This window comes from Phasianus colchicus, chromosome 23 (assembly GCF_987193195.1).
Source record: "Phasianus colchicus chromosome 23, bPhaCol1.hap1.1, whole genome shotgun sequence".
NCBI lineage: Eukaryota > Metazoa > Chordata > Aves > Galliformes > Phasianidae > Phasianus > Phasianus colchicus.
The window spans coordinates 4,713,505-5,815,527 of NC_143458.1; the positions used below are offsets into that span (position 1 = coordinate 4,713,505).

A 1,102,023-nucleotide genomic window follows, 5' to 3' on the forward strand; every position below is an offset into this window, starting at 1 on the left:
CGCTGTGGTGTCAAGTTTGTGACACAGGTGAGAGGGGCATGGCACAGGGGGCAGGTGGCTCCACTGATGGGGATGCTGATCCCGTGCAGGGGGGGCACAGATGGCAGCAGGGCCATAATTGAACCCCCACGCAGGGGGTCAGGGACAGATGGTACCGCTGGTGGTGGTCAGGGTGGCACTGGTGGAAGGTGGCACATCTGGGGACAGGGTGACACTGTGTGAGGACAGGTGGCACAGCTGGGGACAGAGATGTGATGCTGCTTGAGGGCAGGTGCTGCATCAGGGGACAAGAAAGTGGCACTGCTCACAGGCAGGTGGTACATTTGGGGACAGAGAAGTGACATTGCTAGAGGGCAGGTGGTGAGCTCGGGGTCAGAGAGGCGACACCACACGCGGACCGGTGGCACAGGGGGACGGGGGAGGTGACACATCTGGGAACAGAGTGGCGATACTGCTCGAGAGCAGCTGGCACATCTGGGGACGGAGAGGTGACATTGCTCAGGGACAGGTGGCACCGGCTGAGGACGGGGAGATGGTGCACCTGGAGACGGAAAGGTGGCACCGCACGGGGGGCAGGCGGCACCTCGGGAACGGGGAGGCGGCACAGCCCAGGACGGGCGGCTCCCGGGCCCCGCGGGGGTGACCGTGCGCGGAGGTGACCCCGGGCCGGGCCGTGCCGGCGCACCCGGCAGTGCGCATGATACTGCGGCGCGGGGCCCCGTGCGCGCCAACCCACCTTGAAACGGGCCCGGGCCGCACCGTCAGCCAATCACCGCCCACTCCGCCGGGGCGCGGCCAATGAGAGAAGGGCGGGGGCGGCACCGAGCCGCTAAAGGGCGCAGGCTAGGCTGCGCGCCGCGCCGAGCGGCGGAGGCAGGTGCAGCGCGACGGCGGCGGCGGCGGCGAGATGGGCGCAACGGCGGCGGCCGGCGGTCGGCCCTGAGCCGCTCCTCCGGCCCGGCCAGCCCCGCGGCGGCCCGGGGAACCCTGCCCCGGCCCGGCCAGCCCCGCCCCGCCCCGGCCGGGCCGCCCGGCGGGCGGAAGATGCTGCGCACCGGGGGCCGGTAGTACTATGATTTGGTATGTGGCCGCTTTGGTAGCAAGTGTGCTCGGCGCCCGCGGGCTGAGCGTGCAAGGTGAGCGGGGCCGGGGGGGGGGGGGTGCGTGCGCGTGTAGCGGGGTTTGCACCGGGAGGTTGCCCCGGGGGTGGGTCGGTTGGTTGCACCGAGGGTCGATGCGGGGTTCCGCACCTCGGGGCGCGGGGAGGACGGTGCGCGCCCCCGGGGCGCGGTGCGCGCGGCTTTGCTGCGGCTCCGGTTGGGTTTTGCATCTCCTCCGGTGTCTGTGCATGGGCGAGGGCAGCGTGCCGGGCTTCGCTGCTTTGTTATTTTATTTTTTTCTTTTAAATAAAAATCATCGGTAGGGAGGAGGGCGCGTTTGCGGTGACCTCCCGGAGAGCAGCGGCTGCACGTCGGGACGCTGCGATCCCCCCGCGCTGCGGTGCCGCAAATTGGTGCGGGTGTGCGGCTGCGGCTCCGCTCCGAGCTTTGAAATTCTCTTCGGGAGAAGTTAATAGGAACGAGCCCTTGCTGGGGATGTGTCCCGTAGGGTTTTTTTTTTTTTTTTTTTTTTGTACCCCGTTTTTTTTTATCTTGCAACTCAGGGAATGCGGAGTGCCCTTCCCTGCAGGGTTGTAGCCTCGGGGGAAGGTGGGGAGAGGGAGGGGGGTGGATGAGGAGAAATGCGGAGGGGTTTGGTGATTTCCCTGCGCTGTGAAGTCAGTGCTCCCATCTGCAGGCTTTGGGGGGCGGTTTGCTCCCCGCAACCCCTGTGGTTCCTTCTCCCTCCTTTGGTGGCTGCTGCGCGCGGGTAAACTGAGGCACAGGGTTGTCCAAGGTCAGGCAGGAGACAGCAGCAGGGACTCACCCTGCTTTTCCTGCTCTGCCTTCAACTGCCAGCCCTGCAGGGAGCAGGTGAGCCGCGAGCTGTCTGCTGATGCAGCAGCAGCTCCTGGCTGGTTGGGGGATGGGGGGGTGGTCCTGGGTGTCCCAGAGCCCAACTATGGGGACGTTGGGTCTCCCCGAGCTTACGGTGGCACCGCTATGGGGCTGTCTCTTGGTGCTGGCATCCCTGCAGCTAGAGTGAGGGGGGGTCAAGAGGGATCTGTCCCTAATGGGATGAGGCTACCCTAATGGGGGGGGGGTGGCGGGGCTGGCACGGGCGAGTGGGCTGCAGGGGTTGGCTGCTGTGCGTACGGCGAGGCGCCGACGTGATGAATGAGCGCGCTGTGAGTAATGTGTGGGTGGGCGCAGCGGGCGGGGGGTGCGCGGCCCCCGCGGGGATGCAGCAGCGTGGGGATGGGGACGAGACGATGAGGAGAGAGGGGCTTTATTGGGGGATGATTGCAGTGTTCCCTGCCCGAAGCGATGCTGGGGGTGCAGCAGCCGATGGGCAAGGAGCAGGGAGTCCCGTGGGTGGGTGGCTGTCACCCTGCATCACTCGGCGGTGGATGGGGACGGCGTTTGTTGGCGATGTGGCTGCGGGGAGGGAGCCGCCAGCGTGTGGTTGGTGGCAGTGCTACATGGGTTCGCCGGTGTCCTGCTGGCCCTGGGCTCTTCTGCAGGGTCTGTCCATCTTGAGCTGCTGCACACAGTGCTGTGCTACCAGACTGGTGATGCTTATGGGCTGAGATCTCATCCTGCACCAGATTTCAGCCCTGCCTGCCTTGCCGGCCTCCCTCCTGCTGCCACCGCCTCTTCCTCCTCCTCTTCCTCTCGCAGGACTGACCCACAGCCCCTCACAGCCCTGCTGGCCGCGGGCAGCCCCCTGGCCTGGCGAGGCTCTCCCAGGGCTTTCCAGGCAGTAATCCGCTCAGTGAGGCTGCGTTATCCCCTCTTATGGAGAGGGGGAGGAGAGCAGGGACGTGACAGTGCCGGGGTGCGGCGGCAGTGGGTGTCGGGGGGCCCGGCCTCCCGGCGTTCCCTCGGGGCTGTGACGATGCTGGGGCTTTCCTCCCTCTCCCGTTGGCGTGGCGTTGCAGAGATGGCACAGCACGGCGTGTGGAGGGATTTTAGGCTCGGTTTTGGGCGAACCACCGGGATGTTGGCGCTGGGGATGCTTTTCGTGGTGGTGCTGGAGCTCGGGTGTTGCATCTCTAGCACAGGGATGGTTTGGCACCTGCGTTTGGCAGCGGGTTGGTCCCAGTTCAATCCTTTCCTGGAGGATTGTGCTCCGTTGGATGAGATGCTCAGGGATGGATGTGTGCGCCGCGCTCCCCAGCTTGGTGTTGGATTTGTGCGGTGATGATTTTCTGGCTCCATTGCTGTTCCACTGGACGATGCAGCTTCTCCTATGATGGGAGGACCCTGCAAGCCTCCATCCCTCTGCAGAGCTGCTGCAGGACAGGTCAGCGTGAGCCTCCTGTGTTCCACGCCGTGCCGTTGGCACTTGGCACGCTCCCATCCTACAGGGATGATGGAAGCATCCCCTCTTCCTTTCTTCACGGCAGACATCTCCCCAGCCTGGGGCTCTGGGTGCCCGGCTGGCCTTGCACACATCGCTCCATTCCTCCTGCTTCCTGGCATTGGTGGGAGGACTGCCTGCGCCAGGAACAGCATGATTCAGGATCTGCTGGCGGGTGGCTCGGCTGTCGGCACACAGAGTGCTTGTGCTGTAGCTGATATTAAGCTGGAGGACTGGGATGGAGAGGACCGCGTGCTGTGCAGGAGCCAGCTGCAGAGCAGGTCTCCCTGGGGCTGTTTTTACTCCAGCATCTGCTGCAGCTCAGTGCTATGAGATGGTTCCGGGTGTTGGGATGCTCTGATGTGGGGAGGTGGGCAGAGGTGGCACTGGGGGTACCATAGTGCCCCCCCCCCCAACACCCCAATGTCCTTCATGTGTTGGGGACACCAGTGGGGGGACAGCATAGTCCCACACACTTAATGTGTACCCCCATGGGGATGGCTCTGATGCCACATGGGATGTCCTTTGTCCCTGTGGATGGGATTTGAGCTTGCCACCTTGCTGCAAACCTGCTCATCCCAAGCTGCCACCACTGCATCTCTGTGTGTGACCTTGAGGTGCGTCGCTTGACCTCCACGCGGCACAGTCCGTCCATCTGGAAAATTGGGTTTAAAACACGGGAATCGTGCTGAAAGAAAACCAGATGCTGCTTTTCAGCTGGGGGAAGGGCTTCTGCCTGGGGACAGGGACAGCAGGATGGTTCTTTCGCCTATCATGCAGCAGGATGTCTCCATCCTTTGGGCAAGCATCCTTCCTATAGAAAGGGTCCTGTGAGCACATCCCATGGGACGTCCCAGTCTTCAGAGCCAAGCCTCATCGCTGTATCCTTGCTTCTCTCCTGGAAGCCTGGATCCCAGCAAGGAACAAGGGTAGTCCCAGCCTCAGTGGGAGCCCCACGATGGCATCACCCTACGAGATGGCAGCCTTCCCACTCCCTCTGGGATGTGTTCCACTCCACCTCCACATTTTGTATTCTCGCCTCCTGGCACGCAGCGTGCCTTTATTTTTCCTGGATCTGCTCTGATGATGAAGCCTGTTGATTGTGTGTTTTTCTTTACAGAGCATCCCCAGCTCGCTGTGAGCTGCTGCACCGTGGGGGCATTTGGGGTTTGCATCCCTGCTGTGGCTCTCTCCTTTGACCCAGGTCTCAAAGCCCCAGGTGATGTCTTGAATCCCCCCTGAACTTGGCCGGGAAAATCAAGTGTGTTTAAAAATACCCTTTCTATTTGCGCTCTGTTTCTTCTGGCGTCTGCGGGTTGTTTTCAAGCATTTCTTCACAAATGTGAGGGTGGGAAACGCTTCTTTTAATGGAAAGCTGCAGTCTCCATTATTGATATGCTTTCAGGAGCTGGGACTGGAAGGGAAACGTGCATGTAGTAGGATCAGGAGCGGCATCAGAGCTGGGTTTGCAGGCTGAGGTGGGGCAGCCCTGGTGCTTTCTGATGAGTGGAGATCCCTCTGCACCTGGGAGCACAAGATTGTGGGGGTGTTCCTGGGTGTCCATCCTCAAGCTTCCACCCTGAGGTGGGGAAGCTGCTTGGTTGGGGGCTCTCTGCCCACGTGGCCCATTGGCAGCCTTGCTGCACGTGGTCATATGCCAGAAGAGGAGACCCCGGCGCAGCACTGCCAGCACTGACCTATTTTCCTCTGTGTGCATTCTGGCACAGAGGCTGCGGGTGGAGGGTCAGTGCTGGGTCTGTCCAGGAATTAGGAGTCGCTGGGGTCACCCCTGGGGACAGATGAGTGCCCAGGAGCAAGTGACTTCTATTGTGGCATCAGGAGGTCCCCCAGAACCCATGGCATGGGGGTGCGTGGCAGTGCTCTGCCTTACAGCACCATCCATGTTCTGTCAGGCTTCTGGGAGCTGAAAACCAGCATGCCAACCCCTGGGGCAGGAGGAGTGCAGGGGGGATGGAGCTGGGAGCAGAGAGGTTTGGTGAGGGAGTCTCTGTCCTATGTTCATTCTGGGAAGAAGGAGGGGTGTCCCTTGGAAGGTCGCGGGCGATGCAGTGCCTGGCGGGGTGCTGGGGACCCGCTGGGGCGAGACAGCAGCCTGTGCTGGGGAGGCTGGGCCAGCGTTGTCCTTGGATGCTCTTGAGCTGCACGTGACAGCTGCTGTCCCTGCTCTGTGCAGGGGGGCTGCGGGCAGCCGGGGGGAAATCCCACAGCTCCCAGTGCTGTGTCCCTTCCTGCTGGGAGCTTGGCCACGTCCCAGTGCTGCCCTGAAACCCATCCCTCTGCCACAGCTGTGTGCATGGGAGCAAACCCAGGGCTTGGCATGGGGAGCAGGGGGTGCTGGTGAGGTCGTGGGCATGCTTTTGGGGCTGAGATGGCTCCTTGCAGCTCCTCACCATGGGGGCAGAGCTGCCACCATCGCTGCTGACAGGGTGCAAACGCCTGGGCTCATCAGCAATGCAGTGCTAACAGGGCCCGGGAGGTGTGAGTGTGCCACCGGGGTGGTGCAAAGCAATCGCAGTGGCCCCACTCTTCCCTACCCCGATGGGGCCATGCAGAAACCTCGATAGCAGTGCAATGCAGTAAAGCTTTCCTGCATGCGCTCTCCTTGCATTGTGATGCTTTCACCCTCCTCTCTGCACACAGCCCTTCCCATTCCCAGCCGTAATCCGGTGCTGAAGGAAGCAGTGATGTCTGGCTTGGTGGGGGCTGCCTTGCTCCGTGGCACAGAGCAGGTTTGGGCTGGCAGGGCCCCGGGATGCCGGGTGGAGGGAGGGATGGATGGATGGATGCACGGCGCGGGCCTCTCACCGGTGCACACTTGTGCCAGATCCAAAAATAGCCGGTGATGCTCGGCTCCCGCGGCGGGGAAGCGGTGATGTCATTCGCCGCCAATCACCGGCGGCCCCGAAGAGCAGCGCGGAGGAGTGGGAACGTGCCTCCCTGAGCATCCCTCCCTGAGCATCCCTCCCCGAGCATCCTTCCCCAGGCTTACCCGGGAGCAGGCAGCAGCCATGGATGGGTGGCTGCCTGTAGGATCCAGGGGTCCCTGCCGTGATGTGCCGGAGATGTGCTCATAGGTAGGGTTAAACCCCACATCTGCGGTTTTGGGAATCCCCAGCCTGCAGTGCTGCAGGAAGGGTGGTGTGTGGAGCTGCTGCATAGCCCCACGCTGCATCAGGCCTCCCCCCATCCCTTCCGTACTGATTTTTTAGGGATTGTGGAGAGCTCTGGAAGCCCATCTGGAGCTGTTCCATTCCCACATGCTGGTTGTGCTGGTGCTTTCTCACCACAAAGGCATTGAGCTGCTGTTCTGCAGGGCTTACAGTGTGAGAAAGGTGAGCAGTAACTTGGGAGCGGGCGCCTCCCTGCCCTGGGTGCCCATCTCCCTTTGTGAAAGCCGTGCTGAGGATGCTGAGCTTTGTGCTGATGAAAAGCACAAGATGATAACAGGCTGTCGCCAGGGTGGAGCAGCGCCTTCATTGGGAGCAAAGAGGCTTTAATTGCTGCGGACAGGGAGAGGAGCAGGGTGCCAGGCCTGACCCACAGGTTGCAGCTGGGTTTCAAGCCTGGAGCTCTTGATGACACCTGAGGATGGAGACTTGGCCGCTCAGATCCCTGGGCTGTGGGTGCTCAGTGGTCACTTGGCTTCTGATTTTGGTGTGGTGGGACCCTTGGGGTTGGTATCTCCATCCAGCCTTCCTGCCAGCATAGCGGTGTGCAGCAGGGTGAGCTTCCTGTTTCCCCATCCCAAAGCCTCCAATTCTGCCTTCATCCTCTTGCAGGTGCCCTCGGCTCGAGGGAGGAACCCGAGTTTGTGACCGCTCGCGCTGGCGAGAGCGTGATCCTGGGATGCGACGTCATCCACCCGCTGACGGGACAGCCGCCTCCCTATGTGGTGGAGTGGTTCAAGTTCGGTGTCCCCATCCCCATCTTCATCAAGTTTGGGTTTTACCCTCCCCATGTCGACCCGGGGTATGCAGGTGAGGACAGGAGGTCGCCGTTTCCTCCGGGGTGCGTGCGGCTCCGCTCAATCTGCTCCTCCATCGGCAGCCGCGTGCGCTCTCTCTCTCATTGCTTTCTTTCCACCCAGTTGGTTTTAATTAAGCAGCAGCACTAGGAAGCCAGCTGGGCTGCGTGGGACGGGAGCAACCGAGGCAGAGAAACTCAGGGTGATGCGTGGTGGCAGCGGCTGCTGCTGCGCCCCAGAGCAGCTGTGATCCTGGGGAAGCTCAGGGGAGCGAGGCAGCGGTTCGGTTCCCTCTGGGGACATCTCCCTCCACTGGTGGCCAGGCATATGTGGCATTTCCAGCAGAGCCACGTGGCTGCACACCGTTGTATCACCTTCCCCATGTGGCTGGAGGTGCTTCTGAAAGCTGAGATGCTCCCTGGGCTGGTGGCACAGTGGGGGTGGACCCATGGCGATGCACCGTCACCTTGGGGACTTTGGGTATGCAGGAGGCTGAGGCATCTCCTGTGAGGATGCACTGGTGGGGTTCAGCATGCTGGGGGCAATTAGAGCGAGGAGGGAGGGTCTAGGGTCATAAAGCTGACGGGCTGTGCTCTCCCCACAGGCAGGGCCAGCCTGCACGACAAGGCATCCCTGCGCATTGAGCAGGTGCGCTCCGAGGACCAGGGCTGGTATGAGTGCAAAGTGCTGATGCTGGACCAGCAGTACGACACCTTCCACAACGGCAGCTGGGTGCATCTGACAGTCAATGGTGAGTCCCAGTCAGCAGTGCAATGTTGGGGTGTGGTGCCACATCCAGCCCAGTGCTGCTCCTCTGTCTCAGCATGGAACCGTGGCATAGGATGTGCCAGGAGATTGCATGATTGAGGAGCACAGCTGTGCTGGGAGCATGGTGTGCATGAGTGGACAGAGATGGTGATGGGACAGAGGTGTGTGTGCTTTGGGTGTTGCGTGCACCAGGAGGACAGGGTCACTGTTGTACTGAGATCAAAAGTGGGGTCAAAACCAGTTCCTGTCTGTCTGTCACCTCCCTCCGTGTGCATCCCTGCAGCACTGAGGTCAGTGTTTCAGGCTGGGCTGCAGGGTGTGATTCTGTGCATGGCTTTGTAGTTCTGATAGGTGATAGTGATGGACAGCCACCCTCCATGTTTGGCAAAGCCTGAGTGTGCAGGCTGGCACTTGGCAGAGGGCAATGGGGCAGGTGCCCAGCCCCGGGGAGCTGCAGATGGCCTGGGCAGCAATGCCAGGAGCAGGGGCCAAATCCCCATCAAAGCCACGCATTGAGGCTGTTCTGCAGGATGATGCTTTGACCAGGGAGGGCAGAGGGCTCGGGTGTGGCCATGCCAGATGCAGAGTTGCTGTGGGGCTGGGCCAGGTTCCCTTTGATGCTGGACTTAGATCCTATCTGCATCTTTAAACCAACTAAAAAAAAACCATCCAGACTGACTTCAAGCAGGAACATCACTCGCAACAGGGACAAACTTTTATTAGCAATCACACCATTTAATTACACAAAGCTTGTTGAAAGGCGAGACATCAAGAAGACAGGGCAGGGCCCGCATCTCCTCTTCACAAACAAATCAGAAAACCAAATCTTTGTTTTCTTAAAATTCAGACTGACTCCAATAACTTCCCCCCCCCCCTCCCCCCTTTTCCATTTTATTAGTGCTGAGCGTTCAACTAATTAGCAATTTGTCGTTTTTCCACGTCAGGAGCCGTCTTTATTTTTAGCCCTGGAAGGCAGGACGCTGTGCTGCGGAAGGGCTGAGGCTCCTGCCTGACCTTGAGCCACTTATGCCACCTCCAGGAGGGCCGTGGCACGGTGCAGAGCTGCCTAATTGAGCCCAATTAGCGAGCAGGAGCAGGGCATGGAGCGCGGTGGCTGTGTCCCTGCGTGCTGCCTCCTTCCATCCATGCGATGTGGGATGAGCTGCTGTCCTCTAATGAGCTCGGAGAGGCTGGGAAGGAAGGAGGGAGGGAGGAGGAGGAGGAGGAGCGCAGGGTGAGATGGGAGGAAGGCGTGTGCAATGGCTGGTGGAGCTCTGGCTGTGCGGGGATGCAGGAGGAGGATGGTGTGTGCTCTGTCTGCACCATACAGTGTGCAGACAGAACCTTTGGGAAATGCCATTGGGCTGTGACTCCAACTCCCAGCTGAACTGGCTGGTCACCACCTGCTGCTGTGAGCCCATTTCCCAGCACAAAGGGCACTGGGGTGAATGGGAGCTGCTGGGCGCTGCCACCAAGCCGTGGGGCTGAGCATGGAGAGGTGACCCCATGTGCTTTCCCCATCCTTGTGCTGCTCTTTGTGTTTTCTGCAGCACAGGGCCTTAATAACAAAATAATAACTGTAATTCTGCAGGGTCGAGGAGCTGCTTTCAGGGGGAGGGCCGTGGCTTTCCCCCTACGTGTTAGAATGCTTAATTTTCATTGGGGAAGATAAAAATCATTTTGGGAGAAACAAAATATAATTCCTTTTTTTTTTTTTTTCTTTTCTTTTTTTTTTTCCCCCCAAGCAGATTAAATTGCCAACCTGTCTTCCTCGAAAGTGGGCTTTAACAACTGCTGGTAATTAGGGGCGGGCTGTAATCCTGCCAACCTCTTTAATCAGAAAGGAGTCTTTCGATCTGCACTGCAGTGTTTTCTTATGTTTTGACAATAGCGAGTTAATGTGTGATGGGAAGCGAGGGGGAAAGCTGTGCTATGCTGGGGAGGGAGAGAGTGCCATGGGTTGTACCCAGAGGGATTCTGGTCTTCCATATAGTGCTGTGACATTGCTGTCCTTGCAGCTCCAGCCCTGTTAGCCTTTGGGTGCTGCCTGCCCCTTCCTGGGGAGAAAGGCTTCACAGGGTGTCCCCACCTCTGTCCCTGTGCCTCTGCATGACAATGCTCATGCGTGGGATGGGGAGGGTGACAGCACTCTGCTCCCTCCCCAGCACCCCCCACCTTCACGGAGACACCACCGCAGTACGTGGAGGCAAAGGAGGGCAGCAGCATCACCCTGACCTGCATGGCATTCGGCAACCCCAAGCCCATCGTCACCTGGCTGCGAGAGGGCGAGCTGCTGGCCGCTGGCCCCAAGTACCAGGTGGGTGCCACGAGGATCCCCACCACGTGTTGCCTGCAGCAGAGATGGGATGGATGATAGTGCAGGCGGTGGCTGGAGCCAGTCTTGCTGTCTCAGCACATTTCCCTGCTTCCCAGCAGTGGGAATGGGGGGAGGGGGTTGTGCTGCCTGGGCTGCTGAGGGCTGTGCTGCTCCCTTTCCCCAGGAGAGGGTGAGGGCTGGGACCTGGGGATGTGGTGGCTGCAATGGGGTGAAATCAAATGATTTGTGTAGGGGGGGGCTCCCCCAGCCCTGTTTCCCATCCCATAGGCTCCCACTCCTCTCCCGGGCAGAGATTCCATCCGAGCTGTAATTGGTAAATCAGGCATTGGAATCAGCGCAGGCACTAATGAGAGTAATTAGGAATCATTTGTTACTAATTGAAATAGAAGGATGAGGCAGAATGAGCGGTGGGGAGGGAGGCTGCCTGGGAGCGCGGCGCTCGCTGGCGGGGGGATGCTGCAGCCTATGGGGGTGAAAGTCCCCATCCATCCTCTATCCATCCTCTGCACATCCTCAGCCAGGTCAGGGCTGCCAGGCGGTGCCAGGGGCAGGAGGTTGGGGGTCATGGTTGCACTGTGACCACTGATAAGGGTGTGGGGGGGAGTGGGAAGCTTTTTGTGGTCCCATAGCCTGCAGGGGCACTGAGCAGTGCCCATGGGATTGGGATGCCCACTGAGCTCCGTGCAGAGTGCAGCACTGTTGTTGGGAAACGCTTGGCAGGAGCGGAGCAGTTTAGAGTCTGCTGTGTGTCAATCACTCCTGCAAGAGATGAATACATTGTGAGAGATGAATACATTGCAAGGCTTATTTTTTTTCTTTTATTATTATTTTTTCCCCCTTGGCGTCGAGCAGAGATGTGTGTGTTGGTTTATTAATATCTTGCAGAGCGGGGAAACCCATTTCTCAGCCGGCTCTACTGGCTGCCTCAAATCCCATCCGTTGCCCTCTTGTTGGCTTTGGGGGTGCAGGGAGGGAGCGAGCATCCTGCTGGTGGGCTCTGTGTGGTCTCCACACCCTCTGTGATCCCCTCTGGTTGCCCACAGGTCAGTGATGGCAGCCTGACGGTGCTTTCTGTCAGTCGGGAGGACAGAGGTGCCTACACCTGCAGGGCATACAGCATCCAGGGGGAGGCTGTGCACACCACACGTCTGCTGGTCCAAGGTGAGTGTCCTCGGGGTCCCCAGGAGGCTTTGGGAGCTGGGACATCCCTGTGTGTCCCCATTTGTTACATGGGCTCAGTTGTCCCTGGGAAGATCCCAGCCTTGTCCCCATGGCAAGGTATGATATGGCAAGGACCAGGGTTGGTCGGTGGCACAGCTTGGCCACAGCACACTGCCACCCCCTACCCACAGCCTTCCATTAAAAACACCATCAATAAATAAACAAAGGAGGAAATGAAGCCCAAACCCCGGGCATATAAATGACATCGGGGCTGCCAGCTCATTGGTGGCACGGAGAGCAGGGTTAGGGTTGGGCTGGGATCCTGAGCAGCACCAGGATGTACCTCATCCCCTGTGCATTGCAGGTGGAGATTTTTGGGTTTGACTTGGGATCCTTAACACAGGGGCTGATGTGAATTGTCAGCATGGCTCTGCATCCCGTTTGTAGGACAGAAATCCATTTAATTGGGGCACTCCAGTGGCCACCCTGTCATCTCAATGAAGCAGCTGTGCCGATTAGCAGCCGGGCCCTGATTGCAGCTCGGTTTTGTTTGGAAAGCAGGGAAAGATAGAGAATGTCACAAAGCGCCTTGTCAGATAGCGGTGATACATGGCCTGCCTCCTGCTCCTCTTTATTAGTTAAGTCTTTAATTAGGTCAACAGCTATTGGCAGAGAGAGGAGCTTGGGGGGTCCTGGCGTGGACAGGAGGGTGTGTTTGCAGGGAGACCGGCCCCAGCTTGGTCCCTATGGGGGTGATGGAGACCAGCTCCAGCCTGGTCCCATAGGGGTGATGCTCTCCTCCCCCAGGACCTCCCTTCATCGTTTCCCCTCCGGAGAACATCACAGTGAACATCTCTCAGGATGCACTGTTCACCTGCCAGGCCGAGGCGTACCCCGGGAACCTCACCTACCTGTGGTACTGGGAAGAGGAGAATGTCTACTTCAAGAAGTGAGTTGGCAATGCATCCCACACTGGTGCTCTCCTTGCTCCCTCACTCCTGGCGTCGCTGGTTCCATCTGTGTTCCTCCTGCAGCTTTTCTCCCCTCTCTTCTCTTGCAGTGACCTGAAGCTGAGAGTGCGGATCCTGATTGATGGCACGCTGATTATTTTCCGGGTGAAGCCAGAAGATGCTGGAAAATACACCTGTATCCCCAGCAACAGCCTGGGCCGCTCGCCGTCCGCCTCCGCCTACCTGACGGTGCAGTGTGAGTGCAGTGAACCCTGATGTGATGGATGCTGTGAGATGCCTGCTTCCTGCTGTGCATGGGGGGGTTGTCCCCAGGGTGCTGATGCTCCAAATCTTGCATCATTAGGGCTGGTCTTATGCTGCTGCACAAGGCTGAGAGCGTCTCTGTGTGCTGGCGGGGTGTCTTGGGTACCACCCCTAAGTGGGATCAGTGATTGCCTTCCTGGAAAGTGGTGTATCTCCTCTTGCTGCTGCTCCTGTCGGTGCTCCCGATTGCTGTTCTCATTGCTTGGGCATGGAAACACCAAATCAGGGCTTTTAACACCAAATACCCGCTTGTATTTTCTAGGTATTTATCATAGGTTGCGTGGATTTCTGTGAATTTGTAGCTGTGCATGGAGTAGTTTCAGGCAGTAACTGATCTAAACAAACACAGAACAGCTCTGAAAGGAGCATTGCTGCCCACGCCTGTTCTTTCAGGCTCCCCCTGCTTTAATGGATAGTGTGCCACGAGCGTCCTATGGCATTCGACAGTAATGGTCCAAATTGCTATGCTTTGCAATTGCAGTATTGCTCTGCTGTAAAAGACTGTAGCGATTTTATTTTATAATGAAAGATAGGCTCGAGCAAGCTGGGCTTGAAGCACAGTTCCCTATGGCCTTACAGCTTGTGTCTGCAGCCCCACTGCTGGTAAATGCCGTGCAATGGGAGAGCCCGATGTGTGCTGCCGTATGGCGTGCCCAAAGGAGCAGGGTGCACACAGAGCTGGCACGGGGTTTGTGCTGACCCAGACTGGAGCACAGCCAGTGCCTGGCAGAGCCTCTCGATCCCATTACTGTCTCCAACCCCTTGATTGCATTTCCGAAGAGGTCAAGTTAAACGCGGGGGGGATAAAGCTGGTCCCATATGCACTGCTTTGTAAGCTGGGTTATTGTGGCAGTGCAGGGCTGCCTGGTTTTGGGGAGCTCTGATGTGCACAGCTCTGTGCTGCTGGGGGGGCTTGCACCTGAGCTTGGTTGCTTTTGCCCTAGGAGAGCAGCCATAAGAAGGATCTGAATTCTCATGCAGGCTTTGGCTCTGCACGTCCTGCACCCCAAAAACGATTTCATCCCTTCATGCAGCGTAAGCCCTGTTAGGATTTTCCCATAACCTCGTGCTGCTGGTGTCTAGACAAGATTGTAGAAATACTCGCTCTTCCTATTAAAGTAACTTTTTTTTTAAAAAAGCTTCTTATTAAAGAAAGTCTAGGTTCTCTCCAACCCACTCGCACTTAATTAAAAAGCTCTTAGAAGTGCTGTTAATGACACGTTCTAGACTCGAGGATTGCGAGACGCCTTCCCATGTGGGCGGTGAAACGTGGGGAGGTTGGAGGCATATTTTAAGCGTTTGCATCCCATTTGGAAGGGTGGAGGTGGCTGATTTTTCCACGCAAGCCAGCAGCAATTAGGCACAGGCTGTGAGTGCAAACAAACAGGAGGTAAACAGCTCTGGACAGCAGGTCTCTGATGTGCTCCAGGGTGCTGCACTTGGTGTGGTTAAAGGTTCTGGAGTTGCTGTACTGGAGTTGTTTCCTATATAAACAGCAAGAATGGTGTTGTCCCCTTGGCAGATGCCTGCAGACTTGCCCGCAGCCTTTTCCTCTTGGCATGCAAAGTGAGATGTAGGGAGGGTGGGTGCCTTGCTTGATGCATGTGTCACCTTGCATGTGTCCTGCAGGCTGAGGCTGTGCTGATGGAGCAAGTCGGTCTGGATGTGCCAAGCAGATGCATTCAGCAGTTTGTTTTAGATGCAGCTTTTAATGAGTTCCAGGTAGGAGTGCTCTGGGTGCAAGCAAAGCCTCGCAGAAATGCTGGGTTTTAGAATGTATTTGAGTGTGTAGCAAGCCTGGAGATAACAGCTTGTGGGAGCTGGGGTGAGCATTTGGGTTTTGTACTCATCACAAAAGCAATGTGATCCTCAAGCTGGGTGCTGGCTGGGCTGATGGGCTCCTTCCCAGCACTAACACACTGCTGCTGCTATCCCAGATCCTGCCCGTGTGGTGAACATGCCCCCCATCATCTACATTCCCATCGGGATCCACGGTTACATCCGCTGCCCCGTGGAGGCAGAGCCCCCGGTCACGCTGGTCAAGTGGAACAAGGATGGCCGACCTCTGCGCATCGAGAAGGTGAGCAGCCTGGGAAGGGTGGCAGGGAACAGAGTGGCTGCTGTCCCTGCACGGCGTGTCCTTGCCTTGGCCAGGATGGATAGTGCTGCTTTACCTTATCAGCAGCTTTGCTCTGAGTTAATTCAGGTGCCTGCAGACATGCTGTCTGTCTCCCAGCCCTCTCAAATGACCTTTTGATGGCTCTGTGTTCTTCCAAGGGCAGCTAATGGTTAAAAGATCCTTTTAACAAGTCTCCATCATCCTTTAATCATTGTTTGATGTTCTGAGCCATTAAATATTTAAGGAAAACACTCCGTATTTTAATTTTTTTTCTGTTTAAATATTAACGATTGCACGTTTTTATTTGGTTTAAACCTGCTGTTGATGTGGGCTCCTTGGTGCCACCAGTCTTTGGTGTCCCTATTGCTTAGCTGCATTTCCCTCTAGTGGGGACACAGAGGAGCCTGAGTGGAGACTCCTGGTCTCCCCAGTTAACAAAAGGTGGGAGCTGGGTCCTGGAGTTACTCCAGCCTGTGACACAGGAGGCTTTCTGTTTAATAAATGCCCAACAGGAGAGCGCTCAAAGGAAAAAACAACCTCAGTGCCTTTAGGCACGTGTTTGACAATAGTTGGAAGGGACCTACAAAGATCACTGAGCCTATCTATGTTTCATCTGGGGTACAACAGACTGTCCGTGAGCCCTTTGGGTTACTTGAAGAAGCCTGATTGCCTACGAGGGGGAGAACATCAACGAGATAAATATGTGTCATCTGTGTGCTCAGAACTGGGAAATCCTTCCCAGGGAAGGACAGGGAGCAGCAAGATGCTGGCAGGAATTCAGACTCTGTGGGTAGGATTTGTCTCACCTAATTTTAGGTGTCTCCAGGGCTGATGGCTGTGTTGAGGACTGCTCACCCAGGCTGCCCTCGCAGTCCTCAGAGAGAGAAGCGCTTCCAGGAGACAGCTTTTCTCTGATTGAGCTGAGGCATCCACGGCTGCAAGGGGTGAATCACACCCTGGGATGTGTGTGTACAGAGAAGGGCAGTGAAGCTGTGAAGGGTCTGGTTTGGATATTAGGAAGCATTTCTCATCAAAAGGAGTGATGCTGCACTGCACAGCTGCCTAGGGAGGGTGGCCTCAGTGTCCTTGGAGATGTTCCAGAGCTGTGGGGCACTGAGGGATGTGGTCAGTGGGCACGGTGGGATGAGAAGGCTTGGGGAGCTGAGAGGTCTTTTCCAACCTGAGTGATTCTAAGACCCAGTGATTTCTAGAAAAGAGGGCCAGAGCAGGGCTGAGATGGGGATTTTCTCACAGTGAGAGGACTGTGTGCAGACAGGCTGATCTTGCCTGCTTTTCCTCTCTCCGCAGTTGAGGAGGTGGCTTGGAGATGGGTTGGACTCTGGGAATGGAACTGGACTCTTGAAAGTGATTTGGGAATCTCCGGGAGACCTGGAGCTTAGGTGTTGGGGTTGGCTGAAGGGAAAAATAAGCAGTGGTGCGTGTAGGATGCATCAAATCCCTCTTTCTCACCACCACAGTACTCTGGCTGGAACCTGCTGGAAGATGGGTCGATCCGAATTGAGGAGGCAACCGAAGATGCTCTCGGCACTTACACCTGTGTGCCTTATAACGCCCTGGGTACGATGGGCCAGTCTCCCCCTGCCCGACTGGTACTGAAGGTAATGTGCATAGTGCAGCCCTGGCTCTGCAGCCAGCAGCTTGGCTGGATGTGGGATGCTGGGCACTGCTGGCTGCCCCCTGATGTGTCTGCTTTTCCACCTGTGTGACTCAGCTTGCTCAAACCTATTGACTTTTGCTGTGAGCTTTGTTCCTTACTGAAGAAAGGTGAGGGCAAACCTTGTGAGCATCCATGCAATGAGGGTGACAGCAAAACCCATTCTGAGCACTCCCTGCCTACTGCAGCTGGAAATACCACTGTGCAGCTGCAGCACAATTTTGGCACAGGATTGGACAAAGCCTGCTGCTGTCAGTGTTGTTGGCATGCACAAAGCCTGTGCTGCTGCATTGCCACTGCTATTTTAGGCTGTGCTGGAGCTGGCAAGGTGAGCTGGGGATGCCTACCTACCTGTGCTGCATAACACGTGCATAGCACCTTCAAATGCCAAATAGGAATTACCAAAACTCATCCATCAAGCATTCTTTAAGTTTGCAGCCATGCAGCAAACTTGGGCAATGCTCAGCTGCTCTGCAGGTCTTGCTGCAGAAATTGCAAGAGTTTGGTGCAAAGAAATGCTGAAATCTGACCGCAGTGATTTGTTAATGGGTGTAGATTAGTGGGGAAGCCCAGGCCCAAATATGTATTGGTGCCTAGCACTGAGTTTTAACAGTGCTGGACCGGGATAATTTGAGCACTTCATTCATGGCCCTGAGAGGGGCCATTTTTGCCAACGAAAGGTTCAGAGTTGCTGACCCAGCTTTAGATTTGCAGAGAATTTTAATGAAAAGCTGATTTAAGCTGCAGAGAAGCTCCACGTGCTTCTGCTGTGTGCTCAGCCCAATGCAAGCTGGGCTCTGCTGTAGTCACCAGTGCTGCTGGGATAGGAGCTGCTGCTCTTTGTTCTCTGAACAAAAAGACACATGCCTGCAAACGGTGGTGGTGAGTTGAGTTATTGCTGAGGCTCATGCAGAACAGCTTAGCAAACCTCATGTGTACGCACATCCACCGAGATGGGTGTGGAGCTGATGAAATCAGGCTGATACCTGATGTGACGTGGGTGTTTTTTTCCTGTTTGCCTCCTTAAAATTTAAACAAGGCATCATAGCACTGTGTCTTTTCAGAGAAAACTTGTGTGTGTGTGTATGTGTGTAATTTAGTGTACCATAAAAGCCTCCTCAGCACACGCTTTCTGCTGCCTTCACCTCGCCCAAACTGCTGATGGTTCTCATTTTGGGAGGGTTTGGTGGCACAGGGCTGCTGACGTGTGGCAGTTCTTTACGTGGGCTCAAGCTCCTTGCCTTTTCCCTTGGCTGCAGGACCCCCCCTATTTCACGGTGCTACCAGGCTGGGAGTACAGACAGGAGGCAGGGAGGGAGCTGTTGATTCCTTGTGCTGCTGCGGGAGACCCCTTTCCTATCATCGCCTGGAGAAAGGTACCCGGCCTGCCAGACAAATCTGCAGTGCCTTTGGCTTTTGGTGAATATTGCAGACAGAGAAGCCACACTCTGTCCCGGTAAGAACAAACTGCAGGTACAGCTGCTTCGCTTTGGGCTGAGCCACTGCCGTCCTGTCCCGCAGGTGGGTGGGGGAAGCCCAGCTTGTGGCCATCGAGTACTTAATACTGGGAAACCTTCTCAGCAGCATCTGCAAAGCTGAGCACTGCTCCCACCCTGGCTCCCTCTTCCTTGCTGATGCTGCTCCCAGGACCCTCCCAGCCCTACGTGAGGCTGGCACCGGTGACACTGATCTGCAGCACAGACCTCCTGTAGCAGGAGGGGATGTGCCACCACAGCGGGTCTGGGGGCTCTGCCCTGGGCTTGGCTGAGTTTTAGCAAGGGCCTGGACCCACCAGTGGCTGCTTTGCTGCCCTGGGAGTTGGAAGACTGTGGAAAGTAGCTGTTTTCATCCTGCTGGACTGGACGTGGCAATCTGAGGATGTTCCCTTTTGCAGGGCCAGGTCTGGTGTGATGTCACCAGGGCTTTCCCTGTCTCCCTTCCCCTTTGCTTCCCAACTTTGCTGCTCTTATAGGAAAGCCACTGTCGAGCTGTCAGTATCATCTCCTGGAGCCTCCTGTCCCCTGCCAGCCCTTCTTAGAGGGATCCCTTCATTGCCCTATGAGTACTGTCTGCCCTCGTCGCAGAGTGAGATGCTGGGATCTGTTCACCAAGTTATACCAGCACTAGGAGGACTGTAACTTGTACTGTTTTTGAGTGGCCTACCTAAAACTTGTTGGCTCTTTAGTCATCTTATCCATCTTATTTTATCTTCCTTCCCCATCCCCTTCTTATTTAGGTTTATTTCAAAATACTTTTGTGCTTTCTGACCCTTTTCCTCACAAAGCAACTTCGGGCTTTTCCTCCCCTGACATCATCTAGGACTGAATTGGGCTGAGCGGAGGTTCTCAGTGAAAGAAGTAAGCTCTCTTGCTCCCCATCAGCCCTTGAGGGCTGACCTCCTCCTCCTGGAGGACTACAAAAGACCTGGGCTGGGCACTGGTAACCCGCCGTGCTCCTGCTGCAGGTCCCTGGAGCCCATCAGTGGGATCCATGCATGAAGAATAGCAGAAGAGAGCTCAGAGCAACACGGGATTTGTGCAGCTTTGGATAATGGGCATAAACACAAGTTGTTAGAAGAGGCATCCTTCCGCTTGGCTTGAGAGCTGCCAGGCACCTCCACGCACGCCATCCTCCCGTGTCCCCAGGCTGCCTCCTGCTGAAATCTCCGCCACTGGCTGGGACTGAGTGGAGCAGGAGGGGCTGTTGGGAATCTCCTGGGGCAGACACCCACCTCAGAGAGTGTTTGTGGGGACACTCAGTGCCTCGTCCTCCACAGCAGTGACATTTTCAGCTTTGGATGCTGGAGGAGCCACGTTGAGTTCTTGTAAAGGGTTCGATGTCTGTAAGACTCGTTTTTAGGGTTTTAGACTTATGTATGAGTTGGGAATATCAGCCTCTGTTTTGTGTGTCTCCTGAGTTACTGCGCCAGGTCGTATTGAAAGCAGGGAGACTGCAGCAAGCAGAGAGATGGGAGCCCTTGCTAGTGCCTGGTGGTGCCCCATAGGCCTTGCAGATAGCTCAGTCATCGCGTTGCTGCCTTGCCTGGCTTGACGTGCTTCTGAATCGTGGTTTTCTCTCTTTGCCATGCTCCCCTTGCTCCTTGCCCAAGGTAGGGAAGCCCAGCAGGAGCAAGCACAACACGCTGCCCGGCGGCACCCTGCAGATCCGCTCCCTTGGCAAGGACGACCATGGCGAGTGGGAGTGCATCGCCACCAACGTCGTCGCAAGCATTACTGCCAGCACTCACCTTACAGTTGTAGGTATGGGCAGGGGATGGGGCCTCGGGGATGGCTGGTGGCACAGGGACACGTTCCTGGGGTGCACCCAGCAGCGTGCTGGGTGTGGGACGGGATGCTTCCCATGGAAAGTGATGTCTCCCTTTAATTCCAGCTGCCAGTGGTGCTGTGTTTTCTGCATTTTTATTTTGGCCATGTGCTGCTGGTATTTCTAGCAGACATTCTGGATAGGAAAGCCTTTGCTTTGTGCAGGTGGAGTCCCTTTGTGTCATGGCTGGAAGCAAATCCACACCAGGAGCTGTGGGCTCTGTTAATGCTGGGAATCGCAGCCGTGCCTTTGCTCCTGCTGCAGCCCATCTCTCTCCCTGCAGGCACAAGCCCTCATGCCCCTACCAGCGTGCATGTTGTGGTTGCCATGACCTCTGCCAATGTCTCCTGGGAGCCCGGCTACGACGGTGGATACGAGCAGACTTTCTCAGTTTGGTACGGCCCTCTGTGAGTCATCCTGGCATGCTTTGCTCTCTGCTTCTTTTTCTTCCTAGCCGAGCCCAGCTTTGAGCAGCGGGGCTGTGCCGTGGTGGGGGGATGGGCTGGGGGGAGGGTGGGGACATTGCTTGGGTCGTGCTGTGATGCAGGGTTGAACCCCAGTGCAAATCTATGCCCTGGGGTGGGAGGGATGGGGAGGATGGAGGTCTCCCTGGGCTCTTCTCTGCAGCTTTTTTCTGCTCATGCTGGGTGCAGAGGAGCTGCTTGTGGGGCACTGCAGTGCCACCCAGCACATTGGAGAGACCAGCAACAGCGGTGCTGTGGAGGGCTGTAGGTCTGCAGTGTTTCCTTTCTCTCTTGTGCTAGCCAGTACATCTGTCTGCCCCAGCACATTTTAGTCTGCTTACACGGGGAGACACTTTGCATTCATGTAACTTTGCCTCTGGCATCTAATTTCAAGATAAACTGTTTATGAAGCTTAGCAGCCATGGAGAGGATGGAAAATGCAATCTTTAGAGAGTGCATCCTGAAGAAATGTGACTAAGCAGAAACGATCTCTCCCTCCTCTGTGTGAGTCCCTGGGGCTGTTAAATCCCAGTTTAGCTTGAGACCAGTGACGGTGAGATGCTGTCTGGGAGACTTTACTCCCTGAGCTGCTGGTACCCAAAGCAAAGGGTACATTCAACATTCTCACAATGAGACTGGCTCTGCTGGCCCCCCCACCCCGAGGCAAGAGAGGGCAAAATGTGTCTGCAGTGAGGTCAGGCTTTTCTCTGGGCTCTGCACTTACCGTTGTCCTTCTCTTCTAAGAGCCACGCTTTGAAGTGTGAAGAGGGCCCTTTCACAGGCTGGTGCTGATGTCCTCCCCCACTTCTTCAGCCTTTCTTTCCTTCCTTTCCTTAATTTGCCCGGATGGGGTCTGCTGATAGAGTGGAGATTGGAGAGATGCTGCTCGTAATGAGTTCTGCTCTGCTCTAAACTGAGGACGGTCTCTACGCTCGCGCAGTGGGGTTGGATAATTGTGTCAGGAGACAAAGGACAGGAGAGAGGAAGAAGGAATTGAATGAGTGGAAGAGAAAAATGAGGAGGCGAACGGGAGTGGATGTAGCAGCTCAGACCTTGCGTAGCTGCCTCTGAAAACGTCCTTGGGAAGGACTGATCTGACCTCCTCGCTCTTGAAACGTGTCTCACCTTGCAGGGAGGTGGCAGCTGCTGGCTGCCTGCCCAGCCCTGCTTTTCTCCAGACCCCACACGAAATGAGAGCAGCCAGAGGCAGGGAAGGACGTTAAGAAATTTAATGCAGGGGGCAGCCAGTGGGGAGTTGGAGAAGGTGGGAGAGCCCCGTGCAACTGCCCTCCATCCAACTCCTATGGCATGGGGGCTGGAGTCTCCACTGGAGTCGCTGTGATTTTGGGGCTCTCCTGCCCACACCTGCTGGGTTTGGTCTAGGCACTCTGCACATGCATAGGGCTCTGCTGAGCGGCTTGTTTCCATGGCTTGCTGCTGCTCCTCCTGCCTTACCTTTTTCTCCCTTTACAGCAGCATTACTCGACTTTGCTCCAGGTGGGTTTACCTGGCAGTGCACCGACAGCTCAAACATCTGCAGAACAGAGCTTCTGCAGTGATCCTTTCTAAATCCACTGTGAGCACAACAGAAACCTGCAGCTGAGGGCTGGGACTCCCTAGAGCATCTCTAGTGCATGCGTGGAGTTCAGCAATATTTGCAATATCATTGCAGCACAAAGATGCTGCTTTGAGACATCGGGCTCTTTCACCATGATACTCCTGTTGGTAGCAGTGAATTGGAGATGGATGCTGTGGTGACTGTGCTTTATTCACCCTGGACTTTGGGGGTTAAACCCACAAAATGAGCAAAAATGAGGATTTAGCTAACCGCCTCCCTTATGGGATTGTATGTACAAGGATACAGCTGATGGGAAGCTCTGGCTTGGGAGCTGTCAGGGTATGAATGAGAACAGGACCTTGTCGCTTTTGCAGCACTCAAAGTTTAAAAACAAAACAAACAAACAAAAAAACTCAGCCAACTTGCTCCTTTGCTTTGGGGATGTGATGGAAGTAGCCCTTAGAGCAGGGCTGCTGGCTTTGCTTTTGTTTGTGGCCGCCCTGTTGTCAGGGTGTGGGGCTGCGAGGTGGTGATGGCAGTGACTGTGATGCGATGGGACAGCACTCCAGGTCCTCGTGCACACTGACCCTGAGCCAGCTTTTGGGTGGCAAGTGTCAGCACCACATCCATGCACATTGCTGCTGCCAAACCAAACCATCTCTCGGGAAAGCTCCATTATCACTCAAGAAGTTAATGCAGCATCTTTGGTACTCCCGGTCAAAGGCACATTCCCTGAAGATGCTCCCTTCTCTCTTGGCAGGATGAAGAGAGCCCAGTTTGGCCCCCATGACTGGCTGTCTCTCCCTGTGCCAGCTGGTTCCAGTTGGCTACTGGTGGATACATTGGAACCGGAGACTGCATACCAGTTCAGTGTCTTGGCTCAGAACAAGCTGGGCACCAGCTCCTTCAGTGAGGTGGTCACTGTGAACACTCTAGGTAGGTCCTCCCCAAGCACAGTGGGAAGAGGGCAAAGAGAGTTTCAGGAGGTCTATAGAAGAGGGAAAGCAGCCCTTTGTCGAGTCTGTGTCCTCTGCCTGGAGGTGGTGATGTTCAGCATTAGTTTCCAGCTGCAAAGCAGGTGTCTGTGGAGTGTGCTGGATGGAACCTGTGGACTTTGCCAGATCCTCAAGGCTCCCAAAAGCTTGTCCTAAGGCAGCTCAGGGGAATGGTACTGTGGTCTTGGTCACCTTTCATATCTTCCTGAAGTTCAGCTTGGGGCAGGAGTTATTAATAGAGCATAGAATCAGTTGCGTGCGGCTCAGAGCTGCAGCTCTCACAAAGGGCTTTGAGCTGGGTACCAGCCTTGGGGCTGTCTCAGAAATAGGTCGAGAGATGAGGAGGCTTTCTGATGCTGTGCCCCTTTTCCTAGTCCTTGTATCTTTAGTTCACCCCCTTTTTGGAAAGCTGCTTTTCTGTCTCTGAGATGAGAGAGCACATGCCTGAGATATGTCCTGACCTGCTGTGAGGTGGGGAGCTGCTGCTGCAGTGATGCTCTGTCTGCTGCTGATGCCGGCATGTGGGAGGGATCCCGGCACGCTGCTCTTGTGCAGACCCATATGTCATGGCTGTGTGCAGAGGCACGAGGAGCCGCTGCCCCAAAATGCAAGGGGAGAGATCATGGCTATAACCTCAGAGAGGAGAGCATCTGCTGTGCTTCCCTTGACCCCATCTCAAAGGGGTCATCCATTTCTTCTGTCCGCAGCATTCCCTGTAACAACTCCAGAGCCTCTGGTGTTGGTTACCCCACCGAGGTGCCTAACAGCCAACCGGACACAGCAAGGCGTCCTCCTGTCGTGGCTTCCTCCTGCTAACCACAGCTTTCCGATTGACCGCTACATCATGGAGTTTCGCATTGGGGAGAGGTGGGAGATCCTGGACGATGCCATCCTTGGGACCGAGAGCGAGTTCTTTGCCAAGGACTTGTCCCAGGTGAGCAGGGAGGGACTGCCCTGGAAGCTTTTCAGGGTGTCTTGTTTCCTTCGCAGAGCTGATGATGTGTTTGGTGTTTCAGGACACTTGGTATGAGTTCCGGGTCCTGGCAGTCATGCAAGATCTCATCAGCGAACCCAGTAACGTTGCTGGTGTGTCCAGTACAGGTAAGGACTGCTGCTTCCTCCTCCCTCCCTTTGTCTGGCTGCTGTGGGAGCATCTGCACTCTGCAGTGCTGTTCTGGTGGGGTCGTGCATCACTATAGCAGTGCTGGATGGAGCAACTGCTTTTGTGCATTTGCTTGCAACCTTGGCTGTGAGCTGGGTTAGTTTTAGTGTCCCAGCACAGCTGCTGTCTCTCTGATCACAGAAAGCATTACTGTGTAAAGCAGCATAGTAGTGTTTTGGCTGATGCTGTGTTGGTGCTTTCCATAGCCGAAGGTGAATTTGAGAGCTGGGCCACTCTGCTCCCTTGTGCTGTCTTCAGAGCAGCAGTGCTGGGAGCAGGCAAGGTCAAAGTGCCCTTCTTGGTCCTTGCTGCTCTGTGGGGTGCCCTGAGAACAAAGCTCTGAGCCCAGCACTGCGCAGCCTGGAAATGGAAATGAAAGGTGCAGAGAGGGAAATGCAGCACTGCAGTGCGGTGTCTGGGGCGAGGGAGGGGGGGGATGAAGCAGCACAGCTTTGCAATAGGAGACTGCTACAAGCTGCATTGTGTCCCCTGCACCCCAGTGCAGTTTGGAGGAGCATTCCTCCAGCCAGGGCTAGGCTGGTGATGGTGATGGGAAGTGGGGGGGTCTGCAAGAGGGGGAGAGGATGTAGTGAACCCTGCTGGTGTGATTTTCCTGGAAAAAGCTGAGGAGCCGCCCAGTTGGGCTGCGTGCAGGAATGAAGCAGTCTCTCTCTGCCCCCAAGTGGTGCTGGCGCGATGCAGGGAGCCTGCTGCCTGCAGCCTGCTTCTCTGTCCTCCCAGTGCTGCTGCTCTCCTCTTGCCCAGTGTTTCTGATAGGGTTTGACAGCACATGGGGCACGAAGGCAGCTGCAGCCACAGGGCGTGCGTGCGTCCCGACCCTCCTGGGTGCCGTCTGCAGCTCAGAGCTGCTGCTCCCAGCAGGCAAATGTGCGCTGACCCTGTGTGTGGATGTATGGCAGGAGCACTGGCGTGTGCAGGATTTGATAACTGCTCTTGCATCTGCAAATAGCTGCAGCTAAGCTCTGGTGGTGGTTCAAATTTGCTCCTGGTTAGTGAAGTGGTGTAATGAGGGTTCAGAGATGTGGGTGCTGGTTCCAGCCCAGTTTTCTTTGAAGAGCTGAAATATGCTGTATTCACACACTGGGGAAAATACTTGGTGTTGCTACAGCCTGAGCTGCAGTGGGTTATTACGGCAGTAGATAACTGCAGGTTTGGTGCAGCTGTGTTCATTTGTGCATAGACTGTAGAATCACAGAATGGCCTGGGTTGAAAAGGATCACAATGATCATCTCATTTCAACCCCTCCTATAAGCAGGGTTGCCAACCACTGGACCAGGCTGCCCAGAGCCACATCTAGCCTGGCCATGAATGCTTCCAGAGATGGGGCATCCACAACCTCGTTTGGCAAATAAATATGGATTTGTGTGGTGGGAGCACGTCTTCCCTAGGTATCCATCAACAGAGATGGAAGGGTCCCTTTTGCGTGACACTTCTGCATCACTTGGCCTGCAGCAACACTGCCTGGTCTTCCCACATGGGCTGGATTTAAGGCAGGGTCTTTCCTTCAAGCTTATCATTCCAGGAAGAAGTGAACTGTCTTGCATCAAGGCAGCATTGCCCTTCAGACTGTTGATCCCCCAGGCAGGATGTGCGTGTGTGTCTCAGTCTAACACCTGATGGTTCCTCTTTTTCCCCAGACGTATTCCCTCAGCCTGACCTGACGGACGAAGGTTTAGCCCGCCCGGTGCTGGCTGGCATCGTTGCCACCATCTGCTTCCTGGCTGCTGCCATCCTCTTCAGCACACTCGCCGCCTGCTTTGTCAACAAGCAACGCAAACGCAAACTGAAGCGCAAGAAAGGTGAGCTTGGCCCTGGCGTGCTTCTCTCCTCGTCCTTTCTGTCCTCTTGTTGTTTCTGTCCTCTATCCTGACTGTGTCGTGGTGGTAATGTTCTTCCCTGTCTTGTCTCTTCTTCCACCCCTGCGCGTCTTCAGGTGAAGCCCTGACTTCATCCCCCGGCTGTGCCTGAAAGCGCCTGTGTTCGGGAGTGGGACAGGAAGGGTGGGTGAAGAGGCGGCACAGAGGCCTGGGATTTCTGAGGGCACAATCTCACGTGGTGACAGCTCTTAGAGCTTGGGGGCTAGGGCTGGGATATCCCCTTGGCTGAGGGAGACCAATGCCCTCCCCAAGGCCCCCCCAGCAATGGGCTCTGCAGCCGCCTGGCTCTGCCTGGTGGTGTCCAATGGCTGTGCTAGGCTAGAGAAGACCCCAAGAAGGAGACTCCATCGTTTTCCTTCCCTAAAGCTGGGCCTGCAGCCACCTTACAGAAGCACCTGGTAGGGAAACCACCACCTGTTCAGGCAGCTGGGGAGCTAGAGAGGGCAGGGGAATCAGCTCCTTTGCCTCTAGCATGTGAAATTGCGGCAGCAGGACTGATAGGAATCTGTGACGGGAGCTGTTTGTTGTCAGCAACCATTAAAGTACGGCAGCAATGAAAACTTGGCCTCTTGTTGAGTGTCTTCTTTGTGGTTGTGATGTTGTCTGTGTGTCTCTCTGTCTTGTTGCGCCTCCTCAGCGTTCTCTCTTCTTTCCCCTTTTATTCTTTTCCAGACCCTCCTCTCTCGATAACCCACTGCAGGAAGAGTTTGGAGTCCCCGTAAGTATCTGTCTTAGATGTGGCACCAGGCTGTGGGTCTTCAGGGTGCCTCTTCCTACAGTTGTTGCAAAGGTCAAATGGAAATATCTGGCCTTGTTTTGTGACGATTTGGTTTCGATGTTCTGTAAACTTGTGGGAACAAAATGGTTCACAAGAGACAAACAGGCTTTGGAGCAGAAAGCAGCAGGGACAAGCACAGCTACCTTTAAGAGACGACCTTGTGCATCTGGACGTGTTGAGCAGGTGGAAATGAATTACGCACCCTTGTAATGGCTTGAAAATGGCTCCTCAAGGGAAGGGCTGCTGCTGTGTTCAGAGCCCTTCATGCAAGCTCAGTGTAGTTTTGAGTTGTTCTGTTGGCTCTGTTTTTCTTGGAAAATTCAGAATCTCAAATGCCTATCTTTTCATTTCCCGTGAAGTCTCTGCTGAAGTCTCTTTGCACATATGCCTAAAGGCTGTGGGTCAGGATGCTGCGCTGGCCACAACTCCTTCCAGAGCCCTTCAAAAGTGCTTATAGCCACTAAGTAGCAGGAGCATCTTTCTGATGTGAGTGCAGGATTCTGAGGTGGACACCTCGTGCTTAGGCTCCTGGACTGTTGCACAGCGTCCCTGTGTTGGTGGATCTTAATCTTCCTTTTTTCAGTTCATCCACCGCACTGAAATGGCCATGCTCACATCATCTCTGTTGGATCTGCTACCTTTTGCCCTTCAATCTTGTTTGTCTGAGGCTTTCTGAATAGGGATGCTGTTCTGATGCTTATCTCTTCCTGCCATCTCTTTATCTTTTGAGGCTCTCAGCCTTAAATTTGAGTATTTGAAATGGGGAAAAAATTGATTTGAAACCATCTGTCAGCATCTCTGAGTGAGATGCTGAGATCTGCAGGAGGGAATGTTTGCTTGAGGTTCTTCTGGAGCCCTAAAATGGGGGAGCACCTCTTGGGGGCTTTCCCAGATGTGGGTAGCTTTGGTGAACGTAGGAAATTTTGGAAGGAGTTGGAAAAAGGCTCTGGATCTGTCTTTCATTCTGATGGGACTGTGGAGCTTGTTGTGAGACGTTGGAGCAAACTGCCTGCCCTAAGGGGGATGCGGAGGTGTCCTGAGGAGTGGGGACTGTGTGTGGTGCTTCCAGCTCGTCTTTCCCACTTGCTTCTTGCAGCCTGTGTCGGAGCTGGCCAAGCCATCATGGTAGTCCCCACAAATTTCTTCCAGCAGTTTCTCTTTTGAAATCTTTGCTTTCTGGATCCAGCAGTTCTTCTGGATGAGAAGAGCTTGTTTCCCCTCCGGTGACCTCCCCCTCTCTCGGTTTTTCTCCCCTGTGGTCCAGGTTGTCTTCTGGCAAGGTGAGTCCGGAGAGCATCCGCACACTCCGTCCCCCATCCGAGTCCTCTGACGACCAAGGCCCTCAGGCCAAGCGGATGCTGAGCCCCACCAAGGAGAAGGAGCTCTCCCTCTACAAGAAAACCAAGCGAGCCATCAGCAGCAAGAAGTACAGCGTCTCCAAGGCGGAGGCTGAAGCTGAGGCCACCACCCCCATCGAGCTCATCAGCCGCGGACCGGATGGCCGCTTTGTCATGGACCCGGCGGAGATGGAGCCCTCGTTGAAGACGCGGAGGATCGAGGGCTTCCCCTTCGTGGAGGAGACGGACATGTACCCCGAGTTCCGGCAGTCGGATGAGGAGAACGACGACCCCGTCGTCCCCGCCTCCGTCACAGCCCTCAAGGCCCAGCTCACCCCTCTCTCTTCCAGCCAGGAGTCCTACCTTCAGCCACCAGCATACAGCCCCCGGTTCCACCGGGCACTGGAGGGTCCCGGCGCCCTGCAGGCCACAGGCCAGGCCCGCCCGCCGGCCCCCCGGGCTTTCCACCACCAGTTTTACGGTTACCTCAGCAGCAGCAGCCCCGGGGAGGTGGACCCGCCGCCCTTCTACATGCCAGAAGTCAGCCCTCTGAGCTCGGTCATGTCCTCCCCGCCGCTGCACCCCGAGGGGCCCTTCGGACACCCCACCATCCCCGAGGAGAACGGGGAGAACGCCTCCAACAGCACGCTGCCCCTGGCCCAGACCCCCACGGGGGGCCGGTCCCCTGAGCCCTGGGGGCTCCCCTTCGGCAGCCTGGAAGCGTCCCCCGCGACAACGTTCCCCCCTCAGCTCCAGCAGTGCGAGGCGGCGGCCGAGGGCTCCCAGCCCACCGGTTGTCTTCCTCGGGGGCCGCCTCCTTCCTCTCTTCAGGTCGTCCCCGCGTCCTACCCGGGCATCCTGCCCCTGGAGGCACCAAAGAGTTGGACTGGCAAGTCACCCAGCAGGGGCCAACCCTCTGTGCCCACCACCACCAAGTGGCAGGACAAACCTATGCAACCCATGGGATGTCAAGGGCAGCTAAGACATACCAGTCAAGGTATGGGCATACCTGTGTTGCCTTACCACGAACCGTCCGAGCCCGTCGGCCACAGCGGCACAAGCACATTCAGCCTGGACACCAGGTGGTACGAGCCCCAGCCCCGACCTCGGCCCAGCCCTCGGCAGGTCAGGAGGGCTGAGCCCAGTTTACATCAGGTGGTGCTACAACCTTCAAGGCTTTCTCCTCTGACCCAAAGCCCCCTCAGCTCCCGCAACAGCTCCCCGGAGCTGACTGCCCGCGCCAGGCCCCGTCCGGGCCTCATCCAGCAGGCTGAGGTGTCAGAGATCACCCTGCAGCCCCCCGCAGCGGTCAGCTTCTCCCGCAAGTCCACGCCGTCCACCGGATCCCCCGCACCGAGCAGCCGGGGGGAGAGCCCCAGCTACCGACCTGCCACGGCCTTCACCTCGTTGACCACCGGCTTTTCTGGCTCCCAGGGCTCCTCCCTGCCCGCGGACACCATGGATGTTTTTGGAGACATCCCCTCTCCAAGGAGGGCTAGCGAGGAGATTCTCAGACCGGAGCCAACATCGACAACGGTAGCCACCTCTGGGTAAGTGCGTGAGACCTGTGGTCCCCCCCCCCACACCCCCAGGCCCTCTCCTGACTTTCCCCATCCCACCTCGCCCCTCCCTTCCCTCCAACTCCCTCCCCGCCATCATCATCCAAACTGTAGGGTCTCTCTGGGTACGCTGCAGCATCCCTTTTGGAGATGGCGTCCCGCGGGCTTTGCTAGGCTGCGGCTCTGCAGAGGCTCACGCTGCGGGCGCAGGGTGCATGGCCGCTGCCCGAGTCGGCTCGGGGTTAGGCAGGCGGCCTTCCCGATGCTGCTTTCCTCCTCCCCGACTGCTGATGCGGGAACTGGAGCTCTGTGGTTGGGGTACCAGGCTGATAAATGCCTGGGCCGCAGGCCTGGCTCACGTAGGTAAGTGTCCTGGTGTCACCGGCGGTTGTTTCCTCTTCTAGCTTCTGGCTCTTGGCTTTCTTCGAACGTTAGGGCTGCTGCGCCTGTGTCTTCCTTCTGTTCCATCCCGCGGAATCTAGAGAGCTTTAATGCATGACAGAAACAGCTATAAAAACCACCGCCCCATCTGCAAAAGGGATGCTGCAGCCCCAGGACGCGGGCAGGGAGAGATCAAGGACTTAGCCCCACCAGCAGCATGTCAGGAGAGGAAAAAATAACCCAGTGGAATTCAGGAGGCCGCCGGCACGCTCAGATCCTGCCCTAAAGAGGGATGTGGCTGCACTAGACTGTAGCGGCTGGTTTTCCAGGTACCAGGGTTGCTCCAGGCAAAAAGCGTCTTTCTCTCTCTGTATTTCTCCTCTCTTCCTCCGTCTCTTTCACAGCACCCTAGATCCCGTAGCCGTGCTTTTGTTCCATCCTTTCGTCTCGCTTCATTTCGGCTTGTTGTTGTAGGGGGGGCCGAGCCCCTCGGCTTGTGATGGAGCCCCGCGGCGCGGTTGGAGGCGTTCGGAGCAGAGCCGTGGTTTTTGGGGTGGGGGGAGGCAGCCTTTCACCCCGCAGCGCCCTCCGCATTTCACTCCCACTCTCTGGTACCTGGAAGCGTTATGGCCTTAGGAAATCCCTCCAGCGCGGCTGGGGAAAGGGGTGCGTAGGGTGCAGGGAGGGCTCACGGGAGAGGCTGGGGAGGGAGAGGGGGACCTGGAGGAGCTGAGATGATTTCTGCGCGGCTCTTGGGAGCGCAGGTCCGTAGCGATGCAGACACGGACGCATAGATCCACGTCTCCATGCAGTCTCAGAGCCAGGGCACCCCGAGGAGCTCCAGGTACAGGACAGTCGCAGGACAAGTCTGTGTTAGAGCACTGTTGTCCGTGCTTTTAAGCAGTGTATCCATTCGCTTCGTTGATTATTATTTTTGTTCTTTTCCTTTCTCTTCTGTTTCTTTCCCCCTTTCTTCTCCAGCCTTGTTTCGTTTGTGTTTCAGTTTGGTTTCTTTCCCTCCTTTTTCCTTTGGAGTTGTTGACGTGCTGATGTGTTGCGGAGCTCGGCTCCTTGCGGGTGTTGATAACTGCTTTGTTTTTGATTAATCTCAGCTATCTGGGCAGTGTTGTCGAGACAAGCTTCTCCTCAGCTCAATAGGTAAGGGTGATCCATGTCCGAAAGGATGGTGTGGGCGCTGCGGAGGGTGGCCGGGAGCGGGGCATGAGAGGGGACATGGAAGGGGCTTCTCCAATACCATCTCTTCCTTTAAAGGGGAATAAGGAATTACAAAACACTAGGAAACACCTCTGGACGCACAGTCTCTGTGGCTTTTGGGTTTCCCCTATCCCTTTGGAGGAGCTCAGAGCCCTGCACCTCGAGCTGGTTGAAATAGCTGCCCCTGGGACAAGCTGGCTGCAAACGGTGCTTGTGGGCAATGGCTCCAAAAGAAGTCTCTGGTTCCGTTCCACAAAACGGAGATTTTTGTTTCCATCTGTTTTCTTCTTCCCAAGGTTTCTCAGATGTAGAAAGTGGGAGAAGTCTATGTTTCAAGGTGGGCTCTGTGCTTGGCAGCACCTTCGCTGCGGTTCCAGGCAGGTGGAGTTTCATCATCCCCGTGGCGAATGTAGTTACAGTAAAAGCTCTCCCACTCTGTAAAGCTCCTCGGAGCAATCTGTAAGACTTCTCCTGACCCAGCTGTAATTAAACAGCCCTAAGCAAATCGGGAAAGATTCTCTCAAGAAAATACCTCTCAGGAGCTCCCATGTCGGAGCTGTTTCCCGGATGGCCACAGGCATCCCTGGAATGGCAGTGGGAGCAATCTGGGAGATGGTTTCCAGATCATATAAGCAGAGAATTTCCTCCTTTTTTCTCTTTCACTAAAATGGATAAAACCAGGTGGGATGATGCTTGTTCTTAGCTGTGAGGAGTCAGCCAGGAGAGGTGGAATTGAAGATAGGAGTTTTTAGGGCCTAACCATGCCCAAGCTTTGTTAGGTTCAAAACCTGACACTTCTCATTTGTGGTTGCAAGGGCCTGGCTCATACTCACCCAACAACCTGAGAAGCCCATTGGAGTGGGAGAGATGCCTAGGGAAATTAGGTAGATATTTCCAGGAGAAAGAAACCCCTGTTCATTGCAGGGGAGTTGGACTAGATGACCTTGAAAGGTTCATTCCAACTCAAACGGTTCTTTGAGTTCCTCCAGCTCATATGGAGCTTTGTGCTGACGTGGAGAGAGGAAAGGAAGGAGTGTTGGATCTTAGTCCTGAAGCTGGGATGGATGCTTCATGGCGAAGCCATCCTCTTGGCATGGCAAAGCCCCTCTGGTTTGAGCTTTGCAGCTTCCAGAGCTCCTGAGCACTGTTTTACCTCCTTTATCCATGGTGCTTCCCTAACCCAAGAGATCTAGAGACCCACATGAGTACGGATTCAGCGCAGCCAGATCAGTCCAGTCTCATGTCCTGGCTTGATGTGGCTCTTGCACAGGTTGCCCTTGGTTCCTGTCTCAGCAGCGAGCCCCATGGCTGGGTGGGTACCAGGAGCAGGGTCACACTGTCCTACAGGACACTTGCTGAGAAGCAGCAGTGAGTCCTGCTCTGAGGTGCTGCCAGGGGTTGGAATTGCAGGATTGAGTCCAGAGTCATTATCCCAAAAAAGGGGAAGCCATAAGGAGAATAAATCTCGCTCTAATAAGTGAGGAGTCCTGTAAAGAGCCCAGCCAAGTAATTTCGTGGTGATTCGGGGTCGTAAAATTGTCAGTGGATGCACAGAGCACAGGGATTTTCTACTAGAGCAGCTGGATTTCTGTACTGCAGTAATAAAAACCAAGAGGAGGAGAGGGAGAGGCAGTTTGTGAGTTGGTGGCAGCTGCACTGGGAGCAGGAGTTGCTATGTGGTGGCTTTTGCTGGGTAAAGGTGAGCAGGGAGAAACGCTGCCATTACTGCACTAGCAGCTTCCCATCTTCTGCTTCAACCCAGTGGGCGGTGATGCATCTCCTACCAGGGAAGAGGGCACTGTCGTCTCCCTGCAGAGGGAAACCCAAAAACCACAGACGTGACACCGAGCTCCTGTGTCCCTTGGCATCGCAGGCAGCCCCGCTGGCCCCCATTGCCAGGCAGTGCTGCCAATGCCAGGAGCTCATGGGCTGGGTGCATCGTAGCATTGAGTGACAAAGGGACATGGTGCCAGGCGTGCAGGAGCACCCCTCGCTCCCCGCTTGAAAGCAAACAGGTTCCCCTTTAAAGACTGTCCATGTGCTGATCCTCTGCATGTGTTTCATGCCTCCTCCCGCTTGGAGAAGTTGTGAGTCCTCCTGTCTGAGTGCGTTCTTCTTTCCTTTCTTCTTCTTATTTTTTTTATTTTTATTTTTTTATTATTATTATTTTTTTTTTACTTTCCTTATATATTTTCTCACTCCTGTTTTTCATTTATCTTCCTTTCTCCCCTCTTTTCCTGTGACTGTATTCCCCCCCCCCCCCCTTTCTCTCCGCTCCTGTCCCTTTTCCCCCCGTCCTCTCTCCTCTCCTGTCAGCATGGTGCAGTCCATGGTGTAGATGAGTTGTGTCGTCTGCAGACCTGCAGAAGGGCCCTCCTGCTCCGGTGTGCTCCCCGCTGTCACCAGCCCCCTCCTCCCTCATTTTGGCAGCGGTGGTCTGGCAACAGCTCTGGGGGAAGGGGCCGCAACTGCTGTGTGTCTCCAGCACCTCTTGCACTAAAGGATCTCAATCAGTGCATGGTGGCATCATGGGATGGAGGTGGCACTGGGCTCAGAGCAAAGAGCATAAGACATCTTGAGGGGATCACGCAAGACTTGAACTTGAGGTTGAGCCTCACGTAGGCAAATGGAGCTCTTCATCCAAGGATGAGGGGTTGGAGGAGCCTGGCTGGGATGTGGTGGGCACTGGAGGTGGCCAAGCAGATGCTCTGATACGTCCAAGCTATTCCTGGATATCACTGTCTTGACTCAAGGAGAAAAGAAGACGGAGAAGAGTGTGAGAGACCTCCACGAGGTGACACACACACACCTGATGTCCTTGAAGGTCACAGCTTGTGCTTTCACATGGCTTCCCCCTGGTGGGTGAAAAAATACTAGTGATGCTTAGGAGGGCTTCTCCCTTAACATCTTCACTTTGTAGGTGGAAAAGTGTTTGAAGAAAACGTAGCTGTGTGGTATTTGGTTGGTTTGGATAACTTCACCCATAGCTACCCTTCCCTGTCCTTCCTGGGGTTGAGTACCTCGTCAGTCTTTCCTGGACCTCTCTGCACATGCTTCAGACCTTTGCTTGTTCAGAAGGACTGTCCTTCGAAGACTTGAGGAAAAATTCTGTGCTGAATGTTTTATGGCATCGCACAGGAGGTAACAGCTGGAAATCCCGTGTGTTTCTTGAAGCTTCTTTGCTTGGCTCCATCCTGAAGTCTCCAGAAGTTCATCCCCTTCTCTGAACCTCTTGTCTGTTGGTGCTCAGGATCCCTTGTGCATGGATGGCTGCCCAAAGTACAGACTCTGGGGGCAGGAGGAGGCTTTTGGCTGGACTTAAAATGCAAATTAATTCGATTGAGTCGGAGACCTTTGAAGAAATAAAGGGTGGGTAGAGCAGATAAAATTTGGCTGGTGAGTAGCATCGTTTTGTCCTCCACTGTATCTCTTCCTTGCCAGAGGTCAGACTGTATTTATAGTGACACATGGGTTCAGTGTGCTCGCTGTTTATATTTGTGTGTATAAATACAAGCCCAATTAGGGAGAACTAGCGGAAACGAACTTCAGGCAATTTCCTCATAATCCCTTGGTAAATCTGTCTCATTTTGTCAACATGCCACAGTCACTAGCATCTTCTTAGAAGAAAAAAGAATGGAAATAGCAAGAGGCTTTAACATACGGAGCTCTAATAGTATTAGCAAAGTTGTCTGGGCTACGAGACAGAAAGACATGCTTGTGGGCAATGCAGTGACATCCAGGGCTTGGCACATGTGAGCCCCATGGCAGAGGACTGGTATTGGAGTAGCTGAGGTTGCAATTGGCCAAGTACCTTTCTTGCTTAAGCTGCCTGTACGTTGGGGCTGTGGGAAGAAGGCATTTAAGCGCAGCGACTCTACAAGCTTGTAAATGTCTTCCCTGCAAGGGGAAGACTTGTTTGGATCCCGCCAGCAGGGCTACCAGCTTGTGTAATGAGATGCTTCATCTTCAGCTGATGCACTGCTCTGCTGGGAGCTGGAAGAGAGGATCTCCAGGAGCATCCACGCCTTGATGTCTCTGTTGCAATGGGAAACATGAAAGGGGCTTTTCTATCCCAGCCTTTGGGTTTCCGTCGCGTCTGCTGCGCCCCAGCTGCTTCACCACATTATGCTGCATTTTCTTTGGTCCTCTCCAGTGCTAATAGCAAAAGCGAGAAGCTTTGTAATCATGTGCATCTTCAAAAACAACCCCTTCTGCTCCCCAAGGGGGGGAACAGCCCTGGGGAGCTCTTAGTGCCTCTCCAGCTGAAGTGTGCACAGCTCCAGCAGCCGCTTGGGATCTCAGATGTGATGCGTTGCTTATGAGCTGCACTCCCACACTGGTATTTCATGGCACACATGGAGACTGGCAGAGGGGGAAAGCCTTGTGGGTGTGTGCATTGCTGGAGAGATGAGAAGCTCCAAACGGACCTCAGGTAGCATTGTGCCTGTCCTCCTCTTCCATGCTGTTCCTGCTAGGCACCTGCAGTGTTTCTGTCATGGTGAATGGGTAAGCACCTCATCGACAGCCCTAGAATGGGGTGAGAGAGTTTGGCTTCAAAATTTTGGTGACGCAGAGTTGGACTCAATGATCCTTGTGGGTTCCTTCCAATGCAGGCTATTCTGTAATTTCATCAAAGTGATGCTCTGACCCATCCGTCCTCCTGCCTTGTGAGGTGCTTGTGGGGTCCTGTCCTTCACAAAGCTCTCAGCACTCCTCACTCTGGGTTAGACACTCGGCTGATATACACAGCTCACAGATCTCAAACCTGCTGATATTTTCAGTTTTGGTGAATGGTGCAGTAGGTGGCATCCTTGCCACAGTGCTCATTTGCCGTTCGTCGCCTTCTTCATCTGCAGCAGTGTGTTAATGGAAAGGCAGGAGTGCTTCTCCTCACTTGAGATCCTCACCATTTCCTATGCATGTTTTTTTTCTGCATACCTCATATTTTGAGCCTGTCACGGTTATTTGCTGTTAGTTGGCCTCTTGGACTGCATAAGTGCAGTGAAATGGGAACAGAAGAAAAGCATCGTGTGTTTGGGTAGAAGCAAACATGCTGAGAAGATGGATTCACCATCTAGAAGTTCTCATTCCCCTAACTGTGTGTGGCACGTGCCATGTTTTCACTGCTGGAAACTGCACTGAGGAAGAGCTTTGCTCCCATTTTCTGCTGGCAATAGCTCTGGAAGCATGGCCAGCCCTGCCTGACCTCAGGAATGCTGGTGGGGGCTGTGAGAGGGGACAGATACGATGGGCTGGCACTTCAGCCTTGCAAGCATCACAGAAAACTGAAGATCCTGGAGCTGCTGTCTGTGCTGCCTGCTGTGTTGCTGATTTGGTGACATGCTTTGGTCACTGAGTGAGGAGACCAGAAGAGTTCCATCCCATTCTTTGAAGGATGGGACAGGGTAAGCGCAGGCTCGTGTCATTTCTGGGCACCTCGTGTGCAGGCTGCTGTCACGTGTGAGGCTGATCCCAGGTCACCACCCGTGGCCTTAGCTGCCTGAATTTACACTTCTGCTTCCGTGGTGTGAGGTTCATACAATTTGGAGAGACGTGAAAATGAAACAAAGGGGAAAGAAAGGGGAATGCAGCAAAAGGGGGGATGTTGTGATGTGTTATAGATGAGTGCTGGACCAGCTGTTCTCCGAAGGAAAAGGTTTTCTTCTACTGCCCTGCATTATAGCAGTCATTTTTCAGTCTTTGGATTGAAAAATCCTTGGCAAAAAAGGTACAGTGAAGGGAAGTGGAGCACAAAGCCTTTGCAAAGGGGAGACCGCTTAACCTTGAGCAGATTCCTGTACAAGAGTTACTTGGGGACTAAGTCTGGGAAACTATCTCTTACAACTACTGACTCTCCCACTGGAAAAATCCCAGTACAAATCCCCTCCTTGCCCCCTGCAATGAAATCTCGTTGGCATTTTCATTTCCAAGCCGTGGTGCGTCCTGTCCTGCGAGGCCAGAACATCAGCTCCCAACATCCCAGTGTGAAGGAGCAGAAGCTTCTGTGCCGTTATATTTGTTGTCGCTTCTAGCTGGGAGCAAGGTGTGACCCCAGCTGTGCCCTTCGTGTCCCTGTCTGTTGTGCAGTCCCTGTTTTTTTTTTTTTTTTTTTGCCACGGGAGCCAGGCAGGATCCCTGCCTCCGTCCTGCTCATTGCGCCGGTGTCACCCGCCCCGTGTCGCGCAGGTCTCGGTGCTGTCGTGCCGCTTCTGCGTGTCTCTTCCTCCCTCTCCATCCCCAAGGGGTTTCCCACCACTTCCCAAAAATACCTTATCGGACATAGGATCTGCCCCGTCCTTTGTGTCTAGCAGTGCCGGTGTGGCAGGCAGGTGAGCCGGGTGCCGGCTGCGCTCTCTTTGTGCTGGGATTTTGCAATGCAGCTGAGCGGGAGGGGACGGGAACATGGACACGTGTGGGTCTCCTGTCTCCTGCGGCAGCGTGCCCGGCCTGGGCTTTCTCACCTTTTCCTTCTCCATGGCAGAGCTGGCTGGGGTCAACCGTTCCCCGCCTGGGACGCCCCACAGCCCAAGCGTGACCCGGAGCCGCTGATGGCACGTGTCTGCTTTTCCTTTCTAGAAAACGTCCATCTCCGTCCTGGGACGCTGCTGCACCTGAGAGGCTCGAAGCTCTGAAATACCAGCGGATAAAGAAGCCCAAAAAGTCATCCAAGGGCTCCTCGAAATCCAGAAAACAATCCAGTGAGTGTGAGGACCCCACGATCCCCCAGCAGCGTCCCCCTTGTACCCCCATGGATTGCTTGGGTTGGTCTCTGAGCGCCCGCCTGGCTCCCGCCTCCCAGATGGATGGCTGCTTGCCCACGTGCTGTCTGCAGTCCTTCCCCTGCTTCCCAACCCCATTCCCCTTCCATCCTTTAACATCTGCCCATTACTCATCTTTAGTGACTTTACTTACTTTTTTTTTTTTTTTTAGGATTCTTCTATGTTAGTTTCTTTTTCCCTGATGTCCAACCTGCGGCTTGCATGCTGGAGCCCCCCATCCTTCCTCTTCCCTCCCCTCCACTCGAGGTGACTTTCCACATCCTCTCCTACAAAAGCCTACTTTCCTGCCAGGAAGTCTTTCCTCCTTCCTTACCCCACATGTGTTGGGGTTTGGAGTGTCGCGGGGAGAAAGAACAGACTTGATATAAGCTCCGTTTTACAGCAGCGCTACAGGTGGGTTCCATATCTCATCCCTCTGCCTTCTCTCCTCTGCAGACGGCTCTGCCTCCCAGGTTCAGCACCTTCCCAGCTCTCAGGTACTGTGGCCTGACGAGGCTGTCTGCCTCCGAAAGAAGAAGAGACACCCTCGTCAGGACCCCTTTGCCCGCCTCTCGGCGCTGAAGGACGACCTCTGCCACCGGCAGCTCCCCGAGGACCAGACAGCCATCCTCAACAGTGTGGACCACGACGACCCCAGCGGGCACGCCACTTTGCTTTAGCCTCATGCTGACCCAAGAGAAGGTTAAAAGGGAGAGGGTAGAGGGAGCTGAAACCTCGACTGCGTGCACGCCGGGGTTGGGCAGCTCGTGGCAAGGATGAGCTGGGGCCACCGGGGTGGGTTGGGGTCCAGAGGGGGGGATGCCAGGGGCTTCTCAGATCTGCATCTCTCCCTTAATGCTTTGGTGAGATGGGGAGGGGGTGTCACACCTCTGTTTCAGAGAGTTTTCAGATGTAAAAGGCATAGATGGAGATTCTGACATCTGCTTCTGCAGGTTGTGTGTAGGTGGAAGTTGTGAGATTAAGCAGCCGGCCCTGAATTGAAAGAAGGAATTATGTGACACGAGGTGTAATCGATTGACAAGGAACTAACAACCCAACTAGCTAACAGCTGGTAATCCCATGAATCTGATTATGATAAAGTACGTCCAAATGGTCCCAGGAAAGCTGCAACCGTGAAATCTCCTTGCCTCTCCCTGCCCAGCCTCCCATTACGTGAAGATAACAGCAACAACGTCACTGACATCTTTCCTTGCCTGTCTCTGAAAGGGAAAACTGGAAAGACCCCATGGCTTCACGCCAGCCTGAGAAGTGATAAATCACAATTTCTCTGTGCATATGCATTTGAACCTTGTTAACATGTACCAAACCCTTTGCAAGCACGCAGGTATGGGGCCGTTTGCATCCACGGGTGGTTTCCCCTCAAAGTCTGGTTTGTGCCAGCTTTGATGAGGGTGGTTTTGACCAATTCTTCGTGACGCTCCGTGTATCACTACCATACGTTCCTCAGTGCTGTGCAGAAATGTGATTGCTTACTATGGTCACGTTTGTAATCTCTGTTCATAACTGCAGAACGGGGAGATGCTGCTGTAGGTGTGTGAGCGAGCAGGGTTTCACCATGTGTTCCCAAAAGTCCCAACGTGACCCTGAGCCAGGGCAGCTGGACAAGTCCAGCTCTGCGGGTCACGATGGACAGCTGCTCCAAGCACAAAGCTCAGCCCAGCATTTGGCATCATTTTGAAATGTGTTGCTGCTGGTTTCACTGTCCACCCCTTCTCCCTCCTGTTCCAGCCCGGCTGTGTAGGTGACCCGTGACACCTGCTTTGGGATTTATCCCTCCCTTTGCCCATCTGAGGAGACTCGCTGTTCCCCTCTTGGTAATGCTGTTCTAACTCTTCACCAGAATGTATTTCCTCTTCCTAGGGTAGGTTCGTTTGGCAACTGATGTTTCTCTGGGTTATGTAGGCCTTTTCTCAGCAGGAAAGCTGCAGCCTGCTCCAAGAACACCAGGCTTCTCTTTCCTGCTCTGCCTCCACTATCGAACTGCGTGGCCTTGGGCAAGTCACTGAACCTCTCTGTGCCTCAGTTCTCCCATCTGTAAAATGGGGATAAGTCATATTTAAGCACTTTTGTAAAGCACTTGGCTGCCCACGGGCAGCAAGTGCTACGTATGTGCTGAGTGCTATTACTACCAAGTGATCCCTACCTTTAAGACACTTAGAGATTTTTTTTTTTTTATTTTAAGTGGTAAGATCAAACACTGCATCCAGGTTTGCACACTTCTTCCTCTCTAGCAAAGTGCTAAACCCGCCAGCCTGCCTGGGAATAAACACCAACGTCACGTGGATATTCTTGCTTTAAGCTGATTCAGGCTGTTAGAAAAAGGGAACACAAAAGCCTGTAGGCATTGCCATTTGCATACAAAAACTCTTGTTTATTCCCAGGTAGAATTGCCAAGAGATGCTCTGCAGTCTTGCCTTTAATTGTGATTTGCCTTGGTTATTGCTCTTGCTGCTGGTTGAACCTCAAAGGGCTTCGATATTTGGAGAAACGTGCGACCTCTCAGCTGCCCGGCCAGAGTGAAGGGTTGGGGCATGGCAGTGAGAACAAGCCAAGCTTCCAGGGAGGTTTTAGGTAGAAATCTGTTGATCAGCCTGCCTAGAAATTTCTATTTTTAAATGAAACTGTGCTTTGTCTTCCACCGAGATGTTCAGAAACCTGATGAAAGCAGAGCACGACGTCTTTTTTCAAATCTCAAAGCCCTGTTTTAGGCTCGAACCGCTTGACAGAATCCTCTAATCGATGATGAGATATTTTCAAGCTTTAACAACTTCCTTTAGGTGGTCTTCAAACCGTGAGCAAGTTTGTCTCGGGAAGGAGGGAGGGTCTCTTAGAGGTGCCTCTCTCTTTCATGCCATCAACCACCAGAGTGAGACTTCAACTTCGCTAACAGTATAACAGAGTATTTCTTTTATTTGAGTGTGTTTTAGGGTTTGACCTAGAATCCACTTGGATCTGAATTGATTTAATGCCATTTGCCTGCTTGGCAGTGGGACAAACTTGTGGGTGACTTCAGCTCGCTGGTGTGAGAGGAGCTGATGTTGGCCCCAGACCTTAGCCGATGTGGAAGCGGGCTTAGCCCCAGGGCTCACCTCCCTGCTGTCCCCAAGGCTGGCCGCCCTCGCTGCACAGACCCTACAGGTGATGGTGACTGGGGATGCTCAGTGGTGTGGTGCCCTGTGGGTGGGGGGTGTGGAGGCTCTGTGCCGGCTGCACCGCAGCTTGCTCGCTCTTCTTTTGGCTCTCGTTGCCTGGACCTCTCTAGCAGAAGGTTTCCTTGTTCATTTGAACGCTTTCCAAGCTCAAATTTACTCTGCCTGTTTGCACGGGCAAGGCAGTGTCTTTGGGCTCTCAAGGTTGGGGGACCGTGCCCCCATCCTGCTGCAAAGAGGAGGATCTGGAGCGCAGGAAGGTTGACGGAGTGCGCCAGCTTGCTTGGTCAATCTTTTGAGAGTTTGTTTTCCTTTTTCAGGTGTTTTGAGCCGATGGGCCCTCTGCTTTTCATTGTCTTCGACCTTTAAAGGCTGGAGCTGCAGCCCTCTCTCTTTCAGCCGTGTACCTGCCACGCTGCTGCAGTGGGAAATCCCGCCGGGGCTCCTCATGGACGCGGCTCTTCCCTAAACCATCCCTACCTCCTTTCCCCGCTAGACCAAGTTACCTTCCAATAGACTCTTGCCACGTGCTGGGCCGTGCTTTGGCAGATGGGCTCGCCTCTTGCTTTGGCAACCTCCTCGCTTCTCCCAGCTCTGGTTTCCATGCCCTTCAGGGGTTTCTCTCCTCTGCTCCCGCGGACCTGGGACATCGAAGCTGTGTCAGATGATGCCAACCATTTTCCCCCATTCCATCCCTGTTTGAACTCCGTTTTTGTTTTGATGGTTTGCAAACACGGCTGCTGCTGCTGCTGCTTTTCTTTTTTCTTTTATGCTGCAAAATATATCTTGATTTTTTTTATCTTTCTGGGCCAAACTCTCTTATTTTGTAAGTTTGTCCTAGGGTAGACGGTTCTTGCTTATTGGCAAACATAAGATCCGTTCCTCCTTGCACGGTGCAAATGCGATGTGTTTCATTAGGTCTCATGCAAAGAGCTGGGCTGTGGTGGAAGAAACACCTCTGAATCACAAGCTGTGCTGAGGACACAAGCTGAATGTGTCCATGCAATTAACCCCAGTTTTTGGGGTCCTGGTGCTGCAGGTGGGTGAGAGTGCTGCAGCTCCGTGCTTCAGTTTCCCATGGGCTCTGCAGCCAGGCTGTGGGGCTGGAGGATCACTGATGCTGCTGGAGGTTTCTTTTGAGAGCATCAGCAAGTGAGAAATGGGCAGGATTCAGCTGCCCCGAGCTGGGGAGGGGATAATGCAGGGAGGTATATGTACGAGGGCGTTGTGATCTGGTTTTGGTGGGCACCAGGCTGTTGTTCCTGCGTGCATTTCCTTGTCAGCTCATCCATGCATGGAGGCTGGAGATAGCTGTGTTTGTGGTGGAGTTGTGCTGGGCAGCTCTGCGGGCTGCAGGGAACGGCTCGCTGATTTGTGCATGGCAGTGGTGCTCAGTAAGGTGAGTTGTGCATGTCAGATGGTCTGCTTGGAGCATGGTTTGGCAGCTGGGAGTCACTGCTGTTCCCAGCTCTGCCTATGGCTTCCTCTGAGCCTGCAGGCAAGTTGCTTCAGCACTCTGCCTTGGTTTCCCCATCGCTATAAAGGGAACAACAGCAATGCTGTACCTACCTCCAGGGATGCTGAGGGCCAAGGGCTTGTGGTCAGCACTCCAGCAAACCTCCCGGCAGGGCTGGGTCGTGGCTAATGGCATCAACATGCCTTAATGCTGCACATCTCTCACAGTTAGGACAGAATCTGCTTGGCGGTTTGATTTCTCCTCCTCCTTAAGGCAGTGATGCAGAATTCGGTTTCCTTTGAGTTTTGGGTTGGTTTCCCCATGTAGTAGTTCTTGGCTGGGGTTGTTCTTCAGAGAGCTGAGGCTGGAAGGCTCACATCTGATGGCAGTGTTTCCTCCACGGCCCGCTTGGGCTCGCTGCAGAGCTGGCAGAGCTGCTGCTTTTTATGGAAGGGAACATTTTCAGGGAGCCAGCATAAAAAGTGATGTATATATGAGATATAAATACATAGAGAAGTGTAGGACGAGGGTAGATATGTATGCAGAAGTCCGGTATATTTGCATGTAAAGGGTATGTTTGTCTATAGTGGGAATGTTGGTGGAGGGGGAGGGGATTGGGATGGACAAAGCCAGGCAGAGCCTGGGGAGGATTTGGGAATGGATGGGCACAGGGCACCTCTCTGCCTGACCTTCATGCGTCCCATCCCTGCTACACAGGACCTGGTTGTCCTTTTTTTCCCTTTTTTTTCTCAATCATGCTCCTCCCCCCAGTTTTTTTGTTTGTTGTGTTCTTTGTATGTGACTCATTGCTGGACCATGGGAGTGGAAAAGTAGGAGTGAAGGGCCTCTAACCTGCACACAGTGCATGGGAGCAGAAAGGAGCATCACATTGCTTCATCTTCCACGCCACTGCAGTCGTTCAAAGAGGAAGCAACACCATGCAGAACCCCTTATGTAAAATCCTGAAGGTGCTGTTCTCTGGTTACTCCTGTTAAAGCATTTTGCTTTGCATCTGTTCTTTCCAGAAGAGCATGAGTCAGAAGGGATGAGAGAAATGTGGTTAAATTGGTTGAGAACTGCTGTGCTGGCCGTGTTCAGGTTGTCCCAGAGGCAATGGCTCCATAGGCCAGGATGTTCTGCCTCCCCCCTGTGTGCCACATTGTATTTTTTTTTTTAAACTCATTAGCAGGACTTTTGGGATAAGGAGATTCATCCACCAAAGGCATTGCTGGAGGTACCTTAGCAATGGCTTGCCTGATGCACTGCAGCATTGCTGCTTCATGCATCAAACCAGGAGCCCCTTGCAGAGCACAAAGCAAGGCTGGTCCTGCTGTGGGGGTGCAGGCAGCACCTATGGCCTGAAATTGCAGATGTGCAGTGACTGAGTTTGGGCTGGATACCCACTGCTCTCCAGGGAGTCCATCACAGCACTGCTTGGGCACGGGGTCTCTTATAAAGGGACACTGAGTCCTGTTCTCATCCTTCAGCTTAATTTCTGCTTTCTTTTGCTGGACTTCCCTTTGCCTGTCTTTGCAGAGGAGGAAAGGCTGCTCTGGATCTGTAGGGGAAACACATGAGCCAAGTCAAAGTGATGGTGTGTGTGATTTGGCAAGTTGTGCGTGCAAGGGAAGAAACCTGAACGTTATTCCCATTAGTCTGTGTGTCCCCTGTGTCACTGCCACCTGGCAAGGACTGGTACACAGCTCCTGGTCCCTTGGAGAGGCCAGAGAAGGGACCCTGCTTCCTTCTGCAAGGAACTGGGATGAGTCAGGGCCACCCGGTGCAGTATTTCCCTGATTTCCCTATTTAAGTGTTTCCATCTGGCAAGCCTGTGCTGTCTGAACTGTCTGTCCCTTGTCATTGCTTGGCACTGGGTCTCACCCAGCAGTGCAGGGTAACCTCAGGACATGTGCTGACAAGCATCCCGAATCCCCAGGGCTCTGGGCGTTTTTTGATACGTGCATGGATGGAAGAAGAACCATATATGGGGTGGGGGTGGGCAAGAGAGAAGGGGGGGCAGATGGGTTGGGCCAGGCTTAGGGGTTTGGGATATTGCAAGCATGCACTGTAGTGGTAGGTAAGGATTTTTATACTGGTTTCAATGGGGCACGGAGGGGCTGGCATCCTTTTTTTTTGCACTGGATGGAGCAGGAGGGCTCATGATGTCCCCCTGTAGGGCTGGGGGCTCTGGGGACAGCAAGGCATGGGGAAGGGGCTGCTGGCACACGCATGGACAGCAGCCAGCCTCTCATTGCCATGGGGAGGAGAAGAGTTTGCCCAGGATGTTTTGCTTTACCATCAAAATACCACTTTCTCTCCTGGGGAGAGTTTTGTTCCAGTTCTCTCGGGGTTACAGGTGACCAAGAGGGCTGCCCAGGAGCTGCCCATCACCCTGGGACAGTTCCATCCTGTGCCCCCAAAGCCCCTCTGATTTCATCTCCCCCCCACCCAGCACTTAAAAAAACAAAAAAGGACCTGACCAGACATGAGCCCCAGTATCTCTATCTAAAGAAACGATATTGGTGTACTGAAACTGCGTTGTACATAAAATTATACAAATATATATTTACTTTCTATTTTAGAAGGGGAGGGGGGGAGGGGGAAGAATAAATATTTAAGATAATTCCTTAGTACTAGGTGTCTGAAACTTCTGTGCAGCATGAGAGAGGCTGTCAGAGGTGGGGAGAGTCTAAACAGCGGGAGCAGAGCGAGTATTTTTACATTATATTGCGCTTAGGCTTCTCTGCTTCTCCATCCACCTATAAATAGACGAAAAAAAAATATCTATATATACAAATATATATATAAAAAATATATATATCTAAGCCGCATAGCTGTTTTATTTTTGTAACCATGCCTAGTGCTGTCTGAGCAATACGGTGGTGAGGGGGACAGGGCTGGCTGGGGCTCGTGCTCCGCTTCGGCTCCATCCCGCATCCTTTGCCATCGCTGCTGCTCGCTGCCGCCTTGCTGCTTCAGTAGGAAAAGTGGGAAAAATAGGAGCGGGGTGTGGGGCTGCACGGGGAGCCCCGGCTGCTGCCAGCTAGATTTGTACCGTGGCAAGGTGATGGTGCTTCCTCCAAGGGGCACGGCTTGTTTTTTTGTTTTGTTTTGTTTTTCTTTTTGTGGAGACGAGTGGAAATTCAGCTCGATGGGTGCTACTTGGGGGGGGGATGTTGGTTGGTGGTTGTGGCAAGGATACAGTGGGGACACGTCCTGCTTGCGGGTGTGCTGCTGCCTCACCTGTACCTGAGGACCCCTCCTTGGCGATCTGCATGCCTTGGGGAGAGGTGCGCAAAGGGGATTTGGTCCTTTGGTGCTCCTGCAGGCTGGGTGGCCTTGGTGGCATCTCCCAGCTCCTCTGTAGGACCTGGCCCTGGCACTTAAATACCTCTCTAGGGAAAGAAGAGATCCGGGACTGGTGCTGTGGGGACTGCTGTTAGGTGGGTAGGATGGATGGTGCAGCATGGGGAGACCCGCGCCCGCTGCAGGTCTGAGGGGAACATGGCAGGGGTGCTCTGGGATTTTCCTTCAAAGCAATACGGACCCGCCGCCTCCCCTGATGCTCACCGTGTCCCCCCATTTCCCTGGGGCTGCATAACCCCCGTTCACCCACCTGTGAGGTCCTGCATTTGGGTGCTGAGCTGTGCCTGGGATTGATGCCAGCAACTTTCCTTCTGTTTCCCTCCTCAGGGGCCGGGATTTGGGATTGCCCACGGGCAGAACGATGGGGTCAGGGGATGCTGCAGCCCTCGGCCGAGCTCACTCCCATGTCCTCCGTGGCTCCATGGGATGCTGTTTGGGCTCAATTCCCCTTGCAGAGGGGAACTCCCCCTTCTTGCTTTTGTCCTGCCGTGTCCCTGACCGACTGAGGCATGAATGTAATGTGTTTGGGAGGGTGAGGGTGCCCAGAAATGGCCCCTCCGCAGCGGCACCGTCTCCTCTGTAGGTGTCACCTGTATTTTCCATGATATTTCTGTCTTCTTTGTTGGGGTGGGTTTGGGGTGGGTGGGTTGGAGGGGGGGGGGGCTGTTTCTAATATCGAGCCAAGATTTGTTCAGCACCAATTCTTGATATCGAAGCAAAGCATGTTTGACGGAACTAACTTGCATTTATTAGCAGTAAATACATAAGTGAGTATTTTATATGTTTAAAAAGGGGGGGGGGGAGGAAAAAAAAGAGAAGAAAGCAAAGGGACGAGCAGTCTCTGCAGCCGCTTCCTGCCAGCATCAGGGCTGGCTTGGCTTTGGGGTATCTCGTGGGGGTGGGGGTGGGGGTGGGCTATGGGGTGGGCAGCTCTCTCCTTTCCCCATCTCTCCTTGAATCACTTACAGAAAAAAAACAGGAGGAAAAACAACAACAAAAAAAAGAGAGATATTAAAAAAAAAAAAAAAAAAAAAAAAAAGAAGAAGAGATGTTTACAAAGCACACTTTCCACAGTACTGTTAACCCTCTGGATGCCAAACAGACACACGGAGCCGCTCCTCCCCTGGGCACCATGGGACCAAGGGGTGGCCGTGGGGACAGCATCATCCTGCGTCCCTCATGGATGTTTTTAATATCTCTATTGTTTTGTACACACAACCCTGCCACATCCATCTGCTGTACAGCACGTGTTCCTGATGGGAGCTTGCTTCTTGGGGGATATATTTGCTTCCTGGGCTCTTCTCAGTGGGAGAACAATGGGCAGAGATGCAGGGAAAGTGCCCAGCTCTGCCTGGAGGGGGTTTGGGCTCTGGTGCCAGAGGCAGTGTGCCCATTCCCTGCCCTCCTGGCTGCACTTAAGGCCAGACTTCTTTTATTCCCTACCTGCTGCATGGAGCAGCCCTGCCTCAGCTCTCCGTGGGGCCAGCAGAAGGCAGGCAGGGTGCTCCATCCCCAGAGGTGCCACGGGACCTTCTGTACTCTGCTCCCCTTGCGTTTCCCTTGTGTGAAGCCCTGTTGAAATCGATCCAGAAAAGCCTACATTTCTGTAGCTTCTTTGTGCCATCCTTGGGGCATTCAGAGATCACATTCGCCTGCCAGCTCCCTCAGAGCATCTCCTGCTCCCTCAGGCAGCGCAGACTTAACTCTGATAGGTTTATAGAGTCTCTGAAACCCTCTTAGACTTCCGTAGGTAGGTCTTAATTTCCACCTAACTCTACAGTATTCTCTCTTAAGGCAGGATTTTCTTTAGAATCCGACAGATCTCTGGTTGTGTGGGACAACTTTTCCTTTTTTTAAGAGTTCTTGCCTATTGATATCCAGACTGGACCATTCAACCTCGTCTCCATTTCTTGAATGTCAAGTATTACAGTGTATAACACACGTTAGGGTGCTCTTTGGTGCTGTTTCAATGGCAACCAGTGGAACTGACTTTTTAAAATCACAATAACAATAAAGAAAACTTTAGTACCGCTGGTTCCATAACCGTTTATCGTCGTGACTTTTTGGGTTTTTCTTCCTCTTTTTGTTGTATTTTATTTTTTTTTTTAACTAAGAGTAGCGACCCGCTGCTGAATCTCTGCAGTGTTGGTGACCGACTGGTGCAGTCCAACAGCAGCTGGGTTTGATTTGCTTCGTTTTATAATGGCACAGATGCACACAGCATAACTTAGCATTTGGTGTGAGCCCGAGCGGCAACTAGAGGGTTAATTTTTGAACTTCAGGTATGTTCTTCAAAAGCAGAAAATAATAATAATAATAAATAAAAAAAAATTAAAAAAAAAAAAAAAAAGAAACGAAACACTATTTTTTCAGTCAGCTTTTTTTTTTCTGTAAACGATTTAGAAATAAATCTGAGACATGATGGTGCTGTACCAAAGCCTTATACGAAACTTATTCCGCGCTCTGTATAATCTCTGTATCTGTATTGTTGCTCTCAGCCTCCGTTCTCGTGAAGGCCTCTGAAATGCCAGCAGCAGGGACCGGCCGTGGCCTCGCAGGTGCCATCTCACAACATAGGGTCCCCTATATGGACCTCAGTGGGGAGGGGAAGCCGCGATCCGTCCTCGCTCCCCCTTATGGAGCAGCAGTGGGGTCCCTCACCCCGCTCTCTCCTTTTGATTGGGTGCTAACCTGCCCTGGGCAGGGAAATGAGACCTCGGGAGCACCACGTGCTCCTCCTTGCTGTCCCCACCACTGCGCTGTGGGGTTTTACATCTTCCAGCTCAGCTCAGCCTACGAAGCACGGAGCTCTCAGAGCCATCCCACTGCTGGGCTCGGCCCTGAGCTGCGTCTGCTCCCATAGCTGTAAGCAATAAACCCGCTCTGCCAAGAAAACTTGCCCCCTCCGGCTCTTGGACTGTTGTTGGTTCTTAAGTAAATACTGCTAAGCCAACAAAGATTGGAAGAAAATAGAGTTTGAAGCCCTGCCTTACTGGAAGTAGCTGGTCGCTCGGTCTCTGCCTGCTGGGATTTTAAGGCCTGCTGGGTACTTAACGATTTATCAGTAACATTGCATGTTGATAGATTGACTTTGTTTTATTTTATTATTTCTTTCTTTTTGTTGTTGTTGTTGTTTGTTTCTTTTTCCAATGTACCCACTTAAGAAATTACGGCAGTGTTGCAATGTTACGTCCAACTAGCCATGCTGTAGGAGAATGATGGGTTTTGGAATCGATTAACTTGCTCCTCATGTAACATTACCCTGCTTCAGAAATGTTTTGTATTTTGATATAAATAAACATTTGCTAAAAAAAAAAAATAAATATTGCGGAGTCTTATTGATGACATTGATTTGGGTTGGGGCTCTGGGAAGGAATTTGGTGTTTGCAGGGAGAAGGGGGGGATGCTTTTCCTCTGGGGTTGGGGAGAATGCCCTCTCCCTGTTGCTCCTGGAACCTCTGGGTGCCGGAGCTCTGACCCAATAATGCTGGGAGTGCTGGTGGTGCTGCCCCCCAGCAGGGTGCCCAGGATGATTGTGTCCTTATGGATGGCATACATTGTGGCTCGGAAAGGCACTGGTGTGCATACAGCCACTGATGAAAACCCAGTGAGCAGGGGTTGGGGACAGGGCAGGCAATGGGGCAGTATTTGGGATGGGAACAGGAGCTCACAGGGTGCCTCTCTTCCAGGATGGCCCTGCTGTGGAGTTTGATGCATTTTCCATGGTCAGTTGTGTCTGTGCAAGGTGAAGACGAGGCAGGCAAATGGCCACGATGGTCCATGGGATCGTGTTCTTTAAATCCAGTTCTACTCCCTTTGCAGGGTGAAGAGCAGGTCTCCTGGTTGTTCAGGAGGATGCTGGAAACGTGGACGGGGCTGTGGGGAGGGCAGAGGGCAGAACCCCAGGCAGAGCCTCAGGCAGATCAGCAAGCAGAGCTTCAGGCACAGCGCACAGCAGCTCCTCCAGCCTCCCCACATCTCAGCAGTCCAAGCTCCCAGGTTGGCATCCACAGCTGCATCCCATCTGAGCCCCTCTCTGAGATATAGGGCATCCTGGGGGCTGCTGCAATCCCAACATGCCCCCAGGTTGAGAACCTTCAGCCACCTGGTGCCCATAGGGTGAACAGGTCACTTCAATCCCCCACCAGGGTCACCCCATCCCCAGCCCAGACCCGTGGCCGTGGATCATTTGTTCCCTCCTGGCTTTCTGCAGGATGATGCCAACGTGGAGGCACCAACATCCGAGCAGGTGGTCCTGAAGGACAGAGTCCACATCTTCACATGGAGGTAAATCCCTGCTGGGGCACAGGGCTGGGTGCTGGGGCAGCAGTGCCCGTGGCAGCACCTGAGGGATCCCACCTGATTCTTGCAGCAAGGCCTGTTGTGTGCATCACATCTCGAGCATGCTGGAGAACGAGGAGACAGAGAACAGGCTGGAGCAAACAGAAAACGAGTGAGCTCCACTTGGCACAGCTTCTGGGGGGTTCCCCTTGCCCAGAGACCCCCACGTATGTAGCTTAGCAGGGGAGAGACCCACTCCCATTTTCCCTGCTCCCGAAGTCCCTTTATCAGTCAAGAATTAAGGAGATGAGGGCACCAAACCCAAACTCCCTGCAAGGAGAAAGGGCTGCTTGATCCCAGCAGGTGCAGCAGGTGGGGTCCTGCTCCTCTGCCCCATAACCTCTGCTTGCTGCAGCATGCCCCAGCAGCTGCTCCAGGACATGCCGGACCAAACGATGGATGCAGCGGATGCTGCAGCAAGAGCCATGACGCACATCATGACAGACACTAACATCCAGTTCAACTTCCCCAGCAAGAAGTAGGAGGTAGGAGAGCCCCTTCCCCATCACTCACATCTCCCTCCTCTCCCCAGGCAGTCCCCATCAGGACCACCCTGCCCCATCTGCCTTTCCCTCACCTCTGCCCCACAGGTCTCTGTTCTCCTCCCCTTTCCCAGCTGTGTCTGAAGCTGTTTCCACCTCTCCAGAACCGATCTGCCCCAGGAAATAAAAGGTTTCATGCACCAGCGGGGTGATGTGTGCTGTGTCCAGATGCCACATCCGTGCCCCTAATCTATGATATCCCCTCCGTGTGTCCCCCAGCCCACGTTGGGATCACAGAAATGTCCTGGAACGATCACACAGGTGTCCTGGCAGGGTGTTGCCCCAGGCAGCAGGCAGGGCGATGGGCAGCCTGTTGTCAAGGCAGTCCCCATAGCATTTTTATCAGCATTACCATCCAATATTCCCCAGCTGGTTTGTCTTTGCTTTCCATTTATCAATATTACCAGCTGATCCTCCGGTCCCCCTCTGCGGGTTTATTAATATTGCCCTCTGATCTGCGGGTAGCAGCCGCACTTTATATTCCAGCCCCATCCCCGGCTCCTCCAAGCCCCGACACCATGTTTAATTAGATTTTCATCTTGGCTCAGGCAAACACAAATTGAGCTCCTGGTATCTCTCTCCCGCGCACAGCCGGTGCCTGGCCGAGGCAGATGCTGTCCTCCTCTGCATTAATATTCTGGCGTCATCCAAGGCTGGCGTACAGCTCAGGGTGATGCTGTCCTGGGGGAATCATCAGTAAGAAGGTGTTGGTTTTTGTCCCCTCCCCGTTCCGTGCAGCATTCCCCAAATGTTGAGGGATGGTCTCTTCCCCACAGCAGAAATCAGAAACTGAGATTGCAGCAGGTGAAGCTCTGAACCCACCCTCACGTTGCACTGCCCCTTCCTGATGCTCTCTGCTCATTGATGCTCTCTGCTCACTTCTTCAGGGCTTGGTTTTGGGGCTGCTCTCTGTGTGGGATGGAAGGGGTTCTTGGGGCTCCCCCTGGCCTGCATTTCCAGATCAGAGGGACAGAAAACGGCTTTGGCGGAGTCTGTTGTTTCCTGCAGGCACGGGGAGAAGCGAGGATTGTTCTCCAGCAATCTCAAATCTTTTGCCAATTTGGAAGATTAAACATTTCCTCTGCATCTTGCAGATGTGCTGATGCTGTGACTCCCAGCCCCGCTGTCCAGGAGGCTCTTGATTAGTTTGGTTTTGAATTTTTTCCACTTGGATTTGCCCTTCTGGCACAGCCTTACCTTCCCCTTGCTTTCCCCAGGGATGCGAACAGAGGGATGCTCCCATGAAGGGATGAATGTGCCCACAAGAAGAGGGGCTGGACCTCCCCACCCTCCCCCCCAGCTCCCAGCCCTTCCCATAGCAGTGCTGCTGGTGTTCAGGCTCTGCTCCCCCAGGCTCTGTTCCTTCTCCTCTCTGAGCACTGCCCAGGGAGTGCATTTGCCTGAGTCAATAGAAACTTAATGTAGGTGATCTGTGTGCCTGCAGCTCAGAGCAACGCCTCACAGGGGACCAAAACTCCCTTTTTCCCCCAAACTCTGCTCTCTGTGCAGGCCAGGTTTGCTTTTCACCACGCTCGGCTCTTTAGCTAAGCAGCCTGCACTCAAACTTTAAATTGACTTTTCTTAGCTAAGCCTTGTGAGGCTTTCTGGAGTCGCGCTGTCTATTCTTTGGGGCTTTTAGATGCCTTTAGTGGCTTAAGATGCAACTAAGTTCCCCCTAATCTCTCATCAAAGCATGTCAGTTTTTCTGCCCTTCTGCTGCATAGGGCTCTTAGCCCCACGCTCTCCTTCTCTGTTGTGTTTATCTCAAAGATTGGAAGGAAATGCCTCCAAAATCCTCCTCTTAAAAGCCCAGATTCACAGATGGGAGCTGCGTTTTGCTGTGCTGATGTGATGGGGGCTCAGCACTGCTCCCCATCCCCGTGTGCTCCCAATGAGGCACTAGAGGGGCAGCCCAGTCCCAACCTGATGGGAGCTGCTCCATTTGCATGTTATCAGAGAGCCCATGAATTATGCAGCTGCCATGGCAAGGCCGGAGAAATCAGCTGCAACATGCACGAGCTAAAATGTGTATTTATCTTTGTGTCTCATTGATTTATTTTCCACTCCTGTTTTTCAAGCTCAGGCAGCTGCAGCGGGGATGGGAAAACAAGGCAGGCATATGGGAGGTGTCTGGAGGCAGACAGGCTGCCCTGCTAACAGCCTTCCCGTTGGGGTTCTCCACCTCCAAGCTGAAGCCACAAAGCTCAGCGCTGCCATGGGGAGAGCAGCAGCTTCTGAGCAGCTCTGGGATGCTGCAGAGAAGAGAGGGATGGTGGCTGCTGGGAAGCAGGGCCTTCCCTAGGCTGGGATGTTTGGGGAGCTGAGCTCACTCTGTGGTTCTGTGTGTAACAGCTCTGTTTGAGAGCGCTATGCGCACGATGTGCGGTTTGGTTTTGGGGTGCCGGGGTGAACCTTGCTTTGTCTTCACCCCAGTTTTGAACTGACAGCAGAAGCAGAGCAGGGCTGTGCTGTTTGGAGTAAGCAGAGCTCCTCCATGGGCAGTGCTGCGTGCTGCTGAGCTCAAGGCTGTAGGACACATCAGTCCCATCCCAGCCGAAGCGCAGCCATCCATTACCACATTTTCTCTGTTGTCTCTTTGTCCGTCCATCCATCCTTTCCATTCATTAACTCCACCATCTGCTCCTCCGTTTCTCCGTTCTCCCCACCAGTACATCCCCCCTGTGCCTTCCCCCTCCTTTTCCACTGGGAAGGACCTCAGCCCAGATTCCCACCTATGACCCCATTTTGAGCTTGACATTCGGGTCTCCACCTTGAAGGAAAGCTCACAAACCTTTGGGGGCTTTGTTTCTTATTGTGATGGCTACAAAACCCTCAGGAGCCCAAGGAAGGGATGGAATCTGTGATGATGCTCCTCCTGCATCCCACCCCATCCTCCCAGCTCAGCCCCTCTCCCTTGGCAGCAGAGGTTAGCCCGGATCACACAGCCAGCCGGATACCCAGATTCCTGCCTCCCTGGGGCTAATTATGGAACAACATTAGATAAAAGTCAACATATGTTGTAAAAGGCACTATGTATCACTGCCTGACAGTTCTTAACAATGTGCTCATGTAACAGCTGTCAGGCTGAAACGCTTGAAAATGAGTAACATGTTGATTTATGTATATCAGATCTGCCCTTACGTTCACCGGCAGCGCCACGTGGAGCCTCGGTGCTGCTGGCTGTGTGCTGGGGATGGGGATGCAATGTTTCCCCGTGCTGTGTCCCTTCATGAAACCCCATCCCCATCCAGTTGAATGGGACCGGAGTTCGTCTCCATGCCAACTGCAGTAACGCATCTCAAACGCAACCCAGAAGTGCATGAGGTCTCTCTCTCCTTTCCCCTGCCCCATTTCAGAGCTCTTGGTGCTCTCTGCCTCCATCTGACCAAGCACTGGGCTGTTTCGAAGCCTTGGGGTGAGTGGGAGCACCAGACTGCTGCCAGCAGAAGTATTCAGACGTGGGGGGCACAAATGGCTGGGGGCACAAATGGCTGGGGGTAAAAAAAGCTGCACACCCCAATGCTTTTCTCCAGCTCTGCTGTCCTCTCCAATTTGGACTCAGTGTCATTCCCATTGCAGCAAAGAGTAGAGAAACCCCACTCCGGCTCCTGGCGGAGACTCATTAACAGTTCACACTAATTAGCTTTGATGGGCAATAGGGTGAGAGGTTTCCCAGTGCCACCCTCAGGGGTGCTGTCAGGTGTGGCTGTGGGCACAGGGGGCACCGACCTGACCCCTTCCTGCTGCTGTTGCGGCGCTTCATTTCGTGCCGAGCCAAAACAAGTGGGATTTTTGGCCAACACTCCTTCACAGAGGGCTGAGTTTGTGGTGAGAGCTGAGTTGTGGGGCCGTGGGCAGTGCAGTGTGAGCTGTGTGCCTCAAGCAGCCCCAGCTGCGTGCTGGTGAAGAAGGCAGCAGGTCCCAAGTTAATCCGAGGTGGTGGTGAATTTTCAGCTCTCCTTAATGTCAGGAGGCATCACTGCTTTGCTTTGCTTTCCTAGCAGGATTTGCATCACCCTCATCGCCTCTAATTTATTCCAGCTCGCATGTTTTTCCTCTGTGTGCTTGCTGGTTTTCCAGCCTTTTTGTGGGGCTGTTTTGCTGTCTTTTATTTTTTTGGCCAACATGAATAAAGATACGAGCTACATTTGCTCTGGCTTTTCTTTCCTTTTTTTTTTTTTTTTTTTTTTGGGTGCCGGGGCCTCATAACCTGTAACAAGGCTGCTAAGTTTTGCATGCTGCAGGGTAACGTGTAAATCTCCGGGAAATTGCTCATTTCATTGAGATTTGAGGATATAATGAAACCAGTTATGTCATTTCATAAAAAGTAATATGGAAAGGTCAATGTTGTTCCTCAACTATCAGCCCGCGCTTTTAATCTGCAAAACAATAATGGAAATCTCCATTTATGGAGCTGTGAGTGGGTTGGTCTGAGCCTTCACAAAACCTCACATAAGACAAAATAAACGAAGGCTCTACTGCAATTTGTTCTTTATAGACTGATATTTACCAGCCTAGCAACTACTGTACTTTCTAAGTGAATATATTTCATTTTTCTAATACATATTCATTATTTACAAACTTGTTTCTACTCCCAGACTTTTGCTGCTTTGTTTGATTTCTCTTGGGGATCCTTTTAGGATACAGATTTCATCTAAAATATAATTTTATATATATGTATTTTGGCTGTACAATTATCTCGTTCGATTGTGTTTAGTTCTAAATATAACTTTTAAACTCCCTACACGACAAAAGCCTGTTTAGTGAGGGTTTTTTTTTTTTGTGTGTGTGTGTGTGTATCTATAATGGAGCTTCCATTAACCACAGCATTTGGTACGTGGGTTGGGGCCTCCATTGACCACAACAGTTGGCACATGGGTTGGGAATTCCATTGACCACAGTGGTTGGCACATGGGTTGGGAACTCCATTGACTACAATAGTTGGCACATGGGTTGGGAACTCCAAGTTGAATGAGTTGAGACTTCCATTGACCACAATGGTTGGCACATTGGTTGGGACCTCCATTGGCCACAACAGTTGGCACATGGCTTGGAAACTCCAAGTTGGAATGTGTTGGGAATTCCATTGACCACAATGGTTGGCACATGGGTTGGGACCTCCATTGGCCACAACAGTTGGCACATGAGTTGGGAATTCCATTGGCTACAGTGGTTGGCACATGGGTTGGGACCTCCATTGACTACAACAGTTGGCACATGGATTGGGAACTTCACTGACTGCTGTAGTTGGCACATGGGTTGGGAACTCCAAGTTGAATGAGTTGAGACTTCCATTGACCACAATGGTTGGCACATGGGTTGGGACCTCCATTGGCTACAACAGTTGGCACGTGGGGTGGGAACTCCAAGTTGGAATGAGTTGAGACTTCCATTGACCACAATGGTTGGCACATGGGTTGGGACCTCCATTGACTGCAGTGGTTGGCACATGGGTTGGGACTTGCATTGACCACAGTGGTTGGCACATTCTTTGGGACCTCCATTGACTACAACAGTTGGCACATGGGTTGGGAACTCCAAGTTGGAATGCGTTGGGACCTCCATTGACCACAACAGTTGGCACATGGGTTGGGAGCTCCATTGACCACAGTGGTTGACACTTGGGTTGGGATCTCCATTGACTACAATAGTTGGCACATGGGTTGGGACCTCCATTGACCACAGCGGTTGGCACATGGGTTGGGAATTCCATTGACTACAATAGTTGGCACATGGGTTGGGAACTCCAAGTTGGAATGTGTTGGGACCTCCACTGACCACAGTGGTTGGCACATTGGCTGGGACTTCCATGGAGGTGCTGCCGAGCTCATAGCCCCCTGGTCAGCCAGAGGGACCCAGTGGGGAAAAACAACAATTTGAGCTGGTGAACACTGGAGGAGCACAGTGCTTTGTTTTCCACTGTTCATAAACCATGGGAAAAGCAAACACATGCTAATGGGCATTAGACACCGAGCAATTCATCGGGGCCAGGCAGAAAGCCCTATAGCATTTGTAATGCAAATCGCCCCGTCATGCCTTAATCATTACCGCTGGGAGACAATTAGGGTTAAAATATAGATTTCTCAACAACAAGGGCAAACAATAAAGAAATAATAAGAAGAAAGGCTTGATATGATTCATTTATATCAGCCTGTTGCTTTGAGGATTAGGTTAACTGTTAGGGGCTCGAGCTGCGAGCTCCTGCTTGAAAAACATATTCAGTCCAGTATTAATGGCCCTCTCTGGGGACTGTTTGTAGGAGAAGAGTGGGGTTCAGGGGGGGTCCAGCACCCCACGGGTTTGGGTTTGGTGTTTCTGCAGAAATCTGCTCTCTCCTGAGCCCTGGAGTGAAATGGCTTAGAACCATGGAAATGAATCAGCTCTTCTGGAGTCCGATCGAAAGTGCAAACTGAAGGATGGAGGAGGTGAGGAGCAAATGGCCATTTTTGCATTTTTATCATCTTGTGAGTTTTATTGCCAAGGTAAGCTTAATAACATGGACAAGAGCCCTGCTCAGCACTGCCCTGCGGTTATTTGGGCAGTTTTTCCACCTGGGTCCCACTGACTCCCTGAAATGCCATGAAATACAACATCTATGTGTTATCCACAATTTTATTTTCTTGAAGAGAGAGAAATAAAGATGACTAATGGAACCAAGGAGCTGATTTCACATCTGGCCATAATTCCTAATCATGTCCCCCACCTGGCAGCCCAGCATCAGCACCAGCACCCAGGGCTGAGCCCCATCAGCTTCAGCCTCTCACCACTTTTCCCTCTCTCTTTTCTTAGCTGAAGTGCAAAGTGGGGAAAGCCAGGAGCACCGTGCTGTGCTCTGCAATCCCTGGACTTTGCAGTGTCCCTATGCATGAACACCTGGGTGTGTTCAAGGCCAGGTTGGATGGGGCCCTGGGCAGCCTGGTCTAGTATTAAAGGAGGAGGCTGGTGGCCCTGCATGTGGCAGGGGGTTGGAGATTCACGATCCTTCAGGTCCCTTCCAACTCAGGCCATTCTGTGATTCTGCATGGCCACCACCTGGGTGACACTTACTGAGATTTCATTTAAGGCTCTCCCCGTGGAGATAAACACCATCAGTGCTTTGATCTTTAATTAGGCACTTAATTAGCCTCGGTGGCTACATACTGCATCGTGAGCAAGGCGACAGGACGTGGGATGCTGCTGCTTTTGTGGGTGCAATAAGGGACAAAGTCCATGCAGGTAGCTGAGCCTCGACCTCCAACCATCAGCCCCAACCTTGCACGGCCGGTGCTGGGAAGGGCTGCGGCACCCAGTGCAGGGAAACGTCCCCAAATTTCCCCGTTCTAAGAGGAGCCTGCGGGCATCACAAAGCCCCGTTAGTGGGACACCCCGTTCTCTCGTTGCCCACGAGGCGCAGGGCTGCGCTTTGCCCAGCTGAGGGTGCTCTAAGCCCACAATCCCCACCTGCCTTTTGCCTTGGTGCCCCCCCAGCCCCCCTCCCAACCAGGACAGTTCCCTCCTCCCGCCCCCCCAGCACCCCCACTTATCGCTGCGGGCTGCCCCACACCTTTTGCTAGCAGGCATTAGGGACAAAAAGCACTTTGAGGAGTGTTCGAGTTTTCCTGCTGCTGCCACCCCCTCAGCTGGGGGATTTGGGGGGATATTTTGTGCTTTTAGGTTGTACCCATCCGAGCACTGTGGGGGATGCAGCACTGCTGCTGGAGGAGGAACGTGAGTGCTTTTGTTAAGGAAAAAAAAAAAAAAAAAGAAGAGAGAAACTGGAGGATCAACACAACAAAGTTGACTAAACCAAATATTTCCATCCCTGTAGGAGGGAGCAGGGCTGACTGGAATGCTAAACTCACCTCTATTTGCATCTTTTTAAATAGGAGCCGATAAAAGCAAATACTCCACCACCAATAATTATAATATTTTAATTGCATTTCTTCAGGGCTTTTGTTTTTCTTTTTTTCTTTTTTTTTTTTTTTCCTCTGCGTGTGTGTGAGAGAGACAAAGGCAGTGCTGCAAACTGGAGAAAATACCATTCCTGGTGTTGCAAGCTGAGATCGGAGCTGCACTGAGCATCCTTATGGGCAGGGCCAGTGCTGGTTGGGTGCAGTGCTTGGAGAAAAAGGTGCACAATGCTCTGCTTCTTCCCTATGCCTTTTTTTTCCTTAATGCATCCTCCACTCACCAGCAAATGGTGCTGGGAGTGCCCTGCAGGTGGGCAGCATGGGTGCAGCTGGGCAGGGTGATTGGCAGTGCTGGGTCCCAGCAGCTCCTTGGCTGCACAGGGGAGCTTGGAGGCATGGAGGAGGACTGGGGTAGGTTGTGATTTTTGTTGCTGTTGTTGTTTTCTTGCATTTTGTCCTTTTAACCGTGATAGAAAGTGGTATTTTGCCAAGCAACTTGCTGTTCAACAGCTTGGTGCACAGGAGGGCTGGGAGAAGTAGTTTGGGGGTTAGGATGGGGCAGAGGTTTGGGGCACTCCAGCAGCACACGCAGTGATGGGACCAGCCCTGCTCCCCCAGCCTTCACTCCTGCAGCTTCTTCCCTTTCTTCGAGCTCATCCCAGCTCCTCTCCATGCCCTTCCCTACACTTTGAGCCTGCTGCTGGCCCTTGAGCTTTGGAGGTGTCGATGGGATCCCTCGTGCCAACAAACCCACAGCCCCATCCTGCTGCCACCCCTCCCATTTTGCTGGCATGCACGCACGGAGCTGCACGTGCCATAAGATATTTGCAGGGTCAGGGACTAATAATTTAAACTGCTGAGCAAAATAAATAAGTGTAAAGCAAAACCAAACGCAGAGCGCCACGGGAGCAGGCAATATTGTTTGCTTTTCAAATAGACACACAAAAAATACAAACAGTAGCGGAAGGATACAGAGATTAAAAGTTTTATAAAAACAAAATAGCAGAAATCCCACCAGGAAGCGGTGTTTCCATTCTGTGTGTGCATAAGATTAGCAACACTTTGCTGCCTGCTGCAAAGTCCCTCTCTTCTTCCCCGTGGAAAACTTTGACAAAATGATTCTTTATTGGTGGAGGGGAAAAAGAGAAAAAAAAAAAAACACAAAAAAAACAAAAGATTGAGATTTCCTATGGAAAATATTGACTTTTTAAATTGGAATATGCCCCAGCTTTGGCCTGGAAGGCAGCCAGGAAATGATCCTTTTTGGCTGTTCTGAATCAAAAATTGGAAATTCGAAAGGAAACGAGACGCTTTCCCTGCAAATCTTGATGTTGTCATAAAGCCAATATCCATCGGGCAGCTGAGCAGGAGAGAGATCTCCTGGCTCTGACAGCGGCCAAGGAGCAGAGCACTGCTAGAGCTGTGTGCTGTGGCTTTGCTGCTCCATCTCCCCTCTGTGCATTTGGGGAGGGGGCTGCAGGGGCAGACGTGCAGGAAGGGAGCGGAGAGCTTTGCTTTAGCAGCACGGAGGAACCAGCAGTGCCTCTCACATGTACCTGAACCTGCAGATCCTCCTTCCTTTAGGCTGTGCATCATCAGGCAGCACCCAGCATCCTCCACAGCGGTGCTCCGTGTGCCAGCAGGTGCCAAAATGCTGAGATGGGTGGTTCGGCTGGGAGAAAGCTTCAGATGAGTTATTTCTCAGCTGACATTAAGCCTCTTTCTGCTGCAACAGGTTGTAATTTGACCAACCCGAAGCCTGGTCTAGTATTAAATGTGCAGGTTGGTGGCCCTGCCTATGCAGGGGGGTTGGAGATTTGTGATCCTTGAGGTCCCTCCCAACCCTGGCTGTTCTGTGCTTTGAGGTAAGAAGAACCAGAGGCTGAACCCCCATCATCCCCAGCACTGGGAGGTGGCTCTCCATGGCACGTGGTCCCACCACAAATGCAGGGGCTGTGAGGAATAGGGCAGCTTTGACAGCAGATCCCATCGCCCCCCACAGCCACGTGCTGCTCGTGGTGGCTGTGAGGAGCCCACCCTGCTGCAGAAGGCTGGAGCAGGCATTTGAATAATGAATTCTGTTTAAGACTGAAAGCTCGGAGATCCATCTGTAACAAGACTCGAAATAATTACAGCTGATGATTGCCTGGTACCTCAGCCAGAAAAAACAGAACAGATTTTGGCCGCCAGCAATTACAAGCAGCACCCGCCTGAGCACAGAGAGAACTTTCTGAGCGAATTCATGAATACATTTGAGCAGATCAGGAGCGATGGGGATGGAACTTTGGGATGGAGGTGGGACTGTAGGGACATGGTGGCCCTGCTCGTATGGCTCTGGGACCTTTGGGGCACACGTCCCATCCCTGTGTGCTGCCTACAGTGTGATTTGGGGTAGGGAATAGCAGGGTATCAGTCTCTGCCCTTAGCCAAGCTCGCACAGACCTGTGCCTTTCTGCCTTTTGTGCTACAAATGGGGAGGAGAAATGCTGGCAAACATGGGGAAAAGGTGTATTATTTGCTCATCTCCATATTAAATAAATGGCACCATCTCCTTGCAGCAATTCCCATCTTCTTCACTGTCCCTGGAGGTGTAGCAGAGCCATGGGGATATGGCACTGAGGGATGTGGGCAGTGGGCACAGTGGGGTTGGCCTTGGGGACCTCAGAGGTCTTTGCCAACCTGGATGATTCTGCAATTTCTGCTGCCCAAGGGGTGCTGGTGGCTGCGTGCCACTCATTTAACTCCATCCGTCCTAAGTGTGGTCAGTAGAGGGTTACTGTTTACAGACCCCATCTGCCAACCATTTGCCTCCTGCTCCTTTATTTTGCTTTGCAGCTCCAGGAGCATGGGCTGAGCACAGGGGAGGGTTTCTGTGCCCCATGGCAGTGCCTTTTGGTGGCTGGGGAGAGTCTGTGCGCTGCCTCCAGCAGCACCGCGCATCTCCTGCACTCAGATTCGCCTCCTGTATAATAGCAATAATTTGTCAAATAGTGAATAATATGCTTTCCTTCTTCCGTGTCTCTTCCACGTATCATTTCAACAAGCTGAAAATTGTCAAATTAGACTATTTTCCTTGACTGTTCCATTTAGGAGAGGGGGGAGCTGAAGGCTTTGATAATTGCGCTGCGCGCTCCGCGTCTGTCTTGTCAAATAAGCAGCAAGAGAAAATGTTATTGCCCAGGCTTTGAGGAATGCCCTTGATGCTGAAGCCCAGCCTTTCCCTCCTGAGGTTAGATGCTGATGGTTGTAGCATTGTTTTCTTTGCCTCCTCAAGCGTGACTGCCTGCGCCTGGCTGAGATTGACATGGGCAAACCTTGGCCGCCAGCTTCGAGAGCCGCTCAGGGGCTGTAAGTACATGGCACTATCACTTCTTCCCATGCACCAAAAATTGCCTGTGCTTTGAATTGTCCCAGCGTAATGCATCTATATTCATCATCGCTCCCTTATCTTGTTTGGCTCCAATCTACAAGGATCTGCTTGGTTCTCCTCTGCACCTTAAATTCTCTTTTATCTCTCTTCGTGACACCGCCGAGCTGCAAACAGCTGGAGCGCCGTTCTGCCTGCAGCTGGATGAAAAGCAAACCTTTGGCCCCTGGTTTTTGCACCAAGCATGGGACCGTTGCCATTGCACAGGTGAGGTGGTCCGTGGTGACTGAGCACCTCGGCTTTGCTCACAGCCGTATGCAAAAGCACTTCATCTCATGCCAAAGCAGCCTGCCAGCCATGAACCAGATGCACGGGGAGGTCTTGCTGTTCCATCCTTAAGTTCTGTGCTCATCTTACACTGCAGGTGGGTTTTTGCAGGTAGGTATTAAGTTGAGAGGCTATCTTCTTCAGTAATCTAAGTTACTTCCCCTACTTTTCTCTTTATTGTTGGAGTTTGTTAAGTAAAACAGGACTCACAGAATGACTCTGGATGCCCTGGCCACAGTGCCAGCAGCCTGCCTCTCCATCGCCCTGCTCCGGGACACACTGGGACGTGCTGGCTCTATATGAAAGTGCCATCCCAAGCTGATCATCTCCATGAGCTCACCACGAACCCCCACTGACAGCACAGCCTGCAAGGGATCACCAAACAGGGACCCACATACAGGGAACAGCTGGTTAATCAGTTCAAGTGGCTGGGAACCAGTTTACCGTGCATTAAGTATCCTTTGATTCAGTTTAATTGGGACATCGCAGAGACCCCGACGTCCAGTAATAAGGACAGTGGGAAGCTGATCAGACAGCTCGTTAACACTCAATTAATGTCGCTCAGTGCAGCACAGCAGTAACTTTTAAAAAATGTATGTGTGCAGCCGAGGTGGAATTAAATGGTGATGGCAATTTCCAGAGTGCACGATGTGAGATCTGCGCGCGGCGCGGTGTTAACTTTGTGTGTGTGTGCAATTGAAGTGGAATTAAAAGTTGAAGTGCAATTTTTTAGGTGAATGCAGTCACTTTACACAGCACAGAATTAGTTCATTTCTAATTTATAGGTGCAATTAAAGTGCACTAAGAATAAAATTCATAAATCTTTAGCTAACTGACCGTGATTTTTCTGAAAACTCTTTTTGTTCCTTCTGATGCAGGCGATGTGGGCACCCAGTGTGCCTGGAATAATAATGGTTTGCTCTTCCCCTTCATGCTCTTCCCTGTCAGTCTTCGTGGACTTTATTAATCTCATGGAGATGTGATGGCTGTGTGCTGGCATGCAGCTTTTCTCTCTCTTGGTCGCTTTCCCATCATCTCCTCCTTGGCACAGAGGGGCTGGAGGGGGGATTCCTACCTCTTCGTCTCCTTAATGAGCTTTGAGTCTGCTGATGAGCCTGCTGGCAAGGCTGGCCCTGCAGAGAACCTCCCTCCAAAGGGACATGGCCAAGGGATGCCACTTGTCCCTGTCATAGCCACTGTGTGCAGCTCCATCCAAATGTGCATCTTTGCCAACTGCCATTCATTTAAGGGCCTGATTTCCCTTCCCTTCCCTTCCCTTCCCTTCCCTTCCCTTCCCTTCCCTTCCCTTCCCTTCCCTTCCCTTCCCTTCCCTTCCCTTCCCTTCCCTTCCCTTCCCTTCCCTTCCCTTCCCTTCCCTTCCCTTCCCTTCCCTTCCCTTCCCTTCCCTTCCCTTCCCTTCCCTTCCCTTCCCTTCCCTTCCCTTCCCTTCCCTTCCCTTCCCTTCCCCTTCATCCCCCCTTCCCTTTTTCCTTTCCTTTCTTTCTTTCTTCTTCTTTTCCTCTTTTTATCCTTTTTTATTATCATTATTGTTACATTTGCACACCCAGTCATGCAAAAAATTACACGTTTTTGGAGATTCTGCTCACTCCCTTCTCAGATCTGCTTAGCACTGCCATCACCATTCAATTAACCCCAGCACAGGGCCAAGATGCACCGGGGTAAAACAGCACGGCTTAAACACTGAGCACTGGTAAGCAGCATCTCCCATCCTCCTTCCATGCCTCAGTTTCCCCCCCACATCAGGACATGCAGTTTCAGGGGATTTGGCTGCAAGAGCATTGATGATCCTCCTAGAGGAAGGAGGATGGATGGATGCAGTGGGACTACGCCAGCAGCAAAGCCCACGGATGAAGGCAGCTCTGCCCACCTCTTTGCTCTCTCCTCCCTGTGCTGTAAATGCTTTGCAGTCCGGGTGTGAGCTCAGAGTGGAAAAGCCCATATTTTCAGAACGGCGATGATTGAAGTAAATCTGTTGCTTTGAAAGGAGGGGCAGAGGGCAAAATAAAAGTTATTTCTTTCCTTCCACCTCTCGCCCTTGAGTAGGAGCTGATAAAAATCCAAAGGCAGGTCTCTGCTCCGCCAGGAAATCAGACTCCACTCCGCCTTTGCCTCAGAGCCGTGCGGATAAAATATTAAGCAGCGGGGCTGGAGCGGGTACAGCAGGCATAATCAGATGAGTAGTTAAAGGTCTGGCATCCTTTGGGGACACGTGTGATTGATCAGCCCTTGCAAAAATAAATAACCCGGCTCTTCAGATCTATGTAGCAATTTTAAATTTTTAATAAATCTGTATGTATGGTGAAGGATAAGTCGTCACCCTGCACTCCGTGCCTGTGATTGTGGGTGAATTCATCATACTCTTTCTTTCAAAGGACTCCAGATCCTGCTGATAGACAGCGGTGGCAGCATTTAGAATTCTTGTCCCATTTTTATCTCTCTGAGGTGTGATAGGAGCCAGGCTGGGGACCGGCCATGCTTGGGATGCTCTGACAGCAAGCAGGGAGTGGAGGGGGGGAACCCAAAACACAGCCCTGCTGCATTTGCTGACCCCAGGCTTGCAGAAGGAGGACCTGAAAGGTGTTTGGTACGAAGCCAGGCAGCAGTAGGATAATACCACAGCCTCGTGGGCACAAGGGAATTGTGGCAGCAGGCAGATGGCGCCTGCAAACTAATGAGGGCAGGGTGCTTCTCCGTGCTTGGCACGGGGCTCCTGCCTCGGTCTGGAGGCAGAGGGGATCCAGGTGTGGGGAAGTGTCCAAAGCGTGGGCTGCAGCAGAAGCGTGCTGCACGCTGAGCCACAAGCAGCTGGAGCAGCGCAGCTCCCGGCCACAAGGACTCGCTCATCCGCTTCCAACTTTTGCTAGCTGAAGCTGACCTCAAGCGGAGCTCCATCCCGGCAGAGGGAACCGCAGGGCGCGGAGCGCAGCGCGAGCAGAGCGGACGCACGCGGTGTGCGGGATGCTGCTGCGGGAGGAGCCGACCGGCAAAGATGGGTTTTAGGCACCCTGTTTCTCGTAGATAACGTTCCTCCTTTAGCAGCTCTGCTTTCCTCTCGAGCTGCCTCAGGCTGCAGCCCGCTTCTGCAAACAGATTTTGCTGCTGCTGCTGCTGCCTGCCTCCAAAGCGCAGCCCACGTTGCGGACACGCGTTTGCAACATGCAAGACATCTTAACGGGAGAACCCAATGCTCACCCCTTCCCGCTTTAGCCGGGCTGTTGCAAAGCACCGTTGGGTTAATTTTGTTAATTACCCCCCAGCTGATTGCACGCGCGGGGCGTGCAGCACAGCTCCATACACACCGAGGACCGCCTGCAGCCCTCGAGCTCTGCAGAACTGCACTGGATTGTCTCCGCTCGGCTACTGGTCGGCCCACAGGTGTTAATTAATGCCCGGCTCTTAAATGGGCGAGGCTGCACCAGGTGGGGGTTTTCTGAGCTGCGTGTTGATGTGAGCTGGAAGTTTTGCTGCTGAGAGATGCAAAGGAGTGTGAGCTGAAGGGAGAAGCTGTTGCTGGAGCAATGGGAAACCTGGTCTTGTGTAAAGGTGTGTGATTTTTATGTAATTTTTTTTTTTTCTCCCTATTTTTGGGTGTTTTTGTGCATTTGGAACCTGCTGCTGCTCCCCCATGAGGGTGAGCAAAATGGCAGCCCCTCTTTGCATCCCTCCTGATGGGAGAGTTGGTTACAGCTGCCTTCATCTCCCAGTTCCTTTAGCATTCTTCGCTATTTTCCCCCTTTTCTTCTTCTTTTTTATGTATTCAACAACAACAACAACAAGACAAGCTTTTGGAAATGAGGCAAGAGAGAAAACCAGCCCAGATCCAAATTACTCAGGGAGGCTGTGGATGCCCCATCCCTGCAGGCATTCAAGGCCAGGCTGGATGTGGCTCTGGGCAGCCTGGGCTGCTGGTTGGCGACCTGCACACAGCAGGGGGTTGGAACGAAATGATCATTGTGGTCCTTTTCAACCCAGGCCATTCGATGATTTCAAGTTTTCCCTCGTGGAAGGGAAGGAGTGGAATACAACAAATTAACCAGCCAACTCAGTGAGAGGGGAAAAAAAAACACCCAAGGAATTGGAGTGAAAAACAGTTTTGGGGGAACAAAAACCCAATGAGAAAGGCAGGCTGGAGCTGGAGCACAGCAGACAGCTCTGGGAATAGAGGCATAGTGTGGTGGTGAAATAACTGTGCCCCTTCAGCTGAAGTCCAGCTCTGCTTTCTGCCTTGCTAACCCAAGCCTGCCATCCTCTGTTAGCTCCTGCAATATTTTATCTGCCAGCTCTGACTCTGTTTCAGTGGCGACGGTGAGGACTTGATTAATTAGAAGAGATCTCTTTTAGCCAACCAGCCCGGCTCTGTGGGGGGAAGGCTGGGAACTATTTAAAGGGATGAAGATGTAGTGCAGCAGCTGCCACCTCTCTCTCTGGTTATGTGCTCACTCACCTATCTGCAAATCCATCTCCTTTTGCCCTCTGCCAGTAAATCCCAGCAGTTGCTGGTGCAGAGAAATAGAAGTGGGGTGGGCTCCCATGGCAGGGCATGGGTTGGGTGGTTGGTGAAAAGCGAGTGGCCGTGGCCCCATGTGGGGTTTGGGGCAATGTAAAACTCACCTGCGCCCTCCTCTTGTTGATGATAGCACTGCCTATGGAGGTATGGATTGGGGGCTGTGGGTCTCCAGGACAAACCCAGCAGTATGGGCAGGTGGCAGGAGCATCCTCCCCGTGTTTCTCGGCTCATTATGGCCCAGCTTTGCCTTCCAGTGACACAGGTAATGAATCCTCTGCAGGGTGCCTGCTGGCTTTAATAAGCTGGAATGAACCGAGGGGGAGAATTAACCTGGCAGGATTAGCTTGCTCTGCGGCGGGATGCTGGGAATGGCTCCTCCTGTGCCGTGCAGGGAATTTTGACACTTCTGCTTTAGAAAGCACCGAGCACCTGCTGGGCTGGGCAGCAGCATGCAGGGCAGCAGGACCCTGCTCTGGTGGTTTAGGATGATGTGTGTACCTGCTTGGGAGGTGCACGGGCAGCATGTAGGGCTGGTTTTGGCTTGGGCTCCTGAAGCCCGGTTTAACGTCACACTCAAATGCAGAGCAAGAGAACCTGGTGCCTCAAAACCCCGCAATTATGGTGCATTTGGTTGGGTATTTTGGCTTTTTGTTGTCAGCAAATGGCTTGGTAATGCAGACCCCTGAGTGTTTAATGCCCTAACAGTGGGATGCTCTGCTTCTGTGAGCTCCAGTGGGGCTGCAGCTGTGCCAGAGCTCCCAGTGCTGCGTAGCACTGACCCCCACCCCAGGTTCCTTGGAGTCACCCCATTGTGCCATGCACGGTGTGTGCAGCCCAGCAGCACAGAGAATTGATGCATTGCACTGCCTGGTGCTGCTGGGAGGGGGTGGGTGCACAGGAACCCTTGCTTTTTGCTTTGCTTCCCACCCGTGCACAGGAGACCTCGTTCCACTTGTGCATGGTGCATGCATACTAATGCGCCCTGCATGCAGCTCCTTGGCAGAGCCTTTAAAAACAGGCATGGGTTTTTGAGAAATCCTTGATGGCACTGCTTGTAATTATAATGTAATCGGTGTAATTGAGTGCCCGGGGCCCATCGTTGGAGCTGATTTGCATGTTCATAACACTACATGGGGTTAGCCCCCCACCTTCTCCTGCCTGCGTTTGTGTGGCTTTTAGGGTCTGGGGTTTTGGGGTCCTTCCTTCTGGTGGGAGCCGATGGGGTGAAATGAGGTTTTGAATTCCTCATGGCCCCGCCAGCCCCTGTTGGAGAGCCACTGCAGCTTTCCATTATTGATAACACCCAGGCTCTAATGAGCTCCCAGTCTGGATTAGCAAATCATTTGCAAGCTGATCTGGATTTCCATGGAACATGGCTGCTCCTCTGAGGGACTTGCAGGCTTTGGGCTGCTGCTGCTGCTCATCCAGGATGTGATATCCATCCCTCTGACACAGGGCACGGTCTGTGCTGCAGGGCTCCAGCATCAGCCCTGGGGGTGCACCTGCTCCTTTCCCCTAGCTTGGCTTCCTGGCAGCAGGACACATCTATTAAAACATCCATTGTTTTAATTGCTACACAGCATCTCTGGGAGATGCTTTGTGTGCAGTGCTGCTGATAGGCACGGTCCTGCTCTGCTCCTTTGCAGAAGGAGAAAAAACAATCCCAGGAAATAGGGATGGGCGATGCTACTAAATCCTCTGGGGATTTGGGAGGATATTGTTTGTGCTTCTTGAATAATGACTTTTGATATGTAATAATATATCGTGCAGTTCTTGATGGCCAATATCACATTTATTTTAAATGATGTAATCAGCCCTCAGCGTCTCAGTTGATTTAGTCAATTAAGTTTTTAACCTCGTGTCTTCAATCTCATCTGTGAGTAATTTAAATGTGGAGATTTTAATGAAAGTACATCTACCTGTTCATTTATCCAGACGTATTGTTGCCCTTTAGATCTTCTTGTGTTATAGGGACCGGTGCTGCTTTTTCTCTTCTGCCTGGGAATGTTTACCAGCACTTAGGGGACAATGCATTGATTGCTGTTGGGCAGTTGGAGTTTTTCTCAGTGCAATCCAAATGGAAGTGACTTTCAGAGGGGCAGGAGGCTTGTGGGGCTGTGTTTAACCCTGAGAGGAGGTGATAGAAGCATAGAATGGCTTGGGTTGGGAGGGACCCCAACGATCACTGAGTTCCAACCCCTGTGCTGCAGTAGAGATGGCAGTAGTTACCTCCCCAAAGCCAATGCAGGCACAGCACCCGTTGGCCACTCATGTAGTGCTGCAGGTTTTTTGCACTGTGGCTGCAAAAAGGCTGTGTGGGGAGCACTGGGATTGGATTCAGCCCACACCCAGCTGTGCTGTTGTTACCTGAGCTTGAGGGTTGCAAAGCAGCCATGTCCCTATGGGAGCGGTGCTGGGTGTCCCAGCCCCATCTCTTCTCCAGCAGGGTGGGTTGGAAGTTGTCCCTGGAGGAACCCCAGAGCCCTGCCATGCTCACTGCTTACGGCTCTCACTAAATTCAAACTGAGAAAATGCAGCTGATGTTTTCTAGCCTTCGTTGGCGTTGCTAAGAGAAATCAAGATAAATGACCTGGGGCTCTTTGCTGGCTGGCTTTGCTTGCTCCCAGCCACGCTCCCCTCTCTGGATGGGATTTCTCAGCCCCCAGCACAGGGATGCTGTGTGTGGGCTCAGGGTTGTGCTTGCTCTGCAGAGCTGTGACGGATCCCATGGGAACATCTGTGGTGGAGTTATTGGAAACCAAACCTGGGAATGCTGTCATTGGCTTTTTGTTCCTGTCTCGTAGCTGACATTCTTAAAATACATTTTCTTTTGCTTTTTGAAATGAAAATGCTTAGAAGGGGCATTATACAGTGTTTTCTTGCAGAAGGCAACCTCCCCCTCCCCCCCCCCCACCAACCCGCCACCCAAAAATACTTATTTTTAAAATCTAGAGTGGAAAATGCGAACAGTTTTTGATAAAAGCATTTCTATTCATGAGCAGTAGCTCGCAGAGATTTGCAAGAAATAAATAGGTTTTGGCAGCATCAAACAAGGGGATGGGGAAGGTTTGGAACTTGATTTGGTGTCGTTTCACATGGAGTTTTAGAACAAATTCACCACGAGAAGTGTAAGGGATGTGTTGCTGTCAATCCCAAGACCAAACCTTGTGATGCTGGTGAGAGCTGCAACGCTTGTCTGTTAATTACCTTCTGATTGTCTTTTGCAATGCTTTGCTCCTTGGAGATCTATCTCCATTTTGCCCTAGGACATGCTTGCCACTTGCTGGGTGCATTGGAGAGCTGGCCTTGAACTCCTTCCAGATTATTAGCAGGTGAAGGTCACTGTGCAGTGTCTCATTGGAAAGTCGATTTCTCCTGGCTTTTCAATAAATGCATCACCTCATTATTCTTAACGAACTCCGTGCATGCCATAAAGCAGAGGGATGTGGTGACATTGTGCAAAGCTGGTTTTGCAGCAGTGTTTGTCTCATCATTAATGCTCCATCTCCTCCTGGTGTGGGATGGGGACCCTGGGCAGGCGAGCTGATGCTCCCTGCTGTAGGACCTCAGCTGGTCTGAGTGCTCCATCGTGTACAGGTGATGGTTTGAATGAATTCCCACTGTCCTTTCAGAGGTGCTCTCATCTCAGTGTGTCTTCAGACTGGTGCTGGCTCTGTCCTGCCCTCTTTCTTGCAGGTGTGGGTCTCTTATTGCTTGTTTAGGTCGTCTTCTGCTCCTGTAGCCAAAGGAGCCACGGAGCTGCAGGTGTTGGGGAGCAGTGGGAACCCAACGTGGATGCTCAACCTGCTCATGTCTGCAAAATGAAGGGTGTTTTTGTTTCCAGCTGGGAATTGCTTGGAGCCCGCTCATCCCTCATGTACCTAAACACATAAGGGGAAGCAGAGAATTGCCTGTGCCATTTTCTTTTAAGCAAGGATTCAGCTGTGGCTCTGAAAACAGAATTAGAGGTAGGGTTTAATCATACAAGCTCTGGAAATAGGGTAGATTAAATCTTTTTAAAGAGGGTGGCTAAGCACTTTATTTGCTGTGCAGGAATCTTCAGGGGGTCAGAGACCAGAGAACTAGATTTAAAGCTTTTAAATTCCTTTTTTTTTTTTTTTAAATGTCCTTTCACAATGCGCGGTTGGAAAGACTTTAAAGTTACGATTAAAAAGACAGAAGGATGGATGGAATGGAGACACTTGTTGAAAATAGACATTAATAATGCGTTGAGTTGTTATAACCCTTAAAGCGTGGTTTTGCTCTGGGGATGGAGTTTTTTGGGTGGGGAAGACCTTTTGGTGGCTCTGAGCTTTGTGTTTTTGGCAGTGCTGGGTGCTGTGCTCCCCTCATTTCAGGGAACCTAGGGCAGGGTTGGCCTTAGTGTAGAACAGGGCTTTGTTCTTACAGTGCTCCCCATGCCTTACCAGTGGGGTTGTTCCCATTTGGTTGCCTCAAATGCAGCCTGTTTGGGGACATTGCTTTGATCCTGCACTGTCTGCACTGGGAGTTCTTACTGCTCTTAAAAACTTCTGTGCAGCCTCGTGTATCCCTGGGTGACCCCTCTGCACCCCCTCCAGCTGCACAGCATCTTCTGCTGCCCACCCCATTTCCAGAGCCCAATTCCACCGAGCAAATGAGGCAGAGCATCCCATCCCTCCTCTCGGTCTGCCAGTGAATTAGCACTCCATTAACTTAACGAGAGCTCTCCCATCCACCCCGGATGCTGCCAGCCAGGGAGTGTGGGAATGTGGTTTTTCCAAGGGGTTTTGGGGCTGAGGCTTTGCACTGCTGCATGGCTCTGTGTTGGGCACAAAAAGGAGGGATGCTGGGGGTGATAAGAGCGTGGTGTGTACGCTGTGATTCCGGGGGTGCTGTGACATTCACAGATGTGACACACAGCTGTGTGTCATTGCACTGTACGAGAGGACTGAGCAGGGCGCAGTGTCCATCTGAGGGCTGTGCCATCTGCATGGCAGCCCCCAGCAGAGCCGGCTCCCTGCCAAGCCTTTGTTTGTTGACAGAGGTAAACGTGCAATTTCATGGTTTGATTACAACGAATTTAGCTGACAAAGTTCCGTGAGCTGTTAGGAGGAGGTGAGAGGAGGGGCATGACATGAGGAGGACACGTACCTGAACCGCTGCTTGATGGTGTGAGATGTGTCTGCAGGGGGTGGTTGGGGCTCGGGGAGGGGTGCAGAGGGAGACTTGCATCCTGTGGTGGCACTGCACGTACTGTGAGCTGCTTGCTAGGCTGGAAGTCTTCTCACATGGCTTCTAGAGCCATTGGTTGTCACATGGAAATACTTCCAGGGATGGAGCCCAGGTGCTGCAGTGGCAGACACATGGAAATAGTGCCATCTGGGTGCTTTGTTTGAGCCCCTTGCCTTGCTGTATGAGCTGGTTTTTCTTCTGTTGGTGATGTTTCCATGGGATCTCTCTGCTGATTGCCCTGTGGGTGTGGGGACTGACTTGAGAGCAGTTCCTCTGCAGCCCCCTGATCCCAGGTTGGACACAGCTCCCCCAGCAAAGCCTTTGCTCCTCCAGCAGCCCAACTGCTGATGCGCTGCAGTGGAAACCAAAAGGCAAAGTGTCAGGAATGATCTAAACAAATATTAGCCAATTAATATTACATGCAGGGGAGCTTAGGGGGGAGGAGGAAGGGGAGATCTTGCTGGAGGATGCGCAGCCGTGCGCTACCTGTCTTGCATGGCAATGGCTGAGAGCCCCAGGTGGCACGAGCAGGAGCCAGCAGCGTGCTTGGAAACAGCAATGTGGGTGTGAGCACCCTGCATGGCTTGGGTTAACATTACTAGACCAGACTGATGTATTTCCAGCTAGGAAAATGCTGTTGGACTTCACTCATTTTTTTTTTTTGGTGTTGCTCAAAGGAAAAAAAACAAAACCCAACCTCTCAGCATCAGTCACTGAGCAGTCTGTTGCTATGCATGGTTGTGGATTCAGGCCATAAATACCAAATGGCTCCTCTTCCCTGAGGAAGGCAGTGCTGATAGGAAAACGGACACTGCAGGGTGTGGGACCTCAAGGTCTGGTACTGTTATGGCTTTTCTTAATGGATGTGGTAAATGAAGCCTGGGGGGGGTGATGGAAGCTCTGCCATAGAGCAAGGCAGCGAGGTCTCACCAGGGTGTCAGATGCCAAAACTCATAAGGGGAGGAGCTCCAGGAAGGCGTGCAGGGCATCAATTTCATTCTGATGATCCCTCCGTGGAGAAATCCTGTAGCTGTTGTCTGTGTTTGTTTAGCATTGCCTTTGGGTGGTAATTAGCACCCTCTGATGGGGAAATAGGGACTTTGAACTTTTTTGTTACTCTCCCCCTGGGCCAGCGTGGCAGGAGGAGCTGCTCCAGCTGTCAGATCTGTGCTCTGGAGGAAGCTGCAGGCATGGGGTGGAGATGACAGCTCGTTACAAGTCCAACTGTTAAATAAATAAACAATGCAGCTCTCACCCTGGATTCTGTGGGTGAAAAAGTGGTTGCAGTGGAGGCTTAATTAAGTGTGAGAAACACGGCTCCCCAGCAGCCTGCTTCCTCTCCCTGCTGATGCTGAGTGGCTGATCTTCCACTTAGCTGATGTGTGGCCGTGGTGCTTTTGAGGCAACAGGTCTTTGCATCCATCTGATTGCATCAGAGCGTGGGGAGTGCGAAAGGGAAAGCAGAGATCAGCTGTCTTGGTAATGAATCCCAGGCTTGGAGTGTCTTCTGGACACGTGGGAGGAAGGAAACCCCAGGGAGGGAAGGAAACTTGAAGGTGTGTTGGGAAAGTGGGGGCAAGGCCAGGACCGAGCTAAGAGATGAGACCAGCAGCAGCCAGCACTGCGCTGTACTCCATCCAGTATCCAAATTTCAGTCTTCTAAGAGGATTATCAGGTGCCTGTTTGAATTACCCTGACATGAACAGTCAGTCAGAAAATGTACATTCATTTGAAAGGTCAAGTACATCTGATTCCTGCATTTGGTATGCTGGGGCTTATCCTTTCAACTCGGCCTTCCTTAATGAGATTCTTGTTTCAAAGCGTCGCTCTGGGTTTGACGAAGTCAAGTGTGGCACGGATGGTTTTTGTTAACATGTTTACCCTTTCATCTGGCCGTCCTTTGGAAGCAGGCTTTGCTCTCTGCTGGTCAATAGGGACGGGCAGGAATGAACCTTTTGCAGGAGGGGAGATGAAGATGCGATAGCAGAGCTGCTCTGCTGAGAATGTAGATTTGCGTGTGTAAGTGGATGTGACAAATGCATGCAGATGGAGACTCGATGCTCTGGGACACAACGGGGTGCACGGCTCCCTCGGAACCCACAGCACAGAGAACGTTGAGTTCGGCCTGCAATAGCATTTCTTGATTAAATTAATGTGTATTGATATTTCTCCTGTTGTTTTGACTTCTCAGGCTGTTTGAATTCAGTCTTGTCACAACAAAATACAAAGGAGGTTGCTCGGAGATTGATTTTTTTTTTTTTATTTTCTTTCCCCCTTTAATCCTGTCTTTGAAGAAGAGTGTTTTAAAATTTTATTTCTTTACTTCCAGGTTGACAGCCGGGGAAGGCTGCAAATGTTAAAACTGTTGCGCAAATAATTATGCTAAAATGTCGAGCATACATTATGGAGGAAGATGCTTGTTGATTGTAAAGTACGAATCAATTTTCTGCGTCACAAAATTACCGTCATCGGAGCCGGCTTTGCTGATTTATTCCCTCAGCTGATGGGTTTGTGGCTGCAGCCTGCTTCCCCCAGAGAGGCTTTTGATGGGTGAAGCTTTGCTTTCCCCTTTTGTTGTCACTCCCCTCGTTGCCCCTCCCTGAACCGTTCTTAAAACGGAGCCTTTCATGCACGCCGCATCCCCAAACGCTCTGCCAAGTTAAATAATGTAGTCACAAAGCCAAATATTGAATAATGACTGAGGGAAGGATTAAGGGAGACAGCTGAGCAACAGAAGAGAGATCCTCGAGTGTTTTGAGCACAGGATGGGGATGCGCTGTGCTGAGAGAGCCCCCAGCACCGCATCCCTATGGATGAGGGTGTGAGATGTCAACCTGCTCCCATCCAATCTTTATCAGCCCCAATCCTTGGCTTGCCTGGAGGTCTTCCCTCCAAACCAAAATGGCAGCAGAAGGAATGCTGGGCACGTTTTCCAGTTTGGCTTTAACCTGTTGAGTTGAAGTGGCCACATGGTGGGTGGTTATCCAATACTCATACAGGGAGAAGTAGTTCTGCAGGATGAGGGCTCTCGATGTAGCACAAAAACTGATGTAAATGACTTTTGTATAGCTAGAAGAAAATCTACGATTCCACTAAATCTAAGAGCTGGAAAGTCAACAGGCAAGCCATGAATTCAGGAGATGTCTTTGCTGTGATAAATTCAGAATACTGGTTGGGAAAGAAGCATCGCTCATCAGGGAGGGTGATGGGACCTCCTTTTATTCTGGTTGGTCTGGAGCAGTTTGAAACGTTATTTAGGATGAATTCCAAGGTGATGATTTACATGGCAGGTGACACTGGAAAGCAAATTATTCTAGGAAGAAGCATGAGATGGGATGTATTTACTGCCTGTCTGGGCAAATTATCCACTCTCAGATGTCAGCCATACGTTTGTGTAGCAAATGCCTATGTCTGAAATAGCATATAAAGTGGGTGCCCGAAATAACACTTAATAAAAGTGAAACCCCTTTGGCTGTTGCTGCGTCCTTTGCACCGACCTCTTTGTAGCTCAGCCTTTGGAGGAGCTGATGTCAGGGATGATGTGAAGGGGGTTTTGAGCGAGCAAGCACACAGCCCAGTTTAATTTGCACTGCAGGCCTGGCTTTGCTGGGAACGGAGTGGTGATGTGTATTTGCATGGACACTGCTGCTCACAGCCCTGAGTGCTGCAGATATTGGAGCTGCTAAGGGCAGCTTCTCCTCCCTACTTACCTCTGTTATCACGTCCCATCCCACAGGGAGACTGCTTAAAGGGAGACTGCTCCTTTGGGCTCACACAAATGACCCAGCGCTGCCTACCGTTCCTCCAGCTTGCCAAGCTGGCTGTGACTCACTCTAAATATTTATCCCTCTTCACCTTGTAGCTCTGACAGATGAGGTTTAAAAAGCAATAATAAAATAGTGAAGTGCAGGTGGTGCAGCTCTCCAAGCTGACGATGCTGAATGGGTTGCAGCTCTCGGACTGCAGTGGCTGAGGAATGGAGATGCAGTTTTCCAGCCCCGATCGCTCTCGTCCCTTTGCATGGGGATTGCAGGAGGGCACATCTATTACAGATGGATCGTGTGTGCCTTTCAGATGACTTCTTTCATTTTTTTTTTTTTTATAAATCCTGAGATGGATTCCAGGAGGATTGCTTTTTATTTGTGTGCATGCCCGCAGAGAGCTCAGGATCTCATCTGGCGTTTAATTATACACTTCTGTTATCTAGCAGGTATTGTAGGTGGATGTGTAAATTAGAGTACTTCTGTTTACATAGAAATGAATGTATGGTATAAAAACAATTTACTTGTAAAAGACTCATCCTGTCTCCAGAATATGTTTGAATCGTAACACAATACAAAGTAATTTAATCCCTCCAAACCCATACGTTGTTTGCCTCTCATTTTTCCAGCAAATTTTACCTTCATCAAAAGATAAATCAATTTGTAGCAGCTATTGGCAGCTATTTAAGCTGGCGAATTGAACAGCTTAATTAGAGAAAGTATATTAAAGGCTCAGGGAGAGGCTAACACCTTCTGTGCCTCCTCTGGGCTGTGCTGGTAGAAGATGCTGGGGGCCCCATCCTGGCTGTTGGTGGAGGAAACCAGGTGGAAAGCAGCTTTTGGAAGGGGTTTGGGGCTGTGTCTGCCCTGTGGTTGTTAGGGGAGCTTTTCCCACAGCTGTGCTCTGCAGTGTGACTTGCCAAGGCTGCCCTTTCTGCAGGAGCACGTGTGGTTTTCATAGAGCCATTCAGGTTGGAAAAGACCTCCAAGGTCCCCCAGCCCACCTCACTGCACCCACTGCCCCCATCCCCATGGTTGTGAAACCCCTCCCTGGGATGGTGACCCCACTGAGCCCTGGGCAGCTGTGCCAACAGCTCACTATACTCTTTCTAAGAAATTTTTCCTAATATCCATTTTGCTGATATCCATTTTGCTGAGCTGATCTCCCCGAGACTCACAGCATGTGGGTTGGGTTACAGTTTAAAATATATATATATTTAGCTAATTTAAGCTTGAACTTGAGGTGCTTAGAAGTGGAGTTGATATTAGGATAGCCTCGCTTAAAAAGGAAAGCATTGTCAGTGCAGAACTAAGGCGTCATCCATCTGTTCCTGAATCTGTTCCCAGTCAATGTTCCATGTCTCTGTTGCAGTTTGGGGATCCTGAGGGGAGGCAGCAGCTTCTCGTGAGCTGTTCCTTCCCTCCTTTGCCTGGGGGCTTGCTTGCACCCAACCCACCCTGGATCTGCAGGTTTGGTGATGTTGGGAGCCACGCAGTGCCCTCTGCTCCTCCCTGTGGGGACAGGGCTGCAGGTGGAAGTAGAAAGTAGAAGGCTAGAAATGTTATGGTGGGCTAACACCTCACATTCACGGAATCATAGGGTGGCCTGGGTTGGAAAGGACCACGATGCTCACGCAGTTCCAACCCCCTGCTATGTGCAGGGTCACCAACCAGCAGCCCAGGCTGCCCAGAGCCACATCCAGCCTGGCCTTGAATGCCTGCAGGGATGGGGGCATCCACAACCTCCTTGTGCAACCTGTTCCAGTGCATCCCCACATTCCTCAAACTTCATATTCCTACCTGTATATATATAATTTGATCACTGTAGGTGGCTTGTTGTGCAGTAACACGAGTGCATCTGTGCACTGTGTGTGCATTGCAGGTGTGTGCTGCACATGCACTGTTTTTCTTGCCTCAGCACAACGATTTCCTAACGATCTCTTACCCATCTAAGACGGATTGCTTTTCATGGTTCAGTGGTCGCAGCTCAGACATCCATTTCAATCAATAAAACAGTCAAAGGAGAGAATAGATTTACTTGTTTCTGGTTTTTTACATTTAATTGAAAATTTTCGAGTGATTACAAACATAGATATTGTACGGATTGCAGAATTTAGAAGACAATAAGTGCCAAAAGAAAAATCTCCGGAGCCCCGAACACCCCTCTTCTCCCTGGTGTGTAGATTCTTCTTCTTTCTCCTGGCTTGTAAAATCTGGATGGATTTAATAGAGTTTCACCTAGACATTGCATGGAGCATAGCAGTGGTCTGTGATGAGCACTGTTAAATCCTCTTACTTGTGACAGGGAGAATCCATTCCCATCTCCCAGCTGGGGCGGTGCTGAGCTCTGAGAGGAGCCCAGCAATAGCATGGGGCCATGGGCTGGTGGTGGAAAAGGGCTGTGGAAGCTCTTCTGTTCCAACCACAAGGGCTGAATCCCGTATAATTGCCTAAATTGCAGCTTGGAGCGATGCGTGAGAAGCTTCCCTTTCTCCTAGGGAGTCTCTGGGGAAAACTGAAAAGCCATCCTTTCTCCCTTGTTGTAAACTTAATAAACCTGGAGGCAGTGCAGCAGCTGAATATATAGAAACCATCCTCTGATAAGCTAAATATGGGAAAACTTCAAGAAGTCATTGAGACCCCTTGCGCCGTCTGCAAAATGAGGTCTGCTTTCTCTCAGAGTTGTTTTTAATAGCTGGAATTACCGAAGATCAGCGTGTGCTGGTTGACAGGACCGTGAGCAAAGCATCCTGTTTGGTGCCCATGGTGATATCATTTACACTGGCATTTATGCGATAACCTCCCGAGCGCGCGGGTCTGCTCACAAATTAAAGCTGAACCTGGTATGCCTGGTGTGCTGCCTCCCAGACACTGAATTTCCTGGATACTTTTATTGTCATGTCTGATTTACTCAGCTATGCTGACTGCTGGAAGAGTGTTTGTTCCTGCCTGGACCACTGTGAGGCTCTGGAGGAGTCGCTGTCATCCTCCATCTCATCACAGGCAGTGCTGACCAATGTCATCGGGTTGTGGTGAGCGTGGCTCAGTGCTGTGCCCAAATCCAGGGTGCAGATTTGGTCTTAAGTTGTGCCAGGGTGGATTCAGGTTGGGTATTAGGGAGAGTTGGGTCAGGGTCATAGAGATCTATTCGACCCTTAGTGATTCTATGATCCCAGGGAGGAGGGGTCAACTTGATTGCCACGAATAAAAGCTGGTGGTAGGAAGGTTGGGTCTCTGTGCTCAACAGGTTAAAGTAAAATAAATTATATATATATATTTATGTATTGCTGCTACTGTAGAAATTGCTAGATGATGGCAATTCCCCTTCGGGCAGCATTCAGCCTCCTCATCCCCATGGTTGTGATGGGTTTGGGGTGGATTCCCCTCATTTGTACACCTCCCCAGAAGGAAACGTTCCTCTTCAAGATGCTCGTTTCCATTTGTGTGATTTTTTTATTTTTTTTATTTTTTTTGAGCACAAAATGAAATCCTCCTTGAAGAAGGAGCTTCAAATGGAAAACTCGGGCCAGCCCAAATTAAGGGGACTTAATTTACTATGGTAAAAACACTTTGAGAGCTGCAGATGAAAACTGCAATTTAAGTGCCTAATATTATAATTATATACTGATGTGTTTTATTAATGGGATTGAATGCTCATAGCTTTGTAGTAATGAGCTTTTTTGAAGATCTGCATAATAGAGTTTTCTGATGGTAAGGACCCTGGCATGCCGTTCCCTCTCTAAAACTCCTTGAAACTCATGGATTAGCCAGGGACAGGGTTAATTGTTGACTCGAGTAGTAATTAGTCACACATCTCATGGAGTAGCCCTCCTTGGGGGGGGTGGCAGAACCCAAAATTCCTCTTCTAGGCATTGTGTGGATGATGGGAAGACTTAATGTGGTGGGACGAGTGACCCTCGAGCAAATGAAGTGTTTTGGGAAGCCTGGAGATGAAAGATGCCGTGTTGACAAATTAGCACTTGGCAGATTGATAGTATTACAGAGCTGTAGGTTTGAGCAGTGTGCACGTTCAGCCCTTTGTAACACGGGGAAAGAAATAATTTTCCTATCTTGTAACAGCATTTTGCATGCACTTCTGGTAATGAATGGCGTAACATCAAAGCCACGGATGTTTTGCTGGGCCAAGTCATCCCCAACCTGCAGGATGAGCCAGGGTCACTGAAAATAGTGCTTGTTCATGGCTTACACGTTCCACGTCTTATCTGGAAAAAAGAAATCCTGAGTGATGCTAACGTAGATGTTTAAGAAGAAGAAAGGCTTTGGAAGAGATTTCAGTTTTAAAGAACCCGTTGGAATGTGATATTTTGATGATTTGATTTCTTTCTTTCATGCAGCCAATTTATCACAGCTGACTTTCCTGTGAATAAATTTGGACTGGGATAAATCCACTCGCAGCATTAATTGTATTAACGGACGCATTAATTACATAACAGTGCATAAAAATTCACGACTTTTTACAACTGAATAAGGAGAACAAGGAAAATAAAGTAGCAAATTGCAGGAGTGTTGGATGTTTTCTGTTAGGTGTTCTTTCAAAAGACGCCCCAATGCTCTTTACAAATCCTCCTTCCGAATGCTTCTCTCTTCTATTCAGGAGTGTAATTAGCTTTTGTTAACTTTGTATGGGCAGTTTTCGTTTCGTGCTTTCTTTGGAAAACGTGGCTGTTTTTCTCAAAGAGCTCTAAGTTCTGTTTCTTCCCTTGCTGTCTTGAGTCCCGAATTTCCACCAAGAGAGAAATTCATGTTTGGCCCAGCATCCTCAACGCATTTAGGAAAGGCCAAGGCTCGTTTTCACTCTTCTCCCTTCGTAATGAGCCCAAGATGCATTTTATTGGGCAACTCCATTCAAGAGCCCAGCTGCTGGGAAATGACCCCAAGAGGAGAAGCTGTGTCCTGCTCACTTCTTCCACCTCAATCTGCTGGGAGGAAGGCAGGAGGTGGGAGGGCTCCTGTCCCGTGTGCTCACCTCTGTGCCCGTGTCCTTTCTGCTCATCTCTTTCGTGGTTGCTGTCAGTAATGAGATGGGAGAACTGGGCAAGGAGGCAGTTCCAGCACCACCCTGTCCACCCCCACATTATCCTGACTTATTACATTGTAATAAATTGAACCATTCCACTTCATTATTTCATATTTGAGGAGATTTATAGATTGTCCTGGTGGCTGAAGAGGCAGTGATTAAAGGAGCAGTGTGCTAATGAATGAGCCTCTGCACAAAGCCTTTTTAATTAATGCACAGCCCAGGGGCTGTAAAAGGCTTGCTGATAACAAGCCTGGCCCATTCAGGACATGAACTGACAACTTTGCACAAAATGAAGGCTTATGTGGAGACATGAGTACGGTATTGAAACGGCAATTAAGGCTAATAAAATGATTTGCCTGCCCATCCATCGCTGCATTGCTGGCCCTCCTTCGGCATTCCTGGCCCTCTCTCTGCTCTGAAGTAATGGCAGGTGGAAATCTCATTTGGCTCCTCCAGCCTCGCCTCCATGATTTAATTATGGGCTGGCTGCTGTGTCTGTTCCTTCACGTGGCTCTCAGTTGTGCTGGGCTGGGATTTTCCTTCGAGGCCTTTCTGAACTTGCTGGAAATTTCCCTGAGTCAGGTTGGAGCATCTTCTGTCTGCAGCCATGGTCTGTCCATCCATCCTTGGCTGCGTGAATGGAGGACTGGGGTGGTCTGTGATGGGAGGGAGCTTTGTGTGGTGACCATGCCAGCTCTCTGCAGGGTGCCTTCCAACCTGTCTGTGCCTTTTCTTGTGTCTTGTGTCCTCATTCTGCATGTACTCTGGTTTGCAGTGCTGGCGTGTGCTGTTGGATGGGCTCCACGCTTCATGCTAGTTAATCTGTGATAAGAGACTTCTATAAAGTGCATTGAGATATGAGTCACAGACTCAATAAACAGCTGTGATAAAGTGCAAGTAGCTGTAACACCAGGCACCGTAACCAGCTGGCCCTTCTCAGGCACCTCAAACAACTCCTGCCACTTTCCTGAGCTCTCACCAGCAGCATCCTTGCTCAGGTCTGCTGGTGAGAGCTCTGTGTGCGAGTTGCTCATGCTATAAAGGAATTTGTCCTGTCTGTGCTTGCAGAGGGACCTCAGGAGTGTCATACAGTAGAGCTTTGTCCTTGGGAAATTGTCAGATGAACAGCATAGAGTGATCGTGGCTGCTTTGCTGAGTTGCACCTACTGATGTCGAATTTGTGTTGCTCAACTGTGGTGGTATTTGAATGTTTCATAGTGGTAACCCATGTCAGTCTTGGAACAAAACTCTTTTAGTCACAGAGTCATAAAACCATAGATTTGCTCAGGTTGGAAAAGACTTAAAGATCATCGAGTCCAACCACAACTCAACCATGCTACCCCAGTCCATTCAGCAGCATGCAACATCATGAGCTGCAGCACACCAGATGGCTCCAATGCTGCATAAAGCCTGGTGTTAGGATGCACTGGGAATGTTCTGTCCCTCTGAGCTCCTCCTGGGGCTTGGGAGAGATAAGGAGCCAAAAGCCTTCTGATGTCTGATCTTATCAGGGCTCAGCTTCTCCATTTCGCCCCACTGAAGCCCTGGCAGGTGGAAGCACTGCCTTACAGAAAGAGGGAGAGGAGCTGGAAAACTTTGGAAACATAAAATAAAAGCCAAAAAAAAAAAAAAAAAAAATGATGCTGCCTGTGGCCTGCAGATTTAATGATATTTACCCATTTGATTGATGAAGATGATGAATGAGGCTTCGTGGCCTGTTGAGGGTGGAAAGTCTAAGTACCAGGATGGAGAGTGAATCAATCACTTTTGCGGCTCCCCTGCCAGATGGGTTCATCAGTTAACGGCAGCTCCCAACAGGGTCATATATTACCCCTGGCTGAGGGACGGTGTGTCAGCTATGGCTGCTGACTCTTCCCTGCAGAGATCGATAACCCATGGTGAGAGGAAGCAACACGGCCTAAATGAAACCACTAAAGCTCCACTCTGACTCGATCCTTGTGTTAAACGTAGTTTGCTAGCATGCACGTTCCATGAAATGAATAGCAAAGGTTGGACTGTAGGGTACCGGGCCATGCAGCATTGAATTCAGAGAGATGGCCAGGTAAGCGACAGGTGGAAATTGCAATATCCAACCTGGATCCTCCACTGGCACAACTTCAGTTCCTCTTGTCCCACCTTTGAGCCCTGTTCTGTCTGGGCTGGCTCCTGTCGTGCTGATTCAGTATTTGCTAACCACTCCATGGTGAAGCCCATGATATGGTTGTGTGGAATGGTTCTGTTGTTGCTGAGGGATTTGGGCAACAGAGGCTGAGGGTGGAGTGTTGTTCTCTAACAGCATCCAGTGATTTAACTCCTTCGGTATCATAAGAAACATCCTCACTGTGCCATCCAAAGGCTTTGGCTTTCTTAGGCTGGGACTGTACCCCTATTTTGAGTAGCATTTATCTTGCACTTGTTACTCAATAGAAGCATTTGAGGGCATGTTGGTAAATACGGTCTGGAAAACAGTGGCACAGGACCACGTCACCAGCTGGGGGCTTGGGATGTTCATCAAAAGTTTTGGGGTTTTATATTTCCCGTGTTCTGCCAACCTTGTAAGCAAAACCACAAAGTGATTTATGGCTTTGCGTTACGTTCCTGTGAAACTTGCAGGATTTTGATATAAAATTCTCCTGGCTTTAACTGTCAAGTTTCACCTGAGTCCTGCTTGGAGACCATTATTCTTTATGTTGTCATTTCTGAAGAGCCTTTTACAGCGGGAGCTCGGCATTATATAGCACTTAATAACAAGCAGGTTACACTCCTGAGTAAGGAACATTCTGCTATGTTCAAACCTTTTATAGTGATCATTGCAGCTGTTGATGTCCAGGACGGATGTGCAGAGTGTTTTGCAATGTGTTTGGGTAGAGAAGTGCCGTTCTGCTCCAGCACTTCTTTTGCTTCGTGATGTAGAACTTCAGGAGGGTTTTCCATATGTCAGTTGGGTAAAAGTCCCATGTGGTGTCAGTAGGCAATGGGAGGCTTCTGCTTTTGGAGCTATCCTTGGAAGGAATCTGACCCTCTCTTGGTCTATTGAATAACCTGCTGGGGGATCTTGCCTTAATTAACTGGTCTCAGTAGTGATGGCCTTAATGTTGTCTTTGGCAGAAGGGCTGTCACGTGCAAAGCTCCTTGCCAGGTGGGAAAGATGTGGTGGGAAATAAAGGGAAGATGATGTTGTGGTAATGTTAGAAAAGCTTCTGTCTTTGCAACATGTATGCCCAGACCTCAGATTTTAAGCAGGAAGGTGTTGTTGGCCCAGCTTGGTCATCAACACAGGATATGCAGAACAGGCATAGTTGCTTTTTTCAGCCAAGGGTGTCATGAAGGAAAGGAGGAGGGGTGGCTTTGGGTGAGGCTGATGGACAGGGATGTCTCAGCGTTGCTTTTTTCCTGGCTCTGCTGCAGACTCTCTGGGTGACCTTGTGGCTATTGCAGATCTCTTTTCCTGTAGTGTCTGTGCAGTGTGTTCGAGCCCTTTCCTGGGACGAGGAGTGTCTCACAGCATTGGGGTTTGGCTCTCATTTCAGGTTTCTGGACACCGCTTTTGATATCAATAATAATAATAGCGAGAGACTACAGCTAAAGCAACAATTCCCAGGAAAAATAGAGCAGCCGTGTTCTGCTGTGTGGGTAATTCAGGGGTAAGGAATATAGATGAGTTGTAACCAGAAATCAGAAGCACTGAGAGCTCCATCCAGGCTGATTACTGTGTGCTGGTTGTTGTTATGTGACCAAATGGTGCAGATGTTTCCCAGGGAGGTGCAGGAATGAGGGCAGTGATCAGAGCAGGACTGGACTCTGGGTGCCAGGCAGGGGCACTGGAGGTGGGAGAGCCCCAGGTAACCCGTGCTGAGTGTGACTTGCAACTTCTGTGCAAATTAAAGCTGCTTTTCTCGGGCTGAAATTGCTGGCTAAACTCCACAACTTAGATTCAGCCCAATGCAGTCATTAGAGATTGGCTTAAACTCATTATCTCCTTTTCATTAGTGTTAACCATTAACTCCGGGTAGTCCTGTTATTGATATAAATGTCTCTGAAACCTTCTGAGCTTTTGGCTTCAACAGATTTCATAAGCCGGTTGGGGAAAGTGTTTCTTTTCATCAGTTTCAAATTTGTCACTATTTTGGTGGAATCAAAGGGGATTCTTGTGTTGCAAGGCAGGGAGGACAGACATACCAGATGTACTTTGTCTCTCTCATTCATTAATTCACATACATTTATCATAAGACTTCCTATTTGTCTCCTTTTTAAGATAAATAATCTCAGCCCTTCCAATCCCTTGTCATATGGTGACAAGAATGATTTAAGGACCTGGAAAAATCCCAAATGACAAGGGATACAGTGACTGGTATATTTAGTCTGGCCATCTCATTTCCTGAGGGCTGGAGCAGAAGATGGAGATGTCCAGATTGAATATTCTCGTTTCTCTGCAGATGTCCCACTGAGCAGTGTAGGGACAGAGGCACAAATATGCATCTGTCCACCCAATATTTTGCATTTTTAGTGTATTTCTGGGCTAAGCGTGGCTTGAGAATGAAATAAGATGGATTCAGCAGGGGCTGGCAGTGTGGCATATTGGGTCCTGAGCAGAGATGTGGTTGCTGACCATGAGTTGCTCGCTGTGCTGATGTGATTTTCTAACCTGACCGAGGTTATAGCTGCAGCATTTGTTTAAGATGCGATCTAAATTGCAGGGCATCTCTCATAGGGCTTGGGAGAGCTGGGCTGCCTCACTGCTGTTCTACTGGTGGAAGGTTATGCAGCCCCATTTCCCTACAGAATACCCCCAAGTCTTTCTCAGGTTATTTGGGAGTCTCAGCAGGGCTGTCAATGCCCTCACCATGGGTAGAAGCAGCTCTGTTTTACAGTGCTGATCCTATCAGAAATCACAGTGGTTGTGTGTCTCTAATACCAATTCCTGTCTTGAGTTCTACCACTTGGATGTTGGCTTGCACACATCCCTAAAGCAGTTGGTAAATGTGGAGCTACTCCTCCCCATGTCCTGGGAGTGGTGTGAACAATTAGTTAATGCTTGTGCAACACCTGGGGGGCTGTGATTGCTTTTCATAGCAGGGAAATGGCTCTGAGGTAACGTGGGGTCCCAGGGTGGGAAGCCTGGGTGCCATGGGAGGTATCAGTTCCTGGAGGTTTTCAAGAACTGTGGAGATGTGGCACTGATGGCCGCAGTGGGGATGAGTTGGGGTTGGATTTGATGATCGTTAGTGGTCTTTTTCAACCTTAATGATTTTATATTTGTGTGCTAGGAGGGGCATCCATAAGAAGCGTGGCTCACCCAAGGGATATCTCCCTTGATGAATCCCAGGTTGGTTTGTTTACGAGCTCGCAGGGAGCTCATATGGAACAAACTATTTGAGAAATCTTTCCCTGCAGCCGAGCCTAATTTGTCCTGTCAATTCGGTGCTCGCCTTCCCTCGCTCGTGTTTAGCACCATTGATTTATTGGATTGCAGGAATATTAAGAACCTCAAACTATTAGTCCTGATTACAACTTCTTGGCGGCTTCATCACTCCACGTGTCCCACCGCGCTCCTCACGAGGTTCTCAGCAGCACCTGAGCACAATTCCCTGCTCTCCTCTCTTCCTCATCCTCTTTTGCTCTCCCAAATGCTTGCAGTAAGAGGTGAGCCCATGAGGTTTTTTTGGGGGGAGAGGAAGCACCATCTCAAGCTGAGATGGACTCATCTGGAGCAGAACTAAAGGGATGAGGTTGCTGGAGTCCTTGCACTGATGTCTTTGCTGTTGGAGCTCCCCTTGTTCCTCTGCTGCTTCCTGTCCCTTCGCTCCTTTTGGTCATTACCTGACATCCTGTAGACAGTACTGATTCGTTCCTGTAATCAACATCCTAATTAAAGGTCTTGAGTGTTTTTTTTAATCTTTGAGTGGCCCGCACAGTCTCTTCCATTTTCCCTTTTCTGGTTCCTGAATGCTTCCAGGAGGAAATGTGGTCTTTACGGCTGTTCACTCACCAGGAACACATTTAGCTCCTCTGGAGAAAGGGAGCAAGCAGCAAAGACGTGCTGCAGAAGCTTTGCTTTTGAAGCTGTCGCTGGCCTGGATCAGGAGAAAAACAGCCTCAGGCAGCAAGGGAGGGGGAGAGCAGGGAATTTGGGGCGAGAAATGTGCTGAAAGGAACAATCTGCACACAGGCGTGCTGCATGCAGAGGATAGATGGGTGCTCTGCAGAGGGCTGTGCATACGTTTTCCTTGGGATTGAGGGGCTTTTTCTATAGGGGTGCTCAGCTGGGCACTGCTGGGCACTGCAGTGGAGCTCATCACAATGAATGGCTGCAGGAGATTCTCCTTGCCTGTGCTGATGGATGCGGAGGTGAACCTGTATGAGGGACTGCTTGTACCCAGGCTGGTAATAGATGAGCTTGTTTAGGGGGCAGTGAGGCAGGAGCTGATAGTGGCAGCAGGTACTCTTGTCACCAGACTGTCCCATCTGTCTTCATTGGCTTTTCCAGCCCTCCTGTCCTTTGCTTGGCATCCCCTCTGGTCAGCACATCGTGGGCAGGAGGAAAAGCTGCTTAAGAGCTTTTGGTGGGGGCAAAAAGAGTGAGGAAATGCTTGTAGCGAGTCTGAAAGCTTCGTGCTATTTATACCATTGGTCAGGGGGGCTCTGATCTCTGCAGTGCCTTCCGAACAATGCTGAACAGTGCAGAAGCTCCCCTAAAAGCTGCAGTCCAGCTCCCTGCTTGGGGTTCCGACTTACAAACGCTTCAGGAGCGATAGATGTCACAATGTGGGGAGAGGCAGCAGCCCCCCCCTGCATCCACCCTCAGATTCAGCCAGTGGAAATGGTCACGGCATTGCTTTAGGGGAAGCAGGAGCTGGCTGGACTGCCGGTGCCGTATCCCCTCCTCCTTTCCTGCCCTCCTTTATGGGGACATAAGAGCTTCATTTCCAGTCCCGTCCGTCCTCAATCACTCACGGGCTGAGAAATATTTTGCAGAAAGTTTCCAGTCTGCTGGTTTGAGACTCGCGCACTCGTCTGGGCGAACTGCAGTGAGTAATGGCTGCTGTGTGCTCCACAAGGACCCGGCCGCTTCCCGACGAGAGGCTCTCAATCATGCTTTCCCAGCCCTGTGGCCACACAGTACTTCAGCCTAATTACGGCAGCGCTGCTTAATATACTGCAGCCACGAGGTGTGAGGGGAGTTGCTGTGTCTTGTGCTGCCCATCAGGCAGCTCTGCGTGCTGGGAAGCACCGGGTCCCCTCTGATGGTTGGGGAGAAGTCGCCTTTCTCCAGTGCTGCTCAGACATAAGTGGTCTTTGCTCCTTTTTGGCAGTTTGCAGGAGAACCGGTGCCAGCTGCAGTGTCGATTACCAACGTGGTGTTTTGGATTTAGGCTCCGTGACCCCATTGGGTCCCTTCCAACTTGGCATTTTCTACGGTGCTGCAATAAACCTTCACAGGAGACAGCAGAAAGCGTTCGGAGCACCAAATCTGTTGGGAACAGTGCCTCAGTCCCCGTCCATCCCTTGTAATGCCATTCCCAAGGGGTTTGGGTCCTCCCTGGTCCCACGGAGCAGTGCCTGGCTGAGCAGCACGTACGTTACTGAGCAGCCAGCGTGCTTAAGGAGCTAAATTTATTTCATTTTCTAAACTGCAGCTGGGAAAAAATAAGGAGCCATTAGGCTGTCAGTTGTCAGAGCTTTACAGGAGCATCAACGCATCATGTTTTTCTTTACTGAGACATTAGATGTGTCAAGACCTGTGATGGACTGTCTGGATCAAATTCAGAGGGCAGGTGGAATGGTGAGCGAGGGCAGGGAGGTTGCTTTGGCCTCCCCAGCTGTGCTGTGGTACAGAGCACTCTGCTTTGTGAAGCACGGGGGCAAACCCTGCCCTTTTTGTCACTGTGCAAGTTGGATTCTAGGAGAAATTTCTTCTTGGAAAGGGTGGTGCTGCACTGCACAGCTGCACAAGGAGGGAACTGGGGGGTCACCATCCCTAGGGGTGTTCCATAACCCTGGGGATGTGGCACTGAGGGATGTGGGCAGGGTGGGTTGGGGATCTCAGAGCTCTTTTCCAACCTGAATGATTCTTTGATTCTATGCTGGATGCTTTGGGTTCAGATGTGGGGATGCTGCAGCTGGGTGGGCTCTGGGTTTTGGTTTTTTTTTTACTTTTTATTGAGTTTGGGGGACATACAAAACCCACCCAAGGCCATCGCTGAGCGGATTTGCAAAGTTCTCCTGAATGCAGTGTTTGGTCTGCATGCGCACAAAATGTACGGCAAATATTTCATTTCAGATGCTGGCATATTTGCACTGGCACTGACTGCATTACATGTGAGTGATGAAAGGCTCTGTATAAATATGGTGTTTCCATTGGTATTGATTGCATTAGGATTGCAATTACATTTGCAATGGAGCCGACTGTATTACGTGGGTTGTTATATCGGCAGCCATCATCAGTGCTTGCCTGCGGGCACTTTTTCCTGGAGTGGGAATGGAGCTGGAGGTCGGTGTGTTCTGGCTGCACAGCATCTGTCTCTGTGCACATCCCTGTGCTGGGTACAGAAACAGTCGCATGCATGCAAGAAAAGACCTCTAAACTTTTGAGATGACACTGAAAAGTTCCTTCTTGCTCTCAGCACTGACCTCCCTATTATAGAAGCTAATTTCTTCACATCATCTGGGTAGCAAAATGCCTTTGCTCCTTCGATTCAATCTCTGACTCGCACTACTTTTTTTTTTTCTTTTTGTTTTGTGAGAAGCGGTGCTGAAGGCTCAGAGGTGTTTTTGATATTTTCCAAGTCAATATCCCTTCCTGGTAAGAACAAGATGTAATCTGTGTGTGTGCTGGCACAGAGGAAGCCCCTTGCTGGAATGGGAAGAAAGGGACCTGCACATCCCAGGTGTAAGGGATGACTCTGCTTTTTGCTGCCCTGTGAAGCTCGTGTGATGGATGCCCTTTGCTGCCCTGCTTGTAGATCTGGTCTTGCTTTCTCTCTCTGGACTGGAGGGAGCTCTGTGCCTGCTCCTTGCCCGAGGCCAAGGAGGGCTCTGATGCAAACGGATTGCAAGCAGATGCCTTGAGTTCAGACAGCATTCCCCCAGCTGTTAATGGGAAAGGTCACAGGGTGATGGAGTGACAGCGAGAAGGGGCAGAGGGTAGGGACAGTGGGAGATGAGGAGGTGAGAGGAGCAGCGATGGCTGCAGAGAATTCCTTCATCTATTGCTTAATTATGGAGGTGACAATGAGGTGGCCTGGTGGCCCGGTCTTGGCCACTGTGGCCCCTTTGAAAGGTGGTGGAGATTTGGGGTTTGGTTTGGGTTGTGCCTCTGGCTGTCAGCCACTGCCCTGAGGGTTTGTCATCACGTGGAGAAAGCGAAATAAATAAATAAGCACAATCCACAAAGGGGTGAAAGTGATGAGGGGGAGGAAAGGAATAGGAAGGGACGCAGAACGCGCTCCCTCTCTGACAGTCCGCATGAGTTTGAAGTCAAAACATTCTGTGCATGTCTGCTTTTTCCCTTGCTCGCCACCTGGTAGCTATTATCAGATGACAATTTATTCCAGGCGTCCTCTTGGGAAGAGATTTCATGAGCAGAAAGATTTAAATCCCAGGAAGGGCCGCGATGATGCTGGGTGGCTCAGGTTGCCCATCCCAAGCTGTGTTCCTCTGGTCCCCCCCCCGCCTATCCTTAGGCCATGGCAATTCAGCATCCAGAATCCTCTGCTGGCTCCTGCACCCCTCAGGCTGCTCCCCCCGCAGCGCCGGGTGCTTCTCTCCTGCTTAGGAGCTGTCAGGACAAATTGCTGGTTCACACCGTCCTTTTTTGTCTTAGCTTTTTGCCTTTGTTACAGAGGCTTATTAGTCAAATTATGAACTACTCAAATGTTACTTAATTGCTAATGACACAGTAATAAGCTGCAGTGGGATAACGCAATCCAAAAACCCCTTTATCTTATCCAAACGGCCACCTTTTCAGCGAGCATTATGACTTTCCCCTCATTAGTGGGATTGTGCTATCACAGCCTCGCTGTGCTGCCTTCCCCGTGCACAAAGTTGGACACAACCCTTCGTGCCCTCCCCCCCCCCCGGGCTCCTCATAAGCACTGAGCTGCAGCACGTTGGCAACTTCGCTTCCCCGACAGTGAAAATAGACTTGTCATGTTTGGTTTGGTTTCCAGCAGATGGACTCACAAATAACTTCATTTGATGGTGATGATGGGAAAGGGGGAAGGAAAAGAAAATCATCTCGATCGCTTCCCGAGAGTAATCCAATGATCTATGGAGCTACTCAGAAATTAAAAAAAAAAAAAAAAAAAAGAAAAAAGCATTGTGAATTATCTGACAAGAATGTCAGCGTGTCTTGAATGAAGTACTTGCGGCACGTAACTCAATTGGCTGGAGTTCCTCGTGTGCTTCAGTGCCTTCCTATGTGGTGCATTGGAATATGCTGCAGATGCCCGAGCCCTGCTTGTGGGTTTTGGATGGAGATGCACTGGGAGAGAGGAAATGAGACAGCTTTGGCCTCAGCTGCCCTCCTCCTGCTGGTGCAAGCGAGACCCCGACCAAACTGTCCTGTAACAGTGATGGAGTGATGCTTTGTGCCTGTTCAGGGTCCCTGGTTGAGGTGACTCCTGTGATGTGGGGCTGCTCTGTGATGGCTGCAGGCAGATTGCTCAGCTCTGGAGAGCTCTGGTTTCCCGGAGTTCAAAATGAGATGGCAAATTGAATTTGTTCATGAGCATGGAGGCTCTCTAGGGATTCCCTTTTAACTCGCTAGGCTTGCTTTAAGGGACTTCTTATTCTCTCACAGAAAGGATAGGCTTGGTGCTTCCTTTTTTCTTCCTTTATGATTTTTCCCCTTTTCTCATGGCTCCTGCAGAATATGTCTGACAGCAGAAATGTCCCTTCCCACGACCCTTATCCTGGTGCCTTCTGTTCCCTGTTGCTCTGCATGCTGCAGTCAGCCAGGAAAGTTTGCTTTGCAGAGAGGTGTGGGGCACCTTTCATAAGGGCAGCGGGGAGGTGAGGTCAGCCAAGCATAGCCCTGCTTCTGAGGATGGCAGAGGATGCAGGGTTTTGGTTTTTTGCCCTTCTCAGAATCATAGCATAGCCTGGGTTAGATGGGACCTCAAAGATGATGTAGTTTCAACCTCCTGCTATGAGCAGGGTTGCCTACCACCAAATCAGGCACTACATGAGGTGGCCCAGGGCTCCATCCAATCTGCCCTTCCTCCTCATCTGCTTGGATGAGAAGCTTTTGGGTTGAAGCATTGCCCCCAGCTCTGCATGGGGTGATGGCATGCGTTGTGCAGCAGAGCTTGGACCAGTAGCATGTATTACTGCCTGCCCCATCTCTACCCAAATTCTCCCCCTGGATAATTGGAGAAAAAAGAAAACACAGAGTTTTTGTATAGCTGAGGGGAGGTGGGGGTGTATCTCTGCTTCCCTCCCCTTCTTTTTCATTTGTTTCACTGCTGAAAATGGAGCCCATGTGTGGCTGATCCAGCAGAGGCAGTGACCTCTCCACGAGTGGACACGGCTCAGTTTTGCTGATATTCCAGTCCTGTGCTTACCCCAGTGAAGCACTGCTGCCTGCTAAACTCACAGGGCTCGTTGTTAAAGCTAAAGTAGTGTAACAAAACAGGAAACGAGGTGAATTTTGCTGCGCTTTAGGTTTTGCTGTGATTTCAGTGTCTGGATTTGTCGTCGTTCTGGGAGCATCAGGACGGTGTGTCTGTAAAATTCATTGCTGCTGAGCTTGACACTGGTGCTGCTATGAGCTGTGTGCTTACAGCACGTCCCTGAGGCTGTAAACCCCAAGGATGAGAGCCAGCAAAACCCTGGGGCTCCCCAGCAGCCTGCACCAAGGGGCTCTGACATGCATTGAGATCTGTGCTCAGAAGGTGCTACTGAAGGGCAGAGTCTGGGGATGTTTGGATCTTAATGTTTTACAGCTCCTCTGCCTTCAAACAATGCCTAAAAATACAAGTGTATGCAAATTATAAACTAATTTAGATGATGGAGCATGGGAATATTGCTCCTACTCCCCAAGCATGGCATTTCCAATCATATCTTCGTTTCATTTTTAAGCAAAGAAATCATAATCTTGACATGTTTATCATTCAGTGCCTGCTCCAATTATCTCTTTGGGTTCATTCTATAGTTCATAGAACTGATAGATTATGATCATGTTGTTAGGAGAATTGTGCAGTCATTATTCCTCCAGCTGGAGGAGAAGTTGAAAAACAATTATAAGGAACGATTCTCCTTTGGATTGTTTTGAGTTGGAGAAATAGGCAAGTTCCCATTACCGAGGCCAAGAGCTGCAAGGCTACTGCCACTCTCCGTTTTGATCTCCTGTGATCCAAACCAGATGACTTGTAAAGCTGATTTTCTCTAGCAAGCTCCAGTTGTAGTTATTATTATTTTATGGGTTGATCATAGAGAGATGAATGCCTCACAAGACTCGAAACTGTGAGGAATGCTGATTTCCAGTTTAATTAGCTCCGGAGCGGAGGGGATGCACTGGTGTGTGTCTTCTGGGAGGTGGTAGGGGTTAGATCTTCAGACCCAAGGCTTGCAATCAAATAACACAACACCGGCATCTGCGTGTACATCTGACACGAAGCTGGATGAAACGTGGTTCCCTTTGCTGGGAGATTTGTTTGCTTTCAAAATCCTTAATGAGCCCCAGGGGACGGTGACCCCCAAAGGAGGGCGGTGCAGAAGGAGAGCATTGGGGCTGTGGATGCTGCAGGCAGTGCTGTGCTCCCAGGGGAGAGCTTTCCTTTGATCCCCAGAAGGAGCTCTCTAATCCCATCCATTAACAGGAGTGGGCAGCCAGAGGCCTTCCTCCTGTGATTGATTGTCCCCAGAGGAATACTTTCCTTTTCCATTCCTCCCATGCCCCAGCCCTGCGTGCATGTACTGAATATTTTAGTTGCTTGACCAGAAGGGAACAGAATCAGACAAACTCCTTGTCGAGGCATCATTCCCATGCTTACATCTTCCCTCCTTGTCTCCCTGGGGCCTCCCTTCCCCTCCCATCTCCCAGCTGGTGCTCAGGATGTGGGAAGATGGCCATATTCAGTGCCTCAGCTGCGAATGTGCTTATCCAATTCGGGACTAGATGAACCCCCCTGTCCACCAGACTTTGTTTTGTCTTCTGGAAGCAGTCAATACTGGATGCCTGAGCAGATCTATTTATTTAATAACGCACCCTGTCAATATTTACATAGCTTGTAACTGGGCTGGATATTCCAGAGCAGCATGGCTGATAACTGATGGGCAGGAGGAGCTCTCCAGTTGTGTTCCTGGGAGGGGAGGGGGGAGGGAAGCAGCACCTGGAGGCTCAGGTGTGTGGTGGTGTGGGGCAGCATCCTGCCTCCATGCTGCTCACTGCTTCCCTTGGGCTTCAGGCTTCTTTCTCTTCCCCATCCCCTCACAGATTCTCTTCACAGGATCATTCAAGTTAGAACAGGTCCTTAAAGGCCGTCTGCAATGAACAGGGACACCCACAGCTCCATCAGGTGCTCAGAGCCCCATCCAGCCTGACGCTGTCTGAAGGGATGATGGAGCACCACCACCTCTCCGGGCTTTGCTATCCTTATTGGGAAAGCCATTTCCCTTATATTCAATCTAAATCTTGCCCTCCTTTTAGTCTGAAACCAGCTCCCCTTGCCCCATCCCAGCAGACCCTACTAAAGGGTTTGTCTCTTTCCTTCTTACAGCCCCTTTTAGTTACTGGAAGACAGCTCTCAGCTCTCCCAGGAGCCTTCAGGTTGAACATCTCTCAGCCTGTTCTCATGGAGAGGTGTTCCATCCCCTGTTGGAAAGTCTACAGCCATGAAACATCATCACCCCGTTGCTATGGGACCCCTGATTCCTTCAGTAACCACAGCTTGCTTCTGCTGTAGGTGCTCCTCCATCCTCACGTGCCCTCAAAGGAGTCTCTGGATGCGGTGATGGTTGGGCTGGATGTTCTGAATGGTCTTTTCCAGCCTTAATGATTCTGTGATTCTATGATGCAAAGCATCAGAGCTCAGCACTGTGGCACAGAGAGGTTGGCTGAGGGTTTGGCTATTGGAGATTGGCTCTGGAGTCAAGAGTCCTTGAAACTTTAGAGGAAAAATGGAGAAGGAAGCATTATTTCCTATTTCTGGACACCTACCACCTCCAGCTCCTGGAGCTAACAGGCTCCCTGTAGCTCTCTGCTTGTTAGTGTATGGTAGCTGGATAAACATGCTTTATTTCTTTATAAAGGGGAAAGGTTGTTTACAAGTTGTAAAGCAGGATGGAAATGCTGTTTTCCATCAGAAGAGTTCCACGAACAATAGCAAAATAATGTTTAAAAAGCCCTTGAAGTGTCCCTTTCAAATGAAAAATCAAAGCGCTGGGATGAATATTAAGCACGCACAAAAACCAAGGTATTAATACTTATTAATGAACTAAGGAAAAAAAAAATAATGAAATGCAGGCAAAAGCAGCAGTGTATGTCTGGCATCAAAACCTCTGTGAAAATGCTCGAGCTGGAATCCAGATCTCCCCAGGAGGAGGTCGTGGTTTTGCTTTTAAATCAAGAATTGACTAAATCTCCCCTCACTCCTGACTCCTTTGCTTGCTGCATGGAAAGGAGGGGAAGGGCCCAGCTGGGTCTGAGGGATAGGATGGGAGGACTTGTGTTTCTGATGAATTCCCCTTCTCCTTTCCCCTGCTGTAGCAGGGATGGAGGAAGATGCTTTCACAGACAGGTTCTGTGATGGCGCGCGCTGACTCAGAGCAAGGCTGCCTTGCTTTGAAGAGCAGGGCCAAGGAGGATGCTGGCCTCACTGCATGGCCAAACTAATGACAAAATAAAAATATTTCCGAGTGCCAGAGGAGGGAGCCAGCAAAGCACAGGAAATCTGAAAGATTTCACTTTTTAATGACATCTTTTTCTAATGAAATGGGGATAAATTGATCAGCGTGGCACTGCGCTTTGCTTGGGCAGCGTCTGGAGCTTGGGAAGGAGTTGATGGAATGCATTGGTGCTGAGTTGGGTGAGCTCATTTCAAAGGCACAACTTTGACTTCTAAAGGGATAAGGATCTCTGCCGTGTTAATGGGCTCTTTTGGTGGTGTTTTTTTTCTTTTTTCCAATGGCATCATCCCTTGCTGGATGTGTTTGTATGGCAAGAGGAGCTCTTACACGGAATGTTGGCACAGTGGGGAGCAGAGGGACCGTGGTGGTGCTGGGAAGAGCTGGGGGAGGCAGGGAAAAGGCCATCTGGGAGATGCTGCAGGCAGCTTCTCCCTGCAATGCTGCTGTCACAGGCAGGATGCTTGGCCCTGGCTAATGCAGGCGTTCTGCATGGTGGCCCTCCCAAAATGGCCGAGTCCAGCCCCAGATCTCCTCTCTGGCATCAGGGATGGGCAGCAGCTGGCATTACCAGGCTCCTTGGCCCTCATCTTTCTACTTACTTGCACTCCATTCCCTTACAAACTCCCATTCCCCATCAACTCGCCTCGCGATGTGCCGCATACGAAATGGAGGAGATAAAATTACAGTATCTCAAAATTGGCCGGGCTCGGTGCAATATATAACATACCAGATGGCAATCCATGATGCCTCCGAAATATCTGTGCAATAGCATTTTAAGAAACGTATAAGTGATCAGGCAGCATATGGAAAATACGTTCTGTGCTGCACGAGGGAGCTGTGCCCCCTCTCCTGGCACCTGCTCACTGTGCAGCTCAGGGTGCGCTGAGCATCGCCCCATGGGACCCAGATACCCTGGGCAGGGTTGTGCCATGCAGCTGTGCCAAGGATAGGATTGCAGCATTGAATATCCTTGTTTTCCCCTCCTCTGTGCTGCTTGCTGTGTGCCTCCATGCAGCGGTAAGGGATGGGGTGGCAGTTTGGGGTTTGGCTTTGCAGCTGTAGGGTTGTGCTTGGGGTGGGTGCTCTGTGATGCCCATGCTTGCACAGTTATTGGGAGCTGTCAGTCTGGCATGCTGTCTGTCTGTCTACCCACTGACATAAAATCCCCTGTGAATTAAATCTGTGAGAGCACCATGGACAGGCACTTGCTTGGAGTTCCTGATTTGCTTTATTGCCCTCTATTCCACGCTTCCAATCTGAGAGTTTGGATCAGAGCTTGCTCTTCGTTTTTGGATTAACCTGTAGAAAAAAACAGAAGTGGAAATCTTGCAGAAAGCAGACTTCCTTTCTTTGTCTTTCCTGACTTTGTCCTCTCTGTTATCTCGACAGCTTTCTATTTGCTGCTGTGTTTCCCTTTAATCTGCAGCCCTCTGTTCTTACCTGAGCTACAGAGGACTGACGAGTAAAACCACTGAACTTGGCGATAAATGAAAGGGAACAAAGCTTAAAATGTTTTCTTTCTCTCTCATTAAAAAGAAAAAAAAAAAAAAAAGTAGGAAAAGGAAAAAATCCATCTTCCAAAGCACACAGCCAATACGTGATGCCGGGATTATCCTTGAACCACCTCCTGCTTGTGGATCAAGATGCATCATTGCTGCCCTGGTTTGGTTTTTTTTATCCCCCCGATGTTCAGTCATTTTGATCACAGCCAGAGGAACAAAAATATGTGGCTCTGAGAGGAGGAAACCCTGCCCCAGTGCTGGCAAGGGAATGTTGGCTTCTGATGGAATGGAGAGGGAGATCATGTTTTGTACATGGTAAGGGACAACTCCTATGGTCAAAGATCCAAGTCCTGAGCGAGCAGAGCATCATAAAGGCTGTGGTGGAGACATTTCCATCACAGCTCTTCCCACCCTGCTGCTGCCCATTGGAGAGCACTTGGTGGGAGCTGGGGGCTTTGGAGGTGGCCAGGAGCACACAGGCATGCACAGAGCTTGGCATCTTCTTGGGGTGCCTAATGACAGGCCAAGGGGCAATAGGCACAAACTGACTGTGGAGTTGGGGTTGGAACCAGATGATCTAGAAGGCTGCTTCAAACCTGGGCTGTTCTTTGGTTCTGTGGTGTTCTCTTGAAAAGCTTCATTTTATGGTGAGGATGGTCAAGAAAAGGCTGCCCAGGGGAATTGTGGAGAATCTGTTCTTGGAAGTACTCAGAAATCAATGACTTGGTCCTGGGCAGCCTGCTTTAGCATGAGCATGGCTTCATCCTATCAAACCTTCCCCTGCCCATGGGGAGGTGTGATAGAGGCTCAGGGTCGTGCAATGCTCTGAGGACAGCACTGCGATCTGCAGTGGGTCCCTGGATTTGCTGTGTGCCCAGAGCACGTCTTTGGAGAGGTGCCTCATCCAGCTCTGGGCTGGTAATGGCTCGTGATGGGAATTAGTGCCCCGTCCATCTGGCCCCATTCTGCCATCTAACGAGAGGAGATAAGTGCACTTAACAACACACCGGCTCTTGTTCAGGCCCCTTCTTCCCAAGCCAGAATCAATAGCAGGTCTCCTCAGCTTTTAGAGACTTAGATCCAGTCTTTTCATCTCCCTCTCTCTTTCTCTTTTCCCAAGCAGCACACGTTTGATTTTTCTCTTTTTTTCCTCCTGCACGCCGCAGAAATTTTCCCATTCTCCCTTTCATCTGAACCCGCACAGCACTCGCCCAGCCAGGGCTGCAGCTTGAGCTCCAGATAAGGAACCCCGCAGCGCCTGGGTTCCCTGCTCCCCATCTCCACCTGGGTCTGAGCGCTCCTACAAGTCGCCTTTATCTTCAAAGTGCTTTACAAGCACTAATTAATCCTCCCAGCACCCCGCTGCTGTAGGTGAGGGAGCTTTCACCCACGGTGCTGCTTCCTCTCTCCTGTTCCGTGGCGTGGGGTTTCTCTCCCTGTGGATCCCTGCTTTGCTCACCTATTACTGGGGAGCAGGACCCTTTCCACTTTGCAGCATGGCTGATTTCTGCGTTGCCTGCAGGTTAACACACACCTGAGGGATGCTTCTGATCATCACCTCTGATGGCGAGGTGAGCGGGGTTTTTTCTGAGCCCCAGCCTGCTTGCCCTTCTGTTTTGCTGCTGCCCAACTGAATTTGCCTTGGTTTGCCTTTACTGTGAGTTAGCTTGCCTGATGTCGGTCATCACCAGGATGAAGCAGCACGAGGTGATGCACACACATCTGTGGTGCTGCTGTGGTCTCCTCGTGCATGGAGCTGATGCTGGAACGCCAAGAGCAGGGCTGCAGGGAGCTGAGTTCTCCCAGGGCGGCCTTTGCTGGCATCTTCTGTTTACTTCTTTAGTAGCTCTGAGTTCAGAGAGGCTTTTTTTTTTTTTTTTTTCTCCCTTTCCTTCCATGAAATGCAAATCAATAGATGTTGTATTCACATTCTAACAAGATGTCAAGGAGAAAAGGGTAGCCTTTCATTCAGGGAGAGACGCAAACACAGGCAGGGAGAGGCGAGGGGACAGGAAGAAGGGGGGGGGCTGGAAGGTGGTGGGGGGGCCCTATGGGGTGGGATGTGGCTGTGCCTTGTGCAGGGCACTGCCAGCAGGGAGAGCAGCAGCTGGGCACCAGGCAGTGGGACTGAGCCCATAGGCACGATGCCCATAGGCACGATGCTCTGTCCCATCATGCTGGAAAGTGGAGGCTGCAAGGAGAGAGTCGTGGGATCCTCCAGCTTCTTAAGGCAGTGCATTATTCCCCCATGAGTCTGGGGGGGTTCCAGATGTAAATATGCATTAAGACAGCTTGGGAAAAAACACTGCAGACGCGCATCGAAATGGTGTTTAAATGTGCCCAGCAGACCATAATGTCTCCTTTCAGATCCAGTGCTGCTGTCAAATTTGAATATACAGTTTAGATTCTCTGCCTTATATCAAGAAACAAACAACCCTATACATCCCCAAATATCCCAGAAAAGCTCCGCTGGTGAAGTACATATTTATACATCTTTTATTTTGTCTTGGAAATCAAACAGAACAGGCCAATTCCCTGTTCAGCCCTGCACTAGTGAGCAGCAACAGATGCTTTTGCCCAAGCACGTTTGTTCCCATTTTACAGATGGGAAAGCAAAGGCGGTGATGTCCTGAAAGTCTGGTCCTAGGCTGTGCTTGTCTAACCAGCCAATGTGCATGGAGGGAGAGCAGCTAAACGTGTGCTGGGTTTGTTTAATAGTTATTGGAAGTTTTTGGGGTGGAAATGCAAGCCCTAGCATACGGGAGGAACGCTGTGGGAGGAGAAGTAAGAATGTGTTGTTTCAAAATGTGCCCAAATATAGCTGTTCAGCTCTGGTTTTGAGAGCGGAGCAGCATGCTTGTTCCGAGCCCATCAAACACCATCGTTAATTAGAAATTATTTCTTTGTTCCTTCCTTTTGGTTCTGGGAGGATAACGGTATGGCGTTTTTCCTTGGGTGGGTTTCCCAAATTCTTTGTGAAGAGTGATGCCCTTGGGGTCTGGGGAGGTGTGTAGGGGGGGCTGTCTCACTCAATGGCCATGCAGGGTCTTGTCCTCTTGGTTGGCAGAAAGGGTCTGAGCTGCACAGGTTTGCATGGGAAGATGAATTTGCTCAGTGTCGGCTATTTGGGTGTCAACGAGGGGAAATCCAGCAGAGAAACATTGCCATGCTCATCTCAGGCTGAACGAGGCTGCTTGGTTGTTTGTTTTTTTTTTTTTTGCTCAGCGCGATGATTTAGCTCTTCCAGAGGTCAAGGCTGTTGTGAACAATGTAGCTTTACTCCCATTAAAAGATAAAAATCCCCGGGCGCGTTTGCTGCATCGTGCACAAACTCACCTAAAGGGGTGGGAGGTGGGGTGCCTTCAGCGGATGACGTGGGAATAGGGTTGAGTTAAAAGCTTTTTAAGAACTTGTGGTTTATTCATGGGGAATAGGAAATGAATAGAGATGGATGGGTGAAATTGCAGCCCAAGTTTGTCCTGGCGGTGTGTGTTTGGCTTCCATCCCTCGTTGGGTGAGCGCTGTGGTTGTGGTGTTGCACGTGGGAAGTGTCCTTCCTGCTCTTGTTTCTATGGGGGGGGGAACGCAGCATAGGGGGAAATCAATGGTTTTTGTGTTTTATTTTATGTTTTATTGGCAGATGATGCCTTTAAGGCCAAAAGGGGTGTGGAGGGAGAAGGGAGGTTACAGTGCTGTGCCCCCTGGACAAGGGGGGTGGAAAAGGAGATACCAAGGGGGGAGCAAAGCAAAATAGTGGGATGGGAGAGGGCAACATGTGGGAGCTCACGGTGCCAAGAAGAGTGAGTAGAGAGCTAAAAGCACCTTAGGCTGGCCTGCAATTAAAAAAAAGAGACTTAAAGCCTAAAAGTAATGGGGAAAGTGTTGTGCCAAAGGAGCCGTTTTAGTTTGCCTTTATGCATTTTAAAAGGCTCACGATATATTTTTAACAAAGCCGCGATGAATATGAAACAAGAAGCTCTTTCTGTTGTTTGGTGAATGTCAAAAGCAGCGTTATTCCATTTGGAAACTTCTTAACAGCGCGGCAGAACCGATCCCTGTGGTGCAGAAATGCACTGAGCTGGGGGGGCTGTGTGAAGGGGGGGCATTTTGGCTGGCAGATATCGCTGTGCCCCCATGAGGAAGCTGGGGATGGAGTTGGGGAGCTGGGGCACGTGGCAGAGGGATGGATGGCTGTGAGTTGGGGATGCTCAGGGCTGGGCAGCAGTGTGGGAATGTGATCTGGGGGGCAGCAGGGGGGGCAGGGAGAGGATTTAAAGACTCTGCTTTGGGGGAAGCTGGGTGGTATCGATTTGGGGGACAGCAAGAGCAGAGAACCCCATTCTGGGTGTCCTTTGGGAGCTGCTTAATGCACAGAAGGGGGGGAGGGGGGGAATAGAGCTCTGGTTGGGATGCAAGGAGACAGTTCTCTGTGTCAGATTTTTGTGCAAAAACCACCCACTCACGCTCCCAAGCTGGGAGCCTCTGCTCGCCTCCCTTGGCAGCAGGCAGAGCTGCCGGCTGCTCCAGGGGGGGCCCTGCGAGGGGCGAGCTGGGGGGCTGCCAGCCCCGCCTGGGGGCACGGTGTGGGCACAGCGCCGTGCGTACATCACTGCTGCTGGGCTGAAGGCGGCCGTGGGACGTGCGGGTCCTTGTGCCCGGGGGGGGGGGGGTTAAGCCCGTGTTTAACTCCCCAGTGGCACAGAGAGAGTGTGCGGGTGTCAGTCAGCAACCCGAACCAATGGGTGCCCGGTAGGAGGTCTGCTTCCCCGTGCACGGCCGGAGCCCGGTGCTTTTCGGGCTAGTTGTGCGTGTGTGTGTGCAAGGAAAAATCGGAGCCGCTGACTGCCTGCTCCTGTCTCTCTTTCTCTTCTCTCTCTCTCTCTCTCTCTCTCTCTCTCTCTCCAGCTCGCTAACTCAGTCTCCCTCCCACTGCAAACATTGGATTTAAACCTGCTCAGCATTCAACGCAGACGAAAGCAGCGGCGGCAGCAGCAAGCAAGCAAGCAAATCAGCCGCGAGCCGACCGCAGCTCCAAGATGTACCATCCTGCCTGCTGGATCGTCTTCACCGCCACCACTGCCCTGCTCTTCATCCCAGGTAGGCAGTGCGGGAAGCTTCCCCCCCCCCGGGGGCCGGGAGGGAGCGGTGCAGAGGATGGAGAGGTGGTGGTGTGTGCTGGGGGGACCCGGACTTGATGCCCGTAGTGCTTGGCTGCACGCAGCAGCGAGTTGCTCTGCTGCAGGGCTCGCCGAGCGCTTGCAGCAGGGTTCAAGGCAGCGAGCTGGCCTCTGGGGAGAGCTCTGGGTGCTGGCAGTGCAGGAGGGAGGCACTGCACATCGTGTGTGTGTGCTGCCTGCATGGGAAGAGCCGGTTCCTCTGTCCAAGCCCTGTCTAGACGTGGTGGGAGCTGGGATCACGCAGCTCTTTCCCCTTCCAAGTTGGGCATCTCCTGCATCCCTCTCTCCTCTGTGAGCTGTCGTGCTGTTCACCCTGCTCCCCCACATCCCTGCTGATTGCCACCGGGCAAAACGGGCTGCCAGCCCCGTGTGTCCTTTTACAAAGTGAATATGAAGCCCCCGATGTGGGCACCCACAAGAATGAGCCCACCTGCAGCAAAGGTGCTCAGCTGCTGTGTGCTGGGCAGGAGGCTCCCAAAATGCAGACTGGCCTCATCCCCTTTGCTCACCAGGATGAGGGGGAGACGTGAGGTTTGCATTGAGCACCGGCTCTGAGCTGATGCTCGGCGGTGGGGCAGTGAGCACAGCTCTGCAGCATATCCATGGGGAGGGGGAAGCAGCAGAGTGGGCAGCAGAGCTGCTCCTGGGGGACAAGTCACTGGTATTTTCAGACAAGGATGTGTGCTTCTAGCAGCTGAAAAGATTGCGGCCCCTGTTGAAACAGATGGGGACTGGATGTTGAAGCTCGGATCCTATCTCAGCCCAACATGTGTTTTTCATGACTGTCAGTGAGAATTATGTTGGACTCAGGAGGGCAGGGAAGATGCACAGCTGCAATTTGAGCTGTTCTCTGTGGTTTAGTTCCAGTGCTTCTCTGCGCTGGGCTGGCGTGTGAGAAGCTGGAAGGGGAGAGATGAGCTGTGTCATAGCTGGAAGGCAGCTCTCACCTCTGTGAGACAGCTGTGATGAGCACAGGAGTGCTCAGGCTCCAAGTTGCTGCTGGAGGCTCACATCATGGGACTGTCTGTGTCCAGGGGTACAGTGCCTAAGGGGTGCCACAGACATAGGAAACAGCCACTGACATGGGCTGGGTGCTGCTGATTGATGCTTGGGTCCCATTGATGCTTGCTGTGATGGCAGGGTGACATGGTGTGTGCTAGGCAAGCATGGGCTGGGCAAGATGTGCCAATGGAGGACCTCCTACAGCAGTGCTTTGATGTGTTGTCTTTGGCTCCTCAGCAACACCACAAGCCGAAATGGTGCACCTATGGCAGAGCAGAGAGCACGTGAGAGCAGGGATGATGCATTCATCCATTGGGGAGCACAATGATTTCAAGGGGAAGTATTGCAGTGTCTTATCTCGAGCAAAACATGGCAGTGGGTTTTCCTGGCTTGGGGGCAGCTTCTCTGCCCAGTGCTGTTGGGTTGAAATTGCAATGGAATGGATGCAATGTAGCATCCAGAAGAAAATGGACCATGCAGTTAAGCCTCCAATAACTTGAGAGAGGTTTCTTGATCTGCACTTTGCCGTTGTAGCTTTCCCTTCTTATTTATACTGAGCAGCAATATCTGCTTTAGCTCTGAATGTCCCCTGAGTCAAACCAGCCTAGGAATTTGCCCAGCTGGGCTCAGCTGTTAATCCATCACACTGAAACCTGCTGCCTGCAGTAGAGGAAGGAAAACGTTCTGGTGTGCCAAGCTGCTGCCTTGGTCCTTTTCCGACCCCTGGGGCCTGAGTCTTCCGTTGGGTTTTTAATGCTGTTGATTTTTTTTTTTTTTTTTTTTGCAAGCAGAATCCCACGTGCTCTGTGCAGGTGATGCTCCCCTGGGATGTGCAGAGGCTGTTTGTGAAGTGTGAACTCTTTTCCTCACCATTTGTGTGTGCATCCTGCAGGAGTTTCTCATGGGGTGGTTAAAGTGAGAAGGGAACCTGCTTTTAGAGGTGTAATTAGAGTGAAGGGAAACATCACAACTTGAAGGCTCCTGCAGAAAATAGCACTGCGAAGTTATTATTAGCTGTAATAGCTTATTTGCCAGTTTTTTTTCCCTCTTTCTCTCCCACCTCTGTTCTTTGCTTTTCCTTTTTATTTTCCTCCTTTTTACCTTTGTTAGGAAAGATGTCTATTTTTTTTTCCCACTGGGCCTCGCATTGTCTCGTTACCAATTCACTCCTGTGGAATGTAAAGGCACGGAAGGTTAATGCAGTAATGAAACCCTGACCCCTCTGCTCATAGATAGCGTCTTACTCTGTAGCTCTTTATTTCTTTCTCTACAAGTTCCCATGCAAAACAATTTCTAAAGGCTAATGTTGTTGTCACCCGGTGGCTTTGGGCAGGGTTCCTGGGTGACGTTGCTTTCTGAGATGGGCTCTTCCTGATGGGAAGGATGCAGTTGTGGCGTGACATCATGGCTCTACTGGTGGCAAAAATCAATGAGCGTCAGCTTGTTCAGACATTTATATTGCGGCCTTTGCTGGCTTGGCAAAATGACTTGTCATGGCAATGGCTCCTTCCCAGCTGGGGCTCGAGCCCTGCAGGCTCAGAGCTGTGGCAGTGCAGGCTGCAAGACAGCTGCTCCTGCTGCTGCAGGTCCTGGCATCTGGGAGCCTGCTGGGCAGAGTCCCCAGTGCCCTGCTGTCACCTCTTGCATGTAGGACTTGCTTTCTGCACCCGCTTGTGACTGAGCCTGACGTGGGCTGTGTGGCGTTGGTGGTGGGTGAAAATGCAGTCTAAAATGAAGAAATAGGCATGGCAGGAGTTACGAAGGCTGTTTGCTCGCTGTTCAGGTGTGATGGCTGGGCTTGGGGGTTGCTGGATGCCGCTGCCACATGGGGCACAGCTGTGACCCCTCTGCCAAAGGGGATGCAGGGCTGGCAGAGAGCTGCTGATCCTGCAACTAAGCCGAAGAATAAGTACCTGGAGCACATTAGTTCTGCTTCAGTGTCATTCCAACTTAGACTAAAAGGGATTTTCTGAGCTCTCTCGAAGGCTGGGGATGGTGGTGGCTGCACTGCTGTGGCCATCAGCCCTCCATCAGTCAGAGATGTTGGGGAAGAACCATTAGCATCCCTATGCCCTGGGCTCCCATTTGCCTTTGCAAGTGGTATCAGGAAGGAATGTGATAGGAGAAGGAGCAAATGCAGCTTTTCCTCTGTGCAAACCCTCTGCATTGTAAGTTTCTGGAACGATTTGTTCTAGGGGCTCTTGGGCTGCTCTCTCTGGTTGCTGCCTTCCAGGGTGCACCAAACTGGATGGAGGACCTTGCTTTGCTTATTCCAGCAGATTCCCTTTGACAGCATCCCCTCTGTGTGTCATTCTGTGGTTGCAAGCAGCTGGATGGAGGAGTCTGTTGGTGTGAGTCTCTGTGAAGTCCTGACACTGAAATGAGAGAAATGGTTCAAAGGCACCAATGGGAGCTGGGTACATTAAACTGATGCCTTTGAAAATCTTCCCCAAAGGCCTGAATGTTTGGTTATGGTGGATCTTAAGTTGCATAAACAGCTATGTTCCTATTTTACACTTGAATATTCAATTTGAAGTTTGTGCTCAGCTTGGTTAGAGCATGATGAACCCCTGTGTGTTTGCACCCAGAGCTGGTGGTCACCCACTATCCTGTCCCCAAAAGAGATCCCCACCAAAACTGGATGTCTTCTTTACACACACGTATATATACATATATATATACATACATATATATATTTTTCTCCCTTATCAAAATCTATGGGGTCACCTGTGCTCAAAGCTGACCTGCAATCAGCCTGGGCTTTACAGCTTTCTCCTTTTCCCATTCCCAGACAGGCAAATCCCAGCGCTGCTCCCAGCTGCTGCTGTGTGCAGGGTGGGCTGTGATCTCAGCTGTCAAACTTGTCCTCTTTTTTCTTTTTTTGTTTAAACTTAAAAATAATAACAGCTCTGCCACAAATCTCCTTCCCTCCCTTTCTCTAATGAAGGCATGGTGCTTATAATTACCAATGCAGCAACTACGCATACAGAGGTGGCTTTGACACTTGCTTCTCAGTGGGTGGGTTTTTAAGGAAACTCCTCTTTTTTTTTTTTCCCCTTCCATTTTTTTCCTTACTTAGAGGAAAGAAACACTTACCTGCCTGCTTCCCATGAGCTCTGGCAGTGTGTTACCGTGCTCTTAAGGGTGACTGAATCTCTGTGGGCTGGATTCTGTGGATGGACACGTCAGCCCTGGGCAGCAGGGCTCAGCCTGATGCGATGCCATCGGTGTGTCAGTGGGGCCATGCAGGGATGCTGGACTTGTTGCCTGTGCAGCACAGTCATGTGCCTGCGGGACACGTGTGCGATGAGGCAAGGAAAAGGGGGGGGGGGGGGAAGAAAAAAAGAAAAAAAAAAAAGAGTTATTTTTAGGTTTACTTTTCTGTGAATTCAGCGCTAGTGAGAAGTGCTGGATTGACAGCTCTGGAGATGGAAGCATTCTGCAATCTGCAGGGAAGGGGAGCCCAGCACATTGCCCTGCTGGGTCCGTGCTTTGGGATGGATGCTGAGGCTGGAGTGAGTTGGTCTGGGGTGAAAAACAACAGGAGGTCTGTCCTGTTGGCCAGGGCTGGCCACTGGTGGGTTTAACATGGGGTAAAGCCTCCTAATGGGGCACGTAGGGTTATTTGAGCTGGGGAATGTGGGTTCCTTCATGGTGGCTAAGTCAGCGGCTGCTTGTGGACCAAGTGAACCTACAGCAAAAGGGCTGAACTCCCTTCTGTGACAGCAGGAATGTTGCTGTGTCCACTAATAAAATGGCCCAGGCGCGTTTATCATAGGCACAGAACCATTTGAGGTGGAAGGGACCTTCAGAGGTCATTTAGTCCAATTGTGCTGCAATGAACAGGGACGTTTCATCCCCACGTTCCTTGCAGACCATGGAAGGGGTCTTCATAGTGGGCTTCAGGCTCCCAGAGCAGCACCAATGGAGGGCACTGGGGAGTCCATGCTGTGCATCCCACACGGTGCCTCCAAGGAGCCTTCATCCACACCCACCTGCCATCCCATCGCCTCTTCCTGCACCACTGTTTACTTCTGGCTTTTGTTTCCTGTACTTGTTGCTATGCATGTAGCGTGTGGAAGAAGCTCCAGCAAATATAGGCCACACTTTGATTGTTCAGCAGGCTGGAAAATGATGATTATAATTTTTGACAGAAGGGAAGGAGGGGGAAGAAGATCTCTGGGCTTTCAAATCTGCTCTGTCATAAGCAGGATCTTGCAAGGGCCCTCTGACTTCTCCCTCCCCAAAGGAAATAGCATTTGCATAGCAAGAGGGGCTACAGGAAAAATTCTTCTCTTTACAAGGGCAAAACAATACTTACTCCACTAATCCTTCCACCTTGTGCAGCAGCCTTGTCACAGCACATAAGCAAAACATGGTTGGCATTGGCCAGTAATTGAACGGGAAGCATCCGAGAGAAACCTGGAGTAGGATGCTGCTAAAAAAAAAACAAAAAACAACAAACCCAGTCCCTGTTAGACACAGCCATGCGCAGCCATATCCCAGGCACGTGTCTGACTACATATGGCAGTGCTGGCTGGATGTGACAGCAGAGCCCGTGCAGACCTCCACCCAACCCCTTCCCATCCCATGCGGTTGGCGTTGGCTGTCTGCTCCCCGCTGGATCTCCCCGTTGTTTTATTGAGCAGCTTTGGCTAATTTTCACGTTAATTTTTTTTTTTTTTGTCTTTATTTTAATGCGATCGCTTCTAATGAGGCTAATGACATTTAGTCTCCATGGCGGCGCATGTTAATTTGGTCACCAAAATGTCAGCGTGAGGCGGATGTGTCCTATCTGCCCGCGACAAACGCTCTGCAGACAAAGGGGCTCTGCTCCCAGCCGTCCCCTCCTTATCTCAGGGCATACAGGGACAGAGCAGGGCATTTGGCAGAGCTGCCCTCCCAACGTCCCTCCTCTTCTGGCACCGGGCTCTGCTGCAGAGCCCCATGAGCATGGGAGGTGAGGAGTGCTGAAACGGAACCTTGGGAGCAAGCTGGTGCGATGTAATTAATCAGATGTCAAAAGCCCTGAGCAAAGTTAGCTTTGATCAGTAGGGAAATCTGTCAAGCAGGTCGTTCTGCTGCCCGTGGCGTTCTTCTGTCTGTCTCGGCCCATCCATCTGCCTTGTCCCTTCTTAATGTGGCCAAGGTGGCAATCTTCTGCAGCCAGGTGGCACCTTCCAGCCTGCGAAGCTTGGGATAGCATCTCCTTGTCCTCACCAACTCTGGTGGTGTAGGATATAGCGATGTGACCCTCCTCGCTGAAATGGGATGCCCTGACATGGGCTCCTACAGTTTGGAAACAGGACTGTGGCTGTAGGCTGGAGGTGGATGTAGGTGTTGCAGAGGTGGGAGAGTGCTGCTGTGTAAACTTGGCTGCCTGCAAAGTCAGGGGATCAGGAGCAGCCCCAAAGCTGAGGGAGGCAGTGCTGAGACTGCAGGTGGCTGCACGAGGAACAGTGACTTCTGATATATTGTACTCGAGTCTTACCAACGCGTTGAGCCTCAGGAGCCTGAGCCGTTTTGCTTAAGAATGAATCCCTTTTTTTCTGCAATCTGTGTCCAAATGCAGCTGAATTTGATCTGTTTCTCCTTTGATCTGTTCCTCCCTCTCCATTCTGCGTAGCAGGAATGGATGAAGATTAAAGTTTGCAGCTTCTGAGCAAACTAGGTTGCTCATCACTGCGTGATACCCAATTACCTGCTGATACCTCAGGAGTGAGAAGGTATTGATCCTGCTTGGATTTGAACTTGTTGAACCAGAGAGTCTGGATATTTCAGATACGTTGCTTAGGACACACCATTTCCTATAGGACCTGAAGCGCAGCCTCTGCGCCCGCAGAGCTCGGAGCTGATGGAGGTGGCTCTGTGTCTCTGCCACATGGGAAATAACCAATAAGTGATAAATAATAGCAGGTGCACTCTGCAGAGTGCACACGGGATGTGGATGTAATGAGTCCTGTGACGTGCGTGAGGACTATCTCCATTTTTACAGAAAAAAGGAATTCCCAGAAGCTGATATTTTCCCCCTTAAGCCCGTGGCTTTCTGTACCTCATCTCTGTGAGCTCCCCAGGCTGCAGAACTCTGTGGTGGCATCCCCTGTGTTTGCCTGCCTCCAGTCTTCTGCTGGCTGTCACGTTCACAACTAGAAACAGCATTTTAATTAAGAAACAAGAGCAAAAATTCTCTCCAAATCAGGTGGTGAGGGGAGGCTTGAGGGACTGGATCGAAATATTCATTACTGAAACGTGGTATCGGGTCTTGCTTGCGTGTCATGGTTGTTCCTGTAGATCTTAAAACACTTCACGAAGAAGAGAAATTTCATGGTCCCTGTTTGTGCAGACAGGAAAGCCAAGGAATAAAGAGGGAGAATGACTTGCCTAAGGCATGCATGGAGAGATGTGTTAAAAGACACGTCCTTGCTGTAGTTCCAAATCTGAACTGGAGGCTTCTACGTGTTTTTCCTTGTGAAACAGCAGGTTTCAGATTCATCCTTTGAGAATCACAGTCAAAAGACTGAAATCAGTGCATCGAACCCCAACATTTCTCTGCTGTGCTGAAGTGGAGCTGGGGCAGCAAGGCTTGCACTTGGGGGCTGTCAGAGCTGTGATGCCCAGGGGTGATGTCTGGAGGCTGCTGAGCACCACTTGATGACTAGCAGGCAACGAAACACGGCTTTGTGAGTCAGTGGGCACTCTTTGCTGCTGTTGGTGTGGGCAGGAGGACAGCACGTTCTGGATGCCCTTGTCCTTCCTTGCCTCGTCTCCATCCGACTTCTCCGTAGGTCTGAGAGTGCTGATCTCAGAGCTGAAACCAGGAGGCGAACAGAGAGGAAATTCTCAAGCACGCTCTTCTCTCAACCCTTGGGCTCAAAATGGAAACACTCTGCAGTTGAACTGAGAGCACACATTTATCCCAGTAATGCTCACCGTGCTTCTGCTCTGTTTGCTGGAGTGTCCGCCGGCTGCTCCGGGGCTGCTGCTGGATGCCTTTGCCAGCCTTTTCCTATAGTCGGGGTGCTTTATCTTTATAAAGTAGCAATAAGTGGACAGTATAATATATTTCACTTTTAATAAGGTGTTGCCAGTTGCACACACTCCGCAGAGCAATTAGTGTCAAAAGCAGCTAAGCAATGGCGGGGAGCCGTAATTCGGCTGTTTACCGACCTGGAGGATTTATGGGCAGTCGTTGGGGGGAGCTGCGGTCGTGGCTTGGCCGGGGATCCAGGAGGTGCTACGTGCTGGCTGCAAAACCACGAGCCTGCGAGCTCATGGAAGCTCTTAAGAGAGGCCGAAGTGAGCTGCTCGTCCCTTGTGTTGGCCCATAGGGCTGGGGCTTGGGAGGAAGTATCCAAAAGAGGATGCTGAGCCAGCCCCGATGTGCTAGCCAGCTGAAATGTGGCTGGGAGGACCTCTTTGTTCTTCGTGTTGATGTGGCAGGTAGCTTTGTGGCGTGATGCTGTCTTCTGTGCTGCTGCGGGGCTGGGTTGCATCTGGGTCAACTGAGGTTTGGTGCGTGGCTGGTGGAGATGGCAGAGATGGGGATGGAGAGGGGAGCTTTTATGTCTTGGGGCAGCCCTGCTTTATGGCAAGACCTTCACCTTCCCCTCTAAAGGAAATGGTCACAATGTTTGGTTTCTGACGTGAATATAAGGGATATTTCTGAGCTTATGCCCCTATCCTCTCCCCCATTTCCACCCCCTGTTTCTCAGTTCAATAAAGTTCCAGTTCCTTGGGTTTGTTCTCCAAATTGAAAGCCTTCCATTTTCGCACCTCTGTAATTGGTGCTATCTGTTGAGAGAAACTCTGCAACACCAGCCAGCCAAGGTCAGGAGGAGCTGAATTGAATTAAAAGGAAGAGAAATTGGTTCGAGGTGGGCAGAGGGCCGCAAAGGGAACGATGCAATTTCTCTCCTCGGGGCTCCTGATGAGCAGAGAGAACGGCAGCTTCCCTGAGCACCTGCGGGGTGCTGACACCGACCCACCCACACCTTCATCTGCACACGGAGGTGGGCACCTCACGACTGCAAACAAGGAGATGAGGCCCAGCGCCTGGTCCTTTATCTGGTCAGCGGGATGGGGCTGTGCTCCTCCAGCTCCCGGGCTGGGATGCTGACAACTGTCACCGCAATGACCTTGCGGTGATTAAATACAGCAAGAAATTGTCTTTTTAATAAGAAACTAAAGCCGTGATGCAAGCTGGCGGCTGGGAGATTTAAAACGCGGTGCTGTGACCCTGCCACTAACTCAGACCCTGCTGTAGGGCGAAGGGTGAGGGTTGAGATCCTTAGCTGGGTTAAAACCAGAGACCTCAGCAGAAGTCTGTGTGCAGCCCTGGGGTGGCACGGCTGTGGCTCACGAGCGCTGCGTGGGGCTGTTTCAGGGGTATGGATGCGATGCTCACAGCTCTTATTGAGCTGCTTGGGGATTTTTCCACTGCGTTTTTTTTTCCTTGAAAAATGTATATTTCTTCACTTAGCAAATGTGTCAGCGGTAAGTACTCCTTGCTTGCAAAAATCGCTCTGGGAAGTTGGTTTGCTTTGAGAATGCAGTTTGCAGGAGCAGGGGCTGTGTCCTGGGCAGTGCTGTGGCTCCAAGTCCCTCCTGTGCCCTGGTTCCCAACCTATAGCCTCCATTCCCTCCGCGCTGGAGCTCTCCTGGGTTCATAATAGTGCTTACGATGCAGTTGGCCCAAAGTCTCCCCAGCCCAGCTAAATGTCTGGTTCTTCAGCAGCATGGCCATGCTGGCCCTGCAAGCACTCAGATTAGAGTGGCTCCACCAGGAGACTGCAGCAAGGGGGAGGAGATGTTTCAAATGGTGGAATTTCAGGGAACAAGGCGACAATTTTCCACCCGCTTCTGAGCTGGAGCAAAGCCCTCCCAAGCTCTTTTTGTTGCTTCCCAGCTGGGCTGGCATGAGGACATGGCATTTATTAGCAGCAGTATGAAGGCAAGAGGCCAAAGGAGCTTTGGTGGATGCCAGGCTCAGCACCCAGTGCCCAGCCACTGTTGGTTGCTGGTGGCTGTGCTCAGGGGATGTTCCCAGTCCTGGTATTGATGCTCGTGGCCTTGCTGTGCCGTGCTCTCACCTGGGGCAGGATGGTGATGGTGTTGTGGCTGGAGGCTGCAGAGTGCCCTGCAGCCCCTGCTCTGCCTCTCCCGTAATTTATACAAGAGCAAGCCGATGTTCCCTTTTAAATTGACAAAGGCAGAGAATGGAGCTCGGGAAGCCCTCTGACCCCAGAGTCCTGGTCCATGAAAATTACAGGCGCTGTACAGCGCATTTCCTCTTGATGTACTTGCAGTGGGGAGATGCTGGTTAATTTGCCAGGACTCAGAGGTGACCTGGGTTTAATAAAGAGGATTAATGGATTTGAGCTAAAGGTCTCGGCTGTTTGGAGCTGATAGGCTTCTCCTTCGAAGACACCGCAGCAGGCGCAGCTCAGCCTCTTGCAGGGGAGGCGGAGGCGGTTGGCTGAAAAGAAGCGTGCTGCTGTGTAACAAGGGATTTCCTCGGGGTTAATGGCCGTGCAGGGCAGCCCCGGATCCCAGTGACCTGCTGCATGTGCTGCTCTCATAAGGGTTAACAAGAGCTGGGTGGAAAGGATCCCGTGTGAGGATGTGTTCTAGCACCAGTGTTGGGGATGAGGTTGAGCATGTGCTGCTGCTGTGCTCTCCCTGCACATCTTCGTACTGCTCAGGGAGCAGTGAATTCCCTGCAGTCCTGGCCCCACGCTGGCTGTATGTATTCCCATAATAAGGCAGTGGAGCCCTTTGGATGGGAGCAGCAATAGGCGGGTCTGCTTTCCCTGCCAGGCAAACGTGTGTGTGATCAATGCAATCAGCTCACCCTTCAGCTCCTTTTTGGGTTGGATGGAAGAGATGCTCTGGCTGAAACCCGTTTATTGAGTGGAGAAGGTGCAGTGAAATTACAAGCTGTAGCTTTTACCAGCTCTGGCCTTCTGTCTTGTCTTTTCCTTATCCAACAGCTTGTCTGGTATTATGAAGCATTATTCTCTTAAAACCCCATTTTTCCCCTTTTCAGAGGGGTAAGCAAGCACTCAGCAATGCATCCTTGGCCAGCCCTGTGTAGAAATGCTCAGCAAGAGATCCGGAGGGCGCAGAGCTGGTTCATCTCACAACTATTATTTATATCTGTAAGGCTGAATACTGACCTGCTTTACCTTAGTGCTCATCAGGGAAATCCAAATGAATGATTTCCTTGTAAAGCTGAGCACGGGGTTGGAGTCAAAGCTGTTTGCACTCTCCATCCAGTGAATCCCAGAGCTCTTTAGGACAGGAAGCGAAGGTATTAAATGCATTGCAGAGGAATTAAGTGCAGGACCCTGAAAGCGTGATTCAGCAAATAGTCTTGGAGTTGATGTTCAGCCTGGTTGCAATGGGTTGTGCCGTGCTGCTTCAGGTGGAAACTGTGGAGGGAGTTTGCAGGTGGCCTGGGCATCTGCTTTCATGGCATTTTTTTTGGAAATCCCTGGGGAAAAGGGGCTTTGGCTGCCCTTTGTTCCACCTTTGGGTTTTGCTTCTTTATTGATGTTGGAATTGCTGGTTGCTTTTTGTTTAAGAGGAATCCACTTTGCTCCTGCAGGGTGCTCAGAGCCCCATCCAGTCTGATAGGGCATCTGCCACCTGTCTGGGCAACCTGTTCCAGTGCATCACTACCCTTATTTAAAAAAAAAACAACCAAAAAACTTACGCCCAGTCTGAATTTCCCCTCTTTTAGTTTGAAATGGACGCGCAGTACCTGGGTGCAGTGCCTATTTTGGACTGTGGCAATCAGCCCCGGGGATTCATCCAGCCTGCAAATAGCAATGCCTTGGCCAGGAGTCTGCTCCCCAGGAACACCCCGGTTTGATGCCAGCAGCATTCTTTGCAGTCAGGTCAGGTGCTTTTCCTCGAGCCAAGCCCTGCTCAGAGCTGGCCCTGCAGCTCTCCGTGCTGCTACCTGTGGGCTCAGCAGCGGGAGCGCAGCACTTTGCAGCAGCATCTTGCAAATGAGCCACGCTGCACCCGGGCTGCTGCCTTAATGCATTCAGCCCTCATTGTCTTCCCTCCTGTAATTTATACCTGATGTTGCCGTGTATTATTTAGTTAGGCATGAGAAATGCCACTCGTGTGAAGGAGCACGGCGTGGGCACAGCAAGCTCTGGGTTCTGCCCCTTTGCAGTGGGGAATGGAGCACGGCTTGGTCTGCACTCTGACCCCAGCACCCCATTGAGCTTCCCAGGTCGCTGCCATCCCATGCATGGCCAGGAATCACTGCTCACCCCTACAGCAGGAGATTCAGTTATCATTAGCTTGCATGGCTCCGCATGGTGTCGTGCAGCTGCAAGTTTTTCTGGCCTTTTAAAATATCCAGCTGCAATGTATTATTATTACTTTTTTTTCCCCTCCATTTCTTTGTAATTTGATTCTTTGCCTTTTCATGCTGTCATGTAATGTTTGGGGCCACTTTGGCAGCCTGTGGCCACAGCAAGCGTTCGGACAGGGAGAAAGATGCATTTCGAGAAGATGCACAGCCACAGAGTAATATTTAATATTTATTTCATATTCTATAAATTACACCGTGAGGGAAAAAGTCAGCATCCAAAAATTGTCTTTACTTATTTATTTTCTTTTTTCCTTCCTGGCAGCTTGGAGTTGGGGCAGTGTGGGATGGAGGGGAACGCCGCAGCTCAAAGCTGCAGCCTCCAATTCTCACCTCCCTCAGTAATCCCTAAAGTCTGAGTTCTGACATTTCCAAAAAGTGCTTGGTGATGATTCAGGACAGAAATGGGAGATGTTGACATTTTGCTGGGAAAGGGCGATTCCCCCCCATTGGGGGGGGGTTGGAGGGGCTCCTGCTGTCACCTCCCCAAGGCTCAGCACTGCCCCATCCCTGCAGCACCAATGGGGGGGTTGCTCTTTGTGGGGCAGAAAAGGCCAAACCCTTACAATTACCCAATTCTCAAACTTTTTCCCAGACCCCAGCAGTCTGCATATGGGCTGGCAAAAAAAAAAAGAAAAAGAAAAAACCTCATTTGTGGTTTTTTTCTGCTGAAAATGCACTTTTCTTGTGAAGCCATAGGCAGGCCCACATTGGGGCCATCTTTTCCCTTGGTGTTTCCCACCCTCTTCCTTGCAGCTCTCCAAACCATTTTACCCCCATTGCCAATAAAGGCAAACAAAAATTAAATCTATAATTATCATTACTAATTCCACTTAATTAGTCACAAGCCAGCAGCCAAATTGGCTTTCTCATAATTATCAGATAAGCAGTAAGCACATCTCATAGATTATAATTAACACTGCTTAATTAAAATCTAATATACATACACCCTTTCCTCGACATGTGCCTAATTGGGTTCATGAACAGAGGGGTGCAAAGCCCCTGCCCCCCCCCCTCCCAAGAAGGTTTGCTCAAAGCCATGAAGTTGGTTGAGCTTGCAGTGAAGTTTGTGCCCAGGCTGTGCTCTCTGAGGGTAAAATTAGTGGAAAGCTTGGAAATGAGCCCAAAAAGGGGAACTCTGTGCCTGCAGGGTGCTGTGCAGCCCTCAGCTGGGTGGGTTCAGGCAGAGCATGGAGCTGAGCTGTAGCATCAGTGTGCTGAGTTGGCTCATCAGGAGGAGCACACCTGAGTTTGAGTGCTTGTTGAGCAGGAATTGGGGCTGGATGGCTTTTGGGACAAGCTGCTTTTTTCTTGCCCTTGCTCATAAACACCTTCCTTGCCCTTCTGTCTTCGTTTTCTTTAAAGCACCTCGGTAGAAAAAAGGCATCTCCCCAACGCACGATGAATTCATGCAAGATACTCTTCTGAGTTAAGTATTTTTTATTATTATTGTTATTGCTCCAGCTGTGACCTCTCCATCTCTGCTGGGATCTGCAATAATAAAGCAGCTTGAATAAATTACACTTAAAGAAGGTGAATGTTGGATTTTTGGCTCTGAGCTCTGGAAATTGATGTCTCTCTTATTTCCTTACCCTGAGCAGGGTCGGGAGGAGCTGCCGGCGTTGCTCCTCCTGGCAGATGTGTTCTGGCCCTGTGTGCAGCCCCAGCTGGTATCACTTTCCCCTTTTCTGCTGCAGGGAGGAGATAGTGCTGTCTCTGATGGGTGATCGGTGACGTTCGTGGCCTCCTGACAGTTCACGTTGCAGATGGGATATGAGCATCATTTAAGCAGAGGGATGTGGGTGGAGGTGGGAGAAGAGAGGAGAGCAAGAGGGAGATAAGGGGAAGATAAAGCATTGCCTCTGACAGGCACCACGTTGGGGCTGAGCAACAGGGATATGCTCCGCTGGTGACAGCTATTGCTCCTGGGGGCATTGCTTTTGCTGTAGCATCCTGTTTTGTTCTCCCCATTGATTGCAGAAAAGGAGAGGGGCTGTGGCGGGTGCAGGTCCTCGTGGCTCTGAGTTTGCTTGCTTCCTTTCTTGGTCTCACCGGTGCTGCAGCAGAGCTGGGTTGCAGGAGGGCCTGGGTTCTCTCCTAGGCTCGGTGCTTGTAGCCAAGACCCTGCACTAGGGGTTGGCCCTCAGCCCTCCTTCTGCTGCCTTTGGTAAATGGGGAACCAGCATCTGAGCCAGCTCTGCTGGGCCCTTGGAGCCCCCAACCCCTTGCATGCCCCAAGATGTGCAGTAGCTGCCATCCAACCTTGTGGCAGCGCAGTGAGGCATCCCATTTGCACAGTAGCTTTTGCCTATTTGGCTGCCTGAGAAAAGTGGAAACTACTGATAATGCTGATTATTAATTAGATCATTTGCCTGCCAGATTTTGCTGAGCTAATATCTGACAGGCGAGTTTCCGCGCTGGGGGAGATTTGCAAGATGTGATTTCTGATGGAGAGATGCTGAGCCAAGCACCTCACAGCCAGGATGGGAGTGGGATCTTCTCTGGGATCTTTACAGTGAGAGCCCCGTCCTGTGCGTGGGAACTGGTTTTGGGTTTGAGCTTCCTAGCTTGGGAAGGGCATCCTGCTCTATGGTGTGAGTGAGTCTCAAAAGACCTTTAATGCGGCGGCAGCAAAAAGTGAAGGCTTGGCACGTGTTCCGGTGTCGGGGGAGGATTTGCGGATTAGAGATGTGTAATTGTATGTAGTGCATGACAAAACAAAATAAGTGGCAAAAAGAACTCGGTCGTATTAAGAATTCAAAGCAAGCATTAAGCTTTCTTACTAATGTAGGGGAGGGGGGGGAAAAAAGTGAAATATGCAAAGCAAAATCCCCTCTCGCCTCTGCAGCCTCTGCTCTGCGCACATCCCGTGCAGCAGTGCTGATATTGAGGTCCCTGGGGCTGCTCCTGCTGCAACAGGGCTGCAAGGCTCTGTGTGAGCCCCTCCAGCAGCTGCTCACGGATGAGCCTTGTCTGCATCCAGCTGCTCCTCCTGGTGACTTCAGCATGAATAGGACGGGTGGAAGAGCTGAGAGCAGATCCCAGGTGCCTCAGACCATAGCAGGATGGATCCCCATCCAAAGGCTTTAGCAACCGGTTGCTCGTGAGCTTCTGCTTGACTGCAAGGCAGCTGTGTGCTTTTTCCACTGGGATTTCTTGCCATCATAAGATCTTCCCAGATTAAGTAAATAATTTCACATTAGCTTAATTAAGTCTAATAGACTCATTAGTTCGCTCTTCGTGCTCATTCCCAAGGGAGCGGTGGCCGGGAACCGTGAAGAGATGCTGCAGAGGGATCCTATGGCATCCTAAGGCAGCAGCAAGGAGCTGTGGCACAGGCAGGTCCCCAGGGCTGGGAGGTTGATGAGTCGGGAGCTCACATCCATATGGTGACCTGGATGACAGGAGGCTTTCCTGCTCAAAGTTAATTCGGGGTGGGTGTAGTTTCCCCAACAGAAGCGTGGTGCAGACCATCTACTGGTGACCCAACAGCATCTATGTGCTTGGGGATGCCTTGACCTGCTTTGAGCCTTGTGGAACCAGAAGAGCAGTTTGGCAGCCCTGCAGGAACAGACCCTGAGATGAATTTTTTGGTGCATTGAAATGATTTCCACCTGATGGAGAGCTGCATCAGGTCTGGAGGAGGGCCTCAAAGATGCTCAGAACTTGGAGCACATCTCCTGTGATGAAAGGTTGAGGGAGTTGGGCTTGTTTAGCCTGGAGAAGGCTTCAGGGAGACCTCATTGTAGCCTTTCAGTACTTGAAAGGAGTTTATAAGCAGGAAGGTGACTGGCTTTTTATGTGGTCTAGTATTGATAGCACAAGAAGGAAGGGTTTTAAACTAAAAGAAGGGAAATTTTGGTTAGATATTAGGAAGAAATTCTTTATTCAGAGAGTGGTGAGACACTGGAACAGATTGACCCAAGGAGCTGTAGATGCCCTATCCTTGGAGATGTGCAAGACCATGTTGGATGGAGCCCTGGGCAGCCTGATTTGGTGGGGGGGAACCAACCCAGGGCAGGGGGATTGGGACTGGATGGGCTTTAAGATCCCCTCCAATGTAAGCTGTTCTCTGATTCTATGATATAGACTCTAAAGCCAAGAGCTTTCAGAGCTATTCATGGCTCAGTGCTCAGGTGCATGGAGAGGGGCAGGAGTCCCTGAGACCATGGCAGGGATGGCTGATGGCCATGGGGATGGGCTGTGGCAGGAGCAGCTCCTGGATGGTGCATCCCCAAAGCCACGGGTGGAAGGCATGGAAGGGGCTGGAAGGAGACAGAGCTGAAAGAGCAGCAGAAATGAGAGGGAATAGGCTGAGATTTCCCTGAACAGAAGGTGATGGGAAAAGAAAGAGCTGATGGAAGCTAAAATGTGTGTGTATATATATATATATATATGTGCAGGGATATGCCTGGGGAAGGTTTAGGCTTTTTCAGTTATGTGCCTTCCTGGTGGTGTGTGATATTAAATTATACTGCTGTGCCCAGGACATTTTTATGATGCGTTTTGAAGTTATGTCAAGGGCATGGAGAGCATACGGGTAGGTGACCTCTTTAGGAGTTTGCATAAATCTAAATAAATAAAATAAAAAGGAGAGAGGAAGGCAGGGACCTGCGGATCTCCTCATTCTAGTGGCACGCTTCTATTTGGGGCACACAATGCTGAGGAGCAGAAACCACAGAAAAGGGGAGGAAGACATCTGGTTTCCTTTTCAAAAGTGTTGCCCGTTCTTTATTTATAAAGAAATGATTGTATTTAAAGCAACTATTCTTCACTTGTACCAGCAGCAGAGCAGAGATAGGTGTGTAGATTAGAGGGAAGCAGCTCGTGCATATAAATGGGAGTTAATTTTCTGACTCTTTGGGAAAGTGAGCGCTGGCTGAAGGCTGTGGGTTGGGGAGTTCCTCACCATGTTTTGCATTCAAAAGCAGTAGGAGAGGGGCTGTCCTGGTGTTTGGGATGCTCAGGGATGTGGTCAGTGGTGATGGGTTGGGGTTGGGCTATGGGTTTGCCAACTGGAATGGCTCTAAGGCATGGTGTGACAACGGGATGGGTGGACAGTAGGGTTTGGTTCTGCCATGCTTCCAGGGATGGGAACGAGGGGAAAAATAAATCAGAATGGAAAACACAGCCTGCAGGAACCAGCTGGAACCAGTGGGAACCCTGAGCGTGTACCTATAGATGAAGAACACGGTGTTTCATTTGTTTTGTTTTATTTCACAAGACAAATCTCCGCAGCCCAAACTGTCACTTTGGAAATAATTCGTGGCTGAGGATTTCAACACCCACTCCAATGATATTTTATTCTGACCCTAAACAAAATCAATAGCTTTTTTTTTTTTTCCCTCCTCCTTTTTCTCCTTCCTTGAGAAAACAGTATTTTTCAGCTCAGTGGAAGAAGAAAATAGATTCTGCCCAGCGTTGTTAAAAAGATATTATAACCAGTGTCTCTGGAAGTGTAAAAAGTACATGATCTAATACGTCTGAAGCAATTTTGAAAGGCTGCTTTATTTAGGATAATGGAGAAGCAGCAGTAAACCTCATAATCTGCCTGGATGGAGAGTGAACTGGGGAGGATCCGGGGCTGCAGTGCTGTGCCCTGGCTGCTTTCTATGTGGCAGAGGTGGGCACATGAAGCAGGGGCTGCTCTGGGGGGCAGTGGGGATGAGGAGCCTTGTAGAGGATGGTTGGGTTGTTTGCTCTCCTTGGAAATGGCAGGAAAAAATAAAAGGGAGAGAAAGGAGAGAAAAGGGAGAAAAAAAAAAAAAAAAAAAAAGGAGCCTGGTGAATTTTTTAAAATAAATTATAAATTATTTTTTTAATAAATTATGAATACATTTTCTCTGTCAGGATTTGAGTCTCTGCGCTCTGATCAAAAAGTTTCGGAGTGTGTTCTTTCCCTGCTTACTCCAATGTAGATGCGTGCCTTCCCGCTTCTGATTTGATTTGATTTTAGTTTGATGAATTTTTTACTCCCCCCAACAACAAATACTTTGTTTGTTCTTGACGGGCGCCGGGGGAGGAAACTTTCTGAAATGGTGCTCAAACATTTCGCTCGCAATCAGGGTGAGCATGGAGAGCTTTGCTTTGTGCAGGGATGGGGATGGCTGGGCTGGATGATCACACAGAGGGTGGTGAGGCACTGGAACAGGTTGCCCAAGGAGGCTGTGGATGCCCCATCCCTGCAGGCATTCAAGGCCAGGCTGGATGTGGCTCTGGGCAGCCTGGGCTGCTGGTTGGTGACCCTGCACACAGCAGGGGGTTGAATCTAGATGCTCATTGTGGTCCTTTTCAACCCAGTATATTTTATGATGTTAGTGGTCTTTCCACCCTTAATAATTCTATGGTTCTTGGAGGTACTGCTGAGTCTTTTTCCAGTAATCCCAACCCTTAAGTTCTGAGGAAAGCCATGTGCATGGCTCCTCCATGAATGTCTGTGCATCTATCCGTACCAGTGCAGGGTGGTGATCTATCTCATTGCTGGTTGCTGAGACTCCAGCTTTCCTTTGCTGGCTCCTGCTTTATCTCTGCTGCATCAGATGCAAATGCTGCAGGCATGACTTTGAGCTGCTTTCTCCAGGTTTGCATCCTCTCACCTCCACTCCCAAACCTTCTCCTATGTGCAGATTTTGCACCCAAGCTGAGCTCTCCTTGCAGCATTCCCACCCTGGTCCCATCCCATGCAGTGTTAGGTTGCTCTGCCTGCTGCCCAGCATCACGTCCTTGGGCTGCGTGTCGGTGTGGATAAAAGGGACTTGATTAGCCTTTCCTCCGCAGGATGACAGGAGCAATCACTCTTGTAGGTTTTAATTAAAATGTTTAATTAAGCACTGTTCTAGCAGGCAGAAAAGTTAGCACTGATCCCGGTCAGGTCCCCAGACTTGGAGTTAGTGGAAGGGAGCAGTTTGCCCAGCCCTGGTGCTGCTGTTTGGGAGGGAAGAAATCTTCCTGCAGTGATTTCTTCTTGGTGACAGGGAGGAGTGACAGCTTCCTCCTGGCTTTGCTTTCCATCCTCCTTTCCATCCCTCCCAGCCTGTACACGGGGTGATTCTGCCCCAAGCACTGAGCCCAGCTCTTCCCCCTGCTCAACATCATGGATGCTCTCCAGTGTTCTGGAGAACGCATCTGCTGCCATAAAGATAAAACCTTGACCTGTGCTGAGGTTTCTTAAACTCATTTCCTACATGGAAATCCAAGAGACAACGGTGCTTGCAGTGACAGAAGGGAATAGCTCAAAGAATTATATGCTGGATGAATTGCACTGCTGTAGCTAATGCTTATTGTACTAGGAATAAAAAACCCAACAAAACCCAAACCGACCAACTAAACATAAAACAAGAAGAGACCTGGCTGTGCTGGGCTTGGCCTCTTCTGCTCATTGCCTTGCAGATCTTCTATGCAGGTACATCCAAGGCTTTAAAAAGAGCCAGAAACCAGATCCTGAAATAGACTGTGGGGAAGGAAGGAGGGAAGGAATCTGTGCAATGTACAGCCTTTCTCCAGGGAGCAATTACCAGCCTGAGAAGCAGCTATTAGTGCTCTGCTCCTTCAGATGCCTTCCCATGTGTGTGCATCCTGCTCCCATCCTGCTCTCTCCAAGCAGCAGGTACAGGAGAAGGCAACGAGGGAAGGAAGGGGCTGCTCAGCTCCCCAGAACCCCCACACATCTTACCCCATTCTGTCACCTTTCCTTAAGTTCAAAGGGAACGCCTGAAGAATGCATGAATTGTGGAGACCTCCATCCTCATCTTGCCAGCATTCCCTTCATAGCAGGTTTGCCAGTGTCTCCACTTGAGATCAAATAAACTGTAGTGATTTTTTTTTTTTTTTTTCAAGTTGCCAAGAGTGAGTTGCAGGAGGCAGATTTTTGCATTGCAAATACTGCTACCATCAGAAATGATGGTGCAGGATGCTCGTTGTTTTTTGATGCGTGTTTTTTCCACCTTGTGCAGAACTGTATTTTGTCTCAACTACAGGAAGATGACATTGATACCCCCTCAGCTCAGCCCCTCCCTGTCCTGCTGTCGGTCCTGACACACCTCTCACCCTCCTGGGATGCTGCTGGTGGTGTTTCCAACACTGCCCTTTCTGCCCATGCGTGGGAAGAAAGAAAAAAGAAGTGGAAAAGATCACTAAGATCATCAAATCCAAGCGTCAGCCCTTCACCACCACGTCCTACTCCCCATGCACAAGGAGAGGGACGTGGTATAGTGGGCATGGTGATGATGGGCTGATGGTTGGATTTGAGCTTAGTGATCTTTTGCAGCCTTAGTCATTCTATGGCCAACAAGCCCCATGGCCACTGTGTTGATTGAATTGAAAGAGATTTCAAGCTGTTTTCTTCATTTCTAAATATTCTCCTTCCTGAGACACTATGAGATCTGTAATATCCTTAGGAGTGGGCTTGAGGACTCCAGTGACAGGGGGAGATCTGCAGTTGAGGTGATGGTGGCAACCTCATGGTCGGAGGCTGTGGCTGCCAGGCAATAGGAGGATGGTGTTAGCAGCCCAGGAACAGTGTGCTGCTGATATCCAGCTAACGCCTCGTGTTGCTGGAGGATATTTAGCATGCTGAGCGCTAGGGTTAGTGGCTGAGGGGGTTTAGAGCCAGTGGTTCAGAGCTAGAAAGCCATGGTTTGCTCAGAGCAATGAGCTGCAGACAGCTGCCACCAGCGCCCTGCTTGGCACCCCAAGCCAGGGTCAGCCTTCTCCATCTCCAAGTCAGGCTCCCGTGTTTCCCTTCTCCGTGGTGATCGCTGACGTGTTTATTTCTCTGATTAATGAACTCTGCAAATTAACCTCCACGCTGCTCTATAATTGCTATTAAGGCTTCAAAAATCACTTAAGCGTTTCCGGCGCTCGCGAGCCCATTCCGTTCGGATGGCCAGTGCAGCATGCTGATTGCAGGGAGATAGAGCCAGTCTCCTGACCTCCACGTTTACAATTAATTATTGCATTCAGCACCCAAATTACCCCCAGACTCCACGTGCTCAGCTTTATCTCTCCGCGCACACAGGCTTGGCTTTTAATTAAAGGCCCTTCAAATTAAATGAAAACAAATTCAATTATTGCCTCTCATTGGAACAGCTCACAGCAGACTCCTGCATATACTTCTTCTGTGGAGAACCTGGGGAGCGTTGGTCTCCCATAATCCAGTGTAACTAAATTTGCCTGGTGTTCTATTTTCCTTATCATCTGTTGAGCTGTTCTCTCGCACCAGCTCAGACGTGGGCTTGGCTGTTGCAGAAGCAGCAGAGTTTTAAGTGGTTTTGTCCTCCTGCCTGCATCTTCGTACCCTTGCCCTTCAAGGAGGAGATGCTCTTGTATGCTGCAGACAAGTGTGAGCATCTTTAACAATGTTAATTTGGGCTGCAGGAGGAGGTAGAAGGCTCCAAAAAATTAGGGTTTGGGTTTCTTTGTGCCAGATGGTGGGATGGTTCCTATCCCATGGGCTGGGCTGATGAGAGCTGTGTGTTTGAGCATAGAATCATTCAGGTTGGAAATGACCTTTCAGATCCCCAAGCCCAACCCATCCCACCATGCCCACAGACGATGTCCCTGTGCCACATCCCCACTCTGGGACACCTCTTGGGATGAGGACTCTTGGCCCCTTCTCAAAGAGGGAAGTGTCTTCTAGAACAAGGGCAGAATCTTTCTACTGGCATTGTTACTTGTGTTGTTGTCGTTGGGAAGGCACAGAGTTAGCATTATTTCTGTTGGCTGTCAGTATGGCAGAAAAAACAAGTGGATGAGAAGGTTTAATAGGAGGTGGTCACCTTGGGAAGATTTGGCTTCAGCAGGGGGTGTTGGCTGGAGGTGAGCTTCATTTCACCAGTAGTGCCTACCTTGCATGTGCCATTTCATGTGATGCTCTTACCTCCCTGGCCCGTCTAACCCAGAGTTTCACAGCTAGCAAAGTGTTTATCTGTTCCCCATTAGCAATCCCCTAACAAGTCCTTGTTCATCTCCTGTGCAAAAGAGGCACCAGCTCTGTTCTGCCAGCTCTGGTTCTTATTTTTTCTCCCTTTGTGAAGTTTGGGCCGTCATCTGTGCTGGCAGCAGCTGGCAGGAGGGACCAGCTCCAGCCTCACTGATGTGGATGGGGAAAGCATCCAGCTTGGGGAGGAGAGGAACCCAAAGTCATCAAGCGTGCCTGAAAATGAATGATAATTAATGTCTGGGGTAGGACTCTCTGGTGGTGTAAATTAGCAGAAGCTCGCAGCGTTTTGCCAAGCAACATCAGCTGATGATCTGCCTCATTAGTTTCACCTATGGCAAAATGTTCCCTGGCTTGCAGGGGCGGCTGGCCGTGGTGCACGGGGCTGCACGCGTGCTGGGCAGCAATAACATGCATGGGTGCATCGAGGGCGGTGCGGTGAGCCGGGCTCCAGCAGCCCCAGCCTGCACTTTGCAGAGCAGCCAAACTCCTCATAACTCTCCTGCTGTGCCAAACATCTCCGCGCGCCGCTCTGTATGATAATAACAGGAGATGATATTGCTCTTTAAAAAGGCTGCAGTGATCTCCTTGATGTTGCTCACAGCCGAGCGGTGATTGAAGGGAAGCAGCCGTGACCACACGTTCCTGCAGTCTGCCTGCTCCCCTTGCCCTGCTTCACCCCTTTGTTGGGCTCTGCTCCTTTCCTTCGGTGCAGTCCTTGGTGCAGCACCAGCACACCTCAGAGTGGCTGCTGGTGAATTTGGCTTTGTGCACTCACGGTGCTCTCTGCAAAATGGTGGTTGTAGGTGAGGTTTAGTGGGAGCTCTGCACCCACCTCTGGTCCTGGCAGCTTCTCCAGGAGCATCCTTGCTGCATTGCACGCTGCTTGCCCTGGGTGCTGAATGAGGAGGGGTTTGTGTTAGGGCTGGGAGTTTTCCCTGTGTCCTGTAGTCCTGCACTGTAGCCTTATTTGCTTGCTGGCCCTTGGTGCAGCACCACCAGGGCCACTATGCCTATGGAGGTGGCAGCTCCTTGCTCCCATCCAAGCTGGGCTGCAGCACTCCTGGCACAGCACGCTGCTTCCCTTGGCTCGGGGGGAGCATCCTTAGCACCTCTTTTGGCTGCAAGTTCTGCTTTTCTTGCCTTGCTCTGATCAGTGCAAAGGCATTTTGGTTAGATGAGTAGGCAGCATAGCTTTCTACTCAAGGCTGTTCAGACAACTACTCTCACTCCAGAGCATCCACAAGCAGCAGAGAGCAGAAGTGCCTGCACATAGCTGTGCTGCAGAGCAAAGGCTGAGTGCAGAAGAGCCAGCTGGGTGTGTATGTGTGTGTGTGCTCTGAAAGCTGTCCTGCATCATGTTTGTTGAGGCATTCCTTTTCAGTGTGGGACATGCACAGTGCTGGTTGGGTGAGGAGTGGGGTGGTTGGGTTTTCAGAGCCAGGCATCAGTTTTTTCTTTCTTGCTACCACCCGTTGTTTGGGCAATTATTAGTCTGGAGCAGTCGTGGAGGATTTTCTGCTTCAGTTCCTGAGTTCCCCCTTGCTGCACAAACACGCTGGTGGGGAGCTGATTTTCTCTGTGATGTTCCTGCGGCTGCTGAGATGTCAGCTTGGTGTCTGGGGTATCGAAATGAATGCCTCTTCCCCATCAAAACCATCTGGAGTGCTTTAATAACACGGGGTGAGATCCCAAGGTAACACTCCTGTTGAGGCTGAGGATTAAGATAGGATGTCAGAGTTTGTGTCCGAGCGCTGCGTTTTCCCTTCCCATAACATCTCCCCATCACTGGACTGCAAGTCTCCTTAATCCTCACCATCCACATGGGAAAATTGGGCATAAGGGGAGAAATCACTTGTTGGAAGCAGGTGATCAGTAAGAGGGATGGGACTGGAATCCTATTCCTGCCCATTCTGTGCTGGCTGCTGTAAGCCCTCTCTTTGCATCTCCTTAAATTCTGGCATCACAGGATTGAAAACTCTCCCCCAGGTGCCCTCAGCCTTTTCTCTCGCCGTACCAAAGCGTGCAGCCCACACTTTGACACGTGCTTTGGACATCACCAGCGGGTTGTTACAGAGCATTGCAGCAGGTGGAAGGGGTGCAGAGGTGTGGGCTCAGGTTTGCAGCAGCCGGGCGTTTCTCACACGCGGTTGGAACAAAGTGATGAGGCATTTAGCAAAGCGTTTGGGGCACGCATTTGCCTTTGGAGGCCCATTACGGAGCACGAGCCTGTGCTTTGCAGTGCAGCGGTGGCAAAGTATGGTTTATAGGCCTAATGGAGCAAATTTGTCACTGGAGCAAGGAGGTGTGACTCTACTCAAGCTGGCAAATTGTCCCCCTGTTTCTGCAGACTGCTGTTTTTGCTCTCCTTTTCCCCCCTTTCCTCCACCATCCATCATCATTCAGCGCTTGCCGCAGTGATTTCCCCAAAGTCATCTATCCCGAGGCTGTGCCATTAAGGCTCAGGCTTCAGTGTGATAGGTTTGTTTGTTCTTGGAAAGCTATAAATATTGCTGAGGTAATGGCTTGGAGGACGAAGCCGGGCCTTTTTTTTTTTTATTTGTATGTCTGGATACCAGAGGGCTGCAATTTAATAAATAAAGAAGTGGCTGAGCTGGTTGAATGCAATGTATGGGGGTGAAGGTGTGTTGCGTTGCAAGGCAGGGCAGAAGAAATCCCCTTTGGGTTTGGACTGGAGATGATCTCGCATCCTCCTTGGGGTCTGGGAGGGCAGACCTGGTGGGGTGGCACGGAGGGGATGTTGGTGCCCTGCAGCCCCCCAGCTGCACTGGTTTGCTTCACTTTCAGTTGTAGGTCAGTGTATCAAACAGGATTTTCTCTGACACAGGAAGTGTTATTGTTCTGGGGATACTGGAATCCCCAAAGAGGAGCAGTGGGGGTGTGATGCTGGGGGACAGCCTGGCCAGAATCTGGGTGTCCTGGTTCCCAGAGACATCCAGTCTGAGACTGGAAACAGATCACTGGAGTTATCCCATCGTTCCTTCCCTCCATGCAGAGCAGATACCTGTGGGAGCTGGCTGCGTGGGATGGCTTACTCAGGCTCTGCTTTGAGTGTTGATGATGGATGCATACAGAGATTTGGTTATGGCCATTTTTCAACAGGGGAAGAGCCTGAATTCCTTGATAAAATTTCCTTGTAGTGAAGGATTTGATCAGTTCTGAGTTTGTAGTGGGTTCTGCAACCCAACTTGGGATCTCCAAGCTTCCTGAGGATCTGCAGACACCCTGCTGTTGGGTCAGACATGAGGTGGTTTGCCCTTCTCTTGCTACCCGAGGGCTTTTAATGCTGAGAGCAGAGCAGCAAGGAATAAGAGCCCAGGGGATGGCATTGCCACTGCTTCTGGAGGAGGAGAAACCAATGCGGGGTGGAAGAAGCTGGTTTTTTTTTGGCTCCTTTCTGCTGAATGACTTCTCCCCCCTCCAGAGAGCAGAGGCTAATTGTTATTTGTAACCACCTACATCCCCTGCTTTATTAGCACAAAAGAGCAAGTGGACACAAGATTGATAGATCTGCGGTGCACCTTTGCCTCGTTCGGAGAGACACAGCTCTGAAGGCAGTAGTGCAGTGAGAGGTGGTTATTACACACGTAGGTTTGCTTCTTTCTTCCTCCCAGGAAGCTGCTGCCATAGTCTGCAGCTGTGTAGCGAAGCAGGGAAGAAAGAGAGATAATATGGAGAGAGAGAGCAGCATCCAGGAATGAGTTAGACCTATAATAGACCATCTTCCTTGAAAGAGGCTGTTACTGAAAATCCTCCTCTATTATCATGCACCAAGAGGAGAAATGAGGCAGTGAGCATGGCATGGGTTTGCATTTGGAAAACTCCGTGTAGCAAATCATTTAATAGGGTCTCCTCTTCACTGCTAATTGGTCTGGGAAGTGCCCAAATGCTGTGTGAATGGGGCTGGGCTCTGCCAGTACAGGGCATGGCTGCATCTCTGGAGAGCCAGACCTTTGGTTTCACCCTTGTCTTTGGGTTTATGAGCAGGTTTTGTCTGATCTGTGGCAGTTTTCCATGTTTCACACATCGTTTGGGTATTCCTGGTGATCCCTTCAGGTGTGGGCCTTAGCATGAGAAATGCACATCCATAGGTTTACATCCTGCTGTGCAAATGCAAAGCCAAGAAGATCTTTGCAGTGAGCCCAAACTTCATTTTTCTACCAGACCCAAACGCTGCCCAAGGCATGGCTAAGGTTAAATCCTTCCTTTTCATCCCCGTCTTCTGTGAAGACTGGATGGCTTCGCTAAGTGTGATTGGAGCAGTTTGTTTTTAAGCTCCACATAAGCACTATGCTGGATTTATAGCGTTTTCATTCTTTCTGAATCGACCCGCTGGGAGCCATTAAACTTTTATTGCTCTCTGCAGTTGCCTGGCCAGAGCAGGATGGAGCAACCTGCTGCTGGAAGCGCTCAGTCTGCCTGCGTCAGGCTGGAAATTGGGGTGGGAGAGGGATGCTGTGGAGATGCCTTTCCATATGCAGGGCCATGCAGGCTTTGCTTGTTAGCTATAAGGTGCTTTAGGCACAGAGGTCTTCCAGTCCAGAATTCTCCCCCTTTGTCTTGCTGCTTCTTACCTCTCCACTTTGGTTTCTCCATCCTCAGTATTGCAGCAGTGCTTTCTTCAGCTCAGCAGCAGGCCACCAGCATCACCCTGGAGGTGTTCATCCAGAAGTATCAAAGCAAGGTAGCAGCAAAGAGGTCGCAGGAACGTGGCAGGAGGAGTGGGGTTACCAGGAATCTGATCCTACAGAGCCACGCTGTGATTTGCAGGGTGGCATAGAGAGAAGCAAAAGCTTCTGCAGCCTCGACTAAAGAGTACTGGTGCTCCCACTGAGACTGAAGGGCTTCTTGGTCTCTCTGACACCTTACTGTAGAATGGTTTGAACTGGGAGGGACCTTAGAGGCCATCTGGTCCCACTCCCTGCATTGAAAAGGGGCACCTACAGCTCTACCTGGTGCTCAGGGCCCCATCCAGCCTGACCTGGGTGCATGCATGGATGGGGCATCCATCACCTCTCTGGGCAACCTATTCCAGTGCTCACTACCTTTATTGTAAAAACCTCCTTCCTTTTATCCAATCTACATCTCTCCTCTTCTAGTCTGAAACCATTTCCCCTTGTCCCATCCCAACAGTCCCTGCTGAAGAATCTGTCCCCTTCTTTTTTTGTGTGAACACATGAATCTCATTAGGCTGGAAAAACAGTGGTGTGACTTGTGCTATAGTGCATCTTTTGTCCTGTTGGTGACTGGGAGGTTGTAGGAATTTTGCAAAATGTGGAAGATCACATCCCTGGTGCTGTTCCTTTGCAGCAGCACTGAGGCCAGCAGCCCAATTTGTGGGGAGCTGAAGCTGGGAGAGATGCATCCTAGCCAGGACAGAGGGATAAAGCCAGGAGCAGGGGTAGGTTTCAGCTAAGAAAATGGTTAGTGGGCATGGTGGTGTTGGGTTGGGATTGGACTTGATGGTTTTATTGGTCTTTCCCACCTTAGTGATACTGTGATTCTAATGTGGTTCCTGACTCTGGAGTCCTGGCTGCTGTTCCTTGAGTGCAGCAGCTGGAAAACTTTCTGCTAGCAATCTGTCTTGGCTTTGCAACCTGTGGCTCCTGCCCCACTCTTTCCAATGCGTTCAGGCCTTCATCATCCAAACCTTCCTCACCATCGGGGTCCTTCTGCAATAGAAAACACTGTTTCTGGATTATCTGCAGCCCTTGTTTCCCATGAGAGCTCTGCATCAAGCCTAAGTACATCAGGTCTGGGATCAGAGCCCGCAGGGTCCAATGCTGGAAAGGCAACAGGGGGCAACCCAAGTTCTGCAGTGCTAATTAAGCAGAGCCCAAGTGGACACTTTCCCCCAGTGAAGGAAGGTTTGCATGAGCCTCTTGTAGCTCAGAGAAGGCCAGGCTGGGGTACTTCTGCCGGCATGTTTTCTAATTTAATTACTTATCCTTGTCTCAAATTGTTTATGGTACACTAGGCTATTAAATGTGCCATAAGCAAATGGCTCTTGAAAGAGGAAGAGGATTTATTTGTTTTAGCAACCACTCCAACAAAAGTCTATTTCCTCAGCTAATTAAGATTCCATTCGCTAATTTAAATGTTATGCTAATTAAAGCATAATTCTGAAACTGTAAAAAGGAACTTAAAAAAAAAAAAAAAGAAAGAAAGAGAAACAGCAAGTAAGAAAGGAAACTGGTTGGCCTTTAGGAATTACATTAAATTTATTGCGTTGTTGTAACAATGGTGAGCAGAGTAATTATTTCATTTGCCTCTCATGTGCTATTCACGCTGTTGCTTTTATTCATTTTACCCCCATTCTCACACTTCATCTCATTATCACCTGTTCTCTCCCCTCTAAGGGACATCAGTGTGCAGTGGTTAGGGATGAATTGTGAGCACGATCCCACAGCACTCCATGTGCTGCATGGTGTGGGGCTGTGCTTGGGTTCCCAAACCAAGCAGAGGCAGTGCTGGGGGAGCAAACTGGCTCAGAGTTGCATTGCGTTCACATTAATTAAAATATAAATAATCTAGGTTGACTTTTTTTTGGGGGGGGGGTGTTAATAAGTGGAAGGAGCAAGGTGTGCTTTGTTCTGTACCCTCTCCTGGCTGCTCCTCCTCCAGTGAGAGGATCTGCACCAAGTTGTTCTGCTGTGTTTCCTTGCTTCGATAATGTTATTAATAACAAAAAAAAAACAGCCAGGAGTTTATTGTCTTGCTTTAATTTATGCATTTGAGGTTTTTTTTAAAGAGGAAACCAATTAAGATCCCTTGATGAACCCTCCAGCTCCCAGTGGCTTTCAGAAACACTTGCCATGAACTGCGATCAACCTGCGGCCAACACCTTTGTGTGTGGGCTCGATAAGTAAATCTGGGTGATGCTTTAATAATAGGAATGCCTCTCTATTCCTTCTTTTGCTCTTCCCCACCTTGTTGCCAGGCTGTTTGCCCAGCAGACCAAGTCCCTGGATGGTAGGGTTGGACTGGAGCAAACTGGGTCTGGAGAAAAGCCAGTGTGAAACTCCAGGCAGGGCTGGGGGACCTTGTGTGCCCTGCTGGTCTGTGTGGTTGGTGAGGAGGGTGCAGAGCTGGGGGATGATGCTTGCAGCAGCTTGGTGTGCTGCTGGGCTTGGATGTCAGAAGCTTTGGGGTCTTGCATAGTACCTGCAGAGAGGGGCAGTGGGTGGGAGTGATTCCAGTGTGGTCTTATTCTGGTTCTGACCCTACCTTACTCATGTCATTGTGCCTTGGTGTCCCCTTTTGTGAAGTGGGATGTCAGCACCTGCAGCTCCACAAGTGGGTGTTACTCCTCTGTGCTGTAGTACCTCTGCCATCCTGGGAGAGAAGCCCACAGATGGATGATGACACCGCCTTGTTTCCCATCTCTGCTTTTTCTGTAATTTCACGCAGACATTCAGTGATGTACAGATTTCTGACAGGAGGAGAGAGAAGGGGTGAGAGAAGGCTCATGGGAGGCAGTGGGATGGCAGCCCAGCTGGGTTTCCTAGTGGCACCTTGCAGGCGTCTGTGCAGGATGAGCTGTCCCTTTCTGATGCTTCATCATCTTTGTTGTTCCTCTTTTTGGCACCACTGCAAGCTTCTGCTTCTCCTCCCTGCCAGGAACCACTGCTCACATCAGCACCTCAGGAATGCTCCCAGGGCCCTTCCCCACAAACCACAGCACCGTGGGGTGAGCAGTTGTCTTACACCATCTCCCAGCTCCTCCTTGCATCTCCATCTCCTCCAGATGTGGAGCATCTCCTCCCCTTCCCAGCTGCACCCTGCTGGGTCCCTTGGCCCGGCCTCCCGTGCAGCACCTCCTGTTCTGTCCTGGGCTTCAGATATATTTAAACTTTGATCTTGATGGGAAGTGACTGGTGAGACGTTAAAGCCATATGTTTTAGATGGAATGGCGAGGACATGTAAGCTCAGTGATATTCACATCTAGAGAGAGCTGGGAACTTGTAGTGCCACCCACGCCTGGTATTTCTGCTAGCTCTGCGAGGCTTACACAGCTGGGGAAGGCAGAGTGGGAGCGAGATCTTCTGCTTAAGGGATTTTATATAGAAATGGATTAGATAGATTTGATGGAAAGTGATAGTTTATGAAAATGAAATCACCTGCATCTCAATTCAGTTCTTGATGTCAGGAGAGAAAAAAAAAAAAAAAAAAAGGGTAGAAAAAAAAGGCAAGGGGAGGGAGAAAAAAAAAACGACAAAACAGCTCAAAGTTATTTAGAGTGCAATTTTGATGTGTTGGGCACCGGACCATTTTGGTTTTAGCTGTTCAGCAAGCGTTCTCCTTGTGTCAGAGCAGTAAGCAAGGCACTGCCACTCCCTGTGATCTCTCTTCATCTCTGCTGACTGCCTAATCAGCAGCTTAGGAGAATGAAGTGGGACTGTGGCGAGGGAAGTGAGGAGAACTGCATTGGCCATGGGTACTTGGCAGCATGCAGAAAATCACTTAGGATGGATGTGCTCATCTCCAAGGCTGTCGGAAGTCTCCCGCTGAGAGCTGGCCGTGATGCTGCTGGCTCAGCACCCAGCTGGAGGAGCTGCCGTCACCGCTGGCCCACTGGGAGCCCTGGGAGGGAGCCAGGTGTTGGGTGGGAGAAGGAAAAGCTTTTCAGTGCTCCCCGAGTCAGCGGGGAGATGGCAGAGCAAGGCACGATGGTCAGGGAGGGTAGTGGGAGAACTTGAAGAAACGCCTTTACAGCACTTCATAAATAGTCATGCACCGAGCTCTGCAAGCACGGCGAGGGAAATAGGATTATCTCCATTTTGAAGAGCAAGGGGAGAATCAGCAGCTGATTTTCAAATGCTTTTGGTATGCAAAGGTAGCCCTGTCTTCAGTGTGCAGCCAAGCATGGGGCGCAGCAAGGAGCGCGTGTGGATTTGCAGCAAAGCCATTAGGAGCGAGCGCTCAGATCGTCATCGCTGAGCATGGCCAGGCAGTGGGGAGGTTGGGGCTGCAGGGCTGGGCTGGAGGAGCCGTCCCTCCCCTTGCTCTGGGGGCTCAGGCAGTGGTTTTGGCACCATTGGGCAGCACAGCTCCTTATTTTTTTTGCTCCTTTTCCTGCAATAGGAAGCACCATCAGCAGCCTTCAGTCCCAGCGCAGTGAGGTCCTGTTGTCAGGGAAATGAGGGCTGGATTGCTGCTTGGAGTATCATCAGACAGCAAGATCCAGGAGCTGAACCGTGTTCTTCATTGCCATCTATTGATACTCCTGTTACTAAATGACTATTGGCATGGATAGGCACAAACAGCTTCTCAAACTCTGCATGACCTTAGGCAAATCACTTCATCTTCGTGCTTCAGTTCCTTCATCTATACAACAAGAATCTCTTCTTTCTTTCTTTTTTTTTTTTTTTTCCTCTCTCTCAGCCTGCGTCTCTCTTTCAATACAAATATTAACTCCTTTGGTCAAGAAGCATCCCTGGGTGTATGTGAAGAGCAGTGAGCGTTTGTGTATCATCAGGATGTGTGTAGAGGGGCTGCGTGCAGCTCCAGAGGGCCGTGTGTTTATCTGTGGGGAAGAGGTGGTTGGAAATGGGCAGGTCTTTAATCTGGCACTGAGATCCTGCTTTGAAAGCTGGACTCATTTACGGTAGAAGAGGGAACCCAATTTTTGAAAGGAGGGTAATTAATCATTGCAACAACTTACTCTGAGCCACAGAATAAGCAGGGGCTTATGGGCTGACATAATCTGCATGCTTTAAGGGGAGGCTGTGCAGGGAGGGGGGGCTGAGGGATGGGCAGAGATGTTCAGGGATGGCTGCAGGGCCCAGCCTTTGTGGGGAATGGACAGCCAGGGGTGCTGGCTGCTTGCCTTCAGAAAGCTGGGCTGTGCTGGAAAGATGCCCACAGTGCCCTCTGTGTCACGAGGATGGGTCAGAAGGGGGCAGAGCACAGAGCATCACCGGCTGATGTCTCCCCAGAGGGAGCTAGTTTGGGGAAAGAAGCCAGGAGTTTCTTGAAAGGAACCCAAGGCGAGGCAGATCTAAAGAACAGTCCCTCACCTTTGATCCCCCCCCACTTCACTGGGTTGGATTTGCTTTTGCAGCACCTGAGCTTGTAGCTTTGGGGATGTGTGCTGCTCCCAGCCTGATTGATTTGTGCTGAAGAGCATCGCCTTCCTTTGGCACAGGCAGGCGGATCAACGGGCACGTTCTTGTGTTCTCTCACTTCTCACCATTTCTCAGCATGTTTTTGTGGGAGAGCGTTGGGAAATATCCCAGCTGTCTCCAGGAGCTCAGGGTTAACAGTGAGGCACGTTGCCCTGCACTGAAGGTTAACTAGGAAGCCGTAGATTAGTCGTGAAGCGCAGTGCAGCGGGTCGCTTCCAGTGCTCCTTCATCCATGGTTGATGGTGCAAACTAGTTAAAGCTCTTCCTTAGGGGCAATAAATTCTTATAAAACAGAAGATGCTGTGTGTGCCCGCTCCTACCGTGACCAAACAAATGCTGTCTTGGGCAAATAAAACAGATGAGCTGGCTGAAGCATCCTGCAACACCCGTTACCCAAATGGCATGTCCCTATCCAGCATGCAGCAGAGGAGTGATATTTGTGCTAAGCATCTCCAAGCAGCTGCAGAGAGGTGGGAGTTGGGGGTCAGAAGGACTCTTCCATCCCTCTGAGTGCTGAGCACGGCTCCCTTCTTCCCTCTCTGCTTTCCCTCTTGCTTCGACCTGGGGCTGCAGGGTTTTGCAGCAAGCTTGCTGCACTGCTTGGAAACAGCGAGTGCAGGGGAGCCCAGCTCTAATGCCAGCACTGCAAGGAGAGATAATGGTAAATAACCAACAGCTGTTGGGGAAGGTTGAAGGGAAATAAATGGATGCAATCTTCGGCGCTTTTATTTATTTATTTGTTCCTTGCTGCTCTGTGGGCTGTCGCAGTCTGAGAGCAGGGCTGCAGAGCTGGGCACCCAAACAGGGGTTGCTCCTTTACCTGGGGAGGCAGCAGGTTTCCTCCCCCCCCCACCAGCTTGCATTTTAAAGCTTTGAGGGGGAGGCAAAGAAAGCAAGCTGACTTTCTGAGCAGTGCAGCTCGTTTTGTCAAAGGATAAACTGGGAAGGAAAATGCCTGATTGCTGCTAAATGGATGGAGGATGGGGAAGGGGGCTCGAAACGCCTGGAATAAATCTTTTTCTTTTTCCTCAGTCTTGCTTCCCACACACAAACAAAATGCATTTTCGACCTGTTCTTTCCGCACCTTTGGTGTCACAGTGGTTTTTGCAGGAAGCCATCGTGGGCTGCAGCAGGGCTGAGGGAGAGAAGCAGAGTCCCAGCACCACGGGGGCTGTGGGAATTGCTGCTTCGTGCCCTCCCACCCCAGACTGAGTGCTCCGGAGCCAGGGTGTGATAGAAGCATAACAGCTTCCCACCTTGCACATCCTCCTCATCAAAATAGAAACGCTTCTTGCAGGATTTCATCCAAGACTGGCTTACCTCAGAATTCCTCTGCAGCAACTCGCTTTTCTGTTTTCCATCCAGAAGTGCTGCTGTCACACCGCTTTTCTTCCTTTACAACATCTTTCTCTTTTCATACCTGGCTTTGAGGAAAATGGGATGAGGCAATCCCCGCTGCCCTGATGGTGTTTTCTGCCAAGCCTTGGGCTCGTGCATACCCAACACATTGCGGTGTAGCTGCAGGAACTGTCAGCATGAGATGGGACAGGGGATGCTCTAGATCCCCTTTCCCATTTGCAAAGCATTTTTGGGTTGCACGTGGGTCAGGCGACACCTCTGTATCCACAGGTGTCACATCAGCACCTTCCGGCTCTGCTCGGTTTCCCAAGCCTCAAGAATGACAAATATGAAAAGCACAGTTTAATTAAATGTGCAGCGTGCTGGCTCATTAAGTGACTGCTCAGAGTAAAGAGGAAGCCTTGCTGACAGCCCCATCAGCCTGGCTCTGAAGCAGCACTGGCAGGAGCAGCGCTGGTGAGATGATTTGCAGCAGGTCACAGCGTGGCAAGTTTGGGTTTGGTGTCACAACAGCTTCCTCTGCTTGGCTGGAGGGTGGAGGCAGAGGTGGCTGCTGAGCTGTCCGGTGGTGCAGAGAGGAAATAAGAATTCATTCTGCATGCATGCAGGCTTTTTGAGTCCTGATTGTGAGCAACATGTTGTCTGCCGTTCTCCTCCTGCAAGAGCATGTCAGGTTGCTTAGGAAGTGTTTGCAAGCCTGCTTCCCTTCACTGGGGAGGATCCTTGGTGGGGCTGAGGACAGCATCACACCGTGGCATTGCTCTGTGGTTCTCTGAGTGTAGCTCAGAGAGGTTCAGGCTGTTTTGCAGGGATGCTGTGTGTAGTACCAAGGAGCCCTCTGGGAAGCAGGGATTGCTGCCCATGGGAGCATCCTTGTTGCAGGAGGGCTCTGCTGGGCAGGAGGCTGCAGGAAGGTCCCTGCTTCTCAGCCCTTCAGAATGCAGCAGGCAGCCAGCACATCAAATAGCTCAGGGCATTGTGGCTCAGGCAGCAAGGTCACCTCCAAAAGGAGTGGAGATTAAGAGGCTCTTGGGTGCTTCTTTTATAGCTGAAGAGTTACTCGGCCAACCTACTGCACCCCTGTCTCAAAGGGATGAAGCTCAGGCAGCTCATGGCTGCGATGCCCGAGCCCTTTTCTTCTCCCTCTATTGAAATCTGCCTTCCATATCCAGCTCACCCCGGACCTCTGGCGAAGGGAGCCAGGAATGAAGGTTTCTGTTGAACAGTCGTAGGGAGATGAGAGGAATAAGGTCTTCTCTCTATTCTTTAAAGCCTCTCTCACCTTTTCTTCTATTTTTTTTTTTTTTTTTTCAGTGAAATTCCATAAGGGCTCTGTGCAGGAGAACTCACACAAGACTCTAATTTCAGGTGTGAATATGGAGACATTTTTCATTAGGAGGCATATGGTGTTAAGGTTAAAAAAAAAAAAAAAAAAGAGATGGAGTTTGACAGCCAGGAACAAAGCAATGAAATAATAACTACAGGTGGGCAAAGCCTCCAGCAGGGTTTGCAAACAACAAAAAACTGAGCCAGGGGTGGTTCACATCCAAGTGTTATTGTTACTTATTAGAGCCGGTGGAAAATTTTACAGGGGAAAGGGTTTTTTTTTTTTTGATGGAAAGTTGGGTTTTCATCAAAAAGTGAAATTTCCATGAGGAGCGTTCACCGTCTGCAGGAAATTGTGTGTTTGTTAGGGGAAAAACAAAGGAATAGAGAAGCCAAAGGGAAATCAGAGAGCAGCTGAGGTGTGTCTGTGCTGTGTGGTGGGTGAAGGTCCTTCTCCATGCTGGTACCCATGGGGAGGGCAGCTCAGGGTGAGCACATCCCTGGTGCCATCTGCCAGCCTGAGCTTAAAGCAGCTTCTGTCGTCTTGGGTGAATTAAATGGCAAGATTCCCATCTATAACTGAGGGGATGTTCCCTCGTGTCGCTTTGTGGAGGTCTTCTGCCTTCTCATGCAGTGCCTTATCCTGACCTGCTGCCCAGTGTTGGCGTTGGATGCCTGCAGGGCATCAACTCTTCAAGAAGTCTTTCTGTCTGCCTAGTAAAACGAGGTTAAAGATATTCATCTCCTCATTAAAATACTGGGGGAGATGCTGATTGAAAGCAAGGATGGGAGGCAGACCGTTGTGACCAGCCTCCATCCCTCCTTGGGGCCATGGGAGGGAGTGCAGCTCAGGAGCTGAATGTCATTGCAGAGGCTCCGCTTTCTTCTCCATGCTTTGAATCCCAGGTCCCGAGCGGCACTGCAATTTATGGTGAATATTTTATACCTCCAAATGATGTTTTGTGGGATTCCGCTCATCTCGCCTGCTGTGCCTCTGTCAGTCTCAGAGGAAAGCTGCCTTTGTTGTACGTGTCAGCTTGACGAGGCGCCGTTTTTCCAAATGGATAATTCTGTTCCTTTGCCGTCGAGGAAATTGTTTCCTTCCTGGAAAGGCAGCTCTGTTGTTCAAAAGAGGCTTTGGCTGCCATGGAACTGACTGGAGAAAACGTGTCAAATGGCTGCAAGTGACCTTGAGAAAAGGCACATATGGATGGCAGGGGTAGGGGCGGCTTCCTTATATTTTTTCATGGTTCTCCTTCGAAGCTCGTTGTGAACGGGAAGAGGAAGGGCTTTGGTGCATGGGAAGTTGAGCAGCTGGGTGGGTTATCGACCCCCAGTTATGTCCTTCATGCTTCCCATCTGTGGGCGGTGCAGCATGGAGATTGGGATGGGGATGGTACAGATTGGGATAGGGAAGATGCAGATTGGGATGGGGATGGTGCAGATTGGGATGGGGATGGTACAGATTGGGATGGGGATGGTACAGATTGGGATAGGGATGGTGCAGATTGGGATAGGCATGATGCAGATTGGGATGGGGATGGTACAGATTGGGATGGGGATGGTGCAGATTGGGATGGGGATGGTGCAGATTGGGATAGGCATGATGCAGATTGGGATGGGGATGGTACAGATTGGGATGGGGATGGTGCAGATTGGGATGGGGATGGTGCAGATTGGGATGGGGATGGTACAGATTGGGATAGGGATGGTGCAGATTGGGATAGGCATGATGCAGATTGGGATGGGGATGGTACAGATTGGGATGGGGATGGTACAGATTGGGATAGGGGTGGTACAGATTGGGATGGGGATGGTGCAGATTGGGATAGGCATGATGCAGATTGGGATGGGGATGATGCAGATTGGGATGGGGATGATGCAGATTGGGGTGGGGATGGTGCAGATTGGGGTGGGGATGGTGCAGATTGGCAGTTTTCACCCCAAAAGGGAGAGATATCAGAAAAACCGATGAGCAGTGCATATTTGAATAGGGGTGTAAATAAGTGGAGAAAGGAATTGGTAGGAAGACGCAAGGATGGTGCTCAACATCCATCTCCAACATTCAAGAAATGTTCAGATGTTGTACTGAGGGATGTGGTTTAGTGGGAAATACTGATGATAGGTGGACGGTTGGACTGGATGATCTTGGAGGTCTTTTCCAACCATGGTGATTCTGTGACCTTTTAATGGTGACCACTACCCTTCAGCTGGGCACGGCAGCTTCTGATGGCAGCATTTAGCAGAGCCATTCCCCTTTTCACCCTGGTGGTTCAGCAGAAGGATCAGGCCCAGCTGTGTGCAGCTGAAGGCTGGAGCCGTGCTTGCCAATAGTGGCTGCAGCCCAGTGCCCTCAGCATGCCTGCACCAACAGAGTCTGCAAAAGGTTTTGACTTGGGGAACCTGCGGGATGAAAGGTGCCGTGGAAACATGAGTTTTATTAATACCGTGGAAGGTTGCCAGTCGTAATTAAAGCCGTGAGAAGCTTGGCGGTTTCACTTCGTGGAGCTCTGTGCAAATATTTCTGTTGGGTTTGATCCATGGCGCCTCGGAGCCCCTTGGTTTCACCTTGCACTGCTGAGCTGCATGAGGTCTCCTCCAAGAGCCCGGGGAGCGCCGGGGAGCTGAGTGTGCGTGGTGATGCAGCAGGTTGAGTCCTACATGATCTGAACGCTGATGAGCCCGCCCAGCCAGCTCTCAGCGGGACACGGCTTGCTCGCAAAGTTAGGATAAATTGGATAGGAGGAAAGTAACCTGGAGGAGTCAGTCAAGTAGCGCCTTGTGTGGGATTTCACCAGCATCTTTCCCGCATGCTTCTCTCTCCATTGGAGAGGAGGAGTGTGGGGAAGGAGGTGGGGAAGAAGCAGACTAAGAAGAGGAGGCAACCTTTCGTAACTGTGCAGAGATCTCTCTCCTCCTTCCCCGCTCTTGCAGCATGCCATCTGCTGTAACTCAGCAGGCTGGAGCCGAGGCAAACTCTTTTTTTCCCCCTTTTTTTTTTGCTTGTGGATTCAGGCAGGTGTCACGGTACCAGTTATGCACATAGCATTTTCAGGGACCTCACTGCAGACGTGGGTTCTCTGGGAGTTTGGGTTAGCTTTGTGTGGGCCTGGAAGTCCACTCATGGTGAGTGTCTGGGTTCCTTCCCAGGCACCAGAGAGGGACGGATGACCCAGGAGTCACTTGTTCTTTGCATCTTGTTCTTTGCTGGCAGTAGAGGAGACCTGGAGAATTTGCTGGTCTGGGCACTTAACATTTGGGAAGTAACAGGTGGATGAGGTGTCTCCTGGTGGGATCTTGAGAGGGAATCCTGCTCCTGTTTGAACAAAATCTCTCTCTGGGCTCCTACCTCCAGAATGTGAAGCCAGCTTTAATCAGGTCCTGAGGAATTGTCTCATCATTGGTGCATTCCAGTGAGTGGAGATGATGGCTTAACCTCAGTACAGCAGAAATTTTTGGTGTGGGACATAGTAATGATGATACAAGACTTCTGAAAACAGGATGATGAGAGAATTGCTTAAAGTCTTCTTTCTCCATAGAATTGAGCCCCAATCCATTGCATCCAACCTGCAGGCACAGTCCCACTGATCCTCCTATCCGGTCAGGGATTTCTCCAAGAGGTGCCAGGACTCCTTGGAGATGCATTGCTTGAAAACACCGCCTTCCTCCTCAACACCAGCTCCCAATTGCTTGCAGCGAGGTTAAAAATGGAGACAGAGACGAAGAGCTCCTTCCATCTGTTGCCCACCTCTCCTTGCAAATCAGAGGGGAATGCAGCCGAGCTGCTGACTGCATTGCGGCAGCCCTCCCCGCAGCAGGCAGAGCAATGGGGGCACAGCTGAACGTGCGCCCGTGGGAGGCATCGTGGTGAGGGTGCAGGCGTGAGAGATATTTTTAATGTTTTTTTTTTTCCCAAACGTGCAGTCGGCGCCGGCAGAAAGTGCCAGATTGCCAACCCAGCCAAGGAACCAGGCTTGCAAATTGCCGGGGAAGAAGCCGAGGCGTGAATTTGAGGCAGCGTGGTTTTTTTTTTTTTTTGTTAGGATTGAACTGATGTCTTGGCTGCCTTGCAACTGTGTCCGTGCATGGAGAGGGTCTGAAGGGGCCTCTGTCAGTATCGAGTCCTACTCTGCTTGGAGGCATCCCTATTTGCTGCAAGCACGTGCTTTGGGGTGCTCTGCAGTGTTCCCATTTCTACTCCTGGAGATGCCCAGCCCCCAGCAGCAGGATGGGCTGCATCTCAGCACACGGTTTATGTGATGCTGTGACAAAGTGGCCCTCAGGAGGGGACAGCTGTGTGACAGACGTGGGGTTTTGCCAACTCCCAACCTAGAAACTGAGCCAGTCACCCAGAGGTGGAAAGCATTACATCCTGTTCCCCGTCCCCAGAGCCTTTCAGTCTTCTGAACTGAGGATCTTTTGATGTGAGCAGCTCTGTATGTAGCACAGCCTGCTCTGGCCGGGTGGTGTCGAATATTTAAAAACCCCCGGCTGCTCTCACTGCAGGGAGCAGAGCCAGCTTGAAATGGGTCTGCAGTTCCTCCTGTGGCTGCTGTGTGTGTTGGGTTGGAGAAAAGCACTTGACAAATCCCCTAGTGCCAGTTTGCAGCCTGTGTCTGTTGTCCCTGGTGCCCCCAGCTCCAGCAGCATCCCTGGGTCTGGTGCTGCTCTGCCATGCTGGGCAGGGTCAGAAGTGCACCCACTGCTGCTGTGCACAGCTGCTGACACTTTGCTTTCCTTTGGAAAGCTTAAGTGGTTCTCAAGCCCACCAGCAGCACCTGAATATCTCCCACTGTGAGGATAAGGGCTTAGAAAAAAGTATGGAGGTTGGGAAGTGTGGTCCTCAAGGCACTGAGAGTGCTGCTTTGCTGGGGAGATGCAGCCTCCTTCTCTGGTCTTCCGACTTGTGTTGCTTGCTCCTTGGCTTTTCCCTATCCTCAAAAAGCTCTTGCTGGGGAAGTTCAGCAGTTGAGCCACCTCAAAAAACGTGATTTCATCACCCAGAGCTGTCTGTTGGAGCTGCCTCTCCAGTAGTGTTGTCCTTTCAGAGCCACTGTCTGCCTTGTCCCGTATGCACAAATGCTGTTTGAGCTGTCAGGATGTTTGCTTAACACCTTTCCTGTGTAACCACTTCTCTTGCTGGCAATGCACACCGGTTGTTTGCAGCTCGGGGGGGTTTGAGGCATCTCAGGGAGGATATTGGGGCATGGCAGGGCACGACCTTGGGCTCTGACCTGGCCGTGCCTTTGCACAGCGTTTACTGCCTAATGAGCCTTAGGCAGCTTTTGTGAGATGGTTGAAGGAAGAGTGGCTATTATTGGAACCGGTGCAGATGATTCGAGAGATGATTTGCTTTGCTCTCAAAATACCATTAGTCACTTCCACCAGCATGAGGAGAGAGCAAGGGCTTGAACTATTTGTGGCTGTAGGCTGAGGAAGCTGGAGAGCCAACCTCCTGTATCACTGCCCCTGGGATGGACTACTCCAGACAAGCTTTGTCTTCCTTGCTGCTTCCCTGTATGCAGCCTTAGTCCTTCCCCCTGGCTGTGGGGCTGCAAGGATGTCAGATCTGTCCTGCCCTGTGTGCCAATGCCAGCTCCCTGCCAGCACTGCTTCTCTCCTCTGTAGGAGTTAAGCAGCAGCTCTGGGGGCTGGCAGGCTGCCTGGCCGCTCTGCAGGGCCTTGCTGCTGCAGCTCTGCTCATTTGTAGGTGAGCTCTGGCTCAGCTGGAGCCAGTGCAGTGCTGCACAGTGCCAAGACATCTGAGATTCTCCTCCCTTGGGACCCAGAATGGGCAGGTGCCTTCCAGGAGCCTTCATTGCTTTGCTCTGCACTTCTCCTTTAAATCAGTCTTTTTGTTGGTTGCTCAGCTTATGAAAGTATCTCGAGTCAATAGGTGTTTCTGAAAACCTTAATTAAGTGCTTTTTGCATCTGTTGAGCTCCTGCCCTTAAAAACCAGCCTTGAAATTGCAAGGCATTGCAGGCACATTAAGGTTTATCATCTTAACTCCAGTACCTGCTGGAGCTATCATATCTCCCCACTCTGTCTTCTCCCTGCATGCCAGCAGTGATTCGTGCACCTGGGATCACTTTGGGACATGCCAGGTATACTGAGACCCACTGTGCTGAGGCACTGCCCTGCTGGGTTGGCTGCACAGAGAGATGTATTTCTGCACGTGGGTTGTGCATAGCTCTGCAGGCTGTTGAGGCTTTGGCTTGCCCAGCACTTTAGTGTCATGCATGTATCTGAGCCTGGTTTGCATGGCACATCCTCTCTGTGCCCTGTGCACAGCCCTGCACCCATCCTGCCGTGCCATACAGCCCTCCTGCCCCAGCTGTGCTGGTCGTCTGCTCCCCTCCTCCTCTCTTCTTATTATAGCAGCTGTATTGTTTTAAGCTGTAACCACGGTGCATTGTGAGTTTGCATAAAGGACGTTGTGGAAGGGAATTGTATTGTACATGCTGGCTGTGTGCTTCCTTTTAAACTATACCCCTGTCACCAGGAGGCTTTCTGCAGGTTGGTTGCTGAGTGAACAGCTGAGAACCTGTGGGAAGACCCAAATGGCACTTAAATTATATTTGCTCTTTGATTTTGAAGACATTTAGTACCATTTAATAGAATCAGAACGCAATTTAACTCCGTGAAGTGGGGGAGGTTGCCTCGGGAGAAGTGACACTGCCATAGCTGGGGAAACAAAAAAATTTAAGTGAGCAAAACAGCAGGGTCGGGTTTACTATCCGGATAATTATTATTAAATAAAGAGCAGAGTGGGACTGTGTCTGTCAGCTTCCCCATGCGCTTGAAATGGCATTAACCACTTCAGGGCTGTGTGATGGGCTGGCTGAGCCGTGCTATGGGGGATGCCCAGAGCTGTGGCTTCTGAAGAGTCTGTCACAGTGGCATATTTGTTGGTAGCTGGAATGAAGTGGAGCTTTTGGCTGGGAGGTGATTTCAGTGCACACAGCATTGCTGTGCCAGGAGTGCTCCTGATGCTCCCATTACCCTACTGGTCCTGCTGCCCTCCACACACAGCAGTAGTGCTTTCTCTGACAATATTCTTTTCTCCACCAGCAGCTGGTTAGGAGTCAATAACGCAGAAAAAAGGACACTTCTGTAAGGCATTTGGCTCTGCTTGCCATGCCCTCCAGTCCAACCTGCAGGCAGCACAGTGGGCAGGTCTGCCTTTCCAGTCTGCCTGGATTCTGGCTTAAAGAATCACAGAACCAGCAAGGTTAGAAAGACCACTAAGATCACCATCATCCCATCCCTGCCATGCCCACTAAGCTCAATGCCACATCCACCCTTTTCTTGAATGCCTGCAGAGATGGTGACTCCTCCACCTCCCTGGGCAGCCTGTGTTAACTAACGAAGACTAAATTTTGGCAATTTGACATGTGGATAAGCATACATACATCTTTCATTACATTCTAGTTTGTTTATGCATATCCTCAACTCGCTATTTCAGCCCCCAGTGTTGGCAGCACCCACTTCCCCCTCATCCCTCCCTTTGCTGCCCAGCATTACCCCACGAGGCTCAGATCTGCAGTGCAGTGAGGCACCGCTGTGGGCACGCTGTTTCCAACTGTTGTTCCCTGCCTGGATGGAAGGAGATGATAACACTTCCCTCCCTCACCAAGGGGTTTGCAGAGGACAAGTCTATTAAAGATTGTGAGGCACTAAAGATGCTGTGCTGATTGGGGCTGCACAAGGAGCGGAGGTATCTTAGCTTAGGGAAAGGTTTGCAGCGTGGAAAAAAGGAGAAGATCGTCTTTTTTATTGCCTACCAGCTCTGTCTGGCACCTGGAAATGAAATTGAGTTTTCAAAATTTAATTTTTGACTGCAAAAAACAGAGTAAACTGGGAGATAACGTATGCAGAGCAATAATAGATTGCATTCCTTGCACACGCTTTGGTCAATAGGCCCAAAGCATCTCCTGCTGGAGGGAAACCAAGACATGGAAAATGGAGGTGGGAACATTTGCTGACCTCCCAAGGACGTGGGGTCCTTCGTAGCCCTTGGCAGCCCCAAAGCCAGCAGCACAGGGGAGCAGCCAAGCATTGCTGGTGGACATGCGTTGGTTGGGTGGGTGGGAATCCCCCCAGCACGATCAGCAGTCACCTTCTGGTCCATCCAGGCATTCCAGGGCAAATCTGTGATCATCACAGTGTTGGCATTGCAGGCTGCTTTGCAGCACTGATGTCTTTGGTTGCTTTTAGATGGGTTTCCTGAGCAAAACATTGAGTTCTGTAGAAGAGTGGTGACAGATGCAGGCACCAGGTCTGCATCCCTCTGCTTGTAATAGGTGTGAATGTATGTCTGCATCTCTGAAATAGCTTGATATGTCCAATCCTTCTGGATAAAGGCAAGGGATTGAATTATTACAAAAGGACAATTTTTCATTTCCTATAAGTGCCTTAATCTCGTGAGTAAATATTACAGCTTTGTGCTATAATCCCTAAGCTGGTATATCTCTTCCCTTCCCAGTTACCTTTTGTGTTGATTTACATTTAATATGTTGCCATTAAATCTCTTTCTCTCTCTGAGGCCTATTATAAGTGCAGTATTTATTCTGTTGAGTCTTTTTTAGTCACATTTGTATTGTATTCTAATGTGCTTGCACAAAAGACTGCTGGGCACAATCCTAAGATATTTGCATCTTTTCTTCCCTACTTTTGTCTGCGCTGCTGAAAACACATGCTGTTTTGGCCCTGCACCCAGAGTAGCATTCCTCATACCAATGAGCTGCCTGGAGGAAATCCTCTCTGCTCACCTCTGCTCGTTCCCAGGCTCTTGGGCTTTCCCTGGAGGAGCATCTTGAGTGGCACCTCTGGATGTCCCAGTGCGTGGAGCAAACTGAAGCACCCACGGAGGTCTCCATCACTTCGTTCTCACCGAGCTCAGCTCTTTGCACAGCCCCAGCTGATTGGAGGGAGAGCAGAGCCTTGCTGAGCTCTGCTGTCAAAACCTGGTGGTGAGGATGGTGCCGGGACAAGAAAGATGGTGCCAGGTTCTCAGAAAGAGAAGTGTTGCACTGCACAGCTGCTCAGGGAGTGGTGGAGTCAGCTGGGGGTGTTCCAGAGCCGTGGGGTTGTGGCAGTGCAGGATGTGATCATTGGACATGGTGGGCTGGGGTTGGGCTTGAGGATCTGAGAGATCTTTTCCAACCTGAACGATTCTGTAATTCTTTGATCTCCCCATGTGTAGGCACTGCTCTGGCTCTCTGGAGCACAGCACTTTTTTGGGTGTAAGCATGGCTGCAGCTTGGCTTTGGAAGGAGATTTGAGAGACTGGGGATGTATGCGACTCAGGTTGCTGATTTCTTTGTGCAAATCCCTGAGTCCGGGTTCTTTTCTCCTCTGTCCCCTTAATATAATTGCTTTGCTCCTTTCTAAAGTACCTGGATCTCCACAGATTAAGGGTGCTCAGCCGGAGCTATTATTATTGTGATGTTTTTATTGCATAGAGAGACTGAGATATTAAAGAACTCATTCAGCATAGGCTTCTAGAGGTAGGGAAGAGGAGCAGGAGCAGATCTGGGTGGAAGCTTCTGCCCCCAGAGACAACTTGAAGCAGAGAAGAGCTGAGATTGTCTGCCTGGGGTGGAAGAGGCCATTGGTCCTCATTGCACTGATGAGCAGGTTGGGCAGCCCCAGTCTCCCAGCATCACCACTTTGACTGAGGACGGGTCTGACACAGAGCCAGCACTGGTTCCTTTGCTGGGGCCACTCCAGCAATTAGTATGGAGCAAGCATCACTGCCTGCCAGGCTCACCTCTGGGGGTAAGGTTCTGCAAGGCTTAAAAGAAAATGAGTCCATAAAGGTCTCCAGGGGTAGTTATAAAATGGCTGCATTTCGGAGCTGTTCCAATGAGGCATACAGCAAAGGAAGAAAAAAAACCACAAACAGTGGTGGTTGGGGGGGGGACGATGCAGAAACTGTGCTTTTATCTCCTTTAAAATAACCCCGTTCTGCTTGATTTTAAATCTTCCATTCTTCACCGGAGTCGTTCTGCTGCTCAGTGCAAAGCTACGGGGGGAGTTAAGGGGAGAAGGGGAAAAAAAAAAAAATTAATTGAATCCTTACGTTTGAGTGATGGCTACTCTGAGAGCTTGTCAACCTGATGGTAAATCTTGGGGGTGTTAATTGCTTTGAAATCCCTTTCCTCTCTGACTTTGCTCGTCAGCAGTTCCCCACCTTTGGAGCCGTCCCCCTCCAGCACGCACGATGTGCTGCTGCTGTGCAGCTCTCCGTGGGCTGCGTGCTGCTCGAGCATCCAGGGTGTACAGGAGAGAAGCCTTTTCCTTATTCCGTTTCAAATGGCTCCTGTTTGCTGATAAGGTTAATTGATTTCTTTTGCTTTAATTAACGAAATTCAATTTCCACTTAATGAGAAAGATTTGGGTGTGACACGTGTAAGTGGCAAAGTGACGAGTGCCGGGCGAGGCGAAAGGGAAAGGAGGGAGCAATTGGATCCGGGGTGGCATCTGGAAGATGCTCCCAGCAAGCTGGGGGCTGTGCTGTGCCCAGCATCTCAGCACTGCAGCCCTGCGCTCCCACTGGCGACAAGTGGGTTCCTTTCCTGCCTCTCAGCTGCCTTGTTTGCACCGAAACCAGTATCAACAGGAGAGAAGGGGGGAGCAAGGGGATGGCAGAGAGCGGGAGAGAGTCACTTCTCATCAAGTTGATCAATCTTTCTGCTGTTGAAGCCTCTCAATGAGTTGAATGTGATTTTCTCTGCCTTACGCGCAAGGTGGAAGTCGATCACTTTCAATTTTCAGCATGCAGAACAGGCACTCTATCAAGCTGTTGCCTTGCATAACCATGATTGCTGCTGGGGAGAGCTTCCAGCACGCGCAGAGCCGTGGTGGCTGCAGCCCCCAGCCCGGCTGTGGGGGTCTTTTGAGATGGTGGTGCTGTGCTGTGCTGGTATAGAGCTTGCCCTTGGCTGTGGGATGGGGTTACCTTGTGGTGCGTGGTTTATTGGGATGGTAGTGCTGGTGTTGGGTGTAAGGTAATGTGGCTCAGGCTGGGTAAGATGCAGGTTGGGTAAGGGCAGTCATCTCTCTGCAGCATCGCAAAGCAGAGCTCTTAGACCCCTAAACCCACTGCACAGAACCCACGAGCATTTGGCTGTGCAGCTCAGGGGAATGCACCAAGCAGCGTTTTTGTTGGTGGAGCAGCTCTTGGCTTGCACATTGCTGTTCCCGAGCACGGAGCCCAGAGCTGGACACGCTGGGTGCCCACGGGGTTATCAGCATGGCACGTGCTGGGGCCATTGTCTGCAGCCTTGGGGCCGAGCGTGGTGGGGAGCATCCTGCCTTCCACACGTGGGCCAGAGGCTGCAGATAAGGGAAAATGATTTCTGGTTTTAATTAACTGAGCTTTCATTTACGGATAAACAAAGGCCATGTTTGTGCGCTGACAGCTGGCTGTCCTTCTGGGTCAGATAAGAAGGCAAGTTATTGCCTCCAAGCTGCGAGAGGGACCAGGAGAGAGTCCAAGAAGCAGGGAACGTGAACAAACGCCGAGTGAGCGTGCATGGCGGCAGCCTGCGTGCTTTATTGTGCGCAGTAAATAGCCAGCCTTGTGCCTATTCATCTGCCTGCCCCTGGGCAGGCGCAGTGTGGGAGCTGCTGTCCTGGCATTGTCCAAGCAAATCCCCAAAGCACAGCAGCAAGCACGTTGGGAAGGCTTCCAAGGTTTGTTGTGCAGAGGTGGGGTTATCCCAGGGGCAAAGGACATCCATCCATCCCTGCGTGAACAGCATTGTATCCAAAGCGTGCGGGCACTGGGAGCTTGTTGGGCAGTGCAGGGTGCAAATCTCCCTCTTGTATGAGGGTACCTGGGCAGGGTGTGTGCTCACCATTGGGTTTAGGAACCCTCAGTGTCGGTTGGAGCCTTCAGGAGGAGCGGGTGATGCCAGGGTGAGTGCCAGCCCTGCGTTTCAGTATCACCTCCGAGATGAATTAAGTGTTTGAAGACCTGAGAAATTGCAGCACTTACAGGCTTGTCATCTAAACAATTGTGTTCAGTGGGGGAAAATGAGAGCTCCCAGGTCATCAGCAGTCACCTTCTGATGCTGGTAGGTAGCAGTTAAACTGATGGAGGAGTGAAAATGCCTCTCGACAGCTGATGATTCAGAAATTCACTCAACCTACATTGCACCTCTTCCCAAGGCTGTGAGGAGGGGTGTTTGCAGCACATTCCACCCGTGGTTGCACTGCGGTCTGCTTTAAATGGGTGGCACATTTTGAGGTGGATGTGGGCACCCACCCAACTGTGCCCCATCTCAGGGCAGTGCCACTGCTGCTTATAGGTCCTAAACTCACCCTATAGGTGTCTGGGTACCAACCCAGCCATTCCCAAGCCTATGGGGCTCCCAGCTCCCCAGAGCAGCTGGGCAGGCAGGTCAGAGCTGTGCTGCTTTGCTCTGTGCCTTCCTGACTTCTTGAGATCTCCACAGATGGGTTCAGCACTTATCTCAGATATATGCTGAAAGGAAGAGCACATTGCTTTCTAGGCTAGAATGAGGCTTCGTGTTGTTTTGTTTCTTTTTTTCCCCCGCTGTCAGAAAGTCTTTTTGAGCATAGTGAATGTGTTTGCTGGGAGTTTTTCTCGGGGTAAAGGTTTTCAGTTGTCTTTGAGAAAAATCAGAAAGCAAAACCCAATGTTTTCCAGGCTGTGGCTTCAAGGAGCTTTCTGTCCCTTTGGAACTCAAATAAGGAGGAAGTATGTTTATTTCTTAACTAATTTTTTGCTGTACGCTGTGCTCGTTCTTTTTCATTGGAGAGAGAGAGAAGCAAATAAGCCTTAAAAGGCTTTGAGTTGTGGAAGGAAAAAGTTTGTTTTTTTCCTCTAATCTTCAGCAAAACAAGTTGGCAATGTGGTCCAATTCTAGCCTTGGCACATTTTCTCCTTGTGCCTAATTTAAGGTGACCGCTGTAAGATCTGCTCTAGTTTCACATTCCTCAGCCTTGTGTTTTTGCACTTCCAAGACTGTGTGATGGATCTTAAGGAGTCTGCATTATGCAGCCCTGTATCCATCTGTTGCCCTCACAAGTTAAACAGCCTGAAAAAAATGGATTAGAGCCTCAGCTCCTATAATGAAGCAGCAATTTGTCTCCAGATCCTGATCCAGGTGTAGCAGAGCTAACGAGCCGGCTGGCCTTGAGCATCAAAGAATATTAAATACATTTTTTTGGTGGAGAAAAGCTTGAGAATGTGATGGGTGAGAACGTCATGTTGGGAAGAGGGAGGGGGGGGAGGGGAGATGGGGAAAGCAAGTGGGATGGGGATGGAGAGCGCTGGGGAACTCAGGGGAATGTGTCCCCATGGCATCATTGGGGCCATTGCGTTGGCCATTGAGGGGTCATGCCTGGTGCAGAGCCACAGAGTGAAGGGCAGCTGTGATGCATGGGCAATCTTTTACCTACTGTCTCTTTGCTGGGAGGTTGAAACCTCACTCTCACCCCATAGGCTGCAAGGAGAGGTGTTCTTGGAGGCAAGCAGGTGTGAAATGTGCTGTGCTGCCGTGCACTGTCTGGTTGCCTTTGCTTCTCATGGGACACGAGGGATCCCCATGGTCTTGGGTGTTTCTTAGCAGCTCTCACGGAGCACAGGTTAATGAAAGCAGTCCCATAGGTTGGCTCCAGCTGGCTTCCAGGAGAGACAGCGGGAGTATGAAACAGAATGTAAGTGGTAGTGGGAAAATAGGGAGGGGAAAAAGTCTTATTCAATTATGCAGGAGAGAATACCTCCCAATTAAAGAGAATGAGCTGAAAGTGGTCGGTGTGAGGGGAGAAGGAAAGAAGACTTTCCTGGAAAGAAAAAAGGAAAAAAAAAAATCAAGTTGTCTTTGGTGGGGCTGATTTGCCCATAGTGGAGCAGTGAGAGGGGAGGGAGGATGGCTGGTGTGAGAATTCTGTTTCTGCAAGGAAGGTTTGGTTATGAAAGTGAGAGGAGAAGGGAGGGGAGGGACGGGGAGGCCAGGTTGATGGAGATCACGTTCGATTCAATTTGGAGAAAAGGAGAGAGAGAAAAGAAGATGAGCCTGAAATGAGGCTTAATTTTAATGAAGGAAAATTCTCTGCTAAGTAAGGAGAGTTGAAAGGGAGGGGAGAGGAGGGTTTGAAAATGATAGGAGCCTGACACACTATTGTGGTGGAGAGATTTCCTTTCCTTTCTTTCCCTTTTGGTTGCAAAAAATAATAATAATAATAATAAAAAAGATGTAATAAAGGCAGTGGCAGGTGGGAGAGAAGAGAAGAGAGATGTGAGAGATGAGCTGCAAACCTGAGAGCTGTCCCAGCTGGGGGCAGTGGCCCCGTGGTGACAGCGATGTCCTGCAGCTCGCTGTGCTCACATCCCCCATCCATGCCACGTCTGTAGGGAGCCAGGCTCTTGGCCCAAGCCTTGACCTTGCTTTTTCACTTGGCACCGACCTCCAAAGAGCTGGGAGGGGGGTAACTGGGTGCCAGAAGTTGTGGGAAAGGGAAGGAGCCGTGCGGTGATGGGCAGCCGTGCGCTGTAGCCAGCGTGGTGCATGGAGCAGTTCCCATAGCATGGCATGGTGGGTTTTCTGCTGCACTCCTACCCATCCCCAGCTGCCCACTTCCATGAGAAAATATTAAAAATACATGAATGGTTTTCCTTGTGCTATTTTCTCCATCTTCTGAGCACGGTAATTGCAGCTCCTTGCGCACAGTGGGGATCGAGGGGAGGTGCAAGTGGGGACTGTTTGCAAAATGATCCCTCTGGGGGATGGTGGCACTGCCAAACCTGTGAAATCTCTTTTGCAATAACACTTTATTGCTCTGGGTGCCGGTGTAAAGGCAGTGGGAACCTTTGTGATCCTCTGCTGGCACAAACCCTTTCAGATACGCTTGAAATGTTTGGCTGAATACCTTTGCCTCGTCGTTCTGCATTGTAGTCCTGGCTGCCCTTGATTTGGTGGGAATTACTTCGTAGGTTTCGTTTCAATTTATTTCACAGATTTCTGCTCCTTCTAAAATCTCCTGCCAGGCTGCTCAGCTGTGGGTGCACAGGCTGAGATCGAGCAGGACAGCAGCTCTGCGTCCCTTCCCCATTCTGTACAGATCACATCACAGAATTTTGGTGGCTTGTGGCTTTTTGAAATGAGAGCGCATCCTCTCAGGACAGAGTTTTGCTTCCCCCTGTGCTGGTTGGATGCTGGTCATTGTGAGAAGGGTTGGAGCTCCGGGAATGGAGTCTCAGAGCAGTTTGCTTTGGTTGTGTCTTTGTGATCAGATGCTATCTCCCCGCTTGGGTGCAGCCAAGCCTGTGTTTGAGGCAGTGAATCACTGCATCCCCTGTCCAACCTCTCACTCTTCCTCTTCACTGAGGTATTTAAGGATGCTCCAGAAGGCAGTGAAATCATTATGATTTCATCCTTCCCCTCCCCTAGAGACAGCTGTGCAGTTAGTGCCAGCCCCGTTCTGGAGCTCTTTCTTAAAGGACGTGGGGAGGGTGGGAGGCTCTGAAAATCTGTTTTCTGTCAGGTCCAAATAGATGAAACGTTCCCTCTGATGAGTCCTAAAAATGCATTAGGAGAGCATCTGATCTGCAACTCCTGCGAGGTGGCTCCGAAATGGGGCACAGCCCTTCCTCTCCCTTCCCTCATCTCAGCCCTGGGACCTTTTTTCTCCATAATCCAAGGCTTAGATCCTTGATTTGGTGTGGATGATTCCCTCCTGCCCCCTGCTTCCCCCAAATCCTTTCCCTTTGAAGTAACACCTGCTCATATCCTCGTGTCTGTTGTGGGGAGGCAGAAGGATCTTCTCATCACAAGGAAATGCAGTCCTCTCCATCCCCCCCGCCGCTGCACATCCTTTTCCAAAATACTGCATAATGTCAGACTAAATCCTTATCAGAAATTTTAATGAGCAAAATAAAACCTGAAATCTGTGTGATTAAAATCAAATCTTCCCTCTTCTGCTCTGCTGGAGCTGCCTGCCAAAACAGAGTCACAACGCTGACAATGGGAGGCCCCTTGTATTTAATTACCTCTGGCTTTAGTCCGTGCTTCAGATCGACGTCCTCTGCAGTCCCTGCTGGGGCCGTGGATAACCTCAGAGAACAAACAAAGGAGAAATAATGTGTTCTTGGCCAAGACGTTTGGTGAGGGCTGCTGTATGGTAGTGGGGCTGAGCCATTCACGGCCACTTCTGGCCCCACATCCAGGGGCTCTCTGGGAATGTGAGTTGGCCAACGTTGGCCACCAGTGTTCTCTGCTCCTTGCTTACCCCTAATGGAAGACTGAGGTGAGTGATGGTTGCTCACAGCGTCTGCCCTGGAGATGCTCCACCTCTCTGCTAGATTTCTTTTAGTTTCTCTCCTCTCTTCCAAATTTCTCCTCGTTTCTCCCTTCAGCCTTGCAGCACCCATGCTGCTAATTGCCCAGCTGTCTTCTCCTACCCCACAGAGATCCCCTTTCTCCCAAATCATCATCTATGAGGCCTTGAAGTGAGTGAATTGACCTATTGCTTCCTTTCCTGAATTAGTTCCCTGGGTACCTTTCATAATCACCACCTGACTTTCCCAAAGTCTCTTGAATTATGACTTCACCCGTATCCTCTGCTCATCTCCTTCCAAGAGACTGTTTCTTTTCATTTGTCCTTCGTGTGAAGTGGAAACATATTTCATGAGCCGTAGAATTGAATCAAATAGAAGGGAGCACGGAGCACTCACCTGAGCTCAGACCTTCCCCCATTAGAAAGGGATGGAGATAATTAAGAGATGCTCAGGAGGTGCTTCTGGCAGGCATCCTGACTGGGTATCGGTCTGCTTTGCCCAGAATGAGGAGGTTTAAATGATCATTTAATGGCAGAAGTATGGGAATCTAGATAGAAATAAGCTAGAGCCGATGCTGAGATGCTATTAGGAGAAGCTTGGAAGCAGTGACCTGATGGACCCTGCGACTGGGTGAGGCGGTAATGAGGTGGGGGTGTGCAGGTGGAGGTGTCCTCTGCTCTGCTCATTGCTCCCCAGCAGTGGGACAGGGCTGTGGCATGGCTGGTCTCATAGCTGGGTGGCACGATGGTGGGATATCGACTCCTCAGTGCTCTTCTGTGTTTTTTTTTTGGGGCGTGAATTGAGAGGCAGGAGTAATTATGCCAAGATTAGAGCGCTAATCATCGCTTGCAGATGGGGGAGTCATTTCTGAAAGAGCAATAATATATGGAGAGAGGGTATGGATTGACTGACAGCACGAGGCTGAGAGGAGCCATACAACTGTCATCCTTCCAGCATGCGTCTCCTTGACCTCACAGATCTCACAGGGCTGACGTGTGGGCAGCACTGGGGCAGAACTGAGTCAGAAGTCTGTAGAAATCTGAAGAGAAATCCTATCTCAATTAACGTCAGTGCAGCCAGCTATTCTCCCCTTCTCTGTAATGAAACGTTCAGCTTGTTGAATGTGCTGAAAGAAAAATACTCTACGTCTGGACTTGTGAGACAGCTCTGTGTGTGCTTTGCTTCATCTTCTCCGAGCCGCATCCTAGGGATGCTGAGCTGGAATAAAGCATCTCCTCTCCAGAAAGGGCAATGCAACCAGATAGGAGAGGAAGGCTTTGCACAGACTGCTGTCGTACAGTGCAATGCCTGCAGTCCTCTCAGCTTTGTGGGTTTTGCAGTGAAGCTTTTCATCCAAGAGAGCAAAGAGAGAGGTCTTGTTGAAGCTGTTGCTGTTTGCCTTCCCCATAAGTGAAAGCCATCGGGGGTTGGAAGTGTGGATGGTCCCCAGAGAACCAGGAGCTGCGTCCTCCTAATTTCATTTCATTTGACAATAATAAAACATAGATCTACAACTAGATCCTCACTAATAGCTACAGATGGAGACAGTCGTGGGGGCTGTTGGATTGCAGTCCAATCCTGCTCGGTGCTGAGTGCCTTTCCTTCCTGCTGCTTGCAAGGGGGGGGCTGGAGACCTTGCAGGCTGTCATAGGATGCTCAGCATCTTGCAGGGTTGGGGCTTTTAATTTTGCAAATCCTCAAAGGCAAACCAATCCATCAATTATCAACGCTTCAACTTGCCTCTGAGTAAATGAGAGCATTACTGTGTATCAATTAGTGGCATCAGATGCCCTGAAATGATAAGAGGACAGCCAGTTTTGGAGACGTGTCTGACATCTGTGTGCACTGTATGCACTGTGCACATGGAGTGTGGGTGTTGAGAGGGGTCAGGACCTGCCTCCCCCCCCCCTAGGTGGCACTGAGGGATGTGGTCAGCAGGTGTGATGACATGAGTTGGAGTTGGGTTTGGGGATGGAGTGGTCTTTTCCAACCTGAATGATTCTGAGAAAGCAGAGATGCTCCTGCGTTGGTCCAGATCCCTGGTTTAGCTCCTAAGTGCCATCCTGCTATTTTATGTCTTATCTGGGGCGTGGAGGGTTTCCCTTGGTGCCAAAATCTATCCAGCTTTGCCTCCCTGAGGGTGGTTTGCAGGCACCAACGTCAGCAGTGTCCATCATTCACAGGGTGTGCTCAGACTGCTGTGGGGACAATGCAGATCCGCTGTGCATAATGCTGCCACATGGCTGCTGGGAACCTAATTATACTTGAGACACTTCAGAGATTCTTTTTTACAAGATACCTACTTCAATAATAGAAAATCAGTATTAAATTCAGCTAAACGAGGAGCATCCGTGCCCTCGTGCTCTGCAGTTCTGTGCCCTTTTCCCCTCACTCCAAGCCTCTGTGTTTGGGGTGTGACATGAATAACCTCGTTGCAAATGCAAATCTGGGCTGCTTGTTCCCAGCGGTCGATGTGATCTTTCTCTCCTCTTTATTTATCTATTTATTTATTTATTATTTTTACTTCTTTTCTGAGCCGGAGCTTGGTGTATATCACTTGTTTTTTTTCCCCCCTGCTTATTTGCTGGATGGCAGAGTTCCTTTATAAAGGGAAGGATGGGGAAAGGAAAGAGTGGGAAAAAGGGAAGGGAAGGGAAAAGAAAGGGAAAGAAAAGGAAAGGGAAAGGAAAGGAAGGAGAAGGGAAGGAAAGAGAAAGGGGAGGAAAAGGGAAGGGAAAGGGAAAAAGAAAGGGAAGGGAAAGGAAGAAGGAAGGAGAGGGAAGGGAAAGGAAGAAGGAAGGAAAGGGAAGGGAAAGGGAAGGGAAAGGGAAAAGAAAGGGAACGGGAAAAGAAAGGGAAGGGAAAGGGGAAGGGAAGGGAAGGGAAGGGAAGGGAAGGGAAGGGAAAGGAAGGGAAGGGAAGGGAAGGGAAGGGAAGGGAAGGGAAGGGAAGGGAAGGGAAGGGAAGGGAAGGGAAGGGAAGGGAAGGGAAGGGAAGGGAAGGGAAGGGAAGGGAAGGGAAGGGAAAGGAAGGGAAGGAAAAGAAAGGGAAGGGAAGGGAAGGGAAGGGAAGGGAAGGGAAGGGAAGGGAAGGGAAGGGAAGGGAAGGGAAGGGAAGGGAAGGGAAGGGAAGGGAAGGGAAGGGAAGGAAAAGAAAGGGAAGGGAAGGAAAAGAAAGGGAAGGGAAGGGAAGGGAAGGCAAGGAAAAGAAAGGGAAGGGAAGGAAAAGAAAGGGAAGGAAAAGAAAGGGAAGGAAAAGAAAGGGAAGGGAAGAAAAGTGAAACTCCTCCCACTGAAAACCCCCCGCTGTTTTGTTTTGATTTCATCCATTTAAATGTATTCCCAAAGGGTTTAAATAAAACAGAAGGGAGCTGTGAGATGAGCCCGTGATTGAACGCTCTGCAGGTTTTCGTGCTTCAGCATTTTTTAAAGTTGTTCATTTCTTCCCCTTCCCTGAAACAACTGAGTGGGTTCAATGCAGAAAATGCTTTGGGTCGGCAGACCCTCGTTGTTTTTTTTAGGGAAAGAAGTTTGATAGTTCAGTTTTTTCCCCGTGGTTATAGAAATGGGTAATGATGTTAGGAGCAATCCTGCTGCAGCTGCTGATGTCTTACAGCTTCAGATTCGTTCTAGATTCATTCTGCAGAAGCATCCATCCTCCTTTCCCAGCCTGGGGAAGCTGAGATGTGGGGCTGGGCAGGGGGTGGCTGTGCTTTGGGGCATCCATGAATGATGTGGGGACCTTTCTGATGACCTGTGCTGGGTTGGAAGGAGCTGAAAACCCCCCTGGTCCGTGTCTGAGGGCACACAGCTGCTTCCCAGCTCTCCTGGGCTTTCAGCATTGTCCCCACTGTACAATGGCCCTTAAACATTCCTGGCATGTTATGTGTTTGAAGAGTGTTCGTACAGCACTTCTCTTAACAGCTACAGCAGAGCACCTGAGGGATCAGAGCTGATCTTTGTCACAAGTGTTTAGTGCTTGATACACGTGTTTATTACACATCTCAAGCAAATTGGAGTCAATAAACTATTTGCATAAATATAATGTATATGAAGAAAACACGCACACCCCTCCCCAAATAGGCTATTTCCTAAGCTGGAGCTCTAAAGTGTTGCAGGGATGTCTGATTCTTACTTCTGTTGTAATTGGCATTAAAATATAATACCCTCTCTTCAAAGAGAGGCTCCCATACTGTGAAAATGCCTTTTCTGTCCAAGCAGGGGCCAAATAATAGCAAATTATAAGCATGGAAAATATTTAGAACAAAAAAAAAAAAAAAAAAAAAAGAGGGGGAAAAAAGAAAAAAAGAGGAAAGAGGACTCTGAATTATCAGAGCTGATCCATAGCTTGCAGTCTCGTACAATTTGTCTTTTGAATACACCGTATGAACCAGCTATGAATAAAATCAGTCAATTTAACCCAAAATCAATGCTCTTTTGTAGAAGTGCTTAAAATCTAAGTGGAAGGGAAAGCTTTGAAGCTGCCTTCCCTTGGTAAACGCAGCACTTAGCATTTGATTTCAGCAGAAAGTCCCTTGTTCTCCCAGGGCCCAGCACAGCACCTTCATTAGAAAAGCTGATGAGTAATTAGCAAATGTGCAGAAAATGACTAAATTAGGTGTTTTGTTGTGTTTTTTTTTTTAAAGGAAGGCAGTGTTTTCCTTTCCACGCTTGGCCCACGTGGCTTTCACAGTGCTGTGTCACAAGAGGTTGGGTACTGCTTCCCTATGATCCCCATGCTGGGATGGGGATCTGTCAGATACGTGTCCCCTGGCCAGGGCTTGTAAGCAGCACGGGGTTCATTTGTCTGCTTGGTGCCTCTGGGGAAAGCACATCACTTCCCCACTGTGAGACTGCAGCCAAGGCAGCTCTCCTCAGCAGGTTGGCTGCGTCTTCATGTGGGATCCAGGCACGCCAGGCTGCAGGATTAGAGCCTGCTGCATGATAGAGATGTGCAGAGTGGTTCCCTTATCTTCCATCTCACGGGCACTGGGATAAGCACAGCCGTGGAGGTGATGCTCGTGCTGATGGGGCTCTGTTGGCTTGAAGCTGGCTGTTGGCTTTGCTAGTTGGCTGAAGTGGATTTTCTCCAATCCAAATGTGCAGCCCAGGCAAGATATTGGTCCCTGCACAGTACAGATGGTTGAAACCCCATTGAATGAGATGTTTAGTGATGGGCAGGTTGTTGCAGCCAAGCAATTGAGCTTGACAGGTCACCACAGAGGTGCTCACCAGCCCCAGACTCTTTTTTGAGGCCAAGCGGAGAGTGCTGTGATTCAGCAGCTGTGAGCTGGCAGGGTTGAGAGGATTAAAGGGCTGCCTGGGTCTTCCTGGAATGACTTTTCCCCTTCTGCTGTCGTATCTTGGCACCCCATATTTGCAAATGTGCTGCCTCCAAAGCGCTCCCAAGGTGATGCTAACCTGGCTGAGATCAGAGAGGCTGCGTGATGTGCCTGGGGCAGAGCAGGAGTGACTATTCCTACCCACAGCCCCACATCCCAGTCTCATCAGTGATACCTCTGATCTCTCTTCACCCATTTACCCGTTATATTACGGTGATCAGTGCTTTTGTGTGAGCCTGGCAGGATTTCAGCTGGGTTGAGGATGAAAGGATGACTGCTGCCTGGAACAGGTTCATATGGTGGTTTTACTCCCTCAGGGGTGTCAGGTCCCTTGAAAAGCCCATCAAGATCCATTTCGTGGAAGGGGCCTTGAGATCACAGAGCAACCTGCAGATGGAGGAGGGGAGAATGGTGATGGTGGGCCTGGTCTTATGAGTCCCTGGGTATCACAGGAGCGAGAGGTTTTGTTCTCCCTCTTTGTTTTGAGCAGTTGCTGATAAATAGCTCAGTGCTATAATGGATGTCGTGATCAGAAGTTTGAACTCACCCTAAGCCTGTCAAATTTGATGTATATCCAACTTATACAAATGCTTCACAGTGCTGGGAGAAATCAAAACATTGGGAGCACAAGAGTTTCACCAAAAAGGACCAACTTTTCTCTCGTGTCCCCAAAGACCTTGTGGCATATCAATGGTACTGCTGGGCACTGCAGTGATCACGGTGTCGAGTGGCTGTGATGGAACTGAACCTCTCATACTTACAGACATCACTGCCTGGAGACCCCCAGAGCCAGCATCACACAGCGTGGCCATTGTATGGACACATAAGAAGGCACAATCTTTATTTTGGAAAGCTTGGTTGAAAAATAAACCTCCACTGAAGGGCGAATAGGGAAAATACCAATGTGCTGTGGCTTGTGGAAGGCATGCAGGTGGTCGGAAGCGTGGCCATGGGCACGACCTGGTCTGTCTGTGGCTTTGTCTTTGCTGGATCTGCTCCTTCCAGCTCCCAAGCATTCCGTTCAAACAGGGTAAAAGCAGAAATAAAAAAGCAGTGCTCACTAAATTCCCCAAATAAAAACATTTTGTGGCTTGGCCTATTTATAGCTAGATGAGTGAAAGCAGCACTCAGTCAGGGGGATATTGGGAAGTTAATACGTGTACAGCTGGTTTGGCCAATTGATTTCTTTGACCATTAAATTCCACTCCTAAAAGCCTTGCATATACATTTTAGTAGATACGTCTTGGCTGGTGGTGTGCTTGAAGCACTCAGTGCTCAAAGCTTTTGTATTTTTTCTGTTTCAGAGGCAGTAAGATGCTGCTGGTGAAAGGTGCTGGAGATAAGCACGGCAGGGTTTTCTTTCCATTGGTGTTGTTTTTGCTTTTTAATTGGCTGGCAACTCTTGCTGTTTCTCCCCCATCCAGTCCTTATTTAGTTCAGTATGTAATTCCATACACAATACGCACACGCTGAGGTGTGGTTTCAAGGTCTTAGTGTGTTTAGCAAATATTTCAGCCGAAACGATCTGTTCAGCTGTTACATTGATTGCCAAGATTACAGCACGACAACAAACATTATTTGGGGGATCGGAGACGAAATTACAGCCCACTCTCTCCGGCGTCTGCAGCGAGGAGCAGATGCACCGTTAATTTCGTGCTGCAATGTCCATTACTCCGCACGGCGGAATCGCAGTGCATTAGCATCGCAGCCAGCCGTGCCTGATGGTGCCGCGGCGAAGGCTGCAAAGCCCATTGCTTGCTGGAAGGATCCACGAGATGCCAGGGTGGGTTTTGTGCTACTGAGGGCTGCAGCAGCCGGGGCCAAAGTGTGGAAAGCAGAGCAGGTGGTGGAGGTTGGCAGAGCCATGCGAGTGGCTTGGATGCAAGGAATGGTGACAGAGCTGCAGCCTTTCTGTTGAGTGCAGGACGGCGGTGCTGGCTGCGGTGCGGGTTGTTTGTTCCATGGGAGCAGCTCCTCTCGGTCAGATTTAACAACTGTGCTGATAAAAACCTATTTATTTTGGGAATGGTAGAGTTGGATGAAAGGAGTGGTGCAGCGTGAGCATTTGAAGCTGGAGGGGGTGGAGGAGCTGAGCTTTCGCTTGGGATCTGGCCCCATCCACGCAGGATGTGTGAGTGCTGCTGATGCAAACTGCTCCCAGGGCTGCGCTGGCAATGGAGCACAGCCACAAAAGCAGCAGAAACGTGGCCCTGTGAGCCCGCCTGCCTCAGTTTGCACCATGGACTGGGGTGTGTTGGCAGCGGGGGGTGTAAGTGAACAGGCTGTGGGCAAAGAGGACAGCCTCCTTCAGGGAAGGGAAAGCTGACTCCCTGCCATCCTCCCTGACGGCTCACGCCGCGGTGCCTTCCCTAAATACACGCTTTTCACCTTTAATATAGGAAGAGTGAAATATCTGCTGCAACACACGAAGCTGCTGCATGCGGAATGAGGTCACTGCACTCGAGCTTGTTAAGAACTTTTTCTTTTAATGGTTTGGAACTTGAATATCAACAGCGTGGAGTGAGTGTGGAGGAGAGAAGGGGAATGCACAGCCTGATGCAGAGCTCTGCCTTGAGGTTTAGGGCAGGGGCTCTGCAGTCCCAAGGACAAGCTGGCAGGGATGCTCTGACCTTGAGCTGTTTGCTGCGTTTTAGCTCAGTTTCCACCACTAGAGGAAATTATGCCTACTTGCAACATCTCTGAGGAGGGTGGAGGTGTCCCCAGACGCTGTGCTCAGCCTCAGATCCTTTCTGGATTTCGCTGCTCGTGCTGAGGGTCACAGAAAAGATTGTTCCTCCCCGCTCAGGACAGGCGCTGCTCCGATCCTGCCTGATGCTCTCATGAGATTTCTGTCAGAGAAAAGATGCCCAGCTAGGAAAGTTGATTTAATGAGATTTCTGCTTCTGTTCTGATGCTAGCAACAGGGTCAGCCTTCCTATTAAAGTTACATTTATTGATAGCTCTTCAAGAGTCTGTATAGAGTTAATAAGGGGTTAGCAGATGTTAGAAACATATTGCAGATATTAGTAGTAGATTGGTATAAATCCATCAGTAGATGTTGCTGCTGATGGCTACGTGCCATACTTATAAGCTGAGCACTGATTCATTGGCCAAGTGTTCGGCAATCCATTAACTGTTAACTATTTGCCATGCTTAACTCCCTGCTAACCAGCTGAGAGCCCCTCTCTAGAACATTTGGCATGCAGCACACAAATCTCTCAACATCTCTGCCAAAATCTTGGTGGTGCTTGTATCAAGTGCTTTGTAAATCTGATTGCCTTGCCTTGGATCCCTCCCGGAGCTCGCTCCTCAGCCCATTGCTCCTGTTTGTTAAGCATCTTTGTCCTACCAGGGATAGAGGTGCAGAAAGGAGATGATCAAAGGGCGGGAGGAGAAGGAGGGAGAGAGATCAAATATTGGATTTCTGAGTGTTTTCTGCTAGGTGACAGCGAGAGCAGGAATGAACGAGGGCTATGAATCGAGTGTCCAACGCCGCAGCTTTCAAGGGCTCTCTCTTGCAAATGTCACCAAGCAAAAACACAACTGGAAGGGAAGAGGTAAAAAAAAAGCCAACAGCAAGAGGGGCACATCACAGCCCTGCGCCTCGCTACATGGCACGCACCGAGTGCTGGATTTGTTTCAGTACCTTTTATAGGAGGAGCTGCTCCCGTCTCAGTGAAGTTAATGAGTATCCAGTTCTTGCTGCCTGCTGGGTGACGTCGGGGCTGAAATACAGCACAGCCTGTCTGCAGCAGCGACTCTGGGGAGCAGCAAACACCGATGCGTGGCCAGGGCAGCTGTGGGATGGGTTGAAATTGCTCTTGGTGGCCCTTTTGCTGAGAGCAGGGAGCTGGATGTCACTGCTGGTGGGGAAAGATGACAAATGTGGTGCTGAAGCATTGCCCGGCCCTCAATACGTGCTGGGCTTGTGTCTTCTGCTGAGCATCACAGCTCTTTGTGCCTCTCTTGTTCTTCTCTACCTCCTGCACAGCAGGCTGTATGGCCAGCCAGGAGGTAACATTTCTGCTCTGCGATACCTCTGATGAAGCCACTCATCCAGAGAGCAGCTGATGTGCCCCACATGGCACGTAGAAAGGAGTCAGGAGAGGGGCTGAGCTCTGCAAGGTGCGTTGCCCATCCTTCATCCAGCATGGCAGGAAGCTGCTTCTGGCCTGGCTGCGTTTTGCTGAATAATGGAGTCAGCATGGGGGAGTGTGGGCGGCTGTTACCATAGCATCTGAGTGCTTCTGGAACGCTAATGTCTCTATGAAATGGGTCGGTGTTATTATTCCCATTAGGCAGATGGGAAACTGAGGTGTGGAGAAATCGAGAACCGCTTTGGGCTGGGTGATGCTGCCACTATTTTGGGAAGATGGGCCCCACTGTGCTTGGGAGAGTGGGGAGCTTCGTGGTGGGCGTTCATCACGAGGTCCTTAAGATGCAGAGATGGGTTTTTTCCCTCTGAAATAGAAACCGTAACGCAAACGGGGGCTTTTTCAGAAGTGTTTTTATCATTGCAATGTCCTGCTCTTCCTTTCTTTCCCTCTTGTTTTATAATCCCAACGTCAGTTTGAGAATTAGTGGCAATTGCTCGCCCTCCTCACCCAGGACCTGTGGCTGCTTTACAGGAGGGATACCTCTGAAAAGAATGCTTTGGACCCCGTAACTCATTTATTACTTATTTCAAAACAGCCATGTATTATTTTTCAATTTTGAGTCTGAAGCAGTCGGCACTTACAGTGTCATTATTTTGTCCCTAATTACCTTTATATTTTATGAAAGAGATTTAAGAGGTAATCAACATCCAAAAAGCATCTGAAGCCAGACTATTGCAGAACGTGTTCATTTCCAGCGGTGCAATATATCATGACTGCAGCTGTTTCTTTTCTTTCATCTCTTTATTTTCTTTATTTTTAGTCTACGTAAAGCTCATTGTGGTTCTCACTTCAAGCATTTGGTAGAGTTCGGGTGTTTTTCTCTGCCACCCGTATCTGGAACACGTGGGGATGTTTATATTCATAGAATCATAGAATTGCTCAGGTTGGAGAAGGCCTTAAAGATCATCAAGTCCAACTGCAACCCACCCATACTACCCTAGAGTTCCATGCTGGCTTATGCCCATGCAGTTTTTGCTTTACTGGCTGACATTTAACAGCCCTGGATGGTCTCATATCGCGTTTCCAATTTCCATTGTTTCATGTTGCTTTTTTTTTTTTTTCCTAATTTTTTTTTTTGATTTTGAGCCATTTTCTGTCACGGCAGCGTGCAGCCAGGCGCTATTTAAAATACCCATCCCTTGTTAAAAAATAATAACCATTGAAAGTGTGGTTCTGTTGGAGTACGTTTAGCTGTAATGACCCTTCTGCTGCTGCAGAGCACTCAGGTGAAGGAAGGATGCAACTGTTCTCTACTACCAAAGGAGCCTAACTAAGCTGCATTTGCCAATGTCAAATTACTCGCGAGCTGTTTGACCTCCTATTTACTTCTAATTTCTGCAAGCTGTTAGTAAGAGCTACACTAAATCAACCTGTCATTTGATCTTGGCTCTCTCTACTGCACCTGAAAGATTTGATACTTATGAGCATCAGAGAGGAACTGCGTAAAACTCCTTAAGAGCACATTAGAGTTTACAAAGTGTGTAGGAAGTTGTTCGTGGATGTAAGTGGTACAATTTATAGAGCAGGGGCTGTGGGAGTGGAGGGAAAGCAAGACAAGCTGGTGTCTAGCCTGCATTCCTCTCACAGGAGGAAGGCAGCAAGGGAAAACACGGGCTTGAAAGCACGGCTTCACCTGGGAAGCGGCAGTGGGATTCCATATTTATTCTCCCTCAATGATTTCAACAGTGAGTTTGCACCGATTACAGGTTTATGAGATGTATTCTTTTCCCTAACTGCTGGAGCTGCAAAATCAAGCTGTATTCACTGCGCTTCTTAGCTCATCACTAATAATGAAGAGCCTTCAGTTGGAGGAGGGCTGGCGGTTGTGCTGAGGACAGTCACTGCAGAAGCCAGAATGCATGATTGTTTGGGGTGAAGCATTGTACCCACATAAAGCCACTTGTTCAAAGGCTTTGAGTGCGTTGCTCGATTGTTAAGCATCTCAATATCTCTGTTAGTGAGCTGGCTTTGAGATGTCCTGCAGCGGGGGAAACAGAGGCAAAAGGAGGGAAGGGAAGGAAAGTGCTGAGACTGGGATGCAGAATAGAGCAGCACATCTGCAATGTGTGCATCTGCTGGGCTTGCTCCACTGCTCTGGGCTGGAAGTTAACCTCCATCTCCTTTTGCCAGCAGTGCTGGTCTGCTTGTGCTTGTGTGTTATGGTAGATGATAGGAGCTGGATGCAAATAGCTTCATAAATGCACGCATGATGGCGAAGCAGCACGCATTCCAGTCTCTCTCTGCTGCTCTCTAACTGCAGGAATGCCACCTTTTAGCAACTTTGTAGAGTGTTTTTTGAAAGCGTGGAATTACAGTGATGTACCTCTGCTTGCAAAGTAGCGCCCAGAAGGCGACGTTGAGAAGACTTGCTCTATTGAAGTGTTTATTGATATATGTATATATAAAAATGCTGCAAAAGGCAAAGCCACAGTGGGTCCCTTAGTGGGTATTTATGCTGCACGGTCTTTCCCATTCCTCTTTCTGTCTCTGAGGATCATTTGCAGGCACGGTGCTCCAAGCAAGCTGTCCACCTGGGGAGCAGCACATTCCATTGGGGGTGGGCACTGCATGGATGTTGGGCAGCTTCTGGCACATAAAAATGAGACAGCACTGTGCAGGATTGCTCACATGGGAGAAACAGAAATCCTTCTGGAGGGCTAACAGTGACCCCGGGTGCTTGTTCTGCAGTGCTGAGAGAAGGGGACCGACAAAAGGCAGAGCTGGGAAGAAAAACTCCTGACCTGCTCCATTGTGGAGATAAGTGGGGTTTGAGATTGGGTCCGTATTTAAGTGCCTAGAAATGTAAGAGAGAATTGCTTTCCAGGCATCAGGGCGTGCTCTGGCCAGCACCCACTGCAGTGCTGCCTGTCTCCTAATTGGGCTGTTAAAGTGTTAGAGAGCAAAACAAAAGTGGTAATGACCTTCCTTGAAACAAAGCTTGAGAGAAGAGGAGAGATGTGGAAGTGCCTCAGCAGTCTGCGACCGAGTGCTTAGCACCAGGAGCTGGGCTGTGGGGAGATGAGGGCGATATCTGTCTCCAAAGAGATAGCAGCATTGTGAAAACACAGCAAAGTAAATCACCGCTCCCTAAGCAGAGCCAGCCCGTATAAATCAACAATAATATCTCAGCCCGAGCTGAGTGCACGTCTGAGACGCTGTGCACGGCTCCAGTCACCATGTCATAAAGGAGGAAATTACAAAATAAGAGAAGGTGAGAATTAGGGCAACAGGAGCAGAGCTCTGTGAATATCAGGGGTGGGTGTTTTTTTTTGTTTTTTTTTTTCATAGCACTTCTGAACAATTGGAGTCAGATTGTTTTTGATTTTTTTTTTTTTTTCCCCCCTATAAAATCAAAGCAATGCCTGAAATGAAATATCAGTGGGGGGAAGAAAAATGTTTGGGAAAAAAAATTGTGCCCTTCTCCAAGCATGGCTTTTATCTCCTGGAAACCAAAAATTTTCAGTGGAATTGGTACGAATTCATTCAGAGTCTTAGCTGAGCCCAGTGTGAGGTTCTGGTGGTGACAGTTCTGCCTGGCTTGGACTCCCAATTAAAGTGGGAAAAGGGTGATGGAAAATCTAGTGAACCTAAATCTTCTTGTCTATGTTGCAAGAAGAGGAGAGTGGCCGCATCCTATGGCTGCTCCTTTGTGATGCTGAGAAAAAGCCAGGTTGGGCTGGAAGGAGGTTGGAGAAGGTAAAGGGAAGGAGAATTTCAGAAGTTCTCTGTGCCTGATGATATGCAAATAGGCGGTCACGACTTTTTAAGCGATGAAAGAAGATCGATATTTCTTACAAATAAAAGAAGAGGAAGATTGGCTGTATTTGGCCTGGATGGCTGCAAGTACAAAAGCCCAAGTCAGCAGGTCAGGGATGTGAGAAACTGCCGCGCTCATCGTCTCTGAACAGAGAAGGTGGGAAATGCAATATTGCTGAGTGATACGTTCATAATAAGGCTCCTTTATTAATGCTCTGTAATGACCTTGCTGGGGCACAGTTGAGTGCCTTGTCATCTGTCCTGATCTTATTAGAGACGTCGGCAGGATTCACTGTGCTGGAGTGCGAGTTACTCTTTATCTCAGTTGCCATCAATATCGCGCGCTGTAATCGTGTAGTCATGATGGGGCTGTTCCCAAGGGCCTTGGATGTGTCTGAAACCCTCTCCGTGACTTGCTGTTTTAAGAGTCGCATTTATATGGAAAAATATAGACAGTTGCAGTAGACCAGCAGTGTCTTTCCTATCAACAAGAGATATATCAGAGATAAAGTACCCTTTCTCCCTTCTTTTCCTCTGCCGCGCGGGGAAGAAATCCTATTGATTCATGGGCTGGGAGAGCTGGGGTGGCTGTGGTCTCCAAAGCCCGCTCATCACGGATATTAACGGGGCCAACAGGAGGAGAGGGTCAGGGCTGGGACCGGGTTGGAAGCAGCGGGTGTCATTGGGAAGAAAAACGAGGCTGGGAGGAGGTGGGAGATTTCTGCTGGGGGAGAGCCGAGAGAATCCGGTATCTGCACGGCAGATATGAGCAAACATCTTGTGCTGTTGTAAATGGGTGAAATTGAATTGCTTGCTTGCTTGCTTGTAAATTTAAAAAGATAGTGTGTTTCTATCAATAACTGGAGGCTTAAATAATAGACTTTGGTCTGGCTACCAATCTCATTTCCCCATTTAGAGAGAAAGTCTCTTAGAGCGGCGGCGAAGGGCTCCACGCGGCAGCTTGTAGCTCTATCTATCACACACCTTATCAGTGGGTGTACTACATGTTTTTGTACAAAGTCATCATCTTTTCCTTTGTCTGTTCATCCTCTTATGTACTTTAATTTGTGGTTACTGTAATGCTACTTACCGGCAAACATGGTTGAGTTGAGCTGGAAGCAAAGCGTGGGTTCTTGAAATAGGGCGAATGTTTGGGTTTGCATGCTTGGATTTTCCCTGTTGGGCTGTTTCTGATTGGCTGGGTGTATTTCCTAAACGGGACATGGAAAGAAGTGCCATTTATTTGTGCGTTTAGAGAACGAATGGGAAAAGATATCTGCATATATCTATAGGGAGTCTATAGGAGCTGGCAGAGTCTAGGAGTAACCAAACCCTTCTCCATACCTACACCTAAAAGCGCTCGGTTGCGTCGCAGGCATTTTTCAGCCTAACGCAGTGTTTCCCACTGCTGCTTTTCTAAAGAAGGCAGATTGAAGTTGGGACTGCTGCAGTGCGAGAAACCCATATGGTGGGAACTTGTCGTGCATGGTCTAAATGGGCTCAGAGCTGTGAGCTCTCCCGTTGTGTCCTCAGCTGCGCCATTTTGTGCCCTACTGACACCCTATTAAAATCAGCACGGATTGGGAATTAGTGCAGCGCAGTTGAAGGGACAGGCAAAACAAGTCCGAAGCTCCAAACAACAAATTATTCTTGAATCAAACATCTCATTAATGGCTGCAGTGTCGCCGCTCTGCTTTGCATAATTAAGTTTCATGGGGCGTTACAATTAACAGTTGTGCCGCAACGTAGGTAGGAACAATCTCCCGTTTATTTACCCTGGCTGTATCTGAAAGTGCTGTGTGGTGAATAAGACGCATTTACAAGTAGATTAGGGTGCATTCTGGGTCATAAATTGAGTAAGGCTGTAATTGCTTTCCAACAAAGGAGAGCTGCAAATAAGACAGGCCGCCTCTTTTTTTTTTTTTCCCCCTCCCCAAACCCCTTCTTTCCTGTTGATGTGCGTCTGAAAATTCTCATCCCGAGCTAAATAACACAGTTATGGCATTGAAAACCTTGTAGAAGCTTTTTCAACTTGACAGCTCCTACTCTGTAATATTTCAAGGCATTTTTTCGCCCTTCTTCTTCTTCCTTCTTGAGACTCCACTGCGGAGACTTGTTTTAAAGCCGCATATTATGGCTTTGTATATTATCAGTCGAATATCCGCGTGTGCATCCATGGTGTTAGGAAGGGGAGGGGGGAGGAGGGGAGATGCTTGGGTTTCAGGCACTTGGAATTAACTGGGAAAGAAGCCAAAATGTCATTAGAAGCACTTGGATACGGCAGAATGCAAACCACCTCCAGTCTATATTCAGATACTAAGGCAGGACCAGGAATTAAACATTTATCAAGGCAGGGGGATTAAAGCCTGACCAGCAAATACTCTTCTTCGTGAAGGGCTTTCCCTGCAAGGAAGGAAGGATCCAGAGAGTTAGCAGCAGCTCCAACCAATGACGTTTGTATGCTGTTGAGGAGCAATAGAAGCTCTCGCCGTCTAGAAACTCTCTAGGCCAAATGAGCTTTTCTTGCTTCAAATATTTCTTAATCGTAGTTTCTTATAGGATTATAAAGAGGCTGGTGGAGAATTAAAAAAAAAAAATAAATAATGTTTTTTCAGCCTTGCAAAGTATTTCTTGGGTGGTTGGTAAGACTTGGAGCCGGAGTAGCTAAAAAGAGAGGCTCAGCTTCCAACAAATTCCGCTCCTCGTTATGCACTTAAGGAAAAGCTGCCATTTCCTGCTAAAAACCCATTTGTCTTGCAAATTTCTATAATGAGCAGATTTTGGAATAAATACCATGTAATCTGCAGTGACAGTTCTCTCATTTCTTTTTTATTAGTTCAATCTTTTCAGCATCTGAAACACGTAGCAGTGGAGTCTCAGAAGAGGACGAGGCAGCTCTGTGGGAGCTTTTTTAACACCTTGGCACGCAACTCTGCCAATCGCTCTCCCTTTGCATTCCTCCCCTTCTCTCTTTGTTACCTTCCATTTATTTATTCAATTGTGTGTTTGAGCAGCATCTGTCCGTAGCCCCAGGCATCCTTTAAGTAATTTAGGGTACACATTAACAAGACATGCCCCAATCGCATCATCCTGAATGCCTACAACAGCCCGCGGAGCAACAGCTGGATGGGCAGCACCGCCTTGTTTGCCTTCCCGTGTTTCCAGATGCCTGGGGGAAAAAACAAAACGGAAGGACATCCTGCACGTCATCGACATCTTAATGTCTCTGGAGCAGGTTCTGTGATGGGGAAAGGCAGTGGAATTTCTTGGTGTTGTAGAGGTCGATGCTTGTGCAACTTAGCGAGAGCCACGTCCTCCTGTCTGCCAGCCTGCAGCGTGGGGTGGAGGAAGCAGCAAAGTGAAACTGCGAGGAATAAATAAGGAAACAAAGCTCATGCAGAATGGCCTTTGGAGCAAGGTGCCATTCACGCTGACCTTTAATAAAGTGTATTTAAAAGTGGAGTTTTTCCCTCTGTGTTCGCTCCAGTTTAAAAGCAAATTATAGGCTACTTTTAAAATGTCTTGTCCCGGTGCTATAAAACTCGGTGAACCTTAACTTTTAATATTTTTCTTCTTCTTCCTCGTAGGTAAGTGGCATCCATTTATTGTTGAACTACTTGAAGGCCCGCGGTGGGGGATGTAAAACATCCTTGTCTGGTTGGCAGTTCCTTGGCAGGTAAACCCAAACCTTTTTCTTCCCTTTGTCCAACCCAAACTGTTTTTCCCCCTCTTGTGATGTTACTGAAGCAGGCTGATCCTGCAGGAGAAGGGGTGAAGGTGTGAGAGCTTCATTTCCAGCTCGCTGGTTTGAGGAGCTGGGTTAGGATTTGGATTGGCAGTGCTGTCGTGCACGGTGCTGAACATTGCAGTTGTGGAGGTCCAGAACTCCCCAGAAAGGTGATGCTGGGCCCTGCTGTAATTGGGGCCAGCTGTGTTTTGCAGCAACACTGCAAACTCGTCACCAGGAGCATCGCTGCTGCACGAACACGGGGCTTTTTGTACCCAAACCCTCTTGGGAGTGAGCTGGGCTGGGGGGGAGTGGGGGGGGTTCCCCAGGGGGAGCACGGAGTGAAGTTTGCCAAGCATCAGAGCTGCATTCCTGGCAAAACAATGCTTAAACTTGCTCCGACCTTTTAAAGCGTGATGCCTGCCTCTGCATAACCAACCACGGTGTTCAGAGCTTTCCGCTGTTTCCCTCATGCAGTCAGTTTCACAATAGTGGTTTTCTCCCTCCAGCACTTGGAGCCCCCCAAACCCCGTGTGAGTTGTTATTCCCTTTGTTTGGAGCCCAGGGGCTGGGTGCTGCCTGCAGGGTGGGCAGTGATGTGCTGAGCAAGGTTTGCTTTGTCGTGTGACTGTCAGCAGCTCATTCCCAGCGTGTCACTTTTCCTCAGGTTGGCGTATTATCTTGCCCTAGCAGATGCAGCAAGCTAGAAATACAAGGCTATTTGCAATGCAGTTTATTAAGATGTGTTTTAGAGGCAGTTTGAGGGAGTGCTGGCTGGAAATGTTAATCAACATCTCCGACAAGGCATTGACCTGCCTTTATCAGTGTGCCTCAGCCCTGCCTTCCCCCAGCACCGTCCGCCTGTGCATTGCTGCTGGAGGGAGAAGAAACTTTCACCTGCAGCAAAACAGTGGCTTCTTCACCACGCAGAGATGTACGGGGGAGGCAGAGGAAAAGAGGCAATGTAAAGAATGTGGTTTTGGACCTGTAGTTGTTTTGTGTGGAGAAAGAGTGATCTGAGCTCTGTGGGATCAGATGATGCTCCTTTCCTACCTCACCCCACTGCTCCTGCTCCGGGATGGAAGCTGCCATTATTTTTCCCCTTTTGTTTTAGATTTCTGTGAACCAAACGGGCTCGAGGATTTTAATGGCCTATCTCAAAGATTGAGAGGCCCTTTATGTGTCAAGCCACAATCCCATCCCAGGCTGTACTGGCCCCTGATTTTATGAAGCTTATTTTGGATAGATGGTATTTTGATAGCTCCTGCTTTGCTTCACCGATGGCTGTATTGATGTAGCGCTACAGGACAGGGCTAATAAATAGTTTATAAAACTGTAGGTTCATTCTCCCAAGTGATCTACAGCTGTGTCTGAGCAGACTGCAAATCACAGCCCGGCGAGTCCCGGCCCGGGGCGAGCAGCTCCATGCTGCAGGGAGGCAGCAAGAGGGAAAGCAAAGCCCTCTCTCCCAATGCTTGAGCTGAGCTTTCCCTTAGGGCGCAGTTCTGCCCCACCAGCTGATCATGGAGACTGCATTGCAGCCGGCCTGTCCTCGGGCTCGGGGGGATGCCGTAGCTTTGAGAAGATTTTGCATGTGCTTATGAGGTTTATAGCAGGGCTGTCACACCTCCGTGCCTTTCTTTGCAATCCGCTTTCGTTGTCTGCTTGGATCCTGAAATTCCTTTCCGTTTCTGCCTGTCGCCCATCCCTGTGACAATGTGACAATTGTGCCTTTCTCCTGAAGCGTGCAAAGGCTGAGCCTGGCCACTTCTCCCGCTTCCTCCTGCCATCCCCACCACAGCTTCATTTTCATCCTTCCAACCCTCCAGATTTGTTTCCAGAGGGCACACTGTCTTGCTTTTGGATGGGATGAAATTGCACTGAGCGGCGGACGTTTGAAGTGCGGTGCTGGGGGCAGAATGTTCCCTGCCCTCCTCTCTGCTGTCTTCATGCTTAATTCTGTGCTGGATGAAATACTGCAAGGAGTTTCATACAGACAGTGGCTTGCTCTGCCTTAACTCAGGTGCAAAAGCTGCTAGGATACGGGCTGTAAGATGTCTGCTGGCTGCTGGCTGGGAGTCCCTGTCCCTTTGATGTATCAGCTTTCATTACAAGGGTATGAGAGCTGGAGGATGGAGACAGCCTGGCTGGTCCCGCGTGCTTGGTGGCTGGCCCTGAAGTGCCTGACTGTGCTCCCTTGGCCAACCAAGCAGCCAGCCTCTGCTTCTCCCTTGGTTCATGAGTTGGCCCTGGGCAGCCTGATCTAGTGCCTGACATTGTGGTTGAATACACTGCTCATGGCCAGGGGGGTTGGAACTGGGAGGTCGTTGAGGTCCCTTCAAACCCAAGCCGTTCTGTGATGAACAGACAGCTGTCCCTCCTGCACCAGACACCAACCTGGTGCAAAGGGAGGTAATTATAATAGACATTCATATTATTACTGCCCTTATTTTGTAACTTTACATTTTAGGCAACTGAATTAGAGGCATAGCAAGGTCTCCATGCAGTCCTAGGGTGGAGAAAAGGCAGCTGGCCTTGTCCAGGATGCGAGTCAGCCTTTTCCTGTTCAGCTATCACACATGCATCCATCACTGCTGAATACAGGTGTCTGCACCACGTGCATGATAGCATAGAAATGTTGAAACTCCCCAGGGCAGCCTCTCGCGATGGCTGGCAGGTGACTTGGCTGCTGTTTTCCCAGGCTGCTATTAGGGCCCTGCTGGGAATCCCTGCTGAGCTATGGCACGGCTGCTCACGTCACAGGAGATATTCCCAACCTTTCACAGGGATGAGCATTTCTTCCATGCTCTGCACAGAAAGCTCTTGCAGGGAGATTATCTCCACCCCATACAGGATTCTTCTGTAGGAGAGAAGTGGCTGCTCGGGGATGGAATGACCTTGCTTGGCTTGCTCTGCATTCTCCATAGCTTTTTACTCTTTCCTGTTAGCTGTGTGTGTGTGAAAACCCACAGCTGCCTGCTTGGATCAAAGACTGTATCATGTTGCTTCCTTTCGGGTATTAGAACTACAAGCCTCTCTCATTTCTCTCACTTTTCGGTCTTACAGCACTCAGGATTGTAGAGTCGATGAGGCTTTCTCTTTGTGGATATTGGTGTATTCTGTAATGGGATCTTAAAAGGGACATGAGGCATCTTCATTAGTATTCGATGAAGCTGAGTTTGGTTTCTGAAAGCACTGGGGTTGATTAAAGTGAGCGTGTGAGGAGGCAAGGGCAGTTGCATGGGTACGGGATGCATGCAGATAGGAATACGTGTTGATCTCCGTGATGCTATTGCACAGAGAGATGCCAGACATCCCCTCTGTGGTCTGTGCCCACTTTGGATGGGTCTCAGGGCATTAGCTAGCAAAAAGACTCATCCTATCACCAATAAGGATTTTATTCTTTTGCACGTAGCCCAGGAAGAGAAAAAAGCCAAACCAACCCCCACAGCCTTCCCTACACCCACCATCCACACCCCGCCAGCATTTGGCAAACGATAAAATATTAAAGCCATATTTTTAATGCTGTGCTCAGTTCTCACGTTGTCCTTTTCTTTGGAAAGGAAGTGCAGTTGGGGAGACATATGGAAGTGCTTGTTCTTCTTGTTGCCATGGGTATGTCTTCAGTGTCTTCAAGCGTGCTGCGGTGGCTGCCTGGTTTTGGCTTGGTCTGCTTGCTGCCCACTGACCAGGGTGCAGGTATTGCTTTTACCTCTTCATTTCTCAAGGTCTATGTCAGGCTTCTTGTACTGCTTTAGGATTTTTTCCTTGTTGTCTGTATAATTTGAAGGTCAGCTTGGCTGTTATTACGTACCAGATATTTCCCACTGCCATGGTGTTATTACAGGTGCTTATTACAATCAGTGCAGTGATGGGTATTTGCTTAGCTACAGCATCACCACAACAGGAAGGGTTCAGCTTAGTTTAGGGGTTTTGTTTTCTCTGGGGCAAACCTAAACCACCCTGAAGAAAGGGATTTGTTGTGCATTGGAACGGCTAGGAAAAACCTTCTGCAGAATCCCTGGGGTTCTGGAGGGATAACTGGGAGGGAGCAGTGGCCAATTGTGCTACAGCCATATTGCAGGCATACATCGTGTTTGACAAGTCATTACACAAGGAAAGGTGGGAGAAGACCCACAGGGGCTGTGGTGTGTCTTTATTTGCTCCTCGAACCATCTAGGACAAATTGGTGTAGGAAAACTTCCTCTGTTCCTCTTCGTTTTGTTCATTGTTAGAACCACTTTATGGTTAAGTTTAAAAGACTTCAGTCTCCAGACAGCTCAGCTGAATTTCTCTAGTGCTGTGGATGAAAGCAAAGTGCAGCCCTCCTTCCAGCTCTGCAGTGGAGTGCAATGAGAGAGAGGTTGTAGTCGATGCATTTATTAGTAGCATTAGGGCAGAGCAGTGTGCACACATACACCACCAGCTCCGTGCTTTAAGCTGCCATTTTTCCCCTCAATTTAGGTTGCTCTTGCTCTTTCTGTTCTGATACAGGAAAGTCCCAGCATGGGATGATGAGATCAAGCTCACATTGGTAGCAAACACGATTTGTAAAGCTTTGGTTGTACAAATGACATTGTGTATAAGAGAAACGTTGCAACACAACCGTACTAATGCGGCCATGTGACACCAATTTAATGCATTTTCCCCATTAAGCTGCTTGCTCTAGTCATCCCTCAAGCATTTTGAGTACGGTGCTGGTGTGTAAGACCTCTATTTTCTGAGTATTACTCATTTTGTGGCTAACAGATGTCAGTGTCTATTTGTCCCTTATGGAAAAGTCCCTGTAAAGTTCAATAGGGATTAAACTTGTCAGGCGCTATAGAAACATAACAGGATTCTATGGAAATGACTGTGCAATCCTATAAAATTTAATAGATAATCTCCTCGTCTCTGGAGGTATCTTAACTCTTACATAATTGTGGACCAGAATAGAAAATCTCCATTAAATTCAACGAGATGGCTCAAAAATCCTATAGGAAAACGATCATTTTCTATTAAAATCAGTAGGACTTTTTCATCAGAACGCCGGTATTCATTGGGAGGTTTTATTCCTTTGCCAATCCTACTAAAAAGTGTTTTGTCAGGAGGCTGATACTCGCTTTGTTCTGGGGAGCAGCGATTTTGCATAAACGATGCTTATGTCCAATGGTGGCATAATTGATGGCGAGGCTCTAAATTCCCTTTCAGAATAACTGGAGCAGGGTGAGGCTTTAAGCCTGGCGGGGAGGAAAGGCGTTGCTGGGGATTTGGGAAGGGTCCGCCTGCCCTTCGGTTGCTGTGTTGTGTTACAGCAGAGCACCAGCCCACGGATGGGGTGTTGTGTGCATGCACAGACGTGAGCTTTTCTCTGTCATCTCTCTGGCTCCGTCACCGCTTATCTGAAGTGCTCAGCCCAGGATGCTGCAAATTAATGTTGGATCGAGGCTCTGTTTCTGTTAAACTGCCCGTGTCTGGTTTGAATGGCTCTGCTGCCTCCTGCCTCTGCATTCTGCTGTCTGTGGCGTGGCCTGGGTGATGGGGAGTGAAATCCGGGGCTTTGCTTTTGGAGGTCGTTGCTGCAGCTCCTTTGCAATTAATTACAGCGAGAAGCCCGCTTGGCTCGGGGGTGAAGAACCACCCTGGGAAGGATCGTCTCCCTTTGCTCCAGCCTCACAAGGTGCTGCTGTGCATGTTGATGAAGGCAGAGCACCCAAGTGGTAGAAGCGGGAGCGGGAGCTGCAGAGAGCATCCTGCAGGATGCAGGTGGCACCTCGGGGTGCTTTGTGTGGGGCTTGGCTCGGAAATGGGGACACCTGGGCGCCGCAGGTGGGCGATGCGGGGCGAGCAGGTGGAGCTGAACCCCAGTCTGCACTCAGGGGTGATTCAGAGGGGCTGTGCCATCCCTGCAGCAGACTGACATGACAGCGTGATTGCTCCTTTCACGGTCCGTCGTGTAGGAGGATGAGTCATAGTGGAGAAAGGAACTGCTAACTCCTTGGGGGGTATTTACAAAGGATAATTTCAGCAAGGAAGGTTACTTTATTTTGGCAAGACGCGATGAAAAGGACTTTCTTAAAGGGATGGCAAATCAACTTGTCAGTCGTGCCATTGCAAAGGGTGACGGCATCCTGCGCTGCGGTGCAGTGCAGTGCAGAGCACAGTGGGGACATGCGAAGGGACAGAGCTCGTCTGTTTTATCCTGATACGGCCAAAAGCATGCCAGTGCTTGGACACAGTGAAATCTGGGGGCAGATTCTGGCTGTTGGTCTCTACTTGAGATGCAGGATGCGAATGCAGCCCCCTGCAGCAGGAGGTAGGTCAGAGAGAAAGGTTTGCACAGCTGAGTCTGCTCTGTGGGATCTGCTGATAAGGTTGAGGAGGTCCGTGACCCGGAGGAGCTTAATGCCAGAAGGTAAAGGTCAGGATGTGGCTCTGATAGGATGGAGTACAGGGAGCAGAGCTGCATCTGATTGAAGTGCCTGCATCCCTTCTCACAGCCCTCGTGCAAACACGCGCAAAAGCCAGACTATAAAATCAATTGACACAACACATGTAACGGCCTCATTTACTGGAGAAGAGAAACGTGTGTAGATCTGGCATTAAATGTGAGTTTACACTGCTCCCCTTCTTGGGAGAGCAGTGATTGACGGTGCTGTGTAAATGACATGGGAGAGCAGGTAGGAGCTGGGAAACATTTACCCTTCTGAGGTACGTGTGTACATTGGAGAATTGCCTTGTCTTGCCATGAGCCTTAACGCATCCGGAGGGATCGCTCCTCGCACAGCTCCTTGCTGTTGCTTACAATTAATACCTCTGTGTGCAACGCAGAAAGCAGGTTTGTCTTGAGCAAACGGGAGCCTCAGCTCCTCGGAGGTGCTGGAGCGAAAGCCTCCTGCAAAACCGCTGCACAGCAGCAGGCTGTTAAACTCCAGAAGTGGGGAGCTGCCCAGGGGCCGCTGCCTTCTATTACCGCACCCGTCAGACAGCTAGTCCAAGCAAAATCCAATAACAGCCATTTGAGATTAAATTCTGAGCACTTGAGTAATCTAAAGCCAGCAAGGAGTCAGTGTCTCAGCAGTCAGTCGAACAGTCTTTGCTGTCATCTTATTAGAGGGAGAGAGAAACTTTGATTTAAGCAAAGACCCTTAATTTTCAAACAAGGAGGCAAACCAATAACGTTTCCTGGCTCCCACCGGCTCTTACCACTTCCCGAGATCTTCAGCTTCTGAAATTTGTTACTGCCTTCAGGATTTGGAGTTCTCGGGCAATTTTCTTTGAGAAAAGGATCCGTACAAATCAATTAATGGAGGTCGGGATGGAGAGCGGTGGGCGGAGTGGGCATTTGGAGGGGAAGTGCTGCAGGAACTCCCTGGGCTTTAAGAGGAGAAGTTGCCATTAGTGATGTCTGTGGATAGGATAGAGGAGAAGTTGCCATTAGTGATGTCTGTGGATAGGATAGAGGAGAAGTTGCCATTAGTGATGTCTGTGGATAGCGGTACAAGAAGGGGAAAGGAGAGCAGCGCTGGGCAGGAGAACCTGCAGAAATCCCTCCCAGCACGGTGGCTGCTTCCCTGCAATCCTTCATCTCCATGCTCGGGCTGTACTGCTGTCCCCACCTGGTTTGGAGGGTCTGTGCTGTCTTACATAGTTGCTGTTGGACTGTTAGAGCCGTCCAAAATGACTGGAATCCATCTTCATTTTAATTTCTTAGCTCACAGCCCCAGCCCCATGCCAAAAGGGCCTTAAAAATGATGTTCTTATTTACCCTATTGCAAATTCCCATTTCCAGGCTGAGGCCGAGGCTGAACTCTCAAAGCAAACCCCGATGTCCTCTGTGCTTCCATCCACCCCTGTGAGCTGAGGGCTGTGAGCACAGAGGTGCGAATGAGATTTTGCCACTTTCCCTCATCCTTCCATCCTTCCCGGGCAGCCGACGTCAGCTCTGTGCCTGTTCCTCTCCCATCTATTCCCTCATTTCCATAGCAGTGCCCAGGCTGTGTTCTGCACAGCTCTCCCCAGTCACCAGTGACCCACATAGCGCTCTGCTTTTGGACAAAGCAAGAAACAATAGCTGTGCAAACGATGCGCTTGGCTGCTAATTCACGCCGAGTAGGACTCGGATTTTGCATCAGAGGAATATTCACTTGGAGCCAGATGATCTGAGGATCTCGGATGCCCTCTGTTAGCACACTGTCTGCGTCTGTGGAGATGCTCATTGCCATGTTAATCCTGTGAGGCAGGGCTGAGTTACCCTGACTGAGACATAAGGTCCTGTTAATCTGCATGCACGGGGTTTTGGGGGCTGGAATGGTAAGAAGCGTTGTGTTGTTTTCTGATGGTTGTGCTGGGATGCCCTGCAGCACAGAGGTGCCTGGGGATGTTGATGTTAGGGCTGTAGGGTGCTGCACCTCCGCCGTTCTCACCCCGTTCCTTGCAGGGAAAACCTCATCTCCTTGACTGCCATAAACCAGCCCAACCCCACTGACATCAATGCTGCCATCACCCCACATCTCTCGAGCTGCCCTGGGTGCTTTAGGGATCCCATAAACCACGTCTTCTTCCTCAGCATGAAGTCACCAGCTTGGTGCGTGCCGTTCCCATCACCTGGAGACTTGCCTCCCCCCTTGGCCGTGCTGCACGGACGATAATTTACTGGCCCACACTGCTTTCTTTATCTCCGTTTATACTCGCTTAATGTGGTTGGGAATCCACAAATTCCCTTTTACGCTGTTCTGAACGTAACCTACTAAACCTTAATCATGGTTTGGGGAGTAGTAATTCTTTCTGTTATGTGACTCTCTTTTTATTTTTTCTTATATAATTTTTCCTTTAAGAAAAGATCATTAATCCACGTTCCTGAGTCTTCCCATCAATCTATAATTGAATCATATAAAAAAGACTTGATTTTACATCCGTATAAGAAAGAATTCAATTCTCCCTAATGCCTGCCGATTTATAAGTCTTAATCTCCAGATTTCCCTTATATATTTTTTTTTTCTAATAACCCAGCTTGTCTGGAGTTATCTAAATTAATTGTGAACTTTAATATACTGTGATCTGAGAAGATCAGTTATCTCTTTTCCGCAGAGGAGACGCCAGCAGCTTAACAGCCCCATCTCGCCGGCAAAACAAAACCACTTCTAATAGCTACCTAACCTCGGTGTGCCGGGAAGCACCCCTCGCAGGCATCTTCAAAAGATGCTCACTTAATTATTGCATTCTAAATGCCACACAGCACCGCGGGGCCATCGGCAGTTCCGTCTGCTCGCCGTCCCGCTGCCGCGGCGTGGGCTCCATCCTCTGCTTTTCCTCCTTGCCCGGGAGGACGAGGAAGGTAATTGTGCTGTCTCTGCAGACAGTAAATTTCAGCCTGGGTGTCCATTTTAAGCCCGTTGTTTGGAGACGTGACAGTGACATGTGTGCAGGAAATTGCTCTGAATGCCTCCAGCCTCTGCTGTAGCTGCTGGGAGCGGTGTTTAGAAAAGCAACGCGTCTGATCTTTGTTCCAAGTTTCTTGCACTGGGAAGAAGAACAGAAACGGGTGTTTGCCGTGCGTGCATTTGCCAGCTTCTGTGCCTGTCTTCTCTGGTCAACTCAGACCCATCTGCTCGAGGCTCCGTGCACTGCTGTGCTTTTTCTCTCTTTTCATGCCATGCCTGTGCTTCAGATTCCTCCTCTGTAAATGAGGCACATGGGTCTGATGCCCATCATCTCCCGCTGCCCATCATCCCCTCTGCCCGTCATCCCTTCTGCCCATCCCGTGGTGCCCATCTCCCACTGTCCATCCCTTCTTCTGGAGCCCATTCTTTAGCTGTCCCATCCAACCACCATCTCCTTTCCTCCTTTTCTCCCTTTGTTGCTTTCTGAGTTTCAGATGGAGGAGGCAGATTGCAAAGTCCAACCCCTCTCCTGCCTGCCAGGTCCTTCTGTTCCCTTGTCGCGGCCACTGCTTCCCCCACCACAGTCCTCTGGATCTTCCCCCAGGGGATAAAAGCCAAAAAAAGGGCATTTTTCACTCCTTTCCCTTTATTCTGCAGATGGGCTCAGGAATTTGTAGATGATGTTCTTCCTGTGAGGAGTTCAGCTCACTCCTTAGTTAGAAAAGGGATGTTTTCTTGACTTGGAAGGGAACTGACATGAACATTTTCTTTCTGTATTGATTAAAAACAATAACATCCTGAAGTGATACTGCGCTTCATTAGGTGGAAGGAGAGAACAAAAAGCAGGTCTGTGTTTGTTCATCAGCATCGTGGGCTCCTCTCTGTGCTGCCTGCAGAGCTGGGAGGGGAGGGCGCTTCATCACTGCTGTCGGGGGGGCACCAAAAAGTGCATCTGCCCAGCGTGTGCCTGCAGAATGAAATGACTTTCCTGGCTGGGGTCAGAGGGGAAAACAAAGCAGTGTGAGCTGACAGCTCGGTGAGCAGACTGTAGCTGTAAGAAATGGGTTTTAGTCTCGGGGCAGTGGGCAGGTCACTTTGCTGTTAGTTTGCCTCAGTTTCCCCGTGGGCAAAGTGTGAAGTGTTCCTTCCAGCCCTCACCTTTTTCTGTGTGCAGTGGGAAGGGGGATGTGTGTATAAATGCACCTCCAGTGCATGAGGTGCACATACATATTTGATAGTGCTATTTCACCCTAGGGATGTTAAACTCGGGGTGATGTCCCTGGTGACAGATCTGGGGCCAAGTCCAAGAGATGCAGTTTAAAACCCTGTATAGGTGAGCACAGATGTTAAAAACTTTCTTGTGATTATACAGCCCCGTCTTGCTGGTGTTTGCAGGCAGTGATGGATGTCTGCTGAACAGCTGAGATTCTCTGAAATGTTCTGCTTGCTGTCAAGCCCTGTCTTTTTGCCTGTCTATCCATCTTCTCAAAATAACTGTGTTCTGCAGTCCTTCTACACACGTGTTTGACTCTCTCCATGGGGAGATCCTTGAGTGGGATGGCTGCAAGACTGCATGCATTAAATCATTAACAGTGGCATTTGTGACATTGTCACCTTCTGGGATCTCAGGGCAGTTTACTGAGGTGGGTGACCATTGTCCACCTCCTTGATGCATGGAGGAGGCAAGGCAGAGCCCAGCACTGTGCAGCAAGGCAAGAGCAATTTGGAAATGGAGCTCAGCAGTTCTCCCATTCATGGGCTGTGTCCTTTTCTAATGAGGAGGAGAGGGCAGTGTGCTTCAGAACAGGAGTGAGAGGTGTGGGGTGGGCACTTGGAGGAGGCTGGAAGATGCAGGATGACAAAACAAGGCGTCACGTCCAAGTGATGCTGACTCCATCCTCCTCCTGCTGTGTTTCTCTTTGTTCTCCCCCTCTGCCTAAGGAAGGAAGGAATTGCCTGGAAAAGCCATGAGCCCACGTTTAATTCCTTCTGGATTGCCGTTCCAGGCTCTGAATTTTTGTATTTAAGCCTTCAACTTTGGGCTAACAATTGTTTTCCATCATGAGTTGATTCTTCCACCTCACAAGGCTCCCCTGGATCTGGCTATGTCCCAGGTTAGGACTTGGTTTCTTGCTCACAGTGTCTGAAGAAGCTTTTTGAAGGGTTGAGATGTGGAATCGTCCACGGAGCAGCAGCTGGCAGGGTAGGCAGGCAGCAGCAAAGGCAGCGTGAATGATGGAAAGGAGCAGGGCTCCTCTGCATGCAAACCCTTCAGGACATTCAGCTGCCCTGCAATTAAGTAATAAAAAAATACCAAATTGAAATGTAATGTTAAATGTCATGAGGGAAGTGTCAGCCATGGCTTCCCAAACCTCCAGCTACTTTTGTTTTAATTATAGGGTTTGGAGGTTTTTGTTTTGATTTTTATGGAGGAACTCTGCATGAGCCAAATTATGCAAGAAAGCATCTCTGTACTTGGGTTTGTTTACCAGAAAATGCAAATATGTGGAACTCGTAGACATCCTCACTCTCCTGTAGGCAGCCTGGCAATGTGAAGGGTAGGAGAGCTGGGTTTACAGCCAGGGACAGAGCTGGTATCGGGGTCCTGTGTTGTCATAGCAAGTGCCTCTGCTGTGCTCTCCATCACACAGCCCTTCCTCAGTCCTCCGAATGGAGACACAGAGCCTCACCTTCCTCGCTCAGGGTGATGTTTGCAGTTTAATTAGCAACTGCCACTTCCTCTGACATCCTCGCTCTCTTTGTAGGAAAGTCCTGTAGAGCTTCATGGCAATGATACTAATGAACGTCTGTGGAAAGCGTTCCTAGAACATATGGCAGTGAATATTTCTGTTGGGTTCGTTGTAGCTGTCCCATCAAATGCTGTGACAGGGATGTGAGTCCTCGTTTTGCTTTGAATCTGAAACACACACACAGTCTGCAATATTTCCGTGGGATTTTTCCATGAAGATGAAAGGTGTGTGAGAAAAGAAGAATATATTCTGATCCTTAATTATGGCTTTGCTTTAATAACCTGAACCTTTGGGCACCAGAGAACAAAGCCTTTGCCTTCTGGTCCCCTTCTCACCCCCTAATACATAAGCTGAGGGTTGTCTTTATGGTTCCTAGTGCTGCTCAGAGCCCCATGCACCCCTGTGCTTCCCTGTGGACAAGTCCCATGCAAAGCTCACGTGCACCCATGCAGCTGCTTTCCCTCCTGCAGGGAGCAGGATCTGTCCCACTATGCCAGCACAGGGACAGCTGTCACCATGCAAACTGCCTCCTCCCGTCCCTGCAGTCGTATCCTTTTGTCCAGGAGATAAAACTGCAGAGTTAGACTGCACTGTAATCAGGATCTGATCTGAACCTTCCAGAAAGGGATGGGATCCTTCAGTGCTTTCTCATTTGGAAAAAGCAGTGACAGCAGACAGGCTGCGGGGCTCCTTCTTTCTCTCTGTCATCCTGCTTGTAACCACGTCTGTCTGCCTGTCGAGAGCTGCACAGGAGCCAGTGCAGGTTCTGCTATTTGCTCAACCCTAGTCCTTTGCTGTCAGTACAACCACAGGGAGATGCTAAAGCTTGGCAGCTTCTGTTGCAGCTGCAGAGAATTTCGTGTACCTCCTTGGGCTGGTGAGCAGTAGAAAGTCTCAATTGGAAAGCTTGTTTCAGACGCTTGAGTTTCTCCTTAGCTGGTGTTGGAAGCTCGGGTCCCAGTTCCACGAGCAAAGCACTGACCTCAGGAATTGGAATATTTGCCTGGTGAGCACAGTGACCAAGGCCCTGGTGGGGCTGGAGGGTCCATATCTGTTGGCTGGTGACCCTTATGTGGGTCACAGGGTAACATGGGCATGCTCATCCCAATGGTTGCAGCCCAGCATCCGCTCACTGCTCACATTAGGATTTTCTGTGCCCAGCTTGTAAATACTGGATAAAAGTGCTTTGCAGAGCAAAGGCTCTTCCCTGTGCACCAAGCCCACTTCTGAAAGACGTTGTGTAAGCAATTTGGCAAGCAAGTAACTTTTGTATTTAGATTGTAATTGGCTTTAAATTCCAAAGGTCCATTGCTAATGATATTCAGAGCAGTTTAATTAAAGGGGCACTGTCAAGTACTTCCTTTATAGTTTCTCTTTCGTGTGTGCTCTCCGTTGTAATACCCTTTTTTTGCAAGCTTGAAGGTAGTAATTAAAGTAATTCTCTGCTGATTTTGTCTTTTTCTATTTGGCAAACTTTGATCCATTATTATTTTTTAATGGAGCCAAGATTAACAACACGGCCACTTTTGTTCCAGCACCGTTTCGGTTCAGCGCGGCATCGTCTGGAAATCTCCCCGCTGTTTGCTGGTGGCATCACTTGGAGGTGACATTGCTGCAGCCCCATCGCTCCACCAAACGGCTCCTGAGCTGTGTTGGGAGGGATCTTCCCCCGGGTTCCAGGCCCTGACAGAGATGGGTCAGGAGGGAAATAGCGACCAACCAACATTCTCTGTTTTTAGCAACCTCCGCTCCAAGCTGCGCTGCTTCCAAGAGCAGCCGAGTGTGAAGAGCGCTATTTAGATCAGCCAGGATAAGGCAATAACCATTTTAAGAAAGATATTCGCAGTGGGTCAAACTTTAAACAATGAGAATGTTTCCACATGGCAGCCTCTGCCAATAATTGCTTGTAATTGCTTTCCCTTCGGTGCTGCCTTTGCCCTCTCCCTTTTATGGGAGCTGCAGAGTTGCTGTCCTCTGCCACCCCGCTTGGCTTCCTCCCCACCTCTTGCTGAGCAGCAGCACGTTTGCAATAGGGGTTTTTGTTGTTGTTGTTGGTTTTTTTCCTTTTTTTGCAGACTCTGTAAATCGCTCGATTGCATCTAGAGGGATAAAGAGTTCCTGCTTCCTGTCTCCCGGATCAAATTATTTGGCAGCTGGTTATTGCAGCAACAGTGAATGCACACAGGGTTCATGTTTGAGGTGTAACCGGGGTCTGGGCTGATGGAACTTGAAGGATTTTTTTCTGCAGGAAGGTGCTAAATGGTGCATTTGAAGGGGAGGTGAGCACGGGGAGGGTTCTATATGTTCATGCATTGAGAGTAGGAGCAGAAAACCTCACCCTGCTCGTGCCACAGAGGGTATTTGTGTGCAGACGGGGGGCTGTGTATATCCTTTCTGGCTTCAGCACGAGGGTGGTTGGGATGTGTGGGTCTCAGCATGGGGAAGTTGCTGCCCAGCAATGCAGCAGGGCTGTGCCCATCCCCGCTGAGCCGCGCTTATCCCATTAAGCCCGACTTTCTCCAGCGAATCAATTTCTCAGCCGGTAAGTGGTACCTTCCTCGTGCTAATCATACAATGGGACTGCTAATGAATGTCTCAATTATTTAATGTTTGAATCAAGTAATTATTTTCTTGAGGTAGCAAATTGAAGTTTTGAGGAGGAAAAATACCATCTCCCCCCCTCCCCCCCCTTCTTTCGCTGCTACATAATTAAGTAATTGTATAGCCAGTGATTTAATAGCTACAAGATCAGGAGTGACATATTTTATTCATTTTAAACAGGAGGGTTTCTCACGTCTCCTCTTTCTCACCGGGAAGCCCTGGCCACCCCCTGGGAAGGCAGGAATGCAGCTGCAAAGCCTCCCTGCTGCCTGTCGGCATTTCTGGTGGCATTTAAGGATTTGCTGTGCTGTGCTGAGCATTGCGTTGGCTCCCAGCAGATCCTTTTCCAGGTGTGGAGGGATGCTGGATGGGTCTGTTGTGTGCTCGTCATCATAGTGATGCTACGCATCATCACCGTGGCCAAAGGCCATCTTGATGCTTGCATCCTATCTGAGCTGTCTGATGCATTTTTTCTGATGCTTTTGCATTTTTTATTTTTTTTTAATTTATTTTTTGGTGTCTAATTGAGCAGAAGGCCCAGGCACTGAGTGTCATCTGAACCATCCTTTGCTGCTGCACTCAGGGGGTGTGAGCCCCCCAGCAGTGCCAGGGCATGCTTCCTGCAGAGGGGACCCTAGAGGCAGCACAGGGCATTTGTCACATCATTGCCGTGTTGTCCCACTGCCTGTGAGCGATGACAAGTGACAGCCACGCTTGTGAAAACCGCGCGACTTGTTTTAAATAAATAACGAAGTTAATCACCAGGGAATTACCGTGCTCAGATGTTGAGACATCTTGGGGATGAAAAGAAATGTCTGGGGAACAGGCGTGCCTCGAGCTGACTGAGCATCAATCCCAGTTACATCGGTTTGCTGGAACGTCAGCTGTGTGCAATGAGAAAAGCAGGGGAATCCCATCCCACCAACCCACCCCACCTCACCTGCCTTTGGTGCTTTGCTTCCTCTGGTCCCAGTTCCTCCAGTACAGGGTGATGCTTGCTGGTGGGACTCTGTAGCTTTGTTAATCAGCAGTTCTTTGGGAGGAGAGACCCCTCCAGACATCAAACACCTGATAAACGCTCAGCGATGTCATGTTTTTGTTCCCCTCTGCTGCAGAGGGAGTCAGAGGCAGGGTGGGATTGTTCCCTCCTTGGATGAACACAATGTTAAGCTCTGTTCCTGGCGTGAGCATTTGTGGCCACGCAGCCGAAATGGGCTTTCTTGGCACCAGAGCCCTGATTTCAGTCGAGTTCCCACCAGCCAACTGATGGGCGAGAGCTGGCAGAGGGGGAGCACAAATGTGCTGTGAATAGGCACCAGAGGGAATTCATTATCGTTTCTTAATTAGCAAATTCCCATTGGCAGCACTCCGGGAAGGAGTGATGGGTTTGTGAAATACAGGACCCAGTATGGCCAGGTGAGCATCCCAGCAGCCTGTCCTGATGCTGTGAGGTGGCTTTGTGCACACTGTGCAGGGAGAGCTGTGTCCCCATGTAACCACACCAGTGTTGCTGTGGGACACAGCATGGGAGTGACAAAGCCATGCTTTCTCCAGGCACAGGGTTTGACTCCCATGGCATGAGTGGGAGAGATGGGTGACAAGGGAGCTGAGGGCTGCAGTGGCACTGCAGTGGGTTTTTCAAGGGCTGATGGTGGTGCTAAAAAGATAACAGCTTGCTGGTAATTATTTATTTAAAACTTGGTGTCAAGGGACGTGTCCTCTGCAGCTCCACGACTGCAGCTTTCTGCATCTCCAATCACAGTTCACGTTTCCCCATGCCTGAAGCCCCCTGGTGGGACTCTTGTTGGCCATGCTGTGGCATCAATGCCTTTCAGTCCCTGGGGGCCACCCCCAAAGAAAGGAAAGAAGAAAGAGGAAACGAGGAGCAGTGGCCTTGTCTTTGCAGCCTTTTCCAGGTATTTTAAATGCTGTTTTCTCGTGTCCTTATTTAACACATGCATTGTAATTAAGAAGAATTTCCTGTACTCCTCTGGGGCTCCTGAGAAATCGGTGTGCTTGAGGGCTTTGTATGTTATGTTAACATGCTTGTTAGGAAGGAGAGGGCTCTGCAGAGTGGAGCAGAGGGCCTAAATGCAGAGGACTTGAGATGCTGGAGCTCAGGCAGGTGCTGGCATTGCACAGCCCCATCAGCCGGCTGCAGGCATCCTGCTGCATGCTGCTCTGCTCTCCTGGGCTCTGCTGTGATGCTTTCCCAGCAGGACTTCCCCTGGGCTGTGCTGTGCTGGTGAGAACGCTGGGATGCAGCCTCCATCACTCCCCGTGGCCACTCATGCAGCTGGCAGACAGCTTTGCCTTTCAGCTCTGTGCTCCCCATCCTCTGTGCCGGGTGCATTGCTGGGTGTCCCCAGCGATCACCATTACCAGATGCTTACACGTCTTGAGCTGCCATAGCCAAGGCTCCATTTCTTACGCCTCATTTCGTAAGTAGAGTTTTTATATTACAAATCTGCAGCTCAGCCCCAGGGCCGTGCTGTGCAACGTGCTGCTGTGTTCCAGCAGCTGCTCCCTACCATGGGAGCACACAGCCACGCTCAGTCCCTCTGCTTTGGGCACCCATACAGTGGTTGGATGAAAGACGTTGTGTTTTGAAGCATTCCCATCCCCTAACACAAGGGTTTTGTTTGCCTGTGCTGTAGCCATTCTGCTTTAAACCCTCTCTAAGTAGGTGTGAGTTTGAGAACTTTATGCAGTTGGCGCTGAATGCTCTCTGCTGGGTTTTGCTTCTGTTTCTTCCTTAAGTGGAGAGCAGTGGGAGTCCCCACTTGTCTTCATTTCACCTTGTGCCATCCTGGGGCGCTCAGCATTGCTCAGGTGGTGAAGGTTTCACTCGGCTGAAAATCCCCATTGAGAACCATCTGAATAAGGATCCGACCCTCATTGAGATCAGTGGTTCATAAAAAAAATCAAATAGAGAGATGAACTCCGAGCCCACGAAGAAAACCTGGTTGGGGGATAAGAAGGGAGGAGAGAGCTGAGTTAATGGAGGAGAGATATCTGCAGCCTGGATGTGGATGAAGGGAAGGGGAACGTATCTTGCCTCGTCCTCCTGGGATTAATTTTGAATATCAAACGCTTGATCTCGCGCCGTTCCTTAGGCAGGCGGTCATGTTTCTGTGAAAGCTCTATTTTGAAAAGAATTTTTCGGATGCTTTAAAACAGAGGAAAGCAAAGGAAATGACCTTATCCTGCTTTGCATTATGTCACACTCGATGATATTCTTTTGCAGTACTCGCGGGTAGCTTGACACATCGAGGCAGACAGCCCCTTATTATTAAATCTGTTTGCAAATGCGCTCCGATTGCCCTTCACATCCAGCCCTGGTTATGAGCAGTGGCAGCGCGTGGCTGCGCATCGCAGGTCCCCACCAACACGTGCCTCCCTTCCCCTGCCTCTGTGCTCGTCAACACTTTGGGAATTAATTAAGTGGCCAATGGGAAATCGAAAGTGCATCGCAGGTTGCACCCGCGGGTCCTCCTCATCTTCTGGGCTCTGCAGACAGCGACCTCATTAACCTGCAGGCAGCCCCATCAGCTGCACGGGGGACCCTTTGGAGCTGTGTCGTGCTCCCTTTGCTCCCAGTGTGGGGTCAGACGAGGCCGGTGGTGCTCCGTGCTGTCTGTCAAACCTGGATCAATAGTGCCTCGTGCTGCTGAGTGCTGCTACTGCCGTGCTGCTGCCTCCACTGCGGGGCTGTGCAGAAGGTCTGCTGTGTGTTGATGTCAGCATCCCTCCATTTGCTCTGCTGCGGCCGCTTCGGGCTTGCAGGCAGCTGCCTCTGTTATGTGGCTTCCATGAGGGGAGAAGTCCTCTCCGGAGACAACTAAGGGGAAATATCCTTTCGTAGCTCCAGGCCGTCAGCAATTGGCCTTGGGCCTCTCTAAGGAGCTGGTGTCGAGTAAATACCAGGCTACCCAAAATGGCAAGTGGAAAAACCTTCCAGGGGTTGCAGCTTGTCTTTTGCTTGGATCCTAATAGATTTTGATCCTATAAGCAGTTCTTTGGACGTGAATGTTGATGTTGCTGTCTAAAGATACTGCAAAACTTAACAACCTCTGTGCATCTCCATTGGCTGATGGCAAAGGCTCCCCAAGTGGCTCCTGTGCTCAAGATTGCTTCCAAATGTGTTCAGTTGCATTGAGTACTCATCTGTCTCTTCACTATTAGAGAATGTATAAGAGGCACCACTTAACCTTATTATTATTACTTTTGTTCTGCAATCTGTTCATGTCGTTCCTATCCTCCTTTTGAATTGCACCTTTCCCCCCTCGTTTTTTGTTTGGTATGGGAACGTGTTTAGGATCAGATTCAGATTTGTTTGTTTCTTCCTATCCCTCCAACATACACACATCTCTCTGTCTCACACCAAAGAAGGCACTAGAAGTTGAGAATGTTGTTTTCTTCTGTAACAGCATCACAATATTTCCCGTTGTTGCTGCCTCTCCTTTTCCCCATCCATCTTGTTTTTCAGGGCACCGTGGCCTGTTGATCAGATGTTTTTGTTAAGTTGTCCACAGGGACACCTAGTTTTTTTTTTCTTTTCTTGAGTGGTTGCAATTAAGTTAGAATCCATCAGTGTGTATGAATTGTTGGAAATGTTTCTTTTGATAGGCATTACCTTGTACTTGTCTGTATTAAATTTCAGCTGTCATTGTTTTCTTAATTGCCCGTGTTAGATAATGTTGAATTTCCCAGAGTCCTCTCCTCCTGGCTGCAATGAATAGCATTCGAATCACAAATGCTTCAAACTTGACACCTTTTTCCCCCCATGCCATTTAGAGCTTCACCCCAGCTTGGCGGATTTAATCTGCTATCAACTTCTGTTCGTCTCTCCCGTCATTATTTCTCTTCTTCCCATCTCTGTGGGTTTGTGCTGTGCTGTCACTGCCATCCTAAAGCAACCCGGTGGCCTCGGGGGATGCTCACACCGTGCAGGGAGATGGATGTACATGGGATGGGTGAGGAGAGCTCCAGTTCCCAAAAGCCAAAGGCGTCACCCTATGGGGCTGTTGGCCCGTACTGAAGTCCATTATTCTCTCAGCCCTGCTGGCTTGAACCTGGCAAATGCTCCTTGTCACATTTCCCCCCTTGAAGTGTGGATGTAGCATCAGGAATCTGCCCAGCACAAGGGAGGGATTGCTGTGACTCAGGAGGGCTGGCTTTTATTTTTCGCTCTGCCACATCCCCGCTCTGCCTGGCTTTTGACAAGCTGCTGCTCTCCTCCAGCTGTTGTCTGGTCTGTGTATTTTACGCTCCAGATTCCTTGTTGAAATGACAGCCCATCGCAGCGCAGCTGCAATCGGGGGGTGGGGGGGGGTTCATCTTTGTAGCCTGCTGCTTCTTCAGGGGTGTTGGTAATTATTAATTAAGACATTTTTGAAGGTCCCATAAATTATACCTGCTTTTTCCCAGGCATTGTTGACTTCCACAAAGAACTCCGATAGATCAGAGAGGTGCGCCGTGATTTTCTACCAGCCCTGCTGTTTGCCACGTCACCTTCCTCTGCTTACTTCATTACAACTTTCTAACCCCTAATTTAACAAGTTTACCTAATGCTGCAAAAAGCCTTTGAAGCCTGGAATTATCTTCCAAAAGCAAGGAGGGATCATCCCCGTGCCAGCAAAAATTACCAAGTGAAATCGTGCGGTAATTTTAGTCTTAATTTAGTTCTCAATCTACGAAACTGACTTGGTATTTTTAAATGACATAAAACCATCTCCTCTGTTCTGTGATTGCCCAAAATTCTCTACTGCGGCAAACGGAACCATTTGGCGGTGTGACATTTATGGGATGTGCTACAGCTTTTCCCCCTTTACAGCACCTCGTTGAGGAGGACCTGGCCGACGTGTCGGCTGCTTGGCGGCCCTGCAGCACAGCCGTGTCATTGGGAAGGGGCTGGAGGGCTGTGGAGAGGTGGGCACAGCCCTGGCATTGCTCTTGAGGCAGCTGAAGGGTACGGAGAGAGTTTATGGACCCAGAAGGAAGGCGGCAAGCTTGCTGGTTCAACAAAGCTGAGTTGAATCCTTCCCAGTCAGGGTAGATCCAAAGTTAATCACTGGGAGGTATGTTGGTATTTTTATCGCTGCATTTATATTTTATGGAACCATCTGGTCCCATTAAAGCTCTGAAAGTCAGCTCAGGCTGTATTGAGTTTCCCAGGAACTGCGGAGAAGAAGAGTGAGAGATGGGAGGTGTGGGAACAGAGAGCATCTCATTGCAAACTGCACCGTTACCTCAACAAACCGAGAGAGAGGATCAGCACGTCCTGAGTGCAGCTCTGAATGCTCAGGGCTGTGACTGTGCAGCTCAGGGCTGTGTCCCCTGTAGGGAACTCAATTTCTGGCTGGTACGTTCCTGCCCAGTGACGTGCTGCCAGCATCACCTCCTCTGGAGTTATTCAGAGAGAATGAAACCTCGGTGACTCCTTGTGGAGGCAGTGGTGACAGGCTGAGAAATGGCCAAGCCCAGAGCACAAGAGCCCTTCCCAGGCAGCTGCTGTAATGAGTTGCTGCAGGACGTGACCGTCACCAGCCGGTCCATCGACGGCCGCATCCCAGCGGGGCACAAACATTGCACAAAATGCTCCCACAGCCTCATTTCCCACACCCGTTAGTTTTCCTGCAGTCAGGAGCAGAGCTGAGCCCTTTGCAGCAGGCAGACCGGCTGCTCAGCCCACCTCCCCCTCTGCCAGCCCTGACAGCAGAGCAGCTGCAGGGCTATGGAAACTTGGAGCTTTCCCCTCTTCTTGCTTGGTTGCTTGCTTGGAAGGCTCTTGGTGTGTTGCTTTTCCAGGGTTATGGCCCAGAAAATGGGAACGGAGTGGTGTGCCTGGGCTGAATCCTCTGGCTTTCCTAGAGCTGATTGTGCTGGTCCTGATGCACTGCCTGGGGATGTGAGCAATCCCAGGGCAGGTAAATGGCCCACTGGTTGCACAGGTCCTGATGCACTGCTTGGGGATGTGAGCAGGGCAGATAAATGGCCCACCAGTGTGTTTGCCCAACGTGTGGTGGTAGGGAAGGAACTGGTTGGGTTTGGTTTGAAGTGAGCACCTCAGGTGTAATTGATGGTAATTGGACAACTGAACCATTTTTCTTTCCACTGCAAACAAAACTTGCTCTTCCTAGCTGGGTCTGACAGTCCCCTGCAGATTTGAAAGGTACAAAACAAAACTTTTATTGATTTCTTCCAGAGAATAGCTGTGCATTTCCACTATAAATGCTCCTGTCACCCCCTGTGGTGTTTCAATCACCCCTGACCCGCCTCCTGTGCTGGGATCCTGCTGCAATAAACCCTACCATCACTTCTGGCTCCCCAAGGCTCTGGGATGGGCAGTCGATGTCTGAAAGGCCCTCGAGATGCAGGTGAAGGTGCCTGCGAGGGAACTTGCAGGTTCCTCATGGAGGAAAGCTTTTGGCAGCCAAGGACACCTCTTTGGGGGTGGTGTTTTGTGGTGATAACTTTGACCTAGCTTATCTTGGGCATGCTTTTCCCTCTTGCCCTTGAGTGCCTCAGGGCCGCTGATCGCTGTGGTTTGGAACAGTTGCTTTAGAGCAGCTCTGCCCGCGTTAGAAGTGAGCGAATAATTCATGTAAGCAATTTATTCATTGAATTCAGCAGTCTCAAGCTCAGGGTATGTCTGCTGGGCACGTTGCTATTTCCTTCAATTTATTAGTCGTGGAGTAATATGCTAATATATAATGAAACTTCTATATTGGAAAGTATTTGTGGCCTCAGAAAGCTGGCTGGACTGGTGCAGTCCAAATGCCTGGCGTGGGCTGAGTTTTTTTGGAAAAGCATCCTTTCACCTCCTCGCTCTGCCTGCAGGCTTCATCTGCACTGCCTGTGAATTGGGAGCACCGAAGGTGTTGGAAACACAGGGCGGACATTGTGTTTGTTCAGTGCTCTGCTCACAGCTCCTGCATGCAGCCCAGCTTGGTCCCACGATTTGAGGACAAGAAGGAGCAAAGCTGGCCCTGAGCACAGCACACGGACAGGGCGTTTTCATTCACTCCCCGCTCCTCTAAGCCTGGGGGAATTGCAGCTCCTGTTATTATTTAAGTGGCTTCCCAGCTGCTCCTTCTCGTCCTGTCATCTCTCTGCCCATCTTTGATTAATGACCGGACCATCCGTTCCAGCGCTTCCCTCTTTCCTCCACTTAATTCTGTTCCCCCCTCTATTTTTTTTTCTCGCGCAAACTGCTGATCTAAATGTTCAAAATAAATTATGCTGAATAATGGATGAGGACAGCTGCATAATTTATGGTGCCACGGGGTGAGGCGAAGCCGTGTGCGCTTTGCCTTGCTGCCTGCCCCTGTGCCACGTTCTGCCCAGGGACCCAATGGCACCAGGATGGCTGCAGGCTGTACCTGGGGATGGATGTCCCACTGTATATCCCCTATGAGCTCAAAGGGCTGATTTAACGTTGCAGAATGGGTGGGCTCCTTGCTTTTGGGGTCTGGCTTTGCCCCAAGCCTCACCATGAGAAAACCTCAAGCAGTGCTGCCCATGGGCTTGCTTCATTTTGCCAAATGGAGGCCTTCTTTTCTGGCTTTTCATATTATATTCTGGATTTCTCTCCATAAGGATATCAGATATAATTATAATACGCCGAAATGAAGTACTTCAACCTTATCAAAAATAACATTTTGATAATTTTTTCTCTGAAAATGTCAACACAATCAATAGGTTCTTGCAAATGTTTTGGTTTCATTAAATGCAGCAGATTGTTCGGAGGGAGCGCTTTAACCCGCGTTAAATATCCTTCTTTCCATATTGGGATGAACCCAGATAATAAGGTCACCTTTCACAAAGGCACGTCGTGGTGAAGTCGGGCTTTTTAGCAGCAGCCCAACGCCTTCTGTAGAGAAAGGGGAGAAAATGGCAGAGGTGACTGAGGCTGGGTGGAAGCACAGACGGAGAGATGTCGCTTTTCTTGATACGAGTTTATTATTCCATCCGTTTCCCTTTGCCTTTTCTGAAGTCTTGTCTAAAACCGAATTCTGCGAGAAATAAACACAACTTGAGTAAATTAAGTGGAAAGGTTTCACAGAACCCAATTACTCTCTGTCCCCCCGACGCCGGGGAGCGGAGTTCATTTCCATGTAATGAACCAAAGGGGTGAATGACAGCTTGGCTCCACGAGCCGCGTCCCGGAGCTGCTTTCATCCACAGGGCAGGCATGGGGTGGGGAGCGAGGTCTGTCCGTGTGCATGGAGGTGGGCACGTGCCTTCCCCTGGGAAATGCTCCCTTTGCTCCAGGTTTGCTTGTTTTGCTGCATGATGGCATGCAAAAAGAGAAGAGCTGGGAAGTGGCGTGGCTGAGGGATGGAGCTGGGATGTGGGGCTGATCCCTGCTCTGTCACTGCTGTGCCTGCGTGACCTTCAGCACATCATCGGCAGTCTGCCTCTCTCCTCCCCAGCGGTGTGTCGTTTTGCTTGCTCTTCTTGTCTGATTGCAGGCAGGCTTGGTAAAAGATTTTGTTCCTCTGTGTGTGGATTGAACTCGGCACAAAAGCCTCTCGTTCCAGCTGTTTCTGCCATTCAGGCAGTGTGCTTTTTTAGGAGGAGGAGTGCTAGAGTAAGGCAGATGGGAACCCACGCTGAAACCCTCCACTTTTTCCCACTCTGTGTACACACACAGTGCTCCAGTTTGCAGTAGGTGGGACCAAACCCAAGAGCTTTCCTGAGTCGGATGGAAATGTGTACTTGGGCATCAAAGTTTCATAAGTTTCAGCTGATTGCATATATTGTTACCATAAGATGAGGATGAGTGAACTACCTTATTCCCTTCTAGGATATACAGACAGATGCTCTTTCATCCAGCTTCCTCACTGCTCCTCCAAAGTCTATAGGGGCGGGATGCTGAAGCCGATGGGCCGTTGCTCTCACAATCCTTGCAGCACATACCTGTTCCCTGCTGTGTGCTTGTTTTAAGTAGGGATGCCTGCAGCAAGGCTGAGCCAACGGAGCTTGTTTGCAAGAGTCATCGTGGTGCATCGAGTAATAACTGCACGAGAGAAGAAACTTGCAATGCTTTATTATGCGTGAGATCCAGCCGGTGAAAGACAGCTGCTGCTGCTCTGCAGAGTATTATATCCCCATAATCAATATCAGGGAGGAGGAACTGTTGGACAACCTGTTCCCTATTATGGGCACTTAGGCAATGCTTGGGTTGACAAAGAACCTTGTACCAACTGCAGGCAGCACATGTTCAACATGCTCCTCGTATATCAGGGAGCGATCCAGCCAAATGCCCAGATGCTCTTGACGACTGACTTCGGAGAGGAGAAACAACAGAGCAGCCTGTGAGCCTCCCTTTGCTTCGGAGCCTCATCCGTGGGCTTTGAGCCTTGTGACCCAGGGCAGGGAGACGGCGGTCATACACAATTAAGTCAATAAATATCAGCCACGCAGGCGGCTGGAGTGGTGTGATCTGATGTTGGGTGTGAAGGACCCGGAGCCAGCACTGCTGGGCTATTTTTCAGGCACTGCCATTGCTTCGTTTTGACTTTGAGCAAGTCATTTAATCTCTCAGTAATTAATCCTATTCATACGGTTAAATTGGGTACTGCTAGAGACATGAGTTCTCACTGCATGCGCACTGTGCCCATTCAAAAAAATCACAGCAACGTCTGTAATAGCATAGAAGGTGTTTGATTTCAAAGCATCCCGTGTCCTGCCCCTTGAATTCTTCCTATCACATCCTTACAAAGAGCCTGGGGCCGTTTCTGAGCAGCTCTGCTTCCTTGCTCAAGAAGGAATGGAATGATGCCCGCTGGCCAGAACAGGGAAACCTTCCTTCTACCTCGGCTAACGAAGTTCACAGGGAGCCTAGGAGGGATGGCACTGGGATGGAGGATAACTCACGTCCTTTTAGCACTGATCTGCCCCGTGGCCATTGGGTTTGAGGCTGCTGTGACAGCCCCAGGGCTGTCTGTGTGCACAGCCAGCCCTCCATCTGCTCAGCCTGGCGCTGCTTAACCAGGTGCAGAGTCAGGCAGAGAGCAGTGCTTGTGAACAGGGCCAGCGCCTCGTGCTCGATGTTTTTATTAGCTCAATACAAACTGCAGCAGAGCACTTATCGATTCCGGTGATCCATTGCCATAAGTAACATCATTTGTAAACTTTTGGGGAAGCAAGGGTGGTAGAAAAGGCTGCAGTACAAGCTGAGTCGCTTGGGCATTCAGATTACCTTTATGGAGAGGAGAATTTACTCCCTGAGACTTGACTCTGGGCTTTGTTGTCAGCTTAGGAAGGGCCTGACAAGCAACACACAGTCCTTCTCCATCTTTTGCTAAGCTGTAAGCCATCTGTGAGTGGATGAGAGGAGCTGCAGCCCAACCCTGTGGGTTCACCACCAGGCTGAGGCCACATACATACCGTGTGCTGCAGGGCACAACAGGAGACCTCTCACACTGCTCCCTGCCCAGCCTTCAACCTTTCCTCCTGGCAATGCTTTCCTGTGCTCGCAGCACAGAACTGAAGATGGGAGGAGCTCCTTTGGCTACCTGGTGGCAGTGGCTCTGCTGGGTGCCAGTGGGTTTAGTGCAAAGTCTGCACAGTTTAGCTGGGATTTACGAACTCTCCTAGGAGCTGTGGGTTTGTGCTTCTCTGCAATCAGAATTGAATGCCTGACTTCCCCCGAATGGCTCAGAAAGTTTTGCTGGCTTTTTGCAAGAAGGTTTCACCAAAAGCTTTGGGAAATAGCAGTTTGTGCAAACCGGTTTTTAACTTATTAGCAGCTGTGGGAGGCTGTGGCCGAGCAGAGGATGCCATCACTGAATAGAGGACTGGGTAACCCCCCCTGCACCTTTGAGGTGACACAGAGATGGCAGTTTGTTCCATGCAATTTAGGAAAGCATAAATCCACGCAGATTTTTTCTCGCTACATCTGACTAGTCAAGCTGTTTAGAGGGTGGGGCTGAAGTGACAGAATGTGTACTTGTAGAGACACTAAATTGCCTTTAGAAGAAGGAGTTGAGAACAGAATATGAATAAATGAAAAGCCAAGGTGGTGCCAGCGGTACAGCCTGTGAATCACCATCAGTGCAAGATGCAATCTGGGCTACTGACTCATCCTTATTATGCTCACATCACCCTTCCTTCCCCACCAGGGTCACGCTTCCAGGCCATTTCCATAGTCCAGACTTCAAGCAGACTTTCCTTTGCCTCTTTGCTCTGCTCTGATCAGATGAAGGTGGTGGTGTCTGGAGGAATGATTGCCCTGGGGATAAGGATGGGCTCTGAGATGGACTGGGAGCCCTCTGACGCTGCCTCGCCTTCAGTTCTGCCCTCCATAGGGAGATTTTAAGTGTGTTGGAGTGATGGCTTTGCACAAATTCCCAGCTGACGGGATGTGTGTTTGGGCTGCCTGTCTGGTCTGGAATTCATTAGGAACTTTTGTGTTTGCAGCTGTCTCTCGGATTATATCTTTATTGATCCTGCCTGCCCATGGCCAATGGGAAATATGTGGAAATGATGAAGCTCTTCTGAAGGGGAGTTCATAATCTTGCTCAAACAAAGCCAGGCCCCCGGAGGGAAGGATGAATGGCCTGCGTGTAGGCTATTTTGAGATGATACGGCTATCACATCTTGTTCCCCTTGTTTTTGACTGGGATAACATTCAATTACCCCTGCCAACAACAGCTTCCCATACGTGCTGGTGAGACAGCTAATCATCTGCCCCAGTTACTCCAAGTGGGAAATAGAAGCCAGCTGCAAGAGGATCGCATCAGTTCAGTGGGTGCAGCACCTGCTATGGACTCCGCAGCAGTCCCCATAGAACCCAAACTTCTTCCTTAGGAGTGATAGAGCTTGAGGACAGCCCCAGCCCAGCTCTACCCTATGGCTTTGCTTTTTGACTGTGGTTCTCTGTGTGTCTGGGCAGAAGTGAAAGGTGCTGATGCTGTCTATGCGTTGAGAAGAAAGCAGGTTAGGATGTAATTTCTGCTCCCTGGCCATTAGGAGCAGCTGGCTTTTAGCTTAGGGACATGTGGGAGGATGAGGAGGTGGCCCTGTGGAGCGCAGTGGGTCATTTTGGCTCTGCTCCCCTTCCTGTGGGGCTGCCAGGCGGGGGGGTGTGGGCTGCAGAAGGGTCGGCTGCCTCTGCAGGAATGCTTTTCTGCAGCCCACATCATTTGTGTGCAGGCGGATAGAGCCCTGCAGAGCTGTCAGACAGTAACAGCTTTCACTTGCTATTAGCCGGGGCCGGATTTGTGTGGGCACCCTAGAGAGGGAAAGGCCCAACAGCCCCATATCAATGCCTGACAGCACCTTCCTATTTGTATACCCAGGCAAGGAGACAACCTGTGAGACAACTGCACTTAGCCCCTGCCAGAGCCAAGCGCCGGAGAAGTCCCTGATGTATTTAGAGGAACACGCTGTCTTGCCGTGTCTACTTTGGAGAAACCTTGCTAATCCTTCCTGAAAAGCCCAAAGGGGAATCCAAAGCAGCTTTTCATTAGCCAGACAAGCCCTACAAGTTCCCCAGCAAAACACAACAAGGAGGGGGATGCCGGCGCCTGCCTGCGCACCAGGCTGAGTGATGGGGAAGCAGAAGCAGCCTTTGCTTTGTGCTGGCAGCATAGGAAAGGTGTGAGTGATTGCTGGGGGCTTTGCAGTGTGGGAGGAGAAAAAGTGGGATTCCAGGGCTCGACTCCATAGAACCATGCAAGATTTCAGGCTTCTGTGTGAGAACAGAGTGGGAAGGGCCCAGCCTCTGTCCCCAGGATAGCCCAGGTCTGAGTCCTGTGGTGCAAACCAAAGCCTTTCCACTGCTCACAGGTGAATCTGCCACCCCTGCTCCTTTGTCCAGGTGTCCTTCATGCTGTTGCTTGCAGCAATGGCAAGGACAGCAGGAGCTTTGAAGTAATGTGCTGGCAAACCGAAGCGACCGTGTAGACTTGGAGCCAAATCTATATTTGGATTTAAAGACTGGTCTAAACTCAAAAATAGCACTAATGGCTTTTTACTGCCTATGCAACGTCTTCTTTTCCCTCTTACAGCCATTCTGATGCACCAGGCATCCCGTGGGGCTGCAAACTGCTGTGGCATCTGCTCCTTTCCCACTGAGGTCTGTCCGTCTCCCCGTCTGTCTGTCCATCCCTCTGTGTGCTGCACAGCCTCGTGCTGCCCTCAGGCAGGGCTTCCATCACGTCTGTGCGTGCCCACTATCCCTGATACAGCACCTTTATGGCAGAATAACGATACCCACCAGGCTGGGCTGGGCTGCTTCCTGCAGAGCCAGGGCAGCTGGCAGGGGAACTGCATCTGAAGGAGGCAAAGTGCATGGAAAGCACTTTGTTAGGCTTCCAACTGCATCGTAGAAAGGATTGGAATTCATTCCTCAGTGAGGCTAGCTGAGTCAGTGTTGATTGTGGCGTGTATCCTCAGGACCTGGAGCAGATAAGTGCAAGCAGCAAGGCCATTAGCAAGGCGAGGCACATGTAAATACCGTGATTCTTGCTTTCATTTGTACCTGCTGTGTATCAATCCCCAGGCTGCTGCCTCTGCTTTCCCCTCATCTCTCCTAGCTGACAGGCTCTTGAGCTGCAGCAGGTCAGATTGCAGCACACTCGGGATCAGGCTAATAGGTGATGCTAACAGGTTGTCAGCTCCCTGGCTGTATGAGGATGCATTTCCCAGGCTATGGGAGCTGCAGCCAGCTGGACGTGACTTGCATATCCACAATTCCCCTTATAAGTTGCAAGACTCTCACTAGCAGGGATGGTGCTTTGGTGATATCTGTGGGCATGGCATAAATTCATAGTCAGTGGTGGAAAATGACTTTGCTGCATGGATAAAATGCTGTGAAATGATTCTGGGGTGATAACAGATTCCATCTCTCACGATACCAAAGGTCTGGATTTATCAGATCTGCTCTCTGTGTACACATTGAAAATTCTGCCTATTGTCTTATGCATGGGTGTACCTATGGCCTCGGGGACCAGAGTTCCCCTAAAGCAGATAAAGAGCTTTTAAAAACTCAGGCTTGCTTCTTTGCAGGCATTCTGGTGAGATTAAAAATATAAATCCTGACAGCAGGAGAACACCTGCATGAAAATAACCCCCTGCTGAAGAATGTAAGCATATATGCTGGGATGTGTGGATATGGGCATGGATGTGCAGGTGTCTTCTTGGTGACGTGGTACAGGTGTGCTGGATTTGCCCCTCGGGTGGGAGGGCTGTGGTTGTGGTGGTGGCAGTGTATAATAAAAGCATTTTCAGTGCTAAGGGGAATACAGTGATCTAAAAGCAAACGTGAATGTGCCTGGATCGCCGTTATCCTAATGAAATTGGTTAATTGGCTCTGAGTATGTGCATCTCACCAGTCTGTTGATTGATAGATTGACACCTGGCTGCCTTTGTTGTCAGGAGCTTGTCATGAATGGGCTGTGCATTGCTCAGAATTGAGGCTGACCTGTGCTTTTCTGGCCGAGGGATGTGTGGGGAAAGATTTATGAATTTTATGAGATGGACCTAAGCAATGATAATGAAGGCTTCAGGACGGTAGAAAGTATTTCTTGTGAAGAACAGGGAAACGTTATGAACCTTGACATCTTTCCCTGCTCCGGAGGCAGCCTGTGATGTCCTGATGATGGAAGATGCCTTGCAGAGCATGGCACAGGGCAGTGTTCCTATGCTGTGCCTCCTCTGTCACACCCTCTCCTGGCTTGGCCTGGCTCAGGAGGCTGTCGGTGAGGATCAACATGATGGTGCTGGGCTCAGGGAGCTGCAGCCCATCTGCATTCCCTGTGCCTGAGGTCCGGGCAGCACGAGCAGTGCTGATGCTCTGATGTACCCCAGCCCCTGAGATGCTCTGTTGCCCTCCAGGCAGAGATGTACCACTCCCAGCACCACAGACCTCGCAGAAAGGTGCAGGGAGCTTAATATAATCGTTTGCCTGGGAAGGATTTTCTTTGCAAATCTCAGTCAGTTAGTGATTGACTTTTGTGCCAAAGCATAAGGGCTTATATCCCTCCTGCGTTTTTATCTCTTCCATATACTGATGAGCTTTTTTATGGATCTCCTCCATCTCTAACTCTTGTTAAGTGCTATTTCTGCTCTGCTCATCCTTGCAGAGCTCTAGTCAGGCTTGTCTGGGGCAAGCGGGACAAAACAGGCAGACCTCTCTTGTTAGGGACACGCTTCTGTGGGTGCCCCGAGGGCACTGCTGACACTGTCAGCCAAGCAAACGGGCTTTGTGTAAAGGACATAACCTCTCAGTGCCTCTGTTTACCCTTTTAACAAAGGTGTAATACCCACAGAGATGCGGAGAGGATCAATTACTGTTTCTGTGTTCTGAGATCCCTGGATAAAAGGGGAGAGAATTATCCTGCCAGTCTGCCTCAAATATTGTTTTCATTAAGATTAACACTGTTCAGTAAACAGAGCTGCTAAAGCCATATTAGGTGTTTAATAAGTAATATGTAGTTGATACCCATCAAGTTGTCTTTTTGGGTGATGCGTGGAAGCTGCAGTGTTGAAGCTGAGCACCCTGCTCTAATTGCTCGTCACCAGATATTTGATTAGCAGCACTTAGGTTTAGTGAGGATGATTGGGTGGACCTCATCAACATCCCTTGTTTCAAGGGCATGAAAGGAATAGGAGACGCAGGAATAATGCCAGCAACAACAGCAGGGATTGCTCTGGCCAAAGTCTTGTGCTCAGCAATGAGTTCAGCCCACCTCCCCCATCCCGAAGGATGCAGCTCAGCACAGAGATGTGTTAGGGATGGGCTGGGGGGCTCGAGGGGTCCCAATAGCAGATGAAGGCTCCGTGCTGCCTGCAGGCAGTGTCTGCACATACTTGACACGCAGTTGTGAAATCAAGGCTGCTTTGTGACACAGAACAGAGTGCTTTTGTGCCCAGGCGCTGCGGGAGCCGCACTCCCACTCCCCACCACTGAACTCTGTGGGATGGCAGAGTTCACAAGGGGAAGAGTTCGACTGCTCTTTGTATTTGCCTGGTGTTTTTTGTCAGTTCGCCTGCTCCCAGGCCAGGACTCCTCCAGTCCTCCTCCTCCTCACTTACGGAGCCTGGCCTGCAGTCTTGCCCATGTGAATAGGTCTCTGTCTCTCTCCATATCTGAGTTGTTCTTTCCCAGCTGGAGCTGTGTCTTCAGCTAGGTGATCACAACATGCTTTCCATTGTCCAGGGTTCTGCCCCGTGATCTTTGGTGATCTGTCACCAATATTAGGCTGATTGAAAATGAAGAGGTCTGTCTCAGACTTGGCCGAGCTGTTGGTATAAATAGTGCAACCTTTGGAAACCCGCCTCCGTTCCGTCCTTGCTGCCCGTGCAGGTGTAGCTCTCACTTAATGCTAATGGTTTGGTAACAGAAGGGATTTTTCTTGCCTGCAAACGTTGAGCAGAGCCGCTGTCACTGCAAATCACAGCTTGCCTCCTTCCTGACCCCCCCAGTCCTCTACCTTTAAAAGGGAAATGAGAGATGGAGGCTCTTTGAAAGGAACTTTGCTCAGGCTTGAGGTCTGACTTTGCGGAGGACCAGCAGCTGCCCTGGGCTCACAGAGCTCACTCCATCATCTTTCAGCACCTTCCCTCACCTCTGGAAAACGCAGTGCTGCTGCTGGGTGACTGGTTGTGCCCGTCACAGCCACTGATGGCAGCTGCTGGGTGCTGGAGCGTTGTTGTGTGAGAGCCCAGGGAGTGATGGGGACGTTCCGGCTGTGACTTTCAGCATGTATGGCATTACCACCTTGGTAACTCAAGCAGCATTTAGCTGGGACTGACATTTGAATAATGGATAGAAAAGCCAGTTGAGCTTCTGATGAATTCCTTCGGTCTCACAACAGACCCTGCGTCAGTGCAGGGATTCATCTCTATCTTGAATATTGGCAGCAGCCGTCAGATTTGGCATGGGAGGGGGTGGTGGATGCACTGCTTTGACATCTGTGGGGCAGGCAGGGGTGGGTGATGCTCCTCATCTGTGTACCAGTGAGGTGTGGCAGAGGGCATCGCTGCTGTGTGAAATGTTGGCTCCTTTGGCTGTGGGTTCCCTCTCCCAGGAGGGATGTACCAAGCTATTGCTGACGCTACTGCTCTCAGCTCAGTCCCAAGGAAATTCCGTTCTGCCCACCTGCCAAAAAGGGAGTCTGCAGGATTTCTACCAGCCTGGAAATAATGGGAGAGTAACACCAATTAAGAGGACAGGCTCAGCCCGTCTCCCGCTGCTCTGCGGAGAAGATCAAGGCAGGTTTGTCACTGTTTGAAGATCAGCCTTTGAGAAAATTGCCAGTGAGGATGTTCTGAAATAGATCCAAACCTTCTAAGTTGCTGCTGCTACGCATACAAATAGGTGGAGTGGAGTTTCATCTGAAGAAGTGCCAGCAGGGTGTGTCCGTGCAGCATCACACATGGAACTGGCACCCATTGCAGTGCTGTGCCCAGGGGATGCGGGGAGGGATCCCAGCTGGCCAAAGCAGAGCCTGCCCTGCGATGCTGGGAGTGGTGGGATGAGAAGGTGTGGGGCCAGGACAAAAGCAGGGCTGTTGTTTGCTTGGAGCATGGTTGTCTGACCTTTTGGCTTGCTTGGGCTACCCTGAGTGAAGAGGAATTGTTGTAAGCCACATATGGGCTGCTCCGAAAGTTATGCCTCCTATTTATTTCTAAGGAAACTACAACAGATACAATGAGCACAGCAATCTTGCTTGATAGAGCACATTCTTAGCAACGTTCAGCAAGCACTGAAGAATGTTGATTGGCAACATGTTTTCTGCATGGCGGAATTCAGTTCCACACCTTTGTTTTGTACGCACTTCCATGTCAGACTCCACTGTGTCAGGCTGCCCCTGTGCAGCATGTAATGGGATGTTGGTGGGAAGGATCCAAAGGCATGCCATTATTTGCCATGACTTGAGTTAGCACTGCCCTCACCCTCCCCTTGCTCTGCTTTCAGCTGTAACTGCACACCAATGTCCCCAGGCCACCACTCTGTGTCTCTCTGCTGCTTGAGCTGCTTCTGCTCCACACCTGCAGGGCTCTTTGCAGGGCTGCTCCTTGCATGGAGATGCTCAAAGCATCACTGCCTCAGCCTGCTGGACCTCTGACCCGGTGATTTATTTAAAACCTCGTTGCAAAGTTCACCTTGCCATAAACCAAGCCCCAAAGACAGCTCCAGCAATCTGCAGGGCTGAATTAAACATATGCTGCTGTTTCTTGCAGGCTCTTGTTAATTTTGTGCAGGGAAGAGCTCAAGCAGAGACATGTCCTGGTGAAGGGCAGATGGCCCAAGTACCCATCTCGCTGTCTCTTACCTCCTTACTAAATAAATGAGCGGTCCGGTGAGGGATTTGGGATTTATAATGCATTCTCAGATGTGTGCTGGGCTGGCAGAGGTCAGTGTGGATGTTACTCTTACACCCTCTTGCCTTGAGATGCCAGTTGATATATGCAGCTCTTGATCAGACTCTCATTATTGGGGGATTCAGCAGGGATAGCTGGCATTGGGTTTTATTTTTCTCCCCTCTCCATGTTCATTTAGGTCAGTAATTTCTTTCCCTGAATGAAACCTGGGCTCAGCGCTGAGCTTTTCAATGAGCTCCATCTTTATTTTACAGTTGCAGCAGGCCTTCGGCTTCCCAGCTGTGCAAAACAAAAAGGAACCATCAGGTTTTTGAGGGCAGTGTGAGCGTGGTGGTGCTGGCTGCTGGTGGTCATGGTGGTGAGGATGGCGGTTAGGAAATGGCAGCTGCTGACCATCCGTGGCAGGATGCGCTGTGCTGTGCAGAGGTGTCAGAGCACAGCCCTTATGGAAGCAGCTCACCTGCCAAGGATGCTGGTGGGCCATGCATGCACTGAAGCCATGGGCTGAAGATGGGAGGCAGAGGCGATGCGGGGAGGGCCGGCAGGCGCGGATGGAACGGAAAATGCTGACATAAATTAATCAAACGAGGCATCTCGCAAGATTGAATTAGGTCCTGATTTATGACTGCAGTGCTGCTGCTTCTGCAGTTCCGATGCTCTGTGCCTATCGCTCACCCCCTGATTTATGGGGAGGCTGATGCTGAGCAGGGCCCAATGGAAGGAGCGGATGGATGGTGCCACTGGGCAGGATGATGCTGACCACTGTTCCTCAGGGCTTTAGCTGTTCTGCTGCCTTGTAAGCTTCATTTCTGGGCACTGTAGATGCATTGCATGGCTCTTGAAAGGGTGAGGCCTGGAAAAGGAGAAGAGCTTTTAGTCCTTCATCTTGTTCATCCTATGGTTCCTGCCCCAAAGGCCCTTCAGGTTGGGCTGGCTTTTTAGGCTGGTCTCTCTTCCAAGGGAGTTTCTACTGCCCAGGATCCAAATCCCTTTCTGAATATTCCACCCACTTGAGCTGGAGCCTGAGCAGCTCCTACAGAGGATGGCTTCCTTGTCGTGTCTGTAGAGCAGAACATGATGTGTCTGGATGTGTCCAATACGTTCCCACACTGCACAAGGCAACCAGTCATCAGAGCATGAAGAGGGCTGAGCTTGAGCAGCTCCTCATCCTTTGCTTTCAGAGAAGAGCAGAGCAGCCTGAAGGAGTGCAACACCAGGGTGGTTTTGGAGATATATTTATGGGGACTTTGCTCCCCGTGCAAAGGGAGTGAGGGCAGGTAAAGGGATGAGGTGGACGTGGAGCACCTTGGCAATGGATGGGCTCAGAGCAGAATGTTGGTGTGTGGCTGCTGATGAGAAGGAAAAGGATGCGGAAAATAAAAGTGTGTGATTTGTGCTGGATGAGTTGTTGGAGGAGGAGCAGCACAGGGGATCTGTAGAGAAGGTTGGGATGGGAATTTGGAGAGCAGTGAGCAAGTGCTGTCTATCTAAAGGTCAGCTTAGGATCATAGAATCATTCAGATTGGAAAAGACCTATAAGATCGTCAAGCCCAACCCCAACCTCACCATCTTACTGCTCACATCCCTCAGTGTCACATCCCCACACTTCTGGAACACCCCCAGGGACGGTGACCCCCCACTCCCTGGGCAGCTGTGCAGTGCAGCACTGCTCTTTTGGAGAATAAATTATTCCCAATATCCACCCTGAACGTTTCCCTTATGCAAGGATTCATTTAGCATTTCCCCAGAAGCCAACCCAGCCCGTGGTGCCCGGGGTGGGGAACCAGGTGACTCAGCTTTAGCAGCAGGGCAGTGGCCCACAGCATAGTTTGCAGTGGTGTTCACTGGGTACCCAGTGTCGGAGATGAGGAATAGAAACAGATCTTCTGTCTTCCTGCAGCATATTGATTTTTTGCTCCCTGCTTTGGCCTTTTGCTCGTCCTTTTCAGCAGCCGGCGGTGGAATGAAATATAAGGTTTGAAAAACTAAAAATACAAAAAGTGACAGCTTCATTGCTCCGAGTGATGGTATTTCAAGGGGAAGCGTGACCTGAAAAAACAGAGACAGTGCCGTCCTGGCCTGCATCTGCTTGCTGGGCAAAGGCAGTGTGAGGTGGGGGCTCAGGGCTGGGATGCTGAGTCAGGTTGAGGGATGCTGAGTCACCCCACAGCAGTGACCCTGCTCCTTCTGCATGGGCAGATCTGGGATGCTGCTTTGGAGATTTGGGAAGAGAGATTGGAGGTTCCAGGACATGGGGTTGCTTTCCTTGTCCCTGCAGCATGCTCCTGCACGAGCCAGCTGGCCGTGCCCTGTATCCTGATGGAGAAATGGAAATGGCTCATGTCTGACCTGGGACCCTCGCGTGGTGGGAGCTGGGATAAACATGATGCACTGCTCCACCTGGAGCATGATTTGAATGCTCTTTGCAGTGTTCTGAGTGGATACTAATTAGTGACTGCTGCAGATCACTGCGATGTGGCAGGCTGCGTTTGGTAGGAGAGTGCCCAGCAGGGTTTAAATTACTTGTCATTTGCCTTGTTTTGCTTGGCCATTTGAGTGGTTGACTCTCTGCTAATTGCTGTTGTAACCACTGGGGTGATACGCTTAGAGGTTCTTGATTGGATTCCTTCCTTTTTGGAGAGGGAGAACCTGGCAGATGCAGCAGAAATTAAGCGATGGGGATTAATTCCTCTGTGTCATTACAGAGACAGAGTGTGCAGAAACAAGAAATCCCTCGAGTTTTCCATGTTAGAGCGAATTCAACATGGGATTTGGATGGTGCAGGCGGAGGTTAGGATGTGGAAACATCACTCCTGTTCTTCCATGGTACTGCAAGCTCGTGACTTTGCTCAGAGTGCTGCAGGAGCCCTGCAGTTTGCATGCTTGGTTGTACCAGCAGCGATGCCAAGGGCTGTAGGTATGGTGAGACTGGCTCCAGCCCTGCCATCCTGAGCCTGGTGTGATGGTGGACTTGCAAGATGAAGGTGGAAACACAGAGCACGAAGGGTCCAGGATCTGTGTGTGCCCTCGGGCACCTCCACACCCTAAACGCAGCTGAGCTCAGTGCTGCACTGTTCTCTTATTAAATCCAATGGCGATGAATGGGACGTGACACCTGGGTATATGATTCAAATCGAGTCATCCCATTACACGGTGTAAATCAATAAACAAAATGTAGCCGCTGACAGCATTTACAGTTCCCCCTATTACTTCCAACCAGCCCATTTTCTGTGCATGAAAGAGGCATTTACACCCCATTTAACTGTGCTTTGATGCGGGATCCTTTTCCCGGGCAGAGTGGAGGCTTTGACAGGTGACATTAGGAGAAGGGGAGATCTACAGCACTCATTTGCAGAGACCCAAGCAAAGAGTTGTGCAACACAGCCTGGAGGGTTGATGCTGTCCATCACCCAAAATACTGATGGGTTGGGTTGGGAAATAAGAGCTTGGCTGAGGGAAGGAGGCGACTGCGTTGGTGTATCCCAATGGTTTGCATCCTCGAGGAAGAGGGAAATGTTGAGTTTCCCCTTTTGGCTGGGCTGGAGGGATGTCTTTCACCTGAGCTAAGCATCAGGTAGGGAACAGAAGAGGGAAAAGCAGGCTGGGAGACATCACTCTTAGAGCACCTCAACTGTCCGACTTGATTTTATTTAATGGGCTCTGCAGTCTGGTGATTAATCTGGTAATCAGAGCAAATGTTACAGCAGCGGCTGGCAATAAAAATATAACCTCCACGAGATACAAACCCTCTTTTTCGCCTCTTTTTTTTTTTTTCTTGCTGAGAAATTGACAGCTCATCTCTCTCCCCTTCACGAGAGGCGGCAGGAGGCAGAGGGATGCAGCTGATGGGAAATGCAGGGTGCAGAAAGCATCCCGGCTCCCTGCTGGGGCAACGGGTTGAGTTCTCTTATGCAGGCACAGTGTTTGAAATGGGAGGAGAAGTGGTGGCTGCCTTCTGGCACCCAGTCATACACTGGGGTAGGTATGGGCAGGGATCGGATCGTTTGTCCTCAGAACTGAAAGTTGATGTTTTTTGTCATTTCCTGGAGCTCCACCAAATCTCTGCATTACTCCAAAAGGGACAGGAAGGGCCACTCTTTCTCTCTGCCTTTGTTGTTTGCTGGTTTTCTTTGTGTTTTGCTGCTGTGTGGATGAAAAAGGGCACTTGGTGACCAGGAGGAATGGACAGAAAACACACAAACAGGAGCAGAGGTTTTGTAAATGTTCTCAATGTCACCATTTAAGCATCATTTTGTCAGGCTGCAGACTACATCTAGGCATTTTTTTTTTTCCCACTTCCGATCCCATTTTCCTGCAGATTTCCTCCAAAAAGTCCCCTAAGCTCCAAAACACAGCTCGGAGAGAGAGACAGCATTGGACGAACAGAATTCCCATATGCTTTGTGTTCCAGATCTGCTTCCAGTAAATCCCCTCGGCAGCTCGTATTGAAGTCTGACTGTCTGCCAGTCATCCACATCTAAGACTCACATTTATTTACCCTCTGAGGCAACATCAGTCCTTCCTTTCCCCATTTCCCCGAGCTTTTATTGTGCTCCCTGTGGGGACAGCGTGGCGAGCAGCCCCTGTGCTCCACGCTGTGGGTTGGCAGTGCCACTGCAGTGCCCTCCATCCCACAGACTCGTTGCACAAAGTGGTGACAGCTCCAGGAAGGTGACCTGGCCCCTCTGCAGCTTGCAATGGAAGGAGTGCTTGCACCCTCTGGCACTGAGAACCGTCGTTAGTATTGCTTGATTTCACTTTGCCACCTTGGGAAGATGTTTCTTAATGCCTCTTGTGTCCTGTGTCCCTTCCTCTGCCCTTCTTCATGCTGCTGAGCACCATGTTTCAGCTCAGGAGGAAGCACACCGTGCTTACACCTCTTCCCCATCTTTCTTTGGCTGCCTATCACCTTTTGCTGCCAAATTTCCTGGACTGTGAAATGAAGCTTTTATTATCTTCCAAGAATTGGGAGGGGGATGGAGGTGGGAAATGACAGAAATTAAATTAGTGAAATTAAAAAGATGATGATGATGACGATGGCAACCTGACTGCAGCCCGTTTCATTCCTCACACAGCGAGGCAGCAGGCTGTGTTCTGGGGCTCCTGCTTGGATTGCTGTAAAGAACCGAACTTTTACTTTCAAATTAACCTGTCAAATCATATATTTATAAAGGAAACGAAGGCAGGAGAATGAGGGTCCCGGGTATTCCCACGCATCAATTAGGGGGGAAATTAATTACAATTTGCTGGCATTACCACGTTAGCACTCTGTTGATTAGCAAGGAGATCGCTCTGTGCTGTGATGAAGTTAGAAGTCGTGGTGTGAAGGGACAGCTGGGCTGGTGCTGTGCTGGGGTGTCACCGTGCTGGGATGGATGCAGCCAGAGGAAAACGTGGCTGCTTGCTGAGGCCATCGCTCAGCCCTTCCCTATGGCTCCAGAAGTCTCTGCCTATCTCCAGGGAGTCCCTGAGGGCTGGGATATCTTCTTTGTGTTTATTCTGGGGGTTATTGAATATTTAATGGGACGAAATTAGTGCTAGAAGGAGCTCCTGGGCAGCAGTTCTCCTGACGTCAGCTTACATGGTAGCTAAACGACAGCAGGAATTGCTGCTTGCAGGGAAGGCCAACACCATGCCAACACCATGCCAACCCCACACCAACCCCATGCCAACTCCATGCCAACCCCACACCAACCCCTTGCCAACCCCATGCCAACCCCACACCAACCCCATGCCGACTCCATGCTGCCATTTGGGCAAGGCAGGACCCAGATGGTGCCCTGCATCCCATGGGCCCATTGCATCCCACTGCATCCTTCCCCCCTGGGCTGTGCTGTGCCCAAGCTGCTTCCAGGGGAGAGCAGAGAGGTCTTATAGTGGGGCTGGGAGCTTGCTTGCTGGGGGAGGAGGGATGGGTTTCACAATGCTTTCGCTGAGTTTGGGAATGGAGGAACCTTGCAAGGTGCCTTCGTGCTGTTTTTTTTTTATTTCCTGGCATTGACTGTAAGTGAAGATGAACTTCATAGGCTCGGAGAGCCCAGACTCAGAGGTCAGATTGCAAGGCAGCAGTGCAAAATGCAGACTGAATGCAATTACAGAGTGCTTGAGCTCACTCTGTGTTGCAGAGGTAGCATCCCTGGGCACGTGGGGCCATGTGCCTGCAGGGCTGTGTGCCCTTCATGTCCTGATAAAGGAGTGAATATATTGGATATAGTGGATATTTAGGGATAGGGTTTAGACTTTCTCCCCCTTGCAGACAAAACTGCTTTCTGCAGGAGCTGCCTGGGCTGAGTGCAATAGCAGAGGGCTGCTTTCCAAATGTTGGTGTTTTTTTTCTTAATTTAATCATTACCTAAGATTCTAACAGATCATTCAGGTATTGGCGATGAAAGAAAAACAATTAAACACTGCAGTAAACACCTTTCCTCCTTCTATAGCTGCAATCCCCCCGGGTGCACCTGGTGGGCATGAGCATCTCCTCCCAGCAGCACACCTCACTGCATGCAGCAGCCTGGCCAGGCATGAAGGGTGCTGCGACCTCCTCATGCTCACATCCCATTTCCTGCATGGATGTGACAGGAGGAAGGTAGTGCTGGAAGAGGAAAAGCCAGGAGGAGGACATGTACATCCATTGCTTTCAGCTCGGGAAGGTATGGCAATGCCAAACTTCAGTCTCAATTTTGGGAAGCACGCCGGAATGCCCAGCTCTCTCCTCCTGCTCCATCACTGCAACAGGGAGCCGTGCAGGTTGGTTTGCACCAGGGAGGATCTGTTCCATCAAGGGCTGTGAGAGACACAGGGGCAGCATCGCCTGCCGTTGCTGGAAGCTGATCAGAGGACGTGCCAGCCCTGCTGCGTGTGGGAACAGTTCCTCCTCGCTGACAGGAGGAGTTTGATTCCTTTAATATTTGATAGCTTCTGCTTTTTGCATTGTTTGGTTTTTGCATTGTGGGTTTTGCATGTTTGATCTCCAGAGGTCCCTTCCAACCCCTGAGGTTCTTTGACCTCCTGGGAAACTCATGGACCATCTTTGCATCCTTTTTCTTCCAGGGATGCCGAGGTGCTGGCAGCTCTGCAGGAACCCTCCCAGCATTTGGATGCCTGTGAGCTCCGTGCAGCAGCTGTGACAGGCACAGAAATCACACCTGCAGGATGCCGTGCTCCTCCCCGGCCCTGCGGTGCCCTCTGCTGCTGCTGCAGATGGGCTCAACTCCCACCTGGAGAGTGAATGTGCCCACAGATGGGACCACTTCTGCTCCCCCACCAGCTGCCGTGCCTCTCCTGGCACATTCCTGCAGAGGGAAATTTGCGTTCGTCTGGAGATGCTGAGCTGCAGCTGGCTGGGGGGGGAGGGCAGGGGAGCGTGAGCTGAAGTCGTTTGGAAGATTTAGGGAGTGCAGAGCAAGAGCAAGCACGGTGTGCTGTTGTTTTTACAACGTGAAACGTGCACAAAAAGCTGCTGCAGGATGAGGTGCCCAACATGTGCTGCTGTGCAGGTGAGGCTTTGGAGTAGGAGAGAGCTGGGAATGTGGGCCCTTCAAAGGGAAACTTTGCTGGAGCTGAGAGAGCCGTGTGGCAGGCGTTTTGCTTGCCTCTGTACAAAGGCTTCTTCTCTTTGACATAAATTTTAAGTGGGTGCCGCAATTACTGCGGGCTCTGACATCTGAAATGAGCGGAGCCACCCTTGCTGTAATTCATTGCCAATCTGATTACGAGGCAGAGCAGGGAGAAGGCAAATTATCAAACAAAGCAAAAGGAGAGAGGTGAAAGTCGTGCTTTGCCACGTGGGTCGGGAGCTCCTGCCACGCTCCAGTGATGCTGGGGCTCAAGGCTGTCCCCTCAGGCACAGCAGGATGGTGATGCTCGTGCTGGTCCATCTCTGCAGGATTTGGGGCTGTAGGTGCCAGCGTCAGGCAGACCAAAGCAGGGCAAGTCAGGGATGTGCACTCCTAGGCAGCTGCATGAACAAATGACTTAAAAACTGTTTCTGGAGAAGCTGCTGTGTCCCCTCCTTGGCCCTGCACGCATGGGCTCTGCTCACCAAAGAGCAGCACAGTGCCCAGGCATCCATCCATCCATCCCTCCTCTTCATTCCTCCCTCTCCTCCTTTTTCTCCTCCCAAGGTGCATTTCTACATCTGTTAGACATGGCAGCGTTCCAGCTCGGTTAATTACATTCTGCTTACCTGAATTCCCTGTGTAATTCCAGCTGGAGAATGTTGCTCTTCCCTGGCTGGCCTTAAAGAAACACAGGCAGCAGAAGGGAAGGGAGGGTTTTGAGATCTCTTTGCTCCTGGGTGGAAAGTGCACTGCTGGATGCTTTCCTAGAGCTTCCTCCATGGGAGGTGCTGGGCAGCTGTCCTGAAAGCCTTCAGATCCACGTGGGTGCACTTCTCTCACTGCTGGGCACTGGGTCAGATCCAGGTCTGGCTGACCTGGAGGGAAGCACTGTAGCAAATGCAATGCTTGTGAGCAGAGCTGGGAGCTCATAGGAGGTGAATGATTGCACTTCTGAGTTTCTCTAATGGTTAAGTGGACAAGATAATGCGATACGTTTTTTCTTATTGGCCCTACAGATGAGTTATTAATGCACACGCTTTCAAGCAGCACCTGTGATTTGCATGGATACAATAGAGCAAGATTCTCATTATTTGGTGGGACGCTGGTTGATCGAGGGCTGCTGAAAGGAGCTGTGCTCTGACTTTGTGCACTATTTGTCGCTCCTCCATCACCAGTGCTTTGTCCTGTGCCAGCTCTGCACCTCTCCCCTGTGTCGTTAGCAAAGGAGAACGATTTCATCTGTGCCTCGTTGGATGATGAAGTTATCAGCATTCATGCTTACTTTGCTGCAGTTCGGGGCCAGCCCCAGCTCAGGCTTTGTTGGAGGCAGTGAGTGGGATTTGTGTTAGCAGAAACACCCATGCGTTGTGTGTTGGGTGGGATGTGGTCCTGCTGTCCCTAGAGGAAGAGCTGAGGAGGCATTGCCATGGCACTCAGCACCTCTGCTCGTATCTGCCTGGTAGCAATGCCCCTTTGGGATCCAGAACCCTCAAACAAGGGGTTCTGAGCCCAGGCTGAAGCTCGGAGCCTTGTCACCACTCAGCTGCATCTTCCTCATGTCCCAAGGCACTCTTTTTTCACACTCTCTCTCTGGATGTCATCTCACTTCTGCAGAACTTTATTGGGAATGCTGCAGTGCTGACAGCTTGGGAGCCCCACTGTTTGATACTGCAATTGCATCCCTCGATAGCAGTGCCCTGTGCTGGGACCACAGCTGTGAGAACTCAGCAGGGATCCTCAGTGATGCAGATTGCTGAATTGAGGGATTAGGTGCTTCTGAGCCTTTCCTTGCTCTGGATCCAGCCCTGTAAGGAGCAGAGGCTCAGGGAAGCTCTGTTATCCCTCCAGCCCTCTCTCCATAGCCTGGGGTTCAGGGCTGCTGGCAATGGGGAGGATTTGATATTCAAGGTGCAGGGTCAGGAAAACATCATCTGGAAGGTGTCAGTCCAATCTCACTGGCCTTTGTGGCTTTATTTATCTGAAATCCCACAGAGCCATCCTTCACTGCAGCTTCTATCAAAATCTATCTGATTGTGGTGTGGGTTTTGCAAGGTGTTTTTTTCCTTAAAGCTCCAGTCCCTGAGAGTCTGTGATTGCATGGGAATCCCAGGCTGTGTGTTACTTAATAATAAGACAGGAGCACACTGGGGTGGCAGGAGGGCAAAGAGCTGAGATACCTGCCAGGGTTGTGGGTGCACTGAGCCACGTGTGGCAGGTGGTGGAGGGGGCAAAATGTGATGGGCAGCGATGCACACATTGCATGGTCAGGCTGTAATGAGGCAGCTGGTGCTGATGAGCAGGTGCTGCAGTGGGGCTGGGTCAGAGGAGTCAAAAGATGACACAATTGAGCTGCCCTCAGTGCAGTGTGATTTGCAGAAGGTATGGAGGGTTTGGAGACCCTTTGGAGGTGATGCTGTGCCTTTGTAGTGAGAAGAATCCACTTTCCCAGGTAGGTTTTACTGGTGGTTTTCTCTTTTCCCTGAAGCAGCTGGCTTTCTTCTTTGCCACTTGTTCATGAGGTGATCTGGGACAAGTCCAGCCCTGGCTGTTTTGCAGGGTAATTGTATGAGTGTCTGTGCTGCAACTGAGTGTGAATGGGGTTGCAACCTCACTCTGTAGAGTGAGCAGCCTGCTTTTCTTTAGCCCATATTCTCCCTTGGGAAGTTCAGGGGCACACACCGTGTGTTCCCAGCACATGGGAGGACACGGTGTGCTCGCTGGTTGCCACCCAGGAGCCTGCATCTCCTTCTGGTGCTGTGTCACAGACGGGGACAGAGCCTGGAAGTGTTTGCAGGCTCCCAGCAGGTGAGGAGCACTGGGGTCCCGTGGCTGTGCCAAGGAAGGAGGGCTGTGGGCAGTGCTCCGTGCTGGCCAGCCCTTTGGCATATGGTGATGTTGTGCTTGGGTGCCTCGTTTTAAAGAACTATCAAAGAAGCCATCCATCTGGGCCCCTTCAGCGCTGCAGGGCGCAGAGCAGATGGTTTGCAACAAAACAGCTTCAGATGAGAAAGGAAGGAGACCTGTCCAAAGGAACACGTGGCTGTGGCTGGAGTGCTGCTCCCTCCCACTGCTGTCTCAGTCCCAGGTGACACCAGCGCTGAGCTCCTGCAGGGACATCTTCCCTGGCATCTGCAGCAAGCAGGCTGTGCACTGTGCTTTCTGCCTTATGGTTGCACCTCTGTGAACTGCCTCACATCTGCACTGTGCAGAGGTGTTCCTGCTCTGTTTTTGCATTTCTGACTGTCCTCTAGGAAAGGAGCTTTGGGAATATGAGACCCTGAGTTTGCAAAGCACGGATCTGGGTGGGATGCGAGTGTTGCATTTGGATGTGCTTTTCCTGTTTGCTCCCTGGGATGCGTTTGCAGCACTGTGGTTTGGCCGTTTACCCAGCACAGCCATAGACGTGAGATCACTTTGCACAGGTCAGCGCTGAGCAGTTTAAGGAACAGCTTCTTGCACTGCCAGAGCTTTCCCTGAAAATCCCCCATCCATCCAGCTCTGACCCCGAGCTGTGACAAGCACGCAGCACTTGCCAATAAAGCAGTGGCTCGATTTGAATAATATCTGACAATTACGTGCTGAGCCCCGGCGTTATGCAATATTTATGCATGTCTGGACTGTGAAACAGTGATTATCTAAGAGCAGTAATTGTTTGCAGCCTTACACTGAATTTCTTTCCTTCTTTGGCCTCGGAGACCCAGAGTGGTAATCAGCAGCACACGCCGGTTCCTTCGCCACGTGTGCTGAAGCAGCCCAGCCATTAGCATAGCAGGGCTGTGCAGCACTGGGGCTCTCCCAGCAGCAAGAAGGCTTCTTTCATTGCCTTGCGCTGTCTGAGAGCTGGCGATTAGGGAGCATGGAAGGCAAAGAGGGTCTCTGCCTCGTCCCTGCTACAGCTCTTGCAAGTGAAGATGGCTTTTGAAGTGGTGAAGAGCAAGGTCGCGTTGGTGGTGAGAGGTACTGCAAAGGCACCAGGTATCTCTGCCTCTCGCCTCCGTTCCCTGTTGCACATGTTGGGCAGCAGTGCTTGGAGAGGAGCAGAGCTGTGCTGCTGGCTGGCAGGGTGGGCATTGAAATCAGTGTTCTTCACCCCCCCACCTCCGCCACAGCAGCTGGGTTTTGCTTCGCTTTGCTCTGCTTTTGTTTCTCCCCCTCCCACCACCTCCTCTTCTTTTTCCAAGTGCTGTTTGCTGTCACCCTGGGCTGAGGAGAAGTCAGACCTGAGAAGACAAATGTGTGCTGTCAGATTGCAGGGCTGGGGTGGGAGGAGAGGGCAGAGTTCTCCTGCCCTGCACACAAATGCTGTGATTTCTGCTGCATAGCAGCACCAGGGCTTACTGGAGACAATCTTTATTTTGGGGACAAAACAAGCTTTGCTGTTCATTTGGCTCTCTGCACCAGAAGAAAAAAACAAAAAAACAGGTTTTTTCAACCTGGGTTGATAACAGTGTGGGTGCAGCGTGCTGGGACTGGCCTTGGAGCAGCAGCAAGGTTGAACCCGAATTTGGCACAGAATGTATCCCCCCTCGTGGACAAGTAGAGATTAGGTGCTGAGCTGCTGGAAGGGTGCTGTATGGAGAGCAACCGGGGTGTCCCGGTGGCCAGCAGGTTGCCTATGAACCAGCAGTGTGTTCAGGTGGCCAAGAAACCCAGTGGTGACCAATAGGTTGCTTATGAGGCAGCAGTGTTCCTTGGTGGCCAGGAAGGCCAGTGGTGGCCAGTAGGTTGCTCATGAGCCAGCAGTATGCCCTGGTGGCCAAGAAGGCCAATGGTGCATGACACAGAGCGTAGCCAGCAGGGCAAGGAAATTCTCTTTCCTTTTGCACTGCCCTGGGGAGGTCACATCTTGGGGGTAGCTTGCAGGCAGCAGAGACAAGCGATGTGCCTGGTCAGCAGAACAGGTGCCGGAGCCACAGAGGCCAAGATTACTGCTGCCACAGCTTGTTAACAAACTAATACAGGCTGCTGTGTTGGAAGCAGAGATAGGAGGGAGAAAAATGGGAAGCGTGCGCAGGAATAAGGACCCTGATAATGAACCTGGCAATGAGAATGCAAAGCAAAACAAAACAGGAAAAAGAATGCTTTTGTTGCAGAGCCCTAGGGTCTGTCTGCTGTAGCTTCTGGCTCAAAGACTTTCTCTCTGGCTATCCTGCTTGGGATTTGGGTTTCCAGCAATTTGGAGTCTGATGAGAGTTGTGGGAAGAGGGAAATGGGATCGAGTGCTTACCCCAGCGGCACAGGGCCAGGCTTCACAGAAAGGCAGTGCTGGTTTTATGAAGTGTGCATTCCTGCCTAAAGGGTCCTGTCCTATCAAAGGGCCCTCAGCCGTGGCCAATTCATCTGTTTTTATGGTGATGACGGAAGAATCCAATCTGCAGCCTGTAGCTGGAAAGTTCAGAGCCACGCAAGGCTGGCTGGGGGGAGAGCAGGGTTTATTGATGGCGTGGGGCTTGTGGAGGTTGTGTGGGAGGAATCTTGTTAATGGGTCCCTTGGGCCATTGCCTCCTGACTCTGCCATATCTCCTTATCCACCAGCTGCAGCTCAGAGGGTGTCTTTTTATCTTCTAGACTATAAGCTGGTGCTTGCAAGAGCTTTGGGAAACACTGCAGAAGCGGAGAGTGTGGGGCTGACCCACCTCCAGTTCCCTTCCCCTTTGCAAAGCCCTTATGGGAGCATCCCCATCTCTAGCATTGCATCTTGCAGTGTTGGACACTGCTGGAACAAAGGGAAAAGGTGAAGTCGCCATCCCTGAAGGTGTTCAAGAACTGTGGATACGTGGGACTTGGGGTCGTAGTTCAGCAGACGGCTGAGCTTGATGACCTTAGTGGTCTTTTCCTACTTAATTTGGAGTTTCATGATGTGGTTCTTCAGTGCCTGACAGCACACACACAGCTGGCCTTGGATCCAAGGTGACCAGAGTGAGCTTAATGGCTAGCAGCCCGTGGTGACTGGTTCCCCTGGAAGGATGAAACTTTGCAGACCCCACGCTGCGTCCTGGTGCTCAGGTACCATGATGGGCAGCAGTGGGTGGGCAGTGCTGTCCAAATTGCTCAGCATTGCAGATCTGGCACAGGCGATGCGCATCACGGGCTGTGTGGAGCACACTCTGCCTTTCTGGCCCAGTTTTGATAATTAATTGATAGTCGAAAGTGTTTGACAAACAGGCAACAAACAAAAATCAAACCCACTCACGTGTGCATTAACATTTCATGCGCCTTTCTTGTTTGTTTGCTTTTAAATCACAAAACGCTGTGATACATTTTTAATCGGAAGCGCTATTGGCTGTTTCCATCACTATTTCAATAACTTTCTTGATAAAAAAAAAAAAAGAGTTCAATACCGCAGCGTAATGGGATCTTTTAGGAGGTGGGCGATGGGTTTCTGACAGCCGTTTTCATCTCTACAAAGGACGTTTTTGTCAGGGTGAAGTATATAGAAAAACACCCATTGGGGAAGTAGTTGGAGATGCGCCGTGCTGGCTGTGTGCACCCAGCAGCATTGCAACGTGCAGTGATGGCTGAGCAGGGAGGAGTGGGGCTCTGGGGCTGCTCCCACACAGCCAGGTCCTTCCTGCATCCCTCGTGGTCACCAATCAGCCTTAAGGAAGTCTTCCCTTTCAGCTCCAGCACGGCACTTGTGCGTGACTTTCTTATCTTGAAAGCTTAACGAAGGGTTCTTTTTCTCCTCTCTATTCAAGGCAGGAGATGAAAGGCACGTCTGTGTGTATCTGCGTGTGTGTGCGAGCGCAGTAAATAGTGGGTGGGGAATATTAACACAGGACTAAACCCATCCCTGGCACGAATCACAGGGAAGACATATGTTACAACAACTTTCCTAAGGGGGTTCTGGCCAAGGTAGATACCAAGTGTTCCCTGGAGGGGTGAAGGAGGGGGGTGACAGCTCTTTTCTTTCTGAGGCTGCTGTAATTAAAGAGTTATAATGTCCTTTAACTTCCCTGCCCTTGGCACTGTTGTGCAGTGGCGTATTTATTTATTATTTTTTTTAGCACCGATGGGTGGCTAATAGGCTTTACACAGGGAGGCAGGAGGTTCAGGAATGCAGTTCAGCATTGCAAACAGAGGAGATGATTGTATTTCCCTTGGAGTGAGCATCCATCCATCTCCCCTCGATGCTGGCGCTGTGGCTGAGCGTGAGGTTAAAACCGGCGTCCTTCCAGCTGCTGCTTAACACGCTGAACTTTGAAAGGGAATCTTATTTTAATTTAATAGAAAAATGCATTATACATAATCCTTGCCATAAATTTCCCTCTGATCTGAAGGAGAATCTACTGGTGTAATCCATCCACCCAGCCCAGGCACCTGCAGATTTGTGGCTGCATGGCGTAAATAATAACAATAACAATAACAGCAGCAGTAATATCCTTTGCTGCCGTCCTTGAGTGACAAAGATGATGCAAAATGAAGTTGTAGATAGCTGGAGACGACAATGTAAGTATCCTCTGCCCATCTCGCAGGTTATTAGCAGGTGTCAGTCACTGGAAGGAATCTAATCATTTCCAGACGTGGTCTTCCTGCTGCTGTCTCCGTGGAGCTGGGGCTGCAGAAAGCAAATGGTTTCTGGCTCTGTCCCTTCTCCGACCTGCTGGGGAGATGTACGTGGCCACGTTGTGTCACTGTGCTCCTGGCTGCCACCCTGCATGCGTTCGGTGCCGCTGCCTGTTGCTTTGCTGTGTGCTGCTGTGGAGGCGCACCGCTCCTCGCTTCCTTTCTTCACCCGTTGCTGTTGCTCTGTAGTGCGTCCTTCATCCCTGCAAAGCTGAGTGAGATGGTGAAGGCGAGGTTTGTGGCACCCTCGAGGGAGGGGTGGACGCTGCTTGTGTCCCTGTGCCCCCCTGCAGAGCACGGCTGCTCCGTGGGACCCACGCGGGTTCATTGTTTTTCAAGCAGGTGGTGCTCAGTGAGCTTCAAGTGAGCACCAGATGGGCAGCGATGATGAAAGAGGCATCGGCATGAAAGGCTTTCCTCCAGGGTGTTAAATATTACATTCACCGAGTCCGCCGAACTGTTGAAACCAATAGAACTAATTAGAGAAGCGATGCCCGGGAAGGACGCGCCTTTGCTAACAGCTGAGAAAGATGCCAGGTCATACTGAGCTCTGGCTCTGCGTGCCCCGGTGTCTTGGGTGAAGCTGGAGGGCAGGCAGTGTGATCGATCCTTCTGGGGACAGCACTGAATGTGCCCCAGAGCCTGTACCTCTGTGGGCATGTGTCTGAGCCGCGGGGCCGGCGGGCAGAAGGGCAGCAGGACTTCTCCATTTGCTGCTAAGCAGATAGAGAAGACCTCATTGGTATCAGTGTGCACTCAGAGAGCTGTGCTGGGTGCTGTGGTGCAGCAGGAGAGGGGGAGCGTAGGGACATCCTAATGTCACCATCACGTGGCTGCTGTGTGATGATGCTGCAGTTTTGGGTTTTGTTGGATTTGAGGCCTGAAAGCCAACTGCTGAGCTCTGTTCCCCTGGTATGCAGGCACACAGCCCTTCTTCTGGTGTCTCTGTGCAGGTTCTCCTACTGTGGAATGCGGGATGACTGCGTCCTGGTCATGAGCAAGCATAAATCCATTCCTGTGCCCTTGTCAGGCTGAGGTCCTGTTCTCTTAATGGGCTTGGTGAGAGCATGCATGCCAACAGCCGCCCTGAATGAGGGCAGGATTAGCCAAGCCAGCCCATACCATCTGTGGCCTCAGTCAGAGCTGCTTCGTGTCTTTGTGCTTTAAGTGCCCCTCTGCCTGTCCCTCCCTGGCAGCTTTTGCAATGGAAATAATAATAATAATAAAAGAAAAGGAATTAAGACAAGTAGGCAAACATAAAAATGAGTTGTTGCGTGGCGTCTGTGCAGATTCTGATCTCAATGTCAAGAGAGCATCATAGCAGCCTAATGGCATCTCTTTGTGAAAGCACTCTGTGGCAGTCATAAATAAACATGCTGGCTGAAAGGCACGATAACGAAAAATGGAAACTGAGGCAGCCAGGATCTTTATTGTCGTGCAAACAAAGCATCTGTGATTAGTAAGAACAGGGGAGAGGAGGGGGCGAGAAGGAAAGGCGGTTGATTGTATTGCTGCCTTGTCCATGTCAGCAGCAGATCTGGCTGTGGTAGGTTGACAGGTTGTCTGGATAAATACTTTGGGGGCAGAACATGCATTTCTGATGGAACTTTCTTTTTACAGCCGAGATCAGGAGCTCCAGAGGTACTGTCAAGGACGGACGAAGCTCTATAAATCAGGACAGGCTTTTTTGTCTGTCTGAAAAGTCTTATCTCGGAGTTCGTCCAGGCAATTTTTTGAGGTCTCTCTAGCTTCCTCCCTTCTCCTTATCAGAGCGCCACAGCTTTAAATGCAGATAGATACCCTCTAATGGAAGCACAAGGCAGAGCCCTCACTCCTTGTAAGTGCCAGCTCGTAATTTAGTTGTGTGCCCTTTGGCACTGATGCATCCATCAATAAAAGAGATGCGGTGTCCCCTCCGGGCACATCATGGAGCGAGGTGGCAGCAGGGGCTCAGCCGTGGCTTTAGGATGCCCAGTTCATGTTCCCCATGCACGGTGCAGGAGCTGGCTGTGAAATGGGCTGGGATAGGGTTTTTTTTTTTTTTTTTTGCCATGCAGTTGTGTTGGGAGGATAAGGGAGTGATAAAGAAACCCTATCAGAGGCAGCAGGGTGCAGATGGGCAGCGTTCCCTTCTGCAAGGCGCAGCCATTGCTCTCAGTCCTCCAGGTTTGCTTTTGCTCAGTCTCTTTCTGTATTTAAACCAAATGTGATCGTGAGCTTGTGAGGAGCAGCCAGATTTTGGCTTTCACCCCAAGAAAGGATAAATGCTGGGCTGCTCCCGTGCTCCGAACTTCCATCAGGCAGCTCTGTCCAACCTCAGCACCTCCCAACCTCCATCACCTCCCCAAACTCCTCTCCTCCATCTTGCTGTCCCCTCTAACGAGCAGCACTCCACTAATGGCACCACTTCACCATTCCGGACAGCTCCCGCCGCCTCCATGCCTCAGCTCCAGATTGTTAATTTCCCCTGCTTTCCCCCCAAATAGCATTTTGCCTTCTGGCTAAAGCAGCGTGTTGCATCAGCCCACCAGCTCCTCACCTGCGGACACGTGAAGCGGGTTTAATAGGTTTCTTCTCTTTGCCCCACTGGGCTGTGACCGGGAGGGAAGACAGAGCTGCGTGAGCCGCTAATTGCTTTGGCCCTGCAACTCCCAAGCGATCAAAAAGATTAAAAGGGAAGGAAAACAGCTATTATATCTCTTTCTTGAAAAAACTTGAGGCATGAAAGGCTCATTAACATCATTAGTGTTTCATTAACCTCTAGCCAGACAAATAAGCTGGAGGTAATTTAACAGTATAGGGAAAAGGAAGAAAATTAAAAATTACCCAGGTGGAGGTGACATTCTGCAGCGTTTGGAGATGCTGCGCATTTGGAGAGGTGCGCGCAGCAGCGCCGTGCCAACGTGGGCTTGGAGGGCAGCCAGCAGCACTGCCTGCACCGAGGGCTGCAGGCGGTAATGAGCGGGGAGAGGCATTGATTGTGACAAAATGGGATTCGTTTGAGCGCAGCACCAGCTGAAATCTCGGAAAGGAGCGCGGCTCCGCACAATGCCGACTTGGGGAGAGGAAGAAGAAAGTGAGAGCGCAACTAGGAGAAATCGGTGGCTGCGAAATGACTTCTGTTTGTTTGAGGGAAAGGCTCTCTCCCCTCGTTAAATTTGGTGGGGTTTTATTGTGACTTTATTTCTCCCCAAGTTTACGTGCTCCACCCCCTCCTCGCTCAGCAGGACTCCATATCTGTGCGCACACACCGAGATGTATTTATATACGTGCAAACACACGCTGCTGCTTTGTGCCAGCTTTGTGAGTCCAGTTGTAACTCAGTGCCTCTCTCAATTGCCTTTCCTTTAGCAAGGCCTTCTACTCTTAAAGGAGCATCATCAGTTTTTTTCCTAAAGTTGGACTGGAGACGTAAGGAGATCGCAGTGCTCTCTGCTCTTTGTTGTATTCTCGTCACCTAACTTCCACGGTCCCATTTTCCCTATCCATACGAGGTGGCCAACTCTCAGTGTTGTGTAGATTGGTGTTTACGAGGAGCTTTAAGCACGCCATCTCCATTGGTGCCCATTTTTGCCCAGTGATTACTGAGATGAGAAATCTCAGAGCAGAGGTTGGAATTGAGACATTGTGTGGCACCAGGAAGGGATGGGGAGATGCTGAGCAATACTGCACTGCAGCCTCTAGCTCTGTGTGTTTGTTTTGGTCACACCTTGAGCCCTGAGCAGCTTGGGGCTCAAAGCAAAGCATCAGCTTTACAGTTACAGGCAGGTAGTGTGAGCAGCCTGGGACCTCTATTTCACAGCATCCTGCAGCAGCCTGCAGGCACAGACAACCTTTAAGTTGTGTTCTTTGCTGCTGATGTAAACTTAGCACCTGCTTGCTCCTATCTTTCCACTGCAACCTGACTGGGGGCCTGCATTTGAGTTGTTGTAAAGAGCATTCTGAAATCTGGGGTCCTTTCCCGGCACTGCTGGATGAATGGTGGTCAAAGTCACTGGGAGAAATCTGGCTCTAGTTTTGCCATTGTGAAACGGCACGGTTTGAAACACTACAAGGTTCATTTCATTGCCACCCATCTGTGTTTCTGTCTGTGTTTGCATCCCATCTTTTTGACAAGAGTATGGAAGCAGCCAGGATTTATCCTTCCCCAGCCCTTGCAAGGAGCCCAGGGAATAATTGGACAAAAATATGGAGTTCACTGAAATTACTGAGCCCTCAAGCACTCGGGTTTAGGTCAGTGTAAATTTGGAATAAATATTTGTTCTGGTTCTTATCTTAGCCAAGCTGATTTACCCAGCAGCAGCCGATAACTCCTTTTAAATTCACTGTGGAGTCATCCTCTTCCAAATGCTCCTTCTCTCCCTGTGGCTTTGGTGGGCTGGGATGGATGGCACCAGATTGCTGCAGGATCCCTCTGCTCCGGTTTGCAAAGTGATGCAGAGCAGTGGGTCGCTGCAGGGCTGGGTCCAAGTTCTCTTTAGATGCAGGGCTTGAAGCAAGCAATGCTCAGCAAGTTGGCACATCTTTCCACCCTCTCAGCTTTCCCTTCTCCAAACCTTGGCGTTCCTCAGCTATGAGCCCCTCACTTGAGGGGGGGGGGGATGCACTTTGAGCAGAGCAGTTCAGCTCCCTCCCTCTGCATGTATGAACGGTTTGCAATGAGCTGCAATCCATCTGTGCATCCCTTCCCTGCGCTCCATGCCCAGCCCTGCAGCACCATCTCGTGGCCCTCCACATCCCTGCTCCCCCCGACCCCCCCTTTTGCCCCCCAGCACCCCGTGGCCATGCTTCCCTCCTTCAGTTTTATCCCAGCTTTCATGGGTAGGTGTGTCCGAAGCCCTCTGTTGCTCTGGGTGCTGCTGCATGGCTTGGAAGGCCCAAAGTAACAGCTTCCAATTGCACCAGGGGAGGTTTAGGTTGGGTATTAGTGGGAAAATCCCTCACTGAATGGGTTGTGGAGCATTGGAACTGCATGGGGAAGCAGTTGAGTCCCTGTTACTGGGGGTATTTAAGAGACATGGAACTGGGGTGCTTAGGTAGATGATTTACAGGTAGACTTGGTGGTGCTGGGTGGGTGGTTGGACTTGCTGATCTTTTCTGGCCTTAATGATGCTATGATTCTAAATGAGTCTTTGGAAGTGCTGCTGCTTTCCTGGGGAGGCAGCAGTGGGTCTGGGGTGGGATGCGTGCAGGTGCTGATGTTCCTTTGCTGTCAGTGTCCTTTTATATCAGTGCAGTGTATGCCTATCTGAAATAACAACTGCAAGTCATGTTCCAAGAGGAAAAATGGGTTTTAGGGGTGTGTGGGGAGTCAGACTTCATCGCCCTTAAAGAACAGAGGGTTTCTGCACATCACTCCAATAGCTGGGAGCCAGTGGGAAGTTCTATCCTCTATAAGGTTTCTGCCAGAGCACCAGGAGATAAAAGGTTAAAAGGGTTTCTGATGAAAGCAGGGCGGAATAAAATCCAAAAAAAAAAGCTGATTTTGATCAGGAGAAACCAGCATGTGGGTCTCGCTGGGCTCACACTGCATGCACCCTGGTGGAGAGAGGCTGCAAGGAGCAGGACTTGCACCTGAAGGCCTGGAGGTGGCAGGTCTGAGACTGGCTCACCCAGTCGTGTTTTGCTTGCAGAGATGCACGCAGTTGTTGCTGTGTTAGCTGAGTTCAGGCTGGCAGTGCGATGCTGCTGTCTGGAAAAGATGAGCTCAGCCCCTGCCTGGGGATAAACCCCTCTCAGGGTAGACTGAGGCACATCAGCACTTGGAGAAACAAACCAAAGCAAATGGCCTGTCCTCACCCAACCAGTGCGTTTTGTTTGTTGTGTTCACAATGTGCTGTTTGTAGTCGAAATGAACCTGCAAATACATCACTTGTACACATAGAGCCCTTGAAGACCAAGTGTGGAGTTGCAGCGAAAAGACTGAAATAACCTCATGTTTTTCTCTAAAGTTTGGCATTCTGGATAGTGAAGAGTCTGTTATTGGCACAACTCTACCTGGAAAATGCCAGGATGCAAAGCAGCAGAGTGAGCCAGCTCCAGATTTCTGAGGGCCAGCTTGGGTAGATGGAGAACAATTTCCATTCCCTCTGTTACCACACTTCTTTCTTCATCGTGGCATTGTTAGGCAGAAAATATCTTTTTCTTGTGTTTTCTTTCAATCATATGATGTGAATCTAAAAGCCAAATTGTCAGTGGGGGCTAGGGGTAAGCATTAGGGATTAAGGTTTGCAGCTGGAGGCAGATTCAGCATGATGGGATGGGATGGAAAGAATGGCATGGGACTTGTTGAAACTGAGAGTGCTGGGACTCTTTGGAGCCATTCTGATGCACCAGGGCAAGAAACTCCAATGCAAAACTGTCCGTGCAATGCAAAACTGTGCGATGCTTAACTTTGCAATGCAAAACTATCTGTTCAATTCAGAACTGTCCATGCTGAGAAGTTTGCTCTACCAACAGCCCTTCCCACGAGCTCTCCTGTGCCTCCCAGCCCAAAAGCTCAGGGACAGGGCAGGATGCCTGCAGCCCCCATGCAGGTGATGGCATCACGGTGTGTGCTGGCAGCTGCTGAACGCCCGCAGCGTTTCGCTGCCGGAGGGCCTCAGGCAGGAGCCAAATTGGGGCTGGATATTGACATTGAAAGTTGGCTTTTTGAAAGGCACAACAGCCTTTGCTTGCTGCAGAGCTAATTATTATGCAAATTCATGCTAATAAACTCTGCCTTGCATGTTGTTCAGAAGCTGCCTTTCCCGGTTAACATACCAGTAATGAGAGGTAGATTTGTAATTCAGATGCTGGTGGTAATATCCTAAATTACTCTGCGCTATAATGGACTTTATTTCTTTCTCCCCTTAGCTCCCCCCCAAGCCCAAATGTCAATGCAAATCAGCTACAACTTTGCATATTTATTGCAGACGTATTTATTGTTGATACGGAGTGAGACCCTCAGCTGAACACCCCCAAGTCCTCCAGGGATGGGCACAGAGCTCTTGAACCCAGAGCCAACCCCAGAAGGCATTCAGCTGCTCAGCTGCCCTTCCCTGCCCTGCCTCATGCCCTGCTTTTGGAAAGTGGACTTTTGTGCCTTGTTTCAGCTTTTTGGTACGGGGACAGCATGGGACAGTGTCAGCATCCCTCAAGGCTCACATCTCCTGACTGCTGCTTTTTTTGCTCCCAGGAGCAATGCGGAAGCAGGCAGAGCATATGCTGTTTGTTTTTTTATTTTTAATTCATTAATTTGTTTCCTTAACGTCTTTCGGCGGGTGGTTTTACATGACTGCTTATTCCCTGAGTTGGTGGAGATAACCAAAGAAACACGGATCGTTTCCAGACTCAGCTAGGATTTAGGCCTAAAGCTGGTGAGCTGGGGCTGAGATTAGATGGCATCAGCCCTCTGTAATCTGTTTCTGTAAGATTTTGGCCCAAGTTTGTCATCTTAATCAATGGAAAATCATGCAAGTCAGCTGTGCTTGACGTTTCAGCTACCGTTGGGCTGCTCCTGAGCCAGAAATACCCTTCTGTTACTCAGCGTCCCGAAATGTAAGCGCAGGTTTCTGCCTGGAACTATGAGCCCGTGCTCAGAAAATCCTAATGTGGGGCCATATGATGGGGAATGGAAAGCAGCTCCATCCCTGCATCTCACAGAGAGCATTCAGACCAAACAGCTGCCACCCTGACACGGGCTGGGTTTCAAGTAGAAGGAGGGATGCCACTCACTGGTGCCCCAGGGGTGTTTTGCTTTCATTCGGAGTAGCTGGGGAAGGTTGCCAAACGTGGTGGTTGGGGGGGAAAAAAAAACCAACACAAAAAAACCCAACCAAAATCAATTTGTATTTTGTGTTCTTTGGCTTTTTGGCTTCATAGCTCAGCTGGTGTGATTGCAAAAGAGAAATCTGGAAGTGTTTTGTTGCACCCACAGGAGGTGTCCACCCATGGGCAGCAGGAGCTGGGCTCACAGTGCAGTGCTTCCTCCTATTGCAGCAGCTTGTTGGCAGCACGAGGAGGGCAGATTTCAGTGGTCCCAGACAAATGCCTTTTGGAAATGCTTGTTTCATGCTCGTTTCCATTCTGTTTATGCAACAGCAATTTAGTGAAGGGATGAAATTATGTGTTAATTGGCTGAGAGCCCTTCACCCTTCTTTAGGAGTAAGCCCTGCATCCTGCAAGAAATCAATCGCAGCGTTCGGCTGATGCTGACAGGATGCTGTCAGGACATAAAGATGCTGTCTGTGAAGATTTTCAGGTGCTGGCAGTTAAATCTCAGCTGTCTCTCTTATTGGCCCCATCACTTTCCCCTGGGACAGAGGATCAGGGGCTGCTTTGGGGTGTTAGAGAAGTGACGGGGTTGCGTCCTGCTGGCTTTAAGTTTGGTGAGGGCTTGAACTTGGCTGCTTCCACCTGGGCTGTGTTTTCTCTGTCTTGTTATTTTGCCTCAGTATGGACAAATGGGCTTTTGAGGGATCAGAGAGAAATCTGGGAACGGGAGTACCGTATGCCTGCACAAGTGAAGTGCAGAGATTTTGGAAACCTTTGGGCATTTTACTTTGCATCCCTTTGCATTCTGGTGTTGGTGCACCTCAGAACCAGCAGCAGCACCTCAGCCAGGCTGAGGGGGCTCTCATGGCAGAGCCTGGGGGCTGCTTGGCTTCCCCAGCCCCAATCCCTGCCCCCCACCCCCCAAAGCTCCAGCAGCACAGAGATGTGGGGCTGGCTGCCTGATGCACGATGTTTGTTCTGAGCCAAATCAAGGATGGTTTTTAAATTGTTTTCCGAGAAGTCCAGACTCAAACCATCCAAATTGTGCCTTTCTGCCTCAGAATAGCATTGAGTCACCGCAGAGCGCTGGGGTGCAGGGGCAGAACCGTATGTGTACAGCCTGCAGCGGTTGATTTCAGCCCCAGGAGGGGCAGCCTGGAGAGCTGTGCATCATTCCCAGCCCCCGTGCTCCCTGCACGGCCCCGCAGCCCTCCCGCACTTTGCAGGCAGCCGCGCATCCCGAGCCGTGCGGAGCAGCGATGCCAGCGCTGTGCCCGCTTGTATTTGCGGCTGCAGTGCCGCAGCTCTTCCACACGGTGCTGCCAAAACTCCACGGCACCGCCGCTTCATTTCTACCGCAGGTTCTCGTTATCCCTACCAGCAGTTTCCCGGCCCATAGGCTTTTGCTGGCAGGATGTCTGCATCCCCAGGGCGGTGACACAGGATGGAGGCATTGGTTTTGCTCGCTTGGATGCTCGGCTTTTGCTCCCTGCAGGGTTCGGGTGATGCGCTGCTGCCTTTGCACCAAATGCTCTCCAGCACCCGCTTGGCGGCAGCAAAGCGTGCAGGGCAGCACAGAGCAGCGTCTCCACGTTTTGAAGCTGTGATGGGCAGCAGCCTGAACACGGCTCCCGAGCTGCCACCTGAAGGCAGGGTGGGGAAATCTTCTCACATTACTGTGCCCCGTGGCTTTGCCAAAGCGCCAGCCTCCCACCGGGCAGCTGCAGCGGTTTTTTAATTGCTTTCTTAACTTTGTTACTCTTCTTCTGCTGGCAGTGCCCTGAAGCAAGGAGTCCCCCAGGTGCATTAGCTCTTGCATGCCAAAATTAGCTTCTTTTATTTAATTTTAAATAAGTGGAGCTTCCTTTGAGTGCCTCCCAGCATCTGCCGCAGGAGTGGGCAGAGGGAACACGCCGTTAATTTTGCATGGGCTGTTCCTTAAAGAGCCGTGTATTATTCGGGCTGGTGGAAGTTTTTCATGTTTCTTGCAGGTGTCCTCTGTGACCCTGTGCCAGTCGGTCCCTGTGGCTACAAAACGTGGCCATGAATACTTCACATCTCCCAGCATCTGTGTGTCTGAGCCGGTTAGAGCCTGCGCTTGGCAGGGTGGGAGCATCAGCTCTGGAGCTGGGAGGGGGTGAGGAGGTGCTGGAGTCAAGCTGAGCCCCAAGGCTGGGAATGCTAGAGCAGAGCCCAGGTGGGACAGCAAGCAGCCTGAAGGTGTTTTCTCTGCCTCTCATTCCCCACGTGGCATTGGGCAGGCTGGGGAGATCCATGCCTTGTTCTTGCCCCATTTGGGATCAGGATGCTGAACTACGTTGTGGGCAGTGGGATGGCAGCTTGGCATGGAAGTGTCTCAGCAAAGCATGAGCCAGGAGGAACAAGGGGTGGGTCTCTCTCTCCTTGCAAAGTTTACGGATCTGGGGGCGGCGAGCATGTGCATGTTTTACATAGGGCATTAAAATAATTTATGGAGAGCTTCTCCCTTTGAGCAGAGGAGGTGGTCAAGAAGAGCGAATAAATCTTTAAAAGAATAATGTTTTCAAAATCAGGCTCCTTGTCCTCGAACCCTTTGATGTATGAGAGCAATAGTAGGTAGGACACATAGTGAAATATACATGAGATCTCCCTGGAAGAGAATAGCGGAGTGGAGAAAATATTAGTGTTTACATCAAAACTCAATTGGAACACTCGTTTCAAGATGATAGTTTATTATAGTGAATGCAATTTAGTCCCACAAGTATGTTTCTTGTGTGCGAGATGCTCGGGCTCACCCCCCCACCTCCTCCCTTCTGCTGTAGCTGGGTGCTGCTGCCCCATGGAGTGCTGCCTCCCTCCCTCCTGCTGTAATCTCATGCTCTTGGGGAGGAGTGGGAGGAAATAACTGCTTTAGGCAGCTTCTTTGTCTCGTGGATGCTGTTATCTAGGGGTGTCTTGACCCCAGGATGGGACGGATGTGTTAAGTGATGAGAGGGATTGCAGAGGGAAGAAATTCGTGGGTAGGTAAAGAGATGGATTCCAGCTTTCTCCTCTCCCTGCTGCCTTCAGGACCAAATCTGCCATGAGGAATGAATGGGAAAGGTTCACTCTCACTCTGCTGTCTGCTGGGAGCTTCCCACTTCTGTTTGAAGCTTGGGCATCAGCTGGCCAGCAATCTTAAGTGCTGAGTAGCTTAGTATTGCACTGTGCTCAGGGGGATCTGGAGAGCAGAAGGGTGAACAAACCTCTACCAACCTTAATGCAATGATTACAAGGGAGGGCAGTACTTTCAGACAGACGTATGAAGGGAGGACCAGTGTCTCCTTCTGGAGATGCAACAGATGCAGTGCCAGGTGCATTTCATGCACTCCCATTTGCAGTGGGTGCACAGTATGACTTTCAGTGGCCAAATGCTCTGCTCTGGGCAGCAGGAACCTTTGGAAGGGCAGAGGATCCTATGGCAGCTGCCTGCAGGAGTACTTCCAGCAGACCATGCGTGGGGCAGCTCAGCTGTGCGTGGTGCTCAGAGCTGAATGCAAAGCCCTGAGCATCCGCTGCAGCCCAGCTGGGCCAGGAAGCTCTTGGTGTGCTGCTCAGCCAGAGAGAAGGATGTTTAAGAACCTCCCAGGCACGCAGCACAGCAGAAGTGTATCATTTTGTTCACTCTTCTTTTTCTCAATGCTCTTTCCTCCCGGTTATAAAGAGCTGTGTCAGAAATCACTCCTACCTAGTGCATTTTTTCGGGTATATTAGCCAGTCTGGATAGTGGGGACCTAAGCTGGTCTTGAATAATATTGGCTGTAATCCGTGCTCATTTCCTGGGCTTGCAGTCGATGCAATTCCCAGGGGCTGAGGCTGTCAGGGCCAGGCAGTGTGATTTGCTTTGCAGACAGAGGATGAATGCCCTGAGCAGTTATTAGTCCTGCTGATGGATGCTGTGTGGGGTGCCATAGGGCTGGGCAGGGATGTGTCCCTTGGGATGGGCACCTGGGAGCGTGACTTGGGCTCTCCTCCTCTATTTCCTAATGTGGTGTTTGTTCTGTGTATGTAAATGACAGGCAGGGAGGTGAGTTTGGTACTATTGTTGTTATTTAAAGAGCAATTTATTCTGCTGCAAAATGCTGTTCTTTGTAACCCTGTTTCCCCCACCGGCCCCTGGCAAGGAGGAGGGAGGCGGTGTTGTGGGCACTGGGCAGAAAATGGGAAGAGTGGCTGAGGTTTTCAAAGTCACCTGGGAGACGGGGATGCTCAGTTCCCATTAATTTTAATCAAAACAGGACATCTGTCTCATAGATGACTTTGAAAATAGCAGCCCAAACTTTGCCTAACCCTTAGTTCTTTCTCCACCTGTTGCTGTCTTGTAGCAGTGCTTTGATGGCATTTAGCAATAAAAGCAGCTTTAAAACTTGCAGGTGCTTCCTAACCAGCTGCTGGGATGGATTTAGAGACCTTTTTAAAGGGAAAATGCAGCTCATTGCATCCTTTCCCCTCCCTGCTCCACACGTTTTCCCTTTCCTGCACAACCCCAGCCTACATCCTGCAGCCCTGGATCCTACTGGCACCAGGAGGATATTGCTTCTTCCTTGGGATTTGGCATCCAGATTGGGCTCCACTGTGCATGAGTGTTCTCCTGCCCCTCCAGCTGCCTTGCAGCCCCGTGGCAGTCGGCTTGTATTTACCCTGTGATTGAGTGTCTGTTTGCACACCCAGCTTCGCAGTGCTGCTGTCTATCCGCCGTTTGATTTCTTCATCCTAAGTGTATTACTTTGCAGTCGTCTTTATTGGATTTCATCTTGATGATTTCCAGCTGTTTGTCTAATTTATCACGAGCATTTTGTTTCCTAATCCTCATTCCTGGGAGCACACGCAGCTCCTCCCAGTCCAGCCTCATCCATGCAAGACCTAATGCGTTTTCTGCTTTGTAACCCCATTACCATTGCAGTACCACCACAGGGACCTCTGCAGACCCCCCCAGTCACACTGAATAGACCCCAGCATGGGGCAAACACATACAAAGTGCCCTCCCAAGGGAAGAGCAACTGCTCACCATAGGATTTCCACCCGAGCCATCTTCCCAAAGCTCCTGGTAAGGATGTCAGGACGAACAGTGCGCGATGCTTTAATGAAACCAAAGCATAACACATCTGCTGCCCTCCCCCCCCCCCCCACAGCATCCGTGAGGCCAATTACACCGTCAAAAAAGGAAATTAAGTTGGTTTGACATGATTTGCTATTGACAAATCCATGGTGGCTGTTTCTTATCACTCCATTATCTCCTCAGTGCTCCCAAAATTGATTGCTGTGTAATTGGGCCGTGCGTCTTGCAGAGGATAGGGTGAGATGTGCACAGCCCCGTCGGGCAGGGAGGGGAGTTGAGGCAGAGAGCCCTTTCTCCATTTGCTTTCACGTTTTTCCAGCTCTGTGTGTGCTCAGCTTTGCTTCTGTTGGGTGCTTGGAGGAGAAACTCTGCTCTCGTGCAGCACCTTTGGTCGGCGTTGTGGTTGTTTCCATTCTGATGGTGACAAAAAGGCCCGTGTGCTTTGTTATTTGGGGATTTATGGGATCTCGGGGGAAGCTCAGCATTGATCCAATTTATCCCATTGACTCTTAAATCTTTGAGGACCATAAGTACGTATTGAGTGAGTTGCTTATGCAGCTAATCACCCCCATGCACGTCCCCGCACTCCTGCAGTGCTCTCCCTCCCTGACTTCCTTGTTTACTCTTATTATGAGCGCCACGATTTAGTTTTATGACCCGGCAATCAATTCTCCATCAGGAGCTCTGGAATGGCTACTGCTGTGCTTCCAATAAACGGAGAGAATACATAAGATCCCGTTGCCGTTTCGTTTCCTTCTGCACTGCACCCATCTTGTGCATACATTGCCATCTATGGGGTGTAGGAATGGGCACGGAGGGAGAAGGGCTGGGGCTGCACAGTGCCCTGAGCTCATATGGGGCTGCATAGGTTGATTACACTGATGTCAGGGATGGAATTAATGTCAAGCTGATGTTAATAATTAAGCTTTTCTAATGAGAGCATTCTTTTTTCACCGGTAGTTGAGTGGGTTCTGCCCCTCCTGTCCTGGTTTTGTTGCATAAACTGAGCAGAGTTTTCCACCTGCCTCTGTGGAGGAGGACAGAACAGCACAGGAAGCCATTGCTTCCTCTTGGCCATGGGTGATGGACAGCCCAGAATAGATGTCCTGTGCTCTTTCAGTGGGCATTTGCTCCCACTTCTGTGCAGCAGACACCAAGGGGAGCATTGTGGAACAAAGCGTTTTCTGCAAGCGCCGTGGGTCTTCACTCAGATTTACATTTGTGACGGTGGGAGGGGACTCCAAACAAACGTCTCCAATGCTCTGGTTTGTTTTTTTGGTTTTTTTTTTTTTTTTTTCTTGGGGAAAATCCAAACTGAGACATTTTGTTTGAAATTGGCACTTCAAAACATTGCAGATGCAGTTTGGTACAACACGCGGGTTTGATGAAACAAAAAGAAAAGTCCCCGGTTCTGAATCTCAGCGTCGTGGAACTGATGATTCCAGAAGAAAACCTTTCAACTTCTCACCCGATCGCAAGATGAAAACAAATGTTGAACTACTGAGGTTTCCCAAGAGGAAGGAAATGCTGCTTTCCTAACACCTCTAACGCTTTACTTTTTGTTGTAAATCATTCTGAGCTCCACAGATGAAAAGCTCTCAGTAGATGCAAAATATCGCTGCTTTTTATTTTATTTATTATTCATCACGACGGTTTGGGCCCAAGGAGGAGTTGGGATTCTTTCTTTCTTAGCTGCTGGGGTCTATGGAAATCACCCAGCCACGGAGCTGGGTGTGATAAAGAGGGGAAATTGGTTTCGAGTCCTTTTTGCTTCGCTTTGGCACCGCAGCATCTGCTCCCCATTGCTCTCAGGTTATGCATTACAGGGTGGCTGGCACAGCAATGGAGCCTTCTCTCCCCAAATACGCAATTAATTTTGGCTTAATAAGACGTTTATTGTATAATAAACAACAACCGATTCGTGGAAAAAATATTTATTGAGGATTTACGGCGAGGTAATGAATTTGTAGCTCAGTTTGCTTCGACTAGATTTATTTACATAGCAGTTAAACCTCAATCAATAATATGCTTTTAATAATCACTATATTTAAGTGGTATTTCAACAATGCTCCGTAATTAGGCCATGAATTCTGCTGTAATTGTTCAGATTTAGTATACTTTGGGGTTCAGAGTCTCTCCTTGATCGTGATGCGAGTGCTCCATTAACGTTAATTAAGTGCGTGCCAATCAAGCAGAGAATAAGGCTCACTGTGTGCGATCCGGCGGTGGATTGCAGTAGGTTGGTGGGAGAGGAGCAACTGTTCCACTTCAGCAGCCTTCCCTGGCTCACCGAGCCCCTGCTCAGCCATCACTGAAGTCTCTGCAGCCCCAGGGCTCCCAGGCATGGAGCAGCTGCTGCATGGATTCCTGGACACCACTGCCACCGATGGGCACTGCCATCTGCCTGTTTGTGGTTTGCACCAAAATTATACCCATATCAAGCTATGTGTGCCTTTGAGATTCAGTTGCCGTTGTATGCCTGTAGAGCTCTGACCGCAGCGTAGGTCAGAAGTCTCCAGAGTTTGTTGTTTGGCCTCAGGAATGCTTGTCCTCGTCCCTAAGGAATGCTTAGGGATGCACTTCCTGCATCAGGTTGGGCACGGGATGCTCATCCTGCATCCTGCTCCCACTGCAGCATCTGCTGGGTGCAGGGACTGCCTCCTGCTCTGTGTGGCTGTTGTAGCTCCAGGTACGATGCAGTGGCTGTAAGGAGGCCTGGTGCTTTGCTTCTCTCTACCAATGATAATTTTAGCTTGTGGTTTTGGTCTGGTTGAGCATTCTGCTGGTGGATGTGAGTGTGGAGCGCGCACTCTTCAGAGCACAATTCTGCAAAGTTTTCCTCCATTCACAAGGCACTTGCAAAGTCTTTCTAGATGAATAATGCTTGAAATCCACGTTTTTCTCCTGCTCTTCATCTGTCTGTCTGTCTAATCTCTCTTTGTCTGCGCGCTTGTGCCTCCTGTCTCTGTCTGCAGCTGCTGATACTGCTCCCGAGATAGATACGGCTGTGTACATTTAGAAAACGTCTCCTGCATTCCTCTCCCACAAGGGACACTTGAAATGACTTTGAAAAAAAAAATATATATATATATATGTATATATGGCTCTTCACTCCCCTGCTTCTGCCTTGTGTCCTGGGTTGCGTGCTGCCATGCTTGGTGGTGGGGGATGGCAGCATGGAGGTGATGCGAGCATTGACACCTGGAGAAGAGGCGCAGAGCCAAGGAGAGCTTAGCGCTGCGACTCCTTGCAGCTGTGGTTTGAGTTCTGCTGCTGGAGGGGTGCTGGAGGTGGTGCCCACCAACCCCTCCTGCTGTGATGGGGCGAAGTATTGAGTGGGGTTAAGGGATGGGTGGAGGAGTTTCCTTGGAAAGATGCAGAGTTGGGACACGAAGTGAGAGAGCAGACAGGAAAGAAGAATTGTGTTATGGTAATCGTTCTTCTTAATTGCTTTGACTCCACTGCCCAGCCATTTCTTATCCTAACAAAGACGTGATATCCATCCGGTTGTGGCCACAAAGCAAATCCCAAAAGGCAGTGGCTCTTCTTGCTGTGTCACTGAGCCAGACTGCATTGTCCTGCTGTATGTCAGCATCCCACCCGGCTCACGGTCCCACCATGAGGCCCTGAGGGATCCTGGGCTCGATAGGATCCTGCTGCTCAGCTATGCAATTCGTGCTGATTGCTGAGTAAACTCATAGCCTAAAGCAGGCTGGAGATGGTGGGGAGGTGCTGCTGAGTTTTGGCCAGGCTTGATCCAAAGCAGAATAATTGCAGTGGCTGTTTCACTCTATGTCTGACAGTTCATGGCTCAGAAATCTGCCGCAAAAGACCGGCACATAGAAACTTGACTCTGAATCCAAAGCAAGCTGCAACTGGCAGAAGTGCAGATCGTTGGGCTCAATCAGATGCACAAAGACAGGCAGGCTGAGCTGAGATGGGAATATATTGCTTCAGCTGTGCACAGAAAGCGGCTGAAATTTTCCATATCAGAGAGATGCTTTACAAAAAGAGAGAGTCTGGCCTGGGGTTTGCAGAGAAGAAAACAACAGTGATGACGATAGCAACAACAAAAAAGCTCCTCTTGCTTTCCACACTGCTGGGAATTACTTGTTTATTCTCTTCCAATGACTTTCTGAGCCAGCGTTCTCCATTTACAAGTCAAAAGCTTCTGCCCATTTGGCCTTGGTTTGTTAGCAGCTGTAGCAGCCCCTTGGAGATGGTGTATGTCACCAGTGGCAGTGATGGTTCGGGTGCATCCCAGCTGGGGGTGTGTTTGGGCTGGGCTGCTTCCAGGGCTTGCAAGCATAGGGCTTGGAGATGCTCTGCATTATGGAAGGGGTTTTTTTGTTGGTTGTTTCATCGTGTGTTTCTCCTCACTTACTGCATCACGTTGGTAACTGGTGGATGTTCCATCCTTGGAGGCTTTCAAGGTCAGCCTGGACCAGGCTCTGAGCAGCCTGAACTATCTGTAGGTGTCCCTGCTCATCGCTGCTGCTGCATCTCCTTCCTCCCCAGGCTTTCAGCTCACCCAACACCATCCATGGTGTCGGGCCCCTGTGCTGCATTATCATTCACCCAGCATTGCAGCAGCAGTGGACACTCGGACATCAGTTGCATTATACATAGGGTCAGTCATCTCCCTGCCTTCATTCTTTGTCTGTAATTCTGCATCTAATGGCAGCAATTAGTCACTGTCCAAGAAGGGATGAGCAAGCTCCTGGCTTGTCCCAGCTCTCTGACGGATCTGCTCTTCCAGAGGGATGGAAAGGTCATTAGCAGAGGGTTAGTTATTGATCAGCCTGGGGGAGAGAGGGGGTCTAGAGGTGAATCTCAGCACCTAGCTTAAGCAATGGGCCAGAGGAAGGAGAAGAAAAATAGGCTGGCAGCAGCCCCAGTGAGCCCACAGCCACTGTGCCACAGATGGAAAGGACAAATGCTTATTGATTGGAGAAGTGGTTTTGGCTGTAGGTTATTTCTTTTTTCTTCTTAAAGCGAGGACCAATTATGGCTGGTGGCTGGCAGAGACAAATGCCAGCCTGCTCCTTACGGTGTGGCTGCAGCCCCTGTGCTGAAGGGAGCACCCTTCTCCCAAGGGCAGGCAGGGTGGGCTGCCCTGTGCCATGGGCTGAGCAGTTCTATGGGTGGGAAGCTTCCAGCATGAATTTTTGGGGCAGGAGGAGCTCAGGGGTGGGAGCTGGACACCTCTGATCACTTGGGAAGCATCGGTTGCTGCACGTGAGCTGCTTTGTTGTCTCATTTTTAGTTACTACACCCTGTATTGCAACCTGTAACCTTCCTTTCGTTTTTCCTGCCCCTCTTCTTTCACTTGTTGCGGGCTGAAAGAATGAAATGATGTCCTTTGGAAGGGGACAGGGCAGCGTGGGCAGTTTTTGGCATGCGCTCCTCTGCACGCTGGGCAGGCAGAGCTCTGCATTGGAGCTGTGGCTTGTAAAACACTACAGAGGAAAGCAAATAAAGAAGCAGCTTTTGTCAAGAAAAACCACAAATCAAACAAAGCAAAGCCCTGGGCTTGGAAGGAGCCCTGGGTGCTGTGGGCAGCGACAGCACAGGAGCAAGCAGAGCGGGATCCAGGGCAGCATTGATGATTCGATCAGCTCTGTTCTGGCACTGACTTTAATTAAGTTGTGCAGCAGATAGATTACGGCCATTACCAAGTCCTGAGGAAGGAGTGGATAAGGGCACAGGGCAAGAGGGGGCTAGGCTGGTTTGGGGTGGGAGCTGAGGGGGGGTTCCTTGATGGCTTGGTTGGTCACGCCATCACTTGCACATCATGGCCTGTTAAATGCCCTCCAGCCACCTCCTCCATCACAGCCATGTCAAAAAGAGGGATGAGCTTATTGACTGCATCAACGGGGCTGATAAATCGCAGCCTAGAGATTGCCTGGACCAGTGGGCTGTCCTCTGTTTGGGCTGGCCCCGAGTATTGCTGAGACATCTTGCAGATTTATCTTTTGTCCTTTGGAGGCAAGGAACCATTGCTGCTCCTGCAGACCAAGGGCTGTCCGTTGAGATGGGGCACTGTGGAGAGCCAACGAGCCAACCCAAACCTAGCCAGAACTACCCAAGACCATCTAAACATACCCAAGACTACCCAAACCTATCCAAACCGACCAGCATTGCCCATACCTTGTGATGCCCCATCCCATTGACCTAGCTGCTGGCTCAGCCCAGGGGAAATAGAGATAGGTGGAAATCAGGGAGAAGCAAGTTGGGATAGCAGCCCCATGTCCCTGCCTTGTGTTGTCTCCACCCTGCAAGTGATGGAGTGCAGCCCTTTTCTGGGCAGTGATTATCCTGTCCTTGGAGACTTCTGTGACCTTCAGTACCAGATGGATCATGCTGGGGGAAGGCTTGGGGAGCGCTGCCTTCAATACAGCTTCACCCTTCTGATTTATATGAGGGAGAGAGCGGTGCTGATGCACGCTACTGCTCATAGATTATCTTCATTCCAGCAGCAGGCAGGCAGACAGGAGAGGGAAACAGAGAGCTATCTGCTACCCTATCTGTCACCTTCCCTCCGGCAGCAGCAGTGGCTGCTGCAGAGCCTTCTCTTCTGAGGGGAACTTTCCCTCTCCATCAAACACCACAAAAAAGTCATATTCTGCAAACAGGTTCGTGCATCTCTCAAGAGCTCGTCGTGGCTGTGTCTCTCCCAGTCCTCTCTGGAGGGCGGAGGAGGATGGGAAAATGCTGGAGAAGAGATGATAATTGTTGCCTTGGGGTGCTGGAGTCAGGGTCGGGTCTGTGTTCAGCCAGGGATCAGAGCAGAGCTGGGGCTCAGGACATGGTAGCTTGAGCAGAGGAAGGGAAATCGATGGCACTGGGGACTGAGAGTGATTTCTTGCCTTGTTTTCTCTCCCTCTTCTTACCTCTCAGGCCCTAGTTTCCTGAACTGGGATTAATCCTACTTACTGTCCGTCCTCCTAGGGGAGCAGGGAGGCTTATTCTGTTCATGTCTGGAAAATGCTCCGAAATCCTCTGATGAAAGGTGGTTACAGATCACCAAGGATTTTCAGGATTCCCACTTCTAAATAAATAGATGGGCAGACAAGAGGTGGGAAGCAGTGGGGCTGGGGGGGTGGATTTGATGGCTGGGCTGCACTGATGGAGGTTGGGATGCTGCTGGGACGTAGAGGAGTCAATTTTTGGAGCAGAAAGCAGAAAGTCTTGCACCAACACCAGGCAGGGGTGTCTCAGGAGGATGCGGGGTGGGAAGCCTGAAGGCAAGTTATACCTTTCTTCTCCTCCTGTTGCCTCAGAGTGCATGAATTATCCAGCGCTCACTGTCTGGAGAGTAGGATCAAACCAGCACGTGGAGAGCTCTGGCTTTGCTGCTGAGGCTGGGCAGAGCAGGGATGCAGAGCAGGCATGGCGTGGAGGTGGGAGGCACCCCTCAGTGAAAGCATCGTGTCCTTTGGGGCTGAGTTTAGTTTTAATTCCCACCCTTCCTTTGGTGTTTTTTTTTTTTTTGTAAATTAGTCACACTTCAGATCTGTGTACATTTACGTATGTATATATATACGTATGTACACTTACATATATAAATATATATGTGCATATATTTTAATCAGCTGCCTTTAAAATGTACCCGTTAGCCCCAGCATAATGAGTTTGCTCAGTGTGGAGCCAAAGTGATGTGTGTGTGGTGGGTGAAGAAAGGTGTGTACAAACTCTGGAAACAAGGCTGTGCCACCTGGGAAGAATACAGGGATGTTGTCCGGACTTGCAGATGTGGGATCAGGAAAGCCAAGGTGCAGGTGGAACTGAACTTGGCGGGGGACGTGAAAAACAACAGGAAGACTTTCTATAGGTACATTAGCCAGAAGAGACAGGCCAAAGCGAGTGTACCTCCTTTGGTAAACGTAAAAGGAGAACTGGTTTCAATGGATGGAGAGAAGGCCGAGGTACTGAATGAGTTCTTTGCCTCGGTCTTCACTTGCAGCCAGGACTCCAGTACTCCTTCCGTCCCTGAGCCCTGCATCCCTACACCTCTGGGTGGGGACTGGGGTGGTAAATCCCCCCCTGCTGTGAGGACAGAGCAGGTCCGAGACCGCCTCATGAGACTGAATGTGTACAAGTCTATGGGGCCGGATGGCGTGCATCCCAGGTTCTGAAGGAGCTGGCTGAGGTGGTTGCTGAGCCGCTCTCCATCATATTTGAGAAGTCGTGGCTGTCTGGTGTGGTCCCGGATGACTGGAGGAAGGGTCACGTCACTCCCATTTACAAGAAAGGGAGCAAGGAGGACCCCGGGAACTACAGGCCGGTGAGTCTCACCTCTGTGCCTGGGAAGATCATGGAACAGATCATCCTGGATGACATGCTTGATCACATGAGGAAAGGGCGTGTGATCCGTGACAGCCAGCACGGCTTCACCAGGGGAAGGTCGTGCTTGACCAATCTGGTGGCCTTCTATGATGGAGTGACGGCATCGGTGGACAAGGGAAAGGCGACCGATGTCATTTCCCTGGAGCAAGGCCTTTGACATGGTCCCCCACCACATCCTTCTCTCCGAACTGGAGGGATGTGGATTTGATGGGTGGACCACTCGATGGATAAGAAACTGGTTGAAAGGCCGCAGACAGAGGGTGGTCATCAATGGCTCCATGTCCAGGTGGAGGCTGGTAACGAGCGGCGTCCCCCAGGGGTCTGTCTTGGGACCGGTGCTCTGTAACATCTTTATCAATGACATCGATGGCGGAATCGAGTGCACCCTCAGCAATTTGCTGACGACACCAAGCTGAGTGGTGTGGTCGACACGGTTGAAGGACGGGATGCCATTCAGAGGGACCTCGAGAGGCTGGAAAGGTGGGCTGGGTGAACCTGATGAGGTTCAACACGGCAAAGTGCAGAGTTTTGCACTTGGGCCGGAGGAATCCCAAGCATCCATACAGACTGGAAGGAGCGGTCCTTGAGAGCAGCCCTGTGGAGAAGGACCTGGGGGTCCTGATAGATGAAAAACTTAACATGAGCCAGCAGTGTGCCCTTGTGGCTCGGAAGGCAAATGGGATCCTGGGCTCCATCAGAAGAGGGGTGGCCAGCAGGGACAGGGAGGTGATCGTTCCCCTCTACTCTGCTCTTGTGAGGCCCCATCTGGAATACTGCGTCCAGGTCTGGAGCCCCCAGTACAAGAAAGACAGGGAGCTGTTGGAGAGGGTCCAGAGGAGGGCCACGAAGATGATCAGGGGACTGGAGCACCTCCCCTATGAGGACAGGCTGAGGGAGCTGGGCTTGTTCAGCCTGGAGAAAAGAAGGCTGTGGAGTGACCTCATTGCAGCCTTTCAGTACCTAAAGGGAGCCTACAAACAGGAGGGGAATCAACTCTTTGAAAGGGTGAGTGACAGCAGGACAAGGGGAAATGGTTTTAAGCTGAGGGAAGGGAGATTTAGGTTGGATGTCAGGGGGAAATTCTTTACGGAGAGAGTGGTGAGGTACTGGAACAGCTGCCCAGAGAGGCTGTGGATGCCCCGTCCCTGGAGCTGTTCAAGGCCAGATTGGATGGGGCCCTGGGCAGCCTGCTCTAGCATTAGGTGGGATGGTTGGTGGCCCTGCGTGTGGCAGGGGGGTTGGAGATTCATGATCCTTGAGGTCCCTTCCAACCCTGGCCATTCTGTGATTCTGTTCCCAGGGCTGTGGCTTCATCATGGGCAGCCCTGAAGTCCTTGGACCCAAACCCTAGGGAAGATCTGAGGCTGTGATCCCCCTATGCTTGGAAGGTTCCTGTTTTTGACACAAATCTGATCAGCATCAGCAGCCTGGGTTTTGGTGCATTCAAAATTGCCTTGCGGCGTAAGATGAGCAGAATTGGAATGCCTGGTGAGCAGCAGTCCACTGAGTAGGAGCAGTGGGATATACTGCTCCAAATGGAAATGATTTCCAGTGGTAGGAAGGAGAGTGGGCCTGTTCTGAGCTATTGCATTGGACTGCTCATTAATTTGCATGGTGAGGATAGGAGGAAAGAGCTTTATTTCAGGAGCGAGTTTGAGTCCAATCGTTAAGAAAGAAACCTAGTCAGAAGCAGCCAGGAAGTATAAAGATCAAAGTTGAAAATCATTTACATTTCATCAAGAACTTGTGGGAAAAGGACAAGAAAAGAAAAAAAAAAAAACAACCTTCTGTTATGCTGGTTATTCAGTATGAGGATATAATTTCGAATAGGAGCAAAACATGCAGAAATTGACGTTTCCCTGTATTTTCAAAGTGAGAATTGACTGCTTAGCTAGAAGCGTTACTTGAAGTGACATTTGTGGACATGCTGTGAAAATCCTCCAGCAGCACAAAGTCTCCTTCGGAAGGCAGCCAAATGTCAGCACTGAGCTCTGCAGTTTGCGTCAGCGCTCTGACGGCAGAGCAGCTTCGCGGGGCGGCCGCCCCAATTAACCAGGGTGCCCCAATTAACCCCACAGCAGCAAAAGGATGCAGGGCTGGAGGAGATGGTGTTGAAGCTGTCCGCAGAGATGGCTTGGTTCCTTTCTGGCCTGGTATTTGGAGAGGGGAGGGTTGGTAGCACCGATGCCATCACGGTGCCAAGGAAGAAGCGGGCGCACGGTTCCTTGTTGGGAGGCAATTTGTCCCCTTGCCCAAATCCTTTGAATGTTCATCTATCATTTCTCTATCTGTAGCATTTTAATCCCTTTATAGAATGTTTCCTAATGACGGAAAGATAATTCGGCTAATGCAGCTCTGTGCAATTAGGTTTCCTAGTTAACGTCGTGTTCCTGCGTCAGATGCCCTTTCATCTCCTAGCCTATTTTTCATCCCCTCGGTAAATATGTTTAATAATCAATTGGCATATTATTAACGCACAATAACGATCTTGCTAAATCGAAGCTCAATCTTTATTTGAGACACTTACAGTAAATATTGACTGTTCTGCAGAATTATGGCACAGCCCTGAGCAGTCTGTTCCAATGGGAACTGGATCCATTTTTTAATACTAGTTATTGATTTTCAGCAAGCAAACTGCCTTGAGGCATCTGTGGTTTTCTCCTCCCCTGTGAGCTATTGGGAGGTGACAGACAAACACCAGGAGCACAGTTCCCTTTTGCTCCATTAGCAGTGCTGTTGCCTGAGTGAAGTTGGGCACTTCAGCATCTCCCTCTGGCGCTGGCTGTGCTCCTCCAATCTAAGAGCTTCCTATCCTTCTTTGGGGCAACCAAACAGATCGGTCAGATGCGTGCTCAGGACCCTCAGACATCCTTCATAGGTGTCCTTATTATTAGGAAGTCCTTTTTAGATAAAGAGGCTTCAAACCCTGTGTTTCTTATCAGGCAAAGTGTTGCATGCTCCTTGCTGTTACCACCGTTGTGCAGCTGAGCCACTTCCATCCCATGGCTAGGTGATGTTCTGCAGCTGTTTGCTCACTCCTGTCCATCCTGCAGCCTCACTTCTGTTCAGAATCCTCTTCCAGGGGTTCTGGTGCTGCATCCTGCTTTGGCTGCTCTCAGGGTAAATCGAACCAATCCTCACATCTGGTTTGGGAGCTGTGTTTGGGGAGGGTGGTGGTTTGCATTTCCAATTGCAGCTTGCCTTTGCTGATCTCTGCACCCACAGCAGCACGGTGGACCCTGTTGGGCTCTGGAGAAAGGGAGGTGGCCTCCGTGGTGCTGCCTCAATGTAAGAAACTGAGCACCATTTCCCATCCCCATGGTCCTACCAGCTCAGTTTGTTGGGTTGATTTCCCTAGAGGAGTGGGTTTTAGCTATCCTTAGTGCTTTAAAAAGCAGAGGGGAAACACGCAATTTCCATTTTCCCCTTGAATGGAAAGGAAGGAGATGGAAGTCAACCCTGTCCCATGCAAGACCTGTTGGTAAATGCATTGAAGGGAGCAGACAGGGTGCTTTTTACCCTTGTTATTTTTGCAGCACTGTGGAGAGAGGTTTGAAGGGAAGGCTGGCTGTGAGCTGTCACGTGGCACATACCACAGGCATGGAGTTATTTGGGCATGGCTTCCCACATCACTCTCATTCCATCCAACGTCTCCATAGTAGTGATTCAAGTGAGCAGCTTCCAGGATGAGTGCAGGACAAGATGTCCATTCTCAATCTGAATCCCGAAGAGCTCCCAGGTGCAGACCAGCCCTTACAAATGGGAGTGACACCCCATAATGATGGCAGCTAATTAAGAGGCCGTGGGTTTGTCCCCACGCCCACAGCCGGGCTGGCTGCACTTTGGCCATAGCTCACTGAGATGTGAGGTCTGTTGGTGTGGCAGGCTGTCTATGTATATTTATGTAGAATATCTCGCGTCCCTGGAAGGTGCTGTTGCTTGTTATTTTGACTGATTACAGCAGAGTGACTGTACTACAATAGCAGCAGCCACTCATTAGCTTTGGCGTAGCGAAAGAGAAATCTGCAGCTCATTCCAGCCACATCCACCCCTGGAGGTGAATATTAAACAGGAATTGATCCTGGGTAATGAGAACACAGCCCGGACTGCTGCGATTAGCACTGGTGGAATTTTAAATAGTTAATTATTACAAAAGGCAGGAGGAGTGTGTTGGGAGGTGTGCCTTTAGGGTGGGTGTGTGTGAGTGTTAAGGGATGAGTTTGTGATGCTGCAATGAGGTTTTGGAGGTGTGTCTGTTGGGAACGTTGGATGGGTTGTGAACTGAGGTCTGTGGGCAGCCCCGTGCATTTTGGGAGGGAACAGAGGTGTGTCATGGAGCAGACAGGGCAGGAACTGAAGCGATGCGATGGGCAGATGCTCAAAGAGCTGCATGGGAGCACACCTGCACGTCGTGCTCCTCCAGGTCCTGATGATTCAGAGCAGGCTGTAAGGCTGCGGTGGGAATATTTTGAAGGCAGCTTTTCTCGTGTTCCCCATCTCTGCTGGTTTCCTTCTTCTGGAGCGCTGTGCAGAGACAAAGGGAAGGAGAGAGGAGGTGGCAGGTGCCAAGGGAAGGCACGCTGCCTGGAGACTGGGGAATCGTCCAGCTTGAATAAAAGTCTTTTCAAGAAAGAGGAAGAAAGAGAATTTCGCTCTTGTCTTCACCCCATGCCTCCCAAAATACCAAATCACCATGATTAAAAAATGACTCAAACGGACAAGGAGACGTGGTAATTGATTGTGGCCTTTCATTCTCGCAGCCACACTTAATTAACCTTTAGACTCAAATACCAAGCACTGGTTAGACAGAAAGGTGTAGCCAGGGAAGACGAAGATGGTGCCTGTTGGGAGGATCTTTGGGTTGGGGATGCCTGGGTGGCATTGGGATGCTCTGGGAAGAGCAGGCTCTCCAGTAGCACAAGTGGTGGCAATGGAAGGTTTCCCTTCTTGGCTGCAGAAGGACTTCTCTCCAGCTTTCACCCCCATTTTACACGCCATTAGTTCTGTTTGTTGCTGTCGTCGTGCTCTGGGCCCGAATGAGGAGCTGACACCAAGCTGTGCTCAGAGCTGTGAGAAGCATGGAGTGATCCCTGTGCCATCCAGCTGACAAACGGTGCTTTTGGCTCTGTGTGCCAAGCACTGCCTTGTAATGGTGAGAAAAGATAATGACATAATATCTGTGCTGGAAGCGCTGGTGGTACGAAGCTGTCGTGTAAGGATGCCTGTGTTTCCAGTATCATCTCAGGGGGGTTGGTGCTGAATCTGATGGTTTAAATGCTTGCAGGATTGTCTTGCTTGGGGTGATTGCTGTTGACCATTGGAAGCATTGGAGTGTGTATGCTGCTAGATCAGGCCCCAGAACTGAGCCTTGAGCACTTGGCCATCAGGGACAGCTATTGCCTTTCCCTTAGTGAAGGGTTCTGAATTGCTGAGTGTGAAAATCTGAGTCAAGAGTCTGAAGTCCTACCTTTGAGATACGTGGAGCTTGGTCTTCCCAAAGTATTATCTCCTAGGCAGGCTTTCGTGGGCTCTTCCACTGAGGATCTGTGCTTTTATGCTCATGATCTTTAATGCAGAACTCCTCTGGACTCCTTACGGCGTGGATTGTCTCTGCTCTGTGCAACGAAAGCCTGCTTTGACCTGAAAGCCATTGCCAGCAGCAGATGGAGTCGACCTGCAGGCTGGCTGTTCTGCGCCCTGCCAGATGCTGCCGCTGTTTTGGTTTAAAATGCTTTGATTTAAAGAACCTTTGAGTCCACTCTGGGATTGGGGATGCATCAGAGGAGGCGCGGGGTGAGGCATCAAAACGTGAACTGTAAATGAGGTTAGTCTTTCTCAGGGGTGGATGAACGATGAAGGAGGCTCTGAGTGGTGCATCCATTGAAGGCGACGTGGCTTTGAAATTCTTATGTGGTATCAGTTCTGGTCTTCAGATCAAAGCCTGCTTCAGTGTGAAAACAGGATGAATGACATGCAGAGCGTGGCTGAAACCCAGGAGCGTGGAAACAAATATCTTGCCTCGCTTGGCACAGAGCACAGGAAGGGTTCCTATAGGAACACTGGCAGCTCTTCAATGTCCGTGGGAAATGGTTGGCTTCCAGACATCTGAGTGCCATCAGGGAAGCCAGAGGGCTTGGCCAAGGCTGGGCCAGGGGCTCTGCTTCCAATCCAGGCTCTGGTCGGTTAGCTGGGTCCTACCTGCAGCTGCCTCCTGCCCATGGGGCCTCGGGAGGGCTGGGACCAATTGCATTTGTATAAGGTATATTGTATAATGTATAAGGTAGAGATCTTGGAGTGTGAGTGGGAATTCTCTGCCTTTTGTCTTTTATCATTAGGATTCAGGGATGGAGGTGACAGCGGAGTCATGTATGAATGCAAAGTAAACAAAGCTGCGTGTGGGTGTGATGACTTGTTTCTTTTGTCCGTAATGTATTCATCCTCCCTGCTCCAGGGTTCTGCATTTAATTCCTCGTGCAATTGGCAGCTTTAGAAGTACTTAAGCACCCAGCTCTCCTCTCCTAAAAATAACCGAAAAGAAAGCCTGTGTTTTTCAGGATGAGGGGAAGAGGGGAGGGTCAAGGAGACAGGTGAATTCTGCACAAACCTGCCTGCGTTTTCCTGGTTATTTCAGTCTTTTCTTCTCTAGCAATGGCTGTGAGGGAATATAAGGGAAGGAGTGTGATGAGCTTTGCCTTCCTCCCCTGGCTGGGCTCCTTCTTTTCATCTTTGCCACATCTGTGCTTTGCAATTGAGTTCCCAATCCGCAGCATTTTTGGGAATCTCAGCTTTTGCAGAGTGAGATGCCTGTCCTGCTTACGGGGAGGAGAAGCAGGCGGGTGCTTAGAGAGGCAGCCCGGGATTGAGGAGATTTGGGCGTAATCGCTCATTCTGCTCCTGTCTTTCTGCATGATCCCAGGCTTTCTGGGCCTCTCTGCAGTTGTAATAATATCACTCCTGCACAGGGGTGTTGTAAGAGTAAATATATTAAAGATTTGGAGGCATTAAGGTGCAGCGTAAGGCTGCTGCACAGCGAGAGAACACGAGCTCAGAAATCTCAGAGGCTCCGAAGGCAGATGAACACAGCCTCGAATTTATTATTTTTAATATCTCATTTCTGAGTCAATCAGAAGATTTCTGGCTGACCTTGGCAGGGAGAGCCCTGAATTGCCAGGTTTGCTGCTTTGGTTGCAGTCGCTTGGCACTGTAGGGTCCCAGCTCTGGATTTATGGTGCAGATTTGTGCAGTGCCTGTGTGGGTTTTCAGTTGTGCTCGGAAGAAGTGGCAGCTGTGTGAGCTTTATGGCAGTCCTTGGTGTTGTTTGTGAGTATCTTAAGGTGAGTGGAGATTTAGGGTCTGGAAAAGAGGGCTGTAATCCGGATTGCATCAGAAGCAGCACCTGCAGCTGCATCTCCAGCCCGAGTTTCTGCTCCGGTACCCACAGCGCAGGCTCGCTCTTGGCTCTTTAATTTGGGACAAACTTTTGCTTCAGATCCTACAGAAGTTGGGAACTGAAAGCCTGGTGAACCCAGGGCACGAACCCCTAGGAAGATGAAAATTTCCTCTCCCTACTTTACAAAGGCGCTGAGAGTCTGTCTGGCAAGACAGGTTCATTAACAAATTAATAGAATAATCAGCGGGGCTTTGTGTGCACTTTGCAGATAAAAAACTGGTAACGGCATTCTTTGACTCCTTAATGGGCTGATAAGAGGCAACTATCTGCTCTGTGGCTGGGCTAATCGCAGAGATAGCAGAGGTTAAATCAATTGCGTGGCTCCGGTGCGGGTCTGCACAGAGGGAGGTGGGTTTGGGGCAGTGGAGGAGGGAACCCGGCGTTGTTAAACACGAGGAAAGGGCAAAGGCAGCAAAGCGAGGGAAGGGAGAGGAAGAGATGCAGGAATGCTGCGCGCAAACCACGGGGGGTCCTGGGATGCGGTAATACGGGAATGGTGCGGTCGTGGGTCTGAAAAGAGGAATGTTTCGTTGGCTGTAGGGGGCCCTGGGGACAGGAGGAGGCTGGCCCTGCCACCGAGAGTCCCTGCAGAGCATCGCACTGAGGATCCCAAGCTCCTTTTTAACCTCGGTGGGGCTGGAAGGGCTCTTCTGCAGAGCTGAGCGCGCAGCCAGCCCTGCCTCTTGTGCAGGTCCCGGCCCAATGGATGCAGCCAGGTCGTGGCTCATCCTTTTCCAACCGAGGTGTCCTGTAATCTCTTTGAGAGAAGGGCAGTGCCTATCTCCTCTCCACAGCCGGGAGCAGCCCTCGCTTTGCACCGAGCTGAGCTGCATACGGGATGGCTGTTGGAGAGACGTCGCTTTACCTTCATAAATTCCAAGCGTGTGCACGTGAAATATTGATAGCTCTATAAAAGAGATCCTTGGGCTTGCCTCGGGGAAGCAGCGGTGCAGGGCAGTCAGGGATGCGAGGCTTCTTCTGCTCACTTCACCCTCCTTTTTGGAAGTGCCAGGGTGCACATGGGGACCTCGGCACGTGTTGAGCTGGAGCAGGAGGGTCTGTCCTCATTTCATCTCCCCATCCTGGTGGCACTTTGCTGGAAGTGGCCGTCGGGGCTGTGGTGGGAAGAGCTTGCCTCTGTCTTTCCCTGAAGGGCTATTAATTTATACAATATTTGCTTTGTTAAAGAAAGGACGTTGTCAGGCAGCTTTCAAGTGATGTGTGAAAGTGACTCTAATAAGATGTTCTGGGGAAGCCTGCCGGCAGTCCCGCCTCTCCTCCAAACCTCTCCACATCTCCTTTGAAGGAGCACCAGCAACCTTGATCCTCCTCCTCCACTAGCGAGCCACTCACTGGCTCTCACTCGCCTCAAACCCCGTGCCAGGTGCTGGGCAGAGCAGGAGGTTCAGGCTGCAGTGCTTGGTGGATAATTGCCAGCAAGCAGAGCAAGGAAGAGAGGGCAAAAGGATGGGGGAGGTTTCTTTAGAAGCTCTGCAGGAGCGTGGTGAGGAGGGCAGTGCAGAAATCTGGTTCGTAGAATCAGAGAATCGTGGAACAGCCTGGGTTGGAAGGACCAAATCTAGGAATCCCACCAGGGATCATTGCTTTCAGGACATGTGCTCACAGATTGTGTGCTCCCCTCTTCCGTGCTTAACTGGGAAAGGATGTGAGCCCCACTGTGGCATCGCCCTCTCCCTGCTGCTGGGCTCTGTGCAGGGCTTGCTGCTCCCTGGGCTCTTCCTTGCTGCAGCCCTCTGAAGTTTTAAGTAATAGAGTTGTGCTGCTATTGCTCACGTACTGCCTTTCTCCTCTCCGGGGGAAAGCAGCATTGCTGGCTTTCCTTAAGTTATAGGGTACAGATCCCCCCGCAAGTGCAGGGCAATGCAACAAAATGCAGGGATCAGCAGGTGGCTCCTTGGAAGCGCAGATCTGTGCAAACCTTCCAACATAAATCCTGAACGATACTGTTTGAATTTGGTCTTGTTTTTGCAAGTGTTGAAAGAATTAATTGAATTAGCTAATTAATTATTGATTCACAAGTTAACGCCGTACCGAACGAATGAGTTTGCCCCTCTTTGTGCATACCTAAGGATTTGGGTATGGGGTTATGGTTCCTGCATGGGCTGGGTGGTACAAAGCTGCTGCCTGCAGTCCCCCTGAGCACCTCCACATCCTGGGCTCAGAACAACCTGCGAGGGTTGGTTATTTTCTTTTCCCCATAAGGACTGTGGGGCTGTTGGATGGCTTAATTAATTAGTTAAGATGTTTGCCACTGTTATTGTGCCTCCCCTTGAAGGCTTCTGACTGTAAATTCTCATCAAGTGGAAGATGTAATAAGCGCCAATTATTGAAGTTTGCTAATTGCCAGATAATAATAATTCCGATTGATAATGCTTTCAACACCACTGTTGATTTAGAACGTGGGTGCACGTGTCACAGCATGGATGATCCGCGTTGCAATTCTGCTTTGGAGCTCAGCAGGGTACAAATCATGTCGGTGGTATTTTGTGGTCCTGGGAACCACTTTGTGTTCCAACCCCAACTCTGCAAAGCCCCGCGAAGTTGGCGAGCTTCAAACAGAAACAAATAAGTGCGTGAGGATAATGCATCTCGAGGAAGCGGTTCGTTCATTTCCTTGACAAGTGTAATTTAATTTTAATTATTTATGATTCTTCATAGCCCGCTAGTAAATGTTCTGTAGTATATTTTGTAAAACTAATGAAGTCTTAGTAATGCGAGCCCGACTTGAGCCCTGCGCGGAGCGGAGGGAAGAGGCAGCTCGTCTCTCATGTCTGCTTAGTGCCATATTGGACTGCTGATGCTTTGCTTAATTATTCTGTGTAGATCCCACCCAGGCTGGGATGCGCACAGCTTTGGAATCACAGAATCACAAAATGCTTAAGCTTGCTCTCAGAGCTCTTTGCTTTTTGAGGTGTGGAGGTGGGATGGAGCTCCAGCAAGAGGACACGTGGGTAAAGCCACAGCACAGCAACCCTATGGATACTGGGAAAGCTTTTTTTTTTTTTCTTTCCCTCCCAGTGATTCCTTTCTGATTTCTCCTCTCTAAATGCCTGGAGCTAAGGCACACAAGGAAGGATGCTGCAGGCACGGCCAACCTCAGCCATTGGCTTTGGAGGACTGAAGGCGGATGCGCTGCATGGGTTTATCCAGCATGGACACACCCAGCACAGCATGGGGTGCCGAGCAGAATCCTAAATTTAAATGTTAAAAAGCTTTTGTCCATTACTAGTGGCATTTCCTCCCCCTCCCCATTTGTCACTTGGAGCGGAGCTGTGACTCTTTTAATATCAAACAAATAATAAGCTCCCTCTAAAGTGATTTTTCTGACAAGGAGCTCAATATATTAAACTTTATCTATATTTTAATAGCCAATTTCACACCAAACTGCCTTCTTAATAATGTATTTACCACCTGGGGATATTATTCCAACCCATCTGGAAAGAATTGGAAATTAACTGTCCCTAAACTGAGTCTGTGTGTGCTTTAGATGCAGCGGAGATAACAGCGGTGTCATTCCTAGGGGAAGTGGGGGAGGAAACTCATCACGTGCTGAGCAAAATGTCAGCAGCAAAGGCAATTGCTGGTGGGGAAACCAGAGCTCTTTGTGCAGCTGAGAGCCCGGTTGTGTTGTGCTAAAGGAGATCCAGATGCGTGGGGAGCAGGGGTTGCACCACAGGGTGCCATGAAGGCGTTGCTGCATGCAGGGCCGCGGACCTCCCTTGCACCAGGCAGAAAAAGGGCCCAGAATTTCCCCATTTCAAACTTTTGTTTGAATTTGGCTGTTCAGAGCTGTGTGGTGATTGGTCCATTTGTGTGCCGTGCCACCAGGGAAGCAGGTTAATCCTCGCGGTGTTTCCTTTTGCTATTAAAATAATTAAGGGCAGCTGCTACTTCAAGTCTGCTGCAGCATCCCAGCTTTTGTTCTCGCTGTAACGAAGCGGTTTGACACCGAGATGAAAGTCTGAACTGTTTGTGTTGAGAAGAATTGCTTTGACTCCGTTTTATAGAGCAACGTCAAACTGTTTCCTTACATTTGGAGCACGGCACGCTTTGATCCAGAGGGGGGGGGAAAAATAAATAAATCAAAACGAGATGCTTCAATCAAAACTAAGAAGCGGCAGCCCTCGACGCTTCCAAAATAACACCAAATTGTACAACATTTCCATCATTGTGTTGTGTCACGTAATGACATCCTCGGAGCTGTTGTGCGTGATGTTCAGCGTTGCGTTGAGCGTCGTGAAATGTTGTAGAAATAATTCAAAATAATGCAAAACGCTGAAATGAAACACGGGAATTGCGGTGTGGCTGCACGGAGCGTCGGGGGAGGCTCTGGTGTTGCTGGAGCTCTTTGGGAGGAAACGTTTGCATGCGCTCAGGTTTATTCGTTCTCGTACAGAATGAGACCGAAGTCATGGAGAAGTTGCAAGTGCCTTTGTGGAATGGAAATCCATGAAATGGACCCATGGCACTGCAGGGGGAGCTGCTCCCCAGTGCAGCTTGCAGGAGGAGGATTTGGCCCCTGGGCTCGGGGCTTGGATGGGGTGGAGAAGCGATGCGATATTGCACATCCCAGTGCCAACCCAGGCACTTGGGGTGCCTGCCCTCTTGGGCTGCTTTATGGGTCGCATCATGCAGAGTACAGGGTGCTGCGGTGCCATGGAGCCCAGGGACCAACTGCTTTCTTTTCATCCCCAAATCAGCTGAGTGCAGTGACAGCCTGTGACAGGCGGGTCGGGGAGGAGAGGTGCACAAAAGCAGCTTTAGTCCTGCAGGGGAGGTGTGAGCGCTGACAGTTACCTGGGGACCAGCAGCTACCAGCATCCCTAACTTAATCAGACAGATAACGGGAGCAGCTCGAGATGAGGCAGGAGCAGGAAATGCCAAACAATAGGAGCCAGCCCCCCGGGCCCCCGTGCTGTGACTGAGATAATAAACTATATAAAAATCTGTCACCGCGCGATAAGTGATGAATTAGAATCAATTATATGTTTAAAATAATAGACCTCCCCACAGCGCTACCCTCCAGAACCGTGATGGCTTTTGCCTGGGCTTGGTGGCATCGACGGGAGCTTCGCTGGCAGCGGCGCTGGCGGAGATGGGAATGCAGAAATGGAAAGCTGGCAGCACAGCCTGTGCCACTTGGTTTTGCATTTCCCCCACGTGCAGTGCAGGTTTGTGCAATGACCTTCAGCTTCCAGGGTTTGAGAAACCACCTGAAAAATGCATCAGGCCTGGCTCTGTTGCCTGCTGCAGTCACGTATTGGTTCAACGCAGCCATGCTGGCCAGCCTTCAGCCTGCTGCCGTTGGTTTGTTTGTAGATTGTAGGGGTTTATCGTGTTTTTGCAACATCGGCCTTGCTGCTGCCCCCTGCATGCTTTTCTTATCAGAGCAGAGTGCTGCTCTGCTAACTAGCAGTGCAAGAGTGCATCCCCCTGCCCCCAAAGCCAGCAGGGGACAGCTGAAGGTGTGAACATGTGAGATTAGCCCCATGGATGATGTATAGATGGTTTGCAAGTGCTGAATATCCTAACTCAACCACAGCTGGCCAATGCCTGTGGGTACATATGGGTAGGGAGGAGGACACCCACCCTGTCCTGTACTTCTGTTGGGTTGGAAGTGGAGGTGTTCAGTTGTTGACCGTTCTGCTTGCAGAGGGGCTCAGGAAGAGGACTGGGATCCAGCTGAGCATCTCACCTGGAAGTTGTGCTGGTCTTTGATTTGGTCTTTGTGGTGAGGATGGGACTGAAGTGCTGACTTTTCCCGCAGAAGCATGGGATATGTGGAGTTGGAGGGGACCCGTAAAGATCATGGAGTCCAACTCCTGGCCCCACACAGGACCTGGCAGAACTCAGATCACGTCTGAGACCATTGTCCAGATGCTCCTTGAGCTCAGTGCCATGACCACTGCCTTGGGGAGCCTGCTCCATGCCCAGCCACCCTCTGGTGCAGGACCTTTTCCTGATACCCAGCCTGCAGTTGGTTGCTGGAGCTCATCACGTTCTCACTGCAAAGGGCTTTAAGTTTGCTGGGCTTGCTTTCTAGGCACGTTTCCAAAATGATCCTGTTTAAACACACACGTAAGCCTGCTCAGGTGTTCTCAGGTGGTTTTGCAAAGAGGTGTATTGCCCTAATTAAAGCTGATATATTTCCCACCAAGCTCCGTTCCAGCTGAATTAAGGAGGTGCATGGGGAGGGAAGGGGCACTTGGACTGGAGCAGACCACCAGAGCCAGGCTGAATTTGTGTTTATAGAGGTGCTGGTTTCGCTCTGCCCTTCTCCAACCAGACCTTTTCCTTTCAGCATGACAACGCTTTTCCCATCTCCCTACACTGGGAGCAGGAAAAATATTTCTCGTGCACAGAAAGTTGCATTGGAAGCCTGTGCCGAGCCTGGCTGGCTGTATTATTTTGTGAAACAGCACAAGTTGCAGCCATAGAGCCTCTGGAAGGCTGCACTAAGCAGGGGCACTGGGACCAGTGCTAATGGATTGAAGTGAGCGGCTCACCAGCCACAGGGGTGCCCTGGGATTTCCCTTTTGAATCTTATTTACATTCGGACTAACAATAGCTCCCAAGCTCGGCTATAAATAATTTCTGGGAAAGAGTTGTCTAATTAAACGTACAGCAGCAAAGAAAGTTCTTTTAACCACAAGGCTGCTGTCCTAATGAACGTAATCACTGGATGGGGACAGCTTAGGAAACAGAACTTGACATCTCCCTGCGGAGGCAGAGAGATGGAGGGGAAGCATACTTGGGGAGAATTCCCAATCAATATTTAATTGCATAGCATGTAATCTGCCTTCGTGTTTCTTTAAAATAAAATTAAACCCCCGCAGAAACCGGGAGAGAACCTTTAAAGCAGACTTGAGGAGGGGGAGCCTCTATTTTTTGCGGCTGTCAAGGGAGGGAAGAGCATCCGGCTGCCCCTGCAGGCATGCAAATTGATCATGAAAGGCGATAGCTGACGACATGGTTTGAATAAGAGAAAACCCAGAGCGGTGTGAGCAGGTGATGGGCATGAGCTGCGTGTGCAGGCAGGTTGGTTTGAGCTTGGTGTGGCAGCAAGGGGCTGGAATGCCAGTGGGCCTGTTGCATCTTCCAGCATGGAGAACTTGGCAATAAGGCAGACCCAGAATGCAGTCCCTCGGCTCGTGGTGTTGGTTGTCCCAGGTGATGCCAGGGCTGTGGTGCTGGCTGGTTTCTTGCAGGAGGGCTGACCATGGGAAGCTCACTGCTGGCTCTTGGTGAAGGCGTGCTCCATTCCCAGGAGAAAACCCCATCTCCTGTGCGATTAACCTGATCGGCCACTGGATGTCAATGTTGCCTCATCCAACTACAAGTGGGAAAGAGCTGGGTCGTCAGGAAGGAGAAAATGCTGCTGTCAGAATAGCGGAGGTTGGATGCTGTGTTCTTCTGCAAAGTTGGCTGCTAAGCACCGCGGAGCCATGTATGAATGCACCGTGGAGGGAACCATCATTGCTCTTGTTTTGCTCAGCCAGGGCGGGACTCCATCCAGGCTGCCTATGGGCTAAACCCCCATTAGGGACAAAAAGCCTGAGCAGAATGAAAAACCGAGCACAAAAACGCATCCTGCTTCTTGGAGGCGCAGCTCGGTGCCTGCTGAGCCATTGGGAGCTGGCACAGAGCTGGTGTGATGCTCAGGAGGGCGGCGAGGTGTCCCCGTGGAGATGGGTACAAGGAAGTTTTGAGGATGTGTCATCAGAAAACAGCTCTAGCAGGGAGGATTTGCAGCAGAGAGCGAAGGCAGGCCTAGATTTAAGTTTTGCAGCTTGGCCTCCTCTCTGTGATCCATCTTCTAGCCAGGCGCAGGGAAGCACAGACAGCAGCTGCATCCTGCCAAGATTCATGATCAAGAACGCCTCTCCCCCACCTCCTCCCTCCCTTTGACAAATATTTTAAATCCAGGCCACACTTTTGGCAGCAGGTGCAGCAGCCAGGCTCTCCAGCCTATTTGCACATGCAGATGGGGCATCTCTGCAGGGGCAAGTCGTTGGGAAACTGGGGCATGGATTTGGGTGCTGGCGTGGATTTGGGTGTTGGCATATAGCTGTAACCCCGATGGGATGAACAAGGGTGAGGTGAGATGCATCTCAGTGCAGTGTGGCGTGGAACAATGTTGTGATAGAGACCTCCTTGCAGAGACTTGGTGTTGCTGAAGCTGTGCTGCCTCCCTTTGCTGGGATCTGGGTTCTGGCTCCTTGCTTTTGCTTGCACCTCTGCAGCAGTTCAAGGAAGAGCATTGCTTCCCTGAGCTCTCGGTGTGCTGCCTTATTTCCCTAGCAGTAAAAAAGGAAAATGGACTCCTGGTTTTCATCCCTTTGGAGTTATCTGCCCTCCTTTCACTTTGGGTTCATTTGTGTGCGTTAATATCTCAAATTTAATGATAAGTCTAAGCGAATTCATTTATAAGATAAATAAGATGTTATTAGTACGTTAGTGGCAAAAAATGTGCAAGGACACCGCTAATCTAAGGTGAAAATGCTTTCCTGAGTGAAATTTAATTAGCAGATTGTGTTCTATTAGTGACTTTTATGGGGAGTTCATGAAAATGAATACAAATTCGGGAGGAATGCGCTTTCCTGCTTCAGGGGCAGTGGTTGAAGGGTGCCGTGCAGGCTGTGTGCGCTCACAGCAAGTGGTGAGAGGTGGGGGAGTTGGAAATGTCCCATTTCCCCCCCATGTTTGAGCAAAGGCTGGTCACAGCTGCTTTTCCATGTTGAGAACAAGGATGGCTATGGAGATGTCCTTTGTGCTTCATGCTTTCTGGTGAGAGAAGAGGACAGGATCCCATCTCTGTGCAGGAAAAGAGCTCCCCAGATGCCACAGCAGAGGCTCTGCACCAGATTGCCACATGCTGGCAGACCCCTCTGCTCATACAAGCCCTGTGTCACACAGTAGCTGCAGGGGAATGGATGCCATCCAAGAGCACCATCCATCTTTTAAAGACCTGTGGCTCTCCAGCAAGCCAGAGGGTGTTGCAGAGCTGTCATCTGCCAAGCTGGTGTCCCTTTCCCTCCTGGCTTGCATTGCAAAACTGGTGCGGTAGGGACTTTGTGTGAGGGAGCTTTGGAGGTGACATAGATGGGATTTGTGCTGAACACTGGGCACTGGGGTATTTCGTGAGGTGGCAAGCATTGCCATGCTGTGTGTGGGATCAGAACCATGTGGACCATCTGGTCTATTGAGGACCCTGTGGCCTCAGTTTGTGACAAAAGATGTTCCTGGTGCTGCTGCTGGCTCCTTGGGACCAAGGTGCAGGGTGAGCTTCTGGACTTGGCCAATGCCTGCAGGAAAACTGCTGATGACTGGTTTGGTGGTTGGTGTGGGCAGAATGAACACGGTGATCCCTGCCAGGCTTTTAAGGCTGGGGAAGGATCCATGAGCTGCTATTCCCAACACACACGGTGCTTCCAAAGACCCTTCTTGCCCACCTGCAGTGCTGGAGCATCCATGCAGGATGCAGCTCTTCATGGTGACTTTGCTGAACAGAGGCAGAACAGTGCTGCAAGTGCATGGGGAGTCATTATTCATGCAGATGATCCTCACAATTCAATAGAGGTAATTAGGGGAATGATGGAGGAAATTAGCACTTTCCTGCTAGTTTATTAATATTAATAAAATGATTCAACGGTTAAAAAAAATAATAATAATATTAGTAAAATAAATACCAAACTATAAAAGATCCCTTCCAGCTACCAAGCACCACTCTGCTCCAGGCAGTCATCAATGGATGGCTTGAATTATCCTCCAAAATCAGCTTTTTTGCCCTTTCTAAAGGTGGTATCGCAGAAGTGAGAAGGGACTGGGGCACACAGAGCTCACATCTTGTTTTCTCCATTAGCAGCTGCTTCGTGAAGGCAGCAGGAAGCTCGGGAGCTTGTCTTTACTGTGCCAATGGTCTTGGGAGGTAGCTGTGGATGTTTTCAGAGAGCTGCCTCTGAAGCTTGTTGCTGTTCTGCTCCTTCGCTTGCTCTGCTTGTGGTTATCCTAGCAATAATAGCAAGAAAAACATCCCCATTATCCCCAGTTGTTAGCAGTTTGCTGTGATGCCTTCCTGGGTCTGCTGGAAGGCCCATCCCACGAAGCTCTCTTGTTTGCTTTTCCCATTGCCTCTCACGCTGCTCACAGCAGAGCACCACGGACTGCTGCCCCCCATCTGCAGTGGTGTCATCTGCTGTGCCAGATAGGCTGGAATACGTGGGGGAAAGTTATTTGTAGAGGGCGAGGAGATTATCAAATTAAAGGAGGCACAGGATGTTATTAATGGAAACATACGACAAATGTATTTAAATGTTAAAAAATTTAATTAGAATTTTTATTACTAAAGTATTGCTGAAAGTGCTTACTGAAGCCCTCCACTTTCTTTTGAGATCAAGGTTTTTCCAATTTCCTGCATGCTGAGAAGAGAATTTGTGGTGAGGACGGGAATAATTGGCCCTGGTTCACTTCTGGCAGTCAGACTGGATGATCTTCGTGGTCTCTTCCAACCTTAACGATTCCATGAGTCTGCCTCATCTCCGGGGATGCTCACACCCAGCACCCATCCCTTGTGTTTTGCTTCACCCCCAGCACTGCCGATGCAGCTCTGGGCTCAGGATCCCAATGGGTTTCCCTCTCCCATCTGCTCGTGTCTCGGGAGCTGTGCCTGGTGCCATATATCTGTGCGGAGGTGGCAGAGCAGGGAGGACAGATGAATATTTCCATTCCAGAGGAATTTGCAGGGCTGGCAGTTTTAAGGGGTGGTGGGGGTGGGGTGGGAGGGGGAAGGAACCCTATCTCCCAACTTATAAATTAAGCAGATCTGGTCAGGAAATGTCATCACAGGAGAAGAAATATGGAACCTCTGGGGTTGTGTATGCAGAGTAATTTTTCTGACTTTAACTCTACTTAAAAGGGAGGAAATGATGAAAATGCTGAGAGCATTTTAAATGGACTCAACAGAGATGTGCTGCAGCTCCACTGATGTCTGTGTAGAGTCTTTCGGGTGTTGGCTTCCTCTAAACTCTCTCATAGCAGAGCTCAGCGCAAGGCTGAGAAATAAATTGACTCCTTCTCCTTATTAGCAGCAAATGTTTTTAGATGAAGGAGAAGCAAGAGCCCTTTTATTTTCGGTATTTCTGTTGCTGTGTTTCAGTGAACCAAAGCAGGGAGGTGAGAACTGAGGGGCAGCAGCAAGGTGCTTGCTCCCTGTGTTGGCTCAGGATGGAGGTGGTCTTCATGTGCTGGATGCCCCAGAGCTTCACCCTTGCCATGCACGCAGGGCTGTCTGTGTTTGTCAGGCTCCCTGCTAAAAGCAAACTGACGGTGTGAAGGGTTAGAGAAGGGGCATTTTTAAAGAATATATAAGAATGGGAACTTTGCAGAAGCTCAAAATGTAACCCAGAGTGAACTTCCTTTGGGAGTAAACCCAGACAGCTCCACTCCCAGCTCTGCTGCCCAGTCTTTGCCCCCCAAGCTGGGTGCATCTCGCTTCGCTCCGGCGCCTGCAGAGCGCACCGGGTGAAATCTTGCAGAAAAGCCCTTTGCAATCAGCTGTGAACCTGCAGCTGTCAATCTGGGGCACGCTGTATTTCAGGACACGCTGAGCACAGAGGGTTCGCTAGGGGAGGAAAAGCAGAAAGACGCATCACGACCTCAGAGCTGGACCTGGAGGTGTGCAAGGAGAAAAGGTGGCTGAGTTCAGTGCTTCTTCTGCACAGACCCCCATTGCTCCCCAGCTCCCAGCCCTGCTGCCTCAGCTTAGACACAAGCTGAGAGCTCCCCTGAGTCCATCAGGGAGATGTTTTGAAGGCTTGTGCATGCTGGCTGGCTGCCTCTGGAGAGCAGGCACGTGTGTGGGTGTGCAAATAAGCGTGCAGCAGGGGTGGGCCAGGGCGGGGGGAGGTGGGGAGGGATGCGCTGCATGGCTTGTGGAGTTTGTGGGGTCCTTTGGGACTGTGTTCAGATGTAGGTTGTCTGCACCAGGTGTGTCGTGCTGGGCAGCAAATGGCATTCCCTTGGGTTTGCTCGGAGGGGCAGGGCAGAATGGACTCTGTTGTGATGTGGTTCAGTGGAGATGATTGTGCCATGGAGGCTGGAAAAGTTTCTTCTCCAAAGAATGATGCTGCACTGCCCAGCTGCCCAGGGAGTGGGGGATCACCATCCCTGGGGGTGTTTCAGAGCCACGGGGATGTGGCACTGAGGGATGTGGGCAGTGGGCACAGTGGGGTGGGGATCTGGGAGGTCTTTTCCAACCTGAATGATGCTGTGATTCTATGAGACCGTCCTCCTGCTGCCCCCAGCATCAGCCACCCCGTTTCAGGCAGGTTTTTAAGTGCCAGCATTGGCAGCTTTCCCCCTCACCCTTCCAGTGGAGTGAGGTTTTCACCCCACACATTGGGAATGATATCTCCGAGGTGCCTTGAAGCTGTTTGTTATCTGTTTAATTGGCTTGTGGGGAGAAAACTACAGAGGGAAGTCACGCAGGGGAAGTTCTCATCGGTGCTGCTTTTGGCAACAGAGTCACAGCATCCTAAATTTATTTATGTAATTGCATTATTAAAAGTATAAATAAAAATAAATCCAGGAGGGCGGCCGGATCTCTGCTTTGCATCTCTAAAAAAGCACCGTAAATGCCAGGGAGCACGGGGGGAATGATTTATGAGCCTGTTATCGTGAGTGACTGGGACGCTTTCGATGGAGTCCTGGCTAATTTCTTACAGCTGCATTAAATCACAGATGCTATCAGCTATTATAAAATAATCACCCGGCGGTCTGCAAAGCAGCACGAGTGCAGGGTCAGTGCTGGAGCCCTTCATTTGTTTCACATCTCAGCCCCTCCGATTCCTGTGAGGGGGAAATAAATAGGACCGGTAGAGGCCTCGTTTTATCATCCGGGAGTTGACAATAAATAAAACCTCTATAAACCTTTTTCTAAAAGGAGTTTGGACTGGAATTTGCAACCAGAGGAAACCTTGTTTTGTGCTTAAATACAGCTGTGTGATGTCAGGACTCCTGGGCCCTATTTCTAGCTCTGAATAGCAGACAACCTGAGCTTGCAGGTTGATGGGGAAGGCAGAGCCATTTGGGGATGCTGCAGGGAGGGAGGGTGGGTTGGTTGGCATTTGGGGCCGCCTGTCTCCACTCCATACTCCATCCTCATTGCTCTGTGCTGTTTCAGACAAGTCACTTCTGTTTTCCTGAAGCTTGACTGCTTTCCTCTCTCGTTTGACAAATAACGTGTGTGTTTATGAGGCTGGGCTCCAGAGGGGGTTAATGCTTGGCCTGGAAATCTCTTTAGAAGTGCCAATTTGTAGTGACAGAGGAACAACAATGAACAGGAGAAGCGTTTCAGGTCCAGGAGAAGTTGGTGAGCGGCTGCTCATCAGGAGAGCGTGTGGGGCGAGCTGCTGTAACAGGGACAGCTGTAAAGGGCGAAGGAGATGGGAGGGGAAAAACGCAAATAAATAAAAAAACGAAGCAGTTAGGAAGAAAATGCCACCCATCTGCAGCGCTCATATTTGTCTTGACAGTTTTGCTTTGTGTTACAAGAGCTGCTTAAGGTGACAAATGCCGGCTTTAATAACGGCGTCCGGGAGGAGACGCAGGCAGAGGCAGCGATGGGGCTGTGAGCTCATTGTGCTGGCTGACACTCTTACCTGGTGCTGACACAGGGGTGTCTGCTCTGCCAGCATGGGCCATTTGGGGGTGAGCCAGCTGATGGCCCGTGTTCTCTACAGTGCCCTGAAAGAAGGTTGTAGCAGGTGGGGATCGGGCTCTTCTCTCAGATGACAGCAGTAGGGTGAGAAGGGGTGGCCTCGAGTTGTGCCAGGGGAGGGTCAGGTTGGGTGTTAGGAAGAACCTCTCCAAAGGTGCAGTGCTGTTTTGGCACAGCTGCACAGAGAGAGTGGTGGGGTCACCGTCCCTGGGGGTGTTGCAGAGCTGTGGGGATGTGGAACTGAGGGTCGTGGGCACAATGGGATGGATTGGGGTTGGGTTTGGGGATCTCAGAGATCTTTTCAAACCTGAACAGATCTGTTTCTGTGGGTTCTCCAATGCTGCGCATCCACCAGGCGCATGGAGCAGAGCTTTGGATAGACCTGGACGCTTCCAGTGTCTTGCATCCCCAAACCTATCTGGTTGCCTTTGTCTTTTTGTGCTTTGTTATTCCCACTGGAAAACGGGCTAACACACTTTGCAGCATGCAGGTTGTTACCTTGCTGCAGTATCGGAGATTGTCGGGTTGTCAGCAACCCGGAGATAGCACGGATTGCTGACAGTGAGCAGAACGGAGGCAGCGCTGTGTACAAAAACCTTGCTCAGCCTTTGAAACTGCAGTCAAACCCTCCCCTAAGGTTCCTCTCGCTCATAAAGCGTGCTTCGTTTTCTTTGCTGCAAACCTAGATTTAAATCCCAGATTCCAGACAGACCTGGGCTTTGAAGAGAATTGGGTTGGAGTTAGGAGCGAGTGGCTCAGACCTGGCTGACTCTGTAAGATGAATTAAAACTGACCCAGGAAGATGGAGCTGCTCACATTCACACCCTGGCTGTGCAGCTTGCATATTTATCTCCATGTGCTGATACCACTGGGAATAAATCAGCAGCGACATGCACACAGAGCAGGTGCTCTGGCTCAGGTAGCCACTCCAATCAAACTCCCAGGGAACTTCTCCAGGCCTTGCAGGAGCTGACATCCTTCCCTCACCAAATATTTCTTTGTTGTTTCTTCTTCCCCCTCCAAGCTTCAACCCTTAGAAGAATTTCAAAGGTGAAAAAAAAAAAATATATATATATATATATATTGGAAAAATAATAAAAAAAAAATCACTGGCTGAAAATCCGGAGAGCTTTTATTCCTGCTGAGACTTGCAGCCTGCAAAGCTGGGGTGGTTCAGAGCTGAGGGTAAGTGCCCAGACCTTCAACAGCAGAGCACAGACCCAGCAGAGCATGCAAGGAGGGGGAATGGGAATATGTATGTGGATATATATATACCTCTAGGTGTATATAAACGTGTATGTGCAGGGCACCAGGGTTTGCAGGCACTCGGATAGGCTTTCTGCTCAGCCCTGGGCTTTGGGCTGCCTGCTCCTTCCTGCCTCTGAGCAGGGCAGTGGGTTGTAGCCACTAAGATGGGTGGCCCTCGTGTCACCCGGGTGTGGAAAAATAGCAGTGTGTGCTGAGGAGATTGGACTGATTTGATTTTCTTCTTTTGGCTTTCCATATGTGCTGGGGGGCATCATTTCTGAGCTCCCAGGGCAGCCAAAGCCTCGTGTTCCCCATTACAGCGTGGAGCGTAGGTGGCACGGCTGTGCTCTGATCATTTATACGTCTCTGTGTTTTGTAAATAAGCCTGGAGGCTAGGCAGTGGCATCGTATTTAGAAATAGGATAAACAGGGCTCTGTGCTATCTATTTATTCTTTTATTCGTTCTGTTAAGAGCTCACAAAATGCTTTGTGAGCATCTATAAAACGAGCCTTGTAGTTCTGCTGGGAGGTGGAAGGAAAGACCCTCTGCTTTGTGCTGGTGGGGATAGCTGGGAGGCCAAGGCATGGCAGGGGCAGTGCTCACACAGGTACCTGCCATGCATTCAGGTTCCCTTGAGCATCTCCAGTCTGGAAAAGCAACTATCTTTGGGATGGTAACAAGCAGGCCTTGAATTGCTGCTCCATGTCCTTTCCCTAAGCAGGGTTGGACTCATCCAACTGCCACCTGCCTGCACCCCTGGCCCTCTGCTTTCTTTCCCCAACACTTTCCCCTTCTTGCTCCCAACCTCTCCTTTTGGCAGCAGTCTGATTTAGCCCCAAACTGCTTTTCTGTGGGTCTCCAGAGGCTTTAGATGGTGTGAGATTTGGGATTTAGACCCAGAGCTGTTATCAGCACGGGTTGTACAAAGCAATGGGTGTGCAGTGCTGTGATGATGGGGTAGGTTGGCAGTGCCATAACATGGTGAAGCAGAGATGATGATATTTGCAGAAGCTGCCTAGCAGTCGTAATGTTTTTGTTGCTCTGTGTTGTGATTTCTCCAAAGCAGCTTCCTCCATGCAATGGGGTGAACTGTCACGTGTTGTGGTACGGAAATGTTTTGTTAATGAAGCAAAATGTCACATCTGTAATCGCCCACATCTCCCATCCCCTGAGAGACGGTTCTTAGGGGGAAAAAAAACACATGGGAGCTGAAAACTTGCCCAAACACACTGCATACCAACAGTAATGGCAACACAGAATCTTGGCATCGCAAAGCACATCTTAACATTTTGCCCTCCCCAGGAAAAATCAAATCCTAGGCTGTTGTCAGAGGCGCTGCTGGAAAATGCAATCCTTGAGTTTCAGGTCCTGCTCTGCTGTACCTGAGTTTCTCGGCCTCTTTGAGGGCTGCTTGAGCAGCACTGAGTGTTTGCAGAGTGCTTTTTTCTTCACTGTTTGGTGTAAAGGAGGGGCGGCTGCTTTTAGCTCTGCGAGGTGGGTGCCATCAGCACGGCCTCCTTTCTGAAAGCCGTCAGGTTTTCCTCTGCTTTGAGCATGCCATCTGTCTGCCTCATCCAGGGATTTGAGCTGCACGCTGAGTATTAAGTGTAAAGCAATCCCATTAAAACCATCGGTGTGAAGTGGAGCTTGGTTTGCACATCCTACTGCCGTGGCTGCACGATGCCCCAGGCTGGGCTTGCATGTCTTCAGAGCTTTGTGGCAGCTGGGGGGGGTCTGTTCCTGCATGTAGGGCATGTCAGAGGGATGGTGTGCTCTGGTCCATTTGCACCGTGTCAAGCTAAAACAACAGCCAAGCTGCCCTGCTGGTGATCTCCCTGCTTCGCCCTTGCTTTTTCCCAGTGATCAGCACCTTGGGGCATGGTGTGAGTGCACTGAAGCAGAGCCCTTCGTTCCCAATGAAGCTCCATAGGGATCTGGCAGCATGCAGACCATGGGGTGACGGAGCAGCAGGACTCGAGTTTGCATTTTCTGCCACGCCGAGCTCGAGCAGCGCGATCAATTTGAAGAATAGGCTGCGTTTTTTTCACAATTACCTCAGCTTTTCCCTTTGCTAAATTCATGCGATAAAATGCATTAAATGAAACAGCACGGAAAATAAAAGTTGGGTTTGGCGGAGAAATCCTGATTTAGTGCAAAGATAAAAGAAGATAAAACAACTGGAAAAATTAAGTGGGATAAATAAATCCTGCCCGATAGAGCCGAGGGAGGGGGGAAAGGAGGAGAGGTTTGCACTTTGCATGGAGAGCTGCTGCTGGGTGAGCAGCTGGGCAGCACTGGACCAGCTGTGGATGGCTTCAGGAAGGCTTTCATCCTGGAAGAGCGTTTTCCATGGGGAAGAGAGTTGCTTGGCTGGTGTTGTTTGCAGTGCAGAAGGATGCTGTGCGTTCAGAGGTTGGATTTACCTAATTCTGGTGGTTCTGTTGCTGTAAGCACATCTGCCCTTGGGATCTCCCAGGCGATAGGTAGGGAGTGCTCTCGCTTTGGGGTGAAGAAATAAGAATAAAGGAAAAGCACGAAGCAGGGCGAGGTGTGGGGGAAGAGGTGTTGGGCTGAGTTGCCAAATATGCTGGGTAAAAATTAGCAGCTGCAAGCGTGCAAGGAGAAAAGATGGGGAAGAAAGGGGGATAGGGACAGATGGAGAGAAGGAGGGAGAGAAGGAGGAGGTGGAAGAAAGGGAGGAGGGGATAATAGTGCAGAAAGGTTGTGGTTAGGAATCCCGTAGCCCCGCACCCAGATGCCTCCTGTATGTGGCATGCCAACATTGAGCAGCTCTGCCTATCTGCTGTGGGGCTGAGCTGTGTGCTGTGGCCATCTGGTGTGCCTGAGCAGCTCAAGGTGAGAAATTTCCCATGCCCCAGCAGAGCGAGATGTGAAAGGAGCCTGGCTTCAGCTGTCTGCGGGCAGGGACTGCAGCAGTGCTGCTTTGAACAAGCTCTGGGGCTTCCAGAGGGAGTGCTGGAGAACTTCTGCTTCCCCCAGCACTGGGGTGAACCCCTGCGAGCAGAGCTTGGTGCTTTGATTAAATACCTGGTGTTCTACCCTCCTCCTGGGGCTCCCTGCTGCTTTGTGAGGCTTCTGCTTTCCTGGGTGAAGCTTTAACCCCATTTCCTTGTGCATGAGGCAGAATGGCTCGGAGACTTGGAGCAACACAAAGGAAGCTGTTTCGCAGGAAGATCTGTGGTTTTCTCTGCATGGTGAGGGCTTTTCCTCTTTGGCTGTGCACAGCATAGGCAGGAGTTGCTGCCCAAGGTGGGGAGAACCTTGCTGCTGCCATTGTGTCAAGGGTAGGATGTTGTGTCCAGGTTGGGGCAGGGGAAGCCCATGGGTTGTGCTCCTGGGTAGGATGTGGGTTGTGAACATCTGCAAGGAGCTAGCAGTAATCCTTGGGGCTCTTCTGGCTCCTCTGGGTGAGGCAGTGCCTGCGCGCACAGAGGTGATGCTTGGTGGCCAAATGCCATTGGGTTGTGGTGCCGTTGGGTGGCTCATCCCTTACTGCATTGTGAAGCTCTGCTCACTCCCAGCTGCGCACACAGCTCCTCTGCGCTTCTCTCTGTTGGAGCAGAGGAGAATAATGTGAGGTTGGAGAAGAAAGTCAGTGAGTGGGTCCTGGAGCCCTTGGGCTGCTCCCCGGTGCGGAGCAGCGCTGCTGCTGAGCGGCTCATGGCCCCCGGGCTCCGGTCCTTCACTAATTACTTCCAGGCCCGTACTCTTGACATTTGCAAGCTCCTGATTAGAGCAACGAGGGAGAAATCTCCAAGGGAGATAGAGGCCAAACTGCGCCACTAATAAAAGCAGAGATTGACAACCGGCTGGGAAGGCAGCGAGGGAGGTGGAGGGACTTGTCCTTGCAGTCTCGGTTTCTTTCTGAGCCTCTGGGATGATGAGAGAAGGTCAGGGCTTGTTAACGTCACCGTGAGGAGCAGCATCCGCCGCTGCCATATGCCTGCTGCCCCCAGGGCTCGTGCCAGCCTCCGAGTCCCTCTCAGCTGCACGGTATTATTGGACATGGACCTGAGCTGAAGCCACCTGCAGAGCACCCCATACGACCCACGGTCTGCAGACGTCTGGGCACAGCCCAGCCCTGCTTTTCTGCCTTCTCACTTGGTGTCAGGATTGCATTTTTGCAGCCTCCTGCATTTTGAACTTTCTCTCCCTCGCCCTTTTCTCCCCCATGTGCCAGCTTGCTCCCTCTGTTCAGTGGTGGTGACAGTGATGGGGCAGCCTAGAAGATGAAGCAGGAGAGGCTCCAGCTGTTTGCATTGCTTTGGGGTGATGCTCATGGCATGGAGCAACACTATGCAGCCCCACAGTGGGAGCTGCTGTGGGGGGAGACATATGGCAAAGCAGCAAAGGGACCATGATGGTGTGCAGCTGGCAGTGGGATGTTACTCCGTTGATACCCAGAGGAGCATGCAGGTGTTTCTGTCTCAACCATCCCCCCTTGCTGCTGTCTTTTCCCTTCCCAGGCACAAGCATCTCATTGGGGCCACTGAGGAGTAGGGGAGCTTGGCTGCATTGAAACATTTGAAACATTGCTTTCCTCCTTGTATCTCCGAGCTCAGAGTGGCCTCGGGGGTGAGCATGGTTGAGGCGTGTTGCCTGCAGCCTCCTGCAGAGCTGTTCCAGGCTGTTGGGTCCGTACCCATTTAGGTAGGTTTCTGTTACATAAATATGCAGAGCACTCTCTTTCCAGCCCCCTTTCCCCTCCCTAATGCCCCATATATGCTCACCTGTGCCCAGCTGTCTGCAGCAGCCACTTCAGCTATCCATCTATCCATTTACGCCCTACCTATGCATCTGTTCTTGTAACCACGTCTCTCCAGCCTCCTCAGAGTCTCATTCGGAGGCAGCCAGCCTTCTTCCCCTTTCAGTCTCTCCTTTCCTGAATCGCACTGTCTCTGGCAGGCTCACTGCTATGCGCACTCCTCGCCTACAGCTTCCTGTCCCAAGGGATAAACAACATTTCCCCAGTGGAGCATCTGGTCCTTGCAGTATCCTGCCCCTGGAGCTGCTCCCAGAGCTGGAGGAGGCTCAGCAGTGCTTGGGCTTGGGTTCTCCGATGGGTGGGGAGCTGCAGTGGGTTTGTGCTGACTCCTTTCCCTCTGCTGCTCCTTCCCTGCTTCAGCTTTGCTTCCTCTGTGCTGTGTGAGCAGATAGGGCAGGAGATGGGGTGTCCTTCATCCCCGTCTTTCCCCCCAGAGGATGCCTGCCTGCTGCTGGCTGCCTGTTCAGGGTTAAGCTAACTTTCCAATGGCAAACTCAGCCCTGCTTTTCTCCGAGCTTCCCTCACTGCCCTATTTATCCAAGCTGCAGTGAGCATCCCTCCGGTGCCTGCAGCCATAGCTAGTGCCGGGAGCCAGCGCGCAGCTCTGCAGCGCTAGCCTGTGGCTAGGGATGTATTTAGGGTCACTGCGTCTCACTGCCACTGTGCTCTGCTCATAATCGGTCTCGGGAGCAATGCAAAACCTTTGCAGATCTCCATCAGTTTTAGTAGCCATGTGTGGGTCTCTGGACTAGGCTGGGGCCACGAATTTGTGAAAACCCTTTCATAGGCCTTTCCATTCTTCCTCTAGCCCCTTTCCCAAGAGGCATTCAGCAGAAGATGCCCTTTTGGGGGACGGCATCCAAACATGCTGTCCTGTTGGTGAGGGCACAGGCAGTTGTACAGCATGGTGCGGGGAGCAGCAGCGTGGCACTGAGTTTTGTCTGTAGGCACAGGTATGTGTCTGGGTGATCTGTGAGGTCTTGGTGCGCCCCTTTGTTCTTGGAGCAGCTGAATGGAGGTTTGGGGTGGTCTCTGAAGAGCAAGGCATTTATTTATTGCTGGTGTCGGGGGCTGCTCTGGTGGGAGCGGTGAACCCAAGAGCTTCCCACTGCAGTGTCAGGGCAGAGCAGGCGTGAGGATGGCAGGGACAGAGCATGGGATGCCCTGGAGCTCCTTTGCATCTTACACAGTCCTCTGGGGCACACCCGCAGTGAGAGGACACCACATCCCCCTGCCCTAACCACGAGCATCCTTCCAGCCTCTCTGCTGCACAGACAGAGGAGAGAATGCGATCCCCGCTCTGCGTGCATCGGGGAAGCATCAACAGGTGGATGCAGGGAAAGAAGCAGCGAGGTGTGGCCGGGTGGGCAGGGCAGCCAGCATCCCGCCTCTCCTCGGGGGCTGCATTGCGAGCGCGCGGCGGTGCGCACCGTGTGTTGCATGATTAAAGCCTTCTCTGCAGCAAGGGGCTGCGAGGGTTAACGCAGGGCGCGGGGCTGCAAGCGGCCGTCCTTTGCTGGTGTGCGGTGCTGTGAGCGTGCGGGAGCCAAAGTGCCGGTCAGTGATGGAGCCGCTGCCATGACAACCCCGGGCAGACAGCCTGCGTGCCGCGCAGGGATGCTCCCGAGCAGCCGTGCCGCCAGGGCTGGGATGCTGCCGCCCTTCTGCACCCCGTCTGCCCCACTGCTGTGCTGAGAGCAGCTCCTGCTGCAGCCCCAACCCGCAGCCACCTCCTGCACCCGGCACCGAGGAGCGCCGCGTCCGGACATCGCCTGCAGCTCCACGGGGAAGTTTCGATCTTGCGACAGAATCGGCATTTGGGGAGCTTTGTTTTTTTTTGGGGCTTTTTTTTTTTTTTTTTTTTTCTGTCTTCTCTGTTTTCCTTTTCCCTCTCTTCTTTAAAAAGCAAAAAGAACAGCAGCCAGCCAGCGACCCAACTCCGAGCCCGCTCTGCTCCCCCAGCCTGCTTTTATGGCCGCCCTCCCTTTCCTGCCAGAGACACTTACGTTTCCTCCTTGGGTTATAAACTTTTGATGCCAGCTCTCCGCAGCGCGTGCCCAACTGAATCTTAAAGTAGCGTCTCGAGCAGACACAGCTCTGTGACCTTCATCTCTTGCTCCGAACCTCCTCTCCTTCTCTTCCTCCTCCCCCCGGCCCTCCCGTCCTCCTCCCTCACCCGAGGATACTGGGGACTCCCTCCGGATGCCGCTCGGCAGGCTCAGTGCTCGCAGGCTGCCTTTCCAGGGGCTCTCCTGATCTCCGTGGAGCTCCGCATCGCTCGCCTCCGCGCCCGCCCCGGTGGTTTTGCTCCCCCCCGTCCCCACACACACGCACCCCCTCCCTCCTCTCCCCCCTTTTCGCTCCCGGTGGCCTCGTCGGGTGTGTTTTTTGCCTGGTGGAAAAGTCCCTGCTGCCCAGGATGGGGGTCGGTGGGTGCATAGCCCTGCCCTGGAGGTGCCTAGTCGTCCTCTGTCTCAGGCTGCTCTTCCTTGTGCCCGCAGGAGTGCCCGTGCGCAGCGGAGATGCCACCTTCCCCAAAGCTATGGACAACGTGACTGTGCGGCAAGGGGAGAGTGCCACGCTCAGGTAGGAGCTGCTGCCTCGGCTTGGGTTGGGGGGGGGGTCTCGTGCTGTTGTGTGCGTGATGGGATCGGTGTGGTGCGGCGAGATCCCAGCGTGCGTAATGGAATCTGTGCACCGTGCGGTCCTGGGACCGGCTTGTAAGTTTGCAGCCACCTTGGGGAGGATGTGTGGCTGGGGGCTGCACACGGAGTGATCCCCTCCTGCCGCTGCCGGGTGCCAGACGTGGGGCTGACAAAGGGGTGAGGTGGCAGACGGCAACTGAGCGCTGCCTGCAAGTTGTCTGCATGCGGAGGAGGGTCCGCGCCGTGCCGGCGGTTTGCAGGGCTGCGATGCCTCGGAGGTGTCGGTGCCTCGGCTCGATCACTTGATAGTCTCTGCACGAATCTGTTAATATCAAATCAATCTTTTACTCCAGGGGTGCATCTTATGAATTCTGATGGATGTTTTACCTTAACGCGGGTTGCTGGAGGAGAAACGCGAGTGGCTTAGATGCAAATGGGCCACTTCTAGGTTGCACAGTACAGCATCCCTTTTCATTCCCTGGGCAAGTTACAGGTGTACGTGGTGCATCACCTGTGTAGGACATGGGCTCTCAGAGACATGGCAGCGGTGCAGGTGGATGAGCAGAGAGCACACGGATTGTGTCAGGGCTTTGGGCTGTGCTGTGCAGGTCATGCTGTGCGTGTTCCCTTGCTCAAAACCTGAAAACCAAGGCTGCAGCAGACAGCAGCTGCTCCCAAAGCCTCAAGCAGACTGAGAGCATCATGCCCTCTGTTAGCTGCGAAGCCAGGGCTGCTTGAGGCTGCTCTGCTTGGAGGCACAGGGTCAGGCACGCTCCTCATGGTGTGGTCTGGGAAAGGGGAAACATTTGATACGTAGCATGGATAAAGGGGCAGGGTGCTGCCTGGATGGCAGGGATGCTCAGTACAGTGCTGTCCCCTCTGGAGCAAAGCCCCAGGAGATGCTGTAGGGGCACGAAAGAAGGCAGTGGATGGATTTCTGGCCAGGGCTAGAGCTGTGCCCCTGTTGTCCCTACACTTGCCCAGCATTTGCACTGGGAGCTGTGGCTGTGCAGTGCTTTGGGACACTGCTTTGTGCCTGGGGACCCACTGGGACACCCTTGTTGTCATGCCATACAACAGCACCATCCCAGAGGTGATGCTGGTGGCAGGCAGCAGAAGTGATGTCCATGGACTTGCTGGGGGTGAGAGCTGCAGGGGCTGAGCCCCCTCCCCAGGGCCAAAGGCTGTTGGGCTCCATGCTGGCCGAGGCTGCTGCCAGCAGAGGGCTGACTTGGATTTCTTTCTTTTTTTCTTTTCTTTTTTTTTTTTTTTAAAGCTTCTGGCCTCCTTTCAGTGAGAGGGGATGTTTGTGAAGCATGCAGCCCTGGAGTGAGGGAATTTAGCCTTCCTGTAAACTCTGCAGCCCCCAGGGGGTCTTAGAGGGATCCCTGTCCTAACAGTGTTTTCTGTGTCCGTTTCCCTTCCCAGCATCTACTCCTGCCCATGCTCTGTGGTGCACCTTCCTATGCTCTCACCTCCATCCTCCCTTTCTATCTTCAAGTTCAGCTTTCCCTGCTGCAGTTGTTCCATTTTGCTCTCAGTCCCCCAGTCTTATCTTGCATTGCTGTTTCCTAGTGTTACTCCCCCTTCCCTGCAGCCTCTGGGCAGCAAGCAGCCTTCTCTGGGGCGAAGGGTTGGGAAGACATTATTGACAGCAAGGATTTATTTGTCCCATTGACAAGTAGGAAGAAGGAATTGCCCTGGGTGCAGCAGGCAGCCATGCACCTGCAGCCAGCACTGTGATTTGGGGGCAGAAGGCACACAGCGTGCGGTGGCAGTGCTGAAGGACCATGGAACTCATCTGAGGGTCCTATGGGAAGAGTCGTGTTGGAGCTTTGCTGGGCAGGGAGAAGTTGCTGCGTGGTCATCATTGTGGCTTTGGGTCCTTATGAGAGGGTGGTGGCTGCTGGTGGTCAAGCAGCGTGGGGACCCTCATTTGGCCAGCTGCTGGCATGTGGTGTGGGCTTCGTTGTCCTCCTCTCAACTCATTGCTTGGCTCTCAGACCAGAGGCAGCTGAGAGCCACAGCTCCAAGTCACAGCACCTGGTCATAGCCACCATCCTGCCACGTCTGGAAGGGCCACATCCATCCAGCACAGACACCAGAAGGGACATCAAAGGGCTGAGCGTCCGAGTGCCATTGGCTTCAGTAGGGCTGATGGAAGGAAGCTCTTTGCTTTCTGAGGTCTTGAAACCCACATTTCATTGCAGAAGGGAGTGGAGAGAGAGAGCAGAGCTGCGTGGTAGCAATGAATGGGGGAACGTGGAGGCCTTTCAGTCTGAGTGTAGTTTTTCTGTGTTGGATTTTGGGTGCCTTCCTCTCCATTTCTCCACCCAGAAGGCTCAGCAGAATCCTTGCAGAAACGAAGGCTCCATCTGCAGGCAACTTCTGGGTCATCTTAGCTCAGCAGCAAACGCTTCCCCCACAGGCAGAGACTGTTGATAATTCACTACTTTTTTATTGTAAGAACAAACAATTCCCATAATAGTCATGCACCTTTCCTCTCCGGGGAACTGGCAGCAGTTTGCAAATTCTCTGTGTGCTATTAAAAATAAAATCAAGCTTCCTGCTCTCTGACTCCAAAATACAGAGCCTGCTGTGAAGCAGGGCAGGTGTTTGGATGGCAACAGCAACCCAAGCTGTGCACCAGTTTGGGGCATGGAATGGAACAGCGAGACACTGGTAACAGTAAGGGAGGTAGGGATTAATTTCCCAGCTGGGATTTGGTGCGGATTCAGTTCTGCTTTTGGGAAGCAGAGCCTCAGCGTGGATGTGTGCTCCTTTGGGATGGCATTTTGGGGTGCTGTCCCAAAGGATGAGCCCAGCCTGAAGCCTTGCTGTGTGTTTTAACACACCTGCGTCACACTTTGTAGCATCTTTTCCATTGCCAGAGTTCAGCATCAATCCAGGGTTGAACTGCAGGCAGAGCTGCTGCGGTGGCAAATATTCAAGTGGTGTAAAAGCAGGGATATATAGTAAATTGGGTCGTATTGCTGGTGCTGCCAGCAAATCGACCTTTTATAACAGGCATCAGTACAGTTCATAAAGACGTAAAACAACAGCTGCTCAAAATTTCAAGGCTTTATAGTTTTATCTGTATTTAAGAAATATTGGCTCTTTTTTTTTTTTTTTTTTTTTTTTTAAGGACAGAGGCAGTGTGTGTGAGTGCCTGGAGGGAGCACTGGGATGGATGGGTGCACTGGGCATCGTGCTCAGCTGTTATTGCAGGGCCATCAGCACCTGGGGGGGTTCCTTGGCTGCTCCCTGCCTCAGTTTCCCCATCTGTAAGGTGGAGGCAGTAGTGGCTGTTTCTCAGAGGTAATGAGAAGAGAAAGCTGGTTGACTGTACCAAAAATAGCAGGTATCTGTATCTGGGTTTCCCACTAAGGCACATAACAGAGATGCTTTTTCCCTATATTTGAAGGCTTTTTCCCACAAAGCCCCCCTCCACCTTTCCATTCACTGCAACCTCCCCCATTTCTCATCAAGAAAAAGGACCAAAAGAACGGTGTGGCTTTACCAGCTCCCCAGTGACTGGCTGTCTTTTGTCCATTAGCCAGTATGAGAACAATTCCAATTACAAACAACAACAGCAAAAAAAAAAAAAAAAAAAAAAAGGAAGCTGGAATAAAACATCACGAGACGCCTTCCCTCCATTTATTTTTGCAATTATAGTTTTAATTATTTCTGACAACGCTGCTGCTTCTGCTGTGCTTTATTTATTTATTTATTGGTCACCATCTACCGCATGTCTGTTTCCCAGCAGAATACAGGCAGCAGGACCACAGGCTGTGGGTCTGGGCAGTCAAGAGGTCAGCTTGCCTGCTTGCTTTTCTCCATTGCCCTCACACGTAGGTTTGGTTTGCTGGCTGCCAGCCCTCAGTTTCCCTCACCCGTTGATGGGGGTGGTGACACTTCCCGTGCAACCTGGAGAAGAGGAGCGTTAACACAGCCACGTCTCCGCTGTTAAATCCGTGCTGAGAAGTGGGAAGAGGCTCCTGCTTTTTGTGTGCAGATGCTCAAAGCGTGGGGATTAGCGCGGAGAAGATTAGTGAGGACTTGCTCCATCGCTGCCCCTTTCCTCCCCCTCCTCCCCCAAAAGTTTTCTGGAGCAGCTAAATATATACCTGCCGTTTCCAAGGTAGAGCTCGCTGCATGTAGGAGCTGTAATTGGCGACTCAGTGAAATTACAGCCACAGATTCTGGCATTTGGATCCTCCTGGCTGGCATAATAATTTCTCCCCAGGTAGCTGGTATTTAACTTGTCTTATCTGCTCCTGATAGTTATAATTACAGTGCCCGCTAATTTCACTGTAATGCTGCAACTGCTGGAGGGTGGTGTTGGGAGGGCCCCATCCTGGCCAGCCTTTTGCCAAGGGGACACATGTTGGAGCGCCAGTGCAGATGATGGAGCCCCAATGCGCAGATATTGGTGCTCTGGTGCAGATGCCGGTTCCCCAGTGGAGATGTTGGTGCCCCAGATGCCATGTGCTGCACATTTAGTGGTCCGTGTGCAGAGCTGGAGCCTTGCTGGCTGCACAGCAGAACACCACGTTTTGCAGAATGCAGCAGGCCCAGCCCAGCTCTGTGCCAGGAGGCAGAGATGTCACTTGCTGTCACCTCGAAGGCCAGGACACAAGTCCCCCTACTAGTGAGAAACCAACCTCCACGCTCAGTTGTTGAGCTCTGCTAGCCAGAAATAGCAACAAGCAGCGATATTCAGCTCCGGGGGATGAGACTGAACTGTTAGTAATCCGTTCACTATAGCGTACATGCAATCTTTTTGCAAGCATAATAAACTCCCCTGGCTGGTGAGCAGTAAGAGCTGTCCTTCCCTGGATCAGCGTGCTGCTCTAGGAGCGCCAGCCTTTGTTTCTAGGAAGGGATTAGGTGTAAATGCTGCATAAGGAATCGGGAGCACAGAGGCTGGCTGCCACGTCCCCGCTTCCAAAGAGTTCCTCTGTTCCCTCAGCTGCTCTCACAGTTTGCCTCTTCCACGCAGAGCCTTCCATTTCTCAGCCCTGCAACGCAGATGCTCTTTACAACAGCTGGACATATTGTGTTAAGTGATAATCTTTAGATACCGCAGCCGAGCAGGCAGTTCATAAGGAATATCTGATGCGGTGACTATCACTGCTCCTTCCGTCCTTGCGAGCAGCCTTTGAGGGTTCTGATGTTCTGTTTTTTTTCTTCTTCTTCTTCTTCTTTTTTATTAATGAGAAAAATAATTCCCCCACAGCCCCTGCCAGTGATTCGTAGCCTGTAATGGGTTGTTTACTGCAGGTTTGCCTCCATGTGTCTTGTCTTCCTTGACAGACAGAACCCTTCAAGGTCAGACATTCGGTGCAAAGCCTCACGTATTGTACTTCTGTTTTCTTATGAATATTTCCTGAGATTTGCTTAAAATGAGTTATTTCCATGACTGTACTCACGGATGGTCTCGTTTCTCAGGATACAAGCAAGTCTCAAAGCTTGCTTCTCCGTGAGGAGGAGGAAAACAGCAGCTGTGTGGAGCAGGATGGGGTCGGTGATGGGGATTTTGCTGGCACCCCGTGCTGTATCTGGTGCAGGAGGAGTTCGGAGCAGAGAAACAAGGAGCTGGGTGCAAAGTGAGGGGCTGCCAGGCTGTGTGAGGTTGTGTTGGCATTTCTTCTCTTGCTGTGTGTGTTGGCACCTGCTGGCTCTTGCTGGAAAAGGATGGAGGTAAAAGTGCAAGAGGGGGCAAAGTTAGGAGTGGAGAAAGAGAATGGTCAAGGAAAGAAAGGAAAGAGGAAGAAGGGGGTTGGACTAGATGACCTTTAAAGGGTCCTTTCCAATTCAAAAGATTCTATGATTCTGAGAGGGGAAAAAAGGGAAAAACAGAGGGAATGGAAGTAAAAATCAGGACCAGTGACTCCCATCGGGGAGCTGGAGAGCAGCACTGAAGGATGAGTTCCTAAATCAGAGCCAGCTGGCAGCACAGGGAGCTGTGATCCCAGAGATGAACGGGCTTTGGCTGAATGCTGCTGGTAGTGGGGCTGGGATACAGCAGAGCTCCCCACCTCCTATTTATTTATGTTTGTTACACGTGCATGTGTGTGTACGTGTATATTTATATATATATATATATATATATATATAAAATCTAACAAATTTCTAACCCATATAAATCCAATTACCCATGTTTTGCCTGCAGGGAGCGAGGGAGATTAATGTTTGGTATTTTGGCAGGGATGTAAAAAGAAATAGGTGGTAATAACAATGAAGGCTTGTAAAAAGGAGCCGATAGCCGTGTCTGTGCCCTGGGTGAAGGCCGTGATTCTGGTGGGCAGAGGGGCAGGGAGCAGCAGGACATCCCTGGGTACCACAGGAGAGGGTGAGCAGTCGGATGTGGAGCTGTGGGGTGGCTCAGCAGGGAGATGTGCAGGCTGGGGACTGGTGGCTGTGCTGAGCCACTGCTGATGCTTCACCCCTGCACCACCCATCAGCATCACTCCTCCCTCGGCTGTGACACTGAGGATCCCCACCATCACCCTCTGGTCCTCCACCCCTCTCAGCAGGGCGCTGCTCCCTCCCCAGTCACCCACGGTCACATATTAATCACAGTTCAGATATTGTGTCCCTACAGCGCTTTCTGCCTCCCCGGCCGGCTCTGCATCAGGCTCCTTGCTCTCCCTTTATTACTACCACCAGTTTTATAACCCACTTTATCAGATGACTTTTTTCTTTTTCTTTTTTTTTTTTCTAAAAAGAGCATAACCCGCGAGCAACTCATCATTTCAGAAAGAGGGAGAGAGCCGTGAGCAGAGGAGAAAGCCTCCATGCTTGCACCTTAAATGAAGAGGCTGCTTTATGGCGTGGTTGCATTTAATTCAATCAAGGCAGTTAAAGCAGAGATTTAAGGTCCTTTGTGTGCTCGCAGGAGTTGCTCTGATGCAGCAGCAGGTAGAGGGAAAGATTAAACCCATTTCCAAGGAGACTCGAAGTAACTGTTGGAAGCAGCCAGGCCTGGGGCTTGCTGCAGCAGTGCTACGTTGGGAAGCTGTTAGCATTCGTGTCACATCTGATCTCTCCCTCTGTCACCCTCCCCACTCTTGCTCCTTATTGCAATATACCCCTCTAAGTGGAATTGATTAGTTTGTTTTTTTTTTTTTATTATTATTATATATAACTGGGGGGAGGGTTGGTTTTAATTAGTATTCTTAACTGTTTGGTAATTAGGCCAGCTGGTCCCAGCCCTGCCTGAGTCCCCCTCTCCTCCCATGTTCCTGCAATGAGGCTGTTTGGACTTAATTAAAGTTGGGGACCTGGAGCTGGTGGAGCAGCGGGAGGCTTGCAGGGTTTCAGATGCAGTGATTGCTATGGGGGAAGCAGTGAGTTTCTCCCTGTGGCCATAGTAGGTGATGCTGACACTGCACACAGCAGGCACTGCTTGTCACCCTGCTTGTCCCAGAGGGACCAGCACCCGTGCTTTGGGGAGATGCTGGGCTGAATTCCCAAGGCTGATGCATCACTCAGGCTTCGCGCCTTGCTTTGAGGCAGGAGGCACCCATGGGCCTTTTCTCATCTCTAATTTCAACATTTGTGCCAGCAGACAGCGCTGCCAACAGAGCTCAAATGCAGCCCAAGCGGGAGCTTAACGAGCTCTGAGAGCTGTCCGGAAAGTTATCCTGACACCAAGTGACAGACTCTCAATTGATATCCTCCAGAGACTTTAAACTCACTTCCACGAGATTTCCAAAGCTGGTTTTGTTTCCTACCTGAAGGATCCTTTATGTGCCACGACACCTCCCTGCCTTGCCTCATTGCTCCTGACGTCCCTGCTGCAGTGGGTAAACCCCTCTGAGCACAGCAGAACTCTTTGGGTTGTTCCTCTGACTCCGCTTTCTGTTCTCACTTATGTCTCACACTCCATCCCACAACGTGGGGATGTCCAGAGAGGAGCACGTTGCATTCACTGTAAGATCTGCTTGCTTTTCCTTCCCATCACCCACTGCAGGATGGATTTACAGCTGTTCCCACTGGAGATGATGCTGTGGCCCCGTCCCTTTTAGTGACAGCTTGAGGTCAGTGCTGGCTCTCCCCTCAAACCTTTATTTTCTTGGGCCATTTGCAGCCCCCCCCAGCCAATAGCCATGCTGGTGGCCCAGCCCTGGCTGCAGGGTCCTGCTGGGGCTGAGCTCTGACCCCTGCCCCACACTCACTCTTGCTTTTTGAAACCCAGGCTGCAGTGGTTTTTCAAGCCTGACGCTGCACTTAGCGGGGTGCTGCCAAACCCATTGAGTCCAGCAGGTTATTTCCCTTCAGAAGCCATTTATCTTTTCCATTTCATACGCAGGCTTCAGCCTCTCATCTTTCTTCTCCTCCCACGCTGTAGGTGCGCAGTCCTCCAAAACCCTCCCAGCAAACTGCTCTGGGTCAGCACCCACCTGTAGAGCTCAGGGCTGCAGTGAGCACAGGGCTTGGTGTGCTTCTGCAGTGCCTCCGACACTTAACGATCCCTGCTGCTCATTATCTTACATGGGGATCTCTGCAACCTTCAGCCCACGAATGTCTATTCTGATCCATTTTCCTGCAGGCAGGTGGGATGCTGGTGGGTCCCTTGGGCATCCCACCTCCCTACCCCAGGGCTGATGTCTGTGGCAGTGCAGTGAGGACTCCCAGTGCCCTGATTTCTGTTCCTCTCCTCCATAGCAGAGGACTCAGGTCCTCAGCACGGGGCTGCTCAGAGCCATGTGCCTCTGCAGCTCACACCCAAAAGTTATCTTCAGGAACAAGACTCTTTGTCATTAAGTTAATGGTACAAGGGAACGTGTGACGGTTATTAAAGTTTAACAACTCTGTCTATCTATCACCTAGCTGTTAAATCTTTATATGCCTTAAATAATCAATTGATGTTTAATTAGCATACTGTACCGTTGCTGGCTTCCTAAATCTATAATGATAAACCAAGTTACAAGTTATTGGACATTAATTACTAGCTGATGATTAGAAACAGCAAGACATTTACCAGCCTCATCCCAGATATAACACGGCGTGTCCGCCGCACGCTGCACAGCTCAACCATGCTCACTGTTTCTTAATAATCAATGGGTGTTTAACATGCAATATTTGTCTAATTAGCGCTAAATTAAATCCTCATTGACAACACTTCAGGGTAAGAGATCTGCATCAAATATGATGGATTAGACACAGAAGGCCCGTTCTGGTGAGCGGGGATGCGATGGCATTTGCTCCGCTTGTCACGGGTGTCACATGGCTCCATGTCAGTGTCACCCTGGTCCTGGGGGCTGGGGGAACGATGCCTTGATGCTGGGCTGACAGCCCTGGGACACCCAGTTCTTCTGCTCTGCACTGATGGGTACCAGCAGCTTTTCCAGCACTTCCCATCCCAATTTACCCATAGATGGACCTATGTTATCGCACAGCAGGATGAGCTCTGGGCTGGAGCCACGGTGCTTCCCCACTGCATATTGTGCTCAGAAAGTGCTCAGGTCACCCCTCAGGCTGAAGGCTTATGTCCATGTCCTGCCTCTGTCCCAAATGTGTCTGTAGATGTAGATGTGGTACAGGGCGACGTGGTCAGTGGGCATGGCAGGGATGGGATTGGGTCGGACTTGGTGATCTTGAGGTCTTTTCCTACTTTAATGACTGAATGATTCCATCTGGGACATGATCAGTGGGCAGGGTGAGGATGGGGTTGGGTTGGACTTGGTGATCTTGAGGTCTTCTCCGACCTTAGTGATTCTGTAGGACCCTCAGGTAGCTGTTAAATTGCCTTGTGCTGGGAGATTCAAAAATGCAGCATGATAATCCTACTTGTCCCCCTCTTCTTTTCCATCCTGCATGCTTGGATGACCGCTTTTGAGGTATCCCTGCTGCCTGTTTGGGTGATGTGGATGGGTACTTCAGCCTTGGCCTGATTTCCCATCAGTGATGCTGGGCGTGGGGTGGGAGCAGCCCCAGCTCACACCTGGGGGTGAGTGGAAGAGGAACATAAGGATGGTTGGTGTGGGGAGTGCCGTGCTGTGGTTTGTCAGCAAACGTGGAGGTTGTTTTGTGAGAGCAGCGGGATGGATCGCGTGGCCTGCGGCTCTTTCTGGGAATCAGCCTGCCCTTCACACTCAGCGTGGATGTAATTAACTGTGCTGATAGGATGTTATGCCAACAGCAAAGCAGAAAACACCAGAAAATGAATCAGAAGCGATGCCGGGGCCGCTCGGCGTGTTGTCTCCTGCTGCACGGCATATGCATGGGCAACCTCTGACAGAGGGCAGGGTCGGTGCCTGGAGAGGAGCAATACAGCACAGGTTGGGTTTGGGGATGCTCCCCGCAGTGTCTGCATTGCTTTGCCTTAGCTGAGCTGCTCTGCCTGCATACAAGTGAGACGAGCGCTCCCTGGGAGGTGTTCCTCTCCTTGATATTGGATGTGCAACTTCCAGACCTCAGGAGCAGATCCTCGGTTGTAGCTCACAGTTCTTTCTCTGCTCCCACCCTGAAGCCCACGGAGTGGGACGGGTGCCTCACCCTGCAGGAGCTGGGAGATGAGAAAGGCGAACAAATAAAAATGACTTCCAATTAGCAATTGAAATTGTTCTTAAAAGAATTTGCCTATTCTGCAAGGAATGTTTGGTAATTGATAGCAATTTCTAGCAATTAAATACAAATTAATTCGTGCTACTGAGGAGCAGTTTATTTATGGCTCCGTATTTATGGGCACTCCCTCTCCTTAAAAAATATCGTCATGGCTTTTGATAAGTAATTAGAGTTCACTGAATAATTTCCCAATGTAGGTATGAATTTTAAATAATTTTTATTACTGAGCAAGCATTTCATTGTACTGCTGAGTGAGGGGCTGTCAGCATTACAGCAGCTGGGACAGGCGCTGTGCAGGCAGAGCTGCTCAGTGCCCAGGGTGACTTGCAGAGATGGGTACATCTGTGGTATTCCTGCAGTTCTGCACATCCCTTTTTGCTTTGTAGCAGATGAGGTCATTGTGTAATGTGTAATGCTGTTTCCAGGGCTTGCAGTGATTGTGTTTAGGGGTGCTGGGGGTGGGGTATGCTGCTTTTATCGGGTGGGAGGATGAGCCTGAGGACCACAGGACAATAAATAACCCTTGTGTGTAGGGAGCAGCTCTGGCAGTCCCACCTTCAAGTTATGGGTTGAGGGTTATTTGAGAGCTTGGGCCTTTGCAGGATCTCAGAGCTCTCTGGACCCATTCTTGCTCCTTTTCCCTCTGTTGGCTGCTGGTCCCTCTCTTTTTCCTTCCAGGGCTGCGCTGTCCCCTCGTGTCACTGCACTGCCTGCTCTGTCTTGTTTCTGCTTCATTACTGAGCTTGATTAAATGGTGCTTGTATGGCCAAGGGTTGGGAAAATACACAGAGTCTTTTCTACTCATCTGAGGCACTTAGATACCGCAGAGACAGATGCTGAAGGGATGGAGAGAGACAGAGTTTGACATTGCGGCTGCGGTAATGAGATGGAACCCATTAGGGCAGCGTCCTCCTGGGGTCCAGATGCCTCCGAGGAAAAGAGAAGGTAGAGACAGAGCCTTGGGAGCAAGGAAGGGCTCCCTCTGAAGAGAAAGAGAGCGAATTGGACAGCTGTCCTGTCCTTGAGCTGGGGATGGCTTGTTCTGAAATGTGGTTTAGCAGGAGATAAGGTGGGGAGAAAATGCGGGTGAGGAGGTTTTGACCTCAGCATCTCCCTCTGTATCTCATTTCATAGAGTCTGTGAGTCATGCTGTCGGTGTGCACAGAGCTGGATTTAGCTTTATCTGGGCGATCCAGCAGCTGTAACATCAGTCTGTACATGGGGTGATGCTAAGAAAGGGCACTGCTCTCATCACCTCTCCAAGAAAGAGGGCAATGTCTCTTAGGCTATCAGCTCTAACTTATCTCTGATTGCTCTTGCAAGTCTCTCATAGCTGGGGAAGGCTGCAAAAAGTTGGTGACTCGTATTGCAAGGGAGCTGGGGTGGGCTGCAAGGTCTATGTGATGGTGCAAGGATGCTCTCTTAGCAGGGACAGGCATGGGAGTGATTTTGAAGGGCGAGCAACAACTTTAAACCAGCAGCTTTGTGGTCTTGAGCTCTCCTGTCTGGCAATCTTTGCTGAGATTCTACAGCCCAATTATTTCATGCCATGCTGGAGGAGCACGCAGCTTTCCTCCCTGCCAATCTGCACACCTCGGAGCGTGCTTCACTTCAGTGCTTTCCTTCTACACGCTCCCTGCTGCTGCTGGGGTCTGGGGCACAGCAATAGCTTTCATCTCCTCTCCTTTCTTGTGAGGAATCAGAGCTGGTGGCGTTTGGCCTCTGCACTACAGGTCTGTGGTTTGTTAGGAGCTGTTTGCTCCATGCTGCTCCGTGCAGCGGGGATGCTGAGGACCCTTTGGATTAATCATCTGCCTGACTGCAAGGGATGAGACCCGGTGACCCAGCAGGTGCTCCCCAGGAGCTGCGTGACAGTCACAATTCACCCTGTGATCTGAGCTCACTGGTGTCTGGATACGGAGATCTTAGGAGATTGTTGAGACTTTTAACTGTGGTCTCTGATGGCCCCGCTCTCCCTTCCGGCAACTCCGAGACTCGCGCTCGTGTGATTAACTACACATCCAAAAAGTCACTGCCTCTGTGAAGCTTCAGGACTCTGCTGACTGCTTGAGTGCCCTGCAAGCCTCCAGCCAAGGGTCAGCCAGGCTGCTGCTGCCAGAGCTGCTCAAAGGCTCCAGGTTTGAAAGCAAGAGTACTTCTCTGCTCTTTGATGGAGGAGCGAAGTGCCTGCAGACTGCATGGGGCGGAACAGGGAGCTGGGCAGCCTGAACAGATTTGCTCAAGATCCTTCTGCACAAAATGTGATCAGAATCGTGGCGTGCTCAGCACGAGGGTCCCAGAGTGGCTCTGCCTGGCCCGAAGGCTGTGATCTGTGTGCCGTGGTGAGGAGGCTGGCCTCAAGGAGATGGAGGGGAGGGAGGTGAGCCGCCCAAATCCCTGCTGGAGCAGCCACGGTTAAGCTCCTGCAGCAGGATTGCTCAGCAGTGATTCATCAGCCGCGTGCCGCTAACAGGTTTGTTTTGCTGTCTGCAGTGGTAGACAGGGGTGGAGGATCAGCACTGCCTCTGTGTCATCCCCTGGGAGTGACATTCTCTGAGTTCCGGGTGGCTCTGAAATACCACTGCGTGGACAACTACTGCTGAGGTCAGAGATGTTGTAAGTAGATGCTGAAACAGGGCTGAGAGCAGTGGTGGCCCTGCAGTGACGACTCTCCAGCATCTCACTGTGACCACGTGTGGGGCTCTTTGGACCCATGCATACTCAGGATGCAAAGGTCCCTTTGGCACTTCAGTGCAGATGGCTCAGACCTTCTCAGAAGCAGCCCTGGCCACCAGACAGACTGGATTTGTTAGGCTGAAGCCTTCCTGTCTTCTTTGCCATCTTCCTGACGGCAGCCCGTCCCTCCACCAAATCAAAATTCCACGCACGGAGCTGGTTAAAAACATCAATTAGCTCTAAAACAATTATTATTTTTTTGAAATGCCATTTTATATATGCACTAACACAACACAATAATCCTGGGTTATTTAACAGAGCATTTACCATGAAAACAGTCATTACTCTTTAAACGCTGCTGACTGTACAAGCCTCTTAACATTAAACGGCAAGTGAGGCAGAAGTCTCGCCGTCAAAATGCCACATTTCCCAGAATACATTAGAGGCACTGTCACCAGGATGCCCCTGTTGGCTGAGTGCTTTTTTTTTCTTTCCCCCAGGCATTTCTGTGTTTGTGATGGCGATGGGGTGATGGAGGGCATGGCTCTTTGCTCTCTCTGGCTTCTCTTTGGGCTGCCTGGGGTTTCATCCTTCCTGACTTTGAGCTCCTCCAAGGATGGGGCATCACCAGCATCTCTGGGCAGCAGTGCCAGTGCCTCACCATCACCCGGTCCTCTGCCTTCATCTCAAGCTGCAGTAGCTGTTCTTTATCCAGCCTAAACCCGGTAGATTGAGCTCATTTAATATTGTCTGTAGGGCCTATCACGCTGCACAGATAAAGCCAGTTTTGCTGTTAAGTCAATAATGGATTTTGTGGAAAGTTCTGCTTTCCCTCCCCGTTTGTGGTTCTGGGGAATTCTGCTGGATGTGTGTTATTTACTTACTTATTAGACCTCTTCTCAATACCTGGCACGAGCCCGGGGGAGCAGACAGAAATACCATTCTCAGGCAAACCAAAGCCTTTGGTTTAAGCAAAATAGTTGTGTTTAAAGATTAATTTGAGATGCTTTAAAAATTGAGCGAGACCATACATTTTTAATATTGATTGATATTATTATAAAAGATTCAGCTGCGACTCTTCTCACCAGGACCTCTCTTGGCGCGCAGACGGAGCGTTTGTCTGCGAGGGATCGGGTCTGGTTATTTTTAATCTCTGAGACTCTGCTCCTGTGAAATTTATGGGAAACGTCGCCTCGTGTCTGGCACTGCAGGGCTCCCTGGGCACCGGGCTGGGATGTGCTTCATAGAACCATAGAATGGGATGGGTTGAAAAGGACCATAATGATCACCTAGTTTCAACCCCCCTGCCATGGGCAGGCTTGCCAACCACTGGACCAGGCTTGGTCTGGTGGCTGGGAGGAGTCCTGTGCTTGGGAAGCCCAAGGGAGGAAGGCTGACTGGGTGAAGGCTGCTGGTTCTGACACCCCGTGTCTCTGCCAGGCGAGGGGAATGGATGATGGATCTAATTCCTGTAGCATCCCGGGGCTGGGAGCAAGACTCCTTCCACTAGACTGGAAGCGCCATAGAATCATTCAGGTTGGAAAAGATGTCTAAGATCCCCAAGTCCAACCATCAGCCCATCCCCACCGTGCTGACCACATCCCTCAGTGCCACGTCCACCTGTTTCTTGAAAACCCCCAGGAATGGTGACTGTGAGGCAGAGAGAGAAAGCAGCTGCCCCAGTCCTGAAGGAACTGAATCTGCTGCCAAGGAGTAATTCTCCAAATCGCATTTATTTCACGGGCGTGAAAGGTCACAAAGTGAAGGGAAACAAGAACTGTATTCAATTAGACAATTCGATCAAAATAAATCTGTCAAGATGGCATTCCTGCTGAGGAATCAATTGGCTTGGAAAATGAAGGCAGCAGCAGCTGCTGTTGTTATTATTGTTGTTATTATTATTATTTTAAATTAGCTCCAGTACCTGACATGAGTACCTGAGTTGGAGTGCCTGAGCGGTTCACATCATCTATCACTCTTATTAGATATTAATATATCCTCCTCTGCCTCGCTGTTAGTGCCCTGTTAATAGCCAAGTGGCCCCAGAGTGTTTGCTGGGAGGTTGATGCGAGTGATCAGTAATGAGAAGGGATGGCGGGGCTTTATTCAGCCAGAAGGTTAAGGAAAATAGAGAGGATGCAGGCGAGTGCTTGGCTGAAGCCGGCGTGGGAGCATCGTGGGTGAGTAAAGGTGGGTGAAGGTGAAGCTCTTTTTTGAGTCGTCCTTCGGGTCTTTTTCCTAAAGAATAGGGCATCCCAAAGAGTTGGCGGGCTGCAAAGCATTGCTGGAGCCCCTCACAATGGGATGTTTGCTGAGCGATGCTGCAGGATGAGCTGAGAGGGATGGGGCCACCGATCCATTGGGTTTGAAGATGAGGAGGGGTGGATTGATAAGCGCCATTAGGGAATAAATAATTATGCAGGGGAAGAAATCCTCCTGTCTGAGAGATTGCAAAGCCTATGGAGGCCACTCCATCATCTGAGCTATTTAAAACGTGACTTAATAGCACTCTGGAGAATACAGCAGAGAGTAGGGCTGCGTGCTGACTCCTGCCCCACTGCTTTTATGGGATGCTCCTGCATCCTTCTCCCCTGCCCATCCTGGTGCTGCCTGGGTAGTGGGTTAATTAACCATTGGTGGTGCCTATTTTTGGCAGCTCTAAAGCTGCTGCTGAGCATTATCTACACTCATCTTTAGATTTTGGGGAGGGGGACATAAATTCAGGGCAAGACCGACTGTGTTGTTGCCCTTACACAGCTGTGCACCATGGGTCTGGCTGGGATCGTGTGGCTGTGCTGCAGAGGACCAGGGATGGCAGCTATCGCATCCTCCTCCTCCTGTTGCTTGCATTTTTATTGACTGGTGATGACAAACTGGTTTATGGACAGATCTTTTATACCCGCCAGGACTCGGCAGTTATTTTGAGATGATGCTTTGCCTCAGAATCTTCCTTCCTTCATCCTTCATAAATCTTAAGCAAGGCTGCTGCATTCAGACCGAGCTTAATATTCCTCTTGCAGATCTCTGCACCAAAATGGCTGCATTGGAGCAGGAGGTGCGCAAATTCCTCTCCACCCCACTGCTTTCAAAGGGCAGTTGTGAGCTGTAGTGTCTGCAGAGGGGTGAGGGGTCCTCGGATGGGGTCAGTGGTACCTTAGGGCTGTCCCACACGGGAATCCAGTGCGTGGACATCAGTCTCCTTCCAGCAGGTGGTGTGCAGTGGTTTCAGCATGGAGATGATACGATTAGCTAGAGAAGGCTGAAGGAAAGCAATGACAAAAAGAAGGGGTAAAGAAAGAAGAGTGAGGAGGAGATAGAAAAAAAGAGATTTATTGTGCGGCTCTGTGTTGCTGTTGTTGGCTTTTTTCGAGTAGAAAGCAGAGGAGAAAGAGTCCAGCCCCCTCATTTCACCTCTCCTACACTAATGCACTCGGTTGCAAAGGACAAATCCCATTCTCTTGGCCTTTCTCGTCTCCTCATTAACTCCAATGACCTTGGGGCCGTGGTGAGAGGCAAAGCGTTTATTCCAACAAAAGGATTATCAAAATAAATAACCAGAGTTTTCAGAAAAGGTCACGTCCCTTGCAAGCCCAGGCAGAGGCAAAAACCTCTGTGCTCAGCTGAGTTTGGGCTGGATTCTCTTCCCAAAGCCTGGGGTGATAAATCCTGCTGGCTGGATTTATCACCTCACCCATCAGCATCACCTCCCCACTGTCACCACAGCACCGCTGCAGAATGGATCCCGGTGAGTGTGGGGAGCTGGCTGATGCTGGAAACACTTTGGGAGGGTTTTGGGGTTGAGTATTGGTTTGGGGCAGTTCTTCAATGCTGAGAAATGGAGAGCCCATCACACCCTGTGGAAACAGGAGTTCATCTGTGCGTGTCCTGGGATGGGCGGTGGGGGGTGGGCAGAGCATCTCCCCAAAGGCAAAGCTGTGGAGGAATTTGAACAAATAGGAAGCCATGTGTGTGTATGCATTTGTGTGTGTGGTTATGTACGTGTGTGTCTGTGCACGTCTAGTTTGAATATAAGCCACAGAGCTCATTGCTAATATCTGACATTGCAGAAATTGCTGATTTATGATATCTCAGAAACTCTCTCTTTAATTTTGCCATTGCTAAGGATCTCTCCCAGCCCTGTTGTATCACTCAGGTTTTGTTCAAGTCCAACGGGACGGGTTCTGCCCTCAGCTGCTCACCCAGCACCTTCTGCACCAGATGGTCCTTATCTCAGCCCTTCTGACAGCAAACAAACCCATCTCTCAGGTGCTCCCGCTTTCAGTTTCTCTGAAAGAAAAAACACCATTTAAAAAAAAAAAAAGAGCATCTTTGGCTGGCATGGGCCCGTTTGGTTGCTTACAATCCTCCCTGTCGCAGCCCTGTCAGCAGCAGGCAGCCCTGGCTTACAGAAGTTTTGAAAAGCAAGCACTGAGCTGCTGCCAGCAGAATACCTGTCTGCTGCAGGAACAGAGCTGACTCACCGCTGGAGTCCTCCTCACATTGCAGGGTGCAGAGGCTGAAGGCAGCATGCTTGGGATCTGAGCCGGCTCGGCTGCTTGCTGCTTCCCTCCTGTTCCTCGCAGCTCTGTGCAGCTGGGAAAAAAAGCACCTGCCTTCACTGCCGCTGCCCGAGTGAAGTGTTAGCAGGTTTTATTCTCCCTCCTGTCTCCCTTTTTCACACCTGTGCACCGCAGAAGTGTCTGCGATCATCACATGCCCCGCGAAAATCACCCAGAGCGTTGAGCTATTCGAGAGGAAGAGCGGAGGATGTGATTGGAGACTGGCAGCCTCCCCCTGTCTTTCATCCCTTCTCTTTGACATGATTTAGCATCTCAGAAGTTGTAAAGAGCAGCTCTCTTTGTGTAGGTGCACCTGCTCCGTGTGCGCGCAGGTGGGCGGTGTTGTTGTTGTCACTGTGAAATTTGTGAATAATTTACCAAGCAACCGAAGAGAGCCATAAAGCTTTAAATTATTAAAATGCCTCTCTGTTTGGAGGAGAGATGCTGGAGGTGTTTGCTTTGGCTGTGGGCTCTGCCTTGGAGTCGGGCCGGCCGAAGCAGGGGCGCCTCGGGATGGAGTGATGCTGCAGACAGGCTGGTGGTGATGCATGGGCAGACAGTGTAGCAGCCAAATAAATAAATAAGGAGATCCAGATAGGCAGCAGAACAATGCCAACAGCCTTCATGATTTAAGCTGGAGACATCTTTCCTCGGGAAAGAAAAATAAATGACCTTTTGTTGCATTGCCAACAAATGGTGTTTTCTTGCCTTGCCTCCCTCCGTTCACCTGAAGGCAGAAGAACTGCAGTTCTGTCCCTTCTCCTGTTGGTGAGTGTAGCAGTGCCCTGCTTGGCCCTGTGTGAGCACCAAGGGGACAGAGTGTGCTCACCAGGTACCTGGACTGCAAGCTGGAGAGATTGGCTGGATATAAGGAAAAAGTTTGTAGCAAGTAGGGCAGTGAGCGCTGGCACTGAGTGGTGGTGATGCCCCATCCCTGCAGATACCCAGGGTCAGGGATGGGCCTCTGAGCACTGATGGAGCTGTGGGTGTCCCCTGCACACTGCAGGAAGTGGGACCAGATGGCTTTTGAGGGTCCCTTCCAGCTCAGACCATTCTATGATTCTATGTGAGGTGTGATACGGAGGAAGCTAGGGACTCTGTCAGTTTGCATCAAGCATTGGGATGCTGTTGCATTTTGGATAATGGCAGTGCACCAGCCGAGCCAGTGCTGAAGCAGAGCTGAGCTCTGCCATTTGAGAGGTGCAGTATTCTTTTCTGCCTTTTTTTTCCCTTTCAAACATGCCGAGAGCAGGGAGTTAATTTTGGAAGCATCACTTGTGCAAGGATGTTTCTGGCAGGCTTGGGGTTGCTAAGTGTAGCTAAGTGCCTCGAGCATCCGTAACTGTTCTGCTCCTTGTTTTTCTCCCCAAAGAGAAACTTTCTGGAGGGGAAGAAGGAAGTGAGTGCAATCAGCCGTGCTAAGTAATACCACAGGGTGCTGCAGAAGGGTGCCACACACACTGACACATGGGGGCTCATGCAAGTGCCTGTGCTGGTGGCTTCCCCCTCTTCTTCCTCTTCCCTTGGCCTAGGATTTGGGCAGGGCTCTGAGCGTTAAGCTGCTTTGAACCTTTGCCTGAAGTCTTTCCTCCAGCTCTGCATCTGATCTCCTCCGTATCTGCTTGCTGGCATCTTTTGAGCTGCAAAAGGTTTGGAGCTGGGGTCAGGCAGAGCCAAGCTGCTGAAGCCTTGGTGGGATCGCTGCGGTGCATGGCCTGAGCCAGCTGCACCCAGATGGGATGTGCAAGGATGAGATATCCAAGCCTCAGCCTCAGCAGGAAGCACCACCACGTGCAGGTACTGCTGCCTGATCTGCATTATTCCCAGCTGCTCTGGGGTGTTTGGTGTGTTTGGAATCACTGGGTGGGGTGGGTCCCCCTCCGGTGCTGTGAGGTGATGGGTGCCATTGAAAGCTATGGGTGAATCAGCTCGTTTGTGGGGTGACACGATTTGTCTCCGATGCTTTCAGGAAGGATTTTCTTAACTGTTTAAATCTGGTAAATTGCAAATTACTTAACAGCGTGTTTCTGAACGAGGTATATAAAGAACGCTCCAAACCCTCTAAGTGGTTTTTAACAAATACAGATTTCATTTTCTATTAGGATCTCAGAATTGGTTTCCGATGTGGTTAATGCCGCTTGTTGTAACTGTTTAGAGTCGTGTTGCTCAAAGTGCAGGAGCCAGCCCTGAGCTGTGCTTGCTAAATCCCAGAGCTGCTTCAGTTTCGTGGCTGGGCCCCTCCCGTGGTGCCTGGGTTGGTGGGTTTTGTATGTGTTGGGCTGAAAAGCATTGCCAGGAAAGCTTCAGTCACATCCTGAAGCAGCATGCATATCCCAGCCAACAGAGCAAAGCAGATCCCCTCGTATTTCTACCTTCCAGCCTCATGTCCAAAGGCGAGCAAAAGGCTTGCAGCTCCCCAATACTAATAGCAAACTCCATCTCCTGAGACCACCCTCCTAGAAGCTTATTTATATCTCTGCTCAGTGTTGATTCAGCTGCCTTGCAGCCATTGCTCAAAATACAGGAGCCCTCACAGAGATGAGAACCTCCCCACACCGCTCCTGCCCCTCTTGCTTCTTTATGTTGAGTGGCTGTTCCCATCCTGCTCGAATCAAAGAGGAGAGGAGAAAAGCACGACAGGTGCCTCCTCGGCCTTTCCAAATATCCCACCGTCGGCACATTTGTATTAGATATTGATTTCTGTTTAATAGAATAAGCCAGGAGAAATCACACTCTTTGTTGGCGTTCAAAGGATAAACCATAAAAGCCATTAAGAAGTACTGTAAGCGGCGGGATGATTAATGAGACTTTAGGTGCATTCTACTGACTGCTTCCAGATAATGTCTTTGAAAGATCCTGTTGCTTCTGGCTGCAATTCAGAGCTATTTATTTGCAAGGTGAAGCTCAGAGGAGCGACGCTCCGACGTGAGCCTGATGTCGTTATGAGACGAACTGGATGCCCCCATTTCCCATCTCTGGAGGGCTCTCCCTGCTCGGCTGCCTTGCCAAGGCATTTGGGAGATGGAGTGCTGAAAGACAACCAGTCTGCCCCCAAAGCACTGCTCCACGCCTGCGCCTTGGTGCTGCTGCAGGGAAGGCTTTGGGGCTTGTGGGATGGAAATCTATATTGGGATTGGCTTTTATTCTGAAGTTCCCAGCCCTCGGTGGGACATCATCCCTGTTGGGGCCATAATTGTGTTGTACAGGAGCAGACCTCCCACCTGCTGCTGTGTTTCTTTTCCTTGGGAGGTGGAAGTGAGTGCCGGCACAACAAATCCTGCCTGTTCCGAAACCCAGCCCATCTGCACTGAAATAACAAACAGAACGCGAGGAAAGAGATAAGCAGAGTGAAAAAAATAAACAAGCCTCGCTTGAAGTGTTCTTTTTGTCTCCCTCTGTGCATCTGGGCCTCGTGGGCTGCACATCTGCTGGGAGCAGAGACATTACTGATGATGAAGAATCCATCCCAACTGGGCCCAATTGGAAAACGTGGGTTCAGAAGGAGACAGCCCCCCTGGTCCCTATCCTCTATGTTAAGGGAGACATTTCCTCACCTCTGCTGTGGAGGGTTGGGATGTGCGTTCGCCTTCATCGCTTACTCATCCCCATCCCTTCCTCCCAGTCACGCTGCAGCAATCAGCAGAATGGCCATGACAGGGCAAGGGATGGAGGCAGGGATTTGCTGCCGAGGGAGCGCCAGCTGCAATAGTTTGTCATCAGGAGTAATAATAACCGAATGATGATTGGCAAAATGGCATTGAGGGGGTAATGAGGATATGATCCAGAGCAGCAGAAGGGATAAGGAGGGGGTAATATCCCATCTTCGTGCTTTTTCCTCTCCCGTCTCCTTTCTTTGCTTTACACTCCGCTCTCCCAAGCCCTCGTTTTCCTCTCTCAGATCTCTCCCTCCCCATGCCTGAGCTTTGCAGCCTCTCCCTGGGGCCCTCTGCTCCTCCAGCCCTTCCTGCAGCTGATTTATTGCCCTTGCCAGCTCACTTGGAGGAAATCAGCGCCGTTTTCGGCTCCTCCAAGATGCAGCCGCAGCCTCTGGGTGCCGTGGGCACAGCAGTGGGGTACCCAGAGGTGTTAAAAGGGGCACAGTGCTCATGGGTTCATTCTCAGCATCCCGGTCAAGTGCAGCAGTTTGTGTCTGTAATCTCTCCCGTGCTTAGAGGTGAGTTTTATGGTCTCTGGGCTTGCTGCATCCTCGCTGCCACTGACTGCTGCTGAAGATTTAGCAAATCCTTTAATCTCTCTCTCCTTCCTCAGTTTCTCCAGTTGCTTAAGTGAGGATAATGAGCCATAACTAACTTGCAGGCTGTCAAGGGAGTGGTTTAATTAGAGGCTGATCTTGCAAGGTGCTGTGGGACTTCAGTACCAGGGTGGTAGGGGGAGGCAGGATCAGGCACCAGGGGCTTAGGAGCCGCAAGACATTTGGCTGCGTAAGTGCTTGGGAGGATGACCTGCTGGGGGATGCAGGGTCCTCAGTCCTTGAGGGAGCCGATGGCAGTGATTGGGAACTGCAGAACCATGGGTCCCACTCTCCTTGGCTGTCCTTTTGCTTCCTGTATGCATGGGGTTAATGGCCTGGTGCATCTGCCAGCCGCAGGGCTTCCCAGCCAGCACTGCGCTTCCAGGAATAGAGTTCTGGGTTTGCGGCGCTGTCGTAAATCCAGAGGAGAAACAGAGAGAGAGGGGAAGGGGAAAATGCACTCCTTTCAGTCGTCTCTGGTGTAAGCTGATCAGATATGGAGGTGTCTCTTGGAGAAGGCAGGAGGTGAGGTTGAGCAGATGGATGCTCCTCAGTCACCTGGGTACCCAGAGGTCTGCAGGAGGGCACTGGGGCACCTGAGCCACCTTTTGTCCTCCCATCAACCCCTTTCCCTCTGGTGTAACCCCATGAGGAGCCTTCCTCCTGCCCCATCTCAGCTTTCTTTGGATGCTCCCCAACCTTTGTGTCCCAAGGGGACACCACTGCTGTACTCAGTGCCTGTTGTCAGACACAATCTGCCTCTGCTGGGCGGGCTGTGTCTCATCCTCTGCCTTGATGGTTAGTTGTGATGCTGGAGGCACTGTGGGTGTGTGTGTTGCTGCCCCCAGATCTTGTGGCTGGGGCTGAACACATCCTCCAGGGCTGTGTTTTGGAAGATTAGCTGATGCTGGAGCAAACAGCATCCACTGCCTTCCCTGTCTGTTTGCCTCCACCGCTCCCTTAACAAATGCAATTATATTTGTCTCGCACCATCTTTTTTCTCAAGATGAGCCCATGCTGACAAGTGCTTAGAGCCCCATTCTCTCTTCCCTTGCCAAAAATCCGGCAGCGTCAACAAAACAAACAGGCAAAAGCTAACTGCTTCCATCTCATCCCTAACAACCGTCTCCGGCACTGCTTTATTTCTGGCTGCTTTCTTTGGCAGAGAGGTCACATGAGCTGGACTCTGCCTCCTTTCCCTCGTCCTAGTTTTCTTTGTTTCTGTCCTTTCCCATGCATGTACATATGTGTGTATAGAGCAGAGCATGCAGCACGTCCTGTGACACTGCTGCCCCAGATCCCTGCCCAGCCCTGTGCTCAGAGCACACAGCGCTGTTGCCTGCAAGCTCCATGAGAGCTCAGTCTCTCGAGTCCTGGCTGCCTGCACTCCAATGGTATTTCATACAAAAGCCTTTGAGAAGCAAAGAAACACTTGAAAATCTCACCCCAGAGTGACCTTTTTTCCCCCCTTCCCTTGGGCAGGCAAAGGGCATCGTGTGACCCGTCCACTCAATCCTGTAAATCGTTTTTATGGACGTGTGTAATATCAGAGAGACATACTTCATCCCTTTAAAGAGAAAAATAAACAGCTTCTCTCATCATTATACAGTTTCCAGGAAGGAAAGCGCAGTTGGTGTTGACAAAGCTTAAAAAGGAAGGGGGGAGGAAAAAAGAAAACCCCAACCCAAGGTGTTGAACTCTCCCCAAACAACTTTGCCTTCGATATTTGCAGATGTGTAACTTGTTCCTTGTTGGATTTAGTGTGAACTCACAGTGAGTGTGGCCAGGTTCAGTGGTGGGATCCCTGTCCCCAGGCAGGCAAGGTCACACTGCATGAGCCTGCATGTGTCAGTGCTGAGACCTGGATGTTAAATCCCATGTTTTGGAGATGTTGGCTGCATCCAGACGTAGGGCAGTGACTTGGCAAGGTGTGTAGAAGCAGGAGGTCAGACCCATGCACCTCACTGTTACTGGATGTCTCCTTGCTCCACCTGGGGAGTTCTGCTCTGGGTGTTAGCAGTGATGGCCAGTGAGTGTGCCCCTCTCAGGAGGGTGATCCATCGTGCCCTAAAAAGCTGTCTAAAGCAAGGCTGCTCATTAAGATTCACCACTACTCTTTGTCAGCTATGGTGGGAGCTTTGAACATCAACCTGCACTCGGTTCCTGACTTCTAAATGGTTGTAGTTGGCTGAGCCTCAGCTATTCTGGGAGGGATGGAAACAGGTTCCTGCTTGGGGTGGCCAACAAATCCCCTCCCAGCTGACCTCACCTCCCCAGCTGCTTTTGCACAATGGGTGTGAAGCTGTGGCACTGAGGGATGTGGTTGGTGGGCACGGTGGGGGTGGGTTGATGGTTGGGTTTGGGCATCTTACAGGTCTTTTCCAACCTTAAGAATTCTATGATCGTGCCATAAGTGTCCAATTTAAGGCATCCCTGTGGGATTTTGCTTAAGAGCCCCTTCAAGTAAGTGGTTTATCACTCACAAATTCCCTTCCCATCAGCTAGGATTGATTTCAAGGCGTGAACTCGGCTTCTTCTGTGGACTGTGGTTGGCTGTGCACTGTTAGGTTTCAAAGTGCTGTGAGAGCTGCACACGTGAAGCCTTGTCTTTTCCCATTGAGATATTTTCAATTTTTCCCCTTCCTGGGTTTATTGCGTTCGACTTGTGCTTACTCCTTTGAAGTAGAGATGCATTTTAGCCACAGAATTTCATCTCGAGGTGTAGATCCACACTCAAAAGAGGGAAGCATTCACTGTGTTTTATGTTCTGCCTGTTAGAGAGTTGGACCCTAGCTGTGAAATTCAGATGTAAATTCCTCCTAAGCCTAGCGACCGCCAAGCATGGTTTGATCACCCAGCTTTTAAGCTAAAGAGCACCAGTGCCTGGGAAGGGAAGCTTGGGAAGCATCCCTTAGTGACAGGAGTGGCTGTTGGCTGCGATCCCTTCTGCATCCGGAAAACCAGCTGGGGTAAGCTTGGCATGCCCTGGAAGATGCCACAATCCTCCCATTGCAATGAGTGGAAACTCAGTGTGAAGTTAGGCTTGCAAAGGCTGTTTCTGCCTCTCTCTGCGAAAGAAGACATTGATGTAAAATAAATGAAAGGTTAGGCTGTAGATCCCGGGGTCCAGTTGAAAACCTGGTGGGAGAACAGACCCATAGGGTGCACTGTCCTCACCCAGAAGGCATCAGAAATGAGAGGCTCTGTCCCCTTTTTGTTCTCTACTTTGGCTTTTGGCAGGATCTCGAGCACTTTCCATGTCAAAGCAGTAATGTGGGCATAGTGAGGGGGAGCAGGATGGTTGTAGCACCCCTTCCTTGTGTTTACTGAGGGGTTGAGATGAGTTTGTTCTCTTTGTGCGGATCGAAGGCTGTGGAGATCGCAGAGCCTCCTGAGGTGTATGGCAGGGCTTAATAATAACGGATGAGTCAGGTCTTCAATATTGCACGAAGGTACCAGGCTTAAATAATACATGATGTAAAATTAGTCAAGGTGTATCTGAAGGGAGGGATGGACGCCGCAATCCAGTGAGCACAGGAGCAGCTCAGTTACTGTCAACAGCAATAGAAATGAATTCGTTTCTAGTAAGAGGCAGAGAGAATTCTCTACTTGTTGTTCCTCGTCCTTTAAACAGTGTCATTTGGTCTGATATTTCACTTCCAGTGATGAAGAGCTTCCTGTGAAGACTTGTTTTGAAGTCCTGGTGCTTGTTGGGGAGAAGAGGGGAGGAAAGGTGGGTGAAGGCAGCATCCTATACGCAATAGGTGCAAAATGAAGCTGGGCTCTGGGATGGCAGCTATCTGAGGATGGCACAGCATTTCTCTGCCCTGTTATTCATCCCTTTCCTACCCTGGGCTGCCATTGCCATTCATATATGAGGAAGGGGAGAGAAGCAGGTGGGCGTCCGCTCGATGCTCTGCGGTTTGGTGCTCTTTTGAGGCACGGAAATCCAAGCACGAAAGCTTACAGGTACTCAGAAGCCTTGTGGGCTGAGATGCTGGTTGTCCTTTGGCTTTCAGCAGGCCCTGGCTCTCTGATTCCTATGCAGATCTTGGCTTTAAGCCTCCCAGCTTCCCTCTCGACGAGAGCTCTGTTTAACCTTTCCTCTTGTCTGCAGAAAGCACATCGCATTAGCCCACGCACGCAGATGGAAAATTGAATGGGATCTTTGCCCTTTTCCTTCTTCTAACGTAACAACTCAGGGATCCCCCACAAAGGCTGGATTTCCCTTACGAAGCGCTCGGTGGCAAAAGACATACAAGGTAATTGGAAAAGTAGCCAGGTTTGAGATTAAAGTTGTTCCATCAGCTGAGACGTGCGTCGGAAGCTTCCCCTCTGGCTGATTTACATAATGCTGCTAACCATTTCAGGAGGAGTGTTGGGAATCCCATAATGCAAATAACCCCCGAGCCTATATAATCAAATGCCTTTACCTGATCCGGGATGAGTGCAAAAAGAAATTTGCCACATGTTTTACCCAGCTCAGCAATGTCTCCTCTGCAGACGGAATTGCTAACAATATTCCGACCTGTTGGAGCACAACATTGAAACGTATAGAAACAAGACCCGCAGCCACGTTCTGCAATTCAATCTTGTCTTTATTGCAGCAGTGGAGGTGTGCTGCATATTAGCGAGTGTTTTTTTCCCCTGACTAACCTTGGCTAGCTCTCATTACCAGGTCCCCAGCTCTGCTGAGAGTTGGTTGGTGTGGGTTCTTCTCCCATCACTGTGAAGGTGACAGCCTCCCTGTCCTGCCCAAGGATGGGGCAGCGATTCGAGATCAACCTCGTCCTGCAAAACCTCTGGCCTTAATTCCCACTGATGACCAAACAGCGTCAGGATGGATGTGAGGTGATGCACTTTACTGCCTCTGGGTGAGCACAGCTCCTCCACAAACTGATGTTCCTGCACTGACTTCAGCGTCCCTATGCAGATTTACCTCTGCTGAGGATCTGTGCTCTAATCCGTCCTTTTTTCACTTTTATCTTCCAGAGGAGAACAATATATCTCTTACCCTCTTGGTAGTTTCCTTTCCATTCCTCGTTTGAATTATACAGAGGGTGCACTCGAGTGATTTTTAAATCTAAATGAAAATGTAAAGAACCCTTTACCACAGCACCAAGTCCTACAATAAGGCAAATTGTTTAACTTCTACGCAGCCCCATCTGGCCCTAATTGATTCTTGTAACCCAACTGTGATTTCTAACATGTTCTAGTCAGAGAAATCTACCGGCACTAATTCAACACGGTGAGCGCTGATACGGCGTTTAATGCGACAATGAGATCAATTTGCCTTCTGAGTAGCGCCCTGCCCGGCTGGGATGTGAGGGCTGGTGGGGCTTTGGCTGGAAGATTTGTTTCTGAGGATGGGAAAATACAGAATTTTCTTCCCACCCTCCTTTTCTTTTCTCCTCGTGTACCTGCAGCTCTTTCTGTTCCTTGGAAATCCCATAGGATTTCCTTAAGGGGCAAAGATTAAAACCACGTTAGATGAGTCTGTGCTCACCATGGCCCTGTTTGTGGACCCCGGAGTGCTTTGGCATTTGGATTCCACGTGTGGTTGGGCAGAGGTTGAATCCCATCTCTCTGTAGTGACTTCCCTGCGCCTCGGCCCTGCTGTGCACAGCGGGAATCCAGAGGCTCTCATCCAAGGATGCTCTCGCTCAGCATTACAACTTGTATCCTCTTGAGCTGTGCTAGGAATAGAAGGGTGGCTTTTCTTCTTTTTTCTTTTTTTCTTCCCCTTCCCAGTCGGCTAAAAATGTTGAGTTGATATCCTTGGCTGCTTAGCAAGTGGGGTGAGAGTGTGGGCCTCTCAGTCTGGTGCAGGTCTTGCATTGTGCCCCGATAGGAGTAGCACTGGCCATAATTTCTTTATTGCTGCAGCTTTCTGGACGTGCTAATGCTTATCTCCTTGCTCTGCACCATGTGTGTTGGTGGGTTGGAAGCCGCTTACCTTGATCACTGTGTTTTAAACAAGAGGAGATGGCACTGGAGTAAGGTCTGTGCGGGTGGGAGTGTATCTGCGAGGCTGTTCCATTGGAGAGGTGATAAGCCATAGGGAGAAGCCTTTGTGGAAAGCAGTCTTCTTTCTGGAGGGGAGCTGTGCTTCCCCGCTGCCTCCATACCAATGCAAAAGCAGTGCCTTGAGGCATGGTGGTGGTGTGGCCAACGCTCCCCACGTCAGGCTTGGGTGTCATTGCTCTGCCCACCCCATCCCCTCCCCTCCAGGAGGCACCGCTTGCTGCCAGTGCTGGGTTAAGGCGATGTGGAATTTTACGGCCACCTCTCAGTGCTGCATTGCAATGTGACTGGCAGGTGACAGGCTGCTCGATGGCAGTGACAGGCAGGAAGCCAGGCTCCGAATTAGAGCTGACAGGTCCAGCCGGCACCACAGCATGTGTCGCTGCTCCTTAGCCCTGCTGGGAGGAACGAGTGGCATTGCCAGCCTTGCTCAGGGCATGTCACTTGTCCATCAGTTGCACCCTTTGTTTCCCCTTCCGCACTGGGTTTCCAAACCTCCTATGGATGCCATAGGAGCAGGCTTCCTGCTGAGCTGACATCAGGAAGCCAGCGCTGACGGTGGCACTGCAGACGTGTTGCAAACAGCACTGCCTTGTCCGAGGAACATCCAGGCTCACCCTTCCAAGGACTGATATCAGTTCATAGAGTCACAGTTGGAAGGGACCCTTGAAGGCATTCAATGCACTGAGCAGGGACACCCACATTGCATTAGATGCTCAGAGCCCCATCCCCTGACCCTGCTGTTGGCTGTGTGTGGTGTTGGCATGGCTTGGCTGGGAGCTCCTGAACCCCAGCAAACCTCCTAATGCCATATCCAGAGCTGTTTGCTGTAGATTCTTGTTTGCTAGCTTGAAAAATAGAAAAGAACAGCAACTGGAATCTACAGGAGATGAGATTTACATACACAGAAGGAGTAAAAAGCCCCGTTTTTGTTTGTTTTTTTGTTCCTGTTTGTTTGCTTTCTTACTTTTCTGACTGCTTTTCCCATTAAAAATTCAAGATCTGTCTGTCTTCCGTTTTCTGGAAGGCTCAGAGGACATCTGGAGAACTTGTTAGGATTATGTTGTTTGAGAGATGATGCCTTTGGAGGACAGGGGATAGCTGCCCGTTGGAAACTCCATATTTGGGGGCGGATTTTGTTGTCACCTCTTTCTTTAATGACTTTTTTCTTTGGAGAAACCCTCTTGAGAGAGAAGCCCTCGTTAAACCTTGCGCCTGGGAATAACAGCTCAGAAAACCTCCAATTTTTGGGGACCTCTAATGAGTCTCCCTCAGAGAAAGAGCTTTAGATTTCTGTTCTGTCTGTGGTAGTGTGAAAAAAAAAAAAAAAAAAAAAAAGAAGAAGAGGGAAGCAAACAATCGAAAGCATTTTTTTCAGTTAAAAAAAAAGAAGGGAACCTCAAACCCCACCTTTCTGTATGCACTGCTTGTAAGTGGCAAAAAGAAGGCAGCACCCTGCTTCCTTCCATCGAGCTTCTTCTATAATGTATTAATAGAGAATTATATCCACGCTATAGGATTATTAAAAAAGAAGAGAGATAAAAATGATAGAAATGAATCCGTATGCTATTATGCGGATGACAATAGATACACTTAAGCCTTCCAGCCCTGACCTTGGCACATGTTTCATCTCAACTCTGGGAGAGTCTGAAATTGATACGCTGACACTCAGCATTAATATGAGGAACCGTCGTCTTCCCCAGGGAGCACAAGGGGATGGGAAGGGTTTTGCCAGCGCCCTGAGGGGTGGAGCAGGACCTCCCCTCCTCCCAACAGCTTGGGCTCCCTTCTGGGATTTTATCTATTTATGTATTTGTCTTCAATGGAACTTGGTGTCAGTGGGGTTTCACCCCAAATCTGGTGGTGGCTGTCAGCCCGTCCCCAGATGCTGTGCGTGGCATATGGATGTGCATTGGAAGTGGTACCCATTGCCCCCATCCCTTTGTCAGCCTCTCTCCCCCCGGACCCAGGGGTCTCCATTGAGCTCAGAGAGGGGAAAATTGGAATAAGAAGGGGACAGATTGCTGCTTGTGTCCATGAGGGCACCTCCACGTCCTCCTGCCCAGGTCTGGGACCTTACACCCCACTCTACCTCCTACCCCACACCCCACGGAGCTTCCCCAGCCCCGAGCTGCCGGCCACCACTGCCTCTGTTAATCGCATGGCAGAGGCAGAAGGTTTCCATTCCCCCCTTCCTCAGCCCAAGTTTGTTTAGCCCTTAAGCTACCGTGAATACTGAGAAGGAGGAAGAGCCGCGTAACGCAGTGACAGCTCTGCAGTGTTCCTGCTAATGCAGATATCATTTGATCAGCGTGATCCTCCACGAGGATTAATAATGAAGAGCACTCGGGGTGTGAAGCCTGAGGAGCAGCGTGCTGCTGGCTGGGTGCAGGCAGCACTGCTGGGCATGGTGCTCATAGCAGGGAGCTTTTCCCCATGGGAAGATGCAGGGACACGGGAAGGGAAAAGTGCCTTTCCAGCACCTCTGTGCAGACATCCCTCCAAAAAAGAGGGGTTTCCCATTGCACCTCAACATCCCATGCTCTCAGGTGTCCCCACTGGTGGGGCTGGGCTCTGGAGACTTCAGTGTGGCAGCTCAGTGCCTCCGAACCCACGTGTGCATCTTCCTTCCTTTCTTTGTCTCCCTGCTTATTTATAACTCTGGTTAGCATTTGTTTTTTATTATTATTATTATTCCTGCTAAGCCATAAAGTCGTTGAAGGGAAAAAAAAAAAAAAAAAGAAGATACCAGGGCAAATGTGTCAGGCAAATTAAACGAGCTTGTTATAATCAGCTGCTTCTCCCATATCCTTTCTTTCCGTGGCTCGCTCCGTCCCTGCTCCCCATGTACACAGAGATGCTCTCCCTCCTCTCAATTTCAGTGTCAAGAACTTTATTGGCATGACAAGATATACTGTGTTGCTGGAGTTAATACAGTCTCAAGTGTGTACGTCTGAGAGAGGTTTTCACAGTCATAATTGGGTTTTATACAGTGTGTCCAGTTCTATATTCGGAGGCTGAGGCGCAGCTATATCGGGAAGCCATTTCTGCCACCTCTGCTGGATTTATGCAGATGGGTTTTTTCTGGCTTTTAAGGGCAAAACCTCATTGGTTTGTGCTGCCTGCTCATTGCCCACCTGCTGCGTGGCCAGAGGAGCCCTGGCTGTGTCCTTCAGGCTGAAAACCCTCCATGTCCCAGCTGGAATGTGGCATCGAATTAAATTCTCATCACAGAACCAAGCCTCCTTGGGTTCTCATTCACCCTATGCCAACGCCTGTCCAACGTCATTCTGCTCCTTGGGGTGCCTCCATGGTTCTGGGAGTCATCACTGCATGGCCCAACACAATGGCCGTTCACCCTATATCTGCATGCAGCCAACATCTGCCCAGCATCCTTTCTGCTGCATGGGAGCCTCCGTGATGCTCCAGGGTTGGGACAAACACCCAACACCACCATGCAGAGGCTGTTTAAAGAGCTAAGGAGCCAACAGGACCGAGGACAGCCAGCCCACAAGGGAAGGAACCTTTGCTCTAAGAGGCGATGAAAGGCAGCGGAATTGGAAATGGTTTGATTTCAATTAGTTTTTAATTAGCCGCTGTCTCCAAGCCATCGGATCAGTCGCCAAATAATTGAAAAGCAACAATATTTGCATGTGGTGCCTCGAAGAATGGCTGTGTCTGATCTGAGGCAGGGAGGGCTGGGGGAGATAATTCCCAAGGTCAGCGGCTCCTCGCTGGTAGTTCAGCGTGGGCAAGCTTCTTGCAAATAACCCACTATAGCCTCACACTAATTTTACAGTAAATTAATGCCGAGCCGGCATTTGTATGGATTTAATTAGCAGGCAACACAAACTTTTATAAACCTTTTGCAGTGGCAATTTAAACCTGATTGCAAAGTTATTAAAGGAAGGCATGGCAGGCTGCTTGAGGAGTCTGTAGGGACTGAGTCCTCACAGTGGGGTGGGTCTGTGCTGGGACAAACCCTGCTCACCTGGCGTTGGCCAAAGCTCTGATGGGCTCCATCTCTGGAAGCGATGCTCGCTGTGCTCCATGCCTTGCTTTTATCCTCCCACTTCCCCATCGCTTGCAGTTCTGCCTCCCCACCGCTCTTCTGCCCATCTGCAAATGGCTGCTGCATGGTTTTTATGGCAGCTGCAAATAACTGGCAGGCAGTGTGGTGCAGAAGCCCCATAAAAGCGCTGCTCTTCTCTCCGCACAGGCAGGCAGAGCGCTTTATGAGCAGCTCTGTGCTGTGTGGCACTGCTGCGTTTGCCTGGTCCCTGAAGAGAGCTGCTAGAAATCGCAGGATCATGAGTTTCACAGCAGATATCTATAGCTGGTGTCACAGGGAATTAAAAGAAGCAGGTTAGTAGCCTCACTTGGGCACGTGGGTTACAGTCCCATAATTCAGGGTGGGCTTGGGCACCGTGGATGGAAGCAAGGAGGATGTAGCCCTGGAAGGGGCCAGAGGCTGTGCTAAGGGCATTAAAAGTAAATGTGCACTTTGGAATGGTAGGGCCCAGCATGGAGTCCTTTTTAAGTGCCTGCAGAGCGAGGCTGTTTCTTATTTGGCAAATAATTGCATTGAAATATATGTATATAAGGGAAAACGCAATTCTTGGCAGAATGGATTTCATTGCCAAGCAGCCTTCATAAGAAATGGGAAAGAGCAGCCTTTAATTACGGCCGAGGGTTTTATATGGCGATTCCAGGACACTTTTATAATCAGCCAGAGATATTCTGTCCTCCATGCTTCCCCCTAACACGTTAGGAGGACAATGGCAAGTCATTAACGAGCTATAATGGGAAAAGCCATATCTAACTATTCCATTCTCTTAGCGAGGCTGGGCGGGTGACTAACTGCTGGCGGACTTTTTCTTCCCTTTTCTCTTTGTTAATAACATCCTTGCTGCTGCCAGTCCAACCCAGGCAGATGCTGGGGCAGCGCTGTGCACTTGGCTTCTGGCACGGCGTGATGGAGTGCAGGAGCTGCTCCATCAGTGTGCATTTGTCTGACGTGAGTGGGAGCAGAACCCGCCTAAACCCCTTCCCTGCGAGCTGGAGGAAAGCTCTGATTAATGATTGATTGCTGGTATTAATTTGCTGCGTAAGAGGTGTCCAGGGACAAGCTTGAAATGGCTGCTGTGCATCCAGGGGGAGTGCAAGGAGCTGGTGGGTTTGAAGGGAGCATTGTGCTTTCCCAGAGGGGTGCAGAACCTTTTGAAGAGGTTTCAAGGTGGTTGTGGGGACTCCCAGCTCCTGCCTTGGAGATGTTCTCACCTCGTGCCTTATGTCTGCATAGCCTGGTTCTCAGGGTTGGCACTTGTTTTTGTCAATAGAATCTGTTGGGTATCCAGCATGGGGTGAAGGTGTTTTTGGGGAACAAGGGCTCTGAGCCTGCAGGGAAGCCAGCAGCTGTGGGACATGGGCACCACTTCGAGATGCTTTCAGGAACACCAGGCTTTGAGCAAGCACAAAGTGCCAGGCTGCTGCAACCCAGATCTTCCTATTTCTAACTCAGTGCTCCCTTCTGCAAACCTGAGCCTGAATGTCGAACAGGGCAAGGTGGGAAAGAGAAGGGGGGGGGGGTGCTAAAAACATAAGGAATGCAAACGTAGAAGATCTGAGAGAGATTTCCAGATGGATGTGGGTAGGAAAATGAGAGAGAATGCTATTCGCAGCTTGCAATTAAAATAAATCTGAGCAGGAGAAGAGATGGCAGTGCTGAGTCTGTTGATGCGTCTGATGAAGCAAAGCTGATTCACCTAGAAGTTGACACAGCTGTGTTAATGTGCCTGCAAATAGCAGCTCCTGTCTGCCTGTGATTAAGCCGCGATGGAAGGGCAGCCTGTCACCTGGGGGTTCTAACAGCCACTGTCTCCCCTTGGAGCTGCTTCCTAGCCGGGTTCCCACGCACACCCCCAGCTCCTGCTGCCAGCTGACAGAGCAGAGGTGCTGCTTTGGCTCCAGCTCTGCCAGCCGAGGAGCACAGCGTGCACTGACTGTATGAACATTTCAGTCCTCACCTGTTATTTTGGTTTGAGCACAGAGGGGTGGGAGGAGGGACAGGATGTGGCTTTCGGAGCGTGATTGCAGTGATTTACCTTGTTGGCTGCAGTGAGCAGCAGTGAGGTGTCAGCTGTAAGCACGAGGCACTGTGCCAGCAGCCAAGTCTGTGCATAGGGATTTAGAAGGGAATGGGGGGGGTGAAAACCCCCTGTTGTGGGTGAGGGGTCTTGGGTATGCTCTAAAAATACCCCTCAGCAATCAGGCTGCTGCTGTTCCCCATTGTGCTCCACTGTGCTGCTGGTGCTCATCAGTCCCCGGGGTATAAATAGCAGCTCCTGGAGGAGAGCTCAGTCTCATTTTGATATCCTGAGCTGTGTTGAGCTGTGATGGGAAGGGAACCAAGTTGGGATGCAGCCTGGGAAAGCAGCCCCTGCATGGGGAGCCCAGGACTGGGTACTGCTGCCCTCCAGCAAAGGGTGAGGGGTGGGGAAGAAGATGCAATTGTGGGACTCACAGGATCCGACAGTGGAAGAGGGAGATGTGATCTCGATTCTTCCAATATGTCAGAAGTTGTTGCAGAAAAGAGGCCGATCGATTGCTCTGTCCACTGTGAGATAGAACAGGAAGGAATCGGATTAATTTGCAGTAGGGAAGATCAAGGTTAGATATTTGGGAACAGAAATCTCCTTGGCAGCAAGTGCTGGAGCGTCTTGGGAGTGGCAGCATGAAAGAATCATTAAGGTTGGAAAAGACCACCAGGATCACCAAGTCCAACCCCAAACCAACCCATCCCCACCGTGCCCACTGACCACATCCCTCAACAGGTTTGAATCTGGTTGCTGGGGCCTTCGAAGGGCAATGGAAGCTTCTGTGGATGGGATGGGATGCTGTCTCCATGGGGTGGCTTCATGACATTCACAAGCCTCCAACCATCAGCTTCCCAGCACTGTGTTATCCCTCACCGTGAGACACACGTGCAGCAAATGAGGCTGCTGTGATCCAATGCTTATTAAGCAATTATAGGGGAAGTGGAGGGGGTGTCATCAAACTGGCTGCTCTGCAGATTTCCTGTGAAAACTGTCTCGCTGAAACCCAAATGTCATCAGTCATCAGCCGCCGAGCAGCCTCTCCAAAACCTCCAAGTGGGACGTAAGCACTGGTTCATTACAGCTGTCATCCTGCTGGTGCTTGGGTTTATTTGTGGCTGTGGTGTTGCTCACAGAGAGCCTCTGCTGTGCTTTTTGGACACGAATGCCGACTCCAGAGGCTGAGCCATGGAAAAGTTTTATCTGCTCTGAAGGCAGACGCTGCGTCAGCACCCACCATGCTTTCCTGATGCTGTGCAGGAATAGCAGAGCCCCACTCTTCCTGGGGTCTTTGCGAGCACCCAGCAAAAACCAGGCAGATCCACTGCAATTGCCTTGCTTGCCATGGTTTCATCTGCAAGGTCTTAGGGGGAGTGTGGGTTTGCAGAGGGATTTGAAGGGGTTGGGATATGAGGGAGAGGACAGCACGCGTTTGCAAAGCTGCATCCTTATTGCAGTAGGTCTGGTGTGGTTTTCCCCTGTTGCTGGTGGTGGCTTGTGGTAGACAGGCAGCCAATAATGTCTCCTTGGGCAGCTCCTTCACTTAATCAAAAGGTTTTTGCCCATAAGAAGGAATTTCTGGAGCTCCCTGAGGAGTGCAGAGTCTCTCCTGCTCTTGGAATCCTGCCTGAGCCTTCCCCTGTGCTCTGTCTCTGGGTTAAAGCATATTCCCCGCAGTAACCAGAGAAGGGAGAAAAAGTGCAGCCGGGAAAGAGGAAACCTAATGGGTAGGTAATTAAAGGACATGCCGGAGGATAGATGAATGAATAGAGAGGAGGGAGGATGCGGAGAGGCTATAGAAACACATCAATACATGTATGAGGAAAGGAGAGATGGAAGAGAAGATTAATTTATGATCGTTCCTGTCTATTATTATTCTGAGTCAGAGGCTCTTGAGCACATCTGGAAAGTTTCCAAACCTGCCCTGGTGCCTTCAGGTTAACACAAGATGAGCAGCTCTGCTGTGATGCCCCGGGCTCAGGGCTGGGCTGGGTGAGCATCAGTATGGGGGGATGTAGGAAGAGGGAATGGTTCCCCTCTGCTCCATGGAACGGGGAGGAGGGCACAGTGCTCAACCCCCGCGTGCTGGGGAGGATGAGCACACACCTCAGTTTGTTTATTCCCCGTTTTAATAATTGCCTGATTGAGTTGCATTTTTATTTGGTTTCAGTGGCAATCAGATTGAGAGCTGTAATATCCACTCGCACCTTGTAATTACCATTAATGCCTTCTCTCTCCTCCGTGCGAGGCAGGCTGGGGTGGGCAGAGTGATCGTGTGGGAGCACTGCAGATCCACGAGCTGAGGCAGAATGAGCCCAATGGAGAGGGAGGAATTGGTGGGGAAGGGAGATGGGGTGAAGAACCGGGGGGGAAAATCCACCTTAAATCCCAGACAAAGGCAAACCCGGCGAAGTGTCAGAGTCAGCACAACAGCGTGCGAGCCTAATTACCATAACGATGTGAAAGAGCCCAATCAGCAATCTGGGGCTAATCTTTCATGTATTACAGGTCTCTCTTTCGTAGCGCTCCGCAGCTAAATGCATTTTTAATGAAGATATTCCTAGACTCGTAGATAATTTCCTACTCTTTACAAGGAGTGTATCAGAGCTCATTAAGCGGGTCGTTCTTCTTTATATATATATATATAGCTATATGTATATATATGTATTTCCCAGTTCTTCAGGAGGCCAACATCAGTGCCGGCGGCAGCAAAGAAAAGCTGTCCCTTGCTGCAGAAAGGCAGAGAAGGAGGGATGCAATGGCTGGGAAGGTTTGCTATGCACACAGAATCATAGAATGGCTTAGGTTGGAAAGGACCTTAAGGGTCATCCATTTCCAACCCCTTCTATGGGCATGGTTGCCTCCCACTAGATGAGGCTGAGCATGGCCCCATCCAGCCTGGTGTCAGTGCCTCCAAAGATCTCCCATGGGGCTCCTCCTCCCCTCTCCTGTTTGCATTCCCCATGGCTAACATGGGCAGGATGAGAATGAAGCCAAATACAATGGCAGCAAGAATGGGAATTGGAGGCACTGGGCAGCGTGGGGGTGGGGTTGGACCCGTGCTGGAGGTGAGCAGTGGGTGCACTTATTGCACTTATTGCATCCTCGTGTGTGGTTGTGGAGGATTTGTAATTGGATCGTTGCTCTGATGGTGACTTCTCACAATTTGTAAAGTGCTGTCAGATGAGATCTAGTTGGGAATTAAAGAGAATGCTGAGGCTGGCCTGGAGGTGAGATGTGGGAAGGCAGAGGGGTCTCTCCTTCTCCCCATGCTCTCGTCTTGGCAGGGTCTCCGTGGAGCCTCAGAAGAAGGGAGATTGCCTTTAGAGCATCAGCCAGCTGGCTTCTGACAGGCAGAGGACACGGAGGGTGTGTTTCCAATTATCTCTGTAGATGGGGCCAAATCCCAAGAGGGGATGAGGAGCCACAAGGCAAAATGAGGCCAAGGAACTGCCAGACAGACGTGGAGTGATGATCAGCCTCGTCCGGCGCTGTGCCTCCCGGAGCGGCTGGTCCTGCCGTGGTGTTCAATTATAACCTGCCCAAAGGAGAAGAGCTCTGAACTCAAGGGAAGAAGCCTGGCTGTGTGTCTGTGGACAGGAGCTGCATGGAGTGTTTGTGGCTCAGCGGTGTGTTTCCTCCTGGGCGATGCATTGCTGGGGGTTTGCTTGAGCTCGGCAGCAATTCTGGGGGCCGTTTCACTCTCAGGGTTGCTCCCATCTCTTCCCTCCTAAGCCCATCCCCAGGAACACCCAATGGGAAAGCTCTGCGGGCAGCAAGGGGTTAAAGAGGTGGAGGACCAAGAGAAGGATGGCAGAAGTTTGCAGGGATGATAAACACCACTGAGGCTGATTTTGTCTCCCTGGAGTGGGCCACTGAGCTGTGATTAGAGTCGCTGAAGCTTTTGCAATCAATCAGGTGGGAAGTAGCAGGATGGAGGTCAGAGGAACTGGGGAGGGGGGAGCTGCCAGCTGCCTGCTGCTGGTGGGGTCTCCCCTTTGAGACTCCTGAAGCCAAGGGTCTTCAGCACAGTTTGGCTGGCCGGTTGGTGAAGGGTGTCCCAACTTGTGCTTTGAACATCAGTTTGTGTTGTCTTCTGTATAGTGGGTGACTTCGTATTCCAGCCAGACCTGCATTCATAGCAAAGGTGGTTTTTGTTTGTTTTTTTTTCTGTTTTCTTTTCCATTGGAGTGGATGATAAAACTCACGTTGGGCTGGGAATGGACATATGAAAAATGCACATGCTGTGCCTGTGCTGACCCACAGACCTTCCTGGGATGGAGCAGCCCTTTGCTGGCAGTGCTGCCCAGCCCCAGCAAGCCATGCTTAGGTGTTATGGATTCATGCAGTAATTAGGTTATCCGGGGTGTCCACTTATGATACCAATTTATCTGGGTAGCCATAATATCTTGAAAGGAGCTTTAGGAAGATGCATGCAAATAGGCAGCAAGGGAAAACTGGAGAGAGCTCGTTTAGCATGCAGATGGGAGGGAGGTCAGGAGAGGAGGTGTCAGCGGGTGCTAAAGGGTTACTCTTTAGCAGATGGATCACGTGCCATCTGGCCTTGCACCTGGGGAAAAGAGAAATAACCGAGGTACAGCAGATTAAACAGAAGACAAAGGCAAAGTGTGACGACAGCCTCTGTCCTGCTTTCCCTCACCCTACTGAGCATCTCTCATTCTGTGCCTCTTACTTTGTCCTCAGCCCCCTGGCTCCTCAGTGGGATGCTCTGAAAATATGATATGATTCTGTTGCCTTCTGTGTTTGGAGACCCATTGCAGGCACTGACCTTTCAAGTCTCTTTGTGATTAAAGCTCTTATTAATTTCCTGTGGGGCTGCAGACACTCTGAGGCAGTAAAGTGTTGGGAGTTCATTAACATGTGGGGCTTTAATTAGTCGGCAAGAAATCCGTCTCTGTCCTGATTTGACCAAGGAAAAAAGAAGAGGGGAGGGGAGGGAAGGGGAGAAAAAAAAAAAAAGAAGAAGAAAAACAGAGAGAGAATGATGTTGAAGTAAAAATAGCGTCAGCAAATGTCTGCACAGTAGGAAAAGATTTCAGGGCTCGCGATGTGTTTATCAGGCACTTCAGATCTGCATGCATGTTTGCCACACAAACACCTTCATGCAGAGCTGTGCTCACGGGGATGGTTGTCCCATGGGCACTCAGGGCAGTAAATGATAGCACCAGGGAGGGGATGGGGAGAAGGGGCTGCAAAGCAACCGGAGGGAGCTGATGCAACAGCATCTTTGCATCCAGGATGAGTCCAGGGGCTGCCTGGCAGCAACAGCCAACAGGCAGCCCTCCCATTTATTTAAACCTCCGGTGGAATAATATATGTTTGATGGCCCGCTTGATCTATTTGTGACAAGTGTTAAAACACGTGTGCATTGATTTTCTTTGAGGAGCGTATTTCTAAGGGTAATTTAATAGTGGCATTGAGCACAGCTTTTACTGGCCGAGGAGAAGGCGGAGGGAGGAGGGGGATTAGATGAAGAAGAGAGAGACACTAATGGCGTTTTCGTAATGCAATTGCTTAGGTCAGTGAAAAGCTGTCACAGTTTAATGCACTCGCTTGTTGGGGATGTTATCATATACGGGATTAAGCCATTCCAAAAACGTGAAAACAAGAGCAGCTTGTTAGCGAGGGGAGCGTTAAAGATCCGCTGTGGCAAAGTTATGATCGCAGTGAGAAGGGATGGAGAAGTTGTGCTCTGCAGGCAGTGGGCTGTGCTGTCTGCTGGGGTCACTGCTGGCCTCGTCCTGCTCTTCCCAATCCGGCTCCTGGTGCTCATGGGAAGCTGCTTTATCAACAGGGAGGGAAGGCCGTGTGTTTTCCCATTGCTGCTTCTCATACATGGCTGTATTTTAGCCTATCGCTAACACACAAGCTCTTCTCTGCCATGTATAATACTTAGTCCTCAGTCTGGTCTGCTGTGAGATGTGGAAAGCAGTGCAGCACCTCCTCCTTCCTCTGGGAGATGGTTGCATCTCGGCATCGAGAACTTTTTCTGTATTTATACTTGACCTAAATTCTCCCCCTCTCTCTCAAATAGCCTTCGTTTCAGCCCTCTGGCATCTCTACCTCTTCTTTAGAGTTTTCACACTTCAGATACTTACGGGTTGGAATAATATCCTACCTTTATATGTGTCTTAACCAAGCTATAAATCTCACTAGTTGACAAGGTTATTGTTATCTGGCTTCTGCCATGACCCACTGTTAAAATCCATGACATAAATTACACGGAACACATCATACAAGCCATTTTTCCTCATACGAAGCCTGATAAATATTAATGGCCCATTGCTGTAGCTCTGTACCGTGGTAGTATTGGAGTCAATGAGGTTGATCCGAGGCGTGATAATTGCTGGTGGACATGGACCCTGCTTGGTCGTGGAATTAACACGCTCCCCGAGAGCAGTGCTCCTCTGGAGCTCTGAACTGTATCTGGAATGGGGATTTTTAGCCTCTGATTTGAACTCTGTGCCGTGGAGCAGTCAACCCAAGGCTCTTGCCATGTTGTGAAGCATGCTCAGTATCAGTATCATGATCTGTATCAGTAATACTGATACAGATCATGCATCCTTGCCATCAGCAGAGCCCTGCCACCCATCCCTGCTGCACAGGTGGCTGCATGGATGTCACCTTTGTCCCCAGACCCACGGTGACACTCTTCACCTGCGCCCTTGGGACCCGTCAGCCCACACCTGCCCTCATCTCCCATCTAAATTCGCAACGCCTGCCTCCCGTAAATGGCACTTTTACAGTGGAAATGTGAATCTGGTTGGCGGTGTCGGCTCCGTCATGCTTATCAGAAATACATTATCAGGTGGGGATTAGACAGAGCCTGGCGCTCGTGTTGCTGTCCACGCTGGGCGAGTAATGAATAATGAAAATTCCCAGGGCCGGAGACAAACGCACTTGACAGGCAGGGAAGCACCCGTGCCTGCCTTTCACTCACTTTAATGTGACAAACATGGCTCCTTCAGAAGGCTTTCCACTCCATTCACCGTGGCATAGCTCATTCTCTTCTTCTTCTTTTTTTTTTTTTTCTTCCCTTTTTTCTTCTCTTTCATCCTCCACCTGCCTGCTGTCCCAGCTGCTGAGCCCTCAGAGGCTGAGGACTGCATCCTTCAGTGCTGACCTCCCTCAGCCCCCATGGTTTCTCTCCCTCCATCCCCCATCACCCCAATCCAATCTGTGCCATGCTGTCACCTCGAGCCGTGCCTTTTTCTCAGCATTGATGGATGTTTGGCTTCATTCTGTCTCGTACCACCAGCAGCATCTCTCCCACCTCCCCTTCTTCAGGCATGGAAGCAGCATGCACTTCCCCAGGGCTGACTGTCCACTCTTTCAGCTTTGCTAAGCGTGTAATATGTGAGGACTGAATTTCTGTTTATGGTCCATAAATGCCAGATAGCAGCAGGTCCTACAGCAGCTTCTTTGTGCTCCGAGAGAGGTTTCCTGCCCTGTGCTGTGTCCATTGTATGGTCGGAAGGTCGGATGTGAATGTGCAGTGATGTACAGCCCCATGCAGGTCGTTAGGTGCAGTTTTCTGCAGTATGTGGCTGTGCTGTAGCTTTCACCAGGAAGATGGAGCAGACCTGCGTGCTGGGATGCTTGTCAGAAACAAGCATGCTGGCAAAATGAGGCCATGGAACAAAGGTGCTGCTTTGCACCCAGATATGGATGGTTCATGGCACTCAGGTTTGTCCTGTCTCTGCTCTCGTGTAAATCAGCCGTAGCAGTGCCATCTGTAAAGGCTGTGTACACGAGACGAGGCTCCAGCAGTGGGATTTTTTCCTGCAGTTGTCATCTAGAAGCATGCAATAAATTTTATGGACCGGGGTTTATCGAGCACAGAAGAAGAGGAATTGAAGTGCCTTGCTTGAATCTGAGGCTGATGTTCTGGAAAGAACAAGCGCTTTCAGATGAGTGCTTCGATCACTCACTCCCCACTTTCTGGTGGAAGTCAAATGCCTGTGTCCCAAACCTGCGCCTCCAGGGGGGGCACGGAGCCCTGGTGCCAGCCACCCCTTGTCTATCGCAGATGACATCTGTCTCTTCCCCAGCCTGTGTTCTTTTAAAGGAAGCCAGCCTGCTGTTGGGACGCCGTCTCAGCTTGGCACCGCCGGTGACAGTCGCACTTGACGCAGCCTTCCTTGGCCGCCTTGCACAAACTCCAGCTCTTCCCCCAACCCACCCAGCGGGGAGGGAGAGAGCTGTGAGCCCGCAGCACATCTGCTGCACAGTGTGAGCCTTTGCCAGTGCGATTCCTGCTAATTAATGTCAAACTTATTTTAGCAAATAATGCACATTATCTCGTCCTGCGGAAGGGGTTGGTGCCAGCGCGGGTGCTGGCTGCTCCCGAGGAGATGTCTCCAAGTTCTGTGTATGGGCATGGAGCAGCGTGGGGATGTGCAGAGGGATGGGAGCACGCTGGGGTGTGTGTCTCAGGGCCTTGGGCAGCCCCAGCTGTCTTCACCCATCGTACGGGTCAGCTTATGCCATTGGCAAGCACCAATTCTGCAGTTTTGAAGCCCTTTGAACACGCACAACGTGGTCCTTCCGTTGTTTTTCACGCATCTCATCCCTGCGGGTCCCCATCCCCAACACCTTGGTGGCATCGCAGGGTGGCATCCGTCCCATTTTTGGGAATTAAGAGACAAAGGGAATCCCAGCCTTCCTCCCCTCCTGGTGCTCCAACGCTCAGCAATCATTGCTTGTAGGCCGGTTTCTGGAGCACGATGAGCTGTGACCCTTCCTCGATTCCCTGGCTGTCACAGCATGGAGAAGAGCTGGTGATTTATTGTGAAGGGCAAAAAAAAATCCATCTCCGGCAATGCTGACAGCATTGCTTCTGCAAGCTGAGGCAGCTCACCTGTTTAAAGCAGAGCTATTATTTCAAACAATGCCACCATTAGCTGGCTATTATCATCCCCATTTTTCATAAGAGTAGATTGAAGCATGGGGAGAAAACAAGCAAGTTATATATGTCGAGCCAAAGAATAGCCAGAAGTCCTGGCACCGAGTCCTGTGCTTTTGTACTGTTTTGACTGCGATTCCTCTTTGAGGTGACAGCTGCAGGGCCCTCCTTTCTCCTTGCCCTTTATCAAACTGATAATGGCCAGCTAGTTACTGCAATCAGCATCCCTGCTCACTTGGGGCTTTGTGCCTTCAGCGCTCTCTAAATGCGGTTTTGTCCGGAGAGTTTGAGTTTAATTATATTCTCTTCCTTTAAGTCTAACACAGCATTATGCCTTTAATTGCAGAATCCTTTTGCCTTTTAGGAGAGTTACTGTTGAAGTTAATGAAAGTTATTTACTACCATTTCCATTACGGTGCCATTTTGGTAGGAACCACTCTGGTGGTGGTGTTCAGGGTGGGGGGCTGATGGAGAAAGACCATCGTGCAGGGATAGCCCAGAGGACACGCATGCTTTAGCATGTCTGATGCACATGTGCTTTAGCTGGGGGTGCAGGAGGAGGTGTGGGGGAGCTGAAGAATTTGGGGATAGTGCTGCAGGAACAAATTTTCCTTCTGAGTGCTTTTTCTCCCAACAGAAAAAGGCCGCCTTTGTCAAGAGACACTGACGTGTGAAACATCTGTTGTGTGCTAAAAAAAGGGAAAAGGCTTATAGAAGCAAAACCGCTAGGATGCAATTTCCCACTCCCCCCTCTGCTTTTTAAGCAGCAAGATGGAAACAAAAATGTGAGAGTATGGGCAAAAAAAAAAAAAAAAAACACCAACCCTACAAACATATGAATAAAGTAAGATGATTTTCTGGCTGGGCGGCTGATTTTTGTGTTTGGTTGGTTGGTTCCTGGATATGAGATTGGGTATGAGGAGATGCTAAGGGAGATTAAGATAGATGGGAGCGTGGCTACCTCCTCCAGCCCAGCTCCTGCAGCTGCTGGGGCACAGCCCTTTGATACCCTTTCCAACCTATCCTCCCTTTTTGTTCCTCCTGCACACCCCCATGGATTTGCAGAGCTCTACAGTTCCCACACCTCCCAATCTGGACCTCTTGGTTCACATCTTATCAGCTGCAAGGTTCACCCCTCCTGGAAGAGGCACCCGTAGCTCGTTAGGCCACCAATTAGTGTGACCAGGAGAGTCTGTTACCTGCGATTGTTTCCCACCTTAGAAGTCCTCCATCAGATAACCTTATTGGAATAGCAGCATTCATACATTCTCACATCCTCTCTCAAATTAGTGTGCCCAACCAGAGCTGGTGCCCATCGCTGCCTCCAGTCCTTATTATCTCTTGTTGCCTCGGAGGACGTCCTTGGCCAGGTAGCCATACAGGAGCAGTGTTCTCTTCCTTACAGCAGATCAGACTGGTTTCCTGTCAGTACACCAGGCAAAGACAAAGCAATTAGGAGAATCAAATTGCAATAGCAAGCGGGACGCAGAAATAACAAGAAGTCCTGGTCTACCCCAAGTGATGCCACAGTTGGAGCAGGGTTGGCAAAGGGACAGACACCTCCGGGATGGGGGATGGGGAGGTGCCACCACAACACAGTGCAGCAGAGCCACTGCAGGAGAGGGCTGAGAAATGAGCACTACACATGGAGTGCTCTCAGCAGCTGCTGCAGCTGAACTTTCTGCCTCGCTTGAAGCAAGTGGTGATATTTCTCTGCGGTCCTGGAGAGGGGAAGAGTGAGATGGAGAGCTGGAGCTTTGCTCTCCTGTAAGTGAGTGCAGCCAGGTGGAAATGAAATGCCTCTCTTCTCTCAGCCTGCAGCTGCTGGAACGTTGTGCCTTGGGGTTTGCGCGTTGCTGAGCCCCAGCACAGCCCCATTGCCAGCGTGGGGTGATGCCGTGCTGGTACCCAAGCTTGGATGGGAGCAGCAGCGAGGGCAAAGCGTTGCATTTGTCTGACCCAGGATTTGGAGAGTGCTTCGTGCTCACCCGATTGCTAATGCACCTGTTTGTCACTGTCCCTTCTCCTCCAGACAGAGCAGCCTTATGTTTCAATCCGAGGATGAATCTGTCTTCATAGCTTGAGAGGGAGGGAAAGAGAAACAGCTCGGGCCCTGCAGGAGACAGGTGTGATGTGAGGGGCCTCCCTGAATTTAAACATGACAGTGACAGCCACGAGAGAGATGGCCTTTGCCAACAGGTAGCAGAATTTCCATCATTTCTGACCAGTCCTGGACACGATGCTTGTCACACCACGAGCCAGCTCCATTTCTCAGCCTCCTTCCCTGGAGGAGCAGAATGCACAGGGGGATGAGCACAGCTGAGGCAGCAGGACCAGATGTTCTCAGAGCACTGGCATGAAGAAGTGGGCAAACGCTGCCCATGGAGTCTTATAGAGCAATATCTCAGCTCCTCCTGGTGGCTCTGCTGTCCCTGCAGGTTCCCATCCCCAACACCTTGGTGGCATCACAGGGTGGCATCCGCTCCTCCTGGTGGCTGGAAACTTGTCCCTAGCATCCCAGTGCACTTACCCTTGGAGCTGCAGCTTCTCCTGCTCATTAGCTCATAAATAATAGGGACCAGCAGCGTTCAGTGCTAATTAATTTTGTGAACTGAACCAGGGTGAATGGGGTAATTGCCCGTGGCGTGCATGGGCCGACAGGTGAGCCCTCCTGCTTTCGCCCTCCGTGTTTACCAGCTCCTCCACGTTTATTTTAAGAAGCATTTGGTCCCACTCCGTGTGAGGAAGGAAAGCCATGTGATCCAACCCAGAGAGAGCGCAGCAGGCGCTGAATATTAAATTAAAACACATCCTTCTCTTACGTACAAAAAAAAAACCACCAAAAAACAACCCAAGCTGGAAAGGTTAAGAGCTAACAGAGATCCTCAGAACATTCTCTGTCTGTTTGGAATGAATTAATCAGACCATTAAACAAATCTTTTAATCTAAAGTATCCCTTTCATTTCAGCACTCTGTAAAACAAAGTGACTGGAGTGTTGATGGGAGCGTTTGCTGTCAGTTTGCTTCCTTTGTGCTGCAGAGGCTGATGGGGGGCTAGGAGGTCTCCTTCCTTTCCTTGTCTTCTAGCATCCAAAGCAGGGCTAGGTGAAGCTCCTGTGCTTACAGACTAGAAATGGAGAAGAAAGGAACCCCCATACGAAGGAGCCTCTCCTATGATGGGTTGATGATTGGGCTTGGTGACTGCAGTGCTTTTCCAACCTTAATGATTCTGTGATTCAATTAGCCCACAGAGTGGCTTATGGGTCACCCCTGGATCACCTTCTATGTGTTACACAAGAAGTTGGGTAGCTCAGAGCCTCTGGCCAAAGTTGGTGGCACAGCCAAGGCCAGAGCTTGCAGAAGGGTGATGGAAGCTTAATAAGGGATTTCATGCAGCTTGTTTTATTACAGGGAGTGGAAAATCTCAGGAAGTAGCAACTTCTCAACAGTGATGAATAATAAGTGGAAGGTGTAACATGGAACAGAGGACCTGGCATGGGCTACTGAGGTCTTATAGCCCAGAATGCACGAGGTGGCTCCTCCAGGGAACTCTCTGGGTGCAGGGCTCACTGTCAGACCCTGGCTGGGAATGGAGGCATTGATCAATGCTGTTCTGCCATCTCATAAACCTTGCTTGTAGAGTCACAGAATTGTTTGAGTTGGAAGGGCCCTTTAAAGGTCATCTAGTCAACCACCCTACAGTGATCAGGGACATCTGCAGCTCCATCAGGTTGCTCGGAGCCTATGAGCTTGACCACAGGCTTCCCTCAGGCAGGAGACCTAACATCCCTGCTTCTGAGGGCTGTGCATGGCAAAGTGCTCAGAAACCTGCTAGTTTGGCCAACTGGCGTGCTTTAAAGGCTTGCACTTTCTGAAGTGCTGAACCACGGCCTCCAGAGTTGTGTTTTCAAGGGATGTGTGAATTTGTTGCTCCTATTCCCCACACTGCTAACCACAGCCTTGACAAAGCTTTGGTCTTCAGGGCAGCACCAGAAGTAGATGCACAGCTCTACCTCACCCCTTCTGGTTCTGCCCCTCTAGCATCGCTTTAAGTGATTTTTAAAAGCCCTTTTTGGCATCTTTCCCACCACAGCAGCATTGCAGTTCTGTCCGGGTTGCGATCAGCAAGGGAGATCCTGCCCATGAGCAGCATCTCAGCATCCAGCACTGCTCACTGCACCAGTCAGCGCTGCGGCACGTGCTGCTCTCATTGCATCGGCGGGGAGCGCGAAGGGAGAGGCACAGATAAAGGGAGGACAAACCCAGGTGAAAGCAGGCGATCCTGTTTCAGAATCAAATGTATCTTCTCTCTCTCTTATTTTTTTTTTTCTTTTTTTTTTTTTTCCTCTTCCCCTTTTTTAATACACTCTTCAAAGCTCGCTGAGATTAAGTGCGCGATTTATCTTTGCAGAGTTTGAATTTTAAAAGGAACAGCCGAGTGTGTGATCGTATTATTAATATTTATACCTCGTCACAGAATGTTGACAGATTAATTATGCAATACGGTATAAAAATCAGCAGGCAGCGTGGGAGGGTGGTGGCAAAGTTCATGTATTAATAACACAGTGGGGTGGCTCGCCGGCTCCCTGTGTGGCTCGGAGTTATCAGTGCTGCATCCGAAGGCAGCTTCAGCCTGAGCTCAGCTCACGGGGATGCAGGCACTGACAGTGGGAAGGGAGACAGAAGCAGCAAAGGTTGTGATGTCCCTTTGTGCTGCTCCAGGAGCTTTCTTGGGGATGAGGCTTTGTAACCATTCCTGACCTGCTTGGGGCACGGAGAGCATCAGCCCTTCACCAGATTGGTTCAGTGCATGGGGATGAGCTGATGGTTGGAGTTGATGGTCTTAGTGGTCTTTTCCAGCCTTAACGATTCTGTGACTCTAAGAGGTGACTTTGTGTTGTGGAGGATCTGGGTGAGGAGTGCTGCAGAGCTGTGGCTTTTGTCCCTACGTCCTTCAAATTTGCCCTTCCCTTAGCAAGCAGTGTCAACCCTCCTGGCCAAAATTTCTCCTCCCTGGTGCAGCCGTGGCAGAAGATGCAGTGTCCTCTTTTAGAGTCTTGACCAGCGCTCTGTACTTCGCAGGGAGGTTTAAATCTTCTTTAGTGGACATGTACGAAATGGCCTGCTGTATGGGAAGTGGCTTTTCCTTCCCCAGGAAGCCAGCTGCTGTCATCAGGGATGGCATGTGACAGATTTATACACCCTGCAGTCCGGGCCGAGCATGAAATTATGACCACGAGCCCCAGGGGTGGGAGCAAAGTCATGCTGACAGCACCCACCTCTTGTCTGCTATCCCACCCTGGGCTGGGCAGAGCTGTGCTCTCTGCTCATCATCGGTGGATGGGCAGCACTCCTCCTGAAGCCTCTGGTTTCTCCTTCCATCACAGATCCTCCCTCTGCTGCTCTCTTTTTTTTTTTCCTTTCTTGCAAGGAATCTTTATTTCTCGGCGTGTCTCAGGGGGATGTTTGATAGGAAACAATTTGCCTGAGCCATCTTGGATGATTTCAGGCAGTGCCTCAGGTTGGGACGTGGGGATGTGTGGAGGCTGGTGGCAGATTTCTTTGCAAGCAAAGTTTTCTGATGGGCAGGAGATGCTGGCAGAGAGCACAGCTCGTAGACTCTCCTCTATCCTGGTCCTTTTCTGTGCAGGAACAAACACACGGGGCTGCTGCTTTGGGGTGTGCCATCAGTGGGGCTGATGGCTCAAAGTGGAGGAGAAAAAGGAGTTGGGTGTGTGTGTGTCCGGTGGGACCCTGCAAAGTGGGGTGGGCTGATGCCGTGCTTGGACTTGCTGACCTTAGTGGTCTTTTCTAACGTTAATGATTCTACGGTTCCCTGCAGCTCCTGCCTGCAAAGCCGCCCATGCACAGCAGCATCACCAGGAGCGGCCTTTGTGGGGATGCGCAGAGTTATTTCAGGAGAGATATCCCGGCTCCAAGGAGGTGTTTTACCCCTCGGAGAACAAAGAAAACCGTTTAAGGTGGGCTTTTGAAAGCCTTTCCGAGGATTTGGATTCTCAATTTCCATTCAAATGAACTTTGCCTCATCCCATGAATACAAGCTAGATTGCTGCTTCCAAATGCCTCTTTTTACAGCCGGGGCCTTTCTTTTTTAATTAAAAAACCGGAAAGAACAAAAACCACAGTTGAGCAAAGCGCTTGAGCACATGGTTAAAGGAGCAGATTTTCCTAATCTTCGAGCGGGTGCGCAGAGATGCTCTGGGGCTTTGCTCCGTGAAACTGGGGTCCTGTAGCTCAAGGGCCAAATCCCTGCTGCATGGCACCCCTGCAAACAGTCGGGTTTGGGATATCCCTGCTGTCCCTCTGCCACCTCCCCACCATTGCAGGGTCAGCATCTGTTTGGGATGGCAGCAGGGAGCCTCACTGATCTCCTTGCGGTGCAAAGGGGAGAAAGCAGGAAAAGCTCAGCAGCGCAGCACAGCACCTGCACTGAAGTCAGGAGACGTTTTCATTGCCTCTGTGTGTGCCACGGTTTCCTTTTCAGAGGAAATCAGTGCACAGCTGAAAGCATCGGAGCGCTGATGGGAGCTGCTCTGCTTGGAACACCGTTTTAGATCCTTAAAGACAAACGGTTCTGTGCGGTGTCAGTGCTGGGAGCACCTTGATGTGAGGTGTTTTGATCCACCCAGAGCACAGGTTTCTTGTCTCAGAAACTTGCTGTGTGAAGAATTTCCATTTTTATGGCTTTCGTTCCTAATTGGGATGAAAACAAACACAGAAGCCTCCGAAACGGCTGGAAAATGAGTTTTCCACTAACAGCAAAGTTTATCTCCCTCAGAGAGGCCCGGCAAGATTTGTCAGCAGTATCTGTCAGATGTGCAGAGTCCTTAAATAAACGGTAATATGGAAATGCAAAGGGTTGCTATTAGCAAATGGAAATTGGGAGCAAGAGGTGAGGGGAAAGGAAATGAAGGTCCAAAACGCCGGCGGCCACATTCCTTCCCTGCTGCTCCCTGATCCGAGCTGGATGCTGCCCCAACTCCCCTCCTGCCTTTCCTGACGAGAAGCTCTGCCTAATTAATTTCTTCCGGCCGTGACCCGCCTGGCTGCCTGCTGCCCACCTCCCCCGGGTTCTTTCCTGGCCCCGCTCCGCAGCCTTCGCACCAGGCGAGGACATGGAGCTTGGCAGGCAGCAGATGGAAGCCCGTCTTGTAGGCATCGAGCACAGAGGGCTTGGTGCTGGGCTCTGTGGAGGTCGATGGCTCCCACGACCCCAGTGTGTTACAAGGAGCATCCGTGAGCAGGCTGCCTGTCCGCGGGAAGGAGGCTTTCACTGGTGAAGGTCCTTTTCCAAGTAGCCCTGAAGGTTAAAGTTGGATGCTCCTTCCAGATGGTCTCCATCTGATGCATCTCATTACGAGGCTGAGCTGCCTCGCAATCCCAGCCTCCCAGTGCCAAGAATAACAAGGAATGGAAGCCAGCAACAGCGAGTGCTGCTGTTGGAAAGGCGTAAGATGATTTAAGGGTCAAGACAAGACCATATGGCCCATCACAGCCCCAGCGTAACAACCCTGAGGAGCGTAAAGCAACTTGCATTAGCGATCATCCCTCCTGCATCCCACCAAGGCTGCTTGCTGTAACCTTTACAAGTTCAGCTCGCAGCTCCCTCTTGCTCCGAGTTAAACCTGGTTGATGCTCATGTCCCATTGTGGGGTGCAGAGGTGTCCGGAGGTTGCAGGGTAAGAGACAGCATTGTGAGCTCAGCCTGCATGCTGCGAGGTGCTGCAGAGGTGATGATGCAGGGAGTTGGGGGCCCTGGGTACCTCCTCACTCAGCGCTGGGTCCTGGTTGCACGAGAGCCTCTCAACAGGCAAACCACCACTCTGCACTCAGCACGCGTCCCGCAGTCCATTTGCCCATGGGAACACTTACAGCCCTGACCTTAAAGAGCAATTTTGGACAAGCATAGTGCAGCTCAATTGTTCATAAACCTGACATTTATGTCTCGGAGATTCTTCTTCTGCAGTATGCACTGCTCTTTATGATTTTATCAAATAAAATGCCCCTTCACCCCCATCCAACCCCTTCGTCCTTCCCTGGTGTTTTTGCAGGGCAGTCGTCGTGATCTGAGAGCTTGGAGGCATCTGCCCGTCCTTAATGTTGTGGCACGGGGAGGGTTAGGGAAGTGGTTGTGTATGCATTAGCTAGTGCCAATGGTTAAGACCGTGCTTTAGTCTTCTAATGTTGGTAATTACTGAGCAGGGATTAGGGGCTTGCACTTTGCATGCATAGAGAAATGGAGTATTAAATACAAACAGATCAAACTACCTGATGGACCCTGAAAGTTTATTCCGCTGATTTTCCCTGCTCTACAGAAATGCTTTCTGTGCTTTCGGATCATTTCCCTGTTCTTTACAGGGATGAAATCGTGGCCACATGGTGGGTTTGTGCAGAGAGCGCTGCGTGGATGAGCCAACATTACATCGCTGCCTTCCCAAAATAGCCCATGGCCGGGGGGGGAGGATAACAAGCTGGGGGGTGTGGGAACACTTCTTCCAGCCTCCTGCTTCAGCTTGTGTTTACACCGAGCAAAGGCTGAGCGAAGGCAGCAGCTGCAGGGACCTGTGTGTGAGCAGCCCACAGCACGATGGGGACAGAGGTGACCTGAAGCCCGAGCACCTCGCTGCTGTCTGCCATCCCTCCGTGCCATCTCCCAGCACCTCCCTGCTTGGCATGGGCTGAGCACAGCCCTCTTTGCAGCACAGACACCCTCTGGGAGAGCGAACACCTCCTGCTCTGCTGGCCGGGGCACCTTCTATCACATCTATTAATACCAGCTCCTCACGGAGAGCTTGCAACCCTGCAAGTGTTAATTAGCTTTCCCCCTCCTCCCTCCCATTATTTTTTCACCTCAGTCTTTAGAAGATCTCTGAACCAGGAGATCAATGTCTCCTGCTAATCGGCTCTTCAGCAGCTTAGAGAGGCACAGCAGAACACTCATTTTAATTCTCCTCTAACGCCGTGGCTCATCATCCCTCCCAGCCCCACAGCCCCAGCCGGGCACGATGGTAGCACACCTTGGTGGGGACAGTCAGGGTGAAAGCAACTTTAAGGATGGAGCAGAAGGTTGCTTGGGATGAGTAGTGCAGCGTGAGTGTGCAAACCGTGCAAAAGATGCATCTCTTCTGCTGCTTTCTGTGCGCGCCGCCTTCTGTCTTGTCCTGTCCCCCAGTGGCTGCAGACACCGACTGCATTGTGAAAACCTATCTGTAATAACAGAGAGCATAAATGCTCCTTTCTCTGTGGGTGAGCAGGCTGTAAGGGCTGGTTGGTGTGTGATATTGGGCTTTGGGGCTGAAGGGGCTGCAGTGTTCGGGAGCTTTCCCATCGCCCAGATCCCAGTGTTGCATTCATCCATCCTGCCCTCGGTGGGAGCAGGGCTTTGTGGGGTCAGCAGCCCCATGGCCCCAGGGCTGGGGAGCAGCACTTGGTCCCACTGAGAATACCCAGACACGGGAAAGCTCTGTGCCTTGGCTCTTTGGTTAGTGCTGGACCACTTCAGCATCAGCAGCATCCCCTCTGCTGAGAAGCCGGTGTCCTGGACTCAGCTCTCAGACCCTTAATAATCCTTTCCATCCCTGACTGCTGTGATCCAGCTAAATGGCTGCGAGCAAAGGCCTGCGTGGAAATCAGAATGCATGCTAATGAGTTGCGTTGCCAAAACCAGAAGGAACAAACTCTACAGGGAGTTTGTACTTGTATTTTTTTTTTTCCCTGCTACCCAAGTTCAATAGCAGTGAATTGCATATTTCTCTGAGGCTTCTCAACAAACAATTTACAGTGTAAATATATTTGTTGGCATGCAAATCACTCTGCATTATGAGTCTTGATTAATATTATAATGTGTTGATGAAAGCCTGTAAGTGGTTCTTGGAACTGAGGTTCCCGACAAAGATAGGCTGTTTGGGTGCCCAGTGTTTGTGGAACATTAGATTAGGGTGTTTTTTTCCCCTTTGTTTATGTTTTTGTTGGTGTTTTTTGTTCTGTTTTGTTTTGCTGATGCATGTTGTTTAATGGGTTGTTTATTCCCCCCCCCCTCCGCCCTCTGGTTAAGGAGCTGAATGTGAAGTGGCAGTGGCACACTTCAAACCCTGCAATTAATTAACAGCACCCATCACACCCTGCCCTTGCTCCCCATGGGTTCTGCCCCCACCCCTCACAGCCCAGCCCTGCTTTGGGTGCATTTACCCTCTTTTTGGAGACCTTGGTGCCCATTTGCTCCCAGTGAGTGTGGTGTGGTGCCATGGTTTGGTGTCTTGGAGCCAAGAGTTGAACTCAGCCATCCTTATGGGTCTCTCCCAGCTTGGGATATTCTGTAATTCCATTCTGTAACCATCTCACGAGGGCAGTGGGATGATTAATTAGTCCATGGTCATCAGAGAGCTGAAAATAAAACCTACGTGAAGGAGGTGAATGGATGCCTGTGAGTGGGGTAATGTTGGAAAAGACCACTAAGATCACCAAGTCCAACCACCAACCCATCACCACCATGCCCACTGAACCACGTCCCTCAGTGCCACACCTACCCTCTTGCTGACAATCCCCAAGCTTTCCATGACCAGACAGCTTTGAAGCAGCGCCTTCTCCCCACCCCATCCCTGCTGCTTTCCCTCCAGCTCCATCCTTCCCAATGGCTCCTGCGGTGGAAGCCCTTAGAACCCACCTCTCCTCTCCCTCCCATCCCCTTATCCATCAGGAGTTGCTCCGGGCATTGGGAAAAAGATCCATTTCCAGCCCCTTGGTGGCATTTGGTGGCAGGGATGGCAGAGCTGAGCAGTGGCAGGAATCAGGGCCACCTCCTTGGCACTGTGCTGGGTGGCCAATGCTCTCCTTGCCATTTCCCTGCCACCCTTTGCAGCTGCTCTCCCAGAGGACAAATGCCACCCTCATCAGCGTGGATAACACCCAGACAGGGAGAGAGCGGGAAGGAAAGGCAAAAGGGGGAAAACAACCCTCTTTAGCAGGTGGCTTAGTGACAGCCTCAAGTTTTGACCTTTGTTAACTGCTGTTTTGCTCAGAGTGTGACAGGGAGCTCTGCGAGTTACGGAGTTTGCAGCTTGTCGCGGCTCCGCAGAGCTGTGTGGGTTTGTATGTGATGTGTGGGGTGGGGGCATGGGGGGTATTTAGGCACTGCATCCTCCTCCCAATGGCATCCCCTCCATCTCTGCAGTCCCGAGCTGTCAGCAGGGGAAACAGAGGCACCTATAGAAGAGACAGAGAGAGAGAGAGCAGAAAAAAGAGCCAACAAGCAACCGCATGCTGTAAAAAAACACGGTGCCTTTTTTCTTTCCTTCCTTTTTTTTTTTTTCCCCTCCTTTTTTTTTCTTCCTTTTTTTTTTCTTTTTTCCTTTTTTTTTTTTTCCTTCCCTTTTTTTTTTTTTTTTCTTTTTTTTTTTTTTTTTCTGAAAGCAGCTGTGCCTTTTTCCAGCACTTTTAAATGGTTGCCAGGGAAACAGAGCAAGGGAGAGTGTAAAGGTTAGATGGATATTGGACGAGGCTAATGCACTTGTTTCAACCAAGAATTGACAGGTGCTTAGGACACCGAAGGTCCTGATAACTCCTCATTTGCACGGCTCCTTTGCAGAGCCTCGAGTACCTCCCTACCGCCGTTAATTGTGTTTTAATCATTCGCAAATTATAATCCATCTCCATCAGGGGATCTCTAATGGTGGGTTTATGGAGCGCGTCCGCGTGTTCCTCAGCCCTTACGGGATGCTGGGGATGAGATATTTGGTACGTTGGGCCTTGCTGGTGTGGCTGCAGGGGAGTTTGGTACTGATGGGTGTCCCGGAGGAGAGCATGGAATTGCAGCTGGGCGTCCCCAAAGTGCTGTGATGCTGTGCAGGACGTGGGGATGAGTGGCAGAAGGAGGCTGGCTGGCCACCCAGCCCCATGCAGATCCTTGCTTGGCTTCCCTCTGCATTAAAAACTGAGGATGAATTAAAAGCCTGGTGATGGATCTCTGCTGCCACGGCAGAGCTTTGAGGGCTTCCCCCCCCACCCCACCCCCCGCCGTCCACTTTAGGTTTTGTTTTTGCTTCATGTCTGGCTTGTCTAAAATAGCAGCTCCATCTACAGAATAACCAAGGGGCCTTCAGCAAGGCTGCTCAGGATGAGCGTCACATTTGGTATTTGCAAAACACAGCAAGCAATAAATAGCTACAGTGTCGTAAAGCTCAGGCTCTGGAGAGGTAAGGGTGTCTGGTTGTCTGGTGAGGCTTTTATTGTGTTTTTTTAAATGTATTTTAGTGCTTTCTTGGGGAGGAGGAAGACGATTGATCGAAAAAAGAAGAAAAAAAAAGCAACCCACAGAACACACAGAACTCCATTTGTGTTTATGCATGTGATGGTGGGACGTGGTGAGCTGAGGGCCACCTCCAGGCTCTGTCCCCACCCCACTGCTCCAGGAATCTGAGCCCAGTTGTGCATTGAAATGCAGCAGTTTGCCCTCTCTGGATGGCTGTGAGCCAGGGAGGAACGGGTTTCCTCTTTGCCCAGAGCCACAAATGGAGCTGCTTGCTGATCCTTCTTGTCAGCGCTTCCCAAGTCTGCAATCTATCCATCATGCCTGAGTGATGGGTACCAGGCCACAACAGAGATGTGCAGCTCTCATGGCCCTATTATGACATTGTCGGTGTCACAGCAGAGCATGAGGGACTCGGTAAATGTCACTTAAGGTATTAGAAAATGACTTTGCCTCTGTCGAGCTCTGGGTCCTGAGCCAAAATGCTGCAGCTCTGACCGCTGGGTGCTGTCTATGAATACGGGCCCTCAATTTGGTGTTTTTAATGGGATTTTAGCAGCAGAGAAGGGGCTGCAGAGCCCTCTGGCTGTGCCAGGAGAGCCAGATGTGCGCACCTTCTGTCCTGGGCACAGCTCTCCACATCACCCCCCTCTGCTCTGGAGGATAACAAGAGAGGAGCTGGGTGACCTGCTCCGTTGGAGCATCATTTGAGCATCCCAACAGCTGGTTGCAACAGCACTCATAGCCTTTGTGTGTGGCACAGAGTTGCTTTCTGCAGCCTAAACCCATTGATCCCGTGGTTCTGCTGCACTTACACCCTCTTATCCTAGATGCTCAGACCCTGTACGTGCCCCAGCAGGAGCTGCATTCTCTGGCTTGAAAGAGAGCTCAGGAATGGGAAGGGGGTGGGGGAAGCAGAATGATTTATGAGGCTTTGCTTGGCCTGGCAGGGCATTCTCAGCATATTCCAAAATAATTTAACGTCATCTACTCTGCCTGCAGTGGGAGTTTGTTCGGTGAAATAAAAAGGAAAAAGGAAAAAAAAAAAAAACCATTCGAAAAAGAGCTGAAAAAGCCCCTTGATGGGACGGCTGGAGCTTGAAGTTTCTCTTGTCCTCAGGCGGCTGCCTGCTCTCCCCAGTTCTTTCCATAAACCAAAGCACCTCCATCCTCCCCGTGCGATGAGGGGGTGGAACCACCGCCTCGAACAGCTTGAAGGACACCAGCACGGGAGCTGAGAGGACGATTTGTAGTGAATAATTTAGGAGATGAATTTAAAGCTTTTGTTCTCGTTGCAAATTACCTGTGAACTGTATGGGAAGGCTTTGATGGTACAAATTCGTTTTACATCATCTCTATCTGCCAACATACCCACCTACCTGCTTAGCAGGTTGTGAACCAAGCGCTCTGTTTTCCACGTGCGTCGCTGCGTTTTGGGAAAGGATTTTGCCATGAAGATGGGTTCACAGCTCAGAGGGACCCGTACTGGTCTGACACCTTCCTTGTCTTGTAATGCTGTTCCAAGGGGGTGGGCTCTGCTGCATCCCACCCAGCTGTTATCCTAATGCTCTATGGAAGCCCAGCTCTGCCCCGTCCCCCCCTATGAAACAGGCAGTGGAGAAGTGGTGAATTCCCGTAGCGATGTGACAGGTGGGGAAATCAGCCCCTGAAATGTGGATGTTAGATGGAAAGGGGTTGGGGCTGGAAGGCAGGAGGGGTTGCCTCAAAATTACCTGTGCTCAAAGGCCTCATTCCTTAAAGACCCGGAGGTCCCCATTGGGCACCGGGGAAGGTGTGGGTGCGGAGCACAGTGTTCCATGGTCTGGCTGGGAGAACATTCTCCATGGCTCTCATTCTCCTGCTCCCCATCCTCCCACCCCTCCTCCTCCTCCTTGTGCAGCAGGGTGACTCAGCCCCACGATGCTCCTGGCAAGCAGCGCAGCCAAGATCACCATCCTCCTTCCTTCCTCCCTGCTCCCTCTTGGTGTTGTTTGGCAGTGGGTGCCTCCACCCGGTGGGTCCCCGCGGTGCTGGCAGCGGAGCCTCATCCCCAGGGATGATGCCAACATTCTCAGCTTCATTTCTCTTTGTCTAATTGACGCAGCCTCGCACTGCCATCCCTGCCATCAGCTCCACGAGCAATCCTGCTCCCAGCAGCTCTCCTCCCTGCATCCCTCCTCTGCATGCGGACGAGCAGATCCGGCGAGCCAGGGACTCAGGGATTTAGCAAAGTGCCCGTGAAGGAGGCTGCAGCCACGTGAGATGAAGTTGTATCTCACTCCGAGATCAAATTATCCTTCTTGGCTTTTGGGGAGAGGACTCGCTGCAGCCCCATGTGGGAGCTCTCTGCCTCCTCCTCCCGGTTTACATCCCTGCTCCCCTGGCAGACGCTGCAAATGCTCACTCATCAGGGCTTGCTCTCCGTGCTAATGGCCCTCTATAAATAAGCCCCAGGAACAGTGATAGAGAACAATCATAAAAGGCAGGCGCATAAATTAAAGCCGATGTTATAATAAACCAGGCAAGCCCTTCATCGAGGGTTTTATGTTTCTCCTTGAGTCGGCAGCTTTGCCAGGAGAAAATGATTTCTGTGTGTGTTTGCCCATTCCTCCGTCTTCCTTCCCTCTACCTGCTTCTGTGCGTTGGAGTGGCAAAAATAGTGTCGCCAGCCCCATTTTTTTTTGTCATTATGGTTAGAAAAGGCTACAGGAATTTCCCAGAACAACCTTGGAGAGGTGACAGGATGGCAGATTAACTGTCCAGAGTGGCTTTGGCCACTCTTTTCAGTTTTCGGGTAGCTATAAATGAAATTTAATGCCCCTAGATGGCTGCGATCACAGAGAGCTGAGCCCAGTGCCTCCAGAGAAAGTCATTGCTTTCTCCTTGGTGAGCTGTGGGTCTGGGAGAAACAGCGTGAGAAATAGTGTCTTGATGTAGGTGGAGGTGCAGGTGCAGTACCTCTGAAATTATCCTTCCCCAGGACCACCCCAGCACCTCTCATCAGCTGGGGAAGCACATGCTGGTGGCTGGCAAGGCAGCATCACTCCCAGGGCTGGTTGCAGGAGATGGAAACTGTCACCAGGAGGCAGCTGGCTTCTCCTCAGCCCCTGTCACTTGTCATCTGCTGCAGTGCAAGAGGAGAAGCGGGTCCCCATCCTGGTTGAGGGCAGTGAAGGGGATGCTGTGGGTAGGATGAGGGCTGCCAGGGCTTTGCCAGTCCTGCCATGGGGCACAGTGCTACGTGGGGGCTTTGTGTATGGCCCTGTGTTGTGTGCTCCCAAAGGCAGCTCTGAGGATGCAGATGCAGCTCCAGGGTCTGAGTGTGCCCACCCATCTGTGAGTCCTTATGGTGAAATCCATATGAAGTGCCTATGGGATAGGGAAGCCTCAGCAAGTTTCTTGGGGGTCCAGCAGGGTGTCACACCGTGATCCTACCACAGTTCAGCTTTGCAGGGCCCGTGCTTGTCTCCACATCTTCATTATTTAGGCAGAAAGGAGGAGCAGGACTGTGCACCACAGAGATGTCACGCCGTGCCCTTTGCAGGAGGCTGTGGGGACATCAAGGGGGAGAATTACCAGTGTCCAGCTCCTTCAAGGCTCAAAGCAATTTGCAAGCAGGTGCTCAGCTCTGGGATGAGCTCTGTGCTGTGTACTGTGCTGTGCCATTCCATGCCATCCCTTCCTGCCTGCTCCGAGCACCGCTTCCCTTTGCCTGGCTGCTCCCTGCTGCTGTTGCCCGTCAGCCCCACACTGGCACGGGGCCGTTTTCTGCTCCATTTCCTCCCCCAGCCTCTGAGTCGTCCCCCCCTTTCCCACCCCAAAGCTCTGTGCTGTCGTCTCCTTAGTCATCCCGCCCAGGATAAAATATGACTGCAACCGAGAAGCGCTGAGATCGCAGCTCCCCTCGGGGACTGCTTGCCCACATCACCTGTCGGATCGAGAGCCTGCGTGTCCTTGGAAAATTATGTATTTCAGTCCGCCGGGGTGCTAATTTGCAAGGCCCATTACTCAAACGAAACATTAAAATGGCCGTCCATAAACCAGAGCCTTTATTCGTGCCTCCCCCTCCGTCTGAACTCCCCTCGCCAGGTATAGGCTTCCTGTCAAGCCTAAGAGCCAAAAGCAAAGATTTATTGATAGGTACCTTGACTCCAGCTTGCATTTTAATTATGTCGCCGTCAGCCTGTGCTGAGAATAAACTCGGTGGCTATTGTGTTATCCCTGCTTCATCTCTCCGAATAAATGCACCTGGAGAACAGTGGTTTTATGGAGTCCCTCTGGGGGGGACCGCTTGCTTTCTGGCACCGTGTGAACCCAAGCATGGCCTCAGGGGTTGGGTTGGGCTGGTGGGGAGGCAGTCGGAAGGCACGGGCCTGAGCTGGAATTGTTATTTGGCGGGCTCGATTTCACGCTGGGAGCAGCACTGAATTGAGAAGGCACGCTTGTCAGGGAGGAGATGTGATGAACTTCGGAGCTGGGTTGTTTATTTTCCGTATCTGTTTGTGCGGGTGTGTGGGTATGTATAAATATTATTCGCATGCGACAGACAACACTGGTGTCTTTCTTAATACGGGTGCAGAGTTTGACCTGGCACTCTCTGGTGGAGGCGATGCATATTTATCAGCGAGGCAATGGGTGGGAATTAATGCCTCTCCCGGCGTGTCAGACGCTATCTCAGCAAAACCGGGCTATTATTGGAGTGAACAAAGGCACAAGCCGCCTGGCCACGGCCGTGTCCCCAGCTCTAACTTTGTTAAGAAGCACAGGAACGATGCCCTCGGTGTGAAGCCAACCCTACGGGGCTGACAGCCACGTCCCGTAGGCTGGTGATGCCCCCTGCCTCAGTTTCCCTGCTGGTAGAGAAGTCCTCATCGCAGCCCAGCAGGAGAAGGAGAGTGGATCTGTTCATTAACATGCACAAAGTGCTTTGGTATTCTTAGATGGAAGCGCCACGTATTGATATAATATTACTGTACCTCGTTTGACTTCTTTTTCTATTGCAAGCCCCCTCTTGATCCCGTTACCTGCAGTAACAGTTATCTGGCTATATTTTATCATCTGAATATTTCAATTAAATTACTTTAAGGGGGAAAAAAAAGCCTACACCGAAGTTGGAAATGATCACTGTATCACTCCAACTTTCCTCCATTCCCAGAAGGTTAATTGAAAGGCAGCCATCTTGGTGACGTTTAGACAAATGAGGATAATTATGTGTTCTCCAGCTCTTTGAGAGGTTAATTGCTTAGATGTACGAAGACTTGAAGAACAAAGAAGGAATAAATCAGAAGCAGGACTATGATCTGATAATGTAATTTGGTATATTCATGTACAACTCAAACAAATAAACCCCCCCTAATTGCATGAAGTCGTTGGGCTGCGCAGACGCCCTGCTGTAGGGTGCTGATGGAGAGGTCTCCTGCCAGCTGTCAAGCTGATGGCTCCTGAGCAGGGCCTTCCTTTTGTACCTGGGATGACTTCATTCATTGGGTCCATGGGGTCTTCTCCATCTGCAGGATGTGCGCTTTGGGCTCCTGGTAAAAGGAAGGAGTGAATGAGCTGGGGGATGGGGCAGGAGAGCTTGAAGTTCTTCCGGTCATCCTCAGATGTGAGCTTTGTGTTCCTCGTGTTTGGCTGTGCTTGTTTTGGCCAGCCAGAGGTATGGCAGTGTGGTCCTGAAAGAGATCAGCTCCTGGCGTGGTTTGGAGGAACTGCTGAGTAACCTGATGGAGCTGTGGGTGTCCCTGCTCATTGCAGGGGAGCTGGACCAGACATCCTTTAGAGATCCCTTCCAACTCAAACCATTCTATGATTCTGTGATCTGGGCTTGTGCTGCACATCTGCATTGCCTTGCTCCTCGAACACCTCAGCCACACAGGTATTGTGGTGCTCTCCAAGGCACTGTGCTCATAAGGGATGCAAAGAAAAACACCCTTTAGGTCAGTGCATCACCCACGTGTTTCAGCACAGTGGAAATACCGAGCACGTTGCATTGACATTGCTGGTTTATTTGAGCCCCATGTGTTGGCATCGTGGTCATCAGGTGCGTTTATTTAAAGCGCATCCCGATTATTGTTCTCTTTGTGTTCTCATCTGCTGACAAACTCAGGAGAAAAGAAATTTTCTGTTCCAGAGAGTTGAGACGTTCGTAGGGCTTCCACATACGCACACACAGACAAATGAATATCTCTATACAGGTGTGATGTGTTCTGGCTGCTCGTTGCCTGGTGCTTGGAGCAGCCAGCCCTGCTTTCGAGCCCGTGATGAAGTAGTGAGCACAGAGCAGACAGGTCAGGGGAGGCGCGGGAGCGGCGGGCAGAGAATTTCCTCTGGTGGGTTATTTTATTTTGCCTAATTGTTGGTGAAATTTCTGCAAATTGGCAATTATATTCCTGGGCTGATTGCTTACCCTGGTAATTTGCAGATCTCTCATTTGGCAGCAGTGCTGTGCGGCGTTTGCTATGAAATATGGCCTCAACTTCTACCGACACAACTTCCCTCCTTTTAGGCACTATTAGTTCTGCCCACGGGGCTTCTGCACCCGAAGCCTTGTGCTTGCATCTGATTTTTTTCTTCATTATCCCAAGGCCCAGCGGTGTTTGGAGCACTGGGGCCGGTGGTTGGCTGTTGTTCCATCCATCTGTCCATCAGGGTGAGGTGATGTGCGTGAAGCCGCATCCAGGCTGCGCTGTGCTGGGGGTGGGTGGGTGCAGCTCCGTGCTCAAGGAGTTGGAGCTCTTATCGAAACCTCCAGGCTGTGCACAACGCTGAGCTTCCCAGCCAGGCAATGATCAAATACTGTCTGATTTTTCAACCATGAGGGTCAGGAAAAATGGTGCTTTGCTTTTTCCGCCCAGCAGGAGCTTTGGGGTGAAACGTCTTCATCTAGAATCTCTTCTTCCTCCCTGCTCCCCACCTCCGCTCTGAATTGATTTCAAACCAAAAAATGCCTCCCCACGCCCAACCTTTGAGGAGTCCTGAGCCTCAGCCTCCAAAGCACCGCCAAGTGGTTTTTCCACCTATTTGTCAGGCCCGTCTGAAATTGCAGTTTAATTCCACGTATTTGCTCTTGTATTGTGTATTAAGATACAGCGAGTTTATCCAGCAGTCCAGCTGTTTTGAAGATAATTACTACAGAACTCAACCTGATGTAAAATAATCCTCCCGGGCAGGCAGCCAAGAGCCTGAGACTTATCCTCCAAAGACTGAAACCTCTCCATTACCCTTAAGAGCCGCAGAGATAGGAGCGGGTGTCTCATGACAAATATATTTTTCCTGGTAATTAATGGTGGGTCAAGAGAAAGGCTGGGGAGGGGTCTGTGGGGGGGGGGTGGGGGGATGGGGGGAGGTGATGTGGATGGACAGACTGACAGACGCACAGAGCACACCTGGCCAGATGTCCATCCAAAGTGACTGGCATGCCGTGCCACCACTTCCCCTGGGGACATCTGTGTGCCCCTTTGCAAAACCTCCACGCTGTTACCTCCCTGTCCCACATTGATGGGTCCCATGGACTCATCAGGTCCAGCGTGGATCCCTCAGAGCTGATGTCAGCTCAGTTGTGCATTGGTGGTTGTGCATCCCACCAGTATGGGCTTTTGCTTTGCGTTGGTGGTTGCACAGTTTTTCATTGGTTGCCAGCCTCAGCCTCTTCTGTTGGCGGTGCACAGAGGCAAACCACACGTCAGTTGCATCTGCTACAAGGCAGCCTCATGCTGTCCTGGTCCAATTTTCCCTTTTTGTCATCCAGGGACAGCTGTAAGATCAGTTTGCTCAAGCTATACAGAAGATCATTCTATCCCAGGTGTGCCCTGGCCCGTGCTTTAATCAGGTTTAATCAACATTCTTTCTTCTTCTGTATCCACGGGACACTGCCGGAGTCACCAGAGCTGTGCCTGCATTGTCCCAGGTTGAAAGTGGCTGTGGTGGAGACTGTCACCATCCCCATCAGGATGGCTGAGTCATAGCGGTCGGAGCCCAGCATTGCCACACGTTAATTACCACTACTTAGCTGCATGACCAACTGTGACAGTGAGACAGTTATTTCTGCCTGTGAAGGTGGTAGAAAAAAATAGAAAGGGGGAGAAAAAAAAGGAATAACGAAAAATATCAACCCATCCCAAAACCCACACAAGTAGAGGAGGGCGCCGGGTTCTCGGCTGTTCAGGTCTGCTAACACCGTGAGCAATAAACTGTGCTTTTCTTCTCCTCCTTTTGATTGAAGAACACTAGAAATCAGCCGGGGAGCAGGTGCTGCATTGTGTTAGATTAGCAGTGATTGAATTCTTACACAGGTGCTGATTGAGGTGCCCATCTCAGCAAACACCGGTGTGCTGTGAGCGCAGGGGCAGTGGGACTGCATCCTTTGGGGCTGTCAGTGGTCTCTCCTGGTGTTTTTTCTCTCCTGCTGGGCCACAGAGCATCGGTGAGGGGTGAGAGAATTAGGTGAGAAGCCACCCCCACCCCTGCAGGCTGCTGGGATGCTGCAGGTGATGTTACCCAGGGGAGGCAGTGATGCTCTGGTGGGCAATGCTGGATGTTGGAAGGCTGTTTGGAGAGGAGCTGGGAGGATGCTCAGCCCAGCCCAGCCAGGCTCTCTCCAGAGGCGTTTCCCCTGGACTGAATGCCCAGCTCAGCGCCTTCATTTTCATCTCCATTCAGGAGATCAGGTGTGGATGCACACATTGACTTATTCCGATGTTAGCATTTAAGTGCCATCTGCTCTATAAACATCCCCATTGATTTGCTCTATCAAAAGGCCTCCCGCTCTATTTCTTTTGCTGCAGCCTCATATTTTCTTATGAAGATTTCTATTAAGCTAATAATGGCTGTTGGCCACCGGAGGCTAAGGCTGATGCTTTCTGATCTTCTCTGCTGCAATGGGCGCGAGGATAACATCTTCTGTGTAGCCCTGGGAAGGTGTCAGGGGGCATATTTGCTCAGTAATGATGCTTGTGTTGTCTTGCAATGGGAGCATGGTGCCTGAGGCAATGGGTGGTTTCCCATAGCTGTGTACAGACATATGGAGAAAAGTAATCTATAGGCATAGGTTGGCAGAGATAACAGCAGGAACAGGCGGATGCGCAGAAGAGAGAGTTGGGTGCTTGTTATTTTCATATCTCTCACAAAGAAGAATTGAGTCAAGACAGAGGGCATCTCAGCCAATAGCTCAGGGCCAGATGTGGCTGCAGGAGGCAAAAATCTCATTTCAACTCCCCGTCTACTTTTTTGGCGGGGGTGAAGATGTCCACACAGAGATGTGTGTGTGGAAGGACCGGGTAGAACCTCCTGATCTGCTGGTGGCTGACAAACTGGTCTCCTGGGAGCAGAGGTTAGGGGTCAGGATGAGAACACAGTGAGCCCCTGTAGGAAGAGGCTCTGATCTGGGTTGGCACTGAGCTGGGGCCAAAGGATCTGGGGGTGGTGGTGGTCACAGGGGCTGCACGGAGACTGAGGGCTGTGCGTGTGCTGCTGTGCATCAGTGCTGCTCTGTGCAGCTTCACCCCTCGGGGCTGCACGGCGAGGGTTAAGTCTGGAGTTGTGATGCCTCGCAAAGCCAGCGCCCGCCTTCTTCATCATCTTGTTATTATTCTAATGTCTGGGAGCTGCAGTCATGGACCAAAACACCATTAAACTCTCTGAAATGGAGTAACAAGACAGCCCCGGCCCTCACAGGCTTATTATCTTCGCAGATGGATATTTTATATTTAGCAACCTCTAATGTATCAATTTGGGCTTTGATTTTTCATGGGGACCGGCTTCTATTCTGGTGCTGGGGCAGAGGGAGCAGTGCTGTGGGGGAAGTGGAGGGGAGAAACCCTCCTGGCACCGGGCTGGGGGGTTTGGGGGGGTTGGGGGGGAAGATTCCTGGTGGTCTGTGGTGTGTTGGAACCGTGCTGAGATCTCCTGGGGAACCCCGGCGGTGCAGTAGCAATGGGCCTGGCAATTAATTAAATGTGCAGGAATGGAGAGCTGGTGGCGGAAAGGGAGGTGGTGGGAAAAGGAGCAGAACAAATGTAAGTCGAGTCGGGCCGTGGGGATGCGGCTGAGGCTGCGCTGGTATTGCTATGGAAATTGCTGTTGCTGTGTCCTTGGCAGAAGAAGAGACGTGAGATGGAGATTCCTGCATCGGGAAGGGTTTGGGGTGGCCCTAAAACAGGAGCTTGGGTCTGGTCAGGAGAGGTAGAATCACACAGCCCCAGTAGGACAGGAGGGAGAGGGAAAAGCACTGATGGCCCATCTGAAAAGAAAAATGCCAGCAGAACGGGATGAAGACAAAGTGCCTCCCGTCCTCCTCCTGGAGAATAAATCTCAGAGCTGGCGGTGCTGATGCTCAGCCCTGCCCTGGGGAGCTGCTGTCCGATCCCCACCAGCACGCACTGCAGATGCCGTGGTACCCACAGCTAATGTGATGCTTTACGTTGTTGGGAGAGGATTAGAGGAGCCGCGTGTTTTGCTGGCCTGTTTCTAATTTGCATATTTAACGAAGCGGGAGCTCCGCCAGGTTCTGTTCTTTTGTGTTTACTTCTGAAGAGCTGTGTTTATTTCCGATGATTACAAATAAATCTCCTCTGCCTTTGCTCCAGCCGCCCCGAATAAAAGGCATTCAGAGCCACGTTCAGAGCCTGGTAGCTCCGTCACTGGAGCAGGTACTGGAAGAGAGGGAAAAATCCCAGCAGGAATCCCCTGCAAACATAATTAACGATAGCTTCTCGTACTGGGTGCTCACTCTGCCCCTTGGACAGGTGCTTTTGGCTGGAAACCTTCCATGCTGAAACATCATGCTGTCACTATTGAGGGGATGCAGCAGCCCAGCAGAGGCTGTGCCCCTTCAGCATCGTCACTGGCCCATCTGCATTTGGGGTATCCTGACAGCATGGGCATCCCGTGTCCTTGCATCAGGTGCCAAAACCACCCATACCCTGCTGGGAAGATGGGGCACTCAGCCCGTGGCTGTGGCCATGTCCTCATGTCAGGGTCCTCTGCTCCATCGCGGCTCCAAGCTGCTTCTCCCTCGCTCCTGATCTGGGTCAAATATTTTAGCTTCAGAAAACTGGGTCGGCTGACACGTTTGCGACCGATTTTGGCATCTCCATTTGTCATTTGGAAGAGATGTGTAGCCTACAGGAGTGAAAAATGGTTTGGGGTTGAAGGGCTGTAAAAGTATTTAAAAGAATGGATTTGTTTGTTTGCATAAGGAAGTGAGAGGGTTGCGGGTCGATGCGCAGACGAGCATCTCCCCTGAGGCTCCTGCTCTCCCTTAGCCCTGCTTTGCAGCTGCAAAAAGACTGTGCTGCCACAGCAATCTGGAGATATCTATGCTTTGGGTTATTTTGCACCCAAAGGTGCAAAATCTCTGTTTGGAAGCCTTGCTTTACTCTTCTAACTCATATGTCATTTATCCCTTGGAAACACTCGTACTGCCTCTGGTGTGTTATTTCCCTCACCATGGGGCAGCCCCAGCTTGCAGATGTGCAGCTCCAGCCTTGGCCCCTCTGCCACTGCAGGGAAGGGCTGAGATGTGCACAGGGGAAGGCTGGGAAGGAAGGCAGCAGGTGTTATTTCGCATCCCATGCACAGGGAAAGTGCTGTCAGTGTCATTAATGAGGCTGGGCAGGCGCCTGCCATGGGAGCAACGCGGGGGTCCCCGCTAATAGGGGCGGGAGGAGGAAGATGGTCACACAGCACTGCCAAACACAAAGGCCATGTCGGAGGAGTTATTTGTATTGTTGACACTAAGTGAAATAATTCCTCGGAAAAACTTCAAAATTAGCATTTATGGATGAGGAATGGGTGCAATTAGAAGGGAAGAAGCAGAGCATCGGTGCCCCAGGTCCCTCCCTCATGCATCTTCCCACTCTGCCACGCTTGGGTTCATTGCCCTGGACTCTCATGGGGTGCTGGCATTGGTACAGCTGCTCCCATCCCTGTGCAGAGCAAAGGGATGAATGTGGGGCTGGGCAGATGTTACCTTCTTGGGGCTGTGTTTGTTGGTGGTGTGCAGGGTGGGATGGAGCTCAGGCAATGCACAACATCCAGGTCTTGTCCTCACACCCCAGCAAGATGGGTTGGTGGAGAGCAGGCATGGTGAGGTGCTACAGGTGATGAGAGATCTCTGCTTGAGGGAGTTGATGGTCTGAGCGGGGTGGACATGGAGAGGATGGAATAGATTGTGTTGCGTGAAGAAGTCCTGCAGAAGGGAGCCAGGATGAGGCTGCTGGTTTGGGCTGATGCCTGCATCTCCATTCAAAGCTGTTCCCCTGCCTCGCTGTCTCCAGGTGAGCCATGGAGACAGAAAGGGGTTATTTCCCTCCTGCCTGACACATGCTTTATTTTCTTTTGTCCCTTCTGGACTCGTAACAGAGCGATTCTTCTGGAGATGGATATGGTGCCTCCAGGAGACTGTTAATGTGGGTTTGTCTTTGTTCTTAATTAGATCCCTTCAAGGGAAAACCTCCTGGCCCGTTTTATTATCCAGCTTTGTCAGAGCTTGTCTGCTTTATCTAAACACTTTGAAGAAGTCTCTTTACCTGTTTGCTTACTGGAGACATTATCATAATCCTGGTCAATTGGAAATAGGTAGCAAAGGCGGCTCAGAGATGAGGGAGTGCTGGCAGCTCAGCTGCTAATGGATATCGCTTTCTGAGCCTGATGAAGAAGCTGGCAGGGCACTCTGTGTGTTGGTGTTTGCTGTCACCCAAAGCAGGGAGGCTCCGTGGGTCAGCACTCTGCATTACCGAAGCACAGCAGCTTCCCAATCCTGTTCACTTTGAGTCTTTTTGATGGAGATCCTTTCCGTCAAATGCGGTGGGTAAGGAAGGGTGATGCTGTCCTCGTTCCGGCCCACAGGAGCACATCTGTCTGTGTTATGGGACGGGTGGAGGTTCGGCTTCCAGCCCCAAATGCGGGCAGGGGATGCAAAACGAGCAGCCTGGGCTGCTAGGGGTCGTGTGCCCACCCCAAACAGCCCCAGTTCGTGTGAGCTGGAGCCAGTGAGTGGTGTTTGAACATTCCCAGAGACGGCACAGGCGCATCTTCCTGTCACTTCAAACCCTGCTCCTTGTACTTCACCCCTAATGAGGGGACCCGGGAGTACCTCGGAGGGCTTTAGTCTGGATATTTATATGAGCGCAGACATGCAAGTTGTCTGTTTTACATATTACTGCCCTGATTTTTCAGTGCACGCAATGAATAATTTACAGAAACCGTGTGTAAGTATCTCTTTATTATTCATTATAATGAAGTGAGACAGCAGTAATAGTCCACTAGACTGGAATCCCCCAGGGCTGAACTTAACTAGGCTGTGCTTAGCTCTCCCCCAGTTAATTTGAATGGAGGACTTGCTTTCCCATAAAGGGCGATGCCTACGCTTGGCACGAGGCCACCTCACCTCCCTGGTGATGGGACAACCCCGACACCTGCCCTGCAGTGTGCATTTCTATGGCAGTGGTGGCATGAGGATGCTCGGGCTCCAGGAGTGCCCCCAGAGCCATCTGGCTTTCCAGGCATCCACGTGCAGCGTGGCTTGTGCAGATGTACAGCTCCTACATGGGGAAAGGGACTTGTTTGCAGGAGGATGTATTGCTCACTCCTCCAAACCAAAGACCTGTGGGGACCCCAAAACACACCACGTGTTGCCCCATCTCTCTGCTCAATTAATAATCTGCATCGAGACGATGCTCAGCAAGCCTGGCATGGGAGGCATATAGCACCCAACCCTCTGCATGGTGGGGATAGGGCAGCCCTCCTGCCCACCTCTGAATTTACTGTCGTGTGGGAAGGGACGTGTGAGAGCTGCCTGATTGACTTCAGTGCCTTGCCCTAAGTTGCTGCCAGCGTGAGCTTGTGCCTGGGGTTGTTTTTTTGGTTTGCTTTCACGCTGAGAGAGCTCTCCGACCGCAGTCCTCAGGTGGGAAAGGCAAAGCTCCCGAGGAACGCTCAGCTCTTAATTTACCCAAATGCACCGTGGTTTGGCTGCGGGCACCGCGGAGGCAGCGAAGGCCAGGAGTAAATAGATCAAGAAAATCTATCAAATGGAATGAAAAAGCCACGTTCTCAGGGAACGTTCTAATTCCTCTTTTTATTCCCTTTCCCCGGCTCTTCCTTGCCAAGCGTAAGTCAGCGCCGCGGACCGGAGCTCCCCAGCCTTGGTGCTTCTCGTGGAGGGAGGGAGCCAGGCAGGAAATAAATAATTGCAACGACTGTGTTGTGTTTTCAAGGCACTTGTAGGATTTACAGCTGCTTATCCAAATGTTCCCTTCTCTTCCCGCGTGCTGGCTCGCCGTCTCTGGCTCTTTCTCTTCTTCCTCTCTCGGTGTGTGCCGGCCGCTCTCCCTCGCCGTGGCGGTGTATATCACACTGGGATGGCTCGAGGGCTGTGCTGACAAGCCAAACTGTCAGCAAATTTTACAGCTTCATCTCCAATCCTGGGCGAGCGGGGGATGCGGGAAGCCTTTGCGGCGCGTGGAGGTCAAACCTAATGGGATTTTCATCTGCGCCTCCCCAGAGCCATGGGGGAAAAAAAGAAAGGAAAATAGGCAGTGCCATCTTCTGAGGAATCTTACCGTGATGGGGAATGCAGGTGGTGGTGGGAGGGTTGCACTGCCTCGGTGTGCAGCGTGCGTGGGGCGTGCAGTCCCCATAGCGGCTGTAGGGTGTGGGGGGATGGTGATGATGCTCCCATCCACTTTTGGGAGCTGGGGTGTGCTCTATGTGTGTTGGTGACCTTTGTGCTCTTGTTTTGCAGGTGTACCGTGGATGACAGGGTGACGCGGGTAGCGTGGTTGAACCGCAGCACCATCCTGTATGCTGGCAATGACAAGTGGTCTATAGACAACCGCGTGGTCATCCTCTCCAACACCAAAACCCAGTACAGCATCAAGATCCACAACGTGGATGTGTACGATGAGGGGCCCTACACCTGCTCTGTGCAGACAGACAATCACCCCAAAACATCGCGCGTGCACCTCATCGTGCAAGGTGAGTCCTAACATTTATGGTGCTGGTTTTGAACTGAATATTGAAGAAGAGTGCCATAGGGTTTGGAGGCCCTCATGGTGATGGAGATTTTGGGTGGTCAGTGGCATGGGACAAGGATCTGTACAGGTGTTTCCTATCTCTGGGAGCAGATGAACTCAGGTTGTCCATGCCTTGCTGTGTTGTGTGGTTGTGGCACGGGGAGGAGAACACCTGGAAACTGAAACTGGGGCTGGCATCCCCCTTTTCCTACCATGTGGCTCGGTTTGCTGCACTGGGGAGTCGTTTGTAAGGTGCTTCAGGAAGGGTAAAGGCAAAGAACTGTCAGATGTGGTGGAGAAATGGTCTCAGGGAGTACAGGGAATCAAAGAGCACAGAGAAATGGACTCAGAGAGCACAGGACTGTAGGAAAGATGGCAGATGGTGTGCGTGGGGGGCTTCAATGATCTTTTGGCATGGGGATTCCTAGGAGAGCCTGTTGGCATAGCAGCTGATGTTGGTTTCAAAATTGGCATCCTCAGGTCTCTTCATCTGGGGGATTCTTGGTGCTGGAAGATCAGGTGCCTGTAGCAGCATGGGCTGCAGTGAGGTGTTTGGGGGGCTTTCTTGCACCAACCATGTCTTTCCCTTGGTCAGATGTTGGCCTCTCAGCTTGCCTAGCTTCCCCTAGCATGCACGCTGCTTCCCCAACCTTCCCACCTGCAAACACTCCCAATGGAAGCAGACCAAGGACCACTTGGAGGCATGATGTGTGGGAACCAAGCTCAAGCCCACCAGTGAGATGACCCTATAGAGTGCTGGGGTTGAGCCAGTTATGAAGCACACTGGCATATTTCCAGGGGGATCTTGGTTTGCTGGAGGTCACCACTGGGCTCCCCAGCTCCGGTGGATGGTGCCTCCAATCCTGGCTCTTTTGCAGCAGCTATCAGCTTTTGTCCAGCCTGTAGATTAATTTTTCAGAGTTAGTGTTAGTTCAGGTTAGATAAAGATAATGAAAGTTTCCTAATCCTCTTAAAGAAGATTTATCTGGCTGAGTAGAAAGCTCTCAGAATACAATAAAGCGTGTATAAAACCAGGACCTAATCTTTCCTTTAATTTCAAACAGCTGATGGGTATTGATTTTACAATGAGCAAATCTGTAAAATTTCTCAGCCTCAACATGTCTCTGAGAAGCCCCCAACACGGATATGTATATATTTATGTATCCTTCTCATTTGGAAGAGGCAGGGTTCGATACGGCCACCGATCAAAGCAGGGAAAACCTCACCCAGCCTGTCAGCTCCCCTGCGAGGTGTGAGAGATGGGCGACTTGCTGCTTCCATGGGCTGCTATGTGCCTGTTTGCTGCCAGATCTCCATAGGAGTTTGTAGTGGGGCTCTGCTTTGAGCATGCTGGGGTGGTGGTGGTGCAGAGAGGGGGAGGGCGTAGCTTGGAAAGGAGGGAGCAGAAAGATACCAGAGCATTCCCTGCTCCCCCCTGAGTGATTTGCGTACCAGCCGTCCATCTGCAAAGTTTAATCTGTTTACCCTGCCTGCTCACTAATAGTGCTAATCCATCCAGTCAACACCTGTGAAGCATCCGAGCTCTTTCTGCCTGATGGAATGACACCCACCTCACCCCTCGCCCTGCAGAAGCTTGGGATGGATGGCTGTGGTCACACACAGCAGAGCCTGCTCTTGGCTCCTACCACCCCAAAGGTTCTTTCCCTGAGGTTCTGGTGGCACCAGGACTGGTCAGGTTGTGCAGCACGCAGGGCTGCAGCTGGTTCTGCCCATGGAGCACAGGCTTTTCCGTGTGCTGTATGAGCAAACAGCCTGAAATGAGCACGTTAGCATGAGAGCAAGAGAGATTACATCTCCTCCTCTTCTTTTCCCCTCTTCATGCTCCGGCTCGTAATAAATCTCCAGCACCTAACACCCAATATCTTGCCTCGTAAAATCCCCGTGCGATTATCTTATCTCATTAAAGCAAGGCCAAAAATCCTTTTATTCCACAAAGATGTTGGTGCCAAGTGCTGGTGCTTGAGTGTGCTGCAGCGGAGGAGAGCGTGGGGAGAGTAGCCTGCAATGCACCTCCAAGGAGGGGCAAAGCAAGGGATGGTCGCATCCAGAGCACTTGTCTGGTCACCAGGGATGGGACCACCACCTTATATCTGTCAGAGCTGTCCCGGTGTCAAATATGGGTTCAGGACTCCCTCTGCAGAGCAGGCACTGTCCTGGTGGCACTCCCCACACAAGCAGGCAGTGAGGACCAGTTAGCATCCGTGTTCAGGTCAATTAATTTATATTTGTATTTTGCACAACTAAAAGTTGCCCAGATAGATTATTGATTCTTTGTCCCTGTATTCAATTTGGTTTTAATTGCCCTACTGCAGGGCCAGACCTTCCCTCCTAGCAACCCGGCGATAAATCTGCCAGCGAGTCACAATCAACAGTAAATGTGTCTCTTCGTGTCGTTATTAATATGTCTCTGGGATTGGTTCATTACAGCAGTTAACAGCACTTTGTAAGAGCGGGGATGGCGGGAGGCCAGGCAGCTTTTTTTCTCTCCCTGTGACGACAGGATGGATGCTGATAGGCACGTGTGTGGTGTTTTGGTGCTTGGGGGGGGGGCTGCAAACACATGGAGAGCTGGGATTTCATGTGGTGTAAGAGAGAATGAGCTGCCTAATCCCTCTCTTATCATAGAGAGCTTGAAATGAGGATGCTGTTGGGCCATTGCTGGAGCAAGGAGACCCAAATATGTAGGGGTGAATGGGAGGGGAGTCTGCATAGCAGAGCAGTTCTGATGGCACTAATGACACCAAAGGAGCTGTAATTTCTCTGTCAGAGCAATTAGTAGGAAGCGGAGAATTTTGCCTGCATTGAACTGTTGACGAATGTAGCCAGTAGATGTGAAGGCAGGCTGCTCCAGAGTGATGTGTGCTGGGGAGCCCTCCTGTCCCCAGGTGCAGCCCTGTCCCCAGAGGTGCAGTGTGCCAGGATGGGCCAGGAGACCCTGCAGAATGGTTTTGGTGGCAGGAGCAACAGGCAGGGCATAGCTGTGCTTCCTTGACATGGGCTGCTGCAGCAGCCAGGGGGTGTTTCTGCTTCGAGTGCAGAGCTTGGAATCTGTGGTTGAGACTGTAGATCTTAAAGAGTAAGGCAGGTTTCCTTCTGGGGATGGGAGTGAGGGGAAGGCAGCAGCAGAAAGGCTGATGGAGCACAGGGACTGGAAGAGGTGGGAGGAGGTGATGAGAAATCAGGTGGCAGGAGTGAGATGGAGCCCTTCCCAAGCACAGTGAACAGTTAAACAAGAGGTTGCAGTGATGCTGCAGAAGTGAGGCATGGTTGGGTGGCGTCACTGATGCAGCAGAGCATCCTGCAGGCACGAAGGGGGACTTTCTTCCACGGTTTTGCATCAGGTCTGGAGAAATGCAGAGTGGGGTTTGGGCTGAGACCTCAGGAATATTTTCTAACAGGGAGGAAGTCCCCATTTGTGGGTATTTCTGAACACTTCCTGGCTGATGCTGCTCTGTGTTTGTGCCAAAGCAGCTTTGCATAGCGTGGCATTGCTTCAGATCGGAGAGCTGCAGCTGGTGGAGATCTCAGCAGCGATCCCCAGTGCTGCCCATCCCTACCCAACAGTGGTCTTTTGTACTCTTCAGATGTCCTCTGTTTCTGATTTATTTGGAGAACCCTCCTCTGTTCTGCCTTAATCCCGCTCACCATAGATTTTTCATTAAAGCCTCTCCCAGCTGTCTGCATCGTTACTGTTAGTTTCTGGTCGGTGCAATCCATTTTCCTGTCTGGGCGTTTTGCTGCTTTCCTCTCCCCACGGGCAGGATGGCTTCTGAAGGACCACAGCCTTTGTTCTTGGCAGCAGAGTGCCGGGTGTGCATCTCTTTTCAGCAGTACCCCCCGAATCCACATAAAGGCAGTGCCCCGAACCAGGTCCCGTGTCAATAGTTGCATCCTCTGCCTTTCAACGTGGCACCGACAGCAGCTGTAGCTCTTCAGCAAGTGTCTCTCAAGCAAATGGAGTCTTTATTTTTTCCTTCTTCCCAATAACAACCGACTTCTTCTCGACTCTCTGAAGGGGCAGCCCCCCCACACCAGCCTCATTGAGCTGTTCTCCCCTAAGACAGGCTGTGCTGCGGGCCCCCCCTCCACCTCCGATTGCACAAGTGATGCTTTTAGACTTGCTTTTATCGTGCTACCTTTGATATCCAGGCAGGAGCTGAGACTGTGATACTTATTAAAACCTTACCGGGAGGCTGTGTGGCAAATAGCAAAGCAAGAGGAGCAGCTCAGTCATAGTAGAGCTGATAAAATGCTGTACGTGCAGAAAGTGCTTCACATGAGTGTCAGTGGTTTTGCTTATTATTAGGGCACAGGAGAGTTTGACATGAGGGTTGTGCACGTGGTGTACAGCAGCTGCAGCTCAGCCTGGAGAATGAGCAAGGCAGGATGTGGCCTCTGCAGCAGGCTCACTGCTGTCCGTGGGTGCTTTATCTGCATTTGGGATGCTTAGAATCAGAATCAAGAAGGTTGGAACCCGTGCTGTGCCCAATGACCGCATCCCTCAGTGTCACATCCCTATGGTTCTTGAACACCTCCAGGGGTTGGTGACTGCACCACTTCCCTGGGCAGCTGTGCCAGTGCCTGACCACTTGCTTGCCCCTTAACGGGTTATTATTTTTGTCTGCTTAAGAGAAAAGGCAATAATGAGGAAGAGAGAGACTGAACGGCGGAGCCTGGTGAAGTGCTTGCAGCTGGGGCATGCCTGAGAAGGAGCCTGGGGGTCCCTCTGCCCATGGAAGTGGTCCACGGGGACCTTATCCATCCCTCTAGTGGAGGATAAATGGAGGCTCATCCAGGTCAGCAATGTCCAGGTGCTGTTTGTCCAGTGCAGAAGTGGTTCCTGGTGCACTGTGTGGTGTGCTGGGATCAAGAGCTTGCAAGGAATGGATCACACACTGTGCTTGGGGCACATCTCTGTCTTGCTGGATGATGCCTGGTGTGCAAAGCAAACTGTTCCTTCCCTAGCCATCCCGAATGCACCTCTCATTATGGTATGGTGCCCATGGGCTCTGCTCTGGCAGTGAGAGGGAGTGCCAGGAGGTGCTCCTCTCCTCACCCTGAGCTTTTCAGAGGCTCAGCCCATGTCCTCGGTACCTACCCAAGCTTCTCTTGGCATTTTTGGAAAAAGTGCACCAAAAGTGATGTGTGTTGGCTGAGTTTTCAGGCTAAGGTGGCCCAGCAATGGGCAGAGGAGGCTCCTTGTTTGCTTTTCTCTCCTCTCAGTGCTGCAGCCACTCGTCAGGTGGGCCAGCAAGTGGGCCAGCAAAGTTTGGACGCACTCCGTATCCGAGTGCATCTTCCCCTTCATCGCTCCTTGGGGTCTCATTTGGTGCTTTGTTGGTGACTGTTTGGAGGTTTGGCTCCGGCTGCACTGGGTTAATTGTCCTGGTGGGGAAAAGCGAAACGGTGATTTTAAGCAGAAAACTCTTCCGTAGTTTGGCTTCTTAGCAGTGGGGATGGAGCGCAGGAAAATAGAGAAAAATCAAAAGGCTTTTAAGAGGAAAAGGAAAAAAAAATCACTTAGGCTGGAAAGAAGTCTTCCCAGCAGGAGCACAAGGCAAGAACACATAATGTCCATGGCAGTTAAACTAATGTTTCACATTTCCTTCTCCGGGGGTATTTGCACAGGTGGGGGTGAGGATGGAAGGGGCCTCAGCCATTTGCTGAGCAGTTTATTGAACTGGAACACACTGGATGGCACAAGAGGGGAAAAAACGAACCATGAGCAACTGCAGGGGGAAAATCAATTGGCACGTGCACCGTTAGAGAGAACAAGTGGGAGATGCTGCTTTTTCATTCCAAGGCAGGGGGGGCTCTGGAAACTGCTACTTAAGGGAGTAGAAATCTTTGTAAGTGGCCAAAATGCGGAGTGAGTCTCATGATAGCATCGTGCTGCAGGAGATGGGGGCTGGAGAGGGGTGATGGCAGCAGGAGAGGAGCTGCTGGACCATGCAGTGAGGTGTCATTGTAGAGGGGAAGTGCTTTCTCTAAGGATGAGCTCTTAATGCAGCCTTCACCTGTTGCTGGTTCTCCCCAGTTCAGAAGAGCTCATGTCTCTCCTTGAGCCCAAAGATGGCAAAAAAGGGTCGGTGTGGCAACAACCAGACTTCAAAGATGAGGATGGCTCAGAGGAAAACAAGGAGGGTAGAAATGAATGAAGAATAAGGTAACTGGAGGGGAAAGAGGGGAGAAGAAAAGCCCAGAGACTTGTACAACAAAGGGAAGAGAGAATGAAGTGTGTGCATGCAGGAAAGCACCCAGAAAAAAAAAAGAGCAGAAGACAACAAAGGAGAAAAATGAAAGAATAATGAAGGCATAAAGAGGGAGGAAGTCTTGAAAGAGTCTGGCTCGCAGGAGGACCCACCACCCTGGTGTGAATGGCTGCATTGGGAAGGGAAATGGGCAATGGGTTTGCCAAGGGTGGTGCTGTGAGATGCCCTCGAGGAGGTGGGATTTCAGCTGTACAGAGCGGTTGGGTCTTGTTCAGTGGAATTAAGGACATGGGGACTTGTGAATTTGCATCTGCAAATGCATCAGCAGTCTGGGTGTTGGAGCAGGAAAACTCACTCATGCGTGGTTGTAGGTTGAAGGGGGATGAAGGGCAGAGCAGCGTGGGGAGCAACCAAAGGGTTACGGGAAGATGCTGAATGCTGGGGAATCAGTGCTGCAGTGGCACGTGTTGGGAACCTGAGGCTTTTGAGCTGAAAAGAGAGCAAAGCATCCTTAGAGGACGTCAGGCTGGGAGAGAAGACCAGCCTGAAATCTAGCTGAGAACAGGGAGAAGGCTGTGACTTTCAGCCATAGGGGGTGATGCGAAAGCATCCTCAGGCTCCTAAAATAAGGAAGGGAAAGCCCCAAAAAGCAGCTGGCAATGAGCAGGTCAGAGCAGCAGGATGTGCTGCGGGCATCGAGAGCTGACAGAACAAAAGAGTGTCAGCAGCTGGATTAATTACTGCAAAAAGCAAAAAATGGCAGAGCGGGGGGGGAGGACGGGAGAAGTTGTTTCCCCATTATATTCCCAAACAGAAAGAACGTTTTTATCGCGCGCACAAATAGCTCCCTGGGAAGCACTTTCGCTTCCTAATTGTTCATAAATTTACTGACAGGTGGTTACACAGTAGGTATAACACTCGGAGTTTTGTTTTTATTGCTTGCACCGTCTCAATGCGAAAACGTGGAGAAAAAGGGTGTGTGGTGTGCAGGTGGGAGATGCTGCATAGTGAAGGCAGCTCTACGCCCATGGCTTTAATTTCATCATTGTTTTGTTTGTGGCCCCTGCTACGTTCAGATTGTGGTTTTGCATCGGTGATGGGGTCTTTAATGGTGTGTTTATCCCATTGCTTTGTCCCATTGGGTGTGACTGCAGCCCGAAGGTGTCGTGGTCCAACCATGCATGGTTCCCCCCCTTCCCTCCAGAAAAGGGGCAGGAAGGGGTATGAGATGCAGCTGGAGATATGAGACATGCCATGTGATGCTTCCAGCCTCCTAAGACACCTGGATGGGGCTCTGAGAGACATGGCTTAGTGGTGTGGTGGGGATGATTCGACAGTTGGATGTGATGATCTTAGTGGTCTTTTCCAACCTTAATGATTCTGTGATTCCCTATAGGTGCATGTGGTCAGTTTTCTTCACTCCCCTTGGCTGCACTTGGATTGTTTTCAGGAAGAGAGGCAGGAGAAGAGATGTGGTTACTGAGGGAGTATCAGCCAGGCAGGAAAACCTCATCTCTGCTTTGGAGATGATTTGTTTGAAGCATGTTGGTTGTGATCATTGCCCAGCCTGCACCTTGTGAGGTGTGCTTTACTGGGGAAAGCACTGGAAGGGCAGCATTAATGGGTAGGAGAAGGGAAAGGGAAAATGTCCCCCCAAATAGAGCGTTTTTAGGATGTGCAAGGTGACAGGATGATGTGCTGCTCTCTGGGCTGAGAGATTTGACAAAAACCATCCTGGTGCCCAACCCGTAGCTGTCAGATGTGCTTAATTTAGTGTTGATAAAATCAATGCCGATGAGCATCGTGGTTCATCAAAATGGGGCTGATGAGAGGTGGTAATCCTGGCTGTCAACAAGCAGCACTTTGGTTAAAGCCTTAATGTGCCCCTTCCCAGGGAACAAGGCAGGACATTGAGTGCATGTATGTGGGGTCCCTGTTGGTGGGCAGCCCTGGGTGGGCTGCATGGGTGGGTCTGCATCCCTGTGTGCTGGATGGGCTGTCCCAGAAGGACTCTGTCCCTGCAGGATGTCTGGGAAGCCATCCAGGTGTGCATCCTGATGCTTCAAATCAACTGTCCATCCTCGTCTGGCAGTAACGAGAGGGAGATATGTGAATAGCAATGGGAAGAGATGAGAGGTCCATAAATACTGGCGAATAAATAAAAGCATTAACATTTAATGAAAGAGGGCGGCAGCTCTCCTGCCAGATCTGTCCCTGGAAAGAGGAAAAGGAGGGGCTGGGAGGGAGCAGGAGGTGCTTTTGTCACCAGGGCAGCACATAGGGATCTCAGGAAGCACGTGCAGTTTGTGCGTGGTATTCAAGGATGCCCACATCTGGCATCACTGCATGTTGCACCACTGTTGCCAGCTGTAGGCAGACACCATCCCTGTCCGGAGCTGTGTGTGAGAGGGGGCCTGAAATGTGAAGATCCAAACAGGTGTTGGACACCCGGATGGAGTTTTTTTGCATCTGGGTTATGTTGAAAGGTGCTGCCCTAAAGGCCTGTCTGTGCCCAGGGTGGCAGCAGCAGGAGCCAAAAGGCACTCTGGAGAAAATCCAGCAGAAGGAGGGATGCCCAAAGTGAGCAGCGGTGTCCTGTGCCACTTCACACGGGTAAAACAGCTCAGCTCACCTCATGGAGTTCTGCTTTGGGGCAGAAAAGCCACCAAGCATACCCAAGTGACCCCACGCTGAGCCAGCAAATAGGGCAGGGCACTCATGGATGCCCAGCGGTGTGCAGAGCCCATAGGCACCCATCTTATCCCATCTTTTCCCAGATATAAGAAGGGGTCTCTTTGAATGGTTTAGGAGCTAATGATCCGGAGGGACATCAGTGGCTCAGCCTCCCAGCTCTGTGCGTGCAGCATTAATGATCTCACAGCTAAAAATAGTCAGCTTGGGGCAGCAAGTCTTGCTGGTGGGGATATGGGATCCAGAGTGGCCAAAAGCCAAGCCAGCTCCTGTCTGTTTGCATGCTTCTGTGTCGCTTTGAGTCAATAAGCAGGCAGTAATTACCGAAGAGCCGCCTCTCACTGCACTGATTAGCAGGGGAAGGCCATGCCCCTTGCAACAGCCACCCCCCATCATAGCTGGGTGCCTTGCAGCATCTCCAGCCATTTTGCAAGGAGTTTGCTGCCGGGCAGGAGCAAAGCTGGGCCCAGAGGATCGGGGCAGCCTTGGGGTTTGGCAGGGTTTGGGGGTGAGGGGAGGCTCAGGGTTTTACAGCCCCCAAGGGCATCAGCAGGAACCGCTGTGCGGCCGTCTCCTGTACCCAATGTAAAACATTAATCGGTGCGTCGGGCAGTGCGGGTCTTGAGCGGTAAAGGAAGGAGATAAATCACGGGCTTATTGTTATTGAATTTAGTGGCATCACTTTCACATTCAATTTCTCTCGCCCGCTTTCCGAACAAACAAGAAATTACAGCCCAAATGTATTTTTTTGGCCTGGCGAACGTTATGCATTAACTTCCCCCTGATTAATATTACACGGGATGGAGGCAATCCTCCGCGGGCCACGCACTGCTCTGGTGAGACCACGGGATTTGCTGCACATCCAATGTGCTCTTAGTAGTGGTCTTTTAAACAGAAAACAAGACTATTAATAGGGGGGTAGAGTTCCTGTGATGCTGGTTTGCTTTACCTCTGTAGCTCCCAAGGCTCGCACTGTCACACGAGCACGCCATGTGCTGGCATCATCCACATTGCTGTGACCTTGGTGTGGTTGGAGCCAGGACTGTATTTTGGTGGCCCTCTCTGGGAAGCTGTGTCTTGTGCCAATGGCAGCTAGTGGGCAGTGTATTTTGGGCAGCATCTATGCCCCGGTTTTGGGCAGCACCTGTGCCTCTCAAAGGATTAAGGGAGCTGGTTTAGTGGGCATGGTGGTGATGGGTTGACTTGATGATCTTAATGGTCTTTTCCATTCTATGATCTCACCTCTTTTCCCTTGAGTATCTTACTGTTGGTGTGTTGTGAGGTATGTTTGGGCTAACGAGGCAAGGCAAGGTGAGATGCAGTGAAGTGCACTACGTGTGTCAGGAGATGGCACTCCATGTCCCTGCCTGAATGCCAGCCCCGGTTTTGCTTCTCTTACTGCTAACAGGTTTGCCCTGGGATCGTTTATTATGTTCTATATTTAGTGACAGGAGTGTCATAAAGCTGGATATTAGCTGCATACGGGATGTAGGACAAGGAGAAGGCCCTCAGTGGCTATTGCAAAAAATCAAAGATAGCCAAAAAATAGCTTGCTGTCAGCAGGTAAATGAATAGCAATGATAGTACCCACAGCAGTGCTGTTAGTCCCACTGATCTGCGTGGATGCTGGGAAGATAGGAGAGCTTTTTGCCTCCGTGGTGATCTCATGCTGTGTGGTTGTGCTGTGGCCTCACCTGCATCATGCACATAATGATGGAATGGCCCTGCAGGTCACTGTTAGACCACTGTCGTGTTTGCTCCCTGTTACCCTTTTCTTAGGTCCTGTTTGCTGACTGCCGTGTCCCAGCTCCCTCCCACCCTTCTTGTGGCTAAAAGCAAAGGCAATGGCAGCCTGCCCTTGAGGCTGCAGCCAGCAGCTGGTGGGATCTATAGAAATGCAATCAGGTCCCTTGGATGTCCTCCTGCCAGTCCATGTAACCTCATAGGCAACGATTGCCGTCGCGGTTGGGTATCGATGCCGGCGATGTCCCCGTGCTCTCAGGGACACCCAGCCCTGTGCATCCCATGGGATCAGCATGCTGCAAGGGGCCATGCGGTCACACTTCCCGGCCCCACGTAGTCTGGGTGTCTGTCTGTGGTCTGCCTTACAGTGTGCGTGGATGAGTTGGGACAACATTGCGATGCATAAACGTAAGACTGTGTGCACACAGAGATGAATGGCACAGCGCAGCTCTGCTCCATGCCCTGGTTGCTCTGCAGTTCCCGTGTCGTGCAAGCAGTTTTACAAAGAACGTTGTCCCTGGGTGCTGCAAGGAGCGAGAGGAGCTCCGAGCACACAGGGCTGCTCAGAGCAGCAGCTGGGGACAAACCATGGCAGCGTGCCGCCCGCACTCCCAGCACTAACTACATTTTTCACCGGTTGCTGCCGCACACTTTTCATTTTTGGATTGCCAGTCTCCCCTGAAGGACTCAGACAATCTCCCTCTGCTATAACAGACTGTACTTCTATATTAAAGTGTCAAGTTGCTGGGAAATTTACAGCCTCGCAGGGCCCATCAGGCGGCGGAGGCTCGGCAGCGCCCTCGCCATCGGGCTGTGCTGGGGAGCGAGCTGCAAGTGCATGCATGGGGAAACCCAGCCTTTGTGAGCCCCCCCCCCAGGAGCAAAAAGTGCTCTCAGGATGAATTTTAACCCCTGCCAAGGCATGGGAACTGCCAGTAGCTGAGCATCAGCAGGACTGGACCAGGCGGTGTTGCTGGTGGATGGTGGAAGGGTGAAGAGCTCCAAATGCAGTTGATGCCTTATGTAGAGGGGCTGTGTCTCGTGACGTTGTTGGTGACGTGGGACTGGCACTGCCATTGTCCCTATGGAGAGTGAAATCTGCCTGAGAGCATCACTTGGCTGGATGGGTTTATGTGTGCTTTTTGGAGGCTTCTTGGCGCTCACAGCTTAGGCAGAATTCCCCAGTAGAGACTGCCAAAGTCTCTGTGCCCCTCTCAACTACCCCTCCCCTGGAATGCCCCATCCTTTAGGTAGCATGGTTAGGCTGAGATTAGACTTGATGATCTGGAAGGTCTTTTCCAACCTGAACAATTCTATGGTTCTTTGATTCTTGATCTTTATTTTCTATCCGGAACACGATAGGGAGGATGGAGTAGAGGGATCTACCAAGATCCATTTGCACTTGTGCCCATTGCTGGGCACTGTGGGACTGAGGTCTCACATCTGCTATGGCCACGGAGGGCTCATGGGCATTGAGCATGGCATAGCCAGCCTGGAATTTGGTTGAGGGAGAGCCCCTTTGCATTGTTGGATCAGCTCCTAGGGAGTAGCATTCACCAGCCCCAAGGCCTGGAGCACCGGTGAATGGCGTCAGCGAACGGGCTTTAATTGCTTTTTGCTGGGATGGGGATTTATGGGCTTGGAGATTGCCAAGTTATTTATTAGATGGAGTATCAGGGGATAGACTAATATAAATCACAATGGCCGGCACTGAATGGAGCAGACAATCAGTAATTTAGAAAGCTTTAATAAAAATGCTAAGATATGAGAGCTGTTGGCAGTCATAATGAGTTGGTTATCATGGATTGCCCGAAGCGGCAGGGTGGGTGTTTTGGGGCGTGCAGACCCTTCCACGCCAGTTCCAGGTGGCATTTTCCAGGTGCAGGGTTGGTGGCTGGAGGGGAAGTATGGCAGACTCCGGTGTCTTAAGGAGCCCGTATGGGGGTTGCCAGGAGCAACTTCTGTTCTGGAAGGTTGTAGGGGTTGGTTCAGGTTTTCTAGGTTGCCACGTGGTCAATGGGGCCATGTTTTGTGCAGGTCTAAGTGATGTCAGAACAGGGCTGATGGTGGGGAGAGGGCTGGGAATGTTGGTAGGTCCCCATGAGCCTGTGTGCTGACGGTCCCTATGTTGTTGTGTCCTGCAGTCCCCCCTCAGATTGTCAACATCTCATCAGACATCACCGTGAATGAAGGCAGCAGTGTGACCCTCATGTGTTTGGCCTTTGGGAGGCCGGAGCCCACTGTCACATGGCGGCATCTCTCTGGGAAAGGTGAGAGAAGGCTTGGGGACCTGCCTGTGCTGAGTGCCGGGTGCAGGAAATGCCAGCTTGGCAAAGGGATGGAGGATGGCAGGGGCGTGGGGGGATTTATGCGTAGGTTGGTTTGGAGGCTGCTGGAGCTGTTGGTGATGGTGCCCCATTTTATCACAGGGCAAGGCTTCGTGAGCGAGGATGAGTACCTGGAGATCACGGGCATCACACGGGAGCAGTCAGGCGAGTACGAGTGCAGTGCTGTCAATGATGTGGCCGTCCCAGATGTCCGGAAAGTCAAAGTCACTGTCAACTGTAAGTGCATGGAATGGGATCCCTGGCGGGGATGTGGTGGTGGGACAGGCACGTGGTCCATCCTAGGGACATGACATGGCATGGCATCCCCACAGACCCGCCGTACATCTCCAATGCCAAGAACACAGGCGCCTCAGTGGGCCAGAAGGGCATCCTGCAGTGCGAGGCCTCGGCTGTCCCCGTGGCAGAGTTTCAGTGGTTCAAGGAGGACACCAGGTGCGGGTGCATGGAGGATGCAGGGTGGGATGGAAGCAGCCAAGGGATCAGCTTGGAAGGGAGGCCAGGTTCTTCCTGCTATGGAGGATCCAAGACCTCACGGGGATTTTAAGGTCTTTCTCTCCATGATAGTGTGGGTATCCCAGGGACAACCCACGGAGGGAGATGGGACTGGAGATGGAGTGAGGTGCTGCTGGGTGGCACAGTGGGGTGAAGGGTGGACCTCATAAGGCTGTGGGGGGAAGGGAAGGGGTGCCTGGGGCTGTGTTATATTCTTAACCCATGTAAGGCTTTGAGCAGCATCATCTACAACCCCTTGTGCAGGTTAGCAAACGGGCTGGAGGGCGTGCGGATCGAGAGCAAGGGCCGCCTCTCGACGCTGACCTTCTTCAATGTCTCGGAGAAGGACTATGGCAACTACACGTGTGTGGCCACAAACAAGTTGGGCAACACCAATGCCAGCATCATCCTGTACGGTAGGTGCCCCAAATGTCACCAGCATCCCCAAACTGGGAACTTGACTCACTGCTGCCAACCCGCCAAGGGGGGAGAGGGGAATACAAAGGGACAACAGGGAGAAGGCTTCTGTTTGCATGACAACGTGACCTCATCCACTCATCACTGACTTTAATGCTGTCCCTCTTCTCCCTCTTCTCCCCCTGGTGCAGGGCCCGGAGCGGTGCATGACAGTGGCAACGCAGCCTCCCGGGCGGCCGCTGGCCTCTGCCTCTGGGCCACCCTCCTCGCTCGCCTCCTCCTCGACTTTTGATAAGGGAGTGGAGGGTCCCGGGACGGCCGCCCGGGGACTCCTCTCCGTCAGACGGGCACAACGCCGGAGGACGGGGAGCGGCGCCAAAGGGCCGAGGACGGCCACGTCTCCCACCTGCCGGGATCATTCTCGTCGCCAGTTACGCTGTACAGACCCCACCACGTGCCACCAGACTGTCACCCGCCACCGTCGCCTGCCCATCGAAGGGCAATGCTGCACCGAGCCTTGTCTGCCGCCTTGTCCCTCCTTGCATCGAGCCGGCTGCGGGCGATGTGCCCCACGGATGGGGTCCAGCGTGGATGGGGCTCCCCGCTGACACCTGGCAGGCGTCTTGGTGACACCGTGTTGCACACGGGTGTGGTGGGTGGGGGCCACCCGGAGCAGTCGCTGGGGACGTCCATCTCGTCGTCACATTGAGACACCTATGCCCAAACAGACCCTGAAGTTGAAGCCCTGCGTCTGCCTTGCACCGTCTCAGTCCTGAATGTGATCTCTCACCACCAAAGCTCCTCCCAGACCATCTCCTCGCTTCTCCATCCCCCGCTGCTTCCCTTCTGCACTGCAGCCCCTCTGCCCTGTGCCCAAGGATGCGTCTCTGCCCAGAGGAAGCACTTGAGATGCTCACTGAATTTCCAGCTCCTTGCTCAATCTGACAGCGAAAGCACTGCAGCACTGGCACTGGGAGGAGGCACTAACCAACACAGACAAGCACCAGGCAGCAAACAGAGCCCCAGCTGCAGCTCCAACATGCCTGCTGCCACCCCTGTGTGCCAGGAGGGGTGGGACCACAGAGTTCCATCTTATGGGTGCTTCAGGTCTCCCAAGGGCTCTTTCTACACTGTCCAGGCAAATACCTCTGCCTGTCCCAGCAGTGGTGTTTGACCATTTGGAGAAGCTCAGGCTCCACTGGAAAAATAATGGCCGTCAATTTACTACACCTACACAACAAGGACAAGGATGCCCTGGTGTCTCCAGCTTGCTGCTTGCTGAGAGGCTCCTCGGACACCAGAATATGTGCAGTCAGAACCTTCTCTTTGCTTCCTCTAGCTGCCCTGCAATGGTCACCTCAATGGGGCTGTGTTGGTTCTCAGCCCATGGCCCACAGTGCTGCAATGCTCCTTGCATGGGGGGTAACCTCAATCCTTCCTTATGCCCTGGGGCAAGGATGGGAAGCTTTGGGTTTGTACTTCAGGGACAGAACCTCCTATTCAGCTCCAGAGAAGTCCCGCACAGCACTGGACAAAGTGCCAGCAACAAGGGGACAAAACATGATGGTAGCACACCAAGGAAGCACACGATGTCCCCTCCCCTTTACCATAACCTTGTTATCCTGGGGAACTGATGTCTCCCTGCCCTTCCCCCTTCTTTCTCCCTCCAAAAGCAAGATGACTTGAGAGCTGAGGCTGTGTATCTTTTCCCATACAAACTCTGCTGCTGCCCTGTTTTCCATCCTACAGGAAAGAAAGAAAACCCTGGCACAGACCCTGCAATGTGCCACTGCCCTGTCCTCATCCCTTGTCTCTTCTGGGCCTCCTGGGCATTGCACAAACAAGCACACATACAATGCTGCCACGAAAGAAGCAGCAGCTGCAAAATCTGCAGGGATGCTCCTGACCCCACACATGGGACACTAACAGTGACAAAACCCACACAGCCCAAAGGCACCACTCCAGCAATGACCAGGCACACCAGCTTACCTGATGGGCAGGGATGTGGCACGGTGAGCAGTGAGCTGGTCCTGCATTCCCACCAGCATCCCAGGAAGGAGTCATGAGCAGCAGCCTGATCCCATCTGTGTGCATCTCTGTGGAGGCGAGTGGCACCATCGTGGGGGGGCACGGTGGCCCACACATCCTTCCCCATGCTCTTGCTCTGAGCCCCCCCATCCCAACTGGTTGATCCACAGAACAAACGGCCCCTCTCCACCCAGAAGCAAGGCAGAAGCATGCGAATGTGATCCCACCACCGCAGTGACGCATCAACTGCAAGGAAATAGACGTAACCCCCCTGAGTCCTACCTGGCAGCTCCATCTCCCAGCTCTCCAAAACTGCGTGGGACATCCTGATGGGCTGAGTGCCCTGCAATGCTCACGACCACGCTTGGCAAAGGATGGTGTCAGCGGGTGGCCCCTTGCTCATCTTTGCTTCTGGGGCTTTCAGATGCATTCCTGGGGCATGGGAGACGCTTGGCAGTGTCACCCCAGTGCCACCTCCCTGCCCCAATCCAAAGCCCCCCAGCTGGCATACAGCCCTTGCTTGGCACACCGCTCCGGTGCCCTATTTCTCCCTGCAGAAGAAACACTGAACCAGCCCGTGAAACGAGGCCAAAGGCCGTGGCATTGCAGAGACAAGACATGACGACTACCAGATGCCCCGAGGTCACACACAACAGCCTCGGGGCCGCCCCGCGCTCCCCATTCTTCTCTCTCCCCGGGTCGGTTTGGGCTGGCTTCCTTGTCCTCCTCCGTCGGGACGGCGTTCGACTTTCTCGTGCCATGTAACGTGCAGTTGTGAGGAACGTGTTGGCTGTCCGAGGCCGCGGCACTGCCGTGTGGGTGGGTGGCAGAGCCTCGTGCCATCGCCGCTCCCCGCGTGCTCGCCTTGCCGGCGCGCGGTCTCCGAGTTTCCGTCGATCATTGTATTCCAAGGGTGGCTATACTACCTGAGATTTGTGCATGTTACATTGTAGTTGTAACCTTTTCTAATTCGGCAAGAATAAGAGATGGTTGTGATTGTGCAGTGTATCAATAAAGTTTGACGAACTTTGTACCCTCGGGGCATTGCTTCACGGAGCGCACGTGCCATGGGGAGCACGTGGGGCCCCCGTGCACCGTGTTCCATGGTAGCTTCATTCAGCTCCTGGTTGCCCTTGCACTGCTTCCAGCCCCATGGTTTGTCTGGTTCTCAACCAGGCTCCTTGCTCTGTGCCCCGCTGCTATTTGACTCTTCCCTCATCCCTGTCCCCACGTCTGTCCTCTGCTGATGGGACGTGCAGCACAGACAAGCACATACCTATTTAAGGAGCCCTGCAGGGGAACGACCGGCTCTGCTCTGTTCACTCACCTACCTTCAACAGAAGCACCACTGGATTCTTCTTTTTGTTGGCTGTGCCGTCTCATGTGTCATCGTCTCTTAACAACGTTTGCTCCAAAAAACCCATTTCTGTGCAAGGAATGCCACGACAGAGGAAATGCTAACAGTGCTTTGCACCTATCAAGAGGTGACTCCACAAAACACAGGACAGTATGTCTTCATCAACAGACGAAGACTATGGGAAGGGACCTGTGCCTCTTGGGACCGTTTTTCCATCCCTCTGATGGATGCTCTTCAGTGAGAGGCCCTGTTTTCCAGCAGAAACCCCAAAGCTGATCTCTCAGAGCTCTATGTTAAAGGGTAGGAAGGCTGCTGGGAGCACAAGAGCAGCAAGATGGTCTGGGGCAACGCCTGACCCATAAGGGGATTGATTGCTGGCTCTGCACCTCCCTTTGCCTTTCCTGACATGAAGCTGGAAAGCAGTGTCCTCAGAGCATATTGCTGAGCCCTGCAGCCAGCTGTTCCTCACGGTGACAGCCTCCCACAGCCTGCAACCACCTGAGCATATGGCTCTGTCAGGGACACCTTGGCTGTGCTCCTTGGAAAGAAAGGTAAGTGCTTCCCTCAACACACTGGGAGAGGGGTCTGGGATGGGAGGACCACACCTGCTCCAGCACATTCAAATGGATTGGGGCTAGGGCACCACCAAGACTCCAAATAGCTCACCTCAACCATGACCATGGAGGTGGAAATCACCCAGCTGGGCCATCCCTCATCTGTGCACATCTCTATGGGTGATACAATGGTGACACTGTCCCCTTGCTCTCTGTTGCTCTATTAGCAGCCTCTTACATGCCTCTTAGGGAAAAACACCAGCTGCATGTACAACCTGCAATACCAAATCAGGTTGTAGCCATCCCCCATGCAAAACTCTTGGACTTCTTGGTGTGGTTGGTAAAAGGGCGACAAGCACCAGTCATTGGGATGCAGTGTTAAGAAGGAAGAGCCATCCAGAAGGGAACGAGCCCTTGCTCCTCCCTTTTTTGGACACTTTAGGCCTCTCCTGAGTGCAGTTTTGCTGTGTCACAACCAAGAAGAGCAATGGAGGGACAGTGAGAGACAGCCTGACACACTCCTTTCTCTTTGCTGTGGCCCCAGAACAGAGGGCTTCCCTTTGTGCTCCGCATCATCACTTCCTGCAAGGCAAGAATCACAGCTAACACACTGGGAAACCTGTGGCACAAGCAATAAACCCTGTCCTGAACAACAAGCACAAGTGGGCTCCTTTCACAACACACAGGAAAGCATCACTAACACCTGGACCACAACTACATCCAGAGGGAGCGAGGGCATCTTTCAGGCCATGACACTCATCTACTTTCACTGAGAGACACAAATAAATATGTATCTAAATAAATACAGAAACACACCCATAAAACAGCATCTGTCTCTCTCTCCAACTTATTCTGCAATGCTCAAACCCTGGCACCGTGTGCCCTCTGACCTACAGCACTGAAAATTTCAGGATTTCAAAAATAAAGGGAGGAGCCCCATTAATCCAGATCCATCCTTTGGAGGTGGACAGGGTCCCTCCCTCACCTGCCAGGCTTGCCTTGCCACAGCCAACTTTCTTTTCCTGAAAGCCAACAGCCATGCTCTGCTCCATCTCCTCCCCCAGGAGAAGCACAGACACATCTGTGGCTGTGGCACAACAAATGTGGCCATAGCAGTTCCTACAAAGCCATCGCCGTGGCTCTAGCACTGTGGTTGGCACTGATCCCCTTTTTCTCTGCCATTCTGATTCCAGGATGCAGAAAGCTGCATGCAACTGGCCATCTTGCCCTGGAATAGCAATTAAATGCCACGAGCCCGTGGGGAAATGCACGGTAATGGGATGCCTTTGCAACCCCTGCCAACAGCCCATCCTTTGGGATAAAGCCCACGTACTATGGGCCCTTCTGTTCCCATGGGGACAGTATTTGCCACCGAGAGAGAAGACACAAGCAACCCTGGGGCTCACAGCAAGTCCCTTTGGAGATTTTCCCCTGGGCCTTGCGCCCACTGCACTGTCAGTGATGGGGCACTGGTGCCCACAGTGACAGCAAGGGACAAAGACCCTCGCTTAGGGCAGGGTCCCCTGAAGGATGGGAACAACAGAACACTTTGCAAATGCCGCTGGCCACAATCAGCCCAAAGGTGCATTGGGCACTGTGCACACAGGGGTGGGGGTCTCTGTTCCCTACCTTTTCTCCCCGTCCTCGAGGGATGCTCCAACCTCAGGTCCCCACATGCTGCCCGGGGCCGGGAGATGCAGCGCCGTCATTTCACAACACCTCGCTATCCTCTCTGCTCTCTCTTTCTCCCTTCTCCCTGCCTACTTCTTGGGCTGCACAAACTCAGAGGAGGAAAAAATAAAATATTAAAAGCCCTGCAATCGTTACAGACCAGCTCTGATTCTCACACAACACACAATGTGCCAGGTGGAGCCCACACGCCTTGAGAGGCCGGTGGCTACAGTGAAAGCTGAAGACTCGATGTACCAAAGACTCTTCTGAAAATCAACAACACCCCTCCACATACCAACAGAGACCGACACCAGCTCACCAACAGCAAGGTTTCACCAACACCCAGAAACTCACTTGTGACCTTCACGGCCGCACCGCATCACCTCCAACACCGCTGGGGACCCAATCAGCTCACCCAAGCCCTCCATGTACTCACCGAAGCCTTACCTTATGTCGCATCCCATCTGGGCTCAGCGCTGACACCCTCCTGCTGCTCCATCCTTTTCCTGCAGCTGATCACTGCTCCCTCCCTCCCTCCATCCCAGCACCCCTCCCCGTGCCCAGCGGCCGCGGCGGGGGCAATGAGCACCACAAGCAGACGGAGCGGCCACATGGAACAATCGTTTTAATGGATAGAGGCAGAGAGAGCCCCCTCGCCGCCCGCCCGCCGTGCCCCCGCCTCGCTGTCGGCCGCGGAGAAGGAAGGGAAACCAAAGGAGGAAAAGAAACTGCAGGAGAGACCCCCCACCAGTGAAAAATAAAGCGAGTTGTTGAGGTGTCCCACCCTCCCCCCCTCAAATTTCAGCCGGTGGCTCAGCGGCGGGTGCCGATTGCTTCGCCTTCTTTTATATATATATATATATATATATATATACACACACACACACACGCACACACCCACACACATATACATATATATATATATATAAATGAAACTGAGCTATATAGATCTGCATCTATGTCCATCCCTCGGTTCGCTTTATTCCACCACCAAGAGCCGGGGCTGGGCTGCGCAGCACAGGGTGACGGAGAGGGACCCCAGTCCCCATGCAGCACCTGTGTCCCATTGTCCCCAGACAGCCGAGGGCAGAAAGGTGATGGGACCTGGGCACGTGCGGAGCGAGAACCTCTCCTCATCTCACGGAGGACCAATACACACCTAACTCCATATACAGCATGCAGTAATGGCAGCGGAAGGACCCTGCTGGGAACTGTGGCTAGAACGCTAACCAAAAAAAAAAAAATTATATATATATATATATATGTATATTTATATATACTGTATATATATATCCCATAAAAAGATTCGGCGTCTCCCTTCGCCTTGATGTGTGGAGGAACTGTTTGTATGGCCGTGGTCCTGGCCGGGTGAGGGGTCTCAGCACGGGGCTCCTGCTCCTCGCCCAGGGACAAGCCAGCACCATCCTCCTTGGAAACACACTTCTCCTCTCCGCTTGCTCTCTCGTTCCTGGTTTTGATTCTTTTTTTTTTTTTTTTTTTTTTTTTTTTGCATCTTTGTTTTTTAGGAACTAAGAGTTCTAGGCTCGTATCAGAAAATATAATTAATAAAATTAACCCTTATCATTCACGATGTCCGCATGGCGTACGATGAACGTGGCTCGGCACTGCTCTCCTTCCTCCCTTTCCGTTCGTGGCGGTGTGGTGTAACTGTTGAAGATCTATATATCTATACATATATATATATATGTATATGTGGATATATATATATATATTTCGGAACACAAATGGCGGCACAGTCCATGAGAAGACGGGGAAATCTCGGCGAAGAAAAAAACCTGCGCATACGGACGGAGGGGCTCCAGGTGAGCGGGGATGGTGAGGGGACCAGGGCTGTCCCATCCCCACACTGACCCATAGCAGAGAACGACGAAACGGGGCAGAAGAAGGGGCAGGCGAAAAAAATAACCAGAGGAAAGAAAAAGACTCAGTCGCGTTGCGTCTTCAGCAGGAAGCCTTGGATAATTTTTTTTTTTTTTTCCCCTCCTTTCCAAATTCCCTTTGAATTATTATTATTATTATTATTAATTTTTTTTTTTTTTTTGCATGTTTTTCCTCTCTCCCCCTCCCCCAGAAGGCCTGGCCGGACAACTCTCTCAATTCTTATGATTATTTTCAGAAACAGTGAATACATCTTCTTCCTCTCCTTTCTGCTGTGGTGGTCGTGGCCGCCTCGGGGCTCAGAACTGGCGGGCGAGCTGGGCGAGCGGCAGGGCCAGCAGCCAGGCACAGCTGCCTCGCCGCCACGCACCGCTGTTGCCATCGTGCACTGCACCAGGGCCTGCGGGGGGAGAAACACCCGCATTGTTAGCTGTAGGGAATGGAGGGGGGAGAAAATAATGCTGCTTTGGGCCCCGGTGCTATTACAAACACTGGGGGTCACCACTGAGAGCTGCATGGTGCAGCCATTCCCATCCTTGGGTTTGGGACATGAACCCCACCACGGTCCTGTGCTGGTTCCCATTTCCCATCTCCAACCTATCTTGGATGCAAAACCACTAAGCAACCTCCTCCAGCTCCTCCAGATGTTCTTTGAACTTGGAGGCAATAGCTTTCACCCAGCAACACCAAAAGTACCACTAAGGAATTGGACTCAATCCTCCGACCTGGGATATCATATAACACTGTAATTCCATAACTCTATGACTCCATGATGACTCTATGATTCTATAAAAACCACCCAGGAGATGGATGATGAGGTGCTGGCAGAGGATGCCTAGAGAAGCAGTGGGTGCCTCGTGTCTTGAGGTGCCCAAGGCCATGGATGGGGCCCTGGGCAGTCTGAGCTGGTAGGAGGCAACCAGCCCATGGTGGAGGTTGGTCCCTTCCAACCCAAACCATTCAATGATTCCATGTGCAGCACTGCACCCAGCTCCTGGTGGCACTCAGCCTCCCCAGAGCCACCTTATGTCTCTCTGCAGGAAGGATGAAGTGGGTTGTAAGGAACAGAGACCCCCATGTTTAGGCAGACAGGTGAGGATCTCAAAATATGCCATGCAGAAGGGCTCCCAAGTTGGTGTTTTTTGGCAGAAACACCCCAAACTGTCCTGCCCAAGTGGGACCATGTGGGAGGATCAGATCAGTTCTCACTTTTGTAATCCTGAGACATGTCCCCTCACTCAGGGCACTGAGGACCACTCTCCATTTGGTCTCCCTTTTGCAGCATACTCTAGCACCCCTACAGACACCACTAACCACAAAGCCCCAAATCATGGTGGGACTAACAGGCTGGGCACTGGGCAGCTCTGGAGGCAAAAGCAGCTCCGTGCTGCCTCCAACTCTTCCCAGTATCTTGAGGTCATCCCCATGCCAGCTACTAAGTGCACTATGAATGGAGCCACGTGGCTGCAGAACCCCAGATCAGGATGGCAGTGGTCCCCAGGGCAAGCGATCGATCGATCGGTAAGAGCAGCAATGCAAGGAAGAGCACCCCTACCACATCCCGAGGGAAAAAAAAAAGGCACTAAAGCAACACTAAAAGCATCCTAGAGGAAGAAGGACTGGCTGCAGCACCATTGGGCAACAGGACCACGAAGCCATCCCTGCCTGCATCCTGGAGACAGGGGGAAGAGAGCAGTGGAGGGGACAGTGGGGACGTGGCATGCAGAGGTGGGAGGTGGGCATGTTAAAGACCCAAACAGAAATGCAGCTATGTGGCTACAGTTAAGCAGCAATGGGGAAGCCACGAGCAGCCCCAAAGTTATCACTGCAAGAGCTGGAGCAATGGGGTTTAGGGGAGCTGCTCCCTGGACATTGCTGGAGGGACCCATGGGGACACGGAGCGGGGGGACTGCTGGCATTGCAGGCTCATAGTTACTGACCTTTCCAGGGTGTCAGAGCGGTTGTTGTCTCTTCTAAAAATCAAAGAACAAGTCAAGGTTAAGGCACAGAGGCAATGGCAGGCTCAAGGTGCTTTGCTCAGCCTGCTCTTGGCATGGGAAAATGCATGGTCATGATGGTTATAGGGCCTCTGTCCTCCATCCATGTGGAACTTCCTGGGTGGTTTTATTGCAAACCCTCTGGGAATCCACATGGACTGCACAAAAGGGGAGCAGTAGAGAGCTCTTTTTTTTTTTTTTTTTTTTTTCTGACTCAAGAGAATTATTTGATTCCAGAGCACTTCATCACATTAAAGACAGCATCAAATGAGCCGCTGAATTAGGTGGAAGGCCTGTAATAAGAATTGCTACGTGTTAGATAAAGCACCAGTTGACCTTCCTGAAAAAACAGATTAAGGAAAGGATTACAAGATGTATTCTACACTATCCTCAGTCGCAAGGCACTGGAAACGTCAATGTGCTGGTGTGGATTAAAGCTCCATTTTTGGGAGGAGAACCCTGAATAGTTCACTCAGCCTCAAGGAAGAGGGGACACACACAAAACTGTCCCCCAAAACCACACAGATTGGACATTTCTCCTGCAACAGGTAGCACAGCACATCACTGGGAATCCTAAGGGGATTTGGCTCCCAGCAGGGCTGCACACAAGGTGAGGGGCCACGTTCCCATCATGGCATGAGTCGTTCCAAGTGTCTTTAATGGAAGAAAATCCAGTAACTGGCAGCTCTCATTAAACCAGCAGCAGAGAAAGTCCTTCTTAACTCGGAGGCTTCTTGCCCAGCCTGCACTGTGCAACCCTCGAATGGGGTCCCAGGATATGTGAGATGTTCATCCCATAAGCCAATACAGAGGTTAAAATCACACAGGTGCCCAGGCCATGTGGGACACTCAGTCCCCAGGGCAGGACAGCATGGACAGAGCCGTGTGTCCCCGAGGTGTCCTCTCCCTCTCCCTGAAAAATGGTTTCATTGGTGACCAAAATTACCAGAAAGCCCAATGGGGAAGAAGCTGAAATTGTTTCTAAGCAACCCTAATGAAGGCTTAACAGCCAGGTAACAACTAATGTCTGTCACTTACAGCACTGAGTTTTTCCTGCAGGAGTGACTGTGATGCTCATTAACACCCAAGGTTGGAGCTACCTGGGGGCTGTGGGCACAGCCCTGAGCAGTGAGGGAAAGAGATCTGTGGGGAAACTCAATGCTGGTACCCACAGAAGATGAGGATGCAAGCAGCACACAGGTGCTCACTGAGCCCAACATGTGTAAAGGAGCAGACATGTGATGGGCAGTGCCTTCTGCACAGATACATGGGGGGACAGCAGGAAAGAGAGACTACATTTCCAGAGATGTCTTCCCAGCTGCCCTGCTGGCACAAGGTGCTAATTGCAGTCTTGTTTTCCTTTTCCTAATCACTGCACACCTACAATCATTGCATACCTACAAGAGCAGTGTCCTGCTCTACCACAACCCTGCCTTTCCTGCGGAAGAGGGGTCTCTTGTAACCTCTCCAGGCTTAATTAAATAATTCACACATGCTAGGAAAGGGTTTGCAATGCCAGGAGCAAGTTGGTGCTTTCCATTAAACCCTCTTAGAAGTGATTAATTCCATCCTGTGGTTTGTTTAATGTGGGCTGCTATTAATGTCATCCGTGGACACTGCTACCCATGGGCAGGAATGCCACACTGTGCCTCCCCTGGGTTTCCCCCTCGGTGTCCCCAGCACAAGGTGATGTAGAAGAGGTGGACAATGATGCACTTTGCACACAACTGCTGCAAATCCAAAGTGGGCCCAGAACTGAGTGAGGACAGGTCATAATGAAGAATGATGCTGGGATAGTGGTCCCCAAGCCCTGCTTCTCCTTGTCATCTGCCAGAGCAAAGCAATGGAAACCTGCAGCTAGACCCTTGCTTTGCACTGATGCCCAAACACAGCAACAGTGCCCAACACCTCTAAGCAGTGCCCAGTCAGGAGGGTGGTTTGGAGGTTTCAATGCTTCCCCTGTGCTCACCACAGCCTCTGACCCACGCTCTGGGTTAGAAAGGATGAGTAGGAACATGCATCACTCCAGAAGCCCCAGCTTTCCACTGCAGGTCTTGCACACTGGTGGTCACTCCGTTAAGCTGTGCCCGGTCCCCATCCCAGCCCCTCAGTGCTGCTCACCATAAAGGATCATGCTGGCGTTGGTGTTTCCTAGCTGGTTGGAGGCCACGCAGGTGTAGTTGCCGTAGTCCTGCTCAGAGACGTTGAAGAAAGTCAGTCGGGAGAAGAAGGCTTTGTTTTCCACCTTCAGCCCTTTCTGTCCTTCAGCCAGCCTGGGAGGAGAGCAGAAGGGGTGAAGATGGCACCCAGAAAGAAGCACCCCCTTATGATTTAGGATGAGAGGTACTGCCCTTAAGTTGCATCATGAGAGGTTCAGGGTGGATATTAAGAACTATTTCTTCTCTGACAGTGATGCTGCTCTGCCCAGCTGCCCGGGGGTAGGGGGGGGGTCATCGTCCCTGGGGTTGACTTCCAGAGCAGTGGGGATGTGGCACTGAGGGACGTGGGCAGTGGGCACGGTGGGATGGGGTTGTTGGACTGGTGATCTCAAGAGGTCTTTTTCAACCTGAATGATTTTATGATTCTATGGTTCTATGAGTCCCAACCTATAGGTGTTGGAAGGTCCTGAATCTACGTTGGCTTTGCTCTGTGGGTTTTTGGGGATGACAGCAAAGCATGAGAGGGGGAGAGGGGGGGGAAGGGTCAGTGTGTGGCTCCCACCCCCATGGGGCACCCCAGGCTCTTACCGCTTGTCATCTTTGTACCACTGGAAGTCAGCGGAGGGGACGGCAGAGGCTTCACACATCAGGATGCCCTTCTGCCCCACTGGCACACCGGTGCTCTTCGCATCCGAGATGTACGGCGGGTCTGTGGGGAGGACGGAGCCGGGGGTTGGTGCCTCCCACCTCTCTCTCCTTTTCTTTCCCCATCTCGTGGAAGGAGAAAAATCATCTCCAAGCTTATGCCCAGCTCCTGCAACTCTTGTTCTGCTATCCAAAAGGGTTGGGCAGATGGGGGACCCAAACCACATCCCTGCATCCTCCAAGGACCAGCGCTCCCTGGCTCTCCCTGATGTCCAAAAGCTCCAGGGGTGGCCAGAGTGGAGTTCTGGGGAGGTTGGAAGGTTTCACTTCTGTCTACGAGCACAAACAGTGCTGCTTTCTTCCTCTTTCTCCTCTTTTTTCAAAACGAAGAAATGCCTATTTACTGCTCACTTCCCTCCTCTCCCCTGAGGTTATCAGCACAGCATCTCACCACAGGCAGAAAACTCAGGTTGATGGAGACAGCTGAGGAGGAGGTGGAAAAAAATGGAGCTTGAAAAAAAAAAAAAGGGGAATAAAAGGGCAAAGCACCACCTGCTTGGAAACCTGCTGCTGCCAGGCTGGGCGGTGGGACCAAAGGCAGGTGAATGCTGCATCTCCTCGGGGTGGGACAAAGTGGCCCTGGGCTGTCCCTGCATCCCACAGCTACTCACAGTTGACGGTGACTTTGACTCGCTGGACGACAGGCGCAGCCACGTCGTTGGAGGCACTGCACTCGTACTCGCCCGACTGCTCCCGTGTGATGCCTGTGATCTCCAGGTACTCGTCCTCACTGATGAAGCCCACAGCTGTTGGATGGAGGGAGTGGGCTGTGAGTGAGGGGGGGCACGGTGAGCCCATGCCCAACCTGTGGTCACCAGCTGGACCACGCTGTCACCATTGGTCACCATGCTGTCGCATCCATTCACTACAAGAAACCCCTGCTACACAGGTGCCAGATGCACTGGTCCCAGCCCCACTGACAGCATCACTTGCTGTGTATTAATGTCCCCAATCTGTGCAGGATGGGCATGGGGTTTTCATCCCCCCCCATCTTCCCGCCCCGAGGTGCTGCTGGACTCTCCCCGAAGCCTCCCTCTGATCTTTCAGCTTCACTGAATCGCAGCCAGCTTACTCCTACACCATCAGTACCAACACTGCCCTTCAGCTGAAGGGCTCTATCCCTCTCCCCATGCCACTCTATGCTCAAAACCATCCAGCTCCTCCAGCGTGGAGACCTTACAACAGACACCGAGTTACACAAAGAACCACAGCAATCAGGATGCTCCAAAGAAGGAGCACCCCAGGAACCACCAGCCCCAGATGGGGAGGTGGCATCTTCCTCCCTTCCCTGACACTTCCCCATTGCCTTTCTCAGCTCTCCTGCAGCTCAGACGCGATAATTACAGCACGAAGCATCTCCACGACCAGTGTCACACTTAATATTCCTATAAATTTTAAACGGTAGTCCTTGGTACATATGTGTGGCAATTGGTATCATATTTTAATTAAGCTTGCCCTACACCATCTGAAATTAATAATAGCTCGAATTACCAGTGTAATTTATAAATTAACATTGCTGCAGCATTAGGAAATAAATTAGCTCTGGACAGCTGTTTCCAGGAGTGAGTGCCAATGGCAGCGAGGCCGAGCACAGGTCCCTGCTCCCGGGGGATGTGGTGATGTGACCAGCACAGCCCTCGCTTCCCACCCGGTGTGCACTGCTGTGACCCAAAATGCTGTGGCTTGACATGCTTGGGTGGCCAACCGGGCACATCTTGCTCTTAACACGTGCATGCAAACTGCACAGCTAATGTTGCCCGCGTCCCACTGCATCATACCTTTAGAGCAGCTCTTCCCACTGGTCCAAAATAGTGAGCGCAGTCACACACGGCCCATATGGACTACTTTGAATGCAGCTGCTTTGAGCGCATCATAAGTGCAGATATGTGTATAGAGCCTGAGCCTGATGTGTTTTCTTGAGTGCCACCACACAGTGCCACATCCTGCAGTGAGGGATGTGGATACCCCTGGTACCCACTGAGATGCTGATGCCCCAGCTGCAGTTGCAGCGTCGTCGGCACAAACCCACAGCCCCGCACTGTGCCCACCCCCATCCCACGGACCCCATCGAGGGGTGAGGTGAGTCCTCCCATGCACACAGCCGTGATGGATCGCTGCCATCCACCTGCAGCATCCCCAGCCCCGCGCCCGAGCTCCCAGCGGAGCGGCTGGCAGTGAAAACCGCTGAGCTCATCAGCACTTAGCGCAGCAGAAGGGCGAGATATGAAGGCGTTACCCCAAAATCGATATCCTTTGGAGACACAGAAATTACAGTTTTATATCCAGCAGCAGTTTGAGCAGCAAAAAGGAGAGAGAGGGAAGGAAACAAGCTGCCTGTTCCGGCTGACCTAGAATCAGCTCTCAGTAGCACAGCGCTGCCTGCCGATGGAATTACGACACAGCTGCAGCCCTTGGATGCTCCGCCTGCAGATCTGACTCCCGTTTGTGCAAAGACCCCAATAAAGCTCTGCTTCCAAACTCAGCAAAGGCCCTTCCCCAAATCATCACTCGCCAGCACTGCACTGCTGAGGTTTGATCCTGGAGCAAGGCAGCGAGGGTGCGTTTCATTATCCAGCAAAGGACTTTGTGAAGTGACAGCCAGGGTCAGCCTGCCACCTGCAAAAGCTGGAGAAGGGAGAGATGAAGGCTCCCAGCCTTTGTGCTGGAGTAGTGCAGGAGTCTGACATCAGTCAGTGCCTGGTAATCGGCTTCCAGAGGGGCAAAATGCAAAGGTTTGGGGTCTGGCTTTGTGCCATCAGCCCCTGACACGCAGAGCCTGCAAACGTACCACCATGCAATGCTCTGCGTGCTATTGCTGAGATAACGATGATGACACTAAAATGAAGACCACTGCTGCTAAGAGTCCTTGTATGGATCCAGCCTCGTTAGTGCAGCCATCCCACACCAAGGTCAATGGGAGAGGAGGGTCCTCTGCACACAGTACTTCCCCCTTTCTCCCTTACCTGCCCTACTTTCAACATACATGCAGAGGCCAGCTTAGGTGGCTACGTACACACAGGCACTGAAGTGGTCTGGACACGAGACGCCCTATTGCACTTTTGCAGCAATGACAGAGCTGATTTCTGGCACTCTGTACCCGGATGGAGGCACCTGCTGAGCCGTGCCCCATCTCCTTTCACTGCCTTTCTGCCAGAGCGCTTAACAAACAGGGTGCTCTCCACTTCTTGGGTTTTATATTGAGAGCTGCTTCTGATGGGGAAGTGGCAGTAAATAAAGAGCGAAGCCATGCAGCTTGTTATGTGCTGCTCCAGCTGAGAGCACTGGAAATGAATGGGCTCAAAAATCAGCGTGGTATGCGAGGAAACAACAGCACTGGCTCACGTCCCCTCCTGCACAAAGGACTTGGCTGGAAAATCAGCTCCATGCGTGCACTGCTGCCCCATGGTTGTTGGGGTGCTCAGTGGCTGGTGATGCTGCTCTGGGGAAGCTGAGCTCCTGAGGCTTAGGATCAGGGCACCACCAGCCCAGCCCAGATTCTGGATGGGAGTCATCCCTCTGACTGGTCTGACGTATATCAGACTTCTTAGGGTTGCACTGCGGGTCTCCAATGATGCAGACTCCTCCTGCCTCTGAAACTGCTTGGAGCTCAGCAGCCCTAAGCCAGCAGCAGCCCTGCAATGCCCAGAGTGACTTCGGGAACTTCTCAAGGCTGCCTCTGCTTGAGCACAATTAGCTGCTGAAATATTGCAGGAATTAATGGCACAGCGCTCTCATCTCCTCAGGAGCTACAAAACCAGCACAGCCAGCACCCATTATTATTATTAATAATAATAATACAATCCAGGCCAGAAATGGAACAGCCACTGACTGTTCAAAGGCACAGCACCTCACTTCTCTGCAGAGGGTGATGACCTAACCTGGTGCAAATGGGGGCACAGGGAGCAGCAGCAGCAGGGCCGAGGGGCACCGCAAAGCAGAGCAGAGCTTGGCCCAGCAGTGCAGGGACAGGGGTGCTGGCTGGACCACGGAGCTGAAATCCTGCTCCACGAGACATCCAAGCAGTGCCTGGGGTCTGGCACAAAGTGGATGAGATGACGTGTGGGGAGATCAGGGGCCGCATGTATTCCTTCCTTGCCTTTCTCCTTCTCTTGCTTCCCCTTTGCTAGGCTTGACTGGGCTCCCCTCTGCCTCCTCCAACCTGTTAGTTTCCACTGAGCCTCTGACAAGATAATAACTCACCAGAAAGCAAACACATGTTCCCAAATTAATTACGTGCCGCCGTCCCCCAGCTCACAGCGTTGGGGTCTCTGGGCCACGTCGTTTCCAGTTACCCTGGCTGAGCACTGCCTCAATGCCAGCATCAGAGCGAGGCAATGCCAGCCCTGCAGCAAGCAGAGCTGCTCTCCTATTTCTGTGCACCTCTTTGCTCCCATGCATCACGCCAGCTCCTTGCCTTTCGCCCTGCACTAATCAGGGCACAGCACATGACACCAGCAAGCTCCCAATGCTGCAACGTGCCCACACCACCTCCATGCACCTTGCTCTGCAAAGCTGCCATATTCCCACCTCCGTGGATCTCAGCAATGGCCCCACTATGGATTTGGTCTCCCCATGGTTGCCCAGATTCCCAGTGCTGCTCCTGAGTCATGGCCATGCACTGATCGGGCTGGCCTGAGAATGGGAATATTTTATGGAGATAATTTTATTAAAATGTTTACAACAATGCAGATATTGACATCTAGCTTCAATCAATAGCACAATTTATTGTCCTTCAAGGTGAACATTAAGCCAAGCTGCCCATTAGTCAATATTTACCTCCAAGGTCTATAAATCTTTATACTGGCTTCAGCAGATGTTGACAGTGGCCGATTCCAGATAAGTAAAAGTAAGAGTGTGAAACATTGCTCCTTTTGGAGGTGAAATAGTAACTAGTTAATTACAGCCCCTACAGCAATTCTGAGCTATCAATTTATGGCTACTTCTGGCAATAAAAATTAACATTGCGCAGACTCCCGGCTCACAGTGACGCTCTTAAAACCAAGAGCCATCTATTTCACATGTCACGCCGACACGGCGGTGATGGCCTTCTTATAACAGTTTATAGTAAATAAATAAAATATACAAAGGTAATAAGAAGGAATTGCCAGCTGATTCCCCCCTTCTCCTCCAGTGTACGGAAACGCGGTGCGGGTGAGTTAGCAGCAAAGCAATGCTCCTCTGTGCAGGGAAGGAGGAGGAGGAAGAGGAAGGAACCCCCTAAATACCACCATGCCCCAAACCTGATTGCAGAGTGACACAGCCCTGTGCACGTGGGTGAGGAAGAACGAAAGTTGACCCCATCCCGTGCCCTTGGCCAAAGGTCAGGGAGGCTCCTGCTGCCCCTCTTGTTGTTCAGCATCTCCCTACTACCACTGACTGCTCATTTAGCACATCATGAACCAAGTTCAGGCACTGCAAGATGTTCCCTTGTTCTTTTGCTTGGCCGATGGCACCGCGACAGCAGCATCACATCCACTCACCCCAAGCTCTGACTCCCCATGCTCCAGTGGAGGAAGACGTGGGGTAATTAACCTGCTGGAAACCATCCAAAGCAATCATTAAAAGATGATTTCTTCAAGATTACCCTATCGACCCAGGAGAGCACGGCTCTGTCCTTCCTTCTGAGCACATTGCATCCCAATGCCACGGGCTCCATCTGCAGCCCCTTGGAGGGGTGACCCTGTTGGGGTGGGAACAACCACAACCATCACCCCGCTCTTCTTCACCTCTCAAGCTTTTTCAAGCTCCCTGACAACAAGGAAAGAACAATCTCACCCCACACAGTGCTTATTTGTGTTAATTAGCAGGACTCCAAGGGCTGCTGGTGCACAAAGCCACCGGGCATGCATTCCCACATCATCTCTGCGGGCTGCAAAGGATGGGGATGTCCTGCAACAACTCAGCCTGCCATTAAACGGATGCACACCCCACATCTCCCTGCTCCCTGCAGAGCCCCTCGGGTGCCACTGCATCCCCCTGCCATGCAGCAGCCCATCCCGCTCACCTCGCCGCTGTCGTGAGATGCAGCTGAGCTGCCCATTATAGCACCATTGTGCCGAGTTTTTAGCTTAAAAGTCCTTGAAAGTTTCCCACTGTGACTAGTCAAACAAGATCTTTTTCACTTTCCCTCTCTTCAGCGCTAACAATATTTATACTCATTTCTTTTATTGAAATCTATCTGCCGCCTGTTCTATTAAAGCCGCCTGAGTGGCAGCTCCTATTCTCCAGGAGCCCGCAGCCCATCTATTCTCCAGACAATGAGGTACAAGCAGTCTATCTTCTATTGTGCTTCCCGGCCTTCAGCTCTCAAATCTCCCATCTCCAAAAGGCATGTCAGAAGCGCTGAGATGGAGGAGATGGGGATCCTGGGCTGCCCTCCCGAGCACCTCACCTCCATCAGGGGAGGTTCAGGTTGGATATTAGGAAAAAATCTCTTATCCAAAGAGAAAACACAGGCTGCCCAAAGGAGTGGTGGGGTCACCTCGTGGAGGTGCTCCAGAGCCATGGCGATGTGGCACCTGGGGACGTGGGATGGGTTGGGGTTGGGGATCTCAGAGGTCTTTCCCAACCCTAATGATTCTATGTTCTCATGTGGCTGTGCCCCCTGCGATGACCTGGGGACACTTCTCTTGTCCCCCAGCTCTGCATGTTGTGACTCTGAGCACTGCTGCTCACACACACGGATGTTTGTGAGCTTCATGCAACTTCTTTGTGAGCAGGAATAAAAAAGGAGAGTTAAGCCCTTTGTCTGCAAGAAGTAGTTCATTGGGAAATAAAAGGATTATGGAAATTAATATTTAAAGAAACAAAACACAACAACTCAGGGACCAACCACCCTTGAAGGAGGCTCTAACTCACGAGTAAACGAGCCACAAAAGCACCATGAGCCGAGCTATTAGTGGGTGACCCTACAGCACCAGGCTCCTCTCCCTCCCTGTCCCCGCTGCTACCCCAGCCCCAGCCCTCCTCGCCCTTCCTCCCTTCCCTTCCTCCCCACTATTTTTTCCCCGTTGCCGCTCGCAAGGTGAGAGAGGACAGCGTCGCCAGAATGAAGGATTCTCCTGCATGCCCTCTCCCAGCAGCGGCCCTAATTCATTTTTCATGGCCCCTCGCAGTGACAAAAGCCGCTGCTTCTCTCTTGTAAGCGTGCGCCGTGCAATAAGTCAAAGCTGATGTGCATTTTCCCCCTGGGTGCCGAAGCTGTGCTTTTGATTTAATTTGTCCTGTTGTTTGGCTCTCAGCCTTTGCCGGCGAGTTCCTTTGGAGAGGCAGCAAGGTAGGGCCCCATACATGAGGAAGGGCTGCCTGACAGATGGGGTACAGTGGGTAGTGTTTAAATAATTTGCTGCGATGATACCGAGATGTTGGAGAGTGACAGATGCTCCGGGAGAAAATCACTCAGACAAAGACACGCATCCTGTTTGCAGGAGCTCTGCTCCTCCATTAAATCCTGTTGCAACTTGCCTTTCCTGGAGCCCGTCCCATTGCTGGCAGCTCTTGTGCTGTCTGGAGGAGAAGCAGCGCAGCGCAAGGCTTGGCCCTGCTAACACCAAGAAGCGAGCTGCTCCTGTTTGCAAAACACCCAAAAAAATGCCACGCGGGTCCACATTCACTATTGCAGGTATCGCAGTGGGGATAACGATGGTGAGATCCCCCAGTGCCCTCCAGTCGTAGAATCATTAAAGTTGGAGGAGACCACTAAGATCCCCAAGCCCAGCCCATCTCACTGTGCTCACTGACACCTCAGGATGGAGCATCCCCAGCACCAACCCGTCCCTCTTCTCCCCGTTTTCCTCCATGCTGTTCCAAAAAAAAACAGCTGTTGGCACCCAGGACCGTAAAGTCCCCCTGGCTGCAAACCTAAACCCAAAGGCTTTCCCTGCAGGAGAAGCTCTTAGGACGTAATTTCAATCCAAAGCATTTAAATGGCTGTAACCTCTGCTAAGCTGCATTTCAGCCGCATTAAGAAAATATCCCGAGGATGGGAAGCAAGTGGCATAATGGCATTAGAGTGAAGAAAAATAAGCATCAAGTGCTGACTAAATCCATTCAGAGCGCTGGCAAGAAGTCCCACGGATGTGGGAAACTTTCCCTGCACGCTGAGCCTGGCCACCAGCTGCTGGGGAATGGGGATATTTTCCAATTCACCCCAACTCACCCGGGATGAGGAGCACCCAGCCTGGCTCTTAACCTCAGAACTGGGGCCAGGTGAGGCCGGCTGTCGCCCCTCCATCATCTTTAGCCTGTCTTTATTTTTTCAGACACGCTATTTTCCAGCCCAGTGGCCTCGCTCTGTCCCTCATGTTTTATGGCACTGATGTCTCCATTTCTGCAGGATCAGCCGCAGTATTGTGGCTTATGGAGAGCAGCCAGACAGGTGGGCATGGCACCTCTGGGGGTTTGCGGGTGCTGTGATCCCAGGGAAAGCGGATGGGGAGTGGGGTCTGGGGGCTGCATGGTGCCAGGAACACCAGGGATTTGTGACGCTGGGGAGAGAATGGGAATGGGATGAGCATCCGACAGGTGGGGTGGGGAGGGAGCTTGAGGCACTGCTATGCAAGGGAAAAGCCATTCTGAATAACAGCAGTGTAGCACAGGAAGGGGAAAACCCCCGGGCTACAGCATTGCTGCAGCTTTAAATTATATAAAAAGAAAGGAGAGGGAGATGGAGAGAGAGACCGTGAGGAAAAAGAATTGCCATTGTTTTACCAAGCAGATGGGAAAGTTCAGGGGATCAGAAAAAGACTATTATTATCTTGACTTGACCGTGAGAAGATGGGAAAGGAAGAGGCATTTTTTCTCCCTGCAGCAAGGAGTGCCATGGCAGGAGTCACTTTAGCAAGGAGCTGGACAGACACATTGCTCCACGATCTGGGCACAACACTGGGATCTGCTTTTTGTCCCCTTCTCACCAGCACTGATCCAGCCAGATGCTCCATCCTGCATTGCTGTTGCACAGCCGGGCAGCGGGCATCCATCACTACCTCCAGCTGTGCCACCCTGCCTGCACGGGGCCAGCTGTGCTCCAGATGTGCTCACACAACCCTCTCTTCCATCACAGCGTGCCTGGGTGAAGCTGAACTAGGAGCATTTCAGCTTCCTGCCCATGATAGCACACTAGAAACGAGGAAACCCACAGTGGAAAGGCACAGCTCCCAACCCCACGGTGCTGGCCCAGCACCAGGCTGACTTACAACATGGAGCACACACCAGTGTGGTTTTTTCCTTGCCAAGTGTCAGGGCAGTGGGACAGGGATGTGTGATGGAGAGGTGATGGCCTCAAGCTATGCCAGAGAGGATCAGATTGGGTATTAGGAATAATTTCTTCTCCAAAAGAGTGGTGCTGCAGGGGGATGGTGGGGTAACCATCCCTGAGGGTGTTCTATTACTGTGGGGATGTGGCACTGAAGGATGTGGGCAGTGGATACAGTGGGGTGGATTGGGCTTGAGTATCTCAGTGGTCTTCTTGTACACTAATGATTTTATGACTGCATGGAGGAGCAAAGCTTGGCTCCACCAGGTCACAGTCATCCTTCAGCCAACACATCCCTCCTTGCAGTCTCTTCAGCACTCCCCAACTTTCCTCTCTGTCTCTCCACCACACTGTGGAGTGTTTTGTCCCTCCTCACTCCACCACATGCTCATTCCTTCTGTCCATCACTCTTTCCTTGCCACCCTTCCCTTTGCCCTGACACCACCGGTCCTCCTGCAGCCGCCTCCTCTGCATCTCCCACACTGTGAGCATCTCAACCCCGGGAGGTGAAACAGGGGCTGGCAACCTGCCCTGCCTAATCCCGCAGCTACTGACTCCTCGTGCACTTAATATTCACGACAGAGAGAAACATTTCACGGCGAATTGGACGCACATTCAACTGGAAATGGAAATTTTATGACTCTTCTCACTCCAAGCCGCAGATTACACCAGCTGAGAAAACATGGAAGCAAATGAACAACCTGTGAACTGTAAAGTATATTAATAATGAAATCACAGCCTGGGAAATGAAGGCTTTATTCTGTTTATATTCTGCTCCATTAATAGAGAGCACTCTCACTGGCTCCGCCCCATTAGCCAGCAATCTGCACAGAGGAAGAGCACGAGGCAGGCAGGGGAACAGTGGCATGGGGACAGGGGACAAACCTGTCAGGAGATGCCATCAAAGCATCTCCCTGTGCTGCTTCCACCTGTGGACACTGGGATGCAATGGGACTTGGTGCCTCGTCCAGCGCGAGCAGGGAAGGAAGGGAGCAGAGCGTGATGCTGGGTAGAAGGGGGTGAATTTCAGGTTGGATATTAGGAAAAACTTGTCTGGAAGAGTGGTGATGCACTGCAGAGCTGCTCAGGGAGGTGGTGGGGTCACCGTCCACAGGGGTGTTAAAGAAACCTGTGGTACTGAGGAACATGGCTTAGTGGCTAGTATTGGTGGTAGGTGGGTGGTTGGTTAATGATTGTACAAATCTGGGGGAAATCAGCTCTAAGACCACCAGAACGTACCCAGCAAGGAGAGCATTTTCACACTGCCCACGTGGCTGCAGACCCTTTCCACCAGTGGAGCACACGGTGGGCAAGATGCTGGTGGTGCTGAGCCTATGATCAGAAGAGGACAGACGCACCAAACTCACTCCAACCTCCCATCCATCTAGGGACGCACGCATCCCTGTATCTCCAAAAGTCACCACGATGGGGTGGGAGGACCTGGCCCACATGTGACACAGCCCGGCCAGGCTCTCTCCTCCCCCAAAACAACTGCCATGGCTTATGCAAAGCGCATCACGGGAGCTAAAACGAGACGAGTTTTCTATAGCTGAAGCGACCTGGTGTTGACAGAATGGGGACGCGTTTCCACAGCTCAGATTTTTATAATAATACCTCGAGGGAGTCTCTGGCAAAGTTTGGCCCAAATATAATTAGTTTGCACAGCTATTAGGGGCTGATAAAAGGTTTTAATTTGTGTGGAGATCTCTCGCATCTCAGACACTCCCGTTCCTTGCTCTTCCTCTGCTTCCAAATGCCAGCTGAGTGAAAGGCACATCCCGAGCCAGCGACACAAAGCCCTGCATGAACCAGGGAAGGTGGGAGAGCTCTGATTGCTAAAGAAGAGACAGAAAATCTGGTGAGCCGACGCTGTCAGCACGTTGGGGTTTTTGTCCGCACTGGGAGCACGTGGAAACTTCCCCGGTCCTGCTGCTGCTGTGTGTATGCAGGGCTTACGAGATTGTCATGCAAATGGGTCGGCTCAGGAACCAGACAAATAAATCTCCTGTACTCTTCTTGCTATCGCTTTGCACGGGGCTGCGGCTCCCTTGTGCTGGGCACGGTGCAAAGGCAGATCGAGGCCTCCTGCAATGCCACGGGAAGGCGGTGAGCAATGGGATGAGCTCAGGATAGAACCTGGGGTGCAGACTGAGCCGTCTGCTTTTTGCTTGGGAAGAGCATCCCAGGTCTGCGTGCATCCCCCAAGCCTGGGGAGCTGAGCTTGCTTTGCCTCTGGTGAGGAGAGAAAGAGTGACACTGCAAAGCTGTGCTTAGGGAATATGCTGAAGCACTGAAGCACAGAGGGTTTTTTTTTTTCCCCTCCTTTCTGTAACGGAAAGGCATTGCCTCATTTGTAGCTGGTAGGGGTCTTGTTATTTTTGTACGAAAACGCATCTCGTAAAGGCGGCTGTGCCAAATATGCAAACAAATCAGCTGAGCGGGTTCATTTCCACCATGTGGAGAAACAAAAATATTACTTTTATATATATACACACATAGGTACACAATCTCCTGTTGCTCTGAAATAGCAAGAAGAACGAGGGCATAGCATTGGAGGGGAAACGCTAAAAAGGGCCGTCCACATTTTAGCATCCAACATGCATGAAGTGTTACCCAGCATTAAGTCACTCCTATCCCATCTTGCTCCCACAGCAGGCTTTTGGGGGCTAAATCTTCCCCCTGCTCCTGGCAGGATCCCATTGCTGCCTACAACGTGTGCACAAGAACTTTGCAAGCCAGCACTGCCTTCATCTTGGCCACAAACTGCTGCCTGTGCCACACTGGTACCAATGGAAATAAGCCACCAGTGACCCTTCTCCCAATGGATCTGTCCGGAGTGCACTGATTAAATGCACATCAAAATGGGTGGCAGATTTACAGGTTAACAATGATTTAGTGGAGTGCACTGCAGCCAAATTAATGCCGGCTATAATGTAGTTTACCTCATTAAACAATGCACACCAAGATCCTGTCTGTTGTAAAACAATTGGTCTCTGAAGCCTAGTGTTCATCTTCCAGGGTTGCTGGGAGATAATAAATGGGTAATATTCCGGCGATAATGGTAATGGAGTCACGGCTCAGAGCTAATATTATGGCAAAGCAGTAATTATTTCAACAGTAAACAAGGGGACGGTTGAGCTGCCGACAGGACTGGAGCCTGTTGAAATGCTTCAGTTAATTTAGCTGGAGCCCAGGCCTGCAGTGCCTCCTGGAAGGAGGATGAGGGTTGTTGGCTGAGCCTCTGCAAGATCCTGGGCATTGGCCTCTGCAGGCAGTCAGGGCCTCAGTGCTGGAGAAAGGCCATTGAGATCAGGGGAACACACACAACAAGGCAAGATGGGATGTCATGTTTGGCAGAGCAGCCAACCCAGTCCAGATCAACCCAATCTAACCCAACCAAGCCCAACTAAACTTAAGCCAACCCAGTCAGATTCAACCCAGCCTCACCCAACTCAACCCAACCTAATCAACCCAACCCAACCCAACCCAGTCCAACCCAACTCAACCCAGTGATGCAGCTCTGGGTTGGTTTTCTGCTCCAGCCACCAGAGGTTCAATTCCCTTCCTTCAGATCCCGCTGTTGATGGCCCACACAATATTTTCAAAAGTCCTTCCTCACAAAGAGGGGCTCACACTCCTACCTTCCCCAAGGCTGTAGTTGGCTCTGGTGTTTGCTCAGCTCAAGAAGACTCACACAACTAAATGTCATCTAAATACAGACAAGAAAGGCAAGACAGGTGCACTGGCCTTCTCCAATGCCTTCTGAACCTTCAATCAGAGCCAAGAGACAATGTAAAAACAGACATAAGATCCAGGAGGAACACAGCAGTAGGCTTGCACAGATCAGCTGCTCTCTGTGAGAGCCATTTCCCTGTCAAAATGACCAGCAGAGAGAACAGTTCTCTGTCATTAAGTGAAAGTGATAACTTGAGGCGTGGTTACAGGGAGCCTACCCTGGGGACAAGGATTCCCCTTGCTTCTCTCAGTGTCTCCTTTCCAGGCTCCAAGGCATCTCCTGCCTGCAGTCCAGAGAGGATCTGGAAAGATTAGGTGCAGCAAGCAATGCACTCAATAGACAAACATCTGAACGGAGGGGACGTGTCCCTTCCTGGGGACATGCAACTCCTCAAGCTGGATGTTTTTTCAGCAGCTTTTCCTCTTGTTTTAAGCCCTGCCAAGAGCCAGAGAGAATCAATATATCCAAATATACCACACTTCTCCCAGAGTCCCTCTGCTGCTTTGCTGCTGATGTATAGACAGACGATCTCAAGAGACCTCTGCCACATCAGGCCACCATGTCTCATCTATCTTAAGTGCATATACAAGCTGTGATTACTCCCACACCCGAGCACCTCACGTCCTGAATGCATTTAGCCTCCTCTCAGCCCTGCCAGGCGACGGACTGCTGTCTCACCTCTCCCAGGGAGGAAGCAGAGGTTAACAGAGCTGCTCACTGAGGACAGCTGGGTCGTGGCAGGATGGGGACCTCCGAGCATCACATCCCCCTCCAGGCGCTGCCTGGCCCAGCAGCAATGCAGCACTGTGCTTGTGGGGCAGGGCTGGGCTCCTGCTTTCATTGCTGAGCCTAATCCTAAGATTAATGAGGGATTCCCGCTATAAAGACCTTTTGATCAGCCCTCTTATGAGTAAATACACCATCAAGCCAAACCGTAATGTTTTCCTACCCTGGCAGCCTCCTGTCTTAAGCCTTACACCAGAATCCATCATACTACAGCAATAATCAAACAGCAATTAGACAAAACCGTGGCAGAAATGTCTATCAAGGGTTGTTAAGGATGACGAGTTGGATGCAGCCCTTGGCTCTGGATAGCAGTGAGCCCTTGGTGCCACTCACTGCAGTTCATCAGCACTTTTCCCGAGCTTAACAGGAGGCAAGACAAGTCTCGTGCCTGCCACAGGGATGCATTTGTTCACCAAGAGATGAAAACCAAACTGACAACGTGGCGATCACCATGACAACATCAGAGTTACCCAAAAAATAAATAAAGAGCCTAGTAACTATGGGAACACCTGCGTGACCAAAACCACACCATTAACCAGAAGGTCTCACCATTTTTTGCAGATGCCATCAGCACCGTGGTGCCAGGACCAATACATCTGAAGCCTTCGGAACTTTGAGACATTTCAGCCTGCTGGGAACACCTCTCCTAACTGACATCCCAATGGGTTTGGCACAGGGGATGGAGCTGGCCTGCTGGGTGCTGGAGGTTGGCTTCCCAAATGGGTTTTCTGCCAGGTGCAGCCCCCAAACCCCTTGTCACAGCTGTGGCTTCTCAGCAGAGCCCTGAGATGGAGGGACGTGTGTCTGCACCCACATCCTCCTTATTCCATTTCAACCTGTGCACTGACAGCAGACAGGTGGCTGAGAAGGGACTGCAGTGGGATGGATCGCTGGAGAGTTGAGCAGCTTTGGTGTCAATCCTCTGGGAAACCAGACTGCATGCTCCTTCCAGTGAGCAAAGACTCTTATTTGCTCCATTTCCCACCAAGAACCACAGAGCAGACTGCCAAGAAAATAATAAAGCCTGTGAAGTGCTGCTGTGCAGAGGAGCACTCGTTGGTGCAAGTATGGGAAGCAGCTCCTCCTGCACTGGCATAGCAGCAGCCAGCTTTGGGTCTTGGATCTCCAAACCACGGCATCTCCTCCCAGGGAGCTCGTCATCACCTTGGCATCTTCTACAGCATCTCTGCACACCTGCTCTGGCTCTTATTTCAGTCCCTGTACTTCAAATCCTCGTCTCCTGTATACATGCTGAATTGGAAACGGGCAAATAGAGCATCCCCAGAGGCAGAGAGAGGAACAGGAGCTACATGCAGCCACCAGAGCTGTCCTGGGCCATCCATGTGCTCAGCACCCTCCTCTGTCAGGCAGGCAGAGCCAGGTAAATCTTTGCAATCATTTGCTCTCTTTGAGCTTTGAAGGCAGAATGCCTAATCATGACCAAAATCGGGTAAGAGCTGCTGCTGCAAATTACACAGCACCACAGGTAATTTCTGATTAGCTCACTCTTCCTCTCGTGATGCATCCTCAGTTTCCATAGCAGCTAAGTCCTAAGTAAAATGGAAACATCTGGTTCAAGCGCAGGTAAAGATTCCCTGGGGAAAGAAACCTGCAGGATGGCAGCAAACAGCGAAAATAGCCCCTGTGAAAGTGAGAGGCACTGGGAGCTGGGAGTCTGGTTAGAAGAGGATGGATGGGTGCAGGGGAGGAAGGCAGCGAGGGGCAGGGAGTGGGAGAGGAGGGTTCTGGGGGCAGGAGGGATGTGGGATGGAGAAATGTATCTTCCAGAGGCTGCTGTCAAGACAGCAGGCTGAGATGGCACCGACTCTGCTTGCTCTCTGCTGGGGCCAAGGAGAGGGATGGGTCTGGCCCAGCAGTTTGTACAGTGCAGACAAAGAGCAAAATCCAACTGCCCCAAAACAGCGAGGAAAGGATTTTGAAGTAATACAGCCCCGAACGGGTGTGTATGGGAATTCACTTCCCAGCAGTCCCACCCACACAGTTCTGCTCAGGGTTTGCTTTCCAATTAACAAGGCTACCAATTAATGCTCCGCGTGTTTTCTTGTTGCTTTGCACCGTTTCCAGCCCCTCTGTGATGCAACGTGTGAGGTTCCCTGGGGGGCTCTCAGCACGCAGCCCTGTGCCACACGCAGCCACCTGCTGTGGCAGCCCCAGCACTCCTAATGCACAGCACAACCCCAACCTGGTAACCACCACCAATCCAAAAGAAAAAAACACACCACCATTATTCCTCTCCCAAGCCACCAGGCTGGATATTTCCCTAACAAAACCCCCCACTCCTGCATCCAGTCACATCTTTTCAGTGCACACCATCTTCTTTATGCAACTTCAGCAACAGGCGAAGCAGCCAGCAGCACCTCCCAGCCCTTTTTGGGGTATTTTGGGTGACGTCTGACTCTTACCTTTGGGTGAGATGTGTCTCCAGGTGATTGTGGGGTCTGGCCTGCCTGTAGCTATGCAGGTGAGGCTGACGTTGCCACCTTCATTGATGGAGATGTCAGAAGAGATCTCGATAATTTTCGGCGACACTGCAGCGACACAAAGAGGGAAACACCACTGTAAGCAGACAGCTCTCTCAGTGACACGGTCTGATTTTTGGGTGGTGCTGTGTGAAGCCAGGAGTTGGATTCAACGATCCTTACGGTCCCTTCCAACTCAATACTCTACAATTCTGTGCTTTAAGTCTGTCACCCCAGTGCAACACCCTGAGCCCATGAGCGTGGCATGGGTCCAGACCCAAAGAGGGGACATAAAAAAGAAAGGGGCTGATGATGGGAAACAGACAAGGAGCAAATGGGGCATTCCCCACCCAGCTGCTGCTCCCAAGGACCCCCGTCCCTTTTTGTCCCCATCCCAGCTGCTGCACACACACTGCAATGTCTGCAATGGCCTTGCACGCATCGCCTCTGCTGTGCAGGTAAGTAATTTATTGATCCGTAAAGCACTCCAAGACGCTCTGGAAGGGATTATGTCATGCCAGTGCCGTGCAATAAAATAAGAAATGATGGATTTTTTGTGAACATGAGGGTGATTTAGGGTTTGTAGTTGGAAGTGTAGTTAAAGTACATTTTAAGTGGAAATCAAGGTGGGTAATGAATTATTCCCTGTTTTGAAGGGCTTCTGGGAGTTCATTTTTTTGCTGCTCTGGGCATGACGGCTAATCTGCTAATCATGCATCGAATCAGGAGGTCCCAGAATGGGGCTCTGGGCAGGACAGCGGCTGTGAAGGCAACACCAAAGGAAATATTAAAATTCATCAATGTCATTAAGCCCAGCATGAGGGCACACATCTCCTGAGATGGCCGGCTGGGAGATGCTCTGCCAACAGCTGTGTAGTCCAGGGAGATTCAATTAATGACAAAGTGCTACAAGTAGGGAGAAACCAAGAAACCAATGCGTGCTTCCCACAACGGAGCTTTTGGAATCACAGGGGCCAGGGGGGGTTGATGCTGCTGAAAGGATGAGCAGTGCTGGAGCAAAAGGCCCAGACAGGGATGGGGTCACCTTCCCTTGGGGGTGTTCTACAACCATGAAGATGCAGACTGAGGGATGTGAGCAATATTGGTGGGAGGTGTACAGTTGGACTGGATGATCTCTTTTCCAACCCTAATGACTGTAGGATTCTAAGGAGCCCAGCTGACTCCAGCTGTCGGTCCCACACAGTGATGTTATCTGCCATCTCCCATGCAATGCACACCGCAGCAAGGAGGAGCCTTGGCGACGTTTTTAATTAACGGATTCGCATCGCTCATATTTGGCTTGTTTTGCCGAGCTCACTGAGCTCACTGAGACTGGCAAACAGTAAATTCAGCCTTTGCATTGTGATGCCGGTGCTGCGCACAGGGATTTGCATCCACACGAGTGACGGATAAAAATCTGCAATCAAATTAAATGACCAGATTCTAAAACATAATCAAAGCAAATCAAACTTTGGTTTCCACTTCTCCTGAAAACACATCCTGAAGGGCATCGCTTCCTCCTCCTCCTCCTCCCCAGCAGAGCAGCACCAGTGCTCCTGCAGTGTTTCATGCTGCTGGGGATGGGGAAGGGAGGTGAAATGCTTTGGCCATGCAATGGGAGAAGCTGCAGCGCTGCACAAGTGCAAATGCAGCTTTTGGGAATGGCCCACGGTTGGTCGGTCTCCAGCAATGCAGTGCAGCCTGCCCGGGATGAGGTGAGAGCTGGGGAGCAGGAGAGCGACAGCATCAGCAAAGTCTTTAGGAACCACTTAAATTAAAAGCGGTAGGATTTAACGCGACAGTTATTGTATGCTAATTAAACGTTTGAATAATTAACCACGCGCACTATGTAAAATGCCTTTCTTGAGACTTAGCAGGTACGTCGTAAGGCTTTTACTACACTAGAGAGGGAAACTTCAATAAATAAGTGATCGCAAGTATATATTTAACATTATTTAACGGCCGCCAGTGCTGCCATTCCCTCTGCATTCAAGGCTTTACCCATCAGTCGGCACTGCTGCAGCGCTGGGGCAGAGGAGAAATTCCTTCTGCTGAGCGCGGGACGCAGATGGAGCTGCGCCCCAATGGGAATGAATAAATAAATAAAGCTAAATAAATGCCGGCTTCCCAGGTGGGAACCTCTCCTTGCGGGCAGTCCTTTTGTGTTCAGCATCTCTCCTGCTCAGAAGTGATTAAACATGGCAGTGTTGGCCAAGCTGCTCCAGTGACACAGTGCAGATTTCCCCAGAGACCGGCTGGTGTTTCATCGATCTGAATTCTGCTTTTTTCCCCCCATTTTTTCTTGCCACGGTGATGGGAAAGGTCTCAGCGCAGTGCCGAACTGCAAACCCAGAGCTCGGCTGGACTTGCATGCACGGAATCCCAGGGACAGAAAGCAGCGTGCTTAAATATTTAACCAAGCCATATGGCACGTTACACGCTCAGGGTGTTCAGTCAGGTGATAGATGCCTGTGCAGCTCCAAGCATATGCACTTGCCTACACAGATGTATTCCCCAACTTGTGCTGTGTGCGCACGCACCCTCCTGGCCCTGGCACAGGCTGAACCTCCCAACATCCATCCCAGAGCCAACACAGGTGCAAACGCCCCCTGCATGCACCCTGCAGCAGCCAAACGCAGCGCTGTGCACAGATGCTGAGTCCCTGCACCGCATCCAGCTTGTGCCTATCGACACACACAGCCCAGGGTCTGGAGCAAGCTCACCACCACATACAGGGGAAGGAGACCAGCATGAGCCTGCAATGAGGAACTGCGTTTTTTTGGCTCAGCCACCTAAATCCTGACCAAGATAGGAGATGGGGCTGCAGCATCTCTGCCTGCTATCTGTGCACAGGGTATTACTGGAGAGTGCAGAGCCCCAGCAGTGCCCACGCCAGCAGCCTGCCAGCAAGACGGGCTCTGCTGGTAAGGCTTGCTTCCCCCTCATAAAACATGCAAACCTCCATCCTCCAGCATGAGCAACATCTGCTCCAGATCAAAGGCAACAGCAAAGAACATCTATAAAAGCATCTTGAAGCAAGAAAAAGAGGGAGACTCAGACTTGCGTTCTGCAGGCGATCTGTGATGTGCACTGGCAGCTTCCTGAGCATCAGGCTGCCAGAGCTCGTGCCTTTAATAACAGACTCTTTCCACTGTTACCCACAGACTTCTCCATGTTTTACAGCACACTGCTAGCAGGGCCCTGCTGCTGGGAGCCCCAGCCCTGCTCGCTGCACTGCCAAGCATCACATCGAGCCCACACTGCTGCACCAACAACTGAGAGACAGCAGAGATGGCTGGGAGGGTGTGCAGGGACCCCAGCACCAAGCTAGAATCATAAGGGTTGGAAAAGACCTCTCAGATCCCCATGTCCAACCCCAACACACCCCTCTGTGCCCACTGCCCACATCCCTCAGTGCCACGTCCCTATGGTTATGGAACACCCAAGGACAGTGACCTCACCACTCCCTGGGCAGCCGAGCAGTGCAGCATCACTCTTTCAGTTAATAGCTGTTTCCTAAAATGTGCTTCTAAATCAGGTGCTGCTCCTCTCACACAACTGTAAGAGGGAAGCAGAGAGGGCATCATCCTTCCATAACACCAGCACAGCTCAGAAGCCGCACTGAGGAAGTAATCCATGAAGTAGGAGGAACAGAAAGCATCCCCAGAGGCAGAGAGAAGAACAGGAGCTACATGCAGCCACCAGAGATGTCCTGGGTCATGCAGGCTTGTATAGAAAAAACTTCCAAATTTGGGTGCAGGCCCTACCCTGGGTTTGCACAATCCCTTGGCTCAGCTTCACCGAAGGGCTCAGCCCCCCCCCACAAACCTGGCACTGGGAGAGGAGCCGGGAAACGAAGAGGACATACATAATGACCTTAATAAGCAATTAATAAATAACTAATGGCAATTGCTCGTTTTAAAGCAAGGCGTAATGAGATGTGTCATACAGCACTGAGATGTAACTAAATGATTTCCCGAGCAGATAATGCCTCCTATTGCAGCAGAGCTCTCCGAGCTTGGAGGACACCAAATTTTTTACACCTGTCTCTGCAGCAGGTTATATGGCAAGGCATTGAAATAACTCAGAGGGGGAGGGGGGAGAAAGACGTTCCCAATCATTCATTAGTAAAGTATTTGTGAACGCAGATATAATTCACCGCATAAGCCGCAGGGCTTCTGCAGACAAACTTTATAGCTAAGTGCCAAAAGGGAGCCCAATCTGATTCCACTTACGACAGCATAAATCTGCACCACTCCTGCCGTCGTCAACAAGGGATGTGGCAGAATAAACACAGCACAAAAGCAGAGTCAGAGCTCAAGCGTGAGGACTTCTTTGTGACTCTAATGTGGGTGCAGGTCGTCTGCCATTAGCCCAAGCAGCTTTAGTGCTGGGTTGGCTGCTTTTGAGGCTCTGGAAGGAGGCAGGTCTTTATGCTCCCATCTGCTTCCCAAGCCTCACATCTTGGGAAATAAAGCAAGAGTCTGCTTAGCGTGGCTGTTAATAAATGGCTTCAGTGTACAGCCAGAATCCGGGTTTGAGAGACCCAATATCTGCTTTCACATTATGGTGCCCAAAGGAGGTTAGAATCATAGAATGGTTTGAGCTGAAAGGGACCATAAAGGCCATCTGGTCCCATTCTGTGCATTGAACAGGGACACGCACGGCTCCATCAGGAGCTCTGAGCCCCATCCCTGACCCTGGCTGCATGCAGGGATGGGGCAGCCACCAAACCGCTGAACTGCACTGGACACTTCCATCCCTAAAATGAACCTAACGATGCAGACCTCCTTTATAAAACACTTCATGCTTCTCATGCAAACGAAAATGAAAAAAGAAAAATGAAAGCTGTAAGAAAGAAGTTTTTATATTGTCAGCCATGAAGAGATGCAGCTGAAGAAAGACTGCTCGACAGATCAGCTCCCTGTCTAGACAGATCTCATTTTCAGCTCCACGCACACTGCACAGAGCTAGGATCTAGTTTTCAGCTTCTGCTTTTTGCCCCCAAGTCACCTGGGATTCCCCCTGCCAGACAAGCAACGCCTCATGAAAAGCAGAAAATTGAAGGATCTCAGAGCCTTGAGACACCCGGCGTCATCTTCCCAGCATCGCTGACACCTCTCATCACAGCACTGCACACAGCCAGCTCCACGGCCATCAAACTGACAGGGACGTGGGGACATGTGGGGTCTGCAGGGTCCCCCGGGTGCTGCTGGAGGCTCCATCGGACCCCTGGGAGATGTCACTGCATGGGGACGAGCGCGCCCGGCAAAGTTGGAACACGACGCCTCGCTAATACAAAGCTTGTCAAACCCATCACCTCCAAATGCTGAACGTCTTTATTAGATTCCTTTATCTCCCCCCGAGATCGGAGGGACACGACGAGACGATTCTCAGAGGAGATGTCATCATCCAGAAACTAATTAAAGGCTGCGCGGGAAGTCGGGCCACGCGCACTCTGGAGAACAAAACGCATTAGCAACTGGAGTCGAGAAAAATATTACAAGTGAACTTCAGATCAGAGAGGGAGAGCGAGGGACTTGACAATAACTCTCCTCTCCGTTTCTCCCCCGCTCGTCCTCGATATCCGTCCCACAGCAGGGCTGAGTGCCTGGCAGCAGATCCTGCCTTGTGATGGATGCTGAAGGATGCTGGATCCGGGTTGTGCCCTGGGAGAAAATCATCACTGGGATTCATGGAATTTCCCTTTTTTTTTTGGTTGGTAAAGCTGCTTGCTGCCTGTCGGTGAGCTGCAGGGGATGCTCGACGCCTGCGCCCTGCTCTGCATGGAGTAGCAATGGGCAAAAATCAGGGAGGAAGACAGTGAAGAGAAAGGTGCACCAGAAATCTTACCATGATGCTCAGAAATGATACGATATTAAGATGCGATAGGATAGACAGAGCCTGAGGACACAGGAACCATAGGTGGAGAAACTTCTGCATGGGGACAGTCCTACTAACTACACCCCACGTGCAACTATGGCTCACATCAACTGAGATGCATGTACCATCACAGAACTGCTTAGGTTGGAAGGGATCTTATTGATCATCTCTTGAAACTCAGCTCCTCTTCCCATAACCAGCCCTGCATGCAGGTCCTGCAGCAGCCCCCCAAACAGCCCCCAGCACTCCTCACTCCAGGATGGGCACAATGTGTGTTGAGCCTGCTGAGCCAGCCCACACCACTTCCCTTGCAGAGAGGAACGCACAGGAACAAAGAGCTCCAACATCCTTCCCAAAGATAAATCAGATGCTCTAATGCAGCCCGCATCTCCAATGAATATAGGGCAGGTGTCTCTGAAGTGAAGTATTAGTTAAAGTGATGCTCTTTAAATTACATTTCGGCTATTTCAAGCAGACAGGTTGTGTGTGGGTTGCTTTTTTTTTCTTTTTTTTTTTTTTTATGATCTATCTAGAGGCTTAAAAAGACACAGAGAGAAATAAATCTCCCTTCCATTAAAAACACACTATGCTCTTGCATATTTGTTCTTATCTTCGCGCTCTCCTCCGCGCTCCCTCTCCCCCCGCTCAAGCACAAAGTAAGTGTTTCTGATTACTCTTTCCACACCGACACTGATCTCATCCCAGGGATAGCTGCAATGGTCGCCTGATGCTCCCACCTCCAAATTCACTGCGATTCACAGCTTGCACGTGGAACGGAGAGAAAGCCCCAGCTTTGGGCTGAGCTGCTGCTGCGCTCTATCCGTATCTTCTCCTCTGTTTGTGTTCCTTTGGCCTCTTTCATCTACTTTCGTCCCTCCTGCCCTCTCTGAGACATCTTTCACTGTTCCAGGGGCTGTGCCAATGAGACGCAAAAATACAGTGTGTACCGTGGGGTCAGATGGAAGCAATCCCGAACCACACATCAGCCATAAACCTTGCTGGAGGTACGCACGACTGCCGTGTCCTCAAATCCCCCATTTGCCTGCAAAGCCTCAAGCTGTCCCTCCCCACTGCCGGCAGCGGCTCTGCTTGCTGTTATTTTTCCTCCCCGTGCCTTGGCATCCCCAAGTAATTGTTCTTCCTGTGCTTCCACCCCAAGCTCCATCAATTTCAGGAGCCTCCTCAATCCTCCTCAATCCCTTTCTTTTTGCTCGCGTTCAACTCTGGTGAAAAATAAATGGACTGGGCAGGGAGCACGGCCCCATTATCTTCTGATTAGGAGGTCTCGAGGCCAGCACTGCTACTGCTGACCAACCCCTTTGCTCGCCTGCTCATGAAGCAGGAGGTCAGCAGTGCCCGGCAGCCTCATGAGAGCCGTGGGCGAGGTGATTTATGCCTCCAGATGCCGCCGCTCCTCTTGTCTCCTGGGATCACATTGCTCAGCATGCGACCCGCCAGCGCATCCATCATCCATGCTGGGGCAGAGCTGCCATCCCACAGCTGCCCCGTTCCATCTTTCAGCACTTCTTTGCACAGCCTGGAGCTGGTGTTCCCTCCTTGGAGGCTGTGGGAGTCCCCATGCTTCCCTTGCGCATCCCATGGAGCATCTCTGGCCTTGCACAACTTGAGGCCATTCCTTTTCATTCTAGTTGTTGTGTGATGACCCACATCATCCAACCCACACCTCCTCACCCCTTACCATCTCCTTGAAAGAGAGGTCCTAATGGTTAGACCTCCAGGTTCAACCATGCTGGAGGACAGGATGATCCCTGCTGCCTCAATTCGCCTTGATGTGCATGGAGTCAACACTGTGCTGCAGGTGCTCATTACCTGTGCACATCACCATGATCATTTCTTGGGCTCTGCCAACGGTGTTGGCATTAACCCTATTGTCACAACACCGCCATGCGTTATGGGAATACTATTATTACAGATGGGGAAACGAGACCCAAAGAGCAAATGACCCAAAAGTCCCCATTATGATTGATGCTCAACCAGCACCTGCTATCCTGCCAGGCTGTGCTGAGCACAGCAAGACATCCACACGCAGGGCTGAGATTAAAATTTCATCAAGAAATTTCTACCCACATATGCAAAGTTGGACGGAGTTAAAAGCAGAGGCACCGGCAGGCAGGGATAGCAGCGTGCTCTGTGTGCGCGGGGACTGTTCTCGTTTTCCATGAGGAATGTGCCTTCATTTCCCATTTCTCCTCAATGAAACCCTCGAGCCTTCATCCTGGCCACCCTCGTGCCTCCGAGAAAGCCCTAAAAGCCACAGGGAGTTATCTTCCCCCAGAGCATCCTTTAATTTTCCTATTTGTCTTGCTAATGCCCAGCCTCACCGATGGCGCTGCTTATTCCCCCTGCGCTCGTACTTTCCAAGGAAGGAAGGAATATTTTTACCCCTTCCTTCCTACTCCTTCTTCCCCTCCATTTAAGCATTTTGGAGGCTCTTTCTCCGGAGTTTCCTTTCTTTCCTCTTCCTCTTTTCATTTCTAAAACCTGCGGTTCTCAGATTCAGAATCATCACTGTTTTTAACTTGGCTCGAGCCTCTTTAATTAAGTTACTTTCCATTATTTTTTATCTAGTCCATTTGTCTACATCCCCCTCGCCCTCCCCTGTTCTTCCCTTCCTCCCCAAGGCAGGCTGGGTATGAAATCTTACATTTCCATTTGGCTAACAATCACTTTGAATTTTTAAATGCTATTAAATTGGATCACACCGGTCACTGGACGGGAGTTGTCGAGCTGTGATATTTACTTGTGCCAGTCAAAGGGAAATGAAATTGCAGCGGAGCAGGGGGAGCTGAGGGGGGAGCACAGATTTATTCTGCCCGCGGTACTCACAAACAGCCACAATCCCTTTGGATTTTAGAGCGAGTTCAAAGGAAACTCTTACGCTCAACCATGAATGTATTGTAATGTCTTTAATAAATCAATTACTTGTTGGCAGGGAAGTGTCACTGCATCTCCAATCCTTGTAATCACCTCCGCCTTGCTGTGTTTTAAGGGCTGAGAAAGCACCGAGGTGGAAGGGGAGCCTGGAGGAGGAGTGGGGTAGGGCAAAAAGAAGGAAAAAAAAAAAAAAGAGAGAAAAAAACTTCGGCATCGTCTGGCCAAAAAAAAACCCAACAAAAAAACAAAAAGAGGGAGAGAGAGAGAGCATGAGAAAGGCACATCTCATGTAGCTCCCTTCTGCTGCACGTTACTTAGGGGCAGGATTTGTGCTCCTGCCTCCAGGAGGGTGCCAGTATTCCAATTTCACTAAAAGAGGCCCTTTGAGGCTGGAAAATTTGCTAAAAAGCAGGCGAGCAGGATTTGATTACAAAGCAGTCCTGGCCAAATCCAGCCCCTCCTCCTCTCTCTCTGCTGACAATATCCTCCCCTCCACAACAACAATAATCTGAGCACAAACAGACACGAAGCTTTTCAGAAAGTAATGAACTCCGGCTGGAGCCAAGGCAGGAAGGGTTTAATGTTTAGCTCAGAAAGCTTGGCGAGGCCATCAATTATATAGCCCTGCTGCTGAAGGAGCAAAAAATATTATTTCAGACAGACATGGCCAAGAAGAAAAGACAGAGAAGGAAAACACTGCAAGAAAGAATTAATTCCGTGAGAGAACTGCTTGCAAAAGAGGAGTGGGATGAAAGCTGGAGCTCTGAGGATGAAGCAAGTAAGGGATTGCAGAGGGCACGGCATGGACAGACATCTCTACTGACCCCAGGAAGAGTAAGGGGAGCCCATGGACATCCATATGGGGCTGCCATCATCACTGCTTTGCCCCATGTTTTGATCCAGCTCCATCATTATGGCCAAGAAACCCCCACCAGCAATATTTCAGGACCTGTATTTCATAGATTCATAGAAACACCAAGGTTGGAAGGGACCTCCAGGATCATCAAGTCTAACAGTCCACTTATTTCCACACGCATTTCCCGAAGGTCACACTTCCCCATCTTTTTTCAAGGCTCTTTGCCTTCTTCTTCCCCACTTGCCATTTTTCCTCCCATCTCCTTCTGTAAATCTTTCTTCCTCACTACACCACCGGAACAGAAAAGCAAAAAAAAACAAACCCAAAAGCCAGCAGGACGAGAGCACAAAGCTCCCAGCACGTGTCCCTCCAGTCCCCAATCTCATTTTCCAAGTTTCAACCTCTCCAAAGCAAAAAAGCCCCATCTCCCCCCCTTCACTCTCCCATAGGCTCAGTGACCCCTCCAGCCCGTCCTTAAGCTCGCAGATATTTGTCGAGCTTTTCCAGCAGCTGTTCCCTTGGCCTCTCCTTTATCTCCAGCATTGTGTTCACATCTGCTTCCCACTCTGCCTCCTTTTCCCTGCCGCTGGGAGCCGGGTTTTAAATCACTGCTCAGCGCTCCGGCTGCCAGATGCGGATTTCATACTGCCCAGCATGCTCCGTTTGGATAGGTATCCAAAGGCCGTGTGCAAGCTCCTCTGCATCTTTTTTTCTTTTCCCCTCCTCCCTTTTGGCCACAGAGCCAGCTTGGCTCAGGATCCATGTTCCGACACCTGGTTGTTGGCAGCTCACAGCCCTGGCACCAATGCGCTGCGTGCGGCTCCGCGATAGGGATGGGGAGGGCAGTGTGACCCAGCCGGGCTATCAGGGATGTGCTGGTGGCCATCCCTGCATGGGCTGGCAGCTGGCCCACCACCGCGTCCCCACAGCTTCGCTTGGAGCTTTGGCTGAGCCCAGTTCTGGGATTTGTGAGCTAGCAAAGCGCAGCTCTGGACAGCATCGTGCAGGAGATGCGTTCAGGACAAGACATCGCCATCTGTAGCCACGCTGCCTGCCTCTGAGCGTGGCAATTTTGGCAAAGCAATAAGCAAAAGCCCTGGGGAGCAAACAGACGGGGGCACACAGGAGGATGCCACACTGCTGCCCGTGACAAAACTCCTCTTTTGGATTGCAGTCTGTCTGTGCTACCCAAACAAGTGAAGTCTTGTCTGTAACATCCTGACTTCCCCAGAACTCACCTGCCATTTTCTCATTGCAAGATCACACCCTTGGCCCCCTGCACCCTGCATCATGGGCCCCATACATAGGTGCTTCCCTATGTATGGCAGTGGTGAAGGCAGCACCAAGCTGACCAAACCTGCTGCAACAGAGTGCTGCTGCTGGACCCGGCTCCAGGGGGACTGGCCATAAAATCAGCTCTAAAGGCCAAAAAGAAGAGCCAGATTAAAGTATCAACTCAGAATTTATGCTCGGGACTTAAGGTTTAATAATGCAACAGAAAATCAATATTTAATAAAGCAAATGATGGAGAAAAACAGTGAATGGGAGATGAGCTGCTGCTCCTGTTTTCAAACATGTGAGTCCCGGAGGAGCCGGGTTGGCAGGATGGATGTGACACCAGATTGCCACGCGAGCTGGCATGCAGGGCGCGAGGTCCCACCGCTTCCAACTGCGGTGTCAAGGGGCTCGCAGGTCTTTTATTAAAGGACAAACAAGGAATTAGAGCGGTGGTCAGAGTCCAAATACCCATGGACAGCAACCAAATGCTGATGCACGAGGGGAGCCAAGCAGCTGCCTTGCTGAGCGGGCCCAGATTTGCACTTGAGATGGAGAAATGTGGGCAGACGGGCAGCACCGTGCCCAGGCTCCAAACGTACTGAGCAGGGTTGGCCAGGATCTGCTGACAAAGTCGGGGAGAGCAGAAGGTCTTGGAGCACTGAAACCTGCCTGCCATGCCAGGATGCTCTCCTGACGTGCAGGAGAGGGAATGGGGGTGGTAATTGTGGGGTAGCAGCAAGCACACTGGGCATCACACTGCCTGCCAGGCATAGTGACAAAGCGAGCGCACAGCGAGCATCGAGGGATGCGACAGGGATGCAGGGACAGAGCAGCAGCTCTGACTCCCTCCCCTGGAGCTGGGAGCAAATTGCACTCGGTGTGCATGGCATCGGGATGCTGTCCTGCTGCATGCTGCAGATTAAAGATGCATCCAGCTCATATAAGTGCATCCAAACCCTACAGATTCAACCATGCCCACAAAATGCATCCATGCCCTACAAATGCATCCATGCCCTACAAATGCATTCAAACCCTACAATTGCACTCAAGCCCTACAAATGTACCCAAGTCCAACAATTGCACCCAAATTGTACAAATGCACCATCCTGTGCTAGGACCTCAAAGCACTTACTCAGATTTTGGGTTCTCCTTCAAGAAACCGGATGCTTCTTGCTTGAGTCATACTGAATCCCACTGCTGCCATGCTTGGTGCTGCACAAAACGCTGATGCCCAGTGCTGAGCTGCAAAGCACCCCCTGAAATGACCACCACTACAATACCAAATACCTCGCAGCAGTTCTCCCTCCCTCCCAGTCCCCCTGTCCCACCTCCTGCTCTATGCCCACCCATCTCCATCCCGGAAATGGGTGAGCTTTTCTCATGCTGAAAACTCAGTTTTTTGTTGGTCCTTTCCCCATGCCCACGCAGGGAATGGTGGGTGCTGCCTGGGGTGCACAGGGCTCACCCATAGGTGCAGGAGGAGGTGAGCTGCAGCCCGCTGGATGCAACCAGCGTGGCTCAGGATGCACAAGGCTGCACCCATTGCATCCCATCCCCTAGGGCAAATGCAGTGTCACAAAGTTTGGGGACTCAGGGTAAGCTCACCCAGAATGGCTCACTTAGTTACAGGTGCTCAGCTCTCCCCAGTGCCCTTGGATGGAGCCCCTCCATCACCGCAGAGTGCCGGGTTGCCTGCCTGGCCCTGCGGCACGGCCATAATTTGTAGCTTGTGCTGGGATCCTTCACGATGAAAGATGACATATAAATATAAAACGTTATCGCTCCATAACAGCCACATGCTATAAAACGCCGGGCAGAAGGATCTGGAACTAGATGGAGGCAGTGCTTTAAATCCTTCCCCGCAGAGTTACTACCGCTAAAACAACAGCCCTGCTCCAAAGAGCTCCAGCACGGAGGGAGGAGAAGAAAGGCTGCGATAACAACACCCGATCGCAGAGTTGGGCGAACAGAGCGACTTCACAGCACCGTGACCTTCCCGTGCCAACAGTCCGGGAGCTGCAACACGGCCACACCGGCCCCATCTCCTCCATCCATCCCCGCTGTGCTGTGGGGATGCCTCTGTGTTACTATAGGAACGATACGCACTGGTCCCCGTGTTCCCCTACGCTGCGTTGACTCCGCCGCCGCGATCGCGATAACAGCGCTGTCACTGCAGTAACATTACATTGTTGAGGTCTCACTGTTCTCCCCTTAATTTTATTGTCGTAAGATTAAATTGCAATAATGTTATTGAGCTGCCATTAGCGTTGCCATGGTAACAATAACATTAAGGCAGTGCTATCACGTTACAGTGGTCCTGCCGCTCCGCCGCAAATATTTTAACGTAGTAAAACAAAAGAGATGACTGCAGTAACATTAAATGGCAGCCACCTCATTAACCCACCGCTGGCTTCGCCAGGCTGAACAGTACTTTGGGACCCGTGCGTGGTGGTGGGGAGATGCTCATCTCTTTTGGGATGGTGGAGGATGCCTTGTGCAAGACCTGCAAGACCTGCAGAAACCCAACGTCCTCCTCCAGCTCTGCCTGGAGAGCTGAGAGATTTTGCAGAGCACTTGCAGAGCTGCTGCTGAATGGCTCCAGGTGATGCAGGTGACCTCCCCCTGAAAGCCTTTGCAGAGCATGGGTGAATGGAGCTGCTGGGAGCTTGCGTGCACAGAAAGGCTCAAAGAAGAGCAGGCTCTTGCTGTGCAGAGAGGAGTGACCCGAGGGTGACCTGTGTGTCTCTGTGGGAGCAGCAAAGAATTGCACTGAGCTCTCCTTGCCACAACCAAAGCATGCATGGCTGATGCTGGGAGGGATGGAAATAAGGGGATCTACAGGGTGCTGGGAGGTGGGAATGGCCCCGATGAGATGAGATCACTGCATGCCCCCACGTACCTGGGATGTTAGAGCACCGTGGTGCAGGGTTTGCATTTGCACTGCTTAGAGGAACCTGCTGGATCCCAGTGTTAGCAGTTCACCAGGGGAGAAAAGCAGAGAAGCTGCCCGCAGCTGTGATGTACATGAGGCATAAAAGCATGCAGGAAATGAAAACGGTCCACGTCCTATGAATCACTACCCCTCCCTTCCCCTCACTTCAGTCTCCTGCCAATTCTCTAGGTAAGGGAGCAATGACATTCTTTACTGGGCAATTGTGTGCTTCTGGCCCTACCCAAAATACCATTCATCCCCATCCCTCCCACTGTTCCCTGTGCCAGTGCCCCCGGGGAGGAGGATGCACTGCAGGACATGCACCCAGTGAAGACCAGCACACTTGGCCCCTCTAGCACCAGGAGAGCCTGAAACTGCATTGAGAGCAGGGACAAGTGCTTGGTGCAAGTTCCAGAGTCTGTTTTCCCCCCTCCTGCCCCACGCTATAATTGCTAATTAATAATAATGCTCAGCTCTCAGATAGCGCATTCCATCTTCAAAGACCTCTGTCGACATCACCAAATTAATCCTCATCAACCCCCCTGTGAAGTAGGTGACAATTATTATCTCTGCCTTGCAGATGTTAAATTGATTTGCAAAGGGGTCAAGTGACTCTTGGGGGCCAGGACAGCCTGCCCAGCCCCAAACTGGGTACCCAGCCACTTGGGTTCAACCTGAGGGTTAAACCCCCCAGAATCCCACTTCTTGCCCCAAGAGAAGTGACCAGACCCAGTGCCCAGCCCTCGTCATGGGGAAGCATCCCTATCCACCCTTGTTTTCCCTGCAAGCTGCCTTTGGACAACAGCAACTACAGCTGCAGGGTCTGATCCTCTTGAATTACTTTGTGAGCCCTTCCTCGCTCGCATGCCAGGCAGCCAGCAGCAGTGCCCTCAAAAAGTTATTCCCAACCTCCCTTGAGCCAAAGGGGCTTATTGCATCAAAGGAAAATTAATTGGGCAGAGTTCAGGGCTTAAAACAAAGCCGGGGTGGGGCTGTGGGCCCCATCAGATGTTTTATCACTTCAGAACACACCTTGGCAGTGATGCTATAGGGCAGCAGTGATGCTAGGGATGGCAGTGATGCTTGGGCAGAGGTGCCAGCCCAGTGCCAGCTCCTACCCCAGAGCAGCCCCGTGTCACTTATGCCCACTGCCCTCAACTCCAGCAAGCAGGTAATTAGTTCCCATATGAAAGCAGGGATTTGCAGTTTAAGCCCAGCACAGGAAGGAGTGGGAAAACTCATTTACACCAAACAAAAGGGGAGGGGTGATTACTTGCAACGGTGACAAAAGAAAGAGCCAGATAGGGCCAAAGAAAGTGATAAAGCAACGGAAAGTGCTAATATCCCCCAGTTGCATTCCCTTTTTTATTTTTATTTTTTTGCCTGCTTTCTTTCTAAGCACTAAAATTCCACCATTTTCTATCATGCAAATTCGCGTGTCTAAGTGAGATTAAGCTCCGGCAGCACCGTGCCTCCTTCACCAAGTCCATTTCCAGCACTGAGATAAGGCCAACTTTCCATAATGCATCTTACAAGGCAGTGGGAGTGTTGTGCAGGCGCGCGTCGGAGACGGCTTATTATCAATACAAATAAGAGCTTTCCAGACACCATCCTCCTCCTTCCTCTCCTCTCGCTTTTCAGCCCAGCGACCTGAAGAACAGAGGCTTAAATAGCTGGAGTGCCCCTGGGGAGAAGGAGAAGGAGCTGTGTGTTAAATAAACCCACGTGGGGAAGGAGGAGAGAAGAGCATTACTCTTCAAAGGTCAATGGGGCCAAACTGAAGCCTTCTTCTCTGCCCTGGGTTTGCACATCTCTCTACGTGAGCATGGAGCTCACTCATAGAATCACCACAGAATCATTCAGGTTGGAAAAGACCACTAGGATCACCACGTCCAACCCCAGCCCATCCCATCACCCCCACTGACCACATCCCTCAGTGCCACATCTCTGCTGCTCTTTAACACCCCTGGGGATGCTGACCCCACCACTCCCTGTGCAGCTGTGCCAATAACACCTGCTTTGCTGGGTGTTTCTTCCCATCTTCACCCCAAACCCCACGTGTGCCTTCAGAGTCTGAGCAAACTGCTGAAAACACAGACAGCCACGCTTCCCTGCTCTGTGCTCCTGCAGCAGCAGCCCCTCCTGAGAAGAAATCCATGATGAAGCAATGAGATGTGCAGGGGCCACCTCCCAGACACTGCAGACAACACAGGCACTGCCCCAAAGGTTCATTTTCGGCTCTACACCAAACAGGCAGGAGGTGCTGGGAGCTCCTTTCTTGCACTTTGCACCTTTTGCAGCGATGTTGCTGCCTCACATCCATTTCACATCACCAACACCCAGCCTGACCTCACTTAAAACAGTCCCCAAAATAGCAGGTCCAAACTTTGATGCATTCAGAGCCATGGGGCTGTTGTCTCCTTCCTGGGCTCATTTGTCCCATATTAGTGCTGAGGCTCGCTGGCAGCAGGAGGGGGAGATGCACTGATCTGCTATTCCTGGATCAGCAGCCATCACCTTTTGCCTTTCAGAGGAAGGATTTCAAGAGTGATGAGTTTCTGAAAGCCTGACCAACAAGGAAGGGTGGGAGAAAGAGGGCTGGAGTCAGTTCAGAAAGCAGGTGGCTAAGGGGCAACAAGATAACAACCTTCCCAAAAGCAAAAGGTTGTAACAAAGAGGACATTGATCAATTGTTCTCCACATCCGCTGGGAATAGGATGAGAAAAACTCCACTTCATTTGCAACAAAGAAGGTTTAAGTTAGATATTAGCCATAGCCATACATTTCCTAATTATAAATGTAGCAGAGCAGTAGAATAGATTGTCTGGGGAGATGGCAGAACCTGCTTCGTTAGAGATTTTCAAGAATAGCTCTCACAAATGTTTGCCAGCGCTGTCCCTGCCTCGTTGCAGGGGGACAGGCTAAATTAGCTCTGGAGGTGCCTTCTGCCCACCTATTTTGGGATCTCAGCCATCAATAGAGTCAACCTAGAAATAAATGCACGGCGTTTCCCTTGCTGCAGCACAGCCATCCTCGGGTTCCCAATGGCTTTCAGTTTCCTCTCCCTCTGCGGCCACAAAGGACCATTTCCAACACTCATATCCTACAGAAAGCTCCTTTTCCCACTCCATCCCTCTTCTGTTTTTTATTCTTTCCCCCACAGACCCACTCCATCCATGAGGGATGCCCGAGCTCCAAGCTCTCTCCATACAGACATCCCTCACCCCTGGAGGCAGGAGGGATGCACTCGTCTTTAATTGGGATCATTCCTCCTCCCCTTGAGGAGGCTCACCTCCATGCCCTGTCCTAGCACACTGCTGCAGAACACACTGCTGCCACATTCCACCCAAGAGATGGCTGAGCAAGCCAAGCAGTAACTCTTGAAATGAGGGGCCATGCTTCCAAGAGCCAGCATTTCCACCAGCAGCAGCAAAGGTGTGCAACACGTTACAGGGCTGAGACCATCACTGAGCCTTCCAGGACTCAACCACTGCTGGGAATTAAAATGTGACCTTTTCCTCCTGTATCCAAACACCTCTTCCCAATGCTACAGTGAGACACAGGAGAGATGAGCCTGGGTGTCTGGTGATACGGGAAACCGGTCAGCAAACTGGAATGAGAAGGGAGCCAATATAAATTGCATCACCTCGGTGCCTGATAGCAACTTGGGAACTTGCGGGTGATCGACTTTGGCTTAAGAAATGCAGGCAGGTAATAACAGATTGCAAGATAAACAGCAAAGACCCAGGATGGCAACACATCCGCTTTCTCTCCGTGGTTAATGGAGATGGAGAAAGTCCGGCTGTGTTTAGTTTGCTTGATTGCTCGAAGAGGAAAGACAAAACGGAAGGGGAAGGAGGGGGGGGAAGGTTGGGTTTGGGTTTTTCCCCCCCATTCTATTCATTAGGCTGTCAATTATGCTCAGGCCTGGCATATTGACGGCGGATTAGCTCAACCCAGCTCTGTGTACAAGACCAATGCCTTTTTAACCCAGCTTGTTTCCAGATCAATACACCCATCAGCATTCGAAAATTAGCCCGAGATGAGATTCCAATACTCGAGTTGGTGTGTCATGCTAAGAGGGCTTCTGGCCAAATCACAGAAGAAGCAGGAAGAAAAAAAGGGTTGCTAGCAAGGGATCAGCAATTCTCCATCGATCCCCCATAGGCTGTCGCCATGCCAGCAGTCCCTTGCCCAGTGTGTGTCCCTACACCTGCAGAGCTGTACCCATCCATTCCTTGCTGTGGGCCCATGGGCTCACACACACCTCTGGGGTTGGCAGCCTCAAGGAGCTGTGCTGGGTCACCACATGCTCCACCACCCCACGCCATCCCTCCTCCTCGCAGTGAGTTTTAACACACAAACACATATTGTTGCTAGGCATACACACACCCCCGCACAGTACACAAATCTGCTTGCTCTTTCTTTTCCCCCAACACAAATTTTACTTTAAGCGTTGCCTCCAGCATTGGGGGAAAAAAAAAAAAAAGCATTAAAATACAACAAAAAAACAGCGACGTGAGTTTAGCAGTGATTATTTTGGGAGGCAGAGATGCCTGTACCAGAGTCCCACGACTGCTACAAGCAAATTGGGTTACATCATAGAATCATTAAGGTTAGAAAAGACCACTAAGGTCGTCAAGTCCAACTGTCAGCCCACTGCCACCGTGTCCACACTCAACGCTGCCCAACCTCATGTGGACTCTCAAGCTTGGATCACCTTCGATGGTTGCACCAAGCTGTCTTCACAGCAGGAGCAATAGGAGGAGAAGACCCCATGGCAAAAGAGAGGAGGCAGTCAAAGCGCTGAGCCCACCCCCTCCTCAAAGCCCCTTCCCCTTACCTTGCACGATGAGGTGCACGCGCGATGTCTTGGGGTGATTGTCTGTCTGCACAGAGCAGGTGTAGGGCCCCTCATCGTACACATCCACGTCGTGGATCTGGATGCTGTACTGGGTTTTGGTGTTGGCCAGGAGCACCACCCTCGGGTCCAAGCACCACTTGTCATTGCCGGCATAGAGGATGCTGCTGCGGTTCAGCCAGGCCACGCGGGTGACGCGGTTGTCCACGGAGCACCTGTGGGCAGAGCGGACCTGTTAGCATGCTGCCATCACCCTTTCCCAGCCCTGCTCCTCACCCATTTTTGGAAGTTTTGGGCACTGAACACTCTGCTGTGCTCGGGGCACTGATATCCATCTGAACTGGCTCAAAAGCTTTCCCCGACAGCTTCACAGTTATTGCAGATCGCAGCCATCTGGTATCACTCACTGTACAACCTCCAGCCCCCACGTTTGCATTTGCTCCTTGCCTCAAACCTCCATGCTGACTCAAAACCTTTTGGGAGGACACAGGCAGCTCCTTGTTGCACCAAATCAAGCTGGAGATGACAGAACCCAGTCGGGCTTTGCTGGATGCCAGCGATGGATGGATGGATAATGTCCTTCTATAAAACTGCTCAGCCTAAGCTCCACTGTTTATATTCTCCCCATTCTACTCCATTATTTGTGCACCAGCTGGGATGCAAATTAACTTTGGAGGCACCAGAGGCCCCCAGCAGCCTGCGGGAGCTGTGCAGGGCAGCAAAGGAAGGCAGCACCCCATGGAAACAGCCCAACACTTATCACGGGAAGCTGGGTAAAGGGGAACTTTAGGCAGGTAACAAGCTGCAAGATGTGCCCCCTCCTGTGTGCAGTGAATCCTGTTCCAGCTGGAGTTGGCCTTGGTGGAGCACGATCCACCCCCGTGAGCCTCCTCCTCCTCACGGTGCGGCTGCTCTCCTCCTCCTCCTCCTCGAGGGTTTGTGTATCTCACGTGGACTTGCACGGAGTGTTTACAAGAAGAGCCACACCACCTCCAGTTCGTCTCCATGTCCCGACTCTCCCCAGGAGGTGGGCGATGCCATTATTCCCATTCTATAGGCGTGGGAGGGAGATGCAGAGAAGCGCGCGGTCGTGAGAGCTGGCTGCGCTCAGCTCTGCCAGCAGACACCCGGGGGACAAACCGCCTCCTCTCCTCCATCCTCCTCTCCTCCATCCCTCCAGCTGCAGAAGGAGCTGGAAAACCACCCCGCCCCAAACACCCAACGTCTGGAGGAAGGAGATGTGAGCACCCATGGAGGGGAACTGCCCAAGGTGATGGGGGACATCTGGACCCTGAGGACCCTGAGGACCCTGAGGACCCTGAGGACTTGCTACCCAAGCAGTCAGACTGTCCTCCCTCTTTGCTGTGAAAAACATCTGATAAATTAAACTATTTCACTGCTGTTCCATAATGATATGACGATAATAATAAATTAAATGCAAGCAGATTTTTATTATCTTCATAAAAAAAAAGTGATAGATTCAGCCTGGGCTGAACACCAAGAACTCTGCTCTTGCTTGCTCTCAGCTGCTTTACAACTTGAGTGAAACCTTAGAACTGAGTTTCTCAAGTTGAATAAGATGAGGGATTTCACCCCAAAGGATGGCTTTATTATACTGGGCTCTGGATCTCAATGCTGGCAGCTTAGACCTTCGGGGTCTGAATAAAACACAGGTATGGATTTGGTCTCTGGCTCTGGCCTGTCCATCCCAGTGCAATGCAACGGGCTCCTGCAGTGCTTCTACATGAGAAAAGGAGTGTCCACCCCCCTGCTAAAGCTGCATTGCTGGGTGATGGGAACCCTGGTGCAGCCTGAATCCCTCAGACTGACCTCTTCTGCAGAGATCATCACTGAAGACTTATAAGCAGGCTGAACTAACCACATATATATTCCCTCTCTCCTCCTCCACGCCATATTTTTTTTTTGTGAAATGCATCAGTTTAGAGATCCCTGGATAATAATGGAGCCAGACAGTGTGTAATCCAAGCATTCCCTCTATCATATGGGCATTTAAGTGCTTTTGAGAAGCAACGGGGCTCAGGTAACGCATGAGGCAACAGTGAAATAAGTGCTTTCGCCCTTCACAGCACCCGGCTGCAATCTCTTCTTATCACCCAGACACGCTCCTCTGTCCCTGGGATCGGCAAGCTTCAACTTGTTATTTTATTTTCTTTCCTTCCTCTCCAAGCTCCGGAGCCAATCTGTGCCATATGCAGCAGCACAGCCCTGGGGACAAAGTGCTGTAACCTGCAGGTACCAGGCTCTATTTCTGAGCTGGCTGCCATGGGGAAAGCTCCATGCCCCTCCCCGGTGCAGGTAAGGCCAGGACAAGCAAATGACTTCAATATGACAGGAACCAGGGCTGCAGGGCAGGATACAGCTCCCCGTTGCTCTCCTTCCATCCCATTCCTCCATGCACAAGCACTGGGGTCCCCATGGCTCGCCCCCTCCTTGCAGCTTCCCACCCCTCCATCTGCTCCCTTCCATCCCGGGGCAGTGGAGCGTTAAGCCTTTGGCAGAGGCTGGGATCAGAGCTCCAGGCACAGGTGGGCAGCAGAGGCACCGCCGCGCTCCCCCCGCCCCGCGCCTGGCATGGAGTGATGCCCAGAGATGCTGCAGACCGATGGATGCTCCACCTGCCCTGCGATGGGGAGAGAAGGCAGAGACACTGGAACAGGATTATCTGTGATGCTCCTTCCAACCTGAGCCATTCTGAGTCCCCAGGCAGGCCAGAACACAGAGGTGGCCTCCAAAAGAAGATGTCAAAATAATTAAGCACCTATGAGCTCATTTTCTTTCTCAAGTTCCCTAATCCCGGCTAAGAAAGCAAGGCCTTCTTCTCCAAGAAGATGCAGAGCAATGAAGCGTCTCCCTCTTTGTTTCCCCTATGGGAAATGGAAATGTTACTGACACAATTTGGCATCTCCCAAAGCATCTGGGCTTGGCCAACCACCCCATGGTCCATCAGAACCCCAACCAACCTCCATCTCAGCATCCCACCATCACGTACCAAGCCACCAACCACCATGGCACGCAGGCTGTGAGCCCTGCCCTCGTGCCATGCTCCATACAGCCCCCAGCACCTCCCCGTGCTTTCGGCACAGATTGCACAGGCAATGATGCCTGCCCAAATTCCTCTTTGCTTTCTTGAGTTTGCACACAGGGATGTCGGAGAGGAGGTGGCCTGGCAGCGGGAGGAAGGAGGTTTTTAATTACTGAAGTGTAGTAATTGGCACACACCACTTTTTGTTGCCTCCTGTGCAGCTCGCTGGTGTTTCAGAGGGCTGGGCTGGAGAGCACAGATTGTCTCAACCCAGCAGGACACATAAGAAATGAATAATGCTAATTAGAACTGAAAAGAGCTCGGTAAAATTAGCAACCTGATTGCTGTTTTCATGGCAATGATCAGGACACCAGCTCCATCCCGGGGTGCAGAGACAAGGATGGGGTCTCAGCACCCACCCTGCAGAAACCCCCTGCCCACCTGATGGAGCCTCACATGTGTTGCACCGTGGCACCATCACTGAGCAGCCCCGATGGCTTTTGTTTTTCTGTTTTCCAGTCTGATTTAGTCATTCCCAGCCTAATCCAGCAACTTCCAGTCCGATTCTGCAGTTTTCAGGCAGCTCTGGATTCTGAAGCCATCCCTGGACCGACCCCCAGCACCTCCCATTCCAGCATCACCACTGTGCTATACATGATCAACGAAACCAGCTCGCTGCCCGAGGCAGAGCTTCACATCTTAGATTTATTTCTGTGATTATCACATTTTATTGTTATTTATTATGATTAATTAAAGGCTGGGCTGTGAACAGCTCAATCCCATTCCAGCACGGTCCCACTGCTCTCGTAGACTTCCCCGTGCTGTTTCTGCTGTGGGGGCAGCCAAAATTTGGCCATCACCTCCTGAGCAAAGGGACCCGACCCAGCAATGAACTCAGCAGTAATGGGGGGGTCCCCACCTCCAGCCCCCCAGCAACCACAGCATCCCCAAAGGCTGTGGGTGCCTTAAGATCAGCTTCCACCACAAAGCCTTTTGCAGAGGTGCTCAAAAGCAGCGCTCAGAAGTGGAAAATAAAACCCTTTGTGTTTCCCCTCCCAAGTTTCACCTCGGTTGGTGCAGACGGAGCCCTGAGGTTCTGCCCTTCCTCTGCTCACACCAACCTGCAGCACATCCCTGCCCTTCAGTTCTGCCCTCTGCAAGGTTTGAACAAAGCTGGCACCTCCTTCCCAGGGAGGGAGAGTTAATGCATGTTTGTAAAGTACCTGATCTCCTCAATTGAAAGTTTATACATGCAAATGATTCACGCTAATTACATTAATAATAATATACCAGGCTCGGAAAGATCTGCCTTGGTTCATTGCCCGGGATTCAATGCTGCAAACAACTCCCAGTACGCTGCCTTCATGGCAAATGCCAAAGAAACAGGAGGAAAGCAGACTGGGGAGGGAAGGATGGAGCCGGACCCCCCCTGCAATGTGCTGGGGGGCACAGAGCTGGGCATGGAGCAGCCCCAGCCCTAGGAGATGCTGGTGCAGAGCAGCAGGTGACAATGCAGCAAGCAGGGACGGCGTGTCTGCAAAAGTCTTTCTCTCTCTGCAATGCAGCAGTGTACCAGCACCTTTCCAAGTCCCCTGCTCCCCTGCTCGGCTCATCCAGCCTTTCTATTTATCCTCCTATTGTCTCTGCTAACAACGGGGCTCTGCACATCTACGGCATCTTCCATCTCAGAGGAGTGTGTGACAAAGCAGCCGTGCAGGCAGCACGCAGAGGACACGTGTCCCCAACCCAGTCCCTGTCCCCGAGGCTGGGGCTCCTGGCCCATCTGCTTTGGGTGCCCTCCAAAAGTGCTGATGCTGCCAGGGGGTGACGCCAGCACCGAAATGCGTGGAGGCAGCTGTGCGGGGACATGGTTGGGTTACTAATGAGGTGCTGCCCCAACAGGGAGATCCAGCACTGAGCTCAGGGCCTCCTGCAAGCTGCGGACCTTTTGTTCCCGCTGATTTTCTCCTTTTTTTTTTTTTTTGGCAGAGCAGGTGAACTATTGCTTGGGGCTCCTGGATGCCAGCAGGCAAACAACCATGGACAAAAGCCACTCCTTCCCCAGAGGTTTTCCAGAGGTACCTACAAAAGGGACAGCATCACCCCACGCCGGGTCTGCAAGCTGGAGAGGACTCAAAAGGACTCATGGGAAATGATGCACGAAGAAAAGAACTCCCTAATGATCTCATCACCTCCCTGCCAGCATCGCACGGCAGTTAAACTCCATGAAATTACGTCTCCTCCCACTCTCCATCCCTTCGTTCCGTGCCTCCTGCTCACCCCACAGCCAGGATATGGGATGCCTGCAGCGCGTGGAACCACAGCCTGGGTTGAGGGGGACCCCGTGCAGAGCACCCTAAGCCTTATATCCCCCACTGTTGGCCCCACAGAGCTTCAGAGCTGCCGGCAGCCTGCTGGGGAAGTTCTTCCGCGCTGCACTCCCAGCAGTTAGCGCTGATCCCCAGCGCTGAACTCGCTCAATTATGAGCTGTGCCCCCGGAATAAATCCTGCTTCTGCTTTGTGCAATTGACACTAATGGCCCAGGAATAAAGTGAAGCCATCTACCCCAACGGTCTGCAAAGGAGCGCATTTAACTAAGCACACAGGCAAGAGGACTGCTGGGCTTAACTGCACTGAAAATGTATTCGAAAGGAAGCGATGCACTTAACTTATTACAAGTGGAAAATTATCACTAAAGTGGCTTTTCCACACAAGCTGAGGCACAAAACAGCGGCGAGGGGTGAGCCGGGGCTGTGAGCAGAAGGATGCTGCTGGGGGCAAACGGGAGAAAAGAGAGTTGCAAACAAAGACTGGAGGTGGGCACAGCACATGGAAACCTGCATGGAGAAGAGCATGAGCACTGGTTTTGGGCTTTCAGCAGACAACAAGTCCACCCAAAGGCCCAAAACAAAAGAGGGGCAGAAGGAAAGGACCCTCCCCAGCACAGACCCCCTCCCCCTCCCTCCCCTTAAGGACATCATCCTTAAAATATATTTCATTTCACAGCTGCATTATGGTACCACAAAATCCTGCGAATCCAATTTAAGAACAGATTACCTCCTCACTTACTTCATTTGAAGCAATTACATGTTAATTTTCATTGAGACCAGCCTAATGCATACCAATCTGATGCTGCAATCTCATTTGAATACTTGAGGGAACGCTAGTTGGGCTCGGGGCTCTGGAGGCTCATATTTAAAGGGCCTCTTCACATTTCCTTTCCTTTTTCCTCCCGGTTATTTACGCTTTTGTTGCACTTGTGGCACTCCCTCCTCCCCCCTCCCAGCGTTCCCAAGGGCTGCTGCCACTTGTGAAACCAATGAGAGGAGCCACCAAAGCCTTCGTTGAATCACAGGCTCATTAAGGCTGGAGAAAACCTCCAAGATCCCCAAGTCCAACTCCAACCCACCCAACCCCAACCCATCCAACCGTGAGCAGCGACCACATCCCTCAGTGCCACATCCCCAATAGGGCAGCACCGTACTCAAGCCAAGATCCCAAACAGCCATCTCATTTCTGCATAAAGCAAACAGCCTCCTGATCAATGTGCCCTAATGCATGTGTCCTGCACTGCAGCTCCTCCTCCTCCTCCTCCCAGCCCAACTGCAGAAGAGCGGCTCAGCCTTTTCTCACTGATGGTTATCACCTATCCCCTCACGCTCACTGAAAGCTTCCCAGCCAGCCAGGCCCATGGTATCGATTGGTGTCTCAGATACCAGGAGCTGAGTAATTAATAATGCCACGAGAATGTGGATTCAGCTCCTGGTTGAGACGTGAAGGCCGGCTGCGTCTGCCTTGCTGTACACATTCCAGTGATAAGCATTCATGTTGGAGGCTGCACCTTAATTAGATTTTTAAGATTGCAAAGGGCCCAGAGACACTTGTGCAGACACCATACAAATGTATATTGCACTGTACTGTAATTAATCCAAGGTGATGCAGAGGCAGATGGAACAGAGCAAGGCGACGATCCACAGCCAGCCCAGGACCCTAACCTTAACCATAACCCTAACCATAACCATAACCATAACCATAACCATAACCATAACCATAACCATAACCATAACCATAACTATAACCATAACCATAACCCTAACCTTAACCCTAACCCTAACCATAAACCTAACCATAAACCATAACCATAACCCTAACCATAACCCTAACCCTAACCATAAACCTACCCTAACCCTAACCCTAACCCTAACCATAACCATAACCATAACCATAACCCCATCCCACAGCTTCAGCATGGGAACAGAGGCACTGAAAGACCCATTTGGGACAGCAGATATTTGCATGAGTGCATTGGAAGCAAGAGAGATTCTCCCACCAGAAATCCTGCACAGCACCCTGCATGCCAACCTATGTGCACAATTAGCTCAAGAAGATGATAAAGATGCAATCAAGACAAGCAGAGTTTGATTGCAGCTCTCCCTCCCCAAAACAAATCGTAGATGGAGAAAATCCTACAGGGATCCTAGGGAAGAGCTTCCCATGAACATTTCCCTGCTCCACAGCAGCCCTGCAGCCCACAGGATGCTCTGCAGCATGTTTGTTGGCACGCTCACTTGAGCTAAAACAACAGGATTTGGGGAGCTTGGGGACACGCTTTCAAAGGGCCACGAGAGACTCCAGTTGCCCATTTCCCACTGAACCAACTCAGTCCCTGTGTGAGCCTTTGAAAGCACGTCCTTTATAGTTTCTCATTTTGATGCCACATCTGTAAGAATATATGGTGGTTTTGTTTCTTCTTCTCGACCTCTTCTTCTTTCTAAGGGGAGATGTCACACTTTGAACTCTAATTTTTATTTATTTTATTTTTCTAGAAAAGGGCTTTTTGACTCCCCACGGAGCACAGAGAAAAAAAAGGGGGAGGAGGGAAAGCCTTCAGAAAGTGCCCGGATTTAATTTTTTATCAGAGGAACAGAGAGAGGAATTTGTTGATGATCAAACAGATTCAAGTACCATAAAAGAAAGAGACCGTCAGTAAATGGAAACTAGTTAAGGAATTAGATGAAAGGCGTGGGAGATGCTGGAGAAACAGAGAAGATGCTGTAACTGAGCTGAAAGCCATCAGTACCGAAATGCTGGAGCAGTGAGACTCAGTAGATTCGTATTTGTAAAACTGAATCATAGAATTCTGTGATTCTCAGGGCACTGGGATGGTGTGCAGTGAGATCAGGAGCGCAATGGACCCAAGAGATGGAGCCCAACTCATCCTCAACCCAAACACCTCCCCAAGCCCCCTCTTGCCAAAGCCTTTAAGAAGCCAAATCCTATTGCTTCTTGAGCTATGACCTGCCTGGCTTACTCCTGAAATCTTTTAAACGGGAAAACAGAGCTGCTGCTTGTTTCCATGCAGCCAACGGTGAGCAAAGCCCAAGGGCTGCATCAGATTAGCAGCCGGCTCCTCCAAAGGCCTCCAACTTTGATCATTTAATATGTATGCACCGTGTTGGAGTGAGCATACCTCCAAACCCCAGTAAATGTTTTATTAGGGCAGTCCCGGCTTCCGTGCTCAAGCTTTGCTCTTTCAGACTCGGGGGATCTTCCTGCAATGGTAGACATTGCTCATCCCAAAAAGAGAAGAGCCAGCCTGAAAACACACTGCTTCCATCCCACTGCTGTGAATCTGACCCCTCTCATTGCTGGGCTTGCACCTCCCAGAGAGCTGCACTTCAGATTAGGAAACAGTGCATGAAGAAAGAATGGGGCCAGACAGCATCTCAGCGTCCAAGGGCTCTTATCCAAAGGCGCCGTGTTGGTATCAGAAATATGAGCTACCTCTCCACCTCCATCTGTGCCTCAAAGAGCTTACAAGAGCTATTCTGGGGGAGAAATTACACCACACGTGTTCTATTAAAGCTGCTCCCGATTTTTTTTTTTTAAGTATTCCAATAAATATTTACATCCAAAATAGACGAGAAAAACCTAGCGCCGAGAAAAGAGAGGATTTTTTATAGAACTTGTTTCTGCAAGAAATTACCAAGACAACAAGACTGTAAGTTCCCAGAAAGGATTTGACATTTTCCTGAATAGAAACAGCACCTGAAGTAGCATTGCTTTGGATAACACCTTATGGACAAATGCTACTGAAGCAACAGGAGAACACAAACCTTCCCTGGGCACAGCAAAGCTCACCCGTGGGATTGCTCCGGAGACGTCTCATTGTTTATCCTTTCCTATAGGTTTCACACTAATTTCCACAGATCTCTATTGGTCTTGTCCCTATTAAGTCTGATTGGATTTTTTTCCATAAAGGAAATTACAAAGGCTAGCAATTGTCTTGCTTCAAGGCATACACAGATCACCAGCTTAGAGCAGAATGACAATTACCGGCGTGGGGCCGCGCGGCTCGGCGCATTACGGCACTTTCCATGTTAGCCATGCTTGGAGGCATCAGAACAGACCTTTTTCCACTGGTTGCGGATCAGAGCTTAGGTGTCACATCATGCTCCATGCTGACTTAAAGATACCCCATTAACGATCCCAACCACGCAGCCTCCTGGGCTCCTGCAGCTGGATATGGCATGGAGAGGTGGATGGTGGGTATCCGCCAAGGGACAGCCTGCTCCCTTCCTAAAGGTCCCTGTTTGGAAAGGAGCAGCCTGCTCCCTTCCTAATGCTCACTGTCCTAAATGACAAATCCACAGGAGTGGCCCCAACTCCATTCTGCTCTTCCTCCAAACTTCCCTGCGTTGCCAACGAAGAGCTTGACCCTATTTAGCCAGATGGCCTTAACCTCCCCAGCACCAAAGCTCCTGCAGTTTTCCAGGAAAATGCCCAAATCCTCCTCCTCCCTCAAATCTGCTCCTTCCTTCCCACCCCAACAGACCGAGGAACAGAGGAAATGCAGAAACCAGCAGGGAGAAGTGTTGATTTCACCTACTAAGAGGTTTGCTCGCTTTCCTTGCACCCCTACTCCTTTTTGGTTGTTTTTATTTATTTATTTATTTATTTATTTTTAAACTGGAATATAAATGCGTTTATTTATAATTCGAAACTCAAACTAATTATTAGCTGGAGGCTTTCAAAGTAAAAATGTAGGTCATGCAATGTTATGTGGGATAATAGCAATTGTTTCAGCTTCAGGAAGCGCATAAGTAATGGAGACTCAATCGTTGTCCAGCCTGGCCAGGCAGCAGACATGAGGCCAGCAGACCACTTGCTTGGGGAACAAAACTGGGTACTCCTGCAGTCTTGATCCCCTATTGCAGAAGGCTGAAACGCAGCCCACAGTGCACCTGAAATAACCCTGAGGGATGAGCTTGGGCTGAGCTTCAACCTTCAGGGTTGGAACTGGACGCTGTCTGAGATCCCTTCCAACCCAAACCATTCTATGAATGCTTAGAAAAATAACGAGAAGCAGTTATGATGACGATGATGCTAATGGTGATGATAATAATGATAATAATAACACAATAAAACCAAACAGACGAGAATCATCTCCAGTCTTGGGATGTGAGGAGCTGTGAATGCTCAACAGCTTCTCCCTGGCTCCGCTGCTGGTGGGCAGCACATATTGAGGCCAAAGTTGGGGAAAGTGAAATGTGGAGTTTACACCTCGGAAAAAATGTTTTGCAGCACAAAATGTTCATGCCTGCACCCAGGGAAGAGCAGCAGGTTGCTCCTCCAGCCCAGCCCCAGAGCCTGAGACAGCACGCGTAGCAAATGTAACCTACTTGCGGCCAACTGTGATCAAGGCAGAAATGGAAAAGGTTGCCAATTAAAAACAGAGAGTGATTTCAAAGAACAAAGAAATCTGTGGACATTGTTTGATTGTGCGTATTCTGCAGGAGAAAGGAAAAAAAAAAAAAAAGAAGAGAGTGAGAGGGACTAAAAATAGGCAGGATGCTGCGAGCTGCAGATCCTCAGCCAGCAAAGGCATCGGAGTTACACGGCTTTACCCATGCAGCCGTCATTGTTGCTGAGTTCTGATCTGTATTTAAACTTGCATAAGGTTTTATTTTCCTGTGGAAGTACAAGAATCTCTCCCCATCTCGGAGCTCATCTCTCCTAAAGCAGCTCACATGATGATCATCAAAAATAAGCCCTCCAAGCCTAAGCTCACTAACATTCATTTCTCTGCTGCTAATGCCGGACTTCTTACTGTTAATCCTTAAATATATCCCTAAATAAGAATGACAGCACCTGAAGCACCTAACAGCCCCATATCATAAACAGAGACAGCTTCTGCATTTCTAATTTAGCTTGCCAAGAGAGCTGACACTAATCCCAGATCCTGAGTCCCAAATATCTCCAGCGTAAATGCCATCACCTTGCTCACCTTGACGTCGCACAGCATCCTTCAGCTCTCCTTGTCCTGCACAACTTTCCCAGCTGCTTTTTCCATTGCTCTGTGCAGAAGCTGACCCCCAGGAGCTGCTGAACGTGGTGTGGCTCCTGCAGCCTCAGGATGGCTAAAGGCACAGGAGAGGCCACTCACACAAACCCCTCCTTGGCTCATTTTTGCCAGTCTTTGCAACCTGTAGTTTGCAGATAATCATTTTCAGGCCTCAACATCCGGATCTCAAAGGGCTCCAGCCCAGCACAGAGCAAACTGGGCGTCCACCCACCCCCACCAGAGCATCTCTGTGCATCTGCGATGCGATCCAAAGCACTGTGAGCAGGGAGGGCAAGCACCTGCATTCAGGACACAGGACAAGAGCGATGGACATTTTGCAGGCACTCCAGAAAGAAAAGCAAGCGAGGCTTCAGAAAAAGAGCTCGTCCATCATTCCCTGGTGGATGTTAGTGTTTATCTCTGAAAAGGCAATCTGAAAACAAAACAAGACTACGAGGATGTGCAGCAAGCTGCTGCCAAGCAGGCACCAAAACCAGTGACTAAACGGTCTTTAACACAAGAAGCAGAGGGTAGGGAAGGGTTTCAGCCTTGTTCTGCAGGCACAGCTTTAGCTCCAGGCCAATTTTTGGGGCCAGCAGCTGCAAGACAGCCACAAGCCAGAGGCAATACCAATGTAGCAGTGAAAGGCAGCAGCATGTGCCAACAGTAAGTCATGGACAGGCCCTAAACTTTATTGCAAGCCCCCTAACTCTGCCAGAGAGCCTGAGCTGGGGATGGGAAAGTGCCAAGGCATGTCACCCTGCAGAACCTTCAGCTGGCAAGGCTGCTGGCCGTGGCAGGAGGACCATGAGCAGGAAGCAAGCACGAGCACCAGTGCTTCGCTCCAGTCTTCTGCAGATTTGCACTGTACGTGCTCCAGGCTCCCTGGGTGCGAGGTCTTTGCAGTCCAAATTGCTGCGGGCTGTGCCGGCACAAGCTGTGCAGATGGCTTCGTGAGAGAACTGCAGTGACCAGAAACAGGCAACACAAGCACCTACAGCTGCACGTCCACAGGCATGGGGATGGACTTCTGGGGGCTGGAGTGCCCCGGACTGCCGCCTGCCCATTGCCACGAAGGGCAATTGAAGCACTCCCTTTACAGTGGTCTCCATTGGGTTCCACGATAGCTTAACACAGTCCTCTGACAGCACGGTTTGAATGGCAAAACATGCCCTGGTGTTGCTTTCACTGCAAGCCAGGGACTGTTCGCTCCTTGCTTGCAAAACAGGAGCTGTAAGGCCTGCCTAGCACAGGGGTCATGGCAGGATTTAGCTGTGCACGGCGTTAAGCACGAGCCTTGCAATGCGCTGCGCTCGCAGATTGTGCAGACAGACGAATGCACCCGAGGCTTAAAGCACTGCAGGGCAATTGCACGGCAGAGATCTGGTGCTGCTACAGAGCAGCGATTCAGCTTTTCAGATTTGATTCTTATCGCGGCCGAGATAAGCAGCACCTGCAGTCCGGGAGCGGGTTCAGACTTGAGGCTTTTGTTCGGAGCTGGGATTTTGCCTTGGGGCCATCTTTAGCCAACAGTGAAGTGGAACAAAATGTGGAAGAAAGCACCTGGCTGCTCTGGACAAGGTCTGATTCCCAATGCTCACACTCCACTGCCTTCCAAAAACGGAGCCGAGCTCCTCCCGTGGATCAGATGGCACACAGTGGGCAAACACTGTGCCTGGTGCTAATTCCACTTACGGAGGATTCTTCTTTTTCTCTTAAGCCCCAGCTCTGAGCCACAGGCTGTTAAATAAAGACTTCAGCTCTCACTGAGGAAAAAGCACCCTCCCCTAAAACAACCCCAAACCAAACAGAAAGGAGCCAACAAAGCACCGGTGAAGAGCATCAGGAACCATGTCCGCTTTGCAGACACGTGGCCTTTAAGGCCAGAATTCAGGTTTGGAGCCCAAGAGCTGCAGAGCCCCTCCGAGCAGTGCTCTGGACCCTCCCTGCCTTTCATCTGTCTCAGCGGGAGCAATAAACAACTACAAATGGTAGAACACCATCAAACAGGGGCCGTGAGGAGGGGGGGGCAGGGACACCATAATGCAGAGAAGGACTGAGATACCAACAAAGGCTTTTAAGAGCCACACATGCTAATTACGGTGTTAAAAACCCGTCAGTCAGAAGGGCTGGATATTAAATGCAATTGGCTTGAGATGACAGGGCTGAGCCGGGCTTTAAAAAAATTATTTATTAAAACGCTCCGGATACAAATTAATGTTCTCAGTTCAGAGCGTATTGTTGTCTCTCTGGCTTTGATCTGTGGAGCAATCGGGTCAGGAGGAGCCCTGGAACCACACAGACCCCCCCAGCAGAACCCTGCGTTGTGCCTCTGCTCCACATCCTGCATCATCCTTCCCATCACAGCCACCCAGCTGCACGCTCGGCGTTCTGCAGAGTTCCCTCCACTTGGCTCCCAGGTCACCTCCTTCCTTTCACTTTATCTTTTTTTTTCTTCTTTTTTCGTTTTTGTTTTTTTTTTTCCTCCCCCCAACAATGTCTGTACAATTTCACTTTCGATAACACGCGAGTTAATTAAGCCGTGATCTCCTGGAGACAGGTTGCTACAAGGAGATAAGCAGCGGCTTCTGTTCGCCATAAACAGCTGTGCTCCTGACCAGCTTCTGGGGATTTGCTGCTTTTGTACAGAAGACAAAACAATCGCTGCCAATTAAACCTGGACATAATATTTCCCCCACATCGGTGAACCTCCCGACGTCACCTTTTCTCCATCCCTGCAGGGCGGGTGAAGGTGCACCGTGCAGCTTAAGGGAAACAAACGGAGCTGCAGTGTGCTGTGCCACAGCACTGCACTCATATCCCAGCAGTTCAAAGACAAAAGTGGTGGTGGTCCCTTGCTTGCAGCCACCAAATGCCACCCGGATCCCATTCCATGATGGCAACGGAGACTCAACGTTGAGCCCAACTGCGCCCCACTGCTCCTATCACGTGTACAAACACCGTGCCCAACAAAACGTCTCGTTTGACCCAAACAAAACTTCCTCCTTCTGCATTTAGATCCTGACAGCGTTGCAGCCTGGGGCTGCGGAGCTCTCGCAGCGTGCTGTCAGAGCAGAGCTCATCAAACTGGGCTCTGCCTGGTGCCAGCACCGTCCCCATCCCTGGGAACTATCGGAGCAAATGCACATCGTACAGCGAGCGGGTGACACCGAGCTGGGGGTCTGCAAGGGATTCAGAGGACAGAAGCGGAGTTCAATGCGTCTCAAAACACCGGAGAAAATCGCTCAATGTGAAAAAAAGAGGCAAATGACCCATCAGAAGTGTGAAGCAGGATGCTGAAGAAGGGAAAAATCAAAGCGAATTCAAGCGAGAGTGAGCAATTTGGCTCCGCGCAGTGTGGGAGACCTTTTCTCAGCTTCACACCTGCCACTGCCAGTAGTGAACCCGCTGCAGAACTGTTCCCATCAGCTCTCACGTAGGACAACACCAGAACAGCAGCACAGCTCTGGAACCACACTATGCTGAGGGTAACACACCAAGGACAGCCAAACCACGGCTGCAAGACGCACAGCTCATCGGGGACACAGAAGAACACAGAGTCAGACTCACTGCAGCTCCACCAACACCAGGCTGGGTGCTGGACCCTGAAATTACCAACATGGCAGAACTTGTGACTTTTGCACTTCAGGATGCTCAATAACCTCCTCTCGGGCTGCTCCGCTGCCGACACAATTACCGGGATATCGCAAGTGATGTGCCAGGAGCTGCTCATTAAACACAGTTACTCTGTCTTGGGGGGGAGAAGAGAAGAGGGAAGGTAGGGGTTCCTTTTTTTATTCCCCTGAATGTGGCTTTAATGATTTCAAATCCCTTCAACCCAATTACAGCTCTGTGTCCTGATTAGGGACTCTGAGCTATTGTGTGCTGGAGCCATTATCTGGCGGCCCATAGAAAAATTAGTACCTGGAGAGGCTGCACTGGGAAATAAATCTTTCCCTGACATTTTGGGACCAATTCTTGGCCAATTAGAGCACACTTTGCTGTGTAGGTAATGTGTAACCAAACTGCTCTCCCTGCTGAAAAGGCCATGCAGAGAACAAGTGTAATCCATGCAAAAGGGAAGGAAAAATTACCCACTGCAGACTTGTAACTCACCGGTGCTCCCTGACAAGTAATGCACCCCACTGCAAAGGGCTGGCTTGCCCAGCACCGCCTGACCCCAACGCTGTGTGACACAGAGCAAGAAGAGCTGCTGTTCCATGCGGGGTGGGATCCAAAACAAGACCCCATGGCACATAGGGAGCACACAACCAAAGTGGGTGAATGTGGAGGGCATGAGAAATCGATCAACCCACAGCCACTCTGCATACGTTGTCCAGCCCTCGCTACTCCCATCACTGTCCCCTGCAGTGTTCCCAAGCAGTGGGGAAAACGGGGTTAAACCAAACCCAAACCCAAGAGAGAAGATCTCACATCTCCCAGTTGAGCAGAGACATCTGCTTCATCCAAAGACTCACAGTGAGAGCTCAGATCAATGCCAGATATCCTCCCGTGGTGCAACTCAAGGCCATCACCTCTCATCCTATTGCTGTCAGCAGGGAGAAGAGGCCAACCCCCACTTCACTACAACCTCCTTTGGGGATGAAAGATGGGGTCTCCTCTTATCTTCGGAAATAGCCAGTATTGTGCCCACCCCTCCAGTGCAGAAGGACCAAACAAAGAGAGGAAAGCAATGCAAAGCAGCCATCAGCACTATCCAAAGCACACCACCCTCCCCCCAAAAGCAAAACCTGAGCTTGGCAAAGCCCAAACCATCCAACACTTCCACCCACTGCCAACGCTGAAACAGAAAGCCGAGCTCAAATTGGCACCGTGTGCTTTCCTCATGCATTTGCACTTGGTTCAACAGCAAGACAAAGGAGAGCAGCCCTGCCTGCCATGAGCACAGCAGTCCAGCTGTGCAGGCACTAATGGCACAGCTGGCGGTGCGCGCGGCGGTGACAGCAGAGCCACTGGCTTGGCAAATTAAATTGGTGCCCTGCGCTGCCTTTTAGCACCTTGCTCGCTCAGGCACCCGGGTGGCAGCACACAGAGGAAGGGAGGCTGGCTGGGTTCAGCATGCAGTCATTGCAATACAGGGGAATGGATGGGGGGAGCGACACATCTGCACGGCGGGGTCGGGTTAATGTTGCGTGGGCATCTTGATGCAACTTTTTGTTGATAATAATACTAATGGCGAGCGGTTAACTTCATCCCCGGTGAGAAGATGATCGTAGTTAATGGAATTAATGCAAGGTTTTAATTTGCCTCTCGCTGCTCGGTCCTCGCAACTCCTCAGCCTCAGGCAGAAGTGCCAAAAATATGGTGCTTGATCTCCCCCCACCTCATACCCGTGTAGTTTGGATTTGGATTCACCATCTGGAGGTGAGAAAACCCATTGCACCGAGAACTGGGCAACATGGGAGCAGGCTATGTGCACACAGACTGCTCTGTGATGCAGTAGGAGACCTCGGTGTGTCCTCCTGCAGCATTTTTTGGGTGGTGGAGGAGCCCAGCACAGAGGAAATGTGAAAGAAGTGCCAAACCAAGTAGAGGATTGGCTGGGAGGAGTCTGATCCAAATGGAGTGGGACAGCAGAGGGGAAGGGGGGGGAAAAAAACAGTATTAAAAAACAGTGGTGTGTTGCTGAAATGAGATTAGAACAGTAACAGGTTCACTCCAGTGCCAGCTAAATCCCCATTAAATCAGATTAATGCAGATGGTCTTTATGTAACTGACCAGGAAGATCAATATTGCTGTTTCAGTTGGGGAAGGAAAAAAAAAAAACCAACAACAAAAAATTTGTCTTGTTTGACCAAAACATCTCATTGATTACAAACACAGCCCCCACCAGGGCCACCTGGCTCACCATTACCTCCACTGGAGCTGTGAGAGGAGAACCTTTGGGGTGGTCTATTCCCATCTTGGGTTCACCCTCCTTAGAACCAAGGGAGGCTTTCCAGTGGGCCAGGAGCTCGGAGCTTCTCAGCTCTATCCTCACTGATGTCTCCTAGTATTTCAGTTCATGGTAAACCCACTCCCCACTTGTTGCAGCAGAATCGCCCTCCCTGCAGGAGACTTAGCCCTCCTGAGCCCTCCCAGCACCAAGGAGTTAGAGAACAAAAGGAAAGGGAAAAAATGCAAGAGAGGGAGGGGAGAGAGAGCAGGAAGACACGGGGATTATTTTCTCCAGGAGCCATTATCCAGTGGCCTATAGCAAAATTAGTACCTGGAGAGGCTGTGCTGCGATATAAATCTTCCCGTGACATTTCAGGACCGGTTCTCCACCAATTAGAGCACACTCAGTTACACTGCTAATGCACAGCCCAGGAGGGCTCAGCATGACAAAGGGCAGTCCCAGGGGGTGCAGAAATCTATCAGAAGGTGGAAGAGCAGCAGCACTGCTCTGGGTGCAGCAAAGTTGGGGGCATAATGCTTTTCTGTTTGCAACCCCATAGCATCGCCAGGGCGCATCCCTCCTGCACCCAGCAATGTGTCATGCAGCAGAGAACTGCTCAGCATCCATCCCAGAGCTCTGGTCTAAGCACTCAGCAGCCCTTGCCCTGCTCTCATCATTAGGGATGTGCAAGGGGTTCAGCACAGAGCACCACTATCACTGCTCAATTCCAGTTTTGCAAGAGGAGAAGCACCGGCATCTTTCCACAGGCGCACGGATTCACACGGCTTTTTTTCCCCCGTTTTTTATCCTAAATCCTTGCATGCAAAACAATCCTTCGCAGCAACCTTTCCGTTTGCATTTGCTTTCCATCAGCTGCAGATCTGAGCGCTGAAAAGCAAACAGAGGACTGTTTTGCTTTTGCTGAGGCAAAGGGGCGAAATCCACTCCAAGCATTTTTCCGGATTTTAAACCCGGTGACATTTGGAGATGTTCTGTTTGCGAGCTGAACCCGAATGATTTTTGGAAGCACCGCTTCCAACCTCACCATCTCATTTTTCTGCACCATTTGCTCTGCCCTCTGGAAGAACCACTCTGCTCCATCACCATCCCACCCGTGGGAGCACTCTGTCTGCATCACCGCGCTCACTCTCTGAAGCTGTTCCATTTTCCCCCTTTTGTCACCTTGCAGAACCACCTGCAGGACAGTGCTGCCATCCCCACAGAGTCCCACGGATTGGGAATCCCACTGTGCAGGGCCGGGCTGTGAGGGGTTAAATGCAAACAGGATGCAGTCCTTTAGTGGAATCCCCATCGGCGCTGGCAAGGCTAAAAATAATCAGAAATTGCTTCCCCAGGTAGCACCCGCCTGTCCTCAGGGAATCAATCACAGCATCAAAGGAAGGCATCTCCGAAGGGCTCCATCACGTGCAGCAGTGTGCACGCTCGGATGGAAGCACCGGGTGCATTATTCCACAAACAATTCAGTGAGCAGCAACACCCCCTCCCCCCCCCAACCCGTTTTTCTTCTTAGAAAGTAAGTTTTTCCAGCTTTGATTAGGAACGAGAGGCAGAAATCTCAAATTTAATTTAATTAGCACCTCCTCGCTGCCTGGAAATGGCTTTCCTTCAGCCCTGACAGTTTCATCCTTTGCCGGCTTCCTTTGGCTAACATTGACTGCTTCCCCCTGTGTTTCTAATGGACCTGAAAGACTCTTGTTACATACTTTATTTGTGCTCCAGCACCAGAGAAGATAAGACTGAAAGCTGCTGGGGGAACAGGCTCAGATGGCGAACGGCTGCAGCACACCCAGCAAGGGGGGAGAAGCAGCGCAGGCGTTGCTTTGCCTTTCTCTCCATCCTAGGGCGATGCTGATTCGTTTCATTTCTTAATTGTATTTTATTTCCAAGCAGCGCGTGTGGAAGTGACAGTGATGCTGGATGGAAGGCAGCTCATAAGTACAGGCACTGCAATACGTGTGTGAGTGTGCAGAGCTCTGCACATCAGCATCTGAGCAGGACGCCGTCCCATTGCAAAGCTCTGTGCATGGAGCAGGTCAGGCTGGACCATGAGCACCCAATGGAGCTGTGGGTGTCTCTGTTCACTGCAGGGGAGTGGAATCAGAGGGTCTTTGAGGGTCCCTTCCAACCAAAACCATTCTATGATTGCAGCTGCCCACACCGAATTGAGCAGGCAGTGAGCACACAACCAATGACTGCCTGCTCAGGTACCCCAAAAAAGCACCCATGGAACCCTCCTCTTTGTGCAAGCCTTAACCACATCTCTCCTGCACAACAGGAATTTGTTACTCTCAATACACACTAATGGCAGTGAGGTTATGGGCATGGTCAGCTTGGACAAAGCAACACAGAGTGGATGCAGACAGAACATACCACTGCGGCTGCTCTTTGGTTCAGCTGTGCAAAGAATTGTTTTCAGAGAAATGAAATGGACCTCTCGAGTATCTCTGCCTCTGTTTAGCAGAGGTCTGCGGAGCTGCGCGCTGCCTGGAGGAACTGCTGATGTCTGATGGGAGCACTGCAATTCTATGGGAAACAAACCGAGTATTTACAATTGTCTGCTGTCAGAGAAAAGAGAAAGGGAGAAGAGAAACAAATCCCACTTGGCTGCACCCTTGTCTCCCACAGGCTGCCATGTGCCCCCAGTTGACACTGGGTTGGCAGGTGGAAGCATGTGCTCAGTGTGGCAGTGACAGCACTGCTGCTGACACTGGTGCTGAGAACAGATGGCACTGAGGAGCAGCACGGCGTGCAGGCTGGGGGCTGCACCTCACCACGATGCAAAGGCAACCCCAACCCCTCCTCATGGCTCCCTCTGCTAACAGCCACAACAGCCCTCGCACCCCACCCAGCCCTGGTGCTGCTTTGCCCATCTGCACGCATCCCATCCTTCCCACCTCCATCCGGTTCTCAGCTTCAGGGATTCTCATTCTCGATGCTGTCCCTACACAGAAGACGTAGTGATGGGAACTTCCAATATATGGAAGCACAGACGCAGCCCACAGGACACAACCCTATCCCTCACCCTCCTCCAGCCACCTGCAGGCATTGCTTGCTGCCTCCCCTCCTTGCTGCCCAGCACCTCTCCCAGCCCTTGCCGTGCTCTCCTGGTGACAACACTCCCATCACCCATTGTTCAAGCACATCGACACATACTCAGCCTTGCACTTCCTAAATATAATTTGCTACCTAGCAATTAGCAAGTATAGCGAGCAGGAGTGGAGCAGTATTGACTAACAAAGCCCACACAGTCGGAACGCAGCCCAAACAAATCAATGGCATATTTAGCCAAATAAAACGCTTTGCAAGATGATGGCTCCAAGGTCTGCTCGCATCCACTGGCCTGGATGTGTGTGCACTGCTGCAATACCCCACGGTTTGCAGCCTGAATTGTTTCTAACAGCATGCAGCAAAGCACACCTATGGATCTAACTTCCAACTCAGCAGGGGGTTAAACCATGACGTTCAAAAACTCTATTCCAACTGACATTATTTCATGTCTCTGCCCACTTACGCTCAACAAGAACGTGGCCTCAGGTGTTGGCAGCAGCCCTCAGTTATTGCCTCTTCCCCATTAAAATCTGATAGCAAGAAGGGATTAGTGATGCTGCACTGAGGCTCAGGACTCTCGCAGAGAAGCATCTGGGAAACCAAGACCGTCAGGGAAGAGGAGATACCACGGAAGAGCGGTGTTGGAGAGCAGACAGCAAACACCAGCAGGTGCAGCTAAGCTCTTCCAGAAACTCCAGCTCTTTTTGCAATGGCCACCAGCCCCTGTTTGCAAGCTGTGGCTCCCACTTTCCATTTTCAGCTTAGGAGCTGGAGCAGCTGCTGCACCGTTGGCACCAGGGGACTGGAAGCAGTGCACTGTCCCTGTAGGATGGAGCCAGGTCGTGATGGTCACCAGACGGGCACCGAGCAGAGCTTTTCCCATAGATCCCCATCCAGGAACAAAAATATTTCCCACACACAGACAGCGGGTCAAATAACCTGAGTACTTCAGGCCTTTAAATGTTATTAACCAGGAGAAATGTCAACAGAAAGTGTAATTCGGAAAGAAAGACCCGAAATATTTGTTTTGAAAAAGCAGCTCTGAGGATGGACTTCTTCCAGGCCGTTTCATTTTTCCTTTTCTTTCTCCGTTTCTTGGCTGAAACTCTTTGCCACATTTGGCAGGGCTTCACAGATGGTGCTGGCTGACCCACCAGTGAATTTTCAGAGAATAAGTTATTTGTCCAAACGAAGAAAACATGCCCAGATTTGCTGGGCTCCAACCCTCTCCCACGCTGCTCTCCCCTATGCTGCAGCACTCCCACTCCACGGCACAAACTCCAGTGAGAGTCTGCACAGAGTGGAGCTCGCCTGGGGGAGGCGAGGAGCTGTTCCTGCAGCAGATGGATGCAGGCGGGCAAAGAGCATCCCTTGCAAAGAGCATCTCTGCACGCCAGGAGGATGCAACAGCACCTAACGCCTCGCCGCCCTTCGCCTCTGCTTTTTGTAATGAGGATGGATAACTGCACCCAAGCAGGGCTGGAGCACGCTCAGGGCATGGGAGGGGGTCCACGTCATGGAAATACCTGCTTGGATTCCTGTGGTTTGCAAGCAGGACAGAGGAAGGGGGATGAGCACAGGAGCTGATGCACACGGTGACCAGAAAGGGTTTGGTGCAGCTGGGGGGATGTCAGCACATGACTGCGCCGTGCGCAGCAGCTGAGCAGCTAGCTGCTCGTGTTTGCTCACCAGCAATATGCTCGTCAGGACTTGGCCCCGTCTCTCAGCTACAAGATTTCCGTATGGAAGTTTCTCTGCAGGGAGTGGTGCCACGGAAGCAGCACAGCAGGGCCAGCCTGGCATTGAAACCTCCTCAAAAAAAGGGCTTGGCCAACGCTCTTGTCACCTCCTCTCCATCAGACCCACCTCTCTGTATCCTAAATACTGCAATTCTTCCAATATTTTCCCTTCCTTCCCATAAAGCCCTGGTGTCCCAGCTCCATTCAGTGACTGCCAGCTCCTGCTCCCAGCCCCTGCTTGTGCTCCTCAGGAGAAGCAGCTCTGCCCATGAAAGCAGCAGAGTGATGACTGTAATGTCCAGTTGTACATTGTACACATGCTCCTATTTCCTTTTTCCTTTCCCCCCTCTGCTTATGTTGTGTGCCATCCCATAATGCCACGTCCATTTGCAGACTGCACTTTATTGGTTTTTATTTGGCAGCCTCGCTTGACGCTGCCCTTTAATTTATCCATTATACATTCTGATTAATTGGCCGATAAAGCTCTGTCCAGTTTTTAAAACAAATCCCCAGCCCATTTGCTTTTAGTGGAACTGTGAACAAGCAGTTTAACTCATTACATTATGGCACTCGTGCTTAAGGTTCACTCTGGAAGAAGATATTTCAGGGTCACGCATATGGAAAACAGCTCTGATCCCCATTAATAACCCCTAGCTGGGCTGGGGCATGGTGAAATCCAATGGGATTGTACCAGCACCATGGGAGCAGACCCACAGATCCTGCTGACAGAAAGCCTCATTTCTATCCATGCATTTACACCCAGCTGATGATTACCATCAATAAAGCCACTTTTGCACCTCTTTTTTTATGGGCTTCGTTGCTCATCTGCCTTATCCTGCACTGGGAGTGATGCATGCAGAGCACTGATGGGACGGGAGGGAGGAAGGAATCCACAGAATCACAGAATCATTCCAGTTGGGAAAAACCTCTCAGACCCCCAATTCCACCCCCATCCCCCCAAGCCCACTGACTCAACACCACAGTTCTGCAGGACTGGCTCTTAACAGCATGAAAGAAGGACATAAAACCAGCCGGAGAGCAAACACCACTTCCCATGGCTATGAAACTGGGAGTGAACAAGCACTGGACTTCTGCAGGGCACCTTAACGCCCGTCCATCAGCCTGGAAATGTCATTATCCATCACAGCAGTGCGGGCAGGACGGGGTGCATCTCCCGTCTCGCAGCCCGGCTGATAAGCTTGACAGACCCGGGCATTGGTGACAGCATTCACATTTCCAGTGGATAAAGTGCCATTTAGATGAGGCAAGCGCTGGTGATTTTCCATCAGCCAGGACAGAATGAGGATGGGAACAGCTTGTATGCTTCCCCTCTGGAGCACGGCTTTTTTATTTTTTTCCGGTTTGCTTTTTTGTGTCTGTGTGTTTTTCTTTCTTTTTTTCTTTTTTTTTTTTTTTCCCCCCCCTTTTTAAGGGCACAATCTGGACCTTCTCTTCCATTCGGGTTTATAAACAGCACCAACAACAAGGCCCTGGTCCTGATTAAAATTCCCGGCATGCCAGAGTTTGCAAAAATCTCCGGCCCAAAGCAGAACAGGCTCAGGGAAGGGCTGGCGAGCCGCTCCTCCGGCTGCTGCTGGGGGATCAGAGGGGAGTTTGGCACATTCCCTCCTCCCTTCCTTCAAACTGATGCTTATATTTTTCAAGGATCCTTCTTTGGAACGCATCGTTTTCTCCTGCAGGAGCTGGCTGGTTTTTAATGTTCCCTCTTGTTCTCCCGACACTGCTGCTTTCTTTGCCTGTTGCTTTGCACAGCGTTGCCTTCTTTCGGAAGGAACAACCAGTGAGCAATTCTCACCAGGGACACCGAGGGAAGGAGGGGACAAATGCCTTCCCCATCTGCTTCCATGCTTCAACTTCTTCATCCTCCTGCAGCAAACCCACTGCCTGCTCCTGGAGCCAGGTCAGATCTCCAGCAGACACAGAAAGCCTCATCCCAAGCATGACGATGTCCAACACCTCAATAAGCCAAGGTCACCAGCTTAAGGGCGTGCTCCTTTCTAACAGTGCAGGTTGCCCAGAGAGGTGATGGTGCTCCATCCCTGCGGACACCCAGGGTCAGGGGATGGGACTCTGAGCTCCTGATGGAGCTGTGGGTGTCCCTGCTCAATGCACAGAGTGGGAACAGATGGCCTTTAAGGGTCCTTTCTAATACAAACCATTCTGTGAACTCTATGGATCCCCATCCAACAGCAGCACCATGCTCCAGGCTCACAGCCCCGCATGGGGCATGGCTCTGCATTGGGTACCCATCTTGGCTTCAGGCAGGGCAGAGCTCAGGGCAATGTGGGGCCAACAAAACTTATTGTGGAGCAGAGCACAGCTCTCAGATGGGCAGCACAACTGCTCAGAAGCTGTAATTAGCCATTTATTCTGAAGTTATGCTTGCAAGAAGACCCTACTCTTGTCTTTTTAGGGGGGAAAAATACTAAGCCTGGCTATTACCTATCTTTTAAATTGGGAATGCACCTGGATGAGTGAAAAACTCCAACACTTATGCCATCAATGTGGTTCCTCTTCACTGTCCACAAACAGAAACCAAGCACAACTGTTGGACAAACTCATGCTATAGGAACTACAGAAATGCAGTGCTATCTCAGGAACAGGAAGGAGAGGAGAAATCATGGAATAGTGCCCTGTTCCACTGCGGCACCGGCCCATCACTGCTGCCATCTGCTCGGACACCTGCTCAGCACTGGGGATGCTCAAAGCCCTTTCCCAGGGCGCACACCGCATGCTCCTTCACCCTGGGGGCACCCACAGCCGCTGCTCTGATTTCACACCAATATCCTCCTTGCTGCACAGGGCAGCACCAGCTCCATCAGACCACGGAGTGCAGCTGCAGTGCTGAGGCTGTTACCTGGGGTCGTGGTGGGAGGCTGCTGCCCACCGGAGCTCAGTGGCAGCTGCAGTCATTAATCATAAGGATGGGGAGAGCTTTACAGTTCCTCCAAGCAGGCAGCAAGTTGTAAAGGAGGAGGGGAGATGGCTCCTTTGGCTTTTCTCCTCCTTCTGGAGGCTCCTTCTGGGCAGGGCATCCGTGGCAGTGCTTGAAGGCAAGAGAAGCAGTTGGCTCCAGCCCTGCCTCCACCAAAGCCCAGGGTTGCAGCAACCCAATGAAGCAGGAGAAATCTTTCTCCTTCCACCTCCTCTCCAAACCTCCCAGCACAGCATCGCTCTGCTCACCTGCTTGCCTTTGCCTCCTCCTCTCCCCAAACCTGCTCTGGGCCAACCCCTCAGCATCTGCCGCGCTGCTCCGCCTGCCCCTCGCCTGCTGTTCGGACAGAGCAGACCTTTCCTGCATCACTGGGCTGCCAGCTGCACTGTATTTTTTCCAGCAACCTCCTCCAGCCCTGCAGAGCATCCCCATTCCCACATCTTCCCTCTGCCTGCTGGACACAGAGAGAGCTGCAAAACGAGGACTTGGGAGGCACAAGCACCTGGCTTCCATTTAATTCACCCAGAAATCTGAACTGCTTGGGAGAGGGAGGGCTCCCTAATAGCACAGAGCCTGGGGAGAAAAAACAATTTGCCACTCTCTGTATTACTTTATAGACGTCGCGTCTCGAATCGGAACCAATGGAAAGGAACTCACAAACCTTCAGGGATGCAAATACTGCACGAAGCACGACAGCCAGGAAAAGTGCATGAGATAGGTAAGAAAATAGCCTCAGCCTCCCCAGAGCCCAGCCCCAAAGCTCCAGCCTTGGTCTGCACTATGGAAAACAGCCTTGGAGCTGTGACCCACTGCCATGCCCACAGCCATCCCCTCCCAACTCCTCTCCTCCCATCCCGGTGCCAGGAGGGTTTTTGCCTCCTCCTCACAACACGCGACAGAAATGTTTGCGCAGAGAAAAAAAAATCCCCCAAGTCAGTCCATTAATGTCCTGCAATGAAAAATAGATCTGTCTAAATATGCTCAAGGTAATTCAGAATACATTTGAGGTGATTTCAGGCTCTAAAGTCTGCCTGTAACAGCATTTCAGGCTGTGTTTATCAGTGCTTTCGCCCTGCACTTGCATTTTTTTTTTCTCCTCCCTGGTTATTTTTAAAACATTTGCACAACAACAGAACAAAATGATCGTGGCTGAGGGTAGAAATCAGCCTCACAGCAGCTTCTCCCAGCATCTCTGGAACTTTCACCTCCCCATTTTCTGGACTCCACGTCCTGCCTGCTGCAGGCTGAGGTTTGGCTCAGGTCAAGGCGAGGAGGCTGAGCTCCCTCCTCCTGCAGCTCTGCAGTGAATTCACTCAATTCGGGGAAAACAACACCAAATTACAATGCCAGCGACGCAAAGCAATGCAGAGCAACACCAAAGACCAGATATTGGTTTTGCTTTGTGACCACAGCCAGTCCATCAGCTCTGAGCTTGCTTTTAGGAGCCAATGGGTGCATCCTTAGCTTTTCCTCTGCTTTCTAACCAAGCAACCACACCAGATTCATGCAACCCCATGCCTACTCAAGACGAAAGGTGCAGTGTTATGTTGACAGCTCCCATGTGCTGCTGGCCAGTGCCCAGTATTCCTGCTTAAAGGACTCAGAACATCCTTTGGGTGTCCCAGGGCAGCCCTGTATGCTGATGAACACGACGGGACGGGGGATGATCCAGAGCAGAGCTGGACATGAAACATCATCCACACTGTTCCCAGCAATAGACCACCCTGCAGAAGCTCTGCAGCAGCACACAATGAATGCATGGCAGAGCTCTGTTTCACAGCACCCTGGGTTGTTGCTTGCCCAAGCAACACTGCATTACTGCACGCCATTTTCAGAGCAGAGCAGAGCATCAGGACAAGGAAACGCAAGCAGAATTCTGCAGGAGGTTTTTCCATAGGGCTGCAAGAACTTCTATGACTCCTAGCCCATTTGGGTACAGTATCAGTAACAAAGCTTGTGCCCTTTGCCATGATGCAAAATTGCATGCTATTTTCAGAGCAGAGCAAGGATCTGCAGCAGGACAAGGAATCCCAAGCAGAACCATGCTTTTGCAGGAGGTTTTTCCATAGGGCTGAGGGAAGCTATGCAACTCACAGCCCATTTGGATGCAGTATCACTGGCAAAGCTTGTCCCCTTCATCACCCTGCAGAATTGCATGCTATTTTCAGAGCAGAGCAGAGCAATGCTCTACAGCAGTACAAGGAAACCCAAGCAGGCTTCTGCAGGGGGATTGTCCACAGGGCTGGGAAGGGCTCTGAGACCCACAGCCCATTTGGATGCAGCAGTGGTGGTGAAGCAACATGGTGCAGATGAAGGCACGCTGTGCACACTGCGGCAGGGAAGCGTGTGCTGCACAACTCCTGCTCTGTTCTGAAGTATGAGCTTGGAAAAGAAACAAAGAGATGTGGCTCTGGGCTCAAGGGGACCCATCTGTTTTCGAGGAGTATTTATTTATTTATCAATTAATGTATCTATTTTACCTTGTGCTTTTGCACCATCTTGAAAACAAGGAGTCATAATATCCCCCAAGCTATTCTGCCCCTTATCCATCTGGTAAACAGCTATTCTGCTTTATGTTCTCAGGAGCTTTTTTTAAGCTCTGTGGTTTCTAACACAGCTGAAATCCACCGATTTCATGACAAGGACATCACCATTAATGATGATAGCAGGAATAATGACATTGCACTCACACAGCATGCTTCCGCTGGCAGATTTCAACCCATTTCAGAATCACCTGCAAGCACCCATTGGAGTGAGGCAAACATGATGCTAATGTGAGAAGAAGGGAAAACTTGCAGAGAGCTCTTCCCTCAGTCCCAATGCAAGCCGTTAACAAGGTTATAAATAGGAGCTAGGATTGCCAGCACCTATTCTCCTGGTAAATACAGGATGTCACGTGTGCGTACGCTCAGTGACATTTTCCCAAGCACTCATGCAATTAAACCCCTCTCTAGCTTTACTCCAGCTCCGTGTAATTGCCAAGAGCTTTGCAGGGGCCTGAGCATGGCATCTGCCAGCAGAGGGAACCTTGCCATTGCAGTGCTGAGCAGCGAGCATCGCTCCCTGCTTTGGGGGCTGTGGCACGTGCACCGATGGCGTGGGACCCACTGGGACCCCCTGATGCAATTGGGGTTGGTGCAAAGTGCCCTCCTGCTGCACAGCTCTGCTTGCTGGGATGTGCACAAGCAAACAGTCCCCCAGCCCAGTGCACCAACTGCAAAAATCCATCTGCATCCCTCCTCCACGCAGAGACCACACCATCAGCTATGGCCTGAGACGTGGCGGCCCCAAAATGAGGAGCTGGCACCTCCCCGAGCCCCAGGGCTGGGTGAGCAGTGCTGGATTTATGTGTCGCAGCAGCATGTGTCTGCAGCCATTAGTCACGTCGCTCACCCCAGGCGATAAAATGTTCCTTCTTAAAAGTTTTTAAGTAAAACAGAGTCTCTAAACGAATGACACGGGGTTAAACTGCATCTATTTCCCAGCAAAAACATTAAGTTCTCACATATATATTCCCCCCTGAATGACAGAGCTGGTGCTGCAGCTGGAGGCAGGGCTGGGAAGGACGCAGGCAGGATTTATAGCCCCAAAGCCTCCAACAGTTGTTCACAGCATCAGCTCTCAGCACATTATAAACACTTACCATCCCCATCTCCTGCGCTGATTGTACTTTGCAGTTATGAAGTTGTTTCTACTTTCTCCTCCCCACCCCCTCCTTCCCTACTATAATATTTAGTCTACAGCTCTGCTTATTTACATACTTAATTTCAGTTCTGTTTGCAAACACAAATTAGTTTTGTGCAATTACTTTGTGCACGGACATGGAGTTTATCCGCTTCAGCGGTTTAACAACGTTGAAAGTGACTGCACAGGACCATATGGCTCTCTATATATAATCACAATATTACCTGCACATATTAGTTACATAAGATCTACGTTATAATTAGAGCGGTTCAAAGAGGTTCAAAGAGAAAATGGAAGGAAAAAAGGAGAGGAAAAAAAGGAGGGGGAAAAAAAAAAGAAGGGAAAAAAAAAGGAAAAAAGGATAGAAAGAAAAAAGAGGAAAAGTAGAAAAGAAAATAATGAAAAATGGGAAGAAAAAGGAAATAGAAAAAGGAAGAAAGAAAACAATAAAAACCAAAGGAGAAAAGGATTCCCCAACCCATCACATGGGCAGCGTGGGAGAACAGAGCTATGCAGAAAATTGATTTTATGACAGAACTGAAAAATCAGGTGAAAAATGGTGTGGGTCAAATTAAACATTTTGTTCAACCAGAAAATAAAGGTTTTGTTTCATTGTCAGGCTCTCTCCTTTTAGTTAGTTTGTTTGTTCAACCTTAATAACAAGCGCTTCGCTGTATTTTTTTTTTTTTAACCAAAGAGAAGGTAATTGAAACAAAAGAATCCCAATGTTTTTTCTGGAAAATGAAACAACTTTCTCCAGATTGCTTTTCTCTTTCCCTCAACCCTGAGCTGCTGGTCTGACATTCGCTTCCCAATGGTCGCAGACCCCCTGTTTATTTCCAGGGAAATGAACGTTATCTTGAAAACCCAGGGTTGGACTCAGGCATGGAGGATTTCAGGACCCAAGCCCTGAACAGCGCCCAACCGCCCGGCCCTGGGCGGGATGATGGGATGGGATTCGACACCATTCCCCCTTTTCACCAGGGGTTTGGGTGGGTTTCCTTTAAAACCAAACACCAACTGGGGGCATCTTTGGCTGGTAAATATTTTCACCACCTCTAGGCATAGCGATACTCGTGAACTCCCAAAGTTGGCCAGTGCTGCTGACCACGAAGGACCGCAGCTCGGTGATGCCGTCCCATCTCAGTCCCCATTGGGTTGTGCCCCCCAACACGGTGCCACGACTGGGACGTGGTGACAGCATGCTCACAGTCTGTGGAATCCCGGCTCCATGTACACGCAACCAAAGCCCCTGCAAGCATGTCATATTTTCTGCTCTGCTGGGAAGCCGTGTTGGAACACAAACTCATTTCACATGCCATGAGCTGCCTACGAACTGCAAACTCTGGTGGCCCAGGGAGCACTGGTCCCTGAGGTGTCACAGCCCCGTTAGGTGACAGGGATCGAGGTGACAGCCATTGCCACCAGCACTGCAGAAGCCTTTTTTTCTTTCCTCCTTCCCCTGCTGCTCACAAGACGGTCTTTATTTATATAATACATCTCACATCCAAGACATCGCTGAGAGCTCTACACAAATATTAATTACCAAGCCCTAGGTGGTAAATTATAAATATCCGTTCTCTCAAGATTAAAAATCTTATGTTTAATACTAATAATAATAATAAAAGACTGCAGTGTGGCATCTAAAGTGCTACATGAGGGAGTACTCCTTTGCTCCAGGGCTGCAATAAAACACGTTTGGACCCCAGAAAACGCAACACCCAGATGCTCCAGGGGTCAGTGCTTAATGGCCAGGGCACAAAGACAGAGAGTGGAGCTCTGTCATCTCCTGCTGGACAAATATTTGTGGGGCCGAGCAGGGAAGGGCCTTTCTAGGAGATGTAATTAGCTGAGCAAGGCAGAGGATCAATTACAGAACGATTGCTGACCAGCACTGAATTCTGGGCACTTTATGCACTCTTCTCACTGGCTTGGGTGCACCTCCACTGCTTGAAGTGCAGAAACTCCTGCACCGAGCACTGCTGGTGCCCTGTGGCCTCCTCCAAAATTGAGATGAAGAGCAGCGACGAGGGAAGGATGGAGCAGTGTGACCACAGATCAATGGCTCTGGCTCTGAAAATCAGCATCTCTGCTCCTCATGGCCTTCATCAAACAGCTGCAAATCATCACCCTGTGATACGTCCTGGTCCCTGCTGATGCTATCTCCCAGGTAGAGCAGGGCAGCATCCCTCTGCCTTCTCACACCTCTACACCTGGTGGGATTTCCGTGTTAGAGCCCCGACAGCATGCTGGGCTCACCCAGCACACGGCAGCTGTAACAATGCCTTCCCATTCTGCTCTGGGATCTCTCTTCCTTGCAGTGATGGGATGACACGCTTTCCCCGAGCAAAAAACCGCCATGGCTGACAATGAGCAATGAGCTGAGCACAGATAAAGCTCTGCAGAGATAAGAGCCCGTTCTGCTCCTGCCTGCCCAGCCTCCAGAACTTCCTCCTCTCACTCTTTCTATTTGCTGCCCAGGAGCTGCCAAACCCCAAAGATCTCAGCTCTGTTTTCTCCTAGTCCTAAGCCCAGCTCACCTCAAACCCTTCTCTCTTTGCACTCCCATACAGGAGAATGCAACTCCTATCCTCTATAGCTCAGGTGTTCAAGCGCATCGCTTCCATCCAAGCCCCGGACAGTAAAACTGCTTGGATCTTTAGGGTTGGGGATTTTTTTATTATTATTTATTATTTTTAATTTTCATTCACCTCTTTGCTGCCCGCTGGGCTCCCCTTCCTGTGCAGATCAGAGCAATCAATGGAGAGGACAAAACCGAGCTCCCCAAAGCGAGAGGCAGCAATCAGAGCGAGTGGAAAGAACGCTCCGGGAAGTCAATGAAGATTGGAAATAACATTTACAAAACTGGGGCTCAGCAGGCCCAGGGTACTTTGCCTGGCTGTTTGAACAGTGTGTGCTCCTCTTTCCCTTTGAGTGCAGCAAACAGCTGCTCTGTAAAGAAGGGTACCTGAGGATAATAACGTGATGATCACTGCAGTGCCTCCCTGCGTCTCGACTGTAATTTCTGTTTGCATGGCTTTGTGCATGGGGGCATTTACAGATTTGCTGTGCTGACTTGCTGGCTGCCTCCACACCACACATGAAAGCTGCATTGCTTTTAGGACCTTGAGCAGCACTCTGTCCCTACGTGTGGCTCACAGCAAGCCCAACGGCTCTGCATGGGCACAGCACCTTCCTTCCACCCTCATTTTGCACACAGTCTTTGCTGTGCAGCAGCGGGCAGCGGCTCAGCCTGCCACCTCATTTCAAGGCTGCTGCCTCCAGCTGCCCCATCAAAGCATCCCTGAGAAAGAAGGAGACTTCATTTCGCATTTGTTCAGCATGAAAAGCATGGGTCCTACAAAAAAGAAAAAACAAGCCAGCAACATGAATAAAGTCTGGTAACTACTCATCCACAGAACAACGCACACTGGGCTGCTACTGCAGTGTTATTAAGTGTCCTCTCCAACAAGCACATCCCATCCCTAAAGAATAACCACAGCAGAAACGCAACAGGGGAGATGCAGAGAGAAGGATGAGGGAAAATGTCTCCATCTAAAAAACTACTTGATTGAAAGAGAAATCTCTCACCTACTAACACAAAGAACAAGAGTAACCATCACTTCTCAGACAGAATGGAGGTTTGACATGGAAAAAAAAAACATCCTGCCCTTCTTTTTCTGACACAGCACAACACCTTGGAGCACACTTCAGAGGAGATGGAGCACGCAGCACTTCTCCAGTGCCACCTCTCCAGTTGGGTCCAGTTGGCTGCACGTCTCCCAGTAGGCAGAGATGAGAAGAACCTCCCATAGACCGTGGCAAGCCAAGACATGGAGAGCGATAACATCATCTCTGGCCACAAGTTTCTTCTCAGCTCCAATTCCCTCTCCCCAGCCATGCTCCCCTCTGTTCCTCCTCCAGTCCCAGCTGTGGTCGAAGGGTCCAATTTCACAGCTGCTCAGTTCCAAATTGGACCTGTGCTTCCCTGCTGGACTCAGCCTCCTGTGTTCGTTTGCTATCAGCTTTCATTAGGAGAGTTTTCATCTCCTGCTCCTCCAACCCAACCCAAGCTCAGTGTGTTGGACTCATCCCCTCCGTTGCCTGGCCCTACAAGATGCTGCAGCAGGAAGGTGAGCAGCCAGTGCCTCACAGCCCCTTGGCCAGGCTCTCCCTGCCCAGGGGAGCAGGGTTCTGATGCCAAAGTGAGCTGGAGAAATCAAAGCTGATTCCAATCTTATTATCCAACACGGCCCTATCAGCTTAGACAGCGACATTTATCACATTAATAGGAATGATAGAAGAAAACTGGGATCCTGTCCAACAAGAGCACTTTATCACATGTTGCACTGTCTTACAAATCCAATTATCACCAGCCGAAGGTCTTAACGGCCCTCCAAGAGTGGCTTTGGAAATCTTAAAAGACTATCAAAGCACTTGTCCAGAGCTGGCTGCATCGCATTGCCAGGACAGCATTGAGTGCCTCACTGAGGACAGGAGCACAGAAAAGCCCAGGCAGAGGGGACAGCAGTCCCTGGGATGTCACCCACAAGAAAAGGAGCTGGGATGCAAGCAGGGCTCAACACCTGCCATGCCACATGCCTGCTCAGTGCCCCAGGGTGCTGCCCCTCAAGTTGGTCATTTGTCCTCACCCCATTGCATGACCCACAGCACTTTGCTGCTCCCTCACCTTCTGGTCCGTCTTGCTATGAAAACACTCCAGCAAAACTTTTCTCAGCTCTCACTGAACGAAGATCATTCAACCCAGCATGAATTCCTTCATTTTTCTACAGCTGTCAGTTATTAAGGTTGCATTCCAACTTGATCCAAAATGATTTTTCCCATTTCCAATACTGCAAATGAAGCAAAAAGCAGAAAAAAAAAAGAAAAAAAAAACACTTTTTTTTTTCTTCCCACTGCTCTAATGATTTCACCTTAAATAATTTATTCACTCCTATTCCACACTTCTGCTCTTCACTCACCATTCCCTAAGTATGTTTGAGCATTTCTCCTTCTGCCCCAATTCCGCTCGTGGTCCAAGCGATGGCCAGGGGAATTCCTCACAGCAGGATGGGCTTTCCATCTCATTCTGCTCTGCTGAGCATCTGGAAGCACACCTCCCCCTTATTCCTGCTCCTGCCCCTTGCAGCCATTCTGCAGCTCCTCTGCAGGGAGGCACTTTGTCCCACCTTATGGGAATGGCAGCACCACCACCTGGGAATGGGACATGTCCCCCCACTGCTACAACCTAAAGGCCAATGGCTCTGCTGATGGCCCCCCTGCCTCCATCCCATTCCCATGAATGGGGCAGATTTATGGGGAAAGCTAAGGTGCGTGGCACAGCCATGCTGTGATGGAGGCAGAGGGGATGGCAGAGGGCTAAAGCATCACTGGGACACTCCTGCTACGCAGAGGTGGTCCCACATCAAAGCAGGGGATGGGGACTACAGCAGGATGTGTTCTAGCCCTGATACAGCACAGCCCCTAATCACATAACAGGTCCTGTCTGCGGAGGCTTTCCTGCTCCACGCAAGCACGGCAGGTCCCTATAATCTGGATTATTTCTGCCTGCAAAAACCTGCTCTCCAGGCATCAAGCTGCCACAAAGCGAGCTTTGCTCAGCTGCGGCCTGCCAAGGCAGAGCAGCTGCTGCCCCACCTAATCCCTGCAGCACCGCAATGAACACGGAGAGCCATGCAGGAATAACCTGCCCTGCTGGTGCCCAGGTTTCCGGGCAATGCAGCTAAATAAAGCAGACAAATTGCACTGCTCTTCTGCAGGGCTCCCATGGCCTTGGCACGATGCGCCCAGCCGCACCTGGATGGCATTAGCATTGCCGGGAAGCAACGGGTCTCCATCGTGCTGCTCTTAGATATTTAAAGTGATTTAATGGTTGTCATTCATTATTAATCATGGTTATTAGAAGGATGCCTGCGAACGCATGGAGAGAAGGATCCTGCGTGGCTAGACGCTGCACAAACACTGAGCAGACACAAAGGTCCCTTCTAGGAATAGCCCTGATGAGGGATGTGGGCTCAATGCACAGCTGGAGACAGCAGGGATGCTCCATGCCTCCATCCTCACCCTCCCAAAGACTCTTCTCAGGTACAAACCCACTGAGTTCATAAGGTAGTTGGGAGGGAAAACAGATCTGCAGAGTGCAGGGATGGTCAGGGCAATAAAGGGAGTTTTTAGTAAGTGGCGTAATGGAGATTTATGTCAGGAGATGCAAAATAATACAGTTGGTAGCTTATGCAGCCCTTGCATTAAAAACAAAGTAAATTATATTATCCTAAAACAATAAATGAAATTGGAAAGCATAAAAAGAAATGGAATGTGCCTATTTCCATCCATGGCCACGTGGGCAGCCCGGCCAGCAGCACCTTCCTGTGGGGAGAAGATGGGTAAGAACAGCAAGCATTGGGTCTGTGGGGCATTGATCCCCTGCACCAAACGTCTGTCAGCCTCTCCAGGTTTCGCTCAGTTCTGGGGTGGTGCTGTGCCTGATGCAGTTTGTTTCCAGCCCATAAAAGCACTTATGCTGTGGATTTCCTCCCATCCCTGCACAGCTGAACACAACGTGCAGGAAGAGGAGCTGTCAGGGCACATTATCCAAAGGGGCTGATGCCTCTGGAGGGAGGGAAGTTGAAACTACAGGACAGATAGAGATAGAGAAGAGGTGTGCATTAAGGAGAGGTGTAACCATGGATATTCTCACCCCCCTGTCAACGCTGCATTGCCCCAGACAAGCAGCCAGCAAGGAACACAGCAGCTTGCCATGCAGAAAAAGCCACTGGCAGCACATTGCTGGGGGAGGAGGAGGACAGCAGAGGTGCTGCCAGGACTCAGCTCAGCACTGCAAGTCACCATGCCTTCCCCTGAGGCCCCTGTCATCCCTTGGCTCTTTATAGACCGGCGTGAGGATCACCAGCAATCCAAACGTGTTTTTTTATTAATGCCTGCAGCCTTAGTGAGCTCCTGGCAGAATCCAGAGCAGCTCTGCAAACTCCTCGGAAGACACTGGAGGTCTCTAATTGGTGCAGCACAGTGCAAGCAGAGAGGACCAGGGCAGGGCTAAGAACACTGCTCTGGGTACCAGAGGATGGCAATGCTAAACCCTAAGCCCTGTCCTGGCTAATTAGCCCCCTGCAATCAACAGGGGGTGTTAGCTTGTTGAGGATTCCCAGCAAGTAAATGCTGCCCCAACGGAGCCATGCACTCATTGCTCCTCCATGGATGGAGCAGAAGGAGGCAGAAGGAACAGGAATATGTTTTAGATGAGAAGGTTGCTGGCATTGCCAGGTGGAAAGCTGGCTGGCTGGAAGGGCTGGCCTTGGTATAACCCATTCAGTTTTTTATTTCTAGAGTTGCTGGTGGCTCAGACCCATTGGGTACATAGGGACCGCTGCCCAAAAACTCCATCAGGATGAATTTCTGCACCACAACAAGGGGAAAGACAAACAGCTCAGCCCTGAAGAGCCTGATTTGGGGAGATAATAAATTAGAGCTTGCAGGCAGCCAGTATTGAAACATCAGGGTCTAACGACTGTCAATGGTGATGGCCTAACAAAGGGGTATTCATCTCCTCAATGCAGGCTAACAGTGCTTGGCTGAGCATCCTTCATAGTAAAATACTGCAGACCTGAGGAGCTGGGACGGCGTGTGCTGGCAATGTAAACACATTAAGAAAGCAAAGAGTTACAAGCTCAGATGCTGAGTGTCGCAATCACGTCCGAGCTATTTAGCAAATAACGTGGAAAGAAGACATGATGGATAAAGACGAAATTAATGACTGAACTGGCGCTCGGTGATTATCAAGAAACTAGTGATGAGGACCTGATTACATTCACTATGGATAATAAAGGCTTGCCCCAATCAGTAATATATATACTCAGTGCTTCAAAAGGACTCATTTCCAGCGCCGGGGAAAATTATGGGAGAAATTGGCTGGAAGGAAAAATGTCAACAGAGAAATGTGGGCTCGTAACAAAAAACTTATTAGACAGACAGAGTCAAGACTCTACCATCCAAAAAAGACAATTTTGGCTAAAAGCCCTATTCTCACTGCTAAAGCAGCAATCAGGCGCAACGCAAAAATAAGAGGAGAAACAGGCAGCAATCGATACGCATTAGAAGTTATGAAGTGCGTTGATAAGGGCTGCAAACACAGTGGGGCACAAAGACAACGATGCTAACACTGGGAAAGAAGGGCTTCCCTGTACAGTTTCTATTGGGAAACCCACACCCCAGCTGAACGTTAGCTCAGGGGACTGCAGCTGATCTCCCCAGTGCTCACGCAGAAGCAGGCACCCATCCTTGAGCTGGAAATGCTGCACGTTGACAAACAGATGTGCCAGGCATCAATATCATTGGAACGTCTTTCAAACAATTTGTATCCCCAGAACAGTGGTAAAGAGATATTGTATGGCAAATAAATTAAAGCGTTTGGCCATAAAGCCAATAAAGGAGAGAAAGAAGCCCAGACATCGGAGGAGAGAGAGAGAGAGAGGTTTTTAAATGAGATTAGAGAAGGATTGAAAGTCAATGGGAGGAAGGAAAAAAAAAAAAAAAAGAATTAAAATTAAAGCAGCAGCAGCATGCTGTTTCTGGGATTTGTGGATATGGCTCCAATAAAAGGGCAAAACATCTGGAGAAACGACACAGGGCACAGGTAGGTGGACACCGTGTCACTGCTGCTGGTGGCTCCCAGGTCTCTGGGATGGCTTAAAAACATCGTGATGGAACCAGATGGAGAGAGGGGGGAGGGAGGGAGAGATCCGTCTACGTGCCAGGTGCCAACAAGGGAGAAGGAAGAGAAAAGAGAAATCAAGCATGGAAAATAAAAGAAAATGTAGTCGGAGATGTAAAGCCTGTCAAATTGGCTGCAAACAGTAACAAAAGCAAAGGAGAGAGAGTTTTCTCTTTAACAAATGCTTTGATCAGCTGTAGTTGATATAATTACTATATAAAGCTACGGCAAGACAGCAATAAGATACATTTATCTCTGCAGAGCAATGAGAGCCTCTCTGATCGCTCCCCCTCTCTCCCCTCCCCTGGGCCATGACAGACGTGGGCTGAAGGGGCACTGAGTGATGCTCTGCTTGCTCCCATCCCAAAAACCACTCAGCAATCCCCAGGTCACCAAACAGAGGCAGATCCTCCCCACGCACTGACACTGTAAGCCATGCCCCAGCCACAGGTCTGCTGCCGTGGCTTCCAAACACGGCATCTGAATTTCAACCACCCAATTTATTTTCAAGCCTGCTTAGGTAACGTGCAAAAGAAAAGCCAAAGGGTGAAATAATTCCCCTCCTGACAAACTGACGTTGCTCAATGGCAATGTAACGGAGCCAGAAAACGCAGCCAAAGCCCAGCAGCTCCGTTACAACCTCTGCCACACGTGGCTGCATCCCTGCACAGTGACACAGCCAGCCCTGCAATGCCAGCGGGCACGGACGACTCAAGTGATCCCACGGGTGCATTTGGTGGGAGCGTGGCAAAAGGTGAGCGTGCTGGTGCATAATGCAAGGTGATGATGCAGCAGGGAGCAGGCGTGAGCAATGCTGTGCAAGCCGGTCCCTGCGGGCACGAAGGAGAAGTGCACACTGGGAGCACACGCGTGTGCCTGCATGCACACACGGCTCCCGGCTCATGCTACATGCAAAGCACTGATTTATTTAGACTGGAACAATTTGTCGGTGGCTGTAATTTTAACTACCTCCGTGCTGAGGAGCCAATCAGGGGCTGTGCTCATCGAGGCTTTTATGAGTTCCCATAAAAGCAGCAAAATGAAAACTCAGGGGCCCTTAAAATATACTCCACGGGTTTGTGCAGTGCAATTGGAGGCTTTTATGACTCCTGTCAGGGCTTTTATGACCCTGTAAAACTGTGCAGCAGCCTGGGCTGCGATGAAAAGTGGCCTCAGATGTCTTAAAAGCCTAAATGGTGCTGTCCGATTACAGAGCTGCCGGGATGAGGCAGGGAAGCCCTGGGGAGCGGGGCACAGCGTGGGGCTGGGTGCCACAGCTGAGCATCGCCGTGCCCATACAGGATCCAAAGAGGTGGGGGGGATGATGCCCTAACGTTCCCATGGAGCAAACAGGGAGATGACCTTTCTGCCTGGGGAATTCTGCTGTATCAGCTGCTAAATAAAAGCCAAGTGAGCTGCTTTACTACCAAAACGTCGAGGGAGCAGCAGGGCGCAGGGAGGGCAGATGCTGGGCTTTGCTGCCATGGCGTGCCGTGCTCAGGCAGCTGCAAACCCGGACTACCTCCAGAATAAGTGAGTTTGATGGCATCACTCTCTCATTTCCCAGCACAAACAGCACTTGATTGAGTAGACGCAGCAGGGTTATTCCCCCCCCCCCATCCCCCTTTAAATGAAGCCAAGGCTGTACGAGCAGGGATGCTGCAGGAAAGCAGAAAGAAAACCTATCAGGCAGGCATTAATAAACTGTACTAGGTACAAAGCAGCACAGAAATGTAGGAAGGGAATGAAGAGCAAAAAGGATACGGCAAGATGCAGAAGCTGGAGGCTCTCTGACGTTTCAGGTCCCTCCAGCCCAACCCATCCCATAATTTCACAGCAGCAGCACAGTGGGTCACTATGCCACCAAACTACAGCACATGGAGCAAACACAACCAGCAGCACATTGCAGGGGGCATTAACAAAACACATGTTTGATCCCAGCAAAAATAAGCCATCTCCCTACGCTCCCCTGAGCAGGAAAATACGCCACGGCTCCCTAAAGTAAGACAGGTTGCTTCATGCAAGAGAAAAATGCAAGGGTATGAGCAGAGGGAAACTCGCTGTCTCCTCTGTGCTGTGTGTAATAGTGCTCAGATGGTGAGTGAGGAACTTCTCACTGCTGGGTCACACATGCCGTGCGCCGCAGCGACGCGCTCTGCATTTTGGTGCTGCTGGGACCAGTGATGTCAGCTCACCGACTCCCTCCCCAAACTTCCATTTGCAAGTGAATCGTTTTTCATCAAAGCTGTGACATCAGCTCCTGACTAAGAAAGCCAATGCATACCAAAGAACAACTTGTGATGAGTATTTCAGAAGAGCAACTGGTGATGGATATCTCAGGCTCCTCCCATCTCCCACCCCCCCCCCCTGCAGCCCCAGCATGGCACAAAAGATGCAGAGCAACATTCATGCCACTAAAACAAGGTTCTGAGTGAAAACACAGCATGTCAGACTCACCACAGCACCGCATCCCTCCTGTGGGCACTCCCGAGCAACTCTGCTCACCCAGCAAAAACCAACCTTGTGGCAAAGCCTGCACTTAGCATGCAAGTTACTGGCTATTAACATTCATCGCAAACACATTCATAATCGGGTTAGAGTGAAAAAAGAGAAATTGTCTTTATTTTCCCTTCCTTCTCCCCTCTCCCCTCCTTTTCTTTTTTTTGGAACAGAGCGTGGATGTGGAAAATAGCCTATTGAGCCCACTTCCCCGCCTCACAGGAGCTGCAAATGTGATCCTTTGCTAGCTCAGACAAAATCTGCCATGCTACATTAGGCTTGATAGCAAATTTGCTACTTGCAAGCTTTTATCAAAACTGTATATCTAAAATCTTAATAATACAGAGATTTTGTTTGGCCTTCCCTTCGCTCCCCTCCTCCCGGCTCTCTGCTCGGAACCAATTCCCAATTTGGAGCTCAGCACTTTTAGCTGAGCACGAAAGCAGAGTGTGCCAGGGGCAGAAATCAGCTTCATCTCCGCGGCTGCAATTTATTCTGGTGCAGAGATGCACCAACGAGGCCCCTACACTTCTTCCATCCCACTCCTGACCTATTTCGAGGACTTACAAGTTCATTTCTGAATGAACAAGCCATCCACAGGCAGTGGAACAAATGGAACACTGCCTTCAAGGGCTCTCCAGCCAGGTTCCCTGGTGCCTGTTAAGGTGCAAGGGCCGGTCAAAGATTTTCCCTGAAATTGCTCTTACAGAAAGTCTTTCTCCTCAGACACCGTTTGAAGTTTAACAAAGGCTCTGCATATGCCAGAGCCCCGGTCTCGTGGGGTTGCTGTAATAGCTGGTCCCTTCTACCCAGCCACCAATTTTAATGAAATTTATAGAAATTTAATATCTCTCGAGACCTCTTTCCTTCTGTCAAATTGGGCAGAAATTGGCCAAAGGGCTCAGAAACTACGAGGGAAAGGAGCGGGTAGGGCAGGCAGGCAGAGTCTGCATGGTTGCACAGTCTCCTTTCTATAAGGATCCAAACTAAAAATCAATATATTTTCCTTTTGTCTCATTGGTTTTGTATTTATTTCCCCTTTTTTTTTTTTTTTTTTTTTCCTTTTTCTTATTTCCAAAGCAAAACTTGCCCTTAAAAGAACTATCAGGACGTTCTCGTGGCAAGGCACCTATGATGCACCATGAGCTGTGATGGGATGCTCTGAGCTCCCCTGTGGCCATGGGACCACAGCGCAGGCTTTGGGATGCTGACACCTGTGTCCCCTCCCCACCCAACGCTCCATTTTCTCCTGTCCTATTCCTACAGCACCCAAAGCTATCAGACACCAGTGGGTGATGGAAAAGCAGCCTGACCTCGTGGCTGGCAACCCCCAGGCAGGAGGCTGAACTAGATGGTCTCTCAAGTCCCCCCAGCCTCACCCATTCTATGATTCTCTGATTCTAAGGTTTTGTGCTTGAAGCACAGAGCCCGATGCGTTGGTCCAGCTGGAGGACCATCCCCACGAACTGGAAAAAGACATTTCATCTCCTCCAAATTCTCATTCTTCTCCTCCACGGGTGCCTGCAAAACACCAGCATCCTCAATGAAAAAGCTCATTCAGCCTCAGTCAGCCTTGAAATCGAGCGAAAATGAGAAAAGCTTTGGTGGAGCAGTTTGAGCCGTCGTTCCAGATTCATCTCCAACAGTGGGTGCTACGGATTGGGCCAGATTGACCAGCTTCTTGTTTCTGGAGCGAATTCTATCACCCAGCAACTGTCAGAGCCATCTGGGAGCTGAGGGGTTGCCTTGGATTCTATTAGCAGGATAATCTCCGTGCCCTGGCTCAGGAAGCAGGGGGGTCTTAACTCCATTATGGAAGTCGATAGAGCAGATGGAAGCAAATCTTTCTAGGAAAATGGATGCTCTGCAGCTGCCCATGAGCGAGGCATGGCAAACACGAGGGAAGCCATCAGAGAGTGCTGAAATGCAGAGGACTCTGGTTAATTCTTAATGGAAGTTTGCTCAAGCTTTAGCAAAGGACAAAGCCTTTCCCCTTCTGCAAAGAGCACGGTGCCCCTGCCAAGCACAACAATGCTGGGATTTTGTAGCCTGCCCGCTTCCAGCAGGCCAAATCCCCCAGTAATACTTAAAGATGCTCCACAAGCCTGTTAGGCTCTGAGCACAGGAACCGAGGGCAACTGGTGCTTGGCATGCTCGGGGGAAAAGGAGCTTTCAAAGAGATCCTAATGGGATTCCTTCCTCTCCTTTCAGCCCTTTGGAAATGCCGGATTTTGGGTGAGTCCTCGTGGACTGCAGCATTCTCTGGGCATTCCTTACAACCATGAAAAGGGTGAGGTCCCAAGCAGTTCTTTATCCTGCTACAGGGATGCAAACCTCCAAATCCACCCTCCTCAGTGCACCAATGGCAGAGCTGCCAGTGCCTCCCAACCAGCCCTATCTATAACTGAGCCTGTAACTGCCTCGTCTCTGCCAGACAAGTCACCGAGATGAGCATTTTTGCCACATTAACAACCACTGACTGATTAGGATCCTCTGTGTTTCCATTAGGAAGAGAAAGCGATGACAGAAGCATGAATTTCTGCAGGTTAATCTTGTTTTTTGTCATCTCTCCTTTAAAGCAGACAAAGGAACAGTGTGCAGACACCGTGTCTGGCTCAGGCAGGGGAAGGCACACATCGACAGGGGGCAGCTTCCAAACTCTATAGGGAAAGCAGCTCACCCTACACCCCTCTCCTTGACACTTCAGCAGTGCCCCAGCCCTGCTCAGTGTGCTGCATCCCCAATGAGGCTTTGGCCACAGCCTCGTCCCTCTGGCAGCACCCATTCCCCTCAAGCACAGCAAGCTGACAGGACTGCTATCAGTCACTCCTGCTCCACACTGGGGATAACATGGGCTGAAACCTGAAGCTGCTCAGATAGGATTGATGAGAAGGGCTGATTGCATGCCCAAGATTTACTGCAGCCTTTCCCTTCTTCCCATGTTGGCTCGGAGAAAGGATGCTCACATTGGGATACTGCACCCCTGGTAAAAGGGGAAACCCTCAGGGCTTTGGGGTCACCATGGACTGCAGGGTGAGCATCTCCCCAGAGAGCCACTTCTTCACCCCACTGCATTGGGATCTGTCACAGAGAGCAAGGGACGTGGTGTGGCACAGCCCTGCATACCACATCCAAGCTTTGCTCAAGAAATGAATGGTTTCTCCTATTTCCCCTGAGGAGAAAGAAGTGCACAGCCACACTAGAGGCAGAAGGCAGGGAATGGATCCGTCACCTCATCTCAGCCCACTTCAAAGCAGCCAAACGGTGACACCAAGCCCTAACCCTGCTGTGTGCTTCCAACCAGACAGGAACGTGCCTGCTGGTTATCATAAAGGGATTTAATCCAAAGAACCTTTTGCTGCTGGCTCTGCCCATTGCCTTTATCTGCTGGTCTCTCCCACCTCATCTTGCATTCTGTGCACCCTCCCCTGAGCTGCAGCTGGTCTGGGAGCAGCGGGCATAAATCCTGATCTCATACCTGTGGGCAAGCAGGGCAGCACCCTGGGATGCAGTCAGGGCGATGCTGATCCTACTCAACTCCAACAGGCAGACAGAGCCCCTGGCTCCCCCAAAATGGCAGAAAAGCAAGATTTTCACCCCAAATCACGATTAAAGCAGCTCCTCCACCCCCCCTGCAAACACTCACTCTTCCTTTAAGTCATGCTTCCAAATGCTGAGTTACTATCAAGGAAGGTTTAATGGGGTCCTGGATTTTAAAGCCACTGGCAACACAGTCTGGGCCTTTTATGGTTAGTGATGAATAAAAGAACCCAAAGTACTTCTTTTTTCTTTTTTTTCCCCCTCTCTTAACAGTCTCTGCCTACAAATTAAAGTCATTGTACTTTTCACCCTGTCTCTCTCCTTTTGTCTTCTTTTAATGCCATCTCAGCCCATCGGGCACAAGTTCAAGGAATGCTGTGCCCGTCCCTCTTGCTGTCATTCCACCCCTTTTTCCTCCCTTCCCATTCTTCCCTCACCCCAAATCCTTTCACCCCAAATCCACCCCAAAGCCAGCGGATCACCACAGAGCGAAGCCCTTGACCCCTTTCCATAGGGCTGGCAAGGAGCCCTTCAGCATACAGAACAACCCGAAGTGCTACTATCCTGTCACCCAGCCTTGTTATTTTTAGTGCTCTTCCACTGAAAGTGCCAGCTCCCCGAATCATGTGATTACACAAGGATCTTATTTTCTCTCTAAAAAAGTTCCGTGCCCTCACAGCTGCTGAGAAATGCTGGGAACGATGAGTCACCCTCCCAAAAACACGCAGGAAGGCAGGAGGATGGAGCACGTTTTTCAGGGACGTCTCACCCCTCTTATTAAATATCCCCCATTTTTAATTCAGCGCTGGAGAGAATGAAGCATCCAAACAGCCAGGTGGCTTCAGGAGTCTCCCCGTTATTTCACTTAATTAAGTCAGCATGGAAGAGCTTCATATCCGCTGGGGGAAGTAGGGAATGAAGGAATCGTAGAAGCATTCAGGTTGGAAATGACCTCTCGGATCCCCAAATCCATCCCACCATGCCTGCATCCCTCAGTGCCACATCCCCACAGCCCTGCATCACCCCCAGGGATGGTGACCCCCCCTCTATGGATAAGAAACACAGACCCACCTGCAGCCCAAGCAGCCTGGATCTGGGTTAAAATGGGAAATAAAAAAATGCCAGGAGGAATAAGGACAAAAGGGGACAATAAGCACTGCCTGATCTCCATCTCACCTCCCCATCTCATATTTACCCCCTTTGCACGTGCTTACGATTTCTCCTCTGCAAAGCATGGGGAGGTGCACCGAATGCCACAGAATGCAGAAGTACACATTTTACTGTACTCCTGTTATTTATTATTAATAGTAGTAATGCGAACGCTGCCCTTGTAGGCACCTCTACGAGGGAAATAATGTTTGCAAATGTCAGTAAACACTTTCCCCAAATGCCTGGGTGTCTACTGCAGCCACGCTCCCCCCCCTGCACCATTGAATGAGGGCACAATTTTGCTCCTTGGTCTTCATGCCCCTCCTCTGCCTCATTCTGTATGAGGAACGAAGCTGGGGAGATGCTCTCCTCACCCCCAGAAATGAAAAAAAACCAGCTCCAAAATATTATTTTCCCTCCTTGGTGACTTGGAGCCCAAACCTCCTTCAGTGAGGCTCCTTCTGAAATAACTCGAGTTAAGCAGTTCAATTTAAATCGACAAGAGCTGTGTTTGCCCCCTTCCCTCATTTCAAATGAAACATTCAAAAATAAAATTAAAAAAAAGCCCTTCTTATCTTAATCTTTCTCCATGCTTTCCCTTTCCTCAGAAATAATTTGAGAGTCCTAGGATGAATGGGAAAATGATTTCAGATGACCTAAAAAGGCATTATTACTTCTTCAGAAAAAAGGGTTTGCATATGGAATTGGATCTGGCTGTCACCACAAGAGATCCCACATCAGGCTGAGCACAAAGGCTGCTGCATGTAGGACAGGAGCATCCAAAGGGGCTGCTCTGAGCCCCAGCTCACATCCGTATCTCTGCGCATCCATATCCCTCTCTTTTGGGCCCAACATGCTCTGACAGCCATCCCAAGGGTTTATCCTGAGGGTTTTAGGTCTGAGCTGCTCTCCACACTCACCTTCCAGCACAAGGATTTGTTGGAACCTTGCTGCCTGCCAGGATATGGCTGTACTAAAGGACAGCTGATGCCTGACATTTATCTTCATGACTGAAGACTGCAGACCAGAGAACATGAGAGGCAGAGTTAGTTATCTTCTCTTTTCCCATGACTGACAGTAAGTGTCAGGAAAGATTAGTTATTCTGTATCATATACATGCCATGCATGTTTTTAATTCTCCCACTGCTCCAGTATTATTTTCAGACCTCGTTGTAATAAATCAAATGTGCTTGCTCTGTGTAGAGAAGAGATGCTGCCATTGTGGAAGACATGGTGGTCTCCCATTGGCTCTTCCTCCATCCTCAGCCCAGGCAGGGAGCTCCTGGGATGTGCTACCTGACCACCATCTCCACTCAAACTGCAATTAAACTCATCTTCTATTTATGCATTACGACAGGTCCAAAGGCACAAAGTGATCTGCTTTGCCCACGGGTGAAGCGTGGTCACCTCTGGGTTGAAAGCCCAATGTTTAACTGGGATTCCACCTGCCTGGCAACCTGGGATGGCCAACAGGAAGGGAGCACGTAGCTAAGAGCAATAGTGAAGTGTGGAAGACACTAGAAGCCATGCCTTGGCTCGACAAAAGCAAAATGCTATTTGGAATGTATAAGCCATCAAAAACGTTGGCTTGGCTCTTGTCTGAATGGGGGTCCTGCATCACAAGCAGCCACAACCCGACGTGCTGCTGGGGACAAGGCAGCAGAGCACAGCTCTCAATCAGTGCTGCCAGCTTTGGGATTGTGCTAATTGCAGCCTCAGCACTCAGTACTGCAGCAGCCAGGTGGGCAGGCAGCCTGCTCCAAACTGGGTGTGAGACAGCATCACCTGGGGCTTGGATCACCCTCAAGCTCTGCTGCAGGGCTGAATGGGGGAGGGCTTTTTCATGACCCTGGGAGCTGCTTTCCTCTGCTGTCCATCCCTACGCTGCTGCACACAGCTCTCAGAAAGCTGCTTGCTGCTCTGCAATCACTGCAGAGGCTGATTACATGACTAAGTTTTATAGGGCTGAAGTCGCTGAGATTAACCTCTCCATAAACCACCGAGATCTCTCTCTGATCAGAAATTCCTCTCTGCATAAAACAGCTTCCTAAGCACCCTCCCTGTAAGCCAGCTCTCCTTGCAAAGAAAAAAGCCATCTCCACAGCTATGCACAACCACGGCACGATGCAAAATGGTGACAACTGTCCCGGGTGGAGTTGTGCCACAGGCAACCAAAACCTTTCTGTGAGCAGCACCAGGTGCCCATGTGAAATTGCCCTTCCCCAGCACGAGTGGCCAGGCAAGCAGAGGGGACAGCATGCCAGGCTGTGGGATTCCCCATCGTGACCAGATATAAGGACTAGAAACAAGCTCCACAAGACCTGGAGAAGCAACAGGAAAGGCCAACGCTCACAGAATCGTAATAGCTGGAAAATACCTCTAAGACCATGTAGTCCAATTCCAACCCACCCCATCGTGCCCACTGCACACATCCCTCAGTGCCACATCCCCATGGTTATTATGGAGCATCCCCAGGGATGGGGACCCTCCCACCTCTCTCCTTCAGCAGCTGTGCTGTGCAGCACCATTGTTTCAGAGAATAAATGTTTCCCAATATCCAACCTGGCACTGTTAGAGTGGATTTCAGTGCGTAAGACAGAGCGTGAGTCATTCCTGAGCACATTACAGCTCTGCACTTGCATATTCAAAACTGACGATACCCAATCCCTGGCTTTGGTCTGAGATACCTCCGCAGCTCAACAGGTGTCACATAAATTCAGACTCCTGGCAGGATGATGAGCTGAGGAAACACAAGAAATGCGTGCAGCTGAGGTTCTCCTTATGCTGCAGGTCTGTATATTGCACAGGGCCAGCCCTCCTTCAAGGAGATGCTACAGGGCTGGATAAAACCCTTCTGCATTATTTCCTCTTCAGGGATCAGCCTGCTTTGTTCGTGTTTTGATGTTCTCCTTTCCCTTAAGGACCACACCAAGCTACAAAGAGTCCCTCATTGCTTCCAGATTGCAAACCAGAGCTTTGGGGCTGCTTGCAAGCCAGCTCTGACCCGAGGTCATCACTTTGCTTGTGTCAACCCAAGCTCCTCTGCCACTGCTGCTTTTTGTAGCCGGCTCTGTACGCTCTATGGGGGAAGAATGGAGAAGACTGCAGTGTCTCTGGGGGTGCCAAGTCCCTTCCTAATGGCTTTCATGTCTTCCTGTATCTTTAAATAATTGACATCTCTTTGTTGCTAAGTACATCCAAGCAAGAAGGCACTAAAAGTTTTAAACCTCCCTGGGGAGACCAGGGCCAGGAAATCTCCGTGGCTCACACGATGTCCTGCCACCAAGCACCTTGTCTCCTGGACTGAGCTCTCCCACGACGCTTGTTGCTACCACGTGGAAGGTGTCCTCTGTTATCCCCAACAGTGTCCTCCAATCTACTTCGAAAATAATTTCAGAGCAGAGCACAATGCCTACAAAGAGCTCCTCTGGAGAGGAGGGTAATGCAGGAGCTGAGGTTCAAGGAGTCGATTATCAACCCCAGGAAAGCACAGCACACAGCTGTGGCATGGCTGTGTCTATGATTCTATGGTTGGCCTTATCCAGATGCCAAGCAGGACCAGGATGGAAGAGCTGCATGCAGTTTCCATTCCTGCCACCATCTGTCTGCCAGTGTTGGTCGGCTCATGGCACCAGGTTTATCCCCCCAAAACAGTGACTTTATTCTCCTTAAAATATATCTCACTGCACTCCACCTGCAGTAATTCCAGATATATCAACTCGCTCTTGGCCAGGCTCTAAATTTCCCAGCGCAGTCAGTTTTATCACACTTTTAATTTAATAAAGCAAGAAAGCCTCACTGGCCACCCAGCATGAGCCAACCCCAGTGACCACAACGCACTGCTCTGCAATGAGATGTGGTTGCAAGCTTCAGCACAGCACCAAACAGCTCCAAACACCACCAAACACCATTGGTATTTTCTGTCCCCTCAGTTCCCCCCATCCACATCTGCTATTTCTCCCTGGAGCTGCACTCATTGCCCAGAGGGAAGGTCAACCCAAGCAAAGGCTCCCGTGAACCATAAAACCACTGCTCAGCTTCCCACCATAGGGACATCAATCTCTCAGAGTTGTCAGGATGATAAGGCAGCCCGGCCTCCACAATAAGGAGGACATTCAAGCTAATAACTTTCCATTAAGCTCCTCGGAGCTGGATGTTTTCCATGGTTTTCTTCGGGGCTGCTGCCAGGGCTTGTTTGCTCCCCTCACCAGCTCAGTCTTGAAGGGAAGCAGCTCGAGGCAGTGCTGTAAGTGCCCAGTGTGCCATCAGCACTGCCTGGAAACCCCTGGTAGAACCACAGCCTCTGGGTTTGGGCTCTGCAGCCGCCAGGTTAGCCTTCCTCCTTTAAAGGAGGATGACAGCACTGAACGCAGAAGATTTAAAAAGCAAGGAAGGAAGAAGAAGAAAGAGAGAAATCTCCTATCCATCACTTCTGATCAAGCTCTTGCCTGCAAGCACATTTCCAACGTGCTGAAGGGAAAGCCTGACAAGGATGCTCGGGATGCTCCCCCAACATGAGCTCACCTTTACCTGGCTTTCCTCCACAAACCATCCTCATGCTCAGGGCTCACTTCCATCCCCAGCGCATCCCTGTTGATGGAAGCGTTCCCCTTCCCACAAGGAATGGCTGAAGGGCTGTCCTGGAGCACTCCATGTGCTAAGCCAGGCTGGATGGGCAGGGGGTGGTCCTCGCTGCTCACCTCATAAAATCAGCTTGAGGAAAATCTCCCATCCATTAATGCTTCATAAAAATTTTACAAAGTTTCTGCTAAAGGAAGGGAAACAATCAGAGATGGTGTTGGCATCCAGGCACTCTTTAAACCAAGAGCTCTTTCTCTGATGCATTTTTCATATACACAGAGCACCAAACAGGAAAGCAACCAAGCACAAAGCCCATTTCCAGCCCCTGGGTTTCTCCCTCCACACACTGTCAGCAGGTCACTGGAGTGGCCATGAGGTCAAGGCAAAAACACAGAGCCACACCCAGAGCATCCTTACCAGGACCCCATCTACAAGAGAGAGGTTTTAATTGATTTCATCAACTTCCCCAAACCAGTGACAAGGAAAGGAGCAGGACTGATGCATGGCATGAATGGGGACCTTCAGCATCTCTCAAGCACACAAGGAATGAAGAGACAGTGAGGAAGCTCCTGCCCTTCCCAAAAAAGAAGCACATAACAGCACCAACCACTCCTTCATCAAAACCCAAAGGTATTTCTGCAGCACTCATTGGCCAAAAAGGTCCAGCAATCCTTTCCTCCCCTCACAGTGTTTGTTCATTCCTGTGCTATTTCCTGAGCTCTTCCCCTTACAGAAACGCTCTGCTGCTCCGCTCCCAAAATCAGGCTTCCTCATAAGCAGTATATTAAAAACCAACCCCCAAAGAAAACTGCCATGGAATACGAAGCGCAGTGATTGCAGAGCAGTGACAGCTCCTGATGGGAAACACCAACACCGAAAGTGAGGGGGAGAAGTACCTAGAGCCAATGCTGAGCAAAATATTATGCTGAGAGTTCAGCAGGCAAAATCTTGACATCAAATGTGGATTTATACATGATCTACATGAGCTCCATCTACACTGTAACTTAAATACATATTAATTCTTCTGCTTCCATGCAGCCTCAAGCCTTCTCCTTACACAAACCTAAGATGAAGCTCAAGCAATTCAATTAGTGGGTCAGCACCCATCACCCACTGACACAACTGGGAGCTCCCTCAGCATCCTGCTGCTCACCATCCCAACCTGCTTGCATCACTAAGGCTTTGCAGGCAGCAAAAGCATCAGAGCTACACCACACAGCCACACGGGATGGATTCTCCCATCTATCTTTCCCATGGCTGTTGGCAGAGCTACCTGAGGATGTCTGAGGTTGTTAAATAAATAGAGGGCCTCCCAAAGCACAGACAAAGGCTGGAGATAGGTCAGATTAGGAGAGCTTCACTCCCACCTCCTATTTGTCCTGCTCCTCTCTCAAAGCCTCCTGCACCTCCCAGGTCGCAGCCTGAGCTGCTGAGCATTACCAGAGAGCAGCAGGAGAGCAGTGCACAAACCAACGAGGAAAAATCAGCAATACAGCCTCTGCCACCTCCATCCCTTGCTGCGAGGCTGGTTAATGGATGTCAGTTTTGTTTCCATTGAAGAAAATAAAAATCAATGAAAGCCTCTTAGCCAGGCAGGGCACAGCGACGGCCCTGCTGCTGACTTTCCCTTCTCACCCCGTGCACCCGAGTTCCCTCCATCATGCCAGCACGCAGGAACCCAAAGCATGCAGGAGGGCCAGGCAGCCCGATAGGTTCCTACAGGAGCAGGAGAAGGCAGAACATCCTTAGCACAGCCCTCCATGCTCTGCTGGTACCTGCAGGTGCAGGCAGCCCTCTGCACAAACCTCAAGTCCAGCAGCCCTGTTAGCAGAGCCCTCACTACAGATGCATTTATAAAGGTTGCAGATGCGCTCACACAGACAAAATTCCCTTTGCACCAGCTTTTTGCTTTTGCTCCTGGGGGTCACTTTGCCACGCTGACACAAGCAGTGCTTTGCTGCTCCGGGTGGTCTGCATAGCACTGGCTCTGGTTTTCCCTTACTGTTAAAGCATTTTCAGCCTCTCATGCAGAAAAGATGCAGCTCGGACATTTCGTTAGCACTAAAAGAATACTAATGAACTCGCAGGTTGCTGTGTGAGGTAGCTAATGACAAGCCTAATGACAAGCCTCCTCCAGAACTGCTTAGCTGAGGCTTCTGGAAGTTAGAGGGATGAGATGCAGATGGACTCAGCATCCAAAAAAAAAAAACCCAAAATGTAATGAAACAAAAACACCAAAAAACCTCTGTTCTTGCCCCGCTTCTGCTTGATGAAGTATCTGGTACTTCTCTGCAGCTTTACTCGCTGCAAGTGTACGCTTGGCTCTCATACCACACTCTGATCAATGTTAGGTATTTCCTTTTTTGATCCTATTGCTTCTCCTAAATGCTTGGGTGGGGATTTATCACATCGACATGCAAGCTAGCCATTTGGACCCCATTTTACAGCAAATGGAGAGAAAAAGGCACTGCTAGGACACAATCTGTCTGACCTATTTTAGACATCTGCCTTAGACTGGGATGGATTGCACCCTAAAAAGGCCCATTGCTCTCCAGCGATTGCAAAGGGGGACTAGACAACACGCTCAGATGCAGACATCCATCATCCCAGACACCTGCAGTTACATGAGCAAGTATCCCAGATTGCTCGTGCTTTTCTGTGCTCCGACCAAAATGCTAATTGATTGAGAGCCGCCCAGCCTTCCAGGGGGCTTTTTGCTGGTGCCTTTGCTTTTTCTCCCCTGCAACAGATGCATTCCATCTCACCTTAACCCACGTTGGTCATCTACATCAAATAGAAGAGAAAGGCATCTCTACAGTGAGGGTCACCTTATGAGAGGACAGGCGTACTTGGAGGGATGGCTTTTCCCTCTCTCTCCCCAGACCTTGCTTAAATCAGGCATCCAACTCCTGGGTGCCCCAGAGGCTCTGGGTATCCCAGTGCCTTGGGAACGAGGGTCGCATCCTACCCAAAGCAAAATCCATCTCTGCACAAGAGCTTCCTGCAGTACCCAAAACAGACCCAAGCCTTAAGCACAGAGCCAAGCATCCCCCGCACCGGGGCAAGGTTGGATGCAGACCCCATCTCTCCAGCTGTCTCGTCTCTGCATAATATCCCCTGGTGTGCTTTCAGCCCAGACTCCTACTGGAATGAGCTTCTGCATTTGTGCTCTTTGTCTGCGTGCCTCTGTCTAGCAATATTCCCCAATAATTTGTGAAGTCTTTGGCCAATTTTAACTAAATTTGACAGAAGAACAGATGGCTCAAAGACATTAAGTACCTGCAAGTCTCGTACAGACAGGCAGCCAGGTATAGGAGAGGGACTCTGCATTGCCCCGTGGAGGGAAAGGCCACACAAAATGAGATTCAGCCTCATTGGAAGCTCAGAGCCCACCAGCACAGAGCCCTTCCCGGAGTCCCAGCCACAGGCTGCAGTAATTTACTCCTGCTTGGACCAAAATGAAGCGAACTTGTAAGAAAGCTGGCTGCCGTGCCAAGCAGATGACGGATTTTGCATATGAAAGCAGAGCCCGTGTGACAGCTTAGAGGAAGGAGCAAAACCAACAAGGAACAAAAGTCACATTTCCATGCGAGCAAAGCGGTCACGTCTATCCTCAGGACCTCGCCTTGCAACGAGCTCAGCAGCAAGAAACTGCTGGAAACCCTGCAGCCAGCAAAGCAGCTCCCATCTACTGCAGCTGGAAAAGCAGCCTGCTGGCTGCAGGCACCGGTGTGCCGTGCTAGGAGGGGCTGCCCATCTATTCTCCATCAATCCGCCTTTTTAAATTAAGATAGTTTACTAATAAGTCAAACTTTGCACCAAAAATGCCTGCAGAGCCATCTGTAACGCTGGGGTTGGTACTTCACTTGGTCCAAAGTTGAGGTGCGTGGCACAGAGTGATGGGGAATGGTGGAGGTCGGTGCAGAAATATGGCAACCACCCCCAAAATCTTTTGCAAAATACACAACCGGTCGCTTCTGTGCACATCTGCAACTGCCTCACCCTCCCGTGACCACATTCATGTCACAAGTGTTTTGCTAGCTAATTAATACTCACAAATTCCCCATGCTAAGTCATGTGCTGCCGCTCCTATTTCATGAGCACAGAGGGGAATGAGCAGCCAAATGCCTTCACCTCAACGTGGCAAAACCAAGGCAGGGCTCCCCAAAGCACAGCAAAGCCGTCCTCAGCCCTGTGCAGCCTCTCCCAGCAGTGCAGATGGGCTCGCTGAGCCACATGAAGCTTTTGGCACACGGAAACGACCTGGATGCAACCACAGAACGGGCTCTTGCTCAGCAGCTATAGGGGGGAAGGAAACTGCAGACCTGCACATCTGGCCCCATACATCTGCCCCCCCCCCACACACACATCTGGCCTGGCTCTCACCATTGGGGTCTGGTTTGTTTGCCTCGCCAACCCCCCCCCCTGCTCTCAGACAAGGTTAATAGGGTAGAGAGAGAGCATCTGTTTATGAGAAGGTTATCAAGTGAAAGGCAGTAACACAGGCTCCAAACCAGCTTTTCATAGCCTCTTACTTATTATTTAATTTGGCTCCAGTATGTGAAATTAGGCTAATGGCTGTTAAGTGGTTAAGGCATGCACATTGTCCATCTGCCGGGAAGGCTCCGGGCCGTTGTGCTGTTTCAAAGGCTAAGAAGGAAAAATAATATGAGAGTTGCATGCTGTTAGCTTGAGAGCTCATAAACGCATTTTCTCCCTCTTTCCCTCGCTTTTTTATTTCTTTTATCTCCGACGCTTTGCCTGTTGCAGCATTAGGAACTTCTGGAAAGCGAGCTATGGGCTTTTTTTTTTTTTTTTTTTTCCCCTTGTCATTGCTGTTGTGCTGTTTTTTCCCCCCTTGAATGAAGGGTGAGCCAGCCAGCTCCAACAATGCCACAGACACCAGCTGGTGCCATCTTCTAGCAAAGTGCAGCATCTCCCACTGGAGATCAGCAGCGGTCAGAACAAAACCCTGAGCTTTTGCTGCTGCTTCCTGACACCAGGATTTGCAGATTGTCCCCATCAACACCTCACCATCTTCGCTGTTTGCATCACGCATGGTCTGGATGCACCCATAATGAGCACCTCCATGCACACCACAATGGTTTCCTACACGTTTGGGTATCTTAGGTGGCACCAACTCAGACTGAAGCTCTGTCTTCCCTCAAATCCCACATTGTGCCAATTCTCATGGGGATTGAGGCTGGACCTGATGATGTTGGTGGTCTTTTCCAACCCGGAAAATCCTATTCTATGAGTCCTGAGTGTCTCATACAAGAGTTGAGCTCGTTCCTACATTATTTCAGACAGCTAATGGGGTCTGTCAACACAGAATCATAGAATATCCCAAGTTGGAAGGAGCCCATAAGGACATGGAGGACATCTACCTGCCTCACATGGAAGTTACAGGCATACGACTCCCAGCCCTCTCTAAAACTTGCAAGAAATCAGTCAGTTGATCAACAGAAATCAGCAGAAACAGTGAAATGGAAAAAGGACATGCAGAGGACACTGATCACCTACTCCCTGCTTCCATGGGTTCACAAGGAAGGGCTGACTGACTGTAGCTGAACTACACTGCATCTGCCCAAAACGCCTTGGATGAAGATCCATCCCATCTCACCTGTTTGTCCCTTGGTCCCCAGATGCAATTTGCAAGCTCTGCTACATTGCTGGGTAAAGCCATTGCAGAGTTTTATGAAGACTGGATGCTGCTGAAGGACCTACAAAGGGCACAGCTGGAAAGCAGGGAACCAACAGCAGCACACTGTGCAAACACAGGGGCTCCCCAAAAACCAGCTGTGGACATTTGGCTTTCTGAGGAGCAGCCCCAGGGCTGCTGGGCCCCAACAAGGTGCTCTGCTCTCATGAAAGCAGTCCTTGAGCTGCAGCAAAACAAATAAAGGCAGCCAAAATGGGCTCTCTAAGTAAGAGCCGAGCCGTCTCTGTGTGAGGAGGGTTATTTATGGGGCCGCGAGGAGGGAGAAGGCAGCTGAAGAGCATTTCTCATTTCCCCCCATTACTGCAACAACCCCACTTGAAATCCAACTTTATTTCTTCCTTCTCATGCCAGGAAAAAAAAAAAAAAAAAACCAACAACAAAATAAATGCCACTAACAAAGCCACAGCCTTCCCTCCCTTGTTATCCCCCTGATTTCTCCAGGGCTGCTTCAGAATCACAGCAGGAGCGATGCGCAGCGCTTGGCAGCACAGAGGAAAGATGAGAGCAGTTCCCCATGCCCGACCCCCCGCCTCCCCCAGGTGCCCCCAGCTCTGCTCCACCTCAGCACTGCTTCCCTGCAGGTGCTCTCCATCTGCACCGCTCCCATTGCCTGCAGCTCTGCACCCTGCATCTCTCAGTAGGTATCTGCAGGAATTACTGCTCCCCTGCACTGTATCTATCTCAGTTCATTAGCTGTGCACCAAGTATATATCTCTCTATCTTTATCCCTACATATCTCTATACCTCTATACCCATATACCTCTTTAACTACGCAGATAGATATTCCGTTTCCCTGTGCTTTACCTCTGCACTGATATAGATACTCAGAATCCATGCGTTATACCTCCATACCGATATGGATAGATATCCAGCTCCCACGTGTTACACCTCCACACCAACACAGACACTCAGTTTCTGTTGTTACACCTCTACACCGATACAAATAGATTTCCATGGGTGCCAATGGTTGGCATGTGCACAATGCAAGAGATGCTCAGCAATCCCAAACTGCTCAGCCCTCTACTCAGCTCAACGCTCACCTCCCTGAAGTGCAGCCTCACCCAAAAGGCAGCAGCCAGCATCTGGATGGCTTTGGGGAAGGGATGGGGAAATAAAGAAGGGGGGAAAAACACATGTTTATTGCACCGTGTGCAGACAGGATAAAACACATTGGAACAACCTCCAAAGCGAGCTGCTTGGCGTATGTCCTGCAGCTCTGCACCTGCTCACACTGACACCATCGTCGCGACAAATCAGTGCACGGCGTGCAGAGCTGGGGGATGATGGAGAGGAGAGTGGGATCTGGGGGAACTTGCCTGGCTTTGGCCAATTGGTGCGGAAAAGCTTCGCTGGTGTGGCAGGCTGCATCTGTGGAGCGAGCTGCTGCAATGGCTCTGAGCTGGCAAAACCCCTGCTTTGACACTTTTATGCCTGCGCATCTGTGCTTTTGCCAGCAGTGCGTATTCCCCTCGCAGGCTGTGGGAGACATTAAGCTATGCTAGCAGAAGTGTGACACCAGGAGAGCTTTGTCTGAATAGCATACCCTGGCAAATGTGCAGGAGAGAAAACATCTACAATCAGGTTAAGGGATAAACACTGACAAGTCCTAAGAGCCTTTACAGACCCTACATCTCCAGTGCACATGCAAGCTGGAGGCAGGGACAGCATGACGTGGCACAGCACAGCGTGGTACAGCATGGCATGGCATGGCACAGTTTGGCATGGCACAGCACGGCATGGCACAGCATGGCATGGCACAGCATGGCATGGCATAGCACACCACGGTACAGCACAGCATGGTACAGCATGGCACGGCATGGCACAGCACAGCATGGCACAGCACGGCCCGGCATGGCATGGCATGGCACAGCACAGCACAGGCACAGCACAGCATGGCATGGCACAGCATGGCACAGCATGGCACAGCACGGCACAGCATGGCACAGCACAGCATGGCATGGCAAAGCATGGCATGGCACAGCGTGGCTGCAGGAGCTCCTTCGAGGAGTGCTCAGCTCTCACAAGCTGTCAGTGAGCATATGCAGGGAACGAAAGCATTGCTGTGCTCTGCTTCTGATCAGCAGTGTTTTGAAGGGTTTTCTTGGCCTAGTCACCAGCAAATTTGGCAAGGCGTTTCCCAAGCACTGAGCTGGCACTTGCAGGAAAGAGGGTGCTTTATTCCAAGGCGGCAACATAAAAACCCAAGGAGATAGCTTTGAACTAAAGCTGATGGGCACAGCGGCTGCTTCTGAGACATGAGCAGAGGGGAGATTTGTGGGGGTGAGGGTGAGTTGGGAGTAGGCTGCAGAATCGCAGGAGGAGAACTGAGGAACAGAGGTTGCTTTGATTTCCTCCTGTACTTTATGGAAACAAAGCTTCTACCTCCTCCTCTCCTCCCAGGGAACACAAAGGAACACTCGCTGCTCGTGGCCCAGCACTGGGACCAGCACTGCAGGTGATGGATGGGGATGAAGGAGAGGAGGAGGAAGCGCTTCCCTGGGCTCTGCAGCAGCAAATGGCCTCGGCGATTAAAACTGAGTGGGCAGTTGTGTATCACTCCGGATTTTCTGCCTGTTTCATCACTAGCAGTGACTCAGGAATATTCTTCATCGCCCTCGAGCGAGGATATGATCATTTTCTGCCACTTGAGATGAAGCTAATTTTACAGCAGCGTAGAGAGGGAGATGTCATGTGCCGATTTCTATACTGCCTGCATCACATCAGCGCAGCACAGCCTGGCTATAGGTGCTGACTGCAGGAAAACCCAATAGTGGGGATAAACCAGCCCAGCACCAGCGGAGGGCGGTTTGGAGATGCTGAAAAATGAGAGATTGAAATCAAGACTTCACATCAGAAGGAGACATCAGTATCCTATCCCCAGTCACGCTTGTTAGGAGGAGTATGAAGCATGAAGCTTTGAAACACGCTCCTAAAAGGACAGGTATGATAAGCAAGAGGTTCCTAGGACAGATCTCTGCTTGCACCCAGCCCAGCCAGGGGTTAGTTAAGTTACTGACAGCTGGCAAGGTGAAGAGAAGTAGTGATAAGAGTGGGCACATCCCCATCCCATCCTTTGGGCTGCACCAGGCCATTGCTCTGCACCCTTCCATCCAGCACCTCTATGGGATCGTGGTGTAGCTCCCTAATACTGAGGCTGGGTCCTAGCATGGAGGACAGAATTTCTCCCATGTGACTCTTGGCCATCAAGCCTTTGGTCTTTTCTAGAAGGCCTAAGAGGTATTCAAACCCCTATGATCTTGGCCACTTGAATGGATGGAGGCCACCAAGATGGTGCAGGTGGATCTATAGATGGCCACAGTGTCTCATGTGCTGCTCCCAGGCACTCGTCTGGGGTCACAGCCCCATATTTGGCTAAAAAAAGATCAGCAGCCTGCATGTTGCTGGCTGTAAACCAGCAAGGAGATTGCAGCTGCTGTCCTCCACCAGCCAAGGACAAGCAGGGAAATTTAGGAGATGTAGCTGACGTGCACCAGTGAAGGTATCTCCCTCAAACATCCATCTCCACGACAGAGCAATAACAACCCAAGGTGGGATTTTGGCCTTCTGGCCACGTCCTGCTGTGCCACAGAGCATAAGCACCAAGAGGGGAGAGGAAAGTCAAGGGTAATGCTGCCTTGTGCTCCTCACGATGTGTCTGCAGAGGACTAAATCACATCTCACAAGCACATTGGATTGCCTTGGACTCATGCACCCACACTGCTGCCTCCCCACACTGCCACGTCCTGCCCTGACTTAAACTAAATTGCTGAGCAAATGGGGTCACAGTGTGCAGTGGCCAGCCTACAGCTTGACCTCTGCAAGCTGATATTCAACATAAACTTTGCTCGAGTCAAAGCAGAACAGCTCCTACAGCTCAAGAAGCAATAAGGAAGGATGTAGTAAGAGGGAAACATTGATTTCAGAGTGCAAAGCAGCTCAGAGGTGGGCAGGAAAACACGTTTTTTGCAGCCAAAGGGAAACTCTGATTCCAGGAATTCTTCCCTTCTGAGACCAGACGAAGTCAAGATTGCACTGTTTCCCATAAGATGCTCTAAAACCTTACGGAACTTAAGTGTGAATTTTCCACCTCAAAGCTGGAGCAGGAGGTGCCTGATCAGCTCCCAGGAAACGTCCCTGTAAGGTGAGCACTGGACCCACAGACGTGGAAAATACATGCTTTGCTTTCACCCAGGCCCTCCAATCCTATCACAGAGCTCAATATCTTTGTACTGGACTGCAGGAGAGCACCAAAGTTGTAACACAGCAAGGATTACTCAGGAGCAAAGCCTCACGCCTAAAATTTACTGAATTTGAATGACTTCAGGCTAAGAACCCAAATATAACTTCAGATGTCAGTGCTGTGCCCACCTGCAGGTCCACATCACCTACAGACCTGGGAGTGAGTCTAAACCTGGAGCTGTCCTGCTCCCTTCCTCCATACCCTGGGGAGTTTCTTTTGCCTGACACTTTCTCATTAGGGATGTGCAAGAAACTGAAAAAAACCCTAGTTTTGTTCAACAGAGAATGCAGTGCTGGGAAAATAATGAACCCATCATGATTATTATTATTTTTTTTTAATATCAGGCTTAAAAATCCAAAGTAATGGATGTTCGGATCATATCTGGGGCTCTGCACGTGTCTGATAAAACAGACACAGGTGTCAGAGCCATTTATGGCTGCAGAGTCGGTCAAAATCGCCCATGTCTGGAAAAAAAAACCCACCAAACAAACCTGTGATATTTCACCAGCTGCTCGTGCTGAAAGGTGGTTTTATTCCTTATTTACTCTGTCCTCATTGGCATGCAGAGCTAGACTCATGCGTCTCCTCTTTGACCCCTGGTGTCCTTTCCCTCCCCAGAGGTATCTCTCCCTCCCCATCCCCATCTCAGCATCACCACCAGCTCCTCTTCCAGGGGACAGCACAGCTGCCAAGTTTGCCTCCAGCCACCCATCCCCATCCATCTGCTCTCCCATCTCCTCATTTTGCACGTATACCACCGACCTCCTTCCAGCAGGACTTGGGAAGAGCCAAGAACCCTTACTCAAGGCAAAATTCCTAACATCCTGGCAATGAAGGCACGCTTAGCATTCCAGCAGAAGGAGTTCCAAGCAGCCAGCCAGCCCAGCCTAACTCTCACCTTTCAGTGCCTTTTGCACCTCTGAACGTTACACCCAAGGGCATTGCGCATTCGCCTTGCAGAGGTGCTGCATGCACCAAAGAGCCAACCCTTCCTGCTGGGAGAGAGAGGGCTTTCTGCATTGCTATTCCTTGCACAGCGCGTCAACAGTTTGCATACTGTAGCTAAGATGCTGTCTTCCAACCTGATCCACAGTCCATTACAGTTAGGATAAAGACTTGTGGTGACATTAATGAGCGCCGGATCAGCCCCTTTGTCGGCATAAATCTCTTTATTGCATTGGGAGGGATTGCATTTTCCCATTTGCTTGTTTGTTTGGCTCTGTATTCTCATTACAGTTTCTATTAGCCAGTTCTCCCACTGATGTGGTCGTAGATTAAGTCCTTCTTATTTTCCCCCTTTGCTCCTGAAGGAAAATAAGGGTGTCCGAGCTCCAGCACAACAAAGAGAAAGGGGAAGGCTGGGGGGTCTGGAAGCAGCAAGGAGCAGCTCTGAAACCAACAGAAGGGGCACAGATTTAGGTCCCATGCTTGATTCTGAGCTCAGTCATGGTGAGGGCTGTCCCAGTGCTGGGACTCCAAGCTCCAGGTGAGAGCAGGGTGTTGCTGGCCATCTGCAGAGCCCCCCTGTATGACACACTTTGCATTTTCCCAACAGAGGGGCACATCCCATCACTGAAGACTGCAATGCAAGCAGATGACTCACGGAGCCAGAGAAAGGAAATGTTCCAAGAGCTGCACAGAGATAAACACACTGATAGGACCTCGGGGGGCACCTGACATCAGATCAACTTCCATCTTATAACACTGGCTTAGCAATTAGAAATGCCACCCCAGCACCTTCCAACGGACAGCTGTGTACCTACAGGCTCTGATCCTCACCCTACCAGCCCCTCCCATCTCAGAGTGCCATCTGCTGGATTTACACCTCCCTCAAGCTGGCACTCAGCCTTAGGATGGACACAGAGATGCACAAGATGCCCCCAGCCCCAAAAGCAGTGCTGAACTCGAGGCAGCAGAGCTATAAAGGGAAGCCCTCTCTGGCACAGCAATCAGGAGTGCATCTCATCTCAGATGGAAATTGTACTCAGAAAAAATAAAAATAATCCATGCATATGACGTGTGTGTGTGCTTTTCTTTCTTTTTTTTTTTTTTCTCCCCACTTTAGGCTGATTCCATCTCAGAGATGGGGGAGAGGTGGCTGAGATTTGCTGACATGTCACTTTAGCAATCAACTCCTCTCTCAGAAACGCCGTCGCAAGCAAAGCCAGAGGCAGAGCTGGGATGCACTGGGGCTGTGCAGCCCCTCTGCTGCAGGTCTGTGGGTGCAGGGAGGGATCCAAACCCAACAGAGCCCCACAAAACAGAGCCGTGTGTGAGGAAGATTCCCTCCTGTGCAGAAAGCAGGCAGGTTCTGTTTGTATCCATCAAAGGCAAACAAACATGCTTGATTTTGTTTTGTTTCATGGCCAAGTTATCATTTCTCCAAAATTACTTCCAGAGCACAACACAGGCAAAATGCATTTGCAAAAACAGGTTCAGGTAAAGCACAGCGGAGAGCAATGGCAAAGGGCACGGAAACCACACGAAACATAGGTAGGTTAGAAGAGATCCAGCTCCTGTTAAACTCAGATACGACTCTTCACAGTGGAATCACAGTGAATAAAGGCATCAGGAAAACCAGGGAGCAGTCAGGGAAAGAAGTGCTGCTCTGGTTGGATCTGCACCTGCTCCTGCTCAGGGCACTGTGAACTCATGGGGATGCCTGCAAGCACCCGTGTGTGCTGCTGGCATTGTCAGAGCCGTGCGTGGGAAGTGCTGACTGATGCCTATCAGAGTGAAACCGCAATCAAACCTCTTGTTTTGGTGCTGAGAAAGCTGCAGAGGTCTGAGAAATGGGCTGGGTTCGGTACTGCTGTAAGCACGGGGTGCGAGCTCCTTGTTACTGGGCTGGGTGGGATGAAACCAAGGTGTGGGATGGGATGGACCAGCCTCACCCTCACCCTGTGATGAAGAAAGGCAGCAAGGCAGACAGCTCCGAGCCACCCTGTGTTATCCCCAGGTCCTAAACATAACCTCAGTAGCTCAACATGGGCACTGATAAAGGCACTGAGATGTCAAACTGGACATTCACAAGTCCTCTTCCTATCCCTGCAGTTTCTACCACACCTCAGAGTAACTCACCCACAACCACCCCAGGCACAAGCTCTATACCAGCATCTAACCACATATTTACATTTAACCACGAGCAAATCAACACAAAGGTCTGTGTGCTTCAGCAGACATCCCAAGACAGAAGGAAACGAACATCTCTGGTGCCCCCACCCCACCCTGACTCATCCTTGCAGGCACGTGAGCGCAGCCCCATAGCACTGACCCCAAATGCACCATCCCCAACCAAAGCACCTGCAGCCATGCACCCAAATATAACTATGGAACAACACAGAGCAAAGCCTGCACACCTTTAAACGAGCTTTGGGGCTGTGCTTTGCTGGGCCCGGGCACAAGCTGCTCCCTGCAGCTATGCATTGTGCTGTGACCAGCATGCTGGACACAGAGCGGGCACCACGGGGCTGCTGGCACCCAGTGTGGAGTAACCTAATTGCAGCCCTCGTGAGGTTTTCACAGAAGCAGCAAAGTTTTTCAGCTTGCTTTCCCTTTTGTCAGCTGGGGAAAAAAAAAAAAAAAAAAACAACAAACCAACGAAAAAAAAAAGCAACCATAAAAAGGGACCTCCAGAGACATATGCTTCCTTCCAAGTCCTTGGCTGCGCCTCGCCGTCCTCCCACCGCGCATGGAAATGAGTGGGAAGGGAGGAAAAAAGAGAGGAAGATCGTTTTCCCCCTCCCTGTGCTCCCAGCATCAGTGTGCTGGGCGGGAGGAAACACGCGGCAGCATTGCTATTCTGAACAAGTGAACTCCCAAACAACAGATCGATGGCTGCACCGCCAGAGCGACTCATTGCTCCCAACCGTCCCCACCTTACACCAGCAGGAAAAAACCACCAAACTGCCACTGCAACACGCACTGCTACACCTCTCCAGCGACCAAACTAATGCCATGAGATGGATAATCCCCAGGAGCAATGGGCCCAAAGGGGAGCACAATGGGAATACTGTCTGCAGGGCTGCTTCCCAAAGCCAGGTGCAAGATTTGTCACCCGTGTGTCACCACCCAACAGCCTCGCTGAGAAGGAAAGCAGCCCTGACTCCGTGCTGACTCACGCCGCTGTCCCTCTGCTTTCTGTGCAGTGCTTGGTTTGTCTGCACGCTGCACGCCGAGCGGGGCTGGGCACCGTGGGCAGGGCAGGAACCCCGAGCAGAGCAGCTCTCCTCCTCCCAGTGAGTTTGCAGAGCGCCCATACCCATGCCTCCCTCCTGCAGCTTTTGCTCCCTTAACACAAAACCTTCCCTCTTTGACATCCCATTGTAAATCTAGAGGATTTTCGGTGCTTGGGAAAACCCAGATGTTTGGAAGAGCTATTTTAATCAGAAACAGGGAGGTGAGCTCTGATCCAACACACCCCTATGCACCCACACCCAACCCTTCTGGCCCAGCCATGCCATGCCACAGGACAAAATCATCGGGATGGCGCACGGCTGCCCCGTTCTTTCCTCCTGGGAAGGTGCAGGGGATGTGAGGCTGAAAGGCACAGCTACAGGATGCCAAGTCCCAGCAAACACACAGGGAGAGTATTCATATTTGTGAGTCTGACCGAAGATCACCCCCTTGTTCTGTCGTCCTGCCTTGGCCCTGCTCCACTCGCTCCCCTGCGCACACCCAGCCCCGCAGATACCAAACTCTCTCCTGAGTTGCAAGTGCTGCTCCCGAGCACAGCAATTAAAATGCAGCTTTGTACTGCTCGTGTCCCTGCCCAGCAGCCCCACCAGGACACTGCGTCCATCTGCTGTGAGAACGGGAACCAGGAGTGGGGCACAGAGCTGGGCACAACCTCTGCTCCCATGGCACCACTGCAGGCAGGACTTTAGCAGGGTGTGCAGCCCACAGCCCCCATCCCCTCCCCGCAGCCCTAAAGAGGGGAGCGGCGCTCACAGCTTTTTATTCCCCTGACTGGGGAAACTGAGGCACATCCCAAAAGCACAGGCAGCCCCCGCGCAGCACAACTCCCCCCAACCCAAGCCGAGGCAGCAGCTCCTACCTGAGCGTGGCACTCTCCCCTTGCCGCACAGTCACGTTGTCCATAGCTTTGGGGAAGGTGGCATCTCCGCTGCGCACGGGCACTCCTGCGGGCACAAGGAAGAGCAGCCTGAGACAGAGGACGACTAGGCACCTCCAGGGCAGGGCTATGCACCCACCGACCCCCATCCTGGGCAGCAGGGACTTTTCCACCAGGCAAAAAACACACCCGACGAGGCCACCGGGAGCGAAAAGGGGGGAGAGGAGGGAGGGGGTGCGTGTGTGTGGGGACGGGGGGGAGCAAAACCACCGGGGCGGGCGCGGAGGCGAGCGATGCGGAGCTCCACGGAGATCAGGAGAGCCCCTGGAAAGGCAGCCTGCGAGCACTGAGCCTGCCGAGCGGCATCCGGAGGGAGTCCCCAGTATCCTCGGGTGAGGGAGGAGGACGGGAGGGCCGGGGGGAGGAGGAAGAGGAGGAGGAGAAGTGGCAAAGGTGCTGGACGCTGGGCGAGCCGGCTCTTCCCGGGAGCAGTCCGAGGCTCACTTGGGCACGGAGGTGCCGGGGGCTGCGCCGCGCTCCCGCCCCGCACACACACACTTGTCCCGAGTTCGCAGCTCCCCGAGCGGGGGCAGTCCATACAAACAAGGGAGAAAAAAAGAAAAAAAAAAAAAAAAAGAAAAAAAAAAAAGAAAGAAAAGCCAACAACAGGCGTCAGAAAAAGACCACCACTCCCTGCAGCGAGCTAGCAAACGGGTCCAGAAGCAATAAAGGCACAGCGGACAAAGGCCTCCGAGTGCCCAGCAGTCCCTCTCCTCCTCCAGCCCCAGCGCGGGGTCCCAAAGGCAGGCTGGTCCCGGCGGGACGCAGAGCGCTGGGCTGCGGGATGTCGGATGATGTTGGGATGTCGGATGATGTTGGGATGTCGGACACCCTCAGCAGCAGGAGGACGGGGTGCAGAAGGGCGGCAGCATCCCAGCCCCGGCGGCACGGCTGCCCGGGAGCATCCCTGCGCGGCACGCAGGCTGTCTGCCCGGGGTTGTCATGGCAGCGGCTCCATCACTGACCGGCACTTTGGCTCCTGCACGCTCACAGCACCGCACAGCCGCGCGCAGGCAGTGGGCGCGCGCTCTCAGGCGAAGGACGGCCGCCTTAACCCCCACCGCACCGTGCTCCACGGGGATGGGATGGGGTACCTCCCCCCCCCCTCTCCCCTCCTCACTTCCCGGCGTGCTTACCTGCACCCGGCAGCCAAACGACCTCTGATATTTACCCCCACACCATTCCCTCCCCAGGCACAAAGGCACGGCGCAGGAGGGGAAACTGAGGCGCGGGATGGTTCCCCGTTCCCACGCTTCCCCTCACCCACCAAAAAAACCCATGCAGATAGCGTCAAGGAGAGGCAGGAGGGTGCCCTCCCGGTCCTCTGCACCTCACACACATGAGCGTCAGTGCTAAATTCCTCCCCAGCTGCAAGCGCAGTCCCCGAGTACTTTTTATCAGCTCATAATTTAACAGATATCGCATTTGCTTATGCCGAGCAGTTCCTCCTTCCCTCCGCTAGCGGCCGGACGCGTTAATAATATTTCCAGGCACAGCTTCGTGCTGGCAAAAGGTGCTGGGAGCCATCCTCAGAGCACAACATCCCGGAGCCACAGAGAGGTGCTTTGCCTTCAGCTCCTGCAGCCCCGCACCCCCAGGCTCGCACGGTGCCCCATCCCCAAATCCTCCCTCCTCCATCCCTCCCCGCACGCTCTGCAGCCCTCACCCCGCACCGGGGAATTTTTGTGGGCTTTAAATCACTGCCAACCTGAGCTGGATTCCGAGGGGTGACCTAGATGTGAAAGGATCCATAGCCCGTTACTAATCCCCGGAGTCTCCGAATCCCCTGTAAACTACTGCTTAATTCACTAACTGTGCTATTTAATCTCTCAAACATTATGAGCTGTGCCAGGCAGAGGAAACACTCAATCAAATAAAGCTTTATTATTATTGTGTGCGCTGATAGGTCATATGAGAAGGGGATTGCTTTGCATCTCTCTCCTGACTCCTTTCCCTTCCGAAGGCTCCGCTTTATGAATCCAGCACTGCTGGGACGTGCTGCCCTGCATTCCCTCCCTCCACTTCCCGGCTCCCTGGAGAAGGGAGCAGCTCTCTGCAGCCCTCAGCGGGAGGAGGGAGCTCTGCAGCTCACCCTGCTCAGTGCAGGAGGGCTTCACAACTTTTGCAGCCACAAAACCTTGCTGCAAACAGCAAGATGAGTTGGTGACAGAATGAAAACTCCACGTGCAGGGCTGCATTTCCCCTAGAGCAGGGAATTGTCAGGGAGGTGTAAGTCAGCGAGGAACAAGAGGCACTGATTTTGCTGGAGCATCCTTTTGGGACCACTCTGTGCTACTTATTAGCTGCCTTCATGCACAAAACCCTCACGCACACCCTGCTCCCTTTGCCTGGGCAGTGACAGGCTCCTTCAGCAGCAAAACCAATGGGATCACAAGCACTGCAGCCATGCAAACTCCTAAAAGCAACATTCAGGCTGGGCACCCTCCATCAGAACAGAAAGCACCTATCAAGTGCTGAGAGCAGGAGGACCTCAAAGGGCTTGCAGTGACTTCCAGACATCCCAACCCAAAGTGACCAACCAGCCCCATTAGGAGATGCTTGGTGTTGTCTGGAGATGCTCGGTGTTGTCTGCAAGTCCCAAGGAATTTAAATGGCTGGTTCCTGCATACCAATGCCCAGCAGAATCCCTGCCCATCCCGCTCTCCCTCTCTTGCATACATGCAATGTACATATAAATCAGCCTGTCACAGCTCGTCTCTTTTCTGACAGCTGTAATTGCTTCAGACTTTAAAAATATCTATAGACAATAAACGCAACGCATGAAAACAGCAAAGAGAAAACAAAATCAAGATTCCTTTCAATAATTCAGTCGCTCCAGCAGCAGAGGAGCCAGCAACCGAGTCCAGCTGTGAAGGTTCAGCAGGAAGAGAAAGAGAGCTTTGTAGCCTCCTCTGGGGATGAGAGAGCCTTTTTTCCTTCGCTGCTTTTTGACCACAGCAGCAGAGCCTGCCATGCACGGACGAAGATGCTTGCAAAGCAGCACCTCGCCTTGCTTTCAGCTCCTTTGCTTTCTTCCTGCTCAGATAAAAATCTCCTTCCTTCGCAAGCAACAGGCAGGAAACAAGCGGAACGAGCCGGGCGCACGCACACCTGCTCTGCACACATATTTATCTCCTCTCGCAGCCTCCAAGGCTGAAGGCCCCCCCTCCTGGCAGCAACTGTGAGCAGGAGGGGCGGGGAGCATCGCATGGAGGGATGCAGGGGAGCAGTGAGCAGCAGGGAGGATGCTGAGAGCTCTCAGGGACACCGCCAGAAGGAGCCATGGGTGTTGCTGAGCAAAGGAGGCAATATTTGGGGAGGGGAGAGATTGGATGGGGTGAGACTCAGCAGTGCCACTTTTCAGCAGCTCCGGAGGCACGCTCCCCTCCTTCGCCCCTGTGCTCCTCCAAAGCCCAGCCAAGGCTTTTGCACAGTTTGCCCAAGATCAGATGCAACTGTAAGCCCAAACCAAGCCCCAACCAGCATCCTCCACTGCTGCAGGGACCTCCTCAGCACTGAGCCTTCCAGCAAAACCTCTTGCTTTGGGGTGAAGCAGAACAAACAAGGCCAACGTGCATCGCTGAGTGGTCCCATACTCTGATGCAAGCCTGCCACTGCCACTCCTCCATCAACTGAAACAAAACAATTTCCACCTCTTCCAGCTTGCCCAGAACTACACGGCATCCCGCTCTCATGCAGCTGCTCAGGGGCTGCTCGTTGGATGCCCTCACATCCAGCAGCCAGCAAACCTACAACACACAGCCCACACTTCCCCATACTGAGAGAGTTCAATCCTAGAGGAAAAAAAAAAAGAACCAACAAAAAACCCGACTTTCCATAAGTAGGTCACAGCCAGGCAATTTGTATGGCCAGATTTGGCTTTTAATTCCCTTTTTTTTTTTTCCTTTTCATGAAGCTGATAGATGGCAATCTATAACCCCGAAGTCCACATTTATTTTTAGTCTGAAATTGCCAAATATGATCAGAACCATAATTTATGCTCAGACCATTCACAACCCCCTCCATGCTACGGCGCTGCATTATTCTCCATCAGGTCCATTGCTGCAAACACGGCCTCAGTGCTTGGCATCAGTCAGGTGCACACACACAGCACTGAGCCCTGCACAGCAGTGCCCATTCACGGCACACAAAGGATGTGGGCTCCTGCTCTGCTCACCACACTGCCTCATTTATCCCCTTGTTAACGCCGACCCCAATTAAGAAGCAATGATTGAGAGCCTTCCTTGGCTGGAGCCATTCTGAGCCCTTCTTGCCCCAAAGGCTTTCCCTGCATTGAGCGGAGAAATTGCATTTGGGGCCATTTGGGGCCATTTTTCTGAATGTGTGGAGTGTCCCCGCGGGCACTCAGCCCTCATTCCCTGACACCGGTGCCAAGCAGTGGCACAGACAGCATGCAAAATGCATAAAGCCATCCAAGCAGCCCCTCCCTGCTCTGCTTTCTGCTTTTCCCAACCTGTTGCAACTCAAGTCCAACCCCATCCCACCCCGCTGTGCCCACTGCCCACATCCCCACAGCTCTGCATCACCCCCAGGGATGGTGACCCCCCCATCCCCATGGGCGAGTCCCCTTAAGGAGACGCTCTGATTTCCTGATTGCTCCTTTCTGAGAGTTCTCACTCTCAGCCTCTGAGCACAGCCCACCCAACACAACATATGCATTGATGGAGTGACACCTCCATACGTGCTGCTGTCATACTAAACATGTATACTAGAGAATTCTCAAAGACGCTGAGCCGCACTGGCACAGGGGAAGATATTAAGGGGGATTGATCCCAGCTGTGCGTGGTACGGATCGATATTGGTTTCATATCAATCTGCTGCTCGTTGCATGGCTGCAAGGTCGTGCTGTGTTAGCGCTCGGGAGCGCAGCCCCTCTGCTCACAGCATCCGACGGGACGAATCAGGTGATGACATCGGGTAAAACCACGCCGTGGGCCATCCAATAGCACTGTGTAAGGATATGACATTAACCCAGTGCTCTGCAACCCTACCCGCTCTGCATTTTAACAGCAGTAAGTGTGCAAGGGGAGGAAAAGTCTGCTCAGGCGGCAGAGCAAAGCGAGCCGTGCCTCGGTGCTCAGCTCGGCTCCTCAGCAGCTCCAGCACGGACACGAGGAATGCAAAGAACCAAGCTTTCCTCCTCTGCTTTTGCCTCCTGTTGTGCACTGATAAGGCACGTCGCATGGGCTAACACTTGTTTTCTCATTAAACACCAGAGCTGTGGAGACGCAAATGCTCCCATCCCGACTCCCGACAGCCAAAACGGCGCTGCTCTGCTGGACCTCCAACCCACACCTTTGCAGCTCCCGCCAACCCGAAGCGAAATGCTCATTTCACAAAGCACTGAGGTTGCCAAATGGCTCAGGAACAAAAGCCAGGCGTGCTGCTGCCCACATGCATCAGTGTTCTGTTTGCCACCCGTCCTCTGCCCCGCGCGGCGGGTCCAAGAATAATATTAATAATGACCGTGCCATTAAGCAGGATGCTTGGGTTGAATCTGAAGATTTTGAGAAATGATCTCATAAATTTAATTCCCGGGGTACCATCTTTGAGCGTTAACAGGCACAGTCACCTCTGAATTCTGGGAAATGAGCATAATTACACGGAGATCGACAAGGCACAAATGCCAAGAATTCTGTTAACCTTTAATACTGCAAAAAAATTCTCCCCTTGTAATTATCTCTTTCCTTTGTCTTAAATGTTACTGATGAATATTTAGTGGGATAAGCAAATAAAAGGAGGCTGAGGGGCGCGAGGAAGCGCAGCACTGTGCAGAGGAACTCTGCAGACCTTACAGCTGTGTGCCATGGGCTGGACCACGGGCCTCAAAACAGCCACATGTGGCAGCGACATCCCCAGGCTCACTTTGGGCTGCACCCAAATCCCAATGCCTCTCCAGCTTGGATCCACGGCATGGAGCAGCCACGATGCCCCACTGTGACGGATCCAGGTGCCCTTGCTCCAATCTGAACTTCATCTCAGAATAAAACTTCCCGGGGAAAAAACACATCACCTTTCAAACACATCCTCCCGAGGGCTGCAAATGGCACTGCCCTCTTGCTGAACATTGAGTCTGATGGAAAGAAGATTTTCTCCCGGCGTGAACTGCATTAATATCTGTCACCACTCTGGCATTTCTGCCTATAATGATGAAAAATATGTGCAGAGAATGCGGGGTGCTCTCAGCATCACCTCCCTCCCTCCCCACGAAGCAAAATTAGAAGCAGCTGCTCCTGCTCCCGTCCTCTTCGTGGCCATGCAGCACTCTGTCTGGAAGCTTTATTATTTGGGAGGTGGCATAGGGAGAAGAGAGCATCACAGCCTCTCCATATTTAACCTGTGCCGTGGGGCTGCTGGAAAGGTCACTCTGCTGTTCATGTCGTGTCCCTCCGACCGCTGTGCCAACACAGGGCACAAAGGCAAATCCCCATCGATGGGGGGAGAGGAGGGATCCCATTGCAGTGTGCACCCCAGCAGCACGTGCCACCCCCAGGAGGGCCAGCAGCAGTCCCCTTCTCCTCCCTGCAACCGCATCCCAAACCTGTCAGCATCGCCACGCCGTCTTAAATTGGAGCGAGCTTTCGAGTCTCCGAGCTGCTTTTATGTCCCTTTAAAAGGTTATAAAAGCTGTCTTTATATTCCAATAAAGGGGTATAAAAACAACCTTTTTTTGCAGTTCAGTAAGTGTGGTTAACTTTTCCCCCGCATTAATACTTTTGGCCACGGTGATGTGCGGGCTGCTGCCAAGCAGAGCTTTGGGCATCACACCTCAAAGCTTCATGTCCTGGCACTGGGCACCTTACTCCAAAGAAAGAGCAACCTGAAAGCTGCCTTTGGGCACAGAAGGGCTGTCCTGTGACCGCATGCACCAGCTGCCCAGAAGGGGTTTTGCATCTGCTGGTTGGATATCAGGGAAAATTTCTTCTCTGAAAGGGTGGTAATGCATTGGAACGGGCTGCCCAGGGAGGCGTGGGGTCACTGTAAATAAATAAAGGGCTCCCAGATATGGGGAACAGAGATTGGAGCCCAGCACCAGGGCATTGAGAACCTCCCCACCCGACGCCCTCATTTATCACATGCCTTCCAGAGCATGCACAGCTTGGGATGGGGGCTAAACGCTGCTAGCTCTTGCTAATTAATGCAGCTAATTGCCATTACTGGGCTCCTTTAAGGCTGCTGGAGAACGATGAGGGCAAAAGGAGAGGGTGAGCATCCGGGGCTCCCTGGGGAGCTCAGCAGTGTTTACAATCCCTGGCAAGAGAAAATCCATACTCATCTCGGCTCCGGGCGGCAAGGCTGCCCTCCCACACTCCTATTAGCAATTTCCAATCATCTTTTATTAGGCACACATTGATTTGCTGCTCATTTCGGTGGGGATGGAGGCCTGAGATGAAGGCAGGAGGGAGCGGGGGGATGCTGACACGGAGATGCTCCCCTCTTCCATGCCAGCCTTCCGAAACAGCTCGCCAAGCACCAACTGGTGGGAACCATCTGAATATTTTGTTCTGACACCACCACGGAGCTATCACACACATTAGCACATACTCCACAAGAAAAAGGAGTAGCTGAATATCAAAACAAAGCGAATTTGCAGGGTGTTGGATTTTTTTTTTTAATTTTTTTTTTTCCTCCCTGCTGGCAAAGCCATCACTGCGAGTTATCAGCTTCCATGTGGTTGTACTACGGCGCTGTTCCCTTCTGACTGCTGCTCTATGGACCCCACGTCCTCAGATAACCCACGAGGCACAGATGGAGCAGTGACAGAAGGGGCTCTGGGTGACAGCTCTGGGCTGCTTTGGGGAACCCCACATCCCACTGTGCCCATACCAATCGCTGCCACCTCCTCCCATCGCTGCTCTTCTTTGCAGAGTGAGGAACGTGTGTGAAAAGCCACAATTTGGCCATTTTTTCTTAACTATACATAGATAGATAGATAGATAAAATAGCCATGAGTGAGCTCGAAAGCACCAAATATCAAAATAGCAGAGCAGATTCAGAGCAGAAGGGTTCATGGTGAGGAGGATGAAAGCCAAGGGCTCCCTACACACAACCCAAGTCCACCACCAGCACAGTGCCCTGCTGTCCCCCCACCAAGCTTTGTGATGGCTGAAGCAGTTGTGGCCCTCCTTCAGGACACCCAGGCTGGTAATTAAATCACTTCACCATTAGTGTCAGGGAGCCATAAGGACAAGGTTCAGTGGGCATGGTGGGAGGAAGGGCTGGTGGTTGGACCAGATGATCTTCAAAGTCTTTTCCAACCTTAATGACTCTGTGATAAGCAAGGAGAAATGGTGTTTTGGGGAGGGCAGTGACGTCGCTGCAGAACTTGGCCACGGGGTAGCAAGGCTTTGCTTGTAAGCACGCATCTCGGATGCCAATTACAACCGCATAATGAGCAAACCGGGTTGGAGCGCAGCAGCTTTGAATCAGTCCTCATTGTGTTTCAGGATTCTCTGCCCATTTTTCCCCTTCGCGAGGCTCTTTCCCCTCTCTGCCTTCAGGCTGTAGGGGAAGAGGACATGGAGATCTGCCATCTGGCACCAACCCACCGCGAGCAGATCCGCAATCCAAACCTCTCCCTGGCGGAGCCCAATTAAAGTCAATGATGGTGCACCAGGGAGGACCCTGGCCCCAGGTCCTGGAGCCTGCACCAGCTGGCACCAGTGGTGGCAGAAGGATACGGGCAACCAACAGCACTCTGCTCCATCCAAATGGAAGAAGTGGACCGAATTGTCCTCCCAGCTCTGGGAGCTGTAGGTACATCTCATTAGCCTGATTGTACTGACAGGGAAAGAGGCACTGGGAGCTTAATAATGATAAAAATGCATTACGTTACGGTGCTCGTCATCTGTAGGTCTCAACCAGCTTCAAGAGGCAGGAAAACAGCTTTCCTTGTTCCAATGAAAAGGGGGAGATTGAGATGTGTGACAGGCACTGAGCTCAGCTTCATCAGCCCAAGTCTGCTGAGTGGGACCCTTCTCAACAGCAGGATTGTCACATGGCAAATCACCAAGGGAAAAGAGGTTGCTTAACATCATAAATTCAACAGTTGGGGCAAAAGTGGAAAAAAATCCCACTGCTGGACCCCCAAAAATGTGTGCTTGGCTTCTACCAGCAGCCTCTGCAGCATCATCACTCTGGGTGTGGGTGTGATTTCTGGGTGATGCTGCATGGAGCCAACAGCTGCCCTCCATCAGCTCTGTGGGTCCCTGTCAGCTCTGTGATTCCACCACTCCCCCATCCATGCCAACACAGCCACCAAAACTCCACCCTGGCCGCACGCTGACGGCACAACAGGCGCAATCACAGTGCAGTGGTGGGATGATTGCACAGCAGCCATGCTTCCCACACTTGTAATTTCCACACGTATAACTGGAAGGGCAGCTCCATGGCTGTAAATTAATTAAAGTGTAAGTGCAGTATCAATGGTGCCACTGAATGCTAAAACCACAAAGACGGGGTGACCAAGAAGCCAAAGGCACAACTGGGCAGAAGTAGGCATCCTTAGTGCTGAAACACATGGAAATGCCAGCTATCAGGAGTAGTGAGTGATGGGGAGGTGATTCAGAAGCATTACCATGGTGTAATTGCACTCTATTTGTAAGGTAATTGCAGCCCCACTATTATACACCACAACCCTCCATTTTTGTGCCTAATCCTATAAGCCAGACTCAGAGGGGGAAAAGGCAGCAGTGAAAGGCTCAGCAGAAGGACAGATGGACATGGACTGATGGGTTGGGGGAGCAGAGGGGCTGGGATGGGCGCTGTGTGTGTGCTGTGTGGGCAATGCAGAGCAATGCACTCCTGCTTGCTCAGGAGGGAGATCTGGCTGCAGGAGGGGATGCGTGGTGCTGTACCTGTGGTGTAATGCAGTGAGGTCTCAAAGCAAACCGAGCCCTTCCTGCTGCACGGCACATTAATGCAACGACAGCCTATTCCCCCCGCAGCGCTCCACCAACATTTATGCAGAGCAGATATGTAGGCACGGAAATGCAATCAGACAGGACACAAATGGGGCTGTCTGGGTTTTTCTTCTTTCTCGTTCATTCCGAGGCAAGAAAACAAAAGCTCAGCTGACCCACTGCCTGCAGATATCATGCAGCAAAGCAAAGCAAATCTGCGTGCCCAGCAGCCCCAAAGCACTGTGTGCAGCAACGTCCAAAAGCTTCAGCTTGGGGCTGGAATGCAGCAAACCTTGCAGGCTGCAAAGGCCACAAACTGAGGAATCAACTCCTGCATTGCACCCACATGGATGCTGCACCCATATGTGCACAGCCCTGCACAGGTTGCATTTTCTGGGTGCAATCTCACCCAGTGCAACTCATTGCAAGCTGTGAGCACACCCTGCAATGAGGGAAAGGCTGACTAAGCCACTGCTGGAATGGTTTCCCCATCCCCATTAGGGGCTCAGCTAAGCCACGAAGACTGAAAGTTGATTATATCTTTCATTAGGAATGACTGAATGATGTTTTTAAGCTGGAAAATGAACTTGCTGCTAAGAGGGAACACTTCCTTGGCGGGAGCGTTCCCTGCGGAATAGATGCAGTTGTGAGAGTCAAAATTAAATTGATATTAGAAAATTTCCTGAGGGGAAAAAAAAGTCATACGCTGCTGCAGGAACAGCATCGCAGAGAGAGTTGGCTGGAAAATAGAAATCCAGCAAAACTCAAATATATAGATATATATATGTGCTTTTAATGAAAAAAAAATCCCCTAACTACCTCATCTGCAAAAGAAATTCCCAAAAAGCAAGATTTCCACAGAATGGATTTTTCTCCTCTTCGGCAGCGGAGTTTCATCAGAACTGAAGGCAGTTCTGCTTGCTGGAAGAGCCCATCCCATCATGGGATGTGTGCTGCACTCCCACTGGGACACGCAGCAGCTCCTGGAACATCAACTGCTCTGCACAAATGGAAACTGTTCCAGGAAACCAAACAGCTTTTGCAATAAAGGTGTTTTCTGAAGTGAAAAGTGCCATCCAGGATTCCATGCACAGCCTCCTCCATCCTGACTGATGTCAGGTGCAAAGCCGCAGGATGCAGCAGTACATGGGGGGCACAGCTCTAGGGTGGAAATGTGGAGGTTGGGTGGGGAACCTGGCATGTCTCAGTGCCCCTTATCCCACACGTGGCAATCTGCATCTGCAGAGCGAGGCAGGGACCTCTCCAGATGCACTCACAAGAGGACCCTTCAGATCAGATTAACAAAACGCAGCCGATAGCGACAGCTCCTGCGCTGCCCCTCGCCTGCTAACAATTTGCTGTAACAGCCTCTGAAAAGCGACACGGATTCCTGTGGCATTTAAGCTCTGTTCAGTGGAGAGAAGGGGGAGCGCCCAGCTGCCAGCACCCACAGTGACAGTGCAACCCCAAACTTTGCTCCTGGACATCACTCATCTCCCCTTGCCCAGCACTGGTTGCTTTCCAAAAAAGGCTCAGTCCCTGCGGGGATGGGGCTCAGAGCTCCCCAGGATCCCAGCATCGCAGCCCTTGCAAACCCCACAGCTCCACCAGTCCAAGCCTGATCCCCCCAAAAGCCTTCATTTTCAGATTCTATCTATATAAAAATTAATAATAAAGACATGCTCGTTTAACAGCCTACAGCCATATTTCCACACATTTTTTCTGCAACTGTGACATGTCAAACCTCCTCCTAAACGAAAGCCAAGACTCCTGTGCAACTTTCCAACTCCAGGAGCATTAAGAAAAAAACACGAGCTCCAATGAGACCTTGGAGACCTGCAGGAAAAACCAGGAGGGCTGGTGGCACATCTGCTGTGAGCATCCTTGGCACCTCAGCAGCAAAGCCCTGCTCCCTGCCATGGCAAACATGGAGCTGCAGGGCTGCAATCAGTGCTGCTCACTGCTCCATGGGCAGCACGGTGCCTCCCAGCACTGCATGCAGTCAGGGGAAGAGATTTTCCAGCCATTACGCCGACTTATCGAATGCCCACGGTGGAATTGACGATGGCACCGATGGGGTCAGCAGGATGACCTGTGCATTTCCTAAAGATCCTCCCCTCTGTCTGCCCCATAGATGCCTGGCGCCAGGGCTGCCCCTCCGGGAGCTTTCTAATGGCTGGGCAAAACCCCTCCCTCCCTCAGCCCCCAGCCATTGCTTCTTGTCCTACCACCTTCCGAGACCATGAGTAATTCCCTTTCTTCATTTCCAGCCTTGCCTGAGAGGTATTAATAGGCTGCCATCTCTTCCCACCTCCTCAGGTGGCCGCTCCTTTGCAAGACTTTAATTTAGAGTTAGACCCAGGTAGCACCACACCGCAGCTCTTTGGGGTTATTCACACCTCTGCCAGCCCCACCTCCCAGCAGAGCAGAGGCAGACGCTGAATCACTGAGGGGGAGACAATTCCCAGGATGAAAACTCTACAAATGTTTTGCAAGAGAGCAGGAGACCTGGAGGAAGCAGCTGATTTCCCAGAGCAAAGATTTCAGACAGTCCCACAATGAAAAATTAGTCCAAACGCTGCAAACAAGACTTAGATTTTCTGGCTATGTCAAAAAGAAACCAATGGGTTCCAATGGGAGGGCATAGCCATGGCTGGCCCACCAGTCCCCATCAGGGTGATGTGACACAGGTTGGATACTAGGAAACATTTCTTCTCCAAAGAGCAGTGCTGCACTGCACAGCTGCAGAGGCAGTGGGGGCTCACCATCCCTGGGGGTGTTCCATAACCATGGGGATGTGGCACTGAGGGATGTGGGCAGCAGGCATGGTGGGCTGGGTTGGATTTGGGGATCTTAGTGGTCTTCTCCAACTTGAATGATTCTATGACCCCATATATGACCCCCACTTGAATGATATACGACCCCAAGCCATGGTCCACTCCATACATCCATCCCTATCTGCTCCCCATCCTCTTCCAGTCCCCACAGCCCTCTCCCCTCCCTTCCTCAGCTGTGCAGGGAGGAAGCAGAGAGCTTCCATAGAGCCAGAATGTGGCTCATTGAGCTCCCTCTGCATGCAAGCACTGAGCACAGGTTGGTTACCTCGGGTGCAGCAGGCTGATAGGATGCATCAGCTAATTTGCTCTAACGATCCCAGAAAGGGTGGGGAGCGCTCTCCAGAGGAGAATGCACTTGAACTGGGAAAGCAATAACCTAAATAGATGCTGGTTTCCAAGCAGAAAGTCCTTGAGGAGGGATGAGAGGCCCTACGGCTGAATTTCTCCTCCACCTGCACTGCAGCTCGGCTGGGGATGCTGGAAGGGAGCTGAGAACAGCGTCAGATCTGCAGTCGTCCAGGTCTGAGTGTGGAGCCCACTTGGATGGACCCAGGCAGCCCTGGGCAGAACCCAGCCTGGCTCCGTCCACAGCCCAAGGCAACAAGTCAGCCCATCTGTGCTGCGACAGGTTGATATAGAGGGCGAGATGCCTAAGTAAAATTCCACAACAGGGCATTAAAAAGATGTAATAAAATATACACGAGTTATTAAATATTGTCATCAAGATGAACCATAAATCAGGGATTTTATGGTTTCTGATTATAAATTCCATTTATTCTGTAAGCGTTTAAAGAAAGAAAAATGGAGACTCAGTAAAGATTTAAGCCTAGCCATGATGCTGATGATATTTCACTGTTGCTTGTGAGTGTCACATTGGTGGGAGCCCTGGAAGGAACCTCTCGCCATGCAGCCCATAGCTCTGCAGAGCTCCTGGCATCCTTATGGACACTGCTGTGCAAACAGCACAGGCTCCACGCGCTGCGTGCACCGACCTCCCTCTATGCACAGTTTATGGCTTGCATCTCGCAGAGCAAGAAATCTAAATCACTTTGGGGAAGGGATGGGAGCGATGAGCGTACGTGGGAAATACTACCTTTTCCCCCTTTCAAATGCCAAAAGAAAATGTCAAAGAAATTGCTTTCTTGAAAAGACTCACGGGTTCCAAATAAATTGCCATGTGTCAGCCTGCGGCTCGGCTCCCAGCACCCCACAGCATGGCAGTGCTTCTCCCAGCACCAGGATCTTTCCCTTTAGCCCCAGCCCTGCCAGGTAAAGGCGCTCTCCTGCCCTTCCTGCAGCATCAGAAGAAGCAAACCTGCAAGCATCTCTCTGGAGAAGCGTGCAAGCAGACAGCCCATGCCTGAAACACTGCTGTGGCCAAGGAGCTCCAGGCAGCCCCAAGGCTGGCCACTAATGGTGGCCCTTTACTTATGGGCAGGAGGACTCGGGAGCAGCCCGGCCACATCCTGGAGGTGATGCATTTCTCACCTTAGATCAGAAATTCCTGGAATTGCTGCCCTTTCCCATTATTCCAAGTTGCAGAATGGCATTAGGCAATTTTCTCTTCCAAGCCCAACAGTGCTCGCTCTCCCCAAAAAACCATTTCCCAACTACAGCTCATGCACACAGACCCACAGAGGGCACAAGCTTCCAACAACCAACCCTCCCCCAGAACCAGCCTTGGTCCAAACACCACCAATCCTACAAAACCCCCAATCCGTTCCCAACCCTATTAGTGCAGAGCACAGAACCACAGCGCAGTGAAATCCCAGCCCTGCATGGGCTGGATGGGAGGCAGAGCCCAGGGCAGATCCTGGTTAATTAGCACTCATAAAAGCAGCTCCACGCTGCACCGGAGCACGGGGCTGATTTGCAGCTGCCTTTAAAACCAAGCAGGGTTACTGCTTCAGCAGTTTTCCCAGCCGGTTTTATGGAGGCAACCATAAAGCCAAAAGAAAAAAAAAAAAAGAAAAAAAAGGAAAAAAAAAAACCCAACTAGTTGGTGCACAGTGAGTTTTAGTGCTGAAGAATCTGATAAGGGCGGCTTATCGCAGCATCGGGGAGCGCAGCACAGCCGTGCTCAGCACAGAACCTTCCCTGTAGGGAGATAAGAGGTGCTTCCAATGAGCTCAGCCCTATTTCCAAACAGCCTGAGCCATGGTTGCTGTCCTTCCAGACGAAGGCAGGGATGGGCTGCCAGGCAGTCCTTATCTGCCTATGGGACAGCAGCTCTGCATGTTGATGGGGATGGGGTGAGCCGTGGCTTTTCTGGGCTCCATGCACCCTGCCCTGATCTTTGAGTTTTTGGTGCCTCCTTCCACCCAAAAACTGTCAGTAAGATGGAAGTTGGCCTCTTCTCTCAGCTAACAGCGATAGGACGAGAGGGAAAGGCCTGAAGTTGTGCCAGGGGAGGTCAGGTTGGGTATTAGGAACAAAGTCTCTGAAAGAGTCGTGTTGCACTGCACAGCTGCCCATGGGGTCACCGTCCCTAGAGGCATCCAGAACCACAGGGATGTGGCACTGAGGGATGTGGGCAGTAGTAGGGGTTGGATTTGGGGATCTTGGAAGTCTTTCCCAATCTTAATGACCACGTCCCTCAGTGTCACACCTCCATGTTTTTGGAACACCCGCAGGGACGGTGACTACCACTGCCCCAGGCATCCCTGCAGGATGGAGCTGGTTGTTCCTGAGTCCCTGTGCCATCCCCAAGCATGGGCAACGTGATGCAGGTGGGTACCAGGGCAAGCTGTGTGGGTGAATCAAGTGGATGAGGGTGAAAAAGCTTAGAAAAAGGCAGCACAGGAGGATTGGGTGGGAGCAAAATAATCTGACGATGAAAAGCCCCTCTCAGTGCCCACATTCAGCAGCCAGCACAAACCAGCGCTTCCCTCCCTGCTCTGCAATCAGGAGTGCCCAACGTGGCTTTGGGTAAAAATCTGATGAAGCAAGCTTTATGCATGAGCAAAGCCAATCTGTGGCAGAGCAGCCCTTCAGAAAAAAAGCAGGGCAAATGTAAGAAAAAAGAAGAACAGAGCGAGACTGATGGGGTCAGGGCGCTGCTAAGGATGTCAATACCCATCACTCACCAATAACCTTTCTGTAACTCCTGACCCAGCAGTGGCTGTCGTGAAACCGCAGCAAAATTAAAACAGAAACGAAGCAGCATTAGGTCTTGGGGGGAGGAGGCAGTGCTGACAGGGGGTGGCATGTGGGGACAGGAGGGGGCACAGCGCTGGGCCAGGTGTGCCCCCTTGCCCTGTGATGAGCTCAGGGATGCAGGACATGGTGAGGACACAGGTTTGGGAGCAAGGAGGAGTGGGTCAGGCAGCGAGGAGGAGGAGATGCTTCATCCTGCTGATGGCAGTGGGGTGATGAGGTGAGCATCCCCCAAGGAAGGATGAGGGTGATGGAGTGCCAGCAGCTGGGGTCAGCTATTGATGGCAACGAGCAGGGTTGCAGAGTGCTAATTCTGTGCTTTGGGGGATTTCTGCTGGGAAAAAGCTATTTCCTGGGCTGGTGGGTGGTCCTGTGCCCCTGCGTGTGTGTAGGCATTGGAAAGTGGCAAATGGTGCCCTCCAAGGAGCTGCCGCAGCAGTGCCTCCCCTCTCCTCCTGTCCTCTGCTCTCAGTGCAAATTTAAAGCATGTTCCAGATATGGGCTGACCTTTAAAGTGCACATGAAAAGGCAAAAGGAGAGTTGGAAGCGAGCAGAAAGGAAAACACACCTTGAGGTGGGAAAGGAGCCGTGCCCAGCCCAGCCCCAAAACCAGCTCAGTGGTGGGCACAGCACCAAGCCCAGCACCACATGGCGGGTGGGGAGCATCCATCCTCCTGCAGAGCAGCACAACAGCTCAGCTGCAGGCTCTGAGTGCAAGAGAGGACACGCCGCTGGAAATTTTAAGGACCAATTTACTAGGTAATTTACTAAGCACGCTAATAATTGACATTGTGAGCAGCACACTGCTGTCCCCAGCTCCTGCCCAACTCCCATAGCAAGAGGCAGGGACAGCTGTCCCCATCCTGCCCTGTGTGCCAGCTGGGTATCCGTGCCCAGCGCTGGCACTGATGCTCCCCTGAGCAGCATGCATATTTCCTAGCTCTGATTTCACCTGAGGATGGGGCACGGGGAGGTGTGTTGTAATTACCACCTCTTCCCTCACTGTAATTAAAGACAAACTGGAGGGAGGTGTGCCCAGTCTCGCAGTTTTCCTGAAGCTTCTCCCCGTGCCAAGAAAAAAAAAATTAGAAAAGATCTTTCTGCAAGACAACTCCCAGCAGCTTCTTGGAAGAAGGCAGAGCTCAGGCTGGAGCTGCAGCCTGTTTCGGATGACGGGAGCTGCACCAGCCTCCCATCCAGCCAAGAACAGAGAGATGTGCCCAGCATCCCATCCAGCTCAGCCACCTGCTCCAGGACGGACAAGCTGTCCTCCAGGAGGAGCACGGATGCCAGCTCTGCCATGACACCCACCAAGACGTGAGCCCCAGCCACCCCAACAGCAGCAGAGTGGGCATTCAGCCCCAAGGATGCTCAGCAAACAGCCCTGACTCATTTAACTCCTGCACCAACAGGAGGGATGTGAGTGCTTGGCTATTTTGTTGAGACTGAGCCTTTCTGTGGGCACGTGCTGATTTCCCCAAAAACGACGTTTGGGGTTTTATTGGCACTGATTCACTCTGTTCCCATACACCATTTCTGGTCTCAGTGTGTTTTACATCCCCATCCTGCACACCCGCATCGTGAGCCGCCCTCCTCCCCACCCTCACCCCACGGCACCGCAGGGCAGGGAATCAAATTGACCATTCAAAAACCAATTCAAAATTAACACCTTATTGAGAGCGGCTCAGAATTAACGCCAGCCTGGGTCCTCCTGATAGCTCTCCCTAATGCCACCATCTCCAGCTGCTCAAAGGACAACGCAGAGCACGTTTGCATTCATGCAGCCCTGCCTGCATCCACACGTTAGCAAAGTGGATGAAAGCCCGATAAGCAGCGGGGTGCTCAAAGGCACGGAGCTTTATACAGCCCTCTCTAAAGAAAAACCCAAACCAAAGCAAAAAGCTCTTGCTCTCCTTAAAGGTACTGCATGTTGAGCACCTTCAGGCTGAAAAATCCCACAGAACTGGCGGAAAGCTGGGTCGCAGATCGCAATTAATCATTCACTTGATTAATTTTGCCTCCTTTTCTGCCGGAGGGTCCCTGCGGGCACGGTGTGCTGCAGGTGTAATTACAATGGGGTGGGTTGTGAGCATGCAGAGCTGGAGCAGGGCTGGCCTGCAGAGCGGGATGGTGGCACTGTGGAGGTGACACCGAGCCACCCATGGCAGGGATGGGCACGTGGGCAGGACTCTGTGCAAACGCTTGGGCAAAGAGTTGGCTTCATGAGGTCCTCTGCTAGGGGTGCACCCTCACCACAACGCTGCTCCATCACAGAACCGCAGAACCATTCAGGTTGGAAAAGACCTCAGAGATCATCAAGTCCAACCCCAGCCCATCCCCATCGTGCCCACTCACCCAAGAGCTCAGCTCCACGCTCCCCACCAGGCCCTGCAAACCCTTCTGTTCAAAGGGCTTTTTTGGCAGCGCTTTTCTTTCCTTTTCTTCCATTAGAAGACATGTTCATTAGCAAAATATCAGAAACCTCTGGGGCAGCTTGTGCTTCTAATTCATTTTCCAAATGTATAATGAGCCAGGAGTAAATTTTTTAGGGTGAATTTAATTGACCTTTGCAATGGCATTAGGCAGATTGGCTTGAAGTCTATTAGAGCATAATGTAACCTGGTGAGATTTTAGGGAAGGTTATTGGAAAAACCTATCGACTCAGATTGCTTTTCTTCTTCCCTCCCCCTCAGCTTCTTTCGTGCAGAGAAAAGAAGGATGGCTCAAGACTGGGAAGGCACCAATGGATCACAGAACCATTCAGGTTGGAAACGACCTCTCAGATCCCCAAGTCCAACCCTAAACCACCCCTCACTATGCCCACTGCCCGCATCCCCACAGCTCTGGAACACCTCCAGGATGGTGACCCCACCACTCCCTGGGCAGCTGTGCACTGCAGCATAACTCCTTTGGAGAAGAAATTGTTCCTACTAATATCCAACCTGATGAACAGATGGGGAAGAACTGAAAGGGAGAAGGGAGGAAAAGAGCAGGATGGGCACATCTCCAACTACCTCCTGGCTGGAAGTTCCCCATAGGGGCACGGTGCCATAAGAAAGCAGCCGGGGGGCCTGGGGCAGCCAAGCAGAGTGTGAGAAGCACCAAATCTCCTGCTGGGCTCAGCACATTGCCCAAGCAGAATGAGTCCCCCATTGGGTGTCCCCAGGGAGGGGACGTGCACACAGTGTGCACCAACACGTCTGCAGCTCTCTGACGTGTTAGCACAGCTGCAGCAACCAGAAGCCCTGGGGGAGGCTAGATCCATGCACAGACCAGCCCACCCCTCCCCATTTCACAACCCAAGGCACGTTGATATGTATTCATGGAGCAACTCCAGCCCTGTGGGCATCAACAGCACTGGCACCCGCAGCCCCCCAGGGCTCTCTGCACCTCTCTTTGCTGCAATGTCACAGCCTGGATCTCAGCTCTGCCCCTGGCAGATGGCCCAGTAGCACCCAGCTCGAAGGTGTCATCACTGAAGTATTTTTCCTGCCTTGTTTTTGCACCAGCCCCAAAACAATCAGCCTGGGAAAATCTCCCTGGCGGTGTGTGGAAACATCACTTGTTTGCCCACTGTGCTCTGATAACCACAGGCACTCCCTGGCCATGCAGGGTGGGGTACATACAAACACCCACACCATTCCCACCCAGCTGCTGGAAATCCCTCCCCAAACTTCCCCAGTTGCTGTTCTTCCCCTGGAGAGGCTATAGTGAGGGAGAGGAGGCTTTCAAAGGAGACAGAGCAAGAGAGAAAGCGGAGTGCTTCAGCTGGATGTGGGAAACGGGAGGCTTTGTGCTTTAGAAAATTCAGAGTGTATCGGCCCCTTTGTGCTAAATGCTCCGGATGGGATGAAAGTAAATAGAGCTCAGCTGGGCAGGGGAGTGAGGGCGACGCTGGGAACAATTTTTAGCCCCGTTAGATATTAATTTCCCATCCATCATCCGCCTGTCCTCCGCTTGTTTGAAGTGCTCAAGGTTCCAGGCTTCAAAGCTCACCACGAGTGCCACTCACACAAAGCTCCAGGGCTGCGGGGAGCCGCAGGTTCCAGCAAGGACAGGCTGGGGATGGGGACAGGAGGCTCGTGCCACTGCATGGCACACAGCCCAGGTCTGTGCCTCAGGTCCGGGCAGAACTGAGGGATGCTGACCCACTTTGTGCTCCAGAACGCTCATTAAGAGCCAGCCAGATGGATGCTGGGGTCACCGTCCCCATCCCTCGCATCCTTGTCACCTTCCCAAATGAATGGCGCTTTGTTGGGATGCTTGGCTAATGAAGATGAGGCCGTTTATTGTTTCAGTGTCACAAAGAAAGCCCTTTGCTTGCCTCAGGGCAAATAGCTGGGGTTTTCCAGGATGAGTTGGCTTTGACAAGAGCCTTCTGTCCTCTAACGAGATGCCCAGCCCTGGTGGCACTGGGCACCCCGTGCCCCTGCTCTACTCCCACTGGGAAAACGGCTTCAAACCTGCCCTTAAAGCTCTGCAGCCATTCACTGGCAGCACCAGGGAGCCCTCCTTGGGTCCAGCTGGGATGCTCAGAGCCGGGCATGCAGAGATATTCCCAATTTGTGGGCACGAGAGATCCAATTTACCACCAAAACGGGCAAAACGAGGCACAAGCAAAAGGCACGGGGCAGAACTGAGCCTGAGCAGAGCACAGAGAGCCCCATACTGAGCCAAGTGAGGGTGCTCAATTGAAATAACAAGTGCACAAATATACAACAAAACAAACAACAGTCATAATTAATTATTAAAAAAACGCCTTTTCCTTCTGCTTTTTCTGGCCACAGTGCTCAAGGCACACCACACACCACGGTAACAACTAATTATAAGTACCAATTACAACGATAATGAAATAATCCACCTTGGGAAGCTGCCTGCCATTAATTTTCCCTTGCTGGATGCAAAGTTGCACACTCACAGGGATGCGCTCACATGGGGACACACCACAGCTCAGACCAGTGCAGAAATGGCATTTATCACCTCTCTGATGACCAAACCCAATATGAAGCTTGTCTTTAGCAAGCTGGAGGCAAGGAAGCAGGAGGTGCCAAAAGATGCTCTGCCCATTGGATGAGGATGCTGAGCAGCAGCATTTTTTCCCTTCCAGAGGGCGACTCAGAAAAGCACATGGGCAGCAGCTAAGCTGGAGTGCTTGGGTTCACATTTTGCTGCTCTCTCAAGCCAGGGGCTGTGCTGTGCTCCTGTAGTGGCACGTTTTGCACTGGGCTCCATTCATCCATGGGAAACTGCCATTAATACACTGCTCTGGTTTGATGCCACGGAAATGCAATAAATACAGCACTTCTGATTGCAAGGTGCTGCATCTACTCACACGACCACAGCATGCTGCAACTTTGCACAGAGCCCTCAAAAAAAGGAAAAAAAAGTGCAGGTTGCAAAGAGAAAAAAAGCAAACAGGCTGCATGCAGAGGGGCTGCAACCCCCCGGATTGCATTTTCTTTTGCTTTTAGAAGCACGTGCCAAAAGGGGGGTGGGCAAAGCCCATTGCATTTGTCTTTTTGTTTTTGACTGACGGCGTATTTTGCTGGAAAATGTCATTTTCAGGAAAGCGAAACTATCTGCAGATTCAAGTCAGGTTTAGTGAATGGTTTTTTTGCAGAAAATAAATAGAATGAGGAGAGGAGGGAGCTGAAGGGAAGTCAAAACAGCGCGCGGTGATGTTTCTTGCGCGTTACATTTCAATCTCTCACTTGAAATGTCATTGTCATTCCAAAAAATTGACATTTAAATAAAGGTTAAAAAAAAAAAAAAGGGGGGGGGGGGGAAAGAAGGCGACATAAGTGAAGCATATGGGCTTATTTTCAGGTTTGCATAAACTGTTTCATTATAATTTGACAGAAAACACTGGTTTTGTGCCATAAAATAAATAAAAGTCCCGACTTCTCTCTGAGGTGACCCCCAGCCAATGTTGTTTCTTTGCTCTGGATGCCAACCAAGCTGTGAAAAGCAATGGTCAGGGAATATGGACAGTCCCATCTCTCCCAATGTTGACCACCACAGCCCCATGGCCGCCCATGGAGGTGCCCAAAGTTCTGCTTTTTTACCTCAATTCTGCCACCCCCAGCACTGATGTAATGCAAATCAACGTTACACGGATGGAGAGGGATGACTGACTGGAAAACAGAGGGAAACTCCTGTGTGAAATGGGCTGTCAGTGGGTCCCTTGGTGATGTACCACATTGATATTCCCATTGGGAGGACCACAGGAGAGGGAATATTCAGCAGAACTTCAGGAAAACGTTTGGCCCTGCAGTGTTCCCAGTGGTGAGCTCATGGCTCCCCAGCTGTACTCCTTCCCACCTCCCAGTGCCAATTTCTTCTCTTTCTTTTTTAATTCTTCAGCTGTTTGGCTTGTTGTTGTTTTTTTTTTTTTTTCCCCAGTATTTATTTACTCTTCAAGTTCTGAAGGAAAGGGATGCGTTTTCTATTCCATGCTTGGATGGTTCTCAGCCCCCTGACACAGAATCCAGAGGTGCTCACAGAATAAGAGTGGATAATTAACCGCCATCATTGTGGATTGGGTGGTTTTTATTCACTTCCATCTCCTCTGTGGTGTTTCTTCAAAAGAAAAGGAGGGGGAAAAAAAAAACCAGACAACTTGTGGAGAAGGGAAGGGAAGGGAAGGGAAGGGAAGGGAAGGGAAGGGAAGGGAAGGGAAGGGAAGGGAAGGGAAGGGAAGGGAAGGGAAGGGAAGGGAAGGGAAGGGAAGGGAAGGGAAGGGAAGGGAAGGGAAGGGAAGGGAAGGGAAGGGAAGGGAAGGGAAGGGAAGGGAAGGGAAGGGAAGGGAAGGGAAGGGAAGGGAAGGGAAGGGAAGGGAAGGGAAGGGAAGGGAAGGGAAGGGAAGGGAAGGGAAGGAAAAAGAGAAGCAGTGCACAGAGATTTATGGAGAATCAGTTCAGTCCTAGGGACCTTGTGCCATCAGAGTCCAACCAAACTCCATTCTTGGCTTTATGATGGTTTTGAGCCTCCTCAATGCAATTATTTCCTTGTCTCCCTACAGCCCATCCATTATTCTCTCTAATAATCTGTTTTCCAAAGCTCCTCTCCATAAACAACTACAGCAGGTAGTGAGAAACCTCATTGTTATTGATGTCATGTCACATCACCAGTAAAACAGCTTATGGAAAATGGACTGTGAGTGGAAATGGTTTCAATTTAAAACCCTCCGACCTTTTAAATTTCTTTAAGAAATAAATCGTGGTAATAGACAGTGATGTCACACACAGAAATGCAGTGCCCATCACGGCAGCAATGAGGGCATCGATGAGGGGTAACCCCACAACGCATCCCAAACTGCTCAAAGTCTTCAGAAATGGGTTCCTATTGGAGCAGCACACCTCTCAGACACCGCTGTTAAGGACACAGCACAGCCCTCACGATGGGCAGCAATAATACAACACAGTGCTTCGCTTATGGAAGTCCACGAACTCCCAATTCCCATTAAAACAACAGCAATGAATCTCATCCCATGTAAAAACCAAGCTCCTCCACTTCTATAGAAGGTTTAAGAATTATCCTAAACCTTACAAATAGATCCTGATGCTCAGGGCTATGGAATCAGCCTCCTCACACATTCATCAGCACAGACTTCGTATTAAAAGATCAAGAGGAAAAATGAGTTATCTACCATTAAAGAGAACCAAAAAGGATGTAAAACCATCCGGACACACCTCAAGGCAGCCCCATAGGCTGAGGGACCCCACATCCTTCCTCATCTTCCCCTTTATTTCTCCATTTCTGCAGCACGGGCAGTTGCACAGTGCACATTCCGAGGGACCAGATTTTATCTTTCTAATCATGGTCCCAGAGCAAGGCATGGAAGCATTGACTGGTCCAGAAAGCATTTGTGCTGTTCCAGTAACTAAGTGCCTTCAAAATACTCTTTTCCACTTGATTGTAGGAGCTGATAGCTCATGAGCCGCTAGCTAGAGATTGATGTTTCGTGTGTTTGAAAGCCGAAACTCCAAGAAGAGCACGCAGCTCTGGCTTCCAGCTCTGGTGGTTTTCATAACACCCGGCAGCAATATCATGTCAGAACAGCAGCTGCAAAATCTGGTCTTCAATTACTGCCAGCTTCAAGGAGAGTGAAATCCGGGGGCTTGGTGCAACCTGTTGTAAAATGCTGCTCCTCGCTGAGAGCCTTTTTTTCCCCCCCATCCATATTTCAGGAGCAGCCAGGTGTCTGCACCGAATGGGAGAGAGCTGAGGTCAAGGTGGGGCATTGCTGGAGGCATCCCCTGCCTTGTAAGGCTGAAACGGATGGCATAACCATCACAAACCATCACAAACAAACAAATCCTCATTGCCTCCAACCTTGTTCGAAGAGCACCTTCACCCTCAACCCACACCTCTGACAGCCTGCAAAGAGAGGAGTCAAGCAGCAGAAAGCAGTGTTCTGAGAGCTGCTCTCAGCCCATGAAAAATGCAATGGAGACTGATGAGTGCCTGCCTCAGAGAGAGCCTGCACCGTGCTGGCTTGCATGTACAACAGTGTTAGAGGCCATGTGCAGTACAATGGGATTGCACCTGGCTCTCACAGCCTGCTGTTCTGGCCTCTCCCACTGCTCCCCAAAAGAAGATTTTGGCAGTTACAATTCACCAGATTATTCACGTTTGCACAGTGGTTATTGAGCAAAGAGATTATTCAGGCAGCAGGACTGCCCTGCATCCCCACTGCAGTGACACCTGCATGGCACCCACAGCAGTGACAGCACCATGCACGGCTGTGCAGACTGCCATGGCAAAGAGTTTCCTTTGACCTCTCCACGGTATTAAAGCAGAGATTGGGATATGCTAATGTTAGCACTTCTGCAAACCAAATCAATGCTTTTCAAGCCCTGGAACCATCAGGTTCCTCTATTCTTCTGCTCCTGTGTTGGGTGAACACCAAGCTCACTCAAGGCACGTGGGAGCTTCACACTCCAGAAATGCAACAGATGAAGATTTAGCACGAGAGGAAGGTAAGGAAGGACTTAAGAGAAAGGCCATGATGAGTTTCCATCAATCCCCAGTGTCGATGGTCAGAGGAGACGATCAAATCTGACAGCCTGAAGATGTCACGCCGTACAATTTCACCCTGCGAGCCCTGTAGCAAACAGAAGGATTATTCCCTTGTGCTCAGGCAAGTGCTATCAGACCAGATAACTTCTTGCTGATGCAACACATAGGCTACAGAGGGACAATCAGTCTTGCTTAAAAGCCTTCAAGTGATGATGAATTTACCATTTTCCCATGTAATCAAGGGATAGCTTGGTTTGCATCTGGCTTCCATCGTACCGGAGTTCAAAAGATGTATTACACAAAACAGCCTGGATTTAGGTCATGTATCACTGACATCTCCATCTATAAGTCCAGCTTTGCCAGCATCTATAGACAAAGCTCCTCTTCCCCAAACCCACCATTTCTAGTGCCTGAATGGAAGCTGTCCTAACCCGGGGCTGGTGAAGGGGACATGGAGCTCATCCTCACACCAGTCCCCAACTGGGAAGCAATGGGGAACCTCCAGGTGCCTCTTGACTCTTCCATGCCATCAGGAGCAGGGGGAGAAGCCCCCACCCCGAGGTGCCATGGCCAGCTTGCACCCAACACGTCGTGCAGGTCCCGCCTAGGGAAGGAAGGTTGGGCAAATAAATAAAGAAAAAACCAATCTCCATTTGGAGGCACTAAATCCCCACTCCTTTCCAGATGGCTGGGAGATTTCTCCCAGGTGGTAAATATATTATTAAGAACTCATTTCACCGTGAAATTGACTATTCAAAACACAGACAGAAGTTAATATATTAGGACAACCTGTCTGAAAAACTCACGTTAGAGGGAATTTATTTTTGTTTAACACAGAATGTGGCACCATACACATGGCCTTCCTCAGGCTTCCTCGGTACACGAACACGTGCTGAGACATTGGGTGTCCTGCTACAGCAAGAAGGTCGCTGGAGGAAATCCCAGCCAGAGCCCATCACTGGGAAGCACTGCCTCAACCTCCCCAAATTTGGGCTTAAACCTACACCTCAAAGCTCCTTTCATTCAATACTGCATCCACTAGAAGTCTCGGGAAGGCTGGAACCTACAGCTATTAACGGCGCAATTAATGCGTTATTTCTTATTAACCACTTCCTAATAAGATGTCTAACTAATATGTTTGCTAAAGCACTTTCTAGTGGAGTCAATTGTTTTGATTTGGGTAATTATTTAAAAGTATCATTGGCTTTTTTTTTTTTTTAATTTTTTTTTTTTTTATCACAGCCAATTTTGCAAATAGGTAATGAATTAGCCTCAAAGGAACGACGAATACTTGGCGTTGCTTAATCTGTTTCAGAGCCTTTCCTCCAAGAAGCTCCAGCTTTCCTTCGGTGTAAGATCTGCCCGGGAAGGTCGGCCACAGTGACCTTTTTTCTTCCTACATAATAGCAGAGGATGAGAATCTGACTGCTGGAGGCGTGCAGACTTCTGAGGGTGTCTTCATCAGAAGCCAAGCAACATCTCCCAAGCCCTTGTAGAAAAGCATGGCTGGAAGAAGCCCCTGCAAGTCATGGGTGTACTGGACTAAAACTTCTTCCTTCTGATTAATTTAGCTGCTAATCAGCTCACTTTAAGCTAAATGCCTGTTTATGTTCACCTAGCATAAAGCAAACTATCTGCAGACCTTTGTGCCAGGATGCACGAGGCTTGGAAGCTCAACTCGACTGAATGCTGCAACTGGGAGGAGAGCTCAGGGCCTCAGCATCCTTGAAAAGAGCACGATGCAATGGGTGGTGCAGTGAGGGAAAATGGGGGGAGACACCTGAGGAGCAAGAGCAAAGAGATCCAAGAGATGGGATGCAAAGGGGGTTAGCCCAATTTGGAGGAAAAAAACCCTACACTATATAGACCTGAAAGCGGGCTGCCCAGGGAGGTGGTGGAGTCCCCATCCCTGGAGGTGGCCAAGAATTGCACAGATAGGAACCACAGAGCACTGCAGGAGGTGGAAGGTTGGGCTGGGTGATCTTAGAGGTCTTTCCCAACCTTCCCAGTTCTACGATTCTTTGAAAACCCACTTGAACTCTAAAAAAGACAGCTTATCTTCAGCAATAAAAAATCAAGGGCTCTCTTGGCAACTGGATGCCTCAGCTCTCAGGCTACAGACTTGGCCTCTGGCCCTTTCTCTCGGTCTCCTCTCGGAGCCATTCTGCTGCAGATAAATAATTAAGCAGGCACTGGAACACACGCGTCTCCTGCAGCCCGGCTGAGTGCCCCACTGATGGGCTATAAAATCTCTGCTGGCCCAACAAATATTTATTCATGCAAAGTGGAGAGGATTCAGCAAAAGAGAGACGGAGACGATCTCAGTCCTTGTGCTCTTCAGAGCGCTCACCCAGGAGCACAGGCTGACAACACGGACGTGTGGTTTTGTTGGCCAAACCCAAGGCATCTCATCCCTTGGCTGAACACGTCATCCTTTCAAACTCAGCCGTACAAATAAAAATAACCACAACAATGCAAGAGCAATAATGTCATTAATTAAAAAATCATGCTTTGGATGAGGAAAATAGCCCTTCCTTTCTCAAGTGCCCTGTTCTCAGCTTTATTGAGAGCCACGGTAGCTCCAATGACAGATAGGGCCACCCAAACGACTGCGAGCTCTACCAGCACTAAGCACAGTCCCTGGGGATGCTATATGCTACCCAGGCCCCCAGAAGCTCTTTTATTAAAGCAGTCCCTCCTTCATTTGCAGGTGCGTGCCAGCAAATCAATCCCTTGACAGAATTTCTCTTTCTCGGCCCTCTTGGTTTTGATTCTCTTCCATCTTTCTTCTCGGGTGGAATAAGCGATCATTAATCCCGTCAAAGGAAATGAGACTTTTGCTCACATACAGGAACACATCTGAAGTTCCTGCAACAAGTAACACATTACCTTGATACCCTGACATCATGAAAAATGGTTCTGGTGAACGTGTCTTGCTTTTCTTCTTTTTATCAGCTACTCATTCAAAGAGCCAAAACCAGCTCTTACAAGAGGCTGGCATTTGCTTTACAAAGGGAGGAGGAAAAAAAAACAAACAACAAAATAAAATAAGAAAAGCTTCCACTGTATACACATTTCTTCTACAAATCCGAGTGCTAATAGTATTTGACATGTCGGTAATTTTTTTTTTTTTTAAACCCTAATTCATTTAGTGTGGTTCTGCTTTATTGCTGTATTTTTACACAGGGATGCACAGAATACGCTGTTGTTGTTGTTGCTTTTTTTTCCCCTCCTTAAACAATTTTATTCCTCCTCGAAATCACTCATTCATGCTAGCCACACTCTAGCCTGCAGAGGGAGGGAGGGAAGGAAGAAGAAAGCAGAAATCAAACAGAAAATAGGCTGTGGGAGAGGAGAAAGTAAATGAAAAGAAGGGGAATGGAAAAAGAGAATAGAAGGAGAAAATAAACTAAACAATTACGCAAACAGAAGAAACCAAAGCCAAGAGGCAAAGGAGCAGGCAGAGGGGGAGTCAGTTCCCTGTGTTTTGGGGAGCACATCCTACTTCTACAAGGCCCTGAGCAGGGGAACCTGGCTGGGTGAGGCTCATCTGGGGGAGGGGAAGGGAAGGGAAGGGAAGGGAAGGGAAGGGAAGGGAAGGGAAGGGAAGGGAAGGGAAGGGAAGGGAAGGGAAGGGAAGGGAAGGGAAGGGAAGGGAAGGGAAGGGAAGGGAAGGGAAGGGAAGGGAAGGGAAGGGAAGGGAAGGGAAGGGAAGGGAAGGGAAGGGAAGGGAAGGGAAGGGAAGGGAAGGGAAGGGAAGGGAAGGGAAGGGAAGGGAAGGGAAGGGGGCCCTAAAGACTGGCAAACCAAAGTCCTCAAATGAGAATCATAGAATCATGAAGGTTGGAAAAGACCAGTGAGATCATCATGTCTGACTGTTGATCCATCACCACCATGCCCACTGAGCCGAATTTAAAACATTGGTTAAATTCCTTGTGTTTCTGGCTGGGTTGCCTCCAGGTGCCACAGTAGCACAAACAACAGCTCAAACTGGAGTAGAAACGGGGATAAAAGCATGGAAAAGAGACATTGGAGTCAGCTTGAGCGGAGGACCGGCAGCAGGAGGCAGGGATAATCCACCCAGCCACTCTGCTCCCAGGGCATCACTTACGTTATTACTTTTCTCCAAAGGCTTCAAGCTGCTGCAATCCCCTGTTAGTTAATAAGGAAAGCGAGAGACTCAACAATTGTTTGTGCTCGGGCTGCCTTGTAAAGGCTTCATCACTCGGCAGTGAAACAAAAGACGACTAATAACACCCCGCGCCGCAAAAGCAAGTGCCAGGGAAGAGACAGAAATCAATTATCTGGGTGAAATTCAAAGGGAGAGGAAGTGGCAAACGCGTACACATCAGCAAACAGCACGCATAATCCCATTAACACAGATGCCGTCTCCCTTGTGGGAGCACCGAGCCAGGAGAAAGATGATAATTAAAATAAACAAACAAAAACTAGCCTCAACTTTCTGGGAAGGGATGGTGAGGGATGAGCAGAGCGTGGTCCGGATGGAGAGAGGAGCTGAGAGAGCTGGTGAGGTCCCTGCAGACCCCAGTTGTGCAGAAATCTCCATTTTGGGGGATTTTCTGCATTCTCAGAGATTTCGGCGCTCCCAAGGATTTTGGTGATGCTTTCGCCCACACTACACATACTGGGGACTCTATTTCATCTCACGAGCCCATCTGGCACTGAGGGGCACAATTAGTGGGCATGGTGGTGGTGGTGGGTCAACGGTTGGACTTGATGACCTCAGAGGTCTTTTCCAACCTTAATGACTCTATGATTTGGACAAGGATCCATTTGGCACCACTGTTTGTGCAGCCCCCACTGCAGCTCCCCACGTACATTTGATGACTCCAGCGTAACCCTATTACTTTTCCCAGAGCATCTGCTACTGGCAACTTTCGGAGATAGACACTGCACTGATCTGCTATTGCAATCCCTATTCCTTTTCTACAAACAGCTTTCTCCTCTGGAGCCCAGGAGAGTTAATGGAAAAAGGGATTCACACTATCTGCCAAGGATTTGGGATCAGACACAAAATGAGCTCTGGGAGTCCAAAAAAATGTCTAAATCCTCCCTGCCTCCCCCCGGCACAACTGCTCTCTCTAACACAGCACCCTCCAACTCCAGTTCTTTGCAAGGAGGGTTTTAATACCAGGATTTTCATTTAAGGAAAAAGCGATGCAAGGTAATTCCTGGAAGTGCTGTCCTTTTTCTGCCCGCTCCACCCCGTCCATCTGTCCTGGGAGCAGCAGCCAGGGAGAGCAATCCCAGACCCAGGCGGCGTGCTGGGACCACGACACATCCCCAGGAAGGAGGCAAGATTAAAATACAGTCACTTAATCCCCTGCAAAGCCTCTTAAGCGTTTATATCAGGGTCAGCTCAGTTGGTGCTTAGTCAACCTGCCTCAAAAAATATCCCCGTTTAGGCCTTTCCACTGACTGTCAAGCAGGCTGAAATGAGGGACGGGATCAAAAGCAACGGGGACCAAGAGGATGAAGGTAAATGCAATGTAAGTAACCCTCATTAGGGACCAAGGGCATCTCTCTCCCCTTGCCCCTCAGCTCCCTCCCTGAGCTGCGCTGAGCAGCCAGCAGAGCTGTGCTCTCCCCGTGCTGCTCAGCCCTGAGTTGTGCAGGAGATAACCATGAGAACTTATCGCCATCGGCTCTGCCGCGCTCATTTGCAGCTGGGGCACAGCAGATAGGCTCGAGAGGTTGGAAGGAGAGTTAAATCCTGATAAAATCACCCTAAATACGGGCGTTCAGCCTCCTGGCTTCATGCACCCCTTCCACGTGCATGCACCTCAAGCACCGCTCGCCCGCAGTGACCTTCCTGTGCTCCCCATGAGCAGCTCACCAGACCTCGGTGCCATCATCCTCATGAAACAAACTGAGGGCAACCGGGAACGTTAAGGACTTGAAAACAAAACATCCTGTGACAGTTTATTTAGGCGAGGTTCTCTGCTCTGCCACATTCAGTTTGCATCACACGTGCAGCCAAAATTTTACTTTTTTTTTTTTTTTTCTCCTTTCTTTTCTTTTTTTCACACCTTCCTCTTAAGTCAATGGAAATTAGAAGGGAGATGTTGAGCTGCACAGGCACTGCATACCATGTGCCATGGGATGCAGGCTGTGCTTCGGTGGGTTGAGCTCCCTGAGCCTCTGTGTCTGCCCATCCCCATGGGTACCACCACAGGGCTCCTCAAAATGAGCAATATCTGCATTCACCAGGAGTTCCTCTCCTGTGGATGTGGGAGCAGCACACGTTATTTCTGCCTGAGCCAAGAGCTGATAATGCTGCGTGGAGCTGTCGACTTTGCAAAGGCATACTGCGCATGTAATTATAAGCATAAGCACAAGTGTATATGTATGCTCAAATACACCCAGACATGCACTCAGTTTGCAAAGTCCAGATGATCCTACAGCTGTATTTTAATATTTCAATACCAGGGTCAGAGTGAATCTCACTGTCTCCCTCTTATCTTCCCTCTGCATACCAGTGCTGTCAATGCCATCGGCAATTTTACATGTAAATGAGCCCATCCATCACTCCCTGCTCTGCAGCGCCTCACTTCCAAGACTACCATGGAGTTACACCATTAAATCTCCTGGCTTTACAATATACATCATGACATATTTGACATCAATCAGCTGTGTCAGTCCACTCACTGTAAACCATAAACTTGCTCTGCATTCCAGCTCCGTGCACCGTGATTAAAACCTTCTCAGCCTGGCTTCCTGATTATGGTGATAAATGAGGATGTCCTCCCTTCTGACTCAACGCTTGCCCATCCTCCTGCTTACCCCCACCCAAGCCAACACCAGTCCTGAGCTGCCCATGGGCATTGCTTGTTGCCCTGTCTGGCTCTCAGCTCTCGTCTACCAACAGTGTCTAAAGAGGCTGCAAGAAAGGAGGGGATGGACTCTTCAGTAGGATCTGTTGGGATGGGAAATGGTTTCAGACTGAAAGATGAGAGATGTAGATTGGATATAAGGAAGAAGGCTTTTACATTAAGAAAGGTGAGGCATTGGGATGGGTTGCCCAGAGAGATGATGGATGCCCCATCCCTGCTGACACCCAAGGTCAGGCTGGAAGGGGCTCTGAGCACCTGGTGGAGCTGTGGGTGTCCCAGTTCAATGCAGGGAGTGGGACCAGATGGTCTGCATAGGTCCCTTCCAAATGATTCTGGGGGTTCCATTTGGGCCACTCCATCTATCCACTTGCCTTCCCACCAGTGAGTGCATTCCTCCTGCAGATTCACTCGTCCCTACACATTGGTAGGGATGTGCTTTGACCATCTCCAGACTGCAGGTGAAGCATCAGAAGAGACGTTCCTGGGACCTGGATGGCTCTAGGTGAGGTGACACAGTTGCCTTTATATGCACTACCACCATCTGACAGCCTTACACATGTAGTCATCTTTATGCACATTCAATGTGTCAAGTGACTTCGGTGAGACATACCATAATCCTGCTTCATGCAGCATTGTGCTGTGAGGCACCTAAAAAGCCCTGTCTCGATTGTCAGAGCAACTGATCCTTCCCTAATCCCATTTGCTTCCCCAGGAGCGAGCAGCACTGCGTTATTCCTCAGGGCATTCAGCACCAGGACTACTGAGCCATGGACCAGAAATGAAGTAATTCTGGAAATCAGAATTGAGTTGGGCAAGTCTAGATTCCAGCACCTCCAGTTCCATAGAGTCTTTTCAACCACATCACGAAAACTTGAACAAAATCCCACTGCCACCCAAGACACTGTTGTAGATGGGTTCCTCCCAGGTCAGGCAGCGGAGCCATTTGTGAAAAAGCCACAAGCGAACACAAGGAGTCATGAACCAGCAGATCATTACACTTTCCAGCCAACTTGTCTCACTCCAATTTCTTTCAGCAGCTAATTATTGCTGCTTCTTGCAACTTACTGCCACGATGCCCTTTCCCTGCACATCCCTGTGAGAACCGGGCATGGAAACCTCATTAGGACTCACAGTATCTGAAATAGACTCCAACTCCGGAGCAACACTTGGGACCTTTGCAGTGACATCTGAACAGCTACGGATGCATGAGGGTCAAGCTCTGAGATGATGTTGAGCCCATCTACTGCAGTGTAATCCACCTTAGGGATGAGGCAATTGTGGGAAGGGGAGATGGGGGTGGGGGGAGAGTGAGGAGGGGGAGAGAAAGGGGAAGGGGAGGAGAGGGGAGGGGAGAGAAGGGAAGGGAAGGGAAGGGAAGGGAAGGGAAGGGAAGGGAAGGGAAGGGAAGGGAAGGGAAGGGAAGGGAAGGGAAGGGAAGGGAAGGGAAGGGAAGGGAAGGGAAGGGAAGGGAAGGGAAGGGAAGGGAAGGGAAGGGAAGGGAAGGGAAGGGAAGGGAAGGGAAGGGAAAAGGAAATTCTGGGGGAAACCACAATGCTGCAAAGGCAATGGAGGGAAAAAGTTAGCAGCTCGCTTTCATTCTTGGGACATCCGTGGAGAAATGATCCCTCCTTCACTGAAAGATGAATGGACAGCTGCACAGGTTATGAGGGAGGTTTTATTGCAGATCAATAAATCTGTGTCACAGACCCCATCTGGAGGGAGTTTTAATTTAAAGAAAAGAGTGATGAATGCCGAAAGACAATAAATCAAAAAGTTGTGAAGCCCCATCGGCGTTAACCTTCCATCAACACAAACACGGGCTATGGGGGATGCATGGAACCCACGGAGCTGTGCTGGGACCACTGGGATGGGGCTGAGGGGGGTCACAGGGGGAGATACAGCCCAGGAATGATCAGCCAGCAGCAAGGGGCAGTGCCACACTGCACAGCTCACATCCCACCACCCACAGCTCTGCTCCTCCTGGCCTCTCCCAACACCAACTGCTCTGAAATTTCGGAAACCCCGCACTTCTTCTTCTGAATTCTCGAGCCGTGTTATTAATCTTATCTTCCATTAAGGAAATGAAAGCTTTTTTAAAAATCCAATTTGCTTTTTCACCATATACACTTCAAGTTAACTTTATTTTTCACGTTGCTCGGCTTGAACTAAGCAATAATCATTTCTAGATTAATGACGATAATTTCAAACACTTTCAGAGCAGCGATCTTAATATCCTTTCGGACCAGTGGAGAATTTCCTGTTCTACAAGATTACATTGAGAGCGATTAAACGCCTTTCTGTTACGCGATGGAGAGACTCAGCAGCTCCCCATCCCACTCCCTTATTGAACGTTGAGTGAATGGCTAAAATCTTATGTTGCTTTTTATTCCCAAAGCGTTGTCCCACTGCTGTTGGTGACAAATGCTGTTTGCTCACTGCACGCTTCTCCAGGCTGGTAAGTGCCGCCAGCTCCAGCAGTGGGGAAACTGAGGCTATTACTTAATTGACACTTGAATGGAAAATAGGAATTACGTCTCAGAGGACTTAGTCAAGCCTCAGAGAAGTGAAAGGGTGTCGTCCCAGGGGGCTGATGCTGGGGAGATTGGAAAAATCTAAGCACTGTATTCAGCCTCACTTCTAATGAATGCGGTTTCCTATAAAAAGACAAATACTATAATATGAGAGGATATTTCACACCAGCTCTCAAGGGCCTTTTATGGGCTTTGAGCCACCGAAACAAGAGAGGAAGCACAGCAGGCACTTCAGTAGCAAAAGGCAAGCTGACGAGCTGCTGGAAAACACGGAGGGTTGGGAGGCACTCAGCGCTGCTGCCACTCAGTGCTGATGGGAGGAGGAAGCGGAAGGCAGAAAGGGGAAAGCAGCAGAAGTGGGATCAGAAGAAGACATGAAAAAGCTCCCTGCATTAAAATTACACTGAGCTGTTGCTGCTCTTCCCCTGTGCTCCGTTCCTGACCTGCTTGGAAAGCAGAGAAGTTAACCACAGGCACGACTGGTGCGGTGCTGCTCTCGGAACAGCTGCACCCAGACCAGGAGTGCTTACACAAAAATACACCAAATATTTCCTTCAGACATGAATGCTTTATACAGGGGATGGAGCAACGCAAGGGAGCCATATCTGCAGCAAATATCCAGCCTTGACAAGGAACTGTCTGCCTGGGCCAGAAGGCTGTGTGGGGAGATGGGCAAGGATGCTGCAGGCTGCAGGCACATCCCCTGCACTTCTCAAAGCCATTTGCACCCTTCTCCCACCCACTCGATCCACCACCATCTTTCTGCATCTTCTCTCCCTCCCCCTCCCAGCAGCAGCCCCACCAGCACCACTTTTGTGGATGAGCAATTCTCCTTCAGGACCCCCCATCCCTCCACCACTCCACAGCTCTTCCCAAGAGAAGCAAGAAAGAACTTCTTCTCCCCATTCCAACCCAAAACCGCAGTCAGAGAGGCAGAACAGAGCAGCCAGAGCGAATATTAGCACATCAGCTTTTTGGGTCACCATTAAAAGGATCATGTGAAAGGAGGTCAGATAAATATTTAACATGGTTATTAATATCCACTCCTAATTTCATTCCTCCTCCTCCCCCTCCCCTGGCTCCTCCCGTTAGCCTTCATCTCTTCATTTTCCGCGGTTGATCCCTTTTAAGAAGGTCAGTTGGGATCATGGATGGTGCTGGCTGTCAGCATCCACGGGGCTGGAACGGGGGGAGCAGGGGAGGGCTGCAGCCTTGCTGTAAGGGAAGGGGTCCATCAGGGATGCCACAAGGCACCCATGGTGCCCGTGGATTCCTTCTCCCCACAGCGCTCAGCCCCACTGCATCGAGCACTGCGTAGACGTGGCTGCAACCAGCACTGCAGTGCAGCCCTCCTGATGCATCATGCAGAACTGCTGACATCTCCTGAACGTGTCATTACAGCACAGCGGGGTGCTGTCCTCTCCCAAAGGGCTCCCCAGCACTTGTATGTATACCAGAATTAAACCTAACCAAGCCCCCAAAGCATCCCCTCTCCCACAAAGTCAGCCCACCAGTGCTCATACACTCAGTAGAACCTCTTTTTGCTCTGGGTTGGGTTTTAAGGATCGGCTGGCAGCACAGAGGTGCAGAGAAAGAAGCAAGCAGGGGATGCAGGACCCTTCCATCCTCCACTATCAGTGGTACCCGAAGGCATCTCCTGCTTGCGGAGCTCTCTGCTCATCTCACTGCATTAGAGAAGCTAAAGGACGTGCTGGGTGACCAACACCAGGGTCAAGGAGTCAAGTGCTTCAGAATTAGGGAAGGCATTAATTACCACTGCCCGAGTCCTCTATATACCCATCACAGAGCAGCCTCCAGAACAAGCCTTCTCTGCACAGGTGGCTCCAGGATGTATTTATTTTGCTCTGCTCAAAACTGCTCTAAAGACAAAATTATTCATCTCCTCCTCAGCCTTTCTCTGGCACTTCCCATGACAGTGTTAAATGCTTTGCAAACATCCCCGCATTCATCTTCTCAGCCCTCCCTCCAACGAGAGCTTCCAGACCTCCCAGTTTCGCAGTCGGTACGTTGGGTATCCCCATGTAACCTTTACCTGCTATAAAGGAGAAGGGGGAAGGAAAGGCAGCAAGCACAGCGCACCTATAGGGATGGATAGGGATGGCCTTCTGCAGTGGGACGGGGGATGCTAGGTGGGATTGGCACTCCTGAACCCCAATGCTCCACAGCTGGCAGCCCCATAAGCATCCCTTGTGCTCACACAACCTGAATTTGCTACAGGAGTGTGCTGGCTGCAGGCAGCGGCCAATAGCCAGCCCTGAGCTCTCATTTGCATCCTTTTCGTCCTCCAAACCATCCTTTCTCTTCCTCCAGATCTCCCTTTCTCTCTCCCTCCTTCGGCACACAAAAGGTCTGCTGCTAAGCAGGGGTTGCCATGCTAACAAGACAAGCCCTCGGCTGCTCCGGGTGGGAACGCGCCCACATCCATTGCCATCATCCCCTGCAAATAAATAAGCAGAGGGAGAGAAAGAGAGGGCGATGCTCAGTGTCACTCGAGAGGAGCGTGGAGCAGAAATTATGGCAATTTCCTGTAACTGGAATCAAATGCCCAACTTCTCAATGCGCAGCAGGCACTGCCATTAATTCAAACACTTGTGCGTGAGCCGGGATTCCATTAAAGGGGCCAATTTGGAGCCCAGCTCCCTGATAAGCAGACAGCGGTGCGCTCCTCAGTCAGGGCTGGCTACATTTGATTAAGGCAGAGTTCTCTGCAGGTTGTGATTCTGTGAGGAGAGCTGCTCTGCACCAGCACAGACTGCACTGAGACCCTCTTGTGCTGCGTCCCAAAGCATCTCAGCACCTCGCCTGCCCAAAAATCGGGACTGCAGCCTGCTGTGTGCACACTGGGGGGCAGGCAGCCCCTCCCCAAAGCAAGCAGTCACCTCGCCACCCCTCTGGGAAGCAGCAGTAATCCCCCCCAAGATGAGGAGCAAGATCAGACTTCCCACAGCAAGGGATGAATATTCATGTTGGCGTTAAGCCCCGTATCAAGGCTCCCAGGCAGGTGGTATTAAGAGCGGATCTCCAGAGAGAGTTTTGTTTTATTCTGCAGAAGCAGAGCCCCGACTCCGAGACACAATAACTCACTTAAGGAAAGCTAATTCGCTCTCGCCGTGAATTCAGAGCCCAGCAGAAGGATGACACTCCGTGACAGCCCAGCACCACCCCGTGCGTGGCTATGGCTGCAAATCCCCTGCAAGCAGAGCACAACCCCAAATCTGCTCCCGGAGCTGAGGTGGCATTTGCAGACAGACACCGTCACTGCCATCACAGCATGCGGCACAGTGCTTCCCCATACGGATGTCTGAGGGGCTTCCTAGCCACTGACCCCAAGGAAACATGCTCAGCTTTGTGCATCCATAGCAAAAGGACCAGATCCAACCCCATGTTGGAAGGCAAAACCAAGTGTTGAACGTGCCAAAACTAAGAGCCCACCCAAGTGCAACAGGGAGGAGCACAGCTTTGCAGATGGGACCAAGTGGGACCTGAGCCCCCAGCCCAGGGGCTCCCCGACCCTCCCAAGCACCTAAAGAAAACCTTTGCAATGACGGTGATAATATGATGATCCCAAAAGGAATTCAGTTCTGCTGACCTAAATATTGGCTGCACGACAACCCGCGGCCACGAGGAGCTCCCAAAAAGAACTGCACAGCTCCTTCCTGAGGATCTGCAGATGCACGGGGAGATGCAGTGCTGCTGCAGCCATCCGTGTGCAGCCACGCTCTGCCTCAGTTTCCCCATCTTCACCAAAGGGAGCAAAGCACTGAGAGCGTGGCAGCAGCACATTTTTCCTCTTTAAAGATTTAAAAAAAAAAAAAAAAGTCATCACAGAAAGATACTTCTCTCCTCTGAAAATTGAACGGTATTAAACTCCTGAGCAGTTGTGACAGGTGCTATAACAGCAGCATTCATTATCAGTTTTGCTCTGTTTAATGCTCTTCACTCACACGCTGCTCCCCAGGGCCCACCTTCCTCCTGCTTGGGAGCTCAGTGCCACCCACTGCCACTGCTGGGATCACACTGTGCCCCGGGTTGGCTCCTCATATCCCTCCTGCAAACCCAATCAGTCTGAATACGGAGGGTGGTGTGAGCACAGGCAGTGAGGATGCTGTCCCAGTGCTGCGGTGCAGGATGCTGTGACGTGGGGAGTCCCTTAGGACAGACCTAATAACCAAAACACAGCCACAAAAATAAAAAATAAAGCGGGTTCTGGAGCACCTTTTAAAAGGTGCCTTGCTTCTTTCAGGTTTTTAAATGGTATCGTAACAAAACAGGCCACAAAAAATGAATCTGAGTGTGTTTTGTAAATTGCAGATGAACCCGAAGCTAAAAGATTGGTGCCAGGCTGCAATTCCAGCAGCGTTCCAGCAGAAAACACTGGGCAGCAGGTCATAGCAGTCCCAGCAGTGCACTGTCTCTGTATTATTACTATTCTGATAATAATACCAGGGCCACTTTCAAGGAGGAGACCAGAGAATCACAGAATGGAGAAAGAGAAAGTGAGTGGGTAGCAATGAGGGGCTAAAATTCCCTTATTCCCATTATCCTAAATTAAAAGTGCATACCCTACAAAGCAGGGCAGGAATTGCTGCTCTTCCCTTTCACGGAGTCCACAATCATTCAAAATATCCTTGCAAAATCAAAGCCTATTGCTCTCAGCTCGCATCTCGGACACGAAGCTGTGCAACAGCTGCACCTCTGGCTCAGCAGCAATCCTGCAGAAGGAGCAACAGTGTGGGGTCCCGGGGCAACATTTGTCAAAATGATGACAGCAGATCAGAAAGCAAAGCACGACAGGTCCCACGCGTGGCCATCTGAAATACAACACTGCCAAAGAGCAGCAGTTGCGAGGCAAAATGCAAAACCCTCCGGCTGCAAACTGCTGCAAAGCTTTTCAATGCCAACCAATGTTCCTTCTCACCCCGTCGGGAAGGTCTGGAGGAAATTCAAGCAAATTGGTGAGCTGCTCCTGCACTGCAGGGTGATGGTGGTGGGATGGAGGAGGCTCAGTGGGGTCCAGCACTTCTCCCACCATCCATGCACAGCATCGCCGTGGGACTGGCTGCATTTTGGGGTTCGTGTTGCTGTTCCCTGCAGGTATCAGAGCAGGGCACATTGAAGGAGTCAGTAACAAAGGCATCCCATACCCAAAAAGGGCCCTGTGAAAGCCACCTGTGGGTTTTCTGCACATTTCCAGGGAGCTTTCATTTTCTCCTGCTTTGTTTGGCAATTCTTTTCAAACGCCAGTCGCAAGATTGGCCAATTATCATAATTGGGTCACCCCTAAAGATTGTGATGGACACCCGGGGCAACCTACCAGAGAGAAACTGACTTATGGCTCATTATTAGCTTGAGCTTGACAGGTTATTTCAGAAACAGGCAGAAAAGCCATCAGGGCAAATGCACTGGGGAGAAGGCAGGGGCCATGCAGCCTGCCAGGCTCAGAGCTGGCTCAAACCCACAATGTCACCTACAGGCAGCTGCTCCTCCGGCCACAGGTGCTGGGTGTGGGACACTGAGTGACCCACGGAGGGGGCAGGGGATGGCTGACATTGCCATCACCCTGCTATTGATAAGCAGGACGCTTTGGTTCTGTTTGGAAGAGCGCTGGTCCAAAGCACAGATGGCGATCCTGAATTCACCCAAAGCTGGGTTTTATTTCAGTGTTTGGAGCTGGATTCCAGCGCCCCACTGGCCTGGGGAGATTGCCCACGGGATGCTGGACTGCCCATCTCTGCTTTTAACAGTCTTCAAAGCTCAAGAACCAAGCATTGGTTGGTGTTTGCAAAGAGGTGAAAGGAGAAAAATGCACGTTTCCTACTGGAATGTGAGCACCCGATGTCTCCTTCAAACCCCAACCCAAATCCCCACAGCACTGCAGTATCTCTCCCTCCCTCAGCATATCTGGCCTGCAGGGATGGACCATCCCTCACTGCATCCCTCCCTGCTCCCTTCCCTTTCCTCCAGCCCCACTCCACCATTAACACAGACTGCACCTCTCCCAACCCTCCGTGGCCCCACTGATGTGCCTCTCTCCCAGCCACTGGGGATCAGGATGCGACAGATGTTTCAAGGAGCTCATAAATCCCAAAAGCCCAAACCCGCCCACCCAGCACATTACAGCAGAACTCCATGCAGACGGACTGGCGCATCAGAAATAAATACAACCACCCACAGGAACCTTCCAGTAGATCCCCTCCGCATTGTATCACATAGACACAGCTATGTGTGTGTGTGTGTAGGAAATATTCATGCTTGCTTTTTATTTTTAGACCAGAATCACTACAATTTCCCATCTATCTGACCGCTCCCCCATCGCTCGTGTTTCCTCCCTCCCATGGCTGTACCACGGCCATCTCCCCCAGTCGCTCCCCATCCAATTCCAACGAGTTTTTCTAATTAGACTAATTAATTTTCTGCCCAAGTTAATAAGGCTGTCTGCAGTTCAGAAATAATTGGACCTCCCCAACACCTATACCTGCTCCGCCGGCAGCGAGCAGCAATAGGACTCCTCCATAACTCACAACCGGTGTCTGTTTTTCCAACCGATGCCTTTTGCACTTCAGCAGTGATGGAGTTTTCTCATTAATTCTGACACCAGCTCCCTCAGCCTGGGGCCAGGCCGGGGGGAGTGTCAGGATCCCAACCCCCGGGCAGTAAATCCCTTCGGGCACTGCTGCACACCTTTCCTCCCATGTCACCGCTGCACTGCAAGATTCATTTCCCCCACGCCAAGCTTTGCATTTTTTTCCCTTTTGCAGAGCATTCTGGAATATTCTGCTTTCTGGGGCTTCAGGAGTAACATGCAAAGAGCAGATCATACGATGGTTTGAGTCAGAAGGGACTTTAAAGACCACCTGGTCCAACCCCATTGCACTGAACAGGGACCTCTGCATCACTGCTAAACCTGGGCAGATGTATTTCTCCTGTTCTCAAAAGGAGCCCACGCAGCTGCCTGCCCCTCAGTTTTTATCCCAAACAGGTCCTGGACTACCTGGATACAGCAGCAGCATCCCACAGCCTTGAGCCCAAGGTTTGGAGGTCAGACGGGGCGAGCACTTCAGATTCAGCAGTACTAACAGCACACTAAGGCAGGTCATCAAGAAAAGCAGCACTGTGACACCAAACCTCCCGGCTTGAAAAGCATTAATGGAGAGGGTATGCAACAACCTTCACCTGAGAGCATCCGAACACTTCGACTCTGCGGAGGCAAAGTGTGGAGCCACAATGAAATTCAGCGTTTCAATGGAAAGGGTCTGTCAACGTGGAGGAGAGAGAATGGGGCCGTCAGAGGAGGGATGATCACATCAGCTCTGATTCACTGCGAGAGCAGGGAAGAGCAGAACCCGACATGACACACAACCCCACAGCAACCCACGACCCCATACATCCGTATGGGAGGGAGAATTCGGCCATCTGCAGGGTGAAGTTTGGGCTGGTGCTACCCAGAAGGTCAGAGCAGATTAGAGCAGCCTGTTCTCCTGGCCTTAATACCCTGACGTGGGCTCCCTGCCTCCCTCCTCCTCCTGCTAATCAAATAAAAGACGGAAGATAAAATGCCAACCACAAACGAGAGATTTGCACTGGGGGGATCTAATTCCAGGAGGCTGCAGGCCATAAAGAAGAGGGATCCATTAGCATCCACTTACCTGCCATGATGAAGTGACCACGATAAAGTGCACAGGATTAAATAAATTTAAGTGAATCCCCTGACGGCATTTTTATGGGATTGAAAGAGGTTTTATCCACTCGCAACCTCTATCCTCAGAGGAAACTGATTCAATAAAAACTAAACCCACTTCATCAAGCAGGAAGGGAAAAAAAAGTACCCAAAAACTCCATGGCGCTCACAGAGTCACTAAAGAAGTCAGGGAAAAATTAAATACAGGATGAGCTCGTGAGTGGGAGAAATGTGCACACATCTGCTGCTGTGCCACTAGCAGCCAGGAGAGCATCTCCCACCTGGAGCTGCTGCCTCTGCTCCATCCCTGCACTCAAATGGTGCACAGAACCCGAATCACAGAGTGGTTGAGATGGGGAGGGATCTCTGGGCCCAGTTTAAATGGGGACATTTGGGGGTCCTCTCCTCCACAGAGCTCTCCCAGCCACGTGCATGCTTAAAAACCCCATGGGCATCCCCATATCCATTTGCGACCCAACGTTTTTATTTTTATTATTATTATTTTTTCAACAGTAAACCCAACTTCTGCCCTATTTCTTGTGTCTTTATCTGCCTCTGCGCTGCAGGGATGGATGAAGCTCCCAATGTGCTGCTGGAGGGGCTCAGCTCCCCCAGATCACAGCCACCCCCAAACCCCGAGCAACACCACCACCATCACGCTGCATCACTTGGAGACCTCTACCCAACCCACAGTGCCCAAAGAGCTCTGAGATATGGGGTCAGGAATGGAAAACCCCCATCCTTAGGAGACCCAACTGCAAACTGCAGCGCTCAGCCATCCAGCCCCCAAACAGCAAATGTCATCCATTTATATCAGAGGAAGAAGACTACAAATAGAAGCTCCATGGAACAAAGCCATTCTCCTCTGATGTACATTCATGGGGGAAAAAGCCATTTTAATTACTGATCAGAAATAAATGACTTGCCATTTGCTAGGACTTCTTTCTTTTTCTTTCTTCTTTTTTTATATTTTTGAAATTACTTTGTAGAATTACTTAAACTTATTAATATATTTATAAGGAAAAAAAATACCCATAAAAGCTTGGAATGCTGAGCCAACGAATTAATTAACATCAAATTACTAGTGGTTACTAAGGCCTGATACTAAACATTACTACCCTATTATGTGGAGAATGGACAAAAATCTCTCGCAGCTGTTAATTATTTCAATTATTAATTTTACTTAATAATTCATATCCCTTTCCTGACCCCCTGGAGTATACTCTGGTATCTACATTTCTTCCTCTCCTCCTCCATTTCTCCATACCCTGCTTGCATTGAGACAATCCATCACTCTACAAGGTTACTGGCTTCGGGAGAGGGGGTTTCTTTTCTTTCTTTTTATTTTATTTTATTTTATTTTTTATAATCCGCAGTGATTTCCTGCAAGAAATACCCCTGGTAAATGGCTGCTCTGGAGAAACAATAATAAATCCTTAAAGGTGAACCCGAGTGCCTTTCACCCTTTAGAAAAAGTAATATGTCTGAGAGCCCAAATCCTTAATAGTACATACATGGAGAGTGAATTACAAATAAATCCACTTTAAAGTGGAGTGGAAAGGATTTTTTAAGCACCTTTCAGGACCTGCATTCTGTGCACCTCCCATCTCCAAGCCTGCTGGCATTGCCCTCCATATGGGCTGCACTCCTTCCTTATGGGGAAGGCAGGAAGGGAAACTGAGGCACAGCCACGACAGCTCTGTATGTATGTATATATTCCTATATACACACACATGCATTGGCACATATTTACAGATACATGCACGTATATTTACACCCCACAACGCCCGTTGCTGTGGTCCATGGCCATAGCAGCCCCATGAGGGACCCCTGTCTGCCTGGGATTTCATTTCCTGATCAAAAAGAAACCGCTTAATGATGGAAAATAAACGGGGTTGGCGGAGGATGGAGAAAAGGATGAAAAACCCCGCAGCCCCCAGGCGCTCCATGGCAATGAGGGGATTAATATTTCTGATGGGTTTGTAGAGGGAGAGAGGAGGAAGTTTGTGAGTCCAAACGTGATTGAGAACAGAAAGCGCTGCAGGAGAGAGTGATGCGCGCGGACCCAACGCACGCTCCCATCTATTAATCTCCTCCCTTGATCTGCAGGGTAGAACGAAGCTGACGTTTCACGCTCTGTGCTGATCTCTGGAGGGAAAATCAAACCGTAAATAAGGGGGAAGGCAAGTCAGAACGATGCTACGCTGTCTGTACGGCGCACAAAACAGACACGCAGCACAGCAAGTATTGGGATCGCTCTTGAGGAGGAAGGGAGTGATGGAGCACGGGGACAAAAACCTGGTATCAGCAGCAGGGAGCGTGTGTGCACGGCCACTAATGGCATTTCCATAGAATCATAGAACCATGGAGTCATTACCATTGGAGAAGACCCCCAAAATCATCTAGTCCAGCCATCTGGACATTGCAACATCACCCATCCCATTTTGCAGGGCCCCACCACTAAGTATAGGACAAAAACCCACCCAACCCCCTTCCTTTCCTCCTGTTGCCCCATTTTTAGCCACTGATGGCACATCCCAAGGCAGAGGCCCCATATCCCAACACCTTTTCAAACATCACATGGCGCATCCCCACCTCCAGAGGCACTTTTTTCTGCAAGGAAATAACTGGGTTTTGTTGGGTTTTGTTTCTTTTTTTTTCCTCCTTTTTCCTCTTAGGTCTGAACGCTTTAACGAGCGTCCTTTTGACCTAGGAAACTTAGTTTTAATTTCCATCGCTTTATCCAGAGAACAATGTGTCCTGGGGGCATCTTTGAGCACAATGTACACTTTCATCATCAAAACAAATGCTAGAAATACCCATCTGCTGTGGTATCAGAGCGCGTTGGCTCACTGAGCCGGACACCGCTTAGGGGACAAGGGAGGCTTTTACTCTTCTCAAAGTCAAGAGCACTCCCTCTAAGCTCTTTAGCATTAGAGTCTCCTGCAGAGTTGGGTATTAGAAGCTCTGCTCTTCTTTTCCCTAGCCGGGAATGACAAGAGATGGAGCTTTCTTAAAAGATTTCTGCTCCTATAGGGGAAAATAGGAGCAGATCCTCCTCAGCGTCCTCCTGGGCAGCACCACGACACCACCGGCTGCCCCAATAGCATTCAAGATCAAGAACGATTCCATCTCCATAGGATTTGCATCTTGTAGGATTTGCTTCCTACAGGATTTGCCTCTTAAAGGATTTGCTTCCTATAAGATTCACCTCTTACAGGATTTGGCTCCTATAGGATTTGCCTCCTCCAGTCCCTTCCCTAACCCCACTTTTCTGAGCCGCAGCCTCCTCTCCGTTTCAGACCGGAATAATTTGGAATAAGTTATAATAATAGTAAACATAGTAAAAACAACAACAAATCAAACATGCTTTGTTACTCCCTAGGCACATGCATTTGTCTTCCCAGCGACAAAGTAATCACATTTTTGGTTTTAATTTATTACGTGCATTACAGTCGGTGCCTGGGGGCATTATCACAAGTCACAGCCCCAGTGAGCGACGGGAAGAGCTGAGGCTCTTAAATCCTCATCTCCTTTACCTTCTCCTCCTGCCAGCAGTTCCACAGGCACCGTTTTCCCCCATTTGGTTGGAAAGGGGCTCAGGGGCTGCACCCCAGCCCTATGGCACAAGGTTCACACCGGGCGCTGCTCATTGACTGGTGCCAGCAGCAGGGCTGTGCTGAATCTCCTTGCCCAAAGATGGGGATTTCCACCCATTAGGTTTTATATTCTCCCTCCACACTGTCTCAAAACATAATGCCCATCCTGACTGACACCAACATGCATATATAAAGCTTACAAGATGCAAAGAAAAAAAGTCTGTCCACAACCAAGCGAGCAGTAGGGATACATGGCCTGGGACAAGGTATGGAAAGGGATGAGTAGGGGCTAGAAAAAGCACTATGTCCTTGCAGGAACGGGATGGGGGCTGCCACTGCCTCCCCCAAGGCAGCAAAGGGTAAAGGCACGTCCCCCAGCCCAGCCCACTGGTTTCCATCCCCAAAGCAGGACCCAAAAGGTCCCCAGCGCATCAGGTGGATGCAGGAATGCCTTCTGAGGTCCCAGAGCCAAGCACACACAGCCGTGGGGTTCTGTGTTTTGTGAAACCCATTAATAGGATCAGCAGAACAAGGTCAGCATGTAAAATACAGCTGCTTCAGAGATCACAAAAAACCACTTTAATCTGCAGTGGCTTTTCACCTCCAGGGGCCGGCGGACTGGTGCAACAGATCTGCTCATTTAGCTGATCCTGTTACAAAGGGATCAGGATAAAGCAGGGGGGGAAAAAAATCCTTCATCGTACAAACACAGCCAGGGAAAACTTTCCCTCTAGCAAAACTGTGGCAAAAATCCCAGTGGGGCTGGAAATACCAACAGGAGGCTCAGGGCTGAGGGAGCACCCAGCCCAAGGGCGATGCTGCTGCCCCCATACAGCTGTGAGCACTGTGCTGCTGAGCACTGCTGGCCAGCTGGGTGCAATGGAGCCAATCCTGCCCGGGTCGCTTGCACCGGATCAGAAAGAAAATTGAAAAGCTCAGAGCACACACACACACACACTGTGCAGGAAGGCACCGCTCGGTGCCTCCAGCCGTGACCTTTATTTTCCATTAATGGACCTGGGCTAGTGTTGGCTGTGTTGAAGCTGCATAAAATGAACCGAAAATAAGAGGGATAAACAGCAGCAGTTATGGTGTTGGGTTTTTGTTGTTGTTGTTTTTCTTGCTTGTTTTTTTCCTGGAGGAATGCTGAACCATCACTGACACGCAGGGAGAACTGCTAAGCTCTAGCCAAGGGCTGCAGAGGAGCAGGGCTCCACGGGGACATTGCCAGCCCATGAAAACATCGGGTTCCAGTGCCAGCAGGGCACAGCCACCTCATCCCTCCTCAGAAAAGACAACTGAGCACCCTCAAGGCGATGAACCTGTGATGGAGATGTCATACAGCAAGCGTAGCTCAAAGCGCGTTAGCTTTACACCAACACACGCACCATCAGTGTGCTACAGATCCACAGAACACCCCAAAAGGGACCCATAAGGATCATCAAATCCACCCCACGGACACCTTCCGCTGTCCCAGTTGGGGAGGTGTCCCTGCTCCTCCTGCAAACCCAAACATCACACATGTGGTGATGCTCACAGCACAGCCAGGGCTTTGACGCACACGCTGTCGGCATCAGGTAGGATAAGAGAACTGAAGATTTCAGAGCACGCTGTGTGAGACTGCCGACCCCTTAATACTTTAAATCCAGGCTCATCTCCCAGCCAGGCCCTTAATTTAAATGTAACTGGAGAGCTGCTCCGTGTTTAATAAATAACAATTGATTATTTAAAGCGCACCTGGGTTGAGGTTTACCACCTATGGCTGGGTACACATGTAAAAATGCACAGTACCTATTATTGCCTTATTAAGCCTTAGTCCTAGGCATGTGCTTAATAGCCACTAGCTATTTAATTACCCGGTGAATTCAGGGCTTATTGGCATTTATTTATAATTTCCCCCAGCAGGGACGTGGCTGTGACAGCATCAGGGACCAGCAACCTCAATCCACGGTGCAACCAGCACCAAACCCACGTCCCCAAAACCACCCCCCAGCCGCCACCCCTCCTCCTTCACTCCTAAAATCCCCAGAGGAGCAAATTAAGCCCCGTGGTTTGCAGCAGGCAGTGGTCTCACCCTTCCCCTGGACTCGGCATTACCATATTTCACTTGGAACGCGAGATATTTAAAGGTAAGTTTCCATCAGGATCCATGAGGATTTATCTACGCGGGCTCCCATTAGCGGTAATAAGATGAAGGCGATCAGCCTCATACATTTCACTTTGGCCAGTATAAATGCCTTCACATTCATTAGACAGATGTCTGCTCGAGTCACAGGCAGGAAGGAGGAAGGGAAAAAAAAAAGAAAGTGAAAGAAGAGGAAGAAAAGGAAGAAAAACACTGCCAGGCTCCTTCCAGCTTTGTGCTGGGGGAGCGGCTGGGCTCTGCACAAACTCAAGGAGGATGCTGGGCAGACCTGGGCTCAGCCCCACTTGCCAGCACTGCTTCCAGCAGGCAGAGCCACAGCCCTCACTGCTGTGTGCATGGCTGCGGGATGCAGGATCTCTGCTTTCTCACTTGCTCTGTCCCAGCAGACGTTGCCATCTGCCAGCGTGTCACCCTGACGGGCGACTGTGCCAGTGCCACGCTCTGCATCACTGTGAAGGTGACACTTTGCAGGGGTCTGGCTGTTGGGTTGGCTTTGTTTTTTGGTTTGTTTTTTTTTTTTTTTTTTTTTTTGTAATTTCATGGCCTGAGTTTATTTTATTACTCACAGAGCAACTTCAAAAAAAAAATATAATCTGGAAGAGGCTTTGTAAAAACAGTCACTCCAAAACCCCAAGCTTTCAGATGTCATTACTGCTCCAGTGAGCCCCAAAGATAATGGCTGAAATCAGGGCCCTGCTGTGCGCTTCACAAACATGCAAAACCAGCCCGGCCCTCCAAAGCAGCCAGCACTGGCTCTGTGTTGCAGCACAGTCTGCACAGGTCAGGGCTGAGCACTGCAGACAGCTTATTGCTCATTCACACCTGAGGATGTTAACTCTGAAGCATACTGATGGCAAGCAACAAGTCATCATTGCATTCTGCTACCTCACCTTGGGTTATATCAGCCTCCTCTCCAATAAGGGCACCTCAGCACCCTTTAAACAACCCAAAAAAGGCAGTCAGAGAGCATGAGCTCCAAGGCAGCAGCCATGCAGAGCCGGCTAACACACCAAAACCCTTTGTGCCATCTGTCCCAGGGCCACCAAACAGCCCCATCTCCTCCATGGCTGCACACAGGGAACACCTCTGCAGAGCTCCTCCACCGCTGAGCCAAACCACCGCTTTCATGACGTGACATTTGTTATCCCTAATTACCAGCTTGGCTTCATTTTGAAGTCATTTGCACTGATTACTCCGACTGCTGCCTTGGGTAGTCAATGACAGAGATTAACTAATCAGCACGTAGGAAAATATTTAAAATATATGTATATTCACCCAAATTCCTTCAGTGTCCTGCTTTGCAGCATCCTGGCTTAAATTGATGCCCACTCGTTCTTCTAATCTGACACCAGCTCAAAGAGCCTCGTGGCATCAATCCGCTCAACTCCCTCCAGCAATGTGTAAGCCCTCGACGAAGCCCCTTTTTAATCTCCTTTTTGTCAGTGATTACAGAGCTGGTTTCTCTGACTCTGCCCGGATAGGAGCCCCCATGTCCCCATTGTGTTCCCTCAACCATCCTGCATTGCTCCAGCAGCCATCACTGCCCTGCTGTGCTCTGGGATGGGCTTAGGAGGAGGAAGAGGTTGTGAAGGCGGATGGAGGACAGACAGACCGACATCCCCACCGGGCTGCATTGCAATGCGTTAGCATGCAATAAACTCCTTCCAGACTTGGCACTGGGAGGAAAAGCAGCTGCAAGAGCCTCAGCCAACTCTCTGCAGGAGGGAATCTGCCTCAGGCACGGGTCATAAACACCCATGTGGCGAAGCTGCTGGAATAAGGAGTGATTTCAGTTCCGACAGCAAAGCAAACAAATGGCCAGGCAGCAGGAGTCTGCTCTGCCCACACCGTGCAGGAGCCCAAAGAGAGCCAGGAGGAGAGGGGAGAGGAGCAGACAGCACCCAGGCACTGCTACAGGGATGCTCATGTGCTGGGGCTGGCATTGCAGAGCACTGGGATGCTCTGGAGGGAGGATGCTGTAGGTCAGGGATGCAGCTCTGCATGGCACCACGCTCACACAAGTCCTGTTACCCTAACTTCTTTCCTTTTTTGGGGGGGGGGTGGAAGGGAGGGAGGTGAGCTCCTGTCTCCTTTCTTTTTTTCCCCTTTTTTTTTCTTTTTCTTTTTCCCCCAAGTCTTCAGCACGGACGATGGGCCGAGAGCAGCAGGGGTGAGGGCTGCTCCACGGCTCGTTTTCGCCATCTAGTGCTCAGCTCTCCACCAGAAAGCCATCTATGCTCACCCCGCACCCTGTTCCACCGAGAGACGGCCCGAAATAGGGGCGACTTCCCATGGATAGAACAGGGATGGGATTCTGGCTTGCCCACACAGACCCCAAAATGACTCAGACCCACATGCTGTCCTCTTTATGAGCACTTAACATCAGCCATAAACCCTCATATTTGAGCCATTTCTAAGGAAAACTTTTTGCTTGTGGACAGAGAATGGGAACGAATGGTCCCAGATGGGGCTGAGCAGACACAGGATCGGTGCAGGGTATGGGGTGGGCAAGCTGTGCCCCCAAAGCCCCCCCACACTGCTCCTGCTCTCCATGCCCACATGACCATGAGAAAACCCTGCAGACGCCTCAGTTTCCCCAGCCAAAAAAGGGCAGAAAATGTCCCTGTTTAAAAATGCAGAGAAAATTATCTATTTCATCCATCATCAGTATGCTGGGAAACCAGTGCCTTCTTAAATGCCTGCATGCACGATGCTCAGGATGCATACTCCTCCCCAGTAGACCATGCAAAAGAAAAGCAACCCCTCAGAGAACAGTTTGATACCCCCAGCATGCCCGGACACTCGCCAACATTAAAATCACAAAGCATTGCAATCAATATGAGAAAAGAGAGCTAATCAGAATAAAAAGCAAGCAGGAAAACCAGTCCCAGCTCCACACCGAGCTGCAGCAGGAACCACGAAAAGCAGAAAGTGATGGAGCAGAGCTGAGCCCTGCAGGATGCCCGCAGGCTGCAGGGCTGCATGGGGAGGGTGGGCTCTGCTAGAGTGCAAAAGTCCCCCAAGTGCCACTGAGCTGCTGTGCAGTGCTGCAGGAAGGGATTGCCATCTGCTGACAAGCTGCAGCCCTGCAGCGAGCCCTGCCTGCTTCCACCCTGCAAAACCACAGCACGGTGGGGACAGGAGAGCATTCCCAAATCCCTGCAGTGGGATAGGAGAGGGGCATCCCAAAGCCAGTTGCATGGATGGATCTACGCGGAGCATCAGGGCTGAGGGGATGCGCTGCCACCAAGTTGCCCCTAGGGAAGAGGTTCCTGGGCAGGGAGGTGGGGATGCAGTGGTGGTACCCCCACAGGACTGGATGCCACCCCCCAGCCAGGACCACATCCAGGCAGTGATGCTGATGCTCCTCCACCAGCATCAAACATGGAAAAGGCAGAGGCATCTACCGGCTTCAAGTGAATAATCAGCTTATTACAGATTCAGATAGAAAATCATAATATTTGCTAATCACAATATTAATTTCTTGCTAATTGGCTGCCTGATGGCACAGGAAGAGCAAGGGGGCACCAGCTGGAGCAGTGCCTCGTGTGGCTGTGACACGGCAAAGCAGGGTGCTCCCATCAGGGTCCCCACGCCTGGGGGACAGTGACACCTGGCAGCACTTCCCTGCAGAACTGAGTCCTGGCAGAGGGACCCCTCTTGGCAGAGAGACCCTCACCACCTCCATCAGGGGAGGAAGGGGTTCAGCACAGAGCAGGGGACTGGTGGGACTCAATGGGAGGAGGGCAGAGAAAGGGGCCAGAGGTGGCATCAGGGGGCAGGGAGCCCTGGGGGTGACTCCAGCAGCAGGAGCAGCTCCTTGCAGGGAGGTCCAGGTGACCCCACAGAGCCCAGCCCCTGTGACAATGCAGGCTGGATGCCAGGCAAGGCTGATCACAGAGCCGCCACCGCCGCTGCCGCTAATGAGGCCCTTAGGCTAATTAAAAAGCCGAGTAAAACACAAAAACATAACGAGGAGCCCGTTTATCAGTCAATCGGAGGACATGAAGGCGCCAATAAAAGTTGGAGCTGCCTTCTTGATGCCAGCAGCCCTGATCCGGAGCGGAGCAGATGGGCACCAAGATGGCTTCATGCTTTCCATCCCCTGGGGAAGGACCAGGGGGAGGAGAGGGGCTGGCAGAGGCTCGCATCCTGCAGGGCTCCCTGCCCGCATTGTGCTTGAGTTGCTCAGCTGCTCTGGGGCTTCTGAGCTGCTCTGTCCGTGGAGATGCTGATGGGCTGACCCTGTGGCCCTAGGCTAAAGGGACAAGGGGCTGTGGTGGCGTGTCCCACCTCCATTGGGCACCCGGGCATCAGCCTGCCTGCTGAGGGCTCCTCCTGGCTTTTTGCAAGGACCTCCAGTTGGTATTGCTCTTACCCTCCCCATGCCAGGACATCTGTGAGGTGAACACATCACACTGATGGTGGGTCTGGGGGCAGCCAGCCCTGCTCTGGGACCCAAGTACCACACAGAGGACAAACCTGGGTACGTTTTGCTGACAAATGCCTTTTGAGGGTTTCCTCACCCATCTGTGGATGAGCAGGGGAACCTCAGGGGTGTCTCTGCCACAAACAAATGCAAACCTCAACAGCAGCAGCTGGAGCTGCCATGTCAGGGCACACAGCCTGAGGGGCTTGGGAATGCAAAGGGGCAAAGCAGCGTAGGGCAAAGTGTAAGGGAATGTGGGATTTGGGGGCGTGAATCTCAAACCCACGGGCATTCAGTTCCCAGGCCTGCCCAATTACTGCTGTGCCACACGTTTCCTTGCAGGGGAGAAATTCCAGATCCATCAGCAGAGGCATCGCAGGCAATGCTGCTGCTGGGCTGTGATTCATTGCAGAGAGGCCAGCAGCCTGCAAGAGGAGGGGCTGCAGCCTCCACTGCCATCCCTGCTCCCAAAGCACTCTGCACACCCAAGTAACCAATTCAGAGGAACAGCCAAGGGTCTCAGTGCTGCCAGCCTGCAGGAGATGCTCTGCTGTCCTGTAGAGCCAAGCTCACCCTACATGCAAAACTTCCCCATATTCAACACAGTGCCCTTCTTCTGCACAATGCACAGCTCATCCTCATCAAAGCAATGCACTGCTAAGCCTCAGAAGTGCACGGTGATTACCCAAATGCACCCCAGGGCTGCTAGACCCACCTGGGACACCCCCACAGCCCCATTCCCCTCCCCTGCCCCTGGGCTGGCTGTCAGGAAAGCCTCTGAAATGGGGCTGCTAATTAAATTACACTTACAGCCCCAACTGCTTCGTCAAGTAAATAAATAAATAAAAATTAGAAGGTCATCAAAGTTGCGTTTGGAGACCATCGCATTAGCATACATCTGCATAGCAATGAAGGGAAAAAAAGGGCCATTTAAAGAGAGCTGGTAATTTACCCAGCCAAGTAAACTTCATTACCTTTAAGTAGCACTGCACGACAAGCACTAATTCACACTTTTAACGACCCTGGCACAGATGGCAGAGAGGGACCTGGGACAGGAGGCTGCAGCCAAGGTGCCCTGAGCCACTGGGGGGCTGCAGGAGTGGGGGTCCCCAGCTATGGGGCAGCACTGAGAGCATCGCCCCTCTCAGGATGCTTCAGCCTGGAGATGCAACATGGGATAAGAACGGGGAGAAAGAAGCGTGCAGCCCTGCTGCCTCAGCACAGCCCTGCAGCTCGCAGCCCTGCTCTGCTCACAGCAGTGCAGTACCCTGCAGAGCCGTGCGAGGACAGCACAGCCCCGCCGAGCTGCCATGTCGTGGTTCCACAGCCTGAGCTGTGCGTCGTTACTGCCAACGAGGTCAGGAGCATCAAGGCTGTAAAATCAGCCCCTTTGGGGGCTTTTCTGGGGGGTTTTCTTCCCAAATCTCCTACGCCTAGCGCTTCCCAAGTCAGTTATCTGCAGTGGTGCATCAGCCATGCTGGAGGCGACAGAAATCTGGGGATGGACAGCAGGGGATGCTGCTGGGGGTGGCAGACCTTGCAAGGACAGCCATCTCCAAAAGACGTTTTGCAAAAGGCAATATTCAACACCCTCTCCAAAATCAGGCACAACTGAAATCTTCACGCCCCTCGAAACCTCAATATCTTTTGGTCCAGTGCTCTGTGAACCCCAATGGATGGGCACAGGGGTCCCCGTGCCATGCTGGTGGCAGGGTTTCTGCTGCCCTTCCTCCCCCTTCCCTCCTCCCTTGCCGAGCTTTGCAACCATCTCTTTCTACTCCCCATCAGCTGCTTTCACCCAACCTGGTTTGCATGTCCCAGCAGAAAGGAGCACATCCTGTCTGATCCATTCCCATACACTTTGAACACGCAGAATTGCATCTGAGGCACAAAAAACACAACAACCTGGCACACGGAGAGCTGCTGGGGCACTTTCCTTCTCCCAGCCCCAGCTCCCACAGCCCTGTGATGCATGTGAGCACAGCTGAGCTTATTTCTCCCTTCCCTTACCTTAGGGACCAGCTAACAACTGGCAGAAAACAATAATAAAATGTTTAAGATGATGAGATGTGGGTTCGTTCTTTTCTCTCTCCCCTTCTTGAGACAATAGCTGTGATGATGGCGATGATTACACAGATCGTAACACCATTTTACACTGTGACTGAGCTCAGCAAAACCAGTCTGGAAGAGCCAGGATCACTCCTCAATCCCTTCTTGCCTTTGCCTGAAGCCTCTCCAGGGCAAGGAGGTGCACAGGGAGGGCAGGGACAGCCCCCCACCTGCAGTGCAGGCTGTGAGACCCAGATGGCTCTAAGCAGGCAGACAGCAAAGCAATGCACCTGCAGCATGGTGAAGTATTTGCAATGCCCCAGCATGGCACTTTCTGAGCACCTTCTCATTGCAGATGCTGGACCCTCACAGCCCCCTGGAAAATGTAACACATTGCTCTGCCCTCCTATTAGCAGTGATCCCCCATCCAGGGAGGCCAAGAGAAAGGTTTGCAAGGAACCTGACACAGCCCTAGCAACACTCACTGAGATGTGGGTGAGGATCTGCTGCTGGAATAAACCCACCCTGAGCCCCGAAACTAAAGCACAGCACTGCACAGTGTGTCTGCAGCCCACTATTTGGGTACCAAGGTGCCACTGCTGCGACTGCAGAATGAAAAGCTTAAGCACACACTCTTGGTACAGAAGTTTCCCTCTGATTCCCCCACAGCCAGAGCCCATCAGGTGCTTCCCAGGCTGCCTGCTAGGAAAGATGCTGCGCAAAATAAAGTTGTGTTGCAAAGTAATTGCACCTGGAAGGCAGAGCTGGCACTGAGAGCCACCTCCCTGCACTGCCTCTTTGAAATTTGCAAGCAGCTGCCTGAATACATCAGTAATAAAAACAACAAAGAGGAAAATTGGGACAAGCTGCGCTGATACGGTGGAGGTGGGAGCAGCCAGAAGATGGGAAGTGGAGTGGGGGCGGATTGATTTTCCCTGTCCTCTAATCAGATAGAGATTAAGGTGGTCCTCCTTCCTTCCTCCCCAGAGAAACCCATCCCAGGTTCAGCTACTGCTGTGGGAAACTGAGGCACAGCTGTGGCTCGCTGGCATGAACCTGCCCCATTCCTAAGCCACCGCCTGCAGAAAGCAGCAGTGCCCAAGCTATGGGCACAGAGCATTCACTCAGCATCCTCTGTGTCAAAAGGCGAATCATCCACCCAGTGCTCCCAGCTGTTTTTTTAACCCCTGGAGGGTGCATTTCTTTGCATCCATGGGGTGTCCTTATGGGCAGCCTTGCAAGCAGGGAGGAGTGCCCATCCATCCGGGTGTCCCCAGGAAATCACCGCTGCTCAGATCTGCGTCACATCGCAGTGATCAAACGTGTCTGCAGTGCAGCTATGCATCATCACAGCTTCTTTTTATAATCCTCCTTCTTTTTCTCTATCTCACCCCGCTCCAGCAATAACTTGGAGAGATGTCTCGGGATGCCAAATAACAGAATGCATTTCCGCAGCAGCTCCATAATTAATGTTTGCATCGTTTATCTTTCATGGAAAGATTATTCTGACTAACGAGGTTCTGGGCCACTAATTCATTACAGTGCCTTGTCACTTCCTGCTCCTTCTTATTACCCAGAAATAGACTCATTAGTCAGAGTTCAATGACAGGGAGAAATTGTGTTCATTAATTTAATTCCTTTTCTCTCCCTTCTGGGTCGGTGTTTGTCCAGAACCAGGGGGTGAAAGGGAAGGGAGGAGCACGACCTGTTGCAGAGGAGATGCTGACATGGCTGGGGCTGGGCAAGGGGAGATGAACACCCAGAGTGCTGGTGTTCAGCACAGGGAATGCAGCAAAGTGGGAGCAGACTCAGCAGAAGCACTGCTGCCTGGGCTGCTCGGCACCAAAGGGGTTAAATGCCCTTTGATTTACACAGGCTTTGGCCATGTTTTCTACAGGTAATTACAATAATTGTGGGTTGTAAACATCGCAGTTCTGCAAGGCAGATCAGAAAGGGGTGCGAAGGGAAGAGGCAGGAGGACAAGCGAGATCAGATCCCAGACTCCTAACTCCTGTGATGCCACTAAGAGGCTCCAGCTTGGGTCTGCACCGCCAGGATCCCCAGCCCACCTACACTCCCCATCTCATTCATTAAAACCAGAACACCTGCATCCAGCACAACCCAAACCCACCCCGTGCAGCCCCTACCCAAAGACGTGGCACCTTCCTGACACCACAGCACAGCGAAGGGTCAGGCCAGCCGGCGATGCAGGGAGCCAACAGCTCACCTGGCTGCTTTTCCAAGCAGTGCTTTGAGCACAGAGCCCAGAGCTGAGTGCTCCCTGTGCCCGTGGCAGCGCAGCCCCCGCGCATCGCCCTCCGATCCGAGCACTGCAGGAGGACCTGCTGCTCCCTGCAGGATCAACCATTAACAGCTGACGCTTCATTTCAACACAGCCTTGAGACTGTCCAAATATTTGCCTCGGATGCACGCTGTTTTGCCTCTCAGCTCAGCTCCCCTCGGGGTGCTGCACTTCGTTCCCATCCACCCCAGGTCCCTCAGGGCACTGCTGTCACCACCATGCATGGCACTCGCTGGGACAGCAAAGCAGAGCCTCAGCCGTCCCCAAAGCAAAGGGAACACTGCTTGCAGCAAAGTGTTTCTGCCATTTACCATTTTCCATTCTATTCTGCAAATACAAGCGTGTGCAGGGGGAGGAAGCCAGCAGGGAAAGGACACGTTGCTCCTCATTTTGGTGCTTTTCCCGTTGTTTACAGTTACTTTTTCTCTCTTGCCAGACTCCCTGCAGCCCAGCAATCCCCTGCTCTGCTCACATTATGAAGATATCTCACTGCAGAGCAAAACAGGGCAGGAGACAATAATTCTTTCCTGCCTGTTCCTGGATGCTGCCCAGAGCGTTCGCTGCTGTAATTCAGGTTTGCCACTCCAGGCCAAATCTTTGGACTAAGTCAGCACACTCACTGAAAGCACAACTGGAAGGGCCCTGAGGAATGAGCTCACTCCTACCAGCAGCTGCCAGCAAGGCCATTCCTGCACAGATATCCATAGAACCCAACGCACGGTGACACCCACAGCTCCATCTCCCACCCACCAGCATCTCCCTCTGCTGCCACAGCACTGATGCTCTCCCAAAGGCTGTCCCCAAACTGGGCACAATGGAGGGCTGTGTGTTGGCCCTGGGGCTGCTGGCCCTACCTGTGCTGCTGCTGGTCCACCGCTGTGCAGCTCAGAACCCATGAGAGAGAAACAGTCCCACTTTGCCTTAAGGATGAGTAGAACGAAATGCCACTTACCTATTGAACAGAGAGAAAAAAAAAACAGGAGAAAAAGGGAAGTATTACACAGGCATTCTTTGAAATCAGGTCAGCTCAAAGCTTTGAAATGGCAAAAACTGAACGATATTTTCCTCCCACTCCTCTCTTTGTCTTCCCCCTTCTTTTTAAGGACTCCCTGCTTTCAAACATCTCCATGAGTCCGCTTTTCCCTTCACTGTGGCTTTTTGCTCCATTGTGTGCCAATGCACACCTCCACCTGGCATGGCAGGCACACACATGTGCACACGCACACACACACACGTGCACATGGCTGCTGCCCCTTTACAAAGGAAGGAGTTGGGGAATATACGGGGGGGACCTCAAGGGGGACATCAGGACCTGCCATGAAGCCCAGCAACAGCTGAAGGGGGACCGATGTGGATGGGGAGGCAGCAGGGAGGAGCTCATCTCATTGCACCCCGCCACCCAGGTGATGATGCTGGGAAAATCCTCAGCACGAGGGGGATGGTTATTATTGCAATGAAGTTTCATCACATCCATCCACCTCCCTGCCCACCTTTCCAAAGCACACGAGCTATGTGTCATAAACCAGAAAGGAGTAGAAGCACCCTATACAACCTCAGCTGTTGCAAGGAGGGGTGAGAAATTTGTTCTCATCCCTCTGCAGAGCACCAGTCTGCAGTTTGCAGACGTCTACCGAGGGCATATGCAAGGAAAAAAGAAATCCTTCTGATTGAGATGGGCTCAATTTGCTGCACTCATCAGCTCGTGGCCATCGGTGGGTTTCTATTGCAAAGCACCAGACTGGAACAGGTCAGTGCTGCCCATTTGTAACGGGTAATGCTTTCTTGGAGGGGGCCCTCCTTGCTGTGCAGCCCAGCCTTAACGAATTGCTGTCTGCTCCTCAAAGCAGTGCCGTAAAACCATAAAACCAGGAGCTGCTGCTCACCAGTTTCAACTCACGAGGTCTCTCTTTTGCTTTGCAAGAAGTAAATGAGACTGGTTTAACTCTTCTCCCTCCTTGCAGCAGGGCTGGGTGCTGCGTTCCCATTGCATGGGAGCCCCAAAAAGCAGGATCACATTGGGTGAGAATGCAGCACTGCACCAGCAGCACATCCTGCACACACAGCAGCTCCGTGCTGCAGCATCGCTAGGTGGGGACAGAGCCCTGCAGCCAGGGGAGATGCTCTCATTCTCCATGCTTTGTAGCAGGGTTTCCTATGCATTGTATTCATTTCTTTTTTTGCAGGAAGCTTATTTATCGATTTTTCATGCTGGGCAAAGCAACACATCCTGCACCTGTGGGGAGCTTCATCTGCAGAGCCACGGGGCTGCCTGCCATCCCTCCTGACGCAGGGGGGAGGATTAGGGGACAGAAAAATGCATGGCAGCTTTGAACTGTTGCTCCTGTCACCCAGCAGGACTCAGCCCATGCAACCACACAGGCAAAAGAAGGCCGAAAACATTCATCTGACTTCTTTCTTGTTGGAAAAATGTTGCATTAAAGAAACTACTGACAATCACCCTGGGATGCTGCGCTGGGTTCACTCTCAGCACTTTGCATTAGCAGAGGTGATGCTTTGGTCTGTGGCTTGCACATCTTCCCAGAGGAGAGGAACAAAACTAAACTATGTAATATATGTTAAGTTCATGAACAGGAAGCAAGAAAGCTGAGCAGGGTAAACCAGTGCAGGACTGCAAGCTGAGCAATGGGAGCTCAGGCACCCAAGGAATTGAGCACCCACGAACAGCAGGACAGGGACAGAAGAGTGTGTACAAAGGAGGCAGAACGAGCCACAGCCCCAGGAAAGCTCATCTCCCCCTCCTCACCCGTACCTCTAATAACCAATTAATATTTAGTCAACAAGCAGCTCTGCTAAATCCATGGAGATGGATTTCACAGGAGGGCTATTTCATGTTAAATGAGCACTGACTCATCAGCGGCATTTACCAAGGATTACGGATTAGCTGCAGGCACAATATCCATCACACAAATCCGACGGGGAGGCAGAACCCCCCTCTGGATCAGGGAAACCTTGCAGGGACATTGCTCAAACACGGGCTGAGTTTTTGGCCCTCTAAGCAATGATGCTTGCAGCCCCCCATGGGCACAACGCAGCTGGGACACGGGCTGGGGCAAAGCTGATCCAACCCAAGAGCGATGGATGAATGCAAAGCAAATGAGTTGCCAACCTCCCAAAAAAATGTATGCGCCCCACGGATCTGCTTGAACCAAAAACCCCTTCCCATGGGCTGGGATGCAGTGCCCAACAGCAGTGCTGCAGCGAGCTGTGCTGATCGGTATTGCATCCACTGGAGGAGGTGATTAACTCCCTGACCCGCCGAGCTTTAACGCGACCTCTGAGAATAGATAGAATCTTGTTATCTTGTAATGAGTTTTATGGCTTATTTCAGTACATTTTGGCCATGTTTCTCCAGTGATTAGGGCAATTATCAGCCTGTGCGTTTCAGGATTATGAATTATGGAGCTGCTGAATGACTGCAGAGATTTAATATCTCCCAGCGTTCCTCTGCCTCTCTTCCAACACTCAACTCTGGGCTGGCATCGCCTCTCTGCTCTTTATGCCTGGAGCATGGGCAAACTGAGCAAGGAGTTAAGCACCAATGCTTACATGTGTAATTACAATTAATAACACGCAATATTAACACCCCTGCCCTGGGTGTCATCATCCCTGGGTCCCACCAGCAGTGATGTCAATGCTTCTCCCAGATTTTGCACCACAATCCTGCTGCCATCCTCGCCAGCCCCCCCAAGATAGGTTTTACTTTTGGAGAAAAATCAGGTTCTTGCATTAAAAGAACGCTTCAAGATGGAGTTGCTGGGCTGTGGGCATCCAGCCCACCCATCTATGGGCTGTTCTGGAGCCCTCTGGGTCACCTGTGAGGGCACCCAGCTCTATTTGTGGCCTCGTCCCATCCGGAGCTTATTTAGAAACTTAATGCCACTGAGCAGCTTAGGGTTGAGCCACATGCACAGGATTAGCAGGAGGGGAAGGCAGAGATTCCCCTCAGGTGTAATTTCATTGAGATTTGCTCCAGGTTGGAGACAGCAGGTTAATGGTCTACAGCCCCATACATGGACAACAGAGTGGTTCCTTGCTCTTCTAATGGCCCCAGTGTGCATCAAAGCAGTTCCCAAAAGGAGACAGCATGGCTTCATGGGAAGGGAAACTGAGGCACACTGCTGCAGTGGGACCAAGGCTCTGCTCCAGCCTGGGGTCTCCAGCTGCAAAACCAGAAATGATGGGCACATTTGCTACTGAAGCAGCCCAGCAGCCCAGCCTCGAATCACAGCACTGTATGAACACGAAATTCCAGCCCCAAAACCTAAATACAAAGATGGAGATCGCAACAGCCAGGCTCCGTGCCCCCGCTGCGATGGGCACAGCACTGTCCAGGAAAGGCCAGCTTCTGCTGACATAACCCATCCTTAATTCGGTCCAGATGGAGCCTTTTAATGATCCTGATTCATGCCTGGTTTTATTTCCATTTTTTCCTCCCTGCAAATGATCACTGGCAATTGACTGCTGCTGCTTGGGAAAATACAGACGGCATCGCACGCGGCCCCGCTTCCTCTGCTCCTGTGGATGCTGCCTTCCTTCAGAGCAGAAAACGTAAAATATTAATTTTGTGTAGAAATAAAATTAAGCCCTTGGAAATGGGCTCCGAGAAATAAAGCCGTCGCTTGAGTTAATTAAGAAGTGATTACAGTGAAAGCCTGCAATGAAGGCTGCATGGCGCAGGATGGACCGAGCTGCTGCCATAGCCCAGGGTGGGATGGACTTGGGTGATGGGGTGGGAGCTGGGTGATGGGGTGGGAGCTGGGTGATGGGGTGGGAGCTGGGTGATGGAATGGGAGCGGGGTGATGGGATAGGAGCTGGGTGATGGGATAGGAGCTGGGTGATGGAATGGGAGCGGGGTGATGGGATAGGAGCCATCTGTCCCCATCCCTGCCCCATTTCTGTGCTCCTTTGGCACCTTGCTGGTTGAGGCTGAGCCATTCCACCGAGCACTGGATGCAAAAACTGTGCAAAAGCAGGCTTCCCCCAAGGGGTGCAAGTGCCTCTGCCCTCCACGAGATGACAGATAAAATCCCCTGTTGCTGAAGGAAGGTAATTTGACATAACAGCTGTTCTGACATTCTCTCCCTATGGATATTGCTGGCAATAAGAATGCAAATCAGCGCTCTCTGCACTTCTCCCGGAGAGCAACTTTCACCTGAAGAGTTGAGAGCACTTCCAAAACGTGAACTCATTAAAGCTCCCTTCCCTCTGGTGAGGCCAAGCCCACAGACAGACAGATGGAAGCAGACAGACTGACTGCTCCCCTCCTGCACAGCTGCGCTCCGACCCCAGCTCCAGAGCACAAGGCTGGAAGGGATACAGTGGAAACTGAAGAATCACAGAATCATTCAGGTTAGAAAGACCTCCGAGATCCCCAAACCCATCCCCATCTCATCCTACTGTGCCCAATACCCACGTCCTCAGGGCAACATTCCCACAGCTCCAGAACACCCCCAGGAATGGTGACCCCCCTCTTTCTGGGCAGCTCTGCAGTGCAGCACTGCTTTTCCAGAGAGGAAATTGCTCCTAATCCCCAACTGGAAGCAAACTGCTGAACAGAGCAGCAAGACGTGGAGTGATGTGGCTGTATCTCAGCCAGAAACCGCCCATCTTGCTCCCTGCCTTACTGATGGCATTGTGAAAATGGGGATGGAGATGCCTTGGTGGAAAACCTGGAGATCCCTTCCTCCGGGGAGGGGATGTTCTAAAATTTGAGCTTAGTGCCCCTCCGCTTCCTTTGTGGCAGCTACTAATTATCCCTCTAAACGTGTAGGCTCCTGGGATGCACACAGATGAGTATGGAAGTCAGCAGCAGCCTCAGCTCTGCAGTGGTACCTGGCTCAGTTGGAGAAAACCCCACTGTGCAAAGGGTGCTGAGAGACATCCAGGAGTGGCAGCAGCTCTGAGAGGCTGTGGAGATGTGGAAAAGCCCCAAAGCAAAGCCTCAGCCCTCGGCACCACCTCAGCCCCTCATCCCAGGGCTGGATGCTGTGGCCACCTCCCAGCCAATGCCCCTCATCCAGCATTCAGGGGGCTCGCTCCCTCCTGTTGATGGTATTTTACTTTGTATAATTAAAGCTTAATGAGAATAGGGACCAGAGCTTCCCCGGCGAGCAGCCTAACCTCGGAACGAAGGAGCCACTCAGATTCCTAATTAATAAATACCTATTTGTATACAAAGCAGAGCGTGCCAGCAGGAGGGCAGCTGAGCATCTCCCATCCGTGAACGTCCTTCAGCAGTTCCCAGGAGCTGCAGGTTCACATTCCCCAGGCAAAAAGCAGGATTGATTACCAGGCAACTGCTCTAAGCCTTAAGCTACTGGATTAAAACACAGTTATCACCACTCCATTTCTTCCGTCAATCTAGACCCTATTTTTTCCCCTCCTGTAGTTGAGCAGCATTTGATTAATTCAAATCACACCAGCTCCAGACAAGCAACACGGCCAATTTACTGCCCACTGCAAAACATTGGTTGGGTTGGACTGAGGCTCCTCAATTCCCAGCCCCAGATCTGTGCTGCTCCAGCACTGGGGAAACCACGTTCACCTCCAAAATCCTGAGCTCAACTCTTTGGAAATCAAATGGGGGAAATGAGGAGCTGGCAGGGGGGAGGTGGGTGCTGCAGTGCATGGCTGGGTTCAGATCCCACGTTCCTACAGAGGCAAATTCCCCCATTCACACATAGGAAACTGAGGCCCAGAGATGGGGATCTGCCAACAGCTGTGGCAGAGCAAGGAAGAAAACTCAGTTCTCCAAACTGCCACAGATGTGCTCACAACAACCAGGCCATCACTGCTCTGCAAACCAATGGAAGCCCCCCAGAAGGACACACTCAAACAGGCTTAACCCTCCATTAAATCACTTCCGTCTCACTCTGTAATTTACTGTTGCAAGCAAAATCAATTTAAGCAAAGGTTAAACTAGTTCTGCCTGTATTACGAGTTTGCACTATTTTGAATAAATTGATTTAAAATCAATTTATTTGATTTTGTGCAACTTTTCTAATACAAGCTCAGACACCACTGAGCTCAGCTTGGGTTGCAGTCCAGCTCACACTTTATTTCATTGCTGGAGCTCTCCCAAAAGATGTCAAATTTGGATGATAACTTTAAGTAACGATGATACAGAACTCATGAAGAGCTCCACAGTTAACCCAGCCTTAAATAGCTATTATTCCCCATACAACTCGTGGAGCAATTCCAAAAGGAGGCAGCGTTGCCCAAAGTTTTCTTGGTGGCACAGAAGAGCCCAACCTGCTTTTCCCAAGCAGCAAAGGAGAGTCAGTGCACAAAAACCTTTTGTTCCCCATCCCTGGGCACTGTTCTGCCCCTCTCTTCTCTGGTGGTCTGGCTCAGATCTCAAACGAGCCCAGGTGTGGCTTCAAAGCATCTTTAGCATTGCAAGTACTTAATAATAACCCATCCCTCCAACTTCTGCAAAGCCCTCTCTGAAATGAGGCCATGAAAGCACCTTATGGACTGCCTCATCCCATCACGAGGGTGGAGAAAGGGACAAAAATAGCTCGAGCACAGCAAGAAAATGTATGAAAGCCCCTTCTCTTTGTCAAACAAAACTGACCTCTCGTCCCACGAAGAATAACCCCTCTGCAGAGAGCCATAAGCTTGCTAAAAGCAGGCTACCATTTGATTTTACCTCTGTGGTCTGCATAAAACGGCGAGGCAGAACCTGGGGTTTGCAGCCTCTGCTCTGAGAGCAGAAAATTGCTGGAGCACAGGGAGCACAACCAGAAGGGATGCATGGAGCAAAGAACCCGAAGGGCAAGGAGTGTGAAACTGGGGAGGGAATCACTGCAGGCATCTAGGTGTGGGGAACAGAGCTTTGCTCCATGTAGAGACATCCCAAAAGTTGATATAATGCATTTAGACCTGATTTACCCATTGCTGTGCCTTGAGTACTGCAGGAAGCATGGATCTTCCCTCTAAGTGCCCAGAGGGGCACATAGCCCACTGTATGGCTTATGCACTGAGGCATGGCTTAGCTCTTTTGCATCACAACGTTGTACACGGAGCTCAAACTCAAGGATGAGCGTTGAGTCTGTACAGCACAGCTCCCATCCATCCTCAAACGAACTCCTAAAGGCTCATCCCATGCCCTACAACAGCACAGCACGGAGTCACGGAACGACTTGAGCTGGAAAGGCCCTCAGAGATCATCTGCTTTGACATTACTGATGTTATTCTCTGGAGCAGTCATTTCCTGCTCCACTTTCAGCCTCCAGAACAACTTGTGGCAGGAGGTCTCGCAGGGCAAACTAAAATTTCATTAGGGATATAAAATTCTCTTCTATCAGGCTTAATTTTGACAATTTCTAATTCCACAGGACATCCCTTGGATCTTGAGTTACAGCAGACTTGCAGCTGACCTCTCTGCCGTTCACCATCCCACAAACACTACAAAATGCTGAGATACCTGGCAAACAAAATCCTGAGCAGCAGCAAATCTCACGCTGCAGTCATGCACAACCACCAGCTCTGTCCTTTTCAGCATCCCCATCCCCATGCACCACAACAACACCCATCTGCAAGCTGATGGCTGCAAGGAGAGACGGCTGAGATCAGGTTTGGTCTCCCAGCTCTGCGAAGAGGCAACGAGGGGAAGAGGAGGGGATTTTGGTTTGGAGGAGGAGGGGGCTGAGGAGAAGGCAAGGTTGGAAATTTCCTCCTGGCAGCCCTTTTCGAGAAGAGTTATTAGAATTTATTTTCAATTATACACAAGAATAAGCCGTCTGCAGTATAGTTAACTTTCAATTTCAACCAATTTTCGACGCATTCAATCATAGATGCCTCAGTGATTAAGAATCTATGTTGCAAAACAATTCCCACTTTGCAACAATGCAATCAAACAGATCTACAACTCATAACCCATTATCCAATAGTTTCTCAGCTCATTGGTGAAGTGAAATAGGATTCACCAAGCGTCCCGTTTTTACCCAGCGAGGCCCTGAGCTCATCTGCAAACAACACTGCGACTGCAAACAGCCCACAGAGGGAATGTGGGCTGTTGCTTTTTTGCCTCCTGCTCGCCAAGGAGCATCGTGTAAACCTCTGGAGTGCACAGCCATCCCATGGCAAGGGCAGCGCCTCCAAAAGCAAGCTGCTTCACATCCCTAGCATAATACTAAGCAGATAAAGGTGACCTGGAGTGGAGGACCTGGGTGCCCCCCAATGGGGACAGGCAGATATCCCCACCCTGCAATGTGCTCCCTTCCATGTGCATCCCCTACCCGGGCTCCTCTCTGCCTTTGATGCCAACAAATAACAATTTCAGAGTGGGGAAGACACCTGGGAGAGCCGAGGCACTTGTGCTACAAGATAATTAGAGATTATTATAATCGAAATTTCATTGCCACATCAAACTGTGTCTTTTAGCATTAATTAATCTCCTCTCCCAGCCTCTGAGCACTCTCGGCTCGCTCGCTGTAGGACAGCAGCTTGTCAAACACACCAAAGCCTTGCATCTCATTACCTTATCAGAGGGGTGAGCGGGGAGCTGAGCAGCAGCAGCACATCTCCCAGCACAGCCGCAGCCACCAGGACACCTGCATGCCTGCACTCAGCTTGCAAACTTGTCCAGCACAGGGCCTGCTTGAAAAGGATGCTGCTTGCAACTCACTGCATTGCATGGCCTTAGGTGAACTGCATCAACTGCGACCTTTGCAGGGACCTTGGATGAACTGCATCAGCTGCAAGGCTGACATCCTTGCAGGGAGCAGGGTGCTGGTGCTTTGCTTTCCCATGCTATTCAGCCTCCAAAATTTCAATGCATCTCAGTGTAACAATACACCCTTAGCAGCCCCACAGCAGACCAATGCATGATACTTTCACAGAGCGTCCCAGCCTGAGTTGGCAGGGATCCATAGGGAGTCCAGACACAGAATCCAACTCTGGGCTTCACCCAAAGTTCAGACTGGAGGAAGACAGAAGGACGAATCCAATTTTCCCCATGATGGTCCCAGCTTCTGCTGGATGACGCCAAGCCAAATGGGGCTTGGAGCACCAACCAACAGCACGGACTCGGCTTCAGGCACTTGAGACCTGCTGCAAGATCCCTGAGCACCTCTGGAAGTAACCAAAGCAGCGTGGTGCTGTGAGCCAGGAGCAGGCTGCATCACTTCTAACTGTGGCTGGAGAAACTGGGTGCCCTCAGCTCCCCCAGCTCCCAGCCAGCAGCACAGGCTGTGTACACACCAGTGACACGCATGAGATGCCCTGCGTTCCACTCATTGATTCTCCACTGCTTTCATACCTCATCTGGAAATAAATATCCTCTCCTTCTTGTCTCCACCTCTCCACTCCCCCTCTCCCCGTTATTGGCTTTGTGACAGAAGGCTTTAATTTATCCCTCCTGCCACAGCTTTATGCTGCTCTTTTCTTGCAATTTACCCCATATATTATCCCCCGTCTTGTGTCATTTAACTCCAGAACGTGGCTGGAGATACAGTTTGCTTGAAGGATGCTGGATCCATCAATCCTGCTCCCAGGGATGTTGACAGCAGGGAAGTCCCAGCACCTCAATGCACAACGCTGGTGCTTGGCTGGGCTTGCACACCTTGCAGGTGCCTGCAGCACTTTGCACATCCCAGCAGGAATGGGAGGAAACAGCAGGGAGAGGATGATGAAGATAAGGGCTCAGTTGCTAACTCCACCTCTGCTCGCTCTCACCAATGCACAGCCTTGCAAACAGCACTGCTCATAGGGGCAGGGAGAAGCTGAGCCTCACCAAGCTGCTCAGCCCCACTGCTGTTCCATAGGGGCACTCCTGCCCTTCTGGGGCATTCATACCAGCACAAGGGGCTCGCAGCAGCCCCAGAACAGAGCAGGGAGAGATGTGTCAGCCACACAGAGCCTCTCCTCCGAGCTGCTCAGTGCCACGCGGATGGAAATTGCTCACCAGAGGGACAGAGCTGATGGAAAGCAGAGGGGAAAAAAAAGGAAAATTAAAGAGAGAGAGGAGGAAAAACTTAATGAAATGAAAAATGTATCTTCTTTTATTTATTTATCGCAATATTTCCACGTGGGGAGAGCAGGACAGGCATGATTATTCATCGTGCTCTACAAGCCAGGCTCTGCAGGGAAATGCTGCCACACTGCTGCCTGGCACATCGTTAGGATGTGCTTAATTGCGCTCGCTCTCGAGGGAGGAGAGTCCCTCTTTGGGTGCAAACCCTGAGAGCAATGCATGAGCCCACCCTGCTCCCCGTGTCCTGCACTGCACAGTGAGCAAGCAGTGCCTCAACAGCCTGATTTCAGCATTGGTGACACCACAGCAGCTCCGGCCCTCCTGTGGCATTTCCCATAAGCAGACCTTGCTGGGAAGAATGTTTCCTTGTTGTTATTGGTACTGACGGGGAAATGGAAAACTCCCTGCACCTCCTGCAAGCAGCACACCAGCACAGCTGTGGCAAAATTAGCAAAACTCCCGGGGATTTGCAAATATCTGCACAAAATCCCAGCAGGAAGCTCATGAGAAAGGAACTCGGTGAATAAAGGCGACCTTCAATTACCACCTGCATCAAAGACAACGTCTACAAAGAACCTTTCTGGAGGGGGCAGGATCAGTTTGCAGATCCCTCCACTAGGACAGAAGCTGGATGGGCTTTAAGGTCCCTTCCAACACAACCACGCTGTGATTCTGTGCTAAAACAAAGCACAGCCTGGGTACCCAGAGCACCAGAAGCCACCAGCGGAGCACAGCCCCCATCTGCAAGGACAGCACATGCACCGTGCTCACAGCTCTGCTATGCCATCTCCCTGCAGAGAGATGCTGCAGGATGGGATGCACTCAGCCGTGCTCATCCCGCAGGCACCAGCTGCTGTCCCCGCCTGCAGACATCTGTCCCAAAGGAAAAGGCAGCCCTAGGGGAGCTGGGGGGACCGTGCACGCTCAGATATGCAGGGGAACCCAGGGCTACCCCAGCTGAGCCAAGATTGCAGCTGGCTGCCTTCCCCAAGCCCTTTGCTCACATAAAGCCCCTGCTCAGCAACATCAGCATGTTTGTTGTGTGTTTGTTTGGTTTTTTTTTTTGCCGAGGAAGCAAAAGCAAAGGTGGAAGGTTAAGTCCACTTAACTGCTCTCTGGCCAGCCTGGCAGATGAGCTCACACAGCAGGCAGATCTGAGGAATGAATGCAGATGGGCCAGCAGCCACAGCCACTGAGCCTCCATCCCTCCTCCTCAGCAAAGCACAGCCCTGGCTGCATGTGGGAACGCTGCAATGGGTGATGGCATGTGCCACGTGCGTGCAGACATGGCAAGGCACTGAGACCCACAGGGCACTGCCTCTCTCTCTGCAGTTTGCAGTGCAGTCCCACACTTCTCTGCATCCCCATCCCTGCGCATCCCATCCCTCTGCACATCTCCACCTCCCCAGCAGGGAAGGCAGTTTCATGGTGAAGATGCACCGGGGCTAAGCATCAGGAGAGATGTGCAAGCTCAGTGCAGAGCTTCGAGGTCAGCAGCAAGAGGCACGCTGGGGCTGGCACTCAGCAAAGCCCCAGTGACAAATGGCACGGCAGCCGCCGCGTCAGCACCGTGATGACAATTAGCTGCTCAGAGAGGTTAAAATAATGCAAGCCCCGGCCCTGCCAGCCAGAAGGTGCCAAGGGAACGTGCACTGAAAGGTTTGGCCCTCTTAGCATCTCTCCGAAGTAATTCCACTTGTAACTCATAAAGCTTCCCCTGCCGCCCGCGCCGCGCTTGCCAGCTCGGGGATGAGGCAGACATTTGTATGAGATATACAAAGCCATTTAGCTGTTCAAAAGCTATCAGCACTTACATGCAAGGTTGAAGCAGGACAGATTCTGCTGCATTCAGGGCATCAAAGGGGATTATCCGGGAAATGATAACAGATTTTAATTTAGATCATCCAAGATGGGTACAGGGGATGGGGAGGGGGAGCTGGAAGCTGGGGCTGGCTCAGCTCTGGGTTGTGGGAGAGAACACAGCTCCATTTCAGACACACAGGAGCAGTGCCCACCTCCAGGTACTCCCAGGTATCTAACTGCAGGGACAGGGTCCAGGCTCTGTGCACAAGGATGGATGGATGGAGGCCATTGACATCAACGCTTTGTGTGCTGCTTTACTGAATTATGGGGCGACCTGCTAAGCTTGGGATGTGTGAACTTGTCCAATACAAACACTCCCTCAAAATGAAAGTATTCCATTTCTAAACAGACCAAAAAAAAAAAAAAAAAGGGGGCACTGGCTTTTGAATTTTTTTAATTGAAAATACGTGGCTACTCCTCCCAGACTGATAAATAGTTTTAATCAATTCCTTGTTTTCTTTTTGGAATCAGTGATTTGCCTCATGTCCTCTCTTGCCACATGGCTCCTCTGCAGGTTTTGCCTTTCTATTTCTGACAATCCCAGATGGGATCTATGAATAAAACCAAAGAGGAGCTGCAGATAGGCTCCGAGTCATTAACGCAGCAAATATAGACCCTGCTCGAGATCTGAGACACGAGCAGGGGGGGATGAAAAGCTGTCACCTCTTCCCGGGGACAGATCCAGGCTAATGTGAATGACGCATCCTCGACAACATTAACAGAGCACGGGGTCTGGCTCTTTTTTAATCCTCAGGTAAATTCAGTGCGTGTGGGCTATATATAAAATGTATAAAGTGGGGGTCAGCATGGTACAACCTTCCTGTACAGTGTGGCTATCTCAAGGCTCCATCCTTGGAGAATCACACCATCCATGATGGAAAAATGGTTTTCCCATGGATTTCCATAGATCCCATGGGTGACTGCACCTTTACACGCTGCTCTGACCCACGTGTTTGTCCACAGACCACTGCATGCAATGCCAGGCTGCCCAGATGCTGTAGTGGAGACATGCGTTCAGCATCCCCAGAACCCCAAATCCTCCAAGTTTCCACGCCAAAGCTAAGGGCACAATGCAAGGCCCAGCTGCTCATGGAGTCATTCTAAAGCACCCAAGCATCCTGAATTCCATCAGTCCCAGCTGGTCAACCTGCACAACTCGCACACAGCCAAGTCCCATCCACTTACACACCTCCGAGGTTGACCAGATTCCCAAGTTCCATCTGAGGTTGGTTTGATGATCAGCTCCCAAATGAGGTTGATGCCCACATCCCATCTGATGTCGAACTGATGCCCAAGTCCCGTATGAGGTCGACTTGATGCCCAGTGAGATTTACAAGAAACTCCAGAAAGCATCCAAAAACACCCACTGTGTCCACCTCAGCACTTCCCCAATAGCAAACTTTGCAGAAATTCTCCCATCCATGCAGAAAGCCTCTGTGTCCCATCTCGGCAATTAAAGCAGTAAATAAGCCAAAGGAATCTCACTCCAACTTTAATGCTAAAGGCATGAAAATGAAGTAAAACGACACTGCTGAGAGGCAGGGCATCCTAAATAGCTCCCCCCCCCCAAGGATATTATATATATGTATTTTTCAATTTTAATGTTTTTCTGGAGCCCTGATGATGCAGCTCACGGCCCCCCCCCCCCCACACCTCCTACCACTAAATGCAACGAAATGGATTTTTCAAATGTCACGCTAGTATCCACTTCATAAAACATTTTCCTACAGACGGGACAATAACATATATTTTAATCACTTTTCTACAGGCAAATAAACGGCACGGAAGCCTCGCCTCCACCGGTGCTTGGAAATTATGAATTTTTCAATAACCTTTTCTATTATTCATCCTGCGTTATTCCGTAACGTTTCCATGTGAGGAATGTGCTTGCCAGACACTTTATGAATCTCTTCTTTTATTTATTAAACAGCGAGGTGTCTCCCCAAAACCCCTCCTCCGTCCTCTGGAAAAGATGTCAGTGCAGGCTTAAGACACACATAATTAGGTGTCGGGTTATTAATAATTTCCCTGCTGTCAGAGCAGCTCTGTGATGCAGCTGGCTCAGCCTCAGGTGGTTTTCAGGGCAGATGCTGTGAACAAAGCGCAAAGTTTGGGGATAGAAGAGGGTAATGGGGTGGCCCAGAGGGGATGGGCCATAAAAGCATTGAGATGTGCAGTAAATACAAAAGATGAGTTGTGGAGGGGATGCCCCAGCAGCACAGCTCCTGGGCTGCAGCAGAGATGAACCATCTCACAGCTGCAAGGCTCCATGCCTGCACTCTTCTGCTTTGGAGATGGAAGAAAAGGGAGATATCGGATGGAGGAGAGCAGGGATGAATCTGAGTGCATTGCTGTGTATCCACACAAGGTAACTGGTTGGAAAGGGTTTGTAATTGAGAGGGAACGACCTCCGAGGGCTGAGCGGGGGGTGCTCCTTTCACAGGAGCTCACATTTTTGCAGATGACATCTCCATCCCAAGGCAGAGCCTTTCGTGCTGGAACACGAATGAACAAACGATACAGAGGAGCTGCTTTACGCAGATCTGCGGGGGGACGGAGGGAAAATAAGAGAGAAAATGAAGGCCCTGATCTCCTGCGATGCTCCTGATCCCTTCCCCAGGGCTCGGACAGCAGCCCAGCATCCCCACAGCCCCAACCCTGCTCCTCCTTCTGCTACCAGCACTGTGACAACGCGTCCCCAGCACAGAGCCCACATCAGCTTTCATGCCCAAGTGCTGCTTTTAAACTTGCAAATGTGACATGAGTGAAAAAGCAGAGATGAGCGAGGTCTGAATCAGCCCTGAGCACCTCCAGGGATGGGGTACCCACAGCTTCTCTGAGCTATGAGAGCTGTTTCCCCTTAGACTGCTGCAAGGTGAGATGCCACCTGAGACACAAGGCTGGGGAAAACACAGAGCTGGTCCAACGAAAGGCACCTTTAACACTCTGACTGAAAGAAAGGCACAGCAGTGATTTCAGCTTCCATCAGACATCACAGAATCCTGCAGCACTTTGCTCTCGAGACGTAAGACACACAGGGATCCAGGAGAAATTATTTCTGCCGCTCACAGAAGTCGCTGTGTATTTTTTTATATATATGAAATCAACACCAGAATATTTGCCTGGATAAACTAATCGAAATTGCTTGTTGGATGAGTTCACCGGCTATAAAACCCTGCAGTTACAAGGTATAATTACAGCAGCTTTTATTTTCCTCAACAACAACAACAAAAAATCTTCATTAAAACAGAGTTAAGGTTGTAAACAGATCATTAATTTATAACAACATTATCAGATGGGTTACAGTTATTAAAAGAGCACACACCGAAGAGCCAGGAAGGAGAGGACGGAGGGGTAGAATGGGCTGGATGCTGGAGAGCTGGGTTTCATAAATATCACAGGCACTAATAGCAGCAGGTGATGCAGCAAGGATGCAGGAGCTGGGTATTATGGGCTGGCGGGGGGATTGCTGGGTTAGAACACATGGGGTCTGACCACCCCATGAGCTCCCCTGTCCCCTGATACAGCCTCAGGTCTGATTTCAGTGGATGGAGTGGGAGAGTGAGAGGCAGAAATACAACCCTGGAAAACCTTTTAAAGCCGTCCTGGTCCTCCCACAACGGCGCATTGTTAAAAGGGATGTGATTCCGAGGGGACGCAGTGGATCTATGCAGTCAATGCTCCAGCACTTTAGTGGCAAAACAACTCAATAGCCTCAATTGACTGCATGAAATTCTATCATTTTACCACTACAAAGAAGGAAGGTAGAGAAAAAAATACAAATAAGAGGGTACATCGCATTTGTCTTTCGTCAGCTCCCTCTGCAAGAGCATCTCAATCCCAATCCACAGCACGGTGTGAGCCGACCCCTCACTGCCCACAAAAAGCCAAATGCTCCCAGTCCACAGCCCTCTGTGCTCCAGTACAGCCTCAATGGCACAGAGCAGCCCCATCCCCTGATTGCCACCTTCCTGCTGATGGAGGTGACGTGGGATGTGATTAAAGATGCTCTGAACGAACACCATCGCTGCTGATGCCAACTTTTCCTGCCTCTTTCCCAGCCAGGTCACTCGGAGCTCTGCTTGGATGCTGATTTCTCATTCCCAATTTGCCCGGACTCTGCTCTTCTTCATCAGCAGAAGAGCTCTGAGACCGTGAGCACAGCAATTGCTCCTCTCCTGCTGATTGGGCTTTGTAGCTTCTGCTTGATGGCAGGAGCTCCGCACCCTTGATCATCCGGCATCTAAGAGGGCTCAAGGGTTCAGAGCATTGCAAAGAACCAGAAAGTATTATTTTCTTCAAGCAAAACCCCTGCCTCGCTTCCCTTCATCTCTTTTTTTCCTGCTAGCTATGGCACGCTGTAATTCGGGCGCTCAGCAGCCACAAAGCACAGCTGCCCTCCACACACATCTCTGGGCAAAACCCGGGTGTGGGATCTGCAGGGTGTGGGGAACTGAACAGCAAGAGGCGCAGGGGTTGGAACTGGTTCCAACCAAAGCCATTCCACGACTCTGCACCAGAGCCCACTGCCCTGTGGCCACCCAACAGCCTCAGTCCATCCCCACCCTGTGTTGCACGTGGGACCCAACAGTGGTGCTGTGACTCCAGGAGGGACCACAGTGCCTCTCCCACTCCAGGCAGTACCTGCCAGCATCTCTCATGGCAGGCAATTGATATTCTACCGAGCATCTTTGGAAAATCATCTGCAAACAAGACGCTGCAGGCTATAAAATCACTCCCTCTCCTTCGCTTTAGATCGCAGCTTAATAAAAGCACAACACAAGCCAGCCAAGGAAACGGCCGCTCTTTGCCCAGCCACCTCATCCCTTGTGTATTATTAATCGGTTTCAAGTTGTATCACGGCTTCCTGGGGCGGGAAGGAGAAAGGGTCTCTGGTGGTGGAGGAGGAGACGGTCTTTTCCGTCCAGGATCTGGCAAGAAAAGTCTTGCTGAACGGAGAGAAGAGTGGCACTGAACCTTTCCAGTCCTCACATCCCCGTCCTGCAGCTGAGCAGAGGGGCTCTGCCCCATGGGACCCTGCAGGGGGCTGAGGATCCCCCCAAGCTGCTGCAGCACAGCCTCCACGTATTTCTTTGCTTCCACTGAAAAGCTACGAGATATTGTCTATTTGGGAGCAGTTTAGGTCGGTTCATTTCACACACGAAATTAACCCGATTTCTTTAATAGGGGATTTTTATTTGGTGTCAAGCCCCAACTATTACACCAAATACCGTACCCTGGGACTGCAGCTATTAAACGTCCCCTCTGTGCTCTGTGCTGAGTGCTGCCAGACGCACTGCTGGGGCGCAGCCTTGGTGGCACTTGGAAATAATGGCTCAATCATCCCTAAACGCCCAGCTATTTACTGCTGCCACCGGACTCGGGAGATGTCTCGAAGCAAAAACTGCTTTAAGATCTCCCAAATGGAAAACAAGGCGCTGGGAACTGAAGCCAGGCCATTTCCAGGTGGGCAAATAACAGCACGGATGCGGCCACCCGCTATTCCCTCTGCACACCCTGGGGCAGTGATGGGAGCAGTGTGCCCCCAGCCCCCTCTCCGTGGGCAGAAAGGTGCAATCTGCAGAAAGCGAGCTGAGATTTGCAGCAAATCCCCAGCTGGGAGGAAGGGGGGGAGGGGGGGGGGAAGCATCTCCCACAGAAGTGGGGTGCTGGGATTTAATTCCTCCCCTTAGTGCCAAAGCTCAGAGCTGCACTTTGTGGCACAGCTCGCAGGAGGCGTGGGCACCCGGCTGCATCCCGCTCTGCTCCACGCCTGGTTTAGCACCTGACAAATGCCACCCGTTAATTTCCTTCCCCTACCCCTATGCGGGTGCTGCTGACATTTTGCTATTTCCCTGGGAGATTAGCTTGAGCGTAATGAATTTTCTCCAGCCCCTCCTTTTTTTTGGAGGGGGGGGGGCTTTTGGCTTTGCTCGCTCTCAACTCCACCAGCTCCGGGAGCGTGCCCGACACAAGATGAATCGTCCAGAGACTCCTGGAGCATCCTTCTTTACACTTCATGTCTTCCCACAGCGGATGAGAAATAGGCTTTTTCCTCATCCATCATAAGTCAGCATGACAGGGCTGTCGTTCTCCGGTGCTGCAGCGCTGTATCACGCGCCTCTTGGTCCTGCTTGGCTGAGCATCTGCCTCCCTGCGAGCAGCTGGGACCTTTCTGAAGTGCTTTCGATTGTATCAGGGATTTGGGCACTGAGCAGAAGTCATTTCCGAAGTGCTCCTCCCTCCCTCCCTGCTGGGCTGTGCCCTGTCACATTCTGAGCAATTCACATTCAAATGGGGAAACTGAGGCACGGAGCACACGCGTCGTTCCACCAGACCAAAAGCAGGCAAAGCATCCACAGACCCTCTTTATTCATCACCCTGCATCCACACACTGCTGCTTCAACATCCCCAGCCCTGCTCATGGGAACTCATCTGCTGATGGGTGCTTTAGGAACACCGTCATCGCCTCCAAATGCTGATGCACCTCGCCAAGCAAAGCCCACACAAGCACAGCAAGCACTGATGCTGTTGCACACACGTGGTTCCCAAAACCTGAGTGATGGCATCACAAAAACGTACAATCATCAATTCTTATCTCCTCAATAAACTCCAAGCACTTCGTTTCATTTTCCCTCCTGCAACATGAGCCAAAACACAGAATTTCTGTCTCAGATGCGCTCCGATACGGATGCTGCCATGGCAAGATTATTCACTTATTTTTAAAGAAAAATTCTGCTATTTCAGATATTTCTCTTGTGTTTGGGATAGAGGGAATCTGGGCTTAGGGCATCACCTGAGCTTCAACATCAAAACGAGAATCCTAGTCCCCAAAATGAGAATCCAGATCCCCCAAAAAGGTATCTTGGACCCCAAAATGAGAACCTTGGTCCTCAAAATGAGAATCCTGGTCCCCAAAATGAGAATCATAGTCCTCAAAGTGAGAATCCTGGTCCTCAAAATGAGAATCTTGATCCCCAAAATGAGAACCCTGGTTTGCCAAAATGAGAATCTTTGTCCTCAAAATGAGAATCCTGGTCCCCAAAAGGAGAATCTTGGTCCTCAAAAAGAGAATCTTGGTCTTCAAAATGAGAATCCTGGTATCCAAAGAGAATCTTGGACCTCAAAATGATTATTCTGGCTCCCAACTGAAGTGTCTTGGTCCCCAAAATGAGAATCTTAAGTCTTCAAACTGAGAATCCTGGTACACAAAACGAAGATTCTCCTTTTGGAGTCTCATTCTGGGGAAACGTTTCTCATTTTAGGGACCAGATTCTCATTCTGAGGACCAGAATCTTGGTTCCCAAGACGAGCATCACCAAAAAAAAACTTCCTTGGTCCTCAAAATGAGTATCACAGCCTTCACAATGAGAATCCTGGCACGCGAAATGAAGGTTCTCTTTTCAGATTCTCACTTTGGGGACAACTGGCAGCCACCAAACGTCACGCCAAACAGCGTGCATGCAACCATCCAAACCTGAAGGCATCCAACTGCCAGTGCTTCACAGCTACAAAGGCGATATTACATAGATAAACCTATTTTTAAACTCTTAGGCTCATTAGTCAAATTCAAGCTGTGTTGCTCTATTAGAAGGGCTCTGATGATGCCGGTTTTATTCCCCATTGGTACCTCATCTCTTCTTTAACGCTTTTCATTTAAAGTTTTCAAACACATACGCTTAAAACTTTGCTTTCTATAAGTCTGTATTAATGGCTCCGATGGCATTAATACACCGATGCACTCGTGGCACTGCTGGTCCCCAAACTTCAGCAGCAAATCCTGTCTTCAAAACTGGGAGATTTAGAGCACCGGGGCACCTTTTCTTTCCACTAACCCCTTTCTGAACCCAAAAAACCCTTCTGAACCTTAAAACAAGCAGTGGGGCTGCGCCTTTGAGCAGGTTCTCACCTCGGTGGAGGAAGACATCTCTCCACAGCTCTACCAAAACCTCACAGATGATTCCAAACGAAGTGCCCACAAAGACAGTGGGAGAGGAAGCAGAATGTCTGAGTTTTGCTGTGATAAAAAAAAACACCACACGTTTGGTATCTGCTGAATGTAAACTGCACAGTAATTGGGGACTTCAGATGCTCACAGCTATCTGAGATGGGAGGACAAAAGAAGAGCACTCTGCTGTGAACAATCGGCAAAATAAATCATTCCTCAGCATATGCTCTGGGAAATCAGAAGGAAAACCAAGGACAAACGCTTGGGGATAAATACCCAAAAGGTTTCTATCATCGGAGAGAGGCCAAGGATGGGCAGTGCTCAAAGAACCCAGATTGCTACTCGTCCCCATCAGCGTGAGGTGAAGGAGCTCAGCTCTGCAGCACTGACTGCAGCACGGGGAGGGCTGTGGGTCATCCACTGCTTTGGATGAGAGTACGACCATATCCTGCACCACCCCATCCAACACAGCTGGGGCAGAGCAGAGCAGTGCACAGCAGGCAGCTGCCATCGCTGCTGGGCTGGGGGGCTGAGGGCATCCTGCAGCTCCAGGCTGATGGGTCAGACCTGACACCATTTGGGCAGCAGCATCTCCTAGCAGGGCCAACAAACACAGACAGCAGCCAAAAAAAACCCACACAATTTCCAGCTCCTTGGCTTTATCCTGACTCACTTGGGCTCCTTTGCAGGAATGCTGTCTGGGTGGGAGGGCAGCAGAGCTCCACTGGAGAACCAACTACTGCATCTGCATACCTGGGATCTCCTTGAGAGTTGCAATGCACCCAGGAAACCAGGTTCCTTCACCCTGCAGCACCTCAGCTGAGCATCCGAGCAGGCTGAGGGCGCACCCAGCCCCAAACCCAAGTTATTATGCAAGTCAGGCAGTGCTCATGTCAATTAGACATCACAGTGCAGGTGCCTGGCTGCCTGCACCTGGGCTGCACGCAGCGCTCTGGGCAGATTTGCAAGGCTGCATGTGCCACAATGGAGCTGCTCTGCACCCCAATGGGCAGCTTTAGGGTTAATTACTGTTCCCTCTGCCTCCATTCCCCACCTGCTTGAGAGGCGGTGGGAGGGCTGCAATTTGCTCTGAGACCATGAAAAAGCAATGTGAGCTATTGCAACTCTTCACACAAACCTCAGCGTGGTGCAAGAAGGCCCACCAAGGAAACCACCTGAGTGACTCAGTTCAGCTCCCAGGCTCCAAAGGCACCCCAAGCCCTGGCTAACGACCTCTCCTGTCTCACTAATCAGTGCCAAGAGCTGATTTCAGATGACTTTGGAGGCAGGCAGGCTCCTGGCAGCAGCGTGGACGTGGGCTCTTCCAGCCCTCTCTCCTCATCAGAGTTACTGTTTTGGGTAATGATGAAGCAAGGGAATTGATTTGAAGCCTAATGAATAATCAGCCACCATCAATAATTGTAATCACTAATCTGGTGCAATTAGAGGCAATTATAATAAATGCAATTTCCTCCCGAGCTGCTAACGAACTGCAAAAATATGAATTGACTCGAGCTGGCTGCCTGTGATTTATGCAGTTGCAAGATCAAGGATCCTATTACGCCAATGAAAGCTCTTAAAGGGACAGGGAACGGGGTCTGCAGCCCTTTTCCATCCCTCACTGCCAACAGAGCCACAAAACTTTAGGAGAAGTCCTAAAACAGCTCCATAAGGGCACGAAGCCCTTTGGCTGCTGCTCTTTCCCTACACACGAGGCCAAGTACATCCAGGCACACCATATACCCACCCCATCAGCTCATGCTCCCATTGCAAGATGCCTGGCAAACCAGGGATCACATGCACAGGTGAGGTGAGACGTGCCACAGCCATGTGCGAGCAGAGATTGCCACCTATTGGCACAGCAGCACGTGCTATGGAGGAGATCACTGCATCCCCAGACCAGCAGTTCAAGCAGTGGGTTTGTGTAACCGAAGCAGCCGACTTCGAGTTGCCTGTTATCCTTGGGATGCAGTTAAAGGTGGCATTTCAAAGTGCCTTTTAATTTCAAGAGCCCGCGATGACACGCGCAGCCTCCGTTTGAAAAGGTGATAAGCACAAGAGTGGGATCTGACAAGAGTTTTTGAGATGAAAAGTAAGCAGACAAGCACTTTTTCCTCCCAGACGTGATGGAAAGTGAAAGATCTCGGGGAAAAAAAAAGCACAAATTGCTTCCTGAAACAAGAAGAGTTGAAATCAATGGAAGAGTGGGAAACACCAAAACGACAAATTCGGAGGATTTCACAAGGCCACAACTTCTCCACCAATTTGGGTACTTGTCAAAGCTGGATTTTGCCAACAGAAGGCTTAATTTCTGCAGAACAGCACGGGTATCAGATCTCCAGTATCAAAACACATTTGATGGCATTGAGGAAACAGCAGCTGCCATGGGGCAGGATCACACCATTGGGTTCCAATGGGTCAGTCCCAGCTGAAGAGACATCACAACAGCACAACCAGGCATGCAAATAAATGGACCTCCAGGAGCATCCCCACCCCACCGTGAGCCATTTTTCTCCTTGGAGTCAATAGCTCCCGCCCTCGTGTCGGTAAATCTCAGTGCTCACCTCCAGAGCAATCAATACCTGCCTATTATCGGTCGGTAATTGTTACAAAAATTTAATCAAGACTCAATAAAAGAGAGGAACAAGTTTATTGCCGGAGCAAGAGAATTTCAAACACAACGTATGTCACTGACCAATTACCCAGTATTCTTGACTTCTGCTGCTACTATTTATTATTTGGGCAACTGCAATACCCAGAAGATTCAACCTCGGCTTTGCAAGCCAAACTCTGCACAAAGAACAAATCCATCACCGTTGTCCAAACTGTGGCAAGACAAACCACCAAATACATTGTATAGAAGTGGTACTGACTGGTCTGGAAATGATCACTGCAATGAGTCCAGGACCAAACCCATAGCTGCTGAGAAATGGAATGACAGATGGGATGCTGGCTCCCAGATGGAATGAACATTGGAGGAGGTTGGTAGGAGGTTAGGAGCTCTTGGAGGGGGGAAAGTAAAACAAGATGTCAGATTTCAGGTTTTTTAGTAAGTCTTTTGAGAATCTTTCCAAGGATGGATATTGGGAAAATGGTTTCAGGTAGAGCAGTGCTGCACTGCACAGCTGCCCAGGGAGTGGGGGGTCACCATCCCTGGGTGTTGCAGAGCTGTGGGGATGTGGCACTGAGGGATGTGGGCAGTGGGCTGGGGTTGGGGCTCTCAGAGGTCTTTTCCAGCCTGAACAATTCTATGATTCCTGCCTTTTCTTCCTCATGCCTTCTGCTCTTTAAGGCTGCCATTTCTGAGCTTTCCAAGAATCCACTGCCTTCCTGCCATGCAACGCAGCCGTCCACACAGGGATGGAAGCAGCCATGGCAGCAAGTGTGCCATGGAGCTGCTGCACAGAGCCTAACAGGCCTGGAAATCCTGGGTTATATTTATGAGAACCTCTGGGAATGCTGCTACAGAAGTCTGGCTGCTCTGCTGCCTCTCTTGGTGCCCGCTTACCTTTCACACGCACAGAACTTCAAAGTTACCAAATCACTCTATTCCCATGTGCTCAACCCCCCCCCCCCCCCATAAAAAAGAGAAAACAAATGCAGATTTGTGCCTGAGGATTCCTTCCACACCGTAACAGATCCTATTTAATTACCCAGCAACAAACAGCACTGCCACCACCTTAACGATGCGGGAGAAACACACAAAAAGAAACAAGAAAAAAAAAAAAAAAAAAAAAAAAGAAAAGTAGTCCTCTGCTTAAATTTCCAATCGTGAAGAGCTCTGTCCCCCCTGCGGCACAAAACAAGTAATAAATATGGAAATCTGTAAAGCCTCGCACACAGCGGCTCCGCGCGGCACGGCGCGCGTTTGTTCATCGCTCCCCCACGTCCTGCACACACTGCTCCCCATCCCCGACCCATTTGTTTCTTTGCAATGCCCCCATGAATGCCAGCACTGTGCCAAAAAAGCCTTTCCGGGCTGTTCCTCAGTGCAGCAGCAGAATGGCAGCTGTCATTTGCCCCGGGTCCAATCAGCACATCGGCAGTGTGAAGTTTGCTCCGAACACCGATGCGTTTCTGTTTGCATCCGTTCCCACTTCCTCCCAATTCCGTACTATGAGATGCAATCTGATGAGTGCAAATAAAGCAATTAAGGAAATCTCACGGGAATCACGAACGGCCATTGATACCAATCAGCTTCAAGAGGGTCTTGGCACCCAACCTGCGCAATATTTCATTTTGAGAGCGGTTGTTTGGCTTTTTTTCCCCATCCAAGCGCGGAGCTGCAGCTCAGATCTGACCAGATTTGCACACAAGGACAGCGATGCTCTACGTTCACCCAAAGCAGCAGCGCTCACATTGCAGAGCAGTGACACCACACACATGTACAAAAATGCTTTTCCACGTTCCTGCCGCCCGTGTTTACTCCCAGCAAGCAGCAAGGACTAACTTTGCTCCCCCCCACACCCTGCCTTGTCCCTGCACCCCTCCACCTCCTCCTCCTCCCAGCGCTCCCATCCACACCACGTGGACCACAACCACCTCCAACTATTTACACAGCCACCCTGCTTGAATCCAGGCTGAAAACACCTCCCAGATCCCCAGCCAACCCCCACCCCACTGCCCACGTCCCTCAGTGCCACATCCCCACAGCCCTGCAACAGCCTCAGGGATGGTGATCCCCCGCTCCCCAGTAATGGCATCGCAGCTTATTTTTAATTGTGCTGGAACCAAATTGTTATTTAAACTTCAGATCTCGCTTCTCTCCCCCAAGACCCCTTTAATTCCTCCCAGATGTTAATTATAGCGAAATGCAAAGCTGCAAAATTTCAGACTGGCTGCAGAAAACCCCTCCGGCCGGATCCGGAGCTGATGGGAAATCAATGCAGCCTCTGAGCTGCAGCAGCCAGCATCAGTGCACAGACCATGCAGACCCCTCCCCACCCCCAATTCCAGGTACAGGAACCACCTGCTACCCACAGCTCTGCATGGACCCCATTTCCCACAGGATCAAAGTGATTTTGAAGACCTAATTCCCATTTTCCCAACGCATTCAGCAGCTGGGAGACTGCAGCCCTGCTCGCTTCTAATTAAACACTGCGGTCCTCCGAATCTCTTCTGAAGCCTCTGCCCCATTACTGCTGTGCCCTCAGTGTCTGCACCTTTGGCCTTACATCTGTCCCCCATTCACTGCTCCTCACAGACTCCTCATTGCCTGCAAAGATTTATCCGAGCAGATTTGTCAGCGTTTTCATATTTATTCGGACCCACACGACATAAATTGAATTGTGGGCTCCTTCCATCAGGACTCACACGCAGATAATGCTTTTCTATTACATCTGTACACGGGAGGCAGGACTCACTGCATCCTTTCAGATGGGTTTTGGAGGTTGGGCTACTGGATTACTTTGTGTTTTCTCTTTCTTTTCTAAATGCCCATCACGGCAGGCTGTGGCATTCTGGTGGCTGACTTGATAACCCTTAGGATATGAAAGGGAATGGGAAAAGCAGAGCAAAAACACCACTCCTTCCTCTCCTCCCTACTGCAGAGCAGCAGCGGATGCAACCCTTAACAAATCGATTTGTCAGGAGGAGGGGGACCACACACAGCATCAAGAAAATAAGAATTATTAGGCAGCTTTAAACGTGGAGAAATGGATACCTGTAAAACTACACAGAAAATACACTGCTGGCAGAACCCCCTGGGATTTGCACTGCTCTTGCACAGTGTGTGTGCAACACGGCATCCCAGCCTGCACTGAACAGTCCAGCTAGAACGGGGCTGGCCTTAGAAGCACAGAAGCATAGAATCAAAGCAAAGACCACTAAGAGCATCCAGCCCAACCACCAGCCCATCACCACCATGCCCACTAAACCACGTCCCTCAATTCCCATGTCTGCGTTTTTAAGTCCTATTTTATGCTCCATCTCACAGTTCCCTTCTGCTAGATGCAGCGTGCAGATGTGGCCAACCATCCTCAAGCCAAAAACCCCACTTTTGGAATTGGCCATATCCCATCCTGGGTGGTGCAGAGCATCCCTGGGCAGGACAGCTGGCAGGTTGTCCTCCCATCCCACACGTCCTTCATCTCAGCAGCTCTTTACCCCTGGGAGCCACGCTGGGGGGGTGCAGCGATGCACCCCACAAAGGCACGCAGCCCTCCTGGGCCCCAGCCCTGCCCAAAGCAATGGGATGTTAACTCGCTTCCTCCACGCCACATTAACCCCACCTCCGCAGTCCCAGGGAGAAGCAGGGCTTCCGCCTAATATGTATTTAAAGATCGAATGTATGTATGTATTTCCAACCATCAGCCACCCAGACACGCTGCTAATCCACTTCCAGACATTTCCCCAATTATCCCAGGGTCTTCTGCACAGCCCATTACCCCGTAGATGTTACTAAGTGCTGCATAAACAACCCTCTCTGCTGTGATGCTGACACTTTGGCGTGTAAGTGTGAGCGTGCTGCAGCAGGACAGCAAACGGAGCCGTAACACACGCAGCAGCCGGCTCCCCCCACTGAGAAAGCCATTAACGCCAGCACGGCGGTGCATTCTGCCCGAGCCCAAGCAGCAGAAAATCCCCTGCTCCCAGCTGATGCCTCCACCCTGCTCACAAAACTTGTCAAGGAAGGGCTTTGCCCTGCAGCCCCATCAATTTTGGGGGGGTTGCATTGATTCCGCTGAGCTCGCCCGCGTGATGCTCTAAGCCCAACGCTGGTTAGGCAAAACTCCATTTCCCCAGCTGCCCGTGCAGGAAGAGTATACCCTATATCCATATATGACAATGAATTGTGTGCCATTCCACATCATTTTTCTCCATGCTGCCAATGGCTTGAAAGCACCTTTAGTGCTGTGCCCCCTGCTCTGCCCCATCTGGCACGGAGCATCACTCCCAGCTCATGGGACAGCAGGGACATGGAGGTATCCTTGAGATACCCTCTGTTCCTCCTCTGGATGTTACTGGGCTGCCATGCTCCTGGATTGGCTGGAGTTCCCCTGAGCTCCTGCCTTTGTGCAGGACATCAGCTCAGCTCCACGGACATCATGGTTCAGTGGGAATGGTGGTGCTGGGCTGATGGTTGGACTACGTGATCTCACTGGTCTTTTCCAACCTTAATGATTCTGTGATTCTAAGTGCCTGCGCTTGGCTGGGGGTAAGCACAGCAAGGTTGGGAGCAAGAGAAGAAGAAGGGCATCCAAGGGGCCAACTGGCTCCAGCCCCAGCAAAAAAAAAAGGGTCTTGCAGGACCAGCAGCATCACTGCACTCTGCCAGCAGCTCCAAGATGAGGCTTAGGGGCATCATCACATGAGCCACCTCCCAGCTCTAAATGCCACCATGTGCTTTTCCCCTCCCCCCTCTCCATTGTTTTTAAGGCAGACAGAGTGTTAATTAAAAAGGCAGAAATCAATTGCCCTCATCTCCCCATCAGAAGCTCCTCTGCATGCAAGGATTAAAGCCTGCTTCTACTTTAAGTCAATTAGAGATAAGGGGAAGCTGACATTTCTACAACCCGCCTTATCAAACTGCTTGAAAACTGCTCAAGATTAAAATGTAAAAAGATTATTTCTTCAGTTCTCTGCCTCAGTCTCTTTTTATTTTATTTTTTTCCCCTTCTAATTATTCACAAGAAACCCAACAATCGGTCACCAACAGCCCAAGATGTTGCAGGGGGTTACTGGAAATTCCCCCTGGGACAGGGGCTGGTGCGAGCATCCCACCAGGATGCTGTTGTCCCCAACATGGGGCAAAATTCACAGTGGGACTGCAGCAGCCCCCTGTGAATGGTTGATGTGGAGGCTATGGCTCCAGCCCTCTGGATTGGGGATGTCCCTCCAAAAGGGACCCCAATGCAGTGCTGTAACACTGCTGGGAATGGGAGAGAGCAGTGCTGACAGTGCTAAAATAACCCGAATCCGAGTTAGCTTTTCTGATGGGAAGGAGCTATCTGATGAGATGGGAATGGCTGCATTCCCCCCCCCCACCCCCTTTTTGTCAATCTGTATTCTCCTCCAAACGTGTGATCTCGCAGGCGGAGAAAAGAAGAGAAAATATTAAAGTTTCATATCAAAACTGGTTGGGGATTTTTCCGGAAATACTCAAAATGTTCGAAACAAACTGCAACAGGAACAGAGGGATTTCATCGGCGTTTCTAACAGAGGATTAAAAAAAAGCAACAAAACCCATTTCAGCAGTGCCTGCAGGAAGCAGAATGATCTCTTTTCCCCAAAGCAGCGGCGCCACACGGAGCCACCAAGCCTCCAATTGCTATCACATCCCCAATTCCATGGGAGCATCCCCACCAGGATCCTCCAAAGGGAGTGGGAGATGGGAGCAGACAGATCAGTGCTCCTCTCAGACACACGCTAATAAGATGAAAAGGGGAAAAAAACAGGGAAAAAAAGGGACCAACAGATGTTCTCTGCTTGCCCTGGATGGCAGGATGGGGAATTCCTTTGGGGCAAAGCCACGCCAAATGGCACTCAGTGGGGAAGCAAGAAGCACAACGCTTCTCATCCTTGGTAAACCCAAAGCAAGGCTGGCGTTCCCACTTCTGCCCACCCCAATGAGTGCTCCAGACCCACAGCACACCCACACCCAGCCCCTACGTCAGGACTTCATTGGTTCAAACCCTTAAAGATTTATAAAGCGCTCGCGAAAGCTCCTGCATAGGAAATATCCCAGTGTCACTGGAAACGTCAACTATAACATATTAAATCTCTCGCTCTTAAAAAAATAATAATATGAGATTATGTCCCAGGAGGAAGTTTTCCCACTAGACTTCTCTATTCTTACAAAAACGATCTTGCATCACTTAACGGCTCATAAATTCCATCTCGCATTAAGCGGATATTAAACATGTATTTATAAAGGTTTAAACAGATCTGTTCACTTAATTTTCAGTTCTGCTTTAGGCAAAAAAAAAAAAAAAAAGGCATCGCAATCACGAGGGAATCCTGCTGTGGCTGACAGAGAAGGATCTGCTTCAAAGGGACCAGGGGATGCATGGGGACATAAGAGCTGGCACTGCTTGTGGCCCTGCAGGATGGTGCTGATGCATGGGTCCATCCTGCAGAAATTCATGGTCCTGCACACCAGTAGGAGGCTCACCAGTTAAGCGTAGGACATGACTGCCTTGCCTTTAAAAGGGGTAAAAACCGTTTAATTCCCCATTCTACTGTACAGAGCAGATCTCTGATGGCAGCAAACGGCAGCTGGTCGACTGAAAGCAATTACGATCCGTGGATTTGGCTCTCCATGTCCTCCAACAACTCATTGAGAGAACAGAGCTTCCTTCTGCCCGTACTGAGCCTTGCAGAAAGCTTTCCCCCAATGGACCCTCAGTGCGTTATTCTTAATTACCACAGCACAAAACTCATGAGATTTGGTTCTTCAGCTGCTGCTTTGTTCAGAAGTCTTTGGCCAATCCACTCTAACAACCCTTCCCAGCATCAGGTGGCAAAACTCGGCTAGACTGAATCACGGCTAAATTTCTCCTGGTTTGTCACAAAACTGGGAGGTGTTGCCTCTAAACCAACTTAAGAACACCTGAGTTTGAAGCAGAGCTCCATGCTGGGTCACACACTGCTGTCTGGGCCCACCTCAGGGGGTCATTTAGGAGACCAACTGACGTAGGGCTGCTGGAGAAGTCTCCCGTGTTCGTCTTACGCAGCACAAAGACTGAATTTGCTGAGAAACCAAATAACCTTACAGTTCAGTAAGCAGCAGAGCAGCACACCGTGACCCGGGAAAAGCAGCATCATTGGAAGGGAAAGGATGGGAGCTCTACCTTGAGGAGGTCCTGTTGGGTAAGGTCGGACAAGAGCAAACCGAGAGCTGCAGCCAGAGCCGATCCCTGTGCAATAACAGAGGGAAACACGCCAAAGGTCTGCTGGGGAGCAATTAGAGCGTGAGGACGTGGAGGAGAAAGGAAATGAATGCCTTGACTCCCATCTCGCCACTGCAGGCACTGGGGAGAGGGCGGCCCCAGCCTTCATCAGGGGCAGGATGGGAGCAGGAAGGCATGAAAGGAATGACAAGCGCTGGGACAGGCGGTGACATTGGGAAGGTGACTGATGCAGCAGCAGCAACAAAACATCAGCGTATCTTCCTTGAAACCAACAGGCAGACCAAACGCTAAGAGCAACAGCGGAGCGAGCAGCGTCCTTGCAAAGCCTTGCAATTTGGCTGAGGCATCACCCTCACATGTGGTGATTTTCTATCCCTAATCCTCTGACTGCTTCCAAGACATCCACAAAAGGCTTTTGACAAAAAACAACACTGTTATTATAGAATAAGGCAATCTGCACACATCGTATTTCTCAAATGCTCTCTGTCTCCACTCAGAAATGTCTAGGATTGACAATCAAAAAAGATTGAATATTGCTATCTACATGAGCATGATACAACGGGAGAAAAAAGCAGACACCTTTATTCTCTGGGGAAAAAAAAAAAAAAAAGTCAAAACATGGAAATTCTCTTCTATTGGAAATGCTGAGACTTTGAAATCTGCGTTGAATTTCACCCAGGGCAAAATTCTGAAGCAGTGAATTTTCCTCACATCACAGAGTATTCCCAGGAATAGTTTTTTAACCTGACGGAAAGCTTTCATTTTGACTGTTTTTTTTTTAATTATTTTTTTATGATTATTTTATAAAATAAGACAAAAAAACAAGGCTGGAACTTAATTTTGCAGCTCCAGGAATAACACCCATAGGCAATGCTCTCCAAAACCTGCAGTGAAAGTGACCTTAGCGGACGCCAAGAAGTGGCAGCCCCTCCATGGCATTCAACCAGCAACACTAAGCTATGAGATACCCCCTTGCACATGGAAGCATCTAAAGAGAAGCGTAGAAATGAAGGATGAAGAGGAGCAAGGAGAACCTGCAGGGCTCTGCTGCAGAACAAAGCCAGCCCTCCTGCTCTAGGGCACTCCCAGCCTTGGGTTGGGAGACTTCTTGCTCCTTTTCCCAATTCCTGCATTGCAGAAAGGGCTGAGCTGGATGAGCTGAAAGCTGAAGTGACAAAATCCCAGCGTCTTCATGACAGGGTCAGCAGGAGTGTGGTACTGCCTTGTCCCTTTTAATGAGTGTTAATGCTCTCCTTTCATTTCGACGGGCCACGGGATGCCAACGCATTTATCTGTTTTATGAGTCTCAGTTCAATTTCAAGAGACGTTTCTTTGGACATCCGACATTGTGGTTTGCAATAGCTCCCCATTGCGAATGGCTCAAGTTTGAAAAATCACTGAGTGAGTGATCAAACACATCACAAAAATAGGCAGGCAAATGCACCACCACCCGCTCCTCGCGAGCCATTTATAGAGGCCAATCCAAAAGCCATTGAAGTCAATGGAAAGGCTCCCGCAGAATTCAATGGGGTTTTGATCGAGTCCTTATTGTGCTATCCATAAGAAATAGGTCAGATATTTATATATAGCCTTGAAATGTTTTGTGCCACCATGCTGGCAGTTCGCCTTTTTGAGTCGCAGCGTAACTCTGTGCTCCAACACCCAGCATCCTGTAGGCACGTCCTGCTAAGGACTGGCTGCCGTGCCAGCTCTCGCTCCACTCTTCCTTCCTGCCACACAAAACCAAGGCCAGCATTGCTCCTTCCTGACCAGCACTGGTTTAACGCCCCGTTTGCAAAACACAACTCCAATCTGCAATAAAGTGCTCGGGCACCACAGAGGGCGTGTGGCTGAGCAGCAGCCAGATGACACGAGTCCATCACCAAACCACCTCAATGGGGCACACACACTTCCATGAACAGAATGCATTTCAGTTTCGGAAGGGTTCAGCTCACGCTTCAATACTTTCCTCCTCAACCCGAGCCGAAGCGCACAGGATTCACCCTTGCACGCTCTGCAGCTTAAATACATCAGGTTAAATTCATATTAGAGCGTGCAGGAAGACAAGGCTTGTTGTGGCAGCAAGACCTTCGCGATGGCACCTCGAGAGCACGGCTGCAAATTAACAGCCCTGCTCTGCATTCCGCGCGTGCTGCACGGCGATAGCTTCAAGTGGGGGACTCGGAGTAGGTTCAGTGAGCATTATTTCAATTTAGCTTCCACCGCAGTAATTGTTACTTGCTAACGAGTTACTTCCTTCAGTTCCAGCCTTAGCGCAGATGAGACTTTGGAGCGAATGTTTTCTGGGGCAGCACACCTCACCTTTATTCATGCCTTATGACGCACCTTCCATTTTTCGAGCGCTGCGGAATAAATAAAAGCAAGCCTCGGTCCTTTAAGCCATTATTCATAAGCTTGAATTTATACAAGTGAATCATCATCCCACTGAAAGTGGTAATACTGCTCATACGCTCCAAGTCTGTTTACCAATTAGTGGGATTGCAGTAGGTTTATTCAGTGCAGTTCCGTTAATTATTTATAACGCTTTGCAGTACACCAGTAAATGTACAGTAGCATCTCCTGTAAAAGTAATGAGACCTTAGTCCTACAGAAACTCCCTGCAGCATCTGTTATTAGAACTTCCTTGAAGTGAGAGAAGAAATGGATGGTTTGCATGTGCGGCGCGAGGAATGCAGAGCAGCAAAGCTCCGCCGAGCCGAGTTTTGCCTTTGTACTTCTGGTCCTTCCAGTAAAAATCAATGGAGAGAAACAGCAACACATACATTTTCACTAGACCCTTCATAAGAAAGTCGCTTTGGGAACTCGTGTCACTTTAATGACTGCTCATTTGAGGCAAGAGAGGACGCGGGGAGATGGGCGAGCAGCTCCCAGGTGCACTGATGGAGCTGCAGGTAGGTGTTCTTGTAGGATCAATCCGGCTGCAGACACGTCTTGCTTCTTGGCATGGATTTGATGAACGCTGGGCATGGCTCAAAGATGAGATAATCTGCTCAATTTATTCTTATTATTTATTTGCTATCCGTGTGACAAAATGAATTATGATTCTGCAATGAGCCAGAAGCGGGGATAAAGTTACCATTGGGGAAGAATATGTCATTGTAATAGTGTCGTGTTGGTTTGGTTTTTTTTTCCCTGAATGAAATCAGTACACTGAAAAATGCTTCGCACATAACCTGGAGGAATCATTTCCAGACAGCAGAGGGGTAAAGCGAGCCTTCTTGCTTCACTGTACAAACAAAATTGCTACAACAGAGGCTTAACACAATTGTTTATACAGATGCTGAGCGTTCCCACCAGCAAAAAAAAAAATCCCCATCTTTCGAGGAAGTGCTGCAGGGCTCCAGGAAGCACCACGAAGCACCAGATGTGGGCTGAGCCCACGGCTGGGATGGGTGGGTGATGGGGCTGTGAGGCTGGCACGGGTCCCCAAGGCAGAGCTTCCAACACACGAGGTGATGGTGACACCCAGTGCACACCAGCCCTGGCCTCGCTGCTTCTACATCTTGCTGAGGTCTGCAGCCTGCTCAGCAGCACGGCCTCACCACCAAGAGACAACAGATGGGCACAGAGCAGCAGAACTGCAGCATCACCCAGGCTGGAAAAGACCTGCAAGATCTTCAGCCACCAGCCTGATCTACTGAGTTCCACCACTAAACTGTATCCCCATGGCTTTACTCATCAAAGGGTGAGCATTTCCCTGTGATACAGCTTGATAGTGTATAAAACCAGCACTAGTGATGGTGTGATGTTCTACATAGCACAGCCCATTAATTTACTATCAAAGGGGTGTTTCAAGGATAACTGCATTAATGATGGAGACTCTGAATATCTGATTGCTGGGTAGCAGGGAACACGTCGGGGGTGAGATGGGTTCTTGCATTTGCTACACACACACAGCACCGTACACTCACAGCTGGCATTTATTCTCCCTAATACACAGAAAGGGCACGAGGTTTGTGCAGCACTGCAAGATGAAGGTGCAAGGTTAAAAACATGACAAGTCCCAGTCAAGGAGCAGACTGGATTTCAGGCAAAGCTGCCGAGAATTTCTCCTTTTCTCCTAGACAGGACTCGAAACACAAAGTAATAGGTTTTGGGGGGAATTCCGCATAATTCCACCAAATCCTTTTTGTCATTTCCTCACCATCCTTTAAACATCTGACAAGGCAAATCGACCATGCAAGGCACAGAGGGGATCTCAGAGCCAGGGCTATAACTCTAAGTTCATTAAGTGTGAATTATTATTTGAGCCAGCCTCAATTTTCGCGAGCAGAATTATACATTCCTAAAATAATGTCCCTGACACATGCAGAAAATCGGCTTTACGGCTCTCACCTTGAACTCCAGCAGAACTCCTACCTCATCTGTTACCCTTCCACGGGCAGGAGGTGCGGCGCAGTGCTGCAGTTTCACCTCTAATTATGCCAGGTATTTAAGGCCTAATGTTCATAGAAGAGGAGTATACGAGGCAATAAATGGCTTCTGCGGGTGATTAAATGCCCAAGCAGAGCAGAGGCACTTGATAAGCGCAAAGGCCATTTGCTCGGTTATGTTCCCAATGCCATGAACTCCGTTCCCACTTCCCAACAAGGAGGGAGACTATTCAACAAGCTGCAGACACAGAAAGAAAAACACCAACATTCTGGGGTTTGGGGGTGTTTTGTTTTTTTTTTTCTTCTCTGCATCACCGATGGAAGTTTGCTCTGCCCAAGTGGAACAATTTTGGTCATTGAAGTGAGAGGTGGAACGTCACAGGTTGCTCAGGCCAGGAGGATGCACACTGCAGGGATGCAAATCACTGCAAAACCCTGCAGCTTTTGCCACGGAGCCAATCACAAAGCACAGCGTGGGCTGAAAGCAGCAACGCGTGCCCATGTCAGCAGTGCAACAGGGCAGGGCCAGGTGAAAACATCCCAGAGGGTCTGCTGGCTTCACGAAGTGCTTGTGGGGAGGAAAAAGTCACCATTCGGCCCATGCTTCTGTGCATAAGCTCAGTTTGAGCTGCTTTGCACAATGCTGCGTGTCTATTTTTTATGATTTTTTATTATTAGTTCCTTGGAAACGATGGGAAGTACCAGTGCCATTGCTCTGCTCCTGCAGGGACACGCAGACACAGCAGCCCCCATCCCACTGCTTCTCACCCCAGCACAAACTCTCCTGCATACAGAGCAGGTCTGCCCTGCTTTTCTCCTTTCCTCTTATTTAATAATGATATTTACCTCTCTGAAGGACACGGCCTCTGCCACGAGGACTACAGTCTGATTTATCCACTTCCTTTTCATAACTCCCCAAACTCCCTTATTAGGGCAACTTGATATTTCTCTGGTAGCCAAAGGCCACAGCCCTGCTCACCCCTTGCTTCAGACCATTAAGAAATAAGTTAAACAACACGAGACCCCCGAGGAAATTTGAGACTGTCTGCTGCTAAGCTTTTGCAGCAATGAAAATTGATCTTTTCCTCCTATTCTCCATCTCCAAACCAAGAAGCCAGGCTTGGAGCTCCTAACAACACCTCACATCCAATTTGGGGTGCATGGGGCACACAACCCCCAGTGCCCCCAGGCTGAGATGCTGCAAACGCCAGCACTGCTCCTCTGCATTGCCAGTGCTGCAGGTGCTGCGTTGTTTGCACTGAGCTGCTCAGGTGCTGATTTCTTTTCTTGCTTTAATGCTGCAGCTTGGGAAAAGGTGTTATTTAGCTGTTGAGAATCAGGAAAACTGAAAACTAAACCAAAAAGCAATGAGATGGGCTACATTTGTACCATGCAGCTCCAGTGGGTTGACAGGAGAGCAGCTGAGCAGGGGGCTTTGAGGAGCCCAGTGGAACCAAACTGGATTTCTCAAGCTCTCAGCTTCAGCTCTTGACCCCTTTCCATCTCAACACCTCACCCATACGGGAACCACAGCCAGACCTCGAGGGGAGCAGCTGGGGCTGGGTCTTAATTACACTGCAGCACACGGCTGGTGGCATCGGGGCCAAACCCAGCTCCAGCACTCCGGGCACTGCAGAGGTGCAGCCACCGAGCTGAGCGCAGAGGGCAAGTTTGGGATTTGCATCGCTTGGCAGAATTTGGAGCAGCAGCATTAAAACAACGCCTCGTCAGTGCGTGGGTCGATGTCCCCAGCAGCCCGACAGATGTGCGCCAGGCAGGGCTGAACAGCATGGGAAGCAAACCCGAATGAGCAGCAGATGGTGCCAATTTGGCATTAACTCCCTGCTGGAAATGGTGGCTGTTCCCACAGCGTTGGTGTGTCCTTGGTGTCACGTCCCCAGGACACCCCTCCCCACCTCCTCCCATTGCTCTGACCCCGTGCCGAAGCCAGCCTGGCACCAGCTCATCTTCCCTTCCACGTATCCATTAGCTCTACGAGGAGATGTTCTCTCATCACAAATCTCACCTCAATAAAATGTGACATTTTCCTGCCTTCACCCATTTATTGCACAACACGATCTCATTCTCCGGTGCCGATTTACATGCGGAAATTTTCTCCTCAATTTTTTGTTTAATTGGGGAAGAAACTCTGCTACTTTTGTTGCATTCCTAAAATGGCAATTTACAAACCCTAGAGCGAGCTGTTTACGGATAGGCAAATTTCTGTTTAGCGCTCTTGAGATCTGTTTCCAAACCTCAGCTTTCCTTTATCACCTTGGATAAATCAAGAGGGATTTTTTTTGCTGTGTGCTTTTATTAACTTGGACGCCGTGTTTCCCCTCGGCTCAGCTGTCTGCAGGGTGGGAATGGGGAGGGCTGGAGCTCTGTCTATAGGGCAGGGCTGTCGTGGCAATCTGCTCGTGCAGCACCTCGCACCAGGATGCCTGCTGTCAGTCTGGGGCTGGAGGGCAGTGGTACAAATGCAATGAACAGGAGTTGCAAGCATGGTAGGTGGGAGCTTGTTAGCTACCAGGCATAGGTGATAATAGATGAGATAAAGCATACATGCCTGTACTGCTGTAAGAGAAGAGGGAGCAGCCCACGCTGCTGTGCCAATTTGCAGCTAAGTATAACAAAACCCCAGCAGACGTCCCAGGGAATTAGGTGCTGCTCAGAGAGCAGTGTGGGGAGCTGCTTATTTGCTGATGTTCAAGTGTGGAAGCAGCTGCAAGGACCCATCAACCTGTGATTGCCCTGGAAAAAATCCCATCGTCCTGGCTTACCAAGATCAGGGCTGGAAAAAAATCAATTGGGAGCTGAGATTGGATGGAGTAATGCAATATATATGGCTCTGCTACTTGAGTGGAAGGAGGGGATGGAGAGCAGTGCTATACATGTCCTGTGGTCCCCAAGATGAGCACCAATTGAGTTGGATTCGCTTGCCCTCACTCCCTCCACCCAAGGCTGTATGCACATTCTCAACCCATGCAATGAGCCCTGTAACTCCACGTGCACAGGAGTGAGCCTGGCAGCCCAGACCCATTGGTCTCACTGCTGCTAGCAGCAATGCAGAGCACAGCAACAGGAGATCCATCCAGGGACCATGGAGGGGAGGAATGAACAGGTCCTGCCACCCTAGGAAGGCTCTTAGGGATTACTGATCCCTCCAAGGGACCCAAGCTGCTAAGAGCAACCACAGGGGTGCTCAGTGCTGCCACACGAGTGCATGGCGAGAGCAAGGAGGGAAGTCCCAAGGGCCATATATTGACCCTACAAGTGACAGCCAAACCGAAGCACTCCGCCAGCCCCTCCTCCCAACCAGATGGCATCCGACTGAGCTGCAGCAATGCCCTGACAGCATGGAAAGCATCCACGGGGGCTGCAGCAGAACCACCGTCCCCCTCCATCTCCGAGAGGATTTACGGGGCTGTCCTGGTGACACACCGTCTCAGTAACTGCAGAATGGCAGTTGTAAAAAATCCCATTTGCCGGCGTATTAGAATCCTATTAGCGCTCTCGGTGGAGAAATAACGCAGGCCCTCCTGGCGGGATTAAAGGGATGAGGACTCAGCCTCTGTAGTTTTATGGCCCTCTCCCCCATTTGCTGATCAAACTGACAGATATAAAGCTGCAGGCGAGAAGTGTCCTTGGCCCATAAGCCCTACAACCAAAAAAATACCTTTGAAGGCAACACTAGTCTTGGCAGGCAGACATCAGCAAAAGAGACCACTTCTCATCCAGCCTGGTGGTTCAGCCCAAATTCTGGGGGAGAAGACCCATGGGCAGTGCAGGACCACGGTGACATGTCAGGAGGGACAACAGGACAAGACCTGGAGCTGCCTCCCATGCCTGCCATCACTTCTCCAACATAATTTTCCTCTTTTTTGTGGCCTCGGATGCACAGATCACCCACCCAAAGCAAAGCACAAAGGTTTCATCTCCCCATGACATGAACAGGAGCCAACACAGCACGCAGGGCATGCATTTTGGGGCCTGGAGGGACACGTCCAGCCCTGTGCCCCCGCAGTGCAGAAGAGGCAGCACGGGGTGGGCATGAGCAGCTCTGCCTCTCCAGGGCTCCGAGCATGGTCTGGCTGGGGAGAATAAATAAATAATCGTGGACTGCTTGCTCAGCACGGCTGTAAATAGTTCATGAGTTCCAGGAGATTTATTCCTCTCTTCTCGCCTTAACGAGCCCACAGCAGCCATGAGGAGATGGGCAGGTTCCCAGCTCACAGCTGCCAGCCCCGTGTTTTTGGGGAGGAATGGGAACGTCACGCAGAAAGCAGCACAGACCCACAGCACCAGCAATCCTGGCTCCTCCAGCAGCTCCTGCCCACCAGCAGCTGGGATCAACCCCCTCTGTGAAGCAGAAAATCCATCAGCCAACGAGCAAATGCTTCTCCTGACCCTTAAGGATTTGCTACAGGTCCTTAATGCTGCTCCCATCTGCTGCCTGCCTTCATCTTGCAATGGTTGTGTCGACCAGCCATTAGGACAACCCTTCTCAGGAGGTTTACAGCAGGGTCCTACACAGGGTCAGGGGCTCCCAGCACCTCCCCAGCACACACTCAGCTCTATGGCATGAAAACGGTCCATCCATGTGAGATTTGCAGCACGGTGAAGGAACGGGAGGCATTAAGAGCTTTGCTCCTCATCCTGAAAGTGCCGCCCAAGAGACAAACATTTGTGGCTGATGACTGCAGAACAAGTCAAGCTTCCATCCAAGCTTTCATTCTGAGATCCGTTCTTTATTTCCAAAGCAAACTCAGTCAGACAGGGTTGTTGCAGGAGAATTTCTCCCATGCCGCCTCTCCCTGAAAGCCATCTAACAAAAGGGCCAGCAAAGCGTGTGAGCTCCACCAGGCATCCACCCCTGCTCGCAGCACAGCCAGCACTGTAAAGGCTTTATCAATCCCCGGAGCCATCCAGCCTCCCCTGCCAGGTCTCTTTATTATGTGCCTTGACATTTCAAAGGGTTATATTTCCGCCTGTGAGAACCATCAGTCCAGCAGCACACAGTAATATATGGAGTAATAGAGTCTCAGCACAGCAGGTTTAATCTCATATAGCTGAAGCCCCTGGTGTCCTAGCTGAAGTAAGTTTGTCATTAGGAATTCCTTTCTCCCGACTGCAAGCTTGTTTTGTTTGGGGTTATTATTTTTCCCCTAAAGAGAAGAGAAACACTCAAGATTGATTTATGACTTTCCCATTTCCTCCGATGCGATGCAAACTGGTGAGCTCCAGGCAGGAGGAGAGGAGCAGAGATCCCAGTGCTGCTTCCAGCCCTGCAGTGCTGTGCCCTGCATTGGGGACAGCCTGGGGACGCCGAATGGAGCCAGCACATCTCCATCCGAGCCAGGACAGAGCCCTTGGCGGAGCGGGGTCGGTGAGGACTTTACCAGAGCAGATTTACCAGCAGTGCTCGAGAGCTGCGGAAGATTAATGATCAGCCTTGGTGCATCCACTAATTCAATGAGAGGGCTGGCTCTGAAGGGGCAAGGCAGGGGAAAGGAATATCATCACAATATTTTTCACTATGCCAGCTTGGATTTGGGTGGATGAGGCAGCAACCAGGGCAGCAGAGACTAGAAAATCAAAGGTTCCTCTGTGCTTTTAGGGCTACCCTTGGGTAAGGGGCTCTGTGCCCACAGTCCGTTATTCCACACTCCAGTGCCTCCAGTTCACCTCCCAGCCTCACTGCAGCACTCATTTCATTTCCCCAGGTACATCCCAATCAGCTGGGAAAGGTGAGTTTTGGAGGTCAGGCTGATGAAGCACCACTTGGAAGCAAGGCCACATGCACTGCTGGAGATGGGCTCCTGCCACACACCTCCATCCATCCCAGTACTTCAGAAGAACCACCATGAATTGAAGCTTAACATATGACCACAGCCTGATGCTCATGGCTTCCAGCCTTTCCACGCTGCTGGGACAAACAAGCAGCCATTGAGGCCGTATCTCAGAGCCCCAGAGCACAGGAAAATCCGATTAAAGCCCAACACACCACCCCCAAACAGAAGCACTGCTGAATGAGAGGGCTGAGGATGCCTGTCCACACCTGGGGCGTTGGCACTGGGCTCTGCTCTGCTGCAGCAGCTCTCCTTGCTGCGTTTGATTGCTTCTCTCCCCTCGAGCATGGTCATTCTTGGGATCAGAGCTTCATGGAAGGAAGAGATAAAAAGGTGCCAGGAACGATGCCAAATCTCCATCCACTGAGGGCCAGCTGACGTTCTCCAGCTGCAATCTGGCTCTGCCCAGCAGTGATGCTCTGGCAGGTGCCAGGTGCAGGACCAGAGGAGACGGACGCAGTGAGAAGCTTCGCGCAGATATCTTGGCTGTGACAACCAAGAGCTCAGCTGGCTCCTCGAGATCTTCAGATTTCCAATTGGGAAACTAATTGCAGAAGCTGAGAGAGGTGAGCTGAGGAGCCCCACCAGGCCAGGAAGAACCTGCATGAGGACACACTGACAAACACACCAGGTCCCTGCCATAACCCTGGCCAGGTCCTCACGTGCACAGCACAGGGAGGCTGAAGTTCCTCCCTCACTTTTGTCAGGTTGGATTTACTGCAACAGGAGAACGTTTCAGGAGAGATTTGTCATTGTTTGTGGCGGTTTGGAAAGCTCCTAAATATGCTCCGTGCAATCGCGAATGTAAATTGAATAGAAGGAAAAGCAATTTGTGAGGCATTAAAATCCCTCTGCAGGTTCCTTTGAGATGATCGATGTCTTAAACCGCGATGTTATCGAGACGTAACTGAGTTGGGCAATGCAATCCAATCCCCCAAGCCGTTGCTTTTGCAGGTAATGTAGGCCACGTTTGCTCCTGACCTCAGCACTGGCACTGCTGTGCCTGCAAAGTGCTCCGTGCTGCTTCACTGCACCCAGCAGACCTGCGTGCAACACCTGCACCGAGCTCCACTGCACCGAGCAGCCCTGCATGCAACACCTGGCCGAGCTGCCAGCGCCTGCAGGACTGCTCTGCTCACACAGGCTGCCTTCCCACCGTGCACATAACCCAGGGAAAGCCTTTTGCTGTGATGCTGGTAACCCTTCAGAAGCACGTGGCGTGGCCTTGCAGCCACTCAGCTCTCCAGAGCAAAGCACAAGGTGCAGCAAAATAGAAGCAATCACTGCTGTCCCATCACCAGGGAGGGTTTGTATGTTTGAGCATACAGCTGGCCTTTGTGCATCGTGATGCAAGCCCCATGTTGAGATGCAAGAACTACTGACCAACAGCTGTATCCAGCAAAGCCCACATGAAAACGCCTGCATCTATTGCAGGAAAGATAACAGCAGCATAAGGGACATAGCAAAAAAAAAAAAACAACCATCATCTGGATCCTGCAGCCCTGGAACCCGCATCTCCCAGCACAGCAGACTGCACACACACCAACACAGTGCATGCACATTAGGAGCAGAGCAGCTTGCTGCAGCACCATACACATACAGCCACCTGCAAGGCATGGGGAAGAGCAAGGAGCCACATGTCATTCCATGCACCACAGAAGGAGCTGTGATACAAGGAGCAGGACAGGGCACACAAAGATGCTCCAAGCAAAGGCACAGTTTCCATCACTGCTCCTGCAGCACAGCTCTGCTGCAGACAGATAGGTGATGGTTTCTCTGCAAGAAAAGTTTCTTCCTAATCCCATTAGCTAGAGCTGGGCCTGTGCCCTGCAGCAGGCAGGTTGGTAGCTAACTGAAAGCCTTTGCTTATTGAAACAAACTCACTGCTGGAGAAGCAGAGATTGTGGTGCATGTAAAGCAGGAGCCCTTCTGGAGTCACAGAGCAAGGGAAAGGGAGAAAGGAGTGAAGCAGCAAGATGGGACAAGGGAGGAGAGAGAAAGGGTTAAGCTTGCTGCTTCCCTCCCGGCCCCACGCGAGTATCTCTCAATCAGAGTGTGATTGCAATCAGCAGGAAGGTGCCGTTTGCATTAAACAGAGCAGACGGAGAAGAAAAAAAATAACAGACTGTGCAATCTGCAAGATTTATGTAAAAAAAAATGGCAAACAACAATAAAAGAACTGTCAGTTTCTGCTCTTCTTCCCCTTGTTACCTTCCCCAGTAGGGCGTAAGGATGGAGCACAGAGCCTGACCTGCAGCTTGCCCCAGCCCCACTGCCCTGCCCGAGCCTTCCCTATGCCAAGCCCTGCAATCAGCCTCCTTTACTACTCATTTTCCCTCATGTTTTTTAATTAAATTCTCCACTTCCTTCAAACACCACTCAATGAACCATTCACGTTTCCTTCAAACACCCTTGAAAACATTGAACTGAGGAGCACTGAGCAACAATACCACTGAACAGGTGCCCAAGGGGCAGCACCCGTGGCATGCAGGCACTGGGGAGGAGCTGTGGGGTAAAATGGGGTATAACCCAGACCATTGGGATTTATAGCACGTTGGAGGCAACCAAGCTGCAACTTCAAGGTAAGAACAGACCTGAAGATGGCACTCATGGGCCACCCTTCCCAGAGCAGAGCTCCTTGCTGACCCTCCTCACCAGGGGTGATTCACAGCCTCCCCCAGACTCCCCCAGGTTACCATGGGGGGTGTAGGATGCCCCCCTCCTCCCAGCCCCCAGGAGCTGTGTTCTGCTCATGCACGAGGCCCAACACTGTGAAGGAAGGATGAGAAACACCAGGAGTGAGGACAAGCTTTGCAGGGGGAATAAAAGGGACCAGAAAGCTTTGCTTCCCTCACGTCGACATTCGATGCTTTTCAGCTGCACTCAGCAGCATCCTCTGTCCATACGCTGGCACACAGGGCTCCAGCAGCCCCAGTTACCCACCTGGAGCCCCCGTGCCAAACTGGGGCTGATGTATGGCTCTGCATCAAGACTCGATGGGAACTGGATAAAATCCGATGGGGTTTTGCTCAGTGCTCTGCTTTGAGGGCCGCAGCACGTTTGAAGAAGCAGCTCAAAGGGAAGCACTTTGAAGCCCCCCGCGGCTTGGGACTGCATGAAAAAGCCCCCATGAGCTCAAGAACACCTTCACTGCCTTTGCAGAGCATCGCAGTGAGCTCAGCCTACAGAACTCCAGCACTAACCCCTAGCACTGCACGGGGCAGCCACAGCCCTTCCCAACCCCACAGTGCCCACATCCCTCAGTGCCACATCCCCACACTTCTGGAACACCCCCAGGGACAGTGACCTCCCCTCCCTGAGCAGCTGTACAGTGCAGCATCGCTCTAAGAAGAAATGCTTCCTAATACCCAATGTGAGCTCACCCTGCTAGATGGGTGCCCCCCACCAGACCTGGCTGCCAGTGACCCCATCCAGCCCGTATAGGGGACAGTAAGCAGGGTGGTGTCTTACTGAGAGATCTACTTGCTGGCAGAGCTCCCATGCCCCATGCATTATTGATGCCTTGCATTGCAGCCCCCCTTTATCTGCCTTCCACGGGGCTCCACAGGAAAAAGAATCTTTGACTCAGCAATTTTGATCCCGGCTGAACGGAAGAGAAAGACACTCATATCTATCTACAAACTGACCGAGGGGAGGTGGCAGGAGCTAACCCAGCCCCACGAGGCCGTGCACATGGAAGAGATGTGTGAACACAGGAGCTCACACATCAACCAACTTCAGCTCTTCCCCTTCTGCTGACCTCCGCCTGTCTTCAGGCTGCAACCAACCCCACACCGGCCTCAGGGAGTGCTTAGGAAGTGCCTGATGCACTCGAGGTGCTGCCATCAGTTAAATAAATCTGTGCCATGCATCAAACAAACAAATAAATACACGGAGGCGGCTGAAAAGCTCTGCATTTTTTCCTATACGCACCTAGACTCGCGTGCACTTAAAGCCAATTTTTCAAGCAATAAAACACCGTTGAATTTTTCTCCATGAAAAATTCATTCTGTCTCGCAACCGTATAGGAAGCAAAGAAACAAATAAATAAAGCCTTTCTTGGTGGAAAACATTGCCCAAACAACCTCTGATGGAGCCTCTGCACTGCACGGAGGGACACAGTTTCCAACCACCCCACCACTGGGAACCAGCAGCACAGCCCGAATAATAAAATAATAATATTAATTTGGAGTGATGCACAGAGCTGCCCCTTCTCCCCACCCTGCTCACAGCTCATTATCGCTCCTCCCTCTCCTGCAACCAGGTTCTTTATAAATAGTTCTTTTAATCAGGGCTGCTCCCCCCTCCGGGAGGCGATGCGCAGTGCCGGCACCGGCTGCAAATGGGTGCCCCAGATCTATGTGGGGCTGCCTCGTATCCTCAGCAGAGGGACACCAAGCCACATGGATTGACACGGCAGTAAGACGTAGCAGAGCCTGGAGATGGGGAAAACACCCCTCTTTCCTTGCCTTCCCATCTCCCTTTGGCAAAACCCCATCTGGCAGATCATCTCCATGATAAGCAGATGGGAGGATGCGACCCCTGCGTCCCAGCATCCCATCTCAACCTGCTCCCAACAAAAGCCAAAACGCCAATCATGGGTTTCCCAGTCCCCATTGTGAACACTGTCACTGCATAACCCAGGACATCCATCCATCCCAGCCATGGGATGAGTTTGCTGAGCAACGCACAGTGCCACCAGGATTCCCCTTCTCAGGCATTTGCAACCACGATGGAGGTGTCGGCATGTGGACACAGCGTGGAAATTGGCTCCCACTTCAGACAACAAATGGGCACTGTCATTATGGAGCAACGTGAAAAATGAAGCCCTGTTTGCTTCATGAGTGCAGAAAGGGCACAGGAGAAGGATGCAGAAAGCCCTTTGCATTGCCACTGCTCGCCAAAGATGCAAGAGACCCTTGTTGCATTGCCATTGCCCACCAAATCCCACCTCCTGAGCAAAGCACAGTCATTTGCCCTAGCTGCCCGCTGTCTGTGCTTTGTGAAAAAGGATGCAAGAACAAAGTGCAACTTCTATTGCTAATGTGAGGTCCTCAATTAAATGGGAATCGCGCCCTTTTGCAGGTGCATACCTCTATAAACAGTGACATCAGAACCAAGCACACACTGCACAGGGATGCTGTAGAAATAACAGCCTCTAAGTGCTGGCATTAGGGTGCATCAGCAGGACACGTGTCCCTCAGGTGATGTCCTTCAGCACACTGTGCTCACCCTGTGCATGCACCCCTTGCATCTGCTATCGCTCCGTGCCATCCCTCCCCCCTGGAACAAGAACCCAACCAACCCCAAAACCTGTTCCTCAGCTATTTTTTTTTCTCCCATGGCCTCAGCACAGCCCTCCCTCCGGCTGTGAGACAGCCCAGCTCTACCAGCTGGTGGGGAGAGAGGTCGAGCAAGTGACAGCCGAACCCCTTCCAGCGCAGGCTGAGATCCATCACCAGACACATGGAGCAGGACGGGCAGTGTGGGAGACATTCCCTGCCCCAGAGCCCTTCCCAGCACAGACAGCAAATCCTTCACTACCACGGCACAGAGGTGGGCTCACAGCCCCAGCCCAGGAGACGAGTTCGTTATTGAAAAGCATCCAAATAATTGAAAAGGTAAATAAAAGCAAGGCGGCAAAGGCGAATGCGGTTGGCAGTGCCTGCTGCTCATTAGGAAAGGGGGCACTTAACACTACACAGACAGCAAATTAGCCTTTAATCATCGCCTTCGTTTGCTGGGTTTTATCTGTGAGCTCTGTAAGCTCCAGCACCTCCCTGGCGCTGGCAGCCCTGGGGACTCCAGCTCGCCTCCTGTTTATTCCCCAGCTGCTTTGTTGTCTCAGATCAGCAGAATTAGGGAGCCGTGTCGGCAGAGATACTTCTGTGCAGCCAGCGAGAAGTTCACACAGAAAATTGATATTCGCCGCAAATTATTTTGGATGATTTACTGGAATGAATTAACTCGCAGCGACGCGGAGAAAATTCCAACGCGGCGGCCGCCTGCATCCCTCCCTGCAGCAGCACAGCATCACCCCCAGCAATGCCACGCTGCAACCCCCACCTCAGCCCTTCCTGCAGGTTGGCACGGCCCGAGGCGGATGCTGGAGCATCGGGGGAACGTGGGCAGTGCCAAAACACAGCTTCAAGTTTCAGCTTTAAGTTGGCTTTGTGAGGATGCTGGCTGCTGTCCACCCCAAACCGATGAGTGCAGAAGCACTGTAAGGCCCCCCTGCTGCTGTCTGTGATACGGGTTGATCGCCGTGCTTGCTGCAGCTCGAGGGGCTTCCCTGTAGTGTGGATGGATGTGGCTGCTTGGGAAACCTTCAGATTTTGCTCTGTCAGCCCAACACGCTCATCCCAGCACCCAACACCCCGCAGGGAGAAGTGCCACCAGCAGGGGAGGAAGAGGAGGTGGTGCATTGCCAGCACACAGATTTGCTCGTGAATTCAATCATCGCATCTCAGTTTTGTACCAGGGATAGTGTGGATACTGACAGACCTGCGGGGAGAGGCACCCTACGTGCACAGCACTGGGGAAGTTCTGACAGAGGTGGGAACCAGAGTGCTGCTCACACTTCTGCTATCTCCATTTCCAGAGATAATGGCACCGACTGATCTTTTCCAGCCCTTTTGAAATCTCCAGATGAAAGGCTCGAGGCTCAGCACAGGAAAAAGGACCGTATCCCACTGGGACAGCTCTCCCTTGACATGCACATCCTCACAGCAGCGAATCCCACAGCCCTGCATGGCCTCAGGTCGGGGTCCCATGACGCCAGGCAGCTCAGCACAGGGTTATGTCAAGTCAAGAGCACTTAGGGATCTCTAATTAGCACCTCTTAGTCCACGAGTGCCCCAAGCCAGCGCTGCTCATGCTGCAACTCTGCTGACTTTGAGGGCTTACAGGAGGGATGAACTCAATCCGCCAATCCTGCATTTCCCTCCCACCACCACCTCAATCCTATACAGCATCAGCAGGGTCCGTGGGTTCGCTCCTCCTGCAGATGGGGCTTCCTCAAAAGCCAACCCCAAAAGCTGTGATGCTGTGACCACGTGGTCCCACCACCCCCTCTTCCTGGCTGCAAGCTGCCCCGATGCCACGCTGGGATTGCTCATAACCCCTGCCTGCTCCCTGAGTGGCTTTCAGCATCCTCAGGGACTCGCAGCATTACACACCAAGCCCTGCAAAGCCCAGAACAATGAAGGACAAAGTGCTACGCATGGGGACAGGCGGTGCCACCAGCTACAATCCCCTCCCCACAGTACCCAACCCCATTCCCTGTGGTCTTCTCTGCTCCCATACAGCCCGGACACAAAACACTGCAAACTCTTTGAAATAAGCATGGAAATTGGTTTCCAGGCTCCAGCAGTTCCTAAATAATGGATGGTTAAGATAATAAAAAGAAAAAAGAAAGCGGTGCACAGAGTGGACCAAAAAATAAAAAGGCAGAGCGTGTTTTCAATGCAAACCTCCAAGAAAACCTGAAACAGGAACAGGGTGAGATGTTCGGGAAGAGCAGGAGCAGCACCAGCTGCAGCCATTTAACCCCGGAGCTCCTCTTCCCTTTCCATTCCGCCTCAATGCAGATGTAATATATTCTGTCAGTGCAAAATTTGGGCTGAAGAACGCGCCGGCCTTCGGGAGACTTCTGGATGGAAGCGGGGGATGAGTGAGCAACACAAGGCTGGAGGGAAAAGGAAACAGCAAAGGGGGAAGGCAGCGGGCTGGGCTCTCTCCATCAGCACTCCCATGTGTACCTGGATGCATCGCTCCAACCACATCCCCACGCGGCGTAATTCACTCAACGGCGCTGTTTCACCGCGTCAGCAAAATGAAGAGATTCAATTACAGCCTTTGACTGGGCCTGCTTATTGTTATTTATCATACAACGCATCCCGGCTGCTGGGGGGAGAGAGAGAGAGAGATGTACAGGTGCTGCAGTGCTGCCTGTCTCACTGCTTAATTGAAATGCCGACACCTGGCACGCATGGCCTGGAGCCGGGCAGTGCTCACTGCACAGCATCCAGCTCATGTGCTCCCAGCCCAGCAGCACGATGCTCCATCAGAGCCTAAAAGCAGGCTACCTGCATCCTCTCCATCCCACCCCTCACTGCTCCTCGCCCTCCTCTGCTCCCAACTCGCAGCAACACGCGGAGCCGACACGATGCGCTCCCTCGCTCTGCATCCACGTGGATCGATCTGGCTTTGGATAAAACGCAGACTCACCCTCAGGGAGTGAACCCCCCGTTCACAGAGTGGAAATGAATGACTGAGGAGCACAGAGCAGGCTGAGCACCCGGCCAGCACACCGGCTGCCATCCACGCACGGCGAGACGCGGGCTCCATGCAAATCTCCCTTCCTTGGCAGCTCCGTCTCCTGATCATTTGTGACAGCCCAAGTTTTGTCAGCCAGACACATTTACAAAGAAAAAAAAAAAAAAAGAAACAGAGCAAGCCAAAACAAGTTGGGGATGTGCCGGGGGAGGGGACAGGGAATGGAAGTGGGAGGAAAAGAAGGGTCCCAGGAGACGGCAGCAAATATGCAAACTTTCCCCATTTCCTCTGCCTACTCAGTGTTAACAACCAGACATCTTGTATATATTTGATAAATAAGCCTCTCCGTTTATTCAGAGGAGTGAATTTGTAGCTATTATGATTCAAATGGCGTGACAGGTTCCGGATTGTTGTATTTTTTTGCTATTGAGTTTGAAAAAAAAAAAAAAAAAAAAAAAAGGAAGAAAGAAAGGAAAAAAAAAAAAAACGATGTGAAAATTGCAAAATTCAAAGCCATTTTCTTTGGCTACAGCCCCTCACCATGCACAGATGGGCAGACCCCGCTGTATCTATATCTAAAAGAAATACAAAAGCCAGTCCGAGCGACTCTTCCCTCGAGACGGGAGGATGAGGGGTGCAATAAATAATTTAGAAATTGCTACCATCGCTTGATTCAGAGTGATGGATCTGGCATGTGTTACAACAAGGCACATGCTGTATTCATTACCCATCGAGCTACATTTTAATTTCTCCCTCATTAACCTTATCTGCGACTGGGGTTGTGCATCAAGTCAAATCCTTCGGATGTCAATCAATTCATTAGATGGTTGTTTGCTTTGTCATATGTGCTGTTATCGCTTATTAGCCTGCCACGCCGATCAATCAATCAAAGCCAGGGGCCGGGGATGCACTGCAGCAGTGAGGTGCTGCTCTGCCACGCCAGGAGCGCAGCCCCACGCAGCCCCACGTGGGGAAAAAGAACCGACAGCCAGCAAATATTCCCCACTTGGCCTCCTCCAGCTTTGTTTCAGGCTGCTGAAGCACGCGGTAAGTGTGTAAAAGTACCAACACGGCTCGCTAAGTGCTGGCAGGGCTTCAGATCTAGCACAAAGGATTGCCAAGCAGCAAAAGAAGTCACCCCCTGCCATGCACACCTGATGCCTTTTCCACGTGGTTAGAGCTCTTTGAGCATCTCCTGGTGTTTCCAGCCCATGGGTGCACCCGAGGAAGGCTCTATGTCCACGTTCCCACCCAACCCCACCTTTCAGCATCACCTGTCTGAGCACCATTACTGTGTATGATGGGACAGGGGCCAGATTGGGGCGAGCACCGTTGTGCCAAGGAGGGTCCTAAAAGGGACAGGGAGCCCTTGTGCAGGTTGGAAATGCTGTGGGTGGCACTGCACAGGAATCCCTTTGGTTCTGCAGGTGCTGGAGAGCTGACCCCTCCATCCTGCAGCCACAAAGCACAATGCAGTGCTCCTGCATGCAGCCACGCTGCTCCAAACTGCACGCACACGGGCAAGCAGTGCTGCTGGCAAGGGTGTGAGTATAGAGGAATAAAGGGAATCCCAGTGTGAGCACTTCAGCTCTGCTCAGCGTTCCCCCAACCTCATAAAGCAAAGCGAGGGTGTGCAGGCTCGGTGTTTGCTCAGGGTGTTCAGCGGAGACGTGGGATATGACTCACTCACAGCAGAGGTGCTTTGCTGGCTCACCACCCCCATGGGAAAGCCTGAAGGTAACCAAGGACAAAAGGGGGGACAAGGACATCCCAGCCTGAAAACAGTGGCAACACAGAGCTGGCATCCAACAGTGACAACCACAGCCAGAAAAAGGTCAATTACAGCCATTTTCTTCTGAGCATCAGTGCTCACATCTTGCAGCACTTGCCAGGACTCCCATGAGTGCTGAGCATCACCAGCTGATGCCACAAGCTCCAGGTGACACCAAGGGACCTCATCACCCTCTCCCTCATCAGCAAGGCAAGACAGATCTGAAATTTATTTGCCACCAAATCCTTATTTTCCATCCCAAATCCCTTAAAAACAATGACTGGCTCCATTTCTCCTAAGATTTCCCGAGGAACACTCCCCTTCCTCCCCACCAGAACTGTTTGCAGGCAAGTGAAAGCTTCCTGAAGGCTCATCCCAACACCCCCATTTTCTCAGGGCTAATCTGACCCCATCAGCACACCTTAATTGCACAGCAACAGACTTTCATACGTCTGCCAGGTCTGTCTGTCTGCTGGGGGGAATGGAAACGCACAGCCATGCAGCCCCCAGCCACGCAGGCAGCAGGTTGGGGCTCTGCAAGCAATCTGCCCCCCCAGGACCCTCAGTTTGCAGGGAGGGAGGTGGGGAGGGCAAGCAGTCAGCACTCATCTCCCAGCCTTCCTCTTGGCCAAGGCTGGCACTGCAATGGCATTTGCCACAAGGCGAGGTGCTGGCGGTGCCGTGTGCCAACGCTGAGCTTTGGGGGATGCTCTGAGCTGAGGGTGCATTGGGACAGAAATGGTCCTCAAGGTGGGGACAGCAGGCGGCCGCCCAGGGACGGATCCGACCGCGGTGGAAGTTGGCAGTGGTTAATTTGTCATCATGGAAACGGGCAGCCCGGGTCAGTGCTGGCGGAGGAGGAGAGCTGCTGCCTGTGCTCTGTTCATTTTTTTTCATTTCTTTTAAGGGGATTTCATTTAAAAAAGCTGCCTTGATAAGGAATTTACCGGGGCAAAACGAGATTACACCCAAGCTCAGAGTAGCTAAAAGCAGCGGCGCTGCTGGGCACTCAGAGGCTGCTGTGTGCACTATCTCTCTATCATCGCATATATCCTTCTATCTAATCTATCTAGCACCGTATATACCCTTTAGCTCCCCAGCTCTCACAATCCCTGCCCTCTATCCATCATCCCCCTATTCATCAACACACATCCAGCTCTATCTACCCAGCCATCACTATAAATATCCCATCCATCCATCTCTCCCAATCTATCTCTCATCAGAGAGACCCTCTCCCTACCTACACATATACGTGTACATGTAGATACGCACACACCTGTCTACCTGTCATCAGCAGCACCCTCCTCTTTGCCTCTTCCACCCCTCATCCCTCACTCACGTACCTTCCCATCCTCCAGCCCATCCATCACAATCTGCTCTGCCCCATTTACTACATGAGGGCACCCAACATTTTGCCATCTATCACCAATCCAGGCCCTACTGAGCAGCAGGACCCCATTCCCCCCGCCCTGGTGCATCAGGAGAGGGGACTGCATGGGTTACACTGCTGCGAGCAGCACTCTCACCTGGCTGAAGCAAAGGTTTAACACAAAATCCAATCCACAACCCAGCAATATGAGCACCCCGTGCCACCCTGGATCCTGCCAAGCTCTCTGCAGTGCTCTGCAGCAGCAGCACGCAATGGCAGGAGGGCATTTTGGCGGTGCACAGAGCAGATGGGTGGCAGAGCAGTGAGCACAAGCCTCTCAAACCCGATATTCCCTCTCCAAACCCACTCCCAAGCCCCCCTTGTGCTGCAGCCTCCCCACATGGCCCCAGGGCAGCTCCGTGCCGGGGCTGTTGGACCTGGGGGGGGCACAGAGCAGCACCGCACGATCTGCCAGAGAGGAGAAATGCACAGGCAGTGCTTAAAAACTGAAAGGTGTTACTTTAATTACGGCCTTTCTGCTTTATCACCAATAGCATTTCTCACACATTCATCAGCAAACCTGGTAATAAATCAATCGCGGGTAGCCAGGAGCTGCAGTCTGGCTCCTTCCCCTTCTCTTCCCCGCTCCCTCCGAGCTCTCGCCCCATTAGTATGCAGTCCAGCACTGCTGCTCTGTGCATTTCTCATCGGCTTTGGGCTGGAAGCCGGCAGCAAGCCGCTGCCCCCAGCATGGATTGCACACAGGCAGCTCGGGCTGCAGGGTGGTGGATGTGCCAGCACCTGGTGGGGCATGGTGAGGGACTGGGGGGTTTGGGGACGTGGGGATAGGGCAGGTGGGTGGGCACAGAGCTGTGCCCTAAAATCCTGGTAGCAAGCTGCATGGGCAGCTCCCACATTGGCACAAAATATTTTCCATGCACTACACTGGTGATCCACACACCGCTGCTGAGCCCAGACATGGATCTCAAGGCCGAGGGAGAAGCAGATAAAGGAGTTTTCGTGACTCTTTGCTGCATGCTTCAATTTTTTTTCTTACTGAAGTGCTTCCGAGCTTCATTCTCCAGCAGCAGAGCCCGGCCCCTCACTGCATGCCTTCACCCAGCATCACCCAGATGTGCACAGCAGCTGTCCAGGTGTGCACGGCACATCGCTGGGCTGCACTGATGTCTGGGCAGCACTGCAGGGGGAGCAGCCACTTCACCTCCTGGTCCTCTGCTCCACATCAGCCCTGCTCAGTGGTGACCCCCCATCGTTAGAAAGGCCCCTTCCAATTCCTGGCACAGTGAGTGTGCAAATCAAATTGACCTTGAGCACTAATTGGCCCTCTAATTAGCACTCTCAACCGAGAAGCAAAGGACTGGGAGGAGAGCATCTCTTCAGAGGAGGTGGCAAAGCCTTGGCCTGAGGAAGAGGAGCAGCCACTCTCTGCTGTGTGCTCCCGCATGCAGTGGAAGGACAATTACTGAAACCCCCTCCCTGAGGCTCTCAGCTCTGGCCTGGAAGGAATGGCACACAGACCTGGGCAGAGCAGCCCAAGCCAAAGGGCACCACTGCATCCCAGGGGTCCTTTGGGACCACCCCACCCAGCTGTCTGTGAAACTCAGCTCCAGCATCTGCCTTGCCAGGGCTCCGTCCCATCACACACCACCTCCCTCCATCACACCCCTCCATCTCTCACCCTCCCACACCCAGGCACGCGTTTCCCTCAGCTCATCCCCTCCTTTAGCCTCTCCTTAGGAGCTCTGGGCTTGACATTTCCATCCACCATTATTTACAGGAGGTCAGATCCGCTCGCAGGTGCTCTCCTCTCTCCGCTGGCTCTGTGGGCCAACAGCTCACTGCAGATGTCATTAATTCTGCAAACCTCCAAATCCCACCCTCCTGCCACCCCTGTCCCAGGGATGGTGCAGACACCACGCGCTAAAGCTGACAGCAATCAGAACCATTTGCTGCCAGCAAGCCCAGGGAACCCCATGCGGGTCCAGCAACGCAGAGACCCCAGTGTGGGGCTGGTCTGGCTCCAATCGCTGCAGGGTGAAGCAGAAGAGCAGCACTGAGGTGGGCACTTCAAAACATAAACCCGAACCTTTATACATTTTCCTTCCCTGAAAATAACAACCCCATGCTGAGCACTTGCAGCTCGCAGCTCTGCGCCCCACGCGCTCACCAGCTGCCGCCTCCCTCACCTCGTTGCTTCCCTGGCCATAACTGCTCCTTAATTATTTAATGCCTGCAAAATACCTTGAGACTTGCATTGGAAGGGAGATGAACTGAGCGACCTAAAATCGGTCTTTTCCATCTCAAACTCCTCGCATTTTATCCTGGGATGAAAGGAGCTCTATTAGGCAAAGCATCAGTATTATTAGATTTCCTTGGAGTCCTAACAAACGGATATTAGATTATTACTGCAGATGCATTTCTAAGGCACTCATCACCAGAGTATCTGGGCATCAATTACACAGATTTAGAGATAAAAACGCTTCCCCCGAGAGAAAAAGAGTACAAAACCCCTTCTTCTCTTTGCCTCCTTTCCCCATTTCTTCCAAAATACGTTCGCTTCCCTCCCACTGCCTTCTGCAGAGCTTGAGCTGCTTACAAGGAGAGCTCTCCGGTTGATGGGCAACCCTAAATCTTTGAAACATCTGAAGCTGTAAAAGCTTTTTGTAAAGACTGGCAGGAGTCAGCTGAAGAGATTTCAATGTGCAAATGGATATAAAAAAGATGCAAGAAGAGGAACGAAGCGTCAGATTCATTGTTTAAGGACAAAGGGTTTGCCTTTAAATGAGATGACCCGGCGGCCTGGCTGCAGCACCTACAGGTCAGGCTGCAGGAGGAGGGATGAAGCTGGAGGGGAGAATTGGAAAAGCTGCGAAGTTCGGCTGATAACGTCTCTGATAATTCTCCGCATTACTGCTTCCATTATGCCAACCTGCAGGAATTGTGCTGGATGCTGAATGCACAGATCCATGGCAAAGAGTGCTTCAAGGCTGAAAAGATCAAAGTTGGAGAGAGAAAACAAGGAGCAGGAGCTGGCTGGGATCCTGCAGCACTGAGACTCTCCTCACCTCCAGTTCCCAATGGGAATGGAGCCGGCCTGGGATGGTGCATCACCCCATTGCTCACAGTGACCTTCCCTGCCCTTCTGGAGTGCCAAACCACACTGAACAGTCACTCCACTTCAGCAGCTGATCCTGGAGATGCAGTCCGGCCCCGTTTCAGAGCAAAGCACCACTGGATGCCTGCAGCTGGCAGTGCTGTGCTGTGCCCCTTCCAGCCCACCGCACTCACACCCCACCACCATTTCACTGCCACGCACATGAGATGCTTCAGCCCCTCTCACTCACGCAGCAACCTGCCCTGAGGGGTGAAACCCAAAACACATCTCCACATTCTGCCCTATAGGGAAAACCCATATGGCTGCTGGCCACACAGTAGGGATGCAGGTGAGCTGGGCTCAGCCTGCGACAGCATAGGCAGGACCCTACAAGCAAAGAGATTTGGCATCATCAGAAGAGCACGGCCAGAATTAAGATCCAGGGATCCAAGGACAAGAGCATCATGCATGCACTCATGCTGCAGTGGTGAGGGGGGTCGGGAATGAGCAAAAAATTCTCTGAAAGAGCAGTGCTGCACTGCACAGCTGCCCAGGGGATGGGGGTCACCATCCCTGGGGGTGTTCCAGAGCTGCGGGGATGTGGCACTGAAGGATGTGGGCAGTGGGCATGGTGGGGTGGGATTGGTGATCTCAAGAGGTCTTTTCCAACCTGAATGATTCTACACTGGCTCCAGCTGAGCAGAGATGACAACTTACTTCTGTAGGACAACCCAAGAGGGAGTGTGGACTCCAAGAGCACCCCAAGCTCAAGTGTTGGAGAGCAGAACACAAGACACCTCTGCTGGAAGCCTTTAGGAGCTCCAGGTTCTCTCTTAGTTCTTCCCCCCTGCCAGCCCCAAGCTCAAGCCATCACAGCGACTCCACCACCACCTCTGGTCTCTGTGATAACAAGCAAAAGATATTCCGACATCTCGCTTGCCCGGCATCGATTTACAATTAAGAAAGTTCTCCAAAGATCCAAAGACCCACCCATTCCCCCTCTCCTCTAACCCCGCTCCGTGCACAAACATCTCTCCATGGTTCACGAGCAGCCTCAGAAATCAATGCTCGCTGAAACACAGTTAGTTCCTCTGGTTTATTTATTATTTTCCCAGCTTGAACTCAACCCTCAACGCACAGAGAGAGCAGGGGAGGAATCACCCAGTGCTTTGCAGGCAGGCACGCCGTGCTCGGAGCGTCCCGCAGCAGCAAGGCTCGCTTTTCCACGGCCGCAGCCAGGGATCGCTTTGCAAAGTTAATTGCAAAGCCGGCAGCAGCGCCTGAGCAGAAGGCGAGCCCTGCAAAGCCAATTCCCTCCAGGAGGAGCTGATGGGATTTCTGTGCAGAAGGGGCAGAGCGGGGCAGGGGTGATGGAGCAGAGCACAGCCGAGACGATCGCTCCCTAACGTGTGGATAAAGAGCTCGTGCCGACATCTGCTGAGAAATACCTTCCCGTTCCACACCAAGAATTACAATCTAATAATATCCCATCTGCACCCCCCCCCTTCCTTCCCCCTCCCCCACCCAATTACCGAGCCTGACATTATCCGTCATCTTCCCTTTGTGTCGGCGAGAATCCAAATGCAGGCGCCGGGAAATTAATAATAATTGTTGTGTCAAAAAGCGGGATGTAATCAGGATGCGGCGTGGAAGCTAATACAAACACAAACAAATGGTATTTATCCTCCCGAAAGATCCCTCCCCTCCTTTCCCCCTAAGGGCCACTGATGATAATGCTCATGGAAGAGATGAATCAGTGCTAATATAGGGATTAGGAATGGATCCCAAACCCCAGCCCGGGCTGCAATCAAAAGGAGCGCTCTTAATTGAAATTAGAGCTGGGATTTCTGTGCCTCCGCAGAGATGGGTTAAGCCCATCGGGGCTAAACAGAAGGGAAAATAAAAATAGCATCTTTATTCGGGATCGGGGAAGAAGGTGGGCAGCCATAACGCTTCTCAGCAGCACCAGCACACCTGGCTCCCAGCACCAGCCCAGCCAACCTCAGCCCTTCTTCATTTTCAGATCCAACTGCTCCTCCATGCCTCAGACCAACAGTGGGCACAAAACCCATCGGCCCACACCAACACTCCCAGTCCCAGCACAGACTTTCTGCGCTGTCCTCTCCAGCAGCGCTCGGAACAACAGCAAAGTCCTTCAGAACAGCAAATACCAACACGGTTTTTCGGCTCTCTGCACGGCCCTGTGATAATGCTGTGGGTTTTACAAGGCTCCGTGCATCCTGGTCAGGCTCTGATTTATCCCCTTAAGATGCACAAGGCTTTGCAGCTGCCCCGACGGCTGCGACAACTGAGGTTTTTGGGTGAGCTGATCACACAGAGGGCAGGGATTTGAAGACTGCCCATAAAACTCCATTTGTGCACTCCATCACTGGCACAGCAGCTGTCCCTTGGAGGGGGATGTGGCTCTTAGGGACATGGACAGCAGGCACAATGGGATGGATTGGGGTTGGGGATCTCATTGGTCTTTTCCAACCTGAATGGTTGCATGATTCCAGTATGGGGTGAGGACAATTTTGGATTTCAAGACCGAACGTCCAGAGAAGCTCTTGGCAGTGCTGCACTGAGTACCTCCACATACTGCACGTGCTCAGCTCAGTCCAGAGCTGATCTGATGTTGAACGTGTGCAATATCCAGAAATCTGTTGTTTTCACAGCCAGATCACAGAATCACGTGAGGGACCTTAAAGGCCATCTGGTCCCACTCCCTGCAGTGCACAGGGACACCCACAGCTCCATCAGGTGCTCAGAGCCCCATCCAGCCTGACCCTGCCTGTCTGCACCCAGCATCTCTCTGGGCACCCAGTGCCTCACCACCCTTCATTGCTAAAAACTTTTTTCTTATCTACATCTCTCTTTCAGACTGAAACCATTTTCCTTCATCCTACCCCAGCAGACCCTACAGAAGAGCCCATCTCCTCTTCCTTACACCCCCTTTAGGCACCAACAGGTACATATGGATGTGCTGGGAGTCGGTCTGCAGCAGGACAGAGATGGGACACACACAGCTCTCAACTGACTGCCAAGTTACTCAGCAGCTCAGGGATTCACCAAACTCAATTCCTGCCCCCCAAAATGTGGCTGTGAGCCCCAGCACCAGGATCTGCCCCCTCCTCCAGGAGCAGAGGGCGATGCCTGCAGATGCCACGTGGCAGCACGCAGAGCTGGAGGAGGCTGTGGCTGCCGGATCATGGATTGTTGCGAGCATGAAAATTCATTCATATGAATTTGGAATATAATACCTGACACAAGATGTATCGCTGCTGCCACGCTGCAATCCCAGATAAGGACACAGCAGTAACAGATGGAGGAACAAGGCACTTATCTTGTTAGCTGATGGATTTATCTCTCCTTCCCCCACCCTTCCCTACATATTCCATAGTGTGCAGAGAGCCACGTTCCCCAACAGAGCAGCATATGGAGCACGAATTGATTTCTTCCTAACACCCCCTCCACACTTTAATTCAATAAGAGCTGGAGTGGCGGATAAACAGCTTGTTGTGCTAGGAAAATTTCAAAACAGTCAAGAAAATGTCAAACTGTCTTTTTTTTATGACTGCCTTTTCCCCCTCCCCCCCCAAACCCCCTTTCTTTTTCCTCCTCCCATCCGCGGGCACCCGGTGCGTGTTGGCACCATGGTGCAGGGGCTGCAGTGAGCATCTCCTCCACGTTAGGGATGCAGGCACAGGGCATCATCCTCCAGGCCAGTCCATGGCAGAAGGCGGCCCCTGTGCCATCCTTGGATGGGAGCTGGGAACAGAGCTGCTCTGGGTAAAAGATTAGGCAGATGGTTTCATCTGGCAGCTCCCTTAATCTCATTATTGGAGCGAGTGGAAGTTTTTAAAGTGATCTCTCTTTCCTCTTCTACCCATACCCCATACAAAATGGCTTTTTATCCTCCCCAGAAAAAGACACATTTCCACGGGGGGCTCTTTGTTAGGCGCTAAAAGGAACTTTACAATTTTTCTCCTCAGTTTTGGTGCGTTCTCTCTCTCAGTGCCTTATTTTTAGCACTGAAAAGGAGGAATTATTAGAAAGGAAGAGAAAAAGAAAGGCAATTAGACATTTTCTGGGTCTTGCTTAAAAATATGGAGCACTTGGACGTGCCATGCATGAGCTTCTGACCACCACAAACTGCAGTGCTGTCAGTAACCTGAACAGAGAGAGGCACTGGATGAGGCGCAGGAGTTAACCGGGATGTGCACACCCCAAAGCAGTGCCCACGTGCCACCCCAAGGCCCCTCTCACCCCCACTGCCCACTCCCTTCTACCCTGCAAAGGTTTGCAGAAGGCTGCTAAGGACGAACAAAACTCGGTGCTCTGCAGCACAGAGCTGCCTCCCCGTTGCCACCTGCAGAAAAGCACCAGCAGAGCCCTTCCTGCAACAACACAACCCCTGGGGTTGCAAATCCCTGCAGGGAAAGCAGATGTTATTAATGCACTGCAGTGGCACACGGGCACACAGCAGCCTGGGGCTGGCACTGACTGCACCCCAAGTGGCATGGGTCTGGATGAGACCGGACCCATAGGAATACATGCAAGGAAGGAAGGCTTCATCCTGCTGCTTCCCACCTCCCCACTGCTGTGCTGAAGACAAAATCCACCTCCCCACCCCCTTTGCAGCAGAGCAGTGCAGAAGGCTGCAGGATCCTGCAGGGAGACGGCGTGCTTAGCATGCAGGAGATGGAGCTGAGCTGAAGCCCTGTCTGTGCCACAGTGCACAGGGCCAGTGAGCAGCCAAACGCTGCCTGCAAGGAGCGGGGCCACACCGAATTTGTAACCCCATCATTGCTCCCTCCATCCCAATGCGGGGATGGGGACAGCAGGGACTGGCATAACCCAGAGACCTCCTCCACCGCTGGGGCTGGGACAGAAGGATGCTCAGTGCATCACAATGCCTCCCCCAAAAAGGCATCGCAGCCCCTCGGCCCCCACCCCACAACTCTTTCAAACCTGCCCCTTTCCAGCCAGGCTCTCGCCAAGCACCCAATTACAGCTCCGTGGCCAAGGATGAAAAGCCTCTCTCAAGAGCATCTTGTTTGCTTTTTCTTTTTCCCCCTTTCAAGGTTCCTCTTCCCTCCCTTCTTATGAGGTTAAAGAGCTAAAGACCAACTCAGAGACAGATAATAGAGTGACAGAGGCTCATAAAAAAGAAACCGGAGCTTTGGAGAAAGCTGGCATACGGTGCATTAGGGATTTCTGTCGCAGCAGCTGGGAGTAACACTGACCCTCTGAACTCAATTTGCTCCACGGCTTCGAACGAAGGGAAGGCTGTGGACCAGCAGCATCCTCTCCTGGGGCTGTGGGGCTGCCCACAGGCCCTGGTGTGAGCTTTGGTGTCCGCCTCACCCTCCAGCCCCTGGGTCACAACTGGGGATGGATGCAGGTACAAACCCATCAATCATCCCGAGTTGGAAGGGACCCATAATGATCGAGTCTTTGTCCCTCCATCAGTGGGACACCACAACAAAAGGCAGCACAGCCAACAAGCCTGAGCAGTGCCAGGTGTGAATCCACGTGCTTAGTGTGACAGCAACCCTCCTGAGCACTGCTTGCACACAACAACCCCCTATCATCCATCGCCCTTACCCCAGTGCTGCAAGACCAGAGCTGTGAGCTCTGCCTCCATCCCACTGTCAGCCCCAGAGCACGCAGATAGCTGCACAAACCCAGCACATTCCCTCCACTGTCACTTTTTGCTCCTTTTAAACGAGCCGAAATTCTTCCCACTACGCATTAGCGCCCGACGTAATGGTGCAAAGCATTTTTCATTTATCATCATAATGCCAGTCAAATGAACCCCCTAATAACGTAAATGCAAGAGGAAAGCTATTAGAGTTTATTTGTGCAGTGGCTTTGAACTCGTCCCCACTGCTCTATCCACGTAACTGGAGGGGATGGATGGAGCTTGCATCTTCAGGTCCTTTCATCAAAAGCTATTCTCAGCTAGCCAGCCTTTCCTTACAACCCTGCACAAGCGCCTGTATTTGCTGAATTATCAAAATAAACACCTAAATACCTGAAATAATGCAGATCTCTTTACAGACACGAGCTGCAGCTGAGATCTGCTGTGCTGTGCCATCCCTTCCTGTCCATCCTCACCAGCCAGCCCCACTCCTCAGCATCCCCCATCATCTCTGGGTCATGGCTTAGCGGACACAGTGGTGAATAGTTGACAGTTGAGCTAGTTGATCTTAGTGGTCTTTTCCAACCTTAATGACTGCATGATCTTCCAAGCTCAACTTGTCACAGCAGCTCCCATCCCCATCCTGGAGAGCCATCGCAAGGCATTTCATTTTATATACAAGAATTCCCTCATTAAGCCTAAATTAAATGCATATTTCAGAACCTACAAGCGAGAGCAAACAATTCGGGCTTCTGCTTTATTAAACAACAACAAAAAAAATCTTTGTATGGAAAGAGTTTCTGTGCCAAATCACCGCCCCGCTGCCGGGCCGAGCTGCTCCCAGCCGCGCAGCATCCAGCGTGTCAGGATGTGCAGTGCTGGCAGAGAGGAGCTGCACTGCAGAGGGAAACAGAACAGCGCCCGCCTGACAAATTAGTTTACTCGTTAAGTTAAGAAGCCTATTTTGCTCAGCTTCCACAGAGCAACACGCTTAGCAGCCAGCAAACTTCGAGGCAAGGGATGTGCCCAGCTCCGGCTCTTTGTGCAAAGGCAAGCTGGATGCCATGCTGTCACCACACTGCCCACACAGCATGGCAATGGGGCACTAACAAACCCCATTCAGAGTCCGGACAGAAGGGAGGAGGGGAGATGCTTCTGCAGGACCGCGTGCATGCTGAGGAGCCATCGCTATTGGGGCAAAAAGCATCTCCAAGTCAAAGCCAGTGAGCAACCCAACATGCTACCAGCCAGCTCTTGCAGCCTTATAAAGCAATTAAAGCAGCCATAAATCAAATACAGAACTATTTTCAACGCCCTGTTCCTGGCTTCCAGCTGGTGGGATCTGGGACACAGAAGTGCAGCAGGAGGGGAGAAGGGCAGGAGGCAAAACTCGGGCAGCAGGAGCAAGGCGTGAGCTGAGAGCAGGAGGAAGGCTCAGGGAGGAGACAGAGATTAACGATTGTTTCCCAAATATGATAATTTCTGGACATCAACACATGAAATTTAATATCCTCATGGGCAAATGGGAAGGAGCACATCTCTCTGAGCCCATGCTGGTTTCCAGTACCCATGCACACAGGGGACGTAATGCACATCCAGCTGTCACCTCGCACGCCGGTGACAGTCCCTGAGTGCCTGCTGGGGACAGAACAGCCTGTTTTGGGGACGTGTCTATCACACCACGGCTGGGACACCGCTGAGGACAGATGCCAGACTGCATCCCTCACATGCTGCTAATGGGGCGTGAGCATCGCAGGCTGAGCTGGGCAGAAGGCAGCTGGCAGGGGGTGTCCTGAAATCTCATATTTTACACCCAGCCAGCCAGGAGATCCTGCAGCGTGCAGCCATGGGTGGGAGCATTCTGCTACAGTAAAGCTGAGCTGGTTGGGGGTTGTTTGAGGGCGCTGCTGGGTGGGCAAATCCTATATAAAGCCCTATATTTTCTCACACACCCTGCTGTGCCCCCCCCGGTTTGCAGTTCCAGCTACAGAATGGGTTTCATCATAGCCTGGGGCTGCTCTGAGATGGATACCCAGTGCTGTGCAGTGGGACAATTCTCCTGCCCAGCTCTGCAGTCCCTCCCTGTCAGCTCCCCATGAAGATTTGTAGGCCATGCAGAATTGCTTTATTGACATTTAAAGGTCTCTGTCAATCTGGCCCCCACACATCTTCGTTACAGAGGACAGGATTAATGTCACCCAACCCTGCTGCCTGAAAGCTAAGTCAAGCCTAAGCTACCTTTTTCTTCTTGCAGGCACTTCTGGTCACACAAATCCATGGGGAGGATGAGAGCCATCCTGGGTGACCTGTGCCACACCAAGAACTGCTGCACAGCACTTGCAGCACGAGGCAAGGCTTGGTCCATCCAGCCCCTGCTGAAGGCTCCATGGAGCTCCATGCTGGGGAGAGCTGGGATGCTCTATAGCCAAGCCTGCTGGCCAGGAGGGGAAAGGCAATTCAGGTGAGAACACTGATGAAACAACATGATTCACAGGTTGGTGGGAAGCAAGCTGTGGAGTAAGGGCAATGGGCTCCAAAAGGCAGGCTTCAACAAGCTGGTGGATTATTGTCTCCTGGGACAACAGCTTAAGGGACAAAGGAGAGAAGAGCTGGCAGTACTGAAGTAGACTGCATTACATGCACAAACAGCATGCTATCCCCGTGCAAAGGGAAGATGGAGAGCTGGAGGAAGAGCTGCGTGGCTCATAAGGAGCCATTCCATGACCTGGAAACAAAGAAGGATCCCTACCAAAAAAAATACAGAAACAAAGGCTCATAACTAGGGATGGGGGTAACAGAAGGGCAACAGCATCCAGGGAGAAATCCAGCAGTGCCCAAACAAGTTCTGATTAGTGAGGGACACAAGGCAGGAACAACTCAGCTCTTGCTCAAAGGAAGAGGAAAGGGAAGGTTGGGTCCATGGCCAAGCACGTGGCTGGGATCTCCACTGTGTGTCTGATTATCCCTCTGGCAGGGAAGGTACATCATGAGCACACTGCTCCCAGTTCCATGTTAGAAGGGAGGCAGGCATTCATGCCGGCGCAGGAAGGGTTAAAACAAAAAAGTCATCAAAAGTCATCGGGGGCTGATGAAGCCGTCCTGAGCGTGCTCACAAATCGGGGAAATCAGCCAGCACTGCTCCTGGAGAGCTCGAGGAGGGCGGCAGAAAGGGCACGGAGCCTTCCTTATCTTCAAGGAAAAAAAAGCCAGGAGCTGTAGGCAATCAGCTCAGCTTCAATCACGGCGAAGATACTAAAACAAACGATGAAACCATCACAGCTTGTAAGGGCCGGGAATTTAATAAAGCGAGAAAAAAGCCCCACACCACCACCACCACCACGAGTTTGTCAAGAACAGATCATGTCAAACCAACCTAATTTCTGCCTTGACAGGATAACTAGGCTTGGTGGATAAGAGGAAAGCTGTAGACATGATATACCTTGACTTTAATAAGGCGTCTGAAGCCGTCCCACGCGGCACCCCGCGAGCAACGCCGAGGACGCACGGTCTGGATGTAATGGGGGCGGAGGGGAGGCTAACAGGCTGTTGACAAAGCGCTCTCAAAGAGCCCTTATCTATTATTTACGCACAAGCCAGGAGGGCAACCCAACGTGGGATCGTGCCGAGCCCTGTCCTGAGCCCCACTCTGCTCAGCATTTGCATTAACAACTTCCACGATGGAGCCAGAAGCACGCTTATTAAAATTTGCAGACGATGCCAAGCGAGGAGGAGAGGGACTGGAAGAGCTCGGAGGGTTGGACCAGAATTTCAAATCACCTCCGGAGCGAGCAATAGGAGATTCAATATGGACAAGAGCCAGGTGATGCACTTCGGGAGGAGAAATCGAACGCACGGATGGAAACGGGGAGAAGCGGTCAGGGAGCGGCGTGCAGGGACTGGAGCACCACAGACTGCAAAGGAATCGAGCAGGCTAGGCAAGATGGCACATCATATTACAGGCTGTGTTAAACACAAGCAGCGTAAGGACAAAGGAGAATTATTTTGCTCCACTTGCTTTAATTCAGACCTCAGCTGCAATATCCATCCCGATCTGGCCGTCATGCTTGCACAGAGCCAAAGGTTAAGGCGTTGTGGCTTAGCACGGCCACCGAGCAGCTGCCCCTGCTAAGCACACATCTGTCTGCGCAGAGCTGCTGCTGGAGGGTCCCCTTCCCATCAGATCAATCCAAACTGAGCTCACCGCAGTGCTCACGCAGGGCAGGCGCACACCTCGGGCTGCTGGGATGCGATTGATCGCACGTCGGAGCCACGGACAAGTGGGGCTGAGTCCATGGAATAGCAATGAAACGGGTGAGAGGCACAGACAGCTCCAAAGGAAGATGAAAGGCGCTGGGGTTTGCTTTGTCTCGAGAAGAAAAGATTGAGTAAGACATGACAGCACTCTTCCCATACATAAATATCATATGAAGGTAGTGGTGAATAATTATTTGCCACATCCCTTGGAGGAGGCAGAAGAAAAAAGCCTAATTTGATGCAGAGATTCTGACTTGCTACTTGGTGCAACTTCCATTCCGGCTCATGAAAGCCTTGCAGGATGCCTGCAGGACTCTGCATCACCTCCGGCACCAAGCAGCAGCTCTGGCAGCTGCCCACAAGAGGTGCCCCAGGGCTACACCTGCCAGGACCCCGCCGAGCCCCCAAGCTTTGCGGGGTTTATTCAGCAGCAGCGACAACACATCAGAGCAGCAAAGGAGGAGATCACAAAGCAAACCATCACAGCACCAGTCATCTCCACGTCACCATGCTCTGGCTGAGCACCCACTCACCAGAGAGAGCAGAGCTCCTCCGTCCAGCCAGCACGACCCCACAAATCACAGCAAGCCACACTCAGCACTTTTATTCTTTATTGTTCCAGTTCAGACAGCTCCATTATTTATCCGGATTACTTATTCATGTTCTATTTCCAGGGACAACCTGCTTTGCTGGAGAGTTACCATCACCTCTCCTCCCTGCCCGCCCCCAGCCCGATGCCCTCAGCAGGGGATCTGGGGATGGTGCTACCAATTGCTCCAAGCAGAGCAGAGGTAAGCAGCCTGTAACCATCTGTCCCTCCCTCACACTGCTCAAGGGTCCTGGCAAGGAGAGGACTGAAAGTCTCAGCCAAAATGGCACAGACACCAAATGACAGAAGCACTGCAGATCTCCCATGGCCCCCCACCACAGCAGGCCTTCTGACCATCTTTGTGAGCTGAAACCACTGAACCACTTCAGAGACAGCAAGGGCTCAGCACCAGAGCTCTGCTGTAACCCCAGAGATGTCCAGCACACCCCACAGCCCCTACACCCCAGGGTATTCATCACCCTCGTTTCAAGGCTTTGCTTCAGAAGGCAGACAGACTTTTATCCATTTTGCAAAAGGTTTGAAGGCTGAAGGGTTTGAAGGCTCTGTGAGACACATCCTCCTGCCCCACGGGACTCAGTCTCCCCATCTCAAGCACTGACATCCCGAAATCTCACCCGTTGTGAGAAAGCATTTAGGTGAGGAAGGGCATTTCAAAGAGCACGTGTTGCTGCCGAGCCTGCTCAGGTCCTGCATCACATCAGCAGCACAAGCCCACATCTGCAGCATCATCCCACTCCCTCCAGCACATACAATATCCCAAAACCACACCGAGGTTTGAGAAAAAAAAAACTACCACCCTCAAAACAAGGCAATGAATTCCCATAACAAAACACACAACTCTGGTTCACTATGGGCACGTTGCCCCAGGAGCCATCCCCAGCAGCCCATCACCCAGGGCAGCACACAGCAATGTGTGCCCCCCACTGCAATGGGTGCTGAGCGCCTTCGAGGCCACGCAGCAGAGTGCAGGTTGTTGCTGGCTTCATCAAGGACTGAAAGCACTAAATATCTGGCTAGAGGCACTCTCAAACTAGAATATCAGGTGCAACGATTTTTACCAACGTCCTGTTGTGCTGTTCTAGCTAGAAGGAAAAAGATAAAGAAAAAAGGAGCAAGGCAAAAGCAAGCACTCACACTGACCTTGTGTGTTCACCTCTCTGCTCTGGCTCATCCTGCACGTCCCACAGGCACAACCCATTACAGACCTCCCACCAAAGCCATCAATCCCACAACCCAGGTGTTTCATGACCCTACAAGTAGCCCTGTATCTCCGGGTCATCTGCAGAGAGCTCCAAGGGGCATGACATCCCATCAAACCCCATGCTGAGCACACAGCCACTCCCAGCTCCAGCTCCAGACTCTCCTGAACGTCCTTTGAGGTGCACAGTGGCGGTGGCTGAGAGATGCTCTAATCAGTGCCTCTAATTTCAAACGCTGCAAGGACCATGTTATGCCTTGGGATAAATGTGAGAGGCTCCCATTGAAGTGAAAGAGAGGTACTGCACTTCAGAAGCTGAAATTTAGCCTTTTTAAAAAAAAAAAAAAAAAAAAGTCGCTAAAACTAAAATATTAAAGTGCATTTAAAAACATAATAAGGCAGATCAGCAATCAAACGGAGCAGCTTGCCGAGGGGCTGATAAGTGAGGAGGATTCCAGGGGCAGATACCACTACAGAAGGAAGGCCAGAAAGGCTTCGTTTAGAGTCAAAACGGCTTTTGATCCGAAATGTGGCACGGATAAGCCGTGAGTAGAAATTAATTTCTATGCTGCAGAGCTGGTGAGGAGCAGCCCAGGGCCACCACTGAGCCCTGCCTTCCATCTTATGACCCTGCTCCCGTCCCAGGGATTTCGGTGCCCTGAGATCAGCAGGCTGAGCATCCTCCCAACCACGCTGACTGACAGTGACATCCCCAGCACCAGCTCCCCTCCACATGGGACATTCCAGCCCCGTTACCTCACTGGGGTCAGCCAGACTGGAAGCAGAAGTGTATAATCCTTTCACGAGTTAATTAAAGTACCCATCCATCCTTCATTCAAACCATTAGCCACGGGTTTTTACCATTAATTATTTGGAACCAAATCAAACAAACAAACAAACAGAAGACACAGAAAGAGAAGAGAAAGCCAAGCATGGGAAGGGCGCTCCTGCAGTGGGGCATCCGCAACCCAGGACCCAGCCCATCTCTCCTCTGCTCTTTTCTCCCAATTTCCTTCCCTTTCCTTTGCTCTGTGGCTGTTCCCCATCTCCTTCTTCCCCTCTCCTCCTCACTCCCCATCACAACAAGGTTTAATGCCTCTCCATCTCTTTCTTCTTCCTGGGTAAATTGCAGCAAGCCTGCCGGCTGCTCGGGTGGAACACGCTGTTTTATATGCACCATAAAAGGAGAGAACTCTGTAAACAATATTATTTTTAATAAAATCCGAGGCTTTGGCAGGCCAGCTGCTTTTGTGTCTGTCTTAATTTAATCAGACGATCAGTTCTTTCAAGCAGCAAGAGGGAATGAAAAGCATTAGCAAGGAACCAAGGAACTGGTGAGGAAAAGACACGATTTCCATCAAGTGCTTTCTGCCCGGTGTGTTGCTATGAGAAGCAGCACCAACTTTTCAGCAAACTGCTTCCCAGCCTGGCTCTGCTGAACACAGCTCTGTCAAGGCACGGGAAGGACGTGAGCGCATCGAGCCGAGCGATGCTCACAGCAGTGCCTGGAAGCAGTGGTACAGAGGGTGCGAGGGATGCACAGCCCCATGCTGGGTGATGTTTGGAGCCAGCGCAGCTCTCTAGGACACTGCAGGTCTCTCCCTGGAATGGAAGTCCCCATGGATCCGTGGGTCTCACTTTTGTGCCCACGCCAAACCCCCAATCCCAAGCTATGGGGTCAAAATTCAAAGCTAACTAAATACGATGGCAGTAAGTTAAGGAAAAAATATTGAAGACCTTACAAGTATATCCCTAAAGGTCTGGAAATGCATTTGGCCAAGCAGCGATCAAGGAGCACCCACCAGTACTTCCCTGGAGCAGAGATCAGGACTTGGCACTGAGGGATATGGGCCATGGAGGCAGTGGGTTGGGGTTGGATGGGGGATCTGAGGGGTCTTTTCCAGGCAGGCTGGATGGGATCCTGGGCAGCCTGATCAATAAATTGGATGGCAGCCTGTCCATGGCAGGGCATTGGAACTGGATGATTTTTAAGGACCCCTCCAACCTAATCCATTCTGTGATGCTATGATTCCAGTCTTAATGAGGCTATGATGTCCCCAACTTCGTACCAGAGCGTTCTTTGTTACACACACTGAAAGCCACAAATCCTCAAGAACAGAGATCTTCCAAACTATGAAACAGTAACTGCTATATTCAGACACAAAGTAAACAAATTAATTGATATTTACTTGTTTACCCATTTACAAAAAACGTTAATCACTTTTAATATCTTAAAAATACATGTAAGGCTCAGGCATAAATATCACCAGTAAAGCAAACATGGTGCTCGGCACTGCAAAGGAATTAAAATTAGTATTTAATTACCAGAAATCGCTTGAAGTTCTTTTGCTACCATTAATCATTTCCAATTATGACTGTAATTACAAGCCAGCTTTTCTCTTTGGGTGGTCACTGCTGGGATCCAACGTGGTGACCCCGTGCTCATTGCTAGGGGCACCAACCACACCGACGTGCCATGGGCATGCAAACAACAGGAGGAAGACATGGCGACTTCATCCCCTTTGCTTGCACTGATTCTGCAGCAGCAAAACAAACCCAGAGGCCAGGCTGGAGCATCACTCCTGGGACGTGGTGCCCTGATGTTCCCCCCAGGTCCAGCTGGCACCACGATGCACCAAAGGCAACCAAACCACAGCAGGCAACGCAGAAAATCAAATGGAAACATTCCCTCTTGGTTCCCTCGGTACTTCTGCATGGGAAATGTGATTAAACTGTCCTTATCTTTGTGGGAACAGTTGTTAGCAATAATGAAATCATCCAGCCCTTTTCTTTTTGAAACCCAGCCACATCCTTTGGCTCCAGGAAACAGGGGCAGTGACATGTGCTGTTTTCATAAAAAGCCACAAGACAACATATTTCATTGCAATAAATTCCCTTCCCTCAAGTGAAGAATGGAGGAGAAAAGACTTCAAGGACAGGGAAAAGTTTCAGCCAAAGGGAAAGACTGAGCTGAACCTCAGCCCATGCAACACCGAAGCTGGCTCGGCAGGATGGAGGTGGAGTGGTGGGGGCCGGATGCTCCACCTTGGGAGCACTCAAACAAAAGGCTCCATATGTGGCTCCCAACATGAGGTAGCACTCAGGTTGGATATAAGGGAACATTTCTTCTCCAAAGGAGCTGCGATGCATCGGCACAGGGAGGGCAGGGTCATCCCTGGGGGGGTTGCAGAGCCGTGGGGATGTGGCACTGAGGTCGGGGATCTCAGAGGTTTTTTCCAACCTGAATGATTCTATGTCTCCACAACTGCAAGGCTACAAACCTCCCCCTGCTGTGCGCTCCATCCTCATCCCCACCGAGTGCTTTGGCCACCTGCTTTCCAACCCACCCCAAGACTCCACGTTCCTGCTACATTCTCCTCTCCGTCCAATGACAACCCAGCATCCCCAAGCCTTGGCTGCCCGGGCGGATAACACGTGGTGACTTAGCAGCTTAGCACTGAATTAAGCAGCCAGCTTTCCCCCGTGCTGCCCCCTAATTAGCGGGCTGCATTTTGTCGTCCTCCCAGCACTTGGCTGAGGCTCCCCTTCCCTCCACTCCACGCTTATTCTGTTCACTGAGCTAATTGCTGAGCGCCTGCACCCTGGGTGTCTGCTGCTGTTGGAGAAGATTAGTATTTTTACAGAGGGGGAAAAAAAGATTAAAAAAAAGAGATTGTGTTTTTTAAAGCAGATGAAAGGAGAGCCCAAGGAGATATGCATTTGACTCTCAAACACGCTCCTTCAAGTCTCCCTCAGCAGTACTTAAAGGCGTTTCCAAAGCAAGACTTTATGAATGCTAAATGAACCCAGCGCCTTGTTCCTCTGCCACAAGAAAGGGAAAAACTTATCTTTTATATACAATATTTCCTTTACGGCTGACACCGTGCATCACGCATCCCTACTACCAGCCCCACTTCAGACACAAAGCTGACCTTCACAAAGTCACGGGCAGAGCGCTGCCTCACCCGGCGGGATGCTCTGAGCAAAGGGCGAGGTGAGGAGAGCGCAGGTGGGGATGAGCTGAAAGCTTTCCTCAGTTGCTGTGATCTCAGCTGCCCCAGCCCAAGATGTGACGTCCATGGGGATGCACTGCCCAACACGAGGCTTTCTAAGGATGCTGTGCTGGCAAGAGGGATGCAGGTTGGATAGGGGAAGGACAACTAAGGCAGAATGAGAGCAGCCCAGCAAGCCAGAAGCACGAAGGACAACGTGCAACACTCCCCATCCAGCCCTGCAAACTGTACCACAGAGGGATGCTGGTTGGATTTGCATCCAAACTTCCCAGTTTCAGAAAGGACAAGAGGCACCTGGCCAGCACGCCAGGCGTTCAGCATCCAAGCACCTTGGGCTATCTGGGTCACTTAGCAGAATGCATTGCTCACCCTAACTGAGCACCTCCAGCAGGACCAGTTCCTTCCTCTGCCCTCCCTACCCAGGAGGTGGGTGAGAAGTGCACCCAGCTTCACACAAAACACCCTGCAAGGAGGTAGGGACACGCTGTTAGGAAAACACCCACCCAAAGGAAGTCCTGGGAGATTTAATTAGCCACCGTCTGTGCTGCTTAAGCTTGTTGGGTGCTACATAATTGCTAAATATTATCTCGGCAGGTACAGCAGTTTGTTCGGATAATGCCAGTGATTGACATTTCCCTGGCATCTTTCATCCCAACCAGATCTGATATTAGTCTATTATAAAACATTCTTCTGTCCCAATCCTCCATATGTCTCTGAACTGTCAACAGGATGGTAACTGGCTCTGCATTTTCAAAAGGCACAAAGCAACTTCATGGGATGCAGCAGAAGCTGAGCTCAACTTTGCTCAAGTTGCACGCACACACACATGGAGATACGGGCTCTTCTTCAGTACTGGCATAGGGTGAATCTGTGCACAGCACCCAAAAAGCTCACAGCCAAAGGGAAGAGCCCATCTCCATCCCCTGGCAGGCAGCAGTGGGTGCCACAACCCAACACCAACGTGAAAAATACATTCCAGGGACAGCCCAGCAGAGGGGCCACCGAGTGATTAATTGGAGACTATCAGTTTGGGATAGGTCTCTAAATTCTCATTAAGTCAGGTGCTGAGGCATCACACATTAATCCAGAACATTTCCCCTTCGGCCCAAACAAATAAATAATTGTTGTATAATTCAGGGAGGATGGGGTGGAGCCATCTCATCCCCCCTCTCCCTGCCTCTTCCAAACTAACCAGTGAATAAAACATCGCCCGCAAATCTATTAGGCTAATTTTAAATCCTGACAATTTAGCAGCACTTCAGCAAGATAAGAGCCATTTATTAAAAGCCACAGTTCATTAAGCCAAATGCTGCTGGCGTATTTACTCAGAGAAGCTGGGCTGGGCTCCCATCGGGGCCAAGGGAGGAGTCCCCATGCCCCACCAGACCTTCCAACATGGACCTTCCTCCTCCCAAACCTGTGTGGGGCTGCGGGAGAGGATCCTATGGCTCCATGCATTACTGCATCTGGAGCAATGCCCTACCACAGCACTGACACTCCTGAGAGCACCAAAGCCAGAATCGGGATGAGCTGAGCATCACTTCAGCCCCATTCCTGTTAATGGCAAGCACAGATTGACTCCAGGCAGGGGATGACAGCAAGCCAAGGGAGGGCTACATAGGAAGGATTGTTTTTTGCCAAAAGCAACCAGATTGCACTCAGAGCTTTCATTCCTCCAGACTGCAACGTGACATCTCTGTAAGCTCGCTCTGCTGCACTGCTGTACTGCCTCCCAGAGCATCCCAGTGCTCTGGGACACAGGATAGGCTCGGGGTTGCCTGACTGCAGGGAGGCAGCAGAGAAGGAGATGGACTCCCTCCTTTAACAGCCCTGCATCTCCTGCTGTGGTTTTTCAACCCCCAGGATGGCAAAGTGTCACACTACAAAATGCCAAGGGGCACAGCAACCACAACCAACCCACAGATGGGCGAAATCCAAAGGTGTCCCAACCGGGTGCTGCACAAACACAGCCCACAGAGTCTGAGCAAACTCTGTGCCAGCCCACTGACTCCAGCACGGCGCAGGAGCATCACCGAGCCGGCAGTCCCCTCTGGCTCCTCCTTGCTGCTCAGATCCCAGCAGCGTGGGTCTTTGTGGGTAGGGAGCAATCAGCAGTGGCTCGGTGGTACCCGAGGGATGGAGGCACGAGGGATGCAGAGCAGCACTGCGAGCAGCAGGCAGCAGAGGGCAGTGAAGAAATCCCATCTCACAGAGTTCGTGAGTGCGATTCATTCCAGCGGGAGCCATCCAAAGAGACTTTATCAAGTGCAATTGTCCCACTGTGCCTTTCACCTGCACACACTCACAAGACAGTCTGGAGTCACCACAGAGTCTCCCTTTACAGTCATAGCTGAAAGGAGCATTATAAAGGTGAATTAACATTTAAAAAGAATGTAAAAAACCCAGAACTGTTCTAATGATGATTAATGGGAAGCTATAAGGGAGGCCGTGACCTCCTAGTGTCATTAAATGGATTGGCAGGTTTCTGAGCATTAATTATAAATAGCCACAGGAGTTCTAGCGCTTAGCAGAATGATGATAAATCCATGACACGGGCGGAGGGACAAGGAGTCAGGAGCAGTAGGAACGTGTGCTGGGTGTGCACGTGCACACAGTGCTGGTTTGCACACCGTTACATGCACAAGAGAGGTGGAAAGGGAGAGGCACAGCCGTGCCCATCTGAGCGTGCTGCTGTGTTGGGGTGGAGAGAGAGAGAGAGAGAAACGGGCACATGATAAATTAGGCTCTGCCAGTCAATCACATTTCCTAAATGTTTTATATCCCAAAAGCTATAAAAGCAATATCCCTTTCTGGCCTTATTGGAGCCATTTCTGTAAGGCAATCACATCTGTCTCCCTGGGGATTTCAGCTGAACCATGCCTGGGCTCCCCCCTCTTTTGTACTTACAGTGCAGCCTGCTCCCAGCCAAGGGTCAGAGCGTGCATACAAATGGGGAGGAAGAGGAAAAACAAACAGCCCCCAATCAGCTCTGCAGCAGACGTAAACTTCTCCAGATTGCCCAGTGCAGAGGCTGCAGGAACCAGAGGCCGTCAGCATTTCGCAGCCATCAGCTTTGTGTTTCCTCCTCTCCAACGTGTGCTCCTCCAGGTATGATGACATCCTGGGCTGCTCTCCCAAGGAAGCACAGCGACTGCAGAGGGCAAAGGGCCCTCGTGCTGACAATGCAGGGGCTGAGGGGGATGCCAGGGGTTTCCCCGTGCCACAAAACCCCCTCCATAGGGATCCCAGAGCTCCCATCCCCACTCCCTGCATCCCCTCCCACCCAGCATCACCTGTGCCAGAATTGAAAACACTGCTGCTCCTATTGAGATTTAAGTATCATTGCCCTGTGGGCTCCTCCAGAGGAAGGCATTATTTCAGCTGATTGGAAAACGGTGGCAAAAGAACAGGTTCTCCATACAATTTTCTTCATATCCTATTAGCCGCAACACAATTACAGCGAATGCATCAATTCTTCGTCCCAGCAGCTCCTGGAAAGAGCCACCTATTAAAAGCTGGCTTATTAATGGAATTGTACAGTCAGGATTAATCGGGCCGCGCTGGCCCTTTCCATTTCTCACTCCACAAGTGCTTTTGTTTGCTTAATAGGCTGAAGTAACTCGAGAACGACGCAACTCAGAGCTTCCCCCATTTGCTGCGCACATCGGCAGCAAATTTAATCTGTCTTTATTTTAGGGCATCGCTCGGGGCTGAAACGTGGCACGTGGCAGCAAGGACATCCACACACACAGCAGTCAGGGCTGAAGCAGAAGAGGCATTTTATTTCCCTTCTGGAGGAGCACAGCAGAGCCAGCCAGGGGAATCCCATAAACCATCTTCAAAAATCCCACATGGATTTGAAACACCGAGAACAAGTGCCAAAGCAAACCAGCAGGAACCAACGAGGGGACCAGCACAGTATCATCCCATGAGTGCTCCGAGAGCCCTCAACTGCCCCAAAAGAGCCCCAAAAGAGTCCCAAAGGGCCCCAGCTGCAATGCCAGCCCTATTGCCAGCCCCATTCCCACAGCTGCTGTCTCCCAGCACAGATATTACGGCGCTGGCGAAGCCAATGCATGTTGAAGCACGGTAATATAGTATGACTTTCCCCTTTAATGGAATTTTTCTAGCCCACTAGGAAAAAAAAGACTCCATTAGCCCTACTACAAAGGCTCCTACTTATTAGTATTTTAGAACAGCGGCAAAAACATTTCTTGAATCTAATTATTGCTGACAAATATGAAAATTGAAATCAAAGTTAAATTTTCAGCTACAGTGCCTCATACGGCAGCAGCTCGCCCGCTCCCGACTTCAGCATCAACACATTTGTTCTGCAGGGACGGAGCCCCCCCAGCCCACCCCTCCATCTCTGCAGCACCCACTGCTTGTTTACCAGCTGGCAGAGCACAGCAAGGCTGGCAGAGGGCTTTTCTGACATTAATTTCTATATTTTTATCCCCCACTTTGCCCTCTCCCCCAGCAAGGAGTTGCTGGGTGATTTTAAATTCCTCGAGATCGAGGATCAGGAGGAAGGGGGGAGAGAAGAAATGAGGGGGAGGGGGGAGAAAAGAGCCGTGTCAACATATTTCCTTTCTCCTGCCTCCCCCCCCCAACATACTGTAAAAATCAATCCCCTTTGTCATTTTGCTCTGCTTGTGTGAATGTTTAATGGCTGTCGAGGGAGATAATGATTGCTGCTAGGAAATTCATTTCAGATTTGCTATTTATAAAGTACTTGGTGCTCAGGTGGGAAATTAACATAAGGAAGGGGGAAAGGGACCGAAGCAGGGAAAGAAAAGCAGCAGGAGAGGAGGGATGAGGCAGCAGGGCGGCCGGAGAGGTCTGAGGAGGATGTGCCCAATATTTGCATCCTCACTGGGGCAGAGGGATGAGGGTCGTGCGTGGAGGGGAGACCCACATGGAGCACACAGGTGTTCCCCAGCACCACCCTGCATCTCTCATGGGATGCACACACAGGGTATGTACACACCCTGCATCTCTCATGGGCATCCCTTGTATGCATCCTGCACCCCTCCTGGGCATAGAATCATCAGGGCTGGAAGAGGTGTCTCAGATCCCCACCCTACCATGCCCAGCGACCACATCCCTCAGTGCCACAATCCTGGATCACCCCCCTGATGGTGACCCCACCACTCCCTGGGCCAGCGCATCACCAGTCCTTCCAAGAATTATTATTTCCTAATAACCAACCTACACACACACTGCTCCAGAGAAAGGGCTGGGGACCCTTCAGCAGGACAACAACAACAACAACAACCGTGCCACTTCTCTTCCTCCCCCTCTTATCGCTGTTCCAATACCATTTACTAGCTGTACATCCACAGTACAGTTTTCTGAACTCAGGTGGCTGAATGCTGCCCTGTGCTGCTGTTTCAGCTAGCCTTCAGCTGCAGTTCTGCCTCTGCCTGGACCTTAGCTGAGACCTCAGCCCTCTTCTCCTCCTCGAGTTTGTGATTCTGAGCACGGTGCAGAATGGCACTGCATTGCATTCTTTTGGTGTATGGGTTCACTCCCGTCACCACTCTCAGATTCTTCAACGGGTTTTTCTTCTGGACTCTATGCTGAATCTTTCTCTCTGGAGCCCACAGCATCCTCTGGAGCTCCTGGCTTCTTCCAATCTCCATTTGGTCGCCATATGCGCTGGCAGGTTGCAGCCACTCTGCAGAGCAGCAGGTTTGCACCAGGTGCTGTCCCAGTCACCCAGCTCAAAGAAGGCACTTCCAACCCAAATACAGGAAACACCCAACGTGGTCACAGAGAGCGAGGTGCAGCAGATTCAGCATCCCACAGGGACACCCCATCCAGCATCCCACCTCCCTTGCACACACCCAGCATCCTCTGTGGGCATCCTGCATCCCTCGCGGGCATCCCTTGAACACAAACCCCATCCTTGCAGGCATCCCTTGCATACATCCCGGCCTGCAGAACCCGCAGAGCATCCCAGCTCCCTGCACAACCTGTTGCTGTGTGGGTGGCTGTGAATCCCAGGGGGAATTCCCAGCTGTGCCACCGCCGGAGCCGCACAGGCAGCGCGACGCACGCAGCCATTGAGCTGCTAATTCCTCGTCTCAGAAGTTGCTTTTCACTTTCTGATTTTTCAATAATAGGCTTGCTATGAATCCCTTAAGCTTCTGAAATAAGCCAAAAACCGCTTTTCCAGCCATTTACATAAACACAAGTGGATCAGAAGGAATAATCATAGTTTATGCATTATTTGGGGGCTTTGGAGCCGGCTGCTAATGTGATGTCAGGTTTTGAAGCTGAGAACCTACAACGGGAAGTGTTGACGGGTAGCAAAGCAGCAGAAAGCATAAACAATAAATAATACCATTTTTTCAATGTTGCATTCAATGACAGCTTGGCTGTCCAGCGGCTCCCGCTGCCCGCAGCACTGTTCCAAAAAGAGCCTCATTAAGAGAGATGTCACTCATGCCAAAGCCAAAACCAGCCCTGTCGCTCCTTGGACTGCCATCAAAACCCCGGTGCCGGCTTCGGGGATTGACCGAGCAAAAAAGTCTCATGTAGGCACCCTCTCATCTCTTCATACCATCTGTCCTGCAGAACGGGAATAAAGCCTGAAAGCAACCAAACAAACCCTGCAACTCAGCGTTATCCACCAGACAGCCTCCCAAAGAGGGGAAAACAATACATGCAGCCACGCTCAAAGGGGCAGATAATGCTGCAGTATTAATGAACCTTGCTTCACACTTCAAGTGCTTGTCGCGCTTCCAATGAGGCAGGTTGGATTTGGCTTTCAAACAAGGTCTTTAAATCAAGAATGCTGCTTCTGACAAAATCAAAACATTAGCAGAGGGTCTGTTTTGAAGAAGTAATAATAAATTTAAAATTAAAAAAAAAAAAAAATGGAACGAGGCGCGAGACTGCGGGCTCTGCTGTACTGCTGGAACGCCGCCCTCGGATTGCTATTTTGTTTGAAATAACTTCACAACTTTGTACATAAGCAAGCTCGGATCTGGAGGAAAAAAAAAAAATACTTGAAATCAATCCCTATTTCCCCCACGTTTTTCTAACGCTGGGAATCCATGCCTTTGAATGGAAAAACTCCCTCTGTTTCCAACATTACACAATTTCCTGCGGGGTTTCCCACTCCTTGGCTGCTGCTGCTCCACTGTGAGTCACAGCAGGGCATACCTGAGGGCCTGGGGTACTGCAAGCTTGGCTTAGCTTGGCAAGGAGCTTTCTTCACGCTCTGTGGTGCAAAATTGCACTGTGGGGCAAAGACCCCATTTGCAAAGGGAATACAAGCTAGATAGAGCTGAGAGAAGAGAGGGAAGAGGTGGTGTCCTTATGGCAAGGTGAGGATGGAGCACACAACAAGCCCACCTCGCTGCAGGATTCAGGCAGAAGCAAGCTCCCACTGAATGGTTTGAGTTGGAAGGAACCTTAAAGGCCATCCAGTCCCATCCCCTGCAATGAACAGAGACACCCAAAGCTCCACCAGCTGCTCAGAGCCCCGTCCAGCCTGACCCTGGGTATCTGCAGGGATGAGGCACCACCAGCTCCATCAGCACCTCCCCAGTGTTTTAAGGGAAATACTCAGAGCCACACTCCCCACCACCCAGCCCTGCTCAGCAAGCAAAGCATGCAGGAGGTGGAGGAAGGAAAAAGCAGAGGGGGGAGGATGCCAAGAAAGGAGCGCTGCCTTTAGTGGGAACAGCCAGCGGGACAAGGCAGGTCAAAGGGTCAATTAATTTACAACAGCTTTCAGCATCGGACATATTAACTGTAAGCGCATCAAAAATCCATGCTATCCTTCTTGGCAGGAGATAAGAGCACACTGAAGGCAGCACCTCTGATTTATTATTAACCAGGAGTGAGGCGTGCGCGTCGGGAAGGCAGGAGGCGGCGGATGCAGCCCTGAATGTGCCAGCAGCACAGCATGCACCATGCAAAAGGGCTCCAGCACCTGGGATCAGGGTGCCCCAGGGATGCAGTGATGGAGAGCTCATCCTCTGTGCTCTTGGCTACTTGAAGGAATGAGAGGATGCACACGCAGGGGTGCAGGATGCTGGCTGAAGATGGAGACATCAGCACGGCTTGGGTTTCTGAATCCCAAAAGTTGGCATCTTGCTCCTCTTGGCCTCTGGTTGAAACCAAGAACTCCAGCCCAAGTCACAGCTCCAAGGCAGCTGTGAGCCTTTGCCATCAACATCTGAGAGGGATCATGGCTCGGTCCCACTGAACAAGAGCAGATTTGCCATCGTGCATCAAAGGAGCACAACCAACAACCCAAACACATAATCACATTTACCCTCCTTAGGGCTTTGCTCTAGTAAAGGCATCCATTGGGCTGAGGAACAGGCAAAGAAAATTTACCCTCTCCTGCCTTTTCAGAAGCTCGGGAAGAGATGCCAAAAGGTTTTTTTCTGACCCCGTGGCCATAAGGACATCCCCTTCATGATGCTTTGGCTGTAGCCATCCTCTCCACCTCCACCCTGGCTTATCACAGCCAGCCCCGCTTGCTGCCTTGACCCAGATCTGTCAACTGATCAATTCTTTTTCTCATAGAGAAAAAATAAATTGGGGGGAAGGAAACCACAAATATGGATATTTTTAAGCAAAAACAGCAAGAGAAATAAACGAAGCAGACACTTGGAATATCAAATGCACTCATCTCATGCACAACAGGGCGAGCACAACAGGCAGATGGAATAACCATCAGCCAAGGTTACTATGATGATCCAAATGAGATGAGGAAAAAAAAAAATGGTTTTCACTGAGCACTGGGACACCCCAAAATGGGTGGCAGTCCCCAGAGCACCCAACCATTGGCAGGAAGGCTGCTGGGAGCAGCCCAGCACGCTCCCTCTGACACATCACAAATTCACCTGTACCTAAGAGGAGGAGCCTTGTGCACAGCACCCAGCACCCCCAGAGCTGCACCCATGCATGGAAGCAGCAAGGAACACACGCACAACCCCACCTGCAGCACTGCACGCAGCCCAGCTCAGCCTGCACCACGTGCCAACCCAACATCTTCGGTGCCATCCCATCCATGCGCAGTGCATCCTTCCCATCACAAAGGTCTGCTGGGGTTCCTGTTGACTCTGCTGAGTCTTAAAAATGTGCCAATTAATCCTAGGCAGCAGCCTGGTTTCCAGAGGTGCCGGATCCCTGCTTGCAGCTCCAGTTAGAATCAACAAGAGTGACAGATGTTCAGCAGTGCTCCAAATCAGGCTATCAAGTACCCACACTGCACCCTCCTCTTTTATGTACTACACCTAACTAGGTTATCTAATCATGTCGGTATTGATTATTACTGTTATTACCTATTAAATAGCTATTTTCTGCCGTTGGGGTGAATATCACATTTTATTGACCTGCGTGGTAACCATTAACCACCAAGGAAGCCACATCCAGCATTTCCCCAGGGGAGCAATAAATCCGGGTGTTCACCAGAAGACGTCGATACACATAATTTTTCTGATACACATTCATTAGTGCAATTACCTCCGTGCAGGAGCTGCTGGGTTTCCCTCCAGCCCTCCTGAGGCTGCAGCCCCATTCCACACCACGTTCCCCAACCCTGTCTTTCCCAATGGCAGCACCCCAATGTCTCTGTGCTGCTTCAGCCCCGTTCCCCTTCAGTGCCATCTGCAACCCAACCACATCGAGGGGGCAAATAATTCTTCCGAGTGAGGATTGCTTGGCGTATGATGTTGACACATGCTATTATTTTACATACCTATTGCAGCGTGCGCACTGATTAGAATAAGGTCTTTATGCTAATTTGTAAATCAAATTCCCATAATTCTTGGCTTACTGACGCTAAAAACCCAGCTAAATCTTTGCTGACCTTTTAGCCTGGTTAATCCTTTCGTCTGTGGCTGAGTGAGGAGTTCCTTCCCCTCCTCTCCTGGACTGTCATTTTCACACCCACCTTTGGGAAGCACTGGTGCACTTTGGGAAGCTGGGTGGCAATAAGGACACAGCCACGAGCATCCCTCTGCTTTGGGAAGAGAGAACACAGCCTCCAAAGCGTGCTCCACATCCCCACTGCCACTATTTCACATCGTGCAGAAGAGCTGTGGGGATGCTGCATTGCAAGCAGCGCTCATCCCCCAGCACTGGGGCTGGAGCCCCTGCTTCCCTACATGCCCAGCACCAGTGGAAATGGAAAGAAAACCAACAAGAGCTGCAAACCAATGGATGCTTGCATAAATACAGGCGTCCAAGCACTCCTGAATTACCCCACTTCACGCTCCTCTCCACTCTCAAGCGCACTCACAAGCCACTTTCCTTATTGTTTGTTTGGCTGCAAATAGGTAAATGACCCGGAGTATTGACAAACTGCCGCAGAGGGCAGCACAGATCTCTTGAGCTGTTTGGAGTAGCGATGTGCAAAACAGTTTTTTTTTTTTTTTCCTGCATGACAACAATTTTCACGCTCTCAGCCACAAACCAGTTCCACCATCAGGTAGGAAAGTTAAAATTCAAAGAAACGCTGTGAATAGCGGAAAAGATCACTACAGCAGCAGGGGGCTGCTGCATATCTGCCAATGCACACACGTATGTAAATGCACACGCTCCCTCTGGGGCTGAATGGATGCCCAATTGCTCAAAATCCACTCCGAAAGTTTTTGCTAAAAACCAAAATGACTTCTGCTGGCAAGTTTATTTCCTTGAAATGACTCTTTGAAACACAATTATGCAACGCAGCCTCCCAGGGGGAGCCTCTCCCATGCAGCACTGATGACCCAGCACCTCCCAGCTTCCAAAAAAGGTCCAAACTTTTGGCTGCTCTATGCCACCCTCTCCCCCCATCCCACGGCTCTGCCCCCCTCCTCTCCCCCCCCCCAGCCCACGCCGTGCTGCAGCTCCAGCTGTTCCCACCCAGCAGTGACTCAGGGCCTTGTGGGACCCACACTGCATGCAGGGCTGAGTGCGGGGGGTGGGGGGGGGGGGCAGGAGGGGTGTGTGCAAAGGATTTCAGTTAGGGGGAGGCAGCCCACCCCTCCTCACTGCTCTGCTGCAGAGGGGAATAAAAACCAAGGGAAAAAAAAAAAAAAAAAGCTCAACTTTTTGATCTGCAAGCTTTGATGGGAGAATGAAGAGAAACATGAGAGATGAGCAGGGAATAGGGCTGCAAGGAGACAGAAGAAAGCACTAAAAGAGGCACGGATTCTGCATCAGGGAAGCAAGGAGAAGGATGGCTGCCCACCGCCCAGCCTGGGCTCCCCATGGAGGTGGCATCTCCAGGAGCCCCAGGGGGAGCAGGATGCAGGGTGCCAGCATTCCCAGCAGCATCACAGGCAGCGGGAGCTTGAGGAGGGCGAAGGGAGGAAGGCGAAGAGGAGCGATGCCTCGCTGTGTGCTGCGCATGCTAAGCAGCCCGCACCGCTCCATCCCAGCAGCTCTCCCTGCAACAGCGGGCCAAGCAGAGAGAAGTTTGAGCTCTGCCCATCTCCCCTCGCTTTGCTGGGTGCAGCCCCCGCTCACGAGCCCCCAGCCCCACACAAGGTCCTGCTGCACAGAGGGTGAACCAGGCAGGGATGCTCAGTGCACACAGCTGCCCCCCACCCACAGCAGGCACCAGGACAGCTGCAGCATTCCCACTGCAATGCCATCCGCTGTGCAAACGCATCCTCATCTCCGGGGCTGTCTGCACCCCAAAAACCCCCCGAGGGCAACCGCTGCCCTCGGGATCACACATCCACAATGAGGCTTGGGGGGCAGCCCCGGCTGCATCCCCCTTTTCTGCAGCATGAACTGGGCGGGCAGCCGGTGCAGGATGTGACCCCCCGGAGGAAACCCCGCTCCCACAGCCCCTCCAGATGGCTGGAAGGAGCCTAACGCAGACTGACAGCCCGGTGCTGCCGGCCAGCTGGGGCCGGCTGCCGCTTCCTCCCCCCCCTCCCTCCCTCCCCCTCCGTTTCGCTGTTTTATATATAAAGTGTATACATTTATTTATTTATTTATTTAGCAGATCCCCTCCCGAGGGGCTGCAGGGTGTGAGCAAACAGCTCGCCATCAGAACACATCAGACCACGAATTCCCCAACTCCTCAGCCCTCGGGTTGCACCGAGTTTTTGGGACGACCTTGCAGGAGGATCCAGCAAAGGAAAACCAAACCAAGCCGGGAGGCGGGGGGGGAAGCAGAAAAGCGGCACAGAAGGGCCACGAACCTCACCGCCTGTTGGATGTACAGGTCCTCCAGTAGCCAAGTTGTGCTGCTGGAGATGGCAGAGCCGCTGGGCACCACCCAGCATCCCCTCTCCCCAAAAATCAAGAAGTTGCTTCATAGCCCGAAGCAGGGGGGGCACAGGGACGGAGATGTCACCGTGCTGCATCCCCCACAACTTGGGGGACAGCAGGGACCACTTCCCAGGTGCCTTTCCCCCCTGCCCCCCCCCCCCAGCCCCTGTTGGGGGCTCCTCGCCCCCACGATGTCGGTGTAGGATCACGCACGCCCGTGTCCCCCTACCTTGAAAGAGGAGGAGTGCGGCCATCCCGGCGAAGATCACCCATGAGACGGGGTGCTGCATTTTCGCCTGGGCCATATTCGGAGCTGCGTGCCTCTCCCTCCTTCCCCCACTCACTGCCTGCTGCCTGGGAGAGGTTTAAAATCCAGCGTTTCCCGAAGCGAAGCGCGAAAAAAAACCAGGAGAGGTAAAAGAAAAAAAAAAAAAAAAAAGAAAAAAAAAATCCCTACAGAGAAAAATAAATAAGGGAGTAAAAAAAAAAAAGACAGAAAGAAAAAAAAAAAAAAGAAAAAAAAAAACCGGCGCAGGATGGGGGAGGGAAAAAAATAAATGAAAAATAAAAAAAAAAAGGGGGGGAGGGGGGAAGGGGGGGTCGGAAGGGGCGGCAAGGTGCGACGGACAGGCGCTGCGTGCCCGCCGCTCCGGCCCGCACACGCCGCCCGGGCTGCACACGCCGCCGGCAGCGCACCGCTCCCGCCCCGCGCCGCTCATTGGCTCCGCGCCGCCTCCGGAGCCGCCCCGCTCCGCTCCGCTCGCACCGCACCGCTACGGCAGCGCCGCCGCGGGGCCGCTCCGCGCTGCCCCTACGGCTCCCGACCCCGCCGCGCCGGCCGGCCACCCTCCTGAGCCCCCCCCGCTTCACCTCTCCTCTGTTAAATTTAATTTAACTCGTGGCATCGATCTGCTTTTATTCCAGATAAAGCCGTGCGCCTGCAAGAATGGACTTCATGCTGTAACTGCGCTCGCACCGTTCCTAACACCTGATCCAACGCTGCTCGTGTAGGTTCTGTGCCCAAACAAACGCCTTGCAATATAGCATCGTTGGAGGTGGAAATGACCTGAACTTGGGCTCCTACAGCTGACCAGCAAGTGCTACCGGCACAGCTGCCCAGCCACCATGGTGTTCAGAGCCATGGAAATGTGGCACTGTGGGGTGGGGATCTGAGACGTCTTTTCCAGCCCTTAATGGTTCTGCCATTCTCTATCTGGAGCCCATTCCCCGAGGCAGCCTTTCCTCTGACTCTAAAAAGTCCAAAACAACCACATCTGCCCACACACAGCCCAATGCGGAGAGCACAGCACCAGCGTGGGCCCAGAGACCAACACCATACGTTGATCCCATCCAGCATTTGTCCAACACAGAGAAAACTGGAAGCGCCGAACCTGGAGATCCCTCCTTCACGCTGGCCAAATAAATAACGCTGTGTTAAATACTCAGCATTTCATTAGTGGCGCATTCTGTTGCTTGAGATGACTCACAGCAACATAAAACAACATTATAGGCAGAAAAATGACAAAGAAAAAAGAATATCTTGGCTTTTTACACTGACTCCTCCTCAGAGATTCTCAAGTCTGAGCTGTTCGCTTTGCAATTTGGCTGGGAACCTCTGCACATCCAGCTGTGCTCCTCCTGCACTGCTGCAGCCCAGGGAGCTCCTATGGGGCAGATCTGCAGTATTTGTCCCAACAGAGTGATGACAGACAGCCAACAGACACACCAAAGTCCAGCACTCAACACAACACAACCCCAGCTATTACAGCACCCAGAGAACCACCCCCATTTGCCTGATTATTGACATGTTCTCCTCTAAAACCCAAACTTGCCACCTGTTTGCCCGAGCAGAGAGCAGCTCCGGAGCAGCCCCTGCGCTGTAGTGGCTCTTCCCAGATTTGCTCCATGCATTATTAATTCACACAGCACTTGTTCAGGGCACGTCTATTTACCCGATGCACCGGAACACTTCCTAAGGAGCCTTGGGCTCGTGGCTCTGCACAACATCAGCTCCTCGTGTCGAACAGCAGGTGATGTTCAACACAATGCCGTGCAATAAACGCCTAATATCCATCACCTCGTACACATCTGCGTGCAGCGATAGGAAAGCACAGATAGCAGGGCTGTGCTCCCGAGATAGGGGACGGGGAAGGAGTTATTCATTGGAAATCACACATGGATGTGGCGTTAAGGAGGGATGCTGCACCTCCGTGCACAGAGGGAGGGGTGGGAGGAATGGTTTGGGCAAAGTTTCTGCACAAATTTATTTTTTATCCCCGATCTGAAGGTGAAATTACAGCACATCACCTAAAAGTCTGCGTGCCTTCTTTTTTTTTTCCCCCCTGCAGTCTTGGAAGGAAACCTCCAAGTGGCTCCAACAGGAGCGCAGTGACCTTGCTGAGCAGCACTGCATAATTTTTAATAGACATTTCTTGCTGGAACTGACACAGTCCCAGGCGTGGCTTTATTTCACTCACATTTTTTCCAGAGGGAAATGCCCCGTTTTGTTCTATTTTTCTTTTTTCCATCATCCCTCCATATACATACCTATAATTACGATATGCATTACAATAGCATTCACAAGCTGCTGATAAGATCCCAGCTCCGTTGCGCGCAGCTCTGCATGCACACCCGCTCAAACACAATCCCCTCCCTTGAGCTGCTGGAGTCAAAATAGAGAAAGCGGAGAGAAGTGTTGAGACAAGAGCAAATTACTCATATTACAGAGGGAAAGAAAGCAAAGCTGGGAAAGGCGAAGTCATCACCTGAGGTCAGGAAGGGAATCCCCATTGGTGTCAGAGCTGAAGCTCTCCCCATTGCCACACATGGGGTTTCCACCCAGGTGAACATCAGTGCTAAGGGTGCCGTAGGGGGATGCTGCCACATCAGAGCACGGCGCAGCTCGGAGCCCACGAGTAATGCAACACCACCATTTTCCCTGCTGAAGGGTGGTGGAAAGTCACACAGCCCTCCCAGCCCCACTAAGGCTCCGTGGCACCTTGCACACACACGGAGCCAGACAGACGAGCGCTGTGCCCAGCTTCACTCCTTTAATTACACCTCCTACGGGCAGGAAAGATAAGCCCAAATGGAGTGACTGCACGGAGGGAGGAAGCCTATAAGTTATTCATAAGTTCAGGCTCAAGCTCCTCTCTTGCTTTCACTCCATGACACCTTCAAAACATATTATTCATCTATTTTTTCCTCCTCTGGGAAGAGAGATGGTAATTGTAGTAAATACATCACTGCCAAGCCATCCCTGCAGCCCGCACGGCGCTGGGTCAGGATGGAAGGCAGCGGGGTGCACGGGGATGGCCAGGCTCTGTGAAGGACATCCTGCTGCTGACAGCACAGCAATGGGGTGAGCCCCCAGCAGCCCCACAGCACGGGGTGCACACCTCCACACTGCTGCAAAGCAAACCCAACGGGCTCAACATCCTCCGTTCCATTGTGGACTGAAGCCCTGCAGCCCCCATCTGGAATTAGGAACACAGCAGCAGAACCCAAGGCTTTCCCTCCAGCTCCATCCAGCCCAGCAGAGCTCAGTGGGGGACTGTGCTGGACTGCTACCAGAAATATGATTTGACTTGGGTTTTTTTTTTTTTTTGTCATCATATGTGGAGATGTGGACTTGAGCTCAATGACCCCTGTGTTTCCCTTCCAATTCTGCACTGCCACGATTTGCTTGGGTTGCTGCATCACAGCCCGATGGAATTTAGACACAGCAATGAGCAAAGCAAATCGCAGAGTGAGCACAGCAGGACAGCCCTGCTTACAGAATAACGCCATCACCAGCTGCACAGAGCCTCTGCAACGAGAGCCACAGCACAGGGGTTTGTTTGCCCTCTCGAGGCTGTTCCAGGCAGAGTAAAGCTCCTCGTGCTACCACCAACCGAAGCAGCAATCCTCCAGCTCGAGAGGTTGGTTTTGCTGAACGCAGCGACGCAGATCCCTCATTGCAGCCCTGTTGCATTGCTCACCACACAGCGTTTGCTGCGCTCTGGTGCGGAAATAACCCTGACAGCATCACCCGTGGTCACAGCAGAGAGGGGAGGGCAAAGGCACTGCCATACGGTGCCTCGGAGAAGAGACAGAGCATGGTTTTATTTGTCCTAATTCCCTGGGAGGTCATTTACTGCAGTGCCCCTGGCGCTTCCCCAGCCCTTTCCAGCACATTTGATTCTTGTGAGTTTTCTTAATCTCATCTCCTTCATTGGTTATTGCTCCTTCAGTGCTGAACTCAGCAAGATCGTTTCTGTTTGGAGAAAGATTAGCACCGAGTACATTAAACACAGTAATGCCATGTGCTAACAGGGCAGTGGGCCACCAGCCCGCCCCAGTGCCCAGAACAGCCTCCAGCTGGGGCTGCTCGTTCAGGGCACGTTGTTTTCCCTTTAAATGTGAAATACGTGCTGAGGGACAACGTGATCTTCATGGTAGAAGAAGCAGAAAGAAAGGGCAAATGGATGGAGGAAGGGCTGGGCAGAGGTACACACGCAGACATGGGATTGCTGCCTGCAGACCCAACAACCTGCCCTGGTGTCAGGCCCTGAGCATCACAGGGATGCACACCCCACACACCTGATGCATAAGGACCATTCATCTCCATGATGCAGAGAACAAAGCTCTCCCAATCCCAAGCAAGATACGACAGAAGTGAAACAACCGGGTTGGATCCGGCAAATCAGCAAGAATCTGCTCACCTCTCAATTTGCTCCTTCCCCCAGGCAAACCAGATTCCTTATCCCCAGCATTTACAGGGATGGTTTCCCCACACGTCCCTTATCGCAGCTCAGAGGGCTGTTTACCCATGGATTACAAGCAGGCAATAAGCCCACCCAGGGAAGAGGCACGGCTGCATGGGCCAAAGCTCTGCAAACAGATGGCTCGAGGAGATAGAGGGGGTTTGCTACTCTGTGAATGCACCCGTTCTTGAGGGTGACCCAAACATAAATACATCTCTACGTAACTTGGTATTTTTTCCTCATTTTGCTCTCTCCAGGGCTTGGAGAGAGAGCACAGACTCAGGGATCTGCTGGGCATGCAGAGAAACAGAGGAGCCCACAGTCACCTCCGTGTCCCAACACCTAAAGAGCTGGAATGGGCCGAGCCCATCCCCTCCCCAAAAGGGAAAATGCAGGTCAGGCAGCCCCCATTTTGCCAACAAACCCACTGCCTTCAGAAATCCATATTTGCAATTTCAGCATGTCCAGACGCCCCAAAAAACAGCACTTCCTGCGTACCCCCCCTCCCCACCACCCAGCAGCGCTGGAAAAAAAATCGAACGTAGTAGAAAAAAAAGAGAAGGGAAAAAAAAAAAAAAGGAAGAAATAGAAGCAGCTCTTGTCAGGAGCACAGGAGTACAAGGAAGTAATTTTTCTCGCCCCGTTGCAGTTGGACGGCGTTGTTTACGTCTGCGTGAGACGCTGCATCCTTTCTTCTCCACCGTGCAGCTGGAGCATCAGCAAATTGGAGAGGGGAGACACAGGGGGAAGGCAATAGCGACTGAAATTGGATCCTATTGAATTTTCAATAGGACACCAAAATATATACATATTTCAGCGTGCGAGTGTATGGATATCCAAGTCAATGGAGGGATCTGTGAATAGCTGGTTCTGAATAATTACAGTGGGGGGAAATCATTGGAATAATTAGCAGTTGCTACCAGAACATTCAGGGAAATGAAATGCCGAGTGGTGTTTATTAAACAGCACTTTATTTTCAGTTTAGGGCTGTTGGGAAGAAATTAGGTGGCAAATACACAGCGGCACTGAATGATTGGGAAAGCCTGGGATCATTAAGATCATTCAAGCCGCATTGCCCATCCCTCCATTTCTGCCCATCTTTACGCCTTTCCTTGGGGTTTCTTCCCTTCCTTTTTTGCACTGATATCCTTGCAAAGATGACACGCAGCCCACCCAGCGCTCCACAGCCTCAAATGCTGCCTGGCGTGGGCTAAGCTTTCTTCTGCCTTTGACAAGAGCAGAAGCCACATAAAATTACTGCTCGGCAAAAGGAAAGAACAGCAGAGAGACTGAGCGCTACCAAAGGCACGAGCCGTGCAGCAGCAAAGGGCTGGCTGGGAAAGCAGCAGGAAGAGCACACAACCCATATATGAGAAGCAGGTGGACTCTACATTTAGGAAGGAATACCACTTTTTCAGCCTCATGGCCATTTTCTGGCACAGTACTGAGTAAAATAGGGCAGGGAAAGAAGAAAAAAAAAAAAGGATCAAAGAATGCATGAGGTTTAGAAACGCACAGTCCCAACTTGAGAGAGGTCAGCCCTCCATCCCCACTGCCGCCAAGCTGAGGTGTAATGAGGACATGGCACGTGGAGCACGGAGCAATGCAGAGAGAAGGCAGAAAGAAGGGCAAGGCAGCACATCCCCACCTGCCCCCATCCACCCTCCCAGCATGGCACGAAGCAATCAGACACGGATCAGCAGAGGAAAGAGAGATGAAGTTTTAAGGGAGGTGGGAGCGCTGTGTGTATGCGCATGGTTTAGATAACTCAAAAGATTTCACACTGTATTTCACATGATTCACATTGCTAAGCTTCTCCCTTCACAATACAGGAGACGAGAAGAAATGAGGCAGGTCAAAATCCTCATAAGCCTGAAACATCTCCATGTTTGCAAAACAACTTTCGGAAGCTTCTCGTTCTGGATTGAGCATGGTTACCCAATGCCAGCCAGATAAAACTGCACTCCCAACAACCCATCATGAGCAGCACTACCACACGAACACTATGAAAACTGCCTTGAAAGCCGGGAAAACAGATTGATGCCCTCCAGACACATATAATCTTGTAATCAGAAACAAGTCTGCCCTACCTTGGGGATGTCTTCTCATCGCAGCGATCCTGCGCAGCCAGGAGCATCTGTCAGCCAGCCTGGTCCAGCCTGCAACAGGGAGAGGGTGCTCACTCATATAGACTTGGACTGTTGCTTTCTGAGGTAGTTACTGGGGAAGCAAGTCAAGCCAATTTCAAACAATTTTTGTATATTAAGTCATTTGATGCACAGAAACCTCCCCCCTTGACCGCTGCACCCTCCAGCCCTGAGATGGAAAACACAACAAATGGGAGTCAGACTCCGTGAGCCTGTTAGGTCCCTTCTGACTCCAGATATCCACAGAATTATTATAGTTGGAAAAGACCTCTCAGATCCCCTCATTCAACCCCAAACCACCCCACTGCCCGCATCCCTCAGTGCCACATCCCCACAGAACACCCCAGGGATGGTGACCCCTCCACTCCCAGGGCAGCTGTGGCAATGCATCACCAGTTACATTATTCCAGGAAACTACAGGAAAAAACACAGACTTGTTATTCTGCCGGAATCTGAAGTAATTCTGCAGCTTATTGACATCTATGCCACATCCCTCCATCCTACCTTATCAAACCCTTACAATTCTAAAGCAGTGCAATGCTTTCCCTTTGCACCACCTCTGCAGTAAGGCTAACTTCTAGTATTAGGAAAACAACACAACAAAGCAAGCATCCAAAACAATAAAAATAAATTAAAACCCCTAGAGCACACCGAGAAGAGTTGTGGCTTCTTTTACTGCATTTTCCAAGGTGCTTTTTAAACACAGAGCAGGGAAGGTACATAAATACATCAGCTCAACCCCCTTGGGCTCAGGGCAGAGCTCTGCAGGACCACCCCTCGAAGCAGCACAGCCATGCAAATGCCCCAAACGTAGCAGAAGGAAGAGAACAAAAAGCATTTTCCCTACATCAGACCTCACCCACCAATCCAACCCTTCCTTCCTGGCTTTACCCTGTGCCCCTGCTAAGTGCTGCAGTGCTCACTGCAAACACCACAGCCTTAGCCAAGCTGTGCAAGCAGGCTGCCATGGGGTGGGGGATTACTACCCCAAATCCCTCTCCTGTTTTGTAAGAACCAGGTCTCCATCTTGCAACAAGAGAAACCAACTCACCCCACTTGAAGCAGCTCCTCACATGACTTCAATACCAAGAAAAAACTCAATTTTCCTCCCAGACAACCCCCAACTCCTGGTATAGAGCTCCATGTCTGAGCAGATCCCCTCCTGCTCTCCTTTTATCTGGGCAGAGCTAATCCCCTCCCAGCCCCTATCAGCTGGGAGGACGAAGCACAGCCCCACAGCCATTGCCACCCAACAAGCCCAATAAGGCACACCTGGTTTGTGATCATCCAGAACAGCTGAAACAAACTAAGGGGCTGGAGCAGCAGCTAACAGCAGAGCACACAAGTTCCTTTTTCCTCCCAGTTTCTATTCCATCACATTGCAGATATGGGTTCCTTCAGCTCCCCCCCGCAGTGACTGCAGCCTCATGGGCACTAGACCACATGTGGCTGCATGCTGTTTCTCCTCCAGCTTGAAAACACCAAAAACAGAGCTGGGTCTCTGCAGGAGGGCAGCTGAAGGGCCCCCACCCCACTGGGATGGCTGCAGACCACCTGGGGAAGCAGCTCAGCCATCAAACACCTGAGCTGGGGCAAAGTATCCCAAATGGACCAAGGCAGGGCAGTGCTCCCAGCCCGGCTGGCTTCCATAGAACAAGAACACAATGCAATGGGACACAAGGAGAATACAGGCTTGGAAATTCCTGCTCCTGTGCACTCACACACACACAGCAGCACTGGAGCATCTGGGGAGGATCCTCCGCTCCCACGGAATGCAGGAGCACCACAAACACTGTGTGAAAAAGCAAAAGCCTCCCTGGAGATGTCAGACCTTGGGCCCAGGTGTTCAGGCTGCGGTAATTGGGTGACTCATTCATTAAAGGAAACGCGATTTAAAATCTATTACACTCCTCAAAGCCCAAAAGCTTCTCCCTTCTTTGGCCCCAGCCCAGCAGCAGCCCTGAGCTCAGTGGGATGGGGGCAGTGGGACACACACGTGGCCTCATCCCACCCCCTCGACACTCAGCCCTGCAGAGCTCTTTTTGGTTTTCATTTCTCTTCTGTTCGTATTTGAAATAACAACCAAACGAGGGAAGCAAAAGAGGAACTGGAAGTGGAAAAAAGCTCCAAGAACAAATGGCTTGATTAAAAACTAACTGAGATAAAGGATGCTGAGAAACTCTTTGGTTTGGGGGAGAGAAGGGAGAGAGGTGTGGGTGGCTCAGAGACAAAGCCAGGTGTTAGATACAGCAACAGGCAACACCTGAAAGGTGAAGGCAGACAAATTAAATGAAGCACAAATGTTTAGCAGCGAGGGTGATTAACCTTTAAAACAAACCACCAATGGCAGTCCTGCAAGCAGCATCTCCTGAGATACATAAATCAACCCCCAGCACCTTTTTGGAAGATGTATGTTCTACAAACACGAAATCTGAGGCTGAGGAAAGAGCCATCTAATGACTTTCTGGGGCCTGGTTATGTGATCTAAAAGTCCCCTCTGGCCCTAAATTCATTGCGCTGCCGCAGCTGATCCTGAATTGATCACGGGAAGCAGAAATCCTGCACGGCCCAAAACTTCTTCTCCAAAAGAGCAGTGCTGCACTGCACAGCTGCTGGGGGGTCACCATCCCTGGGGTTGTCCCAGCAGCATGGGGATACAGCAACAAGGGATGTGAGAATCAAAAAGACAATACAGAGAGCAGCTGGGGAGGTGATTCTTGAGAAGCTCTGCCCAGTCAAAGCTTGCAAAGCCAAACAAGGAACGAACAGAGCCCAACCACTGCCCCATGTCCCTGCTTGCTGTTTGCCCACAGGTGCTGTGCCACACAGACAGGTCACCCCGCTCCTCAGCTACAACCAGCAATAACAGAAAACACTTCAGAGCAGTGTAAATGCCACCGTGGGGGTGGCAGCTTTGTGCAAAGGGAGAGATGGTGCTGCAGCAGCAAGGACTGCGGGCACCAGGCTGGGGCATGCTGCAAACAGGGAGCACAGCCACGCAGGGCTGCTTCTCACCTTTGCTGGCCATAAACATCAGCAGACATTTTGCAGCTCCCTTTCCACCTCGAGACGTCGCCCTTCATTTGCTCTGGGTTCATTTGCTCTCCCGCACGCATTTCCCTGCACTGTTTTGCAGCAAAACTCAACAGTTCAACCCACATCTTTCCCCTCCAAGGAATTTTCCACCCCCTGTCACCGCTGCCCCAGATGCAGATTTGCAGCCCCAAAAACTCCCTTGCAAAACCCAGCGGTGAGGATGCACTGAACGTACCAATGGGGTAAATTAAATGCATCCATCTCTCTGCAGCTCACAATGGCACCGTTCTTACACAACTTTCCAACAATCAACTTAATTTATTTCCATAATAAATGGAAAGCCAACTTTTCTTTTAGAGCAGCAATCAGGGCCGAGCGCTGCAGCGCTTTTTGTGCGTGTTGGTTTTTTTTTTTCTTTTTCTTTCTTTTTTTTTTTTTTTTTTTAAGGCAAACTCTATTCAACTCATTCTCTTTAAATAAAATGATTCCTTTATCTATTATTCATTTGAAATACAGAAGGAGGACACAGGAGACCATGGAAGTGCACAGTTTGTTTCTGAGCCCTCTCGAATGGGTTTTAAAGCACAGAGCTCAGGGTTTGGTAGTTAGGAACTCGCTGTTTCCATTCCCTTTGCTTTATGATGTTATAATGTGGCCCATTGCTCCAATGTCCACATGCAAATGCCAGCCGAGCTGTGCTGTTTGCTTGCTGCCATTCACAGAGGTTGGCTATCTCCTACATGCAGCAGTGCAGCACAGGCTTGCAGGGCATCCCTCTGCTTTTCCATATCGAATGAGAAGGGTGCATGGATACAAAACCCCATCAGTTGGGAGTACAATTGCATGGCAGGAGGAGGGGGTACCCCCAGCAGTGGGGTGAGATGCTGCATCCCTACACCCAAAGACCCCATCCCATGGAAAGCTCTCCTTTCAGTCCTGATGGGATTTAAGGGTTTGCCTTCACCTCCCCACGTGTATTTATAAAATAAATGTAAAAAAAAATAAATAAATAAAAATACCCAGAGCTCCCATTGCCAATGGAGAGAGGCCAACACCTCCGGAGGGCAATTCATCTCACACGTCTTTCTGGTAGGAAATAAACGGCCTCTGGAGATGCCTATTTCTGTCCATGGACCAGGAGGGAGCCCGAGGCAACCAACCCCAGCACTGACATCAAACTTTTAGACGCAGAAGTCAGAGCAGATTAATCCAACCCATTATCAAAGCCTTTAATTTTGGCTGTCTTGATTTACAGGTGCTTGCTCAGCACATCCAGCCCTATGCAGACCCACACACTGCTTTTTCCCCTTGACTTCCCCTACTTTGGATGGGGCTTTTTACTCTGCCACACCTCCCGCAGCATTAGATATAAGAATTATCCTCACTTAGAACTTCCTCTTGGAGCCCAAAAAAATGAAAATGTTCACTTCGATTGCATTGTTGCCAGCGTTCTGAACACACCTGGGACACAAAAACGCATCATTATCCTCATTTGGTAGATGAGGAAATGGCTGAGTCATGAATAAAGCACAGGGAACAGTAAGCTGCTGCTCTGCCTGTGAAATCTACCTATATATATATATATATATATATATATATTTATATATATCTCAACCTCCGTGCTGGGTGCAGCCCCAGGGCTCTGCCTGCTGTCAGCATTGCTTCCCAGGAGGATGAGGACTGCATGCAGCTGTGCCACATCTGGATTCACAGAGCTGGCTGGTGGCAAGCAAGTGCCCAAGGTCTGGAGGTATGTGCTGTATTTGGAGGAGGGACCTCAGTCATCCCCTGTCCATCCCAGAGGCACCGTGGGGTTGGACATGGCTTTCTCACTCATGTGCCCTTTGTGCTCTCTCTGCAGGATCACAGCAGTGCAAAGCTCACATCCAGCCCTTCTGCGCAGGACAGAGCAGCCTGAAGCCCATGCAACATCCAGCTCACACACCAACCAGGTGCCTCTCAGGGGCTAATTAGACTCAGACCACATTCAGTGCTCATGGGCACATTTCAAGCCATCTCCCACAGCCTCCATAAGAAGGAACTGGCCCTTGGGCTGCTCATCTTTTGTTAACTGCAGCTGTTCCAGAGGTATGATGAAATCTGCTGCTCAACAACACGCCAGCAGGTGGATGCCATCCCTGCCTGCACGTGGTGCTGCTCACATTGCAGCATCCCTGCCCTCCGTGCTGCAGCCCTGCAGGTGGGAGCCACTACCTACAAAAGGGGAAGAAGAGAGCCAAAGGAGCTGCTTCCTGCAGCTCCTGTCTCACGGACCCTGCCTGACCCGCTCACTCAGTTGAAAATGACAGGCTAACCTCTCCCCAGCAGGAATACAGCTTTCCTGTTCTCAGCGTAATGAAGTGCAGGTCCATAAAGCCAGCTCCCAGCATCACCTTGCAGCCATGCATGCAGAGCTCTTCTCAGTGCAGATCTAGGTCAGTGTCCAGCAGGCATTAACATTGCATCAGAGAGCTGAACAAAGCAGGCATTTGCTGTGGGGGCAACACCAACTTCCATCTCTCTCCTCTCTTCCATCCCTATCCCATCTCACAGCCAAGGCATCGCTGCTCCTCCATCCTGCTTCATCAGCACCCACTGACCCAAAGCTGAGCCCCAGCCCGGCCATCAATGCCTGTTGGTGGTCTTTTTGTAAACTTTGCCTGCATAGGTTTCATTAGGCTGCCTCCCAGTCATTACATCAAGTAATGGAAAACATCCATCTCCTTCAGCTCCTCCACAGCAGCCAAAGGAAATTGGTCTGAAGAGCGTTAATCAAGCTATGAAAATCATTGGCAGCTCGCATCTTGATGAGGAGAACCCAGCTTGTGTTCAGAGGCACCTGGGGAGGAGCTGTTCTCCCCCCACCAGAGCTCACTGCATGCACGTGGGGATAAATGAAGGCTTTGCTGCTCTCCCAGCCTGTAAATGAGCCCGGCATAGAATCACACAGTCATTCTGGTTGGCAAAGACCTCTAAAGCCCCTAAATCCAACCCCAGCCCACCCCACTGACCACGTGCCTCAGTGCCACATCCCCATAGCTCTGAACGGCCCCAGGGCTGTTCCCTGAATGCCCTCAAGCATCACTGCTCCCCAGTTCCTCCACTTTCCATACCAACACGAGTCCCACACTGGAGTGAGTCAGGGTCCCAAACCTCCACAAATCTCTACACAGCACAGAGATGTCGGTATCCTTAACCCTATTGGAGGTTTCAACTCCTAAGGAGGAACAGACTTGAAAGCCAACAGCAGTTTCTGTTCTCACCCCAGACCCACCCTACCGGGACGCGATGCGTGCTGACCCTACAGAATCATCGCAGCGATCCAGGAAGCAAAGCGCCTTTCTGTAGCAGTCCTTCCATGTTATTTTAGCAGCTGCTGTCTTACAGACTGCTGGAGTAAGAGATTAATGCTTTAATTATACCATCTGAAAGCCGGGAGGCTGAGCGTTCCAATGGTATACAGCACTGACTCCTGGCACCGGCGGATCTGGAGGGAGTACGCACTAAAATCGAGCTGGAGTCCAAGTGAGGAATAAAAGTGGAAAACGTAGTAAGACAGTAATCAGAATAATGTGATTTTAATGCTCAATATCTCACAACCAGCTGGGGCTGGAAATTAAAGCTTCGTGTTCGTTGCAAGTAGGGGATCCTGTCTTGCAAAGACTTTCCTACTCTCATCGTGGCTTTCCCCAAGGTTGGGGTTGACAAAGCCGGCCCCGCTCCTGTCAGCCTGCTCACGAGGAGGCAAACGTCTCTCTCATCTGCTCTGCACTTGGCTTTTCTCCTCCGTTTTCATATCAGAGGGGTTGGAGGCGATAGCAGGACTGCCTCTCCTGCTTCTATTTTCTCTCCAGGCTGTGATCTCGACTGGAACGCGGTGTGCGAGCGACTAATTCCTTCCCCTCAGCTGTGGGGTCCGTCTGTAGCACGTGGGGCTTCTGTGCTCTGCCACTTCCCTTCCCAGCGCACAGCTGAGCAGGAGAATGGTGCAAATCAACCTTTTCAGAGCCGCATTCATCTTTCCTCGGCGCTTTTCAATCGCGGAGCTTTGCAGCCGGCGCAGAGCTGAGCCTGCCCTCGCTTTGCAAGGGATGCTCAGGGGCTGCATCCCCACGGCCACGGGCAGGGAAAAGCCGAGCATGGAAACACCCGCACCGTGCTCAGCTGAAACCAGAGCAAATCCTGCCCTCGTGGCCAAACCAGCTCAGATTTCTCAGATTTCTGCACTGAAATCTGCTCTTACGCCCCAGAGCAGGCCTGCTGGGTCTGCCTGCCTGTTTGTTCTGAAAGAGTTGCATCGGGAAACGCTAAAGAATCAAAACATCAGCTCTGCACAGGTCAGGATTCAGTTTCTGCAATGCAACATCAGGCGTGCACCAGGAGCACAGCCCACAGATCCTCCAGAACACAGCCTTGGGCACAGCAAACTGACACTAATAACGATCAAAAGGAAAACTTTGGGCTCGCTCTGACAAAGCCACGTCCTCCTGAAAAATAATTAAAAACAAAAGTCAATTTTGCCCAATCTACGTGCTCTTTTAAACAGGCAGTCCCACGAGCAGCGGAACTAATGAAGCTCACCTGCCCATGGATTGGTGTCTCACAGCTCAATTCTCAGATGCCTAATGATGTGCACGCACTGATCTCAGTTTTCCCCCCTCACCAGGGGGGACCAACCCACACTGCCACCTCTCCTCCAACCAGGTCATTGGTGGCTTCTGCCCCTTTGGGCACAACAAAGCATCGTGAGACACACTCCCAAAAATCACACTGCAAAGCCCAATCTGAGCTGCTGCACGCTGTCCTCACCACACTCAAACTCTTTGCAAAGGGTGGTGATGCACTGGCACAGGTTGCCCGGGGAGGTGCTCCAGAGCTGCAAGGATGTGGCCCTGAGGGACACAGCCAGCGGGTGCAGTGGGAAGGGTTGGACCTGAGGATCTGAGAAGTCTTTTCCAACCTGAACGATTCCGTGATTCTATTCTTTGCATCTCCCCTCAGCGCCGCAGGCAGCAGGGAAGCTGCAGAGGACACCAGAACAATCTGAGACGCGCTGCACTGAAGAAGAGATGTTGTTTGGACCTAAGGGATGCAGACGAGGAGCAGGAGCCCACCAGCTGCTCGTCCTTTATTGTAATGGAGCGGCACAACGGATGCAGAAGTAATTTCCTTGCATGGCTGCCTGCACAGGACGCGGGTGAAGTGAACCGCGCTGCGAGCCAACATGTGCACGGCTGTGCCTATGTGCCTGAACACGCATGCAAACAAGCCTTGCTCCTCCAGAGCCTCCCATCAGCTCGTTGCTGCATCCAAATGAAGAAGATCAGTGTTTATTTCTAGAGCACGCTGCAGCCAAAATACAAGATTTCTGCTTCGGAGGCCTGCTAGGATTACAGTGCCTCTAGCACTGGCTTTTTGGCAGACTCTGCAAAGGGGAGACCAGAGCAGAGCAGAAACAAGCAAGGGCAGGATGCGCATAACCCAACTGCATCCTGTTATGCCACACAAGGGTTCCCGCAGCCCAGCTGAGTCCTAATGCAATGGGAGGAAGCTCAACAGCCCAAGGGGAATGGAGAAAGTGGAGCAGAGCCTTCCCCCAGACAAAACCCCAGTTGGGTGCACAGTGAAAAGCAGCAACTGTGCAGCCATGCAGTGCCATGCATTAAGCAGGAGCCCCTCAATAGCCACACTGCAGCAGTGCTGTGTGCTACACTGTGCTGCCCACAGGGAGGTAACAGCTCAGGGACACAGCTGCCTGAGTTGGCTGCACAAACCCCTCAGTGGGGCAAACCCAAATCCTCTTCTCCCAGTGCTGGTGAGCTGCAGATGCTGCCAGCAGTGTGGCCAGGAGAGCAGCCTGCCTGGCTGTGACAGCAGCAGGATGCACTTTGCTCTTGGAGCTGGCAGCACCTGCTCATTTCCATCGCCACACTGATGATGTGACGCCATCACCCCATGGTGACACACGGGCTCTGGCACCCACGTACCCTCACAGACCGTGCCTCAGAGCTGTGCCAAGGAACAGGGAGGAAGCATTAGTGCATCACCTCGCCTGCTGGGCTCAGGAGACATCAGCAGCGGGCACTGCACTCAACCCTCATCCTCTTCTTAATTAAGAGCGCAGGTATTAAATTGCAGCCTTTTATTCATAGACAGGTGTGTGTCTTTGTCAGAGGTCCCTGCTTAAATCATCTGCCTCGTCTCCAATAACAATGTTAACGATGCTCAGCGCTGGCTCTGGACTGTAAAACATATTTCCCTGATGTTTGTTCAATAATTCCATGAGAATTAAAAACATCTATTACCGGCTGCAGGATGCTAAGAGGCCCCTGGAGCAGAGAGCGGGCTGTAACTCAGTCGAGGGGCTCAGCTGATGCCACAGATGCTGTTGTCCCAGCAGCAGCTTGGATGCTGCTTGTAGGCACAGAGCTGGGTGCTCTCAGCTATAGACATGTCCCTGATGTGGCCCCAGGAGCAGTCTTGGGACAGCAGCCAGCTGCTCCCTGCTCTCCCATCACTGCCACAAGCACTTGGACCCGGGACATCTCCCTTAGCACAAAGCACTGCAATACACATCACATCCCCCACGCTCGGTGGGAGGAGAACTGCTTAGGAAAGGGATCCACAGAGAGAGGGAGGATAACTCCAGGTGTCCCAAACGTGCCCCAAGCATCGGCACCAACCTCCCCAAAGCACACATTGAGCACCCAGACCCCAAGCCACAGGATGTATGAGCATGCTGCCTCCACGCAGAGCAGTCCCCATCCCTGTCACGACTTCTGGCAGCTCAGAAATGTTGTTTCTGGAAAAATATTTATCCTGCTAATGAAGCCGAGGCAGCAGCGGAGCCCCAGAAGGTCAGAGCAGCGCCTGCTGCAATCAGCTCCCTTCACAGCTCCCACTGAATGGGGCTCTGATTGCAGATGCCAATCAGAGCACTCAATTTTGCCTGCTTATTTGGAAATTAAAACATAAAGGCACTTTCCCAGACGCTGCGTTTAGGGGTGGTTTATATAACATAATCTCGTGGGCAGAAAGCCAGATGGATCCGGAGGGTGGGACCTTGGAGCCAAATGACTCAATTTGGGCAGGAAATAAACTCAGCCTTCAAACTCACGTTCCAAGGAGTGGTAGGGAAAGGGGTCGGGGGCTGCTGCCCACCTAAGCACCAGGCACACAGGGCTTTCGTGCAGGTCCTAAGGACTGAACTGATTCCAAGGGCTGCTAGCCAAGCGACAGGCTGCAGTTTGGGTTCCATCGCCTGTTATCTTTAATTATTATTGGTATTTCTGGTATTTTGCAGCTCACCCAAACACTGAGACAGTTGGATGATCAGCAGGCAAGAGGAGAAATGAAAACAAACGAATCCAGTCCTGCAAAAGCACGGATCCTAGAACACACGATGCTCAACTGCTGCGGAGCAGCTGGGCTTGTCCCTATGTAGGCTCTCATGATTTCCATTTAAATCATCAGAATTAAAGAGTAGTTTGAGTTAGAGCATCTGCCTGAAGATTTCCATGCCTTCCCATGTCCCTACCAGCACAGCTCTTTGGACTAGAGGAAGGAATAAAGGGATGGAAACCAGACCTGAGCTGCCCAAACAGCCTCCCTGCCCCGTGCAGGAGCTGCTGACAGCGTGCAGCAGTGCAAGAACCTCATGGAGAGCTTGGAGAGCTCCTGCTTAAAGCCCTGCTTTAAGGTGCAGACACTGCAGTTCCCCAAACAAAGCATCCCTTGCCACTGGGGTGCACACCTGCTGCATCCCTGCCCCAAAAGCCTCCAGAGAAAGGCTTTAACTACAAGGAAGCCCACCCGATCTCTTCATTTATCACGGCTTTTTATTCGTCAACACAAGTTGTTTCAAGCAGAAAGGTGCTGGTGGGCAGCTGAGATCCCAGCCCCAGGCAGTGCTGTGTGAAGGTGAGGATGTACAAACCAGCCACGCTTCCAAGGCTGGGAAGAGGCAGCTCCCAGCTGTGCCTTCATCTGCAACACGGACCCAGGGCATGCAGGCACAGGGACAGACAGCAGCAGGAACTCCAACACAGCCCAAAACCTCTCTACATCCCACAGCAGGAAAGCCCAAGCCATGCAGCCACCTCACAAAGCTCCCACTTGGGTGGGACTGTTGGTGCAAAGCAAGTATCACAGCTCTGGCTTTGCACGGTTCCAGATGTGTGCACCAGCACAAAGCCCAGCCAGCCACACAGCACAGACAGACTGCAGCAGGGCTCGTGTATCTCTCAGGCAGTGTTTGTGCAGGGGTATGTGAGCGTTTCTATCTGTCCTAGGTACTCGTTCAGTGAGCAAATATCCTCTGCCTGAAGCAGTCTCTGTATGTGCAGATACCGGCCAGACCTAGCAGAAGGAAAAAAAAAAACTCTGAACCCAAACCCAAAGCCTTCCTCCGGCATTCATCATTTTAATTAGTGGAGCTGTGCCCTGAATCTCAATGGGAGATTATACCATAAAGAGAGCCGGGCGGAATAGCACAAGTGTCTCCTCTCACTTCAGAAACGAACAGAGCTGTCTGTGAAATTATTACTAATATTATGTGTACCATTTACAGCTCAACGTGCACGTCCTGGGGGCTCATCAGCAGCTGCAAGAAACCTCATGGTTGGGATGGTTTTGAGTGCACAGCCACGACTGCTGAGCCAGCTGACGTTTCCAATGCCATTGCCCTGCCACATCAGCACGGTGCAGAACCCGGTCCTGCACCCACCCCAGTGCCCCTTGGGCACAGCAATGCACATGCTGGGAGATGACAGCTTCCAGCCCAGCCAGCCAACAGCAAACACACCGCCCTTACGTGCCAGCCATACAGATAGCCAAGGAAATAAAGGAATGCATACACACTAAATCGTCCGCGCCCCAAACGTCTCCAGGTAACCATAAAGACCACAGGAGTGCATCAACGCGCGGTCCTCACTCGTTGGCCCTTGATACCAATCGCTTTATTCCCTCTTATAAAGGTTAAAAACTCACTCCTGGAGGAGCAAAGCTATGATTTTGCAGACAGCAGTGCTGGTGCTGCAAGGGAGGGATGATGATGGGTGGCAGCAGGGCCGTGCATCCCTCCATCCACCACCCCCCGCTGCTGGGGTATGGAACCAACAAGCAGCAAGGCAGAGAAACGCCCCAATATGTCTATGCAGAAAGCCTCCAAAACCTCATTTCTTCATGAAAGGACCTCAGGTTACAGCACAGGGGCAGCAGCCCCACCACTGCAGACAGGTTTGCAGCTCCTTCTCTACTGTTGAGTAGAAGCTCCCCGAGTAAAGAGTATTGCAGCAGCGCAGTGTTATCACTGTGCTCTGAATTGTAGGCTACAAACACATCTCTAAGTGATCAGATAATGTGAAAAAAATAAACAGAAGTCAAAGCATTACACGTGGAACTCAGCCTGGCACCCAACCAAAGCCCATTCCTGGGGTTAGGGATGGAAAAGGCGATGTTTAAAGGAGTCAGCAGGAGCTGGGCTGGCACCTGCCCTCCAAAATGCTTCAGTGCAATTTGTAGATCGTTATCGCTGGGATAAAATCAGATAACTCAAAAACAATTGTGAGTGGTGAGAGATCGTCTCCCCTTGGAATACAGGATGTGCTTTAATGATGCTGTGTGTCAGTAAGGATGAAGCTGCCAGCCGTGGCGCAGAGCACACAGCCAGGATAACCCACCCAAGTGGCAGCAGCCAAAAACCACCTCCATCCCCTGATGGAGGGACATGAGTGAACTGCAGGAGCTAACAGGCTCAGAGACCTCCCAGCAGTGGGGTGGGGGCTGAGGTGAAGGCAGGAGCTTGACTCTAAATTAAGAACATGCAGATTTGGGTCCCGTTTTTCTCCCTCTGGGGGGTTCAGAAGAGCTAAGAGCTCCAAAAAGAAACCAAAAAGCATCCTGTAATAGGACCTAACATGGCTCAAATTCATCCCATTTTGCAGCCAGGAGCTCCCACACATCCAGAAAACCCCAATCCATGGAGCCCAGCCAGTCTGGAGCAGTCAAAAGACTCGGGAACACAGCCCTCTGGATCCACACCACCCCAAATCTGTGATGGCCGATATTCATCCATTGAATACACAGTTAAGAGAGGGCAGGTTAAGGCTCAGAGTGATACACAAGCAATAAACAGCCCGGCTGCCCACCTGCCTCCCACAGCCCACGACAGAGGAGGGATGCTCATGTGCTCACGGACATGGCAGCAGTTGTTCATGCATCGTCTCATAAATATTTAACAGTAAGCACTTTGTAAAGAAGAATGTTATTAAGGCTGGTGTAGTCTGTGGCTCCAAATGTGGCCATACATCAGATGTTGCCAGTCTAGTATGCATAACCCTCTTAGAGCAGCCGGTGGCAAATCAGTTTCACTGCGTTAAAAATATATAGAGAGAGAGAGAGAAAAAAAAAAATAGAAGAAAGGTAAAATCCTGAATCTGAGAGCCCTGGGGAGATGCGTGCGAGATGTGTGAGGGATGTCCCACCGATAGATCAGACCTTCACAATCACCCACAGCAATAGAGCCGGCTCGGGGAGATGGGGGAATAAAGGGAGGGCGAGCAGGGAAAAGCCAATAAAGCAGAATGCAGTAGATGGAAAGCAATTCTTGGCAGCAATTTTTAGCATAAGCGCATTGTTGTGTTGGTTTTTTTTTTCTTTCGTGCAATCGCAAATTAATCTTTTTATTGCTGCTGAAGATGCTCTAATAATATTTATTCCAACGCTTTACACTTTATTGTGATGCTTTTGACTTCTTTTGGGGTCTATTTTTTTTTTTTCTCCCCTGCTACATTGACTTAATTTGCTCCATCGCAGCCCCACCAACCCCAGAGGAAGGGATGGAAGAAACCTCCACACACCCAACAGAATCCTGCCCCAAAATCAGAGCCGTGCTGGGCTCTGCAGCCCTTGCCAGGAGTTTGTTTCCATTCCAAAAAGCAAATAATTTCCTTTATGGGGCTTCCACAAACCGGTCACTCACTCCCACTTCCTATGCAGCCATGCTGACAGAGGCTGTTGCACATTGACCATCTGAGCAATGACATATGAAGTATATTTAAATAGGAAATAGGCCTATTAAGATACTTAACAATATGGCAGGAGCAAAAGCAGCCCGTGAGTTCATCATTTGGTTTAAAAATATTGAAAATGATTTTAATTCCCTCATTATCATAATGAAAACCTGGGGAGAGGATGAGTGAAGGAGGAGACTGGCAGGGAAGGTGACCTAGAAGACATGACTCCTATGGTAAATGGGGAGAACAGCCTATGGGCCAAAGGGATCCTGCATCTTTCCATCCCAAATACTAGCTTGAAAGGCACAGAAAGGCACCTGCACCAGGGCAGGTGTGGCACTAAGAGACACAGTCAGTGGGCACGGTGGGGACAGGTTGATGGTTGGACTTGATGATATTAGAGGTCTTCTCCAACCTTAATGATTCTCTGGTCAGAGTGCTCCAGAAAGCAGCAGCAAAAGGTGCAGATGGGACATCACCAGTGCTCCCCTTGCACTTCACCTCTGCTCTGAGCTCCTTTGCCCACGTGCAGCCCCAAAACACCCCCTGGCCCCACAAACCCAAGCAACGCTGGAGCATCCCCACTTTGTCGGCACGGAGTTCATTTCATCTGTGCATGTGTTTAATTCCCCACGCTGGCGTTTCAATGCTCTATCACTTTTCACAGCCTGTCAGTCCCGAAACCCTTCGCAGAGCAGCCACATGCCATACCTACTTAGGAATCACGCCAGCTCCAGCAGTCATTAGGTGCTTCCCATGTCCTACACGCAGCTGTGAACATCCGCACAATCAGGCGGCGCATCAGAGCGGGGAGGTGGGCAGGGATGTCACCCATCACCCCCTGCCTCCACTGCTTTCGGGTTACTACTTTACATAGATATATCTATATATATATAAAATAATTTAAGAAGCTCCATTTGCTTCTTTTCTGCTCTTGCCCATTTCCTCACCAACAGCCTCGCCCATGGGGATCCATCGCTTTGAGTTGGGCTGCCCACAGCATTCACAGCCAGGGATGCAGCCTCCATGCACCCCAGCCCCGTGGAGGATCAGATCCACAGCACCCCAACAAACCCAACCCCTCTCCTTCCATCTCTGCTCCCCCCTGGAGTCATTAGGAAAGCCACAAGGGTTGGCGTCAGAAACCAAGCATTCGCCCTTTGCAAGGTCAAGAAAAATCCCTCAAAATGTCATAGAGTTTTGAGAGTCTTAAATGAAGAAATTGCTTAATCTACCTGGGGGATTGCAGCTATTATACCCACTGCCGTAAACAAGCTTCAGATCCAGCTACTAAGGATTGCACCGACATCGTGGAGCACAGGCTAAATTGACAAGTTGTCTCTGCTGCCCTTGAAACTCAATTTGCCATCACTCACCTCATTTCAAATTAGCACAGAACAAAACCTCATCGTCCTGCTGCTCTGCTGGGGCTGGCTTATGCAAGGTCCCTGCTCCTATTGCATCAGGTAGGGGAAGAAAGGAGCGTCAGTGCGGCTCCTTACGGACAGTTAAAGCTTCTCAAATTTGGAATAACTTCATCCCTTTGCCAGCAAATCCACAAAACATGAGGACGTGGCTTAAATCAGACATATGGTATGATTTTTGGACGGTCCTGAATGGAGCCAGGAGTTGGGCTCAATGGTCCCTATGGGTCACTTTCAACTTGGGATATACTATAATTCTGATTTGAACGGATGTAAGCAGTGAGGGAACACAACAACATCACTCTGTGTGCAGTCAGGGGAGCTTGGGATGGAGCTGAACATTCACAGTGGATGGGGAAGGTTGGAGCATCTTCAAAACGTGCCCAAAGCCCATTTGCCACAAACCTACTCACTGTCCAGCCTTCGTTTCTACTAAAAGGGAGTTTTCAGTTGATAAAACGTCGATGCTGAATGGACTGGTCTGAAACTTCAAAATCAGCCTAATTCTAGCAAACCGCTCCCAACTATTTTTCAAGAAAAGACCAAAGCGACCACGATAAATTTAAGACTTTTTTGAGGTGCAGATCACAACACCACATCTCCAAATCCACTCTTGTTAGCTCAGAAATAGCAGCTCCTGTTCACCAAGCCCACGAGCAGCATCCCAACACCTCCCTGTCTGCTACTGGGAAGACAATGCATGGTGTGATGCCTCCCAAATCCAACCAGCCAATTATTCTCCCTAATTACCTACAGTAGTTTTAATTGGGCTGGGACAACACGCAGCACCTCAATACATTCCCCAAAAAAGGAGTGAAGTGGCACAGACGCCAGATGTAGCTATCTTAGAGCTCTCACCAGTTCCATATTCAGCACAGAGCTGCTAAAAACTGCTGCCACCGCTTGGGGACACTTGTCAGCACAGGACAGGTGGGTTCCCAACACAAAACCTCCCTGTTTTCAAGGGATGGGGTTATGCAGCGGAGCAAAGCATCAGTCACCAGCGCTCACGGCGCAATAGGGAAATAGGATGGAGTAAAAGGACGGGGTAAAGCTGAGGATGCTGCCTCTTGAACAGCACTGAGCTCAACCAGCTGCAAGCACATCCCTCCAGATCGTACAACTGCAATGAGATGAGCCTGCATCCTATTTGGCCAAGAGGAGCCTCCTGCCTCCCCACAAAGGGCTCATTGAGGGCTCGCTCCCCGATAGCCTTTGCCCCCAGCAGCCCCCGAGCCGACTCCCTGGGCGCTGCTGTGAGCACACGGCTCAGCAACAACGGGCCTTATGTTCAGCAGGGCAGCAGGCGGATAAAGAGGCAGTGTTTGCTGCTGCCTGCGTCACCGGCTGATCCAGAACGAACGCCTGCCTTCCCCCACGCCTGCATCCCACCCCCTCCGACCGCTCCAGCATCGCCGCGCTGCCGCCCCGGGAGGGAGCAGGAGGTGCTGTGCACCAAACTGATGTGTGCACGGAGAGCAGCGGCTGCACCAATGTCCCTTCATCTGTTCCCTCGTGCGACACCAAAACCCCGTGCAAAGGCTGGGAGCTGTCAGCCGAAGGCAAACTTCGGTACGTGGCACGCACAGACACAGCAGTGCTTGTCCTGCCCTGACACAAGGTGTGTTTGAGCTGTGAAATACTCCTGCTTGGCTCAGCACGTCACACACAGGTGGTGCCGAGCTCCTGGAGCGACACAAACAGGCCGAGCCCTGCTGCAGCAAGCACCAAACAAACGATGGAGCAATCCATTACTGAGCTGCACCACTGCCCGAGCCAATAACCCTCACAGCCATCACTGCAGGCTCCACTGCCCACGGAGCACAGCACCCCGAAACCCCACTGATGCACATCCCCACCCAAGCATCCTCCAACCCAAGCGAAAGCATTGCTCAGCAAAGCCCCACACATCCCTGAGTCCCCTCCAGCAAAAGCAGCTTTAGGCAGCGGTGTGCGATGTAGAATTTGACTTTGAGTGACTATAATAAAGTGTTTTTATTTTTAAGCTGTTTTATCCCCGTTTTCCTCACTCCGGAGGAGTGCACCTTGGTGTCAACAGGACTCTTTTGTCTTTGTAAGCTATTTTAAGGCAAAATATCTGTAAATTACTTCCCCAAACCTCCACACAAGCAGATCATGCAGAGAAAATAGGCTTTGCAGGAATGCAGTAAATTGTTTCTGTCACACGAGGAAATATAACCAATAGAAATCGTTATGGATGAATCATTATGAGAGGGATCGAAAAAATTAACCTTCATCCATTTCCCTCATCCCTGCACAGATGTGAGGGGGAAGCAGGACGGGCAGAAATCCCACAGTGGGCTGCAGAACAGGGATGTTCAGGGGATGCAAAGGGGTGGGAAAGAGCAGGAGTGGGATGCTCCTTTCTCACCAGCCTGAGGATTTTGTTGGTGGCTGTTTTGGTGTTGTCTTTTAATACATGGCAAAGAAGAGAGAAATGCATAAGTGTGGGCCAACGTGGGGGTGGTGTGGCTCTGAGAGGCATCAGACAGAGGAGGATGGAGAGAAGGATGGGTGAATGTGGTGGAGGAAGACACCGATTCCCACTGCTTTGGGGTGAGCTCCCCCCGTTGCTCCACCCCCTGCACGAACCAAACACCATCACACAGATATTTCACCCCATACCTGCGTGCATCTGTTACAGATGCACAAAAAAAGTAATCCATTTCCAGAGCAGCAGATAACGATTCCTTCTGCCACACCGTGCAAACAACGCGGCGGAAAAGGCCCAAGTGTTAAATGTTCCCTAATGTGCAGTAATTGATTTCCATGTGTGCAGTAATGGATTTGGTCACATCATGCAACAATGGATTTGACACGGGTTCTCACTGATATTATAAACACAGTCATGAGCCCCGTGCCCACAAATGAGGCACTGCACAGTGCTGACCCTGCACAGCCACCGAGCCTTCAGAGCTGCATCACAGCCAAGGATGCCATCAGCAATTTGAGAGGGAAAAGCCACTGGGAGCAAAGCAAGGTGCAGCTGGAGATGCACTCCAGTCATTCAGTGGCACATACACAGTTTGCACCCGACCTTCCTCCTCTTCATAGGGTCATTAGGCTTGCCAAAGACCTCTCAGATCCACAGTCCAACCCCAGCCCACCGTGCCCACACCCCCACAGTAACAGAACACCCCCAAGGATGGTGACCCCACACTCCCTAAGCAGCTGTGCAGAGCAGCACCCCTCTTTTGGAGAATAAATATTTCCTAATTCCAACCTGAACATCCCCTGGCACAACTCAAGGCCATCACTTCTCATCCCATCACTGGGAGAAGAGGCCGACCCCCACCCTGTGACCACCACCTTCCAGCTCAGGATCTCCTAGCAGTGCCCCACGGTGGGGTGCTGAGGAGGGGGGTGGTCACAGGGTGTTCACAACCCTTATGGGAGTGTTAAAAATCTATTATTTGCACTTCAGCAGTGCTGCAGCACTCGCCTTCTGTCGAGAAGCGATTGGGCTCCCGTCCGTCAGGGACACTGAGTGATTGTACCAAGAAAATTGCATTTGGCAATGGGGGATTTAAGAGGGTGCTTGTCCTCAAACAAGGCTCCAATTAATTAACTTGGAGGAAGGGGCTGCTTGAGGTTTGCTCGGTCTTTTCTGTGTTTTCCTCAGTGCATTTAATTTATCGGTGCATGGCTTGTTTTGTTTCCTTCTTGCTTTTCTGTTTGTCTTTAGGACTCTTTGCAGGATGATGAAGCGCGGGGAATGTATTTACTCAGCGGGGGATTAATTGGCAAGCAGGAAGGAGGAATGGCCAGGCCAAGCCCTAAATCCTGACCATGGTGCTGTACCTGCCAGCACAGGGAAATTGAAAAACCTCCTGGCCAGGCAGAGGCAGCTGAAGCAGCACTGGGAAGGGATCTCAGCAGTGGGGTTCTCATCCCAACACTGCCAGCCCTCATCACACAGATGCAGGGAACCTAAATCAATGCCAACATGCCTGTGGGCACGAGGGATGACTGAAAATGGGTTGGTAGAAATTGGGATCTTGGCACGAAGGCTGAGCTCTCAAAAGATGGGGCAAATGTTTGGGTATTTTGGGCATCGTGGGGGCTTCTCTCTGAACCACAGCGTGCTGCTGTGTGATGTAGGGTTGCAATGCCTTCCCCCATATCTTGGTCACCCACTAGGCAAGAAGCTTCCCCAGAAATTGATCATTTCTTGGATTTTACTTCATCTCTCCAGCGCTAGCACAGGAAGGTTCAAGCTCTGATGGAATCCTATCACACAGGCCACATCTACAAGACATTCTACATTCCCACATTAAGAGAATTAGAGATCAGTACCACATACAGGCTGGCACAGCTGCTGGCCCCACACGTTGAGAAGAGCCAGTCTCTATGGCTCAGTGTGAGGCAGGGTGTAGGGAAGCACAGCCCCCAGATTTCCAAACTGAGTACGTTCCCAAGGAGAAAAGGCGGCTGTGATGCAGGAGATGCACAGCTGGTGGTGACCCAGCACACAATCCCAGCCTCCACGTCCTCCCCAAACACCACCACGTCCACAGCACCCAGTGCTGCCAATCCCCACAGACCCTGAGACATTTCACATCACTGCTGCCATTTCAAGGGGTGAGAAAGGTCCTCATCTTGCCCTCTGCCCTAAATCTTTCAAAGGAATTAATCTTCAAAGCAATCTCACCCCAGCCATACTACAAAGTTGTGATTTATGAGTTGCTGTGACAGCTAGCTTCTCTGGCACGGGAGATGGAAAGAGTTGGAGGGATGAGACCAAGGCTGGGAAAAACCCCAGCAGAAATGGGCACCCAGACCTCAGCTGGAGCCAACATCACCTCTTGTCACTGGAAAAATCCAACTCGCATCATTTTCTCCATTATCCCCCCCCCAGAAAAAAAATTCCCATCATCTCAAAACAATCGACAAAAAAAAAAAAAAACACGTTCATTTTGGCACTACTGAAATGAGTTCAAAAGGCTTTGTTTCCCTTTTACAACACCGTTCCCTACTCCAAATTGCAATGTAGCCTTACATGCAAAGCGACCGACAGAAGCGAAGGGATTTGGCGTCACTGAAATAAAGCAATGATGAAATTGTAAATGAGGAAACGGTGATGGTCCCACAGAACGATTTGATTTCGGTGAACCCGTGTTTTCATTTCGAAAACTTTCATTAGAAAGTTTTGCAGGCAGCTCTAATCAAAGCGCTTAAGGCAGTTCTGAAAATTTCAGTCTCGAGCTTCAAAACAACTTAATTTGTGTTGTAAAGGAGAGGAGCTCATGACACGCAGATACAGGGAATGGAAACACTTTTTGACTTTGCAAACACTTCAACTATAAGAAATTAAATTAATCATAACGTGGGTGAATAATTTCAAAAGTTTCTTTCCCAAGGTACAAAAAGTATATTCAAACTCATCTAAAGGCAGATTCTATAAATATAATATAAGGTTGTCATCTCCACGCACGCAGCTTTGCTAACACCATCTCCATTTGAAATTTCTTGGGGTCGTGAGCAAATGAAATAAAAGAGCTCGTTTCTCTTTGGGAAAACTCAGGCGACTGGATCATTATAGAGAGCATTTCCAAAGGAAAAGAGGCGATGCACTGAAAGAAAGGATAGAGAAAAATAGAGGGTGTGTAGCAGAAATGGAAAGAGAATGAGAACATCGCTGGAAATGCTCATTGCAACAAGAGCCCCATTCACCCTCGCTTGTCTTTCCCTTCAGGGTTACTTCTTGTTTCATTACAGATTAACACAGCATCTCTTCTCTCGCACCGCGCTCGCTGGAGATCGCTACATCCATTTAAATGGATTTCAAAAGCCGGGATTGATCGACGCCGAGCTGTAATTTCGGACACTAGCATGACGGGTAATGCACTCCAGCCTTTGCTGAGAGTGAAGGAGGTGTGTGAATTGCTGCCTTGATATGATAAATTCATTAGATAAAGGAACGCGAGATAACAGCGCGGCGCTCAGACAGCATCTGGTGGCACGGAACGCAGATGCACAGGAAAGGGGGTTGTGGCACAGCTCGCTGGGTCTGCTTCAGAGCAAAGAGCTGAACAGAAAGGAGCTGTGTGGAGGGGCTGGCGGGGACCTCCTGGGTCAAGCATCCCTACTTTTCGCTATCAGAAATAGCCACGTCACGTCTCCCTGATGGATACTTGAACCCGTGAACTCCTCAGCACGGGAAGCGCCGCAAAACACCAACGATGGGAAAAATGAAACACTGTTCCCCCGAGTCCTCATCTGAAATGCTACCAGCTATGCACGAGGCAGCTTGTAGAGCCTGATAATGGTGATGCTAGAGATGCACCTCGCTGCAGAGGGCTGGGCAGGAGGCAGGCACAGCCACGGGCTGGAAAATCTGCACAATCACTCCGGCTCCTGCCGTTTCCATCTGCACGCACTGGGGACCAGGGAGCGTGCTGTGCTAATAGTGGGCCTGCTTCTGCTTTTGCTCAAATCCAGCTTCAATGCCTCAGGGAAAATAGCACGCCCAGTACCTGCCCAGGAGAAAAAGGGCAGAGAAGGGAGGATGCTTGGGTAGAAGGGAGAGCGATGGGTGCTGAGGGCTGGAGGGGAGCGAAGAGATGGAGAGTGTGAGGGCATGGGCAGGGCGGGTGGATGGGGGATGCTTGTGTAGAGGGCAAGAGCTAGGAGGGCTGGCAGAAGATGAGGAAAGCTACAAGCCTCTGGAATTAGAAGGTCTGACAGCATAGATGGACACCAAAGGCACTGCAGGGAGCCCAGACCTGCACACCCTGCAGCCCCACCAGGAGCAGCCTGGGCTCAAACTCTTTCACATCAATGGAACACTTCCTTTGGCACACAGAGCAAGGGGCAGCGCTGCCTGGTGGGTAATGTCCTGTTCTGTCCTGTCATCCCCTGCCCAGTTATCCCAATTCCCCATACATGCTCTCTGCTTGTCCCTAAGCCAAACAGAGATAACAAATGGCTTTGAGACCCCCCCCCCCAATGAAAAGCACTCTAATTGCTATTTTGGGGACTGGAGAACACACAGAGGCTCTCCAGAATTGCCTCCATGAGACAGGAAACCCATCACACACAGATGTCTTGCCCTCTGCTTTACCCACTTGCAACTGGCACGAGCACAGAGAGAAGCTGGGACCACCCCACAGCCCTTGTGTGGAGGCAACAGATTTCAGCTACTATTGGCAAATAATAATAATAATTAATAAAAAGGTTTTAAAGAGGACCCGTTGCTTCTGATGGCTGCAGCTCTGCCTGCTTCCACCACCCAACACCAGGTCAGGGTGCAGCTCCACAGCCCCAACCCTGTTACATGAGCTGCTCCCAGCTCTGCTCCCCCCGAGTTCACTGCAATTTGGTCTGCGTCAATTAGGGACAAATTTAAGCTAATGAGAAGTAAGTGTCCAGACTGTGCTTTGCATTGATTTGGTTAAACCGATGTAAGAGAGAGAGTGCGTGTGTGGATGGGGACGTGCATGCCTGTGGATAACTCTATTGCATCTTGGCTGTACACTCCTAAATCTTTGGTTAATTCTGAATATTTTTCATACAAAGATACCAATTTTTCAGTCTCTCTCATTACAATTTTAAGTAACGATGCTCACCCCAGACTCACTAAATCCTCCATGAAACAGTCACCGTTCCCTTTTGCACAGCAAAGTTGGGAGATAAATTGCAGATGATTCAAGTAAATAACTCAGCCTATGACCTTGATGCTTATTGATTCCTCAAGCTGTTTATCTTTCTTGTGTGCTCCCCAGCAAAAACAATTATCACTTAATTATAAAGCAGCTTGGCTGGAGGGAGCCGCCAATTGGCTGGCAAGCATCGGGAAGGGGCGAGTTCATCCCTATCCGCTGTGCAGCACCAACCAAAGCTGCTGCTTAAGATTCAGAGCCACAAACTTCATTATTTTCTTCCCAGCTCGCGTTTCTCCCCTCGCTTTAAACTCACTTAAGGCTGCTTGGCCAAGCTGGGTGCCTGACTGCCCAAACGCTCACGACGGATGGGATCGAAACAGCAAGTGCCAGCGCTGGGAAGGGGGAAAATGGGAACTGTGATAACAAAAAGGAGCAGAAGGAAAAGCTGTTGGTCCTGGAATGAAATACCTGGGCTGTTCTCTCCTTCGGTGACCTTGGGAAAGGTGTTTTCTCCACTTCTATTGCCTCCCCCCTTCTTCTCTATGTATGAAATCCAGCACAAAGCGTCGACCGGAGCTTCGCAATGGGATGCAAATAATGACAGCACTTCTGCAGCCACGCATGCTTTTGCAAAGCACTTAGTGACATCCATTAGCAATTATCATCACCGCCCCATGCCACCAGGGTAGAGGCATCCACCCTCCACCAGACACAAAGGATCTGCCCTTTCCACGCATCCCTGGGCTGTGCCAGCCCCTGAGCTGGCTCCTTCGCAGCCACCACAGCAGCTCTTTTGCTGCTGGCTCCCCCAAACCCACCATTCCTCCTCAGGATGGAACCAACACACCACCAAATACCATTAGCACGCAGCAGGACGCTGATGCCATCAGCACTGCAGACTGAGGGATGCGATGCAAAGAACAGCAGCAGCTGCCAAAACCCTGAATGGAGCAAACGTGATTACGCCTTGTCAAGGAACAAGAAAGGGGGGGGATGCATCCCAGTGCTGGCTCCGCAGACCTGCATGGCTGCCAGGGCTGTCCCTGCCGTGCAGCAGAGCCACACGATGGCACTGCGTTTCCCTCTCATTTTGTTGGGTTCTGCAGCAGCGCCGTGCAAGACACAATGCAGAGTTTCCCTTTGAAATAGGGGAAAAAAAGGACAGCTGGTTCACTTCTCAGAGCTGCTGTAAGGAGAGGGCTGTGAACAGCACGGTGCCAGGCTCCAGAATATTAATATTAAACCAAAGGATGGCCGTTCTCAGGGTGAGCTTGAAGGAGAAGCTGAGTTTCCTCATCCTTGTACACCCCCAGAGAGGGAAGCAGATCCAGCCTGGGAAATAACAAGGTTCTGTGGCCCTGCATTTCACAGTATATACGGTATCCTTGCAGGAGGGGATTGTCACATTAAAAAACTCTAAATGCTTAAAAGGGTTTTCGTTTAGACTCTCCTGCCGAGAAGCGTCTTCAAGGGCCCCGGATTTATTATTTCATCAGAAGATCAGAGAGGGGAAGTTTGTAGGAGATCAAACAAATAGGAATACATTAGAAAAGACAGTAGGAGAGGCTGGGGGAATTGTTGGATTAAATAAAGAAGCGCCGACCCGGCGGGGTGTTTCCCCTCCTGCCCCCACATCGGGTCTGGCAGCAAAAAGGTTTGGGAAAGCCATTATTACCATTGTTATCATTAGTTTGCAATTGCAGTAAGAGAAGCACAAAGTATTTCCAACCCAGACCCAGGTGTGGCACAGCACTGCCTGCAGCAAGACTTGCATTAGGATCTTTCAGTGCAAAGCAGTGCAAAAAGCAGCAGGAGACCAGAGAGCATCTGCCTTGTGTGCAGGGAACTCACCAAGGGTGAGGGTGGGGAGCAAAATTTCAGGACATATTCAACCATTTAATAGACTGATTTTGCAGTGACAGAGCTGAGAACAGTTGATGTAGATAAAAGATTGGGCAAATACTCCAAAAGAGGTAATGCAAAGAATGGATCCTATGAAAAATGCTGCAGGATAAGCTTGGATTTGCTTCCTGGCTCTGCTGGACACCCCCTGGGTTACTCATTGTCACACACCTCAGTTTCCCCATGGACAGCAGCATGCCTTGCTTGTCATGGGATGGGGAAAGAGCTCTTCACCCTATTGGAGCCAAGCCCCAATGCATGCCAGAAGGTACAGCTGAGGTGGAACTGGCAACACCATAGACAAAAAGGGACCAAAACAGACACGATGTTCCATTTTCCAGCATGGTGGCTCGCAGAAAACAGCAGCCATCTTTTCTGCTCCACCAGAGACTGTAGCATCCCTCACCAGAACACCAAACACAGCACCTCCCAGTGACCTCAGCCCCACAGCCCATTGGTTATCACAGAGCAAAAGGTGGGGGGGTGGGAAGAGGAAAAAAAAAAAAAAAACACCACCATGTTTTCACTGCTGGCAGCTCAGTGGAGACAGCACCTGCCTCTGCCCACTCCGGACTCAGCAAAACTCAGCTTTCATCACCTGATAGCACACACGGCGAGCCCACGCAGACACACAGAAATCAATGTGCATCGATCCCTAAGCCAGGAATTCATAAACTCCTTTAAAGGTCAAGGATTGATTTTTCACTTGCTGTAAGAAGAGGCTCCTGCTGCTCCCCACCGCCACCCCCAGCGCTCTGCTCTCCTGCAGCACAGCGGTGCGTCCCAGCACAGGTTGGGGGTTTGCATGAGTGCCATGCAAAAATCATGCTAAGGCAATCAGGAGCTTTAGCAGAGCTCCATTCCATCCCAGGAGGAACAATAACACCTGTTGAAGGTGTTCCTCTGGTGTGCAGTGCTGGGGGAAGCACCTGTTTGGGATGCACGGCTGCAAGGCGCACGCTTCACTGCTACAAAACCGTAATTGAAGTGATCCTTTGCAGTAAATAAAGGGTTTGGCATTACAGCACTGGGGTTTCTAAAATCTCCCTACTGAAGAGTTTGCTTTCCAGAGAGAAGAAACAGAAGCTCGGAGTGGGAAAATTGCAAAAAAAATTCACAAATTAGTCCCTGGGCTTTTTAGAATGAAAATGGCCATCATCAAACACAAAACCCAAACACTGCTTTCTGGCTGGTGGCCCCAAGCTCTGCAGTCCTTGGCTGGTGCTCCCTGCACAGCTCCCACAGCCCCTCCGAACCCAGTGCTGTGGATGCTCTAAATAGAATGGAGCATAACCATCCCTAATGAGCATAATTAGAGTCCCGCACCCACTGCTAATAAAGGAAATGAAGGCTGAGGGTGCTGGCAGCTGGTTTGTGCCTATTGCAGACAGACCCAGAGCAATGATGGCAGGACACCATCTGGGAATGGTGATGGATGTGAGCCTGGCACCAGCTTGATGCTTGTCCCAACCACTGGAAATGGGGGAAAAAAGGGGAAGGCAACAACATCAGCCCCTAACATCAGGTTACAAGGGAAGATTATGTTTGGAAAGATGCTCCAAGCCAAGCAATGCTGCGTTCCATAGGGAGGGACACTGAGTCCTTCCCTGCCCTCATCCCCTTGGTGCCCACCTCAGAGGGGCCTTGGGTCTACAAGGGGGCTGGCTACACACTTGGATGCTTACTTTAAATTCAGTCACTGCCAATTAAATCAACATGCTTAGCAAACTTTCATGGACTGTGCATATTTTGCCAGCTAAACGTGTTCACCTTAATTAAGGTGCAAGTCATCCCAAAGCCATCAGGTCCTGTCAGTTCTATCTTATTGCTTCAGCATCTGCATGGCTACAACACTGATCCTGGATAGCTGGCACCAAGGGATGGGACCTGCTGCTCATTAGGGGCTTCAGAGCACCGCTGGGCGTGAAAATTAAACCTGATTCCAATGGAAGGAGAGGAGGTTTCGGAGACTTAAGGCAAAAGGAAAACTTTGCTAGAAAGCAAAGAGTGTTGTGGGGATCTTTTTTTTTTTTTTTTTAAATATAGGATTTGTTTCAGAAAAGCCGTCAGAAATGTTTAATTGATGAAAAGCTGGATTTTCAAGGAAAGACATGTTTCAGAAGTGACACTGATAGCCATGTGAGTAGGAAGTCTGGGGCTGAGCGTGAGGAGTGGGTGGGAGTGCAGGGGAAGAATACATTAGAGTTGCAAATGCAGAACAAAACAAGGCCTCCTGACTTCGAAATCTTACTGAAAGGCAGTTCTCCTTCCTGACCTCATCAGCTGCTCACGCGGTGCCATTTGGTCTCCAAACTGGGATGCAGGAGCAGTCGAGAGCAGCGATTGCCACCTCTTCCATTAAGCATGCATTTATGAGCGCGGGGAGGGGAAGGGAACCTGACATTGCCCTACACCATAAAGCAACCCTCTGTCCCCATATGATGGATGAGACCAGATTGCAGCCATCCTGCCCTACTCATTGACTCAGCTCAGCCCCTGCCCGGCACCTCAGAGATGCTAAGATGCCAATAACAGATATAGTGCATTGTCACATGGCACAGAATTCCATCCATTCGGACTCATTTAAAGGAACCCGAAGGGATGCAGGATGGGTGTGAGCTCACAGCCCAGTCCTGTGAACCCACACAGCAGAGCTGAGCTCCAGTGCTCCGACAACAGAAAACCAAAGTTAAAACGAACAGGGGAACACAACACGGGAACGAAAGGATCAAAACATCCCCTCGTACTTGCAGAGGAAAGCTGCTTTATACCCCCATGGCTTATAAATCATGCAGCAAAGCTACAAAGCTGGAGATCTCCGTGTTTGACTAACAGGGCTGTGCTCTCCTTGGAGATGAGCGCGTTGACCTCCGGATGTCAGCAGTAAATAAGACAAAACCATCACCAGCGTTCTCCTTTCTCACTCACCCACTGTTGTTGCAGCATCTTACCCATCTCAGGCTTCAGGTCCACGCAGCTCCAAACCAAAACCAGCCTGCAGGACACTCTGATTGCCCGTGCAAAGAGAGCCATTCCTGTTTCTCTTGTGCTTTTCCCCCAGTTTTCCCCGCAGCAACGACACGCAGTGTTTGGCCACGTGCTAAAACTCAAAAGAGCAATCAACCAACTTCACAGGCCAATTAAAAACACGTATGAGCATTTCTAGCACTGAAAACACAACCACAGCAATTGAACTAGATGAAATGCACTGCTTCCAGATGAGCCTTTCCTCCCCTTTCATCATCCCTTAAAAAAAATAAACAAAATTTCCATGTAGCTGACTTGATAGAAAGCATGCACCATTTGAAAACTATTTGCTTTTTTTTTTTTTTAATTTCTTTTTTTTTTTTCCTGGCTGACAACACACGCTGAGCAGATCGCTGTGGTCAGCACAAAGCCGTGTTAGGGGCGAACAAACTCCTCACTGCCAGCAATTTGCCCAGCACTGCTGCAAGCCAAATTGGAGAGCAAAGCCCCACGCGCTGCAAGCTGCCTGAAACCAGCACTCGGGTGCTGAGTGCAGAGCCAGGACTTGGTGATATTTACTCCAAAAAACACAACGGGACAGCTGCATAATCTGGGCAACGTGGGCAGGGCTCAGGAACAGATCTGCAGGGTGAGGGCTGAAGCAAACTCAGAACCATTTAATTATTCCAGTTGGAGAAGACCTCCAAGATCCCCCAGTTCAACCCCACCATGCCCACATCCTTTCCCATGGCTCTGGAACACCTCCAGGGATGGTGACCACACCACTCCCCTTTCATTTCTCCCAGGCTCAGCTCCAAAGATGCTCAGGGCACATTTTGCTCCCTGATTTCGGATGGTCGGGGAGGGACGCTGACATGGAGCAGACGCACGCAACGCTCTCACAATGGCTGTGTGTTTGGAGAGGAGCCAAGCAACGGGGCAAGGGAGAGGAAAACCAAAGCCAGCACTGAGCCTGCTGCGGGTTTTGTGCCTTGCAATCTAGCAGAGCAGCTCGATGCTTTAACGGGAATCGAGGCAGCCAGATTGGAAAGGAGGGAGCGAAACCCCGACAAAATAAATTCTCCGCGAGACGCAGCTTGCCAGTATATCTGCTCAGCGACACCTCTTGTAAGCTCCACAAATGCAAATTGCGGCGAGAGCGGCACCACCTCAGCGAGGAGCATCCTGCAGAATGCCAATGAGGCTCTGCGGGGCCATCGCTGCTGCGACTGCCCACGGGTAGGACAGACGGACACGAAGCCGCGTGCCCTGCTGGCATCCATCGCGTAGGGATGCTGCGGTTCTGCCTGGCTGAGCCATCAGCAATGCAGGGGGAGGCCATCTGCAAGGGACTGCTGGGCTCCCACAGGTTGGCCAGAGGGGAAAGTGTTGCCAAACTGGAGGAGAACGGCGAGTTAGGAGTTACAGTGCGCTGCAGTCGAAGTGTTAAATACTGCAGCAGCACAGACCTAGGTGGGAACCCAACCATGGACCCTCCATCACTCCCGCACCGGCCCCACAGAGACCAAGAACTGAGTGACTGACTCCGGCAATTAACTCACTTAGTCTCTAACCCAGCCTTTTTAAGGTAAATTTGCTCGCGTTAATGGAATGGGGTATTTTGGTTTTCCATCACCTGCCAAGTCATTTAAAAAATTGTTTTCCCCCTTCTCCCCTCTGCATTCAGGACTTAATTGCAACCGCTCTCTGACAGCAGATAGGTTCCAGCGGGCTGCCACTCCAGATGTCAGGAGCATGTTAGCAGGAAGGGGCCCTGTAGGATATTTATGGCTTTAATTCCTCGGTAGAGGGTTTTGTTCTGTCATGCGGTGACACACGAATTGCTACTCATTTGATCCCGTATTTCCACATCAGTGACACTCGATGACGGGATTCTGGCTCTCCACAACTGTCTCCAAAGTTGGCGGTCCCTGTGCTGCCCCAGGGAAACACAGCAGGAAGCATAGCAGCAGCAACGCAGGGTGCTGGCAGAAGGTGAGGGAGCCGAGAATTGGCAGAAACAGCCCAAAAAGGTGCTCACAGAGAGGGAGCACATAAAACCCAACTCCTCCCCAACCCTCCATCCATAAAGCAGAGACATGGAGACTCCACTGCTCAGAAATACTGCAAGGCTTTTCCAGAGCACGTTGCTTCTCTTCCCCAAGAGCACCTCCAAACCCCACACCTGGCCTCCGCACTGCTGAATTAGCATTGCAAGTGATGCACAGCCCCAAACAAGACGCAGAAAGGAGCAGAAGCCATCCTCCTGCCAACGCCTGTGCAAAGCACAAGAGGAAGGAGATGCAGCCTCCTGCTGGTGCACTGAATTCCCATCATTTCCCAGCTACAAATTGCCTGAGAATAGCAAGACAAGAAAAAAAAAATCCTGTAGATTTCCATTTGCTATAGTTTATACACAACAAGAACAAGCGCATACAAATACTTTCATTATATTGTCAATACAGTTAGCTTGGGAAACACCATTCTCCAAACCATCGCTTCCCATTCCCAACACAGGAGGAAATTGGCTTTGCTAAACACAGAGCTTTGCTTTCCCCCCTCCATGCCTGCAGGCAGACTGTGCTCCCCCACACCCCCAGCAAAGCAGTCTTATTGCAATTTCTGTGCTTGATGGAGGCACCCCCCCAAGCACTGTGCTGGGGGTCCCTCCCTCTACCAGCACAGCACCCACATCCATTCACTTCTGCTATGGACACCCAGAGGGAGATGGGATGGGGGGGGGTGAGGAAAAAAGACAGGCAGGACCAAGCTTTGACAGCACGAGTCAGCCTGGCTCTAGGGCTGCTTGTACCACATCAGAAACACGGCAGCTATGCGATGCAAAGTGCTGGCTAGGTATAAAGTCACCCTGCCATTTCAGATTTGTTCAGTTTTTCCTTTTTTTTCCCCCCCCCCTCCCTCTCCCTTTTTGACAGGCTGACTTTGTAGCAGCTCGTTTTACACTGGATCAAACAGTGTGTGTGTGTCTGTGTGCTGCTGCACGGTGAGGCTGAGCTCAGGTGCAGCAGGCAGGGAGCTCACACCCAGCACAGCACTGCCCAATATTCAGCAAATCCCAGAAAAGTGACAAGAGGAGCAAATAACCCATAGAAACAAAGGGGAGGTAGATGCCATTTCCATGGAGAAACTCAAGGTCAGGCTGGAGCAGGCTCTGAGCACCCTGATCTAGCTGTAGGTGCTAGAACTGGATAAGGATTAGAGCTGGATTATCTTCAAGGTCTATTCCAAAGCCATTCCACGACTCCACATCCATTGCAGGACGGTTGGACTAGATGACCTTCAGAGGTCCCTTCCAACTCAAAGAATTCCATACTTCCATGACCCAGCATCCCCACCAGTGCTGGATCCCAACCCCAGCACCCATCTGGCTCCCAGGCACGGAGCCCTTTCAGGACATGCTGACTTTTTCCTCATCTCAGCCCGTCTGCATGCACGAGCATGCAGCCATTCCTCCTACGTCGGGCATAGAAGAGCCATTCAGGCTCGGGCTATTAATTAAACCCCGGTAATGCTAATTTTACTGCCAACTTGGAAGATCCTTCCTGCATTTTATTAGGTAATTGCCACTTGTAAGGGGTTTAAACTGATGTCTTTATTAGACGATGCGATACAGGACAGTTATAATAATGGCTGAAATCATCTCCGCTGAACGCACGGACAGACGGAGCTGCCCCTGAGCTGAATGGGGAATCGTGCCTGTGCTGCAGACACAGAGCCCAGCATGGACATCCCATAGACATCCCATGAAGGACAACTGCTGGCCTGGGTATAGAAAGGTGGTAAGGATAAACCAAGGGGCAGCAGGGAGCTGCCTCTGATCACCCCCAGACATCGCACTCCCAGCACCTTTGGGTTCTCTTGTTTTGTGCATCAGGCAGCACTGAGCACTGCGGGGTCACTTCGAGTCTGGAAAGATGTCAGAGCATCTCATCTTTGCAGGAACTCATTTCTCACACCACAGAGGAGCTGATTTGGGCCCATCTGAATCACCTGAATGATGCAGTGTAAGGATAACTTACTTGCTCCCAGCACATCTTGCCCCTTTTTGCCTCAGAGGTGTCCCTCCAGCACCTGCCAGCCCCAACCCAGAGCACAGCAGCACTGGTTTTCTCAGCTTCCTGCATAAATCCTGCATTTATGCAAGATCTGCTTTTGCTTTTTGATGCAAGGAGGGCACGGGGCAGATGCTCTGCTGGGACGATCCTAAGCGCAGACAGCAAAGCGAGGTGCTCACAGCGCTGCTCCCAGCAGAAGCACAAAACCCCACCAGCAAAAGCCACTAAACTCCAACTCCAGGATCCCCATTTCCCACTCCTCTCCCCTTCAACCAGCAGAGCACAGCCAGCAAACAGCCCCAGCGTGAGCCCAGCAAACCACAGCCTACAGACACCTCCAGCAGAGGAACCCCAATCCAGGTCCCTCACAGCTCTCAGCCCCGACCAATAAGTTTAAGTGATGGAGAAAACAAACATGGGAAATCAGAGGATTCTCCTTCTCAAACATTTAAAGCCTATTACCCAAATAGGTGTGCGATGTCACACTACAATGCCATCCCCTAACACCTTCTGATTTCCCCCTTCCCTCCTCCCCGACTTCCACACCGAAGTTTCCAACCTATTAGGGAACAAAGGGAAGCTGCTTTTTAAATCTCATTCACTCCAGCTCCTCGCCTGATAGATGGCTTCCCCTCTGAAGCTCTGTCTCGCATAAAAGCATCTCAGCATGGTGCTGTAAATCTGGTTTACATCAGCCTTTATGGGCGGCTGGGTTGGGTCCACGACTAAATTACCATTTATTTATTTGCTTGCTTCAAATATGAAAAAAAGAACCCACATACCCACAACAACTGCTCAGAGTGGAGGGCTGGCACGTGGCGTTGATGGAATGGGTTCTGTAAGGGCAGCAGGGACAAAGCAGAGCCACCAAACGTCCATGTGGTAACACAGGGACCTCCAGCCCCAGGTAATTAGGCACTAAAAAACTTCCTCCAAGGTGGGGAAACTGATGCAGGGCAGGCATGATGCACCACAGTAAGGCAGCAGTAGGTTTGCAAATAAAATAATATAGAAATAAGGACTCACAAGGCTCTATCCTACCCACAACCATAAGAACACCAACAGGGCAAAGCAGCAGAGAAGGGGGAAAGCAGTGTGCATTGCTGGCCCTGCATAGCAGGTCATCTTCCAGGAAAATCCACAGCCCTCCTGTGCAAACCTCCCCCAGATTTGGCACCTATCTAGAGGGCTGCTAAATAGAGCCATGGAGCTAATAATCATCATTGCCCTCCTGGGAAACAGCAGTTAGAGCCCTGCAAATAGAGGAATGGGGCTGGAAGCAGTCTAGGGGAAAGGAAGGGAGCAGGGTTTGGGTTTAACCAAGTGTTCTGCTTCCAATCCAAGCTTCTGTTGCTTTTTAGGTTTCCTAATAAAGGATGCTCCAAACAAAAGGCCAGCGAAGCCACAGAAGGAGCACTTCTGTCACTGACACTGTGGTTTTTCATAGGGTTTTTAGTGTGTGTGTGTCAGCCACCAACAGCATAGGGAGACCCACGCCTTAAACTGTAGGTTCACAGAGTTTTACTGCCCCCTCTTCTAATAACCAGCACTGATTTTACTGCCCCTGTTACTGTCCAAGCATGGAGATTTATCCTCGTTTTGCAGTGCATGGACACATTGCTTTACAGCACCAGGCTCCCTGGGATAATCACCTGCCTTGATAGGGAACACAGATGTTTGCACCAAACTGGAAAGCAGCCATCACCCCCCAGCTCCACATTTAGGCATTTCTATTGCAACCACAGCACTTGCACAAATCCTCAAGCAAGCTCTCCCCATCTTTTTTTTTATTTTTTTTCCTTTGTCCCCTCCAATTTTGCACTGCACTTTTTGGATTTGCCCTCACGCTCCACAAGCACAGCAGCACTGGGTCCAACACAGCCCTGACACACGAGGTCTGCTGACCCCTGCACCCAATTAGCGGAACAGGCGACGTGAAACCAGCGCTTGACATCGATACGATTCAACGTTAATAACCAGGTTTCAAATATTTATTACAATGGCTGTTTTTAATACATATTTCATGAACACCGACTTCTTTTTTTTTTTTCCCTTCTCCCCTCTGTTGCCAGCTTTGTGGGCTTAATTTGCCTTAACGAGGATAAAAATTGCTCTGATAAATTGCTCCTTTGCAAACGCACACAAGATGAGAGCAATGCTTGCCCGAACTGCTTGTGATGCAGAGCTGAGCAGCTGGCCAGGTGTTTGTAAATGGACAATGTGAGCTGCAGTCAGTGGACACCCCAGTGCTGCTCCCATTGTCCCACACTGTGCCACCCCCTCTGCGCCCATAGAAGAGCCAACAGGCAGCTCCAGACCTCTGGCATTACACAGCAGAGGAGAAAATCTCTCTCTGAGGCAAGCATCAAATGGTTTTTCTGCAGTAAGAACTCATGTATGTTTATGCCCCAATCGGGGAAGTCTTGAGTTAATACACTGAGGCTTAGCACTAAGAGGTATTGAACTAAAAGCTTTAGCTGCACGTGCTCAATAAGCTGAAGCTCTCCCCCAAACCAACCCCAACACGTGTCTGCTGCCCGCAGGCACCACATCTCCCACACCCACAGACACCCTGAGCTCAGCTCCATCCGCAGGCATTAGGGATGCTCAGCCCATGCTATGTGCCTCTCCCTTCCCAAACACTGGGAACACGCCTGGCTCGGCCAGCTCAGCCACACAGCATCCAGGTTTCTCTCTTCTCCAGTATTTACGTTGCAAGCAGGCATGGGAGACAATTAGAGGCTGTATAATCAGCAGAGCCAGGGGCAGGGCTTTCATGTGCAGCTTGGGGACTCCGGGGAGGGGTTATTTCCATACTGAGCATCCTTGGCTCAGCTCAGCTTGCTCACACATCTCTCTGCCCCCCTGAAACAGAGGGAATCCAAATGGGATGTGCAGAAAGCCACAAAAGACGCTTGAGAAGCAGAACTTCACTTTGTCTTTCGCTGCCTTTTCAGTTCTTTTGATGTTTAATTTTTCTTCTCTCCTTAGTTTTATTTATTCTCCCCTATTTTTTTTTTAACAGCACTTTTTTGGTGCATTTTGTCACCCTCCAGCCTTCTCTCTGCACGCCCATCTCTCTGCATTGCTGCAGACAGCACCCACCCACAGCCCCCTGCGGGAGGTGGTGGCACCATTCCTGTCCCATGGTGCCACCAGGACCCAAGGGGACAACCAACAGCAAGCTCCAAGGAGAGACCAAGCCCAGATCACAGAGTCACACAATCATTAAGGTTGGAAAAGACCTTTAGGATCATCCAGCCCAACCCCAACCCATCCCCAACGCACCCACTCATGGGATCATTACAGTTGATGACCTTGGAGGTCTTCTCCAAGTCCAGCCATCAACTCAACACCACCATTCTCACTCATTGAATCCTGAAAGTCAGAAAACACCTCCAAGAACACCAAAGCACTGCTCCTCCTCTGACAAAGCAGGCGTTGAAGGCAACACAATGCACCAGCTGGAGGCGGTGATCCCTTCCCAGAGACATTTCCTTCCCCAAACACATTGCAGTTCCCTTCCTAGAGGAATGCGCAGGGAATGGAGAAACCCAAAATAAACCAAAGCAATTCAACTGCACCCTACCTCTGCTGACTATTTCTGGTGAGAGCAGCAGCTACTCTGCTATCCTGCTCAACCCCAAACTGAATTGTGTGGAACTAAGAATGTTTATCAACTTTTCGCCAAGAAATCCCTTTCACAGCAAACCCAGGAGGACACAACATTCCTATTACGGCTGAAAAACAGAATAGGAAACTATGGCAGAGGAGATTTCCTTTTTCTCCCCTCGCAAGTGGATTGCAATAAACAGCAATTTTCAAAGAGGAAACAAGAAGAAAACCTTCACATTCCCAAAGCCTTGCAACGGCTTGGAGTTACAGAACTCAGTGGGACTTTTGGCACGTTGAGTACAAGTAGTAAATAATTTAAGAAGAGAAAAAAAAAACAAGCTATGGGATGTTTTAGGTCACAATTAGAACAGCAGTGGGGAGGTGAAGCAGAAACCAAATGGTTGAGTTTCATGAGAATTGTCTAGAGAACAGCTTTATTTGTTGTTTTATCTCATTCAGCAATTTGGGCATTTTAATGCCATGCATTTCCCCCCTCCCCCCATCTCACTTTTAACCAGGTACGTGGAAAGTTACCAAATACATCAATTGGGAAATGTCAGAATGAAAAATCTCAGCGTTTCACTTCAAAGCAAAGCGCCGTGCCTGGAAATGTCGGCGTTTTTATAATTCAATAAGCCGATTTGAAACATCTTATCTGGCATCCTCTGTCAAAAAGGGGAAAATTGACTTTTTCTCCCAACAGTTTGGGCAAAGCGTTTCTATTTCCTTAGACACATTTATTCAATTAACTTCTGTTTTAGCACTCTCCCTACCACGGGTCCTCGGGCAATGGAAGCTTGAGTCAAACCCTACAGCACGCTTTGGCCATGCACACTGAAGGCATAACACAGCAAGAGCATTTATTGCTGATGCAGGTAACACCAGAATATACGAGGCACACATTTAGGAGGGGGAAGTGCCTTGGACTTGTTGCTTAGCAGAACAGCTCGCTTGCAGGCTGGCCCCAAGGCACTGCAGCATTAAAGGCGACCAGCAGACCCAGTTTCACGGCTTCTAACAGCACATCATTGTCCACTAAGAGATAAAAATAAGGAAAAACATGCTTTGAAATGCAAACTTCCAATGGGCTTCAGTGTCAGAGAGGATAATTCTGCAGCCAGGATTTGCACCCTGCCCTGCTCCCTATCTACAGGCAGCAGCACCCGGGGGTCTATCTTAAATCACAAGTAAGGCACCCAGAGCTCAGCCCTGTTTTTGGAGCTGCAGAGCACAGCTCCATTTTTTTCTTTCCCCCCCCCCACCAACAGAGCGAGATAATTATCTTAACAAGATATTTCTGCATATGCGCGCACGCAGACATGAGAAAAATTTGATTTATTTTACAAGCTTATCGAAATTCTAATCTTCCAACAAATAAGGCATGGCATCCAGACAGACAGTATTACGGGAAAATCAATATTGATTATTAGGAGCAAATATGCTGCATACACCTGACAGTTAAAAATCCTTTTAAGATCTGGGGGAAAAAAAAAAAAATAAATGACAGTTCAACACTACAGATAAGGCAGTGGTGATTCAACAGCTTAATCACCACCTCAATCAATAGGGAGTTTGGGCAAAGTTTGTGAAGTTGCAGACACAGCAGCCGGGTGATGGGGCTGAATTCAGAGGGCTGCACAGTGGGATGGGTTGGGGAGGTTTTTGGCCATAATGATGCTCTGATCTCTGATTGCTGAGCCCAGGAATCATGCAGCTGCATCCCCTCCCCTCCTGCAGGCAGTGGTATTTCTGCACACCCCCCAGAGCAGCCTTCAGCACGAGGAGAGAATGGGTTTTGTCAGGACCCCACGTGTTGTGGGAGAGAGCGTAATGCGTTGTGGCAGTCCATCGAATATGACATGATAATGAATGTTAACATCATGTGCTCCCCTTCGCCAACAGAGGGGAAAGTCATGTTAGATTACAGCTAAACACCGTGTTGGTGTGAATGCTGTTTCCCTCCCCTGCTCTGGGCTCGGCGTTCCTTCACTGCACAGCATCTTTGCTGCCTGGGAAGTGCAAAGCAAGCACTGTGCTCCCAAACCCACGAGGCTCCTGAAGCAATGCTTTTGGAGCTGAACCACTCCGCAGCAAGGAGCTGATTTAGAGGAGACAAATATTACAAATGCTCCTCACTTCAGCTCCACTGGATTCACCCCACACACAGCGTGGCAAAACGGGGACCTGGCACACATGCCTCATGCTGGGCTCCTGCTGTTGTATTTAGGGTATGGCAAAGCAGCAGCTGAGATCGTAAAAACAAACAATTGCAATCAAGTGGTTTTAATGCAGGTGCTGAGCTGATGAAACTTGCCACTTCATCGCTAATTAGGGTGGCTACTTAAGTAATAATGCTCCCTAATCACTATGAGATGCTGCAGGGCACAGGGTGGGGACCCAACCCTAATGACATACATGGGGAGGCTGATGCTGCCAGAGACCTGGGTCACGAGTCCATTCAGGACAGCAGCACAGGACAACCCCTGTTTCTTTACTCTTTGGGCTTTTTGTACAGAGATTCAGCTACAAAAAAAGCAAAACTGCTGCTGCCAGCCTGATGCAACAGGAAGGATTGGTTGACCTGCTCCCCAGTGGCACCATAACCTCTGCTGGGGGCTGGCACACCTTGGCACAGGACCTCAGACAACCCGGCTGCAGACACTGAGCAGCACTGCTCACATTGCAGACGCATCGATCACACCGATCCCCTTGCAGGGACACACTGATATCATAGCCCATCTCAGGAGATGCACTAGATAGATCAGAGCTCGCTCGCTGAGGACACTGTGCCCTCTTTGCTTTGAACGAGGAGCAAAGCTGCTTCCTGCCTTGTTTGAGATAAGGACCGAACTGCAGCTGTAGCAAGAAGCAAAGGATGCTGAAGGGAAACCTGTGCCAGGCTGAGCATCATCTGGGGACACCTCTCCATGCAGCAGGCCTTGTTCCCCTGGCATCCCCCAAACCTCCAGCATCCCTCTATCCCCTCCCACTGCCTCGCACACCCAGTTTGGCAAACAGGAGCACCAAGTTGGAGCCAACTTCACCAGAGTTCCCCTGCCCAGCCACAGCCCAGGGGTGCAAAGGGGCTGCACAGAATACAAATGGACCCTTTCACTTAGCAGGAGGCAAGTAATTTCTTTTGTCCCCGCTGATGCATTATTGATTGTGATGAATGTCAGAGCAGGAGCCTGTTCCAAAAGCCATTAAACAATAATTTCATCTCCGGAGGGTAATTGATTGTCAGAGAGAGCAGCTTTGCTGGTTGCAAGGTGGCAGTGACGGGGAATGTTTGTATTGGGGTGGGGACAGAGGGAAGTCTTGGGCAAACTTCATGATTTATTAATCAGACATGGAGAGGAGTTGGGAGAGCACAGCACTGCAGGTAAGGGAAAGACCCCTTCTGAAGCACCAGGCAAAGGCAGAGGAGCAGTGAGTGGGCACAGATGCTGACCCCACCATCCCAGAGGAGGAAAACACAACCCTGACATCCCCCAAATTAATCACCTCCGCCCAGCAGCACCAAAGGACAGCAGCATCCTTGCCGTGGGCTCACGAGAGAAAAATCCCGCTGTCAGGAGGGGAGAGGGAGTTTATCTGTCTCCTCCACAGCACATGAGAGGTGGATTTATCATGGATTTCCCTTTCTCGCGTGCTGTGTTTGGCAGTTCATTATCTTGTCAGCTGGAACTGGCTGCTCCCCACCACACTCCATCAATCGCTGCCCTGTGAACCCCACAGGACCCAGCCAAAATACCCTCCTGGACCACGATCAGTTTGGGACAGAACAGCCCCCTAACAGCCATGGGGAGAGGGGCATTTGCTCCTCACTGGCTTTGTCACCCCAGCCCTGCAACCCTGCATCCAGTTCCAAAAAGGTGACCCTAAATCCAGCAGGGGCTCTCAAGCAGAGATTTCACTTCTGTTGCTCTTTAATCTAAAAGCATTTAGTTTGATGGAAACAAGAAAGGAAGTTCTCCTCTTTGGGAAAACCAATCAATTACAGCCTTTCAAAGCACTTCAGACAATAGTCTTCATATCAACCACAAGACCTGGAAATATTTCCAGTGCAGTCTGAGTCCCATCCCACTGCTAAAGCCTGTGATGGGCAGGAGAGGGGCAAGCTGCAGTTGTGCAGCACTGTGTGGGGGTTGTGATGCTTCCCATGCATTGCTGGCACCCAACACGAGCAGAACATTCACCAGACTGCAAGTGATGGAGGACAGACCATGACCCAAAACACAAACCTGAATCTTTCAGTGCTGTCTCTGTAACCTGACAGACAGCTGTGGGATTTGCAAGCAAGATCCTGCCCCAGCCATCAGCTTATGGATCCCTTTGGTTGCCACATGTGCTTGCAAATGCTAACACAGCAGGGAGCAGCTCCATCACCCTGCACAGGGCAAACAGTTCCGTGACTTTCAGAACCAAACCTTGAGAGAAGTTTACTACAAATCTTCTGTGTTTATTTGTTTTCATTTACTTTCTCCATTACATTTTCGACGATCAATACCATTATTTGAATAAAAATGCAGTATGTACAAGAGCAAGCAGCACACCAAGCATACCAATGGGACACGCTGCCTTGAAGTGAAGCCAGTGAGGGAGAACACAATTCTCCTGGGGAGCACGAGGTCAGCAGCCCTTGATACTGCCACAGCACCGAGCCATGCTCCTTGCAGAGCACAGAAGGGAAAAAAAAAAAAAGGAGAAAAGCAAAGCAAAAAACCCAATCACAACTTCAAAAGCATTTTCAAAGTGTTGCACGCAATCACAGAACCATTCAGGTTGGAAAAGACCTCTGAGATCCCCAGGTGCAACCCCAGCCCAGCCCACCATGCCCAATGACCACATCCCTGCAGTGCCACATCCCCACAGTTCTGAACACCCCCAGGGATGCTGATCTCTCCGGACAGCTGTGCAGCATCACTTCTTGGAGAAATGTTTCCTACTACCCAACCCGAAGGGGCATTTCACATGGGATTCACCAACATGAACCCTGAGATTTATTCTGTTACAGCAGAAGGCATCCCTGCCTGGAACCGCATCCATCCTCACAGCAAACAAGCCCTTGGTGACCTCAGGAGTGCAGCACATTAAGTGCAGGGGTCCTTCCTGCAGCCACAGGCAGCCCCCCAACCCCTGCTGAGGACACAGGCAGGGCAGCCTACACTCAGACCCTCTCTGCAGCGCTCCCAGCCCGCAGCTCAGCTTAAGAAATCAAAGCACGGTGCCTGGAAGCACTGCTTGGAGCTCAGCTCTCGCTGCTGCTCTTAACCCCCGTGACCTTTCCGGCTCTGCCCTGCCAACACAGAGGAAAACAAGGCACTTGATGGGCTCCCTTCTGCTGCTCCCGGCCGCCTCCTGCATCTCCCAAGGGAGGGAAGAGGAAAGCAAGCACCAGCTCCCTGTCTAAAAGATGAGGAGATATATTCAAGCTGACGTTCAGCACTATCAACGTTTTATGAGCTTTGGAATCCAGTTAGTTAGCCAATATTTTACTTAGCTCCAGCTTAGATTTAAAAACTTGACCTTCTCCGGGCATTGCATTCCGTGCAGTCCCATCTGGCCAAGCATGCCAAGCACGAGGTTATTTATCCCTGCTTTTATGGCTGCACTGTTATTTGTTTATTTGTACTATTCAAAAACTAAAAGCATAAGAAGGATGGGGCTCCCCAGGCAGACCCCTCAGGCATCCATGCAGCTCTAAGGCAGTTATCACACGCAAATCCCCATCTCCCACTCTGAGCAGCTGCAATGCAAGCACTTGGTGGCAATGGCTGCAACACAGCATCGATGTGGGCATGGGACCTGGCTGCTTTATCTCCTGCCTGCAGACAGCAATACCACAGTAACGATGCTAATTAATACACCTCAGCACCAGGCTGCATGGCACACAGCCCACCTGTGTGTGTCCACTGCAGCCCGTGGGGTTACAGAGCAGCTGCCATCCTCTTCCTCACCAACTAAAGTAATAATAGATGGAACAATTGCATTTTAATAAAGAAAATTGATTTTGTTTGCTTTATTCATTAACGAACGCAAGCACACGCCGATCAGGAATGATTTATGCCCACAATTTGTGAAATTATTTCTCTATTGATCAGCACAGGTTTGTTTTCTTGTAGGTTCAGTCAATTAGAGGGAACAGCAGGCAGGTGGGTAAATTAATCAGCCTTAAATACAGCCCCCCTGCAGAGAGGGTCCCTGGAGAGAGCACAGGGGTTTGGCAGCATCCCCTCAGCCCCACGCACTGCTGAACATCAGCCCTGCAGTCCCCCCAGGGTCAGCCCCTCTGGGTGGCCAACAGGCAGCAAAGCAAAGGGCAGAGCAGTGCATACAGAGCAGCAGCACCACGTGCTGCTCACAGCACAGCTCCGACCCGGGCCAGCACGCAGCAAACAAGGACAGCAGATTGCAATCTACAGGGCTGTTATCTCTGCAAGGCAGTGCAATGCACATCCTCTGCTCACAGTCCAGGAACAGGCACGCACCTGCCCACAGCTCACCATGCTGCATCCTCCCAGCAGGGCTGACGGATGGGGCCATAGTCTGCTTATCTGCTGCAACAAAGTCAGGCAGCGGTGTCAGCGCAGAGGGGCTGGAGCAAGCCCACACAGCAGCAGGAAGAGAATATCATACAGGCTCATCTCTTCAACCAAAGGCAGCTTTTAAGGACCATTTAAGGCACTTGCCTTAATCTCAGTGTTTGCAGCAGAACCTAATAAATCACAGAGCTCTCCCACACCGCTGTTCCCTGCAAGCTCAGCTCTCTGCAGACCTTCCACCCGTATGCAAAATGCACGTTCAGGGTGTAGGCAGTGCCCGTGTGCAGGAAGCAATGCATGGCATAAGCACAGAGCCAACCCCACGGCCACAGCAAGCAAGGGGACTTGTTTCCATCTTGGCAAATGTCAGGGCCTATTCTTTCCTGAATGAGATATGGATACAGCAGGGCGATATTACATTACAAGTCAAATAACACAAAGGCTTTTAATTACACGCCAAACAGTAGCTGCTGTCAGAGAGGAGACACCGGGCTCAATGGCCCATCAGGCTGTTCCGCTCTGGCAATTCCCATCTACCCGGTAAAAGTCCAGGAAATTGGATCAGTAATGGGAACTGGGGCCTTTCACCTCCAGCCCAGCCATTCACATCCAGCCCTGGAGGGAGAAGAAAAGTCATTACCAACCCAGAGCAGCTGGTGCCAAAGCAGCCAGCAGGGCAGCAAGCCCTGAGGAGCACAGTGGGATGGGATGGAGCATCCTGCAGTCAGCTCTGGTGCTCTGTGCAGAGGGATGCTGCAGAGCACAGCATGGGCTGGTACCTGGCTGCCACATCTGCAAGTTCTGCCTCCAATCTGCATGGCTGATTTGTTCTACAGCTTTGTACTCCCTTGAGAGCAGGGTCGTTTGTCACAGAAGATTGATTAAGCTTTTGGTGCATCAACATTAATGAGAAAAAAAAGACCAACATTGGTTAATAAGTGTCATCTGTTTATAGCAGCCCCATAAAAAGCATTAGGACAGGTAAAGGTGGGCAGACCAACAAAGCCCTGTCCTCCCAAGCCCTGTGATGGCTCCATATGGGAAGTGCCCATCAGATGGGGACATCCCTGGGATGGGATGTCTGCACAAGCCCCACTGCCTTTGCCAGGCTCCAGCCTTTTGCAGCCTCATGGCACAAGCTGCATCCCCTGCCGTCCCCTTGCACACTCAAGGGTTTACTTTTTGAAGGCTCACTCCTCACAAAACAAACAAGAGTAACAAAGCAAGGGTGACCCTGACCTGAGCATTTGGCTTCCAAGGCTGAGCAGCCTGAGGCTGTTGGACCTAACGCCTTCCCAGCTCTCTTCTGCACTCCAGAATGATGCTCTACCAGGAAAAATCAAACCAACAGAGGTACAGTATCAGCACTGCAGCCCCCCAGCTGCAGGACTGGTGCTGCCATCATATGCAAACATCCAGCAGAGCCCTTTGTTTCTGCCCAAGGTGCTCCTGCAGTGCAATCCCCATTTTCTAAAGCCATCATTTGAGGCTCTGCATCTAAGCAGGGTGATGGCAGGAGGCTTCTTGTTACAGGACATCATTAAAGCTAATGGATGTGCTTGAACTGCAGACAGCAGGGCCTTGCCAGGGGTGAGTGGGGAAAGGCAAGCTCTCTGATCTTGCAGAGAGAGAATAACCTATTTAAAAAGGAACTTAGCCTCTTGAATAGAGCCATCAAACAGTTGGAAAGGCCTGGCTTTTGCAGGAACAGAAGAAAAAAGTCCAGGCTTCAGCCCACCAGCTGCATTTGAATATCTGATGCAGAAAAGTTAACACAAGCACAAAAAACCAACAGCTCTTGCACCTCTCCAGCCCCGCTCCCTTGGCCAGCACAGCCTCAGCACTGCCAGCTCTTCCCCTCGGAGCACAGCTCAAAGCTCATGAGTGGGACAAGGAAATAAATTAGAAATTCTCTCTTTTGTTAAGCATACACAGAGAGCTGCTCCTGAGCCAGGCAAGGAGCCCTGCACGCTCCATGACAGATAACCAACAAAGCCCTCAGCTCTCCTGCAGCCCCTCTCCAGCAGCACCGTCCTCATACAGCACAGCATCCGTATCGACATTCCCATGCACACAGCCCCTTGTATCTTTCTGGTCTCAGCCATGTATTATTCATGTGCTCTCTTGTTCTTGTACAAGCCCAGGAAAAAAAAAAAAAATGGAGGAAGATTAATTCCTCGAGAAATAAAATAAATAAGCAGGATTTAAAAAAAAAATAATAAAAAAAAGGACTGCGATCCATTCAAAGCGCTGCCTCCTCTGTGCTGCCTGTGTCACTGCTGATTGAGTTTCCTCTCTCCTCAGCTCCAGTTCTGTTGGAGTATCTTGTCTCCTTAGTATTACTGTCGCACTTCCTTTTCATACGCCTGAAATATATACTATTGTGTTCCGACTTTTAGTCTTTGTGCAGGGATCCCTTTCATGTCTCATCTTCTGTACGGTCCTTTTTTTCTTGGCAGTCAAGTGCATGAATGTTTGCTGCCAGGAGATTTTGCTTCTATTGTATTCCAGACGTATTATAATACATGTTTTTTGTTCTATATTGTCTGTGAGGTGTTCCAGGGGTAGTTTTTCATGCTAGCATGACTTCTTCCCACGTGGATGCTGCCTGCCTCTTGCCCCCTAAAGCAAGAGAGCACCACCTCATAGTGATGGGTACGAGGGCAGAGCTCAGCCAGCACTGCCCTGGGCCCGAATGGATCTAATTAGCTTCCCCCAAACTACACAGGGTTTTATTGCCAGCATCCCTTTTGCAGAACTGGGGCACTGAGAAGCAGAGCAGCTCGTGCCAGGCCACGCTGCAATAAGGAGCTGAGACAAAAACACAGCCAGGACTTCTGCCCCATCGCCACAGCAAGGGCTGCACTGCTGCCCCGACTCACATCACCATGGCTGGTTTCCCAGTGCCTGGAGCAGAGCAGTCACCGCTGCTTTTTGGCTCAGGGGAAACCTGAGGAAGCTCATTTTTGTCCCACCCACAGCTCTCTGAACCAGCAAACACCTCCAGATCCCCCACCAGCATCACCTCATCGCACCTCGAGGCAGCAGCTCCAGCGCATGGGGTGTTCCTGATTCCTGCATCCTCCACAAGGGAAAACATCAGAAAATCTGGAGTTTGTGTGGCTTCAAACAACTCCACTGGGAGCATAACGACTGAGCTGAGCCAAGAGAGATTAGTTCTCCTGCAACACGCTTGTGACCAGGCTCTCTGATCTCTATCAGCACCCCTCCAAGAGCAGCTCCTTGTTCCATTTGTTCTTCGGACCCCTCTTCTCAACTCTGACTAATTACAGTTTGTTGGTCGTTATGGCAACTATGGATTTCTCTCAGCACCCAGCTCTCATGATTTTTGGCTGCAAATCGCAACGCTGGAGGAATACAAGATACAAGCAGGGCTTTACATCCTGCTTGCATGCTAACCTTGCTGCTAGGCACCCCCGTCCAAAACAGCAGTCCCATTGGCCTGTTCTTACTGATGCTACTCAAGGAGCCTGCAAAGCCAGAGCAGAGAGTTCTGCACATCATGGCCAGTAGGAAATGATGCACCTTGAGCACTACCAGCAACACCCTCCTGCCAAAAAGGAACAAGAACCTCATCCCCAAGCAGACACCAACACCAGCCCTTCATTTCACACTCCCTAAGCCAGTCAATTAGCAGTAACTGAAGCCAGACACATAGCAGGAGTCAAGCTGAGGTCAACCAAAGCCCTTCCACATGAGGCTGCCATGCTCGAGCAGGGGGACCACTTAATATAGCAGCTGCAGAGCATCTCTGCAAGGCACAAGGAAGGCCCTCCTGTCCCAGTCCCCATTTGTCCTCATCACCTTGTGCACAGACACTCAGATAATGGAAATTAACAGCCCAGGGACACGAGGCGGAATTGAATTGCAGAAGATTGCTCCAACCAGCAGGCACAGGGCAGCACAGCCCTGCTCTGCATTCCTCACACATCCCGCCCCGAGGACAGCAGGATACTTCCAGGCCCTCCCGCAATATTGCTAATTGGAGGCAGTGAAAACAAGGCTCTGTACTCCATTTTTCAATGGATGTGGCTTTTGTCAGCTATGATCCATAGTCAATGCAATGGGCTTTGCTGGACCTCGGATGCTACTTATGAAGCCTCTGTTCATTCTGCAGTGTTCCTTGAAGGGGACAGAGCAGGGAGGCAGCATTCCTGCAGGACTACTTCTGCAAGTAAACTCTCCATGCAAGAAAACAACAAAAACAACTTATTTCATCACTAGCATTAAGCAGATTGGTTAAGGGAGAAAACCAATCACACCTTCCCTCAAAGGGGATTTCTACACCGTAAAGATACTTACATCATACACAGAAGCCAGCAAAAAACAACCACCATCAAAAGCAGGTCTTATTCACCCTTATGCCACACATGCTGCACATGAGGTCCTCTAGGAAGGATGTTCAGCTCCACACTCTCAAGGACGTGACCCATAAGCAGGGCTCTGCAAGCTATGGAGTATTGCAGCCTAACGAGGAGAGCAATGAAGGCTGGCATACACCAAACTGAATTGTTTCTAGCAACACAAAATGCACATTGAAGTAACCCACAGAAAACGGGGAGCCCCGCAAAGCACCACTGACCAACCTATAGCATCACTGGGACATCACTGCTCATCTGCTGCTTGCAGGTTTGCATCCCCTTCATAACTCTCCCAAACAAACCCAATTTCAGAACCACATAAAACACAGAGGTAGGGGAAGAGGAGACCCCCTTTATTCACAAATGGTTCACCTCCCCCTTACTGAGAGCTGCCCACGATGGCCATGGGGAGACGATGAGGAAGTTGCTGTGTGACATTCATGAAGTGCCAACTGATGGGAGTTCTGTTTGCCAGGCCAGCTGGGGAGGGACCTACCATCAGCTCCCAGCATGCAGAAGATCAATACTGTAATTGGGGCTGTTTGTAGCAAATGAACTATAGCAGCAATAGGGGCAATGCACAGGAGGGGAGGCAGAGGGCTGAGCTGGAGCTTGCTGCCCTCTGCTGTGCTGCAGCTCCTTTGCTGGTTATGGTGGGATAAGGGAGCCCAACACTGAGCTTTGTGCTCAGCACAGGGGTGCAGATGGACAGCTGATAATGCGAACCCTCCAGTGCTGCTGCAATGCCTCCCCAGGGAGCATCCATCACCAACATAAGGGCTCCTTGCCAGGTGCTACCATCCACCTGCCCACACACAGGAAGCAGCCTGAGCTCCATCCTGCAGCCAAGAAGCTGACAGTGGAGGGTCACGATGTGATCCGAGACACCTTTTCCAACCTAATGATTCTGTGACCACAGTACCAAGGTGCAGTGCTGGGTGCTGCACAGGCACTGGCTGCCATCTCGTGGGCAGTGATGAGAGAGCTCATGGCTCTCCCCCACAGACTGCCCCAGGGCTTTTGTCCTATTCACCCCGTAAAGCTTTCATCCCAAATCCACACTCTCTCTGCTCCTCTCAGTGCACTCAGCATCACTTCAGAGGTCACCAAGCTGCTGCATGTTGAGGTCAATTATTCACAGCTCAGAATCAAGTATTAAAAACTGAGCCATACTGACAAATTCTTTGTATATTCAAGAACATTCCCACCAGTAAGTTATTCTCTCTTCGAGGCAGCTTTCTGAGCAGCCCAGGCCTTCCTGATATGCCTTGCTGTTTAATTGCACTCACCCACACTACTCTCCCTTTGGTTGGACCTCAACTGGGAGCACAAAACCACCCAGGGCAGCACACATTCCTACCCTGTTCCTCTCCAGCAAAGAAAATCCACCCTGCAGCCTCTTCCAGTTCTCGCACTCAGCAGAAAACAAAGCTCTCTGCCAGCAATGAGAAGCTTCTGTATCTCATCCTAGGGATGACCAGGTCTGCTCCTCCCTTGGATGCTTTACAGGAGAAGTCCAGAGGAAAGCATCTAATACCACCAGCTGTTCCAGGCTGCCTACAAATCCTTTGCCTCCAACCCCACTGAAACTCTTGCTGCTGCAGCCTCCTCTCTGACCCCCAAATCCCACCATCCCAAGTCAGCATCCACATCCCCGGAGTCACTTCCACTCCCACCACACAGGGCCTGCACTTCCCAGCCCTTCCCTCCTCCCCTGACACCTGCAAAAGCCTATAGAAAAGGAAGAAAGGAAGAATAAATGAATAAAGCAGGCATCACTTCCATGGATATCTACAATACAGATGGCCTGAGGGCTCGAGCATCACCCACTCCCAGCTGTGAAGGATGGATGCAGACAGAAGGATGCACTCCCAGCAGGCACAGCCCAGGAAAGGGCAGCAGCAGCACACGGGGTTGGCAGCTCGTGCTCAGCTGGCATTGCCATTCCCCAGCCTGGGATGGGGATGCTCCACAGCAGTTGTCAAGCAGAGCAGCAACACCAACCACTTATCAAAACATTAAAGTTCTCCTAAGCTGCCGAGTTAATTTCTCAGACGCCCTTTCAAAGGGCTAGATAAATACAATCTGGGAGCATCTCCGCTCCCTCGGCTCACATATCTTTAGTCAGGCGGAGAGATAACATTTCACACAGATTGAGACAGTTTAAGCAAAGGTTGCTGGCTAACCTTTCCAGCAGCGACTGTTCCCAGAGCTGTGCTGTGCTCCAGTGCCCATCCCTGCAGGGATGCAGGAGCCCCACACACCGATCCCTCCCGCATTACAAGGTGTTACCTGCAGGCTTTCAGTGCTGATGACAGATACTTCCAGCAAGGAGTGTCAAAACGTTATCGTGACATTATTACCCTGTGTCCAGGAGTAGGTGTGCAATTCAATTCAGCCCAACCCACCAACTCATCTTTGCCCAGCTCCTAGCATCCTGGCTAAGGCCAGAAGTAGCATCCCCATTTCTTCTCTTCTGTTTCCTCCCCACAAAGATTAGTCTCACAAAGCCCCAGGCACAATCAATGCTGGAAGATCCATATGCAATGCTGCTTGCCCTCCATCTCCCCATCGGCAGTAGGAAGCAGCCATGGGCCTTTTCTGGAACTTGGTTCCAAGCTCATTCCATGCAGAGCAGGACAAGCAGAGGAGCTCTGTTCCCACAGCCCCTGCTGAGCATCCCACACCAGCACAGCCTGGGGATGGGATCTGCATCTCAGTAGCACCTAAGCACAGCACCCTGCCATAGGAGCCCTCCAGCAAGCAGCAGCTCTGGCAAGATGGGGAACATCTCACAACCCATGGCTGGCAAGGGAGGGAAGGAGGAAGAAATGCTGGCAAATGACAGAGCCCTTATCTTAATTACAAGCTTATTTGCATTTAAATGAAGGTTATTCTATAATTACCACCAAATGTTTTGTGTTGCAGCTGAAATACCTCTGAAATACCTCTCCATGGGCTGTCAAGCTCCTTCCCATTTCCATTTTCTCTTTCCATTCTTCTGCTTTCTAATCAGCTGCACATGCAGGGAGGCATCAGCACAGCCCCCCCCAGGGTAACACCAGACCCAGCAGCCCTCTGGGGCACAGGGGGGGGTGCAGCCCCCACCTCCTCCACCAGCACTGAGGGTGGGGATGCTGGCAGGTCTCAAGTTCAGGCTCTGGGCTTTTTAGGTGTTGGGTTTTTTTGCAGACTTGAGTGCAAAACCCGAAGAAGTGCTTTTTTCTGCACACGCACACATCTAATTACCTTGTCAAACTTGTTGCAGCAAGGTGTTGTGAAAGGCAAAAGCGTGGGCAAGGTCAGAAAGATCAAAATGGTGGAGAGCAGGGGCTGAGCTCACACTTAGCTCAGCAAGACCCCAGGCCGTGGGCTGCAGAATGCAGGGGCTTAAGGACCTCAGCAGCCCCTGCCGTCTGTTTGTTGTTGATGGTTATTGTTGAAGACAGGACAGAGACAAAGCAGAACCCACAGAGAGATGTTTGCACTGTAGCTAGCACTTCTTTGGAATAGATAAAGCACTCCCATCGAGAAAATAACACCCAATTATATCATTCAAAACAATCACAGTGAACAAATCCATGCAAATGGCCAAATTAAGGCTGAATGAGAAGCCTTCTGCTATTTCCTAAATTGCTATACCTTTAATCAAGCTCCTTTAACAACCTGTCGTGAGCGTTTTTGCTATCTAGCCAGGAGAACCACATTAACCAAGCAGCCCATGTGGGGATGAACAAGGCAGCAGCTATTAGAGCCGCAGCAGAGCCTCCCGTTTATGAGTCGGTGGTAATGAAAATGGACAGTTCTCTCTCTCACACACAGCTCTGCTCTCTCTGCCCCTGCCCACCGCTGCATCTCAGCCCTGCACAGCACCCGCATCCCCCTGCCCAACTCCAAGCCTCTGCCTCCATCTCATGGAGAGACACGATCTCTTCAGCTCCGTTGCCACCTCACTTTATTTTTTCTTATGTAAAAAAAAAAAAAAAGACTCCCTTTCCCCAGTTTCAAATAGCCCAAGGCAGACTTACAGCATGGAAATTTTTAGCCTGAACAATTATCTCCTGGCAGAGAGTTAACTCACTGGAAACAGGATCTTCTAATGGGCAGCCATGGCTACAAGCAACTTCGCTGGCTCTGTTTAAAACAAGTTCCACACCTCGGGACAGAGAACTCCCCCGCAGCCCATTTCACAGCCATTTACATTTAATAAGAGGCAGCACCAGCAGCATGGGAAATCAGCAGCACAGCCGCCATGCAGGGCAGGCACTGACGCTCACACCAAAACCATTCCTCTTGTTCTTCCACCACAGACAGGAGACAGACAAGCACCAGCCCTGAGGATGTCAGCATCTCCTCTATTTCCTAGGCTGAGTTCTACCTCCAGGAATTCCTCCGGGTTGTTTCACACAAGGATTTGTCTGCCCACCCAGCTGCAATGCCAGGAGTCTCCATCCCAAATCCACACCATGCACTCAGCATCAATCACTTCCCAGCTGCCTGGGGACGATGCTGCTCCTGCAGCCCAGCTCACAGCAGCACCCTGATGGCTACAGCTCCCACATTTGGTGATGCATTAGGGCCAGCAGCCTGCATCAATGACAACTCCAGAAACCTCAGCATGCAAGCTTACTTGCAATCCTTAACTTATAAAATCTGAAAAACCCACGCTCCTGCCCCCATTTTCATCCAAGCAGTAGTTTTGTCAGCCCACACCAAAGCCCACCACCAAAATGCATTAAAAGAAGCCCACAGCCACGGCCTCTGCTTGTGAAGGGATTTCACAGGGCTGGCACTCAGGCTGCAGCCCATCCCTGCCTGGGATGCAGTCACACCGCATCAATTTAACAGCAGCATTTGCCTGGGGCAGAGGTGGAACTGCAACAGGCAATGGGAGGAGGTGGGATGGCTTTGGGATATGCTGCAGTCACAGGGCAAAGCACACTGCATCCCTTTGCACGATGGTTTTGATTGGGAAGAGAACAGGGAGATTGTCATCCCTGCACCTTCAAGGGATTACAGTACAAACAGAACTCTTCTGAGCTTTAATCTAGCTCAAATTCTCTCCCCTGCACTGGAAGGAAAGAGGGGGAAAAAAAAGGCAAGAAACAGAGCATTTCTCTCCCTTCTCAATCTCCCTCCCCTCTGCCTTCAAGTGCTCCTTGGAGTGTCTCTGCGGAATCATGTTTATATGCAGTGAGTGCTGTTGTTAGTTAATAACATCGCGATCGCTGAACCTCCCTAATGAAAGAGAGAGACAACATAAACTGTCATTTCAAACAAACATGCAATCAGGGTACCAGCAGCTCTGAAAATATTATCTTCCCAATTTCACGGGCTTCATGCAGGAAATAGGCTGCTTTCATGGAGATTGTGGAGCATCGCGCCCAGCACACGGGATGCAGGGACGGGCTGGCAGCAGCAGGGACGCATCAGAGCCATGAAATTGGCTGGGCTATGAAGGAGGAATTGTTTTAACAGCTGGAGCCGGGAAGGACAAATAACAGCAGTGATTATATCTTCATTGCTCATCGTAACCAATGCACCAGGCAAGTTGTAATTAGGCTGTGAAGAGCTGAAGGTTTGATAGTGAAGGCTTTGAGCTCACGATTAGACACGGCGCATTTGTGCCTGCCCCACGGCCACCCTGCCCCGCTCTGGAGCACACAACTTTGCTTTTGCACTTCAGTGCTGCAAACACCACTCAACCCGTGGAAGAGCAGTGCCTGGATGCTGCATCTTCCTCTTTAGCATCCGCAAAGCTTCTCCAAGCTTCGCCTTCAGAGCAGGGGCTGAGCCTGCAGCAAGGAATGGGAGGCACAGAGATGAGAGCTGCACCTGAGCCCCTCCACAGACACCTGTTGTCTATGAGAAACCACTGAGGACACCTTGCAAACCATCTTCCTTTAGATGAGCCCCACTTCTGCCCACAGTGCTGATGCTGCAGTGACCCTGAGCAAGTCAGTGCTCTCCAAATAGCAGCCATCACATTGGAAAACAGCAAATTAGCAGAAAAAAAACCATTTCACTGTGCTGAGTTCTGCCTCATTTTGGAACCTCCCAGAGCCAAAAGGGAGATGGATGGGAGCGATCTGCCATGGTGCCACAGAGATATAGGGGGCACACATTGCTTCCCCCCAAGGGCAAGCCACAGTGCTGAGATGCATTCTGACAACAGTTTTAAGAACAAGCACCACCAGAAGAGCCAAATTGCACAGCACTACCAGGCCCCCTCAGCCCCACCAAGAGATGGGAGAAAAACAGGGTGAACACAGCCCATCTGCAGGCATTGAGCGATGCCTACAGAAAGGGATGGCATTCTTAAAGGGAGCAAAATCACAGCAAAAGTCTCTCATTAATAAAGGAGCAGGCCAAAATCCCCCCTTGTTAATAAAGGAGAGGGCTGACGACCCCAGCACGCATCAACCAGACAGCCCCAGAGCAGGACAGACAGACAGACCCCACAGGAGAGCTGTGCTGCTGCATCCAAATCGAGCTTAAAAACTCTTCTGACATTTAAGAAAAATCAACAAGCATCTAAAGCGATGGGGGGACCGGGCACATCACTGCCTGAATGTCACATTTAAAGCTAGAGAGATAGCAGCTGCTTTATCTCCTGAAGCAGGTGGTTTGAGCAGTAAATAAGGCACCCAGGGCCAGATTCTGCTCATGCACCCGCATTCCTCTATCAGCTGCAATGGAGCAAATCTGGATTTGCACCAAGGTGACAGGCAGCCAGAACAGAGTATATTAAACTTTAATACTCCTGAGCATCAACACAATGTGCTACCAGCCCCTGCCTCGTCTCCAAGTATCCATACAGGCCACAGCCCAACCTGTAAAAATTTATTGATTCCAATTGGCAGTGCCCTTTTGGAACCAGTTGTAGTTCTGACTGATGTACAGATAGGAGCAAAGGACATTTGAAGCATTTTAATGCACTTTTTACTGCATTATCTCTCACCACAATCTTTGCTGCTTCATGGAGACGAGTCGCACAGCGAGAAGAACCCAATGTAATTAACGACCTGGCAACTCTATAATGATCCCTTCTACATAAAAAGGTCTTCCCTATCCTATGAATAGGCTGGAAGTAATTTATTGCAATCCATATAAAGATGAGACTGCCTTGACCTTGGGGATTTTCTTTAAGTTTTCTTCTTAAACAACCATAATTGCTAAGGAGATTTTTTTTTTTTTAAGTGATAACAGTTGAAAGAAAACTTTTAAATGTGCTGTAAGTGAAGAATCAGCCCGAGCAGCCTTCAGACAGAACACAAACAAGCATCCTCTGCATCACTTAGGAATGAGCTTTTGAGACTAAACAATGGATTCTTCCATTCCTTATGGGCATCGCCTTAACCCTCAGTACCCTGAAACTGAAAGAGTGCTTTATTCCCCAAAAAACAATGAATATGCAGGAAAGCCCACAGGAAAGCCTAGAACAACCATCTCCTTGTGTTCCTGTATAATCAGTGAACGTGCAGATGTTATAATTACAGAATATACTACAGAGTTTGGCTAAGTAGGTTATTATACAAAGTAGAATAAATAGAGTGCTTACTCGTGTGCTGGGCTCACTGTAAAACTCCAAAGGAGGGATCTCCAGAAAGAAATCCTTCCCCACTGGCAGTCAGCCCTTAAATGGGATCTAAGAGAGGTGCAGCCAGGCTCCTCCCCTCCCAGCAGCACAGGTGAATTGCCTTCACCTGTGCTCCCATGGCTGACTCATTGCTCAGCCCAGGTGATCAATCAGAGGTTCAGGCCATGATTCAGCAGTTCCAGTGCAGCTCCCTATAAAACACAGCTCTGCCTCCTGCAGAACCCACAGGGACCAGCCTCACATAGGCTCACACTCGTGCTGCATGCCCTCTGCTAAGCGCCCACAGACCTTTGCACATGGAGGACCACCGCTTTGGTTCCCTTTTGCTCTGGCAAACCCCCTCCTCCTCACCCAGCAGGGATGTGCAGCAGCTGAGCCACTGACAAATCAGCAGCTTTACGCTCAATGCGACAGCTCCATCTTGGCTTTTGCAGCTTGCTTTGGGAAAGCCTTTCCTCTTTCCACCTTGCCCGTTCATCAGCTTCCCCCTCGTTTCTCATTTCATCTCACTCGTACTCCTTTCACATTCCCCAATCCCCTGCATTTTCACAGGGAAAGTCTCGCAGGCAGGCGATTGCTGCAGAAGTGGAGTTCAGTCTATCAGGGCTCCTTTCAAGGTCTTTGGAAGAGGGGGACACCTGGAAGGGGTCACATCCCACGCTGGCTCAGTGGCTACAGGACATCTAACAGGACTGCCACGCTTTGAAGTACCCACAGCTGTTTTGATGCCTTTCCCAGAGCTTTGGGGCGGTCTCGATGACAGGGAAACACACAGAGGGAAGGAATAAATCTGGCCCAGAAAGGGTAAGCAGCAGATCTGGCCAGAAAGAGCTCGGGTGGAATGCTTTTCCATCAGAACAAAATGAGATTTGTTGGAAGTGAAGCACTCTGCAGAGTCAGGTCTTTTCCCTGCAGAAATTTCATTTCATGGAAGAGGGAAAAAATAACATCCAACGCCTTTGAATCATCCTGCTTTGATACTTCTTGAAATCTCATATTTGCATTCCTTGTTTTGCAACAATTTGAACCTCAGACTTGCTTTCCCCAATTATTTCCTGTTGTGCTTTGTCAAGTACAACATAAACAAGCTAATGCAAAAACAAGACATGTTCCTGCCTGTAACGTCTGATGGAGTTGAAAATCAGTGCTTCAATCCCATTCAAAACAAAGCCACGATGCCCAAAACCCGTGGTTGAAGGCAAAACCTCTGGTTGGGCAGCTCCTTGCCCTTCCACACTTCAGAACCCACTGGTGCAATGGGTGAGGACTGCAGATCACCCTTCACACAAAGCCAAATTGCTCAAACCAGTGGAGGGTGTCCAAAATGTTACAGCAAAATGTCACTTTTCCCATCCCCACTAGTCTAAGATTTATCCTCCTAAATATACTGGATCTTAAATATACTTTTATGATTTAAGCATTAATTAAATGTGAGAATTACATTCAATAGAAACAAAAAAGCAGCAACAAGTCAACTCCCACTATTTTGATTTCAAGTCACTAAAAATGCAGCAAGAAGCAATCAGACTCAGCAGCAGCTAACAAAGCATCCTCAAAAAGGAACCCATTCCCCCAAGCCATCCCCACCCCTGCACCATCCTATTGACTATCAGATCACATCACTCGCAACCGCTACCATATCTCACATTAAAAAATTAAGTCCATAACTGCAGAGAAACGTCTCCCCATTTCTTTTATAGCTTCTTGCCACAGCCAGCTATATATCTCCATTATCACCAACACACAATAGATCCGAGCTTGCACCATAAATAATGCTGCCGTATAACAAAGTTACGCTTAGGAGTACAGGCATAAATTAACACTCAGCCATGCGACTCTAAATAGTATTTTAGGCCTTGTCAGAAACCAATTATGCAAAATATTCCTCTTGCAGAGATCTGGTGATACTTCAAAGCATTACCTCATTTCAACAGCAGCAGACAGCATGTTGGGCTGTGAACAGGGGGTGAGGGCTTTGCCAAGGGATGCTCAAACCATCGACTGAATCCCTCCAAAGCCATTCAATTACTGACATCAGCGCTTGAAAGCATGGCTATGCCTTCCAAAAAAGGTATTCTAGTTTGTCATTGCTGCATCTAAAGAGGCTCCCACTCACATCAGACTACATTATCCCAAGCTGGCGAGAGCACCAAAGCCAAAGTGAACAGGGGTCCATTGGGAGGTCAGCAAGGTTGCATAAAAGACATTGCCACCTCAGCACCATATCAGCTGTGACCCAAAGCACTGCCCTATTTCAATGAGAAATAGATTATGTGCCTTCCTCAAGGTCACACAGCCCACTGGAGGCAATCAGAAGCATCCTTTATCCCTCCATTCCAGGCTGGCTCTCCAAGCTGGAACCAATCAGAAATACCCAGAAGGCTGTGAAAGCCTCAACTGCACCCATTCCAGTGAGGGATGGGCACAGACACCCCCAGAGATGTTTTCCTGACAGCTGCTCAGCACCATGATTTTCATTGTCCCCAAACCCCTGTCACCCCATGAAACCATATGCCTCTTCCCTACACTGTAATAAAACACTCCTCTCTCCCTTCAAACACTCTGAGATTGACAAAAATTGAAGGCACTCAGATGGACAAATTACACATTTTATCATACAGCCATGCAGATCCAACCTCTCCACTCCCATTCACCCATAACCACACCAACTCTCCCATAACAGCATAGGGTGGCAGAACCCAACATTGGCCACAAACCTCCCTGTATAATCAATGAATACAGATGTGATAATCATGAAATAAACAAGAACTTGGCTAAGCAGGTTATCATACCAAAAGAGAACAGATAGAGTGCTTACCCTTGTCCTGGGCTCACTGCAAAACTCCAAGGAGGGATCTCCAGAAAGAAAACCTTCCCCACTGGCAGTCAGCCCTTAAATGGGATCTAAGAGAGGTGCAGCCAGGCTCCACCCCTTCCAGCAGCACAGGTGAATTGCCTTCACCTGTGCTCCCATGGCTGACTCATTGCTCAGCCCAGGTGATCAATCAGAGGTTCAGGCTGTGATTCTGCAGTTCCCATGCAGTCCCCAAACCCGTCCTGCTCCAGCAGTGCTCCTTCCACCTGCAGGAATTCACTGCAAATCCGATAGCAGATGTGATTTCCAGCTGGGTCCATAGACTGACCACAGCAGGTTCATTAATAACAATTATTAAGTGCTTTATGTTACAATTTAGGCCTGTAGGAATACAAAAACATATCCAGCCGGTTGGTTTACAGCCTCTTGTCAGAGAGGACTGTAAATTCCCATTATCAAAACGCTATCATCATGGCGAAATGGGTATAGGAACGCATCGTAAATAACGCTTTCAAACAGCTAAATCATCATCAGATGCAAGAGCATAAATTAGCACTCGTACACCAACGCGAGGGAAGGCCCCAGCCAACAGCTTCAATACATCAGCCAGCAAACATGCTGATTTTTGTGAAGTCGCAGTTCATTTTTCTGGCTCCCATCTGAAAGGACAGCGCATCCCAAGAGGGGGCAGGCAGGGAGGAAGGGTTTATTGACAAACACGCTTTGCTCCATGCAGGCTTCCCAGCACTGCAGGGCCACCTGCTACCACCACACGTGCCACCAGGGATGGCTCAGCCCTTTGCTCCCAGCTGCTCCTGCCTGCGGCTGGATGCGAGGCAGCTCGCTCATCCCATTACCAAACCCCTGAGGCATCCAGTTCCCCCCACCATGAAAATTTTAATAAAACTGGTGCATCGACTTTCAATTAGGAGGCTGTAAAACGGTTCATTTTCATCTGTTTGTTGCACAGTAACACAGATCCTCGGGAGAAAACAGCGCCTTTTCCAGACTGTCTGCGACGCAGAGAGCATTAATTGAATATTCTGTTGAAACCACCTTCAATTAGTGCCTTGGAGTTTTGCATGACATTCATCACCACAACTCGCCCGATTCCGCATGCAGCACGTTTGGGGTTTGGTGATGTGCACATCACATTAACTGGCTGCGTTGTCCTGAAAATAACAAATTTATTTGCTAATGGGATGCCAGGCAGCATAGGGTGAGCTGCAGCAGCAATGGCTTCCTAGGTTGGACAGCACTGGGTGGGAGATGGCATCCTGCCTCCACCTCCTCCCCTCCCAGATAAAACCCTCCTGCCAACCCAACCCATACCCTAGATGGGAAAGTGGAAGCCAACCCTAGAGCTGATGCTACCATGAAGTCAGATGCAGCACCTTCACAGAACAGAATCGTTCAGGTTGGACAAGACCTCTCAGATCCCCAACCCCACCTCGTCCCACCATGCCCACTGCCCACATCTCCAGTAATGGAACACCCCCAGGGATGGTGACCCCCCAGTCCCTGTGAAGTACAGCACTGCTATTCCAACACAGCACCTCCAGCAGCCTGGAGACCATCACTAAGACTATACACGCATCCCCAGTTGGGATTTAAGCCATAATTAAGACCTGTTCATCCTATGTTTCCTGTGGCTGCCGCAATTATCTCTTGGGTTGCTTTTCTTGGAGCTGGGTGCTGACTGGGAGCACAGGACAAAACGCAGAGCCCAGCCTCTCCGCAGCTCCCAGTCCCACCTTCACCACCAGTCAGAGGAGCCTGGCTGCAAATCTATTGCAAAAAGATCTGAGATGGGCATGGAGACTCCAGCTCTTCCCTGCTGCTCCACTCAGCATCGAGCAGAACTGCTGGAAGATATCCTGGTGGAAAGGTGCTTTTATTTTTTGCTCGAAAATCAAACTAAAAATAAATAGCACATTTCAGAATTCTGCATGCACCTCTGCTGACTGGGGGAATCTTTTTCTGACAGGCCCTGATGCATAACGACCTCCTTTCTACTCCTTCCAGGAGCTGCCAGAACCTCTCCAAGCATCAATGCAAGAGGCAGAGGGGAGCCAAAGCATCCGTCAGGCACCACAAACTCACAGCCAGAGCCCACAGCAGCACAGGGAAAGGCACAACCAGGGAGGATGGGGAATTCCAATGCACCAACCTTTCTGTGCATCCCACAGATGCTTCCCAGGCAATCACACAGCATCAGGGGAGTGGCACAGCTTTGGAGTGTGAACAAGAAGGGGAAACTGAGGCACAGAGCAACACCAGATCCAACTACAAGACATCTGAAGCATCGTTAAGCAAGAGCAGAGTTTGAAGAGCTGACTGTAACCTCCCGCAGTGACAGCTGATATTAGCAAGGTGATGTTAATAAGCAGATCTTACATGCAAATTCCTACATGCAAAACTGTACAACTTTGAAGACTGTCAAGTGCACAGCGAGCAGATTTTTTAATTACAGGGGGTCTTTTCATTGCACCACCATTATTATCTCCAGCCAACAGATCTCTGGGAGGCTGAGGAGTGGAGAAGGGAAGGGCTATGGCATGGAGACACCCAGGTCCAATGGACCACATCACACTGCTTGCACATCAATGAGCAAAGCACAAAGCGTGTGTTTCCAGCAGGTCTCAGAGCTGGGTCCATTGGCCTCCAGCCAAGCCACGGGGAAAGAGAAAAATCTTAGAGAGAGAGAGAGAAAAACAGCAACAACAGGAGAGCTTTGGAGAAAAGCCGCACACGGGCCAGCATTTCTTTTAATTGTTTCTCAACTTTCTATCTGCAGATCCGCAGAGCGCTCTCATATAATCAGGTCCTCTATGCAGGGGATTAGCAGGCTTACGTCCTGCGGATCCAATCAGGAAAGTCTATCAGCAAAACATACTTATGTTGATACAGCTATTATAATCTGCATAATTCTTCTGAGCTCACATACTTAACGGATAGCAAACAGAGTCATTACTGCTGCAACTTGCAGCCATAGGATCTCCACGAGCCATTCGCCGCAGTGTTTTTTTATTATTCATAGCTTTAGTTATTGATTTTCGGGAGAAGATACATGCTTTTAAGCACCATAAAAGCAAAGGAGGAAAACAAATAGCGCTATTCCAAGATTAATACGCTGCTTGTAATAGAAGTATGGCTGTCACATTGTGCTGTATATGGCTGATGGAGCCTTGACAAATTCCATGCTAAACAGCCACGGCGCTTAAGGAGCTCATTAAATAATTTAAAAGCAAAGCATGGGGGGGGGGAGGAATGGGGAGTCCCAACAGTGCCTGCTGAGTGATGTGCCAGGAGTGCTTGCATCACCCATATTTGAGCAGGGCATCCAAATCTCACCATCCTATAGCAACAGTGCTCATCCACAGCCTCAGTGCTCCAACACAAAGTCAGACCCAAATCACTGCAGCAGCCTCACGCTGCCTTCTGCCCACCCCAGCCAAGGGCTCAGCACCTCCCAGCCCCACACCTCAGCACACCACTGTGCCACAGCTCACACTGTGCTCTAAATGTGCTCATCCTCCAAAAATAAAGCACCGCAACAAAAGCCACAATTTCACCATAGGGAATGACTGAGGATAGGATTGATGGGAGCTGCCTTCTCCATCCATCCAAGCAGCTCCTGCCACTACTTGGGGAAGGGAGAAGGAAACGAGCCCCGAGGCGAAGGCACCGCACCACTTCTTCTGTGCTGGACTCACACGAAGAGCTGCACTGTGACTGATGTCCCACACGGGGCTCAGAGCTGTGCAGCCACCTCCTCGCAGCAGCACCGCGGCTTCACAGCCTGCAGGAGCCCGCAGCTCTGAGCTGCTGCGTTTGCACAGCATCACAGAATGGCCTGGATTGGAAGGGACCTCAAGGAGCACGGATCTCCAACCCCCTGCTGCATGCAGGGCCACCAACCTCCACATTTCACAGCAGCCCAGGCTGCCCAGGGCCCCATCCAACCCGGCCCTGAACACCTCCAGGGATGGACGGGGGCATCCACAGCCTCTGGGCAGCTGTTCCAGCACCTCACCGCTCTCACAGCAAACAACTTCCCCCTCACATCCAACCTCAATCTGCCCTCTCAAAGTTGATTCCCCTTCTGTTTGTAGGCTCCCTTTAGGTACTGAAGGCTGCAATGAGCTCACCCTTCTCTTCTCCATGCTGAACAAGCCCAGCTCTCAGCCTGTCCTCACAGGGGAGGTGCTGCAGCCCTCTGATCATCTTTGTGGCTCCTCTGGACCCTCTCCAACAGCTCCCTGTCTTTCTTGCACTGGGGGCTCCAGCCCTGAACGCAGTGCTGCAGATGGGGCCTCACAAGAGCAGAGCAGAGGGGGACAATCACCTCCCTGTCCCTGCTGCCACCCCTCTGCTGATGGAGCCCAGGATCCCATTTGCTTTCCGAGCTGCAGGAACACACTGCTGGCTCACGTTAAGCTTTTCATCCATCAGGACCCCCAGGTCCTTCTCTGCAGGGCTGCTCTCACGGATTGCTCCTCGCAGTCTGTATGGACGCCTGGGATTCCTCCAGCCCAAGTGCAAAACTGCACCATTTACACGCGTCCCCGTCACAACAAAGCGCATGCGGGAACGTCAGTGTGAGAGCACAGACTTTTTCGTTGTTGTTGTTCTTCATGCACGACGAGAATCCCGAAGGCGAACGCTGCCATTTTCGCGGCGCGTGCAAAAGAAGCGCGGCGCACGTGCGGGAACCTCCGGCTCGCGCCCAACGGCCGCAGTGCCGCGAGCCCGCCGCCAGAGGGCGCTGCAGTGCGCGCGGAGCCGCGGGGGGTGGGGCCGGAAAAGGAGGGAAAAGAGGCGGAACCCGCGCCGCCCGGATCCCGGTGCTGTGGTTCCGTTGCGGGGTGCAGCCGGCAGTGCGGAGCCCGGGGCCTGGAGTGATGTCGGCTGGCTGAGATTGGAGCCGCGGTGAGGAGTTGCTGTGTCGGTGCTCTGGTGTTTGCTGGTTGGGGTTCTGGTGCGGGGTCAGGGAGGGACCCGGAGGGGGTCGGTAAAGCCGTGCTGCGTGCAGCCCCGGTGCTTGGAGCCGCGCGGGGTCATTGAGCGGTGCTGTGCGAGGGGCTGCGGCCGTGATGTTCGGTTGGGAGCCCGGCAGATAGGAGCTCTATTAACTGAGCCTTCGGCCGGCCCTAATGCCCAGCTGGGTGCGTGCTTTCCTAGCCCTAGTGCCGGGTTAGGAGCCCGGAGCCCTAGCTGCTCTTAGTTCCGAGCAGCCTGCAGCCCGTGCTGCCCGCTCCTTTGCAGCCCCAGCACCGAATCCAGGTCCCATCGCAGAGCCCTGACTGCTAAACCCCCCAGCGCTGCGCCATGCCGTGCCGCCGAGAGCTGCTGGCGCTGCTGGCCGTGCTGGGCTGGCTGCTGGTGCTGCTGCTGGACCTGCAGGTGCTGGCGCTGCTGTGCGGGACCGCGGCGGTGCTGGGTGGGTGGTTGGGACCCCGAGCGCTGAGCAGGCCAGGCTGGCGGCTGCGCTTGGAGCGCTTTGCTGGATCCCTGCGGCCGGCAGCAGCCAGCCCCGAGGCGGAGGAGCAGCTGGAGCAGGAGATCAGCAGCACCGTCAGGAAAGTGGTGAGGGACTTTGTCTCCTCCTGGTACCGCACCGTCAGCAGCGAGTGCGCCTTTGAGGCTGAGGTGGAGAAGGCCATGATGGGGCTGGCAGCTGAGCTGAGGCGGCGGATGGCGCGGGTTGACCGCCAGGCCCTGGCCCGCCGGCTGCTTCTGCTGTGCGGCCATCACCTGCAGAGCTACCTGCAGGCCGTACGGGGCCGTGGGCTGCTGTGGCAGGAGTACCGTCGGGTCGCAGGCCTGCACCCGGCCCTCTGCAGCCCGGCGGCTGAGGTGAGCTATGCCCGTGCCTCTGTGGAGCTGCTGCTGCGGGCTTTGGTGCCTCGGCCCCACCTGGAGACACGGACGGGTCACTTCGTGGTGGTGGAGCTGGTGGCCTGCAACGTGCTGCTGCCTGCCATCAGGAAGATGGCCGACCCTGATTGGATCAACCTGCTGCTGGTTGGGGCCTTCCCCAGGAAGGCACAGACTGAGGAGCCCAGCCCTGCAGTTCCAGTGCCGGACTCTCTGCCCCTCACAGCTCAGCTGGATGCTGCCCCAGCAGTACCACTTCTATCCCCGTCACCTGGGCGAGAAGCAGGGGCTGGTGGTGAGGATGGTGTGGATGTGCCAAGCGAGCTGCCCCACAGTGAGGGGGTTGTCCTGAGGCCACGAGGCCTGGGCTTGCTGTTCCCTTATGAGGGTTTGGAGCTGGATTCTCCAGGCCAGGATGTGGAGCTGCTGGCACCATCACCTGCTGGGGAGTTTCTTGATGAGCCTCTTCCTGATGTTCCTGCTCTGCTGGAGGGAGCAGACACTTCAGAGGATGGGATGGGGGATCTGGAGGATGGCCATACCACCAGCAGTGATGCTGGACTGCTACTCCCCTCTGCTTATGTTCTGGGCTCCTGCCCTGATATCCAGATTGATCCAGTGATGGAGACAGAGGAGGACAGTCCCAAGAAGTGCTCTGTGCAACGGCCCTGCAGCTTGGGGAAAGAACTGGGAACACCAGAGGCCCTACCACAAAGCCCATCAGACCCTGTTCAGCCCCTTCCCCTGCTCTCATCCTCCCCGACTGCTCCCATCAGCACCTTCAGTTTTGAGCCCCTCAGCAGCCCCGACGGACCAGTGGTCATTCAGAACCTGCGCATAACTGGCACCATCACTGCCCGTGAGCACAGTGGGACTGGCTTCCACCCCTACACCTTGTACACCATCAAGGTGAGTTGTAGCCTGATGTCAGCCATCCCTTCGTTGTGAGGAATGTGCGTGCTGTGTGGGGAGAGAGCTGGGGAGTGTTAGGTGGGATGTGTGGGCAACACGGTATTGCTTGGAGGTCTGCAAGGATTAACGAGCATTGCTTTCCTCCTCAGTATGAGACAGCCCTGGAGGGTGAGGTTGCAGGCAGCCTTCAGCAGATGGCCTACCACACTGTGAACCGCCGCTACCGGGAGTTCCTCAACCTGCAGACCAGGCTGGAGGAGAAACCGGAGCTCCGCAAGTTCCTGAAAAGTCAGTGCTGCGTCAGCTTCCTGTGAACACCCCTCTGTTGTGGGGTTGGAGATTCATGATCCTTGAGGTCCCTTCCAACCCTGGCAATTCTGTGATTCTGTGATCACAGTGTGCCCTTCCCTGCTTGGAGCATATGCAGCCTAGTCGGGATGCTGGGCTGTTTGAGGTGCCTGTGTCCTCTATGCAGAGCTGATGGGAAGTGGATTTTTTTTAGCTTGCAAATTATAGTGTTGTAGAAATCATCCTTGTTCCCTGTAGTGGAAATGCTAAGTCATGGCCTGAAGCAGTGATGGGGCACCTGTGGGAAGGCAGGGCCAATGCAGGGGAGCTCAGGTGCATGCAATGTACCTGAGTGATTTGAAGGGGTGGAGTCAGGTTCCACCCCTTCCCAGACCTCATTTAAGGCTTGGCAGTGGAAGTGAGGGCATCTCTTGCTGGAGATCCCTGCCTCTCTGAGGCTTTCTAAAGGTAAGCAGCTCTCTTCCTTCATTTCTGCATCTGCAGCTGCTGCACTTGGGCTCTTTCTCATTTGCTGCAGCCAAAGACTGTCACCCTGCTATTATCACTGTACTTTCCATCCCATTATAGCACATTACATTCCCAACTGCTTTTTTTTGCAGTTTTGCACCTTGGCAATGAACAGCAACACCAAAACATTAGTGATCTGTGAGCATTTTGCTTGTGTGAGCAAGTGTTGGATATAAGCTATATTATAAATAAAAAATTGAATTTACCTTCTTTCTGCACAGATGGATTTAAGGTCTGACTCAGTCAGTCTGATCTGGTGGGTATATTATTTCGGGCTGAGGCACAGTGGTGGCTGTCTTAAGTGAAAGAGCATTAAGATTTTAATGCAGCTCTTACAGTTCTCTCGAGCTTACAAATGTGCATTTTATTTCCAGATATCAAAGGACCAAAGAAACTGTTCCCTGATCTCCCATTTGGAAATATGGACAGCGATAAAGTGGAAGCCAGAAAAAGTCTGCTGGAATCTTTCTTGAAGGTGAGGTGCTTGGTGCCTATATCCACTGCTTCCTGTGACTGCTGAGATGGTTTTCACTATTCCCCTTCCTTTGGTGCAGCGATCAGATCACTGCTAATGTGATACCTGGGAGCTGGGCTTTTATGCTGGCTCTGAAGTATTTTATTTTACTGGCATAAAGCAGTGGCTCAGGACAGTTGTCTGTTGACACAGTGGAGCACCTCAGGGGTTTTCTGCTTGCACTTCACATGAGAAAGCTGGGATGCTCACTCTGAGAAGAGCTAAAACCCTCTCCCCTTACAGCAATTGTGTGCAGTCCCTGAGATTGCAAACAGTGAGGAGGTGCAGGAGTTCCTTGCTCTGAACACTGACGCCAGGATTGCATTTGTCAAGAAGCCCTTCGTTGTCTCCAGGATAGACAAGGTAGGTGGGTGGGAAATGGGCAGTGTGAATTTCTGAGTGTACCAACTTCCCTTTGCACAAGTCTGCATTGCTGCTGCAGCAGCTAGAAAAGCCAAACTCTGTGTGGATGCATTGAGCTTGCCCAGGAAGCCACAAAGGGTGAAAAGGAAGGGTCAGAGCCCCTCTCAGAGAGCCTGTTTTGTGGGTTCTTTTTTTCAAATGGGAAACAGGGACACTGCAAGTCTTAAAACTCTTTGTTTCTTATTCAAGAAAACTGTCAGTGGTTGATGGTATTCCTGGCTCTTGCTGCAGATTGTTGTAAATGCCATTGTGGATACCCTGAAGACAGCATTCCCCAGGTCAGAGCCCCAGAGCCCCACAGAGGATCTGAGTGAGTCTGAAGTGGATGGGAAATATCAGCCAGATGGAAAGAAGTCAAACAAGTAAGGGCTCCTTCAGCTGTCCAATTGCAGTTGAGTTTCTTTCTCCCTTGCATGCTGAGAAGGGCATTTGAACCCTTGTTTGGATTAAAGATTTTTCCAGAAATGGTCAGACTTCCACAGCATGAATATAGTTCTTGTTTTTGTTGTTCCAGGAAAAAAAAGATGTTTTGCTAGGAAAAGCTTTTTTTAACAAAAATTGTGTGAGAACAAAAAGAAGGAAAAAAGTTCAACTTCTAAAGCATCTTGGCTGGAAAGAGCATTCCTTCATGATAAACAGACTATTTTACAATGTGTCCCAAGTCTGAAATGTCCTTTCATATCCTCCTTTATGTATATGTGTTTATAATTAAATTTCACAATCCTGCTGGGTATGTCTCAACTCAGATCTTGTCTGAACACTTTCCTGGATGTGCTGATGTGCTCATACCTTGCTGAACAGCATTGTGTACATTTGCATGCAGACTCTTATCTAAAACACCTGTCAAGGAAGGTGCTGTGGTGGATATTGGGAAGCTGTGGCTATGCCAATATTTAAGAATGTTGAAGGCAAGTAATTCTAAAGCTTTCATTGCATGGTTCTGCAGCTAGCTTTTGTTATCCTTGCTGGGGCAGGTGCTGTTTGGAACCACTTTAGCTCTAATCAGACTTAGTTTGTACAGACAGCTGGTACAAGTTCTTGGCTGAAACTGGGAAACATTGCTTGCAGCTTGTGGAGAAAAATCCTGACTGTGTCCTGTGTCCTTCTCCAGGTCCAGGCTGAGGTTCCCATCCAGCAAAATCACTCCAGTGCTGAGTGTGAGTGAAGCACACGACAGGATTGTGTACTCCGTGAGGGAGGGCAGCACTGTAAGTTCATATTCCTCTTACAATGCTTTCATGATCCTGATCACTGCCCTGTTGGGGTGCTGGCTTGGCATTATCCATGTGCACAAGGGCTGTGGCTGCTGCAGCCTTGTACCTGCATGCCAGGCCTTTGCAAAAAGATGTTGAGCACCTCTAGGTGCTCTATTGGATGGTGGGGGCTGTCTGGGCAGTATGGACTGGTATTAATACACCGGTGCTTTTGTAGGTCTCTGGCACCCTGTCACTGGCTGCTATGGAGTCCTTCATCCAGAAGCAGGAGAAGCTGCTGGAAGCAGTCCCCAGCAAAGCTCCTGATGGCGAGGGAAGCGAAGAAGCCAAGGAAAAATCTGTGCAGGAGGATACAGATGGGCTGAACACGTTGGAGCAGGGAGCACATCTGGACACGGACACGGGTGAGCTCAGCCCCGTTGCTCCAGCCTTTTTCCCCAGGTCCTGCCCCAGCTGCCTGCTGAGCATCTGGTCCCCTGCCTGTTGCTCCTTAATTGAGGCAGCAAGCTGAGTCCTTTGTGGTGCTGTTGGGAAGTTGCTCTCATCCTTATTGCTGTTGGAGGCAACTTGAGTCTTGGCTCAGTTGTGTTGCTGTAGATTTGTAGATTTTCATGTTAGTGTGCTTACTGCAGTTACTGCAGAAATACATTTCTTTAGGATGTGCTACCTAAACTGCTAATGCTGTAAAATCAAGCACTTTTACATGGGTAAAATGCCAGATTATGGTTTCTTGATAGTCTCAAGTTAGCCTTGATTTGTCCATGCACTGTAAAAGGATATTTATTTAGTCTTTTAAATTGGGATGAATTTATTGCAAATAGCAAATACATAACCTCAGTTAAAAGAACAATGTTCCGTTTCTGATTATAGATCCCTCCTCTGAATCACAGAGGTCTTTGTCCTCTCAGAGCAACTACAAGTTTACCCTGAGTGTGAGCAAAAATGTTCTCTAATCTTCTTCTTGGAATAGCTAAACTGTATCAGCTGGAACTTTCCAGAAACTTCATTCCAGTGGTTTGAAAGCTTGGCAAGCTCTGACTGAAAGCACGTGCTTGTGACAGAATGGGTCTGGGGTTCTGAAACATCCTGTGCTACCAGCTCTGCCTATAAGCTTTGAACGCATGCCCGCAGTTGTTTTGGAGCTGCTGTGGAGCAGGACTGGAATGGGAAGTCAGCTCTGTACAGAGGACAGGAGATAGAGACAGGCCAAGTTAGCTTTACCCCTGGGGAAGCCTGTACATAAATGATGTCAAATGCTTGTGGGCTGAGACAGGGCAGACTGGTCTGGCTGGACAAAAGGAATGTATGTCTGGGGCTAAAGGCAAGCAGCATCCCTATCTGCTTGCTGGGTGGAGGAGCGTGGCCAGCAGCTCTGTAAGGAAGGAGGCTTGGATGCAAACAGGAACAAACAGAGCTTGCTGACAGCACTTCTTTTTTGACCTATGGAGTTGCAGTGAAGCAAGCAGCCTGCTCCAGTTCTTGCGTAGGGGAGTCAACTCAGAGGACACAGCTATGGGATTAACTTGTGTGTGGCCCAGAGCGAGAGGCTGAGTGCACTCAAATGCCTGAATTCCTCCAAATAAATGGCCTCAAGTTATTAGTTTGTGAGTAGCAAGGAGGGAAGGAGGCATGATGGGGTTCGGAAACTCTCCCCTTCATCTCCATCAGTTCTCCATAGGGAGAGAGAAGTTGAAAGATAAGTTATTGGAAAATGGCTTAGTAGTTCAGCAGGTGCAGCAGCCTTGGGTTGGGGTGCTGGCCTAGGAGTGGTTATCTCAGGCAGATTTGTTGTGCATTGATAGCTTTGTTCTGCACTTCTATGATACTTCGCATCCAAGCAGCATAGAGTTGTTTCTCTAGCACACTGAATGTGTTTTTACTCTAGGCTTTCTCATCTGTCTGAGGATGAATGAGGATGAGAGAAGTTTTGCTGTACCTGATCTGTGCCACCAGGTGTTTATATCTGGATGTAGGGGTGTTACTGTCAGAACTGATGCATCTGGATAAACCAGATGTTCCATCCATCGTCCTGCTGAGACTCAGACCTGCCACACGATGGCAGCCCACAGACACCAAGCAGAGCTCTGTGCCTGAAGAACTGCATGTGTTAGGGGAAGCATTCAGGAAAACTGAGAAGGATGGTCCTCAGCAGCATTCCTTACTTCTGGCTACAGTCACAGTCGTCTTCTCACCTGTTTTGGTCACACTGCTGTCTTCATGAATAAATTAGCAGGAACTGAGCAAAACTGCCCTTGCTGTGTTCTGGTGGCTGCAGGGCAGTGCTGCTCGAGTGGAAGTGGAAATGAGGATGATGAGGGCAGGATCGACAGGCTGGCTACCTGCATGTGGCATGAGGTGTTAAGCTGGGGAGCAAAGCGTTGCTCAGACTGTTGGGGAAAAGAGTGTAGTTCATCTGCTTTTCACCATTGTTTGCTTAGACTCTGAGCTGGCTTATCTGATCCTCCTCTTCCTCCTGGCAGACTCTGAGACTGCTTTGGCTGACCTGGCCCTGGACATGCTGCGTTTGCTGCTGATGGATCACTGGAGCTGGCTGGGCATGGAGAATATCCAGAAGGCCTTCCACCTGCTCTTTGGAACCCTCATTCAAAGGTTAGGCCTCAGTGACCAACCTCCCAGCTGCAGAGTGGCACTGGCTTTGGAGTTGCTCTAAAATGGAGCTCTGTGAAGTAAATATTGGAGGTTTGCTTTCCCTGTGAGCAGAAGTATAATGCCAGGAGCCAGCCTTCTGGCTTTTGATACAGTGGAAAGCCATGTGAATTTCTTCCTTAGAGAAGGAGTAAATATGCCCAACTCCTCAGACTCCAGGGAGAGTCTGGCTTCTGCTGCACTCCTGCTGCCCAGAGCCTCAGCTTGTGTTCTCAGCAGAAGGAGAATAAACAGGCATGGGGAACAGGGGCTTGTCAAGTAACAGCTCCCAGGGCCTTTGCTCTCACTGATGCATCCCTTTCCAATCTGTGGTGGGCCAGTAGTGCCTGTGCCTTGGGCACTGACCCACAGATGTATGAGGGAAAGACTTCCTTTCCAGCTGGTATGTGCTTGCCAAGCCTTTCTGAGGCCAGTGCCTCTGTGTGGTAAGGCACCAGGCCAAGACGTACAAACAGCATTTCTGTTTTTTTTGTGTAGGTCAGAGACTATCACCAGCTGAGGACGTGGTCTGTAGTGTAAAAGATAAGCGTTTCCAGAAGTACTTGGACTAGGGGGAGCCTCAGAGCACTGCTTTTCCCACTCCTGCACCCTCTCTTCTGTAGCAGGCATTCAAAGCCAGTGCCAGAATGTGCAGTGCAGCACATTGTAACCTGGGTGGTAACTTGAGCTGCCCTCAGCAGAGGTTGCTGAAGCATTTTGAGGTCAGAGGCTGCTGGCTGTCACACTTGAGTTGGTTTCCTCGGGTGGGAGGAGGTGGGTGTTACTCCTGTTTCTCCAAAATGGGTTCTGGTGTCTTGGGGAATGAGCTGGAACCCAATCCTTGCATGTAAGCACGGAGTTATGAGAGCTTAAGCATGCATGTCATAGCCTCCTAATAAGCTGTGTCCCAGTCACCCAGCAAGCCTGCAGCACTGACACGTGGCATTGGTATTTTCCACTAGAGAAGCTGTCATATACAAAGCACATGCCTGGCTCTGGGAACTGGAGGAGCTCTGTCTGTTGTGCTGGCAGAGCAGTGTGAGGATGGATGTGGTTGTAGCAGCTCAGCTTCAATGGGTCTGGGTGAACCTGAATGTGTTGCATGCAAACCTTGGGCTGGAGGTGATGGTGCAAAGTCCTGTGACTTCTTAGTGCTATGGTCAGCACCTCCTACAGAGTGCAGATACCAAGTGTCCCTGGGATTGGATGTGTCTGTGCTGAATTCTTGTCCTGGTAGCACTTAGGGTGTTAGAAGGGGCTTGTTGCTGCAGGCTTCTCTCTCATCTTGGGCTCCATGAGAAACATGCTGTTCTTTCAGCCACCTCTATGGACATTGCTATTGCTGTGCGCTCCATGTGCCCCATAGGAAGAGCAGAAAAATCAAAACAGCAGCACCACCTATGAAGCAGTCAGACTTCTCCAGGGAGCTCACCTCTCCTCCTTTGGGAACTTCCATCCAGAAGGCTTCAGTGTCTACAGCATTGCTGTGGAGCACCAGCATTACCTTTGTGTTGCTGATGAATGAGCCCTCCCTATCCTGCTCTGCTCCTTTTTCTCCCTCCTCCAGAGCTGCAGTCACTGGAGCCAGGCACCATCTGTCTCTGCTAACTGTCAGCTCGATGGCAGTGCAGAGTATGCCCGAAAAAGGTATTGTTAAGTAAAAAGGAGCTGTGTGTGCAAGCAGCATCTGAGCAGTGCTCATCCCATTATGTAACAGGGAGTGATCCTTTTTTGGAGCTGAAAGGAGAGGTGGGTGGAGGGGAGCTTCCAGCAGCCCCTGCATGTTCCAGGTCCCTGTAACTGAGCCCTGCTCCCTGCCCATCTGTCTGACCTCCCTCCCATGGGCTGAGGATGATGAACTCTCACCAGGAACCTGTTTGCTGAGAGTAGATGGGGGCTATTCTGGGCTTTTCAGGGAAAGAGATAAAAAGCATTTAGAGAATCTGCATCCTTTTTGGAGCCTGTGAGTCAAAGCAGCATTAAAAATAAATGGTGAGCATGTAAAGAATGCTGTGCTGTGACCCTGCACCCTGCCCTCGATCTGTCCTCATTGGCATGCTGGTCACTGGGTCGGGGTCTGCCAGCTCCTTTTGGCTTCTGCTGGGGTTCTCCCAGGCCCATATTACCTTCTGAAGGCAGGGCAACCAATAGTTGGAAACTACAGTACCACCAGGTGAACATTTCAGATCAGCATCCTGGGATTGACAAGTTGTCAGTGGAGCAGCAAGCAGTCCTTGCAGCCAACCCTGGGGTCCCTGCAGCAATCTGGGTGACAGCACAGGTCCAAAGGATGCTGCAGCTTCTTATCATAGAGATTTCTGCCCCTTGCTCCTTGTGTAAGGGCATGTCGTGGTGCTGCAGCCATCATGCAGGATGGTTTGGGTGGGCTTTATTACCCTGGGCTTCCTTTTTGCTGTCCTCTTGGCTTCAGGGCTCTGTTGGAGCCTGTCGATGTCAGGCCAGGTATTGGGGCACTGTGGTATGAGTCAAAGAGATCACGGCTCCACCGTGTTCCTTGCTGTTTTTTTTCTGCTTTATCTTCCTTGATCTCTGTGCCAACGGAACTGGCAAAAACAAAGCCCCATGGCAGCCCCCTGGATCCTCTCAACCTCAAGTGCCACCAGGATGTAGTGTTGCCTGATCCTCTTCAATGCCCGTGAGTCAGTCTGCCTGCACCTGCAGTGTGGGCATGCTGGAGATGTGCTACCCATGGCCAGCACCTCATCCTGGGTGCCCAGAGCTGTCAGGTCTGCACAAGCTACGTTTGCATCCAAAGCAGCAGTAAGACCTGGTGCTAAGCATGGTGCAAAGCCATTCTGCACCCAGAGCAGGATGTGGCTGTGCTTGGGCAGATGGTCACTGCAGAGATCTGTTCTCTCTCTGCATTATCTCTGAAAAAGCCATTACAGGGGAGAACCAGCCTGTGCTTTCTGGTGCCAGGAGAAGCTAGGAAGGCTGGTGCTAAAGCTGTTCCCAGCACTCAGTTACCTTCAGCTCTGTTGCTGGCAGGTAGCTCACCACATCTCCCATGTTTTGCTGCAGGTGGAGTGCTTCAGTCCATTTGTTCCTCTGCCTGGCTCCCTGCTGTGGGCACAGTTAGCCAGCATCCCTTTGTCTCTGCAGTGAGGGCTGCAGAGATCTCGCTGCTCTTTTGCTGCAAGCCTGTGCCCCTGCCTGCACGGCAGCAATAGTTTGGATGCAGGGCAAGTGGCCTTATGGCATCCACCTCCTCACCTCTGGCTTTGGCTGTTGTAGCTGCAAGCAGCAACAGGACTTGCAGGCCTGGGGTGCGTCAGCAAAAGCAATCTTCAGGACTGCGTGTGTCTTCGTGTGTGTGTAAAGTAAATAAAAGGCCCTTGGAAACGAGCCTTGATTCAGTTGTCTCCAAGCACCTGGAAATTTTGGATCTGGCTTTTGAATCTTTATCCCAAACAATTCTTTTCCCTTCATTTAGAGGCAGCATTCTTCCAAAAACAGCCGCTAGAATGAGGCAAGTGCTCTCTACTTTGATAACAATTGCAACATTATTTTAACTGCATCTCGTTTTCTTTTGACTCTGTTTCAGCAATTAGAGACTTGCCAACTTTCTTTTTTTCAAATTAAGAAGAAAGAAAACTTCCAACTGTGGAAAATAAGCAGGAAAAGATTGAAGGGACGTAATTTCTCCTTGTGGGCTGTAGTTTTCCCCAGCTCATGAAGGGTTAATTCTGTTATTAAGTATTTTTTTCTGAAGTGGGCTAATGAAGAAATCTGCTTTGAGCAGGACCTGGCTGAGACAGCCTGGCCTCTCCCTGGGGCACTGCTGAGAGCTTAATTGGCTCAATAAATACTTGATGAAGATGTTATCAAAAGCTGGGATGCTTTGTTCAAAATCAGGGGATTTTGGGGATGATTTTTTTCATTGCAGAGCTTTCTCCCCCTTTCCTGAGCCCCATGGTGTTGCAGGGAGCTCTAACTCAAAAGTAAGAACCCAGCAGAGCAGCTATGTTGGTTTACTGCAGAAAGATGTTAGAGCTGGAGCCACATGTTCCTGAGCCTTCTTTTTGCAGCAGATGTGTAGGAGAGAGCAGCGAGTAACGTGGCAGCAGCAAAGCTGAACATGCAGGTAAAGCTCTGTGCCTCCCAACAGCAAGGCTGATGCCTTCTGCCCTCAGGGAACTGCTGTGCATGCTGTGCCCTTCATCTCCCAGTGCTTTTCCAGCTCCAATCTCAGTGCACCACATCAGCAGAGCGCTGGTGCAGGCAGGACTACCAAGCATGCTGCTACCTGTGTGAGCTCCCTGCAGCTTTGTGTGTTCCTTCCTTCCCCCAGAGCAGCTGCCCTTGGCACAGCTGTGTTTGGGAGGCTGGCAAGACACTCTGTTCGAGGGGAAGGCACTTGGCCATGGGGCTGCTGCCTCGCTGGTCAAACACTTCATCATGTGTGCTTGGGCAGGGGTACAGAACGCATTGTTCACAGCATATACAATAGTAAACTTTTTATAGAGCAGCAGGAGAGGAGCATTTCCAGTAAGGTGAGAAGGATAGTTTACTTTCTGCATGCGTGTCTTTGGCCAGAAGTTTAAAAGGACTTGGGATGCTTTGTGTTCTTTGATTTATGGAGGACTTTCTTTTTGTTTTTCTTTCCCGTTTCCTTCCTCTGCTAGGAGCTGACTGATGGCTGGATGAGTGTGGGTCTGCTCTGAAGGTGGTGGGGCCAAGTGTGTTAGCTCTGAGCTGCACATGCTGCTGCTGGCACATGGCCCTGGGAGGTGAGCATTGGGCTCTAGCAGCAGGTGCTGAGCACTGAGCCTGGGGCACAGCTCTCCTGTGTGCTTTTCCATCCTTCTCCCTGTGCCCCCTTCCAGCTGTTTCTTTTGGTTTTATAAGCTCTGTTCAGAAATGGTTTGTAGCATTCAGGTGTCCCTCTTTCTGAGCTGTCATGTTAAGGATATTCTTGTGGTTTCGGGCACAATTTGAGGAAGAATTTGGGGTTGAGGACTTGGAAGGAAAGGTGGTCTGGTGATTTAAGCATCAGCCTTCTCTGATTTCATAGGAGTCAGGTGCTTGACTGCCTTGTGCATTTCCAGATGTTGCCTTTTCCTTAAATCTGTTTCCCTACCTGGGTCTCACAGGCCCTGTTTGAGCTTCTGGTTAGCTGTGCTGTGTTAAGTGACCTCAGGGAAGCAGAGGCTTTGTACTGGGCTGAGAGCTAGTAGAGCCTGACCTGTACTTGCTACTGTTCTGCACAGATCATATATATTCACAGAGCTATTTGTATTGATATAGCTAAAACAGACGAGGAAAAACTTTTCCATCTTTCCCTCCCTAACATAGTCTCTGGGCTGTTGGTCTGTATCCTTACAGTCCCTGGTCTGGGGGGGTTTCACACTGCTGTATGTTCAGTTGTAATCACAACTGGTGCTAAACAAAGGTTTTCTGCCTACTCAACCCAACCATTCCTTTGCTCAAATGAACTTGACAGTTCTCAGCCTTACCTTGATGGAGGAGAGCAGAGGTTTCTCAGCTTCTAGCAGCTGTTTGTAAGTATGGATGGTACTGTATCTTCTGGCTTGTTGGACCAGTCATGGTCCATCCTTCTTTGCCAGAAGAAACAATTCCTCTACTCAGGGAGTTGAGCTCTCTCCTGCAGGTGAACCCTATGGATAGAGCACTTAAGTGATGCTTCCTCCTTTCAGGAGCCAGGTAAGCTCATGTAAGTTCATACTGTGTATGAACTGTGTATGTGAACTTACACTGTGTAAGTTCATACACAGTGCTTTGTTCCTGACCAGACTGCTCTCTACTAGCAGCCCTGTTTCTTTTAGGGGACAGAGGAGGGCCAAGGTCTGTGCTACCCAGGCCTTGTTCATCATTCCCAGAGCACTTTTGCAGTTCTTGTCTTAATGGATCCCTTCAGCTGACCTTGGAGTTCCGATTTAAGCCATGGCATTAAAACAGCTCTTTTTTAGCAGCCATTTAATTCCTCCATCAGAAGCTATTTCAGACAGAGGACCCTTACAACATGGGCAAGTTATGCACCCCCAGACGAATGTCCAGGACCTCGTAGCCTTGGCAGTCTGTCGTCTTACATTGGGCATTATTGAAGCATTTGAATGTCTGAGCCCTGCAGGTCACTTTCTCTCTATTTCTGGTCTCTGCCAAAGCGTAAGGAGATGGTTTGGTGATGGGTTTATTTTTCTTATTAAGGTTATTTCTTCATTAATACCAGAATGGAAATAGAGCTATCCTTTTCAAGTTACTATTTCTGCTCCTTACCACATTTATTTCTACCTGGAAGCAAGGATGTGTGTTTTTTTGATGTGGCACACAGATCTGGTGCTTAATACTTTAATAGTACAAAAAATCATTTGGGATCAGCTGTTGAGGGTCAGCTTTGGGCCCACACATGTTTGGAGTTCCTGGGTGAGAAGTTTGAGCTGTTAAACCTGATCTGATGCTGATGCAGCAAGTCTGCCTGGTGAAAAGGTCAATGTCCTTAGAAATCTAGGTCTTGCTCAGGTGGGTTTTCTCAGTAGAGTTTGGTACGACTCTCCATGAGTTGCAGAACTGAAGGATGCTGAGGCACCAGTCTGAAGACTCCTCCCTTCCAGGGCTTTTGGAATAGGTCAACACATGCTGATAGACTGACAGAAGGGAATGAACCCACAATGTGTGTTGTGATAGGAAAAGGGGAAATGGTTTCAAAGTATAGGAGGGGAAGTTTAGAACATTTTATCAGAAATGGTAGCAGAGCACTGTCACAGATTGCACAGAGGTGGTGGTGCCCTGTCCTTGCAGACACACAGGGTCAGGGGATGGGGCTCTGAGCACTGATGGAGCTCTGGGTGTCCCTGTTCAATGCAGGGAGTGGGATCAGGTGGCCTTTTAAGGGTCCCTTCCAGCTCAAGCCATTCTGATTCCCTGTGCATAGTCTTCCATTTGCATCCAGCTTTGGTTTCTCTTTTTTCTCAGCGCTGTTCTTGTCTGATCTCTTCTTTTTTCATGCACATTTTGTCATTTTGGGTCCTTCTTTCTCCCTTTCTGCCCTGGGATCCAGCCCTTCGCTTCCCAGATGGAAAGGCAGGCAGCTGCCAGACCAGGGAAAAAATCCACCCGCTATGTTTTGTAACTGTGGGAACCAAGACCTGCAAGCACTTGCACGATCAAAATGCGTGCACATGCGATAAGATTTATAGGTGTTACTTGGAGGTCCTGTTGCCTAGTTGTGGTGGTTTTATAGAAAGAAAAGAGCTAGGAATGAGAGGCTGTCTGTACCAGGCCTTCCAGCATCCGTCACTTCTCAGCCCGTTCTCAAGCTGTCTGGAAATGTGTGCTGCCTTCTCAGAGTTCAGTTTGACTCTGTGCACTATTTGCTTGAGTTTTTTTGCTATTTTAAGAGCATTCTTAAGGAAAAGAATGTTTCTTCTTTGCTTTTTGAGACCTTTTAAAGGATGGTGAATGACTGTTGCTGAGGTGAATTTCAAGTCAACATTGGATCTGGTGTCCCCAGATGCAGAGTTGCACTGTTTGCAGCTCTGTCCCCAAGTCTCTGAGCTTCTGTTGCCTGTCAAGTTCTTTCTCAATTAGAGAACCAGATTGTATTTGAAAACATGTTAATGAAAGCTTTTCTCCCTCAAGGAGTCACAGCTTAGTACTTTAATTTGCTTGGGGATGGCTGGAAGGTTTACCATGATCCAAGGTGTTAAGCTACTGATTGCTGGAGATAAAAACTCTTTCAAACGATTGTTTGGGAAAAGGCATGTTTGAAATACAAGACAGTGCTGTGACATCTTGTCCTGTTAGCCTGGTGGAAGTTGCACTGTTGTGTAGCAACATAGGAACTAGTGGTCCCCAGCTGAGCATACAGGTTCCTCCTCCAGTGCTGTTACTGGGCTTGCACAGCACACACGAGTATCACAGAATGATTCAGGCTGGTGAAGACCCCTCAGATCCCCAACTTCAATCCCACCCCACCGTGCCCACATCCCAATGGCTCTGGAACACCCTTGGTGCCTACCTGCTGTTCAGCCCTGTTACCTTTGGTGTTGCTATTCCTGATGCTTGCTCGCATTGTCCCTGTTGCACAGGGAAAGATGCCCTTGGCCTACATGCCTCGCCGGAGAAGAATGCAGACAGTCTGGCAGAGTGCAGGTTAAATAAAGTTTGCCTTGGCAGGGCCTATGCTCTTGGATGTACTGTGAGCTGCCGGGGCGTAGTGGTGACGGAATTGCAAGCACGAACACCAGCTGCCAAGAGGAACGGGTCTCCTGGCCCTGCCTGGCTCCTCTGTGGTTCTTGAAGTCCTGGTGAAATCATGAGCCTTCTCCCTGACCAGACCCCGGCTCTGAGTCAGTGGGACTCTCCTGTCGGCCTCGGTGGCATCAAGGATTTGGCTTATGGCTGCTCCTTCTGGGGAAGAAGGACTTCAGCTGGTGTTGAGCTCTGATCAATGGCTGTGGCTTTTACTGTTGTGCAGGGAAGTGACATAAAACCTTGGGCCATTCGTTCAGAAACTTGTCCTGGCTAGCTTGGATGGTGGTGATATGTCTCCCCTCCATGCTGGCTGCAGGCACCTCTGAGCCCTTATGGGAGTGACTTGGGAAAATGTTTGACATCTGTACTTGAAAACTGTGTTAACTTACTGGAAGGAAAGTCAGCTTGCTGGGTGCTTCAGCAGAAAGCTCTGGAATTGCTCCAAGCCTGATGTCTCCTGACCTTTCTCTCTCCACAGGTGGCTGGAAGTCCAGGTGGTCAACCTGACCTGCACCCAGCGCTGGGTGCAGTACCTCCAGTTGCTGCAGGAGTCCATCTGGCCTGGAGGAGCTCTACCAGAAGTGCCCAAACCAGCCAGGACAGAGGAACAGAAGAAAGCAGCTGCAGAGCAGGCCCTGCAGAGCCTGATGGGGATCTTGCCTAGTAAGTGTGCCCCAGAGGTGTCAGCTGCCATTAAGGGTGAGACTGGGGAACTCTCCAGTGTGCTGTCATCTCTAGATATACAGTTAATGTGATGGAGTCTGCTTGTGCCAACATACTGGGAAACATTCATAACCTATGGGACTTTAAAAGCAGTAGTTCCCCAGTTCGAGGCAGCTTGTATCTGCATTTAAAGAGCAGCACAACTTGAGAGAGAGGGCATAGTGACTCTCAGGTGCAGGCTGCCATGTGTCCCTTCTTGGTGCTTGCAGGACAGCTGTTATGAGCCACTCCAACAAAATGTGGCTGAACGAAGCCTGTGCAATGTTGTGCTTGTCTCTGATAGAGGTACCACTGCTGAAGTCATGAAGTGACGCATTTGGCTTCTTGCTCTAAAAGTGATCAAGTGACTTTTCTGCTGGATGGAATTGTGAGTGTAAGGAGCCCTTACTGCCCTTTGGGAATGAAAAAGTGCTACCACTACATTCTGTTGCAGACAGAAACACTTTCCTTGGTAATCAGCCTGTCCCTAGATATTTTCTCTCATGGTAATGTTGGGCACAAGATGCCTCACACTCAGAAGCACCATCACAAACTTTGATTTGGCACCCACCAGGAGGAGGCTGAGCCTGTTTTCCTATGGTGAAAATGTGCTGTTCCTAAAGCTTTGCCTCTGATGTTGACAGATGTGGTTCAAGAAATCCTTGGAACTGATAAATGTCGCATGAGCTGGAGCCTGGTGCTGGAGTCCTTGGGCCATCCTGTTATAAACAGGTACTTTGGTTACAGTCTCCTGATCTTGCATTGGGGCCTGTAAGCTGTGCTTTGTGCTCTGACATGAGCTGCTTGATGTAGAATCTATCTGGCTAATCTTCCTATAGACTTCATATGCTATCAAAGAACCTGGTGTGATGATTGTGAAAGTTTTTTAGGACCTCTGTGTGGCTGGAGGCCGTTGAGTCAATCATATTAACTATGGTGTTGTGCATTCTTAGTTTGTAGATGTCATGGAAGGAAATAAAATCAAACCCTGGTTTAGTTTGTTGGTTTTAGAAGAGCTCTGGGAGCTCCATATATTTGTACATGGTGTCTTTCTGCATACCTGTTGCTGTGCATTTGGGAAGCAATACTAAAGTGATTAATTGCAAGGTACCATGTGCATTTCACTGCTCCAGGAGATGCTCTTTTGCTTTCTGCACTGCTCGTCAGCTTCAAACACTCCCTGGTTTGGGTGTGGGGGGTACTGAAGCATCCCTTGAAACATTTCTTCTAGGGCATGAGATCTTTCATCTCCTGAAGACAATCATTGTTTCTGCCTTGCCTTCCTTTGGCTCCTGTGTGTCTGGAGCTGATCTTCCAGCTCCACTGGCTAAGCTTTGTCTTCTTTCCATTTCAGGCACCTGGTTTTCTGCCTCTTGGACATTCTGCTGGAGTTCTTGGTTCTGAAAGGCTCCAGTGATGAGCGGGAGACTGCAACTCTCATGCCATCTGACTCTAGTGGTCTGGAGGAAGCAGGTGGTGCAGCACATTAACAAGGGCTGGTGTAGCCAGCAGTGAAGGAGAGAAGCTGCAGGCATAGGATGATTTAATTTTTGATGCTTACTGGACATATCTGGCAGCTTCTTGTTAAGAATTCTTCCAGCTGTAACTAAATGAGGCTGCTTCCAGGCTTCTCTGTTTCATCTGGGTGATGATTAGACCCAGTGTCATTGGCTGATGAGCTCTTTCTGCCATGTAGAATCTGTTCCATTGCTGATCTGGTGGAGAGCCTGGGCTGAAGCTTCCTGACTTCTGTGTGGCTGGATGGTCTGAGAAGGATGTGCAGGCTGCCTGCAGATGCTGCTGGGATGTCATGTCCTGCCCTATGTGCCTGACCAGTCCTAATGTATAAAGGCAGATGGCACACAAGCTTTGCTTCTGTGACTTCAAGCTCCACCTGGCACTGGCATGCGGAGATGTGATGGTATCTAGCTGACAGGTGATGGGAAGGCCAAATGCTGTCCTTGCTCTCTCTAAGCAGCCTGCCCCGTGCCATCTGTTTCCCCAGAAGGAAGATGGGGAGTGGATGGAGTGAGGAGATGACATCAGCCATGAAGTCAGCCAGAAACTCATCCCTGCATCCCATGTGATTGGGAAGTTGGAAGACAAGCTGTCTCCTTGCTGCCACACTGATACAGTCTTGTTCTGGCATCTTTTGCTGCCTGAATATCAAGAGGCAATTTGGGTAGACTAATCCTAGGAAAGAGAACTGTTCCCTTGCTTGAAGAGGGCTGGTAGCTTAATTGGGCTTCAGGATGACCGTGTATTTTGCCTGATGGGTCATAGTTCAGTCCCAGAGACATTCACTTGGAAGGCACAGAAGGGAAGGAGCTGACCTTTGTGTGGCACACAGCACATAAATCATCTCCTGCACGGTGCTCCTTACACTGAGCTCTGGGAGAGGAGTGAACACCTCTGAGGCCAGAAGGAATGCTGAATGTGTGCCGGGGGATGTCAGCTGTTAGATGGCCTTGAGAGCAGCACCTTACCTCTGTCAGACCAATGACAAGGCAGATGGACCTGGAAAATGCATGCAAGCAGACCTGTCTGGTATTTCTCCCAAGATATGGACCACTGAACTGACCAGTGCAGGACTTTGCAAATCAAGGAGATGCTGCTCCTGGTATTCTCAACAGATTAAAGCACTGAAAAGAAGAGGCATTGCAAGAGGAAAGCATGCAAAATCTCAGCTAATTTCCGTGTTACTGTACCAAGTGGTGCTTTTTATGCAGTTTCTTGGAGTTCTGAGATCATGTAATTTGAACATGTACACTACTGACAGCAGAGCCTCTGCCCTTCCCAGAGACAGCTGTTTAATGATGGACAGATGGCTGTGTTTCTTCATACTTCTGGTGTGTATCTGCCTGCCTGTGTTGTGCAATAAATACTGGGAAGGACTAGCATGCTGCCTGGAAGTATATCGTTAGGAAGCCCCAGAACATCCCAAGGCAAGGCACAGTGTAATGAATCAATGCAGTTTTGCACAGTTTATCAGAGCAGATTCTCAGCAATGACACTTCTGAGGTGATAAAGCAGCCCACTTGTCTGGAATGGGAGGGAGCACGTGTGTTAGAGAGCATAAAGAGCAGTGTGCTAGAGAATGTTCTGTATGGGATGATCACAAATGGCCAAGCAGCAGGTTGGGAAGCAGCACTCATACCTTTAGACACTATCTACTTGGAGTACCCTTTTCACCTTTTCCTTCGTTGCCAAGCTTCTGATTCCCCTTTTTTCCCCTACAGCTTCCAATTATTACATTACCTGCCTTGAGGAGTGGGAGAAGGCAGTAGGACAAGGAGCTGTCAGCCAGGTCTGGTGTGATGTACATAACCAGTTGTGCTTGGTGGTTTCCCAGGTGCTTATGGTGTGCTTGCTTGCTATTGCTTTCTCTTAAACTTAGTGGGTTTGGAGCACCAAGGCTGCATTCTGCCACTGATTAGGGATATCATTAAGTGTCTGCTGAGAAGGATAATTTGGATGGACTACAGGCTGTGTGCTACCAGCTCCACCCGGGGGCGAAGGCTAGCACAGTCCTTGCAAACACTGGATGTGTCCTTGGAAGGATGAGATTTGTCTTTGCTCTAATATGTCCTGACCTGTGGCATTAGGCAAGCAGCTCAATATTTATTCCTTCTGATGGAAATAACTTGTGATTCTTGCTGGTGGGCTTGGAGGGATGTAGCATGAAAGCTGGCACTTGGCTGGAGTGCTGTGACAATGATTTGTGGTTATACCAGGCAACTGCTTGGGGAAGTGTGTGTGTGCTCTGCATCCTTCATGCAAAGCCTGCGTCTGGAGGGCTTGCTCACATGGTGCAGTAGTAGCATCTTCTCTGTGTTCTCTGCTCATTGCAGGGGTGTTGGACCAAGTGATTTCTAAAGGGGCCTTCCAACTTGACCCATTCTGTGATTCTGCATGGGAATGGTTGGGGCAGAGAGATGAAGTTTACTTGCATGCACTGCAAATCAGCGGCAGTCAGGAGCAGACCCCAGGAGTTTGGATTGTGAGACCTTAGATTTAATCTCCAGAACTTTTTTTTTCTTAGAGCAAGGAAAGCAGAAACCAGGATTGCCAGAGCCCTTTCTCCAGCTCTTATGGAGTGGAGCTTGAATGGGGCTTCAAGCTCCCATTCTCTTCGTAGATATTAGTCTATTCTCACAATCAAGATGAGGCTGCCCAGGAATAATGTAGGCTACAACAAGTAGCCCCTCTCTGTCATGTTGTTAAGCAATACAAGATCCAATAAGAAACTCAGCTCTTTTTCTAATGCCACTTCTTTGTCTCACTATCACTTTCAAATTAAATTGAGCACAACAATGGCAAACTTCTGTACTCAGGTGGGCTGGAAGTTTATTTCCATTGGGTTGGAAATATTGCTTTGGTAAAGCAAACAAGGCCAGCAAAAACAAATGAAAAAACATCCTGAAGCAGAGGCTGCTTGCGTACAACAGTGTGCACAATTTTTCCTCTCTCTGTTATCATCAGCTCTGCTCCTTTCTCCCTGAGTAGGGGTCATGCAGGTCCATCTCTGTGTCCTTTGGGCACTGCTGCTTGGGAAGCTCTTCCTACCAGTCCTAGAGGAGAAAGCTGGTAAGCTATAAAGAAAGAGGGAGGAATGACCAAAAGAGAAAATTGAAATGTTAATCTAAGAGAAAAAAAAAAAACACTGGAAAGGAAGGAAAACTTGATACAATGAATGCTTGGGTCATGTATTATTTTAGATTAGCTCTGCCATAGAAAAATCCCATACACCCTATGAAATCCATTACCTATAAGCCAGTGAACATTTGTACAGCACATGATGCAGGGATCAGAGCTGCAGCCAAGTTCCCCTGTCTGATATCCACCCCAGGCCCAACTGGTCCATTTCCAGTGTCAACAACCAGAGGATTAAGCATTTATCTCTGCAGAACAGCGGATAATTATTAGCAGATCAAATAGTGGCTGTGCTCTAGAGAACATTCCTGTGACTGTTTGTGACCTAGTGTGGCTTTATTGCCTGCAGGTGAGCTGTATGGAATGGGACATGGCTTCTCCTGTGCTATGTGGTGCAGTGTTGAGGTGCATGCTTCAAAGCAGAGCAGGGCTTTGTGCTGGCATGGCACCTGGCTTCCCAGATGAAGGTGGGGTGCATTGTGGCCACAGGCAGTGGGAGTCAGAACCCATTTGGAGACCTTCCCTTCCAGCCAAACACTGGAAGAAGGGAATCAGGATGCTGTGATTTGCCACCTTCTGGATTTAAATGTAAAGTTCAGGTTTGGGCACTTCTGGCTTTCTTGAAATAAATTAATACCATTTTCCTGGCTGCCATCCACTTCAGGTAATTATATTCTTCCTACCTTAATGCCACTCCAGCCCCTGTCTCCACCGGATATGCTGTACTCTAATTCCTGTCTGGAGCTTACTCATTATGTTTCAGTTTTTTTCTTTGTGCACAGAGGGCAGGCAGCCTGAGCTGCTCAAATAGTGGAATAGTTGAGAGAAGCAGCCTTGGACATTTGGTATTGCCTGGTGTTGTCCCAGAGCATCTCCTCTAATGCCTGAGCCTGCTGAGCTGGGAAGCTGGATGGCAGAAATGATTCCTCTCCTGTTTAATAGCAGAAAGCTGCTACAAACCCACCTCTCTTTTTCTTGGCATCCTGAGGGTGATGCAGGTGGCAATGGGGGGAAGCCAGAACTCCTTCGTGGTTCTTCTACCACCCTGTGCTGCCAGATCTTTGGAGTTGTTGCAGACTGGAGTGTGTCCTTACGTGGGGAAGAGACCTCCTGCCACCAAGGGCAGTGCTGGCAGTGTGCTAATGGGGATGTGCCCTGAGTTTCCTGCAGTCTTGCCTTGATCTGTGCTCTGTATCCAGCCCAGAGCAGCCCTGTGCCTGAGCAGTACTGCAAGCTGGTTTCAAGTGCCTTGTTTCCCTCTTGGAGTGCAGCTTGCTTTTCTCCATGTTAGTGGCTCCTTTGCCTTTATATCTCCCTGAAATGATGCATTGAGGTTGGATTTTTTTTTTTTCCCCTTCACAAAGTATTTAAAGTTGCCCTTCTTCCTCCCCCTTCCAAGGAGGCTCTCTCCATCTCCTGGCCTTCCTGAGTGACTGAAAAGGATGCTGCAGCATTGCTGAAAGCTTGCTTGAGGAGAGCATCCCCCAATGCTCCTACTTCCTTCCTGTTCCCAGGGCTCCTCCACGGTCCTGGAGACAAGGGGGACTCGAGGACCATCCTGGCAGAGGGACAGCAGGGGTGAGGATCAAAGAGCACAAACCACTGTTTAAAATATATAATACCCACTGCTCCTCTGGAGTGCTGCATCTGGCAGAGCCTCATTAACCTTCTGTTTTCCCCCTCCTACTCCTTTGCCTCTGAAAATCAACAAAGCCAAACATAACAAGTTGCCTTGATTGAAGGAGGGTGAAGTGTGTGTGCTTAGTGTGAAAAAGCACAAGGGAAGCCATGGGCTGAAGCCCTTTTTCCATGCAGGCCACTTTGCTTTTATTGCGCTGGAAGATGGGGCTCTTTGAGTCGCGATGCTCTTTATAGCTGAGCTCTTTAACTTTCTCCTTTCCTCCCCTTGCAGCCTTCATTCTCCTCTTGTTTGGCTCCTTCCGCTCTGCTCCTTTCTTTTTTGTCCTGTGAGAACGAGTCTTTTAATCCCCTTGTACTGCAGATTAAAGCTATTACAACCTCCCCAGCCTGACATTTTCTCAGCGCAGCTCACAGCCAGGTCTTTATGAGCATTCTGTCTGTCTGCTGCTGCCTTTCTTCTCAGTGCACTAAACCTCCATCCCTGACCTTTCCCTGCGGATGGAAGGGCTGTGGTGTGCAATCCCATGTCTGCAGAGTGGTCTCAGCAGGACTCGGGCTGTGGGAAATGAAAACCTGTGGAAATTAATGAGTAAATAAGGAGAGAAAGAGAAAATGATGCAGAATTCAGCATGAAACCGGTTGCAGAGCTTGGGTCTGAGGCTTGGGTCTGAGTTGTGCATGTGGCCATGCCTTTACAAGGAGGCAAACCATGAGCTTGGGGCTGCTTTTAGCAACGCAATGGGGTTACAATGGGGTTACCTGACACCTAAGGTGCAGTCCTACTGCACACCTTGTGTTGGAATAATGGCTGCTGGCACCTGCAAGGGCACTGCACGGTGTTCAGTGTGTGAGCTTTCAGGGGCAGGGATTCTGTAGTACTTGTCAGCAGTTGTTTCAGGTGGGATGTCAGGGAGAATTTCTTTGAAAGGGCAGTGCTGCACTGCACAGCTGCCCAGGGAGGGGGGGGTCACCAGCTTTGGGGGTGTTACAGAACCGTGGGGATGTGGCAGTGAGGGATGTGGGCACAGTGGGGTGGGGATCTGGGAGGTCTTTTCCAACCTGAGTGATTCTGTGGTAGGAGAGGGGTCTGTTCTTGTACACAGAATGGAGAAGGTGGTCTGATGGCTCCTTCTCTCAGCTCTCCTGCATTGTGCTATCTATATAAGAGAGTACAGAAGACCAACTTTTAGTCCTGCAGTGCTTTACTTGCATCCGTGTCTGTGGGTTATTTCACATCCCTTTCAAAAGGGAGGGAGAACAGAGAGTTTGTTTCTCTTAGTAAGCAACTTGAGGGCTCAGCCTTTGTGCACAAGGCTGGAAGGTGTTGAAGGGGCTGATTCAGCACCTCCTTGTTTTTGCTAATGCACACAGAGCACGCAGCATCTGCGCTTCCCATTGCGTACCGGAGCAACTGTGGGGACTCCTGGGGCAGGCAGCAAAATTGCTTTCTGAGTGAGAATAAAAGAAGTGCAACTGTCCCCTTTTTGGGAACTGGTTTCAGGGCAGAAGTTCCCCCAGCAGCACAGCGTGCCCTAATGAAATGGAAGCAGGAGCTGCCCCCGGAGGGGCCCTACGTGTGAACCGCTGCCATGTCGAATCCACACCAATCCCTCCTCCGGGAGCCCCTGCCCTGTAATTACTGCTTTTCTCTTTGTGTGGGCCACCCCCCTCCTCCATCCCCTTTCCCCCCCTCCCGTGTGCGCCCCATAAGAGGATATTTGTAATGAAAATCGCTCGGCAGAAGCAGAGAACAAAAGCAGAGGCGAGAGGCGCTGGGCTCCCACCTCCGGCCGTGGGGTGGGCAATGGGGGCCAGGAGCTGCTTATTAACCTTAATCTGCAGAAAGGGGCTGGAGCTGTGCTGTGCATGGTTTCATAGCTACAGCAGCTCTCTCCCAGGCGTGCAGCCTTATGAAGGGGAGATCTCCCAGCAACGCTCCCGGCCGGGGCTCTAATGCGTTTTGCATCGTGCTGTCTAATCTGGGTTGGAAACGTCACCAGGATCCGGCCCCAGGATGGCAGATCCCAGCCACAGCCCTGCTCGTAAGCACATATCCAGCTCCAGCCTTCTGGTTGCTGGGGTGAAAGGGCCTCTTCATCTCCACAGGGAGAGGCAGATGAATCCCAGGCTCTAACAAGGGACCTGCTTCCCCCCCACCTCTGGCTCAAGGGTCCTTTATTATGTCTTTTAATTCTCAGCTGTGAGTAGGAGGTAGCAATAAGACCAGAGAAATGGGGGGCAAAAAGCCCCTCGCAGTGGGGAAAGGCCTCAGCTGCCGGTGTGTGAAATGGGATGGCAGTAGGGGGATTAGAGATGTCAGCTCGTGGGAAGCAGTGGATATTTAATATCTTTGCTCACTGACTGCAAGGCAGTGATGGGCCCAAGGGAACATGACATGGGATGGAGAGAATGACACAAGAGCTGAGCTTGTATTTCTTAACATCAAATTGTGGGCCTGGTGGCTCATCTTTTCCATATCTGGTTGGCATGGGATGTTCCTGGCACAGGGAACCAAGCAGGGCTTCTTCCCAAATGGGAACCGTTGCCTGGGCCATGTCCTCCTCCTGATGGATGCAACTTGTTCGTGGTACAGGCACTGAGCATGCTGCTGGATGGTCTGCGTGCAGCATGTTGGGTGTTTGGAGAAGTTTTTGCTCTAAGACAGCAGTGCTGCACTGCACAGGGAGTGGTGGGGTCACCATCCCTGGTGGAGTTCCAGAACCATGGGGATGTGGCACTGAGGAACATGGGCATGGTGGGGTGGGGTGGCAACAGGGATCTGAGAGGTCTTTTCCAGCCTTAACGATTCTATGATTCTGTACTCTGTGTTCTGTTCACGTTTTACATCCACTACGGGAACTAAGTCCTTTGAAGCATTAGCACCTCTGATGCTAACTTTTGCATGCAGAATTCTTTGTGCAAAGAGCACGTGCTCCTGCATCCATCAATATTTTTGTGCCATGACACCAACAAAAATTGCTGGATTCCTCCATCTCCTCCAGAATGCATGCTGCATTTCTCACCCAGCTCACCTCTCTGCCCCCCAGGGGAAGCTGCCCCTCATGGAAAAGGGCTGTTCAGAGTGGTTCTGGCAGGATGGAGATCGCTTCTTGTTGCTTCCTTTGTAACAAGTGATGAAGACCAAGCGACCCGAGCCTTCCCATCGTGATTGATTGGTAAAGAGCCTTCCCAGCACTGCACTTCATCACTGCATCAAAAGGCAACGTGCCCTTAATGAACCTGCTCTGCTCTGGGCTCTGTCAAGCTGTGCTAAGCTTTTGTTTTGCTTTTGTCCATGCAAGTGAATTCTAATAAACTAGCACATGGCTGTTGTTTCCAGCACAAAGCACAAACACACCCTTGCACGTTTAGAGAGTTTTCTCCCAGATTCACGTGCGTGTTGAAAGCAGCCCCAGTGGGCTGTGTGAACCCCCCCAGTCCCTTTAGGCAAGCACTAGGAGCTGGGCAGTGGTGCTGCATGGGCAACAGGATGGATGGGCAAGCAGGATGCAGGGCTGCCCATCACTTGGCTCTCCTGTCCCCAGGAAAGCAGCGTCCTGGGTATAAATAGGCACCATGCGTTGGGATCTTTTTAAGGGCAGTTCTTGACCCAAAATGTTCCTCTGTCAAAAATAAGCTGTCCCACCCCTTTCAGCAAGTTCACCTGAAGCCCAAAAGCTGCATTAGAACACTGTGTATTCAAGTGCATCTCACATCAAGGGCTTGAAAACAAACACCAGCGATGCCTCTTTTCGATCGCATTCCTTTCCGCGACAGGCTGATGATTTCCAAGCCAAGAATGTCACTAACCTCTCATATTTCTCCTGGTCATTTTTGTCCTGAAATTGGAACGCAGCCACAGGCAAAACAGGGCTGGACGCCCTCGTGTCACAGATCCAGATTTAAGAGACGTTATCTCATCGGCAGCCAACAACAAGGCTGGCACGCCGTCAGGCGCGATGTTCCCTGGGAAGCTCAGCGTGCACTGCGAGGGATGCTGGGGGCAAACAGCTCAGTGTGAGCTGGTCCAAGTACTCTGAGATCCTCCTGGTGGCCTCAGCCAAATACCCCTAAACACGCTGTGCTTGTGGGAGATGGAGAGTGCTTGGCTGGGAGCGAAGAACTGGGATTGTAGGGAGATCGGGGACACAGCATCCAGGCATAAGATGAGCGTGGCTGAGCAGGGCTGCCTATGTTGCCTTCCTTGGGCAACAAGTTTGCTGCACTTGTTCTGTGGATGGTGTTGTCCTTAAGCAACTGTTCAGCTTTTCTGCTTGGCAGCAGCTGTGTTTAGCCTGGAGCGTGGCTCGAGCCCTGGCAGATAAGAAAGCACTGAGAGGTTTTGCAATCTCTCAGCCCTCCGGATTGTTGTCGGGAAAAACCTCAGAAGGACCCCATGTCATCAGTGTGAATTTAGAAAGCGGTTGCAGGAGAAAGATTGTTTGGGGGGGAAAAAAAACCAACAGACAAACAGGAACAAATCGCCCTCAGCTCTGCAGGATTAGTGCTTAGGGGCTCCAGCACTGCAGCAGCAGAATGCAGAAGGACCACAACCTTTGCGATGGTTTTTGGTAATATACTTAGTGAAACCAGGTGTGAACGCCATGCCCAGGAACGGCTCCCCCAGAACGCAGCCGGGATTCAGGCAGGCTGCAGGTCCGGGTTGCGCTTACCCTGCATCCCCATCCTCATCTCCGGGCTGCTGCAAGAGCCGCAAGAGGGAGCTGCGGGCTGTGCCTGCATCTCCCCCGGCGCTGCAGAGGCGCACGGTGGTGCTGTTGTCTCAGCCATGGCAGAACCTCTAAGGGCTGAGGGGACGCAGCCTGTGGGATAGGGGATGAGGGGACCCCACCGAGCTGGAGCCGGGTGTGGGGCAGGACTCAGCTCTCACGATGTGGTTCTTCTCCCAAATCCGAACCCATTTCCAGCCCTGCTTCAGGTCTCTTCCAACCCAAGTCGTGCTAACTCATGGTGGATGTTCTCAGGGAGAGGAAAATGGTGGTGGTGTCCCCATCCCAGGGGGACACTGCTGTGCCAGGTGGCAGGGACAGGCTGGCTCGCACAGAAAGCTCCAGCCTGGGTTTGGAGAAAACTTTCCCATGGAAGATCCCCTGACACTGCTGCGTTCCCACCAAGAGCTTTGATTTCAGTCTATCGGCATTTTCCGATGAGAAACCAGCTCATAGGAAAATTCCCAACGAGAAAAGAGAAACTCCCCAGCGTATCAGGAGGGATGCTGTCGGGGGAAGAAACATAACACCAGCAGGGTCGTGTGTTTAGAGGCTCTGGGTAAAGCCTGATAAAGCACGGAAACCACAAAGTCCTGCAGTGGAGCTGCACTGGCTTTGCTCTGTGCCTGCTTTCCCAGGACTTCTCTCCTGGTATTTCTGTCACCAGGATGCTGGTGCTCTGTGTGCAGGCAGAGGGTGCAGTGTGCATGCAGAGCAGAAGCACGGCAGATGGACCTGTTAGGGGTGTGGATGCAATGGGAGTGCAAACTGAAGCCCCAGTGGCTTGCCTTGCCTTGGGTGGGGGCTTGAGCTAGGAGAGGAACAAGGTGATGTGAGAACACAGAGTTTAGCTCATGTTGCTTCTTGTCTTCCTTATGACCACTGATTAACCTCAGGTCCTCACAGAGGGACATATCCACTCCACTGCATTTAATGAGGCTGCAAGGAGTGGGATGAGAGGGACAAGCACTTCCCCTCTCTGCACTGGACCTCACACACTTGTTATCCTCAGTGGGATAGAAGCAGTCAAACAGGAGGCTTGAAACCATGATTAAGGTTATTTAATCCACCTCTCTCTGCCCAGGGGCTCCTCTTCCTGCACCAAGCTAAATGCTATGGTCACACATCAACTTCAGGGGGGTTGCACAGGAGCTTCTGCAGGACTTTGCCCAGCTGGCTTTAAGATGACCCTTTGGAGGGAGCTGTCAGTGACCTCGTAGGACAACACAACTCATCCCTCAGGTCCTCTGATGCAGAGCAATCCTTCCTGGCACAGCAGGCCCCCAGGACCCTCACCCTTTGCTGTCTCCGTGCAGCAGTTAGCGAGTCCCTCTGCGAGGCCTGCACTTCTCAGATGTTATGTCTGGAAGTTGGCTCTGTTTTTTTGGCTTGGGGGCCCAGGGTCTGGAAGCAGAGAGGCTTTTATGGGAACCCAAGTCCCCTTTTGACACAACTTCCTTGTGCTTAAATTTCAGGTTGAGTTACAGGCTTGAACATTTTCTGGTTGGATATCTTTCATTGTCAAAGGGGATTAGGCCAGTGATTATTTACGTGCACCTCTATTACACAGAGTCTGTTTCTTTTCTTTTCTTTCTTTTTTTCCCACATCGTTCTGCGTAATGAGTAAAGGGTCCCATAGATGGGGGGAAGAGAGTGAATGAGGCTGCTGCAATGCAAGGCCCGACATCCCTGAACCTCAGGGCTGCTTTGGTGTCTGCAGGGAGAGCATCGCCATCCCGCAGTGCGTTGGGTTGGTGCGTGGCACAAAGGGCCGTGGGTTCACTTTGGGGTGGCTCCTTTGGAGCTTTGGCTCCTCTACAAGAAGTGGGGATATTTTTCAGGACCCAACACGCGTGCGTTTTAAAAGAGATTTTTGATAGAAGTCCCATTTACTCCTTTATTTGGCTTGGGAGGCTGCAGTGGAACAGATTTCTTTACATATCCTTGAGTGTTATTTGATTAAGGTTATGACTGCTAATAAACACTCAGAGTCTATCCCCCTTCCCCACCACTTGCAGCTCAGGACAGCTCTGTTCCCGGCGCACTGCCTGTAGCAATGCAAGGGCTGAGGTGCTGATTCTGCTCCCCTTCCATCAGCACATCGGTGTGCTGCTCACTTTGGGGAAAATCACTCTGATTTATTCCAGCTTTATAAAGTAAGAGAAACTAGAAATGGGAGGAGCGCCAGGAGTGGTTCTGGCACGATAACCAGTTTACTTCCCTTTCCTTCCCTGTGCCATTTACAATCACAAGTTCTTCTATCAAACAGCTACGAGCAGAGCAGACGTTGCCCAGGAGTCAGAAGAACTGAGGCTGCAGGATGGAACTGACACAAACAAAACCCTGTTTAGGAGGTGAGTGAGAGAAGCAGGTTCTGCTTGGGAAGGGAGAAGGCAGGAAGAAAGCAGGAGCCCAGAGGACTCTACCTGCCACCTGGAAAATGAGTGTGCTCCCTATTCACGCTGCCCTCCTCTCCCTGAAGGCCGAGGCCTTCGTGCCTGGACGTCAAGCACAGTCTCTCCTCAACAGTCATAATAAGTCTTACACGGTGCAGCACACTAATGAAAAGCTGTGTGGGCTAGTTCCTAATTACAACCATCAGTTAAACTGTCAGAGGGAGCTCCCAACCTCAGTTGTTGCATTGTTAGACTTTGGACCTTGATGAGCTGCAATCAGGCATGAAAGCATGACCAGGGCAGAGCCAGGGAGGTCTCTGCTCTCCACCAAATGGTGGCAGCTGAGAGAGAAAGGAGGACACGAGCCCCATGGGCACATCCTGCCACCTTCCGTGCACCCATGCTTGCTGACTTTGTCAGGCTTCAGCCTTTTGAAGAGACCATCCTGTAGCTGGTGATGCCCCATTCCTGCAGACACCCAGAATCAGGGGACGAGGCTCCAAGCTCCTGATGGAGCTGTGGGTATCCCTGTGCATTGCAGGGAGTTGGGCCAGGTGGTCTTTAAGGTCTCTTCCAACTCAAATCATTCTATGAACTCAGCCCTTTCAACATAGGCTTCCTGCCTTGGGACATTCAACTATAGACATCCCATTTCAATACTCATGTTACCCAGGGAGGAGTTCATATCACAGTGCCTTTCAGACACATCTGGATTTGAAGTGCCCCACAGGATGATGTTTGGGAACTCTTCCTCCACTCAGTGGTCCCTTTAAATTTCACATGGACCCAGTGGAGAAGAGGCATGCAGATGGCAAGGCTTAACAACAACAGCACCGGTTTATTTGAACTGGGGTCTTTATAGAAAGACGTGTTTGTTTTCTCAGACCACACATTATTAACTAATCTCTTGACTTTGTTTTTATAGTCGCATTGTGAGCAACTTCCTACTTCTCACCCCCTTCATCCATCAAAAAGTCTTAGGCTTATAAGTAAGGCGTCCCACACCAGGGATGGATTTCCATCCCTTTCTGCTCCCTTCTCTAGCAGAAAGAAGCCCTCCTTCCAGCCAGAGCATCGTACTGGAATGTCCTCAGATCTTTGGAAATGATCATCTCTGAATTCCATCTTAGGGAATTCAGACTGAGCAGTCTCGTTTTTGCAGTTGGCACTGCAGTGCTGTGCAAGAGCCATTGGCAAAGCTCAAACGTTGCTGTGGCGAGGAAGGGACAGGATTTGGGGCTGCAGCTGCTCACCGGGTTTCACCTGCGACTTTCACAGAGAATCTCCTCTGATCACCCCCAGCCTTCCCCTGACAAACAGAAATCTGAAAAGAAACAGCCTGTTCAGGAGGGATCTCAGGGGTCGGGGGGCTCTGCTGCATAGACCCACACAGCTGTTAATCACCAGAATATCTCTGACTCCCAGCAGCTGTCTGCTGTTTATCTGAGCCGGGATATCCACTGGCTGAGCCCGCAGAGAGCAGGCTGTGCAGCCAAACCAAACACAAATGGAAGACAGATAATTTGCACACGATGGTGTGCACGTGTGTTTGGTGCATGCACACGCAGGCTTTGCTCACGTCCTGCTGCTGTGACTGGGAAGCATAGACATACAGAGCTTGCTGAGTCTTGCAGAACCAGTGGCTGAAATTGCATCTAGAAGAGCTCCCCAGGACACCTGTGGGGTTAGAGGGCTCATAGAATAACCTGTCCCACCTGGAGAAGAGTAATCATCTGTCCTCGCAGGGCTGTGAGGGCTGGGGAGCTGATATAAGTCAGGCTGAGGTGAGGCTGGCTGCTTTTTGGTGGAGTGGTTGGGCAAGGCAGTGCTCTGGGTACGTTTGGCATTGGTGGGAGGGTTGGGGGGGGTAACAAAGGAAGGCAAAAGCCTTGAGGAGCAGCAGGGAGGTGGTGAGCATGTTATGCCTGGATCTTTTGGAAGGCTTACAGCCTTTTTTTCTTCTGTTCCCAGGTTCCTTCTGTAGTGGCCAGATCATCTTGAGGCAGCAAGGACCTGGGATGCTGTTTGCTTGGGTAAGGTAAGGCTTGGTTGAACTTGTTGACTGGTGGGAATAGACCTGGGTTTCTGTTAATGTAGCTGTTGTCCAGGTGCACACTAGGCTGGCTTACTGAATGTTGTGGTGCTTCCAACTAGCTTTTATTTACCTCTCAGTTGGCTGTTCTTAAGTCTTCCTTCTGGAAGTCATGCTCAGGTTCTCATTGCTGCTTACCATCACCTGAGGCTCCAAGGGGCTCTGGGCACTGTGAAAGCTACAGGAGCTGCTGCTCTGAGGCTGGAACCTTGCTGCTCCTTACTCTGCTTCCTCCAGTGGCAGCTGCCAGGATGAGCTGCAGTGCTGGCTGCTGCAGGCTGTGCTCTTTGCTAGGTGGGAAGCTGGAGGATGGTGCTGAGCTGTGCTTTGGGCTGTGCAGTGAGTGAGGGCTGTGCATTATCTATTATCCCCTGTTCACCTCTCGCTCTCTGAGTACAGTGAGTGCTTTGCATGGAAATTGTGCAACAAAGGCCAGAATGTCTTCCAAAGCAGTTAGGCTTTCTTGGCTGTGAATGCCCAGCTTTTCTCTAGTTCTAACTCTGGTATTTATCAATTAGCTTGCTCCAGACCCTGGGAACAGCTACAGCTGTCCTTCAGCCTACAGCACCCACTTCCTTCTGCCTTACCTCATCCTGCAATTGCTGTCCCACAGGGCACAGCCTGTCCATCTGTCCTCCCTTCTGTGCACACATCAAAGCCTCAGAGGATAAAGGAATGGAAGAAAAAGAAACCAGTTGCCCAAGAGCAGTGTTTGGGCAGAGATAGGCTTGTACTGTCCCACCTGGTGGCAGCGAGCTTGTTCTGTGGAAAGAGGTGGTACAGGGAAGTGAGGGCAGCAAGCTGTCAGGATGCTTCTGCTGGAGGCTTGGCAAGAAACAGCAATCTCAGAAGAGGTTGGAGAAGCTCCTGCTCTCACTATTGAGGGCAGAGCCTTTGCTGTAGGTGAGAGATCAACTTGTCCAAAGGGAGAGAGCGGCTTTCTGGAAGGCAGAGGACAGGAAGGGAGGAGTTCATCTGGACCAGACTCCTGACTAGCTAACAGTCAGCTGTTCCTTCATGTGCTGAGAGGATGTGGGAGCCCACGGGCTTGCTGAAACGTGTGCAATCAGTGCTGCTTCTGAAGAGTCAAGAGTCCCCTGCACAGCAGAGGTGAAGCCCTGTTCCTTTCCCTTGTGCTTAGCCCACATTCAGGAGAGGCAGAGCTCTGGGGATGGCCACACAACAGGGCTGAGGCACTGCCCTGCAGGGAGTAAAGCTGGGGATGCTGGAGGAACACTGTACAGAAACACCACTGTGTGTTAGGGAGATGAAGGTGCATGCAGCTCCAGAAGCATCGTGGTGACAGGCACATCCTAGAACTGTTATTTTTGTTGGTTCATTTTTTTTCTTGCAACCTTATTTCCAGCTTTGTAACAGGAAGCATAACCTCTGGCTCTGCTTCATCAGATGTGCCTGCAGCAAAGCTAAATAGAGCTGACAGATCAGGGCTCTGCTGTTTCTCTGCAGTTAGTGCAGCACAAAGGAGGTGTGGAAGCATGTCGTAGGAGTGCTGATTTCTAGGGTGCATCTGAGCACCCTGGAGGCAGAGATTCACCTAAAACCTTGAGGGAAATTCCTAGAGCTCTGTGCTGTGGCTGGTATCCCATTGAGCAGGAGGTGTAGAGGGGGAGCAGCCATGCTGTGCCTCCCAGATGCCAGCAAACAGGGAAAGTGGGACAATAGCACGATCCCCTGGGAGTGGCTTCAAATTGAAATGGGCTGCAGGGCCGCATACTGCCCTGCCACAGAGGGGCTGCAAGGCTGCCTCGAGGGCTGTGGAGCAGCAGTAAGGTGATACACTGAGAAAAAATTGTTCTTAACTGCCTGAGTGTTGCTGCTCTTTCTCAGCTTCCCACGCCGTCCTGTCACCAGCAGCAGCTCCCATGGCATTCTGAGCCCCATCCCAGTTCCGTGTGCAGACACAGACCTCTGCTCCTGCTTTGCTGGGGCCAGCTGTGTCCCCAGCACTGCTGTCCTCTTGGGGACAAGAAGCCACAGTTGGTTTGACTGCCAAAACCCTCTATCAGTGGGGTTCCTTGGCATATTTGCTTTTCCAAATCCCATCTGCCTTGCCAAGCTATTGAGATTGTGCTGTTCCTGATGTCTGTGTTTGGTGAGCAGTTCCATCCCCTCAGCATCCCTGTGCTGATGTTTGGTGTCACTTGAGGACGGCTGGGAGCCCACTCTGCAAGTCACCATGGGGAAACAATATGTTTCCACAAACATAAGCATGGACATCATTGCTTTCTTTGTGCTCTCATTTAAACAAAAATGGTTCCTGTGGAGTTTCAGGGGTCAGTAAGTGGCTGTAGCCAAACAGGGTTTTTTTGGTTTTTATCCATAGAGAAGGCTCTGGGCTTGAGTTGAGCTTGCAGGTTGAGAGCTTGGCAACTCCTGGAAGCAGAGACTGTATAAAAAGTAAATGCTTACAAGGCCCTGCAGGCTCCCAGCTCACACCATGCAGCACCGGGGTGTCAGCAGGGCTCTGCAGCAGCTGAGGGCTGCACACTGCAGTCTGCTGGCCCCGCTCCCAGCCAGGATCCAGGTCACTTCCATCGACCTGAGCTGCGTTCTAAACAATCACATAGGTGTGAAAAAATCCACTGCCTGCTCCCTGGGCTCCGCACTCCCCACCCACTGTAGTTTTTTAAATATTCCTAATGAGCTGTCATTTTGGCCAGGGCTGGCTTGGTGACTTAAGGATCGCTGTAACAATGAGACCACAATGGGCAGGCAGAGGGGAAGGAGTGAGGGGCTTGCTGCAGTTTTATGTTTTTTTTCCCTGCTTGCTCTCTGCTGCAGTTGTTTTGAGTGGTGCAGTGATTTCTCACAGCTGGCCCTGCTATCATCCTGCTCATGTTGCTCTGCGCTGAGGCGAGGAGTGAGCTGGGGGGACTTGGCAGCCAGGCAGCTGTCCCGGAGCCTGAGCCATGAATGAGCTCAGAGGGGGAAGGAGAGAGGTTTGGATGGGAGAAAACTCTATTTGTTTTTTGTTTTTTTTGTTTTAAGTGAGAGGCTGACAGTGCTGACTGGATCCAGGCACAGCACGAGCAGGTGCTGTGTGTGCTTTGCCCATCCACAGTTCTCCCTCGGCTGTGTGGATGCACAGACCTTCCTGCAGCCATAGGCAGCTCTGATTGAGCCTCTGCCTTATGTCACCCCATTGCTCAGCTCTGGGCACAGCTTGTGCCCACCCCTGGAACTCGCATGCAGTTCTGTCAATGCACTGCAGTGCTGAGCTGTGGCAGCTCTTGGTTCTTTCCTCTCTGATGCCCCACACTGAGGTTTTTAAGCGTTATTTCCAGATCCCCATTTCTGGGCAGCAACCTGCTGACAGCCTGCCTTACATCTCATGCTGCAGATCCTAAATGAGAGCTGCATCTCGAGGTGTTTCTCTTGACTGACATCCATAGCACCTCTTGGAGCATCCTCCTCTCCTCTGTCCCTTGGTATCGGCTATTACAGCATCTCAAGCTGAGTGCTTTGTAGTATTATGAGGATTTTTCAGCCATGAACAGGATGGGGGTGAGGTGTTCAGCCCCCATGCCACACTGCTGCCCTTGGGCATATACCTCAAGCTGAAGCAGTTTGCAGGCTGTGTGTCCACAGTTGACATCAAGTAATACAGATTGAGGCAAGTTATGACACTGTAATAAGGACACAATTCCTGCCTTGCAGAGCCTAAAAAGTATGATAATGCATATCTGGTGCTCTGCAAGCGTGGTAACACCCACCAATACAGGGTTTGCAAAATGAAACCCACCAGGCTGCTGCTTTGGAGCTGGTGTGGTATGAACTGAGGGCAACCCACAAAAAGGTGGTGCAGAGTCTGGCACAGCACCACAGGCTGCTGCTTTGCAATGGCTCATCCTGAAATAGGTTGCTGTCTCCGTTATCCTGGGCACGTCAGCTCCAAGGCTTTCCTGGAGGGTACTGCAAGTTTCATTTTAAACACAGTCACCTTGGGATTCTTTGGAGATGTTGATGATGTGTTGCAGGATGATCTCCAGCACACGGTGTGTGAATGGTAGAATGGGCTGAAACCAGAACTCCTGTGAGACTGAGCATGCTGTGAGCTTTAATGCTCATGAAAATGAGGGGCTGTTATTCTTTCCTCTAGATGTGGGCTGTGTCAGTGTGTCCATACATCTCTGCTGGTCCCTTTTCCTAGCAAGCCTTGGTTTGTCTGCTCCCTCATACAAGCTATTTGTAACACCGTAGTCCTCTGTAGACATGAGTTTGCCTGGTCTGCTGGCTTCTTTTCCATTGGCATCTGGAAAGCTCCCAGCTTTGCCCTGTGCATTGCACTTGATTGGCTGTTCCCATGGTGCTGAGCAGGCAGCCTTGCTTTGAGGGGGCACTGGCTGTCAGTACTTTGGTACTGGGTGTGGAAGTGGTTGGGTTTGGGCTGCTCTGGGCATGTTTTCAGGGCTGCTCCATCCTTTGGGAACACAAGCAAACAGCAAAGTGGGTCAGTGGCAGACACAGAGCCATGGCAGCAATCAGCTGCGTGCTGCCCTGCTAACAAACAACCTTTTATATATACCTTAATAGTTATTGCAGATGCCAGGTCCCTGCTCGTGTCCTTCCAGGCATCTGCTTGGGCAAATGCTGTGCTGTGGTGGGGAGCAAGCCAGGAAGCAGCTCCAGTGCTGGAGAGCTTGCCAATAGTTGTGTGCAAATACTTCTCCTGGGGTTATCTAGATGCCAGTGCCCTGGTGCTCTTCTGAGTGTGCTACCAAAAGCAGCTGCAGCCACGAAGCTTTGTGCTGCACCTGTTTGCTGCTCCCTGCTCTGGGGGTGGGATGCTGTTATGGGTGTGCACTGATGGGAGCATGCTACTCTAAATTCTTCACAATGCAATGGAGTGGTGGTGAGGGCTGTGCTTAAGTTGATGCAGATGGGTGCAAATGGGGTTGCTGGATGAGCCTGCAGTGTTTACTAAAGCAGGGCCAGATGTACGTTCTCTTCTTGGTTGCAGCTGTAAACACTGTAAATGTCTTCAGTTGTCTGGCATGCACAGAAGTGCACATCATTCCTGCTAAGGTAAAATAGGAATAGGAGTTGTAACTGTGACATTGAACTTTGAACAGGGCTTTGGCTCCGTCACAGCTTTCATCTGCAGCTGAGAGGAGGTAGCTTGGGCTCCTTCCCTAACAACCAGCTCTGCTTTGAGGTGCGCGGCGAAGGAGTGCTAAAAGCCGAGCTCCCTGCGAGTTATTTCCTTTGAGCTCTTGATTACACTATAGCACATGTTGTATGATCCAGGATGGATGATGTCCCATCCATTTCTTCTGAATACCTCATGGATCTCAGTAACAGCTGCGAGCAATTTATTTTTGGGTATAATCAGTTAATGTTTTGGTGAAGTGCTTTGAAGATGTACAGCATCCTCAAATGTGAGTATCGTTTCATTGTTCCTATTTAACATCTCTCTGTAGCTGAACTACTGTCAGACATCCTCACTTAATAACCTATTTGGTGTCTGGATCTTTTCTGCAAAGGCAGATTTTTGGCCAAGGGGTTGGTGGAATGACATAACAGAGCTCTCAGCGATGTAATACCTGTCATGGAAGCCTCTGAGCGTGCTTTGAGGCACCGGATAACTCTCACCAGTTGGTCGGGCAGTCTGGGCAGATGGGGAGGAAAAGTGACCCCTGAGAGCCCCTGGCAGAAGGGAGTCTCCTGCTCCTTGTAATGGATCTGGCAAACACAGCCCTCACTGTGCTTGCTCTGTGCCAAGAGGTGTGCAGCTGGGTTTTGATGCCATGCAGCAGAGACCTAGAAGGCACGCAGGGTAGATGGGAAAGCAAGTGGCTTCTGAAGCCATGCAAGTTTGGAGGAAGCCTCCTGCTGCCAAGGGATGGCTTGTTGCCTTGGATTTTCTTGTGGTATCACTCGGAGAATAGGCATTGATTATGCCAGAGTGTTGGCAGACCTTTGTAGAGAGCTGCTGCTGGATAAAACAAGTGATCCCAAGGGCTGCCCATGGGTGTACATCATCACCCTCCTGGGCTGTATCACCTGGCAGTGCTGACCAACCTGGTCCCCAGGTGGTGGCACAGGAGCTTTCCTCTTCCCTGGCTGTTCCAACTGACTGCTGTCAGTTCCCCACTTTTCATCAGGAAAAAAAAGAGAAGCTTAAATTGAGGAGCTGCTATTGGTGGATGGAGCTGTGGGACTCCAGCGGGCGGTCAATCACTCTCAGACATCAGCATCTTGTCTGGAGGATTGGGAAAGCAGCTCTTCCCCCATGTGCATCCCCCAGCCCCACTCCAGAGACAGCATACAGCATGAAACCAAGAAATGAACTGGCGCTGCTATTCTGACAGATAAAGAGCAACCCTTCATAAAGGACCTCTGTGTCTTTCTTCCTGCCAAGAATCATTTAAGCAGTGGTCATTAGTGACTTATCTTTCCTAAAACACAAGTGAAAGCTGACGTCTCTGTGAGAGGCTGCATCAGTCAGTGTGCTGTGGTGGAGAGCAGCTGTCCATGGCTCCAGCTGTTTGCACCGTGCCTGCGTGCATCCCTTCTCTGGGCCACATGCTGGGACATGGTATTTGCAGCTCACTCTCAGGCTCATGTACTACTTGGGGTGACTGACAGTCCAAACAATGCAAGCAGGGAAAATTCCTCCTGCTTACTCATAGCTTTTGTCCCTGGGGCTGCAAGAGCTTTGTCAAAGCCCTGCTCCTAGCAGTGAGAGCTCAGCCTGATAACCAAACAGCCATCAGCTGCGGTGAGAGCTGCCCTCAGCAGCTGCCTGCAGGCTTGGGAATTGGGATATCCTGAGAGAGATGGAATTTGTTATCTCTGGCACCACGTTTATCTTCCTAAGATGCTCATTGAGACAAGGTTATCTCCATCTTAAAGGTAGAGAATAAAGAGGCTGTTGGCTCTTAGTCTCCATGTGCGCTGTGTCTCCTGCTGTGCTCCACCAGGATCTCAGAATTGTGCTTAAATGCCCCTCTCCCTTCACTTGGCTACGTGCAGGGGATCTGAGCTGGCTCAATGTGGCCGTAATGGTGATCCTGAAGTGTCCCAAAAGTGCCTGATGTTGGGCAGGGAATGCAAACCAGGGATTTCAGACCCTGGCTCTTTGTAAGAGGAGATGCAGAAGCCGGGCAGGGTTAAATCTACAGGTTGGCCAGAGGAGGATTTTCAGGTTCCTTATCTGTGCCAGGCATTAAGTCTGCTCCTGTTGGTCTATGGCCTGTAGTTTGGGACTTCAGCAAACCATCCCACAGCCTGCCTGCAGCTTTAAAGGCCAGTTTTATGGCCACTGAGGCCAAACTTGAAACCTATCTCCTTTATGAACTTTTCTTTCCTTGCTTGTTCAAATACTGGGAGGGAAGCCAGCTCTGGAAATGAAGTCACTTCTGAAGATGGCTGCTCTCCCCAGAAGGAGGCTCTGAAAATTCCCATTGTAATTAAGTGTTGGTTTTTTTTTTTCTTCTCAAAAAAACATCTTTTTGGACTTGGCCCTTGAATTGGTCCCTCCCAGCTGTCCTCAAATTAAAAGGGAAAAAGAAAAGACACTGGCACTGCAAGGCTTTTTTTTTTTTTATGACAGATTTTATTGCGTAGGATTCAGCGCATTGACAGGCTATAAAAGTTTATTGAAAACAGATACAGCTGTCAATGGGCTGACCAGTGCCCAGGCTGGGCTGCTCTGCAGGCTGCTGGTGGAGGGATGCTGGTTTCTGTGGTTTCCTGCACTGTGTCACTGCTGCTGAGAAGGGGCTGGAGGGGGAATGCCCACCGTGAGCCACGAATGCAGCTGTGTCACTGCATGCAGTGGGGTGCTGAGGTTTGGGGTGGCTCTTGTGGGGCTGAGTTGTACTGACAGCTACGTCTTCCCCTTATTAATATCCCTATTGGTGCAAGGCTGGCCTCCAGCACTCCTCCAGCATCCTGGATGACGTGAGGAAGTTTAAGCCCTCGTGCTTCCTTAGGACACTGAAGCAGTCAGTGGTGTGCTGAGACCTCACATGTGCTCCTCAGCATGTAGCCACAGCAAAATGCCATCTGAATCCCCTACCCAGCCAGTCCTGTTCCAATGTAAGGGACCCCAGAGGAGAACCGTGCTGTGTTAGTTCATGAATTGTCCCATTGTAGAAAAGTGAGGGAAGAGAATACTGAGTCTGCTCCAGTAGCAGCACACTCTGCCAGGTTCTTGTGGCAACTGGGAAGATGCCACTGGTTTGTGAGATGAGTGGCCCTGATTTGAGCCATGCTTCTTGGAGACAGCTGAGGTTCTTTTGTGACTGGTGGAGGTTCTCAGCAGCAGCAAGCTGAGCAGGGAGCTTCATAAGCCTGCAGCAGGGCTGTGACTTGTGTCCAGCATCTCCTGGGGCTCTCCTGAACTTGGAAGGGAGCTTTTACTATGAAAATCATGCCCTTTCTGGGGAATGGTGGTTCTTTGTCAGAGTTGCAATTGACTGGTTTTGGTGTGCAGTGCCTTTCCCAAGGCAGGACAAAGAGCATCACAGCTTCATCAGCAAAACCCAAGGCCATACAGATGGCCAGATGCCCATGCACCTTGCTGGGATGCGTGAGGCTGTTGCTGTGCAACGTGGCTAAAGAGATTCAGCAAACTGAAGGTTGCCCTCTTAGTTCTTACCTTCTTGCTTCCACAAACAGCGTGGTACAGCTTTGGTCTCAGTGTGACTCAGAGGGAAGGGAGGTCAGAATGTGCCCCCCAGAGGCGGTGCTGGCTGTGCAGTTTGTTCTGGCAGCAGTCCTTGCTGGTGGTTCGGGCTGCTGAACCTTGCTGTTAACAAGGACAAAGAGCTGGCTTGCTTTCACACCTCTGTCCCTGCTACGAATGCAACTCCATGTCGAACTGCTGCAGCCGGGTTTGGCAGCGCTGGAGGCAGAGCCCTGACAGCAGAGAGCTGAGTGCCAGAACTGCTGCATTCACAGATCAGTGAACTTCAACAACTGAGTCATTTCAGAGACCCCTAGCAAAAAGGCACCGCATCCAGACTCCGGACCCCTCACCTCGTTGGCCCATGCCAATTTGGATGTGCTGTCAGAAACCATTTGCTTGCATTAGGTAAGAACCCTGTTTTTGTATCCACAACAGTGTTGGATCAAGGTTGCCGCGTGTCATTTCATCACTCTGGCAAATGACAAGCTCGGGGCTTGGAGTGTGGAACCATATTTTTAATAAAGGAAAAATCTTTGCACTTCTATTCTGCATCTGTCAGCGATCTCACTTGGCTGAGCCCTGGAGGAGTTCATCTGGCCCTCGTGTTAAGGAAAACCAACAAATTAGTACAGATGTTTTTCTGAGAGCTACGGGGATCAGGGATCAGTGATTTAATACTGCCTGATATTTGATAGGGGACGCCCAGGGAATATGTGCTGGAAACCAGGAAGTAATATTACATGAAATCAAAATATAAATATGTTCCTAAAGGTTTAGGTAATTTTTTGCAATTTCCCCTTGTATGGTTCTTAAATGAGGTCTCTCCTCCTCCTGTTCTTCGTGCACTTGTTCGTGTAGGAGGTTTCTTTCTCTTGAGCTGGAGTTGGAAGCCATGGGGTAAAATGAAGGTTTGCTGTGTGTGTTTGTGGGCTTTAGGTCAGCTGAGGAGCACTGCAAAGGGAAAGTAAAAATACAAAGGTTCTTCAGGAGTAAAGAATGAAGGGAAAATCGGAGATGGAGGAGGATGCAGGCATGGTGGCATAAGGCTGCCTTTAGGGAGCACTGTGACTTCGGGGTGCCTCATCATTGCCCCCTCCCTGCTGTTCTTTCCAGCCTTGAGAACTTAAAAGGAGTGGAGCAAACATGGGGACACACTGAGTGAATCCTGAGACCAAAACCAGCCCTGATTTGCTTCTCCAGAGTGTTTTGTAGTCCTCTGATTGACATGGCCTAATGCATCCTGTTTGCTGCTCTCAACTGGATAACATGAGTAACATCAGCAGAGGGAGGCGACCTCTAAGTCGTTCTGAGATGGACTCAGCTTTGGTTTTTGTATTCATTCAGGTGTGTAAAGTGTGAATGTAGCAGAGGAAGGACAAGCCATGTTCCACCAGTTTCAAATTCAAGCTACTGTGGCTGAGCAGACCTGTCATAAATGTGGGAGACATCTGCACATCTTGGTGGTTTTGACTTGACATTTAGGAGCTCAGGATGTGTCATGCTGGTGAATCTTTGCCTGCCACATCTCCACCGTGGGCTCTGCATATTGCTCAATGGTTGGGTTTACTGATACCTACATAACTCACAGCAAGAGAATTTATTCACACCCTCCAAAAACCACAAGATATGGAAAGTCGGTGTTATTCTTGACTCTCAAAAACATAACAGTAACAAAGATGAAGTCATAGAGGCTTGACAATGACTGTTGAGGGGATTTTTTGAAATGGTTCACAGCCCCTCTGTCCGTCCATCCCTGCGATGCCCAGGGCAGCCCAGCTGTTTGGCAGAGCAGCGATGACCCCCAATGTGTGCTGATGGGTTCAGGGTGAAGAATGTCTTCCCTCCCCACTGGTGCACCTGGAGCTGGCAGGGACTTGGATGCAGGCATAAATCAAGAGGAAGATGACAGGGGCTGAAGGTTTTTTGGCTGCGGTGCTGAAGACCTGGCATTTTCATGGAGATCACACCAGGGCTGACCTCAGGCAGGGCGGCAGTGCTGCTGGTGATGAAGTGCATCCTCTGTGTAATACTGGACCCAAAAGCATGATGCAGTTTGGCTCTTCATCCCCCATTTCTTCATCCCGGAAGATGACACGGACAGCAACTTCCAGCTGCTTTGGTATGTTTCCCCACATTTCCCTCCTTGCCCTTGGGCAAGGGCCCAAAGACTTCACAATGCATGGTGCATTTAGTGGTCCCTTACCAGCAGGATGTTGCTTAGCTCTGGCTCTCTCTGCCATTTCTGAGTCAGAGGTACATCCCTTGGCACATACCTGGAAGCATTGCTGGTATCTGTGCTTAAGATTACAAAGTGAAGGTTTTGTAAATGCCACGTAGATCTTGCACTGAATGCAACTAATTAGAAGCCAGTGCACTCCTCAGCTGTGGAAACATTGAACCAAGGAAATCCATAGCAGGGAGTGACAATGTTCTGCACTTAACACCTGGGAAATTCCAATGATTGCTGCTCCTTTCCCTTTGCTCATTGATTGTGGCTTTCCAAAGAACACAGTGACTCAAGGATGGCTTCCCCACCTTGCCCCACTGTTTCCTGGCTTTGCATGATGGTTCCTGCAACTCTTCTGGTTGTCCTTCTGTGGTGAGAGGAAGGCAGAGATTTTTGTAAGGCCTCCGATGGCTTTAAACTGTATAAACTTTGTACTCCTTTTACGTTCAGCCTGTGAGCTTAAGGAGCATATTCAACTCCAAAAAAATTTCTCAATGTAGTGACAAATCTGCTTCCTATAAACCCAAGCTGTTGGCATTTGCTGTTACCCTCCTTTAATGCTTTATTAATGAAGTTCTTTTACAGCTGTTCCATTATTTCACCTGGGATAAGAATTGGGGTCACAGGTGGATAATTATGCGGGTCATCCTGTTTCTATCCTCTTAAAACTCTGGCACAACATAAGCTTTCTTTCAATCCTCAGTGTTCCAAAGACTTATTAAAAGTCAACATTAACGATCCAGAGCACTCCTTGGCCAGGCCTCTTTTAAATCTCAGCTACAAGTTCTCTGGGCTTGCTGATTTCCAAATACCTCATTTACTAGCTGTGGCCTAACATCCCCCTGTAGTTACTGTTGAATCAGAAGCTGTTCCATCATCACGTGGAGCAAATCAATCGCACGGCTTTCCCTCAGACACAGGATGGCTGTGAGTGTTGTTACGGTACCTTGGAGCTATGGGTAGACCCCACTTCTGCTCACGTGGTCCCAGTTGTACTCATTTCATTGAGCCAGAGCTGCTGTTGGGAGCTTTGATCTAATCCACGTGTCGGTCCCAAAGGCAGTGATATTTCTGTGGGTCAACCCATAGGAGGGAGACGGTCCTTGGAGGGATGCTTGCTAACACATGAGGGTGAGAAGGAGAATGAAGAAGCAGTGATTCAGCAGTAAGCCATCAGCAGCAGAATAGAGGTGGGTAGGGAGTCATCCTTTAGCCACAGCCACGTGGATGGGAATGGCTTTGGCTACGTGGTGGAAGATCTGGCATCTCACCTCTGATTAAAAGCTTGAAATGTGCTGGGAGGACTTGTCAAAGTGAAGTGCAGAGCATCCACAGCCATAGAAGGGAGTGGGAATGAGTGAGCACAGTGGTGCAGTGTGGGTGGTTGGCTCTCTTGTGATGGTAAAACCTGCGAATCCTGAATGGAATGCAAAGTGGGATGTGCAGCAGTGTCTGACAGTGCCTGCCTGGCTGAACTGGTGAGCAGGTTGGGTGCTCCGTATGTATGCTTATAGGCAAACATCATCCTGGGAAAGTATCATAGAAACATCTGGATCACTTCTGTGGCTGCTGCTTTTGCTCTGATTTATCACATTTGGGTTCTGAGTCACATTAGAGTGTTGGATCCTATGTGGCAAACCTTTTTCTGCCAGTCTTAGCAAGCAGAAAGCAGCTGCATAGAAGGAGCTCAAGAAAAGCTTGGCATTGCTTCCAGGTCCCCCTGATGATGGTTCTTTATTTAAAATAGCCCCAGTGCCAACTGCTTGTGTGCTATTGCTAGTGGACCTAGGGACACTATCACAGTGCAACAGGTGACTGTGTGAGTCTGGGGATAAGATAAAGCCCAGAGCCTCCACGCACGTCCCTGTGAGTTTCACAGGTGCAAAGCTGGAGATCCGGGGCAAGTTGCACGTAGTCCAATGGAGATAAACCCTCCTTGTGACCATCTTGCAAATAAGCATGTGGCAGCACAGGCGTGCAGGCTGCCCCATGGGCTGTGCTGCTTACGATGACTCCAGAAACCCTGTGACGTTTCTTGCTTGAATTATGTGGTTGTTTCCCCAATATTTACTTACATAACTATTTGCCGTGACATAGAAGAAAACAAGCAAATGTCAAGGAATAAAGGTTATTGCTCATGATTTATTCCCAACCAGTTAATTTAATTGCCTTTCTGATTGAGTAATAGGATATGAGGATAAGGAAGAGTAAATTTGTGTGTCTTCGACTTGGAGGTTGTTGACACTGCATCGTGGGCCTTTCTTTAAGTGGGTAAGTGTGGTCTGTAGGCTGCTGCTCGATGTAAGCAGGAGAAAAACAGACGTGGAATGGTTGTTAACAGTTCACTGCCAGAACAGAAAGCTTTATTGAGTGAGATTTTGCCAGGCCTGAAAAAAAAAAAAAAAAAAAACAACAAAAAAAGCCACTCAAACCCAAAGTGTTTCATAATCCCAGAGGTTCTGGATGATGGAGGAGGGAACAAGCACGTGTGTCAGCACTGCCAGGCAGGGAGGTGCTGGGAGCTTGCTGGAGGATGAGCTGGGTTGGAAGCCAGTGGAACTCCCTCCCTGCTGGCTGGGGAGCACACTCTGGGCAGGATTTGTTGTGGGTGAGGCTTGGACGTAGATCACCAGGTGCATAAGTAGAGAAGGAAGGATGGGCAGCTCGCAGCTCCGCCTGGGAGGGTTTGGGGTTGGCTTAGGCTGGCTGCATGCAATCTGTCACTGCATATAAAAGACAAGAGGGACAGGATTTACCAACAGGACTCTTGCAATTCCTCAGCGTGCTGCCAGCTGTCACCTGTGGGAGCTGGCAGCACCAGGTGGGGAGGGGAGGAGATTCTGTATGTTCTGTGTGCACACACTTTGACAGGTGTCAAAATCAGGAGCACGAACATCTTAGGCTCTCTGCAGACTTCCAAACGCAGTCAGGGGGTGGCAGAGGGCAGCAGAGGTCTCTGCTGCACAGTGGCACTTTGCCTCTGTCCTTTGGGAGCTTTGGGCTGGTGAAGCTCCTGCACAGGGCACCTTGTCAGCAGTCTTTGGAGTGAAAGCACCCCCAATTCTGATGTCACTGCTTCAAACCCTGGAGCAGCTCTCTGACAGTTTAATAGGGAGCAATCTCTGCTAGCAACCACCCTCTGTGTAAGGCCACCAGGAGGAAATGGTTCTGCTTAACAGTAACAGCAGCTTCAAGGGGAGGATAGAGATGGGAGGGATTGGGGCTGGGATCAGACCCATGCAATGAATGTACCCAGCAGCAGGGCTGAGGTGTGCCTCGCTTGGCTCTGCACCTTGCTGGAGGGCAGCTGACTTCCAACAGCTCTGCCAGTTCAGAGCCTCTGTCAGATGTTGAGCCTGATGAGAGATGAGGTGTGAATTCCCTCTGTGCCACCTTTCAGCTTTACTCCCATGTGGAAAATCTGGCAGCGGATCCATAGTGGGAATATAATACTCAAACATCACAGATTGGGTCACTGTATTGCAAAAGATCGACTGAGCGTGCCTAAGGAAAACACCTTTCAGATTTCCTGGAAGGCATTAGATCTCTCCTATTTTGGTGCAATCATTTTAGTGTTCCCCTAAGATCTTAATGATGTGTTGTAGGACGATTTGCAGAAATTAATGGATGTCTGAGCTGGGAGTCAGAACCCAGTTCTTTGTCTCAGGTATTCATGAAACCATTTGGAGGATTTAATTACTTAAATAACAACAGGTCTCTTCCTCGTTAAAGTTTGCTTTGTTCACAGAACTGGCTGGTTCCTCTACTGGGAAGGTGTAGGGCAAAGGGATGCAGCAGGGCAGCACACAGGAGGGCTGTGGGAAGCGGGCTGATGACCATTCCCAGCAGTGCTGGGACCTCTGGGGAGGCTGACGTGAGTCACAGAAAGTGGTGATAAGGATAATCCTTTGCTCTGGTCCTGTCTGGCTGTTTGCTCAAACTCAGCTTTCCAGGAGGGAACATCCTCTTTTTATTATCGTTATTAGCATAATTGCGGTGCTGCAAAGGGGCCCCAGTCCCAGACTTTGCACATATTTGTGTGTTCTGCTGAACTGCAAGGGAAGCAGCCCAGTGTTCAGTAATGTGTGACTCTACCCAGCATCAATGAAAATGAGACCCGGGCACTTACTGTGCTCAGAGACAGCTGGTCCCTGCATCTTCCCAAGTGCTTCTGTGAGCATCCGAGCACAGAAATTAAGGGGATGTGTCTGTTTGTCCTCAGCCTGGAGGGCAGAATGTGGGGTGCCTGGGGAATCAGCAGCAATCCAGGTATTGTGTTATGTGAGCTCCGTGCAAATTCCCTGAATCTTAATTGCTTGGGGCTGTCTTGCCCTGCATGCAGCTTATCCATAGGTGTTCCCAAGTGTTTTGGAAGGACGTGAGTGCCCAGCAGTGCTGCAGAGCAGGAAATGAGTCGGCGAGCTCTCCAAAGCACACAGCAGAAATGCTTCCCTGAAGTGAGAGGAACAGTTAATATCACTGCATGGCAATGAGGAGGAGGAATTAAAGCTCACCCAGGAGAGATTGTGCTCCGCAGGGTGCCAAGATCTCCGTGTTCATTATCAAAAATGTAAGCAAACAACAAATTAAAACAAATTGAGTTTGTTCCCCAAGCCTTTGTCTGTTTGGGGGATTAAGTCTGGCTTCAGCTGTTGATTGGCAAGCAGCTCTGCTATCACAAAGCACAGTTCTCCCTGGGACTGGAGACCTGCTGCCTGAAGGAGGATAAGGGAAATGGGTTTGGATGCAGAAGGAGCTGTGGAAGAATAGGTGTGCAGGGGCACTGGGGTGTCTGTGGGCTGAGGGCCAACTGGGGTGCTTGGATTGTCGTTGTGCTGTGTGGGCAGTCGGGGCTGGAGCACCCTATCCAGCAGAGCATCTCCTTGGGGTGTGGGTAGGGTTTGAGGTCTGTGATGGGGCGATGCTTTGGAATGTTGAGAAGGTCAAATGTGAGGCTAGAATGGTGAAGGTGAGCTTTGAAATTTAAACATAGAGCATGAAACTTAAACGCCGCTTTTAATTCCGGAAACGTGAGTTCAAGCACAGAACTAGAACTGGCTGTGTACTCTTATCACATGGATAGGAAAACCACGTTACGCCTTCTTGGTGGAGTGAATTTTTCCTGATTTTTCCTATAGCAGCAGCACAATGGGGGCTGTGCACAGACTGGGGGAGCTCAGCAAAACCACTGGTGGTGGAGCAGCTGTCCCAGGGAGCACAGAGAAGGAGCAGCACCTGTGCTGCTTCCGCAGGAGCTAATTCTCTTTGCCTTAAATGCACTTGTTAGAAATCTAAACAAAAGTCTCGAGCCCGTACTGCCTTTAAAAACAAGCTGTTCAAACTGGGAAATGCTTTTTGGAGGCTGATGTTGAAGCGGATGCCAAGTTTTGCTCAGTGCTGTCCATCCAGGTGCCTCGTTTAAATTCACAGCCCTTTTCGAGCACCGAGGAGAAGAGCAGTAAGGAGATGTGAGATTTTTATTCTGAGTGTTTGAATGTCATTCTCCTAGAAGGTGGCTGATGCTGGGCTGTGCAGGATCACCCCAGGTAACCCAGAGCTCTCTATGGTGTGGTGCTGAAGTGTGTAAGAAGAGCAGCTTGCTGGGGGTGGCTGCAGAATGGCTGTGCTAGCTGGATCTTTTGTAGCTAAAGCCAAACTGCTAATGTACTGCAAAAAGAGGAAAATGGAGCTGAGGGATGTACTGGTAGGACCCTGCTAGCAACGCCTTGGTGCAGCAGCTCTGTTACCTGCAGGCAGGTCTCGAGGTGCATTATAAACTTGGTCCATCGTCTCTGTGGTCTACAGCCAACCTAAAGAGAGAAGCTGGTGAGCATCCAGAAAAGGTAATGTCAAGCTGGAGCACTGCTGTGGCGTTACCCAAGTTTGCATTGTAGGAGGCCTTGCTGGTGCTTGGCTCATAGCTGGCAGCTTTGTGCGCTTGGTTCTGCTCCCACTCTCACATCAGTGCATTGGCCTTTGCTCCTCTCCTGCGTGCCTGCCTGTTTGCCAGCAAAACGCATCTGCTGGTGCAGCAAAAAGGCTGAGGTGGCCTCCTGGGGAGCTGGGGTTAAGCTGCTGTCCTCAAAGCACCTGTACTGCAGCACTGGGGTTTGCAGAAGGAATTGCCTGCAGCTCTGCTGCTCCTCGCCCCCCCCCTCCTCCTTCCAGCCATTGGCTGCAGCTTGTATTTCCCCTTTATTGCCTTTGGCTCCATCGCAATGGGCGGTGCAGTATTTTTGTTCTTCACTTAATAATCTTTTGGCGGCCGTTGGACATCATTTCTCATTGTATTGGTGGAGGATTAGCTGAGATGATGGGAGATATTTCCTGTCCCAGCAGCGGGATGGGCTTTGCAGGGCTTGCGCCTTCTTTTCACATAGTGTAATGCTTTGTTTGGGAATGTGCAAAGGCAGCTAATCTGTGGGAAGAGAGAGCAGCCCCGAAGCACGATCGCTTTTATTTGTGGCAAGGAGCCACAGAGCAGGCAGAATGCCTGGTGTTCCCAAGCTGGGCAGAACGTGGGGCTGGGGGGCCCTGTGAGTTTTCCTCCCTCTGCCACCAACCTGCCATGCAATGGGGGAGGCAAACAGCTTCTCTGCTTACCCCAACCCTGTGTCTGGTTATGGTTCTTCTTTTGGTGCTGGCAAACATCAGTGTCACCCAAAGCTTGAAGGTAGAGTGCCTAGGGAAGCGAAGGGATGCTGCAGAGATGTGGCCATCAGCCTCCGAGATGCGTTGCCACAAATACCTGCCAGGCAACGGCGAGAGAACTCTGCTGCAGAAAAATAAAGCAATGCCTGGAAAAGGTAAAAGGTTAAACTTCTGGGAAAATGATTGGGGAAGGGTGGGTCTGGGCCTTGGTGGACAATAAGAGGGTGTTAGCTAGCCTAGCTCCTTACCACAGCCCCTCTCAGGTTACTGCTTGCTGGCCCAGCTGGTATCTCTAAGGGGAAGCGATGGGTTCTCCTGTGATCTCTCTCCAGCTCCAAGCATGGAGCTTGCTGCCGTCCAGCTGCAAGCCTTCACTGCCTCATGCAAATCCCCAAGGCTTGCTTCCTTCTGCTAGGTCTTATCACAGAGCAAGGTAGTCTTGAAGTCCCACGGAGCCCAAGTCTGGATCCTGTTTGTCTGCAGGCACGGCTGCACCTCGGGGACGGCTCCTCACGGTCAGCTCAGACATTGCTGGTTTAGCATTACGCCGTTGATTGTAAATGGAGACAATCTCGAGATGAGGAAAAAAAAAATGGTTTTCCTGCTTCCAAGGCGATTTAGTTTTCTTGTAATAATAACTGATAGGTGGTGGGGGAGGGATTAGCCATGACACGATCCCTTTGCTATGTTTCATGAAGAGGAGAGCTGCAGGCTGCTTTCATCCTCCTGCCAGCTCAGAGCGAGGAATATGGTACCAAGTGCTGAAAACCAGACAGCTGAGGGGTGGAGGGAGGAAGCTGATGGTCGCTGGAGGAAGATGGGATAAAGGTGCACCACATTTCTTGTTGCACGGAGCTGATCTAGGCATGAGATATGGACTGTCTGAGATCAGCTGCCAGAGGAAACGTGCCTGGAGTGCAGTGCTATGGAACTGTCATTTGAGCTACTGAAAAAAGGAAAGCTTTGACTTCAGCAAAGCCCTGACTGTAGATGTCTCTGTTCATTGCAGGGGACTTGGACTAGGTGAGCTTATGAAAGGTCCCTTCCAACTCGAAGAGTTCTGTGACTCAATAATTGCTTCTTGCAACCAGCTTTGCTTTCTCCTGCTTGTGTCTGATAGCATTTTCTGGTGAGGAGAGTAGAGGAGGAACCTCAAAAAAGCATTTGCTTTCATTCCTGGCAAAGTGATGTGACTCTTGTTAAACTTCAGGAAATGCAAGTTGCCCCACTCTGCTAGCATCCTGCTTGTCTTAGTGGCACAGCATCCCTTAGGTGCCTTAAACACTTAAAATGAGACTTTCAGCCTCATTAAGGCATAAGGTCGAGGAACAACATCCAGAAACTGCAATTGCTGAGGCATAATAACCAGCAGACACTTGCCTCTCTGCAAACCTACTTCAAAGGGGACGGCTGCAGACCTTCCCCAGCAAAACTGGAAGGGGAAAAGGAGCAGGGGATGATTTAGGGCTTGCTGCTGGCAGCCAGCATGTGGAGAGTGCTTCCCTGGAGAGGGGACGCGTGTGTCGGGGTTGGGGTTTGGATGCAGTGTGATGGGGTGGGTTGGGGTGCTCCTAGCTGAGCGGTGGTCAGCTGCTCCACCAAAGCCAGGCAGGTCGGGCTCTCAGTGAATGGCAGACACCTGTGAAAGCTTTCTCATGCCTACAAGAATGCTTCATAACTCGTCGTCTTACACCAGCGAGAAATACGGCGGAGGAAATAACTTGGAGAAGGAAACGGGAGCTAAAATGTTCTCTAAAGCTCCTCCTGACATTTTTCATCTGTGCTGCTGTATCTCCCATTGACAGATTTCTAACACTGCTAATAGCTGTGCGTGCTGCTCCTCGGATCGGCTCTTTTCGGAGCTAGGAATACCAGTGCTCTTCCAGAAGAAGCTTATTTTTTTATATTCCCAGCCTAATACTGGAAACCTAAGAGCTTCAGAGTAGAGCTGGCTGTAACTCCAGCATTTCCCCTGGAAGAAAGTTAGCTATGGGAAAAATCCCTTTTTTGACAGCCTTCCACCAAAAAAAAAGAAAAAGCGAATTTTCCCACAGGAAATGTGTGAGCTCTGCGGGTAGGTGGGTTTTTCCTCACTTTCTCATTCCTCTCACTTTTTCCAGCTCAAGTTTGGTGTTCCTAAGCATTGCCGTTGCTCTGAGCTGGTGGGAGTTGGGCAGTGGCAGCGAGGAGTGGATGTTTGCATCACACCTGGCTGCAGGCAGCACTGCCTGAGAGTCCCAGGAAGGAACCTGCAGGAGTGTTTCCCATTGCTTACACCTGCTCTGAGCTGCCATTGCTGCATCAAATGCATGAGGTTACTGGGGGTGGGCTGATGTGTGGCCCTCATGAGTGATAGAAAGCAAAAATAATGGCGCTGCTGTTCTGCTTGGTTTTTGCTGGTTGGGTGAGTTGTCCTAAGCTTGAGCTACCCTTCAGTCCATCTGTGTGCAAAGATAAGATCCTGCTGGGAAGACTTTACCATCCTACTCTGCAGGCTGTCGTACCTGGGTGAGAATTTTTGAGCAAATAAAGCTGTTTTCTCATAGATGAGGCTGTGTTAGTAGACGTGCAGCAAGAAGGGTCATAGAGAACAAAGGCTCCAGCAGCAAGACTGTTTCATTGCTCAGTCTGGCAAACAAGCAGGTTGAGGATGCTTCACATATATGCTAACAATTTTTAATTTTTTTCCTATTATTCTATCACTGCCAAGCTTTCCTCGCCAGCTTTCTCTATTTTGGTTATTTTTAATCCTTGTTTATTTGTGCTTTTTGTCCCCGCCTTTTCCAGCTTTTCTGACTGCAGTGCTAACCCCTCGTGCCCTGCAAACACATGCTCAATAACTTTGCTCACGTGAGGCATCTTTGATGTAGGAACCGAGTTAAGTATGTGCTGCAGTGTTTATAAGCTCAGGTCCTTGGTTTCTTAACCCTTGCCCAATGCGTTTGGTTTACCGCAATAAATCACTGTCTGTTTCATTTTGGAGATCAGCTCCATGCTCTCCCCAACCTCTGTTGACTGAGACAACAGATGTGGTGCTTGGCCCCGCAGTTGCCTTTTTGCCCTTTGTTTTTGCTTATGGCTTTGTCTCCAGGTCTCCCATTCCATGTTTTCCCTCCTATATGGCTCTGAATAATCGATAGAGAAAGCCAGGAAATAAATCAGAGCCTCAGATGGTAATGCAGAAGGAACGAAGGGAAAAGCAGACATATGGATTTCATCACCGATGGAGAATAACATGTATGATAATAACAACAGTGTAAATGAGTGTATGTACTCACTGGCTGCTCTTCCATGCAGATTGTTTTTGTACATGACGGGGGAAGTTATGTTGTGGTTTCTGAGCTCTTTGGAACGATTGCATCCTGGCACCACCCAGACTCCTTCCCAGCCCCGTCCCTGCAGCACAGCTTTGCTTTGGGGTGATGCTGCAGCCTTGGTGCAATGGGTTTTGCTGCGGGAGGGGTTCAGTGCTTGCGTGCTCTGTGACGCCGGTTTCCATCCCCACGTCCCATCAGAGCTGGGCTGGAATTCACTGCTGCTTCCCTAATCAAAATTAACCAAAAGCACAAGTTCTTCACCGGCCAAGATAAATTACAGAGAGAACATTGGTAGAGAGGGAAGCAGCCTGGCTTTGTGTTTTTGCTTTGAAGCCATAGATCCCAGCACTTGGTCTGTGCTCGTGTACTAACAGACACGCCGGATGCTGGAGAGCCCTGCGATGGGATGCTGCCTGCCTTGCCTTGCAGCAGTTGTCTGAAACCCGCCAGAGCTTTTTTCTTATAGAACAGGATTCCTTTTTGCTTATGTGCTCTGGAAGAACGAGCTAAATACAAGTGAGTACCCTCGTTTGTTGGAGCTGTCAGCTGAAGCTGCTGTTGCAGACTCAGTGATGCTCCAGCTGAAGGGGAGCGGGGTCCAGAGATGTTTTCACTCACCTCCCATCAGTCATCACCTTCTCTACTGCTCTCACTGCAGAAGTTTGTTTCCTTTTCCCTACTTCCCCAAGCTAATTAGCTGATGCCCTTTCACTGGTTGGCTGGTGGCTGTTCAAACCTGCTATCTGAAGTCCATAGGCAGATAACACAGCCACCCCATCATCTCAGGTGTGCCAGGAGGAGTGCAGTGCCCGGTTGCAGATGGAATGCTGGGTTTGTGCCCTGGCCAATCCGGCCTCCTCCAGAGGGATTTTGGCCAACTCTTTCTCTGAGGAATCCTTGATAATTCCTCTTGGAAGAATGATCTTTTTAGTGAAAAACTCAGGGGAAATACGAACACTTTATTTACCAAATCTCATGATGTTCTGGTTTGAAGCTGATGAATTTGATAACAAAACTGGTATAAAATCCTTGTTTAAAGTAATAGTAACTCTGGGTTCTTGTTCCTGTGATGTGGATATGAAGAAATTCTGGATAGTTAAAAACCTTTATGGGATAGGAAAATCAGCTCTCCCCAGCTCGTTTCACAATCCCGTGCTTCCTGAGTGAGTGCAAATCCAGCACCTTTCACCAACAATAAAAATCACAGCTTTTTCTGGTTTAGTTCAGTTTGGAGCAACAACAACAACAAAAATCTCTTCCTGGCAGAGTCCACTGCTCATCCTATAACTGCGCTGTGTTGTGAAACAGCTTTTCCTAATCAGAACTTGTGCCCTGTGTGCCCGTTCTGGCCCAATGGAGCCACGTGCTGACACACAGTGCATGCTGCTGGTGGCTCTGGGTGCCCTTACAGCTCTGTGGCAAGAGGAGAGGGGTCTGAAATAGGAAGGGTCAGTGTGAGGAGGTGTAGGTTGGAATAATCTCAATGAGTTGTCACTGTGATCTTTTTTCAGCCTGCAAACTGCCTTGTCGTGGCTTGGATGTGGCCTTTGGGGCTCTTTGCTTGCAGTGGGAAGGTGAGAAGCCTGTGGGGCATTTGTGCAGGGTTTGGAGGACCAGGGGTGCTTCCATCTTCCAGCAGATAAGGAACAGCTGACCTGAGCTGTGACAAAGCACTGCAGTGCTGGTGCTTGTTGTGGTTCAGGAGCTGCTTCCAGCAGTGCAGGGGGATGTGGGGATGTAATCGTGGCTGGCCAGGGCTGGTTTGGTCGAGTCCTGCAAGTCCCGAGGTTTTATTGAAACAATTTCCTTTTCTTTAAGCTTTCCAAAGTTTTCTGGGATGTTGTAGTTCCTGGCACTGTGAGACAAAACTATCCAAAGAGCGGGAGGCAGATGCTTCAGATGCATGTTAGCAACGGATAACCTCGTGTGTCTGGAGCTGAGGATCTCTCATTTACTCAGTTGTAACCCTACAGCGGGATGCTGTCAGCCAGCACGCTGCTGATGCACCTTTGCAAAGTGTCCCCAGCCTTAAGCTGGCACTGCCATAGGTCCAGCCCTCAGCCCTGTGCTGTGCATTGGGTTAGGAGCAGCGTGCTCCATCTCATGGCAATTTGAGGTGTTTTGTTATAGAATCTCAGCTGTGATGCTGTGTTGTATCCGGAGTCCTGAAGTCGCGTGGTGCTGTTGGTAGGGAAGCAGCTTTGGCTTGTGATGCCCTTTTCAGTGTCATTTTTAGCATCCAAGCACCACGGCCCCCAGATGCACACACTGGCTGCTATAGACACAGCCACCTCTCAGCCTCTCCCACCTACCTCGTCGAGGAGCTGCGGTCGATAATGTTCACAAAGCGCTTTTTAATCCCCTGCTGAAAGGTTCTGTGCGAGTGTGAGTTATAATTATGACATGAATGTCTCATATTTTCCTGCACGAGCCTTCAGCTTGCTGCAGAGATGTTTTCCCAGCCTTTATGTGGATGCCATCGGGTTTGCAGCTTCCTGTCCTGTTCTGGGCAGCCAGAGTAAGGCACGGTTTTCAAAAAGAGAGAATTTGAATCTTTTCATCAGTTCGGAGAGCCAAACCAAAACCCAAAACCACTTTTAATGAATCTTTCCAAGAGGAAAATCGATTCTACGTCGGCAGGGCAGAGAAGCAGCTCGGATGGGGCTGGGTGACAGCTCCAGCCCTGCAGACAGGTGTCCATCCCACACGGCTCTGCTGGAGGGGCGGTGGGCAGCTGAGCAAACACGTGCTCTTCATCACGTCACCGTGCAGCTTAAGTAAACCATGAGGTCATGCTGGCATCGCCGTGTCACCCTGCCGTAATGAAGAGCTCAGCTCGGCTCCCTGCAGTCCCTCAGCCCGCATCCAGGTGTGTTGTTGTTGAGCAGCTGGTGTAACGCAGCTCTGCCAGTGCCAAGTATGAAGCAGCCCCGTGCTGCTCCAAAACTAACACAGCCGGGCGTGCGATGCGGCCGGGGGGTGCAGCTCTCCCTCCTGGAGATGAAAACAAATCGTAAAGGTTGAAAGGCAGGAATCGGGTCTGGTGCTCGCTGCTAACCCAGGGATCTCCACGCCTCGTCCCAGGAGGAAAGGAGTTAATAGGTAGCCAAGGCAAAGGTTTAAAAATAGAGCTCTTTGCATAGCTATTAGGTGATGTCTCTGTCACGTTGGCTGGGTTTTGCTGCTACAAACCCCACTGTGCTCCCAGCAGGTTTTTAATGTTGGGTGTTTGCTTTTTTTTTTTTTTTTTAGTAGTGGGGTGATGAATGGGGAAAATGGGCCTTGGAAAAAGTGACTTAGGAAGCTTTAGGATTAGGGTAATGAGTGAGCTGTGTCCTCAGTGCTGCTGGCATGGCCTCACTGGGGTTGACAATGTGGAAGGCTCTGTGTCCCTAGAAATTCTCCATCTTTCTTTGCATGAGGTTATTCCTCCTCTCCCTCATTGAGAAGCATGGATCACACAGTAGGAGGCACGTCTGAAAGCACCAACTCCATCACTTTCAAGATATTGGCTGAAAGATTGCTGTGAATTTTTTTCACATCTTTTCTTTAGAGCACGTCTCTATGGGAGCCTGTTAGAAGACGCTCTGGAGAGATGCAGCATTGGATAGGAAGCTGGATTAGCCCCTTAGGATTTCAACAATGTAGCTTTGGTTTAATATAGAAGGTTTTGCTTAATGTGTTGGTAGAAAAATGCAGTGTTGCATAGCTGAGATTGGATTTTCCCACCCCGTTTTCTCCACAGCCCCACTGCCTTGTCTTTTTCCTACTATTGCTGTATAAATACAGAGCAGGTGCAGTGAGCTCTTTGGGGCTGCGGTCTGATCCACGGCTGATGATTCCTCCTTCCCAAAAGGAGATGGCTTTGCTGTCAGCATGCATCATTGGATGTCAGGCTGGATCCTAGGGGCAGCAGAGGCCCCACACAGAGCCATGGCTCCTCCAGCTCTGCCAAGCAGACAGGAAGAACAACAGGCAAAACCCAGTCTCTCCAGAGACGGGAGCAGGGGTTCTGTGGAAAAGAGTAGGGAATGTGAAATGTCCTGCAAGAGGGCTTTTTGTTACACCCTTGAGTTTGGTGCCGTTCTGTATTGGCAGGTTTGTGACTGTATCTAGCATGAGGGCACCTTGATGTTTTTAAGGCAGACAGGAGCTTGAATCATTCCAAAAGCTAAACTAAGAAAAGTAGAAAGAAGTAGAGAATAAAGGAAAACACAGCTTTTTGGGAGGGATGCATGAGGGTCTCGAAGCAGTGGTGCACAAAAGGAGCTGGTTGAGCCTCCATCGCTTTGTGCATGAGGTCGACAAGCAGGCAGAGCAGACACCCTGCAAGAGCAGGGCGAACCAGCAAGCTCCCTCCTCTTCTGGCAGCAGGGAAGCACCGGGCTCCTTGGCAGCCTCTCCAGCCCTCAACCACTTGGAGCCCATTCCCCAAACAGGAGTGCCACCCGAAGCCTTCTGGGAGGGCGAGCACCATCTCCCATCCACAGAGCCCGTTGCCTCACCTTTGAGGAATGCATTTACTTCATAACAGTGATAAACAGCCTGCTGCTCAAATGGAGCTTGCGTTGCAAACCCCAAACTCTTGCTCTGGGACAGGCTTGGCATGCATCCTGCTTCCCTGCTGGGCGAGCCGGTGCCTCGCTGCGGGGTCTGCTGTGCCGAGTGGGGATTTATTATGGGCACTGGCCTGTGCTGCTGGCTCGATGAGCTCTGCTCTGATCTCAGAGGATAACTCTCTCCTCGACTGGTCTCGGAGGGAACTTGCATTCCTTTCTTATCTCCCACCAGCATGAGTTATGCACGCAAAAATTAGTCTTTATTTATTAGTGCAACCCAGCCAACAGCCATCTCCAGGATTTTCGGTTACACGTGCAAAAAAATCCACCTCCCTTTTCTTGCTCCCCTGGAGAGGCTCATTAGGAATAACCTCACCTTTCAGGGAATCAGATGTTCCTTCAAGGTTGCATGAAGTATGGAGAGGTGTCCCAGGGAAGTATGAGATATGGAGATGGTGTCCCAGAGAAACACTGAGCTTAGTGTGCTCCGCTCATCTGTCTCTACTTAGCGTAAGGACCTCTGGAGAGCTTTGGAATAAACACAAGGACCCTTTTTTCTCCTTTAAACCATAAACTGAGGCACCACAGTGAGGATCCTGGTTAGCCTGCATTTTTTTTTCCCCTCCAGATTCAAAGAAAGGTATGAGCCAGGCCTGGCTGCAATGTTGAGGAGAGGAACGCAGCAGCGAGGTGGATGAGATGCTGTAATGAGATGAATGGGAGACCCAGCTGGGTGAGGGCAGCTCTGGATTGGGTTGAAAGCTGGAAGAAACCTCTGTGCTGCTGATGCACGGAGGTGAAGAATTACAAAGGCAGAGGGAGGACTGCAATCAGCAGGGTAAGGCCAGTGAGGCACAGAGGAGGATCAGATATACTGTGCTATCAAATAGCCCTGGAGATGCAATATCAGCAGCCCCTGAAGCCACCAGGGACCAAGAAATCTCTAGAACGAAACATCAATGCGGAGGTGGTTATTCAGTGCAATTAATAAAACCTGACAAAGCCCCATTTTTGCTGCATGCCAGCAAGCCCTGCTATTGCAGAGCTGACACCTGGGAGCAGCAGCAGTGCGTGAAGCCAGAGTGAAACGGGGGGAATGAATCCCTGAGCAGGGCATCTGTTCCCCACTCGTTTTGTCCCATGCTGGTGTAACTCCATCAGCCAGCAGCAAAGCACTGCTGCATTGTGCTGCCCGGATGAAGGGGTCACCCCTTAAAGCAAAATGTGGTGGTCACTTGGCTGCAGAGGATGGATAAGCAAGGACAGCAATGGGGATTGCTGTAAGAAAGCAGGCAATTGTGAAGGAGAAGGAAAAACAACCCCGGAGCTGCCAACGGCTGTAGAGCCCAGATTATCTGACCTGTGCTTTGCAGACAAGACATTTTTGACTCCAGTGCAAAGAAATATGGGCAAGACATCAAGTTACAAGCCAGAAATATCATGTAACCGGTAATGGCCCTTTATTGACATAGGAAGTGGGATGGTTTTGATAAAATGAGAGCCCACACAAATGATTTTCTGTGCATATAACTCATAAGTCATCTCTTTGAGGAGTCTTTTGAAGGAATGCAGTTATTATTTTCCCTGCATTTGTTTCGCTTGTCCTATTGCTAAACAGAGCAGGAGTTGATGGCAGGAGGAGATTCACCTTTCCCCTTTGCTTAAGGGCTCTGTGCATCTGGTGTCCCCCACAGCTTTCCCCTAAGCTGACTGCCGGAAGCCTGGGCAGGGTGTGAAGGCAGGACCCACTTTTCTCTGTGCTGAGAAGCACATGGAATAACTCCACACCTGTGCTGCACGCTGCTCCGTGCCATCCTCACCGTGCGTGGCAATGGCAACCCAGCATCCTGGAGTCACAGAACCCAGCAGGTCCTTTTCTGTGGTGTATCACTGCTGCCAGATTTTTTCACCCGTTTTGAAACCAAATGGCTCGTAAAGACCTAAATTAATTTGGGTGGAGGTGATGTGTCATTAAACATGATTAATCTCTTGCTGTCACCAACCCCACGGTAATTCCTGGAGCGTTGTGGCTGCAATTGCAGCTGGAATCCCTGAACTCTTTGCAGCCCAGCACTGAGCTTGCAGTGCTGTTTGTGTTCAGCTTCCTTAGCATGCTCTCTTGTTGTTGTTTTTGGGAAGGAGGATATTGAAGTAAGAGGAATATGGGGAAAAGGTAAACAGGTCTGTGCTGGGTTTGTGCTCCCTGCTTATTTACATGTGTGATGTTAGAAAGAAGTAAACACTCTGAGTACCTTTATCTCTAAGTTTACAAACACAAATAGAAGTCCTACACAGATATTTAGGACATGATGAAAGATTCAAATATACACAAGGAGAGTGTTTATTTGAACGGTCTCTGGGTTCTTCTGTTCGTATTCTGCAGTGGCTGCTTCATTGTAGGAGGTCCAGAAAGTTAATTCACCGAAAGAAGTGCAGTTTTGGAAACAGCAGGGAAGAGACTGAGCCTATTTGTGGATCTGGTTTTCAGTTTCTTTATTTGTTTTTTGGAAAAAGTTTGGTTTGGCTCGAGCCGAACTGAGCTCTTCCTGCGATCTTCATTTACCCGCTGTGATGCACGGCTGTGTACCAGGCCAAGCTCCGTAAATTTCGGAGACTTTTTTTTTCCAGAGCTGTTTCCCTCTGCAGACCTCCCCACGTGCTGCTCTGTGCAGCGGGAGCTGAGCACGGATGGGTTTCCCCGTGGCTCTGCTGGGTTGGGGCTGGGACCTTCAGCTCTCCTTGGAGCTCTTTTCCCTTTGCTTAAAGGAAAGCCCTGGAATTGCAGGATGGTTTGGTTTGGAAGGGACCTGATGGATCCTCTAGTTCCAGCCCTGGGCATTCGCAGCCCGTCAGCCTCAGACGTAGCACGGCACACAGTGAGCTGCCCTTCCTGCCCACACAGGTAACCTACCAATGATGTGTGCGAGATTTCCCACTGCGTTTGCTCTCAGCTGCCTCCAGCACCCCATATTTGCTCCTATTTTAATGGTACAAAGCTGGCATTCCGCTCCCTGCTGCCCTCCCAGCAGGCTGCCAACACTTACTGCGTTCCTACGCTCTGCTCTCTCCCTCCCCACTGAGCTTTTCATGCCCCAGGAGGTGTCAGGATTTAAGACCAACTCCTGCAGCTTCAAGGGCCACCTCTGTTTTCCTTCGGCTCCATGGAGGTTCTGTCCCGGTGCGGTGGGGAGAGCAGGAACCTCCAAAGGGCAGCGGTGGGGGCTACAGATCTATAGATTAAAGAGAGCAAGGGCCAAGTGCCAAATGCTTGTGTCACTTGCAGGAGCCAGGGCCAGGAGCTGGGCTCGGCACAAGTCTTTCCATTGTGGTGACTCACTTGCTGACACTCTTTGGCTGCCCTGCTGGGCTGGATGAGGCTGGGGGAGAAGCAAAGGAGCTCCTCTTTGCCCAAGGAATGGGCAAACCTAGGGCATCTGAGCCCTTCTGCCCATCATGGGGCTGTCCCAACCTTCTGCCCCACAAAGGGGGTCTTGGTTCAGCGTTGTGCCTGCTGGGTGCTGCCCTACCAACAGCCATAGCTCTGGGTTGCATCCAGGAGGAAGACGAAATGTTCATCTGTCCCAGAAACTGGGAATTGTTAGCAGCAGAATCCACCAGGAAAAAAAAAAAAAAAGAAAAGCTAAAATACTCATGAAATCTGAAAATCATCCAACGGTTTCCCTTTTAAGTATTACAGATGTCTTTCGTATCTTTCTCAAGTTGTCATACACGACAGTTCTCTGCTTGTTCTCCTCTCTTGGTTTCTCTGTTGCTGTTCTGTGTTTCAGTGGGATGCTATTGAATATGGCATATAGGAATTGGCTCTCAACTCTCAGCACTGATTGCGTTTGCGTATGCAGAAAGAGAAATTGTTTAGGCTAGCTGTGTTCCAGAATTTTATTGCATAGCATCTGACAAGGTTACATGCAGCTTGTCTGGGCAGAGCTATTTTTAATGCTGTGCTCATCAGTGTGACTTCTTGGGTTGTGCCTTCCATCAGCAGATGCCCAGTTGGGCATGTTCTGCCTTTTGTACCTGCAGAGCTTCTTAAGGGCTGAGGAAATGGGAAATAGTTTCTGTCACACTTTGAAAATAAGTTGTTAGGAAAACATGCCCTTTGGTTTGGGCTTTTTGGATTTGTGAAGAAGGAGTTGAAAGAATTGAACTAAATCGCTGTTTGTTTTGGTACGAAATACCAGAGTTCTTATTTTTTAACAGCAGACATGCTTTCAGGTTTGGTTTTGCTGAAAGGAAGGAATTTTCCCTTCTAAAAGCCTCTTTTGGACTTGTTTTCTGCACAGAGGGAATAGCAGGAGGGAAAAATAATAACACAAATAGGTGAAAATTGCAGAAGTGCTGCTCCTAAAGGGGGAGGAAAGCCACAGAATCGTGGTAAGAGCCCACAGGACGGTGCCCATGCTCCCAGGTCAGCTCCAATGGCTGCTCCTCATGTCACCCTCTGCCCACATCTGGTCCACAGCCTCCAGAGCCAACAGAAGCTTTGCCATTGATTTCTGAGGCTTTCGGATAATGTTCTGTGTGCATGCAGGCTAATGTGACCGCTCAACATTTTGCTAAGCCCGCTTGGCTTTTTCCATCAAATGTGTCATTTGAATAACCTAATTAAATGAAGTCCCTTCATTTCAGATGATGTTTAGATGATGCATGTAATTGCATTGGAAGCGTGGCCGTCCAGCTGGCAGAGAGGTTAGAAAAGATGTAAAACATATTAATAAAAAGAAGGCCCTCCTCGAGTTTGGCCTCAGTGGTGGGGATGGAAGACCAACACGTGGGTGAGAACAGCCAGACATCGGGCAGTCCTCAGGGATGGCAGAAATCAGTTTGGTTTGGGCTTGTTGTGCTGCGTGAAGCTCGGGCTGGTGGAGTGCTGGGGTTTTATCTCACAGCTGATGCAGGGCAACCTGAGCAGGATGAGTCCTGCTGCTTCTTGCTTGAAGTGATGGCTGAACCCATCCTTCCTCCTTGCCCTGCTGTGTTGGGAAGCCTCTGTGGGGTGCAGGGGATGTCCTGGTATCGTCCTGCCTGCCCAATGACAGGTGTTTGCTGCTCCCTCCATGCACCAGGAGCGTCTCTGGGATGGGGCCAGCTCTGTGTAGAGAATATTTTCTTTGACTCAAGGAGTGAAACTCTTGGGCTCAGGGCCCGGGCTGTGCTGGGGAGGCGGTGTGGCTGCAGTAATGGTGCTCGTAGATCATCGGCCGTCAGAGGGCAGCTGGAAGGATGGTGAGACCCCAGCATAGAGGCCTGCACCTGCTTCATAAGGGCTCCTGGGACAGCATCACCCAGCCTGGGCTTGTCCTGAGCTCATCACAGGGACAAAGGGCTGTGCTAAAGTGGCTCTGAGTGATGCTCATTGCAGGCAGCCTCCCCCGTGCATCCTCCTGCCCAGAGCAGGCATAGCAAGGAGGCAACCATGGCTTCCAGGACATTTCAGTTAGCTGAGCTGTATATGGAGAGTGCACATCTGGCCAGCAGGGACACACATTCCCCAGATCCTCTTTTGTGCACCAGGAGCCAGTCCCAGGAATCCTTCGCCCTGCAGATTCGTAGTGCTGACACATCCACTCTGGCCACAACAGAGCAAATTGTTCCTTTTTATCCTGCTCCAAGTCAGAAAGTGCTCAGCATTTTAAACGAGATTTTCCAAAGGGTTCAGGCCACATCAGGTCCTGCAGGGATGGTCTCTTTCCTCCTCCCCACGTGCACCAAGTGCCTTCTTGCAGAGTGAGCAGAACGCGTTTCACCTACAGCCAAACCCATCCTGCTCAGTTACCACCCAGGGAGCATCCCTGCTCCATCTCAGCTCAGTAGTGCTCAACCAAGGATCGCTCCATTTGCAAAGCTGACCTTGAGCATTCAGACACACAGGCTGCAGGAAAGCGATCCGAGCAGAACCCCCTGTGCTGTCACTTCCACTTACAGGTCTTGGTGGTGACGTCGCCGCAGCGGTGAGCACACAGGTTTTTGGCTGGGGCTGCTGTCTGGGGAACCTGTATCTGGCAGAGGGGCTGCCTCCTTCCAGCAAGGTGCTTGAGAGCCTTCAGGAAGGACAATCAAGGCAACTCTGTCATTTCCTTGCTGCCCTTTTGCAGTTGGGGCTGTTTTATTTAATCCTCGTGCCCCCTCTCTCCTGCAGCACTGAAGGATGTCCTTGTCCCAAAGTATTTCTGCATTCTTGCAGCGTGAGCAAAGCAGGAGGGGAGGGGGCGAGGAGAGGAGATTGAAAGGGTTGGGAAAATTCTCACACAGGGCTTAGTTTACAAGGGACAGCTGAGCGTGTAAACCTGGTCTCCAAAGAGGGCTGTTTGAGCTGTTCTGGCAATGTTTCCCCTCCTCTCCCCCCCAGCCTCTGGCTGAGCTGCTTCGAAGGAAAACAGAAAGGAAGGAGGCAGGGAGTGTTCCAAAAATCAGCTCTCCCACCCTTTTAACTCCCCCTAACAGAGAGGTGAAACAAACCTCAGTGTTGGCAAAGCGTGGCAGATGGGGTCGGTGTGTGCATCCCGTGTCATTTAGTTGGGTGAGTGGTCCCCAGGAGGGATGAACGTCCCCACAGTGCAAGCAGCTGCTGTGAGATGACATTCCTCACCTCCCTCTTCTTCCTCGTGTCCTTTTCTTATCTGCAATATAGCTTGCTACAAAAATAATTGGTATCAGAGTGCCAAAATGAGCAGCCAGTGGTTTTTATAGGCCCTTGCAAGCTGGGGCTGTCTGGTGGGAGGGCAGAGAACAGAACAATTCAGATTTGGGGTTGCAAAAGGCTTTTTGCGTTCTGCAGATCTATTTATAAAATTGAGCAAAGCCAGCTTTCCTATGAGTAAAATCAGCATTTTTTTTCTTGTCGTTTGTCCTTGCAAAGCAGAAGTGATGGTGTTTGCACAGACACCCTTCCTTTCTTATTGGTGCTCTGGGTCTCAGTGGGTCTGTTGACCTCTTTCTTGTTGAAGACAGCCCAACAATGCGAGTCTGTAACTGAGGGTGCAAGGGGGTGTGGATCCTTAGCGTGGTGCCCCAACCATCACCCACACTGAGCATCTTTGGACCAGTTGCTAAAGCAGAGCAAAAGCTGACTTCTGCTAGTGGTAACACTCGTGTGTTCTCATCCTGTCCCTAAGCAGCCGGTAGTGCTGTCAAAAGAAGGTCTGCACGTCTGCATTTCATTTACATCCCACGGCGTGTCTGTGCACATACAGGTATGCCTGCATGCTACCTCAGCTGAGAAACAAGTGCTTATTGGAAACATGCTTGCTGAGAATTAACAGCCCCATACACATGTATCTCTCATTAAACGCTATGGGGTGGAGGTAGGGATTGCTGCCCCGGGCGCTCTCTGTGAGATCTCTCAGCACCATATGCAATAAATATGTTTTTAATAAGCAGTCATTAATGACTGGACAATAACAGCTTTATTAAGCTTAAATTAAAGGCATATTTGAGGGCCTTAATCTGAGACTGTGTGGTGTAATGGAATGTACTGGAATTCAGCTTTTTATTATTTTATTTTAAAGTTTCTTTCAAGCCAGTAGTTGCAAGCCAGCGTGGGGAAAGGATGCATTCCCTGATGGCCTGATCCTGCTTGGAGATCAGCTTGTGGTTGTCTCCACGGAGCCTAAACCAGGCTGGGCACCCCTACTTAGGGTCTGTATTGTACATAGGTGTTGCTGCAGGGCTCTGAGCTCTCACCCCGAGCTTTGTCTCTCTGGGTGGGCACTGCTCGCAGCCAGCTGCTCTCATTCATTGTGGGGGCTGAGCTCCTAGTGTAGGCAGATGAAGGCTCTCAGAGATGGCTGTTGCTTAACCCCTGTCTGCAGGAGTGTGCCTGGAGCTGGGACTTTGTGGGGTTGGGCTGCAGTTTGGTTCTGATACCCTTCGGTTTTCCTTGCATTTAGCAAGCACTGTGGGTGGAAAGCAAGCCAGCAGCCGTGCCTTGCTCTGGGACCAAAGTGAGCAGGCAGGAGCAAAGGGAGCCAAGGAGAAATCCCACTCTATATTAGATGATGATAAAACCATAGCCAAATAACAATAACACCTGGGCACAAATATCCGAAATACATTAAGCATGAGGGTTTGACTGGAAGAATCTCAGGACAGCCTACAACAGAACCCCAAGCCTTGCTAAGCCATTCCCATATCCTATCTGCCCGTTTCCCCACCCCTGCATCCTCCTGGCCACACAGGGACTGCTGAGCTCCGTGTTTCGCTTCCTTAAGCAGGTTTGTTCCCCATTGGTGCTGTCTTCCTGAAGCAGCTGTCTCTTGTAGGCTGGTTTTCAAGCCCACATCCATCAGCTCCCATCCTTCCTGGGCATACCCTGAAATGCAGAGGGTTGCACCCCTGGCTGGGCAGCACTGCAGCAGTGTTTGCCTTGGAGCTGGCTTCGGAGCTGCTCCATGCAGGTTCTCTCTTGCTCCTCCCCAGCCCCAGAGCTGACCTGCAGCATGACTCGATGTGAATCAGCCCTTCCTCCGAACCCAAAGCATGGGACTTGCATCAGCCTATTCCCTTAAATCCACTTAGTGTGTCCCTGTGACCCAGACCCTTGAACTCCCTGTGCTCCACTCCCTCAGCCCTGCAATCCTCCGAGCCCAGCTGTGCCCCGATCTGCTGCCCTTTTCCAGCTTCCCTCACCATCTGGGCTGACCAGGATCTTGTTGCTTCACTGACTCTCCAACTGTTTCATTTTTTTTTCAATTGACTTTTGAGAATTAGCATCATTTTCAGCTTTCCCTTCTGCCCTTCGTGAAGGGAATGATTCTTTCCCTAGCATTTTAAAGACAGCTTGTACCTAGGGACATAATTCCTAAGAAATGCTTTGAGCTGAGTCAGTCCAACATGTGTTGCACAAGTGTGTGTTGGAACAGATCTGAATCTGATTTCTTTTCCCTGGTGCTGGTTCAGAGGGCACTGCAATCAGTGCAGCAATGCTGTGAGAGAGCAGCTGTGAGATAGCAGCTGCCCATGCCCTGTGGCATCCCTGCTTTGCACTGGACAAAATGAACCAGATTCTTCCCCAAATGCATCAGCTCCTCACCAGGGATCCAGCAATTCGGGTTTAGCTGCAGAGCTGGCTGAATATTCTGCTTAGGATGAAATGGGTTGTGTATGTTTTAGCACCATGCTTTGCTCTGTTTTAACTGGAAAACATGAGGTGTTTCTGCAGAATATTTCAGCATTAAATGGTGGGGGAAAAAAAAAAAAAAAAGCTGATTTTTTGGGGGGCCTGAAAACAAAAATAGATTAATTTTTGGCTGAAGCTCTTTGAATTGCTCTTTTAGACTGAGCTTTGAGGATGTTGTGAGGCAGGGTTTGATTGCATGAGTTCCATCACTTTTTCTTGCATTCATCTGAGGTGCATTGGGTCTTTGTGTTTGCCACATCAGTGCCAGCTAATGCACAGATGGCTTCAGGTCCTGCTGCAGCCACCAGCACAGCTTACCTCCTGTAGACCTTTAGACTTCTACAGATGATGCAAGCAAAACAAGCAAACCAAACTTCCCACCTCTGCATTTTGCAAGCTGGTTACTTCAGGCATGATAAATGCTTGGCTCCAGCAGAAAAGTCTGAGTGTGGAATGGCATCCCTAATAGCAAGCATAAGTCTTGCTAAGCAGATACAGCCTTAGCTTCTGAGCTGCCTTGAAATGCGAGGAGATACTCTGTGAAGGAGAGCATCCTGGCGGGTGTTGGCTTTTCCCTCTGATTGCATTCCTGATCAGTGGGAGCCCCCAGCCACGAATTAATGGTTAGCACAGGAGGAGCAGGCTGTGCTCAAGGACTTGCTGGTAGAGTGCAGTTGACTTGAGAATGGTCAAGCTAACAACTTCAAAACTTCTCAGCTTTCTGCCTCACACGATCATTTTCTCACAACAGCTTGCCAAAGTGTTTGGCTTAGCATTAATCGCTGCGTTTCCTCCAGATATAGAACAGTGTTGTGCAAGCCATTGGGTCAGCACTCAGGGCATGGGATATCAGGCCTGGGGTCGATTTAAATATGAAATTAGCAGCCTGTTCCCTGCTGAGGGCCCTTTTTGAAAGCACATGTGGACGTGCCTAAGTGCTCTGCAGGACCTGGAACATAAGGACATCAGTTGGGCAGCGGATGAAGTTTGTAGACCTCGTAGCCTCAAAACAGCACAGAAAGAGTGTAGGGCTGCAGTTCCTTTACCTGTATGATCCCTTTAAAAACATCTCCCCAGCGTGGAGCAGAGCTGGTGTTTACAGCTCTCAGCAGAAGGGAACCTCCTGAAGCCAAACATCATTGTGCTGAACCCTGGTAGAACTCAAATGTTTGGCTCCAGCATGTCTAGGGACTGAAAAGCTGATGATTAGATAACTGTAAACCATCCTGATTTTACAGCTCGTGCTCGCTTTGTTGGGAAAGGGAATGAAGCACACCAGGCTCCTAGGGCAGAGGGAGAAATGGTTTTGTGATTAAATTGGATTATTTCAGCTGAAGTGCCCACCCCTGCTGCAGGATTTGCTTCTGGTCTTGGGCAGGTCTGACTCCCCTGTGCTTCAGTTTCCCCAGTGCTCACCCTTTGCTGTTGATATGTTGGTGGAAATGCAGTTTGAAAGAGATGCTCTGCTGGAAGTGGGGTGCCCATTTAGGAGCACCAGCAGGTAATGCCTGGGGTCAGGAAACCCAAGACAAAACATGCTCCATTGGGTGAGGAAACCAAGACAAGGTGCTCCATTGGGTGAGGAAACCCAAGACAAGGTGCTCCATTGGGTGAGGAAACCCAAGACAAGGTGCTCCATTGGTCTGAGTCCAGATGAGGGCACAGGAACTCCTGGGCTCATTACACAGCCTCAGGTCCAAACCTCCATGTGTTTCAGTTTTCCCACCTGCAGAATGAGATCCCAAGTACAACAATGCATGCAGCCCCACTCCAATCCCAGCCCTCTTCATCTCTCCCAGTGCTGATGGCCTTATCATCAAAAGGTTTATTTCCTGCCAGGCTGGGAATTCAGCCTTCTTGCTTCTTGAGAAAGACCCTCTCAGTGTGAAGCATTCCCCAGGTTGGGCCGTGTGTTTGGATGGTTGCTAAGTTTGTCTCATGTCTGGTTAATGCCTGATGAGATCATGGTGCCATTTAGCATTTCGTGGCTAATTCAGGATTATTCATTAACAATCAAGAACAAGCAGGTGTATACATAGGCTGCCTTTGTGGGAAGAAGAAAAACAACTTCCCTGGGAAAGGACATGAATTATTCAGGGGAACTGAAGTGCTGGTTGAGCTGAGGAGCTTCAGGGGGTGGTGGAGATGGAGATTTGTTTTCTGAACAGCTGAATCTAAAGCTTTCTATGCCATTAACCCTGCAAATGTGGGGGTTTTAATTAATCACGGTGAAGATAGCCTTCTGTCCTATAATAGGAGAGTGCAAGGAAGGAGTCAGGGGAAAAACACGTGTTTATATTGGTGTGTGGTAGTGCAAGGGTGTGGGAGAGCAGCACAGGGTCTGCTCGTGTCTGCAGCATCCCTGTTCACACAAAGGGCTCATCTCTTCTTCACATCACGGTGGTGCAAAGCTCTGCCCTTGTGATGCTCTCTGGTGGTCCCACAAATGTGGCTGTGTTCAGGTGTTGCTGCTTTAGATCCTCATCCAGGCACCTGAGACCCGTGTCTGCAGGCTGATTTAGAGGTCTGAATGCAAACTCAAGGTCCATGTGCTGCCTGCCCAGGGAAAATTTAATTTGTGATGTGTCAGGGAAACAAAAAAAAAGAAAATGTTGACTTTTGCTGGAAGAGAAATACGGTATTAGTGACCAAAACTTGATCATTCTCTGCTCAAAGTGGAATTTCTCAGCATTCAAGTTCTGGTCTTTTTATTTTCCAATAAAACAGGTTAAACACTTTCGAGGAAATCAGATGCTTTCTGTGAGCTTTTTTTTTTTTTTTTTGCTTAATTGAAAGCACAATCTTCCATTGGAAAAATGATTTAATGGACATTTCTCAGGCTGTGGGAATAGTTCCTCCTGGAGGGAGGAAGCCTTGTGGAAGAAACATGGAGCAAAGCAGAGCTTGGGGAATGCAGAACAGCCAGGCTCTAGTAGAGATGGTAATTACAGCTCTGTAAATGAAACTTGGAGAGTGCCAAGAGCTGGCACCAAGGGGGATGGATGGATCCAAGGGGGATGGATGGATCCAAGGGAATGGATGGATCCAAGGGGGATGGATGGATCCAAGGGGGATGGATGGATCCAAGGGGGATGGATGGATCCAAGGGGAATGATGGAATGATGCTTTTCCTGTTCTTTCCCCAAGACACGTACCCTAACAGGGAGGCATCCCTCCAGCTCAACAGGCAGTAGTGTCTCCCTTGGGACAAACTGATGTCTTCATGGGGCTGAATTGTCCCAACATTGTTTCTTCTGGGCTTACTGGGAGTTGTAAGTCATAGAATGGTTGAGTTGGAAGGGACATGCAAAGGTCACCTTGTGCCTGGGTTAGTTCCTGGCCTGCAGAGCTGGAGCCCCACCATGAGCAGCTTTATATCCATTTTCCCCAGGACCACAGTGTGCAGACTTATATTTGGTGGCGTTTGGAGGTGGGAGGTGCTTGGCTTTCCATGCTGTTGGGTGAATTCTTGCTGTTTTTCACCATTACTTCTTCCTTTGTCAGTAAGGACTTCAAAACCCATTTTCACTCCAGCCCAGGGACCAATGCCCAGCACTGCCAGCTCCCACGTGAAGACTCACTGCTTCTCCTAATGCAGGCAGTCGGTTCACTTAACTCTGTGTCTTGAAAATGTGAAGGAGGAGTAAAGTAGAAGGGCTTTTGGGGGCAATGTGCAGGAGGGGAAGAAAAATGTGTGCTCAGATCCCGCTAACGGCGGAGTGTCTGGCTTTGAAAGGGATTCCAGCACCACCCGTGTTTTCCTTCCTCCACAATCACATCCACCATGCCCTGCTTTGAAGTTTAAATAAACTTAAAAGCATATCTGCTGAAATATGTTACCCGCGTTGCTCCGCTGGCCTGCCTTGTGGTTCCTGATGGGGAAACACACGTGGAAGGGAAGGGGAACGCTGCTGCTCTGCATCCAATCTGCACAGAGACAGATGCTGAAACAAACGCAAAGGAAATACCAATATTCCAATGCCTTTTCTTCACCCAGTATGTTTATGTGAACCCAATGTATGCGTGTTTTCCTAACAGTAAGGTTAACCTTTCCCCCCCCCTCTTTTTGACAAATAGTAAATTCACTAAGAAATGTGGCAGAGAAATGAGTCACAAATACCAGGCTAATTTGGCAAGTACGTTTGGGCCAGAAAAGGGCCTTTTTTTTTAATGTAGAAGTGTTTTTCTTAGACATTTTTCAAAATAAACCTTTCTGACCCTTCATTCTGGATTGGGAATGTTCAAAAATTGACAGCGACTCGAGGAATACAATGTTCTGCTTAAGCAGAAGAGTAAACCAATTAACAGAACGAAATGAAGTGGAATGCAGTATTAAACTGGAAAAAATATTGCCACGACCCGAAGCGTTCTGTTTAGATTTATTGGTTTTTTCCTGAAAACTCTGAGCTATTTGTGACCCACACTGATTGCTCCTCTTGCTTTGCTTCCCTTCCTCCTGCTATTCTCACCACCGTGGCCACAAACCCATTATGTTCTGCCCTCAAATTATCCACACGTGCTCTGCCTTTGCTCTCTTGTTTCCCCACGGGAAGCCAGCTTGCTCTCACCTCCACGCTTCAGCTCCTTTTCTGCTTGGGCAAACCCATTCTGAGGACAAGTAATGGTTTAAAGAACAAAAATACAGCATTTGCAACGATCCATCCCTACTGGTGCTACCTCTTATTGGAGCACTGGATGCTCGCTGAGTGTTTTAGAGCAGCCCTCGCCTCGTACCTCCCTGCTGGCTCCAGGAGAATCGTTTTGGAGCTGTGCTTTGGCACCAGGCTCCCTCCAGGCCCCACCGAATTCGCACCCAGACCCACCCAGCCCCACGCCTGCTTTAAATCATCCGCAGCCCACGTAAGTGGTGGTGATGTCAGCCTGCCCATCCCATGCACCTTTTAAGCATAATCCCACCCGAATTTCCCTCCCAGCCAGTTCCCACACCCCAGGGTTGGGTGAGACTGTGAGCCTTGGGAGCAGAGGGGTCGGAGCTGGCACCCACATCCCACATGGCAAAGGCAACCGACCCTCAGTCCCAAAGCCATCTGGTCTTCCTGTTGCTCCAACTGCCTGAAAACAGCTTAACATTGCCTTATAAATGAGCTAATAGACTGTGATCCCATAAAACACAGAGCTCTGCTCCAAGGGAATCCCAAACCAAACCCCTTTGGGGCTTTGGCAGCTCTGTAGGCTGTACAAGTAGCTGTGAGGACCACCTGAGCACCTCGGATGGGCACAGATCTCAGGGAGCCTCGAGCTCTGTGTCCTCCCAGCATCCCAGGGCCAGCTATGTGCAGCCCAGCCCTCAGGAGGGACTTTTGCTGTGGTTTATTGGCAGCTCCTCAAAGCCTTATAATGAAGAAAGTGCTTGTGGTTCAATCCAAATGAATTTTGTTGGTTTTTCTCAGCTAGTGAAAAGTCTGAAGGGTTTCTTATCTTGCTTCAGACGGTGGGGAATTTTATTTTATTTTTTTTTTCCCATTCTGATTCAAACTGGATTTAAAAGATGGAAGTGGCAATCTATTTGAATCAACAAATCATAGGCATTGGAGGAACCAGCGCTGGGATGGCTCACTCTAACGTGTCCAAAAGGACTATTTTTACTCCCTCAGGATCGTCCCATTTCCTTTTGGAGCAGTTTGCAGGGCAGTGTGAGCTCGTGCATTTTGCTATTTGCAGATCTCTGACAATGTCTTGGGTAAAAAAAAAACCTCAGGATGTACCTGAGGCGGCCAGGTGGCATTTTCCCCCTTATTTCCCCTCCATAGGGCCATGCTGAGAGCCCATTGCGTGCCAACGGAGGGCAGTACTCAGAGGTGCCCTGCACAGAGCCTTTTTTAGGTGATTTTTCAACTTTTTCTGGCTTTTTCTGGCCCTTCCTGTTTTTCTGGCAAGGCTGGCAGGAGAAGAGCACTCTGCTGCTGTGGCTGGGAGCAACCAGGAAGATGAAAACAAGGGAAACTTTTACCGGTGGCTCAAGGCATCCAAAAAAAATCATTTTTGCAGTGATTTGGAGCCACAGATATGTTTGGGAGCGGGCATCTCAATAGTGCCATTCATTGGGAGCCTTCATGGGGATGGGATCCTCGTTGCGTGGGGAGGTGACATGGGCGAGGAGCAGCCACCCTTGGCAATCCCTTATTAAAGCAGGGAGGAACTGCTGTAAGGTCCTGCTAAAGCAGGCATGGTGGCTCTCCTGATGTTTCTCTGCATTTTCAGCCCCTGAAGGTGGAAAAGCTGGGATGTGGATGTGTGCTCCATTGGGACCAAAAGAATATTTGTTTGCACGAAGAGGAGTTGAACAGTCAGAGGGGTCCCACCCAGAGCATCCTCCAGGTCCTCGATGGCACATCCCAACGCTCAGATCCCAGCTCTATCCTAGGATGTCAGTCATTTGCAATGGAGTGGGTTTGATCAGGGATGTGTCCCAGTGGGATGACCTGTGGGGTCTTCTCTGGACCCTTCAGCTTCTGCAGGAGCATGGAATCAGCACTTGGCAGGAATGGAGCTGAGGACTTGCTGAACTGGGAATGGAAACAATCTGCAGCTCAAGCAAAGGGAGGGGGAAGACAAGATGAGAGGGGTCCTAGGAAAAACAAATATTTTCAAATAAGTTTTCTGTTAGAAATGCCTAAGCTGGATGTTTCTCCTCTCGCGAGGCTCAGGCATATTCTTTTCAAAGGAAGCCTGAAACCTTTTAAAGAGAAATATCAAAGGAAACATTTATTTTCACTGACATTTTTCATAAAAACAAAATATATTTCTTGACAGGCCACGAAGTGACCCAGATCATCAATCCAAATGCAAACGGGCGTTCAGGAGAGCTTGCAAACATATCAAAGAATTCTGGGCCAGGCCTTTCCTTTCCATTTTCACTGCAGCTGCTGCCATTGCTGTCAAGAAACATGAAAACAGGGCAGGGAAAATGCCTCCTTGTGCATGGTTTTGGCGTGAAGGCTTAGAAGAGCTGATTTTGTGCCTACAGCCTGTCCCTGGGCTGTTTGAAACAACGAGGTTTATATGTATGTATATTTTATATGTATGTATGCACTGAGCACAAGGCAGGACATCAGGCTGCGTCGCTTGTCTCCCTTCCCAACCATTTATCTCTGGGGTCCCAATTGCTTGTGTTATTCCAAAAATGTTGGTGATGTCTGTGCTCTGGATGGATGGAAAGCTTCTCCTGGCAGTTGCCTTCCCAGCGCTTTGTTAGCCGTGCTCGTAATGTTGCAGTAGCAATTAGCAGCTCGTATCAGACCAGGGGCCCCACAGCACTGGGACCATCTAAGCAACAACCTAATCCCTATTACCTGTAAGCATCCATGTGAAATAATTCTTGCAAGGAAGGAGGAGATCTTTGTTGGTGTTCACTAAACTCGTGCCAGTTCATCCCCTAACCCTTGCAGTGACATGAGAGAATCATTCCCGGAATACGTTTCCAAATTGCTTAAGAAACTAAGCCCTAAATCCCACCAGCATTAAAGGCTCTTTGGCATTTGGGAAAATGTTACCCTTCAGGGGCCAAAAAGAGTCACAGTTTTCAGCTGTGTCCTCCAGTCCTAACAAAGGATTCCCTCTGTGAGCATCATGGCCAAAGCCCATCTGCTCTGCACCAGGAGGGACGGTGCAAAGCTGTGTCTTCCCAGGGCTGAGATCCATGGCGTAGGAATTAACCTCCCTAAAAAATGCTTTTGTCCTTATTACACTCACTTTTTCAACAATATATATATATATATATATGAAAAACAAAGAGGTGGGAAAAGTGATAGCTTTTGCTATGGGAAAAAGTTGTACTTTCCAGAGCAGGCTGGAGGCATTATTGGCACAGCTGCCCATGGAGGGGGGGGGTCACCGTCCCTGGGGGTATTGCAGAGCTGTAGGGATGTGGCACTGAGGGACGTGGGCACGATGGGCTGAGTTGGGGTTGGATTGGGGATCTTTGTGGTGTTGGCTTTTGCTGTTCTTCCAAGGTGTTCAAGTCTGGGATGTGGCACTGGGGATGCGACCACCCTAAAACCCTTCCTGGGGTGCATGGGGATGTGAGCAGCAGCTGCAGGACGCTCAGTTCCCAGCCACGCTGAGCACTGGGGCTGAGAGGAGCTGCCCTTATCTCGGGGTATTAGCACTGCTATAAACCTGATAATGCTGGAGTTTCCCATAAAAATCCAAGAGGTGGGACTCCCATGGAACGGAGGCTTCTCAGCATCGGTGCCACATATGGAAATAGTGCAGAGGCTGCGTTTTCAGCCGCCACGACTGCAATTTGAAGAGAAAAAGAGAGGTATTCCAACTATTTTGTCTTTAAAAGGAAATAGTGAATAACTTATGGATAAGACATTAACAGGCCTAGACCACTCGTGGTCGTTAAAGAGCCCTCGGCTCTATTTGCGGGAGGGGAACCGGGGGTGTTAGTCTTGGACTGCAGCCCAAATTCCAGTTTGAGGAAACACATCCCGACTACCTAAAATTCCACCTGCAATTGGACTCAGGTACCAGGCCTCTATTCCCTGCAGTCGGTGGGTCTGAAGTGTTGGGTACCCCTGTACATCATCAGTGCTACCAGGGAGAAGAGCTGCCTCAATGCACCCAATTCAGCTCACCATCTGGAGTTCACCCTCCTGCAGGGAAGTAAACCCCTCACTTTGGGGCAGGAATTATGGTTCAGACCTCAAGCCTTTATCTTTAAAGGGAAAAGAGTTGTTCAGAGGTGGGATGGATCCTGTGGTGGAAAGCTGTGATGCTTCATAATCAGAAATACAGGAAGCAAAGGGATATGGGGTCCAGCACACGTCTGGTCCAGCATCCCTGCTCCAGCTTCTGCTTTCTAATGATGTGCTGCTCCTGCATCAGCCCTCACCTGCAGCTCTGCACAGCATTTGCTGTCTCTTCTAGGGAGAGTGCCATCAACAACCCTCATCCTCGTTTTGCAGTAAATATCCCCTCCCATCCTGCAGCCCTGTCTGCTCTGTGCAGCCACTGCTGCATTCCAGCCCAAAGGTGGCCCCACTGCGGCTGTAGGAAAAGTGATGTGCACAGAGCAAGAATCCTTGCAGATGAAAGGTGGTGATAGTTGCAGACAGTTATTTTATCTTCCTCTGACTTTAAAGATAACACGCTACCAGCATGTGAAAGGGCATCATTTTTCTTCTCTGGGAGTTATGATCTTGGTCCTGCTCCACCCCACGGATTACAGCTTTGCAGTGGAGCTGTTATTGCTTAAAAAGCAGATCAAATCACACATTCCCACCCTTTTTTTCACTTCATCTTCTCTGCGCCCCAGAACTGGCACACTGATGGCAGAGAGCAGCTTACCTTAGCAACCGCTCCCGCAAATAGGGCTCAGGTTCCCAAGTGCACAGGGAATTGCAAATTGGAGAGAAACTGTGTGTTCAGAAATAAATATTTTTCACACCTTGGCAAAGCACATTTCGCCTTGACTTTCTGAGTAATGATGCACTGTCCTCCGCTATCACAGCTTTGCATTTCATGCCGTCCCTGGAGGACTTTTCCTGCCCATCTCAGCACTAACACTGCAAACAGCAATTGTGGTGTGAGAAGGGGTTGTTCAGTACTGGATGCATCCAAGGAACAAATCTGGCTATGGCCCTGGCACGTTGGGATGGGCTTTAATCCCAGCAAATCCTTTGTTTGACGGGGCAAATCCTAGATGAGGAACTTCATTGATGAAAACAATCGTGGGGCTGGAAGCAAGGAGTGATTTGTTGGCTCAGATGAGACTTGTGGCAAAATCCACACCAATTCTGAGGATGCCAGAACTTCACGTGAAGCTTTTTATGGCATCCCAAGCAGAGCACATGATGGCTGAGTGAAAGAACTGCTCCACGGGAGCCTCCAACCCAGCCCAACACCAGCCCAACCCAACCCAATATTATCAGTTGTAACGGGGTACTAAAGGCAGCTTTTCCTTACTGCTCCATCACAGCCACAAGACATGTGAGTGGCCCGCTTCACCCAGCTATTTCCCCTGGTTTTCAGCCTTCTGCTTATTTGTAGGAGGATGTTTGTGCTTTCACCATCAGCCACATGCAACATTCCTGCTGTTTTAGAGGACCAGTGTATCCCAAGCATCCTCCCATGGGCTGAGGGAGCGGTGCTTGTCAGGAACCAGTGTGGGTGAAGGATGCTATGAACGTTCCCTTGGGAGCTGGTGCATTTGGGGGCAGGTTGGGGTGTCGGGGATGGGCTGGCCTTGCTATGAGAGGTTTCCATTTTCCACCTTCCAGGCAATCGCTGAGGAAAGAGATTGCCTCATTCTTTCGTGTACGTATATCTCGTCTCGTGGTTGCCGAGGCAACACTGTATATGTTTGCAGGCTGGAAGGATCTGGGGATGGAAAATGAAGCCAGGGAGTGGACCGAGGAGAGAAGTCCAGCAGGAATTTTCCTCTGGTCTTCAGCGGCCGATTGGTTCCCGCTAATTTAAGCCCCTCTCCTGGGATTAGTCATCAAATCTGAGATTTCCATTTTTATTATTTTAAATCAACCACGGCCGCTCCTGGGAGGCCGTTTTTCATGTTAGAAATTAACCTCGCTGAGATGCAGCTGGTGGGGGCTGCGGGAGGGGAGCCAGCAGTGGGGGTAATACCATAGAAACACAAACAAGGTACAACAGCTCTGCTTCCAGCCCTGCACCGGGACACCTGCATTGTCCCACTCATTGCCTGTGCTTGGTTTTAGGGTTCCCCTGGCTCAAGGCATTGCTGGGGTGAACCTCGTTTCTTTTCCTCCCAGCTTTAGGGTCACAGGGCTGCAGAGGTGATGGAGGGAAGATGGCATTCCCTGCCAGTGCTTCGTACAGGGACACGGAGTGGTGATGTTCTTTGCCTGCATGGGGACACATGTTACACAGCGTTACAGCAGAGCGTTTTCAGCTGTTGGGAAAAAGGCTGTAAAACACAATTCTCACCATAAGCAGCCCTGTGGGCCTGGGGTACATCAAATCGGGTATTTTGCCTCTGGCAGCAACCAAAACCTGATGCGCCAGCGGATGGTAAGCCCTCAACTAATCCCTTTAATTGTTTAATACCACGGCCAGCAAGGACATTTTTTCTGATCCCATTAATCTTTGCTATGAAGGAAAGGCTGTTGTAACCATATCCATAGCTTGCGACCCCCTGGTTATTCCCATCATCTAAATAACCAGCTTTCTGTAGCCACCCCCCAGTAGGTTAGCAGGAGAGAGGGAAAGATGAGTCTCTGTATCCCAAATGGAGATGGGCAGCATCCCAATGGGAGATGGGCAGCATCCCAATGGGAGATGGGCAGCATCCCTGTGCTGCTTGCCTGCACCCCACCTGCTCTCCAGCTCCATCACGTTCATACAAAGGGAAGGAAAGGAAGCACGGGAGGGAGGGGGAGAGGGTGTTTCTGGTATTGAGCAGCAGTGCAGGGCCATTTCTCTCGGCAGCTGACAGTGTAAATGCATTTCCTGGCAAGCAGCTCGCTGTGTATTAAAATTCTTGATGAAGATTATTAAAGTGTGTTTATGAAAAGCCTGCGAGTGCTTCTTGGACTCCGAGCTGGCTTTTCAAAATGAGATGTTTGGGTGCGGGCTGAGTGCTTGTGGGTTATTAAATCCAGCCTGCCCCAGCCCCAATGCGCGGGGTGCAGCTATCCATGCAGCCTGTGCAGCCCCTCACCATGCCCAAAGCATTGCTGCAGAGATATTTGGGCATGCTGCAAGATTGAAGGAAATGCTCATGGCCCCTTGAACCCCAGCTTGGGCTGCAGAGGTGTGATGGGAGATGTGGGGCCATGCTCCAGCCTCAGTGGGGTCTGTAGGGCTGGAGCAGTGAGCCCTGCTGTTTGTGCTGGCATAGCTTTGGGAGATGTCTCTGCACTGGAGACAGAGCCCTCCAGTGCCACACACAGAACATCCCACCCACTGTGCCAGCAACTCTGCTGACACCTCGAGGTCCCCCAGCACCACGTACCCACCTGCACGCTCTCCTGACCCAGCTACAAAAAGCCCCTTGCACACGCACACACACGCACAGATGCATACACACCCACCTCCGTGTAATCCCTTGCACACACGTGCAGATGCACAGACAGCTTCATGCACACCCCTTGCACGCATGCTTGTGCAAAATGCATGCACACCCCTTGCACACACATACACATGCTGCCTGCACACCCCTTGCACACACATACACATGCTGCCTGCACACCCCTTGCACACACACACACATGCTGCCTGCACACCCCTTGCACACACATACACATGCTGCCTGCACACCCCATGCACACCACGAGCGCCCGGGGCAGCAGCTTTGGCCCGGGGCTTGGCTCACTTTCCTGCATGCTTTCCCCTTCCAGCCTCAAGCAAGGATTTTTAACATGGGAGACCAGGTTGTATATCTAAATATATGTCCTTTAAAAAAAGACGTTTCCAAGAACAATGGTGGAAGCAACCCAAAAATGTGCTAAGGAGGACGAATGCATCAGGACTGGAGTCCAAGCAAAATATCGGAAGGGTGAATCAGAAAGGAGGAAAAAAAATAGGAACGTATGGAGTTTTTAAAAGTCTTTTTTTTTTTTTTTTCCTTTTTAATGTTAATGGCAGTTTTTCAATTTGAGCTTCAAGTGCTGGAGAAATGTGTCAACTGCTGCTGCCCTGAGCCATATTTCGGAGGGGTGCAAAAGCATTGTTGTGGTGACACGTTCAAGATGGTTTCAATCCAACCCCTTTTAGCCATTGCAAAAATGTCTTTGCTATTATTATTATTAATTGGGCTCATTAATTTGTGTCCTGCACTTTCCCTCAGCTCCTTTGTCTCTGTGCAGAGCGATTCCCCTGGTGGTGTTTGATTAGTGGGGCTAATTAGAGCCCACTTCCACAGGTTGGGCTCAGCCATAGCTCCCCAGTCCCTCCCAGCTGCAATTAGAAACAATAGAATCACTCAGCTTGGAGAAGACCTCTCAGATCCCCAAATCCAACCCCAGCCCACCCCATGCCCACTGCCCACATCCCCCTGGTGCTGGAACACCCCCATGGACAGTGACCCCACCACCCCCTGTGCAGCTGTACCTGTTAACAGTGGACAGTGATTTATGGCAGCTTCTCAAAGGGTGAAAACTGAGCTTTTCTTAAATCTCTCTACAGGGAAGTCAGGTATGCACTAACCTACAGGAAAGCTATGGGGTGAGCAGATGGCACGAAACCAACACGAGTGATGGTGAAGTTATGAGGACAAGGGCAGCTTGTGTCCTATGGGATGGCACTGCTTTCAGGCTGCAGGGCTGGAGCACATCGTGGTGTATGGTCATGAGCACACCTCACCTCTTGGGTTTGCTCCTTCCTTTAGGATTGGCTCTGCCCCTTTGCTTGCCTGAGCTCTCTGAGCCCCGCTCCCATCTTAGTGGAGGTCGCAGCCTAAAGAGCCTAAAGAGGTCTGATTGCAGAGCGTGGATGGAGAGACCATAAAATAATAAAAAAAAAAAGCAATAAAATCTTGGATTTGATTGCACGAAACAGGAAGAAAATCAGTTCTCCAGGCCAATCAGGATGGCCCAGGCAGAGGTGGGATCACTCCCAAGTTCATACTTGGTGACTGCAGCATCCGTCAGGGCTACAGACAATCTGCGTCTCATTAATCATCCCATATAAACAGAGGGGGACTCTCTGGAGCAGAGCGGTGTCGCTGGATGAATGGCCTGCTCTTGGAAAATAAACATTTCCAACTCTGCCCCGGCGTTTATTTTTACAGGATGCCTTTGCTGTGCTGCAGCGCTTTGCTGACAGCAGGACATGCACTGCCCTGGGACACCCCAGACCCATCCCGGGAGGCCTGGAGTGATGCAGGGTGAGAAACATCCCCTTAGAATGGCATTTTTTGTACAGAAATTGGGAGCTTTCTTTTTTCCCATCTGCGAAAGCCTGCCAGGTGCAGGCTGGGATCCGCGCTCACCCAAACATGCCTTTAATTCTGATTTATTAAGATGGTTATTGTATAGATGATTAGAAACATACTCTGGGAGATTTAAGGGCCTCGGAGCAGACATGCAGCCATTACAGAGCTGTTAATCCTCTATAAATATGCTTTTAATCATGCCAATATTTAACATTCGATAACTGTCCTATTAAATGTAACATATAGCTGGTGGCTTTGATATCAAGAATGACAAGCTATTGCTCTCTCCCACAGGCTCACTGACTTCTGCTGCTCAGGAAATACCCCCAAACCCACCTGTGGACGCTCACCCCACCCCTCACCCTCCCACCCCAAGGCTCTGGGTTGATGCTTGCACATTCCTGCACAAGGACCACCAGCAGGAGAGGGATTTGCTGCAGGCTGTGGCAGGTGAGAGCCTTTTCACAACTGGAAGGGATCGCTGAGCCCAGCTCCTTTTGTTGCTGCCTGCTTGTTCCCTGGCATCACCCAGTGCATCTTCTGCCTTTGCTCTGCAGAGCTGCATGCAGTTCTGACATCAGGAAGAGTAAATTTCATGAGCAACCCATATTTTGGGGCTTTTCTGGTGGACAGAAGGAAGCAAGCACACCCCGTACACTCAGTTGGTTATGAATGACATAACCTGGGCAGGTTCCCATGCGGCTGTTCCCCACAGTGGGCAGGCTATGGGAGAAAGCAGGCTGTGTATGTGAAAAAAAACAATAAATGTCACTCTGTGACATTATTTTAGCTGGAAAATGCTCCCCAGCTCACCCCAGCACACCACTCATCCCATACATCCCACAGTGCTTGGGGAAAAGGGCGGCTGCCCTTTGCCATGCAGGAATCCCAGCATGAAATGATGTCTGTGGCACTGCTGGGTCCATGCCAAGGGCTGAGGTATCCCCGTCTGCCTCGGCTCTTGTGCTTCCTTTGTTGATGGTTCTGCAAATCGATGCTTTTGTCCCCAACACCGCCCGGCTGTCCCTTGGCCGGGGCAGGACAAGGGGCCATTCTTCATGGAGAACAGTTGGGGATCTCATGGCAGGGTGGTTGGCCTCCAGCCATCGCCTCCCACCGCCCTCCACACCTCGGTCACAGCTGGGCCATGCCATCCATTGGGACCCATGCCATCTGTGGCAGGGGACAGGAGCAGCCAGCAGCAGCCAGGGGTGGCCCTGTGTTCACAGAGCATCGCTGGAGCACATCCGACAGAAGGGCTCGGATGAGAGGGGCATGGAGATCTGAAGGTGTTCTCTTAAAATGGGTTCGTTTGCACATTTCTAGGAGGGGTGAGGGGCTGCAGAGTGCTGTGTGATGCTCGGTGCTCTGAGCTGCTGGCTCACTGCCGACAGCACAAATGCAACAAATAAATGGCTCCCCCATCTCCTGCAAACCCAGGAGCAGACCAAAGAGTGAGGATTAAGGCCCCCAGTGCTCCCAGCTCCGTTTCCAGCACCTCACCTCGTGCCTCGGTGCCTCTCCGCAAGCTCTGAGCCAGGCAGGCACTTGGAGCAGGAGCTGTTTGCTTTGGCTCACAGCAGGCTTTGTGCAGTCGCCGGCCAGCTTTCCACAGCCCACCCTATGGACATCCCTCCCTGAGCACCTACCTGGGCCGCCGGCACCACCGCATATTTTGGCTGTGCTGTGCTTTTTCTGTGCCCGACCTCCCCCTGAAGATGTCAGCTGGGGGGGCTGTGAGGATCTGCCACCCCCTGCCCATCTCTTTGTGAGCCATCATTTCCAGCCCTGGAATATTCCCTGCATCTTTTTGCATCATTCCCTGTGGGAGTGTGGTGTAGCTCAGGATGCGGGCGGCTGTGTGAGCAAGGATGCTCAATGTGGAAAGAAAGGGGAAAATAAATCACAGCTGTGACTTTTAGCCCTTTGCAGTCCTCAATGCTCAAAATAATGCAGGATCTGAGAGAGGGCAGGGGCACGACTCGGTGCTGCTCACCTTCCCCAAGCACAATGCTTTCAGAATCCTGAATAGATGTTTTCATCACATCGAAACCTGCCTGCAAAATGCTGTCTGGCAGAACTCTATTCAGCTGGAAAAACACCGGCTCGCTCTTGCTTTGAGTTATCTCTACGGACCTCATACAAAGTCTCATTTATTTGCTCCCTTTTCGGATGGCCTCCACTTCTCCATCTCCAGGCGTTCACAAATCACGATTTGCATCTCCAGCATCAGCGCTCAGCAAGAACTCTCTATTTCATTTTGCTTCTGTTGCTGCTGTTTCTTCTGCCTTTTGATTCCCTCTTGGACGTCTTTGAGCTTTTTGCTGACTCTAAGAGCTAGAAAAATGTTTTTTTCTTTAGTGCTTCAGATGCTAATGAAATTTTTCAGCCCCAGCACATGAAATCAAGCAAGCATTTGGTGTCTGTCAGCTCCCAGTGAACTTATCTGCACTGCAGTAGGGCTGGCTATGTTTAGGGCTATAACACAACAGCACAAAGTCATTGTTATCCTAGGACCATGCTGTGCTATTTCTATCCTGCTACCTGGAGGGAGCAGGGACACTTTTGGCCACTCCAACTCAGTATTTTCCTGGGGGAAATCTGAGTGCAAACAAAGTAAGTCGGTACATCTATGTAGGGACATCTGGGGAGGTTCATTTTTTGCCGAGTGCAGAATGCTTTGACAGCTTCGTTCAGTTCTCACTTAGGTGAAATCTCTGCTAAAAGAGCAGTGCTGCACTGCACAGCTGCCCAGGGAGTGGGGGGTCAGTGTCCCTGGGGATGCTCTGTAACCATGGGGATGTGGCACTGAGGAACGTGGGCATGGTGGGATGGTTGGGGTTGGCTTCAGTGATCTTGGAGGCCTTTTCCAACCTTTTGGATTCTATGATTCTGTACTCCATGTGCTGCAAACCAGGCCTTGGGCTGCTTTGGGATGGGGCTGTCTCCATCAGTGCTGGGCACAGATTGGCTGCGTGGGGGCTGTTTGAATGGAAAACCTTCCCTAGAAAACCCCTCGTGGCTGCAACTCCTCCTTACACCTCTTTCAGAGCCTCATATAGCTCCAATCTGCTCCTAATGAAATCAAGCCAAACCCTGCTTGCTTCCTACCACCCACAGGCAGTCAGTCCACCAGGCCCAATTCTGGCAAACTGGGCAAGGTTAAACCTACCCTTAGTGCTACCGGCCCCTATAAAGAGTCTGACAACAAACCACCCCAAAAGCATGAAGGACATCTGTCCTTCCCCACCATCTCCACCGTTCTGGTGCTCCCTGGCACCAAAAGATGGAGGTGGCCAAGGAAGGCCACAAAGTTACTTCATTCCTAAATCATTTTCCCTCCTTTGCCTTCGTTAAACTGCAGTGCACCCTTCAGTGCGAGGAAATGGATCCACGTTCCTCTTTTACTGCTCACAACTATTTGGTGATTAAGAAAACGGGGGAGCTGGGGGCACTCATTCTTGACCTCGGGGAAGGCAGGAGGCTTATAAAAGCTCTAAGTGCTGCAGAAATTACGAGGCAATTAAAAATCAGGGCCAGAGCTGGGCCCGGGACAATAAAAATGAGAGGAACTGATGTCAGCCCCGTGCAGGGCGTGGGGACCCACAACCTGTTCAGCCCCAACTGGAAATGCAGGAGCATTTGTCTCGGAGTTTACCAAAGCTGAGCTTGGGTTTTTTGAGCTTCTAAGAGCCAATGAACCCAAAAGTCAAATGGAGATGTCAGTGCAGATTAGTAGGGTGCATTTTCTAATTGCAGCTCTCGTTTCTTTTGGAGCTGGGTGTTTCCAAGAGCAGGAACTGATGTCCTCAGGTGAGGCTGTGTCAGACCCAGGGGGGTGGTGGAGCCCCCATCCCTGCAGGGGTTCAATAAGAGGATGGATGTGGTACTGAGAGGCGTGGGCAGTGGGCATGGCAGGGATGGGTTGATGGTTGGAGATGAACCCAGTGGTCTTTTCCAACCTTAATGATCCTGTTCTCTTCTATAACCAGTGGTTGGGTTTTTCCTTCAAGTGTCAATGACCTCTTGTGCAAACCTCTCGTGTTCAAGTGTGTGGTGGCAGGGAGCGAATGCTGCTCTCTGCATCCTCTTAGGAAAGTCCCAGAAAGTGTCACCTGGCTCTTAGGCCACGCTGAGAACATTTGCCCACATCCTCTGATCAGCTGTAAAACAGGAAAAGACCAAAAAAGGAGAGTTTTTCAGTCTGCATTCACTAAGCTCTCACCCAGCAGGTTTGCTCAAGTTTGGTCATGTGTTTGCCTGTCTGCACTGGAGTGCTGGCAGGATGAGAGCAATGTGGGTCTGTTTCCTTGGCACTGAAAGGGCCCAGAACAGAACCCAGCTCTGGCCCAAATGTCCCAAAAGGGTCCTGGCCACTGTGAGCAGCTCCAGTTGGAAGCAAACTCCCCAAACCAGGTGGGTGAAGCCGAGAACAGGCACAGCTCATTGCACATAAATGATGGCATTCTCACATCCTCCCCCAGCATCCACTGCACTGATCAGTTCTGCACATTTCTGCAGTGAGTGCTGGCATTTCCCCAACCACATCCACAGCAGCACAGACCAGGAATCCCATTTCTCCATGCAGATCTCAGCGGGATAAACGCCGACCACAGAGACATTTTGCAATGCCTTGCAGCATTTCAAAACGTGCTGTGTGTGTCACAGTGGGGTGGAAATATTTCCGTGGCAGAACTGCATTGCAGCATCTGCATTCAAGGGAAGAGGGCTGGGGCTGCCTGGGGGCATGCTGTGTGTCAGTGCAGCACAGCTGGCTGGAAGTTTGGTGAAGCACTGCATTTTGGGGGGTGTTGGTGCTCAGTGGGACAGCTGTGCCATGGCAGGGCTGGGAGCTGAGCCTCAGTTCCTGACTGCCATTCGTTGTTGTTTCTCTTTATCATGCACTCATGTGCAGGGGATGCTGGCACAGACAGCCTTGGCTGCAGCATGGAGACATGGCAGTGCTTGCACCAGCAAAACCCAAACATGCAAGTGGGAACCACAGGCAGCCCACACCCACGTGGGACCTCAGGGGCCCTTTTTGGTATCGAAGCACTCTGCAATATGGTGGCCCCAATGCACGGCCCCTCCACTGCCAGCCCCTCGCCCCAGGCTCTTGCAGCTCTGTTTTTATGGGCAGCTCGTTAGCTTCCCTGCTCACTCAGTTTATGTTTGCTGGCTCTCGCTGGCGTTTCCCTCCCTGTAAAACAAGAATGCACAAACACGGGGAGAGGGGTCCCAGCAAGGAGGGTGCATGTGGGAAGCAGTGGGTCTGGGTTACCCTTAGGGTTGGGAGAGAGGAGGACAGAGGGATTTACCCGATGCCCTCACTGCCTTTAGCCCTTCCCACTCACCAGATACTCTGCTTCTCTCCTGTTTCAAAGGCTGCATTAAAATCCCAGGCCCTGCTGAGAGTGGTGTGGCTGAAGGTATGAAATCCAGCCTCGCTGCTTTGTTTCCTGAATGATATTCATCCCAGCTCATGCTATCAGATTGGCTTTTTTTTTTTTTTCTTTTGGATTTTATGAATGAGTGTAATCCTTCAGCAGGAAGGGAGGTGTCAGCTCAGATGCTTTGGTCCTCATGTTTTGGTGGTCATTAATAACGCCTGCAGTGCTTTCTGGAAGTGTGAGCCAAAGGCTTGGGATGTAACAGCTTCCTAGTGGAAAAAGTGAGTTTCTTCCAAATCAAAAGGTCTCACAAAAACAACACCTGGTTTCTGATATCTTCTTTTCACTTCATTTCAAATGCTTTGCTCTGCTCTCGTAAAAAAAAAAAAAAGAAATGTGAGTGTAAAGTATTATTGTACATCATTTGCCTTTGCCTTGTTTGAGGTGCGATTTTATATTCAGATCCGTATTTGTAGTAGAGATGCCTGCTTTTAACAAGTCATTAGACACCAAAGGGAAATATTTGTGCCTGGTTAGCAGGGAGCAACGGCTCGCTGCCCAGATGGAGCATCCAATGGCACGCTGCCCAAATGGAGCACCACGGCTATTTGTAGCTGAAAGGGAGGATGCATTAAGTCTTGCTGGAGCCAGGCTGTGCCCAAAGCAGGGGAACACCCCCAGAGGTGTGCCTCACCCCCTGGATGCCCTGTCCTGGGAAATGCAGGGGATGGGGTACCCGAGCAGGGCTGTGTCCTCAGATCCACGTTCTGCACTGTGCACACGGGAGCGATGCTCCCACCCGTGGATTCATTGCAGCTGCGTGCCTCCACCTTGTGATGGATCCCAGATGATTTCTCAGCCAGAGCAGTGCAGCCACTCGTGTTAGATTATAAACTGGAACTTTTACAGGCTGTATGTGGGGTTTGTGGCTTCCTTTCCCTCTCTCTGTCTCCGAAGTCCGTGTTTCTTAATAAATCATCCTCTAGCCCAAGCTGAGTCTTGCTGTTTTAAGTTTAACTAGCTTATTTTTTTGCTGATAAGCTGGACTTTGAATTCTTCTCAAGATCACAGGTCGGGGCTGGTAATGTCATGAAGGAGAGACTGTTAGCTGTGATATATCACATGCCAATGAGGACGGCACGGACAGCTTGCTGCGAGCAGCTCGTTTCCCCTGTATCAGCATTTACAGGCAGAGCACTTGTATCTTGCAGAGGTGGTGGGAGGGAAGTCAGGTCTCCCACCAAATATAAATTATGTCTATTGTTGGAGCCAACTCAACAGAGTCACAGAACAGAGCTCTAAGGTATGTGCAAAGGGTAAGGGAAAAATGGGCACCAGTGGCAGGGAGATGTTCTGGTATGTGCCCATTTCTTACACTGTACTGGTGCAAAGGATTTTGTTAAGGCTTTGATCCTGACTTCACTCCTGATTTCTTCTTTTGAACCATCTTCAGTCCAAAGAAACCCAAATCCACCCAAGTTTGGGGCTGAAGGGTGGGGTGTAGCAAAGCTGCAGTGAAGTATATCTGCTACACCCTCTTGCTCTCTTTTATTCTTCTTTGCCACCACCCTGACAGCAAATAAATTTCTGTTCTTGACAGCTCCAAGCAAACACATTACATTCTCAGATCCATCATGCTCTGATCCTTGTTCTCATCGCCAGTGACCAAGCTCCTTTCCCAGTATTGCCATTGACTTTGGCCAATTGCTCCCATGGCCATGCTGCTATATGGACGTGTCTGCTCAGCACTCCTTCTTGGAGTCCACAGCAACTCCCATCACGTCCCATAGAGACTGTAGTCCCAAAATCACATTCCTGTTGGGTTAGTCCTCCAGAGGCCAGCGGAGGGCATAGCACAGTTCATCCTTATCAGAGGAGCTTTTATCTGGCTCCTGCTCCTTTGCAATAACGGGGGGAGCTGATCTGGGGCTCCCTGCAGTGAGAGCATCTTACTCAGTGCCCCACTGCTCCAGAGACAGTTCCCTGTGCTGCAGGGATCAGACAGATTGTCGCGTCGGAAAATTTTTGCTGCTTGCCCAGCTGGGGTCTGGAGATCAGCCAGGGTCCCTCCGTGGGAAGACAAGATGTGGAGACACGGTGCGGATGCACTCGGAGCTTTGCTCTCTTCATGGGAATCTGTTTCACTTCTCCTTTTCTGTTGTATTTTTTTTTTTTTTTTTTTTTCCTTTTGGAGGCTATTTTGATTCGAAAAGATTCTGGTTTTTCTGGTCTACGGTTCAGTTTTGTTTGTCTATAGGCTGCGTGCCAATGGCGTCTGCCCTGTCCCAGCTGCCTTAGTCATACAGTCACACAATCATTCAGGTTGGAAAAGACCTCTCAGATCATTGAGTCCAACCCCACCGTGCCCACTGCCCACATCCCTCAGTGCCACATCCCCACAGCTCTGGAACACCCCAGGGATGGTGACCTCCCACTCCCTGGGCAGCTGTGCAGTGCAGCATCGCTCTTTCTGAGAAGAGAACCAACCTGAACCTCCCCTCGTGCAACATGAGGCCATTACCTCTCATCTTTGCCTTCTTGCGAAAGCCACCAACACACACAGCATGAAAACACTTCTTCATTTTTCAAGGGAAGGATCATTTTTGCTGGCAAGCCCCTCGGATGTGGGCTGTGCACCCCACGATCAATCCTGTTGGCAGGGGTGCTGGCAGCATCCTCGGTGGCTCTGAGCATCCCACTGCCTTCCTCCTGCATCACTTTGTGGTTGAACCTCTGGGGTGAACTCCTTGAAGAAAGGAGAGCTTCATCACATATCTGCTGATGGATGGGTGTGTATTTACCTTGGCCTTCCCATCTCGTGGCTGCGGGTAGTTATCTGAGTGATGAATTCGTCCATGCGAGGACCTTTGGATCATGGGGGCAGAGGGAAAGCATCTATTACTTCGGTTTGGCATGGGGGGGAAGGAATAACAGAGAGGAGCCGGGTGGTGGTTGCACATCAAAGCCCATTTCTTGGCCTATCTCCTACATTTCATCTGGCCGTGGTGAAACTGCGGGCACAAGGAGCTGTCTTGCACATCCCAGCCTCGTGTCTGTGTCTGCAGGGGGAGAAAGGAATGTCTTGATTTCTGCATGCTGGGTGTGCTGCTCTCCTCCCTGCCTGCCCTGCCAGGGATGCATTCCTGCAGGGCAGAGAGCCCCAGGATCCCTCAGCCACAGGTCACTGCCGTGCCACCAGGAACAGCATCGGGGTGCATGGGCACTGCCAGCAGTGTGGGATCACTCGCTCTCCTCCTTCCCCCATCCCCAAAGCTCTCAGTGTGTTCTCCATGAGGGAACCTTTTGCCAGCATTGTGCAACACCGGCTGTGTTTTCCTTGAACTTTGCTCAGCCTTTATTCTGTACCACCAGGGGAAAGAGCATTGCTGGTTCCCCGTGCACACCGCTGTCACAGCCCCGTTCAGGCTTTGTTCTGTGTGCTGTCACCTTGTTGTCCCTGGGGCAGCCAGGCAGCATCAGCACAGCCCTCCAAGCATCCGGCTGCCTCAGCCCCTGGCTGCCAGCAGAGCTGTCTCTCAGTGCTCCAAATGAGCATTGTGGCACAGACATGGGGGTGCACGAATATCAGGTGACAGCATCTCCCCCTCACCCCCCAAGAAATCCATTGTGTCCCTCCAGCTCTTCTTACTCCACGGCTCTTCCAAGGCCTCAGTGCCATCTGTCCCACTGAAAGCCATCACTCAGAGCACTGATGCCATACCAGGCACTGAGGCTTGCTATTTTGTATTTTTCCCCCTTGGTTTTTGTTGCTCAGATCCAGGTATACTAATCCCACAGCATCAAACCATCTGCTCACAGATGGCAGCTGCTCCATGGGATGGTAAATTGATGTCTACACTGAGTTGTGTTGCTTGGGAGGGGGCATGGAGGAGAAGACCCACATCTGGAACCTTCACTGAGCTGGGTACAGAGAACTGCCTCAAGGGAATGAGAGCTTGGTCTGGTGACAGCTGGTACTCAGACTTTTTATATCTAAAGATTCTGCAGGTGGGGCAAAGCCACGTGCATTGGGCAAAGCCATCTAATTTAGCCAAAGCTGCCTAAAGCATGAAAAAAGCCCTTCCCAAAGCTGCTGATTGGAGAAGCCTTTGTTCAAATTTGTTTCAATCTCTTGCAACCCATATGAACTCCAGAAAAAACTGCAAATTTAATCCCATAATGGCTCATATCTGGTGGGTTTGACTCTCCATACTCTGCCTGTAGGTATCACACATCAACCCAGGGTGTCTGTGTTGTGCTGACTCAAGTAGAAACTGGGAATTCCCCCTCCAGCAACGTATCAACCCAAACGGGAGTGGGAAACACGAGACCCCTACAGACCCCTTTCTGTGCCCAATTAACTCGTGCATCCCCTTCCTGCCTGCCCAGCAGCCGCCACAGTGCATCTTTGTGTGCAGACAGCCATCCTCACCGCGGCACGGCGCGGTGCTCCTCATAGGGCGGACAATGGCGTGGGCATGAATGGAGAATGCTCTCCTCTGTGGGGCTGACAACAGTGCTCTGTTCCCAGGCAAGTTGTCCTCGGGCTCCTGGGCACGTACTGCTCCCACCCCACACAGCCCCCGCTTTGATCCCACTGCTGGCTGCTTGGGTTTCCTTACCGCTCCTCCAAAATGCGGTGTGCCGAAAAGATTGGAGGAGGTGAAACCATCTCAGCCAACTTGACAGAGCAGAGAGGCTGAATTGGCCACAAACCCTCAGGGCACAGTGGGTTTCAGCATTTTCTCATGGCAGTTCTGGGTGTTGTGGAGAAGTAGGGTACGAATTGGATGTGGGAGTCCAAGATGGAAGTGAGGGGAAACTCAGATTTTGAATGACAAAATATGTGAATTGATAGAGCCCTTTTTTCCCTTTTCTACATTTCTTTAAATGAAGTTTTGAGGAATGTCCAAACATAGACAACTTCAGCCCAAATGGAATGTTATCCCCCCAAAAGAAAATTTATGAGCAACTTAAGAAGAAAAGGCAGCAAGAAGAAACTGAAAGCCAGATGTAACCATAACATTAGATGGCTTTTAGCTCAGTGTCAGATTGTGTAGGGGCTTTCACAGAGAACTTGGGGGTTTCTCCAATATCTGTAACGGGACATTGAGGCAACTGTGAACTTTAGGTCACTTGGTGCCTGGACTGCTGCCCATCTCCAATAGGAGTGTCTGACCATCTCCTTCAACTCTTGCTATCAGCTGCTGGAATGAGGAAGAGGGAACAGGCAGAAATTCCATGGAACCCTGCAAGCAGCACAGAGGCCCATCCTAAAGGCACAAAGAGTGAACTGAGTGCAGTGCCCATGCACACAGCCATACACTGGCATCAGCTGGTCTGCAAGCACAAGCCCACCTTAATGCCTTCTGCCATCCCATCTCCTTTGCTCCCGAACGGACCAGGACATCCTGGCCACTAACACAGGGGTGTCCATGCGTGGGCCGGGCAGAGCAGCCCCTCCTGGCCCCCTGCCCTGCACCCCATGCAGCATTGGGTCCTGGTGCTCTCCAGCATGTTGAACTTCACTCTGTGTTTTGCCAGAGCCTGTTATTAAGAAATAAGGCTCTGCCTTTTTATCATTCCTCTGAGCGTCTGTCTGATGTCATTCTGTCTGGCAACCAAGCGATCAAAAAGGAGCTCCCCTGGGAGAAATTTCTCAAACAAACAGCCAGCAAGAAAAAAAAATAATACCCCATTAAATATAATACAACACAAGAAACCACAGTGTCTCCCTGATAAATGGAAAGGCGGTGTAGCCTAGAACACAAACACACAAGCCTTCTTCTAGCACCCTGAGCAGGGCAGCAGCGTGCCCTGTGCTCACCTGGGCCATTTTCCTTACCCAGAGCTGAGTCACAGCCTGGGCTCACGTCAGCAGCAGTTCTGGCTCTTCATGTTTTTAAGCAGATTGGGTTTTCACTCTTGTATAAAGCATATGCGAAGCAAATTCTGGCTCTGCTCCTACATACTCCCTACATCTGCAGGGATGACGAACACCCTGCTGCCAACCCTTTGGAGTCCATGGGTTCTAGTTTGGGCAGCTCTGATTCCTCTTCCTCCTTTCTCCCTCCCTCCTTCAGTTCTTGTGGTGTTGGCAGAGCCCCTGGAGCCCTGCTTGCAGCAATGGGCAAGGCTGAAGGAAGTCACAGAATCATAGCATCGTTTGAGTTGGAAAGGACCCTCAAAGGCCATCTAGTCCAACTGCCTTGTCAATGCAATCAAAGCAAAGCTCCCAGGTGGGAGAAGGAGCCCCGTAATGCCAAAATATTTCACAGCCACTAAAAGGACAAAGCGCTGACTCGAATCTGGATTTGGAGAATGAAGACAAGAGGAATTTCTTTTTCAGCCTGTCAGAACAGAGTGTCTGAAAAGGAATTGTCGTGGAACGGAGCGCGTGCCGATAACAGCCACCCATCCGAGCTGGATGGCAGCTGACTGCTCTTGGATCCGTCGTGCACACATCTGTGGCTGAGATCCTCCTTTCCAAGCTGCTGCTCCTCAGAGCACTTCACAGAGGTGATTCTTCTTTGCAAGCCTCGTTCCCTCCTGCCTTGTAGATCTCCCTGCCATTTTCTTCCCTCCTGCAGGTCAGGGCAGCACGAGGAGTTGCAGCAGTCCCAGGGTACGAGTGCACATGTGCACCACTGCCTTTTTTTTTCAGAGGGTGGGAAAACTTTTGGAAAGTCCTGGGAGATTTCTCTTTTTTCCTGCTGCCTGAGGCCAGTTTCCTTCCTCGCAGATTGCAGGGTCCCAGGCGGTGCAAACAGCCAGAGCAGCCCAACCCTGCAATCCTTCCAAGGCAGCTCCGTGCATCCCCTGCCACAGCTCTTCTCTTTGCAGTGAGAGGGGAAACTGAGGCACGGCTCTGACCTTCTCCTCTTGCAAAGGAGATCTGCAGAGAGATGGGGGCAAATGACCCCTGTGCCAGGCAGTGACTTTGCTTCCCTTCTGCAGCCAGGAGCAGGGCAGGAGTGAGGCTGGTGGAACTCAGAGCAATGTAAAGATAAATTCAAGCTAAAGCAGTCCACACATTCATATGGTCACTATGGGACAGAGGTGTGTGGGTAAATGGCAATTTTGCCACACTCCTGCTGCACTTCTGCTCGCTTGCTGCAGGTGTAGCATTCACCCCAAGCCCCACATTGAACCCTTTTGGCTCTGCAGAGGTGAGTCCCTGCCTCTTCCCACCATCTGCTGCTGTGGGCTTCTCTGCTCCTGTCTTGCAGGACTGCTATCTCCCACGCTTGGCTCAGGGAGCTGAAAGGTTTTTCAATCATCTGCTAATGATAGGAGAGCAGCTTTTATTCCCTCTCTCCCCCACTCTTGGCAGGAAAGGTGGAATGCAGAGCGCGAGAGGAGCAGCCACCTTTCAGGCCAACAGCTGCTTTGGGGGATGGGTTAGATAAATGTGCAGGGTTTCCAATCAGCCCCACATACCTCGGTCAGAAAGCTTCACTGGAGCATAACGTGGGGGAATGGCTGCTGATAACACCGTGTCCATCCCCACAAACTTTCCTGGAGGAACCCACACCACCGGAGGGGACTGCAGTGGCTCACAGCCTGACCCGACCCCAAAGGGCAGCGATGCAGATGGCAGTGGGAAAATCAGGTCAGCGTGCTGAAGGTCAGAGGGATCTCCTCCAAACCATCTCTTGCTGCTTTTGGATGCTAAGAGGAACCAACTCTGCATTGAAGCACAAGGCAGGACCAAGGTGTGTTCTCCCCATGCCTCGTGAAGGGGGAGCGGGGTTGCAGCCCGACTGGGAATTTAGCTCTGGGCATTAAGGCTTCACCAACTGCCCATCAGCCATCACTGCCTGCTGGCCAGCAGGGTGGCAACGGGATGCATGGGCCACCAAGGGGCAACACCATGGTCTGTGGGTTTTAAGGCATGAGATAAGTGGGGAAAAAGTTCCTGGAAAGGAGATGCAACCCAGGGATGAGGATCTGCAGCCACCTATCCGGATGGGCTCTGCTTCATGCAGGGATGGGGACAGGGATGGGGAGAGAAGAGCTGGGACTGAATCTTATCTGGGCCCTGCACAGCACAGCCTGCCATGGCCCGGTGAGCTGTAATCCTCCATGCTCCAAAATCAAAAGCTGTCTCTCCTTTTTTCTCAGTTGCCAACGGATAGAAATCCCACCAGAATCGAAAGCGTATCATTCCGGGGGGAGATTTATACTGGAGGAAGGAGCAGAATTGGTTATTTGATGATTGTTTTTTGTTTTATTTTTTTGTAGGTCCTTAATATCTCCCTTCCCTCCTTTGCTGCACAGCACAGATCCCCCTTCCAACACATGCACGAGAGCAGAGCCGAACCGTTCGCACAGAAAACAGGTGATAAATCACGGGGCAATTGATTCAAACCATTCCAGGGAATGGGAAACACATGGACGGCCTTTCTAATTAACTGTTTGATATGGCTGCGGTGAGTTTGGGTGTAGTTTCCAATGTTTTGCATTTGGCTTGTCTCAGAGCTCTCCATGGTAACTGCAGTTTACCGGAAAGTGAGAAAATCCTGCGTTCAACAGAGCTGAAGTGACTTGTTACAGTTCAGCTCAACCACAATAAAAAAGCAAAAAAAAAAAAAAGAGTAAATACAGTGTTTCCTCTGTGGGAACGTTCTCTTTTCTCTTTCTCTTTCCAGCTGGAAAAACACAACAAAATCAAAGGTCCTTCTGCTCCATCTGTCCATCTCGGATCTGTAGGTTCTGGTGGGTTGCAGGGCGTTGTCCTCCAGGGTTTGCAGCACAAAGGTTGAGAGCAGAGGGACACCAAAATGTGCCTCTCCCATGGGAGACCATGGGGTCAGCAAGGTGCCCTGGGGACACTCACCCCAACCCATCTCACGTCCAGCCAGCATCTCCCGTATCCATCAGCTGCGTGCAGCCAGCGCATTAAAATCTCATTTAAAAAGGAATCGAGGTTTAATCCATCTGTGTTTGAAAATGGTCTTTTCCCATATCCTGCTTTTGGCATGGCCTCCCAGCTGGGGCATTGCATCTCACCCCATAATGGGCACAGCTGCTGCAGCCGGGGGTCCCACGCCGGCACTGAGCAGCCAATGGAGCTGCCATGTTCATATTTTATCTTTTATTTGCTTTTTTTTTTTTTTTTTTTCTTCTCTTTCCCCCTATTTTACCCTTTCTGCACCACGACTCCCTGGGGCCCCAGCAGAACATCTGGCCAAGCCACTTCTGGTTCCATTTATTGGCAGATAATTTATTTGTGGACCAGAAGGGGAAAAACGACCCAACCGTTCAGTGGAGGTGTGTTGGTAGGGCCTTTGGTGATGCTGCTCAAACACGAGCTCCTTAGGTGTGATCCAGACCCAAGGAAGTCAAACACAGATCTCCCCTTTGGATGCAGAGCTGTCAGATCTCAGGCCAAACACACGGAGGGAGATCAGTCGAATCCACGCTCTGTGAATATTATTGGTATTCACAGAATAGCCTTATTCATTTGCTGGGAATATTTGGAGGTATTCACTCCTTGCACACAGTACCAGAGCAGCTCCCACTCGCAGAAGGAAATTAAAGAGTGCAAACCACCACTCCTCACTTTTCTGTCCGTTTCTCTTTCGTGCCCTTTTTGCCCCCATCCCTTTCTTGCAGTGTGTGAGCACAGAATAAAGGCAGCAGCATCACAGCCCACAGCACACGAGTGCTTTGAGGCAGGACAGCCCTCTATCCTTGCCTTCCCAGCACCCAGGCTCCCCCCCCCATCACTTATTCGTGTTGCAGCAGCGAGCTCCACTCATTGCATGTGAAAAGGTGTCAGCAGGCTGCTCTCCTACCAGCAGGCTCATGGAGCTCTCTTAAGCACATCCAATGGCCGTGGATGCTATTCAGTTTCCCCCATGTTTGGCTAAAATTATTCAGCTTTCAAAAATATCAATGATTTTTTTTTTTTCCTCCTTCTTTCCTTGCACAACCAAAAGCGTTGGGTTTATTTTTTCTTCAAATCAAAACCCAGAGGCGTTTTCCAAGGAGGCATTTTGGGGGAAAAAAAAGAAAAAAATAGTGAAAAACTTCACAAATTCAGCAGCCAAAAGCAATGGAGCCCTCTCCCCAGGGAGGAGTTTCATTTACTTCTGGCATTGCCACGCATACCAGTGGTCAGCCCATTGTACACGTGGCTAATCGCAGTGTATAGAGTGAAACAGGATTCTTTGCATTGACTTTTGGGAACAACAGCCTGAGCCTGAATGCTTCCCTGCACTGTAACACCTTCATGTGTGCACAGTGCAGCACCTGGCAGCTGAGGGGATTCTGAGCTCTCTGACAACTGCAGTTCCCCCATTTCTGGCTGGCAGCTGGGACTGATCTTTACAAGCTGCCCAATGTGGGGTCCCCATCCCTGGGGGTGTTCCAGAGCTGTGGGGATGTGGCCCTGAGGGATGTGGGCAGTGGGCACAGTGGGGGTGGGCAGCAGTTGGATGTGATGTTCTTAGAGGTCTTTTCCAAGCTGAATGGCTCTGTCACCCTATTTCCATAGATTCAACCTGCGTGCCAACCTCTTGGGCAGGTTTTGGATGGGATGCTGGTGGGACCCCCAGCCCCTCTCTGTGGCTGACCATTCAGGCACAAGCCTCGGGCATCCACGTGCCACCAAGAGCTGCCTGGGGGCGAGGCGAGCTGAACTGCCCACTTTTCTGGGCTCACACAGAGGTTTCCTTCCCTCCCAGACTGCCCGTGCGTGACATCAGATCTCACAGCTCGGGCTCTCACGGGGCTTTTTCAGCTGTCATGAGATCAGCTTTTCCTGCTTGTGACCAAATCCAAACAATTAAAAAAAAAAAGAAAAAGAAAAAGAAATCCAAGCCAAGAACAAAGTCACCAAATGCTTTCACAGCTTGGTAGGGCTTTGAGATGGGTTTCAGCCCTGCTCTCGTTTGCCTTTCTGTTTTGACAGCAGAGGAATCAGTGGGGCAGTGCAATAAACAGAGTGTTTACGGAAAGCAACTTTTTATCAGCATCTGATGGGTGTTTGTTTGGAGAAGCGTTAGCTGTAACCCATGGGGGATGCTGACTTCTGCAGTTCTCTGCCCCCATTAAGGACTTACTGATGTGGAATGATTGAGAGGTCTGGGTTGTGTCCTTTTGTCTCCACTCAGCACACAGGAGATGGCAATCCATGCTTGTTGGGATGCTGGGACCCAGGGCCAGGGCTGTCACAGCCTCTAACTGCAGTGCTGCTTCCTTCACAGGCTCTTCCTGCATTTTAAAGTCCTTTACCCATTTTATTTCTTGGGAAAGCATCTGGCTTTCAGCTCCGGGTCTCTCCAGTCTGTCATTTCACACAAATACACAAACATCCCTCCTCGGATGATGGATTGGGGCTGCACTTTGGCTTGGATCACACAGCCCAGACTGGCAGAGGGGCTTTGAAGTACTGCAAATTTCCCATTCCCTTAGTGCCAGCAGAACAGCCCACAGGAGAGAAATCCATGCTGGTAAACACAGCCCTTGGCTCATTTACAGTGGTCCAGCATCATCCCATATAACACGACACACCCCACTAATGCACCCTCATCTCCCTGCGCTGCAAAAGGCTTCCAAAGCTGTGCAATGCCAGCTTCATGCATGCACAAATGGCTTCCACAGCACAAAGCCCTCTTGCACTGCTTTCCCAGCATCTCCATCCTGCACGCTGTGGGGATCTGACAGCAGTTTGCAGGGTCCAGGACACAGCAGCCTGCGGTTGGTGTCCCATAGTGAGCACTGGGTCCCAGGACCTTTTGCCTTGCATGTGAGAAAGCCCCACTTGGAAAAATATGAGCAAGCACTCCGATGATTTTATGCTGATTTACTGGCTGAAGCTCTAAATCAGCACTTGTCAGAGGCTTGAGTTACATGTCTGTGCCGGAGACTGATGGGGCCAGCTGCCAGCACGCATTACCAAGGAGCAAACCTGAGCTGAAAGCATTGTTTTAGGCCTCGGGGTGAGCTAAAAGCATTCAGGTGATTTATACAGGAGGAAACGGCTTTATGTCCTGTTCAACTGGAGCCCCGAGTGCTGCCAGCAGAGACCTGCAAAGTCTCCTGGTTTTAATCTCGCGCTCGGGAAGGACACCATCAGTTTAATGAATTTAGGCTCTGAACTCCCCATTAGGATGAGGTTTATGGGTGAAGTCCTGCCCTCAATGGAGCGAGTGGGATTTTGCCTTTGTGCATTTACCCAGCACGTTCTGCCCACTGGTTTTTCATCTCACTTCTCACCATGCTTTGGGTTCACCCTTCTATAATGCCCCCAACTGCTTCATGCTGCCCCAGTGCTGCATCGCAAGGGAAGAGGCAGTCAATAAATAAGATGCCAGCAGATGGTGCTCCGTAATTTGCAGTGTCCTCACTGGGTTTTAGAAGCACAATAAGAAGAGATTTCCCCACCTAGTGCTTTCCCCAGGCCCCACTCCTGCTGCTTGTTTGCATCCCTGGGAATTTAGTTGTTCTGAAAACATAGGGAAGGGAAAACAGCGTGAAGAAATACATTGCAGCTCCACTTCAAAAGATTGTATTGCACACCAGCAGCCATTGCTGGTGTCTGGGACACCTACACATCTCTCCTTCTCCCTGCCTCCCCTAACTCCTTGTCTGCTTTCTCCCAGGTTGCCCTGAGATGCTCTGAAGGATCAGAAACTCTTTCACTGCTCAGGCTTTGGGTGAGTGTTTCACAGCCCTCAGATATTGCCAAGCAGAGCAGAGGGGATGCAGCACAGGGCATCCCATCCAGTAGAGCAGCATCCCTGGGCATCCTGTCCCTCCTGAGGGTACCATCATCCCAAGGTACCACCATCCCTACAGTACCACCATCCCCAGGGTACCATCATCCTCAGGATGCCACCATCCCTGGGATACCAGCATCCCTGGCCAGCAGCACGGCATGGGCAGCAGGTGCAGGGATGGAGGCAGGAAACTGTTTATAGAGCTTAGGAAAAGCTGAGGTTTCTGGCAGGTTCCTGAGACGCTGGGTTTGGCCCAGGGCTCCGCTGTATAAATTGTGGGATTAGAGTCAAACATGAAACCGGAGCAAGAGGCCAAAGGCAGAGCTGGCAGCTGGCTGGAAGGATTTTTTTCTCTGCACAAGCATGTCCAAGGGATGCTTTTAGAGGAGGGAAGGGTAAGAAGGAAAGGGGAGCCAGCAAAACCGGGGTGAAAACAACCCCAAAAGTAAGAGGGATGCAACAAGAAGGCAGTGGTGAAGTGAATGCAGAGGCTTCTTGGTGGGAAGCATCTACATGGAAAGGTTGCAGAGGGGATGGGAAAAGTCACCATCTCCCAGTGTCACACTGGGTTCTCCCTGACCTGGCACCAGTCCTCGCTGACACCCAGCACTGCCCTGCTCATGGTGGTGTGATTTTATCCCCAGTTCTGCTCGAGGTGCTGTTTCTGAGCTCACAGCCATGCACTGGGCTGACCTCCCGCTCCCCGTGCTGTTTGGTTTGGATTAGCTGACTCACGGCTGTTTGGTGGGGCCAAGGCAAAAACAAATCCATCCGTGCAGGGCACAGAGGGAGATCTTGTCCACAAAGCACTGATGCGATGTGAGGTTGGCAGGAGAGCAGTGTTTTCCTGAGAGCCTTAGCTAAACCTGTGCTTTTTCATAGAAAGCTCCCTACTTGCTGTAGGTATCTCCCAGCACCAAGGGGATACACAGATTTCCAACATCAGCAATGTTATCTCCATCCTCCCAGCTTTGTTTTCCCTAAGCAGCCACACAGACGTGCCTGGGATGGAAGTCAGACACGGTCTGAATAGACACGAGGAATTCAAGCTGGGAAAGTCAAAGCCTGTGCACAAAGCAGGAATTGGAAAGCAGAGCCACTCAGTCCCATGTTGCCTTCTTGCTGCCATGGGCATCTACTAAAGACCCCATCCTTTCACCAGATGGTCCCTCAGCCCATCAGGAGACACACGACCCTCCAAGATGGGCGTCAGCTCCAGATTTCTTCTCCTCCTGGCTGTTGGAAAGGCATCCCTGTGTGCTCATCCCTTTCTCCATTTACAGGTTCTTTCTCTAACCTTCCCAGCCAGGATCTGGCTCTGTCTCCTCCATCACCAGCACTGCCCATCCATCTGCAAGGGGCTGGAAGCATTGGGGTAAGCTGGGAGGCTCAGATGTGAATGCAGCCCCAGGTTGCTCAACTTTCTTCTCTTTCCCAAGTTTCTTCTCAGTCCCAAGTTTGGTCTCAGCTCAAGGCAGAAAAAAGGGTGAAGCAGCAAGATTTGGATCAGACCCAAATGTAGGCACGGAGTTGTTCCCAGTAACATTCCTTCCTGCAAACCAGAGCGCCGGTTCAAAGCAGATGGGTTGGTAGCACTCCCAAATTCCTCGTTGTGCTGGAATTTATGCAAAATGTATAGAATTAATGAGCACAGGAGAAAGGCACTTGGACCATCCTCACGTTCCTGACCTCTGTGCCACCGCTCCACTCTGCTGTATGTCACCCAGTGCTCTCCCCAGACAATGTCCCATTGATTGGCCAAGGGGCACATGGCACTGGGAGGGCCGTGCTGACGCTCTGCAGTGTGGCTGGGCACTGCTGGGCTGTTGGGAACACATTGCACAATGCCCAGCCTGTGTCTGTTGGTGCATCACCAGTGCGGTGTCACAGGGGGCAACACAAGGGTCTTATGGTGCAGGGGCACAGACATGCCTTTCTCAGGACGATGAGAGTCATTGATTTATTCCCTTTTCACACTGGAAACAGAATGCCCTTTAAAAATAAAACTTGAGCAGTGCTGCCCCCCTCTCACCCTGCTGCAAACCCTGAGCTCACTGTGGGTGATGTGACCCATACGGAGGAGACCCCAGCCCCTTGCTCCCAGAGCATCCATCAGAACCTCTTCCCATGGGCAGTGTCCCTAGATTCCTATTTTCCAGCTAAGTTTGGGGGGAAGAAGAGCTGAATCAGGAAATTCCTGGCCCAGCTGCAGTTTGCAGTGCATGGCAGGAACCCAGGCGTTGCTGAGCAGGGTACCAGCGTGGTCATGGGATGTGTGGCAGCTCTGAGGGATGGGATCCCCGTTCCTATTCTGTCCCCAGGCCATACAGAGGCTTTGCTCATCCCAGCTGCCCTGTGCCACGCAGGGATGCTGCTTGGTTGTGTTTTACTTAACCTTTAATACCATGTTATTTCTATTTAAGCCTCATTCCAAAACAGAGCCTATAAGTGATAACAGAGCAAACAGACCTTCTGTCCCCTCTTCCTCCCCGAGGAAATATTTTTAGCTCTCGTAAACACAAACCATTTAAGCACTTGAGAGCATCCCAAGGGATGCAGCCTTCCTCTCCATCCTTTGCAGCCTACAGCACAACCCCACATCACACCCTGAGTTTCTGGGCTCAGACACCATTGCAGGCACAGCTCTGCAAAGCAGGTGCTAAACTGGGAGTTACTTTCAAAGGAAACCCAAAGGAAGAAGCTGTTCAGAGCTCAGCTGGCTTTCCCACAATGTCACATAGCTCTGAAAAAATCTTGTCCCTGTTGCAGTGCAGTAGATGCTGAGTAGGTGACTGGTGAGCACCAAAACGCATCTCTCCAACATCTGCTCCCAGCTTTGGTCACGGAATCACTGCACTTCTCACCAAGTGTTCCTAAAAATTCATGGAATATTCATCCATAGAGTGTGCTGAGCACAAGATGTCCCCAGGAATAGGGACAGCCAAGAAAAGACTGGAGGAAGCCACCAGTGCTGGGAAAGGAAACTGGGAAATGCTTTGATGAGAATACATATGGTGCGTGCTTGGATGCAGCAGTCCTCCAAAGAAGCTGGGGACTGGGACATGGTTTGGGACAGAAAGAGACTGTGGGACCTGGGGTGGCTTTGCAAAGCTGGCTGGCTGGGGAGCTGCAGCCTGGGGAAGGGGCTCAGTGGCACTCGGATGGAGCGAGATCAGAGCTGGGCTCACATCCAAGGTTCAGGGCAGGGCACAACTGCAAATTTCCCAAGCTACCCAAGCTCCTGGGCCTGCAGCTCTGCAGCCTCCTGGGATCGGATTCCCATGATGGATTCCCAGCTGTGAAGATAGAAAGCATCCCAAAAGGGGCAAAGTACCATCTGCTGAGCAGCCTTGTTCTCAGGCTATTTGGGGTATTTTTATTTCTGAACAAAGCAGAGAGCCAGGAGGAATTTCATCCTGATTCCAAAATCCTGTTTTCCTTCTCCCTTCCCCTGCAGTGATGCAAGCCCCATCCAACAGTAGCAGCTCTTCCCACCATCCTGTCCCCAAATCCTTCTTGCTGTGAAAGCATCCCATTGCCATCACGTGCAAAAGGGCACAAACCTGTGCTCTGCTTTCTCCCTCCATTAGGCATGTCTAGAAGTGATTTTCCCAGTTCAACCCAGTATGTGACGTAAGGCATCCGTAGGACATGACAGGATGGTGGTCCCTTTGGTCTGTGGATGCAGTGGGGTTTTTGGTCAGGGCCACGGGAACCATCTGAGTGCTTCCTCTGAGCGTGCCATGAGCAGCCCCAGTGCTGAACTAATGTTATCTTAGCAAATGGCTTTGTTATGGCTGTGGGATTCCTTGAGGGGCAGTTTTTAATCTCACAAAGCAGCAGTCCTGATGCAGGGGGAAGTCCTTCATTATCGGCTCTGAGGAGCTCTCAGATGGGAGATTAGGGGAAAGGCACACGAATCCCATTCGCAAAGAAGGAAAACGTGGAGTCTCTTTGCTGAGATGTAGGAATGCCTGGGAGATGCTCAGTGCGGCCCCAACCACATGAATGCCATCACATCCACAACAGCACCACCTCTCCTTTACTCTTCTTGTTTCATCCCCAACCCAGCCCAACCCAAGGTGCCCACTGCCCATATCCCTCAGTGCCACATCCCCACAGCTCTGCAACACCCCCAGGGATGGTGACCCCACCCCCTGGGCAGCTGTGCAGTGCAGCATTGCTCTCATCCACAGAAACTGAAGCTTGGAAAGAAGCAGAGGAGCAGACGAAGGACTGAATCCTGAGGATGCAAAGTGCTTTGCGTATCCCATGCAGCCAGACAGCCTCTGGTCCAGCAAAGCAATGGAATTTCTTGCAAACATGCATTTTTCAGATCTATCCCCTACAAGCCAGTCCTGATGTCTAGAACAAGGAGGACACAGCTGTGCCTGCATCTCCCACCCTACTGGCATCCGTTGGCTGCATCCATCCATCTCCCTGCGCTTTATCAACATCTCCAGCCTCCGTGCCACGAGGGAAATGTCATCGGGTTTTTATCTCCTCTCTGCTCTGGGCTTATCAGTGATTTGTTTAATTCGAGTTTATGGCTTTCCTTGTTCATTTTGTCACTCGGTTTCCTCAATCCCGACGGCTGCCGAAAGGAGACAATGAAATTTCAGATAAATATATAAATAAAGGCAAATAATTATCGTTTGTTCTCTGAAACAAGCCAAGTAAGAGTCTCCGGGGAGAGGGTGGGATTCGCCTGTTTGTTTATTCAAGGGCGATATTAAGAAGGAACAATGCGAACAGGCGGAATGGTTTTAACCCTTCCAGAGCCCCCGTCGACATCTCCTCCTGAACTCCCAGCTGTGGGGAGTTGTAAAATCATCCTCCACAACTGAAGGCCTCCCCCAGGGCAGCTTTAGGAGGCAGTGCTCTGTTTTCCAGCCGTGTTGGATGCTCCGTTTCTCTTGGAGGGTTCAGAGAAACCATTTGGATCCCGATCTCTCTGACACAGCACTCTGGCTTTGCAACACAGCTCGTTCCGTGCTTTTTTTGTTGTTGTTGTTATTAATTCTTTTCTTTCTTCCTAAAAGGAAACAAAGACATCTCCTCCCCCGCACATGCACGCGCACGCGACGCGCTAATTGGAGCAGACGTCGCTTTTCCAGAGACAAATAGGAACCATTCCATTGCAGGCAGCCCCCAGATTTTGGGTTGTCCCCCAGAAGGGCTGCGTCCACCCCATCTTTTCCCACAGATGGAGGGGTTTGAGTGTTTCCCTTCATTTTTGTCGGCTCTGTTCTCCTTCACGCGCAGCCCCTGCGATTCAAACCTTGCTTCGTGCTTCTTCCCCTCCTACGAAGCAAATTCCCCCTATTTTGTTTCCACCCTGCAACGCTGACGTGGATTGATGGTGTTTCTGGTGTCCCAAAGCTAGGATTTCCCCACATGCTGTGGGATTAGGGATTACCCCGAGCCAGCTCCCACCCCCAGAGCACCACTCATTTCCCAAATCCCTTTGCCCTTTAGCTTGGCCTTAAACCACAAAGAAAAACCCAACGCCACCACTGGGGCCAAGTGACCAGCTCTGCTTTCCCATGTAACACATGAAATACGGAGCCAGCGAGGGCAGTGGGAACTCCGGGTGATGGGTTGGTGATTTCTGCTGGGCAAGGGGGTGATGGCACGTGCAGTTTGGCCCTGAAAAAACCCAAAACTGGTGATGTAGCTCACAGAGAAAAAGGGAACAACCCAAAGGAGCACATTCCCCACAGTTTCATACAACCAAAAATTAAAAGAAAGAAAGAGTTCACTCTGAACAACATAACAGGGTTTTCCTTTCTCCCCATCACCTCTCAGGGCTGTGCATTACCTGTGCCCTGAGCACTCGTGGAGCATCTCCACTGCTCCATGATGCTCCAGGGATGCAGAGAAGCCAGCATCCAGGTCCAGGTGGGATAACAGCTGCTCTGTGTTTGCAGAGCCAGGCAGTAGGGGCTGCCAAGCACGTCTCCCTCTCGAGGTTTCCCTTGTTTTCATTCCTTTGCCTTGTTTCCTTTTCTCTGCCTTTGGGATAAAGCAGCACCGTCCAGGTTCTCCTTGTCTTTCAGTGCCTGTTTCCCTCTGTGGTTGTTTTTCCTCACCTCAAAAGTAAGTGCTGAAGGCAGGGGTTAATGGGCACCTTGGGACTGCCCTGATCAAGGCAGTGCCTCACCATGGTGATACCCCAAATCCCATCACCTCCTCCTAAATCCGGAGGGGGCCCACAGGTGGATGAAGCCTTTGGGCACCCTACTTTCATAGAACCATGGAGTCATAGAATGGTTTGTGTTGGAAGGGACCTTTCCAGGCCATCCGCTCCATCTCTTCTGCACTGAACAGGGACACCCACAGCTCCATGAGGTGCTCAGAGCCCTGACCCTGGGTGTCTGCAGGAAGTTTCACTCAGAGCCTGGGAATGCTGGCTTTTCCCAAACTCCCTGGGTGTGCAAGATGCCCACATAGATCACCATACCTCACTGCACTTTCCCCTCCATCCCCACTCCAGATGTCCTGAGCGCATCCACACAGCACATGGGGCTGCTTCTGGACAGCATGTGTCATTGGGAGCATGGAGAGCCACGAGGATGCGGTCCCTGCAGTGACCAGGATCTTGCCAACACGTGTTTCTGCTATTTGGAGCCTGCACACTGCACTTGGAATGCAGTGCAAACAATATGGCATTGCATAAAAGGCCAAAGCAGTGCAGGGACACTGAGAAGTGTCCCCAAGTGCTTGGTGGCCATGGGCAGTGTGCTTTGCTTTCTCACAGCAATATCTATGAGTGCAGAGCACACAGCAGCTGGCACTTTCAGCTGCCCTCACGCCTGGATCGCATGCAGTGCTGTCACTTGCAGGACTCCTAAACATCTGCCTTTCAGAGCTTGTATTTCCAGAGCTGCCAATCCAACATCTTTCCCCAGCGCTAAATTCATTTACAAGGGGGAAAATAAAACACTTCAAAAAATAAATAATCAAGCCACATTAAATAACCCTTTGGGAGCTCTTCTGCCCCCCCAGGCTGAACTCAATATTAATTACACCAAAGCCAACAGCACGGTCCCCAGGAGAGGCTGGGGGCTCATACCACTGCCCCATGCTGCCATTTCCAGGTGCTTTTCCTAGCTAAGGGCTGCAGTCATTAGCAGCCATCTGATGGGCTCAGCACACGCCCTCACCTCCACGCACAATGCTGACATGGGCAGCCAATGCCAACCTTCCTCTGGAGGTTTATGCATGCATAGAAATCTCCATTTGGAGCCTTGCAAAGAGCTCTGTCTCAGTACGTTCCCAACCTGCTGCCCTTCAGCAAGGAGGTGATTCTCTTGGCCCTGTGTGCATGAGCTCTGCTGCCAGATTCGAGTTGGCCGGATGGATTTTGGCACTGGTTGAGCTGTATAATTAGAAAAAATACAGGGGGGGGAAAAAAAAAAACTCACATGGATTCTTGTGGGAACGTGTCAGTTTACTGGCTGGGGAAGATGATGGGGGGAAGTTTAGTCTGCTGCAAGTGACCGGCAGCCTATGGTGGCAAAGGGGGAATCAATTATCCTGGCATAGAAATGCATTTTTGTGCCCCATCGCTGCTCCACATCAGTATTTTCACGTGAGCATTGCTGCTGGCTGGGCCACGTGTTCCCCATTAGCACTGTTTGTTCCCAGTGTGTCTGGCGGTGCTTTTGTCTCCAGGCAGAAAGAAAGAGCAACAGTAAGGGCAATGGTAACAGAAAGGGAGCATCCCCTCCTCTAAAGGGATCCTCAGTTGCAGCTTTGGGGTGCAACACTCAATCTGGCACCATGGGACCCTCCTGCCCAGCAAGACCCCAGTGTGTGACATCGTGTAAAGAGCATGACTTGCAATAGGTGCTGCCATTAGAGACCAAAGCTCTGAATGACTCATTGTGAATACCAGCTGTGCCATAAGGGTGAATTCCATTTTCATGCTTTTTGCTTGTCCTGTTTATAAGGAAAGGTACGGTGGGTGAGAGCAGAATCCTGCCCAACCCAGCACCTTTCTCCAAAAGCTGATGTCTGGAGAAGCACGCAGGAACAAAAAGTGGGTGAGAGGCTAAAATAATGGAGGAAACCAAATGCAACTGTCCCAGCAGTTTGGAGCAAGCAACGTGCCCTGTATCTGCCACTCCCATACTTCCACATTGCTGCAGCTTTGCTCCTCCCTCCCCAGGAGCTCACCTGTGTCCCCACCCCGCTCCAGGTGCCTGCCCTTATCCCTGAGCCGTTAAGTAATTGCAGCCTTCCCAGCAATGCAGAGCCCTGAGCAAACAGACCACAACTTGGCTAAACACAGACCTTTCCTTTGAACCGAGGTTCTGGCATCGGCACTTGGCTTCTTCCTTCCTTTCCAGGTAAATGTTTCCTTTGTGCACGTTTTTATCTCTCGGGGTGATTTGTTCAGGTTGCATATGGCTATCACTGAGCCCCGGAAGTGCAAACCCTCTGTTAATAAAGCTGTGTGCAGTTGGAGCTGCTGCAGTGTGGGATTTCTTGGGGCTGAAACTGAGCTTCTCATGGGGCGAGGTGGAGGCAGAGCTGTCTGTCACCGGGCTGCAGAGGGGAAGGTGTTCAGTCAGGGCTGTTGCTGTGCTTTTCTTTGGTATTGGAAATGTGCTCTGCCTTACGCGGGAAAAAAAAAAAAAAAAAAAAAAAAAAAAAAGGAGGAAAAAACTCTAAAAAACTCATTAAAATTGCCAAAGTGTTACAGCATAGCTGCACAGAAAGTTGCAATTGTTCAGGGGGAAATAAAAGCTGAGGCAGTGACATCAGGCATCCCCCAGCAGACGTGGCCCATTAGCAGGCAGTGCCTTATCTCACTGCTGGCCCTGAGCAGAGCAAGAGAAGGGCTGGGAGCTGCTGAGTGTTTTGTAAGCACCTAGCAACCCCCCAGCCTTCCCTGGACCCTCTGGAGGTGGTGGGAAAGAGGCTCCTGCTTTGCTCCATGGATGGAATGAATGACGCCAGAGGAGCAGGTTGGGAATGGGTACTCCCAGCTCACGGTATGCATGGACACAGTTGTTCCAGGATGTGAGAGCACTGTTCCAGTTTGCATTCATCCATTTAACTCTATATTCTATATTGCTGTGATTCTTACTGAAGAATATCCTGATTCCAGGCTAAAGCAAACCAGCCTCGTGGCACAGCCTCGCTGCGATGGCTCCCAGGTGCAGGGGAGCCCTGCCGTTGCATGGACTCATCCAACATGATGTTTTTTTGCCAACTACAAATTCTGCAGCAGAAGCAAGACAAATTGCCATAATATTCAGAATAATATGTTTGGACCTTCCAATTTTTTTCCCTTCAGTTAATGAGCTGGGACTGCAATAAGCCAGGATATAATCTGCCAACACCACCCAAGCAACACGGGCACAAACACAGCCCCCCTGGAGCGAGGTGGATCTTTAAATACGGTTTTATTTCAGGTTTGCTATTGATGCACAAACAGCAGAGATCGATGTTTAGTATACATGGTATACACAAAGCAGCCAGTACAATAGGCATCTCCATCCTTTTGCTGCACACTTGGCAAAAGAACTGCACTCAAGAAGTCCCTCCCACCCCATCCTTCCCCCCATCGGACAAGGATGACAGTTTCTCGGTGGCTTGGAAACCATCTATTTGATGGCAAGACGCAAAGGGCAGCTCCTTGGAGCTCTGTCCCCAAACGAAAGCACTGCAGGCTCGGCTACGCAGGAAAACTGTCCAGAAAATGGATGATGCGTTCATGGGAATGTAGACCTGGAAGGGATTTCCTAGAACATTAAATCCCGTCCCCGCTGTGCAAAGCAACCACAACATCTGCTCCTGGCTCTATCAAGCATCGTGGAGACCAGAAATATTATTGTGCTCAAAAAGGCATTACACAAATCTAGGAGGGCGGGTCTGCAAACAGTATCACGAGAAATGTGCTAAGCTGGTGGGAAAGGTCTCCACAAGAACGTTTGTGCTCTTCCTTGGGACCCTTCTGACTACGTGCACAGCTGACCACTGCTGGAGGCTTGGTGGAGCATGAAGAGCTTCCACGTGTGCTGAGCAGACTCCAAGCATCTCACTGCTGAGACAGCAGCCTACCCAAAAGCTGGGGTCGACCGTTCTGCTCTTCCCAATATCTTGCTCAAGAGGTTCACAGCAATCTCCCTCCAAGAGACCTTCATCAGTGGAAAAGCAAAACGTGAAATGATCCTTGATGGTTTGATCTGAGCAGGAGGCTTATGGGGGAAGGCGTGCGGCAGGGTTGTGGTGAGGTAAGACAGCCTCCAGACACTGCAGAGGTATGGAATGAGCCCTAGCACAAAACCCAGGAGGATGCAGCTGGTTGTGGATGCTCTGCAGGAGCAGGAGGATCAGAACAGCCCCAAAGCCACGTTCCAGCTCAGAACATAGCTGTGGGTTAATGCAGAGCAAAATAACCCTGAAGCTTGGAGTGGGGCAGGCAGCAGAGTGCCTGGGCATGGTATACTGGCCCTGTGAGCACCATTTCCAGAGCAGAGTCAAGCACCAGCAACAGGCAGGGATGCTCCCAGGCACCACGATGCTACAGTACAGTTAGTTATTTCTGCAATTGCTGCTCACATTGCACCTCCATTTTGATCCCTTTCAGCCCCAAAGAGCTTTATACCCTTCCCTGCACCAGGGTGTAAATGAGTGTCTGGCTGTGCTCTGGGCACCCATTTAGCCAAGAGCCAGTCTCAGCCTCCCCAAAGCACCATAGAAAAACCTCAACCCAGGAGGGGCTCTGCTGGAAGCAATGCTATTCCCTCCATGCCAGGTTTGCATCCAGCACAGGGAGCATGTTAAACAACACAGAGTTAAGCACCATAAAGTATACACTGGTCAGATCATAAACATGAGGAGAAAATGAGAATCAAGCCACCACCTCCCAGCCTGGCACTTGGGATCCCCGTTGGCATGCGCAGCTGTGAAGTCACTGCTTGCAAGCCCTGAAGGTAACAGTCCCTACAAAACCCAGCACCCTGCTGGGCAGTACAACTTGCCATCATCGTGTAGGTAAATCCACTTGGTCCCACGCAGAAAATCAGGGAAGGGGAGGTAGGCTTGGCCCTGGGAAGATAGGGCAGGTGTTGGCTGTGCCATGCAGGGGTGTCCCCTCTGTGTGTCCTCGGGGCCATCCTGGCAATGATTTCCGTCTGTCTGTCCTCCAGCTCCCAGCTGTGGGTCCCTGTGTGTGAGGCAGCTTCGAGGTAGGTTGGTTCTGCTCACCTCCGAGCAACCTGCTCGGTGAAACCCTCTCATCACCTGGTTGCGCGCCCCTCCCCGCGCCCAGGTCCCTTTATTTTTTGTTTGTTTTCCCTTTTTTACCCTCATTTGATATGTGCTATGGACATCTCCCCTCCTCCCAACCCATGGCCACTGCCCAAGAAACACCATGTTCATCCTCACTGGCACAGCTCAGCATGGCCTCAAGGTGCAGAAATCCAGCTCCTGCGGCTTCCTCCGAAAACTGCAACTCTCCCGGGGCAGCAGTCTCCCACCGGAGGCCACGCACTTCAGCATCCTCCTCTTAAAGCCTCTCCCACAGCTCTTGGAGCAAGGAGCCCATGGTCCTGCTTCCCACGCCGGGCAGGGCTCCCCGCACGACCGCACCTCAACCGGCCTTTGGGCAGCCTCACATTCGGAGGCTGGGTGGCCATAGGAGTCATGGCAAGCCACCGCTCGCTTCTGCAGCCCACTGCCACAGGTGACAGAGCACGCCTCCCAGCCCCCCGCCGCCCACTTGTAGGAGGGACGCTTGTAGGTCGGCCTGCCCCCATCCAAGCGGTTGGACAAGCTGAGCACGCTGTTGTTGAGATCCGGAGGAGCTTTGCCCTCCTTCTTGTAGGAGGTTTTGTCATCCTTGCTCTCCTTGGGGAGGTAGAAGGAGTAGCGCACCCGGGGAGGGGTCATCTTCCCCACGGAGAGCACCTCCAAAGTCAAGGGCTCCTGGATGGGTTTGAAGGCTTGCAGGCTCTCAACAGCGGTGCCGGTGCCGCTGTAGCGCAGCACGCTGCCCTTCACCATCAGGTCCCGCTCCACGGCCGAGACGATGAAGTGCCCGTTCAGCAGGTACTTGCCCTGCCCGTTCTTCAGTGCCAGGTAGTTGTCGTCGCTGATCAGCCCCTTGTAGCCCCGCTGGCGGATGTCGATGTTGGAAGCTCCGGCGGGGATCACCACCACAAAGTTGTAGCCATGCCTGGAAGGAGGAAGCAAGCAGGACGAGCCATTAGGCACGGAGCTGCAGGTGTCCCCATCTCCCACCCGCTGTGATGGCAGCAGTTCCAACCGTAAGCTTATCTCTTCCATCCCACAGAGATTTATTTCTGCACACTGAGTTTCATCTAGGCTGTTCTCACCCAGACATGAGAAGCTCAGCAGTGCGGCTGTGCCAGAGCTGGCTCCACCACCAGAAGCCATTTGCTTGTTAACATGCACTACTACTTCAGAGCAGGCACTTTGGAGGATCTGATCATCACCATCCCCACCACCTCCCTGTGTCCACCCCATGGGAGAGAAGAACTCGCATGTGGTCCCCCAGCACTTACATGGGTTTGGTGAATAAGCCCGAGACCTTCTTGCAGCTCTTATTGTCTCCTCCACAAACACTGCACTTATCAAATTTCTTCTTGGAGCCCAGCTTCCCATCACAGCCCGCTTTGATGCATTTGCCCTGGACGCAGACCGAGGTGGAGTCTGGGGAGCACGGGGTGCCATCCACAACCTGCAGGAGAGCGAGCAAGAAGCAGCTGTACCTGCATCACCCCGCAGTCGTCTCGCTGCAGCCACTCAGCATCAGCCCAGCAGGACCTCAGGAGGTGCTGGCATGCACTGTGTTACATTTTGCTCACTCTCTGCTTTGTAATTGGGCATTCTGGGTTTTCTGAGAAGAGCCATGCAGTACTGCTTCCTGCTTCTGCTACATCACTGCCTTATAATAATGCAAAGGGGCTCCAGTCCAGGTGAACCACTTCCTCAGTGCAATAATTATCGTCCTCTGCTCCAGCCTCTCAGCAGGAACATAGGCATACCCTACAGGCAGCTCTGTGAACCCAGAGGAAGACCCTCTATGAACCCAATCCACCCCTGGAGAAAAGAAGTGGATGCATGCGTGCTGATTCAACCCAGCATGATGGATTCCCATCTCTTCTAACCCACAAAAATCCATCTGTCCACCCAGCACAGACAATTGCTTCATGCACTGCAGTCCTCCTGCAGCCCCCCCAGCCCTCACCAACCTTGGGTGCCAGCACATAGAAGTACCCCGTGCCATTCGCCCGGCAGATGAGCTTGCATTTGTCCCGGGGTGAGACACCAGAGTATTTGGGAACCCAGGAGACGGAGGCAGTGAGGCGGTTGGTGCTGTGGCCGTAGCCATTGAATGCCTCACACTGCTCTTCTCGGAAGCTCTTTCCTGGCACTGAAAGGAACACGGTGTGCATCAGATGGGGCACAGACCACTGCCCTAGGGTAGGTGTTACTGCTTGTTAAGGGCGGCCGTGCAAAGCCTGCAGCCCCAGCGCAGCAACTTTGAAGTGTTTTGCTCGTTGCACAGTGCAGTGACACAGGGATGCCAGGGAACTGCAAATGGCAAGGTCACCTCTGACATTTGCAGGGGGCACATTTAGGGGCATGTTTCCACCGTGTTTCCAAGCGCTTTGAAACAATCAAAGAACTTGACATTTGGAGATTGGCTCTCCTCCACCCCACCCAAATTGCTGGGGCAAGTCTGGGGTTTTGGTGTGCTGGAGGCTCAGCTCTGCCGGAATTCAGCTGGTCTGGACACGCAAGCAGTGCCTCTGCAGTGGGTTGAGCAGAGGATTCACAGCTGCAATCAGCTCATCCCACTCAGCTCGCAGGCACCGACGCATGCAAGAAGCTGGGCTTCCCTTTGGCTCAGCGCCTTTTGATGACAGGTCATGAATTTTAGCAAGTTTTGCCCTTACCTGCAGCCGAGCAGGGCTCCAGGTTGCAGGAGCGGTACTTGACGCGGACGCCCTCGCAGTAGGAGCCCCCATTGGCAGGTACAGGGTTGGTGCACTCACGCTTGGCCAGCTGCACGCCACCACCGCAGGTCCGTGAGCACGTCCCATAGGGCGCCCACTTGGCCCAGCCGCCATCCACCTGCAGGGACATGGCACAGCATCATCTGCTGTCCCCTTCCCTCGTGGCTTCCATCTCTGTCCCTCTCTGGACTCAAAGCTATCCCTTTGCTAGCTGCATTTGCAAGCAAAACCTGTGGCTTTGCCTATCCCAGATCTTCTATGGGATGGGCAGAGCAGCACAACAGCATCCAGCCTGCTTGCATTGTCTATCCCTGCTCTCTCTCCTCACCTTTCTCCATTATTATCCCTTTTGTAGGATCCCTGCTGGGGACTCTCAGCCAACACCCGTGCAGAAGTACCAAGAGATCGTCCACGGGACATTTTCAGACTCGCAGGTACTCACCTTGTACTTGCTGACGTTGTGCCTCTCCACGCAGGCACCTTTCAGGCAGAAGCGTCCCTCCCCGCAGCCAGTGCCATCAGCCCAGGGGAAGTGCCGTGTCTGGCACACGATCTGCCCGCGTGCTTTGCCGGTGCACCAGAGCTTGGCACAGTACTGCATGTAGGGGCAGGGCTTGGAGCCCACACCAAAGGCCAGCTCACACTGCTGGTTCAGGCTGTAGCTCGTCCCCGGCAGGTCCTCGGGCAGCGGGATGGGGTTGGAGGGCTGGTCCAGCAAGCAGTCTCCTGAGGGAGCAGGGAGGGGAACATTGGTCATCATGGGACTGGGAGCTACCTCGCACTCAGCCCACTGAAACACCACTCAGCTCTCTGTTTCCTTCTCGATTTGTTGGGAAAAATTTGCTGTCTACCCCACCAGCCTGGGTGCTGTCCCCATCACCGTCGCAGGGATAAGGACAGCATGGGGACAAGGACAGGAGGACAAGAAGAGCTCACCGTGGCCGCTGTCAAGGAAGTCAGTGATGATGGCAGCGCTGCAGGCTGACCAGGGGTTGGCACGATCGATCTGGATGAGGGTGGGAGACATCATGTGGTTGGTCTTCAGCCGGCCAAAGACCTCCTCACAGGCTTTCACGTTGTCATGGGGCATGTTGAAGACGTGGCCTGGGAGATGGAAAGGGGGACAACGTGAATAACCCCCCTTGGCATTGCTCTGTGTAGAGGGGGAAACTGAGGAACAGAGCACGGTATTCCTTGTAACAACTGCAAAGGCTGTGGGCAGCTCCAGAGGAGGAGGAGCTGCCTGGGGAAACACAGAGCTTGCAGAAGGCTGGTTTGGGCTGAACATGGATGCTGGGAGCTGCAAGACAGGCACATGTGAGCCACCCTGACAGCAGCACCCCAAACATTTCCAACATGCTTTCCCATCTGTGTCATGGACGGCCATCATTTGCAAGGAAGGTCAAAGGAAATCTCAAAGAAAAGGAGATCAGAGCTCATCCTTCACCCTGCAGAACCACGCAAGTGTCTCCAGACGTAGGTGTGCCCTCAGCATCCCTCTCTGCTATTTCAGGATTCTCAAATTCTGGAAACCCAGCAATCACAACAGTGATGCCTTTCACTTTCTCAGCCCTTTCACCTCCCCCAGCTGAGGTGGAGTTTCCCCAGTCCGGATGCCTGTCATTGTCTGGCCTTCCGGAGGCTGAACTGGGGCTATTTTGAACTTTGCTTCTGCTTCTGATTACTGAGCAGGGCTGGAGGATGAGGCTTGGTGACACTGAGGACATGAGGCAGGGCAGAACATCCATTGCAAGCACAGCACTCAGACCAAAAATGTGATTTCTCTAAAAATGCAGGGCTTGTGATACACTGCATCCCCCCAGTGTTCCGGGACCCAGAGGACCCCATCCCATGCAGAGCCCCCAGGCATGCCTTACCCAGCTCGTGGGCGGTGGTGAAAGCTGAGGGCAGCCCATCGTCCTCAATGACGGAGCAGCTGCGCTTGGGGTCACACATGGTGCCCACGTCGGCCATGCCCAGCGTGTCACAGGTGGTGGCACCGCACAGGTCCTGTGGACACAGAGGTAAGGGGTTAACCCTGTGGTTGGTACTTGGCCCTATTCCCACCGCAGCCCCTTTACCCCCACAGGACCCGGCCCCAGATCTGCTGGGCAGGTGTCAATTGCAGAGAATGGGGACCACGCAGCCCCAGGGTGCGGAGGAAACACAGAATCACAGAATCATTCACCGTGCCCACTGACCATGTCCCTCAGTGCCACGTCTCCGTGGTTCTGGAACACCTCCAGGGACGGTGACTCAGTGGCATTTTTGCATGTGACCCTTTTGTTACACACAGCATCCTCCTGTGCCTTCGGTGTCAGCGTTTCCTCCAGGCAGGGTGGAGCCCATTTCAGAGCAGAGGAGCCAGCTTGGCTCCGTCCTTCTGTGAGCTCAAGGTCTGGACCCAGGCAGGTCAGTGGAAAGACCTGGCCTTGGCTGACAGCTGACCCATCTCTCCATTTCCTAGTGATAAGAAGCTCCCAGAGCAGACCCAGCATGCTAAGGGAAATGCTCCTATGTCCTCAGTGACAACTGATGTCTCTCCAGGAGCAAGCAAGCCCAGCTGATGCAAGGAGCCAGCCCAGACCCCAGCACCACAGGAAGATGCCATCTCCAACACCCACAGGTGCTACTGCAAACCAAAAGCAGCTGGCTGAGGACATGCCACAGCCCAGCAGTTAACCTCAGATGCTCCCATCACTCCACTCCTCTCCAAGAGACATTGTGCCAACCACAAAGGCAGCACTGCCCATCCTGGGCTCAGCCAAACCCTGCTCTCATCCACTGCTGTGTTCTCCTAGATGGGCAGTGCTGTGATTTCTTCTCAATCTGCAATCACTGCCTTTGGCCAGCACATCCCAAAGGAGCACAGCAGGGTGGATGGATCCCTGCAGCTTCACTCCTGGGGTATTTCATCCCACGGAGCTGCAATGGCAGCTGTGCACAGGGCAGGGAGAACTGCTGCAGCTTTCCACATGAAAAGAAAACGTAAGGGACTCTCCGGGTGCTCCCATGCTATAAATAAGAGTGATTCATGCTCAGCTCCCAGCCAGCCAACGTTCCTGTGTTGCTAGAAACCTCACAGGAGCGGCTCTGCCAACATTTCCAGCAAGGTTTCCAGGCTGAAGGCATTCCCATGCAGGCAGGTTCAGCTATCGGTAATGGCCCCAAGAACGCCGGAGAGCCCCGGCCAGAGCTGAGATGGGTTTAGCAGCAGCTGTAGGGCTGCAAAAAGCAGACAGGACCGCTCTCGTGGGAGAGGAACAGCCGAGGCATGGGGTGTGGGGCTGGCAAGGTGCTGTGCTGTGAGGTGGTGAGGAGGCTCCAACAGCTGAGCCCAGAATCCATCCTGGCTGCTGTGGCTGGTGGAAAACCCTGTCTTATAAACAGCTTCAACTCTGCTTCACAACAGCTTTCCACATCCACTGAGACCCCATTGAATCCCAGGTCCTATCTCATGCACAGTATCCCCATCCCACAGTGGGAACCAGCGCATCCCAGCCAGCATGAGGTCCAGAGCTACACCTGGCCATGAGAAGGATGCAACAGTGCCAGCGCTGTGGGTTTGGAGGTGATGTGGGGTGCATGGGGTGCCCCAGGGAGGTGAGGAGGATCAGCCACTCCCTATTCATTGCTCTTTTAGGAGTTCCTGTTTCCTGGCCGGCACAGAGAGCTGTTGGCTCCCAGCCCAGCACCTGTGCTGACACACTGACCCACTTCTCATTCTCAGCCTCGCCTGCTGGCTGTGGGGCTGCAAGAAGGAGCAGCTCTTCATGGGGCTTTCCATCACCCCCCTGCCTGGGCTCACAACCCAACCACAGCCCCAGGGGAAGCAGCTCTGGGCTCTAATGAAGGGGTCCTAAAACCCCTCAAATGTATCTCCAAAGCTGAGGGAGGGGAATGGGAGCAGCAGCAGGGGAATGGGAGGAGGGCTGGGAAGGAATTCCTGGGCAAACACCAGGATGGGAAGGGGGCTACCCAAGCACCAACACCTGACACGTCCTCTGTGTGCAGATGGCCAGAAATAAAACCAGGAGCCCTAGCTTCATCCCTGGACACCTTTCAAAGGCTGTTCTTCTTGCAAGCTTCTTGAGATGGTCTGCAGGTCAGCTGAGGGGGATCCCTGTGGCTTTTACCTTCATTCCCATGCTCAGAGGCCAAGACCATCACACAAGCGCTCTCCCAACTGTCGATGCTCCCCAGTGCATGTGTCCAAAGCAATCCCAAAAATGTGAGCTCCCCAAAGTGCTGAAACTGTTGGGTTTCTAAACTCCCCCATGATGCCAAGCTACTGCGAGACATCCTTTGGTGCAATATCCCTTCAGATGATGGCAGGCTCAGCAAGCTTTTGCTGTTACAGCTGGTGGACATCAAGGTTGAGGATGATGAAAATCGCGGTCGAGCGTTTCTCTGTGATTTGCAACACCATTTCCAAGAGGGAGGAGGGCATCAGTAGGATGAGTGCTCTGCAGTCCTTCCAGCATGCACCAGCTCAAGTAGGAAGGCAAAAATCCCACAGCACATCCACACCACCCAGCCGAGCAGCACTGAGCTCCCCAAAGGCGAATCCGAGGTCTGGCGCAGCAGCGCAGGCAGTACAGTCCCATCCATCAGCAACGTGTTGACACAACTGGAAACTGCCGATCAACCGAGCTCGAAGTGAAACTTAAGTCGGGGTCTTATGTAACAGCTTTTTGGCAGGGAGATAAGCTCTGGGGGTGTCAGGGGACCACAGATGGATGCATTCAAGGAAGGCAGATGTCTCCTTGATCGTGTGCCTTTGCATGGAGCTTGCCTTGGGATTTCAGAAATGGATGGCTTAGCAATGTGTAAAAAATGCAGCCCGGCCATGCTGCATGCTGCAGGATGGAGAGGCTGTCAGATCCCTGGGACCAGCTCTGTCCCACGTGCAGCTCCGCTGACCTCACCAGGCTTCCACCAGCAATGGGGCTGCCTCCTCCCCTTCACAGCTGCCTGGTGCAGGCAGGAGCAGCTCCAGTAGATTTACACCCAGCCAGGGGATGCAGCCCCTGCTGGGGACGGGGTCTCACGTCCCACACAGCATCACTGCTGCTAACACGTGCTGAGTGAGCTGGAAGATACGCCCTTCCCACCCACGTGTGCTTGACTTGGAAAGAAGTTTTGGGAATGGCCTCAGAATTGCTGAGCGGAGTTCCTGACCTGTCCCTAATCCAAAGACATCTGGGCAGGGACAGGGGAAAGAAAAAACGCAAATTGCTGCTGCTGGCCAAACCCACTGTGCTTGGGGTAAAATGTGACTGTGTCCCCTTGAAAGGCTTGCATCCTCTTTCCCTCCCTACAGCAACTGGAGGCCGGTGCTGCTGGTTATCTATCATGGTGACATTTCTAGCAAGAAACAAGGGCAGCACAGCAAAGCCTCCTTGCAGCCCAGCAGGGGTGCAGCAGGCTCTGTTCCCTGGGCTGAGTGCTGGCTGTCCTTCCAGCCCTGAATTCAGTCCACATGGAGCAGCCAGGGCAAAGAGGAGAGCTCCAGGTTCTCAGGAAGACCTCGTGCATGACTCAGAGGAAGGGGGGAGAGGCTTTTTCTTGGCAGGTGGCACTGCTGTGCTCAGGCCCTGCATTTTGGGTGGCAGAGCTGGCTGCCAACGGGGGGGCTGAGTAGCAGTTTCTTGGTTGCATGGACAACCTGCCTCTGTGCACCTCCTGGCCTTGCTCCCCCATCAGATTTCTGCAGTGCTGGCTCCCTCCCAACCATCCAACCCAGACAACAAACTCCTTGGGAGAGGGGTCCGGGGTGGAGGGGACACAGGAGGGGTGGCAGGGTGCAGGACACCTGGAGGGGAGGAGGGCAGCCCTGCCGGGTCATCCACCCCTCCCCAAGGACCCGCACCCACCTGCTTGGTGAAGAGGATGGCGGTGTCCCAGTACTCGGGGTGCTTGTCGCTGACTTTGTTCCACTTCTTCTGCCAGGCACAGAAGTTGCGGAGGGTGAGGGCGGCGTTGCTGGTGACTTTGGGCCCTTTGTCATCCTGCCCGATGAGGAGGAACTTGACGACGGAGATCTGGATGGGGTTGCGGATGCTGGGGTGCTTGTAGAGGCGGGCGGCCGTGGCCATGAGGGTGAGCAGGTAGTGCTGCAAGTCATCCCCGTGGAACTTCACCATGGACTCATCGGCCACCACCAAGGTCTCCACGTACCGGGGCACGGAGGCAAAGCGTTTGGTTCTCCCTCCTGCCTTCCCCCCGGCCGCTCTCCCCCGGTATTTCTCCAGAGCCTGCAGCACCCCTGGGGTGAGCCCGGAGCCCACCGCGCAGCGCGACGCGGAGGTACCCAGCGGGTGGGCGACGTTGCGGCGCTGCAGGCGGTGAGCCCCGCCGTGCTCCGCTCCCGGCAGCGGGCTGATGGTGTACTCGGCTCCCCGGTAGCCGAAAGCCCCCCGGAGCCCCCCGCAGAGGCTGAGAGCGGCGAAGGACTCTCGGTCGGCGTTGACATCCCCCGAGTAGAAACAGTGGCGGAGGTGATGGGGACGGGAGGCACCGGGCGCGGAGCCCAGGTAGTGCGCGGCGAAGGCGGGGGCGATGAATCCGGCGTCTGGGGAGAGGTGCAGGTAGAAATCCTCCCCGAAAGCCGACAGCTGGAACACCACGGCCTCGGCGGGGCCGCGCCTGAAGTAGGGCCGCCCGTTGATGTCGGGGTCGAGGCGGAGCGGGGTGACCACCGCTGTGTCCCCCGGGGGTGCGCTCAGCGCGCGGGCGCCCAGCAGCAGCGGCAGCAGCAGCGGCAGCATCGTCCCGGCTCACATGGGGGGAGAAAGCAGGAGCCAGTCCCTGCTGCTGCTGCTGCTGCTGCTGCTGCTGCTGCTTCCTCCGTCCCTCCTTCTTTTTGCTAAAACTCGGCTGGAGGGAGCGGAGCGGCCGCTCGAGCCGCCTGCCCCGCCGCTACCTGCCTTCTGGGGCGCATCGCCTTTATATACAGCGGGGCCGGGGGGAGCGGGGCGCGGCTTGGCCCCGCAGCAGCCACTCCGGTGCGGGGGGCCGGGAGCGGAGCGGGGCCGGGAGAGGAGCGGGGCCGGGAGCGGAGCGCTCCGCCCGGGAATCGCTGCCGCCTTCCCCCGGCGCCTGCGGGAGGGGACGGAAGAAGCCGGACTTTGCGCCCCGGCTCCGTGCTGCGGAACTGGGGGGGGAGTTCCTTACCTACCCGCGGGGATGCTGCCGGCTCGGCGCGGGGCTGAAGGAGGCTGCTGCACCGCGGGGAGCTGAGAGGGGGCCGGGCTGGGAGCTGGAAAGGATTTGGGGTGGGTCTGTTCAGCAGGATGCGCTGGTCGGGGTCTGTGGGATCGGCTCTTGTTCTCCTTCAGGAGTTCAGTCCGGAGATCGGTGGGCTACCGCTGTGAAACACCACATCTTGTGTTACGCACCAGGGTACCCCCGTGCTCCTCTCCCTCCAGGACCAGCACATCCCGCACTGCCCTGCCCCAGCTCCATCACAGGGCTTTAACCAGGTGGTGCTTCCAACTGCTCGGCAGGAGCGCAGCCTCCCTGCATCCCCAAGGCCACCACAGGGTGCACTCAGGGACTGTTAGCATCCAAAGCATCTGCTGAGAGCCCAGGGCACATTGTAAGGAGTGTAAAGGAAGAGAGGGGTTTCCTCATAGCCACCAAAAACACTGTGATCATCAGAGCAGGGCTTGGGGCTGTGAGGAGGCTGAGGCTGCTGATGCTATCAGGAGAAAGAAGCATCCCATCGTGGGTGGAATCTGGTGGAGGAAGACAGCTAAAGGGAGAATGATGAAGGGACCTCAGTACTTGTCTGTGGCCAAGGACCAAATTTACTGCCGGTGCTGAGCACACAGACACTGGGACAGGCTGCATGGGAAGGTGCCCAGGTGGGTCTCTATCTGCTGCTCTGTTTCCATGCAGGCTGATTCTGTGCCCAGAGGGAAGCATGGACTTTTCCACTCCCAGGCACCCGAGGCGTGCACATCCTCACAGCCTTTCCAGCAGTCTGGGTTTGTTTAATGGCAAATTAAGGCCCTGTTGCAGACACACCGGTTTTGATGTGATTTCAAGCCTCAGCAAAGGCTGCAAGCACAGCTTGAAAATGCGTGTGTATATGAAATACAACCCAAGGCATAGACACAGAGCTGGCAGCCTGGCTCATTTTGGTGCCAGCACTTTCCTGTGCAATGCTTTCTCACCAGGCTGTGCTCAGTTGTCCCTTATCCCTGCAGCTGAAGTGGGGACCCGGATTGCACAGGGCTCAGTGAATCAGGGATTTTGTCTGCTGGTCAAAATGCAACATGCCCCAGGATGTTGGTAGATAACACTGGCAGAACAGTGAGTAGGGGTGAAGGAGAAAAGTGCTGACATGGGCATGGGCATCCTGCAACACCGCACTGTTCAAAGGGGTGAGTTTATCCCTGGAGACCAGGGAGAAGGGCAGAAGGCACAGCATAGAGTTGTCACGGGGCAGGAGCTCAGGGGGTCTCAGTCCACAGGGCTGGCAGTGAGGAGCAGATGGAAAAAAGAGCAAAAGGATCCCCATGAGAACACCCTGGTTCCAGGTGCCACAGCCCAGGGTTACTCATCATTGCGTCTGATAGTTCTTCTCCAGCAACAGAGGATGAGTCAAAGCGAACTGGCAGGACTTTATCTCCAGCCTGCAGAACATCTGACTGCATCCTGATGGGGAAAGCAGGCAGAAAATGTGAGTGGTTTGGATCTGGCTGAGCTGGGAGCCACTCCATCCCCTGAGAATGGCTTTGGGCTGTTGCTGTGTACAGCGTCTTTGGGGTCAGAGGGAAGTGATGCAGCTCAGCCCTCTGCCCTGCCCTCACTCTTTCCTGGGGCATCACTACCCACAGAGCTTTGTTTGCCAGGTTCTGCTGCCTTCATTTTCCTGCCTGTGGTTCATGGGAAAGCTGTGGACTCCATGAAGCACAAACTGACAGACAGCTCTTGGGGCACCTCCTCTGCAGGCAGCCAGGGGCTGCTGGCATCCCACAGAGCACTCCAGACAAGAAGCAAGGCACTATTTTTCATTTTTCCCCTATCTCAAGGACAAGACAAGGACAAACCCCCTGGGTTGCATTGTCTGCTCTGAGGCACGTTGAGGAACTTACAGGGGAAACATCTCTGTTGTGTCTCCTGCCAGTGCAAAGGGGCAAATGAGAGAAAGCAGAGAGGGCCGGGGCTGGTGGGGAGCAGCAAGATGCTCGCTGCTGTATGGAGGAGCAGGGCAGTGTGGGACACCTCAGCAGTGGGGTGGCTGCCATGGACCAGTGAGGTTCTGCACCTGGCTGCTGCCTGAGCTGAATGGAAATGGAAGGGATACAGATGACCTAAAGAAGAGTGGTAATGAATGAAGAGAGGTGAGAGAGGCCTTTTGACCTCACAGATATCAAGATATAAATGCCTCAAATTCAGATCCTACTTTGATTTTTGCCCAGAGCCCGCATTAAGGTGAATCTCTTCTCACCCAGGCCTCACCCATAGACCACCCTGACCAGGAAATGCTGATGCTGGCATCTGAGGATTCCTCCTCCCACCTCCCCCTTTCCTCTCAAGTGGCTGTGGGAAGCAACAACCCCTTTTCTCTTATTTTTTCCTCATCCATCAATGCAATTCCAGGAGTGAGAAGTCCGAAATAAAAGGTGAGCAAAAAAACCTCACACTTCCCCTGGACATTCCTGCTCACAAAATAAATCAAGATAGATGGGCCAAGAGCTGCACAGCAAAGATAGAAAAGAAGGGTTGCAGCCAGGGGAGAGCTGGCGTTGCGGCCCTGCAGCCCGGGCTCCATCCCAAAAGTTCAGGCTGTGCTCTCCCTGCTCCCCACCACATGGGCAGGAAGGAGGATCCTCTCCAGGGGCTGAAGATGACTCAAAGTGTGTTGTTAAGAGGCTTTCCAGGAAAGAAAGGCCTGGAGAAAAGCTGAGTGTGTCTGGACAGGGTCATCGAGGGAGAGAGCAGCAAGGAACCCGAGCACGTGGAGGTGACCACGTGGCCCACATGGCACCGCTGGCACCTGGTAGGAGAATGCTGAGAGACATAGAAAAAGAATCCTAACAAGTTTTTGCCTGATTTCTAGCTGGTGCTGAAGGTCCTGAGGTGCTGCTGGCTCATATATCTAGAAAGCATCCAAAATCCCCCTCTCTTCATCCCCTGATATTCAAGGCTTGCTCCCATTTAAAGGAAGATGGCCATGGGAAAAGCAGCTTTCATAGGATTGTGGAATAGAACATCCGCAGTTGGAAGGGACACGTGGGGATCATTGAGTCCAATAGTTTTTTTCAAGGATGATCTGAAGCAATAAGTGTAAATTTAGGGGAGATAGAAGATGGCCCCACATATTCCCCCAAGCCAATATCACATTTATTATCATTCATACACACTGACAGCCCAGCACAAAGGTTTATGAGCCAGGAGTACACAGCCCTAATATGATACACATCTTCCCAAGAAGGCTCCATCCTTGATGGCTTAATTAATTAAATTTACGTGATGCTCACAGTACAAATCCATCACCAAACATGCCTGCACACACCAGGTCTGCAGAAGAGCTGAGATATGTAAACCCAAATCACTGCCCCAATTCTGCATTCCCATCCGTGCAGCAGGGGGAATAGGAAGGAGAGGGGATTCGTGCCTGGTTTGGTGCTTGGTTGTTTTTTTTTTTTTTTTCCTAGAGGAGTGATTTTCGGTACGGCTCTCCGGATGTCTTCAGTGCTGAGGCTGGGGCAAAGCGCAGCTCCGTGCCAGCCCGTGGCAAGGCAGCCCTCTGCTGGTGTTACGAGTGATGCGATGCGATGCTTTGCGTTAAAAATCGACATTCAGTTAAAAGTAGACAATAAAGATGTGGGTGCCGGCAGGTTGAGGAAGCCGAGTTTCTCTCCTATGGGGTGAAATCCCCGCGTGCTTTTGCTCTCGGCACCCGGCGATGCTGTGAGAGCAGCACCCGCCTTTCGTGGGGCCGATGCAGCCCTGCAGCCCTCTGTCCCAGCACTGCAATCGGCTTTTAGAGCCATAGAATCACCAAATTATCCCACTTCTAAGGGGCCCTATGGGAACTACAGCGCTGCACCGAGGGATGGGTAAACAGCTTTGTATGGAATGAGGGGTTTGAGGCATTGGATGCTGAAGAAGCAGCACTTGCGAGCCACGGGAGCCCTCTCGTGGCTGTGCTGAATGCATTTATGTTGAGATCATCTATTCCTCTCCTTCATTCAGTCGCTTCTCACTCCAGCTCTCCAGCAAACCCAGCTCGGCGCTGCAGCCAGATCCCCAAGCGCAGCTCCCAACCTCCGCAGCGAAGGCATTTCCCTGGGGATGGACTGGCAGGAGACGAGCCCAGGACTCCGATTTAAATCTCAGACGAATGTTCCGAGTGACATTTCTTCCAATCTGCTTGTTTTAAGAGCAAAACGAATGGAAGTGATTGCGGGTGTGAGTCCTTCTGCCCTGCGAGCTCTCCGGGCTGCGGGGCGGCACTGACACCCAGCGGCAATGCTCTGCAGCGGAGAGCTGAGCTCCTCGCTCTGCTTTCTCCCCATCGTCTGCCCCATGCTGTGATGAGGGCTGAAGGCAAAGCAAACGGGATGAACAGATCCAGCAGCCTGGCACAGCAGAGCACCGCAGAGATTCCCCAAAGGGTACAACCTGGTTGTACGATGGGCCTCATCCCCACGGCCAAAAACCCCCAGGAGATGGGTGCTGGGCAGCACGAGCACAGGGAGACACAGAAGGGCACAGTCACTGCATGGCTGTGCAGGGCTGGGGTCGTGCAGAAGGGAAGACGTTTGCAAGATGCGTGATCAAAAGAGTCTTTAAATCACAGTGACTACACTAATGGCTTTCACATGCTCAGACAGCCCTATAGAAATGAAAGCCACAGCCAGCGTTTGTCTATGGGGTGAAGGACACCAGCATGCCATGCTGACAGGGTGTGAGGTGTGAAACCCCAGAAAGTGTTGAGGTGCCCGGTTCTGCCTGCAGGAGTCACAGCCAGGTGTGGTTTGCTGCCTTCCAGCTCATAACGAGCCCAACGAGGCTCATATCGGCCACGAGGAATTCCAGCTACCGTGTGCTGAGGGCTGCTAATGAAAACCAGCGGTGCCTCAGAGCAAAGAAGCAGCCACGTCCTCCGAGATCAAAGATGCGGCAATGAGAGCGGAAAGCAGGGAATAAATTGCATCCTGTTGGAGAGACGTGCCCTGCATCGCCTGCAGCCTTACCTGGCCTAGTTCAGCGCAGGGGCACCCCTCTGCCTTCCTGCAGCAAAGCCTGGCTGTCAGCAGGCTCCTAAAGCAGCTTTGGGGCTGGAGGAGACAGAGGCATGGCTCGCTTTTGGCTGCTGGTCCTGATTTGTGCTTTTCTGCTGATTTTCAAATGCGAATCTGAACTATGACAAAGCCCCTCCAGCTGCAGCTGGGAGGCTGGAGGAGAGCAGCCAAGGCCGGGTGCTGGGGAAGCATGTTTGATACAAGGCCTCTCAGAGATGTCCCAGACTGAAGCACACTGTAGTTGTATTTCTTTCCTCCCTACTCCTCCTACAGCCGCAGAAAACCACACTTTAAAAAGACAAGAAGCAATCAGAGCCTTGGCCCCAGGGAGTGCTGCTATTCGGAGCCTCTGTTTACTATATAGGTAGGGCTGTGGCTTTTAAGTGGAGATAATAATAGCAAAACAGATGTAAATACATCCTCATGTAGAGGGAGCTGCCTGCAGTGGCCAGGAGCAATTTCCCAGCCACAGGAAAGCAGAATTCCCAGGAAGCTGTGATGCTGCTTCACCCATTTGGATCTTTTTAGGATTAAGCTGAGGACAAAAAAACAAAAACCAAAAAAGAAAAGAGAAGAACCACAAATTGAGGACGTGGAGCACAATAGGACGTGCCACCCCCAGACTGCAGCAGGGACATCCCGGGATGTCTCCGTGCTGCACGGGGAGGCCAGGAATCTCATGAACTAATGGGGAAGAAGAGTTTAGAAGGAAAGAAGGAGTCATCTGTATAAGCAGTAATTTCCCTTGCTCCATTACAGTGGGTTGTTCCTGGTGCTAAGCAGGTTCCCAGCGAGGGACAGTGTGAGTCTGTCCATCTCCCAACATTTGCCACCTCTGTACAAGGGACAGTTCTGCCTGGTGTGCAGTCTGAGACCTTCATACTCACTGGCTGCAAGGGAATGTGGATGTGGAGATTAAAAAAAACAGTTCTAAAGGGGGAGATATGGGTTTTTAATGAAGTCACGCTGCCCCCATACAGACAGCAGGAGCTGGCTGCATTGCTCCCAAGTATTTTCCACCAGTCTGATTTAGCCACTCGAGCCCATTGCATTGTCCCAGCCCGAGCAAAGCCCATGTGGACCCAGCTGTTGGGGCACAGAAACCGCCGTGTTTGTCACTTCTGGAGCTCCCTGGGGCCCGCAGCTCCATCCCTGGCAGAGCAAAGGACGTGGGAACCGCAGGGCCAGCGCTCCCCAGGCACCTCCTGCCCCGCAGACTGCACAGAGATGCTCTGCAGATGGCAAAGGCCCCGTGCTTTGGAGCCGTGTCCCGAGGAGCACAGGAGGGACGCCCGGGGAAGTGGAGGAGGGCTCACCCCGGGGCAATGACTCTCGTGGTGGGGGGAAAAGCGGCAGCGGGACCCCAGGCCGGGCAGGACCCCGAGCGGGCAGGCGGAGGTTGTCCTGAAGGGGTTAATGCTGGGAGAGTAACAGGCTGAAGTTGACACTTGGAGGCAGGCGGGGCTCCCGGCGCCTGATTGGCCTCAAACCCCATCCAAAAGTGCTTTTTTTTTTTTTTTTTTTCTTTCCCTTGCTTTTTTTTTTTTTTTTTTCTTTCACTTCTCCTCCTCCCCCGGCCTCTGGCTGGCAGGGGAGGGGAGTGGGGAGAACAGCGAGAGATCAAAAATAAACCTCTTATGTCAAAGCCGGGGGAGAAAGTATAAATACAGCGGGCTCCGCAGCCGGCGCGGAGGCTGCGGGGGAGGCAGCGCGGGGCCGAGGGCCGGGAGCCCGGCGGGGCCGGGATGGGGCGGCGGGCGCTGCTGGGCGGGCGGGCTCCGCTCCACCTGCTGCTGCTGTGCCACGCCTGGGCGCTGCCTCCGCCGCCGCGGGAGGCGCAGCCGCTGCTGCCCGCCCGCCTGCCCGCTCCGCCGGGACAGCTGGCGCTGCGCCTGGCCGCTTTCGGCCGCGCCGTCGTGCTTCGCCTCCGACCCGACGCCTCGTTCCTCGCCCCGCGCCTCCGCCTGCAGCGCTTGGGAGGCCGGCGGCCGCCGGGCCGGGCCGCTCCTCGCCGGGGCTGCTTTTACGCCGGGACCGTCGAAGGGCGTCCCGACGCTCCCGCCGTGCTCAGCCGTTGCGGTGCCGGGCTCCGTGCCGCCTTCCTGCTCGACGGGGCGGCGTACGCGCTGCAGCCTCTCGGGCCGCCCGCTCCCGGCCCGCCCTGGCGCCGCCCGCACCGCCTCCAGCGCCGCGCCGCCCCGCCGGCCCCGACCCGATCGCAGCCCCGGCCCGAAGCCGCTCCTGGGCGGCCGCTCCGCCGCGCCCGGCGCTTCGTCTCCGAGGCGCGCTACGTGGAGACGCTGCTGGTGGCCGATGCGTCCATGGTGCGCTTCTACGGGGAGGACGTGGAGGTAAGGGCTGCCGGTGGCCCCTGTGCCGCTCCCGTCCCCATCTCCGCTGCCGCTCCGTTCCCTACTTTCCCCGTCCCCTCCATTCCTCCGAGGACGATTTTCTCCCGAATTCATTCCTGTCGTCCCTGTTCTTTCTTGTCCGCGTTCTCACCGCGCCTGTCCCCTCTTGTCCTCTCTTGTCTCCGTCCCCGCTGCCTCCCTGTCACCTCCTGTCTGTGTCCCTCCATCCCCATCGCATGTTCCCTCCCCCTCCCTCTTTTTTACTCCTGTCTCCTCTCTCAAGCTCGCCGTGCCCCCACTCAGCTCCCGGAGGGGGTCTACCACCCTTAAAGCGCAGAGGAGCGGCCACGAGGAGGGGTTCTGTGTTTAGGGCACCCACTGCAAACCCAGCACCCACCCCGGGGAGCACGGCGATTCCCCTTCTACCCCGTGTCCCCGCGGCGGAGGGACAGGGTCTTAACGCCATTCCTTCCGTCGGGTCGGAGCCGCGCTGCCGAGTGATGCGCTGAGCTCCGTGCGCATCGCAGCCCTGCGCCCAGCCACCTGCTGCAGCCGAGCGGAGCCTGCGGGACTGCGGTGCTGCGAGTGGTGGTAGGGCTGATCCCGCAGTGCTCAAAGCAGCTCTCAGTGGTGAGCAGCTCCGGTCCCTGAATTCAGGGAAGTCACCTCCTCCACGTGTCTCTGTTTCCTCATCTGTTGCCTGCAGGCTCTCTGCAGCCCCGTGCTGCGTTGTGCCCTGAGCATTGCTGTGCGGTTGCATGAAGGCTTGTTTAGGTCCTCAGGTCCAAATGTTGCTCATACAGTCTGAAATCTGTGGGTTTTTGCCACTGGTGACCATGCACTGAAGTTGCTCATCCTCTGGGCTGGTTGGGTACGGGGCTGGTCCCCGTAGCTGGAGCTTGTAGCTGGAGCACTTGAAACCATCATCTGCACTTAGGCACTGTGGCTTTGCCACTTTGTCCTTTTTTTTTTTTCTTTTTTTTTCAGGTCTCCCTCCATTTCTCCATTCCTACTAAAGCAGAGCTTTCATTAAAGCCCTGCTCAGGCAGTGCCTGACCCTGAGAAATGTGGAGCTCTGGTGCTCCAGCTGATCTCAGCTGTTCTGCTGGTGCTCAGCAGCACTCAGGTTTTGTGCTTTGCAACTTTTGCTTGCATAATCCCAGGCTGGGCTCTGGAGCTCCAGAGAGCTCAGAGTCCTCATTGCAGAGGATGGAGGAGCAGAGGATGCAGCACAGCACACGGGTCTGCATCCTGCTACAGCTAAGGCATTTTGGGGGGGAATCACAAGAATGCCCAGCTAGGGAAAAAGCAAAATCCCTCTGTGCAGAGCTGTGCTGAGCTGAGCTGCATGGGGCGGGAGCACTGGTGCTGTGCCCCAGAGTGTGGGCGATACCACAGGGCAGATGCACAGCAGCTTCCTCCTTAATTACCTTAATTACTTTCCAGTCTGCTCAGCTCCCTTTTTCCCATCTCCTCTTTGTCCCAGAAAGCAATATCTTTGCAGCATCTGAGTGCTTTTCAATTGGAAGGAAAGTTCCAGAGATAACACTTGGGATGAACAGAGTGGTAACATTTAAGAATTTGGGAGAAAACCTTTCCAGTCATACAGCAGTTCCTATGGCATGGATTCCCCTAAGATTTTGATCTCAGCAACGCAAATATAGGGAGAAACTCCCAACTCCAGAGACCCAGCAGCTACTTGCTGCTGCCTAAAGCACCTGGGGCTGGGGAGCTGACAAGTGCTGGTGACGTTACGAGGAGATGCCCAGGCAGCAGGAATGTTGAGTCCAAAGCACCCCTTCATATTTCTGCTGTGAAAATTCTCTTCCCATAACCACATTTCAATCGCTGAATATTTATTAAAGGTCACAAGCATTGTTTGCATTCCCTGTTAGTTTCTTGCATAAGCTGTAAGAGATCAGGCAGAAGATAGTCACCATGAGATGCATTCAAGCATTGCAAATTACAATCAATGCCGTTCTGTTATTAGGGAAATGCTATTAGTGATTTATTTTTAATCAATCTGTGTCATGGATTGAGCCATTATAACTCAGCTGTTAACCTAATTTAGATAACAAGAGCTTGATGGAGGCAGAATTGATACTCACATAAACCAGGAAGAAATTACAAAGTGACAGCAAAACCAGGGCTGAGATTTGGGATCTGGGCATTGCTCTGAGCTGAGGACCGCAGGAAATGGGGTTGGGGAGAAATGGGAGCAGAGGCAGGAGGTGCTGCAGGGGCTGTTTCTGTGCTGTGCACCTGCAGAGCGATGCTGCAGTGCTTGGGATGCTCTGGGACACCCACAGCAGCGCACGGTTATGGAAGTGGCTGCAGCATCCCCAGCCAGTTGGCAGCAGGGCCGGATTCCTGTGGTGGGATTTCTCTCATCTCTTGGGTGCAGATGAGACGTTCCCTGAGCCTCCCCCTGCAGACGGGTGGCTGCCGGCCGCTCTCCTTGCAAGCAAAGAATCTGCAACCCCTGCTGTAAAGGGCCGGCACGTGGGGGAGCGCAGCAAAACTGGGTCGGGCTGATTAAGCCGGGATTCCTCTCCTGACTTCTGCGGTTTTTGCAGGCAGATTTATGAGGTTTTAGGAGTGCTGTTGCAATCCCTTCTCTCTAAGACTGGCACGTGGGATCGCTGACCACAGCCAGGGTCCTGCTGCTACCTCTGCAATGCTCAGGCCTGCTGCCAGTGTGGCCTGGAGGCAAAGGCCCTGATTTTGCAGGGTGTCTGAGCTGGGGGGCTGCAAGCAAATGCTTTGGGACAGGAAAGCAGTCTGGGATGTCTGTGTGCATTGTTTCCAATAGCTGGGCAGCCCTCGCATCTGGCCCTGTGTTTTCTTCCTTCCATCTGTCTGTGCTCCAGAAATCTCAGTGTTTCTTTTCCCCTCGCAAAACTGCTGGCTTCCAGGGAGGGGAAAACAAGAAAGTGACCTTATGAACAAACAAACAAACCTACAGCCCCACTCCAAGCTGGATGCAGCAGCTCTCCTGTTGTTGGTCCTGCTGGGAGCTGGGAGGGAGCTGCACCCTGCTGCCCTCCTGCATGGGTGTTGGACCATCATGTGCATACCACAGTAATGGTGTCTAAGCATGGTCTCTCCCCTGCAGAAACGCTATTTTTAAAGAAAAAGAGAACAACAAAAAACAGTTTGGGGCTCTCTGCAGACTTCCAAGTGCTTCCTTTGAAGAAGAACATAAGTAGGGATTTTGCAAGAGGTTGTATTGGAAAGTGAAATCCTTCAATGCTGGCAAGTTGTGAGCAATCGCTTCAGTTCTCTATGCTCTGTCTTATTTATTTTTTCATTGCTGAGCCTAATCATGGGGCCAAAGGGCTCATGTTCAGCCCCAGCTCGCAGCCCTTGGCTGCAGCAAGGAGATGCAGGTGTGCTGCTGCTCTCCCCGGAGCGCTGCAGCAGCCACCCAAAACCCAGCAGGCTCCCACTCGTTCTGAAGATGGGTATAAATAGACACCAGATGGTGGAACAAGTGAATCTGACCTTTTAATCTGTGCTAAATAGCCGTTTGTTCGGTTCACTTTCCATCCTTCCAGCTCTTTCTGGAGCTTTGTAGATGAAGGGCAGGCAGGTGGGTGTTTTCTGAGCTCCCCATTCCCACTGCTGGAATAATTCCTTGGCTTGGCATAACCCTACAGAGTCACATCTGGGGCTATGGAAGCTCCAGGGGGTAATTTTGGGAATGTTTTATGCTGCTTGTAGGTTGGTCCCCCATGGGATAAACAAATCCCTCATCCCCTGCAGCAAATGGCTTCAGATTGGATTTAAGGAAAAATTTATCTTTTGAAAGAGCAGTGCTGCACTGCACGGCTGCCCAGGGAGGGGGTCACCATCCCTTGGGGTGTTCCATAACCATAGGGACGTGGCACTGAGGGATGTGAGCAGTGGACATGGTGAGGTGGGTTGAGAATCTCAGAGGTCTTTTCCAACCCTAATGGGATTCTAATTGGTTGCACTCATCTGCATGGTGACTTCTCCATGACACTCGTTGCATGTTTTGGCTGGGATGTGAGCCGTGTCGTGGAGCACTGGCCAGTCTAAATAAAGTCTGCTGTGTTCCCACTAGCCTCGCTGGGGCCGCTGTTTTATCACAGCCCAAGGAAGGCTTCAGCTGCATTTGCTGAAGCAAGACATCTGCTGATGGGAAGGTTCCATGGATGTGCTCCTGATCCCATTTGGGAGCTCCCAGGGCTCCCAGCAGCATGGAGCGATGCTGATACTGCAGCGAGACGGGCGGGCAAACCGTCTGGGGACGAGAGAAGCCACTTTCTCTTTCACAACACTCGCCGTTGTGTAATCGTGCATTTTTTTCTCATGACTCCGGGTCTGTGAATGCGTGCCAAGCAGAAGAGGAATTTCGATGCTCTGATAAGATGTTTACATCAGCCGGAACGGTGCTGGCGCATTTGATGTATGAAGTCATCGCCGGCTGTTCAGCTGCTGAGCGCAGGACGCTGCTGGGCAAAGCCTTGGTGTGGGAGCCCCACAGCCCCATTCAGGAGCTGGGAAGGGGCAACGCATGGCTTGGCCTTGTGGCTGCTCTGCATGGCCCAGAACTGTCCTTAAAGAGCAGCGGTGCTGGGTGTGAAGGCAGAAAATGGAGTGACACTGCTATGCCCGTGGCTTCTGCAGGCACAGGGTGCACAGCATCGTGTATGGGAATGGCAACACCTAGTCCATCAGCCTGAGTGGATGCATGACTGTTTGGATGTGGTAGACTCCATAAATGGGTTTGAGTTCTCCTTTCCTAGTAAAGATAGGTAGGCTAACAGTCAGACTTGATGACCTTAAAGGTCTTTTCCAAAATGATTCTATGATCGTACAAAAATAAGAAAAAGTGGCAGGTACACCACAGCCCTGCGTAGAGATTTCACCCCAGCTATCTCCCCTCTTGCAGAACCATGTCCTGACCCTGATGTCCATGGCAGCTCGCATCTACAAGCATCCCAGCCTGAAGAATGCCATCAACCTGGTGGTGGTGAAGGTGCTGGTGGTGGATGAGGAGGCAGCAGGGCCAGAGGTGTCGGACAACGGTGGCCTCACCCTACGCAACTTCTGCAGCTGGCAGCAGCAGTTCAACCCACCAAGCGACCGGCACCCTGAGCACTATGACACAGCCATCCTGCTCACCCGACAGGTCTGGGGGTCCCTTGGTGTGGACGCTGGGAGGAGATGAGGTTTTGAGATAGCCCAGAGGGAGGGGAGAGCTCCTATCGCAAGGGACGGAGCTTCCAGGTGGCGCAAATCGAGCCAATTCGGGAGTTTAGTGCATTTGGGATATGGAATTTTGGTTTGCTCAACCTCCTCGGGTGCTGCCTCCCAACAGGATTTCTGCGGGCATCAAGGCTGTGACACGCTGGGGGTGGCGGATATCGGCACCATGTGTGACCGCAACAAAAGCTGCTCGGTGATCGAGGATGAGGGACTGCAGGCTGCCTACACGCTGGCTCACGAGCTGGGTAATGTGTGTCTTTGTGGAGCTTTTGTGCTTTTTTTCAGCCCAGTGCCAGCATCTCTGCTCTGGGTATCACCCTCTGCAGTACTGACTTGCTAACTAATTTGCTTGATTTGGTTTAGTGGGCATGGTGGCGATGGGTTGATGGTTGGACTCGATGATCTTAGTGGTCTATTCCAATTTAAGATTCTATGATTGCTTCTGTTCTGGAAGCAAATAGCATTTGCAGCAACGGAAGAAGGCTGATAACTAATAGGAGATGCTCTCTGCTCTGCAGGCCACGTGCTCAGCATGCCCCACGACGACTCCAAGACCTGTGAGCGGCTCTTTGGGCCCCTGGGCAAGCACCATATGATGGCCCCGCTCTTCGTCCACCTGAACAAGAGCCAGCCCTGGTCCCCATGCAGTGCCATGTACCTCACTGAGTTCCTGGATGGAGGGCACGGTAAGGGACAGCTCAGCAGAATTTAAAGCATTTTTTTTGATTGCTTGGGCTCTTTACAAACTCTAGAGGGTGAAGAGGATTCAGTCAGAACACAGGCTGAGCTCTGTCCCCATATCATCGTAGAATTGTTTGAGTTTGAAGGAACCTGGTCCAACTTCCCAGGCACCTTCAACTCAATCAGATGCACAGTACCTGGTCCAGCCTGACCTTGTAAATCTCCAAGAATGGAGCATCCATCCCATCTTGGTGTCCTCTTCTTGGTGTTACCCATGGGACCAAACCCCCGTGCACCTCCATCCTGATCCATGCCCTTCCTTGCTGCTTGCAGGTGACTGCTTGCTTGATGCCCCAGCCCAAGCCCTCTCCCTGCCCTCGGAGCTGCCTGGCCGAGGAGCCCTGTACAGCCTGGACCAGCAGTGCCAGCAGATCTTTGGCAAAGACTTCCAGCACTGCCCCAACACCACGGAGGAGGACATCTGTGCCCAGCTGTGGTGTAGGACCAGCAGTGGGGAGCCGCTGTGCCACACCAAGAATGGCAGCCTGCCCTGGGCTGATGGCACCCCCTGCACAGGCGGTGGGCTGTGCTGGGAAGGAGCCTGCCTGCCACAGGATGCGCTGCAGCCCCAGGTACTGCAGGACAGGGGCTGGAGGGATGGGGTTGCACCTCTCTGTATTTGTATATTTTTATATATGTATATGTTTACCACCTACTGACCCATGTCCAAGCACCGGTGACCCCCCAGTTTTATTGCTCAGTATATGGGACACCCCTTTGGCTGGTTTGGGTCAGCTGTCTCAGTTCTGTCCCTCCCAGCTCCTCGTCCCCCCACGGTCCCTTCGCTGGCAGGGCAGCAGGAGTGAAAGGTCCTTGGCTCTGTGCAGCACATCCACATTGTTTTTCTCCTAAATCCAAAACACAGCATCATACCAATCGCTGCGAAGAAAATTAACTCTCTCCCAGCCAAAACCAGGAGAGAGCTCATAAAGGATCGTAGGACCAAGCTAGTCCTAACCACAGCAAGCAGTTCTGCAATTAACTCTGATTAAACTGATTTATTTGCATTGTTCTACTGGAGGAATTAGCAGCAATTCCTGAGGCAGTCAGCAAAGTGCAGGCTTCCAGCACACGAACCCGTGCACGCCGGCAACAGCTTCACGCAAAGCACGCGCTTAAGTGCTTTGCTGGATCAGGGCCCCGGTTCGCAGCACGGGGGGAGGATCTGGGGGGGATGGTTGCACTTTTTCCACCCTGGCAGCCTCTCGTGGCCTCTTGCAGCCGGCGGTTGATGGCGGCTGGGGTGCATGGAGCCCATGGGGTTCGTGCTCACGGACGTGCGGCGGTGGCGTGCAGTTCTCCCACCGCCACTGCGATCATCCCCGGCCACAGCACGGCGGCCGCTACTGCGAGGGGCAGCGCACGCGTTACCAGTCGTGCCACACCGACGAGTGCCCTCAGGATGGTAAGCTCCCTGCTGTTCCCATTCACCCCATGCTTTTTTCCTGCACCCCGTGATTACCCTGCAGTCCGTTGGATACAAGCAGCATCATCCTCTCTGCATGCTTCCACTGTCCTTGCGTCTCTCCCACGTCTCTGCTGAGGAGGATGAGAGTTCCTTACTTGCAGCACGGGGCTTTTGGGTCATTGTTTTGCCTTTCCTTTTAGGCAAGAGCTTTCGGGAGCAGCAGTGTGAGAAATACAACAGCTACAACTTCACGGATCTGGAGGGGAACCAGCTGGAGTGGGTCCCCAAGTACGCCGGGGTGTCCCCCCGGGACCGCTGCAAGCTCTTCTGCCGAGCCAGGGGAAGGAGCGAGTTTAAAGTCTTTGAGCCCAAAGTAAGATATCTCACAATGTCAGTTCCCAACGTCCATCTTTATACCCATTTCAGAGCAAATTCCTGCAAATTCCACGCTCCTTGTCTGCTCTCCCCAGGTGATAGATGGGACGCTGTGTGGTCCGGAGACCCTATCCATCTGTGTGCATGGGCAGTGCATCAAGGCTGGCTGTGATCACGTTGTTGGGTCCTCCAAGAAACTGGACAAGTGCGGGGTGTGCGGTGGCAACGGCTCAACCTGCAGGAAAATATCCGGCTCACTCAACCGATCCAAGTAAGGCACAGGGGAGAGCAGTCCCTGGAGATGGGCAGGGGGGAAAAGCAGCATCAGGCTGTAGGAAGGGAGCACAGAGACATTTGTTCCTCTTGAGGCTGTGATTGGAAAAGATGCTTTGGCTCTGCAGAGCACCTGACCCGGCAACATCTGGCCGGGGAGCTTTGCTTGCTCCGTGCCTGCGGGCAGCCCAGGGGTGCTGGGCAGATGTTCACAAAGCCCAATGTCTGCGTAAGCGCTTCCTACGCTCGCCGCAAAGGAAACAAGATCGAGTCAGGGCTTAGCAAAGAGCAGAGGCAGCGTTTCTACAGCTGGGCTCCCCTGCACCGACCCCACGCGTCCCCTCTGCGTTGCTCTGCTGTGTCTGCACGGTGCTGCTCAGGACGCAGCTCTGAAAGGTGCTGTGTTGCAGAAGGGTGAGCTGCGTGTTTGACGTGGTGCATTTTGCTCTCGTGCAGCAAAACCCATTCCTGCTTCTCTCTGCTGCAAACCAGCACGATGCCTGGGAAACCATCCCCCTCTCATTCTCCTTTACTAGGAATATCAAAGGTCCTTAGCTCCATAAGGTCCCAGGATGTGGGCAGGCCTTTCTGTTGCCCAAAATCTTTGCTGCTTTGTCACAGAGCTGGAGTTAATGCATCCCGCAGAGGCTTTTGCTGAACAGATAGTAACAAAGCCCAGCACATCCAATTCCATGCGGCGAGGTGACTCACTCAGTCAAATTAGATTTCCTAACTGGTTTCCTTCCAGGGAGCCAGATGAATGGAGCTTCCATTCTCCTATGAATTGTTTGTGGTTGACTAAAGAGAGATTAGCGTGGTAGCTACAGCCAAGAAGAGATCCCATTAAGATCGGGGTTATGGAGGCCAGGGCGACTGAGAGCAGGCTTTGACCCTGAGGCTTTGTTCCAAAATACTCTGACCATAATTCCCGACCGCAGCGTCAACCTGGGGAATGTGTGTGAGCCCCCTGCCAGCTCCACGGCGTGATTCATGTGGGGGGATGGGGTGCCAGGGTGGCATTTTGTCACTGTCACCAGGCAGCATTGCAGCACTGGGGGCACACGGGGACGCAGCCCTGAGCCAAGGGAAAAACAAAGTGTTCCCAAGGGTCGTGCTCTGCAGAAAAAACCTCCTCCAGCACAGTATCCTCAAATGGAGCTCTTGGCATCGGGATGGGGCTGCCAACCCTTCCGAGAGGAGCCTGGGGTGCCTGGTGCAGCGATGCCCGCCTGCGGTGAGCAGTATTTTTGCTGCCCTAGTTCTTGCTGTTTTCTAGGAAAGGCTTTCCAGTTGGCACCAATGAGATCGGAGGTGGCTGTGCTGTTAACTGTTTGGCTCCTGACTGGGTGTGAGCAGTGACATCTGGCCAACGCACGCGGTGCCAGCAGTGCCTGGCTCGCCTTTCCCCCTGTGCCATCAGCACTGACAAAGCCATGGGGGCACCTTGGCTTTTTGTGCCAAATGCTGCAGTCGTGTCAAACGAAGGGGACCAGGGGAAACATAGTTTCCTACCAAGGCTGATAACTGTGCTAATTTGTTTGATTGCATTGCTCATTTTTGTGTTTAATTTAGTAAATCCTTCCAGCCTAGCGCACATCTGGCACAACTGCAGTGTTTCCAGTTCTGCAGTGCTCTTGGGTACTGACAGATGGCTTCAGAGCCACGATCCCCCTTGGAAAGGCCAGGAAAATAACCATGTCCCCTCACCCCATTCAGGTACGGCTACAATGACATCGTCACCATCCCAGCTGGGGCAACCAACATTGACATCAAGCAGCGCAGCCACCGCGGGGTGCGCCATGACGGGAACTACCTGGCCCTGAGGACCCTGGAGGGCAGGTACCTGCTGAACGGCGACTTCGCCATCTCGGCCATGGAGCAGGACATCCTCATTAAGGGCACCATCCTCAAGTACAGCGGCTCCATGACGACTCTGGAGAGGCTGCAGAGCTTCCGGCAGCTCCCAGAGCCCCTGACCGTCCAACTGCTGACCATCGCCAGCGAGGTGTTCCCACCCAAAGTCAAGTACACCTTCTTCATCCCTAAAGACGTCCCTTTCAGCAAGCAGAAGGACAAAGAGAAGAAGTCAGCCAACGTCATCCGCCCGATGCTCACCTCGCAGTGGGTGCTGGGCGACTGGTCCGAGTGCTCCAAGACCTGTGGCTCTGGCTGGCAAAGACGGACGGTGGAGTGCCGGGATGTCGAAGGCCAACCTTCAGCCACCTGCGACCGAGCCCTCAAGCCTGAGGACATCAAACCCTGCGGTGACATCCCATGTCCTCTCTGGCGCATGGGCCCTTGGTCGCCGTGCTCCCAGACGTGTGGCGAGGGCGTGCGGACACGCAATGCTTCCTGCATCCACTACACCGGCACCGTCATCGCACCGGAGAAATGCAGCTCCCCGGGGCCACCGCCAGCCACTGCCACCTGCCTGCTGCGGCAGTGCTGAGTGGGGACAGTGGGGCACAGGGCTGGGGATGCAGGCCACTGAGTGCCACTGTGCCGCAGGCTTGCTTGAGGACGAGAGCTGCTGGTAGCCCGGCGGTTCGTCTACCTCAGAAAGGGGAATAAGGGCAGCAAGATAAGGAGGAATCACTTATTTGTGTCCTTTCCTTTTTGGCTGGCTGGGGCTGCGGGTTCAGGAAAGATGGGGTGGGTGGTGGTGGTGTGGGATGTGGTAAAATTGGGGCTTCTTTGCAAAAGCGCTGTTGTGCAGCTGAGGTCGCTGTCCGTGCCATGCAGCAGTGTGGGTGTGTTGAGCATTTTATCGGCTGTGGTTTTTCAGCTGGAGATAAGTGGCTCGTGTGGCTGGAAGGGAATCAGCCGAGGGCTGGGCTATAGGCGGTCGTGGCGGCTTCTGCTGGATTTATAACCCAGGAGGTGCCAGAGCTCTGCCTCCAAACATCCCCCGCAGCCGCTGTTCCTCCCTGAGCTGCAGCCCCACCAGGAACACGCATCTCCTCACCTCCATTTCCCCACTATAAAACCAATCCCACCCCTGTTCCCACTTGCAGGGTTGCCCCAAGGATTAATTAAAGCTCTGCAGCGCTCTGGCTCTGAAATGCCTGTTGCTGTCCCTGTTCCCCTGCAAAGCAGACATTTGGCTGCACCCACATCCCCTCTCCCATCCTCTTGGCTCTGCCTGCCACGCGCTCACTTTACCAGCTGTGCTTTTCATTCTGGAGATGAGACCCAACCGGTGCCACTGCTCAGCCCCAATCCCTCGAGCCCAGGGCACACGAGGATGCTCAGCCCCAGCATTTGGCTCCATCTGGGGCTGGAAACTCCAACAGGGAGTCCCACAGGGCTGCAACTCCTCTCCCAGCCCAGACGCTCTGGCCATGCTGCAGATGCTGCTCACTCACTGACCTCTCCCCTTTTGAAGCAATCGCCTCTCGCTGGATGTGTGCTGGCAGCAGCCAGAGCCTTGGGAGCAGGGCTGGAATTTGCAAATGTTTTGTCATTGACATCGCACGGTGGGTGGATATTTGGGGATTTTTGCTACATTTTACTTTCCCCATTTGCAAAATGAAGCTGCCTCATGGAGCTGCTCTTGGTGCAGGAGCTGCTCGATCCTACCCTGCACATGGGAGGGAGCTTTTGCAAGAAGGGCTGTGCATGATGCAATTGTTTTGCCAGCGTGGAGGTGACCAAACATCAGGTCCATATTGCAAACCGTGCCTTGGGGGGAATCGCTTTTGTCCCCATTGTTATACAGCAGGATGAAAGCTTTTCAAGCAGAGAGCTTGCCTTGTCTGCAAGGAGGCTCTGCTGTCATTCACTGCACGGAGATGTGAATCTGGGCAGCTGCAGGGATGAGAGGGATGCAGATTTTGGAAAGGATGCACATTTTGGAGAGGGATGGAGATTCTGGAGAAGGATGCAGATTTTTGGACGAGATGCAGAATTTTGGAATGGGATACAGATTTAGGAGAGGGGATGCAGACTGTGTGCTCGGAGCAAGGGAGATCACTTCAAAATTCATGTGGACTCTTCCCCACCACAGTGCCCATCGTGCAGGTCCGAAATGGGGTTGGAAGAAGAGCCCTTGCCAAAGCTGTGATGTGAAATCTGTCCCCTAGGAGGGACATGGACCCCTCTGTGAGTGACACCAAGGGCTGCAGAACCAAGGAGAGCAGGGGCTGAACGTTTTGGCTGGGCTCTTTTTGAGAAAAGCCAAAAACAAAAGCCAGCTGCGCAGTCTGGATCCAGAGCTGCTTGGGCTGCAGTTCAGACCTACCTTCGGGCAATGTTCTCTGTCTGCTAATTAATCTCCAGGAATTTAAGGCCTCTTGCACTAACAAATAGCTGGATGCTAAAGTCATGTAGCCTCGCTGGGTTGTTTTCTTTTCCGCTTTGCAGCTGAGAGGGTTTTAACTCAAAGGCAAGCATGTGTTTCCTCTCCAGCGGTGTAAGCAGCATCCATTTAGGATGGGGCAGATATTTCAGCCTGAGACAGTGCCAAGGAAAATGTCTGCAAGTATCAGCCCTGCATAGGAGCTCTGCATCCCGTAAAGGTCTTTCCAGCTTTTCACATTTGCTCTGCAGTGCTTCCCCTATGCAAAAAGCTCCCTGCTGCATCAGACCCCACGCTGTGCCCTTTGTTTTGCCCCTGGGATGCCAAAGGAGGAATGCTGCAGTGCAGCTGCAGGCGCCCACCCATGGCCAAGGCAAGCTGGTGGCTCCTTGCAGAAATATTGCTCAGTTTGGGCCTTCTGGGGCTTTCTGGGGGGCTGGTGGGTCCTGCTCGGGGACATGGGGTCTGCTCCTGCCTTCCCATAGCAACACGTAGCCTTTATGCTGATTTATCAAAGAGGTTATATATTAGGATATATATGTGTATATATGTGTTTCCCTTCAGTGAAGGATTGTAGCAATGTACTGAGCCTCTTGTGTATTTATTACAGATTTCTGGTTTGTTTTGTACAGTAGCTGTCTGTACCCTAAGAAAAAAAAAACAAAAACAGACTGTCTGTGTTTGACCATGCTGCTCCCACATCCCTCCTCCAAAGCATCGCTCCTCGCGTGGCCCGGCAGCACCCGCTGTCACCCTTGGGATGCACAGATCCCATCAGCTGCAGAATGGATCCAGCAGAACCAAGCTCGGGACTTCCATTGCAAGGGGAAAAAAGTATCATTTTCTGATTTTATCTTTGTGTTTGAGTTTGAGGGCAACTCTGGTTGTGACTCTGCCTTTACCTCTTCAATAAAGGGTTTCCTGCCTATCGCCTCTCAGCTTTTATTAATGTTTCTCTCAGGCTGTTTTTCAGTTCCCTTCCCAGCCCCTAAACAAAGCATGAATTTCTTTTTAACGTGCTAAAGTGTGGGAGCAATGCAGCACCCTGGGATGTGTCACACCGATGGGCACTGCTGCATCCTGCCCAGGGCCCCCAGCACTGTGCTCTGGGACCTCCTGCTGCAAAACAGGCGGAAGCAGCGAGCAAAGCTGCACCAGCAGCACTTTTTTTTTCTTTTTTTTTTTTGCAGCGGTAGCAATCAGCATGCTGGTGGCTTCCTGGTGGGACAGTTCCTGTGCGTGCGCTCCGAGCTGGACTTGCATGCTCCCAAAGTCAGATGTTCCCAATCCTAAAGGCTTCAGCAGCAGGAAGAGCAGCACTGCCCCAGAGGAAGCCGTGCCGGATGGCTGAGCTCTGCAGGAGCTGCTCTTGCAGAGTGCTTTAAGGCTGTAACGTTTTCCATCGCTCCATTTGCAAACATGATACACCCCCGGCTGTGCGCTTTTTGGAGCAGAATTTGGAGGGTGAGCATTCTTCCTCGCCTTGCAAATTACCTCTTATTTGTCGGCTGAAAAAAGCGAGAGCAACCTTTGCATACGCGCTCACACACACACACAATTTGCTTCAGTTGATGCTATTTCACTCCAGTTTTTCACCAAAGCAATCCACATAGAGCAATGCAGCAGGCTTATCGTGCAGCTCCGTGCAAATGCAAAGCCAGGGGAAGCAGGAGGAGAAATTTAAGCAGCAGCAAGCACAATCTTGCAGCCCGCTGGGGTTCCGTTCTTCCTCTGGTTTTGCAAGAAACAGTCGAAAACGGCCCCAGGGGTTCTATTGAGGAGGCTGGGAGCACTGTGCCACTTTTCAGGAGGCGTTTTTCAAATAGATTTTGTGCAGCACACCCACTGGGATGAGGACCTGGGGGACGCACGCACCATGGCGTGCACTGTGCATGGTTTGCACGCACTCGTGTGCAGAGTGCACAACCCTGGATGTGCACACACTGGGGCGTGCAGCGCGCACAGTGCAAGGAGACGTGTGTACGCAAGTCCTGCTTCACGCATACACGCATGCATGCACTGGGGCGGCTGGTGCACGCATTCTCGGTCCCCTCGTGCATGCACCGAGGTGCTCTGCGTGCACGCTCTCGATGAATGCACGCTCCCGACGAATGCACGCATGCACCGCCTGCCTGCTCGCTGCACCCCGCGCCTGAGGGTTCGCGCTCCCAATCCGTGCACGCACGCAACACCGCGGCGTCCCACGTGCCCGCCGCCGCACAACCGCGTCCCTCCCGCGCACACAGCCGGACGCCGCCGCGCTCCCCGCACGTTCGCGACCCCCCGCAACCGCGCTCACCGCGCACGCGCAATCCCATTGGCCCCGCCCCTCCCTCCGGCCCCGCCCCCCCGCGCCGCGCTGCACTGTGGGACACAAACAAAGTGCCCGGCCGGGCGGCGCGGCGCGCGGGAGCTCGGACCGTCGGATCCCTCCCGCGGCCCCCGCCCCTCCCCTTCCCCTTCCCGCCGAGCCGCAGCGCGCCGCCCCGCCGCCAACGGCCGCGCACGCGGGGCTGCTTCCCCCTCCCCCCCCACCCCGCCTCGGCGCCCCGCCAGCACCGCGCCTGAGGGGGAGGCGGCGGCGGTGGTGGCGGCGGCGGCGGCGGCCTCTGCTCCTCCTCCGCCTCCCTCCGCCATGGCCCGGCCAGCGCCGAGATAGGGGGCTCGGCCTCCAGAGCCCGCCGGGCCCAGCGACCGCAGGTAAGGGCGGAACGGCCGGGAGCGGGGCGGCCCTGAGGGGAGAGCGCGCGTGTGCGTGTGTGTGTATGTGCGTGTGTATCTGCGTGTGTGTGCGGGGGGGCGGCGCTGTCCCGACCCCTTCTGTTCCGCCGTCGAGGCCCTCGGCCCGTCCCTGCGCGCGGTGCCGGCAGCCCGCGGCCTTTTGTTGTTCCCCCCCTGCCCCCCCTTTCCTCCCGCCGCCGCCCATCTGCCGGGGGCCGCGACCCGCGGGGGGTGCGGGGCTCAGCTGTGCGTGATGCGGGTCCCGATCCGCCGCACGTATCGACGTAAACATTGGCACATGGGGATGCGGAGGGGGGAGGTGGTGCTTTTGGCTGCTCGGAGGCTGGCGTTTCTCGTGTAGGAACGCTCCGGGTAGGGGTCTTGCTGCTTTCTGGAGCTCCCCCGTGATGCTTTCCGTGCACGGGTGTGCTGGGCCGGTGCTGCCCATGGAGCACAGCCGTCCCGGGGGGCTTTGTCCTGTCCCCAAAAACCTCTGAGTTATTGAGAGCGGTGAGGTGCTGGAACAGCTGCCTGGAGAGGCTGTGGATGCCCCGTCCATCCCTGGAGGTGTTCAAGGCCACGTTGGATGGGGCCCTGGGCAGCCTGGGCTGCTGTGAAATGTGGAGGTTGGTGGCCCTGCATGTGGCGGGGAGGTTGGAGATTCATCATCCTTGAGGTCCTTTCCAGTCCAGGCCATTCTGTGAGCTCTTCCACCCCAATAGAGGAGCACGTCTTCCTGCAGACCTGCTGGCAGTTCCTCCATCTCCCTGCACTGTGGGGTTACCCAATGCTGAGGGGCAACCTGCTGTGCCTTCTGTAATGGTTATCCCATTGACTGTCTACAAGAGCTGGCTATCCCATTAACTAAGAGCTGGCACACCCAACATGTATTTACACACCTTGATGTTTTGCCCCCAGCCTTTGGGATGCAGGCGTTTCTCCTGCATGTTCCCAAGGAGGAGGCTTCTGTTGTTTGTCCTTTAGTGTCTCATCTGTTCCCATAGACACCTCATGGTGCCTGCTCCCATGTGTGGTACTTCTTGCTGTGTGTGCCAGAGGGGTCACCCAGCTGTGCCCTGCAATCTGGGGCTGCCTTTGGGTTGCTTTTCTATATGGGAGTACTGTGTGTGTTCCCTAGGCATCTGCAGATCTCAAGTTGGACATTGCTGGTCTAAAATGCACTGCATTTCTTTTCTCTAGTCGTACATGCAATTTGGAAGTCTCCTGATTTTTGTCTGCCTCTTGTTCCCATCCAGCCTTTCTCATGTGTTTCCAGAAGTCTCTAGCATTCACTCTTTTCCTCACGTGAAGTTTGCCCTATTATCATGAGGGAAATTTCTCAGCTTTCCCACTGACATGTTTGCCCCCTGTGTTCTCTCCGTTCTTTTCTCCTGGCTTCTCTTTAGGTGGAGGTCACCCAGCCCACCTGCTGAGCTGACCTCTGGTTTCTAGCAGCAAGCTGTTGTACACGGAGTGACATGGGACTGCTCTGTGAACCCTGCAAGGTGATACTGGGTGGGAATGGCTGTCTGGCACAGGCTGGTGTCCAGGAGTCTCGTGGGGCATTTCACATGTGCTGCTCTTCTGCCATTGAGCTCTCCTGTTGCATCTTGATATCCATGTGTAATGCAGATCCAAGATGTGATGCGCCTGGAGAGGTTGCCTGGCTCTGAGTGAATCTATTTAAGATAGAGCTGAACAAGTGTTAACCTGCTAGCTTGCATATAGCTCTACCAATATAAATACTTCCATTGATGTAAAGCTGTTTATACCAAAAACTAGTTATAATACTGTAAGTGTGTCTCCCTGGGGACTTCTTCTGTTTAAACAGCTGGTTTTAATCTGAAACTCTAATTGGTGTGAACACTCAAAGCAATCCCTTTCCAGGAGAAGGGAATTTCCAGCCCTTGCTTTTTTTCTCCCCAGGTGGATGCTGGTTGTCTGGATGCTCACCTGTGAGGAGGAGGGATCACTTTTGCTTTCCCACGCAGGAGGTTTTGCGCTGTTGGGTTTTTTTTGTTCTTGTTTTTTAACAGGGTGAGAGAATTCCTCTTTTTGTGAGTGTCAAGTTTAGGGGGAGGAGTGTCTTCATGTATTTCTTCTGTAGCACGTAAGAGAAGTAGTTAGCAAGTGAAATTGAACCCTTGCCATGTTTTTTTGCAACAGGAGGTTAATCATAAACTGGCAACTTTTAAAAGGGTGATTTCTTTCTGTGGTGTCTGTAGCAAATGTCTGCTGTGCTGAGCGTCTGGTCGGCTGTTTGCTAGGAGGGGCGAAAGAAAATACAGCTTCCCTTGTGTGTGTGAAGCTGAACAAGTGTCCAGATGTTATTTCTGGAGGCTTTTTATGTTTGTGTCCTTCTCCTAAACGGTTGTGTGATACCTGCTGTAAGATGGATGGTGCTTGTGTGATCTCACGTGGCCCTGGCAGAGAGGAGGCCTTGGGTCCTTTGCACTGGTGTTGGTTTCTGCACATCTAGCATTTCACTTTTGGAGTCTGTTGCACATGTAAACTTATTTCTTGATGATCTTTGAGAACATTTGTGTATATTTCTGTGGGAAGATGTGATGATAAATGTAACAGCTCATGAAAGCACTGTAGTTGACTAACTTAAAGGAGAAGAAAACCAAACTGTGACAGATCAGTGAGTGATGCTCTTGCTGCTGGTATGTGACGAGGAAGGAGATGTCCCTTGACGTAGAAGAGATTGTCTGTTGACATACTTCTATCTTGTCTGGTTGTAAGTAGGTTATTCCTGTTCAAATTATGCAACTGTGCAGACAGCCAGACTTCAGGAATTCCAAATACTTCAATGTGTCAAGTGCTGACTTCTAAATTAAATGCTATGGTTGCAGAGCTGTTCACAGCCTGTCGCTTGAATTATGACATCAGTCTTGGAATTGTCTTGCTGAAAAGGGGCAGCAACTTAATTACTTCCCTTTGAGTAAGTGTTCAATTTCAGGAGTAAAACTAGATGGGAGACGTGCCTTCTGTGGCACTATTTCGGTAGTCAATGATTGTTATTTTAAGCAGTTTTAAGCAGGAAAAAAAAATACTGGAAATTTTGGTTTACATAAGAAATGTATGGCAGCTCCTTGTGGATGCTGCTGTTGCTTTGGAAGATGCAGTTTTTAGCAAATAGATCCAATTAAATAGTTGTGTACTTACTGCTACGTAAACACAGTAGTCCATTACTCTCAGCTTGCTTTGGAGTTCAAATTGATTCTTCTAATGGTTTCACAGGATGAAAACAAATGTCTGTGGAAGGTGCACAAATGAAATGGTGGTGGTAGGGAATGAACTGCAGCCTGGTAAAATGGCATTTGGATGTACGGATGGAAGGGGTGAACTGTAAAGGCTGGGAATTTCATTTAATTCTCTCCTATTTAATCAACTTAAGGAAGTGACTTTAAACTACACATAATTTGCAGATAGTATGTTTTTAATATATTACAGTGTAGAGCTGGGAAATAAACCCGTTCATGTGAAATAATTATCAGAACATGTGAATGATGGGATAATAAGGGCTGCGGAGTGTGTGTGGAGCTTGGCATGTGGTCTGTGACAGTGGCCAGAAGTAAATCATAAGGGGAAAGAAGCAGAGCAGGCAGATGAGGGACTGATGGCTCCTCGGGTGTCTGCCAGCAGCCAGGGATGGCCTGAGCCAGAGGAGCTGTGCAGGCTGTGTGGGTAATGATGCCTGGTGCATTCGTCAGCTGTGGATTTGCCTAAGCCTTTGGAGCAGTTTATACCTTTAGCCTTCTACCTTATGCTATGCAATGAATTCCACAACTTGGGCAAAAATATTTCCTGTTGGTTTTTTTTTTATAGCCCCAGTGCATGGTAATTTCATTGAGCACCTCCTAGTTTTTGTAGCAGGAGAAAGAATAAAGAATCTTTTTTTTCCCCCCCCCCCGGTAGCTTTTTCATTTGCAATTGTATAGATGTGTGTTCTGTTTTCTTTGGGTTTTGTTTTCTTTTTCTTTCCAAGCTGGATTGTCCCAGTCTTTTGTACCTCTGTCTGCAGACTGTTCTGCAATGCCTCCTTTTTTTTTTTTTTTTGAAGTCTGCTATGTTCTTTAGAGGTGATTTGACCACAAGATTTGCCTGCTTTACCCAAGAAGATTGAATAAAGGCCTTTTCTTCTAGAGCAGTAAGACATTCTTTCTATTAGAGGGACACCTTCTAGCTCATCTGTGATAACATTCTACTGTATGTAGTGTTTTTATAGTAAAAAATGCAACAGAGACCCAGGAGCCCTGGAGATGTTTGATGGGCTCAGGTGTGTTTAATCCCATGTTAGGAGCTGGTGGTTACGGATTGCTGCAGCTCTCCAGGTCTAACAGTTCCTGCAGTTTTCTTTTTCTGTAGTGCATAAATACCCATGATAAGAATGACCCCAAGAAGTTTGTGAAATGCTACTAGAATGCTACAGAGTTAAAACAAACCACCAGATTGTCCTTATTCCCAGCCTGAGCCATGCGTCTGGTCCTCCCAGTCCAGGTTTGGCCATACAAGGTAAGAAAGTGAGAAAGCTTGTGGTGTTGCCCTTCCTGCATTAGCTGACTTGTGGATAAACACAAGGATTTTCAGTTTTTGGGGCCAGGAAGAACTCCTTTCAGGCATTTAATTTTACCTGCATAATTGAGTCATTAGGAAAATAAAGGGTATGCATGGTGCTAAAAGGCCGATGACACAATCACATTCCTGCCTTGCTTAAACTTGCTCAGGATTCTTTATAGGCACTTTGGTGGAAAGGTGGCTGTTTGCTTCTGTGTCTGGGCACCTGACAGGCTGGCTGTGCTCCGTGCTGTCTGCATCCATAACACCTTGAGATGGTGTGTGGTGTGGTGAGGTTGGATGTGATGTGTGACTTCACCTCAGTGTCTCCCCTTTGCTCCTTACGCAGGCTTTCCATGCTGCTGCTTGTCAGTGCAAGCTCTTCGCACTGCTGCCATTCACAGAGCTAGAATGCTTGGGGGGGGGTTGGAGGCTTGCATTGTGCTTCAGATAAATTCATCTGTTGTAGTTACTGTGTATTTCATTAAGGTGCAACGCTTTCTTGCTAATCTGAAATAAAAGCTAGAGAAGGAAAGCTGTCATTTATTGTAATAAAACTGAATACTCGAAACAACAGCTCGGTTGACAGGTAAGCTTTGTGCAGATCTGGTAAAAACTAGCATTTAGCCAAATTTGGCTGTCACAAACCTTATGATTGTGATATACAGTTACAGTCTTTTGTTTCTGTAAAAGGGGGTTTGTCACTTCCAAGTGACGAAAATTAAAGCCTTGCATACAGCAAAGCAGGAGACACTGCTTGGGATGGCAGCAGGGGGTGGGGAGAAGGAACTCTTCTGCTGCCAGAACTGTGTTGCTGTGGCAGCTCTGGGGGCACAACGTGCCCAGTTAGGCTCGTTTCGTCTTCAGGAAAACAAAGAAGTGATTTATTTTCCACGTGTGGCTTTCATTGAGCCATCGGTCAGTGATCTCTGCAGTTGACTCCCTTCTGTCTGGAAGCATGCCTCGTGTGCCCTCGTCTCTCTTTGAACACATGCAGGCAGACTTGGCTGGGTTTGGTAAATAGGCACACACGTGCGTGAGGAAGCACAGATCTGTATTTTCCCTTTTGACTCTTTCATGGATCTAATGCAGCAGTGCTACCAAGAAAACCTTCATCTGTATTAGGATATTTTGGCACGCAGACATGCCAAACAGGCCATATTTCTTCCTGTTTCTTTCATGTGGTTCCCCCAGAAAGGGCTTGGAGATTTTTGCTTTTGTTAGTGATTTGGGAGGGAGGCTGGGCTAAGCAGCCTTTGATGTGTATTTTTCAGAACTTTGTTGATAATTCTTGCAGAGCTTCTGAAAGCAGACTGAAGTGCTATAGGTAGCCATGGCAGAACAAGAAAAAAAATAGCTTTCTGGTATTAAACTAGAATGTTGCTGCCTTGTGACAAATAAAAGTGCTTTATGGATATTTTTTGGCAGTTTGCAGCTCTTAAAAAAATAAAATGTTATGTTTAACTTGTGTTTTTTAGTATGTTTGCACATATTAGTCCTGCAGGTTGAAAGAATTGTTCAAATCAGGACTTCCTGCCCAGTGTGCTCAAAAGGGCCTGAGAAGTTTGCAGCAAAGGTGTGTAGGAGTGGGTCCTGGTGTGCGGGGCAGGCAGCATTCAGTGTCCTGACTGCCATTCAGTGGTGCTTGTGGGGAACCAAACTGTGTGCTGGTCTTGGGCAGTGATTCCCCTTCCTGAGCTGCCCCGATGCCTGGTCGGTGTTGGAAAAGCACTGGTGTTTCCCCTTGGTGGGCTTTCTCAGGGTCTGGGTCCTGCTGAGAGCTGCCTGCCTGCTGTGCTGTCTGGCCCTGGGCTTCCACACCGGTCTCACTGGGTGCGCAGGTGGCTGGGGGTTGTGTTGGGTTGTACTGCCCTTTGAGGCTGTGAAACAGAAGCTCTGCTCTTTATTGTGCACACTGGGAGGAGGTCACACAATGGATTGTCTACGCTGAGAAACTGGGGAACTTCCTCTGAACTAGCACAGAGGGAAACTGTGAAGGAGGTGTAGATACCATGTTAAAATTATGTGTGTTATGAAGAGTGGTCGACTCTGAATGTGTGCCTCATGGGTGTAACTGCAGTCCAGTCTGTCATGTTATGTTCCATGGGGTGTGCCTGTGCGAGGGCACTACTGGTCCACTTGTTTGGTTTTGGCTTGTTTGTTTACTAAAATAAAAGCAACAGCAACAAAAACAGATCTGCTCATGTGCTGACAGTACGATCATCTGTGGCACATGCTTTCAGGATGAGCCACTGCTAAACTTGCCATCTAACAGCTTGGCTGTGTGCTTTTACAGAGAACTGGTTTAAAAAAAAAATGGTTGCAGGACAATGAATCTATTGTGAAATATCACAGTACATTCTGTCTAATGAAATTTGCATGTTTATTTTTATTATGAAGATATAATTCCATATGTTGTAAGACCTTTTAGCAGTTACTGCTCGTATTGTTAAATGAGCCTTGGTTTTAACCACTGTCTGAAAATTCACTTTTATGTGTTATATGGAACACTAATGTGAGATTCCGACAACCAAAAGTTCAAAGTGCTGGAGGCCAGGGAAAGTGGCATTTGTCTAGTTTGCTTATCCAACCATGTGAAAGCTATATTGGGCACATAAAGTTTATACTTTGCACTGCAGCTTCAAAAAGGCAACAAGTTAAATAGGGGTCCTTTGAAGTACTGAATGGTAACATTCTGTTCTCTGAAAGAACTGACTTGATCGCACCAAAACTTGGAGAACTGTTGGTGCTCGGGAAAACAAGACTAGAGGGAAAGATACAGGCTGTGAAAACGGGTGGTGTTTCTTGCATGTTAGGAGCAGCCCATCAGCACGTTGCACTGGTTGTATTCCTGAAGCTCTTCGCCCTTCGTGCTCAGCTGTGCTGCAGTTACTGTATGTTCTCACCCTGTACATCTGTCGGAGTTCAGCTGCACGTCAGGGATCTGCAAGCTTCAGTGATGTTGTAAGGTACAGTGTGGCTTAAGAAAGCCCCATCTATCTTCCTTATGTATCTGTAAATGTTTTAAGGAGCCTCTTTTAAGTCTTGCATAAAAAAGAACTTAATGTCAGCAGATCGACACGTCGTGCGTGGCCTGCACTGCAGTACTGCCCTGACTATCGTAATCCCTTTTAATTAGATCCTGAGGTTAAGAACTGTCTTGCTGATCAGTGCACTTAATGGATGTCCTGTTGGCTCTGCCTAGTGCACGTTCCTGTCTGAAACGTTGTCTGGTTGAGGTAAGTGCTATGTGAAGAACTGCACCCAGTTTTCCTTACAGACAAAGATAAGGAGCAGATGAGCAGAGAGGAAAGACACCGAAAAACCTCCTGAGAACCTTTTGGGAGTTAAAATAATCCCGACAAACACCTGACAAAAGATATTAACAGTCTGGTTATTTGGGGGCCTTTCAGTTAGTTGTTCAATTTAGTTAAATACCATGGAGAACTTTCTCCAAAGTCACTGTTAACTAATTAGTTTCCAGATTATACCTCATCTGTTTCTAGGTTCCATGTGTATAATGATGAAGTTTTAATTCCATACTGCTGGATTTGCACTGAACTTTGTTTTATTTCTAGGGCTCAAGTTATCAGTCATACGTTTTCATGCTTTGTGCTGATACATTGTAGGCTTTTCATCAGTGTTCTTTTGAGTGTCTCTTCAGAAACACTCAGATTATTGCTAAAGACAAGTCCTTGTGACACTTTGCAGTTAAATCCTTTAACCTGCTACTCCAAGTATATGGATTAATTCTTTTTTTAACTGGCTCCTTAGCTAACTTGTAGTTTGTCTGTTCATCTCCTTGTTTTCACTCTTAACTCTGCTTGTCACATGATTCAAGCATTTTAATGTAGTTCACATCATACGTGGTGTTCCCCTTTTTCTGAAAAATACACTATCAGGTTGGTATGACATACTTAGCCTCAGGAAACACAGGTGCTGTCTCTGGTTTCTCATTCTTCTTTCCTTCAGGTTATTTTCATTCAGCCAGATTTCTGCAGCTTTATACAAACACCTAATCACATATCACTGCTGATCCTTGAGAGACGGAAACATCTTTGTATGTTTAAATAACCAGAACTTCAGCACTAAATATTTGAGGGATTACATTAACACTGTGTTAATGTTGCCAAGATTTCTGGCAGGTGCGTGCCACACAATGAGACAATCTTGGAGCAGTTGTGCCTCTTCTCCCACTACACTAACACCTTTTCTTGAGGATTAAAGTATCAGTTTGCATGTTTGTAATCACAGCGATGTCTAATGGAAACATTTTTAGGTTGACTTGTAATGAAAGCAGTGGTAACATTTTATACACCTACAACATGAGCTTTAATCTTCAAGTTTTATCTAGGCTAGGACTTGCAGCTATGCTTTAATCTGGCTGTAGTCATCTAGCGCACCCTGTGCACACATACAGAGCTCTCAGTTGCCTGTCAGTAGTCCCCAAGCTTTTTTGGTTACAAACTACTGTCAGCTTTCAGCTTCTCCTATCAGTCAGAGGGGTCTGCTGTTGGCTAGGGCCATTTACAGTGCTGTGCAGGTTAATTTCCATTGCCCAAAGCCAATGGGACCAAAACTGTTCAGCAGGTTACATTTCACTGTGTATGACCTGAATTCCAATGCTGTGACACCTTCCACAGTTAATAATTTCCCATTTATCTGTATATTGGTTGTCTGATGTGAAGCTGTCTCATGACAGGCATAAGTTTGTCAGCTGCAGACACATCAGCAGAGTGTGGTTCCTGCAGCAGAAATAAAAAGAAAGATCTACAGTGAGATTGAATTCTCTTGCCAACTTGAGATGGGTCAGAAGAAAGCTGTGTAAGCCACATGTATGAGATGGTAAGGGACAAAAGTAAATCCAGAAGTGTCACTTCCATGTGGAATTGATGAGCTGCACAAGTGTCTGTTGCAAGTATGTGTCTGCTGGTAAACTTGATGAATGTGGCCTTGGCATCTGTAGCCTGTTGTGTTCAGGCAGATGACTTCTTAATTCTGCTAGATGCAGGGCTTGGAAGAACTCCTTTCTGACTTCCAGAACATGCTTGGGGCTTTCAAACAGACACTGTGCCAAGGGTACACTGGAAGATATGTCCACCAAATTGGTAAGTTCTTCGTCTTGTTCAGTGTCATCACTGGGCAGTATGGAGGCACCTCTGTTGCATGAATTTCCATCCCCCCTGCCAATTGCTGGCTTCTACTGTACGATGCTGCTCAGGCTGAAGTGTATCTTCCTATCAGCCAGCTCCCAAACTCTTTTTATCTAATGTCTCCTGCCATGTTGTCAGAAGAGGAATACTGCATTTTCTATGTTTGATGTATTAATTTCCATGCGAATGACCAATTTGGAGGAAAAAAAAAATATGCTTCAAATCATATACAAACAGCAGCTCCTGAAAAATAATGATTTAACTAATGGCTTATGGCCTTTCTTCATGATCTCATGTTACAGGCACAGCAGCTCTGTGATATGTTCTGTACTGTTTTTAATATTCCTAAATTACTTAGGATTAAAGCAATAGACACATTCCCTTGTTTTTCATTACAGTAAACATTGCTTTTTTCATGTATCCAGCAAATGGTTGCTGCTTTTGCACACAGGCAGTCTTGTAACATGAGGAAGACTTTGATCTTCTCACTCTGGCATCTGTAGACTTTCTGTTTCGAGTGTTATCTTATAGAACCAGTGTAACTGAAATGTTTGTAGTTAAATAAATATCTGATTTATTCTTGGTCTGTAACAGCAGGTTTTGTGCTGTGTAGCTGTTCAACATCCATGGTTTAAAATAAAACCTCAAAACCGAGGAATAAATAGAATAGCAACCTGTGCATCTATTACCAAACGATGCTAACAACACTGTGCAGAGTGGATTGCAAAAATCAGTGCCTTTCCCCATCCTGCCTTTTAGCAGAGATTTAGTAGTAGTATGTTGTTATCATCAGGGTCTCTACCAGGATGGTTTGATGTAACTCACAGGCCTCTTTGTTTCTGTTCAGACCAGCTCTGAGTCAAGGCAGCCATGTGAAGTGGAAATCTTTCTCTTGCTGAGTCCCAGGAGAGCAGTGGCACTTAAGGGATGGGCTGCTGGAGCTTTGAAAGAGTGCTTTGCTCAGCCGGAACTTTGGAACCCACTACCAGATGATGAATAAGGATGACAAATAATTTTGATGAGCAGGTCCTGAGCTCATCATGACAAAAACTGAGGGCAGAGCTGAGAATTGTAATTATTTTAGGAATTTGCACAGAAATGTGAACTCTTTCATTAGCTTTGTATGTGTTGCTTATGACTTTACTCAGCACGAAGTGAAACACGTGTTCCAGGAGATAGAGGGCTTGAGTTCAGTGCATTCAGCAGCAACATTGGTTTCTGGTCAAACCTTAAACCGTGATGAATATATCAGTACATAAAGCTGAAATCGTGAACAGGTGCATTTTTGCTCATTCCTAATTTGGGAATGTACCTTAAAGTTAATTGGGTGGGTTAGAATATGGATTAAAACAACAGCAATTACAGCACTGTTGCCAAAAACAGTATCTGGGTTTTGAGTGATAAACTGCAGGCATGATAAATGACTTGGAGCTGTGGCATCTTAAGGAGAAGGAATATTGGCACACTCTCAATCCAGCTCAAAGCTGAAGTTCCAGTCATGCAAACCTGTCTAGGATGATCTGTGCTCTGCTGTCACAATGGAGGGGAATGGCATCTGTTGTTACTGCAAAGATTACATCAGCTTTCCATCAAAATGGATATGTAAATGCTTTCATTCTCTCAAAACTTTTCTGTTGCAGCTGACCTACCATCTCTATTTACAATAAAATCATTTTGTAGAAAAAATTGCAGTTTTTGGCATCCCACCACTGGTCTCAGTGCGTTCACCATCTCTGTGAAGTAACATGCACCTACAAGATCTGTGCCATGCAAATCTACTTTTCTGTCATTTGAGTTGCTCTTTTCCTAGCCACGTTAAAGATCTACAATATCATTGCTATTCGAAATATTAGTCACTGCTGTAACTGCCAGCAGGGTTTTGCCATGGCCGTATTCCTCTTCTCTGTTCTCAGGGCGTACTACAGATGTAGCTTTTCTATTAATTTTGGGAAAACTTAAGGGATGTATTAGGAATATGAAACATTTTGTGGATGCTTCCCTTTCCAAAGTAACTATTTTGGAAGAGAAGCTATTGGATGCTTTTTCTCCTTGTCCTTTGCTGATGGATGCTTTGAGTCTGTCAGAGAACATACAGTGAAAGACTAATCTGTGCTTTTGCACCTGCTTTTCTGTATCCTTTATTCATGTGGTTTGTCTTGGTTGGTACCAAGCAGGTAAAGTTATGGGTTGTGGCACAGCTCAGGATTTCCAGATGTGCTCATCTTTTCAGGAGATTCTTATGATGAGGGTGCAGCCTTTGTACTTGGGCTCTGTAAAGCTCAACTGTTACAGGGCTTGTGGGGAACTTAGCTGAATCCCTGCTAATTTGTTCAGGATTTAGAGTTGGTTGTGGCGTTTGTTGCCATAATGTGGTTTTCACAGCTGTTAAATGGGCCTGGGTGTATGGAGTTGATCTTTCATCTGAAAATTATGTAGGCTATTTACAGACTTACACATTTTAACCACAACTGTCAGCTGTAGTATGTTAGGCCACCTGTATGAATTCTGATTATGAAATACTTTCTGCCACCCTCAGTACCAACTTCTGGGGGTGTGGAGCTGAGATTTGGGAAGGTCTGCTTTTGGAAAGTATCTGTGCCAGGATGTTTTCAAAGGAGGAGGTGGCAGCTTAGGAAGCACAACTTGCTGCTGTGGTACATTTGGAAAGAATTCTTATGAAAAACTAAGTGGAGAACGTATGTACAAACTTTTCTGTTAATACGAAGAAGCTAACAAATGTTTTCTATAAGCAACGCTAATGGTACATGGAGTCAGTGGCCTCAAAAGCTTTGGTATATGAAGCTGTGTACCAAAAACACTTTCTTGCACAGCAAATGGCATTATCAAATGCAGCACTGCCGGGGAATGAATGGAAAGCAGAACACACTTTCTTCTGCGTTCTACTGTGAAAAGGAATATTACTGCTAGTAGTAAATAGATGGATTATAGTGTTTCTGGGCTTCAGGTTACTCTGTGAAATTCTTCTCTGATTAAAGCTCCCAGGTGAAGTTCTGCAGAGTTTCTTATCGTGCTGTCAGCAGTTCTTTCCTCTGCAGAAGGGATGTGCGTGTGGTGCTGCTCCAGGAGAAGTGTCCAACCTGCAGCTGGAGAGCCCTGTCCGAGCATAAAGCCCCTGAAATCCTCCTCAGAAAGAGCAATGCTTGAAAATAGCAATCTTCTGTGAAGCTGAAAGGAAAAGGAGAGAGGAGCATTTCAATTTCTTAGGACAGTGAGGAAGGAAAAAATCTGTTTCCAGCACCAAGAAACCAAGGACTGGGTCAGCCTCAGTGCTGAATGTTGGCATATTTGCTGCAGGATGTAGCAATGATCTCTTGGGCCTCTGTTTATGGATCGCAGCTCAGCATTTATGTCATGTTTTAACATAACTGGTGCTCATGAAGTAACTAATTTAACACTAGCTCCTTTGTGCACATACAATTTGAAGTGTCCTAGAGGAAGTTGGAGTTCTGAACCACTGCATGCTTATCGGGATGGTTCATTTCCCTGGTCCATGTGCCTGCTGCAGCTAAAGGTTACAGGTTTGCATTCCGCACATTCCAGCACACCAAAGTGAATGCTGCACATTGACATAATTTTGAGCAAAGAAACCTTGTGTTTGTCGTCTTTTTTTTTTTCATAGACTTGGCAGTGTCAGGCTGAGTTCAAGCTAGGTTTACTGACCTGACTTAAAATACTGTTTTAAAGTTTAGAAAGCACTGTTGATTCTTTGGAGGCGAGAACAGTTTGTGATCTGCAGCCAGCAAGCAAGGCAAGATTTGTAGTGGGGATAGTACTTTGTAATAGGCCAGCTGGCATTGTTGGGAGAAACAGATGTGTGTTTAGATACATGAGTGTTTCAAGTCTCAAATAAGATCAGTAAACTTGTAATTAAGTACACACTAAGAGCAGTTGTTCAATTTCAATTATAACTTTGATTGTACTAACCAGTTAGACACTGAGGGTGAATGGGATGCCTGTACCTGTGTGTGTAGCAGGGTGGGATGTTGACTGGTAATGATTTTTTTGCCTCTGTGTCTTAGTTGGGTACTACCTCTGGGACACAGAAGAAGCAGAGAAGAGGTGTGCTGTGAAAGTCAGGTTAACAGACTGTTACTTTAGCTAAAGGTGTAGCTGGGCTTTGTTCCTAGTCCAGCCATTTATCCCCACAGAAGACCCCTAGGCTGCTGCTGCTCTGCAGGATGTGGTGCTGCAGCAGTGTCCAAGAAGCAGTCTGTGCAAAGAGTAAATCTCCCAAAAGGTGACTGTAGTGATCCCATTTACACCATGATGTGAGAGGTGAGTGAGTGTGCCTGAGGGATCAGGGAGCAGGAGGGCAGGAATTTCTTAAGGTTATTTTGGCACTAAAAACAACATCTACATCTCTGAAGTTTGTTGTTTTAGTATTCAGAGAAGTGGTGGTTTTCATGTTTTGTAAGAGTCTGCAGGTTGGGACATAAAGCTTAAAGGTGGGGTGGTAGTTTTGTGGCACTAGAACTTATGTCGTGCCTGTTGTGAAGTGATGTAGCTAAGTCAGAAATTGAATATAACAGCTCTTTGAAGCACTACACTGACTATTCCAAAGGAAGAACAAGATTATTATTGGTAAGTGTTTTAAAGACAGTGATTTGAGTGGTAGTACTGCTCAGGAAGTGAATAGGAAGCTAAGTTCTGGCTGTGCGGAAGCAGTCAGATCACCTAAGTAAGATTTTTGAATTCTGTTAGTTTCTTTTCCCTTTATGCAGCACAGTGTATACATACACATTTACTGTTTCTGAGCACAGAAGCTTGCCACACATTTAATGATTGTCACAAAACAGTGTACTTGAATTGATAATGTGCTAAAACTTATTTTGTGCTGACCATGACTGAGTAGAGATGAGTTAAGTTACTTTGAGCTGCTTAGAGACAGGGCCTACATGAATGCCTGTCGGATTAAAAGCAAATCAAATCTGAAGTAATATTCACTCTAGTCATACAAAGTCTTTGGTACTGCAGCACTTGCCTTCAAACTGCTTGTGCCTCATAGTGGCTAACATTCCCTTCTCTTTGGAAGTCCTGAAATGCTCTTGTTTGAATTCTCACCTTGTCTTGGGGTCGGTGCTTGGGCAAGACTTGTGAATTCCCACACGTTCCCACTATGAGAATGCTCACTGGAACAACCGTTCTCTCCAACTGTGAGTGTCTGAGCAAAGTTAAGAACAACTCAGATGCACACTGAAGTGTCCCACTGAGAATATTTTACTTCTGAAACGTATCTTTAAATTTCTTTGTGTTTGTTTTGACCTTTGAAATACTCTGCTGTAGCGTGGGGCAAGGCAAGATGTGTGTGCATGGGGACTGGGGAGGAGGAGCTGTGCTGTCATCAGCTGCAAGAGAAAAGCAGGCTGCTGTTTCTTTGACACCAGAAGTCCATCCCTGGTAGTGGAATTGCCAGTGGTGTATGAGTCAAGGACAAATGGTAACTTTTCAGCTGCAACCCATGTATCACTTTATTTATATGCCTTAATCTCCAGCCCTGAAGATTCCCAATGCACTGTGTGTTTAGTTTGTGGTTCTTAATAGCTTGGGAATGTAGCACCCCACACGTTAGGATCTAACTGCTGCTGTCAGGTGTATCTGATAATCGATAGTAAGACAAAAAAAAGTGTGATTTTGAAATGACAGTCCACAGATGTCAGACGTGAGGTGAAGTTGTTCTGTCTCAGCCCTTTCCTCTCTTTCATGACTATGATTTACTGCAGTTATAAAAGTGCCCTCTGCAACTAAAAGATTAAAAAGGAGAATTGAACTCCTCTATGACCTGTCTGGGCTTTAGCATGCCCATCTTTTCATGTTGGAAATACTTTCATCTTGCTTAAATTACCTTCTAAAAATATTTGACGTTTTCTCTAGCTTCTTAGCTCCAAATAACTGATGTTGTTTCCCCTTCCCAGCCCACCTCTTTTGATTGTTCTGAAAATAACATGCATATGCATACAGCATCCTTTGGCAGCACTGCAGCCTGTGTAGGAGCCACTTGTTTGAATGGTGGCATGTCAGAGGAACGAGGGGCAAAGTCAGCTACAGAAGTGACTTAACAGAGCACTATCCCGTGTTCATGGCAGGCACCCTGCTCCTGTAATAAATGTAAATGAATTTATTGCACATCACTGCCTTCCGCTATTTTGTTTTAAATTCTGTAACCAGATCAAGGTCAAGGAAGCAAAAGATGAAAGGGAAAGGAAGCCTGAAGAGGGGAGAGGCGGGCAGGAAGGGGAAGCAGGACAAGCAATGGTTTGAGGGGAGTCTGGAGGAGGTGAGCAGAATAGAGCTCTCAGATGGGAGGGATGAGCATTACTCATTCAGATGAATGGAGAAGGAAGATACTGGTTGGTCTTCCAGGCATTTAAGCAGTGAGAGAATCGCTTGTTTAATTTGTTCTCCTTGTTTACCATTATGTATTGGTGCTATTTCCAAATGTCAGATCTGCTGTTGGCTGTCCTTGTGCATGTGTTCATCTTTTCAAACCCAGTTCCTGAGCGCTGGTTCTGGGCTTCTGAGGTGCCAGCGTGTTGCTGTAGCTACTCAGGAATTCAGAAGGCATGGTATCCTAAGGCCATTCTAGAATATGCTGTTACAAGATTTTACTGCAGTGTTTTGGTCTGAGATCAATTAAATATGATTTTCATTTGATTCATACTGAAGATCAAACAGTCTGGATCTTCAGAGCCTCTTGAGGTCAATATGTTTTCTTTGACTGAGGAGTGTTTTGCTTGTGCTTAACTTCTTCTTTTGCAGTAGTGTGAAATTTCATTTCAAATCCAAATGGCGTTTATAGTTTCACTCAGGCTTTATATATATTAAGTGTTGGTCTGTTCTCCTCTATGTGAGAGGGTTTGCAGTATCAAAAGTGAAATCAAAGAAAGAAGAAGCCCTGTAGAACAGGGTTGGCTCTGATAGCTGCCATTTAAATACGTGCTGAGATTTGTGGTAAGTTGTTCCAAATTTGCAGTGCTCTTTGTATCTAAAAAGCTTCAGACGAGCAGTTTGCAAAAGTGATGCAGCTTTGTATACGTGTAAGGGGAAAGCAAAAGATGATGTGAATAAGCTGACTGACTCCAGGAAATAATCAGATCCAATTATGTTACTGATGTTCAACCACCAACTTTACCAGATGATGTTTCTGTATCATGTTAATTGTGTGAGTCACATAGAACACAGAAGACTGCATGGAAGCTTGGGGGCCTTAAGAAGGTATAACATTACAGCTTGTTTTTCCTTTACAGTGGAATAATTCAGAAACAGTTTGAGTGAACATACGAACTCAGTTAGGCTTGGGCTTGTTTTTTTTGTATATGTTCTATTCTCTGCTAGCTGGGACAGCTTTGGTGGCCACAGATGTTCCCATGCAGGGCAGGGGATCTCTAGGCATACTGCACCTAGCATGGCACAGTGTTTTTCTGTATTACAGAGGAACTAAGTCGTGGATCAGCTTCATCAAAGCAGAGGCATTGTGGTTTGGGATACAGATGCAGCCTTAAAACTCTGCCAGACTGTGGGGCATACGGTCCCTTCTGGTCTTTGAGGACATTGCCCAAATCCCATGCATGTGCTTCTACACATCGAAGAGAATTGGTCCCTAAGAAGGCAGTTGGGTTTTTTTGTAAGAAAGTTGCATGCCTTGTTTATTTTTCACATATATAAAGCAGCACTAGGCAATCAGTACCTGCCGTACAGCAGTAAAGCAGAGCTATTGGCAACAATTATTTTATGTTTACTAGCTTGACCTCTGCCCTCTGAAAATTCATGCTATAGTTTCTCTAAAACTCTTTTGCTATTAAATGCCTTCTCTGGGATATTTGCCTGCTCCTTAACGCTTGTAAGTGGGCCAATAAAATGTCTATTCTGCTTAAAAGAATGATTTGACAAATTCTCCCAGGCTTAAGAGCTGTGAGCAATAGTTTTCTGAGTCCAGAAAAAAAAAGAGGGGGGATTTTTTACACAGGTGATGGTTTCAAAGATGCTTTCTTTTCAGTGCTAGGTACTTCTAATTCTCTCAGCTGTGCTCAGTTTGTTTTGACTGGACAGTAGCAGAAACGTGGCAGATGATATTAGTGATAGACTGCAAATAATTTTGTCTGCGTTTTTGAAAATTACAAGTAAGTATTTGCATTTCTGTAGAGTTAACCCACTATATAGTCTGGATCTTAAAAGAAACAACGACCCTAAAGTATTCTGGTGAATTTTCTGCATGCAATCTTATGAAGCCTCTTAACTTCTGCTTCCAGAAATGAAAGTGACAGCTTTTCTTTTTGTTTTAGGCTACCCCTGATCTCTCATATGTGGAAGGAACGCTGGCAGAAAGGTGTAAAAATGGGTGTTAAAACATTCACTCATAATTCCCCTGCTCACAGTCAGGAGATGCTTGGAAAGCTAAACATGCTTCGCAACGATGGACATTTCTGTGACATCACCATTCGTGTCCAGGACAAAATCTTCAGGGCTCACAAGGTGGTGTTGGCAGCCTGCAGTGACTTCTTCCGCTCCAAACTCGTTGGCCAAGCAGAAGATGAGAGCAAGAGTGTCCTGGACCTGCACCATGTGACAGTGACTGGTTTTATTCCTCTTCTGGAGTACGCTTACACAGCAACGTTGTCCATTAACACAGAAAACATCATTGATGTGCTGGCAGCAGCCAGCTATATGCAAATGTTCAGTGTTGCTAGCACATGCTCAGAGTTCATGAAGTCGAGCATTTTATGGAATACGCCCAACAGCCAGCAAGAGAAAGTGCTCGATGCAGGACAGGAGAATAATGCAAACTGCAATTTTACTTCTCGAGACGGCAGCCTTTCTCCAGTTTCTTCTGAATGCAGTGTAGTGGAAAGAGCCATTCCTGTTTGCAGAGAGTCACGAAGAAAGCGCAAAAGCTACATCGTTATGTCTCCTGAGAGCCCTGTCAAGTGTAACACACAAACAAGTTCCCCCCAAGTGCTGAATCCTTCAACTTCTTACCCAGAGTCCAGAAATCAGCCCGTAGACTCCTCCTTAGCTTTTCCGTGGACTTTTCCTTTTGGAATTGATCGAAGGCTTCAGTCTGAGAAAGTGAAGCAGGTGGAGAACTCTAGGACTTTGGACATGCCTGGGCCCTCGGAGTCAAACAGGAGAATTGCAGATTATGTGACGTGTGAGAGCACAAAAGCCAATTCGCCCCTTGTGATCGAAGAAGACGTGCGCGTCAAAGTGGAAAGGTTAAGTGATGAGGAGGTTCATGAGGAAGTGTCACAGCCTGTTAGTGCATCCCAGAGCTCTCTGAGTGACCAGCAGACAGTCCCAGGAAGCGAGCAAGTTCAGGAGGATCTCCTGATCAGCCCACAATCGTCCTCTATAGGTATGACCATTCCTGGGGTTAGATACATGTGCAGGTAGATGAGTGCACGTATAATAGTGATAATCGTGAGGTTATGAGGGGAAATCTGCTAAAGTTCAAGTTTTACTATATTTTTTATCTATTTAATGTTACATATAAACCATGGTGGGAGAATGGGACTTACAGCTTTGGAAATAACTGTGAAACACAGCTGAGGTAAGCCTGGTGGTAGACTTCTTGATTATTCAGAAGAGATTGATAACCCCATTTTACCTCTGGTTGCTTGACTGCAGAAACAGAAATCTTGTTTGCAGAGGTATCACAAGGCATGAGCTCAGTTAAATTGTATCACCAAGTTTGAAAGGCTTATGGCTTATAGCCACAGAGGGACAGAATGGTTCTTTGCATCAGACATGAAATCTTGTGTAGTCATGACAGAGAGCCTTTGTAAGAAGATTTGCAAAATAAGTGGTGAAACGCTGTCATCTTAATGTCCCAGACGAAGGCAAAACCACACAGTCATAATATTGAGTATCTTTCCATTTCTGTGGGATTCTGTTCTCAAGTTGCTTCTTCAAATACAGCCAATTGCTGTGAGAAACCTTTTTCCATGAAGGACAATTTGAAGCTAGTTTTGTGTTCTAGCAGGCTGTTGCTTATTAATAGCTAATATTTAAAGGTAGTTACTGTAATAATCTTTTTTTCTCTTTGCACAGAATGCATTGAATCGCTATTAGTAGGTCAGAAGGCAAACATTTTGCAATATAACTATTTTAATTGCCAAAATTTTGCCCAAGCCAGCTATTTTGCCTTCAGTTAAGTGCCTTGACCTGCGTTTGGTAGAGTTTGTTTACTGAAAGATGTTTAATAAAGCCTATTTTATTAGAAAACCATAAGGGTGCAGAATGTGCTGGTCTGCTTCATCCAAATGATGTTTACATGAAAGGCTATGTCAGTTAATTAAAATAAACTAAAATAAAGTAAATAAATGTAGCCTGCATAAATTCTTTTTCTTTGGTCAGCGCAGCGCTGTGGTGCATTCTCTGCAGGAAGTGGAGCTGAGCATTCTAGGCTTGTCTGTGTTGTTAAACTAGCTCAGGTAATATTCACTAAAAAGAAATGAAAATATCCTCCCTTTGTGCCATCCTTCAGGACTTCAGTCTTGTTTCTGTTTGTCAGTTTATGTGGCTCTTGTGTTGACATTTTAGGTCAGTAATGCTTTTTCCAAATCAGAATGTTTTATTTACTGCAGTGAGTGCTGCTAACCTTTTCTGAGGAGCAGATTTAAGCTTAGAACTGCTGATTCTAACGGAGCTTGGCAAAATAATGCATAGATTGAAAACTAAAAGAAAGTTTGCTTAATGGGTAGTTTCCAGGAAAATTGATCTTTGTTCAAAAACACATTTTGTTTGACTCAGCTGTTCAGTCATTGTAGGAGGAGCACAGAATAGACCTCACCAGGGCCAAGTGATCAGAGATGCAAATTATTACATCAACATAATTGCACTGTGACAGACAAAATAGAACAAGTACAAACGATGATTAGTTGAAGTTAAAAATAGTGTATCGAGTGAAAGGAGGGAATTTTACTAACTAGAAATATCATATCCAAGAGCTTAAGAATAAACAAGGTAGAATTTCTAGACTACAAAAAATCCTGTGAAACATACTGTCATAGCCAGGCACCTTGCTGTACCTTGCTCTTGCTGAGAATTGCTTCAGCTGTTTTCCTCATCTCCGAAATGATTTCTGTTGACAAGTAGCTTTACATGCCCATCCTGAAAAGGTATCTGTTTTGGAGCCATGTGTTGTTTCATGGAAAATCTTGCATTTTCTGTTTCCTATCCTAGGGTTTGTATCACTGAGGTAATAGCTGACCATTTGTACAGTATGGAGTGGAGGATCCCACTGATGATAATTGATCTTATTGATGATAATGTTTAAGGTTAAAATGTCTGTTATTGGGGTTATTAGTACAGCATGTTCTTCTTTAAAGGGCTGCATAGAGATACAGTGTGCTAGCCAGCCCTAAATCTTCGATGTGCAAGTCTTTACTTTGTCTTTGAATGGTTGAATTAATATTTAGCAGTCTTTGCATAATATTATTAACTGTCCTGATAACAGTTTTTATTCACATTTTCCTACAAGAGAAACAACGCTGTCATTTTTAGCACAGTTTGCATGTATCAGATATATGATAAGGCGTGCTTGGTAGCTCAGAAAGCACTTTTTACCTCCTGAAGATGTATTTCTTCATGCAGTAATATAAAGAACAGTAAATGGAGGCAGCAAGATATGTTAAAGTACAGCTTTCTCCTCTCTCAACGAATTTTCCTTGTATAATTGCATATATTTATCTCAGTGTTTTATAATGCATTTGTAAAAGTATTCTTGCCTTTCTGATATTGCAAAAAGCTCTTTTTCGCTCTTTGGGCAATTTCAAGAATTACTCATTTGCAATTTATTGTATTTGGAGGCACTTTATAATACAGAAGATGTGAAGCGGGGCCTTGATAAATAAGTCATTATAGCAACAGTAATAGCTATGCCTGAGAAGATACTTTCATAACTCATTAACACAGTTTCCATTGGAGAGGTGAAGGCATAAAATTAAACCTATGAGGAACTGGGATTATTTTTTTAGTCGACTTACTTAAGTATAGCATGAGAAAGAAGGATAGATCAAAATAGAATTAACTGTTGTAACTGCATAGATTGCATATTGCTGACTTTCCCAAATATAGTTTGTCAGCTCATAGGAAAATTAAAAAAAATTTTTTGTACAAGTGTTATTTTGAAACTGCTGGAGATGCACGTTTCCTCCCATCCTCCTATCAGTAGCCCCCGAGAAGGTTTGGGTTGCAGAAGCCTTGTAAAGTAACAGAACTGAAGTTCATTGCTCATAAAGTCTTGAGAACAGATGAAATATACCCTTTAAGTGAAAGTAACATTTCTACTTCGCTCTGTTAGTACTGGATGTGTTTTATAAACTCTGGCTGCATTTAACATAGATTCTTTTCATTTTCTAGGTGTGCCAAATATTTGCCCTTTATTGAGTTGTCCATTTACTAGATAATCTGTGCGGAGGAGAAGTTGAAGTTGGAACACGTTGCTTCTCAGTTTTCTAAGTGATTTTCCCAAGATAATTTTAGTATCTCACCACCCAGGAAGCACTCACTCTCAGAGATTTGGCAAAGCAAGCTGTATGTGTATTTACCTCCCCCCTCAGCCCTTTTTGAACACATATTTGCATTAAGTCGCCCTTCTTTCTTTGCCTAGGCTCAATGGATGAGGGGGTTACAGAGGGATTACCCACACTCCAGAGCACCTCTGGCGCTAACGCTCACGCGGATGATGATGATCGGTATGTACCAATGCAGTGTGCAAACTGTTCTGCAGCAAGTGGTATGTTGTAATTAACCTACCCAGCCCTAATCCCAGAACGTTCAGCTGTTCGTACATATACTTCTCTGTGTTGATCAAAGTACAATCAGTGCCTGAAGGATCGGATGCTTTAGAAGAATGTAGGTGATGAAAGTCAGAGTTTGTTTACTTGTTGCTTTTCATTTCCTGTCTATTTCCAGGCTACACTGGTGAAGAAAGATATTCATGTTTTTGCTGTTTTTTAATCGCTGCTCTATATTAATAAATAATAGTACAAAGATCTTTACTGTGAGGCTTATATGGTTGTTGCATGCGTGCTGAAGCTGACGTAAGGCCACAAAAACAACAAAATGGAATAGCTGATTGTGGCTTGCTCAGACATTTCTGTTGCCATAAAACACAAAGCAGGCAGGGCAACCTTGTAGTTTTTTTCCCCCGACTTTCAGTGTAGCTCTTTACCAGGATGCTTTACATATTCAGCAGCCTTTTGCTGTGTTGAGATGAGTAATTTATTGTGGGAATCCCTTGTAAGGGCAGGCTGGCTTAGAAGGTAGAACTCAGATGAGTCTGTTTAATGAAGGATGTATGGTGGCCCTGCTGGAGCAAAACAATGCACCTGCAGTTGGCTTACAAGAGTGTGCACATTATTTCTTTGCTTTTGTCATGTGTGTCAGGTATGGTGTATAGATAGCTGCTCTATTTCTAAGCAAAAGTTTTAAAATATTGACAAGCTAGCTTTCTCACAGTGTTTTGTTAGACAAGTTGATCTGAGAAGTGCCAACCTTTGGGAGTTGTTCCAGAAACTGTGTCAAGTGAAACTCCATGGAGATAACTATGAAGAGCTGCATTTTCGTAGCTCTAAAATCTTCCCTGCCATTTCCATCTAAAACTGCCTCATCGTAGGATTAAATCTGAAGGGAAAATAACTGCCTAGAAATGATTCTGTGTATGACAGAAGATTTTATGGATCTGCTAGAAAACCTCACTGTAAATAAATATCCAATGCCTGGGGTTTGAATTGGTAGTAGGAACACATGTTGCATTCATTAGAGCTAATCCCAGTTTTTTTAGGCTGATTTTAAATTACAAAATCTAGTGACATATGTATTTTCAGCAGTGATTTATTTCAGAAATTTCCCATCAAATTATAGAACTTCCATGCAAACTGAGTGGAAAAATTCAAAATATATAAAATCCTTTTAAACACTGAGAATTTCTGTCAACACTTTCATGCAGACAAGGAAAGAGTACTTACCAAAGATTATGACCAGGTTTGAAACAAACTGATCTCAGAATATCAGAACCATCATAAAAATGAACACATTACACGTTGTTTCTATTTAAAAAAGAAAACTGGTAGTTATGGGAATTTATGAAAATGTTTGACTCAAAACTAAGGTTTCCTGTCCAGTTAAATGAGTAAAATGATGCTTTCATGTCATAAGATATTTTCTTTCACATACATGTGTATAATGCCTGTTAGGCTGGGACAGTGCATTCTGATAAGTAGTGACAGCCATTCAAGCACTGCACTTTTGAATTCTTGTTTCAAGCACAGGATAAGCACATCAGCAGGTGAAATGCAGCCTGTCATCCACTGTGCAGCAATTGGAATGCACAGTTTGGGGTGCATTAAATGAGGCATTACAGTTTTTTAGTAGAATACCAACAAAATGAAAGCATTCTTGATGAGCAGGTCACATGTAAGTGTGGTCAGTTTAACAGGCATGCAGGGATCTGTTAAGTATGAAAATCACCATTTCACAATGATTTCTGTTACGTTCTTTCTCTGGTATTTCACTTTTGGATTCTGACACGCTGTTCTGACAGCTTTGTAACACAGCTTTGGCTGGTTTAACTATTAGTCTCTATATCACGTTCATGGCTGCATTTAAAAAGAGGTTGCAAAGACAAGATCTGTAGCGTCCAGTATAATGAGAGCCTCCATTTGTCTAAAACACTTGTTATTTACAAGGAGAGGACATTTTTAGGCTCACCAAGCATTCTGGCATTTACATTTGCCAGTGTTTAGTTCTACATCATTGAAGATATGTGTAATCAGTGGGTGAAAAGGGGAAAAACTTGCAAGTAGCATTCTGTGTCTATCTTTGTATACATCTGTGAGAGAATTCTCTCAGATGTTAGAAAAATCTCAACTATTAAATGCTTCATTTGTCACAAATTCAGAGTCATGAGAAATTGAGTGTATAGGAAGAAAAAGAAGCAGGGAAGGGAAAGTATGATTGTGTTAAAATGTAATTTCTTTGTTGTGCTAAGGTGCAAAGTTACGTCACCAATAGATATTTCAGCCTGCTTATAATTTTAGAATGGCCTTGGATTGGCCAGTCACTGGTAGCTGCAGAGCCTGTTATCTGCTCTGACCAGCCTTTCTCATTATGAATTTTTTGTGTAGAAAACCAAATCTTTATTTTAAATTTCTTCCAGAGAGATTGTCCCATAGCACATCTCCTTTCAGTTTTAATCGCAGAGAACCTGGCACCATTACAGGCTTTAAAGATGAGCTGGCCTGAGAAAGCTGGAAACAAAAGGAGAGCTGTGGTTCCTGATTTCTGCCCTAGTTTGAGTGTCTCCCTAGAAAGCTTGGGGAGCACAGTGTACTTTGCCTCTTGACAAGCCCACAGTGCAGGAAATGAGGGAGGAAGGACCTGAGAAATGCGGAACCAGAAAATGAAGTTCTCTGTAAAGCAGTTTAAATATTGTTGCAAATGACAAAGTGTAATTCTTATTTCAGCACACATGCATATGTCTGTATGTACATTTAAGGCCAGGAACTTTACAGCCTATCCAGTGGTCCTGTCAGCAGGTCTGTGCATCACAGCTGTCACTTCTGTTGCCACATATTTTTTAAAATTTTAATTGTGTATTCTCCAGTTAGCTCAGGGCAAGGAAATCTTTTTTGAAGGGATTTATCCCTTAGCCAAATGGCATAATATTTCTCAAATACCATCTGAGTAAACTTGGTTCTTTGTCTAATGATCTGCTCACGAAGAGAAGCAGGAGTGCCAGCCTTTATGGCAGAAATTTAGTTAGGCGAATCAGAACCTATGTTTGAATGGAACTTCATCTGTTGCAGGTGCATGTGGCATCTTTTTTGGACTCCTAAGTGGCAGGCCCCATTTTGTCAGATGCAGCTGGTAACTTCCTTCGTGAAAGTTTTCCCCTTAGCAAAGGTCAGCGAGTTTGCCAGCATCTATCTTTTCCACAGCTCTTTAGGACCCAATTATGTATAAAAAGAAGTAAAGGACAATAAAATTGCTTGTCCAGTTTCAAAAAACTGGTACAGCTCTCAGCAGGCTTCTAATAATAGGATGGGCAGTGGGTTCTCATAGCAGAAGTCTGCTGTAGATACACAGTTTAAGCCTGTCTCAATGGCTCCCCAGGACTCATTTTGGGTCCATTTTGGCCCATTTGTGGTGCCTGCTCAGCAGTAACTGGACACGTGGTCAGGCTGCAGCCAGAGCTGTGCTGCTGCATCTGGTTTGTGCTGCCTGGTACCAGCTTTTCCGTTATTATGGGTGAGAGAAACCTGTTGGGCTAATATTATCAGCATGCAGGAAGAAAATTCTATAAATTTTTGTATAAATCCCCATGCTAACTTTTCTTAGGGCAAGTATTATTCCAGTTCCATATGAGGCCAGAAATCATTGATTTTATAGACTATAGATGCTAAACTTCTGCAGTAGACTCTTACCTTGTGTATATCATAGAATCATAGAATCAAGCAGTACTTGATGTCCTCTCACCAGATAAATATTTCATCTGGATCATTTGTACCCAGAATCCAGAGTCTTGGTTCTTGAAGTTCTGTTGGCATTTACTTCCAAGGTAAATACAGTTAAGGTGTTGATTTCAAGTGCTTATCCTCCTGTGCTAATCTGGTCTGTGGATTTTTGTGTGACAGATAGGAGAATGTATTTGTGAAATTCCTTTTGGAATTCCCGTTGGAAGTCCAGAAATACAACCCTACCTAGAAACCAACAAAGTGGGCTTAAGGTGGATCTCCCAGCCAAAGGATTTGTTCAGTCAGGGAGACCTTCTGACTGTCTTCAGCAGGAGACGTACTTTTTTCACCTTGCATTTAAGACATTAGAGTTTAGTAAAATTACATTGTTCTGCCCTTATTAATTGTGACTTGCAGGCGAGATTCAGGGTCAGAGCAGATTCATGCTGCCAGTGGCATCTGATCTGCCATCAGGCTTTGAGCAAGCTGAAATGTCTATTTTGACCAAAAAAAAAAAAAGGTAGACCTTAATGCTCAGGAAAGGGAAATCCCAGGTAAGTACAAATTCCTACTGTTATTCTCTTTGTACCTGCAGAGATGTTTTTATTTCTTTGTGCCCTTTGGTGAAGCAATTGCATTGCCAGAGGACTTGGATTATAACACTTAAACAGTTTGCAGCTAGAGGCTGTGTAGGAGCAATTAGTCTTAAATGAATTACTTTGAAAGTTAAATTGTTCTGTTATTATACTCTGCATGCCGGTTTTTTTTCAGCACAATGCTTGAGGTATTCTGATAGAGCTGATTGAATCAGAGAAGGAAAAGTATTGATGAATTAGATTAATATTTTAAATTTAGGACTGTGTAATTGTAGATGCTAATGTTTGTTCATGGAACATGAATTGAAATGGAAATGAATTGGCTTTAATTTCCTTTGTAAATGTCACTGAAACTGCAAAATAAACCTTTTCTTTCCAATTTACTCAGTTCTTTAAATTCTTCCTCAGGGACTTCTGACTGGTTGTAAATCATCAATATGCGTGATAAAATGCCCACGCCTGAAAATTGCATTCAGCTGGTGTTGAGACCTGTTGTGTAAAGGAAAAAATACAAACTATTCTGTCTGTTCAATGAATGTAAAACTCAGGATGCAGGTCAGACACATAACTGTAGAGAGGAAGAGGATTGCCATGTAAATATAGATCTCAACAGGAATGCAGAAGGCCAGTCTTTTTTTCCTTCTTATATGTTCAAGGTTCAGATTTCCATGGACATGGCTTCTAATTTTTTTCTCTAGCTTGCTTGTAAATCAGTGAATTTTTTCTTTGTAGTTTGGAGAACGTTCAGTATCCCTACCAACTCTACATTGCTCCTTCTACCAGCAGCACAGAGAGACCCAGCCCAAATGGTCCAGATAGACCTTTTCAGTGTCCAACCTGCGGGGTCCGGTTCACTCGCATTCAGAACTTAAAACAACACATGCTTATCCACTCAGGTAAGAAATGGTGCTATTTCCAATAATTACTAATTCATAGACATGCAGAAGTTGGCTCACAATGCCACAAATACAGTAATACAATTCCTTTTTAATCACATGCCAGGTGCAAGAGAATTGATTTCAGAAAGAATTGGGTAGAGAGGTATGTCTCACTGAATGCTTTGATCTGATACATTAGATCTGACTGATAGCTGCACCCGTGGATAATCAGCATTTGTGTGGACTGAAAAAAAATGTGCCTGGGAGTCATCAGAATAAGTTCTTCTCACAGGAAAGATTTAAGATGAAATCTCACAGTATACTTGGCTTTCTTATTATACTAAAGAAGTGATGTAGATTGAAATTCTTCTTCTTAGAGACCATAATTGTCTGCTGTGTTTCAGAGAGAATTGCAGCCATTAGAAAATATGTCATCTTATGTCTTTGCATTGAAAAATGTCATGTTTTTGGATCTGAGTTTTTGGAAAAATTGTAATTGAATTAGTTTGATAATGAGTTCAGTTTCTACAGATAGTACAGGCATGAAATGGTTTGTACAAGTGCCTCTTCTGAGTCTTCATCCCAAAGTAGTTGCACCCATTTTCAATTCTCACAAAGTATGAACTCCTAATGTCTTTGCTGTCGGTATTTTTCTAGACTTTTCAGTGGTATCCAGCAAGGACATGGACATTTTAGTGAATGAAGGGAACACTGAAGGGTTATTATAGTTGAGCACTAACTAAGCTTAACAGTTTAGCATCTCATAGTTTGAGATTGTCTCTTACCTGCACTCAGATGCTGTACCAGTTTTAGGCAGAGCACCCACAAATGTCAAGGCATGAATTCTTCACTGTCAGCAGTTCTTTGTCCTTCAAGCAAAATGGCCATAATGTGTTCAGGCCAGCAGTAAAAATACATTTAGTGTTTAAAAAAACAAACTGTACAGATGTATCAGTTGCAAAATTATCCAAAGGAGGTTGCTAAAGTTGTAGCTAATGGAAGAAAGCTTCAGCAAAGCATCTCCGGCAGATCTGATGATTGGCTGCCCCTGGACAAAATGAGAAGAGATTACTCTTTTAGAGTAATTCTTGTGCAAAATGTGCAAAATAAGTTCCCACACCTTGGAAGTGTTAGAAGTGTTTTCACATGAGCAAAGTGGATGAAGAGATTTTGCTCAGACTATCTGAGGAAATAGGTGCCCGCGAACCGTATGCAAGCATGAAAAGCTCCACGAGACGATATTCTAGAATATTAACTTGTTTTCACATGCTTAACGAGGAGTTTCAGTGTAACCTTAACTACAGCTTTCTCTGTGTAAAAGCCCCAATTAAAAGTTCAGCTCTCACTTTGAACATAACGAAAGCAGTGTGAAAGACCAGTGGAATTAACAGCCTGGACTGATGCACATTCAGCCCTTTGAAAAAATCTTCTTTATTCCTTGACAGCCCTATTATGAATAGAGCTCCATATTCCAGATTCTTGGCCTCATGTTTGGATTTCCACACTTTCTGGAGTTCAGACTCTTTATTTAACTTTTTGGTGATTCAGTCTTTTATGTTGTAATAGTTCTGTTTGGGTGTGATTACATACTCTCAGGCGCTGCAGCATGTTGCAGAGCTCATATGTTTTGGGATTTTATTAGTGCCTATAATAAATGGAAAATGAACAGGTAACAGAATGACTAAATTAAAGCAAGAAAAAAGGCAAAGCATGAACTTAAACCATCTTAAAGAGTTGTCTGTCATGCAAGGTTGCTGAAAATTCTTGTGTATAAGGGTTCCCACACAATATAAAGGCTGCTGGTTTACTTTTTTTATCGCCATTCCTGCTGCATTACAGGGGGAACCCTGTACACAATGTCCCCCCTGCCAGAACACTGCTCTGAGGCCAGAGGCGGCAAGAAAAAGACATTGCAATTAGGGCTAGTCTGATAATTGCATTGTTGGGAGCCAGTCTGGCACAAGAATCTCCCAAGATCAAAAGAATTGAAAGATGTTTCGAGATGACAGCTGCATCAGATCCTTTCTGGCTGTGGCTCAGCTTCTTAATCATAGTCTAATCCATGGAAACTTATGTTCATTTTAAACTGTGAGGAAGAAGAAATGTAAGCATTAAAGATGGGTTACATAATTATGAAATAATAGCAGCTGGTTCTGAAAAATTGCAGCTCTGTGCTAATTGTTTTGCCATTTTAAAGTTAACAGGAGTGCTTCTTCCTAAATCAGCGCCTCGCTGTGGCGGGGTGCTGCTCCTGTGCTTTCACTGTGAGAAATCTGGAAGGATTTTGCCATTCCAAAAGCTGAACGTTTGCTGCTCTCTTTTTGCAGGCATTAAACCATTTCAGTGTGACCGCTGTGGGAAAAAGTTCACCCGAGCTTACTCGCTAAAGATGCATCGCCTGAAGCACGAAGGTAAACGCTGTTTCCGGTGCCAGATATGTAGTGCCACTTTCACTTCCTTCGGGGAATATAAACACCACATGCGGGTTTCCCGGCACATTATCCGCAAGCCTCGGATTTACGAGTGCAAAACATGCGGCGCCATGTTCACCAACTCTGGAAATTTAATCGTTCACCTGCGGAGCTTGAACCATGAAGCATCAGAGCTAGCAAACTACTTCCAGAGCAGGTGAGGTGCACAGCAAAAACCTAACAGGGAAACTTGCTTCTTCTTTTTTTTTTTTTTTTTTTTTCCTATTTCCTTTTTTTCCTAAATCATCTTTTCCTGCTTGCAGGGCAGCCTGCTGTGCCTCTCATCAGGTTGCCAGCTAATTTGAATCACATTCATTCTTGCACCACTATCTGTTATATCTGATCTGTTTTACAGTGTGTGAACTTCATAGCAGGGCACTGGAGAACCCAGTGATATGCAGAAACTGCTTCTGGGCTACTTAATTTATATTTTCAGTTGTATCCGTGGGCAGGCTAATGGAGTTAAGTCATTCTCTACTGTCTGTGGAGTTCTGTGTGTGATTTAATATTCAAAATGTTGTCCACAGACTGTTTGCTTACGTAGGGAATAGACTTGTGACTTCATTTAAAGTGTTTGTTTAATGGTGGATATTGTGGAAAGATTGCATGACTTCATACCTTTTTAATTTTCTAGCTACCCTGTTGCTAAATGATCAGACTAACAGAATGTGGTGTCTTTAAATAGTTGTAGAACTGTTGTCCATGAAGGAGTAAGCTGGTGCGGATCAGGGAAGGAAATGAAATTCAGCTTTGTTCAAGCTAGTGTGATTCGTGTGCCCATCACAAAATACTGTTGCAATTGGCAACCTTCCTATACTGTCAGCAGAACCTTTGCTTCCTCACCTCATGCTTCTGTTTACAGCCTGTCCACTCTGAGTGCTGCTGTTTCTTGGGTGGATCTTATCTCAGGGGTGGAAAAGGCCCACATCTTTGCCAGTGCTGAACTAATTTTTGTTTCTGTTTGTAATGGTTGAGTGTTCCCTTTTGTCAATGAGGTTTTCAGTGCCATGTGATATTCTGATCATTAACTTTCTTTCTCATCAAGGTGATACAGTCTAAATAAGAAGTTTTCTGTGCAGGAAATATGGATGCACAACAGTGCCAAGTAGATGTTGTTGATTAATTTTTTCTGTGTGTTTAAATGAGAACTGGGTTATAGTCCTCAGTGTGATGCTGCTGTGAAGATCTGAGAGCAATGTGAAACAAGTATCTCATCTCTGTGCAGCTTGTATAATGTAACTGATACAAAGAAACTGATACCTCCAGTGTTTGTGCTAGAAGTGACATTTCTCTTCTGTCCTTTGCCCCTCTTCTAGTGACTTCCTAGTACCGGACTACTTAAACCAGGAACAAGAAGAGACCCTCGGGCAGTATGAGCTAGGGGAGCATGGCTTTGAAAGCAACTCTTCTGTCCAAATGCCTGTCATTTCACAGGTCTCGTCAACTCAGAATTGTGAAAGCACTTTCCCCTTGGGGTCTCTGGGTGGGTTGGCAGAGAAGGAAGAAGATGTGCCAGAGCAGCCAAAGACTAACGCCACTGCTGAGGCAACTGCAGGTGACCCTCCAAAACCGGAGCTGTCATCTATTACTATTGAATAATTCATGGTTTGGTTTCATTTTTGTTCTTTGGAAAGTGCCTGTGTTTGGTCCTGTACATTTTAATTTAATTTTTTTAAACGAAAGTGGGGAGATTTTCCCTTTTTACTTTGTAAGCTACGCTTTAAACAGGAAACTGCAACAGATGTTACGTTATTTTTCATGACTGAATGATCACTTCTGTGAAAATATTTAAGACTGAATGCACAAAAAGATCTTGTCAAAACATCATGGAAGCTGTGATACACTTCTAAAGAAGAACAACTGATTCAGATCACTTTAACTATTTCTTCTTCCGCAGTTAGAACAGCTCATTAAGTTTCTCTTGCTTCTGCAGACCCTCTGGTTAAGGGAAAGAAATCAGAGGAAACCTTTTTAAAATGACAAACAACAGGATGTGTTGGAAATCATTATTGAACAGCTTTGACTAGTTTTGAGTGGATGCTTTAATCTTCTACATTAAAAAAAAAATGACATTTCCTATCTCTGTGCCTGCTGTTTTTCAAAGCGCTTACTGTAACCCTTTTGTTGGAAATGGTAAGCATTTTTGAAACTAACAGTCACACACTTTGAAAAAACACATTGTCCTTTTTCATCTCAGATAAATCGGTTTTGACAAACCAAGTGATGTCATGCCAGGTATTCCTCCTTCTTATATTTCAGTCCTTTTAGAAACATCTCAATCAAATAGCCTGTCTGGATTTGCCAGTCTGAGGTTAGGCATGGAAATACTATGGTCAGGAAAATTCTGGTGTGTAATGAAGTGAGCAGGTTAGAGGGGTGTATAACCATGCACGCCTGACTGATATCTCATGACTGTATCTTTCTGTAGAGGGGAAACCATGTGTGAAAATGAAGGTTTTCCCAAACTGAAATTCTTAAATCTTGGCCAGATTGCTTGCAGTTCTGGTCACTTCTTCCTATCACTTATACTGTATTTTACTAGTCTCCAAAACCTGACTAAAGGGAATTTACAGATGGGGAAAATAAATGGGCTCTCTTCTGCATTATTGCACATTTTTTGTTTATACATATGCATGTATGGTTTCTCAAATTTTTATTAGGCTGTTTTGGACAAAACAAGCAATTTATTCCCTTCAGAGGCCAACTTTCTAACCCAACAAGGGGTTGTTTACAAAGAGCCTATATAGCAGTGATGAATTGTTCCTATTTCAAAACATTCTAAATCCTTGCCAATTCAGTTTATTAAAGGCCATTACTCCAGCTATATACACAGCTCAAGTAAGCAATAAATTGTGAAAGATTTGCAATTTCATTTTTTCCATATTTAGAAAAAGCTGCAAATTTAGGGTATGGGATTTTCAGAGCAGTGATTCTTGTTTTGTTGAGGCTGTTTGGGTTATGGTACTGCTTTGAAAGCTGAATTAGGAAATACATTAGGAGGTTTTTGATTTATTTTTTTTATTGCTTCTGAAGTTAACTCGGTGTTTGATGCCAAATGCCTATTGCCTACAGATGACATGCTGAGAGAGTAGGTATTACTTGGTCTTAGTATTCCAAAGGCATGATACACTTCCTTAGTTTTGAATCTTGATTTTAAATTATTGTTTTCTGTCTGGATTTGCTTTATGCAAACACGAGGAGGAAATGCTGATAGGAAAGAGTGCTCCTGAAGAAACAGAGGACACAAAAGTCATATAATATTGCGCCATCAGTTTGTATTCAGTTAGCTTAGGCAGCTGATGCTCTGTAAGTCTGGGTTGTTTCTACTGATAGCCTGCTTTGGTAAGGAAAAATAGCTTATTGCCCTTTGGAAAGAACTTAAAGAGTTTCATTGTCTTCAGCAGTTTTTCTCCACTCTGTTTTAAGTACAAAATACACATTTTAGTCAAATGAAGTGAAAACGGTTGGAATTTAAATCCTTTCCATGTTACTGGAGTGAAGTTTCCCTACCAGATCCATAGAGTGTTTTATAAATATGCTGCAAAGGAGTTCTCTGCTACAATTCAGTCTTGTTGTCTACCTTTGTTAAGTCTTCTTAAAAGGGCTTGAAGGAGAAATAGTCTTTTGTGATGCTGTGCTATGAATCGGTCCAGTGTCTTTTTGACGGGCTGAATTTAAAGACCAATTCTCTTCCACTTCTGATTTCTATAACTGAAAAGCCAGTGAGACAAGAAAATGCCTTTTGATGAGTTTTATCTTGACTTATAGGGCTATGACACTGAACTCAAATAAAGGATTTTCTTTTTTGTAATAGGTGTTACTCATCTTTCCAGGTCCGTGAGATTCCTTTGTGATTCACGCAGTAAATAGTACTCACACAGAAACATAGTTCCAGACTGTACAGGTGTAACATTCAGTGGTCAGGTGTAGATGGACATAAACTTCTGTTCAAATCTGATAATTTTCACCCACTGGATCTTTTATTAATATGTCTATTGGTGAGGAGATGTGCAAACACAGAATAGACATATCTGGATATTGGATTTTTAAAAGTCGTAACTTTTTGTGTCAGAAGGCAAACTGCTTTCTGAATACCAAAGAGAAATGAAAAAGAAACTTTAAAAAACACCCCACTACCTTTGTAGTTCTAATCTGTTCTTCCTTGAGAAGAAATGAGTTAACACTTTGGTACAAGGCAAGCCGTGGGTTTCATTTTTCATTGCACAGTGTTACACATTATCTTTTCACCCGTGTAATATCTGTATAACATCTGTTTTGGTTTGTTTTTCTCACTTTTCAGTCTGATTCCACTGCAGGGACAGTAGAGTTCTTAGAGGGTTTGTTTGTTTTAGGATCGGGCATTTTTTTGTTAGTTTTCCCATTTATAAGTGTTTCTTGTTACTGTTTCTTTTCTCCATAGAGCATAAATTAAATACAAATATCCTTTTTATTTTTCCTCCCTAACTTGTTGGAAATGTTCAGTTCTTTAGAATACTGGTGTTCTTCATGGGACAAATGTAAAAATGTAGAACATCTTAAAACAAGTTCTGTTGCTAAAACTTGGATTCCAAATTGAGCAAGATAGATATCTAGACTAGAAGAAACTTGTCTTATGCTACACCTGGGATTAATCAGAAAGCTTCCTTCCATACGTTATCTGAGTGTTTTGAACCCCGGGCTGCATTTTCATCCTTTTCCCCTCTATCCTCAAGTTCCTTGCTTTGCATTTATCTTTCTACTTAACCAGCATCACAGAATCACAGATTAGTTGAGACTGAAAGGGACCCCTAGAAATTGTGTGGTCCAAGATCCCATGCTCAAAGCAGGATAAGTAAGGTTTTGAATGTCTCCAAAGACAGAAACCCTATGACTCCTCTGGGCAATCTGTTCCAGTGTTTGACCACCCTCACCTTAATAAAATTTTTCTCACGTTTAAATGGAATTTCTAGAATTTCAGCTTGTGCCCACTGAGAAAAGTCTGGCTCCATCTTTTATCCCTTTTATCCAGTAGCTGTACATATGGGTAAGATCCTCCTGAGCTTCCTGTTCTTTGGGCAAAACAGTCCCAGCTCTCTCTCAGCATGCGTTGTGAGATGCTCCAATCCCTTCATCATATTGAAATCTTCAAATGGATACATGCTACCCATTGCAGTAGTTTCTGCCATGATGAGTAGTCTCCAAATTCATTCACAAAGTGATGCAAACATGTTTTCCTTCTGCATGTCCTTCTCCTATGCAGCACCATTCTTTACACTCAGTGGAAAAGCCTTTCCTCATCCATTTATTTGCAAGTTGAGTGCCTTCACTACCGCAGAACTAGCAAGATTCTGCCGTATGCTTGGGTCCCAGACTCTTGGGGTCTGTATGGGGTCTTTCTCCCTTGCATATTGTGCATATAGAGCAGTATGTCTAATGAGAAAAACAGGAAAGCAGTGGAATTTTTTTTTTTCTCTGCCTCAATGTGGTGTTTTGGGAGAGGGGATAAAATTCAGCAGCTCTCTATTTCCCTGCAAAGAGTGGAAGAAAAATGAGTGCTATTTTAGCTGTGTGGGAGATTTGGCCAAGTTGTAAGGGTTTGTTTTGTTTTTTTGATGCAGATACATAGCACAACTCCCCTGGAGATCCATGGGATTGCCTTCACGTTCAGCAAATTAAGCTCCCCATCAGAACTGCTTGTCACTTTTCTTGCACCACGTGTGATATGTGTTCTTCATGGTTTGTCTCGCTGCTGTTTGAGTTCAGTTGTCAGGCTCACAGATAGTGTAGTCACGTCTCTCATACTGAGAGATTAGTAGACTAGGTTATTGAAAATGGTTCTGGGTTCACATGTATTTGAGTCTAAAAGGTGTGAATTTAAACTTTTTTAAAAAGTACTAGCTGCCAATGCAGTAAGATATATTTTGTAAGACTATGATCCCTATATATCCTTTACGGGATAAAATTTTATTGTTTTTAAGCTATGGTTTAAAGTTTTTATATGAGGGCTTCAGTCGCTTCTTGGTTGCTGGCTTTCCCCTCCAGCCCCAGGATGTAAGAGCATTGAGACTATTGCCAGTCTCTCTCTGAGACATACCAGGAAGCATTTTATATGCAAATAGAACGGGAGCTTTGTGCACCCTGCAGGGATGGAGAAAACGCAGATGTAGGAGCACCTGTTGCTCCTAGATCCATTGCAACTTCCACACCATCAGAAAATGGAAAATAGCTAATTTTCATTCAGATCGATTAAGTTCGAGTTTTGCGTACAAGGTGAAACCCATCTTTGGAGGGTTCTCCTCTCCAGTTATGGACATAATAAATTCCATAGCATCTTGATGACAGATCGGAGTGTTCAAGGTCAGACTGTGCCTCAGCCACATCGGAGGTCCCTCGTAGGTGGACTCGATTCAAAGTATTTGAGGAAATGTACCATAAAAAACAAATGTGAATTTCTTTTAATGCAACAGTACTTAACTCTGGGTTTTTGTTGACTCAATATGTGCTATCACAGTAATTCAGTGTCCCACAGGTCTCAACTACAAATCTGGTTGCACTAAAAAAAGTCGAGTCGGTTTCTGGTGCTGCCAGCCTGTGTGGCAACTGTACCTACAGTCTTCCTGAGGGTTGCTGATGTCCCCAGAGGAGTGATTTTGTTTAACCATTCATTTAGCTGGTGCATGCTTTTGATATTCTGACTTATAGCCCTGGCTACACAAACTTCTTGGACAGCTTCTTTGCCCTGTACCTGCAGTGCCTTCACTCTAGGTGCTGCTCTGTGGTGAAACCCTGAAGAGGGAAAGAGTAAAGCTGGAGGAAAAATGTGAATTAAATTATTGTTGGGCTTCTTTGTGCATTTTAGTAACAGTGAAACCCCCTTAACTGTGCCAGTCTCCAGTCACCAGCCGTATATCCAGTCGTCATCTCATCCACAGTACAGCTTCTCTTGTTGATGCTGGCCACAGCTAGATTACTTGGCATGTTTATTGACTTAACAGAATTGGTTTTTGGTTTTGGTTTTGTTTTTTAATGTATACGATGTTTAAATACACTTCACATTTTATATAATACTATCTGGCTATTAGTATTTTTCAGGAACCATAGTTCTTGGTGGCTATATATATTTTTGTGACTTTTTTTGTAAACTAAGTGCCGTTTCAACGTTGCAATCATTTTTAGAGTTATTGTAATCAATGTGAATATCATGTTTTTTCAAATCTGTTCTGAGCCTGTAGTGTTTGCTTTGTGATCATATGTGTAATGTATATATTCTGTATAGTTACATTGTATTGAAATACTAGCTTGTTTGATATAAGAAAAGTATGTATTGGATACCTTTTTGCTAGCCTGGTTGTTTAATCTTTAAAAAAAAATGTTCTAAAATGCAAAAAAAATTATCCAAACTGGTCCCATTATAGGTCAAAATTAAGGGGGGAGAAAAAACTAGTTTTGAGTGTCTTTGGATAGAAACATGAAGCTAAGATTTTTCATTAAAATATTAATGTTTTATGGAGTATATCTTTGCTTTGTGTCATTCTTTAACTACATCAAAATCTGTCTTAAAGTGCAAAAGACTTCGGTTAAAAGGTGCAGATCTGTTACTTGAGTTACGTTCTCTTGTAACTTTTGTTTATAATTCATCTCCAAACAGTTGAATATGAGGAAGAACTCAATATTGTTCAAGCTGTCCTTAGAGGGAGGGTAGTTTGAAATAAAGTAAACATTAAGAAATGATTGAAGAAGTTACATAAGTGAAGAGTATTAAGAATAAAGTACATGTTGTTGTTTAATTTTCCATTGTATATTACATTTCCTTTTGTTAATGTTCTCTTTTAGGCTGTATTCTGCAAAAGCGGTGGGGCCGTCTTCTGAATGGGGTTTTATTGAAGGAAAGCCAGCCAAGAATGAGCCTAACCAAATTAGTCAAAGCAGAAGATGTTTAAAAAGGACAGTAGACAGCCATCGTGATCACAGCCGTGAGCTGCAAAATAGTCATGAAACAGCCTAGAGTTGTGGGACATAAAATATACCTCTGCCATTTCTGGCAACCCTTGCAATTAAATTAATTTGCCTCATCCAGACCCGCCTGTCTGACTGGGTAGGGGTGCTAGCTGGATCAGCTCATAGGTAGGGCACAGGTAGGAAAATGGACATTTTAATTACTTGGCTGAAATGATTATAACTCTGCTCAGTAGCCTGTATGAATAACAAGCAGATTGACATGATTAGTACACTAGGAGTCAGAATCTGATGTGGGAAGTGGGAAAAAAAAAAAAAGCATTCCACTGTGCAGCATAAGCAGTCACAATGAACCTTGGGTAGAGGAGGTTGAGAGAGTTTATAAATTCCAAGTTCTCGTGTTCCTGAGGACCTTGCGTAGGGACAGAAGTATTTTATCAAAAGCATAATTGGAAGAGGGAACGTATCTGGGGAAAGCTTTGGAGAGAATTACGGTTTGAAATGTAAAGGCTTTGACTCCATTGGTCTCCCTCAAAAGAAAGAATCCAGTCGCTTTGAAGACTGTCAGACTACAGTTAGGAATATGCAGTGATGTTTAGCAGAGCATTGCAAATCTAAAGCCTGTATGACTGTATATGAATGTATAGCCATAAAGCTAAGGCGAGACTGTTAGAGTGCATGCCTTTGATGGATATCAAGGTTCAGCCTTGCGACTGAAGTGGATTTTTGCAAAGCACAGCCATATGTTTAGGTTTGGTATGAAACATCATTTAGAGATCCTTAACAAAGCAAATGGACACTATCAAAGTTTTTCTGTGGCTTACTTACAGCATTTAAGCATTTTATTCCTGACAGTAATGAAGTACCATTTCTTTTGCACAGAGGAGAGTGGCTGAGATGAGATTGAATTCATAGCTACTGAGAATGTAGTGTAGCAGGGAAGAGCTCTCCAGGGCTTACTGCACCATTCCTACATATGTGATATCCTGGTGAAAATGAAGCTGCTAAGAAGAACCTGGCTTGGATCATATATAAAGCATTTTTCACAAGCTGCCTGTGCGTGCAGCATCTCCAGAGTACTGAACATAAGTCTGTCATCACCATTCTCAGAGCACAGATTGCTGTGAGACCATGAGCAAGCAGAGCAGGGGTAAGTGTGTACTTTAGAGCCTCAGTACAGCTCAGAGCTCTTCTGAGAAGTAGCTTTCAGTCATTCTGACTTTTGGATCTAGACACATTTTTCAGAAATGTGGACCTTCTTGTATAGTAGATATGCACTTGCTGATAATAGCCATGATTTTCATGGTTACCTTTCACAAATCCTTTAGAAGCAGGCCACAAACTCCCAGTGACAGCCATGTGTTTGAAAGCCATTCTAAAGGCTTGAGTTAACTGCCTATATGATGAGTTACCTTCATCCCAGTTACAAGCTCTCTTGGTGAACTTGAGAGCAACTCATGGGGCATCTGTGTATCTCACTTGAACCTTCTATAACACTTTTGAAGTTAATAATCTCCACATAAGAGAGCTGCTGTGCTAGGCTGTGTATGTTAATTTATGTGCCTGTGTCACTATCCCTGACTGATTCCCTCCTGTTTTGAATACAGCTGTTTTTTACATTTCTGACTGGATTTATATGGGCGTATCTCTGAGAATACATCTCCTGTGTAGGTCTAAACTACATTCCCTTTCTTTCATATACTTACATAAATCTAGATGCTTCAGTTCTGTGTTTCGTAATACTTCCATAATTTTGAAGATAGCAGTTTTTTCTCACAAAGTACTGCCTGTTCCCCTGTACACAAACGCACGCGCACACAACATGTGCTCATTCAGAAAGAATTTTGAACAACGAACATTCGAAAACATTGGTTGACAAACTCTTTCCTTGCTGCTTCCATCCAGAAGTGGCTGCTATTACGATGCTTTTCTTGGTTAATTTTCAGTTGGATGAGACAGGTCACAAGCTTCAGACTCCAGCAAGAACCTCTGTAAGGGCTTTTCTCTTTGCCCTTACAAACTTCTTTCGTGTTTGCAGTCAATCGCAGAGACATGGCTTCATGTGATCCTGCACTCATCCCTAAACCTCCTCCGCAGAGAGACAGGACTTATGGACAAGATATTCATCGTAAGGAAGCAGACATATTTTGTGGTCTTGAGATATTTTTTTTGGAGTGGGAGAATGTTGATGGTTCTTCGGCATAGCTTTTGCTTTAGTTTTTACTTCACGTAGACTCTTAACATTTTCCAGACCATTTCTAAGAAAAGCCAATGTCAATTACAGATCGTTGTTAAGCATGAAGTGGCATTGAATAAATATGGGCAGTATTCATTTACACCAAAACAAATTATAGTCCTTAATTATTTGTTGGACTGTAGTGCAGTACGGCTTTCAAACAGTCTTGGACCCAAGGTAGCTGTGAGCATGCCCCTGAGCACTCATTTTTCTGGAAAGACAGAATACCAGAATACTGGTAGTAAAATGGATCATCTGAAACCTTTGCAGAGGGTGGAGAAGTCTCCCAGGTAAGAACACCTCTGAGTGAAAGAGGAATAAACAAAAACGTCGAGAGAGGAGCAATGAGACCACAGGCTGGTGGAGCAGATGACTCAAGTCCAGGATCATTTATGTATGTGTAAATCTTGACATGAGCAGAAGTGATTACTCAGGGTTTGCTACTGCATTGCTGAAGGCCAACAGTCCACTGCCTTCAGACTTCAGCTTCAGCAAGGTAAATTACAGACCCAGTCCACTTAAGTATTCAAATAGTGGGCCTTTCCAGGAATAGGTTTAAATTGCTCCTTAACATCTTGCCCATTTTGTGAACTTCTGCTGGTTGTTACTCTGTCCCAGCACAGTGTATTTTCTGTCCTGTGCATTAACGGGGTGTACAGAATTTTGGGGTAAGCAGAACCTTGCACTCCATAGAGCTGAAAGAAAGACACTAAAATATCAGTTTGGGAAACCAAAATATCCCTCCAAGGTTGAATTTTATCTTCCCACAGTTTAAATGCGAAAAATAGTCAGAATCTTAACAAAACCTTTTATGTAACTTCAGTGTTACAGTGATCAGTTTCAGGGCTGACGTGACAGCAATTATAAACAACAGTTACGCAACTGCCTCGTTGATTGAATTGAAACTGATACAGAGAAAGGAAGAGCCAAACAAGAAGAAATGGCTTTGGGTTAACTTGTTGTTTTAAAGAAATAAAAAATGCGCAGGTCTGCCTCCTTTTCAGAAGTGAGGGCAAGCCCAGGATGAAAAATCTCTTTGAAAAACAGAGGCAGTGAACTGCTCTTAAAAATTCTGTTTGTGGTAGAGGCAGAATTTTGTTTACTGTCTTAAGACTTGCAGCTTTTTTTAATTTTAAATCTGACAGTGAGGTAATTCAATATTTTAATTTTGAGTTCCTATTTTAAATTCCTTTTAAAAGAGCTGTTCAGCACATTGTTTTGTTGAGCATTCTGATTGCAGTGTCACTGGTTCACGCTGTCTGCGGTGAAGGCCCACATAGACACGTATGCATACGCTTAATTTCCTCCTCTCACCATCTGGCAGGCATTCAGATGTTTTTGAGTGGAACCGAAGGCAACATGGCTGCTGCACATTGCATGGTCAGCATCTGGTATCTCAGGGAGGGATCCTTCCTTAGGCTGAAAACCCGTTTGGTAGTACATTAATTCATAGAAGGAAAACACAGAAAAGTTCTTTGTCCAGCTGGCTGTACTGGCAAAGCCCAAGTCCTGCATCTATTATACAGGAGTTGTACCTGACCCTCATTTTCTGTGATCCATCAGATAAAGGCAGGATGCAATTACTTTGCAGTACCATTAAAGATTTAGCACGGACATGAGCTAACCTGGAATTAATTTGCAATTGTGAGGCAGACGTAAAAAACAATGCCCAAGTGGATCTCTTATCACAGAAATTCTGTGCCTTTTTTGTTTCTCCAATATTTTTCCTGCTCATCCAGGGAACAGCATAGTCAAGAATAGATGGGGGACAGGAAACAAACCTGTTTCTTTGCTCATCCTTTGAGATGCAAGGATGCAGAGGAGTTCTAGTTTGTTGCCACCACTGGGAGGAGAGGTAGCAGATTTTGGAGGCGCTTACACAAAGTGGGTTTGTTACACATCCCACTGACGTGTGTACAAGTGTGAGTCATTCAGTGTATTTACTACCCTGTATGTAACAGGTTCAGTGAGCAAAATGCTGAAGAAAACCTGCAGAAAATAGTGCACTCGCTATTCCTGCACGCACAGTCAGCTGTGATGAGCCTTTGTGTTGGATTCCCTGCCAGGTTTGCCAGGAGTTGACAATGGACAAGTGGCTTCACCCCACATAAACCTATGTTGAGGAAGAAAGCTGATCTCAAAGCTACCCATTTGAGCTGTTGGGTTTTCAAATGCCACTTGTTTACACTTGTCTTTCCTGATCCAGTAACTCAGTGTTGTGTATTACCCTCGGTGTGCTGTTAGCTGACATGAAGAGCATGGTTAATGTTGCCATCTCATTGTCCTTGCTCGCCTTGCCTGCTTTCTTCCTTTGGTCTCTTGCTGTAGAGACCAAGGAGTGAAAAGTGAGTGAAAACTCACACGGCCTTTGACATCTTTCCAGGGCAGTAATAAAGCACTGGGAGGTTAAATTTTATGTTTTGCATAGCCTTCCCCTCTGAAGACATGAAAAGAATTATAGGGGTTTGACCTATTCTGTGGTTAGGCAACTGTGATGGGTGCTTTATTAAAGTCTATAGCAATAAAGCTAACACAAACCAGAACCTCTCTGTGTAGTTTTACGTAACCCTTTAAGAAGTGATGGATGTTTTGCAGCAGCAGTGGAGGGAAATCGGTAGGTTAGGTCAAACTGCACAACATGATAACCAGAACAATTAATAGTGCTTGCTGAAGCTCCTGGCTCCCTGGGTATTATACCATTTATAAAGCAGGACAGAATGCCTTTAAAGTATGGCTCTGATCAAAAGAGTGTCTGTAGAGCTCTCGGTACAATGAAGCTGTTGCATGGAGATCATTATTCTCTCTATCTGTAATGTTTTATGGTTTTTTTGTTTTGCTTTGTTTTGTTTTTTTCCTACTGGTTTTGCCCTTATTTGCCACAATGCTATAGGAGCTTTATAGCTTTGTAGGAAGGTACCAGATTCCTTTTTTTTCAAAAACTGGCAGCTGAACTCTTAGCTGAAACAGTGGCAATGGTGTCTTTTCCCCATCAGCTGCCATTTGTACAAATTCACTGAATCAGCTACAGAGCTGTAACTGGCCATGATCTGTTTTTGTCTGTGTTCCTAGTGATGATGCCAGAAATCCTCCATCTCAAAGTGGTTTGCAGTACCCGTGTTCTGAAAAAGCCTTTCTTTTATTTGCTGTCCAACACAGAGACTCTAAGCTGCATGTTGGAAGACACAAAGAACCTAGCAGTGTAGAATGCAGCTTGCCTGACATACTAGGGTACATTTTCTTCTCCTTCAGCACCTTGGCTATTTTGATCCCCTCATTAACTCAAGGCATTCCATTTTCCAGGTAGCTGCTAGTAGACCAGGCAGGTACTTGTATCTTCTTTCTTAAAGCCAGAGAAGGAGGAATCAAATCACAGCAGGAAGATTTAAATGGAAAAAGGCAAGTAATGTTGAACAACCATCTCTCCTATCAGAGCATTAAAAGCCAGCCTCCAGGATATCACTGCCATCTCAATCTGTGCAGTCTGTATACCTAAGTCTGTACTCTGCCTTCTCACGTAGAAACTCCATGTTTTATGTAGTGTTATGTGCTCTTATTTCTCTTACACGATGTGCAGGACTTCTTGAGTAGTCATGTGTGGTTAGCAAAGAACTGTTCTTGTGCACTCAAAGACAGAGGTCCTCGTGCCCATGATATTATTTGTACAACTGCATGGTGTTCAGTACTGTGGGTTTTTTTATTAGCAGGGGTGTCAAGTACATCCTCTTTTCTCATTAAACCTAGCTCTATTCTTAAACTCCTGAAGGGAATGCAGGGGGAAAGAAGAAGTGGAATTAAGGTTTTATAAAAGTGTCCTTTCTTCCTGACTTGGAAGACAAGGTATTTATTTTCAGGACATTAACATTTTTCACAAAGAAGCTGCAGTTCCCTGCAGGACTGTAGCTCAGCCTTTTGGCAGGCCTGGGAAGCCAGTACTCCCTTACTTGCATTCAAGTCATGTTTGGTTGCTTGGCTTTAGGTCAGTGGGGGTTTGCTACAGCTTTGAAGACTAGAAAACAATCTCTTGTTTCTCCTTTTAAAAACTGAAAGGAGCTAAGCTGGAAAATGGAAGCTCACTGTAAAAATGCATCAAGAAGGCCAGGTATTTGCAGCCGTCCTTCAGCTAAGCCATGTGTAGTTCCATTGCTATAACCGTGGAGCAAACAGCTTGCCCTCCCTGTTCTATTTATTGAAAACAAGTATCATTAGACCAGGGGAGAGGCTGGAATTAATTAATTGCATTACCATATTGGCAGAGTGTAGATTCCTGTCCTGGAAGTGTCCTTAACAAAAAAATCTGCCTAATTACCCCTTGGTCCAGCAGCCTTGAGTGAGAAAAACAGATTTTGCAAAGCAAAACCTGTTCAGCTGTTACCTTTCCAGTCCACTGTTCTTAAACAAAGCAGTTGCATCTCCGTGTAACCTGTAGTGAATGAGCTTCAGCTCTCTCCGCCAAGTCTCTGTTTAGCTCATGGGTTGGGTTTTTTTGTTTTTGTTTTTTATCTCCAAAGGTGTTTCATTAGCTCAATTATAAGTGACACGTTCCACTATGCTGCTGATGACCGAAAAAATTCAGCCAACATAAATCCATCTCCAAATAGGATCCAATTAGCCTCTTACTCCCCCCTCCTTTAATCCCCCGTGCCCTATGACTTGTTCACAGCCACACCTTTTAAAGAAGACGAACATAATCTGCTTGAGGTAACTTCACAAATAACAGCTGAGATATTTATACTTGTTTTTTGATTCAGTTGGGCTTGGGTGTATACTGTTCTTGTTCAGAAAACAAGTGTCCAGTGGCATTTCCCTGGGTGAGGCTATCCCTAGGTTTGTTGCATAGGTATTTTCTGCACCTCACTGTCCCTATCAGTACAGGATGGGCAATGATCCCCAGTGACATTTAGAAAGGTTGTTGAATCTGTCAGATGCAAAACACTGTGTAACTGCTGAGACCACACAGGAACATAACTGGTGTTACAAACATGCTTGCTAACAATTCAGTTTGCTTCTATGCCCTTCAGATCTTGGTTAAGCATTGTTTTGAACGCGGTTAAGGTGCCTGGGTGTTGCACTGGCTTCCTGCTCGGGGCTGAGTTTTGCCCTAGATCCATTAATGTTTTGGCAGTGTTGTCAAGACAGTTAGATGCTGAAGTCATCAGTAAGGCATATAACCCTAAATGGATAGGTTGGATCAGTGACCTACTTTAACATACAAGTCTTGCACAAGTCTGACCTTCTCCCCATGATCCACCCTGAGACACTTAGCATCACAACCCATCTCACAGCATCTTGTGTGTTGTTCTGGACATGTGCATGCTAGCAAAGCAGTGAGTCCATCAGCTGGGACCAGGAGCTGTGATTTGGAAACCTTGAGTGCTTGATTTGGCTGCAGGCTTGTGTTGCAAATCCACACAAACATCTCTTTTTCCTATTTTTCTTTCCACTGTATCCACAGTCTGTGTCCCAAAGAACTTGTGCTCCCTGTTATCTAACACTGAATTAGTGTAAGAATTATTACTGGCATTTTGTCTGCTTGCATGCTCAAATGAGATCTCAGTCTGGGTTGCAATTTAGGCTGCTGCAGTTGTTGGTGTTTGTTTTGTTCTGTTAGAAGAAGGTTATTTTTATATAATGTTTTAATATTAATATTAGTAGTAATGCTTTGATTTGTTTTTATCTTCCAAGCATTCTCTTCCAAATGAGACCACAGCAAATAAGCAGTAACACTCAGTGACAGAATGTGCTGTTGAGGACAAATCAGCCATAGGGAGTGATGAGAACAGGTTCCAGATGAAGTAAGCAGAGGTTCTCAGCAGCAGGTGAGTCCCTGTACCCCATGAACTGAGAAACACAGTCAAGACATACAGTCTTGGGAAGGCTGAAAGGTTCTGGATGGTGGTCAGGACTAGTGACATGGTGTTTTGGTGGGATAACACAGGCAGATAGTCCGGACTGGTGCGTGTCTGTATTTATATTTGTGCAGCTTGAGTGATAAAACAGGATGAATGCCCTGTAATGTGGGAAGGCAGTGACGAAGCTATACTTAACTACAAAGTCAATACAGCGAGAACTAGTCTGGTCAGGTTTTCCAGAGGCAATTATCTATTTCTTCTCTTACTATATAACATTTCTGTTAGGTCCTTTTTTGGCTTTACTGTTTTTAATTCCCTGCTCCCCTCAGCTGATCTTCCATTCTTCCAATCTCCTGCTGTCTAGAGTCCGCTCGTGCCAGTGGTCCCAGCAGCTTTCAGACAAAGCATGTGCCTCCGTGTTTCCCTTACCTTTGAAAGCAGCAAGATTCTTCCCCCTTTGCTGCACCCCAGGCAGCTCAGGACTGTTGGCTGCTCACTGAGCATATGCAGCTTCTCTGCTCTGCGCCCAGCTAATGAGTCTGTGCTTTCCATAGCAGCAGGCCTGATCCCAGCCCTGAGCTAAGCCTGCCTAGAGGTGCTTTCCCCATCTCCTGAATCAGGCTGAGACGTTCACAGGTGTCTGTCCAGTTCAAAGCATGAGGGAACCACATCCCCCAGTGCTTTGGGCTGTTTGAAATCCACGCAGAATTTCTGTGGCTTCAGACCATTTCTTCGTTTGACATTCTCAGATCTTGGAGATGTTTTGTTTTTCTGCCTATCCCCTTCAGAGGTCAAGTGCTTCTACAGGGAGGTTAGCCTGTAGTTTTCCATGCACCCAGACTACTCCATGCACGAGTGAATTTGTTCTGTGATAATACAGCTGAGCATGCAAAACCGCAAGTAAATCAGACTGGATTTTTTTTTTTTTCCACTTTTAATAACAGTTTACTATTCTGTAAGTGCATGTAAAGCACATGCCCTATTCCCCCAGCCAAGGAGCTTGACAGCCTGTCAGCAAGAACTACCATAGGTCTGCAGTGCCTGATTTATACAAGTAAAAGCACACGTGCCAGGACCTGGCAGCAGTTTGCCTCGTTGTTCTTTTTTTTTTTTTTTGTAATGACTTGGCAACCCTCTCTATTCTCCTTCATCCAAACTTTTGCCTTTTATAGTCTTTGAATAACGTTTTTTGTTGGTGGTTTTTTTTTCCTTGTAAATGTATGTAGCAGTTTCCCCTCCCTCTCTTTCAACCATTTGCTCTCCTTATCCGAATTGGCTGTGGGATGGGGGACCCTGGCGTCACAACAAGCAGTTCTTGTCTGAGTACACACAGCCACAAACACAACTGCACATGAACTCATGGCTTTGTGCACAGGAATGGGTGCACGCCAGGGCTTCATAACACTTTCTTACCTGTGCTCTGATATTCCTATGCTCCTACACTGTACATGCTTATCTGTGATCACATTGGTGCGATCAAGCATTTATTAACTTTTAGTTCTCATGGTTTCAGTGTGAAGCAGTCCTTTAAAGAATCACACCAATTTATCTGCGTTATCCAAGTGGGAATTCTTACATGTGTGCACACAAGCTTTTATAAGCCACCCTATATAATCATATGGCCTCCAGTATAGCTCCAACCTATATGGGTTCATTGATTTGCTCTTCTTCAGTTTGCTCTTCCTCACTCAGGACTACATTCAGGTATGAACTCACACACAACTGTGCAGCCACAGTTTCTCAGACACATGCATTCTTAGGCACAGACAGTCTCTCACACATAAGCTTATAGATTTATGATTTGTTGTGAGAGTGGAAAACAGCTGCTGCAAGCTAATCAAATACAGCAGAAGATTTAATGCAAAATATTGAAAAACACTGTCTGGTAGGAGGGTGAAATTCTTAAAAACATGCTGGTCTCATGGCTCCAGGCCAGTGCAAGAAGATTTGCACCTGGCCATGATAAACATCAGCAGTGGATTTGGAGGAGGCTGCTTCACCCAGGGCTGCCAGACACATGGGGTAAAATTCTCATTGGGTTTGGCCCTGTGAATGAGCTTTATAAGTTTGAGGTTGTGATTTTTCCAGGGCATGCAACAAAGCTGCTTGGTGTGGACCAGTAAGAAAGAAGAGTAGCCCAACTCAAGCAAAAGCTTTGCAGAACATCGGTGGAGCAGCTTTAAGTTCTGATGATAAGCTCATTTCTGCCTGTCTCTGTGGGCAAATGGAAAGCCATTCAGGGCTGTCAGTTCGGCACCTTTCACCGGTTTTGCAAAGTCTTGGAAATAATTAACTGCAAAGGAAAGAATTTCATCTCAAATTTCTGCTGACTGACGACACAGGCAATTTATGATGCCACAAGAAGCTCAGGCTAGGATTATTTCTATGTAACTCCCTATGCTGCTGCTTGGCAGCTTAGCGACCATGTTGGAAGTGACTGAACTAGATTAATATCTTGTGGATTTGAACTATAAAGTTCCATGAGTTTGGAGTTCTAGGGCTTGTCTTGGCTGAGTAAAGACTAGAACTGTGGCACTTCCAACATCCTCATCTGCCTTCCCTGTTGTCGGTAGGTGGGACTTTCTCAGCACAGATCTTCCCTTTCTCACTCAGCAGGTATGATCTCACTCATCTGTTTCCTAAGGTGAGACTGCTGAGGGTCTGACTGAAGTTTATTTAGCAGTTGGCACAATAAACATACAGGGCTGGGCTGCAAAAATAGTACATGACCAATCTTCAAAGTGCCCTTCCCATGGAACCTTGACTTGGCAGCCTCAACTGGTCTGTGCTGCTGCTCATCTCTGGCTTCCTTGGGTGCCAGGCAGTGAAAATCTGATATCTGAGCAGGGTGTACAGATGTCAGAGCTGGAAAAGAGATTTACTTTCTTCCTTTCTGTGCTTGGTCTGCAAGAGGAGACGAGGCTTCTGCCCCACTAGTGATTTTGGTAGAGAACCCAGAGATGGCACTTCCGCAGTTGATGACTGTGGGCTAAATCCCTGTTGTTTTTTTTTTTTGCTTGAAAACCTGCATTGTTCTTTCTGAAATGAGATCAGCACAGGCTGAACCAAGCAAGTCCATTTTCCTGAAAGCCCTGCTATTGAAAGCGAATAATTCCTCAATAGTCAGCTGTGGGGCAGTTAGCCCTCTAATTCTGTACTTGCCTCTCTTTACAGCCTTCAACTAGCAGTTTACCCCTACCTATTCCTGGATCTATCTGATTCAAATGTGCTGTGAAGATCTGCCTGTCTTTGCGGTGCAGTTTGGGGTCATCAGATGAACAGCAAAGCTCAGTCTGTCATTGTTCATTGCAGTGTGCCACCAGCTACATATCTACAGCTACGTATCTGTGTACTGAGCAACTCTGATTCATGGCTGGTGGGTGCTGCTCTGCCAAGGAGCCCATATTCCTCTTCTTCATAAGCAGACAGCCCTGGGTGGCAAAAAGTACACACTGAAACATATTCTCTAAAGATGCAAGAAGCATCTGTTCCCTCCAGATGTTCAGTTGTCTTATTGTTTATTAGATTTGAGGACAGGAACCCCTTCAGTGATGTGAGGCACTCACTGTTCTCAGATGTTTGAGAGTGTGGGGTGGGGGGTGAGCTGGCTTTGCATGACATCAGCAAGGAATAGAAGCAGAGGTTTCATGCTTTTTGGAAAACACTTGAAAGGCCTTTGAGCTCTGGCTAATCTCCATTGTTCGTGTGTTTTCCGGCAGCAGAAAGAGAGAGGAAGAATGGAAAGAGGCAAGAGAACAGAGCTGAGAATTAGAACTGGAAGCTTTTCCCGTGGTCAGGCGAGCTTGGCAGAAGCCATCGTGGCAAATGGAACTGGATGCCACAAAATCCAGGCTTACACTTGGCTCAGATCTTAGACCCAGCAGAGCCTCCTTAGATCTGCAGGAGCTCTGTGGGTAGATGAATGTGTTTCAGTCAGCATCACTGAAGCAGACTCAAGTGCAGCTGTTGAATTCAGCTGTGGAATGGAACAGAGGATAGCACTGCACACATTTGGGAACTTTTTGCCCACAGCCATTCTATGTCTTTAATTTTTCTACAGGCTTATTTTTTTTTCTATTGTAAATTATAAACAATGTGGCGTTAGAACCACAAGCTTTGACCCAGTAACACAGGCTGTGGCACCAAGCCTCCAAAATGACTTGCACAAAGTTGCTAGTACATGCATGGCAGAGCTGGGTATTGTACCTGAAACGCACTGAATTCCACATCAAACCTTTAATCCCCTTCTGTCACATCACGTTGTATTCTAGGGCCAGTTGCAGAGTGCAGTCTTGGTCTGCCTGCCTGTCATAATATCCTTGCAGATGGTTCGATAGTTTAAGATATGTGGTCAGGTCGTTTTGGATGGAAACATTTCAAGGTGCAGTGGTATCTAAAACAGACGTGACTTGAGGAATGGAGGTAGTGTGGTTATTTTTCTGTGGGGGTTCAACCAGGCATAGCTCAGAGCAAGGTTGGAGTAGAAACCTGACATTGCCCAGAGTGATGCTATGTCCCTACACTGCAGCCCTCAGACTTTCCCGCTCAATAAGTGTTCTCTTTCCTATACACCAGCAAAAAAACTTGGTTAAAGGAGTCATTTTCAACTCAAGGTTTTAAATATTTTGTTCCTGACAGTGAGTCAATGATTTTTCCAGTCTCACCCCCACAATAAACAAGTGCAGGCTGAGTGTGGTCCAGAGGAAAATGTGAGTTGCACATGTCCTGGCCATGTGCTTCTCCAGTACCAATGATAACCATATGGTGGTTCTCAGACCCTACATCACCAACAAGTAGAAGTGTTAGCAAGAATTAATGCAAGCTCCTGCAGATAATAGATATGCAACCTAGCCTTGTCTGTAGCTGCTTGCATGTGCCCAGTAAACACCTTTGCAACCTTATATGTAGTTATAGTACTACATTTGGGTACCTTACCATTTTGCCATCTCACTCACTCAGGATGTTCTGTCAACCATCACTAGCTAGATTTTTTTGTCATATTTGGGGACTGCCATAGAAACAACCCTGCCCCAAAACCAGTGCAAGAACCACAGCCCTCAGCAGGCCCTCAGCGTGTGTCATATCACCTCCTTCTGGGGTTGGAACTTGGCCTTGGTTGGCTGCCCTCTGTTCCCTCACTTGCTCACTGTTCATCCCTTATACCCATGTACCATCCAGCCATTGCTATGACACTGCTTGCATACCATAAATTTGCATTATTATCGCTATTTTCTTGCAGAGTTAACAATATAGCTGAAGCCCAGAGATCCCTAAAGATGTTATTCCCATCAGGTTCCTTTAAAGATCTGGTCGCAGAAGAAGTCAAAGGAAAGGAAGGAATGACTTTAGAACACCCCCCATTTGATGCTGCTGTCCTAGTTTTCCTTCCTCTGTGCTCTCCCTAGTCTTTGCTCACACTGTGTGATTTCCACATGCTTGCTTTCATCTTTGGAAACAGTTTGTGAAAGCACTCCATATCTCTCTTACCTGCACTTGTGATGCTTTATTTCAAAAGCAAACAGGAGGAGGTTCATGCATTATTTTTTTAGTGTAAATTCTCAGTTTATTAAAGCTAAGCTAAATACACAGCAAACATAAGCTTAGCTCAGGCACTAGTTCACAGGAACTTGGCAGAGGCCTGCCTGCATTTCAGAATCCTTGTCCTTTTTCTAGATGAAAGCCCTGCAGAAGGATTTGTTTTTCAGACGGAAGGCAAGCCAAGTTGGTGATTTCATCCCAAGGCAGGCTGTGTCAAGCTGGTCCTATTCAAACATGCAGGAAATCAACCTTGGAGCTCATTCAGAAATGAGGATGCAGAGTGGGGGTAGAGAGGGGGCTGTGAGGAGGACGAGATCTTGAATTTTGAAACTGAGCTCCAAACAAGCAGGAAAGATACCTGCTGTCAGTGTAATGCTGCAGGGACCCTCTGAAGAATAAATTGGCAAGCTTTTAAGTAGCATTTCTTAATTCCTAGCTCTTCCAAGAAGCAATCTCATCTTTGTCCTCATGCAGCCCTGCGAGGGCCATGCATAGCATCATAAGAGGCCAGGTGGCTACCACAGACGAGGCAAATCTTCTGAAGACATTTTTCATCTTCTCTACACCTGCCATATCTGTTCAGGCATGGCCCAACTTCACTTTTCTTGTCACTGCATCACAAAGGGCAAAGATCAAAAGAGCCTGCAGGACCTGTGTTGCTTCTTTCTCAGTTATCTATAACCTGAAGCAGCATAGAAAGCACAATGGAGAAAAACTTGGCATAATTTTATCTGATGCTCTTCTGCAGCTGCAGAGTTGCCATTGTTCAGCAGATAGCACTCCAAGAAACTCCGTCACCATACAGCATTTCTGCTGCAGCTAATCACGTGGGAAATTAGTGAACTTGCTTGGGATCTGTGTGCAAGTGTGTATAATTCTTCATCTCTAAGGAAAACCTTTCCAGTGAGGCAGGCAGTGTTTGCTCTCACTGTTAGTAAAAACTAAGACTTGCTCCTTTGCACTTACCCTGCCTGCATAAGAACCTCAAGGACTTCAGTCCTTCCTTTCTAGCAATTGCTTTCATGGATCCAGAGTTTAGTGGTTTGGTTTTTTTAATCAAATGCTTTCTGATGTGAATAATACCAACAAAGTGTTTGCAGCTTGGCCTGGAGGATGGGAAAAATGCAAGCACCAAAAGCCAAGGCAGTTTCTTAATGTTGATGCTCATTAGGTACTTTTTAACATTAGTGGCTGGTTCTGGAATCTGCCCACGCAGGCTGGAGGCTGAGGAAATATTATTTGAACACATCTGCTCCAAGAGATACTGTCAGACTTTGGGAGCATCTTGTGGTAATTAGGAGAATTCATTCCCTAATTTGGTCCAGCAGAGTTTATTCCTGATTGTTTTATTCTGTGTTCTTTTAAAATTTTACTTTCTGCTTTGTTTTTTTGGCAGGTGAAATGCTCCCAGGTAATGTTATAACCCCGTGTTCACACAGCACCTTCTTACCTAACGAATTGCAAAACTTGGCAGAGAAGCTTGCAGCCATGAGCTCAAAGTGCAGCTCTGAGTCCTTGTCACTCACTGACTTCCCACTTACCTGTCCCTGCCATATCTTCCCTCTCCTTCCTCCCCATCTCCCAGTCCATATGTGTGCATCTGCTCTCCAGACATAAACCCCCTGCAAAACCCCAGGGTTAAAGCAGACCATTGTATGCCTTTGGCTGTCTGTGCTAAATGCTGCCCTGAGCTCTCCCCCCAATTTCCTCTGCTTTGAGTGATGTGCAGTTTGTGGTGAAAGAAAGAGGTTTAACTGGATGGGCCAGGTGATGTCCCAGGCCAGAAGTGGCCCAGACAGCATCTGATGAAGTGAGACTGACTCACTTGCCACCTTCTTCTGCAACCCTCACTTGGAAGCCACATTTCCTCACTTTATTACCATCATCTTCCTCTTCATTTCTGATGGTCTTCCACAGGCAGGGTGGTTCCCATCCTCAAACTCAACCTGTCCTTCAACTCAAGGCTCAATCCTCCAGAAACATTCATCTCCCACGTGAGAAGAGTTCCTTTACAAAGTAGTTTAGAGAAGAGGACAGCTTTAAAGCCCTGTGCTTTTTTTCTGAAAAGGGGCCTTTAATATGGTTTAATTAAAAGGTCATCCTGCAGAGCTCATTTGATGTCAGCTTTGAAATTCTGTACATTTTGTTTCCATTCTTATTCTTTTGTATGCTTAAATCTGTACATTTCCAAATAAGGTTTTTGTGTGCTCGCCACAGATCTCTGTATTCACTCCTTGAACCTTAATGCTTTTTGTAGCATTGAACAGTGACAGAGTTATGTTAACCTCTCTGCCTCACCAGGCACATTTGTTCCCTCAAAAATCAACACAGCAGCCATAGGCACTGACATCTGAAACAGTCCTGCTGCTCCTTGTAGCACTGAGTTTCTCTTTAGGCTATGTGGGTTATGCCTTGCAAGGAATCACAGAACAGAAAAGCAGATCCTCAGGAAAGGTGAACCCCTAACTAGGAAAACATAGGCTCTTGTGTGCTGGTTTTTTTGCTGTCCTCTCAGCCAGGCTTGGTTCAGAACGAGGTAAGTTTTTCCCCAATCAGCCTGATAGGCTAAATGTGGGCACCAGGTGCTGCATAAATACTGCTCGTTACAGCAGAGCTGCCTGTGCTTTTTCACTTGGTGAGCTTCTGTAGTTGTTTCTGGGGGTACAGAGGGTTTTAGGGGAGGAATTAGTAAAAATACTAAAGCAAAGCAGTGGAGATCAAACAGGAATATGTTTCTGTAGGTGGATGCTGGAGGCTCTGGCTGGAACTTCTCTACGTCACATCCAGGAGATTGAACTGTTGCTTTCAGGAATCCATGGTTGGAAACGTGCAGGAAAACTACTGTGGAAAGTGAGTAATGCAGCATAATATTAAAGTACAAGTGTTATTTGAACTGGGGTGGGGAGATAGGGCTATGTTTTCATTCAATTGCACTCTGGAGAGTAGGTGCTTGAGTTAAGGAATTCTCTGCTGGGAGATAAGGTGAGGGTGCATGTTGCAGGCTTTGAAAATTGCTGTGATAGTAAATGTTATATATGAAAACTCTGAGCTGGAACAAAGAGCCAAGAAAGCTGCAAAACTAATGTGGGATCTATTGCCCCTTCACCCTCAACTGCTTGAATTCCATTTGTAGCTCAACCAGCTGCTAGAGCCCTTCCCTAGGTGACCAAAGATCTAGAAACCCTCTTCTCCCACCCAAGTGGGAAGAGACCATATCAACAAATAGCTGCCTTGAGGTACTACTGCTTTTATTAGAGATCTGTTTTGTAGCTAGGCAGGTGTGCTGGGCAGACAACGCAATCAAAAAGTGCTCTAAGTGCTGGGGAGCTTCAGTGAAAGGTAGGAGAAATAATCTACTTCTGCATGAACTGCTTAAGATGCCTGGGAGGTGTGTTGGGAGGTGCTGCCTCGTTCTGTGCTGTGTTTGTGTAAGAGCTGGGATCTGAGTAGTTTTAATTTTATTCCTACCCTTATGTGCTGTGCATAGATCATTTAAAAAATAAAAATCAGTGAAGTGGTTGCCCAGTGGAGGTGAAAGCTGCTTACCTGACATGCACAATAAATAACAATGGGAATTAAGTCGTGTGTTTCATAATTGCTTCTGCTGTTCTAGATGGTGAAACTGTGCTATGAAATGGTGGATTTATTTCACCTGTTTCTTAGCACATGTGTTATTTTTCATATGGCTTTTCTGTTTGCTATCTTCTGCTTTTGGCAGCAAAATGGAAGGCAATGGCTGCCCAGGATCCATTGGTGTTCATTTTGTGGCCTTTGAATTAAGGGGAAGTCTTTCTGAAGCCTGGGCAAGCTGTGCTATGTTGCAGTGTAGCTCTGCTGATGGAGGGCCCTCCTGAGGAAAAAGGAAATGAAGACAGTGGCTACAGGGCCTGTGTCATCTCTGTTATCTGGTACCAAAAAAGGAGTGGTTGTCATGGTTACTGGCCTCCCCTCCTGCCACTTGTCTTCTCTGGAGCCTCGGGCTTGGAGCAGGATTCAGTGTTTCTCTCCTGTTGAGATGTTGCTGTGATCCAGGCACCCTGAATGTCAGACGTATCTGCTTTGGCATGCTCCTGTGACACTTGTGTGCCTGCACATCTCGAGCATCTTTGGTGTTATATGTTCCTACTGTGGGCTTTTCTGTTTGAATCTGACCCCCTCCCCCCCTTTTTTTCCTTCTGAATACCACCAGAAGAAGCTTCAGTGTAGGGTGAGCAGGTTCCAAAGGACTTATGTGAATTGTGATGGAGCTCCATGCAGCAAGGGGATGGCAAGGACAGCAGCAAGCCTTACTGTAGAAATTCTTGAAGTAGGAGGAAGGTGAGGAGTCTCAAAGGAAACATGAGGTCATTTCCCTTTTAACATAGTACATTGCAGAGATAGTTTAACAATTAATCAATATCTAAATCTGCAGTCCATTATGGAGCTTGGCAATGTGTTATTTTATAGTCTAACAAATGGAAGCCTGCCTGTGCTAGTAACTTGAATCCCTGAGCTACAAGGAAGGTTACCATCACATGGCAAGTGGTAACTTGCTCCTCCCTGCTTTTTTTTTTTTCTCTCAATTACATTTACCATTTATGGAAGATATTCTTCCAATTAAAATGATGAAGACCCAAGGAATTCTCTTTCCCCTTCTTTATTTTAAACTTTTAAAGTAATAATCATTACTAAAATCTGGGAATGAGGGGCAGGGAATCTCTCTGCATAGGCAGCCAAGTGTTACAACACTGCCTTGGCTGCAGGCTCCGTGGCTGCTGTTGAGCCCTGTTGTAGCCCATGCTGGAACATCTGGTCCATCTCATGATGGATGGTCAGGACGAACACTGGGCAGTGGAGTCTGGTCTTGACTGCTGCACGAGCTTCTAGACTGTGGGGGCTGAACAGCTGTGTCCAATGTACTGAGCACAGAGCTGGGTGTCTGCGTAGCTTGAGACAGTCCTGGGGAAGGAGCTCGGGTTGCAGGGCTGTGCTGGGAGGTACAGGCTGTGAATTGGCATCCTCTGTCGAGCATCTGAGCGTGGTCTTGGACTTGCAGGTTGTCTGGGCTTCCCCAGCTCTATGAGTAAGGTCCCAATGAGGTGTTCTTGGCAGGACAGAGGTATGTATGTGGGCCCTGTGGTTAGGGCAGTGATTGCTTTCTACCTTACTGGCACTATAGCCGATGACTTTGGCTGGTGTTTATTCCTCTACTCTGCTTACCTGGTTAAAAACAAGCCGTTTGGCTTGCCTAACTTGCCATCTCCTCTCAGGAAGAGAGAGGAACAAAACCCAAATGTTTTCTTCTTGTGTGTGTGTGTGCCTTCCTCCTTCTCCAGAGAAACAGATCATGCTTCTGTAACTTTTCTCTAGAAGTTTATTTGGAGTAGCAGGCAGTGAGCAACTCTGGAGTCTCCTGTTAATTAACCTGAGCTGTCTCAGAGATGGGGAGGGAGGTGGGCTACTGCATTTATTTCAGGGGTTATCAGTGAACAGCATCACAGGACTGCGAAGGCATCAGTCATTTAATTAGCATTAACAGGGCAATTATTATCTTAATAAAATGACTGATTATGACATTGAAGTTGTATTTGAGGTTTAACAGCTGCAGCAGCCTGACTGAATTGTGTGTTTGTTAATCCCTCAATGAGGGTGTTCTATTTCACTGAGTGATGTTTATTTAACGTGCAATAAGTGTCTTAGTGAATCTCTATTAAAGGCACATGTGGAAACCTTAATTTGAAGCATTACAGAGGAGAGCAAGACTGTTCAATTCATAAAATCCTATTTAAACATTGTGAGTTCCAAACCCATCTAGTGCCAAAGCAAACTGTATCCTGTAAGTCCTTTGCCAGATGTCTCATGTGGGGTATACTCAAGGTCCAAAGAAAATAAGGTCTGAAGGGAACAGTTTGGCCATTGAATCTCCAATCCAGCCTATATAAAGGGGTTTCGTTTCCATTCAGGAAATACAAACCTCTTCTGTATGGATCCTGTTCAAAGTGTGTTTGCTGAACAATTCTTCCCAGCAGCAGTGATTCTCAGTAACACCCACGCCTGTGAGCAAGGCTAGATCTGGTGGAAAGATTTTGGAAGTACGCTAAGCCTCTCTGTAAATATCTGACAGAGGTCTCTAGGTGCTCTGTGTGCCACCTACTACTGTCTAACCAACTGTTAGCTGTTCCGACAGTGTTCTGGGTCAGACCTAAGACTTAACAAACAAACAACCCTCAAATTTGCTGTGTTTTCATCTCCTGTGCTCTCTGACTGTAGGTAACTTGCAGCTGCTTGATGCCACGGTTCCTAGCACTCTAAGCAATGTGCTCCAGGGTGGTGTGGAATTAACATCTGAGAGACTGAGATGATATCCCTGTAGATCCTGTCTGCACTCTGAGCCTGACCTGCTTCAGTCTGAACGTCTCTGGTATTTTGCAGGTAGGTGCATGTTCATTTTGCCTGTGTTCGGAGACTTCTGGACACAAACCAGTTATAAACTGGCACCCTGTAGTAACAGTGAGCTCAGCTAAGAGGCGAGATCCTTTAGTGCTAACTTGGTACCAAGTTAGTGCAGGCACAGGACTTCCAGTTGGCTTAGATGTAGATGCACATGTATAGGCATGGCAAAAACAGCGTCCTGAGCTCTTTAGAAATTCAGCTTCACATCCAAGCTTTTGGACTCTGATGCCAACTTTCTAGGTCAAGACATCACTTAGCCATTGAATCAGAACTCTACTTTCCTTCCATCTATGTGTGAACTCTTCCTGCAGGGTGAAGAGAGGCATGAGTAGTCCTGGCAGTCTTTACAGCATGAGCTGTGTTGCTTTGAGTGAAATGCAGTCATTACAGAGGGAATGACACTTGGGGCTCCTGGAGCTGGCCCAGCTCTGCACTGGTTCCTCAGGTAAGTGCTGGCAAGCTGTGCTATCTGTGAAACATGTTTGCTGGTATGAAGCCTTCATGTCTGTATGAGATCATCTGCAGAAGTAATGTCCTGTGTGTTTTGTCATTACAGAGGCAGTTCTGAGCTATTGTCCTGTCTTTAGAGGAAAATGGAGGGCCTGAGAGGATTGCCTGGGGGTTCAGTAAGGCAGTGGCAGGTGGCTTTATAAGCTGTCTTTCATCCAAGAAACTCAGCTACCCTTATGTCAGAGGCTATTCACAACCTGTATGGGCAGGACTGTCTTCTCGCTCATCTCTGGTGGCTCCTGTTGTCTCTCCCTCATGCTGTGCTTCAGCCATGGTGTAATGTATCACTGAAACCCCCTTCTAGCTTCCTCCTGCTGAGCTCTCTTTGCTGTGCTGACCCTGTACCTGGCCTAGGTGCCAGCAAACCCACCAGTAAATTCTATGGCTCCCTGCTTTGACCTTGTAATAGCATTGCTTGGAGTGGGAATTTGCTGTCCAAGAGTGGCAAGGTTTCTGGCCCCGTAAAATGGCTTGGCTGTGTTCAGCAGTTTCCCTTTCCTGGCTCTTAATTTATTCAGAGCAGAAAGCCAAATAGACCCATAGGCACAATCGAAACATGGGATGAATATTCTGAGTGGCTTGATCTATAGGAACAAGCACACAGGGGAGGGAATGAGTTCATCTCCTCTGTGCTCCTGGCAGGGCTGTTCCTACATCTCCTGTGTGCTGCAGTGGGGTGATAAGCTGGTTGCAGGGAGGATGTACTGTCCCTTCCCTGGAAGAAGAGACTCATCTGAGCCTTCCTCTTGGGAGCAACCCTTGGTAGGCAGCTAAAATTTTCCTTTTCCTCTCATCCCATGACTGCTAGGGAATATCCAGCCCCTTGCATTGTCCAGAATAATTCCACTGTCCAGAGGGTTGGTGTGTTTCAGCATCTGTAGGGTGGCTCTTCCCTGCAATTTCCCTTTTGGCTGCTTTTTCCCAGGTTGGTGCCTCCAGCCCCTAATGATTTCTTTTGTTCTTGGAGCAGCAGGTTCATGCAACTTCTCTGTAAGCATGTTTGTGTATTAAACAGGGGTAGGGAAGGAGCAGAAATGTTCTTCAGTCCAAAAACATCGCTGGTAACAGAGCAAAAAGTAGATCCTACAACCCTGGTTTCAAAGGTGTCTTAACTTGTTTTCTAAAGCTATCTCCAGACTTTCCAGGTCTGTCAGTTCCATTTTAGAAAACCTGAAGGTTGTCACTACTTGTGACAACTCGTCTGTCCCAAACAGACGAGCAAAACTGGTGTGAGCTGAGGTGCAGTGATTGGGATCAGCCGTTGCAAAAGGCACCCCATGAAAGGTGACAGGATAACATCATTCCACAAAAGATTTTGATCTTCTGGCACAGACACGAGGAGAAGAGTGAACAAGAACTACGTTCAGAGGTCATCCTGGTTTTGAGAGAGGAAACAACTAATTTCTGATGGGAAGTATTTTGGATTTCACTTGCTTTCTATTGCTGTCTGTTTCCCAGCTCAGACAACTGCTCTGTTCTTCAGTGTGCTTGCCCAGAGCTGTTGTATACGACTGTTAAACAGTGTTTAAACAGCCATAAGCCTGTTTATTTACTGAGGCTATAAATTATCTTGAAATCGGAATTCATCATACTGCAAATACCATGTTTCAACAAGCAAGCTGGCGCTCTGCTAGAATTGCAATCTAATAGCCCTCCTCGCTGCTCTGCCAAGTTGCTGTCAAGGGCAAGTGTCCTTGCACGGGTAATTGCTGCCTTACAGAGATCCTGGTAGACTCAGAGTTGATGCCTTTGGGTTTATCTGCTGGTGTATCAGGGAATATTGTGGTCGGTCAGTGCAGGTCTCTGATGGCTGCAGCGTGTGTCAGAGTTAACTCGCGCTTGTCAGGGTTTGCCATTAAATGAATGGGCTATCCAGTCAGTATCTTCCAGGCATCAACACCAGTTGTTTCCAAGATGTGTGAAAGGCTGATGATAATCAAGGAAGGAACTTTTCCCAGTGGGATTTTCTTCCTCTCTCCAGGTGGTAATAGGTTACTGTTCCTGGAGCAGGCGGCTCTTAAACAGCAAAGCCAGTAGCATCCTGTACAGTGTTGCTGGGTATATTTCTTTGATTATTTGCTCTCCTGAAGCCGTTGATGTTGTGAGTGACTAAAAGGATCTGTCTGAAAACACCTGAACTCGACACTTGCACTGTACAAAGTGTGAATTTATTGTCAGATAATATTTGTCTGAAGTGTTTCATCTTGGAGATTCAACCAGTCAATATTAACACCCATCAAAAGCAGCTGCTGTGCCCTGACTGTTGCACAGAGTGTAGGTTTTCCTGTAGATGCTGACATTTCTACTCACCTCAAGCTGAGTGTGGTCCTGGTAGTCCAGGTCCTGACTGCTGCTGCATGAGCTGTGTTGATTGGGTTGGCTCATTCTGTGGCAGGTTGATAGCAACAACCACTCATCTACTTACCTGTTCCGTACTGTGTGAGTTGCTTTCACACTTCTGGAACCATGCGAACTGGAGATGGGAAAGATCTGAGGTCATCCAACTTCTCCATTTTCCCCACAATAGGGAAGGCTTGTTCCCTTCCACTAATTTTTCCTGTACTTGGTCCAGTTTTAAGTGACTCAAGCATCAGAGCTTTTTTTTTGCTTCCCTTGGGAGGCCTGGTGGATTTCTCACTATGAGAAATGTTTTCCTCATTTTTCCACCTGATCTGTTCCTCTCCCGGATTCCACAGTGGAAGAGAGCATAAAGCTACAGTGGGTTAATGCTCATCATGTTATTGGAGAACTGGTTAACTCTTCTGGTGTCACTTTGATGTTTGTCCTGAAACGAAAAGGCTTTGGATAGGAGAACATCATGATATAGGGACAAGTGTCTCAAAGACTGGCAGGCATTGATAGTTGGGGTAGTTTGAGCACCAAGGCCTGTTGGTCTTCCTGGAAATTAGAGGTTTGTGGAAAGGCTTCTTCTATAGCCTGTAAGCATATCTCCAAATGGTGAAAATGGGAAAGATTACCCTTGGAATGTTGAACTAAATGGCAAACTGAACATATGGCAATAGCTGTTCTTTACTCTTGGCTTTGCTTGTGCCTAGCACTTAGTTGAGAATCCTGCTTTTTCTTAACAATCTGAGGATTTTCCCATGGTTTGCTTTCTTTGCTTATCCTCCTGCGCTGCCAATGCTGTGTAACCAGTAGCTCAGCTAATGCTGAAGTTGTTCTTAAAACATCATCTGCTAAATGGATGGGTTATGATGGGATAAAGCTACCTTCCATGAAGGATGGGTGGGATCAGGCCTTGGAGATGCTGTCAAATGGGAGCCAGTATGAGAAGGGGCAAGTAAATATTTAACATGTAATTGTGCAAGGGACAAGACTAAAATAAAATGTGATAAAGGCAGAAATGTTAAGGGTGGCACTTGGTAGTGGTTGAGAGGTGTGTGGTAGTGCAATACATTGTGTGATGGGGAGCTTTGTTTTCTATCAGGAGTCACCCAGGAGGCTGCTTCATGCTTTACCCGAATTGACAGAAGGCTGTTTGACACCATTCTCTGCTGTGGTTTGACCAGAGGTAGTGGATGATCTTTCACTCGCATCTCTTGTGGTGAAACAGAGGGCGGCTGGTGGGTCTGTGGTCCCTGCAGCCCAGTGCTGCATGCCAGCCCTGCTGCTTTTTGTGTCCCTGGAAAGAAAGGCTGCCCTGCTCTGATGAGAACCACAGCCATGCCACTTGTGTGGTGGCAAAGCCCAAGAACGTGACTAATTGGTAACATAAAGAACCACCTTCTGTGCAGCCTGATTCACCCGATTCCTTACACAGACTCACTCTTTCCATCAAGGAATATTTGATAATGCAGCGCACACTGCTGAGATCACCCTTCTGGCAAATGCCTGCTGTGGTATGAGACCCAGTCATCTGGCAGCACATTGCTTACTGCAGTCTCCACGGCAACCCTCCATGCTGTTCTTCTTTGGAAGCTCTGCGCATTCGTAAAGAAGCTGTCATCCCTCTTACTGTAAGTGCAGCAGATGTGAAAGATTTCACCTGTGCCAATGAACCCCAGGATGCTGCTGCTCAGAGGGGCAGTGCTGCGTTAGGTATAAAGCTCCTCTCTGGAAGGCACTGTCCATCCACTTGCATGGCATTACAAAATGTCTCCTGCTTTGTGCTCTGAGCCTTTTAACGTGCCTGTAGCCAACAGTGTTTGCACAAAGAGACTGGGCTGCTGTGAGGATTGCAGAAGACCTCTTCTGAGGCACAGCCTTGCAGTGCTGACGTCTGCCACAAAAAGAATTCATTTCAGAAGCCTGGTCCCAAGGTGGATTGAATGGTCCTGCACTAAAATGTGAATGCTTCTGGTATGGAAACAACCAAACTGCAGTGTGGACCCTCGTGTTTCAAAGAGGCTTCTCTGTTTCTTCTGAGCTGCCAGTTGTGTTGATAAGGAGGAGCAGCCATCTTCTGTGTTGTGGATGCTGAACCTGGCTGTTCAGAGGGGCAGTTGTCTGCCTCCACTGTCCCATCAGCAGTCCTCTGGGGAGAGGCTGTAAATCAAATAGGGTGGATGTCTTCTCTTCTGCAATAGGTAGGCCTGGTGTATTTCAGTGCTAATAGATAGAAATCCACTTTATCAGTGTTATGCTGGCCAATACTAGAACTCAGTCTGGAGCTGTAAGGCTTCAGGTTTATATTTTCTCTTATGTCTGTTTTTCTGACTGCTCTAATGCTCGTGCAGAAATCAAGGACTGGGGCTTTCTTCTTGCTAAGGGTATTGCAAGTCTTTGGGGTGAGCAAGGTAGGAGGGAAAAACTCCATGCTCTGAGCATGGAAAGGACCACACTTCCTTGCCTCCCTTGGTAGATGATGCGTACACCTGGACCAGAAGAATTGTTCATCTTCAAAATGGGCATCTGACTCTATTCCTGGTGGTGGTGGTGTTTTTCTTTAGGGTCATCAACATACAGCAAGAGACTCCTCTTCTTGGAGGAAGCCCAAGCCGCCATCTCAGAAGAGCGGCTGAACCATATAACAGCTGAAGTTAAAACAAGGCGACTGCAAGACCTGCCTCTGCCAAAGCATCTCGTGTTCCCTGTGGGTGACAGTGAGCTCTTTATTTATAAAACTGCTGTCACTTTTATTTCCCACTGTGAGCTCTGAGAGGGATAGCATTAGGTTAGGTGAGAGCTCTGGTTTGCTGTGCAGGAGGTTTACTTGTCTGCCCTGTGTTGAGTGGCAGCTGCTGGAAAGCCCTCCCACAGAGTGTTCAGCTTTTGCCTTTCTGTCAGTCTGCTTCTGAATCTGGGCAGTTCACCTCTGTCCCTGCTTTGCTGTCTCAGCCCTGGGTTTCTCCTGAGATGGCTGCCAACTGTGCCAGACAGCTGGGATGCACGTGTTCAATCAGGTGCTTTCTGTGAACTCTGTAGCTTCTGCCATATCTGTCAACAGTGTCACTTGACATTCCCCAAAGGCTGGAGGGGAGGCGAGGTGTCTTCCTCTTGCTCTAACACTTGTGCTGCAGAAGATAAGGCCTACTCTGCCCAGTGCACCCATGATCTGAGGAGCCCCAGTCCAGGAGCATCAGCTAGGTTGGAGCTGCTGATCACAGAAACGAAGGAGGACCAATTTGTTAAGAGTATTTGTTAAGAGCAGTGAGCCTACAGCCATCCAAAGGTGAGTAAGTGTATAGTGTAAAGTCTGCTGTGTGGGTTGAGGTTATTCATCTTAAAGGATGGTCTTCTTGTTGTGCATGTCCATGGAACGGCCAGGCTGTGTAAATAGGTTTTACAAGTAATTGTGTGGGATGTTTTCCTTTGATTCAGAGCTTACATACTTTCTAGCTTGTATTAAATGATACATGTTATGTCAGATGTGCTGCATGAGCTGTTGTGGTAGGTTTAAGTGCTGGGCTATGCCATGCAGAGGATGGCAAGTGTAAGCCCATTCTTCCTTCCAAATAGTACCTAAATCCCACGGTATCAGATGCACCCTGTATTGAAATGAAACACCTTTTGGGTTCTGTCAGCTTGTTTCTATTAACGTGGAGCAGCAGGAGGGCTGTTTCCTCTGACACGTTGCCACTTGGAGGCAATCATCTGAACAACAGCACAGAGGAATGATTTGGGGCCTCCTGGTTGAACTGGGAAAAACATCAAGTGGGCTGCTGGAGGAAACTCCTTGAGTTGTCCCTTCAGCCCAAGCAAAGGGACTCTATGGGTCACTTCCCCCCCACAGTACCTCGTTTAAGCACCTTGCAGGCAAAGCCAGCTGCTATGGATTGCTTAGCTCTCTTCTCCATCTGGTGCTGCCTACACTTGTTTCCCTTTCTTGCCTGCTCCTTCCTTTTCTCTGCACTTGTTCCCCTTGGCTCCCTCCCCTTTGGCCTTTGGATTTCTCTCGTCCTCCTCCTGGTGATGTTCCAGGAGCATTTGTGCCTTGGTGGAGAGGGACATCTAGTGGGGTCTGAGCTCCAGGGCACAGCTTGGTTTAATCTCGCTTTTTTATTCATTTATTTTTTTTTTCTTCATGAAGAAATGACTTCTGTAGGAGCAGGAGCTGAACTCTGAGTAGTCCTGTACTGTTTGCCTTGGGGCACAGAGGGCATCTGGTAGGCCAGCTCATTGCGTGACTTTATTTTCGTGCTGTTCTGATGCCATGGGAGTCTTGGCTGGGATTTCCTTGGTTTCTCTGATGGCTTTTAGTACTGCACAGGACCTACTTGTTCTGGGTGCACCCAGAACTCTGGTAGCCCTTTCACCCCCACCCCCCATTGCATGTCTCACAGTTCTCCTCGGGCTGATCTCTAACTGCAGGCTTTGTCTCTTACTGAAATCCTGCTCTTGGCACTCCTCCTTGGCTTGCTTTAATGGGCTGCAAGAAGCCAGCAATAGCAGCAGGGAAGAAAGCACGTGAGGGGAGAGATTGCTGTGCTCTCGTGTGAGGCTGTAGGGAATGGAGGGGGAGGGAATTTAGGGAATTAATTGTGCCTCATCACTGGAGTCCCAAGCCTGGAGGTCTCCAGTCCTGATAGAGGCTTCCAAGCTTGATGTAGCTTAGGGAGGTGCAGTACTGTGTTGGCACTCACCAGGCTGCAGGAGATGTGAGCACAAAAGCTGGGCAAGGAGGGAAACAAAGCACTAATCATGCTGCTCCAAAGCAGCAAGTGCTTGCAAAGCTCTGGGGTAGGGCAGTTCTACGCTGGTTCCTTCCTTTTGTCTGTACAATACTCTGACCCAGGTTATTGAACCCTGGAGGCAGGCTTAAGGGTGCTGGCCTTTCTCTGCCAAGGTGAAGGTGCTGCTGGAGTCATAGCTCAGCCATCCATTACTGTTTTCAGCTCTTGTCCCAGCCACTCCAAGTTCTGCATTGCCAAACCCTCAAGACTGACTGCAGTGCAAACACAACTCATCTCGAGTTACAGGCACAGTAAACACACATCCAAAGCAAGGATCAGTGTGGTGTGGTTTTTTTTTTTTCCCTGCTTGCCTCCTTTGTGTATCAGATGATGATATCCAGCGTTTGCAGTCTCCCCTTCTGGTGTGGGTGGCACTGGGAGCCCACAGTGGTGGGAGGAAGGAGCTTTCCATTGGAGGCAGGCTCACAGCAGAAGTGAATGTAGCCTTTTGCTGGTAGTTAGTTTCTGGTTACATTATGTTTGGGGCATAAAGGAAGCGTGCTGGCAAAAGCAAGGACGAAATGAATGCTTGAGCCAAAAAGGCTTTTAAGAAACCTTCTTTCTCTTTCCCCAGTAATTCAGGGCAGATGATGCTTAGTGCAGAGCCTGCCGTGGTGATAGCTGAGAACGAGCACTCATCTGTGCTGCCTGGAGGTAAGGCTGTGGCTGAGCCCACCCACTCCTGGGTGAGGCAGGGCTGCTGGGTTTCCATCTCTCTGATGCTGTGTTTGTTTCTTGCCCATTGCAGTGGTTTGAGTGCTGCTGGTCTAGAAGACTTCGATCTACTCTGTGGAGGAAAGGCTCTGTAGCAGCCTGGGTGGGTGCTGACAGGTATTTGTTTGATCTTCTCTTGTTTCCGAAGCTGGGTTATTTGTCTGATTGCATGAAGAGCTCGTGGGGGATGATGGGCAGAGGACTCTGGCCTGATCCAGCCTTGCGAGGCAGCACAAAGCTCTAAATACTAGGGCTGTTTTTCTGGTCGTTGTCCTCCCTTAACTCCTGCAGGAATTCAGGGGAGCAGTTGTACTTGTGGCAAACTGTACCCATTTGTGCAGTGTGCTGCAGCTGTTAAACTGCTGCAGTTGTGGCAGGCATCTCCCAGTGCTGCAGGTGGAAACTCCGCAGCCAGAAAGGCAGCTGTAGCCCCAGGGCAGGTTTCTGTTCTCATGCTGATGAAGGGGATTCAGAAAGCAATTTTTCTTCCTGCCTGCTCAGCAAAGAGCCTGTCCCCACAGGGGCTGAGCCCCTCTCAGCATGAGCTGGGTTAGGAGGTGGGGAGCAGCGACTTTGGAGTTTGGATGACTGACTTTTCCCCTCTGGTTCTGTTCTAGTGAGACAACCAAGAGAGGATTTGCCTGCACTGGACCAGGATCCCACCCAGCAGTAGCATTGGACAGAGGGTCTGCACAGAGGTAGGAAAACCTGCAGGAACCACAAGAGTGGGTGTGGGGAGAGGGGAGACTTCTGGGCAGCTCAAGCTCCCACGGAGAGCTGTGTGAGCACCCCAGCAGCTTTGGAGATGTGAGCTGTGCTTATGGCAGCTTCCTTGTATCTTCTGGGAAAACAAGAGGTGCTGAGCCAGGCCAGCCTCAGGAGGAGCACAGCAGCAAGCTGCGTGCAGCTGCCTGCTGCTTCCCTACTTGTGTGCATGAGCTGTGATGTGACTACAGCCAGTTCTTGTTCCCCTGCAAGCATCCATCCTTCAGGTTGGGGAGCAGTTTCATGCACTGCACCCTGCTTGTTCTGCTCCAGTCTGAGTGTTTCTCCTCCAAATGCTGAGAGCGTGGCCAGAACCAAGTGCTGCAGCTGTGGGGTCACCCTGGCACACAGCCCACGTGTGAGTGTTTTGTCACGGACCCTGGTCAGTGACTGCCCAGAGTAAACGCTTGTATCTGTGCTTACACAATGCTGCAGCATACAAAGATGTTTCTTTGTCTCCTTGTAGGGAGAAGTGAGGCACAGGCCCCCCCCTACGAGCCCTAGCAGCTGTGCTTCTGGCACACCCTGGCCAATGCATCACCTTGCCAGCCACATCTGCCTCTGCAGAGCTCTGGTGAGACTATGAAGCAGTTAAAATCCTTCTGTCCCCCAGACAAAGAAGTTGGCAGAAACAGAGAGCAGCTGTGTGCTGCACAAATCCATCTGCACCCTGTGTCCAGGCTGGACTTTGGATTTGAGAAATGGTTTGGTTGTGAGCTGTTGGTGGCTTGTAGTATTTCTATCTTTTTTCCTTGCAGTGTCTCTTGGGGTGTGTGGTTCTTCTTTTTTTCAGCTTTTCTGCTTTTTCCTTAGGGTTTGCTTTCCTGGCTGCAGGAAGCAGTGCAGCTGAGCACACAGAGCAGTCCCTGTGCCAGCCATAGAAGAAACTGCAGCAGCTCAGTGCTGTCCCTGTGTGTTTGCAGGTGGGAAGCTGTTTCCAGCACTGCCTGTGACAGCACCTCTTCTAGTACAGCACAAAGGAGCTGTGCCTCTCTGGACTGGAATGGGCTGGGGGCCTGAGGATGCCCAAAGCTGCAAGTCAGAGCCTGGTGCAGCTGCTGAGATAGGGAAGAGGTAAAGGGTGTTGGAGTACTTCCATTTGTGATGCTCAGCCTCCTCCTTGGACAGCTATTCACATGGAAATGAATTTGGGTTGGAGGGTCTGTGCTGCAGATTTCCTAGAAGAGGAATGGTTACCCAGAAGCCCATGAAGAACCACCCAGACCAGGTATTATAAAATATCCCAGTTTATTAGAGCATTTCCCTTTCATAGAGAGTCTTAAAAAAAAAATGTATTTACAGATAAAGATTTAACTACATTCACTGGGAGTGTGTTCTCCTAGGGTCAGGACTGGGCTACACAGGAAAAAGAAATCACATTCAGCAGTCACATTGTTGCATTTTTCCTTAAAACAGTAAAAAGAGTGGGGGTATCTGACAGCTGGGGAGCAGGCCCAGCTAACTTGTTTTGTTTCTGCAGGGGCCGAGCTGTGGGAACACCCCTCCCTGTCCCTGGGATCTCCCTGTGAGGATGAAGTCATTGCTGTATGATGGGTGCTGCACAATGCAGCAGCTCAGTGCAGTGGGAATGGTGGTGCTGGGTACCAAGGAGCAACCTGAAGCATAAGGAGAAGGTAATGCCTATTTCCCTGCTCTCAGTAGCAGGGCCCTGCTTTTTTCAGGTTTCCCTTCATGCCCATGTTTCAGCTCTGCTTCTCTCCCTCAGTGCTGCACCCCTGGGCTCCTTACACAGCACTGCATGGACAGGAGAGCAGAAGTCAAGTTGGACACAGGAAAGCTGGCCCAGGACTAACAGCTTCTCCCTCCTCATCACTGAAGACCAGATGATGGATTGCTGATGACAATTTAAAAACAAATTAATGAGATAAATGAATGAGATTAAATTCATGATGAGAGCCTGTACTGAACCTCTCCCAGGAAGCCTGCTTCTAAAAACACTATGTGTTTTTTTCTTTTTTTTTTTTTTAATTTTTTTTTTTTTTAAATAAAAGTTTCTAAGTTTAATTCTCTGTTGACTGACTCTTCATTCAAGTTTGTGGTGGGAACTGCATTCGCTTACCCATAAAAAGAGAAATCAATGTGTGGAGATGTGGGGTTGGGAGGATGAAGTACTGAGGGCTGTTCTCACCCAGCAGCCCGAGGTTGGGAGTCTCAGATGCAGTGAGGTAGAGGCTCACAATGGAGGCAGTTCCTCAGGCAGTGCCTCACAGCCCGCGTCATCCCCCCCAGTGCTGTGCAGGAGCTGGCTGTGTCTGGGGGTTGTGCACATCCCTAGAGCCCTGTCTGCTCCTTGATCCATGGCCGCAGTGCTGTCAGCCGGCTGTAGACTCCAGGCTTGTTTCTCTGTGCACAGCCATCCCCCCAGCTCACAATGCCAGCCAGGAACATCCGCCCACTGTCCTCCACGCTGACCAGGGGCCCTCCAGAGTCTCCCTGCACAAAAACAAACCACACCATAAATACAAAACCATTAAAAAAAGTTGTTAAGTAAATCACAAAATTGGTATGAAATAATTTGATTAATTAAAGTCCTACAATTTCCTGCTCAATCCAATTTACAAAACCAGTCCAAAATGCCAGAATAAGAACAGCTAAACAAATCTAAACAAGTGGCCTGTCTTACTAAGCCTCTCGATAGCAGTGAGCAGGCAGAGTGCAGCTGCACTGCTCTCCGACCTGGTGATCCATTTATGAGACTGCAGCATGCATCGATAAACACAATTTGCTGCTGTGCATTCTGGTTTGTCCATGCGAACCCAGAAGGATCCACGTAGCATATTATTAAGTGTGGAAATGTGACTCGGTGTCCCAGAATAAAAAGTGCTGAGCAAAGAGCTGGTCGTGCTAACTAACGTTCCTGCTAACAGCAATACAGCAGAGCGCTCGCCTACCTGGCACGCATCCACGCCGCCCGTCAGGACCCCCACACACATCATGCGCTGCGTCAGCTGGTCGGTCAGCAGCTGGTTGCAGATGGTCTGATTGATAATCCGGATTTCTGCTTTCTGCAAGATGGTCGATCCACTGCCTGCAAGGACAAGAAACAGCGTAAAAGAAACAGCGTAAACACAAAGTCAGTTTAGCAGCAGTCCCCTCCACTGTACAGTCTCATATCTGTATGATTCATTCACGCCTCTGGCTCCTAACAAGTGACCAATTAATTATCAGCTGAGTCCCCACTGCAACAACTGCCTTTTCATAACACAGTTTTCCCTGGAGCTCTGGGACCTCAACTGCATTCCCAATTCCCAAGGGAATCGCATCTGATTCTGGTCTCCCAGCAAATTAAGTCACTTTAGTGCTCACCTCCTTCCGCAGTCGCTCCCCATCCTGTCACCCACAGGTCCTTGCCCACGGGGAAGTTGTGCGTGGAATCGGGCAGGCAGATGGGCTGGACGACAGAGGAGAAGGTGACAGGGCTCTGCAGCTCCATCACAGCAATATCGTAGTCGTAGGTGTAGTCATTGAAGTAGGGGTGGGAGATGATGCGCTTGATTTGCTTCACTTGCACATTGGCGTCGTTGCGTTTGCTTTGGTTGGTCAGGCCCAGGTAGGCTGTCCACAGGCTGACATCTGAGTACCTGCAGGAGTCACAGGGTACAGGCAGTGTGAGACTTGCTGTGCAGAGCCAGCAGACACCCCAGCTCACAAACTGCCTGCTATCTTCAAAAGTTTCCTTGACAAGTGCCTCTACAAATCTTTCTGCTTATTCAGAAAAGCAAGTGGCTGAAAAGGGAAGTGCCACTGCCTGGGCGACCTGTCAGCCCAAATCCCACCACCTATCAATCACTGTAGTGCCTGCAAACACAATGTGGGACTGATGTGACACCTCAACAAGTAAACAGTGTACTCCAACTATCTATCTGCTTCCACTTCAGTACAAGGTTCTCCCCCAGATCCATCTGTCTCTGACAGTGCTAAACCAGGCAGCCCTGAGATCTGTTGCACAAAGTGTTCCTGGCAGAAGCAGCACCCCGGCTCCCACCTACCTGATGCCTTGAATCTGCAGGAAGCAATGTGCTGCTGACACCAGCCAGGTCTCTGAGATGAGTGAGGCTCCGCAGACGTGGCCCTGGCTCTTGGCATGGAGGCTGACCTGCCATGGCCACTCTCCCATATCTGAGTTCTGCCCACCAACAATCCGTGATTTCCTAATGTAGGAGCGGGTCCCACAGTCTGGGATGAGGAAAGAGAAGGGACACTTAGATACTCCCATTCCTGTTCACCACCCCCTCTTCCTTTCTCCAGAACAGCACAAGTGCTCCCTCCTACATCAGGGATGGCTGATGCTATCAGCTTAGGAGCACAAAAACAAATCTGTTACACTCACTGGCCAAATCAGTAAACGTGCAGACAAACCCCTGCATTCTCTGTGTAAACCCTCTTGAAACATCTTGGACAATGCAGGCACTTGGCACTCTGCTAACGAACACAGCTATTTCCAGATCCAAGCTGTTGCCTGGGGATTCTCTCTACCACACATGCTGGTTTAAGTGGCCCGGCCCAGAACCCCATGTATTCCCTTTGCTGGGGTACTCACTGCAGTTGTCCTCATCAGAATTGTCTTCGCAGTCCTTCTGCCCATCACACTCTGGGTTCTGCTTGCTGATGCAGAGCCCATTGCGGCATTTATATGTGTACGCCTGGCAGGCAACTGTTGACTGGGTTGCTGCAGGAAGGCCAAAGGGAGAAGGGTCAGTCCCAGAGCTGGGGAAACTGTGCTGATCAGGAGCCCTCCCCCCTTCTGCCCACCCCAGGACATTGCCACTGCGGGCAGAAATGCTCTCCAGGCTGCCCAGCCATAGTACACCCATAAGAGGCTGCATTTCAAGGGAGGTCCCCACCACAGCCCATCCTTGCCTTTGCTGCAGGTGCCCTCGTCACTCCCATCTCCGCAGTCGTCCTTGCCATCACACTTCTGTGTGCTGGGGATGCACTTCCCATTGCTGCACTTGAAGGTGTTGTTTGCACAACCTGAGGAGAGAGCAGCTCCTGAGAAACAGCAAAGCACACACGGTCCCAGAAAATCTGCATGGCTGCATCCATCTCTCTCTCCTCCAACATGGGTAAAGCCTCTGCAGCTACAAACACCGGTGCTTCCACCACCCCTTCACCTTTTTCAAGCCCTCAGCCCATCCTGCCCACAGCACAAGTTACTCACTGCACTGCAACTCATCACTGTTGTCACCGCAGTCGTTCACATTGTCACAGAGCCAGAATTTGGGCTTGCACCAGCCATTCTGGCACTTGAACTGCTGGTCAGTACAGGCTGAGAAAGAACAGAGAGAAATCAGGGGACAGATCTTCAATTTACCCATGGGGTCACCAGCAACACACCTGGCATCACAGGAAAATCTGGATGGTTCCTAAGTGGGAACTCAAGCACACAGAAACAAGCACACCAAAAAACATCACAACAGCTTGTGACCAGGCACAAGTACATAACCATACATGCACTTGACCTACAAAATGGTATTTTTGCTGCTCCAGAAACAAAACTATTTGGAGAGCTGCGATGTCAGGCAGGCAGTGTGGATGCTCACAGAACCCCATCCTCAGTGAAGCAGGACACCCAAATGAAAGGCATTGCCACCACCGGTGGGAAAGCACCTGGGATACCCAGACCAGAGGGGTGTCCCCACATGACAGCTGTGCCAGCAGCACATTTCTCCTTCAGAAAACAGCCCCACGCCTAAGGATAAGATCCCAAACCAGGGAATCCCATCCTCTCTAACTTCAAACAACACAAACAATAACATAATAGATAGCCCTGCGAATGCAAGAGGAAAAACTTCTGCATAAGGAATGAAACCCATGCATCTGCAACTCCTGCCCAGTTCTGTAACCGAACTGAGGCTCACTGCCAGAACAAACCCAGCACAGCACCCTCAGGCACCCTGCAGCAGTGCACGTGAAGAGCCAACAGGAAGGAAGGAAGAAAGAAAGGAAGGGCACTTACTGCAGGACCGCTCATCACTGCCATCAACGCAGTCCAACCACCCGTCGCAGCGCATGCTTTTCTCAATGCAGCGCCCAGTGTTGCAGGCAAACTTGCCAGGGCAGGCTGGGAGAGAGGAGAAGCAAAACAAGACGTGAGCCCTGCAGCTGGCCCCTCTGTGGTACTTCCCTGTGCTCTGAGATTCCTCCTTGCAGCATCCAATGTAAAAAACAGCTTTTCCTCAGAACAGAGGACTGCAAGGAGATCTGCAGGAAAACAAGACGTGCTCCTATCCCCAGAAAAGCATGCTTCCCAATTTACAGGGAGATAGAAGAAGTGTAGAACAGGGAGAGCCTCCAGTTATTTATCCTGCAGAACACCTCCAGTTCCCACCCACCGCCTCCAGGCTTCAACTCACGATCGCTGGAGTCGTAGGACAGGTATTCTGCAGAGAAACCAGTGTCTGTGTATGAACGGTCTGAGTGGAACTGCACTGTTATCTTGTTGGTGCTGCTGGCCACCACAAACTGGGAACGTTCCCCACAGTACCTGATGGGAGAAAATGAACACTGATGGAGTGCCACAGATCAACACCGAGGAGCCCTTCTTACATCCCTGCTTTCCCCATCACCACAAAGGGTCACTTCACGTGGGCAGACAGCCAAGGGAGCAGATCAGAATTGAGCACGAGTTGCTGGATCTCAATGCCTGCACACAAGTGCTGAATTTTGCTGCAGTTGGCCAACCAGTTGCTGCAAGCAACACCAAACTGTGGCCTTGAAGACAATCAGGCACAAGTTCACCCAGCTCTCTGATGACAATCTGATCATTGTCTCTCTGAACTCAGATGCACAAAATGCAGCCTCCAAAGCCCCAGGATCCCTTCCCATGATGGGTCAGTGGGCAATTGCTTCACAAGGAAGAACAACAGGAACTAGCCAGGGCTACAGATACAGATTCTGATTTTGAAACCTTCTCTCCTCAAAGGCTCAGCCCTCTTGCCCAAAATGTTGTGAAACAACACTGCTTGCTTCCCCCACGCAGTACCACACTGTGTTTTTAGTCCAGCTTCCATCAGGTTGTGTAAGAGTTAACAGTAAATTTAAAAGTAAATGCATCAGAGATGGGGATGCAATCAGCCTAACAATGGAGAAATACTCATCCAAGCAAAATCACACCAGCTGTTTCCTCATGGACCTGCCTTTCTGCACGAAATGCATGGAATGTGATGCTTCACAGCCTGTCTTTGGGGTTTTTTCTGCTGCAGCATGCAACAAACCCTTTGTCTGATGTTCAGAACAAGGAGTGTGGATCTGCTTTCACCACTGGCCGTTGAGCTATGAGGTCAGACCCAAGCACTACCTTGCCTCATCACATCAAGAGCACAGCACCTTGCTCCCACACCAAGTTTAAGGAAAGCACAGAATGCCACAGAACTGAACACAGCCTCCTTACTTGAAGGGCCAAAGCCACAGTCAGACAGACTGCCCCAAACCTACCTCGTGTTGTTGATCTGCACGTAGTCCTTGGTGCAGGAGGTGACTGGGACCCCGGGCTCCAGCACAAAGAACATATTGAAACGCACCTTCACATTCTTTTTAGAGGGAACCTGCGAAAGGAAAGAGTCAGAGGCATGCTTCTTTTCTGAAGCAACAAATATGGGAATGAGTTACATGGGAAAAAGTTTGAGATAAGGATAGATAACTGAAAAAGGAAAGAAGTCAAGCAGAAAAAGAAATACCTTCCCAAAAAGCCACTACTGCTCACCTTGTCATTTAGACAGCCACTCAGCTTGCTGACCCTAGGATCTCACATTAAAGCAGCACACAGAAGAAGGCTGAGGCCAGACCTTTGTCAGCTGTGTCCACTTCCCCAGGGCAAAAGATAGACCCTGCCAGCAGTTTTACCAGCAAGTGACAGCTCTGTCCCAAAGCCCAGATCAAGTGCACTGTGCAAAGCTATAGCTACTGGGGGCTACAATAAGTATCACAAGGTCCAGACTTCCCTCAGCCTCTTCTGCCCTTGACATTAGTCCTAAAACCTCTTCTAGCCATCTCAGACTCTAAGCCTCTAGGCAGTGCCTTCTGTAAACTCATTTGCAGACTGTCCCATATAGGCAGGTTTATTTGACACAATATTTAAGGCTAAGAGGAGAATGTGCCTTACCTCTATGTTCCAGACACAGTCCGTGGCTGGTGGGTAGTGTGCTGGGTAATAGGGAGTAGTGAAAGTGCCACTCACTCCTCTTAGAGTCCCACCACACACTGGAAGAGAAGCAGGAAAATGAAAGCAGGTTAGAGATTCAGAGATGTGGCTTTCCCAAGACATAAGTGGCTACTGGCTGAGGAAAGAAGGAATGTTAAAGGCATCAGCCTTTAACACATTTAAGTTAATCTCTGGCAGAAAGCAGCTCCTGCTCCAAGGCTTCAAGAGAACTCAGGAAATCAATAGGTACTTCCTGCATACACCCATCTGCATGCCCAGTTCTAATTCTTATTTTCCCCTCCTCAGGGGACATCATTACAGCAGCCAAGAGCTGTAGGCAAGACAAGCTCAAAGAGCTAAGATGTGACCTTGCTTCCACATCTCCCAGCCCTGGAAAAAAGCCTGGCAAACTGACCACAGCCACAGCTGCACTTCCCTCTTCAGCTGCTTGTGGCAGGGAGAGGTGGGGAGAACTGGGCCAAGGTCTATGCTTACCTTTCATCTTTGGGAGCTGAAAGAACTCAGCCTTAAAGCCAGGGAATCTCCCCTCCTTGTTGGTAATCAATGTGACGAGCATAACGTTCTGGGAGGACAGGAAGGTCAGGTTGTACGAAGGAGCATAATTCCCACAGAGCCTACAAAGGAAGGAACAGAATCTGTTAGGCAGCTGCACAGTGAGCCTCAAGTAGCACAGATCAGCTCTGAGCAGGGACACGAGTTCCATCACCAGCAGGACTTCTGTGCAGCTCAGGATCAGCCTGCCACCTCCCATGAGGACTCAGTGCCACACACAAAGACAACGCAGAGCCAACACGAAGCCCTCTCCCACCCCATGGAGAAGGAGCACCAAACCCTGGGGGACACTCACCTCACCAAAGCATGGGGCTCCACAGGGCTCAGAGAGTTATACACCTTGATGTAGTCACTGCTGTCTGTGCACTGCTCCAAGTCCAGTGTCTTGAAGGTCAGGCTGATGACGGAGTTGGCATCTGCCCTCAGTGCCCAGTAGCAGCGTGCATTGTTGGGGTATGGGCTGTGGGGGAACCCTGGCGTGGTGAAACTGGTGATCTCCCCTTCCTTGGCATGAAGGGCGAAAAGGCAACTATCTGCCCAGGAGAACAGCAAAGAGTTATAAGGGCAAATGAAGAGGAGGAGAGATCTTTCTTGTGGGTGCAGGGTATACAGAGGACAGCAGATGTGTTGTAGTTCTGACTGCCTGCAGAAAGGCACTGTGGAAAGACAGACCAGGCCACCCACCACTGCTGGATAACAGCAAGTTTGGCCAACCCCAGACCAGCTCCAAGCAGCACATGGAGATCTGCCTCAGGCAAAGCACCTCCCTTCAGGCCCTTCCTCACCCCAAAAGGGAAACCGTCACCCTGCACACACCTGGAGATGCACAGAGGCTATTACACTGAGACTGAAGAAGAACTGTACTTACTGTCCCGAGGACTCTGGGCGATGCTGGGATCAGCAGCTGCAGGAAGAAACAGAGCTGCTATCACCTTCTGAGCTGTGAAAAGTCTCTTCACACAAAGCTGAAGAGGTCGCTGGGGTTTGCACTGATGTGGCTTGTGCTTACCCTTCAAGCAGCCCCTGCAGCCAAGGGCACCCGAAGGAGGGGTACAACAGGCAGCTAAGTGCCCCAGTGAAACACTGGAGCCTCCCCTTTCCTCCCCAGTCCCACACAGTTACACAGCACTCACGGAAAGCGATGACTGATTCCACCTTCAGCGTGGGGTTTCGCAGCCGTGGGTTCAGCCTCTGGACCAAATTCTGCTTGTCTGCCATGGCCCTGTCAAGCTCCTCCTCGCGGTACTTGGGGACGACGAACTCTGAGAAGTAGTAGGCAATGACACTGCCTTCGCTGTGAGGGAGGGTGATTATGGGGTGAGGGCAAGGACAGGCATGGGAGGGCTGATGTATCAAAAGAGAGGGGGCCAGTCAAATGATAAGCTGCTGTTGGAGGATGACCGCAGGAAAGGGACAGCCTCAATAATAAGCAAACTGAAAAATGAGCAAACTGAAGTCCAGCAAAGGCCCCAGTCAGTCTGTGAAGATCCTTTCCAGGCTGCCAGACACCAGCTGCTGTGGTTTATAGGGCTTATAAACCACACCATATCCAATTCTCCCAAGACATCTCTCTCAGCACATGATGAGACAGATTGGAGAAAACAATATTCTGGCTCAGCACAATGCTTGTGAGGTTGCTTTTCACTGCCCAACCTTTACCACCTCACTTAGGGTGACTACTGAGGTGCCTCCATCAACAGCAGCCCAGCAAAGAGGGTCAACGTGACACCCCAGAACTGCTTTCCTACACTCCCAATCTCAGCTCAGACAGCATCTCCTAACACTCACCTGAACGCAGTTATTACTGTCTCCTTATGGTAAGGGCCAATATCTGGATGATTCTTGTAGATATCCTCTACCTAAAAGGAGTTTAAAGAAGAATGATCAGCATATCTTAAAGTGAGGAGAGTGGAAAGGACAATGACAGACAGAGCTTCAAGCCTCTGGATGAAAATCAGGACACATACCCAGCATCCCTGGAGTGCAGGAATCTGCAGGGGCCAAAGAGTGGAAGAAGGAGAGCTGAAAGAAGGAGACAAGTGTCCAGACTCCTGTAGCCAGCTCCTGCCTCAGCCCCAGCCCCAAAGCTTGCTCAGCTGTAGAGCTGCTTTTCCTCTCTGACCCTACATGCCAGACCCGGGTAACCTGCTGGTCCTGGGATTTGCCTAGGCAACCTCACATGGGACACTGAGCCACAGGGCAGGGAGACACCGTGGCAGTGGGCTGGAGCTGTGATACCAAGATCCATTTAAAAGTGAGTCACACAACTTGTGATGAGCAGGAAGAGTTGAGAGAAGTGAGAAAGCTCCAAGCAGGATCTCTACTGCCATAGAACAAAAATAAAAACTCAGCAGTAGGGATCCAAGAAAATGCTTACCGTGCTCTTCACCTTCATAGCCAGCATGATGAAGTCTGGAGAACTGGAGTTCTCATAGGCATCGATGAATTCCCAGTTCAGAACTCGCAGGTGGCCATTGAAGACTTTCTGCACGGGCGCGTTCCTGTCTGGAAGGTAACATTTCACAGGGAAAGGCAGTCAGGGCAGGGACTGTGGCACAGCTGATCTCCAGTGATGGGGGAGAAAAGGGCTCCCTGCTTTCTGGAGCCTCTGGCTGCTACTGCACTTAGTAGAAAGGTCACACGTGAGCAACACTTGGTAATGAAGCTCTTCCAAACCCACAATAGCAGGGTTATGTTCCCAGTGCATGCCACCATCCCACGTTAGCTTAACATCACACTCACATTTGAAGTGCCAAACCAGGAGGCCAGTGACAAGGGAGATGAGCAGAAAAGCAATGACCAGAATGGCCACAACTACCCTTCGCTTCGGGCCACGCTTCTCCATCTTCTTGGTGTTCATGGCAGGGAGGAACTCCACCCCTTCCTCCAGGTTGTTCATGTCCTATATGGGGAGAGAGGGCAGGACAATGGAAAGGTCACTCCCCAATCTTGGTTTGGAGAGAGATCAACTCTAAAGCTGTCTGGCACCTACAGACACAGAGCATCACTGCCTTCGGGCATCACTGAGAGCACAGCACACACCTCAGTGCCAGCAGCCCCACAGCCACCCCCAAGCAGGATCCTGCACAGACAGCACTGCTAACATGTGCCTCCTCCTCACACCCCAAAAGGAAGTGGATGCTTCCTTCTGGGCCTAACCCAAGCTGATCAGCTTGAGCAAACTCTGGGGCAGCCCATACGCAGCCCACAGCCGTGGCAGGTCACAAACCCAGAACCTCAAGGATTGCTGCCTTCCGGTGGGTGAAAAAGCAGACAGAAAATCACCTCTGCACAACACCTGCTATGAGACAGGTGTGCCACCCCACAGAACACAGCACGCTATAAACAGTGCTCCTGAAACAGAAGGCAAACTACTTCCTCCCTGTGCATTCGCACCACGCCGGGCCAACACAACACTCCTACACTCCTGCCTGGATCTCTCACTCAGAACAAATGCCTTACAGAAGCAATAGAACACAAGGATGAACACCAAACAAACCCAGCCCCCCCCCCGCCAGCAGCCAGCCCGCCTCTCGGGACCAAACGTGCTGGCAGACATCAGAAGGTCTCACCCAGGAGAGAGGAATGGCATCAGCAGCACTCAGCCATCACCGCCCTGCGCTGGGCTGGGCCACCGAGGGGAAGAGCTCTGTCACAGCACGCAGCCCTGCAGCAGCTCTGCACGCACAGGATGAAAGCAGGGCAGGAACCAGTGTCAGTGAACCCTTGCTGCCTGCAGTTTCACTTTCTTGCCCCAGCTCCTCGCCCTGCCCACATACCTGCAGCTGCCCAGGCTTCAGCCAGGGAGGCAATCAGAGCGGTTCCATCCTCCAACTGGGGCAAAATGGAGAGAGAAAACCCACCTCCCATCCCCATGCTCTGCTGATGAGACAAGCTGGCCTTGTGTGCCCGCTCGGTGTGCAGAGAGGAGGAGGGATGACTTCATGCTCTCCTTATGAAAGCTGGAGGGCGTAGCCGAGAGCCAGGGCACACAGCTGGAATTTGGAAATGTCCTCCAGAGGGAGGGCATGCCTCGTGCCCCCAGCACGGGGAGAGCTTGTGCAGCTGAGGGCAGCTCTAGCTGTGCACAGAGGAAGCTCAGCACGTCCTCTCCTCCAGCTCCGGCTGACAGCAAGGACACAACAACCCAAAATGCTGACCAGCACAAATCTGCTGCTTTCAAATGCATTGCTGTGCTCTGGAAGGGGGTAACATTCCAGCCAGCAGGACGCTGGTCAGATGCTGCTTGCCCTGTCAGTGTCAGAGCTCAGAAACCTCACCAACTGCTCAAAGACAAATGTCACAAATTCCAACAACTCAGGAAAAACGACAGCATGGGGTAGGAAGCCTTCATTTAATTGTGCTATTTATTACTGGCAAAAAGAAATCAAAATGAACCGCATCATCTCTGAGGTGTCAGACTGTTTCTGTCATCAACATCCAGCCCCTGCCAGCAGAAAGAGAAGGCTCAGAAGGCCACAAGGACCATCCCACTGCGACTGCTCTGCTGCTGGCTCAGCTTCCACCATCACACAGAATTTGAAAATGCAAATCAAGTGAACTTTGTAAGAGCAAACACACAAAGAGAACTTGAATACAAATACACCCCTCAAATCAAGAAACTCTTCAATCAAAATCAAGATGCTGTGCCTGATGCACCATCTTTGCACACTCAAACTTGGCTCCCGTCAGTTCCCAAAGCAAACAAATCCCCCAGACCTTCTGCTTGGGAGTCTTCCATCACAGCTCACATAAAGGACACATAAAGGAAAGAACACAGCCACAAACCTCACCAGCATCTCCCTTTCCCCACTGCTTGCAGAGCCAACCCTTCCCAGGACCTGGCCTCCAGGATTTCCAATACACTGCTGTTGTTAGCAAAAGGAAAGTGTTTAATTCACTTTTAACATCTGCAGGAGCCCATGGCAAGAGAACAACCTCCAGGGCTTTAATGATGTTCACATGGCAGCAGCTTTCCTGGGCTTCCCAGTGTCCAGAGATAAAGAGGTTTCTGTCCCTACCCTCTCTTTTAAGGTCTCATCCTCTCCCATTCTCACACCCCATAAGCTCCATTGCTCCCCAGCCTCCACGGACATGCATGAAGATGCTTTTAAAACCTGTTGCATACTGCAGGTTGGGCAAGCACCAGTGATTCCTGAGAAGTACCTTGTCAATACAAAGGATCTGAAGCATTCCCCAAGCACCATAGGTATGGAGGAGACCATGCCAGGAAGATTTCAGACAAGGCTCTGTCCCAACCTCTGAGTAATCTTTCCTGCCCACACTCAGCACAGAAAGCACCCAGTTGACCTTAGCACCAGACACATCTGTGTCCAACCAGCCACTGCTCCACACTCAGTGTGCTACACGTCCTCTTTGCTGCTGCCCCTCCTGCCTGTCGGGGAAAAGCAGCTCCTCTCCACTGCTGCTCAATGCACCCCAGCCAGGCAGAAACCAGACGGAACCAAAAGAGAGAAAGAGCCAAAAGATCACAGTAAAATCAAGAGAAAGATGATCACTTTTTAAATCCCCTTTAGCTGACTGTTGCTGTGCATTTTCCTCACCCATACCAAACATTCCCTTCACCACAACGGCACCTGCAGATGTAAATCAGAGAGGATGTGAACACATGTCCTGCTCTCACCTTGCTCATGATTCCCCAGGAGACACTCGCCAGCACAGAGCGATCTGAGGTCTGACTCTCTCACCCCTCACAAGGAAATGACTTCTCTAAACCTTAACAGAAAACCTTCCTTGATATTCTCCCCGCCTTAGTCACAGGTTCAGTTACTTCCTCCTGCTCCTCCTCACTCGGCCCTCGCTGCCTGCAGGGCTCTCTGGGAGGCACGGAGGTTTCTGGCTGCTGCCATGCAGTGTCCTGGGAGGAAAGTCACGTGCCAAGGGAGTGAAAGGGCCAGAAAGATGTGTGTCACTGCTGAGGAGGCAGGACAGGCACACGGGAGCAGCTTATCCTGAGCTGTAACCACCAGGGCGCAGAGGGAAGTATGCTTTCTCCGCAGCTCACTTCTGAAAAGCCTCCAGGTGACAAGAAGGAGCTTCTCGTCCAGCAGCACGTGCCTGGGCTTCCTCAAAATGTCCTTTGGGGATGGTAAAGAGTCGGGAAGTCAGTGGTTAATGATCCGAGTCTTTTCCTGATGTGGAAGAGCAAGGAACAGTCCAAACTGCCCCAAAAAAAGAAGACCAAAAAGCCCCTCAACCAACCAGCAGGTGAGCCTTCAGCTGGTCATTTAGTGGTCAGACTGCTGGGCTGCAGCGTGGGGAACCGCAGCATCCTGTGCCACCCTCAACATGTCCCTCTCATCTCTGCAAAGCCTTGATTTCTCAGCAGAACAAACCAAGGACTGGGATTTCTGCACTCAGCACCTGTTTTCAGAGGCACCCTCTGTTTCCTCTCCCGCACCTCAGTTTCTCCTGGAGCCCAGACTGTGAGGAGGATCAGGAGAGGAGCGTGCACAGGGATTTATACTGTGCTCAGAGATCTCCTGCATGCAGCTCCCCAGTGACGGGTTCCCAGTGACATCCAGTACGTAAACAGACCTTCCCACTCCTCAGTAAAACAGCTACGTAATTTATTTTTAGACAGCAACCCTAATCGGCCTGACCGGACAAACCAGAAGATGCAGAAGTGACTAATTCTGTTAGCAGGAAATGCAGCAGGCACACAGGGAGGGTGGGAACTGCCATGGCAGACTCTGGATGGGAGATGATTTACTGGAAAGCAGAGATTCTCCTGCAGCAGGGACTCCCGGGAAGGTCAGGAGGTGCCTCTTCCCAGCAAGAGGATTTCTAGGATGTTTACAGAGGGCTGGCCAACGTGGGATTCATTACCCTTACTGGCTGGTTTCAGGCTTGTCTGCCAGCAGGGCAGCTCTGCACACATCAACAGCCCCCTCTGCTCTGCACCCCTCCCAGGCACGTCCTCTGACCTGGTGTCCACGTCTGCCTCACTGGACTCTGCCCCACACAGCTACTAGGCTCTTGGCCATGAGTTTCACCTGCCTCTTATCACCAGCAGTTAATTTGTTTGGTCAGCACAACACAGATACGGGATTCAACTGCTTCCCTTGACTGCTACCACATTCCAGCCCCATCTCCTCTGCCACAGATCCGCACAGAAACGAACGGCAGGTTTGTGATTAACAGCATCACCCAGCTCTGCTGGCAGCCGTGTGGTTCTGCACAGCCCCTTTCCTTCCCTCTGCTCCAGGTCTGCACTACGGCTCCCTGCCTGACACCAATGCACACAGCCAAGAGATGCAGTGCAGAGTCAGACAGGACCTGGGGGAGGTCTCCTGAGATGAAGGAGGGACATCAGACCATTAGCTGACCCTCGCCAAGAAATCACACTCTTCAGATCCCAGCCTGTGTATCCAAGAGGCAGTTCTCACCTCCCCTTTTCCAGCCACACCTGCTCAATAAAATCTAAAACAATTATCACATGAGCAGCGTGCAGTACTGGAAATGAGAGGGATGAGAGCCATCAACCACCTCATCACCCAGCTCTGGTTGCAGGCAGCAGGGCAGGCTCACAGCCTGGCCTTGGAGGTGAGTGGAGTGGGCTCAAAGACCTCCTGCAATTGCACAGGGACATGCCTGCCTCCAAATAACACACACTGCATCGCATCCAGCTGCAGCAAAGCTCCTCCTCCTGGAGTGGGTACAAACGCCTCATGCATCTGAGCAAAGCGAGGACAACATCACACCTTATTCTCACTACAGATCTTCAAAATATATTTACTTTCTCAAGACTGAGATTTGATGGCGGTGCAGAAAGGGAAGTTGCTGCTCAAGTGGTGTTTTATCACCAACTGCATTCTTTGGGCCTGGCAGAGGAAGAGAAACAGGCATTTCACAGGAGCAGTTCAGATCCTAGAGACCTTCTGAGGGTTTACTGTACATTAGGCTTGTGCAATGCTGTGCAGAAAGAGCACAGAAAATCATTCTTTCAAAACCCAAAGTTTTCCAGATGATACTTAAAGACAAAAACAGTTTTATGGTGCTGGCACATGAGGAAACAAGTTGTTTCACATCAAAAAAATACCCTAAAAGCTACTGAGAGCATGTGCACAGTGTGCAACTCACTTCACCCACGTAGCTCAAGTGCAGCTACACCAACTTGAGACCAACTCCTGCACCACCACCTGCTGAAAACCTCAGTACTGCTCCAGAAAGAAAACTTATAAGGATAATTTTCATGCAAATTCTTGATAAGAACGACGTGGAAATGGCAAACATAAGAGCTATGTTTCATTAAGGCAAGTCCACACTGTGTTGCCCCAGTATTGGCAGTAAAGCACTGTCGAAACTTTATCAGTGTTTTATTTTCCTCCAGTAGTTCCTTATTAAGGGTAATTGCACTATAAAATGATGGCATCTGAACCAAGAAAGGAATAAGGGACAGAATCCTCCAGACTGTCCAACTTCCAGGCAGAGAGGGCAAGTTTAACAGGGAAAGATACCTGTCACACACTAATTCCAAACATAGGTCTTTATAGCATTCAATTATCTTGTGACCATCCTGAGTCACAGAGAAACCGAATTCCCTTGGGTTAATTACAGAAGAAACTAAGTTAATGTTTGCACAGGACAGCACAGGCTTGGCATCAGCCTTATCAGCACAGCTGTGTCATGCAACACACAGCTCATAGGAGTGACCACATCTATTTGTGTTTCTGTTGTAGCAGGTTTTTTTCACGTAAGATTGTCAACCCTGGGGAGAGGTGGGAATTAAAGTCGCCTCAAAGGCCTGACATATAGCTGTGAGTCTTGAAATTCCTCCCTGATTTCCAAAGCCCAGAAGAGAAGCATGCCACAGATGTAAATGGAACTTGCCTGGTGCAGAGTAGTGTCTGTACAACAAAAAACAGCTGTGCTCCAGACCTCAGTGAAGCACCCTAAGCTCATCATTACGTTTCGCCCACTCTCTTTAGTGGCTCTTCCAGTCTCGAGGTGGACCTGGGCCAAGATATTTCAATACTTGGGGTCAACAGCAGGGGAAATACCAGAATCTCCGACCAAGCAAAGCCTTCTATCAGCAAATCCACTCTTACTCAGCCGCTGCAGTAGCTGCTCTCTCCTCTGTGCGAGCTCATTGCCCAGATGTCACAGCACACCTTCTTAAGGTGAGACTGCACAGCCCTTGGATGGGAATGGTGTGCTCTCCCCGAGCAAAGTGAGAACCTTTGCTCCCATACGTTCCCCAGTCAGGCCCTCAATTCCGCTCTCCCTGTTCCCTCAATAGTTTTACAGTGATCTTTTGTTTACAGACCAAAGGTCCTCCGCGCTCTCGATCAACCTCAGCCTCTCTCTCACTGTGCCTTCCTTATCCCTCTTTGCCTTTGGCAAGAAGAGCAGCAGAACTGGCCCAAGCAGCAGCTCACCCAGCAGCCACTGGCACTGCCTGAGAGAAAAGCTCTGCACCTTTCTAAGGACGAGGATTAGCTTCCCCATGCACTGCACCCACAGGCTGTAAATCTCACAGCAGGAAGCACAGTCATTGCAAAACACTCCCATCTGCTCCACCGCCATGTTTCCAGGTCCACCAAACCCAACAGCAGTTGAACGACCAGAAACGAACTCCTCAAAGTGTTCATCTGCAAGGACAGACCTCCCAGAGCACGTCAGCTCTTCCTGTGCTCAGACCCCAGGGAAGCACATGGCACATCCCTGATGCTGGCAGCTCAGCCGCAGTGACAGAGGTGGTTCGAGCTCCCAGCCGTGACGTGAGGATGTATGAAACCCACAGCTGCCATACGATCATTCAGGTTGAAAAAGACTCCTCAGATCCCCGAGCTCAGCTCCATCCCCACTGCCCACATCCCTCAGTGCCGCATCCCACGGCTCTGAACACCCCAGGGATGGCGACCCCCCGTGCAGCTGTGCAGCGCATTGGAGAAGAAGTCGTTCCTAATATCCAACCTGCACTTCCCCTGGAACAACCTGAGGCCATCACCCTTGTCCCAGCACAGCAGCAGGCTGCGAGGATCCCTAACGTCCTTTTTCCTGGAGAACAACCAGCGCTGGGCACAAGGGTGACAGAGGACCTCACCCATCACTCACTCTGCAGGCGATTCTCCCAGTGCCGGGCTGCACACAGGGCTGGAAGCAGGGAGACCAGTTTCGGGCCAGCTTCCTGCCCAGCGCTCCAGCGACCCGCCGTCAGCTGACAGCCAGCAGCCTCCCCAGGGTCCCAGCAAACAGGTTGGAGAGAAAACGCGCAGCTCACTGTTAGCTGAAAGCTGCTTTGGAGCAGCTCCGCGGTACTGAGCGAGCTCTGGGTGCACAGCGCCGGGCACGCCGCTCCCTTCGCTTTCCCCAAAAAGCAAAGACTGCGGCTTAAGCACTCAGATAACTCACCGGTTAACGAGCACAGCCCCACAGCGCTCGGTTAGGGCGAGCAGCGCTGCTCGGCAACCCGAACCCAGCAACGCACCGCGGCGCGTTTCAGCTGAAATCACGACCGGCCGCCACCAATCCAACCTCAGCACTGCGAATCACGAAGCAGAGAGCACCTCCGGGCTTCCTCTGCTCCCCCATCTCGCGGCTGGGGCTCACGCTCACCTGGAGCCGCGCCGTGTACTTCATGCCGCCGCCGGGCGCCCCGGGGCCGCGCTCCATGCCCAGCGCCGCCGGCTCAGGCCGCCATGGCGCGGCGCTCCGCGGCTCCTCCTCCGGCCCGGCCCTCCGGCAGGTGCGGGGCGGGAAGCAGGAAGCGGCCGGGAGCCGAGCGGGTCGCGTTGGGGTGAAGCGGGCGGCGGGGATCGGCCGTTCTTCGTGTGCCGCGCCGTAGGGACCCCGGGTTGATGCCCGCTGTTCGCCCGAGCACAGCGTGTCCTTTTAACCCCGTCACAGAATCACTGAGGTTGGAAATGATCTTCAAGATCATCCAGTCCAACCATCCCATCCAGATCCCTGAAATAGCAGCAGTTCCTCTGTCCATCTGGTACCCAAACCCTGATGCCTCCAGCAGATGGACCCCAGTTCAGACACCTCCACCAGCAGCACGTCTCTTTGTCCACCACGGACCCCAACCCAGATCCCCCAAGTAACAACACAGCCCCTCTGTCCACCCAGAACCTTCGCTTGCATCCTTAAGTAGAAGCAAAGCCATGTATCCAACCACGTACCCAACCCAGATCCCATGGGCAGAGCACAGACCCCCTGTCCATCCAGCACTCCCACCCACATTCCTTCAAGCACTCCTCTGCCCATCCACAACCCTCACCCACATCCCTGAAGTGGCAATACAGATCCTCTGTACCCCTTGTACTCACACTCACACCCTTCAAGTATCAGCTGTCCCCTCTGTCCTGCGTCCCTGAAGCAGAGGCTCAGCCTCTCTGTCCCCTCAGAACCCACACCCACATCCCTGAGGTAGCAGCACAGCCCCTCCGTCCACGTGTACCCCACAAACATCCCTTCTATAGTAACACAGCTCCTCCCAGCACCCCCACTCAGATCCCCCAGGCAGCAGCATGGACTGCTGTCCATCATGTACCCCAACCCCGATCCCTCAGACAGCACTACAGCCTTTCTGTCCCTCCTGTACCCCCATTCAGATCCCTCAAGTAGCAGCACAGATGGCCTTTAAAGGTCTCTTCAATTAATCATTCTCCAGCCAGAGGAAAACAGATGCAAAATGACACACAACACAGCAGAAACCACACTATATCCAAATCCCACGCTGCAAGATTTGGGCAACGTGTCCCAGGGATTGTACAGCCTTATATTAAGCAGCACTGCCAGGGATGAGAAGGAGAGATCAGAAGAAAAGATCTGAGTTTTCAGGATGTTGTAAAAGAGAGCTTTCAGCACCAAAATCTGCATTCCTAACACAGTTTTACCCCACTGTTTTCCTCATCTTGGGAAGATGACTCCAATGATACTAATTTCTAGGTTTCCCACATTCAGCATCAAACACACCAAATCCATCTTTCTTGAAAAAGTTCTTCCCTTCTCCATGCTACATGTCAGTCTCTACCACCACACAACATACTCCTCAAAAAGTCAGTCTGAACCGGTCCTCCTTTTAAATCAACTGCCTCCAGCCCTGAAACCGACTTTTTCCATACCTGAACACACACACCTGCCACCTCAGTAGTTTGGTGTAACAGAAGCTGCATGCTGATTCACAGCGCCGCAGGGAGATGCGTGCTGGGTTACCTTTGTTTGCCCTTGCTCTAAAATGTCTCCTGCAGAGTGCAAGCTTCCTGTCCCTTTTGCAGGTGTCTCCCTGGGGGAAAAGAGATGATGTCCGCTCTCTGATCCTGCTGTTTTCTCTCTGGGTGAAAAACTTAACTTCTGTGCTCCTACAGAAATGCTTCTGCCACTGCTTTCCCAGCTCCCCTTATCAGCCACTAGAATCCCATTTGCTTGCTGAGCGCCACAGGGCAGGAACTATTTTCAGATTTCAGGTATTCCCCTTCAAAAGGTGGCTTTGTTAGTCAGACTGCTGAAATTACCTGGCTGGCTGATGTCAGGAGCTGCTCTGAGCTCTCTCCTGATGCCCAGCCCTTCCCAGCACTCCAGTTTTACAGCCTTTCCCTCCCTGGCTGACTGCAGGTGCTCCAATCTGATTTAATATCCCAGTAAAACAGTACGTACAAAGCAGCTACTCTGAGCTGAGCTACTGCTCTTTGTTTCTGCAAATTCATCCTCCTCTTCTGCATATCAATTAGTCTCCTCCAGGCAAGTGCCAAGAAAATGCTGTGCTCTGGGATGTGGCTAATGAGGGCAGTCTCACTCTTTGAGACCTAAGGTGGCTCTTGGTCTCACGCAGAGCTGCAAATGCTCAGTGCTTCCTGTCATTTAAGCCACTGACATTCTGCAAACTAATTCATTAGCCCAGTTGGCTCATTGAAAAAGAAGATACGATCATTGCTGGGAAAACAAGAAAGCAATCCATGTGCTGAATATAAAATATTATGTAGCTGGAAGGCAGTCAGTTCAGAGCCCTAAATAACAGGATTCCCTTTTCTTTGCTGCCCAAGCACAGCGGCTGTGTTGCAATAATGGCTAAGTTGCCACGGTAGGTGATGGCCTGCTCCTTCTGACCACTGTACAGACCCAAAACATCAAAGCACCATTCTCAATAAGCATATGCCACGAGCTTCTGCACTAGCAGATGTGCCACGTGTCTCTCTGGTCTGACCGAAGGATGCTGAACTCAGCAAGTCCATCTCCACTATTAAGAAAGATGTAATTAAAGCAGAAAGATCAAGCAAATTACTCACTTGCAATGGTAGCAGTCAGCAACAAACAAAGCCTCCATTTCTGCCCACTTACAGCAGTTCATTCAATAAAGGCTGTCACCTCTTCCACCTAGCCTCCTCTCTTTGTATCTGTATGGCCACAACAGCAGCATGAGAGCAGAAAGTTGAGGTTTAAAATACCTTTAGGAAGAAGATTACTTGCTTTAGGTACAACCGAAGCTTTGAGAAACAAGGCCGTCTTTGTTATAACTGTACACAAGTTCCAAGAGCTAAACCACAGCGAGCTCTACCCCCAGGAGAGTCCCAGAGGAGACAGGGATTAGCTGCTGGAGGAGCAAACACCATCTGACCAAACAGAATTGTTTCACATCAGCTCCCAGCCCTGGAAATGCCATGCAGGGAAAAGAGGAAAAGGTAGCTGCTTACACAAGGAGCGAAGGCAGGCTGCCTGCAGGGGAAACGTCTTCTTGTGGAGGCAGTTCCCAGTAATTCTAATTCCACAAAGAAGCACCATCCATCCACGTGGCCACACCAGCGATGGGCTAGATTCAGAGGCAGTGACAAAGGGTTTTCCTTGCTGCAGCGTCTCAAGGGTTCTGTTCTCAGTGTGACTCCCAAATTCAAATTTCACCAACAGTACCCTCCCAGATTCCTGCCAGACAACCCTGAAACCACCCCACATATGTCTGCAGCTAAAACTTCCAATCCGGTCTGGCAACTTAGACAGCGATACAAAAGATTGGGAGAGAGATAAAACTCACAGGGTGTCCTGTTACTTTGCATTCCAATGGGTAAATAAAAGGCTGATTCAGTGGGAGGAGAAGAAAACGTCATCCAGAAGCACTGCAGTTTCCAGCTGAACCGGCAGCCCCCGGCTCCAGCAAAGGAGTGTGATCTCCTGGTGAACATTGGGTACTCTACAACTGACGATTTCCACAGGACAGCTCTTCCTGTAAGTTGTCTCAGCATGATTCAGTCTCTCCATCTGTAATGTAAGGAGAATGGACCTGTAAAAGCGCAGCAAGTTGCCCTCAGTTGGCCACACGGTGCCACGAAGGCCAAGCTGAGATGCAGAACTACTTTTCAGAAAGCTTTTCAGGGATTTCTGTATAATTTGGATGGGAACACACCCTTTGATCTCTAATGCTTCCTTCAGAAGCTGCGAACTGAATCCTGCTTCCAAAACATGACTTCGACAGGGATCAGAAGTAGCTTTGCCCCTCACATCAGTAATTCCAGTCACTTCACCTGCTTTAGCACTTAGCCAGAAAAGTGCTCATTACAGAGCTTTCCTGAGTTCATGATAGCTGGCACAAGAGACCAGCTCCATCCTGTGGAAGGTATAGGCATGAGCAGCAAGCAAAGGATGTGACGGGATGCAACCAGCATGCAATAGGAAAGCCCACCTGCAGCTCTCCAGCACACCACAGACAATTCTGAGACACAATTTCAATATTAAGGAGGGTCATTTCTTGTTTACCAGCCACCTGACAATTGTGGGACACAGCATGCAAATGGCTGAGAAACACATCATAGGATGAAAGCTTGCTGCCAGGACTCTACAATTTGCTAGGCCTTTCTTGAGGACTTCCATGGCTTGTGAAAGCAGAACCTCTTTTGGTGAGCTCTGAATCAGTAACAGCAGTGTTTGCCAAACTGTAAGTGTAATAGAGTGGACAGGCTTGAATGCCAGGTTTCAGGCACTGTGTATTTTGAAATGCAGCTGTGCACTTGGGCACACCCAAGATTCAAAGTCAGTTAAGGTCCCGTCTGCCTGACAATCTGCAAATGAGTAAGAACTGAGAGAGATGCAGACAATGCATTGGAATCACCTATCTCTCTTTGCTTTACTACAAACAAGTATACCTAACCTGTGCTCACCTGCCTTGCCTCCTTGTTTCCTATGGAAAAGGTCAGACTTGGTGTAGTATTACCTTTGCTCTTTATAACGAAGAAAAAAAAGGCACAACTTTGGTTTTTCATTGATTCCTCTTATTTCCCTCACTTTGCTGATGAGGGATGTGCCATACAGCAGGGCTTTTTTTTTTTTTTTTTTTTTTTTGCAGGTCCAGCTCCTGCTTTCAATCATATTGACTGATGTTCTTTTGGTTATCCCTCTAGTGGGGTATGGTGAGACTGCATGTAATATCAACAGGCCCACCCTAAAGCAGGAAATCAAGCATGAACTCACCCAGAGTTCAGTCTGCCAAAGGTGAGAAGTAATACATGCACTCCCAACATGCTGCTTGTACTCTCCAGGATGAGGCATCAGCTGGATGAAACACCTTGCTGGTTAGATCAGCCTTGCAGACTTGCTCTAATCCATTCTCCACCTCAAAAGATGACAATTAGTCTGTCTCCCCTCCTCCCAGGACAATCTGTTCTAGCATTAAAGTGACCTTCCTTTCTACTTAGTGAAGCAGGAGCAGAACAACAAGGATACTGATGTGGGCAACTTGGGAAGAACACGTTCACTTCCAAAAACAGAAGCTAATAATTTAATTTAGGGACCAGCAGCCTTTGGCATGGAAGAAAGCTGCAGTAGGAAGCAGCCCTTCAAGCTCAGCAGGAACTGGAAATCATTGTTGAGCATGAGATGGGGTCTTGGAAACCCACTGAGCAGCAGCAGCAGCTCTCCTCTAACACACACAAACCATTTCTACACTACAGAAGATAAAAAAACATCTTGTTATGAGTTCCAGAGGTAAGGACAGTGAAGGAAGAGCCTCTATACCTTATTCTGCTGCTTTCACATCACGTGATAAACCTCCTGGGTGGTCAGTTGTCTGAGCCCCAGCACAAGGAGCTCTGCAGGATCCACAGGGAAGATCTGACTGCAGAAGTGTTGTGGGGATCTTGCTGTAAAGGAAAGCACAGTGTTGAGAGTGCCTAACATTTGCAGCAGCATTCACAATAGGAGGCAGCAGTGCCAAGTACAATGGTGGAAACAGCAGATTCATAAGCACAAGAGCTGAAATACGACCTCCCTACAAGCAGAGTGGGTCTCTTTGGTTTCTCTGTTGGGCAAATACTTCTGGTATTTGCTTCAGGCTTTTTTGACTTGTGCTCTCAGAACAAAGTAGTATCTTTAGCTACTTTTCCATGATAAACTATACTGACAAATAGAGAATCAGTAGGATTTTGGTGTCATGGTACAGCATACCTTTAAATGCAGTTGCACAAAATAGAAGCACACACCCTTTGTATCTGTAGCAAGAACACAGGAAAATCTCAGAGGAAAACCTACAAAGAAGCAAGCAACGTTTGTCATCAGCTGTTGATTCATCTAGTAACAAGCAAGGATATACTCTGGTACTAAGAGTCACCTGCAACTTTCTCCTGGTCTGGCTACGGAGTGAGCACAAAACCTCCTGATAGAGGCACCTCATCCAGAACACCTATATAACTAGAGGGCTTCCTACTTGGTTGGGCTGAAGTTGTAGTCTGTCCCTTTCTATAATGATAGGGACTTTTTGCTATGCTTTTGCAATGGGAGTAGGCACTCCCTTTGGAATTTCTGACATCCAGAACCCTTCCAGTTTGTTTCTGAAAAGCTACAGTACTTCCCAATGGCTTTTGGAAGTTAACTGAGACTGTACTGAGTATCTGTAGCACGACTAGCACTTGGCTACCAAACAACCACTTATCTCAGCATTTCCACCTAGGTCATGCAGCCAAAAGAGTGACCACACCTGACTTAAAAGAATAATGCACCTATTGTGTAAGAGCAGAAGTAATCCTCACCCTCGGTTCTGTCTTGTTCTGTGCATGACTTGGACTGACAAATTTGAGATACTAACTCATTTGTGCTCCTGTGAGACAGACCACTGGTTGGCACTGAGCTCTGTCCTACACCAGTCAGAACAGCTCAGAATGCCCCTGCAGGGAGCCTGGGGCAGGCAGGGGAACAAAGTGGAAAGCTGCACATGTTTGCCATCAGCCTGAACCACACAGCACAAAGGAGAGAAGGAACCTTACTGTGGTGAACTGCTGACCGACAGGAGTGGGGGTGAGGATGCTCCTAGCATGGAGGTATGTATCCTTAGGAGTAGCTTTATTAAATATATCTTTTCTCTCTCTGTGAGTGCATATATATATAAATATATACGATGCAGGTGATTGTCCTGTGTGACAGCTTCCTTTGGCAGTGCTATTGATCAGTAGCTTGGATCATTCCTGTAATTCTGTTTCACTTTTCAGAGCTGTCCCTCCCCTGCACCAGAGGGTGTGATTCAGCTATGCTAACATATATTTTTGACTGCACAGTAGTAATTACAAAACTTGAGCAGCAACGAATACAGGCAATTATTCTCCTTTTGCACTGCACTGAATCAGGAGGGGTGGATGTTTTGTTGTGAATCCTGTCCTTAACAAACACCCAGGGCTTTGGTGAAGCCTATTTGCTCAGCACTGCCTCCCACCTGGAGGGAAGTTGGCCCAAATCTTCCACAGATTTCTTGGTGCAGCTCTGCTATATGCTGGACAACCAAACTGAATTGTGATGTGCAGCTTTATTGGTACAGATTCCTAAACTGAACCTTCACTCCAACAGCGTAACTGTCCTGCAGGTCACAGAGAAGAGACTTTTCTTAGGACTTCATAGTGTGTTGTAATTCAAAAACATGCTGTAAGTTTTAGGGAAAAGCAGCCAAATGACCTTAAACAACCGTGACAGATGACAGCATATCAAGGATGCCGTGGCTCCTGGCATGTGTCAGAACCTATCAGTAGCTTCCTTTTTTATCATGCTAACTGTGTCACAGAAAACATGCAGAAAAAAATGGCCTTGACATTGGAGAGATGTGGCCTAAAATGGCCTTTCTTTTCCTGCTAGTACTTCTGCATGTTCCAGCCAGTGCAGGAAGCACTGCTGCTAAGCAGAGTGAAATCAGAGAGATGGAAATCTCAAATGTACTGGAATTCTGGCCAGCCTGTTTATGCATCCTATAAGCTCTAAGTAGATGCTTATATATGTCTGCTTTCTAGCTACAAAAAGATTTGACAGGTATTTGCAGAGTTAAGACAACCAATCAAATACACAGATTTGTTTCAGAAGAGACCAACTGTAAAAGCCTGGCCTAGCACAGACAGCAGAGCTGCTCTTCTCTTCCCTAGGCGGCTCTGTGCATCTCTGGTCAAGATTTTGGGCTGTGTACTTCATTCCTGTGGGACTCTGCATCCCTACAGTAAGGATAACAGCTGATGAACATCGCTCCTTGCTGCCTGTATTTACAGTTCTCTCCATGGAGGTTGCAGAAGGTGCAGGACTCACCCCTCTGACTGTGGTCTTTTTCTCTTTGGCATCACTAAATTTACAGACCAGGCCTTCCTGCTGCCTTTCAAAGAAATAAGGTGCTGGGTTTGTGGCCATGTAGCTCTTAGGACTTTTTAGGGAGTCCTAAGCTTTGCATATTAACGTGTTCCTGCCTGCCCAGCTGTCCTCGGGCACATTTGGAACAACAGCTCAGTTAAGGTTATGATTTTAGATAACAGCATCCTGTATGACCACATATGACACTGTGACAATAAAACTGACAGAAAAGATAACCACCTCTCTCTGCTTTTCACCAGCTTTAAGACAGCTTCATAAGCTATTACATGACAACCTACATGGGAAGTGCTCTTTCATTACAGGAGCACTGTTAAAAGCAAATCACAATACAACAGCTTACCAACCTACTGCTTGTCATTTAAACTACACATGCTCATTCCAGCCCAGCTATGAAAACAGAAGTTATCTCCTTACACCAGGCAGTAAAAGAGAGGCCAGCAATTCATAAAGTTGCAGTGACTTTTCACTCTCTGCCCATACTCAGATTTTTGCTGTATAATTGAGGACACCAGAAAACTGGGAAGAAAACAGTTCTCACCACAGGCCTCCAGGCAGCTTGCTTAAGCAGTCAAAAAGCCCTCAGCACAATACTTTAAGTAATCAAGCTTATTTTTGTACGTAGTGTTTCCATCTGTCTCAGAAATGCCAACTAACCATGCTTCCCCATGGGCAAACATTTTCCCATTGCTGAAAATTCATTCAGAATGATACATCAAAGCATTAAAGACACTTACCCAGTTTCAAACAACGCCAGCATCTTTTCAGGTGCTTGTTTCCAGGTCCTGATTGGCTCTATACCCAGCATCAGCACAGCAGTGTGACCTTCAGCAGGTCTGCCCCCTCCTGCATTTGGTGATACCTTGTGTTGTAAGTGTGGATGCAAAATCTGGTTTGGGGGCTATTAAAGACCTGCACGATTCTCTGTCAAGGATCTTTGTTCTGGAAGGTGAATTACTTTGCCCCAGGTCCTGCTAACTGGAGGACAGTGAGAAAAGATAACTTGACAGATGTAAGGCTTGTTAGTTTGGTGGATACTTCTCAGTGGAAGTGAACAAATTGGCTCTTAGAACTTTTACCTTACCTTTTACTTTTACCTATCAGTTCTCAATGCAGGACACTGTGTACAAGATCAATCCACACACAAACTGGAAATTGCTGATAGCATTTACAACTGAAAAGAAATCAGGGCTCCCCTAAAACATAGATGAGAACTGCAGTGTTCCATCTCCGTTCACAGATATGAATTCTGCCAGACTTGTGGGAAAGCCAACATCAGATCATTTTAAAGGCAAAATGTTTACACTATTTTGAGAAAAATTAAAACTCTAAAACTGTAAGAGCTCTGACAGTAATTTAACAATAAAACTAAATGGAGTTGGAATGGGCTGAGTTTAATACTTTGTTCCACAATCTTCCCACATACTCCTGGATGGGCCACTTTACATAGGATGCATCATCTCTAAACTGAATGTTTAAAAGCTCAAATTTGAGCTAGTCATCCATAATTATCTTTATAGTCCATGGAAAAAAATGGCTATATCCAGAGAGCAAGTCATCCTACAAGAATCTGGGGGTGGTCAGATGCATTTGCCTCTGGAGGTACCAGGGGTGAGTAATTCACATTTCTGTATTTAGAAATTCAGTGCACAAGTTAAGAAAGACAAATTCAGCCAACCTTTGGATGCCACCATTTCCCTTTTGCAAACAAATGCCACATTTCTTCCATACCTCCCAGCAGCAATCTGTACAAAGCCTGGGAGATACACTGAACCAATACAAAATGCCAGAATGCTAATGAAGCCCAGGCTCAAAACTACAAAGTGCATTGTTAACCCACATTACACTTCTGATACTGATTACTATCTGCTTCTGCTGGTACACAATTATTCTACTCCTTGTTATCCCAACACTTACTGGATAACAGCAGGACTGGACACTGAGAGGCACAGTGGGAGGAAGCAATATTAACAGCTTGCCAAAACGACCTTGCATTTCAATCCACATTCACAAAACTTCCATTAAACAACCATACTAAGTTTGTATTCACAAGTTTCACCTGATACAGCAATGCCACCCCTAAAGTTTTTATCAAACGAGGTCAGTAGCTCAGTGGAGCTGGAAACACAAGGTAAACAGAAGATGCCAAGTGCCAGCACACACCAGCTGTCCAGCTCACAGGTTACTGCACTGCTGTACAAGCAACAACCAGACTCCAAGGGGCACCTATGCAAACTGAACATGTAAGCATAGTACTTCTCTGGGTTATTAAAGACAAGAGCAGAAGACAGTGTTAATGTTTAACCACTCTGCTGGTGGCAAAATATTAATTCCCACTGCTGCACTTGGATGTACTTTGCTACCACTGAATGACCAGTGTAAGCACTATAGCTGCTATTTGATTTACAGCACATCTAACCTACCCACATAATAATGACTCAACTAAGTTACAGATGGAACTAAGCTGATTAGTGCCCAGCAACTACAGTATTAAAACACATCTCTGTTTGAGGCAGTCTCCATCAGCTTCCCCCTGCAGCTCTGTCTGCTCTGTAACAAGTTTCCGTGTTGAAGGTTGCAGGGGAAAAGTCTGAACATCAGACTGCCACCATACAATGCACTGTGAATAGTACTCAGCCAGAAGGGTCCTGATGTCAGGCACCAGCTGCCAAATTCAGGCCACGCCGGACCAGGTACCAAAGCTGAGTCTAATTCTACTTTGTTCTACTGTCTGTGGTTCAATTTTGCCATATGAAAAGCAAGCAACAAGGTTTCTGAACTTATCTAACCACTGAAAAATGAAGAACAGCCGTTAAAAAGAGGCAGACTGCTGTTCAGTTAGTTTGCTTTGAAAAAGGAACACTCAAAGTAACCCAGAGGAGAGATCATTAGGTTATGAGAACATCTCACTGAGGTATAAATAGAGATTTTCCCCATGATTTGAATAAAATGAAGCAGTTGTTAAAATAAAGGTTAGTGTGTTTAAATGGCCTGAGGCAGTTTGTGTAGGACTCAGTCCTTATAAGCAATGATTACATGGTATTCTCTCAGTGGAAATAAATACCTATCCCATAGCTTTTAAGAAACAATAAAGGCTCTTACATAACACTCGTGAGGAACTCACTGTGATGAAAACAGGCTGTAATTCCATTTTTTAATTACAAGAGATAATGGTCGGGATGCATCAGAACGAAAATCCTTTCAGTTTCAGGCCCTGCAGAACAAACAGCTGGAAAACAGATACTGTCAGCACACTGCTTTCTCTCGGCCTTTTACTCCTGCTCCTGTGCACAAATCTGCAGGAACTGAACACCTGGAAGAGTGTTTAGTTCCCAGTGCAAGGGGACAAAGGAGCAAACACATGGAAAACAGCCTAGTTTAAATATACCCTCATCCATGCCTAGCATGCATAAAGAAAAACTAACTTGAACCTCATTCTGCCCTTTGAGCATACTGCTAAGAGATTATGGGTTACTTATAAAACCAACTGCTCTTTACTTGCAGAAGCTGAAGGGTTATGTTTCAACCAGAGTGGTATCAACATATCAGACAGGTGGAAGCTGAACAGGGTGTACTTTGCTCTTGAAATTGGTGTACTATTCCATTCAGAATGTAGTCTTTAACGTAAGAAACCCACACAGTGATGGTGCTCTTTCCCCAAAGATCACAGGCTTCAAAAGCAGAGAACAGTCTTCAGTCAAGCAGCCACGCATGTGAAGGTCGCTCATGTGGACAAGCAGCTTAGCAAAGACAGTTATGGAAGAAAGGAGATGGTGATGATCTGAAGAGTCAGACTCCTGAAACTCAGCAGCAACAACCTCAGAGACACACTGACCTCGTGCAATTAGATGTATGTTTTTTAGTTTTGTTAAACCTCATACTTTCAGTGCCTTATGTCCAGAGACAAATTCAAATGGTTGCTTGCAAGAGGACTCACAGAAATTAAAGGTGCTTCGCATTGTAATCATCCTTCAGCACTTGATTGCAAGTTTTGACACTGAAGAACCTTACAAACAGAACCAACAGAGCACAATCATCTTGATTCTGCTTTGAATTTAGAGACTCTTTCATATAAGCAATAGAAGAAAGTTGCCATCTCTTCCACTTCTAATTTTTAACTTCACAACTAAAAGGATTTGTAAAAGGACTTAAGAATGTCTTCATACACCTCCTAGACCACTTGTTTGACAGACTTAATACAAAAGGTACACAAACTGACAAAGTAGGACAGGTGCTCAGAAAACTGTTATCACTCCCAATTCTGTTCCTGTGGTGTATCCAAGAGCTTGCTTTGTGTGTTGGTGTGTTCCTGCTTATTCAATACTTGCAGCCAGCCAGTTTTTTTTTATTTAAACACCCATTTCCTCCAACTCACACAGCAGGTTAGCTGCTGCACAGAAAGACTGACATACCTGACCTGAAGCTCAGCAGAACAGTTTGCTCTGCTCAGGTGCAGCCAGTCTGAACAGCAACACACAGCTTCAGCTGAGGCTTCTGCCATGAAGTTCTACTAGCACAGGAGAGCACTGAGAGATGAGACTTGGTTCTGTAAATATGTTCTATTCAATAGAATGTAACTCAGAGCAAACCAGGTTTTAAAAAAAGACAAGAGAAACCATGTTAGAAGGAACCATCTCACAAAGGAAGATGGACAATCTATTAGCCCTTGGCAAGCTAAACAATCATGTACACAAAACAACAAGCTGTACAAAACTGAAAGGAGATGGCAAAGGGATCTGTAAGGCTTTCTGTATTCTTATTCTTCTAGCTCAACACTCCTTGCGATCTTATTCTGGAAAAGTTTCAGGGTCACATCAGGACAGCAAGGAATTCTTCTCCAGTATGTGCAAAACTCAACTTTATAAAGGGATAAAATTCCAAAGATAAAAACCAAACTGAAGGCCAGAATCACTGGCTAAAATACTTCTTCCAACTCCAAGAGACTGAAGTTGGGGTATATTTGAAAACATATTCCAAACTTTTAAAATAAACTAGTCTTTTCTGACTGATACAAAGATTTGTTGAGGAAAATGAAAGGAGAATGCTTCTGGTGAATGCTTTCTTTTCCATCATATTCTTATTTGTTGACAGACTTACTCACACAATGACTTCTTATCATTTTTATATCTCTGACTTTTTTGTATCTCCTCCACTTCTCACTCTTCCCCATGTTTACTAGCTTTTTTTTTCAACATCAAGAATCAACCTAGGGGCTCTTATATTGCCCTTGACAGAAATTTGACATGGAAGTGGTATCCATTCAACAAGAAGTTTGACTCAGAGATAGGGAAGAGGTATTTTAAAAGTCTATATATAAATAGTACATTGAATGTTTTAGGGATCTACTTCCAGGCTACGTTACAAACAACGTCTGGTGTCCGTGCCATGATCCCAAGTCACCTACATAAAATTAGTGACAGCTAGGCTTCACCAAAATAATGCACCTTCTTCATGACTTTGAAAAGCCAACAAGTTACCTCTTCTGAGCAAGATACCCTGGTTAAGAAGACCCAAGATCAATTGCTTTGTCTATAAACCAAAATGGACAGAAATGACAGATGGCCTTTTGTAAAAAGATCTTCAGATGGGAAGAGAACATGGGAAAAAAAGACATCTCTTAAATGCCGAATGCCACAGAATTTAGCTTTACAGATCTGGACTGAAACCATTTGTTTTACAGGTACAGCATCTTCTGATGTGGAATTTCTACCTCGACATCACATGCTGACTGCAGAACAAGTAACATGTGTTGCACGTGACAGAATCCAGTCCAATCCCTCGCCATGACTGTGGTTAGGTAACCTTGGATGGCTGGATGGAAGATGACAACGTATTCAGGAAAGCGATCAGTTTTCAGACCAGTACTCATAGCTGATCTTGGGACTGTTTTGGAGATGGAGCTGTTGTCACGACGACAGTGGAAACTGCTTTAGTTGAGCCAGACACTGTTCCCTGCTGGAGATGGGAGGCTGGTACTGTTTGAATTCGCACCTGTTTGAAATGGAGAGAAAAAAATTCAACTTGTGTCAAGAACAACCTGGTGTCACACAGCGCTTGCATCACACTGGTAAATGATCTGCTTCTGCTGCTGACAAAACTTCAGTTATGTAACAAGATCAAACACTAAAACATATCAAAAACAGAACGTGGCATAAGATCACTCCATCCACTATTCATGTGGGAGGGTGGCAAGAGATCTCAAGATTAGAGAGGAAGAATTAAAATCTAGTTTGAATAAAAATTGACATATCAGCTGCTATTGCAAGTTTTCAGAGGAAGAACTTGAATCCACTGGACACTTCACTTCTCAAGACTTATTATTAGCAGCTCTCAAGGAAGATTACTTTTCTGAAACTGAACACTACGTTTTCAGACAGCAAAATGGTTACACAAAGAAGGAATGTGATTTCTTCAAGAAATGTAGGCCTGCAGAGGCCAAAGAGGAAAGCACAACAAGTCAAGGATACGGAAACAATCCTTCAGTCAACCAGAAATGACAGGACTTTTGGTTTTCCATTCATTATATTATCAGTACTTCAGAAGCATTTTAAAACCATAACTGGATGTAAGGAAGGAAAAGGAAACGATGCAGTGCATGTGCTCAATACAGACAAGCTGTGCACCTGTACTTTTCATGGAAACTCATCTATCAGATGTAATGTCCTCATGAAGATGTTAAGTCATCACAAAGCAAATAAGAGAATCATTCTTCATGCCATTACCTGTGTGGCTTGGCCTTGCTGCTGCAGCTGCTGCAGTTGCTGTGCAGTCAGAAAACTCACTGGTTTGTTCCCAGCAATCAGTTTTGTCCCTGCTGGCATTGTAGTCAGGATGATATTTCTGCCCAACCCACTGATGCTAAGGAAAGAGAATTGTTGAAAGGTTAACAAACAGTACAGCAGGCTATGTCTTTTACAAATTATTTTTCAGTTGCTAGGAGATTAAATTACTTAGCTAATTTACTAATGATTTTAATTATTTTTGTTTCACAACAATGACAAATACACAAGTGAAAAGTTTATGTCAACATTTCTCACAATTAGAGAGAATTACCTTATCACATGGATTAAACCCTCTAACTCTGGACCGTGTTTGTTACTGGGCTAGTCTGATCAGACCTCAACACTTCCCAGGGAATGCAGAAAATAGCTGAGCACACAATGTTCTGCCTTGAAATATTAACCAAGGGAGATACTACCAGAATTCATGGAAGAATAAACAGAAAGACAACAATACCTGAACGCCACAGGAATTTGCACTGAGGCAGTTAACACCACACTAGTTTCTTTAACAGAGAGATGGCCTCAGATTATGAACAATTTTAGGTATGTCACCAGGTTAATTCTTGCTCAAACAAAGAACTAATCTATTATAAACTAAACTCTTATAGTTGGTTTAAAAGCAAATATTATTATTTTCTTCCCTGTATTGTTAGAATCTACATCTCAGTGCACCTAAACAAGAACTGCATTCTTTGCCAGACTCCACATTCTCTCAGTTTCTTGCTGTTAGTTAATGGTCCTTTCAACAGACTTCAAATCTCTACCATCCTCTGCTTGCTAGATCCCCAGGAACCTAACTGAACAGAGAACCTCCTCAGTCTATTTCTAAACAAAACTACTAGATGGAAAGTACTCACTTGGCCCCGAGGTTGCCCTTGATGATGGGGGCAGTCACCACGCTCTTGCCTTTCACTGGCTGGCTGATCACTGACAGAGGCACCGTTATTCGGGCTGGTAGTTTACCCTAGAGAAGTTGAAGAATACATGAGAAGCCACAGGGAATGCAGCAGAGAAACTGCCTGACAACATGCAATTACCACTCAGCTTGCTTTTCAGCATCCTGGGAATAGAAACCAAAGCAGTGTTGCTGATGTAATCTGTACCGTTTCAGTCTAATTAAAATTCACCTCCAACTGATTCACTTCACAAATGCCTCAATCCTGCAAATCCCTTTCAGCTTTGCACACAATATTTCTCTGTGAAGGAGCATTGCATTTGCCCATCATTTTTACCCTTATGAAACTATGGTAATGTCAATTAACTTCTTCAACTTTCACAAATACAGTTTACATTGCATTCAGCTTTGGGCATTAAAACTGTATTAAACTGGGACCTTGGTAAAAATGTTTATACAAGTAAGAAGCACTTCTACTTGTGACACTATTCCAAAAAAGGTGGTTTCAGAAGCACGAGGCAAGATGCTGAACTGCATCTAGTAGTGAGGACTTCAGATAAACCCAGTTTATTTCACTCACTGTCTCAAAAGGAGACACACCGTTAACTGTATTCCAGTCATTCAGTATTTAGCTGCAATTCCAACACCACAAAATCGGTTGTGGACTCACATTCTACAGTACTTAATTTGATCTTTTGCAGATGTAAGAGATTTTGAGAGATAAACCAGAAGTAATAAACCACCACTCTCCTTTCTCAGCCAACTCCAGAAACACCTCAGCATTACTTACTGCCTGTGATGTGGATACTACTGTGGTGCTGACAGGCACCTGGCGCACAGCAGTACCTCCTGTGCCTATAGTTATGGGAGTCCCAGCAGCTCCTGAAGCAACAGCAACTGCTTTTGAAACAGCAGCGCTCATGGTTGGTAATGAGACAGTTGAGGTATGGGCTGTGCCAGGCACGCTCACTGCTGCAGAAGAAGGTACTTGCTTAGCATGAGTAGCTACAGTAATTGTCTGCCCAGCTTTGGGTGGCATCACCCCCAGTCCTTGGACGATTCTTATGGTAGCAGCTGGCTTGGCCTCAGTGGATGCCACTGTAGTAATGGCTTTGCTCTTCTGATCTGCCACAGTCATGCCTAGAGCAGGCATGAGTCTGAAAGCAGAACTCGTTGGCTCTGCAGTCTTTAAGTCAGGAGTCACTTTAACCACTGTGCTTCCAGCTGGACTGGAAGAAGAAGATGAGGCTGTGCTAGTCTTGGCTGGAGAATCAGCAGTCTGGACAGGATTGGATGTCACATGCAATGTTGCAGAAATGCCCTTCCCACTAGCACTGCTTCCAGCAGCTGCTGTGAAGAGGTCCTGAGTCAGTTTGACAGTAGTGACTTGAGATTTGGCCAGGGTGGCCATCATGTCCGGGGTGATTCGCAGCACAGTCTGTCCCTTCGCATCTGTGGTGATTGAGGAGGGGGGCAGGCGCAGCACATCTTTTCCTTGGATCCGAAAATTGGTAGCTGTGAGTGGGATGCTGCTTCCAGGCTGGGTCTTCATGCCAAGCTGCCCTGTAATAGCCACCTGGAAAAGATCAGAGAACCAGATACATCAAACTGGAACACAGTCCAGAGCACAGTAAAACAAGAGTAAAACTTCCCAACAGGTTGATGTTTGCTCAGTGTTCTTTTCTTCCTCAGCAGGATGCTAAGTGCTTACTGCACTCCTGAAAATAGTTTTGGTTGCTTGCTACACGGCTTTCACAAGATCATATGAAATGTCCTGGAAACTGCTTCTTTTTCAAACAAAAGGAAAAAAGAACAACAGGCGCAGATTCTAAGTTAAAGAGCCTGCACTAGCATATTCTTTACCTGAACATGAAAATGGGGATAAATACAGCAAACCAGCAATTGCACAAGTCTGCATGGTCAGTCAACTTGTACGTGATGGCTAACTATTCCTTTCACTTTCTTTTCACATCTGCATGCACATCTGTCACAATAAATGGTAAACAACTGGGACATGCAGTTCACTCTCATCTCTCCTCCCTCTCACCTGCTTGATGATATTCTGGCCAGCTACATTCTGGATGACAGTGGTAGAGGAGGTACTTGTAGCAGAACTGCCTGGAGAGCTGGTTACTGCCTTTACAGGACTGGGTGCTGCAGACAGTCCTGTCACAGTGATGCCTGTCTGTCCTGTCACAGAGGTTCCTTGTCTTTGCACCTGTACTGGACTGGTTTGAGCTTTTACTGGTAAAGTCATCACAGCCTACAGCAAAACAAAGAGGCAGCTTATGAGCAGACTAACACAACCCTAACAGACTAATACACAGTGGTTTTGTCTCATGCCTTAGCTTGCAAATTCTGTATTTTTTAGTGTAACATACAAACAGATGCTGCCACATAAACTGGCAATGGAAACAAAAAAGGGAGCACAGAACAGTATTTGTGCACAGCTGTTAACAATGCTCTGTTTCTGCAGCTGCACCATACTAGAGAGACCCACAGACAAACATCAGAGCTACTCCACCATTTCCAAGCAGCCAGTCTCACCTGAGGCAGTACTTTGGTTTGCGTGGCTGTAGCTGGAACACGGATCTGAGGCACTGATGTAGGCGGCTGCTGCTGCTGCTGCTGCTGCTGTGTTACCACCGGGGCTTGCTGAGACACAGCTGGGAGGCTGGACTGGGCACTGACCACTCGGACCTGTGGCAATACTGACGATGCAGTATGACTTACCACCCTGGTGGGAGGTGGCTGCTGCCCAGACTGAGTCTGTGAACTCTGGGCTGTGGAAAGCAGTGTCCCAAGCTGTGGCATTGTAGGGGATGAAACCAGAAGAACACTACAGAAAAGATAAAGCCAGTAGGTCAGCAAAGATGGAGATGACTGAGAAAAAAACAGTAATATTTACAAGTGACGTATAAGACAGAAGGAGAGCATACCTTTGGCTGGATTTTGCTGGCTCTGATCCAGCATTAGGTACACTCTTGCTAACCACAGACACTGGTGGGGGTGAAATAGGTGTTGCTGGTAATGCTGGTGCAGTAGGTGTCACAGGAGTCACGGGAGTTGGTGGCATGCTGGAGTCACTAAGGCTCAGCTGACTGGGCTCTGATGTGCTGCTGGGGAGTGCTTTCACAGAGCTCTCCTTGTTACTAGATTTCTGCAGAAAAAAACAAGTCAAAATGAAGGTTTTTACAGAAACTGGTTGTGATTGTTGCACTGTAAGGAGAATGGACTGAGCACTTTAAAAAACTGGAAAATTACAAATGATGCCATAGTGCAAAATCCTGAAATCATAGACAACTATCTTTCTGCCTTCCTCAATGGCAGCCACAAGTGGGCTGGTCAGTTTGGCTGTTCCTGTTCTAAGGGAGAAATGCATCTTAGCACTGAGAAACGTTCACAACAGACATCTGTCAGATGTCCACTTTGGTTAATTTGCCAGCCGTGACTACTTTACAGGTATTTGGTATCAATACCAAAAAATAAAAGAAAGATATCCAAATCCTCACAGCTTCAGCAGAGAAAGAGGGAGAATAGCAGGCATGTTTCACATGCCCTGCTACAGATTAATCTCAAAAGATCTAAAGAGACCACTTCTAAGAGAAGGAGCACAAGTAAATCCTGTTGACCTTCCTGCCAAGATCAATATGGGTAATATGGGTCACAGCAGACACTGGGAGAAGCAAAGTTTCCTCTTTTCTTCTAGATTCTGTGCACTAGTACCAGACTAACTCTCACATATGTGTACAGAAAGGAAATTAAATGAATAGGTGGCAAATTTCATCAGCCTCAACAGGTGCAAAATTTACAGATTAAGTTAAATCCGTATCTCATTCTCAATCACAAAAGCATCCATGCCAATCTGTGCAAAGGAATTTACCACTTTTGCCGGAGGTTTTGGCTTCTGCTGGAGAGCCTTCTTGGCCTTTGCTGCAGCAGCTTGAGCCTGGTGGATCCGTTCTGCAAGTATAAGTTAAAAAAAAGTTAAAGTTAGGGTTCCTCCTGAACACAAACAAATTGCTTAAGAAAGTGGCCATCTCTAAGTTCATCTTCAGGCAAGAAATACAACACACATCCATGTAGGTACATGTAATAGCACATAAAAAAGGGCAAAACAAAATTAGCCCAAAAGGCTGAAATGAAGATGTGCTGAAGTTGTCAATGTACATGCATCTGCAGTTCTTGCACAAAGAATGCTATTTTTCTACCAAATACTTACTATAAACTAGCATACTGCTCTGCAAGACTGTATGTTGCTGGGCAAACATTAGCAAAGACTAGAGAAAAAAAGCTAGACTGATGAATTAATGTTCATTATTCAACTAGGATAGAGAAGCTCAAGAACACAGCAAATGCTCTTGAAAAAATAGGGTGAAATATGGAGACATTTTCAGTTGTGTAGATGAGTGAGCAGGGCAGTCCCACCAAGCCAGGCTTACCGAACTCTTCCTCACTCCTGTCCCGGTGCAGGTAGATCCACAGCTTGCGTCCAACGTCGTATTTAACACAGGGATCTTTCTCATAATGTAATCGATCCAAAGCGCCACTAACAACAGCGTTAACCTGAAAATTCAGAATTCACCAATTTACAGAAGGTCCTTGTTGGGGCAGCTGGAGGTCACGTATAGAAAAGTTAAACCCATTCAGCATTAAACCAGAGCAATTCGCTGGCAATCCGAATGTAAGAAGTGACTAAGAGCAGAACTTGCACTACAGGGTGCTGCTTGCCCTCTCAGATTAAATGGAGCTCCATTTAATCCAAGGCCTCTGAAAAATCAACTGTTTCTGAATCTATTCTTTAAGCAGCTGTATACATGACGTGGAGAAAATTCTGGGTCTTTTTTCCCAGATGACATCCAACTTACTTGAGCACTTGTGACATCAGGAGCTAAGAACTGGGAATCTTTAAGCAGCTCACAAATTTCAGCACGAGTTCCTTCTCCATTAGGAAGCCGAGCAGCAGCATCACGAACTGAAGTAGAAAATCAGAGCTTAAACTTTCAGCCCCAAAGAAGCAGTTGTATTCAAATAATTCAGCAGATATGTTTCCGTATTCCTTTTTCCTCCCCACTGTACAATGCCCTCTCAGTCAACAAAATCTAGTGCCAATGATCCCTCAGAGCCTCTGATGTCTGTACGAGCAGAGATTACAAATGATCATTTTAAAGTACACTGACTGTGCTGGTGTGGAGCCAGGAGCAATGAACACAGGGACCAGCACTCAACTCTACAATGCCCCAACTTCACAACAGCACACTTAAACCACTATTCTTTGTCTTCCAGTTATCTGAGCCTTAGCTTCCACCAGCCCCGTGAGCTCTCCTCTCCATTTCCCATTTTTTCTCAGAAAAGAAGTAAAACACAGCTGTTTTCTGTTCTTGTAGTAAACTCCAGCTCCCAGCATTTCATCACCATTATTTCAGGTAATTTTTTTCTTCTTCATTTATGCCATATCAGTCCATCCACCTTTTTCTTTCACGATGTAGATTCCTAAAGTCATTGTTTGGGACAAATGTGCCTTTTAATTAGTAAATCAATAACTGTCAGAGTGTGCAATCACCTTACCGAGGGACAAGATGGTGACATATGCTGGTCTGTCTGATCGCAGGAGAGAATGCTCTCGGGCTTTGTTTAATGATGTTTCCTTGTCAAACACCCCTTTCACAGGACCAACAACCGACTCAAAGCCGTGCATACGGAAGGTGAAAGCTTTGTGGGGCTGGCTGTAACGGTAACGTTCCTGTTTTGAAACAAGACTGAATTTAGCAGGACACAGATAGAGCAAAGTCTTGAGGCTTATAACTGATATTGTAATAGAGGTTAAGTTACTATCATCCTCTAGATAGTTCCTTAATTAAACACTTAAATAGTGTAGAACAAACATAGTTTAGATCAATTAATTTTCCTGATACCCGTTGGAAACATGGGGGTTTTTGAAATAAGCAGTTAGGATATGTCGTTAGCAAGTTCTATCTGAGGCTGAAATACCCACTTCAGTAAGAAGAAACACATGAATCATTTGTACCAACAAAGTTTTTGGAGAGTACACAATTCTCAAACCATACAAATTCTCTTGCTTTAATGACCAACTCTTAGGAAGATTCTTTTTTTACCTGCTCCTGGAATACACGTTTCTCCTCTCCAGTGCTAGGTCGGACTACGTAGTCAGTCCTTCTGAAACAAAGACCACCATCAGCTTTGAGCAACAAACCCACAGTAATCCCAAAAACTATCCCAAAGGATTAGCCACCTCACTGCAAATTCTTCTGGCATCAAAGAAAAAGTTCTGAAAGCACTTATGCTGGTATAAATAATCCTGCAGAGTCCTTAAAATATTCTCTACAATTTATCTGAAAGTAAGCAAGGACTGTAAGCAATCTAGTAATGAGGACACACATTAGATCAGAGGTCTCTTGGGGTTTGCAATGTCTAGTTATTTTATCTATAAACTGACTACAAATTCCCTCCCAACACATGATGCAAAACTTTTCTTTGAAGTAACCAGCTCTTCAGGTCTAGAGGTACAAGGATCAAACCTCCTAGCTTTAGCACATACTGTGAAAGTTTAAAAGCAGTATTACACACTTACACTCTAGGAATTGGCATTGTAGCATCTGAGCTGTCTTCATTTTCCTATCAAAGAGACAGAAATGTCAGTGTTGGATACAACCCAGTCACGCTTTGTGCTGCTAAAAGACCATTTTCTTCTGACTCACTTTGAAGAAAGTCTGGTCCTTGGTCTCCAACCAGAGCTGAAACAGTGCTGCCAATTCCTTCTCATGATCTTGGCAAGAACCTAGTCCAAAAATCAAGAAAGATAGGAAATGAAAATTATTTGTTATGAAGCCAGCTGCTTGTACTTTCCAATCACCTCCTACTCCCTTCTAACCTCCACACATCACCAGTCACAAGGCACCTTACATACTTCATAGATGCTCCAGTTTCACTACTTGAACACACTCAGGCACAGCAAAGGGCTACAATCTAATAAATCCCCTGTGCTCATATGAAGGATAATGTTTCACCTCCAGGAATAACAGAAAAGACACTGCTTGCAATACAGCCACTTGACATGTGCAGGTGGTCTCCACTTTCCAAAGTAAACTCAGTCAGCAGGACCCCAAGCAGAAACAAGTGTCTACATAACCTGTACCAAAGACTAGGAAAAGGACTGGAGGAATATCACAGAATAACAGAATCATTAATGTTGAAAAAGACCTCTAAGATCACCAAGTCCAACCTAACTCCAAAACTTTGCCAGTTTAAAACCTGTGAATATGACCAAGAGTCACAATAGCTAAGAATAGAAAAATCTGCCTAGTAGCTAAAGCTAAAGTAAAAAATGCAAAGCATCTGTAATTCACACAATATGAGCTTGGGCAAATTTATTATTAATTTGCTCTTTGGTTCCTGCTTGTAAAATGAAAATAAAATCAGCCTGCTTCACAGAGAAGCTTAAATTATTTATAATTGTAATTAAGAATTAGATGGAATAATCAGAAAGCATGCTCTACAGCATGGAAAACATGAAAGTGCTCAGAAAGATCTGAAGGGTGACAAACACAGCTATGTCAGCAACATAAAGGAAAAAAAGCTCAGTTCCTTTGATCACTTACTCTTTCTACTGCTGAAAATAACATCTAGCAAAAGTACTGAATGTAAACCACATTTCTGCTCAGCTAAAAGAATACAAAAGGCCTAACCACTGAAATTACGGATCTACTGGACTTCATCTCTGGGCTACAGCAAGGAAAACAGAAGAGTTCTGGAGAAAACAAATGATCTTTATAACAGTAGAAATCATAGAAAAGTGCAAGTTACCAAGCAATTTCCACTGCTGAGTTTTTTCCTTGAATTCAACAAAAGGTGAGAAGCTGGATGGAACATCTACAAAGAAAGACGTGCAGTTCAGAAACATCACACACCAACACAACCCCCACAGTTCTATGGCTGTAATGCAAACTGTTGAGTCAGACTCACAGTGACAGCATTTTAAGTGATTACATCTCCAAATGTACACTTGCCCAATGGGAAGGTTAACATCTCCCAAGTAACAGTGCCAGCCCAAGTAACAGGACAGGGTAACAACCCTTTTATCTACAAGCTGTCAGATGAGATCCCAGGAACTGTTACTGTATGGTGGCTATCCATGGGCTCATGTTGAAACAAACTTGAGATTTACAGCAATCACCATCATGTATCCATTTTGAAAAGGCCACTACAATCCACACCGTCCCTCCATTTAAAACTAAGCAAATCAGAACCACAGAATAAATTAGTTTAAAAGGAACAAGTGGAGCTTAGCTGGCCCAAGCCCCCAGGTAAAAGCTGGGCCAACTTCATGTTTTCATTGGATTGCTCAGAGCAGCATCTTATTTATTTTTCATTATTTCCAAAGGCAACCACAAGTATTTGCACCTGATTCAAACATGCTGCCTTAAGGACATGATTTAAGCAGGAGAAACAGCCTGTTTCAGTTTCACATTCACTAGAATGTGGGGTCTAATCTACCATCCTCATGCAAACAAAGTCTACCACAAGCAAGAAATAAAACCTAAGACCTATTACAGAAACACTGTAAACAATACAACTTATTGTACTGATGAATTAAAGATTGACTGAAGCTGTAATATAAACCAGCACTGATTAGAACAAATGTACAAGCACCATTAGTATTTCTGACAGCTATTCTTACCTCTGCTGTCACCTGTCAGATACTGCAAGGCAGGTAAAACCAGTTCAGACCAATTAGGGGCAAAGGAGAACCAGGTATTCAGTGCACTGGCAGGAGAAGTTTGCCAATCTATAACTTTATCCTCAAGCTGGAAAGAAAAAATAAGCATTCTGTTAAAGATTGAATGACCTAAGCTATGAATGTTCTCATAGAAAACAAAACAGCCAAACTTTTAATGGGAAAAAAAGATTCAATGCTGACAAAAAAAGATCATCTGACTTTTTCAAGTAACTGTAAGATAGTATTTCAGAAAACAGACAGCAAAAATGGGGGAAAAATTTCCCCCTATCACCAGCCTTAATACACAGAATTTATCTCATCATGACCTAAATAGCGGATATGGAAAGACTTATGAAGGCAGTTGATTAAGTGCATGAAACTCCTTACAAACAGGATGTGGTATGCACTCCCAAACACTTGTCATTTTTTATATGGAACCCACACACGGACGTGATTTAGAGCAGGACGCTTCCGGAGAAAATCTCTATTACACAGCTACAAAAAACTCTGTACTCTAATTTTACTTTCTGCAAAGATTCTTAAACATGTGGGTGGTTCTCACCACAGAGAGACTGGCGGGTCCTTCCAGAAACAGTATCTCCAACAGAAGGAAAAAGAAGCTGGAAGATATTTCATTTACTCCAAGGCATGGCTTCATCTCCTCGAGAGGTCTTCAAATGAAAGAAAACACAAGCAGTGTGTAAGCATCCTGAGTTGGGGTTCATATACGTATAAGTCCATCTTCATATACAAAGTATATGGAGTTGAACATCCATCCTCCAAGCAGTACAAAGCATTCAGGGCATTTTGAAGCACTTACTCCTCTTTGACAGATGACAGAGGGATGGGGGAATGATCCTGAGACAGTGATGGGATCCCATGTGCACTGCTGAAAGAATCAGCCAAATCTTCCACCTCTGATTTAATGACCTTCAGCTTTTTCTTCTTTTTGTCATCCTTTTCCTTCACCTTTTTCTTGAAGGTTGCAAGGTCAAATAAAGCTTTAGAAATGATAAAAGGTAAGAAAAATAACGTGAAGGCATCTTACTTTATTTCAGTGAGGACCATAAAATAACAATATAATTAAACATATATTCAAAACCACACATAAAACAAACTTATTCATTATCTGATCATCCCATGCTCCTACTCCCACGTGTCTTTTTTTTTTTTTCTTCCCTCTTAACAGGAAAATTCCAGTTTCTATGCCAACATACATGAAATTTAAAAAGTGAAGGTTACAGCCCAGAGCAGCATACAAATTAATTTAAAATCAATGAGCTGGCAGCATATCCAATGGAAACTGGAATTGCCTGTGTGCAATCCAAATTTATAATCCCACAGTAGTCAGGTATGCAAAGAGCAAAATACAACACTCAATAGAGCCTACCTCCACCCTTAGATTTCATAGTCACAGAACACACCATATTTATGCAGTGTGCAAGCACTGCTTCCAGCCACTGACCTGCTAAGGAACCTTTCCTGCCAGCATTTACACGAGTCATAATGTCCTCAAGAGTAATATCTGCTGTCACTAAATCTGGGTGGTCCTACATGGGACAAGAAGACAGATAGGAAAATTAGATAGATAAAATGCTGTGGTAGCAAAAAAGATACAGAAGATAATCAAACACTGAAACGCATCAAACTTATCTGGGATCAGCTTATAAAGTGAATCACTACAACAGAAACAGGAAAGTCTTCAATCCCCAAGTGGAAAATGTTGTGTCTCAACAACACATGGTGGAAGTTACAGAATACTTCTAAACAAATAACCATGAACAAGGGATGCGTATATCCAGCAACAACTACATGTAATTCTGGTATGGAACTGAAGGGTGGCCACACACACTCCTTGTCAGACCCCAAGATTTCCTGCTAACTTACAGGTTGATATTTTCGTTTCTCACGGTGTTTCCTCAGCATCATCTTCAAATCACTCTCACCAAGTTCTATTCTGTCTGCAGTGAAAAAAGTCAGAGAAAATATGCTTTTCTTATTTTGCTTGGTTACTTAACAGACTTAGAATGCAATTTTCTATTCATTCTCACTCAACTACCTCCAACTTACAGTAAATAAATTTTCCTTTATAATTTGAAACTCTTTTCATTGACCAATCTGTTATAACACTTTCTACCTTTGTTCATTAGATTTCATTGCTAACGCAAGTATGGAAGTGAAAAGAAGTGAACACCAAACATTCTGCAGCCCTGATTACAGTAATGTTCAGAGGAATTCCCTTGCCACATATAGCTAAACAGTTACAGCTGTACCATACTACTGCTTCAATCATCAAGGACAAAAAAACAACAAAAAAATCAGCAATATTAAACAAACTGTAGATCCTGTGTTAAAATACCTTTTTTTTTCCAAGTGAAAACAAAGCATGAGCACATTTGGATACTGTGGGGACTACAAAATTTTTTTGTATAACATGATTTCTCATGAAACAACAGATTCTCACACCAGAGATTCTCACTTATTCCAGGTTCCCAAAGTAATCCTCACACCTCAATCTTTATTGACACCTAGGTTGTTTCTCACCTGCTGTTTTCATGTCCATGGTTGACAAGGTGGGTATCACTCTCAGGGGAACTGGTGGACTCGGACAACGTGAAGGAGAGCTAGGAGGCCAGGAGCTTAGATCTTAAATAAACAAATAATCAAATAAATTTCTGCAGGTCTTATCAGCCCCAAACACAGCTAATCCTTTTCCTCAGTGCTTATTAAAGGGCAGAACATTGGAGTTCACCTCTCGTTCCTCTATCAAATATGTTATCCTTACTTAAAAAAAAAAAAGCCTTTTTCTCTATTCACAACTCGCATCTTTACTTCAGTCCAGGGCATTACCTTCTTCATCAGAAGACAAAGTAGTATCTCCACACTCCTCTTTCACTTCCCTCAGAATCTTCAAGTAGCGCCGATGTGTCCGTTTCTCCCGCTCTTCTGCGTCATACGATGGTGAGAAATGCTTTCTCTTCAGGATCATATCAGGGCCTCCTTTCCTAGCTAACTCCAGCAAGTGCTGGAAGAGAAGATATGCATGCTATTAGTTACCTCAGTTACAACTCTATAAGTTAGAATGGTCAAGCTATGTGCAACCCTTGCAAAGTAACAGAATTTGTTGGCAATTTTAAAATCAGCATTATAAACCACCTTTCAAGCAAAGGGGAACAAGAAGAGATCTAATAAGAGATTTCTGCATCTTCCTTAGTACGTAAAACACTGCACTATCACAGACCAGCAATATGTGGACTGTTCAGAGACACAAATCACTGGTCTGAGATCTACTTGTGCAGTTTCCACACCTAACGCAAACACGAAAAACTTCTCTTTTGAGAGCTACAGAAGAAATCAGTTCCTGCACAGTTCTGTATTCATTTCCCATATTCATTAACAGTGCGGCATTTTATACAGACTTCCCTCTTCACCCACACATCCCCTCTGCTTCTATGTTTAAGTTTAATGCAACAACAAGCAAGCATTTACAGAGGATATATTTCAGTTGGCAGAGATTGGCTGACAGCAGTATCCATAGAAGACTTTAGAGACCCTATTCTACTTTAGAGATCCTATTCTACATCAGTTTCCAATGAAGCAGTGAGTTTTGTAAAGCTTTCTGTTAGCAAACTTCTGGTTTCACAATGACAAACATAGAAAAATCACAGCAGATTGACTCGTTAAAATACAGTGAAAAAAGGCAAATCAGGGGTGAAGTGGGCACAAAAAGGACACTACACAAATGAGAGCTATGAGAATTTTAAAACCTAAGTTTGATATGCATCTTTGCAAACAGAACAGAACATTTCAAGCATTCTTATTTTACACAGGCCACTGGAAGAGAAGAAAAAGTAAAAGAAGGAGACTGGAGAATTGCGAATGCATAAACACCAAGGCACACACTACTGAAAAAACAGCCTGTCAGTTACAGAGCACAAGAAAGTGATGGCTGAAGACACTCACATTGCGGGAAGCAAGGATCTGCTTGAGCAGTCTGTAGAAGTACTGCTGCTGAGAGCTCAGGTAGCGTTTGTACTGCGACTTCAAACACAGCTGCCGGTACTTCACAACTTCAGGATTGAAGTGCCCATCTGTAGTAAAGAGGTAAAAATTCCTTCAGTTTTCAGCCTGAGAACTTAACTTTGATAACACACTACAGATTATTGTGCTCACTGACCCCGGAAGAGTTTCTGGGCAATGTGCAGTGGATTTCCAAAGCGGAAGTTTTCACCGCTGAACAACGCAGAGATGATTTTGTTCTGATGCTCGCGGTTGTTTTCAGGAAAGTGAGGCAAGAATGTTTTTAGGTGTTCTTGCTGTGCATCTGTCAGCACCTCCTGCCACGTAGACAAGCTGACAACCTCAAAGAAGATCTCAGGCTAAAGAAGGGAATTAACAACAATGAGAAAAAATGCATACGCATCTTTAGCAACTTCAGCTCTTCAGGCTTTCTCTGGTTAAATAACACAAGGCTGTCTCACACTGAACAAACAACAAAACAACACTGTACAGAAGTTGAGGAAATAAATGAGATTGGTAGCAGGAAAATTCTGTTCCTCTGAGATCCCCACAATAGGAGTTAGACACACTGTTTGTCAAGGCTCTGCAAACACAAAGCACTACTCACATCCTCCAGAAGGTCCTCGGGCAGACTGACTCTGGTTGTACCCAGCAGGCAGTCCTCCATGATCCGCGCTCCATTTCCATCCCCGCATGGCCCCAGCTCCAAGGGGTCTGTCAGCATGTGATCCAGGGAGTCCATTCTTCTCTTTCCAGCTCCTGAACAACAGCAACAAAACTCTCAGCACAGCCACCAGTACCAGAGCTCCCAAACCAGCTACATCCCACACTGACAACATCTGAGGGGTCACATTTGACAAAGCAGCTGTTTAAGTACAAGTCACACAGTCAACCCAAGGGACACAACCACAGGGAAACACAGAAGGATATTCAACTGCAACATAAACTGTGCCAACAGAGGAATGCTTTTCCAGTAGCACATAACACCACCTAGCACAGGTGATCACCTCACACTAGGTGTGCAGAAGCTGTCACACATGGAGTGAAGCATCACGATAAAGTGACTACGTTTATCTTTTTGGAGCATCTTTAATATGCAAACCGAAACACTGACACTAAGTTCAGGCTTTTCACAAGAGCTGTTTGCAGGCAGGGGTTGACGGAGGGCCCTGCTCCCCTCACACAGGACGTGGAAACGGCTGCACAGCTCAGCTCTCGTCTCCCTTGGCTTTCCGCAGAGGCCGAAGGGCAGGAAGCACTCAGAGCAAGTAAAAGAGGATGGGGGGTTCGGCGCTGAGCAGAGGCGACAGCCCCGCCAGGCGCCCCGACCGCGGGCACCGCGGCACGCACCGCCGGGGGGCTTCGACGGGCCGCTAACCCGCACCGAGCGCTGGAGGCCGCCTCCCCCGCGCCCAGGCCGCCTCCTCACCTCAGCGGAACCCGCACGGCTCCTCCACCGGCAGAGAGGCCGGGGAGCCGCCCCCCGGTAAGCACCCGGCCTGCCGGAGCTGCTCCCGCCGAGGCGCGGCCCGGGGCTGCCGGTCGCTTCCCTCAGCCCCCTCACGGCCCCCGAGCCGGAAGTCAGATGGCAAGCGCACCGGAAGTCAAAAGGCTCCTGGAGCTCCTGCGCATGCGCCAAAGCACGACTGCTGCGCCTGCGCAGTGCTGCAGCCTTCATAGAGCCATGGACTTAGAGGGAGAAAGCCCCCCTCATCCCCTCGGTGACAATGGACAGTTTTCTTAATTAACACCTAATTAGAAGCTACAGTTTCCCCCACACCTTCCCCACAGCGCAGGGGAACACTCACACCAACCCACACAGACCACAGCCTTTTTTTTTTTTAAAAAAAAAAGATTTATTAATTTTGTTTTTACATCTGCCAGGTAGCACAAGACTATTAACACTCTAACAGTCACTGAATGTACAATGAACATACACATTTAAATAACGGCAGGCAGAACACTGTGGGAAAGAGCCGAGCTCTGTCCCCAGCGCCCAAGCAGTCAGACAGGTCATCTCAGGGTGGGGTGGTTTCTTTTTTTTAGGGGGGGTAGTGGAGAACAAAAACAAAACCACAATAGAATCTGACCCAGAACACCACACAGAAAAGCATGAGCCCACGCAGAGCCCATGGCAATTCCCATCTTTGAGCAGATAGCAGTGCTGCAGAGTTGAGCTCCAGGAGGACGCTGTTTTAAAAGACAGATCTCTGGGGTGGCTCTGGTTAAAAAACAATTATAAATCCCACGTCTTCTGCACTGCAGAAGTTGGAAAAAATCCATGCAAACTGTTGCCTTTGTCTTCTTTCTCTTTAATGGCTTGCCCTGCAGCACAACTGCTCTGCAGAGCTGTTCAGCTTTCCCCCCACGCTCTGGGAAGTCACTGTACTTAATTACTTTGGAATGAAAATTCACACTACTTGATTTCCAGACATGCTTCTCCCTCTACAAAGCATCAGTTTGACTGAGGACACGATGAATCACTTAATGCTGGTGTCAAGCTGATGGCTTGAGTACACTGCTATTGCTGTGGGACAGAGCAGAAATTGCAATAAAGCAGGTATGAGTTCAAAGATGCCATTTTACAACTGTTTTCTGGAATACTTTGCACTTCTCAGCTTTAAAAAGAACTGGTACAAGAGCAAGCTTCCTCATTCTGTGACCTTTCCCAAAGTTGAATAAAGCAAAGTTGTTTTTTTTTTTTTTTTAATTTCACATTTGCAAAATCATTAAAGACAAAGTTTGATACCAAAGATTTCAGGCTTTAAGACTTTAAAAATGCTCCTGTAGAGCAGCATCCATTTGCAATTAAATAATTTCCAAGTCTTCTACTTTTCTACTGCTCATACCACGTTTGACTTGTGTTGACCATACAGCAGACCCTTTCCTAAAAAAGGACACTGTGAGGCAAAGCCAGTATGAAGAGCTTCTTTCCATTCTCCCATACAAACACTGCTATGGCCAGTTATTTAAAAAGTGCTCAGCAACATGATTTCAAATGAATCAAGGGGAATCACAGCTGCTTGGCTGCACTGCTGAAGTAGATGAGCTCCCAAATGCACCGAACCGAAAGACTCATCACTGCACCTGACTAAATGGGAGCTCAGGTCTTCAACTACTTATCAATCTCATTAATGCCCCAATTATTAGTTAATGCCCCACTATTGTGGCTGCAATAGGAGAAGTGAAATCCCAGGCACAAATTCATCTACACTTTGGCAAATCACTTCAAAGCTACCTTGAAACAGTTCTGGACTGGCCAGTATTTTAATCAGGATTTCTCATCATGCACAGTCACTATTTCCATGCCATATTAATAGATATGTTATTTACCAAGGGAATACATGCTACAAGGCTTTGCCAGCAAGTAACAAGACATCTGCTTTCCAAGTCTGAGCGTTAAGTTCTCTCATATCTAAGAGCTTTGCCTCTGTAAGGCCTGGCACCACAACCTGTATACATGTATAACACTACTCACATGATTCAACTTCATCTCAATCTGTAGAAGTAATTACACCAGAGTTCCAGATTTGCACTCAATGCAGCGTAAGAGAAAAGTTTTAAACTGAGATCCTCTCTTAGTTCTTCTGGCCTTTCTCAAGGGCCATTAAGACAGAACTTCTCTGCTTTCAATTTTATAAATAAGTTTATCCTGTTACGCACTGACATTCTGGGATGATTTCAAGCAGAATGAATGAACATTTAGACATATGCAGTACAGCCCATCAACAGTATATGGTGTTGTAATCATACTTTCGCAAATACCAAAAAGCATTAAATAACCAACCAACACGACCTGTGAAGGAAAAATATGTAAGAAAAAAATACACTGCCTTAAAAGAAAAAAAAACACCTTTCCCTCTCACCTGGTCCCTAGACACAACATGAGTTCTGTACATAGACCAGGTCTAGCAAAGCAGGCAACTCTCGCAGATGGCTTTCTGTGTCCTGTAAATAGTGGTCCACTGGTATTTTTCTTGTGTTTTCTGAGTCCATGGCTGGTCATTTTAAGAAACTGTCCAAAGGAATTAGTGTGTTGTTAACAAGGTATTTGGAAAACCAGCATAACCAACTCTTCATCCAGTCTTCAAGAGAAAGATGCATCCAACTTTGAGGTGGCAACAGAGATGACTACCCTGCATTTTCAGATGTGCTTCTATAGCCATTTCTCCTGGCAGATCTATTGTTAGAGATCACAGCAGAAGCTGCTGTGCAGGCTAAGGTAAGCCTTTTTTGTTTACGGGCAAAAAGGTGTTTTCCCCTGCAAACTCTGGAGGGAAAAACAACAACAGTGGCTCCGTACTACTGTTACGTGCTGCTATTGTTTTATTCCAAACGTAAGGCTGCACTTTTCCTTTTTCTGGAACTGCTTGGTAAAGGAGGATAGGCGAGACAGCATGTAAACAGTTTGAGGGTTGGAAAAATAATAATTTAATGGACTGCTTCTGCACGTCGTCACAGCTTCATTGCAATATCCATCCCCACACATACGCAAGAGTCACCCCTTCACTGCTGCTCTTTTTCTCCAGGAAGTCTGCTCTCAAGCTTATATTCCCTTTCACCTTGCCTGCTGAAACAAAGACAGAGAAAGCAGTTCTGCCATATTCCAGCAATTCACATGATGTCCTGTTGTTTAACAGCTCCTATTACAAATACACATACAACATAACCTGCCAATCAGCCTTCAGATGGACAAGCTACTCCCTTACAATTGAAATAGTAGATGGCTACCAGAGACACTTCTCAGAAGGAAAAAATTAGGGTCAGCAGACATGCCAAAAAAGTCCAGGGCAAGCAGAGGTTTCATTTCTCCTCTTGTCCTTTTTGTTAAAAGCTGCATAAAATGGCATCCCAGAAGGATTTTGAGGGTAATTCTTCATGGTCACTGAGGACTTAAACCCTCTTAAAGCATTAACAAGAGCTCCAGGATTTTAGCTGAAGTGAGCATATACTTTAAAACATATGAGCTCCAGGATACCCATATACTTGGGCTTTTAGAGGAGGTGAAAAGTATAGGTGACACCCCAGTGCTTCTTCATTCGTGTTCTGCTGAGAAAGTTCTTGGTTTAGTGATGTGCACTTCACTGCCCCCATTTCCATTGGTGGTTGTAGTGATTATGTACTGGGTTGTTTGCTGCTGATTACTTGTTTGAGATTCCAGCGTATCAGTGTGGGTTGGTGGCTGGGAAACACCAACCTGTACCTCACTGGAGAGTGAGGAATTCTGTTTGACATCCAGATCAGGTTGACCTTCAGATATCACATAGTGAGTCTGCAAGAAGAACATAAAAAGTAAATCGTTTCTTCTGTAGTTTCTGTTCTAATCATCTCTAACTTTCCTGCTGCTATGCTGAATGACATTTTGGCATAAATAAGGAATCTTGAAGAAGTCCTGCTTTAAAATGTAGCTATCAGACCAGTGTAATGAAGCAGACTCTTTGTTTTGAGGTATGTTGGACTACTTTGGTCCATTAACAAACTATTTATAAAGTTAACTCTGCACTAGAAATTAAGATAGCAATTTACAACTATTCTGAAAGTTTCTTGCATTACGCATATGTTGAGCTGAAGTTCTACTTATAATGTCCAACGTCAGTGAAGTACAACTGCTGCAACTCTCCATTTGGGACTGCTTAATAGATAAGCATTCAGTTAACCTTTACAGACTTAAAGCTTGACATTATTCTAGATTTAAAAAAGCCTTTTTTTTTTCCTTACCTGAGTAACTGCTTTCACTTGCCCTGTGTTGACAGTGGTGACAGGTGTACCTACAGCTGTCTCTGTGATGACATATTGGCCTTGAGGGATGGTCATCATCTGAATCTCGGATGCTAAAAGATTGAAGCCAGAGAATCAACATCTGCAAACTCAAAGACCACCTTGAAAGATGATTTTGTCTTGCATCAATAACAAGAGTAGCTATTGAGGATTTGGTGTTTCATGAATATAACTGACATCCTGTTATCCTCCAAGAAATCACAGAATTACCATCCTAGCTGCAAGGATGTAAAAAAAAAAAAAAAAATCATTTCACATCATCATCTTGTTTTTTTTTTCAAGGATCCATTCAAGTTTGAATAATCCTTGGATTAAAGGAGCCCAGTTTGCCTGACCAGACCACGTACCAGATAATTATAGACCTACAGCAATAAAAGCACAATACAATCACTTTCATTTAAGGTAATACTTAAGATGGACAAGTTCTGAAAACATTCCATTTGTTGGCCAGTAAAAATAGAAAAAAGTAGCTAGCCAAACTTCTAACTACTGCTGAGACTTACAATAACTCCGAAATGAGTTCCACGTGCTGGGAAGATACGTGTGCTGGACTGAAGATCCTTGCTGCTGCTGGAGGGCTTGGCTTTGTGTAGATGCAGCTGTCTGCATCTGCGAGGGGCTGAGTTCCTGCTGTGATTGTTGTGAGGGACTCAAAGGCTGACCCCCAACCTAGAAAAAAAGAAGCAAGCAGACTAAGGATTGTATACCATTATCAACATAGCCTGCTTTATTAAGGGAAGAAAATTGAGGTTTCAGTAGCATACGGAGCACAAGTACAAAGCTTTCCTCCACTTCCCCCAGCTTACATCTCTCCATGATCAATGTGCAGAGACTAGTAAAGACAGACATGGCTTCTCAAGGTTTACACAGGGCCTGAGGAAATGGCACAGCTCAGAGAGGCTGACTGGATATTAAGGAAAGGTTCTTCACTGAGACTGCAGTCTGGAACAGGCTCCCCATGGAAGAAATCATAGCACCAAGCCTACGCCATTTTAAAGAAACATTTGGACAATGCTGTCACACGTGGTTTAATTTTTAGGTAGTCCATGAGTTGGACTCATTGATCCAACATTGAGTTGGTCCCTTCCAACTCAAGATATTCTCTGATTCCAAGGTAAGAAATCTGGCAGAGGACTTAAACAAGAGGCTAAAAATTATTCCAGAGCATGAAGAACTGAACTTCAAATATTTGAAGAATGCCAGTTTTCATTTATATCTTTCAAGTGCTTGCCTCTATTTAATCAGGAATAGCTGTGAACTCACCCATTTCTGGCCATTTATGTCTAACTCCTGTACATTCTGAAAACTTAACTAAACGCCAAGAAATATGATGATCTCAGGGATGTTTACATGGCAATTCCTCCTTGTGTGGTCTTTTAACTGATGTACAAAATGATTACTGTGATTCAGGATAGTAATATACCATCTGTGCAGAGAAGAGTGAAATACCTGTGATGATGACTGAGCTGTGGGTGATGGCTCTGTGACTTGGATGTGCTGCACCTGGATGGCATGCTGGGTATATGTCTGGGGGTCATGAAGCTGTCCAACGTCCACTGTGGAGTGCTGAGACTGGTGAGGTGAGGTAGCCTAGAAAGAAAACCAAAGCAGAGGTATATATTTCGAGTTCTCTGCAGAAGCAGCCAAGAACTTTCCTTGCTTTATTTTTAACTATTCCCTAACAAATCTCCCAGTATTACAGCCCCAAAGAAGCACAGGCTTCCTATGAGAGGGTCAAAAAGCATACAAGATCTCCCAGCAGGTTACATACCTGGGCCACTTGAACAACCTGCAGTTGAATGTGCTGAGGCTGCTGCAAGCCAGTTGTGGACTGAGACACAGGGATGTACTGGATTCGCTGGTAGTCCCCCTGGGGAGTTCGATAGTCTGTTGTGAGGGTCTGGGACAGCTCCGTCATTGCTTGTGTCAGTAAGTCTGTTGTCTGAGCAGGTAGAGAGAGAGAGACAGAATATCATCCATACTGCCTACAGGACTGAATACCATTGTAGGGCTGCAGTTCTTTACTGCACTGAATCTAACACCTACACCACTGAGCCTAGCCATTTCTTTACAACAACTAAATGCGTACTCAGCTAGGCTGATGGGGTCACAAGCTGTCACCAAGGATCATCCACCGTCTAAATGCTAGTCAGAATCACTCAGAGCAAACTTCATCATCTTTCTTTTTTTTTAAAATTATTGTATGTGATTTTCTGACTTAATACTTTGTTTGGGAACTTTGTCTACTTTTTCTAAGTGCAGGATTTCTGCTAGTAAATAGACTATTGTTTTCTTAAATATACTCCACCTTTCCTCCACATCTGCCATAATGATACTTTTCCTAACAACTGCATTTCTAAGATGCATTAGAAAATGTAATGAGTGAATCTCCCTATTTCCAAGCAAAACAGTCTCTTATCCAGTTTTAAATAAAAGTTATAGACAGTTACTGATGGAAGGTTTTTAAAAGCTTTGCAGCACCCCAGCAACACCAAAGGACAGAAGACTGATTTTCTAGCCTCAGCTTTCACTTCTGTAGCAGCTAATGCTTTATCACTAGAGAGATCGACCACCAGAGGTTGATAACCACTCAGTACTGCACTGTCTAAAGGATTTCAAAAAAAATCTTGATTCCTCTGAATGGAGTTTGATCCAGTCCTCTGTCTATTGTTGTTAAACATATCCTTACAATCCTCAGCATCTCAGGAGAACAGCCTCTGTGAAAAATCCATGAGAATGAGACATGGATTCCTGAATACATCAGGCACCTTTGCAAGTATTGTGTAGAGTCAATAGCACATGTCTGAAGGAAATGGAATAGAGGAAAAGGTAAATCCTTACAGCTCCAGGAAGAAATACACAATTCCTGGTCAAGCAAAAATACAGCACAGATTCAAGAACAGAAATGACCTCTAGTAGTGTCCTAACACATGCTTTAAAGTGATGCCTGCCAGAAATACTAAGAATCACTAAGACTGCTACCAGAGGGTTCCTATCCTGTTTGTTTCCCTCCAGTGATCTGACTTAATGCCTTGAATCCTTACCACAACAGTCTCTCCAGTAGTGCTGTCAGTGGTGAGGACTGCAGGAGTGGAACTGATGACAGCTGTCGCCAGTGGGGCATGTATAGTGTTAGGGAGCTGAGCAAACTCTGGGTGCTTCTTGCGAATGTGTTGTACCATCTTTGTCTACAGAGAGATGCAAAAGAACATTAGAAAAATGGCCAGCAACTGAGGCTTAAGGTCAGCTGAAACCTAACACATGTCGACTGCAGCTTATAGGTTTCTCTCACCATGACAGCATTAGGATTAGTACTATGGGATTTTCTGGTCAGCAAGAAGGAAAATAAGATCACAATTTCTTCTGATTAGAGCCACCTGATATAAAACATGGTCTCAAACATCAGAATCCATAAGCTTTTTACCTCAGTGCAGCTAAACATTTGGGGGAGCTTCTCCAAAGGCATCCTTTTCTTTGAATTTTTTTTCCTCTCTCTCTCTTCCCTTGCAGGTAAAGAAGTGATCAGTTTCCAAACTTCTGTTTGTAACCACACACGGATAACACATTCATTTCTTCTTTCAAGCTCATCCCCTCATTTTGCCATAAAACTAGCAAGCTGCACCTACCTTGTCAGCATGCAGCATGAAACTAGCACTCTGGCTCAGAGCAAAAGAGCTCTACATGCAAAAGCCACAGTGAAAGAGCATCACTATGAAAAGAAGCTGCCCTTTGAGGCTATGAGATGCCCCCATACCTTACTGCTGTACTGTTTGGAACAGTGAGGACAGCAGACTGGAGGGGTGGCTATAGTGCCTGTCAGCTGGGTGTGGGTGCTCAGCATGGGATCTGGCTCTCCCGGGCCTGCAGGGCGCAGTTTCCGGATGCTTGGAGGTAGCTCAGCACCAGGATGGTTCTTCAGGATATGTGCTTTGCGTTTGCTGGCACTCTTGTACACCTGAAGGGTAATGATTAGAGTCACATCATTTTAATTTCAAATGGAAGCATAGAAAACTGATATCATTTCTCTTCACCTGGAAGATTTCTATGTTGTTTGTCTAAAAGTATTTAGCTATAACTGTAAACAAGTACAACATAATGCATAGACAGAGATGCACATTCTAGTGTTTAATCAGTCTGCAAGAGTAACTATCATGTAGAATACAGAAGCTATTTGAGAACACAGTCAGTGTAAAACAAAGCTCAAATCAGGATGGGAAATGAAGGGGAAAGCCTTCTTTGGCTTGTACTTAAAGGACAAACATCAGGGAAGCCAACAATCACCAAACTTTTACATGGTCCGGTGTCAATTTATTGTGAAGACTGATGCATTCTTGCATGAAGCAGCAAACAGCATTAATAGCCTTAACTAACCAGAGTCATTTTTTAACTTCTGAGCCATAAACAAATGGTATAGTACTATTTAAACACTATCATTTTTCCCCCTTTAAACAAAGGAAGAGAGACATCGCTAAAGCACGTACCAAGGGTAAGAACAGTCAGTCTAAGTGCATTTTCTGGTAAATAAAGGCCCACATACATAAAAAGCAAAAGGCCAGAGAGCAAGGACAGGAACTCAAGCGCAGAACAAGCTTCAGGCTCTACTGAACACTGGGAATTACTGACATGTGACCAAGCAGCTTAAAATAAACGGGAGATTGGGACCAACTTCTAGAAGCAATAGAGAAACCAGAAGAAATCCTGAAATTATAGCTAAGTAGGATACTTAGTCCTGTATTGCAAAGAGTGATACAGGACTCTGGATGGGTCGCTGCATGCTGAATCTTTTAAATCTTACCAACTCCAAAAATGGCAGAAAAGAATAAATGCAATTTTCAGCTAGTACTCAGACGCCCTGGCCTAAACTCATTTCATCTGGTCAATTTCTTTTGGTCAGTGCTTGCTGGCAAGCCCCTCAGAAACACTGCAAGCCCTGCCAGATGTTTTTGTGCAGAGACAAATTGCTTGTACACAAGCCCAGGACTGAGCTACATTCTGAGGGCTCATTTCCTTACCTACCTTATCACAGTATTGACAGAAATAATCTCTGTTGGGTTTGATGATGGGCAACGTGAGCTCTGGCACCTCTTCTATTTTCATGTCTGGATGTCTCTTTGATAAATGATTCACCTTAGGAGAAAGAAACAGAAGAACAAGAGAGCACATTACAACTGGAAACTAAGCAACTGCTTTTTGTCCTAGACATGGTAAGTGCCAAACCAAAACTGCAGTGGTGTTAGCCAGCAGCACCAGAAGCATTCACTACTGCAAGGGTTACTGTGCATTCAGCCAGTTGCAAGGTAAACACATGGCCTTGCTGTACTTATACCTAGTTTCCCTCGTCAAAATACAATAGAAAGGGTTAAAATAACTTGTCAGAAGTCTTGGGTAGCTGAGAACAAGTTGATATCAAGGATCTCTGCTAGGAGTGATCACAACCCTCAAAACATGAAAGAAACTATTTGCAAGCATCCTTCCACACGGGCAGTGACAGTGCTTGGCCAGCAGAGGCCCCTCCCGAGGAGCAGGAGAAAAAAATGAAAGCATCGTAAAACTGAACAATCACTAAGGCTCAACCAACACTGCACAGTACTAAGAAGGTGGGGACAAGCAGACATGCAAGACAGGCAATGAAATACAAAGATGTACATCTTCTCTATTCAGTGAGTGTGCGCAGGTTTAAAGAAGATGCCTAATTTCAAATCAACAGTAAGATTATGCTGTTTTCACAGCATTGCTGCATTCTAGTACAGGAATTCTACCCTTATTCTTTAACTATTAAGATGTGAGGAGAGGAGCTGGATCACGTGGATGCTCACCAACATCCCCCTGCGGCGGAAGCCCATCATGCACAGCCGGCACTTGAACATGAAGCTCTCGTAGTCAGTGGAAGCGATCCGAGGCTTGAAAGTTTTTGAGCGGCTGATTCGGTCAGCTTTCTTGGCCTCCCTCTCTGGGTTGTGCATCCTCTGCATGTGCTCTCGCAATTTGTCTTTCCTCTACAGGAACAGCAATCAGGGAATAATAGTGATAATAGCAATAACGACATCAGTAGTGCTTACTGCCATACTATTTGCTACAGATAGGAACCACAGAGTAAATTGTTCAAGCACCTCTTTGGCTTTTCCTCTTCACTAGTGCTCTGAAATAGAGGTGCATGTTCAGCACTGGACAAGCACACAAAACTCTTTGGGCTTAGGCTGATTGTTCAAATGCTGAGGTTACTCAGCCACAAATAGCAAAGTCAAACTAATGCTAAATTAGTGGCTTCAATAGAAGTGAACCCCTCCAACCTGGCTTTTCTCTGAATTCATCTAAAATTGACTCTGTGACTAGAAGATTACATCACTTCATGTTCTCCAGCAATGCTGACTTCAAGCCCCACAGTGGCCCTGAGCCTGCCCTGGTGCTATTCAGCCCTTTGGGCACACGCTGTTCAGAGTGTGCTTCTTCACCCAAAAGTGCCTTCCAATCCCCCCAGCATCTCATAAGACTGCTGCCATCACTATTTGCCTGGCTCAGTCTGCTCCGTTTGTTCTAAAGAAATCTACAGACATCTGGATGCCATGTGCTGACAAGATGCATTCCATGGACACGCACACCTCAGCCAGAAATATTACCACTCCATTGGTGTATCAGAAATTTTCCTAACTAAGCTGACAGAAGCTATACAACACGAGCACTTGCAATGGAGCTGTTTAACGAAACATTTCTTAATGAGCAGATGAAACTGCCTTAGATATTAACTTATTAGAAACGTGATGCAAAACGTGAGGCACCCTATTACAGCAGAGTTTGCTAGGTTGGATCTTGCCCCTTTTCTAGCAGAAACAAATGCTGTAACTCTCACACTACACAAAGCAGTGCTTGCAGCTTACAAGCCTCGCGTGCTTACACACGTCCATTCCTTCCTCCTCAGAGTATAACCTTATCTGCTTGAAGAGAGGTAAAGAACATTGACTTCCACTTGTATCAGGAATGATCCAGTGAGGAATCGTCTTACCTTGAACTGCTTGCCACACGTGGAGCACAGGAAGTCTTTGCGGTCCGAGTGCCGCAACATGTGGAGCCGCAGCTTGTCAGGGCGGCAGAAAGCCTTGTCACACTCTGTGCACTGATAAATCTTTTCTGAGTGGAAACTGCGGACGTGTTTCTTGACCTAGGATTTCAGATCACAGAATAGTGGAATTTATTCAAAAAAAAGATTTGTGTGGTAAAACAGTTCTCAAATTCTTAGCAAAAAAAAAAAAAAGGGTTCTCATCTGCTCTGGCTTAAAAATAAGTTCATTTTAACAGCTGGTACCTTGGTGACACTTTCTATAACAGCAGTTGCTTTTGCCTACTTGAGACTAGCCTTCACTTCTTAAAGCATTCTGTGTTTTGAGGCTTTTCTTTCAAAAAGAAATGTTAACGAGGGTTCACATTTGAAATCCAAGCACCAGAATAAAGAAAAAGAGAAAAACAGTGCTTGCAAGAGATCTGGCAGGTGGGGCTTTAAATCAGTACATCTCACCTGGATGAAGTCTGGAAAGCGCTTTTTGCAGGTAGGACAGGTGAAATAGCCATCAATGACATGAATGACCACGTGATCTTTGAGTAAATCCAAACGGTCAAAGGACTCAGGACAGAAAATGCAGGAATAGGTTTTCTGGTCCATGTGGAACTTCATGTGGCTCTCAAGAGAACCACTGTTGATAAAGCCCTTGTTGCAAATGTCACAAGTCAAAGGGCAGTTCCCTTCCCGGCCATGGAACCTCAAATGCTGATCCAGTTTGTCCTTTTCCCGGAATGCCTTCCCACACTGGAGGCATTTGAATGGGCGGAAGGATTTCCTTATGAACAGGTGCTGAAGAGCTGCATTCTGAAAGAAACACAGAGTCCATTAGCTTTCGCTGGATACTGACTTCACAGACCAAGATCAAAAACAATAGATCAGTGAACCTGAACTTCAAAAGACACTTTGGTTACACAGGCAGTCTGCATTTTACAGAAGTGGATGCTGTGATGGATAGAAGGGAAATACCTGCAGTTACACACTGAGTTAAGAAAGCAGAATGGAGAAGTTCCCCCTCCTATCCACATTTCCATCTTTAGCATGGCATTCTTCTGTAAAATAGAGCTAAATCCCCCTCCAAAGAAGAGATCTGTAGTTCCAACTTATGTTTCAGGATTGGGCCATGCAGTCAGCCCCATACTGTCTATTCCTCCCTCTGTCATGCAGGAGCAGGGCTGATGTAACTCCACTACCCACTAAAAAATTCACTTCTGCAGAGATGAGAGGTGTGCAGCAGTGGTTTAACATTGACTGGAAACTTTTGGTGGAATGCATTTTTAAGAGATGCTGGCTTAACCTTTTTTTTACTATTACTAAAAAGAACAGAGTTTCAAAATACTACAGCAGGGGCAGAATGGCACTTTTACAAGCATCAGGTAAGAACTTGAGAGCAATTTGTTCATCTTTGTCATTTAGCATGCATCACGTCTGAGAGACTGAAAGTGAAGAAGATAAAAACCCACAGTGGTGCTAAACCAGGAGAAATCCCCTCAAATTCTGTTGTCTGCTCGAAGGGAAGCAGACAATACACAGTCAAACCTGAAACTGCTTTTCTTGGTATTGAAAGAAACTAGGAACACTGAACTGTGCAAGAGTTGCACAAATTTTTATTTCAAGATTTAATATCCTAAGTTGCTCTTCTTTTCCTCCACTTTTCCATATCATTTTGCCTTAACCATAAGGATGTGCTAATAAGTCAAATGGTTACAGATGTGCTACAAGTTCCTGACTCCACTGCTAACATACATTGCTATTTGCACCTCAAACAATCTGACTACTAAGACAGCAGGCCAGGCTACTGCTACGTCTTTTAAGTCAACACAGTCCTGGAAGCAGTAAGGTATGGAAGTCACTAAAAAACGTCAGTTGTTATTCAGATAACTCTTCATTCTGGATGTCAGTTGCTTAAAGGACAACAGTAACTATGTAACTGTAACTGATGATGTTGGGATCAATCAAGAGACTCTAAGCAGAAGCTGGACAAAACAACAGAATGCAATGTTATGTACTATCTGACTAGATACAGAAAAAACTCAAAAAAAAAAATAAACCTACCTGCAGCTCCAGCTGAGCAGGCAGCATTAAGAGAGAAAAAATACTTATGTTATGCAATGGACTTGAAAACAGAAGTCTTGACTTCTGTATTCACACTTTGTGAGCCACAATGAGGGCCAGCACTTCAGACTGCTTTTTCTCCCTCTTTACTTAAGCAAAACTCCGCTGAGTTTCTTGCCTTAGGAAACACTAAATAGATCTTCAATGTTTAACTTGTAAACAACTGTCCAAGAGGATTTAAAGGACTGAAATAAAAAGCACAGATAACCTTGAAAGTGTTTTGTGACTTCTCATATTTTCTTAGATTCAGAGTTAATGATGACGTAATGTAACTGTGGAGCCACAGAGAGAATGAAATACCTCTGACAAAAGGGAATAAGTAGGGCAGAACGACAACCAGGCAAGGATCAATACGGTGGAAAGTTGAGGAATAGTGACATTTTGAGCCTCATCTTATTGTCTGTACTCATTACAGAACTTATCACCTTCCTTCTTTCAGCATAAAGGAAATGACTGTGCTTTCCAAATCATATCCCTGTCGTGCCACTTGCTTCCTCTGAGTAAACGGTTACCCCACACGAAGGGCATGTTAGGATCAGATCTGTACATGAAAAAAGGCCATTTGGAAATGCACGTGTTTGAGATCAGTCCATAAGCACTCCAGACAACGGAACTAAATTGAAATTAATTAAAAAAATGACTTTTAGCTGAAGACAACAGCATACTTCTATTTTATTAAAAGAGTAGGGTGGCTATATCCCGTCAATAGTAACTAACAGACTTCCATATTTCAAGTCAAACTCCACAGGCTTCAAAGCAGAGGGTGAAAAATGAACTAATTCCATCAGGACTTGAACCTAGGGCACCAGAGTTCAATAATACAGCTGGAATGAAAATACACACAGAACATCCCTGCCTTAAACCTTAAAAAAAGCTGACGTGAGTCACAAGAGATTTGAAAATGGCTTTGAAAGTGCAATCTTATGTGAGCAATAAGGAAGAACTAAAGCTGTACAGGTTTCCAGATGGTAATCAGCTGTCAAGGCTTCCTACCTATTCTTTGGAAAGGAATTACATGCTATACCTCTTAAAACCAACAAGCTTGTTCATAACACTGAGGACATGCTACTATGCATGCTGAGAACAGCTGAATGGAAGGAGCATCACAGGGTACTAAAGCTCAATGCAACTCTTCAGTCGTTAAAAGGTAATGGTAGCTAATTTTCTGTTGTCTCAAACTCCCATTGCTCAGCCTGATGCAATGTGGAAAAGTGCTACAACCATCAGTGTGCCATTCTGCCAATGCCCCCCTCTTGAGTCCTCACCAGAACTCTAAACACAAGCTGTTTAATTTTTCAATTTGGTGATACAAACACATCACTGAGGATTAAAACACCACTGCACACCTCTGTGATCTGCTTGTGATAAAATTTCAGAGGACAAACACCAAGCAGCAAGACATAGGTAACTTCAGAATTTCTTTCCCTTTCCTCCTGCATTTAATGTTTAATAAAATCTTAAATTAACATCACAGCCAAACTCCTCCTTTAAGATATGCTGCTGTATTTATGGGGTAACACCATTGTATGCATACGTATCACTGTAAACTGAGACACAAATCTGGCTCAACATCTTCCTATACTGACAGTTACTCAACTCTTTCCTAATCTTTTCATCCCCTAAAAACTGTCTTACCAAATTGCAGCTGTTCCTTTCTGTAATCAAAATTTTACACATGGAAGAGAAAGATTTTTGGCTAAATAAACCAATCTCACAGTTACATGGCTTGAAGGATTATTTGCTTGAATCATTTCCCTCCCACACACAATAGAGAAAAAAACAGCTCACTCAGCTGACAGAGCTCAGGTTCAAAGCATTTGCTGTTGGTACACAAAGCTCTTAGCACAGGTTTTAATCTCACAAAGACAGACAGGTTTTCTACCCCAAGAAAGGATTTTATCACTATCATCAACTAAGCAGATCTGAACTGAGGTTGAGATTTCTCTTTAGCAACTATTTACAAAGCAAGAATTCTGAGAGGCACAGATGGTACTGTGAATAAGCCAGTCTGTGCCACAGCACCACGATCCAGCCGGCTGTTGGAAGCACTCCTGCTTGCCAGCTTGGATGGACTGTGCTTCTGTGAAAGAATTACTGTGCTGGAATTGAATCAGCTCCAATTGGTGACCAGTTCTCAATAGCATCTCATGAGATATTCATTCTTTACATGAGATTTGTCTTCCTCTCAGAAGGAAAATTTGCTAGGAATGAGATGCTTTAATCAGGACTTGGAAATGGATACTGCAGTGGGAGAAAGGGACCAGCTGCTCCTTTCAGGCAGGTCCAGCATTCTCTGGGTTACAGCAAATGGAGAGGGTGAGAGAAAACATGAGCCACCATTGTCTTTGCTTACCCTGATGCGCTTTGCTCGCCTCATGTCATCTGCTGTCATGGTGCTCTGCGTAGGCACCGCGCTCTCATCGTGCTGGGGCTGGATCTGTAGTGGGTGATTTTCTGACTGCTGTTCCAGTGTCGACTGTGTCTCTGATGGCACTGGAGTCTGTTCCTGCTGCTCCAGCCCATTCAGTGTTGCTTGTCTGGCCTCATCAAACTGCCCCTTGCTGGAAAAATGCAGCAAGTCCTGAAATCGCAAACCATACAGCCAGTGATTATTCCCCCCACCCACTGAAAAAGGCTTTGATATTACTCAGCAGACAACCAGTTTTCTACATATTTCATTGTAAGCCATAAACAAAAGTGTCTACACTGCTCTATTCCAATATGTTTCAGTGATAATTTCAGCAGTTCTCCACCTACAGCAGCAACACTCAGAGCACTGAGGAAGAAGCACTGCAAGAACGTAACACTTTTTGCCATAACATCATCCACATCTGACTGGACACAGAGGATCAAAATAACCCAGCTGTTAACAGCCAAGCAAACTTCTGCACTACTGACCTCATCACTGCTTAAACCAAAGATGATGTAGGCTGACCTGTAAGAAATTTTAAGACCAAAGTGAGTAGCACAGATCGGACCTCCAAGAAAAGCAGAGAATTTCTGTCCCATTGAAGCTGTTGTCACTTTGAAACATTATCAGGCATTGATATGCAGTGTCTCCCGTTTCTAGCAAACTAGCTGGAATGATGAACTGGAGAGTGATAAATGAGATCATTACACTGTGCACAGTCTGTTTTACTATCCAGTTTCCAAGTTCTGCATACTCTCATCTACCCAGCTGCATATATTACTTATATTTATCACACAAAGATGTTCTCTTCCTTTTTAGCATTACTATAAAAGAAAAGGGAGGGTGTTGGGAGCAGGAAGTACATGCTACAATCTACATTTGTTTTCCTCAAAAAGTCCAATAACTCCTTCTGGATAGAAACCTTCAGTATGAGGAGAAAAAACCCATAGATCCTTACACATAATCACTTACATTGCAACTAAGGAACTTAAAAGCTCAAACTATGAAGCAAAGCATTGAGAATGCAACAGCTCGGGGCCACTACTGTTCAAACACAAATGGAGGCGTGGGAGAAAAAAAAACAGCGAGATGCCAGGAGTGCAGCTGTTATAAACCATTAGTGCTTACCAGACAGGGAGATTTAGTAGAACAATATACTATCCAAAGGTCCCATCCTAGCCTAGGTGGCAAATTTTCACACATGCTGACACAGAACCATGGTCATGACACCTCCAGCCTCAAGTTCTCAGGCAGATGAACTTGTGCCTAGTCATTAGGAAGGTGGGCAGACATCCAAAGACCTGGGACACTTCCCTGCTCGACTTTACAGACACACGTGAGCTACATCTGGGCCATACTCCCAAGCTGGGAGAATGTGAGCCACCACCAGTCCAGAGCCACTCAGACAAATTAGCACAGGATTGTTCCAGCAAGAATTCTCTGGAGAGAAGAGCTGGGACATGGAGCTGGCTGCTGGCTCAATTTGCAAAAAGGGTGGCATCATCTCAAACTCAAACATATAGCACAAAATTTAGAGCAATTCTGATGCTCAGAAAGCAAGCAGCAGACATTCAGAGGCCATCTATACATTCCTCCCTTTGAATCAGCAATGAACTGTAACATTCTAACTAAGCAACAAAACTGAGCCACTGATTTCTTGTGACACCTTCATAAAAGGGTCTTATGTTAACCCTATGCCCAGTCAGCATTAGACAGAATTAACATTTAATTTATATCAATGTATCACGTTAGGTTCCTGTAGAATATAACTAACAGCCACAAGCAAAATAATTTTGCAGTAAGTAGGCCGACAGAAGGACCCTTTGTTAATATTAAAACATCATAAAGAATCATAGCTCTACCTGATTTAATTCCACCAGCAACAGTTATAAGAGCAGGCTCTGACCTCATGTTCCAGAAAGGACAAATGTGAACCTAAATTCCCATTACAGTTTTACTGTCTAAATCACTTTTGTGATGCTGCTAAACAGCTGCAATAACCTATCTCACTGCTACAAGATTCGGGATTAAAGCTGCTGTAGAAATGCAAGCAATTTTACAGACTTTATAGAACAGAAGTGATGTGCTCCCCCAGCAAAGACTCACACCTAGAAACATCACAATTTACATGGGTATAAAGCAGGAGCAAGCCTTCAGTTTACACTGATGCCCTAAATTCTTCTAGTTAAACATTTACAGCCTATATGGTATCTTATTTTCCTCTCCCCATCCCCCAAATATACCTGTGTTCCTTCTTCACACTTTTCTCCATTTTCAATGGTTACTTCCATACGCATGAATTTGGGAGGGCGTCCCGGGCGCCTGCCTGGCCCAAACCTCCTTTTTCCTCGCCCACGACCTCTTCCTCTGGCTCTGCAGAGCACAATGCTTCAAGTTAGAGACAAGAGATGGATTTGGCATCTTCACTCATTTTATGCATTCTTACTTAGTACCAACAGCCTGCAACGAAGAGCAAAATCTGAAGAAGCTCTGACACCAAAAACCATAAGCAGGTACCAACCAGTGCTCTTATGCTGCACTCTGAGAAATCACAGTACAGAACACATTATAATTTACTTTGATAATTTTGGGACTGAGAGGACTAAAGCTTCCAGCAAGCGCTCAGCCATGGCAACTCTCCTTCTGGCATCCCAGGGTGCAGAGTGCTGGGAAGTAACTGTACCAGCAATCTAATTTAAAGCCTGAAGCCATAACATCTCTCCCAAAAAAGGCACTCAGACACAGTAAACTGAAGGGAATAACTCTGTGTCAAAAAAAAAAAAAAGCAGCCACTTAACAAATTTCAGGAACAACAAATCACCAGTGTCTACTGTTCCCTGAAGGATGGTTCTAGATTGAGTTTATAATAGTCAGGATAACTATCTTTCCACCTCAGAGGAGAGGCAAAGCACTAGATGCCTCATTCTTTGAGCTCTCTATCTGGATACATCAGGGAAGGAACAGTATTTCACTTCTGTCATACAAAAATATTGCAGTTTAAGTCATTGGTTAAAAAAGCCCAACAAAACAAAAAGAAAAACTTCACTAGCTTTCTTGAAGTATTTATTTTCCTTCAGCTCTTTCTGTGGCAAAACCTCTTAAGCCAGTCAGCTTTCTGGTGCTGTATTCTTACCTTCCTGGTGCTAAGCCATTCTCTCCTGAATACTCAAGTTGGTTACTAATACCTGCAGGTATTAATTCTGCAAACCTTGAAGAGCAATAACATTATACAGGGACAAAAATAAAGCTTCCAGTACCTGCTGAAGAAGTCCAGCTTCTCATCATGGGAGTTGAGGTGCTGCTGAAGTTGCTCTGAGCTCATGAAACGACGGTTGCACTCATAACACGGCCAGTTCTTCTCCTGCTCTCTGAGAACTATGTTCCATTGGAAAGGTCAGTAACAGCATTTCAGACACTATCAATTAAATGCCTCATTTTTTTTCCCCCAAGCACTTCTATCCTGGGCTGTATTTCTCCACTCAAGTGGAGACAGACTGCAGAACACCCAGCACAGCCCCACTTAACATTGCTTTTAGCAATCCCCTCTGCCCCGTGAGGCAACTACAGCTCCTTGCAGAAAGACAAGAAGGTCACTGAGGAAAATTCACATGACTTAGATGCACAAAAGAGCACCTACAGCATTGTGTGACTCAGTGCAACCAACAGAAGTTCCCTCAATCTGAAGTAGGAGCATATAGGTTCATTACTCAAGTATAGAAACACTTCTTTCCAGCAGCCTATAGGCCCCACACTCAAAATCAAGTCTGTCACCCAACCACCATCACACTGCACAAACAGAAGGCAGAAGAGCCCACGTTACCCTTGCGTTCCTCCTCAGATATGTCATGGATCTTCTGGTTCACAAACTCCGCGTAAGAGGCAGCGTACCACACCTTGAGTGGGAAATACAAGGTAACATAATGCTTCCTTACATAGAAAAGAACCAAAAGAAATTCATTTGAAAAATGTTTCTTTATGCAACATGCTTATTTTGCCTCAACCCGAATTCCTTTTTCTCCTTTCATCCTTGCTAATAAAGCCTCACTGAGGCTATTGTTGAACTCAATATACCTCCACGGATGAATAAAAGAGCTTAGCTTAGAAAGCATGTCCATCTACTGTTAAGGTACAGCCTCTTCATACAAATGTTAATCTCACACCTGGCTACCAGTATTCTAAAGGAAAGAAAATTCATCTCCGCAGATCTGACTGCACAGCACTGTTATTTGGGAGGGCAGTTGTACCAAAAGGAAGAGTTCTTAACTCAAGGGATTCCCATGTCTTTACACAGACAACAGGCAGCACAGCATGCAGAGACACATGTAAAAGTGTTTTTCAGAAGCAGAAGTCTCAAGCAATACGGTCCTGCTTCCCAGAACACAGGCTGCAGCATGCTGGGCCCACTTTTCTCATTAAAGTGATTTAGGAAACCTTCAGCAGAGAGCCACATGAATGACAAAGTTTACCAGAACCTAGAATCAGATGCTTAAATTTAGCTCACAATTTTTCATCTTGCTGTTTACTTACAAAGGCTCAATTTTAAAAGAGGTTCTTAAATCCATTCATGCCTTATTTCCAGCATGAAAAACCTGGGCAAGTTTTGACTGAGTCACAGGTGTTTTTGTAGCAGTGCTATGAGCAGCATTTCTAAGACCTTGGAAGACTTATTCAGCATGTACACGTTACTTTGTATGCACCTAAGTAGCTGGACAAAGGAGGAAACATGGAGCCCCCAGACAACTCACCTGTCATGCAGTGCTCAAGTTCCCATAAATTCAACTTCAAGTTCCCACAAATTCCTATCGATGTTTACTTGGCAAAGAAAACATTATACAGGCTAGGTAATTTGCTGTCAATTGCCCCAACACTTTTACCCCTAAAGACACTTACTGACACACGAAGCAAGAAAAATGGTGCTTTCACAAGGAGGTCTGTACAGATTTAATTGAAGTCTGATTTCAAATTGTTTTTAAAACAGTTGAAAAACGTGGCTTGGATACATTTAGAATAGATTAATAAGGTTCCCAGTGATTTGGTTTAAACAAATTAAAAACTGATGCCAGGGGAGGAAAAAGTTTCTGCTCTTAAAAATCAGCAACAAGCATATAAGCAGGCTTTTAGTTTAGCAAAGTGTGTTTAAAACTTCCTTCTGTTAATCTGTAAGAACTTATGTGCAACAAAAAACTCTTAAGAACAAACCATTTCCTGATACTAGTTTTTCCTCTGTTTCCTCCCCAGTTCCCTAGATGATGTTAAAAAGGAAGGCTGTCTCAGCCAGCCATGCTGCTTTGAGCTCAACGTAATCAATATATTTTTAGAGGGAACAAAAAGTCACTCACAGAGCAGTCACAATATCCTTTATCACTTTCCACATGCAAAGTTTCAAAAGTTCTAGGAAAGCCAGGTAAAGTGAAAGACCACATTCACTTAAGGCACCAGAAAACATGTCAAAGGCACATAGAACTAACTGGAAAGGGCATCCAGAACTAAAAAGAATAAGACTACTGTAATAAAAATTAGATTGCATCAGCAAAATATATGCAGTGTAAAGCATGACAGTGACAAGCAAATCATTTACATGCTCTAATTTTAAGCCTCCTCATTTTATGTCTCAGCCAAACTCATTTAAAACCCGTAAGTGGCTGACTGCTGAGTTCAGTGACATTTGATTCAGGCCACCATGTGCTTTATCATAGGAAAAAGCCCTAAAAAATGCTCCAATTATTTACAGCAATCATCTCTGGCTCTTGGAGATGTGCTTATTAGGTAGCAATTGAAATTGATTCCATCAGTAGAAACAGTAAGCCCACAAATATGAGCAGTGCCATACCTTGAGTTCCTGTTTGGGCTCCACGTTTTTAATGGTTGTGTAATAAATGTGGTGGCCATACTGATAAGCAACCAGGTTCTGCTCCAAATGGTTTTGAGCTGGACGCACAAACATCATCCAGTTACAAAGAGCCTCACTAGAAAGTTCAAACCACAGGTCCTCTTGCAAATCCCTGTCTTTTCTGTCACCTTTATCAAGAGACACCTGTAATAAAAATCAGTTACACATGACTTTCTTGCAGCAGATTTGAAAGAATTCCAATTTCTAAAGAAAGTCTGCCGTGACTACATAACATTTACATCAGAAAAGCAATGAGCACGTAGCTGATCTCTTTGCTAATGGGGATCCAAGAAAAAGCAGTAACAGGAAAATACTTAGACACAGGTAGTGATTAGAGCCAGGCACAGAATGTGATGTACAGCTGTGACTGAGGCACAAGAAGCTGAACTTTCAGTAGCAGATACAGCAGATGTTGTCAGATGTTTTTAACTAGCACACCCACTTCTTCTATTTCAGGCCTCACAGTGCCTCAAGCTCTTAAAAAAAGAAAACAACCCACTCCTTCAAATGAACTTCTTTTTGGTTACTGAACCTGCCTGTAGTCCTAGTCAGACACTGACCACTGCAATTAAGACTGTGGACCATATCTCAAGCAAATAGAGTAACTCCTACAATCAAGCCAGTAAACATGAAATAGAAATTAGTGAAATCCAGTTTATCTCATGCCAATAGACTTGGCAAGGAGAATGGGAGAGAAAAATCTCTCGTCTCCCCTACATCCTGGGGGAGGAAGAAGGGAAAGGAAGAAAAAACAAAATAAGTTATAGCATGATGCAAAATAATGACTGCAAAACATCCTCAGACTATTTTTATGTCTACACGTTGCTTCTGCCTACGTGACAGTGATTCACAGCATTGCATACTTTAAGTCCTATACACCATAACACCATAATGCTAGAATATTCATCATGATTATTGCCTTCTTGGATAAAAGGATAGATTGGAAGCCAAAGCAAGCTGGGTATTTCTGAGTTATATTCAGAAATGAAGCAACACAGGAACACGTCCAGTAAAGCAATTGATCAAGTCACAGCCACTGATTCAAATTCACAAAAATTAAAGTTTTAACAAATTCCTCTCCTCTCACACACACACACACACTCCCTTACCTTCAAATGGATATAGCAGTCTTTGAGCTCAGTTTGTCTAACCAGGGGTCCTTCTACAGGTCCAAATTGTGTGCGCTTGGGGATACGCCTTTTGGAGAAGACACCTCCCAAAAACCTGTCTATGTAGAGCACCAAGGGGAGGCTGGCTCTTGCCTTGGTCAGCACAGGCCGGTTTGGGATTGGATGCAAAGGTCCATGTTTTGGACACACGGAGGGATGTGCATTATTACACTCTTCACACCCTATAACACAAAGTCAGAGAGGACATGACTGTCAGACAGACACTCACGCACCAGCTCAGAAGAGACAGCCTTATCACTCTGAGCATCTTCATCTCAGATACAGGAACATTCATTCCAATAGTCTGTCTATCTTTTAAAAGATTAGGGAGAGTGGCCTCCCACAAAATAAAGAACTATCTCACTTTGCCTTCTAAGTGACAAAGCCCAACATGAGCATACATTTCTGGATATAAAGGGCTTTAGTTATTACTGCTAAAAATACAAGAGATCTTTGACTCCATCTAGTAGAGGCCTGGTGAAGGCACAAGAAAGGGCAGCTGCAAAACTACATGCTACTTCACATGCTTACACAGATCATTGGGATCAAATGGTCGAGGTGGATCTGGATCCCATTCATCCATGTCAGTGTCTTCCCCATCTTCATCGTCGTCTTCATCCTCGTCGTCTTCCTCTTTTGTTTCCATCCTTTCCATCTGATTCTGCAGCGGTGCCAGAGGGTCAGAACCATCCACTGCCTCCATAGGAGGTAACACCTGGTTATGCACCGGTAACGATGCCTGAAGACAGAATTCACAAAAGCAGTCAAAGCTGGTTCACAAAGAAAAACACTCTTACAAAAACAAGCAGTGAAGGCTCCTGCTAGCCTACCCTTTCTGCTTCCTCTGGTAAAGGAAAGGAGGAGGAAGGAAAGTGATGCTACACGATACATGAATGCTGAGTGATGCTTGAAATCCCTGCTGCTGACAGTCACTCAGGACAGCTCTGGCAAGGCCTGACTTCAAGGAAGAAAAAACTGAAATCAGAAGTTCCAGATGTTCATGAAAACTTTCAGCAATGGAGTCCAAGCCCTCTGGAAGTTATACAGAGCCTAAAGCTGTACTTCAACTTGTTTTGTACAAACTGTCAAATCCTGCACTTTGGTACTTTTTTTCTCCTATCATACAATCAGATGAAAACAATCTCCAGAACACACGTAAAAACAGTCAGTGAGGGAGGAGATAACACCAAGACTATTTTAATGAAGATTTTCCCTTGACTTTCCCTACATTTTAACCAACATGCAGTGCACTGAATATTCATCTGCTACACAGGTTTCTCAGGTAGGGAACAAGAAACACTGAACACAGTAAAGCTGTCAAGAGATTGGCAAGGACACCCAGAGGATGTTGGTCCTATGTGACAGAGTTACATCTTCTGTTAACTTTGTTTCTCAAAGCAAAGATTATTTTAAGGTGCTTGCTCAAGACAAAACAATCCACAGATGAGGTTTCTCTGTGTATTAGATAATGTGTTGTGTTATTTTCTTGAGAGAGAGATCACATATTCCATGGTGAGATGAAGACAGTACAAATCTGTGCTAGGGTTTTTCTGCATCTCCTCCCATATCACTCAGACACAGTTCATCACCTGAGACAACGGAGCAATGAAATCAGTGTACTTTCACATTCAAAAGAAAAGGGTGCCTGGCAACTTACTCTATCTGCTTGTTGACCCTGCTCCAGAGCCATTTGCTGGGGGGATTCAGCAACGCTGCCGAGCACAGACAGGTTGGTGGGATTCATGCTCTGAGCAGCAGCAGGCAAGAGCACAGTTACCTAAAATTATAGGCACTCATTTTAGCACTGCATCATTTCCATTTTTCACTTCTACACGGGCAGAGCCCTGCATGCAAAGCTCCCTGGAGTCCTACACTAGGTCAAAATCTGCAGCATTTCAATGACATTTTTAGTATAGATGACAGATTTGCATAAAGCCTAAAAAATCCAGAGACAACAGGAAAGACACAAAACCCAAACTGAAAAGCTTTTCAGCCCATGTCCCACTCCTTTAAGCAGAAGTGCTACCCAGCCTGGGCTTCAAAGTGGCAAAAGCCAAGCACGATGAGCTCTTTATTAGCTAGCTCTTGGCAAACCAGTGAACTATGGTCTTTGTCTCTTCCATTTCCAAATTTACTTTCTTCCTTCTCCTTTAAAAAAAAAGTGAAGAATCATCTCCTGATTTCATCTGTATTCCTTCTTCTTAAATAAACAAGACACATTATCACACAAAGAGGTGTACTGACCTTGTTGGAGATTCAAGCACTCAAAGGTGAGAGAACTCCAGCAACAATTTTATTACATTATTTGGCCACACCATCCATTATTTGTTCAGTTTTATACCATATCTTCGTGTAGCAACAGGAAAATTAACACATTATCACATACTGTTCCCATTCATTCTGTGATAAAGCAGAACCGAACTCTCAAGAATCACCTCTCCTGTCTTTGGTGCTCTGCTTATCTATGCAGCCACTCGTGCCAGCACACTGCATGACTTTCCATCCTTCTCTACAGTTGACATTATGTGGCTACAAGTTCGTGTCTCTGACTGTTAAACAGCTTTGATGCTAAAATTAAAACCTCTGCCCCACTACAGAGTGCACAATAAATATAAGATAGAACTGAGAACAGTGAAGTATGCCAGCAGTAAAGGAACACACAAGAAAATTCATAACATAAGCAGATAGCTTTAAAACTTCAAATCTAGCGTAAAGATGTATTAAAAGTAATTTATGAAACTGCTTATAAACCTACAGGAAAAAAAGCAAACAGAAACCTCCAGGATCACAGCTGAAGTGCCCACTGCTGCCACGTTGGATGCTGGGGGCAATAGAAAAGCATCCTTGCTCAGCAGCACACCCCCAGCTCTGCCAGCACAGAGAGGCTCATACAACCTCACATCTATTTGTACCACATATTAGCACTTCTCACTGCTGATCACACCTCAAACATATATCTAATTTTCATTTCCATGTAAATTCCAGACAATGCAAAGAATACAGGCGTTATTTTAAAAGGAAATTTTAAAGTTTTTTTTTTTTTTTAAAGTAAAACTTCTCAAAGACAAAGATGCCTTTGTTCAGGGATGTCCTACATGAAATGCTGATGTAAAAACACCTGCAAAGGTAGTAACTGCCATAATGAGATTGTTCTGCTGGGACTGCTGCCAGTCTCAGAAAGGAGGGCAGTCTGAAGACACAGACAAGAACTTCTGACACCCTTGGTACTCAACATATTAGAGCAGCAGCTCACAGCCTGTTGTCAGGGTCACCTGCACTGCAGGTAAGTATTTCATCCCTCCAATTTTATCACATATTCAGCAAGCTTTCCCAGTAAATAAGCTTTGAGATAATCAAATAGCATTTTTTGGCTTTCTGCTGGAGCAAAACTGATACGGCAAAAATAACCAAAAATGACACCTTCAAAAGAAAAGTAAAAAAAACAGCTAACACCTCTGTGCCATTCAGAGTTTCCTGTTTGTGTCTCAGTTTAGGTCTCCTTTAAACAAGAAGCTTTATTTTCAATGCATATTCAACCCTCCACTCTGCCCTAAGACTGCCAATACACATTCTAATGACAGCATTAGCAATATGGTGATAATTCAGATCTAACACACCAGTTCACACATGCCATTCCAGGGGCATTTCTATTCCCAGATCACTTCCTACAGGCAAGCACGTCAGCCCAGGGAAATCCCAGAAAGATAAATAAGCCAACAACTGAGTTCCATCAGGTTCCATACTTATTTTCCAGGGAAGTTTCTGGTAGATTGAGAGCTTGGCTCAAAACCAATCTCTACCCCTTGACAGCTTTCAGGGGCTTCTAGGTATTTTGATCAGTCTGTATGGGGACAACTTCTAACTCAGTCACACCAGAATGACATTAAAATAAAGTCAGATGTATCAGCCTGCTGACTGACTTAAAGCAATACTGTTGAAAGATTTTTCATGATATCTAGGACAGTAAATTCATATCATTGTTGAACATGTATTAAAAAATAAATTCATGCTTTTTTATTGACACTGATGCACAAAAGGGCCAAGATAACAGTCTCTCACCAATACCTGCTTTTTGTTCACCATCACTGGGAAGATGGTAAATGACTGAAGGTTGCCATCTCACAAATTCAGAGTAAGCTCTTTAAGCTCTATCACTAATGCTCCTTATAATCTCAAGCCCAAAGAAAATGTCTCTTACCTGCTGCGTGGTGGCATCCTGCTGGACATAAGCCACTTGGGACGGATCTGTAAACAGAGTCTAGACAAAGTGAAAAAGGCTTATCAAACTGGCCTTAGGTTGATCATCCCCAACGCACACAAGTATCACTCAGCCACCAAAATGCAATCCCCATAAGAATAACTGCTTTGCTGGCTTTTAACATCCCTGTTAACACAGCAGGTTCATTTTTCTTCCTCCAAGTTCAAAAGAGAGCTCTTCAAAAGAAAGCACATGGATATCAGCACATCCTACATATTAATTTGGTAGGGTGAGGATGTCTGCTTTTATTTAATGGAAGACATGACAACTCCAATATTCATATGCTAGTCCTCAAGAACAGCTCTGCTGGGAGAGCTGCTACATCAGAAGAGCAAAACTCAGAGGAACACTAAGCATTGACAGCAGCCTGCCTGCTTGCTTGGCCAACATTTGAAACACCCGAGCATACTGGAGCAGTCTGGCTCCAGCAAACTGAAGCATGATATGGTAAGAATTCCCTTGGTGCTTTTTGCATGATGATATCTTATTACTACAGTGCGTTTTTTAATTTAGACAAAGCGATAATATTCAGAGAGTTGCAGAATCACTTGGTCATTAACTTCCTGGGAGATATCCTCTTGGTATCTTATCATCTCAGAACACCCCACCACATAGGAACTGCTTTTTATATGGCTGAAAACTGCACAAGAGACAAGATCATGCCACAGAAGTCTATGCCAGTGCTGCTGGCAGTGTCACATACAGGCACTTAGCAGCAATATTGGTCTATTCTGTCCAAGAACATAAAGCACTCTGATGAAGCATATCTATTTGTGTTTTGTTTGTTGGATTTTTAAAGTCTATCCATGCAGAGGTACAGATGCATGCTATATTAACTCCATATAAACACACTCTATCAGAGGGGGAAAAAAAGCCTTGATATTTCCTATAATTATGAAGAAAAATAACTGAGGCCTATGCAATCAACAACTTCTGTGAAGAGAGATTACAAAATTAGATTGAATTCACCAAGATCTTCTGCAAAAAGGCAAGGCTGTTATTGTTACAATTAATAATTAAAAGTGCTCTGTGCAAACAAGGACTCTTCTAGAAGACACAGATCTCTCAGCTTTTTACCAAATACAGGCAGAGGCAGAATTTCTGGAGAGACTATTAAGCATTTTCAAAAACACTTTTGATTTAATTACCACCCTGTCCACCTTTAATGAAATAACAAGCGTTTCATAATTCATAACCTCAACATCCTTTGATTACCACATTTGCACATCAGACCGAAACGAACAGCATGAAGTCCCTGTTCAGCAATGGGCAGATAAAAGCACTAGGAGTAACTGCCTGCTATTTTCCAGTCACACCACTCGCTGGCAGCTGGCTTTAATCTCAAATAAGCCTGTTTTGTTTCCTAGATGCCATAAGGGAGGGGTGGGCTCAGAACCACACGTGCCTGCGTAGCTTCCACGGGATGGATGTAAACCAGCGTGTGCTCCGACGTGTCCACGGAGGTGTACGAGGTGCCATCTGCTGTGTACACCACCTGCTGGGAGGGACGCTCCTGCTCCTCGCTGTACACAATCTGTGCCACTGTCCCTGCTTCTGGGACAAAGTGCACCTGGAAGAAAAACAGATCCTGGACTGAAACGGCTGCGGGTATCGGTTGTGGAGGCATCCACCACCTTACGCCCCAAATATCTAACCAGGTGTTAGGAAAACACTAGAAATCTCAATGTATAATATATATTTATATTATATATATTATGTATTATTATTATTATATAAATATATATATTTATCTGGAGCATAGGAAGTTCCGCACCAACGTGCGCAAGAACTTCTTTACGGTGAGGGTGACGGAGCACTGGAACAGGCTGCCCAGGGAGGTTGTGGAGTCTCCTTCTCTGGAGATATTCAAGACCCGCCTGGACGCCTACCTGTGCGACCTGGTGTAGGGATCCTGCTTTGGCAGGGGGGTTGGACTCGATGATCTCTGGAGGTCCCTTCCAACCCCTACGATTCTGTGATTCTGTGATTTATAAACTCATCTAAATTAGCAGTGTAGAAATCTGGATGTAATAACTATCATTGGTTCCAGGTTTTACCCTGCATTTTAACTCAAGACTGGTACACTAGTATAGGGCACGCATTCAAACAACTTTTGGAACATCCCTCGAAAGTTTTTAAGAGAAAACATTTGGATTTGAACTTCTGTATTGGATTTGTTGGCACAGAGTAATGCGGTGGAAGCAGCAGCAGTGACAGCAGAACAGCAAAGTCCTAGGCTGCAGCAAGTGAGGACTTGCTCAAATGCAACAGCCTCACGTATGCAGGGATCTCCAGCAAGATCCCCTCACCTCCACTGCCAGCCCTTAAATGAGGGCTGGGAAGGGGTGGATCCTGGCTGCAGCCCTTCCATCACTTACATTGCATGCACCTGAGCTGCTCTGGGCTGGCCCTGCCATCCCACCAGGTGCTCCATCACTGCTTCAGGCTGTGCCTCAGCATTTCCACTACATGCACTGCTTGTCTTTATTTTCTATCTTGCTTTCTGGATTTATGATAATTACTTCAGCTAGTTCCATAGTTGCAAGAAATTTTTCTGTTTGATAAACTGGCTAGCAGAATCTATTAACTTTGATTATTGCTTCAAGAAATAGGATTGCAGCTATCACAAGACAGCAACAGTATGTTTGTGATTGCTTCTCTGGAGCATGAACACAGCATCAGCAGACAATTCAACTGTTTAAACAGGGAAAATAACTGAAAACATGAAGCAATGACTCCAATGGCTACTATAACAGTTACCTCCAGGGCAGTTTAAATGCAAATAAATTTATTTTGACTTAACATTACCTAAAACAAGCCAGAATTAATAAGTCCAGTGTTAATAAGAACATACTTATCTGTTGACACCTTTTACGGGTTGAAAACCATTTTCAGTGCACAGGAAAAAACAGGACAGTTAGCAGGAAACCTAGCTTTGGTACCCACATCCATCACTTGGTGTTCTCACATAAAATAAGGCCACATCTGCAAATTTTATTTACTTCATTTCACCCTTTAGTTTGTTTCAGAAGACACCTGGCACTCCCCAGGGGATGCTAAGCACTGATTTCATACAATAAATCCTTATGCAAACACTACAGTAAAAATGCATGCAGTGTTCCACGTTTGGAGAGTGCTCTGCAAATACTGATCAAACCTTTTAACTGCCGTGTGCAAACAGCAGCACTGTTATCCCACTGCAGAGAACACAGGTTACTGAAAGCTGCTTTTCTTTGCAAATTTCAAAGCTGGAAGTTACCAAAAAAGCCAAGATTCCTTGGCTTGTGGTTCAAATGACACGCAGCATTCTCTTCATAACGTATTCCAAGAAATAAATCAGTCTTCTAAAAATTCTCAGCTGCATTGTCTCAGAGATGGAGGGACTAGCTGCATACAGCAGAATCTGACTACATTAGTCAGTGACAATTAACATTTCTCTCTTCCCCACTACCCAGATGTCTGACTGGAAAAAACTGTATTACTTTCCTAAAAGGTCCACCCACAGTTCCAGCTGATTCAATTGATGCCAAGAGAATGGGCTGCCACAGACCACATATTTTCTTAATATTCATTAATCTGAATATCCTTTCACTTTCCCACAACTGTATATATTTATTTTTGGACACTGAACGCACACTGCTACTGGTTGGTTTCATACATTTCAAATGCCTGTGTGCTCAGTGCTGTGGTTTGCACAGCTCACTTTCTGGAATCACTACAAGTATGTTTCTATTTCCTCTCCAATACAAGCTGAGTTTCCAGACAGTTTCAAAAAAATAAAAAACAGCTGAATGGGAACATTTGCTTGCAAAGCCACTACACTGAGCCTAATCCAGCAGAAGCAGAAACCGAGGCACAAGTCACCTGAGCAGCATTCTGGTCCTGCTCAGCAGAGTCAGGCCACACCTGAGGACTTTCTTCTTTCGAGTCCATCTCCTCCCTGCTGTGGTGCTCCACGATGGGAAATAACTACTGGAGGAATGTCTGGCTGAATAGATTCATCTCTTCACTGTGCTTCTACTTCCAGAAGACAAGGGGATCTTCAGTAACATGGCTAGAAGGAAAGGAGATGGAGATATGAAAACACACATCTAACAGCCTGTTTTTGTTGTGATGGAAGGGAGCTAGAGCTATCAGCTACTGCACTACAGGAACATACTGCAGAATAAAGCAGGCTTCACTTAATGAACACAGGCATTCTCATCTTCCATTCTCAAGCATGTTGCCTAATTATTTTCTCCTTCATAGGAGCTGGAAAGAACTCAGCCATTGCACTGAAGGGTACTGAACTCCTCCTGCACATCCCTCCTCAGCCACAAGCATGCAGCAGAACATTCTGCACGTGGTTCTGCTGGCATACACAAGGTCAGAAATCAATGAACTATGCCAAAAATCAACATTAAACTTCTAACAGGAAAGGATACACTCAGAGATGCATTGCTGGCCTCACACTTACAGACAGCTTTCTCCTTGCACGGAAGGGCAGGCCCAGTTGGCATTCAGGTAATGTGGCAAAGGCAACTTTGAGAAAAAGAATAATGAAACGTAAACTCTAATTGATGCAAGTCCAAAGATCCTGACAAATTGCTCTCAAGCTATGTTTTATTCACCTCCTGCAATTTTACTGAGGCCTCTCAATCTGCCACTGGGAATCTCAGAAGGGTAATTTATGGTTCTGGTGATTGGTTCAGTCAGTGCTTCAGCACTTTCCCAATTCTTCGTCTCTAATGTCACGCTAAATCCACAGGCCCTGGAATTAGCATAAGGCTGAGCCCATTTCATTTCTCAGTTACTCCAATTAACTTTGCTTTATACTCAGCGCCTCCCTGGACTGATCCAATGCCAGCACCCTGTCTGTGCACCACGAAGAAAGCAGAAGGCTCCTTGCTGATGCTTTCATTCATTTGCATTTTAAATGCAAATTATTTTAGTCATATTTTATTCCCATAAATGCCAGCAGTTGGCTCATCAACGTCAAGCTAAAAAAAGATAAGGAAAAAAGCAGTCATTTTCTGCCTTCTGCTGATTTCACCACAAATGAATAAGCTCTGCAGACCTGAGCACTGACTGAACCATCGGCCTCAGCCAGAACACGGAAATCAACAGCACAGAAACATCACTGAACTGAATACTGGGGGGAAAAATAAATTAAAAAGGAAATCACATCACTTCCACGTACACAAAGTTTGGGAAAGTTATTTCTGGGCATTGCCAGAGCCCAGCATTTGCTGTCTCATGCTGAGCAACATGCCATAACACGCGACAGGAGGCTCTCACTTACTGGGCTCACACTGCATTAGGGCCTGGGATAAATGAACAGAAATGCTATCTCTGTTCTCATGGTTCACTGCAAGGCATTCACAAAAGGCACTGAAGAGAAAAGGAAAGAAACAGGTGTACCTGCATGCTATGCTTTAGCTAGGGGATCTCATTAATATGGAAAAAAAAAAGAGCTGCAGCAGTGGACAGAGAACACCCAGCCGTGCTTTCAGAGTGCTGAAACGTGGGTTGTTTACAAATAAATATAATTTCTCTATTACAGCTCACGTAAGCTTTGATACAGTTGGAAATACCCATCCTTACACAGTACCTTTTATCCTGCTATCTCAAGGCTTCTCGCTGCGTTATTAAGGAGAAAATCCCAGGATTAATCCTATCTAATCCTCCCACTTTCACTGAACTCCATGCCTCGTCTCATTGGGTTCAGACCTTTTGGTGATTGCAGAACCACTGAGGAACGGGGCTGTGTTTATGGCAGTAACAGCCTGAACAATTTCACATGAAACTGAATGCCTTCCTGTCAACTTTGCTCAGCTCTGTTCATCCCAAACAGCTCCTGTTAACTAATGGCAGTCAGGAACAAGAGCCAGTTCAGGTCACTGGACGAACAATAGCCAGTAGTTTAACCAATTAACCAATACCTAATTGCTCAGAACAATAAGTGGCAAAGGTTTCACGGTTTGTTGTTTTGATTTTTAAAATAACAATAATAGAATTACATCGTTAGGAAGAACGCAATTAAATTAATCAGAGATTAAATGACGAGAAAGGCACAGGCATGGCCTGCTCCACGTGGTGCAACAAGTGGGAGCTCTGGCTGAGTTTCCCCACCACAGATACTGGAGGTCTGAGGGCAGCTGCTGACTCACTCCAGCAGCTCATTTAGGCACAAATAACTTACAGCTTGAGTGGGAAGGAGACTCACAGTTCCACATGGGCTTTAAATAGACAAAACTAGACATGAAGATTCATATCTACCAAAAAAAAAAAGGTAAAAAGATGGAAAAGAAAGCAGAATACACTGATTTCAATTTTTATCTTAGTTCTGAACATTAACACATCTGAAATGTTAGGGAAAAAAGCAAGGATGAGCCAACGCAGGGGCTCAGTGGTGTGGTTTCTATAAATGGTGCCATTACCTATGGCTGTTTCCCAGAGAAATGAAATACAGACAGTTGTGTAGCAATAACAGCCAGAGAACACGAGCTGCAGGATTTGTTGAGCATCTGTACTACAAAATAAGGCCTGGGATCCACCCCCATGGGATGCACTCCTACACCACTGCTCCATCCCTGACTTCTTATCATTTCTGCTATCACCACCAAACTCACAATGACACCAACAGGCAACGAGCACCCGAGGAACCTTCCCTACACTGAGCACAGAAAGACATGACCAACTTCGTTCCCACGTCCTTCTACATAGGACGCTCCCTAATTAATCCTGTATGACCTTATTTTCTTCCTCATATCCCCCATCAAAGATCATTACAGCTGTGACACTGACAGCCAGAGCGCCTCAAGATTTCAATGATTTCCCTGTGGGTTTCAATCAGCAGAGATGTCACACAGCACAAGGAAGCAACAGACGTCCAGCTCAGCACATACAGCCTCAGCGTTTTATTCCTATCAAATTAGCTGCAGAGGAATCACAATGAGTACGTTAGGCCACGTGGTGCCACATTAATCCTGCTAACAAGAGCACTTTAGGAGAAGCATGTAAAGAAAAGCACTTTTCTCTCTCAGGGTCTGGCTGCAGGCTTTGTTAGTTTCTTAGCAGAAGCATGAGACCTCAGGCTTAAATCAAAGTGCCAATATTACCAAACAAGTGGCACACAAGGGGACATTCTCTGCTTGCCCTCTGCACCGTTTGCCCCCAGAATATGCTTTGCAGTTGCTGAGGTTTCTCCCCATACAACACGAGGCATTTCCAATAGAGCAAAACACCACAACAAGCACCCTAATGGGGCACACACACTTTGGGAGCTGTCATCCAACACACGACCTGCAGTCCTGTCACCACCCCAACACTTACATACAGCCAGATAAGCAGCACGCACACAAGCAGGAAGCAATGACAACATGCTAAACCATTTACAATAGCTCAAGACAGCATTTTCCTCCCCAGAATAGCAGGTGTGCTTCACCCAATCCATACTGGGTAAGGACATGAGCTGGAGCAGCAGTGGGTATAAATACAGCCCAGTATCACTGCAGTGCATCAGAACAGCAAGGCAGCAACAGGATGCAGTGCAAACATGGTATGATAGCACAGCTCTGTGACTTCAAATCATTACAGGACCTCAGCACAGCTGCTAAGCATCTGATCTGGAGTTGGAGTGCTGTCAGCAGACACACAGGGCAGAACAGAACCATCCTCTACACCTATGCACCAAAACACCCAGCTGCCTGCTCACTGGGTGAGTGCAGGTAAACCAACAACCTGTCCAGGAGGAAACTGGTTCATTTCAGTATGCTGTTTGTATTTACCTTCCTTTTCTTAACACCCACTGCAGATCTGCAGCTGCCACAGATCTATGGCCCTCATCTTCAGTTCTTCCTCATCCAATCCAGAACGCTCATTAATGGTGATGTCTCTCCTCTGCATGGAAAGCTTCTTATGTCATTGTTTGACCAGCTCTTCATCTTCATGGAAATCTTACTTGAGAACTCCTCCTGACCTCCACAATACATCTCTAACCCCTCTCTCCCATTCCAGCAGCATCTGAAGCTGTATCATTAAATCAGCAGCTTTCCCCATTTGCCACATTCAGCTCTGGATGAACTCTGCTTGGGGCAAAGCACCTCATTCACCACCCAACACAACGTCCTCATTATCCTTGCTGTCCTCAGCAGCAGTCATCTGCCTCCCAAAGGACAAGTGCTGATGAAAGCACTACCTACCTGCAGGCAGGCCTCAGCATCCACACCACATCACCCTGCAGGTGCCCCTACGACTCCATCAGCTGGGAATGGGATCGAGCAGTGCTTTGAGAAAAGGGCTCAGAAGACAGCAAAGCAGCTGTTCTTTTTATTTGGCGTGCAAGGATTTCTGACAGAAATTGAAAAGTGAAACCACTGAGCACTGCAAACAGAAGTTCAGCTCTGAAAGTCATAAAAAGGATCAACAGCACCTATATTTTCTTCACACAGCTGCTATTAGGGAATGAGACTTTCTTTCAACCATTGGGCTGTACAGGAGATACAGACAAAAACTCCTGAGACTTCATCTGCAGAGAGCTCTCCAAGTTCAATTAAGAACATTCTGCTGAGAAAGCACCAGAGCCAGCAGCTGCCAAACATCCATCCTTGTCCCTTCTTTGAGATGACAGCGATGGAGGAACATTAAAGCTGGGCAAAGGGAGAAATCTGCTTTCCTTCTCAGGGAGTCATAAAGCCACTGCAGTATCTCACATGAGAAGCCACTTTACAATAATGGCACATAAAAAAAGCTAATGTGATTTACTCCCCAGTGTAAAAGAGGCTTGCATATAGACTGGAGTTCCCTGCAGCAATAACAGCAGTGGCTATTAGCTTAATTCTTTAAGTACTGAGCTCACTGACCACTCTTTTTCACTGTTAACCATATGCAAGGACAGCAAGATTGCTACAAAAGGGGGTTTTATGACCACGGGTCTTCCTCCAGCTTTTAATATGAAAGTGATTTATGATACTCAAAAGGAACATCACATGTGTCTGCAAAAGCTATATCCCACACTTAAGTTAATTACCCCAGCTTGCCTAGAAGGCAGAGTTGGTGCATTTCCTGAGGTTCCTTGGCAAGGAGATGCTCTCACTGCAGCAGGATGGCTGGGAAGCACGCTGGGGTTCCAACCTCATTGACTACTGAGTCACGACTGCTGTCTCTTCCTCTGCATCCTCATTCATCAAAAACACATTGTTTCAAGGAACTCAGCTCTTGTGCATTGTCTGCATGTTAATAATCAGGTAATATATAGCCACAATATTTATGCTTTACTGGCGAGTTAGAAATAGAAATCATACACGGGGCTGGGACAGCAGAGATTATTTATTTCCACAAAAGGAAAAATGGCTTCAATTTATTTAGTCATATAATAAATAGAACAACTCAGCCAAACACCAACTCACTCTTTCTTCAAATTGCACATAATGAATTGATCTAGCTGCATCCTTACACCACATCCATCACAGCACAACGAGCTGGAAGAGGCCTCTTAGATCTCCAAGGCAAGTCCTCTGCTGCTGCATCAATGAAGGGGCTTGTGTGATGCATTAAAGGGCACTGCCTAAGCTCCAAAAACAATACCACAGCATGGTGCAGCTATTCTCTGGAAGTACCACAGAAGTAGCTACAAGTCTGTTTATCCCACAAAACACAGGAGATAATCTAGAACTGCAAGTGAATTCCAAGGCAGATTTACATCCTACAGGAGAACTGCACAGACCTGGCTGCAGACCTACTTGGAGATGCAGCTCCCTCTCTAGATGACATTTCTGTGCAGCCTTAGTTCTTGTATAACCAAGTGTTTCTCACTGTATCTGTCCTTCCTGTTCTCAGTAGGCAAAGAGACAAGTTTAAAATTTATGTTTATACACATGTTCTTCTTAGTCACCCCTATAATTGATTTCTTCCTCCTCCTCAGCTTTCTGAACACATTATTACATTTTTCATGTCATTTTCTTCTTTCAAATGTTTTGTGTTCTCAGGTCCCTGTGACATCCTCAGCATCTGCCACTGCCATAAACCACAACTCTCAGGCTTCAGCTGCTCGAGGTAGTGACCTCATTTACTTAATTGATTTGGTTTATAAACGACAGAGAAGAATGATGAAGGAACAAAGCAGGGAAGGCACTTCCTTCAGAGTAACAAGGAAGAGAATGAAAGCATCTGTATCAAACTGTGTCTACACTGTTGCAAATGCATCTTTTTAACTGAAAACAAAACCACACCACCACCACACTCAGTTCCATTCCTCCTATTCCTCCTCCACTTAAAGCTGCAATTTGCTCCCCTTCCTGCAAACTGTGCTGCTTCTTTCCTCCCTCTCCCACCCCTCCACATTAAATCACCGCTTTCAAATGACAAAACCTCTTTTCTGCCCATTAAAAAACCCAAGACTTGCCTGCTGCAGAACAAACCAGGCCTCCTGAACACTACAGCAGGTGCCCACCTAACACATCAGGCCGCTTGTATTTCTATGCTACGCTGACACAAAAAATAGAAGTGGCAAACAGCTCAGCTCTTGTTTAAGCCAAAACAAAATCCACAACATTAAGTCAGCCTCCATGAGCTACACTTATAAATTAATTAAAATTCTGTTTACACAGCTGACAGCAGCTGCAGGTGGTCAGAAACACACTGAAAGTAGCTGCTTACAACAAAGCAAATTAACATCACAGAGCTCACCTAAGGATTTCCTAGGCAGGTTAATAGCAAAGAAAGGTGTCAGATGAAAGCAGGCTCCTCACACCAACTTCTTGTCAAGAGCAAGCGGTCAGTTATTCCAACAGATAACAACAGTCACATCAATATCTCATCCTACACCAAGGTAATAAAGCTGTCTTCATTTCAAACAGCTCGTACACAAGAGAAGAATGCATGCAGCAAAGTGCCAAAAAGCATCACATTTCAGGAGACAAATTATTCGTTTTAGGACTAACTTGAGAAATACACCTCCTTACTGCTCCTGAAAATGAAGGTGTTAGGAGGCTTGAGACCACCAATTACTTTATCACTACAAAAGAGTCCAATAACCCTCTTGTAAAATCAGTTGATTCGTAAGCATTTCATCTTCTGGTTTAGCCAAGAGGAAGAAAATTCAATTGCTGAAAAAAGTAATAGAAGAAGGAGTTCAATATAGTCTCTATTGCCATTAAAACTCGTAAATAGAAATACTGATATGCATTTCACAGGGATAGCCAGCACTGAGCTCACTTGTCCTTTGAAAGCCTGTAAGAACCACGAATACACCACTAATGTGATGGAAGAACTGTGTGCAGATAACCAAACAGCAAACACTGCCCGCTCATCTCAGTCCTCCTGCTGTGAAGACCAGGCTCAAAAATGAAAGACCTGCGAAGGAGGTTTTTAAGCTTTGGAAAGGCTCCTTCCAGGGATCCACAACAAGCAGCCTGTAAGAGCAGCCTCCACACAACATGAAGTTTCTCATGCAGGATAACGAACCTTTTGTGGGGTCAGCTGTCTCTTTAGGGCCTATAAGACAAAGACCCAAGGCCTTGTTTTTTCCATTTTAACTCAACAGTTTACCTCTTTTTCAATACCAGAGCAACACAGGAGCAGATCAAGCAATTCAACACTACAAACCTCGATAGCAAGAGGTCCCATAAAGAAATAAATCAGTCACACATAGCAGCCATCCCACGGCCCACAAGAAGGAGCTCATTTAGCTGAGACAACCACCAACACCGGTGCCAAAACCAATCTGAGCACAACACAGGCAGCTACCAGAGCCCACACACAGAAGCTACGCGTGGCCCTTGTTCTGTCCTGCAGGCCTGCAGAGCACCCAGCACGGCAGGAGCCACAAACAGGGGGCCGGTCCTGCTCTGCCCTTGGCCGGGCCCACCCTGGTACCTCCAACACGGCAGTGCGGGTTGCCAAGCCCTTCCCACCAACCCCACAGCCTCCCCACGGCGAGCCGCTCCGCGCAGGGGCAGCTGAAGCCCGCAGGTGCCCCCACCCGTCCCTTATATACTCTCCTCGCCCCACCGCAGCCAATCCGAGGAATGGGGCGCAATGCCCCCTCCTCTCTCTAAGCCAATGGCAAACGGGGGCGCGAGGCACGCGGCCAATCAGGCGGGGGCAGGTGCGCCCCTTCCCGCCGCCGCTCTCCACAGCGTGAGTGACCCCCGCTGCCCCCCCCCCCCCCAACCCGCCTCTGCCGGGGCGCCCGGCGCTCACGCAGCCCCAACCACTGAGGGAAGCACTGGGGGGGGACGGAGGGGCAGGGGCTGGCGGCGAAAGGCCGCTCCGAGCGGGCAGAGGAGAGGAGACGGGAAGGCCCGGCTGCCTGAGGGAGGGGAGCCGGGCTGAGCGCGGGCCGAGGAAAGCGGGCGGCCCGCCGTAACGGGGGGCTGAGCGCCCACAACGCTGGGGGGGGAACAAGATGGCTGCAGCGCACACACACACACGCACACACACACACACGCATACACACCCCCCGCCCGCAGCGAGGTGCCGGGGTCCGGACTGTACCATCCGGGGAGGGGGGCAGGGGTGGGGGCAGCCCCTTTCCCTCCGGCCGGGGCGGGTGGGGGATCCCGGCTGGGGCGGGGAGCGGACCGTACCTCTCCCGCGGGGTGTGGGGGGGGGAGGGGAACGATCGCGCCTTTCTTCCCCCCCCCCCCCACTCCCGGGAGCGAACGGTTTATCCCGGCCGCAGCGCTCAGCAGCCGCCAGCTCCGGGCGCCATCTTGGGTGCGACTAAAACAACGCGGCCGAAACCCCCGGCGCGACCCCGCTGCGGCCCCGCACCGCGCTGCCCTCCCGGACCGTCCCATCGCGTTACCTGAGGGGGTCCCGTGCGGTTGCCGCGTCCCGGCCGCCGCCGCCGGCCCCGCTGCGGCCCCGAACCCCCCCACCTGTCCTCACCTCACAATGGTAGCTGCAGAGCGGGAGGGGGGGCGGCCGCCCGGACCTCATTAGCATAATCTGCCTGGCAACAGTCAGCGGCGGCGCGCGCTGATTGGCTGAAACGCCCCCGCCCGCGAAGATGAGGCATAAAAGTCGTCAAGAAAAGACTCGGGAGGCGGCCAGGTGTGGGGGCCGGGGAGCAAACGGGGGGGGGGAAGAGGGGGCCGACCCACGGGGAGGGGGGGAACCACTGCCCAGGCCTTCAACGCTCCCCCACCCTCCGGATGCCCGCCACCAATCAACGCGCCGCTCTCATCCCCGCACCGCTCCGCAGAGGTCCCTCCCGCCAATCCGAGCTCTCTTCTTATCGCGGCGCTCCGCCCCCTCCTGGGGGAGGCGAGCAGCGCCCCCTGCTGGGAGGGCGGAGCGCCCTCTGGCGGTGGGGAGGAGCCGCGCTGATTGACCGCTCCGCGGGTCCCTGCTGGGGAATTCGGCCAACGGGTCACAGCGGTGGGGTTTATTGCCTTCCTCTTGTTGCAGCTCTTCTTCAAGAGGCGTTTGTGTTATGGCAGCGTGGAAAAATACAGCTTTGCTCAGTCCATGTTTGCCATTAGCATGCACTCAGCAAGCTATGTGAGCCAGTGGCTTAGTCGAGATTTCCTAAATACGGCAATCTGTGTGCAGCATCCTTTAGTTTATTCCAGATTGCTCCACACACAGTTTTTGCACAAGCACACACACAAACCTGGGCTGTTGGGGCCCAGTGAGCCCATACCAGAGGAGGGCAGGTTCTGCTGCTTCTCCTCTAATGCAGCCCCTTATATTGAGGCACAGACACGTACTGAACCCACCCCCTATTGTACCAACATGTCCCTCCCATGAGCAACCAAGTTAAAAAAGAAGTCAGAGATACAAATTCTCTAACTCGCACTCAGAGACTTGAATTGTTAGACAAGAAACATGTTTGGAACTGAAATGAGCTGAATTTCTTACCCAATTTGCTTATATTTTTTCTCTGCTCAACTCCTCCGGGCAGTTCCCTCAACGTGAAATACTGTATTTATGGAGTCAGTTTCTCCCTTTATCCTATAAAAAACAGTTTCAATTTCATTATACCATGTTGAAATGCTGGGATAACAAATAGCACAAGGAAATACATGAGACCAAATAAAGTTGCTTTATTTCCCATATTTCTCAACAGCTATCTGTACTCATTTTAGAAAAAAAAAAAAAAAAAACATTTTCAAGTTGCCCTATTTTATTTGGGATTTCTATGAGTCTCCCTAACATTTCAGCACTGACTTGCATACAAGCATGCTATTGTGTTATGTTTCCATGCAACCCTATAGTTGTGCTGTTGAGCACAGAAAAGTGTAGGAGGACTTCAGGGCTGTCCTTTCCTGGTGGGTCACGTTCTGAAAGTTCTTCATGGGTATTTTCTTCCCCTAGCTCAGAAAGGCCGATTCAGGGCAGGCGTTCAGTGGATGTAACAAGCTGCCAGATGCAGAGAAGGCGTGCTGCTCTGATTCATCATCTGCCATATCTGGAATCTGATGTAATGCCCATTGTATTTCCCACATTTAATGCATTCTTTCTGATGCTCCAGCACAGGCTTTGTTTTTCTAATGGCCTCACGCATGTCAGAGTGAGAAAAACCTTCATATTAAGTTAATTTCTAGTCTTCATAGGTAGTCCAAATTTCCCTATTTGCCTGCATTGTCTGGAACAGTGCTGTAACTCTCCACTGAATCCTTTCTCTCATCTCACAGGACATCAGGTCTGCACCTCCATCTCTGTACCACCTTATTTGTACACTGCTCAGCTGTGCACGCTGTCCTCCTTCCTTCCCTGCTTTGTCATCCCCACAGCCACTGCAAGGGGACACAGCACTGTGTGCACTCAGCTCCTCCCAACGAGGGCTGTGCTCTCCTCCCTCCAGCTGGAAGAGGATAACAGCCTCATCTCATCTACTCACCAATCTCTCTCTGACCCAAGTTACTCTCCCAAGCATCCCCATCCATTCTCTTTGCCCAGTAAAGGCACCATCACAAGTTTTTGCCATAGAAGGCAAACCTCCTGCTTTCTGGGCCACTTCTCCCTAAAGATGCTCAGCAACCCTCATCTCCTTCTAGACCTCCTTCAAAGCTTTTCTGAAGCTTTCCTTCAGTCCACACCTCTTGGTTGCTGGTTTTGTTGGGGTAATTTGATTTTTTCATGACATTGTCCCATTCTGAGAGGGATGTAAATTAAAATGAGACAAAGAAAAATGCTTGAGTGCTGTAAACTCATTTGAGTTATGTAAGCAGGCCATGCCTGATGGCCCCATTGACCTCTCCTGTCTACATCTGTGCATGATAAGTAGGCACTCGCATCCAGATTTGCAAATTAAACTGTGTGTGGAATTGGGCTGTGCATTGTGGTATCCACTGAACTTCCCTCGTGCAAGGCTGATTTAAAATACCAATCTAGAAGATGGAGAAAATGTTTGTTAAAACCTTCTAAATTATAATGCAGCTGAAATGTGATTACTTTGCATTCTGCTTGGAGAATATGAAACAGGGTGAAGGTAACGATATGAGTTTACTGATTCAGAGCAAGTCATAGTAAATGTAATTAAGATTGCCTCATGCAAGACACACAAATAGAGCATACAAGTGTAACAAAGTGCTCCTGTTGTCATTCCCTCCTGAAAAAAGTTTCTCTTAAATACGCCAAATTATTCTTTGCATTCTGCACAGAAAAGTTTCACCAAACAAGCTGGGCTGTTCTAACAGCATCTACCTAATCATCTCCAAATTGCTTTGACTTAAGAGGTAAATTCAATTTGTACCTTTAAAGAAAGCATTTCATCACATGCATTCGCTTCGGCTACCTTCATCTGATCTGCACCCACAGTAATGTCATTCATTCCCCAACATTTAATAAACATAGGCAGAAAAGTGAATTACAAAACAATTAACGTGCTCCAGAATAGACTTCCCTGTGTACATAACAGAAACGTGCACTAACTCCTAGGAAAAGGAAGCTTTTCAGTTCACCATGAAAACCTGTATAACAAAGCCATGCTGTGATACAGGAATTGGGATGGAGCGTTCTGGCTGCCAGCACAGCAGTAAGGAAGAACACAGCTGTTCCTATGGCAGTGCCTGCCTGGCCTCACTGTAAGGCTGCTGCCTCTGACGGGGACTTCAGATCTGAGTTCAGCAGATCCCTGGCCCACAGGCACAGCAGCAGTGCTGTAGCAGCAGTGCATGCAGACCACAACACACACAGAACACCAATGCAGCAGAGTTTTAATTACGGGAGCATTTCCCAGAAATCTGCACCGGGCAGATTGAGTTAAACTTCAAGTCCAGGTCAGCCCCTTTCACCTGGGACTGCTGTTATGGAGTCCCTATGTCCTCTTCCCTGAGCAGCCCTATGATGGGGACAGAACACACCCAGCCCTTCTGGCTGATGCTTTGCTCAGGTTCCTGTGTCACCCCTGCCCACGTCTGGTTCTGCTGGTGCACTCTCATTGGCAGCAGATAGTTCTGTGCCAACTGCTAAGTAACCAAAGGCTATTTTCTTTTCCTCCCCATTAAGCAGGCTGGGATGACTCAAAACTATTAATGATGCTTTTTGATATTTCCGAGTCTGCTAGAAGCTGAACAGAAATAAAAGTCAAATATTTTCTCTTAGAATTAATGCCATATCTAGGCATCATAACAGAGTCTTTAAAGAACCATGAAAAATTTGAAGGACTTCACTCTTCTACAACATTTCCCCTTGTCCAGCCCTGGGCTGATTAAAACAAGTCCTTCTGACAGCTGTTTTTCAAAGGGGATGATGAGGTGATGAAGGCAGTCTCTGCTGGGAGAGAGGAGATCCCTCAGAGATAACCCTGCTACTTCCAGGTATGAAAAAGACCACGTGGACAAAGTGGGTAAGTCGTGCTTAATGTTCCTACAGAAGCCATATCTGATAAACTTGGTACTTGTACTATTTATGCAGGCTTTTTGTTAACCAGCAAAAATAAGCACTGCGCCTGGGGAAAATCCACTAATCGCTTCAATGTGGATCAAGACAGAAATATCAGTCGAGGGGTTATTCTTCCTTAAATGGTCAGAAACGAGGACATCAGGTCCTTCCCATGAGTGTGGGAGTCAGAGGGGTCCTCAACTGCTGAGCATCACAGGCTGAGCAGTGCAGCACCTGAGCAGATTTCCTCTCAGCTGAAGCTGTCACTTTTGCTCTTGCAACCTTTGCTGGGAGACTACAAAGTGGCACTGAGGACAAATAAGGATAATTCTTTCAAGGCTTATTTCTGCTTATTTGTTCTTATGCCAAGGTTTTTATGTAGCTTGGATAAGGGACTTCTTTTTTTCCCCTCTACTGTTTACTCTCCCCATGTATTTATAGACAGCAGTCATATCCTCTCCTAAAATTTGTTTTTGTTAAGCTGTGCACATTCCTTTTATCTCTCCTTGTACAGTATGTTCTCTGCTTTGTCTTACTGGCCCCTCTGGTAGAATCCTATAACTGAGAATTTGAAAATAAGTTTCCAAGTTACATGATTTCTTTCTTGAAGCAGTTTCAGAAAGTCCTACTGAGTTTTAAGGGAAAGAGCTCCTATGGTGAAATCTTTGGCTCCTATGGAAAAGGACACACCTCTAAGCTTGCAGAAGCATTCAGTAACCACAACCCCATCCTAAGGAATCCAGACAAAACAATCCTAACTGAAGATGGCACCCTGAATCTAGATAGCTAGAGCAGCAAACAAGGCCACAAAACACAAAGCAGCTCAGAGGCACAGCAACAGAATAACCCCCAGGCTACAGCAGAGCCTGATAAGGACAAATACAATTAAACAAAGCACAGCATCCACCACCCCCAACCAACAACCACAAACCAGAGCCATGTTCTTAGAGGATGATCCATGCAGATAGGAATAGGCAGCCCAGGGCTCCACTTATATAGAGCTCCTGGGCCTGTGGGTGGGTGGGGGTTAGGGTGCTGGGATTTATAAGTGGTCCCAGGTGAGAGGTACCCTGAGTGCTGCAGTCCTGTAGGTAAGGTCTTGTTTCTGCTGCAGCTTTGTTTTGTTGTTATGCTGTATGGGCAGTATGTTGGTGCATATGGGCAGTATGTTGGTGCAGTGTTTCTTTTAACATGGCACTTCATTTTCTATTAAAAGTTCATGGGTGTGTTTTGAAATAACCATTTAAGCTTTCAGAAGCAGTTGTGTGCTTTACTCATGTTTATTTATTCTGTACCCTTAGGCTGTGGTTTTTATTTACCATGTTTTTCAAGTTTTCCCCCCACCTTTTCTCCCCAAGATCAAACGATCAGAGCTCTGAGAAGGAAACCGCTGCTGGTGCTTTCCCAGAGGGTTCTGGATTTTTGTTGTTCAGTGCAAGAAAAACAACCTTTTCAGTACTGGCAGTGTTGCACTGCTATCAGCATCTCTGGTATTTGAGACTGCAGTGTCCTGTTTGAATAACTGACCCTGCAGAGAGATCTGCACAAGCAGACACCTGCAGCAGCATGGGGCTGTATTGATTTAGATGTCACTTTGGATTATGTTCAAAGTATCTTTGCAGAGCAGTTCTTTGCAGTGGGATGTGTCCTTCAAGGGGAGAGTTGTGTCAAGGGAAGAGAAATGTTTGCTTTGGTGACTGATTAGCGTAAAGGAGGGGATGTTTTGAAACTGAACTGAGTTTGAAAGGTAAGTATATTCCACCCACACTATAGACACATACCTGAGTGTCTTGGAAAACAAGTGTATTAAAGGAGCAGTAGGAATCAAATGAGGTAAACGTATAACGAGTGCCAAGATTTGTCAGAGTTCAACACTGCCTTATTTCTGCAGCTGACAAAAGAAAAATGGTATCATCTGAGACAGCAGTTAAGCTCTGAGCTGCAGCCTCTGCCCTGGTACAGATGGCTCCAAATGAAAAGCTCCTGCTAGCAGCCAGGCAGGAGAAACATAGCAATGAGCTGCATGGGGGGAAGCACAGAGCTGGGAGTGCTGGCAGGTCCCACAATGTGCCTCAGACAAATGGCATTGCAGGAGGAACTGGGATACTGTGCTCTGCAAAGCAATAACATATTAATCTGCTCTCCAGAAATCTTTCAGTGTAGTGAACGGAACATAACTCAATTATTTCAACACCAGTTTTTTTTTCTCCTGTTGTTTTCCATTGTAGGAAAAGCTTGTGTGATGTTGCCCATGTGCACACAATGTTATGTATCCCAGGTGTGCCCAGACACCTGGCCAAACACCAGGCAGAGGTATTTTCTTCAAAGCAATGCATTTACATGGTAAGGCAAGCATTCATTCTTTCAAACAATTCTGTCAGTACTTAGCATTTCTCTGTTATTACAGAATTGTTCAACTGTTGCTTTGAACTCCTGTAACCTCAGCCTGCATACAGTGGAAAAATTCAGGATTTGCTCGCTAGAGCATTATGCTGCAGTTCACAATAAAATATTTGCTGTGCATCCAGCTGAGAGTGCTGATGTGTCCTGCATCACGTTGGGTTTGCTCTGCTTTAATTTTGCAGGAGCTGTCCTGGAAATTCGTATTAAGAGTTTTGCTGTCAGAGTAGAACTGATATTTCACAGTGCTCTAAAATCCATTTGCTCAGGAAGGCTGTTTTTAAAGCTAACAAGCTGTGGTGAGAGCTCAGGATGGATCTGTGCTGAAAGTTTTATCAAAGGAACCCAGAATTTGACCCCTTGTTTTCAAAATGATTTGAAATTCCCTGCCTAGTGAATCTGACTGCATAATAAGAGCACCACAGAAATATCAGGGCTATTTCTTAAAGCAAATTTGGAATCATTTTGATAGAGGGCTTCGCCAGCTGCAAGCCTGTGCAAGGAGCAGCTGATTTCTAAACTGAAATGTCTCCCTTGCTGCCATGGTTAGATTGACCCAAAAGTTACTGGTTTAAGTGCTGAGCTATTTAGGAAGATACAGGACATTTGGTCACTTAACACTTCTGACATCAGTCCGATTAGGCTGGATTCATCTCCTAATTAAGTTCTGTTTCATCTAGGAGTATCCTATGAAGCTGAATGAGCCATTTCACAGTCCTGCTGTCCTCCTCAAATGCAACAGGTTGTAATGAAATGTCTGTGTTTATTTCAGCAATGAATTGCAGCCTGCTTTCCCTTCTCTGTCCTCTGCTTGCTATTTCTCTGCACAGCTTTGAGGAAACCTGCTGGTGCTGCCTGTTTTCATTTCTTCCTACCTAAGTTCATAAAATCATCCCACCCTACTTTAAAGTGCTAGAAACTCCCAGCCCCAAAGCTGTTTGCATGCAGAGTTAAGGCTGTGGCTCTTGCTTTCCCAGACTGTTGTGTAGGTTCAGATAATCACAAGTGTCCATTGCAGGAACCAAGGAGGTGAAACCTCTCAGGCAGTGCAGCTGAAGCAGGCTGTCCTACACTTGGAAGCTCTTTTTCCCAGCTGCAGCACACGAAATGGCAGCTAGCTCTGAGCTCAGATAAATCTTTTTGTTCTTGTTTTATTTTTCACGCATTCTTTTGCTCCATAATCTCTGACTGGGGGCAAGAAGTGATGTGCCAAGCTTTCAGAAGCCCTTTCCAGGAGCTGGAGGTGGTGGCAGTGCTGAAGCAGGCAGCTGCCAGGTATTGGGGTATCTGAGTGAGAGCACTTCTTGCTCTGCACCTGGGCAGGGCACAAAAGAAAGGGTGGAGGAGGAACCAGGTGCCTCCCTGAGCACAGCAGAGAGCTGCAGTAAGGAACAAAGTGTGCTGGAGGTGGTTTGATAGCTGGTTTTGCTGATTTGGATCAGAAGGTATTTTTTTCTCCAGGGCATCTTATGCTATCTGGGCAGTGCAGGGATTGTAATAATGGGCAAATAATTCTTTGTAGCTCTGGCTATGTGGGTTTTGAGCTCCTGGTTGCGGCTTGAAGATGCTGGGTGTCTTTAAATCTTACTCCACTATAAAGTCCACCTTCTGATGAAAGACAAGTCAGTGCACACCCCATGCCAACTCCAGACCTGGGTAAGCAGTGATGTTACTGAAGAAGCATTTTTTGACCATGCAGGCAGCATGAGGATAAAACTTCTCTCTAATCTCTAAGTTCAGACATCCCTCCTACTAACCTTGCTGAACACCTGTGCTAATCACAGCAGTATCTCCACATTGCTCCATAGGCTTCCTGCTCTCAAATCAGCTCTGTTACCTCTATTGCTGCAGTTTGCAGGCACAGACACAGAATTACTGCGTTCAGTTCAGGGTAGGTAAAGCAGTAATTGTGGTGGTCAATGAGAGCACCCTCAGAGGGACTGGAGGTTAGCAGAGGTACTGTGAACAAAGATGTCAGCCATCACAAACCCACTGTTCTTCTGTGGGATGGAAGCAAATGGAACTTGCAATAGATGTGTGAAGAAAATGCTTTCTGATTTGGGGCTTCAAACTTGTTTCCTTCTCTATTTTCAGGGTTGGGTTTGACTTCCATCCTCAAAGCTAAATGAAACAAACACCCAATGTGGAACAAAAAGCAGTTATCTCACCAACTGCATTTCTGCCTCTGCTTTATCTTTGCCTTTGATCCATTCACTTTCTATCATAGTGGTGGTAAAAAGAAACATGCAAAAATATTTTACAAAATACTATTGCATATAAATAGAGCCACTGCAACCCTGCAAAGACACATTGAAAGTGTAATTAAGACTGAAAGACAGCTCAGTATTTTTAGCTCTATTGAGGATTTATCCCCTTTCCTATTCTTTCATCAGGTTTTCTATAACAGCTGACATATTGGTTGATTAAAATAAATAGCAAATAAAAATGAATGAAAGAGCCCTCTGCTGTACAGAATTCAGGGCTCTTCCTCAATGAGATTCTCAATAGTGAATCGTGCAATTGTTGAGATGCTGTTGGCAAGTGTTTGTGTCGAAGGCAGCAAACCAGGCTCAACGTGTGCAGTGTTTTTCCTTCCCAGAATTTAAAGAAACGTTTTCCTAATGCAAGAACCTCTAAGGAACGCAGCAATGTCTGTAGCCATAAACTCTTGTTTCTCATCACTGTACTTCTTGGGTTCTTTTTTGGTAAACGATTTCCTGTCCTGTGCCAGATGCTGTTCTCCTTCACAATGCAGTAATAGTTCTTTGTTAGTGATATCACAGTATTATACCACAGTCCTTACTGTGGCTTCTCAAATTTAGCATACTGAAATACATTCTTTGTTGGTTGTTTGGGGGCTTTTAGATCTGGGCTTTGATTGAAGTCGGTCTGTAACAAAAAAGAAGGGACAGAGGCTGGGGAAACTTGGACAGCGTGCAGAGAAACAGGGCAACAAAAGAAGGGCAAGAAAGAAGAGGAATATTTGATATATCCTGTCTCTGCCTGTGTAGATGGAGGAAAAGCTTGAAGCAGTACTTGTGTTATTTGCTGCTGTTTGGGCTTTGAGCTGCTGGAGGCATTGATCTGCTGATCCTGCCCAGGGATCTCCCTCATGCAATGGCTGTGGGATCAGGCTGGGGGCCCACAGGGCTGCTCCTCCTCCTCCCCCATAGATGTGTTTCCTAACCAGAGATAAAGCAAGAATACCCCCATACAAATAATTTCTAGTCCTTTAATTGAATCACAGGATCTGACCCTTCTGAACAGAAGCCAGAAAGTTTGCTGTTCCCTTTTAGATGTGATCTGTGGGTTTCCTATCATGATGACACAGTTCCAGTCTGTGCTGGTGTAAGGCTCATTAAAACTGGTGTGTGTTTGTGTGCATAGCAGGGAATTCTTTTGAAGGGTTATGTAAAAGTATATTTTCCAGAAGACAGAACAAATACAAGGAAGCTGGTTTAGTTATTTAAGGCCTGGTTGTGCAAGGAGTGGGATGTGGAGTTAACCTGGATTTTAAATGCAGGCTATGGCACTTCACATCCCGTGGGTCTGCGTCAGGTTGTAGGGGTGTGTCTGTATGCACACATGTATATGTATGTCCTGAAGCATAAATTGATGTAAGGACATAATCATATGTTTATTTTTTTCTCCTGGAAAGCAAACTGGGAAGAAGGAAATTGGTAAATAAATATTGATTTAAGATCTTTCCTGGGGAGACGCCTTCTTGGGTAGATTTGGAGCCTTTCTGGCCAATGCAGGAGCTGGCAAACAGGTCTGTCACACAGTTACGTTTCCAGGTCTGGTTAGAGCTCTTAAGGAGGGGAGGTGTTTGTAGGAGCTGATAGGATGCTGATACATTTCAATATGATGATCTATGGAATAGAAAACATGGACAATTTTTTCCTGTTGTATTCCTCTGGGACTGCACCAGGATGTATGATGAGGACAAACTTTCTCAGAAAGAGTTTTGAGGAAATTATTAACATGCAAATAAATGAACCTGTCTGGCTGACCAGAGGAGCCTGTGTTCATACAGCAAATGTTACATTACTCATCCTGCAATGCTTTCTGAAGTAGGTTTTCCTATCATCATTCTCCGTTTCAAATTCAGCTCTTAAATCCCAAAAGGGAATTCACTACCAGCCATTTGCATTTTAAAGCAAAAACTCAAACCTCAATAGAGTGCTCTACTTAAGACTCCTTTTATATAACTTAACCAATGAGCTCCATCCTGGTAGAGGCCTTGGGGAGCCAACCGAAGGACTGAGACCAGGCAGAAACACTTGGAAGAAGCCTGGTGAATTGCTTTGTGTAATGCAGACCATGGAGTTATCTGTGCAAAGCTGCTGTTCTCATGGTTGTGCCTTCATCACTGGGGGAAAGGAAGGCCTTCAGCCTTTGGCAAACCGCCTGCCTAGCTGTGACAGGCTGTTACCTCTTCTGGTGCATGAGGGGAAATCGTAGTAGAACTCAGAGTTTGCATTTTGCAAGATGGGGAACTACAGTGGGAAAGTTACAGGAAAAGCGACGTGTTTTCTTGCAACCAAGATTTCTTGGGCTGACTCATCTTCAGAGAAGATGTGATTCAGGGGAGAAACAAAGTAGGCTGCTCTGCCCCTGGGGCCATGGGTTTGCAGGTGGAAGTTGTAGGCGGTCCACTCCTTCCCTTGGAGACACCGGGATTCATCTGCACAAATGTCCCAGTTCCTTCAGCTGAGTCGTGCTCTCTGTTTTTACTCAACTGAAGCAGACTTCAAATACACATTTCTTTATTTCTTATTGCCAAGAGATCCACTATCCTGGCTGCTGCTTGCTGAAGGCATTTGAAAGCTTTGAAAGTACTGCTAATTATCTTCTTGGGGTCCTCTGAAGAATTGTACATTTCGAATGTTATAAAAAAGTACAAGTATGAAGCCACTATTTTTAAATAAGTTGATAAATCAGTAGTAGAGAGCACTGTCTCTATTTTGGAGCATTTAAAAAGAATGTATTTGGCTCCAATTGTAGAGCAAGGTCTGCAAACGGGAATTCCTGTGCCTAGGAATTCCAAAATCCCACTGATTTTCATTGCAGCTCAATTGAAGAGGGGAAATTCTTTACAGAGAGAGTGGTGAGGTGCTGGAACAGCTGCCCAGAGAGGCTGTGGATGCCCCGTCCCTGGAAGTGTTCAAGGCCAGATTGGCTGGGGCCCTGGGCAGCCTGGTCTAGCATTAAATGGGGAGGTTGGTGGCCCTGCATGTGGCAGGGGGCTGGAGTTTCATGATCCTTGAGGTCCCCTCCAACCGTGGCCATTCTGTGATTCTGTGAAGACTAGGCTTTCAAATAGCACCAGACCCTTCAGCTCCTTTCCAAAACTTGTTCTGATGACAGGCAATAGAAGGCAGAACTTCTGGGTCTTTGCTGTGCTTTCTTGTGCACAGCTCCTGATCTCCAGGTTGCACATTTCAAGAAACTGAAGTAAATGTTCCTGTGTTGACATAAGAATGACTGGGTAGTTGGGAGTCGCGAAGCTTGTAATGATGATTGCAACAGGAAATGTAGCTTAGTATTTGTTTAAACAGAATGATGCAAACTGCAGCCGTCTGTGCTGACAGCAAGTTAAAGTGGGGGGGTTCTGGTGGAGTCACTTTGCAGTTATGTGCACAAGAGGGGAAAAAAAGGACTGAAAGTTTTGTGCTGCTGGGGGGAAGAAGTTGCTAGTAATGAAGCTTTGCTGTACCAGGCACAAAATGTTTGATAGAGGTGAAACGTCTCCCAGTCTTCCCAAAATCCCTTATTTTGTGTCTCTGTGTCATGTGTTGCTCCTTAACACACCCTGCTGCAAACTGAGTAACTGTACAAACAAGTGATGGGGGAGGAATAAGGTGACTTCAGTGTGCCACAGAAGAGCTTGTTAGCACAGGGGACTCTGTGATGCTTGGTGAAACATGCTGAATCAGACCTGATTGCAGAAGGAGGGGTAGATTTTTTGTTGTTGAATTGCACTTATCTTCAAAGCTGTGCAGATGAGTCCACATTTATTCAGCAGGACAGAGTCCCCAGGCTTTTATATTCCGTGTTGTTCAGTGCCAGTTGTTAAGATGAGTTGGCTTTTAATCCACCAATGAATACTGAATGAAGAATTCAATCATGAATCAGATCTTTTTTTTTTTTTTGCTTGCTGGTAATACAAGGCATTTTTATTTTCCATTTCAGATTTCTTTTGCTGTACAGGACAAAAATAAATTATGAGAGAAGTTAAAATTGTTCCTTTTAAGCAACCCTCCTGCATCAATGCTTAATCTTTCCATTATGTGTGATATCATTAATCATTCTGCTCTGATATTTGACACACATTTGTGGGGGAAAAAATCGGATCTAATATAAAAGATGCAATAATACTGACTTATGCGGATCTGCAGCTAATTATAACATATTTGAATTTTCATCTTTCATGAAAGAGCTCTATAAAATGAAGAGCCTTTCACAGTGCTGAAATGAGTGTCTGAGTGAAACTGGCAAGCAGACAAGGAGACAGGAAAGAAATGTCCAAGGACAATGGGAGAAATCTCAGCATCGTAATGAGCCACAAACTGCAAAAAATATCCTCAGTTGTTGGTGGACTTCTTTGTTTTGTTGTTTTTTTTGTTTTTTTGCACTTCTCAGGTTATTTAAGTTGGAATGGTTTGGTTGTCCTTTGTGATATAGAATCATGTAGGTTGGAAGAGACCTCCAAAATCATTGAGTCCAAGCACAACCTGGCATATGCATCCCATCACCAAACCACGTTCTTAGTGCCATGTCTGCACATCTTACCTACCTCTGAGGATGGGGATTCCACTGCTTCCCTGGGCAGTGTTACAACATCTGACCAATGGATGGGCAACTCATTCTACTTTTTTCAGAAGTGAAATGGCATTTCTGTTTTCATAGGTGGACTAAAAGAAAAAAGATGACAGGAAGCCATCAGCCCATTGTGAGAAGCTAGATGTCAAAAGGAAGAATTACTAAATATTTTTTGCAATTCAGCCTCTCCTCCCTTCCTCCCTCCATCTCTTGTGTTTTGTGTTCCATGTGTCAGGTAAAGTGTTCGCTTTAACTCTTTGAAAATGCAGTGGGCTGGAGATCTGCCTTGAGATCCTTCCAGTGTGCAGAGCCTCAGATCCACCCAGAGACAGAAGCTGAGCAGCACAAAACCCAGTTTGCATCTGATGAAAACTGATGACTGAAAAAGGCTGCCTTCTATTTTGGCATTTGGGATCCTAAATCTAACCGTAGGCTCATCATTATATTATATGTTAGAGACAATTTCCTTTCCTGGATAGTGAATCCTACAGATGCACAAATAAAAAAGGGATAGCTCATTTCTTTCAGCTGCTGCTTTTGTCTTGAATAGTCCTCCTCCTCAAAAACACAGTCCAGTTAAACTCACCATGATTGCTGATCTTGTCCTCATCTGAAAAATGAGATCATAGACACAGCACACTTTTCAGGTGCTGAGACTGACATGCAGAATACCAAAGGAGCAGTAATGTCCTCTAGCAGCTGTACTCTTGCAGTGCTGGGCTTAAGCATCCTCAGCTGATGTATTTTATAATTTCTAAAGCATCATATTTTCCGTGCTGATGTGCTTCAGCAAAGTAATCATATTTCTAAACCTAAAAAAGGGTTTATTTTGAAGTTTGTTATGGGAAAGCGAGTATTAACATTAAGATTGTTTCTTTACCAGCCTGTTACACGCTGTGAGCCAGGATCCTGCTGCTCGAGTAGAGCACAGCACAAGCTGCTGCTTAAATCTCTCCACCTTAGAGTACCTGCATGGAGTTGCTGTGTGGAAGTCAGATTAATGGCACTGTTTTAGGCGCAGAGCAGTTGGAAAAAGGCCATCAAAGGTAAGGATTCACTGATATAATAAAAGGTGCTTCTTCTCCCTTCCCTGTCAAGCCATTTTAAAAATGTCTTTGAGGAGAAACAGGTTTGTTGTCCACCATTTTTTTACTGTATCATGCTCTCTTCACATATTCTTGTGCTGGTTTTCCTCACAGCTGCAATTACTCTTCTGTTTTTAAGGTATGACTCTTCTTGCAATGCATCAGTTTTTATTCATTCTTCATCCTTTCATTCTTCTAAATTCCATTCTATTCCTGTGGAAATCAACATCTTTTAAGCTCCTATCTTTCAAGGCCCAGAAAGCCTGTTTCTTTTCTCTGGAACACCTTCACTATCTGTGTGTATCTTTCTTGCATTACTTCTGGAAGCTCTGTGTTTTGTCTGCCACTTGTTGTCCTTCTGAGCTACAGATGGAAGATGGAGTTGCAAAACTGCAGGAACCCTACATTTGCACAGATAAATGTTGCATCCCAATATAGATGCCCAGTGCTAAAGCAGGTTGGCAACTTTTCAATGTTATTTTTGTTTCCAGAGAAATGTTTCTTCCCAAAGGCATTTGTGTAGCTGGATGCTGGATCAAGCGTTAGTTTACTATTAAAAGTTTGGTATTTCTTTATGGCTCTCAAACAGCCTTGTTGGCAGTTGGGAGACTTGTCTTAAATGCAGTACAGATCAGGATGAGTTGCTGCAATTAACTGTATCTCATACTTGCAGATTGATTAATATATTTTTTTTTTTTAAGCACTCATTAGTGTGAGTTGTGCCTGAATAAGGAGTCCTCTTTCCACTCAAGCACACCCATATGCTGTGGTTGTTTTCTAAATTTAGTTTGCATTTTGCCTCCTAAAACCAGGGCTGGTTCAGCTCTACCCTCACAACCTCAGAGTTGTGCATATCTGTCATGTACAGCTAGTGCAAGCAATATGATCTGCCACTTAAATCTTCCATCATGTTTTTTTTTAATTAAGAGCTGCATAACATTACTGTTCACAGGCTGAATCAATTTTATGCTTTAATTTGTTGAGTCTAAGAGAATGGTGAAAATATTCAAAGGCTTTCTCACTTCTGTGAACTCATTCTCCAGTACTGGCATGATCTCAGCACATCTGTTTGCTGAAGCTGCTGCTCCCAGTGCCTTTCCTGCATCAGACATTCCTCACTGACTTCTGTTCATCCTTTATCACAAGAGTTTAACATGCACCATTTAGGGCACGTTTTTATGACCCTTAACTCAGCTGTGATCTCGCTGGTGATAATGGAGAGATGTTCACTTGAAATACTATTGAAGGAATAAGCAGGAGTACTGGAGGATTTTTCCCTCCAAGCCAACCAAGGCTGAGCATAAGATTTCCAGTGCATCTTTAGCATAGATGTACTGGTAAAAGGGCACTAAAAGCCCTGGAACAAGGCATATAAAATAGGGTTCTTGGAAGGAAATGGAAGCTGCCACCTGCCTAACAGGATTGACAAGGGAAAGGTGTTGCAGGGAATGCTGCAGATTTGCAGCAGTTCTATGGTACTGTTGTCCCAGGCAACAGAAAACTACCTATCAGTTCTAATCTGGAATATATCTATGGAGAAAATGGGTCTGTGACCACTGTGTGTACCAACGTATTGTGCTGATACAACATTGAGTAGAACTTATTTGAAAAACAAGCATAATTAAAACTTGTTGTGATCCCTGACAGAGGTTTTGTGTTTTTTTCTTTTTTTTCCCTCTTATTGTTTTAGCTGCTGGAATCACATTTGCATTTTGCTGTGTAAACGTGCTGTTGGGCAGCTCTGGACAACCACCTGCATTATGAGGGAGATTGCTCTGATCCCAGAGCAGCCATTCTCAAAACACAGCCAAATGATGCTCCACCAGCCCACTGGCTACAAAATCTGCACTGTGCACTTTTGCTATGCAGTACAGAAACTCAGCACAGATGTGTGGAAAGCTCCAGAAGCTATAACTAGTGTGTTAAAAGCAAGTAGAGAGGCTCTAGACAACATAAAGTACGTGAGTTATTTGCACTTTCACAGAACCTTTCACCTGGGAATCTTAAAGGGTTTTATGGACATTAATGTAACCTTCCTGTGCCTCACTGAGCATATATTAAACACTGCCTCCACATTAATGCTGAGCAGAATGAGGCAGTCCCAGAATCACTCATCCAGGATTGTACAAAGTGGATCTGTGGGAGGTGGCAGATCACTGCTGGGCTTTGGAAGGTAATTTTCAGCCCTTACTGCAGCCTGATGCTCCAGCACCTTGTGATTCTGCTCTATGAGGGCTCCATGATGGCTGATGGAGCACAGCAGAGGTAAATCCACTCACCCTATGATTGCTCCTGTTGCTGTCATACACACTGGTCGTGCAGTAGTTTTACAGGTGGTCAAATAGGTTGCAGCAGAAGACTCTGTGCATTCTGGTTGTATCACTTTGGTTTCTCACATGGGCACAGCGTGGCTGTGGGAATTCATGCTCTCACAACAGCCCTGATGCTTTGCATGCCTCTGCACTCAGACATTTGTGACCTTATTTCTAGAGGTACTCAGAAACCTGCAGCAAACTACCTCAGTTTCTGCTGTACCCCAAACATCCAACCTTCTCATACCTCAAATTAACAAGCCCAATTCTCTGGCAGCCTTTTTGACATCTGCAAAACACACCAGCTGAGAGGGGTTATGAATATTAAATATTCTCTGAGCAGTATGTAAATATTAAGTATTAGAATTGTATTGATTTATATAGCGCTTTAAACGCTGTATGAGTTCACCCAGGAATGAAAGCCTCTACCCAAAGATTTGTAACCAAAGATTTGTCCTTTGGCCTTGGGAGAAAGAGAAATGCTTTTATTTAAAGAGGGGCTGAGCCTGACTGAAAATCCTCAGTTATTTAGTCCTGTATTCATGCTGCACAATAAAATGTTTACATTAAGATGTATCAGTTTAGAAAGAACTCATTAACAGTGTTTTCCAACTGAAGTTGGCCAAGCTGAGAAGAAAATTACGCATCCCCAAGGACTGCAGCAAAGGAGATTTAAAGGTGTTCGAATACTATTAAAAAAAAAAAAAAAAGACCGTAATAAGTGAGCAGTGGGCCAGGCAGCTGCTTTAATTAAAGCTGGGGCTGCTTATTGATCTACTGCTCAGATTTACCCATCCTGCAGCACTTCAGCAATATTCCCTTCAACTTTTCCAGCAAGCCGTGCTCGTAGGAGACGCCGCGGGTTGCGAAGCTGAGGACGGAGGTGTTTTATACCGGTGTGACGTTCTGTGCTCAGGGCTTTTCTCCACAGCGAGAGCGCTGAGGTGACCCCATGCACTCCGTGTAAGGTGGCGGCGAACGCGCCTGCCGTGGTTCGCTCTGTGGCGATGCTGGGCACGGCGCGATCCCTGCGGGCCGTGCTGCTGCGTGACGGCTTTTGCCGAAGAGGAAAATAAAAATAAACGGCCTTTTAGTGGAAGGACGGCGGGCTGCAGGCTGGGCGCCCTGCGTGTGAAGGAGGCGAGCAGCGCTGCCGCTCGTTCTGAGTACGTGGGGAAGCCTCGCTGGCCACGTCGGTGGGAGCAAAGCAGCAGCTCCGAGCGCCCGCTGCCCGTGCAGCCCCGCGCGGCCCTTTTCCACAGACGAGGAACCGCTCGGACGCGCCGACCCGCGGCCGCCATTTTCCTCAGGGTCGGGGGGAACGCGCCCCCGTGGGCGGGACCTCCGCCGCACCGCTCCTCATCCCATTGGCTGAGAGCGGCGAGGCGGGCGTGGCTCTCTCCCAATCCCCCTCGTTCCCCGGTGCCCCGCCTCCGCCGCGCTCCTATTGGCCGCGGGGCGGGGCTTGGCGAGGCGGCTCCCATCGCGCCGCGCAGGGGGCGCGGGGGCCGCAGTAGCGCTTGGGCGGCGGCGGTGTCGGCAGCGATGGGCACGGCGCGGCGCTTCCCCCTCCTGCTCCTGCTGGGGCTGGCCGGCCCCGCCGTCACGCTGGCCGGATACATCGAGGTAGGTGCGAGCGGAGCCCCGAGAGCCGCGCGGGCGGCCGTTGAGGGGCCGGGCATCGCCTCGCGGAGCCCGGAGGCTGCGTTTGGCCGAGGCTCCCCCGGCTCGGATCCTGCGGGGCGGTGCCGCGGGGGATCCTTCGCCATCCAGCAGCGGCTCCGCAGGGCGCTGCAGGGCTGCCTCGGGAGCGGGGCTCGGCGGGCCCTGGGCGCGGCTGCCGCTCGGAGCGCCGGGCTGCGGCTGCGAGCGGTGCTTCGGGCGGCGGAGCGGTGCCCGATTAGCGCAGGAACGAGTGAATTGCTGCAGTTCGCCCGCGTGCGGGTACGGCTCACAGCGTGTGCGTGCGTACGGGGGTAACGAGAGGAGGGAAATTCCGGCTTCGTCCAGAAAATCGCTGCAGCGTGCGGTTGAGGCGCTGAGACGCGGCGGGGTTGGGAAGCCCCGCGGTTCGCTGAGCCGGGCGGACCGCAGCTGGGTGCGCAGTTCGGCCGGGCCGGGCTGGGGCCGGAGCGCTCCCAGCTCTGCTGCAGGAAGCCGAGCTTCTAAGGTTGCGTTGTGAGCCAGCAGCCCGTGACTTTGCCTGCTTCCATCTCCTCCTCGTCGGTGTGTTAAATCCGTGTAACGCGGCGCTCGCTTGATCAGGACAGGCTGGTGCTGAGGATGCTTGCGGCAGGGCTGGGGTCAATCGGGGTCCCCCCACGGGGGGGGTGAGGGCGGTTTGGGCGGTGGCTGCGTCCATCCGATCTCGTGCACCTGTTGAGAAGCTCCTCCGGCTGTAGGTCACTTCCTCTGTCACATTCAGCACGCGTTCTGGAAGGCGCCGTGCCCGTGGATTTGTGTTACAAAAAGCCAGCGTCCTCCTGTGGGAGCAGACGTGGCCCGCAGGCTGTTGTACCGAGGCTGAAGAAGCAGAGCTCAGCGTTCACCCACCCGTCGTGGGGTCAGCAGAGGCTTTGGCAGCCCTGAGCGCCCTGGGACGGTGCCATCAATGCAGCGGTGCTGACCTGATTAACCTGGACCCCATCCTGCCTCACTGCTCATCCCGGGCTCGTCCTGCTCCAGGCTGAGGCTTTGCTCCTGAGCCGCGGATCAGGGGTTACACGGTGCACCCTGCTGCTCTGTGTGCAATCTGCTCGGCCATTCCCGCAGCACCATCTGCATCCTGAAGGCGTGACAGCCTCCTTCATCTGCTGGCATAAAATGTCAGTTGTCACATTTTACTTCTTTTTTTTTTTTTTTTTTTTGCTGTATTCTCCACCATCGCCCTGTCAGTGGGGGACTGCAGGTCTTCCTTGCTGCCAGATTTGCTCTGGGATCGTAGCTGGATGCAGAGCTGAGGAAGTGAAATGGTGGCTGTTGTTTTTATCGCTTTTGCTAGCGAGTAATGTAATGAAAAAGAGGGGATAGATATATTTTTTACAAAGAGGACATTTGAAAGCATTCCAGAGCGAAGAAAAACGCGTGGCAGCGGCTGCATTTATCAGTTCAGTGGAATTGGCAATGTCCCATTAGGTGGATTTTCTTTTCCTTGATTATCTTAGCTAGCAGTCCCTGTCCCCGGAACACCCACTAATCCGCTTATCGACTACAATTTGTTTTTCTTTCTCCCCTGCATGGAGGAAGAGGAGTGGCAGGCTTATTTATTTATTTATTACTGGCATCTGAGCCTTTGAATAGGGCGTTCCCCAGGGCTCCTGGCTGGTGTCAGCCCTCCTTTCAGATGGTGCTGCTGGCAGATAACCTCTGACAGCCTCCGTGCAAATGGGCTGGGATGTAGGAAAATGGGCTGGGATGTAGGAGCGCAGAGAGACGACGCGGACACCCCATGGGGTTGTTTCATTGTGGGGTGATGTGTCCTGGGCTTGTCTGAATTGGGGGCTGCTGCTTTCTGCTTGTGAAATCGGAGAGAACTTTGGATGGGGCGCAGATGCCAACTGAAAAAAAGAAAATGAATCCATTCTAATTTGATCTCTGTTCCTATGATAAACTGCTCGTGCTGCGTCCCCAGGGCCTTTAGGGATGGAAAGTTTCTTTTTTATCACTTGACCTTTGTGTGTAATCGAATCTGAGGCGATGCAGACTTGATGCTGCTTTTGGTTTTCTTTTTAATAGCCTTTGGTTTTAGTGGTCCTCTTCCCAAGCTATCCTGAATGCTTCTGTTACAGTTTCAGGGAACGAGGTTTGGGGTAAAGAAGGCAACGTGCCGACTTGCATCAGGATTGTGCCTTTTGTTTGCTGTTGTTTTTGTGTGGTGTGCTTAAATTCTCACTAACGAAAATATCAGCCTTGTGCCATTTCTGCAGACCTTAGGGACTTGTAATTGCCTGCTGCATTGAACAAAGAACTCCACCTAGGGGAAATTTCCACTTCTGTGTTCCAGTCCTGAGGAGAAACAGCTCAGGAAAATTCCAGTCCTGAGCACGGCCTTTGCTTTGCACTCAGTTCCCAAAGCTTCACTTCCCAGGAAGCATTAGGAAAAATGCTTTGGTATCAAAGCAGCTATTTGCAGTGCCTCATCTCAGCCTCCACAAAACCTCCTCTGAAGCAGAGATGTGTGCAAGGAAGGAATGATGGACACCTGCTGCTGTGGGAGGCTCTGCGCTGCCTTGGGCTGCTCTATGGAGGTGAGCTCTGTGCTGTGCTGCAGCTCTCCTGAGCCTCAGCTGTGGGGGTGTTGCGTCTGTGACCTTAAATGTTAATGAGGCATTAATATCTCTCAACCTCGGGTTAGTCTTCTTTTTGTTAAGAGCACCCATTGCAACACGAGGGCTATTCAGAATCCATTGTACGCGTGGCTTTGGCTGTGTTTGGGCTTTGTTGCTGCACGTTGCACCTTCTCCATGCCATGCAGTGCAGGAAGAAGCAATGTGGGGTCTGTTCTGTACCTGTGGTGCTTCTCTCTTGATGTTGCTGGTAAAAACTTTGCCTTTGCTATTTCCCATTGCACGTGTATTTGGGAGGCGTAAAGACTCAGTCTTGTAAGCAGAAGTTATTTTGACTGCAGCATCTGCTTCTACAACTGTGCTTAAACCATAGCCTTGTTCTCCAGTTGGAAATGTGAGGCGTGTGCTCTCCCCAGCCTTTTGTATCGGGACGTTTGTGCTCTTTGGCATCGCACACTTCTTGTGAGTTCACAAGCTTTAGGATGTGGAAGTTGACATTGTCCTTCAGCTGTTTGCTCTCGTGCTGCTTATGTGCAGTGAAACAGTGCTGTCGTTATTTATTTTTGTTTAATTCATGCAGTCAGCCCCCCTGAACCATTGTTAATTTAAGATGATGTTGGCTCTTAATTGGAGTACTTCAATACTCACGATGGCCATAAACCATTTGGGTGAGGCTTCTGCTTCAGAACTGTACCTGAACTTGTGATGTTGTCCTTTTTCTCTCAAAAAGTCTGATCTGGACTCATAGTGACATTTCCTATCACTGCTTTTACTCTGAGTGGAGCCTTGCAGGCACGTTGCCTGCATGCGTTTTGTATTTCCACTTCTGAATTTCCATTTCCAACGCTTTCCTGTAGGTGCCATTAAACCTCAGGTCTGTGAGAGGGACGACGGGTTGACAGCACTGTGCAAAGTCTCCAAGTGACTCTTCCATGTATGTATTTACTTAACAAATGGGAGAAGCTGGGGGCTCCTCTTTGCTGTGCCAGGATGGCAGCCTCACTCAATTTGCCCCATTAAGAGATCTGATGGCTCTGGGAGCACTGGGCTGAGTGGCCACTGGGCTGAGTGGCCACTGGGCTGAGGCCACCTGCAGGCTGTGGATGCTGGAGGGTTTGGGATCTCAGGAAAAAATAGCTTCTGGTTCTTATTTCGTTGCTCTTGTTGTTTATGAACTCCTGCAGAGGTAAATGACCAAGTCCTTGTCGAGATCTTGCATGTGGATAGCAATTCTTTTAACTTGGCAATAGACTTGCAGACCTCTCAGCTGGGACAAGTGTATATTCCTGTCCAAATTCCTGAACAATCCCATAGAAAAGAGAAGGCAGAAGCGCAGCTGACTGTTTTGTTTTGTTTTTGTTCATCTGCATTTGCAAAACCTCCGACTTGAGACAAACGATGGAAATCCTCATCTTCTGCAGAGGATGGCAAACCAATTTCACCAGCAGCAGAGCACAGCCTGGCTTTGCACAGCCAGGTGACCACAAGCACGTGCTGCTGAGCTGCTGCCTGCCCAGTGTTACAGGACTGCTTTGTGCTGCCAGCAGGGAGAATGCTCTCCTTATTTTGGTGGCACTGCACAGGGCCGTGCTGGGGGGCTGGGCTGCCCTTCCATCCCTATGGAGATTAACCTTGCAGCACGCTGCCCACTGGCCACCCTCTGCTTGTGGGGGCTGTTCTGTGCATCTTTGGAGGGCTTTACTGAGGAGACAGAATCAATAACAGTTTGGCTTGGATGGCCTTGCTGCGTTTCCAGACTAACTGAAAATCATTATGAAATGATGACTTTGAGTTTTTTTTTTTCAAATCGCCGAACGCAAAGAGCTTAAAAATTGCCTGCGTCGTTTAAATGCAGTGCAGAAATAAATAAGAGTGTAGGTGATGGAGCTGGGCCTTTGCTGGGTGGTGTGGTGGAGCTCGGTGTGCCATGCAGGCTGGGCACGGTGCATCTTCGCAGCGTGACTCATCATGGAGGAGGAGCTGTGCTGGGGGGGAGAGAACCGTGCTGGGATTCCAGGCTTTGGCTCTGTGACAGGGATGCATTTAGGTAATTTCATACGGTAAGCTCTCTAACAAAATTACAGCAGTCAGAAGTATGGCCTGATTCAGGTCAAGGACGTGGAGGGAGATGCGCGCACAGCCGGGCCGTGGTTCCTCCTGGCTGCTTAGGGAAGTTTCCATTTAAGAGTTGCTAATTACCATCTTACTGCCGTTGTCTTGCTGATCACATCAAGCAGGCTGACAACCAGCCTTAGCGGACATGTTGAAGTAAAAGTAGTGCTTAACCTTGGCAGTGCCCTTTCTCATTTAGGTCTGTTTTCGCAACCAGTTTGCTGCTGAGATGGCATTTTTTGAGCGTCTGCTGTGTTGGGAGCTGCTGGCCAGTGGGCTTTTCATTCTTGCACTGGGGAAAGTTGTCCTGTTATCTCTCTGCTCTCACGGCCTTGTCTTTCCTCACTTGAAGCACTGCGATGGGCAGGGATACCAGCTCAGAAATCATCTGCTGCTGCTGTCCTTGCAGGGGTGCAGGAGGCTGGGCGAACGACTTGGGATTTTCTGGGAGTTGCCCTCTGTTAACTTGGAAACTGAGGTGCTTAAATGAAAAGCCAAGCATTTGCATTTTTAATCTTTGGGCTTTTCTTTAAAGGCTTTTACATTATTTTGAGCCCCAGCTCCCTGCCAAAAGACTCATCCCCATTGTTTTGGATTTGGGGTTGATGAATCCCGCTAATTATGATGTCATTGCGTAGTGTGAAGTGACAGCAACAAAAAGAAAAATGTTGCCCGTGCCATCTGTTACAATAAGCACCATGCACTCATGTTAGATTTCAAGTGGATTTGGAGTGCATATTCACAACAGACACTTTGCTTAGACGTATGGTGGCCTGCAGCATAAAGCTTTTAATCACCAAATTCCCTCTGTGGTTTTGGATTTGGTGTGGCATGTTGCTGGGTCTTAGCAGATTTCTTATTTTATCGGTATTTAATCTTTTCCCATTCATATTGGGACTCATAACTTGCCAGAAGTGGTCCTAGAGCAATGAGTGTGAGTTGCACTCAGTCACTGATGCTGTGTGTTGGGTTCTGACTTCTTACCCTGGCCGTCTTACAGTAATTGTGGCCTGAAATAGAGAGGGGCAGATTTGCTTTAATCTGCTAAGTATTCCTCTCAAAAGATTAAATGCAAAATGTTGATTCAAACCTGTGCTTTGAGTTCCCAGTGAGTGTATTGGCATTCGAACGTGACTCTTTCTGTGCATAATTTATCAAAGCTCTCGCTGGAAGAAATTGAATTTGATGTCCGGATCGTTTGACGCAGCAAGATCAGGTATGCATTTAGGAACCCAAAAGAACAGACAAGTGTTGAGATCCAAGCAGAGCACTTTAGCCAGCATAGCAGCCTTGGTCAGAGGTGAGCTGTGCAGTCAGGGTGTGTGGCAGGGCTTGTGCTTTCATTCAGTGTTGTGTGTGCTGGGAAGAAGGGAGACGAGCAGCTGAGGGCACTTGGAGTCATGGAAAGCAGCTGCTGCTCTGCAGTGGGACAGGATTCTTGCAGCTCCCACTTGGGCTCTCGGAATAAGATGAGTGCCTCTAAGTAGTTGGAGCTGCAGGGTTTCAGATAACTTCCAGAATCCTTCAGGATAGCTTCATAGCTCCAGAACTGGAAGCATCAAGCAGTGGAGAAGGTGTTTTCTTGCAGGCCAACCAAAAGAGTTTTGGTTTGGGTTTTTGAAACGTGAAGCTTGGCTTGAAGAACGCCAACAGAAGCTTTGTACCCGCTGCCCCCCTCCACTGCTCCTCATAAACGCTGGCTTGTTCCCATTGCATCAGTGCTTGCTGTGCAACAAAGCTGGGCACTGTGTGGGTATTCTGTTCAGGGCAGCAGCCGCTTTCTCGGAAGCAATTTCCCAATAACAAAGGCAGGAGATGAATGGCCTGCCAGAGCGCAGGCTTGTTGCAGTGTAGTGTTTTGCTGCTCTGTCCCTGCGCTGTCTGCAGCTGGCTTTGTGCTCTGCATCACAGCCCGTGGTTGCTTTAGGTCTCCCACCTTCCAGCTATGGGCTCGTGCTGTTATCCTGAACATGTTATATGTGCATGTTCAGCATGTATCTGTCGTGCTTAATCGCAGCAGCTGACGTGGATTACTTACACTGTTTTGATGCATCGTGTTTTGGATGATGGATTCCTTATTTTCAGTTCTTGTGTCTTGCTTCAGAATGTCTTAATTTCTCAGGTTAAGAGACAAAGGGAGAACCCTCAGCTGGCTGATCCCCTTGCAATCCCTCTGCCTTCTCTCCCCTCGCTTTGCTCAGGATCCTTTGCTCAGCACTGTGCCTCCCAGGAAGGCTGAAGGGAAGAGCTGGATTCCTAATGGAGCAGGGCTGCTAAGACACCCAGAAACCTCCGTTCAGATTTGCCTGACTGTAAAACCTGCAATACCAGCAAAAAGCATTTTGAAGTCCAGGCTGGAATTCCTGGGTTTGGGTGGATTTGTTGTGCTCAGTTGTATTAAGCAAGCTTTTGGACCTTGCTCCACAATGAGAATTAGTGTGGGGGGAAGAATACTGTTCAAAGTATAACCACATGGGAGGTTTTCCACAGGGCATCTGTAGCACGTTAATTCCCTCTTTCATTGTGGGGCACAGACCAGAATGGATCACTGCAGCCCTTTTGTGATTCCTGCTGATGTATTTCAAGGGTATTACAGCTCTGAAAAGAGCCAGTGCCCTACTTGTCAGTCAGGTGTATGCAAACAGCTGAACTGGTTGCTCCAGAGAAGCACGTTATGAAGATGTCCCCAAAACTGGGGCTGGAAACTTCATCCATAGAGTGGAGGAGGAGAAGTGGGCAGTGCTGCCTGCAGAGGCCAGTGGCCCTTTTGCCTCAGGCAGAAGCAGCCACAGCACGATTTCCTTTGCCTGGTTGGCCTTGGGTTTGATTTGACTTCCTGTGTTCCCCGTCACCGTGCTTAAAGATTTTTTGCAAGAAGTTAAATTGTTGTTCCTTATTGTGTAAGTGGTTGATGGCTTTATTCATGCTGTTCTGTTATTACATTCAATAGGCTGTGATTATTAAATCTGTCTTGGTCGTATAACTGAGGGTATAACCAAGATTTAGCTACAGCTGGCAGCAAAGTTAACCACCTAAGGGGGGTTTAATGTTCACAGCTGTCTGTAGCTGCACTTCCAGCACCTATTGCTATTGTGATGTTAACATTGAGATGCATTGCCAGTTATATAGACTCTTTATTTCCTCGTGCCATAACAGGAGGCTGGTCGATTTTGACTCTTTACAACAGATAACTCTGAATACTCTAGATCTATAAAGCAGAGAATTGTGTGTTTTGTAATATTGGCTTTGGAATTACTTCTCTTGTTTAGAATATCTCTTCAGATGCATCTCTGAGCAGCATCTGTGTATGTATGAACATGGCATGGAAGATGATGCTCTTTAGCAGTGGAGCTGCAAAATACACCATGGAGTATATAAAGCACAAAATAAAGATGCATTCTGAGCACCCCTGATGGTACAGTCTGGTGGAATGCATCAGGATGGGGACATTTCAGCTGAATTTCAGGTTCCAAATTGCTGAAATGTGAACCTGGTGCTGAAACACAGCCTGTTGTTGTGTTTGGTGTGCAGACACCTTCTTGCTCCCTCTGCCATGTATGCATGGGTGGTTGGGGTCCCTATGAAACACCTGCGCTCCTGATTGAGACCTGAAGCTGTGCACTTGGTGGTAGGTCGCTTAGTATTGGGGTAAGTCCTGCAGTGATGAGAACTGCCCTCAGGAATGAAGAGTGGTCCCAAGGAAGAGGACTGTTCTTTGTATTCCTGCTACTCTGGACTAATAGTCCTGTCCCTTTTGCTCGTAGGTAGAACTTTCAAAGTTTAGATGACCTCTAATGGAATCACGCAGCTGGTTAGTTAGTCCATCCATCACTGCCGTCCAGGTTTTACGGTTGCTTTGCAGTCTTTACACGTGAGCTTTTTTTTTTTTTCTTGCCCAGTTTCCTCCTCTTAATCTGTTGTGTATTTTCAGTCGAAGCCAAAAGCGCTCAGTGCAGGATTCTCACAACCTTCTGAGTATCCCTGGCATCCCCAGCTCCTGCCAGACTCATCCTGCACTGCGGCTGGGTCAGCTGGGGGTGCATGGAGAGGCAGCCTCAAAGCCAGCTGAGCCTTAGGCTGCTTAGGAACACGTTGGGGCCCTCAAAGTTTTTTATATATCCATCCAAAATAAGGATATTAGAATGAGACATTCCTGGCTCTCTGGTGCTATTACATCACCAAGCTGTAATTTCAGCGTGGCTCCTTCTCAAGTGCTGATTTCTTCTGATGTGAGGCACCTGAACACGTTCCATAGGACTAATCCATTGCAGAGATGTGCCAGGTTTTGGTGAGGTTGCTGTCTGCAGCTTTGTGTCTGCATTACAAATCTTGCTGGGCCGCGTCTGGAGTCAGCTAATGAAAAACAAAACGCCACTCCCTGGCGTGAGAACTTGGTGCAGTGTTCTCATCCTTTGACTTTGAGAAAACTATTGGAGCTACTCAGCCCATGGCTAGGAAAATGGTGAATGGCCTGTTACATCAATACTGCCATCGATCTTCCCTCCCGTCCCTCTGTAGTGATGGGCTTTATGTGTGAAGTCAGCATTTCCACTGCAGCCCATATCTGCTTTGTGCAGTGAAAGAAAGTAAAACTTGTGACAGCACATTTACGCTGTGCTGCTGGGTGGGTGTATATTGCCTCTTGTTGCTGAAGGTGTAGCTCGATTGCCTAAAACTGTTCTGCTGGTTCTTTTCCAAAGGGTGATTTCCCCTGCTGCTGCAGAACGGGCAGGTTTTGCTCCCAGGTTGGTAATAAAGCTTGTGGCTTGTAATGCTTTTGTGCTTCAAAGTCCCCACTGCAGTGTCGTGCTCCTTAAGAGCTGTCTGGGGGCTGAGCAGCAGGAACGTGCAGCCACAGGACGTTGCCATGCCTGCCACCCAGCTCACATCTTTCCCACCCAGTTGGCTGGAAATAGGAAAGAACTGTTCCATAACACCTACCTTCAAAATTGGCAGAACGTGCTTAAGGAAGCCAGTAGGAGATGGGGTATCTGTGTACCACGTGTTCCTCCTCCCTGAAACCAGGAGGAAGTTGCTAACAGCAGTGTTTTGTTTGCTTCTGTTTTGTCTCTTGCAGTGCTGTGCAAACTGACAGACCTCCATAGCCCCCATAGCTACTGAACTTAGCACAAGTGATGTGAGCGTGCTTGTGCAGTGTGCAGCATCGCTGAACTCTGACAGCACGGCAGCCTTGACGTACCTGGCGTTCTGTGCTGGCTTCTGTTGAACTAGTTTTACTTTCTGGATCAGCAAAATCAATAAAGGGGATCCGGTCCAGCTTTAGTCTGTGCTATAAATTACTCCTTAATTTTCTAATAGCATTAAGCAGTTAGTCTAAGCGGGAGCCTATCGCTTCTCTTAAAGGAGCTGTTTAATACATCCATTAGAGTTTCTGTATGCTGGTTTAGCTGTGATATGACGTGGTGACTATTAAACCCCAGCTGATAAATTAATGCCTCAGAAATAAAACGCTCCTGAATTAGTCAGGATTGCTTTTAAAGAGTAAAAGATGGGAATCCATTAAGGTGTCACAAAGTCCTTTCATGGCTTTGTGTGACCCCGCTGCTGGCAAAACTTGAGGGGTGCTCAGGCTCTGCTGTTGGACCTCTTCTGATAGATGCTGAATCTCGGTGAGCCTTGGGGTGGTGGGGTTTGTTTTCTGTATTGGCCTTTGGGGTGGTGAGATCAGGCTGAATCCTGCTCTCTGTGCTGGGATGCCTCGTAGAAATGTTTGGCCGTTGGGTGATGAACTTAGAAAGAAGCAAATAAACTTTGCCCATCTGACTCATGCAGTTGGGGTGTTGCTCCAGGCTGCCTTCCTGCAGTCCTTCAGCACTTGCCTTTATTTATTTATGGGTTTCTTTAAAACCACTTGTTTGTGCACGTCCAGTTGCCAGCATTGGTGGAGGGAAGCTGGCAGCTTCTCCTCGGTTTGCTTTCTGTTTGCTGGGATCCAAAATAGCTGCAGTCCCAAAAACCAAAGGGCTGTTTTTCTGTGGGAACTGGAGATGGGTTTTTCTGAGCTACTTCTTTCACTTTTTTTTTTTTTTCCCCCCCAACCCATAAGTGGTAGGATCTCTTCCTAACAAGCAGCTTAACTGCAAACTCAACTCTGTGGAGCCTGGCTCAGCAGCTGCTTGGCAATGGGAGCAGCGCTGTGTTGGAGCAGTGGCTTTCCTGTTTTCAGAGGACGGTCATCAGCACAGCCTGGAATGCCAAAATCATGTAAAAACCTCCTGGTTTTCCCTTCCCGTGGAGAAGTTTGATCTGTTCGTGTGTCAGAATAACCAGCTCAGGTGTTTTTCAGATCTGAGTTGTAGCACGGGGTGCTGCAGCATGCTGTGAGCGGTTCCTGTGGAGTTCTTCCCATGTGCTGCAGGAGCTTGGTGTGCTGTCCAGGTGCAGGACTTCAAGGTATTCATGCTTCCAAACCACTGCAGTCCATGCACACAAACAGCCAACTGGTGATGCAGAGCAACGTCTTTAAGGGGAGCTGAACTCGAGCTCAGGAGTGGCTGAAAGCAAAGCATGCCTGCACTGCAGACTTTCCACTTATTTTCCCTTTATCTCACATGTTTTTTTTTCCAGGTGTTTTTCCTCGCCACTTCACATTCTTGACGCTCTGTTGAAATACGCTCTTCTGTTTCCTGCCTGCCTTTTGGGTGGTGGTGGTGCAGATCAGACCACAGTCTGTGCAGCCTTTTTATCTTATCGCGTGACATCGGGGCGGTGAGACGTGCGGTCAGGCTGAGAAACCACATTTCTGCAGCATCCACCCCACCACAGCTTGTCGTGGGGAGCTTCACAGCTCTCTGAAACAGCATCTGTACAGATTCTTTTAAATGTGTCTCTGGAATGCTAAATCACTTTGGATCAGCAATTTTAAGTGCTCAGGTTCTTTTGCCCGGTGATAATAAATTCTTCTCTGTCTCCTTTCTTCCATTTCTGCCCACTAGGAAGACGAGGGAGCAAGTGTATGCATGTGATTTGGGGTGAGTTTTGGTCTAGGAGCTAGTTGCTTTTGCTTCAAACAAATTGTTTGGAAGTGATGAAAGGTTTTTGTAACTGTACTTTCCTGTGTATTACGGAATCTCTGTATCCTGGTTACTGCAGTGGTTGTATTCCCCAGCTATTATGTAGATAAAGTGCCTTGAGATGGAAAGGATTCATTATTGAACTGTGTGGAAAAGTTACTTAGGAAATAGCATGTCTGAGTGCTGCTCCTCACATTGCATTGTGCTGCTAACAGCCACAAATACACGGTTCTGCTTTCAGCCACGTGCTGCATTTCCCAGTGGCTTTTCCCTCACTAGATTTTGAGTGCACGTGAAAACATCATCTTGTACTGAAGTTTTCCCTTACGGACAAGGTAGCAAGGCATCTTGGCTCTCTGTGGTTCAGATGCCCAAATAACTCAAGTGGGAAAGCAGTAATTAGTCTTGCTGTGCTGGGCAGCGTGGTGGCACAGATTGGAGCGTCGGGGGCTGAGGATTAGTCCAGGCTGAGCCTCTGATGCGTGACCTTAGGCAGCTCATTTGACTTTGTGCCTTCGTTTAGCCCCGCAATAAACAGGTCTGGTCTGTGCGTGCTGTGCTGTGACTTAGGAAGGCTCTGTATAAAGGTGCATTAAGTAGCCCCAGTGCTGTGTTCTCCTGAAGCAGGGCAGCATGGCCAGCAGTCTTGGCACCCATCTGTGCACGGTGGCAGGGAACTGCTGGTGATGTGCTGCTGGTCTTTTCTCTCCACTTCAGACTTTCAGGGCTGCTCTCGTGGCAAGCTGCTCTGGTCCCAGCTGTTACACACAAGTTAGGGGAGCTTGGGGCTGTCACTGGAGCTGCAGTTCTGGTACAGCAACATTTGTTCAGGAAACGTTTTGAATGAGTAAATCTGAACTTTGCCTCTGTAGGGGTAGAGAAGAGAATGCTGAAGGCAAGCATGTTACATAAGCAGCTCAGGAAGCCTTGGATTGTGGCTTTGCTGAGTCTGCTCCCCACGACTAGCTGTGCAGCAGTGCTGCTCTCCCTGTCTGCATCGCACGGACTCCGGGTGCAGATGTCTGATGGGCAGATTATCTGCCCAGTGACTCATGTAGGCTTGGTTTGTGGCACACCATAGTCTAGAGGAGGAGCGGGGAGATAATCTGCTGTGTAATTAGTGCACATTCCAAGGGCAGAGAGGCTGCCTGTGAGCCACAGGTACTGGGAAGCCCCTTTTCTGTGGAGAAGGGCAGATCAGAGTGCAGGAGCAGTAATGCTCTGGGCTTTGGCTTTGTGTTGGTGTTTTAGCACTCTGGCTGCTGTCAGCACATCTGAAAGGACATGGGATGTTGTCCCTGAATTTCTGAGCGTTCAAGGCTGCACACTGGCCATGCACGGGGCGGATCTAAATATAAACTGCACTGAGCCAGCAGTGCAGCTCCTGCATCGCCTCCCAGTTTTTGGCTGCTGCACCACCAAACTTGATAAAGGAGGAGCAGATGAGAACGCCTCCCCTTCAGCAGCTTAAAGGAAGCTGAAGGCTGCTTGACTGAGATTTCTGCCTCCTAAATTCAACGGCAAACACAGGCTGGTATTATCAGCTCACACCAGATCTGCCTGCAGACAATAATTCTTCCTGTCCTGGAGTCCTGCCCATGTGCATTATTGTAATTATCAGCAATTTAAAGAAAAAAATAAAAAAATAAAGCAGTAGAGCTAGGATGAGCTGCTGGTCTGTAGATTCACTGCCTGCTGTGTCAGACATCCATCAGCTTTGCCAGGTTCAAGCCACCTATCTGCTGAATAAAAACAGGAGGAAGAGGTTAAGGAAAACAAAGCTTGGAGCACCATTGGAAGCACAAATGAGAAGCTCTGCTCACGTTCAGGAGTTACTAATCCAAATACAGGAATCTTAAGTATTCTGTTTAGAAGTTCTTACTTGTAAATTCCCTTTGCCAACTTCTTTCACTCTTGAATTTGAGTGTTGATTTTCTGAGTCCAAGCTTGCCATAAACCGCTCCTTAACAGGTAAGATTCATGGCCATGGGTGTGAGGTTGAAGGCTGAGCAGTGCATGGAGACCTGGGCCAGCTTGGCTCTGCTCCATGTGCTCTCCTGCAGAACTCACCAGGCTGCAGTGCTGCAGTTTGTGGCTGTGCATCAATTCCTGAGCCTTTTCTTTTAATTTTGCCCAAGACCAGCCTGTCCTGTGGAAGGAGAAATCCCCACATGTGCCTGGAGGCAGCAGAGATGTGGGCTGTGCTCAGAGGCAGCAGGGCCCTGCATGGGTCTGTATGCCAGTTTGCAGCCCAGGAAGGGGAGGAGAGTCAGAATACTCACGTGTGTAAAAACAGCATCAAGGGCTGCTTCACAGGAAGGCTGATAAAGCAGAACTCATGTTTGCATCAGAGGAGCTATTTCAATTCCTCACTGGTCTCAGAAAAGCCAGATGCCTGTGCTTTACGTCTGCAGTGACTGTGCTGTGTGGAAGGAGCTGCTAGGGAAAGTATTCTTTTCAATGAAATCCAGAAAAGGCTTATTTTCTTTTTTAAAATTAAGTAGAGGTGGGAATTGTAATTCATCCTGATAGGATCTGTGCCAAACAGGCCGTCCTGAAGTCTGCTGGATTGTGCTGCACGTGCGTCGTGGTGCAGGGAGCAGTATTTCTTCTGAAGGCCTTCACGTTTTGCAAACACGGACATCACAGGTGATCCTTCGCGGTGCTGTGTGGCACTTCTTGGCACCGGAGCAGCAAATAGTTGTGGAATATTTAACCCTTCTGAGCAGGAAATCAGCTCTGACCTATGGACAGTCGTACAAAAGGCATTTTCTGATGAGGCCGGGACGTCCCCACTGTGTGCCTGTGAGCTCTGCGCTCAGTGCTGCTCATACTGCGGGTCTGTGAGGAATCCCGCAGGCTGAAGGTTCCATTTTGGAGTGCTGCTGCAGAGGAAACCTAAGTGCAAAGTGAATTTGAAACAAAGGGACCTGTCTGCTGCATTGTCAATTGTGTGGCCGTGATTTTCCGCTATGGATATTCTTAGATTTTTCTTTGTAAGCTGGTATAATACATGAACAACTCTTTAGAAATGAGAAGCAAACCTAAGATTTCCTGTTTTGCTCCTGGGTGTGCTGGGATAAAGGCTCCAGTTTGGGCTCATCTGATCGGATGTGTGAGGTTACTGCAACAGCTGGCCCCCCTGGAAATCAGAATTTGGTTCCTTCTGACATTTTGCAGATATCTGTGCTATTAAGGAAAGCTCAAAAAAGGCATTCCAGTCACCTGTACCCCAGCAGCGTGCTGGAGAGCTTTTCCTGAGGAGCAATTGATAGTGGAATAGCCAACCTGCTCAGTAAGGTACATTGCAATGAGGTGTAACAGATACCAGGATTTTAAGGCAAGAAAAGTGGTTGTTTTTTCATGTTTGTTGCATTGTGGGTTGGAACAGGCCCTGCTGGGTGTCCCCATAGCCTCTGCTATTTGTATCTGCAGTGTGGGATGAAGTGTGAGGTTAAAGGATTGCATCTGCTGTCAGAACGCTGCTGTGCCCTAGTGAAGGTGCCCACTGCCCACATCCCTCAGTGCCACATCCCACAGCTCTGGAACACCCAAGGATGGTGATCCCTGCTCTCTGGGCAGCTGTGCAGTGCAGCACTGCTTTTCCAGAGAGGAAATTGTTCCTAATCCCCAATGTGAACCACCCCAGCACAACATGAGAGCATCACCCATCGCCCTAAGAAAGCCAAGACCAATTTGAGTTGAAAATTTCTCTTTCCTTCCTGACTTGCATCTCTCTATTAATATGGGAGACTCTTGCAGGGCAAAAGGCGAGTCCCCTTTTCAGATTGCAGAGCCCGTGCTTCAGGGTGGGCAAAACCCACTGATGAAACCTGCTGGCTGAAGTTGAAGATGTTAGGAGCAAACGAAGAACTGGATCGTTAGAGAGAGGTGCTTCCATCAGAGAGATTTAGAGGCCTGAATTCCAGTGTTTCAGATCCATAAATCAGGCACTGTGTGACAGGGTGAGGAATTTAACTGACATTAACTGCCCCGAGATGTGTGTGTGTTTATGGAATCCAGTGCTTTTTTTGGTCTTGGAAAGCAAACTAAATTACAGAATTACACCAAGAGGCAGAGTGGAAATTATCATGAAACATTTTGTAACTTCAAGTGCCAGCAAGGAAAATAATGGTTTAAGTAGCAGTCTTTTCCCAACCAACATTCAGCTTGTTCTCACGTTAGGGATGTGCATTCATGGGGTGACAGCTGCTGAAATAGTGGTTGCAGAGGGTGTGCAGGGCTGGGTGGGTGCTCAGGTATGTGCCCCTCACAGCCTGCTGGTGCAAAGGCTTGCTCTCTAGCAACACAGAGATGTCCTCTTCCATTTATGGCTGGGAAAGTCCCGAGGAGAAACGTGCTTGCTTTCTTCATCCCTCTGCAATGTAGAAAGGGGGGAATTCTCTGGAATACCGAACGGCTTAACTAAGGACGTGCTTTTATCCTGAGCTTAATGTTCACCAGCCCTCCTGTTGCAGAGTAATGCTTTGAGCATAGAGCAACCAGCTCTTGTGTGAGCGCAGTCAGGGTCTGCTCAGCCTGAGCAGTTCTTTTTGGGGCACTGATATCACTGTGGGGCAATGGAACAGGTCTGTGCACCAAGAGCCCCTCGTAGGTGAGGCTCTTCAATTGAGTGGCAAAGTTAAAGGTGTGGCCTCCACTGGGATTCCTTGTGCTGCCTTCTGTCCTTACAGGTCTGATGAGATAAAAATGCCAAGTGATGTGGTTGGTGAAAAATGGGAGCTCGTTACTCGCAGATCTTATCTTGGGGGTTAAAGATCCAGCTCCTGCACATCACAGTTCATTAACTCACCCAACTGTGCGATTCCAGAGCAGACTTTTTCCATTTGATTGAAAGTGATGAAATCAAGCAAGTAATTAGTCTCGTTTGTTCAGCTGCGAATTGGGGGTTAGCATGCTCCTGTAGCCATGGCAACGGCACCCACTGATATGCAAACTGTTGGAGCAATCCTGGAGGGAGGAATGGTACCTTTGCCGTGAGGTGTCAGGCAGGAGAGGCAGCAGGGCCAAACAGCAGCTAACAGCAGAATGTAAATAGCGGCCGTGGGTGACTTCAGGAGGTTGGTATGTGTTTGAACAGGAGTTTTGCTCCTGAAGGCAGCTGTGAATGGATTACCTGTGGATGTTTCTGCCTCTCCTGCTTACTCACTGACCTTATTTTGCTGCATGCTTGCGAGTGCTTTTCTTCAAAGCAAGTTTCACAAGCATGGGCTGTGTTAACAATGTCCAAACCACTCAAAACATGCCTTGTTCTTCTTACCAGGGCCAGTGCTGTGCGTGTTCCTGATGCATTTCTTTTTGTTCTTTTGTCAGAGTTCAGCTCAAATCCTGGATGTAGTCGTAACGTTACAAAACAAAGTTTTGTTGTGGATTGCTTCCTCTGATGTATCTGATTGTTGGTACCGACAAGGTGTTTGTTTTGTAGAGAGATTAAAAGGCCCTCTTAGAAAGCTTGCATGTGTTTTTGGGGTTGTAAAGGGCCGTTCTGCACTTCCCTTTTCCTCTTGGCACGGAAGGGCGGCGAGGAAGGCAGTGCAGGAGCCAAGGCTTGGCTGTGATGTCGGTCAGCTCTTGCACAACACTTGTGTCATTCTCTTGGTCTGCACCCCTCTGTTGTGGTGGCTGTGTGCTCCAGGAGGCTGACAGACCAGAGAACAACAAGTGAAGGTTTTGCACTGTAATTTTTCCCCCTCCCAAAGACAGCAAGTGATGGAGATGTGCAGCATGCCTTCCCAAGCCTCTCAAGAAGCAAGCCAGCAAACTGCACCTCTCTTTTGCAAGAGATTCCAGTGTGTTCCTGCTGTGTGTTGTAACTTCTGGGCTTTTGAACTTCTGAGATGGCAATTTATGCTGTTTATAGCAAAACAGTTGCTTTAACACTGATCTTCTGGGCAGAACTGGTGCTCTGCATTGTCAGCAAAAGGCTGCAGCCGTCGGGCTGTGAGGTTTGGCACGGAGAAGTGAGCAGTGGTTGGAAGTTGGAGGTGTTTTGTTATGGGATGTGGGTGCTGGTATCTGATATATATAGTTCTGTACTTCTTCCCTTTGTGATCTCTGCTGGAATTTGCTCTCATGGGTGTCTGCTGGGTGAAAGGGTTTCAGAGCAAATAAAACTTCTTGTATGTGAATGCTTCTCTCAAAGGTGCTGTTGAGTAGTTCGTGAAATTCGAGGGCTATTTTTCTGAAGGACAGCCTGGCACTGTGCCTGGGTATCTCAGGTCGGTCTTAGCACTGAGCCCCAGCCATGATTTGGTGCCAGGGGAACACTGGGGTTAGAAGGGAGTCATTTTTTTCCCCTAATATCTAGAAAGCAGGAGCTGCACTTGGGGTTGACCAGCTGAATTCCTCTCTTGATCATTTTTGACTTGCTGTGAGTGTGTGTGTGCTGATTGAAGTTGGTGGGGATCTGCAGGCAGTAGGGAATGAGCGGTGCCTGCAGAGACATATGCATTTTTGAGTGCTTGAAAGGTTAAATGGGAAGGCAGGATTGGTGGCCTGGGGCAGTGCAGCCTGCCAGAAAAACAGAGCCCTGGGGCAGCGCTGCTCTGGAGCTGCGCCTTGCTGTTTCTCATCTGCCTTATCTGAAGCAATTGGAATGGATTTCACTCCCCCAAAACCACTTTGAAGAGCTTTTGATTTGGGAGTTCTTAGGGTGGGTTGCTTTGTTGTTGTTCTTAGGGTTGTTTTTTTAGCGGGGAGAGGACAGTCGACTCCTAACCCTTCCGAAAAAGCCCAGCTCTACAGTTTAGTTTAATCCCGTTTTTCTTTTGTTCAGCCAGCAGGATTTCAGGAAGGGAAGCTGGCCTTGTTTCCAGTGCTCGCTCTGCAGTTTGACCCGGATGTGCCTTTGTGTTGTCAGGCTTTTGTCTGCTGCTGCATGGCGGCAGAACCTGGCAGGGCAGCAGCCCTGGGAGCTGTGGGGCGAGGGATAGCAGGGCTGGGAAGCTGCATCAGCAGAAGCCAGCCTCACTTGGAGGGCTGGGCAAGCTAGGTGTCTGTATCCCAGATGTCTGAAGATCTCTGGGCAAGCACCCGACTTGAATCTCTGCGCCATCCTCCTGGAGTGGGACACAATTAATTTATTAGCAGAAGCAACACTGAGAGCTGCGGAAAGGAGTTTCTGCCAGGTGTTAATGAGATTGCTTATTTATCCCCAAATACTGGGGATGGAGAGCGGCTCTTTAAGTTCTTCAGACATCTGTTTTAGCTTTCGTGGGCACAAGTGTGAACTACCCTTTGGTTTCAGTGAGCTGTTGTTGCAAAAATAAAAACAGAGTTTGGAAAAACAAATGCATCGCTTGCAAAAACCTGGAGTGGAGACCATCAGCTTCAAGGAATATGGCTACAAAATGCAGTTGCAAGACTTTGCTGATGGAAGTGAGAGCACTTTGTTGGAGATGCCGGAGCCTATCTGGTGCTTTGAGTTGTTCTGCTTTCTGTCAGGTAAAGCAATCAACTTACGTTGTTTTTCTTTGTCTTCACAGGCACTGGCAGCCAATGCTGGGACAGGGTTTGCGGTGGCAGAGCCTCAAATTGCCATGTTCTGTGGGAAGCTAAATATGCATGTGAATATCCAGACCGGGAAATGGGAACCTGACACTTCTGGGACCAAGAGCTGCTTTGGAACGAAGGAGGAGATTCTGCAGTACTGCCAGGAGGTGAGGATTGCTGTGGGATCTGGCTCTTCATGCTGCAAAGGAATTGGATTTGAATTTAACCAGTCAGTAGCTAGCCCTGCAGGGGGGTTGTGTTTGACTGTCTGACTTCTCTGAACAGCCCTGCTGCGTTGCTGCCATGGAAGAGCAACATGAAACTGCAGTGGAATTAGGAGTTACCTCCAGTTTATATCAGCTCACGCTGCCCCAAGAAGGCCCTCAGTCTGTAGGTCAGGGAGGCATCACTGTTTTCAGGGTTTGGCTAGTTAGACCAGCAGCTGAGAGCCTGACATCTATTTCAGCTGGAATGTAGTTGTGTTGCTATCAGTGATATGTGCAGATCAGCCAGAATATTAGCAAAGTATTTTCATCAAAATGTTGTCTGTACTTTTAGGTTCTTCATGCTTTATTGTAAAGCCTTAATCTCCTTTCAGTGTGCTCCAGATACTGCAGCATATTGGCCTTGAAGAGTGTCCTTAATTATTCCGTGGAGGTGACGGCCATGTAAAATACCACCAGGAATGTTTTTTTAATGGGAAAGTGATAGAGCACACTATGTCTGGACTGGAAAACTTTTAATACTGTTTTACAAGGCTGATGTAAGGGGGGCTACATGTGGTTCACGTAGCGGAAACCTAAATATAAATCAATGTCTGCACTTGAGAACTTGAGCAGAAGTGTTAACAGGTTATAAATGGAGCAGGCATAAGGAAACCTGAGTAGTTCGGTGCATGTTAGCTTGGCAAATGAGACAGTCTGAAGATGTCATTAGTCCTTATTATTGCTGCTTGCCCTCTTCCGGAGGGTGTCACACTGTCAGTGCACCAGCCAAAGTGGAAGGGGTAAAAATACTCCTCCACCTCCGTGCAAAGCCAGAGGCCACAGCTCTGTGCCCAACTCTTGCCCCTAACCTGGCTTTCTCCTGCCACGTGTAAAGAAGTGGTGACACGTTCTGTTGCTGATGCCCTGCGTGACAAACAGCTGGGGGCTTTTTTATGTCTTCAGCTGTTGGGAGCTTGATCCAGAAGAGAATGTGTATCCGTGTACAAATTTGAAGTTAGCCTTGTTCAGAGAATTGGCCTTGCTTCTTTTGGCTGAGAGCCATTTTGTGCATTCCTTGTCCTTTCTGGAAATAAATTTATCTGTGGTTCTTTTTAAACAGATGTATCCAGACCTTCAGATTACAAATGTCGTGGAAGCCAATCAGCCTGTCAGTATTGACAGCTGGTGCAAGAGGGGGAAGAAGCAGTGCAAGGACCACACTCATATTGTTGTGCCCTACAAGTGCCTGGGTGAGTGCACGACGTGCTTCCCTGCATTCTTGTGGGAGGGCAGTACAGAATTGCTGCCTTAGAGAGAGAACATCTGAGTTTATCAAGCTTTCTCTCATATCGGGTTGCCATTTCCACGTCCAACTTCCATTCAGATGGTTTTATTTCCACAAGATGGGACTCTGCCTTTCTCCAACAGATCAACAGCTTGATAGCAGCTGCACTGGAATAATGGTGCCTGGCATGAAAAAGAAATCCCCCTTCTCCCTGCAACTGCCATAAAAACCTGAAGGCTATTGTATTTGAATATCACAACGACACTGGGATTTAATACTCTGATCTTATTTTTGTGGAGCTTTAATATTTTGTTGCCGTGGAAACTTAAACACTCTCCCTGTTCTGGCTTCCTGCTTCAGTCTTGGCAAGAGATCTCTATTCTGTTTCAGTGCCTATATTTAAACTTAGATGTTTCAAAAGGGCCCTGCTTCTTGCAGTTATATCCTTCTTCCCCATTTTGAACTGTGAAAGATATCAGATAAACTGTCACGGATTTCACTGTACTTTCCAGAGTCCATCCACCCACTGCAATCAGGCAGCACTTGTTTACCCTGCAGCTTTTGACCTATAGGCTGTGACTGACACTGCTGAGCTGGTTTACTTAATTACTGCATGTATGTCAGGTTAGCATGTGGGTTGGTATAAGAGAACACAAAGAAATTCCAGAGGTCTGTATAGGTACTGTTCTCCTGTATGTAATACCTTCCACAGAGCATTAGTAAAAACTGAATTTGGTGTGGTTACGTCCCAGGAGAAAGATGCATCTCTTTGTAGGTGTAGAAACTCAATTGCAGAAGCAACCAAACCTGACTGCTCAGACTGAGTACCAGGTAGGAATAAGGATGAAATCAAGGTCTCTGGGTTTATAAGGAGTCATCTGTTTTAAAAACAATCCTCTCCCAAGCGTGTTCTTCAGCTGGAAATTAACCTGATTTTAGCTGTCTGTTAAAGGCTGTCATGCCTGTCATCTGCTGCAGTGCTGTGGGCTTGTGAGGCTCAGCCTGTCAGCTCTTTGGTTTTTACATCGGAGTTGCAAGTAATAAAATACATTTTTGTGGTCTTTACCAGTTTGCAGGCTGCTTGTTGTAAATGGATGATGAGCACTCTGGGGTATGCAGGGTGTTTTTATTGTAGTCCAACTGCACGTTTTCCTCCTGTTGCTGCTGGTGTTTCCCTTGCTGCGTTAAGGAGCTGACAGTCTTGAGATAGGATCTTGCTGTCCTACTGTGTTTAACCTCTCCTGCCTCTCCCCTGCCAATGAAAGCTCTTTTGTATTTCAAAGGTGAAGAGGGGAGAGCAGGGCCCCTAGCACCAGCACCCAGCTGTAAAACAGAGGTAACAATGGGATGGTGGAGGTGGGGCTGAACTGGTGAGGTGTGAAAAGGCAAACTGCTGGCTGAGCTGCCAGGTGCCATGGGAACACCTCTTCTGGCTGCTCTCATTCTAAAAGAAGGAGCTTTTTTTTTAATTAATAGTGGTCATCAGTGAAGTAGGTGTCCCATTAATGTGCCGTGCATAGTGGTTTTCCATTTACAGCCTGAGATGAGGGAACTTTCCATGTCTTTCATTCCTATATTAGAAACAGGCTCTGTGGCAGCTGTTTATTAATGCTTGTTCTTTCTGATCACTTTGAGTCTTCTGCCCCCAAAACCACGGCCTCTTCACTTTAAAGTTGAGTCAGTTTGAAAAGAGGAAGCTGCCCATCAGGTGTGTGAGTGTGCTGCTTTGCAGCGTTTGGACTGATGGTCTTTCCTTACCTTTTTTAGGGAACCTGGGCATTTTCTTATTTAGAAATGACTGGGATTGGATTTTAAATCTGCAAAGAAAAAATCCAAACTCTGAGAAAACATAATATTTTGCATTGCAGTGCTGATGTTTATTAGGAGCTTGGACTAAGACTGATACCGATGCGACGTGTTGGTGCTAAACTGAGTTGTGGTGGATATTTAAGTTGAACAGTTAAATTCAACTGATGCAAAACCAGCAGGGCAAACTGATATCTTTGTCCCCTTTCTTCTCAAAAGCAAGAGTCTGGTCTTGCAGCTGTGCCAAAACTTCATTGCCCTGGTGAGGCTGTGGTTATCTAAATGCTGGAATGCAGTGTGTTTGCTGAGTCTGGTGTTTTAATCTGTTTTTTTGGATTTATTTTGCTATCCTCTGTTTTGGTTAGGGCTGTCCGAGCCGGGGAATGTGCCACAGCTGATCCTGAGCTGAGCCATCTGGAAACCTGAAGAACAAAATAAACAAGACTTAATCAGATAGCCGGATACTGAAAACATAGATAACACTTGTGACACATAAAAATGTTCAGGATATTACAACAACAGGCAGCTTGAGCTAGCCTTGGTATGATACAGCTCATTTAGAGATTGATGATTAAGTGCTTTGAAAGCTTCCGTATGCAGATGCAATGTTCTCAAAGATTTGCATGAAATTGCTCCAGCAATTTATTGTCAGTGTATTGCCTTCAGTTCAGCCTTGGGGTTTGTGCAATGCTCAGCCATCAGCCCATTCTCTCGTTCTGCTCTTGAAAATTCCAAGGTTGTGGTTTTTCCCTGCCTTAGCACAGATAGCTGCTGTGCCACGAATGTGCCTGCCCAGTCCTTAAAGGCACTTAGAGCGTGCTTTGGGGACACCTGATGCTGCCTTTGTCTCCTGTAGGATGTTTGTGATGGGATGAATGGACCCTTGTTCACCTCCTTGTGGCCATCTCTTGTTTTTCAGTGGGTGAGTTCGTGAGCGATGTGCTGCTGGTCCCCGAGAAGTGCCGGTTCTTCCACAAGGAGCGGATGGATGTGTGTGAAAGCCATCAGCACTGGCACACGGCAGCAAAAGAGGTAACTGAGATGCTTTGGCAAGAATGTTTACCCTGGATACGTGCACTTGGATGGCTGTAGAGCTGGAGTGTAGTGGTGTTTGTCTCTGGGGTCCCTCATTCCCACGTTGCAGGCTGCAGCCTGAGGCAGAGAGCGATGAAAAGATGCTGGAAAGTGCTCAAGTGACATCAAAGAGCTCTGTAGCTGGTTGAGTTATGCAGACTGTCCTAAGCAGCTTCCCAAGATCATAGGCTGGGATGGAGCTGGGAATTGAAGTCATATCCCTGGGGTGCATCACGCTAACCTGTGGCTCGTCCTTCCTCCCGTGCTGAGGACATTCACAGTGGTCAGAGGATGTTTGGGATTTTTTCATGCACATTTTCCATTAACGTTGCTGCTGCTGCTGGGGATTTGGTTTGGAGTGCAGTGTGAGTTATGCTGTGACTGATTAGTGAGGTTTTACATAAGAGATGGATTATCTTCTCAGAACAAATCTAGACTGTGGGGGCTTTGGGTGGTTTGTTATGTATGTTGGTTGGAGTTTTTTCTAAATCTGCCTAGCAAAAATATTACAAATTCTCTGCGCGCCCATTTCAGCTGAGAGTAATTAAAAAAAAATCACAGTTAAATATACATGTTTTAAATTTTGTGGAAAGAGTAACACAATATTTAATTGTGACAGTGTTAGTAAATAAGAGGTTAAGGATGTACCAATTAAGCTTCTATTTCTTTAATTTCCTGGGAGAAAAACCTGTCTTAATGAAGCTGTGCTAGAGGAATTTCTTTTTAATTGAGGACAAACTTTATGTACAGAAAATATAAAGATCACTTGCTTTCAACAGATTTGTTCTCCAGAAATATTTGGCTCATTTTATATCTGTGCTGTTACAAAGCAAAACAGAAGAGAGTTCTGGGCTACATAATAAAGCCTTTCTTACAGCATTTTTGTCTGCAGTGCCACAAAACAATACATTTCCGTAGCTCAAGAGAAATGTATAGACATAATGTCTAAGCACAGTTTGAATTGGGCTTTTTCTTGAATTATCCAATTGATTTTCATCTACAGCACGTTAAAATAATCTTGACACAAAGTGCAGTTGAGCAATTACTCACTTACTCATGTGAAGTTTAATAGATAAAGTTTAATGAAATGGCCAACCCAGGAAAGCAAACAGCAATTCCCTTTCTTCCAAGTGCTCTCTCCCTCGAGTTGGCACAGAGCACCTGATTATTTCTGCAGAGCTTGGCAGGGCTGTGACAAATGGGTGGTTGATCGGGGTGGGGCTGGGGGTTGTTCATTAACACCAGGAGGTGCTGCATGGCTCTGGATCAGAGACTTTTCTGGGGATTTTTGCTTATGCTACAGGTTTCAAATCCATTTGCTTGTAGTGTTCAAACTCAGGTCATACATTGCTATTGTTTAGATTATTGGTCCTCCCATCACTGGGACCTCATCTAGGACATAGACCTCTGCTTACATTATCCAAAGTAAGGGCATGATCCTCATCTGCCACATGTGGGCTCCTCTTTCAGGCCTGTCTGACAGAAGGGATGATCCTGCACAGTTACGGCATGCTGCTGCCCTGCGGAGTAGACCAGTTCCATGGAACAGAATATGTATGTTGTCCCCAGACAAAAATTGTGGATGAGGCTCTGTCCAAAGAGGAAGAGGACGAAGATGAGGATGAAGACTATGACTCTTACAAAAGGTGAGGTTCTTAATGCTCACACAGGTTAACAGCCCTGTATGTGAAGTGCTGTTACCTGTTTCACATAGGTGGTGGGGTTTGAGAGGAGAATTTCTGTGCTTCTGAATTTCCCAAAGGAGAGTCCTGAGCATTAAGACGCCTTGCAGGAGGATGAGTGACTTTTCAGTACTCCTTTTACAGCAGTTGAACAGCCCCTTCTTTCCATCCTTAGCTAGTCAGAAAGACTGATGGCTGCAATACGTATTTCCCCACAGATAGTGCAGGTTTGATCTTAGTGAAAAGAAACTGTTAAATAATCATTAGGAGCCCCCCACTGAGCTCGAGGCATGGAGTAGCTCTGCCTGTAATAGCTGGGCTATGGAGTCCCATTGCTGGGGCTGATCAGCCATCAATACACTTATTTTATCATCTTTGGTTTTTCTAAAACAGATGAAAAGAGAGTCATTGTTCTGTTATGCCAAAGGCTGGCTGCAAAGGAGCTGGCTTTACCTTAACTCCCTAACTTAACTGTATCCCTTCAGTGAGTTCCCTACAGAGGCAGGCGTAGAAGACTTCACAGGAACAGCTGTGGAGGAAGATGAGGATGAAGAAGACGAAGGGGAGGAAGAAGAGGATGTGGTGGAAGATCGTGATTACTATTATGATAGCTACAAAGTAGATGATTACAACGAGGAGACCACTACAGAGCCCACCAGTGACAAGGCTGTTTCTGAAAAGGAAGTGAGCAGTGATATGAAATGTAAGTCATGTTCTGGCCTCCAGGCCTTTTCCTTCCTTGTGTTGGCTGTCAGTTGGTGATAGATTTTTGATCAAGTCAGTAAATGCCACTTGGAAGTTTTATTTGCCAGATAAGTTAGCAAACAGAGGAAAGCTGATGATGCTTGTGTTTCAAGTGTTGAAATTAACTCTCTGGAGCACGGGCCATATGTTTCCAGATAAACAGCAGAACTGCTGGCAGAAAGCCCAGTGTTTGGCACACTCAGCAAGCACCTCCATGAAGGTGCAGTGTTGAGTCAGAAAATAATATCGGCATAGGCTGATTTTGGAAAATCTGAGAGACGTGTAGGGTACAGCTTGAATTCCTGATTTTGGGTGGGTACCTTGGATTTTGTGTGTTATACCCAGATTACAAAAAAGAAGCTTAAAGTGGCGGGGTGTGTTCTGCAGAGATGGCGTTGAAGCTGCCCTTTGAGGCTGAGCATGATACCTGGTGCCCCCCTTCCAGTCTCCATGTCAAACAGTAATAGCCTTTGCATAAACTCTTTCACAAAAGAAAGAAAATGAGCACAATTGGTCCACTTTCATTACATAAGTATTTGCAGTAGCTTCTGCTAAGTGGTCAGTGCCATTCTGAGGGCATCTGTGTTGCAGAGTGTCCTATGCTTTGCATGTCCAAGTGTCTGCAGAGAGAAGGAGGAGCTAAGAGGGATTGAAATTCAATTAGCTACAGATCACTGAATGGTTGCCAGCAGTTCTTGCATCTTGCTGGTAAAGTGCCAGCATGCTGCAGATAATTTTCCTTGCTGAAGCAAGGCTTAGGTCATACATGTACAGAACTGTTACAGATCTGCAGATGTTGAGGCAGATTTGGAACAGTTTGACTGGAGTGTCTGTTTTGGGGGTACACAGTCTGTTCTCTTGAAGCACCATGTACAGTTGCTGACTTACACAGCATATCTATTCTCTTGCCTCAAAATAACCCACCAGCTTACATTGCCTGCTTATTGTGAAGCAGCCCACGTGCCATGGCTATCTGGACTTTCAGTATCTGGTGCATAGCCTTCAAAATCTAACAGCTCTAATTGCCACAGCAATTGTGTTCCGTGTGCTTAGCCTGCCTTCTCACTTGCTTTTACACCTCACCTGTGAGACACTGAGCATCTGTCCAGGCAGAGTGCAGTGGAACAGGACTCTGCTGAATGCATTAAGCAGCCCTAATGGGTTTTCTCTCCATCATGCTGGTTTTATACAGCGCAGGCCCTACCATTGGGATACCCAAGGCATAACTCTGGCATCAGCAAAATAGATCCTTGCTGTTCCTAGTGCTAGCTGATGTGAAATTACTCTTGCAGATAAAAGCTGCGTGTTGAGACTCTGGCTTGGGCAGCCCGCTGCTACGTGTTTGTACAGAGCAGCACGAGTAGGCCTTTCCCTTGCAGTCCTCGTGGTGAACACTTGTCAAATGTTAAGAATCCCCCTCAAACTGACCAAAGCCCTTTGATGAAGGGCTGACGTAGGGATGCGGAGCCCAGGTGTCCAGAAGGAGGTGTGAACCAGAGCCACCACTGTGTTGTACGTTGCTCGGCACGGCCTGCGTTCCTCACCAGCTCACGTTCTACCCCGTCTCCACACAGCTGTCTGCTCCCAGGAGGCGATGACAGGGCCCTGCCGGGCTGTGATGCCTCGTTGGTACTTCGACTCTAACAAGAGAAAATGCATTCGCTTTATATATGGAGGCTGCGGAGGCAACAGGAACAATTTTGAGTCAGAGGAGTATTGTATGGCTGTGTGTAAAAAGATGAGTAAGTCCTGCCTCCCACTGGCCCCTTTGCAGCTAGCTATTGTCTGTCTGGCGTTTGGTGTCTCCTCCTCCTTGCCTTGGTCAAGAGAGGATCCGTGTGTAGCCCATCCTTTTGGTTCTGGTGTCTGTCCTTTTGCAGCAGTCTCCTCTTGTCTCTGCTTCTCGAGCTCTTTAGGTTTGACTTTCGTGGGGAAAAGTGGTTCTGGTCGCGTGCTGTCTGTCCTCACCGTGGGTCTGCAGCTTACCAAGGGCTTGGTTACCTTCTGGATCTACAGCAGGAACCAGGGGCTGTCTCTCACCTCTTGTTATGAAAGCACCTAGCTTGCCTTTTTGCATAATGGCCTTTTTTCCAAATACATGGAAGAAAGCACTCTCTTTCCCCAGTCACATTGCCGTGCATGTGTTTGACTAGTCAGTCCTGAAATGCTCACCGTTCTCCTGGAGGTAGGCGTTTTCCTGCTATTACATTTCAGAAGACATCAGTGAAGTAGTATAGAATTCAGATTCCCACTTTCAGCTCGGTTTGAAATATGAATCACGATTCAATCCCTACTTTTTTTTTTTGAGAGCTTGAGGCTTTTGGCACCAATTTCAACTGGCTTTTATGTCAGATGATAAAACTACCAAAAACATTTTAACCTCCTTATTAATCTTATTGTTGAACTCCAGCACTTCCACTTCAGCTACCATTAAAGCCTTTTGAAAGGCTTTTTGTGTTATCTGGGGCTTGGCAGTCTGACTATACAGCCATAATCCTGTTTACAAAATGGGCTTCATGCAAGTGCTTTAGATTGGGCTGATCTAACTGAAGTGGTGAAATAAAAGATGTGGATGTCAGGAGCTTTTTTATACAAAAGTTTGTCCTGTTACAGAGGGATTTGGGGCTGGAAAAAGTCAGAGCCTGGTTCAGAAATGCCATGAGCAGGCCCAGAGCACAGTGCAGGTCTGGCATTGTCCTTGCACGCAGCAGTGATGCCTATGTTGTATGTTGCCATTCTTTCATCCAGTAATTCTTCCCATTTCCCCCCCCTCCCTCCCTAGTAAGGGGAAGGGCTGTGGAGTCCATTGCCTGCTAAAGTCTTCCCCTCCACTCATGCTAAAGCACAAGGTGACTTTTGCTCAGAAGCAGCCTGTCTTCCAGTGAAGTGTTGGAGGTTTTATCTGCCCATGTTAACAAAATGGTTGAAGGGTTACCTTAGCTTTCCTGTTCTGCTCTCTGTCTGTTAAAGGGCAGTGACAGAGCACGTCCTGTTTGCTGTAGATCCTTTCAGAAAGGGCTCTGGGATGTGGTATGTCTAAAACTGTAGCACCTGGTTCACTGTTTCCTCATTGCGGTGTATGGAGCACAGAGCTCCCTTTGTGGATTTTGCAGGAGTCTGAGACTGTCAGTCCTGAAATCCTATTTCTCCCCTTGTTGGATTTGAATGTCGTAAAGATGCAAATCGTCCTGATTATTGGACAAGTCAGTTTGTCTCACTGAGCCTCCTTCTGTTGCTGTCTTGTCTAATATCATTGCCTGTTAGTCCTGTATGGTGCATCTGCTACGGAAGGTAGGTTTGAAGTGTTAAAATAGTGGGAAGTGTTTTGTGCAGATCTATTGTCGAGCTCCTTAATCATGTTAATGATATCTGGAGCCAACTTGTCAGTGAACAGCTAATGCACAAAATGTCATTTAAACTATCCAGAGCCAATGGGAAAGGGAAAAGAACACAAGTTCTTTATTCTGCAATGCAAGTCACTCTGTTCCTGAGCTGAGCAGTGCTGGTCTTAAAACTAATGAGAAGACCAAACAGGTGCTGGTTGTCACAGTGCATTACGGTGTGTTTGGGCTGACGTAACTGACTGATGTTGTGCTGTAAGTTGGCAGCTTAGAGATACAAAAATGGACTCCTGGTAGGTGGTGGTTCAGCAGGCTCCACCTGACGGGTTGTTAATCCTTCAGGCATGGAGATTTCTCTCCCTGCCTGTCTTTTACAATTCAGAATCGCAGTTTTCTGAACCTCCACTTATCCTTACCCTCTCTTTGCAGTGCCAACTGATGATGTGGATGTGTATTTTGAAACTCCTGCTGATGACAATGAACATGCCCGCTTCCAGAAGGCGAAGGAGCAGCTGGAGGTCAGGCACCACAACCGCATGGATCGGGTGAGCATTTGGCTGTGGCCTTTTGTACTGCACTGTGTGGCTGCTGCCCCTGTGCTTCTGAACAAACTGACTGGCAGGTTGACTTTCCAGTCACTGGCTTCTGTGAGTTTCTTAAACTTGGCCACAGTGTGGCAGTTAGATTATCTCTTCTCTGAAGATTACGTATAAATGTCTGTCATGTTGATCTGCTCTGTCCTTTTCTTGCCTAGGTGAAAAAGGAATGGGAGGAAGCAGAGCACCAAGCTGTAAATCTCCCCAAGGCAGAAAGACAGACTCTCATTCAGGTAAGAGTTGAAAGGCCTAAAGAAGGAAGCTACAGGTGCTTGGCCTTCCTCTAGTCAATAAACTAAGTGAGAGATACCAATATTCAAAGCCAAAAAAATGAAATGGAAGAGCAGCTTTCCTGTTCTGTCAGCAGTTGCATTTTAGAGGAGATTCGATTCAATTGCATGTTTTGTTCTAGAAGCTGGAGATGATGCGATGTTGTGCCAGGTCCGTTCCTAAGCCAAGTAGGAGGAATCTATCTCACCCCCAGAGCAGAGCACAAGCAGAGCCAAATTGTAACTTCAGACCTTCAGCCTGCTCTGCACTGAGCAGTGACCTCACAGTCCTGTTCAGATTGGCCCTGGTGCTCTGGTCACATATTTCCTGTTGGGGCAGACTTAGTGAAAACCACTTAGACAGCAGATAAAGCTTGGTTTGCTGCCAAAATGCCAATCTTCTGCCTTATGAGTAGAGTTCAGTTAGATGATGAAGTTAATCAGGAATATGCTTTGTATGGCATTGTTAGAGGCAGACTCTCCTGGCAATGGGAAACAGGTGAAGTTCCCTCAAACTGGTATACAGGCAAGTGACTGACTGGATTATAAGCCCAATTATCCTGGAACACAGGTCTCTCTCTATATTGTTCAGCATAAGCTGCTGTTTGAAATCTGTACAAGACCAAAATAGTTTTCCATTGTCTCTGATGAAACATAACAATGCTTAATGAACATTTCTGGTTCATTTGGAGATTCTGGTTCTGACCTTTCTACCAGAATGTGCAGAGATTTGATCTGAAGGCGTGCTGATAAAAACTCCATTATGCAATACCTTTGACTTCTGCAAATTCAGATTAATAGCTCTGGAGTGAAGGGATCAGTCTTGTTCTTGTATTACAAGGTTGAGGGAAAGAGTTAATATTCCATCATTTGTTTAGCATAGTCTTGTTCTCTCAGCTCTGAAATAATCTTTATGTGCAAGGCCATGAGCCCTCATCAGACCTTCAAAATGGGTTGTTTAGGAAGCTTGGAAAGTAAATTGTTAGTAGTTAACTCTCAAATATGAAATCTGCATGATCTGTCAGTTCCCCTCTCTCCTGCTGTAAATGTCTAGGACATGCAATGTGACAGGCTCTGTTTATTCTGAGGAGTTATGTGAGTGAGAGAGATCCTGGAGCATGCAGCATTTTATAGAGACTCTGCTCTTTGTTCCAGCACTTCCAGGCAATGGTTAAATCTCTGGAGAAAGAGGCAGCAAGTGAGAAGCAGCAGCTTGTGGAGACTCACCTGGCTCGTGTGGAAGCCATACTGAATGATCGCCGTCGGATTGCACTGGAGAACTACCTGGCTGCCCTGCAAGCTGTCCCACCACGAGTGAGTTCCTTTGCAATGGTATTTTATACAGAAGTAGTGCTGGCTGGAGTGAAAGGTGGGAATGGCTTGGTGAGGAGACTGTGACCTGCGGGGTTAGAAGCGAGGAAGAGGTTCTCAGTAAAGCTTTCTCCATTGTGGCTGTTCCTGCTGAAGACCTAGCTGTGAGTCTCCTGATTGACTCACTCTATTTTTTGTCTATTTAAAATCACTCTGCTTTCTTCAGTGCTTGTAAGGCACAGCGTTCTGAATCAAACAGACGTAGGGTAAAAAGGTCTTACATAAGAGGTTTGTACAGATCTGTCCAGTAACAAAGCAGGTTCACATCTCAAATGCTGTATTTCGGTAGCGATTTTTATTTGAATCCAGTGGATTTTTGAACTCTTCCCTCTCACCATCCCCCAAATCCTGCAGCCCCACCGCATCGTGCAAGCTCTGAAGCGCTACGTCCGTGCTGAGAACAAGGACCGTCTGCACACCATCCGCCATTACCAGCACGTCCTGGCAGTTGACCCAGAAAAGGCTGCACAGATGAAATCTCAGGTATAAGAACATTTCTATCAAGGGAAGCATTGTTACCCAGCAGAGGCTCTAGCAGGCATGCGTCAAGTCCTCACTCTAGTTTGCTGGGTACTATAGCAACTTGATAGGCTTGTGTGGAGATCTCCTGTTCTGTATGCATGCTGCCTGCCATCAGATGCTCTGCACAGCTTTCTTCAGTGCGTGACTCAGTGTTTTAAAAAAAAAATTGAGGACTGAGGTTCTACTTTGGAGGTCTAGGAATTAGGATTAGTTTGGTGCCATCTTGATGTGTTTCCTTTTGTTGAGCACCCATAATTTGCTGGAGACTTGGTCATCTTGGCATGCACTTTCATTTCTTTAAAGACCTTTTCATTTCTTCCAAGGCAAGTGGTATACCTTCAACTCTTGTCTCTCTGCTGTTCTACCACTGATTCTTGCTTTCTTCTTGAGCTGCGTGTCCTCAGAAAGATTGATAATAATTGTGATGTTTACAAACTGTTGTTTGGCTTGTGATGAAGAATATACATAGCATTCTCAGAGAGAACTTAGCATATCAAACGCAGTCTGTCCTGACCCTTTGTTCTGAAGCTGCCAAAGCCCAAGAGGGAGTGTGTGAACTGTGTTCTTAAGCTGAAACCTAAACAGTCCTTAATTTGTTCTGAAGGCTGCAGTGTCAACAAATCGACATGTGAGGGATGTGGGTGGTACAGTTCAATTTCCATTCACTTTACTTTTCAGATGCACTTTAAGCTCCTCAATCGATTCCTTTGACTGACAAGCTGCCACATGTAAAATTAAATTGCTTTCATCCTTGCTCTAAAAGGTCAGGTACATGTTAGACTGTAAAAGAGGTCCATTCAACTCCTTAGCTTTCTCCAACATTTCTCTCTCTGTATTAATGTGTTTCTTGGTCTGCGTGATCCCTGATTATGCAGCACCCTCTGCAGGTCAGGCTTGACTTCACCAGTGAATTTAATACACCAGGGGAATGTGATTTGTGTTGAATTTTTTTTATCAAATGAAGGGAGAAAGCTGTTGCCAGTGAATGAGTGTAGTGGGTACAAGAAAGGTGTAACATATCGTTTGTTCTGAAAGGCACCTTTGTTCTGAAAACAGAGGATAAATAATAATGTATGCTCCCTTTTCACAAATCTTCTCTAGTAGCCAGGAATGATAATCCATTTAATAAAGCACTTGCTTGAAGTTGCAGCATGAAATGAATTATGACCATATCTGGGATATGGAAAACAACCATCTTCAGAGCTTCCAATAGAGAGCTGGTTACAGTGCAAGGCAGCTGAGTCCTCTCCCTCTCTTTCTTTCTCTCACCCTCTGGGCTAGATGGACCAACAGAATGGTCCCATTCTGCTGTCTGTCATAGCAATTCCTCTAGTAGTAGGTATTAAATAAGTGGAGTATTGATACCAGTAAAGTGACTGGCAGTCTTTGCCTACTGTAACGCATTCGTGTGTGTTTGCAGGTGATGACACATCTCCGTGTGATTGAGGAGCGGATGAATCAAAGCTTATCTCTGCTCTACAAGGTGCCATATGTGGCTGAAGAAATCCAGGATGAGATTGGTGAGTGTCTCTGTGCCAGCTCCCTTGCTGCTGCGTTAGACTAGGATCACTGCCTTGGAAATGAAGCGGACTGCAGAAAGATTGCTAGCTCCCTTAAGGATGCCCTAAACAACAGGCATGTGGGTGTAGACACAGGTACTGCAGGGCAGATATTCCGTGGGTTTTGCAACACAGCAGGTCAGAGCAGCTTGTCCTAAGAGCTTTCACTGTCGGTGTCAAAGTCAGCAACAGTCAGAATAGCAAAGCTGACATTCAAAGGTAGATGAAAAAAGAAGCATAAAAATAAGTAGAAGCTTTCTTGTTTTCTAGGGTTTTTATCTCCTCTTGCCAAAACCCTGGGCCACATCAAGCCTCTGGACTCTTATTTGCATGTTTTTCTGGTGGGTAACCTTAATGAGCATTCCAGATGAGACCTTGGTGTATGCAAGATAAGATAACTCGGCAGCCCAGAGGAATGTTTGCCTTGCAGCCCTGCATCAGCTAGTTCAAACCATCTGCCCCTTTCTGTTCCTGCCAGGCTTCGTGCAGTTTGTCTAAGATTGCCTCTTATTCCTTTTAGATGAATTGCTTCAGGAGCAACGTGCAGACATGGATCAGTTCACATCGTCCATTTCTGAATCCCAGGTGGACGTCAGGGTGAGCTCTGAGGAGAGTGAAGAAATTCCCCTGGAGGGCAAACCTTTCCGTCCGTTCCAGGTGAAAACATTCCCAGCTGTGCCTGAAAACGAAGGTATGTAGCACTGAAGAGTTGGGTTCACTTGCTTTACAGAACGTAGGCACTGCTTTCTTAACTGCTAGGGCAGCTCAGCGGCACAGGATGTTCCATCCCTTGGAGTCATTGAAGAGGAAAGCAGTTCCCCCAGCCTGTGTATGCTCAGACAGTGTCCATTTGGAAGAAGTAGTGCTGCTACAGATTTGCACTGAGCTGCATTCTTGGTTTCCTGATTCTGCTCGTTGCAAAACTGTTTTTTCTCTCTTTCCATTTTGTTAAGTTTTTACTGTGTAGCTTGATGCAGGAATTCACTGTTTAACCAAAAAATTCTTGTGTAAGCCTTTGTGCCATGACCTGCTGAAGGGACACTAGAATTTTTTTTTTCTTTTAATACTTATCTATTTTTTTTATCAGCGGGTGTTGACATCTGGTGCGTGTGTGTGTATTTATTTTAAAAACGCTTGGAGAGAGTCCTGAGCTTACAGAAAGCTGTAGACTAAAAGCTTTTCCCAGGGTCTGAGTCAGAAATCACGCGCAAGCCTTTTTTCCTTTCTCTCTTAATCTCCTTTCTCTGCTATTTTTGTTTTTGTTTTCCCTCCTGCTAGATCCTCAGCCGGATTTGTACCATCCAATGAAAAAAGGTTGGTTCTAAGCTGCTCCCTCACAGTGCTTCTCTCACTCTCCTACCTTCTCTGTGTGCTCGATAGCTTCATTTTAGTTTCATACTCACCTTTATTTTCATTCCCCTGACCTCATTTAGTTTAGTAACCTTCCGTTTGCTTGTTTAGGCCTAGTGTTAAAAAAATAAGCTAGTCTGAATATCCAGTCGGTTCTGTGTGTTCCTTTCTGATGGGCTAGCAGGTGTCTCAGAATACACAGATTACTTCTTTGCCCTCAAGAAATGTGGGCTTAGCAGCCTGTCTGAAGCCATGCAGTACTTTATATCTCATTGTCTGTACTCAGATGATACTCTTATCAAAGTAAACCAGGTAGTGCTGCTGTCTGAATAGTCTGAAGGCTGTTCTGCACCTGACAACAGCACTGAGCTAGGGATCTGAGTGCCACAGCAGTCCCAGGCTGTATTTCCCAGTTAAACGCCCTCCTAAGCACTATGGGAGGTGTGTTCAGGAGCAGGTAAATAGGAGATTCCTTCTTTGTTTTTTCTATGCGTCTCTTTTTCACAAGTAGCATCTCTCCATAGGAGCAAAGTCCTGTGTGATTATCTATTTCTCCTTGAGCTCATTATTGATTGTGTAGTAAGAGTATCTGGCTAAAAAGGGGCTGACTGGGCTCTAAGAAGGGCATGGAAATATTGATGTTCAATTACATTCTGTGTCACAGATACAGTTTTCAGGTAACGATCCTGCCCAGCCAACCTGCTAACTGAGCCAGTTCCCAAAGTATCATTGGAAGGCTGATTGTCAGAATGCTGTTGCAGAGCAGTGGGGGCTGAAACACTTGCTTTATTCTGCCTTTGGTTCCATGTGTTGTGCAGAATTTCAAAGCCAAGGATTTTGCTAATAGCCATCTAGTGTGAGCACAGATAACTTTGTAATGTGGTAAAGACCAGACAGCTAGAAATTGTTTGCATTACCAGTATTTCTTTACAAAAGTCACCTTCATCATTATGCAGCAGTGCACAACTGACCACACTGGAAAGAATTATGACAGTCTTTAGTTGGATTCTTGGTTGATGTGCTGTCTTAAAGATGATAAGTATAGGCTGTCCTTCTCTCCATTTACATAAATGGAAGTTTCTGATGATGCGGGGACAAAGGTTACATCCTACATTTCCCCCTTCTTCCTCTTTTCATTGAATTTCTCAACAGCTGCCAGGGAGATGTGCTTATTTCGTGTGTGTGGTTATTGTGGGTTGGTTTTTTCTTTCTTTTCCTAGGAAGTATATAACCTAAACTGCACCTTAGAGCTCTATAGAACTGGGTCTGTTACTGGGTACAGCACCGTGTGACAAATAGCAGAGCTCAGTGCAGCAGCTGAACTCCCAGCTCTGGAGACTGTTTTGTGCTGCCCCTGAGAACTGAGTGAAGCAGCCATAGGCCAAAAGCTGGCACAGTAGTTCGCTTAAAAACTATTTGTGTCTAGTCTGTTCAGAGAATCCAAATCATTGACTTTCACAATAACATGAGCTGCTCCAGTGGCCGTGGGAAGTCAGACTGGCAGTTGTGGCCGTGCTTGGAATCTGATTACAGTCTCCCAAGAGCTGTGAAGGAAAAGGGAGTGCAGCAGAAGTCTAGATGCTCCTTTTGGGAGGAGCTGGAGTGAAACATTGGTTTCCTTGGCGTTTTTGTGCAGTAAAAAGCTTGTCAGGGTAAAAACTTGCCATAGAGCCAACTGTCCTTTCCTTTGCATCCTGTCAAAGAACATGTGCCAATTCCAGCACTGGCTGACGTCGTGTCTCAGGCAGCCTGCAAGCTCAGCAGCTTGTGAAGAGGTGCACACAATCACCTGCAGATCCTTAAGTGCTGTAGTAATATTTCCCCCACTTCATGCTCCTCCTCGGAGGGACCCTCCTGTAGCTTCCCTGCCTCCTGCTGTGCTTTAGGGGGGCTGTGGGTGTTGTGAAGGATGTTACACTGTGCATACTGGCAGTGGAAAACTTGCAGTCTCCTAACTCGTTATGTGACAGTAGGTCGGAGTATCCTGCATCAAATTTGTTGCTGATTGGATCTATTTATAAATGCTTGAGATCAAAACAGTTTATACAGAGCAGCCTTCTGTTAATTGATGTTCTTTCAGCACATAGTAGTTCTAGCCTAGAAGTGGGTGGGTGATGTTCTGGTACAAGGGTTAGTGTAGTACTTTGCTCCTCCTTTGCCCTGGGATTTATCATTTCTGGGCTCACGTCGGATTTGGGGCAGCAGCTCATTACAGAGCTGTACTGGGTGACCTTGAGATTCTCATTCCTGCTCGCTGATGTGCTCGATTCCAAAAGAATGGATGATGCTGACCGTGCGATTGAAAGCACTCCCTGTGTCTGGCTGCCAGCAGAGAGGAGATGTGTGCTGCCATCACGGGTCACGTTGGGGTGGTGGTGACCCTGGGTGACACTTGCAGAAAGGAACTGCACGCTCACAGTTTGTGTTATATGTTGTCTTGGACCTTCTAACAGCAGTACTTAACAGTGCGGTGTGTCTGAATTTACACTTCAGCCTGTTTTGGTGAGTCCTGTCTGCTTCTCTCATTGCCACCTCATTTCCCTTCATTAACAGAACCTCCCCGATCACTTGTCACTGTAGCATAGCTTATGAGCTCCCCTTCTGACACAACAGCATGAAGACAGCTTAATAATCAGCGGTCCGTGCGGTTAAATGCAGTAGCTGTGGCAGCTCTACAGAGAGTAGGTAATCCCTCCTGCCTGGTGCTAAGGGCTGACTGATGGTCCCTGCCTTGCTCTTTTGGTGCAGGTTCTGGCATGACTGAGTTGGATGGACTGATTGGCGCTGAAGAAAAAGTGATTAACAGCAAGAAGAAAGTGGATGAAAATGTGGTGAGCCCTCCACCTTTATTTTATAAAGCAAAGCCTGCCGCGGGCACTAATTAATAGCAGTGGCTTGTTTGCATTCCTCCTTCCTGCTAACAGAATGCCAGTGTATTCACTGTCCATATGGTGTGGGGGAGTCAGTTTTCTGACTATTGTAGGCTCTTAATACTGATTAGCATCAGAAGGGTGGGAGGGTGAGGGAAGGAGAGAGATCTGGATCTTTGGCAGTCTGAGCTGGTGAAGTGTCTGATTTAGTAATTGCTTTCCCAGAAAGAGACCCTTTGATATACCTTTGTTTTAGCTAGGTAGCTTTCTGTCTGAGTACACTGTTGTCTTCCACCTGCTTTCCCACACGCTTTTCATGGCAAGATAGGCCTCACCTCATCAAGGTAGGTGATCCAGTAGGCGTAGCTCTATCTGCAGCATAACAAATTCACTTGGTTGTAATGACAGCTGCCTTACAGCAGTTGCCTGGCTTGAAAAAGAAGTTGTTGATTTTTGGAAGCTTTCTTTTAAAATTGTCCTCTAGCCATGTGTTAGATCTTAAATGACAGAAGTGCTGCGTGCAAGACGTTTTAATTCAGGCCTTCAGTAGTCTAGACTCCCAAATGGTTGCAGTTATTTTCTTGGTTGGGCTCTAAAAGTTGGAGATGATCCCACGCTTTGGAGAACAGGGTAGAATGGTAGGTGGTTCTGAGCCCTTGCAAGTATTCATCAGAACTCTCCTGTCTGGCTTCACGTTCCTTCTCCCACCTGTTTATTACAGCTCCTTTCATAAAATGCTTTTGTGGCTGTTTTCAGGTAATTGATGAAACCCTCGATGTGAAGGAGATGATTTTCAATGCGGAGCGCGTTGGTGGGCTGGTGGATGAGCCGGTACGTACAGGGCTGAGTGCAGTGACTGCTCACCTCCTAGAGCTGCATTGTGGTTCCTGCTTGTTACCAAATTCCAGGGGTTCCGTGTGTTGACTGTGCTTTGGGAAGTCATGCAATGTGTAATGCAGTATGGCACTCCTGCATAAGGATAACAGTGAAAACATTAGATGCTAACTTGACTCTTTTGTTGCAAGAGTGCTCTGTGGGATATGCAAGCACTGTGGGTCAGTGCTTGTCCAGAATGCCTAAACAGGGAAACAATTTTGCGTTCATTATCCTTTTGACAGAAGGGGATTAAATATTTACACTGCCACATAGCATGTCTTGGTACCACAGCTGGTTGAAGACCTTACTGGTGGCCTCCTAGATTTGCAGTCAGCATTGCAGCTCTCACATCACTCCTTTTATGCCTGATCCATTGCTGTCTTCCTTACAGGATAATGACAACTCGCTTCGTGATGACTTCAGTTTCAGCAGCAGTGCCCTCATTGGTCTGTTGGTGATTGCTGTTGCCATAGCTACTGTGATAGTCATCAGCTTGGTGATGCTGAGGAAGAGGCAATATGGAACCATCAGCCATGGAATTGTGGAGGTGAGAAACCACTCCTGCTCCATAACTGAGGATGAAAATAGTCAGCACTGAATCACATGCTGTGTGTAGGGGGCGAAGATGGCAGTAGGTGCCAAACCATCAGCTGCTCTGCTCTCTGCTAGATGGGGTTTCACTATGCCCTTGCTGCCATCTTTGTCACTTATATATTAGCATGCAGGTAGCACTTGTCAGCGTGCCATGCTGGGGCCTGTCACATCACAGTTGTATTCACTTATCACAAGGAATTCAATTAGGCATCCCTGTCTGGCTCAGGATAGGATTTAACAGTAAAAGAGCTTTTGAGGCGATATCTTTAGCAGGGGAGTCAGTCAGTCAATCTGTAGTAATTTGTCCTCCCAACTAATATAGCAACTATTAAGAGTGTGATCAGCAGAACAGTGAGAAGCAGTTTTTTCATCATCCTTCAGCTCCCAAAATGCACATTGCTAATGGCAGCTTAATGGAGTCTGGAGAAAGCTGCTCTTCCCCTTTGCTCAGCTGATGAGGGAACTGATAATGACCACTGTAATGAGAGAAACGGGTCCCAAATTTGTCATGTTAGATAACTTGTTAGAAATCTGGGGAGAACAGCCTCAAAGAAGCAAGGGAGTGCAGAAAGCATTAACACCTGACTGAGGAATTCTGTTGAGCAAATCATTTTTGTAGTTTTTTTTTCTGTTTCCTGCTTTCCGTGGTATTTATCCAACATTCTGTATTAACTGTCTTGCTGAGAAGTAAGGCCTTTTGAGTGCCTCCTTTGACCAGAAATCATCCTGTCTGTCCAAAGGTTGACCCAATGCTTACCCCAGAAGAGCGGCATCTGAGCAAGATGCAAAACCATGGCTATGAGAACCCCACTTACAAATACCTGGAGCAGATGCAGATATAAAAGAGATGAAGATACAGCAGCCCTGCTCAGGAAAGGAGCAGGGCAGAAGGGCCAAAGTGGTCCAGCGTTTTGGATCAACTACTGACCAACCGTTGCTTCAAGAGGACTTCATCTTACATTCAGAACTCCTGGATCATTAAGACTATAATTACTACTGTAGAGTTGCAATTTCCATTCTTTTAAATGGGTGAAGAAATGATAATATAACAATATGATATATAAATCTCCTTAAATGGGAAAAATGGATCTATTGCAGATATTTGACTGAGATGTAGTTTTCTTTTTTTTTTAATAATCTGAAAAATACCAGTTCTGTTGTACTGTTGTCTGATACAAGCTCTATATATATAAAATGGGAAATGTTGATTTTTATTTCTGATAGACCACCTGTATATTGAGGGTCATTTGTACCAGCCCGCCTTGTAAAAAGGAGACAGCTGTGGCTCTTCATTCTGGCTTTTATATATAAAGCAGTATTTTTTCTTTTTTTTTTTCTTTTTTTTTTCTTTAAGTGAATTTTGCTGGGAGTTGCAAAGAGATTAATTTAGGGATAGGAACTATGACAGCATAAACAAGGAAGGAATTTGGAATGGCAACGAACAAAAATCCTTAGAATGAGGAAAAAAAAAAAGGAAAAAAAAAAGAAAAAACCCATCCTCATACACCAGTAATGTGCACCCTGCTGCTTAGCAGTGTGGGCTCTAGGAATCAAGACTCCCTGGAGGCAAGGAGTTAAAAGGCTTCTAGCATCTCTGTTTATAGTTACTCTAGTGGAATGTTAGAACATGGTTTGTGCATACTGGGGTCTGCACATTCCCCTTTCAGATTCAGTTCTGCTTTAGAGTTGGAAGTTCCTGGTATTGAATTTAAATCCTCTGTTCTCAACCAGTTTCCTTCAGTACTCACCTGGCATTAACAGCCCCTTTTGCTACTACTTTCTAATTTTCCCCAGCTCTCCTGCCTCACCAACATGGTAAGTAGTTACAGAGGTGCAGTGTTTTGAGCCTTTGCATCTCTTCCAGTGCTGTTGGGCTGTAGGCACGGCTTTGGGTCTTTCCCAGAATGACAAATCACTGCGATGGCACCTTGGGAGCTGATGAACGTGGGGAGAGGAGAGAGGGATAAGTTGGGAAAGGGATTCTGCCTGCTTAAAGGGAAATTGGATGCAAGGCCCCGAGAAGAACAAAAGGGGTATTGTTCTGCTCACCATCTTGTCTTTGTAATGCTTGTATAGTTGGTGTTAATGCTCACGGCTTTTTTAAATCTGGAGGTTCTGGTAACCTGTGGTGTATTTTTTCTATTTCTCCTGTGACTTTACTTTCTTTTCCCTTCCATGTCTCTTCCCACTATGCACAGATTTACCTGCAAACTCCTTAGTGTGGTCTGTGGGGAATGTACAAAGTTTAAACACATCAATAAACACTTTAACTTCCAGACTGTTTCTTCTCTTTATTCATGGTCTTGCCTCCCTCTTTGTCCTTTTCAAACCTGGGGAGACCTTTTCCCACCTCCTTGTCCACCTCTTCTTTACTTCCCATCTTTGAAGAAATGTGCTGATAGTGAGATTGACTCTTCTGCCTTGCCCAGAGTCTTGTGATCCTGCTGGCCTTTGCAGAGAGAAGGAGAAAGTCAGGGGAAAGGAAAACTTCCCCTTGGTTGAGGAGAATCTACTTGGTTAGAGGTTGTCTAGGCAACCTCAGTGCACACAAACCTGTGGGCCACAATGTGATGCAGAAGTGATGGTCCAGCTGCTTTTGAAAGGTCATGGAGAAAAGGAGAAGTGCCTGAGGGCTGGAGGAAAGCTGGTGTGGCTCCAGTCCTCAAAAAGGGCAAGAAGGAGCTGGGAAACAACAGGCTGGTCAGCCTCATCTCTGTCCCTGGGAAAGTGATGGAGCTCCTCGTTCTGGATGTCATCTCCAAGAGATGGAAGAGAAGAAGGTTATCAGGACTAGTCAACATGGATTCACCAGGGGAGAATTGTGCTTGGCCAATCTGGTAGCCTTCTGTGATGCCATGGCAGCTGGTAAATGGGAGAGCAGTGGGTGTTGTGTACCTTGACTTCAGCAAGGTTGTGATGCTGCCTCCCAGAACAGCCTTGCTGGTAAGCTGGGGAGGTGTGGGGTAGAAAAGTGAGCAGTGAGGTGGGTCAGAGCTGGTGGCTGGCAGAGCTCAGCGTCATGGGATGCATTCCTGGGTAGGAAACCTGCCTTGGCAGGGGGAGGATGGACAAGGTGATGTCCAGAGATCCCTTCCAACCCTGTGGTTCTGTGAGCATGATGTTAAGGCAGTGCCTGGGACTCCTGACTGGCGTTACATCCTCATGTTGGAGCACGGGTGGGTTAGAGACAAGAGGGCATTCAGGGAGACAAACCTCAATGTGTGATACGGTTCTGTTGTGCACTTCTTGTTGATGGCCAGATTGGAAATACTTTGAAGATGTGAAGAGCCCATGGCAGCAGTTTGATATTTGTAATTAGCATTTACTGTATCGCCTGTTAATGATTTTTTTAGGAGGGGAACTTGAGTGCTTGGTTTAACTCTCTGTTCCAGAACACCTAAAACCAACAGGCTGTGAAGCTCACAGCTGTCCCTGCTTCTGTCTGTCATTTCTATTTTCCCTCTTTGAAGTGTGACCTCGAGCACAAATTCTTCCTCTCCCACATCTCACAGAAATGACTGAAGAGTTGCTGCTGTTTGAGGACTGGTTCTGGGGACCAGGAGACAGACCTGGCCTTTCTTTGTGTTGACCTGGGTGGTTCCCAATGGGTCTGAACAGAGAGGAGAGAAGGCAGGAGGACACACGAAGCTCTAACAGCTTTCAGTAGGAAATGATTGCGTGTTCTGCTTCTCCTTAAAATGGGCTCCTGAGTTCCATTGGAACTCCCATATTCTGGCTGAATTATTCAGTCTGCAGGAATGAACAGATGCTGTCCTAGAAAATGCCGTCTGTTGTCTTGTCACAACTACTTGGGAAGGTGTTTTGATTTTTAGCTGTGAATTTCATTTGAATGATGCTGCAGCGATTCTCAAATCCAAAGCTGTTTCTTGGATTGCACCTTCAGGTAGGATGACTGAAAAAGAAATGAATTACGGAGTCTGTAGATTGAATTCTAGAATTGAATTTAGGCATTAGATTTTTTCCTTTGATAATTTCTATTGGTCCCCCTGTAGTGGCAATGCTGAGTCATCACAGCCTGAAGCAGTGATGGTGACCTGGTGGGAAGGCAGGGCCAGCACAGGGCAGCTCAGGTGCATGCAGTGTAAGTGATGGAAGGGCTGCAGCCAGGATCCAGCCCTTCCCAGCCCTCATTTAAGGGTTGGCAGTAGAGATACGGGCATCTCACTGGAGATCCTGCCTGCCCAAGGCCTTTCAAAGGTAAGCAGCTTTCTTCCTTTGTTTCTGTGTCCATGGCTGTTGCACTTGGGCTTATCCTCACTTGCTGCAGCCTAAAACTTTGCTACCCAACTATTACTGCTGTGCTTTCCATCACATTATAGCATTACACCCCCAAAATAAATACATCAGACCTGAATCCCAATCTATTAGTTCCATGCTCTGGTGATCACTGCTGAGTGCTCCAGATCAATTCCTTACGATGGATTTTGACTGCAGCCTTAGAAAAGGAAAAAAAGTTTAGAAATGTGCTAGAAGATCTCTGCTAAGAAGGTGTTTGCTGCACGTAGTGTGTCTTTGGGAGCTGGGAACGCAGAGCAGGGGAGGAAGCGTGGGATGACTTTGTCTCTCTGCTCATTAATAATTGCTCTTCTGAGGTTGTGCAGTGGGATAATGTATATGGAAACCGTTCTGTGCCCAACAGTAGGTGGATGTAGCGTGGGCAGATTTATTTTGCCAACCTGCTTTGCTGTTACAGCAGTGTGGTTTAGGACTGAGCATCGATGCTTCTGGGAGCAAACTGCAGATCTCAAGGTTGGTGCAGAGGCTGAGGTTGGTGTCAGCAGGCAGAAACCTCTTCCTGTCTGGGTGTCTCCAGAGCAGTTGTAACTCATTGCTTGGCATCTACTGAGATGGCAGAGGTTTCAATGTGTGCACTGCAAGGGTGAAACAGGGAAAGCATGTGAGATGGGAGACAACCTGTTTTTATAGGACATTATAACTTCTTGTTGGCATCAGGAATGATGAAGAGTGAGGCAGGGAAATGGAGGGCAAGTGGTGCTCAATGCTGAAGTTAGGTATTTTGGAATGTAGTTGAGCCTGAAAGAAATGTCTGTGGCTGGAGGTGAGCACTGATCCCAGTGGAAGGTGGGCAGGCAAGGCGCATTGTGATTGCAGACCCATTTCCCCCTGCCCACACAGCGGCTCTGCTGTGATTTCTCACTGTAAGAAGTTGCTTGTGCTCTCTGGTCTCAAGCCCCAGTGGGACCCCATGCCAATCAGCTGGCTACGAGCCTTAGCACAGCACGGGATGGAGCCCAGGGGAGCTGTAAGTGCTGCAGTGCATGAAGTCAGGACATCCTTAACCCATGCAGTGCCTGGGCTGCCTCTGCTCAACCTCCCCCAGTGGTCCCATAAGAGCCAACAGCATCACTGCAGGTGAACTGGGCAGCTCTGCTCAGCGTTAATGTGAGGTTTGGTTCTGCAGGAAGAGGTTAAAAACGCCCAGAGTTCTGTTGTATTTACCAGTGACCCGTGAGGAGCCTGTGCTTTGTTACAGGAGCACTTAACCTATGGCCTGTGGGCTCTGTGCAGTCTGCCAGGGCAGCTCAATTCAGACCATTCTGTTAGCAGCAGCAATCCTTCACTGAGAGCAGGCTGGAGGCTGAAGGAGGAGCTGGGAAGACGCATCAGGCAGCCTTTGCACGGCAGCCTTTGCGTGGCATGGGACTGAAGGTAAGGAGAAACACTGGGGCTAAGGGAAGCAACCCTATCTCCCATAGAGGTTGCCCTGAAGCTTGTCAGTGAGAGCGGGTGAAGAATCTGTGCCAGCAGAGTTAAGAGCTGAGGATGTGGTTGAGCACAGCCCAGGATGCTTAACATCTTCCACAATTGCTAGCTGTAACTGGAACAACTCTGTGCTATTCCTGTGTTCCAGACTTGTGATTCCTCTCTTCCAGCTTCATGGGGCTGTATTGTGGCAAACATGACTTAGCCTGTGTTGTCTGTCACGCCTTTCCCACAGCATCCCTTTGTTCTCCATCCCAGAGCAGGAGGGGCAGGGCAGCCAGTTCCACCTGGGCTTTCTCTCTGGAGCATCCTCCTGGTCCCTGCTGTCTCCATGACAACAGGAGTGGTTCGGCCCTCCCTCTGGGCTCTTCTCCCAGTGCTGTGCTCACATCTGAGAGCAAGGGTTCCTTGGGAAGGTCACACCAAGTGAACCTGCAGCATAATGGGCCAGCACAACAGCTTTGTGCTCTTATTTATGTATCCACTGCAATCTGCTGGGCAGGACAGTCTCCGTCACTGCATGCAATGAGAAATAGACAGCTCCATTCACCTCTGCACAACTGACCGGGGAAAGAAAGGGGAAATAAAAAGAAATTAAAAGGCTGTTATGCCCAGCTGCCCTTTTCTTGAATGTCCCTGGGGAAAAAAAAATAAAAAAAATAAAGTAAAATGCTTGGGCAGTTGGAAGAGGATGGCTGTATCTCATGCCTGCAGCTTGCATGGGCTGACACAGCATGTCCTGGTTGGACCCTACACAGAAACAAAAGACTGTTTAAGCACACTGAGGAATACTGATTGCCTTAGAACTCCCTTTAAATAGCAACGAGTAAATAATAAAAGTCATCTTTTGGCATTTAGCTATTTATAATCTGCCAGTTCCAGAGGTGCTCCCCAACACTCACAGCCCCAGCACTGCACTGACCTTCCCAGCTACCTGTCCAGGTTCCCCTGGGGAAGCACTGTTACCCAGCACATGCTCAGCTGCACTCATTTAAGGATTTCTTTTCCCCCAGTGTTGCTCAGAGAAGCCGCCAGCACAGCTACCCCAACAACAGCATTACAGCACACTGCTCACCCTGCCCTGCCAAACAGACAGCTGTTACTGGGCTTAAGTTTAAAACCCAGGCTGGAACTTGGAACTGCTGCTCTGTGACAATATCTGGGCTCTGTGCTTTACAAGGCAACTGCTCTTATCTGAAACAACACTCACGTTACATCTTGCCTGCTTGCTGAGCAGCCATAAACCTGCAAGCACTGCTGTTAGATACCAAAGGATGCCCCACAAACACCACCATTTATTCTATGCCACACATCACCATGCCTGGCCTTTACTATACTTCTTCCCCAACCTGCAGTTGCTCCTATCTGCAAAGCAGCACTGGGAGCAGCAGCTGCCCAGCAGCACCAAACACAACACAGCAATAGCTCAGGGGAAAAACAGAACATGATGTCAATAATACCACTCCACTGCAAGTGCCACTGAGACTCAGCATATGATTCATGAGCAGCATTTGGGTCTGGAGGCTCAAGAATTTCAGTGCTAGGACATAATTCTCATAATTCATAACCAAATGCTGCAGGTGGGAAGCAGGAGAGCCTCTACTCCCCCAGCACAAGAGCTCCCTCAATCCCTGACTAACTCTACAACAGAGAACACTGCCACTAACCCAAGTCTTACACTAACAGACAGGAAGCAGCAACAACACAGGTGGGCATTACCTTCATTCCTGGCACCAGTGCTGTCATTTAGTTAGGCATTAATGGCTTGCAAGCATGCAAATGGAGGCTTTGCTTTGGGCAGAGGTAATTCCAGGAGCCCCAAACCATAAGGACAACAATCCCCCCTGGAACAGTATGTCCACATCACTGCTGCCTCTCTGGGGCTGAAACATGGACAGAACATGAGGGCTTTGCAGGGAGGTGGGTGTCCTTGCACCAAACCATGCTGCTACATCAGCAGAACCCACAGAACTTCCTCACTGCTGCCATTGCCCAGTCACCAAGCTATGTTGCCTTCCAGCCTGGGGCTAAAGCTGTGTAGGGAATCGTTTCCACCTGCAGCTCCTTAGGAACTGCTCTACAGATGCAATCAGAGCTACACCAACCTGCTTCTTTCTTTCTGTGCCATTGACTCAATGAACACGAGTGACATCTCAACACCAGGCAATGCTATTGCCCAGCTCAGTGACAGGTCATGTCGTGTGCACAGCTCAAGGGAATCCTCAGGCATTCACTCTGGGCATGGAGCTGAGCTCATTCAGCATGCAGGCATGAGGATCATTAAGTATTTGCTCTTGTTTGCATTTCTTCAAGGAAAGGGAAACATCTCCACTAAAACCTGAACTTTAACTGGTGAAATCCTCAGTCAGAGCTATTCCACATTCCTTAGTTGTAATGTTATAATGCAATGGAGAGCACAGCCACAATAGTGAAATAGCAAAGTCCTAGGCTACAGCAAGTGAAGATATGCTCATGTACAGCTGCCATACACACAGATACAAAAGGAAAAAAAAGCTGCTTACCTTTAGAAGGCCTCAGGTATGAAGAGATCTACAACAAGATGCTCTCACATTCACTGCCAACCCCAGAATGAGGGCTGGGAAGGGGTGGATCCTGGCTGCAGCCCTTCCATCACTTACATTGCATGCACCTGAGCTGCCCTGTGCTGGCCCTGCCTTCCCACCAGGTGCTCCATCACTGCTTCAGGCTGTGCCTCAGCATTTCTGCTACTCCAGGTGATACCAAGACAAGAAAAAAAATTGCGAAGTGCAACACTGGTTGATCAAAGGGGAAAGAGGATTTTTTCCTTTTCTTTTCAATCAAAGTACAGTACATGGGGTTACAACCTCTGCACTCAGCTTCCCATCAATGGCAGCCAGTCTGTAATGAGCCAACTGTGTGGCCCTGACTCTGGTCCCATAGGGGCAGTGAATGCCATTTGCAGAGACCTTGCAGGGCTGGGAATGGCACTGCCCTGGGCAGGGTGGGCTCTCCCCCAAGGCCTGGTGGAGGTGTGGGCTAAGCCATCTCACCCAGCCCTTAGAAGGGGATGTAGCACCATCGATGAAATTCCTCTTCTCTCATTAATCCTGTTTAATGGCAACTTTTTGGTTCTGTTCTGGTCTCAGTGGCAGGAAGCGATTCCTTGCTGTCCAGCTGCAAGCCAAGTGAGAGACCTAGGAGAAAAGCAAGGCCCCATCTCCTGGGCACATCACATCCTTCTGCTCCAACTGTCTGCTCCAAAACTGCCTCTCATTTCTGATCTAAACCCTCAGGGCTGCAGCTTTGTGCCCCTGCTCTCCAGCAGCCCCAACCAATACTCCATTCACTCCCAAACAGCCCAGCAGCCAGACATCACCTTGCAGTGCTTCCAACCTCAAAGCATAGTGAGAAGATCCATAAGAAAGTTTGTTATAGCACTTTATTTGGGACCGTGTTCCCTCTGTGCATGCAAAGCTTTGTACAAAACCCCTCTGCTAAGGGCACAGCGAGCAGCAGGCACCAGGAGCTGCTTCAGGGGGCAGTTTGCATCCCTCCTGCTGGGTTCAGAGACAGCCCAACCAGCCACACTGCCTGCCAGCAAACCAGTCCTGAGAAAACAGCAAACTCCTCGCTGTCAGAGGGGGCTGGGAGCACGCAGGATCAGCTCAGCTTTGGGGCTCAACCTCCTGCTGCTTCCAGTTTAACCAAGCGGAACTCAGAAGTTCATTTTAAGCCCCAGAGCAGCAGGAGGAGCTGCCACTGCCCACTGCAGGCTTCACTTCTCCTCGGTGCCGCCCTCGGGCAGCAGTGCCCCACCAGAGCCCTTCTTGCGGACGCACAGACCGCAGTCCAACTCCACGTCGATGTCCCCGAAGCGCAGCTGGCAGGACTCATTGCAGCTGTGGGGAGGGACAGGAACACGGCTCAGGAGGACGCAGGCAGCAGAGCTGTTTGCTCATCCCAACCCGTAGGAAGGATGCTGAGCAGCTCGGTGGTACCCAGCCTTCCCCCTCCCTCGCAACAGCCCCTGCTCCACACAGACACACGGTTTTCATAACTCGTAACACAACGTGGGGTTGGTTTGGAGGTGCTCACATACCAGCGTGACGCGGCCGCGTTGGCTGCCAGGGTGATGAGGGCTCCTGCATAGTGCCAGCAGAAGCACATGGTGAGGAATGAGAAATTGCTGCTGTCAGTCTGGTTCCAGCCCGGTCCTCCCCAGGGAGGGGACAGCACAAAGCCGATCTGCTCACAGACAGAGGTGTTAGGCAGAAGCATCAGGCTTTAGTGTATTTAGATGATTTTTAAAGGTCCCCTTCCAGCCTGAGCCATTCTATGATTGTTCACTGCTTTTCCTCCTGTTTTGATCCCTTTGCTGCTGCAGCTTGCCATGAGATAGAGGCAAAATAATCCCAGTAACACCCAGCACACTGCCTCAGTGCTCTCATCAGCCAAACTGGCAGGGACATGGGGCGCTCATCTTGGGGAAAGGGATCCAAACATTGCTTGGAACTTAACCCATAATAAGAACGGAAAATCATGAGTGTGGTTTCCCACTCTTATGATCACAGCATCCCTGCACCTTCCTGGGGCAAAGCCCACAGCTTGGAGGGGAGCGCTGGGTTCCCACTGACCTGCCAGAGCCAGGAGCCCTGCAGAAGGAATGTGCTGGTCCTGAGCAACTCCAGGATGATGTGATCTCGGAGAAACACCTCCAGGAGGACACAGAGGGCTCCAGCAAAAATAGCGAAGGCCAACAGGGAGTGGAGGTGCTGGTCCAGTGCAGCATCACCATAGTTATGGCAGCAGAAGAGCAAACCTGGCAAAAAAATTAACACTGCATTAGGAAAGGATGCTCTGGGATTTGTTTCTGGCTTTTAAATATTAAAATATATATATATATGAATATTACAGCCATGCTGTAGGTCTTGCTAAGATCTGCCTGATGGGAAGGGTCAAGCAGCAAACAGCCAACTGCTATCACCTTGTTCTGCAGGGACTGTGCAGCTCCCAGCTTTGGGGGCCTCCAAGCCATAGCTTAGGGGCACTGCTAGAGCCATGGGCAGCCCTGTGTGCTGGCCAGAAGGAACCCAGCAATGGGCACCTGCAGTTCTTAAGGTATCAGAGAGCTTTGCATCAGGGTTTGTCCCTTTGTGTTAGAAGGGTCAGTGCATTTTTGTGATGCTGGAGAGAGCAAGCTGCTCATCACCAGGAGAAATCCAAACCCTTGTGCACATGGAGCATATGACACCAAAATACAGCCTGGGGGTTTTTGGTTGCTGCGTGCTGGTGACACCCCAGCCCTCCCCCAGCTCTCCCCCATTCACCTTCCATGAACAGAGCCACGGACAGCGAGAGCCGATCTAAACCCAATGGCAGTTTGAGTGGTGAGTGTGAGACCACATCCACGATGCCAGAGAGGAGGAAGAAGAGGTACATGGTGGTGTAGTGCCAGTGCGTGAGGTCTGTCCAGCTGTGCGTCTTGGGGCTGTACAGCATCAGGTGGGGACCAGAGGGGACAAACTGCTCCACCAGGATGCCTAGGAAGAGGGCAGAAAGGTCACATTTTCCTTTTACATGGAGGAAAGGGCAAACTTGGAAATGTTTCTTCGAGATGGGGGATTCATAGTGATATCTGCCCAGCAATATTGATAGGGATGGTAGCAGACCATGCCACTAGCTTGTCCCCAAGTTCTCCCACACAGCAACAAATGTGTCCCACCATGACAGCCCTCAATGAGCTGGGATTAGGTGATGGGAGCCCTTACCTGCCAGGGCAAAGAAAGCTTTGACTGCCCCTTCAAAGACTTCCACGCGCCGGAGCCCAGAGCTTGGCTGGTTCTCAGCATTTGTTTTCCTTCTGAGATACTTCAGGGGGTATCGCACCGACCACCAGAGACCAAAGATGAGGAAGAAGGTGCCCCGGAGGGCACTGCCAAGGAAACTCGTCGGCATTGGGATCAGTCCTGCTGTCTGTAGGGACAAACAGACTCAGGTTACACCTAGAGCTTGCTCAGCTTCCCGGGGAGCCGCATCATCCACTGCACCAGGGAATGCCAGAGATAAGGTGCCTAAAGGAGAAGCTGCCACCGTGTGTACCTCTGTATCTGTATTTCAGTCGTCTCAACTTCCTCATGACAAAAAAAAAAAGATGTTAACACTCAAGAAAACATGGCAGCTCCATGCTTTGAGGTCCCGTAACAATGCTTCTGCTAATAAAAAGCAGCACGGCAATTATTTCCTCAGAACATAAAGCTCCTTCCCAACCAGATAATCGCTGGGTGTGAATCTGGAGTGCCCAGCAGCTCCCAGCAGCCAAAGCCTCACAGTGAGCCATGACAACATGGGCACTGTGGCCCAGAAGAGCCTCATGCGTTCCACATAACCTCTGTGCCAAACGTGAGCGAGACATCTCTCCACACTCTCTGTATACATCTATCACCTGAAGAGCCCTCACTCCTGCCCTCCTTGCAGCCCTTTTGCTCCTTCTCCACCTCTGGGCTTTGTATGGAAGAAAGCATTACTCATCTGTAGAAAAGCTGCCACACCAACTTGCATCAGGGGGCCCTTGCATCACAAATACATCCTCGTCGTGTTTATAAATACCAAAGGAAATGGCAGAGGCTGGATGAACAACTCCAGCACGTTCTCCAAGTCCTCCCACACGAGAAAGTAATTAGCACCGTGAAATAAGGGTAGGATGTGGTGTGGCAAGTGCCTCGGGTGTGGGAGAGCTCTGCAAGACATCCCTGGCCAGGCTGGGGCTGCAGTGCTGGGGCAGCTTGTGGATTCCAGAGCATCAGCATCCATCCCCCAGGATGGGTGATCTGGGGAAGGCTTGGGACTCTTTGTGCCATGCTAAGGTTTCCTCATGGCAGGGAAATGACTCAACAGCCCTTAGGGTTGATGAGAGCTGCCTCATCCCAGGAGTTGACTCAGGTTCTCTGCTGTACCTCAGTTGTAGGGTGAGGTGGATTGTGCCCCAGGAGCGACCGTGTCTCTGCTGATTATAGCCTGGACACACATCCAGGGCACTTATCTTCCTTGCACACGCATCCACGTGCTGAAGTGACTAAAAACAAATGCTCTTAAATCGTATTTAAGCGGTGCACAATTGCATGATATATAACCAAATGTTACCATTGTCCTACAGGGATGCTGACTGCAATGACAGCAGCCTGAAGCTGGAGTCAGGACTGCATCTGGACTGGGACACAGCCACAGCGTTAGCTTTCTGTGGAGGAGGAGAAGAGGAGAGCAGAGACCTTCCAGCATCCAAATGACAACCAGAGGTTTATCTGTCATGTAGTAGAGATTCCCCATCCCAACCCTTTGGTCAAGCAGAGGCTCGAATTCATCCCTCTCAGGGAAAGGAAAAAAAAGTCAACAACAAAAACTTATTTTAAGGAACAGCCACTATTTCTTAGAGAAACCAGACATGTTTCCAAGCAACAAACCACTCTCACAGCTCACACATTCGAGGTGCAGCACGTCCCAGTAAGGCCAAACCCAGCCCAGCACCCAAACGCTCCCACACAAGCTGCTGAGGCTCCAGGCGAGTCGCAGCCCTAGAGTGCAGTGCTGGGTTATTTATTTCTCCTGCAAGCTGCTTTCCCTGTCAGAGGACGTGAAACATGGCTGCAGTCAGGAGTTGTTACCTGTGCTGTCTTTCTCTCCCTGCAGCTCGCAGGCTGCAGCGCTCTCCTGCAGCAGCCATACGGGAGCTGCCTGCTCTCCTTATGGCACAGCGTGCTGCTGCCCAATGTGGGCAGGACTGCAGCTCTGCCCAGCTGCCAGGCTGTCCTCTCAAGCTCCATCACACATCAGCAAAGCAGCACCAAGCAGAGATGGATGTGTGAGTACCCACGGGTGTGAGGGGCAGCATCCAGGGCAGCATCCAGCATCCTCCATGCTGAATGATGGGCGCTGGAGAGCCTTCCCCACACATCCCTCTCTGCAGTTCCTCCTCTTCCTCTGCTATGTGGGCACTTCTCTCTTGAGCAGAAATCCCCACCTCTCCCTTCTCCTCCTGCAAATCCTCCCCCACGACCCCAGAACCTGAGAGCTCCCCAGAGAAGCCCTAACACTGCAGAGCAGCAGGAGGCTGCCTGTACCAACACCACCCCAACAGCCTTCCAGCAGCCACCATCACGCAAAACCATCACAGAGCTGGGCTCCCCACGCCCCTTCCCAAACTCCAGGAGTCACATCCATGCCACGCAAGGCAGCTTGGCCTCCCTTTATGGGCAAAGAGAAGATTTTACCTGCAGCTTCTGCCTGTCCTTCTCCCTGGCCAGACGCGTTGTTACTCAGAAGGGGCAGATAAAGGCAGAGGTGAGGCAGGGAGGTGGCCCTCGGACAGGATGTTTGGAGCTGGGCTCCCCGCAGGCCGGCTTGCAGCACTGACTCAGCCGTGGTTTCACAATAAGGGACACCTGGATCTGCCAGCAGCAAGGAGCATCCCACAGTTTGCCACTAAATTGGGAAGAGCAGCCGATTCCCCTTCCCATGGTGATTTTGTGTATTCAGTTATGATGTTATTTTCTGGATGACTGGGGAAAGAGCCAATGAAGACGTGGCAGCGAGGCCAGGCTCTGCTGGAAGGGCTCAGAGTTCCCTGATGCGGGCACAATAACCTCTGCATGGGGTTATACAGGGATTATGCCGTATGAAAGGTGCCTGTGAGCACGAGTTTGGGGTCAGGGCTCCCAAATCAAAGGAGAGACCTTGTGAGCTCCATCTCTAGCCCACAGCAACCAAGAGGGGGGAGAAGAATTGGCCCCATTGCCTTGCAAAGCAGACTCTGCAGCGTGCAGAAGCCTGGTTTTGCTCCTTTTTCTCGTCTGACAGTGCTGCCCAGTGTTAAGCATTTGCAGACACAAACCATACCAACATGCAAAGTAATCCCTGCACATCCAGCCTTCTCACCTCACCAGCTGCACGGATGAGCAATGAATGAAGTGCCTCGAGGTAAACAGACACTGTGACCCCACAGCATCCCCATCTCCTTTTAAATCACTGAGTTCTAGTGCAAAGGCAATGAGCCCTGCCCAAGGAGCAGATGTAGGCAACAAAAAGCACTCAGTGCAGTCGCAACCCAATATTTCTCTGGGTCACAACACATGTGGGTGCACATCATAGGGCCCCATGCAACCCCTAAATCCCCCATTCGGGCTGCAGGATAAGCTGTGCCCAGTGCTCAGCCCCGTCAAGAGCTGCACACATAAGCCAGCACCCAAGGGAAGCCCTAAGGCTGGAATAGCAGGAGGGGAACAACACACACAGCCTCCTCCAGGGCTGCTCTCCTGCACAGCCATAAAAGCCACTGAGCCATAGCCAGGAGCCCTTTTAACACAACTTATCTCCATATCAGCAATAGCAAGAAGGAGGAAGGAGGAAAAACAGGCAGCTGCTGGCGTGCTGCCATGCAGTGCAGGCCTCCAGCCTTCCTGCAGGCAGCTCCAGAGCGTGCAAAGCTCCATCCAGCGGGAGGAAGCTCAGTGTTGGCAGGGTGGGGAAATGCACATGGGGACAGGAGCACAGTGCTTTCACCCACAGGTGCTGCTCATCATTCTGCACGGGCAGAAGGGGAGCTGAGCATGCTGCAACAGGAGCCTTCAGCTTAGAGGGGATGCCAGAAAATGCAGCATCACCAAACCAGCGCTGCAGCACCTTGTAGGGTACAAGTGCTCTCCTTTAGTCCCCATAGCAGCTCTCATTACAGACCCTCCCTGAAAATAACAGAGCACCCAGGTTTCTGGCAGAGAGCAGCAGCACCTTCAGCAACCTCTTGTAACTCAGCTCCCCTTTCTGCCTTTGTTTTCTTCCTTCCTTTCCTCACCCAGCCCTACAAAGCAACATCCCCCAAAACACAAGCTAACCTCAAAGCTGGTGGCAAGCAGAAGGAACAAAACTCTTCCAGCAGTGGGAGGACAGAGCTGGAGAGAAAACAAGGCACAGCTGCTGGGAGCTGAAGGTGCCTTTTGAAAGAGAGCTTAAAGAGCCAGCAGGAGCACAGCAAGCAGAGAAAGGTCTCATAGAAAGGGCAAATGGTAATCAAGTGCTTACCAGTCTCTTTGTGAGAGTCCTTGGGGAGGGCTGGGGTATGAAATGCTTGGGGAAAAGGGATCTAGAAACAATCCCTATAGTGAAAAGTGAGGATAAGTGCTGGCATCAGTGACAGCAGCCCCCAGACTCATGGAGGATCAACCACAGTGTGTGCTGAAATCACTGCATGAAGGGCTGAGCTCAGTGAGCTGCACCTACAGCTCCCCAGCTGCAGACTGCTGGGGCACAGGAGAGTATTATGGGATGGTCCCAGCAATGCCTGCCCTCCCTGGGCTCCAGCCCTGATGTTTTCAAGCTAAACAGCAAACGGAACTCCATTTCATTTTTAATTATTTCTTCTTTTCTTGGCTGTAACTGCAACATCCTCTCCCTGAAGGTTCATCACCGGCCTCAGTGCTAATGAAAAAATGTGATAATGTTTGCCTGCTTCCTGGGGGTGGTGGGAGGCACGATCTAATTAAAGGTTTGCCAGCAGCTCGGGCTCTGCAGATGGATGGTTGTTAGGGAAGTGCAAAGTATTATTATTATTATGACGAATGCGAAGACAGGCTTTCATAAACAGGCAACAGGGGAGGTGAAGCAGGTGGTAGAAGCATAGGCTGGGCTTGTGCTGCATCCTACGCCGTCCCTTCAGCTTTGCATAAGTGCAGCCACAGAGAGTGGCAGTGGTAGATCCTATTGAAAAGCATGCGAAGAGGCTGGTGGATAGGAGGACAGCAAGGTGTGGAGTACTTGGTGCTCTGGGGTGATGTTCTGTGTTCTCCTGGCATGCTGAAGAAATGGGGCGAGATAGAGCACCTGCAGCTCTTTCCTGCCTTGAATGAGCAGATTTCCTATTGTGGGAACATCAGCATCTCTGTGCCATCCAGGACTGCAAAAACCAAACTGCCCCAAGCCAACCCCGGGTAATACAGCCCTCCAAAGGCTCCCCTCTCCAGCTGCACCAACACTGGGCTCAGCACCAAGTTTCAAGATGCTAATGGATAATTCAATTTATACGGCTCCATATGCTATATATAGGATCCTATAGGACGAAAGCAAAGCTGTGTTAAAAGCAATATATATCATTTAGAACTGTTCTGGAATGTCTGTCACTTAAGAAATAAATGTGAGGATGGCTTTTGGATGTGCCTGATGTATAATAAACCATCCTGGAGCACTTATTGTGTGCCCCAGAACAATTCATGCCCTTCTTTGGGTACCTCAGCTATTTACAAACACATTTTTCAGCTAAAACACGGGTTGTTAATTCTCCCTCCAAACCACCCTCCTCCTGTGTTTTCTGTACAGTCACAGCCTGCCTCTCCCCTCCTTTGCTGACCTTCATACCTGGGAAAAGAACACATTCCCGAGCAGGGAAACAAATTAACGAGCACCGCGCTGAGGACGTTTGTAGGGCCGGGAGTTAATGAGGCAGACAGAGCTATTCCAGCTACGGAGAGGAAAAGCGTTTGGTGAGGTGGGGACGAGAGGATGCTGGGGGGGGTCGGGAGGGGTTGGCTTCCATCGGCATCCCTTCACTGGGGGTGGGGGAAGATGCCCAAGGTGCCCTCAGCCTCGCAGCTCCTCGCAGCTCTGCCCTCGTGTGGCCGTGGGGTGGAAGGAGGGGTGCTGGCTTTTCTGTTTCAAGCATCACACCGAGCTGCTTTTGCTGCCCGTTTAGGTTTGCTTTCTGCCCCCCTAAAGCCCCCGAGGTGCTCGGTGTGCCGCCCCGCAGTGAGTTTCGATCTGTGTGTGAGGAGCTGCTGGCTGCACGGTGCTGTTGTAGAACCACAGAATCCTTAATGTCGGAAAAGAGCTCCAGAACTCCTCCTGCTTGCCATCCCTGGGTCTTGGATTACAGCAGAGAGGAGAACTGTGTGCTTTGGGGAAGGCTGCCCCCCAACCATAGCAGAATGAGCATCTGCTGGTACCCTCCAGGTACAATTCATGGCACTTCACTGTGTGGCATTAATCGGACAGATGTGCAGAGGTGAATTGCTCTGCTGCTGAATTCCCTTTGCATCGAGCTCATTTGAGCCTCCTGAAAATGAAACAAACGAAACAAACCTGCTCCAAAGGCTGGAAACCCAGGGAGGCTGAGCATCTGCTTTCCTCTTACCTGAGAAATGACCTTTTTGCCAGGAATTATCCGGCACAGGTGGGCTGGGGACACAACGTGCACCCATTTCATCACACTTTCCCAGCTGCGGGGGATTTGCTTATGGAAATCAGGGCTGTTTGGTGGTCCTGGTGCTCAGCCATGCATCTCACAGCTCTGAGAGCCACTGTTACACACTCCGTAATTCACCAGACTGAAAGGATTTTTGCTTCACATTTATTCCCTCTTTAAGAATTTTTGGCGAATAGAAAACTGTTCTTAAAATGTCTTCAGTTCACAGCGTTGGCAATAAAATTCCTGCTGTGTACGATGAAGCTGTGGTGCTGCAAATCTGATGTAATTTCATATTGCTCCTTCGATCTCCCTCCTTGGGATGATGCTGTGGTGTGCGGGTGTTGGAGGACCTGACCCCAGCACGGAGCTTCCCTGCCTTGCAGCATAGCAGGTTGGGGGAGCTGGGAAGGCCAAAGGATGCCCTCCATCCCTATGGATTTAACAGTCAATTTTTGTGCTTCATTTTGTTGCTAAAATCACTGCAATCAGTGCTTCTGTCAGAGCCGGTGTATCTGGGTACAACAGAGGGCAGAGACCACCATGCACACAATAGGATTCCAAGCAGCACAAGGGCAGCCCCTCTCCACTCTCCCCAGACATTTTGTTAGGTTTTGTTTGTATTTTTTCTTCTGGAAAGCTGATTCTTCTCCAGTTTGCAGTGGGAGGCTGCATCCTCCTCACTCTTCATCCGATCCATTCAGGAATGCAGCCTGGGAGCCCATATCACCCTTCTGCTTGCGGACCCCCAGGCTGATGTAGGGCTCTCCACTGCCTCTCCCACACCGCTGCATGCAGCTGCAACACACGGGGCAAGACATCACTGACAGCCAGACCCCAAACGTTTGGCAAAGTGCACACACAGAAGGGAATAAACTGCTATAGAGGTCCTAAAAATCTGGCGTTCTTGTTAACAGCTCAAGGGAGGTCAAATGCATCGAAATCCTTGTGAGGGAGGGGACAAAGACAGGGCAGGAGTTGGGTGGTGATGGGAAAGCTTTGTTTTTTCTATTGAATTAAATGCTGACTTTCAGGTGTCAGCCAGCACCCGGTGCAGAGCAGCAACAGTGCACAGCTTGCAGAGCAGCTCGGGGTCGTGCTTGTTGCCTTCTCCATGCTCAGTGCCTGTGCCTCTTGCTGCCCCTATTTTGCATTCTGTGCATTCAACAAATAAAGCATACGTTTGTTGCTGTGCTCTGAAACCTGCAGCAGGTACAGGCTGTGGATCCAGGTGTGGCTTTGCACACCAAGACCAGCTGCTCACTGCACATCTCACCCCAGCCCTGCTCCTCCCAAGCCCAAGCCCCAGCAGTACCTGTAAGCAATGCTGTAATTCACAGCCAGGATGACCACTGCGGCCGCCCAGTGCCAGAAGAAGCACATGGTGAGGAACATGATGTTGCTGTGGTCGCTCTCATCCCACATGGGACCTCCCCATGGCTGGAACAGCACGACCCCGACCTGGGTGGGATGAGAACTTTCTTAGCTTGGGAGAAAATCAATGTCATAGGATCATAGAACCATAGAATCATAGAACCATTAAGGTCAGACAAGACGTCTGAGATCCCCAACGCCAGCTGTGCCCACTGCCCACATCCCTCAATTCCACATCCCTATGCTTATGGAACCCCCCCAGGGACCCCATCACTCCCTAAGCAGCTGTGCAGTGCCTTTGGTGTTTCACATCCCTGGGTAAGGGCTGCTCTGAGTTAACACAGCAGCTCCGGGGCTGAGGCAGAGGAGGAGAGCTCACATTTATTGCTGGCAGCTGAGCTTTGGGAGCTGCTCTTTGTATCTCCACCACCAAAGCGAGCAGGTGGCCGTGCTTTCACTCAGCCATTTGACTGCTTGGTGGGGATTGCATCTTTCCACTGAGCCACAGGGAGTACTGCAGGGTGCATTAGACACATTAAGCAATTAGGACTTGGTTGTCAGATACTGCAGAACGCCTCTTGCTTACTGTGAGCACTCGCCTTTCCCCCCAGAGAAGCAATAAGCCAAGACAAACAAATAAGCCAAGCCATCTCAGCCAGAGCAGCCATCAGAGATGACCTGCGATGGGTAAATTTTCTCTCTGGGTTACGATCTATTTATGAAGCCAGCCTTGCAAAATTGAGACGTGACGTATGGGCTCCTCCTCCTCCCCACATGGCTCTCCCACCACAGTGCTCTGCTCCGCAGGAGGAGCCAGCCCTGACCTGCCAGAACCACGTTCCCTGGACGATGGTGACGCCGGCTCTGAACATCTCCAGCACGATGTTGTCCCTGAGGAAAACCTCCAGCATGGTGCTGCAGGCCCCCGAAAATATGGCGATGAGCAGCAGGGAGTGGATGTGCTGATCCAGCATGGGGCGGTGAAGGACGTGGTAATAAAAGAGACAGCCTGCCAAAAGAAGCACCGTGCTTAGGGTAGCATCAACCATACTGACCACCACCACTGAGTAAATCGCGTCCCACCAGCTCTCAGGGAGCTTTATCAGGTGGGAAAAGTGAGCCCCTAGTTTATATCAAGTTAGCAATCTGGGGGGATGTGGAAGTGAAATCATTTCTTAATGTCACATGAGTGGTGTGGCCATGGGGAGCACCGGGGTCTCCTCTGAGATATGTTTCCTGGGTGCATTGATTGGACTCAATGATCCTTATGGCTCTCTTCCAACTCAGGGTATTCTATGATTCTGTGATTCCCTTTTCTTACATGCTGAACATTACCTGCTGAGCTGCCCGTGCTGTGCTTCAAACACCACTGAGATAAGGGAAAAGAAAGTATCAGAATCATAGAATCACCAAGGTTGGAAAAGACTTCTACCATCATCTGGTCCAACCCCCCCACCTACCACCAATATTTCTCACTAATGTAAGCAAGAACTTCATTTCCTAGTGTCTTCTTCCTGCCCTGTGTGAGCCAAGAGGTCTGAAATCCAGGCTCACAATATGCAAGACAGCCTGAAGACATAATGATATTCATGATGTGCTGAAGCCAGAATAAGTCACTTCAATTTGCCACTTGCAATGCAAGCAGATGAGAATGACGATGCCTGCAGCACAATTAATGGCCCTTGGGGGGAGCACGGGGCATGCAAACAGCTTGGAGGATGTAAGATAGATGGGGTATCCACCAGCAATTCATCATAACAAGGAAACTCAGCCTGCTGTCACACCAGAAACCCCAAACCAGGAGAGCCAGGATGCATCAATGCCTATATTTCTCATCTTGCAGCAGACAGTCCGTTGATAATATATCAGACCTGTCCTGTCTTCAGGGATGTCCAGGGCGATATCTCAGTCTGCCAAATGTTGTTCTCACTGTTTCTCACCCAACAAGATCCCTCCTATCTCCTACTGACCTTCGACAAACACAGCCACAGACAGCATCAGGCGGTCCAGACCCCGCGGCACCGTGGTGCAGACGTAGGTGAAGATGTCCACCACCCCGGAGAGGCCGTAGAAGAGGTACATGGTGGTGTGCTGCCAGTTCATCAGCTTCACCCAGTCACGTTTCTCCCCGCTGTAGAGGTACAAGTGGGGCCCATCGGGGACGAACTGTTCTGCCAGCATCCCTGCGTGGGCATACAAGATGGTGGCTTATATGCAATGATGGTTTGATGCTGCTGGTTGCTGCGGGGGGTTTCTGAAGGCAAAAGCCACTGATTTGGGTCAGGGTTGGCTGCCTTAATAGTAACTGAGCTTTGGGAAGGGATGTGAGATTTGGTCTCTCAACGCAAGATGAGCATCAAGGAGATGCATCCTTCCACATCTGGACCAGTTTCTCTGGAGTGAGGACTCCACAATGGTCATTACTACAGGATGAGAAGCTGTTGGCATTGCCAACTCAACATAGCCCTTACCTATTAGAGCAAAGGTGATTTTAACTCCTCCTTCAATGGCATCCACACGCTGGAAGCAGTGATTATTTTGGGACTTCTTGCTTGCTTTCTGGCTGAGGTACCTCAGTGGGTATTTCACAGACCACCAGAGCCCAAAGAGCAGGAAGAAACTGCCTGGAAGTGCATGGCCCTTGAAGTTTGCCATGCTGACAACGTCCTCTGACTAGAAGGCAAAGAAAAACACTACCATTACACAGATCACATTGGTATGTGGTGTGATGCTGTGGGGAAAAACAAAAGCTTTGTTCCCTTCACCTTTTGGGGAGGATTGGAAACACCAGAGCCCAGGCTGATCTAGCAGAGGCCCTGTTCCTGCTGCAATCTCTGGCATCCCTGCTTGAACCTTGGGGTTGTCCCTCCCTTTTTGAGCAGGAGCATCCCCTGCAGAGCTGGGACTGGGCAGGAGGGCCAGCACATGTGGAGAACTGGGAGGTCTGCTGCAAATAAACATCACTTGGGTTGTTTAGCACATACAGAAGGATTCGAACAGCCATGGGAGTGCTGTGCTACGAGCAAAACTGTTTTAAATTCCTGGAATTTCTTCAACCCAAACGCAGCGAGCCAAAGGGTTTGGTGAAAAATGAAGCTGCAGAAATGCTCCCCAACCCAAACCAGCTGCACCAGCGTTCCCACTGAGCATCACCAGGCAGTGGGGCTCCAGCAGAGCTCAGCTCAGCCCTCAGTGCCAGCACAGCGCAGGGCTGCAGGAGCAGAGGGACCCGTTTCCTAGGAGAATCACAGCAATTAAAACCCAGCCGGCTCCTGCTTGCCATTTGCCGGTTTGTTTAATTAGGTGGAGAAACGATTAGCTCTTTGATGTGGGCTCAAGCATATGTTTGGGGGCCTGCCTTGGCACGGGTACAGGTCGGCTGTGTCGGGCTGGTCAATTAGGAGATTTTAATTGATAGCAAAGGCTGTGCTGGTGATGCTGAGCAATCCCTCCTCTGTCCCTTAAGGCTCTGAGCTGCAGCAACAGGAGCCAGCTCATGGCACAGACACGGCCCACTGCAATGGTGAGGGCATATTTTGGGGCAAACATTGCTTCTGCTGCAAACACTGCCCTATACATGCAGCTGCCACAGTGCCCCTTCCACCAGGCTGTGCTGCAGGAGCCTTCATCAAATACCTGCAACATTTTCATGCCAAAACTAAAGGAACTTAATTCTAGGGAGATAATGCTGTGTTTAAAATCGTTTTTTTTTTCCTGCTGTATTTGATAGTAGTTTTGCAGGAAGGTTTTAGCAGTGCTGCAAGGCTCTGCCTTATTTTGTGACTTAGAAGCAGAGATTTATTGACAATGGGCACACTGGATAATTAAACACAAAATCAAAGCAAGGCGCTGCTTACCAGCTCTGCTGGCACAGTCCAACAGGTAAATACAATGGGCTTTTGGTCCTCTTGAGGAGAAAAACCTGCAATCAGAGCATCTACTTGTACCCTGCAACAAAGGGAGCACCTGGTCTTGGCCAAACGAGGCTGAATGTGTGTGTGTTGTGGTGGGAAATGAGCCACACTGTGTACGTGCAGGGGAATCCAAGCAATGGGAAAAAGCACAGCAAACCCCTGAGGGAACAGCATGGCAAGGCACTCCTGCAGCAGATGTGGTGATCATCATGTCATAATGCTCTACTATACGTCAAAGATATAACTTCACAAACCATCTCCTGCAGTTATATTTCATAGCTGGTGTTCATAGGACCCGATGGACTTCGAAGTGGAGGAACTGAAAGGTCGTTTTCTGTGTTAAATGCACAACCCACTTATAGGATGAAGAAAAGCCAACAGTTCTGATTCCAGCTCTGAGCAGCTCCTGTCTACCCATGCAGCTCCACATGCAGAGGGGTGGTGCAATCCTTCAAACAGGAATAAGTCCAAAATCCAAAAGCTGGAGCTGCAGCTGCTGTTGCTACCAGTATTTGTGAGCACTGACACCGGGCATCCCTGCAGGGTGTGACTTTGCAATGCTCCCACTTGTCTGATCTGCTCAACAACACACCCGCATCCCTTGTAATTAATGCACTTTGTCCCCCTGCCTGTTCATTACACCGAGCTGGCTTAATGATTTACTGTTTCTTTTGCTCTTACCGCCTCCCAGAGGAGTTGGCTTCTTTTTGTCTTAAAGCTAATGCACCAAATCACCCAGGAAAGCATCCAGGAGGATGGTAAGGAGCCCACCAGGCTTTGCTTCCTCCTCTCACCTCCCTGATGTGAGGCCGTGCCGTTTCTTTTCAGCCAAATCCTGGGGCCATAGAGTTTGCCTTATTTGCTTTACTTCTCTCTTTTTCTTTCTTTCTTTCTTTTCTTTTTTTTCTTGCAAAGGTTTTATTAGTGCATCAATAATGACTCGTTCAGGGCGCTGCTTCTGTGTCACCAGTTTGGAAATTACGTTCTAAAGTTCGCGATTGGAAACAGCTCACAGCCATCACCCGTGCAATTAACTCTGCCCTTCAGCCTCCACAAATCTGACAGCTCAGAGCTGCTCTCTCTCTGCAGGACCTGCAGTGTTGGTGTGACAGCAGCAGTCCCCGTGGGAGCGCTGACTCAGGGATGAAGAGAAATGGCTTTGCTTGCAAAAAAGCTGAGCTCCGTCTGGATCCCAGCTGGAAATGCCTCTGGGTGCCACGTCTGGGAATAACGTGGCTAATTCAGACCCTCTTGGGAAGGTCCTGGCCTCCTGTTGTTGACTCTGAGAGTGCAGGAGGTTTCAGTGGGTGTCTGGAGGAGCAGCCATGGAAATGAGATAATGACATCTCTGCAGGTGAAAAAACTGCAGGAGTGGCACAAATAGGAGCTCTCCTGTCTCACATCCCCCATCTGTCCAAGCAGCTCAGAGCTGCTTCTTGTGTGAGCAGCACTTCCATCACTCCCCCAGGTGTCATCCTAAAGCCCCACTGAGCCATTTCATCCCATTATCATCATTTTTTCTTGTATTTCTGCCCGCACCAGTGACATGGAACCATCATGTTATTATCTGTAACACTTACAAGCCCAGCTGCATCTGCAGCTTTCTGCCTACAGATGATACATAGGGATTTTCCTCTTAGCTTGAAAATCATCATCATAAACAGAACCTGCTTTTACTCCATCAGAGGGAAGGACGTGAGCCCATGGCCACAAAGCAGTGACCATCCCCCAGCCTGGCAGAGAAACTGAGCAATAAAACATATTACCCAAAGCCACCTTAATGACAGACGCTCAGGGCGGACGCTTTGTCATCCTTTTGCTTCTCTTTACGATGTGCATTTGTTTATTTGTGGTTTTAAGGAAACGGGGTCTGACTTTAAAAATGATCTCTTTTGGGAAACACGTGTTGCTATCCTAAAAACCATTTTTCTTCTGCGTTTTGCCTGAGAGCTTGGAGTGCTTTTCCAAGGTGCTGGTTGCCATGGGACTCAGGCAGCCCAGGGCTGCGCTCCCACTGCGACTCAAACCCCAAACTGCTGCCACCAGAAGTGCCACAAAGTCACCACTGGCAAAAGGCAAGAAATTAATGTCCTGAAATCATCCCAAAGCTGCTGCTTCTGCAGTCTCGTACAGCTAGTAAGGACAGAAAAGAACTCTCAGACCCCCAATCCAACCTCACCCCACTGTGCCCACTGCCCACATCCCTCAGTGCCACGTCCCCAAGGCTCTGGAACACCCCTGTTCCAATTTACCTATCAACCCTGACTGCTCCCTGCTCCTTCCTCCCCTGCCATTTACCTGGAGAGGTCCCCAGCCCCACAAGCAGCATTTCCCCTTTGCTGCACCTGGAGCTGTTTTTGGGCAGACCCAACAGCACAGTACTGCCTTTGTCATGCCTCAAGGAAAAACCTTTATATACCAAACTATTTAAGAAACCATTTCAATTCTGATATACTCAAGGCAGAAGCAATTATTCACCTAAAACTCCCACACCTGTGCTCCTTGGCTTATCGGGCACCTGGGGCTGCACTGCAAAACTGAAATGCTGTTGGTTTCCAGCTGGTAGGAAGGAGGAAGAAACCTTCTCAGAATAGAGCCCTGCCGGGGGAGGCACCGGCCTTGGAGAAGGGCATTGAAGGACTCATTCCCTCCTCATTTTCAGGCATGAAAAGAGGAATTTCTGGGCAATTCTGCAGGGAGATGAGGGTGGGGGAAGGCTTTCTGCTTCGGTGCACGTAGGGTGCTTTCAGTCCAGCTGTCAGACAGAGCCTTTGTGTGTAACTTGGCTAGGAGCAGAGCCGGCAGTGGCTCCATGAAGTGCAGGGGGGACTCATGGGGACCCCTGTCCTGAGCAGCCCTCCTTCCCTCCACTGCATTTGGACCCCAAGCAGTGCACTGCATTTCCAACTTCCTCCTTGCCCAGTGCTGCTGCCCGGCCACCCATCATGTCCCACTGCTGTGGGCAGCCTGCTGAGTCCCTGTCCACCCCATCCCATGGCCCCCACCACTGCTGGGACGTGCTGGTGGGACACTCCAGCAGTGGGGCAGGCAGAACCCCCCCCACGTCCCCACTTTGCTGTCCGTGGAGAGCACCTCCTTCCTCACCCACCCACACCCTTCACTCCTTTTGGGCTCAACCCAAACACCAAATTTCATGGTCCACCACCCCAAACCCACCCATGGACCCTTTGGACAACCAGGTGGGCTTCTTTCCCTCCCTGCTACAGAATTTGCAGTGCAATACCAAAGGCAGGGGGGGTGGTCACCCACCCCATCCCACCTCATCCCATCCCATCCATCACCATCCCACCCCAGCCCAACACACAACCCCTGCCCACAGAGCCCCACATTACCTGCCAGCTGCTGCTGCACCTCACCCAGGTGAGCTGTGCTCCGCCTCAAGCACCTCCCCACCTACCTGCAGCCAGGGGCCGGGCACCAAAGCCCCACACCTCAGGGCACACTGAGCAGCTCCTTTGAAGTTTTCTCCCTTCAGAACCTTCCCGACTCAATGAGCAATGCTGGCTGGCCATGGTAAAGCTTTATGCAGAATCCTTAACCTCAAACCTTTATGTGTTTAATCACCTCAACAACCAAATATCCTTGCATCACCCACCCTGTGCAGAGAGCAGGGGCACAGGGCATCATCCCCATCCCCCCCAATGCTGCAACAGTGAAGGGAGTCACCAAGAATCTTCATTTTCTCAGTTTGTTCCTTTCCCACACACCCCAGGCTGTGATAGATGCTCCTCCAGGGACCCACGATCATAACCCATATTTCAACTCCGAACGCAATTTTCTGACCAGACCTCCTACAAAACGCAGTTTATTCTTAATAATACTTCCCACTTTCATCTCCAGCCCTGCGAGTGCTTTACAAATGTTAAATAATTAACCCCCACGACACCCTGGGGAGGGAGGTAAGCATTATTATTGCTATTTGTAACAGAAGCACTGACAGAGCCTCCTGTGCTAAAGTCCTGCCAGCCCTCAGCTTAACTCACTTTTATGGGGCAGCACAGATACTTACATCACCCAGAGCACATACACCTGCAGCAGGGAATTTGTAGGGAGAAAGCTGAGTTTTACTATCTGGGCACTTTGTAAGTGACTTCATGACTCTGCCTGGCTGCCCACCCCAGCATTCAAGGGGCATCTATTAAAATCAAAGCAATTTGCTCATGATGTTGTTTAAATGGGTGATTTCTTGTAAAAATATTGCCCTGCTTGTTCCTCTTTGCTCTGAGAGCTGCTGAGCTGGGGGAGGAAGGAAGCACCCTGCAGGCATCTGCTCCACGCTGACTGTAGCAGCATCTCATTCTGCAGCACTGGGGTTGGGTTGCAGCACTGAGGCATTCCTCTCCTCCACTTCTGCACCTCCACCATTAAATTGGTTCATTAATGTCACGGAATCATAGAGTCATTAAGGTTGGAAAAGACTTCTAAGATTACAAAGTCCAACCCCAACCCCTCCCCAGCATGTTCACGTGTCCCTAAACAGAACCACAGAATCCTTAAGTTGGAAAGGGTCACCAAGACCAACCATCAAATCTTTAGGTACACCTAAATGTAAGCAATAAGTGATGGAGGGCCTGGAAATGGGAATAATTCTTTCTCTATGGGGAGGGGCTGCTTCTCCTGAGGAAGTTTATGGAAAGAAAGCCATGGGATGTCTACAGATGTCAACAAAGCACCAAGAATGTGGGGTTGCTTTTTCATCAGTGATGGAAATCCAAGCTGCTGTGGCTCCTGCTGTGGCAGAGCTGAGCTGCTCAGGCAGAGCCCTGACGTTGAAATTGAAGTTTGCCCTCAGCCCAGGCTCTGCTGCCTGTTGTTGCTATTGCTTGTCAAGCAGGAAATTTGCACTGTGAAATATTTGCAGAATGAAACCATGGAGCCCATGGGGCGGGGAAATAGGAAACCTCTCTGTGTGTATTTACTGCAGCAAACACCATCCCGGAGCTGGCAGTTAGGCTGAATGTGTGCATGTTTAACCTCAGCAATGCTCACATGATCCAAAGCAAACATTTCCCAACAAAACACACACACACACAAAAATAATCTCTGATTAATAGCTACGCTTCTGCTAGAGGTTGTTTCCTCCACCATCCTTGAAACAACACATAGGCTGCACCTTGCCCAGCACGCATCTGCATTCTGCTTTCCAAAGCTGTGAGCGTGGGGCTGCCACCAGGGTGGGCTCGGGGTCACCATGGGCTGCAGACACAAACCAGGCTCCATCCCAAATGGCAGCGTGCCCAAATCCTGTTACCTTGACGTGAAATCAGCACCTGGCACCAATTCACCATTCCTGTCCTAGGATGTGTAGAATTGCTTGGATAGAGCTCAGAATTAATTGCTGAGGGAAATGGGGGAAATGATGGAGCGTCACAGCCAGGAAATGAGTTCCTCATTTCTGCAAGGTAAGGACGGCAGCTTGAAGGTGAGCTGTGATTTCAGGGGGCAGGACAGCAGGCTGATGAGCTGCATGGCACAGCCATGAAAGCAGGCTGATAGATAAAGGTAAGAAATAAGAAATCCTTCAGCTCTTGCTCAAGGCTCCTAAGGTAGATGGCAAGATGAGAAAAAGAATCCATCCCATAGGGCACATCTGCTGCACCACACAGCCAGAGCAAAAGCACACAGAGAAGTGATCACTTTGGGGCACAACTTGGCCAAAATGAAGCAAAAAAACCAAAGGTTTCTGGGATAGCCCCCATGAACAGACCTGAGCCCCTGGGTGGGTAAAAACAGATAAAATCAGGCTGAATAAAAATAGAGAGAGCTCAGCCATGCTGCAATTCCAACTGCATCCATCCAGCAGGACACCAGCACTGCATAGTGCTTGGAAAGGCAAAAGCCATTAATAAGGGACAGAAAATAAATCATTAAAAACGAAACAGTGCAGTCAGACAAGAGGAATGTAAGGGAAAGTGAAGGTGGATAGCAAGAAAACAGCGAAGGAAATTCAGAAAGGGGATGGAGGCTGAGAGAAGGGAGCACAGAGTTGGGGGAAAGCCTGTGGGAAATGGATAAAAATGAAACAAAATAAGGCAAGAGAAGATAAAATAAGTAATAAAACAACGAAAGAATGAAATAAATAAATCCTCCCGGAGGGTTTTGCGTGGAGCAAGGGCACATCTCGGTGGTAGAGGGAAGAATTCCATTCCGAGCAGCTCCGCTCGCAGACACCCGGGGCGGTGCGGGGCCGCCAGGTGGTGCTGGGGCTGCACGGAGCGGCTCCGAGAGATGCTCGAGGTGCTGCTTCCCCACCGCACAGCCGGCCCCGAGCCCTCCTGTCCCTTCATCGCAGCCCTCTCTCCTCCGCAGGGAGGTTTATAGGGCCGGGCATCACCGCGCCTCTCTTTTGGTGATGTGGAAACTGAGGCACGATGGGGATCGCGCAGCTTCCATCCGCATCTATCCCAGCAAGGAGGTGATGCAGCCACACGCTCAGCCCTGAAATGGATGGGAAAGGCTGAAAGCATCCCGCAGTGAGGGGGATTGAAGCAGCACGCCCACCTGCAGCCGTGCCACAGCTGCGGTTTGTTGCCCAGCCATGCGCCCCAGGCAGCAGTGAGGGTGGAGGCTGAGTCCCTTTTTGGGGTCTGCTGTTGCTTCATGGTGAATCTCAGATCGAGTCACCTATCTTTTCTGGTAGGAAATAGCACCTGCTGGCAGATTCTGGCTTACTCACAGGTTTACCAAAGATGACTTCAGGGTGGATGGAAGGGTATAATTTTGTTCCAAATCTGAAAAGTTAAAAATAAATAACAATTAATAATAGGTGTATTTTGAAAACCAAGGGACAGCTCAACCACTGAAGAGGAGAAAACCTGTGACTTCTGCACACATGAATGGGTTTCCCACCATCCTCAGCTGCCTGTGAGAACCAAGGGGCTGCTAATTAGGCTGAAAACCACTCACTGCTCCTCTCACCCCCAGCCCCCTTCACCCACGGCCTCCCATTCCTCCGTGCCACCCGTGGGCTCCGGTTACGCCGCGGGTTCGTAAACAGCATCTAAAATAATTGTGCAGTTGTCACCGTTGGGCTGGGGGGGACTATTTTAAAACGCTGGCTTAGCCCAAAGGGCTGAGGGGATTGTGGCACAGCCCAGCTGTCCCTGCGGGCGCATCAAAGTGCTGGGTGGGATGCCTCAGCCCTCGCCGTTTGGGATGGGGAAGGGAGCCAGGAGGTCGGGGATGAGCTGATGTTATGATGTGGGGCTTCAGGAGCAACGCACGGGGCCTGTGGGGGTGGAGTACTGAGGGCAGTGGTTGGCCCTGGTGATTTGCAGTGCTGGATTGAAGGGTGTGGGATGCAGCTGCACGTCCCTTCTGCCTTTGCAAATATGGAAGAAAAGGGAAGCATAGACATGTCCTAATCCCATGGCACGAGGTCTTGGCAATGCCTTGGTGCAATGTTGATGGTTTGCCCAAATTACCAGTGAGAGCAACCAAGGGATGCTCAGCTGGAGGAACTCTTCCAGATTGGTGCTCTCTGTTTTATTTTGTGTCATTTCTCTGCAAGGCACCGTAGCCCTTGCCAGCACATTTCCCACCCTGAGCTTTCCAATTGCCAGCAGTGCATCCGTCCCAGTGACTTTCCTATACCCCTACACAGCCCCACTGCTGTGTATTTAATCCTCAGGTCAACCACCCTGGGATGCTGGTAATGAACAGACATTCGGTCTGTTCAGTACATAACTGACACACTGGCTGTGTGCTTCTCCCCAGAGAACACTTCCTCCATTTCCCAGGAGTAAGAGACACTGCAGTTAGTCCTGAACTTTGATCATCTTTGGAAAAAAATACTAAAGCCATTCATATATATGTATACACATAAATATATATATGTATAATTGGCACGCTGATCAAAGCTGAGAATTGACACTTTCACAGCTCTCATTCATCACTCACCTTCTGTCCGCAAAGAAGCAGGCACAGAGTTTTCCTCTTCTCCTGTGGGTTCCACATGAGGACATGGAAGCTCTTCCATCACCATTTGGCCACCACACACACTCCTGCAGCACAACCAGTGCCCACTTCACACCATTACTGCACCAAACATACCCACCTGCAGGCCAAGACGTGCTTGGGGATACAAACAAGATGCCCTTAGCCTTGTGGACAGTAGGAATGCCCAAAGCTCACTCCACGAAGAATCAATTATGTATGGTTTCATGCAAGGACCATCAAAGACCATTCCTGCATGCCCTGTGTGACAACCCACACGAATTGGTGACGTGTTGTTCTGATCTTTTGTTCAAATGGGGGGAGTTTTGGCACAATGAGCCTTACCCAAAGCCATGACAAACTACAGGGAAAGCTCACACTCATCTCAGAGAGGCTCAGGCTCCTCTCGAGGTGATGGAGCAACTCCCAGCAACAGGCGAGAGCCGTCATTCAGCAGCTGTGAGCCATTTATGAGATGGGTTTGAACACTTCTGCAGAAGTCAGGCCTTGGGGATGGAGACAGAGATGGGAAGACAAAGGTGAAAAAAAACCTGCATTAATTAGCAGTCTATTTGCATGACATGAAGCTGCCCCAGTCCGTCATCCCATCCTGCCATGCTGTGGTTTGTCAGGTCTAAGGCTCTCAACTGGGATCCCAGCGGGTCCTGCGTTCCCCCACATTGCCATAGGGATGGCAGCTGCAGCTGACTTCTCTCGTTAGAAGCAACCGCCGGCGCTCCAGAAACCATTTCGGGAGCATTTGTCGCAACAGCTTCTGCTAATCTCTCTTTCATTTGTAATTATTTTCTCGCCCAGCCACTCTGACACCGGCGCAGCTCTCGCTGCCAGCCCCTGTGGGAGCACCTCCATCCACCTCTGGGGGTCGAGGAGAGATAAAAAGGATGCGCGGGTGGCAGTGGGGACAGCCCTGCGAGGAGGACGGCGGCCTTCAAACGGGCTCGGGCTCCTCTGAAGGCGATTGAAGTGGGCCGAGGGATGGAGCCGGCAGCTTTGAGGCAGCCTGTGCCATCCCGGCCAAGAATAATTGAACAAATAGTTTATCTGGCGAGCCGACAGCTGTGGGGAACAGGCCATTTCCAGAGGATTAGGGGAGAGCTGTGAAAGGGAGCTCCCACGGGAAGTCTAAAACCCTCATCTTGAATTCAGCTCGCCCAGAACACATGTTGGAGCCTTTGACTTACTTTTTAAGCAACGTTTCTCCCCCCCACCTTTTACCCTAATGACTCTATAAACCAAATTGGGCAAGTCGTTGAAGCACAAGGCAGGAAAATGGGGTCCATGGGAGGCTGATGAATTATGCAGCGCTGGTTGATCTCTAAACAGAGTTTTGCTCTGGCGCTTGTTTTATTTTGATCTAATCCTGATGGTGTTATTGTAACTTTTTTTCCCCTGCATTTCCATTTATTGGGTTTTAAGTTTATTGTAGCCACCAGCAAGGCAAGGAGGTGAGAGAGGGGACTTCAGCTCTGCTGCTCTGCTTTCTGTGCTCACCAAGCAAAGCTCAGCCGCAGGCTGAAGCTGTGATGTGCAAACCCTCTATTTCTGACTGATGTGAGTAGAGACAACTGAAGATGAAGATCTCGGGAGTGGGTTGCAGCTCATCTATGTAAACTCACACCTTGGTCCACAGAGTGCTGAAGGACCACATCACCTCCTCAGCCCAAAGACAGATGCTGTACTGCATCCGGATCAGCCCTTCTGCATCCCTCCTTTCTGCAAAGCCATCAGCTCTCACCCAGACAGAGATTACAACTTTTTCAAGTGTTGTTTGGAAGGTTAGGAGCCAGCACTCACATCTCCCAGAAGCTGAGCTCACGTGGAAGTGGCACTGTGGAATTGGAGATGCTCAGGAAAAGCCTCCAGCACCTGCTGTCATCCACCTGCCACCTCAGAACCTCCTCGGTCCAGCTGCAAACCACCACAGAACCATCTCCATTCACGTGCAGACACCCACAGTGAAGTGAAACCCAGTGAGCTTAGCTCACCCTACCCTGAGACATGTCTGCAAGTGCTGGGATGAGCTGCTGGCTTGACCTCCTCCTTTATCTCCCTTCACTGCAGAGTCAACACAACCGGCTACAATCTAATTTTCAACCAGCTCCAATTAAATATCTCATCTGCAAACAGCCACAGGAGATAAAACCCCTTTTCTGCACGAAGCAGTGCTTTTGGTGAAACCACACCACGTTTAAGGACAGAGACCTGGAGATGCCAACACCCCTGTCATTGCAGCTCTCCCCCCAGCCTGGTGCTCAGCAGATGGGAGCACAGAGCTGGTGGAAAGCATTAAGTTCAGCAGCACCTCTCCCTTCACACCAGCTCCAAATCTGTCCACAGACTTAATTTGGATCAAGAGAGAGACAGAGTTAACGATCTAATCACTATTTTTAGAAAACAAGTCTCTTGTTGAGTATGCATTTGGCAATCCCTACAGCTGCATCACCAGCAATGAAACCTTTGGGGATGGGTTTTGCCTAACTCCAATCACTCAGCAAGAAAATAAACTTTTAAGCCCTTCCCTTGATGGCAGAAAACTATTTTTACTGCCTTTTCACCAGAGCATTATCTAGGCTGGTTTTAAATTCATAGGCAGTGAGAGCTCCCTATGAAATCATGACAATTTCTAATTTCTTTTTTATTGTAGAATGAAAAAAATGCGCCCGTTTCTAGAGGAGAGGTTTGCTGAGAGTTATAAAGCAGGGGGAGATTTTGGCTTAGCAACACTATAAAGCATTGGCTGCTGAAAGCTGCAGGCGTTACCGAGCAAAAAAGTTCTTCTGGGCCATATTGCTCCAGGAGGCACAGATCCCTGATGCCCTTCTTGTGCTCTCCCAGTGTTCAGTGAGCTGTGGTTTCTGCTGGGTCCCAACACGTTGGTAGAGGGAATGAGTGTGGACAGGCTCAAGGTCCTCAAGGTGTGGATCAGGCACTCGGCATCTAAAAGCATTATTGGCAGCTTCTGGGTTTGTGGGATGAGGTGGCAGCTGTTACAGAACCACGTTTGTGGCAGTTTGAGCAGAATTCAGTGCAATGTGGCTCTGGGAAGCTTGGATGTGGCTCTGGGCTGCCTGGTTGGTGACCCTGCACATAGCAGGAGGGTTGAAACTAGACGATCATTGTGATCCTTTTCAACCCAGGCCGTTCTATTCTGGAGGCCAATGTGGCACAGTCCAAGTGGGGAAAAAAGAGAAAACAGCTTTCACATTACAGGCAGATGAGAGCCTAACACAAAGACTCTCACTCGTTGGTTCCTTTTTTTTTTTTTTTTTTAACACCATTCAATCATTCCACTCGCTGGAGAGACCTTAAATTGAATCTCAGCCCTAGAAAATGCATTACTTACTGCTGAATTGATGTCACTGCCAAAGAATTTTCGCTCGGCTTAAGCTGTCTGCTGCAACACGCCAGGGGCACGTTGGAGACGTTTCCGTATTTGCGGAGTGACATTCCTTGTGCTGGTTCTTTGCTCTTCCCCTTTCCCCCCGTTCTGCTTTCATTCCCTTCTCAGTGGGATGTGCTGCTGGAGCAGAGTGCGCCGAACACAAATGAACTTTGCTGCGGTTTCCAGCGTCCCACCTGGGTTCTGCCATTACAAAACTGGGGGTTTGGTGGTGCCCAGATCCAACCAGACATTGCCCCATTGCCCCTCTAAGCATCACAGACTGGATTCACACAAGCATTAAAACCACAGTGCAGAAGCAGCATCTACCAGGGGTTTGCATCAAAGCCTCTTCCTCTTGACAGAGCTTTCAAATCAGGACCTTTCCATGTGTTTTTTGTTTCTGGGGGTGTAAAAACTCCAGTTCCTCCTCTCCCCCCCATTTTTTGCACAAAGTGAGTAGAAAAAAACATTTTTGTCATTCAAATGCGATGTAAAACCACCTCAATCTCTCAAGCATCACTTTACACCCATTGGTTTCTCCTTCCAAAATACACCCAGGAGGTCTCACCAAGGTCCATGTCATGCACTCACACAGATCCCACCTGCTGGGATTCTCTGGGGCAACATTATTTTCTTTGGGAGAAATGTGCAAAAATAGAATCATAGAAGCATTAAGGTTGGGGAAGACCTCTGCAATCATCTCATCAACCCACCAAACAGCATGCCCACAAAGCAGCAGAGCCACTAAGTTACTCCTTCACGTACTTTCTGTGTATTGACATCTGGAAAACACAGGCTCCATGCTGCAAGTTCCAAGGGAGAAGATCTGAAGAGCAGCCATGAAAGAACCATAAAGCAAACCACCTCTCAGAGAAGTCAGGAGGATTTATGATCACACTGGCAAGTGAGCACCAGATATTTGGTGCTAAATACATATTTTAAATATCACGTTGAATACAGGAAATGTGCTAAACCATTTCTATAGTGTTCTGGACTCTTTTTATAGGTTCCTTGCTTGAAGCCAGATCAATAAAACCGTGCATTAAGGGGCTCTCAGCCTGCTTTTGGGAAAGATGTTTGATGTCTTCCCCTCCTTAAGGAGGGCAAATGCAGCTAACCAGCATTTTTGCCAACCCTTTCACTCCCATCTTATTTCACAACCCCTCTGTCTCCCTCCTATCATCCTCCCTGCCTGCACGTACAGTTGCTGATGTCTTCCCAACCAGATGCACACCTGCAGGAAAAGTTGGCATCTTCTCTTTCCAAGCTGTCATAGAGTCAAATAGTTTATGAGCCCATTGATGACAGATAAATTAATTGCAGAAAATATGGATGACTTAATATTTTGTGTGCTAATACATTCTTTTTTTTTTTTTTTTCTTCTCTCTCTCTTTTAAATCCACGTCATGGCATAAGATATATCTCAGGCTATTTGGGTTGAGTTCAGTTTCCCATGTCTCAACGCCTACTTAAGGAGGCAGAAGATACCCTGTGCCTTGTCATCTCCTGGATTCGATGCTTTAAATGAGCAACACAGCTCTTGTGGAAAGGTGCATGGAGTACGGAACGATGTGGCATAGACTTTTGGGGAAAATTCTCACTGGATGCAAAAGCGTTTCCAAATCCCACTGCATTCACTGGTACCTGGGTTCACCCCACCCTGCTCAGTCTCAGGGCTCAGGCTGTCCTTGTGGACATCACAGAGAGGTGGCAGTTCAGACCCCCTCCATTATTTTAAGCAACAACAGTTTTTCTTCAGTGGGAAAAAAAACACTTTTTAATGGCCTGAAGAGGGATTGGCTGAGCCCTATATAAAATATGGCAGAATCCACAGCTTTTGTGGCTCATCCCACTGTAGCAGTCTCCTATGATGGATGACACGAGTGTGTAACTGCTCTGAGAGAGTCTCTGCTTCAAGCCAAGGAGAGTCATAAGGATCTGTCTGGTTTTGGTTCAGCCCCTATCGCTGGGAAGTGTCTGCAGACTCAGCAGGAACCCAAATTACATGTATGGCTGACCTGGATGTGGATGTTGTAAGCCCACATTGACTCTGGACACAGGTGATTACCTTTATATTTATGTATCGATGACTAACCATTACTGCCCAGATGGATATCTACAGTCAGTGCATGAGATCATCACCTGCTATTGATCCAACAGGCTTCAATTATCTACTTGAATTCAAAAGAATTTCAATCTGTGGATTGAGGACAACCATCCATCTGCTTTGTGCAACACAATAAGCAGCAGGATTGATGAGAAGCCTAGAAACATGACATCTGAGGGAAGATGTCATGAGGGAAGTAAGAGAGAAGCTCTGCTGAGAGAAGGGAGGTTGGAGAGGAAGTCAGAAGCCAGTGAAACGTTGAAGTGAGGCAGTGAAATAGCCTCTCTCTTCACTCTTGGTAGGATGGGGAAGGAATGTAGTTGAACTGGAGCAAAGGGGTTCAGGCTGACCCCTAGAAAACACATAAATGTACGAGAAGAATGAGGTCACCTTGCCATTTGCATGGCACTCATTGGGGGCAGGATGCTTTTGATCTTCCAGAAGATGTGACTGCAGTCAGAACTGCTCCTACACACCAAGACAAGATTATTGAGTCTGCTGTGCTGCCCGAATGCAGGCATTGCTGTCTGAGCTCATCAAGCATTCTATTATTGGTGGTTTTCCCCCAAATTCTGCCACAGGCTACTATGGCTGGTTTTAAGCCACTCCATCTCCCTTGATTTTATCAAGCACAGTATGACTGGCTCTTGCACCAGGCAGCACTCCATAGCAACACTTTCTGGGCTGAAAGCAATGCCATTGCTCTGCATTTGTAACAGACTTTTGCTCAATGTGGCAACGTATCATGGGCGAATTCCAAAATTTCATTGCAACATTAATTGGGTCCGTGCATTTCGAGGGGAATAATTACTCAGATGAGAAGGAGGAGGTTCTTCCCCACTTGCTAATTTGGCCTGTAGGATGTCAACAGACAACAAGTGCTAAGTGGCAGAGGCCAAGCACAAGGCAGGTGAGGACAGCAAGGCCTCTGCCCTGCTCCCAGGTTTGGTCAGATAGAAACCTACAGACCTTAGGTGTGGTGATTGTGGTGTTGGGGTGACCTGGGAGAAAATCTGAGCTCCTCTCTTTAGAGCCATTCCAACTTAATAAAGAAAGAAAAGCTTTGAAACCAGAGGAGAACAAAGCCGATGGAAAAGAATCTGAAGAGCTGTGCTGTAGAAGACACTCGCTCTATAAAAAAGTGACTTTTGATAATGGCTGGAAAAGTGCCGGAGTATTCAGGGAGTGAGAAAAAAAATAATAAAATTAACGTATGACCTAATGCTTCTGGAACTCATCCACCAACCTGGGTGCCCTGTGGCTGTTTAATTTTTTTTTTATAATCTGCTTTTCCAAAAGGTATTTCACAATCTGGATTGTTTTGTGTGCAAGGCACAGAGGCTGTGCACATCCCTGATACGGGCCCTCTCTGGTCCCTGCCTTGAATGGCTCTCATTCAGGTGAGCAGATAACAGCTCTCAAGCCACTTCATCATCAACGGTAACAACTTGAAGACCTCATTAGAATGGAGCCATGACGAAGGGTGATAATTAAATTGAGATGTAATTAGATGGATGCTCAGTAGTATGACTGTAACTGCTGCTATTGTAGAACAGCAACAAAAGAAGAAAATTCCGAAGGCGAACTTTGAGCAATGAGCAAAGTCAGTTATTTATGCTAGCATATGTCATTTCTGCTATGTCTTAATGTATTAATATATCTGGGATGATTCTATGCAGTCTGTGTCTCGATGAGGTTTCCTAGACCTGTTTTCCCATGGGGAATGATGTGCTGATCTCTTGGCCCCTACCAGGAATTGCTGCAGTCTCTGTGGGTCACACAGTGCAGGATCATGATCTGAGTCTCTCGAGGATAGAAAACAAAGTAGGACTGGCAGTAAGATGTAAATGGAAATAAAGTTGTTAACCACCAGATCAAGAGTTCATATAGCATGAGGTGTTTTTGCCAGTTTTCCAGACAAGGCTTCACTTTAAAAGTGATATTATAGATGAACCCAAAGGTAATGGCTCCGTGTAGGAATTAGTATATATTCTTTTCTGGACTGGATTTAACAAGAAGGTGGTCTAGACTGGCATTAAATTTGCTTCTAACCATAAAATCATTTGTCTACATTGACAGTATGTGGGACACCAGGACACTTGTGACAACATCAGGACAGCCCCTATAGGTTCTGGGACCCGATCTCACGGACACCTGTGACAGTTTGGTCCAGACACATGCAGAGGTTCTTTGGAACATGAATCTTTACCTTCTAACCTTCCAGCCTCCCCTGTCACACCCTTCCAGCTCAGACTCTGGCTGTGCCATCTGGGCCCACATTTTCCATTCGATTTTACAGCCCATGGGGCTGTCTGTACAAGATTGGCCAGTAGGGACATCAGCAGATTACGAATCAAAGGGAAGGAATTTGCTCCAGAAAACACAATGGCAGTGATGGATCCCACCAAAGACTTTATCAGATGTAATCAAACAAAGCTTCACACTAGAAAAATGCTTGTACTTGCTAGCTCCCCTAGGCTGAACTGGCACTCATCAGTTTCCCATCAGTTAACCCTTTCAGGCACACCATGCATGAGCAGACACTGAGTGCCCCCAGGCAGAAAGCAAGCTGCTGCCCTCAGCCCACGCAGGCAGCAAGCCCTCCCATGGGAGATGGCAGCAAGAGCAATGGTTACTGCAGAACACAGGAGCCTGAAACAGCAGATTTCATACCCCTTTTTAGCTCCAAACACCAGTGAAGTGACAGCTGTGATGGCCATTTTAGCCAACAACAGTGGCTAAAACATAGGAGCCACCAGACACAAAAGCATTGCTCTCTGTAGTCCACAGAAAACAGCCTGGACTTCAACTATTTGTCCTAAAAGTCACATTTTCCAGCTCACCAGCAGTTATAATTTCTCTCTGCAGTTCCACATTGCTTCTCACTACGTGGGGGCAGCAGCTCCTTGCTACATCACACTGCCCTGCAGCCTCTGACTGTGCACTGGAAAGGAAAGCAGAAGCTTCAGGCAGAGCTTTGCTGTCATGAGCAGTGCAGGAAAAGTTATGAATGCCGTGTGTTCTCCTGGTGAATGGGATGCTCGGTGCCTGCAAGCAGCTGAGGAGCTTCAGAGAGAGGAAATAAGCTAGGAGAAAATCTGCTGTCTCAAAGTCACCCCGCAGCAAACATTTGGAGAGCGTTAGAGATGCTGTGAGATGATGTAAAGGCTTCCAGTTCCCTTGTCAGTCTGCAAACATTGGGACCAAAGGGATGAAAGGTGGAGGACAGAGCAGATCAACAGGCCAGTAGCTTTCACAGGAGGAGAGCAGGGACCAGGGAAGTTTTGGGAAAGCTTTGAAAGAAACTGACAAGCAATAAGAACAAACCCTTTTCCCTCCTATAAAATACCTTTTTCTCTAAACTTTTAGCTTAAATATGCCTGTTGCTCAGTAAACCTTCCTGCTGCTGTTCTTTCCTGGTTGTGGGTCGAGTAGCACCAAGGGCTGATGGTGATGCAGGACCAGAGATAAAAGCAGGAGGATTGAGCAGCACCGGGCTGCAGATGTGAAGCACAAAAGAGCCCCAGGATGCAGCTGGGGTTTGTGAGGATGATTGGAATCAAAGCATCATAAAGGTGGGGAAAAACCTCTACGATGCCTTAAGTCCAACCATCGACCCATCTCCACCCTGGTATCTGCAAGATCACAGAATGGCTTGGGGTCAGAAGGGAGCTCACAGCCCCCAGCCCCTCCCTGACATGGGCTGAATGCCCCCCATGGCCTCAGGCACCTCTGGGGATGGGGCCCCACAGCCCCAGGCAGTTCTGGGGCCTCACCTCTCTCCCAGTGTTAAATGCTTACTGGCCAGGTGCTGGAGATGGAACATAACCCACAGTCTCTTCACATTCACCCTCCAGCACATCTCTGAGGCGACGTGGCTTTGTAGCAACACAGAAAACAGGGAAATTTCCCTTTTCAGCAGTGCCACTGACTTATTGTGTGGTCTGGGGCAAACCTTGTAACCTCTCTGTGACTCTGTTTACCAGTCTGCACACCAGCGAGCACAGCATTTACCTCATCAAGGGTTGAGAGGCTTAATTATTCCCAGACAGATGGATGCTGCATAAGAGTGAAGTGTTACGATGACTAAATCTTCCTGGAGGTGCCTCTAATATCTCTGATTAGTTTGTTTATCCCCCAGATTCTGTACCATGGGCATGACAAAGATTACAAGGAGCATGTTTAAGCAGGGGCACAGCTGCTGTGCCAGATACCTCCAGGTTAAAGGGAAACAGATGATGGAAAACCAATTAATTTTTTACAGTGAGAGAAATAGCTGCAGGATTAAGAAACATTAATTATTTATTGAACTGCTGCCTTTGCAAAAAAAAAAAAAAAAGTTTATACATACATAAAATAATCACTCATTGTACATAACAGTATAATAACTTTGGTAATTTGAGCTCCTGTTTTGACACTGCTCTTTTCTCAGAGGTCCATTAAAATACTAAGAGCAAAAACACTTAGGAGCTTCAGGAAGAAAAGAGCTGTCACAGCAACGCTGCTGAATGTTATCAGTCCTTCAGCCCAAGCCTGGCTTTGGTTTCCCTGGCATGAATTGCTGCACTGCTGTGTATCTGAGTAAAGGGAATTGGAAATTTTAGCATCGCCCTGAAATGCAGGTGAGATTTATGGCAACATTTGCAAGGTGTTGTCATTCCCGGACAGAAATTGCATTTTTGGTGAGTTTTTATTGTGAGAAATGTGGATTTGGCTTCAATATTCATTAGAGATGTCCCCCATTTCCCATGCAAGCATCCACAGACACACACCTCACTGGCATTCTGTTTCTTCACAGTTGTTTATCTTGCTCATTTCAGCTGCACTGGGGCCCTCAGCCATCGGGGCCTCTTGGGGTACATGGCAAAACTTCTTCCATCCACGTTGCTTGGTGGCTCTTTACTACTGAAGATATTCCCTACACTGGAAAGGGGAGGAAATCATGCCCTGTTGAGGTATCACAGCTCTGTCTCTTAATGCTGGGCATGAACAGCTACAGAGCTTCTGGGAAGTGAAAGGGGAAGTCTTGCAACACACACAGCCCGAGTTTGATTGGCAGTGGTGTTTCACAGCTGGCTCCATCCATGGCTGAGCAGGATTCCTAAGGCCCAACACCCTTCAGCTTCTCACCACACAGCTCTGGCTTTTACCCCCAGCCCTCAGGCGAGAGTTCATTATTGCTTGCTGTAAGTCCCTCCTTGGATTAGGAGCGTTTTGGAGCACAGCCTGATCTTGAATGTTTGCTGAGTTCTATTGCATTGCATACAGCCTCGAAAAGCCAGACTAAGGTTACCTCTTTGGCCCAAACAGTGAGTCAATGGGTGGGACTTTGCATGACCACATCCCACGGGAGAACACTCCATGACCTGCATTCAGTGTTCAGGGCAGACCTGTTTATATATAAATAATCCAGTTGCAGAAAACTGCTTCTGCTAACTAAAGAGAGGAAAAAACTCAGCAGATTTCCATTTCCATGCACCCGATGGGGCTGTTCCAACAAGTTCTCAAAAGAGTTCAGATCTCTGCAGCAATAATGAAGAACTAGAAGCAGTAATTATGCCCTTTCCCCTCCGTGACTTGAAATGGCAAAAAGAACAACTGGGTCTGCTTGTTCAAGCTGAAGCCCAAAAACATCTCTGGCTGTTGGTGCTGAGGATGAAGGTTTGGCAGCTGGAGCAACGCTGAACACTTAAGCTAGCTCAGGAACAAGGTCAGCTCCCATACTTCATTCCCTGTTCTACCACTCGTTTTGGAGGTCAGGCCCACATTTTGGCATCGTGTCTCCGACCACAGGAGTTTGGGGTTTCCAATCAAAAGCCAAGGAGATGCTTTGAGACTCTTCGTGCTGTTCTTTGGAGATGCATAGAGATGGTTTGATTTGAGCTTGGTTCAAGTTTGTGGCCAAGTTCCCGGAGGTGGAAAAGATAAAGCAGAAGGTATTTCCTATGGCTCTTCTCCACCTCTCCTTCCTCTGTTTGCATTTCCCAAGCAATGCAATGTAGCAACAGAGGTTTTGTCTGAGGTTTTTAACCCATGCAAGCCTCACCCCCTGCCAGCAGTGGGGTTGACCCATGCTGACCATGCAGAGGTCCCTGAAGCTGCGTGCCCACCGGGGACAAGCTCCCTCCCTATGCCTGCACTCATTCACTCATTGCATCTTATTTTCATAGTTTTTAAAGTCTTCCAATAAGGGGTAGCGCAACCAATGTATTTAAGACACAATCACCAAGAGGCATAGAGCCCACCCTCTCTAAAGCAGCTGCCCACACTGAGCTCCAAAATTCTCCTGTCAGTGAGGATTGGGCAAGCAAAACCCATTCTGCTCAATCTGCCAAAAAAAAAAAAAAAAAAAAAAAGACAAGAAGTTTTGTACCATCAAGATAGTGGGCTATCCCAAAACCTACATACAGCAGTCAAAAGATTCCCATTTGATTTTTGGGGAAAAAGAGAAAGGAGAGAGACTAGGATGACACTCCACCCCATGAGAACAAGCAGGAAACGCCAAACTGTTTCTCCTCCTGCAGAGGAGGATTAATTTCCTAGGTTTCCCCTGCAGGGAGAAGCGAGTCATGCAGAACAGCCCTGGTCTCAATGCAGTGGCACAATCCTGAGTCTTCCAAGGAAAAAAGCAAGAGACAAAAGTTTGATTCATAAAAGCTTGAGGAAGGGGGGGGGGGGGGGGGGGGGGGAAGGGGGGAGAGAGAAGGCAGGAGGAGATGATAATAATAATAATAAAAATGCCTGGGGGAGATTTCATAACATTAATAGGTAATGTAGTCAATTATGTAGGCTTATTTTATTTCAGCAGAGTGCAGGTGGTGAGCTACATCTCATCGCAGGTGCTTTTCCAATTAGCTCTACGTATTCTAGGTGAATAAATGGCCGAGTGCCAAACCTCCGTGCCACTAGCAACAGACTAATCCAAACTAATCCAGAGGACTCATCTTGCTTCATGTTAAAGCAGCTAGAGTCTCTTTTACTTATTATCTCTTAAAAGATCTCTCCTCATCTTGGAAAAACAAGGAGGCCTATTTCACATAGGAGTCCATAAATACACTTCACTCGGCATTCAGTAAGGGCTGGAAGGCTATCACTGCTTGAATTCAATTGCTTATTAGCATTATGTAATAGCAGATGAATATCCTGTTCTGCATTTGCTAAATGTTTTCTTTTAATAATCAACTCATATCCACATAATGGGCGAGCTTATGCAATAGGCTTCCTTATGAGCTCTTCAGGGAGACATCTGTTTTTCAGCATCGTTAATTACCAGCATCGGATCATTAAAATGTATTTATTTACTTTTGTTATTACAACTGGGCGAGCCCTATTACTTAGGCAAATGGCAGGCTGATAAGCCATCCAAGTGTAGGCATGGTGTGGGCAGGAATGATATGAGATAGCCCCACACACATACCTGCATCTACCAGGCACTTTGGTTTTAACATAAGGCCAGATTCCTCCTAACACGTCTGCTGGTGTAGGTATGGAGGAGAAGAAATGGAGGACCACCATTCTTCATAGAGCCCAGTGTCTTCATTGTTCACTTCAACTCCACCTTCAGATGAAGCCAAGATGTTATTTGCAGGAAAAAAAAGCATGCATCAGCCTATCAGCCCTGCAGGATGGATTCTAGGGCAACCACCGTCATCTTCTGACTGGTCAAGAAGTTGGACACCAGGCACCCAGTAACAGCAGAGCAATAGTGAGGGCTCTGCAGCAAGCTGATGATATGACCTGAGCAAAGGACCAACAGTACGCCGTTTTACCCCAGTGCAGGGATCTTTACACACTCACATCTTCTGATATTCTTCACTGGCTGATGGTGCACCTAAGCTAAGCTACTGGGGAACGGAAATTATCCTCTTCAGTCTTCCCAAAGGGACTGACTGACTTTATCACTGGCTCTCCGAGATCCTCAGCTTCCTAATTTCCATTCATCTCGCTGACACTGCAGACTTGCACAATGTTGCTTACCAAAACCCCTTAAATCTTCTTTATTGAGGGGCTTACACAAGCACCTACTCTGTGTCACCAGCAGATCCCCAGCAACTTCAACCAGCTCCACCCAACTCAGGGAAGTCCCATCACCCCCATTGGATGCCGAAAATACAACCAGCCTCTTCAGGCTTTCAAAATGATGACCCCAGGATCTCACTGCATCTCAGGGAAGAGGAGCCTGCCAGGATGAGAGCTGTGTGACATCATCCGGATCTGGTCCAGGACCATCAGACACCTGCTGAGCCTCGCAGTGCAATACTGCAGCAGCTGCTGCCCTAACCCACAAGCAGGAACATGAGCTGCTTGGATCACTTGCCTCAAACATTGTTCTCTCGAGTGTTTGAAAAAGGCCTAATGAAATGTGACTCAGAAATAACTGACAAGTGCCAGCCTCACCTTCTTATTGTTTCATCAAAATAGGAAAGACAGCGAAGAGAAGAGTCAACCTTCTCCATGAGATCTGCTGTCCCGGCTTGCCCGTAACCTGCAGGCTGAGTGAAATGTTGACACAAAGTTGACATCTCCACTTGATTTATGGAGAGCTCAAACAGCGGGGAAAAAATTAAACATTATAAATCAGTGAGTAACATCCATAACCCCCAAGTGCTTGTTGTAAACAATACAAAACACCAGCCTAATTTTTATATGTGTAATTTATGACGAGCAATTCCTTCCAAATGAGAAAATTTAAAAGGAAAAACCGTCACTTGTTAGAATATCATTAATTCAATCAGATGAGAACTAAGCCAGCCATTGTTCCTAATGGTGGAAAGTTTCGTGGGAGCTAATTGCTTCGATGTGGTGCCTTTTGGCATCTTCTGGTGCAGCTGGGCAGAGAGCTGGTGGTGCAGGAGGAGAGCTGCGGCCAGAGGTGACAGCAGGTGATGGGCATGGCCCTACCCTCTGGGGCTGTGCCTCCAGGTGTGAAGCTGGCTTCATCCCAGCATCTGCCAGCTCACCCTCCTCACCTGTGACTTACTTAGAGCTGTTGGTCTATAGCAGAGAAAGTTAGCCAGCTAAAAGCAGCCAACAGGACCTCCATGCTTGCAGAACATCTGGATACGTCTCTGGATACCACCAAGGAAATCAGCCATCTCAGGAAAGCCTGGTTGCAATGGAGCTAACCATAGAATCATTAAGGTTGGAAAAGACTTTTAAGATCATCAAGTCCAACCACGTTCGGTGAGTCCATAGATGTGTTCCCAAAGTCAGGAGCGATGCCCACACTGATGGCTGGGGCATTTTGTAGCTGGAGGTGCCACTTGCCATGCAGTCTGCCAAGCCTTGCTCCTGACCACTGAAATGGATGTTAAAATCACATGGCAAGGAGAATCCCCATCCTGACCAACCATGGCTGTGTACAGAGCATTCTCATCCTCTTCACCCAGCCCCAGAAACCAAGCTTGTTTATACCACGGACAGCTTAAAGAGACCTGGTTTGCAGAAACACGCGTTAGAGGCAGGAATCAAACCCTGGCTGAAACCACAGCCCAGAGCCGTGCTCACAAGAGCCCCTTTGTGCTTAACCTCAGGAGCATTTTCACAGCTCTCATGGCTCTGGGCACACGGGAACGCTGTTTGCCTTCAGGTGATTAACAGATTCCAAAGGGCTCGGGGATGGAAAGTTCTCCGTAAATAAATAAATGGATCTAACAGAGATGTAATGAGGCTGTAATTAATTACTGTTTGCAGAACACTGTGAGAGGCACGATGAAGTGTGCTAGCAAAACGCAAGGTATTACTGCAGAAAATGTATTATTGTTGGCACACCAAGGATCATTAGCAAAGCTCTTTGCTTGCTCTCTGCTTGCCCACTGTGCTGTTTCACAATCCTTATTCCTCTTGATGGTTTGAATGCCAGCAGAGGCTCCTCAGGCTTTTCCATTGACAACTGAGCCCTGGGCACTGGGAGGGAGGGCAATGCTGGTGCAGGCAGTGTAGGTGTGCAATGCTTGCCTTGCCTGCAGCCCTATTCCCCGAGTCCCTCTTTAATACTTGCAAGCTGCAAACGCTTGAAGTCCTTCTTCTAAGTAGTTCTCTACAGTTTTGACAGCCCCAAAAAATCAGATTTGAAGTTCAGTGATTCTCCAGCAGAAATGTGTATATTGGGCACTACACAAGTTGTTTCCATGCATTTCCATTTAAAAAAGGGTGAAAGATCAGGATTCAGCTAATGATAATTGAATATTTGGGTGGAGAAAAATACGTTCACTGGACTGATGTTCAGCCAGGGTGAATCAGCCAGGCTGACTGCACTGAGCACCTCCTCCTTTCTGCTGCCAGATCATCTGCCCTTCTGCGTTAATGAGAGCATATATATTGCAAAGCTAAGATTAAAGATTTCCTATGAACAACTATGACTCAGTATTTCTTTCACTGGGAATACTCAGAGATTGGAAGAAAGCAACCTTACCAAGTACACAGTGAAGTCGTAGGCTATCACTTTACATACAGACAGATACGCACAAATGCAGCAACACTGAAGGAGAGGGCAACTGTAACCTTCACAGTGAAATCAATCTGTTTCCAACTCATCTTGAAGGGGAGGAACCGAGGCAGCGAGTTGCATAGAGCCACTTCACAGATTGAGCAATGACATTTGTTTTTCTGGTAAGCTCTTAAATGCTTTGAAAGAGGTGAAACACGATCCATCTACAACATAAGCTCCTACTCATTGACTCCAAAGCCACCCTCTCAATTACACTCACAAACAGCATTTTCCTGTAGAGAATTAGGAGGAATCCCCATAATCCCCTGCCCATTGAGGTGCAGCAGTGATACCCAGCACGGCAGGTCTTGTGTGCAGGGCTGGGCACTGCTTGGACAAGGAGACCTCAAGGGAACCATCTGAGATGGCCCAAAGAAGAGCTGTGGCACATGAAGGCAAAGAGGGAGAACACTGCAAGGTGCCACCTCCTCCCAGCCTGATCATCCCCTTGCTGGGACTGGGGAGCCAGAACAGCTCACCCCAACACCAGGCTGATAACGCTCTGCAGACTATCCCTGTTTGGGAAAGGATGGATGGGAAGGCAAGGAGGAACAGCCCTGAATGAACTGACATTGGAGGAGAGCTTTTCTCTGGTTGCAAAGCATCAGGTTTATCTTCCCAGCAAAGGTAAATTTTTCACAAGCAAACAAACTTACAGCGAGGGAGCAGATGAGAAGGGAGCCAGAGGATCAGGGAACGTGGGAGGAACCCAAAGAAACTCATTTCCACTCATTTCCAGGTTCAGACCTTGAAGCCCCGTGGGATGGCTGCAAAAAGGAGATTACTGCCATCCCAGCTGTCATGGCAAAGATTGAAGAGGGAACCTCAAAACCTGAGAGCTTCATGTCTTCCACGATTCAAGCCATGACCTGCCTGTTTGTGCAACACCAGTGGAGGGGACATACTGTTGTGTCCAGCAGCTGGGACAGCAAAGCCACCCCAAGTCACCCTGAACTGGCCTCATGGAAATGTAGATAGCCGTGTCTTTTACCCATGGACACTGTCACGTCCAAATTCCTCCTTGTGGGAAAACTTCCCATGTGGTTCTTGTGCTGTATCAACCCAAACATGACTGGTTTTGGCAAAGCAGCCCAGGAAGGAGAGTGGAAGACAGCTTGATTGCCAATATCCAATCATAATTGGGGATTCAGAAAACTACTTATCTCAAGAATTGCTTAATAACGTGCTTAGCGTGTGAAGGATTATCATTGCATATAATTAAATACGGAGAGTTACACAGAGAGAGATAAGGATCCTGTGCAAACGGACAAGAAGGAAAGTAATTGAGATTTAAGCTTCTGCCCTGCCAGCTCCTCACCTAGCTCACAGTGAGCTGCCTCAACATGTGTGTGTGGAGAGAGAAGGGCTCAAGGTGGGGAAGGAGGAAGAGCCAGCAGCCAGCACATCACTCCCTGCTGCCCCATCTGTCCCACAAAATCTGCAGGAAGCCCTGGAGTGCCGCTGGGCAATCAGTACAAAGGAACAATTAAGCCCTGAGGTGCCTTAGTGCTGTGGGAGAACAATTAAACTCTCTGGCTGTTACGTCCAACCCTGTAGAAGATGTGACACGAGCAGGGGACATTAAGGCCCACATTACAGCCTGAGCTCTGGGGGCAGCTGTATCTGTTGCAGTACTGAGAGCATCCTGCTGGATGGCACAGGCCATTATTGCCAACCTGCTGCTGAGCATCCCAGGGGCTGGGAGCTGCTAAGGGGTGACATGGCATTGCCATCTCAGTTTGCTAAGGCAAAGAAGAATGCTGCTGAGGCCGTGTCAGTTTTATCTTGCTGCTCTGCTGGCAGAGGACCCAGAGCAAACAAGAAAAGAGAAAGGAATAGGAGCAGGGAAATGGAGGAGAATACAAATGAGAGTAGAGGTCCCTGCCTGACATTGTTGCTACCAAACGATCTGCACTGTTGCTGCTAGCTCTAACATTGCTCAGCTCACTACAGGACAAGGTTTTCGTCTTGTCTCACTTTATGGAGCGACAAAGTCTTAGCAGTGCCCATAGCTCCTGTTGTGCCAAGCACAGAAAACCCAAACCCAGAGAACCATCCTCCCGTCAGAGGGTTCGCACGTACCGAGCACGCAGCCTTCATGAATGTGGAAGGAGAAAGGCAGCAAACAGACAAAGGAAAGGAGAGCAGCAGCCATTGCTCATAATTATTTTCCAGCCTTTTGTGCCCATGAAGAAAAAAAAACAAAAAAAAAGTTAGAAATTGTGTCCGGAACAGCACAGGGACCAGCAGGAAAGAATCTGAGACTTATTTCTCCCAAACCTTACATTCTGTGCACCTACTGAGCCCCAACTGACCCATCCTCATTGCAGCATCTAACTCCAGCACACAGAGTCAAGGCAGGCTGCAAAGCAAAGAGAAAAGCTCCATTTGGATGGAAGATACTCTGGGCCAGATTCACCTGCACCATCTCAAAAGCCAGAGGAATTCTCACCTTTTCCTTACTCATGCATACTAGAAGAAAAAAAAAAAAAATCAAAGAATTAATTCAAAGGGAATGATGTTTCAAATCCTCTCAGCAAGATGAGCAGTAAGCAAGCACCAGGCTTTGTACCAATTAACAAACGTATCAGGAAACAAAGCAAAGGTGTCACAGATTGGGAATAAAATAGTTACAGAGCCTTCCGCCCTTCCAGCCAACTCATATTTATCCCACGGGGTTCTGACAGTCATCTGAAAACCACACAAAGCCTATTTGTTTCATTGGCCCTGGGGCAGGAGGACCAGTGGAACAGCTCCAAAGGGTGCAAGCAAACATCCCAAAGCCACCACTTAAGGGCAGGAGAGGAAACACAGCCACAGCCTTACTCACCCAGCCAGCTCCCAGCCTGGTGTCTAAACAAACTGCTGAGGCTATGCCACAAGAACCCTGCTGACAAAATAGTCTTCTCAACAACAAATGATTTACCCACCCCTCGCAGTATCAGCGCTTCCACCTGTGCTGCTGCTCACACACAGCCTGGCTTTGTGGTTCCCAAAGGCAGCCATAAATCAGCTGCCATGCCAGGTGATGTGTGCCCATTCCCATGCCCTGTCATTTCTATCCGTTTCATCTCTGCCCAGCAGCAGAGAGAGGGAGAAGAGAGACCAAATCCTAACAAGAATGAGAGGAAACAGGAGAGCTTCAGAGCCACGAATTAGGAGGAGAGCCCATTCCCCTTTTTTGAATGCTGCGTTCTGCACTTTAACATTGTTTTAATATCTGACCCTTTCCCTGTGTCTTGTAAAACACTTCTTTAACACACAGCCACATCCAGGGGTGCAGACAACCACCACAGGCATCACAGCCACGACGACAGGCAGAATGAGGCCCCCCCAGCCTAATCCTCCATGACCTGCTGGTACGTTTTAGTGGGTGATGAATATGGAGGGAGAGATAATTCTGCTTGCTGGTTAATTAATCCAGCATTACAAGAGCAACGAGAGTATAATGACCACTGCTAATCCCCCTGCAATAACACTGCGTGCCGCTGCTCATGCTGGGCCACCTGTTGGGGGGCTCCAATCACAGCAGCTACTGCTCATTAGTGCCATATCTATGGCTGAGGTTTTATTAGCCAGCATTTGATACATTATCTGCCCCATGCAACTCAATCTAAGCCCAAAAATATTGTTTTACAACATTAATTAAAAGCACTGATACTGGGTGCTTGGTTCACATGCTCCACTTTGATTTATGGGTTGTGTTTAATTACCCAACTATTGTGACTTATCACATCTACCTGATAGGTATCGTGTGTATTTAAATCAATCAATGGTGGCTTTAGTGTGTCTGACTGGGGAAGGAGGGAGAGTTTCTCGTGAACAACTGAACTCCAGACAAGAAAACTCAGCAGCTATTTCAGGCATCTAAACTGCAAACAAGATAATGTGACCTGGGCATAGTCACACAACAGCTGTTTGGAGAGCATTGCTTTGTTAAGTGTGCTGGTGATTTTTCGTGGAAGATTTAACTAATTAGCTGAGCAGGCCCTCCATAAAACAGACACCAAGTTATGTTTAGCTTTAATTACACAGTAGTCCTGTTGGCCCATTCAGTTGCTGAAAGTCAGGCATGTGCATGAATTAGGGTCAGTATAAATACACATCTCTTGTAAGCAGCTAGAAAGCTACACTAATATGAAATTAATGAACTCAGTGGCTCAGAGAGATTTGCAGCTGAAAAAAAAATGTAGTAAAAATAATGAGGACAAGCTGGAAGCTCATCCAGAAGGGCATTGCAGCACACTGCCCTGGTCCTGTCCACTTTGCAGGATGACACATGCTGGGGCTGAGGGCAGCTCTCTCCAGCACACTGCCCTGGGCAATACGATGTCCTGCTTTAAGGAGGGAGGATGACAGCAGCAGGATCTCAGGGCTGGAGGGTTTTGCCAGATACCCTCTTTTGTCCCATCACCACAACACCATTCTTGTTCCCATTCCAACACCAACTCTGCCATTAGCTCCATCTCCCCATCACCTTACACCCATGTAACCCTCCATTTCAACCCCAGCTTTTAGCTGTTTGCACTCATTAACTCCCTTCCTTGATTTCTTCTTCCTCATTATTGCCCCCATTAGTCCCAGCGTGCCCTAATTTACACCACTTGCCTTTCTCAGCTCCCACCCATCCCCAGTTGCTTCTCATCACAAAACTCAATGAACAATTTGGCACTTGCAGCCCCAGTTCCTCTCCTGCGCCCTCCTCTGCCTGGTTCGTCTTCTGCCATTTGTCCCTCCTTCTCCTGAAATAAAATGCTTTAATCCCATCAAACCAGTGCTGCCCAAAATAAAGAGGGCCAGCTTTCAGGTGGAAAATTTACTTAAAAAGTAAATGTCTTCTTCTGAGATGAATGCGTTTTGCCGAATTGTTTCCCAGCTACTCTGTTTATGTAACCTTGAAGCTATTTTGTACAACCCATTAGTTTTGACAGCTTAAGATTGGCTATGAGCTAATATTTTAACACCAAAATAACTCAAAGGTACGAGAGATTGTTGCAGATCTCCCAGGCAATCCATACACGGAGTAACCCTGATGAGTACGACATATTGCTTTTAAAGGAAAAGCTTTTCCTGGGTTACCTTATCTTCAACTTCGAAGATATTTGAGTAAAGTAAACCCACTCCCTTTCCAATTTGATGGCCTTTAGGAAGTTGAAAATATGCACATGGATACACACTTATTGTCTTTCTACCTGGCATTTCCCTGTGAATAAAGGGCTGCCAGCCAAAGTCAACGAGATAAAATCTTTCAGGAACTTTTACAATGTCACATACTTGTGCAAATTGCTGGGGTGTTTATAGCAACAGGCACCACAACAGACCTCTGTGCTTTCAATTAGGCCAAGCGGATCAGGCAACCTTTTCCATGTGTTTATGGGTGCACATTTGCAACAGATTGCCCCAGCGCAGCGTAGAGGAGGAGTGGGGAAATCACTGCTCCCCACCATCCCGATGGAAACAGGACCCAAAAGTGCACAGAAGCTCTGTCAAAACAAAATGAATCTGGTGGTTTTGGGTCCTTTCCCAGCTTGCAGCAAGACCTCGAGTTGCTTCACCAATTCCTGCCTCATCTTCCCTATCTGTACCAAGGAGATTAATCAACACTTAACCACCTCGCTGAAGGTGCTGTGAACTGTCAGGGACCTGGAAATCCTGGGGCGTACAATCCAGTGAGAGAAGGAAGTGTTATTATGCATGACTGCATAGAGCCATCTTGGTGAGACGTTGCCCAACATGAGATGTGGAGAAATACGTTTCCATGTTGCATCAAGGTGGATGGGAAAGAGAGGTTCTTGTTTTGGAACACAAATGTTCTCATCAAAATAATTCTTCCAGAATCTCTATTTTGATTAGTATCCAAAAGCAGGTAGCCTCTGTGTACTGGTAGGAGGGAGTATATATTTTGTATTTCATGAATTCAGTAATCATTTCTAGGCATGTTGCTGGAAAAAGCTGAACTTTCTGCTTTGCTATTATCCAGACAGTGCCTGAAACATTGGGATTCCATCTACCTGGGTCAGACAGAAATACAAATAATATCAGTTAGGTTAAGTTTGGAAGTGATTCACTTGAGTTCTCATTCAAGAAAAATGAACCAAAATATCTTTAACAATAAAAAACCTCCTACTGAACTTGTGTTTTGTTTTGTTTCAAATATATTGACTTTTTCAAGAAATAAATGATCTGCTTTAATTTTTTCAATAAGCTGAGTGGAATCTAGTTTCTTTCCAATGGATGAGTTCTTCCAGTGGCCAGTGTTGCAGATGGGTAAGGACAGGTGAAGTGAACCCTGGGTGCTTGGTTCGCTCCATGAGAGCTGTAGGAGATGGAGAGCCTTGAGGCTGCACTTCAAAATGGGATGGGAAAGCATCTGGGCTGCCACACAGGGGAGACTGGGAAACACGAGCGTGATTTATTGCTCTAAATCACACAAATAAAAATAAGTAAGTGACTCAAGCATGTGCTTGCCTTAGCGGGGGTCAGCACAGTGAGACACATCCCTCTTCCCACCTGGTGGAAAACTGCCCCGGGGAATCCTCCCAGGATCCAGTTACCGAGCTGGGGAACATCACTTAAGCCAACGTATTTCATTTCCAGTCCCTTGGGATTCCAGATGAACAATCAAAGGGGTGAAAAGGGAAGCTCCACCCGAGTTTGTATTTCAGGGGATGTGAAGTGCATTATCGAGTGACAGTGAAGCAAGCCTGAGGCACAGTGAGTGCCAATAGAGCACCCACGTATCCCTGAGCTCTGATGAACTGCTGTGGTGTGGCTTTATATCTCCCTGCAGCAACCCTTGGATTAACTGTATGCACCCAGAGGAGGCGATGGCATTGGTTGAGATGGTGGCAAAGGGAGTCAGCTCACAACCTGCAAATCCCTCATGCTGAAAAGCCTCTTGGATAGAGCCTACAGAAAGAAATGTTGAGTGGTGTTAAATAGACACTAAGTGGTTGCACAGGGATGTGTGCACTTCAGTCAGAACTGCCACGAGAAGGAGAAATGATTCACTCCATCCATCGCCTTTTGGAGTGACACTGTGGGCAGATGAGAGAAGGTACCAACTGCCCACTCTCCAAACCCCACTCTCCTTACTCAGATGAAATTTTTATACTGCCACCCACACACATTCAAAAAGCCATGACTCATCTCCATCGATAATGAGATCAGCTTGAAAGCTACAAGGTTTTGAATACAATAAAGGTTGCCTCCTAAGCTGTTCTCTTGCAGAAGGAAACTTTTCAAGCTTTTTCCAGCTACCCCAAGAGGTGGGGATGATTTATTTCCATTTTACCTCTCCCGGGAACAGGGGTGTTCATGAGAACCCATAGCTCCCAAAGCCAGGATTTCAGACAACCACCACCTGTCCTTTGCCTTTAGCACAGAATCACCGGATCTGGCAATGGAATGAACAGAGCAGTCTGTCTGTGATCAGCTCCATCCTGAGGTGGTTCACACCTTCCTGCATCTCCTCCTGATTTGGGGTAGGGGTGGAGGTGGTGCTGGAGGACAGAGAGAACATCCAGCCCCTGAATGGACCTCATGTCAGCTCCCCCTGCGTGAAAGGATTGGGCTACAAATCATGGATCTCTCAAGATGTTGGACAAGAAAACAGTTCCCAGAGGGATCCTGATGCTCAGCTTTATGCTTAGGGTCTCTTTCTTCCTCTGTCTTTTGTGTTGTTTTTTGTGTTTTTTTTTTTGTTTTTTTTTTTTTTTTTAATTACCCCTTTAGGCTCAGAGTTTCAATTACTCCTTTTCTTTCATTTTTTTTTTCTTTAATGATTCAGAAATATTTGAGTGACAGATCTTTTATTAAAATACTCTTATCAGAGAGCATCCAAGAAGGGGCAGGGCTAGTGCAGCACTCAGGCTTTCCGTGCCTCAGGGGAGTGAAGCTCTTCCTGGCTCTGCCTGGCCACGAGAGCAAAGCTTTGGTATGCAGCCCTTGGTAGAGAAGGCAGAAGAATGTGATTCTCCCAAAAGTCTGGTAGGAAAATGAATTTCGATCACACCAGACAGGTAAGCGATGAGGAAAAAGAGACACTCAGCTCATCTTGTTCAGAAGATGCTTCCCAACCCACTCCATGTCAAGAGAGCCATGATCCAAGGACAAGGTGTGGGCAGCTGATGCCATTTTTCTCATTCCTTGGCCACTTGGAGGCCACCTGCACAACAAGGAGAGCTAGGCATCCATGGGTGGAGGAGATACATCCTCCCTTCTTGCACCAGTGCTCCAGGAAACCCAAACTGAATCTAGGAGGAAGTCAAATTAATTGGATTTGATAGAAAATGATATTTTACCCACCCATTTCTTTTCTTTTTTTCCCCCATAAGGTACATATTTATTTTCAATTTTTCGTTAAAGGACATTAGAAAATGAGAACACTGGGGTCAGAACCTGGGACGTTTCTGTTTCAAAGCATCTCACCAGGGGGTTGCTGTAGGGTTGTTGCATCTCATCAGAGCCCTACCAGCTTCCATGGTGCATTCTGGGCAAGAGTCAGGCAGGAAGATTTCAGCTGCTGCCCCAGGGCCATTTTGTTCAGGACAGGTTTGGTTTGGGGATGGAGAGTCAGAGCACACACCTGGCACAGCGCTGCTCTCCTGTCCTCACAGGCTGCTGTGTGCCTGCCCAGCTAAGTCAACATCACACCCAGTTCTTGTGCGAGTTAAATAAAATAAAATAAAATAAAATAAAAACCCAATTTGCTCATTCTTGCCTATCCAAGAAGCAATTCCAGTTATTTAACGGTCTGAGCCTGAAACCACAAAGATCACTGGAGGGAAAGGAGCATTGCCCAGCTGTGTGCCATCGGAGGGTCACCCACCACGTCACCACCCACCGCCAGGCAGGAGATCAGCGTGGGGCTCTGTGTTCCCAGCGGCACTCCCCGTTCTCACTGAGATTGGATGGGTGTCAAGCAGCTGTGCTGGAGGCACGGGGCTAAGCCCCTTTCCTCGAGGCCACCCGTCTGTCAGGAGGTGAGGTTTTTGGGAAGCCAACCTTCATCTTCGCCGATGAAAGATGTGAGCAGCAGCACTGCAGCTGGCATGCAGGGACAGCCCCGATGGGGGCCTGGGGCTACGCACACCCCGTCACCATGCCAGGGGGTGCCAAGCACAGATCCATCCTGCTCACACGCTGCTGGGTGCTTGTTCACAAATCCTTATTCCAAAACAACGATTATCGGCGCATTCACCTCTGTTTTGCTTGGCTCAGCTGCTCTGTTTGTTGCTTATCACGATGCTCTGCTCTCCTCCCGGGCTGCTGCAGATGGGTTATGCCAGCAGGGAGCAGCGGGACAGGGAGAGGGGTCCAGGCATGTCAGCATTGGCACTGCATGCCCAGCAAACCCCAGTTCAGCCAACATTTTGTTTTGACAGAGGAATCAGTTTCCCATGCATTCCCCAAAACAATTGTTCTTTCCTTCGTATTACTTTGTACTGAAATATCCAGCAATAAACATGCCATGTCTCTCTTTGTTTTTCCAATGGTAAATGGTTATGTGTTTTTTGGGGGAAGTCAGGATCCAAACAAAGAACCAGGCAAAACCCACCAACACTGCTCAGAGTGGGGCAAAGCAAGCTGGTAGGGAGGAGTGGGGGTTTAGGCATGAGGGTGGCAGCAAGCTGGTGGCAAAAGCACCCAACCTGGGGGTTGACATTAGGAGAAAAACACAAATATATAGAGAAAAATAGAAGAAAACAAAAGGGGATTTTCCTATCTTTTCTGTTTGCAGATAAAAGTGGAGGAACAAAGCTGCGTGTGCCAAGGGAAAGGGGAGAGGAAACCCAACAGCTTGGGGACATCTTCAGAAAAAAAGTGAATCAACCTTTTGTGCTGTCTGGGGAGGGACTGCTCCATCATCGTTATGGATTTCCACCTTCGGCAAGAGCTCGATAGCCTCGCATATCTATCATCAAGGCACTAACAGCTATGCCATAAATCTTAACCCTAAACTATCATTATTCACCGGGAGAAAATGAATGGTTTGCAGTGCACATGGCAGAGAGCACAGCTCCTGGAAGAGGAACGGAGCTGCTGTCAGCCTCACTCCTGCCTGTCAAGGTAAAGGAAAAGGGTCCCAGAAATGATAATAAATGGCTTGGAGCCCATTGATACAGACAGAAAGATTGTCCAGGCCCTGCGTGCCCTGCTTCTGTGCCCCAGGATGGCACACAGCCCCTCACTACAGCACTGGGGCAGCCCTGAGCCTCCCCTCCTCAGCAGCAAGACCGGTGAGCCCCAGGGGAGAGCAGGGGCTGAGGGGAAACATTACTTTGAGAACAAATTCTTGTGTCATCTTTATGACAGCACCTTGAAGCGCTGCATGACATTCAGGAATGGTTCAGCTTAACCCCAGAGTTCACCCAAGGGAGTGTTTCCCCTGGCAGAGAGCAGCAGAATAGCTGGAGAAGTGTTCTCAGTGCCTGGCCCCGCGTGCCCCCGGCTGCTGGGGGTGAGCTGTGCTGGAGAAGGCTTTCCCTCAGCACTCCTTTCCACACTCATTATCCAGAGACCAATAGAAAGCCACTGTCTAAAATCCCAAGGATTATGGGTTTAACGTGGCCAAGGAGAAGAAGCCCGCAGAGCATTAATTAATGTTTATATGTGGTTTCTACTTTTTCTTTCCTTTTTCTTCACCCTTTGTCTGCCTCAGAAGGCAGTAGGTGGGAACAGTTTTTCCTGTCAGTGCCAGATTTCACTGACTGGGTCTCTTCCTTCTCCTCTCCAGAATTTATATAACCATTTAATGCACTGGCTAATGACTCACATGGCTTTCGCAGTGTTTATCTGCAATTACAGGTTCCCTTTGTTCCCTAGCATTGCCCTTTTTTTGCAGGAATCTTCTTCTCCATGTGACGATGCTTTTGTCACACAGACCTGGGGCTCCTTTAGCATTTCTGCCTCCACCCCTCCCTCCAGGGAGACACACCGTCCCCTCTCCTGGACAGAAGAGGCAAATCATTGCCCACAGTCATTGCCCTGCTGTGAATTCCCACACACCAACTCATGGGAGCTCACGTGCATAACCCCGACCTCTCTTTATGACTTCTTTGGGTCAAAGCCATTCCTTCTCTACAGGGTGAGCCTCTGGCAGGGCGGACAGCAGAGCAGCAAGCTAATCCCCAGCCAGATCCTCAGAGGGTATAAATGGCTCCCTGCTGATTTATGTCAGCCAAAAATACGACTCCACTACATCTCTGAGTTTCTATATAGCATTGCACTATGCTGCACTTGAACCCAGTAATCTTAGCTAAGAAAAAATTTCAAGCTACTGCAACAGGTGAAAAGAATAAGGGGGGGGTGTCCTTCCTGCCTCTACAGACTACGCACTACCATCTAAATTTATCTAAGTTCCTGAAGTTCTTTACACCTTGTTTTATTATCCGCTTTTATTTTCCCTGTTCAGTCAGCAGTTAGGGCACACTGCACAGACAGCACTTTAAGTATCAAAAGGAAGAGGTTTTACGCTTGCAAACACAACCACAAACAAACCAGGAAATAACCTTCAAGCTGTGAGTGTTTGGCATGGGGCATTTGGCACATCCCCAGCCTAGGAGAGCTCATTGCAGGCTGAAGAGTTCATGCATCACTCACTGAACCGTTGGGTCCAAGAGCACATCTGTAACAGCCAAAGCTCAGGACCTGCTCCATGCGTGGAATAAATCTCCTCTAAACTCATATCTGGGAAGCTGAGCATCCCAAGTTCATTTTATGATCCATGGGAGACGACTTCAGAGAAAGAATGCTTGGCATCTCGGTGATGATTTCTTTATGGCCAAGGGAGAGCTGTATAGGCTGGGTGAGATACGGGAACCTTGCACGATAACAGATGCCTTCTCCACACTCTCCATCACTCCAGTCCATCCTGCAGCAGGGAGGGAACTTTTTCCTCCCTTCCTTACCTGCTGCCATCCAGCTGCTTCCCCAGGGATTTCATCCTTGTCCTAAACTGTCACAGTGATCCCAACAGCACTGGAGTCAATGGGAAAATAGCATGGTGAGGGCGGTCTTATGTGCAACCCATCTTCATTTCCCTCATAACACAGGCAGAGAATTAATTGTAACTAAAGGAAACTTCCTAAGAAGAGAAATTTAGTCTGGATATCAGTCTTCCCCATATGGTGGCAAAATCCACCATAACTGTGGCACAGTGCACAGTGCTCAGCTGGCTGCGCTGTGTAAGGTCACTCTTGCTGTCTCCATTGTCCATTCTTTCCATTTGGGAAAATCCAGTAGATTTAAAAATGAGATGCATGTCATTTCAATTTTTTTTTAATGCTAAATTATGTTAATTAAAACAAAAAGAAAAAACAAACACACACACAAAAAAAAAACAGTTCTCCGAAGGCATTATTTTCCAGAAGCTGCAATTACAGCTCTTTTGCTCCTGACTCTGCACTGAGAGCTAATGAATTCGTTGACAATGTAACTAGAATGCAAGGAAAGGGATTTGGCACAGCACAGAACGGTGCCCTATGAATAGAAGGTTTCATACAGCCTCAGCCACGTTCATTCTGTCTCCATTCAAAAACACTGACTGAGCACGGGGGAACATTTCCACGTTTGACAGATGGAATAATGGCAACAGTGAGTTATTAATACTCCATTAAGCAACCACAGATATTTCTCTCCACTTCCCCCGAGTTCAAAAGCGAAGAACAGAAGGCAGTGTAACTATTCACAGGCACTTCAGCAAGATCACCTATTTTTAATGCGCTGTCTGCTATTATGCCAAAGAACCCATGTCTCCTGAAAAAAGCTGGATAAGAATAGAACTTCATTAATTAGAATCACCAGCAATTATGGAGGCTATGGCCTGACTCTGCTCTCACTTTCTGACTCTGCAGGATCCCAGCATGGTGAGGCAGGTAGGGCCATCACCCAAGGTTGCCCAGGGAAGGTCCATGAGGCCATTATCAACGGGCAAGAAGGAATTGGACAGGAGCAAGAAGGTTCTTCTCTTAAGTTGGGAAATGTGCTTCACTTCTTCGTACCTTCAGTTTCTACCTCTGTAAAATGGGCATTGCACCTAATTTTGGCAAAGCGTTTCAAGTGACGATCACGTAGTTCTTGATTTCTTTATTTCAATCCTGCAGAGAGTGAAGTTAAAGCTGATTGCTACAGAAAAGAAGCCTTTGTGTCTCATCTTCCTCCATCAGATTATGTTTCCAAGGTATGTTAAGAAACAAGACTCCCAATAAGAGCTGCTGGTGTCCATGTAAATCTCTCAAATACTTATTACACACAAATATACGGAGCGCACGAGGATTAATTCTAAATCCAAGTGGATTAGTCAAGAAGCATTGCACAGCAACGTGGAATTGCTGGAGAGAAATATATGAAATTGTCATTTCTGTCAACTTTACAATACAACTTGATCCCCCGTGCATAATGAGCCGTAAGCCTGGCAATATCCCAGGGTCAGGTGAAGGGAAAACTTTCACTTGGGAAAAAATGATGGAATTCATAGGGTCAGAGCATCAGAGACACGAGGGATGGGAAACCAGAGGCCACCTCAGCTCCCTCCTGAGCTCCTCCAGTCCTTCTTGGAAGCCATCATCACACACATACAACAAAACATCTGTTTACATGCTCCCAAGTAATTAAGGACAACTGTGAAAGATGGGGATGTGATTAAACACACGAAGCAGTGCAAGCAGGCAGGCGGCCTTGCTCTGTTCTTTGGAGGCTGCGTGCATCACTTTGCAAGTAAGAGGGAGGCTGTTCCCTTTTGATGTACGGGGAGAATATCTAAAATAAAGAAAGCCCAATTTCATTGAACTCCTCCCTTTTCTTACGGGATGCTTCAACTAAAGGTGAGCAGAGACAACCAGGTGTGATAACCTCAGTGCACATCTCCGGGCTGGCTCCTGCAAGCTGTCATAAAGAAAGGCATTATTTTAGGTAAAATACCACTGCAAAACAGAGTGACATTCACTTTGACGTTTGAGGATAAATTAAGGTTGAGGATATGTTAAAGAAAACTCTGAGCTCCTTCGTCACATTCCTCTTTTCAAGGAGAAATGCAGCTGAGTTTCAGTTGATCTTGGCTTCTTCGCTGACCTGCAGCAGTAAATTTTCCCCCTTTTAGTGTTTAAATAGTTTGTCAGTGAATGATCCCATTCATAAAGAGCTGGTGATGACAGCTCTGCAAAGCTAAATGGCACTTAAATGTGCACCTAATAAATCTGCAACAAAAATAAACAGAGAGGAAGAGGGGAGAAAAAAAGGATTAACAACACCAAAGAGGTGAAGGGATATTGTCATCAAAACTGCTTGAAATGGCTCTGTGCAGGATTGTTCCCACTCCCTGCCCCTATTTGGCCAACCTTTGAGTTCTTTGAAGGAAACAGGCTTGGCTGGAAGCTGGGTGCTCTGCCACCACTGGTATCCACTTCTTTTGGGTCTCTTGAAGTAGGGAAAGTGCAGTTCTGCCCTTGTGGAAGGCAAAGTTCGCTTTTATGAAATGGTAACCTTGATTTTGTGTGGCCAAGAGAGTAAATACTCAAAGTGCTGAAAGCAGGAATCAGATCTGGGAGGAAATGAGGGCAGAAAAGCCAGAACTGAGACAATTCTTCAAGGAACCAGTCTCAGATTGGCTGTGCTGCCAACAAGATGCTTATCACAGAGCTGAGGAGTCCAAGAGCAACACTTGGAATAACACAACAAGGGCAGATGTGGCACTGGAGAAATGCCACGTGTGCCCGAGACCTGGGGAGAAAATTTGAAGAGAGCAAAAAGACTGCAAATTGACTTTTATAGACAAGGGAAATGTAGTACAGAAGTCATTTGTATGAGCTCTATAATTCCGTATAGGGAATTAATAACGTCACTGACAAACGTTTTTTTTTTTTTTTATGACAGGGTACAGAGGCAGATAGAGGTGAGGAGAGAGTTCAGGGAGAGACAAGTGGGCTCAGGGAAGTTTGTTAATGGAGCTGTTTGGGCTTCAGACTGAGACTAATTTTATACAGGGCTTTAATTTAAACCCTGGGCAGAAGAAGCAGGGCTGAGCCATCAACGTGTGCTGATGACAAAAGGCTGAGTCAGGCTGCCATACCGAAAAGGATTGTATAACCTGCAGGAAAAGCAGGAGCTGAGGGCTGGAGCAGAGGCACAAGGCATGGAAGGAACAAAATCCCAGTGTGGTAATCAGGGAATGCATATCCCAGGTTTCTGGGTAACAAAGCCAGGTGGCCCACATGGAAAAAATGAAATTGAAGCACCAAAATGAGTGAGATTCCTGCTGGGAATTGTGCTGCACTTCTGCAGCAACGTGTGCAGTTTTCAACACCTGAGTTCGAGAAAGATAAATTCAGCAGCAAAAGAACACCAGAATGATGGGGGGAAAGAATTCTTCTCATGAGACAGGGCTGCAGCAGATGGAAGCTGCATGAAGACGTGACCCCACCTACAGAACCCATGGATGGAAGCATCAGAGAGGGAGCACAGCATGTGCTAGTGGCCAATCTACAGCAAAGACAGAAAAATCAGACAGCTAAATGGGATGTGCTGAGGCACAGATGGAATCTAATGAAGGACTTTGCTTCTGAAACAGCTTTCCAGCAGGAGCAGAAATGTACCATCACCCTTAATGTGTTTGTAAACAGCACCTGAAAGACTTATGAAAGGGGAAGTATGAATGAATGCATGCAATGCAACAACTGCAAGGCCCAGAGGGACCCTTCTAACCTGAATTTAATTCTGCCAGCAGAAATGGTCACATCTTATCAAGGCACCACAAGCAGTACTGACAGGGAAAGGGGGATATCTGCGTGACGTTCCACCAGCATCCTTTTCTCCATCTGTTCTTGCTGTAACTGTGCTGAGTTTAATCAAATGAAGCTGCTAGGAAGAAGCAGCAGCAAATGGAACTGTGCATGACATCCTCAGAGCTGTATCACCCGAGGAAGGAGTATATCTTTCTTGACAGGCCATTTCTCAAGGGTGTCCTAAATTCAGACTTTGGGGCTTTCTCGTCCCTCATTCCCATGCCCAAATCCCACACAGACTGCATGCAGAGATCCAGCCCAAAGCTCTGTCACCTCAGGCTCTGCCCTAATCCCTGTTTGAACAGGTCCTCCTGGTGCCCAACAGGCCAAAAAATTGGCCAAACTGAGGGCAGGGCTGGAGCCAGCAGGAGTGCTCCTCGGGAAGGCTGTACCACAGCTCCATCTTTGAGCAGTTTTATGGAGAGCAGCAAGGCCTGGTGGAGACCTGGGGAGGGCCTGGTCCTTGGGAGGGGACATAGCAAACCCCGGAGCTCATGTGCAGTGGGAATGGTTGGCTGAAGGAGTTATCCCATCTCTGCTGGCAAGAGCTGCCAACCACGTCAGCCTGGCCCGATGCTCTTTGACAGCTTCCCATTACCACTGATGGGTGACTTTTCAGTGCACAAACGGAGCTAATTGTTACCTCAGGGGTAAATATTCACTCAGGCACACAGAATAAGGCAGGTAACTCCCAGTCTGGGCTTCTAATCCCATTATCAGACACCTCCTCAGCATCATTATCCTCTATAACACCAAATGAAGGGGAAAAAGTACCATTGTATTTTCAATAATGAGAAGCGTGGACAAGAGAGGAAATAATTTCTCTGAGTCACGCTCCCCACCCTAATAAATGAAATATGGAGAAAGGGATGACGTTACAGATTAGCTGCATTTAATTTGGATCGTGTAGAAATCCCTGCGTGCAAACCCAACTCTTCTCGGGTGGCCGGGGCTCCAGCTCTGTGCTCCCAGTGAGGGCTGCAGAGAGCTGCTGCTGTACAGCCCTTAACCTGCAAGGGATCAGTGCCTTGGGAATGGGATGCTCCTGGAGCTGTGTTGCATCCCACATTAGCTCAGGCATGGGCACAGCTGGAGCAGTCACTTTGCATGCAGACAGCAGCAGTGATGGGCTTGGGGGCATTAGTTTGCTGAACAGTACCTGAGGGCCAGAAATATCTGCAGGGGTTGTCTGCACCCAGCAGCCTCAAGGAAGAAGCCCTGCTGTTTTCATGAGCCTTTACACCTCTCTCTTTCCTATGACTTCTGCAGAGTTCTGGCATCCCACCATAATTACAGGGTGATGAGATGGGAGCAGCCACTCAACCCTCCTGGTTGTGACAGGAAAGGATGCTGCTGATAATTTTCTCTCAGGGGTTTGCACGTATCTACAAGGATGGAATGACTGATCTACATAGGAAAGGTGCTCTCAGCTCTGCTGTACTCAATTCAGCTGCTGCAATAGATTCTCCAGCATCTTGCAGGATACAGAATCTCTGTACAATCTCTCTCTGCCCTAACCAAACCTCACCAGCTCACTGTATGCCTGTAAGAATCCATTCAGCATCAGAACTGGGCACAGCTCCGATAGAACCAACAGTGGTTTTCTTTTGGCTTCAGTGAGAGCTGGGCTCTGGGTGCACTGACAGGGACAGGGACTTCAGCATCCAGGATCCTGCAGCTTTTGTCCCCTGACAAGAATGCTAGATGCTCTTTGGAGAAAGACACTGATGGCCCATGGATGGGAAATGCAAAAGGCATTTTATTATTGGTTTTTTTTTCTAGAAGGGTTTGGTTCATTTGGCTTTTAGCAAAAATCAGAAGTATTTGCCCAAAGGGTACCACTGCTTCCCCTGCTCTTGGCAGTGCTCTGGCATGCTTAGCAGACTTCTTCCCCAGGAAATTCTGACTTGTGAAATTTCTTTCTGAAGAAAGCATTTCTCACTAATCTCTGGGGAACAAAAGCTCCCATTGCTTGCAGGCTGCCCACGACCAGGATGATTTCAGGAGTCTCTCTCTGTGAGTAACTCTATGACTCTCAATTGTATGAATAACAAGTGCTTCAGTGTTTCCAGCAGGTAACGGACATGTCAGAACAGCCTGGAGGGGTTACACTCTCTCCACTGGCAGCAGCCAAGCAGCACACATCTCCCTTTTGGCACTTATGGATCCCAGCATGATAAGAAGCTTCCTTCCTGTTACTGCCAAGCTAAGGTGTAATTATTTCTGTGCGTTGGGACAGTATGTTCGAGATGAGCAACATGGGAAGGAGCTCGAGCTGGGGAAAGCCTGCCCTGTTTTGAAGACTGGTGCCCCCAGACCACTTATTCTAAAGTTTATGGTGAAACCTGGTAAATCCAACCTGGTGGTAACACACCTTGAGATGGAGAAGAGTGAGTTTCTCACAGGCTGTTCACATTCAGCATCCCAGATTCCAGATCTGTGCTTCAAACCAACGTCTTTTTCAAGATGTGGATTTGGGCCCAAATCTTGTATTGTAGTATAAATGTAATCCAAATGATCTTTACTCAATTACATTTTAATTGTACGGTGTAAGAGGAAACTTGTGAAAAACCTGTAATACATTGTTCAGTGCCTCTGTAGTTAAACCCCAGCAATCAATCTGCCTTTACACAGCCAGAGCTTTCTTCATTTATCATATCTTTTTCTAAGGAAAGTTGAATTTTCAAAAAAATTACTTCCCTCCTGGTTTTTATTTTTCATAATTCGATTCAGTTAAGCTTTTCAGCTTTTTTCCTTTCACATCATTCTCCCCTCTTTGTTCACCCATAGCTTTTTTACTTTCCTCCTCCATTTTCTTCCTGAAGCAAGTGATGGAAACAAAGGAGAACTGAAAACCCACCCCAACACCAATGCCTTTGTACTGGCCTGGGGCTAAACCTTTTTTTTTTTTAAAATACTGGACGACAGCCCATTCATCCTTGCTGGGACCTGGGGGAAACATACCATTTTGCAGGATGAGCTCAGTGCTTTCCAAATTATCTAAACGTGGGTACAACAAAAGGTGGGTGTCAGCCAGAGCTCCGGATATCAGCGCTTTCCATCCCTGTAGGGGAGTTTGGATTTCAACATCAGGGCTTGTTTCTTGCTGTTAGAACTGGAAGCCAAACGCCCCTGAACAGTCGCAAGGCTCAACCTCAAGGGCACCTCTCTGATCTGACCCCCCGATAAGTGACAAGCCACTCTAGGATAGGAGATGTTGGTACCTGGGAGATGGAACCCTAAAAAATAGCCTTAAATCATTAATGTGGAAGGCTTTGGCTCTGCAAAGAAGCTCTCAAGTCCCTCATTTCTGTAGAAGGGTGCATAGAGGGAGACTTGTCGTGTTTCTCCCGATCCCAGGAGCACAAAGCCAACACAACTTGGAGTTGGGCTTGAGAGATGAGCACTGCTGCAGAGCAACCACAGCTCCCAATGAAGGCTGGCTTTGCACAGCCATGCTTTCTGCAGCCCTGCCTTGAAGCCTATCTGAACTCAGCCCAAAGTGAAACGGATAAGCATTGCTCAGTTGTTTGTGTTCCAGTGATGAGAGGAGAAATAAACCCAATGGAGGAGAGTCCTAAAACAAGAGAAGGATCTCTTGTCTACTATCAAGGGATGGGATCAGCATGTTCAACTCCACCAGAATTTGTAGGTGTTTTTCTCCATCTGCAGATGTGACACAGAAGAGAGAAATCTGAAAAGATTTATCCAAGAGGTAATTCAATGGTTTTACCACTTATCCCCTGCTGTTTTCGTTCCATCTTAACATACACATTCTGAACAGGCTTTCCATTCAAGAAGCTCTCAGCAAAGTCAGTGAAAGTAATTCAGAGTAAGCAAGTATGAAACAGCATTTAAGAGAGCTAATTTTGCCCTTCAACGCATTGAAAAATAAGATGCTAAGACTGCTGCTCATCCAAAAGGGGAACAAAAACATCTTCAATGTCTTATGGACTCATTAAAAACTAGCCCAGGCAGCTAGAGTATTGCATTCTCACCCAGATTGACTCATAAGTGATTAGAATGGGATTAACAACCAAAAAAATATCGCTGGAATTGTTCCCACTGTGAAGTAGGGTTGAGTCAGAAACAATTATTTTCATCTAGGAAGTGGGAAGTGACATTTCCCCAAAGCTCTTTGCTGGAAAATCACCAAATCTGCTCGTGATTTAGAAATTCATCTTCCTTAGAATTTTCTAAATTCTGTAATTTTGAATTTCTCTTTTTCCTCGAATAGCACAGAAACACCAAAAACCACCTCCTGCTCCGGGGGAAGAAAGCCATTTTTCCTGTTTCTATATTTCTACCCCATCACCATACAAATCCATTAAAATTCCTCAAATTAGATAAATGCACTGGCTATCAGTACGAAATCCCACATCTGTTTTCTACTTTGTGGAACACATTTTGGATGAAAGAAAGGGTATACACCAACAATTAAAGTTTCCAAGATGCTATGCTCAATATCCATCTCCAAAAATCTATAGAAAAATGCACTGGAGGATATTTTTTCCACTTTGAACTCAGTGAAATCAGAATATCTTTGATGGTCCCTGAAGGAGACGTTGTTGGCTTTTCCTGTTGGTTTTGTTTTTTGCTGTTGTTTATGGGATGATGTGCACACAAAATCTGATGGTTTTGATTCAGTGCCCCTCTTCTTGCTTCCAAACCCGATGAACTCCAAACCAAGTGGTGCAACCCATTAGAAAAAATTATTTCCAGTAAATTGCTCCCTTCATCCTGAGTAATACCACACTTAAGACTTGTAGAAACGTTTTATTTTGAGATAATAGTGCTGTTGCTACTATCCAAGAACAATACCTGACAATTATACAGTTCATAGACCATCTAATCTCATTCTTGTATAAACAGGCCGTGGGCCTTTTTAAAATTAAATGCCATTTCAAGTCCAGCAGATACGGTTGAACTAAAGTTGTTTTACTTTAAAAAAGACTTCCACAGATAAAGAATCTGCAACAACACTCAGCATTGTGACTCCGTCCAACAAGAGCCAAAATTCTGCTCTGCCATCCCTGCCTCTCTTTGGGCCTGTCACGAATTTGTTAGGGCTCTGTTAAAGAACAATGCTTCAAAAACTGATCTCCACGTGTTTTAATGGCAGAGGAAACTCTTTGTAGCTCCCAGCCCACGTTTCCAACACAGCAGGTAAGTGGGAGCTCTTTGGTCCCATTTCTACCTCCAGGTACAAATGTTAAATGGTGTAACATGCCTGAGATTTTCTATGTTTCTTACAAAAGAGCACTGCTCAACTCTGGTGGATGTTTTCTCCTTTTTTCTTCAGATGCACTCAAATCTGCAGAAGCCTTTTCAAAGCTGGCTGCAATGTTTTAAGTCAGCACTGCACAGTGCGTGCAGCAATGCTCTTGTTTGAAGTCAGTGGAGCTTTGCTATGCATGGAGTACTGCTGCAAATGTCTGTGAAGATGCAGAGCTGATGCTGAGGTGGACTAAGATCCTTCCAAACATCACTGAGCAAGAAATGGGGAAAAAAAAGAAATCCTTTCTCCTCATATAACACTCCTTGGATAAGTCAAGTGAGAACTGTGTGTGTGAATTATTATTCCCCACTTCCCCCCAAAAAAGGGCAGGGTCAGAGATGCTATTTTATTAGCTCGATGTGCAGCAGGGGAAGTGACAAACCAGCAAGAACACCCTGAGACATTGCCCTGCACCCAGTGACAAGGTGACATGGGCAGCATCCTCACCTACCTCAGCAAGGTGCTGCAAGAAGCATGCACAGTGCCTCCTGCCCAGGAGGGTTACAGCAAGCTGGATGACTCCCATGTTCTCCAGGGTTTGTTAGAACGAATGACCTAACCCAGAAAAGTCTGCCTAGCATTCTGAAAGAGAAACAACAACAACTGGTTTGTTTATATATTTCAGTTTTAATTAAAAAATAAAGGTTATCTTAATACATCTCTTGCAGCCTTTGGGCAAAATGCACCCTTAACAAGACTTTAGGAAACACGATGCACGTCTATTCTTGGCACACATCTTAAACAAACGCGAACTTTCTGCAGCAACTTCTTAAATCCATCCTTCTCCCCAAACCCTGGAAACGTTTAAATGTTCTTTAAAAACCCTAGAAAAATTAGAAGTGGGCCCAAAGCAAAAATCCCAGATCCAAGCATTCCAAAGCTTTTGGAGCAGACTCAAATCCAAACCCTCAACTCCTTCGATGTTTTATCCTGGATCACTGCAAATTCACAGACAAGGCACCCAAATAACCACGAGACACGAAATCTGAGTGCTGACCTGGGTATGAGTCTCTCTTCAGAAGCTTTGGTCTCTATACTGGGCCAAAGCAAACCCATGTGTCCGAACTCTTCCCCCAAAATGTTTCTGTTGGGCCCATCCCTAACAGAAATAAGTGCTGGTTACAAGTCGAAATGGTGCTGTCAGAGCTCCCCATTTCTTTGCTGTCCCTGATCCAAGACCAGGCCAAGTCCATTTGCACTACTTTTAAAGGCAAGGATAAAGCCAAGCGAACACACGGAACCCTCCAACACAGCTGTACCACCTCACATCTGCCTCCCTCTGCAGGAAAGGAG

General features: G+C 49.6%; 14 protein-coding genes and 5 long non-coding RNA genes across 83 annotated transcripts; 9 read left to right on the forward strand and 10 right to left on the reverse strand.

The window, feature by feature from the left end:
- Positions 1–1,014: 1,014 nt before the first annotated feature.
- IGSF9B (immunoglobulin superfamily member 9B) lies at positions 1,015–45,373 on the forward strand. 10 transcript variants are annotated; one of them, XR_016459540.1, is made up of 22 exons: positions 4,465–4,681; positions 7,263–7,460; positions 8,052–8,198; positions 10,381–10,532; positions 11,597–11,714; positions 12,522–12,663; positions 12,775–12,920; positions 14,926–15,068; positions 16,586–16,726; positions 18,042–18,158; positions 19,892–20,042; positions 20,390–20,513; positions 22,889–23,064; positions 23,831–24,057; positions 24,140–24,224; positions 25,944–26,105; positions 26,856–26,901; positions 28,226–29,848; positions 38,030–38,151; positions 38,384–38,478; positions 38,668–38,913; positions 39,165–41,694. XR_016459540.1 is itself a non-coding variant. In XM_090123359.1 (21 exons), the coding sequence occupies exons 1-20, from the start codon at positions 4,465–4,467 to the stop codon at positions 38,889–38,891; spliced, it is 4,461 nt and encodes a 1,486-aa protein (XP_089979485.1). In that variant the 3' UTR covers positions 38,892–38,913; positions 41,702–45,373. The 10 variants fall into 10 exon arrangements, 8 of the variants coding, with proteins under 8 accessions (XP_031455635.1, XP_031455637.1, XP_089979485.1 ...); XR_016459541.1 differs by lacking the exons at positions 38,384–38,478; positions 38,668–38,913; positions 39,165–41,694 and adding exons at positions 30,262–30,567; positions 31,351–31,396 and having other exon boundaries at positions 38,030–38,118; XM_090123359.1 differs by lacking the exons at positions 38,384–38,478; positions 39,165–41,694 and adding an exon at positions 41,702–45,373.
- Positions 45,374–49,672: 4,299 nt separating this feature from the next.
- LOC116232981 (uncharacterized) lies at positions 49,673–51,226 on the forward strand. 2 transcript variants are annotated; one of them, XM_031599628.2, is made up of 7 exons: positions 49,673–49,810; positions 49,893–49,928; positions 50,026–50,202; positions 50,417–50,490; positions 50,576–50,656; positions 50,900–51,029; positions 51,135–51,226. In XM_031599628.2, the coding sequence occupies exons 1-6, from the start codon at positions 49,688–49,690 to the stop codon at positions 51,024–51,026; spliced, it is 618 nt and encodes a 205-aa protein (XP_031455488.2). In that variant the 5' UTR covers positions 49,673–49,687; the 3' UTR covers positions 51,027–51,029; positions 51,135–51,226. The 2 variants fall into 2 exon arrangements, with proteins under 2 accessions (XP_031455488.2, XP_031455489.2); XM_031599629.2 differs by lacking the exon at positions 49,893–49,928.
- Positions 51,227–62,140: 10,914 nt separating this feature from the next.
- LOC149915193 (uncharacterized) lies at positions 62,141–63,382 on the forward strand. The gene is made up of 3 exons (XR_016459602.1): positions 62,141–62,323; positions 62,447–62,766; positions 62,856–63,382. It is a non-coding gene; the product is annotated as an uncharacterized LOC149915193 (long non-coding RNA).
- A 38,280-nt stretch (positions 63,383–101,662) lies between these two features.
- On the forward strand, positions 101,663–361,406 carry OPCML (opioid binding protein/cell adhesion molecule like). 6 transcript variants are annotated; one of them, XM_090123389.1, is made up of 9 exons: positions 101,663–101,758; positions 102,471–102,662; positions 271,280–271,364; positions 341,539–341,771; positions 354,621–354,746; positions 354,906–355,040; positions 355,136–355,256; positions 355,581–355,732; positions 355,925–361,406. In XM_090123389.1, exons 2-9 carry the CDS (start codon positions 102,602–102,604, stop codon positions 356,023–356,025), a joined length of 1,014 nt encoding a protein of 337 aa, XP_089979515.1. In that variant the 5' UTR covers positions 101,663–101,758; positions 102,471–102,601; the 3' UTR covers positions 356,026–361,406. The 6 variants fall into 6 exon arrangements, with proteins under 6 accessions (XP_089979515.1, XP_089979514.1, XP_089979516.1 ...); XM_090123388.1 differs by lacking the exon at positions 101,663–101,758 and adding an exon at positions 102,147–102,162; XM_090123390.1 differs by lacking the exon at positions 101,663–101,758 and adding an exon at positions 102,299–102,314.
- Positions 361,407–362,821: 1,415 nt separating this feature from the next.
- LOC116233075 (protein CEPU-1) lies at positions 362,822–607,772 on the reverse strand. Of its 3 annotated transcripts, none has more exons than XM_031599766.2 (9): positions 607,584–607,772; positions 467,335–467,419; positions 403,046–403,278; positions 384,302–384,427; positions 368,715–368,849; positions 367,987–368,107; positions 367,361–367,512; positions 365,183–365,215; positions 362,822–363,642 (listed from the first exon to the last, which is right to left on the reverse strand). In XM_031599766.2, the coding sequence occupies exons 1-9, from the start codon at positions 607,657–607,659 to the stop codon at positions 363,542–363,544; spliced, it is 1,062 nt and encodes a 353-aa protein (XP_031455626.1). In that variant the 5' UTR covers positions 607,660–607,772; the 3' UTR covers positions 362,822–363,541. The 3 variants fall into 3 exon arrangements, with proteins under 3 accessions (XP_031455626.1, XP_089979491.1, XP_031455627.2); XM_090123365.1 differs by lacking the exon at positions 607,584–607,772 and adding an exon at positions 467,620–467,965; XM_031599767.2 differs by lacking the exons at positions 365,183–365,215; positions 607,584–607,772 and having other exon boundaries at positions 467,335–467,605.
- A 48,587-nt stretch (positions 607,773–656,359) lies between these two features.
- LOC149915194 (uncharacterized) lies at positions 656,360–657,836 on the reverse strand. The gene is made up of 3 exons (XR_016459638.1): positions 657,691–657,836; positions 657,231–657,337; positions 656,360–657,066 (listed from the first exon to the last, which is right to left on the reverse strand). It is a non-coding gene; the product is annotated as an uncharacterized LOC149915194 (long non-coding RNA).
- Positions 657,837–676,061: 18,225 nt separating this feature from the next.
- On the forward strand, positions 676,062–779,279 carry SNX19 (sorting nexin 19). Of its 5 annotated transcripts, none has more exons than XR_016459609.1 (18): positions 676,062–678,037; positions 678,190–678,328; positions 679,231–679,331; positions 679,614–679,733; positions 680,025–680,155; positions 680,905–681,001; positions 681,225–681,411; positions 683,488–683,617; positions 692,367–692,551; positions 693,235–693,322; positions 705,884–705,968; positions 707,982–708,048; positions 756,819–756,974; positions 768,264–769,629; positions 770,159–770,255; positions 774,526–774,579; positions 775,926–776,017; positions 778,839–779,279. XR_016459609.1 is itself a non-coding variant. In XM_031599763.2 (11 exons), the coding sequence occupies exons 1-11, from the start codon at positions 676,580–676,582 to the stop codon at positions 694,078–694,080; spliced, it is 2,772 nt and encodes a 923-aa protein (XP_031455623.2). In that variant the 5' UTR covers positions 676,062–676,579; the 3' UTR covers positions 694,081–694,536. The 5 variants fall into 5 exon arrangements, 3 of the variants coding, with proteins under 3 accessions (XP_031455623.2, XP_089979721.1, XP_089979722.1); XR_016459610.1 differs by having other exon boundaries at positions 707,982–708,043; XM_031599763.2 differs by lacking the exons at positions 705,884–705,968; positions 707,982–708,048; positions 756,819–756,974; ... (3 more) ...; positions 775,926–776,017; positions 778,839–779,279 and adding an exon at positions 693,945–694,536.
- Positions 779,280–784,023: 4,744 nt separating this feature from the next.
- Positions 784,024–795,570, reverse strand: ADAMTS15 (ADAM metallopeptidase with thrombospondin type 1 motif 15). The gene is made up of 8 exons (XM_031599762.2): positions 794,519–795,570; positions 790,520–790,652; positions 789,579–789,746; positions 789,085–789,368; positions 788,583–788,760; positions 787,875–788,056; positions 787,185–787,360; positions 784,024–786,835 (listed from the first exon to the last, which is right to left on the reverse strand). Exons 1-8 carry the CDS (start codon positions 795,410–795,412, stop codon positions 786,055–786,057), a joined length of 2,796 nt encoding a protein of 931 aa, XP_031455622.2. The 5' UTR covers positions 795,413–795,570; the 3' UTR covers positions 784,024–786,054.
- Positions 795,571–802,635: 7,065 nt separating this feature from the next.
- On the forward strand, positions 802,636–817,270 carry ADAMTS8 (ADAM metallopeptidase with thrombospondin type 1 motif 8). The gene is made up of 9 exons (XM_031599761.2): positions 802,636–803,256; positions 808,175–808,414; positions 808,604–808,736; positions 809,010–809,177; positions 809,506–809,804; positions 810,454–810,637; positions 810,841–811,013; positions 811,111–811,286; positions 813,005–817,270. The coding sequence occupies exons 1-9, from the start codon at positions 802,651–802,653 to the stop codon at positions 813,735–813,737; spliced, it is 2,712 nt and encodes a 903-aa protein (XP_031455621.1). The 5' UTR covers positions 802,636–802,650; the 3' UTR covers positions 813,738–817,270.
- Positions 817,271–818,099: 829 nt separating this feature from the next.
- Positions 818,100–887,166, forward strand: ZBTB44 (zinc finger and BTB domain containing 44). 14 transcript variants are annotated; one of them, XR_016459635.1, is made up of 20 exons: positions 818,100–818,285; positions 836,320–837,389; positions 840,648–840,732; positions 845,823–845,986; positions 848,296–848,596; positions 856,252–856,553; positions 857,257–857,524; positions 858,413–858,502; positions 861,911–862,006; positions 864,293–864,426; positions 872,739–872,847; positions 876,247–876,408; positions 876,741–876,874; positions 876,986–882,571; positions 884,647–884,726; positions 884,821–884,903; positions 885,404–885,484; positions 886,018–886,125; positions 886,475–886,779; positions 887,032–887,166. XR_016459635.1 is itself a non-coding variant. In XM_090123671.1 (9 exons), the coding sequence occupies exons 5-9, from the start codon at positions 836,339–836,341 to the stop codon at positions 850,036–850,038; spliced, it is 1,884 nt and encodes a 627-aa protein (XP_089979797.1). In that variant the 5' UTR covers positions 818,101–818,285; positions 824,363–824,442; positions 825,683–825,835; positions 826,006–826,105; positions 836,320–836,338; the 3' UTR covers positions 850,039–850,055. The 14 variants fall into 14 exon arrangements, 11 of the variants coding, with proteins under 11 accessions (XP_089979802.1, XP_089979800.1, XP_089979801.1 ...); XR_016459636.1 differs by lacking the exon at positions 858,413–858,502; XR_016459637.1 differs by lacking the exons at positions 858,413–858,502; positions 861,911–862,006.
- Positions 886,783–910,700, reverse strand: ST14 (ST14 transmembrane serine protease matriptase). 10 transcript variants are annotated; one of them, XM_090123662.1, is made up of 22 exons: positions 910,684–910,700; positions 910,255–910,379; positions 908,282–908,505; positions 907,947–908,062; positions 897,031–897,190; positions 896,666–896,793; positions 896,077–896,147; positions 895,422–895,582; positions 895,157–895,192; positions 894,584–894,821; positions 894,211–894,350; positions 893,677–893,774; positions 893,010–893,119; positions 891,929–892,059; positions 891,532–891,636; positions 890,734–890,841; positions 890,433–890,546; positions 890,113–890,241; positions 889,562–889,748; positions 888,879–889,153; positions 888,464–888,600; positions 886,783–888,005 (listed from the first exon to the last, which is right to left on the reverse strand). In XM_090123662.1, the coding sequence occupies exons 3-22, from the start codon at positions 908,487–908,489 to the stop codon at positions 887,844–887,846; spliced, it is 2,814 nt and encodes a 937-aa protein (XP_089979788.1). In that variant the 5' UTR covers positions 908,490–908,505; positions 910,255–910,379; positions 910,684–910,700; the 3' UTR covers positions 886,783–887,843. The 10 variants fall into 10 exon arrangements, with proteins under 10 accessions (XP_089979788.1, XP_089979794.1, XP_089979789.1 ...); XM_090123668.1 differs by lacking the exon at positions 907,947–908,062 and having other exon boundaries at positions 910,684–910,698; XM_090123663.1 differs by lacking the exon at positions 910,684–910,700 and having other exon boundaries at positions 910,255–910,389.
- A 6,769-nt stretch (positions 910,701–917,469) lies between these two features.
- Positions 917,470–934,870, reverse strand: NFRKB (nuclear factor related to kappaB binding protein). Of its 3 annotated transcripts, none has more exons than XM_031599749.2 (26): positions 934,713–934,870; positions 933,891–934,042; positions 933,441–933,642; positions 933,227–933,354; positions 932,114–932,288; positions 931,808–931,909; positions 931,151–931,224; positions 930,729–930,813; positions 930,084–930,264; positions 929,826–929,934; positions 929,225–929,351; positions 928,351–928,416; positions 927,246–927,325; positions 927,119–927,162; positions 926,643–926,700; positions 926,095–926,269; positions 925,395–925,501; positions 924,969–925,092; positions 924,410–924,489; positions 923,466–923,686; positions 923,074–923,365; positions 922,574–922,789; positions 921,317–922,102; positions 920,489–920,595; positions 919,572–919,707; positions 917,470–918,840 (listed from the first exon to the last, which is right to left on the reverse strand). In XM_031599749.2, exons 2-26 carry the CDS (start codon positions 934,023–934,025, stop codon positions 918,715–918,717), a joined length of 3,936 nt encoding a protein of 1,311 aa, XP_031455609.2. In that variant the 5' UTR covers positions 934,026–934,042; positions 934,713–934,870; the 3' UTR covers positions 917,470–918,714. The 3 variants fall into 3 exon arrangements, with proteins under 3 accessions (XP_031455609.2, XP_031455608.2, XP_031455610.1); XM_031599748.2 differs by having other exon boundaries at positions 926,643–926,703; XM_031599750.2 differs by lacking the exon at positions 922,574–922,789 and having other exon boundaries at positions 926,643–926,703.
- Positions 934,871–935,315: 445 nt separating this feature from the next.
- On the reverse strand, positions 935,316–974,975 carry PRDM10 (PR/SET domain 10). Of its 12 annotated transcripts, none has more exons than XM_031599747.2 (24): positions 974,745–974,966; positions 965,819–966,008; positions 963,360–963,524; positions 961,895–961,954; positions 959,354–959,473; positions 958,228–958,435; positions 957,637–957,878; positions 956,468–956,671; positions 954,458–954,530; positions 953,895–954,012; positions 952,881–953,010; positions 950,581–950,808; positions 946,572–946,919; positions 946,062–946,217; positions 944,878–945,057; positions 944,078–944,188; positions 942,816–943,016; positions 942,106–942,249; positions 940,833–941,003; positions 940,511–940,651; positions 939,565–939,730; positions 939,002–939,114; positions 938,481–938,555; positions 935,316–937,850 (listed from the first exon to the last, which is right to left on the reverse strand). In XM_031599747.2, the coding sequence occupies exons 2-24, from the start codon at positions 965,885–965,887 to the stop codon at positions 937,842–937,844; spliced, it is 3,432 nt and encodes a 1,143-aa protein (XP_031455607.2). In that variant the 5' UTR covers positions 965,888–966,008; positions 974,745–974,966; the 3' UTR covers positions 935,316–937,841. The 12 variants fall into 12 exon arrangements, with proteins under 12 accessions (XP_031455607.2, XP_031455606.2, XP_089979466.1 ...); XM_031599746.2 differs by having other exon boundaries at positions 935,316–937,853; XM_090123340.1 differs by lacking the exon at positions 974,745–974,966 and adding exons at positions 969,724–969,835; positions 970,965–972,603 and having other exon boundaries at positions 935,316–938,555.
- Positions 974,976–987,317: 12,342 nt separating this feature from the next.
- Positions 987,318–992,072, forward strand: LOC149915195 (uncharacterized). Its single transcript, XR_016459641.1, has 3 exons — positions 987,318–988,229; positions 988,878–989,040; positions 990,770–992,072. It is a non-coding gene; the product is annotated as an uncharacterized LOC149915195 (long non-coding RNA).
- On the reverse strand, positions 991,855–992,774 carry LOC149915196 (uncharacterized). Its single transcript, XR_016459642.1, has 2 exons — positions 992,183–992,774; positions 991,855–992,080 (listed from the first exon to the last, which is right to left on the reverse strand). It is a non-coding gene; the product is annotated as an uncharacterized LOC149915196 (long non-coding RNA).
- An 84-nt stretch (positions 992,775–992,858) lies between these two features.
- On the forward strand, positions 992,859–1,034,756 carry APLP2 (amyloid beta precursor like protein 2). Of its 5 annotated transcripts, none has more exons than XM_031599738.2 (18): positions 992,859–993,017; positions 1,012,329–1,012,502; positions 1,013,662–1,013,791; positions 1,016,552–1,016,664; positions 1,018,177–1,018,352; positions 1,018,874–1,019,091; positions 1,020,707–1,020,874; positions 1,022,903–1,023,018; positions 1,023,228–1,023,302; positions 1,024,494–1,024,652; positions 1,025,064–1,025,192; positions 1,026,652–1,026,751; positions 1,027,311–1,027,481; positions 1,028,069–1,028,104; positions 1,030,889–1,030,971; positions 1,031,767–1,031,841; positions 1,032,278–1,032,433; positions 1,033,221–1,034,756. In XM_031599738.2, exons 1-18 carry the CDS (start codon positions 992,937–992,939, stop codon positions 1,033,320–1,033,322), a joined length of 2,262 nt encoding a protein of 753 aa, XP_031455598.1. In that variant the 5' UTR covers positions 992,859–992,936; the 3' UTR covers positions 1,033,323–1,034,756. The 5 variants fall into 5 exon arrangements, with proteins under 5 accessions (XP_031455598.1, XP_031455599.1, XP_031455600.1 ...); XM_031599739.2 differs by having other exon boundaries at positions 1,030,889–1,030,968; XM_031599740.2 differs by lacking the exon at positions 1,028,069–1,028,104 and having other exon boundaries at positions 992,860–993,017.
- A 6,898-nt stretch (positions 1,034,757–1,041,654) lies between these two features.
- On the reverse strand, positions 1,041,655–1,048,343 carry LOC116232979 (transmembrane protein 45B-like). Of its 3 annotated transcripts, none has more exons than XM_090123426.1 (6): positions 1,048,276–1,048,343; positions 1,043,976–1,044,180; positions 1,043,535–1,043,747; positions 1,042,842–1,043,026; positions 1,042,307–1,042,452; positions 1,041,655–1,042,106 (listed from the first exon to the last, which is right to left on the reverse strand). In XM_090123426.1, exons 2-6 carry the CDS (start codon positions 1,044,160–1,044,162, stop codon positions 1,041,983–1,041,985), a joined length of 855 nt encoding a protein of 284 aa, XP_089979552.1. In that variant the 5' UTR covers positions 1,044,163–1,044,180; positions 1,048,276–1,048,343; the 3' UTR covers positions 1,041,655–1,041,982. The 3 variants fall into 3 exon arrangements, with proteins under 3 accessions (XP_089979552.1, XP_089979553.1, XP_031455486.1); XM_090123427.1 differs by lacking the exon at positions 1,048,276–1,048,343 and adding an exon at positions 1,048,089–1,048,157; XM_031599626.2 differs by lacking the exon at positions 1,048,276–1,048,343 and adding an exon at positions 1,046,472–1,046,692.
- Positions 1,048,344–1,050,590: 2,247 nt separating this feature from the next.
- On the reverse strand, positions 1,050,591–1,059,197 carry LOC116232978 (transmembrane protein 45B-like). Of its 2 annotated transcripts, none has more exons than XM_090123417.1 (6): positions 1,059,134–1,059,197; positions 1,054,273–1,054,474; positions 1,053,772–1,053,984; positions 1,052,626–1,052,810; positions 1,051,743–1,051,888; positions 1,050,591–1,051,225 (listed from the first exon to the last, which is right to left on the reverse strand). In XM_090123417.1, exons 2-6 carry the CDS (start codon positions 1,054,454–1,054,456, stop codon positions 1,051,108–1,051,110), a joined length of 846 nt encoding a protein of 281 aa, XP_089979543.1. In that variant the 5' UTR covers positions 1,054,457–1,054,474; positions 1,059,134–1,059,197; the 3' UTR covers positions 1,050,591–1,051,107. The 2 variants fall into 2 exon arrangements, with proteins under 2 accessions (XP_089979543.1, XP_089979542.1); XM_090123416.1 differs by lacking the exon at positions 1,059,134–1,059,197 and adding an exon at positions 1,055,659–1,056,058.
- Positions 1,059,198–1,073,504: 14,307 nt separating this feature from the next.
- Positions 1,073,505–1,082,607, reverse strand: LOC116232977 (uncharacterized). Of its 2 annotated transcripts, XR_016459565.1 has the most exons (5): positions 1,082,501–1,082,607; positions 1,082,123–1,082,142; positions 1,077,579–1,077,673; positions 1,076,599–1,076,739; positions 1,073,505–1,075,509 (listed from the first exon to the last, which is right to left on the reverse strand). It is a non-coding gene; the product is annotated as an uncharacterized LOC116232977 (long non-coding RNA). The 2 variants fall into 2 exon arrangements; XR_004167854.2 differs by lacking the exons at positions 1,082,123–1,082,142; positions 1,082,501–1,082,607 and adding an exon at positions 1,078,151–1,078,671.
- Between the last annotated feature and the right edge of the window lie 19,416 nt (positions 1,082,608–1,102,023).

What these genes read in the sequence shown, in the direction of transcription:
- IGSF9B (XM_090123359.1), top strand. Translation starts at nt 4,465, where the DNA reads ATGTGTTCCACTCCACCTCCACATTTTGTATTCTCGCCTCCTGGCACG. An exon ending in GACCTCTGCGCATCGAGAAG is followed by an intron (nt 15,069 to 16,585) that starts GTGAGCAGCCTG and finishes TCACCACCACAG; the next exon opens with TACTCTGGCTGGAACCTGCT. An exon ending in TTGCCAAGGACTTGTCCCAG is followed by an intron (nt 24,058 to 24,139) that starts GTGAGCAGGGAG and finishes TTGGTGTTTCAG; the next exon opens with GACACTTGGTATGAGTTCCG.
- LOC116232981 (XM_031599628.2), top strand. Translation starts at nt 49,688, where the DNA reads ATGCTGGGAGTGCTGGTGGTGCTGCCCCCCAGCAGGGTGCCCAGGATG. An exon ending in CAGCCACTGATGAAAACCCA is followed by an intron (nt 49,811 to 49,892) that starts GTGAGCAGGGGT and finishes CCTCTCTTCCAG; the next exon opens with GATGGCCCTGCTGTGGAGTT. An exon ending in CTGGAGCAAACAGAAAACGA is followed by an intron (nt 50,657 to 50,899) that starts GTGAGCTCCACT and finishes TGCTTGCTGCAG; the next exon opens with CATGCCCCAGCAGCTGCTCC.
- OPCML (XM_031599771.2), top strand. Translation starts at nt 271,198, where the DNA reads ATGGGGGTCGGTGGGTGCATAGCCCTGCCCTGGAGGTGCCTAGTCGTC. An exon ending in GGGGAGAGTGCCACGCTCAG is followed by an intron (nt 271,365 to 341,538) that starts GTAGGAGCTGCT and finishes CTTGTTTTGCAG; the next exon opens with GTGTACCGTGGATGACAGGG. An exon ending in TGCCAGCATCATCCTGTACG is followed by an intron (nt 355,733 to 355,924) that starts GTAGGTGCCCCA and finishes CCCCTGGTGCAG; the next exon opens with GGCCCGGAGCGGTGCATGAC.
- LOC116233075 (XM_090123365.1), bottom strand. Translation starts at nt 467,950, where the DNA reads ATGGACTGCCCCCGCTCGGGGAGCTGCGAACTCGGGACAAGTGTGTGT. An exon ending in AGTCAAAGTCACCGTCAACT is followed by an intron (nt 368,108 to 368,714) that starts GTGAGTAGCTGT and finishes TCCTCCCCACAG; the next exon opens with ACCCGCCGTACATCTCGGAT. An exon ending in CGCCAGCATGATCCTTTATG is followed by an intron (nt 365,216 to 367,360) that starts GTGAGCAGCACT and finishes TTTGATTTTTAG; the next exon opens with AAGAGACAACAACCGCTCTG.
- SNX19 (XM_031599763.2), top strand. Translation starts at nt 676,580, where the DNA reads ATGCCGTGCCGCCGAGAGCTGCTGGCGCTGCTGGCCGTGCTGGGCTGG. An exon ending in GATGGAAAGAAGTCAAACAA is followed by an intron (nt 680,156 to 680,904) that starts GTAAGGGCTCCT and finishes GTCCTTCTCCAG; the next exon opens with GTCCAGGCTGAGGTTCCCAT. An exon ending in TTTGGAACCCTCATTCAAAG is followed by an intron (nt 683,618 to 692,366) that starts GTTAGGCCTCAG and finishes CTCTCTCCACAG; the next exon opens with GTGGCTGGAAGTCCAGGTGG.
- ADAMTS15 (XM_031599762.2), bottom strand. Translation starts at nt 795,412, where the DNA reads ATGCTGCCGCTGCTGCTGCCGCTGCTGCTGGGCGCCCGCGCGCTGAGC. An exon ending in CACCACCGCCCACGAGCTGG is followed by an intron (nt 789,747 to 790,519) that starts GTAAGGCATGCC and finishes TCCATCTCCCAG; the next exon opens with GCCACGTCTTCAACATGCCC. An exon ending in CTTCCTTGACAGCGGCCACG is followed by an intron (nt 789,369 to 789,578) that starts GTGAGCTCTTCT and finishes CTGCTCCCTCAG; the next exon opens with GAGACTGCTTGCTGGACCAG.
- ADAMTS8 (XM_031599761.2), top strand. Translation starts at nt 802,651, where the DNA reads ATGGGGCGGCGGGCGCTGCTGGGCGGGCGGGCTCCGCTCCACCTGCTG. An exon ending in TCTACGGGGAGGACGTGGAG is followed by an intron (nt 803,257 to 808,174) that starts GTAAGGGCTGCC and finishes CCCCTCTTGCAG; the next exon opens with AACCATGTCCTGACCCTGAT. An exon ending in TTAAAGTCTTTGAGCCCAAA is followed by an intron (nt 811,014 to 811,110) that starts GTAAGATATCTC and finishes TGCTCTCCCCAG; the next exon opens with GTGATAGATGGGACGCTGTG.
- ZBTB44 (XM_090123671.1), top strand. Translation starts at nt 836,339, where the DNA reads ATGTGGAAGGAACGCTGGCAGAAAGGTGTAAAAATGGGTGTTAAAACA. An exon ending in CACGCGGATGATGATGATCG is followed by an intron (nt 840,733 to 845,822) that starts GTATGTACCAAT and finishes TTTTCTTTGTAG; the next exon opens with TTTGGAGAACGTTCAGTATC. An exon ending in ACACATGCTTATCCACTCAG is followed by an intron (nt 845,987 to 848,295) that starts GTAAGAAATGGT and finishes CTCTTTTTGCAG; the next exon opens with GCATTAAACCATTTCAGTGT.
- ST14 (XM_090123662.1), bottom strand. Translation starts at nt 908,489, where the DNA reads ATGCTGAGACAACTTACAGGAAGAGCTGTCCTGTGGAAATCGTCAGTT. An exon ending in CGCCCAGAGTCCTCGGGACA is followed by an intron (nt 894,822 to 895,156) that starts GTAAGTACAGTT and finishes TCTCCTGGGCAG; the next exon opens with ATAGTTGCCTTTTCGCCCTT. An exon ending in GGGAGCGACTGCGGAAGGAG is followed by an intron (nt 888,601 to 888,878) that starts GTGAGCACTAAA and finishes TTGTCCTTGCAG; the next exon opens with GCAGTGGATCGACCATCTTG.
- NFRKB (XM_031599748.2), bottom strand. Translation starts at nt 934,025, where the DNA reads ATGGACTCCCTGGATCACATGCTGACAGACCCCTTGGAGCTGGGGCCA. An exon ending in CAGGAAAGGTTCCTTAGCAG is followed by an intron (nt 930,265 to 930,728) that starts GTCAGTGGCTGG and finishes TCATTTCTAAAG; the next exon opens with CTTTATTTGACCTTGCAACC. An exon ending in AGGACCAGACTTTCTTCAAA is followed by an intron (nt 927,163 to 927,245) that starts GTGAGTCAGAAG and finishes TCTCTTTGATAG; the next exon opens with GAAAATGAAGACAGCTCAGA.
- PRDM10 (XM_090123343.1), bottom strand. Translation starts at nt 965,887, where the DNA reads ATGGACTCGAAAGAAGAAAGTCCTCAGGTGTGGCCTGACTCTGCTGAG. An exon ending in AGGACCAGAATGCTGCTCAG is followed by an intron (nt 963,525 to 965,818) that starts GTGACTTGTGCC and finishes TTTTTCTTCCAG; the next exon opens with GTGCACTTTGTCCCAGAAGC. An exon ending in AGTGTGAAGAAGGAACACAG is followed by an intron (nt 950,809 to 952,880) that starts GTATATTTGGGG and finishes TTGCGATTTCAG; the next exon opens with GACTTGCTGCATTTTTCCAG.
- APLP2 (XM_031599738.2), top strand. Translation starts at nt 992,937, where the DNA reads ATGGGCACGGCGCGGCGCTTCCCCCTCCTGCTCCTGCTGGGGCTGGCC. An exon ending in ACCACAACCGCATGGATCGG is followed by an intron (nt 1,023,019 to 1,023,227) that starts GTGAGCATTTGG and finishes TTTCTTGCCTAG; the next exon opens with GTGAAAAAGGAATGGGAGGA. An exon ending in GTGGGCTGGTGGATGAGCCG is followed by an intron (nt 1,031,842 to 1,032,277) that starts GTACGTACAGGG and finishes TCTTCCTTACAG; the next exon opens with GATAATGACAACTCGCTTCG.
- LOC116232979 (XM_090123426.1), bottom strand. Translation starts at nt 1,044,162, where the DNA reads ATGCCGACGAGTTTCCTTGGCAGTGCCCTCCGGGGCACCTTCTTCCTC. An exon ending in AGCTTTCTTTGCCCTGGCAG is followed by an intron (nt 1,043,748 to 1,043,975) that starts GTAAGGGCTCCC and finishes CCCTCTTCCTAG; the next exon opens with GCATCCTGGTGGAGCAGTTT. An exon ending in AGGGCTCCTGGCTCTGGCAG is followed by an intron (nt 1,042,453 to 1,042,841) that starts GTCAGTGGGAAC and finishes GTCTGTGAGCAG; the next exon opens with ATCGGCTTTGTGCTGTCCCC.
- LOC116232978 (XM_090123416.1), bottom strand. Translation starts at nt 1,055,889, where the DNA reads ATGCTGTTCCCTCAGGGGTTTGCTGTGCTTTTTCCCATTGCTTGGATT. An exon ending in GGACTGTGCCAGCAGAGCTG is followed by an intron (nt 1,054,475 to 1,055,658) that starts GTAAGCAGCGCC and finishes TTTGCCTTCTAG; the next exon opens with TCAGAGGACGTTGTCAGCAT. An exon ending in AATTACAGCATTGCTTACAG is followed by an intron (nt 1,051,226 to 1,051,742) that starts GTACTGCTGGGG and finishes CGTGTGTTGCAG; the next exon opens with CTGCATGCAGCGGTGTGGGA.